This window comes from Pleurodeles waltl, chromosome 5 (assembly GCF_031143425.1).
Source record: "Pleurodeles waltl isolate 20211129_DDA chromosome 5, aPleWal1.hap1.20221129, whole genome shotgun sequence".
In the NCBI taxonomy this organism is placed as follows: domain Eukaryota; kingdom Metazoa; phylum Chordata; class Amphibia; order Caudata; family Salamandridae; genus Pleurodeles; species Pleurodeles waltl.
Window position 1 is genome coordinate 851,578,397 of NC_090444.1, and position 1,153,433 is coordinate 852,731,829.

General features: G+C 46.2%; 2 protein-coding genes and 1 non-coding gene across 13 annotated transcripts; 1 reads left to right on the forward strand and 2 right to left on the reverse strand.

Moving 5' to 3' along the window:
• Nucleotides 1-2,772: 2,772 nt before the first annotated feature.
• Nucleotides 2,773-525,440, reverse strand: TAF5L (TATA-box binding protein associated factor 5 like). 9 transcript variants are annotated; one of them, XM_069234935.1, is made up of 6 exons: nucleotides 525,369-525,440; nucleotides 497,937-498,000; nucleotides 324,548-324,692; nucleotides 211,392-211,496; nucleotides 179,107-179,831; nucleotides 2,773-6,832 (listed from the first exon to the last, which is right to left on the reverse strand). In XM_069234935.1, exons 2-6 carry the CDS (start codon nucleotides 497,961-497,963, stop codon nucleotides 6,035-6,037), a joined length of 1,800 nt encoding a protein of 599 aa, XP_069091036.1. In that variant the 5' UTR covers nucleotides 497,964-498,000; nucleotides 525,369-525,440; the 3' UTR covers nucleotides 2,773-6,034. The 9 variants fall into 9 exon arrangements, with proteins under 9 accessions (XP_069091036.1, XP_069091038.1, XP_069091039.1 ...); XM_069234942.1 differs by lacking the exon at nucleotides 2,773-6,832 and adding an exon at nucleotides 14,232-14,943; XM_069234943.1 differs by lacking the exon at nucleotides 2,773-6,832 and adding an exon at nucleotides 146,787-146,841.
• On the forward strand, nucleotides 340,422-865,022 carry URB2 (URB2 ribosome biogenesis homolog). Of its 3 annotated transcripts, none has more exons than XM_069234932.1 (10): nucleotides 340,422-340,596; nucleotides 350,074-350,211; nucleotides 373,228-373,404; nucleotides 413,461-416,854; nucleotides 497,861-498,021; nucleotides 554,876-554,986; nucleotides 555,795-556,037; nucleotides 607,621-607,708; nucleotides 732,522-732,661; nucleotides 864,096-865,022. In XM_069234932.1, the coding sequence occupies exons 2-10, from the start codon at nucleotides 350,086-350,088 to the stop codon at nucleotides 864,291-864,293; spliced, it is 4,638 nt and encodes a 1,545-aa protein (XP_069091033.1). In that variant the 5' UTR covers nucleotides 340,422-340,596; nucleotides 350,074-350,085; the 3' UTR covers nucleotides 864,294-865,022. The 3 variants fall into 3 exon arrangements, with proteins under 3 accessions (XP_069091033.1, XP_069091034.1, XP_069091035.1); XM_069234933.1 differs by having other exon boundaries at nucleotides 350,078-350,211; XM_069234934.1 differs by lacking the exon at nucleotides 350,074-350,211.
• On the reverse strand, nucleotides 777,490-777,571 carry TRNAL-AAG (transfer RNA leucine (anticodon AAG)). Its single transcript has one exon. It is a non-coding gene; the product is annotated as a tRNA-Leu (tRNA).
• Nucleotides 865,023-1,153,433: the final 288,411 nt, after the last annotated feature.

The window sequence follows — 1,153,433 nt, forward strand, 5'->3', positions numbered from 1 at the left end:
GGAGTACTTTCTACAGGCAAACTAATAAGTACTACCTTGTTGGCTATATGTATAGTGTACCTCCTACACTACAGCTGCGTAATGGGCACCAACGTAATGTCTTGAGTGACCTTGTGTGTCTGTGACTTTGCCAATGTTATTGTTCCTCGAGCATCTTCATCAGGTAACTTTTCATGGTGGAACTACGCAGAAAATACACTTGGATGCGTTGTACTGTACAAGTGTCATCCTTTTGCATTCTGTACCATGCCAGGGACATGAGGAAAGCCTCTGGGCCACCGCGGTCCCAGCCGGTGCCCAGCTTCCTGTAAGGAGCCGGCATTGCTCCTGCATGCAAGGAGCTGCTGGAAATGGAGCTTCCTGCGTGCTGGAGCAATACTTTCATCTCTTTCCCTATCTGCACGTCTGTGGGCACGAAAGAGATGTAAACTCAGCTTCCAGCAAGCAAGAGCATTTTGACAGCTCCTGCATACTGGAAGTGGAGTTAGTGTTTGGTTTTGCTTGGCGGGAGCCGTCACAGCTCCTGCCAAGCAAAAGCAAACATTTATCTCCTGAGGGAGGGCACCTCGGTAGATAGCAGGAGCTGGCCCTGGGGAGGGATGGCGGTCCCCATGGCCATTGATGGCTCCAGGATGGGGGCTGCTTGGACCCTCCCTCCTTTCTTTTGCATGGGGTGGTCCCTGGGAGGTGGTGGGGGCGCAACCCCCCTCTCCTCTTTTAAAATTAGTAATTGGCCCTGAGGAGGTGGTGGTTCCGGGGTTGGAAGTCCATGCAGATCCCCCTCCTTTATGTGCATTTTAGCCCAAGGGAGGTGGTAGTACCTGGGGCTTCTGAAAGCTCCAGGAGGTGGGGGTGTGGATCTGTGCACCCCCTCCTTTAAAAAAAAAAAAAAAGCCTCAGGGGGGACGTGGGGCCTTACGGCCTTTGCGGTCTCCCCTATATATTGTTTTTTTAATGGGGCCCATGCACCTCCCTACATTTGTATTCTATATTTGCAAGCCCTCGGGACTGGCTCACCCAAATGATAAGTTAAGAACAAGCACAGAAAACCTTTTTTTTTTGGTTTGTTTTTTTACTAATTCTCAGCTGATTTTACCAATTTATTTTTTTTAATGCTTTTTTGACCTGGCAGGTCCCAAGGGGACCCCAACACCATAGCTAGGGGTTACCCTGTCCCCTTTTCTTTACGTTTTCTTTTGGGACTTGGCTGAAGCCAAGTCCCAAAATGGCTGCTAACACTTCCTGGTTGATGTGTTGGCAGCCAATCAGATCTCAGCACAAAATCACTGGAGTCCATTGAACCTCCGCATACGTAGATATCTTCATTTCCTTTTCCTTTAATATCTCTAGAACTACTGAACGGATTTACATCAAATAGCATTAAAGCACATTTTCTGGACCAAAAGCTAGCTTTCTGCCAAATTTGGTGTAACTCCATCCAGCAGTTCAGGCTGTAGTGGTGTTCCAAATTCCTATGGGAAGCTGCATGGGGAAAATGTGTTTTGGGACTTCCCCTTTCCTCATCCACCGCTTGACAAATCAGCCCAAAAATTTCAAGACAGCAGCTGAACCAAATGTCATGTTAGTTTTTAAACGTTCATGAAGATTTGTCAAACAGCGCTAAAGTTACTGGCAACAAAAAATTTAAATTAAAAATGTTCCTCTGGATATTAGGTCCTAACTATAACTACCTACTGGTGACTGCAAATACATAATATCATATATATATATATATATATATATATATATATGATACGATGACGATGTATGATATATGTGAACAAGGCTACGGCTACAACGCGTTGGGTTAGGACATTCTGCAACACGAGTGTCTGAGAAGTTCTTTGCAAAGGATTAGGACTATTCAGTGGATATATATATATATATATATATACACTTACTAACCCAGATGAGGGCACTGAAGTGTTTTACGCCAGGCAGTACGCAGGAACCCCCAACGTTAGTGGTTAGTCCAGTTTATTAGTTTACTGCAGATTACTGGAATTCATCTAGTGATCCAAAGGAAACCATTCCATGAATTTACTGGAGTTTATTTGTGAGAAATTAAATGAATAGGACTTAGGTGTGATCATCAGTAGGGCGTATGCGAGTTGATGCAGATGGTTGATGGGGCCGAAAAATGAATGAAACATTCATTCTTGACAGTATAGCTCTTTATGCCAACCAAAACGGACACTGAAATAAAGATGTGAAGCCCAAATCTCACCAGCTCACACGTGCTATTATTGAATTGTGCCCAAGACAAATACAAAACTGCGACTCAGCCTTCCTCCTGTCCGATGATGAAGCTTTGCAGCAGGAGATGAAAAGGCAGGTAAGACATATAAATATAACACATGTCAATTCTCTATGATGGTAACGTGATTCTTGTGGATCTTGACGAAGCACAACACTAAACAGGGCTGATTCTCTTTGTCTGGCAGTTACTGCGCACAATGCAAAACCGGTTATTGTTAAAAGTGTGCAACTTCTGGGAAGTTATATGAATGATTAAGCGTGAAAAATAATGTGAGAGCGAATGAACAACAGAAATAAAACATTACATTTCAATTTACCAACAGATATTTCTCAGCTTAATTATGTATTTTCAGTCAAATGGAAATTAGCTTCAGAAATAGTAGGAAAACACACAGCTTGACAATGCAGCCTAATTACCTATTAATCGATAACTGATGAATCCGTCACTAATGTGGTATTTAGAGTGAATCATTCTGAGGCACCAGAGTCATTAACGGCGCAAACAAACTCAGCTTCAAGTACATTGCGTTTATTTGCATCGCAGATTATTACATCGTAATTAAATGTACTTTAAAAAATGCTCTAACATTTTCATTAACATCGCAGCATTTTTTAATGAAATTATATTATATTAAACACCCTGCTTCGTGGTGGCACTGCCAGGACCAGTTGTTGGGTTGACACAGTGGCAGGGCCAGTCCACTCGAACTCTGTTTTATTCATTAGGAATAACACAGATGTTTCTTCTTTATTTCTGTGCGCTTTAGTTTCGCGACTCCTCTCGTTTTGTAATCTCATAGGATGTCACTAGCCTGCATGGGGACACCCTTTTCTTCTGAAGCAGAGCCTAATAAAAATTCCACTCTGGATTAAGCTCTCTGGCACAGCTTTTTCCCTTTTGAAAAGGACAGCACTAACCCAGCTTCCTCTCCCGGCCAATAACCATTTAAAATGTAAGACACCTAGGAGTTGTGTTATATTGATTAAATATACCAAAATCGCAATGAGATGTAGATCTTCAGAGGGATCATTTTCAGCGACAGTCTTTTATAATCCTTTTTTAATGGTATATTAATTTACAACGCATGTGAAGTTATTGCATGTGTTGTAAATTAATATGTATTGTTATGAAAGCGTTGTAAAACCAAGTCGCTGCAAATGTTCCATAGTAAATGTGACCTCAAGAGCACAAGGGAAGAGTGAGCGATGGAACGAGTTCTTCACAATGAAGTCACGTAGGCTATCATAAAATACTATGTAAATCGTTATTTCAACAGGCAGCGCTGCTTAGCGGAGAGGTAACACATCTCTTTTATACCACTAGATGCTGATATGGCAGAACAAAGCTAATATTACTCACTTATCAAGTTGTCAGTTTCTGAAACAGTGGTACTAAGTCTAGGACCAGTTTCCTTCTAAGCTCCCTTCAATGTACCCCGAAGTCAATTTATACGATTCACAAAGTTCAAGTGTGTTACATTCTACAGCCAAGGGACATCTATCCTAACATTATATTCTCAGTTTCAGATGGGTGAAGATCTTCTGATCTTCAACGAATATTTGTAAGCCAGTTTTTAGACTCAATTTACAACCGGAATGATTTAAAATTCTGGAAAAAACATACTACAACCACTAGTCACCCACTTTTCTGATATCATTAAGGGTGCTCCTTCTAACAAAAACATTATAGACTGGAGGTTTGAGCAATGAAGAAGGTTTCAAGGACACCGCTTTCTCTCTACAGCCAATATGAATTTTCACCCTACAGTCATTGTTTTTGGACAGAGGTCACTACGGGGGCAGAGTGTGGTTGCAGACAGGTGTAATTTGCAACCTAATTAATCAATACTCATTGAATTATGTGTGATTGTGACCCTCTACGATGTGGAGGTTTGTGAACTGATACAATACTAAAAACGCTGGTTTGCAAAAAGTCAGTGCGCAGTTTACAACCCCTTTTTATGAATCGAAATTTCATACAGCAGACCACAAGTTATGAGAACCATAGATAGACTGTGCTTTTTGTAGCCCTTATAATAGGAACAGGTTAGACAAGAGGCGTGAAAACTCCTACAGAAAGAGCAACGAGAAGTAATTTAAACAAGCATTTGCAAAGCAATAGGTCTCGCATTTGCTTGAGTTACAGCTATTAGCGTTGTAAACTCCTAACCCGACTTTTCTTGCCACATAAATTGAAAATTCATACAGTTGCACATAAGGGAGCTGATTGAAAGCGCCAACCCATGAGCGTGAAGGAGGCACACAATAGTAAAAAAGAAGTGCGCTTGCAGTCAAACGTACCAGCAAAAGTGTAATTAGCCACCTAACAGGGTCAATGTCCAAGGCGGTAGCCAAACTGCCCCAAGGAGGGACAAACGTAAAGCATTTACCCATAACAACAACGGATTTTTGAAGGGCAAACCCGATGAACAAGCAATAGTGATGGGCGTGGTTAAAAGCCCAAATAAATAACAACACGTAGGAAAAACAGAGATTGGGAGCTGCTATGCTCGTCCTAAAAAGCGCTTGAAATATTAATATGAACTTGGTGTGAGAAGCAGCAGATTATCACTTATGAATTTTACACGTTGACAAGGACAAAGCCCATTACGCTCCGTTCTGTACAGTCCGATAATGACGGAGGGGTTTGGTGATAAAATAAACCTCAAGATCAACACTGAGTGCTCTCAAACCATCAGCAGAATTCATAGGTGGGATTACAGGGCTCAAAATAGGATATTAGTTGTCATTTTTTCTGTGCGCATTTTATTCTTAAAAAGAGTTACTGTATTGTCTAAAATACTTAGTACTCAAGCTCTGGCACGGCGCCTTGTTAGATGACCGGCTTCACTTAGGGAGCAGATCGACGAAGGTCAGCCTTCACATATTGTTTGGCGGAAGAAGGTGGCTGCATTTCTTCTTTAAGACCAAAGCGGCTCATTTGCTTGTCAAAGCTTAAAGACTCCGATGTTCTAATGCTTTCAAGAGGGTCGCGAAGAGTAAATTCCTGTCACTACTTTTCGTTCTGCCGATTATATTTCCTACTCTTCATGTCTGGAAGAGGTGGCTGTAGCTCCCCATTCCAGAAGTTCCGGTGGTCCACATACAAGCTAAAAGCTATCCATCTTTAGGGGAGGTTGCCGGCTACGTCCCCATGGCTAACATCTGAAAAGTTACAACTTTTCACAGCAAAGGAGGGAAATACAGCCTTTAGGAAGCTGGTGACTAAACCTCTTGGTGACTATCACTTTCGTTGAGGACGGGGACCTTCACTATGCATTTGGGAGCAAATATATGAGATAGGAGAGTTGATACATAGTGCTAAAGTGTGAACAACAGTAAAGAGAATATTGAACGTTTTAAGCAATCAGCGTCAGCAACTTGTTTATTAAGCGAGCGATGTTAATAGTTATCTTGAAATAGAATTATAAACAAGGGCAGTCTTGCATTATTTCCACTCATTTACGGTACACTGAAAAAAAAGAATTCTCACACATTTTTGCAGACATGCTCTAAATCAAAATACAAACATCCCATTCTATTCCTATGCAAAAATATTAATTAAATTCGTGGGTGCTTTTCTTCATTGAAAATTTCTAAGAGCAGGATTCTATAGTCTACTGTAGACTGTGCCTGCAACTGGGGTTGGGGGTGTCGTCTGTTAGTCTTTGAAATAAAAATACATACATTCAACAACCAACGATTTCAATATCTCAATTTCCATTCGAATGTCCTCGTCATTCCGCACCCAGTTTGCCCTGATGTCTAACAATGTTCAATGTTTGTAGTTTTCTTGTGCAATTCCAGCCACCAACAGCAGGTTGCTAGCCATGAACTGTGCGCTCAGCAAGTTGCTCATTTGCCCCGTATACATGCCTACCAGCTCACCGGATGAACCGTCTGTAGAGGCATTACAGTGGGTATTCCTAATATCCCAAACCCTAACAGAGTTATCTATAGATGCCGAAGCAATCAAACTGCTGTCAGGGCTGAAAGTGAGACTGATAATATTGTCAGTGTGCCCCCTCAGCTCCTTATAGAGGGTGCCTGATGCCAAGTCCCACACTTTTAGCCGCTGGTCCTCCCCAGCTGAGGCCAAGTACTTTCCACTGGGAGAGAATGCCAAGGACATCACAGGACCACGGTGACCCGTGAAAAGGCGTACAGAGCTACCTTGTTGAGAACTCCACAGCCTTACAGTCTTGTCCGTTGAACCAGTGGCGAGGTAGTTAGAATTTGGATGAAACTTAATGCAGTCTACGTCCGCTAAGTGGCCAGCATATATTCGAAGAGGATATGTTCTATCAAATGTCCACAGCCTAGCTGTACGGTCGTGGGAGCCACTGGCAAAAAATAGGCTACAAGGGCTAATGTCGATATCCCAGACAGGGTAAGCATGTCCATGGTAAAGCACAGTGTTGGTGAATGTTTCCAGGTTCCAGTATCGAATTGACGCATCTTCAGAGCAAGACAAAAGCCCAGAAGTATCAGACATGAATCTGGTGCTGTAAACTGGCCCACTGTGCCCTCTCAATATCTTCATCTCTGTACCCAAGGAGTCATCCTCTTGACCCTAAGGCAAAGAGACAAAATAAGAAAGAAAAAGGATGAATTAATTAGTTTGTAGTGAATACCAAAATAAAATCACAAGGATTTCAACGTTTTTACAACTTCAGATAAAGCACACTAGCAAATGTCATTTGTTACACAAAGAATACCCACCAGCTGGGTGACCAGAGACGTTTTTGGTAGTCAACTGTGAATACCACCTAAGTTTCTGCCAAGTGGAGCTCAATAGTCTTACCCAAGGCATCAAGTACTTTCAAGACACAAGCCCTTCCAAAGCTCTGAAGCTAGCCAATTCCACGTATAAGTCATACATGTACTGCACATTTCTAATTTAAAATCGGGTACTTTTCAGCTTCTCTATTCCATTATAAATTAAGGACTCCAAATTTCAGAATGTCAAAGAAATCTTAAGCAGGATGAACTGCTCACGGAAGGACCTGGTAAACTTGAGAGTATTGGTCCTTCTCCAGATGAATAGGACTATAGAACATCCCACTCAACTGGCGAGAGATATTACAGTGCAACAAGGTGCCCAATCCTGTACCTAGTCCCCACCATCAAACATCTCTTCGGCCTCAAAGTAACTTTTTTATGCATCAGTGCATGGATAACAGCGCCTGCCCTCAGCAGCGTAACGCAATTCCCTTATGTGAAAAAAGAAGGTGAAAATTAAATAGTTTCTTGCTCACGAGTCTAGTCATCAGCAATTTCCAGGTTATATATTTTATGAAATTGCAGTTTGGTTTCTTAGCATGCAGCACTTGTGAATTACAGCTCATGTTCTCTGCATATGCTGCCAGCAGCGATTAGATGCCAAGACCCCAAACATGCCTGAACTACTTACGCTTGCATTTCGAGTTAAAGGAGTTGCAAATTTATCTTTCTGTTTTGGGCCACCTGAGTGATTCGCAGATTGAACAGGTACATTATGTGAAGGAAGTGTATTCTTGTGTAAATATGATTGAAGCAGCTAAGTTTTTCTGACACCATCTCTTCAGGCCATGATGCTTAGTAAGAAACATTTTTTTAGTATTTACTCAAAAGCCTAAGGAACGCCCCTTCCCTCACAGTTGGTTGGGAATTTAAATTCCGTAAGTGTCGTCCTCAATTCCATTACAATCGGAAACATACCCCTAATTTCCCAGTTTCAGTCGCCCGAACCACCATGAATGGAGAAATGGGTGTGGTTCTAGAAGGCAAGTTCACATCCCTGGATCTCCATACTTCTGCTACTTCACCTGCTTCTGGATCATTTGGCACCCCTAGCATACTATCACACTTAAACCACCTCTAGGATGAGCAGCTTTTGAAAAACAAATAATACAGGACATTGAACGAACTTAGAAAAGGAAATATCATATTATACTGACGACACTGCTCACTATCAGAAACATTGTGGCACGAATTCCAACTTTTACAGACAGCACCATCTGTACTAACTAAATAGTTTTCTGCTAGGGGCTGCTAACTAATTCTGTACTGGAAGACACTGAAATTTGCCTTGGTCTCAGTTCAGTTGCCCATTTCTGAACACCAGGACATATGCCAAATTTAATGAAATCTGCCACAATAGACTGCGGAAAGGCCCAAGCAAATCTGTGATGCCTGGTTACCGTAGGCACTTCTGACCGACTAGCACAGCATAATTTCCCTCCCACGGGCCTCAACAAGCCTGGGACCTCTCCTCTCCCATTCTGAACAGCTCTCTTGCATTTCTACAGACTCACAATGTGAAGTCACTTGAGTGCAGATGTTTAAAGATCTCTCCGTAGTGATTACAAAGTGGAAGTAACTGACATTTTGCAGGAGCACAATGTATGGTACGAATGGGGTCATCGGTTTAGGCTTCACATGAAAGACGTACAGTCACGTTGTCACTGGAGGATGCTTATGGGAAAGTGGCCTCATCTTCAGATCCCCAACGAGTAAATACTTATCTGGCAAAAGGTCACAAGTCACTGCCGTAATATGTGCCATATGAGGAAGCAATGTCAGAAGGCAGACGTTAAGCATTAAGGTATGTCTTGATGGTTAGTGGAAAATGGGCCTTGATTAGTAACAGGAAAGGTCTACACTAATGAACAATGGTCTTGAAACACTGATGGAACTGATCAGATGCATGGCTGAGATAGGGTGGAGAGGTTCGACACAGAGTTTGCCCTTTTTTTTTTTTTTTACTTCTAAGGGACAACAGTGAATATCTGGGTTGAAGTGTGAGGATAAAACCATCAATTAGTTGATCATTTGCTGGAAGAGGTATGTTCATATTTGGGGGATCGTTTAAGCGGAGAAGGGAATGTGGGAGGGGAACAGAATGTGGTGGGATTTTTGGAGGTGGAGGGCTTTTAAGACACGGGATCCAAATGAAGCACTGATGTGGTGTGGGGTTTCAGGTAGTGATGGGGTGAGGTTTGAGAGGATGCTAGAACTGGTATTTCGAAGTTCCCTAGAGCAAATCTGGCATGGCCCAGGTAAAATTAAAGCTAGTTAATCTAGCTGCTTAAAGACTTCATATACGTCAGAGGCTCTTCTTCTCCAAATAATTTCTCAACCAGTAGCTAGCATTCTCCTCTAACAAGGTGGTAGGGAGGGAAATCTCCTGACTAGCAACTCAATATATGGTTGATAAGTGTTAGAGTGACCAGGGAAACGGAGATAGCCAAAATTGCGAACTACTGCAGACTGCCCCTCAACCTGGCACTCATTTAAGTACCTAACTAGGGCCTGGAAGACTAAATTTGCAGTGCACTTAAAAAAAAAAAAAACACAATGGCTATCAAGACTGCTGGTTGTGCATGGAAAGCTCAACATGGTGAAATGTTTACAAGCCCTTTGCTATGCTACACAGCTACAAATTAGAACAAATAGTTTATTTCACAAATGATATAGACCTCAGAGCGCACCAATATAGCATAGTTATTACAAAGTAATACCCAATAAAGCAAAATAAACACTATTTCAGACTTTTTTTCATAGAGTAAACACAAGCTAAACATACTCAAATTAACAAAACTTGTAAAATATTGACAAGAATCTCCTAAAAGAATACTTGACACCATAAAGCAGACTTTTTCATTTGGGGCATGTATAATAAGGGAAATCCATTCATGAGGAGTTTTAAAATGGAATTTAATAATCATTAGATTAAGATACAAACTTTATAAATCCGAAAAAGCAGGGCAGAGATGTAACAAATAAAACATACTTTGACTTCCTGCCTGCCAAAAATTACAGGTAAACGATTCCGGAGAGTGACTCTTCCATCTCCCAGTTACATTTGGTAGAAAAAGTATGGTTGAACCAAACCAAACAAGATATCAGAGCGTGAACTTTTATACATGTTTAGATGAATACAAAGGTCCGGTGTCCTAAGAAAAACTTACATGGGCAGTTTGAGTTTTTAAAAATACTTACAAATGCCAAGGGGACCAGGTCTTAAGAAATTCCATATTACAATTAAAGCGTTCTAGCACACATTTTAGGTTATTAAACAAGGTAATTTGATCGACTGATCCCTTAACCAACTCTTCACTCAGGAGGGCTCTTAAGGATGGTACTGGTGCATGGAGAAACGTATACCTCCAACAAAGTATAATGGCAAATGCTTGAGCATAGGTGCTAGAAAGACACAACTCTAATGTAATTATTTGTAATGGGACTGCTGAGCTCAAGCTACACAATTTCTGTCAGATCTTGCCCTCAAATACTAAAAATAGGTGTATATTCTAGGGCATAACGTAGAGAGGACATAAATTACATTTTGTAAACTTGTAGCAAATAATTGAAGTGGTCTTTCCCCCATGGATTTTTAAAAGTGATGCAGAGAACCCGCATTCACAACTGCTTCATTCCCCGAGTTGGTGAAGTGCAACACATGACCTAAATTGAGGGACTAAGTTATACAAAGAAAAATCTGTAGCTTTTTGTGCCCAAGTGCTAATTACATGATGGATCTCTTTACACTGCACCAAAAGTTAAAACCTTAGGTTTGGAGATATTAATCTTTAAAAAAATGCTTTTCAGCATAAATGATCAATTCCTTCAGATTTCTTTGAAGACAAAGAAGTAAAGTCAAATAAAATGACATCATCAGCATACATTACAGTGTAAAAAGAATTAGATCCCTATTTTGGTGCAAAATTATTCAAAAGCAAAAGCTGTTGTGGAGACACACACACAGCCCCAAAATAAGACTGGTGCCAACAAACCACGCTGTCTTAAATCATCGGGTGTGTCATTGCGTAGAGTAAGACCTTTGTATCCCCTAGTAGTACTTTACACCAGGTTGATTAATAAGGAGCAATCATTAAACGGAATACAACGTGATACTAATTTACACTGTAGAGTAGGCCTGTCAACCCGATCGAAGGTGGTTGGGGAAAAAAACAACAAAAACAATAAATGTAGTGTAAACAATTAGAAGAAAAAAAACGAAAAAAAAACATATTTATCTAAAATAGTATGTGATACTATTATATGTCTGTAACTGAACAATTGGGTCTAAACCCGGATTGCTCCAAGGGGATCAAGGGGAAAGTCATCGCTTTATAGGCCCAAGCCTACAGGTGATCCAAGACATTCCTGGCAAAAACCTTTCCAGCGGCATCCAGAAAGGCAATTTTCCAATAGTTTCCAGAGATCTATTTTACTTCTCTATTTGTGAAGCAATATAATAGCACTCACCTTCCATGAGTTGGGGATAGAGCCTGAGTCAAAGCAATATACAAAGACAGGCCTCAATTTCTTCCCCCACAGTAGTGTCATTTTTCAGTACTAAAATCAGAATTTCATCGGGCCCCTCTGCAGTTTAAAATCTTGCTTTGGTAATATACCCATGAAATGTATCTCAGGCAGAATATATCACAGCAGTGACTGGCCTCTAAACACAAACATTTCTGCTCCACTCCCGACTCTCCCATACCTCTGTTCTGTCACGGAGGTTTCGGGTTGTTGGTAGGGGACTGGACTGTTGGTGAATTATTGGCGGGCTTTAAGAGGAGTTAAAAAGAGTGCCTCCAGCATCAAACATTATTAAACTTAGTTCGAGTGAAGTGAAAGGAGTGCTGCAGTTGGTAGAATCAATCTTATTATAGACAGCTTCCTGTGCCCCTTTAATGGTGGCGTGAGCCCAGCTTGCCCACACCACAGGCAGGTCCTTATAGTCAGTCTCATCCTTTAAAGCTCACACCCACTGCCGCCTTACTGAAATGTCCATCCACACTCCCTCTCGAAATCCCTATCTACCTATTTAGAAAATCCAATGCATCTCCTATAATTGAAAGAGAAGTTCGGTTTCCCTTTTTACATGCGTGTACCCCATCAAAAATAGCCAAGCAATTCCGAAAGCTTAATTTGTATGCTCCCTTGAAATTCCTCGCTCCCGTTACAAAGTCTTCTCCCGTCCCCTCCTTTAAAGTCATAGTGAGTGCCCCCTTTTCAAGGCAATGAGATGCTAAGTTTACCAAGTCCATGCAAAACTAGGTGGCTCCAGTCCAAGCTTTTCATCTTCAGTCTCAGACTTATAGTTCGGTTGTTTTGGTGAAGCAAACAAGACAACAATCGCAGAATGCAAGGAAAAAAAACCTTTGAAGCAGGTACAGGTGTGTAGTTATCAACGGTATAGCAGGTGCAATGACACCTGGGCCTAGAGGCCTCGATAGCCCCTTGAACTCGGATTACTGCAGAGTTTTATGACAAATACAGCAGCTAGGCTTTTGAAGGGATTATTTTTCTTGCCTGCCCCTGGCACCCTTGCTAAACCATTGTCCAGTTATCATGCACAGAGTTGGGAAACTTGACAGGGTTGCAAAGCACTGTCCAGATCACCCAGGAAAAATGCACATGCACGGCCTTCTTAATCCATACAGACTGCAGCTCTCAGCACATTAAACAGTGGCAAAGCCCCACAAATGCCGCAGTGTATGCATAATTACTACAAATGCGACTGAAAAGCTGCAGACAGGTACATAGGTATTAAAAAGTACTTTTAGAGCACAATGCTTCAGCCTCGCTGCCAACCTTCCCATCCTCGCTGGCTGTGTGTGTTTCTACTGATTTTTGAGCGAGACAATTGCAGCACCGGCCCCACTTCCTTTAAAAAATAACCCAAAGCATTCACAACGGTAAGGACAGGTTAAAGAATAACCCAGCGAAACTAGCGCATACATTTTACTGCTGTAGACTCAAACGGCATAAGGGACATGGTCTTGGGACCCCCAAACCACTGGGCTGACGCCAGCCATGAAAGCGAGGAGGTACAATTGCTTGGGTAGTGTATGCTTTCTTTTTGCTTTATTTTCACCTTGACATCTTTTAACCCTATGTTTTCACCCACTTGAACAGCCTCTTGGGGACACGTCATGTGTTATATGACTGGGAACAAACAGAAGCAAGAGGAGGAGAGGTGTGTGAGAGTTCCTTAAATTGGATCAACCTGAAAGATAGTGGAAATGTTATCCAACATATGATCAGAATTAAGTGACGTTTTGTCCAACAGTTTTAGTATAGAGTCCAAGATGCCTGTAAGATATGCAGGGCCTCAGAACCATGAACATAGTCACCTTGGGAATGAATACTGAGTGTAAAGGAAACTCAGGAGTATTTTGGGAGGTCCTACAGAAGGAGTGGGCTACTTTTAAAAAAGGTTAGTGTCTCTTATGGCATCAGAGTATTTGCCAAATCTCTTTGAGGGGGACTTTAACCACGCCCATATTACGTCAGTAACTTTCACTGGCTTGTGGGCTTGCCTTTTAAAATCCGTTTGTTTTCATTAGTGTAAGGCATGCATACATCATGCCTTTTCCGGTGTTTAGCCCTCCTCGAGAGCACCGGTAAACTATTGAAAACATAAGAGGCTCCGTGTTTTCCATATGGTTTTTGGACCCATAAGAGTGAGTGAAAAGTTATGGATCAATATCTGGTAAAGTAAAATCCGCAAGCGTCATGTGAAGTAAAAGAATGTACCTCCACAATTTCATAGCTGGCATCAAACATGCGCTGGTTGTGTGCTATTTCCTGTGTGGCCCCACTGAAATGGAACCAATGTAAAATTTTGGCAAAATTGCTCTTATTTCTGTTTGCGCGCCTGGTCCTTAATAAGTAAACTTACAAGGGGATGCGCATAGGTCGATGAACCTTTTGATTTGCATGGAGTATCCTAGCTAGGGTATGGTCGGTCTTCCGAATGGTCAATACACAAAACTCAACATTAGTTATCATTAATAATGAACCAATGAAATGTCACACCATGACCCTTAAGTCATAAATAAACACAATCAGTTATCTGTTTTAGTGATTTTATTTCCCTAATAGTTACAATAGGAATTAATTCAATGCAATTCAATCAAAATCCGTATTAATTTATTAGAAGGCGCCAAAAACATAATCTGATCAAAACTTCCATCAAAGCATATTCTAAAGCATTAACATAGGTCCACAGAAGAAACAAAGGCAATAGATATTTTTTAATCACAGAGTTCAGCAAAACAGCCTGTCAACCATTTATCTCTGAATCTGTCAGGTATATAAGGAAAACCTCATCTAACCCAGATTAGCATCAGCATGTGGGACTTCATGCAAAAACAATTTAGAACAAGAATTTGGGAAAAACATCTAGCTAAGAAGGCTATTTAGACAGAGCAGTTGGTGCCTAGAAAGAAAAAGCACAAAAATATAATTCAGTCACATTGTCATATCTACTTATCCTCTGTATGGATCAGCAACAGAGTCAGTCTTCGTCTTCAGGTCACCAGTTGATCAGCATCACATCAGGCTCGCAAGAGTATGAGCCCAATGACAGAATCTCAAATCATCTCTGCAATCTCATAGTCTTGCTCTCTTAGCATCTAACATCTCCAATCTCACATCTCTCTTCTCGTCTCTCTGTTGCGTTGTTATATCGAAGTTACCCAGACTATCCCCCAATTTCCAACTGGTCAAATAATCACAAGTTATGACTCTATCCAATAGTTGTACTATTCCAAACCTATGTATTCTAGTATTTCACAGTTCACATGTCGTTGATTGGTCTGCTTTAAGATGTCCTCATCATCCGGCTCATCAGGTATAAAAAATGTTGCATCTTCTTCTCCAGTCAGTGCCTTCATTGTTCAAGTCCTGGGAAAGAACATCTCATACATGTTATACACAAAAATGTTACATTACTTATAGCCTTGTCTCCTGTCCGTCGGCTTTCATGAAATGTACTAAGACAATGAGCAGTTCACGGTCAGTTCATCTCGTCAGCATATTTCTATATAGACGCTAAGAAATTCAGCTTTCTGCATGAGGCCTGGCAAGACTAGACCAAGACACTCGCTAAGTTAAGGCCTACAATTATTGCAAGACATAGGTTATAACTCTCAATATGACATATTACTACATAATTTTAATACGTTGTCCATACTTCATGTATGTTAATCACTCATTTAGTATATTTCGTGAATTCTGGTGGTCATTCTTCTAGGTCACAATTTCAAACGTGCATATTATTTTTCTACGTTATTCATTTTCTACCAAATTCATTATTCATAACACTCATTAATAAATTTCTAATTAAGTCATTTGTGTTAACAATCTCTCCTCTGATGACTAAATATGTCATCACACTACCTTTCCCTCTTGCCATGTTATAGTTCTATTTCTTTAGCATATTGTCTTCTTCTCAAATCTTCCCTATATATTCTTTTCCTGTTTTGTTCTTCCCTCCTCAGATTATTTTTAGGCCTTTTGAATTTAATCTTTTGACACCATTTTCATAATCCCATATTCCTAATATGCAAGCAATTACAATCAATATTCCCTGTATGATTTTTAGTAGTACCCCATTCCAAATACTGCTAAGTTAATTTCCTACTGAAGCAAATCCTTTCCCTACCTTTTCCCACACACCTGGTTCCTTCAATTCCTTCAAGTCACTACTAGAGTTAGTCAGGTTAGTAATTAAGTCTCTTATCTCCTTACTGTTGTTAGGAATGTACGAACAACAATGCCTAGTGTTAATCATTTTACAAACTCCACTCGTCCTTCGCTAGAAGGATATCTAAAGCAAGACGACTTTGAAGAGTCATAGCTCTATCCGCAGCCAATTCAGTATCCATCAGGAGTACAGCCCCTGTAAAATTGGTCAGCACGTTATCCACAATAGTAGACAACTTTCAAAACTTGATCGAATTCAGGATGACTCCCAGTGATGGAATCTCAGCACCAAATATATCTCCCACTATCACAGAAGAAGACTCCTTCCTCTGTCTCTTATGATGTAATTCAGTAAATTTCAGAAACTTTTTGAAGTCCGCTATCTGGTAAATCTTTGGGAACACTTTGGGAACACTACTCCCAAATAACATGTCCCATACCATCCTCTTGGAAGACGGTAATAAGCATTAAGTCCACAAATATAGTAGATACCTGGAATCGCAAGGTCCTGACTATTCAGCATAAAAGTCCATTTACTCTGAAACAGAAACACATTCCTACATTCACTCGTACCCACAAATAAAGTGTCAGTGCGCGATTTTGGCCTATATATACACAAAGCTTCCCTACATGTAATGCATCTAAAGCTAGTTTCCCTTGTGTCTTAATTGCAGTGTAAGCATAATCATTCTCTAAACCTTTTTCTAACTTCACTTTTAATGCTTTTCTCCTATCGTCAGTATGACCTAAGAAGCTTTTCTCTAAAGGTGTAAGCAAGCATGTTAAGTTATTTTTGTGAGCGTAGGCAGTCCCGAAGGTTAGTTTAAGCTCAAAGAATCCTCTAACCAATACTATGTCATGGTCCTTAGCTACTCTACCTACTCTACTCAGATACCTAATGATAGGAACAAACAAAAACACTACTTCATAATTGGAATAAAAATATTGAATATACTCCTGGTCATAGAACCTTGTTAGTAGCAGACTACAATTTATCCCGTAGGTTAATGGAAGGCTATGGTATGTAACTCCTTCCTCGACTGATGAAGGAATTTGTGTACACACTAGACAATCCCTTGCATCCATCGTCTCAACCTACTCACTCAACAAGCGATAGAAGACGTTAGAAGAAAGTTCTCCTTGAGCATTAGTATAATCATGCAAATATTTCTCATCTGACTTAAACTTCTCCAAAGCCTCAGTCCAAGTAGTCTCAGAAGCAGTGGTATGGATGGCTCCTTTCGCGTCAAGAACAGACATTCCCACAATCACTACTATAAACAAAATCCCACACATAATTGCCAATCCAATGCTGATATATTTACAGTGCTTAGCATCACCATCCTGATTACTGAACTCAGCCATGATCTGTAAAGAATTAGAAAGCAGAAATAACTTAGAAAAGTGCAGCAAAAATAAAAAATAGACAATTCTTCTTTCAACGGTTCAGTTTTGCATCCAGGAACCCTCTTTCCTTCTCAAAATTGATTAGCAGCTTGTCACATCTGGTTTTTCAGATCAAGTCGGGTTATCAATGTATTTTCCAGTTTGCTTTTGACAGTTTCTTTTCTCAAAATAATTCTAAGATTAATTTCAACAGTTCAATTCCTTACTCATCTTCAGGTTACATCAAAATATTGACTCGGAACTTCCCTATCAAAACAAAAATACAAACTTGTGTTGCCATTTGTTTGTAGTTGCATATGCCCATTCAGGACCTGCGTATCTTCGACTTGCTATTCTCTTTCTCTTCAACTTTCGATCACCACTTAAACTCTCCTTCACTTAATGCTTCTTTTCTCGTAGTAATCTATTTCTTCCTCTATTGTTTGATTAATAGCCACTTCCTTCCTTTTCTCTACTTGTGACTCAGGTCAATTATTTCCTTTCCTCGAACCTTCTATCAATATTTTTCCAAGATTGGACTCTTCTCCTTCTCTTTTTCGACTGTTTTTTCTCTCGATGGACCTGCAACAGGATCAGGAGGTGTCAGATCACTTTGGCTTTGGTCTATCTCTACTCACTCCCCTTCTTGGTCTGGCACTTGCTCTGTTTGTTTCTCAGAATCGTCTACTTCTGGGAGAACCCCTGCTGTGCTAGGCTCCCCTGCTGCATCTGCTGAGGCTGATTCTCCAGCACCCTCTTGTAATTTTTCACTTCCGTCTCTTACAGGGGTAATAGAACCATCTTACACAAGTTCTTGTTCGATTCCAGGTTCTCCTTGCCACTTTCTTTGTTTGTCTTGCGTGAATCCAGTTCAGGATTCCTGCACACTTTACAGTTGTCGTAGTCGTCAAGATCACCTGGTACGGTTCCCGCCAACAAGACTCTAAACAGGTCTTGCACACATGCGGACAACAACCCAATTGTCGGCTCTCAGGTTGTGCCCAGGATCGTGAATTGGTGGCAGTGTGGCGGCCTCCACCTGCTGAGAGAAAGAGTGAACCACATCAGCCAAACCCTTGCAGTACTCCAACACCATATCATCTGTAATACTGACAAGTGCATTTGCTGGAACTGCTGGCAACCTTATTGCTCTGCCCAGAAGAATCTCGTGAGGAGACAGCCCTGTCTTCCTGTCAGATGTGTTTCTCATTGACATCAACACCAAAGGCAGTGCATATGGCCATGTCAAATTCGTAGTTGCACAACTCTTGGCAATTCTTGATTTCAAAGTACCATTCATCTGCTCCACTAGTCCTGATGCTTCAGGGCGATAGCTACAATGCAACTTCTGCTTAATTTTAGTGCTGCACACAAAAGTTTAATCACCTCATTACTGAAGTGTGTTCTCCTATCTGATTATAAAGTGATCGGAAATCCGAAACGTGGTATCAACTCTCTAAGCAACAGCTTTGCTACTGTGAGGCTATCTTCCTTCTTGTAGGGTACGCTTCAATCCAGTGACTAGAAATGCACACTATCAACAACACGTATTTCAAACCTCCACACACAGGCATTTCAATTACATCCAACTGCTTTCTGCTGAATGGACCTCCTGCTCTTCCAACGTGGCTCAAGTTCACCACGGTCTCTTTCCCTGCATTTAATTGATGACAAATAACACAGCGATGGCATACTGCTTCTGCTGCTTGTCTAAACTTGGGGTTAAACCAATCAATTTTAAACAAACGAACCATGGAATCCCTCCCAATGTGTGCCTGACCATGATCGTATCTTGCCATTTGTGACAGTAAACTGTTTGGCAGAACCATCTGACCTTCTGATACCCATAGTTCATCCTGTCTCTGGACACACTTAATTTTAAGCCATGACCTTTTCTCGTCCTTGTCAATATTACCTTGCAAAGTTTTTAATTCTTCCATTGTGTCAATCACCTTTAATGCGTAACTTGTACATGTGGTATCTTCTTCAAACGTCAATTCCCACTTGTCTTTGAACGATATACAGTTCAATGCACAAAACCTTGCAACTTGATCCCCATATCCATTTCCCAGCGACACATGGTCCTGTGACTTTAGATGTGCACTGAATTTCACCACAGCAATTTCTTCAGGCAATTATATTGCATTCAGCAACTCTTTTATTCTTCCACCATTTCTCACTGGTGAACCAGTAGAGGGCAGGAAACCTCTTTGCGACCATAATTGACCAAAATAAACAATTCCAAATCCGTACTGGCTATCTGTATAGATAGTAACTCTCAGTCTAGCAGACACATGGCACACTCTATTAAGAGCAACCAATTCTGATTTTTGTGCAGAATATACTCCTCGAAGCCAGGAAGCTTCTAAAGTACCTGTAATTGTGCACACAGCATAGCCTGCTCCCAATGTTCCTGTACCATCTCTGAGACATGAACCATCAACAAAGACAATTTGGTCATTTTCTTCCAATCGAGTATCTCTGATGTCAGGTCTCGTTTTTTTTAGCACAACTCAGTTACCTCGAGACAATCATGATGAATGTCTTCCTCTTTTTCAATTTAAACAGTATCACCTGGAAGTAAAGTTGCCGGGTTCAGCACTGTACATCTTTTCAATGTAACATTTGGCGAACCTAAAATGCTCGCCTCATACCTTGTCAGTCTGGCACTAGTCAAATATTGTGTTTTCGTCCTTGTCAGTAAAATCTCAATTGAGTGAGGGACCATTACCGTCAGGGGATATCCCATCACTACTCCCTCACATTGTGAGAGACTTTGACCAACTGCGGCAACTGCACGCAAACAACCTGGTAAGGCTGCTGCAAATGAGTTCAAGGTAGCTGAACAATAGGCTACTGGGCGATAAGCACCTCCATGGACCTGTGTCAAAACAAAGAACATGCATCACGTTCATGACAAAACAAAGTGAATGGTTTAGTGTAATCAGGCATACCCAACGCTGGAGCTCGGCACAAACTCTCTCTCAACTCAGTCAACGCTTTCATCTGTTCCTGATCTAATGTTATGGGATCAGTGACATCCTTATGTGTCAATTTCTGCAATGGCTTTGAAATCTCAGCAAAATTTGGAATCCACTGACGACAATAACCCACCATCCCCAGAAACATACTTACATCGATCTGTAAAGTCGGGGGACTTCTCTGCAGTATCATTGTAATCCTTTCTCTAGAAATTCTCCTTGACCCTTTCTCAATTTGTTGACCCAAATATTTCACTACCTTCTGACAGTAGTGCAATTTCAATGTTGACACTTTATGACCAAATTTTCCTAAATGATTCAGTAGGGCAATTGAGTCATACTTGCACTTGTCCCTTGTTTTGGATGGAATCAGCAAATCATAAATGTATTGTACCAGAGTCGACTGAAATGGCAATTCCAATGACTCCAGGCTCTTTTTCAGGATCGGGTTCAACAAGGATGGTGACTCCGTACACCCTTGAGGAAGTCTGCACCAACTATAGACTCTGTCTAAGAATTTCAAACTAAAGAGAAACAGACTATCCTCATGAAGAGGCACAGAGAAGAAGGCCTGTGACAAGTCAATCACTGTGAACCATTCTGCATCACAAGGAATCTGGAACATTATTACTGCTGGATTTGGCACCACAGGACAACATTTGACCACCATGTCATTTACCGTTCTCAAATCCTGCACAATTCACAGCATCCCACATGGCTTCTTCAAACCCATTATTGGTGAATTACATGGGCTGCTCAGCACTTCTTTCAAGACTCCCTGCTTCACAAAGTCTCCAATTATCTGTGCTACTTTCATCAGGACATCTTGTGGCATGTTGTACCGTGGAAGCTGCGGGAACACTACATTCGGCTTCAAAGTAACCTTAATTGGCTCCACTCCCTTGATCAAACCCACTTCTTTACCCGTTAGATCACACACATTTTCTTGTACTGTTCCCTGCAAATCTGAATGAAGCTCTTTTACTATAAACATCGGAAAAAGCTCAATCAATGGGTACTTTTTATAGGTAGATTCAGTTTCAGTAGTTAGTTCTTCTTCATCACCATCACTATTTGTCTGAATCTCTATCCCAGCAGTTGAGCAAGAGATCAAACATTTGGTCTTACACAATAAGTTCCTTCCCAGTAGGGATACTGGACTTGAATCACAGACTACAAACCTATGCAGTCCCTGGAAGTTGCCAATCGCGACTTGTACTGGATCCGTGATCGGATTTGTCAAATTCTTATTCGCTACCCCAGAACCTGAACTGTTCTTCCTGAAAGAGGTCAATTCAGAACTTCTGCACCCCTCACAGTGGAGCGTGTAGCTCCCGTGTCCACCAGAAATGAGACCTTAGGACCCATCACTCTTCCTTTCACAAAGGGTTCCCTCTGATCTACCTCTAAGGAGGCTGCAAGCATGCATGGCTCCTCATCCGAACTATCACTCATCCATTCACCATTTATGTTATTCTCACTGTGCAATGGGATTTGGTGCACGGTGTTACTACTTCTGTCTTGTCTCTGACCTACGACCTGTTGAGTAAGCATCATCTGTTGCTGCTCCATCAGGGCTTGAGGTATCTGCATTTGCTGTCTAGGTACCATAGGAACCTGCTGCTACACTGGTGGTAACTGCGTAATTTTTGCACAAGGCATTTGCACCTGCTGCCTGGGTTGAAAATTCTGCATCTGATTCACATTGTTCTGAAAATTTGGATTAGGACCTCTCATTCTCGGTATTCATACATTATGAAATGTATTGATGTACGCTCTGCGAACCTGGTTTTATCTTATTCTTATGTACGCTCTTGCGAATCTGGTCTTATATGTGTATTTGAATTGCTTTTATGGTACATGTTGCCGAAATAAAGCTCAAATGAATGAAATGTATTGATGTCACCACCTTGCTGAACAATACCTTCCTGCACCATCGTTAGACACTCCCGCTTCGAGTGTCCCACAGCTCCACAAATGTGACACGTTAACATCATCTTCATCCCTTGCACATCATTCTCAACTACTACAGTACTCAGATCTGGACCACGATTTATATTGACTCCACGACCCCTAACTCTCACCTGGGGTTGGAAAACGACAGTACCCTGCTGCTGTGTTCCTTGCACTCCTGTTTGAGCTGCCTTAATCTGCATCACCATCACTTTCTCTTTCAACTTTTTCTGCTTCAACTCAATTTCATCACTACAGTATTTCTCAAACTGCAACACCTCACCAATCCGCTTCGCTTGCTAGCAAATCAAATGACTCTTAATCATCTGACCTATTTCAGGTCTCAATCCTTCCACAAACCTGAACACAAAATGCAACATGTCTTTTGGCTCAATCGCTTCCTTGCCACTGTACTCCTTGAATGTCTTTAACAATCTCTCATAGTATGCATGTATCGAATCCTTTACCTCCTGCACTGTCCTGTCAATCCTTTGCCAATCAATATTTTTAGGCGAAATATTTGTCTTAAAGAACAGTCACCTTATAATAATGCTTCATTACTTTAGGAGATGGTGCACCTGTAGTCCTATCCCTTTCTCACACACTTTTCGGCCAATCTACAGGTCTTTTGTATTCAACCCACAAATCAACTGGAACCATTATTTCCAGTAAAGTATTCAGGTCTTCCCACAGACATTTCAAAAGCTTCACAAACCTATCCGTCTGCTGGTACCATTCAAACGGTTTCTCCCTCAATTTTAGATAATCATTTGAGAATGACAGAATATCACTCCTGTGCCAAGGAACATGAACAAACAGCCCTCCTGGAATCTCCCTCACTGGTAAGATTTTTACCGGATCCTTATCCTTCTGTGCATTTTCAGACCCTTCTTGTGAATCTTGTTTCCTTTTATCTATCTTCTTCGCTCATCTGCCTTCCCACTTTTCTAATGCTTCCCATATCTGAGCACTCTGCAATAATTCTTTAAGATGTGCCTTCATTCCGGCTGACCTCATGTGTTCAAAATCCTTTGCCTCAAAATCTAATCTTTAGCTCCTTTTCAAATGTTTTGTTTTCCCAATTTCAATATCATGTTTCTGCTAAATCTGCCAATCTCTAAGGTATTTTACCCACCTCTCTTGTGTAGTAAAGCACCATCTTGCCTGGCATGTTACCCCCATTTGTTACCTATATGTATGTTTGTTTTTGCCTGTGTCACTGGGATCCTGCTAGCCAGGACCCCAGTGCTCAAAGTGTGCCCTGTATGTGTTCCCTGCGTGGGGCCTAACTGTATCACTGAGGCTCTGCTAATCAGAACCTCAGTGTTTATGCTCTCTCTGCTTTTAAAATTGTCACACTGCAGGCTAGTGACTAATTTGACCAATTCTGATTGGCACACTGGAACACCCTTATAATTCCCTAGTATATGGTACCTAGGTACCCAGGGTATTGGGGTTCCAGGAGATCCCTATGGGCTGCAACATTTCTTTTGCCACCCGTAGGGAGCTCAGACAATTCTTACACAGGACTGCCACTGCAGCCTGAGTGAAATAACGTCCACGTTATTTCACAGCCATTTTACACTGCACTTAAGTAACATATTAGTCACCTATATGTCTAACCCTCACTTAGTAAAGGTTAGGTGCCTAGTTACTTAGTGTGAGGGCACCCTGGCACTAGCCAAGGTGCCCCCACATTGTTCAGGGCAATTTCCCCAGACTTAGTGAGGGCGGGACACCATTACACGCGTGCACTACATATAGGTCAATACCTATATGTAGCGTCACAATGGTAACTCTGAACAAGGCCATGTAACATGTCTAGGATCATGGAATTGTCACCCCAATACCATTCTGGTATTGGGGGGGACAATTCCATGCATCCCCGGGGCTCCAGCATAGAGCCCGGGTACTACCAAACTAACTCTCTGGGGTTTTCTCTGCCGCTACTGCTGCTGCCAACCCACAGACAGGTTTCAGGCCCCCTGGGGCCCAGTCCCAGGAAGGCAGAACAAAGGATTTCCTCTGAGAGAGGGTGTTACACCCTCTCCCTTTGGAAATAGGTGTTAAGGGCCTGAGAGGAGTGTCCCCGACAGTCCAGTGGCCCTTCTGTCCAAATTTGGTGGAGGTAAGTCCTTGTCTCCCCACGCCAGACAGTAATCCTGTGTACTGCGTGAACTGCAGCTGCTAGAGCTTCTCTGCACTTTTGCAAGACTTTCTTCGTGCACAGCACAGCCCAGTCCCCAGCACTCCGTCCTGCACTGTCCAACTCACTGAGTTGACCTCCGACTTCGTGGGACTCCCTTTTGTTGTGCTGAGACGACCGCCATGCTCAGATCTTCTGAATGCCTGTTCAGGTGCTTCTGCAGGTGCTGCCTGCTTCTGCGTGGGCTCCCTCTGTTGCTGAGTACCTCCTCTGTCTCCTCCTCCAAGGGGCGACCTCCTGGTCCTTCTTGGTATTGCAAACATGTCAATAACTATCACCCCACTCATGGGTTCATCCCTCGTGCGAAAATGTGTATCCATGTGATAGATCCTTATACATTGTATCATCTCATGTATAAGAATTGCCATTTGTTTATGTTTCAGCCTTGAAAAAGTCCGCTAGGACGAAACACGTATTGGCTGTTTTCTGATCTTGGATTAAACACTTCTTGCAACTCTACTCATCTTGGACTGTATATTTATTATAGAGACTTTGAGTGCCCTGGTCCCTGTTTCTTTTCCAATTTGTATTTCACAGCACAGTACATGGGTGGTCCCTTCTGGGGTTCCATCTGCGAAATCTGTGTATCTTTGAAACCCTTTGTGGTTGGGTTTCTCCGACCAGGTTGGCACCGTGCACAAATACATGCTACGCGACTTTGAATTTGATTGGCTTCAGATGTGCGACAAGAGCATTAACCACTTCCTTTATATGAATGTGTACTAAATACAAATTGATGCTGTACGCACTCTGTCGCTCTTGAACTCTATGTTCATAAATATCGCTACTAACTATCTGTACTTTGTTTTATCGCACATTCTGTTTAATTGTTAACTTGCTACGTGCAATACCGCCTAACACACTGAAAATGGACAAATTTGATGATAATAGGGATACCCTGCTAAAAGAACTATTTCAGTTTGACTCCCAAACTGCGTCAACTGGCACTTCCAACCCACCACACGAAGGTCTTAGAACCAAGTTTATTAAACTGGAACGACTTAAGAAACTGGAACTTTCCCATTGGTGGGATTACACGATCCTACAGAAATACATGGATAACCAACAAATCCCTAGGGGTCTGAGGGTCATACTATTTCCATCTTTTGACGACCTCAGCCCAGACCTACTCAGAGAATGGGAACAGTTGTTAATTACTTCATCATACGGGATGATGGATATACTCATCCGCGATGCTAAAGCAAAAAGGGACAAACTCCTACAGGATATTGCACTATTAGAAAAAGAGATTAATGACACAGATTCACCGGACACCAAACAAAAAAAACGTCAACATCCTTAGAGACGTCTTACAAAAACATCAACTGTATATTAAGGACAAAAAATTACGTAAACTTAGGAGAGACGACAGTGACTACAAAAATGGAAGGGTGTTTACGTTTGCACGCAAATATGATAATACAAAACCTGACACATCTGTGATGCTATTCGTAGGTTTGGATGGTGGAAGGTTTTTTTGGATGCCAGCTGGTTCCCTATGTGTATCTAGTATATCCAGTGGGATGAGTGAGGATATGAGGGACCAGACACCAACATCTCCCTCCACACATAGGTCACCTTTTTTTATTGGAGCTAGAGAGGTTCCGGAGGGGCCAAAAACAAATTCAAAAGAGAGATACGGGCACCATAAGGCCACAAGACGAGGGAAACATAAACGCAAACAATCGAACAGAGGGGGTAGCCACACGCTCCAGCACTCGCAATGCCCAACATGGATGGATGAGGGTACACTAGGTGTTGACACTCCGGACTCTATCGGCATTATTAACCTATCCTCTAAAACTCTAGACCGAGATCAAACCAACATTCTCAAAAAAGGCTTGGGGTTTGTTCCGACCACTCTCCCAGACTTCACCCTACTCCATATCAGCCTCTTCAATTTTATTCGGAAGTGCAAATTGTTCAAATTTTTCTATGACTCTAACACCCCTGTTCGTCCACTCATCACGGGTCATCACACCCCCAGTAACAGGACGATTAGAGATGTCAAAGATATCCAAACTCTGTTATCAATAGAACACACAGAGGGTTCTACACCATCACTTGCTGATATCCTCACTGATCTTAATATAGACTCCAACATCAGAACGTTCAGCGGTCTTAAGACCACTTCCAAATTTACACCTGTGATTCCCAGGGACTATGCTATTGACTCGTTTTGTAGGAAGGTCACAAATGATCTTTACTACATGGAAGAACAATACACTTTGGGACATAAGTCTATCCCCTTGTACAATGTTACACTAGCAGAAAAAAGAGCCATTGCTTCTCTTTCCAGATGCAATGATATAGTCATCAAAGAAGCTGACAAGGGGGGGGAACATCGTTATCATGGACAGAAAAGACTACATATCTGAAGTGGACCGTCAACTATCAGACTGCACAGCATACCGTAAACTTACCTCTAATCCCATGCCAGATGTTAATAGATACATCCTACAGAAGCTCCAAATATTTATGAACCTTGATTTGATCTCGGATATGGAGTTCAAATATCTATATAACTGTACACCAATTATACCCTGTATGTATATCCTACCTAAGATCCATAAAAAGGGTACGTTTCCCCCGGGCAGGCCTATTATCTCCGGCATTGGCTCCCCTACGGAAAAACTGTCGGAATATATTGACATCTTTCTACAGCCTTTTGTCCAAAACCTACCCTCCTACATTAGAGATACCAAAGATCTACTCTGTAAAATTGCAGATTATGATTGGACGGAAGGACACTATCTAGCCACACTAGACGTTACCTCTCTGTACACAAGCATCCCTAGATCAGAAGGTCTCACTGCCATACAACACTATCTAGACACCAGGGATGCCTCCCTATTAGACCACTCTAATATACTGATGGACCTGATTCAAATGGTACTTGACAACAATATTTTTATGCACAATGGCATATGGTATCGCCAAATGCAAGGAGTGGCGATGGGGGCCAAATTTGCTCCATCATACGCAAATCTCTACATGGGGTATCTAGAGAAAACTTATGTATGGCGTGCCTGTCCACCATCTTTGACGCAACACATTCTGTATTGGGGCAGGTACATCGACGACATTCTAGTCTTTTGGTCAGGTGATATAGACGCGTTCACACTCTTCACAGAACATCTAAACAACAATAGTTACAACATTAAATTTACCCATGAAGTTAGTCCTTTTTCCATAAACTTCCTGGATCTCACCATCTATATCAAACAGGGTAAAATAGGTACCAAACTATATAGAAAGTCAACAGCTTGTAATGCAGTACTTCATGCTACAAGCTCTCACCCGAAACCCCAAATAGATGCCATTCCATATGGAGAGAGTACTAGAGTACGCCGTAATTGCAGTGAGGACCAGGTGTTCAAAGAAGAACTACACAACATGGAAACACGGTTCAGATCCAGAGGTTATCGCCCACAGATTATCAAAAAGGCATGCAACAGGATCTTGAAAATCAAACGTCCTGATCTACTTACGAACTCAAGAAAGAAAGACCCACACAAACGCATTTCTCTTATCAGACACAGTGCACTCAGCTCGCAAATCTTAGAAACCGTACGTAAACACTGGTCACTGCTCTTAACGGATTATGTGCTTAAAAAAGGCCTCACTACGAAACCTAGCATAATCTACAAAAGGGGCACTACCCTACGTGATCAGTTATGCTACAGCTTCCTGCCCTCTGTCAAAAAAGGTACTTGGCTACCCAAACTGCCACCAGGCACTTACAAGTGTGGCCACTGTAACATCTGTGATTATATCAAAGACAAAACACAGACATTTCGGTACAATACCCAGGTCGAACATAAAATCAAATATTTCATAAATTGCAACACAAGCCACGTTGTGTACTGCATTGTGTGCGTATGTGGACTCATTTATGTAGGCAGTACCATCCGCCCTCTAAAGGAGAGAATCCAGGAACATCTGAGAGCCATCAGGACACACAATACGAACTATCCTTTTGCATCACATTATAATGAACAACATGGACAAAGAGAAGTCTTGGACATAACCATACACGGGATAGACTCTCTAAACACTTTGCCCCGAGGAGGCAACCGCACGCTGGCCTTAAGACGCCTAGAGAGTAGATGGATTATAAAATTACGGGCTGTAGAACAGGGCCTCAATATCCACAAGGACCTGCATGTATTTTTATAAACAACTACGGGCTCTACTCCCAATGCTTTGATGTTCCCCATTTTATATTTATTTTCCTCTATATCACCTCTGCGCGCAACACAGATCTACATGTTCTTTTGAACCATGGATCCCCTATGTAACTCACTTGGAATAATGCAGTATGTCCCTACCTGGTACACAACAAACAATACAGCAACACTTTTGAATACTGGATTAAGCATAGTCCTATTAACAGCTGCAATCTATATTAATGGCTTTGATGAATCTTGTGACTTGATGTCGTCCCCTGTGTATTTGGTCAGTACTGACTCTAGACATAACATGACGTATCTATAACCACAATTTCTCTCTTTTGGATGCATATAATGACATTCTTTTTCTTTGTATTGTGTCTTTGTATTGGTATTGCAAACATGTCAATAACTATCACCCCACTCATGGGTGTTTTTCCCACAATGTGAAAGAAAGGAAGTCTCCTTTTCATGTCCTATCTCTTATATTACAAACTGTTATGTTAACAATTCCGTGCTTGAGGTCTTCTACTCACTTTCTTCTCTTTTGTCAAACATGATACTGTGTCTGCACCACATAGAGACCTATGGTCTATTTTAAGTGGAAGACGTGCCACCCACACTTATGGGGCACGGCTCTTGGACATTAGTTTGATAATGGCATCACTTATAAGCATGATGGCATCTGGGAATATTCTTCCTTCCTCTATTTTCATCTACCCTTATAATACCCACGAGTCACGTATCTACTATACTCTTTTCCACCTTCTTTACCGTTTAAAACGCTTATTACATTGTATCAGTCCTTTACTCTGTGGTTTTCTCCCTTTAAAACTCGAGGTACGGTTTTCTTTAATTATTTATGGACAGTTCCAAGCTGACTCTCAATGCCACCAACATGGCGCCTGCTAACGCCCGTCTGTACTAGGGCTCACAAAGCGCTCTATCGGGTCAGGCCTTAGTCCCTTTTCCATGCTTAGAGTGCGCGCATATAGACGCCAACACTCTGTAAGACGCTGAATACACGGGCCACAAGACAGCGTTATCACGCGCTGTCCATATACTCTCCGCATCGATGTACGCATCATTTAACGTACAGTGACTCGAAGAAGCAAGGTATGTGCATCCAAGTCCCAGTAGCCGTAAAACTGCACCTGCATTTGTTCATTCACTTATATATCCCTTTTGAGCAATAATAACGTTAACCCCGACGGGGCAGACACTCTCCCTTTTTTCGCCTAGTCCGTTGCAATTTTCAATAACAGTGATCCTAGAATAGAACTGTTCTGGACTCCCCGCTTTTGTAAATATAGCCGGGCGTCTTATGTCTACGTCCACAATGAGCCATAATGGAGAGACAGACATTTATGTGTTCTTTTTCTCTGGTCTGGCCAAGACGGCCCGTTTTGCCCTCACCGTGCTCTGCATTCTTGGCGGTGATTATGTCACTAATATTTTTTTTCCCATTCTTTGTCTGCCTTACCAACGAGCATAAAGAAAATACACTATTGTTTAGTTTAGACCATGGGTACATTTTTCTACTACGAAGGCGTTTAACTATCCAGCTATTCTAATAAGAATGAGAGTGCGGGCTGCAGCTCTCATCTTATTTCTGGATTATCCGTTTGAGCTGCCATTTTAATCTTTCCTTGGTGTACCCATTTATTTTATGTGACTCTTGCAGATTGGGCCCAGCGGGACCCCATGTTTATCATTATATGTAACTACGGATACACCACATGACTAATATCTACGAATACGGCAACCCGCATAGTGTTAAAGACAGGAGTACTAGCCACAAACTATGGCAAGACTGACCATAACCAGTGGGTAGGTTACTATTATTTTCTTTCCCCCACCTCACTATCTAGTTTTGCTCACCTCAGCCCATGATAGTCCAGTATCGTTAACACGTTTCATCTGGTTTATCCCCCCAGAACCAATGTTATACTCTAGGGGCTACAATAGCCCTAGTGGAATTAGTTTTCATCCAAGCTTGAATCTATGAGGTAACGACTACCTTCATAAGTATCACCCTTATTCTATTTTTTGCCTGCAAACACAGTTTTTTTCCTACCTGTCGTCTACCATGCATGCATCAATTTCTGTCTTGGACACCAGTTTGAAATATAAGGTTTATTTGCATGCTTCCCTATTTTACAAGGGAAACTTTTCTACTCACACTGAAAAGGAGTATTTAGTAGTTTTTTCACCTGGTTCATTCACGTGCACTGCATTCTTTTTAAAATAACATATTTTAATTTCTTTATTGATCAAATAATGGGGTATCACCTTTCTGTTCGATTATCATGTACTTTAAAGGGTTCATCCCTCGTGCGAAAATGTGTATCCATGTGATAGATCCTTATACATTGTATCATCTCATGTATAAGAATTGCCATTTGTTTATGTTTCAGCCTTGAAAAAGTCCGCTAGGACGAAACACGTGTTGGCTGTTTTCTGATCTTGGATTAAACACTTCTTGCAACTCTACTCATCTTGGACTGTATATTTATTATAGAGACTTTGAGTGCCCTGGTCCCTGTTTCTTTTTCAATTTGCCTTCCTGGGCCCTGGCAGCCCCCAAAATCCTCAACAGAGACTCTTGCTGCTAGCAAGGCTTGTTTGCGGTCTTTCTGCCTGGAAACAACTCTGCATCCTCCAGCACGCCGTGGGACATCTTCTGACCAAAGGAGAAGTTCCAAGCACCTTCCGTTGATGCAGAATCTTCAGCTTCTTCCACCCGGAGGCAGCCCTTTTGCACCTTCATCCGGGGTTTTGTAGGCTCCTGCCCCCCTGGACACTTGCGTGACTCTTGGACTTGGTCCCCTTCCTTTGCAGGTCCTCAGGTCCAGGAATCCGTCTTCAGTGCTTTGCAGTCAGTTGTTGTCTTTGCAGAATCCCCTATCTTGACTTTACTGTCTTTCGGGGGTAGTAGGGTAACTTTACTCCTACTTTTCAGGGTCTTGGGGTGGGGTAGCTTGGACACCCTTAGTGTTTTCTTACACTCCCAGCGACCCTCTACACACTACACTAGGCCTGTGGTCCATTAGTGGTTCGCATTCCACTTTTGGAGTATATGGTTTGTGTTGCCCCTAGGACTATTTTCTCCTATCCCATTCTATTGTGTTCTACAGTGTTTGCACTACTTTTCTAAGTGTTTTACTTAACTGATTTTGGTTTGTGTGTATATTTTGTGTATATTACTTACCTCTTAATGGAGTATATCCTCTGAGATACTTTTGGCATATTGTCACTAAAATAAAGTACCTTTATTTTTAGTAACTCTGAGTATTGTGTTTTCTTGTGATATAGTGCTAAATGATTTAAGTGGCATAGTAGGAGCTTTACATGTCTCCTAGTTCAGCCTAAGCTGCTCTGCTATAGCTACCTCTATCAGCCTAAGCTGCTAGAACACTACTAATCTACTAATAAGGGATAACTGGACCTGGCACAAGGTGTAAGTACCACTAGGTACCCACTATAAGCCAGGCCAGCCTTCTACACCTTGTGATTCTCGGACATAAGTATCTCAGCTCTTCTTCTGTGTAGGATTCTAACCTATTCACCCCCTTTGATCCTTCCACCAATTTAATTATTTCCGTACTCAAACTACCACGATCAATCTGCTCTTCACTACTGGACATATTTTGTGGGGTGTTCAGACTATCTAACCACTAATTAAACTGCTGTGCTGTCAATCCTTGTAACGTAATGTTACTTGCATTTGGTGATGGCTTATGCTGCACTACTGCACCTGGAGGTTGTGGTGTCAAGAGCTTCAAGCTCTGACTTACACTCGGGCCATTTACACTATCGGGAAGTGCGACTAGTGGACTGAGCTCCATCAGTGGCCTGGACCCAACAAAGGTCTGACCCATGGAAGAGACAACCTGCACATGTTCTCTTACCCCCCCTCCTCAGGAGCTCTGTGACATCTCACCCGGTTCTCCTGTGTTTGATTTCTTCTGCGCAAACAATGGTACTGCTAGACCAACAGTAATTGGTAGCGATATTACATCTGGAGCTGCTCTAGCTCCTGCATTTTGTGGAAGAGTTACTCCCATACTCTGGATTCATTACCGGAGTCAAGTCTGACTGTGTCCCTGTTAATGGTGTAAACCTCGGTATACCCTGTGGCTGTGCCTGGGGCATCAATATCCGAGTCGGCTCAGTCTGGACCAACAATGGTCTTGGAACCGTTTGTTCCATAGGCACCACCAAGTTTTAAGTTGTCCCAAGAATCGGTACTTCAGGATAAATTGTCCGTATCAGTGGCGGATGCATCTGTGCCTGGACTACCGAAGCAGTCAACACATTAGGAGTACTCTGCACCACACCTTGTACCTGTCCATTATCAACCTGTACTGGACTTACTGTCCCCATTGCCTGTGCCGGGGCAGTTGGAGTAGAGCTAGTACTCTGACCTCCCTCATGCACCGCATATGGTGGAGGTCAGTCCCTCACCATCTGAGTAATAAGATCCTTACTATGGAAGCCTTTTTTTCGCCTTTTTACTCCCAGACAAACTTTTATCACTTTTGCTGGCCTCCCTTTTCCCTTCCATCTCATCCTCCTCTGTGATGGCAGGAAACAACTTAACATCCTGAACTTTTACTGTTCTCCACTTCTTCTGTTACCAATACCATCTCGCTTCCGCTAGAGACTTCTCTACCTTTCTTATTCTCCTCTGAAACTTTATTTCCTGCTGCTGTCTCGTTATCAGCTCCCAAACTGCTAATGCCTCAAACTGTGCCGGTCTCGGAGGGGGCCTTGTTTCATACAACGCCAGCCGCAACTGATCTAAAATTCTCAGATTCAACATTCCATGCTCAGGAAACGCTAAAGCTCCTTGTTTCTCTATCAATTTACACCATTGCTTTAATCGAAGACACAGCGCGAAACCTCGCTCCTCCATCACAATATAAGCCGGAGAATTTTCCGGTGGGGTAGGCTCCCCCACAGTCGCCTGAATGTATGTATCTCCCTTCAGGGCGCTTGTGAACGCTTTGAAAAACTTTCTTTTCTACTTTTGGATATTCAAATCGAATCAGGAAATTACTTTTACTCCCAAGATTCCCTTCACCCACGTTCTCAACCAATTGTCTGCCAATCCGTGCTCAGCCCTTCTCACTAACCATCCTATCCCAGCGCGGCTCCACTGACGTCACACACACAAACTGCGGCTGACAAAGTCTTGCGGCTCATCCCCCTAACTTCAATTCACACAAAACTAATGCAAATTATTGAGAGCACTAACCAAACCAATAACCAAAAACAAATCTACTGGTTTACTACAGGAAGGTAACACGATTGCTTCAGGGACCTTAAGGATTTTCACTGAGGGCCCTTTCGCTCATGCAGCTATTCCTCTTTCTCCCACATCCGCAAACAAAACTTGACCCGCAAATTTTACTCCCAACTGGTCAATGGGTCTGTCCTGGTGCACATAAGACTTGCCAAATCTCAATTTAAGATTTCTCTTGTCCACTTTAACTCTCACACCGACTTGTTGACCACGCCCAATCAACCTACTAAACCAGACAGATTACAACATATAACCAAGTGTCTCCTACACTTGTCAATATGCTCCGGAATCATAGACCACGCAGGGTCTGTACATCAACAACCACGTGGACAATTTGTGAGGATGAAGCGCCACACATATATGAAGTTCGACGACTTCCCTACTCTCATACTGTGGAGTATGCACACTCCTACTAAAACTTCATCTGGAGTACGCAGACTCCCTATTGTTTCTCACATACGTCACAATTCACCTGAGATTCGTATAAGTTGTGCAAGCGCAACCTATCACTCTCACACTATCACTAAAACGCCGAGAACATACACAACACTACTAGCAGCATCCGGGATCTGGGAAAGTCATTTCGGGGCTTAAGGGGACATCATCCTTGCTACAATTGCCATTTCAAAAAACAAAATCCAAATCTCAATAATGAATAACTAACCAATCTTAAACTACCACCATAACCACCTAACTAGTTCTCAAAGGAAACTAACCATCAAGCTGCAACCAAAAACTGTTAGCGCACCTGGTCCTTAATAAGTAAACTTACAAGGGGACGTGCATAGGTCGATGAACCTTTTGATTTGCATGGAGTATCCTGCCTAGGGTATGGTCGGTCTTCCGAATGGTCAATACACAAAACTCAATAAACATTAGTCATCATTAATAATGAATCAATGAAATGTCACACCACAACCCTTCAGTCATGAATAACCACAACTCGTTATACGTTTTAGTGATTTTATTTTCCTATTAGTTACAATATCAAGTCATTAGATTAATTTAAAGCAGTTCAATTCAATCAAAATCCGTATTAATTTATTAGAAGGCGCCAAAAAACATAATCTGATCAAAACTTAGATCAAAGCATATTCTAAAGCATCAACATAGGTCAACAGAAGAAACAAAGGCAATAGATATTTGCTAAGCATAGAGTTCAGCAAAACAGTCCGTCAACCATTTGTCTATGAATCAGTCAGTCGTCATATAAGGAAAACCTCATCTAACCCAGATTAGCATCAGCATGTGGGACTTCATGCAAAAACAATTTAGAACAAGAATTTTGGAAAAACATCTAGCTAAGAAGGCTATTTAGACAGTGCAGTTGGTACCTAGAAAGAAAAAGCACAAAAATATAAGTCATTTACATTGTCACATCTACCTATCCTTGGTGTGATCAGCAACAGAGTCAGTCTTCGTCTTCAGGTCATCAGTTGATCAGCATCACATCAGGCTCTCAAGAGTATGAGCGCAATGAGAGAATCTTGCATCACCTCTGCGATCTCATAGTCTCGCTCTCTTAGCATCTAACATCTCCAATCTGGCATCTCTCTTCTCGTCTCTCTGTCGCGTTGTTATATCGAAGTTACCCAGACTATCGCCCAATTTCTAACTGGTCAATTAATCACAAGTTATGAATTTACCCAATAGTTGTACTATTCCAAATCTATGTATTATAATATTTCATAGTTCACAGGTCGTAGATTGGTCTGCTTTACGATGTCCTCATCACCTAGCTCGTCGGGTATACAAATTGTTGCATTTTCTTCTCCAGTCAGTGCCTTCATTGTTCGAGTCCTGGGAAAGTACATCTCATACATGTTGTACACAAAAACGTTACATTACTTATAGCCTTGCCTCCTGTCCGTCGGCTCTCATGAAATTACTAAGACAATGAGCAGTTCACGGTCACTTCATCTCGTCAGCATATTTCTATATAGACACTAAGAAATTCAGCTTTCTGCATAAGTCCAGGCAAGACTAGGCCAAGACACTCGCTAAGTTAAGGCCTACAATTATTGCAAGACATAGGTTATAACTCTCAATATGACATATGTAGGAGGCTGGACTGGCTTGTAGTGAGTACCAAGGGGTACTTGCACCTTGCACCAGGCCCAGTTATCCCTTATTAGTGTATAGGGTGTCTAGCAGCTTAGGCTGATAGATAATGGTAGCTTAGCAGAGCAGCTTAGGCTGAACTAGGAGACGTGTGAAGCTACTACAGTACCACTTAGTGTCATATGCACAATATCATAAGAAAACACAATACACAGTTATACTAAAAATAAAGGTACTTTATTTTTATGACAATATGCCAAAGTATCTTAGAGTGTACCCTCAGTGAGAGGATAGGAAATATACACAAGATATATATACACAATAGCAAAAATATGCAGTATAGTCTTAGAAAACAGTGCAAACAATGTATAGTTACAATAGGATGCAATGGGGAAACATAGGGATAGGGGCAACACAAACCATATACTCTAGAAGTGGAATGCGAACCACGAATGGACCCCAAACCTATGTGACCTTGTAGAGGGTCGCTGGGACTATTAGAAAATAGTGAGAGTTAGAAAAATAACCCTCCCCAAGACCCTGAAAAGTGAGTGCAAAGTGCACTAAAGTTCCCCTAAGGACAAAATAGTCGTGTTAGAGGGAAAATGCAAGGAAAACACAAATCAGCAATGCAACAACGATGGATTCCTGACTGAGGGTACCTGTGGAACAAGGGGACCAAGTCCAAAAGTCACAAGCAGCTCGGAGATGGGCAGATGCCCAAGAAATGCCAGCGGTTGGTGCAAAGAAGCTCTTACTAGGCTGAAGAACTGTGAATACTGCAGGAACGACAAGGGCTAGAGACTTCCCCTTTGGAGGATGGATCCCCCACGCCTTGGAGAGTCGTGCAGAAGTGTTTTCCCGCCGGATGGACGCCAACAAGCCTTGCTACACGCAAATCGTGCGTTTGGCGTTTTTGGACGCTGCTGGGGCCCAGGAGGGACCAGGAGGTCGCAAATTGGACCTGCAGAGAGAGGGGACGTCGAGCAAGACAAAGAGCCCTCACTAAAGCAGGTAGCACCCGGAGAAGTGCCAGAAACAGGCACTACGAGGATGCGTGAAACGGTGCTCGCCGAAGTTGCACAAAGGAGTCCCACGTCGCCGGAGACCAACTTAGAAAGTCGTGCAATGCAGGTTAGAGTGCCGTGGACCCAGGCTTGGCTGTGCACAAAGGATTTCCGCCGGAAGTGCACAGGGGCCGGAGTAGCTTGCAAAGTCGCGGTTCCCAGCAATGCAGCCCAGCGAGGTGAGGCAAGGACTTACCTCCACCAAACTTGGGCTGAAGAGTCACTGGACTGTGGGGGTCACTTGGACGGTGTCGCTGGATTCGAGGGACCTCGCTCGTCGTGCTGAGAGGAGACCCAAGGGACCGGTAATGCAGCTTTTTGGTGCCTGCGGTTGCAGGGGGAAGATTCCGTCGACCCACGGGAGATTTCTTCGGAGCTTCTGGTGCAGAGAGGAGGCAGACTACCCCCACAGCATGCACAAGCAGGAAAACAGTCGAGAAGGCGGCAGGATCAGCGTTACAGAGTTGCAGTAGTCGTCTTTGCTACTATGTTGCAGGTTTGCAGGCTTCCAGCGCGGTCAGCGGTCGATTCCTTATCAGAAGGTGAAGAGGGAGATGCAGAGGAACTCGGCTGAGCTCATGCATTCGTTATCTAAAGTTTCCCCAGAGACAGAGACCCTAAATAGCCAGAAAAGAGGGTTTGGCTACCTAGGAGAGAGGAAAGGCTACTAACACCTGAAGGAGCCTATCACAAGGAGTCTCTGACGTCACCTGGTGGCACTGGCCACTCAGAGCAGTCCAGTGTGCCAGCAGCACCTCTGTTTCCAAGATGGCAGAGGTCTGGAGCACACTGGAGGAGCTCTGGACACCTCCCAGGGGAGGTGCAGGTCAGGGGAGTGGTCACTCCCCTTTCCTTTGTCCAGTTTCGCGCCAGAGCAGGGGCTAAGGGGTCCCTGAACCGGTGTAGACTGGCTTATGCAGAATTGGGCACATCTGTGCCCAACAAAGCATTTCCAGAGGCTGGGGGAGGCTACTCCTCCCCTGCCTTCACACCATTTTCCAAAGGGAGAGGGTGTCACACCCTCTCTCAGAGGAAGTTCTTTGTTCTGCCATCCTGGGCCAGGCCTGGCTGGACCCCAGGAGGGCAGCTGCCGGTCTGAGGGGTTGGCAGCAGCAGCAGCTGCAGTGAAACCCCAGGAAGGGCAGTCTGGCAGTACCAGGGTCTGTGCTACAGACCACTGGGATCATGGAATTGTACCAACAATGCCAGGATGGCATAGAGGGGGCAATTCCATGATCATAGACATGTTACATGGCCATATTCGGAGTTACCATGGTGAAGCTACATATAGGTAGTGACCTATATGTAGTGCACGCGTGTAATGGTGTCCCCGCACTCACAAAGTTCAGTGAATTGGCTCTGAACAATGTGGGGGCACTTTGGCTAGTGCCAGGGTGCCCTCACACTAAGTAACTTTGCACCTAACCTTTACCAGGTAAAGGTTAGACATATAGGTGACTTATAAGTTACTTAAGTGCAGTGTAAAATGGCTGTGAAATAACGTGGACGTTATTTCACTCAGGCTGCAGTGGCAGGCCTGTGTAAGAATTGTCAGAGCTCCCTATGGGTGGCAAAAGAAATGCTGCAGCCCATAGGGATCTCCTGGAACCCCAATACCCTGGGTACCTCAGTACCATATACTAGGGAATTATAAGGGTGTTCCAGTAAGCCAATGTAAATTGGTAAAAATGGTCACTAGCCTGTCAGTGACAATTTGAAAGTAATGAGAGAGCATAACCACTGAGGTTCTGGTTAGCAGAGCCTCAGTGAGACAGTTAGGCACCACACAGGGAACATATACATGCACACCTATGAGCACTGGGGCCCTGTGTGACAGGGTCCCAGTGACGCATACATATAGGCCACAAACTTATGAGCACTGGGGTCCTGACCAGCAGGATCCCAGTGACACATAACAACCATACTGTTTTCACTATGAGCACTGAGGCCTGGCTATCAGGATCCCAGTGAGACAGTGAAAACAGTGACAAACACCCTGACATACACTCACAAACAGGCCAAAAGTGGGGGTAACAAGGCTAGAAAGAGGCTACCTTCTCACAACATATTACTAAATAATTTTAATAAGTTTTCCATACTTCATGTATGTTAATCACTCATTTAGTACATTTCGTGAATTCTGGTAGCCATCCTCCGAGGTCACAATTTCAAAAGTTCATATTATTTTTCTACGTTATTCATTTTCTACCAAATTCATTATTCAGAACACATAACACTCATTAATACATTTCTAATTAAGTTATTTGCATTAACAGTTCTTTTTGCCCATAACAGGCGGCTCAGATGGACTATGGGCCAATTTTTCTTCTTTGATTTTCAGAGAGAAAGACGAGATTTGAGACTAATGAACTAATGTACCAATGTGTGCCGATCTTCATCGAACCCAAGCAGAGCTTTTTGACAGGAGAGTAGATTTTAAAACTATCTCCTTATTTCTTAGTTTTTTTAATGGTCACCTTAGTTGTTTATTCAATGATTTGACACTACAGAAAAGAAGAGACACAACGATTCTGGCTCCCCCACATACTCAATCAAACAAACTTGCTGAACGTATGTTCCCTGAGTCAGCCGATCTAGATATGTAGACCTTTAACATTAAAAAAATCATTAAAACATCCACTGTTAAAAAATAAATGACTCCTCAATCACTTTCTTGCACCCTTTTTCTTTCTCACAAGAAAGAGGGATTAAAACTAACGAGGGATCCCACATGGCAGCAAACTGCAAGCTGCACTAGGTGCTGCTACCCCCGGCTGCCTGTTATGTAATAAAAAAGGTAAATACCTAATAAGACAAATTGGCTGACTAATGGTCCAGACAGGAGTACATTCAAGAGGTAGATTGCCTAAGGAGTACAAGGAGGCAGTAAAAGATTTTATGACCAAGGAGGAGGTGGGGGCTATCAGTGACCTCCAGCAGCATAAAGCAGTTGGACCTCAGCTGGTTCTCAGCAGGATTCTGTAAATCAGTTGCCTCTGCCCAGACCAGTAGGGAGACACCCTTGATAACTCAAGCTAACATCTTTGTGATACCCAAGCCCAACAAAGGCTCATCACTGTGCACGTTTACGAAGGTTCAATTCTGCTGAATTTAATTGTAAAGATTTTCATAAGTGTGTTAACATCTAAGGTCAATCACAGTTTCCTCCTTCATACCTCCAGACCAAGCAGATTATATGAGAGGTAGAGAAGCTAGGGACAAGAAAAAAATCCTTCACACTTGACTGACATTCAAAGGAGTGGTAGACAGGAAGTAAGCATGGTCGTATTGGACGCTGAAAAGCTCTTGAAAGAGTAAATTAGGCTTTCATGGATGGTATGTTCTAAGCACTTCGTTTTAGTGATAATTTCCTTAGCTGGTTACTAGCTAATAATTAGGATCTGTTGGCAAAGATGATGGTCAATGGACAGCTCGCGAAACAGTGCCAATAATGAGGGGTATCAGGCACAGTTGTTCGCTTTACCTATTCCTCTTTGCCCTCACTTCAGAACTCTTAGAGCAGCATATAAAGACTAATGAATAAATAGAGGCTAAAATTCAATACAGACAAGTTTGCAGATGACATTTTAGTGCTGCAATCCTACCCAATGGTATCACTATCTGAGCTGCTGAAGGGACACTAACAGTATTGGGAATTCTTGAGGGTTTAATTTTTTATAACTAAATCTGAGGGATTTAACCGAAAAATGTTTAAACTCTGTTTGAGGTCAAACATTTCTTTGGTCTAGATAAGGCATACAGTAATTTGGCCTTACGATGGCCACTAAAAAGCACTCCTTAGAATAACAGACTAATGCAAAAGGAAACACCACAAGGTTATGTGAGTGGGAAGGGTGGCTGTATTGAAGGTGCTCATACTGTCCAAGCTATTATGAATCTTTCAGATAATAACTATAAATGTAAAAGGGGGAGGGGACTTTGGAAGCTGCATGACATGCTCAGATTAGGTTGGAGCTGGGAGTAAGGTGATGTTGGGACGAGCACAAAGAATGCCCAGGATAAAAGAAAGAGGTCTCGGGGGCCCTTGGAACAGACTGGGATGGAGACAGATAAAGCTTGTGGCATCATGGACCGCATAGTCTCAGAGTCTCATTGTCTGATGCCGATTCTGGTAAGTGCCACAGCTGCCAAGGTCTCCAGGGTATGTGAAGCTCTCCATATTCGCAGTGACAAAGACCTCACTTTGGGTATGGGATAGGACTATATAGTCATCCACTATATCATCTTGGTATGCTTAATAATATTTAACACTATGCCAAACCCACCATTATCGCAACTTTTCAAAAAATACTTTCTTCACTCTGTCAATATACTTAAAATGTTTAAGATTATTTTGTAATTCTTTTTTTTACCAATTTGTAGAAAATAATAAAGTACAAATCGTCATTTTTACTGATATTGAGCAGACAGGTGGCACAGTACAAAAGTTAAACATTAAATTGCAGGCAGCGAAGTTTCTTGTGGCAACCTAACCTGTAGAACACAAGATATGTACAGTATAGTTTACCTTTGTTTCAATGTTGTAAACAATTCCACCCTATGAGATAATAGAAGTCTTCCGCTCAGCTACTACTTATGAATCAGGTTAGACCACGGTACAGCCGCCTGGACCCTATCTTTTCATACTTCCTTCGAAACGCCTGCTCCTTGCAGAAATTATCTTCTACAGTCATACACCAGTCCATGTTTGATTTCCATGCTTCAACAATGGGATGGTGTTTTGCTTCATAACAGACCAAGAGGAAATAACCAAACACAGAAAGGAATTTATGAAATACGACACCCTTAGTCTGAGAATTGCATTTATTAAGGCACTCTGCAAGGTCCGAACAAGAAGGTTCAAAGTGAACAACCAAATGTGCACGTTAAAAAATAATCACAGCAATGAAATCACAATAATCCTGAAAATAGGTGCTAAGGATAATCTACTTCAATCGATAAACAGCAATTTTATATATATCTGCACAAGGCAAATCAGAAAACAAAGTTAAAAATTCATCACTATTGGGCAAACTTGAATTCGCTTCATCCCTTTGCGAGCAATCGGTCGTGAACCCAGTCAACCGTGAAGAGAGAAAACTACCTTCCAGGGAATTTGCAACAGACACAGGCGTCCCGTTCTGCCAGAGTTCAATGTGTTCACGCCAGCCTGGTCTCGCCCTATAATATACTTCAAACAAGCAGGTGAGGAGAATTCTAGAAATCCCGCTCCCCATCTGGTGAGTTGTTGCTCAAACGTTGGCTATCTCAGGTCAGTTTAGAAAAAATAAGTTGAGATTGGCCAGATCCCAAGGTGCGTTCTCAAAACTAAGCTGTTCCTTGCCATACCATTGTCACGTAGGCTCTCATTATTCTAAGGAGACTACTGGATTTTGAGCGGCAAGATCGTTCACAGTGTGGGGGACTGAGTCTGACCCACGGTGGGTGGACACTTGTCACTCTAAATCCGGGTTTTGCTCCGGCTAACTAGCAGTGCCTCATCTCTCCCAAATGGTAGAGACAATTGGGCAGCCGAACGCATGACATCTTAATACTTCTCAGGGAAGTCGTGGTCACTCAGGTCACAACCGGTTCTCTCATACACAGTGCGGTCTCGTATATAAATGACAATAGAAGCAGTGTAAGTTTTAAAGATTGGTTTAATAAAACAACTGCATTTTAGATAGCAGAGCGTGAGCTGCAATAACCAGAACTACACAACACAGTAATATTAAAATAGTTACGATGAGAGTGAAGCACAAGAATAAAGCTATCATAGTGCAGCTAGGTTATTCTCTCTCTAAGTTATATTTTCAAGCACAGCATCTTAAACTCTAAGCCTGCCTTTCAGGTTCCCCCAAGAGGACATCAACCCTCGTACCTGAGCAAAGGCCTGTAATCTGCATCAGCATCTGCAACGGGGCATTCAGCATTCAGTTGTGGGTCCCGGGCTGGAATCTCCCTCTTGACGTGTACTAGGACTAGAAAGTGTTTTTATAACTAACACGCAGATGTTCTAAGAAAATGTCCCTACGTAAGGATGTGTATTTTCTACGACTGCTGGAGACTAAACTTCTACCACGTTTACAGGCAATGTGCCAGACTGTAGCCTTGACTGAAGCACAGGGCGATCAAGAATGCATTATTTGAGAACAAAGTGCTGAACTAAGCTAAACAGTGTGATAGAATTAAAACAATACCGTAAAAACTGGTTATTGTAAAATCACAGTGCGACGCTGAATAAAATATATCTAGTATAAAGTGCACAGCGGCCTAGTATGTAAAACTAACGTGCATGAAGCTATATTAAAAATGGCTACACTACACCCTCCCCTTGTCGGTAGAAAGTGGTTTAAGCCAAAGCTAAAATATATTTTAAAACCCTACTTAATTCTGATAAGTCAAGAGGACACAGAAGCATACTACTCTGTAATTGAAAAAATGAGCATGTGGCCAAGAGACAAATTCAAAGGAAAATGTCAATTTAGGACAGTTCCAAATCAAGTATTAGTCGTGGAAAGAAGGAGGTCCTCCAGTTTGGCAGATGACAAAACCGGTAAATCCGCGCCAAAAACCACTAAGGAGCAGGTGTGTTCCATAGCCCCAGTATTAACCAAGGCGGCATCCTGTGCAGTGCCTATTAACGAGTTAATGGTAACTTCCTCCAAGAAGGGTAGCTCGTAATCAGCTTCTCTGAGCAAATGAAGCCGCAGTGCGCAGGTCTGGTAATGAACCCTAAACGAGAACATCAACAGATCAGCATCAATCACTGAGGGGCGTTGCTGTGAAAGACAAACTTCCAGTGCATGTTCAAAAGAGCACCAACGGCACCGAAACACGGGCTGCACACAATCGAAAAGCGGTCTGAATGACAGAGACCAGTCACACCCCAAATGTTCCAGAAGTGTTGCTCCAAACTGCTGCATCATGCGATCACGACACAGCTGCGCTGATGGGAGCGCCTTCATTTGTCCTTGTTGCGGCGGGACAGACATTGCGGAAAAACAACAGCAACAGCAAAATGCCGGCTAATAAAGCCAAAGTTATTAGAAATCCCCCAAAAATGCTTTCGAAAATTGAGTGAATAGCCTGAAGGTATCAAACCGCATATACAGGAAAAGGTGTGAACAAAACCAATACCAACAGCTTTGAAAAAATGTGCTAATCCAGCCGTGCTGGATGCATTAAATATACGTCCCATGAGTTCACCAAAGTGTCTCGGAAAGTTCGTATTTAATAGGGACTGTATTTCTGCCGACGACCTTGCCACTTGAAGTGCGTAGGTCTTGCATGCAGATGTAAGGGCCACATGCTTCTGAATCAATAAAGCCTTTAGTCTACTTAACTTATCAAAATTCACCTTGGAAGCAGCAATGTGAGGCCAGATATCTGCTACCTCCCTAAAATTAGTGGGGGGAAACAACACTTTCCCGCAGCATGTAACGACCATAGAGACCGAAACAACGTAAACTATTCCAGCCCACATGCCACAACAGTCTTCACTATTAAGGAGGACGTAGCTGCCATTTGATAGCAACTGGAGCGTGCGTTTAATCAAGGAGACTGGAACTCCCTTCAGATAGCAAGCCAAGTTCGCAACCGAGGCATTACACACCCCATGCAAGGACAGCTGCTTACAAATCATCGAATGGCTGACTGAAGTCTTACATTCACTACCGCTAAGAAAGACCTCCTTCATGCCATTGAGACATTTGTATGAGAAGGGAAGCTCCCACACCTCATGTAACTATCTCCCAACTTTTCATATCTGCCTACCGGAACATGTTTCAAACAAGAAGTGAATTGTAATGTAGAAATAGGCAGATTAATAACCGCGTGTATTAACCACTCTGCTGAAGGAATCTCGGCCACGGTAAAAGGCAGTCTTTCAATATTTTCAATGTTAAGCATGACATAAGTCGCCTCCTTTTTAGCCATTAGTTGTTGTTGTTGCGTCAAATTAAAGGAAAAAATTATTTCCCTGGCACTGATGTGCTGCCACGGAACGCGACCCGCCTTCAGTGTCCAAGGTGTCCAACCCAACTGCATAATGGACCTGGTCTGACTCTGTCCATGATATAAAGAAGACATATCAGATCGTATAATGTCTATAGCTGAAGAAACAATGTTGTTAATTGTATATAACCGGTCGGACAAGGTATGAATCCCATTATCCACAACAGCTAATGCCTTTTTTTCCAAATTTTCCTGATCTATCTGCCGTAACCGTGCTGCAGCCTCTTGTTGGGAAAGTTTCCATATTTCGTTGTATACCTCATACAAGAAACGCTTCTTACGTGGTATCTTTGGGCCTGACAAGAAATCTTGTAAGTCAGTGTTGTTAGACAAGAGACTGAGGTGTGTCTTAACCGCATCTAGTGAGGATGATTTTAGCCACTGTTGGCACAATTTTCCTACACAATATGTTGTAATTATGTCAGCATGCTCTGGTGACATATAGCGAGGGTCTGACCTTCTCGTTCGGAAACCCCCCGTGGAGGTGACAAAACGTTGATGACACCCATTGGTATCTATTGGCCACAATAACCATACGCCTGGACGTGTCAGTGAAGCATTAAACGTACCATTCTGGACCCACTCATTGAGCTAATTTATAGTTGCATTCGTGTACTTTTGCCAGTTATCAAATTTAGCAGGGGCAGGTATACTGGGCGTATTTAATTCCCTAATTGGGGCTAAGCCTAAACAACTTGTTTGTTGTACTGTTTCATTTAAAAAGATAATTTGAACAGGGATGAGACATGCTCTAAACAATGTTTCTCTACCCTTAGTCAGCCAATTTTTTGTTCCCCAAACACTCTTCAAATTAACATATTTTGACCAATATTCATAACCTTCAATTGATAACCGGGAAACAAAGGAGTCCAGATATATAAATTTCGTGTTGGTCAATAACATATGTATATCCTTAGTAGGAGTTACCTTAAAATAATATGACTCAGCATTTTTTGGATGATGCCCAGAAAAATACGCAAACGTTTCAGAATACGTTTTTGAACTCCCTTGCGGGGGAGTTGGGCAATGTTCCCATTGTGTATAATTAAATATCGTTTTTGGACTGCTCGCTCTATGTCTGAAGTGGTGTCCATAATAATTATAGCAAAACATGTCACCATAATTTTCTTTAAACTGGTAAACATCTTCGTTTTCATAGACAGTATAATATTGCAATTCCGTCATCATGGAATCAACTGTTTTCACATCCCAATCATCAGAAACAATGCCTGGTATGACTATATCGTTCATTGATAATTTTAACACACTTGAATAATCTCAGTGGGACCATATATATATCAAACATTACTTTGTCCAAAACAATCCCATCAGGTATTGGAACTGCAGAAATGTTCACAAAAGACAAGTCTCTTCGAATCTTATGTGATGAAAAATGTGGTTTCAAAACCTCCTCCACCTTTTCAACCGCTGATCTCTCGGGAAGAAAATGACCATTTATTAACAAGAAAAAGGTAATGACAAAACCAATCCATAGCAGAAAGGCTAGGACAGTCAAAGAAAGCCATACATAGTTCCATGGAAAAAAGAAATATGTTTCTTTAAGCCAATGTATTAGCTTACGTGCACCTGACAGGTCAGCTGTCGAAGAGGCAAACGAGTCCGATAGACTGTTGTAGTCGGCAAAGTAAACAGAGGCTGTTCTTGCAAAAGGCGTAGCCGTAGCCAACGGTGGAGTTGGTGTTTCTTGAGGTGGTACACTGTAGACAGCACCATCCGTCTGGCTTGTAGTCATAGTGACTTGATCAAATGTTTCCAAATTGCTTATTGTTAGTGGAACTAATGCAAGATCATCATCCACCCTCCCCAAGCTCGGAGAGGTATCAGTGTTGGTATAAACAACTTGAAGCGGAACTTCTTCTCGAATAGTGAGAGGGATTCAGGAACTACTGGACGTTCGTCTCGGTCGGCTGTGTAGAATCGGCCACATGTTGTAGTTTGACATTGTCAATGGAAACAAAGCGATTTTCTTTGGCACCTGGCAATGGTGGTAGAATAACAGTTCTGGTACCGTGTATTCCCAACACAGGGACTGGTGCTCGATAAGAAGGGCCAATTTTTTTTTTTTCACTGCGACCTTTTCGCGCACAAGATCCCCAACCCTGGGAATACAGCCGATAGGTGTTACTGGCACATCCTTAATTCCTGTGGAGGCAGCTCTTTTAGAAGAATTATCTTCACAGAACTGCTGTATTTCCTGTAAAACAGTGACACGATCATTTATGTCAAAAGGTGTTTCCGCTACCTCCATGCCAGGACCATCAAGATCCGGAACAAAAATGTGTGTTCCGAACAGGCACTCATATGAAGTACGACCCCCCCAGGGACCTTCTAGGCAGGTTATTTAGTGCTCTCTGAACTCCATACAGGTGGGTTAGCCAACCACGACCCGTACCTAAGACTCTGGCCTTTAAGGATTGCTTTAAATCGTGGTTTAATCGCTCCACTACACTATTTCCCTCGGGATGAAATGGAGACTAGTACTGGAGTTGGACCCCCCACAAAGCCATGGTGTCCCTGAATGCCCTTGAGGCAAAAGCAGGGCCCTGCTCCGAATGGAATACCGCAACTGCATATGTACCAACAAAGACTCGCAAATCTTTAATAACCGTCCGAGCGTCAGCTGAGCGTTGTGGCCACACCCACACAAATCTGGAGCAGGAATCAACAGCGACTAATATATATTTGTATGCACTATCAGGTGTTAATGGACCGCCATGGTCCAAGTACACACATTGTAATGGTCAATTTGAAATTAAGAGGGGTGTCTGCGGCGGGCGCTTGGCCGTGGAAACTTTAATTTGTTGACAGATTTCACAACAAAGGACATACTGCTTAGTCTCTTTATAGAGACCGGGCCACCAATAACGGGCCTGCAAAAGTGAAATTGTAGCCGCCACACCAGCATGTGCAGATGCCACCCGTTCATGCGCTGCTTGAATCAGTTGAGGTCCTACATCTTTATTGGGGATGTCGAGTACGCCTACGCCTGGAATTTTAACCTCAGCGTTCAGCACACTTCCCATCAAGTATTGATATTTATTAGGAAATCCTTTAGGATATGGCGTGCCATCAACCGTAGCTTTTATGGCAGCCATAATATCTGTGTCTGGTTTAGAACTCGAACGAGTCACTGCAGCTGCAGTGGCGACTGCCACTGCTGACTTTGCGGCTTCATCAGCCAAAGTATTTCCAGCAACGTGTATTCCAACGCGCTGGTGTCCAAGTGTATGCACAACATGGACTTTAGGTAGCGTCTCTTTTAGGTCTGCTACCTTCCCCCACAGGAGTCTGTGTTTTATGGTGTTGCCTTTTGAATCTCTGAACCCCCTCAAACGCCGGTAATGCAGGTATTCATTAAAAGACTGGACGCAATAATATGAATCACAAACAATCAGTGTGAACTGTGTCCGATCCGTATGTTCTAGTACCATCAGTAGAGCTTTTAGCTCAGCCAATTGTGCTGTACAATCCCCTAACGTCTGTGTATAAGGTATGTTGGGGACAAAATTTCTCCCCCTCCACATAGCCGCTCACGACCGCGCATGCAGCAGAATATTGATGTTTAGTTCCAATCGCTGGCTGCGCAGAGCCATCAGTGTACATGACTACATGATATTGATCAATAAGCAATGTGTCAGCGGGAACTGGGTATTCTACTTCATATTGTAGAAATTCTTGAGTTTGTAACTTTGGGTAAAAAATGTAGTCTACAGCAGTGGCTGTTAAAGATGTAGCTCATTGTATCCATCGTGGATGAAGTTCTTTTGCGTTCAGGACGCTAGCTTTTGTAACAGCCTCTAGGGCTGGAATAGGAGAAACGACTATAATGCGTTTTCCTTGGGCAAGAGGTCTTTCTTTAATAACAGCCATATGGACAGCAGTGAGAATTTGTTCCGTGGGTGCAAAGCGTTGTTTAGCAGCTGAATACAAATGTTATTTGTATGCTATCGGGACTGTCTCACCTTCATTAAATGTGACATAAGTAAAACCGATGGCCCCAGCTATTACCCTGATGACCATATGTGTCTTATTGTCCCGTGTGTGTAAATGTTTTGCTGCTAGCATATCTGTCTGCAATTCTCGAAGAGTGTGTGTATGTTCAATTGTCCAGAATTAACTTGAAAAATCGGGACCTATCAATTCATATAAAAGTTTTATGCGTGTTGCATAATCAGGAATGTATGTTCTGCCAAAATTTTGAAAGCCCAACAATGATTGAAGTTTTTTAAATCCTATTTGGTGGTTGCAATTGTGCAAATGTTTCTAAAAATTGTGGCGCTAGGCTCTTCCCTTCACTCGACAGCTCATATCCTAGGAACAGGATGCTGAGGAAGGCAATTTTTGACTTTTTGAAGTTAAATATTTAGCCGAGTTCGGCAAACCCTACAACAATGTGGGCTACCCGTCTTAAATGTTGTAGGAACTCGTCATCTGTGAGATATCGATCGTCCACATATGACAATGCTTCAGGGTCTATGTCATGTAATATAGCAGTCACACGAGCCGCAAACAGTCCTGGGCTGTTCTTATACCCCTGGGGCAAACAACAGATTTTTTTCTGGGAGCCTAGCGCGCCAAAGCTAGTTAAATCCCTGCTTTCAGGTGCTATATTCTGGCAGAAGAACCCATTCGAGATATCTAATGTTGTTTTGTATTTTATTCCGCACTATGTTGCTCATTAGTGCAGAGCTATGTGAGTTTTGTATGGCATATGTATGTGTATGTCCATTTAAATGTCTGTAGTCTAAGACTATCCTGTATGAATGGTCCGGCTTAGCTACAGGGAGTGAGTGGTTATTCATTGGTGAGACACAGGGTTCAATCACACCCTGGTATTCTAATTGCGTAAGTATCTCTCTCACCGGTGCCCTTGCTTCATGTTTTATGGGATACTGCGGTTGTGGCTGAGGTTCACCTTTAATGGGAATGACATGGTATGGAGAGTCCCTATCCCACCCTACGTGATTTCTATATAACGCAGGTGCCTGTGCTAGAGCCCATTCTATAGAACAGGACTCAGCGAGTTCCTCTGGAACAAGGGGCGAGAAGGAAGGTTTAATAACCTCTTCTCCATATGGGCAGGTGCAGTCAAAATCAGACGGCCAATCTTGTTCGGCCAACAAAATGTCAAATATTTTTACTATACAGTCCCAAAAGATTGCGTGTATAGTGCGTTCAATGTCTCCTTCCAGTTGTAAAGTTACTTTATACCTCCTATCGGGTTCGGAGACACGCATGTCCGCTGTTTCTACTTGTATAAAGTCATCAGTTGCTTTTACCTCCAGATGCTCTAGAAGATTATGGCGAACTATTGTGACCTGTGCTGTGCTGTGTAGCAGTGCAAGAGCCCAGTTCTTGTTCTTCAAGAGAACCCACCTTCCTGAGTGGCATGTCTAATTGAGACAGCTGCCACTTTTTTCTTTTTAAATTGTTTTTGTTGTACGGGTTTCTCTTCCTTTGTAACAGAAACCTCCAAAGAGCGTTGTGATTCCTGTCTCGGTTTCACGTACTCTGTTCTCCGCTCTGATCGCCCACCTCTCTCATTTCTCTTTTCCGATGAGTCCTGAAAGGAACGAGATTGGCGTTTATCAGGATATTGATATCTATCAGGCGTTTTTATATTATCCCTATTCCTGAGATTATATCTATTCTGTGGGGTCTCTACTCGTGGAGATTCTCCCCTTTCTTTTTTAGGTGTTTGTTGTTTTTTCTCCCAGCGTTTCTTATTACCCTCAGGTTGTTGTTTAGTATTGTCTTTATTAATTTTACCCTGAAATTGAGGTTTTTGTGGTCTAGCCCCAAGGCTATCTCGACCGATACTTGAATAAGTTTCTGCTATTATTTTAGGCAGCTCTCGCTCCTGATCCTGTTGCGGAACGTCACGGAGCCGCATGCGCACTGCGAGTGCAACTGCTTCCCCTTTAAGGTTAATTAGGATGATTGAAGAAACTGTGGCAAAATTGCCCATCAGTTGCATCCCTAAATCTAGGGCCAGAGCAGCCCCGTATTCATCTTGAATTTGTTTAAGCACTTCCGGTAGATTGTAGGGACTGTAGGGACCATCACAAGGGCAAGCAAATAGTTAATATTCTATGTTTATCCTGAGGTGCCGTATGGGGAAATACTGCCTCCATCGTATTAATTTTTTGTGCTAGCCAAAACGGAGTCTCCTCTCGTTTGACCGGAACTTTACCCATAATAGAATGTACAGTCACCGGATTTATACCTGGTGTTACTGCATGTGGTTGTGCTGGAGCAGCACGCGCTGGGTTTGTATTTAAAGTCTGCATTACAAATTGTACTAATCGTCTGTATATTGCTGTTAACTCAATAGAGAAGCGTCAAACCTCAGCTACTGGCATATTCGCAACTGCAGGATATGGTGTATATGTGGCCAATAAAGGCCAGGTAGGACCATCATTACTTAGTGGACCTAACCTTACCAGTAATATTGTGTGGGGTAGGGTGCCATCAAGCCAATTATTATGTTCTTGATAAGATAGAGGTATCTCTAAATATGCGTACGCCCTGTATTGCCCAGGCGCGTTCGCATCTGTATATGTATGAAATGTATTTGTGTTCCCATCAACTGCTGGAAATGTGACCCAAGAGTAAAAAAGTTCTGTTCTATAGGCTGCGTGGGCGTCCACCACAAACGTGACTGGACCACCCTGGGCCGTAATGCCATGTGCTAGCAAGTGTGCTGTGAGCGGTTGTCTCATGGTAAGAGCTATTTGTACAACCTGGGGATTCGCCATCATAGAAGCACTAAGAGTTCAGAGAAGGCACACCAAGATGTTTTTTTTTTTCTTTTAAGGTTCAAGGTTGAACAACTACCCGCTGAAAATAGGATTACCTATACAGCGGTGGTGAAAACCCTCAGTACCACGGACGTCTCCGTGTACGGAACTGAGGGGTCATTGTATAAAAATGAGACCGAGATATGCAGGTGGACCTGAAAATTAGAGCCTGACCAAACGTTGGCGGCGCCATGTCGCGTAGGCTCTCATTATCCTAATGAGACTGCTGGATTTTGAGCAGCAAGATCGTTCACAGTGTGGGGGACTGAGTCTGACCCACAGTGGATGACACTTATCACTCTAAATCCGGGTTTTGCTCTGGCTAACTAGCAGTGCCTCATCTCTCCCAAATGGTAGAGACAATTGGGCAGCTGAGCGCATGACATCTTAATACTTCTCAGGGAAGTCGTGGTCACTCAGGTCACAACCGGTTCTCTCATACACAGTGCGGTCTCATATATAAATGACAATAGAAGCAGTGTAAGTTTTAAAGATTGGTTTAATAAAACAACAGCACTTTAGATAGCAAAGCGTGAGCTGAATAACCAGAACTAGACAACACAGTAATATTAAAATAGTTACGATGAGAGTGAAGCACAAGAATAAAGCTATCATGGTGCCGCTAGGTTATTCTCTCTCTAAGTTATATTTTCGAGCACAGCATCTTAAGCTCTAAGCCTGCCTTTCAGGTTCCCCCGGGAGGACATCGACCCTCATACCTGAGCAAAGGCCTGTAATCTGCATCAGCATCTGCAACGGGGCATTCAGCATACAGTTGTGGGTCCCTGGCTGGAATCTCCCTCTTGACATGTACTAGGACTAGAAAGTATTTTTATAACTAACACGCAGATGTTCTAAGAAAATGTCCCTACTGTATTTTCTACGAATGCTGGAGACTAAACTTCTACCATGTTTACTGGCAATGTACCAGACTGTAGCCTTGACTGAAGCACAGGGCGATCAAGAATGCATTATTTGAGAACACAGTGCTGAACTAAGCTAAACAGTGTGATAGAAGAAATTAAAACAAGACCGTAAAAACTGGTTATTGTAAAATAACAGTGCAACGCTGAATAAAATATATCTAGGGCGAAGTGCACAGCAGCCTAGTATGTAAAACTAAAGTGCATGAAGCTATATTAAAAATGGCCACGCTACACCATAAACAGTCTCCTGGTACATCCTTATCGTCCTTTCACTCCCACATATTATGTCCTAGCCCTTGGTGAGGAGACAATACGTAGAGTGAAAAAATCAGCGAAAAACACATTGCATAACTTGTGCGTCTACACCTTCAACGTGGCAGTGGCTAAAGCTAAGTTAATCGCAAAATGGAGTAAAAATCGAGGGAGTAATCAAAATGAAGATTGTGGTCACCAATGTGACGGTGTACAGCTAGGCTAAGTACAAATTGGAGTCAGTGGTCAAGAAGGAGCAATGGTTATATACAGATATCATTACAAATGGTTCATATCCACACATTGATGGGCGATGTTACGCAACACAACCATCAGTCCCAAATTATAGAGAAATTTCAAGCACCATATAAAGGTTAAGATACAATTCTCTATTATCTTACAAAACAGCAATCTAATACCTGAAGCTAACTGGCGTATATAGTCTGTGGGCACTGCAGTGTTTAAATCAGGGACCAGTTGGTCAGTGGATAAAGAAGAGATTTGTCTCAACTCATTTTGAAAACAGAGTATCGCCCCAAAATCCTAAAAATCAATAACCGAATCTATCTTATCTTCAGGATCAGGGATATGAAGGTAAATATTGTCAGCACAGAATGATATTCATCATCTCACATAATAACTCGCCTCAGGTCTCAAACAAGAACATCTATCCCAACACAGAAAGTGAAAGGTTTCAGTGCCAGGACATTTAATAGGTCAAAGAAGGAGCACCCCAGTCTCATGCACATCAGGAGTCAGAATGGGTTAGACATTACACCATTCACCTTGCCAATGGTTTGGTATAAAATAGTTTGAGCAACGACAAGTACGTCGGCCCAAAGCCCACCCTTGACAGGACTGCAAACATATATGACCATTCGGCGGAGTCAAAGGCCATTGCTGATCCCAGGGACAAGACTGCCACTGGTCACAGAGCCTTGCCCTTATATTCCATGGAGACAGAACTGACTAAGAGTTTGTTTTGTACTCCTGGGTGAGATCCCAGAGGGATAAGGATGTACTACGGTATTTACCTACCAACAGAGATGGACAAGATTTTGGGGGTTATTCTTAACTCTACATTTAGAAGAGAAAGGGGCTTGTATGATGAACACTCATTTTCCAAATACCGACGTTTGTAAATGACTAAAACTGTAGTCATGTGCAGGTAATAGGGTAAACAACCCTCATTTCTGGCAGTAGTGATCAATGCCAGTAGATGCCTACTTAGCTAGCCAGCTATTCTTTTAAAATGGTCTAGTGGTAGTCCATTGAGTCTTGGTAACCTTCTTCCACTGCAGTTGAACTACTGGCCAGAGGTGGCTCCTCTGCTAAGGCGCAGGAGCGTCGCCCCCCTGCTTTCAGCAGAAGGGGAATGAAAAATAAAATAATAATGAAGCGTTATTATCATTTTATTTTTCTGTGAGCTAGATTAGGGCGGGACTGGAGGGAGGAGTGGTTGGTGCACAGAAGTGCACATGATGCTTTGGCCGGCCGTGTTCGGCCGGCCAAACAGTCATGTGCACTTTGGCTTTCTCCACCTGGCTGTATTGAACAGCCAGGAGGAGAAAGTGCACAGGGTACAACTCCCTGTGTGAGCGCCGAAGCAGGGTGCTCACACCAATCACAGCACTGCTGTCATGCTGATGACAGCAGAGTCGTGACTGGAGGGGAGTCTGGAAGCCTGTGTGCTTCCGGGAAGAGGACAGAGGAGATGAATCCGCCTCCGTAGTTAAGGTAAGTAGTTTTCTTTTCTTTATTTTTTTATTTTTTTATTCCCACCTCTCCCCCCCACCACCTTCCCAGCACCCCCACCCCGTTCAGTGGCAGCCGCCCTTTGCGACTGGCTCAGTAACTATAGGCTTCCTCAAATGTGAGTTCTGTTTCTAACACACCCCATGCTCTACTCGGAGAATGGGTAGAGGCAGACTCGACAATTACACCGTGCATCACAGTCATGTGCTCTTACATGTATTACACATAAGCATTAAAAGTATTCTGCAAAAGTTAGGGCTATTATGGCATTACCCTGAACCATGTCACTTTTGCCTGCCATTGAGTTGCAACATATCTGACCCCAGTAGACGCTCAGTATCGGAATCTCCTCACTTTCATTGCTACTTGTCCCACTTCATTAGCTACACTAAACTCCCTGTAAGTGCAACCTTCTACTGTTGTTACCTCTCTTTCCTAGCCATGGCAACAATTTATCTGCTTTGTTCCCTACCTTATAAAGTTTCCTCTGAGTGGCTGGGAAACAATTACATTCCTTATTCCAAGAAAGGGCCAGATATCCCTGTCGATCAAGGTCAAGGCAATGACCCATCTCTAGTATTTCCTCTCCAGTTGATAGAGCTTGGATTCCTCTTGGCTGGCCTCACTCTCAACTCCTTAAGTGCAGTAACACAGAAAACTGCCTGCTTCCTGATCATCGCCTCCCATAATATAAGTTGCCTTCCAAACAATAGCAGTCAATGGTCATTCTTAACCTGTCCATCTCCATTTTATCTCCATCTGGAGAAGTCTGAAATCCTGGCGATAGCAGATATTCTTGTTGTGTAACAAAAAAGTGTATATTGGAAACTTTATGAAGCCTCACCTGTTGGCTGACAATGCAGTCTTCTCAGGAGGACATTTTGTGAGCACCAGAATAAACTAAATATTGTTTATTGTCATAATGACAAGTTCACCAGATAACCCATCAAACGTAAGGGTAAAGCAAACTCTTGCAAAAGCAAGCTGTCAGTGTTTGGTCTGGCGTGCAATCTATTTCCTCAAATTTAACAGAATCTACACCTCCAATCTCTAATCACAATGACTCCTTCTGGCACCTGCACTAGGAGGGACCCCATCCTATCCAAAACCCAATTCAGGGAGAGAAATACAGTGCCTAGTAAACGCTTTTCTCCACCTCACTTGCCCATTGCTGCATCATAACATCTCAGAAGATCCCTCCTGGTTTGTTCTGCCACAAGAGAAGTCAATTTCTCAATTAATTTTGCTACCCCTCTAGGGTCTGATGTAAAACCATAGAGAAACAACAATATTTGTCTGTGCTCAACATCTGGCAATTCATTCCTTCAAGGCGAATCTTCTATAGGAAACTCATCAGAGCCATGCCTCTTTAGACTGTGAAGCATTATCTCTTTTAATCCTCGGACCAAGTCCATTATAATTCTAGGAGATAAGTCTAAGTTTGCTCTGTAGTGGGTGAGCCATATTTGTAGTGGGTGAGCCATATTCATCACCATAGTTTAACAAACATGCCTGTCCAACCAACTCCATCCATACCTTCTCTTCCCATGTTAATCAAAACAGAAATAGCATCAACAACAAAATTTGAACAGTAGCCATCTCAATCTCTTCCCTACCAAGGTCCCCTTGGCTCTCATTCCATAACCCTGTGCTGCAGACATGGAAATGTCCAGCACCCCAATTCAAAGAGAGCATGTCATTGCACCCCAAAACATCATACTCATCTACAGGTTTCTACAGGTCTATCATCATTCTCTGACCTTCTTGCCTCCCACTGAGTAGCAACATATCCGATGTCAGTAACAGCTCAGTATCCAAATCTGCTCACATTTATTTTTACTTGTTCCTCTTCATTAGCTATACTTTATTCTGTGTAAGTACAACAAAGAGTTGTCTACAATAGACACTATATATCCTATATCACTACGTCTGTTGCTGTGACAGGTCGTGTACCACATACCACAAAACAAAGGCACCACTGCTCCAAACAGTTATCCATAGTCTGTTTCAGTGCAGTTCTTCATGTCAACATGATGTTCCTAAACAGTTTTTAGCAAAGGCGGTCAGTGGTACTTGGTCCTCAATGAGACTCGCTTCTGGCTAGGCAATTGAAGAGCAATCCCCCACAGGATTCTCTACTTTCCCTTCTCTCTGATTCTTCTTTGTTCTTTTGGACCAGAGTCCAGTCCTCAAGCCACTCCTATGCCTCCACCAGTGACCAGAAATGCATTAATTTTCCCTCCAGTATCACTGACAGTCATTCCAGAAATAGCGTCATGTACTTAATTTTCCTCTTGTGGAGCTTTCCTCTTGTGGCTCAAAAGTGTGCTGCTGTTGTGCCCGGGTGAAGTCTGGCAACATCATAATCTGGGATCCTTCTACTCCCAATTGTCCTCCCCTCCTGTTCACCTGGAGAATTGTATCTGTCTTAGAAGTTAAATATGTTTGCAATTATGGCTCTCAAGTGCCCCACAGTACAGGAGTCATGTCCGCCCTCACCAATGAAAACAGGGTCAATAGACCCTTTGGCGTAAGCAGATTAAATGGCAGGTTTTCAAAAAACAGTTTAGTGCACTGTCCAGCAACCCTTTCAGGGACCCTTACGGTGTGGTTATTACTGTGCTGTAACACCCCCCTGCGCCCTCAACCTCTACTGCAAGCTTTAAGACAGGGATCGCAATCTAGACACATCATCTCTGAGGGATTTTACCACATCATTATTCTTTTGCGAGGCCTTCACCACACTCATATGTTTAATCATTTTATTAAAGTCACCTCTCAAGAATAAGAGTTTAGTGTCTCCTGTGCAGCCCACATAGCATTTGTGCCACTGTTTTGGGTTTCTCCTACCGGAGGAATCCTCAGAGCGCTAAATCTGGGGTGAACAACCACCAAATCCCCTTTTCAGGTTCGGACTCAGCACCCTATGGAGTTTTCCAGTAGGAGTTTGTCTCTACTTCTAAAGATATGAGCAATAGCTTAGGAAGAGTGATGGAGATGCTCTTGCATGGAGATGCTGCTGTCACTGGTGTGAAGGAGCGTAGGCAAGACGACTCAATGCTGCTGCTGTGACAGAGAGAAGCCTGCATTGCTGTTCCAAGAGAGAGGCTGAGGGTCCAGGAGTTGTCTTCAGCACAGGCGACCGCACAGACATCTGAACCAGTAGGTGCTAGGGGGAGCTCAACAGAGCAAGTTCTGAAGCCATCTGTCTCCTGCTGAAAAGCATCTCGGAGATGGAGGAAGCCATATGTTGGGGAAGTATAGGTGCAAAGGGACACGTATAAGTGCTGTGAAAAGACTGTCCCAGCAAGAGCACATCACTCCTACAACCCACGGTGGGCACATAGCTTGTCTGGTGTTGGGTTGTAACTAAGCCCAAGGAGGAACCCAAACGGTAGGATAGGTAGTGTGGCACGGAACCCAGGCAAAGGGAGGTGGTTGGGGGGGGGGGAGGTTGGAATAGGAGATGGTCTTCTGGGACCGTGAAGCGACTAAGTGAATTGGGCTAAAGGAGCTCCCCTTGGCCAATGCACCTTACTGAAAGACAGCCAGGAGGATATGGTGGGTACTGCTCCCATTAGTACCACTAAGAAAAGCCATCTGATGATTATGCTCAGTATTTTTAGTTATGTGGGTAGGAATAAAGTTATTTTCTTTTTTAAAACCAAAGTAGTGGCTGGACACTGACTTATTGACAGCCATTTGATGCTTATTGGGTGTTGAGTTTCAAACCCCACATACGCTTCTTTGAGTTTAACCTTGTACTGTTCAGTCTCACTACCCTGAGAGTTAAGTCATAAAGGAGTGTATTTATTGATCTGTTTGTGTCAAATACCAAGTTTAAGTCCCAGAACACTAGTGCTAAACAGCTCTGAATCTCACAAACTAAGCCTAGTATCCCTGATTGCCCTGTGACTCCTGAAAATTTTCACACACTGATACCATAGTATGTCAGTCACAGAATATAAAGCACCATATCCAGCCTAGAACAGAATGTGTATTCACTTACTTCGGCAAAAAGCAGACCAGCTGTGGTTGTTTTACTTATTCTGGCACACTGAGGATACTAGCTTAGCTGGAAATCTTTACACACTGTGGTGAGAGGAAAGGACACTTTAGAGTGACTGTCCCACAAAGATAACTGTCTAGGTCTTGTGAAGGAAGCTGCCATATGTAAGTGATTGCCACATTAGAAACTTTTGATGGCATTAATGAAAGAGCTTTGGAAATACCAACAGGCTTGGCTATTAACTGAAAATGCAGGTCAGACCGATTGGATTTGCCATGGCGTGCCTCGGTTTTGGGCTGCTAATATTAACTGACAGAAAGATATACCAAGCCTAATAGCAGTTATTTTTGTCATGAGCTTTTAGGTCGGACTACAGAACTAGTCTGCAAGGGGTGTGAGCTGGAGATAATATATTCACAGTTGACTATAAGTGGGTGTGCAATGGAAATCATGGGATTAAAGTATCCTCCAAAAAAAACTGAATAATTCTTTGGTTGCCAAATGCCAAGGACATTTAATTTATGAGCGGGACTATGCATTTTCCTCTAATGTACGCAGGTCCTTCTCTAGAATTGAGTAAGCCTTTTTACCAAAAACTGATCCCCCCCAGGTTTAGTTACTGAAGATAGGCTCAAACTCTTTACTGATCAAACTCCGTAAATTGAAATGGGTGCAAGCGCAATGAAACAAAGGCATTAGTATTTGCACCCTCATTGCCAAGAGACCACATCCTTAAAAAAAAAAAAGTTGGGGCATATATTAAAGAATATTTCAGTCTTAACAGGAGTACCTGATGCTTTCAAAGTGGATCAGAGGGGGTAAGTTATACCATGATGGCAAGACTTTGAAGTCAGAATTTAGGACAATGAAGCTATATAGATAAAACTCCTCAATTCAACTTCTGAGAAAAATGGCATATTTTAAGACCAAACTAAAAATATCTATGCTACTAGAGCTGAACTCACCCTGCTACAACTTGACAGGCAGTCATATGAGGTAACAAATAAGGTTGGGACAAACCAGGCACTATGTAGGAGGCTGGCCCTCTCTGTAGTGTGCAAAATTAGGCACACTTTGCAGGTGGTGCAGGCAACCACACGCTGGTTTACAGTGATAAAAACTAGACCACGTAATACTCAAATTTTCATGGTAGCTTGGTCGAGCAGTTAGGCTAATCTTGGAGAAGTGGAAAGCATTTATTGTACCCACAGTATCAATAAATGAGACCACATACACTCAAAAGAATAACTCAAGACCAATTTATAAACATACTTCAGATTTTTATATAAACTTTAGGACCAAGATTATCAAAATCGGCTAAGTACTTTTTAAGTTATGAATTTTTGAAGTTTTAATAAAATAAATAGCCTTTTGTGCGTAATTACACACCATAGGAATCAAAGGAGAACATTTTTGAAAATGTATATAAAATCAGCCAGCTCGTTTACCAATGTCTCATTTTGCAGGTATGTCTAGGTCATCGATGGGCACTATGGACCAGCTGGAGAAGTTCAGGCGGCTCGCGGTTTTGGTGGGAGCAGCTGTAGTAATTTGTTGGAGCTGGTGAGAGGCCACTGAGGGGGGCCACTTGGAAAAGCACTGCACAGGTGGACTTAAATGTAAGTCTGTTGGGCTCGCTTGGAGTGTCGAGTTCGCAAGGTGTGGGGGATCCTTGGGGCACAGCAGGTTCTTCGGTGAAGGGCACAGGGCAGCCAGGTGCGGAGCGAATCGGTGAGCTAGGAGCTGTGCGCAAAGGTGGCCGTGGAAGCAGAAGTTGGGTCTTTTTGAGGGTCACTTGCAGGTCAGCAGGGGCACTCTGGTGGGAGGTCCTGGCAGTTTCTGAAGTCCCTCGACTGGGGCTTCCTCCTGGTCCTTTTACGGTCTGGAATGATGTAGGAGGCTGGACTGGCTTGTAGAGCGTACCAAGGGGTACTTACACCTTGCACCAGGCCCAGGTATCCCTTATTAGTGTATAGGGTGTCTAGCAGCTTAGGCTGATAGATAATGGTAGCTTAGCAGAGCAGCTTAGGCTGAACTAGGAGACGAGTGAAGCTCCTACAGTACCACTAGTGTCATATGCACAATATCATAAGAAAACACAATACACAGATATACTAAAAATAAAGGTACTTTATTTTTATGAAAATATGCCAAAAGTATCTCAGTGAGTACCCTCAGTATGAGGATAGCAAATATACACAAGATATATGTACACAATACCAAAAATATGCAGTATAGTATTAGAAAACAGTGCAAACAATGTATAGTTACAATAGGATGCAATGGGGACACATAGGGATAGGGGCAACACAAACCATATACTCCAAAAGTGGAATGCGAACCACGAATGGACCCCAAACCTATGTGACCTTGTAGAGGGTCGCTGGGACTGTAAGAAAACAGTTAGGGTTAGAAAAATAGCCCACCCCAAGACCCTGAAAAGTGAGTGCAAAGTGCACTAAAGTTCCCCAAAGAGCACAGAAGTTGAGATAGGGGAATTCTGCAGGAAAGACCAACACCAGCAATGCAACAACAATGGATTTCCAGACTGGAGTACCTGTGGAACAAGGGGACCAAGTCCAAAAGTCACGATCAAGTCGAGAGTGGGCAGATGCCCAGGAAATGCCAGCTGTGGGTGCAAAGAAGCTGCTACTGGACAGTAGAAGCTGAGGATTCTGCAGGAACGACAAGGGCTAGAATGTTCCCCTTTGGAGGATGGATGCCCCACGCCGTGGAGAGTCGTGCAGAAGTGTTTTCCTGAAGAAAGACCGCAAACAAGCCTTGCTAGATGCAAGTCGTGCAGTTAGGGTTTTTGGATGCTGCTGTGGCCCAGGAGGGACCAGGATGTCGCCAATTGCGTCAGGGGACTGAGGGAGTGCCCAGCAAGACAAGGAGCCCTCTCAGAAGCAGGCAGCACCCGCAGAAGTGCCGGAACAGGCACTACGAAGAGGAGTGAAACGGTGCTCACCCGAAAGACGCGGTTCCCAGCAATGCAGTCTGGCGTGGGGAGGCAAGGACTTACCTCCACCAAACTTGGACTGAAGAGTCACTGGACTGTGGGAGTCACTTGGACAGAGTTGCTGGATTCAAGAGACCTCGCTCGTCGTGCTGAGAGGAGACCCAGGGGACCGGTGATGCAGTTCTTTGGTGCCTGCGGTTGCAGGGGGACGATTCCGTCGACCCACAGGAGATTTCTTCGGAGCTTCTAGTGCAGAGAGGAGGCAGAATACCCCCACAGCATGCACCACCAGGAAAACAGTCGAGAAGGCGGCAGGATCAGCGTTACAGAGTTGCAGTAGTCGCCTTTGCTACTATGTTGCAGGTTTGCAGGCTTCCAGCGCGGTCAGCAGTCGATTCCTTGGCAGAAGGTGAAGAGAGAGATGCAGAGGAACTCTGAGGAGCTCTTGCATTCGTTATCTAAGGAAATCCCCAAAGCAGAGACCCTAAATAGCCAGAAAAGAGGGTTTGGCTACTTAGGAGAGAAAATAGGCTAGCAACACCTGAAGGAGCCTATCAGAAGGAGTCTCTGACGTCACCTGCTGGCCCTGGCCACTCAGAGCAGTCCAGTGTGCCAGCAGCACCTCTGTTTCCAAGATGGCAGAGGTCTGGAGCACACTGGAGGAGCTCTGGGCACCTCCCAGGGGAGGTGCAGGTCAGGGGAGTGGTCACTCCCCTTTCCTTTGTCCAGTTTCGCGCCAGAGCAGGGCTGAGGGGTCCCTGAACCGGTGTAGACTGGCTTATGCAGAAATGGGCACCATCTGTGCCCATGAAAGCATTTCCAGAGGCTGGGGGAGGCTACTCCTCCCCTGCCTTAGCACCTTTTTCCAAAGGGAGAGGGTGCAATACCCGGTCTCTGAGGAAGTCCTTTGTTCTGCCATCCTGGGCCAACCTGGCTGGACCCCAGGAGGGCAGAAACCTGTCTGAGGGGTTGGCAGCAGCAGCAGCTGCAGTGAAACCCCGGGAAAGGTAGTTTGGCAGTACCCGGGTCTGAGCTACAGACCCGTGGGATCATGGGATTGTGCCAACAATGCCAGGATGGCATAGAGGGGGCAATTCCATGATCATAGACATGTTACATGGCCATATTCGGAGTTACCATTGTGAAGCTACACATAGGTATTGACCTATGTGTAGTGCACGCGTGTAATGGTGTCCCCGCACTCACAAAGTCCGGGGAATTTGCCCTGAACAATGTGGGGGCACCTTGGTTAGTGCCAGGGTGCCCACACACTAAGTAACTTTGCACCCAACCTTTACCAGGTAAAGGTTAGACATATAGGTGACTTATAAGTTACTTAAGTGCAGTGGTAAATGGCTGTGAAATAACATGGACGTTATTTCACTCAGGCTGCAGTGGCAGGCCTGTGTAAGAATTGTCAGAGCTCCCTATGGGTAGCAAAAGAAATGCTGCAGCCCATAGGGATCTCCTGGAACCCCAATACCCTGGGTACCTCAGTACCATATACTAGGGAATTATAAGGGTGTTCCAGTATGCCAATGTAAATTGGTGAAATTGGTCACTAGCCTGTTAGTGACAATTTGGAAAGAAATGAGAGAGCATAACCACTGAGGTTCTGGATAGCAGAGCCTCAGTGAGACAGTTAGGCATCACACAGGGAACACATACCTATAGGTCACAAACTTATGAGCACTGGGGTCCTGACTAGCAGGGTCCCAGTGACACATAACAAACATACTGAAAACATAGGGTTTTCACTATGAGCACCAGGCCCTGGCTAGCAGGATCCCAGTGAGACAGTGAAAACACCCTGACATATACTCACAAACAGGCCAAAAGTGGGGGTAACAAGGCTAGAAAGAGGCTACTTTCTCACAAATGAACTATCCTTCTTGGTGTCTGACATGGAGGTGACCCGTACCTAGGGCTATTACATGGTCTAGCCACTGGAGGGCGCAGTGTCACCAAACCTGGCACACTGGCAGGGGTTGTCCTCACAGTCCGACTGGTGGAGTTTGGTTCGGTGAGGAGTCAAGTTCCTTGGTCAGAAGCCGGTCAGTGAAATGGCCCTCACTGGGCCATTGGGTCTTTGTTGTTGTAGAGTGATGCCTTCACTCTAGAGTGAGATCTCTGGCAATTTTGGAAGAGTGGAGGTCCTCTGGGGGTTTGTAGAATCCGTCCAACGCCCAAGCAAACCCTCAGAGGAGATTGTCGAGTCCTGGGTGCTGCAGGCAGGGTTTGGCGCCTCTTCTTGGTGCAGCAGAATTTCAGTTATCAAGCCTTGGGTCTTGTTTATTGCTGGTCTTCTTTTGGCCTTGGAATCTAACTTCTTGGTCTAGGGATGCCCACTAAATACTGTATACTGTTTAGGGGAATACCTGGTTGTGACCAATGGGTCATCCACCTTAGGGTGGCTACACCCACTAAGTGACCACTTCCTGTGGACAGAGGGCACTTCCCAACACCTGATTCGCTATTTTCCTTCCATGCAAGATGGAAGAAAATGAAATGGAGGGGTCACCTCACATGCAACACCTTGGGGGTGATGCAAGCCAGGACCGACCTCTCCTCCTGCCAAAAGTGAGGGTTTGCAACAGGGATGGCCATCTGCTACTAGCAGCAGGCCCGGTAGTTGAGTTTCATGGGCAGTAAGCCCTTTGAAGCTCCTTAGCAGTGCACATTCCTGAGGGAGGGGGTGTTAGCACCTCTACCCAGGAGGGGCCTTGCCCCGAATCCTAGAGAGCAGGGTCTCTCACCCCAGGGGCTCAGAATTCTGTCTGGTGGTGGCTGGCCACCAACCATGCCAGGGTAGTTAGCTTTTGCAGTACATTTTATAATAAACCTAATACTGGTACCAGTTTGGATTTATAATTCTGAGTTGTTTGATACCAAACAACCCAGGGTTCAGAGTAGCTATCATGTAGCTGTGAAACGCATACTGACCAGTGTCAAGCCCTTGTATTAAAATGGCTGCTCTGTTCACTGACCATGCCCTAGGTTTGGCAAGGACATAGTAGAGGCATATTGCTCATGCAGTTATGCTCACACATACAACATTGTGCACCCTACCTTAGGTCAGGAAGGCCTGCCGGAGGGATGACTTACCTAGAGTGCATGAAGTGTGTAGTGGACAGGGCAGTCAGTCAGTCAGTCAGTCAAAGAATCTTTATTTGGCGAAAGCCATAACAGTACAATACATTCAAGCTAAAAATTTAAATAATTAAAATACAATGCAAATATTAAAAGCAGAGATAGGGACAGCTTCAGACATCATTATCACAACTTTCTATACATTGCCATTATTAGTCAACCCAACAACCCTATAGAATACAAACATATACTGTACAAAGGTAAAATCCCAGTACCAGAATAAAATCATACATTACCAAATTATACTAATGTGTTGCTACTTCAATCAGTTCATATTGTTTCCTAATGGCCATAGCGATTTAATAAAGCTTAAAACAGGATGACACAGTTGTATTGAAGAGAGTTTTTGGATATTAATCAGTGCCTCCTGATGGGATGTAGTTTGCAATTTATGTAAAATTGGCAGGATAAAAATTTGTCTAGGTGCAAAATAAAGCGGACAGAATAAAAAAAAGTGGCACGTGCTTTGCTTTGAAAGATTGTCACGGGGCAGTTTGGGAGCTTATTATGCCAAGTAAATTTCTTTGGAAAAGCCAATCTAAAGTGAATCATATTTAGTCTAAATAAAACAAGGAGAGAATATGACGAGGGACTCGCTAACCAAGTTAAATAGGGTTCTAGCACCGTGGAGGTAGAAATTTGAACATAGGATTCAAATGTTTTCAATTTTTCTGCCTCTTGATATCTAAAATTTGCAGCATACTCTATATGTTGTGATTTAAGCAATTCCTTAACATTAGTAGGTAAATACCCTAGAGTAGTAAACACATTCTCTAACCCTAAATTCTGAAAGGAATTTTGAACAGAAATAAGCTGCGGGATTTTAGCTGATTTGATACAATCTATAATGCAGTCTTGTACCAAGCTGGCCGCAGGATTTGACCAAACTTTTAGCCATAACAAAAGTGGGGCAATACCAACCAAATCCTCAACATACCGTACTCCCAACTCCTCATGGCAAATAATATTTGCGACGTTCTTAGGTACCAAAAAGCAGCCTGTGCAAAAATGTATTCTCAGTTTGTTGTAAACTGGCTGATTTGATGTAGCCCCAGAGACCCGCCCATACATGGCTGCAGAAATGCATTTAGATTTATAAAGTGTGATAATCTGGTGAACTGGCCTCTGACCCAGTTTACGGGCAAAACTAAAGATCGCCTCTATATTTCTCTCCATTTGTTGGTTCTTAAAGTTAAGATGGGGGTACCATGACAAGGAGGAGTTAAAATGTAGTCCTAAATAGCAAAAGTCTTTCACTTTAGTTAAAATATTTCCATCCATAGTAAAACATCTAGTACATGTGTTTCGAGGGCCATATGTCATAATATGTGACTTTACAAAATTGACTTTCAAGTCAAGATCCTGCATGAAAGTAAAAAAAAGGTCTGATAAATTCTGAAGACCATTAGCTGTGCGGGCAATCAAAACAGCATCATCGGCATACAATAGGACCGGGAGTTGTCTGGATCCCATCCTAGGGAAATCCTTACCATTTTGTACAAAAAAACTATAAAGGCCATTAATATATAATAGGAATAAAAATGGTGCTAAAATGCAACCCTGCCTAACTCCTCGTAAGGATGGAAAAGGAGGAGTTCTCTCTCCACGCTGGCCATATTGAAATTAAATTGTAAGGTCAGTGTATAAACATTTGATTAATTCAAGCACATCCTGGTCAACCCCCATTGTATCCATAGGTTGCCACAATTTCTCTCTATTCACCAAATCAAACGCGCTAGATAAATCAATAAAAGCTAAGTGAATAGATCCTTTCCTGATTGTGACGAATTTGCCAAGAATAAGATTAAATTTAAAGCCTGCTCCACTGTGCCTATGCCTGGCCTGAAGCCATATTGGATTGGAGAAAGAATTTTAGTCTTACTTGCCCAGTCCTCGAGTCGGGTCAAGATAACACTTCCCAAAATCTTGGCAGTAGAATCCATAAAGGAAATTGGTCTGTAACAGGGTGGATCTTGTCTTTCTCCCTTTTTAAATATAGGGACAATTATTGCCAGTTTCCATGAAGAAAGAAAGTTACTTTTAACAGCACTAATCAAGACATTTGTTATTAATGGTCCCCAGAGGTCTGGAATAAATTTAAAAAGGTCGACCGGGACCCCATCCGTGCCATGAGCTTTCCGCGATGTCGATCGTTTAATCGCTGCAGTTACCTCATGTAGCTCAAAAGATAACTTATTCGTATTCAAATTTACATTTACTGCCACCACATTCAAACTACTGCAGTCCCCTTGTTCATAATGGGAGTAATTCGCAGGCTGAAATATCTTCGTAAAATGTTTCACCCAGACCCCTTCAGGTATCAGACAATCACCCTGTTTGTTTTCATGTTCCAGAAAGTACGGATGATTAACTACTTTCCAGAATTGTGCAGAGTCCTTCAGTTCCGTAGCCGCCATAAGCTCTCCCCATGCTCTATTTCTAATTTAATTTCTCCTTTCCTCCATGGCTGTCTTATATCGGCCCCTTGCCCATCTGACTAAACCCGGCTAAACGTGATTGTTTTTAGAGCTAATTGTAACTCTTTATGGGCAGCTGTACAGGTAGAATTAAACCATCGCCGAGGATTGGAACATTGAGAATGCCTGTTGCTCACTAAAGCCTCAGATATGGCATTACTTAAGGCTACAAATTCTAGTACCAAATGAGGATATGACCGCTGTGGCGTTAAACACGTATTAATAGAGCCAAGATTTTGCTCAATAATATGCTTAAGAAAAAATGTTGAATCATTATTTTCCCATTTCATTCGAAAACCAGGATGTTTGTTGAAAACTGGACTGTCCCTGTATCTTACACTAAATGAAGTTGAGTTATTATAAGAAACTAAATTAATACACAGGGGATTATGATCACTGGCACAATGTGGTATTATCTTAAAATCCGAAATTAAATGAAAATCTGGAGATTAAAGTAAATCAATAATGCTACCTTTAGAGTTTCCCGTATAAGTGGGAATCTTTTGAGTATGTGTAGCAGCCTTCTCCCTGGCAAAGACCAGATCGAGTTTATAAATGAGAGTATTTGAGGCTTCGCCCTGGTTGGAGTGGATAAAATGTGTGGACGTCTCTCTCCCCTCTTTGAAAGTGCCACAAGCATGTGGTGATTCCTGATTACATAACGGCACATTAAAATCTCCACCCCAAATCGTGACTTTTTTTTTTTTTTTTTAAATATGTTTATTGAGTTTTGAATGTTTACACAGATAGGATTATACAGTTACATTGTAATGCTACTTCCCCACCGACTTCAGAGGAGAGGTCGGTCACGACAGGATAAATAATAATAGAACAGACAATACTTATACAACAACATAAACACTCTAAAATCCCGCCACCTTACTCATAACGAAACTTAGGTCAGGTATTACTACACTCTGTCTTATTTTACTGCCGTGCAGCTTTGAGGAAGCGTATTTATTGGCACCGATGAATCTAACTCGGGGTACCTCAGCAATGTTGCCCTCTGATATTGCTTGTTAGTTGTACTGAGAGGAGAGGAGCTGCGTTTAATTACGGGGTGTGTGTATGGCTCGGTGGTGTGCGTTATGTGCGTGTTGTTAATGTGTGTGTGTTCCTCACCGGGCTCCTATTTGTTACGTATGCCGGTCTGTGAGGGGGGGGGGGGGGGGAGTTCCAGCTCTTCCATGTGTTGTGCTTCGGGATTTGGTTGCGTGATCTGGCACTAGCTGGGTGTCTGTTGATTCTATACTCTCCCGTCATCTCCATCTGTGTCAAGGCGGCCTTTCATCGTTTTTGGCAACTTATTGGGTAATCAGTGTTTCCCAAGTTTCCTTTCCCATGTGGTGTTGTCCCGCGTATGCAAGTTTGCTCAGCACCAGGGCCTCCGTCCTAGTCCAGCACAGTGTGAGGGAGCGCCAGGCTTTCAGATCGGGGGCCCTTGATGCCTTCCAGTTCATTGCAATCAGCCTTTTGTATAGCACGAATGCTAGATCTACAAACTTGTGTAAGTGTCCGTGTTTCTTTTCTCTGATTCTCAGCCCTAGCAGGCAAGATTTGGTGTCTGATGCAAGTGTCAGGCCTGTTAATTCCGCTACCTCCTCTGTCAAGCTTCTCCATTCCCTGTATATATGGGCGCATTCCCATACCATGTGGTAGAAATGCGCTTCTGAGGCGCCACACCGCGGGCAGGCGGGAGTCGACCCAGGGAACATGCAGCGTATCCTAGCTGGGGATAGGTATGTTTGGTGCGTGTAATTGAATTGTGTGTAGCGAAACCTGGGATTCCTGGACACCCCCCTGATGTGATGGAGGGCTTTCAGCCACTCCTCTTGTGGAATCGGGTCAGTGAGGACTGCATTACACCTGTTCCTTGTTCTCTCTAGGTTGAACTCGGAGGGTTTGTTCAGAATTTTGTACAGATTCGTCACTATTTTTGTTTGGTTGTCGAAATGCAACATGTGGTGTAGTGTAGGAGAGCTCTCAGGTTCCACATCCCCCGTAGCCCACGTCTTTTGGATCAGGTGGGTTAATGCATAATAAGACAGGAATTGCCCGGGGTTCACTGCTGTTAGGGCTTGGATGGCTTCGAATGTCATCAGTTTTCTGTCTTCAAAGCAGTCCCAGACCGTCGTTATCCCGGCCTCGGTCCAAGTCTTGAGTGTGTGTGAGCCCACCACATTAGCACAGTCTGGGATCAATTATACAGTAATGCTAGGAGTGCTGAGTATGGGAGTGTTTTATGGCCCTTTTGTATGTATCTTTGCCAGCATAGTTGCGCTACCCCCATAAGCGGGTTACCGGGGCCCCTCCTTGGTGTCTTATTCATTAACCATGTAATCAGCGGTGCCCCGTTCAGCCGCGCTAAAATCCATTTGGACTCCGCCTGTGTTGGCCTGTGCAACCAGTTCAATATCCACTGTAGTTGTGCAGCTGCATAATACAGTTCGAAGTTAGGGGCTCCCAGTCTGCCCGCGTCAAGCGGGCGCTGCAGGGTGGTGAGTGCAACCCTTGTCCTGCCGCCTCCCCATATTAGTTGCAGTAATACTGTATTCAGACCTTTAAAAAAACTCCTGGGGACCCAGAGAGGCAGCGCCGCGAAGTAATATAATAACCTAGACAGCAGCAACATGTTTGCCACCGCCACCCTGCCCAGGGGCGACAGTGGAAGTTTGGTCCAGAATCTTAGTGACCCCTTCATGGAGGTTAACGCTCTCCCTAGATTCCCGTCTCTGAGGTCTTCATTTTTGTGGTATATATATACCCCCAAGTATTTGAATGTGTCAAAGCACCATTTCAGACGGCCTGCCGTGGCATTCTCTTGTCTTGCTGGGGACCATCTAGTTAACGGAAATTTACATGATTTGTACCAGTTCACGACCAACCCCGATAAGTCCCTGTACTTAGTAGTGACATTACTTAAGGCATTGTCTCAGGCCCTTTTCGCACGTATATTAACGCATCATATGCATACAGCGATATACTGTGGTACAGACCACTCCTAATCACCCCACCATCTCCTCTGTGTAGCACGTATACGGGTGGCCAGCGGCTCCATTGCTATGGCGAACAACAGGGGGGACAATGGACAGCCCTGTCTTGTGCCCCTTGTGATTGGAAATCTATCTGATATGACCCCGCCTGTTTTTACCCTGGCTTGTGGTTTGGTGTACAGTGTCTGCACCCACTGTATGAAATTAGGCCCTATTCCCATGCTCTGCATTGTAGCAAACAGGAAGTCCCACTCCAGGGTGTTGAATGCCTTCTCGATGTCTAACGATAATACCATCTCATCATGAGCCTCCGGGGGAGTGTCCCCCAGTACTCCTAGGAGCCTGCGGATATTTAAGAAGGTGTTGCGTTTTGGGATGAAGCCGTTTTTCATGTATCACAGTGTGCATTAGAGGGGCAAGCCAGGATCTTGCCTAATATTTTACAGTCTAAGTTCAGGAGAGATAATGGTCTGTAGGATTTAACATTGGTGGGGCTCGCCCTTGCTTGGGGAGGACCACCACCATCGCCTCTCTCAGTGTAGGAGGTAGGGTTTTATTGACCCATGCCTCCTCAAACACTTTCAGCAAGTGTGATTTCAGGTGTGTCGAGCATGTGTGGAGTAATATTCTATTGGGAGTCCGTCCGTGCCTGGGGCTTTATTCTTGGGCATCTGCAGCACTGCACTGTCAATTTCTTCCATTGTTAGTGGGGCCTCTAGTTGCTGCCTATCTGTTAGCGATATTTGTGCCATTGGGGAGCCCTCCAGAAAGGACCACAGTTGCAGGGGGGAGCATGTTGTTAGTTTGGTGTATAACTTAGTGTAGTACTCTCTGAAAGCCCCATTAATTTCATCCTGCGTGGTGAACATTTTACCTGCGTGCCCCTTTATGGACCCAATTGGGGAGTGTTGCTGGTTATCGCAGAGAAGCCACGCCAGCATCCTACCAGACCTGTCTCCCTCTGCGTGCAGTCGCATTAAGTGGTATTTATGGTCATGTTTTCGGAGGCCGTCGTCTGCTTCATTATATTTCGTTCGTGCCTCTTTCAGTGTTGAGTAAGGAACCGCTTTATTTGCCACCGCTTTTTCCAATTCTCCCAGTTCCTTCTCTAGTTTATTTATTTCCGTGTGCAACATGTGCCTGACTCCCCAGCTGGTTAAAATGCAATACCCTCTAACTATGACCTTGTGTGCCTCCCATTCCAATGCTCTGGAGCTGGTTGATTTCTTATTTATTTCCCAGTACTGCTTCACCGCTGCGTTTAGTCCTTCTCTAAATGCTTGGTCCTGAAGGGCCTTCCCCTGCATCCGCCAGGTGGGGATCTGCGAACGTCTCCTGCCCCAGTTTAGAGTTATTCTTAGTGGAGAATGATCGGATAATGTTTTAGCCAAGTATTCTGCCTTGTTTATCAGAGCGCAGATATCCCGGGTCCCCCACATACTAGCTATTCTTGTGTGTACCTTATGAGGTATTGAGTAGAATGAGTATTCCCTCTGTTGGGGGTATTTTGTGCGCCATAAGTCAAATATACTCATATCCACCGCCCAACCGAGCAGGGGGCTTCTAGCTGTTCTGTTTGGAGTTGCTATTAGGGCACTGTTGGACCTGTCTAGTTCTGCATTTGAGATACTGTTGAAATCGCCTCTCCATATAGCTGGGGTATCGGGATTCACCAATAATGCTGGGGAGAGTGTACCCAGGAATTCGACTATAGCACTGTTAAGGGTGTAAACTCAGACTATTGACAACTGTCTTCCGTCCAGAACCCCTTCCAGTACCACATATCTGCCCCCTTTATCAATCGTCTGGTGAGTTATAACAAAGGGAACCCCACCAGCTATCCAAATCAGCACTCCCCTGGCATATGCCGAGAACGTTGTGCCCACCACCTGTCCACCCCATCTTCCCTGCAACTCACAAAGGTCAGCTTCCAGACGGTGTGTCTCCTGCAGGATAGCTATATGTATGCCCTGTCGTTTAAGGCGATCATGTACCCTATTTCTTTTGCTTGGAGCCCCCAACCCTCTTACGTTCCACGTAATTATATCATATTGGAGCGCAGAGGGGTTTGCACTTAGCGCCATTTCACATTATATGTATATGTATAGCTCCCTCCCATCTCCTTAGATCAACAGCTGTATCCGCGTAAGATTTCAGTTTAGGCGTTAGTAGGATTAATTCGAGGGACCACTGTACAAACTGCAGGGGTTCCCAATCTGCCTACCAGACTGGGAACGGTCTCTGTAAAAAGACTTCCGTGAGCACCTGTACGGTGGACCTTGGGTGGGTTGTAGGAGGTTGGTCGGTCAATATGCGTTACTACTTGACGTTCAGACAAGGCCGTCTGCTTATGGGGATTTACCACTTCTGCAGGAGCTATTTGAGCAAACTGCTCAATCAAAATCTTTTGCAAGTGTTCAAATTTTGTGGTTATCAGAGTTACTAACTTCTCTTCCAGAGCTGTAAAAAGAGTTTTAAGCATGAAATCTATCTTATGAACATAATCATCACAGAAAACTCTCTTTTCCCTTACGCCTGCATCTGAGTCCTCAGTTCAGCTTGTGAGTCCGGAATCAGACAAGTGGTTCCTGTTTGCCTTGTAATCTGCTTTGAAGATTTAAAATGTTTTGCGCGGGCTCCTTCTTTCCTTTTTTTGGTGGTGGGGAGGCTGCAACAAAGCAGTTCGCAATATCTTCTTCAGACAAGATAGGCAGTTGTGAAGAGGGAGCATCAAGTTCAGACTGAAATAAATTATGGTTAAAAGAGCTCCAAGAAGAGTCCTGAAATCCTGTACTGGGCAGAATATGAACCAAGGGCTCAAGGGGAATTTTCTGGGTAAATTTATGAGTAGCCCCGATCTTTTCTTCAACCTGGACAATTTCGTTTTCAATGGCCCCAATCACAGAAGATAGATAACTGGTTATAGTTGGTTGGGAGTGCGGACCGTGAACAACATCTCCCCGTTGGGTAGTGTTTTTCCTTTTGCCCATTGTATAAAGGGGGTGTGTAAAATGAAACCACAGAAAATGAAGCTCTAATAGGTATGTTTGGAGCGGGGGACTTACCCAAAAACCAGACTCGGTATTAGTCAGGCACTACATAACCTGAAAATAGAGGTAAGCTGAACATAAAGGTGGAGCTAAAATATTGCTGTGTCTCATTACGAGTTGGTCTTTTAGGATTGCATCAGAGCCCTCAGCCTGAAATGGCAATGCTGGGTGCTTCTGGGTGCATGGCCCAAGAGTGTGGTACAGTCTGTGCTGCTGCCCTCAGGAGGCTACCCTCAGTACCCCATGCCCTGGGTAACTAAGTACCATTTACTAGGGACCTATAGTGGCTGCTAAAAGTGTTGTCAATTGTGCCAATGCATCACAACAGTTTGAGGGAAAGAGATCTGGCCCAGGGAACCTGGTTAGCAGGGGCCCTGGGCACTAACAACTTTGAGACTACATCAAATACCAGACAAAAAGTGGCGGCTAACAATGACAAAAGAGGCCTTTTCTCATACACAGCATGTGCAAGAGAAGGCTGCAAAGGCATATGTTTGAAACTATTATGTAACTCATGAATAGGTTAGCAGGGCAAGGGAAAAAGATTGGGTATTTTGCAGTGGCTTACAAAACTCTATATTGTGCTGATGAATACTCAGTAAACAAACAATACATAGACCTGGCCCACTCGCCTAGACTTTCCCAGGGACAGGCAAAAAGATCGAAGACACCCAAAACGTTGGAAAAGATCCATTTAACGATTTAAAACCTTAATGCCAATAAAATTCTGGGCCCACATATGTAGACAGGAGGTACTGTTAAATCCTTTGCCTTGAAATTACTTCCCAGAATGACCAACAAGCCTAAAAGAGTTACTCCATCAAAGAGTGAGGCTGATTTTACAGATATTCCTAAACCAGGTAAAAATCCACTTCTTTGCTCTTCAAAGCTCTTTAAGTGGGATATAAAACATGAGGTGTCTATAAGCGGAGCATGACCAAAGAAGGTAGTTATGAATGCTTTCCAATCGGCATGTAAATATTTAATTAAGGGGTGCGGGTTAAAACACGTAAAGTAAAATTCTGTGCTTCACACAGCATGCCACCTGAAAAGTATTTGCAGGCCTCTATGTGAGCTTTTAGTTACTGCATCAAAACAAATCATGCAAATCATTCAAAATGTTTCAATTCTTAAACTACAAGATGATGAATTAAACAATACTGAGGTATGTGGAAGGGGTAGCTGTGTATAGTGTTGCAATCATGTCTGCCTCTTCCCTTCCACACTACTTTGCTGCACAGCCTCTATGAAACTCTTACACCCTTTTTCTTCCTACATTCTTCTGAAATCCTCCATCTGCACATTTCAAACCTCATCGCTTTCCTCTTCTGTACAGTTTTCACTCACTCCTTCACATACTTCATTGTTTCTTCTTCACTTTACTATCCCTCCACACCCAAACTCAAATGACCCAACCACTCATTTGTAAGCATGGCATTACTTCTACTTTCGCCTGTCAATATTTTATCAGCTTTGTACCTTCTTCATATGTGTATTATCACAATTACAACTGGCACATGTCACCACTGCTCTGTGCGCTTTGCAGAGGGACCAATGATTGGATGGATATGTATTCTGAACAACATTATGATCCACTGCCAGGCACAGTCAGAAAACTGCACAGCCTTCAGGCTACAATCCAGAGAGCCCAATCGTTGCCCCGTTATGAACACCCACACACAAACTGAACTCACAAAAAGAAACACACAGGCAACCCAATTCACAGAACACACTATACAAGATTAATATGATGCATGGGAAAAAAAGCTATAGAAAAACAATATCCTGGAAAACCCAATTACTCTTAGGGAGTAAATTAAGTAAAACGTTTAACGTAAACCAAGGTAATCCTACTGGAATGAAAAACTGAATGATTTTTATAGTCATTGCTGAGATAGATGTTGAAAACTAAATCAGTGTTTTTTCCTACTAGGCACATAATTATAATGCCCAAGAGGGACTTGTTTCAAAGTCTTTTTTATTTTTTTGTTAATTTGTTTTCAACAATCTTGATAAGAGAAGACACATAGTTGGTCATTACAACATTGGCGGTAAAAGCAGCTTACAGCCGTGCAGAAGACCGCCAAAACACAGCTGCGCAATCCGCCACGATCATTATGACCCACAGCTCGGAATCCACCAAAATCCAGACACCCACACAAGTCCGCCACACCAAAGGTCAGTGATAAACTGGCGATAACAAAACCTCCACCGTCACGACAACAGGAATACGCCCACACCATCACGACCCACGAATCCAGTCTTTCAACCGCGGTATTCCATTGGAGGTACACACCGCTGCGCTCAAAATACACACACATTTACAAAACACTACCACATTGGACATTTCGAAATACACACACCTGATACACATACACACACCACTCCCACACACCCAATACAATATAAAACACATACCCACATCACCCACAAACCCTTAAGTCAATAATTGCGACTGAAGGCCAGAGAGACACCACCATCTACAAACTAGCATCCACAGGCACTCCACACCATCACTCACACAACATCCACGCACCTCACACAACACACCTCTAAATATCACCCCACACATCACAACACACACCACCCCACACCTCACCCATACCACCCCATGGCACCGCAAAGACACCACCATAGCTAGGAAGATGGAGCTATGGCGAAGAATCGTGGACAGGGTCAACGCAGTGGGACAACACCCAAGAACTAGGGATGACATCAGGAAGAGGTGGAACGACCTACGGGGGAAGGTGCGTTCTGTGGTCCCAAGACACCACATCGCGGTTCAGAGGACTGGCGGCGGACCCCCACCTCCTCCCCCACAACTAACAACATGGGAGGAGCAGGTCTTGGCTATACTGCATTCTGAGGGCCTCGCAGGAGTAGCATGAGGAATGGACTCTGGTAAGTTAATTCTTAAATACCATATCCCCCACCCTACCTGCATGCTATCACATACTTCCACCCTCACCCCCACCCCCATCACTCCAACTCCTCATGTATGTCCCAATATCACAAAGCACACATCCCAAACTCAAACCCTGCATGTAACACCAAAGCATGGACACCCATCAGCAATGCATGGCCACTACACATACCCATACACCCCCCTAAACCATTATCACACAAGGTCCTACATAGGAATGCAAGCACTGGGGTACAGGGTCACCCACCCATTGCACACCATGGCACACACAGATGCAATAACCATGCCTTTACACCCCTGCAGGACCCCTACCCAACGTCACCTGACAGGAGGGTCCAGATATATCCACCCCACCCACAGAAGAGGCCCACAGTGATGACAGCAGCTCTGTCCAACTGGATCTAGATGACCAGCCCGGCCCATCTGGGACCTCAGGACAGTCGGTTCCCCTCACACTGGCACAGGCCACTACAGAGCTTGCCCCCTCTGGAAACACCAGCGCAGCACCCACCCAGCGGGCCCATACTTCTATCCCCAGGACACGTCAATCAGCAGTGTGTCCACCACTACAGGGAACCCAGGCTAACTCAGCACCCCAACAACACAAGGGACCTGGGGGCAGTGGTAGTGGGCACACGGTTCAGGGGACAGAGGCCCAGGAACACAGGGGAACTGGGAGGGCTGCTGTGCGACAGGGGGAGGACAGGCCCAGGGAACCCACTCTCCATGAGGCCCTCTCCAACATCATGGGAGCCTACCACCATTCCCAGGAGACAATGGCAACGGTACTGGCCAAGTTTCAGGAGACCCAGCGGCTGCAGGAGGAACAGTATTTTGGCTTCAGGGAGGAACTCAAATCCATCAATTCCACCCTGGGCACCATTGTAGGGGTGCTGAAGGAACTTGTGAACACCAGGAAGGACACTGTGACACAACAAGGGGCCCCTGACACTAGCCTGGACGATGAACTGCCAACCGCCGGCTCTAGTGGACAGGAGGCACCGCCACAGGACCACCACAACAGCACCCCACCTCCTGCAGAGAGAGAACCACCTCGCAAACGGTCCCTGAGATCCAGGACAAAGACAGAGAACAAAGCCAAGACCCCCGCCAAGAAATGAGACCACTCGGATTGCCATCCTTCTGTCCCACTTTGTCATCCTGTCCATACTTAAACTGCCCTAGCTCCACTTCCTTTGCCCCTTTGGACAATGCACCTGTGAGACTAATAGACTGGACTCTGCCATGGACATTCCTCCACCATCACCCCTGACCATTTTACAACCCCCTCCACTACTGAGCACTTAAATAAACACCCTTAAATCAAAAAACAATCTGGAGTCAGTCTGTGCTTTCGAAAATGTGTATTTGCAATAACAGTGGCAAAACGCTATATCAAATTTAATGTCAACATACCTATGTCACACAGCTCTAGTCCATGCGGAAACAAAGCAAATGTCACACGGTGGGACCCACATCTGTGAAATCGTAAGGGAAAGTGACAACTCAGTGACCATACACTGGGTGAAAATGACAGACAGATGAGAGGTAGTAGATTTAAATCAGATGTAGCAGGCCGTGTTGTCTTCTTACCTGTGTCTCACTGGAAGTATTGCAGGATCACCGTGTTCCTGTTGTCCATGTCCTCTTCTTCTGCTTCCTCGTCTTCACTGTCCACAGGCTCCACAGCTGCCACAACACCTCCATCTGGACTATCCTCCTGCAGAAAAGGCACCTGTCTTCGCAAAGCCAAGTTGTGAAGCATACAGCAGGCCACGATGATCTGGCACACCTTCTTTGGTGAGTAGAATAGGGAACCACCTGTCATATGGAGGCACCGGAACTTGGCCTTCAGGAGGCCGAAGGTCCACTCTATAACCCTCCTAGTTCGCCCATGGGCCTAATTGTAGCGTTCCTCTGCCCTTGTCCTGGGATTCCTCACTGGGGTCAGTAGCCATGACAGGTTGGGGTAACCAGAGTAACCTGCAAATGGCGAGGGACAACTGTTAGACACACACTAACTCATAGGGACATCCCCAGACCCCGACAACTATTCACACTGTATTAGGTCCATGTCCTCACCTAATAGCCACACACGGTGACTCTGGAGTTGCCCCATCACATAAGGGATGCTGCTATTTCTCAAAATGTAAGCGTCATGCACTGAGCCAGGGCATTTGGCATTCACATGGGAGATGTACTGGTCTGCCAAAAACACCAACTGCACATTCACTGAATGGGAACTCTTTTGGTTTCTGTACACCTGTTCACTCCTGCGGGGGGGGGGGGAGCAGATGGAGGGGGGGTACCAAGGCCACATGTGTCCCATCAATGGCACCTATGATGTTGGGGATATGTCCCAGGGCATAGAAATCACCTTTCAATGTAGGCAAATCCTCCACCAGAGGGAAAACTATGTAGCTCCGCATGTGTTTCAGCAGAGCAGACAACCCTCTGGACAACATGTTGGAAAACATAGGCTGGGCCATCCCTGATGCTATGGCCACTGTTGTTTGAAAAGACCCACTTGCTAGGAAATGGAGTACTGACAGCACCTGCACTTGAGGGGGGATTCCTGTGGGATGGCGGATAGCTGACATCAGGTCTGGCTCCAACTGGGCACACAGTTCCTGGATTGTGGCACGATCAAGTCTGTAGGTGATGATCACATGTCGCTCCTCCATTGTCAACAGGTTCACCAGCAGTCTGTACACCGGAGGATGCCGCCATTTCCTCACATGTCCCAGCGGACAGTGCCTATGGAGAAGAACAGCGAGCAGAGAGTCAACCAACTCTGAGGTACGTAAACCCAGCTTACTCTGAAATATGAGCAAATCGACATATGCCTCTGTGAGTGTTTAGGCAAGGTCTGGGTATGTGTGACGCAGTCCAAAATAATGTCATGTGGGCCCATGAAATGGCGGCTGCCTGACCTGTAAAGTGGGACAATGGGATATGAGGTAACTGTGCTGGCGTTGTATACTGTCGCAGTAGGCGGTCGAAGACCGCGGTGCAATCCTGCATTGGTTAACATTGGACCCTATGGGTCCCAGGAGCCAATGATGATGTACACAGGCAGTGATGGTACGCACCGCCGCGGACATGACCGCCATTTTCTCTCTGTTCAATCACTTGATACCTGATCTTCAACAGGAGAGGACCTACACTGCAAGTGCTGCTGTGACCTCAGTCTGGAAGAGACAATGGCTCGTGTGTCTGGGGAAAGGGCTCCTGCCTTCAGCACGGAGGAGTTGGAGAAACTTGTGGATGGGGTCCTTCCCTAGTACACGCCACTCTACGGTCCTCCAGACAAACAGGTAAGTACATTGTGAGCATGCTGTATGGGCAATGCCTGTGTGTAGTGGTGTGGATGGAAGATAGGGGGTGGGGTGAGAATGAGGCGTGCATGAAACGACGGTGAGTGCATGTGCGTCATGGCAAGGGTGGGGATGCGGGCCACTGACTGCGACGGTGCGGACGGTGCGGACTTCTCTTTTTCCCCCTGTATTATTCCTGTAGGTCAGCGCCCACCAGAAGAAGGAAATTTGGCGTGCCATCGCCAAGGAAGCCCGGACCCTGGGGTCTACCACAGAGGGAGCACACACGGCCGGAAAAGATGGGAGGACATTCGCTGCTGGAGCAAGAAGACGACGGAGGCCCAGCTGGGGATAGCCTCCCAACGTGGGAGGGGTGCCCATCGCACCATGACCCCCCTGATGTTCAGGATCCTGGCGGTGGCGTACCCGGAGTTGGATGGGCGCTTGAGGGCATCACAGCAGCCACAAGGGGGTGAGTACACTCTCATTCTGCTGATTCAGCACACATTGGAGGTGTCTGGGTGGGCTGTGGGTTCCCCTAGGCCAGGGCGAGTTTAGTAGGCAAGGACCCTTTTTAAGGCAGGCACTGTGGCACCCCACCCCAACTGTGTTCAGGGCCAACTACACCTAGTCAGGCTCCTGTGACATCCATGTGGGCAGCAATCGGGCATAGCCTTGTAACCCATGTCCCTGGGATTGAATAGGGAACTTCAAGTGCGCAGCATAGTGCAGGAGGCTTCTGTGTCGGTCGTGTCCGCCAACGGTAGCGGTATTGCATGCACTCAACATGTCTTTCTTCTGCCTTCCCCCCCCTTTTTTGTGGTCTCCCTGTTCTTATGTGCATTAGCATCATCAGGCGGAAGAGCAGTGGCACCGGAGCAGGAGGGAGCTGCATCCCACATGGTCCTGGAGGGCGACACTACGGAGTCTGTATTTACCAGTGGGACGGAGGGCGAGGGGAGCTGCACGGTGGGGACAGGAGCCGACACCAGCGATATAGACTCCTCCTCTGATGGGAGCTCCCTTGGGGTGGCGGGCCCATCTGTGCCCCCCGCATCTAGAGGTACAGCCGCCTCCCCCCTACCAGCACCGGCCTCCCAGCAGTTCCTCAGCGTTTGCCCCGTGGCCACTCACCCAGGAGGGTGGGCACCTCCTTCACCCCAGGCACCTCAGCCTCTGCCACCCCTGCTGCCCTCAGTGAGGAGGCCATTGACCTCCTCAGGTCCCTCACTGTTGGGCAGTCTACCATTTTGAATGCCATCCAGGGTGTAGAGAGGCAGTTGCAACAAACCAATGCATACCTGGAGGGCATTCACTCTGGTCAGGCAGCCCATCAGCAAGCTTTTCAGACTCTGGCCTCAGCACTGATGGCAGCCATTGTCCCGGTCTCTAGCCTCCCTCCTCCAACTTCCTCCACCGAGACCCAAAACCCTGTACCTTAGCCTATCCCAAGCACACCATCAGACCAGCATGCACACACCTCAACACACAAAGGAAGCTCTGGCAAACATAAGCACCACAAATCTCACAGGCACTCACGCAAGCATCACACACATGCAGACACACCAACATCCACTGCCTCCACTGTGTCCCTCTCTCCTCGTCTTCCTCCTCCCTCCCTGTCTCGTCTCCACTCACACCTGCATGCACTACATCCTCAGCCACTACGTCCATCCCCAGCACACCCACCACCACACCCCGCTCACGTGCAGTCACCACCCGCACTACCATTCACACGTGCCCTGTGTCCTCTCCCAGTGTGTCTGTGAGGCCACCTCCCAGGGTACATCAAATGCAGCCACACACCCACCCAACAGCCATCCACCTCACGACAGCCTCCAGTCATGTACCTTCACCCAAAGTCACCACACGTACACCTTCTACAACCACTCCCAAACCCCCTCCATCTACCCGTCCCAGTGTTCCTAAGAAACTTTTCCTGTCCAACCTTGACCTCTTTACCTCACACCCCCCACTTCTTCAGTCTCCTAGGGCCCGACTCTCCAGGTCCCAACCCAGCACCTCAGGCACAACATCTGCGGGAACAGTGGTGCCAGTAGTAACCGGCTTCTGGAGTGCGCCAGGCAGCAGGGCAGACAGTGTGGCAAGGAGCTAGAGCACGGACAGTCCCCCACCTGTAAAGCATAAAAGGTTGGCCAGTGCCCGGCGGGAGAGGGGAAAGAAATCAGCCACCAAAGCCACTCCCAGGGGTACAGTTGGGGGTGTGGAGACAGCTGCGCCACCTTCCAAGGTGGGGAAGGGGCACAGTAAAACCCGCCAAGTCTGGGATGATCTGCACGGAGGACAAGACCGCCACCAGCCCGCTGCCCAGGACACCGCCGCCAGCCAGTGAGCGCCAATGATTCGGACGCTACTGAGGCCGCCACGGGCAGGATGAAGCACTCTGGGCACAAAGCCCCCTCCAGAACCAGTGGAGAAAGGCATCCACTACCTCAGTCCTTGGCAGGATGAAGCACTCTGGGCACAAAGCCCCCTCCAGAACCAGTGGAAAAAGGCATCCACTACCTCAGTTCTTGGCAGGATGAAGCACTCTGGGCACAAAGCCCCCTCCAGAACCAGTGGAGAAAGGCATCCACTACCTCAGTCCTTGGCAGGATGAAGCACTCTGGGCACAAAGCTCCCTCCATAAACCAGTGGAGAATGTTATCCACTTGAGAGACTGTGGCTTTGCACTCCCCAGGATTAAACAGTGGGCAAACTACCCACTGTAGAGACTTGAGAGACTGTGGCTTTGCACTCCCTAGTATTGAATAGTGGGCAAACCACCCACTGTAGAGACTTGAGAGACTGTGGCTTTGTACTCCCCAGGATTGAACAGTGGGCAAACCACTCACTGTAGAGACTTGAGACTGTGGCTTTGCACTCCCCAGGATATAGCATTGGACAAACCACCCACTGTAGAGACTTGAGATACTGTGGCTTTGCACTCCCCAGGATTGAAGAGTGGGCATGGAGCCCCCTCGTGGATCTGGTGTCGTGCACTCATCCGGCTGATGTGCCCCCCTTCCCTTCCCCCTGAGGTGCCTGTTTTATTTCTATCTGATGCCCCAGCAGTGTTTTCTCAGTCTTGTTTGGGTAATGAGTGTGGGCCTCGCCCATGCCTTTTGGGCCCAGTGGTCCACGGACTATGATAGTGGAATACCTTGGACTTGGATTCTTGGTGTATATATTTGTTTATAGTGTGAATATCTTAATATATGTATATATTTTTGATTACTATCTTCGTATATACTACAATCATTCGACTCATTTCCTTTTGTCCTTGCATTCTTCCAGGGAGTTTGGGGGGTGTAACTGTGATGTATCATGATGTATTAGTGTGTGTGTTGTCGTGGGTGAGGGTGGGGGTGGGAGTGTTGTGTGTGTTTGTCACTGTTTTTTCCCTCCCCTCCCCTGTGTCATAGGTGCAGTACTCACCGTGTTCTTCGCCGCTGGCGTTCGTGCTCCTGGTAGAGGAGCAGGAAGATAAAGGCTGGTAGAATCTGAAGTTCTGGTTCCATGGCGTCCTGGTTCCTCGTGGGATGTGTAGAGGTGAGCGTTTTCCATTCCAAGTCCTGTTTCCGCCGTGTTTTTGTTTGCGGTGTATCCGCCCTAGAAAAGGTGGCGGATTGGTGGCTTGTAATAATGTGGGTGGTACATTGTCTTCGCCTGTCTGTTGGCGGTTACTGCAGCGGTGTTTGTTTGTACCACCTTGGCGGTCGGAGTGTTAAAGTGGCTGTCTATGCTGGCGGTTTCTGCCACGGTCGTAATTCCATTTTTTTTCCGCCGGCCTATTGGTGGTTTTACCGCTGCTTTAACACCGACCACCAGGGTTGTAATGACCACCATAATTTGGTTAGGCAAGACTTTGTACAGCATTGGTTTATACGAATAGGGTGCAAGCAGGTTCTCCAGTCTGTTTAACTCGATTACGAGATTATGTTGCCACGTTAGCTACTGTGATTATCTTTTTAGGTTTAAAAAATAAATAAAGAACCATTTACTAAATATAAGTACCCCCGCGACTCACAACCATATGTGCAAGTCTACCTTTTTTGCTATGTGAAGGGGCCGTAGGTGTTTATAGGGTGTTCATGGGACCATATAGCCATAAAGTCAAGAGGTGGGGTAAAGGACTGTGATCTATGCCTACATGGATCATAAGGACTGGGTTTTAACATGGACGGGAGGCGTCTAAGTTGAACTGGTGACATTGTCGGGGTGAGTAGTAAAGTTGTGAAGAATCACATCCCAATGTGAAGCTAGAGGGTATATAAGGGCGATAACCTTTACTTGCACCCATTTGATTACCTCTGTTCACCATTGTGAAAGAGATGGGGGCAATGGCGACTTCCACTTCGTCACCAGCGCCCACTTTGCTTGAAGCAGGGTGAGGTCCATGAAGTGGGTCGTCCCTCCTTTATTTGTCCAGTCTTTCTCTCCTAAGTAGGGCGTTCTAGTAATTCCCTAGTGCTCTGCATGTCCAGATCCTGCGAGTTGCGTCTTCTGGACCTGTTTTACAGTAGAGGCATTTGTCCGGGACAGAGAAATAGATCTGATGTGTGCACTGGTGTGTCAGGTAGGCCTGAGCAGGATGCAGAATTGGATATATCGAAAGTGGGCGCTGTGTTGGGCCTGTCAAAGGTCCACCAGGGATCAACGCCATAATCAATCCGAGAGGACCTTTGTGTTGTGGACTACAGAGGAGCCAGGGAGTTTAAGATGTGATCTGTCTAATGTTGGGATGAGGACGCAGTTAAAGTCACCCCTCCTCTCAGTATCCACCTAACAGCTGCCCATTTTGATTGTATGACGGAACCATGCATGCCATTACCATGCATTTTTCTTACAACATGACCAGTACAATGCAGGTAGCATTACCACAATTAACCTTTACCGTGCATGCTTTTACAATGAATTTCATTGTAAAAGCATGAATCTAAGTATTGTGCAGGTATCTAGTGTTTTTATATATGTATATATATATTTTTTTTATGGTTTAGCTTTAGGGTGGGTATGGGTTTTTGGGTGGTAAGGGGTTCTTTAGGGTGGGAAGTTTTTTTTTTAGGATATAGGGTGGCTATGTAAACATTTCCATACTCATTTTAGATAGGTTAGCATGGTGGACTTTTCCATCAGAGGTGGAACCCTGTGACAGGCTTAGATAACCAGCCTGGCAGAGGCTGCTCAACATCAAATGGTCTATGTCTTCTTAACAAGGCGAAGGCAACCTCTGTCTTTGAGTGCATATGGATAGAGCAGTTTTCAGGATCCCCAGTGGTATGTAGGTAAATTGTTGTAGTCAGACTATTTCACCTGCTGTCTGTGGTCACCTCTACGGGGCAATGACTTGCCTGAATAAGTTGAGATATCCCAGGGCCCCACCTACGATGAGGTCTGTGTTTTTGGGGGGGGGGGGTTCCTTTAATGTAAGGGCTGCTCTCTGGCCCCCCAACTGCCTGGTGAGTAGCTAGAATCTTTGCTGTTTGTCATTGTTTGTGGCAGCCACAACCCGAGCAGCCTCTGAGCCGGAAAGATGCAGGAAGGGAAGGGAAGTGAGTGCAATCTTCTGCCACCACACACAGTTGGAAGGGAAGAGGAGGGCGTACTTAAGGCCCAAAGTTGCAGAGTTCCCTTCTGACATTAAGGAAGGAGACTTTGTGGCATTGGACCACCACTGTATAATCGGGGAAAGCATTACCCTTGAAGAGTCTGCAATAATTGGGTCCATGGACCTGGTCTTCTGCAGGAGGAAATCTTGGTTGCAGAAATTTACCAGCTTGACCACAAAGAGTCAAAGGCCCACCTCAAATACTGGACCGAGGACACCATGTCCTCCAGGTGGATGGTGTGATTTTCTGTCACAAGAGGGAGCTCTTGAAAGGCTAGCATATGTTGTTGGACTTTTTTGTGGAGCTTTTGTTGGTCTTCCCAGAGTACCTCAGAGCTGGTGTTCTTATTGTTGCCCACAGTGATGTACTGTATCAGGCTAGTCTGCCGGAATTCTCAGTAGGTAGGGGTGGTACAAGGCACCTGGGGGCCTTCCAAACTCCCCCATTGGGTAGAGGCCAGCAGAAGCAGCTCCCTGCAGGTGTGGTCCTCCAAACTCCCCACACATCAATCAGCAAGCTCCAGCTTCCCCTGCTTAAGGTGGGACTGTATTCCATGGTGTGAGAGCAAAGACACAACCTGGGCACAATCAATCCTCCCCAAGCGTGCCCCATCCTGCAGCATCGCTCTTCTCCCTCCTGGGGGTCAAAAGAGGCAGTCAAGTCCCACATGGGTATTTACTGGCTTCAGGGCCAGAGGAAAGATTTCAGTGCTCCACGATCCTTTTGCCCGGACCCGGCAGAAAAAAAAAAAAAAAAAAAAAAAGGCATTTAAATTCTTCTGAGCTGGGATCAGAGATCCTTTAGTGTGTGGACCAATCTTCAAGAGTTGGCCACACCCCGACTTGTTTCAAAGTTGTTTTTTAATTATTACCGAATCCGAGACCGGGAGGTCCCCACTTAAAGCCTTTTTCTCAATATAGACACCAACATTTATTTAGAAATACTGCCATGTAGACGTGATAATTTTATACCTGATCAAATTCACCCAGACCAGTAACGATTCATTCAAGGCGGGAAACACAATGTTAGCAGGGTAGAGTAGTCCATTGCACAGAAAAAGCCCAAAAGAAAACATACTTGCATTCCTGGCATTATGATGCCAAAAACTTTTGCAACTAAGTGAACTCACAAACGGCATGAGCATTCTTGTTCTTTCAGGCTTTTGCCTCTGTTGGGAGTTCCCCTCAACAACATGCTCTGCTGTCTAGCCAGGAGGTGTATTGATCGATTGGCAGGGGTGCTGTGTAGGCATCAGGGTTAGTAGATCACCCAAGCTGGTGAGGAGGCAGCAAGTGGTATGGTTTGCAGCTTCATGTTTGTGCCGCTCCTCTGTGAGCTTCAGTGTGCGTTCACACACTTTCCAATGCCACTCTACTTTGTTTCAATCAATGGGTTCTTCTACAGCGTGGCTAATCATCCATTCAGGTCTCACGGCGTTGGGATGGGGTCTGCGGCTCAGTTGAATTGCTGGATGGCCAGTCAGTCAGTTGAAGTGCCAGGTCTTTCTGAATTGAGGCAGAGAAGGAGCTTGCCTCAGATGAAGAGGAAGACAGTTCCAGGTGTTAGCGGTGAGGTAGGAGAAGGTTCTTCCTCCAGCTGTGGTCTTGCAGATCAGTGGGATGGTGGCCAGGGCCAGATGAGCAGACCGGAGTTGCCTGGTGGGCGTGTGGAAGGCGGCGCGGTGGTTGATGTATGAAGGTCTGATGTTGTGGAGGGCCTAGTACGCGTGCGTGAGGAGCTTGAAGGTGATTTTCTTGTTGACCAGAAGCCAGTGGAGGTCTCTTAGGTGTACGGAGATGTGGCTGCGGCGATGGATGTCCAGGATGAGTCTGGCGGCAGTGTTCTGGATTCTTTGCATCTTCCTTTGGAGCTTCTGGGTGGTGCCTGCATAGAGTGTGTTGCCATAGTCGAGCTTACTGCTGAGGAGCACCTGGGTGACTGTTTTTCTGGATCGGACGGGGATCCACTTGAGGATCTTTCAGAGAAGCCAGAGCTTGTGGAAGCAGGAGGAAAAGATGGCGTTGACTTGGTGGTTCATGGAGAGCAAATATTTAAGGATGACACCAATGTTGCGTGTGTGATCAGTCGGGGGAGGTTTAGAGCACTGTGGGCCACCGGGAGTCATCCCAGGCGGAGGGGGCGTTACCTAGGATGAGGGCTTCTGTCTTGTCTGAGTTGAGCTTGAGGCCGCTGTTTTCCATCCAGACGGCAACTGCCTTTATCCTGTTGTGGAAGTTGGTCTTTGCGACAGTAGTTTTATTAGTGAGGGAGAGGATCAGCTTTTTGAAGCCTGGAGCTGTCGAAGCCCACTGAAAAGCCCATTAGGAAATAGCAAGAGAACAAGCTGAAATCAGCTTTTTAACAGCCTGTGTTCGAGATAGCCTTTGAGGCTGCCAGCTCCTGAGATACCACCCTGTGCCATTGGCAGAGCCAAGCTCCCACTCAACTGCGTCTCTGAATCCATTTAGAGAAAGGGTGCAGTCATTAGTAGGGGCTGTGATCAGATTTTTTTCAGTGGTTTCTACTGGCCAATTTTATTTGCATTACTCTAGAAGACAGACTAGACTTTTAATATCAAACTCTGCGCTGCAGATTTTTTAAAAGTTGACACTACAGGCCTGTAAAAGTATTGGGCTGTGAAGTTGTAACACAATCACACCATTCCCTCCCCCACAGAGGTATACCTACATTATACGTTTTCCATCTTACTCTATTCCATCTCACTGGATGACGCACTGCCTGGTTCACCTGGAAAACACATCACTTAAGTCACCAAAGACTTTTGCGATCTTCTCATATGAATGTAGCCTGCTTTTATTGCTTGAAGGATCAAATGTGTGCCTCCTTGGCCCAGAAACATAGCCCTTGCAAGATGTTAGGATTTGTATTTTTTTGCAATTTTAACCTATAAGGCTTATTGTCTCATGTCTTTTTATCTTTGAACCTAGGACCATCATTTTCCATTAAGAGTGACTATTGTTATTACCCGACTGATTTATTTGACTCGGACTTGTTCAGTCTTGATGGTTACTAGTATCTCCAGAATTACTATTAACTGACTGTTATTTGACACCCAAGTATTTGTTATACATACAGGATTTCTGCAATCTAATGCTTTTAGTTTGGCAACCGAAGATTTAAATCGACCTGATGGAACATCAGGAATAAGTTTGTATAGGCTGTACAAGTTTGCATTAGTAGGATTGGTTAGAATTAAAATACTAAGGACATTAAAGATGCCCTGGGATTTTCCAAGTGGACACTGTAGGAGGTTATTTGCAGACCTAGGTCTTCAGCTTCTGAGGGAACTCGAGAAGAGAGGAGGCTCTGATGTGCACTAGAAGTCCGTGTCTCACTTTAGGGGTGATGTAGGAAAAGACTAAACTTCCAGGTCTGGTTCTGTGTATGTGTGCGAGTGGAGTCCGGTAGAGGAGAGATGTCTGTGGGATGGTGGCAAGAAATGCAATCATTCAAAGAGGAGGGGTCTATGTTGTGTAGTGCCTTAAAGGTAGGAGTGAGGAGTCTGAACTGTGTGTATTTGTGTGCTAGGAGCCAGTAGAGCTCTTTCTGGTGTAGTGTAATGAGTTTTCCGTGTGGGAGTTTAAGGGTGAGACTGACTGCTGCATTCTGGATTGTTTGAAGTCTTCTGGCGCGTTGCTTGCTGATTCCATCGTAGAGGATGTTCCTGTAGTCCAGGATGCTTGTGATGAGCGCATGTGTGATGGTGTTGATAGGGAGCCATTTAAAGATTTTCCTCAGCATCGTCCGGGTGATGAAGAAAGATGGTGTGACGACGTTGACTTGAGTGGTCATGTCCAGTTTGTGGTCTATGAATATCCTGAGGTTCCTGAGTGGGTGGTGGGGATCTGTGTGGGCCCAAGGCCAGCCTGCAAGCATGTGGAGTCCAATGGTCAGGTATTCTTGACAAAAATCACTACTATGGCCTTGTCAGTGTTGAGCTTGTGAAAGCTGAACTCTATCCATTGAGCTACTTCAGTCATACAGGTGGTGAAACTGTTGGTGGTCTTTTTTGAGTAGGAGAGTATGAGTTACGAGTCATCAGCATAAGAGATGATACGCACAGATGACGCTGATCAGAGGGAGGTCATGCAGACACTGAAGAGTGTTCGACTGAGGTGCGAACTTTGGGGCACTCCACAATTGATTTCGCAAGCCCCGGAGGAGTACGGGCCAGGCTGTCAGCTTGGGGTGTCTGTCTGTCACAAATGAGCAGATCCAACAGAGAATGGATACTTGGATTCCAATCTCACGAGGATGGGGTGGGAGTGTTAAATGTTGCTGAGAGGTTAAGCACATAAGGGTCCCCGTTTTTCGTTTGTACAGGATCGTGTAGATGTTGTCTGTGGCAGCGATGAGTGCTGTTTTTGTGTTGTGGGTTGGCCTGAAACCGAACTATGTGACGCCGAAGAGTTGGTGGCAGTTGAGGTGGTCGGTGAGGTTTCTGTTGATTAGTTCCTCTAAGAATTCAGCTGTTTACGGTAGGAAGAAAAATGTCTGCAGTTGTAGAGGATGAAGGGATCCACAGAGGGCTTCTTAAGCTGGGGAATGACTGGGACATGTTTCCAGGCACCCAGGGAGGTAGCTGATGGGATGGAGGCCTTAATTATGGGTGTGAGAGCTTCATTGACTGTCTGTTATCCTTTGGTGACGCTGTGGTGGGGTCAGGAGGAAGACAGGGCCTCTGGAGTGGATGGACTTTATGGTAATGCGGTCTCATTCATGGTGATAGTGGGTCACAAGATCAGGGTCTGTTCTTCAACGAAGAAGAGAAGCAGGGTATTGGGGAACACCGGTTCTCGTAGGAATCAAGGTTGCTATAAATAGAGGTGACCTTGTTGCCAGAAAGTTAAGCCAGATTGTTGCTGACGTCCTGTGATGGAGTGATGCTGTGGGTTGTGGCTGCAGGTGAAGTGAAATCTTTTATGATGGTCAAACTATTTCTGCTGGTGTTGTGCCGTGTTGATGTGGTTTGTGAGTGCTGCACACTTGGTGATCCGGATCTGTTGGTGGTAGCATCTCAGGACAGATTTGTAGGTGTTTTTCTCTGCTATGACATGACTTATTCTCCTCTTATGCTCCAGCTGCAGAGCTTCTTCGTCACTCTGATTTCTCCTGTTCATCAGTTGGCTTGCGGTCGAGCATTTTGTTGCTCTTGATAATGTGGTGATTAAGCTGGTAAAGTTCTCAATGGTTTCTGGCAGGCTGCTGGTGTGTTCGGGCTGTTTCGTGGAGAGAGCTGCAGTCCAATCCTTCTCAGAGACATTTATTTTCAGGTTCATTGGGCAGGTCTGGTGGTGGCGTCTCTATGGTGGTGTAGTACAGGATGAACCTAATCAGAGCATGGTCTGACTATGTGACCAATGCTGGCTTGTCCACAGTGAGGTTGCTGACGAGGTGTCCAAGACAGTAGGTTTGGCTACGCACTGCAAGCAACCGAGGTTTCCAAGGATTTGCAGAAGGGCTGTAGAGTTGGGGGTCAATGCAGTATTCCAGATGGAAGTTCAGGTGTCTGAGAAGGATGAAGGTACTAGAGTGGTGGGGACGAAGTCTGATGTCACCAGCAAAGTTGGTGGGATGCCCTGGTGGTCTGTATACAAGGGTTGCATGCAGGGTGAAGTTGGCAGTCATGTGTAGCTTAAATGTGAGGAGTTCCGTGTAGCTCACTGTTGTATCTGTGGAGGTGGTGCAGCTGATGGCATCCTTGAATATGACAGAGAGCCTGCCTCCGTGCTTGTGCTGGCAGTCCTGAAGTCAGTGGAGATGGCTGTGGCAATGTCCAAAGCATTTGTTTTCCCTCTATCTAAAATTACCTTCCCTGTTAAGACAAGTCTATTTCTTTGATCATGCCAAGTCAATGTGGAATCAGCTTTGGAACCAGGATGGCAGTCTCCATTAGCCCAAAATTGTTTTGGGAGGAGGAGAAGAAACGTTCCAATTTTATTATCCAACCTACCCTCCCATTCAAATCTCCTGCTAATGAAAATGTGCATCTTTTTCTATGGAATATAACCTACTGCCACTTACAAACAGAATACCTCTCGGCCCTCTATTACTGATCCTCATCTAACAGCTTTCCATTCAATAGATACTTTCATCACTGATTAACACCCTGGATGCTCAGGATGGCTTGGAGCCATCCTCAGCCATGGTGGTAGTGTGCTGAGGATGGCTCCAAGCCATCCTGCATCCACATGAGCTTAGAGCACTGGCAATACCCTACCAAGCCTGCCCTAACATGAATCCATTGGGAGTGGCAGTGGAATCCCAACACCCTCGTTGGTGATCTGTTGATGTCAATAAGCGTACGTCACACCAACATCATCAAATATTGCTGAGACGCGCTGGAAGCCTTTTGCTTCAGGAGAGTGCTTCTCTGGAAGAAGAGTGAGGGGAGGGAGGTTTTAGGGGTCATACAGAAACAGGGGGAAAGGAAAGTTTTTCCTTTCCCCCTGTGTCATTATGTAGTGGATTCCTGCTCCACGATCGCGGGTGGATCTACAATTGTGGAGCAAAAATCCAACATACTAGACCACCAGGGCTTTTTTTTGCTAAAAGAGTGACCCCTTAGAGAAGGGTCAATCCTTGGGGGGCATTTACTGTTCCCCGGGGAGGTATTTATTACCCCCCCACCCCTGAGCTAGTTTGAGTGTTTTTTCTCATGCTCGCTACTGGAACAGATCAAACTAACATAATTGGGAGACATCACAAAGGGACACTCATTAACCTTGGTTTGATCTGTTGCTGTCATTGGCACTAAGCCCAGTCACACAAGCGGGGCAGCATCTTTATTGGGATAAGTGGGAATATGCTGGATCGAAGAAATCTTGTGGATTCCTGCTGATTCCAGAACTTTCCACCACAGCACTACAGAAATGTGGGGAAAATGTGTTTTTGTTAGTCTAAGTTTGAGGTTTGCAAGGGCTTCTGGGTAAGAAAACTTAGTGGGAGCCACAAAGTCATCCCACCATGGATTCTCCTAGGTGGTGTGGTTTAAAAAAATGTGCAGCTTTGCTAGATTTCCCTAGGTGCCAGCTGAGCTAGGGCCTGAAATCAACAGCTAGCCACCTTGCAAAAACACAAAGGGTCAGTTTTCAGTTGAAACATGTGATGTGTCCATGTTGCGTTTTGGCAAGTTTTGTGTTGCAGCCACTAGCCCTACCCACACTCACACAAGCGAGGTATCATTTTTACCTAGAGCTTGAGGAATTGTAGGTGGTAGGAAATGAGCTGCTCCCTGCAGATTCCAGAACATTTTTTCATCACAGAAATGTGCCAAGGTTTGAGGTTTGCAAGGGCTTATGGGTAAGAAAAACGGACGGGAGCCACACAAGTCCCCCACCTTGGATTCATCTAGGTGTCTAGTTTTAAAAAAATGGGCATGTTTGCTCGGTTTCCCTAGATGCCGGCTGAGCTAGGCACAATGCCAAAAAGGGTGTTTTCAATGGACAAATGTGATGTGTCAATGTTGCATTCTGGCACCTTTCTTGTCATGGCTACTAGCCCTTCCCACACTAGTGAGGGACCATTTTAATCGGGAGACTTAGGGGAACACAGAATAATAGAACAAGTGTTGTATACATTAGTGCCTTCCAAATGTAAGCCAGTGTGTGAGAAAGAAAAGAAGACATTTGGGGAAATTCCCTGTAATTCACATGCTAGTACAGGTACCTACAAATTCAGAGATGTGCAAGTAACCACTGCTTCTAAACTCCATGACTTGTGCCCATTTTAGAAATACATAAGTATAATATGAATTGCTCTATACCAGGTACAAAGTGAAAAACTATTTCAAGGTGCAGCTCAGTTATTGGCTCTGGGTAACTCGTGTTATTGGAAAACCTACAAACTTTATACATACCCGCAGCCAGAGGGGTTTAGAAAATATAATGGTACATTGTTTTTTTTTAACTGGCCATTGTGACGAAAAGCTATAAATTAAAATATAGTCACAAATGGAGACGATTTTCCTACTAATTTTGAATAATTTTTTAATTCAACACTTGAACCTTGCAGAATCTATACAAATTACCCCTTGGTGAATTCAGAATTGTGTTTAGTTTTCAGAAGTATAACTTTCCAGGACCCACCATGGGGTTCACACCCATTTCCATCACAAATTGGAAGGCGGTTTAAAGTTTTAAAAAATAGGAAAAATGGGCTATTCTCTGAGTAAAATGACAAAACTGTAGTTAAAAAAAATATATATTTTCTGTATCAGGCCTGCCTGTTCCTGAAATCTGGGAAGATGGTGATTTTAGCACAGACCTTCACACTGAGTGTTAAGGGTTTGAGTTCAGGTATATCCCGGTCATTTCCCTCCTTTATGTGTTTAAATTCAGATGTTTAAGGCTCATACTGAAAGGGGACATTATTCTTTTAAATTGACAAATGTATTTTTCTTTTCAATTTGTACAGAAATATCTCATTCTAAATATATAATAATAATTCAGCAATGCCTAAAAAACTATCTCTATCCCTCATACTCTCTTTCTTTCTCTCTCTCTCTCTCAATCTTTCTCCCACTCCAAAACCCACTCAGACCCTTACTCAGCCACTCATAGACCCACTAAGACCCTTGTGCACCCACTTACAGCCCCACCCAGACCCTCAAGCACCCACACACAGATCTACTGACACCCTGATGCATCCACTCACAGATCTACACAGACACTGAACACCCATTAAGATACTGATGCACACACTCTCCTACCAGGACACTCACAGCTACTCTCATCCCAAGATACACCATCTTACACCTGTTCTCACACCCAGAGACAGGCTACGGTCAACTCCAACTAAACATGGCTGAAGGGCCGTGTGTAGTGTGGGGTTGGGTGGTTTGGTGGTGGGGGGGGTGGGGGGGAGCGGTTTGCCACAGGGTTTAGCTGCAGGCCAGGCCTTGACGGCAACCCCTGGCATGCACAGGCGAAGGCAGTGGAAGTTCGGGTGCTTATGGGGGTTAGCGTCAGGGCCATGCACTGCTAATTAACCCACAAATTATGGCATTCATGACATCTTTGCTAACATCATTAATAATATCACTGTTATATTTGCAGTACAATTTTTAACAAAAAAAACTGTGCATGGCGGGGGCGCGATCATAGTTACCTTAGGGCTTGAGTTATAGTTACTTGAGATAGATCTAACTATAACTGGTGAATTTTTATCGTTTTGTACGTTTAAAATGTGAGCCTAACTATAACGTTCTTGTAACCTTTGTTTTTTAAGTGAATTTCTTTTATGATTGTTTTAAATTCTATTTCCTAACTATAACGTCACTGTAACCTTTGTTTTTTTCAGTAAAACAAGGCAGACCTTTAATGCCCTCAAGTATGCAGATTAACCCACATTATTAAGGAGGGGAGGACCCCTAGAATTAAACTGGGGACATGATTTCTTTAAAGCTGTCGATGCCTCTATATATAAAGCTCTGGAGTCCACCATGGCCCCTACTGATAAGAAGTTGGATTTTTTGGAACTTAAATGTAGAGTCTATTTTTTCAAGAAGTGATGCTGGTCACCTACTTCTAGATCCCCAATTCAAAACAGGGGATACTCCTCCACGTAAGGCTACTACTAAGCATAAGCATGGCCAATGGGTTTATTTAGAAGCTTTTGCAAAACTCATAAAATGTTTTTCAGCCACACGATTTATCTTCCTAAGCCATAGATCTTCCTCCTGGTTTAGATTTACCTCCCCAACTTTCCCAGTGACGCCTAATGTGATTGTTTCACCAAAAGATTCCGATGGAGATTCTGAACATAATAGATTGCGTTGCCCACTGCTCCTGATCATCTTGAGGGTGGGGATTAATCAGCAGATACTCAGATCTCCATTTCAGATATGTTTGATCCAGACAACATCCATCACCCCCATTCTTCCGATTGGGCCCTGGTGTGAAAGTCGCAACTTAAAGGCGGGTGGCTCCGTAAACCCCTGGAAAAGGAAGCATGCAATCGGCTTAAGCCAGAAAGCCCCTCTCCGTCTCTGAACCATAAGCTGGCACTCACATCTGCGATCAATGCATGCATGGCTACTTTTCTAGCAAAATATATCCAGGATCCTAAAAATGGCATTGATCATTGCCAGGATAAGTTACTTGATGTGGTGGGGGTCCCTTGACAAAAATTATTGATATGGGAGAGGAACCAAAAGAGTCTGGGTCTCTAATACATCCTGACATTCTCTCTGGTTGAGCCCAAAGGCATTATATTTTGGGGCAATGCAAATTGTGCCATTTATACTGAGCGATGTCACTCACTCTTGATTAAGGTGGATCTGAAGCCAGGGGATCTCTCCATCTGTGAGGCTAGGCCTGTGGCCCAGTGTGGACATTTTGGAGGCTTTCATTAAGGAGCTAGGGAAGTTGATGGCCACATTCACTTCCTTGGACAAAGCAAAGGCATCGATGAAAAAATATTTACCCCAAAGGTATTTGCAGCGGACGGTTGTGGTTGACCAGCCGTGTTTTATTCTTGACCTCTAGAATGGGCTTGGTGTGAAAGAGGACACTGGCAGGATTCAAACAGATTTGTTTTTTTTAACCCCTACAGAGGCCAGCAACATCTCAGAGGAGATAGAGCTCAGTTCTGTGGAGGTAACTCCAATCCCATTCCACAGGTGAGTATCATCCCCTCTTCCCATGTAAAAGCATGAGGTAGGGTGGAATATTTTGCACAGAACTGGAGGGCTCTACCAACAGATGTATGGGTATTGCAGGCAGTCAGAGGTTTCCAAATAGAGTTTTTGGGGTCTACCAGGCAAGATTCTCGCCCTCTAACATTTTCAGATCGGCTGGACATACCCTTACTTATAGCAACCCGAGGGAAAACATCCTCTGTTTAGGAAACTGCTAAAGGGGGGTTTGTCTCTTACCTCTGGAGCCTGGGTATTCTTATCCTTGGGATGTTAAAGTCCTTAATCTTTTCATATCTTGGCAAAGTAATAAATAATTGTCAAGGAAAGAGCTATCATCTAAGTTGGCAATGCTTTTTTGCCTAGTCTTATGACGAAGAGTTTCAGATGTTAGAGCATTGGGCTTAACAGGTAGGTTTATTTTACTCTGGATGGGGTCACATTTAATATTTGTAGGTGGATGAAGTGTAATTCAAGAATGGTGTCTTATCCAGCTTCTAGTGTCCTAAAATGTGTGTGGACAAATGAATAAAAAGTTATGAAAGCATGACAGCAGAGTTCGGTCCTGCAAATGAGAAACAACTACTGTTATCTTCACGTAAGCCACATAAGGACGTTTCTGATCCTACCATAGGCAGGTGGGTGTGTTGTGTTATGCAGGAAGCAGGGATTGATACTAAGATCTTTAGAGCACATTCTGCCAGAGGTGCTATGGCTTCTAAAGCCTTTCCACTGGGTACTAAATTGGAAGACATTTTGAGTGCGACAGATTGGCCTTCTGACTTTACATTTAAGAGTTTCATTTTAAACCAGTTAATGATGTTGCCACGTTAGTAGCCAGTAATCTTTAAAGTAGCATTATCATCACCTTCGGGCCTGACAGATTGAAAAATGTCCTAGCTACAGTGATAAAAAGTTTCAATTCTATTAACGACTCTGAGGTGAGAATTATCCTTCCCAGTATGAACAATGTGAATTATTCCATTCTGTAGGGTATTGTTTTATGGTAAGATTTGTATTATAATGTGGTTACTTATGTTGAAGTTTAGAAGTTGTTCTAGGCCATATTTTCTATTGCTAGAACTAGCTTTTGGAAGGTGATGTGCGATATTTCATGTTTCTGTTGCTTTATAGTAAAAGTATTTTATTTTAAATGGGAACGATTCAGCTAAACAAGAATAATCTCTTCATTGGAAGTGGCATGGGTCACAGGAAGAAAGCGGGGGCACGAACAGTGAAGCAGAACTTCGTGGACTATTCTGGACCGCTATTTGCTGGAGACATGCTGTTCTTTTCCCTATGTTTGATGGGAAATGTAGTTTGAGTTTAAGCTATTCTGTTTGGCTGCTGGTGAAAAATAAACACGAAAGTACCGCATGATCCACGCATCCGAGACCTGAATAAAATTTAAGCTTTCCGTTATGGCAGCTAGGACATTTTTCAATCTGATTGACAAGCCCCTCCTTTGTGCCTACATTTTGATAGTTAATATTGTAAATCAAAGATTGCATTTAATTTAAAAAAAAAACTGAAACTCTGTCTAGTTACTACTGTCTTAGCTTCAAATGAAATATTGCAAACATAACATGAGGTATGTACAATTCCTGTGCACATGGGCCAGATGGTAGTCCTATTACTATTTTGAAGTTGGCACATTTTTTATGGGGGAAACGTTAAACCGCTTGTTTCCTTGTGGGTGAAGTTCAAACTGATTCTAGATTCCAGGAAAGTAAATTAAATCATCTCAATGTATAAAAAATGATGATGGATCTAAACCTTTGAAGTACTGCCAATCAGCTTGCTTTATGTAGGCAGAAAATAATTTGCAAAGGTTGCGCTGCTACAACTGGAAAAATGAGTGACAAAAAATCATCTGTTTCTAATTGGGAAACTTGGATTTCGTACATCTGGCTAAATAATTGATACAATTATGCTTTCAGTTTTTGAGTGATAAGTATGTGAAGAAAGAAATTATATACTGCTTATGTTGATATTAACTGTGCATTTGATAGAACGGATCACTCAGCACTTCAGGCAAAAGTTAAATCAACAGAATATTTCTGACGAAATGTTGCAGGCTCTAATTAAACTTCCTTTAGATACTTGGCTGCGGGCTCTAATGAGAGCAAAAAATGGGCTTACAAGATGCACACAAATGGATTGAAACAATGCTGTGTCCTTGCACCTTTATTATTTTCACTGCATACATGCCTTGAAAAAACCTAAAAATGAAATGTTACCAGACTTGCAGGTCTAGTGACTTGAATAATCTACTCGACCTAACTAATGTGCATGCCCTGCGAACTGGTTTCAAATTGTGTGATCCTGGGCAAATGTTTTATTTTAGAGTTGCCTTTATCTCTTTTTATTATCACATCAAAGATAATCTTGCAATATGTGAGTTCAGTATATATGCTGTACAAAAACAAAATCTGGTATGATTTAATGGACTGAACATTTGCTCAATGTATAATAAGGATCTTGCCCACATATAGGGTACACATGACCCCTGACTTGCCTATTAGCTCACTAATAGCACTGCCATGAAGAAAGGGGCAGATTGTTTTCTCAGTTCACATTTAAAAACTCTCACTTTTATACCCAAAGCATTATGTGGTAGCACACAGTCATTTACAGACTGCACATATTCTATTTCCAGCACACAGACAAAAAAAAATCGAATTGCTGAATTATATTTTAAAATATTCGTACAGTTCATTCACAAGCTATTGAAATTTTATGTTAGACAAGAAATATGACATCCTACAGCCTTTCATTTCATATTCCTTCCACAGCATGATTGTCAGACATTCACTTCACAAAATCATCAAAGTGCAACAACAAATGGGCCACATTGTTTGGAGAGTCCAACTTACATCTGAAGTACTACTTTAAGGTTACTAAACATTGGTATAGTTCACACCTTCACACTGAAAGGAACTACAAGCTTAAATTCACACACAGGGGGGCATGGATATTCCCAGACAGCATTTCAAATATTGCAGATTGTGTCGTTTTTGGTAAACGAAGGGCATGAAGACATCAATTTATCATTGATTTTTTATACCAGTATTGAGTTTTCTGTGTTTGCATTACATAGACACAGTACATGACAGGCATTGTGCTCGCACCAATACATGTCAGGGATGTGGAATTCCTGTAGCCCGCCACCCGGGACATATTGTTTCGGGTCAAGGACAACAAGTTTTCATGTTTATTTTGTCCTTGGGACAAGTAGACCCAACCCCCCAATAAGTCTGCAGTTAAGGTAATATTTGTGTTAAGCTAATGTTAATGCTGTTCAAACTTGTATTTATGGTTCATTATGAGAAGCCTTCATGATTAGTGTGAATGCTGTAAATAAACGTTTTAAGGTCACACTGCACTACTGACAGTGATCCCACAAATTTTTTTTACACGTTTAAAAAGTTTAATAATATGAGGCTACGTATAATGCTCCCCTAATGCTCTCTGATTAGATGCAAATGTTTGCAGAAACCTGTAAGCAAGAGTGATGATTCTTTGCTATCAAAATAAAATGTTCAGAAAAAATGTAAGTAGGAAAAAAATTGTTTCGCTACTATGAAATTTTAGGTGCTATTTCTTTGAAGCGTCATTTAGTAAAATGTTTTGATGCATGCTAGTATTTCCAAACAATACTCCTAATGGAAACTCAGGCCCTCATTTTGACTTCGGTCGTCTTTTTGAAAGACTGCCGAAGCCACTGCAGCCAGCAGACCGCCAGTGCTGGTGGTGTCCTGACCGCCATATTAGGAGTCATAGGAGGATGGAAGTCCGACTCTGAAGAGGCGGTTGCATCGCCAGCAGTGCTACGGCAGCAAGACTCCGCCCGCCGTATTACGAGCCATGATACGGCTTGGCGGCGTCCTGCAGGTGTGGTGGTGCTGGCGATGCAAGAAAGCCTGGACCCACCCCCTTCCAGATTACCTCCTTGACGGAGAATGTAAGTGATCGGCCCGAAAGAGGGGTGTGGGGGGTGAGGAGTGTTGGGTGCTTGTGTGTGGTGTGTGAGTGTATGTGTGCGAATGAAGGTGTAGGAGTGCGTGTCTGTGAGCGAGTGAATGGGAGTGTGTGTCTGCATGTATGAGAGTGAGTGGGGGTGTCTGTGTGAATGTATGCCGAGGGGTGTGTATGTGAACGCATGCATGCATGCATGAAGGGGTGTTTGTAAGTGTGTGGGGTGCATGTGTGTGGACGTGTGGGTGTGTGCCGTCGACTGGAATGGGGATTCCTGTCACCGGGTGAGTTTCCTCCAGGGTTTTCTGAGGCCTGCAGCGTGGTTGGAGGTTCTCACCACTGGACATGGTGGTGCGACCGCACCAGCGTGCCAGGCGCCGTTGTGGAGGTTTGGCACCGGCCAAACCCCACAAATTGTGATGTGGCAGTCTTTACCGCCAGCCTCATAAAGAGGGCCTCAGTGTAACCATTTTCAACACAAACAGGGAAAGCATGAAAATAAACAAGAACTGGCAAAGCCAACCAATCCAACATTTTTTGTGAGTCTTTTGGTTTCATCAATGCATGAATTGTTTTGAAATGGCTTCTATAACACTTTATTGTTGTGAGAGCTGTCAGACACTCACCTTTGTAGCAAACACTGGCAAAAAGAAAAAAAAGGTTTCGGTCTCAAAAAGCACACACTGCACCCAGTGGCGTAACAAAGGCCTGCAAACCCCTCCAGGAGGCCCCCTCGCACAGCACCTACCTTGAGTAAGTCTGGATTGGGGCCCCCTCCAGTTTCGTTAGGCCACTGATTGCCACAGTAGTTCCTGGCACTGAACAGAACTACTTTGTGTGCCAATATGCTCCTTGTGGAAGGGCAGAATGCGATCACTCACAGTAAAGACATCCGATAGATAGAGGGAGAAATAGAAGAAGTTTAATAAAAACATCTTTGTTAACGCCAGACCTAATTACGGACCCAATTCTTAAAGAAAGTCACAAAAGTGCACCCATGGTATGTCTTTGCATTAGTGGTTTTCATGAATTCACAAGAGCTTACAGCACTAGACCAGGACATCATACTCCTAGAAAATATTTGTGAACTGTGTTTTAGCACGAGCAAATATGCATGTGTAGATTTGCTCACACAAAAATCTGTTGAGCGTTTACAAGTTCACTTTTCCTCCAACCACTTTATTCCCAGCCCTGGAAGATTTTCCATTCTGCCATTGTCAGGAGTAAATTTACAACCTTTCTCATTATAGGAAAAGGTTAGAGAAGAGCTGGTGAAAATCCTTAAAGCATGCAAATTAGTAGGTTTGCAGACTTGAAGGCATTCCAGCCCTAAAACTATTGCTTACTGCTTCCTCCGTCTCAAGTATGTAGATCTAAGGAATGGTGGCAAAATAAGGAAATTGCTATAGTAAGGATTCAAATTCTAACTATTCAACCCTACTATAGTAGTAGCACTGGCATAATCAGAGGGACGATTATCAGAGCTCTTACATAATGAGATGGCTGGTATAATTTGTTGCAGCATTACATGGCACCAAAGGGACAAGTAGATTTTTTTCGAGGACAAGTAGATTTAACAAGCAACCTGTCCCATGGACAAGTAGATATGTTATTAAATTCCACTCCCCTGCATGTATTAATACCTCAATGAAGCATTGTTTAACAAATAAAACTCATACAGTGGTGAGCCTGATCATGCACAATGTATCAAGAGTATTGTGTAGCAGAAGCAAGGATTGGGTGCACTCTGTTTTGGGTCATCGGTCCCTAATCAGGAAAAGTTCACTTGGAGGGGCTGGATACATATGATGCGAACTGCTAGCTGAGAGGTGTATAGGGGTGGAGGAGTGTGGCATGTATGTCAGGCCATGGTAGTCTGTTATTTCCAAAGGTGGTTTGAAATGTGAAAAGCAAATCATCCTATGAGGCTGCAATAGGTCACCTATGGAGACCACATTTCTCTTCTCAGTGCAGAGAGACAGACTCTGTCTCAGACCAGTGAATAACTGTGCCTCGCCGCTGTGCAGATACTGACAACAACAGTGGTTTCCATTTCATCTTAATTCTGCACCTGACTAGTAGTAGAGCCAGGTCAATGAAGTAGCTGTCCGTTCCTCTGGCCCTCTGGCACGAATGAAGCCCCAGTATGCAGCTTTCTATGCAATTCACGTTATGGCTGCACTTGATCCAAGTAAGAATTGGGGATACTTCGGCCCAGAAGGCTTGAATCATCAGGCAGTCTCAAAACATGTATTTTATGAGTCACGCCAGTAAACTTCCTGCCTTGTCCCCCTCTGTATGTACTTTGGCATGGTACGCCTTATAGTCTCTGCAGCGTAGTGATTCAAGTAGTCAGGCGTGGTGCTCCCGTGCATCAACTGCATCATCATTAGCAGTCGTCCTCCACAATGGCCATTTCCAGGGTGTAGAAGGACTCTTAGCTGTCCCAATTTGCAATTTAACGTTTCCTTCGCACCTATAATCTTGTGTATACTATGCCCCCATATTACTGTCCTTAGTGCGTCTCATTCCACTAGACCGGTGGAACCAGATGAGTTGTGGGTTCTGCTGCAGATTGTGACAGTGCTGTGGACTTCAGCGTATCACAGGGTATTTCACCACTGCTATCAGTCTACCCAGACAGGGGTGGGGGATTTAGGAATAAAGGAGAGGCCTCCGAGCCTTATGTCTCCCAATTTTCAGGGACTGCAATACTCCTTTGCAGCTTTTGTAATTATGTGTGATACGAGGTGGCAATTACTTTGGTCCCTAAGAGTGCAGTTTTCCCCCAGCTCAATAGCACAGGTAAGTCCAGGCTGGGGAGTCACGAGCAATCTACTTTTGTGCAGGGCCTTAAAAATGGCAATATGTCCAATATAGTCCAGAGCTCACAGACTGCAAGCATGCCGAATGTTCCATTGTCAGTGCCAAACAAGGTGGTGAGCTGGAGGAACAGGAAAGGCGGGAAAATGACCAAAGCCTTTAAGGTCGAAGTGAGGCTCCAGATGGTAAGTGCAATCCACATTATCAATCCCCCCAACTCAGCCAGATCTGCAACCACTGCTGCAGAGGCAAGGAAGGGCTGCAGCGGCCACATGCAAATGAGGGCATCCTAGCCTAGTAGGTCCATAAGCAGGCCTCATCGCGTGAAACGAACCCTCACACTCCACCATTGCAAACGATTAGTATGCAAGACATTCTGACACACTGCATGGGGAGGGTGGGAGTCACGCCCAATTTGTCTCTACTCTCTGTAGGAGCTTCAGTCAGCACGACTGCATCCCAGGACCTTCTGCTGCAGTGGTAGCAGGCAATGCTTGCCGGTCCGTACTTGGGCTGTCGCCCACCAGTTTCTCTGAAGACCTCTCAGTCGAAACCCGGTGGTCATCAGTTTCCCGTGCTTGCCACCAGTCTAAGTGCGCTCGGGGCAGCCCTGATTTTTTCCGGATTATGGTCCCGATCGGGAGCGCCTCTAAAAAGCGTCTGCAATCTTGCAGCGACAAACCACGTCTTCCCATCAATTTATCACTGAAACTGTTGCAATCGATATGTTATTCCAAATGAAGTGAAGTCTCCTTTCATGGGATGTGGGTGAGCCTCTGCTTCATAGGTATCATCGCAATGAAAACAGCAGGAAACATGCCCAGCACAACTGCTTTCCATCTCGTTCACCTCTGGCACATTTCCGTGCGCACATAAGCAGTGGTGGCAGTGAAATTGATGAAACACAGCCCCAAGAGTATGATCAGCATGCACAGGTAAGTCCCAACAATGACGACTCTGCAGATCATCATTGCCATTCGGAGCAATAATGATCTCAGCTCTGTTTACGTTCTACCGGGCAATGCACGAGCCCGGTAGAACGTAAAAAGAGCTGTCAGAGCCCAGTTTACCTTCTGATCATAGTGCTGCCATAGAACCTCTGGGGTCAGATCTCAATTGCAGAACCAACTGCAAGGACCACGCCAGGGCTGGCATCTGCGACCTCCGGTGGCCCCTTAATAACTGTCCATGTATCTGGCGCAAACTAACTACTCAGAGGAAAATAAATATTTTCGAAGCTGCTGTCTCTCTCTGAAGGCTTTGTTCATTCCAAGAACAGAAGCTTTGAACCAATCCAGTCTATTTGTAGGTAGGGGTGGATGAAATCCAGTATGAAACAGAAAGGTTTTGACAATTATTTTGCTCACTGCCTAAACAATAAAGACTAACTTTAAAATGCATCTTTATTAGACATGCACAGGCCTCATAAAATGATTAACCTCTTAGCTGCTGTCCGAACCCCCCCCCCCCCCTACGTGCTGAGCCCTTTTTTGGCTATTTGGGGTAGTTCGCGCTTAGGCCTTCATTACTTTTTGTCCACATAAGCTATCCACACCAAATTTGTGTCCTTTTTTTCCAGCATCCTATGGATTCTAATGCTAGTTTGTGGTTTCCCCTGGAGGAGACCAAGAAATTAGCCAAAATACAGTGAAAATTTCGTTTAAAAAAAAAAAAATGGGAAAAAAGGGCTGTCGAAGAAGGCTTGTGGTTTTTTCCCTGAAAATGCCATCAACAAAGGGTTTCTGGTGTAAAATCACCATCTTCCCACATTTCAGGAACGGGCATACTTGAATTAGAAAACCACTTTTTTCAACACAATTTTGGCATTTTACTGGGACATACCCCATTTTTACTATTTTTGGTGCTTTCGGCCTCCTTCCAGTTAGTGACAGGAATGGGTGTGAAACCAATGCTGGATCCCGAAAAGCTAAACATTTCTGAAAAGTAGACAAAATTCTGAATTCAGCAAGGGGTCATTTGTGTAGATCCTACAAGGTTTTCCTACAGAAAATAACAGCTGAAATAAAAAGAAATATTGAAAGTAAGCTGAAAAAAACAGCCATTTTTCTCCACGTTTTACTCAGTAACTTTTTTCCTGCAATGTCAGATTTTTTTAAAGCAATATACCGTTACGTGCGCTGGACTCTTCCGGTTGCGAGGATATATAGGGCTTGTAGGTTCATCAAGATCCCTAGGTACCCAGAGCCAATAAATGAGGTGCACTTTGCAATGGGTTTTCATTCTATACCGGGTATACAGCAATTCATTTGCTGAAATATAAAGAGTGAAAAATAGGTATCAAGAAAACCTTGGAATTTCCAAAATGGGCATAAGGTAAGGTGTTGAGAAGTAGTGATTATTTGCACATCTCTGAATTCCGGGGTGCCCATACTAGCATGTGAATAACAGGCCATTTCTCAAATAGACGTCTTTTTTACACACAGTCTTAAATCTTGAAGGAAAAAATGTAGAGAAAGACAAGGGGCAATAACACTTGTTTTGCTATTCTGTGTTCCCCCAAGTCTCCCGATAAAAATGGCACCTCACTTGTGTGGGTTGGCCTGGTGCCTGCGACAGGAATAGATCACACAACGGTCAATGTTGGTCCTTACATGAGGCAGCTCTTGACCCTGGGGTGATCCATTCCTGACGCAGGCACTAGGTGTAGGCACTCAAGTGGGGTAGTGTTTTTATCAGGACAGGTGAGGAATCACTGGGTGGTAGGAATTTTGTGGATCCCAGCATATTCCTGTAGTTTGTGTGACAGAAATGCGAGAAAAATAGAGTTTTTATTCAACATTTCAGCTTTGTAGGGTATTCTGGGTAAGAAAACTTTGGGGAATCCACACAAGTCACACCTCTGTGGACTCCGCCGGATGTCTAGTTTCCAGAAATGTTTGGGTTTAGTGTGTTTCTCTATATGGCCGCCGAACCCAGGACCAAAAACACAGGTGCCTGCCTTACAAAACCAGTTTGTTTCGTGATAGATAATTTTGATGTCTCCACAATACAATTTGGGCGGTGGAATTTGGGGCTGAACTAAATTGGGGAGCTCCCAAGAGAGCACTCTCTCTCTCTGCTTGCCGCCGCGTTCACCTGCTTTCTGGGTTGGGCTAACCCACTATTACCACGTTGCACAGACTGTGCTTGCGAAGGGACAGCAGGACTGTCCTCATCACCTCCCTCATAATTTACTGGAAGAGGAGTTATCGAATGGGACTCCAACTGAAAAATCACTCCGAGTCTGCGGCATTGTCCTATCCCTCAGATGCTGTCTCAGTATCTGATGTCTCAGTCTCTGATCCTATGTCAGAGCTGTCCTCTAGAACCCGAGTGATGGCAGCAGTCATCCATCAAGATGCCATCTCTGCTATTGGCTAAACTGTTGCTCTAAAACACTAGCCTACGTAGACATTCACAAAATCAATGGTGTGTGTGAGATACGTGCAACAGTAGAGGCCACCTTACCTGCGCTTCTTTCCTCAATCAGCACATTCTTTCAAGACACTCAAAAAACACCTTGTCACATACCATTCGTCATAGTCTTTAGCACCTCCTGCGCCCAGTCCAACAATCATTATTGGTGCTCCCACTCCCTCCTCCTCGGATTCCCTCATTACCACCCAGCAAAAGTGCCCTTCATCTCTCCATAGCCGCCCTCCACCCCGCACATACATTTAATTTGTATTATAGCGCAGGTAATGGCTGACTTTACTAATGTACTCAGCTATTTACATAAACTACAGATTTGCTCTTTGCAGTAGGCATATAAACCTTCTGCGCTTCTTTATGGCACTAAAACTGCCACTAGAAAAAAGTCTCACCCTTTTGTAGCAGAAACATAATCACAATACTTACTTGACTTTTTTTATTGCTGCCTAAAAGCTACAGTTGAAATGCGTCAGTTGAAGTACGTGCATTGCTTTGAAGACGCAAGCTGCAAGACAACTGGTGGATAAAAAATATATATATATATATATATATCAATCACTTTTATATGTGGGTCAGGTTTTCCTGGGGGCCAATCGCAGACCCAGGGAAACCACACATGTATTGACAAAAGTGATATATATATATATATATATATATATATATATAAAATATATCTACATAGATATATCTATAGATAGATCTATCTATCTATCTATCTATCTATCTATCTATCTATCTATATATAGATCTATATTTTTTAAGTAGTTGTATGGTTTCCTTTGGGGCCAAAATGGCCCCCAGGGAAACCCTACAATAACGAAAAAAAAAAATGCCCCCACAGGGGGTCGCCCTGCCCACGGGCGACCCCCTGTCCATTTCTTTTTATTTGATTCATTTATTTAAAAAAATTAAAAAAATGTAGCCCCGGGGGGGGGGCGGGAGGCGCGATTGCAAGCGATCGCGGACCCCCAGGGGACACCTACCTTTTAAAAAAAAAAAATATATATGCCCCCGGGAGGGGGCCGCCCCGTTTTCCGAGGGGGGCGACCCCCCCAAGTGAAATCCCTGGTGTCTAGTGGTGTTTCCTGGCCCCCGATCGCAGCAAAGGCCTCGTAAGAAAGGGGAGAGTCTCCCCTTTCTTACGAGGCCTTCCCGAACGTGGGGAAGGCAGTTAGGGGCCGTTTTTCCCATTGGAGCAGGAAGCGGCCGCAAGGCTGCTTCCTGCTCCGATGGGGAAATCAACAAAGTGACGTCAGCGTGCCGTGATCACAAAGGGGCGGATGGGGGGGCGGGGGAGACACGGAAAAGCTTCCGTGTCTCCCGGGGTATAAAAAAATAAAAAATAAATCCTGATTTATTAACCCCCTCCCTGGTGTCGGCCACTGGTCGTGACCCGCACCAGGGAGGTAGTGCGGGCGTCAGCCAGTGGCCAACGCCGGCACCCAAAGGGTTAACAAGTTAAAAGACCTGCAGTTCTAGTGACCAGAATTTTCAATGATGTAACAAATGTTCTTGACCCACCAACCGTTCTCAAATTGTTGTTCCTCATTATCAAATAGGTGAGTTTAGCACGCCTTCTGTACAAAAATCCATTTTGTTTGATTTAATAGATTAAACTTCTGCTCAAAGTATAATAAATACTAATCTAGCCTACATATCGGGTACACGTGACCCCTAACTTGCCTCCTAGTTCATGAAAGAGCGTTGTCCTCAGGGCAGAGCTAGAACGTAGTGTTTCTCAGCTCATGTTTAAAATCTCTCCCTTTTAATAAATATATTACAACAGCATGTAGTGCCTACTGTACATGACAATGCGCTACCGCATTTTCCACTGAACTGGGCACAAAAATTCCCACTGATATCCAGTTTTAATTATAACACTATATAGCAAACAAATGATAATGTTTGGTAATCTGGTTTCTCCAAATATTTATCAAATGCACATCACCAAGTAAAGTGTCCATATTAACTACTAAAATGTTTGTTTCCATACCACTTCTGAATTACAAAATGAATATTTTTTCCAAATTGCTGATATACTAAGAAATATTTGTACTGTTCATTTATAAGCTATTTAAATGGTAGGGTGAGGCAGCAAATATTTTCATCCCGCGAAGCACTGTGAGGCAGCTATGCAATTCAGCTTTGACTCATCTGGAGGATTTGGTGGCAAAAACAACTGCTTCTGCTGGGCCTTGATGACGACATATCCAAGGGATCTTCCGATTTTGACTTCCATTTCAGAACTAAGTTAGAAGGTAAAAACTTTGGCTGAGATGACCCACTTGATGTATCTAATGTCTGCGCCATTGTGGTATGAATAAAATAGCACCTTTGCCCCAGTAAGCTGCAAACCGGTGGTTTTCAAAAGGTCTTTCATTTTTCTAGCTGTCCCCACCTTTAGTGTACTAAGCTCCTTTCTTTGGCTATTTGGGGTAGTCTGTGCTTAGGCCCCCCCCATACTTTTTTTGCACATAAAGTATCCATACCAAATTTGTATTTTTTTGGGGGGGGCGTTGGCGGCAAGATGGCCAATCGGAAGCACTAAACAAGTGCTCCTGATCCCGGCTCGTAATCCTCCCTGACCCTGTGGCCACGAACCTCCGCGGACCCGGCAGTCGAGTCCTGGAGTCCTGGAGTCTGCAGGAGCAGAAGAGTGTACGGGGAGAGCTGAGGGGGAGAACGTTTGAGTCGCCGGGTGCCGAAATCGAGCAGCAGGGGGGTGTGCAAGCGGAGCGCCTGACCCTAAGATGGCGGGCGCGATCACGGGCGCGAGCTAAACGTGGCAAAAGTTGGCCGGAGGAGACACTGGAGCGGCGCAAATCCAAGGAAGAAGTTTCCTGCAGGAGAGCCACTCAGGGTGAGGGGTTGAGTGGACTTTGACTCTGCACCCCTAGCCTCTGCCCCCCTGAGAGTGGGTACAGTGTTGGAGTTGGATTGGAAGCCTGCTGTGGTGATTGGGGCAGCGGTGGAGATCAGTGCTTGCCCCCTACGGAGTGTGCACAGGCCCTGGATGCTTGGGGTTCACATAGCTGCATTGGGCACACATTGACAGCTGGAGTCGTCGCTGGACTAGTTCTTGAGGAGTGACTCCTGTGCGCTGGAGATCTGGCAGAGTTCTTGAGTTGCACAGCTCTGGAGTGCAAAACTATCAAGCTGTGCATCGGATCCGTCGTCTCGGGTACAACACTTGTGCTGCTTCTACATATGCTGGCAACCCCACAGGGGTTGGGGGGTTAAGAGACTGAGAGGTGTTGGGCGGCAGGAATACGGAGTTTGACTGCCTGCCTCATGCCTGGAGGGCTTGAGCCTGGCATTTGGTGTGTTCCTTCGTGACTGCCACTCCAACAGGTGGATACCAAGGGCAAAGGCAGAATGCAAAAGAGTACGCAGCAAACGCGGATGGACCAATACACGGCGCAAAGTTCAGGTGTGAGTCTACAAAAAGATCTCCCAGGCCCCTTGGAGAAAGGTGCAGAACCCACTGGTACGCAAATCCTGGCTGCTATTGAGTCCTCGCGGCAGGTAATGCAAACTCAGATCGCGGCCATAGGGGTGGATGTCAATCTGCTTCGTGCGGACCCAAGAGTAGTGGCGGAACGCTCGGTGGCCACTGAGAAACAAGTGACGTGCCTGCAGTCTGAGATGGATACGCTGAAGGCCTCGGTGGCCATCCTTGAAGCTAAAACACACAAGCTGGAGGCGAGGGTCGAGGATGTGGAAGGTAGGGAAAGACGGTGTAACCTCCGCATAGTGGGCTTTCTCAAAGGTGTGGAGGGGGCGAATGTGGAGGCTTTCTTGGAAGAGTGGATCTGAAAAACGTTGCCTGAGGCACCCGTATTGGCTGTATTTGTGGTGGTGTGTGCACACAGAGCCTTAACAGCGCCGCCACCGCCAGGGATCACCCCCCATGAATAATTACAGCCAAGGTCCTTAACTATAGAGACCGAGATGTAATCTTGCAGGAGGTGCGCAAACATGGAGATCCTACCTTTGAAAATCACACCATCCGTTTTTTCCCTGACTATACCAGGATGGTGCAGCTACAGAGGCAATCCTTTGCGGGTGTTAAGCGCAAGCTTAAAGAACTGGGTTATACCTATATGCTGTTGTTCCCAGCTAAGTTGAAAATTCTCCATGCAGGTCGCTCACACTTTTTTCCATCTCCTGAAGCAGCTTGGGACTGGTTGGAATGGAACGGTGTGGCGGGAACGCCAGATTTCCTGGTTGGAGAGAGTGGCAGAAGGCCCTGAGGGACAGCGGAAGTGCATACTGCAGCCCGCAGGAGCACCCGCAGATGCCATGCCGGCCAAGGAAGCCGAGTGATTGTTCGTTCGCTCGGCGCCCTGGGTCTTGAACGTTGGAGACAGGAGCGAGAGGAAGCCAAACTTTTGGTTCAAACTGTCACGTCGGAGGCGTACTCCCGCTCCTGGTACCCCTGTGTTGCGGGCAGGCTGTCTCCGGATTTGAGCCCTGAGGGCACCTGAAGGCTTCATTGGCCATGCGGTCGGAGCTGGAGCCACGTACCTTGGTTTTGGGGGATTCTTTGAGGTCTTCCCCCTGTTGTGCCCTCCTTCTTTCTCTGACCCCTCCCTTCTCATTCTGATGCTGACTATGGATGGGAGGTAGCGGGGGTCCGGGTCAATGATTGTGCCAGGAGTTGCTGTGGAGTGGTGGAGCTGAGCTAACCCCCCTCCTTTTGTTGTTGTTGGTTCTACTTGTGGGTATAGTGTGTGTGTGCGGGCCGGACAATTGGCGTGGGTGGAGTGTCGGAGCGCTGCCTGGACCTGACTCTAGCTATCGAGCGAGCGGGAGCGGCGATCGACCTCCCACCTCTGGATTATAGAAGTGATAGCGGGGTACACACTTGGTTGGGCAGACACTAGTGGTGCGAGGTGTTTACCTGGGGTGGGATGGGGAACTTATCTGTAGGTTCTTGTTTGAGTTGGAGTTTCGTATTTGACACTGTAGGCGCTGTGAGTGTCCTTCTGTTTAGGGACATCGACTTGCCTGGTTTCGCAAGCGGGAACCGGGGGACTATATGGTGGGGGCCGTGGGTGGTTGGGGTGGGGGGACGACCAGGTGGGGTGGTGAGTGGTGTGGAACAGATTAGACCATGGTGGGTACCTTGACACGCATAGTTACATTGAACGTTAGGTGGTTTAACTCCTAGGTGAAGCACTATAGAGTGCATACGTATCTTCGGCGGCCTGGCGTAAATATTGCTCTCCTGCAGGAGACTCATTTGGTTGAGAATGAAGAGCATAAAGTGCAGAAAAAGTGGAGGGGGAGCTATATTCCGCGACCTATTCCTCCTACGCTAGAGGGGTTTCAGTCTGCGTGGCCCATGCGACACTCTTTGTACTACAAAATCTAAAAGCAGATGTGCAGGGACGTTACATATTTCTTCATGGCTTACTTGATGGCCGTGAGATCTGTCTGTTGAATATCTACGCCCCTAACACGGATGATGCGGGATTCTATCATCAGATACAACAGGAACTAATATAATTTACAGGGATACCCATTCTGTGGGCAGACAACTTTAATTGCGTCCTCAATGGAGAGCTAGATAGAGACCCCCCGAAGTTGAATATGAAAGCGCATATGACTGCCAAACTGCCAAACGTTATGAGGAATCTCCACTTTGTGGATGTGTGAAGAGAAATGCACCCCTCGTCTAGAGTGTTTTCGTGTTACACGCCCACCCATGGGGCTTACTGACGTCTGGACAGATTTCTTCTAGCCAATAATGGCTCCCTAGTCGTTTGCTGAGTTGTTTATCAGGCCCGGTTTTTGTCGGACCATGCCCCCCTCCTTCTAGAGTGTGAGACGCACATGCCCAGGCCAGTGATCCCCCTGTGGTGGTTGCACCCAGACTTACTAAGTGATCTGGAATATTAAAAAAGATCTCCAGGATGTGCTAGTTGGATACTTTCATACAAACTGGGGTATGGCAGGGACCGAGGCTTAGAGTGGGAGGCACTGAAAGTTGTTATTAGAGGGGAAAGCCTTAGTAAAACATATGGAATTAGGCAGCGCTTGGAGCAGGAGCTCACGAGTCAGGAGGAGGAGTTGGCTACTCTACAGCGTCAAGTTGATAATGGCGACGCTTCAGAGGCGGACTGCCTTGAGGTGAGAGGTAGAATTGTGGACCTCTGGGATAGGCTAGAGAATTATGTCCACTGTAACTACAGGCAGAGACCGTTCTGGGCGTATGCTGGCTTGGCTCCTCCAGCGAGAGAGACCAGTCTCCATTATTCAGTTGCTCCGCGGCTCCTCTGGGGAAAGGATTTTAGGGCTGCTAAGGGTGAATGCACACCTGTGTGAGCATTTGCGAGTTATTTATGCTGCACCACGGAGAGTGGGCGAGACCCCGATTCAGACGTAGCTGAATGGTCTCTGGATATCTCGCCTTACGGCAACCCAGGCGGAGGAATTGGAAGGAGAGGTTTCATTAGGCGACCTGGGAGAGGCGTTGAGTGGTTTGGCGACTGGGAAAGCACCTGGTCCGGACGGGCTGCCAGTCGAATTTTATCGTACATATTCTGCTGTGCTTCTTCCTCGATTGTTGGAAATACTCCATGAGGCGCGAGGGGAGGGTCTGCTACCGGTGCATATGCGAGAAGCTCTGATAATTATGCTACCAAAGCCAGGAAAGGAGGTTAACGACCCCAGCTCATATAGGCCGTTTTCCATGCTGAATGTTGATGTTAAACTACTCGCTAAAGTATTGGCCTCTTGGTTGAGTAGAGTAGTGACGCATTTAGTGCAGGGGGATCAATGCGATTTTGTGCCCAGTAGGGGAACTCATATGAACATACGGCGCTTATTGCATATACTTCAGGAGACTCGAGGCTCTCCGTTTCCTGCAGCACTAGTGGCGCTAGATATGGAAAAATCGTTCGACACCTTGTCATGGGACTTCCTATGGGAGGTGTTGCGCAGGATGGGCATTGGTCCTGTCTTCTTATCCTGGGTGCGTCTTTTGTACTCGCTGCCCCGGGCGAGAGTGCGTACAGGGGCGATTGTGTCAGACTCCTTTATGATCGAACGCGGCACACGGCAGGGTTGCCCCCTGTCGCCGCTGCTGTTCGCGTTGTCCATGGAGCCACTAGCTATCCAACTATGGACTGGCTTGGATGGTTGGGGTATCCAGGTGGGGGGTGAGAACGCACATAATCTCATTGTATGCAGGTGATGCTCTAGTGTACGTATCGGATCCTGAACAGACGGTCCCCCTCTTGTTGGGAATGATGGATGATTTTGGGCAGGTGTCGGGTTTACGAGTTAACAGGCACAAAACAGTGTTGTTCCCGATGGCATATCTGTCTGTGATAGAAGCTTCGGAGTTGCCCCAATTGGGCTTAACCTGGGAGACGGAGTCCTTTTAATATTTAGGCATCAGAGTTGCTCATTCGGTGCAATTGCAATTCAATTTAAACCTTGGAAGGGTACTAGAGGGCCTCCGTGCATCTGTTCAGTTTTGGACCTCTCTCCCACTATCGGTAATGGGTAGAGTCACGCTCAGTAAAATTATCTTGCTTCCTCGCTGCCTATATGTTATGCAGAATTCACTCTGTGAGCTCCCTCTTTCGATATTTTGGCAACTAGATAAATTGCTCTTATCCTTAGTCTGGGCAGGCAAATGATGCCGAGTTCGCATGGGAATCATGAAATTGGACCTGGCTGATGCCGGCTTGGGACTGCCAGACTTATATTTATATTACTTGGCTGGGTTGCTACAGTACGCAGTCCGATGGTGTGAGGATGTGCCCAATTGGGAAAAGGATTTGTTAGCCGGCTCGGTCTGTGTGGAGCGCCTCCCGCATATACTAATGGGTGGCTCTAGGTTTCTGCAGGGCACCCCCTACTTGGTGGAGCAGGTGTCGAGGGCTTGGGAGAGTGCGGTGGTGCGGGTCCTTCGTAAGGCCCCATATGCTTGCCTGCTCCCCCTGTGGTGGATCCGGCCTTTTACTAAAGCTGCTGAGGTAATGGATTTTGCACAGTGGCGTGCAGGCAGTTGTAACAATACTGGTGACTTATATCGTAATAGCACGTTCATTATGAGGGAGGAGGCAGACTTCATGTTTGGTATAGGTCCAAGGCAGATCTTACAATATGCGAACATCTCGCAGACGGCCAGAGACATTTGGGCGTCCTTTCCGGAGGAGCCCGTTGATTCTCGCCTCCTGGTGTCATTGCTTGATCCCCGGAGGTGATCAGGGCCTGCTATCCCGAACTTACAAAGCTCTCAAGGGTGACAGACGGACTGACCTTCAGGGGATTAGAAGCCAATGGGACACTAGTCTCGGAATGGTGCTCACATATGGGGAATGGAATAGGACCCGTTCTTTGGTGCGGGATGCGACCAGCAACGCTAGGTTTAAGTTGACGCACTTTTATTACTTATATAGAGCATACCTCAACGGTTAAATAGGATATTCCCTTCAAGGCCTGATAGTTGAAACCGTTGTGGAGAGCAGTCGGCTACATTTGATCACATGGCATGGGTCTGTGGCTCTGTCCAGCCTTATTGGCATCAAGTGGTGAAGACGCTAATGGAGGTTACAGCTGTAAGAGTGCAGGTGACAATGAAGCACTGTCTGCTGGGCCTGATCCCAGTCCCCAAAAAGGGTCGGAAAATGGCATGTAGATTTGCACAGCTGGGGCTTTTATTGCCAAAAAGGTGCATTGCGATTTGTTGGGCCGGCCCGCACCCCCGCTACATGTTACTTGGTTAAGTGATTTAGTTGAATGGGCTACTGCAGAAGAATGCCATTTGTGGAGGGATCGATTAGATGAGTATGCTGACCGAGATTTGGAACTCTGGCGTTCCATGAATAATGAGCTAACTGGTGTTCAGGAGAGTGAGGGTGAGAGTCCTTTGACTGATGCGTCTGCCCATTGAGCCCTGGTCGTGGTTGAGCCTTGGGGTGCTGGACCCGGGGATTACCGCGGCACAAATGTGTGTCCTGGTGTGCCCAGGAGGGCATGCTTCCGGTCTTGCTACTTGAGGGGGGCCGTGGGTGGCTCCACCCTCGCTCCCTCGATCTGGCTGTTGTGTCACTCTGGGATGCTGCTGTGTATCCTTGCTGAGTACCCCTCCCACATGCCTGTTGCACCAGATGAACGACGATCATTTGTAGCACTGTCCGCTGGTCTGTCGATGCTCGCTATCACACCAAACCATCACACAAAACCGTATAGGCAAGAGAGGAGGTGGACTAGCTATTATATTCAAACAGGCAATGAACCTCAGTAAAACAGACAATATCTCCATACAAGGTTGTGAAGCCCTCCTCACCAGATGCCACCCTACTCCAACTTCCTCCTGTAACTTTCTCCTCCTTTACAGACCTCCACCTAACAATTCCACATTCCCAGATGCTTTTCTAGATACAGTCTCAAACCTTATTACACTATACTCTAACCTATGCATTCTTGGGGATCTAAACATTTGGTTTGACAAACCTAATATGCCCCATCCAAAAGCTATCACCACTGGCCTAGTCGCATTGAACCTACATCAGATTGTACACAATCCCACACACATCGCCGGACACACGCTAGATGTCATTTTTTCTAAGCCTGAACTAGTTACCGTTCATAGCATCACGCCAATCCCTTGGTCAGACCACCATTTGATAACTTTCTGACATAAAACTCCACAAACAAAAACACACCTCACAACTACTTACATACATGCACCCATCAAACATGGAGCAAACTCAATTTGGATGACTTAGAAACACAACTAAGAGCCAACACAGATCTAGATACAATTATGTGCCAAAACTTTATGAGTGGCTACAGGAAGCTTTTAATATCCTAATACCACTCAGAAAAACTAAACACGACAAAAGAAAACCAACACCTTGGAGAAACACAGAACTTAAAAAGATAAGGCAACAAATCAGAAAGTTGCAGCGGACCTGGCTCAAAACAAACAACTGTCAAGACAAACTGCAGCTACACAAACTTAACAGAATATACAGATCATCAAATCAAAAAAGCTAAAAAAATGTACTACTCAGACAGAATTCAAAATGCTCAATCTACAACCAAGGAATTTTATAAAATTCTCAATGAATTTCGAAAACCTACATGCATGGAAGGAAGTCATCCCACTACTCAAGATTTCACAAACAAATCAGCAACTCACTACACAACCAAGGCAGACACATTGGACTCCTATTTAAAACAGAAGAAAACCATCAGCACCAACCCCTTTCCTAAAATACCCTCTAGGAATAAACCAACCCAGCCTCTACATTCCTTCCAACAAGTATCCCATGGTGAATTTATGGATTTGGTCAAAGCAAGCAGACCTTCCGGTTGCCCTTCTGACCCTTGCCCACCACAAATCTTCAAGAACATGCTTCTATCAACTTCTGCTGCCACACCTGTAAGAAGAATCATCAACAACTCTTTAACTACATGAACTTTTCCTGTAGACCCGAAAAAGTTATACATACGACCGTTATTAAAGAAAACAAACCTAGACCCGCAAGACCCCAACAACTACAGACCAATCACAAATGGACCTTTCCTGGGCAAATTGATAGAAAGAGCAGCATTCACCCAGATGTCACAATTCATTGAAGACAATTCTATACTTTCAGACTTCCAAACTGGATTCCGCCCGGAAGAGGCACTGAATCAGCACTCATAGCAATCTGGGATGATCTTAAAAACACAGTCGACAGCAATGGAGTTGCTGCACTACTTCTCTTGGACCTCTCAGCTGCCTTTGATACGGTTGACCATGACACCCTAATTCAAAGACTCCACGAAGCCGGCATACAAGGGACTGCTCTCGACTGGATTACTTCCTATACTAAAAAAAGATCTAATATCATCTACTTGCCCCCCTTCTCGTCCAAACCCTACCTCACAAAAGCAGGGGTCCCCCAAGGATCAATCATCTCACCTTTGCTTTTCAACATCTACATGATATCATTACCAGAACTGATCAATGATTTCCATCTCACATGCTACAACTATGCAGATGACACACAAATACTACTTAAATTAGAATGCCCCAAAAACATTGAAAACTCAGAAATCTGCAGTTGCCTCAGAGCTGTTGATCAGTGGATGACCTGGAGCCATCTCCAACTAAATATCTCAAAACAGAAATACTCACATGTGGTGACTGGAAAAATTATGACCCTCTGTGCGTCTGGCCTGACTATCTCGGACCACCTCCTCAATTATCCAAGGAAGTTAAAAACCTTGGAATCACCATTGATTCCAAGTTAACTATGAATGCCCAAGTGGACAAATTAGCACGAACAAGCTTCATCACCTTGAAGACTCTACGACGCATCTTCCCCCACCTCGGATTTCCACACAAGGTGCAAGCTACTATCTTGCTTGTACTATCCAAACTGGATTATGCCAATGGCCTCTACCATGGATCATCTCTATTATGAAAAAACTACAGCGTATTCAGAACTCCGCAGCCAGGCTACTATTGCATGTAAAGCCGCAAGCCCACATCTCCCCTGCCCTGAGAGCACTACACTGGTTACCTGTTGCCAGAAGATGCACTTTCAAGCTGCTTTGTATCACCCACAAAGCTATACATGGAACAGGACCGCTTTTTATCAGAAACAAAATAACCAAATACATCCAACAAAGAAACCTCCACTCAAGATTGGCACCCCGACTTAGAACACCACCATACAAGAAAATGACTATAGGTGGTACATCCTTCTCCGTACAAGCAGCCAAACTATGGAATTCATTACCCCCAACTATAAGAGCCACATATAACTTTCTTGTCTTCAGAAAACTAGTCAAGAGTTGGCTCTTTCCTTCATAACCACCATATTCAAACAACTATGGACTGCATATGCCTATGTTGATAAATATTTTTTCTCATTATGTGTCTATTTCTAGTTATGTATAGATCTTTAAAAAATATGTATTGCTACTATGTCATAACAATAAAATACACACACACTCTTTAAACCTGTTTGACTTAGTATATTTACCCATGGTTCTAATTATGTATTGTATGTACATATATGTGTGCATGTGTGTGTGTATTCATGTGTGTTTTATGTGTGTATGTATGTATATATATATATATATATATATATATATATATATATATATATATATATATGTATATATGTATGTATGTTGTTCTGTGCTTGGCATGTTTGTGGGTCACTGCATGGCTCCTGGGTGGCTTGTTATACTAGTATCTATGAATCCCTCCTCTCATCTTATCACACTTATCTACCCATCGTCATGTCATGTCTCTATCAATCTATCCTCCATTCCCACTCTGACCCAACCCAAATCCATTCTACTAATTTCATCTCCTAAATAACTCTGCCTAACCTCTTCCCTCCGCTTCCACATCTAAGTCACCAAACCTCACTCTACTACCATGACCTCCCAAACAACCCTACTAAATTCTCCCTCATTTATCTCACCCTGCTACTATGATCTACCTAACCCTTCCACAGACTCTTCCCTCCTCCATCCCCCTTTACTCATCCCAAGCCTTTGGGATGAGTAAATGAGGGATATACTCCCAATTAACACTTCTGGATTTCTTTCATCCTCCACCCCTCCATTACTCCAGTCAATCTAATGAACAAACTCTCATAACCGTGGCTCAAATTAACTCATAATAACACTAAAACTGCACTCATATTTCCCGACACTAATCCATCACTAATTCTTGTTTGGTTCTGGAGTAGCGTGCTACTCGTCGAAAAGCGCTTCGACGCCTTCGTTAGGGGTAGTAAGCGCTATATAATGAAAATGTCACTTACCCAGTGTACATCTGTTCGTGGCATCAGTCGCAGTAGATTCGCATGTTTTGCAATAGCTCGCCATCTGGTGTTGGGCCGGAGTGTTACAAGTTGTTTTTCTTCGAAGAAGTCTTTCGAGTCACGGGACTGAGCGACTCCTCCTTTTGTCTCCATTGCGCATGGGCGTCGACTCCATCTTCGATTGTTTTTCCCCGCAGAGGGTGAGGTAGGAGTTGAATTGTAGTAATAGTGCCCATGCAGTGGAGTGACTAAGTATGCACCTATTTAAGGTTGAGATGATACATATATAAATAGTTGAAGGTAACTTCCAAACTGCTACAGGCTCCCGGGGAGGCGGGTGGGCACATGCGAATCTACTGCAACTGATGCCACGAACAGATGTACACTGGGTAAGTGACATTTTCAGTTCGATGGCATCTGTCGCTGTAGATACGCATGTTTTGCATAGACTAGTAAGCAGTTATCTCCCCAAAAGCGGTGGATCAGCCTGTAGGAGTGGAAGTAGTCTGAAATAATGTTCTTAATTCGGCTTGACCTACTGTGGCTTGTTGTGCGGATAACACGTCTACACAGTAGTGCTTGGTGAATGTGTGAGGCGTAGACCATGTGGCTGCCTTACATATTTCTTGCATTGGGATGTTTCCTAGAAAGGCCATGGTAGCACCTTTCTTTCTGGTTGAGTGTGCCCTTGGTGTAATGGGCAGCTGTCGTTTAGCTTTAAGGTAGCAGATTTGGATGCATTTAACTATCCATCTGGCTATACCTTGTTTTGATATTGGGTTTCCTGCATGAGGTTTTTGAAATGCAATAAATAGTTGTTTAGTCTTTCTGATGTTTTTTGTTCTGTCAATGTAATACATCAATGCTCTTTTGACATCTAATGTATGTAGTGCCCTTTCAGCTACGGTATCTGGCTGTGGAAAGAACACTGGAAGTTCCACTGTTTGATTTAGATGGAACGGTGAAATAACCTTTGGCAAAAATTTAGGATTGGTCCTTAGGACGACCTTATTCTTGTGTAGTTGTATAAAAGGTTCCTGTATTGTAAACGCCTGAATCTCGCTTACTCTTCTTAGGGAAGTAATGGCGATGAGAAATGCCACCTTCCAGGTTAGGAACTGTATTTCGCAGGAGTGCATGGGTTCAAAAGGTGGACCCATAAGTCTAGTTAGGACAACATTTAGGTTCCATGAAGGAACAGGTGGTGTTCTTGGTGGTATAATTCTCCTAAGGCCCTCCATGAATGCTTTAATGACTGGTATCTTATATAGGGAAGTTGAATAGGTAGTCTGCAGGTATGCAGATATTGCTGCAAGGTGTATTTTAATGGAAGAGAAAGCCAGGTTAGATTTTTGTAAGTGAAGCAAGTAACCCACTACATGTTCTGGAGTTGTGTGTAATGGTTGTATTTGATTAATATGGCAGTAGCAAACAAACCTCTTCCATTTACTTGCATAGCAGTGCCTGGTGGATGGCCTTCTGGCCTGTTTTATGACTTCCATACATTCTTGGGTAAGTTGTAAGTGCCCGAATTCTAGGATTTCAGGAGCCAGATTGCTAGATTCAGCGATGCTGGATCTGGGTGTCTGATCTTTTGGTTGTGCTGTGTCAACAGATCTGGCCTGTTGGGCAATTTGATGCAGGGTACTACTGATAGGTCTAGCAGCGTTGTGTACCAGGGTTGCCTTGCCCAAGTTGGTGCTATTAATATGAGTTTGAGTTTGTTTTGACTGAGTTTGTTTACCAGGTAAGGAAGGAGAGGGAGAGGAGGAAAAGCGTAAGCAAATATCCCTGACCAGTTCATCCATAGGGCATTGCCTTGGGACTGTTTGTGTGGGTATCTGGATGCGAAGTTTTGGCATTTTGCGTTCTCCTTTGTCGCAAACAAGTCTATCTGAGGTGTTCCCCAGAGTTTGAAATAAGTGTTCAGAATTTGGGGGTGAATTTCCCATTTGTGGACCTGTTGGTGATCTCGAGAGAGATTGTCTGCGAGTTGATTTTGGATCCCTGGTATAAATTGTGCTATTAGGCGAATTTGGTTGTGAATTGCCCAACGCCAAATCTTTTGTGCTAGCAGGCTTAACTGCGTGGAGTGCGTCCCCCCTTGCTTGTTTAGATAATACATTGTTGTCATGTTGTCTGTTTTGACGAGAATGTATTTGTGAACTATTATTGGTTGGAAAGCTTTTAGTGCTTGAAAAACTGCTAGAAGTTCTAGGTGATTTATATGCAGTTTTGTTTGATGTACGTTCCATTGTCCTTGTATGCTGTGTTGATCGAGGTGTGCTCCCCACCCTGTCATGGAAGCATCTGTTGTTATTACGTATTGTGGCACTGGGTCTTGGAAAGGCCGCCCTTTGTTTAAATTTATGTTGTTCCACCACAGAAGCGAGAGGTAAGTTTGGCGGTCTATTAACACCAGATCTAGAAGGTGACCCTGTGCTTGTGACCATTGTGATGCTAGGCACTGTTGTAAGGGCCTCATGTGCAGTCTTGCGTTTGGGACAATGGCTATGCATGAAGACATCAGGCCTAGGAGTTGTAGTACCATCTTTGCTTGTATCCTTTGTGTTGGATACATGCGTTGTATGATGGTGTTGAAATTTTGAATTCTTTGGGGACTTGGAGTGGCTACTCCTTTTGATGTGTCTATTATGGCTCCCAGGTATTGTTGTACCTTGCGCGGCAGAATTTTGGATTTTGTGAAATTGACGGTGAACCCTAGTTTGAAGAGGGTTTGTATGATATGATTTGTGTGATTTGAGCACTCTATTAACGAATGGGCCTTGATTAGCCAGTCGTCTAGATATGGGAACACATGTATTTGCTGCCTTCTTATGTGTGCAGCGACTACCGCTAGACATTTGGTAAAGACTCTTGGTGCGGTTGTTAATCCGAAAGGCAGTACCTTGAATTGGTAATGTATTCCCTTGAATACAAACCTTAGGTATTTCCTGTGCGATGGGTGTATTGGTATATGGAAATAAGCATCCTTGAGGTCTAAAGTTGCCATGTAGTCGTGTAGTTTTAGCAATGGCAATACTTCTTGTAGTGTGACCATGTGAAAGTGGTCTGATTTGATGAAAGTGTTCACTACTCTGAGGTCTAGGATTGGTCTCAGCGTTTTGTCCTTCTTTGGTATCAGAAAGTACAGTGAGTAAACTCCTGTGTTTATTTGTGTGTTTGGCACTAATTCGATTGCATTCTTTTGCAATAGTGCCTGCACTTCTATCTCCAGGAGATTGGAATGGTGTGTTGTCAAATTTTGTGCTTTTGGTGGTATGTTTGGAGGGAATTGTAGAAATTCTATGCAATAACCATGTTGGATAATTGCTAGAACCCAAGTGTCTGTAGTGATTTCCTCCCATGCTTTGTAATAATGACTTATTCTTCCCCCCACTGGTGTTGTGTGGAGGGGGTGAGTGACATGTGAGTCACTGTTTAGTAGTAGGGGTTTTGGGGCTCTGAAATCTTCCTCTATTCCTAGGGAATTGCCCTCCTCTATATTGTCCCCGAAAACCTCCTCTATACTGTCCCTGGTAAATGGACGGTGTTGCTTGTGAGGTGCTGGCTTGTGTGCTCTGACCCCGAAACCCCCCTCGAAAGGGTGTTTTACGGAATGTGCTGTAATTGCCTCTGCTCTGCGGGGAGTAGAGTGCGCCCCATGGCTTTAGCAGTGTCCGTATCTTTTTTGAGTTTCTCAATCGCTGTGTCCACTTCTGGACTGAACAGTTCTTTTTCGTTAAAAGGCATATTGAGAACTGCTTGTTGAATCTCTGGTTTAAATCCAGACGTTCGGAGCCATGCATGCCTTCTGATAGTTACAGATGTATTAATTGTCCGTGCAGCTGTATCTGCAGCGTCCATGGAGGAGTGGATCTGGTTGTTGGAAATGGTCTGTCCCTCCTCAACCACTTGTTTTGCCCTATTTTGTAAGTCCTTGGGCAGATGTTCAATGAGATGTTGCATCTCGTCCCAGTGGGCTCTGTCATAGCGCGCAAGTAGTGCCTGGGAGTTCGCGATGCGCCACTGGTTTGCAGCTTGTGCTGCGACTCTCTTACCAGCTGCATCGAACTTGCGGCTTTCTTTATCTGGGGGTGGTGCATCTCCAGATGTGTGGGAGTTGGCCCTTTTCCTAGCTGCTCCTACAACGACAGAGTCTGGTGGCAGCTGTGTAGTGATGAAAACCGGGTCTGTAGGAGGCGCCTTATACTTTTTTTCCACCCTTGGTGTGATAGCCCTACTTTTGACCGGCTCCTTAAAGATTTCTTTTGCGTGCCGGAGCATACCAGGGAGCATAGGCAGGCTTTGGTATGAGCTGTGGGTGGAGGAGAGTGTGTTGAATAAAAAATCATCCTCGACCTGTTCTGAGTGGAGGCTTACGTTGTGAAATTGTGCTGCTCTAGCCACCACTTGAGAATACGCGGTGCTGTCCTCTGGTGGAGATGGCTTCGTAAGGTATGCCTCCGGACTGTTATCTGACACTGGGACGTCGTATAGGTCCCATGCGTCTTGATCTTGGTCACCCTGGCTTATGGTGGTGTGAGCTGGGGAGTGTGATGGAGTTTGTGCTGGTGAGACGTTAATCACGGGCGGAGGAGAGGGTGGTGGGGTAACTCTTTTCACCACTTTTGGTTGTGGTGTCTGTTCAGTTTGGAACTCCAACCTTCTCTTTCTTCTAATGGGGGGGAAGGGTGCTTATTTTTCCTGTCCCCTGCTGTATGAAAATACGCTTTTGCGTATGGTCCACATCAGTTGATTGTAGCTCTTCCTCAAACCTATGCTTTTGCATTTGGGAGGTTAGCGAGTGCTCTTCTGTATAAGAGCCTGAAGCTGGGTCGCTTGCAGTTTGTTTCGGCACCGAAACCCTGTCTGCGTGTTTTTTCGGCTCCGAGGTGACTTTTTTCTTTTTCGGGGCCGAAACCTCTCAGCGTCGATCTTCTTCGGTGCCGCTGTCTCGGCGTCGAGCCGTGTCCACACCGGCATCTCGGTGTCGAGGCTTGTCTCCAGCACTTTCTCGGTCCCGAGAAGGCTGCGTGCCGGTGTCTCGACCGGAGTCGGACGATCTCTGCACTGTTTGGGCCTTTTTCGGTGCCGATGGTCGGTCACCGAATTTATGGGTGGAGCCATGGCCTGATGGCAGTGGCGTCCCCTGGGCCTTGTAAATCTTCCTCTGTGTGGTTTTCGACGTCTTACTCACGGTTTGTGTATCGTCGAATCCTTCGGAGTCTGAGTCTTGGATCGAGAAGGTACCTTCCTCTTCTTGTTCCTCGAACTCTCGGTGGGCTGTCGGCGCGGACGCCATCTGAAGTCTTCTGGCTCGACGGTCTCGGAGTGTTTTTCGGGACCGGAACGCCCGACAGGCCTCGCAGGTGTCTTCCTTGTGCTCAGGTGACAGGCACATGTTACAGACCAAGTGTTGGTCTGTATAGGGGTATTTATTGTGGCATTTGGGGCAGAAACGGAACGGGGTCCGTTCCATCGGCGTTCTTCAGCACGCGGTCGGGCCGACCAGGCCCCGACGGGGATCGAAAAACTACCCCGAAGGGCACCGGAGCTCTTCGATCTTCGATGCGGGGATGAATCTAACTACGCCGATCCCGAACGCAACAATACCGACGAAAATCTTCCGAAATTAGCTATCTTTCCGTTCCGAAACTCGGAGCGACAGGAACACGTCCGAACCCGATGGCGGAAAAAAAACAATCGAAGATGGAGTCGACGCCCATGCGCAATGGAGACAAAAGGAGGAGTCACTCGGTCCCGTTACTTGAAAGACTTCTTCGAAGAAAAACAACTTGTAACACTACGGCCCAACACCAGATGGCGAGCTATTGCAAAACATGCGTATCTACAGCGACAGATGCCATCAAACATACTATTACAATACAATATTACAATACTTACAATGTACTGTTGTTGGTTAATATGTTATAGTGTACTGCATTGTCTCTGAAGGGGTGGGCTCTGCTCTGTCAGGCTGCTGTGGAAGTCATGTTTGTTGGGTTCCCTGATCTAACAACACAGATGCCTTATCTCCCTATGCACGCTCAGTCAGAGCAGTTAAGTGGACCTGGATCTGAACTTTTCAAAATGTTATGAACATAAAAGGTGCGATTGGTCTGATTTCCCCCCCCCCTCCTGAAAGCACTATGTAATAATGTAGTACATAGTTGTATGTGTTCATCTTATGCATCAATAAACAAGTTAAAAAAAATGTAATTTTGTTTTCTGACATACTGGGCATTCTAAAGATAGCCAGGGGTTGTAGATATCCCCTGAAGGGAACCGAGAAAGTAGCCAAAATATAGCTCACATTTGAGGTTTCTTTAGGGAAAATAAGAAATAAGGACTCTGGATAAAAGTGTTTTTTTCATACACATTGTATCAACAAATGTTTTGCTGAGCTAGAGTCATCATCTTCCCAGCCTTCAGGAGCATTGAGAGATTAACCAAAAATAATAATTTTTAGCAGTTTTGGCTTTTTTTTTTATTTAATTTTTAAACTTAGCCCATTTTCCCTATTTTTTGTCCTTTCAACCTACTTCAAGTTAGGGTTTGTGCCAAGTAGAGGAGCTTCAGCAAGTAGCTAATTTTAAGTGAGTCCATTCTGCCTAGCCAGAAGATTTCTAATTTGCCCCAGTCCTACAGATCCTTTAAAAGTGTATTGGTTAGGGGCGGCACATTACATTGAAATAGCTTAGCCACAGACTCAGGAATACGCACTCCCAAACAAAGGATAGCTGTTAGCCCCAATGTGGAGCCATTACGGGTGATTACATCCTGGATGTTTGCCCTTGGGGTAGGACCTCCCAAGCCACTAGATTTTAAGTAATTCACAGTTAAGCTTGAAGCTTGTCTAAAACATGACAGTTCTTTTAGAGCAGGGGTGGAGGTGTCAGTGACAGCTATAAAGTCCCCACCCCTATACAAATAGAAAACCCTCTAGTTTAGTGGGCTTTCTCTCCCCTGGGTGGGGGACAGATTGGGAATAGTTGCCCCACCATCCACCCACCATAGGGCGCTGAAAGACTGAAAAAGAATTGGCAAGGAGAGCACAAGCCCTTGCCTAAGGGGCCACTCCCTCTATCTCTGTCTGTGTCTAGTAGGTGGATCCCTCTCCTGTGGCAATGCCCAAGCAAGGACACAATGGGCAGAGGTAAGGTTGGAAAGGGGTGATCCTCCCCTTTCCAACGATAGTTCTCCTGCTAGAATCAGTGCTCGGGGGCCTGAGATATGCCGACACACACACACACACACCGTGGAGGTAGTGTTTGAGTAAGCCATTGGCAGACACCTGCAATTAAATGGTTAATTGGTTTGAGACGGTTATGTTGTTGTGTTCTTTACTTTAAAAGTGTTGGTACTGCTTGAACTTAATACACACTTTTCTGGGGAACTGCCCGCTACTTGTCCCAGAGCTACAAGGGTTAAGCACAGAGTCTCCAAGAATGTTATTTGACCTAACCAGATTATGTTTATTAATTTGGTAGTCATAGAATCTAAATACCAGGACAGAGACATGAATTGGTCAGTATTCAGGGCAGACTTGGAAACCTTCCTCTGAAGATATATTCACTATAAACTCCCAATGATGAAAAAAGAACAATTCTGCATGGTTACGATGCCAAGAATCGCACATACCTCCAAAGGGTACATCCTCATAGGTGGTAACTTTAATACTACACTTCACTCTAAGCCTGACAGGTATCTCCGAGACCCAGACAAGCACATAACCCACCTTCACTCACCATGGGCAGATTTAATCTCCTCTTAGATGACATTTGGAGAACACAGCATCCGGAAAACAGGGACTACACTTTTTATTCCAGCATCCACAGGTCTCCCACACGATTAGAATACTTCATAATTTCTGTGGCCCTCCGGATTAAGATTGTCTTCAAAGATATCAGCCCCAAAACAGTCCATCATTAGGTGGTTTAGTGTCACCTTGACAATATTAGGCCCTGCCCATGCCATTGGCTACTTAATGTAGTAGCATTTCGGGACCAGACCATGAGGGACCACATAAAAGAAACAAGCCTTATTTCAAGGAAAATGGCAATGCAGAGGTACGTTCAGGAGTGCCATGGGGCACAGCAAAGGTAAGAGGACAACTCATTTCCCACACTTCAACCCATGAACAACAGTAGAGACAAAAAAAGCCTGACTTAGGGAACCAGGTGGCCAGAAAGCTTTACATAAACTGAATAAATTGCTCAGCACACACAAGTTGTGCAAGGTGTGAGGTGAGCTAGAGCATCTATGTAGGAGGCTGGCCTGGCTTGTAGTGGGTACCAAGGGGTACTTACACTCTGTACCAGGTCCAGTTATCCCTTATTAGTGTAGACGAGGTGTTTCTAGCAGCTTAGGCTGATAGAAGGTAGCTATAGCAGAGCAGCTTAGGCTGAACTAGGAGACATGCAAAGCTCCTACTATACCACTGGTGTCATATGCACAATATCATAAGAAAACACAATACACAGATATACTAAAAATAAAGGTACTTCATTTTTATGACAATATGCCAAAAGTATCTCAGTGAGTATCCTCAGTATGAGGATGCCAAATATACACAAGATATATGTACACAATACCAAAAATATGCAGTAATAGCAAAAGGAAGTAATGCAAGCAATGTAGAATTACAGTAGATTGCAATAGGAGCACATAGGTATAGGGGCAACACAAACCATATACTCCAAAAGTGGAATGCGAACCACAAATGGACCCCAAACCTATGTGAGCTCGTAGAGGGTCGCTGGGACTGTAAGAAAACAGTGAGGGTTAGAAAAACAGCCCACCCCAAGACCCTGAAAAGTAGGTGTATTGGGCACCTATATTCCCCAGAAAGCACAGAAATCGTGATAGGGGAATTCTGCAAGGAAGACCAGCAAAGCAACCAAAGTGGATTTCCGGACGAGAGTACCTGTGGAACAAGGGGACAAAGTCCAAGAGTTGCGACAATGTCGGGAGTGGGCAGATGCCCAGGAAATGCCAGCTGAGGGTGCAAAGAAGCTGCCACCGGATGGTAGAAGCTGTGGATTCTGCAAGAACGAAGAGGGCCAGAAACTTCCCCATTGGAGGATGGATGTCCCACGTCGTGAAGAAGCTTGCAGAGGTGTTCCCACGCAGAAAGACCACAAACAAGCCTTGCTAGCTGCAAGGGTCGCGGTTAGGGTTTTTGGATGCTGCTGTGGCCCAGGAGGGACCAGGATGTCGCCACTTGGATGAGGGGACAGAGGGGGCGCCCAGAAAGTCAGGGAGCTCTCACAGAAGCAGGCAGCACCCGCAGAAGTACCGGAACAGGCACAATGAAGAATAGTGAACTGGAGCTCACCCGAAGACACAAAAGGGAGTCCCACGACGCCGGAGGACAACTCAGGAGGTTGTGCACTGCAGGTTAGAGTGTCGGGGACCCAGGCTTGGCTGTGCACGAAGGAAATCCTGGAAGAGTGCACAGGAGCCAGAGCAGCTACAAATCACGCGGTACCCAGCAATGCAGTCTAGCGTGGGGAGGCAAGGACTTAGCTCCACCAAACTTGGACTGAAGAGTCACTGGACTGTGGGAGTCACTTGGACAGAGTTGCTGAGTTCCAGGGACCACGCTCGTCGTGCTGAGAGGGGACCCAGAGGACCGATGATGTAGTCTTTTGTTGCCTGCAGTTGCAGGGGGAAGATTCCGTCAACCCACGGGAGATTTCTTCAGAGCTCCTGGCGCAAGAAGGAGGCAGGCTACCCCCAGAGCATGCAGCACCAGGAAACAGGCGAAAAAGCGGCAGGATCAGCGATACAAAGTTGCAGTAGTTGTCTTTGCTACTTTGTTGCGGTTTTGCAGGCGTCCTGAGCAGTCAGCGGTCGATCCTTTGGCAGAAGGTGAAGAGAGAGATGCAGAGGAACTCTGATGAGCTCTTGCATTCGTTATCTAAAGAATTCCCCAAAGCAGAGACCCTAAATAGCCAGAAAAGGAGGTGTGGCTACCAAGGAAAGAGGATAGGCTAGCAACACAGGTAAGAGCCTATCAGAAGGAGTCTCTGACATCACCTGCTGGCACTGGCCACTCAGAGCAGTCCAGTGTGCCAGCAGCACTTCTGTTTCCAAGATGACAGAGGTCTGGAGCACACTGGAGGAGCTCTGGGCACCTCCCCTGGGAGGTGCAGGTCAGGGGAGTGGTCACTCCCCTTTCCTTTGCCCAGTTTCGTGCCAGAGCAGGGATGGGGGATCCCTGAACCGGTGTAGACTGGCTTATGCAGAGATGGGCACCATCTGTGCCCATCAAAGCATTTCCAGAGGCTGGGGGAGGCTACTCCTCCCCAGCCCTGACACCTTTTTCCAAAGGGAGAGGGTGTAACACCCTCTCTCTGAGGAAGTCCTTTGTTCTGCCTTCCTGGGCCAAGCCTGGCTGGACCCCAGGAGGGCAGAAACCTGTCTGAGGGGTTGGCAGCAGCAGCAGCTGCAGTGAAACCCCGGGAAAGGCAGTTTGGCAGTACCCGGGTCTGTGCTAGAGACTCGGGGGATCATGGAATTGTGGCAATTCCATGATCTTAGACATGTTACATGGCCATGTTCGGAGTTACCATTGTGACGCTATACATAGGTAGTGACCTAAATATAGTGCATGCGTGAAATGGTGTCCCCGCACTCACAAAGTCCGGGGAATTTGCCCTGAACGATGTGGGGGCACCTTGGCTAGTGCCAGGGTGCCCACACACTAAGTAACTTTGCACCCCACCTTCACCAGGTAAAGGTTAGACATATAGGTGACTTATAAGTTACTTAATTGCAGTGGTAAATGGCTGTGAAATAACGTGGATGTTATCTCACTCAGGCTGCAGTGGCAGGCCTGAGTAAGAATTGTCAGAGCTCCCAATGGGTGGCAAAAGAAATGCTGCAGCCCATAGGGATCTCCTGGAACCCCAATACCCTGGGTACCTCAGTACCATATACTAGGGAATTATAAGTGTGTTCCAGTATGCCAGTGTGAATTGGTGAAATTGGTCACTAGCCTGTAAGTGACAATTTAGAAAGCAGAGAGAGCATAACCACTGAGGTTCTGATTAGCAGAGCCTCAGTGGGACAGTTAGTCATCACACAGGGAACACATACAGGGCACACTTATGAGCACTGGGGCCCTGGCTGGCAGGGTCCCAGTGACACATACACTAAAACAACATATATACAGTGAAATATGGGGGTAACATGCCATGCAAGATGGTACTTTCCTACAATCTATTAATGTCAGATACAGCCAAGAAAGTGCTGTACCTAAAACGCACGCACTACGATAAAGGAGGTAGAGCAGAGTGTTAGCATACAAAATGAAACCAGCAAGTACCAGAAACCATATTCATAAAATCTGGGACAAGCAAGGAATTACTCACAAAGACAACAGGGTCAACTTGGCTTGTTTTGCCGCATACTATACAATGCTCTTTATGAGTGGCAGTCTCCAGCTAGACAAGCAAGATGCATAATTTGCCTCCTACTAATGCCCAGTGGAATGAGATGCCTTCTTTCCACCTTAGGAAGAGATAACGGCAGCCTTAGGACCTTCATGGGTGGGTAGCTGCGCTTTACAAAAACTGATTGATTGATTAAAGGAGATCAGGGTGGCAATATGTAATTTACCGGGTCAAAAAGCATTAGGCCCCAATGGGTTTTCAACATTGTTTTACAAACCATTTGCCACACTATTAGCTACACCCCTTGCAGCAGTTTTTAACAACAATCACATGCAGAATAGTCACTGATACAATGCTAGAACTGCAAATCACCCCGCGATTAAAACCCCAAAAAGAGTCCATCATTTACCTTTTATAGAGCCATTGTCCTGCTTAACATAGACGTTAAAATCTTTATGTTGATAATAGTCACTCGCTCACAGTCAGTTTAGTATGCCCTCATTTCTCCACAACAAACAGAGTTTATTGCCACTCACCACACCAGAAATAATACCAGATTGTCTGTAACAACTAAACAGATGGCCGAAAGAACCCAGACACCGATGGTCGTTCTTTCCCCTGGATGCAGAGAAGTCCTTTGATAGGGTCAAATTCGCTTAACTCTCTAAACTATTAGATAGAACTCAAATGGGCCCGAACTTACAACATATGACCTTGGCTATCTTCTGAAGACTGACAACTCAACTGAAAATAAATGGAGAACTCTAACCACTGCTCTCCATTGCACTGTGAACTAGACAGAGTTGTCCCTGACTAGGTTTGCATTATCAATGGAACAATTTGTACATTAAGTGCAAGCCAACCCAAACATAAAAGACCTAACAGCATGGCCCAACCATCGGTCCGGTACCGAACTTTAAAATCTTGATCTTTTCAGATTACTTTGGGACAGTGCAGCAAAAGCGCAGGTCCTCTGAGGCTGTTAAACAGAAAGTGAGAGCACTGAATCTCCAATACATGCTGCTCTTCCCAGCCGCCTGAAAATACTTTTTCAATGTGAGACGTATTTCTTTGAAACTCCGGAGCAGGCGTGGGAATGGGTGGCAGAAAACGCACCCTATTGTCCATGGAGCCAAGGGGGGCCTTGCAGGAGGTTTTGGAGACCCTGGGGGATCCCCTTGCCGATCTGATCACGGAAGAAGTACTCCCGCTTACAGAAGTCACAAGCCTGGATGCATCGCCATTGCATAAGGTGCGAGCGAAGACGGGCCTGGACACTGCCCTGGTGGCCATCCCTGCCCTCTTTCGCTAGACAGAGAAGATGCAGGTTACCTTGGCCTGATCATGGGTGCTGTGGGCTGGACTGGAGAAGGATGGCCCACCGACTGGGGCTTGGGTCGGACTGTGCGGCAAACGCCGGAGCTGCTGGACCTGAAGTGTCTTCATGGCCTGGGTGTCCGGAACTGCTTTTTGCTGTTTCATCCACTGGCTTCAAGTGACACATCCGTATCTAAGGCATTGCATGGCCGTGAGGACCCCCACAACTGAGTTGTTCTAGCTTGCCTGTCTGCAAGATGTATTGGGAAGGGGTGACATATGCTTCAGGGGTAGAATTATGGGGTGGGGATGTTTACGGGGAGTTGTGTTGTGTGGCTATGTTTGTGTTAACCGTTTGTTAGCGTTCACAGTGAGTGCCATCTGTGATGGCATGTCGACCCTATCTGCCTGTGGCAGACCACCAGCTCGGCGGGCTTGCTCTCATGGGGAGCTTGGCTGAGCCCATCACCTACATACAATCCAATACCATGCCCACAATGCTCTCTTGGAATGTCAACGGTCTGTTAGACTGTACTAAGAGATCAGTCATCCTGAGATATATCAAAAGGTGTTGCCCAGGTGTTGTTCTCCTGCAGGAGACCCACCTGGTGGGTACCCAATGTGCATTTCTCGGTCGTTTTGGCTATGACCGGGTGTACCATGCTGGATTATCCAGGGGCTCGAGGGGGGTAGCCCTCATGCTCCATAGGTCGTTGCCCATGTTGGTGGCCAAGATCCACGCTGACCCCCGGGGGAGGTACGTTGGCGTGGAAGGCAGTCTGGCCGGCAGGTAGATCAACCTGGTCTCCTGCTATGTCCCTCCGCAGCTGCTAGGGCCCATTCTGGCAGGGCCGCAGTCCTTACTGTTATCCTTCCCACAGAGTACTACGATCATAGGGGGCAACTTCAATGTGGTCCTAGACCCTATCCAAGATACCTCTACTGACCCTTGCCCGCACCGGTGGTCTGAATCGACATGTTTGTCGGCATGGGCGGACTACCTGGGCCTATGTGATGCATGGGGTCCTTGGCACCCGCAACGGAGAGGGTTTACCCACCAGTCCGCGGCCCATCATACAGAGGCACGGATAGACCTGATATGGCTCCCGGCAGTAAATCTCCTGACCTTGACTTTGGTCCAGATTCTCGCCCATGGTATCTCTGATCATGCTCCCATCCTGCTGAGTTGGAGTGCCCCCTTACAATCTCCCGATGTGGCGCTTTAGAAAGATCCTGAGTGTGTTGATTTCATAGACCAAGAACTAAGAAACTATTTCATGAGAATTCTGGTTCAGTGGCGTCGCCGATGACCCTCAGGGCAGCTGGCAAGCCCTCCTTGAGGGGAGTTATCAAGGAGATGTCAGACAGCGAGAAACCCAACAAGCTCAGTGGACAACTGGGTTGGAGAGCAGAATAGCGGACCTGGAGCGTTGGGTTCGGCAGTTTCATGGGAGAGAGCTGGGGAGACAGCTGGCGCTTTTACGTGCGGAGTTCCGGCAGGTGTCCCTTGCCGAGGCTGGGCAGTGTTGGCAGGCCTTGATGGGGAAGATATACGAGCTAGGTGACAAGACTGGGAAGCTGCTATATTGGTTGGTGACCTGCGACGTCTCGGCCAGGTGGTACCGCTTATCAGGGACCTGGCGGGTTCTATACAGGAGGAGCTACAGGTGATCGCCCACACTTTTGCCTCCTACTATAAAGATTTTTATGCACAGGTCCCCCAACCCCTGGAGGAACAGGAAAACCCCAACTCTTTGGCTAAAGAATTAGATCTACCTCTGACAGAGGAGGAGGTGGAAGACGCCATCTCAGCTCTTCAGTCCAGGAAAACACCTGGCCCTGACGGGTATCCCACTGAATATTATAAGAGGTTCCGCTTGCACCTGGTGCCCCACATGCTGAACGCTTATAAAGAGGTGCTGTGATGCAGCTCCTTTGCCCCGTGCCTTGACTGCGCCACAATCGTGATCATACCCAAGGGTGACCTACCCCGGGACCAATGTTCATCTTATCTACACATTTCACTGATCAATGCAGATTTTGAAATATATGCAAAGATTCTGGCGACATGATTGGCCCGCACGTTGCCCTATATGAACAACCCAGATAAGTGCAGGTTTATGCCGGGCAAGATCACGTGTCATTGTATACGACAGGTCCAGGTGGCACTTCTGCAGACGGAAAGACTGGAGGGCAGGTTGACAATCCTTTTGGTAGACTTCCACAAGGCTTTTGATACATCGACCTGCAACTTTCTTGAAGATGTCCTGATGCGAATGGGCTTTGGCCCGACATTTATGATAATGGTCCACCTTCTTTACCATGACCCATCGGCACAGGTGCGGGTCAATGGAATTATGTCAGTCCCCTTTCTGATTCGACGTGGGACGCGCCAGGGATGCCCCTTTCCCCCCTGCTATTTGTCCTCGCCATTGAGCCGCTGGCTTGCATTTTGCGCTGTGACTCGCTATTCAGTGGCTGGAGATGGAGGAATTGGTCATGAGGATCGTGTGTCCTTATACGCTGACAACACCCTGGTGTTCGTGGAGGAACCCCAGAGCTCTGGACCCCGTTGTCTTGAGCGCTTGGTGCTCTATGGAGAGCCCTTGGGCCTGCAGCTGAATCCTAGAAAGTTGTTACTGGTGGAGGTGCGAGGTGGTGCGGGGGCAGTGTCTGGTGCCCAGATACCCCGGTGAAGAGAAAGGTATTTAAATACTTGGGAATTCATGTCACCACGCTCCAAGATCTGGCTTGACAACTAAACTTTCAGCCCCTATCCTGGATCCTAGTTGGGGACCTACCCGCTGGCGACAACAGCCACTGAACCAATTAAGCCGCAATGCACTCTTCAAATTGATCTGTCTCCCTCGCTATTTGTATGTATGACGGCTGGAGGGAGGCGTACCTTGCAACTAGAGAACTGGCTATATCCGCACGCCTACAAATGGTACAGATAAATTACTTACATGTAACATTTGTCATTGTGGTTACAATGCATTTGTCCAGCGACGCCTCCTGGCTGTCTGCGATGTGGTCACCTGGAGATGCACCTTATGCAAGTGGCCTGGGAGTGCCCAGGGCTGCACCCCTTTTGGGAAGTGGTGGAGCGGGAGATTTCTGAGGTTCTGGGGCGTCCAATTGAGCTTACTGTTAAGGTGGAGCTGCTGGGGCTTTTGGAGATATTGGGGGCGGGGGGGGGGGGGGGGGGGCAAAGAGCTGATCAAACCTTTGCAGGGATTGCATGCCTTGTGGCCAAAAGAGTCATCGCACCATTATGGAGAAGCCCTGAGGCACAATCCATGTCTTAAATGGTGAGCTGGGGTTGACTAGTGCTCTCAACTAGAAAAGCCAACATCGAAGCATTTGGCTGCCCTCAGAAATATGAGAAAATTTGTGGGAAATGGCAGGCTCACCATGGGTTGCCCCTCTGAGTGAAATGATTTTGTTTATGTGTGGGAACGGGGGGCTGTCGTCAATTGTAATGACCTGTTTCAACTGATTGAACTGCTATGTGCTCACTGACTTGTTTTACTTCCAAATGAAATAAAATTGGTTATTAAAAAATAACTTTAAAAAAAGACCTAATAGTAGGCACTGAGGAAATCAAACTAGTTCTGTAAGCAGACGATTTACTGTGCTTCCTCACTTCCACCCCTGCGCTAAAAGAACTGTCATGTTTTAGAGAAGCCTCAAGCTTAACTGTGAATTACTTAATATCTAGTGGCTTGGGAGTTGCTACTGCAAGGGAAGACATCTAGGATGTAATCACCCGTAATGGCTTCACATGGGGGCCAACAGCTATCCTTTGTTTGGGAGTGCATATTCCTGAGTCTTTGGCTAAGCTATATCAAGGTAATGTGCCACCCGTAACCAATACGTTTTTAAAGGATCTATAGCACTGGGGCAAATTAGAAATCCCCTGACTAGGCAGAATGGACTCACTTAAAATGAGCTACTTGCTGAAGCTCCTCTGCTTGGCACAAACCCCACCTCTTAATTTTCCCGCATCGACTTTGGAGCATGTCTGAAAAAAAAACCTCCTCCTGTCCTTTGTATGGAAAGAACAGGCCCCTAGGGTCCCCTGAACCACTCAGTATAAAGCCATGAAGAGAGACTTGGGGTCCCCAAACATTAAGCCTCACATCATGGCAACACAGCTTCATTTGGCTCTCCATTAGAATGTTCAAAGAGACAATAAAAGCTGGGTCCCCACTTAGCACCATTTCTCCCCAACCCCACTCCACGCACTCTTAAGACTCCTTCGGAGAGCCCGACTTGCAAAAAGGTAGGTACTCAATGTTACCCTAAAACTGTTGGAACACTGGCAACAGGTCACTGTAGGAGGCTGGCCTGGTTTGTAGGGCGTACCAAGGGGTACTTACACTCTGCACCAGGTCCAGGTATCCCTTATTAGTGTAGAAGAGGTGTTTCTAGCAGCTTTGGCTGATAGAAGGTAGCTATAGCAGAGCAGCTTAGGCTGAACTAGGAGACATGCAGAGCTCTCACTATACCACTAGTGTCATATGCACAATATCATAAGAAAACACAATACACAGATATACTAAAAATAAAGGTACTTTATTTTTATGACAATATGCCAAAAGTATCTCAGTGAGCACCCTCAGTATGAGGATAGCAAATATACCCAAGATATATGTACACAATACCAAAAATATGCAGTAATAGCAATAGAAAGCAATGCAAGCAATGTACAGTAACAATAGATTGCAATGAGAGCACATAGGTATAGGGGCAACACAAACCATATACTCTAGAAGTGGAATGCGAACCACGAATGGACCCCAAACCTATGTGAGCTTGTAGAGGGTCGCTGGGACTGTAAGAAAACAGTGAGGGTTAGAAAATTAGCCCACCCCAAGACCCTGAAAAGTGGGTGCAAAGTGCACCTAAGTTCCCCAGAGAGCACAGAAGTCGTGATAGGGGAATTCTGCAAGGAAGACCAACACCAGCAATGCAACAACGATGGATTTCCGGACGAGAGTACCTGTGGAACAAGGGGACCAAGTCCAAGAGTCACACTCAGGTTGCGTGTGGGCAGATGCCCAAGAAATGCCAGCTGAGGGTGCAAAGAAGCTGCCACCGGATGGTAGAAGCTGTGGATTCTGCAAGAACGAAGAGGACTAGGAACTTCCCCTTTGGAGGATGGATGTCCCACGTCGTGAAGAAGCTTGCAGAGGTGTTTCCGTGCCGAAAGACCGCAAACAAGCCTTGCTAGCTGCAAGGGTCGCGGTTAGGGTTTTTGGATGCTGCTGTGGCCCAGGAGGGACCAGGATGTCGCCAATTGCGTGAGGAGACAGAGGGGGCGCCCAGCAAGACAAGGAGCCCACTCAGAAGCAAGCAGCACCCGCAGAAGTGCCGGAACAGGCACAATGAAGAAAAGTGAACCGGAGCTCACCTGAAGTCACAAAAGAAGGTCCCACAACGCCGGAGGACAACTCAGGAGGTCGTGCACTGCAGGTTATAGTGTCGGGGACCCAGGCTTGGCTGTGCACAAAGGAAGTCCTGCAAGAGTGCACAGGAGCCGGAGCAGCTGCACATCACGCGGTACCCAGCAATGCGTGGTGGGACAAGGACTTACCACCACCAAACTTGGACTGAAGAGTCACTGGACTGTGGGAGTCACTTGGACAGAGTTGCTGAGTTCCAGGGACCACGCTCGTCGTGCTGAGAGGGGACCCAGAGGACCGGTGATGCAGTCTTTTGGTGCCTGCGGTTGCAGGGGGAAGATTCCGTCGACCCACGGGAGATTTCTTTGGAGCTTCTAGTGCAGAGAGGAGGCAGACTACCCCCACAGCATGCACCACCAGGAAAGCAGTCGAGAAGGCGGCTGGATCAGCGATACAAGGTTGCAGTAGTCGTCTTTGCTACTTTGTTGCGGTTTTGCAGGCGTCCAGAGCAGTCAGCGGTCGATTCCTTGGCAGAAGGTGAAGAGAGAGATGCAGAGGAACTCTGATGAGCTCTTGCATTCGTTATCTAAAGAATTCCCCAAAGCAGAGACCCTAAATAGCCAGAAAAGGAGGTTTGGCTACTTAGGAAGGAGGATAGGCTAGCAACACAGGTAAGAGCCTATCAGAAGGAGTCTCTGACGTCACCTGCTGGCACTGGCCACTCAGAGCAGTCCAGTGTGCCAGCAGCACCTCTGTTTCCAAGATGGCAGAGGTCAGGAGCACACTGGAGGAGCTCTGGGCACCTCCCAGGGGAGGTGCAGGTAAGGGGAGTGGTCACTCCCCTTTCCTTTGTCCAGTTTCGCGCCAGAGCAGGGTTGGGGGATCCCTGAACCGGTGTAGACTGGCTTATGCAGAGATGGGCACCATCTGTGCCCATCAAAGCATTTCCAGAGGCTGGGGGAGGCTACTCCTCCCCAGCCCTGACACCTTTTTTCAAAGGGAGAGGGTGTAACACCCTCTCTCTGAGGAAGTCCTTTGTTCTGCCTTCCTGGGCCAAGCCTGGCTGGACCCCAGGAGGGCAGAAACCTGTCTGAGGGGTTGGCAGCAGCTGCAGTGAAACCCCGGGAAAGGTAGTTTGGCAGTACCCGGGTCTGTGCTAGAGACTCAGGGGATCATGGAATTGTCTCCCCAATGCCAGAATGGCATTGGGGTGACAATTCCATCATCTTAGACATGTTACATGGCCATGTTCGGAGTTACCATTGTGACGCTATACATATGTAGTGACATATGCATAGTGCACGCGTGTAATGGTGTCCCCGCACTCACAAAGTCCGGGGAATTTGCCCTGAACAATGTGGGGGCACCTTGGCTAGTGCCAGGGTGCCCACACACTAAGTAACTTAGCACCCAACCTTTACCAGGTAAAGGTTAGACATATAGGTGACTTATAAGTTACTTAAGTGCAGTGGTAAATGGCTGTAAAATAACGTGGACGTTATTTCACTCAGGCTGCAGTGGCAGGCCTGTGTAAGAATTGTCAGAGCTCCCTATGGGTGGCAAAAGAAATGCTGCAGCCCATAGGGATCTCCTGGAACCCCAATACCCTGGGTACCTCAGTATCATATACTAGGGAATTATAAGGGTGTTCCATTATGCCAATGTAAATTGGTGAAATTGGTTACTAGCCTGTTAGTGACAATTTGGAAAGAAATGAGAGAGCATAACCACTGAGGTTCTGGTTAGCAGAGCCTCAGTGAGACAGTTAGTCATTACACAGGTAACACATACAGGGCACACTTATGAGCACTGGGGCCCTGGCTGGCAGGGTCCCAGTGACACATCCAACTAAAACAACATATATACAGTGAAATATGGGGGTAACATGCCAGGCAAGATGGTACTTTCCTACAGTAACGGATAAAATGGGATTTATTTCACTCACATCTCTGATTACACTTATATTCAACAACCCAGACTTTCCACCTGGGGTAACGGACGCTGCTTTGCTTACTGGAGCACAGAGAATCTTCCCATCCTGGGTGACTTGTACTCGGATGGTGATGACCCACTGGCCGAACAGCATTTGGGCAGGGGGGATGATTTCCCGTTTTAACATCTACTCCACAGGGTGGGTACGAGAAGGGTGAAAGACAGGGCCAGTAAGGGCAAAACTGTCCTAGAGATTATATTTGCAAACAAAACAACACGCAAAGTTACAACTTTCCTGCAAAAGGTAATTTCAGATCTAAGCACTCACCCTAAACACAACTACATGACAGCCTGGAAGGGGTATCTGGAGCATGAAATTTCAAATAACACTTGGGGAAAAATTTGGAGAACAGTTACGTACTTGGCTATTCGCACCTCCCATCAGGAGAACGCATTCAAGTTGCTCATACAATGGTATCTTTCCCAAACACACCTACACACTATGTTCAGTAGCCCGGATGTCGGCTAGAAGAGTTGTGGGGAAGAGAGGGACACTTTTCCGTATGTGGTGGCCTTGTAGGTTTGGTAATGATTACTGGACTGATATTTTGTCAAACATCAGATCAATACTGGGCATTACACTACCTATAGACCAGCTGGTGGTTCTATTATGAGACCCTCGCATGAGTAGAATATGTTCTTTAACAACCCCATTAGGTAAGCTCATAATACACCTTTTGACTGCAGCATGCCTGGCCCTCGCGCAATTCTGAAAACAGCCCACCATCCCAATCATGCATGTCTGGTGGGACAAAACTTGGGACTACCTATGCCCTGGTGAAGCTGATGGCATTGGTGCATGATTGAATGGACACATTTGAATCAACATGGCTTCCCATTAAAATCTTCATGAAGAAAGAGCGATGTATCGACTTTGGCAGGCATTCCAGTTAAAGCCCGCCACATAGATCTTCATGTCATGTCTTCCTCCAAGCAGAACTCCCTCTGATATAAACTCTCCAGATTAACCCTGTCCCCTTCCACACACAACATTAGGTTGATCTACAAGTATATTGTTATATCATGCATGGGTTTATCTGAGCTCTGTAGGACTATTTAATATGGTCTGATCACTCAACACAATAGGGAAAAGAAAAAAAGAAGGTGTTGGAAACAAATTAGTAAAAGAAGTGTTGATATTAGGACTGAGGCGACTTTTGTATTCCAGAATGATGTGCTCGGACCACAATTTAATTTGGCAATGCTTAGGTACTGCTAAACAAGTCTCTGCAGCATGGGGGCAGAAAAAAGATAAGCTCACTTTGACTCTGGGCAATTCACAATTAAGTAATATACTTACCTTGGAACTATTCACAGCATATGTAAAGGGGACAATTTGAACTTTGATATCGTTTTAAAGCATTACCTACCAACAGGCCTGTGTATAATTGCCATAGCACTCACATTGTGAGCACTGAATCTTAATCTCATAATTTACGACCTGGTACTCCTGTAGAGGCCAATTGTGTCAAGCGTTGAAACTTGCAATTCAAATTACAATGAATGTCACTTGCAAGCTGTGAGAGAACAGGGCTGATTGCAGAGGCCCCCTAACTTTTCGCCCCCATTTTTCACTTTTTGCTTTTGTTTTCCTTACTCTGGTGGTGCCCTGGGTACTGCTAAACAATCCCAGGGCCTGTGCTCTGTGTAATATCAGTATGCAAATTAAGCTAATTATAATTGGCTAAGTCAACCTACCTATAAGTCTGTAGTATATGGTAGGGCATGCAGGTTTAGGGACCCTAGCATAGGTACTGCACCCATAGGCGCACTGCTGAGGTGCCCAGTGTCATTTTAAAGGCAGGCCTGCCTTGCTGGATGCTTTTAAATTAAAGTTACATGCAAATTCGACTTTGGAATTAAAGTAGTTCCAAATTTAAAACTACCTTATTTTTACATACAAGCCACCCCTAAGGTGTGCCCTATGTGCCCCTAGGGCTGGGTGACATGTAACTATAAGCAGGGACCTTATAAAATAGTTTTATAAGCCCTGGTGAGGTAAAACAGACAAATGTGTTTTTCCCTCATTGTAGTGAATGGCCTCCATTGGCTAGAATGGGGAGAACTTATTTTAATTTTAAAAATCCCCTTAAGTAACAGATACCTGAAGTTTGATATCAAATTAATTGTTATAAACCCCACACCTTCCGGTTGTTGGATTTAATATAATTTGTTCAGGTAAAGAGTTTTAAACTTTACCTGAAAAGTTGCCAACTTCAGCCCTTCAGTGTTTTTGCTGCTTTGCTCTGATTGGCCAGCCTCTGGCAGCCTGGTCAGGCTGCCTTGATGAGGTGTGAAGTGGTCTGGCTCAGCACAAAGAGATGTGCCTGGGGGAGGATATCTCCCCTCAGCAGATGGGGAAGCAGGAAGGGGGAGGGCTGCCAAACTGGTCTTCAAATGCAGAGAAGGACATTTGGAGCAACCCAGCAAACCCCTCACATTCTGCAAACCCAGACAATTAGGTGCCCCCTTGATAAGATTAGGAGAGGGGGTGTGTTTAGGATTTTTAGCCACACCAGTGGGTGGGCTCAGCCAGATGTAACCTCCGAAAATCACTTTCACCCATGATGGTTTTTTTAGGAATGTTGCTTCCTGGGATTGATTTTTGCCACACTTCCCAGGAAGTGGTCATCACAGGGGGAAGAACCCTGCCCCTGACCGGAGAACCAGGACCCCCCCCGTTTTTCACCCAGGAGCAAGGATAAAACTGGCAGACCTGCACCCACATCTCAGATCCCGATCAGATTCCAAAAAGGAAGTACTACAGGAGAAGAAGGACTGCCCTGCTGGACCCCTGACCTGCACCTGGACACTGCACTCTAGAGGACTGCACCAGCTGCACACTTGGGTTTCACCACTAAAAGGACTTTACCTGTCTTCTACTGCTTCAAGAAGGGACTCCCTGTTTGCTACAGGTACAAAGGAGCTGCCCAGAGTCCCCTGCATCACGTCCTGCAAGCAGAGCCCAGCTGACCAGCGTCCAGTGGCCATTTGAGGATTCTGACCAAGTGCATTCTGGGAATTGTAGTCCAAACTCCCAAGGAGCAACTCAGAGCTTCTGGAACCTTGGATCGAGTTGTGGACACTTAAAGGGCACAAAAAGGACCTCTGGAAGAAGATCCACAAGTTTGGAGACAGTGGGAGCAACTCCATAAATTGAAGAGGTGCATTGTGGGAGTTGTAGTCCCATACCCCAAGAGGCACACCAGAGCCTCTGAACCCTTGGCTGGTGCTGTGGACCACTTTCCTGAATCAAACACTTCTGAAAGTAAGTGTGACAGTGTTACCTCGTGGGTGGCCTGAACTCTGGACTTTGTTCCTTTCCAGTGTTACTTTTTTTTAACCCTTTGAGGGCTAGTAGCTTCTATGCGCTAGAAAGCATTAATCCTTTAAAAATTCATATCTCTGGTTCCCCTCATCCGATTTTATTCCTTTTGGAGTCATTTTAAAGATAAAAATATAATCTATTTTTATAAATTGATTTTGGATTTTTAAACTGTTTCCTGTGTTTTATTTAATTACTGTTTTGTAATATTTGAAAGCTTTACGCTTTGTCTCCTACGTTAAGCCTTGTCGCTCGTTGCCAAGCAACCAAGGGTTGAGATAGGTTTAATTTACTGAGACCTAACTGGACCTAAGTGGAGGTTAGTGGCCTATTGCTAAGTGTAGGTACTTACCTGCCCTTACCAATAACCCATTTTCCAACACAAGTCCTAGGGTGGCAAAAGTGAAGCGATGACAGCAAAAAAGATGCAACTGAAAAAACTGCATTGTAATCACCAGTAGAAGACGTGAAAGGTATATACTAGAGTGGCTTGGTGGTTTACTTGTTTTTAGTACCACAACTCTCATTGTCCACAAGTCTAACTGATATATACCTGCATCATTTCGCTTGGACACAGCAGTCATCTCAAGAATAGGGAATCCAGACAGCATCATGCTATGCTGCGCTGTTTCTACTTCTGGCACACACAGCGGCATTTGCTCCAGCTGATTCTTTCCAGCAGTGATCATCAATGCAGGTGTTGGACATTGCCCAACAACATCAAAGGGCTCTGGGGGAGAAGGGCAGTTGCGGGATTTATTTCTTCGGTGGTAATAGGCAATAACAATGAAATTCTATTATAGTTCATGCGGGAGTCCCAAGGAAACTGGATGTTACGAGGCTCCATTTGTGACAACTGTAGTCCATTATCTTCAGATTCCAGAAGCCTCAATATTATTGGTCCTAAACTGAGACAAAGCACAATGTACACCCATTTAGCACTTAACTCACAGTAACCAGACAAAGCAGTCCAAGGCATACTTGGGGAGGAGGTGGGGGGTCAGGAACTCAGAACTTTGCAATATTGACAATAGCACCTTAGAAAGCTGAAGTCAGTCCGTGTATTTTTATTCATAAACAGCTACATACCGAACATAAAATTTTGAATGTACACAATTAAAAACGACTTCTCCCGTATGAACTAGTGAGCTAGGAAAGAAAGGCCTCTCGGTGATAAAACAACAAAGCCTGTTTGTGTTGCGTTTGCCACATGTATCTATCAGACACAGTCTTTCCAATGAAAACACATTCTAACTGTGTTTGGTACTGACCTAAAATATGCACAGCTCCTTCCTTTTGTATGCGACATGGGGTCTACATCAATTAAGTCTCTAACAGTTCTGAGTGTTAGAACTACATCAAATACAACAACTGATGCCAAAACAAGATGCACAAAGGATGTTTAACACAAGGGTTTAGCCCAATCTGTTCAGCAGGGAGAGCTTTGGTGTCAAACAAGACCTAAAATACAAAGATGCACAGAATCACACATTTTGAGAAAGCAGTCACAAGAATTTTACCAAGCATCATAGAGGTTGGGTACACACTTTGTAATGTAGATGCAGGCGTTCCAGTAGGCAACTCAGCACCTGTACTGGAATCATCATTAAAGTTAAAGGTACTTTTCAGTTCTTATATTTTGCTTGGTCATCAAACACGTAGCTGAGTTTATGTCTATAACTGGGCAGAAGCACTTTCTTCTAAGTATCTTTTTAATTATATGCAATCAGTGCCTTCGCATACACATTTCCAAGAAATGCGGTGCATGTCACCCCACTGGGAACCGGATAGGGCCCTCCACATACCAGCACTGAAATCCCCAGAGCTAAGTGCTTGTAAACAAATAAAATCTAAAGACTAAGGCCCTCATTAGAACATTGGCGGTAATGACTGTCTACCGCCGGGGCGACGGCCGGCAAAACACAGTCGCCACGGCTACCTACCGTTCACCATATTATGACTGTAGCCGGAATTCTGCCAGAAGGCTGGTGGACTTCTGGCTACGGTCATGGCGGCAGCCGGCGGTAAGGTGGCGCTGCTGACAGCAGCAGCGACGCGCCAGTAGACCGCCACAGACCGTATCATGACAGATGATAGGGCCTGGCGGTGTTCTGCTGGCAGACGCTGATGCTGCCGGAGGACCCCCTACAAGCAGGTAAGTCAAGTGCTCCGACAGGGGTAGGGGTGTGTGTTGTGTGTGTGTATGTGATTGTGTGCGTGCATGCGGGTGTGTGGCATGTGGAATGCAGTGTGCATGAATGGGTGTGGGTGTATGTTGTGTGGTGTGAATGCGTGTGTGCTAGAATGTATGTTAGTGTGTGTTGATGTGTGTGTGAATGAGTGTATGCATGCGTGGATGGATGTGGGTATGAGTGTGTGTATGCATGTGTATGTTGGTGCGTGAATGTCCGTGTATGTCGGGGGTTCAGGAGGGGAAGGAGGGGGATGGGGATGAGGGAGACCCCTATCAGTGTCAGGGAAGGAATTCCCTGGCACTGGTAGTGCCTACCGCCATGGTGGTAACATTGCCACGAAAACCATGGTGGTAGGCAGGGTCATTATCCAGTGGGTGGGACAGTGACGGACGCCTGGCTGGAGACTGCCTGTTGGCAGTACCTTTCTCCAAAATACCGCCGTCCACCAGGGACATAATGACCCCTAAATCTGCTATATTTCACAATACCCGAGCACCAATGTCACCAAACACCCTTAATACAATGTAGCCAAACACCTTAATACAATGTAGAGTAAAAACGGCAGAAAGAAAAAAAATATCTCCACTGTACAGTAAAGAAGATGCTTTCCACACGCAAATAACCACACAACCCCACAGCTGGTTGTTTCCCGTGCCATTTTATAGAAGACTAATGGTGTAACGCAAAATCATGGCGCTAGTTTGAAGAATGTTGTGAGAGGGCCCCTCCCACTCACAATTCTCACAGACAGTCATAGGCCTTGGGTAGCATGGAGGCACACAGAAAATACCACATCTACCACCCCCACTCCAGGGACCTGCATTGCTCCCCAGTACAGATCCACTTGAATAATGGCTTAACTTGACTGAAAACAACCTCTTTAATGTGTCTACCTCCTCCTTAGCTTTATGCACTTGCTGGTTGGTGGGGGCATCACAAAAACCCCCAAGTGGGGCTCAATAACTCAAGAGGTTTGAGTGCCCATTGGGAAGCTGCAAGAAGAGCATTAATATGCTCCCTGGTGAAGGAGACCTTAGCTGACTAGCCTGCTCACCTGCCACCCATTTCCCACCCCACCCCCCTCTTACCTTGTTGGATAATGGACCGCACACAGCTTCACAAGAATTAAACTCCCCTGTGCCTCCCAGGAGGGGGAATCAAGCAAGTGGCGGGTTGGGGGAGGATGCTTTCACCATGGACTCTAAGATGGACAACCATTTTGGGGGCGGTGGATGCTACAGGAGAGAGCCAGGGGATCAAATGACACTCCACTGTAGTTGAGCAAGGTCTGCTCCGGGAGGATTCCAAGAAGGTGGCTGGGAGAGTGTCAGCCTTAGAGGCAGTGGTCCAAACCTTGGAACCTACGGCTCAAGCCATAGCACATTGGTGCTCATTATGAGATTGGCGGCAAATGCCGCCTACCGCGATGGTGACAACCGCCAACATACCGATGCCGTGGCTACCGACCGTCCATGCCATTATGACCGTAGCCGGAATACCGCCAGAAGGCTAGCGGAATTCCAGCGACGGTCATGGCAGCGGACGGCGGAAAGGTGGCACTGCTGCCAGCAGCAGCGCCATGCCAGCAAAACACCGCCTACCGTATCATGTTCCAATAAAACAGGGGTGTGTGCTCAACTACACTCTGACAAACGGCAGCAGGAGTTGGTCTTGGAGGGGCTCCGAAGGGAGATGAGTAACTCGCCAAGAGGTAGAAAGTGGATACTTTCCGAACATGAAAAATCATTTTTCTCGGTGCAGCCTTTGGGCCAATAAGATTATAGGCCATACATGGCAAGAGCTCACACTGAAAGGGATTAATCAGGGAGTATGCTGGCCTGGCTCCTTAGAGAGGAGACTGCAGGCTGTACTATCCTTCATATTGAGGAGTCTAGCGAACCGCTTGTGTTTGCGCAGGAGGAAATTTATGTAGTGTTGCTGCATTCCTACAGCACGCTACATGCCACTGGTGCAGGGATTGATGAATCAGAGATGTTACACTACATTGCAGATTCTTCCTCTCCGATGCTCAACTCGTGGTGGCTGAACAAGGGGGGGGGGGCAGATATCACGGTGCAGGAGATCCGGGGAGCCATCAAGGAGTTGGCCAGGGGAAGTCCCTAGAACAGATGGTCTGCCCACAGAATGCTACTCTACTTTCTTGGCAGCAACTGCCCTATGACTAGTGAACGATTTCAATGGGTGAGACTCCTTAGTGTGCACCCACCTACTTTGCGCGAGGCATTAAGAAGTAATCTGTTCACTGGAGGTGAACTGAGTTCTTTCTCAGAGCTCAGAGTTGTACAACATACCTGCAGTGCACTTTCTATTTCACAGAGCTTTAACCCGGCTGGATCAGCAACTGGTGGTGTAGATGCTGAATTAAATAAACAGACAAATGGCATAGGCAGCTTTAAACATCAATTCATAGGACCATGCATTTACAAATAACATGCCTGGCCTGATAAGAGGAACATTTGCCAGAATGTTTATGTATGAAAATCACAAAAGTGTTGAAACACAGTTATCCAATCATAATAGACAAAAAGGTGATTTCTTCATCGCAATGGGCATATACATAGCATGATGTTTATTAGAAGGTGCTGGAGTTAAACAAACATTAAGATTTGAACCAATCACAGTAAAACAACATTTTGTGATGGCAGCGTGATACAAGATGACCACAAGCATGACCTTCACATTACTCAAATGGTTGGAACTTTCCAAAGTGTCAACTAAATAATTTCTTCACAACCCCTGTCCAGATTTATGTGGACATCCAGATGTCAGTTGCTGGGCGAACGAAGCAATGTATGTCCTGTGAAAGTGTCTTTTAATCAAGCTTTGCATTACAAGCTAGTTGTCCGGGTACGTTAGTATATCTGGGGTCATCCCAATTCTGAACACACTTTGCAGGCCTTTTTCATCACCGAATATCACAAAAACGTGAACAAGACTAGATGGATTCCACATAAAATAAAACATGCTTCTAAAGTGGAAGACGGGTTTCCTTGGAAACCCCAGAACATGACTGCCTCTGTTACCATTTTCTAATTTCTGGAATAACCAAGGCGATTATCTTACTTTTAAGGGGTGCTCAGGTGGACCTCTTGCCTCTATGGCACAGATTTAGGTCCAGTGCTCTCTGACTCTGTCTTGGAGTCTATACCGACATCTACACGTAAGGTATCTCAGAATGCTGGGTTTAAACTTATTCAATTTTACTACCTGCACCAGGCGTACCTTACTCCCCGGTGACTGAATACTATGTTCCCTGGGGTGCTAGGGGACTGCCCTTGTCGTGCGATGGAGGCTGGGTTTTTCATATGGTATGGTCCTCCTGTCATATAGGTGATGCAAGGGGCCACCAACAGACAATTTGATTGTATTTTGCAGCTCTATTTGCTGATCCAACACACGTGTAATGAGGCTTGGAAGGCAAGTGACTGGTTCACAGATCTAACTCTAACACCTGCCAGGTGAAAACTAACAATGAGTTGGAAATCTGCCTCTGGCCGCAACCTTCACAGGACGCAACACTGGTGGCTTGCCCACATTTGGATAGTCAAGGGAGGATTAGAGACACCGAGTCATTATCACCTTTGTCCCCCTTCGTCACCTGCACTACTCGTGCACTCCCCTTCTATCCCTACCGAGATTGGGTTTCTTACTTCCCCTGTGGAATAACATTTGGTGGTCTAGAACCAGTTTGCTTGTGGGATGTATGAGCTATGCTGCTGGCTATGGTGTCGGGGAAGAGAAGGGTGGCTGCTGTGCGCCTATGGCCCAGGGTGGCTCAAAGGGCCCCTGTCCATGTAACATAGGAGTTATTCCCTGTTTGGTAATGACTGTATGTACTGTCTTCTCTCGTTCTCTGGTACCCATTATGATGGACTCCTACACTTCTTACTGTTGATCTGATAGCGGCCACCCTCCTGGTTTACTGAGTTTTTTTTGGTGTTGATGCAATTGTCTTTGTTTGATTTATTTAATTTTGACTATTGTGTTGACAATGTAATAAACAGATTAAAAAACAGTAGAGATTTGACTTTCACACTAGGGCTTCTGAACTGTTTTACTGGGCTTTACTTCATGCCAGAACACACAGAATCACTGGCGTGTCTCGTGGAGGAGAGCAGATGTAGCCAGGGCACGAGCTCCATTCTTCTTGGAGTTGCTTCTTTTAATCAAGATTATAATTGTATTTTATTTTTCTATCAGGCTTGCCATTATTTTTGCCATTGGAAATTCTTAGGAGAACAAATGAGATTACTTAACAGCACTTCTGAAAGAACGTGTGTCATTATAAAAACACCAGAAAGCAGATTTCCCTCCAGAATGATAGTCTTCAACCATTGCGTCGGTCCCCTCCAGAAATCCCAAGTAGCATAAATTGTTCCATTGAGAGCAACCTCCAGCATACTTTGCTTTCATTTACAATTTTTCAGATGTCAAAGCTAGCTGATCCATTAAGTTCTGCAGCTCCCTGACTGTGTCTTCCTAGGCAGAGATTTGTTCCTCGCTCATGTAACCCTTTCAGTCACATTATGGAGACCTTGCCTTAGCAGAGCCACATCAGATCTTGCTTCTCCAATCTTGTTTTCAAGAGCAGAGCAACTCTGGAATCTTGTATGGCATGCAGGATCACGTCTGTGGATGCTGAGGGGGTTTGGTGTTGATGCCTGGGGACTCCTGCGTTTTCCAGTCCATCCCTGTGGGAGGAATATAAATTTTGCATATTTATCCATTTTACCCTGCTTGAATGTTACAACTGATTTATATTTAGTCCTGGTTCAAGGTATATCTAAGCTGCACACTTACTTCAAAATTAGTTCTGCAGATAGTATGCCTTAATTAAGTGTTATCCCTCAAGTTGGATTTCACAGAATGGGGTCCTCAGTAGCTCACATCAATAATTTGTGCTTTTATTCCCTAGACCAGTCCTGTTTGCACTTTTACTGCATAGCATGCTCTGAGGTGTCAAAGCAGAGACACAGATCACCTCCACTGCGTGGGTGTGGCACCACTGGAAACAGTTATGTCATATTTTTGAGTGGAAGGTACTCTACTTTGCCTTATCTGCATCTTCTCATTTCAAACTTTGTCTCTTTTCCTCTTTTAATCATGTACCAGGTCGCATCAGGCCATGTTTATACAGGAAGTTTTGAATGAACATATTCAGCCTAGGATGCTTAGGTCTCTACTTGCATGGCGGACACAGTTTATAAAGTGAATTTAGGAAAACTCAGTCTGTCCGTAAGCTCACGTAAGCTCAAGGTGCACCACAGCACAAATGTTGTGTTGCCAAGTCTATCAGGCTGCCAAGTGAGTCTTCTCAAGCCAGGAGTTAAAAGAAAGAATAATACTTTTGTGGCAATAAGACAGTGTCACATTGGCTCCTCCAGCATGCTTGTATTGCGGCATACACATGCCACAGGACGCACAAGCAGCCAGCAAGGTAGAGTTACCCTGCCAGCAGAAGATCAGAGTGCACTGTAATGTAGCTAGCAAGCTGCTGAGTCAACTGAGGCTGTTCTAGTATGTTCACATGAGCTGGCTGCGATAAGCAGTTACAGTACAATGAAGGTGGAAGCAGAATTGTACCTCAATCATCCTCTCTGTCCCGATTACCGCAGCGGATATTTGTGTTCGCGCACAAGCTCAGGACCAACTGAGATCACTGTTGTTGCCGTCAAGCAGACTGTCTCAAACAGTAACGGCACCTCATCACAGGGTAATTTCAATGGACCCAACCAGCCTCCAAAGCCTGACAGTTCCCTCTGGGGGTTAGCGACTCTTGCTTGTCTAACTCGCTGCACACTTCAGGGTTAGATCCGCTGCACCTCCCTTTTCCGGAAGACTGCAGGAAGCCTTCAATGGGTGAAGGTGCAATGTTCTATTTCTTCATGCACCAACAGAGTGGTGTAGTGTTGTGAGCCTATATGAGCTAGGACACTTGCGGTTCTAGGCAGACTCAATAGAGGAATTGCGTAACTATTGAGATACGTTAGGTTGTGGGTATCAAAGTTTATGACCTGACCCAAGAGTAGTGTTTGATTGTACGCTGAGGGATAAGAATGCCTGTTACTCAGCTCCGTGTGTGGCGTGGTCATTCACGTGCTCCCAGGCTGGGGAGGATGCTACACCTGGCAACGAGTAGGAACAGAGACTGCTCTTTCAGAGAGTTTATAACAACAAAGCAAGCTATAGTAAGTGCCACGTGTGCCCAAATTGACAAAAAGCAATTCAAAGTTGGCATATGCCCATATATGGCCCTCAAAGAAGTGGAAGCCCTGGAGGAGCAGAACACTAGAACAGCCCACCAGAATCCATTGGTAAGATTGAAAGAAGAAAGACTGCGCCACACCATAATGCACAGCCATCATCGATACAAGACGGCACGTTAAAGGCAGTGTCAACCAGGTACAAATTAGAAAGCTAAAAGCAACGGTGATCAAGTACAAGAAACTGAAGAGCTACCCACAGTTAAGAAAGAAGACAATATATTATTTCAGTTCGGGCATAATTTCTTAAGTGGGAATACACAGCCGGTGCTTTCAGAAGGTACAGGTCCAAATGAACAGCAGAAGCCATCTGAACTGCTTGTACTCTCAACAGTAGTAAGAAAGAGTGCAAAGTACGAAAGCAGCTATATTTCTGAAACCACCACCGCTGTTCAACACCACCAAAAAGCACAATAATGGCACCTGACGGAAAATATGGATAGAGATGTTCAATGACTTCACAGTTGCCCTCAAAGAGGTAGCTAACAAGAAAATCATTAAGTAATTAAAAAACCTTGCGGGTGACGGAGGAAAAAAAAAGTGCTGAAGAAAATCGCAAACAGATGCAATGTTGTACAGCCAGATAAAAGAAGCATTGTACTACAAGTTCAATCCGATGCCCAATGTCAACTATGCAAACTACATGTTCAATCAAGCGAGAGAACAAGCTGATGAAACTATGGATGAGTTTGTTGAAAGACTTGACATGCTTAATAGACACTGCAAGTTTAGTGAATTTAATCATGAAGAAGCCATACACCTCAGTCATCGATGAAAGTTGAGAGAGAGATGCTCAGAGAAAATACTAATGACTGCAAGAGTCAATGAAACAAATTACAACAAGTTGCTGATATGAAAGCTGGAACAGTGAAAAATTAATCTGTGTTGGTCATGAAAAGCAAGCATAAGTAGAAGGTAGATGCACCCAAGTAAATGTCTTTAAAGAAGAAAAAGTTGTGTTTCCGATGTGGTTTTTGATTTGCCCATGAAGGTAAAATGTCCAGCCACAGGACAGACATGCAAAGGTTGTGGGAAAGAATTTTTTTTATAACGGTTTGCAAAGCGAAAGAAAAACCCAATACATCACAGCGAGAAGAGAAAATGGATACCAGATGGTTACACAACCATTCTAGCCACAACCACATGGTCAAAATGCCGCACCAGCTTTGACAAGTAGAAACCCACCAAAGTTAATTGTCATCAAGCTCAACCTGCACAGGCACTTCAACTTCATTATCAAGCACCAGTGGAGACTATGGATGAGTCATGATGATGTCGACCAAAGAACAGCAGGTGCAGTTGAAGAACAAAACACATAGGCAAATCATTAAAGTAAACAACCAAATTCATTTTGACACTGCCTCAAGATTACAACAAAAGTCAATGGTTGCACCATAATCCTTGTCCTACACAGTGGTGCGTCGATCAACATCATGCCAGTCGAGAAGTTCAATAGTCTGTCTCCAGTACCACGCCTCGATCTATCAAACACAAAGGTATACACATGGGCTGTCTCCAAGACGTTGCAGAGTCAAGGGTCATTTAAAGTGACAATGCAACATAAAACAGTATCAGTGCAAGCGCCAATTCACATTCTTCAAGTGACTTCCTTTAGTGTATGCATAATCAGTTTTGTCACTGCTGCTGACATGGGGCTGATATCTCTCAGTTACAACCTTCACACTCAATCCGAAATTGTAAGTCAGTTTCTGTTGTTTCAGAAAGGCTCAAGACAATGAAAGTGTAACTTCACATCAATGAGGACATTCAACCAAAGACATCAAACGCCTCCAACGTATCCAAAATGCCGCCGCCCGACTGATCCTAGACATACCCCGCCGAATTCACATCTCCCCTCACCTAAAGGAACTCCACTGGCTTCCGGTAGACAAGAGGATCACCTTTAAACTCCTGACCCACGCTCACAAGGCACTTCACAACACCGGACCCTCCTACCTCAACACCAGACTCAACTTCTACACTCCAACACGTCAACTCCGATCCGCCAACCTCGCCCTCGCCATCGTACCCCGAATCCAGCGCAAGACATCCGGCGGCAGATCCTTCTCCTTCCTCGCCGCCAAGACCTGGAACTCTCTCCCCACATCTCTTCGCCAGACCCAGGACCTCCTCGCTTTCAGAAGGCTCCTCAAGACCTGGCTCTTCGACCGCTAAATCAGCAGCCCCCCCCCTCAGCGCCTCGAAACCCTGACGGGTACATAGCGCGCTCTATAAATACTATGATTGATTGATTGATTGATTCACCCTGTTGCCCAGCTGCACCCTCAAGTCACTTTCCACTTGCAAGAAGCTGCTGAGAAAGAACTACACATTCTGTTGAAGTATGACATCACTGAGTGCTCCACCGGTCCTACGTCTTGAGTTTCATCAGAAGTGCACTGCGCATCTGCGTTAATATGCGCCAGACCAACAAAACAACCGAGGGACAGCATCTGGTCCACGCAAGCGGACATGATAATGTAGACGAACGGTGCCAAAGTCTTCTCCAATCTGGCCCTGAACAAGGAATACCATCATTTCGAGTTGGGAGAAAATTGCAAGTACTTGACTCATTTTTTGATTCATGTTGGTTTGTTCAGCTACAAAAGGTTGAGTTTTGCAGCGTCCACAGCTGCTGAAATATTTAAGGATGTTATACACTGAATAATTAAACATGTCACACATGCTTTTAATTACAGTGGTTACTTACTGATGCTTTGAGCATGACAAGACTCTTACACAAGTGTGCCAGGTACTTGCTGATGCAGGTTTCACAAAACCAAACTTCAATTCTTTGGGCACATATTCGCTGATGAGGGAATTACTCCTGACCCAGATAAGGTGCAAGCACTGTCAGGTAACTTGTCCCGCACAAAATGTCCCCATGCTGCGATCTTTCTTGGGCATGGCTAGTTATTACTCAAGGTACATCCGTGACTTTGCTATAGTGAGTGCCCCATTAAAGGACTTGACAAAACAAAATATACCTTTCCAGGGGTTGCCTGAATTTGATCAAAGCTTCAAAACTATAAAATAGGCTGAGAACACCACTGAGATTACCTCTTTTGACCCCAAGTTACATACTGAGTTTACAGTAGATGGGAGCCCAGTGGGTCTAGGGTCAATCCTTATGTAACATAATGGTCAGCCGAATGCTCAGCGACAGATTGTAGTGTATGCCAGTTGAAGCCTGTCTGATACAGAACAAGCCTATTTTCAGCTGGAGAAAAAGTTTGGCTGTAGTGTGGGCCTGCAAACATTTTCATGTGTTTCTATACAGAAAATGTTTCACTATCATTACTGATCACCAAGCACTGCTCATTGCTTTTTCGAAACCTGAAAGCCAGGATGCTTCCTTGCACTGAGCGGAATGGGGATTGCAACTGAAAGAGTACAACTATGCAGCTGTACATAAGCTGGGTAAAGATCTAAACCCCGCTGATTACTTCTAATGAGTACCACTACAGCGTCACAGTGCAACATCCAAAACGGCGAAGGAGTGCATCAACTTCCTTGAGACATTTCTGTTTTTACTCATTTACTGTTTGGGTGGGGTTGGCAGACTAGTTGCTGTTTCTGGGACCATTTTAAAAAGGGATGCAGGTGTGGATGTGAAGCTGTTAGTTGTAGCACTTTAGTTAAGTGGCATTTTTGCACAGACATTTTACTGTTTACTAACTTCTGGTGTTTTTAAAATGTGCTTATTTAATTAGATTACCGCTTGCTCTCCAGTCCACAAGGCCTTTTCAGACTGCTGTGGAGAGAGCTGTTTCTGTTTTTACTCACTTCCTGTTTGGCTGGGGTTAGCAGACTAGCTTCTTTTTCTGAGACCATTTTGAAAAGGGTTGCAGGCAAGCCTACCTGCGCCTGTCCGCACCTGGAGGTCACCAGGAGCCAGAACCCCTACATCTCTTGGATCAGAAAACAGGATGGCCCCTAAAATTACGTATACAGCTGATGATCTATTTACGATAAAACATTGCAACAAGGTGAGGCCTTGCAGGACTACTCTTTCAAATGATTTAGAAGGCCCGATTACTTGTCTATGTTGTAGATGGCAAAGTTTAGACGAAACCCCTAAATCACTATTTAGGGCAACTGAACAACCAGACAGTTTTTCTATTCCATCTCAAAATAAGGCGTCGCACCTGCCAATATTAGCAATTCCTGCCGTTTGTTACTCTGAGGCAGCTGAAATTAAATGCCTCCTATTAAACGTTAGATCACTGCCAAAACATTCATTTGAACCATGGGACCTATTTCAATCATTTGCCCCCAATATTGGTTCTCTAACAGAAACCTGGCTAAACGCTGAAGCGACCCCAGACATAGCTACAGCGATCCCAGATAATTATCGGATGATCAGAATAGATTGAGAAGATAGAGTGGGGGGTGGCGCTGCCATAGTATTTAAGGACTCCCTTAGGATATCTCCAACTGATTCTATTATAGCTGATTGGGCTGAAATATGCCTCTTTAGATTTGAACTTTCGGCCAAAGACTGTGGTCGTGGGGCTTTAATCTACCATCCGCCCGGCCCAAAAAAGGAATTTGGTCAGAAACTTGTGAAATTTTTCACTCCATCTGTCTTAGCTTCTCAACAGTTCGTTCTCCTGGGGGATTTTCGCAACAGTTCGTTCTCCTGGGGGATTTTAACTATCACGGTGAAAAACTCCAAGATTCTGAGGTAGCTCAACACCTATCTGATCTTACCTCACTTAGCTTAGTTCAGAAGGTTTCGGGCCTTAATCATAATGCAGGTCATACTTTAGATATGATGTTCTCTAATTCTACCTACTAAACATGCAATAGCCCATATCAGCTAGTATGGTCTTATCATGTGGCCATCTTCTTCCGAATCTCGCTATGTCATAAAGCCAGCAGAGTCAATCATATCAAAACCAGGTTGCAAAGACAATGGTATAGAATTTCTCCATCACCTGATTTTGAAAATGTGACTGATACGGAGTCAGGTTGAGCTAATAACCAAAATGCGCTGATGCTTGCCTTTGATAAGTTAGTCCATTTGCAATCTCTATCTATCCAAACTTTCTCTAACAGGCATTCACCCTGGTTTACCTCTACAATGCGAGAGGAAAGAGCCCCTTGCAAAAGCTAGGACGGGAACAGGCGTAGCTGTAAGGAACCAGAAAGCAAGGAACAGTATCATTCAGCGCTGAAAGAATACCATCATCATTTTAAAAAAGCTAGGAAGATATATTTAGCAAATCAAGTTGACTCGGGTGGTAATTAATCTAAAGAACTATATAAAGTTTTCAATTCCTTTATCAAAACACAAGTCTGCACTCCTATGTTTCAGGCTTCGTGAAACTTAAGCGATTCTCTCACTTCTCATTTTGAAAATATAATTAATAATATGTATGTGAATTTTGCCGCCCCCAAGTAACTAGCAATTAGGCCTTCTGAAATAAATAAGGATACACTAGTATGTACATCTTGACTCGAGCAATTCTCTCAAGAACAAATCCAGCTGGCCCTTCGCAGCCAAACCTGTCTCTCCTCTAGACATATGCCCTCCCAAGATGCCATTTTCTCTAGCTAACAATCTAATACCTGCTGTGGCTTCCCTATTTAATGCAGCAGTTACGAATGGGAAAGTTCCAGCAGCCTGGAAAGCAGTACAAGTGATTCTAGTACAGAAGAATGTAAATATGCCCCTGATGATTTCAATACCTATCATCCAATCTCTTTATTTCCTTTATTGGGCAAGTTATTGAAAGGCCTTATAAACAAAGATTATGGAGTATTTTGAAATCAATCAACTATTGGACCCGTCGCAGTCTGTTTTCCATCCCTTTCATAGTAATGAGACCCCTCTAGTAGAGGTGACGGATCATATTAGATGTGCATCAGATACTAACTGCCCCATCATGTTAATATTACTGGGTCTGTCGGTGGCTTTTGATACCTTGGCACACTACTGTCTGCTCTTAAGCTTAGGGAGTGTGGCACAGCTAGGTTAGCTTTACAGTGGCTAGAGGACTTCCTTTCCAAGACAACTACAATGATTGCTTTAGGGTCCTTTAAATCACGTACTGGGCACTTTGATAAAGGAGTTCTTCAAGGCTCTTGTCTCAACTTCACATTATTTACTGGTTATAACCACCCTTTCCTTCCTTCTTCCTCCAGGAAAACACTGGTTCAGGTATTAATCATGAGCCGTTTGGATTACTACAATGCTTTGCTTGCCTCCATAAATGAGTCCTTGCTGACTAAGCTACAGGTGGTACAGAATATGGCTGTACGTCTTATTTGTAATACGCCTGCAAGAACATCAGCCATTCCGTTATTACATTCCTTCATTGATTACCAGTTAGTAGTAGGATCACTTTTAACATCTGTTGTATCACTCATAAGGCACTAATTGGCAAGGGACCACACTGTTTATCCTCGAGGCCCTGTCACTACTGTCCTATTAGAAACCTGCAATCACATGACAAAATGTTGCTTATGGTTCCCGGAGTTAATAAGAGTAGGATGGAAGGTAGATCCTTTTCCCATACCAGCCCCACTATACAGGAATGCTCTCCCAACTTCTCTTCGTCAGTGTACTGATCATCTCACATTCAGGAAACTACTCGAAACTGTGCTGTTTTAATAGTATTAGTGTTGCCTGGCCTTCTCACAACTACTGAGCTAACACGCTGAGATACCCTGCAGGGTGGGTCACACGCGATAGAAGCACTTTTTAACATAACATTGTGAGGTCCAGTTTTCTAGTAGCCCTATCCGTTTAAAAGATTATTGCTGCTACTAGTGCTCACAATAACATACTACTCCTCAAAGGCATCATTTCAGCTCAGTCGTGGAAGAGGAAACTCAACCTTTTGCAGAAGATTTTGATTTAAAAAAAAGAAGAAGAAAAAAAAAAAAAAAAGAAATGTACACGATGAACTGTGAGGAAACTGTTGTATTGAGAGGCGCGCAAACTGTTATTCCTGAGAGCCTCAAACAGCAAGTCATTGAACTGGTCCATGAAGGACATAGTGGAACTGTAGTCACCAAAAGAGCTCCAAGAGACTGAGTGTGGCTCCCACACTTAGACAAATGAGTTAAGAAGGAACTAGAAGAGTGCCATCTTTGTAACTGCCTTTCTTCAAAAGCATCCGGTGACAATGTCTGATCTTCATGCACAGATTTGGGAAAAAATTGCACTTGACTTTATAGGCCCTTAGAGAATGGAAATCATATCATGGCAGTCATTGATGAATACTCACCTTTTCCTTTAGTACAGGAGTTATCATCAACAACCCAAGGTAAGGTAATCGAGTGATTGGATGACATCTTTGCAGCTTGGAGTATCCCTGTCATTCAGAATTCAAGGAGTTTCTAATCAGACTAAATTTCAAGCATCAAAAGAGTTCACATCTGTGGCCAAAAGCCAATGGTGTTGTTGCACGATTCATGGGTACCCTCAAAAGGATAATTCAACGAGCATTGATGGAGGAAATCAAGTTTAACCAGGCCTTGTTGTAGGAAAGTACCATCTTGCCTGGCATGTTACCCCAATTTTTCACTGTATATATGTTGTTTTAGTTGTAAGTGTGCCTGAATGTGTTACCTGTGTAGTGACTAACTGTCTCACTGAGGTTCTGCTAATCAGAACCTCAGTGGTTATGCTCTCTCATTTCTTTCCAAATTGTCACTAACAGGCTAGTGACCATTTTTACCAATTTACATTGGCTTACTGGAACACCCTTATAATTCCCTAGTATATGGTACTGAGGTACCCAGGGATTGGGGTTCCAGGAGATCCCTATGGGCTGCAGCATTTCTTTTGCCACCCATAGGGAGCTCTGACAATTCTTACACAGGCCTGCCACTGCAGCCTGAGTGAAATAACGTCCACGTTATTTCACAGCCATTTTACACTGCACTTAAGTAACTTATAAGTCACCTATATGTCTAACCTTTACCTGGTAAAGGTTAGGTGCAAAGTTACTTAGTGTGAGGGCACCCTGGCACTAGCCAAGGTGCCCCCACATTGTTCAGAGCCAATTCCCTGAACTTTGTGAGTGCGGGGACACCATTACACGCGTGCACTACATATAGGTCACTACCTATATGTAGCTTCACAATGGTAACTCCGAATATGGCCATGTAACATGTCTAAGATCATGGAATTGCCCCCTCTATGCCATCCTGGCATTGTTGGTACAATTCCATGATCCCAGTGGTCTGTAGCACAGACCCTGGTACTGCCAAACTGCCCTTCCTGGGGTTTCACTGCAGCTGCTGCTGCTGCCAACCCCTCAGACAGGCATCTGCCCTCCTGGGGTCCAGCCAGGCCTGGCCCAGGATGGCAGAACAAAGAACTTCCTCTGAGAGAGGGTGTGACACCCTCTCCCTTTGGAAAATGGTGTGAAGGCAGGGGAGGAGTAGCCTCCCCCAGCCTCTGGAAATGCTTTGTTGGGCACAGATGTGCCCAATTCTGCATAAGCCAGTCTACACCGGTTCAGGGACCCCTTAGCCCCTGCTCTGGCGCGAAACTGGACAAAGGAAAGGGGAGTGACCACTCCCCTGACCTGCACCTCCCCTGGGAGGTGTCCAGAGCTCCTCCAGTGTGCTCCAGACCTCTGCCATCTTGGAAACAGAGGTGCTGCTGGCACATTGGACTGCTCTGAGTGGCCAGTGCCACCAGGTGACATCAGAGACTCCTTCTGATAGGCTCCTTCAGGTGTTAGTAGCCTATCCTCTCTCCTAGGTAGCCAAACCTTCTTTTCTGGCTATTTAGGGTCTCTGTCTCTGGGGAAACTTCAGATAACGAATGCAAGAGCTCATCCGAGTTCCTCTGCATCTCTCTCTTCACCTTCTGCCAAGGAATCGACTGCTGACCGCGCTGGAAGCCTGCAAACCTGCAACATAGTAGCAAAGACGACTACTGCAACTCTGTAACGCTGATCCTGCCGCCTTCTCGACTGTTTTCCTGCTTGTGCATGCTGTGGGGGTAGTCTGCCTCCTCTCTGCACCAGAAGCTCCGAAGAAATCTCCCGTGGGTCGACGGAATCTTCCCCTTGCAACCGCAGGCACCAAAAAGCTGCATTACCGGTCCCTTGGGTCTCCTCTCAGCACGACGAGCGAGGTCCCTCGAATCCAGCAACTCTGTCCAAGTGACCCCCACAGTCCAGTGACTCTTCAGTCCAAGTTTGGTGGAGGTAAGTCCTTGCCTCACCTCGCTGGGCTGCATTGCTGGGAACCGCGACTTTTGCAGCTACTCCGGCCCCTGTGCACTTCCGGCGGAACTCCTTTGTGCACAGCCAAGCCTGTGTCCACGGCACTCTAACCTGCATTGCACGACTTTCTAAGTTGGTCTCCGGCGACGTGGGACTCCTTTGTGCAACTTCGGCAAGCACCGTTTCACGCATCCTCGTAGTGCCTGTTTCTGGCACTTCTCCGGGTGCTACCGGCTTCAGGGAGGGCTCCTTGTCGTGCTCGACGTCCCCTCTCTCTGCTGGTCCAATTTGCGACCTCCTGGTCCCTCCTGGGCCTCAGCAGCGTCCAAAAACGCTAACCGCACAATTTGCAGCTAGCAAGGCTTGTTGGCGTCCTTTCGGCGGGAAAACACTTCTGCACGACTCTCCACGGCGAGAGGGATCCGTCCACCAAAGGGGAAGTCTCTAGCCCTTTTCGTTCCTGCAGAAACCTCAGCTTCTTCTGTCCAGTAGAAGCTTCTTTGCACCCGCAGCTGGCATTTCCTGGGCATCTGCCCATCTCCGACTTGCTTGTGACTTTTGGACTTGGTCCCCTTGTTCCACAGGTACCCTAGATTGGAAATCCACAGTTGTTGCATTGCTGGTTTGTGTCTTTCCTGCATTATTCCTCTAACACAACTTCTTTGTCCTTAGGGGAACTTTAGTGCACTTTGCACTCACTTTTCAGGGTCTTGGGGAGGGTTATTTTTCTAACTCTCACTATTTTCTAATAGTCCCAGCGACCCTCTACAAGGTCACATAGGTTTGGGGTCCATTCGTGGTTCGCATTCCACTTTTGGAGTATATGGTTTGTGTTGCCCCTATCCCTATGTTTCCCCATTGCATCCTATTGTAACTATACATTGTTTGCACTGTTTTCTAAGACTATACTGCATATTTTTGCTATTGTGTATATATATCTTGTGTATATTTCCTATCCTCTCACTGAGGGTACACTCTAAGATACTTTGGCATATTGTCATAAAAATAAAGTACCTTTATTTTTAGTATAACTGTGCATTGTGTTTTCTTATGATATTATGCATATGACACTAAGTGGTACTGTAGTAGCTTCACACGTCTCCTAGTTCAGCCTAAGCTGCTCTGCTAAGCTACCATTATCTATCAGCCTAAGCTGCTAGACACCCTATACACTAATAAGGGATAACTGGGCCTGGTGCAAGGTGCAAGTACCCCTTGGTACTCACTACAAGCCAGTCCAGCCTCCTACACTCGTGTCAAGCCCTCCATGCTGATTGTTAAACTCCTCAGTCCACAACTGGCAATAGCCCTGCCAAATTGTTATTCAGGAGAGGCATCAAAACCGAACTGGCATAGTGGACAGTGGACCGACAGTTGAATGCTGACAAGGATCGTGTCAGAGACACTTCACAACAGTGCAAGACAAAAATATGTGCCAACTGGCATCAACAAATTCAGGAAACAGTCTTGGATAAAGGTGACTGGGTCCTGGTCAAACATAAAAAAACTAGGAAAATGAACACCCTGTTCATTGTCGATCCTCTGAGGATGGTGACACATGGTGACGGAACATAGTCCCAGACAGACAATCAACTGGGACTTGTCACATCTTAAGCACCCATCTCTGCGTTAGTCAGTTACTGCAATCATGAACAAGATGATCCCGCCTGTCCAAAATGAGATGGCATGGTGGGCAAAATAAACAATGGATTTGGGCCTATATCTCTGAATGGGATTGTATGTTTGACATTGTTTCCCCTTTCCGTCCATCTTTTGTTCTTTTTGTACCAGTCAAGATCCAGCATCAGAACCGGTGCCATCGGTGCCCAACCAGAGTGCCTCTCAACTACCTCACAGTACTCGATCTGGCTGATCAGTGCGAGCACCTTGATGACTTATTGAAGAAATATAATGTGACTGTTTATACTTTTTATTTAAGAAGGGGAGATATAACAGCGTGAGCTTATGTGCGCTAGGACCCTTTCAGTTCTAGGTACGCAATAGACAGGAACTGATTAACTGTTGCAAGGTGCTAGGGTGTCATTATTAATAGTTAGAACAGGATCCGGGAATAGTGTGCAATCGTACACACAATAATAAGAAGTCTGTTACAGGGCTCTATGTGTGGCATGGTCATTTACACGCTCCTGGGCTGGAGAGGATGCTACAACTGGCACTTACTGCCACTCCTGGGCCTCCTTCAACAACGGCTGTCCCAGTTAGTGCATGCTCCCATCCTGCTGGATCAGACCTCAGGACCCTTCGTCATCCTCACTTCAAGCACAGCCCTGTAATATCTGAAATAGGGAGCCGGGACAATGCATGTAGCATACATCACAAATGCTGTTAAAGTTTTCATTGTAGAGCTGGGCGAGGAAGGATGTCCAGGCGCCAAGTGTTATAAACATGTCTGCCATATTGGCTGCTTAGTCTCTCGCCTCTCCAATCATAATTTTCAGTCTTTATATGGAACCCGTTTGGACATTCCTTGCAGAAAACAACATCAAGATCAACACAGAAAGCAGACAACAAAGTTGCAACGAACACCAAAATCTCCTGAAACGACTTTCAGAAACACAAAGCCTGCCTCAGATGCATCCAAACCTAGATAGCTACAAACTATCTGATGCTATTCCCTATGAAGGCCAAATTCCTCCTGTTTACCAACAACTCCATATATTTTCTAATTCCGTCATTGCTCGCCAATTAAATCTAACAGGCTTCACACTCTAAGTAACAGACCAGGCCAAATCTCTTGTTTCACCCTCGACCCCAACCTCTCACTCAAAGAAGACATTGTCACGAAGACCAAAAGAGAGTGTTTGAGACTCTTCTGAAAGGAGTAATCTTTTATCCCAGGAAAAGTTTTCAGAATGACAGATCAAGCGCTAGTCCTTTCCCACCTAAATAGAGATACAGCGTCATCCCAGTGTCTACCCTCCCTACCTTGAAAGGCATTGTTAATGAGCCAGCACAGTTCAACAAGGGGCTCAGGAAAACCAGCCCAAACACCCTTGCACTAAAGGAGCTACACTGCTACCCCTGCAAGCCTGGATCATCTTCAAGACAAGCCCAATGACTTGGAAGGCCAAGACTCCCGTCTACCTAGATAACAAACTAACAAATCTGGAGGTAAATGCCAGATACGTAGCGTAGTTATCACAATATTAGAGACCAAGCACTTTTAGAAGAAGCTTTCTCAGTCTATGACCCAGGAAGTGGAACACCTTCAGTGCGACTTCAGAAAAGCACCAACTCTCCTACAATTGAGGGAGAAACTAAAAGTCCACCTCTTTAAATAACACTACATCCAATAGGCTGACTTCACACTTTCTACTAGTTCTACCTCCTCCCCATGTCCCTTGCTCTCAAGTATCCCTATTGGGGCTAGCAACTCTACAGTGCTCTGTTGCTAGCTAGTAAAGCTTATGGTTTAGAAATACTAAAACATACAAAACGTGCATACATATTAATTTATATGATCCTCTTCTATGGGATACATTGTGTACTTATTCCAGACATTTCCCTGTTCATCATTGTACTGCCATTTGATGGAGTTTGTTTGACCAATGACTTTGTGTTTCACCACTGCGCATATTAGTTGCTCAATGTTCACCAGTAGCACATGGTATGTTTTGTTCAGTTGAGCCGCCTATGGGCTTTGACATTGCATTAGTCATTACATTCTGTATTCTGCCTATTGGCTTTGACATGGCATTAGCCATTACTTTCTGTATTCAGTTGAGCCGCCTATGGGCTTTGACATTGCATTAGCCATTACATTCTGCATTCTGCCTATTGGCTTTGACATGCTGTATCCAGTCTAGCCGCCTATTGGCTTTGACATTGCATTCCTATTGGCTTTGACATGATGTATTCAGTTTAGCTGCCTATTGACTTTGACATGCTATTAGATATTCTGCCTATTGGCTTTGACATGATATTATATATTGCATTTTATATTCAGCTTAACTGCCTATTGGCTTTGACATGATATTATACATTGCATTTTGTATTCAGCTCAGCTGCCTATTGGCTTTGACATGATATTATACATTGCATTTTGTATTCAGCTCAGCTGCCTATGGGCTTTGACATGATATAAGACATTGCATTTTGTATTCAGCTTAGATGCTTATTGGCTTTGACATGACACTAGACATTGCATTTGATATTTAGGTTAGCTGCCTATTGCCTTTAACATGACATTGCATTTGATATTTAGGTTAGCTGCCTATTGCCTTTAACGTGGAGTTAGACATTGCAGTTGAGAATCCAAGCTGTATTTTTCCAAGCTGTGTTTTTGCACCAGAGAACCAAGATGTTTTTCTCACAGTAGACTAGACATGATAAGAGAGAGTACATGGGCGTTGTTTTTTCTTCGCTTGAGCTTGGGAACAGGAGTAGTCTTGGAGACCTGGCCAGTCTCCAAAAGGCTTGCTCAGTTTCCCAGGTCTGAGAGGAGGGGGCACACCTTTGTAACGAATGTAACAGGCTGCAGAGAGTCAGATTCGAATCTGCCGGACCTCGTGCTGGAGCTTGGCGCCAGCTGCCAGCAATCCCGTGTGGGTAGATGAATCTCTTTCTCGCGGCTGACAGGGGTCATCAGCTTGCAGACCTTAGAAAGATGAAGCTGTAGATAGTTTCCCACACGGTGAAGTATTTGTTTTGCTTTGCATTCAATATCTTATAAATATAACCTGCTGTGTATATTGCAAACTGATATATTTTGTTTGATTAACGCGGACTTGAAAGCTACTAATTCGTCATACATAAAAATTGGGGTTGGGGAAGAATTAACAACAATAAAAGTCCATTTCTAATGTGTGTTATGTTAGTGCTTTAAAACTAAATAAGAGGAAAGCACTATAATTGGTACCAGGAGTGGGGTCGGTCATTAAGAGGTGATTAAGAGGGTGTTGACGAGTTGGTAGATTTCTAAGTGCACACTTTAAAAGTGTAATTGTTTTTGTTGTTTGGAGAATTACAGAAATTGTTTTTTTGGAGAATCACAGTAGCACGGCAGACCATGTCTGGGAATGCATGTGTTGATAAACTGCCTGATGGTGCTAAGAAAAACTGTAAGTTGTTTTTTGTTTGGAGAATCACAGTAGCACGGCAGACCATGTCTGAGAATGCATGTGTTGATAAACTGCCCGATGGTGCTAAGAAAAACTGTGAATTGTTTTCTGTTTGGAGAATTACAGAAGCACAGCAGACCATTTTTGAAAATGCATGTGTAGCTAAAATGCCTGATAGGGTTTTGAGAAATAATTTCTGTTGTACATATGTAGAAAAAGTGTCTTTTGGAAGTAATGATGACAGAAAGGTCTGGATACCTTTATCTGCTTACAGAGAAATGCAGGAGAAATGTAGGAAGTTGGAACATGAAAATAGGAATTTACGTGAGCAAATTAGCCCGACTGAAAGTTATAAAAAGGCTTTCTTGTCCCATTCCAGTAATGAGGGGGTTAAGACAGCTCCGAGCTGCACTGAGTTTTCGTGTGAGCCAGGGTTTTTGGCAGACAAAATGCATTCCTTAACTGATAACATGGACGAGAGAGACCAGAATGTGATTTACGAGTTACCGTTGCAAAATGCACAAGTAAAACGAAAGATTTTAGAGAAAGAGACACCGAGTTGCATTAGCTTGTTTGATTTTTGGAAAAAGAATATCCCCTCATTTGAGAGAAATCCTAACACTTTTGTATATGGTCACTGTGAAAAATTATATGCAGCTGCGCGCTTGTGATTTGGCAAATGAAATAATGCAGACTTCAGGTTTCTGCGCAGTGCAAGAAGGAAAAACTGATGTACATGTAAATCAAGAACAAGGAAAGAAAATAGTGCCCCTAGCTAGGATCATACACTGGATCTGGTACTTGCAAGACAGGGCTAGAGTACCACAGGTAAAAGAATTACCGGTGAAGTTGTGTGCACCATTTGAATTCGTGTCTACTGAAGATAAAAAGCATGTTTGTTTTACTAATGATTCATTGACTGAAATGTTGTTTTCTGGCACAGTAGAAGGAACAGCGTTGTATAATGTGTGTCAGATTTTAAAGCAAGAGCTACGTGAGATGTGTCATTTTTACGCTGATTTTTGGTTCATTGCTAATGTTTTAGCACCTAACTGGTTCAATTACCTTGCAGATGTTAATGAGAAAAATTCAGAGAGAGAAGTGTACACCCAGAATTGTGCCTTAGTGGGGATGGCTAAGTGGGTGCCCCAGAAATGTGAACAGCTGAGAGAAAAAGCCACTTACAGGTGGGCAGAGATGAGAGAGATGCACATTCCCCTAGATTTGATAAAAACTGTGCAGCACGCACAAAAGCAATCTGTCATGCAAGCAGTCACAGAGCAGTTGGGGAGAGGAAAGTTACCAGGACAGAAATGGCAAATTGATCAGGTTTTAGGGAGAGTGATTGCTGAAAACTACCAAGGAAAAATCGAAATTATGCTGATAGCTAGAAAAGAATCTGATTCATTCATACAAATTGGAGACAGAATGGCCCAACTTGACAAAAATGCAGTGAATGGAGGTTTGGTAAAGAATGAGTCTGCCCCAGCCCTTCAGACAGTGCAAGAAAAGGGAAGCTGTGGCGCAGCAGATAAAAACCTCAGTGCTGATGTGTGGGCTGAAGCCCCAAGTGATTCTCCAGAACCTGCAGAAAATATAACAAAGGGCCTCAAAAACGTCCTGCTGATTATAAAACAGGGAAAGGAAGAGGAAGGGTGCAGTTTAAATGAAAAATGTTATTTGCAAGAAAAGTCATACTTGTTTCTTTTGCAGATCCTACCACGTTTCGCCACTGTCCCTGAGTGTGCTGTGTGGTCCCCCTTCCGGTGTGTGCGTGTGGGGTCGGGGAAGGGACCGAATCCCCAACCTGAACCTGGCTGAGTAAAGTGCCAGCACCATGGATCCATTTTGCGCAAACTGCGCCTTCAGTTCAAGTTCAACTTGTTTGATTGCATTCTTCCACTGGAACTAAGCTGTGATTTTTTTTTTTTTTCCCTCTCGTATGGAACTCTGACTTTTGCTTATCTTCCAGCAAACCTTTCAGGTGGACCGTGCACCTTTACATGAGCAGAACTCATGCCACATCAAATTGCTAACACTGTTGAATTAGAGACTCATTCAGCGTATAAAAATTGCCCAGTCTTTTCTATGTAGATGTATCTGATGTGAAAGGTTATGAAATCAATGTGTTAATTCACTTCTATTGCTTTACAGGGATTGCTTTGATCATTCAAATCTGATTTGCTGATAATGTTTTTTTTTTGTGCTGATGTTTTTTTTTTTTTGTTTGAAACAAGAGATATGTGAAACAAAAATTCATTGGTCAAAGGGCGGAATGTACTGCCATTTGATGGAGTTTGTTTGACCAATGACTTTGTGTTTCACCACTGCGCATATTAGTTGCTCAATGTTCACCAGTAGCACATGGTATGTTTTGTTCAGTTGAGCCGCCTATGGGCTTTGACATTGCATTAGTCATTACATTCTGTATTCTGCCTATTGGCTTTGACATGGCATTAGCCATTACTTTCTGTATTCAGTTGAGCCGCCTATGGGCTTTGACATTGCATTAGCCATTACATTCTGTATTCTGCCTATTGGCTTTGACATGCTGTATCCAGTCTAGCCGCCTATTGGCTTTGACATTGCATTCCTATTGGCTTTGACATGATGTATTCAGTTTAGCTGCCTATTGACTTTGACATGCTATTAGATATTCTGCCTATTGGCTTTGACATGATATTACATATTGCATTTTATATTCAGCTTAACTGCCTATTGGCTTTGACATGATATTATACATTGCATTTTGTATTCAGCTCAGCTCAGCTGCCTATTGGCTTTGACATGATATTATACATTGCATTTTGTATTCAGCTCAGCTGCCTATTGGCTTTGACATGATATTATACATTGCATTTTGTATTCAGCTCAGCTGCCTATGGGCTTTGACATGATATAAGACATTGCATTTTGTATTCAGCTTAGATGCTTATTGGCTTTGACATGACACTAGACATTGCATTTGATATTTAGGTTAGCTGCCTATTGCCTTTAACATGACATTGCATTTGATATTTAGGTTAGCTGCCTATTGCCTTTAACGTGGAGTTAGACATTGCAGTTGAGAATCCAAGCTGTATTTTTCCAAGCTGTGTTTTTGCACCAGAGAACCAAGATGTTTTTCTCACAGTAGACTACACATGATAAGAGAGAGTACATGGGTGTTGTTTTTTTTCTTCGCTTGAGCTTGGGAACAGGAGTAGTCTTGGAGACCTGGCCAGTCTCCAAAAGGCTTGCTCAGTTTCCCAGGTCTGAGAGGAGGGGGCACACCTTTGTAACGAATGTAACAGGCTGCAGAGAGTCAGATTCGAATCTGCCGGACCTCGTGCTGGAGCTTGGCGCCAGCTGCCAGCAATCCCGTGTGGGTAGATGAATCTCTTTCTCGCGGCTGACAGGGGTCATCAGCTTGCAGACCTTAGAAAGATGAAGCTGTAGATAGTTTCCCACACGGTGAAGTATTTGTTTTGCTTTGCATTCAATATCTTATAAATATAACCTGCTGTGTATATTGCAAACTGATCTATTTTGTTTGATTAACGCGGACTTGAAAGCTACTAATTCGTCATACATAAAAATTGGGGTTGGGGAAGAATTAACAACAATAAAAGTCTTCTTTGACCTCACAAGTGCATTTCTAATGTGTGTTATGTTAGTGCTTTAAAACTAAATAAGAGGAAAGCACTACAATCATCCTCCTAATTTTGTTCTTCATTTTCCTGTTTCATGTTGGTTTGTGTGAGAACCACTATTGGCTCGCCCAAACTACTGACTTTAAGAGAACTACATTTTCCGTTTCTTGCATTGTTTTCTTTGTCTTTTTAGAGACAGGATAGGCTCCTTGCTCTTCTGAAACGTCCTCTATAAAAGTCAGATTTTTCTTTCTCTGCCAGGTTAGTCCAGTAGATCTATTTAGTTGTCTTATTGAAGATTCACTTCAAAGTTGATGTACATCAGCCAATGGTATATATCAACTCCCCTGCCTTTTTCCTTTGTGTGGATTTAATATGAGCTTTTGTCTCTGTACAGATCCTTTTTCCAGAGATTTCAACTTTTATATACAAGAATTGTTTATTTCTGTGCCCCTTTCAAAAGTGTTGCAAAACCGAAGGTGCAACAGGAGCGTGTCTTAACACCAAAGCCATTTCTAGATCCAACTCCATTGTTAATGTAAACAAGTGTGTTACACCATCCATGGTATCTGCACTGGATACAAACATGTCTTAGTCCTACATCCATCCCCAGAAAAAAGTTCAGGCACCAGGAAAGGGTGGACATCTGGAAACTCCTTAAAGTCCCCAAAGTCACATACTAAGGTCAGACCATCTCTACAATATTTTTTAAGATTGTTCACACATCTGAAGTTTATTAACATAACCCCTAATTAGCAAGATGATTCATGCAAAATGGCCGACCCCCAATCAGAGTCTGTCAATATTCTTGTTGTGGTTCTGATTATCTCTGATAATTCTAGTTTAACAGAGGTTTAAAATAAATCTGTTTGACCTCCTGCTAGCAACAGTACAATGTCTGTGACCCAGCAGTCAAACTTCAAACAGGTCATGCTGCGCATTCTCAGGCATTTTGGGGTGGGTGGGGGGAGGTGTGCTTGTTTTTTTTGGGGGGGGGGGGGGGGGGGGGGAGTAGTATGTGAAATGAGGGGGGATTTGAAAAAGCCCTTTAAGTAGCAATAGTGTGATCAATCCTACAACCAAAGCTGGCACTTCTTGGGGTCCTGGAAGATTTGGATGCTGGTGGAAGGTAGAAAACATTCATAAACATTTGCCCACCAAACGCCAAACACATTGAGAAATAAAGCACCAGCTGAGATGCTGGAACAATTTTCTGCCTCAGGGTACTGGCCAGAGGCAGTGGCATGGTAAGACTGTAGGTGGCCTAAAAAAAAATCAGTGTTACAGAAAGAACGAGGGTGAGTCTGTGCTGTGGGTTGTTAGGAGTGTGAGATGGCAGTCAGATAATCTTACTGTAAAATGTGGTTCATAGGCACAGTATGATGCAATATTTTTAAACTTATGAAAAAACTGTGTCAATTTTTATTCATACAATGGAGTTCTTTAAAAGGCCATTAGCACACCAGAAACGTTTTAGCACCTCGTGCACACAGATAAATTAAAGGTGTAACCTACCTCAAATGTTACCTTCTACCATATTACAACTTTAAAAAACTATTTTGTATTTTTTAGAGCAATCTTGCCAGCTGTTTTTTGTTGTAAGAAAGTCTTGTGCACTGCTGCCCCCCCCCCCCCCCCCCCAAGTTACTCAATCTCATTTTCACTGTCTAATTGTCTAGAGGGACCAGTTCAGATCATTTTGAATATATATGGCAACAATCTTGAACGCTATTTTTTAAAATATACTCTTTGAAACGTTTTTATATTTTCTTTACACATTTACTAGGACACATTAATATGACCTAGAACTAAGTAATGTCTACTGAATGATTCCAAAGAATCACTGTCTACTTTACAAGCTGTTCCAAGTGACCAGTTGCGCAGCACATTTTTGGTCTACGTATAGTTCCTAGGCCACCCAGACTTTCTCCAGGGAGGCAATGGTGTGCTGCCTACATTTCCATCATAGGTGAGCTTGACGGCATATCCATATCTGTATTTGATGCTGTGGCCTCGAAAGACATCTGTGATGGACTTGAAGTATTTTTGCTTGAGCACCATCTCCAAGGAGTGGTCCTTGATTATGTGAAAAGCACACCTTTGTAATTACTTGCCTTCTTACCTTTTTTTGGTGTGGTGTGAAACTTAGTGTTTAAGACACTAGTGCCACACTGTGCTCCCAGTTTATGGAGACTGGACCAACTCCTGTCCTTTATAAGAGCGCATCATATAGATCCTTCTGTAGGCTCTCTCAGCCTCACTATATCTTATTTAAAATATTTAAATGCTTGGCGAAATTTGCTTTTGGCTGTCAAGTCACTGGACTCTTGTTCTGTACCCATCAGGTCCCCTGAAAATTCACCAAGGTCACCACCCCTTACAGGGCACCAACTATTCTACATTGTTCTGGTAATTTCTTGCCAGAGCATGTGCTTAATAATCCTTTTCTTTCTACCGCTTCCTCTGGTATTGGATGAAGTGTGAGTGCTCCTGCTGTCAGGTCAAAACCACAAACAGGGGAGAAACTCTCCACCACATTCACAAACAATCCCCTGGTCTTCTATGATCTGGGCCCAAGAAACCATAATACTCTCTTCCCCTCCTCCCCAGTGTCCAGTATCTGCTGAAAACGCCAACATGGCCAGACCACTCTGTCTCTCATGGAGGAGTAGGTCGCCAGCATTCACTGGGTAACCGGAGCTCAGGGCAGTGTCAAGGTGTACTGACAGGATCCCCAGCCAATTAACATCCTAAATCTGCTTCCTGCGGTCTCAGACCAGTTTGAATCCTGTGGATTTCAGCAGAGATATTGTCTTTGGCGCACAGTGAAAAGTCTGTTTTTTTTACGAAGTTAGGAGCAGAGCTTCCGCTCCACGTCGAAGGGCATGGAAATTAAAGGACTGACATCAGCATGCAAGGGTGGCATCTATATGCAGCTCATTAATGAATACTGTATATTTAGTCCAGTGCCTGGGGATATTCTAAATGTAAGGAATATGTGGCTAGAAATATCCAGTAGAAACTATGGTATAGGCAAAGATTGGTAGAGTAGGGTACAGGGAAGAACAGGGGCACTGAGGTATATCAGTAGAGACAGGGAGACAATTGAGGTACAAAAGAATGGTTAGACTTAGGTAAGGAACTAACAGCTGTAACTAGCAGGATAAAGAAGGGACAGGAGAAAAGAGTGGGAGAAAAAAAGAGGAGCGAGATTCTAACCCACAAGCAAGGGAAAAAAGGGTACACAGAGAGGAGGAAGAAAGAGGCTCAGTTGTTTCCTGTTGTAGCAGAGAAACAATGAATCTATACGATGATGAGGAAAAAACGACCCGACAGAAAGACTTTCATCAAAAAAGTCAATTTCTACCTATGAGGAATTTTGCCAGACAGCCTGATCAGCTCTAGGATGCTACACTCCCCATTGATAGGGGAATGGGGGAATTTAATGCAGAAGCAACTGCACAACTATTTAGAATAGGTCATGTGTGAACAGGTGCAAACCTTTTAGCCTTTCCTCTGGGATTTATTTGCAAGTGTCTGTGTCCAGAGGTTCTGACAAGTAAATGAATAGCAGATGATCCCAGAATAAGATGGCGCCCTTACCAACAAAGACAGGAGTTGCTGACTTTGGTATATGCCACATGCACCAGAGAACCTGAACCCTAGAAGGTGCCCATTAGGAGTAAATGAAAGGAACTGAGCAGAGGATGAGGACTCATTTATAAGGGTTACAGCCTACCGAGTTATCCTTGTTCATGGAAGCTCCAAATTGTTTGAAAGTGAATGTTCTTTTTTTAAAAGCAAGATTTTTTTTTAATTCTACCAGCTCCACGGAGCACTGCCAAATGGTTGGGAAGGAGGGAAAATAGCTTGAAAAAGTACAATGGGGTATTCAGTTTATTTTTTCTCATTTCAAATCAGATATCCATTGTGCCCCTACGAAGATCATCTCTCCACCCAAATCTGCATCTCTGCCGTACTATTCCTCTCAGCGTGACAGAGACCACAAGGAAAGTTTCATTTGAATTACACATTACAAAGGACACTTCTACATGCCTAAATGTTGAAAAAGCTTTGATGCAAAGAAAATGAAAATGGTAATCACAAAAATAAAAACATGCTTTAAGTGAACTTTACAAAATTAGTCTAACATTCAAAGGACAGACCAGAAATATATATATGGAAAATGTCACTTACCCAGTGTACATCTGTTCGTGGCATGAGACGCTGCAGATTCACATGCTGTGCATTATCCTGCCATCTAGTGTTGGGCTCGGAGTGTTACAAGTTGTTTTTCTTCGAAGAAGTCGTTTCGAGTCACGAGATCGAGGGACTCCTCCCCTTTCGGCTCCATTGCGCATGGGCGTCGACTCCATCTTAGATTGTTTTCCCCGCAGAGGGTGAGGTAGGAGTTGTGTATATAGTAATAGTGCCCATGCAATGGAGTAAGTATGTATGTACATAATGTGTTTAAAAGTGATATATATTTACAAATTTACAATTGTACTAGTTTATTTTTATCAACTTAAACGGCTACAGGCTCCCGGGGAAGTGGGAGGGCACATGTGAATCTGCAGCGTCTCATGCCACGAACAGATGTACACTGGGTAAGTGACATTTTACGTTCGATGGCATGTGTAGCTGCAGATACACATGCTGTGCATAGACTAGTAAGCAGTTATCTCCCCAAAAGCTGTGGATTAGCCTGTAGGAGTTGAAGTTGTTTGAAATAATGTTCGTAATACTGCCTGTCCTACTGTGGCTTGTTGTGTTGTTAACACATCCACACAGTAATTTTTTGTGAATGTATGAGGCGTAGACCATGTGGCTGCCTTACATATTTCTGTCATTGGTATATTTCCTAAAAACGCCATTGTGGCGCCTTTCTTTCTAATAGAGTGTGCCTTAGGTGTAATAGGTAGATCTCTCTTTGTCTTAACATAGCAGGTTTGAATACACTTAACTATCCATCTGGCAATGCCTTGTTTGGATATTGGATTTTCTGCATGAGGCTTTTGAAAAGCTACAAACAATTGTTTCGTTTTGCGAAATTGTTTGGTTCTATCAATGTAATACATTAGTGCCCTTTTAATGTCTAATGTATGTAATGCTCTTTCAGCTACTGAGTCTGGCTGTGGGAAAAATACTGGGAGTTCCACAGTTTTATTTAGGTGGAACGGTGATATAACTTTTGGCAAAAATTTGCGATTTGTGCGTAGAACCACTTTATGTTTGTGTATTTGTATAAAGGGTTCTTGTATGGTAAATGCTTGTATTTCACTTACTCTTCTAAGAGATGTGATAGCTATTAGGAAGGCTACTTTCCATGTTAAGTATTGTATCTCACACAAGTGCATGGGTTCAAATGGTGTTAAAACAATATTGAGATTCCATGAAGGCACTGGTGGTGTCCTTGGGGGAATGATTCTTTTTAGACCCTCCATAAATGCTTTTATGACTGGGATTCTAAAGAGTGATGTTGAATGTGTAATTTGCAGATAGGCAGAAATTGCTGTGAGATGTATTTTAATGGATGAAAAAGCTAACTTAGACTTTTGTAAGTGTAATAAATCGCTTACAATGTTTTTTGTTGATGCATGTAGTGGTTGAATTTGGTTATTATGACAGTAATAAACAAATCTTTTCCATTTATTTGCGTAGCAATGTCTTGTAGTAGGTTTCCTAGCTTGTTTAATGACCTCCATACATTCTTGTGTAAGGTCTAGATGTCCAAATTCTAAGACTTCAGGAGCCAGATTGCTAGATTGAGCGATGCTGGATTAGGGTGTCTGATTTGTTGTTTGTGTTGAGTTAACAGATCTGGTCTGTTTGGTAGTTTGACATGAGGTACCACTGACGGGTCTAGTAGTGTTGTGTACCATGGTTGGCGAGCCCAAGTTGGTGCTACTAGCATTAGTTTGAGTTTGTTTTGACTCAATTTGTTTACTAGATACGGAAGGAGTGGGAGAGGAGGAAAAGCGTAAGCAAATATCCCTGACCAACTCATCCATAACGCATTGCCCTTGGATTGAGGGTGTGGGTACCTGGATGCGAAGTTTTGGCATTTTGAGTTTGCTTTTGTTGCGAATAGGTCTATTTGTGGTGTTCCCCAGTTTTGAAAGTAAGTTTGCAGTATCTGGGGATGAACTTCCCATTCGTGGGTCTGTTGGTGATCTCGACTGAGATTGTCAGCTAACTGGTTTTGAATTCCTGGGATGTATTGTGCTATTAGGCGAATGTGAATCGCCCAATGCCAAATCTTCTGTGCTAAGAGACACAGCTGTGATGAGTGTGTCCCTCCCTGTTTGTTTAGGTAATACATTGTTGTCATGTTATCTGTTTTGACAAGAATGTGTTTGTGGGCTATTAACGGTTGAAATGCTTTCAATGCTAGAAACACTGCTAGTAGTTCTAGTTGATTTATATGAAGTTGTCTTTGTTGATTGTCCCATTGTCCCTGGATGCTGTGTTGGTTGAGGTGTGCTCCCCACCCTACCATGGAAGCATCTGTTGTGATCACGTATTGAGGCACTGGGTCTTGGAAAGGCCCCCCTTGGTTTAAATTTATAGGATTCCACCATTGAAGCGAGGAGTGTGTTTGGCGGTCTATCAACACTAGATCTTGAAGTTGATCCTGTGCTTGTGTCCATTGTTTTGCTAGGCACTGTTGTAAGGGCCGCATGTGTAATCTTGCGTTTGGGACAATGGTTATGCATGAAGACATCATGCCTAGAAGTTTCATCACTAACTTTACTTGATACTGTTGGTTTGGGTGCATGCTTTGTATTACGTTTTGGAATGCTTGTACCCTTTGTGGACTTGGAGTGGCAATCCCTTTTTCTGTGTTGATTGTTGCTCCTAAGTATTGTTGTATTTGACACTGTTGTAAGTGTGACTTTAGGTAGGTTATTGAGAACCCTAACTTGTGAAGGGTTTCTATGATGTATTTTGTGTGTTGAAGACACTGTTTCTGAGTGCTGGTTTTTATTAACCAATCGTCTAGGTACGGGAATACGTGTATGTGCTGTCTTCTGATATGTGCTGCTACTACTGCAAGGCATTTTGTAAATACCCTTGGTGCTGTTGTTATCCCGAATGGTAACACTTTGAATTGGTAATGTACTCCTTGGATTACAAACCTTAAGTATTTCCTGTGGGAAGGATGTATGGATATATGGAAGTAAGCATCCTTGAGGTGTAATGTTGACATGTAGTCTTCTTGTTTGAGCAAGGGAATCACATCTTGAAGTGTCACCATGTGAAAGTGATCTGATTTGATGTAAAGATTTAGTGTTCTGAGATTTAAGATGGGTCTCAGTGTTTTGTCCTTTTTTGGTATTAGAAAATACAGGGAATAAACACCTGTTCCTTTTTGATGGTTGGGTACCATTTCTATTGCTTCTTTTTGTAACAACGCTTGGACTTCTAGTTGTAATAGATCCAAGTGCTGTTTGGACATGTTGTGTGCTTTTGAGGCTCATTTGGCAGTAATTGTAGGAATTCTATGCAATAACCATGTTGGATAATGGCTAGGACCCACAAGTCCGTAGTTATGTCTTCCCAATTTTTGTAATAGTTTGTGAGTCTCCCCCCCACGGGTATTATGTGTTGGGGATTTGTGACAGTGAAGTCACTGTTTAGTTTGTGGGGTTTTTGGACTTTAGAATTTCCCTCTTGTTTTAGGGAACTGTCCACCTCTGTATTGTCCCCGAAAGCCTCCTCTTTGGTATTGGCCCTGGTATGTGGGTCTGGCCTGTGAGGTTGAAGGTTCTGTGCTTTGGGCTCGAAACCCCCCTCTAAAGTGTGGCTTCCTAAAGGTGCCTCTGCTCTGTGGGGAGTACAGCACGCCCATGGCTTTGGCCATGTCAGTGTCCTTCTTTAGCTTTTCTATAGCTGAATCCACCTCCGGCCCAAACAACTGTTGTCCATTAAAAGGCATATTAAGCACAGCCTGCTGGATCTCTGGCTTAAATCCGGAGGTGCGTAGCCATGCGTGTCTCAGAATAGTGACCGCCGTTTTTACTGTTCTGGCGGCTGGGTCTGCTGCGTCCATAGCCGATCGTATCTGATTGTTGGGGATACTTTGCCCTCCTCCACCACTTGTTGTGCACGCTTTTGAAACTCTTTGGGAAGATGTTCAATGAAATGCTGCATTTCGTCCCAATGAGCCCTGTCATATCTTGCCAATAAAGCTTGTGAATTGGCAATGCGCCATTGATTGGTTGCCTGTGCTGCAACCCTTTTCCCTGCTGCATCAAAGCTTCGACTTTCTTTGTCGGGAGGTGGGGCATCCCCAGAAGTCTGTGAGTTTGCCCTTTCCCGGGCTGCTCCTTCTATCACTGAGTCAGGTGTTAGTTGTTGCGTGATGTACACAGGGTCAGTAGGGGGAGGTTTGTACTTCTTCTCCACCCTAGGTGTGATGGCTCTGCCTTTTACTGGGTCCTGAAACACCTGTTTTGCATGTTTTAACATGCCTGGTAACATAGGCAGACTCTAGTATTGGCTATGTGTTGATGACAGAGTATTGAATAAAAAGTAATCCTCTATAGGTTCTGCATGCAGTGCTACATTGTGAAAAGTAGCTGCTCTGGACACCACCTGCATGTAAGCAGTACTGTCTTCTGGTGGTGATGGTCTTGCCGGGTAGCAATCCGGACTATTGTCAGATACTGGTGCATCGTATAGATCCCATGCATCTGTGTCATCTTGGCTCATCCCTGTGTGCCTTGGTGATTGCATCATTGGTGGTGTTGCAATTGGGGACAGTTGCGGTGATTGCTGTGGCGATGGCTGTGGTGAAAAACGTGGTGGTGTTTTTTCTTTCGCCACTTTAGCTTTTGGCTGTTTTTCAGTTTCCTGGAAAGCGAGTTTCCGTTTCATTTTAATTGGGGTAAGAGTTCTTATTTTCCCCGTGTCCTTCTGTATATGGAGCCTTCTTTGTGTATAGTCTGGCTCTCCCATCTCTAGTTCTTGCCTGAATTTATGGCCTTGTAGTTGTGATGAAAGGCCTTGTTCTTCGGTATAGGAGCTCTGTTTCGGCTCCGAGGCTGGATGTTTCGGCACTGAAACCTTTTCAGCTGTCTTTTTCGTCTTCAAAGCTACCTCTTTCGGTTTCGGGGTGCCGATATCTCGGTGCCGAGTCTGGTCGGAGCCAGTATCTCGGTGCCGAGTACACTCTGTGGCGGTATCTCGACCGGAGTCGGATGTCTTCGACATGTGTGTGCCCTTTTTCGGTGCCGATGGTTGGTCACCTTGTTTACGGGTTAAGCCATGGCCTGCAGGCGATGGCGTCCCCTGGGCTTTCATTATTTTCTTGTGAGTTTTGGCCGGGACAGTTTTACTCAGTTTGTTGCCTCGCCGGCTGCTCACTTTCGGCCTCGTCTGAGTCCGAATCAGGAATGGAGAAAGTCTCCTCTTCTTCGACGTCGTGATGTCCTGCCTCCGTCGACGCCATTTGAAGCCTTCGAGCTCTCTGGTCCCGTAGCGTCTTCTTCGACCGAAATGAGTGACAGGCCTCGCAGGTATCCTCTTTGTGTTCAGGGGACAAACACAAATTACAGACCGAATGCTGGTCTGTATAAGGATACTTATTGTGGCATTCTGGGCAGAAGCGGAATGGGGTCCGTTCCATGAGCCTTGAAGATGCACGCGGTCGGGCTGACCAGGCCCCGCCAAGGACTGGAAGCCCGAAGGGCTACCGGAGCTCTTCTTTTCTTCGGTGTCGATGTGCGATTACTAACCAGATACCGAACGCAAACAATACCGTCGAATTTTCCGAGATTTTAACTAACTTTCCGAACGGAAACACAGAGCGAAGAGGAACACGTCCGAACCGGATGGCGAAAAGAAAACAATCTAAGATGGAGTTGACGCCCATGCGCAATGGAGCCGAAAGGGGAGGAGTCCCTCGATCTCATGACTCGAAAAGACTTCTTAGAAGAAAAACAACTTGTAACACTCCGAGCCCAACACTAGATGGCAGGAAATGCACAGCATGTTTATCTGCAGCTACACATGCCATCGAATATATATTAAATACGAAAAATCCTCCATTTCACAAAAATGAACAATCCAATTGGAACTTTACTCTCACCATTGTGTTTCCCCAACTTGCCAGGTGCATTTTGTGCAGTAAAATTAGACCTACTACCCCAATATGTAAACCCTGAAAACAGTTAACCATTCTAAACAAGACTCCAAGGTAGCTGATAAAGCCCAGGTATGCCATTTAAGAACGGACGCCATACTGAATGTGGTAAAATGGCTTACTTCTTTACAAAACATATCCTCCGATGAACATAACGTTGAGTATTTGTAAAGGCAGACCCACCTGTAGCTCTTCTTCCTTTTTCGGTCTATGGATGGAGTTGATCAACATTTGTTAAGGCAGATTTGGGTTATGCATGTATCAATTCCACACAATCTTAAGGGCAAACTTAATATCAACTCACCTCATCATCTAGGACATCAGGAGCCAGGTGGATATGGGATATGTCAACTACGTGGGGCTCAGATTTTAACTTTCTCGATCTTAGGCTCCATAGCTTCACACATGAGTTATCAAAACCAGCTGCAAGCAGCTTACTGTCTGTTGAGATCTCTGCTGTATTTAACAGCTGCTCTGTGTGGTAAAATGCATAGAAGCAAACAGTTGTAAGTGAGGGTGGCCCATCTTTGACTTTTTTGATGCTGTCCTGCAGCAAATCAAGTGCAGCTTCATTCTGCAGAATTGTTGTGGGCATTACTGATGATTCCATGCCATTGATCTCATTCTTTACAGTAATGCCACTAGCATACAGCTGGTAGTCTGATCTCTTGGCTGGCTGAACATCCAGGTGGATGTGGGAAGTAAGAATTTTGCACAAAGCAGTGTGGTTATCACTTTGGAGGTATCTCAGAAGAAAGTTGTAGCTGTCCTCCTGAAGGCAGATGACATACTTGTTGTCAAGAAACTCCTGGAGCTTTAAATTTGATAAGATGTCTTGCAGAGTGAAAGTGGTCTGCAGCTGATCAATAACATCCTTTTGACTAACATTCTGCACAAACATTCCATGAAAACGACTGTAGAAACTGTCCAGTGCGCTTTTCAGGCCATTTTGAACCATATCAAGATAGAGATAGACAAACAGCGGGTACAGAACAGGCATCACTTCATGGCTGTATTGCGAATCCGAATCTGTGGAAAAAACACAGCACATTGGAATCTGGGAACAAATGGCAAATACGAGCTTCTTCTCAAACTTTAGAATGTCTCTATCCAATAAACCCTTTCTGCTTTTGTCTAAAACTCTCTGGGTACAGAAAAAAACTTTATGACAGTGGGTGAAGACAAGCCTCACAAAAATTCCAAAAGAATGTACAGTTCTTCTCATTAGACATTTGAAATGATTTGTATAATTCAAGGGGAAATACAAAGACTTGTACACCATTCTATGAGCTGCTACGTTCTTTGTTGGGCTGAGACTGCAATTCATTGCTACATGCACAGGCTTTGTTATTTCAGTAGCTCGAAGGTCTTGAAATAGTGAACATTGATGTGTGGGACGTTAGCCAATTTTAAAAATGTTTTACTAAAATGATATGTATAATTACTGATCGGTGCTTTCAGCCAGACCTCTTCATCTATTGGTCAGTGTTATGTCTCACTATTTTTCTTATGCCCACTAAATCATAAAGCATGAGGCAGGAGGTTGGCACACTTCAGCCACTGGTTAACTTCACCATAAGTGACAGCTTTCTGGCCTTTGATAAGGAGTACATCCTGGGTTTCCCACAACAATGTGTGTGTTTTATTTTTAAACAAAACATTATTTTTCATTTACATTTTTCTTATTTTGTAGATTGACTACAGCCCGGTAGTTTCTACAACAATATTATTTTGCAAAAATGCAGACAAAAGAAAAAAAAAAAGCAATGACAAAGCCAAAAGACTGCCAGGAAACACCAGATCTATAGGCTTTGCCAATGCTTTTTCACTTACTTATTGGCATTATGGCACCTTGGGGGATCGGATCCAGCGATTTGCAGCCGCTCTCACCAGGACTGTGCCCATTAACATAATCTATACTACAAAAATAAACCAAACGCAAGAATGTTTGAACCTTCGTTGGGTGAGACTGTAATATGCTACTAGTTGCACGGACGCTCTATTGTTATATCACTTGACGGGTCTTGAGAATTGTTGGCTCTGTGGCCAGAGAAAGGTGGGAAGGGCAGTTAGGTCTAGGATCCAGAGATTCACAACTACCCTCGCTGCAAAATCAGGTTGTGCTACCAATATTATCTTAAAGCATTACTTATAAATAACTAAAGTTATAAGAAGAGAAACAAGTCTGACAAGGAAGCTGATGATTGTTAATGTTTATCTGTTGGGATGGAAAAGTCCATTGCATGGTGATGGACATGCACCCCTGCCCTGAATGTCCAAACTGTAATGATGCCTGGATCCCGGATGCCGATTTTCTTTAGTTGTCATGGGCAAATACAGATTATGTGTTTGGGCCTCGACATAGGCCTGTCTCACGGATTATGTTTTTTCCCTACTAGGAGGTGCATCTAAAGCACTACCCTCATAGCGGTGAAAGGCTACAGTCTTTACCAGGGGTTAAGCAGCACAGACCCGGTGACTGTAGCATACAGTCTATTGATCAGTGGGAGTGAAAGACCTTTTTACGTGCATCACTGGAGTAAGGCCCAAAGACTCACTCATTTAAAGTTCTGCTGCTGCATGCTTAACTCATCCTTTACCAACATTGGTTTGGCGTGCAGTGCTGCACACGTTTTGTGTATTATACATGTGTTTAGCGTATTTGTGTCTGTGAATTGCACAATGCACGTATGTTACATGCATGTGCTGGGTGTGCGTGTGCCTCGGAAGAGTACAATACATGAAGGATGTAGTGCTGTGTAGTGCATGTATATCATTTGCATGTGCTGGGTGTACGTGTGCCTGTGAATAGTACGACACATTGAAGATGTTAAGTTCTATTTTGGGTGACCCAAGACTAACTTGAGGAACATGAGGAGGTAGAAGAATCCCCCAGACAAATTTGTGGGTTGCTGCACTCCTGTGATCTCTATGGACATATGGTGTGACACTTCATAGGTGATTTTTGATTCAGAAAAAGGTCACCAAAAAGAGACCTGGACGAATCTCTGGAAGGAGATGGGAGCTAATAAAGTAATCATATAGAAGAGTGCTGAGGCCCTGAGGTAATCTTTTGATACAAATATCACTGTGGATGACCACCAGGTGCGAACCTCTAGTCTCTCCATAAGCCTGCATTATGGAGAGCTCAGATTTGGAGTTACTCTTGTTGTGATAGACTGCTTTCTGGAAGAAAGACACAGCAGAGGAGAGGGCACTTCAAAAGGAAGCAGATCACCAACATGAACTTCAAAGACTCAGACCGTCAGCCACGTTTGGCGTCTGGAAATGGATTATAAACTCAAGGTCCCAAAAACTGTAAACTGTCAAGCAGCCAGTTGGGATTCCAAGACCGTCTGCCGCTGGAGCTCCAATGTCTGCTTGGTTGCAAGGTCAGTGTACCATGTGAGGAAGAGGAAAGCACGAGAGGGAGAGAAGTTCTTCGGGGGACCCTAAAGATAGGATCCCTGGTGGTCTGGTTGAGACAGTCATTGTGAGGAGGCAGCTTTGTGACCCGAATGGACCCAAGTCCCAACTGAGGACTAGCACCAAAATGCCCCCCACTCCACTGCTGGGGAGGAACAGACTTATTAAGCATTGGAGGACCATCCCACCCCACAGCTGCTGCCTCCACAGGATCACGTATGATGAACTCAAGGACACCCGACCACTGCTCCTGCCAGGCCATGTGTGAGAAATTACTGGAGACAGCCACTGGAGCTTCAGTGCCCACTAAGGGAGTGCGTTCAGAGACTCCAGTTACTCAAATCCTCCTGGTGCAGGGTAAGACTGATTTACAGGCCAGACGACAACAGGGGGAACTTGCCTGCCATGTAGCTGTTCGGCACTGGAACACTTTTTAATTTAATTAAGAGCAAGATTTGGACTTCGGAGACTTGGACGACTAGTGGAGTATTAACCTCAATGTTGCCTATAAATAATGAAGTATAACCACCTTCCCTATTGAGAGAGGTGTGGGACTCAGGAACCCACCTATATAACACTAGACCCCTGACCTCAGAGGACTGCGTGTATTGTTTGTGAAGGTTGTATTTTCCTTTGCGTTCTGATACACCTGCTCGTTTTTATCATAAAAGCAAGTATTTCAATGGACATTTATTTAAGCTGCTAAACGTATTTTCAGTTGTGAGCCAGTGTTCATTCACCTGTGTCTACCTGCCCAATCCCCTCCCCAAAAAGAAGCCTTGAACTGTTCAGCCAGCACTACCACTGAGGATCACATGCTGAAGGGGGACTTATCCCAGTCGCTCGGGATCCACTGTAGGGCAGGCCCTGGGACGTCAGGAGAAAAAGGATTCAACCCCCACATTTGGGGTCAGCACCTCCTGCTTGCCCTGTATCCCCCTGAATTTGTTTCTGATGATTTCCTTCAGGTAAACTGTTGTAAAAAAAACAGTATTGCACTGTTTGAATGCAAATTATATCAGAGGAAGATATAAGCCAACCATGTTTTCTTCCTCACGAATGATTATAATGCCACACTACTAAAATCTGACATTAACAGCTCACTTTTTAGTGAGGAAACTAACCGAATTTGTGGTCTACCACGATTTATTAATGATCTATCTAAACGTTTTATTGAGGAGTTGTATTACTGATTTAATTGCATTCAGTGCTACCAAGAACCTTGGAAGGAGGATTCTTCTCTGAATTACACATCTTTCAAACCAGAGTCACAACAGTACTTGATTAAGAATTTCCAGACTGTCTGCGTTTAAATCTCGTTTTAAACTACTATATTTTAAAATCTATAGTTAATGACTACTACGCAGAGGTAATAACAGTGCCTGGCCCAACAAACACTAGCAGATAGGGCACACAGATGGATGAGATAATGAAGAAGATTAGACAGACAAACCTATCTCCTGTCCTCCAAATTCAGCTAAATCCTAGAATTGGTATAAAGATCCCTAGAGTTCAGGGGAAGAGTTCAAATTTGACGCACTGACTCTGCTGTCATGACCCAGGATAGCTAAAAGGCCCATACTGCCCCTAGGTGATTGAAGGTGGGGCTCTCTTTGCCTTGTGAGCGAAGACAATCGCGTAACAAACCGTTTGTGTTGGTGCTGTAATTTAAGAAACTATTTATTTAGCTTGGTGTTCAAGTATACAGTTTCAACTATATAAAACTTATTCATTGGGCATAAACAGTAACAAATGATTCGATATGCACGGGCTTTTAAGTAGTGTTTTGGGGCTATAACAGCACAGTTGCTTTGGAGTAAGGCATTGTATGAACTATGTAATAAATGCCTGGAGCTCCACGTCAGAGAACACGTGCTACAAAGAGATTTGAATACATTGCAACATTTTTTAAAGTTTTTTTTACACAAAATAATTGCTTAGTCTCGTGTAGGTTTGATTTATTCAGTCCAGTTAGGAGGAATCGCATCTGATGTTTAATACAGGTACCCAACAAAATGTTATTTTTATTTAAAAAAAAAAAATGCAAGCCACGCATGCGCAACGAAGTGGATTTTCTATTTCACAAATGCCGAAAGCATTTCTATCCACAAACAGGATTAAGCACCCGCTAATCAGACGTCTGTTTATCCTGCAAGCACATCTGTCACTGACAGCTGGGACAAATGGAGCCTTTAAACCTACGGTGGTCGATAATACGAATACCATTGAATTACTTTTTACCGTTTTATTTGGATAACACCAGGACATTATTTAAAGAGCACTGTTATGAAATGGCAAAAGTGATGTGGAAATATCTGTATTAAAAAAGTCGTGTTGTTTGTGGATCCATGGCGACTGTCATACACTGCACTAATCAAACTTTAAATTACAGAGCACGGACATTTAAAATATGTTGGCTAATACCACAAACACCTGCACTTTGTGTAGTGAGATCTGATGCATAACGCGCATCTATTAGCCTACACTGTGATTAGAAATGAGGAGTAACTTGCAATCAAACAAATCATGCATGGACTGCTGAATGAAAACTGTCTTTAAAGTATAAACATCTTAACAGTAAACAAAATCGTTCACGTGTGGCCATTCCCGCATAGGCCATCCAAACAAAAGGCGGCTAGACCTACCTCTGAGCCTGGAAACCTAACTAAAACTTAGGTAGAAATAAAGGAGCCTCTCTAGAAACGATTAAATGAAGCAGTTGGGAGTGGGGAAAGAAAGAACGCTCATCCTCCGACTGGCATCTGCTCTCGAGGCTAAAATGCAGTACGCAAACCTTTTGTACGAGTACCGTTTCCAGGGCTACTTCTGTAAATTCGTGAAAGTAGTAAATCTGCACCAACGCATGAAACTTACCACATGGGTGCACGTTTGTAACTTTTTTTTAAACTAGAGCTCCTAATTATGTGTGGCGTTAGAACTTTTGTTGTTAAAATCGACATATTTATTATACACACAAAAATGTATAACTTCATATATTGTTAACTTTACTGTGAGTGATAGTATTCGGTTAGTTCACAAGCATGGCACACAGTTTCAGTCACTGCCAGGGGCTACCATTGCAAAATGTGCCTTTTAAGACCAAACACATTTTAGCTTCCAGGCATTTTTGTTGGTACATTGGTAAGGGCCCAGCAGCACCCACAATATCAACGTTTTATAAAAACTATGTTGAAACAAAACACACATTTTCAAACTAAAAGGATGGCAATCAGTGCCGGACCTATTGCCTCTGCCAATTATTGTTTATATTAATGCTTCCCATAATCTTGGCAAAACTGATTTTACACTAATTCTCTGTTGATATTTGACAGTACTAGCATGTATTTAACCACATTTTACTAAGTGACAGCACAAAGAAATGCTACTTAAAATTGCAGTTTAGAAAAAATGTTACTCTTCTAGCTGCTATTGTTTTTTAATATTTTATTTTTAAGGTAAAGACTCATCGAAATAGCTTTCAAGCTTCTGCAAGTGTTTGCACATAATCAAAGAGCATTATGGGAGCGTTGTAAGCAGACTCAAATTGTTAATCTTTACAAATGTGCATGCACATTTTTATGCTGTAGTACAAGCCGAACACACAGCATTTCCTTAGAACGCGTGACCTATTAGTAAAGACTATGCAAAAATGAACCATGAATACAAGTTTAACAGGATGTGCCTTAGCTGAAGACAATCTTCTTTCACAGATGGATAATGTGGTACTATGAACGGGCAGTCAAAGGATTTGTGCTTAAGGGACTTGTCCTGAAAACAAAATAAAGATAACACCCACATCTTAAAAAGTTTTACAGAACAATAAAAATAAGATTAAACAAACAAAATTACCAGGGCATACGGAATAAGAGGATCCTTAATGAGGTTTACAATCTTCCTATTTATACTAGCTTTACTCCCCTCAACAGTGTACTGAGACACTACCCTCTGTCACTATGGTGGTTACACCACCAATGAATTTTGGTTACAAGGGTGTATTAAACCCCCTTGGAAGGGATGTAAGTGTCTAATTAGATTAGGTTCTTGGTCGTGAATGTGGCATGGATAAGCACAAAACTGGAGAATCCAAATTGAAATTCCCTTAATGGGGATTTTAAGATTTTGGCCCTCATTAAGACCCTGATGGTCGGGGATAAAGTGGCGGTATGACCATGGAGGAAAGCTCTCCAATAGACAGCCAATGTACCACACTGGCCACCAGGGCGGAAACAACAGCCACCACAGTGGTAGCCGCCTACAGCCAGGTGGAAGTCAATGTTCCACCCACCATATTATGACCCAGGAAACCTCCACCTTTTCTGGGGGGTAGCAACGGCATCAAAAGCCTGGCGGAAACAGAGCTCAGAAGGGAAAGGACTCACCATTGGAGACACAGGGAACAACCACGCCGCCATGGAACCTGAACTGCATGTCTTCCCCATGATCTTCTACATTCCGCGCTCCACAATGAACACCAACGACGGCGAAGAGGGTGACACACACACCCCGACACCATACACACAACCAGATGCATTATAAAAACAATAATAATACTGTATCTCGGATGAATAATGCGAGGACAAAACAAATTTCACAAATGTGTTTGTAATAAGGTCAACAGTAGAAATAATAAGTTAGGCAAGATAATAGATATATACATATGTACAGAAAAAGGGACACAGCCCAGTCCAATATATGCGTAGCCTACATTGCCACAGGCCAAAGTCCAAGGCTATACATGTCACCTGCTTCAACACAGAGAGAACACTACAGGGGCATCAGTTGGTAAATAAGCAGGCACCTCAGGGAGACGGGGGATAGGGGGCACCTCAGCCTGGAGATGTAACAAGACCACTGGTTCTGCAGGGGGCATCGTGCCCTGTGCTTGATCCTGGGGAGTGTTGGGCATGTGGGTGTCTTACCCACTGGTTCTGGAGGGGGCAACCTGCTCTGCGCTCTTGGTCCTGGGAAGTGATGGGTTACAGTCTCTCAAGTGGGTGCCTTTCCCACTGGTTCTGGAGGGGGCATCATGTCCTGTGCTTTATCCTGGGGGGTGTTGGGCATGTGGGTGTCTTACCCACTCGTTTTGGAGGGGGGATCGTGCCCTGTGCTTGATCCTGGGTAGTGTTGGACATGTCGGTGTCTTACCCATTGATTCTGGAGGGGGCATCGTGCCCTGTGCTTGATCCTGGGGATTGCAAGGTCACAGCCTCTCAGGTGAGCGTCATACTGTAGGAGGTTGGCCTGGCTTATAGTGGGTACCTGAGGGTACTTACACCTGGTGCCAGGTCCAGTTATCCCTTATTAGTAGCGTTCTAGCAGCTTAGGCTGATAGAGGTAGCTATAGCAGAGCAGCTTAGGCTGAACTAGGAGACATGCAAAGCTCCTACCATACCACTTACATCATATAGCACTATATCATAAGAATCACAATATTCAGAGTTACTAAAAATAAAGGTACTTTATTTTAGTGACAATATGCCAAAAGTATCTCAGAGGATATACTCCCTTAGGAGGTAAGTAAAATACACAAAATATACACAGAAACCAAAATCAGGTAAGTAAACAGTTAGAAAAGTAGTGCAAACACTGTAGACTACAATAGGATGCAAAATGCCTAGGGGCAACACAAAATATATACTAAGAAAGTGGAATGCAAACCACTTGGGGACCCCAGGCCTAGTGTAGTGTGTAAAGGGTCACTGGGAGTGTAAGAAAACACTAAGGATGTCCAAGATACCCCATCCCAAGACCCTGAAAAGTAGGAGTAAAGTTACCCTACTTCCCCAGAAATACACTAAAGTCGTGATAGGAGATTCTGCAAAGACCACAACAGACTGCAAAGCACTGAAGACGGATTCCTGGATCTAAGGACCTGTAAAAGAAGGGAACCAAGTCCAGGAGTCACAAAAGTGTCCAGAGAGGGCAAGAGCCCACTAAACCCAAGATAAAGGTGCAAAATGGCTGCCTCCGGGTGGAAGAAGCTGAAGATCCTGCAACAACGGAAGATGCCAGGAACGTCTCCTTTGCATAGATGATGTCCCACGGAGTGCTGGAGGCTGCAGAGTTGTTTCTACGCAGAAAGACCGCAAACAAGCCTTGCTAGCTGCAAAGGTTGCGGTTGAAGGAAAATGGTGCTGCCCGGGCCCAGGAAGTTGCCACTTGGAAGAGGAGACAGAGGGGACGCTCAGAAACACAGAGAGCCCATGCAGAAGCAGGCAGCACCCGCAGAAGTACTTGAACACGGGTTCAAGAAAACGGAGCATGGCGGTCGTCTCAACACTACAAAAGAGGATCCCACGAAGCCGGTGGTCAACTCAGCGAGTTGAGCAATGCAGGACGGAGTGCCGGGGACCTGGGCTATACTGTGCACAAAGTTCCTTGCAAAAATGCACAGAAGCCCTAGCAGCTGCAGTTCACGCTGTACACAGGATTACTGTCTAGCGTGGGGAGGCAAGGCCTTACCTCCACCAAATTAGGACAGATGGACCACTGGACTGTCGGGGTCACTTGGATCCAGCTCCTGTGTTCCAGGGACCACGCTCGTCACGATGAGAGGGGACCCAGAGGACCAGTGAAGTAGAAGTTTGGTGCCTGCGTTAGCAGGGGAAAGATTCTGTCGACCCGCAGGAGATTTCTTCTTGGCTTCCAGTGCAGGGTGAAGGCAGACATCCCCCAGAGCATTTACCACCAGGAAACAGTCGAGAAAGCCGGCAAGATTAGGCGCTACAATGTCGCTGTTAGTCTTCTTGGTACTTTGTTGCAGTTTTGCAGGCGTCCTGGAGCAGTCAGCGGTTGATCCTTGGCAGAAGTCGAAGAAGCAGATGCAGAGGTTGGTGTGTGTGTCATAATATGGTGAACAGATATCCACCGCAGTAGCGGTATGTTGGCCGCAGTCAGCGTGGAGGTAAGTGGGATTTATCGCCAATGTCCTAATGAGGGCCTATACGTCTACAAGAGATTTTTTAAAAATCTATTGTCCTTATCATTTATGGTGGAGTCAGCTAAAGCTGGCCTTGCTATTTTAATAATCATTTATGTTCCAGGGAAAGCTAAATTGGTTGAGACTGGTTTACGTTATTACTAGCTTTTGAACTTGAACTTTTTTGGGTGCCCTATATACTGTTCAAAAAGTGTTACAATTAATCTGTTTAGCTCCTGAAATGCTGATCCTATTAGAGTTCTTGAAAGGACTTTGAATAAGTGATTTTTGAATAAGAAAATGGAGTACGATATAATTTGGGTGGAGATGTTAATACCCACTTATGTGGTTTATCAATAATAATGACTGGATTGTTAAACAAAGTTTCATGTTTGCACACAATCTCTGCTTAATGCCTGGTGCTGTGGTCTTGATTTTGATATTTTTCCCAACTGCTATTCAGTTATTTTCTGTGGATCTAATTGAGACACATTATCATGAATTTTTGACTTCTCACAGACGGGTCAGATGAGAAGGATGTCTGAGGAGAATTTTAAGTGATCTTTAAGCCTGTAAAAAGACCGTTGACAGTAAAGACAATCTGAAGAAGGAAGTCCCTCCTGGCTGGTTCGATCAGACCTGCTTCCAAGAGAATAGAAATCTGCTTTGGGTCTTTGCCAAGTTACTCAGAAATTGTCAAAATTCACAAACGTAGACAGAAGTACAAAACTCACATTGAAGACCAGGAAAGTCCAGAAAAAAACTAAAACTTCGATCCAATATTAACTGCCAGGAACAATAAAGATAAAACAGCCTTCTGGTAGGTGACCAATAAGCCCTATTTTAAAGAGTCTTTAGTTCAGGCGACAAAGAATAATAATCCGGCCACTCAATGATTGGATTACTTTGAAGTCATCTACTCTCCAACCAACACAGACGTGGATTCCATTAAAAGTGACCCCCTAATCAAGATCTCGTCAACTCAAGTATTGGGCTTTGAATATAACTAGATTTTATTAGCCTTAAAATCTACAGTGAGGGTGGAAAGACTCCAGGCCCAGATGGGGTGCCATTGGACATGTTCAGAAATAATACAGAGTTGTGGGTTTCTTTAATAACAAATTTCCTTATAGTTCTAGCCCCTTCATATACCTCCATAAAAAAAAATGTTGTGCAGAGATTTTCATTTTTGATTTGTGTTTTTGGATCATTAGAGAAGTAATTTAGCTTGGATAAACATTGTTAATCCAGGCCGATTTTTCTGGACGACATTTTTTAAAATGGCGGTTGTGTTGCAGAGATGATGTATTATTTCAGGAACCATGAGAACTAAATACTTAATTTTGGTGTCAAAACAGAGGTTTTGGGGGTCAAGTAGTCTTTTAGAGACAATGGCGGCTCAATAATGATATGTTTTGACCATCATTTTGGTAATTTATTTTGATATTGTTTTTGTTTTCAGGTTTTTATGTTGATTCAAATTCGTAAACATTAGCGAAGAAGGTGGTAGCTGAGGATCTTTACCTCCTGACTAACTACAAAATGTAAGGACTCCTTCACCAAAGAAAAATGTGTCATATGCTAAACTAATTCAAAAGAAAAGCTCACATCAACTGCGGCTGGACAGAAGAGAGTTTGAGACGCTGCAGAAATATGGCAAGATGAAGTTCACAAAAGATTGACATTGATGGGTGAAGAGGATCAAATATATTATCATTGTAATAATAAGTGTTATAAGTTGTATGCATTGGAAACAAGCCTGGAAACAATTAGTTAAAAAATAGCAGAAACCAGTGACTCACAAGAATCAGTCTTCTGAGAAAGTGAGGACAACCAAACCCAATGCCCATCTACCTAGAAGATCAATGGCTACCCCTCATCCACCTCAAGCAACTGATCAGAAAGCTGAGGATCTTCAATGTGTTATTTGTGGTTTAGCTAGAACAAGGGCCAAAATTATTGATGAAAGGACAAAGTATAGAGTATGTGAGTCTCAAGGGGCAAACATGTTTTTATCTACAGCTAGTTTCTTCCAAGATTACGTTTTCAGCTGAGTAGCTCATCTAAACAGCAAGGGGAATGCATTTGCAGCAGATTTGTATGCCCCCCTGAACTGCATGCAGGCATACATTCAAAAATATGAATGTACAATGAGCTTCCAGGAGCAACGTTACCACCCGCCTTCAGTTAGGTTTACAATCTATGAACAAGCAAATTATGTTTTAAAGCCACTCTTGAGTGCTGGCTACGGGTTTACATTTCGTGAAATTAGAAAAATAAATGGTTAACCTTGACAAAACTGTATTGATCCATAATAATGAAATTACGATTTTTCTGGTGAGAATGTACAATGATGGAGTTTGTTTTTGTCAGTTTAACAAAAAGAATAAGCCACTTATGGTGTTCCTAGCTGATCTGACTTCTGAAGTTCTAGTTGCCAAAATAACATCACAGGATGCAGTAAAATCAGCAGAAAAAATTAAAGAAATGTCTGAAAGATTTAGATTTTGGACTTAAGGAGTTAAATTTTATGATGCCTTAGAGCTCCGCAAGTCATGGAAGTTAGTAAGAATGCCTGGTTGTCTTAACGTTTTTTTACATCACTGTTTAATATCAGCAAAGCAAAACTGTAGACTAAATTTCTTGAGTTCGGAACAGAAGCTGACAACATTGGTGATGGCTTTGAAGATATAAGCACAGAAGTGGAAGACAATTCCATGAACTAATAGCCTTATGCTGTGCAAATATAATGTCTTTTACAAATCATGTTTTATTAATTACATCAAAGAAAAAGAAAACACCGCTACACATGATGACTGCCCATGCAATCTATGACGAGTCAAAAGTAGAGAGCTAATCACTTCAATGAATAGGATCGTGTATCACCAAGTTACAATGACATAGTACGGAGCAGGAAATGTTAGCAACTCATGCTTTAAAATCTTGTGAATCTGACAGCACACCACTTCCAAGTCACTTAACCAGGAACGGATTTACAATTGCTGCTCTTGATAATTTTGATTTTGAAGACCGCTCTTCTTTGTCTGGAACATCAAGCACACATGATACTGCCATGGTGTTTTTTGAAGACTGTGGCAATGATGTAGCTGCTGGAAAGTAAGCTGCATCAGCTGTAGCATTAAACAAACAGAGCTGCAAACTTATAACCCAACTGCCTTGCCAACTTGTGCAAAATCACTACAAGCCATCAACACGTCCCAGTCTACCAGAAAGTTTCAAAGTGGCTGAGGACATGGATCTTCTTCTACCTGATTCTACGGTTCTGCAAACCTGATGTAACTGAATTTATTATATTGCTTACTCTGTGCGGACTGAAGGATGAAGAAAAGCCAGTTCCTCTGTGGGCTCGAATTCATGCTCTGATCTCCAACAGTACCATCCCACTGAAGAAGGTTGGATTTTTTACCAGCAAAACCATCTCTAGTCACAAACTACACAACATTATACACAGCTCTAAAAAAATTCCAAAATATGTAGACAAATTTATCCTGCCAATATTCTGAGATGAGGGTGTTTTACGTATTGTACCTGACATTTTTATAAGCAATCCAGTAGAATTTGATAAAGCTGTGTTGCGGTGTGCAGTGTATGTGGCATAAACGATGCACTTAATGAGGCTGAAATAGTTGGAAGCAAAACTGTCCAGTCAGTATTGAGCAGAACACATGTTAGTTTGTTACAAGGTAAGCTCATCATATCCGACGCCTAGAAAGATTGTGCTGGAATACTTTCCGGAACAAGAATGACAAATTAGGTTTCGTATATCTTATCTTAGAAGTGAACAAGGCACAGGGTGCACTTCATTTAAAAGACATAATGCAAGGGCGAGCAATGTTCAATACACTCAGTTAAAAAAAAAAATTGGTACAGTTTATCAAAGATTGTGAAGAAAAATCGGAACTGGGGAAATGTTTTACACATAATAGCTCTAGTGAAAAACGTGGTACATGTGAATCCGCAAGGTGATTGGGAGCTGCACGTGAAGACTGCGGAGTTACCGATTACTGCGTTTCGTGAATTGGAGTGCATAAACTACCTGAGAAATGGGTCCTGGTATTTGGCAAGAGTGAAGAATCTAGTGGTGGAAAAACCTCCCTCTACAGTAAATTCACTCAACAACATTTTGTGGTGAAAGACAGAGGGAAGGTTCAATGCTGTGGCTCCAGATATGAAACTGGAACAGACGATTCAGAGATCACAGAAAAACTCCAAGGGAAATGTTGGCCAGACACATAAAAGTGAATATATTGCTCACTGGTAGCTCAATTGTAGTTAGTTTACCATGAAGTCCTTTCTATCTGCAATGTTTTCAGAGTGATGACAAATTCAAAATGATTGAACCATTGTGAAACGGTTCCTCACAACAAACTTGTGGGAAAGAGAGGGGAATGTTTTAATACACATGTTGATAGCCTTCTTCATTTCATGCAGCAGCAAGGAAACCCCTTTGAAATGACTGAGCCTGTGCGACTACACAACTTTGTGACCAAACAATATGTGGATAATGATATAAAGGACATGTCTACTTGATGTCCTGGAACATGGATTGAAACTATATGCAGAAATGAAGCAGGAGAGATTTGCTTTGAAAGAGAAAAAGCGGTTTGACATAAATCACTAAAGCTAAACTTCCACGCATTAATTGCCATAGTGAGCGTTTCGTCCAACCAGCCACTGCAAAACAGGTTACAAAAAACATTTGCAAACACAGAGAGCTAGATGTAGCACAAGAAATGGGTGAATTTGTCAGGGACATTCTGTTGCATGATTTTCTTCCAACAACCACATTATTTGATGGCGATGCAGCGATGAAACTAGTGAAGCACAAACTCATACAAGAGCTCAAAAAAATTTCACAGGAAGAATTTCAATTAGAAAAGGATTCCTCATTGAAAACTGATGTTGTTGTTTACTATGTCACAACTGCGAATGGTCAATATTTCATCCATGCAAAACGTCGGAGAGGTTGTTCAGACTGTTTTACAGATATCAAATCAGTATGCACCTTTTAAGGACTGCACATGGTCTTTGAAAGTTATCTTGAACTATCTGTCAAAGAACGTGAGATATACATGTGGAACAACTGACCTTGCCTGCATCGACAATTCGACACCTATACCTGTGCAAGTTGATAAATTCTGGTCATCAACATTGAACAAGATGAACTTGGAGATGTTAACTCACCAAAACATTGCTGATGCTTCAGTGAACACTGGATTTCCAAGTTTTGCAAGTGGAATGATTGTCATTGAGGAGTTGATGCCCTGCAGAGATTTAGTCTAAATGTACGGGCCATATTGTTCAAGAACTTAACAGCAAATTGAAGGAAGCCGACCGTGTTGTGCCACACGTTGAGTGGGCTGTTTGAAATTGTTCCAATCGAGTCATTTTACTTTCAAATGACAGATATTATTGTGCTACTTAAATTTGTTGCAATGTTCATAAATCAAGGATTATCAGAGTTATGGATACATTAAGCAACTTGCGAAAAAAGACAATTAATCCCACTTCATACTCTGTACAAGAAACTTGCCTCAAAGATGCCCAGTGTTCATATCAAGGCACATATTCTTATGAGTGATGACATTATGAGCAAAATTGGAACAAAGCATGGAGCCTAAACTACTGAACATGTGAAGTTTCTAAAATGATTGCAGGGACAGAAGAAGAATGTGAATTTAAAGACATAGAAAACTACCTTGCACGCATATGGAAAATGAGTTCCGACTGTTACACATGTGGCGATCTTTGGTACAGTGAGTTCAAGAGATTAGTCCCGCTAATTGACCTTCCACCGATGTCATATTCTGTGTGTGCGTGTGACTTTATCAGAAGAGGTGAAAATGTTTTGGACCATTTGCTCTGAGGAGTTATTTTCTGTCTCTATAAGACTGCTTGACCCCCAAAACCTGTGTTTTGACACCAAAATGAAGTATATAGTTCTCATGGTTCCTGAAATATTACATCTTCACTCCTACACAGTCACCATTTTTAAAAATATCATCCAAATTCAGCCAAAAATGAAAATAAAATTTCTGGACAGCAATATATATATTTTTTTTTTTACAGCTGTATATCAGGGGGCCAGGATTATTAAGACTTTGGCCAGGTTTGGCCCTCCAAGCTCGCGGCAGAACCAATAATCGTCCCCGTTTAAAAAAAAAAAACTGAAAATAGAGAGGACTCAAAATCCTACAGCTCCATATTGCTTCAGTCCTCATGCTGAGTGGCAGGATGTATTATTTTAGAGAACTTGGAAAAATGGGTAGACAAAAATAACATTGTAACTAAGGTAAAATACAGTGTTAGGAAAGGCTGCGACATGGTTGAACAGTCTTTAAATTTACATTTCTTATTTGGAAAGTACACCCTGATGAAACATGGAACAATGCTTCTTCCTTTTCTGGATTTAACCTGTGCCTTTGACTATGTTAACCACTCTAAACTGTAGTAAATTATGTTAGGCTTACAGGCAGATGAAAAAAACAAAAAAAACAAAAAAAATAAAACCGGGGGGGGGGGGGGGGGGGGGGGGAGGGGGGGGTTGACGACCGGGATCAATTGAGGGCCAGCAGACATACTCCCTAACATATGCCAAAAAGAAAAAGGGTACACAGTTCCAAAAGAACACCACAAGGGCAACCACACTTCGTGTCATCCCACGGGACAGAACAAGTCAAGAAAATATGAATATTAAGGAACAATAACCCTCACCCACCCAACTTTCCTTTCATGCCTCTTTGAGCATTTCTGCAGACTGATCGTGAAGCGATCGAGCTGCAGAAAGGCCCACTAGACCCCAGGGAGTTTATTTTTTGATTATCAACAATAAAGGGGAGCAGCCCCTTGAGCAAGGGTTGCTCCGCTGGGGGCATTAGGCAAGGGTCGCTTCCCTGGGAGGGCACATTGGCAGATCGGCCTATTTTATTTAGCCGATCTGCCACCAAGGGGGGGTCGAAACCACTAGGCACCAGGGATTTTTATTTTTTTTATTTTGTACAGATGGGGAGCGACCCCTTAGGCAAGGGTCGCTCCCCTGGGGGGGGCATACTTATTTTATGCCATTTCTGCTCCCCTTGGGGGCAGATCTTCCTACTTCTATTAGACCGATCTGCCCCCGGGGGGGAGGAGGAGGGGGGGGGGGTAGAAACCAGTTAGGCACCAGGCATAGGTGTGTGTGTGTGTGTTTTGTTTTTGGGGGGGAACCCCTTGGGTAAGGGTCGCTCCCCATGGCAGCATTACTGTTGGCCACTTCTGACCCTTTTGGGGGCATATCGGCCTATTTTTCTAAGGCCCATCTGCCCCCAAGGGGAGCAGAAAGCCCACCAGACACCAGGAAAGATTTATTTATTTCTTTTTTTAAAAGGAGGGTGTGGGTATGGCCATACCCCCACCCCAAATAAATGGGGACAACGTTGTCCTACCCACTGGTAGGCAGATGGGGCAATTACGGTCAATCCCACCCCAACTGAAGGGGGGTAACAGTCTTCCAGCTCTCCCCCAGCACACTAAAAGATCTTATTTCGGGTTTTGGTTTTACATTTGGGCCATGAGAGCTGCTCTAACTCTCAAAATCGTCCTACTTGGAATGGTGAGGGCTGCACTTTTTGGACTTTGGGACGCGGCAATGTAGAAAAATCTATGAGACCTAGACACATCTGAAAATTAAACATCTGGGTGAGTCCAGGGTGGTGTGCTTCACATCCACCACACACCATTTCCCTACCCACAATGCCATGCAAAGCTCCAACTTTGCTTGAAATCACACATTCCAGAATCTGCAGGAATCCACAAAATTCCTACCACCCAGCATTATTACATCTATACCGATAATAATTCTGCCCCACTTGCCAGACTTAAAACGTTTTTGTTCAAACTGCCCTTTTGGACCCGCTTTGATTCCCTCTCAATTTCAACATGTTTTTGCCTCTTCCCTGTCACAGGCACTTGGCCCACATACACAAGTGATGTATCATTTTTATCAGGAGACTGAGGGGAACGTTGGGGCGTAGGAAACTTGAGCCGGTTCAGTGATCCCACACAGAAATATGGGAAACATTTGATTTTTTTTTTTTTTAGCTAAATTTGTGGTTTGCTGAGGTTTCGGGGTAAGAAAACACTAGGGGATCCATGCAAGTCACACCTCCCTGGACTCCCTCGGGTGTCTAATTTTTCAGAAATGTCTGGGTTTGGTAGGTTTCCCTAGATGGCTGCTGAGCCCAGGTCCAAAAATGCAGGCCCCCCTGCAATAACAGGTAGTTTTGTATTTGATAATTTTGATGTGTAGTGTTTTGGGGCATTTCCTGTCGCTGGCACAAGGCCTACCCACACAAGTGAGGTATTATTTTTATTAGGAGACCTGGGGAAATGGTGGGTGGAAGGAAGTTTGGGGCTCCCCTCAGATTCCAGAACTTTCTATCATCGAAATCTGAGGAAAAAGTGGGTTTTTTTGGCCAAGTTTTGCGGTTTGCAAAGGATTCTGGGTAACAGAACCTGGTGAGAGCGCCACAAGTTACCCCATCCTGGGTTCCCCTATGTGTCTAGTTTTAAAAAATGCACAGGTTTGGTAGGTTCCCCTAGGTGCCGGCTGAGCTAGAGGCCAAAATTCACAGCTAGGCACTTGCAAGTGAGGTAACATTTGTATCAGGAGACTTTGGGGAACACAGAATAGAAGAACAAGTGTTATTGCCACTCTTCTTTCTCTACATTTTTCCTTCCAAATGTAAGACAATGTGTAAAAAAGAAGACTATTTGAGAGATGCCCTGTAATTCACATGCTAGTATGGGGACCACGGAATTCAGAGATGTGCAAATAACCACTGCTTCTCAACACCTTATCTTGAGCCCATTTTGGAAATACAAAGGTTTCCTGGATACCTATTTTTGACTTTATATTTTACCAAATAAATTGCTGAATACCTAGTAAACAATGAAAACCCATTGCAAGGTGCAGCTCATCTTGATGAACCTACAAGCCCTATATATTCCGCAACCTGAAGAGTCCAGCAGACGTAACAGTATATTGCTTTCAAAAATCTGCCATAGCTGGAAAAAGTTATAGAAGAAAACGGCGACAGAAATTGCTCTTTTTTCACCTCAATTTCAATATTTATTTTATTTTAGCTGTTACTTTCTGTAGGAAAACCTTGAAGGATCTACACAGTTGACCCCTTGCTGAATTCAGAATTTTGTTTACTTTTCAGAAATGTTTAGCTGTCCGGGATCCAGCATTGGTTTCACACCCATTTCTGTCACTGACTGGAAGGAGACTAAAAGCACAAAAAATAGTAAAAATGGGGCATGTTTCAGTAAAATGCCAAAATTGTGTTGGAAAATGTGGTTTTGTGATTCAAGTCTGCCTGTTCCTGAAAGCTGGGAAGATGGTAATTGTAGCACAGCAAACCCTTTGTTGATTCCATTTTCAGGGAAAAAACACATGCTTGCTTCTGCAGCACTTTTTCCTGTATTTTTTTATTTTTTTGCAAAAAGAAAAGAAATTTTAGCATTATTTTGGCTAATTTCTTGGTCTCCTCCAGGGAAACCAACAAACTCTGGGTACCTCTAGAATCCCTAGGATGTTGGGAAAAAAGGTTGCAAATTTGGCATGGGTATCTTATGTGGACAAAAAGTGATGAGGGCCAAAGCACAAACTGCCCCAAATAGCCAAAAAAGGCCTGGCACCTGAGGGGGAAAGGACTGTCAGTGAAGGGGTAAAAGATCAAATGAAGTCAGGGTCAACATGTTTCTTGCCTAAACATCATGAAGATCTATGACAATAAGTCAGGACCATTAGTGAAATCCCAATCTACTTGGATGTTTGACCAGTGACAAAACAGAGGAAAGTGACCAATCCAAAAAGCCACCATAGTAGGGTGGTTCACTAGGTACCTAAAGGCAGGCAGGGAATGTCTGACCTATGGGAAAACAAACAAAAAAGTTGCGTGGGAAACCCAGGCTTGGGGGAATTACTCCTCAGTCATAAAAAAGTGAATTACCACCACAAACAGTACTGTCAGTCAAACAAAACATATAGCATATTGAAAATGTCACTTACCCAGTGTACATCTGTTCGTGGCATTAGTCGCTGCAGATTCACATGTGTGGCACAGTCCGCTGCCTGGTGTTGGGCTCGGAGTATTACAAGTTGTTTTTCTTCGAAGAAGTCTTTTTGGTCACGGGACCGAAGGACTCCTCCCTCCTCGGCTCCATTGCGCATGGGCGTCGACTCCATCTTAGATTGTTTTCCCCGCAGAGGGTGAGGATGGAGTTGTTTGGTATAAATAGTGCCCATGCAATGGAGTGAATATGTATGTACGTTAAGAGTTTCTAATAATTATTTACAAATGTTCAGATGTTTAAGATTTATGATCTACTTCTAAACGGCTACAGGCTTCCCGGGGAGGTGGGAGGGTACATGTGAATCTGCAGCGACTAATGCCACGAACAGATGTACACTGGGTAAGTGACATTTTCAGTTCGATGGCATATGTTGCTGCAGATACACATGTGTGGCATAGATTATAAAGCAGTTACCTCCCCTAAAAGCGGTGGTTTAGCCTGTAGGAGTTGAAGTAGTTTGGAATAATGTTCTTAGTACAGCTTGGCCCACTGTAGCTTGTTGTGCATTTAGTACGTCTACACAGTAGTGTTTAGTAAACGTGTGAGGCGTAGACCAGGTTGCAGCCTTACATATTTCGCTCATAGGAATGTTTCCTAGAAAAGCCATTGTAGCACCTTTCTTTCTGGTTGAGTGTGCCTTTGGTGTAATAGGCAATTCTCTTTTGGCTTTAAGATAGCATGTTTGAATGCATCTGACTATCCATCTAGCAATGCCTTGTTTAGAGATTGGATTTCCTATGTGTGGTTTTTGAAAAGCTATGAACAGTTGTTTTGTTTTTCTGATTAGCTTTGTTCTGTTAATGTAATACATTAGTGCTCTTTTGATGTCTAATGTATGTAGTGCCCTTTCAGCCACAGAATTTGGTTGAGGGAAGAACACTGGCAATTCTACTGTTTGATTTAAATGGAATGGTGAGATTACTTTTGGCAGAAATTTTGGATTTGTTCTTAGAACTATTTTATTGTTGTGTATTTGAATAAATGGTTCTTGTATGGTAAATGCCTGTATTTCACTTACTCTTGTGAGGGATGTGATTGCAATGAGAAATGCGACCTTCCAGGTTAGATATTGCATTTCACAGGAATGCATGGGTTCGAAAGGTGGACCCATGAGTCTTGTTAAGACGATGTTAAGATTCCATGAAGGAACTGGTGGTGTTCTTGGTGGTATAATTCTTTTTAGCCCTTCCATGAATGCTTTAATAACTGGTATTCTAAATAGAGAAGATGAATGAGTAGTTTGTAGGTAAGCAGATATTGCTGCGAGGTGTATTTTTATAGATGAAAAAGCGAGATTTGCTTTTTGCAAATGTAGTAAGTATCCTACTATGTCTTTAGTAGAGGCATGTAATGGTTGTATTTGATTGGAATGGCAGTAGTAAACAAATCTTTTCCACTTAGATGCATAGCAGTGTCTAGTGGAAGGTTTTCTTGCTTGTTTTATGACCTCCATGCATTCTTGTGTGAGGTCTAAGTGTCCGAATTCTAGGATTTCAGGAGCCAAATTGCCAGATTCAATGATGCTGGGTTTGGGTGCCTGATCTGTTGTTTGTGTTGTGTTAACAGATCTGGCCTGTTGGGTAGTTTGACATGCGGTACTAGTGAGAAGTCTAGTAGAGTTGTATACCAAGGTTGTCTTGCCCATGTGGGTGCTATCAGTATGAGTTTGAGTTGGTTTTGACTCAACTTGTTTACTAGATATGGAAGGAGGGGGAGAGGGGGAAAAGCGTACGCAAATATCCCTGACCAACTCATCCATAGAGCATTGCCTTGTGATTCGCGGTGTGGGTACCTGGATGCGAAGTTTTGGCATTTTGAGTTTTCTTTTGTTGCGAACAAATCTATCTGGGGTGTTCCCCAAATTTGAAAGTACTTGTTTAGAACTTGGGGGTGAATTTCCCATTCGTGGACTTGTTGGTGGTCTCGCGAAAGGTTGTCTGCTAGTTGGTTTTGTATTCCTGGAATAAATTGTGCTATTAGGCGAATGTTGTTGTGAATCGCCCACTGCCAAATTCTTTGTGTTAGGAGGCACAATTGTGTTGAGTGTGTTCCTCCTTGTTTGTTTAAATAATACATTGTTGTCATGTTGTCTGTTTTGACAAGAATGTATTTGTGTGTTATTATGGGTTGGAAGGCTTTTAACGCTAGAAATACTGCTAACAGTTCTAGGTAATTGATATGAAATTTTGTTTCGTGTATATCCCATTGTCCTTGAATGCTGTGGTGATTGAGGTGTGCTCCCCACCCTGTCATGGAAGCGTCTGTTGTTATAACGTATTGAGGCACTGGGTCCTGAAATGTCCGCCCTTTGTTTAAATTTTTGCTGTTCCACCATAGAAGCGAGAGGTATGTTTGGCGGTTTACCAACACCAGATTTTGAAGTTGACCCTGTGCCTGTGACCATTGTGATGCTAGACACTGTTGTAAGGGTCGCATGTGTAGTCTTGCGTTTGGGACAATGGCTATGCATGATGACATCATGCCTAGAAGTTTTAGCACATGTTTTGCTTGTATCTTTTGGTTTGGAAACATAGCACTTATTACCTTGTGGAATGCCTGCACTCTTTGTGGACTTGGAGTGGCAATTCCTTTTGATGTGTTGATGGTTGCTCCTAGATATTGTTGTGTTTGACACGGTTCTAGGTGTGATTTTGTATAGTTGATGGAAAACCCCAGTTTGTGAAGGGTTTGTATGACAAATGTGGTGTCGTTTGCGCATTTTTTTACTGTGTTGGTCTTGATTAGCCAATCGTCTAGGTAAGGGAACACATGTATCTGTTGTCTCCTGATGTGTGCTGCTACTACTGCTAGACATTTTGTGAACACTCTTGGTGCAGTTGTTATTCCGAATGGCAACACCTTGAATTGGTAATGTATTCCTTTGAATACGAACCGTAGGTACTTTCTGTGAGAAGGGTGTATTGGTATATGAAAGTACGCATCCTTTAGGTCTAATGTGGTCATGTAATCTTGCTGTTTGAGCAGTGGAATGATGTCTTGTAGTGTGACCATGTGAAAATGGTCCGATATGATGTAGGTATTTAGTGTCCTGAGATCTAATATTGGTCTTAATGTTTTGTCTTTTTTTGGAATTAGAAAGTACAGGGAGTAAACTCCTGTGTTTTTTTGTTGTACTGGTACTAACTCGATTGCATCCTTTTGCAGTAGTGCTTGAACTTCTAGTCCTAAAAGTTCTAAATGTTGTGGTGACATTTTGCGTGTTTTGGGGGGGATGTTTGGTGGGAAGTTGTGGAATTCTATGCAATAGCCATGTTGGATTATTACTAATACCCAATTGTCTGTTGTAATCTGTTGCCAAGATTGGTAGAATTGGCTTAGTCTTCCCCCCACTGGTGTTGAGTGAAGGGGTTGCGTGACTTGAAAGTCACTGTTTAGGTGGAGGTGTTTTTGGAGTCTGGAATCTTCCCCTACTCCTTGGGAATTGACCCCCCCGATATCCCCTGAAACCTCCCCTTTGGAAGGAACCCTGATATGGTGTGGTTCTTGTTTGTTGGCTGGTGGTGTCTGTGGGTTGGCCATGAAACCCCCCTCTAAATGGAGTTTTTCTGAAAGAGCCTCTGCTCTGCGGGGAGTAGAGTGCGCCCATGGCCTTGGCCGTGTCTGTGTCCTTTTTAAGTTTTTCAATGGCTGTATCCACTTCAGAGCCAAAAAGTTGTTTCTCGTTGAAGGGCATATTAAGGACAGCCTGCTGGATTTCAGGTTTGAAGCCTGAAGTGCGTAGCCAAGCGTGTCTCCTTATGGTGACAGCAGTGTTGACTGTTCTTGCTGCAGTATCGGCTGCGTCTAGTGAAGAGCGGATTTGATTGTTTGAGATCGTTTGTCCCTCTTCCACTATTTGCTGCGCCCTTTTTTGGTATTCCTGGGGAAGATGGTCTACGAGAAGTTGCATCTCGTCCCAGTGTGCTCGGTTATATCTGGCCAGCAGCGCTTGTGAATTTGCGATGCGCCACTGGTTGGCTGCCTGTGATGCTACTCTTTTCCCTGCCGCATCAAATTTTCGGCTTTCTTTGTCCGGAGGTGGGGCGTCGCCAGATGTATGTGAATTTGCTCTCTTGCGAGCTGCTCCTACTACCACGGAGTCAGGTGGTAACTGCGAAGTAATAAACACTGGGTCTGTGGGTGGTGGTTTGTATTTCTTATCCACCCTTGGGGTGATGGCTCTTGATTTTACGGGCTCTTCAAAAATTTGTTTTGCGTGCCGTAACATCCCTGGTAGCATTGGGAGACATTGATATTGGCTGTGTGTAGCCGAGAGGGTGTTAAATAAAAAATCATCCTCTATAGGATCGGAATGCAGTTGGACATTGTGGAATTCTGCTGCCCTAGCCACCAGTTGCGAGTATGAGGTACTGTCCTCTGGCGGTGACGGCTTTGTGGGGTATGACTCGGGATCATTGTCCGGCACTGGGGTGTCATACAGGTCCCAAGCGTCTTGATCCTGATCGTCATGACTTATGGTAGTTTGCGCTGGTGAGTGCATTTGTGGCGGTGTTTGTGCCGACGATGCCTGTGGTGGAGAGGGCGGAGGCGTGACTTTTTTAACCACTTTGGCTTGTGGTTGTGCGTCATCCTTTGGAAGTTCGATCCTTCTTTTCCTCATGATTGGGGGAAGGGTTGATATCTTCCCTGTGTCGTGCTGGATGTACAGTCTCTTTTGTGTGTAGTCCGATTCTACACTTTGGAGCTCTTGTCCAAATCTGTGCATTTGGCCACTTATTCCTTGTTCCTCTGAGTAGGATGAAGGTGTGGTATTTTTCGGCGCCGAGAGAGAATCTTTTTTCGGTTTCGGCACCGACAGAATTTTTGTTCCTTTCGGCATGGATTCTCGGTGCCGATGTTTTTCGGTGCCGGTATCTTGTTTTTGTCTCTCGGAGCCGCTTTCTCGGCTCCGAGGTTGCTCCATGGCGGTCCCTCGACCGGAGTCGGGTGTCTTCGCTATGGGCGTGCCCTTTTTCGGCGCCTTCGACGGGTCGCCTGTTTTATGGGTCGAGCCATGGCCTGTTGGCAGTGGCGTCCCCTGGGCTTTCGGTTTGTCGATGGATTTACTTTTCGACGTCTTACTCACAGTTTGTTGCTGTTGTTCGACGTCGGAGTCTCCGGATTCTGATTCCGGAACCGAGAATGTTTCCTCTTCCTCGTCGAAACGTTGTTTTGTCGACGTGGACGCCATTTGTTGACGCCTGGCTCTTCGGTCCTGGAGTGTTTTTCTGGACCGGAAGGCTCGACAGGCTTCACAGGTATCCTCCTTGTGCTCGGGGGACAAGCACAAGTTACAGACCAAGTGCTGATCTGTATAAGGATACTTACTGTGACATTTTGGGCAGAAACGAAACGGGGTCCGTTCCATCGGCTTCGATGTCGCACGCTGTCGGGCCGACCAGGCCCCGATGGGGGAATCGAAGCTACCCCAAAGTCTTCCGATGATCGGTGTCGATGTACCTAACTATCCCGATACCGAACGGAACAATACCGACGCTTTCTTCCGAGATTCTGACTAACTTTCCGAACCGAAACACGGAGCGAAAAGGAATACGTCCGAACCCGACAGCGGAAAAAAACAATCTAAGATGGAGTCGACGCCCATGCGCAATGGAGCCGAGGAGGGAGGAGTCCTTCGGTCCCGTGACCAAAAAGACTTCTTCGAAGAAAAACAACTTGTAATACTCCGAGCCCAACACCAGGCAGCGGACTGTGCCACACATGTGTATCTGCAGCAACATATGCCATCGAACATCAAGTATCTTCTGTTGGATATGATCAAAGCTGCAAGATGCAAACACAACACCAAAGGAAAATAAGCTGGGTTGTAACATCGCATTAAATATACTGAGAAACGTCACTCCAAAGCACCCGTATTAATTATGGTGAGAGGCAGTATATCAGAAGCGATGCCTTACCTCGTCAATATCAGGTTTGAACCCCTTAGGTATTGTGGACACTTCCCCAAATTATGCAGTGACAGTCAAGCAATAGAAACAAAAGTGGGATTGAGGTTAACTCGTCGGACTCACACATTTGAGGAATCCATAACAAGCTCTCTTAAGGATACTCCCAATGAGAAGTGCAGCACATTACCAGAGACGTACCCCTGTGCACAATCCTGAAGATATCTATGGTAGGGGTAGGCATGACTTAAAAGTGTTTCCTCAGCATTGCCACATGTATGGGGGGAGAGCCGTGTGTTACGTTAAAGGCAGGCCGGGTGGCGTGAACACACAATGTGGTGAGAGACAGAACAGAGTGGCACAGATGTTGCCTTTTTTATTTTTACACCTTTTTTAATACTTCGTTACAATTTTTATGTTGTTATACCCCCTTTTACATTGGTATGGTTTTGTCAACATCTATAATTCATTATTTCAGGCACCGGTCAATGTGTGGCTTTTAGTCATAACGCCTAATCTACCATCAGATGACCCAGGTTTTGCTGTGTCTCTGAAGTAGGACCAGTACTTTTGGGCCATGTCCAATCCAAATCATACCACCTTTTCAGAGACCGTTTTATACATTCTTTTGGTAGCGCTAGGATTTTCTCTCCTTTCCCTTTATGCACACACTTATGTTGCAGCTAGGTGCCGTACATACTAATGACACACTTTTATGACATTCACTTATGAGACTGGCTTGGATTTTCTACTAATATTCATAACTTTTCCAATATAGAGACATCTGTGCCACTCTGTTCTGTCTCTCATGACATTCAGTGGGTTTCTGCTTCCCGCCCCACCTACCAAGAGACCCACGGCGCTCTGCCCATACATGTGCAACACTGAGGATATGTTTTTAAATGGCACCTACCCCTACCTCAGTATGTCCAGGCTTGGGGACGGGGGTAGGTCGCTGGCAATGCACCATGCTTATCGTTAGGAGTATCCTTAAATGCACTTGTTATGGATTCCGCAAATACTTGAGTCTGATGAGTTACTCAATCCCACTTTCTATCACTTGACAACCACCGCAAAATATGCGGTAGTGTCCACAATACCTAAGGGGTTCAAACTAAGTATTGATGAGGTAGGGTTGCTTTTGGGTGACTTTTCTCAGTATAGTTAATGTGATTTTCCTTTGGTGGTGTGTTTAAATGTTGCAAGTTTCGATCATATCCAACAGAGGATATGCTATCTTTTGTTTTTATGAATGTGCTATTTATGGTAATAAATCACCCTTGTTTGTTACTATGATGAGGAATTCCCCCAAGCCTGGGTTTCCCAAGACAGACATTTACTACCTGACTTTTAGTAGTGAGTGAACCAAACTACTATGGTGGCTTTTAGAATTGGGCAATTTCCTCTAGCTTGTAACTGGTCCAACAGCCACGTAGATTATGGTTTCCCTTAATGAATTGCCACAAATCTTCATGATGTTTAGGCAAGAAATATGTTCACCCTGACTTAATTTGATTCTTTGCGATACTAAGAAACATCATTATCCTTCATTCTTTCATCCTGTTTCTAGCGATGACAGGGTCCACCGTCAAAATAAAATGAATTTTTGGTGTCCCTTTATAATTTTTAATTCTTGCACCTTTTCTTCCAATCAACGACAAGACACTCTTATTTTCAGTATCATAGGCACTCTACTTTAAAAAGATCTCTGGTAAAGAGCATCCCTGTGGGGCCCATTAAGCATAGCAGTGTTGACCTAACGATGAGCTGCACGCTGATGAAGCATGGCACTCATTGGGCGTGAGGGCTCTTGCTCCTGAATATTAATATTTCTTCGGCCTGTTCTGATCCGTGGGATGACATGAAGTGTGTTCTCCTAGTGGTGTTCTATAGGAACTGCATATCCTTCTCTTTGGTAGCTCAGTCTGTAGTTGTGGTTTCATGGCAATTATATTATAATGCCTCTTCAAGGGTGCGGTATGGCCCAACAACAAAATTACCTTACCTAAATTCACTAAAGGACTATATGGGGTATCAGACAGGGTTGTTTGTTATCTCCTTTTCCTTTTAATGTATATATTAATGGTCTAGAAAGACATCTGGTTAAAAAAGGACAAGACATGCCCTTACTAAGAAATTGCCAGATCCCTATCCTCCTTTTTGCAGAAAATGTGCTCCTGATGTGTTAAGACCGCTAATGGTTTCCAAAAACTGTTATAGTACTTTGTAACTTTTATGGACAACTTGATTGAAAAACTAATTTAAGTAAACCATTTACCATGATCTGCAGCCCGGGTCGGATAAGATTTATTCAGTAGGTAATAAAAGCAAGAAAGGACAGTCTTTTGCATATCTGTCGATGAGGTGGGTGACAATCTGGTTGATCAGAGGGTTAAGGAAACAACAAATGAATAGTTCAGTGGAATCCTTATTCAGATTTGTGAGTAAATTAGGACAAAAACCCCTGGTCTAGTTGTCTCGGGTTTACAAAGTGAAATGTATTCCAGAGGCAAGTTATGGAATGGGCCTGGGTTTTTTGCAGACTGTGCAATTCACCAAAAAACATTAAATCAGTTCCTGAAGAAAGCCCTGGTACCGCAAAGTTTTATATGCCACAGGGAAATGGGTTTAAAAGAATTTTATAACTTTGCAACCCCATTCTGCTGTGGCATTCTGTATGGGCAAAACCAGAAACTACATTTAATAGGTTGGTTCTGATGCAGTGCTTAATTTGTAAATAAGAACGTGCCAGTGCCCAAAGCTCTCCTCTTAAACACACAACTGCTGCAATTAAATGTGGGAACACTGAATACTGAGGTGGCATAATCCTGAAGCCATCTCGGGCCTCTTCCATCAATATAAAGCCACTCCCTGCCCCTCCAGCTCACTCTTTCAGCTTTCTCCCTGTGTGACGATTTTTCATTTTTCCCTTCACCCGTCTTTCCCATATGTGTCTTTTGCTCACAGCAAATGCTTGAGGCAGAAGAATAAGCCCTGGCCCCTAAAAAATAAGTGCCGGTGCTCAGCACCGAAAACAACAAGCACAAATTAAGCACTGTTTGGATGGATTGTTTGTCCTTGGATTAGGTCTCCTCTATGCCCTGGATAAGTAATTTAAGAACCTTTTGTGTTAGATTGGGTAATGTGGATATCTTTAACAACCCTGAACTTCACTCTATTTCCAAAAATCGTTTTGAAAGTTTCTTTATGAATTTTCATCAAGATAAGCGCATAAAGAGTTGACCAACTAAATTTGTTCACGCTGCACTACTGCCAATGGAAGGGATGCAATTTTATTTGCCAGCAAATGCAAATGCCTAACATAGATGAATGTTGACTCACTTTTGGCTAAGCACAGTACTCTTTCAGGTTGAGTTTCCTAAGATGGGTGTTTGCTCTAGTGCCCTTCCTTTTGCTCATGTTATAAGGAGGTTAGACCATGCTCCCTCAGGCCAGTACTTAAGGAGTAGGTTTCTGAAGACGGTCGATCCACTTTGTTATTTCTGTAACAGTTACAATGAATGGAGTTATGATCTGACCCAATTATTTTTAAAGCACTCCATAAAAGTTGGGACATGGTAAAACATTTTAAATGCAATAAATTTTAATTTGTATGTGTTTATATGATGTGTGATTCATTTTCACGCTGTTTTATTATATTTTATTGTTGATAAATATTTATCAAACAAAACTAAACTAACTCAGCCTATTTGGATCGCACAGTGTTAACTTACTGTGAGAAGTACATTTGACAATTTCTGGCTCAAAGTAGTTTGATAAAAACAGATGACAACATAACGGACAATAGCCCTGATCTTACGTAATGGTTCCCAAAGTACTGTCATACATTACTGAAGTAGTCCTTAACTGCGGGGTGCATTGCACTTTGGAACATAGGGGAAAAAGCAATAGAAGTAGTGTTCGACTAAAATAAAGAAGAAGATGTTTGCCTGAGGTAAAATCAGATATTAAAAACTTTAGGCTAAAAGGACAGGGGAAGTCTGGTTGTTTAACTTCAGAAAAACAGGTGGCAATAAATAAGAACCAAATTTGAACACTGCAGGTCAAAAATAGACAGCAGACAAAGACTCAACATGTGGTCATGGTCCATTGACAAACTGAGAGTCATCCATAAGTTCAAATGAGTGTCAACACAAATTCGATTACTCACAACTATATTTTAAGATTAATTCAATTGTAGAAGTATCTGGACTGCAGGATCAAAATGTCCACAGGTAGAGGCTCCTCTGAAATGGCGGTGGAGCGTCGCCCAGTTGTCTGGCTCTGCCAGCAGCAGAAAAACAAAACTATATTTCGCTATTGTTTTATTTTTCTGCTGCTGGCTGAGCTAGCCTGTGCCGGGAGGAGCGGGGCTAGTACATGTTGTTTTGGCCAGTCGTTCCTGGCTGGCCAACCATACATGCACATTTAGGTTTCTCCAACCAAGCTGTATTTGACAGCTGGGTTGGAGAAACAGCACAGAGTCCCTGTGCTCGAGTGAGCGGCAAACCAGTCTGCTCAGGCCAATCCCCATACGGCTCTCATGCTAATTAATATCATGAGAGCAGCAAGGGGATTGCACAGCGAGTCTCTGATGCTGGCACCAGGAAGCAGAGGAGCTCGAGGCGGCGGACAGCACCAGGTGTTTATTTTTTTACTGAACTCCCCCTGTGCTACCTCCTCGCGCTCCGTGTGCCTCCCAACACTTTCCACCCGCTCCACCATTTTTAATTTATGTCGGACGCCAATGTAATTTTGGCATATTGATACTCTACTAATCTTGTTCCAATTTTCAAGTAATGCGCTAAGATGTGCTCTAATTTTAGACAGATCTCACTTTTGGACTGAGAAATTAGGTTACTTGCTAAATTAGTGTTGGGTTAATTTTGGACTAGATTAAAGCACAGTTAAGCCGTTTCAGATTGCAATCCTGTACTACTGATAATATTACAGCTATAACCTCTTGCATCTAAGTGTATTCAGTGGGGCAACAAAAAGCATGTACTGTTGCTTGGTTGGTAATTCAAGAGCATTTGGCTAGGTGAGTAAAGTACATCTGTGCACCAAAGTTAATAAATTAGGTCTTGATGCAGGCTTACTGAATATATCACAGTGTTTCCACAAATTGTGTTATGATTAAGCAGGTTTGAAGAAATGGTAACAATATGAAACATCTGTGACAAGCATTCATTTTCTTATAATTCTGTCCTAATCATTGCTTTTTAGAAAACATGTACTCTTTTAGATCAGCAGTACTATGTGACACTCAGACGCCAATATAAGCAGCCAGAAAGTTTTGGCTTGCTGCAAAGCCTTTACTTTTTAGAGCCTAGGCTTTAAATTAAATCGCTGATGTACTGTACGATTGCTCTGAAATGTTCTATTACTGTATGATAAAACTGGGTCCCCCTTTTTAGCAAATACAGAGCAGACATAATTCAAGAAAATGTCCAAAGTTACAAGGGCAGAATATTAAAATAAGGGATTTGTATGATCTTCTTTTGCATCAATCAACTGTTCAGCAGAAATTAAAACAGAAAACCTATACATTCCATCGTTGTGACTTTAAGAAGTCAAAGTTTTCCTTGTAAGTACTATATTAGCATTAAATTGTGGAAGCATTTTGAATCTTGTTTACACCAATTAAAGAGCAACACAAATACCAAATCTCAACAAGGTAAGGGGCCTTGAATAAACACAAAGTGTACTTCAAGAATCACTATAGTTCAAAAGAAAGTGACTCAATGCTCAGCTTATCTACTGTGAGCGAATAAAAATGACTAAGAAGATGCTCTGTAATGTCAACTGGAAGATTTGTGTTTTGTTAGCAAGCACAGAAAAGTTGCTTAGGCTTTTACTAAACAATCATAGTGAGAATTGATGCATGGAAATGTCAATCAAAACCAATGCTGGAGAAAATGAGATATTTAAAGATTTTAAGTTTGAATTAAAAACAAGAGTGTTCCATCAGGCCAAATATTCCTAGAAACTCCTTAAGAAAATGTTGGATATGAACTGGTAATGTGCATAGGACATCTGTAATACACATAGTTGACACTGGACTCAAATAAAAATAATGTATCAACTTCATACAATCCCAAAACATTAGACCTCGCTTAAAACCTGCACACACATTCTCAAGAAATTTGTAAGCATTATGAAATAATTTATCTTGCTAAATTCTACCTTATTTCTTACCGGAAAGAAAATTTTGTAATTTTGCAAACTGGATTTCATACTGCTGTGGGTCAGCCTGGCAAGGTGAAGAGGACACTGCATTGGCACAACTTGACTCAGCTTGAACTGTCGAATGAAGATAATACAATTAATAGGTGGGACATTTCTGTTGTAATATTTTAGGTGCAGAACAGAAACCTTTACAAAGCAACCAACTGAGCTGAAAAGCATTTTTATTTTTACAGCGCAGAACCTATTGCTCAAGATTCTGCACTCCTTAGAATAACGGCCAATACAGCAAACTTATTTTTATGAGCTTCCTACAGCTTATTAGTTTTCACATAGTAATAAACAGTGAAGTGATTATAGCTGCAAAACACCATTCTATTCAAAAGTCCATTTTAGTTGACTAGTCAAGATGGTCAAATTGCTTACTGCTTTCATAGAATGGTAATATAACCCCTGAACCCCCCAGTCTGTCTTGAGGGGGACTTTTCCAGTGGCAGTGCATCTCAGCTGAGGGTGAAGCACCCAATGTTTCAGTTTTATACTCTGTACATATGGAGACAGTGTTTAGGGAAAATTCAGATAGCACTCACAATTGCGCTGCTCTAAAGTATAGCTGGAAATCATGAATGACTAAACTGCTAGCATCATTTGGTAATCTTAATAGTTTATAGGGAAGTCGGGCCCAGCAGTCTTTACAGATAAAGCGGATCACTAGGGATCAAAGAATAGGGAAAAGGTAATGTTCTAACCCAAAGGGGAGTCTCTGAAAAAGGTACAGCAGCATCAGCAGTACAGTCATTTTGATTGCGTTAATGCAGCTAAACCCAGTTAAGTACATGGGAGCCCACCGTTTCAAATCAGCCTTCAGTTGTTGGAGGAGCGGAGGATAATTTGCCCTATAGAGATTCACCACCCTGAGGGTAATCTTAATGCCCAAGTATGATAGGTCTTTTTTGGCCCAGTGAAAAGTTTGTGTGTGTTTGTGGGGGCGGGTGGGGGGGTTGCGGAACGGATGACTATGGGCTCTATTTCAGCTGTAGGCAGAGTCAGGTTATGCAGGAAAGAGTTATGTAGATGAATCCGAAATCCCGCTAATGCCGCATATGCTTGTAGTTCTTGCTGCGGGGCTTCTAAAGACTTCCAAGGAGACATGAGGGAAAGCAGGACATCATCTAAGAACATCGATATTTTGTGCTCTACAGACCCGAATGGGAGCTCCTTAATGTTTCAGTGGCACGTGCCCTGGCTACTAGGGGTTCAATACTGAGGGCAAATAAGAAGGGAGACAGCGGACACCCCTATTGCATGCCTTGCTCTAGAATGAAATAGTCAGAGCTTACTCCATTCACCAGTACTCTTGGTCCTGGGTTGGCACAGACAACCTGGACCATAGCTATGAATTGTTCCCCAAAGCCAAAACTACAAAGTGTGTGTAAGAGGAAGGGTCAATCCACCTGGTCGAAAGCTTTTTCGGCATCTAGTACCAGAAGCAACAACCGGAATGTACTTACTACCTTTATCAACCAGGTGCACCACTCTCCGTAAACTATTGTGCGTTTGCCGCCCTTCAATAAAGCCGGACTGATTGGATGGATCAGGTCTGGCATAACGCCTTCCAATCTAGTGGCTAGTATCAAAGTGTAGAGTGTGGCATCTAGATTCAGTAAATCAAGGGGCCGGTAAGAAGCACATATATGAGGATCTCTACCGGATTTCAGAATGATTGAGATCAGTGCCTCACTCATCATACACGTCACCTTATGGGCATCTGCCATACAATTAAAGAAGGCAGTCAGATGAGGTACTAGATCTGAGCTACATGTCTTGTAAAATTGAGCTGTGAACTCATCTGGCCCTGGTGATTATTGAGCTTACGAGCGTTTATGGCTCCCTGGATTTCATCTTCCCTGATGGGGCTTCCCAGGATCTCATTTTGGTCAGGCATTACTTGAGGAAGATTTTCTCCAGGTAAATAAGCCCACTGTGCACCCCCATCTCCACTGGCTCAGCTGTATAGAGATGTTGATAAAAATGCCGAAAACATTGTGCATTACCGTCCTCCGTATTGGCTGTCTCTACTGTCTCCACTTTAATCTGACCAATGTTTTTTTTCCTAATGTTTAGCCTGGAGTTGCTGTCCTAAGTGGGACCCCCCACCTTGGTCCCCTGTTCATATGCTGTTCATTTAAGATGCAGCAGAGTTAATTCTGCTCGGTTTGTGTATAATGTCGGAAGCTTCCCCCATAGTGCTGTGATTTTCCTTTGCAGAGGCAGGATCGGAGCCTCTTTATGTGTCCTTCCTGTCACCTTAAGTTCAGCCTCTAGTGCTACTGTTCTGAATTTTCTGTTTCATCAGGGTGGACATCAAGGAGTGTTGTGGGCTTACTTTACGTTCCGCTTAGGCACACATTTTAGCTTTTCTTAGGCCTGTACCCATTTACCTACGTATGTGCTCCGACTTCATTAATTCTATTTATTCATTTTTAGTTAGCCTGCTTTCATTGACTAAGTATGGACAGACTGGTCTAACACTGCTATGCTCTTGCTTAGGAGTTTGGGGCTCGGTAAAAATCACTTATGCATATTATTCCAATATGGTGGGACTGTTTATTTGTTTCCTCATTGGTCACAGCCATTGTGATATTGTTATCACTGTTGGTGAGGAAGGAAACAAGCGTGACCAGTCAAGCAGTGTGAAGCGAACCCAAGCCATTAGATGTCACCACAATGCAGGGAGCAATCCCACGCCACCATCTTCAATCATGGGGTCACCTCCCAGGCACGTTACCCTAACTCTGTGTAGTCAGAGTGTGTCCATTACAGAAGCGCCAGAACAAGTGCATTTCTGACAACCTACTTTTGCTCTGTTGCACATTCTGCTAGTTCCTAAACCACAAAACGTCTCTGGTGCTACATCGTGATCCTAACCTACAGCACTGTTGTTGTTGTCCAATCTTGAGATAGTAGCTTGCTCTTTAGACAGCAGCATATTGTTCTGTGACATCATGCCATTTAATCTGGTCTCCCAGAAGCAGATTATTTCATTAGATGCTTCTGAGTTTTTGTTTTAATTTTATCTATCGCAATAGGTAAATATTATCTTTAGCTGCAAACGTTTCACGAATGAAATATTGAGGAAACATCAAATAATGTTATAAAAATACACAAATTAACTTCAAATAATTGAAAGTCTTTGCTTAGTCTGTGTTTATACGATACAACTAAAAATCTCAATGTATTGTATTCCTTATACATACATTCCCTTAATATGTAATCAAATACCTACAGATTTGCGACTCATCCCAAACCCATTCTACTACTATGATCTCCAAATCTCCAAAATAATCCTTCCTAGACTCTTCCCTCATCTACCCCTCCTGGCTCACCCTAAACCTCAGTTTACCACTATGATCTCTCAAACAACCATGCAAAATTATCTCTCCTTTGACTCATCCCAAATTCCTTTTTACTACTATGATCTCCCTAATCCTTTTCTACAGACTCTTCCCTCCATAATCTCTCCTCTGGTCATTCCAAATCTCATTTTACTACTGTGATCTCCTGATCAAGACTTCAGGATTCTTCCCTCTTCTATCCCTTCATTATTCTATTCAATCCAGCTAACAGACTCACATGTCCTTTGCTCAAATGATCTCATACCTCCCTATAATAATACTACATTCATATTTCTCTATACTAATCCACCACTAATCCTTTTGGGTTCCGGAGCAGCGTGCTACTAGCCAAAACGCGCTTTGATGTCTTGTTAGGGGTAGTAAGCGCTATATAAATACAATTCCTCGTTGCCCTAATAATCGCGGCACATATATTTCATCACAGATTGCGATCTTTTCAATAAATGTATAGAAAACTATCCTGCATCTCTTTCTTTGCCTGTGTGTGTGTGTCTGAGACCTTTTGCTAGTGAGAGACCTGCCGACCACGACTTTCCGGGAGAAGTGACTGAGTGTCATGTTCAGGCTGTCACAAATCACCATTTCTTTCAGGTTTTGGTGGGCTGCTGCTAACTAGCTGAAAAGGTTGGGCCGACAGCTCCCAAGATGGTGTTGGACTAACTCAGTCACACACAAACAGTAGTGCTGGTGCCCGTAATCCAGCAGCCTTGTTATAACAACAGGAGTCTACAACATGGCACCCCCAATGAGGGTTAGGCACTAATTATACAGGTCCCCCGAAGATCTTTGTCTTACACACACTAAGGTACCCTAAGTACCATTTTATGGAGACGTCCAGGGTCTTAGGGAAAATACTCCTCAGCTGAATAGGGAACACCTAATCTAGGCTGTAGGTTTTTCAAGCTTGAACCTTAAAAGGATTCCCCCACTGGTGTTCCTGACACCTTTATCTATTCCTTAAAATGGCACAACCAGTAAATAATCGAGAGAACTGCTGACAACCTGATACACAGTTCCTTTTAGGTAATGGCTTCACAAATGAGGGCAGGGATGTCGCATTCATAGTTGAAGCTCAAGATGCTTACAGAAGAGAAATATTATATTCATGGGTCAACTTCCCAGAATAAACACGGACTCTAAAACATTTCATACATACAGGGTAGGGAATGGACCCATACAATACAGATCTTATCAATACTTAAAAATACCTCCACATTATCAAGAACACCAAGACTGGTCTAATGGCACCCTTCCATATGTAATACACCCTGTTAGGTTAGGTCCTTTAAATAATGAAGGTCCGACATGGCCAACATTGTCCACATACACACCACATCCTAATGTGCAAGCTCTGCCAGTGGCTGAAGTACGCACACTATACAATGACCTAGTAGCAATATATAGACTATTAATACAATTCGTAATCTGGACTCTAAACACTGCTCCAGTGAGGGCTGATCCAGCTATAAATCAATTTGCTGTTTGTTTTGCTTTACTTCTGCCTGAGCCAAAATACACACACTGAAAGGAGTCTAAAAGATTCTCTGGAATGCATTTCTTAATCTGAAGAAGATATTTATTATATCTTTTTGCAAAGCTCATGAAGTTAGGCCGGCATAGCCAAAAGTGTACCCTTAAAATGTGCAACAATGAAGTAGGACCATGTACAAAGAATCTTCAATCTATAAACAGCAAATATATGCATGCAAGGATACAGACACTTATATAGATATATGTATATATATTCATACACAATGCAAAAGCAAATAATTAATAAAAATGCATCACCGTAGGACCTGTCTGGTGCTTCATCTTTTTTCCTGCCAGCAAGCTGATGACCCCGTTCTACTGCAACAAGAAAGAGAGACCTCTACCCTCACGGGAAATATATCAGGCATTCACCATCTAAAATCCTGATTGAGGTCTCTGAATCTCCTACTGTCGTCCTGGGTCTCTTATATGAGGAAGGAGCTTTCTGGAAAAACCTTTCCCGCTGCGCAAGAAGTATTAAAAAAAAAAAGCTGGCTATTTTAGGTCAGGGTTGAAAGAAACAGGTTTGAACTGGCCAGTTTCCCAAGGTGTCTCTCCTCCAAACCTGAGCCGTTCGCTGCTGTACCATAAACATCAGTCTAGTACATCCTTATTATGCTGACTGACTCCTCCACGTTATGTCTTAGCTGTTCGGTGAGAAATGAGAAAAGAATACGCAAAATAGAACACACATTGCATAACATGTTTTGTACGGAAAACTACTCGTACCTTTAACGTGGCAGTGAATCTAAGCCTAAACTGAATACAAAATGGAGTCTGTAGCTGGTGATCACTAATGTAACGGTGGACAGCTAAGCCAAGTGCAAAGCGGTGCAACACGAAATAAGTGGTCCAAATACAAATATTGCTACATTTCGGCCTTTGACCAATGACTTGTGTAACCTATAGTTTAAAATCAACTTTTTTCAGTCTAAACATTGCACGCAGATTAGGAATAAATTGTACACAGCAACATAATGATATAATAAGAGCTAATACTACAAAAATTCCAACCAAAACTTTACGTAATTGTCCGAAGTCAGGTAACCACTGAAACAACCAGTCCCACCATCCCTGATCCATATCCTGTTTTACCCCTTTCACTAATGTATGTAGTGTATCAATGTGGGCCGGGATAGATTTAGAGTGGTCAGAAAGGTTAAAACAACACATGCCTTCGAAGTCATTGCACCCATGATTATGTTTTAGCAAAAGATAGTCTATAGCAGCCCTGTTTTGTAACGCAGCTTTTCTAGTACCACGCACATCTAATAACAATTCAGATAAAGCAATAAAAGTATGGTTAATGTTTTTAACTGTTAGACAAGCTAATTTGTTTATAATCCTAATATTGTGTACGGCTAAACCAGGCACGCCTACAATAGAAAGACTAGATACTCTGATTGGGATAATAATTGAATATCTGAGTCGCAATTTTAATCTAGTTGCATAGTGTCTCTAGGATAACGAGTATGTATAGAATTAAATGGAAACATCATGAGTCCTAGGCGTGTGAAAGTACACGGCCAGCCAGTTATGTTAGCTGGAATGTAGGTAAAAGTAAGGTTTCCACATGAGAACAGCCAGACTCCTGGCAACTTGACATGTTTAAAGTGACTGCCAGCAGTCACTAGATGATGACAAGCCATGTGATTTGACATATTTTTGCAATGTCTGTCCATTCGGTGAAAGCACAAAACTCTGTGTTCTCACAGTAGGTTTTGAGAGGTTGATGTTTTCTTTTCTAAACTCAATTGAATGCATTTTCCAACGTCACGAGAATTGGAGGACACGTAGTAACACACGTCACCAGTAGTAATGCTGTAGGTAATTATCTGAGTGAGACTGTCCCACTTTTCATCGATTGTTTCCTGACAGTCCCTGCAATACTCATAGGGACTGAAGTGGGTTTCCACTTCATGTTCTTGCACATCTTTATCCTGGTTAGTGGCACTGAAAATTTCTAAAAAGGTGTTTGTTGGTGTTGGTATGGTGATCTAACACGTTTACAAAACATCCATAATGCCATTCATACGAAAGTCGGATCTGTTGAGCACGGTTTGCACCAAATTAATCCAAATGTTGTCCTTCAGATGCAGTAAAGGTGTTGCGTGACGTGGTTGATCAATCAAGTTGAGGTTGGGGGTGCTAGGTCTTTCCCGACCCCACACGCCCATAAGGAGACCACACAGCACACTCACAGCAAAGACAAGTTGTAGCATGATCTGTAAAAGAAACAAGTATGATCATTCTCGCATATAACATTTGTCAGCTGGAATATGTTCCCATTTTTAGGGTCGAGCCTGCGTTGCATGCGCTCGCGCATGCTTATCGCAGCGAGATGCTTTAGTGTTTAGAAAAGGGCTCGGAGCCCTGTGGACGTCATGTCAGTGTTTTTTATTGGTTCGTGGGCTTGCCGAATACAATCTGCTTGCTTTTATTAGTCAAAGGCATGCATACGTCATGCCTTTTCCGGTGGCTAGCCCACCTCGAGCGCATCGACCAAGTACAGAAAACATGCGAGGCTCGCTGTTTTCTGTCCGGCTCGTGGACTACTTTTTCTCTAATTTACTAGCGCGATTTCGCTTGGCAGAAGTCGAGCGCTTTACATACTTAATTGCACTTTTTCGGGTTAGGTATATAAATGCACTTTTGCCGATAGGTGAAAAGTCGGGTTAGGAGTTTACAACGCTATCAGGTCTAACATGATCAAACACGAGACCCGTTGCATTGCAAATGCTTGTTCTTTTCCTGGTATAATGATCAGCAGGAAATTATTGGGGCTGTTTGCTATAATTTCTACAGGTTCTGGTGGATCATTTGGTGATTCCACCCACACTTTAGCCCCAGGGTTTTTATCAGTTGAACCAAAACCTCCCTCCCCAATCCTCCATACACTGGAATTATGACAAGTTGGGCAATTCGGTCTCCAATTTGTATGAATAAATCAGCTTCTCCACTATTTACCAGAATAGGTTTGATTCCTCCTTGGTAATCTGCATCCATCACTCCCCCTAAATTCTGAATACCTTTGAGGGCCAACCAGATCTAGGAGCAATCAATCCGAAATGCTCTGGGGGAATCTGTACTCAAACACCTGTTTCACACAGTGCTATGTCTCGTGGTTTCAGTCTGTAAGCTTGTAAAGCATGTAAGTCAAGACTGCAGATTCGGGTGTGTCTCTTTAAGGAGCTAAGGCTCCAGGTTTTATTTCCAAGTACGTGATGGTATTGGTGGCCACATGTGGTTGTATTTGCAAAGCTGTAGTTAGCATTCGCATCAGGTGTGTTTCAGCATTTGTTAATGGTCTGTTATTTAGAATTTGGAGGGCTTCATTTAAATGCTCGCTCCAGTTATTCAAAGTTCGACCAGATAATATTTGCAATTGAGCTTTCAGTAAGCCATGCATTCTCCTAAGCAGTCCTGAGGCTTGTGGATAATAAGGGATATTATATATCCACTCAATACTGTGCTGAGAACAGTAGTCCTGCACCACTTTGCCCCTGAAGTGTGACCCATTGTCACTCTGGACCTAGAGTGGTACTCCATAGTAATATATTAACAAGTCCAAAGTTCTGATAGTATTGTGCTGAGTAGCACGTTTGCAAGGGACAGCAATCGGGTACCCAGAGTAAGTGTCCACTGCAGGTCAGGCGTGTTGACACCCATGACTAATCGGTAGTGGTCCAATGTAATCAATTTGCCATATCGGTCCTGGTAACTTTCCTCTCCCTAACTGACCTTTGACTGTTTGCTGGACAGATCTCTGTTGTGTATGCTGACAAATAGGACATTGCAAAATTACAGTTTTTATCAAATCTAGGGCAATGTGCATCCCTCTAATCTCTGCCCACCTGAAAATGGCTTTTTATCCCAGATGTCCAAATTTTTTGTGCGACCATTTAGCCATCCCCACCAAGTCAGAATCCTGTGTTACCACTTCTGCCTCTGAAGTTTTGGTTTTGTCATCTGCAAGGGAATTGAACTAGCGCTCTAGTGAGTCAATGGGACAATGAGCATCCACGTGATATACTGCGACTTTACTCTCTTCTAACATTTCCCCATATTTCCTGCCACAAGTCTTTGCCCCACACCTCCTTTGAGTGGATAAACCAATTATGTGCATGCCATGTGGGAAGCCAAGCGGCTAATCCATTGGCAGTGGACCAAGAATCAATCAGTGTAAATATGACAAGTCCCAGGCAGCTCTTGCTTTAGAGCCTGATACACAGAGTACAACTCCGCATATTGGCTACTTTTACCTTCTCCTGTGGTGATCAGCAACTTTTTGGTAACTGGATTGTATGACACTGCTTTCCAATGTCTTTAGGTACCCATGTATTTAGATGAACCATCAGTGAACCGTACATGTTTCCTATCCTTGGGGGACAAGGATTGAAATGGCGCACCCCATCCTACTGTGACTCTTTTACTTGTGGCACCTCCTACACCCTCTCCTCATCCTGTACAGGATCTTGTGACACCTCTTCATGTAGGGCTGCAGTGCCTGCTGGTCCTACTTGAACCCTGTCTTGTATGTACCATTTCCAGCATATGATACTAGCCTCATGTGCATGTCCTATACGGTGAGATTTAGGTGAACTCATCACCCACTGCATGATTGGTATTTCAGGTCTCAGAATTACATTATGACCTAGTGTTATTTGCTCAGTATCCACTAGAGCCCAATAACAGGCTAAAAGCTGTTCTTTAAAAGGAGTATAGCACTCCCCAGAGTCAGGTAGTTTTCTAGTCCAAAACCCCAGGGGCACCCTCATCCTTCCCTGTTTCTGCCACATACTCCAATTACATAGTCCCTGAAAAGTTACGTGTATCTCAATGTCTCCCTCCTGCACTGGCCACAAGTCTAAAGCCTGTTGAATTGCTTCCTTTGCCAAATCAAAAGCAGACTGCTGCTCTTCACCCCATTCAAACTCATTTTTCTTCCTTGTCACTTTGTACAGAGGGGCCAAAATCTGACTCAAATGAGGGATGTACTGTCTCCAAAAACCAAACAAACCAATAAATCTGTGCCTCCTGCTTAGTGCGGGGTGTGGCAAACTCAAGAATTTTATGCGTTGCTTGTGGTAACACCTCTCTTTGTCCCCGATTCCACTGAATGCCTAGAAACTTCACATTGTGAGATGGTCCTTGTGTCTTATTTGTGTTAATCATCCACCCTTTACTCTGCAAGAGTTCCACCACTCTTCCCAACTGAATCTGCACCTGTTCTTCTGTCTCTCCCTGAATCATCACATCCTCAATCTAATGGGTCAACTGCACAAATGGAATGACAGGCACTTCATCCAGGTGCTCTGCCACCAGCCGGTGACAGATAGTGGAAATATGAAGTTACCCCTGAGGCAAAGATAACATTTTATATTGTCTTCCGCAGTGGGAGAATGATAATTGCTTGACATTCTAGCGCCAAGGGTATAGAGAAGAACGCATTGGTGATATCGATAGTGGCGTACCATGTCCCTGCATGTTTCTGTATCTGTTCAATCAAAGTGATAGTATGTTTATTCAGCTCGTTGTAATCAACTGTCATTCTTTACCGCCTGTCAGTTCGGGCGGAGGGGATTGTTCCATTCAGTAGTAGTTGGAGCTATTACACCAGTCTGAATCATGTCTTTTATGGTTTCACTTATTTCATAATGCCCCCCAGGAAAGCGGTACTGTCCCAAATGAATTACCTTAGTTGCCAGGGGCACTTTCACAGGGGGAATTTTTAAACAACTCACTTTCATGGCTGACACTGAAATGTATCTTTTGGTTCCAAACTGATAACAACCATCATCCAAATACAAAGTCATTCCTTTCAAAACGTCAATTCCCAGTATGTATTCCAAAAGAGGCACAATCAGCACAGTATATTCTCTTTTCGCTGTTCTCCCTAAATTCATTTGTACTGTGGTTTGTACAGCGGGGGTCTGCCTCACCCCCCAGCCCTGTTGTGGTGTAATGCGGTCCGTTGATCTTCCTAAGATTTCCATAAATCAATGAGGCCTCCACCCAGGTGTCAATTAAGGCCTGAACCTTTTGCACATTTTTGTGTTTCCAATGTATTTCTAAATCAACATGAGGTCTGTTATCTCGACAAGCCCAACTTTGTACCCGAGCTTGGCCAGTTTCCTAGTCCTATTTAAACCTGTCAACTTTTGCCCAAGTGAGATCTGGATATATGCTTTCATATTTGCGAGCAGGTTCGCCCCAGTCTCTGTTCTCAAAAGTTAACCAGTTACTGTCCAGGTTTTCCTCCCTCTCTTGTGGGGAAACATTTCTCTCCAGTTCTTTTCCTTCACCTGATAACTATGCCTGGCTCTGCTTTTCACGCTTGTTATATTGATGTTTACCTTTCTGCTGCCTTCCTTTCGATCCAAACCTCTTTTACGATACATTTCCCAGAAGCTTTTGGTATTTATCCCATCAATCTGTTCTCTCTTGACCCCCTTTTAGTAGCGCCGTTAACATGTCTTTCCTGGACATTCTGTTGTTATCTGTGCAACCCTCAGACCTTTAAGATCTCTCGGGTTTATCCCAAATTCATAATTCACCTAACTCACTGACTGCTTCTAATACATCTTTCAAAGCCTGCCCTGTCTGATTGATTAATAAAGTCGTAATTACTTGCTTATAGGCAGGTGGAGCAAGGCAAATTATTTGATTTCTTATTGGCACAATAAGACGTCCATCTAACAACTGGTGTGCATTGCCCAAGAAAATGGCAGATTTAATTGCCTCATCCTTCATTCTTTGCATTGCATCACATAAGGTATACCAAGGTTTCTAATTGGGAGGCCACTCTGAATCAGTGGGGTACTTCAGATTACATCCATCAACTATTTGTAACAAAGTGGTATGGTGTTGTCCTTGAAAACCCCTGAACTGTTCCTGTATTACTGGATCAGAACTTAGAGTACAGAACTTGCGAGAGTCCCAGGTATCTAACATAACAACAGAAGCGCCAGTTTCAAACAACCTCACACCCCAAGCAAGTAGGGACTCCCCTGTTCTCTGTTTAAAGCGATCCATAATGACAATTACTTCTTGCTGAATGTAATCTTCTAGAGCATGTAGTGCAACTCCTGCTGGATCTTGCGGTGTGAGCTGCAATTTTCATCTAATTATTGGCTGTGCAAGCACTACATTCTGCTCCTGTAGGTCCCCCTGTCTCCCACCTTTTTTACTCTCATCACTAGAGTTTGAAGGATCACTGCTGGTCGAAACTCTACTATCCCAAGACGACCCTGGCCACCAGTCCAAACCAGCATTAGCAATGACTAAATGAACTTTTTTCTGATTTATCCTTCCTCTACGTTTACGATATTTGTTTTCAGCTACTTTGATTGCAGCACGTTCTGCAACTGTTTGCAATGTGTCTGCCTTATCTTGCAATAATTTATTTTGGCAAGACAACATGGTAACACTATCCTTTAAATCCACAAGCTGCTTTTCCAGTTGTTCATTTACCCTTTCTGACTATTTACATTTTTCATGCATTTTTCTGTAGGCAGAAAGACGTATCCACCTCCGTCTGCCAAGAACTGAAAGATTATTCCCTTCAACTGATACCCTTCTTAAGCAAGACAAAACATCTGCTGGATCTGCGTCATTCAAACATTCATCCAAACTTTCTGATAAACCAGCCAAATGTGAAAATTAATTAGCTAATTCATCATACAGTGCCCGGCACCATCCACAAATTTTTAGAAGCAGACGCTCTAGTCTTCCTGACAAACATATTTTCACTTTTAAATGTACACTTTCAGCCTACAAACCCTTCCCTTGCCGACCTACGCCAAAGTGTTTAGCTTTACTTCTGACTGAGCCAATAAACACACACATTGAAAGGAGTCAAAAAGATTCTCTGAAATGCACTTCTTAATCTGAAGAAGACATTTATTATATCTTTTTGCAAGGCTCGTGAAGGGAGGTCTGCATTGCCAAAAGTGTACCTTTAAAATGTGAAACTGTGAAGTAAGACCATGTACAAAGAATCTTCAATCTACAAACAGCAAATATATACATGCAAGGATACAAACACTTATATTGATATATATATATATATATATTCATACACAATGCAAAGCAAATAATTAATAAAAATGCATCACCGCCTGTCTGGTGCTTCATCTTTCTCCTGCCAGCAAGCCGATGACCTCGTTCGACTGCAACGAGAAAGACAGAACTCTACCCTCACAGGAAATATATCAGGCATTTGACGTCTAAAATCCTGATTGAGGTCTCTGAATCTCCCACTGGCAACCTGGGTCTCTTATATTTTTTAAACAAATCAGGAAGGAGCTTTTTGGAAAAAACCCTCATACTGCACAAGAAGTATTAAAAAATGCTGTCTATTTTAGGTCAGGGTTGAAAGAAACAGGTTGGAACTGACCAGTTTCCCAAGGTGTCTCTCCCAAGCCTAAGCCGTTCCCTGCTATACCATAAACATCAGCCTAGTACATCCTTATCGTGCTGACTGACTGAGTCCTCCACGTCATGTCCTGGCTCTTCCGTGAGAAATGAGAAAAGAACCCGAAAAATAGAAAACACATTGTATAACATGTTTTGTACGAAAAACTACTCATACCTTTAACGTGGCAGTGAAGCTAAAGCTAAGCTGAATACAAAATGGAGTCTGTAACTGGTGATCACTAATGTGACGGTGGATAGCTAAGCCAAGTGGAAAGTAGTGCGACAAAGTCAGTAGTCAAAATACAAATATTACGACACTATTACAGAAATTAATCCACAAACCATCCATTCAATAATGGGCAAGGCGCTACTGCGCTAGAGAAGATTCAGTTCTGGGTTGCGCAAAAGACAAATCAGCTGAAAGCAGAATTTCCCCATAAGGACCCCAAAAAAGTACAGTATTCTCACAATGTGCTTGCCGTTTGGGATGGTTCCCTCAATTGAGGACTGCGCCACTTGGGGCACAGTCTTTGCTGCAATATACACCACCACACATGGAACACCGACACTTGCAAATTTACCGGAAGCGTTGAAACACATTCAAAATGAACACAGGGCAGCCCCTGCCCTGGACTTGAGGATGAAACTGATGAGCAATTTTGAGACAGTCGCCTCAATAATTTTAAGCAATATTAATGGGGAAGCATCAGCACTGGCAATACGTCAGCGCCTCTGGGACGTTCTTCAGCAGGACCAGGAGTGCGAGCTGCCAAAGATTATATCTGAAACCTATATGACTATAGGTTGGGTTAGTCTAGGGGCCAGACCAACTAAACCACAACTACTGAGTAACTCCACTAAGGAGACTACTTGCCGAGCACAAGAAGACTCTAAAAAACACTGGGATAAACCAAAACAAAATAAAGATAGAAGGCCATCCTTTATAAATTAAGTTTCCTAGCAAGTACCTCTATGACGGGCGAAACATGTTGGCAGTTTGAAAAGGGTGTAGGAATCCATCATAGATCCACTAGACACCCGGACGCCCTATCGTATAGAAGGGATCAGACTGGTTTTGATCCTACCCGATATCATCCTGAATAAAGATAATATTTGGATAGATTTTAAGATGGTTTTAAGTTTAAATTTTTTTTACCATACTGACCAGGAGACGATTTATCTAGATCTCCCTGGAGAAGCTAGTTCTCCCCCGAGTTACAGGTGAGACCGCCGGGTCAGTATCATCTGAACCCGCTGGATTGGACTACTCAATGATGAAGCATGCTAGGATTAAGTGGGTGAGGCTTTTCCATTCATAAAGGAAATACCCCCTAAAGCAGGGGAATACTCATGGTAGCGCAGTAGGCATCAATTAGGTAGAATCTCTGGGCCCCATTTTCATGAGTATGAGTTGGATGATACTGAACAATGAAAGCTGTTGTGGTATGAAGCCTGTAATTGTCCACGTAATTTTGGTTTCCCAGATTATAACTTGCTGTGGCCATTTGTTATATTCTCCGACAAAAGAGATAAAAGTAGCAGAAATGTGCCCGCACATTGCTACTTCAAATCTAAATTTTGAAAAGCTGAGCAGACTAAAGGTGCTATTGTTTCGAAACCATGTAGCTTTGACATCAGCCAGAGAGACCTATGACCTCCAGCTTGCAAGGTCAGTGCCAGAGATACAGTCCTTATTAAATACCACCTTCCCCAATCATTTTGGAGAACTGGTGAGCAGAATTTTCAATACATCCAACACTGCGGGAATTGTGCACTTTTTTAAAGCTGTTGGTGCTGGATTTGTTAGCACTTTCCAGACTATGGCCCTCATTATGAGGCTGGTGGTCATCACACCTCCAGCCGCGCCGTGGCAGTCTTACCGCCATGGATCTGGCAGTAAAGACTGCCACATCACAAGTGGTGGCATTTGACATAAGCCAAACCTCCAGAACGCTGCCTGGCCCGCCGGTGCAGTCGCACTGACGCGGCGGTGGTCAACACCTCCAACCCGGCGGGCAGGCCTCAGCCTGCCGGCCGGATTGCAAAATGCAGACCACCAGGCTATCCGTGGCAGTCACCCCACCACGAAAACCCTGGCGGTAACGCACCCGGTGACAGGAATCCCCATTCCTGTCACAGGCACACACATGCACACATGTCCCCACACCTCCATGCCCCATCCACCCGTCCACACACTTACAAACCCCCCACCTCTCCACACACTTTCAAACCCCCCCAACCGTACACGTCCATCCAAACACCCACACCCACACTCACACTGACATACACACCTGCCCACTTACACATTTGCACCCCATCCACGCAGGCAGACATTCACACATTCCTCCCTCCGCACTCACTCGCAGTCTTGCACACATGCACCCACATTTGTACACATACACGCACACAACCCCCCCCCCCCTTCAGACGATGACTTACCTTCTCTGTCAAGGAGGTCGTCCAGGAGGGGATGGATCCTGGCAGTCCTGCACCACCAGCACCACCATGCCAGCAAGACTCCGCCAAGCAGTATTGCAGCTCTTATTACGGTGTGCAGAGTCTTGCTGCCGTGACGGTGCTGGCGATGCAACCGCTTCTTCAGGATTCGGACTTCCGCCCGTCCTCCAATGACTCCAAATATGGCTGTCAGCACACCGCCAGCAATGGGCCTATATTTGGAGTGATACCTTCAGCCAGCCAATCACTCTTTGAATGTCTTTGGTGGATTCCCAATAACTTTGGTATTGATTTTTATACGCAATGGCTGTCCCATTTCGGCAAAATGGAGTACTGGAGATCCCACTAGCCTACCTATGATGTGATGGCATGATGCAGTACTTTGGAGCTTCACTGCTGGAGGAGCTTGAGCTAAATTGGTCATTGACATTCCAACCAATACGGACTTGTGTGCAGCTGATTTTCCACTGCTTATGGTGCTTCTGCGAGTGTGCACCAAAGGTGTGCCTTGCAGTGCATCCTGTGCATCCTGTGCTTTCTATGGACACAGATCTGTTAACTTTCTCACAAAGGGCTCATTCCTTGGTATGTCCATTGATACAGTTGTTCAAATGCGAGGCGTGCTATGAGCCACCTCTTGTAGATTTCCTGTTCCATCATCTGCTGCAGCAGGTAGCTTGGGCCTCTCAGTCTGTTCCATGGCTGAAGCTTCAGCATAGTTTTTCTCTGCGAGTCCTCAGCTAATGCACTGATAAACTTATTGCCTGCCAAGGTGGAATCCTTCCTGGCTTCCATCATCATTGAAGACATCGGGGATTTGATGCTTGCCATCTTCACGTTATCTCTTTTTATGTACATTTTAGACATGCTTTTAGGACCATTTTTAGGATAACCATCTTGCCCCGACAATGGGGAGGGTGTTGTGGGTTTATTTTACGCTCTGCTTTGGCACACATATCTTAGCTTAGTTTAGGCCTGTGCCCTTTTACCTACATATGCACTCTGACATAAATAATTTTCAGTTTTATTAATTTTTAGTTCGCTTGCTTTCAGCTGTTACTTTATGATTCTGAGAAAGCAGTATTATTATTATTATTATTCTGTACATGGCATTTCACCTTGTACCCTTGTCCAAGGTTGATGTGTCTGAGTACACAATAATCTAGCCAGCAACTGTAGCCACAAGAGTTTGGGAGTTTGTAATCAGCCCAACACTTAGGCACCTACCCTTGTCAGGCCTTTTTTCAAAAAAATGAATAAGGTTTTCTTATAGAACCACTGTGTAGGCCAAGGGACAACAGGGAGGTGATTTCCTGGCTGGTCACTACCATTCTAATATTGTTATGGCTCATTGCTCTAATAAGCGCAGTACATAATTTTATAGTAGATTGCAGTGTTTTCAATACATGTATTGAAAACTATCCTGCATCAATTTTTTTGCCTGTGTGCTGTTGACCATGACTATCCCTGAAAAGTCATTGAGTGTCATGAACAGGTTGCCACAAATCACCATTTCTTTCAGGTTTTGGTAAGGTGCTGCTAGTTAGCCAAAAGGTGTGGGCCGATGTCTGCCAAGATGGTATGGGACTGACTCAGTCACCCACAAACGGTGGTGCTGCTGCCCCTAATCCAGCAGACTTGTTATAACAACGGGAGTCTACGACAGGACATACATTTCGCCATGAGAACAAACTTGAAAGTGTCCCACATGGTGGAGGAATTAGTAGCCTGAGGATCATTAATCTGATAGAACTCTTTTATAGCTTTCCGGAGCCCGTACAAAAGAGACACTCTAGCTAGGGACACCCGGAAAGAACCACCAGTGGAGCTTGGGTGCTGGGGCCTCCCATTCCAATATGAGCTCCACTGGAGCGTGGTCAGATAGTGATGTCAAGCCTACAGCATGTGTGATGGGAGTGTAAAAAAAAAAAAAAACATGTAATCCCAGGCTGTGGGCAAGTGGATCTCCAGGCATCTATTAGACCCACTTGTAAGCTTGCCTGTTGCAGGGCTTTAGGAAAGTTCCCAGCCTGAGATATATAGGAGAGGGAGCTGTCTAACGCCAGGACCTAGGTATGATTGAAGTCTCCCATCAGGATAATCTCCTCTTTTGCAAATCCCCTGAAAGGGATAGGAGTGAATGTATAACGGCTGCCTCATTGGTATTCTGGGCAAATATTGCAGCTATCGTACATAGCCTGCCAGCAATTCTACACTTGACCAAGATTTCCCCCCCCCCCCCCCACTCCTCCCCCTTATCCGCCTTACAGCCCAGGGGTTGGAAGTTCAAAGAGAAAGGAATCCTAGTGCAACTCCGTTCTGCAGATCAAGCAACAGGCCTTATGGCGCAGTCGAAGAAGTTACTTACCTTTGGTAACAAATTATCTGGTAGAGACTATCTAGCTGCAGATTCCTTACCTTACAATTCCCTGGCGTCAGCTTCGAATCCAGAATTCTTCTGCTGAGCAGAACCCTGGGCGTGCCATCGCGTGGTGTCGCCAGCGTCGTTGGAGCCATCTAGGACTTCACAGTTGTCTATATAGATGCCACCGTGGCGCGTGTACATCAGTTCTTTTCCCACGACTTTCCACACCAGAAGCGCGGAGTCATGGAAGAATTAACAGTATGTAGTTAAGCTTATTTACTTGACTGTTTGAAGAAAACATTTTACATGCCTTTAAGAAAGGCAAAAATGCCCAAAAAAAAAAAAAAAAATATATATATATATATATATATATATATATATATATATATATATATATAAATAAATATATCCACAGAGCGGGGAGGCTTGGGTGGGTATAAGGAATCTGCAGCTAGATAGAGTCTCTACCAGATAATTAGTTACCGAAGGTAAGTAACTTGTTCATCTGATAGAGACTTCTAGCTGCAGATTCCTTACCTTAGAATAAATACCCAAGCTATAATCCCAGGCGGTGGGTAAGTGGATCTCCAGGCATCTATTAGACCCACTTGTAAGCTTGCCTGTTGCAGGTCTGAAGGATATATTTTATACTAGGAAGTCCTGCAGGACTTGGCTGTCCAGGCAGTAGTGTCTCGCAAACATGTTCAAGGAAGCCCACGGTGCCGCTTGCCAGATGTCAAGCACCGGCACACCACGAGATAACGCAGTGGTATCAGCTTTCCCTCTAGTACAGTGTGCCCTCAAGCTCTCTGGAGGCTGCTTCTTGGCCAAAGCGTAGAAGATGTTTATACAGAGAACATCCCCGTGCGAAATGGACCATTTCTGTACTGCCCGACCCTTCTTTGCACCAACGTACCCCACAAAGAGTTGGTCGTCCACCCGGAACTCTTTTGTGTGGTCAAGTTAGAACGATAACGCTCTTTTTGGGTCCAGCCGATGGAGACGCTCCTCTTCCTTAGAGGGATGCAGTGGTGCAAAGAAGGTGGGCAGGGTGATATTTTGACCCAGATGGAAAGGGGTCACCACCTTGGGGAGGAAAGAGGCACAAAATCTTAATACTACTGTGTCAGAATATATTGTGAGATACAGTGGGTTTGAAGATAAAGCCTGCAGCTCACTCACTCTCCTGGCAGATTTAATTGCCACCAAAAAGGCTGTTTTTATAGTGAGCAGCCGGAGAGGACAGTTATGTAAGGGCTCAAAAGGAGCACACATTAGAAAAGTGAGTACTAGATTAAGGTCCCACTGGGGCATCACAAAAGGCACAGGTGGAAACAATGTACAAGCCCTTTTAAGAATCTCTGTACAATGGGAGACTTAAACAAAGATAGTTGATCAGGCAAACGTAGAAAAGCTGATAAGGCAGCAAGATAGCCCTTAAGGGTAAAGAGGAACATTGTTGGGCAAGAGATAAAATAAACAAAAGGATATTAGAAAGAGAAGAAGAAGAAACAGGATCAATATACCTCTCTGTACAATATGAAACAAAACGTTTCCAATTGTTTCCTGTCGCCGCTCAACCTCCACGCATGAAGCCGCAAAGTCGACAGGTTCGGGTGAAGAACTTTCCCCTGCTGCTGCAACAGAAGATCCTCCCGAAGAGGCAAGCTGATTGGAGGACTGATGCTCATTTTGAGAAGCTCGGGATAACAGACTCTCCGTGCCCAATCCGGAGCCACTAGGATTACTTGGGCCCAGTCGTTCTTGATTTTCTTGAGAACTCTGGGCAGAAGTGGTATGGGCGGAAAGGCATACAGGAGGCCTGAACTCCACTTGTGAAGAAAAGCGCCACCTAGCGATAGCCCCCTTGGAAACGACAACACGCAAAACTGCTGACATTGCGCGTTCTCTACGGAGGCGAACAGATCTAACTAAGGCTCTCCCGCTGCTGAAAGAGTCCTCGCGCCACTTCTGCATGGAGATACCATTCGTGATCCGCGAAGCATTTTCGGCTGAACTCGACTGCCCTGGTGTTCAGAGGCACTGCCAGGTGTTGAACCACCAGGTTTATGCCCTGCTGTTCCAGCCATGTCCAGAGATGCAGAGCCTCTTGACAAAGGGTCTACCACCCCAACCTGCACTGCTTCTTGCAGTACCACATTGTAGTGGTGTTGTCAGTGAACACCTGCACAACCTTCCCTTTCACAATAGGAAGAAATGCTTTTGATGCTAGCCGGATCTCCCAAAGCTCCAAAAAGTTGATATGGAGTCCGGATTCCGCCTGAGACCAGTGACCTCTGATCTCCACCACTCCCAGATGGCCGCCCCATCCCAGAAGTGACGCATCTGTCACTACTGTAAGATCTGGCTGGGGAAGGGAGAGGAGTCTGCCTTGGACTCAATCGCAGTTCATTAACCACCACTGCAGATCCTTTGCAGTTTCCTCCGAGATCTGAACCACATCGGTAAGATTCCCCTGATGCTGTGCCCATTGGAACTTCAGGTCCCACTGCAGAGCCCTCATATGCCATCTGGCATGCTTGACCAATAGAATGCAGGAGGCAATGAGTCCCAACAGCCTCAGAGTCTGTCTCACCAAAATCCAGGATAGAGACCGAAACATTAGTATCATAACCTGAATATTCTGGACTCGCTGCTCGGTAGGATAGGCCCAATACTGCACTGTGTCCAGAACAGCTCCGATAAAAGTGAGCTTCTGAGAGGGAGTCAGGTGTGACTTTGGCACATTGATAGTGAACCCCAGCGAGTGCAGGAGGTTTGCCGTCGCCTGGAGATGGGTGACGAGAGCCTGGGGCGTGGGAGCCTTTAACAGCCAATCGGCGAGGTAGGGGAAGACTGAAATCCCTGACCTGCGCAAATTCGCTGCCACCGCAGCCATCACATCCGTGAACACCCGAGAGGCACTGGTGAGACCGAAAGGGAGCACGGTAAACTGAAAGTGCTCGTGGCACACCTTGAACCACAGGTTAACGCCTGTGGGGTGGCAGGATGGGGATCTGAAAATAAGCGTCCTGCAAGTCCAACGCTACCATCCAGTCTCCTTGATCTAGGGCAGACAAGACCTGAGCAAGAGTGAGCATCCTGAATTTCTCCTTCTTGAGGAAGAGATTAATGTCCCTTAAATCCAGCATAGGGCGAAGGCCCTTGTTCTTTTTGGAAATCAGAAAGTAGTGGGAATAACAACCACTGCTCACTTCTGACATTGGGACCCTTTCTATGGATCCCTTAGCCAAGAGAGACATAACTTCTTTGCGGGGCAAAACCAAATAATCCTCCATCATCCGTTCTTTTGTCGGAGGGATAGAGGGATTCCGTATGATCTTCAGAACCCACTTGTCCGTTGTGATGGAAAGCCAGTGAGGGAGATTAAATTGAATCCTCCCTCCAACTGGATGGACGTGGTCCTGCAGAACCACACTAGGAGGGCTTGGGCGCAGTGGAGGCGAGCAGTGTGGTGGCCGACCTCTGGGTCTGATGGTACCACGACCACGTCCTCTTCCGGGATGTTGTGAAGCCTGAGGGTGGTGGCTAAGCTGTGGCTGGCCCCTTCCGAAGCCTTGAAAGGGGCGAAAGACGGCGCTGAAAGGCCCAAGGATATGGCCGTAGCCCGAGAATCCTTGAACCTCTCAAGCGCGGAGTCTGCCTTCTCACCAAAAAGGCGAGAGCCATCAAAAGGCATGTCCACCAAACTTGACTGGACATCCCCCGAAAAGCCAGGCATGGCAACGTAGGGCCACTGACGATGCAATCACTCTGCCAAGAGAGTCGTGTCCAATCCACACCTGATCATAAACTTGGCTGCATCTCTCCCATCCTTGACAGCCTGGGTGAGAGTGTCCCGTACGCCCTCTGGGACCTGGGGCAGCACCTGTGCCACCGTATCCCATAAAGTATGGGAAAAACGGCCCAATAGGCAAGAGGTGTTTATTGACCTCAATGCCAGGCTGGTGGAAGAAAACATTTTCTTTCCAAGCTGATCCAGCCTCTTGGATTCACTATCCGGGTGAGCGGAAGGGAAGGCACAACGGGAAGTAGAGGCTTGGACCACCAAGCTCTCTGGGGCGGGGTGTTGGGTCAGGAAACTAGAGTCACTAGGAGCTGGTCTATGGCAGTGGCCGACAGTCCTATTCACAGGTGCTGGGTTTGGACCATGTACCCTAGAAGGACGTCTGTTAGGGCCTCATTGAAGGGCAATATCGGCTCTGATGTTGTCATCCTTGGTTGAAGCACCTCTGTCAGGAGATTCATCCTGACTGGCACTGTAGGCAAGTCTAGGTTCAAGACCTAAGATGCCCTATGCACCACCATAGCATAAGAAACTCCCTCCTCTGTACCCACATTAGGAGGAGAGAGCATATAAGTTTCTGGATATGTGTCCAGTCCACTGGTCTCTCCTAGATCTTTGTACCAGTCCTGCTCTAGGTCATATTCTAAAGGGTCCTCAGGCCCCTCCCATTCCTCTCCTGTGCCTGGCTGTTCTGAATAATGCTCAGACAATGATCTGGCCCGAATCGGTGCCGTCGGAGTCTGCGTTGTATGGTGTCTCTCCGGATCAACCGGAATGAGGATGGGGCTACCACTGGTGGGTGCTGGTGGTGGAGGAAGCGTTGACTGAAGGACCGGTGCCGGTCCGGATCCGGTATCGGATCCCAGGGTCCCAACGGTGCAGAGGCCGAAGCTGCCGACATAGAACCCGAGGAGACCCTGCTGACCCCGCGGAGCCCAAAGACCCACCTGAGGGTGAAGCCCGCTCAAAAACGAGATGCATGGCCTCGTAAAACTCTTATTTGAGCAGGGGTCGCTCCGGTCCCCGGAAAAGGGGGAAGATGCGGAGTCGACGGCTCTGCAGAACCGCGCTCGGAACGTCGATGTTCCCTAGACGCCTCGTCGGCCGATGGGCATGGCAAAGTCAAAGTCCGCTTGGACTTCTTCTTCTCTTGTGCCTCTTACCTGAATGATCAGACGACCTTGAATGCGAGGAAGAGGACTTGGCGCCCCGGGAGCAGTGCCGCGTCTTCCTCCTACTGGAGGACTGTGACCTCCTCGCAAGAAGCTTGACGGATCTCTCCCTCAAGGCCTTCTGAGCCATGGCCCGATGGTCGGAGCACGAGGTGGAGTCGTGATCCATCTCGAGGCACCAAAGGCAAACACAGTGCAGGTCAGTCACCAACATGCTGCAATGGCATGCACCACACAGTTTGAACCCAGTCTTTCTCGAAGACATGACTTGAAAAAGCCTCGACGTTCGTCGAAGAAAGGGTAGCTCTAATCCGGATCTGCACTTAACTGGCGCGGAAGGAAAAGAACTGACGTATGCGCGCCGAGGTGGTGTCTATATAGACAACCATGACATCATAGACGGCTTCAACCACGCCACGCGGAGCAGGACGATGCACATGGATCTGAACAACACCTCCTGATGGCACGTGCAGGGTACTGCTCAGCAGAAAAATTCCGGATTTGAAGCAGACACGCCAGGGAATACTAAGGTAAGGAATCTGCAGCTAGAAGTCTCTATCAGATTATGACATTCACTGCGCTTACGGTATTTTTTTTTTTTTTATAATGCCACTATATAATTCCTCCAGTCAAGGATTTATTTCTTTAGCTTATCACATTTCACCACAGAACTCCGACCCTTAATGTTCCATGCTAGGGTAGTCAAGACATTAGCATTAGTTTGTGAACCTGTTCACTAATGAGCTACAGACTAAGCATGCTGAATTTCATCCCACTCTGGCTTTGGTGACATTTGGTGGATAAAGGTGTCCTCCACAATGCTAGGTAAACCCATCTGTTGAGCTCCCCCCCAACAAGATGACAAAATATATCCATTTATGTCACACACAAAAAAAACAAGAAAACAAAAACTTTTGGGGGAACTAGTTTCCCAATTCAGAACTCTTGTTCCTACAGGATGCATCAGACTGGGTTTTAAGTTCATAACCTGTTTCTGCATTCTAGTTTATGTTTCACAAGCTCAGGGCAAACTGTTGGAAAGGGGTCTGGGTGCCCAAGTGAGCCACCCAGAGGAACACCTACCAACCTCCAGGATAAAGGCTTCTTTCTAAAATTCTACATGGTCCCTATGAGAAGTCTGTGGTAATTACCCCAGCTGGCCTGGCAGTCTGCTGGGGCTGCCTAGAAAAACAGACACACTACTATGAGAGAATTAGGCCTCCTTGAGGTCGTAGGAAGCAGTGTGGATCGTCGATGTGACCGACTTTGCCCTAGGTCCATCATTTCCCTGGGTTAATCTGCCAGCACTGTGACTACCATTGCCTCTTGTCTGCTTCATGTGAAAGGCTTGAAGTAAGCCATTCTGCATCTCCCTCCTCTCCCTGCTGGGCAGAGGTCAATATCCCCAACAAAGTCACCACCTCAGATAGCTCTATGAAGTGGGGAGTCTTGTTCTGTTTATTTAAAAGCGGGGCCAAATGCTTAAGTCCAGCGGTACCTAATGTGCTCCTTGCAGAGATTATTCCGTGACAGGTTTAAATTGCTTTTGGCATGCCAACATAGGAGTGATGTCTTGAAAGAGTGTGCAGGTGGCACTCCAGAAAGAGACTGAGTCAACTTTCTGAGAGGCTTGTAATGTCAAGTGCTTAACTTTAAAGGAGCGGAGCTTTGCCAACACATCTTAAGGTCACTTCCCCCCTCCAGGCGCTGATGGGCCCACTCTGTGGACTCCGCCCAATTTAACCTTGATGAGCTGGTATCCCAGAAGCTCAGAGAACATGCCTACCATAAAGCCCTCAAGATCTGGCTCCTCCACCCCTCCTCAAAGTCAAAGTCTCAGATTCTAATGTTATCCCACAGGGAGCGATTCTTCAAATCTTCACATTTCAACTGGATAGTTTGCAGTTGCGTCCGGAGGTGGCTTGAAGATTACCTATACAACATGCAGGTTTTGGAACCAGATGCCCTATTATCTTAGAAATCAGCCTAATTTCATGTTATTCAGCAAACCATTGAAAACCTGGCTTTTCCCCTTACAGCTCGAACTCTTTTAGGTGTAGTTTCCTTTTATCAAATCAAATCCACCCAGGCAGTTCAGTGTTCCAATCCTTGAAGCTTAGTGTCGAGGTCTAGGTTGCGCGTCCCCCAAAGAGTAACCATCTTGTTGTACTGCAGTTAACCTGGAGATGAGATCAGACTTGTGGGCCTCAAGGGACGTGGCAAGGTAGGACTTCAATTCTTCACAGAGTTCCCATTTGAAGTTCTGGAGGCAGGAGAGAAAATCCTCCTTAGTAGGTGCCATACTGTCACCTTGTGAGGTAGAGGGGCAGTGCTGCTAGCTTCTGTTGGTGTAAAATAACTTGATAACTTGTTGGATTGGCCATTTTTCAGAGGCATAAAGGCTGTCTGTGGGCTGTAACAAGGGGGCCCCCCAGGGTAAGAATGACATAGAACGTTGTTTCAGAGGCGGTGTTGTATATTGGTAACTGCAGTTCTCTCCACAGTCCCCAAAGTCTCTTGTGAATAAAGGGTGTGTAGGCTGTAGGAATCAAGATACAGTTCAGAGACAGTCAATATTCAGGACTCCTCCATACCCCACCTCTAATCAATACTGCAAACTTTTCCTACAGTAGGGGGCTCTAGGCATCTGCTGCGTACAGAAGGGCCGCAAAGCAGTCAGGAAAGGCGCTCTGGATGCTTTTCAACAATATCCTTCATTAGCCAATAAGCATCCAGGTCCTAACTCGCTGGCATAGCGCCTTATGCAGAGTGGATGAGACTTTCGTAATGCGACCTGTTTGTGGAGGAATAAATTCCAGTTCTGGCAGTAGCTGGCCCAGTGGAAGGGTTGCACACACTACAGTTTTGACAAGGGTGCGCCAGTCATCCGAGTTTTTGGGGGGTGCAGTAATCAGGACCCGTCATCTCTCCACTGCAAGGGGCCAAAGGATCATCATAGTGGCATGAAAGGGAGAACGAGGCGCTCCTCCATTTTTTAGGTCAGGCAGCCTTGAGCGCTAAAGCCCCCCCACGTCTTCTTCGCCATCCCACAACTTCACTGTGGTTTCAGCAGGCCTGACCACAAAGTCCTGTTACCCAGCTTATGGTTTGCAGCTCTCTGATCCGGTGGAAGGTGAAGCGCTCCGCAGAGCCTGCCACATAGTTCGGAAACAGTTTGGCGACTCCATGCGACCACTCGGCACTCAGGCAGAAATACAGCTGTCCCTACTATGCCCCCTGCACCCCCACTGATGGGGCATCATGATTCGGCATGATGTGCCGTGATAAAAGTGCCAGTCACCCTGATTTTGGCAGTAAATGCCACATAGCCTTTGTGGATTATATCCACACAGCCATGTTGTTGGCCACGTCCCCTTGAGACCAACTTTTTGGAGGAAGAGAGCAGGCATACCTTGCTGTACAGCTGGCAGAGGACGAAAGGTTCACAGCTCTCTCGCTCTTTTTTTTTTTAAACAATGAACTGTTCCAGGGTTGGGATTGAAGGGGTGAACTGTTATTAAAAAAAGGTCTGTGGGAAATGCACTGTGATATCGGTTTGGTCATGAAGGATAGTAGACTTACAATGTGTGAAACAAGTTTTTGCTGTAGTTTGTTGTGCAATTAATATCTATCAGTGTTAGGCACTTTTTAGGTAACTGTCTCAAAAGAGATTGAAACAGTTTGCTAAAATGACAATGGTACAAAACTGAATAATCAACTTTCTTTCTCAATTTAATAACATGTTGGGCGTTTTAGATCTGACCTTTCCATCAATAGCACAAGCGTTTGGACACTGTTAATGGGAAGGACATATCAAAGTAATCAGCACAGGGAAAGCTCCTGCCACTTGCATCGCCGCTGGTATTCCCATTTTTCACTCCATGCCACTGGAACAGAGATTCTTCTGCTTTGGCCAAGAGGGCTGAGACATCCTCACCTGGTGCTTTCACTAACCACAAAGGAATATAGAGTCTAATGACGTGGGGGTATAGCCATAAACCTTGACTCCCATCGAACGGATCATTAAACCTGTTTGTCTTCCACCTCCTTCAGATACATGAAGAATGCCAACTTGTTAATGAAAAATATATATTTTTGAATATGGAAGAAAGATAAGTCTACTATTTTCCGTTTCCCTGTGGGCACAAAAGTGCCCAGTGCACCTCGGTCACAGGAAGTTACTTGGAATATGAGATACTGCTGGAAAGCTGTGATCCTCAGCATTCAAGTGATAACTCTCCCCTTAGAAACAGTGCCAGGTGATCGCAGAGGGACGCAATTGCATGGGGCTTCCTAGAGGTACCAGCGCTTTTGAATGCAGAATTTTGTTATTCCTTTATTGAAAAAAGTGAACTTTTGTGAATACTTTGTTTCTGGTGTTGAAACGTGGATTGCTACATGTTTTTCTGCAGAGGTCTTTAGGGGATCAGCATTTGTTTTTTATGGATTCTTCTATAAAGAGTTGTTGTATGCAGATATGGTGGTTCAGTCAATTAGAAATGCTTAACTTGTATTTGAATTCTGCTATTTTGTAAAAGGTAATCATTTATGTGTTCGGTGTGCGCTCGTTTCACATTTGTTTTGCTGGTTGTTTAAGGATTACTAAAACACTTATGTAGGTGGTGGTGGTGAGTAGGAGTAACAGTATTTTTTTATGCTTGAAGAAAACCATCAGTCTTGGAATTTTGGGTGTCTGTAAATAATGTGGTAGTCCCTATCCTTGTAACCTACCTATCTTACCAGGGTGGCAATGAGTCACACCTTACAAATCTGCCCTTATTGCACAGGAAACCAGTGTACTTATCTTATTTTTTCTCTTTACCAAAACAGCTTGTGGAAAATTTGCGTCATAAAATCAAAGTCTCCGACGAGGACAAGCCTGATGATGAAACGTGCAGCCTTGTGTGGGTGAGGTTTTTCCATCCTATTTAGGTAGCAGACTGTTTGGTCAAATGGAGCACAACTATGTAATGTGAGGTACTCTTTTGCTTAATTATTCAGCAAGACTTTGGTAAGATTGTCGGTTATAAAAGCAAGTTCCGTTGTCATGTTTCACATTTGTGTGCACGCTTGGAAAAACTGCTATCACTAGGCTGCAAGTGATGATGATGTTGGTGGATGGTGTGTTTATGTATGTATTTATGGTTGCCAGATTGGAAAAGTAGGGTTTTGCACCTATCTACAGGGTGTTTTGCAGCTATGAAGATGATCTGCATGTTATTAAGCGTTCATGTGGTGACGGTACGTACCCAATGGGTAAAAGGTGACCTTACCATGTATTGCAAATATGAAGGAAGATTGAGTATTGTGGTTTTTTGTGTGTGAATGTGGGGAATTGCTGTACCTTGATTTCTTTTGTGGGGAACATGGGGAAGTGCAGTACCTGGTTGCCATTTTTTAAAATTATAATTGGTAGTTCCCCATCTCCTGAATTGTAAACTGGACAAACCAATTATAAAAATCAATTTTTCAAAGGTAATTTAGAGGTCTCCAAATGATTTCTCGATGTTCATTGAAAAACAGACTCCAAATAGGCAGGATGAAAAAAAACAAAGAGGATTTTGCCCAACATCACATTCAATGAACAGCTCTTGTCTTTACAGTAATTATAAAATATAAACCAATGGTTGGTATATTTCTCTGAGAAAGACAGCAACCCATGTAAGGGGGGAGGTCAACAAGATCATGATTTTGTTCCCATACCTTTCTCTCTCAATCTGTTGACTGTCCATGGGGGATCACTTTAAAGGGAATGGTCACTAGTCTAGTTTTCAGATGGTAATACAGATTCAGGTGAGGGTAACGCCATTGTAGTGTGTGGAGTCATGGTCATGTTGGGCGGGTGAATAGGAGTCAAAAGAAGCTGACATCTGCCAAATACTGGTTAGTTGACAGTAAAGTCTTCAAAACTATTTAATCAAGACCGGACATGGGAGAAAATACTTGTAAATCTAGTGGCTCTTGAAAAAGGATGATTCCGTTATAGTGAATGGACAAAGCTGAACTTACTGGAGGGTCATTCAGCTTTGAAAACTATGTAAGGATTTAGATTTTTTTTTTGTTTCTTTTGGTGTGAACATAATTAAAGGAGAAGTGTCACTCAAGAAGTGGGTAAATGGACAGCTACACTTTTAGAAATTCATGTGTGTGACACACTCTAATACAACAAAGGAGCTGTGCACGGTCACTAAGCGGCCTTATGTGTAGTACTGTAATTGCATTTATGTAAAACTTCCATCCCTTGGTGAGTCGCTGAATTGCTCTTCAGACGGGTGAAGACAGAAGCAGATGTACCAGTTTGTTTTCTATGTGTCCAATGCGGGGAGGGATGGGTCTATACATGAGCAACTGAGTTGTGCTGCTATTTCGTTTTTGGCACTAGGCCTATGTACAAGCTTATTGTGAAATGACTGAAGGGCTGGACTTAAGGGTCGAATAATTACACATCAAAGATTAACTTGCTAAGAAATGTGATTCTTCCCTTCTCTACTACTTCAACGATGATGCACTTTCTAGATAACTGGGTAAGGCAATCTGTAGCAGGTGTCAGTATGCTTATGTTCGTGACTGGAGGCAAAAAGTATGTGTGAACAGAAAATAACAAGCATTTGCAATGCACTAGGGTCTCGCATTTGTCGGAGTTACAGCTGTTCACAGTTGTAAACTCCCAACCGGATTTTTCCTGCATTAAAAGAAAAAAACAGCACGATCACGCTGTACAGTTCACACAAAGTGCAATTATGAACGTAACCGGCAAAAGTGGAATTACCGAAGCACTGGACTTCTGCCCAGTGAGATCGTGCTCCGAAAACAGAGAAAAAGTAGTCCACAACCCCAGCAAGCCTCGCATGTTTTCCGTACTTGGTTGCAGTGCTCGAAGAGGGCTAACCACAGAAAAGGCATGACGTGTGCGTGCCTTCCACTAATCAAAAGAAGCGGATTTTAACAGGCAAGCCAACTTGCCAATGAAAGACACTGACGTGACATCGACTGGGCTCCGAGCCCTTTTCTAATACCTAAAGCGTCTCGCTAGCGATAAGCATGCGCTGAGCGCATGCGACACAGGCTCGACCCTAAAAAGGCTGGTGGCGTTACTGATTACCTGTACTACACCAGTTTATTTTGGGAAACTTGGGGTTGGGGGAGGAGGGCACAGGGAGGAATGGGATTTTCAAATGCATTACCACGGTATTTGCAGACTTGTCCCAATGAAAGTGCAGGTGGGCCTAAATCGCTTTAACATCTTTTATCTACTCTCAGAAACAACTCCAGATCTCACTTTCATTATAGAAGCATAGCTCGGCAAACACTTTGCACCCACATGCCACAAAGCCACCCCACCCGATTTTGTTCCTCAAACAAAATATTTATTGGTGAAATTAGAGACTTGGCTGTCACCCATAAAAGGTAACTACAAATAACAAAAAGTGAAAACCTCACCGTGGACTATGGTGAACCCTTAATAAGATGTGACTCCACTCCAACTAAAATGTGTTTCTTCTTATTAATATATGGACCACCACACAGCAATGCCATCTTTAAAGATGTTTTACCAGATAGAGTAAGCAAAACGTATCCGGACCACCAAAACCTATATACTCCAGGAGACCTCAACATGGTTTATCTTGAAGAATCTAGCCACAACATTAACTATCACAAGCAACAGTAAAGGCTTCAACCTCAAAAAACTCACTGCTCACTGCACAGGAACACACTCTACATGTCAAAGTCAAAAGTAGCTTAATTTTAACATTTAATAATTATCATAAAAGCAAATACAATACAAAAACACACATTACATACCAGATAAAAGGTCATACCATTCCTGAAGCAAAGAGCATTTATAAGGAAAGAGCTAACACTAAAACAAATCACTGGTGTATTGAACTTCTTCAACTACAACAAGGCCCTCTACATTTAATCAAGCTAGCGCCCCCCAGAACTGAGATAAAAAAACGCCTGTTAAAACATGAATAAAACTTACAGAAAAAAAAAACACAGTGGAGCAGGTTTTGCTAGGAGCTTTCATCACCTGGCAAACAAGAACAGAAGAGCAATCATACTGCCGAAGTGGAAAACACAGCTGCCATCTGATTAACCCAAGCCAGAACCTGGTCACAAGGGACCTATCTATCCCATGTGCTAATCACAAAATCCAAATATGGCTCCAACCCTAGTTTGGTTTGGATTACAACATAATTCTTATTCTGGACCTTGGTTAGCTCAACCACCGCTCTTTCCCATGTTCCCTGGCCCAGAAAAGATTTAACCCAAGACATATTCTCTTTTAGCACCCCAGCAGGATTCAAATAGATATTGGGTCTGCCCAGTGATTAACACATCAACTTGATACATTCCAACCAAGGAATTTGATGACCCATGTCACAGGAATGACAGTCCTTAATAACTTCCCTACTGAACAAGGCATGAGGACTGCTCCACAATGAGCAACACAGCACCAGTAGGGCCAGATTAATATTATCTCCCACATAATTCAATACAAGTTCCGGGTGCAATATAAAGGTAGGGCAACAGGAGCAAGGCCCAGAAGCCTTCTACACATTTGACATGTCATTAACATCTGGGACAAGCTAACGGTTCAGACAACGTCCTTGTAAGCTGGAGCAACCACAACATCACCACTTTCAAGATCAGCTGACCCATTTAACGACAACACTCCAATGACACCAAAAACCCATAACAAAGGCTTGAACAGGCAATGAAAAAATCCACAAACTCGACACCTAACTTGAAAGAACCCAAATAAACAGTTCAATTTGGTCTGCGTGGGGTGCTTCGGGCCTCTGACCGATAGAGGGTCCTTTCTTTATTGCGCCTGTCCTGTCACTCATGAGCATGGAAGACCTGGCTCTGGGAGCCTTTAGTGTGACACCTCTGTGGGAGTCAGTAGCACCCTCAGGCCTCTCGGGGTCTGTAATCAATTTCTCTGTACAGGGATGGCCCATGCTCTGCCCACTATACCTTAAAACAAGCAGGGTGTCATAACCCTCCCACCCCCACCCCACCAAGGCCCAGCCTACTAGTATTGTTGGATCTCCTACTGCTCTTCTCCAGCCCTTATGGTCACTCATCACGCACTGTAAGCGCTTATTATTCTGCCTTTGGCTTTCCTATTTGGTTGACCGTCCACAATGCTTCAGGGGGATGAGAACTACGTGGAAGCGGAGGGAGTGGAGTATATACCTTGGAATTACCACCTGGCAGAAGCTCTGGATAACTCAGTGCAGAGTGCTATTAGTACAGCACTAGCAACCTTGGAGAAGTAACTGATTGAGCTTGCTAAGCCTGCCCTGAACCCAAATACCACCCCACCGGACGGAAGACACTCTAGCACCATCTAGGCCCGCAGAACCTCCAGGGCAACCCAAGCCACCTAAACGCCCCGGAAACCCTCCCTCTGAAGATGCCTTTAGTTGCACCAAGAAGGCAATTCTGGTGAGTGAACTGCATTTTGGCGCCACAGGAAGCTGAATTCCCTCTTCGGGTAACCAGAACCCCTTTTTTTGGCAGACCCACCATCCCTGCAATACGACAACAATTCTTCCCTCGCATATTCCTTTGGAGACTAGGACTCAAGGAGGCCTTGGCACCCCAAGCCAGGTTCATCAAACTAGCTGTAGACCACAAAACTTAGGCAGACCAATTACTGGCAGAAATGTTAAACTGTGATGATACATGCCACTCTAGGTCCTCTCATTAGGTCCTAGAGTACAAGGTGGCTCCCTACGTAGCGGCTCAGCTCAATAATCCCCTTGACATGACGGTACACAATAGGCTTCAGACAGAATGCCCCAGACCCACCCTGGAGAGCACAGTGGCCCTCACAACCGAGAATGATGCAAAGATGGCCACTTTCCTTGCTAAATATATCAAAGATCCCAAGAAGGGCATGGCCGATCCTGGTTTTCTTGTCAGGATAAACGTCTTGATCTGGCGGGCCCCTTGACCAAAATCCTTAATATAGCAGAGGAGGCTAAGCAACCAGGCTCCCTCATTTCCCCTGAGACCCTCTCCAGGAGGGCTCAAAGGGCCACAGTCTTTTTGGGAAATACCAATTGTGTGCTCTTTACTAAGTGAAGCTGCTCCCTTCTAGTCAAGATAGTTCCTAAGCTAGGGGACCCCGCCTCCTTGGAGGTGGGTCTGGTGGGGCCGGGAGGCATGTATCAGGACCCCTTTATTAAGGAGCTGGGGAGGTTTTATCTACCTTCACTTCCCTTAGCTAAGGCACAGTCATCAGTTAATGTCTTCTCCACCAAGGTTTTCTCCAGGGCTGGCAGAAGAAGGGGGTGCTCCGTCAGTCGCTCATACAACACCTCCCAAAGAGGACAGTATCCCAGAAGAGGTGTCTCTCAGGAGGCACCCACATTCGGGTCTTCAAAAAAGGCCAATCCTGCAGAGGCGCCCTCGAGGTGGATCCATATCAAATGCCTACTCCAGTAACAATGTTATCCCCAAATTCTATCAAAGCAGGGGGCAGACTTGCACATTTATTTTTTCTTTAACAACTGGGTTTACTTGACCTCAGATATGTGGGTTTTGCAATCAGTAAAGGGCTTTCACACAGAGGTCTACAGGTCTCTAGTACAAGTGGCTCCCTCTCACAAGCTATTTTTTTCCCCAGAGACCCAGACTCAACTCATAGGCCAAGAAGATGCCAAGCTTCTAGGCGAGAGAGCCATACTCAGGTCCTCTCTTCACCCCAACAGGTGACAAACCACTGGAAGGTGCCCAGTAAAAATAGCCACCCTAACAATATTAACCAACCGATAGGCCACATCTTGATGAGCCAGTTCCGACAGGAAACTCAGACTGTGAAAGATGCCCGATTCCTTGGGATTAATATATTGTTGAGGACACCAACCCAACCATCATCCCAACTCCAATCTGTATCTTTCAGAAGCACAATTCGCCCATGCCTTGAAGATATTCTTCTGAGCTTGATCTGAAAGGCCTGGGATTTTTAATCTCTGCCTGTAATCCTCCAATCATCAAACATAGACCGTGGACCTGAACCATCTGGTGTGGCAGGCCCTTTGGATTCCATGGAATGTGGAGACAGTGGGGGAGACTGATTTGAAGATCCTAGGAAAGCACCAGAAGAACTGGAAACCACACTTGCAATCTCCAGTCGGAGTGATCAGCACTAAGTCCGTTGGTCGTATGCCGTGACTATCTTATCATTGCAAAAAGGGGGTGGCAGCATAGCCCTGCTCCAATCCTGCAGAAATGAATCTGTTGCAGTAGTCGCAAGATCTGGACACCAACTGATCTAATATGGAAGCAAACGGGACACAAGAGAAAACAGGCCCCAGATCTGGTACAGAGAGTTGAACACAGGATGGTCCAGCTGTCAGATACTCGAATCTCTGAGAAATCTGGAGTTCGAATCCGCTACTCAATTAGCAAAGCCTGGAAAGTAATCCACCTGGAACATGGTATTTAACTGTCTCCCCACCAGAACCACTGTAATCAGCCCTATGGGATGTCAATCTTGCTCTTAACCTACTTTTATCCAGGCCTCAGAATAAGCATTAGAGTAGGAAGAAACTTTCAGTTAAGCTGACAATGTTACGTTTGGTGTCTTGCAGATGAATATTTGATGTTAGAGCTCTTGCCACGTCAGGTTGGATACACACCCCAGATGGGATCTCTTACCATTTCTAGGTCTACCAAGACTCACTCCAGTGTGATCTCTTAACCAGCCTTTACGTGTATGCCACTGAAGATATAAGACCTATTGGGATTGTGGGGGGAGGTTAAGTGGGGGGGGGGGGGGAATGGGACAGCTGCTCTCTGCTTTTAGAAAACCTTTCAAAGTGGTTTCTTCCCAACTGCAGACCAATAGGTCCACTAGATCATGCAAGAGGATGAGATTGACAGTCCTCAATTTGGCGGTCATTTCTATGAGAGGAGCCAAGGCTCCTGAAGCCTTTACTGTAGGAGTGAGGCTGGAAGACATCATAAATGTGTCAGATTGATCCTCTGATTCCACATTTTAGAGGTTTTACTTTTAAACCCATTGTGGATATTGCCTCTCTGGAGGTAAAAAAGCTTTAAACTTGCATAATCCTCGCCTCGGGCCCTGGCGTAGAAAGAAAAATCTCCTAGCAATCATAAAGGAAAGTTTCAATCCATTAGGGACAAAGAGTTGAGGATTATCCCACCCACAAACCTCAGGCTATGGGTCTCCCTCTAGAGGGTTTGAGGGCGAAATTAAGTGAAGCATCGACTGCTTAAGGGTCATTAAAGGCCCACTTCAATAATCTACTGTACTGCAATGATGGCAATAATAATAACTAAGGTACACATGTAGCATTTGTATTACAAATATCTCTTTTATTTGGCAGAGTCTGGCCAAAAAAACTGATGGATGATTAGATTTGCTACCACAGTGGGTGTTGTGTGAAGAAAGAGGAAGAATATTCCAGATTATTACCTCTTTTAAGGGAAGGTGGATTCTGATTGGCTGTTCTGTTCTTGTTTTTTCCCTCTCTGCTTGATGGGAAATGTAGTGGCTTTGGCTGTCTATATGAAGCTGCAGGAGAAAATAAAAATATGTATGCTAATCCTCACCTCCGTGTCCTTAATAGAACTGAAACTTTCAGTTATGATTGCAAGGAAAATTTTCATTACGCAATCCACGGTGCCAAAACACAGAAACCCCACAATCACAAGATTTCTGTGACAAAATCCCAAATTAATTGACCTAAAAAATTTACAAGATTGAAAATGAACTTAAGGAGATTGTAGACAACACCTTATGACGAAACCAGCATAGAAAGAGACAACAATCATTCAACAATGCATATTTTCAATACCTTGTCACAGAAAGATATACTCAAAATTAGCACCACTTCACCCTGATGATCTGGATCACCTTCAGTCCCTGGTAGCCAGATAACTACTTAACAAGTCCCCTTAAACAGATCATTCCCACCCAAGATCAAAACCATCTACATTAGACCTCTTGTCAAAAAGTAAAAGCCTGACTCATCTGATCCAACAAACTACAGGCGCATATCAAATGGACCATTCTTAGGACAACGTTTTGAGAGGGCAGTGTGTACTCAACTCTTAAGCTTTACAGAATATAATGACAATGTTAGATCAACAGTCCGAGGAACACAGTGAGCCATCATATTCATCTGGGATAATATAAAACTTACAGTTGACAAGAATGGGTTAGCTGCCTTGTTACTTCTGGGTTCATCAGCTGCATTTAATAAGGTCCATCAGCATACACTACTACAAAGAGTCCACTATGTTGGCGCCTGTGAAAATGATCTGAAATGGATTGCATGTTATCCCACAAAATATAATTTACCTGTCACATCAGCTCCTTACACACTACACTGTAGTGTCCTTCAGATGTCACCTAAATCATCAGTTCCCAACCTTTTGAGTACTCCTGAGGACCCCCAATGACTCACTATTAGAAGCCGGGGACTACAAGCAATTTGTACAGTTTAAATTTCAAAGTTAAAACAGTAATGAGTACAAGATACACAAAAAAGTACACACCAAACAAATACTCAAATTACTAAAGCTTTTATTATTTTATATGGAAAAAAATATGCAAAAATCAAAACATATTAGTGGGAAGGTTGGTGCTGCATCTCGGCAACTAACTTTTCAATGTTAGGTTTTATTTCTGAAAGTTGCATCCTCAGATCAGATTCTATATTTTCCAAGCGATTTCTGTATTTATTTTTTAGGTACATAAGATCTGAGAATGTTTTTTCACATAAATATGTGGCAGGGAAAAGAAGTAAAACCTTAAGTGTTCTGTGGGTTAATTAAGGATAATTTGTTTGTACATGCAGCCAAATATTTACTAGAGAATTTTCTTTGAATTGAAGTTTAACTGCAGTAGAGATTTCAATCAAACCATCTTCTTCAGTTGCTGTCAGCCCCATTAATTTGTCAACATCTACATTGAAAGGATCTTTAATACAGTTTTTGCTTTCATCTGGAAGTAGAAAGTACGGAGGAAAACTACACTGCATATGTTGAAGATACTGGATAAAAAAATTCCAGGACTGCCTTTGATAATTCAACATCAGCAGATTTCAAGAACGTCTTCAGGTTTTTAAAAGAATCTTAATTTCTTTGTGATAAATGCCGAGCGCACAAGTCTAACTTTTTTATCATTACCTGAATCTGGTCTTTGACATTAAAAATGGAGTCGCCAACTCCTTGCATACTCAAATTAAGTACATTTAAAAGAGTGAAGATGTCTGCAATATGCGCCACCATGGCTAACTAAGTATAGTTATATACGCGCTCATCAAGTGCAAATGGAGATTCCAGTTCACTGAACAATACTCTGACTTAATTTCTCAATTCAAAAAGCTGATACAAAACCCTATCACGAGACAGCAATCGGACTTCTGTATGCAGCAAAAGTTGAAGATGCTCACTATAAATGGGGTGACAAAGCTGCTCAAAAAGCATTGAATTTAGTGACCGAGCTTTAATAAAATGTAGAATTTTGAGTGACTCGTTCAATAACTTTTTAAAATTCCTCTGGCATCTTCCTAGTGGCTATTAATTCTTGATTACTGCAACAATGAGGCCGTACAACTGAACGGTTAATTTCCCTTATTGGTACAACAAGTCCAGTTACTCTCCCAGACATGGCCTGTGCCCCATCTGTGCTGATTCCTATGCATTTAGACCACTAAATTTCATATAATGTTAGAGATTAATTGAAAGTGCTGAAGACCCCTTCAGCAGTGGTATTTATCAAATAGCGTCAGAACAGTACATTTTCAATAATGTTCCCCTCAAACTCATATCTAATGTAATACAGGAGAGGAGATGTATTTGCTATATCCGCACCTTCATCTACTTGTAGGATATAACGCTGGCTGTTACAAATTCTTTCAATCAACTGTTCTTTTATGTTGTGTGACATTTTGCAAATTCTTCTTTAAACAATGTTGTTACATAATGGCACCAAATCTAAATCTTTTGCTGCTTTCTCTCCAACCATTGCACTCACCATGGCTTTAGCAGTGGGTACTATTAGTTCTTCAGCAACTGTATGAGGCTTTTCATTTTTTCTATGAGCATGGACACTTCATATGCAGCTTTAAAAGTATTTTGATTAAATGATCCTTTTGCAGTTTTCTTAATTATTTTTGTACTTTGTTGGAGCTCTTGCTCTATTTTTGAAGATTTCTGTGGATTTGGTAGCATGTTCTTTATGCTTAGTTACCAAGTGTCTTCGTAATTTAGAAGGTCTCAAGGCCTCATTTGACAAAGTACTCATTGTGGTTGCTGTTTATGTTCTGATCCTGAACATGTGAAATCCACTGAAATCACATTTGTTTTCTGTGCGCTAATGGAAGACAGGGAATTTGTGTAAACGCTCACCACGGCATTTCTCCCAACATCAGCACCGGCAGGGTCATCAGGTACTCAGATAAGAGCAGACAGCTTATACCACAGCCAAGGTGAAAAGCTGCCGCCTTGCAGAAAATTACACTGTAAATTGCACACACTGTAATTTGAATGTCTAATACTGCAGTTGGGGAAAAGCTGATTCAGAGATACACTTCCAGGCTAAGAAGCTTTTTTCTAAAAGTTTAATGCAGACGTTTAGGTACTACATCTGCAGCAATCAACAAATGAATGTTTTTCTGGCTGGAAAATGTATATTTAAATAGGATCCCTGATCAAATGTGCATAATTATGGTAAACATGTCAGTATCTGTTTTATAGATATTAACTGCCCTTGCCTAAACAAAGTACAAACACATGTTGCTTCTCTCATATTCCATGATGCAGCTTGATGAAACAAGCATATGGAATGCAATAGGTCTCGCATTTGCTAGAGTCAGAGCTACTGGTGTTGTAAATGACAATGTTTTTAACGCATGTGTTTTGGTTTGGAATGGGGTCGATGTATGTGAGGTGGCATTATGCAGGTTATGTTATGCTATGTTGTGTTGTGTTATGCTATGCCATGTTGTTTTAGACTACGATAGGCTATGTTGTCTCATGTTGTGTTATGTTATGCTGTAGCTTGTGTTATGTTATGCTGTGTTATGCTATGTTGTGTTATGCTATGATAGGCTATGTTGTCTTATTTTGTATTAGGCTACATTGTGTTATGCTTGTTTCCTTTTGTTATGCTATGTTGTCTTATGTTGTGTTATGTTACGTTATGCTATGTTGTGTTATTTTGTTATGTTATGCTAAGTTATGCTATGTTGTGTTGTGCTATGCTGTTATGCTATGCTGTTATGCTATGATGTGTTGTGCTATGTTATGCAATGTTGTGTTATGTTAAATTATGCTATTTTGTGTTATGCTATGCATTATGCTATGTTGTGTTACTTTATGTTACACTATTATATTGTGTTGTGTTATGTTATGCTATGTTATATTGATGGTATGGTGTGTTATGTTATGATGTGTAATGCTATGTTATGCAATGCTGAGTTATGCTATGCTATGCTGTGTGTTTGTTGAAGGGACAGGAAACTCAATCTGCCAAGCTAAAACGGAATAAACACCAGGCAGCCAGGCCGTAGGCTGTTTATTTTTTGTTTATTTTGTGAACCTCTATAACGCACTCGAGGTCCCCCAAGGGTGGTATACAAGGGCAGCAACAGCATAAAAAAATATACCAAATGAAGAGGCTTATTTGATTTTCAAATGGGTGGAAGGAAAGTTAAAAGTGCATTGCATCCATAGAAATTTTTCTGAACAGGGGGAATTTATACGAGTTCAACGCTGTTGTGCCTGTTCGCGCTGGGAAGGCCATGACTGCAATGCAGTGAGAAGCAGCAAGACAAAAGAAAAAAAAATAGCCCACGCTGAAGTATATCAGCAATAGTGCAATTATCAGTGTAACAGAGGTAGTCTGCAAGGCGTGACAAAAACAGCCTCAAGCAGGACACACGTAAGGCATTTACCAATTACACTGTCGTAGGTGAACTCTTGCTCTAGGCAAGACTGCTGGTTTAGGGATGACAGCACTTTTGTTTGTAGAGGACAAGTCCAGTCCTACAACAAGTTGCAACTGTCAGCCCAACCCTTCCGGCTCACAAACAGTACCTCACCAAAAACCCAAAAGGCTAAAGGTGATTTCTGGCAGCCTTTACGCATGTACTCAAGAGTGCAACATCTCAGGTGAGTCGTGCTCAAACTGAGATTACCCTTTTCTCACATGAGCAACAAGTCTCAGTCACATCAGGCAATGAAGGAGATGCAGTAAAGTTTAAAAAAATGTATTAATAAGACTGCAATCTACTGTAAAATGCATGGGCTGCAATGATTAGGATAATGAACAATGCAAGAAGCGGAATTGTGAAAAACTAGAGTTGTGAATACGAAGACCCCCACCATCTTGCAAAAGCATGATATATAAAATAGACCCTAATACCCTAGCAGGATGAACCTAATTTCTAGCTTACAGAGAGCTAGGTGTGATAAACCTAATCTGCTAGTACCATGTCCATGAGAAGAGCCCCTCAACCCTCATTACCTTGGAATGAGGTCTCGAGATCAGACTCCATGGGGACACAAAGACTGGTTCTGCATCAAGGCGATGTGTAGTATAGACAGCATTGATGGCATTTGGTAGTAATCCCTCTAATAACCTTGTCTTTGTGAGAAGTATTTATACAGATCTTGTAGGACCCCTGACGCAGGTATGTTACCAAACAATAGATAAGAAGGCATGCTTGGGGCGGCAATTATATAAACAATCACCTCCAAAAGTACATTTCCTGTCACACGCAAGTGGGAAAGGGTCATGATGTGAAAACCTACGTTTATCACTTGTCTTCAACGCTGACTGTGACGCCTTCACAGAATGGCACTGATAACGTGAAATCAAAACATCTTCCTAACTATAAACATAGCAGCCATATTGGAAGAAATAATTAAATAAATAAGCTACAACAGAGCAGGCTAAGCAGATTAAAAGTCACTAGATGATGGGGGCACAGACCTGCAAGCCAGAAGGCTAAGCGAACTCCTGATTCCCAATAAAAGTAAATATGATTCACTACAACATCTAGTGAGTTCTGAAAAGGAAGCCCAGGAAGGAATGAAAGTGATGGGCGTGAGATGGGCATTGTTAAGAGCCCACAATACTTACAGCAGGTCAAATCGCTTCCGCGCTCAACCTAAAAATACTACTTTCTTTATAAACACGGCTTTTTGCTCTCTATCCAAAATAATTTTGTATTAACTGTCGGGGAAATGCCTCTGCCAATTAGTAATAAATATGAAAGCAGAGTAAGCACTCACATGTTTCTCTCGAGTGGCCCACCGTTTCAGCAGGAAAAGTGCCTTCCTGCTGCCCATGTGCCAGCACGCTCTTCAGCCTCAAAACAAGAGGCACAGCTGCTCTGCATTTGTGGCCAAAAGTGGAGAGGACACAGGGGCATCAAAATGCTCTGTGACTGGACCAAATACAAGAGGACACAAGCACTGCTGTGCGAGCGCAACTCCGAGGCAAGCAGATAATAAAATAAGGCTGATCACCCTTAATCTTGCACCTACGGCTGAATGTGACTGGCCTAATTTGATTGTGGCTCCGCCACCCCTGCGCGGTCACTCATAGCTCTTATGTGCTGTGAGGGCACATAGGCTTTTCATTTTCTATGAAAAAAAAAACACTCGAGACCTGTGGACCCCCTGGGAATGTGCCATGGAGCCCTCGGGGGTCCGCGGACCACAGGTCAGGAACTGCTGACCTAAATCATTTGGAAAACAGATAGTTCAGAACACCTCTACAATTCAAAACTTGATGACTGCCTTTGTGACATGATTCATCATCACATAGATGATAAATAGCCATCTCAATCTCAGTACTGTAAATACAGAGACTATGACCTTTGGATAAGGGCAAAATTACATACCAGCCTACTGCCACATGGCCTAGGAACTCAGAGGCCCTTCCAACATCAAGTGAAGTCAGAAACCCAGGGGTACCCATGGATTCAGATCTAACCTTGATACTGTATGTTAACATCGCAAAGAGTGCATTCTACATGACGAAAACACTAGATATTTGCGCAAATCTTACATACCAACATAAACTACAAGACATTCTACTACAAGACACTCAATCTCCATGCTTCACTATGACAACTTTACATACCTTGGAGTACCCGCATTCATCATACACAAAATACAACTCATCCAAACTGCTGCTGCAAAGTTTCTTCTCCACCGTCACCCAGTAGAACGCATGACTCCATTCCCGCAAACGCGACACTGACTACCTGCTACTAGAAGGACTATGTTCAAGGCACTCTGCATTGCCCACAGAGCAGGCCAATAAAGTGGACCACTATATCTAAAAGTTAAAATCAATCAAGACATAAGAGAACACTGTGCTCCAGTCTTGCACCACTTATTATAACATCTTACCATAAGAAATACGCAGGAGACACTGCTTTCTTGCTAAGCTCTGGAATTCATTACCCACCAGCACTGGAAGCATCCATGAGCATATACACTTCAGAAAACCTCATCATCCCACATTCCAGCAACAGAGCCTAGAAACAGTTTTACCCTCAAGCTCACAACCGACAGATTGGAAACAATCAACAGACTGACTTTCATAAGCAGGTAAGCTAAAGGGGGTTAACTTATGGTTCATTGGAGTATTATATAGTTATCTAATTTCTTATATAACATTATGGCCCACAATAATACCAATGCCATAATACTCAGCAGTCGACTGTAACTTATACCCCTTATGTTCACATTAGACATATCTGCTACAAGAGTTGTCTGTCACGAGTACACCAACTGAAGAGGTATGGAATGTCACACAAGGCTGGACAACTTGGATGACATTAGTCTAGCCCACCACTGCAGGTCCCAAATATTTCTACACTCTGACTGCTTCTTCACATCTCACAATGACACTAAGATATGGGACGATAATAAAAAGGCCCATCTCAACATATTGCTCCACTTCCCTCTCCCTCCAACCACAACTAAAGACAAAATCTTTGACTCGACAACCCAGTGCAGTAATCAGCTAAGCAGATTATAATTGTAAGAAATATCACACAGGGACCTGACAAGCTGTTCAAAACTACAAGCATAGATAAAATCATCAATTGGTCTGCCTGTTACCCCTCACCATCCACCACACTGCTACATCCTGTGCCCCATAATATGATAACCACACCACAGTGGTCCTTATGAATGGAAACACTTCCTATAGGCAATCACAAAACAAAGATAATACTTCAGTCCCATGAATTAATCTAACTGCAGTCAAACATCTTGACACTTCCATAGTGTTTTTTGGCCATTTCATTTACCCTACGAAAGCCCACTAAAGAAGTGGGATACCATTTTTAATCAGGAAAAACGTGGTCACTTGGAATAGTTTAACAGCTGCAATTATGTATAGAACGCCTGCACATTTATGGCTCCCAAAATTAAGTCTGTGTACAAATTTTTTTGTAAAACACCCTCAAAATCACCAGACATGATGAATAACCCCAAATTCAGAGTGATATGAATAACCCTTATCCTTTAAATCAGATTCCTGGGCACATTTAAAAAATGCATGTCTTTTCTTCACAGCCATTTTTTATTTATTATATGTTACCCTACAAATTGATGCATGTTCGAAACACAATGAAAAATCAATGTAAACTGCAGTATTGTTAATGGTCTGTGTTTGGACAACTGATAAACACTATGGCCCTCATTACAACCCTGGCGGTCGGAGATAAAGGGGCGGTAATACTGCCAACAGGCCGGCGGTAAAAAAAGAACTGAATTATGACCATGGCAGAAACTGCCAACACAGGCAGCCACTTTAACACACCGACTGCCACGGCGGTAGCAACAAGCACCGCGGCGGTAACCGCCAACAGCCAGGCAGAAGACAAGGTTCCGCCCACTGTATTATGAGACACCAATCCGTCACCTTCTCTGGGGTGGTACCAGAGCCATCAAAAGCACAGCAGAAACAGTACACCGAAGCCTCACCTCTGGAGATTCAGGAAAGAACCACAACGCCATGGAGCCCGAACTGCAGGTGTTCCCCATGGTGGTCTACCTCCTCCTACACCAGGAATACCAACACCGGTGAGTACTGTTGCCTACTACACAGGGGAGGGGGGAGGAAAAGTAGAGTGACACACACACACACGCAACACCCCCATCCCCAACACCGTACACACAAGCAGATGCAATAACATCACATATTCACCCAGCACCCCTCCGGAACAATGCAAGGACAAAATTATTTGAAGAAAGTGAGTGTAATAATATCAAATACTAGAAATACGTCCTCAAAAATCAAAACACTATTTACAGATATACAAATGAAGGGACACTGCCCAGTCAATAATGTTCATGGGCCACAGGGTCATATCACATAGGCCAAGACCCCACTTGACTCCTGCCTCAATACGGAGAGAACACTGCTGGGGCATCAGGTCGAAAATACACATCACCCCGGGGGAAGAGGAAGGGGGGGGGAAGGCACCTCAGCCGGAAGATGGTACAACCCCACTGCTCCTGGAGGGGGCTACGTGCCCTCTGCGATGTCCTGGGGGAGTACAAGGCCACAGTCTCTCAAGTGGGTGGTTTGCCCACTGCTTGGTCCTAGGGCGTGCAAAGCCACAGTCTCTCAAGTGGGTGGTTTGCCCACTGCTTGGATCCTGGGAGTGCAAAGCCACAGGCTCTCTAGTGGATGGCTTCTCTACTAGTTCTATAGGGGGCCTTGTGCCCAGTGTGCTTTATCCTGGGAAGGATGGGGGTGAGTGGATGCCTTGTTCCAGTGGTTCTGGTGGGGGCTTTGTGCCCAGTGTTCTTCATCTTGGCAAGGAGAGGGTGAGTGGATGCATTCTTCCACTGGTTTTGGAGGGGGCTTTGTGCCCAGTGTGCTTCATCCTGGCATGGGGGGGGGGGGGAGGTGAGTGGATGCCTTCTTCCACTGGTCCTGGATTGGGCCTTGTGCCCTGTGATGCAGCACATGGGGAGTGCAAGGTCACAGTCTCTTACCTGGGTGTCAGATCCACGAGATTTGCTGTGGGCAGGATGCATGACACTCCGGCGGCGACGGCTGTACAGTGGTGGCGGTGCTGCCAGTGGGGAGGCTCCAGCCCTTCCCCTGCAGCCTCCGACGGCTGCCACTGGGGCTGCTGCTGCTACCAGTGGTGTTGGTGGCAGAGCTGCTGGTGGTGCTGGAGGTGGTGCTGCCAGCGGTGAGGGGGAAGCAACAGCCCTTCCCCTACAGCCTCTGACAGCTGCCCACTGGGGCTGCTGCCAGTGGTGCTGCCAGCAGTGGCGGGAGGCTCCAGCCCTTCCCCTGCAGCCTCGGACGGCTGCCCACTGAGGCTGCGGCTGCTGCCAGTGGTGCTGGTGGCGGTGCTGCCAGTGGTGGGGGGAGGCTGCAGCCCTTCCCCTGCAGCCTCGGACGGCTGCCCACTGGGACTGCTGTCAGTGGTACTGGTAGCGGTGCTGCCAGTGGTGGGGGGAGGCTCCAGCCCTTCCCCTGCAGCCTTGGACGACTGAGGCGCCATGGTTGGTGGTGGGGGCTCAGATCCTGTCACAGCACCAGGCCTCCTGTCCCTCCTGCCTGCAGGGACAGGCCCTTTGCCCTTGGCAGCTGATGGTGCATCCTTGCCCTTGGCAGCTGGTGGGGCCTCCTTCGCAGCTCAGCTGGTGGGGCCTTCTTGCCCTTGGCAGCTGGTGGTGCATCCATGGCCTTGGCAGCTGGTGGTTGTTCCTTGGCCTTGCCCTTGGCAGCTGGTGCAGGTACACTGCCAGTGCTGATGGGTGTCTCCTTGGAGCTGCTCACACCTGCAGAAGCTGCCAAAACTACAGTGGCCGTGGACTGGGTGGCTGAGGTGCTGGCCTGGTTTCTGCCCACCCTGGCCCGAAGTGAAGGACCGGGGTGGGGGGAGAAACACCAGGGTGGGAAGAGGGTGAAGGTTTGGGAGTGGAGGAAGAGGGAGTGTAGGAAAGTACCATCTTGCCTGGCATGTTACCCCCATATTTCACTGTATATATGTTGTTTTAGTGTATGTGTCACTGGGACCCTGCCAGCCAGGGCCCCAGTGCTCATAAGTGTGCCCTGTATGTGTTCCCTGTGTTATGACTAACTGTCTCACTGAGGCTCTGCTAACCAGAACCTCAGTGGTTATGCTCTCTCTTTGCTTTCCAAATTGTCACTAACAGGCTAGTGACCAATTTCACCAATTCACATTGGCATACTGGAACACCCTTATAATTCCCTAGTATATGGTACTGACGTACCCAGGGTATTGGGGTTCCAGGAGATCCCTATGGGCTGCAGCATTTCTTTTGCCACCCATAGGGAGCTCTGACAATTCTTACACAGGCCTGCCACTGCAGCCTGAGTGAAATAACGTCCACGTTATTTCACAGCCATTTAACACTGCACTCAAGTAACTTATAAGTCACCTATATGTCTAACCTTTACCTGGTAAAGGTTGGGTGCTAAGTTACTTAGTGTGTGGGCACCCTGGCACTAGCCAAGATGCCCCCACATCGTTCAGGGCAAATTCCCCGGACTTTGTGAGTGTGGGGACACCATTACACGCGTTCACTGGACGTAGGTCACTACCTATGTACAGCGTCACATTGGTAACTCCGGACATGGCCATGTAACATGTCTAAGATCATGGAATTGTCACCCCAATGCCATCCTGGCATTGGGGAGACAATTCCATGATCCCCTGAGTCTCTAGCACAGACCCGGGTACTGCCAAACTCCCTTTCCCGGGGTTTCACTGCTGCTGCTGCTGCTGCTGCTGCCAACCCCTTAGACAGGTTTCTGCCCTCCTGTGGTCCAGCCAGGCTTGGCCCAGGAAAGCAGAACAAAGGACTTCCTCAGAGAGAGGGTGTTACACCCTCTCCCTTTGGAAAAAGGTGTCAGGGCTGGGGAGGAGTAGCCTCCCCCAGCCTCTGGAAATGCTTTTATGGGCACAGATGGTGCCCATCTCTGCATAAGCCAGTCTACACCGGTTCAGGGATCCCCCAGCCCTGCTCTGGCGCGAAGCTGGACCAAGGAAAGGGGAGTGACCACTCCCCTGACCTGCACCTCCCAGGGGAGGTGCCCAGAGCTCCTCCAGTGTGCTCCAGACCTCTGCCATCTTGGAAACAGAGGTGCTGCTGGCACACTGGACTGCTCCGAGTGGCCAGTGCCAGCAGGTGACGTCAGAGACTCCTCCTGATAGGCTCTTACCTGTGTTGATAGCCGATCCTCCTTCCTAGGTAGCCAAACCTCCTTTTATGGCTATTTAGGGTCTCTGCTTTGTGGAATTCTTTAGATAACGAATGCAAGAGCTCATCAGAGTTCCTCTGCATCTCTCTCTTCACCTTCTGCCAAGGAATCGACCGATGACTGCTCAGGACGTCTGCAAAACAGCAACAAAGTAGCAAAGACGACTACTGCAATCTGGTATCGCTGATCCTGCCGCCTTCTCGACTGTTTTCCTGGTGGTGCATGCTGTGGGGGTAGTCTGCCTCCTCTCTGCACTAGAAGCTCCGAAGAAATCTCCCGTGGGATGACGGAATCCTCCCCCTGCAATCGCAGGCAACAAAAGACTGCATCACTGGTCCTCTGGGTCCCCTCTCAGCACGACGAGCGTGGTCCCTGGAACTCAGCAACTCTGTCCAAGTGACTCCCACAGTCCAGTGACTCTTCAGTCCAAGTTTGGTGGAGGTAAGTCCTTGCCTCCCCACGCTAGACTGCATTGCTGGGTACCGCGTGATTTGCAGCTGCTCCGGCTCCTGTGCACTCTTCCAGGATTTCCTTTGTGCACAGCCAAGCCTGGGTCCCCGACACTAACCTGCAGTGCACAACCTCCTGACTTGTCCTCCGGCGTTGTGGGATCTCCTTTTGTGACTTCAGGTGAGCTCCGGTTCGCTCCGGTTCACTCCTCTTCGTAGTGCCTGTTCCGGCACTTCTGCGGGTGCTGCCTGCTTCTGTGAGGGCTCCCTGACTTGCTGGGCACCCCCTCTGTCTCCTCACGCCATTGGCGACATCCTGGTCCCTCCTGGGCCACAGCAGCATCCAAAAACCCTAACCGCGACCCTTGCAGCTAGCAAGGCTTGTTTGCGGTCTTTCTGCGTGGGAACACCTCTGCAAGCTTCTTCAAGACGTGGGATATCCATCCTCCAAAGGGGAAGTTTCTAGCCCTCTTTGTTTTTGCAGAATCCACAGCTTCTACCATCCGGTGGCAGCTTCTTTGCACCCTCAGCTGGCATTTCCTGGGCATCTGCACAATCTCGACTTTGTCGCGACTCTTGAACTTGGTCCCCTTGTTCCACAGGTACTCTCGTCCGGAAATCCACTTTGCTTGCATTGCTGGCGTTGGTCTTCCTTGCAGAATTCCCCTATCACGACTTCTGTGCTCTCTGGGGAATATAGGTGCACTTTACACCTACTTTTCAGGGTCTTGGGGTGGGCTATTTTTCTAACCCTCACTGTCTTCTTACAGTTGCAGCGACCCTCTACAAGCTCACATAGGTTTGGGGTCCATTCGTGGTTTGCATTCCACTTTTGGAGTATATGGTTTGTGTTGCCTCTATACCTATGTGCTCCTATTGCAATCTACCGTAATTCTACATTGCTTGCATTACTTCCTTTTGCTATTACTGCATATTTTTCGTATTGTGTACATATATCTTGTGTATATTTGGCAACCTCATACTGAGGGTACTCACGGAGATACTTTTGGCATATTGTCATAAAAACACCTCTTCTACACTAATAAGGGATAACTGGACCTGGTACAGAGTGTAAGTAACCCTTGGTACCCACTAGAAGCCAGGCCAGCCTCCTACAGGGAGTGGTTGTAGGAGGTGTCCGTCTGCTGTGTTTGGGTGCGGGTGTAGGTGCTGGATGCTGTTGTGAGGTGGATGGCTGTTGGGTGTCTGAGTGCTTGCGTTTGTGTACTTTGGGAGGAGGGGGCACAGACACAGTGGGAGAGGACACAGGGGATGTGTGCATGGATGTGGGGGTGGTGACTGCCAGTGAGGGGTGTGTAGTGGTAGGCGTGCTGGTGATGGAGGTAGTGGATGAGGATGTAGTGCATGCAGGTGTGAGTGGAGACGCTACTGGGAGGGAGGTGGGCGAGGAGGAGGGGGGAACACAGTGGAGGCGGTGGATGTTGGTGTGTATGCTTCTGGATGGTGTTTGCGTGAGTGCCTGTGGTATGATGTGTACTGCTTGTGTTTCCCTGAGGCACTCCTGTGTGTTGTCTTGGGTGCATGCTTAGGATAGGTTGGGGTTCAGGAGAATGGGACTGGGTAGAGGAAGTTGGAGGGTGGAGGCTAGAGGCTAGAGACAGGGACAAGGGCTGCCATCAGGGAGGAGGCCAGAGCCTGGAAAGATTTATGATGGGCCACCACACCAGGATGAATGCCCTCCAGGAATGCATTTGTATGTTGCAAATTGCCTGCCAGCCCCCGGATGGCATTCACTATGGTTGACTGCCCAACAGAGATGGATCGCAGGAGGTCAATAGCCTCTTCACTCAGGGAAGCAGGGCTAACTGGGGCAGGGCCTGAGGTGCCTGGGGCGAAGGAGATGCCCACATTTGTGGGTGAGCAGGCACGGAAACGCGCAGAGGGTCTGCTGGGAGTGCGGTGCTGGTAGGGGGGTGGCGGATGTACCTGTACTTGGGGTGGCCACAGAGCTGTCCGCCACCACCAGGGAGCTTCCGTCGGAGGAGGTATCACTGTCAGAACGGTCTCCTCCTGTCTCCGCTGTGGTGCTCCCCTCGCCCTCCATCCCACTGGTGCCCTCACGTTCAGTGGATTCGGCCTCCAGGGCCATGTGGGATGCAGCTCCCTCCGTCGCCTGTGCCTCTGCTCCTCTGCCAGATGATGCTAATGCACAGAAGGATAGGGTGACAAAAGAAAAAGGGGGGGAGTGAAAGAGGATACACTTGGTCAATGCCAGCAACAACACCACTGTTGGCGTACACAACACACACGGGACAGCCCTACGCACTAGGCGATGTGCTACCACTCACAATGCTAGTCACCAGGCCTTGGACAGTAATACCTAACGCCAATAGCAGCATACCGGAGACCCACAGATACCTGCCCAGTAGTAGATGTCCCCTAGCATGTTTGGAGGTGGAGTGTATCAGCCCCTGCCCAACATGGAACCTACCCTGCAATGTCCAGCCTGGCCTAGGGGCACCCACTGGTCCACATCCCCGACCCAGAGACCACCCTTCCACTCGCAAGTAGTATATTGGGAACTGTACTCACCCCCTTGTGGCTGCTGTAATGCTCACCCCCTTGTGGCTGCTGTGATGCTCACCCCCTTGTGGCTGCTGTGATGCCCTCAAGTGTCCATACAGCTCTGGATAGGCCACCGCCAGAATGCGGAACATCAGGGGGGTCAGAGTTCGACGGGCACCCCTTCCTCGGTGGGAGGCCATCCCTAGCTGGGCCTCTGCCCTCTTCCTTGCCCAGCGTCTCAGGTCCTCCAACAGTTTCCGACAGTGAGTGCTCCGCCTGCCGTAGACCCCCAGGGTCTGCACGTCCTTGGCGATGGCACGTCATTTACTCTTTTACTGATGGGCGCTGACCTGCAGAAAAATAAAAGTGGAAAAAGACATCAGTCATACCTTCCGGCCTGTTACACCCACGGCCCACCATATCCCTCCCATCCCCTTACGCACATACATTGCCCACCATACATGCTGCACGCTGCCCAGGAACCCTCCACCACCCCCCGACAAGCGGCCTTCACACACATCACACCATGCATTCATGCCCCATGCATCGTGCCTACAGTGTACTCACCTGTTGGTCTGGAGGCCCATAAAGCAATCGGTACTGGGGTAGGACCAGTTTCTCAAACTCCGCAATGGTGAAGGCAGGGGCCCTTTCCCCAGTGACTCGAGCAATGGTCACTTCCAGACACAGGTCACAGCAGCACTTGCAGTGTAGGTCCTCTCCTGTTGAAGGTCAGATATCAAGTGAGTGAACAGATAGAAAATGGCGGTCACGTCCGCGGCGGTGCATACCGTCACTGCCAGCGTACATCACCATTGGCCACTGTAACCCATAGGGCCCAAGGATAACCAATGAGATGCTGCACGGCGGTACTCGACAGCCTCCCGCAACGGCGCACAACATCAGCGGCATTACCTCATTTACACCTGTCCCTCCACACAGGACAGGCGTCTGCCATTTCAAGTGTGGGGGGTGGAGGGGAAGGGGGCAGGCCATGGCACCTAACTGCGTCACATCTGACATAAGCACATTTTGGGAACAAACAAAGATACTGCTTCTGTCACAACATGCAATGCATTGTACATTGAGGAAATGTTAAAAACTGACCAGATGCTCATCGTTTTGCCCCCTGGAGTACAACCGCTGAGGATGAATAGGAGATGGAGACATCCCCCGTGTGCAGGCCCCTGGTGGACTATGCAACAAAGGAGGACAGGCACATTATCCTCACCTACAGATTGGATAGGGCCACAATCCAAGAGCTGTGTGCCCAATTGGAGCGAGACATGATCTCAGCTATCCGTCAGCCCACTGGGATCCCCCCTCTTGTGCAAGTCCTATCTGTGCTCCATTTCTTGAAGAGTGGCTCCTTCCAAGTGACATTGGCCACGGCAGCAGGGATGTTCCAGACAATGTTCTCAAATATGCTGACCAGAGTGTTGTCTGCCCTGATGAAACACATATGCAGCTACATCGTTTTCCCCCAGGTGAAGGATTTGACCACAGTGAAAGCTGACTTCTATGCAACATTGTTGGGGCAATTGATGGTACACATTTAGCCTTTGTCCCCCCCACAGAGAAATGAACAGGTGTTCAGGAATCAAAAGAGCTTTCAATCTATGAATGTGCAGATAGTGTGCCTGGCGGACCAGTATATCTACCACGTGAATGCAAAGTATCCTGGGTCTGTGCATGATGCCTATATCCTGAGGAACAGCAGCATCCCATATGTGATGGCTATGGCCTGCTGTGTGTGGGTCATAATATGGGTAGCGGTATACCACCGCGGTATGTTCGCGTCAGTCGGCATGGCGGTAAGCAGGATTGACCGCCAATGTCATAATGAGGGCCTTTATATATATCTTTCCATTTGAAAAACGTTTATGACGTACTGGTATATACACTTTTGCAGTTCAAACTTCAGTTGAAAATCTTACAGCTGAAAACAACACTTATTTCTATTTTTTCCTACTTTGCATATTTCAACAATTAGTTTCTTTGGGAAGTCCACTAGCAGTTTACACAAATGACTAGCAATTTACACAAATGATCTGTTGCTGAATTCATAAGTGTGTCTACCTTTCCGAAATGTACAATTTTTCGGATTCCCCCACTCTCCCAACATACACACAAAGTGCAAGCAGAAAGTAACCGCAAAAATAGGAAATACTGACCACCAATTAAAAAGATGCAAACACTGTGGTGATTTTCTTTTAAAAACTCTGCCTCTGAAAGTTGAGGACGATCTTAGCACAGCAAAACTTTTTATAATGCCATTTACATAACAACGAAAAACAGCCACTTTCGTGGGCATCACTTTTTCCCTCCATTTGGAAAAAAACATTTTGACAATTTTTCTTTCTCTACTCACCACAGGAAACCTCAAATCCTTGGAATAGCATTTCAAAGAATGAGTGGGGAAATGAATGCAAATTTGGCCTGGGTCTTCTTTGTGGACACAGAAGCTATTGAAAATTTAAATGTGACGTGCCTGAGGGGAGAGGTGGATTTACAGTCAAAGTGATAAACAGTCAGTTTGATCCAATGACCCTACATCGAGGCATAACAAAGACAACATTTTATTCTCAATCCCGCATGGAACCCAAGGGGAGAAACACAACTTTTTTCTAAAATGGAATTAACACTTCTGTATTCAAGTGCGTTTTTGAGAATATGATCTAAATCAACCGTACTAACAGCAAATCCCAAAAAAGCTGGACACCTTTCATTTTGTTATTTAAAGGTATTGTTGAATAAATAACAGCCAATTTCAGGCAGCAGCGTGCTGTGCGATGGGTCATAATGGCTGCTGATGTCACAATAACAGTTTTTGAATGCTTGGTGAAAAAGGCTGAAACTATCACATAATTAAATACGAAATACTAAAAAGCTAAATACATGCCTTTATGAAAAAAGTACTATTTAAGCATAAAAACAAAGTGAAATACGTCACACCTCAAAAACAGACAGTCATCAAAAGGCTGGCACTTCAGTATGGTCTGGATACGATCTCGGCCCTCACTTCTGTCTACAGACTCTGGTTATTCCCCATTTGCATAAGGCAACATTCAGATTAGGCCTCAATAGTAAGTACGAGTTCCATGATGACTTTTTTTTTTTTTTTTTTTAAGTCTCAATTTCTTAGTGGCATAGTGCAACAGTCCACTCAAGTTCCTCCCAAAAGCGGTGCGGCCTGGTAATCAGTTGTACCCGCTCCTGCAACAATACAGAAGGCCTGGTCCATTGACAGAACACCTGTCAATGGACCAGTGACTAGCAGTAGTCCGGATGCTGTAGTCGGGGCAGCAGGTGTTCTTGGCACTCCTCTGGTCACAGGGCAAGTCCTCCTATTTCCAGACGCTACTGCCGAATGGCTTCTGGATTCTGAGGGAGACAATGCTTTGCTTACATGGGTCACAACCCATGATGCTTCACTTTGGCACACTGCTCAAGGGCAACAACCCGCTCTCTCCTGCTCTCCCCGCCCCCGGCATACAGGGGTGTTGTGGTCCCCTATCCAGGTCCCAATAGGCAGAAGTAGAGCAGAGCTTCTCCACAAGGAGGCACAGCCACAGTTGACCAACCTTTGACAACTTGGGAGATCTAAGCTTCCCTTTTTATAATGTGTTACCAGACACAGATGTGATTTAGTGCCTCAGTCTTTGAGGTTTGGATTGGTAGGGTGTTGCTTCTTTTGAAGTGGCCACTTACTTGCCCTATCCTTCGCCCAGGAAGAAGTCTGTTACAGAAGAAGCAACCCCCAACTTTAATAGCCCTACAACACAGGCCAAGAGAGTGACTCAAGAATCACACCCAAATGTCAGCCTCACTGCTACATACCTAACAAAAAGATTATAAGGGCCTCAGCCCTGGGCCTTTATGATTCCCCGCCTGTGCAGCGTTTCTCCCATCAGCCCCATTCTCTTGGCGACGTTGTGCCTAGGTCTCACTGACCTGAACCCCTTTGAAGAGCAAAGGAAAGCCTGGCTTCCACTTTCTCCAGCATGTGTCCCACCTAGCTCTTAGGAACATGCCAATCCACACATCTGTCTGGATGGGTCCTCCATCTTCGCATGCCTTTCCAAGGCCTGGTTTCCAATATGGAACCCACAGACCTCCATGTCCTGTACCACACCCAGGATACATACATCCCAGTCCGCACATGCAGAGACGTGCGCTGCACAGCACTACATAATAATAGGTTAAGCACACAGTAGCAGAACTTTACATGAGTGGGTGGGTAGGCCCCACTCCAGTGGCGTGGATAAAGAGGCCTTTTCACTCTAATCATCATTATTACAAAAAACATGGTATGCTGCCATCATTGCGCTCTGCTACTTAACTCTTGGTAAGGGCAGTAGCCCTTTTCCACTGGGACAGTAGCACTTTGTGTACACTCTCGGTCTAAAAAGACAGTCCATGATCTGTGTTCACCCACGACCACCCTATACTTCCCTGCTCAACCAACTACACTGTCAGAGCATTTTCAATGCTGTCTGGCCTAAAAATGCAGTTCACAACTGCTTTAGTCGGTGTTCACAGGCCTCATATCTGGTGTGCCCCTTTTTCCAGGCACTTTTGAGAAAGCCTACTGTGGAGCTGTCAGTGCAGAAAAGAGGGGGGAGTTTACAGGTAGGGTTGACATGCATACTGGTGTGGAAAGGCAGTATTTTGAGGACGGAAATGCTTTTTGCAGATTCTTCAACACAGATTCTCCACAATGAGTCCCAAGAGATTTGGTTTCACTCCAGGCACTGACACAATGACGTGGCACCCCTGCCCTGGGACACAACAATGTCCACAGCACAGTCATTGACATGGCTCTAGGAGTCTGCACTTTCAGAGTACACTACTGGAGAGGCACAAACTCATTGGCACATTTCTTCCATGATAGACAACTGCATTGGCAGAGCTATTGCACATCTTGGTGGCTCTGCTACCACTTCACCACACTGCTCACAGACAGATCCCTGTAAACATCTGCTCAGAAGAGGGCTAACAAGTGCCACTCTCAACCCAGAGTCCCTTTTCCAAGGCAGATAACGCAGCAGCACATTACATTCTTATGAGGTGATGGCACCTCACTGCCTTGGGAAGTTGGCAGGCAAATATCCCAGCCTAGGATCACTGAAGCGGTACTGCACTCGATTAATGCAGCCACACCTAGGTATGACTAATCCTAGATCACTGAGTGGAAGCTTCAGTCACTCTTTCTACAATCCTCCCAGACATTATTTTGTTGATTTGAAGTACTTGCCACAAAATAATTTCTAGAGTGTTCCACTATTTAGGCGGACATCTCCCAAAAACAAACACCTAAATTATATATAATACAATTCTTGTTAAACCAACATCAAAAAGAAAAACGCAGAAAAAGACAAAGAATAAGATCACCCCAACAGTAAATACCCAGTTGAGCTATGTATCTCTAAGAGAGGAAGGATACGATCTGAATAAAAATGATTCAAGGCAAAACTTTGAAACGATACCAAGAAAGCATTAGAGTATTATTAAGCCTGTATACAGCATTAGGAACACAGAGTTTTTCCAATATTTACGAACAGGCTAAAGATACCAAAATCAGCTAAGGAAAATAGAGCGAGACACAATACACTACGCAGAACAAGGCATGTTAATTAAACACAATACAAGTCCAAATATCTCCCACATACTAAGCCATTGTCCTCCAACAGCTTCCCTCATAAATCAGGTGCTCCAGATAAAGAAGCACGGCAACGGAACTAGACAGGCATGACAAGACTACCACGCTAACACACTGTAAATGTTAAAGCACAGTAGATACAAGTAATTGCCCTCTAGTCAGCTTACACTCAGTTTTAAGAGAAAACGACCACAGTCCCAAACTTTTCTCTTTTGCTCTTTTAAATTGTGTCACTCTTACTATAACGTCAGGAGCAAAAAGTATAAGTGTGGCAGTAAGGGGGAAGCCAACAAGAGCAGAAGGTCTGGGGAAGTGGCACAGCCGATCAGATCTCAGGTTGTGGATATAACAGACAAGAATGACAACAAAACTGTGCAGCAACTTGGACCTCCCAACAACATAAAGTCAATTTCGACCATAATGCAGCAACAGCCAACCAAGAAACTGACCCCTTCTACCAATTTAAGGGTGACCTGGGTGGCACTAGAATTCTTTTTCAGCCAAAAAACCACTCAAGGGGCCGGTATGACATCAAACATAGGCAAACTCTAGAGGTTATTTCACACTCTTCCAACGTTAGTGAACTAACCCCTTCAGTTACTGAATCCATCGAATTTCTGCCCCCTCAGGTGAACTATTCTTCTAAGGACACTCTCATAACCTGGGTATCACCAGCAGTAGCAAGTCAGGTTCTGAAGAAAAAAAAACAGGTTTGGTTCCTGGTGTATAGATATCTCAATGTTCACTACTATTGGCTATCCAGATGTGTTAGTAACACCTGAAACAGCACATACAGACCTACCCGCCAAAGACAACATCCCACTGTATGCTATACTTAAGAACACCCTGGGTGGGACAACCACTGGAAATTGAGATCTTGCTTTCAAACGTGAATAGACTAAGTTTAGAGACATAAAAACACAGGTTGAATGGGGGTTGCGGACAACCATACAATGATCCCCTAGCCTCTGTTCTTCCTCCAATCCTTCCAAACCAGAATAACCTTAGTATTTCACTTGGAACATAAGTAAACTACTAAACGTAATTCACAACTCTGATTTAATTATTTACTGGAAGAAGTGTTGCATAAAAATCTACTGAAGGAAAATAGTCAACAACCTCATTGCCTTGCCAGGATATATAGAATTCTTTATTTAAGCAGTTAAGGAAGTATGGATGCCCAATGAGTGAGCTGGCAATCTATATTTCAGCAGCACTATAATGTGGAAGTGAAATCCTGACTCAAGGAAATTCAGGTATACTGACAGTCTCTTTGGCGAACTTGATTCCAAGATATGCCAAACCACAGTTTCTTGCTAACATTTGCATACACCCAAGCTCCAAAACTAATAATAGCTTACAGAAAAGTTCATTTGAATCATCGTGGAAAAAAGGAAAGATGTGCGAAATGCCAGAAGTTCTAATGGAAATGGAATGAAATGAGATTTATAAAGCGCACTAAACCAGAAGCTATCTAATCACCAGTACATATTGGGGAAACAACGAAAGGAAAACCAAGGAACCACACTCAAGGAATAGAGAAAAGCCAGGTTTTAGGTTTTAAGGAACATAGAGAAAGACTCCAGGGTCGTAATGTGCACAGGTAGTGTTTCATGGTTTCGCCACCGAGAAGGAGTGGCCACCTCATCTGGCTTTGTGGAATCTGGGGACAAACATCTTCCTGAAAGAGAATGATCTAAGCACTCTTTTAGTGTGTACCACTGAAAATCTGTCCTGAGAGACGTAGACCCATGGTGAGCAGCCAAGAAGACCATGCAAAGGGCTTTATATATCACTTGCTTTCTTACTGCCAGCCCGTGTGGGACACAAATGCCATCCCTCACTGAGAGATGTTTAGGCACATTTACAAGGCAGGCTGCTCCATTCTGAATGGCCTGAAGTCTGTCAGCAAGGACTCGTTTATAGTCAGATACAAAGAATTGCAGTAGCCTAAGCGTGATGGCATAAAGGCAATGACCACTGCAACATGAAGATCAGGAGGAGTAAAAGTAAAGATTTTCGTCAAGAATCTGATGATGAAGAAGCAGGAGCTGCCCATCTGACTGACATGAGAGTCAAAATCAAGAGTGATCAAAAATATCCCCGAGTGTTTGCAGATTCAACTGGAGATGGTAAAGGGCCACCAAAACTCGGGCCACCAAAACTCGGGCCACCACTCACTCGAGTGAGAGGGAGAGAGAGTGAAAAGAGTGGGGTGGGACTGACAGAGGAACCCTGCGGGACCCCACAGGGGAGTTTAAACATCTCAACTCTAAAATTACATGGGATTTTAATATGAACTTGCCCTTTCCTACCGAACTTGACAATATGCTGATATCCCAGTACCAGCAATGGGGCACCCCCCTGTACAGGGGACCTGGCATTCTAATTGTTGGAACAGTAAAGATGAACATATTGTCACTGAATTAGAAAAGCTAGGATTGAGAGTACTAAACTGTATATTTCAGGCTGATTTATCCCTTGGCCGGAAGCATCAAACCTCAACTTCACATTCCATTCTGGACTACACCATGGCAACCTTGCTGTTATTTACATGTGTCACGGCATTTCAAATAGAAGAAAATTGGAACGTGACCACTTCTCTCAAACAGGCTGTTAACCCACCATTTTAACCACTAGTGATCAATCTGCCTAGTACTCTGCACTCAGTAAACTTCAAAAAATGTAATAAATTAAAATTAAACACTAAGCTCAATCGGTGCTATAGAGGCCACCGCGTACACGTAGTTGAAAGACAGGATCTCATTGTAATTGAGAACTGAATGCTTTTTAATGGGTCATCTTCTAGACAAGAACACCAAAAATATATTGCCTTGGGGAGGCAATGTTCCTTTAGGTGAGACTGGGCCAAGACACAAAGGTAAGAAACCGTCCGCAGCCGGCAAACTCAAAAGTGAAACTCAATCAGGCACTAAGAAAACTGAGGAAAAGTCCAAATAACTGTACATTCCATCAATGTACATAATTTAAGGAATTCATAGAAGGTCCTGTTCTGGGACGAAAGGAAGCTAATGGAGGAGGACTTTGGAAGCTAAATCCTATATCTCAGTATGAAGCCAAACTCAAGAGGGGTTGAAGTTAGTGAACAGAAGTAATAAAGCCCCATATTCAATTAACAACTCCAACATCACTGAGACTAGTTGAGTAACTCACCTGACTAATCACTTAAACCCTGAACTGGAAAGAGGGAGAAAGTCTCCTCCTGTGTTCTCCTTGCTTGTCCAGATGGCACAGCTGTGGTGACACAACAGGACATAAACAACATATTCAGAGTTTAACTACAGGGTGTACACTATACAATGAACAATGGCACACCTGGGAGTACACAGGCCTTCCTGTCAGGGCTGAAACTGCCCAGAATGCTGCGAGAAGTGATGGAGGAGCTCGAGGCAGATTTAACTCTAGAGGAGCTTTAGGCAGCGTTGGCAGTTATTTATTTATTCAAGGAGTTTTATATAGCACGAACAAGACCCATCAGGGTATCAGAACGCTGCACAAGCAGCAGACAAGTCATAAGTATAGAATAGGAAAGCAATCAGAAGTAAGCAAGCAACAAAAAAAACAAAAAAAATGCAATGTAACGATCGATTACATCGCTTCAGGATCAGGAGATGACTACGTGAAAATAGTCCAGCTGAGCTCCTCAGAGTTATTGTTGAATTCATTTGTTCATCAGAAGCGTTTTCACTTCTTTTTTGAAGGATGTCATTGAGGGGTTTGACCTAATTACGGACGACAGTGTGTTCCATATTCTTGGGCTAATGCGGAGAAGGAGCGGTTGTAAGTTTTCTTTTTGTTGACCTTCTGTAATTTCAGAAATAGGGATTTAGCGCTCCTTAAGGGACGACAACCCCTAGACAGTTCCAGTTTAATGACCAGGTAGACAGGAGTGTTATGGTGAAGGGCCTTATGTGTCATGCAGGCTATTTTCAGTTGGATCCTAGCTTCAAACAGGAGCCAATTTACAAGTTTTAGGTCCGGAGTGATGTGATTGAATTTTCCAGATCCAGTGATGAGTGTAGCCACTGAGTTAAGTGTGGTCGTTAGCGGCGCTAGTCTTTGCTATGGGTAGATCTGCAAGAATAGCACTCATGTATCCTAATCGGGAGATGGCTAGGAACTGGGCTGCCAAATGAACGTCATCTGTGGCAAGAAAGGTTGATTTTCCTTAGAATGTTCAGTTGGTAGTTGGCTCCCCTGGTGGTTGCTCAACACATTCAGATATTTGTCCAAGTTATACCCAGTGAGTTAGTAGACAATGATGTGGGGAGGTGCAATTGAGAGCTGTAAGTTCTTTGAGCCATTCTTCTATGGGGGCAGAGAGAATGATTGTGGAGGACGATCAAGAAGAATTCTGAGAAGGCTTTTGACACATTAAGTGGGAAGTATATGTTGGAAGTGCGTCAATCTATTAGTTTTGGTCCAGTTTTTGGCAGATGGGTCTGGTTGCTGTACACAAATCCTAAGGCACATGTTAAATTGGGGAGATCATTTTGAGGGAATGGAACATCTAGTGAGGCACGATACAGGGTTGCCCTCTATCACCCTAGTTGTTTGCTCTTACCCTGAAGTCACTCGCCATCCTGTTTTGAAGAGAGCTGCATGATTTGGAAATAATGGTGGGGGACACAACACATGTAGTGTTTCTGTACGCAGATGATGCTCTTCTATCCTAGGGCTCCTCAATGCTCACTCCCACAGTTGATTTGCCTGTTGGGATAGTTTGGGAGAGTGCTGGGCCTTCGTGTCAACTACAGCAAGAGCTTATTTCCCAGGGGAGGGTTGGAGACTTACTCGAAAGACCAACTCCCTGATCTGGGATTACACTGGGAGCTGGCTAGCTTCCGTTACTTAGGTATCCAGGTCGCACAGACTGCAGAAAAACACTGTGCCTACAGTATGGGAAGAGTAACGGATGGGTTAAACTCCTTCGTACGGTTTTGGAATACACTTCCACTTTCATTGCGGGGCACATAGGCATGGCAAAGATGAGCCTTCCGCCGTGTTGCTTCTATCAGCTCCAGAATTCACCATCCCATCTAGGGACTTAAGTCTTTAAGCAGCTAAAACCATTTTGGTATCATGAACTTTTGCTTTGGACACTTATCTCAGCTTCCACACAGCCTGCCGTGGTAACAGAACAGCGATTTAATTTACTGTTGTTTATGCAGGGCTAACAAAGAGGATCTGGTCCAGCTATTATACATTTGTCCTGCACTCAAAGGAGAGGAAAGAACTCTTGACACTGGCTTTTAATCAATGGGGTATCTACTCTTTTCGACAAGCAATTCTTGCATGTTATAACCTAATAGACATGATTATAAAATTATTTTATAACATTTTTATTAAGGCCTAAGCATAAACAGAAGAGCTCTTAATGTACAGTTTAAGGAAATAGTTCTGCCCTGCAGATTTTACAAAACTTTATGATGAAGTTTCAACTTTTCTTCTTGTATGCAAAGATTTTAATTAATTATGCATATTAAAATAAATCAATCAAGATGCAAACAACAAAACAATACTCATGACACATGAGTCTCTGCCCAGCCCAAACAACATTCCAGTTGTATCCCCAGGGAATATAAAAGAGAAACTTGGAGAGGGGATCTGCATAGACCATCGGACTCTAGGCTGTTTACCTGCTGATGTAAGCCAAATCATCAGCTGATGTACATTGTGGAATAATGTACGGGCCAAGACAACTGGTATATTTAGAAATAAATATAATAAGTGGGTATACTACCCGCAAGGGGGCAGCTGGAGGCTAATTCATCCATCTATATATATATATATATCTATATATATATATATATATATGGAAAATGCCACTTACCCAGTGTACATCTGTTCGTGGCATGTTGCGCTGCAGATTCACATTCTGTGCACTGTTCCTGCCATCTAGTGTTGGGCTTGGAGTGTTACAAGTTGTTTTTCTTCGAAGAAGTCTTTTCGAGTCACGGGACCGAGTGACTCCTCCCTTTCGGCTCAATTACGCATGGGCGTCGACTCCATCTTACATTGTTTTCCACACAAAGGGTGAGGTAGGAGTTGGTAAAGTAAGGATACTAGAGGTGCCTATGCAATGGAGTAGATATGTATGTACATAGTGTAGTAAAGGAATATTAATTACATATTTACAATTTACATGCAACTAAAACTGCTACAGGCTCCCAGGGAGGTGGGAGGGCACATGTGAATCTGCAGCCCAACATGCCACGAACAGATGTACACTGGGTAAGTGACATTTTCTGTTCAATGGCATGTGTAGCTGCAGATACACATGCTGTGCATAGACTACAAAGCAGTAATCTCCCCAAAAGCGGTGGTCAGCCTGTAGGAGTTGAAGTTGTTTGAAATAATGTTCTTAGTACAGCCTGTCCTACTGTGGCTTGTTGTGTTGCTAACACATCTACACAGTAATGCTTAGTAAAAGTATGGGGCGTAGACCAGGTTGCTGCCTTACAAATCTCGAACATTGGTATATTACCAAGAAAAGCCATTGTGGCTCCTTTCTTTCTAGTGGAGTGTGCCCTTGGGGTAATGGGTAATTGTCTTTTAGCTTTAAGGTGACAGGTCTGAATGAATTTGACTATCCATCTGGCAATGCCCTGTTTGGATATACAGGGAGTGCAGAATTATTAGGCAAATGAGTATTTTGACCACATCATCCTCTTTATGCATGTTGTCTTACTCCAAGCTGTATAGGCTCGAAAGCCTACTACCAATTAAGCATATTAGGTGATGTGCATCTCTGTAATGAGAAGGGGTGTGGTCTAATGACATCAACACCCTATATCAGGTGTGCATAATTATTAGGCAACTTCCTTTCCTTTGGCAAAATGGGTCAAAAGAAGGACTTGACAGGCTCAGAAAAGTCAAAAATAGTGAGATATCTTGCAGAGGGATGCAGCACTCTTAAAATTGCAAAGCTTCTGAAGCGTGATCATCGAACAATCAAGCGTTTCATTCAAAATAGTCAACAGGGTCGCAAGAAGCGTGTGGAAAAACCAAGGCGCAAAATAACTGCCCATGAACTGAGAAAAGTCAAGCGTGCAGCTGCCACGATGCCACTTGCCACCAGTTTGGCCATATTTCAGAGCTGCAACATCACTGGAGTGCCCAAAAGCACAAGGTGTGCAATACTCAGAGACATGGCCAAGGTAAGAAAGGCTGAAAGACGACCACCACTGAACAAGACACACAAGCTGAAACGTCAAGACTGGGCCAAGAAATATCTCAAGACTGATTTTTCTAAGGTTTTATGGACTGATGAAATGAGAGTGAGTCTTGATGGGCCAGATGGATGGGCCCGTGGCTGGATTGGTAAAGGGCAGAGAGCTCCAGTCCGACTCAGACGCCAGCAAGGTGGAGGTGGAGTACTGGTTTGGGCTGGTATCATCAAAGATGAGCTTGTGGGGCCTTTTCGGGTTGAGGATGGAGTCAAGCTCAACTCCCAGTCCTACTGCCAGTTCCTGGAAGACACCTTCTTCAAGCAGTGGTACAGGAAGAAGTCTGCATCCTTCAAGAAAAACATGATTTTCATGCAGGACAATGCTCCATCACACGCGTCCAAGTACTCCACAGCGTGGCTGGCAAAAAAGGGTATAAAAGAAGGAAATCTAATGACATGGCCTCCTTGTTCACCTGATCTGAACCCCATTGAGAACCTGTGGTCCATCATCAAATGTGAGATTTACAAGGAGGGAAAACAGTACACCTCTCTGAACAGTGTCTGGGAGGCTGTGGTTGCTGCTGCACGCAATGTTGATGGTGAACAGATCAAAACACTGACAGAATCCATGGATGGCAGGCTTTTGAGTGTCCTTGCAAAGAAAGGTGGCTATATTGGTCACTGATTTGTTTTTGTTTTGTTTTTGAATGTCAGAAATGTATATTTGTGAATGTTGAGATGTTATATTGGTTTCACTGGTAATAATAAATAATTGAAATGGGTATATATTTTTTTTTGTTAAGTTGCCTAATAATTATGCACAGTAATAGTCACCTGCACACACAGATATCCCCCTAACATAGCTAAAACTAAAAACAAACTAAAAACTACTTCCAAAAATATTCAGCTTTGATATTAATGAGTTTTTTGGGTTCATTGAGAACATGGTTGTTGTTCAATAATAAAATTAATCCTCAAAAATACAACTTGCCTAATAATTCTGCACTCCCTGTAGAGTTACCTGCATGAGGTTTTTGGAAAGCTACGAACAATTGTTTTGTTTTACGAAATTGTTTTGTTCTGTCAATGTAATACATTAGCGCTCTTTTTATGTCTAATGTATGCAATGCCGTTTCTGCTACTGAGTCTGGTTGTGGAAAGAAGACTGGGAGTTCCAAAGTTTGGTCTAGGTGAAAAGGTGATATGACTTTTGGTAAAAATTGTGGATTTGTACGGAGAACAACTTTATGTTTATGTATTTGTATAAAGGGTTCTTGAATAGTAAACGCCTGTATTTCGCTAACTCTTCAAAAGGGAAGTGATGGCTATTAGAAAGGCTACTTTCCAAGTAAAAAATTTAATTTGACAAGAATGCATGGGTTCAAATGGTGGGCCCATGAGTCGTGTTAATACAATCTTAAGATTCCACGAAGGTACTGGTGGTGTCCTTGGGGGTATGAATCTTTTTAGTCTTTCCATAAAGGTTTTAATAACTGGGATTCTAAAAAGTGATTTTGAATGTTTAATCTGCAGATAAGCAGATATTGCAGTGAGATGGATTTTAATGGAAGAGAAGGTTAAATTGTACTTTTGTAAGTGTAGTAAATAACTTACAATGTTTTGTGTGGAGACGTTTAATGGCATAATTTGATTAGCCTGGCAGTAGCAGACAAACCTTTTCCATTTGTTAGCGTAACAATGTCTTGTTGTGGGTTTTCTTGCTTGTTTAATGACCTCCATACACTCTTTGGAGTGCTTCTTTAGTGCCCTTCTGCAGACTTCTTTTAACCGGAGAATCCTCTTTTGCACCATCTTCTAGGTTGGCTGTGGCTCCTGTACTTCCTCGAATCCTCTGCGACCTCTGGACTTGGTCTCCTCTATTCACAGGTCTTCAGGTCCAGGAATCCACCATTTGTTGCTTGCAGTCTTGCTTTGTTCTTGCAATAACTCTTATCATGGCTTGTAGTGTGTCCTGAGGAAACTTGCAGTACTTTACTCCTACTTTCCTGGGCTCCGGGGTGGGGTATTTTACTCACCTTTGTGGTTTTCTTACACTCCCAGCGCCCCTTTACACACTACACTTGCCTAGGGGGGAATATGTGATTCGTATTCCACTTTCTTAGTATATGGTTTGTGTTGCTGTTATGTTTTCTACTGTTTGCACTATTCTGTGACTATTTACTTACCGGATTTTGGTCTCTAGTGTATATATAGTGTATAATACTTACCTCCAGAAGGAGAATTGCCTCTAAGATATTTTGGTCTTGTGTCACTAAAATAAAGTACCTTTATTTTTGGTAACACTGAGTATTGTCTTTACTTGTGGATAAGTACTGTGTAACTATAAGTGGTATTGCAAGAGCTTTGCATGTGTCCTAGTTCAGCCTAAGCTTATCTGCTATAGCTACCTCTATCAGCCTAAGCTGCTAGAACACTACATTTTACTAATAAGGGATAACTGGAGCTGGTATAAGGTTTAAATACCTAGGGTACCGACTAGAAACCAGACCAGCCTTCTGAAGTGTAAGGCCAAATTGGGCAGGAGTCGGTGACAATGGGCCAGGGCTACATAAAGGCGCCGAAGGTAATGCTGTGTGCTACGGGCCAACATGAGGCCACATTGATGTGGATGTATGAGTAATGAAAGGACTTGCTTGAGACGGCTGGCCAGGAGTGTGGTGTATATCTTAGCCTCGCCGCTGATGAGGGAGACTAGATGCACAGGAGGTCAAGGGGGGCTGCTTCATTGGGATTACTGCTATAGTGGCCGCATCTATTTTGGACAGAAAGGCGCCCTACTGTGCCACCTCTTTATAAAGGGCAAGGAATCAGGGTCAAGGTCAGGGTTTCTGGATATTATGCACAGTACTCTGCGGGGCATCCATCAGGACCGGGGGTCTTGTACGATGCCACCACAGTAATGGCTGCACCAATCTCTTCGGCCGTTAGTGGTTCATCAAGCGAGGGAGAGGCAAGTCATTGAGCAACTGAGAGGCAGGGCCAGGGTCCGCTAGGAGGGGCGCCACATATAGATGACCGTAGTTGAGTGCAAATTATGTCGAGAGAGTGCGATGGGTGACACGGAAGTAATCCACTATTTCAGGTATGAGCCTGTTTGCTAATGGGCGGGAGGCCAAACAATATAGCAACCTACCGTTTTTGTCCCTGCAACCATAGACTCTAGTCGTTGTGGCATGCCACAGATATGCTGCTTTTAAGGATTGGAGGCGAATATCCTTGCAAATAATGCTCAATTGCCGAGGCACTCTGCCCTGAAGGTCAGCCAGCCACAAAACCCAGGAAGGTTATTTGATTGGATAGAGTTAGTAAAGAGTTCCTGACTGTAAGGAAATGCCTCCTTGGCATGGTTGCCCCCTGACTTTTTGCCTTTGCTGATGCTATGTTTACAATTGAAAGTGTGCTGAGGCCTGCTAACCAGGCCCCAGCACCAGTGTTCTTTCCCTAACCTGTACTTTTGTATCCACAATTGGCAGACCCTGGCATCCAGATAAGTCCCTTGTAACTGGTACTTCTAGTACCAAGGGCCCTGATGCCAAGGAAGGTCTCTAAGGGCTGCAGCATGTCTTATGCCACCCTGGAGACCTCTCACTCAGCACAGACACCCTGCTAGCCAGCTTGTGTGTGCTAGTGAGGACAAAACGAGTAAGTCGACATGGCACTCCCCTCAGGGTGCCATGCCAGCCTCTCACTGCCTATGCAGTATAGGTAAGACACCCCTCTAGCAGGCCTTACAGCCCTAAGGCAGGGTGCACTATACCATGGGTGAGGGTACCAGTGCATGAGCATGGTACCCCTACAGTGTCTAAACAAAACCTTAGACATTGTAAGTGCAGGGTAGCCATAAGAGTATATGGTCTGAGAGTCTGTCAAACACGAACTCCACAGCACCATAATGGCTACACTGAAAACTGGGAAGTTTGGTATCAAACTTCTCAGCACAATAAATGCACACTGATGCCAGTGTACATTTTATTGAAAAATACACCACAGAAGGCACCTTAGAGGTGCCCCCTGAAACTTAACCGACTATCTGTGTAGGCTGACTAGTTTTAGCAGCCTGCCACAACCCGAGACATGTTGCTGGCCCCATGGGGAGAGTGCCTTTGTCACTCTGAGGCCAGTAACAAAGCCTGCACTGGGTGGAGATGCTAACACCTCTCCCAGGCAGGAATTGTCACACCTGGCGGTGAGCCTCAAAGGCTCACCTCCTTTGTGCCAACCCAGCAGGACACTCCAGCTAGTGGAGTTGCCCGCCCCCTCCGGCCAGGCCCCACTTTTGGCGGCAAGGCCGGAGAAGATAATGAGAATAACAAGGAGGAGTCACTGGCCAGTCAGGACAGCCCCTAAGGTGTCCTGAGCTGAGGTGACTCTAACTTTTAGAAATCCTCCATCTTGCAGATGGAGGATTCCCCCAATAGGATTAGGGATGTGACCCCCTCCCCTTGGGAGGAGGCACAAAGAGGGTGTACCCACCCTCAGGGCTAGTGGCCATTGGCTACTAACCCCCCAGACCTAAACACGCCCTTAAATTTAGTATTTAAGGGCTACCCTGAACCCTAGAAAATTAGATTCCTGCAACTACAAGAAGAAGGACTGCCCAGCTGAAAACCCCTGCAGCGGAAGACCAGAAGACGACAACTGCCTTGGCTCCAGAAACTCACCGGCCTGTCTCCTGCCTTCCAAAGATCCTGCTCCAGCGACGCCTTCCAAAGGGACCAGCGACCTCGACATCCTCTGAGGACTGCCCCTGCTTCGAAAAGACAAGAAACTCCCGAGGACAGCGGACCTGCTCCAAGAAAAGCTGCAACTTTGTTTCCAGCAGCTTTAAAGAACCCTGCAAGCTCCCCGCAAGAAGCGTGAAACTTGCAACCCTGCACCCGGCGACCCCGACTCGGCTGGTGGAGATCCGACACCTCAGGAGGGACCCCAGGACTACTCTGATACTGTGAGTACCAAAACCTGTCCCCCCTGAGCCCCCACAGCGCCGCCTGCAGAGGGAATCCCGAGGCTTCCCCTGACCGCGACTCTTTGAACCTAAAGTCCCGACGCCTGGGAGAGACCCTGCACCCGCAGCCCCCAGGACCTGAAGGACCGGACTTTCACTGGAGAAGTGACCCCCAGGAGTCCCTCTCCCTTGCCCAAGTGGAGGTTTCCCCGAGGAACCCCCCCCTTGCCTGCCTGCAGCGCTGAAGAGATCCCGAGATCTCTCATAGACTAACATTGCGAACCCGACGCTGGTTTTCTACACTGCACCCGGCCGCCCCCGCGCTGCTGAGGGTGAAATTTCTGTGTGGGCTTGTGTCCCCCCCGGTGTCCTACAAAACCCCCCTGGTCTGCCCTCCGAAGACGCGGGTACTTACCTGCAAGCAGACCGGAACCGGGGCACCCCCTTCTCTCCATTCTAGCCTATGTGTTTTGGGCACCACTTTGAACTCTGCACCTGACCGGCCCTGAGCTGCTGGTGTGGTGACTTTGGGGTTGCTCTGAACCCCCAACGGTGGGCTACCTTGGACCAAGAACTGAACCCTGTAAGTGTCTTACTTACCTGGTAAAACTAACCAAAACTTACCTCCCCTAGGAACTGTGAAAATTGCACTAAGTGTCCACTTTTAAAACAGCTATTTGTCAATAACTTGAAAAGTATACATGCAATTTTGATGATTTGAAGTTCCTAAAGTACTTACCTGCAATACCTTTCGAATGAGATATTACATGTAGAATTTGAACCTGTGGTTCTTAAAATAAACTAAGAAAAGATATTTTTCTATATAAAAACCTATTGGCTGGATTTGTCTCTGAGTGTGTGTACCTCATTTATTGTCTTGTGTATGTACAACAAATGCTTAACACTACTCCTTGGATAAGCCTACTGCTCGACCACACTACCACAAAATAGAGCATTAGTATTATCTATTTTTACCACTATTTTACCTCTAAGGGGAACCCTTGGACTCTGTGCATGCTATTCCTTACTTTGAAATAGCACATACAGAGCCAACTTCCTACATTGGTGGATCAGCGGTGGGGTACAAGACTTTGCATTTGCTGGACTACTCAGCCAATACCTGATCACACGACAAATTCCAAAATTGTCATTAGAAATTGATTTTTGCAATTTGAAAAGTTTTCTAAATTCTTAAAAGACCTGCTAGGGCCTTGTGTTAGATCCTGTTTAGCATTTCTTTTAGAGTTTAAAAGTTTGTTAAAAGTTTGAATTAGATTCTAGAACCAGTTTTAGTTTCTTAAAAAGTATTCCAACTTTTAGAAGCATAATGTCTAGCACAGATGTGAATGTGGTGGAACTCGACACCACACCTTACCTCCATCTACAGATGAGAGAGCTAAGGTCACTCTGTAAACTAAAGAAAATAGCAATGGGCCCCAAACCTACCAAAGTACAGCTCCAGGAGCTTTTGGCAGAGTTTGAAAAGGCCAACCCCTCTGAGGATGGCAACTCAGAGGATGAAGATAGTGACTTGGAGGGAAATTCCCCCCCTCCAGTCCTACTTAGGGAGAGCAGGGCTTCTCAAGCCCTGACTCCACAAATAATAGTCAGAGATGCTGGTTCCCTCACAGGAGGGACCAACAACTCTGAAATCACTGAGGATAGCCCCAGTGAAGAGGACATCCAGTTAGCCAGGATGGCCAAAAGATTGGCTTTGGAAAGACAGATCCTAGCCATAGAGAGGGAAAGACAAGAGATGGGCCTAGGACCCATCAATGGTGGCAGCAACATAAATAGGGTCAGAGATTCTCCTGACATGTTGAAAATCCCCAAAGGGATTGTAACTAAATATGAAGATGGTGATGACATCACCAAATGGTTCACAGCTTTTGAGAGGGCTTGTGTAACCAGAAAAGTGAACAGATCTCACTGGGGTGCTCTCCTTTGGGAAATGTTCACAGGAAAGTGTAGGGATAGACTCCTCACACTCTCTGGACAAGATGCAGAATCTTATGACCTCATGAAGGGTACCCTGATTGAGGGCTTTGGATTCTCCACTGAGGAGTACAGGATTAGGTTCAGGGGGGCTCAAAAATCCTCGAGCCAGACCTGCGTTGACTTTGTTGACTACTCAATGAAAACACTAGATGGTTGGATTCAAGGCAGTGGTGTAAGTAATTATGATGGGCTGTACAATTTATTTGTGAAAGAACACCTATTAAGTAATTGTTTCAATGATAAACTGCATCAGCATCTGGTAGACCTAGGACCAATTTCTCCCCAAGAATTGGGAAAGAAGGCGGACCATTGGGTCAAGACAAGGGTGTCCAAGACTTCAACAGGGGGTGACCAAAAGAAAGGGGTCACAAAGACTCCCCAGCAGAAGGGTGATGAGACAACCAAAACTAAAAATAGTAAAGAGTCTTCTACAGGCCCCCAAAAACCTGCACAGGAGGGTGGGCCCAGAGCCTCTTCACAAAACAATGGGTACAAGGGTAAAAACTTTGATCCCAAAAAGGCCTGGTGTCATAGCTGTAAACAGCATGGACACCAAACTGGAGACAAGGCCTGTCCCAAGAAAGGTTCCACTCCAAACTCCCATCCAGGTAACACTGGTATGGCTAGTCTCCAAGTGGGATCAACAGTGTGCCCAGAGCAAATCAGGGTCCACACTGAAGCTACTCTAGTTTCTGAGGGTGGGGTGGATTTGGCCACACTAGCTGTCTGGCCGCCTAACATGCAAAAATACAGACAGCAACTCTTAATTAATGGGACTAGAATAGAGGGCCTGAGGGATACAGGTGCCAGTGTCACCATGGTGACAGAGAAACTGGTTTCCCCTGGCCAATACCTGACTGGAAAAACCTACACAGTCACCAACGCTGACAATCAGAGAAAAGTACATCCCATGGCAATGGTTACTTTAGAATGGGGAGGGGTCAATGGCCTGAAACAGGTGGTGGTCTCCTCAAATATCCCAGTGGACTGTCTGCTTGGAAATGACCTGGAGTCCTCAGCATGGGCTGAGGTAGAGCTAAAAACCCATGCAGCAATGCTGGGTATCCCTGAACTGGTGTGTGTGAAAACAAGAGCACAGTGCAAGGCACAGGGTGAAAAAGTAGAGCTGGAGTCTGGAAAAATGGCCCAGCCTACCAAGGGAACAGGAAAGTCAGTTGGGAAACCAACTGCAACACAGCAAAAGAAAGGGAACCTCTCTTCTCAGGAAGAAGTTCTGCCCTCTGAGGGAACTGAGCCTTTGGAGCTTGAACCTTATCAGGTTGAGCTCTTAGGCCCAGGGGGACCCTCAAGGGAAGAGCTGTGTAAGGGACAAGAAACCTGTCCCTCTCTTGAAGGCCTTAGGCAGCAAGCTGCTGAAGAGTCCAAAGGCAAGAAAAATGGAACACATAGGGTCTATTGGGAAGATGGGCTCCTGTACACTGAGGCCAGAGACCCCAAACCTGGTGCCACTAGGAGAGTGGTAGTGCCTCAGCTGTTCAGAGAGTTCATCCTAACATTGGCCCATGACATCCCCCTTGCTGGACATTTGGGACAAACCAAGACGTGGGAGAGGTTAGTCAACCACTTCTACTGGCCCAATATGTCCAACATGGTTAAGGAGTTTTGCCTCTCCTGCCCCACCTGTCAAGCCAGTGGTAAGACAGGTGGGCATCCAAAGGCCCCCCTCATTCCACTTCCAGTGGTGGGGGTGCCCTTTGAAAGAGTGGGTGTGGACATAGTTGGTCCACTGGAACCTCCCACAGCCTCAGGAAATATGTATATCCTGGTAGTAGTGGATCATGCTACCAGGTATCCTGAAGCTATTCCCCTTAGGTCGACTACTGCCCCTGCAGTAGCCAAGGCCCTCATTGGTATCTTTACCAGAGTGGGTTTCCCTAAGGAGGTGGTGTCTGACAGAGGTACCAACTTCATGTCAGCATACCTAAAGCACATGTGGAATGAGTGTGGAGTGACTTATAAATTCACTACACCATACCATCCACAAACTAATGGCTTGGTTGAGAGATTCAACAAGACATTAAAAGGCATGATCATGGGGCTCCCAGAAAAGCTCAAAAGGAGATGGGATGTCCTCTTGCCATGTCTGCTTTTCGCTTACAGAGAGGTGCCACAGAAGGGAGTAGGATTCTCACCCTTTGAACTTCTGTTTGGTCATCCTGTAAGGGGACCACTTGCCCTTGTTAAAGAAGGCTGGGAGAGACCTCTCCATGAGCCTAAACAGGACATAGTGGACTATGTACTTGGCCTTCGCTCTAGAATGGCAGAGTACATGGAAAAGGCAACCAAAAACCTTGAGGCCAGCCAACAGCTCCAGAAGTTTTGGTATGACCAAAAGGCTGCACTGGTTGAGTTCCAACCAGGGCAGAAAGTCTGGGTTCTGGAGCCTGTGGCTCCCAGGGCACTCCAGGACAAATGGAGTGGCCCTTACCCAGTACTAGAGAGGAAGAGTCAGGTCACCTACTTGGTGGACCTGGGCACAAGCAGGAGCCCCAAGAGGGTGATCCATGTGAACCGCCTTAAGCTCTTCCATGACAGGGCTGATGTGAATCTGTTGATGGTAACAGATGAGGATCAGGAAGCAGAGAGTGAACCTCTCCCTGATCTTCTGTCATCAGACCCAAAAGATGGCACAGCAGATGGAGTGATCTACTCAGACACCCTCTCTGGCCAACAGCAAGCTGATTGTAGGAGGGTCCTACAACAGTTTCCTGAACTCTTCTCCTTAACCCCTGGTCAGACACACCTGTGTACCCATGATGTGGACACAGGAGACAGCATGCCTGTCAAAAACAAAATCTTTAGACAGTCTGACCATGTTAAGGAAAGCATCAAGGTGGAAGTCCACAAGATGCTGGAATTGGGAGTAATTGAGCGCTCTGACAGCCCCTGGGCTAGCCCAGTGGTCTTAGTCCCCAAGCCTCACACCAAAGATGGAAAGAAAGAGATGAGGTTTTGTGTGGACTACAGAGGGCTCAATTCTGTCACCAAGACAGATGCCCATCCAATTCCAAGAGCTGATGAGCTCATTGATAAATTAGGTGCTGCCAAATTTCTAAGTACCTTTGACTTGACAGCAGGGTACTGGCAAATAAAGATGGCACCTGGAGCAAAAGAAAAGACAGCATTCTCCACACCTGATGGGCATTATCAGTTTACTGTTATGCCCTTTGGTTTAAAGAATGCCCCTGCCACCTTCCAAAGGTTGGTGAATCAAGTCCTTGCTGGCTTGGAGTCCTTTAGCACAGCTTATCTTGATGATATTGCTGTCTTTAGCTCCACCTGGCAGGATCACCTGGTCCACCTGAGGAAGGTTTTGCAGGCTCTGCAATCTGCAGGCCTCTCTATCAAGGCATCCAAATGCCAGATAGGGCAGGGAACTGTGGTTTACTTGGGACACCTTGTAGGTGGAGGCCAAGTTCAGCCACTCCAACCCAAGATCCAGACTATTCTGGACTGGGTAGCTCCAAAAACCCAGACTCAAGTCAGGGCATTCCTTGGCTTGACTGGGTATTACAGGAGGTTTGTGAAGGGATATGGATCCATAGTGACAGCCCTCACTGAACTCACCTCCAAGAAAATGCCCAAGAAAGTAAACTGGACTGTGGAATGCCAACAGGCCTTTGACACCCTGAAACAGGCAATGTGCTCAGCACCAGTTCTCAAAGCTCCAGATTATTCTAAGCAGTTCATTGTGCAGACTGATGCCTCTGAACATGGGATAGGGGCAGTTTTGTCCCAAACAAATGATGATGGCCTTGACCAGCCTGTTGCTTTCATTAGCAGGAGGTTACTCCCCAGGGAGCAGCGTTGGAGTGCCATTGAGAGGGAGGCCTTTGCTGTGGTTTGGTCCCTGAAGAAGCTGAGACCATACCTCTTTGGGACTCACTTCCTAGTTCAAACTGACCACAGACCTCTCAAATGGCTGATGCAAATGAAAGGTGAAAATCCTAAACTGTTGAGGTGGTCCATCTCCCTACAGGGAATGGACTTTATAGTGGAACACAGACCTGGGACTGCCCATGCCAATGCAGATGGCCTTTCCAGGTTCTTCCACTTAGAAAATGAAGACTCTCTTGGGAAAGGTTAGTCTCATCCTCTTTCGTTTGGGGGGGGGTTGTGTAAGGAAATGCCTCCTTGGCATGGTTGCCCCCTGACTTTTTGCCTTTGCTGATGCTATGTTTACAATTGAAAGTGTGCTGAGGCCTGCTAACCAGGCCCCAGCACCAGTGTTCTTTCCCTAACCTGTACTTTTGTATCCACAATTGGCAGACCCTGGCATCCAGATAAGTCCCTTGTAACTGGTACTTCTAGTACCAAGGGCCCTGATGCCAAGGAAGGTCTCTAAGGGCTGCAGCATGTCTTATGCCACCCTGGAGACCTCTCACTCAGCACAGACACCCTGCTAGCCAGCTTGTGTGTGCTAGTGAGGACAAAACGATTAAGTCGACATGGCACTCCCCTCAGGGTGCCATGCCAGCCTCTCACTGCCTATGCAGTATAGGTAAGACACCCCTCTAGCAGGCCTTACAGCCCTAAGGCAGGGTGCACTATACCATGGGTGAGGGTACCAGTGCATGAGCATGGTACCCCTACAGTGTCTAAACAAAACCTTAGACATTGTAAGTGCAGGGTAGCCATAAGAGTATATGGTCTGAGAGTCTGTCAAACACGAACTCCACAGCACCATAATGGCTACACTGAAAACTGGGAAGTTTGGTATCAAACTTCTCAGCACAATAAGTGCACACTGATGCCAGTGTACATTTTATTGAAAAATACACCACAGAAGGCACCTTAGAGGTGCCCCCTGAAACTTAACCGACTATCTGTGTAGGCTGACTAGTTTTAGCAGCCTGCCACAACCCGAGACATGTTGCTGGCCCCATGGGGAGAGTGCCTTTGTCACTCTGAGGCCAGTAACAAAGCCTGCACTGGGTGGAGATGCTAACACCTCTCCCAGGCAGGAATTGTCACACCTGGCGGTGAGCCTCAAAGGCTCACCTCCTTTGTGCCAACCCAGCAGGACACTCCAGCTAGTGGAGTTGCCCGCCCCCTCCGGCCAGGCCCCACTTTTGGCGGCAAGGCCGGAGAAGATAATGAGAATAACAAGGAGGAGTCACTGGCCAGTCAGGACAGCCCCTAAGGTGTCCTGAGCTGAGGTGACTCTAACTTTTAGAAATCCTCCATCTTGCAGATGGAGGATTCCCCCAATAGGATTAGGGATGTGACCCCCTCCCCTTGGGAGGAGGCACAAAGAGGGTGTACCCACCCTCAGGGCTAGTGGCCATTGGCTACTAACCCCCCAGACCTAAACACGCCCTTAAATTTAGTATTTAAGGGCTACCCTGAACCCTAGAAAATTAGATTCCTGCAACTACAAGAAGAAGGACTGCCCAGCTGAAAACCCCTGCAGCGGAAGACCAGAAGACGACAACTGCCTTGGCTCCAGAAACTCACCGGCCTGTCTCCTGCCTTCCAAAGATCCTGCTCCAGCGACGCCTTCCAAAGGGACCAGCGACCTCGACATCCTCTGAGGACTGCCCCTGCTTCGAAAAGACAAGAAACTCCCGAGGACAGCGGACCTGCTCCAAGAAAAGCTGCAACTTTGTTTCCAGCAGCTTTAAAGAACCCTGCAAGCTCCCCGCAAGAAGCGTGAAACTTGCAACCCTGCACCCGGCGACCCCGACTCGGCTGGTGGAGATCCGACACCTCAGGAGGGACCCCAGGACTACTCTGATACTGTGAGTACCAAAACCTGTCCCCCCTGAGCCCCCACAGCGCCGCCTGCAGAGGGAATCCCGAGGCTTCCCCTGACCGCGACTCTTTGAACCTAAAGTCCCGACGCCTGGGAGAGACCCTGCACCCGCAGCCCCCAGGACCTGAAGGACCGGACTTTCACTGGAGAAGTGACCCCCAGGAGTCCCTCTCCCTTGCCCAAGTGGAGGTTTCCCCGAGGAACCCCCCCCTTGCCTGCCTGCAGCGCTGAAGAGATCCCGAGATCTCTCATAGACTAACATTGCGAACCCGACGCTGGTTTTCTACACTGCACCCGGCCGCCCCCGCGCTGCTGAGGGTGAAATTTCTGTGTGGGCTTGTGTCCCCCCCGGTGTCCTACAAAACCCCCCTGGTCTGCCCTCCGAAGACGCGGGTACTTACCTGCAAGCAGACCGGAACCGGGGCACCCCCTTCTCTCCATTCTAGCCTATGTGTTTTGGGCACCACTTTGAACTCTGCACCTGACCGGCCCTGAGCTGCTGGTGTGGTGACTTTGGGGTTGCTCTGAACCCCCAACGGTGGGCTACCTTGGACCAAGAACTGAACCCTGTAAGTGTCTTACTTACCTGGTAAAACTAACCAAAACTTACCTCCCCTAGGAACTGTGAAAATTGCACTAAGTGTCCACTTTTAAAACAGCTATTTGTCAATAACTTGAAAAGTATACATGCAATTTTGATGATTTGAAGTTCCTAAAGTACTTACCTGCAATACCTTTCGAATGAGATATTACATGTAGAATTTGAACCTGTGGTTCTTAAAATAAACTAAGAAAAGATATTTTTCTATATAAAAACCTATTGGCTGGATTTGTCTCTGAGTGTGTGTACCTCATTTATTGTCTTGTGTATGTACAACAAATGCTTAACACTACTCCTTGGATAAGCCTACTGCTCGACCACACTACCACAAAATAGAGCATTAGTATTATCTATTTTTACCACTATTTTACCTCTAAGGGGAACCCTTGGACTCTGTGCATGCTATTCCTTACTTTGAAATAGCACATACAGAGCCAACTTCCTACACTGACGTTGATGAGGAAACAGAAACTTTTTAGAAGATGAATCATCATCTGCAGGTGATCCCTCAATCTGAACGGGCACTGATCCATGAGAAGAAGATAAACTGAATAAATAATCAGACGATATCCCAGAGCCCTCCCATATTCCAGAACCTTGGTAAAGCACCAAGGGGCTAACGATAAGCCAAAGGGCAGGGTGTGAACTCGAAGACCAAACCGAGCCACTGGAATTGCAAGAACCTGTGGTGAGGAGGAAATACAGGGACTGCAAGGTACACATTCCTGAGGTCCAAACATACCATCCAATTGTCTGGCCATAGTAAATCGCACAGGAGGTTAATCTCCTTCATTCTGATATGACAGTTTATCAGCCAACCATTGAACTCTCAGGCTGATGACTGGTCGCTGTCCACTGTCCCGCTTCTCCACCAAGAACAGTTCGCTTAGAAAGATGTGGGGGTGCAGCTGAGACTTGATAATGGCCCAGGAGAGAATGGGGCACTCTCTCCTAAGCTTAGCTCTAACGTCCTTCTCCAGAGGCTTTCTAATTCAGCTCGCCACACATTTGCCTTTCTCTGAAGGGAACCAAACCGCCAAACTGGGATTTTTATTATTATTAGATATCTGTAGAGTGCATGGCTACCCCGAGGCCTCCTAGCACTAATGCGGGACCATTTAACAAATAAAGCTGACAGGCTATAAAGAAAATAAAAAAGAAAGGCCTTGAGCTTTTTACGAAACTGAAGTTCTGAGTTTTCTGATCGAAGCTCCAGTGGTAAAGAATTCCATAGGTGACCCGCCTTGAGGGCAAACAACCTGCCTCCACATCTTACTTTATTAAACCGAAGTGTATTGATCAAAGAAGCGGAGGAAGATCTGAGTGATCTCTGGGAGTTGTAAGGAGTTATAATATGCCTGAGAAAATCCTGACCCCTATTGTGGAGTGCACGTAGCAGAAGGCTTTAAAGTTAATGCGCTGTTCAATGGGGAGCCAGTGAAGAGAACACAGAGCAGATTTAGGCGATTGGTGCCTCAGGGTACCCGTTAAAAGGCAGGCAGCAGCCTTATGCACCACCTGTAGTCTCTTTAGCACATAGGAAGGAGAACTGAAGAACAAAACATTCCCATGGTCTAGGTGAAACAGTATCAGGGCCTGGACAATGAGCCTTTTAGCTACAAAGGGAAGAAATGTGAAAATCTTCCTACCAGTCCTCACTAAGTAAAAGCAAGTAGCTGCCAATTTTTTTTGAGTGGCATTGCATTGTGAGGCGAGAGCCCAGCCAAAAACCTAGACTCTTTATATTATCTTTGGGAAAGGGAAGGTAATTTATTCCTGCTGAGACTAAAGCATGAGGCTTCAAACATTAACAATTTCCTACCAACATAACCTCAGTTTTTTCCTCATTTAACTTGAGTTTGCTGTTCGCCATCCAGTTAGTGAAATTGGATAGGCATGAAGAGAGAGAGGCAAAATCTGAGCTGGTCCCAGTAGAAGGAGAAAAAAAAAACAATTGAGTGTCATCAGCATAAGACACAAGAGACATGGGGTTCCACGATCTTTGCCGGGGGGTGGGGGGGCATATAAATATTGAAGAGCGTAGTGCTTAATGAAGAACCCTGTGGAACCCCACAGGTCAGCAGGAAGGCATCAGAATAATAGGATTGATCCAGGATTTGAAAAGTTATTTGACTCAGATATGAGGAAAGCCAACTGAGGCAGGTACTTTCAATTCCCATTTGGGAGGCTCTGCGAAGAAGAACTTTATTATCTACTTTGTCAAAAGCGGCGCTTAGATCTAATACAATGATTGCTGCGTATCTGCCAGCATCCACACGTCTAGTGTCTTCAGTGACAGCCAACAAGGCTGTTTCGGTGCTGTGGAGCGGTCTGAATCCCATTTGGGTATTATGTAGAAGATTATGTTCCTCTAGAAAACCTGAGAACTGAGAGCTGATATGTTTCTCGATTATTTTTAACGCAATGGGAAGAAGAGCAATTGGTCTATAGTTAGATAGTGAAGCTCTGTCATGACTGTTCTTTTTTTTTTTGTAAAAGAGGCTTAAGTACCGCATGTTTTCGTTGTTGTGGGACATGCCCATGTAACAACGAGTCATTCAAAATGTTCATTAGCACCGGTGATATAACTTTGGATCCTAGAGCTAAGATAGAAGGCGGGGGAAGGGTCCAGAGGAGATCCGGATTTAATGGAGCCCAGATATTTATCTACTAGATCTTTAGTCAGAGGCTGGAAAGCTGAGAGTGAGGCTCGAGGGGGCTGATCGTCAGGATGAAGGACAAACTCATCCTCAGTGCAAGAATTACTAGGAAGAGTTTCTTGTATTTGAGCAATTTTCTTTTGAAAAAAAAAACAGCCTAATTCATTACTATGTGCCTGAGAGCCCTTTACTATGTTCTTGACGGGAGGAAGCTTAAGGGATGAACCAGATCTTCAGGATTCAACATGTCTCAGATCTCCCCTGCCACTTGGACATCTGTGCATGTATGGGCAGGCACCGGGAATGGTCAACAGGATCTGGAGGGACCCACCTCATCCGCTGAACCATTATTCCAGTCTGCTGGAGGTTGTATGATGCGCAAAGGGTGTCTGCTGAATTCTCAAGGCCCACCATGGTAGGGCGTTCCACAAAGGCCTTTTTAGCCCTATCAAAGGCCGCAAGATCGACCCCGCCTCTATCCTACATTTAGGAGGTCACTGTGGGTGATGATCAATTCCCAAAAAAGAAACCGGACTGCGCAGGCATATGCTAGCTGTAAGAGGAACATCTCTAGTGGTTTGAAGGCTGAGGCCACCGCTTGCAGAATAGGAGGCATTCACTGCCTCTCAGAATTAATTATCAATGGGAAGGACTGAAATGGTCTCTTCCTCATGGTACTCGTCATCCGCAGAGGGCTCCATTATGGTGTACTCACAGAATTTGTTACCCGCAGGGAGTGTAAAAGTATTGCTGATAACACGAGAAAGGAACTGGGTGACCCAAAAATATGTTATGCCAGACTGCAAGGGCTAATTGTAAAGCTGGATGAACCAGGACAATATTTGACGGGCTGGTAGCACTGAAATCTGAGACGCTGGTCAAGGATACAGATGGTTAAAATGGGATACTCTTACCTCGTGCGCCTAGCCACGAAATGGTGAAATGTGCAGTTATGGAGTCCCACTATGTAGCGTGGATGACACCGCTACTACAGACTCCAGAGGCAATGGCCGCTTAAGTAGACTGTACAGACCCTCTAGCTGGCGTCTAGGCTTCCAGAAGCGTCAGTGTGGGATGGTGAACGATGTCGGTGGGGGAAGTTGACACAAGTTAAGATGCGCTTTCCTGCAAATCATCAAGATGCTTTAAGCGCATCGGAAACAACTGCCCTCAAGCGGGCAAACGGTCTCACCGCGCTCCCAAGAACAGCTGAAAAGGCAGACGCAAGCGGAAGGGTCGGAGACACACTCCCGTGGCGCAAAAACTAGTTAATCACCTACCAACTTGGACATTAAAATTGAGAATAAAGCAGGAGGCACTGTGCGGGAGCAGGAAAGAAAGAGGAAGACCCAAGGAATAGGCTGATTTATATGGATGATGTCTGTTGAACTCCAATTGGTTGAAGTTTTATGTAGTTCCATTCCCGGGGTATATTGTGGAAGAAAGGAACAAAAGTGAGCATAATTCTCATCTCTGCTCCTGACATAGAATCGGGCTGTGGTTCTAAAAACTTTAGGAAGCACTGCTCTAGAGGCTATATATTAGTTTACACAGCCACAAAAAAAGACTTTGAAGGCCAACATTTCTGAGGCAAATACATGGATGAAAGAATTGTTTTGTGTCTGCAAGGAGATGGTGTTCACAATCCTATTGTGATACAGAAGAATGTATCTCTTCCCCATTGCAGATTAACGTGGCACACAACAAGGTTGCCCACTGCCCCCCCCAGCACAGAAACTACGTCAGAGGAGAGTGGGGTATTCCACTATCTGGGGAAATTGGCACAACCTCATTATATGCGGACAATGTCCTGATTTACATCGAGACATTCGTAACGGCTTTGCCCCAATCCTGACTCGGCTACGGGACTTCCACTTGGCTTCTGGGGTGAGAGTGCACTGGGCAAAAAAGTCTTGCCTATTCCCTTAGCATCCGCACTGCCCTCCACAGGACTTTCAAATTGAGGGACACCCCACGTTCAAATATTTGGGCATTAATATATACCATGTTAAACAAGATTTACTGGACGGTAATTTTACAAAAGCAGTGGCAGCAATGAGGCCTCAGATGCCCCTTACCATTCAGGGCAGGGTGTCGTTGACAAAAAGGGTGATGTTACCCCGTCTGTTATATTTCTTTCAGAATCTACCACTCAATATACCCCAGTCCACCTTTCGAGCTTTGTATTCCACATTGGGTCCTTTATTTGGGACAAGGGGAGACGTCGGGTAGTGCTTCAGAAACTATAGCTTCCCATAACAAAAGGTGGCTTAGGAGCCCCGAATTCTGAACATTATTATCTGGCGGCGCAGTTGCAGTGGCCCACATATTTGTTGGTGGGGCGATATACGGAGGAGGTAGGCCCCCCTCACCCCTGCACAGGTGTGAGTAGAGATGCAACATCTCTTTATGCCTCAGGCGCACCTCCTGACAATGGCTAATAGCTTACTGAAGATTTTGTTTTAAAGCTTTTGCCGTAGCCTGAAACTTATACCAAAAGATCCTGCTTTATTCGCCAGACATACCACTGCGGTCAATCTCTACCTATCATGAGATGCTGGGAGAACTGGGGCTGACCACGTGGGAGGAGGCGGGTGTGGATGCAATGGGTGCTCTGTTTTAGGAGAGCACGCTCTTGACATATGAGCAGCTGCAGGAGGAGACTGGGTTGCCTGCGGGACACTTCCTGGCACATGCACATCTGTTAGCGGAGGTGCTCTGTCTGTGGGGCATAGCTGACACAGAACCAGACCCCAAGCCTCTACTGGAATTGGTGTTTACAACAGGTAAAGAGCGCAAATTGATTACACGGCTGGCCTGCGTGTTTGCGCATGCTGCACAGGACCCCTTACTTGCAACATGTAGAGAGTGGGAGAGGGACCTAGGTAAAGAATTTACGGTTAAGGAATGGGAGACAGCTACAGAATATCCTATGCGAGTGTCGTGAAATGCAAAATTTCAATATATCCAGCATAACATTCTGCATAGAGTGTGCCTCCACCAATGCCAGTTATCCGGAGCGGACATTAAACATATGTTCTGGGACTGTTCAAAATTTGTAAATTATTGGGCCCAAATACACACTGAAATAGAAAGGGTTACGGGGCACTCTGACATGTGCTTGCTGGAGGGTCCACTGCTTGGTCTCTTCCAAAAATCATTGGTCGCCAAGGCCAATAATAGATTTATTGATCTGGCGTTACTAGTGGCCTGTAGATTTACAACTATGCACTGGAAATCCCAAGTGCTACCTGGTACGGCCCACTGGCAGGCAGGGACACTTAGGTGGGGCAGAGCGGAAACAGGGGCACTGAGGCGAGAAGAAAATAGAGGCCTCCGTAAATATCCCATTGCTGTAGACTAGGAAACATTGTTATTTGACCTTCATACCCACCCCCCTGACACTTAATGCCACCCTCGATGACACCTAACGATCCTCCTTTTAACCAGTCAGGTCACCTACAGGCTCTGATGATGGGAGCGAAGGTCCCCACACCCTACAAACCAGCGCAGATTGGGGTAAACATGAGATACTGGTGTAGCTCAAGAGTCGGTTGAGGAGGTTGTGCAACTGGGATTCTGCAACAAAGGTAAAAATCTCTTCACATGCTGGTTCACTTGATGTGATATTGTTTGTGTTGTAGAAGAAATGACCGGTTTACTTCTGCAATTCTTCTTACACATCCTGTTTTGTACATGTTGGCATTTGCACATGTCACAATGGCGAATGCTCCTGCACTGTATTCTGCAATGTGTTTGCAATACTGAAATATCTATTTAAATGGTTAAAAAAAAAAAATTCCTCCACACAAGGTTAACAAAAATATAATGACTCTTTACATAATAAATAGAAGACCAAAACAACAAAAATCCAATAAATAGTTTAGAAGTTAGGCATTGAAATAAATATGGTCACAATAATGTTATGCCACTGCAAGTAATAAAAATCTTGTGCTGAGTCAATGCATTATTTTTAAAGATGGTTGCACACGTTAAGCGGAGGTTTAAAATATTCGGGGCTCATTTTAGGGACTTTACGGTAATGTCGCAGAATGCACTTTCAGTGGCTATTGCCAACGTCATTCTGCTGCTGATAAATCAAGTATGGCCTCACAGGTGGGACCGCTAGTAGAAATACGGTATTATTCCCCCACCAGCGAGGAGCGTCTGGTAATCAACTGGCACCACGTCTAGCAATCACCCAAGTATCCACTCGGGAGCAGTCAAAAAGAGTTATTCTTTCCTGTTTTGTAATAGCTCAAGACTTGTCCTTCTGTAAGAGATGACAACTGAGATCTGCAGGACATTCTGCTGAGTTGTGCATTTTTGCGCAGAAAGGTCTCTGGTTAGGCCTTTTCTAAATTTGTGTTTGAAACTTAAAAGGGAAAGACAAGAAGTCTAAAATTAAGAAGCCCAAAAGTGGTATATCTGTCAGGAACATGTATAGCCACACCCTTTCAAGGATGTGAGCACCCACTGTGCTACTTTTGTTTCTTGGCTCAACTGTTTCAATTATAACCAATGGGGTCTTGAACATAATATATATAGTGTGCATGATTCATTCAGCAGAGCTACTGGTCTCAACTGTACCCATCTCTCTGCAGCTAAATAAACAAGATTATTTTCTACGTCTGCATTCTGTCCCATTTGTGAGCAGTGACATTATTTACACTCTAGCAGAGGGGTAGTACTGAAGCACAATGAAGGGGAACTGGATAATACTGTTTATAAATATTCATGAACAGTTGTGGGGCAGTCTCCCTAGCAGGAGAGTGAAAGAGCCTGAGTTTGCACCCCAAGAGTTCCAGATGAAGACCCCTAGTATTAGGAAAGTTTTGGTCAGTTCCATGCCCTGACCCGAGGTATTACGGACCTGCTGTTGCACAAATATGCAAATGGTAACAGCAAAGTAGAAGAGAACACAGGTTGGGGACTAACTATGCCATAATCAAGTGGATCCTGAATGCATATCACATTTGCCTACCGTGAATTTCCAATTATACAGAGATAACTTCCTGTGAAATAGCAGAATTGGTAGGAAAGGCAAAAGGGTGAGGAGACACAAAGAAGATAGGCATACAAAGTAGCAATGAGCAGCCGGAATCCCCATCAGCAGAAATACGTGACTGAATAAACAAAGTTCTAACTACTCCACTGTAAGCTGCAGACCATTCCTCAAGCAAGTCCCTGGACAAACAGAAATGCATACAATGCACAGTCAATCAGAAAAACCTGAGGCACTGGAGATCAAATTAGAGATGGTAGCACTGGATTTGGGCCCGGTGAGCACAATAGAAGATGCTCCAACTGTGAAGAGGCCTGACATTCAAATTTTGAAATCCCAGGTGTCTCAACTACGAAAGAGGGTGAGGTTCCTCGATTACAGTGTTGAGAATGCAGAGGGATTTTAAGGAGGAACACCCTCCGCACAGCTGGCATAACTGAAAATGTAAAGGGCCATATTAAGGTACCACAACTTAAGAAATAGTCACAGTTTTGAACCTTTAGTTGAACAACTATGTTTGATATAAATGTGACTTGTGAGGATTTGGGTATACTATATGATATGGGTGTGAGGCCTTACCAAGCAGTACACTCGCAAAAACTGTCTTGTGTCCATTCAGATATGTTTCTTTAACTGTAAGCTCAACCCCGAGTAGCTGCGGCTGCGAGCAGTAACACTTAGCAAAAGGAACAATAATGTGTAAATCATTTAACAGCAACAAACTGAATAAAAAAGTTGCACGACGAAAGAAACAAGACACCAATTTATAAAGATAGATTCAATTTTTATACAAATATTTAGAGACCTCAAGCATCAAAATCCACTGGAGGGTTCCGGAGATACAGATTTTTTTTAAAGTAATAAATAACCTTTATATCAACCACAAACAAGCACTGGCAAACAAAAGGTTTGGAAACTTTTGAAAAGTTTGTAAAAGCTAGTTCGGCATCTCAGGCACGAGTTGGGCAACCACGTCCGGCAGGACAGGTGTGTAGGGGCCCAAAAAGGATGCACTAGGCAGTACAAGGCCCGGGGCCTCCCTCCCACTGCCCCTTATCTCATTGGGTGCTGAACGGCCCAGGAAATAGACGATCTGGAGATGAGACAGTGGCACCAAGCCCCTGGGGACACGAGAACCGAGTGCCAGTGGTAGAGTGGGGCACGGAGGGGAGCCCCCTGTGGTTCAGAATTGGCGCCGGATCTTGGACTCTGGGGCATCACCGACCGTAGTTGCCGATCTACGCCGCGAACAAGGAGGTCGTGGAGGTGAGGCCTGAAAGAGTATTCCTGCAGTGCACACTAACAAAGGTGAGTACCCTTTCATAAGGCGTCGGAAGGTGGAGAGCGGCGACCGCTGGTGGTGGTTTAGCGAAGACCAGGCCCCAAAGCCCAACGAAGGGCGGTGCATGAGGCGAAACACAGGAGCCGGCCTGCAGACAGACACGGTCACATCAGAAGTAATGGGCAAAGATAGGCAGACCCGCCCAGCTGCCGCACAGACACGCATAGACCAATTTGCCACGGGTCCCAGTGGAGCACGGAAAGAGGATCGAGTCACGGAGGAAGGAGATGGGAGGCAGGCCGGGACCGGCGATCTGGCAACCATCCTTCAGGCTATCCAGTTGTCCCAGGCAGCGGTGGAGGTTAAGATCGGAGAAGTGAGGGTAGATGTGGCCTTAGTACGCCAGGACCTCCACAATGCCACAGCCAGGATGACGGAAGCGGAGTCCAGAATCTCCACGGTGGAGGACAACCTGACCGCCCTTAAAACACAGGTGTCAAAGTTAAGAGCCCGCACAGCACAACTATACCGCAGAGCTGAAGACGCCGAAAACAGGTCCCGATGCAATAACCTTTAGGATTGTGGGACTCCCGGAGAACGCCGCGGCCTCCTTCCTGGCCGCATTCCTGGAGGAATGGTTCCGATCCTGGATGCCCCGGGCTTGCCTAAAACCGTGGTTTGCGAATGAACGAGCTCATAGGGTCCTACAGGCCAGGCCTCCGCCGGGCTCTCCGGCGCGGCCGGTGATTCTCCGCCTTTTCAACTTCAAAGACAGGGATCCAATACTTCAGGCGGCGCGCTCGAAAGGAGACTTCTACTGTGAGGGAACAAAAGTCATGGTGTTCCCAGACTACACAAGGGACGTACAGGTACAGCGCCGCTCGTTTATAGAGGTAAAACAAAAACGGAGAGTGATAAATGTGCCCTACCGCCTTCTCTTTCCTGCTAAGCTAAGGGTGGTCCATAAGAACAAGACTTATTTCTTCAAGACCCCTGGTGCGGCATGGTCATGGTTAACAGAGGAGGTTCCATTGGGTTCTGCCGGAGGAGAGCAGAGGGCAGGCCTTCATTGGGCAGCAGACAGTCAGTCAAAGGCAGCGACAGTGGGGGCCCCGCCGGAGGACCCGCTCCAGGAAGCGCAAAGAAAGAAGAGACTCACACTCAGTCTCCCCTGAAGGATCTACAAAGGGGACGCCACTGGGGCCAAAGGCGGCAGGTGAGCAGGGGTGCGCAGGAGGTGGCTCACAAGCAGAAGACTCTGGGGAGCTGCGCCCCGCAACGATGGACGACACTGATCTATCCCGGAGCCCGGCGCTGTGATTCTCCTCCGGAGAGGGGAGGGTGAGGCCTATATAGCTCTTGAACAAGATGTGTTTGTGTATAATGTAATACTTCTTAATCCACAGAAATGGAGGGGTCCACCACAGCTCAGGCAATAGGTGTTTTCAGCTCACTATTTTCGGGAGTGAGCTGTTTGAAAAGGGCGACAGATGCTTCTTGGGGGAAGTATGGGGTGGGGCGGGTGTTGGGGGGTATGGGAGTTATCGCTCAGCTGCAGGGCTGTTGTTAATGTTATTTGAAGTTATTGTTGGCTTGTTGCCTCACTTGCCGACAGGGGGTAGCAGAACAAAGACGCCATGGCAGGGAACACATACAGCACAGGAGAAATTGTACCAGTCCAGGGCTACACAAGGGAAGCGGAGGGAGAGGGGGAAAGATGAATGTCCATAAACAAACTAAATGAATGGGTTCGACTCATATTATATCTTGGAATGTTAACCGACTCCTGGATAAGATTAAACGGTCAGCAGTGCTCACACATGTCCACAAATACAAACCCAATATTCTCCTGATGCAGGAGACACACCTCATTGGAAATCACTGCCCCTTTTTAGCCAGGGTATTTCACGTGAGGTTCACGAAGGGATCACGTGGTGTGGCAATAGTGCTTCACTGCTCGCTGCCGATGGTTTTGGTACGGGTGTGGAGAGACACACAGGGTAGGTATGTGGCGATTTTGGGGACAATAGAGGGTCGAACACTGAACATCGTTAGTGTATATGCCCCTCCGACCATGGTGCGTGGGACCCTAGGAGATCTGACACAACTACTGTTGGAGTTACCCCCCGGGGTCACGGTACTGGGGGGCGATTTTAATCCAGTTCTGAACCCTGGGCTGGACACGAGCGGGGGTGGGGTCATCGGCCCATAGGCAGGTCATGGTGTGGGAAAGTACCATCTTGCCTGGCATGTTACCCCCATTTTCATTATATGTATGTATGTTTTAGCCCCTGTGTCACTGGGATCCTGCTAGGCCGGACCCCAGTGCTCATAGTATGTGTTCCCTGTGTGGTGCCTAACTATCACTGAGGCTCTGCTAACCAGAACCTCAGTGTTTATGCTCTCTTCTTTCTAAATTTGTCACTGCAGGCTAGTGACTAAACTTACCAATTCTCATTGGCACACTGGTACACCCATATAATTCCCTTGTATATGGTACTTAGGTACCCAGTGTATTGGGGTTCCAAGAGATCCCTATGGGCTGCAGCATTTCTTTTGCCACCCACAGGGAGCTCAGGCAATTCTTACACAGGCCTGCCACTGCAGCCTGAGTGAAATAACGTTCACGTTATTTCACAGCCATTTTTCTCTGCACATAAGTAACTTATAAGTCACCTAAATGTCTAACCCTCACTTGGTGAAGGTTTGGTGCCATGTTACTTAGTGTGTGGGCACCCTGGCACTAGCCAAGGTACCCCACATTGTTCAGGGCAAATTCCCCAGACTTTGTGAGTGCGGAGACACCATTACACGTGTGCACTATACATAGGTCAATACCTATGTATAGCGTCACAATGGTAACTCCGAACATGGCCATGTAACATGTCTAAGATCATGGAATTGTCACCCCAATACCATTCTGGTATTGGGGTGACAATTCCATGATCCCCCGGGTCTCTAGCACAGAACCCAGGTGCTGCCAAACTGCCTTACCGGGGTTTCCACTGCAGCTGCTGCCAACCCCTCAGACAGGATTCTGCCCTCCTGGGGTCCAGGCAGCCCTGGCCCAGGAAGGCAGAACAAAATATTTCCTCTGAGAGAGGGTGTTACACCCTCTCCCTTTGGAAATAGGTGTGAAGGGCTGGGGAGGAGTAGCCTCCCCCAGCCTCTGGAAATGCTTTGATGGGCACAGATGGTGCCCATCTCTGCATAAGCCAGTCTACATGGGTTCAGGGATCCCCCAGCCCTGTTTCTGGAGAGAAACTGGACAAAGGAAAGGGGAGTGACCACTCCCCTGACCAGTACCTCCCAGGGGAGGTGCCCAGAGCTCCTCCAGTGTGTCCCAGACCTCTGCCATCTTGGAAACAGAGGTGTTGGGGGCACACTGGACTGCTCTGAGTGGCCAGTGCCAGCAGGTGATGTCAGAGGCCCCCTCTGGTAGGCTCTTACCTCTCTTGGTAGCCAATCCTCCTTTCTTGGTAGCCAAACCTCCTTTTCTGGCTATTTAGGGTCTCTCCTCTGGGGAATTCTTCAGATAACGAATGCAAGAGCTCACCAGAGTTCCTCTGCACTTCCCTCTTCGATTTCTGCCAGGGATCGACCACTGACTGCTCCAGGACACCTGCAAAACCGCAACAAAGTAGCAAGACGACTACCAGCAACATTGTAGCGCCTCATCCTGCCGGCTTTCTCGACTGTTTCCTGGTGGTGCATGCTCTGGGGGTCATCTGCCTTCATACTGCACTGGAAGCCAAGAAGAAATCTCCCTTGGGTCGACTGAATCTTCCCCCTGCTAACGCAGGCACCAAAAGACTGCAGCACCGGTTCTCTGGGTCCCCTCTGATCCTGACAAGCGTGGTCCCTGGAACACAGGAACTCTATCCAAGTGACTCCCACAGTCCAGTGGTCATTTAGTCCAAGTTTGGTGAAGGTAAGTCCTTGCCTCCCCACGCTACACTGCCAACATGTGTACTGCGTGATTTGCAGCTGCTTCGGCTCCTGTGCTCTCTTCCAGGATTTCCTTCGTGCACAGCCTAGCCTGGGTCCCCAGCACTCTGTCCTGCAGTGCTCAACCCTCTGAGTTGGCCTCCGGCGTCGTGGGACCCTCCTTTGTGACTCTGACCCAGCTCCGGTTCACAAATCTTCCAAGTGCCTGTTCGGGTACTTCTGCGGGTGCTGCCTGCTTCTGTGGGGGCTCTCTGAATTGCTGAGTGGCCACTCTGTCTCCTCCTCCAAGGGGCAACCTCCTGGTCCTTCCTGGTCCCCTGCAGCACCCAAAAACCTCTACCGCGACCCTTGCAGCTAGCAAGGCTTCTTTGTGGTATTTTTGCGTGGGAACACCTCTGCAATCTTCATCGCGACGTGGGACATCTTCCATCCAAAGGAGAAGTTCCTAGTCCTCTTCGTTGTTGCAGAATTCCAAGCTTCTTCCATCCGGAGACAGCTTCCTTGCACCTTCATCCGGGGTTTCCTGGGCTCCTGACCCCCCCCCCCCCCCCGACACTATTGCGACTCTTGGACTTGGATCCCCTTGCCTTGCAGGTCCTCAGGTCCAGGAATCCGTCTTCAGTGCTTTGCTGGTGTTTGTGGTTCTTGCAGAATCCCCCTATCACGACTATTGTGTTCTTTTGGGGTAATTGGTGTACTTTATCACCCCTTTTCAGGGTCTTGGGGTGGGGTATCTTGGACACCCGGACTGTTTTCTTACAGTCCCAGCGACCCTCTACAAGCTCCCATAGGTCTCGGGTCCATTTGTGATTCGCATTCCACTTTTGGAGTATATGGTTTGTGTTGCCCCTAGACCTATGTTTGCCTATTACAACCTATTGTAATTCTAACCTGTTTGCATTACTTTTCTGACTCTTACTTACCCGTTTTGGGTTTGTGTACATATAACTTGGGTATATTACTTACCTTCTTACTGAGGGTACTCACTGAGATACTTGTGGCATATTGTCATAAAAATAAAGTACCTTTATTTTTAGTAACTCTGTGTATTGTGTTTTCTTATGATATAAGTGGTATAGTAGGAGCTTTGCATGTCTCCTAGTTCAGCCTAAGCTGCTTTGCCATCGCTACCTTCTATCAGCCTAAGCTGCTACAAACACCTCTATTCTACTAATAAGGGATAACTGGACCTGGCACAGGGTGTAAGTACCACAAGGTACCCACTATAAGCCAGGCCAGCCTCCTACACGTGGCCACTAGCCTATCCGGGTGGATGTCGTCGGCGGGGCTCTGCGATGATTGGAGAACATGGCATCTGCGGTGCAGACAATTTACACACATCTCCACGGCTCACAATACACAATCTAGGATAGATCTTGTGTTCATGCCGGCCACCGATTGTTGTCACCTTTCACACATTGCGATTCTACCGATTGGGATCTCCGACCATGCGCCAGTCCGGCTCGGTGTGGGACATGCAAACTCGTTGGTCCACCCCATGTGGCGGCTGAATGCATGGTACCTGCAGGATGAGGATTATGTCAATAGTCTAAAGGAGTCACTGCACGAGTACTTCAGTATTAACAAGGGCTCAGTGGGGTCGTCCGGGACCCTGTGGGCGACGAGCAAAGCGGTGCTGAGGGGGACGGCCAGAAGCCTGGTCCGTGCGCGGGAGCACTCCCTGACTTCTCGAGTTGCCCAGCTGGAGGCCCGTGCCATTCACTTGGAGGCGGAGCAGGAGGCACATCCCAAAGAAAGGATAACCAGACAACTCCTGCTAATACAAGAGGAGTTTCGTAGTCAGTCTTTAGAAGCGGCTAAACACACGTGGCGCGCTCCCACGGCCCGGGTCTACGGATGGGGGAATAAGACTGGGAAATTGCTATATTGGTTGATATCCCAACAGCAGACTTCTCGAATTGTCCCCGAAATCTGCAACGAGCATGGGGAACATGGGTACAGGCTCCAAGAAGTGGCCGAGGCATTCGCTGCATACTACAGGGTCCTGTATCGGGAGACTGGTTCCGGGAGGTCAGACATCTCAGATACATTTTTGGCAGACATTCTTCTCCCGGCGTTACCCGGGGTGGAGGTCCGGGCACTGGAGGAGCCGCTCACTGAAACGGAAATTGGAGAGGCCATTACAGCGATGGGGGTGGGAAAGACTCCTGGGCCGGATGGGTTTCCACCAGAATATTATATGGTGTTTAGGGGTGACCTGCTGCCGCGTCTTGCAAATCTTTATGCAGAGGTGGACCAGCTGGGCTCCTTTCCGGAGGGGTTGGATGTAGCCACTGTTGTCGTTTTGCCCAAGACCCAACCCCCATCCTTTCACTGTGCGGACTACAGACCTATATCCCTGATTAACAGTGAAGTAAAAATTTATGCCGCGATCCTGGCCTCCCGCCTAAAGAGGGTGATGCCTCTGCTGATACACCCAGATCAATGTGGATTCATGGCCGGCCGCAGCACGGGTCACTGTATACGACGGCTCCACATGGCCATCGCAGGGCGCCACCGACTGCCCCAGAATCTGGCCCTTCTATTTATAGACTAAGAAGGCTTTTTGCTCAGTTGACTGGGGGTTCCTCTTCGTGGTGCTCCGGCGGGCTGGTTTTGGACCCAGGTTTTGCCGAATGGTCCGGGCCCAGCGCGTGTACAGGATAATGGAGTCTTATCTTCGGAGATTCGCGAAGTCGGACACACTGGGCATTTCCCTGCTGGGAGACGCATGGAAAGGGAACGAATTGAAGTCCTTCCAGGAGTTACAATACGAGTTCCAATTGTTCCCAAACCAATTCTTTAGGTATCTTCCACTCCGGCATGCCCTGGGGGTGCACCTGACGGAAGCGGTCCCACTACCGGAATTTAATCCACTTGAGGCTAAGCTACTCATGGGAAGTCTGGGGAGGAAAGGTGTCTCCCAAATCTACAGAATGTTAGTAAACAACCCACCCGGGGATCGAAGCCACCTCAGGAGTGGATGGGAGAAATGGGTGGGACAGCTTGACAATGCTGAGTGGGCGGAGGCATTGATGGCTCCTCGATGGTTGGCGGTGTCGGCAAGGTTGAGGGCAATACAATTCTACTTCTTACACAAAGCATATCTATCTCCCGATAGAATGCACAAGATGGGTATCCGGAACTCTGCCCAATGCCCACGGTGGAATAGAGGCCCAGCTGATTTCTTCCACATGGTATGGTCTTGCCCTGCGATCCAAGTGTATTGGGGGGAAATAAATCACGAGCTGAACAAGGTTATGGGGAAAACGCAACTGCTGACCCGAAAAATGGTGCTATTGGGTGCTATGGAAGACATGGAGGGGTCAAGAGCGGGATCAGGCTTTGGTCGGAGCGGCCACACTGGTGGCAAAGAGAGACATTGCAGCCGCATGGAACACCGCCAGGGGCCCCTCCTTTTCGAAATGGAGACATGGTGTAAACTGGTGCTGTAGGAAAGTACCATCTTGCCTGGCATGTTACCCCCATTTTTCACTGTATATATGTTGTTTTAGTTGTATGTGTCACTGGGACCCTGGTAACCCAGGGCCCCAGTGCTCATAAGTGTGCCTGTATGTGTTACCTGTGTAGTGACTAACTGTCTCACTGAGGCTCTGCTAATCAGAACCTCAGTGGTTATGCTCTCTCATTTCTTTCCAAATTGTCACTGACAGGCTAGTGACCATTTTTACCAATTTACATTGGCTTACTGGAACACCCTTATAATCCCCTAGTATATGGTACTGAGGTACCCAGGGTATTGGGGTTCCAGGAGATCCCTATGGGCTGCAGCATTTCTTTTGCCACCCATAGGGAGCTCTGACAATTCTTACACAGGCCTGCCACTGCAGCCTGAGTGAAATAACGTCCACGTTATTTCACAGCCATTTTACACTGCACTTAAGTAACTTATAAGTCACCTATATGTCTAACCTTTACCTGGTAAAGGTTAGGTGCAAAGTTACTTAGTGTGAGGGCACCCTGGCACTAGCCAAGGTGCCCCCACATTGTTCAGAGCCAATTCACTGAACTTTGTGAGTGCGGGGACACCATTACACGCGTGCACTACATATAGGTCACTACCTATATGTAGCTTCACCATGGTAACTCCGAATATGGCCATGTAACATGTCTATGATCATGGAATTGCCCCCTCTATGCCATCCTGGCATTGTTGGTACAATTCCATAATCCCAGTGGTCTGTAGCACAGACCCTGGTACTGCCACACTGCCCTTCCTGGGGTTTCTCTGCAGCTGCTGCTGCTGCCAACCCCTCAGACAGGCATCTGCCCTCCTGGGGTCCAGCCAGGCCTGGCCCAGGATGGCAGAACAAAGAACTTCCTCTGAGAGAGGGTGTGACACCCTCTCCCTTTGGAAAATGGTGTGAAGGCAGGGGAGGAGTAGCCTCCCCCAGCCTCTGGAAATGCTTTGTTGGGCACAGAAGTGCCCAATTCTGCATAAGCCAGTCTACACCGGTTCAGGGACCCCTTAGCCCCTGCTCTGGCGCGAAACTGGACAAAGGAAAGGGGAGTGACCACTCCCCTGACCTGCACCTCCCCTGGGAGGTGTCCAGAGCTCCTCCAGTGTGCTCCAGACCTCTGCCATCTTGGAAACAGAGGTGCTGCTGGCACACTGGACTGCTCTGAGTGGCCAGTGCCACCAGGTGACGTCAGAGACTCCTTGTGATAGGCTCCTTCAGGTGTTAGTAGCCTTTCCTCTCTCCTAGGTAGCCAAACCCTCTTTTCTGGCTATTTAGGGTCTCTGTCTCTGGGGAAACTTCAGATAACGAATGCATGAGCTCAGCCGAGTTCCTCTGCATCTCCCTCTTCACCTTCTGATAAGGAATCGACCGCTGACCGCGCTGGAAGCCTGCAAACCTGCAACATAGTAGCAAAGACGACTACTGCAACTCTGTAACGCTGATCCTGCCGCCTTCTCGACTGTTTTCCTGCTTGTGCATGCTGTGGGGGTAGCCTGCCTCCTCTCTGCACCAGAAGATCCGAAGAAATCTCCCGTGGGTCGACGGAATCTTCCCCCTGCAACCGCAGGCACCAAAAAGCTGCATCTCCGGTCCCTTGGGTCTCCTCTCAGCACGACGAGCGAGGTCCCTCGAATCCAGCGACACCGTCCAAGTGACCCCCACAGTCCAGTGACTCTTCAGCCCAAGTTTGGTGGAGGTAAGTCCTTGCCTCACCTCGCTGGGCTGCATTGCTGGGAACCGCGACTTTGCAAGCTTCTCCGGCCCCTGTGCACTTCCGGCGGAAATCCTTCGTGCACAGCCAAGCCTGGGTCCACGGCACTCTAACCTGCATTGCACGACTTTCTAAGTTGGTCTCCGGCGACGTGGGACTCCTTTGTGCAACTTCGGCGAGCACCGTTTCACGCATCCTCGTAGTGCCTGTTTCTGGCACTTCTCCGGGTGCTACCTGCTTCAGTGAGGGCTCTTTGTCTTGCTCGACGTCCCCTCTTTCTGCAGGTCCAATTTGCGACCTCCTGGTCCCTCCTGGGCCCCAGCAGCGTCCAAAAACGCCAAACGCACGATTTGCGTGTAGCAAGGCTTGTTGGCGTCCATCCGGCGGGAAAACACTTCTGCACGACTCTCCAAGGCGTGGGGGATCCATCCTCCAAAGGGGAAGTCTCTAGCCCTTGTCGTTCCTGCAGTATTCACAGTTCTTCAGCCTAGCAAGAGCTTCTTTGCACCAACCGCTGGCATTTCTTGGGCATCTGCCCATCTCCGAGCTGCTTGTGACTTTTGGACTTGGTCCCCTTGTTCCACAGGTACCTTCAGACAGGAATCCATCGTTGTTGCATTGCTGATTTGTGTTTTCCTTGCATTCTCCCTCTAACACGACTATTTTGTCCTTAGGGGAACTTTAGTGCACTTTGCACTCACTTTTCAGGGTCTTGGGGAGGGTTATTTTTCTAACTCTCACTATTTTCTAATAGTCCCAGCGACCCTCTACAAGGTCACCTAGGTTTGGGGTCCATTCGTGGTTCGCATTCCACTTCTGGAGTATATGGTTTGTGTTGCCCCTATCCCTATGTTTCCCCATTGCATCCTATTGTAACTATACATTGTTTGCACTGTTTTCTAAGACTATACTGCATATTTTTGCTATTGTGTATATATATCTTGTGTATATGACACTAAGTGGTACTGTAGTAGCTTCACACGTCTCCTAGTTCAGCCTAAGCTGCTCTGCTAAGCTACCATTATCTATCAGCCTAAGCTGCTAGACACCCTATACACTAATAAGGGATAACTGGGCCTGGTGCAAGGTGCAAGTACCCCTTGGTACTCACTACAAGCCAGTCCAGCCTCCTACATTGGTTGTGCAGTGGTGGGATAAGTGCTTTGAGACTGCTTACCACTCTTGTCATTGTACTTTTCATAAGAGAAAAATATACAAAACAAGGTCAGTGTATATACACATAGCCAAAAAGTTTTGCATTTCCTCTTTTCACTCTTTTCTAAGTGCTGAAAAGTACTTCTAAACTTTCAAAAAGTTCTTAAAAGTTTAAAAAGTTTTTTTTCTGTCTTTCCAAAAAGTTCTGAAAACTTTTTTCTCTTTGTCTATCACTTTAACTCTCTCTAAAAAATGTCTGGCACAGGCCAAAAAGTTGAACTGTCCAAACTTGCATATGATCACCTTAGCTGGAAAGGAGCAAGGAGTCTCTGCATAGAGAGAGGTTTGAGTGTAGGGAAGAATCCTTCCTTAGAACTGTTAATTAATATGCTTAGAGTACAGGATAAGGCCATAAGTGCCCAATCTGTAGAAAAAGTAGCTAATGGTTCTCAATCTGATCCAGGGACTCCCCCAGGAAAAGGTTCAGGAAAGAAACTTCTCAGCCTGCCCATTACTAGACAGTCTAGCATAGTTGGTACAGAGGTTGAATCACATCATACTGATGATGTGCTCTCACATTATACTGGTAGCCAAGCTGTTAGGGTGCCCTCTGTAAGGGACAGGTCTCCTTCTGTTCATTCCCATCATACCTCTGTATCTAGAAATGTCCCTCCCACCCACCCTGATGACAGATTGTTGGAAAGGGAGCTCAATAGATTGAGAGTGGAGCAAACCAGACTGAAGCTCAAGAAGCAACAGCTGGATTTGGATAGACAGTCTTTAGAAATAGAGAGGGAAAGACAGAAAATGGGTTTAGATACCCATGGTGGCAGCAGCAGTATTCCCCATAGTCATCCTGCAAAAGAGCATGATTCCAGGAATCTGCATAAGATAGTTCCCCCTTACAAGGAGGGGGATGACATTAACAAGTGGTTTGCTGCACTTGAGAGGGCCTGTGCTGTACAGGATGTCCCTCAAAGGCAGTGGGCTGCTATCCTATGGCTATCATTTACTGGAAAAGGTAGGGATAGGCTCCTTACTGTAAAAGAAAATGATGCTAACAATTTCCAAGTTCTTAAGAATGCACTCCTGGATGGTTATGGCTTAACCACTGAACAGTACAGGATCAAGTTCAGAGATACCAAAAAGGAGTCTTCACAAGACTGGGTTGATTTCATTGACCAGGCAGTGAAGGCCTTGGAGGGGTGGTTACATGGCAGTAAAGTTACTGATTATGACAGCCTGTATAACTTAATCCTGAGAGAGCATATTCTTAATAATTGTGTGTCTGATTTGTTGCACCAGTACTTGGTGGACTCTGATCTGACCTCTCCCCAAGAATTGGGAAAGAAGGCAGACAAATGGGTCAGAACAAGAGTGAACAGAAAAGTTCATACAGGGGGTGACAAAGATGGCAACAAAAAGAAGGATGGTAAGTCTTCTGACAAGGGTGGGGACAAATCTAAAAATGAGTCTTCATCAGGCCCACAAAAACACTCTGGTGGGGGTGGTGGGCCCAAACCTTCCTCTAATCAGAACAAGGAAAGGAAACCATGGTGCTATTTATGTAAGATAAAAGGCCATTGGACAACAGATCCCAGTTGTCCAAAGAAAGGCACCACAGCTCCTACCACTACAACCCCTACTGCTACACCTAGTGTCCCTACTAATAGCAGTGGTGGTGGGAGCAAACCTACTAATAGCCAATCCAAGGGAGTAGCTGGGCTCACTTTTGGTAATTTAGTTGGGGTTGGTCTGATTAGGGAGACCACAGAGGCTACTTTAGTCTCTGAAGGGGCTATTGACTTAGCCACTTTGGTTGCTTGCCCCCATAACTTGGAAAAGTACAAGCAACTAACCCTAATAAATGGTGTTGAGGTCCAGGCCTACAGGGACACAGGTGCCAGTGTCACAATGGTGATTGAGAAACTGGTGCACCCTGAACAACACATACTTGGACACCAGTACCAAGTAACCGATGCTCACAACATAACACAAAGCCACCCCATGGCTGTTGTAAATCTCAACTGGGGGGGGGTATCTGGTCCAAAGAAAGTTGTGGTAGCTTCAGATTTACCTGTAGACTGTCTATTAGGGAACGATTTGGAGACATCAGCTTGGTCAGATGTGGAGTTGGAGGCCCATGCAGCAATGCTGGGCATCCCAGGGCATATTTTTGCTTTGACAAGGGCTCAGGCCAAAAAGCAAAAAGGACAGGGAAGCTTGGATCCTGGAACAATGGACCAAGTGCTCCCTAAAGCTAGGGCTAGTAGAAGCAAACCACTTCCTACTATCCCTCCCTCTACAGTGGATTCTACTTCTGAGGAAGAAGAATTCCCTCCCTGTGCAGAACCTACACCAGAGGAGCTGGAAGCAGACACTGCTGAGCTTTTGGGTGAAGGGGGGCCTGCCAGAGAGGAGCTGAGTGTGGCACAGCAAACCTGTCCCACATTAGAGGGTCTCAGACAGCAAGCTGTCAAACAGGCTAATGGGGATGTCAGTGACTCACACAGAGTTTACTGGGAGGACAACCTCTTGTACACTGAGCAAAGGGATCCTAAACCTGGAGCTGCCAGGAGATTAGTGATTCCTCAGGAGTACAGAAAGTTCCTCCTAACACTGGCACATGACATTCCCTTAGCTGGGCACCTGGGTCAAATGAAAACTTGGGACAGATTGGTACCACTGTTTCATTGGCCTAGGATGTCTGAGGACACAAAAGATTTTTGTAAGTCCTGTGAAACCTGTCAAGCCAGTGGCAAGACAGGTGGCACTCCAAAGGCACCCCTTATCCCACTGCCTGTGGTTGGGGTTCCCTTTGAAAGGGTAGGGGTTGACATAGTTGGCCCCCTTGACCCTCCTACTGCTTCAGGCAATAGGTTTATCTTGGTGGTAGTGGACCATGCCACAAGATATCCTGAAGCTATTCCTTTAAGGACCACTACAGCTCCTGCAGTGGCAAAGGCCCTCCTGGGAATATTTTCCAGGGTGGGCTTCCCAAAGGAAGTAGTATCAGACAGAGGAAGCAATTTCATGTCTGCATACTTAAAGGCCATGTGGAAGGAGTGTGGTGTAACTTACAAGTTCACAACACCCTATCATCCACAAACAAATGGACTGGTGGAGAGATTTAATAAAACTCTCAAAGGCATGATTATGGGACTCCCTGAAAAACTCCGCAGGAGATGGGATATCCTTCTACCATGCCTCCTTTTTGCCTACAGGGAGGTACCCCAGAAAGGAGTGGGCTTCAGCCCCTTTGAACTTCTTTTTGGACACCCTGTTAGGGGTCCACTCACACTTGTAAAGGAGGGTTGGGAACAACCTTTAAAAGCTCCTAAGCAGGATATTGTGGACTATGTACTTGGCCTCAGATCAAGGATGGCTGAGTACATGAAAAAGGCCAGTAAAAACCTTCAGGCCAGCCAAGAGCTCCAGAAGCAATGGCATGATCAGAAGGCTGTTTTGGTTCAGTACCAACCAGGGCAGAAAGTGTGGGTCTTGGAGCCTGTGGCCCCAAGAGCACTCCAAGATAAATGGAGTGGTCCACACACAATTGTTGAAAAGAAGGGTGAAGTCACCTACTTGGTTGACTTAGGCACTGCCAGGAGTCCCCTTAGGGTGCTCCATGTCAACCGCCTGAAACCCTACTATGACAGGGCTGATCTCACCCTGCTCATGGCAACAGATGAGGGACAGGAAGAAGACAGTGATCCTCTACCTGATCTCTTCTCTTCCACAGAACAAGATGCTCTTGTGGAAGGGGTAGTTTTGGCTGATTGTCTTACTGCTGAGCAGAAAGATAATTGCATAAATCTCCTAGGACAATTTTCAGAACTCTTCTCCATTGTGCCAGGCACCACTTCTTGGTGTGAGCACACTATAGATACTGGAGACAGTTTACCTGTCAAAAGTAAGATCTATAGGCAGCCTGACCATGTCAGGGACTGCATAAAGCAAGAAGTTCAGAAGATGTTGGAACTAGGAGTGGTTGAGCACTCTGACAGTCCATGGGCTTCTCCTGTGGTACTGGTACCAAAACCCAATTCTAAAGATGGAAAGAAGGAAATGAGGTTTTGTGTAGACTATAGAGGTCTCAACTTGGTAACCAAAACAGATGCTCACCCTATACCCAGGGCAGATGAGCTAATAGATACACTGGCATCTGCCAAGTATCTAAGCACTTTTGATTTGACTGCAGGGTATTGGCAGATCAAAATGTCAGAAGATGCTAAACCTAAGACTGCATTTTCTACCATTGGAGGACATTACCAGTTTACTGTAATGCCTTTTGGTTTGAAAAATGCACCTGCCACTTTTCAGAGGTTGGTGAACACAGTCCTGCAAGGGCTGGAAGCTTTCAGTGCAGCATATTTGGATGATATAGCTGTCTTTAGCTCCAGCTGGGATGATCACCTGGTCCACCTTTGGAAAGTTTTGGAGGCCCTGCAAAAGGCAGGCCTCACTATCAAGGCTTCAAAGTGCCAGATAGGGCAGGGTAAAGTGGTTTATCTGGGACACCTTGTTGGTGGGGAACAGATTGCACCACTTCAGGGGAAAATCCAAACTATTATTGATTGGATTCCCCCTACCACTCAGACTCAGGTGAGAGCCTTCCTAGGCCTCACTGGGTATTACAGGAGGTTCATTAAGAACTATGGCTCCATTGCAGCCCCTCTTAATGACCTCACATCCAAGAAAATGCCTAAAAAGGTATTATGGACAGCAAACTGTCAGAAAGCTTTTGAGGAGCTGAAGCAGGCCATGTGCTCTGCACCTGTCCTGAAAAGCCCTTGTTACTCTAAAAAATTCTATGTCCAAACTGATGCATCTGAATTAGGAGTAGGGGCAGTCCTATCACAACTTAATTCTGAGGGCCAGGATCAACCTGTTGCTTTTATTAGTAGAAGGTTGACCCCTAGAGAAAAGCGTTGGTCTGCCATTGAGAGGGAGGCCTTTGCTGTGGTCTGGGCTCTGAAGAAGTTGAGGCCATACCTGTTTGGCACTCACTTCATTGTTCAGACAGACCACAAACCTCTACTTTGGCTAAAACAAATGAAAGGTGAAAATCCTAAATTGTTGAGGTGGTCCATATCCCTACAGGGAATGGACTATACAGTGGAACATAGACCTGGGAGTAGCCACTCCAATGCAGATGGACTCTCCAGATATTTCCACTTAGACAATGAAGACTCATCAGGTAATGGCTAGTCTTATTGTCCTTCGTTTGGGGGGGGGTTGTGTAGGAAAGTACCATCTTGCCTGGCATGTTACCCCCATTTTTCACTGTATATATGTTGTTTTAGTTGTATGTGTCACTGGGACCCTGGTAACCCAGGGCCCCAGTGCTCATAAGTGTGCCTGTATGTGTTACCTGTGTAGTGACTAACTGTCTCACTGAGGCTCTGCTAATCAGAACCTCAGTGGTTATGCTCTCTCATTTCTTTCCAAATTGTCACTGACAGGCTAGTGACCATTTTTACCAATTTACATTGGCTTACTGGAACACCCTTATAATCCCCTAGTATATGGTACTGAGGTACCCAGGGTATTGGGGTTCCAGGAGATCCCTATGGGCTGCAGCATTTCTTTTGCCACCCATAGGGAGCTCTGACAATTCTTACACAGGCCTGCCACTGCAGCCTGAGTGAAATAACGTCCACGTTATTTCACAGCCATTTTACACTGCACTTAAGTAACTTATAAGTCACCTATATGTCTAACCTTTACCTGGTAAAGGTTAGGTGCAAAGTTACTTAGTGTGAGGGCACCCTGGCACTAGCCAAGGTGCCCCCACATTGTTCAGAGCCAATTCACTGAACTTGGTGAGTGCGGGGACACCATTACACGCGTGCACTACATATAGGTCACTACCTATATGTAGCTTCACCATGGTAACTCCGAATATGGCCATGTAACATGTCTATGATCATGGAATTGCCCCCTCTATGCCATCCTGGCATTGTTGGTACAATTCCATAATCCCAGTGGTCTGTAGCACAGACCCTGGTACTGCCACACTGCCCTTCCTGGGGTTTCTCTGCAGCTGCTGCTGCTGCCAACCCCTCAGACAGGCATCTGCCCTCCTGGGGTCCAGCCAGGCCTGGCCCAGGATGGCAGAACAAAGAACTTCCTCTGAGAGAGGGTGTGACACCCTCTCCCTTTGGAAAATGGTGTGAAGGCAGGGGAGGAGTAGCCTCCCCCAGCCTCTGGAAATGCTTTGTTGGGCACAGAAGTGCCCAATTCTGCATAAGCCAGTCTACACCGGTTCAGGGACCCCTTAGCCCCTGCTCTGGCGCGAAACTGGACAAAGGAAAGGGGAGTGACCACTCCCCTGACCTGCACCTCCCCTGGGAGGTGTCCAGAGCTCCTCCAGTGTGCTCCAGACCTCTGCCATCTTGGAAACAGAGGTGCTGCTGGCACACTGGACTGCTCTGAGTGGCCAGTGCCACCAGGTGACGTCAGAGACTCCTTGTGATAGGCTCCTTCAGGTGTTAGTAGCCTTTCCTCTCTCCTAGGTAGCCAAACCCTCTTTTCTGGCTATTTAGGGTCTCTGTCTCTGGGGAAACTTCAGATAACGAATGCATGAGCTCAGCCGAGTTCCTCTGCATCTCCCTCTTCACCTTCTGATAAGGAATCGACCGCTGACCGCGCTGGAAGCCTGCAAACCTGCAACATAGTAGCAAAGACGACTACTGCAACTCTGTAACGCTGATCCTGCCGCCTTCTCGACTGTTTTCCTGCTTGTGCATGCTGTGGGGGTAGCCTGCCTCCTCTCTGCACCAGAAGATCCGAAGAAATCTCCCGTGGGTCGACGGAATCTTCCCCCTGCAACCGCAGGCACCAAAAAGCTGCATCTCCGGTCCCTTGGGTCTCCTCTCAGCACGACGAGCGAGGTCCCTCGAATCCAGCGACACCGTCCAAGTGACCCCCACAGTCCAGTGACTCTTCAGCCCAAGTTTGGTGGAGGTAAGTCCTTGCCTCACCTCGCTGGGCTGCATTGCTGGGAACCGCGACTTTGCAAGCTTCTCCGGCCCCTGTGCACTTCCGGCGGAAATCCTTCGTGCACAGCCAAGCCTGGGTCCACGGCACTCTAACCTGCATTGCACGACTTTCTAAGTTGGTCTCCGGCGACGTGGGACTCCTTTGTGCAACTTCGGCGAGCACCGTTTCACGCATCCTCGTAGTGCCTGTTTCTGGCACTTCTCCGGGTGCTACCTGCTTCAGTGAGGGCTCTTTGTCTTGCTCGACGTCCCCTCTCTCTGCAGGTCCAATTTGCGACCTCCTGGTCCCTCCTGGGCCCCAGCAGCGTCCAAAAACGCCAAACGCACGATTTGCGTGTAGCAAGGCTTGTTGGCGTCCATCCGGCGGGAAAACACTTCTGCACGACTCTCCAAGGCGTGGGGGATCCATCCTCCAAAGGGGAAGTCTCTAGCCCTTGTCGTTCCTGCAGTATTCACAGTTCTTCAGCCTAGCAAGAGCTTCTTTGCACCAACCGCTGGCATTTCTTGGGCATCTGCCCATCTCCGAGCTGCTTGTGACTTTTGGACTTGGTCCCCTTGTTCCACAGGTACCTTCAGACAGGAATCCATCGTTGTTGCATTGCTGATTTGTGTTTTCCTTGCATTCTCCCTCTAACACGACTATTTTGTCCTTAGGGGAACTTTAGTGCACTTTGCACTCACTTTTCAGGGTCTTGGGGAGGGTTATTTTTCTAACTCTCACTATTTTCTAATAGTCCCAGCGACCCTCTACAAGGTCACCTAGGTTTGGGGTCCATTCGTGGTTCGCATTCCACTTCTGGAGTATATGGTTTGTGTTGCCCCTATCCCTATGTTTCCCCATTGCATCCTATTGTAACTATACATTGTTTGCACTGTTTTCTAAGACTATACTGCATATTTTTGCTATTGTGTATATATATCTTGTGTATATTTCCTATCCTCTCACTGAGGGTACACTCTAAGATACTTTGGCATATTGTCATAAAAATAAAGTACCTTTATTTTTAGTATAACTGTGTATTGTGTTTTCTTATGATATTGTGCATATGACACTAAGTGGTACTGTAGTAGCTTCACACGTCTCCTAGTTCAGCCTAAGCTGCTCTGCTAAGCTACCATTATCTATCAGCCTAAGCTGCTAGACACCCTATACACTAATAAGGGATAACTGGGCCTGGTGCAAGGTGCAAGTACCCCTTGGTACTCACTACAAGCCAGTCCAGCCTCCTACAGGTGCGCAGCCCAAGAAAAAGTGGTGTACTAAAAGATCTGGGGGAAATGAACGGGCTTACTTGGTTAAAACTGCATCTGTGATTGTATGTACCTGCACTTTCCTTCTCTCTGTATTATCCTGATATATAGCTTCAATGAGCTCTAGTGTGTTCAATGTATAGAAGAAACAGAACAGAGTTGATAACCCCGTCGGCACAAGTACAAGCTGTGACAAGTGTGTTCTTTGTGTATTTTACATCCTTTTTTTTTCCATTAAAAGCAATAAAAATTTGTTTATAAAAAAAAAGGGCTACAAAAGCGAGAAAGAGTGTCCCTGCCTTCTAAAACAACAATTTTCCATTTTATTGTTAGAAAACGAAAAATCTGATCTATTGTGCTTGTTTTCTGCCTAAATCCTGATTGCAGATGGCTTAGGGCACCATTGTCCTGTATCCAATGCCTAAGCCTACCCAAATCTTGGTAGGAAAAAATCTTTTGTAAATTGTCTAGGAGGCTTATTGGTCTATAATTACCTGGAATTGTCCTGTCCCCCTTTCTTATGGATTGGGACTATTATCGCACCTCTCCATGTTCGGGGAATTTGGGACCCCTCTAAAAAAGAATTCGAAATGCTATTGATGTAAGGACACCAAAATTTGGGGTCAGATTTAAACACATTGCAAGGAATTCTGTCTAAACCTGGCGCCTTTCCTGGTTTTTGTGCTAAAATTGCTTCCTCTGTTTCCCTTAGGGTAAATGGTGCGAGCACGCCTTTACCCAGTGTATCTTTCTCTAATGGGCTCTCATTACATACAGAAAGAACCATTTCCTGTTTGTAAAGGTCTATGAAATATTGCATCCAATTTTTGGCAGAGATATGGCAATCACGTCTAGGATTTTCGTTACGCTCTCTAGAGGCAATCAAAGAACAAAAACGTTTGGAATTGCTATCTTTTGCTGCTAATAGCAGTTCTTGCCAAGTCTCTGTAGGAAAGTACTATCTTTCTTGGCATGTTACCCCCCCATTTTACATGTATGTCAGTATGTTTTTGCCTGTCTCACTGGGATCCTGCTAGCCAGGACTCCAGTGCTCATAGTTTGTGGCCTAAATGTGTATGCCTGTGTAGTGCAGAACCGCAGTGTTCATGCTCTCTCTACCTTTAAATTTGTCACTATAGGCTAGTGACTACAATTACCAATTCTAATTGGCATACTGGACCCCCCCTTTTAAGTCCCTAGTATATGGTACCTAGGTACCCAGGGCATTGGGGTTCCAGGAGACCCATATGGGCTGCAGCATTTATTTTGTCACCCATAGGAAGCTCAGACAAACCCTTACACAGGACTTCCATTGCAGTCTGCGTGAAATAACGCACACGTTATTTCATAACAGCCATTTTTACTGCACTTAAGTAACTTACAAGTCACCTATATGTCTAACCTTCACTTGCTGAAGGTTAGGTGCAAAGAAGTTACTAGGTGTTAGGGCCCCCTTGCACTAGCAAAGGTGCCTCCACATAGTTCAGGGCCATTTCCCCAGACTTGGAGAATTCGGGGACGCCACTACACGCGTGCATTACATATAGGTCAATACCTATATGTAGTTTCACAATGGTAACTCCGAATATGGCCATGAACATGTCTACGATCATAGAATTGTCCCCCCATTCCAAACATTATATTGGGGAGCCAATTCCGTCCATCCTGGGGCTCCACTATGGACCCCCAGTACTGCCAAACCAGCTCTCTAGGGTTTTCTCTGCAGCTACAGTTGCTGCTACCCCACAGACCGGGTTCTGCCCTCCTGGGGTCTGAGCAGCTCAGTACCAGGAAGGCAGAACAATGTACTTCCTTTAGGAGGAGGGCGTTACACCCTCTCCCTTTGGAAATAGGTGTTACAGGCTTGGGAGGGGTAGCCTCCCAGAGCCTCTGGAAATGCTTTGAAGGGCACAGACGGTGCCCTCCTTGCATAAACCAGTCTACACTGGTTTAGGGAACCCCCAGTCCCTGTTCTGGCGCGAAACTGGACAAAGGAAAGGGGAGTGACCACTTCCCTGTCCATCACCACCCCAGGGGTGGTCCCAGAGCTCCTCCAGTGTGTCTCAGATCTCTGCCATCTTGTTTTCAGAGGTGTGGGGACACTCTGGAGGCCTCGGAGTGGCTAGTGCCCGCAGGTGACGTGAGAGACCCCTCCTGATAGGTGCATACCTGGATAGGTAGCCAATCCTCCTCTCAGGGCTATTTGGGGTCACTCCTGTGGGCTTCTCTTCAGATTTCGACTTGCAAGAATCCACCAGGACTCCTCTGCACTTCTCTCTGACTTCTGCCAAGGATCGACCGCTGACTGCTTCAGGACGCCTGCAAAACTGCAACAAAGTAGCCAGAAAACTACCAGCGACATTGTAGCGCCTAATTCTGTCGGCTTTCTCAACTGTTTCCTGGTGGTGCATGCTCTAGGGGCTGCCTGCCTTCACCCTGCACTGGAAGCCACGAAGAAATCTCCTGTTGTGGGACCTCTCTTTGCAGTGTTGTGATGACCGCCTTGTTCAGTCTTCTTGAACCCGTGTTCAAGGACTCCTGCAGGATCTTCCCTCCTTCCAGTGGGCTCTCTACGTTGCTAAGGGCCCCCTCTGTCTCCCCTCCTGAGTGGCAACATCCTGGTCCTTCCTGGACCCAGGCAGCACCCTTTTTCTTCAACCATGACTCTTGCATGTAGCAAGGCTTGTTTGCAGCATTTTGCCAAGGAAACCACCCTGCATCCACCAGCACGCCATGGAACATCTTCTGCATGAAGCAGAACCTCCTAACTCACTCCGTTGGTGCAAAACCAGCATCTTCTTCCAACCGGAGGCAGCCATTTTGCACCTTCATCAGGGGTTTAGTGGGCTCCTGCCCCCCCCTGGACACTTTAGCGACTCTTGGACGTGGTCTCCTTTCTTTACAGGTTTTCCGGTCCAAGAATCCATCTTCAGTGCTTTGCAGTCTGGGTTGGTCCTTGCAAAATCCTTTATCACGACTTTAGTGTGTTTTGGGGGAAATAGTAGTACTTTACTGCTGCTTTCCTGGGTCCTGGGGTGGGGTCTCCTCTACACCCTTGGTGTTTTCTTACACTCCCAGTGACCCTCTACACACTACACATGCCTAGGGGTACATGTGTGGTTCGCATTCCGGTTTGTGTTGCCCGTAGGCCCATTGCATTCTATTGTGTTCTACAGTATTAGCACTACTTTCTGGCTGTTTTACTTACCTGATTTGGTTATTTGTGTATGTTACTTACCACCCAAGGGAGTATATCCACGGAGATATTTTTGGCACATTGTCACTAAAATAAAGTACCTTTATTTTTAGTAACTGAGTATTGTCTTTCTTATGATATGGTACCTATGTGATATAGCGGTATTGTAGGTGCTTTGCATGTCTATTAGTTCAGCCTTGGCTGCTCTGCTATAGCTACCTCTATCGGCCTAAGCTGTTAGAACACTTCTACACTCTACTAATAAGGGATAACTGGACCTGGTGTAAGTACCATTGGTACCCACTACAAACCAGGCCAGCCTCCTACAGTCTCCTCCTCCCAATTGGACTTGCAGATCTTTGTTACGTGAGCATACTTGCGTCGAGCTAAAATTAGTTTCTCTCTGTTATTTGCCCTTACTGCCTCCAAGAGTCAGCTCTTGGCCTGTCTACACTCTTTGTTAAACCATCTACAATTGCTCCCCATACACTTTTTTTTCCCCCTTGCAAGCTCTGGAGAATAAGTCCCTCAAAGAGGAAAAACACGTTAAATGTTATCTATGAGCTGCGTAGGTGAACATATAGACAGTACAGTCACAGTGGAGTGCTTAAGGGTTAAGTCATGCAATTTAGCCATTAACCCACTAGATGTAGGGACGGTCTCCCATTTTATTGAGTGTTTTTGTTTGCCACTGTGCTAGGGAGCATACCTTCACATTGCCGCTGTGTGTTCGCTTTGGTCGAGAGCCACCTCTCGCACCGTACTAAAAGGGGTGGTCACTGCTGCATTGTTCCCCCACCTGAAGATCTTTAAATTCGTGCCAGATTCTAACATTGATCAGGACAAAGTTGATGGGGCTGTTGTAACTCCCTCTGAAAAAGGTCGGTTCAGCAGGTATGTCAGAGGGAAACTGCCAAATTTCCAGGGCGAAGACCGTGCTTTAACATAAAGTCAATCACATGGAGAGCCCTAGTACTAAGTTTAGGCTGGTTCCTTGTCGGAGATGAAGTGGGAATTCGCCATGAGGAATCCTCTAATTGAATTAGTTCAGAAAAAAGGGTGTTTGGCTCCAAGGACACATTCAAATCTCCAGCTACAAGAAGAACGTAGGGAGTAGGGAGAAATTCCAAAACCAATGCACTCAACGTACTGAAGTAATTTGGTTTGGTGGACCTGGTCTATTATATACATTGACACATAAAAGCTTAGGGTCCTGGGTTAACTTAATTTACCAATATGTCACATGGATCAACGTAGATTTTGCTCATTTCCCCTGCAAGGAGAATATTCATCCATGTAATGAGGCCCCCTACTGCCTGCCCAGCCTCAGATGGTCTTGCCCTTTTGCAATAAGAAATAAACCCCTGCCTAGGAATATTCTAAATAGACGAGGTCTCCTGAAAAAGACTAGCATTGAAAGTATTGATGAACTGCCCCCACCCAGGATCAATGATCTTGCTACGGATGCCAACTATATTCCATTAAATTAATTCAGAATCAAAAGACCCTGGCCCCACATGATTACCCATTATGCGCTTGAGGATAGGTATGGTATTTGGCTGCTTATCGATGACTACCACAATGCGGGCACTACCTGATCTATGCTTCTGGATGATGTCAGGTCCAATGATAGTTGGAGGCCTGTCTCTGATGATGGATGGATAGTTAAGGGGGCAAAGGGTGGGGGCGGTCAGTAAATATCAGAAAGATTATCAGGTTGCAGTGAAGCGCGAGTCCCAGGGAGGCTTTTGCCTTCGGACCACACACCTTCGCGTGTGCCATCAAAGATGAGGACACGCTCACAAGCCCTGTTCCATTGGGACTCCCTTGCAATTCTCTATGACTTCTCAATGTATCAAGCAAATTGGGATCTTTTCCAGAAGTCGTGGATTGCTCCGTCTCAAGTACCGTAGCAGATGAATGTCCCATGGGATCCAGCACAATGTCAGAAGCAGGGGGATCCACCAGAGTGCCTGCGCGACGCTCTGGACGGGAAAGGCTAAAAACAATGTTCAAACCATTCCTAAGAGCATTTTGTCGCTCTAAGGATAGCAGCCCTTCCACTAGGTTAGGACAAGTAAATGTTAGGTCTATTGTATCCCAACGCCCTGGGGTTTGTGTTTGACGCATGATGGAAGTAATGTCAGAATGTATTATGGAACCACACTGACTAACGTATCTGATGCAATGGATGACTTTGTTCTTTAGAGACAAGCTACTTTCACGTGTGGTGGACGGTACTCACGGTACATTACACATGAACATTTGGTGGGCCTTGTCATGAATTTTAGTGGGTGGCAATACAAAAGGCTGTTTGCAGGATCTGCCCGCTCGAGGACCAGACGCTGTGTTGAATCTCTTCTGAACACTCAGTCCAAAATTTGGTACAATAGCCGGGGATGACCTTGTTAGAGCAACCCGGCTTGGAGGGTACTCGGTCATTGTCGGCCTCTGGGTTTCATAGATGGACATCATGGGGGCAGGGCAATCACTTTGAGTTCCTTGGGTTTCTAGTGCCCCTTCTGGCTGTCGTAAGAGATTAAGGACCTCCTCCATCATTGGTCTGAGATCACTACTTTCTTCTCTTAATTTTGAAATAGCATTTGCCAAGTCTTCCTGGAAAGGGACTTAAACGGGCAAATGACAAGATGTTTGCACGCCTTGATCTGGCTTGTCAATGCCCGGTAGGTCATCGAGAGAGCCCAAGAGTAAGAAGCGATTTGCACAGGGGATCTCATAAGTGGTTGAGCTACACAGGGGTGCGCCCCCCAAGTTCCCACGCAGGTGATTGGTGGTCCCATTTTAAGTAAACATATTATCACAAGCCCCTGGTATAGGCACCACAGTTGTCGTTGTTGCTTTAGAACATAATTCTCCCTTATTCTTTGGCTTAGGTTTGAAAAAGGAAGAAAATAGGCCACTTTTTTTCCTCTTGTGAGCATACTGGTCTGTCCCCTTCAATATGGTCTCAACATCTTCAATCAGTGGATCGATCTGGTTGGTAACACAGTTTTGGAAATTGCGGGAAGAAGTGTGGATTTTGGGAACTCTGGGCAAAGCTGCACCAGTTGCAGGGCTCCCTTTAGCCTTACGCTTAACCATACTCAATTGTATACCAAAATCAAGGAAGGTTTTGATGGGTTGATACACTCTAAGGATTAATATCCTGATTTTACCTTACATCAAAGGGGGGGTGGCCGTGCCCGGCCTCCTTCAGTCTCTGACGGGTGTGGACGGGCCCGCCATTGTCCCAGGCTTAGCCCGGGGGCGGCCTAATGCGCTTTGAAGTGCTCCCTGTCCTGGCTCCGCTCCCCTCACACAGCTGTTTTCCTGGGACAGGGAGTCCCCAACAAGCAAGTTTCTTCAACAGTTGCCTGGACAAATTCTAGATCCATGGCTGGGGCAAAATGCAACTTCCTTGCCAGGTTTTTGCTAACCGTTCTATCATTTTGCGATGTCTGTGTTGTTATAGTTTTTTTTGCTATTATTTTCCGTTGTTAAGCTTTTTTTATTTTCATTTTTTCTCTTTCTCTGGAAAATAGAATAGATGGCATCTTTGGGCTCAGATGTGTTTTTAGGGACAACCTTTAAGGGAGGTTCAATCATTGTTTCAACAAATAGGTTCTCTAAAGGAAATGTCTCAGATCCCCCAGACTTAACCTTACACTTTTTGAAAGAAAATTAGACAATGTGGTGCACTAGCCTGTGTCCTTAAGTCTCTAATCTTCAGTTGAGATTAATTATCAAACTCCTGCTCAGGTGGCTTCTTTTTTTCCAGCTAACTTGTGGAGAATCACAAATAGAGCATCCAGAACATAATCAGTGTTATTTGTGGATTTTTCAAGTACAATTAAAATAGGTGATAAGATTCCTTCCAGGAAAAGCAAAGATTCAGAATAAGGAACAATCTTGCCTGCAAAGACTGCTGGGTGAAACTAGTACTATAGCAGGAATACCAGACAGCGCAGACCCTCTGAGAGAATGCAAACTAGGGGTTCTGCAGAAGAGGTTTATCAATGTTTTTTGTGGTGTTGATGAGATACTATATAGCTGATCTTGTTTTTGATCTAATGCAGCCTTGGTTTTAAAAGCATCAATATCTGGGGAATCTTCCGGAAAGGAAGTTAAAGGCCTATCATCTGACACTGCAAAAGGCAGACCTTTATTATTTGGGCAAACTACAGTTTGTATGTTTTGATTGGCTCACTAGGAGGAATCCTGCTGGGATGATAATGGGATTAAAGTGGCTCCTAGGATATCCTCTGCTATCAAAACATATGTTGGAAAAGGAGCAATTCTTTTTAGACAATTTAAATGGGAAGATTTATTTTGTAGAAGTTTTGATTTAGTCTTTCTACATGAACCAATAGGGATTATTCTGCCTGAGCGGGGCTTTCTGGCCATCATAAAGAACTAATTACAAGTAGTCACAACAACCTTTCTCCACCACGTCTATTCAATAGTTTACCCAGGCCTGAAGGTGGCTGAGTTGCATGGGATCCTTAGACGTAAAGTACTAGTAGTATAAGCAGCTGACTACCTGATCCTAGAAGCAACCTTTGGTGGTGTAGACTATTGAACCACATTTTGGGTGAATGCAAGTGGAGTTTTAATCAATCATCAGGTAAAGTTTGGAGTCTGAAAAAGACAGTTCCAAATAGGGGCAGCTTTAGTAGTAGTTACTACTCATTCACAGAATATCTGCTCTGGTCTTTAATTTGGATTTTCCTAATTTACTGTGCAGGCATATGTGGGAATTACAGTAAAGTATTTCTCTATAGAGGGAGCAACGCTGGGGTAATTCCAAAAACATTATTCCCTTATCTCCTCCTCTATTTGATTCTGCCAGTCTGCCGCAGCCTCCATCAACGGGATTCCGCAGTATCTGAGGGTCTGGGACCCTCCAGCTGCATGCAAAATGTAGGCAGACCTCTGCTCTGAAAATCTACCCCACTCCCACACATCCTCAGTAGCGCTTCTGCGCAATTCACCGGTTCCCCTGCTAGAGAACCAAAGTAGCAACAAAATAGCAGCCGAGTTACAGGAGGCAGGGAGGCTAGGAAAAGATGCAGCTTCACTTCTGAAGGATCCCTCTTTTTTATTTTATTTAAAAGAAAGAAAAAAAAAGTTGGCAGATGGACGGCTAAAGGACAATGTGTAGCATGTAGAATATAGGGTATTAGCCACATATGAACTTGCAGGACGGATGGCAGGAAACAGCCACGAGGAATGCTGACTTCAGGCTAATGGGCGGGCAGGAGCACAGCGAGCTGCTGTCGTCCATAAGAGGAGAGAAGGAGCATAATTAACAATGAAAAAATTACAGAGGGACATGAGAGGAGTCAGCTTGAGAAGGGAAAGGAAATACCCCCAGGGCTATAGCTCTAGTGAGTGAGAACAAACAGTAAAACATAAGTATTCCACAGGATGGGCTGAGCTAAGACAAGTTGCACCACTGCACAAAATTTGGGGGTGAGGAACTGCATATGAAAGAACTGATTTGATGCATAAATTAACGTCAAACTGATGATCTATTTCTAAATAGCCCCTAAATCATAAATAAATAAAAAATATATATATATAAAACCTAAATCACTCATAAACCTATGCTCCACCATGGCTATAAAGGTGGAAAAGTAAGGCCAGTGCCCACACATAAGAAAATTGTATTAAGGAATATGCACTATTTTTACTAATTTATTAGATGTTTTTGTTGAAGCTGTTCACAAAGTAAAGAAGGGCAGTAATTATACAATCCCATGTTAAAAAAGTGCTAGACTTGTGTTGTCATGTTAATGAAATTTAATAAAGATATTACAAAAATATGAATGCTTCCTACCGCCCACGTGCTATAACTAATTTGTTACCTGTCAGATTGGTGGCCATCTCTTCAGCAGTCTGGCACAAACGCAGACCTTGCTTCATGGGACCGTCCGAATCCATGTACTGACGGCGTTTGAGGTAGCAGGTGACAGCCATCTGAATCTGCTCTGTTCGTACTCGCTTCATGATCTAGATGGATACAGAAAAGAAGTAATCATACACTTCAAACTAGACCTATTGGGGAGAGACAATGTAATCGATGTTCAGAAGCAGAATCTGCATTGCAGTGTTATACGATTAACCAACCAAACTGACAACTATGCTAGATGCATGATACTCTGCTTTCAACCAAATGTAAAGTAACAGAATTCTGCCCACCACCCGCCCACCTCGTTCTGCACAACTCACCGTGAAAAGTAAACAAGAAATGTTGGTAAATCGACAAAGTCTAGAGCCCTCAATAAGAGTGGCTTGTTAATCTTTTTCAGGGCTCTAAAAATCTATTCGACCACTCGCTATGGCGAGACATGTTTTATGAGGTCGAGCTTTTTTTAGAATCTACTTGCCCCTTCTGGTGAGTGGACAAATAACAGGTGTTCTATTCAGACAGAAACTGAATTAGCAATTAAGATGCCTTTAACTCTTATTCTTGTCACATTTGCTCTGTGTTCAGCAACAGGGGTCAAAAGTCAGTTTATCTTCTTGCAATTCAAATACTTTTCTTTGTGACTGCAGAGTTCCAGGATTTTGTAAGGTGAACTGTCTGACTTGTGAGAAATGAAAGGCTGTGGGTATCGGGTCTTTCCCTAACACACAACATTTATATAACTAAGTCAACTTAACAAACATTTCAAAATATATTTCAGCAGCTGTGAAATATCATTTTTTGTACTTGGGTGATAAAATATTTTTGTTCAATAGGATGAAAAAAGTCAGAACACTTTACTTGGTGACGTGCAAATGATAAATGTTTTCTGAAACCCAATTTTCACAGATTATTGTTAATACTCTACATAGTTTTATCAGTAAAGCTGCAAGTTAGTGGGAAGGTTTTTGGAAATTACTTGGAAATTTACCGTCTATAAATGACAGTGGGGTACCACATCATGCTTTAGTAATATACTTATTAAAAGTGTGTGTTTAAACATAAACTGAGAAACACCCCTGCCCTGATGGCAAAGCTATTAGTAAACTAGGGGGCAAGTCATGCATGGATCATGTGTAGCCTAAATGTGGGCTAGATTTATTATACATGGAGCAAACCTTTAGTGTATTTTATCAAACAAAAAAAGAGGACTTTTTTTTTTCAGCAGAAATGCTGAACTCACATATTTGAAGGTGCACTCATATATGAGAATGAAGAAAAAGGCGATCGTAAAATACAATATTTGTATAGGATGACACAATTTGAGACCCGTTTCCGGGTAAAGTACATTAGAGTTAGGTTGAGTAGATTGTTCAAGCTACTCAACCTGCAGGTCTAGTAAAAAATTTCTGATTTTTCTAGGCTTCTTTTTGGCGTGGTAAAAAGGTAATTTGTGTCTTTCACACAGAGATTAAATAGAAACACAAGTGATAATTGGCATGGAAACACTTTTCCTGCATGCTATTCCTAAAAAACATTTAATTCCTGTTATTTACCCTGCCCTTGAATTACTGAGACCTCCTGTAATGGTAATTCTGAGAGAAGAGAAAACAACAGTGACTACGCCTCACTGGACCACTCATAATGGGGGTTTATGCCCTTAGAAAGGACAAAACCAATATGACATTTAATTATGACTAAGCTTGGCATAGAAAGGATTGTGAAACTCAACAGAAAATTTTAAAAAATAAAAAATAAAAAAAAGAAACTAAAAATAACACATTTCCTTGCCTCTGAACTTCCATCTCACTTCATCCTTTTTACCTTTCTTCTGATTCCCAAACCTTTACTTCACCCTCAGGCTGCCTCTTTTTCCTCTCCCCACTGTGAAACGTATTCCCTTAGCGCACTTCATTTTTATTTACTAAGGTCTTAGTTTCTCTCTAGTTATGAAAGCACAAAATCAGTGAAGGAGCAGATGGCCAATCAGTAACAGAGCTAGGGCTGAGTTTTCAATTTCACAACGCATTTAGGCACGTGATTTTTTCTCAATTAATTACAGACTCCAAATTCTCAACAGGATTCAAGATTCTTTAGATCAGGAAACCTTCCTCAATGAAGCAACATTAGCCAAATATAATCAAGTATGCAGAACTATGACAGAAGAACATAATGATAAAAGGCCCACATTCTGCTGTTTTGAGAAACTGACAGCCCCAAGACATTTGATTCAGAATGGACCTCCTTGGGACTACTGTGTCAAAAAGGGAAACTGACTGCTAAAGAGGCTTTCCTGTGAAAGCCACAGAGGCTGTCAAATAAGCCACCAGCTAGGATTTGGAGAAGAACTGTACCAGATTCACTTATAGCCCAATTACTCATGCCATACTGCTCCCATCACAAAGCAAAGGATAACATCTAGAGAATAAGTAACTATTTTCACCCCTGATTGATCTTGCAGCCTAGGGGTTTTAAAATGTTTCAAAGAATATATTGATAAACATGCTAGTAGAATTAGGTAATGTCAAAACCCATTTTGGGGGAAGCAGAAGTTGGTTGGGCCAATAGTTGGGGTTGAAGGCATTTACTCTTGATGTCCCGGTGTCCAAACTACTATTGGGCCCTGAGTAACAGAGTAAAGTACTAAAAAGGGTAGTACTTGACCCCCAGTGGTGGAGCCGATCATGCAGTTAAAGGCTCTTCAAGGGGGAAGGTAGGTGTGAGGCAGACACATGTTCAATCCACATACAGTAACAGCACTAAGATGATTGACATAATACTTGCTTTTAAGAAACAAAATAGAACTTTAACCCCTTCGCTGCAGGCCTTTTCACCCCTCCTGTGCCAGGCCTTTTTTTTGCCTATTTGGAATAGTTATTCCTTAGGCCCTCATAACTTTTTGTCCACATAAGCTACCCACGCCAAATTGACGTCCTTTTTTTCCCAACATCCTAGGGATTCTAGAGGTACCCAGACTTTGTGGGTTCCCCTGAAGGAGGCCAAGAAATTAGCCAAAATACAGTGAAAATTTCGTTTTTTTTTCTTTTTTTTAAATGGGAAAAGGGGCTGCAAAAGAAGGCTTGTGTTTTTTTTCCTGAAAATGGCATCAACAAAGGGTTTGCAGTGCTAAAATCACCAGCTTCCCAGCTTTCAGGAACAGGCAGACTTAAATCAGAAAACCCAATTTTTCAACACAATTTTGGCATTTTACTGGGACATACAACATTTTTACGATTTTTTGTGCTTTCAACCTCCTTCCAGTCAGTGACAGAAATGGGCGCAAAACCAATGCTGGATCCCAGAAACCTAAACATTTCTGAAAAGTAGACAAAATTCTGAATTCAGCAAGGGATAATTTGTGTAGATCATACAAGGGTTTCCTACAGAAAATAACTGAAAAAAATATATATTGAAATTGAGGTAAAAAAACAGCAGTTTTGCTCTACGTTTTACTCTGTAACTTTTTCCCGCAATGTCAGATTTTTTAAAGCAATATACCGTTACGTCTGCTGGACTCATCTGGTTGCGGGGATATATATGGCTTGTAGGTTCATCAAGAACCCTAGGTACCCAGAGCCAATAAATGAGCTGCACCCTGCAGTGGGTTTTCATTCTATACCGGGTATACAGCAATTAATTTGCTGAACTATAAAGAGTGAAAAATAGCTATCAAGAAAACCTTTGTATTTCCAAAATAGGCACAAGATAAGGTGTTGAGGAGCAGTGGTTATTTGCACATCTCTGAATTCCGGGGTGCCCATACTAGCATGTGAATTAGAGGGCATTTTTCAAATAGACGTCATTTTTTACACACTCTTGTATTTGGAAGGAAAAAATGTAGAGAAAGACAAGGGGCAATAACACTTGTTTTGCTATTCTATGTTCCCCCAAGTCTCCCTATAAAACAATATGGTGTATTACAGATTTACATTGCATCCTGTTTCTTATGGATTGTGAGGAAGAGTTACCAAGAGGTTAAGAGAGCCTGTGTTTCTTGCCTACAGTCCTCTTGTCCCCTGTTTGATTCTAGATTCTATAAATATACAACACAAATACTAAATATCCTAGGCTTCCTGGAGGCATTGGGATATCTATGGCATCCAAACCAGTTACTAGTCTACTGTGACAGTCCAGAAGTAACCTTACTGTTGTCTTAAGGTCATAGTTGAACTGTGCTGGTCCTGGCTTACTCCTGCCTTCAAACCACTCTTAGAGACTTGCTAAGACCTACGCTGCGATGCAAGCTGACATGCAGAAATACGCAGGAAACACCGGTTGATTAGGAGAGAGTTTATTAAAGTTATATGGATACATAAATGACACCACCAGGGGCATATGTGGTTAGATGCTCATTGCCGGTCTGTCTGCCTCAACCGCCCTCAAAACACTGGGTAACTTGACAAGCAGGATACCACTCATCTCCCTCCTTTTGAAATAAAAAGGAAAGCCTCCCACCTCAAACAACAAATACAGACCAATGAAAAACAAGACTATACATTTATAGCATCATCAAATGGTGTGTGTAAAAAGGGCATCACAAAAACATGCCTCAATTATTGACCACCACCAAATTACATCAGGTAGCCAGATGATTATTCGGTGGCAGAACACAGAATACCAAAAATTAAGTATGAAAACCCAACAACAAACACTGACAATCATTCACACAACCAATGAAACAACAAAAACATAGAAAAAGGTATCTTTCAATATTCAAACAATGTTCACTTGCCCCAGGTATATTTTTGCACACTCATTCCACTAAAGAACATATTGTGTTTTAGCAATGGAAATCTTTAACCCCACACATTCATGCCCTGTAAGGGCATCTTGTGTTTTAGCAATAGAGCAACCCAGGCACTTACATACCACTTGTGAGAGAAGCCCACTGAAATGGGTTCAACACAACCCAAACACTTCACCATTGATGGCCAATCTTGTGAAACACGGTTCATCAAACCGTAGCCTACAGCTATGTGTCAACAATATCCTCACACACGGAGAACGATCAGCAAATAGATTACCAATGGCACAGTGTACTAACATACAATCTGAAACAAAATTACATGGATGCCAGAAAAGCCCACTAGTGAACTTCGTAGAACAAGGTGGTTATTCAAGAAACATAAGCTTCAAGTAGAATCCAAAGCAGAATATTTTTGTTTCACACATCAATCAAATTGAGAACATTAAACTTTTAACAAAAACTGCACAGGAAAGCAAACATGGAAATTTAGATGCAAATACTTCCAGATTAAGAGATGCAGCATGCCAATACTTCTACTCATTGCATTTTATGAACTTTGTGCAAAAAACACAAATATTGTTAAGTTAAAGGTGACATCTTGTTACTGGAAACCTAAGCCTAATGATAATTCACACACAGTCACATGTATCAGTGTCTTTTGGTAGCTGGAATGATACCACGAGAAAGTGTGATCGATGACTATCCAATTCAGGTTTCAGGCATATCCAGGGTACTGAGTTATTGTGTTTTAGCTTTGCAGAAAAGTTCAGTGCTACATAAGCACAAGGAATGCCATTCGTAATTAAAAAAAAACAAAAACAAAAATAAACCTTAAACTTCAGTTAACTTCTTACTCTTTGGATGTGCTACAAAAATTAACCGAAGGCACATCTCATGTGGTAAATACAAGAAGAACAATTCCAAGGTCGATGGCTGTAGAGAAATCATGGGTGCACTGTGAATGAATTATAATTCTGTGGCGGGACCGAAGGCTTCGATTATGCTTCTCAAACTTACTACTTGAAATATAGAAGTCTTGTACCAGACTGGTCTTTTGCTATCCCCACAGCTCTATTCAATGGAGAGACATGATAGAATAGCGAAGCATGGCGGTGTTGCAATAATTTTCAGATCCACTAAAAAGGACAAACTCTGCCCAGTACCAGCTCAACATTGTGAAGCCTTCTCATTCTTACTTACCAATATGCAATCGTTTAACTGTAACCAAATGTATCGCCCGTCAGGTCCCAGACCCCCTTTCACTAAGGAAATGGGTGGACTCTTAGAATCTCAGACTTTAGGTTTAGATTTCACTGTTCTGGATGATTTTAATTTTCACCTTAAGGACATCCTGGACTCGGTCACTGCAGGTGTCCATCAGACCTTAGAGAGCTTTAGTCTTCTACAAAAGGTCTCCATTGCCACTCATCGAGCAGGACACACACTTGATGGTATTTTTTCTAGCAACCCTTCCTTAGATAATATCACAGTTAAACCATTTAAGCCTTGTCCGATCACAATATAGTCCTAATTAATAACTCTCTTAAATGAGAAAGCCTTCCCTGCAGGGAAGCCATACCGGCCTTCGCCTATTGTCTGCGGCATAAGAACCAGACCGATTATTTTATTTCAGCCCTGAACCATTCCTTTCTATCTTTGGACGCCAGCCTTGAGCTGGCTGCTGGGCAGTATACCACCTGGTTCTCAGCACCTGTGGACCAGACCGTTCCAGCTGCTAGACCTTCTCAGAATCGGATCCTTAAATCAGCTCCATGGTTTTCCTCAGAGCTTTAAAGTAAATCTGCCACAGGCAAGAGAGACGTTGAAGGTTAAAGTATGACCCAGAGGGAAAAAAATCAAATATAAACAATGCTTATTTAAATACAAATCATTTATCTCCGAAAAGACCTTCTATTTCACAAACAGAATTCTCTAGGCAAAAAACTTCACCAGAGAGCTGTTTCAAACAGTCACTAAGCTCTCTTAAGTGTTTACCTTCTAAAGCTGGCCCCATGACTCAATCGTTTTGAAACACCCTTGCTGTCTTCTTTAAGAGTAAGGATGAAGACATTTACAGCAGCCTATCATGCACTTCACTCTCACCATCTGTCAAAGAACGGGATAAAAGCCCTCACTCGCAATCTCTACACAACGTCCCCCACTTTTTACCTCCCTCGTTTGAATACGCTCTTAGGCTTATCAGCACCACCTCTTCAGGTTCCCCCCCTGCAACCCATGCAAAATTGTAAAGCTTGTTTAAGAAACAGTAGCTGGTCCCTTGTCCACCATCTTTGCACTGAAGTTTCCAAGCGGATGTTTTCCCTCCATCTGGATAAGGCCTCAGTGATACCATTGCTTAAAAAGAGTTCTCTTGATCCAGCCATTCCATAAAACTACTGTCCTATCTCCTGCTTACCTCTACCAGCTAAGATAGTGGAGAAAATTATAAATACTCTGCTTATGGGATTTGTTCAGGAAAACAAGCTTTTAGAATCAACCCAAATTACCTTCCGCAGTGTAAATAGTACTGAAACAGCATTACTAAAAGCCACAGAAGATAGTAGATGAAGGGAAGAGTATAGTGCTCCTCCTACTAGATCTCTCGGCGACTTTTGACACTGTCTGCCATCTGCGGTTCTCAACCTCTTAGCTAGTACTGGTCTCGGCGACCCAGCTCTGAATCTGCTCAACTCATTCCTGGAGGAGCGAGCACACACAATAAGAATGGGTACTCTAACTTCACCCTCGTTTTCTTCTCCAAGCGGGGTCCCACAGGGCTCCTCGCTGAGCTCTACCTTATTCAATGTGTATGTTATCCCGCTGGCTAATCGGTGTGTTAGTTAGTGAGAAGCAATTGTCTAGTCATCAGCCTGCTGGCCCTCCAAAATGGGTCCCCTCTCGCCATCCAATTGAAAAAGGCTTGCAATTTAGGCTTCATTATCGATGATAAGCTCAGTTATCAGGACCAAGCCAGGGCCACAGCTTCTTCTGTTTTTCTAATGCTTAAAATGCTGAATAAAGTCTTTCCTTACATCCGTTTCCATCTTCAGCAGATGCTTATCACTGCATTAGTCCTGGCCAGATTAGATTACTGCAACAATCTTTACCTAAATGCTCATCAATATACCCTGAACAAACTCCAAATGCTACAGAATGCAGCCGCCAGGCTCCTTCTGAAGCTTCCAAAATATTGCTTGGTGTCAAAGGATATTAAAAAGCTGCATTGATTACCCATACGCCAAAGAATCACATTTACATCACTTTGTATCACTTATAAGGCCCTCCATGATATGGAGCTAGTGTTTCTACGGTCTGGCCTGGCCTTGTATTCCCTTGGGCGATTGCTCAGATCCACGAATGCTAAACATGTTGCTGTCCCAAAGTTCAAACGGGCCACTTGGGGAGGCCAGAGCTTCTTTCTGTGGGCTGCAAAAGCTTGGAACGCACTGCCTATGGACATCCAGAATGCTCCTAATCCATTACAGTTTTTCAAGCAATTAAAGACCTGGCTTTTCAGATCTGCCTAAAATACCTCTCGTCCACTCTCGTCATCACCCCTAGCTCCAAGACGCCTCTGGGTATTTGTTGCGTGTTAGATACGTTTTAACATTACCATTTAATGAAAAAACAGTAGCACATTAAAACATGGTATTTTACATGAGGCTTTGAAGCATGCCTCTAATCAACCCACCAATAGTCTGATAGCAAACCATACAAAATAGAACGGTAACATCTTAACTGCCTCTTTCTTTGCTGCTCTACAGTCAAGATAAGTGCCTCTCTATAGTGCTCGACTTAATATATATTTCTATGCTTGTAAATTGTTTATACACTGAACGCGCACTTTGTACCTCATAACATTAGGAGCACGACTGTTTCCTTGCAGGTTCCTTTAGAGCGGTACGCGGAGTGTACTGCTGATCAGCTGATGCGGCCGCTCTGTGCTCACACGTTCACCGTTCTCCGATGCATGTTGTGCCAGATTGTCATGCTCTAATACCTTTTCTTCCACTAAAATATTCTCTTTTGTTGACGCGCCTTCACACAGCCTCATTAGCAGTGGAGTGTCCCTTCCGAGAGCTAGGTCACATAGGTAGCCCAAGCTTGTGTGCCTCCTCTCCCCAGGCTGTAATAGTAAGGGCCTGTGCAGGATTTAGTCACCTGTGGCTCCTTTCTTCTGGACTATAAATAAGGCTCTTCAAGGAGTTTTCCTCCGTTATAAGTCCTTGGTCAAAATTAACTTTGGTGACACAAGTTTAAACCTGCTGCCAGCTATTCCCTCCCACCAATGTCCTTTTTCATGCGCTGGGCAGGGCTGCAATAATTGGCATTTTTGGGGTCTTCCCCTCCTTTTTTGTGTTGACTGAAGGCTTTTGCTTCCCTCTGATGATTTTGAGTGTGAGGATTTCTCCTCCAGTGAGCATGTCTGAATATGAGACATTTGGGCAGGGCCTGGAGGGTTATGGCCCTAATGAAGATGAGGACTATTACTATGAAGAGGGCATGGAAGAAATCAGGGATAAATCTGTACAAAAATACACCATTGATAAAACCGTCAGCTTTTCTTCCCATCTCGCAGTGCTTGGAAGAACTGGCAGGCTGCTCCTCCGGCACTTCTCCATCTGTAGTCCTTCTTCCCCCGCAAACCTCCCCTACCCCCGGCATCATTCAGCTGACATTAGTGAAGTTGCTCAAGGAGCTTTGCCTGACCATGCTTTTAGTACTAGTGCAAACCCAGCCCTCTCTTCCTTCTCCAATTTTGACCCCTTCCACCAACTGTGATTTCGGTTAACATTCTTCCCAAGAATCTCACACTGGCAAACATTCCAAGAAAAGTAACCCCCCACCAACTCCTTTCACCTTTGACCCTTCTGAAAGTGTGCATCCTAGATCCTCTGATTGGATCCCTGCCCTGGCAGATTACACACATCTGAACATTTGTAAAGGCTGTGTGATGTTGTCTCACATCAGAATGCCCTAGACCGGATCTACCCCCTAAGACTGCCCTTACCCCTGATACTAATGCATCCATGCTGATCTTTCTTTGACAAATTCAAAAAGATGCCAAGAAAGGCATCGACTGAGCACTTTGGTCTTGCCAAGATAAGTTTCTTGATGTCTTCACGAAGGGCCAGTTCAAGATTCGTGAACTGGCCCTTCACGCAAAAGAGACAGGTGCTCACATCCACCCCGAGGTGCTGGCTCAGTGGACAAAATGAGTGATTTGCCTCTTGGGCAACACTAACTTAGCTTTGCCTCGGAGCGCCACAAATCAGTTTTGATGCGGATCGATCCACAACTGGTTGAACTGGCTTCGGCTGAACCAGGTCTCTTTGACAGAGGGTTAATTATTCGGAGATCGCTTTGTAGAGGACATTGCTACATTTTTCAGCACTTTTACCTCTCTAGACAAGTCACAACTTATTTAAAGCACGTCTTTAACCCACTTTTTGACTGGGCTGGCCGCGGCAGAGGATGGGCGACTGGCCGCTTCATCCAGTAAGGTCACCAGAGAGGTTTTAACCCCAGACGCAGGGGTTAAGGTGAAGACCCAGCCCAGGCAGGCTTCTATCCCACTAGATCCAGAGGCTGCTTTTTTGATGAAGGGATGAACAGAGGTTACTGTGCCTCAGATAAATCAGTCTACAGATAAGGAACTCCAAATTTCGTTATTCTCTCCCTCTGGAGGGCAGACTAAGACTTTTTTCACACAGCTGGGCCAAAATGTCTTCGAATTGCTAGGTGCTAGACACAGTTCAGGGTTATCGTATAGAAACTCTCCCATGACCCAATCAAACCCTCACTTCCGCTCTCTTATTCCCAACAAGACGTGTCTTTTATAGACTCAGAAATTCTAGAGCTTTGAGCAAAACAGGCTATTTGGCCAAACTCCCAACACCCAGAGGGTTTTTGCAGCATGTGTTCTTGGTTCAGAAGAGTAGAGGTCAGAGACTCGTTCTCAATCGAAGACATTTTAATCCTTTTGTGATTTACTGTCATTTCAAGATGCAAGGCATCCATCGATTGGGGGACTTGCTTCAAGAGCAAGATTGGTTGGTTCAACTTCATCTAAAGGATGCCTATCAGTTGGTTCCCATTTGTCCCTCTCACAGATAGTATCTTCAATTCAGGTGGAAGGGTCTATGGTACAAATACCAGTGTCTTTCTTTCGGTCTCTCCTCAGTTGCTTGGGAGTTCACCAAGCTTCCGAAACCAGTGGTGGTTCGCTTGTGGGAAAAAGGAGTCTGGATGATCGTCTAACCAGAAGACATGCTCCTCCTAGCGCAAGACAAATGTCAACTTTTGACACATTCGTCATTGACAATGTTTCTGCTACACGACCTGGGGTTTGGATCAACGCCCAAAAAAAAATCCATGATGACTCCCTCGCAACAGGAAGAATTCTTGGGGTTTCAAGTGGATTCCATGAAAGCCCAATTGTTGCTTCTTCCCTTGCAGGTGAAATCTTTCAAACAGGAGTTGAGGTCTACTCTGTCCAAATAGATGGTGTCTTTGAGGTCCCTGGCTCAGATAGTAGGTTTGCTGGCTTCTTCGATTCAAGTAGTGTTTCCGGATCCATTACACTACACAGCTCTTCAACATTTGAAGATTCAGTACCTACAACAGGGCTTCAGTTACGACCACCTGATTCCGTTGTCCCACGACACCCAGGAAGAGCTTCAGTGGTAGCTTCTGCACAAGTAGGTGTGGAATGGCAAGGCCATTTTCGGGGCATCCCCAGACAGTCATTGAGTCAGACACTAGTCGCTGGGGGACAAAGCGCAGAGATTTTTCTATCGGCGGTGGATGGTCTCAGAAGAACTGGAACTTCACATCGATTGTCTGGAGATCCTGGCCGGCTCCTTTGCCATAAAGTCCCTTTCTTCCATCAAGAGCAACTGCTGCATCCTCTTGTGGATGGACAAGGTCTCTGCGGATCGTTACATCAACCGTTATTGGTGGGGGGGGGCAGATCCCACTTTCTGGCGAACACTGCTCAAGAGTTTTGGCATTATTGTCTTTCCCAGAAGATAACAGTCCTAGCAGTTTCTTCCAGGCAACAACAACCTAGTGGCGGATTGGAACTCCAGGTTCATGGTGGATTACAGCGATTGGAAAATCCATCAGAGTATCTTTCAGAAAATTGTTCAGTTATTAGGGTTGTGTCAGGTGTATCTTTTTGCATCTCGCTTGAATGCTCAACTCAAGGAATTTAACAGTCGGAGACCGGATCCGTTGGCAATGGTGACAGAAACTTTTCTGCAGAATTGGGCAGGTCTGGTGAACTATGCGTTCGCACTGTTTGCCATGATTCTGAGGGTCGCAGCCCAGGTCAGATGCCAAGTGACAACATTGACTCTTGTTACTCCAGTGTGCGGAAAACACAATCTTGGTTTCCAACTCTTCTGAAAATGTCAATAGCTCTTCCAATTCTTCTTCCTGTCTTCATGCAACACCTCTTGGATCTGGTAGGATCCAAGAAATCCACTGGTTCTGCAGAATCAATTGACTCTCATGGCCTGGAGGATATTGGGAGACAAGGACAGTTGGCAGGCCTTTCCTCTGCTGAGTTTATGCATCAGGCTTGGGCTCCTTCCACCCGAAAATTATACTCTTCATCATGGAAGAGATGGGTGGGTTGGTGCCTTCAACGGAAGGTGGACCCTGTGGGATCCGATTTAATAGATATTCTTAACTTCCTTTCGGAATGTGCTGAATCTGGATTATGTTACAGGTCTGTAAATCAATTAAGGTCGACTATGACTGCTGGTCACGATCTCATTGATGGTAAATCAGCAGGTACCCATCCTATGGTGTGTAAGTTGTTAAAAGGCATTAGAGTGGCTATTCCCCCTAAACCGAGATGTTGCCAATTATGGGACATAACACAGGTTCTGTCTTTACTGGAGCAGTAGCCTGCTAATTCTGATTTATCTTTGAAACAACTTTCCTCTAAGTTGACTATGCTTTCATGTTTGATTTCATGCTGTCAGGTGTCGACATGCAAGCCCTGGATCTTACAGATAGATTGTTTTCTCCAGAGGGTATTTCATTTCTGATTTCCAAAACAAGCAAAAACTACATCCAAGTCTATTGATTATCCTGCTTTTACCGATAATGCAAAACTCTGTGTGGTGCAATGTCTTAAAGTTTATGAAGATGTACTTTGTCACATAGAACGGACCCGCTAGGTCCACTGTTGTTTGCTCTTCAAAAACCATTCAGTTCGGTCTCGACAGTGATCTTAGCCCGTTGAGTTATATCTGAAGCTGGCATTGATGTTTTTCAATATGGTGCTCACTCAGTTGAAGGAACCATGGCGTCAAAAGTTTTTGTGTTAGGATCTAGGTTGGAAGATATTCTTCATGCTGCTGATTAGTCATCTGACTATGTTTAAGATTTTTTATTATCAGACTAATGTACATGTTTTTTCTGTTGTGGTTGATCAGCTTTGAACCAGCATAAATCAGAGCCTCTGGTCCTGTCATAGAATAGAAAACTTTCTATCAATTGCGACAAGAATTTTAGATTCTATTAAGGACATGGAGGTGAGGATTATCCCACCCATTGGGACAGGTAAGAGGTTGAGATCTTTGATGTCATCTTATATCCACAGATTGTCTGTATTGACCTACCCTTTGTGATATTTTGTATGTTGAGAAATGATTTATTTTACGTTTTCTGCACAGGCTCTGAGTCTAAACAGAACTGAAGCGCCTGTGGTAGAATGGTTTCCTGTGGATGGTACACATGTCTTCAATTACTTTCTTTCAATTTTCTTTTGGAAAAGTGATGCGCTAAACTTTGTTTACTCTGTTGAGAGTTGTGGAACTGTTTTCGTTCACTTACGGACGTGAGTTTTCATATTCCTTGGACTGCGCTTTCTCAAAGAAAGAGGCAGTTAAGATGGTACCTCTCTGTTTTCTATGTTATGACATCAGACTATTGGTGGGTTGATTAGAGGCGTGGTTCAAAGCCTGATGGGAAATGTAGTGTTTTAAATGTTAGTTTCTTTTTTTTTTTGCTATATTTGGAGTAGTAAAGTTTGAGAAGCATAATCCTTGCCTCCCTATCCTTAATAGAATCTAAAATTCTTGTTGCAATTACTAGAAAATATTCTACTGTCCATCAACACAGTCTGGAAGAAATGAGTTCCGGTTGCAACTTATTTATTTCATTGAACAGCTCTCTGTAGACCCATCAAATAAAACAGCTGAGGGTAACTTGCGTGTGCAGCTGGAAAGCCTGGCTCTCTTCAGGAAATACCAGCAGTATACTTGCGCCAACTTTAAACATAGCTGCTCTTCAAATGCTAAACTGTGTAACTTCATAATCTGGAACAGCTGCTTACACAAAGAAGTGTGATAAAAAAAACACCAAACCAATTAACTGAAAGTAGTGCCTGCATAACAAATCTGTCTGTCCTGCAAAATGTGGGGATGCATTTATGAGAATGAGGCAAATTGTTAAAATTAGTTTATAGAAATGATTTACTTGCAAGTTAATTGTTTCTCTAGAGTAAATTTTCAAAACAAAGTTCACCATCATGGAACATCTCACAGTGTTTTTTTTTGTTTTACATGGCATTTGAAAGTACAAAACATACTTTCCATGGCTAAACATCTACCTGAAATACGTTTCATCAGACATGCTTATGATCTTGGGCACACTGGGTCTTAGCAGCAACTGCTCCATTAAAACATCGCCAATGTGACAATTTGGCAGTTCCAACGCCTCCAGGATATTGAGGAAATAATCCATTGTGCTAGGTGCAGCTTCGAACCACAGGTTCTTATTTAGCCATATTTCTTAAATAGGGCTGCTTTCTCCTTTGCACAAGGCTGTCAAGTGGAACTGCACTGGTGATGTTGAAAGTGCACGCAAAAGCAGCATCTTTCTTAATGGTAAGAAGAAATATGATGTATACACTTACCAACAAAATTAAAGAACAGTTCTGCTTTAAACGGCTGGGTCTTCTGAAGCGCGCCGTTATTGCTGTGATGCAAGTTGATATGCAGAAATATGCAGACAAAGCCTTTAGGAGAGGATTTTGACCGCACAAGGAGCAGTAGTTAGACGCTCAGTCGTCTGACTGGTCCCACCAACCTCCAGGGAACCCTCATAATCCTGACATTCCATGACCGCAGTGGGTAACCTGGCAAGCACATATTCACACGCAGAAACTGAAATTATCCTAACCATATCAGTCAAGGTCTAGGAGATCCCAATGACACTGATCTTTTCCAAGCCAATCTCGGCATATACAATGAAGCGCTAGGCACTTAACAGCGCCATCGTATTGTTATTTTTGAGCCGATTCAATAAGAATTTGGTGGGAGCCTGAAATGAGTCTGTTCCACCTTGGACAGAGGAGTAGGTCTCTTACCTATGTTAGAACTCAAACACAGCCATTTAGCTTGCTTAGTCCGTTGCAGAGACGTGGCTTTAAAATGAGATAGACGGCGTATTTAATAACCTTTCTTATCGTACACTGAACAATAACATATATTGTTAAATATTTGTAATACGTGGTTTATCACCACCGTGCTATGAATGGAAACGAGTTCAATAATTAAATCACACATATTGGTGTCTGTCGGTGAAGATCCAGTACCGTCGATGCACATAGAATAGACAGTTTATGATTGTTAGCACGGATAGCAAGATGCATTAAAAACACAGCAGCTCTGAGAAAAAAAGCTGCCTCTATCGATAATTGGGAGAGGATCTCGCCCAAAAAGTTCTGGTACGTTCATTAAATCAAGCACATTCTACCTAGGCAGCATTTTAGATGCCGTGCACAGTGAGCTATCAGGCCTGGCTTTATTCTAACCCACTGAAGGTGGGTTTCTATTAAAGTAAACCACCTACCAAACTCACTACTTACACTCTTCGTGGCTGAAGTCAGGCTAACGTTCGTTGTCCGTCATCTATTCTTCAGTAGTTTACAATTGTGCGGTAAATAAACAGCAGTTCCGGGTCGTCTGAGAGCCAATCCTATGGTTGAACATATTCTTGGACTCGACTGCAAAGTGGGAGGGACTCGTGATTGTGTAAAGTGACCTAGGATTGGAGTATTCGCGGCACCTCTGCCAATCTTCGTGCGCTGCACAGAATCCAGAAGTGCTCATTCACTGTTGGAGCTCGCACGTGCAGTTAGTATGTATAAACATTATCTAAACTATTCACCGTAAGACAGGGTTTGGATCGGGATGGTTTTGTCTGTGAGTCAGTAACAGATCGGACAGTGAACTTGAACGGTAGGTGATAGCCAATCTCGTTTTTTGCATGTCTTTACTGCTTCTACCCACAATTGGAGATGCGAAGGGAGTTTGGGAGCAGGGGGGAATGAAACGGCAAGCAATGGAGGCGGAGCTAATACTGCAAACAATTGGGGGTGCAGAGCCACACAGTTTGAACAGACTTCAATGCAAAGCGCATTAAACAACTTTTTGTAAAGTTACTTAAAAATGTTGTCTCTTTGCTAATTCTCGGATAATTACCCCCCCCCCCACCCCCGACAGGAAAACGTGCTCATTAAGTATTCATTATTGCACGTCCCGAAAGGTGCTGTTGCCCCATTGTTGGCCAAAGGTATGTCTACAGTCTGCTCATCAGGGTGCTGCAACATATGCTTGTTTAAGGAAGTGTGTTTTCCTTGTGTAATGCTGTTTTATTGGAAACCTTTTTTTTTGGGGCAAAGTAATGCTGCATTTGTTAGGCCCCAGCTTAGTGTCACAGCAGAGCGAGGCTTCACGAGTATTTTGCTGTCAAACTGCTCTAGCTAGAAGGGCATGGCACAGTGATGTAATGCTTACACAATCACTAAACCCAATGAAGGCCTATACATGCCACACGTATCATCACAAAGGACCACAGCACAGAACACTCCTCTACTTAGGAGACACCACAGACCCCATCCTCTTGGACCTCTCTGCAGCATTTGACATGGTTTACAATCTCATCCTTATTTGACGCCTGCAGGACATTGGCATTTAAGGACCCATTCTTCACTGAATCTGCTCCTTCCTGACATGCACAACATAAGCTGTCACCCAGGCCCCATACTCATTGGAAACCTGCAAACTTGTCTGGAGTGCCACACGGCTAGTCCCTCAGTCCTACCTTCTCCAGTGTTTAAGTCCTCTCTCTAGCCAGGGTCATCCACAACATCAACCTCCTCCTCCTATGCTGATGACACGCAATGCATACCCTCCCTCTTGGACAAGATTCACAACACACAGAACAAATCCACTACCTGCATGACTGAAGTCTCCAACTAGATGGTCAGTTATCGCAAGCTTAATATCAACAACACAGTAGTTGTGTTTTTCGTCAAGAACAACTCACCATGGTCCTCCACCTGGTGGCATGCCAACTTAGGACCCACACCCACCCCCAACACCCATGCAGGAGCCTCAGGAGCATTTACTTCAAATTGGACATAACCGCACAAGTCAACACTATCATTGCATCCTGCTTCCATACCCACAAGATGCTGAGAAAATCTTCAAATGGCTCCCAACACCGAAAGACCATCACGCACGCCATAGTCACCATCAAACTGGGTAGCAAGAACACCCTCTATGCAGGAAACGGCAAGCAACTCACCAGAAGACTTCAAGCCACCCAGAACATGACTGCCAAACTCACCCTAAACCTCCCACGCAGTACCATATCAGGCTTTTGATAGCTGCACAGCCCCTAAATGTTTTTTTTTTGTTGCTTTGCTAATGCACACACCACCGAGCAGGTCGCACCTGAGTCACCTGCCTGTAGCGCCAGGAAGGGGTGTGGAATGGGCAGTGTCACTAAAGAAATGACAAATGGTGCGGTTTCGGTAGGGCCGTCGCAATCCACCCCTTGGCGACACAACCACCGGTGACCTCACTGACAAAAGAGGGGCAGTGCGGAAACTTAGGAACTCAAGGGAGAGAAAATACTCTCAGTGCTCCAGCTCCTGTTAGTGGAAACATAGGAAATAAAAGCTGTCCAAGTAGAGATGGCAGGCAAGATAAAGTTAAAGTGGATACGATAGGCAAGAGTATTTAAGATCTGAGTGCTCTCTGCGGTAAGGTTGAAAACAAGTGTCAGCCTTGGAAGGTACTCAAGCCACTCCGGTGCAGGCGGTTACACAATCTCAGAAAGAGATGCAGAATGTTAGCCAAAAAACTGGAGGATGTTGAAATTGGATCTCGTAGGCCCAACCTGCATCTGATGGGGATTCCTGAGAGATAGGATAAGAACTCAGACATGAATGGAGCTGTGTCTGATCTGATCTCTGCATATATGCTCAGGGAACCCCATTTGATCTCTCTATTGCCAGAGCTCACATGGTACCCTTATCTCCTAAGGAATGGAAGAAATCGTGCACTATTCTTGTGTAATTTTAGAATTTGAGAAAAAGTTCTGCAAAAAGCCGTACAACTTTAAACTGTAAATATGGAGAATGACTTTTAAGATTTCCCCAGATGTCTCTTTTAAACTGTTGCGGTGTATGTGGGAATTTAAGCAAACGATCAAAGAATTCCTGGCTAAAGTAGCTTAAGCACTGATTGTTCAGTCAGCTAAACGGAAAGCCTTGTTGTCAGGCAGATTTTGTACCTTTTCAGAGATAGCAAAGGCTAAGATGTTACCCTTTAAGATAATCAGTCCTAAAACCTCACAGAAGTAGTGACATGAGGTTGAGTCACATCAAGTGCCACGCTAATGAGCCCATTGTAGGTGATGAGGCACTTAGCTTTCAGGGACTAGGTGCATTCACATTGGCACAGGGGGCAGTTTAATGGGTTTGCCCGAGGAAAAAGGCACATGATGGTTGGATAGGAGGGGGGTCGGTGGAAAAACCTGCAAAGAGGAAAGTTGTTTGTAATGAAGTGGGGAAAATAAGACCTGTGATGAGAAAGGGCAGATATGAGACGAATGCTAAATCATTAATGCCAAGTAGCTGATGCAATGCCACGGTCGAAGGTGAATGAATTTAGTTTTGAGCAATGGAGAAATCAATATTTATTAGTTTAAGTGCTAACAGTCTCAATAGCAAGTTGAAAAGAGATGCCATTTTTCTTTGGCTCAAGTAATTTAATCCAAGAATAATATTTACAGGAGACACACTGAATCGAGGGAAAGAAGAAGCATAAGATGACAATCTTGGGTTGTGAAGCAGGTTTTAGCTTCATCTAAGGCCACTCAGAGGGAAGTTGCAATCCAGGTGAAGAAAGATTTACAAGCAAAGAAGGGCACTGGGCCATTCTTCCTGTAGAAATTGGAGACAAGAAAATAATTTTAGTTTCTTATAATGGCCCAGTGAATGATGGGCGAGTGCTGCTCCAAAATACAGGATGGGAACTATGTAGACTGCCAGGAGAGGTTATTTTGGGGGCAATTTCATTTTTAAAATTTTTTTTTTGCTAGATCCCTTATTGGATCCATCTAACCCCTTGCAAATTCAGTATGAGCACACTATAAAAATCTTCAAGGATTTGTGTTCCAGGCTAGGATATGTGATATTTGGAGAGTGAAAAACGCAGCAGCCAGATCTTATACCTATTATTCTAAGGAACTTCATGCCACCTCTAGATATGTAAGGCACCTGAGGAATATGGCTTTGGCCCTGAACTCTATTAAACTTTTGCTAATTTAATTATTTGTTTAGTGGTAGATGGGTCCCTGACTTTTTTCCATAGAGACATTGATTCATTTTCTCAAAAAGGGGAAACCAACAACATAATCTAGCTCTTATAGACCTATAACCTTATTTAATTCTGATTATAAAATACACGCTACATTTTTATCGAATTGTATAAATATTGTTGTCCCTATTATCATTAAGGATCAAAATTGTTTATTAGTGGTCGGAATCATATATACCCATTTTATGTTGGGAGTGTATTGGTAAGGTTACAATTAGTGTGCTTCCAAGAGTTATCTTGGTGCACACTGGAAGGGTTTTTGACCTAGTGAGCTGGAGATGTTTATTTCATAATTTAGGTAAATTTCTATTCCCACCCCCAGTTTATGCTCCATCTGTGCACTCTGTCAAGCCCACTGCACAGCTGATTATCAATAACTCCCCTGCAGGTCTAATAATCTTTAAATGTGGCACTCGGCAGGGATGCCCTCTTTTCCCTTTATTATTTGCTTATTTTATTGAGTCCTTGTCCCAGCACAGCCGCCAGAACAGACATATTTGACATCCCCTGCCTGTTATCTCCAAGATAGAGCTGTACACAGCTATGACATTGTTTTTAACTCCAAGTCTGGCCAATATAAATTCAGCGCTGCAGATTATTAAAACACTTTTTGGCTTGGGAGGCTATAAGACTAATGAGTCGAAGACAGGTTGATTATTTCATTCTTCCACAGAAATTCTTCCACCAGCTTTGAAACCAGGCTATAGGATCAGCCCAAAACTGCATCTAGGGGTCGTATGTTCAGAACAACCAGTGCAACCCTGACTTAATCACTATAATTCTGCTACACAGAAGGTGTTAAAGCTACTAGAAACATGGAACTCTCTCTTGCTATCATATATTGGCCATGTAGCTCTGATTAACATGTCATCCATACCTCTGTTCTTTTTTTCCTTTTTGGCAACTTTGTGCAGCTTAGAATCCTCCTTATTTGTGAAATTGGAAGAAGCTTTGATCAAGTTTGTGTTGAACTGGAAAATCTCCCAAGTTAAGCTGAAAGTGATATAGATGTCCAAGAAAAAGTTTGGCTTAGGTTCCCTTACTTTCCACTATAATATATGGCATCTTTTTATAATGCATTTGCGCCGTCTCCCCATCAGGAATCCTAGTTTTGATTACTCAGTCATTACATTAACACTGAAAACCACAATGTACATGATCAGCAAAAGAGCTTCACAGACGTTATCATTGTTTTTTTATGGCTCAGATGGGAGCAGTTTTAAGTAACTTAGTTGAGGAAGAGGTAAGCTTTTCCAGGAGCCTTGTAAGGAAGCTGCTTTTGAAGGAAGAAGTTCATCAATCCCTTAGCTTCTGGTATAAGGAGATGCATCCTAATTTCGTTGGAACTACAGAAAGGTTGAGGCTAAAATGGGAACAGCGCACTGGGATGTAAGGAGGGCAATCCCTGTGGGAGAGTTACTTTGATCTTATTAATTCGTACTTGGGGGTGAATTTTCAGCAGATGATGTTCTATATTCGTGGATGTTATATCTCACACAGTGGATCCTGAATTAAATATTCCCCTCCGCTGCTCGAACATGTCCTAAATGTACTCTGGCAGGGACTGACTATATATGTTTTGGTTCTGCAAGACTCTATTGGCATTTTGCAAGGGTATATTTCAGACAATGAGTGTCACAATACAGAAGGCTGTCCTGGTGGGGGAGAACATGGTGGCTGTTCGCTAGCGGGCTGGCGGAGGTGCATTGTGGGACCGTGGGAGCTAGGCAGTGGAAGAGGGAGAAGTGAGATGGATCACGACGCAGAGAGGGCCTCTCTCATCGCAGAATCGTTGGAGGGTGCCTTACCTATTGGAGGTGTCAGTGCAGGAGCCGCGGTGGAGGGGGCCTGGAGCCTAAGGGGTCCACGGCGAGCAGCGCTCTGGGGGAGAGCAGCCACGTTAGAAGAGGAAGGGAGGCAGCTGCAAGGATTCCCCCGTTGGGGGAGAAGTGGCAGAGTCAGCACGAGCAGCTCCAGCGTGTGTGTGAGATTGAGGAAGGCTGGAAAGGTTGGGGGAGGTGTGAGCTTACTGCTGGACAGGAAAGGTACTGTGCAAACCCCTGAGGGTCTAGGGTAGTGGCATTTGGGGTACTCCGAATCTTTTGTGGTACATAGTATAGCAAGGCCGTCAGAGAGGCTGGTACCTATAAAATTAAAGGGATAAATAGTGGCAAGGAGTAGGTTTGGAAGGAGCCTGGCTTACTCTTTAAGGAGTGGCAAGAACATTTATGGGGTTAAGGAAAGATTGAGTGTAAAAAGGGATGCTGGGTGAAACATCTGAGGCCCCAAAAGGTATTGGTGATAAGGATAGTGATAAGGGTAAACCACCTTTGGATAAGAAAGGTGTGAGAATACATCCTGACAGCTTGAATAAGCCCAAAATCCCCCCTCATTAAGAAAATATTTTAGGGTGCTATCTAGGAGTCAAATAGAGGAGCCAGCCTCTTAGATAAAGTTGGGTGATATGTTGCTGGTATGGAAATAGCTTCCTCTAGAGAATGTGAGAGTGCTAGGGAGCTCTGTTCAACCCTCATGGGAGGTATTTCAAATAGATTTTCACCTCTAATAGATAAGGAGAGGATGAAGGGGGATGAGGAAAGTCCCTCAGTGTCAGTGGTGATTTGGGCTCTGAACAACAACTCCCTGGAGTTTACAGAGGAGGAACTAGCGGAGCTGGGGGGGACTCAAGAGCAAGCGCCTCTGTCGTGCGAGCCCCTGGACTCCGCTGGTACAGAGGAAAATCAATGTCAGAAATAGGCAGATAGCCCTCTGAGTCAGTCTATCCCACAAATGCTGAAAAATTTGGCACTGGAAATTAAGGAGGGGTTTAAAACATCAAGCGCCAGACAACGGGAGATTAGAGGCTTTTGCGAGACTCTGGGGGAACAAAATTTATGATTTGGCAGGCAGGACGGCTGTACTTGAAGATGAAGTAGGTGGCTTAAAGTTAGCTGTGAAGGAAAATAAGGAGGTTATCCAAAGCTTGAGAGCTGGAGAGGAAAGTGTTAGGAGCAAGTTGGAGACTTAGGAGAATCACCAGAGAAGGACCAATTTAAGGTTCTTGAAAGTTCCGGAAGGGACGGAAGGGTAGCGACTTGAAAGGTCTTGTGGTCTGCCTGATTAAACATGGTTTACAGTTAGAAGAGACAGAGGTTGACATCATGAAGGATATACAAAGAGTACACAGAGACCCCTTTTAAAAAAAAAAACAAAATAGAGAGACTCCGAGGAAGATCCTGGTCTGTTTCCATACTTATGCAATCAAAGAAAAAATTTTGATAGCAGCACTGAAAAAGAAACTACTTTCAGCAGAAGTAGACTCCTTCGAAATCAGGTCGGATCATTCAAGTACAACTTTAAGTTGGCATTGGGAGCTTGGCAGGAGAATCAAAACCCCCTGAGGAGATTAGACGCTACGGCCCAGTTAAAATTCCCAGCCTTATTGAGGGTGATGGTGAACAATAACATATATAACTTTAAAGAGGCAAGGGAGGGCGATGACTTGATAAAAATGTTAGAAGAAGCTAGTTAAACTGGGGGTTATCATTGTCCGCTTCACTCAGGTCTTCCCTCTCCATATTTGCTCAGTTGATGTTTTTTTTTGGTGTGTAGACAATTTGAATGTCCCAGTAGCCCCAGCCCCACAAGGCGTAATGATTAGAGGAAGAAGTTTGGGGGGTTCTCCCAGGGGGGATTGGAGAGGAAAAGGTAGGGAAGGACAGGGAGGGGAATGGGGCACAGGGTGTGGGGCATGTGGGGGAAAAAAAAGGGAAAAAAATGTCCTCAGAGTGATGATCGTAAGGGGAAGGGAATGACAGCTTTTCCACTAATATGGGATGGATGATTGGGCAAAAAGGATTGAGGCTGCTAACCTGGAATGTGAATGGTTTACTGGTGGCAAAAGAAGTTGACAAAAGAAGTTGGTGCAATACTTGAAAGATGTTAGAGCAGAGGTAGTAGTATTGCAAGAGGCGGGTGCAGCAGATAATATGCTCAGGCCAGACAGGAGGCAGCAAGGGGGCTGTGGTTCTTACAAAAAATCATTTTAATATCTCCCTTCAGGAGGGACCGGTAGATAGGGCTGGAAGGTGGGTGATGGGGAGGTTGGTTGCATTTAATAGGGCATTCACGGTGGTGAGTTACTATGGCCCCAATAGGTATGATATCGCCCCATTAGCAGAATTATTTCAGCATTTATTGCGTATGTCAGATCCTATTATTTGGATGGGTAATTTTAAAGTGGTTCTAAATTATGATTTTGATAGGTCATCAGGTAATAGATCTAGAATTAATGGAAAGATGTGACGTTAGGTACTGTTTATAATGTCCCAGTTGGGGTTATGAGATGTATGGAGAGAAGGGATGGGGTTAACTCGGGGAGTATACATTTAACAACAAAAAATGTAGGCATCAATCCAGGATTGATTATATTCTAATAGACAGGAACTTGGTACGAAGTGTGAAAGAGAACCCATATGGGAGCTCATTTATCTGATCATTCTGCTATCCGGATGAATATTGGTCTAATAGGGTATGGGCACTGAGGTAGGTGGATGCTCGTTAGAACCCTGCTATTAGATGAGCTGGTGGTTGCAGAATTACAAGCTGAGGTAAAGCACTTATTTTCCCTGAACGTTGGCTCTACCTCACTGGCGATGGTTTGGGATGCCTTTTAAGGCTTTTTTACGTGGGAGACTTATAAGAATGGCTTCATTTAAGAGGCAAATGTATAATGAAGAGATTGGTAATCTAGAAGGCTGTCCTGGTTTACTTGAAAGTGGCCCTTCTTGGCCTGATTAATACATCAAGCATAGAAGATCAGTATATAAAGCATTTTGTTTTTACAGCTATGCTTATAGCCCAGTTTCTAATCACCACTTAGTGGAAATTAACATCAGCCCCCCAGATTTGATGAATGGCCTGCTAAAATGTGGTGTCAGTCAATGTGAAACCTGGTACCATTCTAGGTAGAATCAACTATCCACATATTTCAGGAAGTGAAGAAACTGGGCATGCAAAAAAAATGGATAAGTCCCACCGTTGTAGAAGGAACAAAACCCTCACCCCTCCCTCTGCCACTGCTCGGAGTAGATTATAAAAGGTTGGGTATATGATGCCGTAGCCTAGACAGAGTTTTGGATTGTATTTTCTATGTGCTCGGTATAAATACTGCCATTTTATTCTGTCTGAGAGAAGACGCGTTAATCTGCTAAAACCCATTGTAATTTTTATAGTTTCATACGGTCTCTGCTAGGCAAACAAATTGGTTTGCTTAGCTATGTTCAAGGCAGCTTATAGAAGGTAGGAGATGAGATGTTTTAGTTTGACCGGAGAGCTGAATTTTATGTTTGTCTGTACTGTATAAGCACTGTCTTATTTATTACCTGAGAGAGGTGAATTTATTTGTAAATAAATATCCTCTATCTCCTTCAATCGATGTCTTATCACAGATTAGCTAATTTTATGGCTGCCGACCCGGGTGAAAGAGCTACGAATAGTGACATTTATCTTTGACAATATTTTTAAAGCGTGGATCTCATCAGAAGAGTATCAATGTGTTTTATTCTAGAAAATCACACGAATAAGCAGAAAACACAGATACATTGGAGGTTATTAGTGGTAGATAATTTGAGCTGGTGAGTTGTTTGCAGTAATGGGAACTTGCGATGTGTTAGAGGACTTTGTCCGTTTAAGGATATGTGAATATATAGGTGCCTGTTTGTATGAGGTGGTGGTACTAGTTCTCAAAAATTTGTGGAGGTGAGTTTCTGTGTTGTTTCTGAAAGTGGTAGTGAGTAGAGTTACACTGGGCTTGTGTGGTAGTCAAACATGCGTGAAGAGGGAAATCTGGACCTTTTGGAAGTTGTCAAAACCTGTATTTTAATACTTTCGTTTTTTTGTAATTGAGAGCAGCCAGTCTATAATTTACTGACCATGGGTAGTAGTGTTATAGGAAATGCCATCTACCAATTTAGATTCTGAATTGAAATATTCTCTGTTATAGCAAGTTTTACTGGAGTAATCTTTTTTAAAATATCTTTCCAGAAAGCTATTACCATGGCAGCACTTTACTCAGGTATTCATCTGAAGCTGAAGAGCCCGAGGACCTCCTGGCAGGACAAATTAAAAATAGCCCACTTTGCATGGATTTCAGAACAGTGCTTTGTCCCAAATAAGGAGCAGGTATTATTTCACTTTGCAGCTTTCTCTTCACTTTTAAACATATCACAGCTTGTTTAGGGTATGCACATGAGTTATTATATGTAGTTGATTGCTGTGACACATTGCATCGATTTTACCAGTTAAGGACCACACACTGTTTATTTGTAGGGCTTGCATCGACCGCTCATGCACTGTAGTGGGCCACAGCCTACTCATAGCTTACCACTGGTTTGCTGCAGCGTTGCTCTCATTTGCTCCTTTTCTGTTTATCATAACATGCATGTGTCTTGCCGTTTGTTGAAATTTCCCTCCCCATGAAGCAAGGACTTAGTACTTGTGTGCTTCCACTGCTTCTGTTTTTGGGGCTATTTTTGTTTTGCTTTCAAGCACTCGATAGGAGTGCTTGTGTGTTCATACCTGTCCGTTACTTGTCCTTCAAAGCCCTCCGTCCATCTTTCACTTCCGGCCCCAATGTGCCCCTGTTTGATCATTCTCTACCGACCCTCATAGCTGTGTCTTCTGCCCCATCTGCTAGACCCTGATTCTCGCACCCAGCATGTCTCCCCTTCCCCCACTGGCAAGTGCCAAAGCCAGTAGGTCTCACTTTTGCGAGAGTTAGAAGTATTGGCATTGTAAATTACAATGTATTTTACCCATGTGTTATGGAGGAGAGAGGATGTATGTGGTGTGAAGTGGAATTTGTGGGTTGGATTGGAATTGGTAGTTGTGGAATTGTGTGGAGTGTATTTGTACATTGGAATTATGTGGCATGGTGTGCAGTTGAATTATGTGGATAGTAATTATGTGGTAATGTACTGGAATGATATGGTGTAAGAATATGTGTCATGATGTGTAATTATGTGGAATGGTATTTTGTGGTTTGTGTTGTGGAATGGTATGTAGTGGAGTTTTATTATATAGTGTGCTGTTGAACGTTGTGGAATTCTGTGGTGTGGATAATATGTGTGTGGTGTCTTGTGCAATTGTGTTGTTGAGTTGAATTATGTGGTTTGGTGTTAAATTATGTGGTGGGGAATGGAAATGTGTGGAGTTGAATTGTGTGGTGTGGAGCTATGAAGCTTTGGGTTAAAATATGCTGATTGGAATTATGCAAAAAGAACAGATGATGAACGGAATGCTGAACAGTGTGAAACATTCACCCCAGTCACTTCTCTGAGCCTAAATCAATCATTTTGTTTTTGCTCGCCATGCCATTCCAGTTTGGATCCAACCATATGCAAATCAGTCTTGACCCTGCTCCCCATGGGCGCACTCCAGCCCGAACTCCTAGTGGGGTCCTCCCTGGACTGGCAACAAGAATCCTGGGACCAGTTTCGGGGGGATCATCCTTTATGAGGCAGGCTACCTTGAATCCGGTGGCATAGCAAGCACGAGACCCACGTCTGGGCATATCCTTCCCTCTTAGGACAACAAATGCAACAAGCATTTGCAATGCACTAGGTTCTCACATTTGTCCGAGTTACCGCTATTACAAGTTGTAAACTCCCAACTGGATTTTTCTTGCCACGTTGAAAGAAAAAAACAGCGCAATCGTGCTGCTACAGTTCACTCGTAATGAAACCTGTTGGCAAAAGTGCAATTATGTACGTAACTGGCAAAAGTGCAATTAACTATGTAACGCGGTCGATATTATGCAAAGTGCTCGACTTCTGCCAAGCGCGATCGCGCTGCGAAAATAGAGAAAAAGTAGTCCACAAACCTGACGGGAAACAGGAGCCTCCCATGTTTTCTGTACTTGGTCGCTGCGCTTGAGGAGGGCTAACCATCGGAAAAGGCTTGACATATGCGTGCCTTCCACTAATGAAAGCAAGCAGATTTTAACAGACAAGCCCACGAACCAATGAAAGACACTGACGTGATGTGGGCGGGGCTCTGATCCCTTTTCTAATTCCTAAAGCGTCTCGCAAGCGCACGCGACGCAGGCTCGACCCTAAAAAAAAAACCAGATTATGGATGGGATGCTGAACAATGTCAAACATTCACCCCAGTCACAGATCTGGGCCTAAAACCATTATCCATCATCTGTTCTTTTTGCTATTGTCCACAGAGTGAATACAAAAGGTTTCAAAGCTCAGCCTAAAAATAATGTAAACAGAATTCCAGGTATGTTCCTAATCTAACACCATTTGCTTTGCCTGCACAACTCTAATAAATACACCAGAAAAATACAGTTTTATAATTTTATGTTAATTTTATTTTGAAACATCTTTCTGTGTGTGCCACGTCATGGTGAATTAAGAATGTGTTTTTCAACCTAATGGTTAAAACACGTTATGAACCAGTTAGTTCTAAATGTGAAACTTATTATGACAGAGAGAGGAAAATCGACATTGGAGCGTTCTTTCAGTTTTTGAGGGATGATTGTGTTTACCTTCTGAGTTCTAAATGTGTGTGTATTTTGAATATGTACATGTTTAACTAAAATAAACACATTTAAAATGTGTCAACGACACAGAACGATCCCATGTTGCCTTGTGTCCGTAAAAGCAGCTCACCCATTCCAGACTTTTTCTTTCCAATATTGGTGTTTGTAGCATCAACACACGTAACGGGTTAGAGCCGCTACCCTCTGGGGTCTTTGAATTGCAGTCCATGCCAATGTGAAGACCGGGGCAGTACCGAGAACTTTGACATACCTGCAGAGCACGTTTAGTTTTGAGCCTATCCAGTGTGGAAACAGCACACACTGAAATGGGCCATCTGTTCTCCTTTACCCTCTCTTCACTTCCCGGCAGAAGAAAGCCGAGGTTGCACAGGGCCGCTTTGCAGAAATGCTTGCTCTGAGTATGCCCCCCCACATCCTCCCCCTCCTCTTCCAAGCGGCAGACATATCAGGGCCAGTATATCCCTATGAACACACAAGACGGATTGGAGATGTCGCCTCTAGTATAGCTCGAACTTGACCCGAAGGTATTGGACCACTTTTCGAAAACACTAGTTACATTACAGAGGAGGCATCCATTGTATTTTGTTGTTTATTTATTTCGTTATTTTTTAGGTACAGGGAGGTTAAGTAATGTGCAGTCCAGTGCGGACTTGATGACGTGGGCAGTACGCAAACTTTAACATACTTGCACAACACGTTTAATTTTTACCTTACCGAGGCCGGATGGAATTGTTTTTCCCGATGCCGTCTAAAAAGCGCGTTTTTAACGTCTCATTTTTTAATTTTTATTTTTTTATGCGGCCTTGATAGATTTATGCGTGGATGAATGTTCCCTGTATAGCCTTTTTTACACACCATATGCTACCAGTAAGCTGAACTCCACTTCCAACTTTGAGTTTTTCACCCTTATTGCCCTCTCATCCTTAATGTACGCTCATTCAGGTTCCACTTTTGCAGCCCCTGAAGCATGTCATTCTATTACACAGGCACGTTCACCTGTAGTTCTAGCTGGGCTTTCTCCAGTAAAATGATTGTGCTTGGTAGCCTGAGTCTTTAGGGGCAATTAAGTACGTTGTTTTGCTCAACAGCCAACTCAACATCATTAGACTCCAGTTTCCAGTCGCCCATCCCCATAAGGCAGTGTCCGTGCACGAGAAGGGCCTCTTACTACTTTGCATCTGACTGTTTCCACTCCAACACTCCACCACCCCTCCGGTTCCCAGTTGCCTTTTTTTTTACACAGTCAAACAGATAACCAGACATACTGGCATTCAAATGAAACAGCAGGGGAGCAGAGGACTGAGTTCTCTCTTGAATTAAGGAAATAAACTTGCAAAGCTTTGACAAAGGAGCAAAACTGCAGCGGAGGTCAGTAATATATTCAGTGATTATTAAATTAACTTTTTTTTTTATATTCACTGAATCTTTTATATTTCCCCAGAAGGTGAAACCACCAAAGGGAAACAAGGATTCCTTCTTACCGCCCATTCCTTGATTTAGAACTTAGGTACCTACCTGTTATGCGCTGCACTGCTTTCCACCTTTTTTTGTTTTACTTATCAGCTTGGCAGAGGTGTTTCCTGGTGCTACAGGAGGCTCTTGTATGAAACATTCTGCAATTTCTTTTTTGCATGATTGAGGCAATGCTTTCTAATCATTTGAAAACACCACCCCCACCAGTGAGGGTTCACACAGCCTGCAGAGTGCCCTGTGATGATGTGACAGGATGGTGGAGAATTTATCCAAGTGAGACATAACGAGTTTCGAACTGAAAACAAGGATTGCTAAATCTAATAGGTTTCACCTATGTGAGAGCTATTAGTTTTAGCAACATCTTCTAGCCATGTTGTAGAACAGCATGGCTAAAAGGTTTGAATAACTTTTAGTCATGCTGCTCTACAACATGGCTAAAAAACATTGGCATCAGCCAATAGCTCTTGCATAGATGAGATCTATTGGCATTGCCAATGCTCCTTTGATTTAGTATTGACCATATTTTAAATTGTATGTCCCTTGATGCATATCCGCCATATCATGGACAAGGGAGAGGCAGTGTCAGTCGTTCTTCTCAACCTCTCTGCCGAGTTCAGCACCATCTCTTACCCCATCCTCCTCCAACGCCTCAATGATACCCATATTTGTGAACCCACTCTCTAATGGATCATTTCCTTCCTCACCTGATGCACTTGTCAACCTATATCCATAAACTTCTTCCATTTACAGCCTGAGTTGCAGAGTCCTCCAACGATTCTTACTGAGTATCACAGTCTTTAATGTCTATATGGCACCACTCACCAGCATCATTCGTGCCCATTACCTCAGCTTCGTTTCGTAGGTCGATGACATCCAGCTCATCCTCTTGAGCTCCAATGTCACTTCCAGCATTTGTATTAAATTCACCACCTACATGTCCATAGCGGCCAACTGAATGAAGATCAACCATCTGAAGCTCATCTCAAACAAGACGGTGATGGTGCTCTTCAGGAAAGGCACCTCACTCTTGAGTGTGGCCCGGTGGCCATCCGAACTAGGACCGACATCCAACCTGTCAAACCAAGCCAGGAACCTAGAGATAGTAAATGACAATCAAATCTCACTGACAGGCCAGATCAACTCAGTTTTCTCCTACTGCTTCCACACTCTCAAACTCTTTGGATGGCCACCCAAAGTACAGTCACCGAAATACTCATCATTTGCAAGCTGAGCTAGGGGAATGCACTTTAAATTGGCATCACCACACACCTCACTAAGAGATTTCAGAATATCTAAAAGGCACCAGCAGATTCTGTCAGTCTTCCCCTCCGCACTCATATCTCTATGCATCTTAAAGACTTCCACTGTCTCCACTTCACAGACAATCATTCTGCAAACTCCTTGCACATGATTACAAAGCCCCGCACAATATAGACCCTACATTTCAGAAAATAAATTTCCACACCGCCCTGAAACCTCCACTAGGCCGGAGTCCTGCTAACTAACGCTCCCTGCATCTGTAGAGCCAGAGCCGCTAGCACACTTTTTTTGTACCTGGTTCCCAAAGCCTGGAACGAGCTCCGCCTGCCCATCTGAGCTGCCTGCTCAGTCCTAAAATCTTGTAAAAACTCAAAAAATGACCTTACTAATAGGCGCCTGGTGGGACAGGACGCTCCTTCTCTGGTGCCAGATGTGTGCTATAAAAATAGACAAAACATAAGTACTCCGGTCTTTGCTAGTGGCAGTGTTAATAGTGTCTCATCACAGTTGTTCTCTCAGAGCTATTCAAATCTCAGTTATTTCTTGAACTTTTTCAGTTTTTGCCTTGTCTCTACCCCAATGTAATGTTATGGTCTTTTTGTTTCAATTGGGGTCATTTCTTTGACCAGGGACACTGTAGGAAAGTACCATCTTTCTTGGCATGTTACCTCCATTTTTACCTGTATGTCAGTATGTTTTTGCCTGTCTCACTGGGATTTGCTGGTCAGGACCCCAGTTCTCATAGTTTGTGGCCTAATGTGTGTGTTGTCAGTAGTGCTTAACTGTGTCACTGAGGCTCTGCTAACCCGAACCTCAGTGCTTATGCGCTCTCTGCTTTTAAATTTGTCACTATAGGCTAGTGACTTCATTTACCAATTTCAATTGGCACACTGGACCCCCCTTATAAGTCCCTAGTTTATGATACCTAGGTACCCAGGGCATTGGGATACCAGGAGAGGGCTGCAGCATTTATTTTGCCACTCATAATTTTTACTGCACGTAAGTAACTTATAAGACACCTACATGTCTAACCTTCATTTACTGAAGGCTGGGTGCAAAGTTACTAAGTTTGAGGGCACCTTTGCAGTCCAGGTCCCATTTCCCGGACTTTGTGAGTGCGGGGACACCATTACACGTGTGCACTGCATATAGGTCAATGCCTATATTTAGCTTCACAATGGTAATCCCTAATATGGCCATGTAAGGTGTCTAAGATCATGGAAGTGTCACCCCGTTCCGAATCTGGTATTGGGAAGCCAATTCCATGCATCCTGGGGGCTCCACTATGGACCCCCAGCTCTCTGAGGCTTGCAATGCAGCTACAGCTGCTGCCACCTCACAGACAGGGTTCTGCCCTCCTGGGGTCTGAGCAGTTCAGGCCCAGGAAGGCAGAACAAAGCATTTTCTTTGGGAGGAGGGTGTTACCCCTTCTTCCTCTGGAAATAGGTGTTACAGGCTGGGGAGGGGTAGCCTCCCCCAGCCTCTGGAAATGCCTTGAAGGGCACAGATGGTGCCCTTCTTGCATAAGCCAGTCTACACCGGTTCAGGGACCTCCATTCCCTGCTCTGCCGTAGAACTGGACAAAGGAAAGGGGAGTGACCACTCCCCTGTCCATCAGCACCCCAGGGGTGGTGCCCAGAGCTCCTCCAGTGTGTCCCAGACTTCAGCCATCTTATTTTCCAAGGTGTGGGGACACTCTAGAGGCCTCTGCGTGGCCAGTGCCAGCAGGTGACGTCAGAGACCCCTCCTGATAGGTCCATACCTGAAAAGGTAGCCAATCCCCATTTCAGGGCTATTTAGGGTCTCTCCTGTGGGTTTCTCTTCAGATTCTACTTGCAGATTTCCAGCAGGAATCCTCTGCAACTACTCTTCATCCTCTTTTGCTCAGATCGATCGCAGACTGCTCCAGGAACTCCTGTAACAGCAACAAAGTATCCAGAAGGGTTACTTTTCTTCTGCAACTTCAGCTCCAGCCAGCAACTGCAGCAATTTCCACAGTGTGCGCGCTCCAGGGACTCGGTCTTCACCCTGCACCAGAAGGACCAAAGAAATCTCCTGTGGAGTGGCAGTCACTTCCTTGCTCCTGCAGGCACCTTCTAAGATGACGACCAGTTCTGTTGGACTCTTCTCACGACGACGAGCGTGCTCCTTGGAACACAGGTGGTGGACCCCTTCGACACAGACTGTCCTAAGGTCCTGCTGTCCTAATTTGGAGGAGGTGGGAGCTTGCCTTCCCCATTTACAGCAGTACCCCTGTGCACTGCGTCATATTCAGCTCCTGAGGCCTCTGTGCACTATTTGCAGGAGTCCTTCATGCACAGCCTGGCCCAGGTCCCCAGCACTCTATACCGCAACGCTCAACTCGTTGAGTTGTTCTCTGTCGTCATGGGACCTTCTTTTGTAGTGCCGCAACAACCGCAATTTGCACCTTCTTTGCCCCCATGCCCTGGGACCTCCGTGGGTTCTGCCTGGTCATCTGTGGGTTCTCTCCAGTGTTGGGAGCCCCCTCTGCGTCCTCAGTCTGAGTTGAGGCCCCCAGGTCCCTCCTGGGTCCAGGCAGCGCCACATTGACGCAATCTGCGACATTGCTTGAATCAAAGCTTGTTGGATGAATCCAGCGCCGAAACTTACCTGTATCCAACATCTCCACGTGGGACATCCATTGCATCATGCAGGAACCCGCAGCCATCTTCCCTTGGTGCATTTCTGCAGTCTTCGTTCAACCGGGGATTCTTATTTTGCACCCTCTTCTAGGTTGGCAGGGGCTCCTGTCCTTCCTGGAACCATCTCCGACTTCTGAACTTGGTCCCCTCTCCTTGCAGGTCTTCAGGTCCAGGAATCCACCATTTGTTGCTTGCAGTCTTGCTTGGTTCTTGCAAAAACTCTAATCGCGACTTGTAGTGTTTCCTAAGGAAACTTGCAGTACTTTACTCCTACTTTCCTGGACTCTGGGGTGGGGTATTTTACTTACCTTTGTGGTTTTCTTACTCTCCCAGCAATTCTCTACACACTACACTTGTTTAGGGGGGAATTTGTGATTCGCATTTCACTTTCTTAGTATATGGTTTGTGTTGTTGCGTGGGCTCTCATTATACTAAATGAGACTACTGGATTTCTAGGCAGCAGGATCGTTCACGGTGTGGGGGACTGAGTCAGACCCACTTGGAAGGACCTCTGTCACCCTAAACCCGGTTTTGCTCCGGCTAACTAGCAGTGCCTCATTTCTCCAAAAGGGAAGAGATGATTGGGCAGCCGAGCACATGACATCTTTGGAACTTCTCAGGGAAGTCGTGGTCACTCGGATCCAAACCAACTCTCTCATTTACAATATGATCTCATATACAAATGACAAAGGCAGTGTAAGTTTTATATAATGTTTTAATAAAACGACTGCATTTTAGATATTAAGGCGTGAGCCGCAATAACCAGAACCATACAACACAGTAGGATTGAAATAGTCACGAGGAGAGTGAAACATAAGAATAACGCTATCATGGTGTTTAACAATTTCTACTCTCTCTCAGCTAGTTCTATTTCGAGCACAGCATGTTAAGCTTCTAACTTGCCTTTCGGAATCCCTGGGAAGACATCAACCCTCATACCTGAGCAAAGGCCTGTGATCTTGTTCAGCATCTGCAACGAGGCAGTCAGCGTCTAGTTCTGGTTCCCTGGTCGAATCTCCCTCTTGCATGTATTGGGACAAGGAAGTGTTTTTATAACTAACATGTCAGCGTGATCACAAAATGTCCCTACGCAGGAATGCCACAGACTAAACTCCTACCACGTCTATCGGCAATGTACCAGACTGTATCCTTGACTGAAGCACAGAGTGAACAGGAATGTGTTATTGAGAACTCCAGTGCTGAATTTGGCTAAACAGTGTGATATAAAAAATAAAACAAGACCGTAGAACTGGTTATTTAAAAAATAACAGTACGAAGCCAAATAAAAGCATTTAGAGCAAAGTGCATAGAGGCTCTAAGCTGCGAGCAAAGGAATAAAATACATTGAGGGCAAAATACACAAAGGCCTAAAGCCTGAAGCTAATGCGCAAAGGATACGTAAAACTGACCACACTACACCCTCCCCTTGTCGGTAGCAAGTGGTTCCAATAATATAAAAGTATGCCCCAGATATAAACAATACATCAAAATATATATTTCGACAAGGTCAGAGGACAACAAAGCAAAAACAAATTCATAAATTTGGGAAGCATGTGATGATAAAGCCAAATTCAATATAATGTCAATTTTTGTTTCATTCAAAAAAAAAAATCCAATTGTCAGACAGAAGCCATGGAAAGCAGGAGTTCCTCCACTTCGACATATGTCAATATCGGAATATCCATGCCAAAAAGTATCATGGAGCAGGTGTGTTCCAAAGCCCCAGAACAATCCAGGGTGGCACCCCGTGCAGGGCCTATGAATGAGACAATACCATCTTCCTCCAGGAAGGGAATCTCGTAAACTGCCACACGAAGCAAACGCAACCGTAGAGCACAAGTCTGGGAATGAGCCCTAATCGGGAACATCAACAGATCAGTATCGACCACCGGGGGGCGCTGCAGTGAGACAGAGAGCCAGTGCATGTTCAGATGAGCACCAAAGGCACCGAAACACGGGTTGCACACAATCCAAAACCGGCCGGAATGACCGAGACCAGTCACACTCCAATTATACCAGGAGTGTTGCTCCAAAATGCTGCATCATGCGTTCACGACAGTCGCGCTGACGGGAGCGCTAATGTGGGACCTCGTCGCCGCGGGACAGCCATTGCGGAAAAACAGCAGCAACAGCAAAACCCCAGCCAGTAAAGCCAAAGTAATCGGGAATCCCCAAAAAATGCTTCCGAAAATAGAGTGAATAGCCGAAGGTATTAAACCGAATATGGAAGAGAAGGTGTGAGCAAAACCAACACCAACGGCTTTAAAAAAATGTGCCGTTCCAGCAGTGCTGGACGCATTAAATATACGTCCCACGAGTTCACCAAAGTGACTCGGAAAGTTAGTATTCAAAAGGGACTGTATTTCCGCCGATGACCTTGCCACCTGAAGTGCGTAGGTCTCGCTAGCAGATGTAAGGGCCACATGCTTTTGAAACAATAGAGCCTTTAGTCGACTCAACTTGTCGAAATTTACCTTGGAAGTAGCAATATGAAACCAGATGTCCGCTACCTCCCTAATTTGAGTGGGGGGGAAACAACACATTCCCGCAGCACCTAACTGCCTTGGTGACAACGACTACGTAAACTATTCCGGCACGCATGCCACAACAGGGTTCACTGTTAAGAAGGATGTAACTGCAGTTTGAAAGCACCTGGAAAGTGTTTTTAATTACTGGGACTGGAACTCCCTTAAGATAACAAGCTAAGTTATCAATCGAGGCATTACACGCCCCGTGCAAGGACAGCTGTTTACAAACCATGGAATGGCTGACAGAAGGTTCGCATCCGCTACAGCTAAGAAAAACCTCCCTCAAACCATTAATACATCTGTATAGAAAGGGAAGCTCCCACACCTCGTGTATGTAACTGTCACCCAACCGTTCGTATCTACCCAGCGGAATGTGCTTCAAACAAGAAGTAAATTGCAAAGTGGAGATAGGCAAATTAATAACCCCATGAATCAACCACTCAGCTGACGGAATCTCAGCAACAGTAAAAGGCAATTTATCCCACTTTTCAATATTTAACATAACATATGTTGCTTCCTCCTTAGCCATCAGCTGTTGTTGACGAGTCAAATTAAAGGAAATAAATATCTCCCTGGCACGAATGTGCTGCCACGGAACACAACCTGCCTTCAAGGTCTGTAGAGTCCAACCCAGCTGCATGATGGGCCGCATTTGACTCTGCCCATGATATAAAGAAGACATATCCGATTTAATAATGTCTATAGCAGAGGAAACAATGTTGTCTATTGTGTAAACACGGTCTGAAAGGGTATGCATGCCATTATCCACAACAGACAAAGCCTGTATCAAATTGTCCTGATCAATTTGTCTCAACCGGGCTGCTGCCTCTTGTTGTGAAAGCTTCCAAATCTCATTATATACTTCATATAGAAAACGTTTCTTCCGCGGCATTCTTGGTCCTGACAAAAAATCTTGTAAGTCAGTATCATTAGACAGTAACGTGAGATGTGTCTTAACTGCATCCAGCGTGGATGACTTCAACCATTGCTGACAAAGCTTCCCCTTGCTGTATGTAGTAATGATATCAGCATGTTCTGGTGATATGTAGCAAGGGTCTGCCCTACTAGTCCTGAACCCCCCCGAAGAGGTGACAAAACGCTGATGACACCCATTAGTGTCTATGGGCCATAATAACCACCCGCCCGGATGTATCAGTGAAGTGTTAAGCGTACTAAACGTGGCATTAACATATCGCTGCCAATTGTTCAATTTGGAAGGGACAGGTGTACTAGGCAAATTCAAATTTCCAATTGTTGCTAAGCCCAAACAGCTAGTCTGTTGCACAGTGTCATTGAGGAAAATCATTTGGACAGGAATAATACACGCCCTAAATAAAGTGTCCCTGCCCCACATTTGCCAATTTTTCGTTCCCCAGACACTTTTCAAGTCAACAGTTTCGGACTAATATTCATACCCCTCAACCGAAAGTTTAGATACAAACAAATTTGAATACAGTAATTTACTATCGGTCAATAACATTTGCTTATTAGCATGTGGAGTAACTTTAAAATAGTAAGACTTAGCATTCTGTTGAATATGCCCAGGAAAATATGCAAATTTATCATAATACGTTTTAAAACTCCCCGGTGGAGGAGTCGGGCAATGTTCCCATTGCATATATTCAAATATCGACTTAGGGCTACTAGCTTTATGAATAAAGTGGTGTCCATAATAATTGTAGCAAAACATGTCACCATGATTATCTCTAAATAGGTAAGCATCTTCATCGTCATAGACAGTATAATATTGCAATTCTGTCAGCATAGAATCTACTGTCTTCACATCCCAATCATCAGAAACAATGCCTGGTATAACTATATCATTCATTGATAACTTGAGAACATACGGTATTTGAATCAATTCAGTGGGACCATATATATCAAACATCACTCTATCCCACACAATCCCATCCGGAATCGGTACTGCAGAAATGTTCACAAAGGACAAGTCTCTTCGAACCATATGAGACGAAAAATGTGGTTTCAACACCGTCTCCACGTGCTCAATGTCAGATCGTTTAGGAAGAAAATGACCATGTATTACCAAAAAAAAAGTAACCACAAATCCCAACCACAAGAAAAGAGTCATTACAGTCATAAAAAGCCACAGATAGTTCCAAGGAAAAACAAAATATGTGTGTTTAAGCCAACACAGCAGCTTACGTGGACCCCGGGCTGAAGATAAAGAGGACGTGGAGTCTGACACGACATCGTCAGTGTTGTTGAAGCAGCCAGAGGCAGTTCTTGCAAAAGGTGCAACTGTAAACAAAGAAGCAGATGGTGGCTCTCGCCGTGGCACGCTATAAACCACATTTTCAGTAATGTCTGTAGAAAGTACAGCAATCTGATCAAAAGATTCCAAATCATTCGCCGTCTGTGGAACAATCGCAAGATCAGCTTCCACCCTCCCCAAGCTCTGAGAGGAAATGGCGTCGGTGCAAATCACCTGCAGCAGGACTTCTTCCCCAGTAGTGAGAGGGATTCCGGAACTACTGGGTGTCCCTCTTGGTCTGCTGTGCAGAATCGGCCACATGTTGTAACTTGACATTATCAATGGAAACAAAGCGATTTCCTTTGGCCCCGTGCAGCGGTGGTAAAATAACAGTTCTAGTGCCGCTAACCCCTAACACAGGGACAGGCACCTGATAAGAAGGACCAAACTCTTTCTTCACTGCGGCCTTTTCACGCACAAGATCCCCAATCCTGGGTATCCAACCAGTAGGCGTTACTGGCTCATCCTTAATTCCTGTGGAGGCAGCACTTGCAGAAGAGTTATCTTCACGGAATTGTTGTAAATCCTGCAAAACAGTGACACGATCATTTATGTCAAAGGGCGTATCTGCAGTCTCCACACCAGGACCATCTAGATCAGGAACATACATTTGTGTTCCAAACAGGCACTCGTATGAAGTACGACCCCCCAGGGACCTTCTAGGCAAGTTATTAAGTGCTCTCTGTACTCCATACAGGTGGGCTAGCCAACTATGACCCGTACCTATAACTCTGGCCATTAAGGATTGCTTTAAATCACGATTTAAACGCTCCACAACAGAATTTCCCTCGGGATGAAATGGAGACGAGAACTGGAGCTGGACCCCCAACAAAGCCATGGTATCCCTGAATGCCTTAGAGGCAAAAGCAGGGCCCTAAACCGAATGAAAGGCCGCAACTGCAAATGTATCGACAAAGATGCGCAAATCTTTAATAACAGTTCGGGCGTCAGCCGAGCGCTGTGGCCAGACCCACACAAATCTGGAGCACGAATCTACAGCAACCAATATATATTTGTATGCACTATCAGGCGTTAGCGGACCACAATGATCCAAGTACACACACCGTAAAGGTTTATTTGAAATCAGAAGGGGCGTCTGCTGCGGGCGTCTAGCCGTGGAAACCTTAATTTGTTGACAGACGTCACAACAAAGGACATACTGCTTCGTCTCTTTATAGAGACCAGGCCACCAGTAACGAGCTTGTAAGAGTGAAATGGTGGCAGCCACGCCGGCATGTGCAGATGCCGCCCCCTCATGTGCTGCAGTAATTAATCGAGGTCGCTCAACTCTATTGGGCACTTCACGTACACCAACGCCAGGGATTTTAACGACAGCGTTTAGCATAGCACCCATACAGTAACTATATTTAGAAGGGAATCCTTTAGGAAATGGCGTGCCATCAGCCGTAGCTCTTATGGCAGCCAAAATCTCTGTGTCTGGTTTGGAACTCGAACGAGTCACTGCGGCCACAGTGGCGACCGCCACTGCCGATTTCGCGGCTTCATCAGCCAAAGGATTTCCAGCAACGTGTATTCCAACGCGCTGGTGTCCAAGTGTATGTACAACATGGACTTTAGGAAGTGTTTCTTTTAGATTCGCAACCTTCCCCCACAGCAATTTGTGTTTAATGGTGTTGCCTTTGGAATCTCTGAACCCATTCAACCTCCAGTAGTGCAAATATTCATTGAAAGACTGAACACAGTAGTAGGAGTCACAGACCAGCAAGGTAAGTTTCGCCGGATCCGCGTGTTCTAAGGCTAACACTAGAGCCTTGAGCTCAGCCAACTGTGCCGTACAGTCTCCCAAGGTCTGTGTATAAGTATGTTGGGGGCAGAACACTTCCCCCTCCATAGTGCCGCTCACCACCGCACATGCAGCAGAATACTGTTGTTTAGTCCCAACCGCTGGCTGCGCAGAGCCATCTGTATACATGACCACTTGATACTGGTCAATAGGCAACGTGCCAGCGGGAACTGGGTATTCCATTTCATATTGAAGAAATTCTTGAGTCTGCAGTTTAGGGTCAAATATGTAATCTACATCAGTGGCTGTCAAAGACGTTGCCCATTGTATCCATCCCGGGTGTAAAGCTTTCGAATTAGGAACACTCGCTTTCGTAACAGCCTCTAAGGCTGGAACTGGGGAAACAACAATGATGCGTTGGCCCTGGGCAAGAGGTCTTTCTTTAATCACAGCCATCTGTACAGCAGTGAGTTTTTTTCTCAGTTTGTGCAAATCGTTGTTCTGCAGCAGAATACAAGTGCGACTTGTATGCTATCGGGACTGTCTCACCCTCATTAAAGGTGACATATGTAAACCCAATGGCACCAGGTATTACCCTGATGACCAGATGCGTTTTATTGTCCCGAGTGTGTAAATGTTTAACTGCTAAGAGATCAGTTTGTAGATCTCGAAGAATATGTGTACGCTCAATCATCCAAAATATACTCGAAAAATTTTGGGCTAATCAACTCGTATAAGGGTTTTATACGTGTAGCATAATCAGGAATGTAAGTTCTGCCAAAATTCAGAAACCCCAATAATGACTGGAGCTTCTGAACCGTATTAGGAGGCTGCAATTGAGCACATTTCTCCAAAAAATGTGGCGCTAAGCTCTTGCCCTCATTCGACAACTCATATCCCAGGAAAATGACGCTGAGGAAGGCAATCTTCGATTGCTTAAAATTAAACTTATAGCCAATTTCAGCAAACTCCACAACAATGCGTGCTACACGCCTTAGATGTTGCAGTATCTCATCGTCCGTCAAATATATGTCATCAACATATGATAACGCTTCAGGGTCCAACTCGTGCAGAATTTCAGTTACACGAGCCGAAAATAGTCCTGGGCTATTCTGATACCCCTGAGGCAGACGACAAAACTTTTTTTGAGAGCCAAACGCACTGAAACTGGTATAGGCCCGACTTTCGGGCGCTATATTTTGGCAGAAGAATCCATTCGAGATATCTAATGTTGTTTTGTAGTTTTTACGTACAATATTATTCATAAGCGCTGCGCTGTGTGAATTCTGTATTGCATATGTGCGTGTATGTCCATTTAAATGTCTGTAATCCACCACTATCCTATATAAATGGTGCGGTTTAGCAACCGGAAATAAGGGATTATTCATCGGCGAGACACAGGGTTCAATTACTCCCTGGTACTCCAATTGTGTAAGAATTTTCCTTACTGATGCCCTTGCCTCAAATTTTATAGGATACTGCGGCTGCGGCTGAAGTTCGCCTTTTATCGGTATTACATGATAAGGTGATTGTCTATCCCACCCCACATGATTTCTATATAGGGCTGGGGCCTGTGCCAGAGCCCATGATTTACTATAGGACTCCGCTAGTTCACCCGGAACAAGTGGTGAGAATGAAGGTGTACTAACCTCCTCCCCAACTGGACAGTCGCGAACAAAGTCAGGTGGCCAATCCTGTTCAGCCAGCAGAACGTCATACAATTTGACCACACAGTCCCAAAAGATGGCGTTTACAGTGCGTTCAATGTCCCCTTCTAATTTTAAAGTTACTGTATATACTCTATCGGGATCAGAGACACGCATATCTGCTGTTTCGACTTGTATGAAGTCATCAGTTGCTTTCACCTCCAGGTGCTCTAGAAGACTCCGGCGAACTATTGTGACCTCTGCCGCGCTGTCTAACAGTGCTAACGCCCATGTCTTGTTCTTCAAGAGAACTCTCTTCTTGAGTGGCATGTCTAACTGAGACCGCTGCCACTTTCTTTTTCTTAAATTGCTGCTTTTGTTGGATCGGATTCTCTTCTTGTTTGACAGAAACCTCAGTTGAGCGTTGTGACTCCTGTCTCGGTTTCACGTACTTAGTTCTCCGCTCTGACCGCCCACCTCTCTCACTTCTCTTGTCCGAGGAGTCCTGAAAGGAACGAGATTGGCGTGTATCAGTATATTGATATCTGTCAGGCGTTTTCAAATTATCCCTATTCCTGAGATTATACCTATTCTGCGGGGTCTCCGGTTGCGGAGACTGTCCCCTATCTTTCTTAGGTGTCTGTTGTTTTTTTCTCCCAGCGCTTTTTAGTACCCTCAGGCTGCTGTTGTTTAGCATTATCCTTACTATTTTTACCCTGTAATTGGGGTTTTTGCGGTCTAGCCCCAAGGCTATCACGACCGATACTGGAATATGTTTCTGCTATTATTCTCGGCAGTTCCCGCTCCTGATTAAGTTGCAGAACGTCTCGAAGACGCATACGCACGGCCAGCGCCACTGCCTCTCCCTTGAGATTACTAAAAATAATAGAAGAAACTGCGGCAAAATTGCCCATCAGCTGCATCCCTAAATCTAAGGCTGGGGCAGCCCCATATTCATCCTGAATTTGTTTAAGCAGTACCGGTAGATTAGCCAATGTTGGTGTACCGTGTGCTGTAGTGTAGAGCGCGGCAAACACCGTGCCCCAGGTATTACAATGGTCCACAGGAGGAACCATTCCATACGGCAAACACATCGTCAATATTCTATGTTTATCATGAGGTCCCGTATGGGGAAATACTGCTTCCAGCGTATTAATCTTTTGCACCAGCCAAAATGGAGTTTCCTCACGTTTAGCCGGTGCTTTACCCATAACAGAGTGTACAGTGGCCGGATTAATACCTGGAACCACTGCCTGTGGGTGCGCCGGAGCAGCACGCGCTGCATTAGTATTTAAAGTCTGCATTACAAACTGAACCAGTCTTCTGTATGTAGTAGCTAAGTCTATATATAAACGACGAACGTCAGCCACTGCCAAGTTAGCAACCGCAGGATATGGTGTGTATGTAGCCAATAAAGGCCAGGTCGGACCATCATTACTCAGTGGACCTAACCTAACTTGTGCTACTGTGTGTGGGAGGGCGCCATCAAGCCAATTATGGTGTTCTTGATAAGATAAAGGCATCTCTAAGTATGCATAAGCCCTGTACTGTTCAGGGACATTCGCAACAGTGTAGTCGTGAAAAGTGTTTGTACCCCCATCAACTGCTGGAAATACGACCCAAGAATAAAAAAGTTCTGTTCTATAGGCTGCATGGGCGTCCACCACAAAAGTGACCGGACCCCCCTGGATCGTCAGACCATGTGCTATCAGATGTCCTGTGAGCGGTTGGCGCATATTAAGCGCTATATTCACTACTTGAGGATTCGCCATAATAAAAAATAGCACCAGGGCAGAGAAGGCACACCAATAACGGGGTTTTCCTTTCAAAGTTCAAGATTGAACAACCGACCACTAAGTAATAGGATGCACCTATCCCGTGGTGCATCAGCCCCACGGACGTCTCCGCTTACGGAACCGAGGAGTCAATATATATATATGAGACCGAGAGAGTCAGCCGGACCCAAAAATTAGAGCCAGACCAATTGTTGGCGGCGCCATGTCTTGTGGGCTCTCATTATACTAAATGAGACTACTGGATTTCTAGGCAGCAGGATCGTTCAAGGTGTAGGGGACTGAGTCGGACCCACTTGGAAGGACCTCTGTCACCCTAAACCCAGTTTTGCTCCGGCTAACTAGCAGTGCCTCATTTCTCCAAAAGGGAAGAGATGATTGGTCAGCCGACCACATGACATCTTTGGAACTTCTCAGGGAAGTCGTGGTCACTCAGATCCAAACCAACTCTCTCATTTACAATATGATCTCATATACAAATGACAAAGGCAGTGTAAGTTTTATATAATGTTTTAATAAAACGACTGCATTTTAGATATTAAGGCGTGAGCCACAATAACCAGAACCATACAACACAGTAGGATTGAAATAGTCACGAGGAGAGTGAAACATAAGAATAACGCTATCATGGTGTTTAACAATTTCTACTCTCTCTCAGCTAGTTCTATTTCGAGCACAGCATGTTAAGCTTTTAACTTGCCTTTCGGAATCCCTGGGAAGACACAAACCCTCATACCTGAGCAAAGGCCTGTGATCTTGTTCAGCATCTGCAACGAGGCAGTCAGCGTCTAGTTCTGGTTCCCTGGTCGGAATCTCCCTCTTGCATGTATTGGGACAAGGAAGTGTTTTTATAACTAACATGTCAGCGTGATCACAAAATGTCCCTACGCAGGAATGCCACAGACTAAACTCCTACCACGTCTATCGGCAATGTACCAGACTGTATCCTTGACTGAAGCACAGAGTGAACAGGAATGTTATTGAGAACTCCAGTGCTGAATTTGGCTATACAGTGTGATATAAAAAATAAAACAAGACCGTAGAACTGGTTATTTAAAAAATAACAGTACGAAGCCGAATAAAAGCATTTAGAGCAAAGTGCACAGAGGCTCTAAGCTGCGAGCAAAGGAGTAAAATACATCCAGGGCAAAATGCACAAAGGCCTAAAGCCTGAAGCTAATGCGCAAAGGATACGTAAAACTGACCACACTACAGTGTTGCCCCTAAACCTATATTCTCCCATTGCATTCTATAGCATTTCCTCTTGTTTGCACTATCCTATGTCTAATTACTTGCCTTATTTTGGTGTCTGGTGTATATATTGTGTACAATACTTAACTCCAGAAGGAGTATTGCCTCTATGGTATTTTTGGCATTGTGTCACTAAAATAAACTACCTTTATTTTTGTTACCACAGAGTATTGTCTTTACTTGTGTATAAGTACTGAGTAACTATAGTGGTATTGGAGGAGCTTTGCATGTCTCCTAGTTCAGCCTAAGCTCCTCTGGTACAGCTACCTCTATCAGCCTAAGCTGCTAGAACACTACGTCTTCACTAATAAGGGATAGTTTGACCTGGTATAAGGTGTAAGTACCCATTACAAACCAGGCCATCTTCCTACAACCTCCAGTCGTCTTTCGTGTGCTCTTTCGTTCAGCTTGGTGTCAAAGGGGTCCCACACAACTTTATTTTAAAGTATGTGTCTCACTCAGCCAGGGGCCAGTTGGTTTAGGTATACGCTAGTTATGGCTTCCTCTGTCTTCTCTGTGTAGTTTTCAGTGTCTGCCTTACTTCTTGTTGCTATCAGGCTATTCTTATCACCTCTCTGCTCTGTATTCTTTTCCCAGTTGGATCGTAACTAAAGAAGTTATTTTACTCCCTTACAGTGAAACTCTTGAATTGCATCTCTTCAGCTTGTGCATGCTCTTAAATGCTAGATTGCTTGGTTTTATTTTGCGTTTGCTGTTCTCTTTAGTCCTTCTAGTTGCATTTTGCTTATGTTTGTTCGGCCTTAGTGCGCACTGTCTGTGAACTTCCCCACACCCCGTTCCTCCAAATAAATTTGTTTGATAAATATTTTACTTCAATTCGGTATGTGTAGGAGGCTGGCCTGGCTTGTAGTGGGTAGCAAGGGGTACTTACACACTGTGCCAGGTCCAGTTATCCCTTATTAGTGTAGAAGAGGTGTTTCTAGCAGCTTAGGCTGATAGAAGTTAGCTATAGTAGAGCAGCTTAGGCTGAACTAGGAGACATGCAAAGCTCCTACTATATCACTGGTGTCATATGCACAATATCATAAGAAAACACAATACACAGATATACTAAAAATAAAGGTACTTTATTTTTATGACAATATGCCAAAAGTATCTCAGTGAGTACCCTCAGTATGAGGATGCCAAATATACACAAGATATATGTACACAATACCAAAAATATGCAGTAATAGCAAAAGGAAGTAATGCAAGCAGTGTAAAGTTACAATCGATTGCAATAGGAGCACATAGGTATTAGGGCAACACAAACCATATACTCCAAAAGTGGAATGCGCACCACGAATGGACCCCAAACCTATGTGAGCTTGTAGAGGGTCGCTGGGACTGTAAGAAAACGGTGAGGGTTAGAAAAATAGCCCACCCCAAGACCCTGTAAGGTAGGTGTAAAGTGCACCTACAACCCCCAGAGAGCACAGAAGTCGTGATAGGGGAATTCTGCAAGGAAGACCAACACCAGCAAAGCAACCAAAGTGGATTTCCGGACGAGAGTACCTGTGGAACAAGGGGACCAAGTCCATGAGTCGCAACAAAGTTGAGATTGGGCAGATGCCCAGGAAATGCCAGCTGAGGGTGCAAGGAAGCTGCCACCGGATGGAAGAAGCTTTGTGTTCTGCAAGAACGAAGAGGATTAGGAACTTCCCCTTTGGAGGATGGATGTCCCACGTCGTGAAGAAGCTTGCAGAGGTGTTCCCACGCAGAAAGACCGCAAACAAGCCTTGCTAGCTGCAAGGGTTGTGGTTAGGGTTTTTGGATGCTGCTGTGGCCCAGGAGGGACCAGGATGTCGCCACTTGGATGAGGAGACAGAGGGGGCCCCCAGCAAGTCAGGGAGCCCTCACAGAAGCAGGCAGCACCTGCAGAAGTACCGGATCAGGCACTTGGAAGAGGAGTGAACCGGAGTCAACCCGAAGTCAGAAAAGGGAGTCCCACGACGCTGGAGGACAACTCAGAAGGTTGTGCACTGCAGGTTAGAGTGTCGGGGACCCAGGCTTGGCTGTGCACGAAGGAAATCCTGGCAGAGTGCACAGGAGCTGGAGCAGGTGCAAATCACGCGGTACCCAGCAATGCAGTCTAGCGGGGGGAGGCAAGAACTTTACTCCACCAAACTTGGACTGAAGAGTCACTGGACTGTGGGAGTCACTTGGACAGAGTTGCTGAGTTCCAGGGACCACGCTCGTCGTGCTGAGAGGGGACCCAGAGGACCGGTGATGCAGTCTTTTGTTGCCTGCGGTTGCAGGGGGAAGATTCCGTCGACCGACGGGAGATTTCTTCAGAGCTCCTGGTGCAAAAAGGAGGCAGGCTACCCCCAGAGCATGCACCACCAGGAAACAGGCGAGAAAGTAGGCAGGATGAAGCGATACAAGGTTGCAGTAGTCGTCTTTGCTACTTTGTTGCGGTTTTGCAGGCGTCCTGAGCAGTCAGCGGTCGATCCTTTGGCAGAAGGTGAAGAGGGAGATGCAGAGATGGGGGTCTCAAAACTTGTGGCCCTTATTTATGGCACAAACAAGTGTCCACTTTAGGTAGCACAAGCAGTGGAACCAGGGCAGAGTTGGCTGCTGTGGCCCAAGGATGTTGAGTGCCACCCCCTATGACAGAGGTCTCCAAACTTTTTAATGCTGCGCCCCCCCAGTTGAAAAATAAAAATCACTGGGCTCCCCTTCAGAATGTTTCACAAATATTTTATAAAGATGGTAATGTTTAAATATGTCTAGATATATTTAAACATTGCATATAAGAACTGTTGCCATTTTAAAAATGCAATAACCTGTTTCTGCTTAAAACAAAACACTGTTATCTGTGAAATGCTTCTTTTGGCCAGAGCCTGGCACCCCCCAACCCCCTCCCCCCCCGGGCCTAGCCGGCAGTGCGCACTCAGCGTGAGGAGGCTGACCCCACATTCAGGGCCTTCCTCAGTCCCAGCAGCTACGCCGCCAGGCCAAACCCTGCAGTCCCAGTGCTTCCTTCCTGCCGAGGGCTAGTTTCGATCAGTCCTGGGGCCCACATTCTGCCCCAAGGACCAGCCCACTCACACCAGCTCACTTCCTCTAAATCTGGCGAGGGTCCAGCAATGTCTGAAGAAATGCTACTGTGCCTGGCACCACACTTGGTACCATGGCAGCGCCTGTTTGACTCAATGTCTCCTGGGCTCTCCACCTTCAGCACCAAGTAGTAAGTGTGGGCTGCCTCTGCACTGCACCTGCCGGCCTCCACAAAGAAAGGGGCGCTCCTCAGATGTCGCAATACACAGGTAAACTCAAAGCACCACGGCCATGGGCAGTTGATGTGGATGCAATGTGGTCAAGGATGTCATCAGACATTTAGGCCGCCACCTGGAGCATGTTCAGGATTCGGCCGCCATGTTCGCCAGCGAGGCCACGCCCAACAGCCCCCACCCCATAACAGGCAAATGCTTCGGCATATATTAATAACTACTCCATCCTTAGCAAAGAGAATTCTATTGTGTAATGGGAAATCACCTTACTGTTTAAAAAATGGATACATGATCAATTGACGTGGTAGCGTGACACAGTTGAAAATCTTATTTAAAGGACACAAGTAAAACATCTCTCAAAGTCCTTGTGTTTTCATTCTGTAAGCTAATAGTGTCTTGGTGCATGTGAGATGATGCAGGGAAGCAGTTAGACTACTTTTTAGTGTGGTAAAATATAAGCATATTTGATCCCACTTATCGTACATTATTTTGGGCTCCCTGCAATACCCGGAGGTAATAGAGATGACTTTTAAGTACCATGGGTTGCCAATTGAAGTTTGTGTTGCAGTAAAACGATACTTGCAGTGCATTTAATTACATTGAGAGGCAGTGCATATTACTGCATTTGAACTGTGGCTTAAATATTTAAACCTTTGTTCTCATTTTCTAATATATAATCAATAGCACTTTTTCTTTCAGTTTGAAATGTATTATGTATATATTTTTAATAATGATAAAGCAAACCATTTGTGATCTTTATGTCCTAGGTGCTACTTGATTGGGTAAGCCATGCACTGACTGGAAATAACTCAAAAAAATTGGATCTAGACGATGGTGTTGTGGAAAAGCTTTGGGCCTATTTTGACAGTATTGTTAATAGCAGGAAGCTGAAGCAACTTTTGAAGGAAGGAAAGACAATAAACCTCCGGTTTGCCATTGCACAGGTAGCTGTTATTTTTACCTCCTGTAAGTTTAATTGCGTTAAAAGCTGATCACCTGTAGCTATCAATCTGCCAAACTGGGCCTAACATTTGTGATTGTTGAACACCTGAGATGTCTGCCTTTGTTTATGTTGTAATGCCACAGGAGTTTTGCTTCTAGTCATACAAGAGAAAAAAATACAGTTTCGCGTTAACAATTTATAAACTCACTACTTTTGCTTGTGCCTTTATCATACATTATTCCTGTGAAGGTCTGCCGATGACTGCCTGGTACTTCAACTCATTTCTGTGGAAATGCACCTTTACTACTTTTTATTTAATTGGTTCTGAAATCTTTTTTTATAGCGCTCTCGAAAAATTGCTAGAAAGTTGGAAAACTTGAGTTGTGTGCAGGGGTGGCCGGAGGAGCGCCGCCCCAACCCCGGCCAGTAGCAGCAGCTGCAAATTGAAGAATAAAATAATAATAAACAATGCTTATTATTGTTTTATTTTTCAAAGGGCGGGTCCATGGGTTATGACAGGCAGGTAAGGGGAGTGTTGTGCACTCCCCTCAGTGTGCATGTGTGTTTGGTCTGCCGTCTCAGGACAGTCAAACACACCTGCACACAGAGCTCTCTCTAACCCGACCTGTGTTGCCGGGTTGGAGGCGGCATACACACGCTCCAAGTCTACCTGGGAGTGCAAAGCCAGGGTGCTCAGGCCAATCCTTACACTGTTGTTATGCTGGCAGCAGCATGAGAGCAGCATTAGGATTGACCGCAGGGCAGGCAGTCTGTGCCTGCAGTGAGTGGAGCCAGAAGAGTGGTACAGCGGCAGTAATGCAGCGGTTCAGGTTCATTTTTATTTTAATTGCTAATTTTCTTGTGTTTGTTTTGTGCCCCACCGCTTTGCCCCAACAGGAGCCACCCCTGGTCATATGATGATTCAATAAAGTAATTACAAATAATGGTCGTAGAAAATCGAGGAGAAATGAAAAAGTTAACTAATATACATAATAGATTAAGCAAAATATCAAACTTGGGCCTGCAAAAACTATCGATACACAGCTGTGTGGGGTGATTAGCAAAAGTATTTACTTGGAGGTGAACTCCTGTAGTAAGTACCACTTTACATACTCAAAGTGTGAATCGGGCCTGAACTATCCAATTTCCTGTTAGTACTAACTGTATGTGAACATTTCCTAATGTTTCTTTTTTCGCTTGTAGACTTCGTGAATTAGAATTATCCTCTTAGCTTTTGGGCCTTTTCCCCCCCAGTGCTGAGCCCTTTTTTGGCTATTTGGGGTAGTTCGCTTTTAGGCCTTCATAATCTTTTGTCCACGTAAGCTATCCACAATTTGCGTCCTTTTTTTTCCAGCATCCTAGGGATTCTTAAGGTACCCAGAGTTTTTGGGTTCCCCTGGAGGAGACCAAGAAATTATCCAAAATACAGCTAAAATGTTGTTTTTGTTTAAAAAAAAAAAAAATGGGAAAAAAGGGCTGCCGAAGAAGGCTTGTGTTTTTTTTTCCCTGAAAATGGCATCAACAGAGGGTTTGCGGTGCTAAAATCACCATCTTCCCATCTTTCAGGAACAGGCAGACTTGAATCAGAAACCACATTTTCAACACAATTTTGGCATTTTACTGGTACATACCCCATTTTCACTATTTTTGGTGCTTTCAGCCTCCTTCCAGTTAGTGACAGGAATGGGTGTGAAACCAATACTGGATCCTGGAAAGCTAAGCATTTCTGAAAAGTAGACCACATTCTGAATTCGGCAAGGGGTCATTTGTATAGATCCTACAAGGTTTTCCAACAGAAAATAACATCTGAAATTAAAAAATATTGAAAGTGAGCTGAAAAAAACAGCCATATTTCTCCACATTTTTTAAGGCAATATACCATTACGTGTGCTGAACTCTTCTGGTTGCAGGGATATATAGGGCTTGTAGGTTCATCACGATCCCTAGGTACCCAGAGCCAATAAATGAGCTGCACCTTGCAATGGGTTTTCATTCTATACCGGGAATACAGCAATTCATTTGGTGAAATATAAAGAGTGAAAAATAGGTATCAAGGAAACCTTTGTATTTCCAAAATGGGCATAAGATAAGGTGTTGAGAAGCAGTGGTTATTTGCACATTTCTGAATTCCGAGGTGCCCATACTAGCAAGTGAATTATAGGCCATTTCTCAAATAGATGTCTTTTTGCACACTGTCTTACATTTGGAAAGAAAAAATGTTGAGAAAGACAATGGGCAATAACACTTGTTGTGCTATTCTGTGTTCCCCCAAGTCTCCCGATAATAATGGTACCTCACTTGCGTGGGTAGGCCTAATGCTCGCGACAGGAAAGGCAACATGGACACACAAAATTTTTACATTGAAATCTGACGAGGTTTTTGCAAAGTGCCTAGCTGTAGATTTTTGGCCTCTAGCTCAGCCGGCACCTGGGGAAACCTACCAAATCTGCGCATTTTTTAAAACTAGACATGGGGGATCCAGGATGGGCTGATTTGTGGGGCTCTCACCAGGTTCTGTAACCCAGAGTCCTTTGCAAACCTCAAAATTTGACCAAAAAACACTTTTTCCACACATTTCGGTGACAGAAAGTTCTGGAATCTGAGAGGAGTCACAAATTTCCTTCCACCCAGCGTTCCCCAAAGTCTCCCGATAAAAATGGTACTTCACTTGTGTGGGTAGGCCTAGTGCCTGCGCCTGGAATAGATCACACAATGGTCAATGTTGATCCTTACATCAGGCAACTGTTGACCCTAGGGTGATCCATTCCTGACGCAGGTGCTAGGTACAGGCACTCAAGTGGGGTACTGTTTTTATCAGGACCTGTGAGGAAGCACTGGGTGGTAGGAATTCTGTGGATCCCAGCATATTCCTGTAGTTTGTGTGACATAAATGCAAGAAAAATAGAGTTTTTATTCAACATTTCAGCTTTGCAGGGTATTCTGGTTTAGAAAACTTTGGGGCATCCGCACCTCTATGGACTCCTCCAGATGTCTAGTTTCCAGAAATGTTTGGGTTCAGTATGTTTCCCTATATGGCCGCCGAACATGGGACCAAAAACACAGGTGCCTGCCTTACAAAACCAGTTTGTTTTGTGATAGATAATTTTGATGTCTCCACAATACGATTTTCGTGGTGGAATTTGGGGCTGAACTTAATTGGGGAGCTCCCAAGAGAGCACTCTCTCTCCGTGCTTGCCGCCGCATTCACCTGCTCTCTGGGTTGGGCTAACCCACTATTGCCCCGTTGCACAGACTGTGCTTGCGAAGGGACAGCAGGACTGTCCTCATCACCTCCCTCGTAATTACTGGAAGAGGAGTTATCGAATGGGACTGCTCCGACTGAAAAATCACTCCCAGAGTCTACGCATTGTCCTATCCCTCAGATGCTGTCTCAGTATCTGCTGTCTCTGTCTCTGGTCCTATGTCAGAGCTGTCCTCTATAACCCGAGTGACGGCGTCAGCAGCAGTCATCCATCAAGATGCCATCTCTGCTACTGGCTAAACTGTTGCTCTAAAACACTAGCCTACGTAGACAATCACAAAATTGCTGGTGTGTGTGAGATACGTGCAACAGTAGAGGTCAACTTACCTGCGCTTCTTCCCTCAATCAGCATGTTCTTTCAAAACACTAAAAAAACACCTTTTCACATAGCATTTGTCACAGTCTTTAGCACCTCCTGCGCCCAGTCCAACAACCATTATCGGTGCTCCCACTCCCATGTCCTCCTCCTCGGATTCCCTCATTACCACCCAGCAAAAGTACCCTTCATCTCTCCATAGCCATCCTACACCCCTGCACATACATTTCATTTGTATCATAGCGCAGGTAATGGCTGACTTTACTAATGTACTCAGCTATTTACATAAAATACAGATTTGCTCTTTGATGTAAAACTGTCACTAGACAAAAGTCTGATCCTTTTGTAGCAGAAACCTAATCAAAACACTTACTTTTTTATTGCTGCCTAAAAGCTACAGTTGAAATGCGTCGGTTGAAGGATGTGCATTGCTTTGAAGATGCAAGCTGCAACTGCAAGACAACTGGTGGCGAATATATATATCTATATATCTAGAGAGAGAGAGATCACTTTTGTCAATGCATGTCTGGTTTTCCTGGGGGCCGATTGCAGCCCCCAGGGAAACCACACATGCATTAACAAAAGTGATCTATATATATATATATATATATATATATATATATATATATATATATATATTAATATAGAGAGCGAGAGATGTCTCTCTATATAGATAGATCTATCTATCTACACAGATATATAGATATTATCTATATAGATCTATATTTTTTTTAGTAGTTGTATGGTTTCTTGGGGGCCAAAATGACCCCCAGGGAAACCCTAAAACTACTAAAAAAATAAAATAAAAAAAAGTATTGCCCCCACAGGGGGTCGCCCTGCCCCCTTGTCAATTTCTTTATATCATTATTTTTTTAAATGTAACCCTTGGGGGATTGCGCCCCCCCCAAAGAGGACATCTACCTTTATGTTAAAAAATATGTGGCCCATTTTCTGAGGGGGGCGACACCCCCAAGTGAAATTCCTGGTGTCTAGTGGTGTGCTGTGATCGAGGGCCAGGAAACACGTTGAGGAAGGCCTTGTGTGAAAGGGGAGTCTCTCCCCTTTCACACGAGGCCTTCCCGAACGTCGGGAAGGCCTTTTGGGGCGCTGACTTCACAAAGGGGCAGGAGGGGGGCCGGGGGGAGACATGGAATATCTTCTGTGTCTCCCGGGGTTTGGGAAAAAAAAAAAATCCTCTGGTGCAACCCGAGGATTTTTTCACCCCCTCCCTGGTGTCAGCCACTGTTCATGATCCGCACAAGGGAGGTAGTGTGGGCGTCGACCAGTGGCCGACGCCTGCCCTAAACGGGTTATAGGAGCACTACTTTACATACTCATAACTGCCTTTGCGAAAAGCCCTTCTATGTCCCTCTCTCCTAAGAATGGTGAAAATGTCATTCTCAATTTAATACTGTACATGTTGAGTTTTTACAGTTTCTTAAAGTTGTTGAAAGTTTTATTGAATACTTGCTGCATTACTCAGTACTCTCACACAAAATGTGATGAGTAACTGATTAGATTCTTGCATATCGCAGATATATGAATTATTTTGGCTCCATTAGGAAGCCCTGAAAGAATGTTGTCCTCTGTACCACTGGTGCTTTTGATGCTCCTCTGTTTTGCTTTATCCACAACAGATATATAAAACAACATTTTGAGGTATGTAGTCCAGTACCTCGGTTTCTTAACTTGCCTATTTAATAATTAACCTGTCTGATAGAGACTTCTAGCTTCAGGTTACTTACCTTAGAATAATCCACAGGTGTCAGTGTGGATCCAGAAGCTTTTTTTGTTTTATTTTATTAAGTATTTTTCATGTTACCATCACTTAAAACAACACACAATCATTGCCCATATTTCACATCATGATCACTTTGCCATTTGACAGAATTCTGTTACATTGAAGTTTTTCCAGCATGGATTAGTAGTGGTGTGCATTCATCACAATTTAGAGTTCATAGTTGCCATTAGCTTACCCCATATCTGGTAGGGACAAAAGATATCTGTCATGGGGGCCCAATAGCCTTAGGTCGGGATGACTGAGGGAGTTCTTCAGCACATATCTCCAGTTGGTCCCTGCAGTAAGCTATATCATGATACCATTGCTATATGGTCTGACTTGTTTTCCCTCCCCTCAATTAATGGCAACCCCTTTTTTTGCCAGTAATGAATCAACTGCTACCAACTTGCGATTCACCGGCTGCATGGGTCTAACATATTCTAGGAGGCATACACTAGGTTCACACTGCACATGTTCTGATACAACCTGCGCTAGTGTCTGCATGACCAGTTCCCAGTATTTATATATCTTGTTACACCCCCATGCCAGATGAAGGAAATCTGCCCCTAACGTGCCACATATGTTGCAGGTGTTGAGTTACTGTAATCCATATTTGCACAGTTTTGCGACTGTGTAATATACTTGCAGTAGGAATTTAAAGTGTATAATATGTAGGTTGCCATTTGCAGTCAGCTGTCCCCTAAGTTCACAACATAAATCCCATTTCTCCTGCCTTAGTGAGGTGTTTAGTGTCCGATTCCAATTTTCCAGCACCGTTGTATCAAATCTGCCCCCTCCACTTGTGCTGTGGTGTACATCTTTGTTACTAGCTCTTTATGAGATGTTTGTGTGAGTACCAGTTAAGTTTTGGAGGTTTTAGATGGCTGTGGAAATGTCTGGTAGTGCTCTCTTCAAGCCGATTGTAAGCGTAGGTAGGTGAAATGAATGAGCTGGCGTGTTACAACTGTTTTGCAACAAAGATGTGAATTCAATAAACCAATCCTCCGGAAACAGATCACCCACTGTCCTGAGGCCTGGGACCTTGAGGACACCAGGGCTCTGGGCTCCTGTGTCTTCGATAAATCCGGATGGTAGGCTATTGGCATCTCCGGTTCATATAGTGCCCCTTTAGTCGTCATGGCACCTAATGCTTGCCAGGCCTTAAGTGTGCAATTAATTGTACTAATTTTGCCCTGTGGTACTTTTACCCATTTATAGGACAGCAATGACGTGAGTGATGTGAGGCATGCTGCATTTTGTTCCACTGCTGATTGGGGCATATATTTTTCAGGGTGCACCCAAAGCTGTGCGTGTTGTTCTTGGGTACACATGTCAGGGCATTAAAGCCACCTTGTGCAAATTAGGATGTCAGACGTCGCCAAATGATTCACAATTGTTTCCCAGTCCAGGTGAGGACAAGTAACAGGGATTGTAATTTTCTGAAAAAGGCTTGTGTGAGGGGTGTCAGTATGTTCACAAATAGGTATAGAAATTGAGACAGTATATACATCTTGATTATCCCTATGGGATCTGCCAAGGATAATGGAAGACGTGACCTCCTTAGTGCACTTTCTTCTAATTTAGTTAGTACTCTGCCATAGTTCCAGCGGATCACTAGCTTGGGGTCTCTATGGACCCATATTCCCCAATATTTCACCGGGTCTTCACACCACTGCAAGGCGTACTGTATTAGAAGTCCATCTGTTCTGTTTGTCAGGGGTAATACATAGGACCTATCCCTGTTAATACTGAGCCCTGACTGCCACTCGAATCGTACAAATTCTCTTATAAGTGTAGCTAAGTGGGTCTCAGATTCCCGTACATAGAGTATCATATCATCTGTGTAGAGGGAGATGGCCACCAGCGCTGTCTGAACCTAAGTAATGCTTCTGCATGCCATTGTCTAATTATGCAAGCCAGTCAGCATGCCGTTGTCTAATTATGCAAGCCAGTGGCTCCAAAGCCAGGGCAAATAATATTGGTTTCAGGGAGCACCCCAGACAGGTGCCCTTACACACCATAAATGGGTCAGAGACCACCCCATTGACGTGGATCCTCGCGATCAGCTTTGTGTATAGCAACTGGATCTAATTAAGTATTCTTATAGGGATGTCCATTTACTGCAGTATAGTGAACAGGTAGGGCTTTGAGACAGAGTCAAATGCTTTAGCAGCATCTCAGAGGACTGCAGCAGCCCTCAGGGAGGGGTCTAAATGGCAAAGAAGTGCAAAGAGCATCCATAGGTTGTGAGAGGTGCACCGAGAAGCGATGAAGCCCACCTAATCTTGGTGAACCATGTTGTATAACAGTGGAAGTAAGTGTGCTGCGATGAGTTCAGCTAGAATTTTAGTGTCTGTATTGATAAGTGATAATAGCCTATACGATTCACAGTATTCTGGCTGCTTGTTAGGTTTCAGGAGCATGATTATAAGCGCCTCTTTAAGGCTTGGGGTAAGACACTGTGTCTCGTAGGCTTTCTCGTATAGGTGCAAGAGGTGTGGGCCAACAGGTCTACATATTCCATAAAAAATTCTCCAGGCAAGCCGTCCAGTCCAGGAGATTTGCCATTTGGCAGGCCTCTGGTAGCTTCTTTGATTTCATCAGTTGTGAATGGGTGACTCAGTAATTCCCTCTGGCCAACTGAAAGCCAAGCCAGTGCGATATTTTCTAGATAGTTATTAATATCTGCTAGCTTTGCCATCGCTCTAGGTCCGTATAATGTTGCATGGAATTCTGAGAAGTGCTTAATGATGGACTTAGTGTCACAACACATTTTGACATTTTGTTGAACTATTTGCTCTGTTGGCGTTGGGCCATGGTGAGGCTTGAGTCTATTGGCCAACGTGCTACCTGGTTGACCCCCTCTCCATAAGCATGTGCTATGTGTCTCCTCAATAAAAGACAAACTTTGTCTTCAGCTGTTTCATTATATTTGGTCACTTGTTCCCTGATGTGTACCATTGTACCCTGGGGACAGTGTGGATAAATATTCCTATTCTAGTTCTTGTAGTATTTTTCAATAGTGCTTAATCGGATAATAATATCTTTCAGGATACCTGCTTGTGTCCCAATGCAAACCCCCCCTTATAGTGGTTTTGAATGCTTCCCAGAGTACTCCAGATCTCTCCACCAAGTCTTTTTTTGTGCAGAAAGTAATCCACTATGGTGACTGCTCTGACTATCCTGTGGATCTCCTGATCCAGGGGGGCTGGCTGCATGTGGTAGTCTCCAACTAAATTGCTGAGGCATATATGTGGACACCTGTAGTGAAAGGTACACTTGGACATGGTCCGAAAAGGTGTAGGGTAGATTCTTTACCTCCCCCACCCAGCTGTGCAAGTCTCTAGTAGCCAGTGATCGAGTCTCAACCAGGTCCTGTGCACAGAGGATGTATATGTACCTTCTCTTTCTCCCGGGTGTCGCAGTCGGCAAGCATCAATGGCCCCGTATTACATCATGTAGTCTCTCATAATTTTGGCAGCTCGTTTTCCCGGGCTATTAGACGTGGCTGATCTGTCCATTCCTGGATCAAGGCATAGTAGTAGCAAAGTGGAAAACACGTGTAGTCTGTTCCAAACATGTATGATCAACTCAGTGTTATCTATATTAGGACAATATACATTCAACATAGTGACCATAGTACCACATGACTTTCTCTGCACTAGCACGTACCGTCCCTGCTCATCCGCTTCCACATGCACTGGTTCAAATTGTATCCCTTTTTTGATTAGTATAAATAACCCACAGATGTCCGTGGAGTAGGATGAGGCCATGCAGAACCCTGCCCACCTCTCACCTGCGACTCCAGCTGCATGTCATGATAGATGTTTTCTTGTAAGTACGCTATCTGCACATGGGAACAGTTCAGCCCAAACTACCAAGCCAGGTCCTCCCTGGACTAGAACCAAGCATCCTGAGACCAGTTTCAGGGTATCACCCTTCATCAGCCAGGCTAGCTTGATTCCAGTGGCATAGGGAGCAAGGGACCCACGTCTGGGCATACCCTTCCCACTTAGGGCAACAAATGCAAAAAGACGTGGGTCCAACTGAGAACAAATGGTTTTTCAGGGCATGTCCAAGCCTCGCTAATGGACATGCACTTTGATGGCTCCTGTCTTTTTAGATAGAAGGTGTAGGAGCGCTTTACAGTGAGCAGAGCTTGGCCAAGTCCTTGGACCTGTCTACAGCCCCTAGTCTTCACCAGTCTGACTTCTACACTTTCATGGCTACTTAAGGAGTCTCCAACTACGTCCATACCCTCACAGCCACCAAGGTCAAAGGCATCCCAGCCTTTTCATGTCTGAGGACGCAAGTCCCATAGACTATAAGGGGCAGAAAGCCAGACGTCTGGTTAGTCCAATACACCCCGACAGCCGCAACCTCCAAACCCCTTTAGTTTGACCACCATGGAAGCCAGTGTGGGGGAAAAAGATACGCCATCACTGTAAGGAAATGCCTCCTGGGCATGGTTGCCCCCTGACTTTTTGCCTTTGCTGATGCTATGTTTACAATTGAAAGTGTGCTGAGGCCTGCTAACCAGGCCCCAGCACCAGTGTTCTTTCCCTAACCTGTACTTTTGTATCCACAATTGGCAGACCCTGGCATCCAGATAAGTCCCTTGTAACTGGTACTTCTAGTACCAAGGGCCCTTATGCCAAGGAAGGTCTCTAAGGGCTGCAGCATGTCGTATGCCACCCTGGAGACCTCTCACTCAGCACAGACACACTGCTTGCCAGCTTGTGTGTGCTAGTGAGGACAAAACGAGTAAGTCGACATGGCACTCCCCTCAGGGTGCCATGCCAGCCTCTCACTGCCTATGCAGTATAGGTAAGCCACCCCTCTAGCAGGCCTTACAGCCCTAAGGCAGGGTGCACTACACCATAGGTGAGGGTACCAGTGCATGAGCATGGTACCCCTACAGTGTCTAAACAAAACCTTAGACATTGTAAGTGCAGGGTAGCCATAAGAGTATATGGTCTGGGAGTCTGTCAAACACGAACTCCACAGCACCATAATGGCTACACTGAAAACTGGGAAGTTTGGTATCAAACTTCTCAGCACAATAAATGCACACTGATGCCAGTGTACATTTTATTGTAAAATACACCACAGAGGGCACCTTAGAGGTGCCCCCTGAAACTTAACCGACTGTCTGTGTAGGCTGACTAGTTCCAGCAGCCTGCCACACCAGAGACATGTTGCTGGCCCCATGGGGAGAGTGCCTTTGTCACTCTGAGGCCAGTAACAAAGCCTGCACTGGGTGGAGATGCTAACACCTCCCCCAGGCAGGAGCTGTAACACCTGGCGGTGAGCCTCAAAGGCTCACCCCTTTGTCACAGCCCAGCAGGGCACTCCAGCTTAGTGGAGTTGCCCGCCCCCTCCGGCCACGGCCCCCACTTTTGGCGGCAAGGCTGGAGGGAACAAAGAAAGCAACAAGGAGGAGTCACTGGCCAGTCAGGACAGCCCCTAAGGTGTCCTGAGCTGAGGTGACTCTAACTTTTAGAAATCCTCCATCTTGCAGATGGAGGATTCCCCCAATAGGGTTAGGATTGTGACCCCCTCCCCTTGGGAGGAGGCACAAAGAGGGTGTACCCACCCTCAGGGCTAGTAGCCATTGGCTACTAACCCCCCAGACCTAAACACGCCCTTAAATTTAGTATTTAAGGGCTACCCTGAACCCTAGAAAATTAGATTCCTGCAACTACAAGAAGAAGGACTGCCTAGCTGAAAACCCCTGCAGAGGAAGACCAGAAGACGACAACTGCCTTGGCTCCAGAAACTCACCGGCCTGTCTCCTGCCTTCCAAAGATCCTGCTCCAGCGACGCCTTCCAAAGGGACCAGCGACCTCGACATCCTCTGAGGACTGCCCCTGCTTCGAAAAGACAAGAAACTCCCGAGGACAGCGGACCTGCTCCAAGAAAAGCTGCAACTTTGTTTCCAGCAGCTTTAAAGAACCCTGCAAGCTCCCCGCAAGAAGCGTGAGACTTGCAACACTGCACCCGGCGACCCCGACTCGGCTGGTGGCGATCCAACACCTCAGGAGGGACCCCAGGACTACTCTGATACTGTGAGTACCAAAACCTGTCCCCCCTGAGCCCCCACAGCGCCGCCTGCAGAGGGAATCCCGAGGCTTCCCCTGACCGCGACTCTTTGAACCTAAAGTCCCGACGCCTGGGAGAGACCCTGCACCCGCAGCCCCCAGGACCTGAAGGACCGGACTTTCACTGGAGAAGTGACCCCCAGGAGTCCCTCTCCCTTGCCCAAGTGGAGGTTTCCCCGAGGAACCCCCCCCTTGCCTGCCTGCAGCGCTGAAGAGATCCCGAGATCTCTCATAGACTAACATTGCGAACCCGACGCTTGTTTCTACACTGCACCCGGCCGCCCCCGCGCCGCTGAGGGTGAAATTTCTGTGTGGACTTGTGTCCCCCCCGGTGCCCTACAAAACCCCCCCTGGTCTGCCCTCCGAAGACGCGGGTACTTACCTGCAAGCAGACCGGAACCGGGGCACCCCCTTCTCTCCATTCTAGCCTATGCGTTTTGGGCACCACTTTGAACTCTGCACCTGACCGGCCCTGAGCTGCTGGTGTGGTGACTTTGGGGTTGCTCCGAACCCCCAACGGTGGGCGACCTTGGACCAAGAACTAAGCCCTGTAAGTGTCTTACTTACCTGGTTAACCTAACAAATACTTACCTCCCCTAGGAACTGTGAAAATTGCACTAAGTGTCCACTTTTAAAACAGCTATTTGTGAATAACTTGAAAAGTATACATGCAATTTTGATGGTTTGAAGTTCCTAAAGTACTTACCTGCAATACCTTTCGAATGAGATATTACATGTAGAATTTGAACCTGTGGTTCTTAAAATAAACTAAGAAAAGATATTTTTCTATACAAAAACCTATTGGCTGGATTTGTCTCTGAGTGTGTGTACCTCATTTATTGTCTATGTGTATGTACAACAAATGCTTAACACTACTCCTTGGATAAGCCTACTGCTCGACCACACTACCACAAAATAGAGCATTAGTATTATCTCTTTTTGCCACTATCTTACCTCTAAGGGGAACCCTTGGACTCTGTGCATGCTATTCCTTACTGTGAAATAGCACATACAGAGCCAACTTCCTACATTGGTGGATCAGCGGTGGGGTACAATACTTTGCATTTGCTGGACTACTCAGCCAATACCTGATCACACGACAAATTCCAAAATTGTCATTAGAAATTGATGTTTGCAATTTGAAAAGTTTTCTAAATTCTTAAAAGACCTGCTAGGGCCTTGTGTTAGATCCTATTTAGCATTTCTTTTAGAGTTTAAAAGTTTGTAAAAGTTTGAATTAGATTCTAGAACCAGTTGTAGATTCTTAAAAAGTATTCCAACTTTTAGAAGCAAAATGTCTAGCACAGATGTGACTGTGGTGGAACTCGACACCACACCTTACCTCCATCTTAAGATGAGGGAGCTAAGGTCACTCTGTAAAATAAAGAAAATAACAATGGGCCCCAAACCTACCAAAATACAGCTCCAGAAGCTTTTGGCAGAGTTTGAAAAGGCCAACCCCTCTGAGGGTGGCAACTCAGAGGAAGAGGATAGTGACTTGGAGGACAATTCCCCCCTACCAGTCCTCTCTAAGGAGAACAGGGTCCCTCAAACCCTGACTCCAAAAATAATAGTCAGAGATGCTGGTTCCCTCACAGGAGAGACCAACACCTCTGAAATCACTGAGGATAGCCCCAGTGAAGAGGACATCCAGTTAGCCAGGATGGCCAAAAGGTTGGCTTTGGAAAGACAGATCCTAGCCATAGAGAGGGAAAGACAAGAGATGGGCCTAGGACCCATCAATGGTGGCAGCAACATAAATAGGGTCAGAGATTCTCCTGACATGTTGAAAATCCCTAAAGGGATTGTAACTAAATATGAAGATGGTGATGACATCACCAAATGGTTCACAGCTTTTGAGAGGGCTTGTGTAACCAGAAAAGTGAACAGATCTCACTGGGGTGCTCTCCTTTGGGAAATGTTCACAGGAAAGTGTAGGGATAGACTCCTCACACTCTCTGGACCAGATGCAGAATCTTATGACCTCATGAAGGGTACCCTGATTGAGGGCTTTGGATTCTCCACTGAGGAGTATAGGATTAGATTCAGGGGGGCTCAAAAATCCTCGAGCCAGACCTGGGTTGACTTTGTAGACTACTCAGTGAAAACACTAGATGGTTGGATTCAAGGCAGTGGTGTAAGTAATTATGATGGGCTGTACAATTTATTTGTGAAAGAACACCTGTTAAGTAATTGTTTCAATGATAAACTGCATCAGCATCTGGTAGACCTAGGACCAATTTCTCCCCAAGAATTGGGAAAGAAGGCGGACCATTGGGTCAAGACAAGGGTGTCCAAGACTTCAACAGGGGGTGACCAAAAGAAAGGGGTCACAAAGACTCCCCAGGGGAAGGGTGATGAGACAACCAAAACTAAAAATAGTAAAGAGTCTTCTACAGGCCCCCAAAAACCTGCACAGGAGGGTGGGCCCAGAGCCTCTTCACAAAACAATGGGTACAAGGGTAAAAACTTTGATCCCAAAAAGGCCTGGTGTCATAGCTGTAAACAGCATGGACACCAAACTGGAGACAAGGCCTGTCCCAAGAAAGGTTCCACTCCAAACTCCCATCCAGGTAACACTGGTATGGCTAGTCTCCAAGTGGGATCAACAGTGTGCCCAGAGCAAATCAGGGTCCACACTGAAGCTACTCTAGTTTCTGAGGGTGGGGTGGATTTAGCCACACTAGCTGTCTGGCCGCCTAACATGCAAAAATACAGACAGCAACTCTTAATTAATGGGACTAGAATAGAGGGCCTGAGGGATACAGGTGCCAGTGTCACCATGGTGACAGAGAAACTGGTTTCCCCTGGCCAATACCTGACTGGAAAAACTTACACAGTCACCAACGCTGACAATCAGAGAAAAGTATATCCCATGGCAATGGTTACTTTAGAATGGGGAGGGGTCAATGGCCTGAAACAGGTGGTGGTCTCCTCAAATATCCCAGTGGACTGTCTGCTTGGAAATGACCTGGAGTCCTCAGCATGGGCTGAGGTAGAACTAAAAACCCATGCAGCAATGCTGGGTATCCCTGAACTGGTGTGTGTGAAAACAAGAGCACAGTGCAAGGCACAGGGGGAACAAGTAGAGCTGGAGTCTGGAAGAATGGCCCAGCCTACCAAGAGAACAGGAAAGTCAGCTGGGAAACCAACTGCAACACAGCAAAAGAAAGGGAACCTCTCTTCTCAGGAAGAAGTTCTGCCCTCTGAGGGAACTGAGCCTTTGGAGCTTGAACCTTATCAGGTTGAGCTCTTAGGCCCAGGGGGACCCTCAAGGGAGGAGCTGTGTAAGGGACAAGAAACCTGTCCCTCTCTTGAAGGCCTTAGGCAGCAAGCTGCTGAAGAGTCCAAAGGCAAGAAAAATGGAACGCATAGGGTCTATTGGGAAGATGGACTCCTGTACACTGAGGCCAGAGACCCCAAACCTGGTGCCACTAGGAGAGTGGTAGTGCCTCAGCTGTTCAGGAAGTTCATCCTAACATTGGCCCATGACATTCCCCTTGCTGGACATTTGGGACAAACCAAGACGTGGGAGAGGTTAGTCAACCACTTCTACTGGCCCAATATGTCCAACATGGTTAAGGAGTTTTGCCTCTCCTGCCCCACCTGTCAAGCCAGTGGTAAGACAGGTGGGCATCCAAAGGCCCCCCTCATTCCACTTCCAGTGGTGGGGGTTCCCTTTGAAAGAGTGGGTGTGGACATAGTTGGTCCACTGGAACCTCCCACAGCCTCAGGAAATATGTATATCCTGGTAGTAGTGGATCATGCTACCAGGTATCCTGAAGCTATTCCCCTTAGGTCGACTACTGCCCCTGCAGTAGCCAAGGCCCTCATTGGTATCTTTACCAGAGTGGGTTTCCCTAAGGAGGTGGTGTCTGACAGAGGTACCAACTTCATGTCAGCATACCTAAAGCACATGTGGAATGAGTGTGGAGTGACTTATAAATTCACTACACCATACCATCCACAAACTAATGGCTTGGTTGAGAGATTCAACAAGACATTAAAAGGCATGATCATGGGGCTCCCAGAAAAGCTCAAAAGGAGATGGGATGTCCTCTTGCCATGTCTGCTTTTCGCTTACAGAGAGGTGCCACAGAAGGGAGTAGGATTCTCACCCTTTGAACTTCTGTTTGGTCATCCTGTAAGGGGACCACTTGCCCTTGTTAAAGAAGGCTGGGAGAGACCTCTCCATGAGCCTAAACAGGACATAGTGGACTATGTACTTGGCCTTCGCTCTAGAATGGCAGAGTACATGGAAAAGGCAACCAAAAACCTTGAGGCCAGCCAACAGCTCCAGAAGTTTTGGTATGACCAAAAGGCTGCACTGGTTGAGTTCCAACCAGGGCAGAAAGTCTGGGTTCTGGAGCCTGTGGCTCCCAGGGCACTCCAGGACAAATGGAGTGGCCCTTACCCAGTACTAGAAAGGAAGAGTCAGGTCACCTACCTGGTGGACCTGGGCACAAGCAGGAGCCCCAAGAGGGTGATCCATGTAAACCGCCTTAAGCTCTTCCACGACAGGGCTGATGTCAATCTGTTGATGGTAACAGATGAGGATCAGGAGGCAGAGAGTGAACCTCTCCCTGATCTTCTGTCATCAGACCCAAAAGATGGCACAGTAGATGGAGTGATCTACTCAGACACCCTCTCTGGCCAACAGCAAGCTGATTGTAGGAGAGTCCTACAACAGTTTCCTGAACTCTTCTCCTTAACCCCTGGTCAGACACACCTGTGTACCCATGATGTGGACACAGGAGACAGCATGCCTGTCAAGAACAAAATCTTTAGACAATCTGACCATGTTAAGGAAAGCATCAAGGTGGAAGTCCACAAGATGCTGGAATTGGGAGTAATTGAGCGCTCTGACAGCCCCTGGGCTAGCCCAGTGGTCTTAGTCCCCAAACCTCACACCAAAGATGGAAAGAAAGAGATGAGGTTTTGTGTGGACTACAGAGGGCTCAATTCTGTCACCAAGACAGATGCTCATCCAATTCCAAGAGCTGATGAGCTCATAGACAAATTAGGTGCTGCCAAATTCTTAAGTACCTTTGACTTGACAGCAGGGTACTGGCAAATAAAAATGGCATCTGGAGCAAAAGAGAAAACAGCATTCTCCACACCTGAAGGGCATTATCAGTTTACTGTTATGCCCTTTGGTTTAAAGAATGCCCCTGCCACCTTCCAAAGGTTGGTGAATCAAGTCCTTGCTGGCTTGGAGTCCTTTAGCACAGCTTATCTTGATGATATTGCTGTCTTTAGCTCCACCTGGCAGGATCACCTGGTCCACCTGAAGAAGGTTTTGAAGGCTCTGCAATCTGCAGGCCTCTCTATCAAGGCATCCAAATGCCAGATAGGGCAGGGAACTGTGGTTTACTTGGGACACCTTGTAGGTGGAGGCCAAGTTCAGCCACTCCAACCCAAGATCCAGACTATTCTGGACTGGGTAGCTCCAAAAACCCAGACTCAAGTCAGGGCATTCCTTGGCTTGACTGGGTATTACAGGAGGTTTGTGAAGGGATATGGATCCATTGTGACAGCCCTCACTGAACTCACCTCCAAGAAGATGCCCAAGAAAGTGAACTGGACTGTAGAATGCCAACAGGCCTTTGACACCCTGAAACAAGCAATGTGCTCAGCACCAGTTCTAAAAGCTCCAGATTATTCTAAGCAGTTCATTGTGCAGACTGATGCCTCTGAACATGGGATAGGGGCAGTCTTGTCCCAAACAAATGATGATGGCCTTGACCAGCCTGTTGCTTTCATTAGCAGGAGGTTACTCCCCAGGGAGCAGCGTTGGAGTGCCATTGAGAGGGAGGCCTTTGCTGTAGTTTGGTCCCTGAAGAAGCTGAGACCATACCTCTTTGGGACTCACTTCCTAGTTCAAACTGACCACAGACCTCTCAAATGGCTGATGCAAATGAAAGGTGAAAATCCTAAACTGTTGAGGTGGTCCATCTCCCTACAGGGAATGGACTTTATAGTGGAACACAGACCTGGGACTGCCCATGCCAATGCAGATGGCCTTTCCAGGTTCTTCCACTTAGAAAATGAAGACTCTCTTGGGAAAGGTTAAGTCTCATCCTCTTTCGTTTGGGGGGGGGTTGTGTAAGGAAATGCCTCCTGGGCATGGTTGCCCCCTGACTTTTTGCCTTTGCTGATGCTATGTTTACAATTGAAAGTGTGCTGAGGCCTGCTAACCAGGCCCCAGCACCAGTGTTCTTTCCCTAACCTGTACTTTTGTATCCACAATTGGCAGACCCTGGCATCCAGATAAGTCCCTTGTAACTGGTACTTCTAGTACCAAGGGCCCTGATGCCAAGGAAGGTCTCTAAGGGCTGCAGCATGTCGTATGCCACCCTGGAGACCTCTCACTCAGCACAGACACACTGCTTGCCAGCTTGTGTGTGCTAGTGAGGACAAAACGAGTAAGTCGACATGGCACTCCCCTCAGGGTGCCATGCCAGCCTCTCACTGCCTATGCAGTATAGGTAAGCCACCCCTCTAGCAGGCCTTACAGCCCTAAGGCAGGGTGCACTACACCATAGGTGAGGGTACCAGTGCATGAGCATGGTACCCCTACAGTGTCTAAACAAAACCTTAGACATTGTAAGTGCAGGGTAGCCATAAGAGTATATGGTCTGGGAGTCTGTCAAACACGAACTCCACAGCACCATAATGGCTACACTGAAAACTGGGAAGTTTGGTATCAAACTTCTCAGCACAATAAATGCACACTGATGCCAGTGTACATTTTATTGTAAAATACACCACAGAGGGCACCTTAGAGGTGCCCCCTGAAACTTAACCGACTGTCTGTGTAGGCTGACTAGTTCCAGCAGCCTGCCACACCAGAGACATGTTGCTGGCCCCATGGGGAGAGTGCCTTTGTCACTCTGAGGCCAGTAACAAAGCCTGCACTGGGTGGAGATGCTAACACCTCCCCCAGGCAGGAGCTGTAACACCTGGCGGTGAGCCTCAAAGGCTCACCCCTTTGTCACAGCCCAGCAGGGCACTCCAGCTTAGTGGAGTTGCCCGCCCCCTCCGGCCACGGCCCCCACTTTTGGCGGCAAGGCTGGAGGGAACAAAGAAAGCAACAAGGAGGAGTCACTGGCCAGTCAGGACAGCCCCTAAGGTGTCCTGAGCTGAGGTGACTCTAACTTTTAGAAATCCTCCATCTTGCAGATGGAGGATTCCCCCAATAGGGTTAGGATTGTGACCCCCTCCCCTTGGGAGGAGGCACAAAGAGGGTGTACCCACCCTCAGGGCTAGTAGCCATTGGCTACTAACACCCCAGACCTAAACACGCCCTTAAATTTAGTATTTAAGGGCTACCCTGAACCCTAGAAAATTAGATTCCTGCAACTACAAGAAGAAGGACTGCCTAGCTGAAAACCCCTGCAGAGGAAGACCAGAAGACGACAACTGCCTTGGCTCCAGAAACTCACCGGCCTGTCTCCTGCCTTCCAAAGATCCTGCTCCAGCGACGCCTTCCAAAGGGACCAGCGACCTCGACATCCTCTGAGGACTGCCCCTGCTTCGAAAAGACAAGAAACTCCCGAGGACAGCGGACCTGCTCCAAGAAAAGCTGCAACTTTGTTTCCAGCAGCTTTAAAGAACCCTGCAAGCTCCCCGCAAGAAGCGTGAGACTTGCAACACTGCACCCGGCGACCCCGACTCGGCTGGTGGCGATCCAACACCTCAGGAGGGACCCCAGGACTACTCTGATACTGTGAGTACCAAAACCTGTCCCCCCTGAGCCCCCACAGCGCCGCCTGCAGAGGGAATCCCGAGGCTTCCCCTGACCGCGACTCTTTGAACCTAAAGTCCCGACGCCTGGGAGAGACCCTGCACCCGCAGCCCCCAGGACCTGAAGGACCGGACTTTCACTGGAGAAGTGACCCCCAGGAGTCCCTCTCCCTTGCCCAAGTGGAGGTTTCCCCGAGGAACCCCCCCCTTGCCTGCCTGCAGCGCTGAAGAGATCCCGAGATCTCTCATAGACTAACATTGCGAACCTGACGCTTGTTTCTACACTGCACCCGGCCGCCCCCGCGCCGCTGAGGGTGAAATTTCTGTGTGGACTTGTGTCCCCCCCGGTGCCCTACAAAACCCCCCCTGGTCTGCCCTCCGAAGACGCGGGTACTTACCTGCAAGCAGACCGGAACCGGGGCACCCCCTTCTCTCCATTCTAGCCTATGCGTTTTGGGCACCACTTTGAACTCTGCACCTGACCGGCCCTGAGCTGCTGGTGTGGTGACTTTGGGGTTGCTCCGAACCCCCAACGGTGGGCGACCTTGGACCAAGAACTAAGCCCTGTAAGTGTCTTACTTACCTGGTTAACCTAACAAATACTTACCTCCCCTAGGAACTGTGAAAATTGCACTAAGTGTCCACTTTTAAAACAGCTATTTGTGAATAACTTGAAAAGTATACATGCAATTTTGATGATTTGAAGTTCCTAAAGTACTTACCTGCAATACCTTTCGAATGAGATATTACATGTAGAATTTGAACCTGTGGTTCTTAAAATAAACTAAGAAAAGATATTTTTCTATACAAAAACCTATTGGCTGGATTTGTCTCTGAGTGTGTGTACCTCATTTATTGTCTATGTGTATGTACAACAAATGCTTAACACTACTCCTTGGATAAGCCTACTGCTCGACCACACTACCACAAAATAGAGCATTAGTATTATCTCTTTTTGCCACTATCTTACCTCTAAGGGGAACCCTTGGACTCTGTGCATGCTATTCCTTACTGTGAAATAGCACATACAGAGCCAACTTCCTACAATCACCTCCACCATTGATGGTCCATGGGTGCTGGTGTCAGAAGTAGCTTGTGGTTGTTATTCCAGCTACTTTTTAGTGCCCAAGAAGATTGAAAGCCTTCATTCTATCCCAGGCCTGCGTCTTCTTAACCTCTTCCTGACAAAGGAAAAATTCAAGATGCTTACGCTCGCCCAAGTTCTGTCTGGCCTGGACCTGGGAGACTGGATAGTAACTTTGGACTTACAGGACTCCTAATTCCACATCCCCGTCCTGCCTGCCCACAGACCTTACTTGTGGGTCACAACGGGCCAAGAGCCCTTTAATTTTCCTGTGCTCTGCTTCAGCCTTACCAGCGCCCCTCAGGTGTTAACAAAAGTGATGGTGGTGGTTGCAGCTCATCTGTGGAGGTCAGTGGGCTCTAGTCTTCATCAATGATTGGCTGTTAAAGGCGGGATTGCCCCAGGCAGTTGTCTCATACCTCCAGACTATGATGAATCTTCTGCAGTCCCTGGGGTTTACTATCAACTTGCCAGTAACACCTAAACCTCCTAAGATGCTCTCTTTCATCTGAGCTGTTCTGGACACAGTGCAGTTTCAGGCCTATCCTCCTGAGTGTGAGTCCAGGATATGCAGGCAATTAAACCGATGTTTCAGCCTCTACCCTGGATTTCGGTGAGAATGACCAAGAGATTGCTGGGCCTCATGGCCTCTCACATATTGCTTGTTACTCATGCCAGTTGGCACATGCGGTGCTGCAGTGGTTCCTGAAATCCCATTGGGCACAGCATCAGGGACTTTCTCCGCCTTGGTCCAGATCTCAGCGGGAACTGCAAAAGATCTCCAGTGGTGACTGACGAACCACGATTGGGTCAGAGGCAGCTCCCTCTCCCTTCCCCACCCAGAGCTGACTGTGGTGACAGAGGTGTCACTTCGGGGATGGGGCAGCCATCTGGGAGAGGTAGAGATACAGAACTCTGTCTCCGGCGAAGTCCAAGCTCCACATCAACCTGTTGATACTTTGGGCGTTTTGCTAGGCATTGAAAACCTTTCTTCCTTCGATCAGGGAAAAGCTGGTGCAGGTGTTCATGAACAACACCACAGCCAGGTGGTACTGCAATAAAAGGGGCTTGGTGGAGTTGTGCTGTTAAGAGACATTGTATCTCTGGACATGACTGTGTGAACACATAAATCGGGTACACGTGTCGGTTAATGAATGACAGCAGTCAAACACAGGAGGTATATTTATTTGAGCTCAAACTTAAAAAAAGGAAGAAGCAGGCAGCTTTCAAGTATACTCTACCAACACATCTGGCAGTCTTTATGTACTGTTTGAACTTCATTGACATACATTGAAATAGCTGAGTCAGACGTCTGTGCACATTGTTGGCATTTAGTAAGATGTGCTTTATGCAATTGTAGGAAGCTGGCTCTGTGCACACTATCTCTCACTTTGAGATAGTATATACAGAGTCCAGGGGTTCCCCAAGAGGCTTGACAGAGGCAATAATAGATAATACTAATGCTGTATTCGTGGTAGTGTGGTCGAGCAGTTAGGCTTATCAGAGGGTAGTGTTGAGCATTTGTACACACAGGCAATAAATGAGAACATAACTCAATTAACTCTAGGCCAATAGGTTTTTATATAGAAACATATTATTTTCTTAAATGTAAGGTACTTTGCATAGGTATAGATAGAACTTTGAATCAAAACAGTAATGCACACAATTTGGCATAAAATGGCAATAAGCTGTTTTAAAAGTGAACACTGTGCAAAATTCAACAGTTCCTGGGGGAGGTAAGTACAGGTTAGTTTTTTTAGGTAAGTAAAGCACTTACAAGGTCATTCTCCAGGGCATAGGCAGCCCACCGTTGGGGGTTCAGGTCAACCCCAAACACCCAGCACACAGGGCTGGTCAGGTCCAGAGGTCAAAGAGGGGCCCAAATAACATAGGTGCCTATGGAGACATGGGGTGCACCGGTTCCAGACTGCTAGCTGGTAAGTACCTGCGTCCTCGGGGAGCAGACCAGGGGGGTTTTGTAGGCACACAAAGTACACCCTCAGTGGCACAGGGGCAGCCGGGTGCAGTGGGCAAACCAGGTGTTGGGTTTGTAATATGGATCAATGGAGCGATCTGGGTGTCACTCAGAATTTGCAGGCAGGGCACAGGGGTTTCTTGGGCCAGCCACCGACTGGGCAAGGGTGAGCGCCGCCTGCTGGTCACTGCTGGTCACTGCTGGACTGGTGGTTGGTTCTTCACGGGCCTGGGGGCTACCCTGAGGGTGCAGTGCTTCTTCCAGGCATCAGGTTTCTTTTCACCGGACAGTCGTGGTCGGGGGGTCCTCGGGATTCCCTTTGCAGACATCGTTGTGGGGGTGCAGAGAGGTTGGCTCAGGGTGTCCTCTCTCCGGCGTTGGTTTCTCTGGACACAGACCAGGGGCATCTCGTGCAGAGTGGTGGGGACTCACGCTTCTGGAGTGAGGTGGGAGTCCCTTTAAAGATGGTTTCTTCTTGGTTGTTTAGACAGGGCCGCTGTCCACAGGAGTTTCTTGGTCCTTTGTAGTTGCAGGGCAGTCCTCTGAGTCGGCAGAGGTCGCTGGGCCCGCAGGATGCGTGGCTGGTGCCGATTCTTTGAATCAGGAGACAGGCCATTAGGGCTGGGGCCAAAGCAGTTGTCATCTTACATTTTCTCTGCGGGATTTTCAGGTCAGCAGTCCTTCTTCTTCGTAGGTCGTCAGGAATCTGATTTCCTGGGTTCGAGGTCACCCCTGAATACTAAATTTAGGGGGGTGTTAGGGCTGGAGGGCCGTAGCCTATGGCTACTGTCCCTGACGGTGGCTAGACCCTCCTTGTGCCTCCTCCCTTTGGGGAGGGAGGCACATCTCTAACCCTTTTGGGCTAAATCCTCCAAACCAAGATGGAGGATTTTCTAAGGAGGGGGTTACATCAGCTCTGGTCACCTTAGGGGTGGACCTGGCTGAGGGGGGTTACTCCTCCTTGTTTTTCTCATTATCTCCCCGGACTTGCCGTCAAAAGTGGGGGCTGTGTCTGGGGGGGGTGGGGGTCGCATCTCCACTACCTGGAATGTTGTAACACCAGGGTGAGCCTTTGAGACTCACCGCCAGGTGTTACAGTTCCTGCAGGAGGAGGTGTGAAGCACCTCCACCCAGGACAGGCTTTCTTCCTGGTCACAGAGTGCACAAAGGCACTCACCCAATGTGGCCAGAAACTAGTCTTGAAGTGGCAAGCTGGCAGAGACCGGTCAGCCTAGCACTAGCAGTTGGTCTGGCATGCAGGGGGCATCTCTAAAATGCCCTCTTTGTGCATTCCTTAATAAATCCCACACTGGCATCAGTGTGGATTTATTGTGCTGAGAAGTTTGATACCAAACGTCCCAGTATTCAGTGTAGCCATAATGGAACTGTGGAGTTCCTGTTTGACAAACTTCCAGACCATATACTCTTATGGCTACCCTGCATTTACAATGTCTAAGAATTGGCTTAGACACTGTAGGGGCATAGTGCTCATGCAGCTATGCCCTCACCTGTGGTATAGTGCACCCTGCCTTAGGGCTGTAAGACCTGCTAGAGGGGTGACTTACCTATGCCACAGGCAGTGGGTTGTGGACTTGGCACTCTGAGGGGAGTGCCATGTCAACTTAGTTTTTTTCTCCCCACCAGCAAACACAAGCTGTGAGGCAGTGTGCATGTGCTGAGTGAGGGGTTCCCAGGGTGGTATAATACATGCTGCAGCCCTTAGAGATCCCCTGGCCCAGGGCCCTTGGTACAAGGGGTACATTTTACAAGGGACTTGTCTGTGTGCCAGGGCTGTGCCAATTATGGAGACAAAGGTACAGTTTTAGGGAAAGAACACTGGTTCTGGGGCCTGGTTAGCAGGGACCCAGCACAGTTTCAATCAAAGCTGGCATCAACAAAAGGCAAAAAGTTAGGGGGTAACCATGCCAACACTAGCATTTTCCTACAGCAGTTATAAACAAGAATCTGTGAGGACAAGTGCGGTTTCAACATTTGCTGTTTGTCATCCTTTTCTTATTCTCCTCTAATCTACCTGATCCTTCAGTTCTTGAAAACAAAGAATAAGTTAATAAGATAAAACTGTTTAAGGACTTTTAAACTCTTGAACAGAAAATACAGATTACATGTTGTGCAAAGGCTATCTGAACAAGCAACCAATACCACAGATCACTAGAAACCTATCAAACAAGAAATGCATGCAAATGTATTTGCTAAAAGCAGCATAGCTAAAAACAAAATCTGAAAATGTAAAACTAAGCTAAAAGCTGGGGTGACCATTTCGGGCCAAGAGGTTCTCATGACACCTTCCTTGCTGGTTGAAGAACACAGATACTAAAAGAAGGGGGATCTAAACACTAAAAGCAATAAAATATTTATACTAACAAGCAGAACAAACAAGCAAAATGAGCCAATTACAATAAACAATTTGCTTAAAACAAGGCAGAATTTAAAAGTCTTCAAAGGAAGCCATGATGTCATCAAAACCCTCAATAGAAGGAGAATCCAAAGGGGATCCTACATCTGCAGTTAACATAACCACCAAAGCCTTGGGAAGTAGATCGAAGGAACAGACATGATCCAAAACCTCGCCTCCGCGGAGGAAGTAGCTTTCTGCTCAATAGCTGCAGTTGTTGGATGAAAATACTGAGCCGGGACATCCACATCCATAAAAGATGGTTCATAAAAGGCATCTTGAAGCAACTGTGGTCTCATAGGACAACTCCAGAAATGAACCCTCAACAGAAACATCACAGGATCCATGTCCGTAGATGGTAACAATTGCTGTGCAAGACACACATCCAGTGCGCACTCGAAAAGGCACCAAAGACAGCGGAACACTGGCCGCACATTAGAACCATATTAGTTGAAAAAGACAAGGAACTGTTTTCGTTTAGTTTCTCTAGCAATTATATTCCAAACTGTTGTATCATACTTTCAATACACAGCTGGACATGCAGTAGTTCCACCACCATTCAGATTTAATTTGGAGTATCCATTGCAGAGCAAAAATCATAGTACCGAAATACCGCAAATTCATGACAGTACAAGCGGTATGCCTCCAAACACACTCGATAACAGGGAGTGTATGGAGGATGGAATTACTGGGAAGTTCACTGAAATGTCTTGGAAGGTTGGTATTTAAATGCAACTGTATCTCAGCGGATGACCTAACCACTTGCAGTTGAAATGTTTCACGGGCAGATGGAAGCGCCACTTGTTTTTGAAATAATAGTGGTTTTAGTCAGCTTAGCTTGTCAAAGTTAACATAAAAAGTATGAATGGAATGCCACAAACTTGCTACCCTAATCTCATGTGTGAGAAGGAATAGTACCTTACCACAGCAGGTCACTATTCGAGAAACAGAAATCACCTAAAGGACAGCAGCTCTCATCCCACAACAGCCTTGCTCACTCAACATCAAGCAACTTCTGTATGGAAGCAACTGTATCACTGGGAGAATCAAGGGTATGGGATCTCATTTCAAGTAACAAGCCAAATTAGCCACTAATGTATTACATATGCCGTGCAATGTCACTTGTTTACAAATAATGGAGTGGCTTACAGAAGTTTCACAATCACTCCAACTGAGAATGATTTCCTTTTTCCTGCCCGTACATTTGTAATCGAAAGGTAATTCCCACACCTCGTGTATAAGACTCTCCACTAAAGCCTCAAATATACCTACCAGAAAATGTTTCAAATGTGATGTGAACTGAAACATGGTAATTGACAGAAAGATAACTCAGCCACTGTGAAATCCACCTTTTTAAACTTTTTTTATACGAAGCCTTGTCTATGTTGCTTCCTTCTTACTCATTACCTGTTTCTGTGTTGAGATGAAGGGCAAGACTAACTGTTTCAAGTTCACATGCTTCCAGGGTACGCAGTTCAATTTTAGAACCTGTAATGTCCAACTCAACTGCATTATGGATATATGCTGACTCCGTCCATGTTGTAAACGTGACATGCCATTTTATGATATCAGTTGCAGAGGACACAATGTCGACATTCCATTATCGACAACAGCCAATGCTTTCTCCAATTTAGCCTGATCTATTTGCCTTAAACGAGCAGGAGCTTACATTTGAGAAAGCTTCCAAATATCAAAGTAAATGGCGTCCAAGAATCTTTTGGAGCCTGGTGACCTAGGACTTAAAAATAAATCTTGCAAATCCATGTCATTAAAGAGGAAAGAGAGGTGCTCTTTTATAGCCTAGACAGCAGAATATTGTAACCGTTGCTGACATAACTTCACTGCGCTGTAAGTGGTGACAGTCCCTGCATGTCTCGTTTCTATATAACGAGGGCCTGCTCTGCTTACTTTAAAACCCTGTGCAGAGTTTATAAAACGTGCATGAGATAAAACGTGCATGATAACCATTTGTATCCACTGGCCTCAATCACCACCCATTGTGACCTTAAAGTGTTGAATTGAATTGACACTCGAGGCCTCGAACAACCGTGAAGGGCCGAGATAACATGGCGGCGGCCAGTGTGCGGAGGTGTGGTGACACCTAAACCGCGGAGGAGGACCTGCATGCTGACACAGACAGCGTGAGGCCCTAGCGGCTCTGCCTAGCTGCTGATTGCACTATCTGGTGAGTGAGGAATCTGAGAACGAACGAGAAGACCGCAGGAGCAGGGTGATGGGCAGCATTCCTGCACAGCGGCAGCGGAGCCGAGGGACAGAGGAGAGGAGGCCACAGGACATTCGAGCCCCTAAGTGCTTACCCTGTGATCTGTCTGGGCCCCCGCTGTGGGCCCCTAGAGCAACGGGTGGGTGCAGGGATCGCCAAGTGGGTCCCTGTGCCGGAGGGCACAAGCAGCTGCAAGGGGGCTGAAACAAGATGGCAATGCCCAGGGCTCACAAATAGAGAGCGGCCTACAGAACAGAGGAGGGTCAACAGTCCTGAGGAAGGACCTTGTAAGAGTCTGATGACCTTAGCAGGCTGCTGATAGACCTGTCCAGTGAACGAAGCAACTGAGTTAGACCAAACATATGTGGAGGCCACATAACGGACAGAACTCCCGCAGAGCAATAGCGGAGGAGACGGAAAGAGGTGAGGAGGCTGGTTTGAGAGTCCAATAACGCTGGCGGCTCTGCGGGGGACTATAGAAAGGTGATTGCGGCGATCACACTGAAGGAAACAGAAAACCCAATAGCTACCAGACACACAGCAAGTATAAGAGAGCGCCCTGCAGGCAAACAATACCCTACAGCGACAGGAACACTAGAGGGCCCCTGAAGTTGAAGGCGGGGAGGGCTGGTGTTTTGTGTATTCCTGACCTTAAAACACTGAGGACCTGTGGACCGAGGGCCAGAGGTGGCCAGAGTAACATTCCCAGTACCCGATACAAGAACCCATCCAAGCGAGGAGTACCCGGCCTTACACATTGTGAACTGGCACCTAGGATGATATACAACAAAACAAGGGAGAAGAGGGGCGATCAATCCCACGGTGGTAGCGCCCCAAGGGGCTCTAAATTGGAGAGACTCGGATTGCACGTAAGCTAGAAGAACAACCAGAGTAGAGCCTGTGCGACCACGTGCCCCAATTTGCTAACGTGGGAACGATGAATAGAAATAAGGACGGAGCAGGGGGGCAGCGGAGTGATGTAACACTCCCGACAAACCAACATACTGTGAGAAAGTAGCCTCTTTCTAGCCTTGTACCCCCACTTTTGGCCTGTTTGTGAGTCTATGTCAGGGTGTTTTCACTGTCTCACTGGGATCCTGCTAGCCAGGGCTCAGTGCGCATAGTGAAAACCCTAGGTTTTCAGTATGTTTGTTATGTGTCACTGGGATCCTGCTAGCCAGGACCCCAGTGCTCATAAGTTTGTGGCCTATATGTGTGTGTTCCCTGTGTGGTGTCTAACTGTCTCACTGAGGCTCTGCTAACCAGAACCTCAGTGGTTATGCTCTCTCTTTCCTTTCCAAATTGTCACTAACAGGCTAGTGACCAATTTCACCAATTCACATTGGCATACTGGAACACCCTTATAATTCCCTAGCATATGGTACTGAGGTACCCAGGGTATTGGGGTTCCAGGAGATCCCTATGGGATGCAGCATTTCTTTTGCTACCCATAGGGAGCTCTGACAATTCTTACACAGGCCTGCCACGGCAGCCTGAGTGAAATAACGTCCACGTTATTTCACAGCCATTTACCACTGCACTTAAGTAACTTATAAGTCACCTATATGTCTAACCTTTACCTGGTAAAGGTTGGGTGCTAAGTTACTTAGTGTGTGGGCACCCTGGCACTAGCCAAGGTGCCCTCACATCGTTCAGGGCAAATTCCCCGGACTTTGTGAGTGCGGGGACACCATTACACGCGTGCACTATACATAGGTCACTACCTATGTATAGCGTCACAATGGTAACTCCGAACATGGCCATGTAACATGTCTAAGATCATGGAATTGTCACCCCAATGCCATTCTGGCATTGGGGAGACAATTCCATGATCCCCCGAGTCTCTAGCACAGACCTGGGTACTGCCAAACTACCTTTCCCGGGGTTTCACTGCAGCTACTGCTGCTGCCAACCCCTCAGACAGGTTTCTGCCCTCCTGGGGTCCAGCCAGGCTTGGCCCAGGAAGGCAGAACAAAGGACTTCCTCAGAGAGAGGGTGTTACACCCTCTCCCTTTGGAAAAAGGTGCCAGGGCTGGGGAGGAGTAGCCTCCCCCAGCCTCTGGAAATGCTTTGATGGGCACAGATGGTGCCCATCTCTGCATAAGCCAGTCTACACCGGTTCAGGGATCCCCCAGCCCTGCTCTGGCGCAAAACTGGACAAAGGAAAGGGGAGTGACCACTCCCCTGACCTGCACCTCCCAGGGGAGGTGCCCAGAGCTCCTCCAGTGTGCTCCAGACCTCTGCCATCTTGGAAACAGAGGTGCTGCTGGCACACTGGACTGCTCTGAGTGGCCAGTGCCAGCAGGTGACGTCAGAGACTCCTTCTGATAGGCTCTCACCTGTGGTGCTAGCCTATCCTCCTTCCTAGGTAGCCAAACCTCCTTTTCTGTCTATTTAGGGTCTCTGCTTTGGGGAATTCTTTAGATAACAAATGCAAGAGCTCATCAGAGTTCCTCTGCATCTCTCTCTTCACCTTCTGCCAAGGAATCGACCGCTGACTGCTCAGGAAGCCTGCAAAACCGCAACAAAGTAGCAAAGACAACTACTAGCAACCTTGTATCGCTGATCCTGCCGCCTTCTCAACTGTTTTACTGGTGGTGCATGGTGTGGGGGTAGTCTGCCTCCTCTCTGCACTAGAAGCTCCGAAGAAATCTCCTGTGGGATGACTGAATCCTCCCCCTGCAGGCACCAAAAGAACTGCATCACCGGTCCTCTGGGTCCCCTCTCAGCACAATGGCATCCTCAAGGACAATCGTTGCAAACTGTCCGAAACAGTAACTACGACGGAGAAGGCACTGATGGAGCTTAACCCTGAGGTGGGCTCCTTATAGAGCAGGCTTACAAGGATGAAAGCAAAGGTGCGCACCCTAGAACTCCAAGCGGAGGATAGTGGGAATGCCACCTAGGTCTATAGTTGCTTGTCTCTTATATTACAGGAATCGAGACCACATCCTGGCAAGGGCGCAAGAGAAACGAGAGATAATGGTGGACAATCATAAAGTGATGATCTTCCCAGACTTTACCAAGGCCATACAGAAACAAAGAACAACGTTCATAGAAGCAAAAGCAAGATTAAGGCATTTAAATGTGAAATATGCCATGATGCTACCTGCCCGTCTTAGAGTCTCCATGGATTAGGGGATGCATTTCTTTCTCATACCCAAGTAAGTATGGGACTGGTTGGCCTCCCCGTACAACCTGGCCCTAGCCATTCAACTTTGACAGACGAGAGTGCACGATAGAAGTCAATTAAAAGGAAAGCGGAAAGCGCAAAGCCCCAATGGAGGCACACCAACTAAAACTGAGGCACACCAAGATCAGCAAAGCGTAGTGAGATTAGTGGCTGCGATGAGCAGGAAGAGAAGGTACCGGCCCGAAGGTGACGGAAATAAATAGTGAGGCCTCCATATCTAGTGGAGAGGTTTCTTAAAAATACTAGGAAGACAAGATATCTAATGTCACCCCCAACACAGCAGGCAAATGCTTTTGAGACTAGTTTACATGCACTCAGAATGATGTGGCACCTAACAGGGATTGCGGGCATTCCCTACTCATCATATACCCAAGAAAGGAACTGACACGAGAACCTTAATTGTACATCTATAGAACACGGAGGGACAGTTCTTTAGGGAACTGACTGTTGATGTATTAGTAATGGATAACTACACTAACTTGGTTAAAGAATATAGAACAGAGCTGGGGAGCAGATATATGCTGATCATATTGTGGGGTGGGGGGAAGTTGGGCGGGATGTCGACTGTTGATTGCACCCACCCTGCGACATTGTTTGGTGGGCATCTCCACCAATATTAAGTTAAGTACTATAATTTGGATTGGGGGGGGAGGGACCCACTTGTCCTGGGGAAGTGGAGTTTTGGGGATTGTTCACAGTTAGCCTGTTTTGGGGAAAGGGGAAGAGCACTGGACACAGGATAGCAGAACTGAAATAAAAAGGGATAAGATTTCACATGGCAGCAACTACAACATGTAAGATAATTACTTGAAATATTAAAGGGATGCACTCTATAGCTAAGGTCCACTTCTACCTGCAGCGTAGGGGGATGGAAATTGCCCTCCTACAGGAAACACACCTAACAACCAAGAAAGGGCTAGAGCTACAGCGCATACTCTGCATATGCGTGAGGGGCCCTGATTTGGATTCGGGGCAGGGGTACAGTTTCAGAGTCTGAGTCAAATGATGAGACTCGGAAGGTAGATATGTGGTAGTAAAAGGTAGATTAGATTGCAGAGATGTGGTGCTGGGTATTATATATGGCCAGAAAGTAGATCAAACACAGTTCTTCAATGGCATATCCAAAGTCTTGGCCCCCTTTCTAATGGGACCAATAATACCAGGAGGGGATTACAATTTTATAGCGGATCCTACCCTAGATAGATCGCACCCACCCTTTCCAATCACGCAGACTGAGAAGGCGCAAGCTATTCTCTCAAAGTTGCAAAAAGAGTGGAGAAGGCAACATCCCATGGATAGAGATTATTCTTACCATTCCAGCATATATGATTTGCACGTCCGCTTGGATGCTATATTATGCTCCCCAGATATACATACTCAAGTACATACAACAGAGTATCTGTCTCGCACTGTCTCAGCTCATAGTCCACTTCAACTCTGTTTTAGATGGGGGAAGAATGCCCCAGCATTCCGAGGTGGCACTTGTGCCCCAAAACCCTGGAAGCCCCAGTCTTACTAACTGCGATAGGCACTGCTGTTAGTCACTGTTTTAATGAAAACACAGACACAGCAGACTCCCTCGTTGGCGGAATGGGATGCATTTAAGACAGTAAATAGAGGAAGATGCATCTCAGAAGTGGTAGGAGTCAGGAGCACTCTACTCCAAGAGGTCTTAACAGCAGAGGCATTGCTCTGGGAAAGTGAAAAAAAAATCCTGGACATCTGGAACTACAGCAGGACCTCCTCGCTGCAAACGAAACTGTAGCAGTTAAGGTAGAAAAATTATGTTGTTTTGATTATCGAAATGATATGGTGCGTGCCAACGCTGAAAGAGACCACACAGGCACGCTATTAGCCTGGCTAGCAAATCCCACCAAACAAGGGTCAGTTATTGTAGAATTAGAAGCAGAAGATGGCTCAAGACGGTATAGACAAGAAGAGATTATTACAATATTTCGAGAGTACTATGCACAGCTATATAGAGTACATGCGGAACTCCCAATGACAGTACTGAGGGAGTTATTGGATACCCTCCACTTACCACAGTTGCCCCCATAGGATGTAGAGGCACTGGGAGAAGAAATCACGGTCCAAGAAGTTTGGGCGTCAGTTAAAATCATGGCCCGAAATAAGACGCTGGGTACCTATGGGATCCCTATTGAGTTTTATGACACTTACAAAGAAGCCCTATCTCCTGGACTGACTAATATGCTAACATGGCCAAGACTATTGGTATAATATCACAATCTGCCAGAGATGCCATAATTGTTCCCTTGTTAAAACCAGGCAAAGACCCCCATGACAAACGAGCTTATCGACCACTCTCAATGTTAAATACAGATTATAAAATATTGAGCTGGATACTGGTGACGCACCTGCTGCCCCATATAACTTTATTGATTCACGCAGATCAATCAGGATTTATCCCAGGGAGAAGCACATCACATTACGCACAGCGCCTCTGTGCAGTCCTAAGGGCCACAACCGGTAGGCAGTCAGCAGCAGTCCTAACCGTTGACACAGAGAAGGCCTTGGACAGCCTGGAATGGACCTTTTTATATGGAGTGATAGAACGTATAGGGATAGAGGAGGCGTTCCTTTCCTGGACCCGTTTACTTTACACGAACCCGACAGCTAGAGTCCGTACAGGATGACAAATATCCCAAGATTACAGGATGGAGAGGAGTACTAGACAGGGGCATCCCCTTTTGCCCGTGTTATTTGCACTAGAGCCCTAGAACCCTTAGCATGCTGGGCCCGAGGAGGTATGATGTACTGGGGCTTGGAGGTGGACAACAAAGAGCACTGTATTGCATTATATGCAGGTGATATGTTCCTTTTCCTCCAGAACGTCCAGAGAGACCTCCCAGGAGCGCAAAATATGCAGAACCAATATTATGGCTTCTTGTCAGGACTCTGGGTAAACTGGAGCAAATCCAGTCTGTTCCCAGTACAAGCCAATGGCATACCCCCAGATGCACTAAGACCCTTTCCCTGGCAAACGCGTTCCCTTACTTACATGGGAGTCCACATATACCACCGCACAGATGATCTGCTGGATGGCAATCTGGGTATAGCCATGAGAGGCCTGAAAACAAGTATATCGTTCTGGTCTGCACTGCCGATTTCGATAGCGGGTAAGGTGACTCTTGCTGGTGCTTCCCAGGTTGCTATACTACTTTACAACATTACCCCCCTGGGTTCCTAGGGAGTTACTTTAAGGAAATTGATAAGATAGTAACGGTATTCATATGGGGTTCTGGCCGCCGCTGAGTGGCTCTGACCACACTGCAAAGACCGACAACAGAGGGAGGAAAGGCAGTCCCAGAGTTTGAGGCTTACTGTATAGCAGCCCAACTACAATAGCTTACACAATGAGTAGCAGGAAGGAGAACACCAGGAGGGACCACTCCTCATATTGATCCCTGACCTAGCAGCTTAGAGTAGAGCGATTCTATGGCTCTCAGACACTGGTAGTGAAAATAAACCTGAATTCCAAGTTACACAACGGTGTTGGGCAAGACATCTCCAGAAAATACCCACACAGGTCCCGTATTCCCCAGACCTCCCAATAGGATTTTTGAAGGCACTTCCACACAGAGGGTCTCAGAGAAGGTTGAGGTCTTGGAAAAAAGCAGGGGCGACAAAGGTGAGTGCAGTATGATAATGGAGCCCTCCTTCCATTTGAGGACTTTAGGGCCCAATATGAATTACCAAGAAGTCCCTTTCTATTATATAGAGTGGTTACGGAAGCTATTAAACAACACTGGAAGACTGGGATAGAAGAACCACACCAACCAATTAGTTGCCCATATCTAGTGTTGGCATCCGGAATGGTTAAAGCAGTGTCTTGCATATACGCGAGACTACGAAAGGAGGTACTGAAGCCACTGGAGAGCTTGAAAGATAAATGAGAAGCAGACCTTGGTAAGACGATTGGAGACAAGGACTGGGAAAACATTCAATATAACACAATGAAATCCACAAGAAATGCCCAGTTTAAGCTGATTAATTTCTATATATTACATAGAGCATACCTTACACCGGAGAAAATGAATAAGATGTTCCACATAAACACAGCTCAATGTGTTTGTTATAATGAAGTAAGCGCCACATTTTTTCACATGCTCTGGGGGTGCCCTACGCCGGGAGGCTTCTGGAAGGGAATCACGGACATAATCTCAACAGCGCTAGAAAAAGAGATCCCATGCTCGGCGGACCCGATGCCTGCTGAGCTGGTTTCCACACACATCTAAAATTAAGATTACTAGCCGATTCCAAGACTTAGTTCCCTTTTTCTGAACACATAAGCTAACTGGAAGAGCAAAAGAGGCTAGCGCATAGACACGTGGAAAACAGAATTCACCAAATGGGTGGGATACGAGACTGATGTTAGAATCAGAGAGGCCAACAGGGGTCGTACTTCATTAGAGGGAGCACGAGCATGGGAGGCCTTTACGGATGCCCTCAAAGAATAGGAGATCTGGGGAGTAGAGCCAGCACCTGGGTGGAGTGTGAGATGAACCACAATAGAGGGAATATTGATGCCCACCTACGAGGATGGGGAACATTCCATGACTGACAGCTGAAGAAATGCCGAGACTACACACCACCTGCAAATAACCCGAAAATGAGGCAATACATGTGCCCTAACATTAAGAATCACATGAAATGAGACGCATGAATGGTGAGGTGGCTGGAATATTCCCACAGAAGGGGTGGGGGAAAGGCCGGGGTTTAATGGTTATGTTGGTTAAGAAACGACACACTGACTACACGACTACACTAGAAGAAGAATCAGGAGAGGGCAGTTACACTACACTGTAGATTGGAGCTCTAAGGACTATCCGACTATAATAGAGGGTACTTTAGCCCATATCGGTACTGCTTCCATGACACGCTATTGTTTTGATACTGTACTGTATGTAAGTATGGATATAAAAATGCTATAAAATTCTGTTTAAAATAAAATAAATTCTGACCATACCATTGAGCTGTTCTTCTGTGTAATTTACCGGACTTTGCCAGTTGTCAGATTTTGGAATTGAATGGTTAGTTGGCACATTCATGTCTTAAGTTATTGCTAGATACATGCAAGTTGTCTGCTGAACAGTGTCATTCAGATAAATCATCTTAAGGGAATCCGAATACTTGAAATAAGGCATCCGTGCCCTGCACTTGTCTATCATTTGTTCCCCAAACTGATTAAACATCAATTGTTTCTTTCAAATATTTATAGCCCTTGATGGCCAGTTGGCAAACTAATGAATTTGAATAAATCAATTTCCTAGCAGTCAGCATATTATTTCTCAGTTTTGTTGATGATAATTTGAATAGCAAGGTATACGATCAGTAGTATCATGCCTAGAAATAAATGTGCATTTGTCTGAATACGTTTGAGAACTTGTCACTGGTGGCACAGGGCAATGTTCTCATTGTATGCAATTAAAAATTGTATGTGGATTACTAGCTCTATGTAGGTCATTGTGTGCATAGTGATACTAACAGGACATTTCCCCGTAATTGCCTAATTACTGTACGTATCTTCACTTCCAAATACAGTATAATATTCACACTCTGAAAGCATTAGTAAAACTGTTTTCACATCCCAATTGTCAGACACTACATCAGGTGTGGTTATATCATACATAAAGATATTAAAAACCTAAGGAAATTGAATAACCTCTGTAGGACAATCCACAAATTGGACCATGAATAGATCAGATAAGTGCTTTTAAGCCAGGGAAAAAGCTTAGGTATACCATGCAAAGAAATGGTATTTGAATCTGAAGAAAACTTGTCTGTGTCAATAAAGTACCCAGAAGCAGGGTGTGAAAACAGGAGCCAAATTCTTTCTTCACCACAATCTTTTCTCAAGCTAAATCCCCAACTTGTGGAATCCAGCCTGTGGGTGCTGGTGTATCCCTCATTTCCTCAGTGGCAGCATGCATAGTAGATTGCTAATCTCAGAAGTGCTGTAGTCCCCGTAAAACTGTGAGATTCTCAGTTATGCCAAAATGAGTTTTTGCTGTCACTGCTCCAGGACCATATAGATATGGAACATACATCTGGATGCCAGACAGGAATTCATATGGGGTATGGCCACCCAAAGATCTTCTAGGCAGATTATTTAATGCTTTCAGGACTCTATAAAGGTGATGGTGCCAACTGAAACCTGAACCTAATACTGAAACTGTTAAGGATTGCTCCAGGTCTCGGTTCTTCCTCTCAGCTATCAAATTTCCCTTGGGATAATATGGGGAAAAGTACTGCACAGCTACACTTAGGGTTCCCATGGTACCCCCTGTATGCTTTGGGGGAAGGGAGAGCTCTGGTCTGAGTGGAATGCAGCTACTGCATCTGTTCTGATAAAGACTTGCAAATCTTTATTAGCAGTACAAGCGTCAGCCGATCTCTGTAGCCACACACAAAGAAATATGGAGCAAGAATCTACAGCAAGTAGGATGTACTTTAATGTATCATTTTAACTCAAGGGACCAAATGTTGGAGGCTAAGAGGGGTATCTGAGGTGGGCCCTTAAAGGTGGAACCTTTAATTTGTTGGCAAATGTCACAACTAAGGACCTGCTTCTTTGTTTGTTTATACAGACCATGCCACCAATAGCATTTCAATAACAAGGTAACTGTAGCCACCACACCAGCATTGGCGAAAGCAACATCCTCATGCGCTGCTTTAAATAATTCTAGGCTGTGGTCCTGATTGCCGATCACCCACCCCTGTAATGGTTACATAAGGAATGTATTGGGCACTTAAGTGATAGAAATATTTTGATGGTTATGCTTTTGGTAGAGGTTGCTGTCAGCTGTAGCGTTCACGGCAGGAAGTATTTAATCATCCACCCTCGAGTGGGAATGAGCAATCCCAGCTACGGTTGCAGTTACAACTGCAGATTTGACAGTTTCATCACCCAGTGAATTCCCTGCTTCGTGTATTCCAACACGTTGCTGACCCAATGTATGTATTACATGAGCCTGTGCAGGCTTGTCTTTAAGTTCTGCCACCTTTCCCCAAAGTACTTTATGCTTGATAGTATTTCCTTTAGAGTTCCTGAATCCATTGAGGCGCTAGTAATGTAAATTCTCATTGAAAGACTGGACACAATAGTACGAATCGCACACTGTAAGTGTCAGGAATTCAGGATTCGTATGTTCCAGTGCCAAAATCAATCAATCAATCAATCAAACATTTAAGAGTGCGACAAATCACCCGTGAGGGTCTGTAGGCGCTGGAGCTGTATGCTGCTGCGTGCTGGAATGATCATTCGAACATCCAGGTCTTCCGTTCGCCACAGAATCGCTGGAGTGACATGCAGTCCTGAGCTGCATGGGGAGATTGTTCCAGGCATTGGCTTCCAGGTTCAAGAAGGCGCGTCCTCTGCTGTTGATTCAACCGGTGTGGTGTCTGTGAGGGAGAGGGAAGCTGATCGTATGTGTCTGGTCCATTGGTGGAAGGTCAGGCGTTTGTTGATGTAAGCTGGTCCTGTGTTGTGCACTGCCTTGTAGGCGTGGGTCAGCATCTCTTCTGAATTGTGAGCAAGTGTCGTTTTTTGAGATGGGATGTGATGTGGGTCCTGCTGGAAAGGTCGAGTACAAGTCTTGCCACTTAGTTCTGTATTTTCTAGAGTCTCTTCAGGGGGTGTGCTGTGATGCTTACGTAGAGCATGTTTCCATAGTCCAGTCAGCTGGTGATTAGGGCCTGCGTGACGGTTCTTCTGCTGTCTGCTGCGAGCCACCTGAAGATCTTGCTAAGCATGCCAAGGGTGTGGAAGCAGGTGTATGAGACTGCGTTGACTTGTTTCTTCATGAATAGCTTTCTATCCAGGATGATGCCGAGGTTGTGGGCATCATCTGTTGGGGAGGGGGGAGGGCGTGCCGAGCTGTGCGGGCCACCATGTCAGTCCATGGTGAGGTGTTGTTCCCAAAGATGAGGACTTCTTATTTTTGGTGGTGAGTTTGAGACAGCTGTCCTTCATCCAATCCCCTGCATTCATCATGCTTCTGTGGAAGTTAGCTTTTGTGTTGGAGAGATCTGTGGACAGTGAGAGGATGAGCTGTGTGTCGTCTGTGTAGGAGACGATTTTGAGTCTCTGTGATCTCACTGTGATGGTCAGGTGGGGTCATGTAGGTGTTGAAGAGGGTCAGGCTGAGGGACGATCTTTGGGGGACTCCACAGATGATCTTCTTGGGCTCTGAAGTGAACAGTGAGAGACTGATAATTTAAGGCTGCGGCGAACAAGGTGTTGTGACCTTCCACGACTACAAGCTAGGAGAGTAGAAAAGTGGTGCACTGACAAGAATCTGTAAAAATAATCTCAAGTCCTCAATCCCCTTACCCGACATGATTGAAATGCCTAATGATGTACCCCATTTGAAGTGAAATTGATCCAGGTCGCCGCCAAGAAAAGCAAACTCCTTCTTTTATGATTAACCAGGTCTGCCGTGTCTAAAGCATGTTTAGCAAGAGAGCGAGCGTTGATAAGGCAGCCTGTAAAATCATCTGGTCATTTAGAGAGTCCTTTGTGTAATGACAAACTTTTTTTTATTCCTAGTAAAGTCAACTGTAAATGACTAGGTAGAGGCCTTTAGTGTACAATACAGGGCCATAAATATTTTGTACCTGCAGATTAGCCTTGCACTGGGTTGCGCTATCCTAACTCTTTAGTTCGGCCCAGGTGTAAGCCAGTCTTCTAGTGTTCTGGTACGGCCACCAGTGGGTGCAAATTGGCTTGCCTTTAGTGCGCCAACAGAGCCGCCTCCCTTTTAAACAGAGCAATCAAATGCATCCATATGTCCGCAGAACAGCTAGGGCGATAAGCGTCCAAGATGGTGTCCTTCTGTTTATAGAGGGAGGAAAATGTCTGCCAGCTACTTGTGCTCTCTTCCATAAAGACTAGAGAGCTAAAGTGCTGGTGCAAAAAGAGGAAACCAGTACATCACGTTTATACGGTATGATAGTAAAACAGAGAAAACAACTATTTGTAACATTTGTTAAATGATAGACTATAACTGATCTTCCTACCCAGGTTTAATGTTCACATCAAACAATGTATAATGCCCAAAGGTAGAAAATAGGCGTTAAAGGTATGTAATTGTAAATGCTTTGCTTTAATGAATTGTACATAGCATTTTGAACAAGTTAAGCATATTGTTACAAACCTTGTGTTGATGACAGACAAACTTCTTTCACAGATCAATACTATGGTATGGGCAGCCAAATGATTTGTCCAGGGAGTCATTTTCCAGGATGCAATTATTATATGTGTCAGAATTCTGCCTGCCTGTCTGTCTTTTCCGTGCTGATCATAGAGACAAAACAATAATTTCGCTTTTATTCAGAAATATTGTACTTTTTCTGCTCCATCACTTGTCAGAAACATCAGTCAGTGTTTCTGGTCCATGTTTTTGATATTTGATCTTTTGCATTGTTTATCTTTACAGTGCATCATTCTGACTCTGCAGCAAATTCTGATAATGGAATGATGGCTTCATTGTTTGCTCTCTTCTTCATGCACTGGAACTTAACTCTGGGGTTGCTTTTACTTTTTAAAGAGTTTCTTTAAACTTGCTGTTGCTGTTCCTTAGGGCAAATTGTACTTAATGAATATTGTTGTTTTTTGGTAATGTCGCTGAGAGAATGCCATACAGAATCTGTCAAGCTAGTTGGCTGACACCGTTCCTATTTAAATCGAAATACTATCATTTAATTAGGCATTCAAAGACACAAAGCACTACTAAATGCTGTCACGTGCCAGACCCAAATAAATCACAATAGAACCTGAAATCCATTATGGGTTGCACTTGCTTACAAGTGGCGTGCATGTAAGTATAGGTTACAAATGTGAAAAACTAAATATCGTAGAAATATTATTTATAAAACCTGTTCATGCCTCTTGAACAGCATTATGTGGAGGTATTCTCATTGACCTTTTCTTCTTTTTCCTAGGTCATAAATGACAGGATTTCTTCATTTTTCACTTTGAAAGCAGAGAATACTATTTACACAGTGCTGAGCTGTTGCAAAGCCATCCTTTCAAATCCAGCCCTCACTGTAGTATACACAGCAAAGTGTGAGCTAATGGTAGAGCTTTTAAGCAGGCTATGTCATGTGGCCTGTCAACAGCTGATCTCTGTGCATCCCCTCATACCACAGGTATTTGATGTTCTTAATCTTACTTTTAGTCAATACCTATTGATCCAAAGGCAGCAAGTCAATGTCCATCGGGTGTTCGGACACATGATTGAACACTTACTTCAGCACTGCCTGCTCCTGAGGCATCTGTTATCTTCAAGAACTTGGGTGAGGGACGAGGACTCCAAGATACGCCATCAGTTGTCCAAGGATATCCGAAACAAACTTGAAGCTGTCCTGCTCAGTGGACTTTTTCAGGCTGAGCTTGTGTCATTTTACAAAGAGGAACTTCTGTTGGGCAAAGAGCAAGTTGATAAAAGAGGATCCATCAAAAACATATTTGCACCTGTTCACACCCTTCTAAATAAGCTCTTTGATTTCAATGACTGTGAAGAATGTATTTGCACAGATGTGGTTGCCAATTCCGTGCCACTGCTTTACAAACTCTTTTTGAACTCTTATTGCAAGGAGGGAAATCAACTAATATGCTTTTACATGGTGGCTAGGCTTTTTGATTGTGTCCAGATCACTCACCAAGTTGAGACAGGTGGAAGATTGCCCTTGCTGAACTGGAACTTGTCTCTACATGCTGCAGAACAGTTATTGAACTATGTACTTGACCATGATATTTACAATATTGCTGTGGATCGGATACAACACGAAGAGACCCAGTTCAAATTTTATCGCAAACTGGCTGAGATACTGGTGAACAACTCACAGCCTTCTGTTCCTGCCTGGTTTCGATGTCTGAGAGCCTTGGTCTTGTTAAACCACCTTATCGTTGAGCCAGATTTGGATGACATAATATCGTCTGCTTGGATTGATGCAAACATCACTGAAATACGTGTACGGAAGGCCCAGGAAGTCTTGATCACCACACTGTTTCAGACCTACACGAAATTGCGACAGTTTCCTAAGTTGTTTGAGGAGGTTCTGGATGTAATATGTCGCCCTGCAGCTGAAGACTTAAGGGAGCCGATCTTGTGGTACAGTCTGCCCTTGATGGTCAGTGAGTGTCTACTAGAATTGCCACCCAATCAACTTCTGGATATTTGGGAGTCAGTACTGTTAAAGTGCAGCACCCTAATCCTCCCTGATATTAAAGATGATTCAGATATGTCTCTAAAGTTGCTCTCCATGAGTTCAATATTGCATTTTATTTTGTTTAATATGAAAAGCTTAGATAATACCACCCCTGTGCCAGTCATCCACCGCACTTGGAAACTGATGGAGAAGATCCTAAAAGATCTAATAAGACCTTTGCTGAATCTTCATCAGGGTTACTTTGCTAAAGAAATACCCCCGCTATGGCTTGAGAAAGCGAGCGATTCAGCTCTCCTCCTCTCCCACACATGGGTAGAAGTCAACACAGTGCTTACTTTGAACTGTAGCAAGTATGATTCAGCAGTTGGTGATTGGGCTATACCAGCAATCATTCCAATGAAGAGCTGGGATTTTACCATCCTTATTCCTGATGTACATTGTTGGAAGAATGTAGTCAAGAATTCATGTCAGGTGAATTCGATGAGTAAGTATTGCCTAGAGCTGCTATCCCTTCAGAAAATGAAAAAAATCCTCATGCAGTTCGACATTTCTTCTGAAACTAGTTGTCAAAGCTTACAGAATGCAGCATCTTTCATTTTTCATTCGGGCACTATATGTTTAATGGATGGGCAGCATGACTCCTGGAGTTGTTCTGCAAGTTCAGTAAATCCTAGAAATTACCCTGTTGCACACTGGCACCTTATTATCTCGCATCTCTCAGTACTTGTCCCATATATTCCAACGGATGTCCTACACTCTGTTGCAGATGTGCTTCTACAAACTTGGCTATCAGCAGAAGTAGCAAACAACTTAGAAAGTCCCAATCTTTGTGCCACCATTGAAAACGTGTCTGTGAACTTACTACACAGCTCTGATTGGCTTGAAATCTGTGGATTGCGCTGCGCCATCCTGACCTGCTTGATTCGGGAGTGTGCTCAAATAATCTGTAATAACAAGGAAGATGTCTTGTGTGATGTGCTCATACAGCTCTCAATGAACATAGAACACTGGAAGAATGGATCTTCTTTTAGTAAGCTCACTTTAGACGTGGACCTTGATTGTGAGGAACGTCCTTTAAAAAATGTACTATCTGTATCTTGGGAGACCATGAAAAGTGTGTCTGAAAGCATTTTGTTGTCCTCTAAAAAAGGCTCCTCTATTTTCTTGGATGAAGATCAACTAACACACCTGGACAGCCTTTTAAACATAATTTACAAATTGAAACCAGATAGTTTTATGCCTGTTGATCTCGTTCGATGCTTTCTTTTGCTGCTGTCCTTGGCTGCAAGAGTGAGAGGTACTAGTTCTTGCACTAAAACAAAAACTCTTCAGTTTCATAAGAAGAACTTTCACCTGTTGACTCTTTTACAAAGTGCAAATTATGCCGTCTACTTGTTCAAAACTGTGCATGCAAGTGACTTTCTAAAAATGGTTATGGACTCCCTTTTTGCAGCAAGCAACGACTTTTGTGCCTGGGAGCAGAGCCACGACTGGTTTGATTTACTATTGACCACTCAGATGTACTTTGAGCATTTTTTTCAAAATATCCTCAACCGAAAGCAAAGTCTTCTTATTAATGTGGAGAAATGTTCTTACTTTCTGGCAAACTGCAGACCATATTTGGAGACTACATCAAAGAAAAAATCTAAACAGTGGAGCCAACAGGCTGGGCAACTTCTTATTGTAGCTTTAGGCAGCATGTGCAGAGTTACAGTTCCTTATCTCCAGAAACAGGTCGATGAATCAACTTCAGAAACTGTAGCCACACTGCTTCAGGGAACAATTCATCAAATGGGAACAGTTATACATATTACACTACATGAGACCATCAGTCAGCCACTAGTTCCACCATTCTTTGTCAAATGTGTTACTACTCTCTTAGAAACTGAGCTGAGCTTGGTATCCTACTGGAGCACCACAGTGCGAAAGAGCAGCAACAAGAATTTTGATGTGTGTCAGCACAAGGTTGAACTTCAGCACACCGAACTGTACAGAGTTTTTTATTCGCAAACCGTAAATGTTTTACAGTCAATTGAAGAACATTTCCAATTTGTAAAGGCCGCACTGCAGTTTTTTACTTTTTACTGTTCTGTACCTGAAGAACAACAAGAAAAAGAGAGAACTGTTACTTGCATATTCAGCACCCTACAGAAACTGCTTGCTGGTAGGTGACATTCCTTTTTTTAAATTAATTTTGCTTAGTACTAAAAACAGACCTCATAGTAAAATGAAGGAGTAGGAGTACTTTACTCGGTACATTCTACAGTAGAAAATAAAATGTATTTTTAAAGAAATTAAACTTGGTTCACTGTGAAATTGTTGGTAACATTGGGACTTTGTGTTTAAATTTTTCTTTGTGACAGTTAATGAATTTAAATATACAAACTTTACTTTATTTTTTCCTTTCTGTTTATTCACAGTAATTTCTTATGACTTGCTATTCTCTTCTTTATTGATGGCTCAAAGTAGGTTTAAGTTTTTGTGCTTGTGACATGTTATCTTTTTTTTTTTTTGGTGGTGGTGCTAGTATTTTAGTGGTCTTCACTTCTGTTGTTTCACTAATCATTTATTCTTTTTGTTTTTCCTCTTTTTATGCTTTTCATAAGTTTCGCCTCAATTCCTCATTACCTTTAGTGCTTTTTACACTTTCTTTTTAGAATTGTTTTATTTCACTGGCCTACATTATACTATAACTGATAGAGACCTCTGTCTACAGATTCCGTACCTTAGAATTATTCCCAGGCACCAGACTGGATCCGGATTTTTTTTTGTTAGCAGCAGCCCTGTGTGCCAGTAGGTCACGTTGTTCGGCTCTATGTGGCATCCTCTGCCCCAGCACGCGGATGTCAGTTCTTTTCTTTCCACGCCTGTCAGTGCAGATCTAGTGAAGAGCTATCCCCAGTCACTTTTTGACTGACTTTTTTTGGACCCTTTTGTCGAAGATTTCTTTTAGACCTTGTCTCCTGGTGTGGCCGTGATGTTTGCAAGGTTAGCTGGTTTCAAACCCTGTGGTGCCTGTCATCGGCAGATGTCTGTGACAGACCCACACTTTATCTGTCTATGGTGCCTCAAGCATGACCATGACAAAAAGACCTGCGTAATTGTAACGTCATTTGCCTCAAGTTCTTGAGGGAGTGAGGCCCTTCCTGATCAAAGTGCGATCCTGGTTGAGAGTAAGGTCCTGGGATCAGTTGCAGAGCCACTCCAAGGACTTGTTGCAGTTGAAGTCGTCTGGGTAAGTCTCACTGACGGAAGAAGAACAAAAAGTCAAAGAGGTCTTTGACTTTGTCACGTCCGTCTAAGTCATCCTGCAAGACGAGAGAACGTCAGCGTTCTAAGACTGACTCCATGCTTGAGTCTACCCCAGGGCCATCTCCACTCTTCCCCAAGTTTCCTGGAGTCGGAGGGACCACCGGCTAACGACGCGAGTTTTATGGGACCATGAACCTTACATATGGGTGGCCCGGTTGCACTGGCACGCCACCAGTCGGGCCCTTTGGATCCAAGTGGTGCCAGTAGAGCACCTTGGCCTTTTCTCGTACCAGATCCATTGCTAACGTCCCCAGGGCTGCCAGCTACACAATGCCCATGCACATCCCTGACAGAGCTGGATGGACATCATCTGATGCAGTCTCTGGCACAGACTGTAGACATTCCACCCAGGTCGGAGACTGTTCCCTTCCTTCCTTTGGCCTAGGACGTGGGGATGATTTGGATGGGCTATTGGACCCTTATGAATACTAGCCCCTAGGTATCACCAAGGACACCTGGTGTGAGGGTCTCATTTAATGTACCTCACAAGGATGTGCTACTGGGGCCTGGTCCAAGACCTGCATGGGAGCTCCTTGTGAATCTTGACAAATGCTAAATTATAACCCAACTGGCAATGACTTTAGCATCCCTGTAAGTCCCTACTAAATGATAACCAGGCTGTGGGTACTAAAAAGGGTCTCTCAGGGCTGCAGCATGTATAGTGCCACCCAAAGGGATCCACACTCAAACTGCATGCAGTCTGTGATTGTAGGATGCGTGAAATGGTGCAAAACATTCCTAATCCACGACATTGGACACACCCAGTGTACTATATGCAAGTCACCCCTACAGCAGGCCTTATAACCCTAAGGTAGCGTGCATTATATTACATATGAGAGCATTGCTGCATGAGCAGGTGTGTCCCTGTATTGCCTAGCTACAGCTAATTGCTAGACCTTACAAGTGGGGCCATTTTGAGAAGAGGTACTGGGCACTGTTCCCTACTCCTTACCCATCGACATGATGGCTCCACTGAAAATACTGCTATTTGGTATCAAACACCTTGTCTTAAATCTATACTGATGCAAGTATCAGATTTATTATGACACGCACCCAGAGGGCACCTTTGAGGTGCCCCCTGTATCCCTTTTAGGTATTTAGTGTGCTGGCTGGCTGGTATAGTCCAGCATGCCATCACAGACAAGTTTCTAACCCCCTGCAAGGGAGAGCTGTGCTCTCAAAAGCCAGGAACAATGCTTGCTTGGCAGAAAATATTCTCACCTCTTCCAGTAGGATTGCTACCAATTTAGCATATCAGGACCAGAGGCTTTAAAGCCTCTGCCACATTTGATATGCGACCCTGGCTTCCCCTAGACTTAGGGAATGCCACCCCCTGCCCTGAGGCCCATTTGGCACGAGAACAGGAGGGAAGTTAGATATTCAGGAGGCATGTCACACTTATAGGCTAGGCACACCCCTGAGGTTGGCCACTTGAAGTGGACAGTCGAGAAAGGGTTTCATCATCTTGAATTTGGTGAAAACAGAGACTTCTGGGTCAGGGTTATGCCCTCCCACCACAGTGAGTGGTGATATAGGGGGTGTAGTCATCCCAGGGGTAGGTAGCCCATTGGCTACTACCCTAAATGCCCCTGAAGTCAGTATGTAGGGCCCTCTGACACCAGAGAGACAGATTTGACTAGCTGGGAACAGAAGGGCAAAGAAGAGCCAACACAGTGAGAACTGAGGACCCACATCGAACTTCGCACAAAAACCCTGTCTGGCTTCTGGTATCTCAAAAGTTACAAAGACCCGACTCGCTTAAAGGCTGTGTATCCTCCTCAACACTGGACGGACTGTCTAGCACTATGCCCACCAACTAGCATCTCCCTTGGGGTGGAGGAGCCATTCCCCTGCATCTGCATGCACTGATGTCACCTGTCTGGTACATCGATTTGCTCGCCATTGGGCCCACTGAGGGAGCATTACGCCAGGAAGAGGTTTCTGTGGTCCCAGGAGGTCAGCCCCATCTCTCCACTGATTTTTGAGACATTATACCCCACCCCCCACCCCCCAGGAACTTCGGCACCAATTCCCAGAGTACCAGAGCACTTGCACTCCGATCGGGACACCATCACGGCCAAAACTAACTGCTTGATGAGGGACTTGAGGACAGTTGAGCTCCACGACCAGAGTGTGTAGGAGGCTGGCCTGGCTTATAGTGGGTACCTTGTGGTACTTACACCTTGTGCCAGGTCCAGTTATCCCTTATTAGTAGAATAGAGGTGTTTCTAGCAGCTTAGGCTGTTAGAGGTAGCTATGGCAAAGCAGCTTAGGCTGAACTCGGAGACATGCAAAGCTCCTACTATACCACTTATATCATATAGCACAATATCATAAGAAAACACAATACTCAGTTACTAAAAATAAAGGTACTTTATTTTAGTGACAATATGCCAAAAGTATCTCAGAGAATACCCTCACTTAGGAGGTCAGTTATATACACAAATTATATGTACACAAACCCAAAACAGGTAAGTAACAGTAAGAAAAGTAGTGCAAACAATGTAGAATCACAATAGGATGCAATAGGTGAACATGGGCCTAGGGGCAACACAAACCATATACTCCAAAAGTGGAATGCAAATCACAAATAGACCCCAGGCCTATGGGAAGTTGTAGAGGGTCGCTGGGACTGTAAGAAAACAGTAAGGGTGTCCAAAATACCCCACCCCAAGACCCTGAAAAGTAGGAGTAAAGTTACCCTACTACCCCAGAAAGACAGAATACAGAATAGCCTTGGTGAAATAACGTCCACGTTATTTCGCAGCCATTTTCACTGCACATAAGTAACTTATAAGTCACCTATATGTCTAACCCTCACTTGGTGAAGGTTAGGTGCCAAGTTACTTAGTGTGTGGGCACCCTGGCACTAGCCAAGGTGCTCCCACATTGTTCAGGGCAAATTCCCCGGACTTTGTAAGTGCGGGGACACCATTACACGCGTGCACTACATATGGTAACGCCGAACATGGCCATGTAACATGTCTAGGATCATGGAATTGGTATTGGGGGGACAATTCCATGCATTCCTGGGTCTCTAGCACAGAACCTGGGTACTGCCAAACTGCCTTTCCAGGGTCTCCACTGCAGCTGCTGCCAACCCCTCAGACAGGTTTCTGCCCCCCCTGGAAATAGGTGTGAAGGGCTGGGGAGGAGTAGCCTCCCCCAGCCTCTGGAAATGCTTTAATAGGCACAGATGGTGCCAATCTCTGCATAAGCCAGTCTACACCGGTTCAGGGATCCCCCAGCCCTGCTCTGGCGCTAAACTGGACAAAGGAAAGGGGAGTGACCACTCCCCTGACCAGTACCTCCCAGGGGAGGTGCCCAGAGCTCCTCCAGTGTGTCCCAGACTTCTGCCATCTTGGATTCAGAATTGTTGGGGGCACACTGGACTGCTCTGCGTGACCAGTGCCGGCAGGTGATGTCATAGACCCCTCCTGATAGGTGCTTACCTCTCTTGGTAGCCAAACCTCCTTTTCTGGCTATTTAGGGTCTCTCCTCTGGGCTATTCCTCTGATAACGAATGCAAGATCTCACCAGAGTTCCTCTTCACTTACCTCTTCGACTTCTGCCAAGGATCGACTGCTGACTGCTCCTGGACGCCTGCAAAACTGCAATAAAGTAGCAAGACTACTACCAGCAACATTGAAGTGCCTCATCCAGCCGGCTTTCTCGACTGTTTCCTGGTGGTGCATGCTCTGAGGGCTGTCTGCCTTCACCCTGCACTGGAAGCCAAGAAGAAATCTCCCATGGGTCGACGGAATCTTTCCCATGTCAACGCAGGCACCAAACTTCTGCATCACCGGTCCTCTGGGTCCCCTCTCATCCTGACGAGTGTGGTCCCTGGAACACAGGAGCTGGGTCCAAGTGTCTCCCACAGTCCAGTGGCCCTTCTGTCCAAATTTGGTGGAGGTAAGTCCTTGCCTCCCTGCGCCAGACAGCAAACCTGAGTACTGCGTGGTTTGTAGCTGCTCCGGCTTCTGTGCACTTCTCCAAGGATTCCTTTGTGCACAGCCTAGCCTGGGTCCCCAGCACTCCGTCTTGCAGTGCTCAACCCGCTGAGTTGGACCCCGACGTCATGGGACCCTCCTTTTGTGACACTGAGTTCACAGATCTTCTAAGTGCCTGTTCCGGTACTTCTGCGGGTGCTGCCTGCTTCTGCAGGTGCTCTGAGTTGCTGAGCGCCCCCCCTGTCTCCTCCTCCTCCAAGGGGCGACATCCTGGTCCTTCCTGGTCCCCAGCAGCACCCAAAAACCTCCACCGCGACCCTTGCAGCTAGCAAGGCTTGTTTGCGGTTTTTCTGCCTGGAAACATTTCTACAACATCCAGCACGCCGTGGGACATCTTCCATCTAAAGGAGAAGTTCCTAGCCCTTTTCGTTGTTGCAGAATCTTCGGCTTCTTCCACCAGGAGGCAGCCCTTTTGCACCTTCATCCGGGGTTTCCTGGGCTCCTGTCCCCCCACCCCTCACCCCTTCCTCCCCAGACACTATCGCGACTCTTGGACTTGGTCCCCTTCCTTTACAGGTCCTCAGGTCCAGGAATCTGCCTTCGGTGTTTTGCTGGTGCTTGTGGTTCTTGCAGAATCCCCTATCACGACTATTCTGTCTTTCTGGGGTAGTAGGTGTACTTTACTCCTACTTTTCAGGGTCTTGGGGTGGGGTATTTTGGACACCCTTACTGTTTTCTCACAGTCCCAGCGACCCTCTACAATCTCCCATAGTTCTGGGGTCCATTTGTGATTAGCATTCCACTTTTGGAGTATATGGGTTGTGTTGCCCCTAGACCTATGTCTACCTATTGCATCCTATTGTGATTATACATTGGTTGCACAACTTTTCTTACTGTTACTTACCTGTTTTGGGTTTGTGTACATATAACTTGTGTATATTACTTACCTCCTAAGTGAAGGTATTCTTTGAAATACTCTTGGCATATTGTCACTAAAATAAAGTACCTTTATTTTTAGTATATCTGTGTATTGTGTTTTCTTATGATATTGTGCTATATGATATAAGTGGTATAGTAGGAGCTTTGCATGTCTCCTAGCTTAGCCTAAGCTGCTTTGCCATTGCTACCTTCTATCAGCCTAAGCTGCTAGAAACACCTCTATTCTACTAATAAGGGATAACTGGACCTGGCACAGGGTGCGAGTACCACAAGGTACCCACTATAAGCCAGGCCAGCCTCCTACAGCCTGCTGTTTTATTTTTTTCCCCTCTGCACGTCAAAACCGAAAACTGGGATAGCCTCCTACAAATGTGGTCAGCCAGCCAAACGCCTGTGCAACAGAGCCCCACAGCCCTGGGCCACGACAATCAACTGCGCCTCCTTGCTGTAAAGACCGTCACAAGCTGAGCCCCCTTTTGGGTTCCGTCAGACTCGCCCCCAAGTCCCCCATTGCAGCATCACTATTTTCAGGTCCCTTTAAACTTCACTGCTGTAGGGTCCATTTTACAGTTTTGCTACATGTGTTTTTCCTTCCGTAGGTTAACAGTGTAGAGCTCGAGCTCACGCTTCAAAACTGTTGTCTGTGTATTTTGCTACTTTACTCTAAAATCGATAACTCCAAAAGTACTCACCTGATTCTGATGATCTTGGTGTCTAAAAATTGCAAAAATTCTGTATTTTTTATATATTGGCCTTTGGTTTCTTTTTGAGTGTGTGTACCATTTATTGACTCAGTGTGAGCATCAAATGCTTAACACTTCCCTCTGATAAGTCTAAGATGCTTGACCACACTGCTTCAAATGGAGCACTAAACTAAATAGGGGTCGTCTGGACTTTTTGCATGATGTGTCCTCTGCAGTTTGATCTGAAGTTCTAGTGAGTGCAGCATCAGGGGAATCTCCCTGACATAGTCCAAATATCAGACAGCACTGCAGAAGATCTACAGTGGTGGCAATCAAATTGAAGTTGGGTCAGTGACAGACCCCTCTCCCGTCTTCAACCAGATCTAGCATTAATGACTTATGTCTTACTCCTGGGCTGGATGACCCTCTGGGAGAGGTGGAGATGAGAGGACTGTGTTCTCTGGCAGAAGCCGGACTCCACATCAACCTGTTGGACTTTCAAGCGATTCAGTTCACATTGAAAGCCTTTCTATCCTCCGTCAGTGGAAGGCTAATGCAGGGGTTCACGGAGAACACCCCGCCATGTGGTAATTCAACAAACAGGGTAGTGTGGAGTTGTGGACCCTCTGTCACGGGGCCCTGCATCTCTGGACATGGTTGGAACGTCAGGACATTTCCCTGGTGGTTCAACACCTGGCGGGCTCTCTGAACCTCAGAATGAACTCAGCTGAAGATACCTATCTGTTCCTGAGAGGCGTATCCATCCAGAGGTGTGATGTAAGGTCTCTTTCAGCAGTGGAGAGAGCCTTGGTTAGATCTATTCTCCAATGCCAAAAACGTGCAATGACGACAGCTCTGTGCGCTGGAGTTTTCAAGGCAGTTCTTGTTCGGAAATGTTTTTCATCTCAAGTGGAGTTCCAGCCTACTATACGCCTTTCCACAAGTACCACTCCTGCCCAGAGTTCTCAAGAAGATAAGTCAAGACTGGGCTCACGGAGTTGGGTATCCCTAGCTGTTGAGCATGTCCATCGGTCCTTCAGTCAGGCTGCCCTTTGGGGAGGATCTCCTGTCACAGCAGCAGGGGAAGGATTTCCACCCTAACTTGTCAGGGCTCTGCCTTCATGTGTGGAGATTGAGCCACAACAGTTGATAGCTTTTGGCCTTCTGCCGGAAGTCTTTATTGTTATCTTGGCAGCCCAGTGTCCCTCCACCAAGACAGAATATGCTGTTGGAGCAGGTTTGTGGCATGGTGTACAGACACACAGGTTGTCACTTATCTGTACCCCTTTTATAGGTCCATTTGTTTATCCTCACCCTGGCCCAGCAGTGCTCTGCATTGGGCACATTGAAGGGTTATTTATCTATCATCCCTGCCTTTCTGCAGCTGCTAGATAAACCTTACCTTTACAAATCCCCTAGAGTAAATAGGTTCCTTAAAGGTTGCCAGCACATATTCCCTTCAGTTCCCTTGATTATGCCTCAATGGAGCCTCAGTTTGGTGCTTATTTTTCTTATATATGGTCCCTATGAGATGCTTTATAATGGCCCTCCTCGGCTCCTTACCATCAAGACAGCCTTTCTGCTGGCAATGACATCTGTCTGAAGGGTTAGTGAACTGCAGGCGCTGTTGTGTTAATCTCTCTACATCTCTTTTTAACCACACCAATAGGTACTTCAAAACTTGAGCATCCTTCTTAAAAAAGGTAGTCCCCCATTCCACATAGAGTAGTCCATCACCTTGCCTGCCTTTTATGCTCCTCCTTTTACCTGTAAGGAAGAGGAGAGACTCCACTGGTTTGCCTCAAAAAGGATGTTTTACCTTCATAGCACGTAACCATCCTGGGTGGACGATCAACTCTTTGTGGGATGTGTTGGAGCCTAGAAAGGCAGTGCAGAAATTAATCATCTTATGGTGACTTTCCCTCTACTTTAAGATCTGCTACGCACTGGCCAAGAAGCACCCCCAGACAGCTTGTGTGACAATTCCACCAGAGCAAAGCTTGAGACCACTGCGTTAGCAACTGGACATCTGTCATGCTGCAATGTGGACTTCACTGCACATGTTCACCAAGCTCTACTGCCTGTACAGTCAGATCCGTTGGGATGGGCATTTTGCCCATTCGGTCCTGCTGGACTTTCTTTTCTCAATCAGATTTGCAGACCCGCTTCCGGGAAGATATTGCTTGGGTATCTATTCTAAGGTAAGGAATCTGCAGCTAGAAGTCTCTACCAGACAAGGAGTTACCAAAGGTAAGTAACTTGTTCATCTGATAGAGACTCTGTCTAGCTGCAGATTATATACCGACCCACCCATCTGCCCTGCTCTGCAGACGATTTTTTAGGCATATGGCTGTTCCCTTTTCATGGCCCTAGTTTAATACAACAGTGGTAACTGTTCTTCATGGCTCCGGGCTTGTGGTGTGTAAAGTCACAAAAAGAACTGACGTCCGCTTGCTGGATGTCACGTATATAGGCACCGCACACATCACTTTCGATGACGTTACGTAGAGCTAAGAATGCCACCTACCACACGCAGGGGTATTGCTCACAAAAAATTTCCAGATCCACTCTGACACCTGGAGATAACTCTGAGATAAGCAGTCTGTGCCTAGATAGAGTGTCTACCCGATAAGGTGTTACCAAAGGTAAGTAACTTGTTCTTTATGTTTCAACTCTGTTTATTAAGGTTTCGTTCAACACATACACCCACCTACAACCAACAGCCGGGTGAGGTTTGAGAAGCAGTGTCTGTATATCTTAGACCTCAACCAATAACTGGATCCCTAACACTCCCAACCACCCTTACTCCTTCAGGAATACTTTGTCAAAGGTCTTATGAATGTACTCCGCCTACACAAGGTGTATAAAGTATTGCAGCTTTTTAAGTGGATGATCGTGGTTCTATAAGTCTAAGGGTGTGCAAGTATTTAGGGCAGGTTAGTTCCCGGAATTCTTTGGAGAGTAATGTTAGAAATGGCTCCACATTGCCCTATAAGCGTCACCTTGTGCCGTTAGTACTAAGGTGAGCTTCTCCATTCCCAGTATGTGCCACAACTTGTGAAGCCATGCTTAATGTGTTGGAATTTTATCTGTGCCCCAGTGCATGAGGATTGTCTAATGGGTAGCTCCCAGAGCGAGTCCAATTTGCCTTCCTTCGCAGGATTTAAGTGGGTAAATAAGCAGTTTTGGGAGGCCCAAGAGTGTATATGCTGGAAATTGAGGCAGGGTAGTATCTAGACAGTCAGCTATGTCATTCAGGACTGCCATCCAGAACGAGGTTACTTTGGGGGCAATCCCATAGTATGTGGAGCAGCGTCCCCTGCTGGCCACAGCATCGCCAGCACAATGGACTGTGGGCTGGATTGCCTCTGGGGAGTCTAGGTGACGTCAATTACCAGTTTGTGATGAGTTTCATGGCTGTTTTAATGCCCACTGTGTTAGTGGCTACATACTTAGCTGTGAAGAAAATGTGCCCCCATTCTTCTAAAGAAAGTGGTCTGCCAAGTTCTCCTTCCCTACGCAGTTGGCTAGGGGCCTTGTCTAGTGGGAGGGCTGGTAATAGGAAACACTAAAGTTCAGATAGCAAGTGACGGTCAGCAGTTTTCTTATCAAGCCATTTCTTGAACCCCATCAGAGGGCGGCTTGCTTCTTCCAGCGTAGGGCGGTGGGGGAGCCTAACTTGAAGGTAGCGGAGTCTTTCCGTCTCTGAGAGCAAGTATATGCGCTTCAGTTGTTCAGACGGGATGGGGCCAGCTTTATTGAAGAGAAGCCCAATAGAGTGACATTCAGCACTTTGTCAGTGGCAAAATGAGTCCTGGTCTAGGCCCTGGGTAAAGTCTGAGTTCCCCAGGAGTGGAGTCCATGGTGACGGAAAGAACGTCAGGTGTTTATGAATAGTGACTGAGTCCCAAATCTTCAATGCCGCTCATGTGATCGGGCGGAGTATAGTCCCCATGCTTGTTGTGAACGTTTAAGAAACAGGACTTTCCATAAATTGGTACCCGCCGTGGCCCTGTCTATAAAGATCTATCAGGTAGCTGAGTTGTGCTGCTTGGAAGTAGCTCTGTAGATGAAGGATTCCCAATCCTCCCTCTGTGACTCGCCGATAGATCCTATCCCTGCTCATTTAAGGCCTTTTCCGGCTCACATGAAACCATGAATGGCAGATTGTAGTGACTTAAGGATTCCCGGTGGAGGCTCAGTCAGGATAGTCTAAAACAAATAGAGTATCTTGGGGATTATCGGAAACATCTTGACAGCGGCAATTCTGCCTAAACAGTAAAGACTATACAGTTGCCACATGGCCAAGTTCCTAGATAATTGCTGGAGTACCATTGTGTAGTTAAGGATTGCAGTGGTCCGTGCCGCGGAGGTCGGTTGGATGCAGAGGTATGCAATAGGCTCTTTTGCCCATTGTATTGGAAAGCTCTTGGTCAAGTCCAGCTCTGTGGCTGGCGGCACTGTGAGGCTGAGGGCCTGCAACCGAAAAGCCCAACGCAGCTCCACATTTCTCTGCATCTGCAAGGCTAGTAGTGGCCTATCAAGAGCTACAATGACATTATCCACATATAGACTAAATGTTCCTCCACACCAAAGATAACTCCTGTAATGTCTGGGTTGTCACAAACTCTTTGCACAAAGGGCTCCATATACAACGCAAACTGTATGGGGGAGAGAGGGCCGCCTTGTTGAGTTCCTCTACCAATGGGAAAACTGGGCAGACGGAATGCTGTTGATGCGAACTGTCGCCCTGGGTTGGCCATAATTGCTTAAGATCCAGGAACGGACTAGTTCTCCGAAGCAGGTCAGTACCTGTTCTGGGTAGGGCCAGTGCACCCTGTAAAAGGCCTTTTCGGCATCAACACATAGAAGCATGATCTGCCTCGTCGATCGGGAGGCCTTGTTGATACTATGGCTCAGCTGCTTGGTATTGTCACTGCACTGTCTGGATGGTATAAAACTGGCCTGGGCGGGACAGTGAGAGCTGCCATCAGCAGGTTAAGGGCGACCCCCAGGAAACTCGTGAACAATTTATCATTGTTGTTTAACAGAGAGCTAGGGTGTTACAACCCACGGAGGAGCCTATCCTTTCCCAGTTTAGGGATGACGCTGATTGAAACCTCCATCATGAAAGGCCAGGGCCCGCAAAGGAATTAAAGAGTCTAGTGAGTAGTGGAGCCAGGGGCGTGCAAAAGATCTTGTAGAACAAGGCCGGGTACCTATCTGGGCCTAGTGACTTATGTCACTTCAGTCTCGAAAAGGCTGCTATAACTTCGTCCAAGCACATGGCTGTGTCTAGGTCGTGTGCTTCTCCTGCAGTGAGTTTGGTAAGGTTGATGTCCTTTAGACACTGTCTAGACTGCACTGGTGAAAGAGACTGGGCTGAATACAGAGCAGCGTAGAAGTTGTGAAACTGGTCAACTATGCAGTGATCTTCCTTAATCTCTGTCCCGCCCTCCCACTTCAAGACCTCCACTTATGCCACTTGTCTTTAGGCTCTTAATCTGTTGCGAGAAGTCAACCACACTTGTCCTCACACATGTAAAATAAGTGTTTGAGGCGTAGAAGTCCATATTGTGCCCTGTCTATATCCAGCCCGCTAGCGGCCTCCAGTTGTCTCCAGACCTGTGGTGCGCCTGTGCATTGATGAATGTGCCCCACTTCCTTCACTTGCTCCTGTAGTGCTACGCATTAGTCTTTTCATGCCTTGTTGTCTACTGCTGATATAGCAATAAATTCCCCTCTGATTACTGCCTTCATTGTATCCCAAAGATAGGGAGTGTTGTTGGTGGTAAGGAGGTTATGCATACTGGAAGATAACTGTTGCACCACTTCAGGTCTGTGCAGGAGTGTTTCATGTAGTCGCCAGGGTTGGTACATGTACGTTGCTGGTAGGAATATCAAATCAGCTATGATCTCAGTGTGGTCTGATAGAGATCCTGTGCCTGTTTCTAGGTTGGATGTCCAAACTAGGATCTCTTTAGTCCCTAAAAAGTGGTCCTGTCCTGCATATGTTTTATGGTCATGGGAATAAAAAGTGAAGTTGCATGTGTTTGGAAGGGTGTTCCGCCATAGGTCCTTTAGTCCCACCTCCTGCAACCATGCCTTGCTTCCCCCCCCCCCCAACCCCCCCATCCCCATCAGAGGGCTGATCTCTCCATGTTGTTGCTAAAGACTATGTTGAGATCCTCCCATCAATATTAACTGATCCTGTGCAACAGTTATCTTAACTAGTGCCTGATGGAGGAAAGGTTCTTGCCCTTCCTTTTGCCCAGTTCTGGCGAGTGGTCCCGTCTGTGGATCCAGTATGTCAGTAGGCAGCCCTTTATTTTTGCTACTTTAGGCCCTATCTTCCCTTGAAAGGAGCATGCTACCAAGATAGCTACCCCTTCCTTTTTTGCTGTGAATCGAGAAATGGAATTGTTGGGGGAAGAATTTAGAGCGTATGCAGTGCCAGTCCCTGGTCATCAAATGTGTTTCTTGTAAGAGACCAATATCCACCTTCGATCTCTCTAGGAATGAGAGCACAGCCCGCCGCCTAACAGGATTGTCCACCCCTTTCACATTCAGGGATAAGATTCGTAATCCATCCTTTGAGTATGTCATGACACAGTGTTGAGATAGAGTATAGTATCACCTGTGGAGTTTGCGTACTGTGCTGATAAATCATGTTTGCAGTTATGCTACAAAGGACTGAGTTACGCCGCTGGAGGCAGCATGCCCTAGAAAAAATGTACTCCCAAAAATAAAAATTACCCTCTAGAAACAGAAAAACAACAAACCAAACAATGTCCCTGGTAGATCCATCACTTGGGGAGGAGCGACTGGTGGTCCAGTGGAAAAATGCTGAGACTGGTCTGTGGTCCGGGCTCTCATCATCTTGATGAATAAACTGTAGTCCAACCGCTAGTGCTTGCTCCGGATCGAATCCCAACAAAGCACATGCTGCTTCTAGTGAACGGAGCTGATAAAGTGTCTCTTCCCACTTAAAAATTAGATGGAACGGGTGTCCCCGCGCGCATGAAACATCTCGCTCCCTGAGGTAGGTAGTCACCGGGCGAAAATCCCTGTGTTGCTGCAGGTTGAGTGTATATAGGTCTTGTCATAACATCAGGGAGTGTCCTCTGAACTTCAGCGGGTTTTGCTCCTTTAATGGGAAGTTGTGGGAGCAAACCAGTATATCTGGGGATTCACAGATCCAGACCTGGGGGGAGAAACTCTGTGTGCTCTGTCTATCTGAATCTGTTTATTGCAGGTGAGTCCAGGATCTGCGTGAAGAGGGCCTATACTGACGATTCCATATCCCCATCCTCTGCCCCGGACGGGGCCCCCCTTATTTGCATATTGTTTCATCAGGATCTGTTCTCCAGATCCTCGCTATGTGCCTGCAGGTCGATGTGTTGTTCCTGGAGGAGGAGGACTTCTTGTTGAAGTTGTTCGATTTCATCCTGGGGTGTTTCTCTGTTTTCCAGTGTCGACACTCTGTCCTCCAATCCAAAAGGTTATTTCTTATTGCTTTCATATTTTGGGAGAGATCTCATTTTACCAGTCTGGAGATCTTCTTTGAGGGATTTGAAGACTGCTTCCAAAAAGGAGTGGGTAACAGGGGCTCCGGTTCCTTACTCTCCTGGCGCTGAAGTGGGAGTAGCTGGCATTTGAGAGCCCCTTCCTCGTTCTCAGCCGGCTGCAGTAGCATATCTATAAGGGTGCGATCCTTCTTGTTCTTTGCCCCTGCCATTTTAGTCCTCTGTCCTGGTCTTTGGAGATAGGACCTCGTTGTTTTCGGCTGTGGCACTTGTACTGCATTTATCCCCAAGGAGTTCAATGTTGCTGTGAGGATATACCACAACAAGGTCAGTGGTGCAGCGATTAGCGCCTCATAGGGCAGCGATTATAGAGGGGCAGTGCCATGTGAAGTCGTGAAGATCTGGCGTGTCATGACAGAAATGGCCAGGCTTTACCCCAGAATGTGTTGTTGTTGCTGGTGCAATGCTTGTCTGGGGCCTGGGCTACGTTTCCCTGATTGGGACCCTCGTGCTCAGAGTTGCAAGTGCCAGATATGGCTGGTCTGGCCTGGTCACCTAGCACCACCACGGGCCATGCTGCATGTTTGCCGTCAGGCCTCCCGGACCGGGAGTGAGGGGCCTCCCACCCTCCCCTGTGGGGCAGGGTCTGTGTGGCCAGGGCCCCATTTGCTTTAAAATTGGGCCTAAAGCCTGACTCTAGTCCTGCAATGCAGGGGGCGTGGTCATGTGGTTGTTAGATAAAGCAGTAGGAGCCCCCAATTGTGGGGTCAGTCCCAAGAGAAGCTAGCTGGCTCCAGGTGTTTTACGCTGAGGGGCCTAGCTGCTTCGCACATTTGCTGCAGTACCTATGGGCCCAGAGTCATGTTCCAGTGGTGTGGGTGGTGTCTTGGCTGTTCGCAACGGTAGTTCACCCCACGGCAACATGTCTTGTCAGTCTTGGCCAAGGGCGGACCCAGCGTTCACTTTCCTTCCCCCAGGGGGGCTTGCTCTGCCAATGCGTGCGTGCCCTGCACCTGTCGCCGGTGTGGGCATGCCGCCACAGTTGCACCCTCAGTGTCCTAAATGTAGAGCAGGATTGTCAGTCAAACAAAGCTTTATTCAGTCATTGAACCATCAAAGCAACAAAACAAGAAGCACCACATAATTTACAATAATAAATACAGTGAATAAACACCAAGATAAAACACAAGCAAGGGAAGTAAATCCATATCAGACCCCAAGCCCAGGGCGCTGAATGTACATAATTCTGTACTTTAATAGCATGATTCATTAAAATTAAAAACAAAACTAGCATGTATGCACCATGCACGAGGGATTAGCACAAGTTATTAACATCATTCATTTACAGTCTTCTAAAAAAAACCAGTGTATATATGCCATGCAGCCACAAGGAACTTGCCAGCACCATAGCATAAGAAGTATCACTTTTAAAGATCCTAAAAGCAGTAGCATATTGTCTAGTGCCCAGGTTCCGGCAAATGGGTATTATCTATTTACGTCGAGGGAAAACATAGGCTCTGCACAAAAGCAAAAAATGTTCAACGGTCTCAGGGACTGCACCACAGGCTGGGCAAATGTTTGATACAGATGTTGCCCTCCACCTACCTGTCAAGAACATTAATGGCAAACACCCACAGCGAAAACAAATGTATAAGCTCTTAGCAAGGGGATCAAGAATAATATCTAGGAAGGGCTCATACTGGGGGTACCACTTAAGGTCGAGAAATTGATTGGTCAGATGCCCATGAGTTGTGATGAAAAGATAATTGTTCCTAACATAAGCCCATTAAGCTGAATTCAAGGATAGCATTTGGGCTTTCCTTAATCCCCGAGGATTCTCCTAAAAACTCTAGAGACCCAAGATACAGAACCAATTTAACACATGCTTAAACTATGGGTTAGAGGCTACATTAGGTCCATTTAAGAAAGCAATAAGTGAGTTTTTATAAGTACTAAATTCCTGAGTGGTCCTTATCCTTATCCAGTATAGCAAGGGTTTCAAAACTAGTATGTCTAAAATCCGATTAAGATCAAGATATCATACCTCTGATAAAACCAGTCAAAGAACCCCATGACCGGCGAGCGTATCGACTGCTATCAATGCTAAATTCGGACTATAAAATGCTCAGCAGGATACTAGCAATGCGTAGGTTACCACACATGACTACCCTAATTCCCGTAGACCAATCGGGATTTATCCCCGGTAGAAGCAAGCACAGCACAAAACATACAGCGCCTTTGCACAATCTTGAGGGCCAGCGCAACCAGTAGACGGGAGGCAGTGGTTCTAGCAGTTGACATTGAGAAGGCCTTTGACAGTCTGGAGTGGCCTTTCTAATATACTGTGATGGACCATATGGGCCTGGGTGAGGTGTATATTGCCTGGGCCCGCCTGCTTTATATGTACCCAACGGCTAGGTGACATATATCCACGGCTTATATTGTAGAGAGAGGAACAAGACAGGGGTGTTACGCACAGAAATCATGAAACCGCTAGAGAGTCTGAAAGCTAAATGGGAGGCAGACCTAGGCAAGCCAATTGGGGACAAGGACTGGGGGAATAACCGCAAGAAAAGCCACAAGAAGTGCCAGGTTTAAGTTGATTAATTTGTATATATTGTACAGAGCATATCTTACACCCAAAAAACTCAATAGAATATATCAATACAAACAGCTCAATGCAATTGCTGTGATGAACTGCACGCCACATTCTTTCACATGCTTTGGGAATGTCCTCGGCTGGGAGGTTACTGGGAGGGCATTGCACACACCGTATCGACAGTCCTTGATAAAACGGTCCCATGCTCAGCGAGCCAATGCTTGTTGAGCTGATTGCTACAAACATCGAAAAACAAGATCACTAGCTGCTTCCAAGACCTGGCATTTGTAATTGGGAAAAGGGAAATAACCATAAACTGGAAAAGCAAGCGGGGTCCGAGTATAGATATATGGAAATGGAAATTTACAAGTGGGCAGGAGACAGATCTGAGGTTAGACTCAAGGAGGCCAAGAGAGGCTGCACTTCGTTAGAGGGAGCACGGGCATGGGAGTCGACCGGATGGAGAGAACATTGCGGTCGACTTTAATGAATAGGAACATCCCTCATTGGCCACCTGCGCCATAGCCCTGATAATAAAGCAGTCACACACACACTGTGAGTTGTGACAATACCTGGGCCTTAGCAATCAGACAAACATGAAAAACACTAGAGAAGCGGTGTTGTGACCAAGACGCACCGACTACGAGGGGGAAGGGAGGGAGGGGTGGAAAGTTTGAAAGTTAAAGAAATATATTATCAATAGGGCGAACATGCCAAGCGAAGAAACAAAAGGGACAGTGAAATATAAAATAATGCAGATAGGAACAAGATAATAACGATAAATTAAAGAGAATACTAACCAATCTAGTAAATGCTTTTGATGCAAGACATAGTAATTTTCTAATGTTGAATGCATATATGAATAAGAAAATGCAATAAAAATCTGTTTAAAAAAAAAAAAGACCAAGATAAATAGGAACTAAAGGAGTGCTGCGTGGGCATGCAAGTAATGCTCAGACAAACTTGTTCTAGAGCAGGTTTACTGCCTGGGTTTTCCATTTGGAGCGCCGTACTGTCCAGAGGTGAGAGGCCAGCGGGGCCACGAGTTGTGGGTGGCCCGCTGTCAACAGCCTCCTGAACCTGGTAGATAGGTCAGATGTAGGGGGGAGGCAGATTCGCATAGGCGGGCACAGTGGAGAGGACCAGAGCTGCGTCCTAACTCTCTGCCATCTTGGCCACACATCCTTAACTTCTTCTTTAATGCCATTTTGGGTCTGCTTGCTATGACTCAAACGTTATCGTTTTTGTGCCTCTTCTCTCCAACCACTTTTTGTTCGCTTTTATTTGTGTTCCTCTTGCTTTTCTGTCAGCCCCCTAGAGTCTTTCTATAGCCCAGTGAGTATCTGCATTCTTATTTCCCCTCTTTCTCTTCTTACCACCAGTCTTGAATAACTATCAAGGTCTCAGTCCACTATGGCTTTATGTTTGAAATGCAGGAACAGCTTGCTTTGTTATCTAGTAACTATCAGAGTAAGAGTACTGCTTCGGGCAATTACAGAAATATCTTAGTTTGGCTGGCTGCAGCAACTGTGTATTCAGGTACAAACAGCTTTAGGTGTTTTGCAAGACGTTTTGTCAAACACACACAGTGTTTATTTTACTTATCCCTCTTTTTGAAGAATATAAGTTAATTTTTACGTTGTGTGTTTTGACATTTAAATGTGCACTTACCAGTGGTGTTTAAAATATTTGACTTTTTTACAATGTGATAATTCAGTTTGCTCAAAAATATATTTTAGAGTTTATTGTAGCATGGCTTGATAATTTGATCTACCAATTATTATTCTTAAGCAATCAACACATTTTCATTGAATCTGTCATGTTGATTTTTCAGTTCTTGTTTTTGAAAAGTAGACAATGTTTCACAGAATACAAGCAGATGAAATGGATATTTTTAAAATAAAGAAAGCATTCTTAGTTGGGAGAAACCTTTATCCAGGGACTCTTGGCTGAGGGTCTCACAGTGCTGTAAACACCCCTCCTTGCTAAAGCCCACAGAAAAGGCACATTGAGTTTTCAAATAGGCTTATCTGCCTACTCGAGAAAAACAAAAGTCTCGGAGTCACAGACCAGAAGAGCAGCTGTCTCCTTCTTTGACACTGCTTCTCTTGTTGGAAAAAGTTTGCAGATGAAGGCGATGCAAACTATGAAACTTGATTAAGTCCCTTTAGTGCTAAGATCATCTTAGTTAGCCAAGGGAAGTGTGGTGTTGGGGATACCTATGTTGAGAAACCCTAAAATATCATCTGTAGGAGGCTGGTCAGGGTACCAAAGGTACTTACACCTTATACCAGGTCCAGTTATCCCTTATCAGTGAAATGTAATCAGTGTCTAGAAGCCAGACTGTCTAGATGTAACTGTAGGCAGAGCAGCCAAGGCTGTACTAGGAGACATGCAAAGTGCTTGCAGTACCACTGTAGTCACACAGTACTTACACACATGAAAGCCAATACTCAATGTTAAAAAAATGAAGGTACTTTATTTTAGTCACACAATGCCAAAAATACTTTGTAGGCTATACTCCCTTAGGAGTTAAGTAAATCACACAATATATAGACTAGTAACCAGAAACAGGCAAGTACAAATTAGAAAAATAGTGAAAAACACCATAGGTTGCAATGGGCCTAGGGGGAACACAAACCATTTACTAAAATAGTGGAATGCGAAAGTCGGTTTCCCACCTAGGCAAGTGTAGTGTGTAGAAGGGCGATGGGAGTGTGAGAAAACACCAAAGGTAAGGAAAATACCCCACCCCAGAGCCCAGGAAAACAAGAGTAAAACACAGCAAGTTGCCTAAAACACACTAGAAGTCGTGATAGAAGATAATGCCAGTACCAGAACAGACTGCAAGACACCAACAATGGATTCCTGGACCTGAAGACCTGTGGAAGAAGGGGACCAAGTCCAGGAAGCACTGAAGAGTTCAGGCAGAACAGGAGCCCCTGCAAACCCGGATGAAGGTGCAAAAGTGGAACCACCGGTGAGAAGATAAAGTCTGGTTTGCACCAAAAAACGCAGATGCTGTATCCTGGTTGGTGCAGAAGGTGTTCCACACCGGAAGGAAGAATGCAATCTGGTTTGCGTCACTAGATTCCGCCAACAAGCCTTGGTAAATGCAAAGCTTGTGGTTAGTGGAAAATGGCACTGCCCGGGACCAGGAGAGACCTGGTGGCCTCTACCCAGGAGGGGGAGACAGAGGGTGTTCTCAGCAACTCATAAGAGCCCTCAGAAGACCAGGCAGCGTGCCCAGGAGTCCCACAGCACAGGGACAAATGAGGTGCAAATGGAGGCCCATGAAGTATGATACTAAGGATTCCCACTCCGCTGGAGAGCCACTCAAAGCTCTGCGTCGCAGGATGGAGTGCTGGGGCCTAAGCTCTGCTGTGCTCTGCTGTGCATGTAGAACTTCTGGGAAGGTCGCACACAAGCCTTGGCAACTGTAAGTCACATGGTACACAGGGGCGATGTCTTGCGTGGGGAGGCAAGCTCTTACTTTCACCATAATTGGACAGTTGGACGTTGGGACTGCCGGAGTCACTTTAGTTCACCACCTGTGTCATTGGATCCATGCCTGTTGTCTAGAGAGGGGACCCAAGCTGCCGGTCGTCGCTGCAGAGAGGTGCCTGCTGAAGCAGGGAAGTGGCTCTGTCACTCCACAGGATATTTCTTCAGTTTTTCTGGTGCAGGCTGAAGACAGGCAGTCCTCGGAGGATGCACGACCTGGAAACTGTTGCTGTTGCTGGCAGGAGCTGAAGTTACAAGGTTGCAGAAGTCGTCTTGGCTTCTTTGTTGCAGTTTTGTAGAGTTCCTGGAGCAGTCAGCGATTGATCCTTCGGCAGAAGATGAAGTAAGGATGCAGAGGCTTCCTGCTGGAGTCCTGCAGTCAGAATCTGAAGAAACACCCAGAGGAGAGACCCTAGATAGGCAACAGAAGGGGATTGGTCACTTAACTAGGTAAGCACCTATCAGGAGTGGTCTGTGACGTCACATGCTGGCCACTCGGATGCTCCCAGAGTTCACTGACCATCCTAAAAACAAGATGGCAGAACCCAGGACACCCTGGAGGAGCTCTGTGCACCACCCCTGAGGTGGTGATGGACAGGGGAGTGGTCACTCCCTTTCCATTGTCCAGTTTCACACCAGAGCAGAGACTGCGGGTCCCTGAACCGGTGTAGACTGGATTATGCACGTAGGGCACCATCTTTGCCCTTCAAAGCATTTCCAGAGGCTCTGGGTGGATACCGCTCCCATGGTTGTAACACCTATTTTCAAAGGTAGAGGGTGTAACACCCGTCTCCTAAAGGAAATGTATTGTTCTGCCTTGCTGGGATTCAGCTGCTCAAGCCACAGGAGGGCTGAAACCTGTCTGTGAGGTGGCAGCAGCTAAGGCTGCAGTGCAAACCTCAGAAGGCTGGTATGCCAGTGCTGGGGGGGCATGGTGGAGCCCCCAGAGTGCATGGGATTGCGCAACCAATAATGGAATCAGTATTGGGATACAATTCCCAGTTGTTAGACACCATACAGGGCCATGTTCGGAGTTACCATTGTGAAGCTACATATATGTATTGACCTATATGTAGTGCACACTTATAAATGGGCCTAGGCAACGTGGGGGCACCTCTGCTGGTGCAGGGGTGCCATCACACACAGCCACTATGCACCTAGTCTTCAGGGTCTGAAGGTTAGACATCTATGTGACTTATAAGTGACCTGGTGCAGTGAAAATGGCTGTGAAATAGTGCATGCACTACTTCACATGGGCTGCAATGGCAGTCCTGAAGAAGTGTTTATATGGTCTCCTTATGAGTGGCAAAAGAAATGCTGCAGCCCATAAGGATTCCCTGGAACCCCAATGCGTTGGGTAGCTATGTACCATATACTAGGGACATACAGGGGAGTCCAGTATGCCAATTTGGAGTGGAATATGGAGTCACTAAACTGTAGGGACAAATTTAGAAGGAGAGAGAGCATAAGCACTGGAGTTCTGATTAGCAGGACTCTAGTGACAATTTAGAAATCAGTGAAACACACTGACATCAGGCAGAAATTGGGGGTAACATGCCAAAAAGAGGGTACTTTCCTACATCATCATACAATTAGAATATTTTCTGTTGTTATGCCTACTGACCATTATTGTTGTCACTATTTTGTTTGATTTTTTTTTTATTACTTTGATTTTAATAAATCTTGAAAGCATTTTCCCAGGTAACTAGTGTTTGTAAGTGTACCTGTTCAAGTTTATTTTATTTATGATACGGAAATCCCATGGAGGTCCACGTAAAACAAGTATATAAAAAGACCATAAAAAATAGAAAACCAAAACCTTAGTAACAAAATTATATTCCCCATTTCTGCAAAGTAATTCAATAATTAAATTAATACAAAGATAAAAATAATTTTAAAAAGTTAAAAATTCTATAACAAAACATTTCGTTTGGGTGAGCATAGAAGGCCTGCAAAATTTGTGAAACAGTACATAGGGAAGGTGTCTCTCCTTCCTTCTTGAGAGTGGCGACTGGTCCGGCTGGGGCTTGAGCCACGTTGGGGCCCCAAACAGTTGCGCTAGGGGATTCAAAGGTAGCAAATTTGTCTGTAATGGAGGCATATTTTGACTCACATTTGGGCCATCCATACCTGGTCCACAGGGGGTGCATAGAGGAGCATTATTGTGTTGTAGAACAGGATTTTTCAGGGGCAGGGGATCTTGTGGCGTAGGCAAATCTTCAGTGAAACACACCTTTCTCCAACCGTTTTTAGAAATCTCTTGATTTCGTTTTTTGGCCCTCTTGACATTTTTCTTTCTGCACATAGGCTTTTGCGTCGATGAAAAGGTTTCTTCGGTCACAATGTTTGCCTTTGGACATGATTTGAAAATCGGAAATACTTCCTTTACTGTGCTTTGGAGATCAAAATTCAGCCTTTTTTCTGGTGAAAAATCACTCAGTACAAATCTGATTAAGTCTACCGGGCTCTCAATAGAAACTGAGTTCGTGGGGAGTACCTCAACCCTAGGCTTATCGGCCTAGGAGCAGAAATCGATCCCAGGATGGGTAACCTCGTTCTCTGCAGCACAAGATCATGCTGAAGTTTCTTCTCGTTGTAATGTGATTGATTCATAGTTGCCTCCTTTGCTAGTGATTAGTACTTTTAGTATGGCTGTAACAGTGTCAAAAGTACAGTTGGATTCTGTCAGTCATGACCCCTGAAGGGGTTAAGCCCTATCAAATACTGTCATGACACAAGGGAATTGCATTTTAGGGTAATTTTCACTTTTTGATGTTGTAGCATGTATTGTATATATAGATTTTAACTTCAGTTGTATTATACAATGATTTTATACGGTCAATTTCTTATATACATTGCATTGTATTTTTGTTTGTTTTCTAGCCATAGTTCCCAATAAACGTAATTACCTACCATCATCTTCAAGAAAGCTTCGACACAATGATCACAAGTGTAAGGTCACTGGGAAGATTTAGGGGGTTATTCCAACTTTGGAGGAGGTGTTAATCCGTCCCAAAAGTGACGGTAAAGTGACAGATATACCACCAGCCGTATTACAAGTCCATTATATCCTATGGAACTCGTAATACGGCTGGTGGTATATCCGTCACTTTTGGGACGGATTAACACCTCCTCCAAAGTTGTAATCAGGCCCTTAGTGTTGATAAAGGCCAGCACCCATCACTCTCCCCCTGTTGAGGGGTAGGCTCTTTGCAAACCTAGCTCCACAGGTGGCCATCACCACAGAAGCATCACTCGCCAGGTTGGTGGTGCACTGTGGGGACACAGCAGTTCAGGGTCTGTAGCCACCTTATCAGCTGGCCCTCAAGACCTTTCTCAAAGACATACAAAGCAAGGTAGTCCTGGTGCGAACAGACAACATGAGTGCCATATACTACATTCACAAGCCGAGTCACACCCAATCTCTGCAGCTGTGAGCACTTGTGCAGCAAATTTGGCTGCGGGCAGTACACCACCAAGTGAATCGCCTAGTGGAATACCGCCCATGAGTGGACAAAGACTTTGCAGACCTGTTCAACAGGACACAGCAATATTTCGATGAATGGGAACTTCACCCTCAAGTCCTACTCCTGTACTTCTGTCAATGGGACGGGGGGTACCCAGACCTAGACCTTTCCAGCCCTTGTGAAAACGCAAAATGCCTAAATTTCACTTCCAAAATTAGAGACCCCCAGTCCATGGTCTATGCTCAAGGATAGGTCGCTCCCCCTGCCGCTGCAGCTCCTCCAAGTTCCCGAGTTCCTGTGTTCCTGAGACCCACCTAACTGTAAGTACCCCCCTCCTCCCAGCCCCTCGCCCTGCCCCGCGCCACTCACCTTCTCTCCTGCTCCTGCTTCTTTTTCCTCCTCTCTGTCTCTTCCTCCTCGCTCCCCCTCTGCAATCTTCTTCTGTGTTCTTCTGTTCTTCTCTTCTGTTCTTCTGTTCTTCCCTTCTGTTCTTCTGTGTTCTTCCGGTCTTCTGTGTTCTTCTTCTCTGTTCTTCTCGGTGCTTCTGTGTTCTTCTTCTCTGTTCTTCTCTGTTCTTCTCTGTTCTTCTGTTCTTCCGGTCTTCTGTTCTTCTGTTCTTCCGGTCTTCTGTTCTTCTGTCTTCTGTTCTTCTGTCTTCTGTTCTCCTGTCTTCGGCTCTTCTACCTCCTCCGTCTTCTTCCCCCGAGCCTGCCCTCCTGCTCCTTCCTCATCCCCCTCCCTCACTCGCCTCCCCCTCTCTCACCGCTAGCTAACCCGTTCGCTATCTACCTCCCTCACTCCTCCTATCTTCCTATCTCTCTAGCTCCCTATCTCACTATCTAACTCCCCCACTCTCCACCTCCTCCTACCTACCTATCTGTCTATCTATCTATTTCCCTATCTATCGACTTCTCTATCTATTTTCTCTATCTATTTCTCTATCTCTCCCCCCCTCCCGCCACCCCCTCTACTACCTATCTCCCTATCCTCTCACTCTACCTCTCTCCCTCACCCACCTCTACAACCCCCCTCCCCTATCTTCACAACCCTACTCCTATCTCTCTCCCTAATCTCCAAACCTCCTAACACTCACCCTCCTCCACCCTAAACCCCCTCCCCCAGCTCCTCTCACTCTACCTGTCCCCCCCCTCCCTCGCGCTTTCCCGCCGCGACCTCCTGCACGCCCCGCCCCCCAGCTCCCATTCGCCCCCAGCTGACCCCTCCCCCCCCCTCCTACCTCTTATGGCGGCCGCTGCGCGACAGTGGTAGCGACCCTTGACCCAAGGGTAGGTCGCTCCCCCTGCCGCTGCAGCTCCTCCAAGTTCCCGAGTTCCTGTGTTCCTGAGACCCACCTAACTGTAAGTACCCCCCCTCCTCCCAGCCCCTCGCCCTGCCCCGCGCCACTCACCTTCTCTCCTGCTCCTGCTTCTTTTTCCTCCTCTCTGTCTCTTCCTCCTCGCTCCCCCTCTGCAATCTTCTTCTGTGTTCTTCTGTTCTTCTCTTCTGTTCTTCTGTTCTTCTGTGTTCTTCCGGTCTTCTGTGTTCTTCTTCTCTGTTCTTCTCGGTGCTTCTGTGTTCTTCTTCTCTGTTCTTCTCTGTTCTTCTCTGTTCTTCTCTGTTCTTCTGCTCTTCCGATCTTCTGTGCTTCTGTCTTCTGTTCTTCTGTCTTCGGTTCTTCTGTTCTTCTATTCTTCTGCTCTTCTGGTCTTCTGTTCTTCTGTCTTCTGTTCTTCTGTCTTCTGTTCTCCTGTCTTCGGCTCTTCTACCTCCTCCGTCTTCTTCCCCCGAGCCTGCCCTCCTGCTCCTTCCTCATCCCCCTCCCTCACTCGCCTCCCCCTCTCTCACCCCTAGCTAACCCGTTCGCTATCTACCTCCCTCACTCCTCCTATCTTCCTATCTCTCTAGCTCCCTATCTCACTATCTAACTCCCCCACTCTCCACCTCCTCCTACCTACCTATCTGTCTATCTATCTATTTCCCTATCTATCGACTTCTCTATCTATTTTCTCTATCTATTTCTCTATCTCTCCCCCCCTCCCGCCACCCCCTTTACTACCTATCTCCCTATCCTCTCACTCTACCTCTCTCCCTCACCCACCTCTACAACCCCCCCTCCCCTATCTTCACAACCCTACTCCTATCTCTCTCCCTAATCTCCAAACCTCCTAACACTCACCCTCCTCCACCCTAAACCCCCTCCCCCAGCTCCTCTCACTCTACCTGTCCCCCCCCTCCCTCGCGCTTTCCCGCCGCGACCTCCTGCACGCCCCCGCCCCCCAGCTCCCATTCGCCCCCAGCTGACCCCTCCCCCCCCCCTCCTACCTCTTATGGCGGCCGCTGCGCGACAGTGGTAGCGACCCTTGACCCAAGGGTAGGTCGCTCCCCCTGCCGCTGCAGCTCCTCCAAGTTCCCGAGTTCCTGTGTTCCTGAGACCCACCTAACTGTAAGTACCCCCCTCCTCCCAGCCCCTCGCCCTGCCCCGCGCCACTCACCTTCTCTCCTGCTCCTGCTTCTTTTTCCTCCTCTCTGTCTCTTCCTCCTCGCTCCCCCTCTGCAATCTTCTTCTGTGTTCTTCTGTTCTTCTCTTCTGTTCTTCCCTTCTGTTCTTCTGTGTTCTTCCGGTCTTCTGTGTTCTTCTTCTCTGTTCTTCTCGGTGCTTCTGTGTTCTTCTTCTCTGTTCTTCTCTGTTCTTCTCTGTTCTTCTGTTCTTCTATTCTTCTGTTCTTCTGTCTTCTGGTCTTCTGGTCTTCTGGTCTTCTGTCTTCTGCTCTTCCGGTCTTCTGTTCTTCTGTCTTCTGTTCTCCTGTCTTCGGCTCTTCTACCTCCTCCGTCTTCTTCCCCCGAGCCTGCCCTCCTGCTCCTTCCTCATCCCCCTCCCTCACTCGCCTCCCCCTCTCTCACCCCTAGCTAACCCGTTCGCTATCTACCTCCCTCACTCCTCCTATCTTCCTATCTCTCTAGCTCCCTATCTCACTATCTAACTCCCCCACTCTCCACCTCCTCCTACCTACCTATCTGTCTATCTATCTATTTCCCTATCTATCGACTTCTCTATCTATTTTCTCTATCTATTTCTCTATCTCTCCCCCCCTCCCGCCACCCCCTCTACTACCTATCTCCCTATCCTCTCACTCTACCTCTCTCCCTCACCCACCTCTACAACCCCCCCTCCCCTATCTTCACAACCCTACTCCTATCTCTCTCCCTAATCTCCAAACCTCCTAACACTCACCCTCCTCCACCCTAAACCCCCTCCCCCAGCTCCTCTCACTCTACCTGTCCCCCCCCCTCCCTCGCGCTTTCCCGCCGCGACCTCCTGCACGCCCCCGCCCCCCAGCTCCCATTCGCCCCCAGCTGACCCCTCCCCCCCCCTCCTACCTCTTATGGCGGCCGCTGCGCGACAGTGGTAGCGACCCTTGACCCAAGGGTAGGTCGCTCCCCCTGCCGCTGCAGCTCCTCCAAGTTCCCGAGTTCCTGTGTTCCTGAGACCCACCTAACTGTAAGTACCCCCCTCCTCCCAGCCCCTCGCCCTGCCCCGCGCCACTCACCTTCTCTCCTGCTCCTGCTTCTTTTTCCTCCTCTCTGTCTCTTCCTCCTCGCTCCCCCTCTGCAATCTTCTTCTGTGTTCTTCTGTTCTTCTCTTCTGTTCTTCTGTTCTTCCCTTCTGTTCTTCTGTGTTCTTCCGGTCTTCTGTGTTCTTCTTCTCTGTTCTTCTCGGTGCTTCTGTGTTCTTCTTCTCTGTTCTTCTCTGTTCTTCTCTGTTCTTCTCTGTTCTTCTCTGTTCTTCTGTTCTTCTGGTCTTCTGGTCTTCTGTTCTTCTGTCTTCTGTTCTTCTGTCTTCTGTTCTCCTGTCTTCGGCTCTTCTACCTCCTCCGTCTTCTTCCCCCGAGCCTGCCCTCCTGCTCCTTCCTCATCCCCCTCCCTCACTCGCCTCCCCCTCTCTCACCCCTAGCTAACCCGTTTGCTATCTACCTCCCTCACTCCTCCTATCTTCCTATCTCTCTAGCTCCCTATCTCACTATCTAACTCCCCCACTCTCCACCTCCTCCTACCTACCTATCTGTCTATCTATCTATTTCCCTATCTATCAACTTCTCTATCTATTTTCTCTATCTATTTCTCTATCTCTCCCCCCCTCCCGCCACCCCCTCTACTACCTATCTCCCTATCCTCTCACTCTACCTCTCTCCCTCACCCACCTCTACAACCCCCCCTCCCCTATCTTCACAACCCTACTCCTATCTCTCTCCCTAATCTCCAAACCTCCTAACACTCACCCTCCTCCACCCTAAACCCCCTCCCCCAGCTCCTCTCACTCTACCTGTCCCCCCCCTCCCTCGCGCTTTCCCGCCGCGACCTCCTGCACGCCCCCGCCCCCCAGCTCCCATTCGCCCCCAGCTGACCCCTCCCCCCCCCTCCTACCTCTTATGGCGGCCGCTGCGCGACAGTGGTAGCGACCCTTGACCCAAGGGTAGGTCGCTCCCCCTGCTGCTGCAGCTCCTCCAAGTTCCCGAGTTCCTGTGTTCCTGAGACCCTCCTAACTGTAAGTACCCCCCTCCTCCCAGCCCCTCGCCCTGCCCCGCGCCACTCACCTTCTCTCCTGCTCCTGCTTCTTTTTCCTCCTCTCTGTCTCTTCCTCCTCGCTCCCCCTCTGCAATCTTCTTCTGTGTTCTTCTGTTCTTCTCTTCTGTTCTTCTGTTCTTCCCTTCTGTTCTTCTGTGTTCTTCCGGTCTTCTGTGTTCTTCTTCTGTGTTCTTCTCGGTGCTTCTGTGTTCTTCTTCTCTGTTCTTCTCTGTTCTTCTCTGTTCTTCTGTTCTTCTATTCTTCTGGTCTTCTGTCTTCTGCTCTTCCGGTCTTCTGTTCTTCTGTCTTCTGTTCTTCTGTCTTCTGTTCTCCTGTCTTCGGCTCTTCTACCTCCTCCGTCTTCTTCCCCCGAGCCTGCCCTCCTGCTCCTTCCTCATCCCCCTCCCTCACTCGCCTCCCCCTCTCTCACCCCTAGCTAACCCGTTCGCTATCTACCTCCCTCACTCCTCCTATCTTCCTATCTCTCTAGCTCCCTATCTCACTATCTAACTCCCCCACTCTCCACCTCCTCCTACCTACCTATCTGTCTATCTATCTATTTCCCTATCTATCGACTTCTCTATCTATTTTCTCTATCTATTTCTCTTTCTCTCCCCCCCTCCCGCCACCCCCTCTACTACCTATCTCCCTATCCTCTCACTCTACCTCTCTCCCTCACCCACCTCTATAACCCCCCCTCCCCTATCTTCACAACCCTACTCCTATCTCTCTCCCTAATCTCCAAACCTCCTAACACTCACCCTCCTCCACCCTAAACCCCCTCCCCCAGCTCCTCTCACTCTACCTGTCCCCCCCCCCCTCGCGCTTTCCCGCCGCGACCTCCTGCACGCCCCCGCCCCCCAGCTCCCATTCGCCCCCAGCTGACCCCTCCCCCCCCTCCTACCTCTTATGGCGGCCGCTGCGCGACTGCGCAGCGGGCACGCGCAGCGGGCACGCCGGCAAGCCCGTCTGCGCCCGTCCGCGCCTGGCCCGCGCCCAGCGCCACGACCCCTGGTCCCCAGCTCCCCCAAGCCCCGCTGATCCGCTACGACCCCACCACCCTCCACGCCCTCAACCCAGGGCGCTCCAAAACCTGCTTCCTAGCTCACCCCAAACGCACCCATGGACCCTTCGCCTGCAACTCCTGCAAACGCATCTTCCACCACGCAACTACCACGACCACAAGCCCACGCGCCATCAACCACCTCAAGTGCATCCTGATCAACGCTCGTTCCGTCCACAAGCACGCCGTTGAACTTTGGGACCTCCTGGACTCCACAGCCCCGGACGTCGCCTTCATCACGGAGACATGGATGAACGCCTCCTCTGCTCCAGACATCGCTACCGCCATCCCCGAAGGCTACAAGATCTCCAGAAAAGACCGCACCAACCAAGTAGGAGGAGGTGTCGCCATCATCTTCAAAGACTCCATCAGAGTCACCACCTCCACCGAAGACCCCCCCCTCGCCGCTGAACACCTGCATTTTCAGATTCGCACCGACCCAAGGACCACCCTCAGAGGATCCCTCGTCTACCGTCCTCCCGGACCTCGCGCCTCTTTCAGCGACGCCATCGCCGACTTCATCTCCCCGCACGCCCTCGCCTCACCGGACTACATCCTCCTAGGCGACCTCAACTTCCATCTGGAACAAAACAACGACCCCAACACCACCACCCTGCTCGACAACCTCGCCAACCTCGGCCTCAAACAACTGGTGAACACCGCCACCCACATCGCCGGACACACGCTCGACCCTATCTTCTCCGCCAGCAAACACGTCTTCTTCAGCCACACCTCTGCCCTACACTGGACCGACCACAGCTGCGTCCACTTCACATTCCGACGCGAGACCTCCCACCTCCGCACTCAACCCACCCCTCGTCGACAGTGGAACAAGATCCCTGAAGAGCAACTCTTCTCCGCTCTCGCCGCCAACCAACCCACCCTCACCACCGACCCCAACGACGCAGCTCTCAACCTCACAAACTGGATCTCCAACTGCGCGGACAACCTTGCTCCCCTCAAACGCACGCATCGACAGACCAACACCAAAAAACCTCTCTGGTTCTCTGACACCCTCAAAGAATCAAAGAAAACTTGTCGTGCCCTTGAGAAGGCCTGGCGCAAGGACCACACCGCAGACAACATGACCGCCCTCAAGAACGCTACACGCGAACACCACCACCTGATCCGCACTGCCAAAAGGAACTTTTTCACCGACAGACTAGACAAAAACAGCCACAACAGCAGAGAACTCTTCAGCATCGTCAAAGAGTTCTCCAACCCCAGCGCCAGCGCCAACGCCGTCACGCCCTCACAGGATTTGTGCGAATCCCTCGCCACTTTCTTCCATCGCAAGATCAGCGACCTCCACGACAGCTTCGGACACCAGACCCAACCATACACCACTGAACCCGCTTCCCCGGACATCACCCTCAACAACTGGACCCACATCAACACGGAAGAAACCAAATCCATCATGAACTCTATCCACTCCGGCGCCCCTTCGGACCCCTGCCCGCACTTCATCTTTAACAAAGCCGACGACATCATCGCCCCGCACCTCCAGACCGTCATCAACTCTTCTTTTTCTTCTGCTACCTTCCCCGAATGCTGGAAGCACGCTGAAGTCAACGCCCTACTAAAGAAACCTACGGCTGACCCAAGCGACCTGAAAAACTTCCGCCCCATCTCTCTTCTACCTTTCCCAGCCAAGGTAATAGAAAAGACCGTCAACAAACAGCTGACCACCTTCCTGGAAGACAACAACCTGCTCGACCCTTCACAAACCGGATTCCGAACCAACCACAGCACGGAAACCGCCCTCATCTCAGTCACAGACGACATCAGAACCCTGATGGACAACGGTGAAACAGTCGCCCTCATTCTCCTCGACCTCTCGGCTGCCTTTGACACCGTCTGTCACCGCACCCTAATCACCCGCCTACGCTCCACCGGGATCCAAGGCCAGGCCCTGGACTGGATCGCCTCCTTCCTCGCTAACCGCTCCCAAAGAGTTTACCTCCCTCCGTTTCGCTCAGAACCCACCAAGATCATCTGCGGCGTACCTCAAGGCTCATCGCTCAGCCCGACACTCTTCAATGTCTACATGAGCCCCCTCGCCGACATCGTACGCAAGCACGACATCATCATCACCTCCTACGCCGACGACACCCAACTTGTACTCTCCCTCACCAAGGACCCCGCCAGCGCCAAGACCAACCTACAAGAGGGTATGAAGGACGTCGCAGATTGGATGAGGCTCAGCCGCCTAAAGCTGAACTCTGAAAAAACGGAATTCCTCATCCTCGGCAACACCCCGTCCGCCTGGGACGACTCCTGGTGGCCCACGGCCCTCGGCACCGCACCGACCCCCGCAGACCACGCCCGCAACCTCGGCTTCATCTTGGACCCTCTTCTCACCATGACCAAGCAAGTCAACGCTGTGTCCTCCGCCTGCTTCCTCACTCTCCGCATGCTCCGCAAGATCTTCCGCTGGATCCCCGCCGACACCAGAAAAACCGTGACCCACGCCCTTGTCACGAGTCGCCTGGACTACGGCAACACCCTCTACGCCGGGACCACCGCCAAACTCCAAAACCGCCTGCAACGCATCCAAAACGCCTCGGCCCGCCTCATCCTCGACGTACCCCGCAACAGCCACATCTCCGCACACCTGAGACACCTGCATTGGCTCCCAGTCAGCAAAAGGATCACCTTCCGTCTTCTCACCCACGCACACAAAGCCCTCCACAACAAGGGACCGGAATACCTCAACAGACGCCTCAGCTTCTACGTCCCCACCCGCCCCCTCCGCTCCGCTGGCCTCGCACTTGCTGCCGTCCCTCGCACCCGCCGCTCCACGGCGGGTGGGAGATCTTTCTCCTTCCTGGCGGCCAAGACCTGGAACTCCCTCCCCACCAGCCTCAGGACCACCCAGGACCACTCCGCTTTCCGGAGACTCCTAAAGACTTGGCTGTTCGAGCAGCGATAACCCCCCCTTTTCCCCCCTAGCGCCTTGAGACCCGCACGGGTGAGTAGCGCGCTTTATAAATGTTAATGATTTGATTTGATTTGATTTGAGTATTAACTGGTTTGGGATTTTTGGATGCCCTTTCCCTCATCTCCCACTGATACCGTAGGTAGTGGCTGCATCAGACATCCCCCACCCCTATCATGGTGATTCCCACATGGGCCATACAACCATGGTTCTCATCCCTTCTAGAGATATCCTTTGCCCCTCACGAGAAGCTCCCCAACAGGATGGACCTTCTCAGATACCCAGGCAGCTCAACCTAGAATTCTGGCTGCTGAGGTCCTAGAGTTTGGATACCTTAATCTCCCTCAAGAGTGCATTAACACACTTAAAGAAGCCTTTAGACCCACCACACATACTTAAAATGCTGCCAAGTCGAAGATCTTTGTCCACTACTGTACCTTGAACCACTTAAACCCTCATACACCAGCGGTTCTACATTTGTAGAAGTCAGGACTAGGCTACATCACGATACAGCTATACTTAGACACGTTGCCTCATATATGCAGAACAAGAACAGTCCCCGGAAAGAGATCCCTGTCATTAAAGGTTTCATAGAAGGCCTGTTGAGCACCTCCCCCCTTCTCGGTGCCATCTACTCCAGTTTGGATCATTAATATTGTCCTCTTCAGGCTCATTGGCCCTCCTTTCGAACCTATACACTCTTGTCCTTTAACATTCTTCTCCTGAAAGGTCACCTTCCTAGTAACCTTTGTATCCCTTAGGTGTATTAGCACGTTGCAGGCTCTTAGTCTGGAAGAGACTTTCTTCTAGGTCTACAACAACAGAGTTGTCCTTAGTCCTTACCCAGGGTGGTGTCCCCTTTTCAGTTTAACCAAACAATCAATCTTTCAGTCTTTTCTCCCTATCCTGACTCGGTAGCTGAGAGCACACTACACACACTTCATGTCAAGCATGCTCTTATGTATTATATAGATAGGACCAAGTCCTACTGTAAAACACTACAGCTTTTCCTTGCCTCCTTGCCTTTTATCAACCTCTTAAAGGTTGTTCTATATGAAAAGTAGATATAGCCAGGTAGATTGTTAGGTGCTTCTAAACCTACTAGATTCAAGCGAAAAGAACCCTTCCTGCCAACCCCTCTCTACCTGCAAACTGGGTGTCACTATGGCTTTCCTTGAGAACATACCCATAGCTGACATTTATAAACTGTTATCTGGTCAACTGCACACGCCCTTCACAAAGCATTATTGTGTGGATATTCTTGAACAGCAGGAAACTAGAGTCAGATAAATTGGCCTAAGGACTTTGTTTCAGGCCTCAGCACCATTCAATGGCTGGCCACTGCTTGGGGGAGTACTGCTTTACAGCTGATGCAGAGCATGTGTATGTATAGTCACACAAACAAATTAAGTTACTAACCCTGCAAGCATCTGTTCATCATATGTCACAGAAGAATAACCTTTTACAACCGTCTGAGCTCAACACTAGCTTGGAGGTGTATGCAGCGCATGTGATTCTATTGCACTACATGTGGCAAACAGATTCATACAGGTTAAATAATGTAATCTTAATGTATGGGTGGGTTCCCATTGAGTGCAAAACAGAGTTAGTTAGAAATAGTTGTGGACGAGAAGTGTTAACTGTTAATTTCTTAGATGGTAGCTGGCAATTATTGTGTGGGCCTACTCAAGAACGTTTCTCTAAACTATAGGCATACGCTTCTGCAGCTTAAGTATTTATACATATTCTCTTGTACATTGTTAAAGTTCAACAGAACATTTTCCGGTGCTTCTTGCTCACATGGCAGGCACTGATTTATGGAAGCTGATTTTTAGCACCTTTCTTAGGGGTGCCCAAGAGTGCAGTAATACTGGAAGGATGTAGGTGACATTTTTAATATTACCGGGATGTGTCAATTTCAAAAGCTGTTGGTAGTATTATTTGGTTTAAGCAACCCCCTCCCCAATGAGAGTTTACAGTTTGTGGGAATGGCGCTACTGCTTGCCAGATGCAGGGTTGTGATGAACTGTTTTAAGGTTACTGCACCATTAGCAAAAGTTAAAAGATCTATCTGATAGAGACTTATTGGTGCAGATATGTTATCTTAGAATATTTACCAGACATCAGCCTGGATCCAGAAAATTTTGAGCAGTAACTTCTACGTGCTAGTAGGTGTCATCGATTGGCTCCGCATAGGCAACTTTGGCACAGGATGTGACGCGAGAGATGCTTATATAGGTGCCACCCCAGGACACTGACATCAGTTCTTTTTTTTTTCCACGCCGTCAGCGCAGATACTGAGAGAGCTACCTCAATCCATTTTTTGGGCTATCTTTTCAACCTTTTGTCAAAATTCTATTGAGCTTAAGCTGCCAGTGTGCAATAGGGATGTCCCTTTGGAAAACCTGTTGGATTCAAACCTTGTGGATCCTGTCACAGGCATGTGACTGACCCCCACTTGGTTTGTCTCTGGTGCCTGGAACCAGGACACGATCCCAGTGCCTGCCCCAACTGTCAAATGATGAACGTTAAGGTGGTTCAGGACACTTCCTAAAGCTCTTCATTGTCCGACGCAAGTCATCTCCGTGATGCTCAAGGTCTCAGCCATGAGGAAGGTCCTGGTCTGCTCACCGAGCCATTCCTGATGGGCATTGTTCTGCTTGAAGTCATTGTCTGGTAAGTCACACAAAAAATCCAAGAAGTCGAAGTACTCTTTGACTTCGCTACGCCATTCCAGGTCTTCAGATGAGGTGCAGGATCAACACCACAAATCTAAGAACCACTCCCAAGTGTTGGCTGTGGAGCCCGAGTCTGGGTCTGCTCCGCATCTCTCAGAATTTCCCAGAGCCAGAGTGACCTCTGCCCAGCTGAAGGAGTTTTATGAGACCATGATCCTCATGTATGGGTGGACCATTTTCGCAGGGGCAGCTTAGGGCCCCACAGTTTTAGCAGGTGCACCCAAAAGGGCCCAGTCAGGTGCTTTTGATCTGTTCCTGGATCTGGATCAGCTCGGGTCGCAAAACCGCAAATTTCCCCGGAGCCTGATTCAGTGACTGTTGACACCCCTCAGTGGCACCAACCCCATTGTTATACCCAGCTCCAATACGTTGCTGGCTCGGCATCGTCCAATGTCCACTCTGGCACCAGCCAGAACTCAAATCGATCCTGAGTCAGAGACAGTGCCTCCTTTCACTTATAGGCCTTGTGGGGAATACGATTAGGGCACATATGAGGATTCTTGTGGTTATTGTGATCCCATTGAAGAGCCAGAATATAACTTGTATGAGGAACTGGCAGATGCCAGTGAGCTGATAACTCTCCAGGCACTAGCTTAGTCTCTCCTCCTAGTGTGGCATCAGAGGAAGGGTCCTGGTGGTACAGAGGGCAGCTGAGGTGCTGGACTTTGCACTGCCCTCGATGGCAGTCAAGACAAATGTCTTGACAGAGGTGCTTCATCTGGGTGTTGCCACTGCAAAACCTCTTATTTATTTAAAGTAAGCCCTCACTGATGTCCTGCTTGGGGCGTGGGCCAAGCCCTGCATAGGTGTTCCTGTGCACAGGATGATTGCCCACCACTATCGCCCCGCTTCTAGGGACCCAGCTTTTACCACCCAGGAGAATCCATCAGGCTGGACACCGCTTGTAAGAAGATTTCTTCTTCCATCAGCCTTGCACTGAGGTCAGTGAACACTGTGTGCCTCTTGGGTGGATATTACCACCCAGTTTGGCATTGTGTTTTGAAGTGCTGCCCATGGTGTTGGAGTAGGCCTAAGACTTCCTTCCACAGGCTATTGCTGATGGCAGGAATGCAGCAAAGTTCACCATACACTGCAGACTGGATATGGCTGACATACTAGGCAGAGTACTTGCTTCGGCAGTGGCGTTCAGTCGCCCCGCCCAGTTGAGATCTACTTGCATTCCAGTGGACGACCGGGCATCCCTTATGGATATACCATCTGCTTTAGAATGCCCTGTTAATGGAACAGACTAAAATCTGTTTCCACCCGAGGTGCCATGCTAAATACCCGAGGACTGACCTTCATCAGGGTTGCAACCTGTGCTTGTCTCCCAATCACAGGGAAGAAGACTGTGAGGTCTGCCAATCACTTCAGTCGAAGCAACCCTTATGGGACCAAAAGACGCTTTGCAAGGAGATGCAGCATAGGAAGGTCGAAGTAACACTGACCTCTTCGATCAACAAGATGTTGAGGAAAAGGAGGAAGAACTCCATGAGGCCTTTGCTGCCACAGAAGAGGCTTTTTCTGTAAGAATACTCCAACTCTGACTTGGAGATCGACCTCCAGATGAAAGACCTTCCACTGGTCAGCGTACCAGGGGTACTGAAGTCCCCCGTCCTGCCAACCAAAAAACATTTGGTCCCGACCGAACATACTGCTTCTGGGCCACCACTGCCAGCAGGCATGGTAGACACAGATCATCTTCAATGGAAGCCCCGCCCTCGAGCTTGGCACCAAAAGTACGGCTGAAGCCATTGGCTTCCACACCGAACCACCATCTTCATCTTTGGCTCTGACCACTTTGGCGCCAACTACTTTAGCTCCATCCATGGCTCCAACCACTTTCGGCACCAAAAACCACTTTCGGCACCGAAAATGTCAAAATCGGCAAAAAAACCATCTCCTGAACCAATCCTCCAGACAGTGCAGGAACGGCTTAATTCGTGCCAAAAACAGCTGCAGATACAGTCTAAGACTAGCTGCATCTTAGCCAAGACTGTGGTGCTGGTCACACCTCCATTAAAGCGCCAACTTTCCTTTGAAGAAGCAATAGACTTGCCGGTGCCCATTAAAAAGAGGAAGACGTTCACAAACGACAGCTGACACTCCACCTCCTGATAAAGAGTCTAAGCTAATTGATGCTTCAAATAAATGAGTAGCAGCGTAGTCTGCTAATCACTAGTGAATTGCAAATACACAAGGTCTATTAGCCAGGTAGGATTGTGCCCACTGGGATGAAGTAGAGTAACTCCCCCAGTACCTTCCAGAGGAGCATTAAGAAAGGGGTCAGGAAATAGTGCAGGGGGGCAAACTCATTTCTAACACTCCATTAGGTGTGCCCTCGATTATGCAGATACAGCTGCCAGGAGTATTAATACCAGTGTGTTGCTGTACAGACATGCTTGGCTGTGGATTTCTGGCTTCAAGCCACAAGTTCCACAAACACTCTTAAATGTCCCTTTTGACAAGAAACACCTGTTTGGTCCACAAGTTGACAGAGCGTTAGAAAAGATGAAGAAGGACATGGAGATTGCTAAATCCATGGGGCCACTCCAAGACCCCACTCCCCTTAACTTCTTTTACCACTTCTCATATAGGCCAGACTCAAAAGCAGCACCTCCCCATGCCTCTTCAGCCTCATATCGACCACAAAGTCAGACTTCCCCTTCACAAGGCTATGACAGGGGCATGTACAGGGGTAGCAACTCCAAAGGTTGCGGCAAAGGTGCTTCCTCATGTGGTGCACCATCCACCACTACGCATTGACTCCCTTCTCCTTCCCCCTCATCATTTGATACCTGCTGGGGATTGATTACAACAATTGTCCCCACTGGGCAATCCATAACATTGGACCAGTCTGTGTTAAACGTTATCCAACATGGTTATTGTCGGAAGCTCATCACCACACCTCCAAAGATTGCACCTCGCAGACACAAAGCCTCTGTGGATCATTAAAACCTGCTCAAACAGAACGTGCAAGCTCTCTTGCTCTAAGGAACTATAGAGCCCATCCCTCTTCAACATCAAGGGTCAGGAGTATACTTCCTGTACTTTCTCATCCCCAAAACGAACAGCTCACTTTGCCCTATCTTAGATCTCATGCCCTTATATCAATAAATCCTATTAGAACATTTCCACATGGTCACCCTCTGTAGGAGGCTGGACTGGCTTGTAGTGAGTACCTAGGGGTACTTGCACCTTGCACCAGGCCCAGTTATCCCTTATTAGTGTATAGGGTGTCTAGCAGCATAGGCTGATAGATAATGGTAGCTTAGCAGAGCAGCTTAGGCTGAACTAGGAGACGAGTGAAGCTCCTGCAGTACCACTTAGTGTCATATGCACAATATCACAAGAAAACACAATACACAGTTATACTAAAAATAAAGGTACTTTATTTTTATGACAATATGCCAAAAGTATCTCAGTGAATACCCTCAGTATGAGGATAGCAAATATACACAAGATATATGTACACAATACCAAAAATATGCAGTATAGTCTTCGAAAACAGTGCAAACAATGTATAGTTACAATAGGATGCAATGGGGACACATAGGGATAGGGGCAACACAAACCATATACTCCAAAAGTGGAATGCGAACCACGAATGGACCCCAAACCTATGTGACCTTGTAGAGGGTCGCTGGGACTATTAGAAAATAGTAAGGGTTAGAAAAATAGCCCACCCCAAGACCCTGAAAAGTGAGTGCAAAGTGCACTAAAGTTCCCCAAAGGACATAGAAGTCGTGATAGGGGAATTCTGCAGGAAAGACACAAACCAGCAATGCAACAACGATGGATTTCCAGTCGAGGGTACCTGTGGAACAAGGGGACAAAGTCCAAAAGTCACAAGCAAGTCGGAGATGGGCAGATGCCCAGGAAATGCCAGCTGTGGGTGCAAAGAAGCTGCTACTGGACAGTAGAAGCTTAGGTTTCTGCAGGAACGACAAGGGCTAGAGACTTCCCCTTTGGAGGACGGATCCCTCACGCCGTGGAGAGTCGTGCAGAAGTGTTTTCCCCGCCTAAAGACCGCCAACAAGCCTGGCTAGCTGCAAATCATGCGGTAAGGGTTTTTGGACGCTGCTGTGGCCCAGGAGGGACCAGGATGTCGCAAATTGCGTCAGGAGACAGAGGGGACGTCGAGCAAGACAAGGAGCCCTCTCAGCAGCAGGTAGCACCCGGAGAAGTGCCAGAAACAGGCACTACGAGGATGCGTGAAACGGTGCTCACCCGAAGTCGCACAAAGGAGTCCCACGTCGCCGGAGAACAACTTAGGAGGTCGTGCAATGCAGGTTAGAGTGCCGTGGACCCAGGCTGGACTGTGCACAAAGGATTTCCGCCGGAAGTGCACGGAGGCCGGAGTAGCTGCAAAAGTCGCGGTTCCCAGCAATGCAGTCTGGCGTGGGGAGGCAAGGACTTACCTCCACCAAACTTGGACTGAAGAGTCACTGGACTGTGAGAGTCACTTGGACAGAGTTGCTGGATTCAAGGGACCTCGCTCGTCGTGCTGAGAGGAGACCCAGGGTACCGGTGATGCAGTTCTTTGGTGCCTGCGGTTGCAGGGGGACGATTCCGTCGACCCACGGGAGATTTCTTCGGAGCTTCTAGTGCAGAGAGGAGGCAGACTACCCCCACAGCATGCACCACCAGGAAAACAGTCGAGAAGGCGGCAGGATCAGCGTTACAGAGTTGCAGTAGTCGTCTTTGCTACTATGTTGCAGTTTTGCAGGCTTCCAGCGCGGTCAGCAGTCGATTCCTTGGTAGAAGGTGAAGAGAGAGATGCAGAGGAACTCGGATGAGCTCTTGCATTCGTTATCTAAGGAATCCCAAGAGACAGAGACCCTAAGTAGCCAGAAAAGAGGGTTTGGCTACCTAGGAGAGAGGATAGGCTAGCAACACCTGAAGGAGCCTATCAGAAGGAGTCTCTGACGTCACCTGATGGCACTGGCCACTCAGAGCAGTCCAGTGTGCCAACAGCACCTCTGTGTCCAAGATGGCAGAGGTCTGGAGCACACTGGAGGAGCTCTGGACACCTCCCAGGGGAGGTGCAGGTCAGGGGAGTGGTCACTCCCCTTTCCTTTGTCCAGTTTCGCGCCAGAGCAGGGCTAAGGGGTTCCTGAACCGGTGTAGACTGGCTTATGCAGAAATGGGCACCATGTGTGCCCATGAAAGCATTTCCAGAGGCTGGGGGAGGCTACTCCTCCCCTGCCTTCACACCATTTTCCAAAGGGAGAGGGTGTAACACCCTCTCTCAGAGAAAGTCCTTTGTTCTGCCATCCTGGGCCAAGCCTGGCTGGACCCCAGGGGGGCAGAAACCTGTCTGAGGGGTTGGCAGCAGCAGCAGCTGCAGTGAAACCCCAGGAAAGGCAGTTTGGCAGTACCAGGGTCTGTGCTACAGACCACTGGGATCATGGGATTGTGCCAACTATGCCAGGATGGCATAGAGGGGGCAATTCCATGATCATAGACATGTTACATGGCCATATTCGGAGTTACCATTGTGAAGCTACATATAGGTAGTGACCTATATGTAGTGCACACGTGTAATGGTGTCCCCGCACTCACAAAGTCCGGGGAATTGGCCCTGAACAATGTGGGGGCACCTTGGCTAGTGCCAGGGTGCCCTCACACTAAGTAACTTTGCACCTAACCTTTACCAGGTAAAGGCTAGACATATAGGTGACTTATAAGTTACTTAAGTGCAGTGTAAAATGGCTGTGAAATAACGTGTGCGTTATTTCACTCAGGCTGCAGTGGCAGGCCTGTGTAAGAATTGTCAGAGCTCCCTATGGGTGGCAAAAGAAATGCTGCAGCCCATAGGGATCTCCTGGAACCCCAATACCCTGGGTACCTCAGTACCATATACTAGGGAATTATAAGGGTGTTCCAGTAAGCCAATGTAAATTGGTAAAATTGGTCACTAGCCTGTTAGTGGTTATGCTCTCTCTGTACAAATTGTCACTGAGGTTCTGGTTAGCAGAGCCTCAGTGAGACAGTTAGGCACCACACAGGGAACACATACATATAGGCCACAAACTTATGAGCACTGGGGTCCTGACTAGCAGGGTCCCAGTGACACATAACAAACATACTGAAAACATAGGGTTTTCACTATGAGCATTGGGCTCTGGCTAGCAGGATCCCAGTGAGACAGTGAAAACACCCTGACATACACTCACAAACAGGCCAAAAGTAGGGGTAACAAGGCTAGAAAGAGGCTACTTTCTCACACCCTCTAAGATGTGATCCCACTTCTCCAGCAAGGTGGCTTTGTCAGCATTAGATTTAAAGGATGTCTACTTTCACATCCAATTCCATCCAGCACACAACAAATACCGCAGGTTTGTCATAGCTGGCAAACATTATCAGTTCAAAGTCCTCCCATTCGAGGCCACTATCACACCGCAGGTATTCACCAAATGCGTAGTAGTGGTAGCAGCTCATCTACACATGCAAAACATCCATGTCGTCCCGTATCTGGACGACTGACTTATCAAAGCCAGTTCCCTTCCTCTGTGTCACCAACACACTCCGGTCACTATAGATCTGCTCCATCAACTATAGTTTGCCATCACTGTACAAAATCACATTTTCAGCCTTTATATGTTCACCTATACCTGGGGGCAATTCTCAACACACAAGTGGCTTTAGCCTGTTCCACTGCAGCAAGGATTTAACATGTCCAGACACTGCTAACACAATTTCAGACCAATCAACAACTAACCGTCAGAACAGTTATGTGTCTGCTGGGTATGATGTCCTCATGCAGCACTGTAGTGCCACATGCATGAATAAAGGTGTGCCTGCTGCCAGAATTTCTAGCACCAGTGGTCTCAGTCACAGGGTCAGTTAGAAGATCTAGTGTTGATAGACAGCTGCACTCGTTGCTCTCTGCAGTGGTGGAACACACAAAACCTGCTAAAAAGGTGGCCATTCCTCGACCCTGTTCCACAAATCGTTCTCACAGCGGACGCTTCCCTCACGGAATGGGATGCTCACTTACAGGATCTCACAGTTCAGGGATTATGGGATGCCAAACACCAGTGTCTCCACATCAACTGCCTCAAGCTGCTCACCTAGCGTTGAAAGCGTTCTGACCTCACCTGAAAGGCAAGGTTGTCTTGCTGGACGGACAATATGACAGCCATTTACTATATTCAAAAACAGGGGCGGGGGACACACTCTCTATAGTTATCCTGTCTATCTCAGACCATTTGGTGCAATATATCACAACATCCAACTCTTAGTGGAACATCTTCCAGGAATGGACACTGACTTTGCCGACATCCTCATCAGGATGCGGCAACAAGTTCACAGGTGGGAACTTCACCCTGGTCCTCCTCCCATAATTCCACAAGTATTTTTTTTTTTTTTTACAGATAGACCTCTTTGCAACTGCAGGATGCCCAACGCTTGCCTCCAGATTCCTGTCCCCACAATCCAAAGGCAATGCTGGATGAATTAACTGGTCAGGGGTGTTTCGCCTCTCTCTCATCTCTCATTTGTGGTTCGGAGGTTCAAACAAACATCTCTCACCCTCTTTCTAGTCGCTCCCACTTGGGCTCATCAACCATGGTTCACCATATTACTCAGACTCTCTGTAGTTCCCCACGAGAAACTTCGCCTCAACCCAGACCTCCTCACTCAGAACCATGGGGAAGTTGAGCATCCAAATCCAAAGAAACACAACCTTGCGATTTGGCTCCTGATGTCATAGAATTTGGTTACTTAAATCTCCCACCTGACTGTAGGACTATTCTTGAAGAAAATTGTAGGTCTACAACTAGACTGTTATTCAGCTAAATGGAAAAGACTTGTCTTTTTCTGCCGTAATAAGCACATTGATCCATTTAATGCAACTGTGCAAAACATTGTTTGCTACCGTCTTCATTTACAGCTCTGTAGCCTTGCCTCCACTTCAATAAGCTTACTCTAGCTGCAGTGGCTGCCTACCTATAAAACAGGCAACGCTTAGCTTTGTTCAAAATCCCAGTCATCAAAGGCCTTTAGTGAAGGCTTTAAAAGAGTAATTCCACCCAGAAGTCCACCTGCACCCACATGGAATCTCAGTATTGTTCTCATCAGACTTAAGGGGCCACCATTTGAATCATTATGTAATTGTCCCCTCCAATTTCTACATTTGAAGGTCACCTTTTTGATTGCCATTACTTCGCTTAGGTGTGTCATTGAGCTCCAGGCACTAACCGTCGAAGAACCTTTCTTCCAACTACACAGGGATAGTGTGATCCTTCACACAAACTCAAAATTCCTTCCAAAGATGGTTTCCCATTTCCACCTTAACCAATCAGTTGAGTTACCTGTTTTCTTGCCCCAACCTAACTCAGTTGCGGAAAGGGCTCTTCATACACTAGATGTTAAAAGAGCTCTAATGTATGACATTGACAGAATCAAAGATTTCTGTAAAACCAAAGAACTCTTTGTTGCTTTTTCACGCCCTCACAAAGAAAAACCCATATCTAAATCAGGCATTCCTTGATGGATAATTAAATGTTTTCGGACGTGTTACATCAAAGCTAAAAATACTTACCTACACCCCCTAGAGCGCACTCTACACATAAAATAGGGGCTTCTATGGCTTTCCTGGGCAGTATCCCAATAGGTGACATATGTAAGGCAGCTACATGGTCTACACCACAGGCTTTCACTAAACATTATTGCGTGGATGTTCCAGCATGCCAACAAGCTAATGCAGGTCAGGCAGTGCTTTGTCACTTTATCAAACAGTTGCAACAACCACAGGTTAGCCATTGCTTTTGGAGGGCACTGCTTTACAGTCTATGCAAAGCATGTGTATCCACAGCCACACATGCCTTGAACGGATTATGTAACTTACCCAGTAAGCATCTGTTTGTGGCATGTAGTGTTGGAGATTTACATGCAGCCACCCTCCTACCCGACACCTTTTGGCAGTTGCAGTTGCTTTTTACTATTTCAAATGCATGGACATCTCTTTATTGATACTTACTCGCAGTCCATTCTCCCCCACCTGCGGAAAGAAAGTCTAACAGTGGAGCCGATGCCCATGTGCATCATCACGAAGAGGAGGAGCCACTTTATCGCATGACATAAAAGTGTTCTTCGAAGAAAAACAACTTGCACACATCCGGACCCACACTGGATGGCAGGAGTATGCAAAGCTTGTGAATCTACTGCACTACATGCCACAAACAGATGTTTACAGGTTAAGTAACGTGCTCCTTGTTGTGAATCATAGTAATTGTGTTAGCTCAACCAGATGTTTTACCACTTACCTGCCTCCAAGAATGAGGCCTCACTGTTCTGTCTCGTTACCACACAAAAGACAAAGCCAAGAGTTAAGTTACATTGCTTTTATTGTGCTTGCAGTAAGACCTGTCTCCTGTTGCTTTAAAAACAGCAATAATACTTGCCAGAAGGGTTGTCTAATTATCATTGAATCCCAAAAGCACTGGTGAACTGTCCTGACAGAGTCCTACATAGCTAGCTCATGGTCTTTGGTTTTTATTCATTTACAAGTGGTCATAGTTGAAGTAGTGCCTGCAGTGTTTTACTGCATGTGCCTTTAATTGGGATACAAAAAAAGCCAGAGGACTGCACCTCAAAACTTTGTGGATTATCACCTCCAAAGATGATATTCATTCTTTTCCTACCATGCTAAGAAATAACCTTGGCTAGAAGTCTCTCTCTTACCCCACCATTGTATTTTGGTTACACAGTCCTCATGTACAAAGAATGGTTTGGGTAAAATGGGTCGCAATCGGCGAACATAATTTTCCCGAATGCATTCTTATTTTTTTAACTGACCTATGCCTTAACACATCAGTTCACAAAATACATACCATAGTGAGTCGCAATTCAACCTACTTCATAAATATTAATGAGTTGGGTTGCAAATTGCGACCTACTGTGATAGGCTACTGTAGGAAGTTGGCTCTGTATGTGCTATTTCAAAGTAAGGAATAGCATGCACAGAGTCCAAGGGTTCCCCTTAGAGGTAAGATAGTGGCAAAAAGAGATAATACTAATGCTCTATTTTGTGGTAGTGTGGTCGAGCAGTAGTCTTATCAAAGGAGTAGTGTTAAGCATTTGTTGTACATACACACAGGCAATAAATGAGGAACACACACTCGGGGACAAATCCAGCCAATAGGTTTTGTTATAGAAAAATATCTTTTCTTAGTTTATTTTAAGAACCACAGGTTCAAATTTTACATGTAATATCTCATTTGAAAGGTATTGCAGGTAAGTACTCTAGGAACTTTGAATCATTTCTTTAGCATGTATACTTTTTACATAAAACACAATAAGCTGTTTTAAAAGTGGACACTTAGTGCAATTTTCACAGTTCCTGGGGGAGGTAAGTTTTTGTTAGTTTTGTCAGGTAAGTAAATCACTTACAAGTCTCAGGTTTGGGTCCAAGGTAGCCCACCGTTGGGGGTTCAGAGCAACCCCAAAGTTACCACACCAGCAGCTCAGGGCCGGTCAGGTGCAGAGGTCAAAGAGGTGCCCAAAACACATAGGCTTCAATGGAGAGAAGGGGGTGCCCCGGTTCCAGTCTGCCAGCAGGTAAGTACCCGCGTCTTCAGAGGGCAGACCAGGGGGGTTTTGTAGGGCACCGGGGGGGACACAAGTCAGCCCAAAAAGTACACCCTCAGCAGCGCGGGGGCGGCCGGGTGCAGTGTGCAAACACGCGTCGGGTTTTCAATGGAAGTCAATGAGAGATCAAGGGATCTCTTCAGCGTCGCAGGCAGGCAAGGGGGGGGCTCCTCGGGGTAGCCACCACCTGGGCAAGGGAGAGGGCTTCCTGGGGGTCACTCCTGCACCGAAGTTCCGTTCCTTTAGGTGCTGGGGGCTGCGGGTGCAGGGTCTTTTCCAGCCGTCGGGAAATGGAGTTCAGACAGTCGCGGTCAGGGGAAGCCTGGGGATTCCCTCTGCAGGCGTCGCTGTGGGGGCTCAGGGGGGACAACTTTGGTTACTCATAGTCGTAGAGTCGCCGGAGGGTCCTCCCTGAGTTGTTTGTTCTCCACCAGTCGAGTCGGGGTCGCTGGGTGCAGTGTTGCAAGTCTCACGCTTCTTGCGGGGAGTTGCAGGGGTCTTTAAATCTGCTCCTTGTAACAAAGTTGCAGTTCTTTTGGAGCATTGCCGCTGTCCTCAGGAGTTTCTTGTCTTTTTCGAAGCCGGACAGTCCTCAGAGGTTTCAGAGGTCGCTGGTCCCTTGGAAAGCGTCGCTGGAGCAGGTTTCTTTGGAAGGCAGGAGACAGGCCGGTAAGTCTGGGGCCAAGGCAGTTGGTGTCTTCTGTTCTTCCTCTGCAGGGGTTTGTCAGCTCAGCAGTCCTTCTTCTTGTTAGTTGCAGGAATCTAAATTCTTAGGTTCAGGGGAGCCCTTAAATACTAAATTTAAGGGCGTGTTTAGGTCTGGGGGGTTAGTAGCGAATGGCTACTAGCCCTGAGGGTGAGTACACCCTCTTTGTGCCTCCTCCCAAGGGGAGGGGGTCACATCCCTAATCCTATTGGGGGAATCCTCCATCTGCAAGATGGAGGATTTCTAAAAGTTAGAGTCACTTCAGCTCAGGACACCGTAGGGGCTGTCCTGACTGGCCAGTGACTCCTCCTTGTTGTTTTCTTTGTTTCCTCCAGCCTTGCCGCCAAAAGTGGGGGCCGTGGCCGGAGGGGGCGGGCAACTCCACTAAGCTGGAGTGTCCTGCGGTGCTGTGACAAAGGGGTGAGCCTTTGAGGCTCACCGCCAGGTGTCACAGCTCCTGCCTGGGGGAGTTGTTAGCATCTCCACCCAGTGCAGGCTTTGTTACTGGCCTCAGAGTGACAAAGGCACTCTCCCCATGGGGCCAGCAACATGTCTCTAGCGTGGCAGGCTGCTGGAACCAGTCAGCCTACACAGATAGTCGGTTAGGTTTCAGGGGGCACCTCTAAGGTGCCCTCTGTGGTGTATTTTACAATAAAATGTACACTGGCATCAGTGTGCATTTATTGTGCTGAGAAGTTTGATACCAAACTTCCCAGTTTTCAGTGTAGCCATTATGGTGCTGTTGAGTTCGTGTTTGACAGACTCCCAGACCATATACTCTTAAGGCTACCCTGCACTTACAATGTCTAAGGTTTGGCTTAGACACTGTAGGGGCACAGTGCTCATGCACTGGTGCCCTCACCTATGGTATAGTGCACCCTGCCTTAGGGCTGTAAGGCCTGCTAGAGGGGTGTCTTACCTATACTGCATAGGCAGTGAGAGGCTGGCATGGCACCCTGAGGGGAGTGCCATGTCGACTTACTCATTTTGTTCTCACTAGCACACACAAGCTGGTAAGCAGTGTGTCTGTGCTGAGTGAGGGGTCTCCAGGGTGGCATAAGACATGCTGCAGCCCTTAGAGACCTTCCTTGGCATCAGGGCCCTTGGTACCAGGGGTACCACTTACAAGGGACTTATCTGGATGCCAGGGTGTGCCAATTGTGGAATCAAAAGTACAGGTTAGGGAAAGAACACTGGTGCTGGGGCCTGGTTAGCAGGCCTCAGCACACTTTAAATTCAAAACATAGCATCAGCAAAGGCAAAAAGTCAGGGGGTAACCATGCCAAGGAGGCATTTCCTTACAGCTACAATCACAGGCATGGTGGCCAGACCGCCATGTCTCCGATTGCTTTTAAATAAAGCAATTGTGTATTATTTTTTAAATGCAGCCCATTTTCTTAAGAGGAAATAGGTTGTGTTTGAAAAAGCAAAATTAAAATGGTTACAGGCTTTCTTAAGATTGGCATTGGTCAGTGAGACCAATGCCTGCTTTAAAACATTGTTTTTCACCATTCACAATGTGGACATGGTCCTTTGGGGACCTCTTCCCGTTTGTTAATGGTTTACCACCTCCTTTGAATTGGTGGTAAAATATTAATATTTTGGGACTAGATTTTTGTGGCAAAACATTAAAACATACCTTAAAGAATCAGTATTAGGAAGGAACACCCCTACCAAATAACAATTCCTTGATGTTTCCTAAAACCATTTAACGATTTGGAAAATATTTCCTTAATCGTTAAATGGGTTTAGTACATTAATTTTTTTTAATAGAATCTAAGGCTTTGCAACCCTTAAATCACTTACTACGTGAGGCCCTTAGACAGTATTCCAGGTGAAGAGGTTGGCTAGGGGACCGTGAAGTAGGAGTTAATACATGTTTCTGAGCAAGATGACTCTTTTCCTACAGTCTCTCTTCCTCCAAATGCCCCACTTGCTGTCCATGCTTTTTTGTCCTTTTGTTCTTAATAAAGGTATAGATATCAGAAAAGGAACTAGCCATTCGAGAGGGTAGCATGACAGTTAAGGATTTGTTCTGGCTATGTTCTGAGCAGTGTATGTGTCTCCATTTCCAAAGTGAATTATTTTGTAATGTGCTGAGGTTCTGCCCCATGAGTAGTGGGGCAGTTTGATAGAGGGTATGAGTCTGTGGGATGTGTAAGTTGTACATAGTAATTTCTGGTTGGATTCTGCTCTACTTCTAGTTTGCCTCTATTGAGGCATAGCATCCAACTCAAATCCTTTGGTTGCATTCTGGAATCTTGTGATTAGAAATGCAACTTGCAAGACAACTCTCTGGGCCACTCCAAATAGCTTAGTCTGGCAAAAGTGTATTGAGAATAACTTCTCCAAGGGAAGCTTGCTTTCAGTTGCTTCCTGCTTAAATCTGTCAATACTTTAAAACTAGAAGGGGATGGTGATCAGAGTAAGCGTTACTTGCCAGTTTTAATAACTTAACGCCACAACTCTCATTTGCTGTTCCTACAAATAGTGGGCTACTATAATACGTAAATCTCTCAATTTGTCTGTTTCTCCAAAGCTCTCAAGACCTGACACAAGTAGAGTCAGGGACAATGGTGGGAGCAGCAGGTAAAATAGAGATATTAGATGAAAAGCACTCCCCCCACCAACAATTCCCTGTTCTTCCATCTCCGACAGGAGCTGAATCACCAGGGACTTAATTGCCAAGACAAACAGTAATGAGTAGAGAGAGCACCCCTGATGAGCTCCCCTCTTGATCTTCCAATTGCTGTAGACTAGTTTACCAGTGCGCATTCAGGTTGTGGGCTACGCATACAGGAGACCTACCTGTAGGAGGCTGGCCTGGTTTGTAGTGGGTACCAAAGGTACTTACACCTTATACCAGGTCCAGTTATCCCTTATTAGTGAAATTTAGTGACCGTCTAGAAGCCAGGCTGTCTAGAGGTAGCTGTAGGCAGAGCAGCCAAGGCTGAACTAGGAGAAATGCAAAGCTCTTGCAATACCACTATAGTCACACCGTACTCACACACATGAAAGACAATACTTAGTGTTACAAAAATAAAGTTACTTTACTTTAGTCACACAATACCAAAAATACTTTGGAGACTATACTCCCTTAGGGGGTAAGCAAATTACACACTATATACACTAATAACCAAAAACAGGTAACTACACAGTAGGAAAACAGTGCAAATAGTGAAAATCACAATAGGTTTTCAGTAGACCTAGAGGGAACACAAAATATATACTAAAAAAGTGGAATGCGAAAGTCGGTTTCCCACCTGGGTAAGTGTAGTGTGTAGAGGGGTGCTAGAAGTGTAAAAAAACACCAAAGGTAAGTCATGTACCCCACCCCAGAGTCCAGGAAAGCAGGAGTAAAACACAGCATGTTTCCTAAAGCACACTAGAAGTTGTGATAGAAGAAAATGCAAGAACCAGAAGAGACTGCAAGACACCAACAATGGATTCCTGGACCTTAAGACCTGTGTCAGAAGGGGACCAAGTCCAAAAGCACTGAAGAGTCCAGGGAGAAAAGGAGCCCCTGCTAACCCAGATGAAGGTGCAAAAAAAGAACCACCGGTGAGAAGACAAAGTCAGTATTGCACCAAAGAGGACAGATGCTGGTTCCTGGTTGGTGCAGAAGATGTCCCACGCATGATGGATGAATGCAGTCTGGTTTGCATCACTGGATTCCACCGACAAGCCTTGACACACGCAAAGCTTGCTGTGCCTCAAACCAGGAGGGACCTGGTGGCCTCTACTCAGGAGTGGGAGACAGAGTGGGCTCTCAGCAACTCAGAGTGCCCTAAGAAGACCAGGCAGTGCGTACAGGAGTCCCACAACATGGGGACAAAAGAGGTGCAATTGGAGGCTCAAGCAGCACGACACAAAGGATTCCATGCCGCTGGAGAACAACTCAGGAAGCTGTGCGTCGCAGGATGGAGTGCTGGGGGCCTAAGCTCTGCTATGCACGAAGAACTTCTTGGAAGGTTGCACACAAGCCTTGGCAACTGCAAGTCACGCAGTGCACGGGGGAACTGTCTTGCGTGGAGAGGAAAGCTCTAATCTCCACCAAAGTTGGACAGCTGGACGTTGGAATTATCGGAGTCACTTTAGTTCACCACCTGTGTCGCTGGATTCATGCCTGTCATTTGGTGAAGGGACCCAAGCTACTGGTCGTCGCTGCAGAGAGGTGCCTGCTGAAGCAGGGAAGTGACTACATCACTCCAGGGGAGATTCCTTCGGTTCTTCTGGTGCAGGCTGAAGACAGGCAGTCCTTGGAGGATGCACGACCTGGAAGCTGTTGCAGTTGCTGGCAAGAGCTGAAGATACAATGTTCCAGAAGTCGTCTTAGCTTCTTTGTTGCCGTTTTGTAGAGTTCCTGGAGCAGTCAGCAGTTGATCCATTGGTAGAAGATGAAGTAAAGGATGCAGAGGATTCCTGCTGAAGTCTTGCAATCATAATCTGAAGAAGCACCCACAGGAGAGACCCTAAATAGCCCTGAGAGAGGGATTGGTCACCTAGCCAGGTGAGCACCTATCAGGCATGGTCTCTGACATCACCTGCTGGCAGTGGCCACTCAGATGCTCAGAGTGCCCCACCACCATGGAATCCAAGATGGCAAAACCCAGGGACACTCAGGAGGAGCTCTGGGGACTACTCCTGGGGTGGTGATGGCCAGGGGGTGGTCACTCCCCTTTCCTTTGTCCAGTTTCGTCCCAGAGCAGGGACTGGGGGTCCCTGAACCGATGTAGACTGAATTATGATGGTGCCCTTCAAAGCATTTCCAGAGGCTCTGGGAGAATACCCCTTCCATGCCTGCAACACCTATTTCCAAAGGGAGAGGGTGTAACAACCCTCTCCTAAAGGAACTGCCTTCCTGGGATTGGGCTGCTCAAGCCTGAGGAGGGGAAAAAAACCTGTCTGTGAGGTGGCAGCAGCTGTAGCTGCAGTGAAAACCTCAGAAGGCTGGTATGGCAGTACCAGTGGTCCACTGTGTAGCCCCCAGAGTGCATGGGATTGTGTAACTAATACTGGAATCAGTATTGGGGTACAATTCCATGATCTTAGACACCTTACATGGTCATATTCGGAGTTACTATTGTGAAGCTATATATGTATTGACCTATAATTTAGTGCACATATAATGGCGTCCCCGCACTCACGAAGTCTGGGAAAATCGGCCTCGACAAGATGAGGGCACCTCTGCTAGTGCAGGGGTGCCCTCACACCACGGGTACTTTGCACCCAGCCTTCAGAGTCTGAAGGCCTGACATATAGGTGTCTTATAAGTGACCTGGTGCAGTGAAAATGGCTGTGAAAAATTGCATGCTCTATTTCACACAGGCTGCAATGGCAGTCCTGCAGAAGCCTTTGTATGGGCTCCCTATGGTTGGCACAATAAATGCTGCAGCCCATAGGGATCCCCTGGAGCCCCAATGACCTGAGTACCTAGGTACCATACACTAGTGACTTTTAATGGTTAGCCAATATGCCAATTTGAAGTGGAATGCCGGGTTACCAGTATGTAAGGACAAATTTGGAACCAAAGAGAGCATAAGCACTGGGTCCTGGTTAGCAGGATCCCAGTGACACAGTAAAGCATACTGACGAAAACAGTGAAACATACAGGGAGTGCAGAATTATTAGGCAAATGAGTATTTTGACCACATCATCCTCTTTATGCATGTTGTCTTACTCCAAGCTGTATAGGCTCGAAAGCCTACTACCAATTAAGCATATTAGGTGATGTGCATCTCTGTAATGAGAAGGGGTGTGGTCTAATGACATCAACACCCTATATCAGGTGTGCATAATTATTAGGCAATTTCCTTTCCTTTGGCAAAATGGGTCAAAAGAAGGACTTGACAGGCTCAGAAAAGTCAAAAATAGTGAGATATCTTGCAGAGGGATGCAGCACTCTTAAAATTGCAAAGCTTCTGAAGCGTGATCATCGAACAATCAAGCGTTTCATTCAAAATAGTCAACAGGGTCGCAAGAAGCGTGTGGAAAAACCAAGGCGCAAAATAACTGCCCATGAACTGAGAAAAGTCAAGCGTGCAGCTGCCACGATGCCACTTGCCACCAGTTTGGCCATATTTCAGAGCTGCAACATCACTGGAGTGCCCAAAAGCACAAGGTGTGCAATACTCAGAGACATGGCCAAGGTGAGAAAGGCTGAAAGACGACCACCACTGAACAAGACACACAAGCTGAAACGTCAAGACTGGGCCAAGAAATATCTCAAGACTGATTTTTCTAAGGTTTTATGGACTGATGAAATGAGAGTGAGTCTTGATGGGCCAGATGGATGGGCCCGTGGCTGGATTGGTAAAGGGCAGAGAGCTCCAGTCCGACTCAGACGCCAGCAAGGTGGAGGTGGAGTACTGGTTTGGGCTGGTATCATCAAAGATGAGCTTGTGGGGCCTTTTCGGGTTGAGGATGGAGTCAAGCTCAACTCCCAGTCCTACTGCCAGTTCCTGGAAGACACCTTCTTCAAGCAGTGGTACAGGAAGAAGTCTGCATCCTTCAAGAAAAACATGATTCTCATGCAGGACAATGCTCCATCACACGCGTCCAAGTACTCCACAGCGTGGCTGGCAAGAAAGGGTATAAAAGAAGGAAATCTAATGACATGGCCTCCTTGTTCACCTGATCTGAACCCCATTGAGAACCTGTGGTCCATCATCAAATGTGAGATTTACAAGGAGGGAAAACAGTACACCTCTCTGAACAGTGTCTGGGAGGCTGTGGTTGCTGCTGCACGCAATGTTGATGGTGAACAGATCAAAACACTGACAGAATCCATGGATGGCAGGCTTTTGAGTGTCCTTGCAAAGAAAGGTGGCTATATTGGTCACTGATTTGTTTTTGTTTTGTTTTTGAATGTCAGAAATGTATATTTGTGAATGTTGAGATGTTATATTGGTTTCACTGGTAATAATAAATAATTGAAATGGGTATATATTTTTTTTTGTTAAGTTGCCTAATAATTATGCACAGTAATAGTCACCTGCACACACAGATATCCCCCTAACATAGCTAAAACTAAAAACAAACTAAAAACTACTTCCAAAGATATTCAGCTTTGATATTAATGAGTTTTTTGGGTTCATTGAGAACATGGTTGTTGTTCAATAATAAAATTAATCCTCAAAAATACAACTTGCCTAATAATTCTGCACTCCCTGTACTGACAAGTAGGCCACAAACCATAAGCACTGGGGTCCTGACTAGCAGGATCCCAGGGACACAGTCAAAACACACTGACAAACAGGCCAAAAATAGGGGTAACCATGCTAGAAAGAGGCTACTTTCTCACACTACCCATTTAAAGAAGCCCAGCCCAAACCTATGTGACGGAGAACCTCCCACAAGTAGGTTGAGTTAAGAGTATCAAATGCCTTTTTTCAAGTCCAAGGCTCCTAGAACCATCCACATTTCCTTGTTTCTATCTGCCAAAGAGTGAAGTATGTGTGTCAGTCGCCATATATTCAACACCTTGTTAAGTCTAGGACAAAGCCACACTGGTCTTTGTGCACCAGGCCTACAATAACGTGGTTTAGCCTAGTGGCCAAAACCTTAAAGAGTAGCAGGAGGGGGTCAGTGGAATGCCCCACCCCTCCACCCCCATGGGTTTCAACATCTTGCATATGACACCCTCCTGCGTAGTACTGGCCAGGACCTCCCAGTGAAGTGTCTCCCACAACGTTTTCAGTGGTGAAAGACTGATACACCTCTGCAGTAAACCCATCGCTCACAGGTGCTCTGGCCTCTAGCATCACCTACCAGTGCTTCCCTCAGTTACTTCAGTGTGAGCTCCCTCTATTGTTCCTCACTGTCGGGGTCACCAAGCCTTGGAAAAACAAGGGTATAAAGATAACGTACCCGGTGATCGTGAAATATCTGGTTCCCTCTACTATATGTTGATTGCAGATGCCCTGGCAAATTTATGTTTATAGCCACCTTCTTTGTGGCCAGCTATAGTGCCAGAATTGGAGGATGCTGATGTTCATTGGCGATCAGTCAGGCAAATAGTTTGCTTGGTTTGGCACACTCCTTGTGGAGGCACGGACGATAATCTCTCAGCGTGTATTTGTCCAGCCGATCCCATGTGTCTCCTATCTCTCTTGGCTGCTAGCAGCAACTCATCATAATGAGGGCAAGTTGGGCATCTGCTCTCTACTCCCACTAACCTCTCCTCCAGCACCCTCAAGTCCTTTTGTACATGTCTTTGGACCCCACAAATTAAACATACACTCTCCCCCCTAAATACTTACTTCATCGCCTCCTATTCTTTGCCCCGGGTGGCACTGGTGCTTCAGTTACCTTCAAAGTAAACTGCAGTGGCTGTGTCTATACAATCTACTGTAGTTTAATCCATAAGTAGATCAATGGGGATTCTCCACAAATGAGGCATTCTAGAGCACCCCCTAGGTATATCCCAGCAATAGCAGAGAACGGTTGAATAGGAACCTACTCAAGTACTGGGCCAATCGTACAGCTGGAGTAGGGTGGCCTGTGACTAATAAATGGTCCAACCTACTTTATGTTTTGTCGGTCAGTGAGAGACAGGAGTACTTTTGGCTGCAGGGTGAAATTCCCTCCATATGTCAGTACATCCCAGGTTGTCTGTCACCTCTTGCAGTATACGTGTCATCCATTACTTTGTGCCATGTCTCAGCGGGATTCTGTCTAGCATGCCATCCTGAGTGCAGTTAAAATCAGACGTCCCTACATGCGGTGTCTCAACAAAGTCGGCAAGGAGGTCATGGATCTTGGGGTAAAACAGCTGATCATCTGTATTAGAGGCATAAAGATTAAGTATGCAGATTTCCCTCCCATCTAGCTTGCTATAGAATAGGAGAGAACTCCCTTCAATATCTGCCTCTGAGTAATCGGTTTGAAAGCCCCCTCAGGTGCCATCCAGACAGACACCCTCCTGGCATAGGCTAAGTACATAGATGACTGAAGTTGCCCTTGAAATTTATTTTCCAGATTGTGTGCCTCAGATGCAGTGAGGTGGATCTGTTGCATGTAGGCTATGTCAATATTATGACGTTATGAGGAAGAAGAATGACACATTTTAGGATAGGGTTGAGGCTGTGACATTCCATGTCAGTAGTTAATAGTGCATGCTCCTATGTGTCATGAGTGTTCTGCTTGAGCCACTAGGACGTCACACCCCTTCCAACTTTAGGGTGGGGGAGATTCTCAGAGAACCAGAGATTTCTACCCAAGTCTCAAAAAAACTATCTAATGTCCTGCTTTACTGCGGTAGGGATGTCTGAACAGAAAAAAAAACCTGAACCAAAACCTGTCCTTCCTACCCCAGGTAAACACTAAGTAACACCTTAACAGCAGTGTCTTCCAAATGACTTTGATCAGCTTGTGACTGATAAAGGGGATTTAAAAACGGTTCTCCCCTATCCCCTCTCAACACGAACTGCTGTTGTAAACTTTACACTAAATAACTGACCATCTAACTAGGCTTGAGAGAAAAAACACAAGAATATTAATGTAACTCTCCCCAACCCTTAGTGAGACCTTAGGTCAATGGGCTAAAAAATACTCACTCCTGCTGCCCTAACTACTTAGACCATTTTAAGCCTTACAGGTCCCAGATACGCCCAGCAAGAGGCCCTACCAACATCATGATTCGCCCAACAAAACCCCAAAATGTGTTGCTTTGTAGGTGGAAGGACTACTGCCCTGCACCTGCAAAGAGAAAATGCCAGCTCCAACAGGAATATCAACCTCATGCCCCTGCTGATTCCTGAGACCAGGCTTGTACCAGTCCGGAGGCACCAATGGAGGAGCACCCCAGCAAGTTTGCCCTCATCCTCAATGTGTCATCTTCATCAACCATTGGCCTACCCGAGCCCGCTCTGCCATTTCCATTTGTGCCGGGAGCCAGAGTGACACAAGCAAGTCATAGAGCGGCTAGTGGCGGGCCACAACAAAAAGTCTGTAGAACTTAGTGCGATCACCCACCTCAAACCAGTGCCAGATGTGCTCTGGCGCTGTGAAAAAGTGTGACTTCATTTCATGGAAAACACAGAATTTGTCCGGGAAATGGACATGCACTGCAGAGGCATGGCTGTAAGTTTTAGCTTGACTGGCTCAAAGGTGCGTCTTGGGCATTGCACCTTCTAGATATAGGGGGTTATTCTAACTTTGGAGGAGGTGTTAATCCGTCCCAAAAGTGACGGAAAAGTGACGGATTTACCACCAGCCGTATTACGAGTCCATTATATCCTATGGAACTCGTAATACGGCTGGTGGTATATCCGTCACTTTACCGTCACTTTTGGGACGGATTAACACTCCTCCAAAGTTAGAATAACCCCCATAGTCTGGAAAGATAAAAACAATTGTCCCTTCATACCTGATATCGAAGAGCTCCCTTCCTCATTGCAGGATAATATCTCTGTAGGTCAGGGCCTTGAAGATGAGTGCAGGGCTGTGCCCATCCAACTCCCACAGGTGATGTGGTAGTGAATAGCGATATCCTTACAATCCCTTCGTTGCAAGATGGTACCTATGACAGAAATGTCCAGAAGGAGAAGGAAGTGTCTCATCAATAGTACTGAAACCAATGGTCTCTGTGGCTCAGGGAGAGGGCCGTGCTCTTAGGATGTGTTCATGCCGAGCGTTGGGCTGTGCCGGGAAAGCCAGGCTCATGTAGGCAATGGCCCCTTCATTTCCGCCATCCCACAGACAGGCACAGCTTTCCAGGGGAGGGGTGTTGGGGGCAGGCATGTCTCCAAACTAGGGAAGAGCATCACTCCATAGCGCATGCAGCAAGGCAGCCGCCGGCCCCAGCTCCCCCAGGTTCTCATGGACGGCAAGAGGGGTGGACCTCTGGGTGCGCAGCAGGAGGCGCTCCCTAACCTCCGCAGCCAGGTTTGGTGTCACCACACGTGTGGAGCACCACTCTCCACTCCCCCTGGAGTACAAGCAGCAAAGTTTAGCAGGTGCATCCAACAGAGCGCCTATGCTGCTTGGGCCACAGGTCAGTGTTCTCCCCGCTGGATCTCTCAGCTTCAGGAGCTGTCCAGCTGGCTGTGTTGCTCCGGGCTCACAGCTGTAAGTATCTCCAGTACAATACCGAACGTCTAGGAGGTTGGGACCAAGGTGGTTCATGGTAGCTGCCTAGCAGCATCCAGGCATAGCCTCACTGCCTCACCGTCCACAGTGCCATCGGGAGGAGAATTGGGTATGATGAATGTGCTGGATGAGTGTGGTGGCGAACACAGGCTTTCGTGACCAAGAAGCTGTTGTCATTCTGGGCAGGATGACAAAGGATTTCAAGCAAGACCATGGAACTCTTGACCATTAGGTCTGGTTGACGATGTTGCTTGGCCAGGCCCCCTGGTCACACAAGTCTTTAGTGTTACTAAATGTTCATGGTTTATGTGGCTGTAGATAGGTGCTATGCATGATGTCATGCGATCCAGTGTTTGGCTCGGATGTGTACAACTTATTTTTCCTTTGAAGAGGTCTTTTGGAGTCACAGGTCTTAATGACTCCTCTTACTGCTGGTAATGCACATGAGCAGCAACTCCACTGTTTGATTTTTTTTTTTCTCTGCCATCGGGCTCGGACGTGCTTGTTTTGGAATCTGGTTCGGCTTCATGCTGTGTTCACACCAGAGCTGGTTGGATTGCTCTTTCTCTGTCTGTTAAAGACACAGTGTATTTCTCTATCAGTTCCCATTGCCTTTGCACTTCAGTGCCAGTCTGCGGTTGACTTCTTCTAAGCCCCTGCGTGGAGCCTTGCCCCTCCAGACCTCCTTCCACCACCTAACCTTCAGAGAATGACCAAGTAATGAACTGAACTCCATTGCGCTTCCGTACGAGGTGTTGAGTACCTCAGGACAGTCTCCATACGGTTTGCAACCCTTATCTTTCCCCCAGACCATCAAGAACCTTTGTGCTTGGCGCGTCTGGCCTTCCAGTGTAAGAAGACTTTTCGATATAGTTGAGATCAATGTTTCACATCGGCAGCCTGGTGCACCATTCAGAAGACACACTGGACCTGTTTTAAGAACAAGTGCCTGACGCCAAGCAACTCCGAAGGCTTCCCTGAGCAGTTTAGATCCACAAGCTAGACTGCCGTTCGGAATCAGATGTCGATAAGTCTCTAACTGCTCAGGGCCCTTCTGACAATTCGATCGCAGTGAGTACCTACATCCCTCCTCCTATTCCTCTACAACACTCTGGCCGAGCATCACCTCAAGGGGGCAAACTTTGGGCTTGCAAGCCAAACCCATGGCCGGCACCAAGGTACTGAGTCGGAGCAGAAGGAACCATCATTGGGGTCGAAGCATGGCTCTAAGTCACACCTGTCTACGGCACCAGCTTCGGTGGTGAGTCTCCGCTCCAAACAACACCTCCTGGCTTTGGCCAGCTTAATGAAGGTGGTATCTGCAACAAAGCTCAGCTCCATGCCACCCCAGCCAACAGCATCAGGCTCTTCAGTACCACTTTAGAAAAGACTTTCGACGCTGGACTCAGTGTGGAAACTTTCTTTTGTCAGTGATGACTAGCAGCAGCGTATTTTTTTATTTTTTTATTTTTTTTTATTATTGAGATTTTTATAACAACCGAATAGATTGCAGCCAGTTCAGGAAAAGGAATACAGGCACTCAGAACAGAAAAACAGCCTGAGGAGAGCTGAACCCATTTAACTATGGTAGTATAAGAGATGGTGGTAGAAGAATGTTGCCAGCAGCTATACTTAGTGTCATGGCGGTGGGGGAGAAATGCTGCCAGAGGGCACAGGTGAGGGAGGGAGCACCGAGTCATGCTGTAGATAGGATAGGAATAGTGCCCAGGTGTAAAGAAATGGCTCCCTGTTGCAGTTACCCCCCACTTTTTGCCTGATACTGATGCTGACTTGACTGAGAAGAGTGCTGGGACCCTGCTAACCAGGCCCCAGCACCAGTGTTCCTTCACCTAAAATGTACCATTGTATCCACAATTGGCACACCCTGGCATTCAGATAAGTCCCTTGTAACTGGTACTTCTAGTACCCAGGGCCCTGATGCCAAGGAAGGTCTCTAAGGGCTGCAGCATGTCTTATGCCACCCTAGAGACCCCTCACTCAGCACAGGCACACTGCTTACAAGCCTGTGTGTGCTAGTGAGAACAAAATGAGTAAGTTGACATGGCACTCCCCTCAGGGTGCCATGCCAGCCTCTCACTGCCTATGCAGTATAGGTAAGACACCCCTCTAGCAGGCCTTACAGCCCTAAGGCAGGGTGCACTATACCATAGGTGAGGGTACCAGTGCATGAGCACTGTGCCCCTACAGTGTCTAAACAAAACCTTAGACATTGTAAGTGCAGGGTAGCCATAAGAGTATATGGTCTGGGAGTCTGTTTTACACGAACTCCACAGCACCATAATGGCTACACTGAAAACTGGGAAGTTTGGTATCAAACTTCTCAGCACAATAAATGCACACTGATGCCAGTGTACATTTTATTGCAAAACACACCCCAGAGGGCACCTTAGAGGTGCCCCCTGAAACTTAACCGACTGTCTGTGTAGGCTGACTAGTTCCAGCAGCCTGCCACACCAGAGACATGTTGCTGGCCCCATGGGGAGAGTGCCTTTGTCACTCTGAGGCCAGTAACAAAGCCTGCACTGGGTGGAGATGCTAACACCTCCCCCAGGCAGGAGCTGTGACACCTGGCGGTGAGCCTCAAAGGCTCACCCCTTTGTCACAGCCCAGCAGGGCACTCCAGCTTAGTGGAGTTGCCCGCCCCCTCCGGCCACGGCCCCCACTTTTGGCGGCAAGGCTGGAGGGAACAAAGAAAGCAACAAGGAGGAGTCACTGGCCAGTCAGGACAGCCCCTAAGGTGTCCTGAGCTGAGGTGACTCTAACTTTTAGAAATCCTCCATCTTGCAGATGGAGGATTCCCCCAATAGGGTTAGGATTGTGACCCCCTCCCCTTGGGAGGAGGCACAAAGAGGGTGTACCCACCCTCAGGGCTAGTAGCCATTGGCTACTAACCCCCCAGACCTAAACACGCCCTTAAATTTTGTATTTAAGGGCTACCCTGAACCCTAGAAAATTAGATTCCTGCAACTACAAGAAGAAGGACTGCCTAGCTGAAAACCCCTGCAGAGGAAGACCAGAAGACGACAACTGCCTTGGCTCCAGAAACTCACCGGCCTGTCTCCTGCCTTCCAAAGATCCTGCTCCAGCGACGCCTTCCAAAGGGACCAGCGACCTCGACATCCTCTGAGGACTGCCCCTGCTTCGAAAAGACGAGAAACTCCCGAGGACAGCGGACCTGCTCCAAGAAAAGCTGCAACTTTGTTTCCAGCAGCTTTAAAGAACCCTGCAAGCTCCCCGCAAGAAGCGTGAGACTTGCAACACTGCACCCGGCGACCCCGACTCGGCTGGTGGCGATCCAACACCTCAGGAGGGACCCCAGGACTACTCTGATACTGTGAGTACCAAAACCTGTCCCCCCTGAGCCCCCACAGCGCCGCCTGCAGAGGGAATCCCGAGGCTTCCCCTGACCGCGACTCTTTGAACCTAAAGTCCCGACGCCTGGGAGAGACCCTGCACCCGCAGCCCCCAGGACCTGAAGGACCGGACTTTCACTGGAGAAGTGACCCCCAGGAGTCCCTCTCCCTTGCCCAAGTGGAGGTTTCCCCGAGGAACCCCCCCCTTGCCTGCCTGCAGCGCTGAAGAGATCCCGAGATCTCTCATAGACTAACATTGCGAACCCGACGCTTGTTTCTACACTGCACCCGGCCGCCCCCGCGCCGCTGAGGGTGAAATTTCTGTGTGGGCTTGTGTCCCCCCCGGTGCCCTACAAAACCCCCCTGGTCTGCCCTCCGAAGACGCGGGTACTTACCTGCAAGCAGACCGGAACCGGGGCACCCCCTTCTCTCCATTCTAGCCTATGTGTTTTGGGCACCACTTTGAACTCTGCACCTGACCGGCCCTGAGCTGCTGGTGTGGTGACTTTGGGGTTGCTCTGAACCCCCAACGGTGGGCTACCTTGGACCAAGAACTGAGCCCTGTAAGTGTCTTACTTACCTGGTTAACCTAACAAATACTTACCTCCCCTAGGAACTGTGAAAATTGCACTAAGTGTCCACTTTTAAAACAGCTATTTGTCAATAACTTGAAAAGTATACATGCAATTTTGATGATTTGAAGTTCCTAAAGTACTTACCTGCAATACCTTTCGAATGAGATATTACATGTAGAATTTGAACCTGTGGTTCTTAAAATAAACTAAGAAAAGATATTTTTCTATATAAAAACCTATTGGCTGGATTTGTCTCTGAGTGTGTGTACCTCATTTATTGTCTATGTGTATGTACAACAAATGCTTAACACTACTCCTTGGATAAGCCTACTGCTCGACCACACTACCACAAAATAGAGCATTAGTATTATCTCTTTTTGCCACTATCTTACCTCTAAGGGGAACCCTTGGACTCTGTGCATGCTATTCCTTACTTTGAAATAGCACATACAGAGCCAACTTCCTACACCAGGTATCAGAAGGGCGAGGGGGGGAGACCAAATCGGACTACTGGTCAATCAAGTCCTGGCTGAGTGCTGCATCTTGGTGCTAACACAAAACTGATAGGGTTCTTTTTTGCATCTAAAGTATAGTGGCACCTTTTAGTAAGCACTAAAAGCAGAGAAGCGAGATGTCGGCATGAGGGTGGGATCGCTGAAGTGTAACAGAGCAACCTGGGGGGATGGCGGGAGTTGTGTATTTAGGATGTCAGTGAGGGACTGAAATATGTTGCGCCAGAAAGAAACTAGGCCTTGACAGTGCCATACCATATGAATAAAATCTGCCTTTATAAGGCTAAATCTGCACCATGCACTGGCATTGTGCCTGGCAAATTAAGAGACTTCAGTTGATGTGTAATAGTATTCGTACAGGAACTTGAACTGCATTAGCTTATGTTTATAATTGAAAGGGGTGTTTTTTAACTTGTGCACAGAAATACTTCCATGTCTTATCAATGAGTTGATTGCGTATTCTGGGTTGGCCTTCCCTCCAGATTAATCAGGAGAAAGTTTGTTTCAGGAGATTGAAAGAATGCATTGAGAGGTGGACCAGGAAATTGGAAAATAGGTATAAGATTTTAATTTTTTAATTTAGTAAGTACAACCATTTTTATTAAGGAGATCCTCCACATTAGAGATAGAGGACAACATATCCACTGCTTCACCCTAGCATTTAACATCTCAAGGGCAGTGCCAAGTTAGCACTAATCAGATTGTCAAAGTCGCAGGAGACCCACATTCCAGGATAATGTTCATCATCAGGGCTCCATTTAAAAGGGTAGTGCAGGGTCAGAGCTGGGCAGTCATCCGTGAGTGGAAACACCGCCCACTTAGTCTAATAAATGGGGAGACCAGAGTATCCCACGAAGCAGACGACCTCACAGATGACAGGGTCGAGATTAGTATAAGGGTGAACTTATTAAGGGAGCAGGTTAAGGATTGACTGCCATGGCACAACCCTCAATGTGAGTCACATTCCCGTACGTAGCAAGTCAGGAATTCTATAGCTAAAGGAAAGGTCAATGAAGACCTGTCCTAAAGTGTCTCTCGACCAACAGCGAATAAAGCGAAATAACGTTAGTTCACCTGAATTCTAGCTGTGGGAGCGGAATACAGTAAGTTAATGATCAATAAGAAGTATTTACCAAAACCAAGTCTATGGAGCATTTTCATCGTGAATGGCGAGTCCAATGAATCAAATGCTTTCGCCAACATTACAGTGACTGATAGGAGTTGTTGATCAACCCTGTGAGGGACGGCCATTAATGTACGGAGGGTGCAGGAAGTGGAGCAGAAAAAAGCCAAACTGATCTGGGAGGCACAGGAATTGCATCAGTGCCTGGAATCTTGGCAAATATTTTGTTGTCAGTGTTTCATAGTGTCTGTATGAGGCGATTTAAACTGAGTTCTTATTGAACTTAGGGATGACAGTAATTGTGGCCTTCATCAGAGAGTGCAGGAGAGTCCCCTTCATAATCGCTTTGTTATACATTGTGAGTAGCTGATGGCCAGGGCAGAAACGGATACTTTATAAAAGTAAATGGGTAGACCATCAGAACCAGGACTATTACTTCAAGAGAGTCTCTTAATAGCATCTTGAACGTCTTCAATTGTTATCAGCAAGTTAAGAATTTACCTAGCCTCACCGTCCAACCAAATCACTACAACCTGATCTAGAAATGCAGGGAGATCAGCATGTCCTTTGTGCAGTATGCGAGTGTAACAGCGTTCATAGTATTGTTTAAATTCCTGAAGTGTTAAGCAGGAGTCAGTGTAGACCTTACCTGTCTCACTAGTGATGGCAGTGACCCCTGAGGCCCTGTGCTGATGAGTCTTGATCTATGCCCGGGTTGTGCCTGGTCTGTCGCCCTATCCGGACACCCGCACCCAGCCTTATGTACAGCACGTTACTTTCTGCCTATTCCCTATATTCTTGCAACATATCTTGCAAGTGTGCCAAGAGAGCCTTGCCTTTCATAGCGGCAAAGTCAGTCTCCAGTTGTCCTCGACTGGAGTCGTGACAGCCAGCACCTAATGGATTTCAGTAATCTGGCACTCTTGGAAACACAAGTTCCTTGGATGTAGTCCTAAAATGCTTCCCAAAGCTTAGCGGCATCAGCAACTGAAGCTGCAAACTCACTGCGAAAGCACTTATCTCTGAGTTCAGAACCCTGCAATCTTCTTATGGGGAATTTAGGAGCGGGCCAGTTGGTGAAAGGACAGTTTCACTGGAGAGTGATCAGGGGGGTGCCGGGGAAAATATCAACACTACGCAAAAGAGCATCAAGATTAACCACATATCCAATCATGAAAAAGTGTTGTGCACTGAGGAGCAGGATGTGTGTTCCATGTGGTTGGGGTGGAGCGGTGGCCTAGCATCTGCCAGTTCATAGAGCTGCCTAATATAAGTTAAGGTCACGTTGGTGGGGGGGGGGGGGGGGGGGGGGGGACTGATTCAGGAGATCTGTCTCGCAGGCTGGAAAGAGTAAGGATGGAATCCTCCTCCCAAATAATAGTCCAGTTTTGATATTTGGAGCATAATTGTGCTGTAAACTCAAAGAAAGCGTGGTTGTGGACATTTGGACCGCATATGTTTATCAGGAGTAAGCGAACCCCCAAAAATATGCTGCATAAAGGTAAAAATATTAGTGGTTTGTGTGATGCGGCTCAAAAAAGTTGATGGTCTAGATTGAGGGGTGAAGGGTGGGACACTGTTTTCCTTGCAAGCGGGTTATGGTGCTTTTCCAGGGGATGTAGGGGATGGTAGGAGATAATGTGGGCTATTCCTCCTCCAGCTTGGGGAGGACACTCAGGGTGCGGTGGGGTTCGGTGATGGTGGTGCGTGGGGTGGCTTGGGAAAAAATAAAAATGAGCAGATTTACCTGTTACAATATCAAGAGATTATGTTCAGTTACAGTCCTTTTAAGGGAACCTTAACAGAAATTGGGGAAAAAGGAAGAGAAGAAAGGTCTAGTTTCAGTTATTATTGAGTATGGGGGTCACTAAGCCAAGTCAAGTTAGATGAGATGTATAATATTATGGTTCTTTTATGTACTGTTAATGGCAATCTGAATAGGCAAAAATATTGCTCTGTAACGAACAGGTTAACTATGTTTAATCCTGGAGTGGTTTACTTGCAGGAGACGCATCTTAAAGAAAAGTCACCTAAAATCATTATCCCTAGGGCCTATTCACATGCTTTTTTTTTTTTTGCCTCAGGCGGGCTTGCAGTATGGGGAATGGTGATTTTTTTTTTTTTTTGGTCTAAATTAGTAGACTGGGATATCAAGGAAGTTATTAGAGACAAGAAAGGTTGATGGATCTGGTTGAAAGTTCGGGTCCGAGGAGTTCCCCGTATCCTCAACTAGTATGGCCCAGTACAGGGTGAGGATTCTCCTTCGAAGGAAATGTTTCCCCTGGCAATGAGTGTTGCGGGCCTATTAATTTGGGTAGGTGATTTTCATTTTATTCTGGATCTTAAGTTGGACACTTCAAATAAATGTAAAAAACAGCTGAAGCCTAAAACAATATATTAGTCTATCGACTGAACTACTTTTTAGTCTCAAGAACAGCAAAATGAATGGTACAAGGATTTGGGCTAGTGCATTTTCAGATCATTCTGTGGTAGGTGTCACTTTAAAGGGCACCAAAATCTCGATTATTTGTTGGCAATTTGATAGGACACTCCTGGTGAATCAGGAATGGTTTGATAGTACGTGTAAATGTATCCAGGAGTTCTTCATGATTAATCAGGGTCATGCCTTCCCATTCTCAGCATGGGAGTCATTTAAAGCTGCATTTGGAGGCCAGGTGATTGCCTATAACTCAGCCCAGAGGAGAGTTTGAGAAATATGAGTCAAGGAATTACAAGATGCTCTCTATTGTGCTCACAAAGCTTTAGCTAGGGTGGCAGCAGAGTGTAGAGTTGATTTAAAAGTACAGTTTGATCAGGCCAAACTGATGTTGAGCGATTTCTGTGTTCTCAAATAGATCAAACACTTTTCAGCAGAAGCAGTATGAAGAGAGCCAGCTTGTGGGCAAACTGCTAGCCTGGGCAGCACGTGAGAAACAAGACGCATCACGTATTGGGGGAGATTAAAGATCCCGGCTCCAGTTTAAGTCAAAAAGATTATATTAAAATAGCACAGATATTTTTGCAGCATTATAATAATATTATTTATGGCTACAATAAGGTCATTTCCAGATCTAGTCTTCAGGAGTTTTATATATTATGCAGGCTTCCAAGCTTGATGGGGATGCAGGTAGTGGCATTATTACTATATATTTCTCTGAAGAAAGGAGCATGGGCGTTGCAAATGATGCCCAATGCCAAAGAGACTGGTATAGGTGGAATTCCAACTGAAATATGTAAGACATTTCAGAAAGAGCTATTGCTGCTTTTGGTACATTTATTTAATCAAATTGGAGATGGTATGGACATCCCCCGACATAAAGTGTCAGTGGCGGTATGTTTTTTGAAAATAGATTAAAAAAAACATCTTAGCGTAAATTGTTATTGACCAATAAGTCATCTCAATGCTGACTGCAAATTATTAGCCAAGATCTGGGCATCACATATAATTGAGGTTGGCCAGACCCCGGTCCACAAGGATCAGTGTTTGATTTTTGCCAAAGTGAGCAATGACGGCAAACATGCAGTATTTGGTTCGGGCTATCGACTTCTTTCTCCTGCACCCAGGACAGGGCTCCAATTGCAATGATTGATGCAAAGAAGGCTTTCGATCTTGTGAATTGGGATGCTCTTTTCTTTGTGTTGGAGAAATTTGGATTCTCAGATCGCATAGTATCAGTGTTAAAAAAACAAAAAAAACTGTACCACTGGGCAGAAGTGCGTGTCATAATTAATACAACGCTCGCAGGTACTGTGCAGATAGAGCGCGGCACCTGACAGGGATGCCCAATGTCCCCTACTCTTTTAATGCTTTTTATTGAGCCTTTAGTGGAACGTATACATAGTGCCAACAGCATTGCCCCCCTCCCTGCAAGGGATGTCCAAACTTAAGTTATTTGTTGACAACGTGGTGCTAAATCTAAAGGCTGACCAGGTTAATATTAAGGAAGCACTGGATATCATTCAATATTATACGAATTTGGTGGGATATAAGATTAATCAGGATAAAACCGAGACACTGATTTTTAATGCTCATCCATTGGTGCTGCCACCAGCGTTAATTACATTTTCATAATAATTGTCCCATACGTTATCTTGGGATCCTTGTGACCAATAGCTACACAGGTTTATTTAAATTAAACTATGAGAAAACAGTGGTGAAAGTGAACGGGCTTCTAGAACAATTATCCCTGCTGCCGCTCATGTTGATAGGGAGAGTTTCATTAATTAAAATGTCAGTCTTGCTGCTGTTTTTATTTCTTTTTGTGAATCTCCCAATAAAGGTCAACAAGGCATGTTTAAAGAATTAGATTCTCTTATTATTAAGTGCTTATGGAAAGGCAAAAATCCTTGAGTGAGATATTCCATCCTTCAGTTAGCTAAGGAACAAGTAGGATTGACTTTACCCGACTTCTTTCTGTATTACCAGGCCACATGTTTGGATATTGTGGTCAAAATGGGTATAAAAATGGTACAGGAGAGTGTAGGCAGTTTGCCATTTTTTTTTAAAGATGGCGAGATTGCCAAAAAGAACAAGGTACAAGGTGCTAGCTGAAATTATTTGTTCTGCACAAAGTTTTTTTTTTTATTTAGGCATATTCCTCCATGCCCTCGGCTGATAAGACTACAGGCCTGCCAGGAGCTAGGTTTGGCAATTTCAAAAATTATTTGTAGCATCTGGAACTCTAAAGGTTTGCTAACTAGGCAGAGATAAAACTATGAGTGGGGAACGGAGGCACGTAAGCTCTGGCATAACTTTGTCCAAATTAAATGTTTGATAAATAGTAGTCTGCAAGAGATGAGCCATTCCTCAGGGATAATTATGGAACTTTGGTACAAACGTCAACTGGTGGTAATAGGAAATTGGTACAGGTCTTTTCAGAAATATACAGACAGGTTATTGATTGGAAGGCATCTGAGTAAGGGATAGGAGGAGGCAGGATGTAGTTGGACAATCAGAGAATAGAGGTACATCTCGATATTAGGATATAAATCTCTTGGGGCAGCTAATTTCAAAAGAATGAGTTTCTTAACTTGTTGGTTAGCTTATTACACACAGAAAGCTATTCATAACATTATCCATCTGTCACTAACAAATGCTTCAGATGTGCCTAAGAAGAAAAAGGGGATTGGACACATATTTTTTTTTTTGAGTGTCCTACGTTATTGCAATTCTGGGACATGGTTTTTCAAAGGCATTCAGGGAACTTTAAAGCCAGAATCCAAGTTGGTACTTTTTGGGGTATCAAGTTAAACTTCCTGGCTAGATAAGAATACTCAGCGTCATTAGCCTTTGCCAGGTCATTGATTTTACACTACTTGTGTAAAATCACAGTAACTACCCCTAAGGTGAGGGTTGTGAAGCTACAGAGGACAGGGCGATTCGAGGAAGCCTACGCTAGGAGGATGGGCAGCCTGAAAAAATATCTTTCTATGTGGCCTCCATTAGAAACGAAGTCTATGTATGCAGAAGTATTTAATACAATCATCTTTTCAGATCTGCAATATATTTTGTTGCGTGGGATATATATGAATTACGACTTTTAGAAAAGTACTGCAGCACTTTTTGTGCCCAACTGCTTATTTTGCACCAAACTGTGTTGCACTTTGGCTGTGTAGACCTCTTTGCTGTGTAGACTTCTTTGCTGTGATAAAGGTTCTACTAATTCGACTTATGTGCAGACGCTATCTTGATCAACTTGCGGATGCTTAATATATATTTATTGTGCTGAATAAACATGACTTTTCTCAGTTTAAGAACGTTCCTAGCATTGTAGCACTTTCTAGGATTAGGAATAAGAAGGAAAAAGGAGAACCGGGAACTATTTCTTTGTTTTTTATGTAAAGCTGCCTATTTACACCAAAATCTTAAGATGTTTTGTTAATTTATTTTAGGGATAGGCCTGTTTCAGATAAGTGAGTCCTTCGGTCTAGCTGTGAAAAGTTACTTTACATTTTTCATGTATATGATGAATTGTTAGTGTATGTTAATTTGATTTGTCGTTTTTAATACTGAGACCTTTGGTCTGGTAAACAAGTTTACTCTTTATATTGTATTGTTGACTTGATAAATCTACTCAATGAAAATATATTTTAAAAAAAGAGTAAATGATCGCCGCTGAGAATACCAGCCACTACAACAAGTCTGCCGCCAGTATCTGCAATGCGCTCTATGATGGAAAAATTGACCAACTTCCGTACCAGACTGACCACCCCTCTGAAGTAAGTAGAATAAAACAAAGTAGCAGTGCAAACTTCAGGGCGTAGTAAACATAGGCATACCCAGTGAGGAGGAGTGAGTCTCCTGTAACCTTCAATTTTAAGACAATAAAGGTAGGCCACCACCTCCCTGGCCTTACAGGGGTACTGAGCCCCTGGACATTGCGTGTCAATGATTGACCATAGGGAGACTGGATCATTAAGGGACAGAAAATGTGTGTGAGTGACTGAATGTGACTGCAGGAACATTAAAGGTAAATAGTAACAACAAACCACAGCAACTCCCCCAAACCTCCCAACTCCAAACGTCGATGAATGAGCTCAAAATACCCAAATGTTCACGCTGTTTGGTGGTGGGGCGAATGCACAGAATGCAGCAGTGCCCTGAGCAAACATCAGGTTAGACATTGTCACAATCCTGCATTGCACCCATCACCAGTTAGACTGCTAGAGAAAGGACAATCCAATCACATGCCTTAATATGAGAGCAATGGCACCGCAAGGATTAAACATAGAAATCAGCAGCACAGACAGTCAAATAACTGACAGCACCAAAGGGAGACAGGCCTCCTGATGCTGGGGGAGATGGCTTTCCTGGCAGCAAATACACATCATCAGAAAAGTCATACAGTGAATAGCTCAGGCAATGTGTCGTCACAGAGGGAAGAAGCGCTCACCAAACAATTGCTCCAGGAGAGAAGTCGGCTGGATCTAGCCCTGTTCTGGGTGATGCGATGTTCGGTGAAGTCCAGCAGAGTGACGCCTTGCAGAAAGAAAAGTACCTTACTCTTGTGTTCCAATCGTAGTTTGACTGGAAAGAGCATGGATTATTTCACCTCTTGTGAGGGAAGGGGCTTTTTTTACCTCTAGAAAGAAACTGCATGCCTCTTGCACCACAGGGGTAAAGTCATGGTAAAGGGAGATCCCAGCACTATCGTATTGAAGATCTCTATTCACCCATAATTTCATGTCTCTGTCCCTATAGTTTACTAATCTAGTTAATATTGGGCAAAGGGCTTTGCTTGGTTTGAGCATGAGCACAAGAGTGTGGTGAGCCCTTCCCATGATAAAAACATTGAAAAATTTGCTGAAGCCAAATAAAGCATCAATGAGATGTTACACAAATCCCTCATGGAGTTGTTAGCGTACTCTGAAACACCCAGTATCCTGACATTGATTTGGCAAGATCTGCCTTCCAAATCCTTTTTTTTTTTTTTTTTAGCTGTAACCACTTGAAGTTCCTGCCTGATTACAATGACATCACGGGAGAGCTCCTGGTGGAAGTCTTCAAGTGCATAATCCGGGGCTCCTGTCGTTCCGCATGCTCTTGCATACAGTCAAGCTGTAAAGTAAGAGAGTCCATTTTACTATCTATGGAGTACAGGCAATCTCGGAGTTCGTGAAACATGGCAGTGACATCACTGCCCTCAAACTTGCAGGAGTATGCAGCTGGCTGATCACTGGGTGTATTGGGTTGGCGCATGTTGAATTTCAGCGTGGCATGGTTTTGTTCAGTTTTACCCATAGCATAGTGGAATGAACACGGTGCAACCAGAAAACAGTGACTGATACAGGTAGCAATAGGGCCCAGTAGGGTGACAACCTGGTGTACAGCCATAGAGCAATGGCCCAGTCAACCAGCAGCCAGCATAACAAACCATCAAGTTAAAAGCAACACCCACAAGGGGTAAGCAAGGTGAAAAGTGATGTAGTCTCTGCTGTCAGCACAAGCCAGGCATCCCCCATAGAAGCAATCTCAGGTGTCACCAACACAGCTGTTGGTACCCAAGAGTCAGCTGTTAACTACCTTTAAAATGAGAGGACCATAGAGATGGGGACCGAACACAGAAGGATAGTATGGTCACAGGACGTCAGAACCCTGGGGGATGATGAGGAGTGCAACAGGTCCCCCAGCTGCATGTTGACCCAATGAAAACCACCTCCAGCCTGCACAGCAGCGTAGGCTGGTGTTGGGAGCAGCAAACTCCTATTCCACACAGCAGAGACCGGTTGCTCGACTGCAGTGTAGGCCCTGATGGACCCTAGCCCGGATCCAGCACTAATGCACGCCAGGGATGTGGGGCCAAGAAGGTAATACAGGCCAGAGATAGGGGACAGCCCATCAGGTCCAGGAAAGTAAAGCTCCAGCAGGGCCTAGCTGCAGTGCAGCGGCAGGAGCTGAAGCAAAGAGGAGAGCACCAGGTCCGGCCCACCTGCCACTAGGAGCTCAATGCGCCTGAGTGCTGGCCACTTGACTGCCGTAATCCGGCCCCAGTCCCAAGCACTGACATACTAAGCTGTCACCTGAGGCAAAGTGCAGTTTGGCCGGGGTGCAAACGAAGCATGCCACAAGACTAGTCGCCTGGAGCAGACGGGGCGAGGCACACAGATGTAGAGGACCATCTAAGAAATAAGGAAACCAGTTGTGCTTGGAGGGCTCTGATAGGCCCCAGCCGACACTGGTCCCTGCAAGTAGCCAGGCATGTAAGAGTAGATGGATTCAAAGAGGCACCATACTGTCAGCACCATGGTGAAAGGGCCTGGTCAGGGCGTAGGCTCGCTGAGGCCCCAGCTGGAGAAAGGTAGGTTAACAGAAGCTGTGTGGCATAGCCGGCAAATTCCTCAGGGCGCAGAAGAGTGCAGTATCACAGACAGCAAAGCCCTTTCAACTGCTCACCCAGTACCAATGCAGGAGCCCCTGCTGGGCACCCCGGCCAATTGACTCTGCTTCGATCACCAGGGGCCATAGATAGACTCAGATAGTGATGAGCAGCGATTATGCCTAAGGCAGGAAGAGCTCACAGACTAGGCAGCCATCTAAGTCACCAGCTCTTTGGCCCCCCCCCCCCCCCCCACCCCCCCCGGGAGCAGCCTATCCTTCAGCGGCTTCAACATGAGCTTGACTCCCGACAACATTGAGATCACACTTGGCCTGGGAATGGACACATTTTATCTACGCCTGTTCCTCCATAGAAACAGCTAACCTTAATCAATCCACCATTGGGTCCTGCTCCCAAGGCACCTCGGCGCCATGACCAAAGCTCGTCTCCTCCACCTTATTCCTCACCCTCTCTTTCTCTATTGTCCCCTCAGTATTTCCCCTCTTCAAGCTGTGGAGAGAATAGTTCTAGGTTTCCTTACTAATGCCATGATCCATCAGGTGCCACTCGAACCCTGCAGTGATGCAACGGAGGTTTAAAGGGTGGACCTATCATGTAATCCGGATCTGTATCTGGCTCAGCTCTGTCTACCCAACGTTAACAATGCAAATCACGAGGTGCTGCAAAGGGCTACTGCTTCACATAAGGTCATCATGCATAAGGGGCAGAAGGATGCTCACTTACTTACATAGACCTTACCTTCCATGCAAAGATCTATGCAATACCTTCCAAATCTTCAAGGTATGCTTACATTGGCTACTGATAACTTTAAGGAGCAAGCCAAATTTTGTGTTATTACACTCAGGATGAATAAAAAGTTTAGAGCTGCCTGTCTGACCGTCCATACAACAGAGGCCAGTTGCCACCAGACTCTCGAGGAGTTTGCACTGCAAGAACCTATGCAGGCTCTCGGGCTCACGGGGTATCCCCCCCACCGGACTTGGCCAGAAAATAGACACAACAGGTAAAAGGGTGATGGCACAATCTGCTGTGCACTGGTGTATTGCTAATTCAATTGGACTGCTTTCCCGATACGCCCGGGCCCAGTGGGACGAGGCTGAGGTGCTGCTACAACACCTCCCAGAGCAGTATAAACAGAGACACCTAGTACTAGTAACTGAAGGGAAGACCGTTTCAAATGTTACCATTAAATGTGCCCTAAATGTAACAGACACCTGCTTGCTGCATCAATACCGGCATCTTTCTAAGCAGAGATGCCTGTCTGAGAGTTTCTGGTTTCACACCAGAAGTTCAGCAACATGTTGTTAACTCACCCTTTGATGGCGTACATCTTTTTGGTCCTCCAGTGGACCAGATGCTAGGTCAACTTAAGAAGATTGCCACACAATCAAAGTTATGGCTGCTTCACAGACCTCCTCAGGTCAGCCATTCCTTCCTGGCACTCCTCTTCATGAGAAAGTAAAATCCTTTCCCTCAAAAACACTCACCCCCAAAGTATTCTTAGTCTGAATGGACTTCACTACAGTTCTATTTTTAATTGCAAAGCAGGAAAGAATGTGCCCTCTGTTAGTTGTCAGCTGTTTTTAAGAACTCAGAACTCAATATGACCAAGCTTCACCAAACAGCATACACACCTACAGGCCCTATGCAGTGGACTGTAGGTGAACTGGTCAGGAATATTTATTTACATTTTTTTCTTCGCCTTCACGCTCCATCTTCTTGTTTCTCAAAGGCTTTGATGACCATCACTCACTTTACTTCTATTGGATCTATTATGGGTACGTCAGTCAAGGTTTGGCACTCTTCGTGAATTGTCCATCAGTTTCTCTTGAGACGCTCCCCAGCAGGTCAAACCTGCTTGCCCAAAAACAACGCTATGGCACCCCACATCACAGAAGCTACTCTCCTGGTCTGGTTCCCAAGGTCCTACAGTTATCCATACCTTCACCTCCAGGTAGAGCACATAGCTATTCTAAAGGAACACAAGCAGATCCACCACTAAGGTCTGCTACGCATTCAGTTGGCGACAATTCCTGCAATACTGTTTCTGCTATATATGGTGTTCATTTTGCAAAGCCAATGCATGACGCTGCCTCATACTTCGTCCACCTGCTGAAAACAGGTCTTAATTACACCACCATTCATGTAGTATTCTAGGATAAGAATACTGATGCGGGCAGTCTACGGAATGTGGTGAAGTCAGCATTGAAATGTTTATGATTGAATATGTTGTGTCCGTTGAACTGGCTTACTGGTGATAAGATGAGACTTTTGTGGCAGCTCTGCACAAAATAAAATTATTTTGAAACTACAACATGTGCCTTGTCTACCTGGAGGAGAAATTCCACAACTTTTGTTGGCAACAAGGAGAGCAGAAGCTGCCACGAGAACCCACACGTTATGGGAATTTGAATGCACTTGAGTCATTCAGAACAAATCATTTATTTTTGAAAAACAGAGAAGAGTGTTCTTAGTTTTTTTTTATTTTTATTTTTAACACTGGGAGTCTGTCTGTACTAGTGGGCATCATACCAATTTTGTGGGTAACGAGGAGAGCAGGACCTGCCATGAAAACCCATACGTTATGGGAATTTGAATGCACAGGAACTGTTATGGGAATTTGAATGCAAAGGAGCCATTCACCTCATTCATTAAAAAAAAAAAACAGATGTGTGTTCTTATTTGGATTTTTCTTTTTAACACTGGGAATCTGTCTGTACTAGTGGGCGTCGTACAAGTGCCCTGGGAAGCAGTAGAAGTGTCTAGGAGGCCCAAAGGGTTTTCAAATGCTTGCATGTTGAACGTCCTATGAGGAGGCACCTTTGAAACTGTACACTGCCAGCACGCTGTGCATTCCAAACGATGCAGAGTCACACTGTTTTGGGCCCGTCCTGTCATTTTGGCTACCATTTTAGATTGGGAGGCTCATCAGTACGGCCATGGTTTTGCCATTATAGATTTTGTTGGAATGAGACGCAGAAGTTGGCTGCCATCTTTGATTAGGTTATAACATTAATCCCAGTAGCAACCAAGTGTTGTCAGTTCTTATTACATAATTATAGCTATTTTCAAAGGAAACGTCACTATTGCTGTCTAGAATGATTCAGTTATCATCCGAGAGCCATACTACCGGATAACCATACTACAGAGTTTACTTTTATTGATATAGCAAGACAAACAGTGATATGCACACTTTAATACATGTGTCATTATCTTGGGTAGTGTACTTGTGGAGTGATGCGCACAGTCTTCTACAATACTTCACAGGCATCTGTAATGTGCATACTTGGTCCACTGCGCATCGTCAACAAATTTACGGCAGTACTCTGTGATACACTCATCTAAGATTTGCACATCTATGTTGACTGATTTTGCCACGTTTTATGCCGATCATTTGGAAACTTTAGTTGTTTATTCATATATTTCCTTTGTTTTGTTTTAGCAGTTAATATATTAAAATGATGGACTCAGTCAACCCGCCTTCTCAAGGTTTAGAATCCCTTGGGGAACCTCCATTAAACTGGAGGAATTGGTTTGATGTGTTCCAAACTTACCTGGGTGCTATTGATGCAGCCAGATTCAGTCCTGAAAGAAATATTTATTGGTACATTCTATTGGTGTTGAGAGTTGTACAATCTATAAATATTTCCCTGATGTGGAAAGAGGGGAAATTACATCATGGATGAATATATGGAGGGCATGAAAAAAACATGTTTTGATATTCAGCCTAGTATAGTGTTTATGGGATACAATTCTTTTGAGAAAGCAACTTATTCTGATACCTGTTGATACTTATGTGTCTTTGCTTAGAAGTCTCATAGCTGAGTGTCATTTTGAACGTTTTACAGACCAGTTGGTTTGTGACAAGTTTATTAGTCATTGTTGAAACAAAACTATTCAACAGAAACTGTTGTTAGCTAATTCGATGGTGGAAGAAACACTGCATTGCTATAAGTATTGAGATGTCTCAGATCTCAGTAAGAGCTGGAAGACAAAAACATGGATGTTGTCAGTGTTTTGAGATGAAGGGAAAACAGTAATGTTAAACATGTTAGAGTTACTAGAGGTCCTGTAAAATCTATTAAGATTTTTTTGTAATCAAACACATTTCTGCTTCAGGTGTGGAAACTCTGCTCATCTGAAAGGTGGGAAAGTATGCCCAGGGAAGAATGTCACATGCAGGGATTGTAATAAAGTAGGACACTTTGCTAAGGTGTGTCAGGGTCAGAAGAAACAACTAGAAAGAGTGATTAATGTGGTCACTTGTATGCCACAAAAAGTTAATGGTACTAACTTAGATAAACTACAGGATGATCATAATGACAAAGTTTTGGTAATCATTGAGGAAAATTTCCTACAGGTGATTCAGCCAATGTGTTGATCCATGCACTTAGGGGTTTAAACTTTTATTGGTTTTGAGTGCCAGAATCACTCTGATTACTAAGGAACTTTTCAATGAAAAATTGCCAGGGAGAATGTTGGAGCCTCCAGATCGTGCTCCTGTCATATGAGGGACACTGAATTGAATTAGCTGGGTTGTTCGAAGACACCTTGATATTCAGGGGAAGAAAAACATGGTAAAATGTACAGGACTTGTGAATTTTGGGTTGGTTCCATCAGGGACTTTTCCAAATGATATTGAGGCCCTGTGCCAAGGACCAGGTGTCAGTGGGTTGTATGGGTCTCATGGAAAAGGTTAAAGCAAAATTTACTTTAGTGTTTTCTGAAAAGGTGAGCACTATTATGTTCCAACACAGGATAAAAGTCAGAGGTATCTATTCCAATAAAACATAAACTTTGTAGTGTTCCATTTTCCCTTCGGCTGGATTTAGAGAAGGAGCAGATGGGTTTGTGTGACAGAGATATCATTGAACCCATTGGCTCTTCCCTTTGGTTATCACTACTTCTTGTGGCACACAAACACAATGGAGAACTGAGAGTTTGCATGGGTGTTCAGAGCCTTAACAAAGTTATTTGGGTTGATTCACATCCTTTACCAGAAATTATTGATTTGTTCGCGTTAGTGTCTGTGGAGAAGTGGTTTAGCAGACTGGACTTAGCCTCTGCATATCAGCAGGTGGTGCTAGAGCCAGAATCCAGACATATGGCATGTGTTTGTCCAGTTGGCACATTTCAATATTGTAGAACGCCATTTGGTTTGGCCTCAGTTGCATTAGTGTTCCAGAGAATTATGTATCAGTATTTAGAGGTAAGAAAGGTGTATCTGCATTCCAATATGATGATTTGATCTTTGCAGCATCTTTAGGAGAGCATGATACCATTCTCAACCAAGTATTGATTATTTTGCAGGAGAAATGGGTGGTGTTGAAAATGGAGAAGTGTGAGGAGTTGAAAAGTAGATTGGAATATCTAGGTCATGTAGAGTCTGGTGATCGGATCGCACCAAGATCTGGTTTGGTCAGTGCTTTCATTGATGCTGTTTCACCCACAGATAAACACGCCTCAAATCATTCATGGGATTATGTGAATTTTATGCCTGGTTTAGCCCTGATTACGCATCACATATAAACCTCTGACTGCATTGTTAATGAAGGATATATCTTTTGCTTGGGATGTCAAGTGTCAAGAGTCTTTTGTTCGGATTAAAAAACAGTTGGCAAGCTCCAAGTTTCTCAAACCTTTCGATCCAAGGTTGCAATGCTGTATTACTGTTGATGCTTGTAATCATGGTCTGGGAACAGTACACACACAGTGTGGTGTTGGTGTGGAGAACACTGTTAGTTATGCCTCTAGAACGCTAGGGGACCCAGGCACAAATTTCTCCACTATTGACAAACAACTGTTGGCTTGTTAGCGGGCCATTCAGAAATTTCAACTATGTGTGGGGAACAAAGTTCACTGTTAAGTCTAATCATAAACACCTGGTAACAATATTGAGTGGGGATAAAATTAAAGACCAAACTTCTCAAATTGCTAGATAATCAACTAAATTTGTACAGCATCATTATGAGATTGGCCACTTTCAGGGTGTGAAGTATGGGCAGCAGATGTCCTTTTGAGGTCTCTGGTAGAAGAAATGTGTGAGGCTGATATGGATGAAGATACATGTGATGAAAGTTGTTTGATTGTGGCACACTGGATTTGGAAGATATGTGTCAGAGTGGAGGTCAGAAGTTCTGTGGGGTGATGAGCACCTCAAACAAATTATCAAGTATTTAACTAACGGGTGGCCCATAGAGAAGCCTGTTGAACATTGGTAAGGGCAGAGAAGTTAATTACCTCCTATTGGATTGAGACACAGACATGTCAACTATTCTGAAAAGTTTGCGATGAACTGTCAATAGAGCATGGTCTTTCGGTAAGGGCAGAGAAGTTTGTACCTCCTATTGGATTGAGACATAGGCTTATTAAGGTAGCGCATGAATGACATCTAGGATGCATATTTACTCAATACCGCTGATGGCAAACCTTTTGGTGGCCTTCAATGAACAAAGAAGTTGATCGGTTTGTGGCAAATGTGCTATTTGGTCTACTTCTGAGAAGAGTTTTGTGTTGATAAAACCCCTGTTACATTCTGCTGAGTGTCTGTCCCGATCATGGGAAAAAGTCTGGATTGATCTGGTCAGGCCTCTTAGTACCCTACCAAGACAGCTGTGCTACGTATTGGTTCTAGTTGATTTTTACTCAAAGTAACCTGAGGTGAGATTTGTGTCTGAACCCAAAACTAAAATGGTGATTGAATTTTTGAAGAACGTTTTTATGTGAGAAGGGATTCCAGAGTTTTTGGTGTCTTGACAACGGTGTTCAATTTGTTAATGAGGAAGTTAAAGGTTTTCTAAGTACGAGAGATGGGAAACATTTGAGATCATCGCTGTGCCATCCCCAGTGCAATGGTTAAGTGGAGCATATGAACTGTGCTTTGGTTCTATATATTCAGTGGCCATTACCAACAGGTGTGTTGTGATGAATGCTGTGCATTCCATGTTATGGTTTTATCGCACGCAGTGTTCTACTTTGGTATCTCCTTTGGAGTTGTTGAGAGAGGTAGGAGAACTTTAGCTAAGGTGTGCCTGAGTTGGATGCGTAAAGGGGTAAAATTTGATGTGTCAATGTAGGAATGTGATGTGAAGGTCAAGGAGAATGTAGCTGAGGCTAAGGCCAAGCAGAAGGAAATTTATGACAGTTGTAGTCGAGTGTGTGAGGTTAACTTTGAAGTGGGTGATATAGTTCACTTCAGGAAGGGTCTTTATGTTAAGAAAGGTGGAGAGAAATACAGTGGTCCATTTGTGATTGAAAAGGTTTGTGGTAATGCGGTCCAAGTCACTGGTGGTAACTGGTGGAATCTGTGAAGAGTGGTAAGATGTAATATTGGGGCAGACCAAGGAAGATTTATGTCCCAGGAAAAAAATGGTGTGGAACTCAATGATTCTAGTGGTTCCAGTTGTCAGAATGTTAATGGAGGTGTTCATAGGAGCAGTCGTCTCAGGCAGTTGCCTTTCAAGCTTAGATACGTCATATTATATAAAACAATATATATAAAAACTGTTTTCTGTCCTTTTATGACTTCAACTTTAGTCCTTCTTAATTTTGTAATTGGTGCATTATTCCTCCTGTGGCCTAATTTAGCATCTTTATACATTACTGGTTTTCTCAGTATTATAGTAATCTAAGATTGCATTTAATGTATTGTGTTTAGGTTTTTTGCCCATTATTTGTTTGTGTTGGGTATGTTTTTTTTTTTTTTCTTTTAAGGAGAAAGGCATGGTATTCAAGGATAAGAAAACTGATGTGAGCATTTTACGTAATGTGGTGAAGTCATACTTGGAATGTTTATTATTGAATGTGTTGCCAGTTGAGCTGTCTTACTGGTGATGAGACAACGCTTTCTGTGGCAGAGCTTTGCACTAAATACATTTCTCTTGAAAACTACACTGTGTGCCATGTCTACCTGGAAGAGAAATACCACAGTTCTGTTATATTCAATGGATGTGTCAGCTGTTTATTGAATAGGCGACATACTACCATTAAGGCTTTCATAGTGGGCCTCAAATGGACCATCTCACCCTGGACCCCTCACTCTTCTGTGTGAATATTCAGCATAGTTCTCATGAGGATTATGGACCCTCATTTCGAACCATTTCACTCTTGCTCACCTTAATCCTTTTCTAGGATAATTGTAACCATGAATTCCCTCATGTGGGCCAGTGGGGCTCACACTCCTAACTTAGAAGATCTTTTATTTCAGAATCATTACATTAAATTGTTTTTTATAAAACTAGATCCTATCCTCCTCTTTGCGGTGGTTCTTAAGTTTCTTTCCAGTGAAGCCCTCCCTCACACACATCAGCACTTTTTGTGTCACACTCCAAACCATGTATGGGGCATACCATTTTCAAATACCTGTGTTGCACCCTGGTTCCCCAAGTGCATGCAGGCCTGTTATGCAGCTGTCATCTGCACCATCCTTAGGCTAAGCCACTGGTTTTGGGAGCACTACTATACAGTCTGTGCACAGCATGTGTATCTACAGTCACACATACCATGCATGGAAAATGTTACTTATCTGTAAGCATCTGTCATGGCATGTGGGCTGTAGATTCGCATGTGCCTTTCGTCCTCCCCAGTCGTCAGTTTGTTGCAGAAGTTCTTTCTTTCCTAACCTTATCTTTTCAACTAATTTGCATGGTCATCTTTGCTAGATCACTATGCTCCATCTACAGTCTCGCCCTGTATGTAGAAAAAAACAGTTTAACAATGGAGTCGATGTCCATGTGCATTACCAGCAATAGGTCCCAGGACTCAAGAAGACTTGCTCAGAGGAAAAACAAGTTGTATACTTTGAAACCCAACGCTAGATGGCAGGAGAGTATACTCATGCTACGAACGAATGCTTTCAGGTAAGTAACATTTTCTTATCTGGACCGTTCCACCATGTACCATTAGCACAAAACATATGCAAACGGTTCACTTTTAAGACTACAAGTATATAAGTAAATGCAGCTGTTGAGAAACAGTTGTTTATTTCTATGTTCCTACGGGCTAGAGACTATCTTTCATGATTCCTATAAGTTGTGTTTTTCTTAGTCACATGTTTGCCTCTCTTGGAGTAACAGGTCATTGGATAACTATACCGATTATTCAGAGCTTGGAACCAGATTTGATCGGATTACTTGGCCAGTTGTTAAATACCTGTGCTCGCGAAGAATTTTGCACCATGATGAAGCTTGTTCTTCACAAAATTGATGTGAAAAACCTGTGGAAGAAAAGTGTTAAAGTAAGTATTGTGCCCGTTCTTTCTTGCAAATCATTTAACCATGGTGTGCTTTCAAGCTCTTTTCATCTCTTATTTCAAAACTGATGTCTTCTAACTTGTTTGCAAACATCTGTCTTTTCAATATTTGTAAAATTCAATTTAAAGGTAAAGCATGCCTTTGTTCATCAGGCAAAGGCTGCACACAGTGCGTAGAAGAACCAATAGTTTACCTTTGGTCTTTGTTGTGTATGTCTTATACATACAACCTTGTGCACATAGGATATTCTTCTGAGTGAAATGAACAGTCTGTGGGTAATTTTTTTCTTTTTTGTGGCATTTTTGTTTTCCACAATCCTCCATTTTATCGTTGATTTTAATGTTATGACCATTTTTACTTAATCAAGATTTAGATAATTGGATATATTACATAGAGTAGGTGAGCTTGTACACGTATTAAGATGTGGACATATTTTGAATGTTTCCCCTTCCACCCAACAAACAGCCATACACATATGTTACAGAGAGAAATAAATAGTATATTGAGGAGACTAACCCTCACTCTTCATTGTAGCCCTCATGGAGATACACCTTTTGCATATACATGTTAATACAGTACGTTCAGTGATTTCTGTCTCAGCGGTACCATTGTGGTCTTTTAAAGTTTTGTGAGATGTTCCATCAGTGGCATCTATGTTTTCTTGAATTCCGTATGTTGTTTAGTTAAGTTGTATGTTATTTTTTCCTTCAACAATATAGTGTACAGTTTTGAGTGACATCTGACTGGCATGGTAGTAATTGAGACTTTTCAGTTTAGGGGCTTTTAGTTGTTTGTGTGCTATTAGAAAATCGTTCACCAATGATCGTTTAACCTTATCTTATGTCCTGCTCCTGAAACCAAGAAGAATAACTTCTTGCAATTCCATAATAGAGTAATTCATTATCTGTTTAATTCTGCTAAGCACCTCTTTCCAGAATTGTTTCCATTTCTTACATGACTACAAAATGTGGACAGTTGAACTGTCCTTCCCTCTACAGCTCCACCATTCTCCTCTCTTGTTAGGGTATATTCTTGTGATTGCACATAATGTCTTCTCCTAGGTTTTCTCACTTTTTGTCATTTATTTCCCTCATCTGTTGCTTTTACAACGGTGGCCTGGTATCCCCACTTTCTTAGCCTTTCTTCTTTCTACATGAGTTTTTACATATTGCGTAGCAACGCCCCCTAGATGCTGTGCATTCTTGTTATACTCGGTGAGGACCCTTGTCTCTCCTGACATATTATTGGGGTGCATAGCCCGTTGTTGCAGTTGTGCATTACCCTATCCTTTACGATCAAAATAAACCCTTTCTTGCACTGTTAGCAGAATTGCATATCCCCTTCTTGAAAACCAATAGCAAATCCCAAACATTCCTGTTTAATATTCATAAGTCACCCTTGAGACAGGCCTTCTGAGCCCTAATGGCAGGGTGCCTTGTATTACAAAGAAGTACATATGTTTTATTAACTTTACATGTCCTAACAGTAAAAGCCCTGAATTGTCGTTTTTAGTCAGTAGAGGCTAGTCGCTCCGTCCGCGAGTATGATGTTACAAATTGGAAACTTAGCAGTGCTAACTTCCAAATAGGACTACTAAACCCGTTACTTTAAGATGTCAAACGAATCATTGCATTAAACTCAACTTGTTAGTCGAGTCGAGTTAAATGTAAATTTTGAACAAATGGAAACTTTAGAAAGTTGCCACTTTGTTACCCAAAGCTTCCAGTAGCCGTTTACAGTTGTACACAAGCTGGTGTCCTTGATATAGCATTCTGCCCTCCAGGGGAGAGGTGAACAAGACTCTCAAGAAGAGGGACAAAGGACCTGCTGAGGGAAAAAGTGTGACCTGCTTCGGGCAGGATGGCCAGAATGAGTTTGAGCCCAAAAGGCAGCTTCAAAGGGGAAGTTGCCTTTGTAAGGCAAATGGTAGTCACACATGGATGGGGCTGCTCTTTGTTTTAACAGAAAGGCTGGCATCCCAGGCAGAGAGGGAGAAGCTGTTGTCAAACCAGTTTTTCAAAGGTGGTGTAGCCCCCAGGTAACCACACCTAAGTTGGGCAAGGGAGCTCCACACAATGAGAAAAGGGTTCTGCCATTTTTGGAGTGGGTAGAATGGTGCATTCTGGGCTAGCTAAATGCCACACTTTCCATCGGGGGGAGATCAGGTAGCCCATGTTCTAGTTAGTCACCACACCCCTCTTCCAAGCTTGTAATAGGTATTTTATTGGCACCCCTGTCTCCCAGACCTCAAATCACATCTTTACTGGAGAGAGGCCCGAAGGAGGGCCGCCCTGCCGTTCCCTGGACCCAGCAAAGAGAGGCTGCACTACAGATTGGACTGAACCTACTTCACTTTGGACTAGCAAAGAAGGGACTGTGCCTGTGGTGTCCCCTCGTGGAAAAGTTGTCTACGAACCCCAGATAGAAAAGGTGACTCCAAGAGGCAGTTTGCCTGACTCCGTATTATAGTCACATGGCCAGAAAAGGTGAGAAGCCTGCACCCTTGAGAGTCCAGCACCAAGAAGCCTGACTGCCACTGGATGCTGAGGTGTACACTGGAAGATCGAATCCTGACCCTCAAAAGTTGCTCTGCTGGGTCCAAGAGAGTAGTCAGAGTGTAGTTTGGTTGCACAACACAGAGGTTATTGTAAGTTGAAATGAACCACTGGTTTTGCTGTAACCAAAGACCAGTAGACCATTCTCAACTGCTTTTGTGCTGGACTTCATCCTGACTTGACCTCTGATGCTAAAGTCACACCCCTGTGATCAAGGACCAAGAATTGGTCATTGTAGGCTCAGCATCTTGTCTCCCTTGCATCAGGGCCACTTTAATGACTTCTGTAGCGGTTCACCCATAGGACCTGGAACTGGACTGGTGACTGCTTAAACCAAAAGGTAATGGTTCACTGGACCTGACTGGTTGCAGTGAGTGGCTCCTTATCGGAATTGGTCACAACAAGAGTGCCCTTACATCCATTTTTAAGTTACTTTTTGTGTCTAACCCTAAACCCTAAGTTGGGGTGTATTACAACAATTTATTGTGTTTGGTGAAACAATGTGATTCATTGTTTCTTTGAAAATTCATATCTCCAGAACCCTCAGGCGAATTTTGTTGTTGAGGTTTATATTTAGAGATAAAAATACAACCAACGTTTATAACTTGGTGTCACATTTTTTTATTTTATTTTTTATTTTGTTCTTATCCAACTGTTTTTGGTACTTCTTAATACTTTACAGGTGTTCATTTGATAAAGCATGACTGTTGTGAGCCACAGCTACCCAGGACGGAGCTAATGTTTTACAGACAGATCTGGTAGAGGTTTGGGCCATTATTAAAAGGTGAGGTCGCACAACCGCACTATATAATAATACACATTATCCCACAGCTACCCTTTGCTCCGTGAAAGCCACAAGCCAAAAGCTCCATACTGCAACCCAAAAAGACACCTGCTAGGCCCGAGGAGCGAGCCGACACCATTGGTGCTAAAATCTGCTCCGAAATAGACACATTAGAGAAGCTCCTTACCATCCATCAAGCTCCCATAGGTGCGGGATGTTAAATAAAGGAAACTCTACATGTGTCTGAAATCCTGGAGCCCATACTCCATCACCAGAAGAACCAGACCCCTCCCCACACCTGAAGAAAATGTTTTCCTTTTAAGGAGACAGTCTCTGATGAGCTTCAGGAATTTCCTTTTCCAAAAAAGAGGAAACAGGCAGACACCCGTTCACCACCTCACTCACCACATACTTAGTCTCCATTTCCTAGTGTAATACCACCTTCATGACAAGCCACACAGGTCACCATGCCCACAGGGTTCACGTCATATACCTTCATACATCATGACAGTGTGGGAAACATTGAAGATCCTTATTATAACCTACATCCACCACATGAAGAGTGTGGCCTGTGGGAAGACTACAGTGCAGACCCTCAAGATGACTTCAGTCTAGAGCCATACCCAAAAAGGCCTCACCCCCATATATGCCTCCACAACATATCATCCAGTTATACACTAGGCAGCAGACCACCGCAAAGTAAAACTGTGTGTTGTGGGGAAGAGGGTAGTTTTCTTATTGAGAGTTTGCTGAAGACAAATAAGTACAATTTCTGACAGTGCTAAACAGCATGACTAAATGTGCAGCGGAGGACTTCAAAGAGCCACTGAAGACTAAGATGGTCATGCCCAGAATGGAGTAAAATCCTAACACTACTCAAGAGAGCCATCTTTACATATGTGGGCATGTCCCCCCACCCCATGATTCTCTAGTGGTGCACACAGCTCATAAGCAAGGCTTCACCCAGGGAACCTGCAATGCACCCCCTTCTGACTAGGAAAACAAAAAGATGGATGCAGCTGGAAATTCCGCTGCTAGAGGGGCAGCAACACTTTTCATATGATTGTTAACTCAGTGAGTTTGAGTTTCCTTTCAAGGTACAACAGGTAACATTGGGGGGAGATTGAACATCTCAACAAACACCTCTATGGGAGCATTCAAAGAGAGGGATTTTAAGATCTTCTCCAACATTAATATCAGATGTGTCTTGGATGCAGCCAACAATGCTTCTAGTCTAGAGAGGTCAATTCTAGTCTCATGCTCCACTGGCACCCATTGGCTGAGGGTATTGGGGTTCTGTCGGGTCCAGCGACATACAATCAGTGTTCTCATAAATGGGGAACATTTCTTTGCCCTCTGGTGAACACCGTGCTGGATTAGATTAGATGTTTAGATTAAAATAAAATGATAACCCCAGACCCCCCCCCCAGATCACACAACAGCAGCAGAAGAGGGGAGTATTAGGCTTTTACTTCAACAATGGGAGGACATAACCTGAGTCAAGTGAGTGCTATCCATATTACATTAAGATTTCGTACAACACCACCAAACATACCACCACAATTTCACACAGCCAATCTGGATCATTGACAACTGCTCAAGGAGTAAGTACAATCTCTTTTCAGCAAAAGTGCCATCAAAACTATAACCTCACTCCAATGGGGGCAAAGGAGTGTACTCAATTTACTTACTTATTTCCAAAGAGGACTATACCCTGCAGCCTATTCTTGACCTCACCCCACTGAATTAGTACACCCTGTCAGAATTTTAAATTCACAACCATCCAGAATGGCATCCCTCTCATCTGCAAAGGATACCACATTGTAACTCCTGACTCGAGGGACACCTTCGTCCCTCTACCCTTTCACCCAACACATCAGTGCTTTCATTGTTCGTGTTAAGTGGACAACACTGCCAGTTCAAGGTTCTTTGCTTTGAGGGTCACAACAACCCCAAGAGTTTTTACAGAATGTCTAGCAGTGGTTGCCGCGTATCTTCGTCGCATTGCTATTCACGTGTGTCCTTATTTGAATGATTGACTAGTCAAGAGCAGCAGCCAACAGCAATGCCAGGCACACACTTGGGCCGCAGTGACAGTCCAACACAGGTTAGGGTTCACAATAAATGTCAAAAAGTCCCTGCTCTATCCACAGCAGATTCGTTGTTTACTGGGAGTAGTGTTAAACTCTGAACTAAGCAAAATCTACCCTAACTGTGAATAATGGCTGCCACCTCTTTTCAGACACCATGTCTGTAGCGATGACAGCAGCATTGTTACTCCTCCATAGCTTTAGTAATATTCTATAAGCCTGCTACAAGTGTGTCTGACCAGGCAATAATCACACATTGGTGGTGGGTCAATGGGAAAATTTGTGTTAGTGGTAGCCAGAGTCTCAAGTGGTGGAATGACTGAAGTTTGTCACTCAACAGGCCATTTCTGGACTCCTAGCTGCAGGTGACCATCACCACAGAAGTCTTTCTAAAGAGATGGAAAGCAAGTCAACAGCAATACTGTTCAAGGTGCTGTGAAACAAGAACACTGAAAGTAATACATCAGTTTACTTGAACTTACAAGAGTACAGTCGGTGTTCAAAGTCGTTTGTACTTGTTTGAAACAAAGCAATCCTGGTGAAGGCAGGCATCATGCCCATCATGGATTATGTTTAGAAAATAAAGGGGTACCTGCTAACCTCAGCTCTCAGCCTGATACCAAACTATTTGGCTTTGCAGACTGACTTAATATACTGACTCTTTGTCATGAGAATATAGTCTGATGTTGAGTCGTTGTTCTGATGCTTTGTTTGGTGTAGGGAGGAATCACAAGATAACTCTGATAGAAGATTTCTATTCTTTAAAGAAAAATAACTTGCAAACATCCTTGACCAATACTAGGTGCCAAGAGTGTGCAGAGCATGTGACTCTATTGTACTACAAGCTAAAACCAATAGTTACATGGTAAGTAACGTTTTCCTAACTGTTTACATTTCTGGCAACATTTACTCTGGGAATTGTAGTTGCCTATAGTGACAATTTAGAGGCATTACAAGTTCTAAAGTGAAGGCTGCCATAAAACATCTTTGCAGTCTTTTGACAAATTGTGAAGCCACTTTGATGTTTTACAGTAGAGATGGAAAATACAACTCAGGAGTTGAAAGATAAACTTATAGCGGTCGAAGTGCAAATTGATACTACCCGATCTAAACCTAAAGATGTTCAGACCCATGCAAAGACATCATTGTCTTCTTGGCCTTCAGTGTTGTTACCACCCCCTGAGACATTTGATGGAGATCCACAAAAATATTTTTTTTTTATAAATCATTGTTAAATAAAATGGTTATTTAAATCAGAAGGCTTTTCATCAGTGCACCCCAAATTTACTTATTTATTGGGTAATCTTAACAAGCGATGCACCTCCATGTGCTACTCTCTTATTGGCTACTCCACACCAGCTTTTGTGAAGCAGTTCCACTTAATCCTCTTTGTTTCAAGTTAACCATTCCGTGCTGATTTATCTGTGATATTACAAGTTACCACCAATGAACTACAAATATCTGCTTTGATTAATTCCCCAGTTAATTGTAATTATATAAATATTAAATTCTTTGAGAAGTCTACAACAACCAAAATCTTGACAACCATGTCAGAAATCATCAATGGCAATCCTCTGTCTTACATCAGATGTCCATTATGTTACTGTCCTGTTCCAATCACTACGAGGTAATCAATTTTGCATTCAAGCTTCAGCATTTGATCTGATTCTCGCCATTCCATGATTTCAACTTCATAACTATCAAGTGGTTAAATAGACCTACCATTTTTTTGGTGGGCAGGTTGGATGGGTAGGAAGTTTCCATGGGCTGCGTCTGTCCTGAACCAGTACCAGCTCATCTTTCTAGACTCTCTCTTACTGCAACATGCTCAATGCTTCTGAATGGTGATTATAATTGTGTTACTGATGTTGTTTTGGATCGTTCCACAACACCAGTGCCAGGGGCACAAACTATTGAAGTGATGATTGGGTTCACCGACTGCATACATAGCTGGGGAGATGCTGGGTATTTGTAGAAGAATATATCACTGAATTACATAGGACAATTTGTTCTATTTTTAGCTTTCATGAGAACCATGTGTGTCTTGACCAGGTGTTGTGCTTGACACAGCTGGTGCAGACTCTGGTGTGGTCAGAATACTTGGAAAGAAAGATTTCCGAAAATAACCCCATCATATTGATATGGTGGGTAGGACAACCCATTCCACAAGTGCTCACCTAGAAACTACTACCCAGTGCCTTGAAAGACCCTCCCTTCTGGGAATCCCTGAAAACAGTAATCATTTAATATTTTGAGATGAACAAACAAATGGCTTCCTCATCATCCTATTGAATTGGAACCTTTAGGGTAGTAGTGAGAGGACACTATTTAGGCTAGACTGTAGGGATATGAAGGGAGCTGGATGTAGAACTGTCGGGCTAGACAAGACAATCCATGAGCTAGATTTGGAGGTGACTAAGAACCCAGAGGTGAAAAAGAGATTGGATGATAGCAAAGCAGACTATTCAAAACTTATAGACAAGTTCCCGTGCCACCATTATCTGGAATATGTCAGCCAAGTGCACAAGGGGGAGAGCAGACCAGGGAGCCTGCCTGCTTGGCTTGTTAGACCGGAGTCAGGAGGTTCTCTGATACTGCACATCCAGGGTACCAGCAGCTCCATATGATATGTGCAAGGGCAAATTAAATAATTGAAGATTTCCTTGACAATGCCTTGCTCAACATTCTAGGAGAGGGAGATCAGGAGGCACTGGGTGGCCTGATAACCCATAGTGGTATAAAAGGGGCTATTTAAGAGCTGGCTAGAGGAAAGAGACCAGGGCTGTATGGGCAGCTAGTTGAATTCTATCATGCTTACTGTGACCTCCTAATTCTGCTGCTTGATGAGATGTGATTGTGATTCCCTTTCCCGAACTAGGTAAACCTATAGTTACTCTCAGTGTCTATCAACTACTCCCCATGCAGAACTTTGATTTCAAAATTCTAAGTTAGCTACTGCCAACTCCCTGGCACATATGACGACTCTAATTCATGGTGATCAGAGTGGATATATAATGATGCGCAACACATCATATAACTTGAGGCGACTGTTGTATCTTGAATGAAACAGATGTTTAGAGTCTTTTCCCCAGGCACTGGTGTGGTGTCTTGGGATCTAGAGAAAGTGTTGAATATGATCCGATGGAGCTTTCTCAGAGCCACCATGGCCCTGCAGGTGGACTTGCTGGATTCAGACTCCTTACCTTAACCCAAGTGCAAGGGTTCAGACTGTCAGCTAAATCTCTCCTTATCACACTCTGTCATGACACCAGATAAGGTTGCCCCCTCTCTCCGCTGCATTTTGCTATTGCAATGGTAACTCTGGCAGCAGTAGAGGCAGAGGCTTTCGGCTATACGATGGTACCCATATTAAATTCTTAAATGCAGTCAAGAACAGGGAACCTAATCTGACTCACTCAACTGCTCCTAGGGACTTTGGAGAGGTCACTGGACTGAAGGTTAATGGCTCCAAAACCTGACTCTTTCCAATATTTTCAGAGTGAGAGACCCCTAACCTAGAGACTCTGAGGATTTTGTAGACCCTGAACACCTTTATGTACTTAGGGCCAATATATTCCCCATTCCCATGCTTATTTATGGGATATGAATCTTGGGGTGTTTTTAAGGGCACTCAAGGGGTTAGTGATGTTCTAGAGATCACTCCAGCTCCCAATAGTGGAAATTATAGCCCTGTGGAAAATTATTCTCCAACCCTATTTCTTTGTCAATTTGCCGGTGTGGGTCCGTTTGGACTGGTTTCGCCAGTTGTACACATTGGTACAGGATTTGATCTGGGACACTGGGAGTAAGAGTTGCCATAGACACGGTTTAATATCTGATCTCCTCAGGGGGCCTCAGTGTTCTTGATTTAGAATTATATAACCTAGCGGCACAACTGCAATTAATTGCGCATTGGCTGAATGGAGACAGATCTTCAGAAATGGGACGTCAGAAGAGAACCCAATCAGGGAGCCCTGATATTTCCCCCTTGCTCAAGAAGGTAACGCTACTGGGAAAATGCCAGCCTTATAGGCTATAACATTGAAATGCTGGAGGAAATGTGTCAGACTGATTAACCAATGCTCCCTATACCACTTGTGGGTATGCCACAGGGAGGGAATTCTCTCTTTTTTTTTTAAAGCTGACCATCTGGCAAAATGGACTGACCTTTGGCTCCTCACGGTGGGGGACTGTTATCTACACAGTACTGTAATGTCCCTAGAGCAGCTAATAGGAGACTTTAGCCTTGTTTCTGGATAATTCCTGATGTATGAAGCACTAATACTTGCATTTCCGTACTTAAGGGCACTGGGTGCGGCAGAGCCCCTACAGCATGAAGTACTGGACCTGCTTCTGATGCTAGGAAATGACATTCACCTGATCACATGGCTGTGTAGGGCTTCCAATGTATATTACAGAAAGGCCCGCTAAGGAGGAGGCACAGATGTGAAGATGACCTGGGACACAACATATCAGACCAGTAATGGAACCGGATACAGAACTACACACAAAATATGTCCCACTACACAAAACTGAAGTTCCTCCAGGTTAATTTCCTTCACCAAACCTACTTCATTTCCAAGAAAATAGGGGATATCTATGGTGGGGACCCAAGATTTTGCCAAAGATGCTCAACTCCATTTGTTAATTTCCCATATGTGGTATAGAGCTGCCCTAGCTTGCAGGCCTGTTGATCGAATATTGTCACACACTTAGGGGAAACTCTGGGTAGAGACATAGAAGTGACAAGGGAGATAAGTTTACTTGAAGGGTTTAATAGACCACAGTCCGAAAAAGCAGTAGATGTTTAGACCTTGCTCTGGAACCGACTAGGATACTGGTTGTCAGAACTTGGAACTCAAAACAGGGCAGAGGTTGAGTATTGCTCTAGGTCCAAGGAAGAAGTGATCACAAGAGAAGCAGGTTGGATGCGTAGAAGGCCCCTACCCGATCTATGAAGGGAGGTTAGCCAAACCTTTATAGACTACCCACTCAAGCTGGAACTCCAACGGAGTTCCCCATTGACTCCACAGACGGTGCCCTGGAAGCGGTGAATGGAAAACCCCATAATCCATGACTCTGCCAAACTTAACCTGCCAGACCCTTTTACCCCTTAACAGTACAGCAGTTAGACATCACATTATAAGGAACAAATGCCAAGGACCAGAGTGTGCAGCTTTTCTGTTATAGGTTTGGTTTTTTATGATTTCATGATCAATGAACCTCCACCACGTCTCCTATGTTTCGGTTGTACCTGTCTATGTATCTATCTATCTATCTATCTTAATTATCTTATCTTATCTTATTAAACATACAAAACCATAGAAATTCACCTTTTATAGTTAGTTATTTCAAGTAAGTATATGCACAGTTTTTTCATCAAACATTTTACTGCAAACATTTCATTGATAATAATAATAATCAATGATGTTATCAAAGGTGTCATGAGTGCCCTAATTTGTGGGGTAATTAGCAGTGCATGGCGATGGTGCGAGTTACAGTTACCTTATGTCACAAGTTCTAGTTACTTGAGATAACTCGAACCGTAAAAGGTAAACTTATGTGGTTTTGTATGTTTAAAATGTGAGCCTAACGTCCCTGTAACCTTTGGGTTTTTTTTAAGTGAATTTCTATGTTTTTTAAAAAAAATCTTCTTCCTAACTATAAAGTCCCTGCAACCTTTGTGTTTTCAGTGAATTTCATTTTTTACCTAAAGTAATTTCATTGCTATATGTTAATCCAACCACTGCCACCATCTACAGCCTTTGGCTGTGCACAGTAGCGGTTGGCTGCAGGCCAGGCCCTGAGGCCAATCCCCAATGACCACCTAACCTCCTTGCACCATGCACGGCCTTCAGCTGTGCGCGGTGGGGGTAGCCCGCAAGGCCTGGCCTATGGACAACCCTTGTGGCCAACCCCACTATCCACCCAACCCCACGCTGTGCTTGACCCTTTGCCTGTGCATGGCGGGAGTTGTTTGCAGCCTGTCTTTCTGGATGTGGGAGGATTATCTGGGGGTTAGAATGGCTATGAGAGTGTCTATCTTGGTGTGAGAGTGGGCGCATCAATGTCATGATGGGTGCGTCAGTCTCTGTGGGTCTGTGAGTGGGTGCATGAGGGTTTCAGTGGGTCTTTGACTGAGTGGGTCTGTTAGTGGGTGTGTGAGGGTCTGCGTGGGGCAGTGAATGGGTGCACAAGGGCGTGAGTGGGTCTGTGAATGGGTGCATCAGGGTGTGAGGTGATCTATAAGTGGTTGCATCAGAGTGTGACTTGGTCGGTCAGGGTGTGAGTAGGTCTCAGAATGGGTGAATGAGGGTGTGACTGGGTTTGCAAATTGGTACTTGAGGGTAGGGGTAGGACTGCAAATGGGTGCATCAGGGTGTGAATGAATCTGTCAATAGATGCATGAGGGTGTGAGTGGGTTTGTGACTGGGTGCATGAGTTTCTCAGTACTACTATGACTGAATGAATTAATGTATAACTAATTATCTCAGTGTTTGTTTTTCTTGTCGTTGATATTCATGACTGCGTCGCAATGTTACACAGGGAGTGGGGTCGCGTTGAGCCCTGCAATGTATTCACGAATATCGTGAGCCGTGGAACAAAATTATTGTAAGGTCATAATTAGACACACAAAGACTCCCATATGACAGCCCAGGGGTAAAGGCAACTCCACCCTGACCCCTTATGCCACTTTTCATGTAAGTTATCAGTCCCGGGGACTGTGCCCCCGTTCCCTAAAATGGCGGCTTCAGCTTTCTAGTAAGGTTGCGGCCAGCCATTCACAGCATTCCTGTTGGCGTGTGCATTCGTGAATACATCGCAATCGTCACTCTTTTTCTCGGCCCCCCTTGACTGATCACCCCGAAACTTTGCATGTGCAACAAGAATTACCAGGACACTTTTTGGGGGAAAATTTCATAAAGATTTGTCAAACAGTGGCAAAACTATAGGCAAGTCACAAAAAGCTTTTTCTATTGAAACATGGTTCTAACTATTACTGCCTTTTGGCTTCCCCCGGATGGATGGATGGGTGGGTGGATATGGATATATATATATATATATATATTCTCGATGGCATGTGTAGCTGCAGATACACATGCTGTGCACATCCCGCCATCTGGTGTTGGGCTCGGAGTGTTACAAGTTGTTTTTCTTCGAAGAAGTCTTTTCGAGTCACGAGACCGAGGGACTCCTCCCATTTCGGCTCCATTGCGCATGGGCATCGACTCCATCTTAGATTGTTTTTTTTTCCGCCATCGGGTTCGGACGTGTTCCTTTCCGCTCCGTGTTTCGGGTCGGAAAGTTACTTAGAATCTCATTAAAATCGACGGTATTGTTTGCGTTCGGTATCGGGTTAGTTACAACAGATCGACACCGACTTTTGAAGAGCTCCGGTGGCCCTTCGGGGTTTTTTCGATCCCCTGTCGGGACCTGGTCGGCCCGGCCACGTGTCTCTTCAAGGCTGATGGAACGGACCCCATTCCGCTTCTGCCCAAAATGCCATAACAAGTATCCATATACAGATCAGCATCTGGTCTGTAACTTGTTTGTCGCCAGAACAAAAGGAAGATACTTGTGAAGCCTGTCGAGCGTTTCGGTCCAGAAAGACACTAAGAGACCGAAGAGCAAGAAGACTGCAAATGGCATCGGCGCCGACAGGACAAGGGCGTTTCGAGGAGGATGAAGAAGCATTCTCCATCCAGTAATCGGACTCGGATGAGATCGATCCCGAGGAAACGCCGAAAACCGTGAGTAAGACGTCGAAACACAAAACTCACGATAAGACCACTAAAGCCCAGGGGACGCCACCGCCAACAGGCCATGACTTAACCCGAAAAATAGGTGACCGATCATCGGCACCGAAAAAGGGCACGCTGGTGTCGAAGTCATCCGACTCCGGTCGAGATACCACCACACAGCAATCTCGGGCCCGAGATAGTGGCTCCGAGCAGATTCGGCACCAAGACAGCGGCACCGAAATGGGTCGGCACCGAGAGACCACGACGCCGAAAGTAAAGAAGGTTTCGTCGGAACCGAAAAAAGCAGCCGAAAAGGTTTCGATACCGAAACATCCGGCCTCGGAACCGAAAACAAGTTCCTACACTGAGGAACAAGGACTGTCCACACAAATGAAAACACATAGATTTGGACAGGAATTGGAGGCAATAGAGCCTGACTACACACAAAGAAGGCTCCATATCCAAAAAGAAACAGGGAAGATCAGTACTCTCTCTCCAATTAGAATGAAACGCAAACTTGCCTTCCAAGAAAAAGACAAGCAGCCACAGGCAAAGGTGGCTAAACAAGTAACCCCGCCACCATCTCCACAACGCTCTCCGCAACCATCACCGGTAGCCCCTCCACCAATGATGCAATCCCCAACTCATACAGGAATGAGTCAGGATGACACTGACGCATGGGACCCTTATGACGCACCAGTGTCAGATAATAGTCCTGAATGTTATCCAGCTAGACAGTCGCCACCAGAGGATAGTACAGCATACGCACAGGTGGTGTCGAGAGCAGCGGCATTTCATAATGTCAGCCTGCATGCAGAGCCCATTGAAGACGACTTTCTTTTTAACACACTGTCGTCCACACACAGCCAATATCAGAGTCTTCCCATGCTCCCCGGAATGCTAAAACACTCCAAACAAGTGTTTGAGGAGCCTGTAAAAGGAAGGGCCATTACTCCAAGAGTGGAGAAAAAATATAAACCGCCACCAACAGACCCCGTTTACATCACACAACAGCTAACACCGGATTCAGTTGTAGTAGGGGCAGCGTGCAAGAGAGCGAACTCACATACTTCAGGAGATGCACCACCTCCAGATAAAGAAAGTAGAAAATTCGACTCAGCAGGCAAAAGGGTGGCGGCGCAGGCAGCAAACCAGTGGCGTATTGCAAATTCACAGGCTTTGTTGGCCAGATACGATAGGGCCCATTGGGACGAAATGCAACACTTTATAGAACATTTGCCCAAGGAGTTCCAAAAGAGAGCGCAGCAAGTAGTAGAAGAAGGACAGAGTATCTCCAACAATCAGATACGGTCAGCAATGGATGCTGCAGACACAGCTGCTAGAACTGTCAACACAGCAGTAACAATAAGGAGACATGCATGGCTGCGTACATCAGGATTTAAACCAGAAATACAGCAAGCTGTGCTGAATATGCCATTTAACGGACAGCAGTTGTTTGGGCCGGAGGTGGACACTGCGATTGAAAAACTTAAAAAAGACACAGACACGGCCAAAGCCATGGGCGCACTCTACTCCCCACAGAGCAGAGGCACATTTAGAAAGACACAGTTTCGAGGGGGTTTCAAAGACAAAGCACAGAACCCACAACCTCACAAACAAGACCCACTTACCAGAGCCAGTATCAGCGGGGAAGTTTTCGGGGACAATATAGAGGGGGACAATTTCAAAAGAATAGAGGGAAGTTCCAAAGTCCCAAAACTCCTCAAAACAGGCAATGACTTCCAAGTCACAAATCCCCAACACATAACACCTGTGGGGGGGAGACTAACCAAGTTTTACAAACATTGGGAGGAAATAACAACAGACACTTGGGTCCTAGCAATTATCCAGCATGGTTATTGCATAGAATTTCTCAAATTCCCTCCAAACGTCCCACCGAAAACATACAATATGTTGAAACAACATATAGATCTTCTAGGACTAGAAGTTCAGGCATTGCTACTGAAAGAAGCAATAGAATTAGTACCAAACCAACAAAAAGGGACAGGAGTTTACTCTCTGTATTTTCTCATACCCAAAGAAGACAAGAGTCTGAGACCTATACTAGATCTCAGAACATTAAATACTTACATCAATTCAGATCACTTTCACATGGTGACATTACAGGACGTAATCCCACTGCTCAAACAACAAGACTACATGACAACACTAGACCTAAAGGATGCATATTTCCATATACCGATACATCCTTCACACAGAAAGTACTTAAGGTTTGTATTCCAAGGGGTACATTACCAATTCAAGGTGTTGCCATTCGGAATAACAACTGCGCCAAGAGTATTTACAAAATGCCTGGCAGTAGTAGCTGCACATATCAGAAGGCAGCAAATACATGTGTTCCCGTACCTAGACGATTGGTTAATCAAAACCAACACGCTAGAACAGTGTTCACAACACACAAAGTACGTCATAGAAACCCTACACAAGCTAGGTTTCTCAATCAACTACACAAAGTCACACCTTCTGCTGTGTCAAACACAGCAATACTTAGGGGTGACAATCAACACAGAAAAAGGGATTGCCACTCCAAGCCCACAAAGGGTTCAGGCTTTTCACAATGTAATACAGGCCATGTATCCAAAACAAAAGATACAAGTCAAAATGGTGATGAAACTACTAGGCATGATGTCCTCATGCATAGCCATTGTCCCAAACGCAAGGTTGCACATGCATCCCTTACAACAGTGCCTAGCGTCACAATGGTCCCAAGCACAGGGTCAACTTCTAGATCTGGTGTTGATAGACCGCCAAACATACACCTCGCTTCAATGGTGGAACAGTATAAATTTTAACCAAGGGCAGCCTTTCCAAGACCCAGTGCCTCAATACGTGATAACAACAGATGCCTCCATGATAGGGTGGGGAGCACACCTCAATCAACACAGCATCCAAGGACAATGGGACACTCAGCAAAAACAGTTTCACATAAATCACTTAGAACTATTAGCAGTATTTCTAGCGCTAAAAGCATTTCAACCCATAATAAGCCACAAACACATTCTTGTCAAAACAGACAACATGACAACAATGTATTACCTAAACAAACAGGGAGGGACACACTCAACACAGTTGTGTCTCCTGGCACAGAAAATATGGCATTGGGCGATTCACAACCACATTCGCCTAATAGCACAATTTATTCCTGGAATTCAGAACCAGTTAGCAGACAATCTCTCTCGGGATCACCAACAGATCCACGAATGGGAGATACACCCCCAAATACTAAACACTTACTTCCGGAATTGGGGAACACCACAAATAGATCTATTTGCAACAAAGGAAAACGCAAAATGCCGAAACTTTGCATCCAGGTTCCCACAAGATCAGTCTCAGGGCAATGCGTTATGGATGAGCTGGTCAGGGATATTTGCTTACGCTTTTCCCCCCTCTCCCACTCCTTCCATATCTGGTAAACAAATTGAGTCAAAACAAACTCAAACTCATACTAATAGCGCCAACGTGGGCAAGACAACCGTGGTACCCAACACTACTAGACCTCTCAGTAGTGCCTCATGTCAAACTACCAAACAGACCAGATCTGTTAACACAACACAAACAACAAATTAGACATCCAAATCCAGCATCGCTGAATCTAGCCATTTGGCTCCTGAAGTCCTAGAATTCGGACACCTAGACCTTACACAAGAATGTATGGAGGTCATAAAACAAGCTAGAAAACCTACCACTAGACATTGCTATGCAAATAAGTGGAAAAGATTTGTTTATTACTGCCATAATAATCAAATTCAACCCTTACACGCATCTGCCAAAGACATCGTAGGATACTTACTACATTTGCAAAAGTCAATGCTAGCTTTCTCTTCCATAAAGATACATCTTACCGCAATTTCAGCTTACCTGCAAATTACGCACTCAACTTCACTATTTAGGATACCAGTCATAAAAGCGTTTATGGAAGGCCTAAAGAGAATTATACCACCAAGAACACCACCAGTTCCTTCATGGAACCTCAACATTGTCTTAACACGACTCATGGGTCCACCTTTTGAGCCCATGCACTCTTGTGAAATGCATTTGTGTGAGAAAGTAGCCTCTTTCTAGCCTTGTTACCCCCACTTTGGGCCTGTTTGTGAGTGTATGTCAGGGTGTTTTCACTGTCTCACTGGTATCCTGCTTGCCAGGGCCCAGTGCTCATAGTGAAAACCCTATGTTTTCAGTATGTTTGTTATGTGTCACTGGGACCCTGCTAGTCAGGACCCCAGTGCTCATAAGTTTGTGACCTATAGGTATGTGTTCCCTGTGTGATGCCTAACTGTCTTACTGAGGCTCTGCTAACCAGAACCTCAGTGGTTATGCTCTCTCTTTACAAATTGTTACTAACAGGCTAGTGACCAATTTTACCAATTTACATTGGCTTACTGGAACACCCTTATAATTCCCTAGTATATGGTACTGAGGTACCCGGGGTATTGGGGTTCCAGGAGATCCCTATGGGCTGCAGCATTTCTTTTGCCACCCATAGGGAGCTCTGACAATTCTTACACAGGCCTGCCACTGCAGCCTGAGTGAAATAACGTCCACGTTATTTCACAGCCATTTTACACTGCACTTAAGTAACTTATAAGTCACCTATATGTCTAACCTTTACCTGGTAAAGGTTGGGTGCTAACAAGGTGCCCCCACATTGTTCAGGGCCAATTCCCCAGACTTTGTGAGTGCGGGACACCATTACACGCGTGTACTACATATAGGTCACTACCTATATGTAGCTTCACAATGGTAACTCCGAATATGGCCATGTAACATGTCTATGATCATGGAATTGCCCCCTCTATACCATCCTGGCATAGTTGGCACAATCCCATGATCCCAGTGGTCTGTAGCACAGACCCTGGTACTGCCAAACTGCCTTTCCTGGGGTTTCACTGCAGCTGCTGCTGCTGCCAACCCCTCAGACAGGCTTCTGCCCTCCTGGGGTCCAGCCAGGCCTGGCCCAGGATGGCAGAACAAAGGACTTCCTCTGAGAGAGGGTGTTAGACCCTCTCCCTTTGGAAAATGGTGTGAAGGCAGGGGAGGAGTAGCCTCCCCCAGCCTCTGGAAATGCTTTCATGGGCACATTTGGTGCCCATTTCTGCATAAGCCAGTCTACACCGGTTCAGGGACCCTTTAGCCCTGCTCTGGCGCGAAACTGGACAAAGGAAAGGGGAGTGACCACTCCCCTGACCTGCACCTCCCCTGGGAGGTGTCCAGAGCTCCTCCAGTGTGCTCCAGACCTCTGCCATCTTGGAAACAGAGGTGCTGCTGGCACACTGGACTGCTCTGAGTGGCCAGTGCCACCAGGTGACGTCAGAGACTCCTTCTGATAGGCTCCTTCAGGTGTTGCTAGCCTATTCTCTCTCCTAGGTAGCCAAACCTTCTTTTCTGGCTATTTAGGGTCTCTGTCTCTGGGGAAACTTTAGATAACGAATGCAAGAGCTCATCCGAGTTCCTCTGCATCTCTCTCTTCACCTTCTGCCAAGGAATCGACTGCTGACCGCGCTGGAAGCCTGCAAAACTGCAACATTGTAGCAAAGACGACTACTGCAACTCTGTAACGCTGATCCTGCTGCCTTCTCGACTGTTTTCCTGGTGGTGCATGCTGTGGGGGTAGTCTGCCTCCTCTCTGCACTAGAAGCTCCGAAGAAATCTCCCGTGGGTCAACGGAATCGTCCCCCTGCAACTGCAGGCACCAAAGAACTGCATCACCGGTCCCCTGGGTCTCCTCTCAGCACGACGAGCGAGGTCCCTTGAATCCAGCAACTCTGTCCAAGTGACTCCCACAGTCCAGTGACTCTTCAGTCCAAGTTTGGTGGAGGTAAGTCCTTGCCTCCCCACGCCAGACTGCATTGCTGGGAACCGCGACTTTTGCAGCTACTCCGGCCTCCGTGCACTTCCGGCGGAAATCCTTTGTGCACAGTCCAGCCTGGGTCCACGGCACTCTAACCTGCATTCACGACCTCCTAAGTTGTTCTCCGGCGACGTGGGACTCCTTTGTGCGACTTCGGGTGAGCACCGTTTCACGCATCCTCGTAGTGCCTGTTTCTGGCACTTCTCCGGGTGCTACCTGCTGCTGAGAGGGCTCCTTGTCTTGCTCGACGTCCCCTCTCTCTCCTGACGCAATTTGCGACATCCTGGTCCCTCCTGGGCCATAGCAGCATCCAAAAACGCTTACTGCACGATTTGCAGCTAGCAAGGCTTGTTGGCGGTCTTTCGGCGGGAAAACACTTCTGCACGACTCTCCACGGCGTGAGGGATCCGTCCTCCAAAGGGGAAGTCTCTAGCCCTTGTCGTTCCTGCAGAAACCTAAGCTTCTTCTGTCCAGTAAAAGCTTCTTTGCACCCACAGCTGGCATTTCCTGGGCATCTGCCCATCTCCGACTTGCTTGTGACTTTTGGACTTGGTCCCCTTTTTCCACAGGTACCCTCGACTGGAAATCCATCGTTGTTGCATTGCTGGTTTGTGTCTTTCCTGCAGAATTCCCCTTTCACGACTTCTATGTCCTTTGGGGAACTTTAGTGCACTTTGCACTCACTTTTCAGGGTCTTGGGGTGGGCTATTTTTCTAACCCTTACTATTTTCTAATAGTCCCAGCGACCCTCTACAAGGTCACATAGGTTTGGGGTCCATTCGTGGTTCGCATTCCACTTTTGGAGTATATGGTTTGTGTTGCCCCTATCCCTATGTGTCCCCATTGCATCCTATTGTAACTATACATTGTTTGCACTGTTTTCTAAGACTATACTGCATATTTTTGGTATTGTGTACATATATCTTGTGTATATTTCCTATCCTCTCACTGAGGGTACACTCTAAGATACTTTGGCATATTGTCATAAAAATAAAGTACCTTTATTTTTAGTATAACTGTGTATTGTGTTTTCTTATGATATTGTGCATATGACACTAAGTGGTACTGTAGTAGCTTCACACGTCTCCTAGTTCAGCCTAAGCTGCTCTGCTAAGCTACCATTATCTATCAGCCTAAGCTGCTAGACACCCTATACACTAATAAGGGATAACTGGGCCTGGTGCAAGGTGCAAGTACCCCTTGGTACTCACTACAAGCCAGTCCAGCCTCCTACAAATACTTAACATGGAAAGTTGCATTTTTAATTGCCATCACATCTCTAAGAAGAGTGAGTGAGATTCAAGCATTTACCATACAAGAACCATTTATTCAAATACACAAGCATAAAGTAGTTCTACGGACAAATCCTACATTTTTACCAAAAGTTATATCACCGTTCCACTTGAATCAAACAGTAGAATTACCAGTGGTCTTCCCACAGCCAGGTTCCGTAGCTGAAAGAGCACTACATACATTAGACATCAAAAGAGCGTTAATGTACTACATTGACAGAACAAAACTAATTCGAAAAACAAAACAATTATTTATTGCTTTCCAAAAACCTCATACAGGAAATCCAATTTCTAAACAAGGCATTGCTAGATGGATAGTTAAGTGTATTCAATGCTGCTATCTTAAAGCAAAAAGAGAACTGCCTATTACACCAAAGGCACACTCAACTAGAAAGAAAGGTGCTACCATGGCCTTTCTAGGAAATATTCCATTGACCGAAATATGTAAGGCAGCTACATGGTCTACGCCTCATACATTTACCAAACCCTACTGTGTAGATGTGTTAACGGCACAACAAGCCACAGTAGGTCAAGCAGTACTACGAACATTGTTTCAAACAACTTCAACTCCTACAGGCTGAACCACCGCTTTTGGGGAGATAACTACTTACTAGTCTGCACAGCATGTGTATCTGCAGCTACACATGCCATCGAACGGAAAATGTCACTTACCCAGTGTACATCTGTTCGTGGCATTAGTCGCTGCAGATTCACATGCGCCCACCCGCCTCCCCGGGAGCCTGTAGCCGTTTAGAAGTTGATCTTGAACATTTGTAAATTTGTAAATATATTACTTTAAACTACATTATGTACATACGTATTCACTCCATTGCATGGGCACTATTACTAGCATACACAACTCCTACCTCACCTTCTGCGGGGAAAACAATCTAAGATGGAGTCGACGCCCATGTGCAATGGAGCCGAAATGGGAGGAGTCCCTCGGTCTCGTGACTCGAAAAGACTTCTTCGAAGAAAAACAACTTGTAACACTCCGAGCCCAACACCAGATGGCGGGATGTGCACAGCATGTGAATCTGCAGCGACTAATGCCACGAACAGATGTACACTGGGTAAGTGACATTTTCCATATATATATATATATATATATATATATAGGCGATGGCATGTGTAGCTGCAGATACACATGCTATGCATATTCTGCCATTTAGTGTTGGGCTCGGAGTGTGACAAGTTGTTTTTCTTTGAAGAAGTATTTTCGAGTCATGGGATCGAGTGACTCCTCCTCTTCGGCTCCATTGCGCATGGCCATCGACTCCATGTGAGATTGTTTTCTTTCCGCCATCGGGTTCGGACGTGTTTCTTTTCGCTCCGATAGTTAGAGTCGGTAAAGTTCTATAACTAGAAGCACTGGCTCCAAAGGAAGCAGTCATCGAACCCTCGAGCCAAAACCATGAAAATCGTTTTCGGAGCTGAGGCCAAAATCCACTCCCAGCCTTTTGGTCCCCAAAAAAACATCTACTGAGCCGAAAAGGCCAGTTTATACGGAGGAGCATGGACTTTCCAAAGTACTTAAAGAAAGCCATACATTTTCAGAGGAACACACAAATGGAGGACATTGATGAAAGGCAGGCCAGAGTTCACATTCACAAGGACACTGGCAAGACCATAACTGCACCTTCTCTGAAGCCTAAGAGGAATCTGGCCTTTCAAGAACAATTGGACACTGCTCAGTCATCAGCTAAAGTGCCAAGGCCTAAACAAAAAACTCCACCTCCACAATTTTCACCTCCTCAGTATTCTCCTCAACTGCTTGTCTCTCCACCTACTACTCCCACACCTGCACAATCTCCTGCACATTCTTTCGATTCACAAGACAGTGGGGATCCATAGGATCTCCAGATCCTATACCTGATAACAGCCCAGACTGCTATCCTTCCAAACCATCACCACCAGAAGATAGCACCGGATATAATCAGATTCTGGCTAGGGCGGCATCCTACCACAATGTCGCCATGCACACCGAACCCTTAGAGGATGATTTTCTCTTCAACACATTATCTTCTGCGCACACTACCTATCAGTCCCTGACCATGATTCCAGGCATGTTAAAGCATGCACACCAGATATTTCAAGAGCCAGTCAAAGCCAGGATAATTACTCCTAGAGTGGAGAAAAAGTATAAACCACCTCCCTCTGATCTGACATTCATTACTCAACAACTGCCGCCTGATTCTGTAGTTGTCAGCGCGGCCAGAAAGAGAGCCAACTCCCAGTCATCTGGTGATGCACCACCACCAGACAAGGAGAGCAGAAAATTTGATTCTGTTGGCAAAAGGGTAGCATTGCATGCAGCCAACCAACGGAGGATAGCCAACTCCCAAGCACTATTGGCTAGGTATGATTGGGCCCACTGGGACGAGATGAAGGATATCATACAACATCTCCCCAAATACCAACAAAAAAGGGCACAACAAATAGTCAAGGAAGGGCAGGCTATTTCTAATAACCAGATTAGATCAGCCCTAGACTCAGCAAAAACAGCAGCTAGAACAATTAATACTGCTGTTACTATACGGAGACATGCATGGCTTCAGCCTTCAGGGTTTAAGCCTGAAATTCAACAGGCAGTCCTTAACATGCCGTTCAATCAAAAACAGCTTTTTGGCCCTCAAGTAGATACGGCTATTGAGAAAATGAAGAAAGACTCAGACACTACTAAAGCCATGGGTGCTTTGTATACAACACAATACAGGGGATCCTTTCGAAAACCCCAATACAGAGGTGGTTTTAGAGGACAAACACCTGAGGCATCCACTTCACAATCAAAGCCAACCTACCAACCTCAATACCAATGAGGTGGGTTTAAAGGTAATTACAGAGGCCAATTCCCCAGAGTCAGGGGAAAATATCAGCCAACAAAACAAGCCTCACAGCCAAAACAGTGACTTACTCTATTGCTTCCCATCTCACACCTCATCTGTGGGGGAAAGACTGCAAAGGTTCCCCAACAATTGGCTACCCATTACAACCGACAACTGGGTATTCTCTATTATCGCAATGGTTATTGCATAGAATTAACACAAATTCCCCTAAATATACCTCCAAAACCACACAATCTCTCCTCCCAACATATCTCAATGTTGCAAGAAGTGAAATCGCTATTACTCAAACAAGCCATAGAGCTTGTACCACAACATCAGGTAGGAACAGGGGTTTACTCACTGTACTTCCTCATCCCCAAAAAAGACGGAACCTTAAGACCAATATTAGATCTCAGAACTCTCAATCTTTGCATCCTGTCAGAAAACTTTCACGTGGTAACACTACAGGATGTGGTCCCACTGCTACAGCAGCAAGATTTCATGGCAACATTAGATCTCAAGGATGCGTATTTTCGCATATCCATCCATCCAGCGCACAGAAAATATCTCAGGTTTGTAATTCAAGGAAAACATTACCAGTTCAAAGTATTACCCTTTGGGATAACAACAGCTCCCAGAGTTTTTACAAAATGTTTGGCAGTGGTAGCCGCCTACCTAAGAAGACAACACATTCATGTCTTCCCATATCTCGAGGATTGGCTAATAGTCTACCATGTCTTCCCATATCTCGACGATTGGCTAATAAAGTCTACCAGTCATACACAGTGCCAAAATCATACACATTATGTAATACAAACCCAATACACCCTAGGGTTCTCCATAAACTCCCAAAAATCCCACCTACAACCTGCGCAAATGCAACAGTATTTAGGAGCCACGCTAAATAAACAAACAGCACTTGCAAGTCCAAGTCCAAGTCCACAAAGAGTGCAAGCATTTCATAGTGTACTAGCACAAATTCAGCCAGACCAACAGTACACAGTCAAATTCGTAATGAAACTGTTAAGCATGATGGCATCATGCATCGCCATTGTCCCAAATGCAAGTTTACACATGCAGCCTTTACAACAGTGCCTCGCACAGCAATGGTCCCAGGCACAGGGTCACCTCCAAGATCTAGTGTTGATAGACCGCCAAACATGCATATCACTTCAGTGGTGGAATTCCACAAATCTAAACAAGGGGCAGCCTTTTCAAGACCCTGAGGCCTCTCACCATACTTACAACAGATGCATCAATGATTGGATGGGGGCATACCTCAACAATCACAGCATTCAAGGACAATGGGACACCAAACACAAACATTTTTACATAAATCACCTAGAATTGCTAGCCGTAGTCCTAGCACTCAAAGCTTTTTAGCCTCTTCTCACTCACAAGAACGTCCTTATCAAAACAGACATGACAACAATGTATTACCTAAACAAACAAGGAGGGACCCATTCATCCCAACTGTCCCACCTAGCCCAAAAGATTTGGCATTGGGCAATCCACAACAACATTCACCTAGTAGCACAATACATTCCAGGGATACACAACCAATTGGCAGACGTTCTCAACCGAGATCATTAACAAACACTTGAGTGGGAAATTCATCCCCAAGTGCTTCAGACATACTTTAACCACATGGGGAACACCAGACATAGACCTATTCGCCACCAGTGAAAACGCTAAATGCCAAAACTTTGCATCCAGGTACCCACATCCTCTATCCAAGGGCAATGCTCTATTGATGAATTGGTCAGGGATATTTGCTTACGCTTTTTCCCCCTCTTCTGCTCATTCCATTTCTAGTCAACAAACTGCGTCAAAATAAACTCAAACTTATACTTATTGCACCAATGTGGGCACGTCAACCCTGGTACACAACACTGTTAGATCTCTCAGCGGTGCCACATATCAAACTCCCCAACAGACCAGATCTGTTAACCAAAACAAACAACTGATCAGGCATCCAGATCCCAAAATGCTCAATCTAGCGATTTGGCTCCTGAAATTATAGAGTTTGGATATCTACAACAACCAACTGAATGTATGGAAGTAAATAAACAGGCAAGAAAGCCCACTATCAGACAGTGTTATGCAAACAAATGGAAAAGGTTTGTATATTACTGTCAATCTAAACAAAATGCCCCTCTTTCAGCGTCAATACAAGACACTGTAAGTTACTTGCTTTATTTACAAAAAGCAAATCTAGCCTTTTCATCCATTAAAATACATCTCACTGCAATCGCTGTGTATTTGCAAAATATAAAACACAACTCTTTATTAAGAGTCGCTGTTATCAAAGCCTTCATGGAAGGATTAAAACGCATTATTCCACCTAGAACACCTCCAGTGCATTCGTGGAATCTAAACATAGTGCTCACAAGACTCATGGGTACACCATTTGAACCTATGCCTTCATGTCAAATTCAATACCTAACATGGAAAGTTGCCTTCCTAGTTGCAATCATTTCATTAACAAGAGTTAGTGAAATACAAGCTTTCACTATTCAAGAACCATTCAAACAAGTACACAAACATAAAGTTGTACTTAAAACACACCCAAAATTTCTCCCAAAGGTTATATCACCGTTTCATAGCAATCAAACAGAGGAACTACCAGTCTTCTTCCCACAGCCAGACTCTGTAGCAGAAAGAGCCCTGCATACATTAGACATTAAAAGAGCACTAATGTATTACATAGATAGAACTAAATCAAAGGAAAACCAAGCAATTATTTGTGGCGTTCCAAAAACCACATACTGGTAACCCTATCTCAAAGCAAGGGCTAGCTAGATGGGTAGTAAAATGCACCCAAACGTGTTACCTAAAAGCTAAAAGGCAGCTATTAGTTACACCTAAGGCACACTCCATCCGCAAAAAAGGAGCTACAGTGGCTTTCTTAGGAAACATACCAATGGCCGAAATGTGTAAAGAAGCCACTTGGTCAACACTGCATACATTTACCAAGCATTACTGTGTAGATGTGTTAGCAACACAACAGGCCACAGTAGGACAGGCTTTACTAAGAGCACTATTTCAAACAACTTCAACTCCTACAGGCTGACCACCGCTTATGGGAGGAGAACTGCTTTGTAGTCTATGCATAGCATGTGAATCTGCAGCTACACATGCCATTGAACGGAAGAGGTCACTTACCCAGTGAACATCTGTTCGTGGCATGTTCCGCTGCAGATTCACATGCTCCCTCCCACCTCCCCAGGAGCCTGTAGCCGTTTAAGTTCAACATTCACTTGTGTATATGTGTGTATACATATATATATATATATATATATATATATATATATATATATATAAATAAATATTCTCCATTTGCATGGACATCTCTTTTCTTCATACTCTATCACTCCTACCTTACCCTCTGCGGGAAAATAATCTAACATGGAGTCGATGCCCATGCGCAATGGAGCCGAAGAGGAGGAGTCACTCGATCCTGTGACTCGAAAATACTTCTTTGAAGAAAAACAACTTGTGACACTCCGAGCCCAACACTAGATGGCAGAATATGCATAGCATGTGAATCTGCAGCGGAACATGCTACGAACAGATGTATACTGGGTAAGTGATTTTTTTTGTATATATATATATATATATGTATATATATCTTATATATATATATATATAGATGGATCAAAATTGTAAACCCTGCATAACAATAAAAAGAGTTTTACAAATGAAAGATGCTTTCAACATCTGTCATATTTCAACATGCCAGAAGACCCTTTTTTGATCATGTGGCTGTTATGGCAAAAGGAAACTATATTCAAATGATCCTCATAAGAACTATGTTAATTGCCTCCACCCATCTAACAAGCCTAAAGACTGAAAGATATGGAGAAAGTTTGCTGTAAAAACTTGAAAGGATAGGGAAGCAAAGCTCTTGTTGTGACTTAAAGTATCAGGAGTTGAGGATGCCTTAGATGAGGAATTGATTTTTTCTTCTAACACATTAAAAAAGGCCCACAAGAAGTCTTAGTCGGAACTAAAAAACTATCCTTGAAATAGTTTCAACAGCAGAAGATCCATCTACTGCAAAGCAAGCCATGAAGGGATCCAGGCAGGCCAGTAAAATCCTGAAGTGGCTCAGAAGAACAAGAATCTTAAGCTTAAAGTAGAACCATCTCCAACAAGGAAGCCATATACTCACCCATCTCCAGAGACTTAAAACATACTGTTTTTGCCTTCATCTTTCCTCTTGCCTTCATTGAGCTGACAAAGGTACACTCAGTAATACAGCAGTAACAGCTATCAGGAATGCAAATGCCTTTGAGGTTGTAGGTCACTTTGATGGACAGATGTAGGTTGGCCTAGCCCAATTTCTCGAGACCTACCACAACCTGGCACTCGTTGGTCTGTGTCTGAGGGCATTGTGACGGCCGACCCGCGGTAGCCCGTACACAAATCCGACTGGTGCTGACGCTGCCTCTAGTGCCCCGGATCCTCATGCCGAGGTAACCAATCCGGAATTCCTTCCGGGGGCAGAGGTGGGACCTCGGGCTGCTGAAAAGCAAGCCGGAAACTGCAGCGCGCAACGGAGGAGCGGGGCGACACGGCGTCGGAGGAAGGAACGGAATAATTCAAGGAGAGCGGAAAGGAGCAGAGGAGTCGTCCGGTGGACCGGCCATCTCGGCGTCCCATGAGGCGTGGCGAGAGCAGACCTGCCACGCTTCCGGAGAAGCGTGGCATTCACAGGTGCGTGTAAAGAGCCCGAAAAGGGGCACAACGGTAGGTTGGGAGGAGAAGGGAACAACAATCCAGAGAGAGTGGGAGGAAGGGAGGAGAAGGGAACACAAGACAAGGGGGGAGTGGGAGGACGGGTCCAGGAAAGGGGGAAAAGTATACCTAATAAAACCCTACAAAACGAACAGAGAGACCCAGAAAAGAAGCAGTAGAAGAAAAGAACACAAAGAGAGAACAGTGTAGCAGAAGTTACTTCTAGAAAAGCAGAGAGACACAGAGCAATATAGAAGAAATACCAGAGAAAGAGATAGAGAGACAGAGACCACAAAAGAAGCTCGTAAAGAAACCGAAAGGTAGAAAAAAAAAGAAAGGATAGGGCAAAAAGGAAACTAGGCAAAAGAAGGAAAAGGAACTTACCGATACCTTTCTTGTTTGTTCCCCCACATGCGCTTCCTGGGAGACCTGCCAGAGAGAAAACAAACCAAGGAAGAGGTGAAAATCCAGGGAAAGGACAACGCACGGAAACATTAAAGAACATCAGAAAGTTACGTAAATGAAGAACTATCCTGTCACAAAACCATAATAAAGCACATCCAAGACAAACCAAACCTATTTCTACGTGTCGTCCTTGAACCCGCCCGGTCACAGGCATGAAAAGGTTTTATGAATAAATTGACAGTAGCCCGCTGGGGGGGTGCCTACATGCGATTGTGTGTAGCCATGTCCACAGGTGGCACAGCGTTATGACAAAGGATGATGACACCAACTTATGGTGCTCAGGGGCTAATGGAGGCAGTTACCATACCTAATTTGGCATACGGGGGGTTCACAAGGTGAAGAGTGTTCGGTTAGATACAGTTTCCACCAGAAAGAGCGTTCCTGAAACTAAGTTACTCTTTTGCAAATTGTTTTAATCGGAAGTTTATCATGTGTTTTAAATATTGCCAGTGCCAAATTTGTAATAAAAATGCAAAGCAGTGCTCAAAAGACAGCTGTCAGTGCTGCTAAATGTCCTGCGCCAAATACCAATGATGGGTAGTACTGAATGTACCACATGCCTCTTTAATCCACTGCCAGACCCTCCCTGCCCTTTTTCAGTCTCTTGCAGACTCCTGCTTTCTCCCTTTTTGACTGTTTTTCTGTCTTCTCTTCCTTCTTTCTATCCTGTTTGTGCATTTTACCTCTCTTGCTTTTGGGGAATGTCTGATAAGGAAAAAGTGCTAGTGCGTTCCACTTTTCCTCAAAAATGACCACCACTGTGCCCCACTGGCAATTACCGGCTCAAATGAAATAAATTCCTTTGTTCATGTAAAGATAGTATGATTTTAGTTGCATGAACCCTGCCTTATTTGCTGGCAACAGAATCTTTCTGCCTTGTCCACTACAAAATTGGACCTCTCAGTCATAAAATTACTTAAGACCCGTTTCCTCAAACAGCTCTGTTATAACACCCATGTTCGATGGCATATGTCGCTGTAGATACACATGGTATGCATGAGCTCGCCATCTGGTGTTGGGTCAGAGTGTTACAAGTTGTTTTTCTTCGAAGAAGTGTTTTCGAGTCACGGGACCGAGTGACTCCTCCTTCTGTGCTCATTGCGCATGGGCGTCGACTCCATCTTCGATTGTTTTCTTTCCGCCATCGGGTTCGGACGTGTTCCTGTCGCTCCGGGTTTCGGAACGGAAAGATAGCTGAAAACGGAAGATTTTCGACGGTATCGTTGCGATCCGGTTCGAGATAGACACATACGACGACGCGTTGAACATCGAAGCGCTTCGGTACCCTTCGGGGTAGATTTCGGCACCCCGTCGGGGCCTAGTCGGCCCGACCGCGTGGAGAACAACGCCGATGGAACGGACCCCGTTTCGATTCTGCCCCGAATGCCACAACAAATATCCTTATACGGACCTACACTCGGTCTGTAACCTGTGCTCGGTCTGTAACCTGTGCCTGTCACCCGAGCACAGCGAAGAATCCTGTGAGGCCTGTCGGGCGTTCCGGTCCCGAAAAACTCTGCGCGACCGTCGAGCGAGAAGACTGCAGATGGCGTCCACGCCAAAGGAGCGTCGACAGTTCGAGACAGAAGAGGAACAGGAGGAATCCTTTTCCATCCAGGATTCAGACTCCGACGAGCTAGACTCTACAAAAACTGTGAGTAAGACGTCGAGATCAGAACTTAAAAAAGGAAAGAAGGCCCAGGGGACGCCACTGCCAACCGGCCATGGCTCCACCCAAATTCTCGGTGACCAACAATCGGCACCGAAAAAGGCCCATTCAGTGTCGAGATCGTCCGACTTCGGTCGAGACACCGGCACGCAGCCTCCTCGGGACCGAGAGAGTGCTAAACAGAAGCATCGACACCGAGAGTTCGGTGTCGACACGGATCGACGCCGAGACAGTGGCGCCGAAGACCATAGAGGCCAAGAATTTTCGGCACAGAAAAAGAGGAAGGTTACCTCGGAGCCGAAAAAACAATCAACAGGGTTTTCGGAGCCGAAAAAAGCGACATCAGACCCTGTTTCAGGCTCCTATACTGAAGAGCATTCTATGTCTTCACAAATGAAGAAACATAGATTTGAACAAGAACTGCAATCCACTGACGTGGATCACACGCAAAAGCGTATCTTTATTCAGCAGGGGACTGGGAAGATCAGTACCCTTCCACCTGTCAAACGAAAGAGAACGCTTCAGTTTACTCCTCAGCAACAAACAGCACAAAAGGTAACACCTCCTCCCTCGCCTCCACCTGTAACTCCGGCTTCGCCAACTTACACCCCGTCACATTCGCCAGCTCACACCGCCATGAGCCACGATGACCAAGATCAGGATGCGTGGGACTTGTACGACGCACCAGTGTCTGATAACAGCCCAGACACATACCCAACTAGGCCATCACCACCGGAAGACAGCACAGCCTACTCACAAGTGGTGGCTAGGGCAGCACTATTCCATAATGTGGAACTACACTCGGAACAAGTAGAGGATGATTTTTTATTTAACACCCTCTCTTCAACCCACAGCTCCTACCAAAGCCTGCCGATGCTCCCAGGCATGCTACGCCATGCAAAGGACATTTTCAAAGAGCCAGTTAAAAGTAGGGCAGTGACGCCTAGGGTGGACAAAAAGTATAAGGCGCCTCCTACGGACCCTGTATTCATCACCTCTCAGCTGCCACCAGATTCTGTGGTGGTAGGGGCTGCCAGAAAACGGGCAAATTCACACACTTCTGGGGATGCACCTCCCCCAGATAAAGAAAGCAGGAAGTTCGATGCAGCCGGGAAGAGGGTTGCTGTCCAAGCAGCAAACCAGTGGCGCATTGCAAATTCACAAGCGCTGCTAGCGCGATACGACAGAGCCCACTGGGATGAGATGCAGCATCTCATTGAACATCTCCCAAAAGATCTGCAAAAAAGAGCAAAACAGGTTGTTGAGGAGGGTCAAAACATTTCAAACAATCAAATACGCTCCTCCATGGATGCAGCAGACACGGCCGCAAGGACCATTAATACGTCGGTTACCATCCGTAGGCACGCATGGCTCAGAACGTCTGGATTCAAGCCAGAAATTCAGCAGGCAGTGCTTAACATGCCAGTAAACGAAAAACTTCTGTTCGGTCCGGAGGTCGACACGGCCATAGAAAAACTCAAGAAGGACACTGACACTGCCAAGGCCATGGGCGCACTCTACTCCCCGCAGAGCAGAGGATCTTATAACACCTTCCGCAAAACACCTTTTAGAGGAGGGTTTCGGGGTCAGGCCACACAAGCTAGCACCTCACAGTCTGCACCGCCCACCTACCAGGGACAGTACAGGGGAGGTTTTCGGGGCCAGTATAGAGGGGGGCAATTCCCTAGGAATAGAGGAAGATTTCAAAGCCCCAAAACCACTACCAACAAGCAGTGACTCACACGTCACTCACCCCTCCCACACAACACCAGTGGGGGGGAGGATAGGTCAATATTACGAAGTATGGGACAAAATAACTACAGACACATGGGTCCTAGCAATTATCCAACATGGTTATTGCATAGAATTCCTGCAATTCCCTCCAGACATACCACCAAAATCACAAAATTTATCAAAATACCATTCACAGCTTCTAGAGATAGAAGTTAAAGCACTACTGCAAAAAAATGCAATAGAATTAGTACCAAGCACACAAATAAACACAGGAGTTTATTCACTGTACTTCTTGATACCAAAAAAGGACGAAACACTGAGACCAATTCTAGACCTCAGAGTAGTAAACACATTCATCAAATCAGACCACTTTCACATGGTCACACTACAAGAAGTGTTACCATTGCTCAAAAAACACAACTACATGACAACCCTAGACCTCAAAGACGCATATTTCCATATACCAATACATCAATCACACAGGAAATATCTAAGGTTTGTATTCAAAGGAATACATTACCAATTCAAAGTATTGCCATTTGGTTTAACAACCGCTCCAAGAGTATTCACAAAATGCCTAGCAGTAGTCGCTGCACACATCAGAAGGCAGCAAATACATGTGTTCCCGTATCTAGACGACTGGCTAATCAAAACCAGTTCGCTCACACAATGCTCAAACCACACAAATCAAGTCATACAAACCCTCTACAAACTAGGGTTCACCGTCAACTTTGCAAAATCAAACATTCTGCCAAGCAAAGTACAGCAATATCTAGGAGCCATAATAGACACGACAAAAGGAGTAGCAACGCCAACTCCACAAAGTATCCACAATTTCAACAGAGTCATTCAACACATGTCTCCAAACCAAACAATACAAGCAAAAACAATACTACAGCTCCTAGGCATGATGTCCTCATGCATAGCCATTGTCCCAAACGCAAGACTGCACATGAGGCCCTTACAACAGTGCCTAGCCTCACAGTGGTCTCAAGCACAGGGTCACCTTCTAGATCTGGTGTTGCTAGACCGCCAAACTTACCTCTCGCTTCTATGGTGGAACAGTATAAATTTAAACATAGGGCGGCCTTTCCAAGACCCAGTGCCACAGTACGTAATAACAACAGATGCTTCCATGACAGGGTGGGGAGCACATCTCAATCAACACAACATAAGAGGACAATGGAACATGCATCAAACAAAACTGCATATAAATCATCTAGAATTATTAGCAGTTTTTCAAGCACTAAAAGCTTTCCAACCAATCATAACCCACAAATACATCCTTGTCAAAACAGACAACATGACAACGATGTATTATCTAAACAAACAAGGAGGAACACATTCAACGCAGTTAAGCTTGTTAGCTCAAAAAATATGGAAGTGGGCAATCCACCATCAAATTGGTCTAATAGCACAGTTTATTCCGGGGATCCAGAATCAGCTGGCAGACAATCTCTCTCGAGATCACCAGCAAGTCCACGAATGGGAAATCCACCCACAGATTCTGAACACCTACTTCACACTCTGGGGAACACCACAAATAGACTTATTGGCAACAAAAGAGAAAGCAAAATGCCAAAGCTTCGCGTCCAGATACCCACACAAGCAATCCCAAGGCAATGCCCTATGGATGAACTGGTCAGGAATATTTGCTTACGCTTTTCCTCCTCTCCCTCTCCTTCCTTACCTAGTAAACAAATTGAGTCAAAACAAAGTCAAACTCATTTTAATAGCACCAACGTGGGCAAGACAACCCTGGTACACAACACTGCTAGATCTGTCTGTAGTACCACACATCAAACTGCCCAACAATCCAGATCTGTTAACGCAACACAACCAACAGATCAGACACCCGGACCCAGCATCGCTGAATCTAGCAATCTGGCTCCTGAAATCCTAGAATTCGGACACTTACAACTTAGCCAAGAGTGTATGGAAGTCATAAAGCAGGCCAGAAGGCCATCCACTAGACACTGCTACGCAAGTAAGTGGAAACGATTTGTTTGGTACTGCCATCATAATCAGATACAACCACTAGACGCAACTCCAAAACATATAGTAAATTACTTGCTCCATTTACAAAAAGCAAAGCTAGCCTTCTCTTCTATTAAAATACACCTTGCAGCAATATCTGCATACCTGCAAACTACCTATTCAACTTCCTTGTATAGGATACCAGTTATCAAAGCATTCATAGAAGGGCTTAAAAGAATTATACCACCAAGAACACCACCTGTTCCTTCATGGAACCTAAACGTGGTTCTAACAAGACTCATGGGCCCACCTTTCGAACCCATGCACTCTTGCGGAATACAATTCCTAACCTGGAAAGTTGCCTTTCTCATCGCCATTACATCTCTAAGAAGAGTAAGTGAAATTCAAGCGTTCACAACACAAGAGCCTTTTATACAAATACATAAAAATAAGGTCGTCCTACGACCTAATCCAAAATTTTTACCAAAAGTTATTTCACCATTCCATCTAAATCAAACGGTAGAACTACCAGTTTTTTTCCCACAGCCAGATTCTGTGGCTGAAAGAGCACTACATACATTAGATGTCAAAAGAGCATTAATGTACTACATTGACAGAACAAAAAACATCAGAAAAACTAAACAGCTATTTATTGCATTCCAAAAACCTCATGCAGGTAACCCAATATCAAAACAAGGTATAGCCAGATGGATAGTTAAATGCATCCAAATCTGCTACCTTAAAGCAAAAAGACAACTGCCCATTACTCCCAGGGCACATTCAACAAGGAAAAAAGGTGCTTCAATGGCCTTTTTAGGAAACATCCCAATGCAGGAAATATGTAAGGCAGCCACTTGGTCTACGCCTCACACATTCACCAAACACTACTGTATAAATGTGCTATCCGCACAACAAGCTACAGTAGGTCAAGCTGTATTAAGAACTCTATTTCAGACAACTTCTACTCCTACAGGCTAAACCACCGCTTATGGGGAACTAACTGCTTACTAGTCTATGCATACCATGTGTATCTACAGCGACAGATGCCATCGAACTGAAAATGTCACTTACCCAGTGTACATCTGTTCGTGGCATCAGTCGCTGAGATTCACATGGACCCACCCACCTCCCCGGAAGCCTGTAGCAGTTCAGAAGTTACCTTCAATTTTGTACATTTGTATATATATTATTTAATCCTTTAATAGGTACATACTTACATTTTTCATTGCGCGGGCACTATTACTATAGTACAACTCCTACCTCACCCTCTGCGGGGAAAACAATCGAAGATGGAGTCGACGCCCATGCGCAATGAGCACAGAAGGAGGAGTCACTCGGTCCCGTGACTCGAAAACACTTCTTCGAAGAAAAACAACTTGTAACACTCCGACCCAACACCAGATGGCGAGCTCATGCATACCATGTGAATCTCAGCGACTGATGCCACGAACAGATGTACACTGGGTAAGTGACATTTTCATTATATAATGAGTACCTGCCTGCCTGGAAAACTTGATTTTAATGCATCAGTCTCAAAGGAGATGGAAAGAGACTCCTTGAAGACAATCATTTGTCAGACATCAGTCAGTGTGCTACTTACTTATCTGACTGTAGTAGACTTTTGGTGGTCCCTTTATTGGACAGCACCATTAGGCCCCAGTGTTCACTTCTGTACAGCACACTGTTTTATATGAGTGACATGTGTATATATGGTTTCTTATGCGTTTGTTTGCCCAGAATTTGTATTTCATTTAGAACAGCAGGAAAGCATGTGTACCATGACAAGGAAGGGGCTTCCTACAGATGTAATCAGTGCACCAACTGGAGCTCCTATACATGCATTACCAACCTTCAGAAGCTCAGCTGTATAGTTGGTTTGAAGCTTAGTCTTCTTACGTTTCCGTAATCCTGTCATGCACACATATTGTTTTGTGACATCTACCATCATGCTTAATACTTCTTATGATTTTAAGCAGATAAATTAGTCCTTAACAATTGCCAGTGACATCAGTTCCTTCTGTTTTGGTGTGCACACAGATGCTTGATATGCCAACCTGGTTGTATGGCATGACGGGAAGGTGTAATAAAGCAAATAACAACCACATATCTGAATCCAGCTTCATAAAATAACACCTGATCTATGTGGAATTATGTTATACTGTTAATGGAAATAAATAAATCTTTAACTGAGGAGCCCATGGCTAGCAGCTGTGGACTCAACTACCAGGAATTTATAAAGCAACTTACATTGTGTAGGGTTTAGTCATGACTCTATAAACATTAGGTGGGAAGGTAAATCCTTGTTTGAGTAGTCTTTTAGTTGTTGCAGTCTCAGTTCAACCATCTAAACCACACTGGTTGCCTCGTCTGTGTTCTTCACGCTTGTCCCTGGTTTCACATGTTGTCACTGGCTTTTGAGGAGCCCCTCAGGAGAACAACAGATAAGATGATATCCTGAGTCTTGAAAATTCACTGGTCGCCTTCACCCATATGCCAACACCCCCTGTCGTAGTTTGGACTCTTGGTCTGGGCAAGACTTCTGGTTCAAGGATGACAGTACTTATGTTTGTAGGTGACTATGCCTATCCTACAACAAGTTGCAACCGTAGTCCCAACCCTTCGTGCTCACTAGCAGTACCTCACGAACAACCCAAACAGTTAAAGGTGATCTGTGGTAGCCTGTACGCATGGAATGTCATGGTTAAACAGAGATTACCCCTTTCTCACAGATATATTATGTCTCAGCCAAACACAGGCAATAACGAAGATTCAGTAATGTGTCAATAGTTTTTATTTAATACAATGCAGTAAATCGTATTGGCTGCAATGATTAGGATAATGAACAGTACAAGAGATAGAATTGTAAAGACGAGGGTCATGATTATGCAGACCCCCACCCTCTTGCATTAGCATATAAAGACATAAAGTGCATCATATGTCCATGTACCCTATCATAATAGACCTAACCTTCCTAGAGGAGAGCTGGGTATGTTAAACCTAAACTGCCAATGCCATGTCCCTGGAAGGAGCCCCCAACCCTGGTTACCTTGAGTGAGGTCTCGAGCTCAGACTTCGGAAGAACACGAAGTCCGGGTCAGCGTAAAGGCGACGTGCAGCATTGATAGCAGCGATGGTATCTGGTCGGAATCCCTCTGATTATCTGTCTGAAGTGTGATGTATTTATACAGATCTACTTGGACCCCTGACGTAGGTTGTTCCAAAACAATAGATAACGCCTCATGCTTGGGACAGTAATTTCTTATGTGAGCACCTACGGTTTGTTTGTCTTTGTTGTATGAGTTGACGCCTTAGTGCGGTGACACTGATAACATAACTCTAAACAAAAGGGCCTAACTATAAACAAGGCAGCCATCTTAGACAATGTATTTAATTCTTCTAAGACAGAGAAGGCTAAGTAGGTTAAAAGTCACTAAGTGACGGGGGCACAAGTCTGCAAGCCAAAGGCTAAGCTAACTCCTGTATCCCATTAAAACAAACACGGATTCACTATACCCCTAGTGTATCAGGCTGAGATGAAACATGCATAAGCAGTCTCTACGCTATCCCCTCCACCAATATTTGTTAGGTTGTGTAGTTGTAGGTGGCCTTTCACCTTATGGTTCTTAACACCCTCCCCCCAAAGAGAATAATAGCATATCCTTACTTGCCTGAGGCCATGACAATGCCCTGGGGCTATGGAAAGCAGGGCAGTGATGTTCTTCTCCCTCAGGGTCCTGGAGCTTATCTGTTTTCTCCTCTTGATCCTGCGGTCTCAGCTGTATCCTCTTGCTTTGTACTCCTCTTCTCGCTCTCAATATCTCTTCTCCCTCCTGCACTGTGTTCCTTTCCTCACCTCTGATGTAATTATTTCCTTGTTGCTCTTGTTCTGTCTCATCCTACTGCCAAATACCACTCTCTTCATGCCTTTCTGCCTCCAGTGTCCTCTCTCTTACAGCCACACTTCTGTTATACACATTTTCTCTTGTTGGACGCAGCTGCAACCAGTGTGTGAGTAGAATGCTGCCTTGTGGTTCCTCTTTACCCTCTTTGGGGATGTGTAGTGGGACTCCCGGTTACATCACCTTCTCTCCAAGAATGGCTGATTGGGCCACTGAACCATGGTTTTCACGGATAGACAGAAAGTCAACATTGGTTTGTAGGGCACCGGTCTGACGACGGGCCTGAAATGAAAAATGTTTAACAGCCAAAACCAACAGCCAAAAACCAACCAAGGGTATCCTTGGGTTAGAATGTTTATTTTGAGCCAGCCAAACTGGAGAAGCATGATCAGTCCATAAGAGGATGGGCCGACCCAGGAGTTCGTATTGTGAAGCCTCTTTGGCCCATTTAATGGCTTTTCAATTGTAGCACATTGCATTTCACAGGGCAGTAGCTTCCAATTAAACCACAGGATGAGGTCCCGAGAAGCATCAGGTTGGGACAACGCAGCTCCCAGAAAGTTTGGACAAAAAAGGACAGGATTGCATAGCTTCTCTCCACTGTGGGAGTCCAGAGTTTCAAAGTAGATGGGTATTTCTATTGTTAAAGATACATTAAGGGGGTAGCCATATCAGAACAAAATAGGTATAAAACTATGGTAGTACCCTACCAAGCACAGAAAAGTCCAGAGCTCTTTTTTCATGGTATGTCTGGGAATGTTTTTAATGGTTTCAGCTTTGTCAACCCTAGGGTAAATCACCCCGGCTTCAAATTGGTAACTGAGATACCAGATACCAGATTGACCTTGTGGCTATAAGGCATTTTTACAGGTCTTATTTTGAGGCCAGTTGTCTGTAAAGCCATGAATAATGCCTCTTAGTATTGTAAGTGCTCTTCTCAGGACAAACTGAGAATCACAGTGTTGTCCAGTTAGGCTACATTATATTTCTTGTGTGGTCTTAACATCTTATCCATTAACCTTTGAAACTTTGCTGACGCCCCTTTGAACCCGAAAGGGAGAACCCTGAACTGGTACAGCCCAGAAGGAGAAGCAAAAGGTTTTTTTTTTGTTTTTTTTTCTTGGCTTTTCAGCTAAGGGAATCTGCCAGTAACCTTTCGTAAGGTTGAGAGTTGATTAAATTATCTACACCCAGCATAGGTTACGTATTGAAATTAGATATACTGTTAAGCTGTCTAAGGTCAATACAAAACCTCAATGAGCCATTAGGTTTTGGGACTAAAACCATAGGAGAGCACCAGGCACTAGTTGATGGCTCTTATGATCCTGTCTTGTAACATAGCTCTTACTTCTTTCTCTACTGCTTCCTTCTGGCTTCATGGATTATATATGGACAGAGCGGTACTATTTTGTTCCCTTCTGTAACAATATCATGGTGAAGAAGAGTGGTTGACCGTGGTTTCCCTGAAAACAAGTCTTTATATCTGTGAAGAAGAGTTTTCAGTTGGCTTTCTTGGATCTGTGTAATTTGTGAACTCTTATAAATATCTTCTATGCCTTGTCCTGCTGTAGTAGGTGCAAATGAAATATGAAAGGGTTGGAGTCTGCAACTAGGAGTACTAGATGTAGGGCTGACTTGGCTAATGTATCTTCCTATTATTTCAATAGTTTGATAAAGTAAAACTGTCCCCCTTCATCTTCATGAGGAGCCACTACTCTAGTAACTGAAGAAGTTCTGTGGAAAACCCGATAAGGGGCCCTTCCATGTGGCCAACAGTTTAGTGTCAGAAGAGGGCAACATGATCAGAACCTTGTCTCCTGTTTTAAACTCTCTTAACCTAGTTCTCTTGTCATATGTTTCCTTCTTTTTAAGTTGAACCTTCTGTAGATTCACTCTGACCTGATCCCACAAAGGCCCAATATTAGACTTTAGTTAGGCTGCAAATTCAAGGAGATTTTTCCCCTCATCTTCCTCAGCCTCCCACTGTCCAGCTGCCATATCAAGAAGGGTTCTGGGTTGTCTGGAGAATACAAACTCGAAAAGGGGAAAATATTTTGAGCTTTGCACATGAGACGGTACAGCAGAAAGGACGAGGACAAAGTTTCCAATAGCACTCCTTTCCTGTTTTGTATTTTTTAATACAGTTTTTATTGTGAGATTATACTGTTCCACCATGCCGTCAATTTGTGATAAATTTGTGGTAAACGGGCGTGCAGATCTGTTGTATACCCAGAATCCTGCAGACTTGGAATATTATTTCTTACATAGACTGGATTCCCTGGTCAGTCAGTATCTCTGTAGGTAACCCAACTCAGGAAAAAATCATGACTTGGCCAACTGTTGTGGTGGTCATACTAGAGAGAGCTACTGCTTCTGGATACCTAGTAGCGTAGCCTTTGAGGACTGTGATGTATTGGTGACCTTTGGATGAGAGTGTCAATTGGCCCACTATGTCCAGCCCACTCTAGTAAATGGTACATCAACCACAGGGAGGTGTCTTAAAGGGGCTTTTGGTTCTCTTGAAGAGTTCACTAATTGACAACACTCACAAGATGCACAATACTGTCTGTATCTCCGTAAACCCCTGACCAGTAGAGCTTTCTTAACAACATCTCCGTTTTCTCTCTGCCAAAATGACTCCTGCCCACCTGGCCGTGGGCAAGCCACAGCCCGCGCTGGCGAAGTGGATGAGGCTCCACTGGCTGAGTCTTACTCTTATCTCCGGTGTTGGTAACCCTATACAATACTCTCTTGTGAATGCAAAAATGAGGGCCTACCTGGTCCCATCTTCTGTTCAGGCTTGGTTCGAGGTTTGGATGAGATGTGGATCTTCTTTCTGTGAAGCCCTAAAGCTACGTTGGGGTTGCTTGACCTCTTCTGTTGGGAAAGATCCAGAAGAAGCATCACCATAACATATTCTTCTAAACTCTTGTTTTCCCTTTTATTTCTCAGACTTATATTGTTTTTTAGTTTTGGCCTACTTTACTCTATTTCCACACCACAGAATGGTGCTTGCCTCAACCAACGCCCCTCTGGTACACTATCCTGGTTTCCTGTTAACAGTTGTTCAAATTGGGGTTTGTTGGTCCCTACAATCAGGTTTTCAATAGGATTAGGAACAACTCCTGCCTTTAAATTTTCATTTTTGCCTGCCCATGACACGGTTATCTAAGTTGTGGCATACACTCTTTTTCTCCCCATGAACACAAATAATGACTACTTCTTGTGTTTGTATCCCCATCGGCTCCACCTGTTTGGGGTGTAGTACTGTGTGGCAACATCTTCAATCCACTAAAGCTTAAAGCTTTAAGTAGGTGACCATTTAGGATGACATCTCGGAAATAGATACGGGTGGGGGACCATATATACAGAACTTCCTTTGGTTCGGGTCCAGGATGTTTTTGAGGACATTTCCTGGCTATGTGACCCCCACTCATTATAATGGAAATAATGTAGTCCCTGTATGGTTTCCTTGCATACCACTCTTGAGGAGGAAAACAAGGTGGACTTGGGTTCGCATTTATTGGTTTTGATGCGCCCCTCCAGTTCCCTTGAACTCCACAGGTTATTTTTCCCTACCTGTGATTTGAAATCTGGGGACCTATGATAGACATAATCCTATTCAGTTGTAGTGTAACTGTGATATTGGGTGTTTTTTAATCCAGGTGTGTGCGCCTCCTGGTAGAGCCTCCCGGAATTGTTCCAGGAATATCCTCTCCATTACTTCCTCTTACATCGATGTTTCCAGTTTAAGCTATCTATTGCCATAGTCTCTGGTTCTAAAATAAAAGGCCTTAGGGTTGGGAATATACTGACACCACTTAAGGGCTTAGTCAAGTCTCGATAAACATTAGGTGGGAAGGTAAGTCCTTATTTGAGCTGTCTTTTAGTTGTTACAGTCTCAATTCAGCCATACAAACCACACTGACAGTCTCTCCCGTATCCTTCTTCACGCTTGCGCCTGGTTTTAAGTGTCGTCATTGGCTTATGAGGAGCCCCTCAGGAGAAAAAAAGATAAGACAGTATCTTGAGTCTTGGTAACTGTAAGGAAATGCCTCCTTGGCATGGTTACCCCCTGACTTTTTGCCTTTGCTGATGATATGTTTTGAATTGAAAGTGTGCTGAGGCCTGCTAACCAGGCCCCAGCACCAGTGTTCTTTCCCTAACCTGTACTTTTGATTCCACAATTGGCACACCCTGGCATCCAGATAAGTCCCTTGTAACTGGTACCTCTGGTACCAAGGGCCCTGATGCCAGGGAAGGTCTCTAAGGGCTGCAGCATGTATTATGCCACCCTAAGAGACCCCTCACTCAGCACAGACACACTGCTTACCAGCTTGTGTGTGCTAGTGAGAACAAAATGAGTAAGTCGACATGGCACTCCCCTCAGGGTGCCATGCCAGCCTCTCACTGCCTATGCAGTATAGGTAAGACACCCCTCTAGCAGGCCTTACAGCCCTAAGGCAGGGTGCGCTATACCATAGGTGAGGGTACCAGTGCATGAGCACTGTGCCCCTACAGTGTCTAAGCAAAACCTTAGACATTGTAAGTGCAGGGTAGCCATAAGAGTATATGGTCTGGGAGTCTGTTTTACACGAACTCCACAGCACCATAATGGCTACACTGAAAACTGGGAAGTTTGGTATCAAACTTCTCAGCACAATAAATGCACACTGATGCCAGTGTACATTTTATTGTAAAATACACCACAGAGGGCACCTTAGAGGTGCCCCCTAAAACTTAACCGACTATCTGTGTAGGCTGACTGGTTCCAGCAGCCTGCCACACTAGAGACATGTTGCTGGCCCCATGGGGAGAGTGCCTTTGTCACTCTGAGGCCAGTAACAAAGCCTGCACTGGGTGGAGATGCTAACACCTCCCCCAGGCAGGAGCTGTAACACCTGGCGGTGAGCCTCAAAGGCTCACCCCTTTGTCACAGCCCCGCAGGACACTCCAGCTAGTGGAGTTGCCCGCCCCCTCCGGCCCCGGCCCCCACTTTTGGCGGCAAGGCCGGAGAAAATAATGAGAATAACAAGGAGGAGTCACTGGCCAGTCAGGACAGCCCCTAAGGTGTCCTGAGCTGAGGTGACTCTAACTTTTAGAAATCCTCCATCTTGCAGATGGAGGATTCCCCCAATAGGATTAGGGATGTGACCCCCTCCCCTTGGGAGGAGGCACAAAGAGGGTGTACCCACCCTCAGGGCTAGTAGCCATTGGCTACTAACCCCCCAGACCTAAACACGCCCTTAAATTTAGTATTTAAGGGCTTCCCTGAACCTAAAGAGTTAGATTCCTGCAACTAACAAGAAGAAGGACTGCTGAGCTGACAAACCCCTGCAGAGGAAGAACAGAAGACACCAACTGCCTTGGCCCCAGACTTACCGGCCTGTCTCCTGCCTTCCAAAGAAACCTGCTCCAGCGACGCTTTCCAAGGGACCAGCGACCTCTGAATCCTCTGAGGACTGCCCTACTTCGAAAAAGACAAGAAACTCCCGAGGACAGCGGCACTGCTCCAAAAGAACTACAACTTTGTTGCAAGGAGCAGATTTAAAGACCCCTGCAATTCCCCGCAAGAAGCGTGAGACTTGCAACACTGCACCCGGCGACCCCGACTCGACTGGTGGAGAACAACCAACTCAGGGAGGACCCTCCGGCGACTCTATGACTGTGAGTAACCAAAGTTGTCCCCCCTGAGCCCCCACAGCGACGCCTGCAGAGGGAATCCCCAGGCTCCCCCTGACCGCGACTGTCTGAACTCCATTTCCCGACGGCTGGAAAAGACCCTGCACCCGCAGCCCCCAGCCCCTAAAGAAACGGAACCTCTGTGCAGGAGTGACCCCCAGGAGGCCCTCTCCCTTGCCCAGGTGGTGGCTACCCCGAGGAGCCCCCCCCCTTGCCTGCATCGCTGAAGAGACCCCTTGGTCTCCCATTGAAAACTGAAGGAAACCCGACGCATGTTTGCACACTGCACCCGGCCGCCCCCGCGCTGCTGAGGGTGTACTTTCTGTGCTACTTTGTGTCCCCCCCGGTGCCCTACAAAACCCCCCTGGTCTGCCCTCCGAAGACGCGGGTACTTACCTGCTGGCAGACTGGAACCGGGGCACCCCCTTCCCTCCATTATAGCCTATGTGTTTTGGGCACCTCTTTGACCTTTGCACCTGACCGGCCCTGAGCTGCTGGTGTGATAACTTTGGGGTTGCTCTGAACCCCCAACGGTGAGCTACCTTGGACCAAAAACTGAAACCTGTAAGTGCCTTACTTACCTGTTGAAACTAACAATAACTTACCTCCCCCAGGAACTGTGAAAATTGCACTAAGTGTCCACTTTTAAAACAGCTTATTGTGTTTTATGTGAAAAGTATACATGCTAAAGTAATGATTCAAAGTTCCTAGAGTACTTACCTGCAATACCTTTCAAAAGAGCTATTACATGTAAAATTTGAACCTGTGGTTCTTAAAATAAACTAAGAAAAGATATTTTTCTATAACAAAACCTATTGGCTGGATTTGTCTCTGAGTGTGTGTACCTCATTTATTGTCTATGTGTATGTACAACAAATGCTTAACACTACTCCTTGGATAAGCCTGCTGCTCGACCACACTACCACAAAATAGAGCATTAGTATTATCTCTTTTTACCACTATTTTACCTCTAAGGGGAACCCTTGGACTCTCAGCCAATACCTGATCACACGACAAATTCCAAAATTGTCATTAGAAATTGATTTTTGCAATTTGAAAAGTTTTCTAAATTCTTTAAAGTCCTGCTAGGGCCTTGTGTTAGTCCCTGTTAGCATTTCTTTTAGAGTTTAAAAGTTTGTAAAAGTTTGAATTAGATTCTAGAACTAGTTTTAGATTCTTAAAAGCATTCCAACTTTTAGAAGAATAATGTCTAGTACAGAGATGAATGTGGTGGAACTCGACACCACACCTTACCTCCATCTCCAGATGAAAGAGCTAAGGTCACTCTGTAACATAAGAAAAATAACAATGGGCTCCAGACCTACCAAAGTACAGCTCCAGGAGCTGTTGGCAGAGTATGATAGAGCCAACCCCTCTGTGGATAACACAGAGGAGGATGATAGTGAACTGGAGGAAGAATCCCCTCCACCAGTCCTATCTAGGGAGAACAGGGCTTCTCAAGCCCTGACTCCAAAAATAATAGTCAGAGATGCTGGCTCCCTCACAGGAGGGTCCAGCCTCTCTGAAATCACTGAGGATAACTCCAGTGAAGAGGACATCCAGTTAGCCAGGATGGCCAAAAGATTGGCTTTGGAAAAACAGATTCTAGCCATAGAAAGGGAAAGACAAGAGATGGGCCTAGGACCCATCAATGGTGGCAGCAACATAACTAGGGTCAGAGATTCTCCTGACATGTTGAAAATCCCCAAAGGGATTGTAACTAAATATGAAGATGGTGATGACATCACCAAATGGTTCACAGCTTTTGAGAGGGCTTGTGAAACCAGAAAAGTGAACAAATCTCACTGGGGTGCTCTCCTTTGGGAAATGTTCACAGGAAAGTGTAGGGATAGACTCCTCACACTCTCTAAAAAAGATGCAGAATCTTATGACCTCATGAAGGGTACCCTGATTGAGGGCTTTGGATTCTCCACTGAGGAGTATAGGATTAGATTCAGGGGGGCTCAAAAATCCTCGAGCCAGACCTGGGTTGACTTTGTAGACTACTCAGTAAAAACACTAGATGGTTGGATTCAAGGCAATGGTGTAAATGATTATGATGGGCTGTACAATTTATTTGTGAAAGAACACCTATTAAGTAATTGTTTCAATGATTAACTGCATCAGCATCTGGTGGACCTAGGACCAATTTCTCCCCAAGAATTGGGAAAGAAGGCGGACCATTGGGTCAAGACTAGGGTGTCCAAAACTTCCACAGGGGGTGACCAAAAGAAAGGGGTCACAAAACCTCCCCAGGGGAAAGGTGGTGAGACAGCCAAAAACAAAGATAGTAAAGAGTCTTCTACAGGCCCCCAAAAACCTGCACAGGAGGGTGGGCCCAGAGCCTTTTCACAAAACAATTCTGGGTACAAGGGTAAAAACTTTGATCCCAAAAAGGCCTGGTGTCGTAACTGTAGTCAGTCTGGACACCAAACTGGAGACAAGGCCTGTCCCAAGAAAGATACCACTTCTAACTCCCATCCAGCTAAAACTGGAATGGCCAGTCTCCAAGTGGGATCAACAGTGTGCCCAGAGCAAATCAGGTGTCACACTGAAGCTACATTAGTCTCTGAGGGTGGGGTTGATTTAGCCACACTGGCTGCCTGGCCCCCTAACATGCAAAAATACAGGCAGCAGCTCTTAATTAATGGGACAAGTGTAGAGGGCCTGAGGGATACAGGTGCCAGTGTCACCATGGTGACAGAGAAACTGGTTTCCCCTGGCCAATACCTGGCTGGACAAACTTATCCAGTCACCAACGCTGACAATCAGACTAAAGTACATCCCATGGCTATGGTAACTTTAGAGTGGGGAGGGGTCAAAGGCCTGAAACAGGTGGTGGTCTCCTCAAATATCCCAGTAGACTGTTTGCTTGGAAATGACCTGGAGTCCTCAGCATGGGCTGAGGTAGAACTGAAAACCCATGCAGCCATGCTGGGTATCCCTGAACTGGTGTGTGTCAAGACTAGGGCACAGTGCAAGGCACAGGGTGAAAAAGTAGAGCTGGAGTCTGGAAAAATGGCCCAGCCTACCAAGAGAAAAGGAAAGTCAGCTGGGAAACCAGCTGCAACACAACACCAAAAAGAGAACCTCTCTTCTCAGGAAAAAGTTCTGCCCTCTGAGGGAACTGAGCCTATGGAGCTGGAACCTTATCAGGTTGAGCTCTTGGGCCCAGGGGGACCCTCAAGGGAAGAGTTGTGTAAGGGACAAGAAACCTGTCCCTCTCTTGAAGGCCTTAGGCAGCAAGCTGCTGAAGAGTCCAAAGGCAAGAAAAATGGAACACATAGGGTCTATTGGGAAGATGGACTCCTGTACACTGAGGCAAGAGATCCCAAACCTGGTGCCACTAGGAGAGTGGTAGTGCCTCAGGGTTTCAGAGAGTTTATTCTGACCTTAGCCCATGATATTCCCCTTGCTGGGCATTTGGGACAAACAAAGACGTGGGAGAGGTTAGTCAACCACTTCTACTGGCCCAATATGTCCCAGAAGGTTAAGGAGTTTTGCCTCTCCTGCCCCACCTGTCAATCCAGTGGTAAGACAGGTGGGCATCCAAGGGCCCCCCTCATTCCACTTCCAGTGGTGGGGGTCCCCTTTGAAAGAGTGGGTGTGGACATAGTTGGTCCACTAGAACCTCCCACAGCCTCAGGAAATATGTACATCCTAGTAGTAGTGGATCATGCTACTAGGTATCCTGAAGCTATTCCCCTTAGGTCGACTACTGCCCTGCAGTAGCCAAGGCCCTCATTGGTATCTTTACCAGAGTGGGTTTCCCTAAGGAGGTGGTGTCTGACAGAGGTACCAACTTCATGTCAGCATACCTAAAACACATGTGGAATGAGTGTGGAGTGACTTACAAATTCACTACACCATATCATCCACAAACTAATGGCCTTGTTGAGAGATTCAACAAGACATTAAAGGGCATGATCATGGGGCTCCCAGAAAAACTCAAAAGGAGATGGGATGTCCTCCTGCCATGTCTGCTTTTCGCTTACAGAGAGGTGCCTCAGAAGGGAGTAGGATTCTCACCCTTTGAACTTCTGTTTGGCCACCCTGTAAGGGGACCACTTGCTCTTGTTAAAGAAGGCTGGGAGAGACCTCTTCATGAGCCTAAACAAGACATAGTGGACTATGTACTTGGCCTTCGCTCAAGGATGGCAGAGTACATGGAAAAGGCAAGTAAAAACCTTGAGGCCAGCCAACAACTCCAGAAGTTGTGGTATGACCAAAAGGCTGCACTGGTTGAATTTCAACCAGGGCAGAAAGTCTGGGTTCTGGAGCCTGTGGCTCCCAGGGCACTTCAGGACAAATGGAGTGGCCCTTACCCAGTACTAGAGAGGAAGAGTCAGGTCACCTACCTGGTGGACCTGGGCACAAGCAGGAGCCCCAAGAGGGTGATCCATGTGAACCGCCTTAAGCTCTTCCATGACAGGGCTGATGTAAATCTGTTGATGGTAACAGATGAGGACCAGGAAGCTGAGAGTGAACCTCTCCCTGATCTCCTCTCATCAGACCCTAAAGATGGCTCAGTAGATGGAGTGATCTACTCAGACACCCTCTCTAGCCAACAGCAGTCTGACTGCAGGAAGGTCCTGCAGCAGTTTGCTGAACTCTTTTCCCTAACCCCTGGTCAGACACACCTGTGTACCCATGATGTGGACACAGGAGACAGCATGCCTGTCAAAAACAAAATATTTAGACAGTCTGACCAAGTTAAGGAAAGCATCAAGGTGGAAGTCCACAAGATGCTGGAATTGGGAGTAATTGAGTACTCTGACAGCCCCTGGGCTAGCCCAGTGGTCTTAGTCCCCAAACCTCACACCAAAGAAGGAAAGAGAGAGATGAGGTTTTGTGTGGACTACAGAGGTCTCAACTCTGTCCCCAAGACAGATGCTCATCCCATTCCTAGAGATGATGAGCTAATAGACAAATTAGGGGCTGCCAAATTCTTAAGTACCTTTGACTTAACAGCAGGGTACTGGCAAATCAAAATGGCCCCTGGAGCAAAAGAAAAGACAGCATTCTCCACACCGGATGGGCATTATCAGTTCACTGTAATGCCCTTTGGTTTAAAGAATGCCCCTGCCACCTTCCAAAGGTTGGTGAATCAAGTCCTTGCTGGGTTGGAATCCTTTAGTGCAGCTTATCTGGATGATATTGCTGTCTTCAGCTCCACAGGGGCGGCCGGGTGCAGTGTGCAAAGCAGGCGTCGGGTTTTAGATAGGAAACAATGGAGGGACCCGGGGGTCACTCTAGCGGTGCAGGCAGGCACAGGGGGGCTTCTCGGGCCAGCCACCCCCTGGGCTAGGCAGAGGGTCGCCTGGGAGTCACTCCTGCACTGAAGTTCGGTTCCTTCTGGTCCTGGGGGCTGCGGGTGCAGTGCTTGGCCCAGGTGTCTGGTCCCTTGTTACAGGCAGTCGCGGTCAGGGGGATGCCTCTGGATTCTCTCTGCAGGCGTTGTTGTGTAGGTCCAGGGTGGTCGTCTTGGGCTACTCACGGGGTCGCAGTTGCAGGGGAGTCCTCCCTGTGGTGTTGGTTCTCTGGATCTCGAGCCAGGGGCGTCGGGTGCAGAGTATGAAGTCTCACGCGTCCGGCGGGAAGAGTGAGTTCTTTAGAAGTTGCTTCTTTGTTGCAAAGATGTTGCTGTTTTTGAGCAGAGCCGCTGCTCACAGCAGTTTCTTGGTCCAGGGGGTCAGGGCAGTCCTCTGAGGCTTCAGAGGTCGCTGGTCCCTGTTGGATGCGTCGCTGATTGCAGGTTTTCGAGTCAGGAGACAGGCCGGTCGGGCTGGGGCCAAAGCAGTTGTCGTCATCCGTTGTCTCTGCAGGCTTGAAGGTCAGCAGTCCTTCTTCTTTGGTTCAGGTTGCAGGAATCTGATTTCCTTGGTTCTGGGGTTCACCTAAATACTAGATTTAGGGGTGTGTTTAGGTCTGGGAGAACAGTAGCCAGTGGCTAATGTCCTGGAGGGTGGCTACACCATCTATGTGCCTCCTCCCTGTGGGGAGAGGGGCACATCCCTAATCCTATTGGGGGAATCCTCCAAAAGTAAGATGGAGGATTTCTAAAGACAGTGGTCACCTCAGCTCAGGGCACCTTAGGGGCTGTCCTGACTGGTGGGTGACTTCTCCTTATATTTCTCATTATCTTCTCCACCCTTGCCAAATGTGGGGGCAGTGGCCGGAGGGGTGGGCATCTCCACTAGCTGGGATGCCCTGGGGCGCTGTAACAAAAGGGGTGAGCCTTTCGCCAGGTGTTACAGTTCCTGCAGGGGGAGGTGAGAAGCACTTCTGCCCAGTACAGGCTTTGTTCCCGGCCACAGGGTGACAAAGGCACTCTCCCCATGTGGCCAGCAACTCGTCTGGTTTGTGGCAGGCTGGCAGGAACTGGTCAGCCAAACACTAGTAGTCAGATTGGTATTCAGGGGGCATCTCTTAAGATGCCCTCTGAGTGCATTTTACAATAAATTGCACACTGGCATCAGTGTGCATTTATTGTGCTGAGAGGTTTGATACCAAACTTCCCAGATTTCAGTGTAGCCATTATGTAACTGTGGAGTTCGTTTTTGACAAACTCCCAGACCATACACTCTTATGGCTACCCTGCACTTACAATGTGTAAGGTTTTGCTTAGACACTGTAGGGGCATAGTGCTCATGCACATATGCCCTCACCTTTGGTGTAGTGCACCCTGCCATAGGGCTATAAGGCCTGCTAGAGGGGTGACTTACCAATGCCACAGGCAGTGTGAGGTTGGCATGGCACTCTGAGGGGAGTGCCATGTCGACTTAGTCATTTTCTCCCCACTAACACACACAAGCTTTGAGGCAGTGTATATGTACTGAGTGAGGGGTCTCCAGGGTGGCATAAGACATGCTGCAGCCCTTAGAGACCTTCCCTGGCATCAGGGCCCTTGGTACCAGGGATACCAGTTATAAGGAACTTATCTGAGTGCCAGGGCTGTGCCTATTGTGGAAGCAGAGGTACAGTTTAGGGAAAGAACATTGCTGCTGGGGCCTGGTTAGCAGGGTCCCAGCACACTTTCAATCAAAACTTAGCATCAGCAAAGGCAAAAGGTTAGGGGGTAACCATGCCAAGGAGGCATTTCCTTCCACAACACCCCTCCCCCCCTCCCAACAAAAGAGGATGAGACTATCCTTTCCCAAGAGAATCTTCATTTTTTAAGTGAAATAACCTGGAAAGGCCATCAGCATTGGCATGGGCAGTCTCAGGTCTGTGTTCCACTACAAAGTCCTTTCCCTGTAGGGATATGGACTACCTCAACAGTTTAGGATTTTCTCCTTTCATTTGCATTAACCATCTGAGAGGTCTGTGGTCAGTTTGAACTATGAACTGAGTACCAAAAAGGTATGGTCTCAACTTCTTCAGGGACCAGACCATCGCAAAGGCTTCCCTCTCAATGGCACTCCAACGCTGCTCCCTGGGGAGTAACCTCCGGCTAATAAAAGCAACAGGCGGGTCAAGGCCATCATCATTTGTTTGGGACAGGACTGCTCCTATCACATGTTCAGAGGCATCTATCTGCACAATGAACTGCTTAAAGTAATCTGGAGCTTTCAAAACTGGTGCTGTACACATTGCTTGCTTCAGGGTGTCAAAGGCCTTTTAACAGTCCACGGTCCAGTTCACCTTCTTGGGCATTTTCTTGGAGGTATGTTCTGTGAGGGGTGTCACTATTGATCCATAACCCTTCACAAACCTCCTATAGTACCCAGTCAAGCTAAGGAATGCCCTGACTTGAGTCTGGGGTTTTGGAGCTACCCAGTCCAGAATAGTCTGGATCTTCGGTTGGAGTGGTTGAACGTGGCCTCCACCTACAAGGTGACCCAAGTAAACCACAGTACCCTGCCCTATCTGACATTTAGATGCCTTGATAGAGAGGCCTGATGCTTGCAGGGCCTGCAAAACCTTCATTAGGTGGACCAGGTGATCCTGCTAGTTGGAGCAAAAGACAGCAATATCAAGATAAGCTGCACTAAAGGACTCCAAGCCAGCAAGGACTTGATTCAATAACCTTTGGAAGGTGGCAGGGGCATTCTTTAAGCCAAAGGGCATCACAGTAAACTGGTAGTGCCCGTCAGGTGTAGAGAATGCTGTTTTCTCTTTTGATCCTGGTGCCATTCTTATTTGCCAGTACCCTTCTGTTAAGTCAAAGGTACTTAAGTACTTGGCAGCACCCAATTTGTCAATTAATTCATGTGCCCTTGGAATGGGGTGAGCATCTGTCTTGGTGACAGAGTTAAGCCCTCTGTAGTCCAGATAAAACCTCATCTCTCTCTTGCCATCTTTTGTGTGAGGTTTGGGGACCAAGACCACTGGGCTAGCCCAGAGACTGTCAGAGTGCTCAATCACTCCCAACTCCAGCATCTTGTGGACTTCCACTTTGATGCTTTCCTTATCTTGGACAGACTGTCTAAAAATTTTGTTTTTGACAGGCATGCTGTCTCCTGTGTCCACATCATGGGTACACAGGTGTGTCTGACCAGGGGTTAGGGAAAAGAGCCCAGCAAAATGCTGGAGGACGTGCCTGCAGTCAGTCTGCTATTGGCCAAAGAGGGTGTCTGAATAGATCACTTCATCTACTGTGCCATCCTTAGGGTCAGTGGAGAGGAGATCAGGGAGAGGTTCACTCTCTGCTTCCTGGTCCTCATATGTAACCATCTACATGTTTACATCTGCCCTATCATGGAAGAGTTTGAGGCGGTTAACATGGATCACCCTCTTGGGGGACCTACTAGTTCCTAGCTCCACCAGGAAGGTGACCTGACTCTTATTTTCTAGCACTGGGTAAGGGTCACTCCATTTGTCCTGAAGTGCCCTGGGAGCCACAGGCTCCAGAACCCAGACTTTCTGCCCTGGCCGAAACTCAACCATAGCAGCCTTTTGGTCATACCACATCTTCTGGAGCTGTTGGCTGGCATCAAGGTTTTTGCTTGCCTTTTCCATGTACTCTGCCATCCTTGAATGTAGGCCTAGTACATAGTCCACCACATCGTGTTTAGGCTCATGGAGAGGCCTCTCCCAGCCTTCTTTTACAAGAGCTAGTGGTCCCCTAACACGATGGCCAAACAAAAGTTCAAAGGGGGAAAACCCTACCCCTTTCTGAGGCACCTCTCTGTAGGCGAAAAGCAGGCATGGCAAGAAGACATCCCATCTCCTTTTGAGTTTTTCAGGGAGCCCCATGATCATGCCCTTCAGTGTCTTGTTAAATCTCTCAACAAGACCATTGGGTTGTGGATGGTATGGGGTGGTGAATTTATCTTACTTATATTGTTTACTCTTCTTTATCTACTTCGACACATTGCACTCTAGATGACCTGGTGTTATGTTATTTAGCTTATGTTTCTGTACCATCCGTAATGTTTATACCCTGAGCACTTAGCCCCATTTACCATACGCTGTATGAATGGTCACTTTTAGTTGTACTTGGCAGCTTTATTCATCTGTCCTGAAAATATAAATAGTGAGATTTTGAGTAAAAAAAAGATATGGGCTGGTGAGAGGAGCTGGGTATAACTAGTGGTCTGGACATTTCCCCAGATGCTGGCATGTTTTCTCCAACTACCATGGCTACAGAGGGAGCATCTTTTTTATTGGTGGTGTGTACGGCTGCGGAGGTCCTTGACTTTCAGTTGCCCTCGGTGGTGGTCAAGACCAATGTCTTGACAGAGGGCTACAGCCGGGAGTCTCCCCATCTAAACCGCTCCTCCCGTTCAGTGAAGCTCTTACAGATGTCCTTTTGGGTATCTGGTCCAAGTCCAACACAGGGGCTCCTGTGAATAGGACAATAGCCCGTAGCTGCACCCTAGGGGACCCAAGATTTCTCACTCAACACCCCACCCCTGAGAGTTTGGTGGGCCAGGCTTCCACCTCCAATATTAACCCCAGCACGAGAATACGAGTTTGGAGACACTTAAGAAGAAGGTGTTTTCTTTTGCCATTATGGTCTTTGACAACCACATGCCTTTTAGGCCACTACTCCCACGCCACGCTCTGTGGGATATGGTTGTGCAGGTGTTGCCTAGGGTCCTGGACAAGGCCCAGGCTGTGCTCCCTTAAGCTGTGGCAGATGGGAGAGATGCAGCAAAGTTCACAATTCGCTGTGGACTTGAAACAACCAACTCACTGGACCTAGCGATTTTGTCGATAATGGCCCTTGGGCACCATGGTTAGCTTTGTACTGGCGTTTCAGGGGATGTCAAGTCTTCTTTGATTGACGTGCCCTTCGATTGCTTCTTTCTCTACAGAGATAAAGCAGACTCTGTGCTCAAATGTTTTAAGGACAGTCTGGCTGCGGCCCATCTTCAGCCCGCTCCACCGCCAATCTGCTTTTCACCACTTTTGTGGCTATGTAAGGGGCTACCAGCTGCGCCAATACCCACCTAGCCACTGTGCCACACATGCTTCACAACTCATACGTGGCTTAGGGCCAGTATCCACAGACTTCGTGGCCCAGGCAGCCAAAGGTCGGGTCAGTCCTACCTTCCATCAAGGGGAGGCTAGCGTCGGTGTTCACGGTCAACATCACTTCCATGTGGTATTGCAACAAGCTAGGCATGGGATGGGGTCATGTCAAGAGGACTGCGTCTCTGGACATGGCTGGAACATCAGGACATTTCTGTGGTGGTTCAACACCTGGCGGGTTCTTTGAACGCCAGGGTGGACAAACTCAGCTGCAGTTGCTTAGGGGATCGCAAATGGTGTCTCCATCTGGAGTTGCCGCAAAGTCTCTTTCAGTGATGGGAAAAGCCTTAGTTAGGTCTGCTTGCCTCTGTCGAACATCTAATTTCAGCAGTTTTGTGTGCTGGATTTTCCAATCCAGCTCTCGCTCGGTGATGCTTTTTTTCTATAGTGAAGCTCAGGCCTCCTGTATGCTTTTACACCCATGCCATTCCTGCCCAGAGTTCTCAAGAAGGTCAGGAACGACCGGGCCCAAGTCATTCCTGTGGCCTTGTATTGGGCATGGAGTGTCTGATATTCCGAGCTACTGAGCATGTCCTTCGGTCCTCCTCTCCGGAGGATCTTTTGTTGTAGCAGCATGGAAGGGTTCTGCACCAAAACCTCTCCACTCTTTGCCTTCTTGCATGGAGATTGAGCGGTGAAAGTTAAAAGCCTTTGACCTTCCTCCGAAAATCTGTAACGTAATCTTGGCAGCCAGACGTCCCTCCACCAAAACGGTATACGCCTGTGGTTAGCAGAGATTTGTGGCATGGTATTCCGACAGAAATGTCGATCCCCTTTCTACCCCCACTTTCTCAGGTTCTTGTCTCTTTATTCTATCTCTAGCCCAGCAGGATCCGGCTCTGGGCACTCTCAAGGGTTATCTTTCTGTTACCTCTGTGTTCCTGAGATTGCATGATCAACGCTCTCTCTTCAAATCTCCTATTAGATTATTGGCATTTTTAATCCATCTTTATCCCCTTCTCCCTTTATCAAGCTTCACTGGGACTTGAATCTGATTCTCACGGTATTGATGTGTTCTCTTCTTGAGCCACTTCGTAATTGTCCCCTCAGGTTGCTCATGGATATTATATCTGCCCTACAGATTTGTGAGCTTATAGTTAGTGAGCTTACAGGCCTTGTCATCTAAGCCGTCATATTTACCTATTCATCCTGACAAAGTGGTGCCTCACTGACAGGCCTCCTTTCTTCCAAATGTGGTCACTCCCTTTCATGTAGATCAATCCATCACCTTACCTACTTTCTACGCTCCACCTCCCCCTTCCAAGGATGAGGATGCCTCTCTCATCTGGACCCCAAGCGAGCGTTGTCGTTTTACCTTCACCGAATTCCGGGTGGAAGATCAACTCTTCGTGTGGTATGTTGGAGCTAAAAAAAGATTGTACTGTGCAGTAAAGGACCATCTCCAGATAGGTCGTGCTCTGCATTAAAATCTGTCTGGCTTTGGCCAAGAAGCAACCCCTGAGGTCTTGCTTGCCCATTTGAACACAGCCATGTGCGGTTCTGGTCCTGGATATCTGCCAGACATCAGGATGGGCTTCCCTGCACACGTTAACCAAACATTACTCCCTGGACAATCAGGTCTGTCCTGACAGGTATTTTGCCCATTCGGTCCTGCAGGATTTTCTGGTCTGAAATTGGTCTGCAGACCCACCTCTGGGGATGGTATTGTTTGGGTATCTATTCTAAGGTAAGTAATCTGCAGCTAGAAATCTCTACCAGATGAACAAGTTTGATGATGCCTTATCTGGTAGAGACTATATCTAGCTGCTGGTACCTCACCGATCTTCCGCCCTCTGCAACCGGATCTCTAGGGACAGGATTGTATCCCTTTTAAGGTCCTAGCTTTCCACACCAGTGGTCAGTGATCTTCATGGCTCTGCGTTTCTGGCATGAAAAGTAATGAAAAGAAATAAGTCACCCTTTCTGGGTAGCACCTATATAGGTGCCGCGGACATCAATTCCTGCGCTGATCAAGGCCGCCTACCAGTACGCAGGGTACTGCTCATGAAAAATCTTCCGGATCCACTCTGACACTTGGAATAATTCGAAGGTAAGAAATCTGTAGCTAAATACAGTCTCTACCATATAAAGTATTACAGAACGTAAGTAAATTATTCTTTAATGCTGTGAGGTGCATTGACAAACCATAAAGAACACAAAGTAAACAAATCCTGTCAATAAAAATGTACAGCGCTTGTGCTTGTAACAACAGTATATCGACAGCAAAAGACAACAGAACAAAAGCACTAAGAGCAGTTGGTGCCTTGCCACGCTGTGAGGGAAAGAATCGCCAGAAGATTAATCTTTTTCCCCAGGCGATGTTTGATAAAGACATTTTCATGACTTTTTACAAATCTGTCTAGAAGAGTGAGTTGAGGGGTTGGCTTGTTTACAAGTTTACCTCTCAACTATTATCATCCACTTAGTACTGGTTTGATGATTACGAACTTATTGGTACTTCATTCATCGTAGCTCTACCAGCAGACCTGATTTCCATTTGTGAGGTTGAATGTGCCTTCTGTCCATAACATGGCATTGACACCTTTTCTAATCAAGCATGACGAAATCTAAGAAATATTTGGGTCCCCCCCCAAACCACCATTTTCCAAAATGTGGACTTTTTCATACTCCAGTTCGGTACTCCTGACTTGTCATTCTGGTGTAGGAGATTGTTTTTCCATACAAGAATAACAACATTGGACCATATTCACAAACCTGTAAATTTACTTTTCCACGTGGGTGTAATTCTAATGTGTCTGTGGCTGCACAACTTTGCCTATCTGGTTTAACACTTGGTGGTTTTCTAGCATGTTGCAGTGACATTCGTTATCTACACTGAGCTTGAGTGTTAAATTGAAGACTGAAATATGATAGATTTTTAACATGCGTCTTTCATTTGAAAAGCCTGCCAATTAACGTTTACATGATGTTCTGTAGTACAGGAACTGCATTTGAAGAGATCTGCTAATACTAAAGAATCGTGGCATGTTTAAAGTTTAGCATTTTGCAGTCTCATATGTTTTTCTTTTGTTGTAGGAAGTTCTTTCGGCCGTCACTATAGTGAAGCTGATGATTAGCTGTCAGTTATCAAGAGACAGTGAGATGAGGTTCTGGTCCACTGTTCCCCAAATAATGACGGGCTTGGGTGTAAGTATGTTTATAAAAGTACATACTGAAATTTGAGAGTTGAAATTGCCTTTGCACCCATTTGACCTTTAAACAAGCAGCAAAGGGTGATTGTGAGACTAGGGTACACCTTTTCTTCAAACATTTATCCTGCCATCATTTACAGAATTCTGCCTTAAGCTGAATCTGTAGAATAAAATGTGGTCCTGTTGCATTGATTTTTAGTTGGATACACCTTTGTTGCTTAGTGGTAGGACTGGCAACTGATTCTTAGGTCAAATGTTTGAATAGCTCCAGATTTTTATCCCTGTGCATGGCCAATGACGTTCCCTTCTGTGAGTCTCATGTGCACTAGTCCAGTTTCTACAGACACTGCCAGCAGAAAAGACAACGCAAAAAACATAATACAGTAATAGTTTGTGATTGTAAACATGCCAAATACTCAGAGAACTGTTTTCACCAAAGAAGACCTGTGCTGACATTTCTGTTTTTTAGTTTTAGTTTCAGTTTCTGCCTAAGTTCAGTTCCAGCACAAAGTTGGTAGAGACTAGCCAGATGGCAGTTTCCTAGTTAAGTGACATGTATGATACAAGTCTGATTGCCTTACAGAGTTCGACATTATAGATTTTGTTTGAAATTCGCAGTCAATGTTTTTGAAATCACATCCTTACTCTGAAAGCAATGGCATGTTTGTGTGGTGTTCAGATTGTTTTATATGGGGCAATCGGTAGTAAACAACTTTGTTAAAGCTAAACCTTAAAGTTTATTGTTTGCCAGGCCTTTATAAAGTGAACATTTTGATGCAGAGCTTGTTTATTTATCTACATAGCTTCTAACAATGGAGGCCTGTCACAACCAGTCTCTGATCTCTGTACTCACTGTGCCCATTTTGGACCTTGTGGCCTACATGCTAATGAAAGGAGAAGGGATCCTCCAAAGTCCGCACCATGTTACGCTGGCGTTCAACATTCTTTTGTCTGTTTCATTCGACCGCCTGCACCAAGATGACTACTACAACGTCTTCCATGGAAGTCACAAAGTACTTTTCTCCATTTTGCAATATCATACAAAGGTGAGAAACAGATGCTTGCAGGAAAAGGAACGTAAGGTGGTAACTTGTCAGCATATCTAATCTTTTCGACCTCTGAATGTCTTGCACATGTGAGCTATCTTGATTTGGAGTGAGAAATGTTTTTCTAAAGCCAGACCTAGGTGGCTAACAAACTCTTTAAGTCTTGAAATAAAATCTTTATTGCTTTCGTTTCCTAACATCATTCCAAAATGCAGAATGCTTTAATGTGTACAAGTCTAGAGATTTTAGAAGCACAGCAGTCATGTAATATTGTATTAAAAATAATTTGTGTACCATATATAGTCAGTCAGCACTGACAGATTCATTCTCTTCAACTTACCTGACTGTTGTTTCTCCCAACCTACATATTTAAAGCGATTTAATACCAATATCTAAAAATTCGTGCCGGCACCATTACCATCCTGCCAGTGCATCAGCTCCAGTCACAGTTACGTAGGGGGTCATTCTGACCCTGGCGGTAAAATCCGCCAGGGCCAACGACCGCGGGAGCACCGCCAACAGGCTGGCGGTGCTCCCTTGGGCATTCTGACCGCGGCGGTACAGCCGCGGTCAGAAACGGAAAACCGCTGGTGTACCGCCGGTTCTCCGCTGCCCTGGGGAATCTTCCATGGCGGTGCAGCTTGCTGCGCCGCCATGGGGATTCCGACACCCATACCGCCATCCTGTTCCTGGTGGTTTTGGCCGCCAGGCAGAGGATGGCGGTATGGGGTGTCGTGGGGCCCCTGGGGGCCCCTGCAGTGCCCATGCCAATGGCATGGGCACTGCAGGGACCCCCTTAACAGGGCCCCACCAAGATTTTCAGTGTCTGCCATGCAGACACTGAAAATCGCGACGGGTGCTACTGCACCCGTCGCACCCCTTCCACTCCGCCGGCTCCATTCGGAGCCGGCATCCTCATGGAAGGGTGTTTCCCGCTGGGCTGGCGGGCGGCCTTCTGGCGGTCGCCCGCCAGCCCAGCAGGAAACCCAGAATAACCGCGGCGGTCTTTTGACCGCGCAGCGGTATTCTGCCGGCGGGACTTTGGCGGGCGGCCTCCACCGCCCGCCAAAGTCAGAATGACCCCCTTAGTTCTTTAATAACTTGACAGTGTTGATAAGGACTGAATTGATCTTCCTTGTTATGGAAACACTGATAGCACTGAACGCGATGGAGAGCTTTTGGCCAAGTCTCTGGAGTACAAATATGGGCTACTTTTAACAAATTCAACCCAAAATGAGTTATTCACTGGATGTAAGGCTCTACATAGTCCTAGGAACCAGGGCACAAATTTGTCTTATTGGCTAGAATCATGAGTTCAACGCCTTCATTTTTGTATCTTGGTCATGAAGTTAGCATGACCCAATAATGGAAACTCATTTATTTTAATTAATATCAAGACTAGATATTTGCACCTGGGGATTTCATGCCATTGGTGTGATACATCAGAATGACTGAATCAATTGCTACTTATCCTGGCTGACAAACAAAATAAAAAGCTGTAGTGGCATGGCCCTGTCTCCCCCACATATGTCCCAACAGCCAGAATCCTTGCTAGCAAAATTAGTTGTCAATAGGTTGTTGATGGGAACCAAATAATGGACTCAGCTAGCCATCAGCTGGTCTGTATAATTTAACAAATATGGGTCATGTATGTTCTTAAACAAAATAAAGAGTTTGTAGTAATGGACTGTGTATCTTCAGCTTGACTACACGTGTGGTAAGGATTAGGTTGAGTGGAACCACTTTTGATGGCAGATTCACTCCATGCAGTCTAGGGTTGGCCAGCACCTTGGTTATCACACCTAGGTTCCAAAGCCCAAAATTGCCACAGCAAAGCAACTATAACATTTTACGATCTAAACATTAAACTGGCTTAAGATGGGCTCTGAACACAATGCTACCAGAGGTCTCTGCCTGCCTCAATATAAATGCTGCAGAGGTCACTCACGGAGTGAAGCCTTGCCCCATTACTGTGAAAATCACTCCCATCAACCGAAACCAAAACCAAAATCTACCCTCCAGAGAAGTAAAGCACAGAAGCTTCCAGTGTTTCTAAAATAATTATTAAAGGAAGAGACCAAGGGGCAGGATCCTGCAACCTCTTCCCATCTCTGCTGAGTCCATTCTTGACCTGGGTTTTTCTCGCCCTAAGCATCTAGTGCACATTCGCTTCATGAAGCTAACCACATCTTTCAAAGGCAAAACCTCACACTTTGTGGAAAATGGGGCAGAATCTAAACTGTGCAACAGCAGCAATATATGTCTCTCAGAAGTCTGCGAGATGCCTGTATTCTGTAAACAAACCCTCAACATGCCTGCTAAGAGACTGTTGGGGTTCAAAGCCCTTGCAGTTAATCTAGACTGATGAATGGCCGAGGTGTAAATAAACTGATCTCCTGAAACTTCTTTCGAATGTGTATGTGCCTTCACAAGTTCAACATTGTCCAAATAAAAACCATGTTGTCATCTCTCCCACACATGAGGTTCGAAATGGAGGCTGTGAAAATGAGCTTACCCGTGGTTGCTCAGGGCTCACTAAGAGAGGTGAAATATGATGTTCTGAGCAGAAGTGATAGGGTACAAAAATGTCCTATGTGTTTGCATGACTTTGTAAGCAGTTGATAAATTCTTGTTCATAGTCTCTGTGATTAGTTTGTGGTTTAGTAGTTTGAGTCTTATAAATATGAATTGTATAAATCAACTCGGCAGAGTTTTTGTTGAGAGGAGAAGTGTGAGATGCCTGTGTATTGTAAAAGAACTCTCAGCCTACATGCTGAAACAATGTTAGAGTTCAAAGCCCTTTTCTTAATCTCTTGTGTGCTGAGGACAGCCTGTACTCTATCTCAGCAGCAGTGCTCATGTTCTGAAGACGGCCCCTGGCCATCCTAGCACCCGAGGCAGAAAATCACTCTGGTGCAAGCACAAGAGGAATTTCCTTTCTCTATTTTAAGTTTAAGCTGCTGGGAAGAGCTTCCCCAGTGACCAAGGCTTTTTTTCTGTACAATGGCGATCGGTGTGCATGGCACGCCAACATCATTACGCAAGAAGTGAAAGAAAAATAAGCTGATCATCTCATCTACTTTTACTTACATTGGTGCTCAGGGTCACATTTCAGACCCTCGCGCTCCGATTTGGATGGGGTAGGTGTAATTGGAAAGGGTCAATGTAAGTTGCTCTGTGAGACTCCTGTTGATCTTGGTTTGATGTGTGCCTGTCACGGGCACTAAACCCAGCCACACAAGCGGGGTAGCATTTTTAGCGGGACTAATGGAGAAATGCTGGGTGGTGGAAAATGTGTGGATTATTGCTGATTCCAGAAGTTTAGGTCACAGAATTGCAAGGAAAATGTGCAATTTTAGGTTACGTTTGAGGTTTAAAGGGCATTGTAGGTAAGAAAACCTTGTGGTATGTATGCCAGGCACACCACCCTTGACTCCCCAGGGTGCTTATTTTTCAGAGATGTCTAGGTTTGATAGGTTTCCTTGGCTGGCCGTCAAACCCCAGCCAAAAAAACGCTACTCTCATTGCCAGATTAGATCAATTTTGTGGTAGGAAATGTTGATGCCTGCACATTGTATTTTGGGAACTTTCCTGCTGGGGGCACTAGGCCTACTCACTCAAATGAGGTACCATTATTATCGGGAGACTTGGAGGATTGGTAGGGGACAGCAAATTCAATGCTTCTTGCAGATTCCAGACCTTTCCTGTACAAAAATATGGTGAAAATGTGATTTTAGTCAAAAGTTGAAGATGGCAAGGGCTTGTGGGTAAGAAAACCTGGTTAAAGCCACTCAAGTCACCTAACCCAGGATTCACCCAGTTGTCTAGTCTTCAAAAATGGGCAGGTTTGCTAGGTTTCCCTAGATGCCTGTTGAGCTAGGTACCAAAATCCACAGCTAGCCACATTGCAAAAAAAGGGTGAGTTTCCTGTAGAAAAATGTGATGTGTCCATGTTGGGTTTTGGGGCCTTTCCTTTTGCAGGCACTAACCCTTCCCACACAAGTGAGGTATCATTTTTATTGGGGGGCTTGGGGAGAATGCTTAGTGGTAGTGAATTTGTTGCTCCCAGCGGGTTCCAGAAGTTTGCATCACTAAAATGTGGTGAAAATGTGTTTTTTCATTTAAAGTTTGAGGTTTGGGTACAAAAAAATGGTGAGGGCCACACAAATCAATCACCACCTCTTGAATTCCCCTGGGTGTCTAGTTATCGAAAATGTGCAGGTTTGCTAGGTTTCTCTAGGTGCTGTTTGAGCTAGGGCCCAAAATCCACACATTGCCACATTGGAAAAAAGTCATTTTTCCAGGTAAAAATAATTCTGGATGATATTAGTATAAACAAATGTGGTGGTGGACAATGGTAGATTGGTCTGTTGTGATTGACTCATTCATCCACAGTCTCCTATGCCAGCATCTATCAAAACTTGGCTTAGATGACCCAGGGTTCTGCTGGGTTGATTTTTTTTTTTTGACCGAGGTGCATGCTTGTCTTTTGAGTTATGATCCAAGAAGGTGAACTACAGTGTAAGAAATTTCACAGCCCTTTTCCATCTTTTTTAGCAGCAGCCTTTAACTCCTGGTCACTACCTTGCACCCTTAAAAGGGATAATTTTATACCTGCACTGACATCATTCAGCTCTTTTCTTAATTTAAATGTGATGCACACCAACATCTCCTGAGTAACTGGAATAATCCGATGGCACAACTTTAGTTAAACCAGGCAAAGTTGGGTATGTTGTAAATTAATGTGGGCTGCACACAATGAAGAAAAAATCGGTTGGGCTGATAAGGGCTTTGAAGGTTGCTGTTCTTGCGCTCAGCATCTGACATCCTAATGCCTAAACGCTTACACTGAACACTGTATCTGGCTAAACAGACAAGTTCTTTCCGCACCAGTCAGTCTGACTTCTTGGCCCATCAGCAGCACAGCTTCTTCTCAGTTCTCAGATTATAGTCCTTGCTCTTAGAAGGAAGACAACAAAGGGTTCTCCTTGAGCTTTCTTCTTCCTCCCTCAACATAGGTGTGCAGAGCTCCTGGAAGTAGAAAGTGAACAGTAGCAATGCTGAATGGAAAATATTGTATCTAGTCCTATGAGTATTTAGACCAAAACAACAGTCTAAATTAAAAATTAACCTAAAATCAATGCAGCATGCATCTCTTTTTCAGCATTTCACATCTCATTGGCCACCATTTTCTGGTGAAAATGTAATCTCAGTTTCTACTCTACTGTTCAAAACAAAGGCGGTCTCTGTTTTTTTGTGAGAGGTGAGTATTGTGGCTTTGCCTCTGGGCAGCTGTCATTTCATTAAGAGTTCAAGTGTCAAGGGCACAGACCTGCTGTTACTGCCTTTGCTTCAACCCAGTTCAACAAAATTCCTCTTCCTTGTTTATGATGGGAGATTGTGGGATTTCTTGTTTTCGCAAAGAATTAAGGGGATGAGAAAGGAAGGTACTAAGGGTGCATATGCAGGGACAGAGCAAACATAGATTACTACTTAACCTTTCGTGAATAACGTTACGGGGGGTCCAGTCGTGGCCTGCTACTCAGATTAACAAGGGGAGAGCCAGTAGAGAGTCTTCCTATTAGGTTTTAGGTGAAAAGGTCTGCACTTCTACTACTATTTGTTGTTGCCACTGTCCAGGAGACCTGGTCATCGCTGTGGAAGTCACCGATGGTAAAATGAGTACTGATTTGGGTGGTCCCCAATAACTCCACGGAGCCTATCGTGCACTTAGTGAGCCACATACGAACATCATATAGTGTCTTGTTAAAAGAATCGTGCCTACAGGTATAAATGCAGCCATCCATACAGCCTTGGACTTAAAGTGGAACGTCCGCATTGGTCTAACATGACCCTCTCTTCACTGGCTCATGATAGCAGTGAAAATTAAATTCAACTCCCAATGTATGATAAATAGGGCAATTCCCTGACAAGGCTCCTATGTATACACCAACGATCTACCTTTGTCTAGATTGTAGATCATCCAAGAATGTAGATCTACCTTTTTTTAGATAGATAGTGGCTGTGGGCACACACGCACATTGAAATAGGGAAAAACCATTTCCACTGTGGCAGATCTACTATCAGTTTATCTTCCAGTGACACTAAAACTGCAGCATGTTGTTCTAGCTTTCCGGCATAGCATGAAAACTGCTGTTTCCAGAACGCTGTGTGGGGAGTAAACAAGGTCATAAATTTGTAGGTCAGGTGCTAGCCAAGAACCTGTGATTTTCCTAAAAAGAAACACACACACTCACACGCTCTCTCTCTTTTTCTTTCTCTCTCTTTTTCTCTCTTTTTCTCTCTCTCTCTATAGCATTTCGTTTTTTTCTGATTCCTGAGAGTAAAATCCCGGAGAGCTGAGTTGAGCATTTTTTCTATTTTTTTTTAACTTGGGAAACGTTCTAACTTTTCCATTTGCAATTTTATTCAAAGTCTTTTTAGACCCGGAGTGTTCTTACATAAATTCTGGTCATATAATTATGTTCTGCTTTTCACAAAATTATATTTTTTGGTAGGAAAAATACTCAATAGTATTCTTATGATATTTGTATCATCTGCTTCCCCGAGGTACATCCCCCTGGAGACTGTTTCCACTGCCACAATATGTCCAGGGGGACACACAAAGACAGGTAGAGGTAAAAGATACTGCTTCCTGCCTTGCAGGAACATCATTGCAGCAGCCACAGTTCTGCTTCAGGAGGATCTGAAGATCAAGGAGGACACAGCCCCATGTACTGTCAGCAAAAACAATCCGTACTATTCATCTTAAAAGAGGAATGTTCTTGAGGATCTACACTGCTCCTATTTCACTTAGAGATTTGTGGTGTTACTTGTACAGCAGCAACATGTTTTCGTTTGAGGTCAGGTACAGCGTTGAAACACCACTGTCTGTCAAGACATCGATCGATGTAGTGGACCCCATGCCATTCACTGTTGAAGAGAGCATTGACATTAAAACACCATTAGGCATTGGAAACTGCTATGCCAAGAAATGCCTGCACTTTTTAGCTGATTGAACGTGCTAGTTGATGAGGAGAGGTTTTCTTGAGACATTTGTTTCGAAGTATTCATAGGTTCTTAAACTGTGGTCTAGGGGCCGCTGGAGTCTGCATCACCTATTCAGGAGGGTCTGTGACTGCTTAGAAAATTAAATAATATTAAAAGATTAATAAAGTGTGCATAAAGAAGCAAAATGTAAAATAGAACATTTTAAAATGTTCTGTAAATGTGAAAACATTGAAAATTAGAGACAAAAAATTAAGTTTATAGCCTCAGGTTTATTTGTGGCAGCAGTGCAAGTGCATCAAAGATAATACAATAAGGACAATGGGAAGACTTAATTGAATTTAGAAAAGGTCCAACTTTCCTATCAAATTTTGGTGGGCCGAAGTCACCCGGATTCCAATAATGGCTCAGTAGGGGGTCAATGGATTTCAATAATGATTTACTGGAGGACCCCAGATTCTAGTAATGATCATGGGGCAGATTTAGACGTTGAAGAAGGGGTTTACTCCATCACAAACATGACGGATATCCCGTCCACCGTATTACGATCCCATTTTATCCTATGAGGATCATAATACGGCATACAGGATATCCGTCACATTTGTGACACAGTATTTCCTCCACCGACATCTAAATCAGGCCCCAAATTAATGATTGAGTGGGGGGTCCACAGAAGTTAAAAGGTTAAGAACCACTGCTCTACATTCTATTTTGCATCTTGTGAGGTGATGCATTTGGTTCATCTTTCACCTACAGCTTCTCCAAGGTATTCTTCCCCACACTTCTAATCTTCAACAAAGGCTTCTGTTTTTGAGACTTTACAAACACCTGTTAAGCCAGCTGTTCTCTAGAGGTTAGCTCAACCTCTCCCTCAACAACTCCCACCAACTACTCCAGAGAGATCCCTTTGAAAGAGCCCTCACAGGCTACTAAGATCCCCTTTCAGGAGTTATCCTAGTTGCTCACACTTTTGCAGCCTTTTAGGGAGTCCAGGATCAGGTCTCATATGCCTTTATGGTTTAATTTCAAGGACAAAATTGTCTTCCTCCAGCTGGTGCCATTTGCCTGCTCTGACGGAGTGTCCACCTTCCAGAGTGCTGCCAACTGATGACATTATGACCTTCAAATAAGTGCTAGTTAAAAAAAAGTGGCATAACTTAAAAGACTGGTGCCTGTTTCCCCTTCATCTACATCAGTAATATTTGAAACCCTACATCACCTGCTGGCCTCAAGACCCCTTCTGCCCTTGCTGCCAAGTTTTATGAACCTCCAATACAATTGTTTCTTACTCCTGTATCAGCCAAGTCTGCATCTACCGTGCTGTTAGGCAAGAACTCCTGTCACCATGGACTGATCCACTACCAGTTTCTAAGCATGTCAGAAGTCGAGAGTTTCTTTTCCACAGAGTCTGTCTTCACTATTCCTCTGGATCAAACATCTGGATTAATTAGGAAGGAAAATATGTGGAACCCCAGTGACAGATAGGGAGACCGCTAGCACTACCATCTTGCTGGTGTGACATTTCCCATTGGGATTCTCCACTATGCTTTTCAAAGAAGTTGCCTCGGAAGGACAGGGAAAACTTTCAAGAAGTCCTGCAGGAAGCCATGCTTGCCTCAGTCTAAATAATTAGTGGAGCTGCTGATTACTCAGACCTTCAAATGTCTCACAAATATATTGTCATGGTTTAGTTGCTAGATGCAATTCATTTCTGTGATTAGCTGGCTTAAAACCAGAGGCTCAACAGCATATCATGAATTTCCCTTTCTTAGAGAATACTTTGTGGATCCTCTGTTGATGATGAGATGAATCTTGAATAGGCTGAAATAGAAACATTGAAGGTTGTGGATACTGACAACAAGAAGGTACTTCAAATCCTAAGTTAGGCATTACCAACATGGAGGTTTTACACCCCTCAGTAGACTTAGCAGCATCAACTAGAGCTCTCTAAAAGGAGAGATTGCCACAGAAACATCACCAATTGGGCAGTGACTGCTCCATTCCTCTCCTGTTCGTTACTCAGGCAGGGCAAAGCTTCACAAATTATTTAGAAGAGTACCAGAAAATATGTGTTTTAAATTGTGCGCAATGGCTAATTGCTGAAGTTCAAGATTCTTCTTCATTGCATTTGTCCAGAAGGAATATCATCGGGAACAGCACCTGTTAGAAGAAGACACACTCTTTGAGAAGCAAGCAGTGGAGAAGGGTGCTCAGTATCAAAAAGGAAGGGGAATTATCTTGTTATTTTTTCGAAAAAAGGGACCCTGTAAAGAGTTCAGACCCGTACTGTAGCTCAAGAAACCCTGAGAAAAGAAACTTTCCGAATGCTATTTTATATTTATTTTTCCTTAGTCGCAAGAAAGGGATTGGATGTGGGTCACAGACCTGGAGGATGACATTTTACACATTTGATTTGCTTGGAAATATTGACTTTTGATATATTCAGCGGTATAAATCATTATAACAGGAAGTATACACTAATTCCAACATGCCTGCTAAAAATCCCTTGAATTTAACACGTGCCGCATGCTGAGGTTAGCGGTGTAGCTTTCAGAAATCCCTGTTTGAAGCAGCTTCTGGTTCGTCTATTTAAACCAGCATGTTCAGCGACTTTTACAGAACGCCAAACGGTGGACCTGAATGGTATTTTGTCCTTGAATGTTTTTTGTGGTTTACAGATCTGTGTTGTAGGTGAGTGTAACTTTAATGCCTCATGAATTTTGGAGTCGATACAGCTAGGGTGACCACTTGGCATCGAGGCAAATTCTGGACAGGACAGTAAAAAATTCATGGCAAAGCTGTGCCCGGTGTCCAGGATGAGACCAGCTCGTCCTGCTATGGGCCCCGATGGCTAAGCACCCCCAAAAGCATTTCTCCGATCACGTGGAGGGGGCAGAGAGTCATGAGAGGAAAGGTCTTTCCTCTCCTTTTATTTTTCTCTGAGCATTTCTGCTGCCCGATGGCATCTAGACACCAGGGATTTTTATGAAAGAAGGGGAGCGGCCCCTTGGGCAAGGGGGGGGGGGGCAGAAACCCCTAGACACCAGGGATTTTTTTTTATGTGGGGAGCAACCCCTTAGGCAAGGGTCACTCCCCTAGGGTGCAAAATAATTCTAGGCCGTTTCTGACCCCCTTGGGAGCAGATCAGCCTATTTTTATTAGGCCAACCTGCCCCCAAGGGGAGCAGAAACCACTAGACACCAGGGATTTTTTTTCCCTCAGTTTCACATGAGGGGAGCGACCCCTTAGGCAAGGGTCGTTTCCCTGGGGGGTCAAATTTGTTTTAGGCCGATCTGCCCCCAGAGGGGCAGAAACCTCTAGGCACCATAGATTTATTTGATCTTTTTATATGTGGGGAGCGACCCCTTAGGCAAGGGTTGCTCTCCTGGGGGCAAAATGATCTTTAGGCCATTTCTGCGCCCCTTGGGGGCAGATCGGCCTATTTTTGTTTGGCCAGTCTGCCCCCAAGGGGAGCAGAAACCACTAGACACCAGGGATTTTTTTTGTTTTTTTTTTGCGTCAATTTCACGCAAGGGGAGCGATCCCTTATGCAAGGGTCAGTCCCCTGGGGGGGGGAGATTTATTTTAGGCCATTTCGGCCCCCTTGGGGGCAGGTCGGCCTATTTTTATTAGGCTGATCTGACCCCGGGGGGGAGGAAACCACTTAGGAACCAGGTATTGGTGTGTGTGTTTTGTTTGGGGGGCAGCCCCTTGGGCAAGCGAACCCCACAAGTCACCCCATCTTAGATTCCCCTAGGTCTCTAGTTTTCAAAAATGCACAGGTTTGGTGGTTTTCCCTAGGTGCCTGCTGAGCTAGAGGCCAAAATCCACAGGTAGGCACTTTGCAAAAAACACCTCTGTTTTCTTTGGGAAAATGTGATGTGTCCACGTTGTGTTTTGGGGCATTTCCTGTCGCAGGCACTAGGCCTACCCACACAAGTGAGGTACCATTTTTATCGGGGGACTTGGGGGAACATAGAATAGCAAAATAAGTGTTATTGCCCCTTGTCTTTCACTACATTTTGTCCTTCCAAATGTAAGACAGTGTGTAAAAAAGAAATCTATTTGAGAAATGCCCTGTAATTCACATGCTAGTATGGGCACCCCGGAATTTAGAGATCTGCAAATAACCACTGCTTCTCAACACCTTATCTTGTGCCCATTTTGGAAATACAAAGGTTTTCTTGATACCTATTTTTCACTCTTTATATTTCAGCAAATGAATTGCTGTATACCTGGTATAGAATGAAAACCCAGTGCAAGGTGCAGCTCATTTATTGGCTCAGGGTACCCAGAGTTCTTGATGAACCTATGAGCTCTACATATCCCCGCAACCAGAAGAGTCCAGCAGACGTAACAGTATATTGCTTTCAAAAATCTGACATCGCAGGAATAAGTTACAGAGTAAAATGTAGAGAAAAAAAAAAGTGCTGTTTTTTTTCACCTCAATTTCAATATTTTTTTATTTTTGTTGTTATTTTCTGTAGGAATCCCTTGTAGGATCTACACAAATTACCTATTGCTGAATTCAGGATTTTGTCTACTTTATAGAAATGATTAGGTTTCTGGGATCCAGCATTGGTTTCACACCTATTTCTGTCACTGACTGGATGGAGGCTAAAAGCACAAAAAATCGTAAAAATGGGGTATGTCCCAGTAAAATGCCACAATTGTGTTGAAAATTGGATTTTCTGATACAAGTCTGCCTGTTCCTGAATGCTGGGAAGCTGGTGGTTTTAGCACCGCAAACCCTTTGTTGATGCCATTTTCAGGGAAAAACCCACAAGCCTTATTCTGTAGCCCTTTTTGCCCATTTTTTTTAAGAAAAAAAAACGAAATTTTCACTGTATTTTGGCTAATTTCTTGGTCTCCTTTGGGGGAACCCACAAAGTCTGGGTACCTCTAGAATACCTAGGATGTTGGAAAAAAAGGACGGTAATTTGGCGTAGGTATCTTATGTGGACAAAATGTTATGAGGGCCTAAGCGTGAAGTACCCCAAATAGCCAAAAAAAAGGCCTGGCACCTGAGGGGAAAAGGCCTGGCAGCGAAGGGGTTAAGTGAATGTGCTTGTCCTGTAAGAGCGCCATGCCTCTGTAATGTGATTAGCACCTGAGGGAGAAAAGGCCTGGCAGCAAAGGGGTTAAACAAATTGAACAAAAACATCTGGCTCACCCCAGCCGCCCATGGACATTCAACCTAAAAAAAATGTAATGAGGCAGGACAGATGGTGTGGTCAACAGTCTCGCACCTAATGTCAGGGTGTGAGGTACCCACAACTTGTCTGTAGTCTCACAGCACTAGAGTGTATGTCTGGGACTCTAAATTTATCTCAGAACTGGGAGCCCGGACTACCAATCAAAGATAATAAAACGAGGAGGATGAAATCAAGATCAACTGGGAGGCTGTTGCTAAGAACCGGATAAATAAGTAAGAGAAGAACAAGGTGGAACAGTTCCTAAAATCAGACAAGATGGGTCCACCAAGACTATCGGAAGGTATTGGGTACCTGGGGAGTTGTCCTTGCAGACAGAAGAGAAACAAAAGAGGCACTGTCAAGTGTCTGAGCAAGCAGCAACCACCCACCTTGACAAACTCTTCTGGTGCAGTGGCCCGCTGTTCATGCTTGTGAAGGGTGAGCAGGGGGCCAGACCCCTTGTAAGGTCGTGCAAGGCAATTGCCACCTTTTGTCCATGTCTTAAAATAGTTTTGAAATTTGAGCACAAGCCAAACAAGTGATCCGGGTTATCCCCAAGGGTTATCCTTCAAAATATTTGTGATGTAAATTGCACAAACAAAATGTATTTTTATTTTTTATTTTAATGCAATCAGTGTTTTTTTAACATAAGCCTCTGTTTTCCCCTTTATATACAATTAGGCCTCAGATTGAACTGGGCAGCAGTTACCTTTCAATACCTAGTGATTACGATCTACCATTCTCCCACTGATTTGCACAATGGACATCTCAGCAGAGCGTCATGGTCCCTCCGAACCCAGTTTGCTTTTCGGTCTTCTCTTCCGCTTTCTGTTGTGGAACACGTGGCAATAGTGAAGATGGTGTGCTACCCCAATGATAGTATAATTTTGCAAACCTTCACCTGTTCATCCTTCTTTCCTTCTTCAGACAGGCCACATATCTGATTTGGTCGCTCAGGCACTGTCGGGTAGCTCTTTCCACTCTAAAGATATCCGTGACTGCGAGTGGATTAGGCCTTCTGGACTTAGAAAGCTATTATTCAGCTGCACAGGCCCAATGTGTGGCTCAGTGGCTTCCTGCTCACCCCCTGGTTTGAGATGGGGTTTATCCATAAAGACTTTTAAGGAGGGCTTACTGCACTGCTCACTGTTTTCTACTGCCCATTCTACGGATCACCATCTGGGGTTATCATGCACAGTTTTCTCTTGCCTTACTAGAACCTGTGAACTCACTGACACGAAGAAACCCTGTGTTCCTGCACTACCTATGCTAAGCCTTCACACTCGCACATGACGGCTGTGCTCAGAGCAACTCCATCAGTGGCATGCTGCAGGTGTCTTAAAATTGGCGGATTTGTTTCTGGATGGTGAGCTACTAAATTTCCAAACCCTTGTCCCAGACTACCATCTTCACTCCGGTCAATTCCTTACTTAAATCCACCTTAAACAATCATTAAACACCCTATTTCATGCATGCCACCTAACACTAACCCTACATGAGTTGTGCCAGAAGCTCTACACTATAGGGACTGGTGGCAAACTGATAGAATGGGTGCACAGATCTTTCCTGCAACATTGAGACCACTCCAGGACTTCTCATCACACTACCTGGGTGATTGATGTGGCCAAACCTCTGCAAGATACAGACTGGACTAAAATACTGGACTTTCCCCACAAAGTATCCCATGGCTGTCACTTTAAGTACATTCACAAAGCTTCCTTAGGAATGCATTCCACCTGTTGCTTGCCATTGGCTTTGTGGTTTGTAACTCACATTTTGCTTTCAGTTTGCTGGCTTTATTTGTTTTAGGCTATGTAGCTTGAGTTCCTCCCTTCCCTTCCCTTACCCAAACCTTATTTACACTATAACTCTGAGTGCTCCCTCGCTGTAAACAGGCCTGTAAATCTTTTTCTCATCTCATCATATTTGCTGTGCATTCAAAGAACAAGGTCAAATGTCAGGCTCTGTCTTCGGTGGGAACTGAGTGTTTACTTTTCTCTCCCTGACTTTGAAGTGAGAGGATATATGCAACAATTTTGCTGGATACTGGGGTTAGAAAAGAGGTTTTTCTGATACATGACAACATTTAAACACTTACAGGGTTCAAAGTTGGGTCCAAGGTAGCCCACCATTGGGGGCTCAAGGCAACCCCAAAGTTACCACACCAGCAGCTCAGGGCCGGTCAGGTGCAGATGTCAAAGAGGTGCCCAAAACACATAGGCTTCAATGGAAACAGGGGTGCCTCGGTTCCAGTCTGCCAGCAGGTAAGTACCCGCGTCCTCAGAGGGCAGACCAGGGGTGTTCTGTAGGGCACCGGAGGGGACAGAAGCCGGCACAGAAAATACACCCTCAGCGGCACAGGGGCGGCCGGTGCAGAGTGCAAACAGGCGTCTGGTTTTGTATTGAAAGCAATGGGGAGACCCGGGGGTCTCTTCAACGATGCAGCAAGGCACGGGGGCTCCTCGGGGTAGCCACCACCTGGGCTAGGCAGCGGGTCGCCTGGGGGTCACTCCTGCACTGGAGTTCGGTTCCTTCAGGTCCTGGAGGCGGGTGCAGTGTTGGTTCCAGGCAGTCGTGGTCAGGGGGAGGCTTTGGATTTCCTCTGCAGGCGTCGCTGTGGGGACATACGGGGGTCGTCTCTGGTTACTCACGGGCTCGCAGTCGCCAGGGAGTCCCCCCTGAGGTGTTTGTTTTCCGCAGGTCGAGCCGGGGGCGTCGGGTGCAGAGTGGAAAGTCTCACGCTGCCGGCGGGAAACGTGAAGTCTTTAAAGTTGCTTCTTTGTTGCAGAAAGTTGCAGATTGTTGAACAGGGCCGCTGTTCTCAGGAGTTTCTTGGTCCTTGGTTGCAGGGCAGTCCTCTGAGGCTTCAGAGGTCGCTGGTCCCTGTTGGAAGAGTCGCTGTTGCAGTTTTCCTCAAAGTTGGGAGCCGGTAGGGTTGGGGCCATAGGAGTTATCATCTCGGTCTTCACTGCAGGGCTGCAGGTCAGCAGTCCTTCTTCTTGTTTAGGTTGCAGGAATCTAGGGCCAGATGTAGCAATGGTTTTTACCCATTCTGTGTCGATGGGAAAAAGTTTCCTAGGTTCTGGGGGGCCCTAAATACCGAATTTAGAGGTGTGTTTAGGTCTGGAAGGGCAGTAGCCAATGGCTACTGTCCTTGAGGGTGGCTACACCCTTTTTGTGCCTCCTCCCCGTGGGGAGGGGGGCACATCCCTAATCCTATTGGGGGAATCCTCCATCCACAAGATGGAGGATTTCTAAAAGTAAGGGTCACCTCAGCTCAGGAAACTTTAGAGGCTGCCCTGACTGGGGGGTGACTCCTCCTTGTTTTCCTCATTATCTCCTCCAGCCTTGCCACCACAAGTGGTGGCAGTGGCCGGAGGGGCAGGCATCTCCATTAGCTGGGATGCCCTGTGGTGCTGTAACAAAGTGGGTGAGCCTTTGAGGCTCACCCCCAGGTGTTACAGTTCCTGCAGGGGGAGGTGAGAAGCACCTCCACCCAGTACAGGCTTTGTTCCTGGCCACAGAGTGACAAAGGCACTCTACCCATGTGGCCAGCATCATGTCTGGTGTGTGGCAGGCTGGCAAAAACTAGTCAGCCTACACTGGAAGTCGGGTATGTTTTCAGGGGGCATCTCTAAGATGCCATCTGGGTGTATTTTACGATAAATTGTACACTGGCATCAGTGTGCATTTATTGTGCTGAGAAGTTTGATACCAAACTTCCCAGTTTTCAGTGTAGCCATTATGGTGCTGTGGAGTTCGTGTTTGACAAACTCCCAGACCATATACTCTTGTGGCTACCCTGCACTTACAATGTCTAAGGTGTGGCTTAGACACTGTAGGGGCATAGTGCTCATGCACTTATGCCCTCACCTGTGGTATAGTGCACCCTGCCTTAGGGCTGTAAGGCCTGCTAGAGGGGTGACTTACCTATGCCACAGGCAGTGTGAGGTAGGCATGGCACTCTGAGGGGAGTGCCATGTCGACTTAATCATTTTCTCCCCACCAGCACACAAGCTGTGAAGCAGTGTTAATGTGCTGAGTGAGGGGTCCCTAGGGTGGCATAAGACATGCTGCAGCCCTTAGAGACCTTCCCTGGCATCAGGGCCCTTGGTACCATGAGTACCAGCTACAAGGGACTTACCTGAGTGCCAGGGTTGTGCCAACTGTGGAGACAAAAGTACAGTTTAGGGAAAGAACACTGGTGCTGGGGCCTGGTTAGCAGGGTCCCAGCACACTTTCAAATCATAACTTAGCATCAGCAAAGGCAAAAAGTCAGGAGGTAACCATGCCAAGGAGGCATTTCCTTACAAATACATTTCAGAATATGTCATAGTTAAGAGTACAAATGAAGCACATTTTTGTTCATTCTGAACTGTGCTGGAAACAAGTACCTTTATGTGATTACAACAGATCATTGCATTAGGGGATGAAATTTCCACACATCATTGTCTGTGCACTGTATAGTTTTATTTGAAAAACTGTATGTCTTTTCAAATGTAATGGTCATTTCAATCAAACACGTGTTGTCTGTAATGCCAGTGTGTTACCACACCATGCATACTCCACTCCACTCTGCACTACTCCACAACACTGTACCCTACTCTGCATTACTCCACGTTACACCACTCCATGCCATTGCACTGTGGTACACTGCACTCTTCTCCACTATTCTCCACTCCACTCTATGCCACTTCACTCTATGCTACTTCACACTACGCCTCTCTACTCAACTCTGTGCCACTCTACTCTATGCCAGTGCACTGTACTCCTCTGTACTCCATTTCGCTCTGCGCCTATGCACGCTATACCACTTCAGTCTAGGCAACACCAGTCTAGTCCACACAAGTCCACTCTATGCCACTCTGCAACACTACAATGTACACCACTGCAGTCTATGCAGTGCACTTTACTCTGTAATACTCAACTCTATGCCCCTGCACTTTACATCAATACACTGTACGCCACTCTAATCTGCTCTTTGCCACAGCACTCTACACCACTTTATGCCATCACACTCTATGCCACTCAATGCAACTCCACTATACCCTGCTCCTCTCCACGCTATGCCACTTCACTCTAATGTGAAACAATCTACTTTACGCCACTGCACTGTGCACCACTGCATTCTATGCCACTGCACTCTACCCTACACCTATCTACTCTATGCCACTGCACCCTACTCTGAAACAATCTATTCCACAACACTGCACTGTACGACACTGTCCCACTGCACTCTATGCCAATGCACTCTAAACAACTGCACTATACACCACTGCACTCTGACACTCTACTCTGCAACACTGCACTGGTCACCACTATACTCTACACCACTCTACTCTGTAATACTGCATTCTGCACAATACACTCCGTTCCACTGCACTCTATACTACTCTACTCTGTATAACTCCATTCTGCGTCACTGCACTTTACAGCACTATACTCTGCACCTCACTATACTACTCCACTCAACACCACTCTACATGACTGCACTCTATGCCACTCAAGTCTGCTCTGCACTCTGTGCCACTGCACCACTCTACACTACTCCACTCTCTGCCACTCTGCTGTATGCCACTCTGCTCCACTGCACTCTATTCCACTCTGCTCTGCCCCATGTCACTCTGTCACTGCACTCTACACCAATGCACTGTAAACTACTGCACTGTACCCCACTGCCCTTTACTCTACACCACTACTCTGTACCACTCTACACAACTACACTGATATTCTACTCTGCAACATTGCACTCTCTGCCACTGTAGTCTACACCACTCTAATCTGTACTACTGCATTCTGTGCAACTGCACTCTATGCCACTTCACTCTACAGCACTATTCTCTACTGTGCACTGCACCACTTTACACTTCTCTGCACCACTCTACGCCACTCCACGCCACTGCACTCTATGCCATGCGAGTCTACTCTGCACGCTGTGCCACTGCACTACTGCACTCTCTGCCACTCTATTGTATGCCACTCTACTCAACTGCACTCTGTGCCAGTCTGCCCGATGCCTCTTTGTGCCACTGTACTCTACGCCAGTGCACTCTAAACTGCACTCTTCGCCACTTCCCTCTACTCTGCACCACTGTACTCCACACCACTGTTTTCTGTGCCACTCTACACCACTGCACTGACACTCTACTCTGCAACATTGCACTCTCCACTACTGTACTCTACTCTACTCTCCTTTGTACTACTGCATTCTATACCACTGCACTCTGTGCCACTCTACTCTGCATCACTCCACACCACTGCACTCTACAGCACTATAATCTACTCTGCACCATTCTACACTACTCCACTCTACACCACTATGCCACTAACTTTTAGCGATGCTGAAGCAGCAGCCACTCTGGTGCACAACATGGCTAAAAGACTTTAGCAAAGCCAATAACTCTTGCAAAGTCAAGACCTATTGGCTTTGCCAATGCTGGTTAGTACTATGAGGTACTGAGGTCCCTGAAAGAACTGTGAATGTGTAAGTCCTTATTTTAAACATACATAACACACATCATAATATAGGCTGCTACAAAATGCGCCAATACATTTCGGTTAAAAAAAAGTCCTTCTAAAATACAGATTTGAATAATATACAGTTTATACCTATTACTAACATTTTCTTATAACAGTCCAATAAAACTACACACTTCACAGCTTACCTTGGAACCCCCTTACAGTATCTCTCTAAAAGAAAATATCTTTGTGGTCAAAAAGCTAAAAGTGACTCTTTTGACCAAAGTCAATAAATTTTTCCAGGCCATCTTGCATTTGCAGAATTACCAGTTGCGCACATTTGCATTTCCTCTGAGGAGACACCCTAGCAAAAAGGCCTTTTGTGATATGTCTGCCCCTCAGAGCACAGGAGACTCTCTGCCTTTACATCCAGCTAGGGAAACTGATCAGTCACAATTACATTTTGTCCTTTAGGTGAAAGGCTAAAATTACGGACAAATGCTGTCTGTTAAACGTTTCATCACGGACAACGGATGGCAGGGCAAAATTATGGGCAGTCTGTGAAATGTACGGACGGGTGGTCACCCTAGATACAGCCACATGCAGGCTCCTGCGATTATAATCGGGTGACATAAAAAATTTCCTGCTCATAAGTCAGACGGCTCTGAAACAATCCAGCACCTGTGTCATAAGTCTTTACAGCCGCCCATGAATGATAGCCTGATTGTGCGGTACAAATAGTTATTCTCCATGCAATAGCCTACTTGTTATACACCTTTTACAAACAATACAGGTAGGAAGTCGTTGCTTTCATTATGGATACATTCTTTATGCATATCAGACCCTTGCTCCCGGGATAAATTCTATGGGTCTTAATTTATAACAGAGAGAGTTTTTGCAAAAGTACGTACTTTAAATCGAGGATATATGGTTATAACCTTCACCCATTGATAATGACTAACAGCTATTGATTCTGAGTGGGATTTATTTATTCATTATATCATTTCCTTGCAGGTGAAAAAATTCAACAGCTGTGACAGTGTTCTCGTTAGGATACATACAAAGTCTTACTACATGGCTAACAGCTGTGACAAAGTCAGTAGCAATCAGGCTTTTAAAGGGGATGGGGGTGTAATGATAGTGCCAGGAGGTCCATATTCAAATACGCAAAAGAAATAAAACTTGAAGAAATAACACTTCAACTAAAACTGTGTTTATGTCCACCCCATCATCTCAATGGAATGTATACACAGTGTCATCGGTGGAAGGTAAGAGGGTATAGGCCCAGTAAAGAGGGGTAGGGTCACCACCACTAAGCCAGATAGGGGCCATAGAATGGCCCACCCAAGCCATCTTCCCTCACTTCCAATTCCATTCCAGAGGTCACAATCCATCTATTCCCACCATATCCGGTGGGTGGGGTGTCAGTTTCTCAACCTCATCCCATCTCCCCAACCAGCCCCTGACTCCCATATTCCGACAGCTCGTCCTTAGCCTCAAGACCCCCAGATGTCCACCACTTCCGTCCATAGGGGTGTTATGGGCCTCCGACGGATTCCCTGTCCTTCCTCTCACATCAAGGCTCTCTCCTCCGCTCAGGCCCAGAGTGTTAAATCGTTCGCCCAGGTTTACAGTCTGCACCATCCCTCCGCTCCACTCACCATTGCCTGCCTAGTCATGGCGATGCATCACTTGACCAGTGCCAGTTCTAAATCTAAAAATCTGTTTCCAAGTTTTTTGGGGGGTGGTCTAGGGAATAGACCCAGCAGGCAAGTGCTGAGAGTGTTAGTCAGTGATGTGTTTAGGGTCTTATTAAGCCTTTCAATTACCTCATCTCAAAGCCTAGATAGCCCCAGGCAGCCCCCAGTCATGTGTCCAAAATCCGAGTCTAGTCCACACAGAGAGTGCACCCCCTGGGTTTCCCACTGTAAATAGCTCTGATCCTTTGGGAGGTGAGGTAGATTCTATGGGTATAATTGTACTGAGTTTATTTAAGCTGTGAATTTCAAGAGACCTTTTGGGGATATGCCGTAATCCTCCCCCATTCTGCATCTATCAGGTCTCGACCCAAATGTAGTGGTTTCTCTGCGTAGCCATTCAGTGCCCTATAGATCCATGTGACCTGGTAGCTGCCAGATCCGAGCATCAGTAGGAGCTGGAGAACCCCCTGAGTCAGAGGTTCCAAGTCCGCTAACTTCCACTGATCCCAAAGAGCATGAGTTAGGGCTTCGTAGATGAGAAACTGACCCAAGGGTAAACTTGTTTGTTCTGAGAAGTCTCAGAGCAGGACCAGAAAGCCAGTCTAGAAGCAGTCCCTCAGCTTCACCAGCCCTGATTCTGTCCACGGGACCAATTGTCCTGCTGTGAAATAGATCAACGGGTCGCCGTGAGACAGTCCCACCAGTGGCAGTTCTGGGGTGTAGGTGGTCACCCTGGAAGTACGTCACAGACTATGGTGCCAGGAGGACAGGGCCGTGGATAAAATAATACCCGGGTATGGAATCTGCATGGTGGGCTGCAGGAGTTTCACCCTGGTTGGGTTCAGAATCCATTGGGCCAAGCATCAACATTCGCATTCCATCCAACCACTTAGTTACCCACTGCAGCTGAGCCGCTAAAAAAATATAGCTCAAAGTCTGGTACTCCCAGCCCGCCCTCCAGTGAAGGGCAGTGAAGGGTGGATAGCGGGATCCTCTGGTGACTGCCACCCCATATTAATTCTCAAAGGAGAACATCGAGTTTCTAAAACCAAGCCACAGGCATCTTCGCTGGGAGATTTACAAAGTAATAAAGAAGGTGTGGGAGCATAATCATTTTGGAAAGCGCTATGTGCACCATGACAGGTATCTTGAGTGAGTAACAGAAGGGGACACAAGACTTAAGAGATCTGAAAATCTTCCCCGGATACCCTCCCACAGTTCTATGAAATTGTGAAAATCTGAATACCCTGGTATTTGAAAGTGCACGGATCCCAGAGTATATCCAGCGGTAGGAGGTGGTGTAGTGCCGCTGAACACCGGGAATACACAAGTCTGACCGCGATTAAACCTAAGGCCCGAGTACACGCTGAAGTCTTCATGAGGTTTGCACACCTGAGGGATATCTCTTTCACCCTCTCGAAGATAAATAAGGAGATCATCTGCATACAGCGAGATGATATGGACTTTACCATCCAACTCAAAGCCCGATCCGCTTCTACAGCTCGGAATCTTTTCATCAATGGTTCAGTGGCTGAGGCAAATAATAGGGGAGAGTGGGAGCATCCCCACCTGATGACCTCGAATACTTTGTAGGCCTTGGAGATTACCTGCCCTGTTTTAGCTCTTGCCACGGGCAGGTGTAAAGTTGTCACACCCATCTCCCCCAACAGTCACCAAGCCCATGGGCAACATGACAACTTCCAAAAACTCGCACCATAACGTGTCAAAGGCCTTTTCAAGGTCTACTGACACAATCACTGCAGGATGGTTAGTTGGTTGGTCCTGGGCGTAAAGAATTGAGTTGAGCCTACAGAGGTTAAGGGAGGTATTTTGAGTTGGGATAAAAACGTTTTGTTAATTGTGGGTACGGGTCTGCATATAGAACAATAGCTGTGAGGCCAGTACCTTACTAAGTATTGTAAATTTGAATAACATTTTGTTCGATGGCATCTGTCGCTGTAGATACACATGTTGTGCATAGCCCGCCATCTGGTGTTGGGTCGGAGTGTTACAAGTTGTTTTTCTTCGAAGAAGTCTTTTGAGTCACGGGACCGAGGGACGACGACTCTTTGTCTCCATTGCGCATGGGGGTCGACTCCATCTTCGATTGTTTTCTTTCCGCCATCGGGTTCGGACGTGTTCCTTTCGCTCCGGGTTTCGGAACGGAAAGTTAGCTCAAAATCGGAAAATTACGTCGGTATTGTTGCGTTCGGGATCGGGTTTGATAGCATCGCATCGATACGATAACATCTCCGTTGCCCTTCGGGGTAGTTTTCGATCCCCCGTCGGGGCCTGGTCAGCCCGACCGCGTGTGACATCGACACTGATGGAACGGACCCCGTTCCGTTTCTGTCCTAAATGCCACAACAAATACCCATATACAGACCAACATTCGGTCTGTAACCTGTGCCTGTCGCCCGAGCACAGGGAAGAAACTTGTGAGGCCTGTCGTGCGTTCCGGTCCCGAAAAACGCTCCGTGACCGCTGAGCCAGAAGACTGCAAATGGCGTCCACGCCGACAGGACACCGAGATTTCGAGGAACAAGAAGAAGTAGAAGCCTTCTCGATCCATGAATCGGACTCGGACGAATTCGACGACCATGAAACAGTGAGTAAGACGTCGAAGATAGCACATAAGAAAACTGACAAGGCCCAGGGGACGCCACTGCCATCAGGCCATGGCTCAACCCATAAACTCGGTGACCGACCATCGGCACCGAAGAAGGCCGAAATAGTGCCGAGATCGTCCGACTCTGGTCGAGACACAGGCACCCAGCCATCTCGGGACCGAGATAGTGCTGCCGGCAAAGATCGACGCCGAGATAGCGGAGCCGAAGCTGCTCGACGCAGAGACAGCGGCACAGAGGAGGATCGATGCCGAGAGGGTTCGACTCCGAAAAAGAGGAAAGTCGCCTCGGAGCCGAAAAAGAGCGTGGACATGGTTTCGGTGCCAAAACGACCCGCAACCGAGCCAACTACCGGTTCCTATTCAGAAAAACAATCCCTGTCCTCTCAAATGCGAAAGCATAGATTCGAGGAGGAATTACAATCCACCGAGGTGGACCACACTCAAAAAAGGATTTTTATACAGAGTGGAACAGGGAAAATAAGCACCCTTCCCCCTATTAGGAGGAAGAGGAGACTGGAATTCCAACAAGAACAAACACCACAAACAAAACTGGTGAAGAAGGTAACTCCGCCACCCTCTCCTCCACCTGTGGCTCCCATTTCACCGGCACAGACTCCGTCACATTCACCGGCTCACACCACCTTAAGCCAAGGTGACCAGGACCAAGATGCTTGGGACTTATACGACGCCCCAGTGTCGGACAACAGTCCTGAGGCGTATCCTACAAAGCCCTCACCACCAGAAGACAGCACAGCATATTCACAAGTGGTGGCTAGAGCAGCAGAGTTCCACAACGTGTCTCTACACTCAGAGCCTGTCGAAGATGACTTCCTCTTCAACACCCTCTCTTCCACACATAGCACCTACCAAAGCCTGCCTATGCTCCCAGGAATGCTAAGGCACGCAAAGGACATATTCAAAGAGCCTGTCAAAAGTAGGGCAATAACACCGAGGGTGGAAAAAAAATATAAAGCACCTCCCACAGACCCAGCTTTCATCACCTCACAACTGCCACCAGATTCGGTTGTGGTAGGGGCGGCTCGCAAGAGAGCAAACTCCCACACATCGGGCGATGCACCACCCCCAGATGAGAGCCGAAAGTTCGATGCAGCCGGTAAAAGGGTCGCAGTACAGGCTGCAAACCAGTGGCGCATCGCAAACTCTCAAGCGCTCCTAGCGCGATATGACAGAGCCCACTGGGATGAGATGCAACACCTCATGGAGCATCTACCCACAGAACTACAAAAGAGGGCGAAACAAGTGGTTGAGGAGGGCCAAAACATCTCCAATAACCAGATACGCTCCTCTATGGACGCAGCGGACACAGCAGCAAGAACAGTTAACACGGCAGTAACCATCCGAAGGCACGCGTGGCTACGAACATCTGGTTTTAAACCAGAGATACAGCAGGCGGTGCTCAATATGCCATTCAATGAGCAACAATTGTTCGGACCTGAAGTGGACACGGCAATTGAGAAGCTAAAAAAAGGCACTGACACTGCTAAAGCCATGGGCGCGCTCTACTCCCTGCAGAGCAGAGGCACTTTCAACACCTTCCGCAAGACAACCTTTAGAGGGGGGTTTCGGGGTCAATCCACACAACCCAGTACCTCACAGTCAACACCGTCCACCTACCAGGGACAGTACCAAAGGGGAGGCTTTCGGGGCCAATACAGAGGGGGACAATTCCCTAGAAGCAGGGGAAAATTTCAAGGCCCCAAAACACCTACAAACAAACAGTGACTCACACGTCACTCATCCCCTCCACACAACACCAGTGGGGGGAAGAATAAGTCAGTATTACCAAGAGTGGGAGAAAATAACAACAGACACTTGGGTCTTAGCAATTATCCAACATGGTTATTGCATAGAATTTCTACAAATCCCTCCAAACATACCACCAAAAACACAAAATATATCAAAACAACATTCGGACCTCCTAGAAATAGAAGTTCAAGCATTACTGCAAAAGAACGCAATAGAACTGGTACCGGATACACAAACAAATACAGGGGTTTACTCACTGTACTTTCTAATACCAAAGAAGGACAAAACACTGAGACCAATCCTAGACCTTAGAACACTAAACACATACATCAAATCAGAACACTTTCACATGGTCACGCTACAGGAAGTGTTACCATTGCTAAAGCAACAAGATTACATGACAACCTTAGATCTCAAAGACGCGTATTTCCACATACCAATACATCCGTCGCACAGGAAATACCTAAGGTTCGTATTCAAAGGAATACATTACCAATTCAAAGTATTGCCGTTCGGTTTAACAACTGCACCAAGAGTCTTCACAAAGTGCCTAGCAGTAGTGGCTGCACACATCAGAAGGCAGCAAATACACGTATTCCCATATCTAGACGACTGGCTAATCAAGACCGACTCACTGACAAGGTGCTCACACCACACAGATCAGGTCATACAAACCCTCTACAAACTCGGTTTCACCATCAACTATGCGAAATCACTCATTCTGCCGTGCAAGGTACAACAATACCTAGGAGCGACAATAGATACAACAAGGGGAATAGCCACTCCAAGTCCACAAAGGGTTCAAAATTTCCAAAAGATTATACAACGCATGTATCCAACACAAAGAATACAGGCGAAGATGATATTACAACTCCTAGGCATGATGTCCTCATGCATAGCCATTGTCCCAAACGCAAGGTTGCACATGCAGCCCTTACAACAGTGCCTAGCATCACAATGGTCACAAGCACAGGGTCAGCTTCTAGATCTGGTGTTGATAGACCGCCTAACATACCTCTCGCTTCTATGGTGGAACAATATAAATTTAAACACAGGGCGGCCTTTCCAAGACCCAGTGCCACACTACGTGATAACAACAGATGCTTCCATGACAGGGTGGGGAGCACACCTCAATCAACACAGCATACAAGGACAATGGGACGTACATCAAAGAAAGCTGCATATAAATCACCTCGAACTACTAGCAGTTTTCCAAGCATTAAAAGCATTTCAACCAATCATAACTCACAAATACATTCTTGTCAAAACGGACAACATGACAACAATGTATTATCTAAACAAACAGGGGGGACACACTCGACACAGCTGTGCCTTCTGGCACAAAAAATATGGCAATGGGCAATTCACAACCACATTCGCCTAATAGCACAGTTTATTCCAGGGATCCAGAATCAACTTGCAGACAATCTCTCTCGAGATCACCAACAGGTCCACGAGTGGGAAATTCACCCCCAAATTCTAAACACTTACTTCAAACGTTGGGGTACACCTCAAATAGACTTATTTGCAACAAAGGAGAACGCAAAATGCCAAAACTTCGCATCCAGATACCCACACAGGCAGTCTTAAGGCAATGCCCTATGGATGAACTGGTCAGGGATATTTGCGTACGCTTTTCCCCCTCTCCCTCTCCTTCCATATCTAGTAAACAAATTGAGTCAAAACAAACTCAAACTCATACTGATAGCACCAACATGGGCAAGGCAACCATGGTACACAACACTGCTAGACCTATCAGTAGTACCCCACGTCAAGTTGCCCAACAGGCCAGATCTGTTAACACAACACAAACAACAGATCAGGCATCCAAACCCAGCATCGCTGAATCTAGCAATCTGGCTCCTGAAATCCTAGAATTCGGACACTTAAACCTCACACAAGAATGTATGGAAGTCATAAAGCAAGCTAGAAGACCATCCACTAGACACTGCTATGCAAGCAAATGGAAAAGGTTTGTTTGCTACTGCCATCATAATCAAATTCAACCATTACACGCATCTCCAAAGGATGTAGTGGGTTACTTACTACACTTACAAAAATCGAACCTGGCCTTCTCTTCCATTAAGATACACCTAGCAGCAATATCTGCATACCTGCAGATTACCCATTCAACTTCACTATTTAGGATACCTGTCATTAAAGCGTTTATGGAAGGCCTCAAAAGAATTATACCACCAAGGACACCACCCGTTCCTTCATGGAACCTCAACATCGTCTTAACAAGACTCATGGGTCCACCCTTTGAACCTATGCACTCTTGCGAAATACAATTCCTAACCTGGAAAGTTGCATTTCTCATCGCCATCACATCTCTAAGAAGAGTAAGTGAAATTCAGGCGTTTACAATACAAGAACCTTTTATCCAACTACCCAAAAATAAAGTAGTCCTAAGGACCAATCCTAAATTTTTGCCAAAGGTTATTTCACCGTTCCACCTAAATCAAACGGTAGAGCTACCAGTGTTCTTCCCACAGCCAGATTCCATAGCTGAAAGGGCACTACATACATTAGACGTCAAAAGAGCACTAATGTACTACATCGACAGAACTAAAAACATCAGAAAAACTAAACAACTGTTTATTGCTTTTCAAAAACCTCACGCAGGAAACCCAATATCGAAACAGGGTATAGCCAGATGGATAGTTAAGTGCATCCAAATCTGCTACCTAAAAGCAAAAAGACAACTGCCCATTACACCAAGGGCACACTCAACCAGAAAGAAAGGCGCTACCATGGCCTTCCTAGGGAATATTCCAATGCACGAAATATGTAAGGCAACCACATGGTCTACGCCTCACACATTTACCAAGCACTACTGTGTAGACGTGCTATCAGCACAACAAGCCACAGTAGGTCAAGCCGTACTAAGAACCTTATTTCAGACTACTTCCACTCCTACAGGCTGAGCCACCGCTTTTGGGGAGATAACTGCTTACTAGTCCATGCACAACATGTGTATCTACAGCGACAGATGCCATCGAACTGAAAATGTCACTTACCCAGTGTACATCTGTTCGTGGCATCAGTCACTGAAGATTCACATGTGCCCACCCACCTCCCCGGGAGCCTGTAGCCGTTTGGAAGTTAGCTTCAACTTTGTACATTTGTAAATATATTAAATCTTAAATAGGTACATACTTATTCACTCCATTGCATGGGCACTATTACTAACAAACAACTCCTACCTCACCCTCTGCGGGGAAAACAATCGAAGATGGAGTCGACGCCCATGCGCAATGGAGACAGAGGAGGAGTCCCTCGGTCCTGTGACTTGAAAGACTTCTTCGAAGAAAAACAACTTGTAACACTCCGACCCAACACCAGATGGCGGGCTATGCACAACATGTGTATCTTCAGTGACTGATGCCACGAACAGATGTACACTGGGTAAGTGACATTTTCATTCTAGCTTACTCATCAAGAATTTTCAATTCTATTAAGAACAGGGAGGCGAGGATTATGCTTTTCTCTCTCTTTACTGCAAACAAACAGCAGCTAATTAAAACACTTATAACAGAAAAACTACACTTCCCATGAAACCTTTAGTCCACAATATACACCAATCACAGGTCAGGGCCCTGTATATCTAACACTGCAAACAGTCCTTCCTCTTTCTTTGCAATCAAATCCAACAAACTCCCAAGAACTTGGAATCCCTGTAACACTGTAAATCCGCCAGAGAAACATCGACAGTCCTCAAGACCGAAGAGAGCCACTTTATTCTTTTAGGAATCCATAGCAATCAGGTAGTTTTGTTTTCCGCACCTGAAGAAAAATTAAGAAAAAACATGCAATAATATCTAATCTTTTATAAAATAATTCTATAAAATAGTCCAATAAAATGGGGGGGCATACAAATCTACAAAACATGCATAGTATCGTCAAACAATATAACAAGATAAAGATGATCATATTTGCAGGGTGGGATAATCCTCGCCTCCGTGTCCTGAATAGAATTGTTAATTATTGACACGTAAGCTAAAACATTTTTTATTCTATGTCAGGACCGGAGGCTTCAGATTATGCTCGTTCAAAGCTGATTTACCACTGCGTAAACAACATCAACAATAGGTTTGTGATAAAAAACTTTAAATGTGGAATGTGAAGACCAATCAGCTGCCCTCATTATGTCATCCAAACGAGAACCTACTGATAAGGCTTTAGAAGCCATAGCACCATGAACCGAGTGTGCCCCAAACATAGATACATCTATTCCAGCCTCCCCAATAGTCCATCGGACCCATCTGTCCAAGGTGGCCGCCGAAACTGGGCCAAAAGGTTTCTGTAATGAAATGAGCATTTACCCCTGCATATCTCTACGATGTATACTTGTACATTCCTCATATTCCTTCAAGCATTTGACAACACATAACTTCTGATGATGGGGAAACTCTGGGTAAGATACACATCTAGAAACTGTTTTCGTATGGTTAGAAATAGTAAATGAAACTCCCGAAGGAGTAAATACTCTACCTGCTAAGTCCAAAGCTCGGACACCCGATACAAGATAAAAGACAAAGTAACACAGTAAGCTTAGCTGATAACTGTTTACGTGAAAGATCCTCATTACATGGCCAATTTTTCAAGAATCGTAAAACTACATCAACATCCCATAACACTGAATATTTAGGTTGCAGAGGTTTAAACATTTTAATTCCCCGCATCAGTTTACATACCAATGGATGTTCACCTATAGGTTTCCCTTCTAAGTGAGGATGGCCTGCAGAAATAGCTGATCTGAAATTGTTAATGGTTCTGTAAGCTAGACCTTGAGAAGCTAAATAAGAAAGAAAATTAACAATTATTTTAATGTCTGTCCCCAGGGGATCAACACCTTGTTCACTACACCAACAAACCCATCTTTTCCATGAAGATTCATACCTCTTGTGAGTGGAAGGGGCCCAAGATTGGGATAAGAAGAACAAAGCTTTGTCTGAAACTCCTGGCACTTGCCATCGTCTCCGGAAACTCTCCACGCCATGAGCGACAACTGTCCCAGAATCATTAGGGGATGTTGAGAACCCACTGTGTCCATCAAAAGGTTCGGATCCATGGGGAGCGCTATAGGTCTTGCACAAGACATTGCCATCGCAACTGGAAACCATGGTTGAGCTTTCCAAATTGGGGTCACCAGAATCAATTCCGACTTCTGTCTCTTCGCCTGAGATAGTGTTCTCTGAATCATAGAAAAAGGAGGAAATGCATAAAGAATCTCATTCTCCCATGATTGCAGAAATGCGTCCATTCTCAATGCTAGTGGAGCCGGTCTCCAACTGAAGAATCGAGTCAGTTGGGTGTTGAGTCTCGAGGCAAACCGATCCATTGAACGAGGGCTCCACTGAAGATTTAGTTGTTGGAATACTAGAGGATTGAGCTTCCAATCGCTGCCATCTTTGAGGAACCGAGAGTTCCAATCTGCTATCAGATTGGCACGACCCAGTAAATATTCTGCTGTCACTGAAATGTGATGTTGAAGGCAGAACTGCCAAAATTCCTTCGCTATCTCCACCAGAACACGAGATCTGGTTCCCCCCAGACCATTGATATATTGGACTGCCGAAATGTTGTCCATAGGTAGAAGGATGCAACCTTTCGCTTGTCGAAGAGAAAGGGATCGGATTGCAAAAGCTCCCGCTAGAAGTTCCAGACAGTTGATATGTAATTTCAGTTTGTCTGTCGACCACTGGCCTCCTTTCTGAACTGAACCACAATGAGCCCCCCAGCCCCACCTGCTGGCATCAGACTTTATTATCATCTCCGGGACTGACGCAAAAATAGCTCTGCCATTCCATGAATCCATGTGAGCTAGCCACCAGGTTATTTCCGCTCTGGCTTCCTCTGATAAGCCTATCTGTTCCGCATAGGCTGGACCCCTGTGAAGATGTAGAATCTTCAATCGTTGAAGGGCACGGTAGTGAAGAGGGTCCGGAAAATTCGCCTGAATGGAAGAGGCCAATTGTAGGAAGTTGGCTCTGTATACACTATTTCAAAGTAAGAAATAGTGTGCACAGAGTCCAAGGGTTCCCCTTAGAGGTAAGATAGTGGCAAAAAGAGATAATTCTAATGCTCTATTTTGTGGTAGTGTGGTCGAGCAGTAGGCTAATCAGAGGGTAGTGTTAAGCATTTGATGTATACACACAGGCAATAAATGAGGAACACACACTCAAAGACAAATTCCAGGCCAATAGGATTTTATATAGAAAAATATATTTTCTTAGTTTATTTTAAGAACCACAGGTTAAAGATTTACATGTAATACTTCAAATGAAAGGTATTTCACTCAGGTATTCTAGGAACTTTGAATAATCACAATAGCATGTACAGTGTTGACAAAAATGGCAATAAGCTATTTTAAAAGTGGACACAGTGCAAAATTCAACAGTTCCTGGGGGAGGTAAGTAAATGTTAAGTTCACAGGTAAGTAAAACACTTACAGGGTTCAAAGTTGAGTCAAAGGTAGCCCACTGTTGGGGGTTCAATGCAACCCCAAAGTTACCACACCAGCATCTCAGGGCCGGTCAGGTGCAGAGGTCAAAGTGGTGCCCAAAACACATAGGCTTCAATGGAAATAGGGGTGCCCCGGTTCCAGTCTGCCAGCAGGTAAGTACCCGCATCTTTGGAGGGCAGGCCAGGGGGGTTTTGTAGGGCACCGGGGACACACAAGCAGGCACAGAAAGTACACCCTCTGCGGCACAGGGGCACCCAGGTGCAGAGTGCAAACAGGCATCGGGTTTCTAATAGAAATCAATGGGGAGACCTGGGGGGTCTCTTCAATGATGCAGGCAGGCACAGGGGCGCTCCTCGGTGTAGCCACCACCTGGGCTAGGCAGAGGGTTGTCTGGGGGTCGCACCTGCACTGGAGTTCGGTTCTTTCAGGGCCTGGGGGCTGCGGGTGCAGTATGGTTTCCAGGCGTCGGGTTCCTTGAAGCAGGCATTCGCTGTCAGGGGGAGCCTCTGGATTTCCTCTGCAGGCGTCGCTGTGGGGGCTTAGGGAGGTCAACTCTGGCTACTCACGGGCTCGCAGTCACCAGGGAGTCCTCCCTGTAGTGTTATTTTTCTGCAGGTCAAGCCGGGGGCGTCGGGTGCAGAGTGGAAAGTCTCACGCTTTTGGCGGGAAACGTGTGGTCTTTAAAAGTTGCTTCTTTGTTTCAAAAAGTTGCAGTTTCTTGAACAGGGCCGCTGTTCTCTGGAGCTTCTTGGTCTTTTAGATGCAGAGGAGTCCTCTGAGGCTTCAGAGGTTGCTGCAGCCTGTTGAATGCGTCGCTGTTGCAGTTTTCTTCGAAGTAGGCAGACAGGCCGGTGGGTCTGGGGCCAAATCAGTTGTCATCTCCGTCTTCACTGCAGGGCTTCAGGTCAGCAGTCCTTCTTCTTCTTCTTTAGGTTGCAGGAATCTATCTTCCTCGGTTCTGGGAGCCCCTAAATACTCAATTTAGGGGTGTGTGTAGGTCTGGGAGGGCAGTAGCCAATGGCTACTGGGCCTGAGGGTGGCTACACCCTCTTTGTGCCTCCTTCCTGTGGGGAGGTGGGCACATCCCTAATCCTATTGGGGGAATCCTCCTTTTACAAGATGGAGGATTTCTAAAAGTAAGAGTCACCTCAGCGCAGGAAACCTTAGGGGCTGTCCTGACTGGGGGGTGACTCCTCCTTGTTTTTCTCATTATCTCCTCCAGCCTTGCCGCCATAAGTGGGGGCAGTGGCCGGAGGGGCGGGCATCTCCACTAGTTGGGATGCCCTGTGGTGCTGTAACAAAGGGAGTGAGCCTTTGAGGCTCTCCGCCAGGTGTTACAGTTCCTGCAGGGGGAGGTGAGAAGCACCTCCACCCAGTACAGGCTTTGTTCCTGGCCACAGAGTGACAAAGGCACTCTCCCCATGTGGCCAGCAACATGTCTGGTGTGTGGCAGGCTGGCAAAAACTAGTCAGCCCACACTGGAAGTCGGGTCTGTTTTCAGGGGGCATCTCTAAGATGCCCTCTGGTTGTATTTTTACAATAAAGTGCACACTGGCAACAGTGTGCATTTATTGTGCTGAGAAGTTTGATACCAAACTTCCCAGTTTTCAGTGCAGCCATTATGGTATTGTGGAGTTCGTGTTTGACAAACTCCCAGACCATATACTCTTATGGCTACCCCGCACTTACAATGTCTAAGGTTTGGCTTAGACACTGTAGGGGCCTAGTGCTCATGCAAATATGCCCTCACCTGTGGTATAGTGCACCCTGCCTTAGGGCTGTAAGGCCTGCTAGAGGGGTGACTTACCTATGCCACAGGCAGTGTGAGGTTGGCATGGCACTCTGAGGGGAGTGCCTGTCGACTTAGTCATTTTCTCCCCACCAGCACACACAAACTGTGAGGGAGTGTGCATGTGCTGAGTGATGGGTCCCCAGGGTGGCATACGACATGCTGCAGCCCTTAGAGACCTTCCCTGGCATCATGGCCCTTGGTACCAGGGGTACCAGTTACAAGGGACTTTCCTGGATGCCAGGGTTGTGCCAATTGTGGAGACAAAGGTTCAGTTTAGGGAAAGAACACTAATGCTGGGGCCTGGTTAGCAGGTTCCCAGCACACTTTCAAATCATAACTTGGCATCAGCAAAGGCAAAAAATCAGGGGGTAACCATGTCAAGGAGGCATTTCCTTACACCAGTAGACTGACCAGGCGTGCAAAGCTCTTCCAACTATATAGTCGGAGAGACAAGGGCTCTCTTCAACTCTTTCTTGATGGACTTGCTCTTTGCAGAAGGCAATAACAGATGGGCTTTGAGTGAGTCCTCTTGAAAACCTAAGAATTCTATAATTTTGGATGGAATCAATATTGACTTGTCCGAGTTGATTAGGAAACCCAGGTCTTGCAAGAGCTGGATTGTCCAAGAGAGGTGTATTAAGACTGACTCTTCTGTCTGGGCCAGGATCAGAATGTCGTCCAGATATATAATGAGGCGCACACCTCTTTCTCTGAGAAATTGCACCACTGGTCTTAAATGTTTTGTGAAACACCAGGGAGCGGAAGACAGCCCGAACGGTAGAACGGAAAACTCGTACCAATGGCCTCGCCATTGGAATTGAATATACCTTAGATGAGGTTTGTAGACAGGGACTGTAAGGTATGCATCTTTGAGATCCATACGTACCATATAATCTCCTTCTTGAAGAAGATCCCTTAACAGATGGATACCTTCCATTTTGAAATGGCGATAGACCACCCAGGAGTTGAAATCCTTTAAATTGAACACCAGACGCAAGCCACCTCCCTTTTTCTGCACCAGGAAAACAGAACTTATAAAACGAAGGGTGAAAACCCAATTTGATGAGGGCACGTTTGTGAGTAGGGCTTGAACCTCTGCGTCTATGAAAGAACTCTCTATCTGGGGGGAAAAAGAATGGGCTGAGGAAAGACAGTCTGTTGGGGAGCACTGACATGTCCCTTCAATCTCCCCCCCAGAAAAACTTCTGAGAACTGGATAATCCTCACCTGCAGATGCTCCATCAGTGGAATTGAAACCAACTCGGTTACCTCGGAAACCACGGCCTCTGTCTCTCCGAGTTATAGAAGGGTAGAATCCCGAACTGGAGTAGGATGATTGGCCTTGTTGATTGTATCCTCCAGAGGTCTGGTAAAAACCACAGCCTGGTGCTCGACCTCTATAGCGTCCGGCCCTGGCAAAAAGGTCCCTGTTGAACATCTTCTTCATGGAAGATTGGGCTTTATCCAGCGCAGAAAAAGTAGACACATACTTCCCCAAGTCTTTGACAAATTTGTCTCCAAAGAGTAATCCATTCGCCAGAGACCCAGCTTCATTTGAGGCTAATTCAGCTAGTTTAGGGTAGATTCTCATTAAAAATGAGCGTCTGCGCTCCGTGGACATGGCATAATTAGCATTGCCTAACAAACACATGGCTCGTTGAGCCCATTCTAACATGACTTGTGGGTCAATGGGAGTGTTAGAATCCTTAGCTTGGACATCTAATTCCAAAATCTTTGTTAAGGGACCAGAAATGTCAAAAAAGTTTGTTCTGACAGCCTTTCCAGGCTCGGTCTAAGCCTTTCTTAGGGTCCTTGGAGAACCTCTTAATGAAGGTGGCCATATTGGGATCCGGTTCAGGTGTCTCCGCCATCTTGCCTTGCAATGAAGGCCGTGGGCATTCAGAGCGTAAAGTATTGCGAACGTCTCGATCAAAACCTTTCCTGATTCGATCTTTTATATACTGTGCCACCTCTGCACAAGGTATCCATTCTGTCGATCGCAGATGGATTATATTTTCCGGATCAAAAGACAAAGTACGGGGAGTCTGATCACTCTCTTGTGTATTACGTGACTTGCGTTTGCACTTACCTGAAGACTTGGGTTCGATTTGGTCAAGATCAGAATCAGAAGTTAGTGAATTTGATGAGGGATTGCCCTCTCTATGGATAGAAGGATCCATACCGGTCTCCGGAATCTCCGGTGTCGGAAAAAAAACATATTCGTGGTCCTGTAAAACTGACTCAGTCATATGCACTAGGATCTCCGCGGATGAGGCTGGTCCTTTTGAGGCTTGTCTGGGAAAACTCACATCCATATTTTGGCCCAGTTGGGAACCAGTGTCAGACAGTGAAAGTCCTCGCTGTTCACGTTGGCCAAATTTAGTTGGAGATTTAGTAAAGGCCTTTAAAGCCTTTAAATGAGCCTGATTTATGGAATCCTGGACATGGTAATCCAAGGCTTCCACTAATCTCTCTTCCATATGCTGTTCTTCAGCTATCTCAGGAAGATCCTGTTCATATTCATCCTCTTCGGCGTAGTACGCCATAATTTCCTTGAGGATGGGTGAAGGAGTTCAATGGGGGGACCAATGTCCAGCAGGAAAAAACTTGGAGTCAATCAAAATATCTAGATATAAATCTAATATTTATTCCAGGCTAAAGTGTGGAGGGAGCTCCTGCTACAACCCCCAGGCAAAGCCTTAATTACACTTATTCGCCCCGTCGAGCGTTCAGGGGCTAAATTTAGTTTTTATTTGTCAATTTGCCACAAAACCGGCTAGCGCTGCGTCTCCTCCGATCAACCACGCGCTAATGAGGAGATCGGAGGAAACGCACGCGCGACGATGGAAAGAGAAAGAGGACTAGTCCTCTTGACCTACAAATGTGGTCTCGGAGTCGGAGGGTCTCTGAAGCTTCAGTTTTTTTCAACAGACAAGACTCCAGGGAACACCACCTGTGGAGCGCTATGTCGCGGCTATCATAAGAAACATTTTGAAAGAAAAAAAATAGTGATCACGCGCGCAGCGCCGACAGGGGAAAGAAGCACCACGATGCCTTATAAGCCCCGCTCCTGCTCCACGCTGCAAACGACTAAGTATATAAATCACTGTATTACAAAAAACAATTCAGAGGAGGAATCACTTTTCTGAAGGCTGTGAGCAACAAAGAAAGAGGAAGGACTATGTTTGCAGTGTTACATATACAGGGCTCTGACCTGTGATTGGTGTATATTGTGGACTTCAGGTTTCATGTAGTTTTTCTGTTATAAGTGTTTTAATTGGCTGCTGTTTGTTTGCAGTAAAGAAAGAGAAAAGCATAATCTGAAGCCTCCGGTTCCAGACATAGAATTAAGCATGACGATAGGTCTAAAGTGAAAGACTGTGTCGCAGAATGTGGATTTAGGCAGATGGACTGGGCATAGAGGATTGAGTAGAACCCACGGAAGTTAAGGGAGGTAAGGCGAGTTGGGATAAACCCGTTTTGATCATTGTGGATATGGGTATGCATATGGGGCAATAGCCGCATCGCCAGAAACTTACAAAGTATTTTTATATCAGAATTAAGCTTGGAGAGGGGTCTAAAGTCCGAGACTGTTGTGTCTGGGAATGTGGATCTAGGCAGAGGGACCACCAAGGCTTCCATTATAGTGGCTAGGGGCATCCCAGTCTCGTAAGCCTCCGTGTACATATCCACTAGTGTTGGTGTTGATTCCGCCGAGATTCCGCATAAAACTCATCTGGGAGGCCGTCAGCTCCCGGCATCTTAACTGACACCAATGTTTTAAGAGCACTGCAGATCTCTGGCTCCATAACCAGGGCGCTCAGTGGCTCCCAGTCCACAGCAGGAAAGCACCTAAGATCGAGGTGATCTAGCATAGGACCAAGTTTCGAAGTAAGAGCCGCCTCCAGAGGGTGGTAAAGAGAGACATAGTATTCCCAAAATTCTCTGTTGATGTCTTCTGGAGAGTAAAGGACTGTCCCACCCGAGGTCGTCAGGTGGGTGATGGGGGGCCCAATGTTCTTAGGGTGGTCTAACCAAGCCAAGAGTTTCCCGACTTCATCTCCTCCTCGTGAGCCCGGCCTATATAGTTCTTATAGCTGTGGCATTGGAGGTGCTCCAGGGACATCATATGATTCACAATTCTCTAGCAGCTAGGTGAGAGCCTCTAGGTTCATGCCCTGATCGTTATTACAAGCATGGAGGTTTTCCTCCAGTTTCAGGAGCTCTCATTCCAAATCTCACTGGATACCCACCAACTGCTCCAAACAGTGCCCCCTCTCCACCACATGAAAGGCCTCCAATTCCATGCCCTGACTCAACCTTTTACCTTGGTTTAAGGAGAAATATTCAGTTACAAAGTTCATTAGTGTTTCTCTGATTGGAGCGTTTTCTAGGGCTGCTGAATGCAATTTCCAAGACAGCATAAGTGCATGGTCCCTGGTTGGATGCAGTGTCAGGAGGAGGAGACTGTGGTTTGACAGGGAATGACCCAAACATTCTGTGTGTGTTAGGCAGCCACTGAGGCACATGGAGCATACAAAGCGATCAATCCTAGTGTGCACCTGTTATCGGCCTGAGTGAAAGGAGTAATCCCTGTCCCGTGGGTGCTGGTTGCACCAAGGATTCCCCATGTCCCAGTGTGTAACCCACATTTTGAAGCTGGTGGCTGCCCTATGGGCTGCCCCTCCTGTCAGAGGGAGGGAACTGAGTAGTCCAGGGTTGTGTCAAGTATGCAGCTGAAATCGCTTCCAGTAAGATACAATCCTCCCTTTAGGCTGCTTAGCAGTGTCAAGAGAACATAAAGAAAAGAGGCCTGGTCTTGTTTAGGTGCATACACACTACTAGCACAAGTGGTTTACCACAGAGGTGTTCCCCCACCAGTAAAGCGGCAGTCCACATCTGTCAGTTGTCGTATCCTCAAAGGGGACCCCGCCTGCACCCAGATAAGCGCCCCTCTTGTAAAAGCTGAGAAGGTAATGGCATTAATTTGACCCCCACCACCATCACCGGGAGGCGATCAGCTTCCGCAATGGTGAGGTTTATCTGGCTGAAAGCAGTGTGAAACCCCCCTCTGTTTTAGGTATGGCAGGATTTTATGGTGCTTGGCTGCAGACCCCAGCCTACGCACATTTCAAGTCAATCGTTTGTAGGCAGTTACTGGGTGGTCACACCCTGTTTCTGCCGATGATCTGATAGTAGCAAAGATTGAAACGTCATAAACTATAAATTCATATCCCACCCCTCCCCCAGCACTCCCCTCACAAATGGCAGTTTCACTCCCAGGGTGGCACTGAACAACCACAAATAACCCAACTTCCCATCCCCAGAGCAGCTCAGCAACGACTGGCCATCCAAACCATGTTAGACAAAGAAGTTGGCAGTAAACAGCACTGTCATCCTGGGGTGCCTGGAACAGCAGTATGGTGGGGAGGCAAGAACAAATCAGTTGCACGGACATGCATTATGGGTTTAGCCCATGTTGGGCAGTCAAATTCTCCAAGAAGTGAGGGTAGATCAAACAATGTCTTCCACAGTCTAGGGGGTCCCTTGGGGTATTCAATCATCCTCAGGAGGCAGTGAGTCAGAGTCAGAAGTGCCTGTTCGGTGTTCTGAGCTGTTGCTGTCATCAGTGTTGGTGGCCCTGGCTCAGTGAGCAATGCTGCAGCACTGCTGCTTCATCCCTGTCTGATTGTGCCTGTGTGGGCTTTGTCAGCGCTGCCTTCCGTGGGCTTCCTCGTGACATTTGGTGCTTCCAGCACCATGGGTGTGCCTCCCCGGGGAAAGTTCAAAGTCCAGCATATCTGGTTGCAAATCCTCCGGCACTGGCCGTGATCCCTGTGTCTTGTTCCTTGGCTTACTGTTGCCACACACATCTTCCATGAATAAGATGTTCAACAGGGGCCTTGTTGCCAGGGCTGGATGCTATAGGGGTCGAGCGTCAGGCCGTGGTTTTTACCAGACCTCTGGAGGATACAATCAACAAGGCCAATCATCCTACTCCAGTTCGGGATTCTACCCTTCTAGAACTCGGAGAGACAGAGGCCGTGGTTTCCGAGGTAACCAAGGTGGTTTCAATTCCACCGATGGAGCATCTGCAGGTGAGGATTATCCAGTTGCAAGGAAATGGCTCCCTGTTGCAGTTACCCCCACTTTTTGCCTGACACTGATGCTGACTTGACTGAGAAGTGTGCTGAGACCCTGCTAACCAGGCCCCAGCACCAGTGTTCTTTCACCTAAAATGTACCATTGTTTCCACAATTGGCACACAGATAAGTCCCTTGTAAAAGGTACCAGTGGTACCAAGGGCCCTGTGACTAGCGAAGGTCCCTAAGGGCCACCCCAAGGGACCCCTCACCTAACACATGCACACTGCCATTACAGATTGTGTGTGTTGGTGGGGAGAAAGAAAAAGGCAAAGTCGACTGCACACAAAATACTGCCTGTGGCATAGGTAAGTCACCCCTCTAGCAGGCCTTACAACCCTAAGGCAGGGAGCACTCTACCACAGGTGAGGGCACAGCTGCATGAGCAATATGCCCCTACAATGTCTAAGTCTATTCTTAGACATTGTAAGTACAGTTGTGGCCATATTAAGTATATGGTCTGGGAGTTTGTCAAAAACGAACTCCACAGCTCCATAATGGCTACACTGAGTACTGGGAAGTTTTGTATCAAACTTCCCAGAATAATAAACCCACACTGATGCCAGTGTTGGATTTATTAAAAAAATGCACACAGAGGGCATCTTAGAGATGCCCCCTGTATTTTACCCAATTGTTCAGTGCAGGACTGACTGGTCTGTGCCAGCCTGCTGCTGAGAGGCGTGTTTCTGACCCATGTGGTGAGGGCCTTTGTGCTCTCTGAGGACAGAAACAAAAGCCTGCTCTGGGGGAGGTGCTTCACACCTCCCCCTGCAGGAACTGTAACACCTAGCAGTGAGCCTCAAAGGCTCAGGCTTCGTGTTACAATGCCCCAGGGCACTCTAGCTAGTGGAGATGCCCGCCCCCTTGACCCAGCCCCCACTTTTGGCGGCAAGTCGAGGGGAGATAATGAGAAAAACAAGGAGGAGTCACCCACCAGTCAGGACAGCCCCTAAGGTGCCTGAGCTGAGGTGACCCCTGCCTTTAGTAATCCTCCATCTTGGTTTTGGAGGATTTCCCCAATAGAATTAGGGATGTGCCCCCCTCCCCACAGGGAGGAGGCACAAAGAGGGTGTAGCCACCCTCAAGGACAGTAGCCATTGGCTACTGCCCTCACAGACCTAAACACACCCCTAAATTCAGTATTTAGGGGCTCCCCAGAACCTACAACCTGAAGACGAAGAAGGACTGCTGACCTGAAGCCCTGCAGAGAAGACGGAGATATCAACTGCTTTGGCCCCAGCCCTACCGGCCTGTCTCACCACTTCAAGAAAAACTGCAAAAGCGACGCGTCCCCCAGGGTCCAGCGACCTCTGAAGCCTCAGACGACTACCCTGCATCTAAAAGGACCAAGAAACTCAGCGGCCTGTTCCACAGAAACTGCAACTTTGTAACAAAGAAGCAACTTTTAAAGACCACACGTTTTCCGCCGGAAGCGTGAGACTTTCCACTGTGCACCAGTCGCCCCTGGCGCAAATTGCGGAAAACTAACTTTACAGGGAGGACTCCCCGGCGACTGTGAGCCCGTGAGTAGCCAATGTTGACCCCCCTGAGCCCCCACAACGACGCCTGCAGAGGGAATCCAGAGGCTCCCCCTGACCCCGCCTACCTGCTTCAAGGAACCTGACGCCTGGAAAACACACTGCACCGCAGCCCCCAGGACCTGAAGGAACCGAACTCCAGTGCAGGAGCGACCCCCAGGCGGCCCTATTCCTAGCCCAGGTGGTGGCTACCCCGAGGAGCCCCCCCCCCCTTGCTTCCCTGCATCGCTGAAGAGACCCCCGGGTCTCCCCATTGAAACCTATGGCAAACCAGATACCTGTTTGCCGTCTGCACCCGGCCGCCCCGTGCCGCTGAGGGTGTACTTTTTGTGCCTGCTTGTGTCCCCCCGGTGCCCTACAAATCCCCCCTGGTCTGCCCTCCGAAGTCGCGGGTACTTACCTGCTGGCAGACTGGAACTGGGGCACCCCTATTTCCATTGAAGCCTATGTGTTTTGGGCCTCACTTTGACCTCTGCACCTGACCTGCCCTGAGCTTCTGGTGTGGTAACTTTGGGGTTTTCCTTGAACCCCCAACGGCGGGCTACCTTGGACCCAACTTTGAACCCTGTAAGTGCTTTACTTACCTGTGAACCTAACAAATACTTATCTCCCCCAGGAACTGTTGATGTTTGCACTGTGTCCATTTTTAAAATAGCTTATTGCCTTTTTTGCCAAAACTGTACATGCTATTGTGATGATTCAAAGTTCCTAAGATACCTGAGTGAAATACCTTTCATTTAAAGTATTGTTTGTAAATCTTGAACCTGTGGTTCTTAAAATAAACTAAGAAAAGATACTTTTCTATATAAAAACCTATTGGCCTGGAATTGTCTTTGAGTGTGTGTTCCTCATTTATTGCCTGTGTGTGTGTGTACAAGAAATGCTTAACACTACCCTCTGATAAGCCTACTGCTCGACCACACTACCACAAAATAGAGCATTAGAATTATCTCTTTTTGCCACTATCTTACCTCTAAGGGGAACCCTTGGACTCTGTGCATGCTATTTCTTACTTTGAAATAGTACATACAGAGCCAACTTCCTACACCAGTTCTCAGAAGTTCTTCTGGAGGGGAGATTGAAGGAACATGTCAGTGCTTGGGAATGGATTTCCCAAGATCCTTGGGTTCTACAAACAGTGAGGGGATTTCAACTGGAGTTCTACTCTCGTCCCCAACAGACTGTCTTTCCTCAGCACATTCTTTTTTCCCTTTTTTTCATAGATGCAAAGGTTCAAGCCCTACTCACAAACGTGCCATCATCAAATTGGGGATTCACCCTTCGTTTTATAAGTTCTGTTTTCCTGGTGCTGAAAAAGGGAGGCGGCTTGCGTCTGGTGTTCAATTTAAAGGATTTCAACTCCTGGGTAGTTTATCGCCATTTCAAAATGGAAGGTATCCATCTGTTAAGGGATCTTCTTCAAGAAGGAGATTATATGGTACATCTGGATCTCAAAGACGCATACCTTACAGTCCCTGTCTACAAACCTCGTCTAAGGTATCTTCAATTCCAATGGTGAGGCCATTGGTACGAGTTTTCCGTTCTCCCGTTCAGGCTGTCTTCTGCTCCTTGGTGTTTCACCAAACGTTTAAGACCAGTGGTGCCATTTCTCAGAGAAAGAGGTGTGCGCCTCATTATATATCTGGACGACATTCTGATCCTGGCCCAGACAGAAGAGTCAGTCTTAATACACCTCTCTTGGACAATCCAGCTCTTGCAAGACCTGGGTTTCCTAATCAACTCGGACAAGTCAATATTGATTCCGTCCAAAATGATAGAATTCTTAGGTTTTCAAGTGGACTCACTCAAAGCCCAACTGTCATTGCCTTCTGCAAAGAGGAAGTCCATCAAGAAAGAGTTGAAGAGAGCCCTTGTCTCTCCAACTATATCGTTGAAGGCCCTTGCACGCCTGGTCGGTCTATTGGTGTAAGGAAATGCCTCCTTGGCATGGTTACCCCCTGATTTTTTGCCTTTGCTGATGCCAAGTTATGATTTGAAAGTGTGCTGGGAACCTGCTAACCAGACCCCAGCATTAGTGTTCTTTCCCTAAACTGTACCTTTGTCTCCACAATTTGGACAACCCTGGCATCCAGGTAAGTCCCTTGTAACTGGTACCCCTGGTACAAAGGGCCCTGATGCCAGGGAAGGTCTCTAAGGGCTGCAGCATGTCGTATGCCACCCTGGGGACCCATCACTCACCACATGCACACTCCCTCACAGCTTGTGTGTGCTGGTGGGGAGAGAATGACTAAGTCGACATGGCACTCCCCTCAGAGTGCAATGCCAACCTCACCGTGCCTGTGGCATAGGTAAGTCACCCCTCTAGCAGCCCTTGTAGCCCTAAGGAAGGGTGCACTATACCAAAGGTGAGGGCATATGGACATGAGCGCTATGCCCCTACAGTGTCTATGCAAAACCTTGGACATTGTAAGTGCAGGGTAGCCATAAGAGTATATGGTCTGGGAGTTTGTCAAACATGAACTCCACAGTTCCATAATGGCTACACTGAAAAGTGGGAAGTTTGGTATCAAACTTCTCAGCACAATAAATGCACCCTGATGCCAGTGTGCAATTTATTGTAAAATACACCCAGAGGGCATCTTAGAGATGTCCCCTGAAAACATACCCGACTAAATCTTGAACCTGTGGTTCTTAAAATAAACTAAGAAAATATACTTTTCTATATAAAAACCTATTGGCCTGGAATTGTCTTTGAGTGTGTGTTCCTCATTTATTGGCTGTGTGTGTACAACAAATGCTTAACATTACCCTCTGATAAGCCTACTGCTCGACCATATTACCACAAAATAGAGCATTAGAATTATCTACTTTTGCCACTATCTTACCTCTAAGGGGAACCCTTGGACTCTGTGCACACTATTTCTTACTTTGAAATAGTATATACAGAGCCAACTTCCTACATCCCTCTATTCTAAAATGACTCTTCTCCTGTACAAAACTGGCTCGACGTACTATATCATCTCGCCATATTCCCATCCATAATCCCACATGTTAAATCTCTTGACTTCATGACCACCCAAAACTTAATCCTAAATGATCACCTTGCCAAATTAACCAAGATTGTTTCCTATCAATACATCTTCTTAACAAATGAAAGATTTTGATCCCACAGTTAAAGAAACGCAGTCCAGTCTTTCATTCTCACATGCATAAATAGAGGTGACTTAGAGCCTGCAGGCTTTCACAGTTTCTCTAATGTTTCTCTTGGAGAAATACTGTATGTAATTGTAATGCTTGTCACAGATGCAAAGAAATAACACTACCCCAAAAAATTGGGCTGGATCCTAATAAGGAGAGTGTTGGTAGGGATCCACAATATCACAATAAATAGCACCCTCAAACACAATATAATATGCACTTATTTTATAGTTTAGTGCAACATGTAGATTTGATCCGCTTTGTTGCTATATCCGATTTCTAATACAAATTATGAATTGGAATTTTTTTCACACAGTTACCAGAACACAACTAGATTTTCAGACATTATTTTGCAGTCAACGCAACAAATAACACAATCAGAAATATTGCACAAGAAAAATATATCCAAAATTATATAGGTTGATTTATTAACACTTAAGAGAACTCAGACTTTTAGACATAAAATCTATATGGCATGTGATATACTACTCAAGGCCTCACATCTAATAACATCATTGTATGATATTCAAATACTGCTGTCCCCTACGAAGGTGCTACTGTAGTGACTACATGGGTCAGCATGTTTTTCCATCAAATAAAAGTTCATATATTTCCAAGGCATATAAGCACTTCACTGGTAAGCCTGCTCGATTCTATCTCAAGTGAAAACCTTAATTTGATGAGATCTTGCTTCAGTGGACTTGCTTCAGTGGACTGAATCAGGAAAACCCCACTCTTCATTTTTTTTTATTTAATAAAACAGCTTTATTGATTTTATTGCAGAACAAAGAAACACATCATAACACTACTGGTCACATTTTGCCTCCTCTGATTGGACACTACACAGATAGATCATGATCACGGGACTAATAATTCCCCTGAAGTCTCCATCAAGTCTTAGTTGCACTTCCCCCAGCTCACACCGAGGAATCACGTCCGGTGTCCTCCTCCCAGGATCCCATCCATTTCGCCCACACCCGTTCATATTCAGTAGGACAGCCCTGTGCTTCATAGACAAGTTTCTCTTGGGAGGCGCACCAGTCCATCCCGCTGCGCCACTTTGCCAGCGTGGGGTCCGACTCTCCAGCCTGAGGCAATTTCCCATTTGGCCACCAGACAAGCCATTCCTACAAAAGTTCGCTCCGCCCTGCTGGAGCCCACTCCCTCGAGAACCCCTGGCAGGACTGGCAGGGGAGCCGGCTCAGTCTCCGCCTGCAAACCCCTGGACACCTCCGCTAACACTGCGCACCAATAGGCAGCAATATCGGGACATGCCTATTGAAAAAAATCGGCTGTCGGGCTCGCACACCTTAGGCACTCTGCTTGCCTCCTAAGGTCGGCCTTATGGGGGAGAGATACGCTGCATGAAGAAAATACGTCTGCACCAATCTAAGACGTGAAGTAATAGTCAACAGTCTTGGGGCCATCAGGGCGTCTCTCCAGTCCTCCTCCGCCATCGGACCCACCCATTGCTCCCATTGTGCACAAAGCTTATCGAATGGTTGCGATCTATTAGTAGTCAAAATGCGGTATATACGCGATACACCCCCTTTGCATTGGTGTCCCATAATTGTCTGGGTTTCCACAGGGCTGAACTCTGGGAGAACTGTTGCTGCCTGGAGGTGCACCTGAAGGGCATGACGAAGTTGTAAGTACTTATGGAACTGGGTCTGGCTGAGCGAGAAATGCTCTTGAAGTTCCTGGAAGGACCGCATATGTGAACCCGCCCAGATGTCTCCAAGCGACGATATCCCAATAAGATCCCACTTATGGAACCCCCGGAGCGCTGAGACCTCCCTCAGCCATGAACCCTGCCACAATGGGGTCTGTTGGGTAGGCCGACGCCACCACCCAGACACTCGCTGCGCCGTCCTCCACCCTGTAAGCACCACCCTTCTTACTTCGGGAATCCCACACGGCATGGGGTCACCATAGAGCATCCCAAACAAGTCAGGGAAGCCCATGGTCAGGAGCTCCAGTTGATAGGTGGGGTCCGACCATCCTCCCCCCAACCAGTCGTTAATCACCAGCAGATGCATCGCCAGGTGATAAAGGTGAAGAGTGGACATCCCCAGGCCACCCTCGTAAACGTCCTGCTAACATACCCGAAGCGCCAAGGGCGGACGGGATCCATGCCACAAAAACTGTCGCGCCACGGCCTCTATGTCGGTGAACCACCGTCTGGGAACTTGATAGGGGAATTTTTGAAGTAGGTAAAGGAACCAGAGGAGTACCTTCATCTTATATAGTGTGATCCGCCCAAGAGCATTGAGCAGAAGAGATCTCCATCCCTGGAGGTCTTCCTTGACCCGCTTAGTTAGGGGCTTGACATTCAAACCAACGCCAACTCTGGCAACAGCGCTATTTGGATCCCCAGGTACCGGAAGCTGTTTCGCTTAATAGGAATGCTGTCCTGCCAATCGTAACATTCCCTAGAGTGACTGAGCAGGATCAGTAAAGATTTACTAGGGTTAACCACTAGGCCTGACACCTCTGCCAACAGTCCCAGTAACTGCAGCACCCTGGGGCCACTGCTGGCCGGGTTAGCCAGGTACAGGAGGACATCTTCCGCGTATAACGCGATATGGTCCTCTCTCCCGGTGGGCCATGACCATCCCTTAACCTCCTGAATTAGCTTCACCAGTAGCTCCATCACCAGGCCGAAGAGGAGCAGGGAGAGGGGACATCCCTGGCGGGTCCCCCTGCGGATGAGGAATCAATCCGAGTCTACCCCATTGACCTGCACCCAGGCTGACGGAGTAGAATAAAGGAGGCCCACTAATGTACGGAACCGCAGCCTGAGCCCCAACCTTGCAAGGACGCAGCGTAGGTACGACCAATCTACAGCGTTGAAAGCCTTTTTGAGATCCACCAACAGAGGTGCCACTGGCGGGGCAAGAAGGGCCCTGTGAGCCAGAGCCACGTGCAAGTGCCGAATACAGTGCCGGGTACTTCTAGCAGGCATAAAACCGCACTGGTCCTGGTGAACCAACGCGGGCGGTACCCTCTTCAGTCTCAAGGCCAGTACCGTGGAGAAAATCTTGAGCTCCGTATTGAGGAGCGATATGGGGTGGTAAGCTGAGCAGTCCCGTGAGGGGGGGACCTAGTCTTTGGGATAACCACAATAGTGGCCTGATCCAAGTCTGGGGGGGAAGCCCCCTGTGTTTTGGGCCTCCTCATATATTTCTAGAAGGTGGGGGACCAACGTGTCCAGGAACCTCATGTAAAACTCAGCAGGAAACCTGTCCAAACTGGGCGTCCTGCCCGTCGCCAGCTCCGCCATTGCCGCCTCAACCTGCTCTAAACGGAGAGGCTCGTCAAGTTCATGCCTCTCCGCGTCTGAAACAGTGGGGAGGGTTACTTCCATCAACAATGGGGTCTTGATCTCGGCAGGAGGTCTAGGCCTCTCCTCATAGAGTCTCTGATAATAGGCAGCAAAGCTCTGCGCAATCTCACTCGGGGTCCGCAAAACAGCACCCAAGCCATCAACGATCTCCGGGACCACCCTGTCTGCCATCGGCCTAGTGGCGATCCAATGCAGGAGCTTACCATTTTTGTCCCCCCACCCGTACACTCGGGCTACGGAGGCTCGCCACATTTGTTTCGCGGTCTCAAGCGTTGTGTTTAATTTCCTCTCGGACCAAGGCTAACTGCCCCGTGACCGCTACACCCGCCGACCCATCAATCTGGTCTTCAAGGCGCACCGCCCTCGCCTCACGTACCTATAATTTTTGATTGCGTATGTGCTCCCTTGCTCGAAGGAGCTGCCTGGCGTGACCCCTGACAGTGGCATTATAGGCCTCCCACAGAATGCTCGGTGATGCCACGGATACCAAGTTATGCGTAAAAAACTCGGAGAGCCAGTCACCCAACTCCTGGGCGTACTCGCCGTCCTGCAGACACCAGGCATTGAGCAGCCACATCGGTCGTCGTCCGGTACCTCCTCCGTCGAGACAAAGGAGAAGCGGCGCATATTCCAATACCCTGTGAGGAAGGATCTCCACTCCCGTGAATCGGGGTACGTCGAAGGTGGATGCAGGAAAGAGATCAATTTGCGCGTGAGTGTGGTGCGCCACCAACGTATGTGTATACTGCTGCAAACAGGGGTGCCAAACCCGCCAAAGGTCGCAGAGACCCAGACCTTCCATCCATCTTTGCAATCCGGATGTCCCCACCCTGCGACTCGAGGACAGGGGCCCAGTGACATCAACCTCGGGGTCTACGACTGAGTTAAAGACCCCTCCCAGCACGGTCGGACCCGGGGGAAGTCCTGCCACCACCACCCCCCCAAGGGACACCAAGAACTGTTCTTGCGCCCCAGGAGGGCGTAAACACTCAGAAGATTAATCAGGTGTCCTCCAAGCAGGCCGGACACCACCACAAATCGCCCCTGTGGGTCGGACCGGGAATCTGCTACCACCAGCGACAAGGAACGGTGCAGCAGGACCGTCACTCCTCTGGAGCCCCTGGAGAATCCAGCATGATAGACTCTGTCATACCCCCCCTCATAAGCACCGGTCACCTAGTACCCACAGATGGGTTTCCTGGAGCAGAACCATGGACGGGGTAGACCTACGGATGGAGGAAAAAAACGCAGACCGCTTAATTTTATCCAAGAGCCCATTTACATTCCATGAGAGGACCCGTTTAGACTGTTCTAGTGTAGGTACATGTGTGATGACTTCCCGTGAAGTGCCCCTACTTTAGCCTCCCATTGTGACCAGCGAACCAAACCTAGAAGAACATAATACACGCCCAAACATAGGCAACAGTGTATGAACAATCCCACCCTGCCCCCCTCCCATACTTCCAACCCTGAAGCATCTGTCGCTCGAAACTGTGAATACAGAGTGTCAACAGTAAGCGTGGAGTGGTGGACGCCTCCTACATGACGGAGAATTGCAATACGGCCCTCTGCCGCCCCGAGTCTGGTGTCATAAAGACATCAACGCCCATACTCTCTCCTTCAGCATGGAGCGCCGAGAGATCAGCCACAAGGAATCCGGGGGGGGGGGGGGACTGGCTGAGGCGCTTGTCCTACAGGGCCGACACCGGACCCTCACCGCCAGGGCCCCCCTGCGTGGCCCCGCCCACAAGCTGGGTCAGGCCCGCCCGGTCGTCCCCCGCAGACCCTCCACGCAGGCCGCTCCACCTCTTGCGGGACCGTGTCCGTCTGCGTACCCCCTGGCCCCAGGAGAGCCACCAGGAGCGGGTGCCCACCTCTCACCTTCCAACCTGGGAGAGCTCCTCTGGGCCATCCGGTGCTCCTCCGTAAGCCGGTCCCAAGCTGCCTCCGGGGACTCAAAGAAGAAAGATTTTCCGAGAACCTTGAGGCGAGTGGGGAAAAAGAGCATGTAGGTCAACTGCATCACCCGGAGCTTCTGTTTGACCCCTTCATACCAATGCCTCCTGGCCTGCACCTCCCGGGTGTAGTCGGGGAATATAAGGATCTTGTGGTTTTCCCAGCAAAGGTCCGGGTGTTCCCTCCTCTCCCGAAGGATGACATCTCCTTGAAATTGAGGAACCGGACGATCATTGGCCTCCGGGGGCCGGGCGCCAGGGCCCTATGCGCGCGTTCAATGGCGAATCAGGGGGAGGGTTTCTGGGCAGGAACCTACGACTTAATCCAACTCTTCAAGAAGTCCAATGCGCATACTGCCTCTGCGTCTTCCGGGAATCCCACAAAACGCAGATTATTTCGTCTGGCTCGATTTTACGAGTCCTCCGCTCTGTGATGCAGCTCAACAGTACAAGTTTGCAACTGCACACCTTTGACTTTAATATCTGCAATCTTTTCTTATGCCTGGGAAACGCGGTCTTCCACCTCCTTGATACGACCCACTGCGGTCCGCAGATCTCGCCGCAGGAAGCCCACGTTCTCACGCACCTCTCCGACCTTGGTCTCGACAGCCAACTGTGAGATTGGAAGGCCTGCAGGATGGTGTGGACCCCATCGGTCACTGTCGCCTCGAGGGTCGGGGTGCCCACCTCCCGAGGGGATGTCTGTTTGGCAAAGTGATCAATACGCTGCTGGGACGCCGGAGGCTGCTTACTTGCTTTGTCATTCCCCATCACCGTCTCCGGATCAGTAGCCTGGGTACGCACAGGGCTCCCCCCAACGCCCCGGCCCGCACCCCAGGGGCCACCACGGAGTCAGACCCGTCCCCCCGGGCTCCTCAGAAAGATGACCTCCCGGGCCAAGGGCAGTCCCCGGCCAGGGGGGCGGGGGGACCACTCTGGGTCGGTCCAGGTGGCCGCAGATCTCTCAGGTCCGCTCCTCCCAGCACTGGCTCCAATCCGACGGGAGTGGGTCCCGACCCAGGTCCCGGTCAACCGCCGCGTCTCTCTTCGTGCAGCACCTGCTGCTCCGCACACCTCCGCGCCCTACTCCACGCCGGCGCCATCAGGGCGGCGCAGCCGTCCCGCTGCCCGATTGCACTGCCACTGCACCTTCCCTTTCGCACTGTTTTAGGCCTGAAGGCCCTCATCCCTGCTCCAGACCGGCAGGCACCATTTCAGCTCTCCACCTGCCCTCCACTGGCACTCCAGCAGGGCCTTCAGATTTCTAGGCGGGCACCGGACACCAATGCTTCAGGGGCCCGGCCACACCTCATGATGCGGGCCCCCATTCCTCAGTCTGCACACGAGCCTCAACCCCATCCCCTGCCCTCGTTCTCGCTCCAGGACGGGGGGAGGGGAAGCCCAGGCACCCCAGAGTCCTCCGCTTTCTTATGCTGTCGAATGGGGGACGCCTGGGAATGGGCACGATCCTCCTTGCCCCTCCCCAAGCCGCGCTGTTCATGGATCCCCCCTCTCCTTGGGGGGGCTGCCGACCCAACTCACCGGGTGGCGGCAACCGGGCCCGGTATGGTGAGCGGGGGACCAATTACACGTGGCGCGGACCTCTGCTCCGCCGCCGTCTGGCCCCCTGGCTGCGGCTCAGGACGCTGCGTGCGGCGCGCAAAAGCTTTTTCGCTGCCTCTCCCGGCCGGGGGAGGCAAGTGTCTGCTGCCCGGTCTGGTCTCGCGGCGCCCCTCCCACACTGGGCGCTGCTCGAAAGTGTGTCTGTGCTGCTCGGGGGAACGCTGCGAGCCCGCTGCCTCCCCTGCAGGCCTCTGGCCCGGCCCAAGCCGCAACGCCAGGCACACCCCCGGTCCTCCCACACGGGTTCCGGCCTGCCGCCCGCCCCCGCCGCTCCCTCCGCTCACGGGGTGCCAGCCGGGGCCCAGAAAAGTCTGAGCGGCCAGGCATAACAGGGTGGATGACAGAGGGGTCCACAGCACTCCTAGAGTGCAACCGCCAACTTGATGCCCTTAGCCACGCCTACCCCACTCTTTATTACAAGTGTTTATTCTGTCACTTGATTTATTATTTACATACAGATTGGTTTTTATAGCACATCTTCAGTTGTGGGAAACTCCTTTTTATTACTCTGAGGCCACCGCATGGAGCCTCTAGGAACTCTTGCCTCCAACCAACAACGTCTCGTTGGTCTGTCTCAAGAGAGCACCCGTGCACTTTCTTCAGGAGGAATGTGTTGTGCAATCCAGGTTAGCACGTGCTCCTTCCTCCTCCTAGACTCCATTTTAGGTGTGCAGAATAAGCATTTTGTTTCCATGCATGTCTACTTGAATGTTTTTCATATATTTCTGTACCACATCAGTGTACATTTTCTATCATATTGTCTTATCTTAATCAAGTTTCTTATCTTTTTGTAAGTGTAGGTGATGTTGAGAGCCGTTGCATCGTTCTTGAACTGTTTTAACAGATTGGTGACTTCAGTCATGCATGAGGGACGACAAGGAGAGAAAGGTATGGCTCCTCTATCATTGTGTGCCATTGTAGATTACTGCAGAAAAGAGAAGTTTAAATGGTCTCTAATTTAGAAAGAGATTTCGCCACGGCTACAAAATGCACACCTGTCTTGTTCATTATGTCGGCAGTGTTATGACTCTACAGCTGTGAGGAGTAAATATATATTCTTTGTGAGTGATCGAATTTGGTTGTTGCTGTAGTTTCACAAAAAAAGAAGTGAACTCATATACCACCTGAAAACCCTGGAAGAGCTGCCTACCATCATCAGTTATGTTAGTTTTAACCCACATGTTTTGTCTTATTATTTACATACTTACAGCCTCCTTATCAACATAATTGACTTCTTTATTGTTAATATCAGAATGCTCTTTATCCTCATGAAGTTAAGCAGATGATGTAATTATGTTTGCTAATTCATGTGTTTTGAACAGTATCTAAGATGACTAATAATGGCAGGTAGTAAGAAGAGCTTAGTAGAAGCCCACGACGATTAATCAAAAATTGTTAGCATGTTGGTCATTTCATTTACTTAAATTAGACAGGGGCCTAAGTAGGTTTGCCTTTAAATGCCTTATTCAGTCCTGTGTTGTGGGTCGCAGCTTGTTTTCACTCATCCTCCTCTTTTGTGTGTCTCTCATGCTACGGCTTTGCTCGAGCATTCCAAAGTCTACTTAGTCTTTGTAATCCTGAATATGACCAGCCTACTGTGTTCTGCTTGTTAAGACTCCTCTCCCAGTGAATCCCCACCTGGCTTGTCTCTAGTTCCAATGTCTGTGATTAAGATAAGCCGGTTTCAAGCATCCAGAAAGTGTGATGCTTTCCTTCTAGATAAGCTTCTTTTTTTTTTTTTTTTTTTAATCTCATCAACTGGCCTTCTTACATCTTTTGCTAGGTAGGTGTTTGGAATGGGTCATTCTCAACTCAAGATAGATTTGATATCCTTCTCAGAGATCTGTAAAATAAGTGGTGAAAATTATGCTGTAATTTACAAACACCTTAAATAGCTCTCACTGATTCTTGGTCTTACCTCTGATGTTGAACTAATGTCTGCTTTATCATAGTAACAGCATTCTAAAATCTGTAATCACCTAATCTGCTGGCATCTGGGACACACCCAACATATTTATTGACCATAATCCTCATCACTATATCACCACAATGGCCATTGACTTGGCAGTTCTCTAGCAGATTGTAACATGCAATAGAAGGCTAGAGCCCACTATTCAGGACCTGATTCAGTGCTATTTTGCCGTTTTCCAAAGTAGGATAAGTCTTTGTTGTAAGTAACCCTATATTACTAGATCAAAAATGATCTTGAATTGTCATATCATGTTGGTATTCATTTTAAAGTGGCTCTCCCTTTTCCACAGCATTCAGCCAACAAAAAATAACAAAATGAAGGCCTTCACTACAGTTGTTTTTGGCTCTTCATTCAAAACCTCTTGAATCCATCGACTTCTTACCCCATTAATAGAAAGAAATTGAACAAAATTAGAATGTAAGCCATATGGTACTAGAGGGAACTTAATGTTCGTAGCATGTGTGGCTGTAGATACGCATGCATGCTCTGCATGTGGCTGCCATCTAGTGTTGGGCTCATATGTTTGCAAGCTGTTTTTCTTCAAAGAAGTCTTTCAAATCACGAGATATGATGCGACTCCTCCCTTGGTCCACAGTGCGCATGGACATTGTAGGAGGCTGGCCTGGCTTGTAGTGAGTACCAGAGGTACTTACACCTTGTGCCAGGTCCAGTTATCCCTTATTAGTGTAGAAGAGGTGTTTCTAGCAGCTAAGGCTGATGGAAGGTAGCTATGGCAAAGCAGCTTAGGCTGAACTCAGAGACATGTAAAGCTTCTACTATACCACTGGTGTCATATGCACAATATCATAAGAAAACACAATACACAGATATACTAAAAATAAAGGTACTTTATTTTTATGACAATATGCCAAAAGTATCTCAGTGAGTACCCTCAGTATGAGGATGACAAATATACACAAGATATATGTACACAATACCACAATTATGCAGTAATAGCAAAAGGAAGTAATGCAAGCAGTGTAAAGTTACAATAGATTGCAATAGGACCACATAGGTATAGGGGCAACACAAACCATATACTCCAAGAGTGGAATGCGAACCACGAATGGACCCCAAACCTATGTGAGCTTGTAGAGGGTCGCTGTGACTGTAAGAAAACAACGATGGTTATAAAAATAGCCCACCCCAAGACCCTGTAAGGTAGGTGTAAAGTGCACCTACAACCCCCAGAGAGCACAGAAGTCATGATAGGGGGATTCTGCAAGGAAAACCAACAGCAGCAATGCAACAACAGTGGATTTCCGGACCTGAGTACCTGTAAGACAAGGGGACCAAGTTCAAGAGTCACGACAGTGTCGAGAGTGGGCAGGAGCCCAGGAAATGCCAGCTGAGGGTGCAAGGAAACTGCCACCGGATGGAAGAAGCTTGGTGTTTTGCAAGAACGAAGAGGACTAGGAACTTCCCCTTTGGAGGATGGATGTCCCACGCCGTGAAGAAGCTTGCAGATGTGTTCCCACGCAGAAAGACCACAAACAAGCCTTGTTAGCTGCAAGGGTCGCGGTTAGGGTGTTTGGATGCTGCTGTGGCCCAGGAGGGACCATGATGTCGCCACTTGGATGAGGAGACAGAGGGGGCGCTCAGCAAGTCAGGGAGCCCTCACAGAAGCAGGCAGCACCCGCAGAAGTACCGGATCAGGCACTTAAAAGAGGAGTGAACCAGAGTCCACCCGAAGTCAGAAAAGGGAGTCCCACGACGCAGGAGGACAACTCAGAAGGTTGTGCACTGCAGGTTAGAGTGTTGGGGACCCAGGCTTGGCTGTGCACGAAGGAAATCCTGGAAGAGTGCACAGTAGCCGGAGCAGATGCATATCACGCTGTACCCAGCAATGCAGTCTAGCGTGGGGAGGCAAGGACTTACCTCCACCAAACTTGGAATGAAGAGTCACTGGACTGTGGGAGTCACTTGGACAGAGTTGCTGAGTTCCAGGGACCACGTTTGTCGTGCTGAGAGGGGACCCAGAGGATCGGTGATGCAGTTTTTTGTTGCCTGCGGTTGCAGGGGGAAGATTCCGTCGACCCACAGGAGATTTCTTCAGAGCTCCTGGTGCAGAGAGGAGGCAGGCTACCCCCAGAGCATGCACCACCTGGAAACAGTCAAGAAAGCCGGCAGGATGAAGCGATACAAGGTTGCTAGTAGTCGTCTGGCTACTTTGTTGCGGTTTTGCAGGCGTCCTGAGCAGTCAGCGGTCGATCCTTTGGCAGAAGGTGAAGAGGGAGATGCAGAGGAACTCTGGTGAGCTCTTGCATTCGGTATCTGAAGAATTCCCCAAAGCAGAGACCCTAAATAGCCAGAAAAGGAGGTTTGGCTACCTAGGAAGGAGGTTTGGCTACTAGGAGAGGTAAGAGCCTATCAGAAGGAGTCTCTGACATCACCTGCTGGCACTGGCCACTCAGAGCAGTCCAGTGTTCCAGCAACACCTCTGTTTCCACGATGGCAGAGGTCTGGGGCACACTGGAGGGGCTCTGGGCACCTCCCCTGGGAGGTGCAGGTCAGAGGAGTGGTCACGCCCCTTTCCTTTGTCCAGTTTCGTGCCAGAGCAGGGCTGGGGGATCCCTAAACCGGTGTAGACTGGCTTATGCAGAGATGGGCAGCATCTGTGCCCATCAAAGCATTTCCAGAGGCTGGGGGAGGCTACTCCTCCCCAGCCATCACACCTATTTCCAAAGGGAGAGGGTGTTACACCCTCTCTCAGAGGAAATCCTTTGTTCTGCCTTCCTGAGCCAGGGCTGCCTGGACCTCAGGAGGGCAGAAACCTGTCTGAGGGGTTGGCAGCAGCTGCAGTGGAGACCCTGGAAAGGCAGTTTGGCAGTACCCGGGTTCTGTGCTAGAGACCTGGGGGATCATGGAATTGTCTCCCCAATGCCAGAATGGCATTGGGGTGACAATTCCATGCTCTTAGACATGTTACATGGCCATGTTCGGAGTTACCATTGTGATGCTATACATAGGTAGTGACCTATGTATAGTGCGCTCGTGTAATGGTGTCCCCGCACTCACAAAGTCCGGGGAATTTGCGCTGAACAATGTGGGGGCACCTTGGCTAGTGCCAGGGTGCTCACACACTAAGTAACTTTGCACCCAACCTTCACCAGGTGAAAGTTAGACATATAGGTGACTTATAAGTTACTTAAGTGCAGTGGTAAATGGCTGTGAAATAATGTGGACGTTATTTCACTCAGGCTGCACTGGCAGGCCTGTGTAAGAATTGTCAGAGCTCCCTATAGGTGGCGAAAGAAATGCTGCAGCCCATAGGGATCTCCTGGAACCCCAATACCCTGGTTACCTCGGTACCATATACTAGGGAATTATATGGGTGTACCAGTATGCCAATGTGAGTTGGTAAATTTAGTCACTAGCCTGTTAGTGACAAATTTGGAAAGCAGAGAGAGCATAACCACTGAGGTTCTGGTTAGCAGAGCCTCAGTGAGACAGGTAGTCATCACACGGAACACATACAGGGCACACACTTATGAGCACTGGGGCCCTGCCTGGCAGGGTCCCAGTGACACATAGACTAAAACAACATATATACAGTGAAATATGGGGGTAACATGCCAGGCAAGATCGTACTTTCCTACAGACATCAACTCCAACTTGCATTGTTTTTTCTGCATTGGCCTTAAACCGAAATGGCTAACAGTTGATTGTGTTCCTCACAGTATTTTTAAGGCCCACACCAACAGTTTGGAAGAACAGTCCACTTTCAGATGACTCTGCATTACTTTTCTTCACTGGACACCTTCGGAGGGCCGCTAAATACTGTTTGACGTCCTGCATGCTCAGGGCCTCCCTGAGTCCTTTGGGGTGCATGTGTCCTTCCTCAACCAACAACACCTTAGAATGCAGACTGGAAGGGGTTGATGGACCCATCTTTCCAACATGGGGAGAGAATATGGCCTCACGACCAGGGCTACCGACTTTAGAACTGGGGACCCAGGAAAGTCCTGACATCTGCTAAACATTTTGTGATTCTGAGCACATTACTTAATCTCCCTCTGACTAAACAAAATAATGTGACCTTATATAGTGTAACTGGTGATGATGTAAAGCATTCCAGTGCCCTAGGGTCAAATACGCTGTATGAAATTAAAAACATTGCTTCTGGTGCAATTCCTTAATATCTGTACTTGGACCACTATGATATCTGCCTTCTGCTTAAAGAAGATTTTGAAGTGTTGCAGGGCGAGAATCTGGGAACACTGCAAAATTCTTCACCAAACATATATTCCTAAACTCTGAACATTTTCTACAAAGAAGATCATTTTGGTGCCGAAGAGGCTCTGATTCAGGTCTATATTGCATCTCGGCAACCCAGCCAGTGCCCAGCCTAGAGACAGTATTTTTGATAGAGATAGAGCATGATGGTGAAGACCGCTGGTCCTTGAAGCAAAAAGATACCTAGTGTTGTATTACACCTGTCTCCGGGAGCCACACAACTAAACCAAGGTAGCAAATCGCAGGCTGAGGAACAGGACCACTCGTGTGGGAGTTGGACATTGAGACCAAGGCACAAACAATAAAGACTGCTGCCCCCAGGTCCTGTGCCACATTTGTGCTTTCTTTGGCACCAAGGGAAGGCTTTGCAATCATCCAAGCCTTTGCTGAAGGGTGTTGAGCCTTTATAGCTCTCAAGCCCTATTCGACCCAAGGGCACAGAGGTCCTTTGGTCGTATCCGAAGAAAATACCAGACGCTGAAGGCTTCATCGACAGCTGGGTCTGAAGAGTTGGAGGCACCATTAACAAAAAGGCTACGGGAGGAACTTTATGTCAGGCAGAGGAGTAGCTTCATCCATCTCATCAATGGGAATATCTCAGTGAAACCACCTCTGCTGAAACGTTGAGAGACGCACCCTCGCAAGAGGATTGCCAGTAGCATCCCTCAACATGTTTTTTGTTTTACAGGTGCAGCACCAAGGCTGGGATTGTACAGGATCCAGCGCTTGTGCTTTCAAAACCTTTTTAAAGAGGTGGGCATCTGTGTGCCTATCTATAGCAGTGGTTCCCAACCTGTGGTCTGGGGACGCCTGGGGTTCAGCAAAGCCTCCTCAGGGGTTATGCGATTGCTTAGAAAATTAAAAAATATTAGCAGATTAATAAGGTGTATATAAATAAAGTGGTTAAATGTACAATTAAATTTAAAAACACACTGTAAATGTCTAGTAATTTTAAATTAAATTCTAAAAATTAAATTAGTACCCTCAGATTGATTTGTGGGAGTATTGCAGGTGCATCAAACAAAATATAGAACTGACAGTGTGTGGCTTCAGTTGAAGTTAGAAAAGCTCTAACCTTCTTATTAAAATTATTTTTTAAATTTATTTTTGTTTGCAAATTAAATAAAATGTGTTCTCATTTGTGCAAGTGTTTGATGAATTCTTATTTCAGTATTTTGATGTGTATTGTTTTGCGTTTCAAATCATCGACAATGTTGAGGCCGGAGCCCCCGGCTTACAGTAATGACTCAGTCGTGGATCCCCGGATCCCAATAAAGATTCAGTGGGGGTTTCCGGGCTCCAGTAACGATAAAGTAGGGATCCACAGAAGTTGGGAACCACAGATCTATAGCATAAATATTTAGGTTCTGGCTAGATTGTCTAAATAAGAATGTCCTACTAGGTAAGTCTTAAAACTGTAGGCCACTCCCGAGTCATCTGAAGGAGTGTGCCAGTTGGCCTGTACGAGCCCCACAATCCACTATCTTCTGGTTTTCTTTCGTGTATTCTGTAGCCTATTCCGGTTATTTTGCATTTTATTTGCCTTAATTTTAAAAGCAGCAGGCCTTGTGCTGCCAATGGCTTGGTCTCGATGTCAAGAAGAGACCCCATTGTAGGAACAGCTTTGGAAACTCAGTAAAGCAGGAAGGGGGCAGAGAGGCTGAGCGTTATTCAGAGGTAGCTATTTGCAGTTCTTTTTTCTTTATGTGCAGACCTTTGTCCACTTGACAGTAAAAACACAATGCATTTTGGAATTTGGCTTCAGTATTACGAAAGTTCTAAAATTGATCCATACACCTGCACTTGCCAAGTGCAGACATTTTAAAACAAAACATATGTGTATCTGGGTTTGTTTTACTGTATGGCTTAGGAACATAAACCTAGTTGAAAATCTGTAGAGTCTGAGGGCAAATGGTCGGTGCTTTGCAGAGGAGGTATAGATGGGGCTTTGATAAGAGAGTCTGGATGGGGCTTTCGCCCAGTGGAATTGCCAATGTAGCGATGATTTATCAAGCTTTCTTATGCTCATCTCGATTTGTCTTTTCAGCAGTTTGGAGAGGGCCTGACCCCCCCAAAAATTTTTTCAGTGGGGCTTGGTATAATAAAGTTTGAAGACCACGGACCTACTTGTTAAGTACTACTTCTAAATTTTGTGGAAAACCAAGAATCAAAACAAACTTTAGGACCATCGGAATATTGACATGGAATGTCACTTAAGTGAGATTTGTGTCAGATCTTGCATGTTCACAAACACATGTACCTATATTTTGCTCTAATTTATTTAGTTAAGCACCTGATCTACAGATCTATGGCCAAGATGTTAATCATACCTTAACTGTACATGCTTTATGAGTGATGAAAGCCTGTGCTAGTGTACCCTGTGGTATCTGTTCTGCAGGAAATGGGAGACTACAGTTGCTGCATTTTGTGAGAGAGGGAAGCATGCGTTCCTACTGCCATACAATACTTGTTCTGTGAGGAAGCAAAGCTTGCACTGCTGCTGCTGGTAGGCATCTGTCCTGTGGTGAAGAAAGTTTTCCCTCCTGCTGTCGTAACTGTACCTGTCCTCTGAAGGAGGGAAACCTGTGCTGTTTCTTCCATATTGTACCTGTTCTATGAAACAAGATATTTCTCCTGCTGTTGCCAGCATCTTATGAAGAAACAAAGAATACATTGAAAACACCTAGAACACATGCCCTATGATCCACGGATTGCTTCATAATATTTGATTCGAATTACCTATAGTCCTGAGAAAGGCGCCTGAATCCATGGAGTAAAATGTGAGTGCCAAAATTGGTCAGTGGAAAAGAGGCGCAGGGTCGGTTGCCAGATACTTCTGTTTTCAAGTCTTGCGTTAGAGAGACACCAGTAAACACCATTTTCAGGTCACCCAATCACAATATAGGTATGACAGCCTAAAGGAGGGAAACAATAAATGTCATTATGAGCGGCCTATCTCAACCAAGGGCACCATAATTAGGAGACTGTACAACCAGTGAACTGTAAAACACTTGGATGCTTCCAAATGCTAGATGTGGAACCCACTATAAAGGATACCTCACTAGTCAAATAAAGGCTGATCATCCTATTTGAATTTCTGGTATTTCTGGTTGTTTCTTGTAAGAATTGAGTACTTCTTGTATGTTTGTCTGTTTACAAAAAGCATAAAACAGTATTTAACTCCTCTCACCTTAGTAGGTTGGCTACATGTGTTGTGCTGGTCTTTTATTTGTGTGAGGATTGTGAGATGTTCCTCTCTCTGCTGCCACCTCTCTTGTTTATTCTTTTTTGTTTGGAAAGGTTGCACCGCTGTTGTCCATGTTTTACCATTATGGTATTATGAAGCTATATGTAAAACTCTATACAAAAGGCAAAAAAGGTTGATGTTGCCAGTGCTTGATTTAATGCATGATGTCATTGAAAGAGTGATCTATCACAAAAAGTGTGTTTACGTTTATTTTTGGTTTTACATGTGAAACAATCCGTTTCTGAAATGGAGTGGGCTACTCTAATCTTTCAAAACACAACTGACAAGTAGCTCGAAAGCATGGATAAGCATCTTTGCCCAGATTCTGGCATTTAGCCAACATCACTTTGCATGCTGTGGTTGACTGTTCAAAGCAAAACTACAAGCCCCACAATGCAACCTTTTGGCTGAAAAATCAGAAATGGCTGGTGCTATCATGCCATAGTTCTCATTGGCGAACTTGTGAAATCCAAAATAAAACTTGGTTCCTGACTTTCTATCTTTTTTCTTGGAAGCAGTCACGGGTTAAACAGCCCAGCTGGAGAGAGGGCAGATAGCCTTTCACAGAAAAAATGTGATCCCCTCAGTGCAAATGAGCTAACACTAGCATTTGTAATGCTAGTAAGCTCTTGTTTACTGCAACATTGCAAGCAGTAGCTGCTCGATGTGTCTGATTAAATACTGAGGAAGGAACTATAATGCATTGTCGCCTCTCTTCCTGATCCCCATCCTCAGCCTAGAGGTTGATGTGATCTAGGTGAAGTACATGCAACACCACTGTAATAATGCCCCCTGTCTTAAACAGTTGCAGTATGTGCCTCCCCGTGAGGGCTACCATTGTGGCTTGCCTTTAAACAAGAACTCTCCTCGGTAGCCCCCTTGGAGCTGGTACCAAAGAAGCGCAGGGACAGGGGCACAAGCACTCTCCTATATGTTCTCCCACCACCTTCTCCTTCACCTCTTGTGCATCTCCCACCACCTGTGCCACAATGCTCAGCCACAAAATGTCCTCTCCCTCCACCAGAGTCACTTGAGCTGTCCCCACATACCTGTTCTGGGTCAGTTGATCACTCCTTGGAGGACCACAGTTTTAAATCTCTTGGTTGACCTTGAATTGTACCACCATCATATTAGGCCATTTCCCCCAGAAAATACAACTGCCAGCCATGAGGTCATCCAGAGAGATGCCAAACATCACAAAGCAGACTTGCATGTTGTTTTAGACTAATAGGACTACTTTCCAAATTTGAATGCACATTCCAATTTCTGCCCATGATTAAAGGTACTCTTAAATACGCAATAGCAACAATATCTTCTTCGTGGTCAGTTGTTCCCTGACTCCATGGTGATTCACACTGCTCTCAATCGATCCTGTGCCCAAGCCAGAGTCGATGCCCCCTCACCTAACCAGGAAGAACATTAAATTCTTTATTGTAAGGTTAATTAAAATGAAGTAACAAAAAACTCTTTGCAAATCTTCATGTTAAGACAACTGAAACAATGATTTACTTGCAGTATTTATCATAAAAAAACACATCTTAATATACTTCTAGAAAAGATGCTCATGAATAGATAAAATGAGACATTTATTATCTGCAGATCACCTTTCTGAAAACATTTAAATATCTAAAATAAAAATCAATACATCTGCATTGACAATCAATTAATTAGCTGTGTATATTAGAGTTTGAATATGAGTCTGCATACCTTTAGAGAATTCTAAAAACAATGTGTATGCATGAGCATTAAGATTTTCAGAGACAACACTTTCAGTTTCTGCACTTTAAGTCTGCAAGCCTTAATTTTCTAAAAAAATACTTTAAAATATTTTTCTAAAATGGGGAAGTACTAAAACCACTAATGTGATTAATTTCCATGCGCAGTGCAGTCCACTGAATTACATAGTGATCTGTGATAGGGTGATGGCAATACCTAAGCAGAATATAACTTATGAGTTAACAGTCTCTTTTTGTTTATTATTATAATATATAATTTTTAATCGACTTTTCTGCTGTTTAATGCAGAATGGGGCAAGACAATTCCCCTTGCTTTTCATTCATTCTGTGACTGCTGAATCAAAATATTTTTCATGGCAGAGTAACTCAAGGTGCTAATCGCATCCTCTGTGGCATGCACATCTTTTTATTTTTGTAGATTACTGTTAGAGTGGTTGGACTTTAGAGGAGTTAAAGACACCTCACTCTCATATACTTGATCTGATTGATTGTTTCAAACTTGCAATCATTTAAATCTCGATGTGCGGTAAAGAACACATTGGCAGTAGTAGATGACCTCTAGATAAATTTGCCATTTCCTCAGTATTATTTTCGAATCAGTTGCAGCATCCCTGGCTAACGACTTGAATAGTATGTAATGAGTGTTATTCCAAACCTTAGTCAGACCTATATTTTTTAAGAAGATAAAGAAAAGAAAATACACTGCGGGAAAAATAGTAGCGGTAGGAGCAGCTATACTCTGTCTTATAGCCCTTCAGTTGGACTCCTCTTTAGGTAAGACAATGGGAGGTGATGTGTGATATCATCCGACACCTTCTGGGCGACTACAGATGGTGTCCAAGAACAAGATCACGTCGAATGCCAACATTGGTTGTGAGCTCCACATTTCCACCAAGGGCATCAACACTAGCATCCTCAGAAGACATACCTGCCTTCACATCTTCAGGTTCACACCCAAAATCCTGTAGCAACTTTTCAACCTCCCATTCGATGTGGTAGCATCCCTTCGGACCTAAAGTTTAGGGGGTGTTAGAAAAAGTAAGAGAACATTGAGATTGCTAAGTCTGTGGGTGACCAACCCAAGTTTGGAGCCAAGGCTAAATCCTCTGACCAACCATCCTCTTACGAAAGAGAGCAGCACACCTTCCACCAGAAGGTGGGCAGCAGCTACACCAGAAGTGAATTCAGAGGAAACACCAGGGGAAAGGGCACATGTGGCACTAGTAAAGGAACTTTCACTTCTAAGCAGTGACTTGCTGAAACCACCTCACCGCCCTACCCAACCCAACCCCTCGTCACAAGACATCTATTGGGGAGAATACAAGATTTCCTTACTCGCTAAGATGAAATCACAACAGCCCAGTGGGTTTTACCTTTGGTTCACCACGGCTACTGTCTACAACTTCTCTTAACCTTTCCCAACACTTCATTCCGCAGACAAGTCCTCAACCAAGACCATCTCTGTCTTCTCGAGAAAGAAATATAAAGGCTCCTCCTGAAAGTTACAATAAAGAGAGTTCTTCCACACCACCAGGGAAAAGGCATATGTTCTCTTTATATGCTCATTCCCAAAAAGGATGGCTTCCTCAAGCCCATTCTGGACTGCAGGCCTCTAAACAAATACATCCTGTGGGAGCATTTCCTTGTGACAACACTGCAGGATGTCATCCCTTTGCCCCGGCAAGGCGATTAAATGACAGAACTCAACCTCAGGGATGCCTACATTATCATATTCATCCACGCTGCCTATGGCAGGTGCCTTTGCTTTGTGGTAAGTGGACATCACTACCAATTCATCCTTTCAGTGTCACTGCAGCTCCAAAGTGTTAACAGTGGTGGTCGCCCATCAGTGAAGAAGGACTCTTACGTCTTCCTCTACCTCGATGATTAGCTGATCAAGAGGGACGGCAGGCAGCAATGCCATGTACACACTCACACAGAGATTTCTGCGCGACAGTTTAGGATGCACCATAAATGCTACGAAACTCAAACTTCTACTATTCCAGACCTTCCTTGGATCTGTGGTGAACGCAGTTACAAGGACAGCCTGTCCCAAACAAGAATGAACGTTTGCATTTCATCAGCTGCTGTTGTTCTCCACGCCAGGCTCAACATATGCCCCCTCCCTGCAAGAGAGACTCGTGGAGCAATGGTGAGAAGCAAAGTGTCAGTAAGTACATGTAGTGCTGATGAAGGTCAGAGCTAAATGCTTGCTGTATTGGTAGAACAGTAACAACTTGTTGCAGGGCAGCCTTTCTCAAACCCAGTTTTGCAGGTGACCATTGCCACAGATGCCTCCCTCACAGGCTGGAGAGCGCATCTTGGTGCCATTGCTCTGCAGGGGGAGTATTGGCATCCCAATACAGGGTCTACCACCTCCATTATCTAGCATCTCTGGCCGTTTGCTTAGTCCTCAAAGCCTTCTTCTAGGTCATTTGGCGGAAGGTAGTCCTCATCGAGGCAACAACATGTTGGCCATGTATTACTTGCAGACACAAGGCAGCACACACTTTGCCTAACTCTCAGCACTAGCACTGGGGATTTGTCACTGTGCGATTTGTCATGCATCTTCCAGGGGTGCACATGGCTTTGTAGACATACTCAGCAGGACTTTTCAAGAAGTCCACAAGTGTAAACTCCACTTACAACTCCTACACAGCTACTTCCAGCTTTGGAGCACCCCACAAATAGGCCTGTTTGCCACCCCAAAAAATGCAAAAATGACCACACTTTACCTTCAAGTACCCGCACCTACAGTCCACAGGCTCTGCACTATGGATGAACTGGTCAGGGATCTTTGCCTACGCTTATCCTCCTCGCCCCCTGCTCCTGTACATGGTGAAGAAAATGAGACAGATGTCTCAGATGCTCATCCTGTCGACCCCACTTGGGCCAGACAGCTCTGGTGCTCCGTGCTTCAGTAAATGTCCATCAGCGGCCAGGAGAAATTTCGCTTTTGCTGGTCCTTCTCACCTAGAAACGAGTCCAGCTCAGGCACCGAGACCCCAGACAGCTCAAACTTGCAATCTGGCATCTGAGGTCTTTGAGTTTGTTCAAAACCTCCTCAAGAGTGCATTACCTTTCTGCAGGAGGCACGTAAGCCTACCAAACAGGCCTGTTACATGACAAAGTGGAATAGGTTTGTCCTTACTGGCGTTCCAAAAATCAAGACTCCTTGAATGCTAAAGTCCAGGACATCGTCTGCTATTATTTACTTCCGCAGAAGTCGGCTCTTCCCTGCACTTGAATGCCTTTGCACCCTGCTACATAGCATCTTACATGAAAAACATGGAGTATTCATCCTTCTTTAGGATCACAGTAGTAAAGGCTTGCATGGAGGTTCTTAAGACCTCCTCGAATAGTTCAGACCCAGTGTGGAACCGTAAAATAGTTCTCAGAGGGATTATGGGGTCGCCACCTTTCAAACCTTCACACTCGTGTCCCTTATAGTTCCTTTCCTGGAAGGTAGCCTTTATAGTGACCAAAACGTCCATCAGGCGCATGTAGGAGGCTGGACTGGCTTGTAGTGGGTACCAAGGGGTACTTACACCTTGCACCAGGCCCTGTATCCCTTATTAGTATAGAGGGGTGTCTAGCAGCTTAGGCTGATAGAAAAGGTAGCTTAGCAGAGCAGCTTAGGCTGAACTAGGAGACGAGTGAAGCTCCTACAGTACCACTAGTGTCATATGCACAATATCATAAGAAAACACAATACACAGATATACTAAAAATAAAGGTACTTTATTTTTATGACAATATGCCAAAGTATCTCAGTGAGTACCCTCAGTATGAGGATAGCAAATACACACAAGATATATGTACACAATACCAAAATATGCAGTAATAGCAATAGAAAACAGTGCAAACAATGTATAGTCACAATAGAATGCAAAGGGGGCACATAGGGATAGGGGCAACACAAACCATATACTCTAGAAGTGGAATGCGAACCACGAATGGACCCCAAACCTATGTGACCTTGTAGAGGGTCGCTGGGACTGTAAGAAAACAGTGAGGGTTAGAAAAATAGCCCACCCCAAGACCCTGAAAAGTGGGTGCAAAGTGCACCTAAGTTCCCCAAAGAGCACAGAAGTCGTGATAGGGGAATTCTGCAAGGAAGACCAACACCAGCAATGCAACAACGATGGATTTCCTGATGAGAGTACCTGTGGAACAAGGGGACCAAGTCCAAGAGTCACGATCAAGTCGGGAGTGGGCAGATGCCCAGGAAATGCCAGCTGTGAGCTGTGGGTGCAAAGAAGCTGCCACTGGATGGTAGAAGCTGTGGATTCTGCAAGAACGACAAGGGCTAGAAACTTCCCCTTTGGAGGATGGATGTCCCACGTCGTGAAGAGTCGTGCAGAGGTGTTTCCGTGCAGAAAGACCGCAAACAAGCCTTGCTCGCTGCAAGGGTCGCGGTTAGGGTTTTTGGATGCTGCTGTGGCCCAGGAGGGACCAGGATGTCGCCAAATGCGTGAGGAGACAGAGGGGGCATCCAGCAAGACAAAGAGCCCACTCAGAAGCAAGCAGCACCCGCAGAAGTGCCAGAACAGGCACTACGAAGTGGAGTGAACCGGAGCTCACCCAAACTCACAAAGGAGGGTCCCACGACGCCGGAGGACAACTCAGGAGGTCGTGCACTGCAGGTTAGAGTGCCGGGGACCCAGGCTTGGCTGTGCACAAAGGAAATCCTGGAAGAGTGCACAGGAGCCGGAGTAGCTGCTAAACACGCGGTTCCCAGCAATGCAGTCTAGCGTGGGGAGGCAAGGACTTCCCTCCACCAAACTTGGACTGAAGAGTCACTGGACTGTGGGAGTCACTTGGACATAGTTGCTGAGTTCAAGGGACCTCGCTCGTCGTGCTGAGAGGAGACCCAGAGGACCGGTGATGCAGTTCTTTGGTGCCTGCGGTTGCAGGGGGAAGATTCCGTCGACCCACGGGAGATTTCTTCGGCGCTTCTAGTGCAGAGAGGAGGCAGACTACCCCCACAGCATGCACCACCAGGAAAACAGTCGAGAAGGCGGCAGGATCAGCGTTACAAGGTCGCAGTAGTCGTCTTTGCTACTTTGTTGCAGTTTTGCAAGCTTCCAGCGCGGTCAGCAGTCGATTCCTTGGCAGAAGGTGAAGAGAGAGATGCAGAGGAACTCTGATAAGCTCTTGCATTCGTTATCTAAGGAATTCCCCAAAGCAGAGACCCTAAATAGCCAGAAAAGGAGGCTACCTAGGAGAGAGGATAGGCTAGCAACACCTGAAGGAGTCTCTGACGTCACCTGCTGGCCCTTGCCACTCAGAGCAGTCCAGTGTGCCAGCAGCACCTCTGTTTCCAAGATGGCAGAGGTCTGGAGCACACTGGAGGAGCTCTGGGCACCTCCCAGGGGAGGTGCAGGTCAGGGGAGTGGTCACTCCCCTTTCCTTTGTCCAGTTTCGCGCCAGAGCAGGGCTGGTGGATCTCTGAACCGGTGTAGACTGGCTTATGCAGAGATGGGCACCATCTGTGCCCATCAAAGCATTTCCAGAGGCTGGGGGAGGCTACTCCTCCCCAGCCCTGACACCTTTTTCCGAAGGGAGAGGGTGTAACACCCTCTCGCTGAGGAAGTCCTTTTTTCTGTCTTCCTGGGCCAAGCCTGGCTGGACCCCAGGAGGGCAGAAACCTGTCTGAGGGGTTGGCAGCAGCAGCAGCTGCAGTGAAACCCCGGGAAAGGTAGTTTGGCAGTACCCGGGTCTGAGCTAGAGACTTGGGGGATCATGGAATTGTCTCCCCAATGCCAGAATGGTATTGGGATGACAATTCCATGATCTTAGACATGTTACATGGCCATGTTCGGAGTTACCATTGTGACGCTATACATATGTCGTGACATATGTATAGTGCACGCGTGTAATGGTGTCCCCGCACTCAAAAGGTCCGGGGAATTTGCCCTGAACAATGTGGGGGCACCTTGGCTAGTGCCAGGGTGCCCAAACACTAAGTAACTTAGCACCCAACCTTTACCAGGTAAAGGTTAGACATATAGGTGACTTATAAGTTACTTAAGTGCAGTGGTAAATGGCTGTGAAATAACGTGGACGTTATTTCACTCAGGCTGCAGTAGCAGGCCTGTGTAAGAATTGTCAGAGCTCCCTATGGGTGGTACAAGAAATGCTGCAGCCCATAGGGATCTCCTGAAACCCCAATACCCTGGGTACCTCAGTACCATATACTAGGGAATTATAAGGGTGTTCCAGTATGCCAATGTAAATTGGTGAAATTGGTCACTAGCCTGTTAGTGACAATTTGGAAAGAAATGAGAGAGCATAACCACTGAGGTTCTGGATAGCAGAGCCTCAGTGAGACAGTCATAACACAGGTAACACATACAGGGCACACTTATGAGCACTGGGGCCCTGGCTGGCAGGGTCCCAGTGACAGATACAACTAAAACAACATATATACAGTGAAGTATGGGGGTAACATGCCAGGCAAGATGGTACTTTCCTACACAACCCCCCCAAATGAAGGACAATAAGACTAGCCATGACCTGATGAGTGTTCATTGTCTAAGTGGAAATATCTGGAGAGTCCATCTGCATTGGAGTGGGTACTCCCAGGTCTATGTTCCACTGTATAGTCCATTCCCTGTAGGGATATGGACCACCTCAACAATTTAGGGTTTTCACCTTTCATTTGTTTTAGCCAAAGTAGAGGTTTGTGGTCTGTCTGAACAATGAAGTGAGTGCCAAACAGGTATGGCCTCAACTTCTTCAGTGCCCAGACCACAGCAAAGGCCTCCCTCTCTATGGCAGACCAATGCTTTTCTCTAGGGGTCAACGTCCTACTGATAAAAGCAACAGGTTGATCCTGGCCCTCAGAATTAAGTTGTGATAAGACTGCCCCTACCCCTAATTCAGATGGAGTAACAGGGGCTTTTCAGGACAGGTGCAGAGCACATGGCCTGCTTCAGCTCCTCAAAAGCTTTCTGACAGTTTGCTGTCCATAATACCTTTTTAGGCATTTTCTTAGATGTGAGGTCATTAAGAGGGGCTGCTATGGAGCCATAGTTCTTTATGAACCTCCTGTAGTACCCAGTGAGGCCTAAAAAGGCTCTCACCTGAGTCTGAGTTGTAGGGGGAACCCAATCTATGATAGTTTGGATTTTCCCCTGAAGTGGTGCAATCTGTTCTCCACCTACCAGGTGTCCCAGATAAACCACTTTCCCCTGCCCTATCTGGCACTTTGAAGCCTTGATAGTGAGGCCTGCCTTTTGCAGGGCCTCCAAATCTTTCCAAAGGTGGACCAGGTGATCATCCCAGCTGGAGCTAAAGACAGCTATATCATCTAGATATGCTGCACTAAAAGCTTCCAGCCCTTGACTGTGTTCACCAACCTCTGAAAAGTGGCAGGTGCATTTTTCAAACCAAAGGGCATTACTGTGAATTGGTAGTGCCCTCCAATGGTTGAAAACGCAGTTTTTGCTTTTGCATCCTATGATAACTTGATCTGCCAATACCCTGCAGTCAAATCAAAGGTGCTTAGATACTTGGCAGATGCCATTGTATCTATTAGCTCATCTGCCCTGGGTATAGGGTGAGCATCAGTTTTGGTTACCTGGTTGAGACCTCTGTAGTCAACACAAAATCTCATTTCCCTTTTCCCATCTTTGGAATGAGGCTTTGGTACAAGTACCACAGGAGAGGCCCATGGACTTTCAGAGTGCTCAACCACTCTCAGTTCAAGCATTTTCTGAACCTCTTGTTTTATGCAGTCCCTGACATGGTCAGGCTGCCTATAGATCTTACTTTTGACAGGCAAGCTGTCTCCAGTATCTATAGTGTGCTCACACCATGAAGTGGTGCCTGGCACAGTAGAAAAGAGTTCAGAAAACTGACCCAGGAGATTTATGCAGTGGTCCTTCTGCTCAGCAGTAAGACAATCTGCCAGTACCACACCTTCCACTAGAGCATCTTGTCTGTGGAAGAGAAGAGATCAGGGAGAGGGTCACTCTCTTCTTCCTGTCCTTCATCTGTTGCCATGAGCAGGGTGAGATCAGCCCCGTCATAGTAGGGTTTCAGGCGATTGACATGGAGCACCCCAAGGGGACTCCTGGCAGTGCCTAAGTCAACTAAGTAGGTGACTTCACCCTTTTTCTCAACAATAATGTGGGGTCCACTCCATTTGTCTTGGAGTGCTCTTGGGGCCACAGGCTCCAAGACCCACACTTTCTGCCCTGGTCAGTACTGAATCAGAACAGCCTTCTGGTCATGCCATTGCTTTTTGAGCTCTTGGCTGGCCTGAAGGTGTTTACTGGCCTTTTTCATGTACTCAGCCATCCTAGATCGTAGGCCAAGTACATAGTCCACTATGTCTTGCTTTGGAGCTTTTAAAGGTTGTTCCCAACCCTCCTTCACAAGTGTTAGAGGACCTCTGACAGGGTGTCCAAATAGGAGTTCAAAGGGGCTGAAGCCCACTCCTTTTTGGGGTACCTCCCTGTAAGCAAAAAGGAGGCAAGGTGACAGGACATCCCATCTCCTGCGGAGTTTGTCAGGGAGTCCCATTATCATTCCTTTGAGAGTTTTATTAAACCTCTCAACCAGTCCATTTGTTTGTGGATGATAGGGTGTGGTGAACTTGTATGTCACACCACATTCCTTCCACATGGCCTTTAAGTAAGCAGACATGAAATAGCTTCCCCTGTCTGATACCACCTCTTTTGGGAAGCCCACCCTGGAAAAGATTCACAGCAGGGCCTTTGCCACTGCAGGAGCTGTAGTGGTCCTTAGAAGAATTGCTTCAGGATATCTTGTGGCATGGTCCACTACCACCAAGATAAACCTATTGCCTTAAGCAGTAGGAGGGTCAAGGGGGCCAACTATGTCAACCCCTACCCTTTCAAAGGGAACCCCAACCACAGGCAGTGGAATAAGGGGTGCCTTTGGGGTACCACCTGTCTTCCCACTGGCTTGACAGGTTTCACAGGACTTACAAAATTCCTTTGTGTCCTCTGACATTCTAGGCCAATGAAACAAGGGGACAAGCCTGTCCCACATTTTTATTTTCCCCTAAATGTCCAGCTAAGGGAATGTCGTGGGCTAGAGTTAGGAGGAACTTTCTTTATTCCTGAGGAATCACCAATCTCCTGGCAGCTCCAGGTTTTGGATCCCTTGCTTCAGTATACAAAAGGTTGTCCTCCCAGTAAACTCTGTGAGAGTCACTGACATCCCTATTTGCTTGTTTGACAGCTTGCTGCCTTAGACCCTCTAGTGTGGAACAGGTCTGCTGTGCCGCACTCAGCTCCTCCCTGGCAGGCCCTCCTTCACCCAAAAGCTCAGCAGTGTCTGTTTCCAGCTCCTTTGGCGTAGGTTCTGCACAGGGTGGAAATTCTTCTTCCTCAGAAGTTGAATCCACACTGTAGAGGGAGGGATAGTAGGTAGTGTTTTACCTTTACTCACCCTAGCTTTAGGGAGAACTTGGTCCATTCTTCCAGGATCCAAGTCACCCTGTCCTTTTTGCTTTTTAGCCTGAGCCCTGGTCACAGCAAAAATATGCCCTGGAATGCCCAGCATTGCTGCATGAGCCTCCAACTCCACTTCTGCCCAAGCTGATGTCTCTAAATTGTTCCCTAGTGGACAGTCTACAGGTAAATCTGAGGCAACCGCAACTTTCTTTGAACCAGTATCCACCCCCCCCCCCCCCAGTTGAGATTCACAACAGCCATGGGGTGGCTAAGAGTGTTGTTATGAGCATCAGTCACTTGGTACTGGTGACCAAGTAGGTGTTGTTCAGGGTGGACCAGTTTCTCTATTACCATTGTAACACTGGCACCTGTGTCCCTGTAGGCATGAACCTCAACACCATTTATTAGGGGAAGTTGCTTGTACTTATCCATATTAAGGGGACAAGCAACTAAGGTGGCCAAATCAATGGCCCCCTCAGAGACTAACACAGCCTCTGTGGTCTCCCTAATCAGACCAACCCCAACTAAATTACCAAAAGTGAACCCAGTTACTCCCTTGGGTTGGCTATTAGTAGGTTTGCTCCCACCACCACTGCTATTACTAGGGGCACTAGGTGTAGCAGCAGGGGTTGTAGTGGTAGGAGGCTTGGTGCTTTTCTTTGGGCAACTGGGATCAGTTGTCCAATGGCCTTTTATTTTACATAAATAGCACCATGGTTTCTTTTCTTTGTTTTGATTTGAAGAGGATTTGGGCCCACCACCCCCACCAGAGTGTTTTTGTGGGCCTGATGAAGACTCATTTTTAGATTTGTCCCCACCCTTGTCAGAAGACTTACCATCCTTCTTCTTGCCATCCTTGTCACCCCCTGTATGAACTTTTCTGTTCACCCTTGTTCTGACCCATTTGTCTGCCTTCTTTCCCAATTCTTGGGGAGAGGTCAGATCAGAGTCTACCAGGTACTGGTGTAACAAATCAGACACACAATTATTAAGAAGATGCTCTCTCAGGATTAAGTTATACAGGCTTTCATAGTCAGAGACTTTACTGCCATGTAACCACCCCTCCAAGGCCTTCACTGAATGGTCAAAAAAGTCTACCCAGTCTTGTGAAGACTCCTTTTTGGTTTCTGTGAACTTGATCCTGTACTGTTCAGTGGTTAAGCCATAACCATCAAGGAGTGCATTCTTAAGAACTGTAAAATTATTGGCATCACTTTCCTTAACAGTAAGGAGCCTATCCCTACCCTTTCCACTTAAAGATAGCCATAGGATAGCAGCCCACTGCCTTTGAGGGACCTCCTGTACAACACAGGCCTTCTTAAGTGTAGCAAACCACTTGTTAATGTCATCCCCCTCCTTGTAAGGGGGAACTATCTTGTGCAGATTCCTAGAATCATGCTTTTTTGCAGGATGACTATTTGGAATACTGCTGCTGCCACCATGGGGTCCAAACCCCAACCTCGGTCTTTCTTTTTCTAAGTCAAATGCTTCCCTGTCTAGATCCAGCTGTTGCTTCTTGAGCTTCAGCCTGGATTCTTCCACTCTCAATCTATTGAGTTCCCTTTCTAACTTTCTGTCTTCAGGGAGGGTGGGTTGGGCATGCCTTGACACAGAAGAATGGTGTGAATGAACAGAGGGAGACCTGTCCCTAACAGATGGCACTCTAACATTCTGGCCTACAGAAGTCACACTCCTACTGTGATGAGAGGTAACACTCTTACTGTGATGAGAAGTCACATTAGTACCAGATATGCTAGGTGGCCTGCTAAGGGGCAGGTTGGGAAGGTCCCCTTCTAACCCTTTCACTGGGGGTGCCCCAGAATCAGAGTGGGAACCATCAGCTAATCTCTCACCAGAAGTTCCAACTAAGGTCTTATCTTGTTCAACGAGCATGTTAAGTAATAGTTCTCTAGAGGGATTCTTCCCTACCCCTAAACCTCTTTCAACGCAGACTCCTTGCTGCCTTCCAGCTAAGGTGGTCATAAGCAGTCTTGGACAGATCCAGAGTTTGACCTGTACCAGACATAATAGAAAAGGTTTAAGGGACAGAAAAAGAAAAAAAGTTTTCAGAACTTTTTAAAGGACAGAAAAAAAACTTTGTAAACTTTTTAAGAACTTTTTGAAAGTTTTAGAGGTACTTTTCAGCACTTAGCAAAAGAGTAAGAGAAGAAAAGCAAAACTTTTTGGTTAGGTGTACATACAGTGAACTTGTTTTGTATATTTTTCTCTTATGAAAAGTACAATATGACAAAGTGGTAAGTAGTTGCAAGTACTTATCCCACAGCTGCACAACCAATGTAGGAGGCTGGACTGGCTTGTAGCGGATAACAAGGGGTACTTACACCTTGCACCAGGCCCAGGTATCCCTTATTAGTGTAGAGGGGTGTCTAGCAGCTTAGGCTGATAGAAAAGGTAGCTTAGCAGAGCAGCTTAGGCTGAACTAGGAGACGAGTGAAGCTCCTACAGTACCACTAGTGTTAAATGCACAATATCATAAGAAAACACAATACACAGATATACTAAAAATAAAGGTACTTTATTTTTATGACAATATGCCAAAGTATCTCAGTGAGTACCCTCAGTATGAGGATAGCAAATATACACAAGATATATGTACACAATACCAAAATATGCAGTAATAGCAATAGAAAACAGTGCAAACAATGTATAGTCACAATAGAATGCAATGGGGGCACAGAGGGATAGGGGCAACACAAACCATATACTCTAGAAGTGGAATGCGAACCACGAATGGACCCCAAACCTATGTGACCTTGTAGAGGGTCGTTGGGACTGTAAGAAAACAGTGAGGGTTAGAAAAATAGCCCACCCCAAGACCCTGAAAAGTGGGTGCAAAGTGCACCTAAGTTCCCCAAAGAGCACAGAAGTCGTGATAGGGGAATTCTGCAAGGAAGACCAACACCAGCAATGCAACAACGATGGATTTCCTGACGAGAGTACCTGTGGAACAAGGGGACCAAGTCCAAGAGTCACGATCAAGTCGGGAGTGGGCAGATGCCCAGGAAATGCCAGCTGTGGGTGCAAAGAAGCTGCCACTGGATGGTAGAAGCTGTGGATTCTGCAAGAACGACAAGGGCTAGAAACTTCCCCTTTGGAGGATGGATGTCCCACGTCGTGAAGAGTCGTTCCCGAGGTGTTTCCGTGCAGAAAGACCGCAAACAAACCTTGCTAGCTGCAAGGGTCGCGGTTAGGGTTTTTGGATGCTGCTGTGGCCCAGGAGGGACCAGGATGTCGCCAATTACGTGAGGAGACAGAGGGGGCGTCCAGCAAGACAAAGAGCCCACTCAGAAGCAAGCAGCACCTGCAGAAGTGCCAGAACAGGCACTACGAAGTGGAGTGAACCGGAGCTCACCCGAACTCACAAAGGAGGGTCCCACGACGCCGGAGGACAACTCAGGAGGTCGTGCACTGCAGGTTAGAGTGCCGGGGACCCAGGCTTGGCTGTGCACAAAGGAAATCCTGGAAGAGTGCACAGGAGCCGGAGTAGCTGCAAAACACGCGGTTCCCAGCAATGCAGTCTAGCGTGGGGAGGCAAGGACTTCCCTCCACCAAACTTGGACTGAAGAGTCACTGGACTGTGGGAGTCACTTGGACAGAGTTGCTGAGTTCAAGGGACCTCGCTCGTCGTGCTGAGAGGAGACCCAGAGGACCGGTTATGCAGTTCTTTGGTGCCTGCGGTTGCAGAGGGAAGATTCCGTCGACCCACAGGAGATTTCTTCGGAGCTTCTAGTGCAGAGAGGAGGCAGACTACCCCCACAGCATGCGCCACCAGGAAAACAGTCGAGAAGGCGGCAGGATCAGAGTTACAAGGTCGCAGTAGTCGTCTTTGCTACTTTGTTGCAGTTTTACAGGCTTCCAGCGCGGTCAGCAGTCGATTCCTTGGCAGAAGGTGAAGAGAGAGATGCAGAGGAACTCTGATGAGCTCTTGCATTCATTATCTAAGGAATTCCCTAAAGCAGAAACCCTAAATAGCCAGAAAAGGAGGTTTGGCTACCTAGGGGAGAGGATAGGCTAGCAACACCTGAAGGAGCCTTTCAGAAGGAGTCTCTGACGTCACCTGCTGGCACTGGCCACTCAGAGCAGTCCAGTGTGCCAGCAGCACCTCTGTTTCCAAGATGGCAGAGGTCTGGAGCACACTGGAGGAGCTCTGGGCACCTCCCAGGGGAGGTGCAGGTCAGGGGAGTGGTCACTCCCCTTTCCTTTGTCCAGTTTCGCGCCAGAGCAGGGCTGAGGGATCCCTGAACCGGTGTAGACTGGCTTATGCAGAGATGGGCACCATCTGTGCCCATCAAAGCATTTCCAGAGGCTGGGGGAGGCTACTCCTCCCCAGCCCTGACACCTTTTTCCAAAGGGAGAGGGTGTAGCACCCTCTCTCTGAGGAAGTCCTTTGTTCTGCCTTCCTGGGCCAAGCCTGGCTGGACCCCAGGAGGGCAGAAACCTGTCTGAGGGGTTGGCAGCAGCTGCAGTGAAACCCCAGGAAAGGTAGTTTGGCAGTACCCGGGTCTGAGCTAGAGACCCGGGGGATCATGGAATTGTCTCCCCAATGCCAGAATGGCATTGGTGTGACAATTCCTTGATCTTAGACATTTTACATGGCCATGTTCGGAGTTACCATTGTGACGCTATACATATGTCGTGACATATGTATAGTGCACGCGTGTAATGGTGTCCCCACACTCACAATGTCCGGGGAATTTGCCCTGAGCAATGTGGGGGCACCTTGGCTAGTGCCAGGGTGCCCACACACTAAGTAACTTAGCACCCAACCTTTACCAGGTAAAGGTTAGACATATAGGTGACTTATAAGTTACTTAAGTGCAGTGGTAAATGGCTGTGAAATAACATGGACGTTATTTCACTCAGGCTGCAGTAGGAGGCCTGTGTAAGAATTGTCAGAGCTCCTTATGGGTGGCACAAGAAATGCTGCAGCCCATAGGGATCTCCTGGAACCCCAATACCCTGGGTACCTCAGTACTATATACTAGGGAATTATAAGGGTGTTCCAGTATGCCAATGTAAATTGGTGAAATTGGTCACTAGCCTGTTAGTGACAATTTGGAAAGAAATGAGAGAGCATAACCACTAAGGTTCTGGATAGCAGAGCCTCAGTGAGACAGTTAGGCACCACACAGGGAACACATACAGGGCACACTTATGAGCACTGGGGCCCTGGCTGGCAGGGTCCCAGTGACACATACAACTAAAATAACATATATACAGTGAAGTATGGGGGTAACATGCCAGGCAAGATGGTACTTTCCTACAGCGCATAAGTGAACTTCAGGATAAACTTAGTTTATCCAAAGTCTGTTCTCAGGATAAAGTCCACGTTTCTCCCAAAAGTGGTATCACCCTTTCACCTCAGATCCTAGAACAATCAGAGTGAGTAGTGGAAGGAGCTTAACACACATATAGGACCAATATTTTTTGCATGTCTGATCAGCTGTTTGTACCCTTCGCTAAACCTTATAAGGGTCAGCCGCCTCAACAGCTCCTATAGCAAGATGGATAGCCACGCTTGCTACCACAAAGCTAAGAGTCTTTCCTTCAACACCCCCACCACCTTAAACATACCCTCGCAACACATCATCTCCCCCCCTCCACCTCCTACCCCCTCAGGACATACTCCATCTGCAAGAAGGGGGCAACCATGGCTTCCTTAAGTACATTTTGCTAGCTGACGTCTGCAAAGTGGCCACCAGGTCAACAACACACACGTTTGCAAGCACTTAAGTGTGATTATTTTTAGCCCACCAGCAGGTTGTGGATGGCCAGGCAGTTTTAAGGACTTTGTTCAAACATATGTATCATTTATTTGCTGGCCACCGCTTGTGGAGGTCACTGCTTTACTGACTATGCAGAGCATGTGTACCTACAGCCACACGTTCTACAAACTTAAAATATTACTTACCCTGCAAGAATCTGATCAGTTCATAACTTGTAGTGCTGTAGATTCACATGCTCTCACCCTCCTCCCCGTAAGCTTGTGATGATTGCAGACCTCTTCTTCCATTACACAGTTGACCGTATACAAAAAGCATGTTGGACTAAACTAGGCTAACTTGACACTCCATACACATTCTCAACAATGGTGCGAAAAATAATTTAAGATGAAGCTGGTGCCCATGCACACTGCGGACCAAGGGAGGAGTTAAAGCGCATTATGTGATTCCAGGGACGACTTTGAAGAAAAACAGCCTGCAGATGACAGAAGAATGCAGCGTATTTAGTTCTGATGGTTACTTCTGACTGTAGATTCCTCATCTTTAGAGTATTCTCAGGTGCCAGACTGTATCTAGAAGATTTTTCAGCATAGCCCCTGCATACTGGTAGGTGGCGCCATGCAGCTCTGCATCTGCCCCATAAGTGACAGCTGGAGCCATATATAATGCCGAAAAGCATGCCAACTGCAGTTCTTTTCTTTCAGGACATGGATTGAGAGTCCACTCCTAAGTTTTCTTTTCAGTTTACAAGCTGTTTATGTTCAAATTTATTTCACGTGTGCAAGGGAGCATTCTCCTCCTAATACCTCCGGGTTTAAGCCTTGGAAGGACTCTCACAAATAAATGTCTGTGAAATATACTCACAAGATGTGTCTCTGGTATTTTGTGGTTAGGGAAAACCTCTACTACCCCAGACACATGGCATTCAGGAAGAGGAAGTTTTCTTCCGCTAGTGTCACCCTTAAGTCAGTCAAAGCCATCTATTTGCTGGGAAGGTTTTCCCATGCATTACAGCAGTGGTTCTTAACCTTTGGTCCACTGACCTCTGATGGTCCACAACCGTAAGAAATATGAATTGATATTCACAGATCGGAAAGTGTGTATAAATAAACTAAGACTAAAATTTTAACATTTATTTGTAAATGTGCACACATTTGAAATTTGAGACTGAAAATTTAAACTGTATCCCTGGCTTGATTTGTTGAAGCAGTGCAAGTAGAGAAAACCCAAAATATTATGATCGATGGGTGGCCTTAAATGAAGCACTAACTTAAAGAGAGCACAACATTAGGAGCAAAACATACAATTTAATTAGCTAAAATTAAGCATATCGTTTGATCTTTTAGAATTAAAAAACAAATTTAGAAAAGCTCCAACCTTTGCATAAAAATTTATATTTTTCTATATTTGTGAATTGGGCAAAATATTTAATCATTTGTGTATTTTATTTATTTTGCTCCGGCACCATGCGTGGATGACATCCACAGGCTTCTCTGGTGATGTTCAGGCATCTCTCATGGAAATGCCTTTTGATGGATCTCTTTTCTTTGGAGAGAAGGTGAACTCTACCCTCAAGGGCTTCAAAGAGAGTAAAACTACTGTGCGCTCCCTCGTCCTTTCCAATCCTGCAAGTCAGTATTTTCAACAATTCTACCCCTTTTGAAGCATCACTTGGGGTTTGGCTTTCAAAGAGCGTCAAGGCCTAAACAAAAGGCACTCAATGTTATTTTGCTAGTCAGGGTAAGGAATCTGGCAGACAGCGCCCAGGCCAACTAAGACAGAGAACTTCACGTTCACATTCTCTAGGCCCTCTGGCAAGAGCTTCCAAGTCACTTTAGCTTGCTCTCAACAGCACATGTCTTCCCTGTGGGAGAAAGGATCAATCATTTTATCCACAGGTGGCAAACGATAACATCAGACTGGGTGTCCTGCAGATATTCCAGTGGAGCTGTGTCCTGCCTTTCCTTACAGTCCAGCTGCATCTTCCGTTTTGCTGCAGGAAGTTCAGACTCTTTTGGACATAAGAGCCATAGAGAGGGTCCCACTTCAATGATAGGAACTGAGTGTGACTTCCATTATTTCCTTGTGCTAAAATAAGGCGGAGACTTCCCTCGGTCTAGATATTTGACTTTTTATTTTGTTGCTGCAGAATGAAAAATTAAAGATGCTCACGCCGGTCTAAGTTATTTTTGCCCTGGATTCCAGAGACTGGATGGGAGCTTTGTACCTACAGGAAGCCTAGCTCCATATTCCCCTCATGCTCATGCAGGCCTACGAGTGGTACCTGCGGCTGAAGTTGGGCAACAAGCATTTTCATTTTGCTCTGCTCCCTTTTGTCCTCATCTGTGCTTCTTGGGTGTTAATGAAGGTGGTCGCAGCATACCTTTGGTGTTACCAGTCTTTCTCTACCTCAAGGACTGTCTGTTGAAAGCTGCCTTGCCAGAGTCAGCCGTGGACAACCTCTGGGCTACGGAAAACCTCCTTCCATTTCTACATTTCTAAGGTTCTTAATTAGAATGCCAAATTCATACCTGACGCCTTTGCACAGACTTCCTTTCATCGGAGCTTTCCTGGGTACAGTGCACTTTCAGGCATTCGCTCCGAATCAACCAGTCCATGATATTTGGGCTATGATGCCGATGTTTCAGCTTTGATGCTGGATCTCAGTAAAGGTGGCTCTAAGAAGTATTGGACTGTTGTCCTACTGCATTCTGCTAGTCAGCTATGCCAGATGGCATATGCGGGCTCTGAAGTAGAATCTGACCCCTCAATAGTTCCGGCACAAAGGGAACCTGTCAGAGCCCATCTTGGTTTCAGAGAAGAAAAGATCTGCAGTGGTGGCTACTTGATCGCAAATGGACTAGCAACAGACCCCTTTCTCTTCCTCACTCTGGGCGGGCACTGGTTTATGACATGCCTCCGTTGAGTCGAGGCATCACCTGGGAGAGGAGGACATCAGAGGTTTCTGATCTTCAGTGGAGGCCTGTTACTACATCAGCTTATAGTAGTGGGCAATTTACATGGTGTTAAGACTTCCTAATGCCAGTCAACGTGAGGCTGGTTCAGGTACTCACAGGCAACAGCACTGCCATGTAGTATTGCAACAAGGAAGGCTAGGTGGGGTCCTGAGCCCTTTGCCAGGAGTCCCTGATCATTGACTACCTGGCAGAATCCTTAAACACCAGAGATGATGAACTCTGCCAGGTGGTGAATGCCTAGTGGATCACAAAAGGCAATTACACCTGGTGGTGATGCAGTGGTGAGGCTTAATCTCTTGTCAATACTTTTGCGTGCTTGAGTTTCCAAGAAAGTTGTCTCTCAGAGACTCATTCTGCCTAGAGTGAAGCATAAACCTGCCACTACCTGACCTGCACATAGTTCTGAAGAAGTTCAGGAAAGGCAGGACCAAAGTCATCATAGGTGCTCCAGCTTGAGCTAGGACAAAGTAATACCAGGAAGTTCTGGACATGAGAATCTGTCCTCCGATCAAGCTGCTGTTTCCGGTGGACCATCTGTCATAGCAGCAGGGCTAGGTTTTGCAACCAGGCCTGCTCAATCTACGTCTCCATGTGTGAAGATTGAGCAGCGGCAGTTGACTGCATTCAGTCTTCATCTCAAAGTAGTGGATGTCATCCTTGTGGCCAGGAGTTGCTTTATGCTGGACCCTGGGAAAAGATTGTGGCTTGGTGCCAGAACCTGTTATACAGACCTATTGCAGTCTACATTGTCAGATGTCTTATTATTTGTTTTGTGTTTAGCCCAGCAAGGACTTTCAGTGGGCAGAATTAAATGTTATCTGCCAGTCCTTTAGGCCCTTTTGGGTTTACCGAACAAACTGTCCTTGTTCAGATCACCTGTTCCGATGCAATTTCATAAAGGTTTGGTAGACGTTTCCTCCTAAAGCCTTCCTGATGCCTCGGTGGGACCTTAATTTGGTTCTTAAATTAGAGATCTGTACTCAGATGCAACTAATTGATTCTTTGAGCTCTGCGTCTGAGGATGTGGACTGTGTCATGGAAGATGCATATGTTAGCATGTGTTGGTTCATATATGCGGCACAATCTCTTACAGAGCAGAGTTGATGCGAAGCCACAGTACGCCACCTGCTGGCGCACAGGGGCTATGTTGAAAGATCTTAGGGATTCAGTCTGGCACCTCGAGATATTCTGAGGGCGAGGAATTAATGGTTAAATAGAGTATCCATCAGAAAGTGTTACTGAAGGTAAGTAACATAGTCATGTATAGCACTACATGCTACGAACTTGTGCTTCTGGGTAGGTAATATTTTCCTTCTGATGGATACTTCTAAAAGCGCATTACTTTGTGAATACCCCTAGTCACTTGACTAGATTCAGAAATTGTTTCAGTAGTTGCTGTGCTGCACTAGGTGACACAGTCTGTTTCTATCACAAGTCCGTCCCTCCCCTGAACAGGATAGTTCTTAGACACATGTAGATGTCAACCTTTCGTGCCTACAAAATTATTTCTATTGCCTTCGGCACAAACCCGAGCTTAGCTCCTTATATTTTTCAAGTATTTAGAGTTTTCTCACTAAAACTTTTCTAAAAATATGCAGTGATATTGCCCCGAAAGCTGATTTAAACCATGTTGCATGTATCACAAGCAGATGTCTGTCACTGACACGTACGATGTCTGTCTTTGTTGCCTTGCTATAAAACTTTACTCCAAGTCCTGTGACAGATGCTCCCTGATACATCCAGAAACCATCAGGGAGAAATAAGCTAAACTCTGAACTACCAAACATAAGAAAGTAGCCTGGTCTCACTCCAAGACGCCGGCCATTCCCAATTATATTCACCATCTTCAGGTAAATCCCAGCCAAAGTTGAAGATAAAACACAAAAATTCCAAATGGGGCTCTTTGCCACTTTGATGCTCCTGCATAAAATAGAAGCCCCATTGTTGGTGCTCTAAAAATGTGATTCTGACATCCAATTAAGATCCAAATCCAGTTGTGGAGCTGATTTGCCCTAAAGTCCCTGGGCTGTCACCGCTCCACACCGCAGCCAATCACTGCTTTCAGTGGGTTTACACTGCATCTGTGCAAGATGGTTCTAGATTTCTTTGGTGCACCTTTGGGCCCCAGGGGTCCATCAGGTCCTCCAGTCATGCTTCCACTGGCAGCTCATTCTGAGTGCTGTCAGACCTTATACCACCTCAGGCCACGCTGTTCCCTGTCCTGTATCATGGGCCAGTGTTTTTCTGCAGGCCCTGGCAGTTGTTCATTTGTGAGTAGCATCACTGGCTCTAAAGGCATCAGATTTTGCTCAGACTTCTGAACCAGAACAGACGTTGGGTATGGTGCACTCCATGCCACGCAACACTATAAACTCAACTCATCCTAGATACAAGGAAGATTCTCGTCCTGTCCCCTACCTCGGAGGCAGTATTTCAGGAGAGTGGCAGCCCTCCGTGACTCTGTCCTCAGTACTCTTCAGATCTTCAGCATGTTGTTACTCACAATGAAAATGTTGACGAGGAGGCAGATCAATTGTCACCTCTACATTACATTGATGCTGGCTTACGACCTATCCTACAAAATGCTAGAGGTGTGAACACTTCGCCTGAGACAGAAAAAAATTCACTCTATAGTAGAGAGTACTTCTTTAGAAGTGGTGATACACTGAGCTACAGAAATGCTAGGATCGCAGCTGAATTAAATGGAGACTAAGGCCAAACTCTGATGGAAATCGTGCAGTGCCGACCCTCCTCTTTGGAGCTCTTATTGCCATTTAAAGGAGCCTTGACTTGGACCCTTAGACAGCCTGGTATAAGCCTTACCCGACCCTGGCTAGCGAGCTGCCTGATTGTTAGATAGCACAGACCTGTACCACATTATCAGAATTCCTTGAATCAGCATCCCCATCTTTAGTCCCCTATACGTCTTGTTTGTAACATCAAATTAAATCTATATTCTTCTCACGCAATTCTACCAGAAAGATTCAAAGACAAGTGATGCCATCTAAACTGGTGCACAAATTTATAAATGCTGCATGGCTCTTGGGTCACCACACCCATGCCCTCTATAGACGTAGCAGATAAGATTGTGCATGTGTTGGCTGAGGATTTACAGAATTCCTTTGCATAGACAGTACAAAATGGCCAGGATCTGGCAAATTATATCACGAGGACTGGCTATTGAAGGCAGGCTTGGCTTTGAGACTCAGTTTTTTCCATCTAATAGCCCAAGTCACATTTTCATCCTGCTAGGATGAACTGCAGTCAAACAGCATTAACAGTGGGTCATGTGGGTTAGGGTTCAGAAACTCTAGGACCCAATACACTACCACAGCAACCTCCACAAGAGAGACAATACTTTTAAGCCAAAGCAAAAAGCAGAGACTAGTCTGCAAGGGGATCTAGCGCATCTGACAAATGGCATGTGAGAAGGTGGCCCCCAGGTTTTAACTCAAGTAGGGGCAGATTGGGAGGTTATTTCCATGAAAGGCAGAACATTCCCACCTACAAGTGAGTATTGAGCATTATAAAGCACATCTAACCAGCTCTGCGTTTGTTCCTAGTGGACGTCCGTTTTCTGTCCCGCCACAGACTCACGCTATGACAAGAGAACTGAAACGAGAGATTTCATAGCAGCATTTTACTTTAAAAATGTGACTTTTGGGAATTCCCCTGAGATTTCCTCAATCTTCCACTGCAAGACTCCTTACCTGACCGCAAGAAGCTCCAGCACAGCTCAGCCTTGCTTTGTGCTTCTTTTTGGGGCAGTTGAGCCACCAAAGCATCTCGCTCTGTCTCTGATACACAGGGAACTCCAGTTCATCCTCCTGTCTGTCATGGTTGCTGCAGGAGGTAGCCTTCCTTTGAAGCAGTTTGCCCGCTCTACTCACCTAGGCATCCTCAGAGCCAGAGTGCATTGGTGTGATCCCAGGAAACACACTGATAAGCCTCAAAATCTACAAAGGCTCACTGGGGTTTGTAAAATGCGACTGAAAGTGATAGCAGCATATTCACACAAAACCCCCCGTTTTGTTTGTGCCCGCCTGCCAGCTTTCCAAATCCCCTGACTACCGTTACGTTGTGAACTGCCTTCAAACTCGAGATGCCAATTAACCGGCTTCTTGGTGAGCTGGGACTTTATCATTTTAGCACCTAAGTTAATTTTGGGAACCCAGAGGCCGGTAGGAGAGTCTACTACACCACAATAGTAAGGAAACATTATATTGCAGAAGGTGGCATCAGTTTGTAGCAGAGATGTAAGCTGGCTGTATTTGCTTCAAATTTCAGCAACATGAAATACATTTGTACCAACTTATTGCACGCGCCAAATAACTTTAATGTAACAGAGATATTAGGCATATCTTCCTTTGGTACTCGTTCCTTTGGGTTCCTTTCACATAAATGTGGTTGGGAACAAATTTAAATGGGACACCCTTGCTGCTTAATCCACTACATTCATGAAAGCAACACTCCCTGAACCTAGGAAAAATGAAGCCAGCAAGGGCAGTGGACTGCTTTACGGTTCCTACTTTGGTAATAGGAGTCCCTGTTTAGGATGGCAGCACTGCTGAGTGTGGGAGGCTAGGTAACCTGAGGCAATGTGTAAATCGATTGCACAGCACACGTGACGCACTACATACACCACAAAGGAAACTCAACACCAAGTTATATAAAAATGAACTGTATTGCATAAAATATCATTAGACCAAACACAACGTGTTAGTAATACCCTGCTACACAAGCAGTTGTCACTACACAGTTGCGAGTACTCTGCAAAAGCCAGCAGTAGTCACATACAACACTCATAGGTTAATGGTTATTCTGCAACATAAGCAGTTGTCAGGAAAACATTTTCACCAACAAAAAAAAATGCAAGTCATAATAAACATACCATCATGTATGCCTAGGCATCATTATGAATGCACCTGAGGTGGGAACATTCCCTATTATGCACGTGTCATAATAAACATATCCCCAATACACCATCATCTATATTATGCAGGCGGCTGTAACCCCAGCCCGCTACGTGAAATGCAGGAGCCCATGTACTTCTGTTATCAGGAATATTGTAATTGTAGCGATGTTCGCTTTGGACTGACAGGATCGGGGCCTCCGAAGAGAATTCGTCGGCGTCCCATCAACCGATCCGTAGGAGAAGCTTGGTTCTAGGAGTGTCCCCTCTCTCCTTCAGCACAGGCTGCAGACATCAGCGTTGGGTAAACAAGCCCTTTGTGGGAGCCCAGGGCACAGCGTTTACAAATGCAGGTGTGCCCTGCCTCTCCTTCTCTCAGCCCAGAAAGACCATTCAATATGCAGATGCACGTCTGTGACACATCCACCCTCGCTGTGTACAGATTGTCTGAAAACTATGCACAAGCCCAGCTGCCACTCTGCCGCAGACGTGGATTGGAGTCAAGCTGCAAAACACCAGAGTCATAAGCACAGAGGAATGCCCACTTTCTAGCAGTGACATTTCTATAATGGTAATACAAAATCCACCTACACCCGTGAGCAGCCTACACTACCCCTCATAGATCAGATAATACAACCCAGACATAAGGTAGGGCATTTCTAATGCAATCCTATGAGAAAGGCAGCACTCGCAGCAGTGTGAAACCAAATAGGCTGTTTGTCTCTACCAGGACATCCCACACAAGTAGGCACATGTCCTGACTTTTACATACATGGCACCCTGCCCATAGGGCTTGCTAGGGCCTACCTTAGGGGTGACTTATATGTAGTAATAGGGGAGTTCCAGGCCTGGCAAGTAAACTTAGATGCCAGGTCCCTGTGACAGTAAACTGTGCACGCGGTCCTGCGCTAGCAGGCCTCAGTCAGGTTTGAAAGGCTACTTCTGTGAGTGGCACAAGCAGCGCTGCAGGCCCACTAGTAGCATTTAATTTAAAGGCCCTGGCTATAGGTATACTACTGTACAAGAGATTTACAATTAAATTAAATGTGCCAATCAGGTGTAAGACAAACATACCAAGTTTAGAAGGGAGAGGACATGCACTTTAGAACTGATCAGCAGTGATAAAGTGCTCAGTGTCCTAGAGACAACAACAAGATGTCAGAAAAAAATAGGAGGAAGAAGGCAAAAGGTTTGGGGATGGCCCTATAAAAAAATGTGTATAAAATGTGAATAAGACATCCCCTGTTAAACTAAACTAAAACAGGGGTACCCAACTCTAATAAGCATCATGTGAAACTGTATATGGTTCCGGATGACCTCACAGAAACAATAAGTTGAAAGGCAAAACAAACCATCTGTTTCGAATGGGGTAACAACTGTTTGCACCAGCTCAACAGCTATTGCCAGAACCTAGGATGAGACACTCTCTGGGCAAGATGCAGATACTGAAGAAAGTATCAAATTCCCAGCACGGCTGCCTTCTATCTATAAGATATAGCAAATCCTTTGGCAATGGACCTGACTTAACTCATGTGGGCAAACCTACTAAATTAGAGCGGCCAACCCAGTCACAAGAACCCCAGAACCTCCCACAGACCTTGGCAGAATGACATTCTAATCTGTGAATAAATCAGGAAGTGATATAGGACTCTACACAGCATAGACATCCGTCACTGTCGGTGAATAAGGATTCCATGCAAGACATATAGGGGATGTTCCTATAGGTAATAAAAGAGACAATAGCATGAAAAGAGACATAATCACACATACCATTCTAAAAGCAGATATACCTAATACAGGGCCCAGTGGAACAAGTTCAAATATCAAATATAACTGCCATGACTGATAACCTAAGAAATCCAACTGAAAATTTATAAAACAGTAAAATAAAACCAAGATGTGCCCAGTCCATCTGCTGTCACAGATGACATTCCTAAAGTAGTACATTAGACATTATGTATAACTGTCCTAGTTGTAAAGTCAAAAAGAATCCGTAAGATGAAGAACCTCAATCTACTGGATTCGTGACTCAAACCTATATAACGTCTCTTCAAATCAGGAGCTGTGCCCGGAGCTACTAACTAGGCGAAGACTTCTTTTCCTGAAACCTCAGCTCACTCCCTTGTAGTGGAATTAGAAACCCATAATATGATGAGAATACAGGCTATTTTAGTCAAAGCTAATCAACAGCAGCAGTGTGCTGCTACCGAGGCTAGCAAATCCCAAGGTGACAAAGGATTACCAACTGACTAATCTTCTTTCGTTTTGCAGAAAACTGTACATCACTTTGCAGGAAGGAACTTCAGTCGATACCAAGTGATAGACTCTACTAAATATTGAACCGATAATAACAAAACCGATATGCTTCATTCCTCATTTTCTCCTGCGGAACAATCACAAACTTCCCTTTTCTTTGTTACGAAAGGCTCTGGAGCCCACAAAGTCTAAGTTTCATACAAACCTAAGAGGGACACGTATGATTAAACTTAGTAACTGCCAGATTCCAAACTTTGACACAGAAGATGTATTTTGTCAGTTAAATACTGAGGTTCATTATTGAGCTAGAAAAGAGGTGGAATTAAAGGTAATACAGCTAGAAAACACACTGAAAGAACACTGTACTGGCTCTTCCTATCTTTAAATAAAACTTCTGACATGTAAATGCAAACATTTGGAAAGCTGCGTTCTAAGAGCTAAACGGTGCAGAGAGCACTCAGGTCTTATGACCCTATCAAGTTAAAATGTTTCCGTAGACAAGGCACACAATCAATAACCGGTAATAATCTGTTCACAACTGTCTTCTATCAAGACTTCAATATTGAACAACTAGCCTTTGTCAGTAAATGCTGGCAAATCTGTTCCCAAGAAGTATACACATTCTCCATTTTTCCAGACCGTTCCTGGGTAATCATGTTTTGCAAACAAGAGATGGGGACTTATTTTTATTTGTATTTTGTATTTATAAAGCGCGTTCCAGCCGAAGCATCGAATCGCTTGAAGGAGAGAGGTGAGTGACAGAATAAATTAGCCGGGGAACAACCAAGTTTTGACAAGTCTCCTAAAAGTCATGTAGTTTTGTTCCTTCCTAATGAATAAAGGGAGTGATTTCTAGCATTTAGCTATTTCCACTGTAAATGCCCTATCTCCCCATTTAGCTTTGTGAGTACGAGGAACCTGAATCAAAAAGGAATTTGTGGATCTAAGTTGTCGGTTAGGCTTGTACCAGCTTAGTCTGGAAGAAAGATAATCAGATCCACTTCGCTGTGTGGCCTTATAGGTCAAACATAAAGTTTTAAACCTAATTCGATTTGCTACCGGTAACCAGTGCAATTATTTCAGGCTATCACTAGCAGAAGCCGAGCACGGAAGATCAAGTATGAAGCGAGCAGCTGTATTCTGAATTAACAGAAGTTTCTTAAGTGATGTCTTCTCCAGATTAAGCATTAAGGCATTACAGTAGTCCAATTTTGACATGACCAATGCTAAAAGAATTGTAACTCTCCACGCCCTTTGCAGGTAAGGGAGAATCTTTTTCAGCATTTTCAAAATCCAGAAACTAGTTCTCACCACTTGATTAATATGCATCTTGAAAGAGAGAGTATTGTCAAAGATAACACCCAAATTTCTAGTAGCAACAATAGGAGCCGGCAAGGTTCCACACTCTGAGGGCCACCAGCAAGGGTTTCACAATCCCTTGTCTGAACCAAAATATAGCATTTCAGTTTTGTCGCTATTAAGTTTAAGCTAATTTAGGTCCTTCACCTATTGACTTCTTGCATACATTTCTTAAAGTCATCAGCCACTTCCTCCCAATTCTTAGAAACCTGGATAATCAGTTGTGTATCATCTGAATAGGAAGTAGGCAAAAAGCCAAAAGCCCTGATTGGTTTGGCCAAGGGTGCGACATACAGATTGAAAAGCGTGGGACTAAGTGAGGAGCCCTGGGGAACACCACAAGGTAGATGATTTGCTGGTGAGATAAAGTCCCCACAACTTACACTAATCGATCTGTCTTTCAAGAAAGATTTGGGAGTACTTAAAGCCACATCCCTGATCCCAGCCTGGTGGAGGCAGGATATCATAATCTGAGGCGAGATTGTATCAAAGGCCGCAGATAAGTCTAGTAGAACTAGTATAGCACCATGTCCCTCATCCACCAATGGACGGATCCTATCAGAGGTAGTAATAAGTGCTGATTTGGTGCTATGTGCCTGCCTAAAGCCATGTTGGGAGGGATCTAGTCCTCCTGTGGTAATTAGGAAATTGGCTAGTTCTTGATTAATGTGTTTCTCAAAGATCTTAGTCTAAAATGGGAGAAGAAAGATGGGACGTAAATTACTCAGATCGTGTCTGGCTCCATCTAGTTTCTTTTTTAGTGGAATCACCATAGCGTCCTGCCAAGCAGAAGGAAAAATACCAGAGGTAAGAACCTCTTGAAAAATTGGGGCAAGAGCTGTCGAGACCAGATCCGGCACCAGATGTAAAACATGCAAAGGACATGGATCTCTAGGAGAGCCTGATTTAATTTCTAACATAAGTTTTTTTGATTTTCAACAGAGGTAAAGGCTGGAAGTTTTGTTAACAAGGGATGGCCTGTGTTTAAACTGCTATCCACCGCCTCAGTAGACCTGTTCATCTCTTCCAAGGACTTAAAATAGAATGAATTTGTAAAGTTTTATTTTTTTTAAAAGCTGCGGCCTTATTGCAAATAGGGAATTTTCTATCTTCAGTGGGGAAGTAGGAGTAGTCAGGGTGCTGATTACCTTAAAAACTTCTCTAGGGGTGTTGGGAGCCTATTTAACCTTCTGATTAAAATATTCAGATTTGGCTTTAATACTTGCCTCTTTGTAAGTTTTTAAAACATCTCTTAAAATATCTCTTTCAACAAAATTGGGATTAAGCTTCCATCGCTGCTCTTGCTGCCGGTATTTCCTTTGAAGCATCTTAAGATCCTTAGTAAACCAAGGATGACTCTGCTTTTTATTTGTACGTAAGGCAGGGGGCTTAAGGGGTGCTAGTTGGTCCTTGGTCATACTAATTCCCTGGTTAAAACTGTCTATAGTTTACAAGGATAGATTTTTTGTAGCTATCCAAGCTGCTTCTAAAGCGGGTTGTAGCTGTTCTTTCTTAATGCAGTTGCAGTGTCTAGTAGGCTTTCCTTTAAAACCCGGTTGCTGGAATGCCCGAGTCTCAGTAAAATTAAAAGTGAGTAATGAAGAAAGACTTTATTCGGTATGAAATAATTCAACCCTTAAAACAAGTAGACCACAATACATAAACCGAATTAACAATAAAACAATAAATAAAAATATCCTTTAGATAAAAACAGATAAAACCTCATTGTTAAAAATTAAAATAAAGGTAATTCTTAATAATATTCTATATTACTGCGCCAAGTAATAGCACCCCTCAAGAACGATCCCAGCCCCCTCCACACCAATTCATCTGAAGCCATTTGCAGCCACATAAAAGCAGTACGATATTGCACAAAGCCCTTTGGCCTCAACAAAGGTAATAAAAAACGACATCTAAAAGGTGCATAAAAAACTGAAAATAAAGTAAAATGGGACAAGGTCTGCAGGGACACCCCGTCACAGGACACTGTTTAATAGATTTTTCACCATACTGGCCTAACGGGAAACATAGATTACTTCTAATGATCCCCCAACGAAATTGAGTAATAAGAGACCTTTCCCTCACATCATTTATCTCTAAGAGATAGGGCTCAGGGCCCGCCCCCATCTTTAACATAATAAAATTCCGGACCAATTTTTTTTTCCCTAAAACCTCCCCCTCTCTTTTGGCCCCCTGGATTCTCAAGAAACGATCCTTTACCCAATTTTTATTACAGCTAGTCAGACCCTCAGGATTGTCAAACAAGTCTTGCCGCCCAAATCGTGGGGCACCTTTTTTATACAGGGAGTGCAGAATTATTAGGCAAGTTGTATTTTTGAGGATTAATTTTATTATTGAACAACAACCATGTTCTCAATGAACCTAAAAAACTCATTAATATCAAAACTGAATATTTTTGGAAGTAGTTTTTAGTTTGTTTTTAGTTTTAGCTATGTTAGGGGGATATCTGTGTGTGCAGGTGACTATCACTGTGCATAATTATTAGGCAACTTAACAAAAAAAAATATATACCCATTTCAATCATTTATCATTACCAGTGAAACCAATATAACATCTCAACATTCACAAATATACATTTCTGACATTCAAAAACAAAACAAAAACAAATCAGTGACCAATATAGCCACCTATCTTTGCAAGGACACTCAAAAGCCTGCCATCCATGGATTCTTTCAGTGTTTTGATCTGTTCACCATCAACATTGCGTGCAGCAGCAACCACAGCCTCCCAGACACTGTTCAGAGAGGTGTACTGTTTTCCCTCCTTGTAAATCTCACATTTGATGATGGACCACAGGTTCTCAATGGGGTTCAGATCAGGTGAACAAGGAGGCCATGTCATTAGATTTCCTTCTTTTATACCCTTTCTTGCCAGCCACGCTGTGGAGTACTTGGACGCGTGTGATGGAGCATTGTCCTGCATGAAAATCATGTTTTTCTTGAAGGATGCAGACTTCTTCCTGTACCACTGCTTGAAGAAGGTGTCTTCCAGGAACTGGCAGTAGGACTGGGAGTTGAGCTTGACTCCATCCTCAACCCGAAAAGGCCCCACAAGCTCATCTTTGATGATACCAGCCCAAACCAGTACTCCACCTCCACCTTGCTGGCGTCTGAGTCGGACTGGAGCTCTCTGCCCTTTACCAATCCAGCCACGGGCCCATCCATCTGACCCATCAAGACTCACTCTCATTTCATCAGTCCATAAAACCTTAGAAAAATCAGTCTTGAGATATTTCTTGGCCCAGTCTTGACGTTTCAGCTTGTGTGTCTTGTTCAGTGGTGGTCGTCTTTCAGCCTTTCTTACCTTGGCCATGTCTCTGAGTATTGCACACCTTGTGCTTTTGGGCACTCCAGTGATGTTGCAGCTCTGAAATATGGCCAAACTGGTGGCAAGTGGCATCGTGGCAGCTGCACGCTTGACTTTTCTCAGTTCATGGGCAGTTATTTTGCGCCTTGGTTTTTCCACACGCTTCTTGCGACCCTGTTGACTATTTTGAATGAAACGCTTGATTGTTCGATGATCACGCTTCAGAAGCTTTGCAATTTTAAGAGTGCTGCATCCCTCTGCAAGATATCTCACTATTTTTTACTTTTCTGAGCCTGTCAAGTCCTTCTTTTGACCCATTTTGCCAAAGGAAAGGAAGTTGCCTAATAATTATGCACACCTGATATAGGGTGTTGATGTCATTAGACCACACCCCTTCTCATTACAGAGATGCACATCACCTAATATGCTTAATTGGTAGTAGGCTTTCGAGCCTATACAGCTTGGAGTAAGACAACATGCATAAAGAGGATGATGTGGTCAAAATACTCATTTGCCTAATAATTCTGCACTCCCTGTATATGTCAGCCAGGGAATATTCTTTACATTATCACAGGCCAGACAGTCCCTCAAAATCTCTATTAAAGGTGGTATGTTCATTGCTCCAAACAGAGATCCGTAGCAAAAGGGGGGCCAACTGAATAGTGTCTTGTACAAACTTGAGATCTAGTTCCAGATGAAGGCAAAAACCAGAGGTGTTTTGGGCAACACCCAATAGTCGTCTACCGAAGCGATTTTCTTCTATAGTAGGGGCACGGGTATCCAGATACCCCCAGAGCGGAGACATTTCTGCCTATAAATTTCCAACAAAGGCTTAATAGGTTTGCTTCCTACTCTTACAGCAAAATCAAATGTAGCACCAACTGTAGCATGGAAAAGCATACCCCTTCCGGCAATACAGGGTTTGCATGAACCTTTGTCATCAAAAATGACCCCTAAATATGGGAATTCATGAACCCTGCTAATAGTTTGATCTTCGATCTTTAGCTCCCTCACCCTACTCAAGGGTCTACTGCATACCAAAAAGTGTGATTTCTTATAGTTAATCTCTAGGCCCAAAACTGACATGAAAGAAGCATAAGCCCTAACTGCTTCACAGAGGCCATTCATAGTGTGGGCCATAAGAACCGCATCATCCGCGTACGTCAACACAGGAACATTAATGTCATTCACCTTAGGGACATCCCTGCAACGTTCCATCAGGAAATCCCGACAATCCATTTGTTTATAAAAGGAACAGAGTGGGGGCCAAAACACACCCCTGACGAACGCCCCTTGTGAGCTTAAAAGCCTCTGAGCATTCCCCGTTTATCCCCACCCTCACATTTGCAGCTGTTTCTGAGTGGAGATACCGGAGCAACTCTACAATGTTAGGATCCATCCCTAACTGATTTAGCCTCTCCCACAATATGGACCGATTTACTTTGTCAAAGGCACAACTAAGGTCCATAAAAGCAAGGTAAAAGGTGCCCTGCCTAGCTTGCATATATTTCCCAATCATCATCAATAGGTTAAGGCACTGTTCTCACGTGCCAAGACCTTCCCTGAATCCGTACTGGTCCCAGCTCAGAATTTTATTTTCTATCATTCAGGCCTCAATACACCTTAAGATGATCCGTCCCAGAATCTTCGCAGAAGAATCAAGGAGGGAAATAGGACGATAAGACTTAGGATCACTCCAATCCCCCTTTTTAAATACTGTGATAATACAGGCCAATCTCCAGGAAGCAGGAATTCCCACAGTAACTGCTGCATTAAGAATATTTAAAAGGATAGGTGCCCATAACTGGGGACAGGATTTATACAAATCCATAGAGATCGAATCCGGGCCCGGGGCTTTATTGCTAGCACTACCCTGGAGTGCATCAATAACCTCCTGGCGCGAGAACCTGATCGCTAAATTGGTAACCGCACCAAACTCATTTTCACGGTTATTTCTTAGGGGGTTCCCTCAAAAATTATACAGAAATAATTTACCCAGGCCTCCGGGGCAATATTACAGCCCAGACCCTCAGATGTTTCTGTTACAAAATAACCTCTATTTACCACCTTCCAAAACAAACCAGGGTCCTTCAGGACTGTAGCACGCTCCAGCTTTTCCCAAGCTTTTCTTTTTTGTTTTATCTTACACTCCCTCAAAGCCCTTTTGTACTTAATCCTAGCTTCTTTCACAAGGGCTCTATCTCTGGAGTGTTACTTAAGGGCCATTTTCAAGTTTTCCCTGGCGTCGTAACAGGCCTTCTCAAACCACCCACATCTGCGCTTACTAGAGCGACTGTCTATTGCAAATAGACAATCTCAAACTGCTATGTTTATTACAGTTATTGCCTCCATAACTTCCTTGGAACTAGGAGTCTCTATCAAAAGTATTTCCAAGAACAAATGTAGGTTGTCCCCCACCACCCTTTCTACAACTTGTTGGGAATCTACCTGTTTCTAACCAAGTCGCCTGCCCTTATCTTCACGGATGCTGGCCCACCCCGCCCTGATTTACATAGAGCCCCTGAGAGTTTAAAGTGGACTGTAAGGGGATTATGATCACTAATGCACTCCCCTAACACCTCTCCTCCAATCATCAGATCTTTCAGAGGGGGAGACACAAAAATATAATCAATTGTGGTACCAGACCCTCTACCCACAGAAGTTGGGAGCTGATGGGTATCTACTACTTCAATGTCACAGAAATTCAGAAGGCCTGTCTTCCTAAGCTCCTTAAACAGAACCCTGCCTCTAGAATCCTGAACACCATCCGCCGAGTAATCCTCACAATCACACTCAAAGGGATTTACCACTGTACTAATACGTCCCAACTTTGCATTAAAATTTCCTGAGACAATGGCACAGAATTCCAGCCCAACCTTCTCCATTCTACACTTCAATACCTGAAGAACGGAGAAGAGTGCCCCAATTTGACAGCCCACACCCCAAACAGCATTGTAAACATTTACCAACAGCACATTAAAATTATTAGGAACAATTACCCAAACAGGCAGTATACTCTGGTGGTTACAGTTGATTTGAAATGCACCCACTATCTTAGAAAAGCGGGATAAGGTAACCAGGCCACCTTTCGAGTAGCCTCCAAAAGACTGCACAGCCGGGGCAGTAAATCTATCATATCCATCCCATGCAGCCTGCCCATCCGACCAGGTTTCCCTGGAGCATAATAATATCATAATTAGCCATACACCTAACCCAAGCCTGGTCAGATAACTTGGCATCATACCCCGCAATATTCCATGAAATGAGACCACACTGCGGAATCACCCCCTCCAGCGTGATCAGAGTCTTGGTGCATTGTCAATCCACCCCTTCCAAGTCAGGATTACTATTGTTATCCGCACTCCTGCTGGTTGACCTCAGGGCATTCTGACTTAGGGGGAGATTCCTGTCGAGTTCAGGAGAAGGCTCAGCCCCCAGACGCATATGATTATAGAAGTAACCCAGGGGGACCATACCGATTGTACCTACCCTTGGAAAAACTGGGCTGTATGTGGAGAGAAGCCTTGTGCCAAGCCAGGATGTCTAACATTTATAATAATACAATCCTCATTCCCCTCCTTTTTTCTGGGCCCCACCCAATCAATTCTTCTAACAAACAAAATGTCCTTGAGATCTTTACATGAAAAATCAAAATTTTTGCTCAGCCAATAACCAGTCTTATTTTTTAATTGGGCCGTAGATTCATTAACCCCAAGGGCCAAAGCAGGGACATTCGTCAACACCACCATGTTAGGGGCACAAGCCGGAGGGAGTTCCAAACAGACCAACGACAGGTTCAGATTATACTTTCCATCCAACTGTTGGCAAACCCCCCCAAATGCCACAGATTCATAATCAAGTTGCCTGCTACTGCTAGAACTAACCACGGCCCTCTCGCCCATTGGTGGGGCGGTAGATGGATCCGACGCAGTCTCATCACAAGCACCTTGGGCCCAAAATTTGCAGGATTATCCAGTTGCTGTGGGATTTTCCCCAAGGACCCAGCAGTTTCCTTCTGCAAGATCACCTCCTCGATTGGTTGAAACAGACATCTCGGAGCCACACGTCCCCCCGTAGATTGGCTCCCTTGGCTTCCTTGCTCACATAGCCGGGAAACTGCTTTTTCTATAGCCAATAATTTTGCCACAACAGGAGACAGAATACCCTCAATCATTTCCTTAAATTTTAACAATAAGTTGGTTGCATCGCAACCCAGAGACTGGCAAAGTTCAGGGCCGCTATTCAGCCCCTTAGAGATTTCCGAAAGAGATGTTTTTGTTTTGGGCACCGTTTTCTTTTGTATCTTTTTCTTCCTCGGGGGAGGACAGCACTTGTCCAAGGGGCAAGGCGGGGGAGAAGACAACAAGAGCCTTTTACTTGTTCTCAAAGGCCCTGGACCACCAGGATCCCCTATTATCTCAGTATGGACGAGCTCAGAAGCAACACATTGATCACCCCCAGGATGGGCCGCCCGCCTTTCAAGCCCTCCGGGTGATCACTAACTACTGAGACATGACGCCAGTCCTCCATCTCCATGGATAGCCTCCTCTCCGCCAGATCAGTTTCCTTAGTCAAAACCCCAACAGCTCTAGCAAGGAAGGAGTCCAGTGTGGTGTTTACGCCACCCTGCCTTCCACCACTGCCACCACTCATAGCTCCAGTTAACTGCCCCTTTTTCCTGCCCGTTACGCAAAAAGGTGCCACCACGCAGAATAGGGCAGCAAAAGTCACAGAATAAAACACAGTCTCTCAAACAATGGATCTCCAGGTGCTAGTAATGTGCAGTAATGAACACAAACTCACCATCCACAGAAGATAAAAGGGGGATGGCCCAGCCCAGCCTCTGACAGTCGATGACGGGCGCAACAGGCCCGCCACGGGAGAAGTTCTCACGCTATATGGGCTTCCAGGTGCCGGCTCCGCCCCCTGCTCCAACAGCTATGGGGTTCCCCCAGGGACCAAAACACAGTTCCTTGCGTCCCGCGCAACGGGAGAAGTTGTCGCGCTATACGCACTTCCAGGTGCCGGCTCCGCCCCCTACTCCAACAGCTATGGGGTCCCCCAGGGACCAAAACATAGTTCCTTGCGTCCGTGACTAAAAAATGATCTGACCAGCTTAGCGGGGAAATGGTCAGTTGTAGCTGGTCTTTAGTGCAGGCAAAAATTCCATCCAGCAGATGGCCAGCTCCATGTGTAGGTAATGTGACTTTCAACTCCCAATCTAAGGCAGCCATAAAACTTAGAAATTCTTCAATATGAGGGTTCTTAATATCATCAAAATGTTGGTTAATGTCCCCTAAAATCATGGCTCTAGATGCCATAGTAAGGGGTTGTACTAAAACTGGCCAATACTGTGTAAAATTCAAATAAGGGCCGCGTGGTCGATAAACCAACAGTCCTTCAAATAATAAAGTTCTGTTTTGCCATATTTTAAATTACATTCCATAACACATCTCAGACATAGGAATGATTCCATTCCATTCACATAAAAGGTATGACTTTCAGATAATAGCTAAACCTCCTCCCCTGCCTACCGCTCTGTCAAGTCTATAGTATGCATATTCCCATAGTGTGGCTTCTATAAAGTCTGGGTTAGAGTCATTTTTTGCCCAGGTTTCCGTAGTACATAAACAATCAAGTTGATAATGATCAATAAAGTCAACAATTTCTGTTTTATATTTGATTAAAGAGCGGGCATTTACTAAAGCACGAGTTAGAAGGTTTCCCGCAGAAGATCCGCCTTTTACTTGCTTGTTATTTAGCAAAGGCAGACTCATATCTGAGACTTTCGTCTCATTAGGAATCTGGGGCATCCAAATGCATAGTTTACAGTTCCATTCTATAGCGGTATAGACTGCAGAATTCTACTCTCTCCGCTCTGGTAAATGGAGCCTCGTGGAAAATCAAACAACAAGGTACCTTTCATAATTTTACAGAACCATCATAAACTAAACATTTCCCATCACAACTTCACTTACTAAAAAATCCTGTTTGAACTGTTTGACCCGGTGAGCTAATACATGATTCTGATGTACTATATTATGATGCAGGTATTTTTGTTCTTAGTCCAGCTCATAAATTGAGGGCAGACAGCCAGGGTATTCCTTGCATAATATTGCAGAGACATAGGGGCTTATTATGACTTCAGCTGATGGAAAAGCCGGTCCTCCGACCTCTGAGGGGTAGGTTATCGACAGTGTGGCAGCCTCCCTGTCGGGCCCATTATGAGTTTTCTGCTGGGTTGGCAGGCGGAAACACAGTTTCTGCCCCAGGCCCAGTGGGACACGGCTTACAGCATTGTCTTTGGCTCGTATTAGAGCCGGCGGAAATGCTGTAGTGCCGTAGGGTGCACCAGCACCCGTCGCAATGTTCACTGTCTGCAAAGACTGTCATTAGACCGCCAGGGTCGTAATGAAGCCCATAGTCTAAATCCAGTAAGGTTTCCTACCTCCAACTCTTGGAGAGTAGGGAGGAAGGGGAGAGAATGGACAAAAGCAGTAGCGGAGAAGTGCACTTTGGAAAAACAGCAGCTGGATGTCTAAATTAATATTCAATGTTTTATTGAGCTTGCAAATGGCCTGGTCTGACAGTCAATGGTTAAGAATCTGGAATGTAATGATAATGTTATTAAAGCACTGTGCATCTTTATATTTTTCAGGTACTTGTTTTGGTTGAAAATTTGGTTTAATCATTGACCACAGCCAGGGAGTGAGGGGTTGTCAGTTCCAGTGTCGAGCTAGTCTTCTGTGTACCATGAGTGGAGTTCTCTGCCACAGCCCATTTTCTGCCTTTTTTTTCCACATCTGTTGACGGGTCCCCCTCTGAGTCTGAAGAGCCATCTGTGCGTTCTCTTGCAGACCTTTCACTCCACGTGGTGTCGCCCCCTTTATGTATCTGGCGTTGCCCTCTCCTCCTGGACCATCCACTGTCTTTTGGTTGGGCCCCTTCCTCAGAGTATAGATATGAGCCGGAATCTTTACCTCTTGACCTCGCCAGCCTGGGATGCTGCTCCAGCCAACTCCACGCCTCCTTTGGAGACTGAAAAAAGAAAGACATTCCTTGAAGCAGGTTTTCAGTTTGGCTGGGAATAAAAACATATATTGTAAATTAAGACAATTAAAAGTGTGCTGTTGCTGCTGCACTTCTTTGGAATAGTCAGAGTAAATGCCATGCAGACCCCTTATATATAACCATGTTTCATATAAGACCAGTACAAATAGAGGCAAATGAACCAGTGACCATAGACAACAGGGGATCAGAATGGTCTAGTGGTTGTCACAAACTATTTACTCAAAGATCTCTATTAGTGGACAATAGAAAACATAACAAAGGAAGGAGATTTCAAACAGCCAATCTAATCTGTGACCATTACCACAGATGCATCTCAAACAGGGTGTGGTGCATACATTGGGGTTGGGGAATGGGTCGCAGCTCAGGGTTGTGGGACAGTGAACACCAGCAAAAGTGGTGAAATGCACACATGTTTTTGAAGTAAAAATAGTTTTGCTGGCTTTGAAGGCATCCCACAAGAAAGTTACTGGGAAAGTGGTTCAGAGCCAGATGGACCACACCACCACAATGTTGTTCCCCAACGAACAAGGCTTCCCCAGCAAATAAGGGGGGAAAAAATCATATATCCTGTCGAAATTAGCACAGGAGATCTGGAAGAGGACAACTATAAAACAATCCTAATGTTACGAATATGCCTTTCAGAACAGCAAGGACAGAAGCAGAGTTACTCAACAGTTAAAAAGGAATCTCTCACAGGTGGGAGCTGGACCAGGTTAGTAGTCACAGGATTCCAAACCTGGAGAACACTGTTGTTAGACCAGCTTGCAAGACATGCAGGCGCAGAATGCCAAATCCTTTTATTTAGATTTCTTTATTGAGCCATCACTAGAGAATGCACTATTGTTAAATTGATCAGGGACATTTGCCTGTGACTATCTATTGATATCAGTAAAGATCCTCAAATGCAAGATTTTCAACATGACAAGGATTCTGGTGAACTTCAGTTGGCCTGTCAGACATGGTATTCATATCAATGGAAATGTCAAAAAACAGAATAATAAAAATACCAGGTCTAGAATGCCTCTTAACCGTCCAGTGGTGAAAGAGTGAGTCACCCAAAACCACCCAGCCGCAGCCGTATGTCTTCGCTCCTGAAGACTTAGAATTTGTCAGCTAGTCCTATCTGAAAGATGTGTAGAGAAGACAAGACAATTTGCCACACACGTTAGGCAGCTGAGTGGACCAGATATTTATACTGGTGTATGAAAGATTTGTGTAAATGATGTGACAGGGCATGCAACTATCAAATTGACTCCATACTCTCTTACTTCTCTATGTGGGTACACCCATCAGCCATACCTGTATGCACCTGAGGATCCTCAGGAAATAACTTTATTTGCTGCCTGTTAATTAAAACGTTCTTTGAAGGAGCAAAAATAATTTGCTCACCAAAATCAGCCCCAACTCCCATGTGGAGCTTAACCTTCGTGCAGGAACAGCTCATGAAACAGTCATTAGAGCCAGTACACAAAGCAGACCTCAAATACCTCACACTACAAACAGCCTTTTTAATTGCAGTCCTCTCATTGAATGGAGTTGGTGAGTTGTAGGCTTTCACCGTTCATGAATGCTACCAGCAAATACACTAGAATAAGGTACCCATGAGAACAATTCATCATTTTATCCCAAAAGGCATGTCACATTTTAATTTCAACCAATCTGATCAGCTAACTTCTTTCTTCCAAGAGCCACAAATTCAAGCTGGGAAAACACTACATACACTAGATTTGTGGAGGGCTGTCATGCCAGGCAACTTAAACTGTTTTTTTTACTGCACAAGTATGGCAAACAAAGAGCTTTCTGTGTAGAAATAAAAAAAATAATAATAAAGTGAACAGTTGCAAGTGTGATAAGTACAAACTACACCTGCTATGTACAGGCAAGGAGAACCCTAGATAAAGTGTGAATGTTTTCCAGAAAATATATCATTTGTGCATCACCAAGTAAAATGTCTTGACCCTATTAAATTCTGTGTTTTCATCACACTTCAGAATTGCAAAAAAATGTGCTTTACTTTTATCTTCATAACTACTGGATGTGTACAGTTCATTTAAAGGTAATTACATTTTGTGGTGATTTACAAAAAAATTAAATTAAATTTCCTTTCGCACTCCCTGTACCCCAGCAACTTTGTCACATAATGCACTTTATTTTTCTTTCTCTAACTGCAAAGTGAGAGAAGTTTGTAAACACCAATCCTGTGTTAAAAAATAAGCAGTCATTTGTAGAAGACATAGTCAGACATATGATCTCGGTCTTTGAAGCATAGCAAATGTGACATGATAAATGCATACTTTAAAGGCTCAAGGGCTGACAGGAGGAGCCATCATTCCCAGGCCTGTTTTACTTAAAAAGGTTTGTAATTACAGCATCTCTAGTTAAAGGAGTTTATTGTGCTAATTCTGTATGGGAGGAAAGAATTTGGATGCTAGTTCACCATTTTACAGCAGTCAGACAGTAAGTGGAGGAATAGTAATCTTCAGCCTGCTAGTTTGTAAGAGGGAAAAGTGGGGTTTGGGAAAAGGGAGAGAAAACCACGCTGGAGTAGATGTCACACTTCTCAGACATTTTAGACAATTTGAGAATTGTTCGTACAGCGTGCTAGACTTATCTACGACCTTTGATAGTACCTTGAAGGAAGTAAATTGGCTCTACTATCTATTGAGCCACTGTATTGCAAGTGCGAAGGAAATTACAAGCGAGCTAAATTTTCCTTTTATGGCAGGGAACTTAAACAGGGCAGTACATTGGAATCTTTACCAGAAGCGGGGCTGCAGAGTAGCTCTGAAGGAAACTCACCAGAAGGGAGTTGAAAGCATTTGTAAGACATCTGTAGAGTCACAAAGATAAATAAATGTTGAATATAGACAACGTATCTGATATATCAAATATTGGGAGAGAAAGTGTAACTAAGAATAACAGAATGCTCTAGATAGAAAAAACTCTTGCTGCGGTCAAACGAAAACTGTAGGTTCACACAACAGGATGAACCCTTTAAGTCCTGCAGGAACTTAGAGTAGGGTATAAACAACAACATTGAGTCTCTGTGGCAATAACTATAAGCATTTTAAATTGTTAGACTGTGCTATGTTTTTGGTTAATTAACTATCCCTATCAATTAATACAGTGGCTAAATATATATATAAAGAATAGTCGCCGCTAAGCATATACATGATTCTTTTTAATTGTAATTGATAAGTATAGACATAGATGTAAAAAAATGTGGTAGGTGCTCAAACATGATCATAAATATTTGTGTATACAAAAATAAAAAGAATAACCAAAGCAATGAAGTTTTGGACCATAAGTGAATTATAAAATACCCAACTTTTGAGTTCTAGCCAATGAATGACTGGCTTAATTGCCCCTAAAGCTGGCACATTTCGACCCCATTATACCCCATTAGATTTTTAGAGGGTCAGCATCAGGATATTCCAAATCAAAAGCATTCCAGCAAAGATTCAAGGCATGGGGAGAATATTTGCTGGCCTTGCAGTGTCAGAGAAATATCAGCAAAAACTCATGGACCAAGAACAGCCCGTGGAGGAAAAAAGTATTCCTACTAGATGCCAGCACATTGTTAGTACCAGTCTGACTGGTAATATGGTATATATTTGCTGAGGCGCAAAGAAAATAATGGTACAGGAGCCAGTCTTGGGAATGAAAGGAGATACAAGCTCTCGTAAATGGTCAGCACAATATCTATAATCTAGTGAGTGTCCAGGGAATATTTTTGGAGGGTGGCCTAGCAACTCTTTGAGTACACTTTATGCTGATATAGCAAACTTAGGCAATTATACCCTAGAATAAACCCTATGGATATTCTTTGATTATTTATAGGTCATCATTTTATTTTGTTTATACACAGTCGAACACACATTTCACATATCTTTTTACTTGTCATGTTGTTATGAAGGTTAAGCATCCAGCACTATTTCTGCATCTGTCTTTAAGTAATTACTTATAACAATTTAAAGACATTTTCATGCATGTGACTTGTTGGCTGTTCTGCATGACCGTTTTAAGTAGTGAATTGAAAAATATTATCCACTATTCACAAAACAGTACAACCCTGACTCTAATATATTTCACAGTGAACCATTGTTGCTTTTACAGGTAATAGTAAAATAAGCATAAGTGGGAAAATAGGGTGAAACGGACCCGTCAGACCACACTTCTGAATAGAACAGTCTGTTCTTTACACCTCTTTTGGTGGACAGTGTTGCCGGGGGAACGGATCTCCCCTTTCGCACTGAATCTCCAGGCGGCCATAAAAAGACGTTCCCACCCGTGGGACGCACTGCGGACAGTGTTGCCGGAGGAACGGATCTCCCCTTCCGGCACTGAATCTCCAGGCGGCCATAAAAAGACACGCCCCGCAGGACGCGCTGTGGACAGCGTTGCCGGGGGGACGGATTTCCCCTTCCGGCACTGAATCTCCAGGCTGCCAGGCGGCCATAAAAAGACGTGCGCCCAGGCGTGCGCTGGGGCCAAGACGGGCCCGTCTTCGCCCGATCGAGGCAGGGCTGGGCCTATCCCTTTTATAGAAGACATAACCTCAAGTAAGAACAACACTATCTTTTTTTGTTGCCATTTCTCACTATTGGATTCATGGGGAAAAGGAAGGCTGTCGATTTGCCAGCACCATTGAACGATTTAAAAAACCAGAAAAAGCGACCCAGGAAATAAGCTAATAAGACCATAGGAGACGGCCCCAAAGCACTTGACGAGATAGACCTACTATTTAAGGAGGTGGAGGCCGTCCTGAACAGCGAAATGGTCACTAATGTAATCCTGCTCCCAAAGAAGGCTTTGCCCCAACCCAAAAGGATTCAAGAGTTCTTCAACAAGAAAAAGAAGGGCCAAACTATTGACTCCGCCAAACTGATTGACGAAGTAAGAAACCTGCTTAATACCAATGATACTATTCTTCCCTCCCAACAGGGAATCATGGGCAGTGCCACTAATTTTTCACCTAGCCAGGGGATATCTCAAGTAGAGGAAGTAGAAAGCATACCCCTTTCACTCAGCCCCGAGATAAGGCTGACTCCTAACCTACCATGAAGCAATCGATTTGAGCTTTTGGGTGAGGAGGGCGATTTGATTAGGGATCACGAACATCTTATGGCCGAGCCAGATGTTGAGGTTGATACTTCCCCGCTTATTACTATTGAACCATCCGCTAGTGACGTTAACTTGCCCCTTATATTGCAAAGAGTTGACGAAGTTAGCAACGTGGTATTGCAGCTAGCCAAATCTCTCCAGGGGATAACGGTATATCCATTGAGATGCAAATGCCAAGCGACAGAGGTGGCCGGAAAAGGAGGTACCCTGGTGGTTGAACCAATTCCATCCACCACAATTGTACACGGGGGATTAACCAACCTCTCCCAAAGTAAAGGGACATATATGGGTTGACACAGAGGTTAATCAAATCCCCCATGTAGTTAAACTTAGAAACAAGCAGTCGGGTTCAAAAAGCATCACACTAGATGGGTCCTCTACAGTGAACTGTGTTGACATTTGTCGCCCTCCTGCCTCCCTGAGTAGCCACTCATCTAGGAGGCACAATACTACTGCTAATATATTAGGCAAGAGGAATTATACCTCCTCTAATGGCAATAGGCCATTCACCCCCCCCCCCACCTGCAATCCAACTTGCGCTACCTCCTCCCATAGAGTCCATAGTGCCCCAGATATGCCAGCAAAAAGCCTAGGTTCCAAGCGCGGGGGCAACATCCTCTTTTTGACCAATGGTCTGAGGCTGCCGCCAAGGTCTGTTGAGGACCATGAGTCTCGGATCAACAAGGTTACTCACTGGCTACACTTCCCACAGAATTGTCTTTCAGTTATACGCTCAGAAAAACTAAATGATGGAGCCCCTTTTGGGTCGAACTACGATGTAATTTCAATTGAGTTCTTCGACAAGACCTTGGCGGATCAACTCATTGATTTTGATGCACGCGTACACCAGAATAGGGGGCATAAAAGAGGAGGCATTACCTTAGTGTCCGAATTAGATGATACAAGGCAGGCCCCTGTGCATGGTCAGTTGGCCCACACCAGTAGGAGGGATCCATGGGAGCGAGTTGAATCTATGCATTCCGAATTTGTATGACTGTCTTCAGTCCAGAAAGCATCTCCCAGGGATAGATTAAAGGAACCACAAATTAATAGACCCGATGAGATCACCACAATCGAGTCGATCCCTGAGGTTGCTTGTTCCAAATCTTATGGTACTGAGATAGACACTACTGGTCTATCTATAATGACTTGGAACCTAGCTGGCCTTGCTAGGAAATTGGACGACATAGACTGGTGCACGTACATAAAGTCTCAAGACATGTGTCTTTTCCAAGAAACCTGGATTGAGGATAGAATTAACATAGACGGGTTTCCTTCTTTTAACAGTCCTGCTCAGCCATCAGAAAAAGCAACAGGCCGTGCAAAAGAGGGACTTTTAATCCTTTTAAATTCGAAATTACAGTGTGATTACAAGGTTTAAAAAATTTATTGTGCTGATTTGATGGGTCTGCAGATTTCTTTTCAACAGAGTGTTAATGTAATTTTTATTAATGTTTACGCACAATCTGTTTCCCAAGGATCTGAATCTCAGACTTTAACCTTCCTTTCCGATTTTCTTGATAGCATACAAACCAAATTGTATATAATAGTAGCTGGTGATTGTGAGAAAGTAGCCTCTTTCTAGCCTTGTTACCCCCACTTTTGGCCTGTTTGTGAGTATATGTCAGGGTGTTTTCACTGTCTCACTGGGATCCTGCTAGCCAGGGCCCAGTGCTCATAGTGAAAACCCTATGTTTTCAGTATGTTTGTTATGTGTCAATGGGACCCTGCTAGCCAGGACCCCAGTGCTCATAAGTTTGTGGCCTATATGTATGTGTTCACTGTGTGATGCCTAACTGTCTTACTGAGGCTCTGCTAACCAGAATCTCAGTGGTTATGCTCTCTCTTCTTTACAAATTGTCACTAACAGGCTAGTGACCAATTTCTCCAATTCACATTGGCATACTGGAACACCCTTATAATTCCCTAGTATATGGTACTGAGGTACCCAGGGTATTGGGGTTCCAGGAGATCCCTATGGGCTGCAGCATTTCTTTTGCCACCCATAGGGAGCTCTGACAATTCTTACACAGGCCTGCCACTGCAGCCTGAGTGAAATAATGTCCACATTATTTCACAGCCATTTACCACTGCACTTAAGTAACTTATAAGTCACCTATATGTCTAACCTTTACCTGGTAAAGGTTAGGTGCTAAGTTACTTAGTGTGTGGGCACCCTGGCATTAGCCAAGGTGCCCCCACATCGTTCAGGGCAAATTCCCCAGACGTTGTGAGTGCGGGGACACCATTACACGCGTGCACTATACATAGGTCACTACCTATGTATAGCGTCACAGTGGTAACTCCGAACATGGCCATGTAACATGTCTAAGACCATTCTGGCATTGGGGAGACAATTCCATGATCCCCCGAGTCTCTATCACAGACCCGGGTACTGCCAAACTACCTTTCCCGGGGTTTCACTGCAGCGGCTGCTGCTGCCAACCCCTCAGACAGGTTTCTGCCCTCCTGGGGTCCAGCCAGGCTTGGCCCAGGAAGGCAGAACAAAGGACTTCCTCAGAGAGAGGGTGTTACACCCTCTCCCTTTGGAAAAAGGTGTCAGGGCTGGGGAGAAGTAGCCTCCCCCAGCCTCTGGAAATGCTTTGATGGGCACAGATGATGCCCATCTCTGCATAAGCCAGTCTACACCGGTTCAGGGATCCCCCAGCCCTGCTCTGGCGCGAAACTGGACAAATGAAAGGGGAGTGACCACTCCCCTGACCTGCACCTCCCAGGGGAAGTGCCCAGAGCTCCTCCAGTGTGCTCCAGACCTCTGCCATCTTTGAAACAGAGGTGCTGCTGGCACACTGGACTGCTCTGAGTGGCCAGTGCCAGCAGGTGACGTCAGAGACTCCTTCTGATAGGCTCGTACCTGTGTTGCTAGCCTATCCTCCTGCCTAGGTAGTCAAACCTCCTTTTCTGGCTATTTAGGGTCTCTGCTTTGGGGAATTCTTTAGATAACGAATGCAAGAGCTCATTAGAGTTCCTCTGCATCTCTCTCTTCACCTTCTGCCAAAGGATCGACCGCTGACTGCTCAGGACGCCTGCAAAACCGCAACAAAGTAGCAAAGACGACTACTGCAACCTTGTATCGCTGATCCTGCCGCTTTCTCGCCTGTTTCCTGGTGGTGCATGCTCTGGGGGTAGCCTGCCTCCTTCTTGCACCAGGAGCTCTGAAGAAATCTCCCGTAGGACGACGGAATCTTCCCCCTGCAACCGCAGGCAACAAAAGACTGCATCACCGGTCCTCTGGGTCCCCTCTCAGCACGACGAGCATGGTCCCTGGAACTCAGCAACTCGGTCCAAGTGACTCCCACAGTCCAGTGACTCTTCAGTCCAAGTTTGGTGGAGGTAAGTCCTTGCCTCCCCACGCTAGACTGCATTGCTGGGTACCGCCTGATTTGCAGCTGCTCCGGCTCCTGTGCGCTCTTCCAGGATTTCCTTCGTGCACAGCCAAGCCTGGATCCCGACACTCTAACCTGCAGTGAATAACCTCCTGAGTTGTCCTCCGGCGTCGTGGGACTCCCTTTTGTGTCTTCGGGTGAGCTCTGGTTCACTCCTCTTCCAAGTGCCTGTTCCGGTACTTCTGCGGGTGCTGCCTGCTTCTGTGAGGGCTCCCTGACTTGCTGGGCACCCCCTCTGTCTCCTCATCCATGTGGCGACATCCTGGTCCCGCCTGGGCCACAGCAGCATCAAAAATCCCTAACCGTGACCCTTGCAGCTAGCAAGGCTTGTTTGTGGTCTTTCTGCGTGGGAACACCTCTCCAAGCTTCTTCACGACATGGGACATCCATCCTCCAAAGGGGAAGTTTCTAGCCCTCTTCGTTCTTGCAGAATCCACAGCTTCTACCATCCGGTGGCAGCTTCTTTGCACCCTCAGCTGGCATTTCTTGGGCATCTGCCCACTCTCGACTTTGTCGTGACTCTTGGACTTAGTCCCCTTGTTCCACAGGTACTCCGGTCCGGAAATCCACTTTGGTTGCATTGCTGGTGTTGGTCTTCCTTGCAGAATTCCCCTATCACGACTTCTGTGCTCTCTGGGGAATATAGGAGCCCTTTACACCTACTTTTCAGGGTCTTGGGGTGGGCTATTTTTTTAACCCTCACTGTTTTCTTACAGTCCCAGCGACTCTCTACAAGCTCACATAGGTTTGGGGTCCATTCGTGGTTCGCATTCCACTTCTAGAGTATGTGGTTTGTGTTGCCCCTATACCTATATGCTCTCATTGCAATCTATTGTGACTGTACATTGCTTGCATTGCTTTCTATTGCTATTACTGCATAATTTTGGTATTGTGTACATATATCTTGTGTATATTTGCTATCCTCATACTGAGGGTACTCACTGAGATACTTTTGGCATATTGTCAAAAAATAAAGTACCTTTATTTTTAGTATATCTGTGTATTGTGTTTTCTTATGATATTGTGCATATGACACCAGTGGTATAGTAGGAGCTTTGCATGTCTCCTAGTTCAGCCTAAGCTGCTCTGCTATAGCTACCTTCTATCAGCCTAAGCTGCTTGAAACACCTCTTCTACACTAATAAGGGATAACTGGACCTGGTCCAGAGTGTAAGTACCCCTTGGTACCCACTACAAGCCAGGCCACCCTACTACAGTGATGTAAATTGTACTTTTGAACCTTCTGTGCTCCCTAGTGGCCTAACTGTGGAGGAGGACGAACTATGGGGGATTGCACAACTGAATGGCGACCTGCCTTGTCCACGGTCCTGAGTTGCTGTCCAGCTGGCCTCACTATGAATAAAGTTCGGCCTTAGGGCCTGCAATGGTCGTAATCCCTCTGATCTAAACCTTGCACCTACATTCAAACGAGGTTCAGCGACAAGCGTCATTGACTATTTCTTAGTGGATGTGCGACTGTGGCCCTTGTTGAGAGACATGAGGGTGGACTCTAGATGTGAGAGTGATCATTATCCTCTTACTCTCCCTCTCTGGGAACTTACTTGGAAGAACCTTGAACACTCAGCTTACAATGGTTCCTTTTCCTACCTTGAATAATGCATATACGAAGGTTGGGTGGCCAAAAGTGATGTTGAACCCCTGTCTGTTATGTGAGATTTATCAAACCTTCATAGATAATTTGATGGTCTATGAAGATCATGATCCTACGGCAATTCCAATTCTTTGCATACATGAAACCATGACTGCTAAATTGCAAAGTATCTTCTATAAAAAGACTGGGGCAAGACCGCAACGTGGGGTCTCGGCTAATAACAGATAGTTCGATGGTTCATGTTCGAGGGCCAAATCCAGGTTTAAAAAAGCTATTATGAACGGGACCCTGGTGGAAATCCAACAAGCTAGACGTCTTTATAAGAAGACTATTCTATGTTCAAAGAAATCCTGGGAAGACTCTATTTGGCAGGAGCTGTTGGATGCCACAAAATCTAATAATAACACACTGTTTTGGGAATTGTTGACCAAACGTGAGAAAGGGGGCAGGACCAGTTTTAGGAACAATATCCAACCCGAATGTTGGGTGGAGCATTTCTCTCTCCTTTATGATAAAATCGCTATTTCTGGGGCCTCCGATACTAATTATGTGGGATTAGATCCCCTCACATTACCAGATGTAAATCCTGTCATCACCCCCTTAGATGGGAGCCTATATGCTCTGAGGACCACATTTGTTTTTCTTTAAAAGAAACTGCCAACGCTATTAACTTCTTAAAACCTGGCAAAGCCCCAGGACCAGATAAAATTCCAGGTGATCTCTATAGATCAGAGCCAACTATATGGACCTGGTATATCAGTCTACTTTCAAACAAAATTACAGAAGGAGGACAGATTCCCTCTACGTGGAAGGGTACTGAAATTATTGCCATCTACAAAAAGGGTAATGTAAATCTCCCAACAAACTATAGACCGATTAGTCTCATTGACAATCTGCAAAAAATCTTTGCCAAACAGCTTTTAGGTAGACTATCGAGTTGGGTTACGGAACACCAGATTCTTTCTCCTCTCCAGGCCGGTTTCCGACCTAGAATAAGTACGGTGGACCAGGCTTTTAGGTTGCCCGTGTTACACTGGAAATACGTAGTCCTGGCAAAGCAACCCTTATATGTCGTCTTTGTTGATCTGCGATCCGCGTTCGATTTGGTCCCAAGAGAGAAGTTGTGGGAAGTGCTATACAGAATAGGGAACCCAGTTAGCATAACTCACTTATTGGAACGTATGCATGAAGATACATACGCGCAAGTGAGATAGGGCAATAAAGGTGAGCTGACCGACAAATTCCCCATAAACAGGGGTGTCCGCCATGGTTGTGTGCTAGCACTACTTCTGTTTTCCCTATTTATTAACGAGGTGGTGCAGGTATTAATGGCATGCCAGAATGATGCTCCCACTTTAGATGCCCAGAAAATCCCTATTCTTCTTTTTGCAGATGACTCACTACTCATCTCAAAGACTCCTATGGGCTTACAAATTCTTGTGGATAGATTTAATCTATTTTGCCAGAACTATGGTCTAGAGCTGAACTTTAAGAAAACGAAATTGATGGTACTTCACTCTGGTTCCCGGAAGAAATGCACTATAAGTTTAGATGGTAATATTTTGGACCAGGTTAGTTCCATCAGTTATTTGGATGTAAGGCTCACAGACACATTACACTGGGAATAACAGGTTAGTAAAAGTGCTGGGCTCCTGCAACATAGTGCAGCATCCATACTGCGCTTTTATAGGAGCACAACGGCCAAAGCTGTATCTATGTGGCGAAGGTGCAGGGAGCCGCTGTCTTTGGTGCGGAGATATGGTTTTTTTTCTGATAGCAGCAGGATAACTATCAATGAGAACAGCTTTGCGAGGGCTCTATGCACGTGCCCTCCCAGCACCCCATTAATCCCATTGTTCTTAGACTTGGGACTAAAACAGATAGCCAACTTAATTATTTTACGTCCTCTATTATACTGGGTGAGGCTATGGATTGTCCTGGAATTGGTTGTATATAAGGTTTCACTTTTAGAACTGTTAAAATGTTCAAATTCTGTTTCTATCCCATGGTTTAAACATGTATCCAGCTGGTTCCGTATATTGGGTCTAGGAGATTTTTGGGAGAATGCACTCAAACTTGAGAAATCCCATGTAAAAGTATTGAAGGGTGCCTATTGGTCCTATGTACAGAATGTCTATATTAGCCGTGAACCTCATGGCCGTCTAACTAATCTTTTTATTGATTTTAAATGGTACCCACATTTCGAACTATATTTAGATATAATACCTGACCTATTAGACAAAGGACTATATGCCAGATTTAGCTTTGGGACATTACCTTTAAAGACCTTGACGAGCAGATGGGGATCTAATGTCACATCTGATATTTGCCCTGTGTGTGGTACTACCCCAGAAACAGTAGAACATTTTATGTTTTTCTGTCCCGCGTACTCATTCCCCAGGTCCAAGTGGATCAGCAAAATTTGCCGAGAAATGAAGATAAGGAAATATGTTTTAGCCTTGAGGTTTTTAAAAAGCCACAGCTCCAATGTTTTAATTTATGGTGTAAGTAAGTTTTTAGTGGCAGCGTGGCATATACGTAATTTTTACATTAACAATGACTTAACGGGATTTATAGATTGGGTAATTGGGGCTTTTTATCGTTAGATATTGGCTTAGGATGGAACTGTATTATCTTACTTATGATGCTATTTATTTTTGTATTGTATTGCTTTGATGGTCTGTTGATCGAATAAAGCTTGTTGTTGATGATGATACACCTCTTGTTCTTCTAGAGTTTTTTAAAAAAAATATTTTCTAAATATTCACTGAATGTTCACTGATTGTTTCTTGTGCAAAGCCACCTTAGAATGTTGGTTACACTTGTCAAAGGGAACTTCTTAGACAATCAAGGAATTGATTCCCTTTTCGAAGCTCAGTCAGTTTGAATGCCACACTTTTATCTTCCATCAGGCCAGTATTCCCCATCTCCTTCCATTGCCAAATGGTGGGTGTTAAAAGACAAGCTGATAAGGCGCCAGTTTTACAGCATGTCACACAGAATTGATGTGGACAGTGTTGATCACCTTCACCAACGGAGCAGGTTGAAGATGTCCCCTCAGGGTATCTCAATAACAGTGAGCCGGCAACTAACCTGACTGATGGTCATGGTAATCAATTGGTTGCCCTTTTTTGGGGGGGCAGAGGGAATGGGCCATCCATAAAGCATGCCTCTTGAGCACTTCAAGTTCTGGTGCCCAGTGCTCTATGTCCTAACACATTATCTGCAACATGGTTCTTCCCAGCCTGTAGCAGTCATGCACAAGCTGCACTGATTAGCCCCTCAATACGTTTTAGTGGAGAAGAGGTATTTATTTCCTTTATCCAGTAGTGCCATTGGACCTCTTCTCTATTAAATGCATCCAGATCGCCTTAAATATAATGTTTGTGGTAGGATGGGCATAAATTAGTGGTCCCCAGGTGTGCTACACTTGAACAACACTTTTGATTGTTTATACAGGTTACTAATAGTTGGGTAGTAGGATTTCCGAGTGCAGGATTGGAGCGTTCAGTGTTCTGGTAGGGGTTATTGTATTTTTTAAATGTTGGTATGACACTGGCTTGATGATTTAATATATTTATCACATAATAGTTTAAACTGGACTAAAGTTTATAGGGCCTGTAGTATTTTTCTTGGTCTATGGCGCAGCTTAACACTAATTGTATACAATAATAATCAACAGCAAAACTATATAATAATTGTGACATTTATAAAGATCCCTGTCACAGACATTGACTCAAAGTTTTTAAGATGATAGACTTAAGCAATGGCATACATTACAAGGCCTATATGTGTTATGGGGAGAGGATTTCAATAATAGATTGGGCCTGGCATTTGACAGACCCAAACAGGCACCCACAGCTCTATTTTTGTAAGCGTTTAGAATCCTTCAGTATGTAGGCATGAATTACAAGGAGATGTCAACATGTTGCAAAGAAGTAGTATAGATGATTATTGCTTGATATCTTGTACCATTTCAGGCTGGATTATTCTCCACAGAAGCCGTTCAAATCATTCACTGGTTGTTCTTATGCTGAGGATACCTCACACACCTGCAGTTACTTTGTTTAGAGGTTTATGAGAATTGCTTTAATAGAGGCAGTGTTCAAAGCAGGGTAGAGGACAGACTGTGGATTCTCTAATATTGGCATTGGTTTTGATAACTATTCTGCAGGTTGTATGGGAGAGATTCAAGGTCAGCATTCAAGAAGGGATGTATATCTGACAATTCAGGAGTCTTGCGATCTTTTACTGAGTAGGTTGAACGACTTAGAGTTTAAGTTTAAACAGCACCATGTCCAGTTTTAAAACACAAATTAGTGAGCAATTTTGGTATCGATTTTACGGGTATCAGAGAAATTCTGCACAGATTGTCTAGGCTTCTGTATTATGGTGCCATAGATCAGACATGGAAGCAAGAGAGGTCAAGTATGACGCCAGCATGGCTTCTTAAGGGTAGAGACACCATAGTACTGTTTCCACATGCTACTATATGATTTGATTGGGTTATAGAAGTGTACAATTTTACACTGTATTCTCCACTGATAGCATCATTACAATAGCAGCTATAAATGTATTTAGAGCGGCGTATACTGGCATGGATAGATGATGGCAGTAGGCAACCTTGATTGAAACCATTGCCATTAGAGGTAATGATCTTGTCGTTTAAAGATTCCTTTTAAAGAAGTAAGCTGATTTCTTTTCAGTTCTAAACTTAAATAGTATGATGTCATGACTGAGGGAAAGAGCAGGCAAGATCCACTTACCTGAAAGCTAAAAATCTGACAAAAAGGAAGACAAGAATGCTCTTCAGGGCATAGATTGAGGCTGAGGGACAGGAGCTAGGTCTTCCGGGTCAGAGAGAGAAGGTCAAGTCAACCAAATAACAGTAGAATCACATACCTGGTAATTGAAGCGGCCAGTTGACAGTATCAAGTTATCGCACTGCTTAGTTGTATGGTTCTCTAAATTGCTTTGTTGTGGGTTATCCCAAATTGTTTTTTTCCAAGAAGGTGGTGTTAGGAACCTAACACAAGCTTCAAACTGTGCTGTGATTGTCGGAAGGAGATGCCTGCCACCTTTCCACAAGGTGTCTGCCTGTAGTATCTAAGGTCTAGACATGACTTGAAGTCCTTCAACAAATGCTGTCTGATGCAGCAGAATGCCATCAGGGAACAAGGCTCAAAGTTGTATATTATCGAACACAAAAAAACTGGACAGGTTGTGCTCAATGCAGTGGACCCATTCCCTCCTCAAGTCATCATCCTAATCCCATTCAAGGTCCAAGTCTTGCTCCAACTCACCTTCTCCAAGTAAGTCAAAGATGAAGTTGAGAGACAATTCTCGCCAAAAGCTTCACTGTCCTGCCACTCCCAGTGCAGAGAAAACCCCCACTGTCATCACTCCAAGTCCTTATTTCACCTCCATTGTCCGACTCAGAATCTGTTCAAAGGCTGGTGTTGGACCATCCTGAGTTTCCCATGACAATGATCACGCCATTGAGGAGCTCTGTTTGGGCCCCCTGCAGCCTTAGAGGTCGTGGGCCCAGGCCCAAAGTCCTGCACCATTTGCCTTATTTGTTCTAACTACCCCAGCTCTGATGGTGCCCACAGCAGATCCCATGCATATCTCTGATCACGTTTCAATGTCAGTCTGCGTCAGTCCTAGGTCTCTTTATAAGATTACAGGGAAGCAGCCCCCATTTTTGGATGATCCACAACCTCTCCGGCAATGCCAGTACTATTGTAGGTGGGAAGCCACGCTCATATCAGATTGCCACTGTTTAAGTACTTAAAAATGTTGAAGATGACAAGGATGAGGTGGATAATTTATTCTCACGAATGCTGACATATTTAGATGTACAGAATACCAGTACCCTGAATACTTCCTTTAAGTCAGAGTTGCTCTGCTTTGGGGCCACTCTGAGGATTTGGGCGTACTATATGATATGGCTGTCGGGCCTTATCATGAAATATACTTGCAAAAGCTGTCTTGGATCCGACAGGCTCGTTTGAACAACCTTAACCTCAACCTGGGTAGCCGTGGCTTTTGAGCAGCAAATCGTGCACAAAGATACTTTGTGCACAGCACTTAACAGCACCAAGCAACATAATAAGAAAGTCATAAAAAATAAAAAAAACAGGACACTGCGTTTTTAAAATAGAGTATATTTCTGTGAATGTTTAGAGACCTTGATGAGCAAAATGCACTGGAGGGTTCCAGTGATACAGATTTTTAAAGATATCACTTTTAAATGTAACCTTATACAAGCATTGGTCAACAAGAAGTTTGGAAACTATTCAAAAGTTTGTAAAAGTTAGTTTGGGTACTCGGGCCTGGTTTGGATGGCCAAATCTGACAGGATTAAGGTCTGGGAGAGCAATGGGCTAGATATGGGCAGTTACCTGGCCACCAGAACCTCTTTCAGTCCTGTTCTAAACTTTACAGCACCATCACCATAGGCTATGATCTAGCTGCCCTGATGCTGGGGATGCAGGATGAAAAGATGCTCAAGTAGGGGCCAGCTGCTGTGCAGTCGACAGTGGTGCCTTTTTGGTGATTCCTCGGTCCACAGTTGATGTTGGTTGACTTTGCCCATAGAGGTGGGGTCCCACAAAGTCCTCTTTGAGCCAGTAGACGGACATCTGCTGCTGTGGTACTGGTCTCCGGGCACAGTGCTTGGAGGGAAAACCTTTGGGTGAGGCTTGTGTCGCTCTGGTGTGACCAGTCTGGACTCTTAACGACACTCCAGGGTCCGATGGCCTCGGTGCAACTTTTGGCTGTCAAGGATTGGTCTCTTGCACACCCACTGGCTGGTAGCCACAAATCTTCTACGGTGGCTACCAACTTGCCTGATTGGGCTTCTCAGCTCTTTTGACCCTGGAGCTGGTTCCAAGGGATCAGCCAACTAATCCTTGGAGTTACTGCTTTAGTTTAGGGTATGAATTTTCCCCACACCAGGACCCACAGGCACAGGCCCAATTTCGCTAGCCCAGAGTGCAGCAGGTGCAGTCCAAGTCCAGCATATGGTGCAACTTTTCTTTGTGCTGTCCCAAGGGGATCAGGGCAGTCCTTCTTTAGTCTTTTTCCTGTTCTGGTGTCATCTGAGGTTCAGGGTGCCAAGGTTGCCACATTTATCCCAGGAAAGTTCCCTGAAGGGACCATGCAGTCAACACGCCCACAGGAAAATTGGTTTGGGCACCGGTCTAAATTCTCTGGCCCTGTCTCCAGCCTGTCTACCTGAACCAGGAGGAGCGTCTTAGGAGTGTAATCGCCATTTGCCCACCAAAGGCGGCATCCTTTTAGAAGCTCGTCTTTTGGGATAACTCCTTGAGTGGCTTCCTGCTAAGGGAAGGTAACACCTTGCCCTTTCACAGATGTCTATTTTTCCTAAGCCTGGGAGTCGTGCACACTAGCCCCCAGAGGGGCTGAAAGTTGTGTCTTGGCCAGTGGCCTGGTGAGGCCACTGGAGCAGCTGGGTCACAAAGTGGCAACTTCGTTAAATTTGCATTACTTTAAAAGTGACTTTAAATGTGACCTGGGCATCAGGTTGGGTTCAAAGCCACCCCATTAATTTGGTACCTTACAGTACACAGTTAGGTAGTCCCATTCAGAAGTTAGATAGGCTGGGATGCCAGCCGGTAACCATGTACTAGCCAATGGGGCTACTGACTTTTCCACCGCAAAACGCCAATTTAGAGGTGTTGCTGTTAAAACACTTATAAAATGATATGTCTTACTTAATAATATACAGCTCCCTGCCATAGGGCTGTATGAGTCTGCCTCAGGGGAGACTTAAATATATTGTTAAGGGTAGTGGTGGCTTTAGCATTGGTTTAAACGGCAAAGGCGAACTAGCAGTGTAAACACTGTCCTTTCAGTCCGTAGTGGCAGGCTGGGAGCCATTTTGTACTTCGTCACACTCAGGGTGGTGCAATCAGTGCTGCAGCCCTGGGTGGACACTCTGCCTTACATGCCTTTGGTACCTTGGGTACCATATGCTAGGGACCCAAAGTAAGTCAGTACTTACCAATTGTGTATAGCCAAATCGACATACACTTTGTAAAGAGTTTAAACACTGGCAGTGAAGACTGGTTATTAGTCCTCAGTGCACTTTAAGTCGAAAAACCAGCAGCATCAGTCCAAAAATGTGTGGGTGAACATGCATAAAGAGGTTTTTCCTTACAATCACCCACTGTGCCTCTTCTGAGGAAGTAATCCAAAGAGCATCAGAACTGTTGAACCTCCAGCACCTACAGTATAAACTAAGGCAAAGTTACTGATTACAGTAATGCAGCATGGGCCTGCCACTTCAGAGCCCTTGCTGCCTTTTAATGAGGGTCTGACAGAAATTGCGATGACAGCTTGGTCTATACCAAGATCATCTTTCCCCAGAAAGTCACCCAGAAGCTAGGTGTCATAGGCTTGCCCTTTTTAACCCAAATCCAGACGTCGAGCTTGGTAGTTCAAGCTTCTATACAGTATATTTTATTTTATTTTAGATTGCTTGTAGAGTGCTCTATCATTCATGGGTAGAGTCTCTTGGGGCTTTTGATACCTGGATGTATAATAGAAAATGTTCAACCTCCTAGGTTGTATAGCCAGGTTTTAAGAAGCTTGCAGAACTTGTAGTGGTCATTTTCAAATTTGATGGATAATGGGAGTGAGCTCCACAAAGAAGCTCGTAGGATGTGGGGCGATTGTCCACCCCAGTTACATAGGTTAAATTTCGGGGTACAAACAGTTAAATTGAAGGATGATTTTAGATGACGAGAGGCAAAGTACTAAATACTGGTACAGTAACATTAAAACACTTAATGCATCAGGTGAGCAGCCTTGAAATGAATGCCATTATCGATGAGCAACCAGTGAAGACGAGTGCAATGCTTGAATATATAATGAAACGTTTTTCAGTTGATGGAATCTTAAAGGTTTTGAAGATGATGCAATTCCTTCTTTGGCAACCTGAGATAAGTATAGTCTAACTTAGGCTGGATGAAAACATTGCCAACAACGACTCTTTGAGGAAGTGAAAGAAAACAAAAATTCCTAGGAAGCAGTTTCAACAGAATGAGACATTGTTGGGTTACTACAGAAATCTGAGGTTCAAATGAGAGCTTCAAGCCTAGGATAATAGCAGATTACAAGCCAAAAACACACAATCAGGCCAAGAGAATAAGGCCATAAAATGGGTTTTATATGTCTTGTATGTTGCTCTTTTAAAAAATGAGGACGTCGGTCTTACTAGGATTTTACATCAAAAAATTAAATCCATATTTTTGAGTCTCTTCTAATACTAGTGCAAGGTCAGTGAGATTGGTGCGCCGGCAAAAGAACTGAGTGTCGTCAGCGTAGATGTATGACTTGACTTGGACATTGGTCTGCAACAAATGGGCTAATGGACCCAAGAGTTTGAACAGCAAGGGATAAACTAAATACCCCTCTGGATCATCCAATGAAAGAGTTTTTAGCACAGAAGAAAAATGGCCAATATTAGTCAGCTGTGCCTATTTGAAAGGAGGGCGATGATCCAGGATAGTATGGTGCCCTTAATACCAAACTTTGTACAACACTGACAAAATAAGGTAGTGTTGATGGTATCGAAGGCAGCAAAGAGGTCCAATATTATTAGGTGTACCCCTTGGCCTTCATCTAACAGCATCCATAAAAAGCCAATTGCTGGAGTTGCCACCAGTTCAGAGCTGTAAACCGAATCGTCTAAAACCTCCTTGGCAATCATGTGGATATAGATTCTCTTCATTTTGCAGTTGTTAAGTGACTGTTTTCTTTGTAAGAAATGTGAAACGTAAGGCAACTAAGAGTTAACTCGTTAGATTTTAAGATCTCAGGATCCAGGTTAGCTTTTTTTTTAATTATTATTTTTGAGTAATTTGATTGGAGTGGGGTATTTTGGATTGTGGTGGATCGAATTGGTGTGAGATGGATTGGAGTGGGGTGAGTTGGGATGGCGTGGGGGATTTGGGTGAGGTGGATTGGATTGGAGTGAGCAGATTGTTTTGGATTGGAGTGTGGCAGGTTGTTTTATATCAGTGTGTGGAAGATTGCAGTGGGATGGCTTGGAGTGGGACCAATTGTTTTGTATTGGAGTGGAGCAGATTGTTTTGGAGTGGAGCGGATTGGAGTGGGGCAGATTGTTTTGGAGTAGAGTGGGACAGATTGTAGTGGGATGGATTGGAACGTGGCAGATTGAAGTGTGCAGATTGATTAGAATTGGAGTGGGGCAGATTGTTTTGTATTGGAGTGGTGCAGATTGTTTTGTATTGGAGTGGGCAGATTGTTTTGGAATGGGGTAGGGCAGATTGTTTTGGATTAGTGTGGGGAAGACTGCAGTGGGATGAATTGGAGTGGGACCAATTGTTTTGTATTGGAGTGGACCAGATTGTTTTTACCAGTCACACGCCTTATGCTTGCATCGCACTAAAAGTTAAAAAGAATCAAATAGTACCTCAGTACGTAGAGAGAAGCAGACAGGCACTGATTACGTTGAATTAACCAGTGCTTGGTCACTGTGCCACAGACGGAATAGAAATGATGATAGGCCAGCAATGACAAATTACAAGGCTGTAAAGAAGAATGCCAGGAATGCCAACAGATAGTAAACAATGGGTGGGCTCCAAGCCTTTATTGTTAACAACTATGGGGGTCATACTGACAGGGCCAACAACCACGGAAGCACCGCCAACAGGCTCGCGGTGCTTCCTGGGCTATTCTGACCGCGGCGGTAAAGCTGCGGTCAGAAAAGGGGAACCGGCGGTTTCCCGCCGGTTTTCCCCTGGCCCAGGGAATCCTCGGATTCCGACCCCCTTCCCGCCATCCTGTTCCTGGTGGTTTTTACCGCCAGGAACAGGATGGCGGGAACGGGTGTCGTGGGGCCCCTGGGGGCCCCTGCACTGCCCATGCCACTGGCATGGGCAGTGCAGGGGCCCCCTAACAGGGCCCCACAAAGATTTTCAGTGTCTGCTTTGCAGACACTGAAAATCGCGACGGGTGCCACTGCACCCGTCGCACCCCTGCAAATCTGCCGGCTCCATTCGGAGCCGGCTTCCTCTTTGCAGGGGCTTTCCCGCTGGGCCAGCGGGCGATCTTTTGGAGATCGCCCGCAGGCCCAGCGGGAAAGTTAGAATGACCCCCGCGGTCATTTGACCGCGGTGCGGTCTTTGGGCGGTTTCCGCCCGGTGGGCGGCGCCCGCCGCCCGCCGGGGTCGGAATGACCCCCTATGTCTTGCATGCAAGACACGTGCGCTAGTGCATGCTTGAACCTAAAAAGCACTGGAAGGTTGTGTTTTTGCTAGAATGTTGAACTGTGAAATATTCTGGTGCTAGACCTCCGGTGTGGAAGTTGCCCAAGAACATATAGGTGTTTGAGGAAACATCAAACTTACCTTTATGTCAGTGGGAAGAAGTTTCAATTAGAGCTTTTCACTGGGAGCAGCTGTGCTTTGTGAAATTTCATGCAAGCAGCTAAATGTGCCCGTGAATACACACTATTTCAAAAGTACAGCTGGCCTTTGTATGATACTTTAATTGTGAGGAAAACACACTCACCTTAGCATTACAAGGATAACATGGAACAAGTCGCAATTTCTACATCGTATTAAACTATTTTACATTATGGGTTCAGTTAGACTACTTTGTTTTGTAATAACGACTGGCCAGTTTATTTAATCAAGGAAGAGAGGAGTAACAAACGGTAAAAACATATTTCGTCAAATGTGCAGTCACACTTGCCAGGTACAACCAACCATTAACTTTGCCCGATCTACGCCACAGGTTCGTATTTCTGTGCAAGGTGGATGGAAATGAACGCTACATACAAATCTGAGTTGAATAAACCCACAAGTAAAGAAACAGGTTTGGATCTTTTACCAACAAATAGTACTTACAGTTCCAACGCTCGAGCACTCCCTAAAAACATCTGTACGTCAGCAAGGTAATACTAATAAAAGAAATGTAATGGTGCAACTTAGAGCATAAGTAATGGTTCATCCATGAAAAACACACCCTCGAAAATAAAGAAAAACATCTGTGTTTATTTTAAAAGCATTTACAGAGCAGAAGGAAAGGCCATGGAACTTCCGGAATCAAAGTTCCTCACTTAAAGATGTCCGCTTGAGCTAGTAACGATTTGAGATATGTAATTAGATGCAGAGAAGGCGCACCGCAGAACAGGGCACAGAGACAGTTGCCAATTAGAGAAAGTTCATACATAGACAGTAAATGCTCAAATGTTTGGTCAAAATACTTTCCAATAACATGCAGATAGCTCTTTGTGAGCGGGCTGTTTTATCCAGCGGAAGCACATGCACACACACACTCACACTCGCACACACTCAACACAGTGTGGGGAAGTGTGGCTCAATGGTTAGAGCAGCAGACCCTGATGCAGAAATCTGGCCCGGGACCAGGGTTCAATTCCCGCCTCGGCGGGTCTTGGGCTCAATTTACTCGGACCTGATCATTCTCGCATTGGTGCCTAATCTAATTCATGGGTCCCACTCTGTAACTCTGGGCAGTAGCTTGCTAAATCTCCACAACGGCCCCAACAGCGCTGGGATGCCTGGCTTCACCTTGGAGGTTGCCCAGGAGTGGGCACCTCACAGGGAAAAGCCTGGAGGGGTTCCACAGCGGTATGCGTACAGTGCCTTGAGACCCGAACGGGTGAGTAGTGCGCTATACAAGTACGAAGTTTACAGTGACAATTCAAACTGCATATACAAACATTCAGATAGAACAAGCGTTAAAGCCTTTGACTAGACTAGCTCACCCTATCCAGTTATAGTAACCAAGCATGGGTACTGTCTGGAGGGATCAAAAGAACATCTCACAAACGCTGTTTAAGCGTTACTTTGTGCATGGGCAAATTACATTTCGTTTAGGTTATTTTTTCTCACTGTAACACGCACAATTTTAGAGTGCAGTGCAGCATTTATGAACTAGATGACTTTGTGGTGTAATATGATACAATTTATTTAGGCATGCTACATAAAAACGCCTGATGTAAAAGACACCAAGTAGCATTAAAGATTTATTTTAATAAGAATATTCTGCACCCAAAACCCTAGACTACAGTGGCATATGTCAGTTCAATGGCATATGTCAATTTAAATGCCTTTCATCTATTACACACTTTCTTGAACACATTAAGAAATAAAATATTGCTCTGCTATTTTATGGCTACGAAATCAACTTTTGGGAAACCCGCAAAGGTGACTGGAGCGTTTCCTGTACAACAGGAGTAACTAATGAATAGCTTCCTGCATGCGGCTCCGACCACTACAATCAAACGCAAAGTGATGCACGTGGGGTGTCCATACCTAACACGCCAGACAGTTAAACAAAGGACCCTCTGACCCTCAGCTTCAGCATTTCCAGATGTTCGCTGTGCAGGCATATTTCATAGGCATGAATGCAGTTCATGCCTGCGTCAAGCAAATAAAGGAAAAAGGTTGTGTAAATTCTAAAAGCATTTACAGAGCAGGAAGACCAGTCATGGTACTTCCGGAATTTAAGTGCATCACTTAAAGACGTCTGCTTGAGCTAGTGAAGAATTGAGATATCTGATTAGAAGTCGCACTGCAGAACAGGACACCGGTACAGTTGCCAATTAAAGAAAGCCCACACATTGACAGTAAATACTCAAATGTGTGGATCAATGCTATCTGATAACATGCAGAATATCCCTTTCTGAGTGGGCATTTTTATTGAGTGGAACCTTCAAAGCATTTCTAGGGGGAAGGTTAAACAAGATTAACAGCCCCGTTTACAAGGGAAAAAAGAAACAAAAAGCCTGTGCGCGTAGGCTCACAGGGCTGAGGCTTCACATATTGGAGTCATTGTAGTGCCGGTGACCAGCTGTGGGGTGCCGTGCTGATAATTAGAAGGCACACAATGTTGAAACATGAATGGTGGCACTGTGACATTTACAGGCCTGTCTTCAATTGCTCTGTTTATAGAACTCAGAGATGGGAGCCACTAAATACACCGTGCACTCGTGTGAAATGCTGTTAATGAAAGAAAAAAGTAGTCCCTAAACAGATGCCATTATTAGGCCAAGTGAAAGGCTGCAAGTAATGTGGCGGTGCACTGGGAGAGTGAACAAGTTAAAAAAAGGAAGGACAAGTAAGACAGATTAACCAGTTGGAAGCAAATATTTTCAAAGGGCGCTCAAATAGACAAATGAAAAGCAGTGGGTGGACTTGAAACCCACAAGGTATAAAACAACAGCCTCAAAGCTCAACCTAAAAATGCATTTCTGCTAATTGCTTTTACTTTCACTCACTTGAAACCTGTTTCATCTGGTGATTTCTTATGTAACTATACGTTCATGGACACAATTTTCTTTTCTTCCAACGAATAGATTCCTCTGTCAATAGATACCTTAACCAGGGCATTGCCATTGTTATCCCTCCTGCCAAATATAGTATTTCTGTTTTATATATAATTTGTTTCTTAGCACATGTTTTTTTTCGTTCTAATGAACCATCAAATGTTTTCTTTTAAATGGACACTTGTAAGCGAACAGAATATGGTTGTGTAAAGCGCAGTTCATTTCTCTTCTGATTGATTTAAAGGATTTCACAATAGTTTACATGGAAAGAGTTTGTTCTTCAGGTTTCTTTTTAAGCTGCTGGTAATGTGAAGCATTTGGCTGGGCCTGGCTGCAGCTGTACCACCCAATTTTGTCCTTCATTCTTGTGTCTCCGGTACTACATCCAATGTAGGTTTTTGCAGTGTTTTATGTTATAGGAATTTTTGTGCAGTTTCATGTTGGTTGTTATTTCTTTATGGTAGCAGAATGGTTAGGTACGCTATTCAGGTTCTAGGGTGGTGTCAGTATTATGGTTGTTTCCTTTCTATTTCATGTTGAGAAGTGATTAGTGTGCGTTATGCCATGTTTAAATTCATTCTTCTTCAGCGGCTGAGAAGTGTTTGGATTATGTTAAGCCCGGCTTTGGGTTGTTTTCACTCAGTGGTTGGGTACACTCTTCTTGTCACGTACAAATGAGGCTGCTGGATTAGGGCGACAACATCACTTGAATTTTGGGGAATTGAGTTTGATCTTACACCACGTGGCAACTGTCAGACTAATCTGTTTCTGACCAGTCAGCAGCACCTCACCTATGCCCAAGAGCAAAGTTGATTTTTGGCAACCAGGCGCATGACATTGTGACTTCTCAGGGTCTCATCCTTTTGTCTCAGTAACATTCATCTCACACATGCAGACACAAACAGAAGCAGGAAATGGTTCAATAAGATCTATTTTCTTAGATGAAATAACTTAAACTGCATTCATTAGGTTTATGAATCATACTAGAAGCAGAATGGTGACAAGAAAAGTGAAACACAAGAAAAGTCCCATCACACTGTCACTGTACAAGATGTGTGATTCCTATCTACGCCAATAATATTCTTTGTTAGAGCACAGCATGATATACCCTTATCTGCCCTTCAGGACCCCAGGGAAGACATCACCCCCCTTACCTGAAAATGACAGTAGTGAAGGAGCCTGTCGTCTGTTGAGACACCATCCCCATAGAGGCCAAGGAATCAGCAGTCTCCGCAAGCAGCTGTAACGAAGTCAGACAGCATGTTTAGCGGTCAACTAGCTGGAACCTCCTAACGTGCAGGGGACAGAGAGATGTTTTTATAATAAAACAGCTAGTGTTCTGAGAAAAGTGTCCCTGTGTAAAAATATGTATGTTTCTGTGAAATGTTAGAGCTGCTGTGTGCCACTTGTGCTGGCAGTCCTATCTCATTGCAGCTTTGAGGAAAGCACAAAGTGAAAGAATGCTGTACTAAGAAATATAAATGCTTTCTTAGGCGAAAAGACAGCAAGATAAAGGAAAATAGAACATCCCCACAAATGTAATAGTTTCTAAAATAATAAAATAAAATGAAACGTTATTAGGCTAAATGGCACAGATAGCAGGCCTAGTTGCTAAAATAACGTGCCCACAGACAATACTTAAATGGCTCCACAATACCCTCCCCTTGTCGGTTTGGAAGTGGTGAAGCAGCATAGTCCCTAAGTTAAAAGCAACTAAAATGCAATACTTTAAAACATATATATACATAAATGTCAACTGTGACAAGTCAAAACATACTTGAGCAGGTATATTGGTAAAAATTGAAATGGACAATTTAAAATCTTAGTGGCACCAATGAAGCTGAATTTAAAAGTCAGTGTCCTATTGAAAATCACAAATAACAGCCAGGACAATCGAATCAAGGAAATGTTCCACTTCAACAGGTGGTAATGTGACCAAATCGATGCCAAGGAACACCATAGAGCACTTGTGTTCCTGAGCTTCAGCTGAGGCAGCAGCATTCCGTGCTGTGCCAGATGCTGAGGCATGAGCCGCATGATCCACAAAAGGCAGGTCACACATGGCTTCTTGTAGCAAATGCACCCTCAGCGCGCATGTCTGGTATTGAGCCCTCAGCTATCAGCAGATGAGCGTCCAATGAAAATAAGCGCTGCGTAGAAGGATAAACTTTCAGTGCACATTGAAAAAGCCACCAGAGGCACTGAAACACCACCTGTGCGGATCCAAAACCGGTCTGAGTGACAGAGACCACTTACGCTCCAGTTCTTCCAGGAGTGGTGCTCCACAATACTGCATTATGAGATCACAACACAGTTGCACTGGTGGAACCGCCATCAGTCCTCCTTGTTGTGCTGGGACAGCCATTGTGAATAAAAACAACAGCAAGATGCCATCTAAGGTAGCCAAAGTAATTGAAAATCCTCCCAAATTGTTCAAAAATATTGAATGTACGGCTGAAAATATAATGCCAAATATAGAGGAGAAAGTGCTTACGAAACCAGAACCAACAGCCTTAAAGAAATGTAAATTCCCTGTAGTACTGAATTTGTTAAAAAATTTGTCACACAAGTTCAGTAAAGTGTCTTGGAAAGTTTGTATTTAAAAGGAACTATATCTCTGCAGATGACCTCACCACTTGGAGTGCATAGGTCTTGCTGCAGATGTCAGCATCACATGTTTTTGAAACAATAGAGCTTTTAGCCTGCGTAGCTTGTCGAAATTCTTATTTGATGTAGCAATATGAAGCCAAATATCTGCAACTGTCGTCTGTTGCAAGTTGAGGAGGGGAAAGGACGTTACTGTAACAGGTAACAATTTGGAGACCAAAACTACATAAGCAACTCCCATTTTGTAATAGCTCTCAACAGCTCTCTCTATGAAGAAGCATGTAACTTCCATTAGAGAGCATCTGGAACGCTGGTCTGATCAAGGGGACTGGAGTTCCCTTCAGATAGCAAGCTAAATTTGCTGCTAAAGATTTGCATGCCCCATGCAAGGACAGCTGCTTACAAACCATCAGGTTGCTCACAAAAGTCTTGCATTGACTACCGCTAAGAAGGACCTCTTTCATGACATTGAGACATTTGTGCAAAAAGGGTAGCTCCCACACCTCATGGATGTAACTATTTCCTAGCGTTTCATATCTGCCCACTGAAATGTGTTTTAAGCAGGATGTATATTGCAGTGTTAACATAGGCAGATTGATAACCCCATGTATTTAACCATTCAGCAGATGGAACTTCAGCCGCAGTAAAAAGCAACTTTTCGATGTTCAGCATAACATAAGTCGCTTCCTTCTTAGACATTATTTGTTGCTGTTGTGTCAAATTAAATGCTGAAAAGATGTCCGTTAAGCTAATGTGTTGCCAGGGAACGTGACCAAATTTGAATGTTTGTAGTTTCCATCCCAGCTGCATAATGGACCTAAGCTGGCTCTGTCTGTGTTGTAAAAATGACGTCACTTTGTACAATGTCTATTGCAGCTGAAGCAATGTTGTTTAAAGTGTACATGCCGTCGGACAAGGTTTTAATCCCATTATCTACAATGGCTAATGCTTTCTGTAAGTTTTCCTGATCTGCTTGCCTTAACTGGTCAGAGGCTTCTTGTTGGGAAAGTTTCCAAATTTAATTAAAAACTGCACATAAGAAGCACTTTTTACGTTGTGTCCTGGGGCCTAACAGGAAATCCTGCAAGTCTGTGTTGTTTGACAGGAGACTGAAGTGTTCTTTAACAGCATCTAGTGAGGAACTTTTTAAAACATTGCTGGCATAATTTTCCTATACTGTATGTTGTTACTATACCCAAATGATGTGATGAAACATAGCGAGGGTCTGGTCTACTTGTTCTAAAGCCCCCTGTGGAGTTTACAAAACGTGCATGACAACCATTTGTGTCCACTGGCCACAATAACCACCCACCAAGACGTGAAAGTGATGTGTTAAATGTTCCATTTTGGACCCACCCATCTAGATGATCTTCAGTTGCATTAATGTATTTTTGCCATTTATAAAATTTAGCAGTAGCAGAGATAATGGGTGCATTCAATTCCTTCAGTTTTGACAATCCTACACAACCTGTCTGTTGTACAGTTTAATTTAAAACTATAATTTGAACAGGTATCAGGCGTGCTCTAAATAAAGCTTCCTTTCCCCATTTGTGCCAATTTGTAGTTCCCCATACACTCTTTAAGTCAGTTGACATCAGCCAATATTCATAGCCTTCGTTAGCCAACTGGGAAAAAAAGAAATCAGAATACATAAATTTTGTATCAATCAACAAAACATTGAACATTTCCATTATATGCAATTTAAAATATTACTCAGGATTTTTAACATTGGGCCCAGAAAATTATGCAACCTTTTCAGAGTATGTTTTATAATTTCCCACTGGGAGAGTTCGACAATGTTCCATTGTGTGTAACTAAAAATAGTCTTTGGGGTACTTGCTCTATGATTGACATGATGTCCATAATAATTGTAACAGAACATATCTCCATAATTTCCTTTTGATTATTAAACCTCTTCACTTTCAAATACAGTAAAATACACTAATTCAGATAACAGAGAGGCAACTGTGTGTACATCCCAATCATCAGAAACAACTCCAGGTATTATTACATCATCCATTGAAGGTTCAAATACATATGGGATTTTAATAACCTCTGTCGTGCCATATATATATCAAAATATACTTCATCCCAAGCAATCCCATTAGGAATTGGTATGGCTGAAATGTTCAATAGGGACAAATCACAATGTACTTTATGGGAGGACAAATGTGGTTTTAGGACCTCACCCACCAGTTCAACTGTAGAGCTTTCAGGAAGGTAATGACAATGCATTAATAACAAAAAGACAATGGCAAACCCAATCCAAAGAAGGAAGGCAAGTACAGTTAATAACAGCCACAGATATTTCCATGGACAAATTAAATAGTTGATTTTGAGCCAATGTATCAGCTAACTTGCTCTTGACAGTTTTGTTGCAGAAGAGCCAGATGAGTCAGTGAAAGAGTCATTGATGTTGGCAAAATATCCAGAAGCAGTCTGTGCAAAAATTGGAGCCGTGTTTGGATGAGGAAAACTGGCAGAAGTCTCCCTTAGTGGTTCATAGTAAACCATTCCATCTGTTTGAGTTGAATTTGAGAACAATTGCTCATTGTTGTGGACATTTCTTGTCGCAAAAGAAGTTAGTGATACTAATGAAAAATCATTTCCACTCTTCCCGAAGTTCGGGGAAGTGTCAGTGTTGTTGCTCAAAACCTGTAGAGGAACATCCTGGTTTGTAGTGAGAGGGAGTCGGGCACTACCCAGGAGTCCTTTAGGTCTGCTGTGCTGGGTCGGCCATATGATGTAACTTGACATTGACGATGGAGACAAAACGGTTTTCTTTAGACCCAGGCAGCGGTGGTAGAATAACAAACAGCTCTGCTACCATGTATTCCCAGGACTGGAATTGGTGCACGATAAGAAGGACTGAACTCCTTTTTCAGAGCAATCTTTTCACGCACTAGACTCCCAACTTTTGGAATCCAGACGGTAGGTGTTATTGGTACATCCCTTATTCCCAAGGAGGCGGCACTGGCAGATGCGTTATTATCCCACAATTTTGTTTGTAAGTCCTGCAAGACAGGAACACGTTCATTTATGTCAAAAGGTGTATCTGCCACCTCCGCACCAGGACCATCAAGATCTGGAACACACATTTGTGTTCTAAACAGGACTTAATATGGGGGTACTTGTCCCAGGGACCTTCTGGGCAGATTTTTAAGTGCTCTCTGGACTCTATACAGGTGATTAAGCCAACTATGACCCATGCCTAATACTCTCACTGGTAAGCAGTGCTTTAAGTCCCGGTTTCTTCACTGTACAACACTATTTACCTCGGGATGAAACAGAGACAAATAATACAGTTGGACCCCTAACAAAGCAATGGTGTCCCTGAATGCCCTTGAGGCAAAAGCAGGGCCCTGATCCAAGTGGAAAGCCACAACTGCATATGTGCCAATAAAGCCTTGCAAATCATTAATAATAGTTTGAGCGTCACCTGAGCATTGTGGCCATACTTATAGAAGTCTGTAGCATTAGTCAACAGCGACTAAGATGTATTTGTATGCACTATTAGGTGTCAGGGGCTCACAATTGTCCAGGTACCCGCATTGTAGAGCTTTGTTGAAAATTAGGAGTGGTGTCTGCAGTGGGTGTTTGACAGTGGATCCTTTTATTTGGTGACAGATGTCACAGCACAGGGCATACTTCTTGTTCTGTTTATATTGACCTGGCCACCAGTAACGTGAATGAAATAGTGAAATAATAGCTGCCACACCAGCATGGGCAGAAGCAACTGCTACACGGATGGTATCACCCTCACTGGACGTTACATAAGTGAAACCAATGGCACCAGCTATTACTCTGGTAAACAAATGTGTTTTGTTGTCCCTTTTGTGTAAGTGTTTAGCCGTAAGCATGTCTTGTTGCAATGCTCTAAGAGCGCATGCGTGTTCGGCTGTCCAATATGTACTTGAAAAGTCAGGGAGTATTAACTCATATAATGATTTAATGCTTAGTGCATAATCTGGAATGTAAGTTCTGCTAAAGTTTAAAAAGCTCAACAAAGACTGGAGCTTTTTGATGGTGTTCGGTGGTTGTAATTGTTAGCACTTTTCTAGGAATTGGGGTGCTAGGCTCTTGTCTTCATCTGATATTTTGTATCCTAAAAATAGGACACTAAGGAAGACTATATATATATATATATATATATATATATTTTTTTTTTTAAATTAAATCTGTAGCCTATTACGGCAAATCCCACAAAAGTGCAGCTCACCCGTCTTATATGTTGAACAAGATCATCATCCGTAAGGTAGATATCACCTATGCAAGACAATGCTTCGGGGTCTATGTCGCGTAAAATGTAAGTAACACAAGCTGAATACAATCCTGGATTGTATTTATACCCCTGTGGGAGTCTGAAAAACGTTTTTGTGAGCCTAAAGCACTACACATGTTAAATCCCTAATTATAGATGCTATATTTTGGCATAAGAAACTGTTGGAAATATCCAAGGTTGTTTTGTATTTTTTTGTGTGCACTATATTGTTAATAAGTGCTGTACTGTGTGCATTTTGAATGGCAAATGTGTGTGTATGACTATGTAAATGTCTGTAGTCTGACTATTCTATATGAATGGTCCGGTTCATCTGCAGGTAACAACGGGTTGAGTAACAGGGTTCAGCTACGCCCTAGTACTCTAACTGCGTGAGTATTTCTCTCACGGGTGCTTTAGCTTCATGTTCAATTGGATATTGGGATTGTGCTTGTGACCTAATTGGTATTATATGGTAGGGAGAATCTTTATCCCACTCTACGTGGTTATGATACATCACGGGTGCCCGTGCTAACACCCAGTTAATAGCGCAAGCCTCTCTGAGCTCTCTTGGAACAAGGGGAGAGAAAGATGGTTCAATTACATCTTCCCCCATATGGGAGATTACAGGCAAATTCTGGTGGCCAGTCTTTTTCAGCAAGTAAAATATCATAGATGGTAGTTACGCGATCCCATAGATAGCATCAACTGTGCACTCAGTGTCTCCTTCTATTTGTATTTTCAGTTCATACACCTTGCCGGGTGTGGAGACGCACATGTCCACAGCCTCGACTTGTAAAAAATCGTTAGTTGCTTTCACTTCCAAATGCTCTTGAAGATTCTGCCGAACTATTGTGACTTCTGCAGCGCTGTCTTAGCAGCGTCAGTGCCCGCTTCCTGTTCTTCAGTAAAGCTCTCATCCTGAGCTGCATTTCATTTAGAAATCACTGCCACCTTCTTCTTTTTTAATTGAGGTTTTTGTTGGGGAAGTTTCTCTTCTTTCTTAACTGAAACTTCTGATGAGTATGGTGACTCCTTTCTCGGAATCACATACTCAGTTCGCCGCTCTGACCGCCCACCTCTCTCACTGTATTTATCCGATGAGTCCTGAAAGGAACGAGATTGGCATGTATTAATGATATCTATCAGGAGTTTTTATATTATCTCTATTTCTAGATTATAGAAGTTTTGAGGGTTCGCCGACCCCCCCCTTTCTGTTTTAGCTAATTAGAACACTCAGGTGCTTGTTTGGTAGAATCCTTATTAGATTTACTCTGCAATTGCGGTTTACTACATCTGTCCCCAGACATTCCCGACCAATACTAGAGTAGTTCTTGACGAAAATCTTTGGCAGCTTGCGTTCCTGATCCTGTACAGGAGCGTCGCAGAGCTGCATGCGCACTGCTAGTGCTACTGCTTTCCCTTTAAGATTAGTTCATATCATTGAAGACAGAGTGACAAACTTGCCCATTAATTGCATCCCCAAATCTAGCTGCCAGGTCAGCCCCGTATTAATCTTGAATTTGTTTTAACACTTCTGGAAGATTGGCAAGTGTTAGTGTACTGGGTGCGGTAGTATAGAGTGTGGCCTGAGTGTTGTAGTTGTCTACTGCGGGAACCATCCCAAATGGCAAGCACGTAGTGAGAATTCTGTGTTTATCTTGAGGTCCCGTAAGAGGAAATACTGCTTCAAACACAATAATTTTTTGAGCTAACCAAAACGGAATTTCTTCCTGTTTGTCGGGTACCTTACCTTAATTGAATGTACAATCGGAGGGATAATGCCTGGTGTGGCTGGGTACAATTGCACTGGAGCAGCACGTACTGGGTTAATATTTAATGTTTGCATTACAAACTGTACTAAGAGTCTGTATATTGCCGTAAGCTCAATGTATAACCGGCAAACCTCAGCTACCTCCAGGGTGCCTGCTCCAGGATGCGGTGTGAATGTGGCCAGTAAGGGCCACGTAGGACCATCATTAGTCAAAGGATCTCACCTAACATGTAGTATTGTGTGGTGTATGGCGCCATCATCCAGTTATGGTGGTCTTGAACGGGTAGAGGTATCTTTACTTATGCGTATGCTCTGTGTTTTGTAGGTATATTAGCAGGTGTATATTGATGAAATGTATTAGTATTTCCATTGACTGCTGGAAAGTTGACCCAAAAATAAAATGTTTCTGTTCTATAGGCCGGATGAGCTTCAACTACAAATGTAACAGGACTCAACTCTGTTTTAAGGCCATCAGCTAACAAATGAGCAGTAAGGGGAGGTCGCATGTTTACTGGAATTACCACCAATTGTGGGTTTGCCATGGTAAATGTACCTGTTCAGAGATAAGGACACCAAATGGGGATTGTCCTTTTAATGTTCAAGCTTGAACAACCTACATCATCGAATAGGTACTACCGATCTAGCTGAGGAGAAAATCCTCAACACCACGGACGTCTCCGTATATAGTATTGAGGTGCCTTTAGCACATAGTGAGAGATACTCAGGAGGATCCAAAAATCAGTGCCTGGCCAAACGTTGGCTGCGCCATGTCACATTGGCTCTCATTGTACCACTGAGCCTGCTGGATTTGGGTGGCTGCACCACCTGAATTGTGGGGAAGTGAGTTCAATCCCATACCATGTGACAACTGCCGGCCTAATCTGTTTCCGGCCAGTTAGCAGCGCCTCACCTATGTCCAAGAGCAAGGATGATTTTTGAAAACGGGGCTCATGACATTGTGACTTCTCAGGGAAATCGTGGTGGATTAGATCTCATCCTTTTCTCTCAGTTGCATTTGTCTCACACATGCAAAGACAAACAGAAGCAGGGAATGGTTCAATAAGATTTATTGAATCAGCTGTGTCTTATATAAAAAAATATGAACTACAATAATTAGGATGATAAAACATACTAGAAGCAGAATAAGGACAAGAAAAGTGAAACACATGAAAAGTCCCACCAGTATGGCAGTAGGGAAGAAGCCTGTCCTCTATTGAGACACCATCCCCATATAGGCCAGGGAGTCGGCATTCTCAGCAAGCAGCTGTAACAAAGTCAGACAGCATGCAGTAGCGGCCATCTGGCTGGAAACCCTCTCTAACATGCAGGGGACAGAGAGATGTTAACAGCTAGTGTTCTGAGAAATGTGTCCCTGTGTAAAAATATGTGTTTCTGTGAAATGTTAGAGACCTGGTGTACCACTTAAGCCGGTAATCCTATCTCGTTGCAGAATTGAAAGAAGCACAGTGTGAAAGAATGTTGTGCTAATTAATGTAAATGCTTTTCTAGGCGAGAGGACAGCAAGGTAAAGGAAAATAAAACATCATCACAAATGTGATTGTTTCTAAAAGAATAAAATAAAATGAAACGTTACTAGACTGAAGGGCATGAACAGCATGCCTAATTGCTAAAATAACGTACCCACAGTCATACTAAAATGGCTCGACAACATTCTACGATAAGAAGTTCCCGCACTAGGGTTGCGTTCATCCTATTTCGTGTTGGGAACTGCTTAGTTTGCATTGCACATGACAAGTGCTTGGGCAATGTGGAACCTGGTTTTGTGGTGTTCTCCCTCAGTGGTTGAGAAGTGCTTGGGTTGTTCCTCTTCCATATGATTCTCCCTCAGTGGTTGAGAAGCGCTTTGGTTATGTTTAACCCTGTCGCTTGTGGTTCTCCCTCAGTGATTGAGAAGTGCTTGGGTTGTGTTGAACACTGAGAATCCCGCTCTAATGGATATCACTTCCATCTGATTCCTCCTTGCTTAAATTAACCCCTAGGTCAGACTAGATACTGAAACAGCCCTCCTTTCCAGCGGTAGGTACTATATGGCACTCAAGCTGCTCTTGCTGCTTAGGCACATTTGATGTTTTGGGTACCTAAGGGCTCTGTCCCACCTAAGGGAGCTTGTCCCAGTCTTCAAGCTATATTTTTTCAATGTTTCAACATAGATATTTTGTAAAGGCACAAGAGTGATTAAGAAAACATGTGGCAGGAAACTCAAAAAGGAATGCCCAATATTTTTTTTTTTTGTCTGTATTCATCATTATTCTCATAACATTGGAGCTTGGAAGTATCTTGGAGCTCGCATGATGGGTCACCTGCAGTTCTGAAGTTACCATCCTCATCACTGTTGCTTCATTTTCCATATACTTGCTTGGCTGTGTTGAATTACTTAGCCTCACTTTAAGAAACCTAGATTCAAGGTGTTTATACTTATCTCACCACTGATTGCCATAGGCCCTGGGGTCTCTTGTGGATTGCTAAAGGTAGTAAGCCATCATCCACAACTGATGCCCACACCAGCCTTATCTAAGGCATAGAGTTAGATCCCTCCATCACCTTCAGTATCAGAAGGCTGTCTTTAGTGTCTTTTGGCTCCTACTTCGGACTTGGCACGTCTGTATTCGTTCTGGCAAGCCAGACTTAAAAAAAAAAAAAAAATAGCTGAGAAGTAGGATGTGTTGGAACCTTCAATAGAAAAAACGTTTCCTGGGAAGACCATTGTGATCTTTGTAGGGATGTTTCATTGAAATTTGTTACTTTTCATCTTGCTCCTTCTTGGCTGATGGAACTCTGTTGGTTCAGAGGGTCAGGAGTCTTTCTCTGCATTTACATTAAAAACGCAAGTTTGCTTGCTCATTTGCAGAAAGAACACAGACGTCCGGGACATGTCCCATGAGACTCAGTAATTTTTTATGTTTTTTTTCTGTTAAAACAATATTCCAACAAACTCGGGCCTCAAGAAATCAACTCGCCCACTTCCAATGGCAGTCGGATTTTACAGTGCAAGCTGTTTTTAGGGCCCACTGGCCCATTCTGCAAACTGACAAAGGACAGTTGTTCAGTTCAATCAGAAAATGAGCAATAAAGTTGCCTTTAAATCTTGTGTTTATCTTGTCACCTTAACTCTGCATTCATAGTCAGAGGTTAAATGTCCGCTGATTTTTTTTTAAATGTAATGCTTATTTTATGCTGGAAGTTGGTGTTTAATTTTCTTTCTCTGACTGCAAGGTTAGAGGGTTTTGTAAAGTCAGCTATCTGGCATTCATGTTGTACGAGTGTGAAATGAAAGGTTTTAGGATGTCAGGATTTTTTTCTAACACACATTTAAATAGCTTTTAAATGAACTGTACACATATTTCAAAATATATTTCAGTAGTTCGGAAAGATTTTAATAGGATCCAAACAAATCAGAACACTTTAAGTGGAGATTAGCAAACAATAAATATTTTTTCTGAAACCCAATTTCCACACTATATCAGTAAAATTACATGTTATTGGTGACATTTGTGGCCATTTCAATGGAGTATGTACTGCTTGTAAAGACAATGTGCTACCACATCATGCCTTATATATTTATATATATATATTAAAAGTGAGAGTTTTTAAACATTACTGAGAAATATTCCTGACCCCGACCCGATGACAGTGCTATTAGTGAACTAAGAGGCAAGTCAAGGGTAAAAGTTTAGTCTATTAAATCAAACAAACGTTTTTTTTTTTTATACAGCAGAATGTTGAACTCGCATAGGTGAAGGTGCTCTCATATGTGATAATGAAAAAAGGCACTCTCTGTAAAATAAAAAAATAAAATATTAACCTAGGATCGCACAATTTTGAACCAGTTTAAACCAGTTTTTAGTTCAAGCACATTGCAGGTAGTTCAAGCAGATTATTCTGGTCACTAGACCTGCAGGTCTGGTAACATTTTGATGGTTTTGTGAGGCCTGAACATCCCCACCCAGTAATGAATTGCACTACAATTTGTGTGCTTCAGTACAAATAAAGACCCAATCCGTTATTGCATACAAAAATATTTTTGGATATTTGAACATTGTTTCACAAAGAGTTCCCTTATCACTTTCTGCAGTCTCAGCTGGTGGTAGAAGCATCCCTGGTCATGTAGATTGCCTAAGTTCACTTTTAGGTGGATGATGTGCTTTGGTAATTTAAGCTATCCGCTGTCCTCTACCTTTCCCTGTAAATTTATGGTATGATGTGTTGATATTCAGTAAAGTCCCTTGTAGTGCATTGATGCCTCGAGCATGGCTTTAGCACGTAGTGTGTTAGTAGGTAGTAGTGCAGCAGATCCCACATGTTCCCAATGGATGATATTTGGCATTATCATAAGGTAATATGTATCTAATTGTTCATTACAATATGATAAATTGCCCAGCTATGCTTTTATCATCCATATAGTTCTTCCCCCTGGTACAGGAGACCAGTCTCTTTGCACAAAGTAGTACAATGGACCTGCGTTCCTCATTTATTATGGCTATTGTACATCCCGTAGGGCAATTTTAGGGGATGGCGTTACTGTTAGGCCACTCATTTCTGATAGGATCTGGAATATACATTTTCAATAGCTAGCTGTTTGCAGGCACAGCAGTGCAGCATGTAAAAGGTCCCTGTCAAGTGCACGGCAGCAGGCACATCTAGAGTCAAGCTTCCAATCACAGCATGAGAGGGGAGCAATGCATCTGAGTGCAATAGTATGTCTGTTCCTTGGTCCTCACCATCTCTCCTATATCTCCTATATCTGCCTCCCATGTTAGTCTCTAGTTTGGCATTATTAATGGGGCCGCCAACCGCATTGCAGTGAAAGGTTGTCAGTGTTTTGCACTCATGGGGTTCCTGCAAGAAGCATCATTAATGTCCGCACACACACACGCACATATAGGAAATATAGCAACGTATCAAGGACGGAGGCTTCCTCCCTATTTGTCACCTGTTTAGTTTCTAAAAAGTGGCTATTCAGGAAGAGGTTGCCCACTGTTTGTGCCCTCCATACTGTCAGCCGAGGCAGGGTCTTTGAACCACTTGTAATTAGTGATAGGAGGTGTGCAAGGGCCTGATGTGGTGAATATAGAATGGTGCTACTGTGGCTTTTTCTTAGTCTCTCACATGCTATCTTTGTACTCGCCACTGTATTGACCTCAGCTCTGCTGCTTGTTAGTGTCTGTCCTATGAAGGCTTTAACAGAAGCTGGATGGGCGATGTTGTGCTCTGTGGCCAGGTGTGCCAAATATGGAGGAGGGTACAACCAGTAATAAGCAAATTGGGCCTGGGTGCGGTGGTAATAGAGTTCAAAGTCTGGTGTTTGCCAGACTCCCTTGCTCATAAGGTAAACTGAGAGTCTCGCATTTGACACAAGACTGCTTGCTTTTCCATGCCAGTGTGTTCATTAGGGGCTTGAGAGTGTTGAAAAAAATGCTACGATAGTGGGATCAGTATATTGTATAACAGATATAAAAACGGTCTTCATTCGAGCAATTCTGCTGTTCAAAGATAGAGGGAGTTGAACCTTTTTGCAATTTAGGCGGTGATCTTTGCTATCGCAGTGCCATGATTTTCTTTGATTGTTGTCTCCCTGTCAAGTCCAATGCCAAGATAATTAGCCAATGCCTGGCACCATGGAAGTGGGAAGCCAGGTTGTTGGATTGTCGTTACTGGTGTGAGAGGAAAATAAATGTGTTCTAATTTATTGTTATGCCTGAGAGTGCCTTAATCGGAGTGAATTCATGTATGACCGGAGAGAGAGTCCAGCTGAGGTCACATAGGTATAGCATGAGGTAGTCTGCATAAAGGGACATTATTAAATTGCGGGAGGATAATGTGATCCTTCTGATTCATGTAGGGTAGGACCACCCTCTTCCATTAGTTGCATGATTGTATATGTCCCTCTGATTCTGGCACACCAGGGCTCAGCATGTGTTTCACTTGGATATCCGCCTCTTCTTTAATCTTGTTTAAATTGGCCTGAATATTTGCCAGTATAGCCATTGAGAGGTCGACTTGGTACTGCTGTTCCAGATTTTTGAGCTTGTGCTCCAGTGTGTCAAGATGTAAGGAAAAAGGAAATCAAAAAGGAAACTTACCTGCAGTTGAGACTCCTTCCTCCTTGCTGTCTAATGTGCTCCCCTATCTATGGAGAAACAGACAGATCATCAGACAATGGGTGGAGATAAGAGAAACGGAGAAGGAGACAGCATACCCGTGGAAACATTGGAACTAATGAAGTACAACATTCAACAGGAAGTGGGCAGAAAGGAGGGGGGCAAAAAAGCAGTCATAGCTGACAAGGGGCAGAGAAGGAGGCAGGAATGGCTGGATAAAGGAGAGCAGAAACGAGTTGAGCCTGAGAGAAAGTGAAAGGAAGGAAAAAACACTCCACATTGTTTTTACTTGGCAACCCTCCCCTGGGGACGGGGGATACAGGAACAAAGGAAAATTAGCTTGTAATCTTGGTTTACTGGGGCACATTGACATCCGCTCTCACAGGACCTTCCGAGTGCATAAATACACATGGGTGAAGGGCTCTAAGGGTTATGAAAGAGTGAAAACCACTCATGCAATACAAGATAAACATCTAGGTAAAAGACAGAGGATTCATATTCCTAACATATTCTTATACGTTAATGATTAGTTTAACATGGGAATGATCTGAGTGTGTGCTTGGAAGGTGCTCTATATGTGTCGTCCAACCACAGATATCTTTGAGCCCAATGAGAAGTCCAGGAACCATGGGCAGTTGACATGTGTACCCTCCCTTGTACCTGGATATCTATGTCTCCGTATGTCAATAAGGTCCTGCATTTCTAGGAGAAAGGAGAGCCTTGGCTGCATCATTGTGCATGCGGATCACTGGGTGATTTAAAGTCTCAAATCCCCCTCACCAACACACACAGCACTGTGCCGGGCGCTAGAGTCCCGCATCGCCTCCGATGTTGTGTGTATCAGGGCAATATTTGTTAATGACTGTAATGTACTGTCCAGCTATGCAGGCCTGTGTAAGATTGTACCAACCCTGCGGATCATTTTTCTCATACGTAAGTGCAAAAGGCAGTCTATTTTGGACCAAGATGGCGATCCTTCTTGTAAATGAGGATTAATTGGCTATGGGCTAGCGATCTATGACAGCACCATCTCGCTGTGAATGTGGAAGATTTTTGTTTGCCTATGTATCTCTTGTAAGAGTGGTGTGTTTATCTTGTGGCTGTCTAAGTTTGCAGGTATTTGCCTGGCCTTAAGGGGATTGTTTAGGCCACGGACATTCCAAATTAGCAAGTTAATGGGTGCAGCAACCTCATTTGTGTATGCTTGTCACCTATTTGATAGCTGATAAGTGATGAGTACTACTGATGATAGTATCAGGAGTTCAGTACACATAATTGTATTGTTCTTCGTGTAACATGCAATTACATGTGTCCACCCTCCCCCAACCCACAACAGCCACCCCAACCTGCCAGTGAGGTCAACTCCCCTCCCCCCCCACCAGATATTTCAAAAAAATTAGAATAATATAGCATAGTATGGCTTGTCATATCCATATTCTTCTGTTATATAGGGTTTGCCCTCTGAATAAGTCCACAGTGTGGGCGTTCAGCACCTCTTCTACACAGAGGTGCTTGCTGGGCATATAGTTTAAAGACCCTGGGTGACATGTCCATGCAGGAATGGGATGTAACAACAGAAGGCTCAGTCTGGCTCTCGTGGTTCTGGTTTACTTATTTGTGACAAGGATTAATGGCCAGGTACTGGTGCCTAATACAAAATGCACCTGCAGCGCGAAGTAGCCACCAGACACAGCAGCCTACACTATGAGGCCCGCCAGGGCCGAGGCTGTCTGCAACAATAGTGCCTCAAACAACGCACTGGGTGTAAAGGCATTTTGGTGAGCTGTTCATTTCAGATAGGTTAGTCAGTCCCTGACTTTCCACGTCACTGAAGCTGGCCTCTGAGGAGCCCAGTTGCCAAAAAAGCTTCCATACTGTCCAACACCACCTTCTTCAAAATGTGAGGCAACCTGTGTATCAGCGAATATGTAGGTTTTTTTCCAGTATATGATTTTGAGTCCTGTTTGGTACATCATCAAATATATAGAATGCCCACCTGTTGCAGCTTGTGTTAATGAGGTAGATAATTACGTCTGGACTCCTGAACCTCCTGACTGAAGTCAGGATATATGGACAGAGTGGTTCTCATGTGTAACAGGGATTGCTTTTCTCGGGCAATGTGCAGGGCTGTATCTCTGTCTTGGGAGTGAAACATGCGGGGTATGATGGGTCTAGGTAGTGCCCCAGGTGCAGGCTTTAGTGACAAAGAGTGATGAGCTTGCTCTGCAAATAGTGAGGAGAAGGCTTTGGATCCGAAGATGTGTTTAAGAAGGTTCTCCACGTAGTCTGCAATATTCCCTGAATTTGTGGTTTCTGTGAGTTCTTCTCGAAGCAGGTTGTTTTGCCTGGATCTAGCCTCTAAATCTTCATTTTTAGCTTTATTTGCATTTAGAAATTTGCATGTCAAGTAGCTTCTCATTGGTGCCCACTTTGTCTTCTTAGATTTTGGATATTCTCTTATCTACCTTGGCTTTCCGCTTGTCTTGCTTTGTAAGCATGGCCGTCATACTTCCACTCTCAAAGTTAAGTTTGCTGTCTGTGCAAGTTATGTTATGCTACACATGCTATCCTAAAAAGGGTATGTCAGGTTGTTAAGTCTCTGGGAACCCCCTCTGTCTGGTCAGTGGAAAGCTCCCTGGCAGCCTTCCTTGAGTCGAAGCACAGTTTGTTTATTGTTGCATTTCCCCCTTGTATTCGTTTCACAAAGGAAATGAACAAGAAGCATACCTGCAGGAGGTTCTATTGAGTGTCCTCCCCTTTCAAAGAGTCCATCGGCCGTGCAACAGAGGATCTCAATCTGCGATATGGCCCTTTTCAGGACCAGTTAAAGCTTTTCTTCCAGTCCGTGGAGGTCATCAGGTTTAGCTTTAGTGTGTGATTTCCTGCGTCTGTTCTGGATTGCAGGCCCGGCATCCCCACGCCTCATTAGCCCCTCATTCACAGCTGTGCTTGCACTCCCAGAGGCACCCCACAGCAGCCTCAGCCATTCACGGGACTCACTTTTGTTGGTATCTCAGGCAGGCCTCAAATTGAAATTGCATTTATATAGCGTTACTACCCCTGATGAGGCGCTGAAGGGCTTTTTGACGAGAAGCATGCAACTCCGGAACCCAAGAGGAATTAGTGATGGATTAGCATAGGGAAATATGAGTACAGTTTTAGTATTAGTAGTTAATTTTAGCGGAGGATATGTGAGTTTGTTAGTTGGACATAGGGTGATGGGAAGACAGAGTAGAGCTTACAAGAGAGTAAAATGTATATTATTTTTTATTTATTTATTTTAATTTAAATATTTATATTTTGAATTTTATTGATAGATTTAATTGTATTTATTTTTATTTATTTTCTCTAGTACAGTAGGACTAGATGAATAATTTTTTTTTAAAGATATTTTATTGTCATTTTATTTTCATACATTAATAATATAATTTTAACTTGTACAGTAGTCCGCATTAATTATTACCAACAGTTGTTGTAACGTTCCAATCTGTGGATAGTGCCTGCACGAGCGTATTCGTGGTCTATGTAGCTTCTCAGTAGATATTCTTAAGAACTATTTACATGATGGTGGTTACTTGAGGTGAATGTTCCTAGTAGGGTGGGTTAAGGACTAGTCAGCTGGGACTGGAGTTCTCCTGTTAAGTTTAATCTCAACTGTCTACTCAGGGGTTATTTGGTCATGTGTGTGGGTGCCCGGTCTGGCTCCTGATCAGACTTATGTAGTGTCGCTTACTCCCATGTGGCTGCTGCCCTCCTCGGCTATCTTACGCACTGTGCTAGGTCCAACGATCTTCCCCTTCAGATCGTAGTGCGTGTTTATGTGTTCTGGTCTACCTAATTATTCCTGGCCAGATGGTGTCTCAGCAAATCTCCTTGCGTTTCCCCGTTGCTATCTCGAGATTCCCATCCTCTTAATATTTCTTCCCATAAGGGGGCAATGGGTTTCTGGCGCAGTCCCCTCAATTCTTCGCGCTCCAAGACCTGAAGTTCTGCTCTGGCCCATTTCGTGACTTCATGTCGCCAGATTTCCAGTGGGGGGGAGCTAGAAGCCTTCCAGTTTCGTGTTATTTGTCTCCTATAGAGTGCCAGGTCCAGAAATCGGGTAGCTACTGCACCCAGCGCCAGTCCTGAGTGCAGTCCCAGCAGGCACAGCGATGGGGTCTGCGCCAGTTTGACAGCCAGTGATTTCTCAAGTTCGCCCAGTATCTCCTCCCAGGACCGCCGGATGCCCGGGTAGTGCCATAGCATATGGTCCAAGTCTGCATCCAGTTCGTTGCATCTGGGGCATGCTCTGGGGTCTCCCCCATAGATGATGGTTAGTCTATGCGGCGTGAGATATGTTCTGTGCAAATAATTAAATTGTATATATCTTAAACATGTGTTCCTAGTTACTGTCCTAGGGTATGCCATTGCTTTCTTCCACTCAGCCTCTGTCAGAGTATTACCCAGTGCCCTTTCCCATCTCTCACGAAGGGCTTGGAGGGGGGTCAGAGTGCACTCATCTTGGTCCCTGTACAGTTTAGCGACCAGGTGGGTATCCTCGCCAATGGTCAGGAGGATATGCATGATATTGTGTGTCTCTGGTTCTGCATTAATCGTTCCCCAATTTATTTCAATACGGTGAGTCAGGTGTTGGTAGGTTAAGAACTGCCCAGTCGGTATTTTATTCCTTTCGACCAGATCCGTGAATGATCTCAGTACTCCTCCCTGAAAGAAGTCTCCGAGAGTTCCAACCCCTTTACTCACCCATATCCCTAGGCCACTGCAAGTCCTCGATCCGTCTAATGGGTCAAGCACCAGCCACTGTAATGGAAGGGCCGGGGAATATGGTGTCTCTATTCCCATTCTACGTGAGCATCGCTTCCAGCATTGTAATGCAGTTTTCAGTAATGTACTCTCCACTTTGCACTTCACTGTTCGGGCGAGCATGAGCGCCAGCATCCAATTTCCGCCATTCCCCTCACCAGCAATGAGCTCCTCCGTGCATCCTCTCCCTGCAAGCCATCCGGCCACCCACTGCAACTGACAGGCCAAGTAATAGGATTCGAAATCTGGCACCCTGAGGCCCCCCACGATCACCGGCCTGCAGAGGACAAGAGAGCAAGGCGCGTCTGCGGCCTCCATCCCATATAAGCTCTCTGAGTAGGGTGTTTAACTCGTGGAACCAAGTTGAGGGAATCACTACTGGCAGGTTAGTAAACAAATACAGGAGGCGTGGGAGCATTATCATTTTTGATAGGGATGTCCTAGCTGATATGGTCAGTTTCAGGGATCTCCAAAATCCCACTGAAGAGCGGAGCGCTCGGAGTGCCTTACCTATATTACCCCCGTGTAAGTCTCTTAGGTCGTGGAACACCTGGATGCCCAGATATTTAAAGGTGTGTGGGGCCCACACAACGTCCGGAGGGCATGTCGATGGGCGCGCTCCGCCCGATTCCAGTGGGAAGACAAAGGTCTTACTTCTATTTAATCGGAGCCCCGAAAGGGCTCCGAAATTGTCTAACGCCTCTAATGCCCAGGGCAGGCCTGTCTCACCCTCCCTCAAGTATATTAGGACGTTGTCTGCGTAGAGTGAGATGATATTTTCAGTTTGTCCTAGCACTATCCCTCTGCCCAAGCCAGCGGAACGGAACTGGGCGGACAGGGGCTCAATAGCCAGGGCAAACAATAGAGGGGACAGAGGACATCCCTGTCTAGTGCCCCTGTAAACTGGATATGCCTCCGAGACCGACTTTCCGGTCTTCACTCTCGCAAGGGGGGATGCATATAATAGTTACACCCAGCGCACCCAGTTTGTTCCCAGCCCCATTCGGATCATCACGGTCCGTAGAAAATCCCATCTTAGGGAGTCAAATGCCTTCTCGAAGTCTATTGCCAGCAGGGTTGCCCCTGGGGACTTCTCAGTGTGTGGCATGTGTAAAATGAAGAACAGGCGCCTCAGATTTAAGGATGTGTTCCGTGCTGGGATAAATCCATTTTGATCTTGGTGTATCAGGTTAGGGATATGTTGACGGATCAGATTGGCCATAATCTTACTGAGGATTTTGAAGTCACAATTTAGCATTGACAATGGGCGGAAGTCGGTCACCGAGAGCTCACCTGTGTCTCGCTTAGGCAGGGGGATTACCAGTGCCTCCCTCATAGAGCTGGGGAGCATACCCTGTTGGAATGCCTCTGTGAATGCTTCTACCAGTCTGGGAGCTAGCAGTGAATAGTACTTTTTATAGAAGTCCATTGGCAGCCCATCAGTACCTGGGGTTTTCCCAGCTGCTAACTGTGATATGGCTTCTTGTACTTCTTCCAGGGACACCGGTCCCCCCAGGACATCCCTATCGCTATCTGTCAGTGTGGATGATGGTAACGGGTGTATGTATGCCCGGACCTGCTCTAGTTCGATTGGATCTGGCTCCCTGTATAGAAAGGTATAGTACTCTATAAGGTATGAGGTATAAGCCTCATTGACTTCTCTAGGTGAGGGGTGAATCCTCCCCTTCATCTCACGCACATTTACTATAGGTGCCCCTTCACTTCCCGGTCTCACCAGCCAGGCCAGCATTCTCCCAGATCTACCCTCTTCTGTTTGCACTGTGGCCCAATATCTTTGTGCGCTATGTAATCTTAGCTGTTCTTCAATTCGGGAATACGAGGACCTTGCTTCTTTTAATCTGTCACCTTCTATTTCTGTACCATTACTGTTCCTTTCCACTTCATGGATGGTCTTTTCTAGCTTAACCAGCTCCCTCTCTAGTGTGCGCTGGATTCCAGCCATCTGGCTCATGCATTGGCCTCTCACTGCCACCTTAAGGGTTTCCCATTCTATGCCTCTAGAAGTTGCTGATCTAGCATTAAGGGTGACATGACCTGCGATATGGGAGCGGAGTGATTCTGTATGCCTGGTCCTCCAGGGCAGACAGACGTAATCTCCACAATGGAATGGGGGGCCTATCCTCAGTTTCCTTCCATACAAGTAATAAGGGGTTATGATCGGACAGGGTGCGTCCTAGGTATTCCGTGTGAGTTACATTTTGTGTAGCCTGTGCAGAGCATAGGATCCTGTCTATCCTAGTGTGTAGGCAGTGTAAGCTAGAGTAGTATGAATAGTCCCTGTCTGTCGGGTGTTGGGCGCGCCAAGCGTCTGTCAGTCCCCAACTCAGCATCCAATCTCTGGAATGGCTGACTATTTTATGTGTTATCACCCCCTTAAGTGGCAGGGTGGAGCAGTCCATGTCCACGTCCACCACACTGTTGAAATCTCCTCCGATTAATAATTCCTCCCCATTTCTACGTGTAAGATGTCTAGACAATTGCTGTAAAATGGGGATTTGGTCCTGATTAGGGGCGTAAATGCTGCATAGGGTAGTTGGTACACCGTGTAGGAGGACACCCACCATCACAAACCTGCCTTCGTGTTCAATATTGGTGAACGTAACCTCAAAAGGAACCACCGCTCTTATCCACACTAGTGCTCCCCTGGCATAGGCTATTTAGTAGCGAAGATCTGACCCCTCCATCTGCGCCTCAATTTATCTATCTCAGTAGCTGTAAGATGGGTTTCTTGCAGCAGGCCGACATGTACCCCCCTCCGTTTCAAGTACGAGAGCACACGATGTCTCTTAGAGGGCGAGCCCAGTCCCCTGACGTTCCAGGTCAAGAATGAATAACTAGCCATGTCGGTGTGTGGTGAGCCGCATCGTTCCCCCCTTCCTTCCCGTGCCTTAGTTCCTCACCCACCTCGTTAAGCTTAATGTGAGTAAATCGTAACCCCAGTGACACCATCAATAAACTAAATTGCAAACACCAACGCCCCAACCCCAGGGCACCTCTCAAACTATAGGTTGCCCAGTTAACATTGTAACAGTGCAGTAATAATAACAAGTCAGTTTGAGTTCTCGCCATTCTGATTGAATGGCCGAGAAACCGGTTGAGGGGGTGGCTGTGAGGTCGTCGAGGCCTCTTCAACAAAGCATTGTTATCCTCCAGTGCCAGTCGGGAGGACACTTATGCCAGTTCATCTGATGTTTGGGGAGTCACTCTAGGGGCGTCGCCGGGATAGCTGGAGCCTCCTTCTGAAGAGACCGACGCCACGTCCGACTCTTTTGCACTATTGACCTGCGAGGGCGCACTCCCGCACACGAGGCCACCGCATCCAGGGCCTCCATCTTCGCTGACTCTCTCTGGGCCCTGGTTGGCCCCACGGGCAGTCGATCTCTATTGCGCTGTCTCTTCTTTCCTCTGTGGGCGGCTCGTCCGGGCTGTTCGCGACGGCCCGCCGTCAGGCCCCTCGACTCCAACCCTCCCCATGCTTCCTCTGGCGATTGTAGAAACACCGTTTTGCCATCCAGGACCACTCGTAGTTTGGCCGGGAAGAGGAGTGAGTACTGGATCCCCTCCTCGCGGAGGGCTTTTTTCACGGTTAAGAACGAGGCATGTTTCAACTGGACTTCCAAGGTGAAGTCCGGGAATAGCGTCACCGCGCTATTTTCAACTTCAAAGGGCCCAGCTTCTCTGGCTCTACGGAGCAGACAGTCTCTGTCTCTATAATGCATTAACTTCGCTACCACCACCCGTGGTGGCCTCCCCGGCGCCAGAGGTCTCGAGGGGACTCGGTGTGCTCTCTTCAGGGAGAAAAAGGCCATAAGGTGGTCCGGCGCCACAACTGTGCGTAGCCATCCTTCGAGGAATTCCACCATGTCAGAACCCTCCACTTCCTCCAGAAGGCCCACCACCACAATGTTGTTCCTGCCTTCTGCATCTTCCACGCGGCGTTCGAGGCGGTGTACACGGTCTGTCAGCTGTAGAACTGACGCTGCAAGGTTTTCGTGTTTCGGAGTGAGCTCTGATATTGTTGCCTCTGTAGCTTTCACTCTGCCTACCAGTTTGGTGTGGTCTGCCCTCAGCAACCCCAGCTCCACTGCCACTTGGTTAATGTCTTGTCGTAAAGTTATTTTTGTGTCTTCAGTGGCCCCCCATGATCTTCTCTAGGGTTGCCTGAACCGTTGGTTGCACGAATTCCCCCATGGTCTCTTTATGTTGTGTACTTATAGGATTACGATGCAATGTCTTGCTTCTGGTCTTACCCTTGGAAGACATTCGGGACTCGTGTTACTGTGGGCTAGATGTCGAACAGGGCGGTGACCCACTCACCGACTGGGGATGGGTGTATTCATTCTCCCGTCTGACCCAGTTTATCTGATCTGCGGTCCTCCGGACCAGTTGCCAGAATGTGCAAGCCTGGTTCCAATCAGATTGTCCCGGACTCGGAGAGGTGGATCCTCACGGCCAAGGCCACCAGGGCCTTCCAGCGGCGGTTCAGCTTCTGTGCTCGTTCGTGGTGCCCTTCATCACGCCTCCTCTTCCTGCGGCCCTCATATTGGACCCTGCCGGGACCTTCCCGGCAAGCTTCCCTCCGCCAGACTCGGCAGCCGGATCGTTGCTTCCCTGGGAGCAACCAGAGGAGTTCCACGTCTCATCCGCAGCACGCAGCCTCAGCCTCACCCAGAGTCACTCACTGGCGCCCGGCTCTCCTCACCTCTGCCCAACGCTACTCGTGCTTCGTAACTCCGGTCCGGCCCAGCCGGGGCCTTCCCAGCAGGCTTCCCTCTGCCGGTCTCGGCAGCTGGGTCGTCGCTCCCCCGGGAGCAACCAGGGGAGTTCCGCGTCTCAGCCGCAGCAAGCAGCACGTAGCCTCAGCCTCACCCGGAGTCACTCACTGGCGCCTGGCTCTCCTCACCTCTGCCCAACGCTGCTCGTGCTTCATAACTCCGGTCCCGCCCAGCCGGGGCCTTCCCGGCAGGCTTCCCTCCTCCGGTCTCGGCAGCCGGGTCGTCGCTCCCCCGGGAGCAACCAGGGGAGTTCCACGTCTCAGCCGCAGCAAGCAGCACGTAACCTCAGCCTCACCCGGAGTCACTCACTGGCGCCCGGCTCTCCTCACCTCTACCCAACGCTACTCGCGCTTCGTAACTCCGGACCGGCCTAGTCCGGGTCCACACACGCGCCGGGTCCCGGTCGCCTGGATTAGTCTCTGCAGCTCTTCCTCTCGGTCCGGTGGTCTCGACGGCCAACCCGGCTCTGCAACTTCAAGATCATATCCCCGGCTCCCGGGAGGATGCTGATTTTTATTGGACCCCACCGGCGCCCTCCCGGTGGGCTTCCCTCCGCCGGTCTCGGCAGCCGGGTCGTCGCCCCCTTCGGGAGCAGCCCGGGGAGTTCCACGTCTCAGCCGCAGCAAGCAGCACGTAGCCTCAGCCTCACCCAGAGTCACCCACCGGCGTCCGGCTCTCCTCACCTCTGCCCAACGCTGTACACGCTTCGTAACTCTGGCCCGCCCTAGCACGGAACCACACTCATGCCGGGTCCCGGTCTCCTGGGTTCGTCTCTGCAGCTCTTCCTCTCGATCCGGTGGTCTCAACGGCCAAACCGGCTCCGCATCTTCAGGATCGCACCCCTGGCACCTGGGAGGATGTTCATTTTCACAGGATTAATTAAGGCCTCGACGGAGCTCTGAAACTAAGTGTCCGCCGTGTTGGCCCGATCAGCCACACCCCCCCACTAGATGAATAAATAGATATGTAAATGAATAGTAAAGGAATATATGTGCAAGGATTATAATGGGTATACTATGAGAAGTAAAGTTGTATAAACACAGACTTTCAAGATTTGTAATATTTGATGTTAATGAGTGTACGTCTATAACCTTAATTTATCTTTCCTCAATTTTTCAATAGCAAAATGCTTGCTGTTAAATCTTTAAGATAACATTTGCTCATTGTGATAATAAAAATTAAGTATCTAATACAATGACTATCTAGGAGCTATGGAATGACCTATGAACATGATAAGCATAGAATAAAAACCACATATGTATGCATATAAACACAAATATATATACACACACATATATATATATATCTGTTCGATGGCATGTGTAGCTGCAGATACACATGCTGTGCATATCCCGCCATCTAGTGTTGGGCTCGGAGTGTTACAAGTTGTTTTTCTTCGAAGAAGTCTTTTCGAGTCACGAGATCGAGGGACTCCTCCCATTTCGGCTCCATTGCGCATGGGCGTCGACTACGTCTTAGATTGTTTTCTTTCCGCCATCGGGTTCGGATGTGTTCCTCTTCGCTCCGTGTTTCGGTTTGGAAAGTTAGTTAAATCTCTGAAAATTCGACGGTATTGTTTGCGTTCGGTATCGGGTTAGTCAACGCAGATCGACACCGAATTAAAGAAGAGCTCCGGTAGCCCTTCGGGGCTTCTACCCCCCCAGCGGGGCCTGGTCGGCCCGACCGCGTGTGTCTTCAAGGCTCATGGAACGGACCCCATTCCGCTTCTGCCCCGAATGCCATAACAAGTATCCATACACAGATCAACATCTGGTCTGTAATTTGTGTTTGTCCCCCGAACACAAAGAGGATACTTGCGAGGCCTGTCGGGCATTTCGGTTGAGGAAAACGCTACGGGACCGGAGAGCTCGAAGGCTTCAAATGGCGTTGGCACCGCCAGGACACCACGACGTCATGGAAGAAGAAACTTTCTCCATTGCTGACTCGGACGAGCCCGAAACAGAGCAGACGACAAAAACCGTGAGTATACCAGCCCCGGCCAAAACTCACACCAAAATCATGAAGGCCCAGGGGACGCCACCGCCGGCAGGCCATGGCTTAACCCGTAAAATCGGTGACTGTCCATCGGCACCGAAAAAGGGCACACACGTGTCGAAGTCATCTGACTCCGGTCGAGATACCGGCACAGAACATACTCGACACCGAGACACTGGTTCCGACCAAACTCGACATCGAGATACCGGCACCGAGATAAGTCGGCACCAAGAGATCGGGACACCAAAACCGAAAAAAGTGGCTTCGGAGCCGAAAAAGACAGTAGAAAAAGTTTTGGTGACGAAACATCCAGCTTCGGAGCCGAAAACAAGCTCCTACTCCGAAGAACAAGGCCTTTCAGCACAACTGCAAGGCCATAAATTTGGACAAGAGCTAGAAGCAGGGGAGCCAGATTATACACAAACAAGGCTCCATATTCAAAAGGATACAGGGAAAATAAGAACTCTCCCTCCTATAAGGATGAAAAGGAAACTTGCTTTCCAAGACAAAGAAAAACAACCACAAGCAAAAGTGCAAAAGCAGTAACTCCACCACACTCTTCGCCACAACCATCACCACACCACTCACCGCAACCGTCACCAATTGCAACACCCCCTATGATGCAATCTCCAACGCACACAGGGATGAGCCAGGGTGACCCAGATGCATGGGATCTCTATGATGCGCCTGTATCAGACAATAGTCCAGACTGCTACCCAGCAAGACCATCACCACCTGAAGACACTACTGCCTACACGCAGGTGGTGTCCAGAGCAGCGGCTTTTCACAATGTGGCACTGCACGCTGAACCCATCGAGGATGACTTTTTATTTAATACTTTGTCGTCGACACACAGTCAGTAGCAAAGTCTCCTAATGTTACCAGGGATGTTGACACACGCGAAACAAGTATTTCAAGAACCCATCAAAGGCAGAGCCATCACACCTAGGGTGGAGAAAAAGTACAAGCCTCCCCTACAGACCCTGTGTACATCACACAACAACTGACACCTGACTCAGTAGTAGTGGGTGCAGCACGTAAAAGGGCTAATTCACACACCTCTGGAGATGCACCACCACCCGACAAAGTCGAAAGTTTTATGCAGCGGGAAAGAGAGTTGCAGCACAAGCGGCCAAGCAATGGCGTATTGCCAATTCCCAAGCTTTATTGTCGAGATATGACAGAGCTCATTGGGATGAAATGCAGCACTTTATAGAACATTTGCCCAAGGGGTTCCAAAAGCGTGCACAACAAGTGGTGGAAGAGGACCAAAGTATCTCGAACAACCAGATGCGATCGGCAATGGATGCAGCGGACACAGCCGCAAGAACTGTGAATACAGCGGTCACTATTCGGAGACACGCATGGCTACGCACCTCTGGGTTTAAACCAGAGATCCAACAGGCTGTGCTTAATATGCCTTTTAATGGACAGCAGTTGTTTGGGCCGGAGGTGGACACAGCTATAGAGAAGCTGAAAAAGGACACTGATACGGCCAAGGCCATGGGCGCGCTCTACTCCCCACAGAGCAGAGGCACATTTAGGAAGACACAATTTAGAGGGGGGTTTTGGGCCCAAAGCACAGAACCCTCAACCTCACAAACAAGACCCACTTACCAGGGCCAATATCAAAGAGCAGGCTTTCGGGGACTAAAACTAGGGGAAAGTTCCAAAGACCCCTCAAACTAAACAGTGACTTCAGTGTCACAAATCCCCAACACATAACACCAGTGGGGGGGAGACTCACGGATTATTACCAGATTTGGGAGGAAATAACAACAGATTTGTGGGTCCTAGCCATTATCCAGCATGGTTATTGCATAGAATTCCTACAATTACCACCAAATGTGCCTTCAAGAACACACATGTCCAAACAGCACTTAGATGTATTACAAATAGAAGTCCAAGCGTTGTTACAAAAAGACGCAATAGAACTAGTACCCAACCATCAGAAAGGAACAGGTGTTTATTCCCATCTTAGATCTCAGAACACTAAATCTTTACGTCAAATCAGATCACTTTCACATGGTGACACTTCAAGACGTAATCCCCTTGCTCAAACAACAAGACTACATGTCAACTTTAGATCTCAAAGATGCGTACTTCCATATTCTCATACATCCTTCACACAGGAAATACTTAATGTTTGTAATCCAAGGAGTACATTACCAGTTCAAAGTGTTACCATTCGTGATAACAACAGCACCAAGTGTATTTACAAAATGCCTTGCAGTAGTAGCTGCACATATCAGAAGGCAGCACATACACGTATTCCCGTATCTAGACGATTGGTTAATCAAAACCAGCACTCAGGAACAGTGTCTTCAACACACAAAATACGTCATAGAAACCCTTCACAAACTGGGTTTCTCACTAAACTACCAAAAATCACACCTACAGCGGTGTCAAGTACAACAATACCTAGGAGTAACAATACAACACAAAAAAGGGGTTGCCACTCCAAGTCCACAAAGGGTACAAGCATTCCAAAATGTAATACAAAGCTTGCACCCAAACCAAAAGTATCAGGTAAAATTAGTGATGAAACTACTAGGCATGATGTCCTCATTGTCCCAAATGCAAGATTACACACATGCGACCCTTACAACAGTGCCTTGCAACACAATGGACACAAGCACAGGGTCAACTTCAAGATCTAGTGTTGATAGACCGCCAAACACACACCTCGCTACAATGGTGGAATCATGTAAATTTAAATCAAGGGCGGCCTTTTCTTGACCCAGTGCCGCAATACGTAATCACAACAGATGCTTCCATGGTAGGGTGGGGAGCACACCTCAACCAACACAGCTTCCAAGAACAATGGGACATTCAGCAGAAACAACTTCATATAAATCAGCTAGAACTACTAGCAGTGTTTCTAGCGTTGAGAGCATTTCAACCGCTAATAGCCCACAAACACATTCTTGTCAAAACAGACAACATGACAACAATGTATTACTTAAACAAGGAGGCACACAGTCATCACAACTGTGTCTCTTAGTACAGAAGATTTGGCATTGGGCGATTCACAATCACATTAGCCTAATAGCGCAATACATCCCAGGAATTCAAAACCATTTGGCAGACAATCTCAGTCGAGATCACCAACAGATCCACGAATGGGAGATTCATCCCCAGATACTACAAACCTACTTCCAAAACTGGGGAACACCGCAAATAGACCTATTCGCAACCAAAGAAAACGCAAAATGCCAAAACTTCGCATCCAGGTACCCACAGCTTCACTCCAAGGGCAATGCGTTATGGATGAGTTGGTCAGGGATATTTGCTTACGCTTTTCCCCCTCTCCCACTCATTCCATATCTAGTAAACAAATTGAGTCAAAACAAACTCAAACTAATACTAATAGCACCAACTTGGGCACAACAACCTTGGTGCACAACACTACTAGACCTGTCAGTAGTGCCTCATATCAAACTACCAAACAGACCAGATCTGTTAACTCAACACAAACAGCAGATCAGACACCCGAATCCAGCATCGCTCAATCTAGCAATCTGGCTCCTGAAGTCTTAGAATTCGGACACCTAGACCTTACACAAGAATGTATGGAGGTCATCAAACAGGCCAGAAAACCTACTACAAGACATTGCTACGCAAATAAATAGAAACAATTTGTTTATTACTGTCATAATAATCAAATTCAACCATTACACATGTCAGCTAAAGACATTGTAAGCTACTTACCACACTTACAAAAATCTGAGTTAGCTTTTTCATCCATTAGAATACATCTCACAGCAATTTCTGCTTATCTGCAAATTACACATTCAACCTCACTATTTAGAATCCCAGTCATAAACGCATTTATGGAGGGTCTAAAAAGGATCATTCCACCGAGAACACCACCAGTTCCTTCGTGGAACCTCAATATTGTATTAACGCGACTCATGGGTCCACCATTCAAACCCATGCACTCTTGTGAAATGCAATACTTAACTTGGAAAGTAGCCTTCCTAATAGCTATCACATCTCTCAGAAGAGTAAGTGAAATACTAGCCTTTACCATACAGGAACCCTTTATACAAATACACAAACATAAATTGGTTCTACGCACAAATCCCAAATTTTTGCCAAAAGTTATATCACCGTTCCACTTAAACCAAACTGTGGAACTCCCAGTGTTTTTTCCACAACCAGACTCTGTAGCTGAAAGAGCATTACATACATTAGACATAAAAAGAGCTCTAATGTACTACATTGATAGAACCAAACAGTTTCGCAAAACAAAACAATTGTTTGTAGCTTACCAAAAACCTCATACAGGAAATCCAATATCCAAACAAGGCATTGCCAGATGGATAGTTAAATGTATTCAAACCTGTTATGTTAAAGCTAAGAGAGAACTGCCTATTACACAGAAGGCACACTCCACTAGAAAGAAAGGCGCCACAATGGCCTTTCTAGGAAATATACCAATGACGGAAAACTGTAAGGCAGCCACATGGTCTCTGCCTCATACATTCACTAAACATTACTGCGTGGATGTGTTAACAACACAACAAGCCACAGTAGGACAAGCAGTACTAAGAACATTATTTCAAACAACTTCAACTCCTACAGGCTAAACCACCGCTTTTGGGGGAGATAACTGCTTACTAGTGTAGGAAAGTACCATCTTGCCTGGCATGTTACCCCCATTTGTCACTGTATATATGTTGTTTTAGTTGTATGTGTCACTGGGACCCTGGTAACCCAGGGCCCCAGTGCTCATAAGTGTGCCTGAATGTGTTACCTGTGTAGTGACTAACTGTCTCACTGAGGCTCTGCTAACCAGAACCTCAGTGGTTATGCTCTCTCATTTCTTTCCAAATTGTCACTGACAGGCTAGTGACCATTTTTACCAATTTACATTGGCTTACTGGAACACCCTTATAATTCCCTAGTATATGGTACTGAGGTACCCAGGGTATTGGGGTTCCAGGAGATCCCTATGGGCTGCAGCATTTCTTTTGCCACCCATAGGGAGCTCTGACAATTCTTACACAGGCCTGCCACTGCAGCCTGAGTGAAATAACGTCCACGTTATTTCACAGCCATTTTACACTGCACTTAAGTAACTTATAAGTCACCTATATGTCTAACCTTTACCTGGTAAAGGTTAGGTGCAAAGTTACTTAGTGTGAGGGCACCCTGGCACTAGCCAAGGTGCCCCCATATTGTTTTGAGCCAATTCCCTGAACTTTGTGAGTGCGGGGACACCATTACACGCGTGCACTACATATAGGTCACTACCTATATGTAGCTTCACAATGGTAACTCCGAATATGGCCATGTAACATGTCTATGATCATGGAATTGCCCCCTCTATGCCATCCTGGCATAGTTGGCACAATCCCATGATCCCAGTGGTCTGTAGCACAGACCCTGGTACTGCCAAACTGCCCTTCCTGGGGTTTCACTGCAGCTGCTGCTGCTGCCAACCCCTCAGACAGGCAGCTGCCCTCCTGGGGTCCAGCCAGGCCTGGCCCAGGATGGCAGAACAAAGAACTTCCTCTGAGAGAGGGTGTGACACCCTCTCCCTTTGGAAAATGGTGTGAAGGCAGGGGAGGAGTAGCCTCCCCCAGCCTCTGGAAATGCTTTGTTGGGCACAGAGGTGCCCATTTCTGCATGAGCCAGTCTACACCGGTTCAGGGGACCCCTTAGCCCTGCTCTGGCGCGAAACTGGACAAAGGAAAGGGGAGTGACCACTCCCCTGACCTGCACCTCCCCTGGGAGGTGTCCAGAGCTCCTCCAGTGTGCTCCAGACCTCTGCCATCTTGGAAACAGAGGTGCTGCTGGCACACTGGACTGCTCTGAGTGGCCAGTGCCACCAGGTGACGTCAGAGACTCCTTGTGATAGGCTCCTTCAGGTGTTGCTAGCCTATCCTCTCTCCTAGGTAGCCAAACCCTCTTTTCTGGCTATTTAGGGTCTCTGTCTCTGGGGAAACTGCAGATAACGAATGCATGAGCTCAGCCGAGTTCCTCTGCATCTCTCTCTTCACCTTCTGATAAGGAATCGACTGCTGACCGCGCTGGAAGCCTGCAAACCTGCAACATAGTAGCAAAGACGACTACTGCAACTCTGTAACGCTGATCCTGCCGCCTTCTCGACTGTTTTCCTGCTTGTGCATGCTGTGGGGGTAGTCTGCCTCCTCTCTGCACCAGAAGCTCCGAAGAAATCTCCCGTGGGTCGACGGAATCTTCCCCCTGCAACCGCAGGCACCAAAAAGCTGCATTACCGGTCCCTTGGGTCTCCTCTCAGCACGACGAGCGAGGTCCCTCGAATCCAGCGACTCTGTCCAAGTGACCCCCACAGTCCAGTGACTCTTCAGTCCAAGTTTGGTGGAGGTAAGTCCTTGCCTCACCTCGCTGGGCTGCATTGCTGGGAACCGCGACTTTTGCAGCTACTCCGGCCCCTGTGCACTTCCGGCGGAAATCCTTTGTGCACAGCCAAGCCTGGGTCCACGGCACTCTAACCTGCATTGCACGACTTTCTAAGTTGGTCTCCGGCGACGTGGGACTCCTTTGTGCAACTTCGGCGAGCACCGTTTCATGCATCCTCGTAGTGCCTGTTTCTGGCACTTCTCCGGGTGCTACCGGCTTCAGAGAGGGCTCCTTGTCTTGCTCGACGTCCCCTCTCTCTGCTGGTCCAATTTGCGACCTCCTGGTCCCTCCTGGGCCTCAGCAGCGTCCAAAAACGCTAACCGCACGATTTGCAGCTAGCAAGGCTTGTTGGCGTTCTTTCGGCGGGAAAACACTTCTGCACGACTCTCCACGGGATCCGTCCACCAAAGGGGAAGTCTCTAGCCCTTTTCGTTCCTGCAGAAACCTCAGCTTCTTCTGTCCAGTAGAAGCTTCTTTGCACCCGCAGTTGGCATTTCCTGGGCATCTGCCCATCTCCGACTTGCTTGTGACTTTTGGACTTGGTCCCCTTGTTCCACAGGTACCCTAGATTGGAAATCCACAGTTGTTGCATTGCTGGTTTGTGTCTTTCCTGCATTATTCCTCTAACACAACTTCTTTGTCCTTAGGGGAACTTTAGTGCACTTTGCACTCACTTTTCAGGGTCTTGGGGAGGGTTATTTTTCTAACTCACTATTTTCTAATAGTCCCAGCGACCCTCTACAAGGTCACATAGGTTTGGGGTCCATTCGTGGTTCGCATTCCACTTTTGGAGTATATGGTTTGTGTTGCCCCTATCCCTATGTTTCCCCATTGCATCCTATTGTAACTATACATTGTTTGCACTGTTTTCTAAGACTATACTGCATATTTTTGCTATTGTGTATATATATCTTGTGTATATTTCCTATCCTCTCACTGAGGGTACACTCTAAGATACTTTGGCATATTGTCATAAAAATAAAGTACCTTTATTTTTAGTATAACTGTGTATTGTGTTTTCTTATGATATTGTGCATATGACACTAGGTGGTACTGTAGTAGCTTCACACGTCTCCTAGTTCAGCCTAAGCTGCTCTGCTAAGCTACCATTATCTATCAGCCTAAGCTGCTAGACCCCCTATACACTAATAAGGGATAACTGGGCCTGGTGCAAGGTGCAAGTACCCCTTGGTACTCACTACAAGCCAGTCCAGCCTCCTACAACTAGTCTATGCACAACATGTGTATCTGCAGCTACACATGCCATCGAACGGAAAATGTCACTTACCCAGTGTACATCTGTTTGTGGCATGAGACGCTGCAGATTCACATGCGCCCTCCCACCTCCCCGGGAGCCTGTAATACTTTTGATCACATTATGTACATACATACTTACTCCATTGCATGGGCACTATTACTATATACACAACTCCTACCTCACCCTCTGCGGGGAAAACAATCTAAGATGGAGTCGACGCCCATGCGCAATGGAGCCGAAATGGGAAAAGACTTCTTCGAAGAAAAACAACTTGTAACACTCCGAGCCCAACACTAGATGGCGGGATATGCACAGCATGTGAATAAAGTGGTGGCTAGCCTGTAGGGGTTGAAGTGGTTTGAAATAGTTTTTTAAGTACTGCTTGACCAACATTGGCCTGTTGCTTTGATAATACATCCACACAGTAATGTTTTGTGAATGTATGTGGTGTGGACCATGGGCAGCTTTGCATTTGTCTGCCATTGGTATGTTACTTAAAAATGCCATAGAAGCACCTTTTTTCCTAGGGGAATGTGCTTTAGCAGTTATCAAAAGTTTTCTTTTTGCTTCAATGTAATATGTTTAAATACATCTCACAATCCATCTAGCTAATCCTTATTTAGAGATAGGATTTCCTTTATGTGGCTGTTGGAAAGCAACAAAAAGTTGTTTAGTTTTCCTAAACTCTTTTGTTCTGTTCTTATGCTGTGGTGAATGATTAAGGTACCTCAGTTGTAGATGAATGAGTCAGAGTAAAAGAGTGGAGATGAGAGAAAAAGAAGGTGATGGGGGTGAAAAGTAGGGAGTACATGGGGAAGAGGTGTGAGTAGGGAGAGGTGAATGTAGGCGCATGGGGGAGGCGGGAGAATGAGTGAGTGAATGGATGAATGATCGAGTGATCGGATGATCGTGGTTACATAGACGAGTGAGACATAAAGTTTGCACCAGAGTTTACAATTCTTCATTGGTGTTATCATCAGGTATAAGTTTAGTGAGTTACAGGCAGTTATGGTGAACTGGACCCATTACCACCATGTGTCCGGGGATAGTTTGAGTCTTTCCATTTATTGAGGATAACTTTAAGGCCAATTGTGACTAGAATGTTCCATAGGAGACGATCCTCTTTGTTTAATGCCTTATTAATGTCAGTGGGGAAGATGCCCAGTGTAATAGAGGCTAAAGTAGGAGTCAATTTTGTATGACTAAAGATATTGTAATGCTGATATCCTGCCAGAACATTTTGGTGGAGGTGCACTCCATTAGCATGTGTTTTAAGTCTCCTGTTTCCTTCTCACAGCTCCAGCATATGTTGGAGGATTGGAGGCCTAGTTTGTGTGTGCAATCCAATATCTGCTTTGTGCTAGTGATGGAGTTATTTTGTTGGAAGTGAGGTTACTCCAGGTAGATGGCCAGTCCAGTGAGACTTTGGAGTGTTGTTGAAATCTAATAATAACGTGTTCGATGGCATCTGTCGCTGTAGATACGCATGTTTTGCAATAGCTCGCCATCTGATGTTGGGCCGGAGTGTTACAAGTTGTTTTTCTTCGAAGAAGTCTTTCGAGTCACGGGACCGAGTGACTCCTCCTTTTGTCTCCATTGCGCATGGGCGTCGACTCCATCTTCGATTGTTTTTTTTCCGCCATCGGGTTCGGACGTGTTCCTGTCGCTCCGAGTTTCGGAACGGAAAGATAGCTAATTTCGGAAGATTTTCGTCGGTATTGTTGCGTTCGGGATCGGCGTAGTTAGATTCAACACCGCATCGAAGATCGAAGAGCTCCGGTGCCCTTCGGGGTAGTTTTTCGATCCCCCGTCGGGGCCTGGTCGGCCAGACCGCGTGCTGAAGAACGCCGATGGAACGGACCCCGTTCCGTTTCTGCCCCAAATGCCACAATAAATACCCCTATACAGACCAACACTTGGTCTGTAACCTGTGCCTGTCACCTGAGCACAGTGAAGACACCTGCGAGGCCTGTCGTGCGTTCCGGTCCCAAAAAACACTCCGAGACCGTCGAGCCAGAAGACTTCAGATGGCGTCCGCGCCGACAGCCCACCGAGAGTTCGAGGAACAAGAAGAGGAAGGTACCTTCTCGATCCAAGACTCAGACTCCGAAGGATTCGACGATACACAAACCGTGAGTAAGACGTCGAAAACCACACAGAGGAAGATTTACAAGGCCCAGGGGACGCCACTGCCATCAGGCCATGGCTCCACCCATAAATTCGGTGACCGACCGTCGGCACCGAAAAAGGCCCAAACAGTGCCGAGATCGTCCGACTCCGGTCGAGACACCGGCACGCAGCCTTCTCGGGACCGAGAAAGTGCTGGAGACAAGCCTCGACACCGAGATGCCGGTGTGGACACGGCTCGACGCCGAGACAGCGGCACCGAAGAAGATCGACGCCGAGAGGTTTCGGCCCCGAAAAAGAAAAAAGTCACCTCGGAGCCGAAAAAACACGCAGACAGGGTTTCGGTGCCGAAACAAACTGCAAGCGACCCAGCTTCAGGCTCTTATACAGAAGAGCACTCGCTAACCTCCCAAATGCAAAAGCATAGGTTTGAGGAAGAGCTACAATCAACTGATGTGGACCATACGCAAAAGCGTATTTTCATACAGCAGGGGACAGGAAAAATAAGCACCCTTCCCCCCATTAGAAGAAAGAGAAGGTTGGAGTTCCAAACTGAACACACACCACAACCAAAAGTGGTGAAAAGAGTTACCCCACCACCCTCTCCTCCGCCCGTGATTAACGTCTCACCAGCACAAACTCCATCACACTCCCCAGCTCACACCACCATAAGCCAGGGTGACCAAGATCAAGACGCATGGGACCTATACGACGCCCCAGTGTCAGATAACAGTCCGGAGGCATACCCTACGAAGCCATCTCCACCAGAGGACAGCACCGCGTATTCTCAAGTGGTGGCTAGAGCAGCACAATTTCACAACGTAAGCCTCCACTCAGAACAGGTCGAGGATGATTTTTTATTCAACACACTCTCCTCCACCCACAGCTCATACCAAAGCCTGCCTATGCTCCCTGGTATGCTCCAGCACGCAAAAGAAATCTTTAAGGAGCCGGTCGAAAGTAGGGCTATCACACCAAGGGTGGAAAAAAAGTATAAGGCGCCTCCTACAGACCCGGTTTTCATCACTACACAGCTGCCACCAGACTCTGTCGTTGTAGGAGCAGCTAGGAAAAGGGCCAACTCCCACACATCTGGAGATGCACCACCCCCAGATAAAGAAAGCCGCAAGTTCGATGCAGCTGGTAAGAGAGTCGCAGCACAAGCTGCAAACCAGTGGCGCATCGCGAACTCCCAGGCACTACTTGCGCGCTATGACAGAGCCCACTGGGACGAGATGCAACATCTCATTGAACATCTGCCCAAGGACTTACAAAATAGGGCAAAACAAGTGGTTGAGGAGGGACAGACCATTTCCAACAACCAGATCCGCTCCTCCATGGACGCTGCAGATACAGCTGCACGGACAATTAATACATCTGTAACTATCAGAAGGCATGCATGGCTCCGAACGTCTGGATTTAAACCAGAGATTCAACAAGCAGTTCTCAATATGCCTTTTAACGAAAAAGAACTGTTCGGTCCAGAAGTGGACACAGCGATTGAGAAACTCAAAAAAGATACGGACACTGCTAAAGCCATGGGCGCACTCTACTCCCCGCAGAGCAGAGGCAATTACAGCACATTCCGTAAAACACCCTTTCGAGGGGGGTTTCGGGGTCAGAGCACACAAGCCAGCACCTCACAAGCAACACCGTCCAGTTACCAGGGACAGTATAGAGGAGGTTTTCGGGGACAATATAGAGGAGGGCAATTCCCTAGGAATAGAGGAAGATTTCAGAGCCCCAAAACCCCTACTACTAAACAGTGACTCACATGTCACTCACCCCCTCCACACAACACCAGTGGGGGGAAGAATAAGTCATTATTACAAAGCATGGGAGGAAATCACTACAGACACTTGGGTTCTAGCAATTATCCAACATGGTTATTGCATAGAATTTCTACAATTCCCTCCAAACATACCACCAAAAGCACAAAATTTGACAACACACCATTCCAATCTCCTGGAGATAGAAGTGCAGGCACTATTGCAAAAGAATGCAATCGAATTAGTGCCAAACACACAAATAAACACAGGAGTTTACTCACTGTACTTTCTGATACCAAAGAAGGACAAAACGCTGAGACCAATCCTAGACCTCAGAGTAGTGAACACTTTAATCAAATCAGACCACTTTCACATGGTCACACTACAAGAAGTATTGCCATTGCTAAAACTACACGACTACATGGCAACTTTAGACCTCAAGGATGCTTATTTCCATATACCAATACACCCATCGCACAGGAAATACCTAAGGTTTGTATTCAAGGGAATACATTACCAATTCAAGGTACTGCCTTTCGGATTAACAACCGCACCAAGAGTCTTTACCAAATGTCTAGCGGTAGTCGCTGCACACATAAGAAGGCAGCAAATACATGTGTTCCCATATCTAGACGACTGGCTAATCAAGGCCCATTCGTTAATAGAGTGCTCAAATCACACAAATCATATCATACAAACCCTCTTCAAACTAGGGTTCACCGTCAATTTCACAAAATCCAAAATTCTGCCGCGCAAGGTACAACAATACCTGGGAGCCATAATAGACACATCAAAAGGAGTAGCCACTCCAAGTCCCCAAAGAATTCAAAATTTCAACACCATCATACAACGCATGTATCCAACACAAAGGATACAAGCAAAGATGGTACTACAACTCCTAGGCATGATGTCTTCATGCATAGCCATTGTCCCAAACGCAAGACTGCACATGAGGCCCTTACAACAGTGCCTAGCATCACAATGGTCACAAGCACAGGGTCACTTTCTAGATCTGGTGTTAATAGACCGCCAAACTTACCTCTCGCTTCTGTGGCGGAACAACATAAATTTAAACAAAGGGCGGCCTTTCCAAGACCCAGTGCCACAATACGTAATAACAACAGATGCTTCCATGACAGGGTGGGGAGCACACCTCGATCAACACAGCATACAAGGACAATGGAACGTACATCAAACAAAACTGCATATAAATCACCTAGAACTTCTAGCAGTTTTTCAAGCACTAAAAGCTTTCCAACCAATAATAGTTCACAAATACATTCTCGTCAAAACAGACAACATGACAACAATGTATTATCTAAACAAGCAAGGGGGGACGCACTCCACGCAGTTAAGCCTGCTAGCACAAAAGATTTGGCGTTGGGCAATTCACAACCAAATTCGCCTAATAGCACAATTTATACCAGGGATCCAAAATCAACTCGCAGACAATCTCTCTCGAGATCACCAACAGGTCCACGAATGGGAAATTCACCCCCAAATTCTGAACACTTATTTCAAACTCTGGGGAACACCTCAGATAGACTTGTTTGCGACAAAGGAGAACGCAAAATGCCAAAACTTCGCATCCAGATACCCACACAAACGGTCCCAAGGCAATGCCCTATGGATGAACTGGTCAGGGATATTTGCTTACGCTTTTCCTCCTCTCCCTCTCCTTCCTTACCTGGTAAACCAACTCAGTCAAAACAAACTCAAACTCATATTAATAGCACCAACTTGGGCAAGGCAACCCTGGTACACAACGCTGCTAGACCTATCAGTAGTACCCTGCATCAAATTGCCCAACAGGCCAGATCTGTTGACACAGCACAACCAAAAGATCAGACACCCAGATCCAGCATCGCTGAATCTAGCAATCTGGCTCCTGAAATCCTAGAATTCGGGCACTTACAACTTACCCAAGAATGTATGGAAGTCATAAAACAAGCCAGAAGGCCATCCACCAGGTACTGCTATGCAAGTAAATGGAAGAGGTTTGTTTGCTACTGCCATATTAATCAAATACAACCATTACACACAACTCCAGAACATGTAGTGGGTTACTTGCTTCACTTACAAAAATGTAACCTGGCTTTCTCTTCCATTAAAATACACCTTGCAGCAATATCTGCATACCTGCAGACTACCTATTCAACTTCCCTATATAAGATACCAGTCATTAAAGCATTCATGGAGGGCCTTAGGAGATTTATACCACCAAGAACACCACCTGTTCCTTCATGGAACCTAAATGTTGTCCTAACTAGACTTATGGGTCCACCTTTTGAACCCATGCACTCCTGCGAAATACAGTTCCTAACCTGGAAGGTGGCATTTCTCATCGCCATTACTTCCCTAAGAAGAGTAAGCGAGATTCAGGCGTTTACAATACAGGAACCTTTTATACAACTACACAAGAATAAGGTCGTCCTAAGGACCAATCCTAAATTTTTGCCAAAGGTTATTTCACCGTTCCATCTAAATCAAACAGTGGAACTTCCAGTGTTCTTTCCACAGCCAGATACCGTAGCTGAAAGGGCACTACATACATTAGATGTCAAAAGAGCATTGATGTATTACATTGACAGAACAAAAAACATCAGAAAGACTAAACAACTATTTATTGCATTTCAAAAACCTCATGCAGGAAACCCAATATCAAAACAAGGTATAGCCAGATGGATAGTTAAATGCATCCAAATCTGCTACCTTAAAGCTAAACGACAGCTGCCCATTACACCAAGGGCACACTCAACCAGAAAGAAAGGTGCTACCATGGCCTTTCTAGGAAACATCCCAATGCAAGAAATATGTAAGGCAGCCACATGGTCTACGCCTCACACATTCACCAAGCACTACTGTGTAGACGTGTTATCCGCACAACAAGCCACAGTAGGTCAAGCCGTATTAAGAACATTATTTCAGACTACTTCCACTCCTACAGGCTGATCCACCGCTTTTGGGGAGATAACTGCTTACTAGTCTATGCAAAACATGCGTATCTACAGCGACAGATGCCATCGAACTGAAAATGTCACTTACCCAGTGTACATCTGTTCGTGGCATCAGTCGCAGTAGATTCGCATGTGCCCACCCGCCTCCCCGGGAGCCTGTAGCAGTTTGGAAGTTACCTTCAACTATTTATATATGTATCATCTCAACCTTAAATAGGTGCATACTTAGTCACTCCATTGCATGGGCACTATTACTACAATTCAACTCCTACCTCACCCTCTGCGGGGAAAAACAATCGAAGATGGAGTCGACGCCCATGCGCAATGGAGACAAAAGGAGGAGTCACTCGGTCCCGTGACTCGAAAGACTTCTTCGAAGAAAAACAACTTGTAACACTCCGGCCCAACACCAGATGGCGAGCTATTGCAAAACATGCGAATCTACTGCGACTGATGCCACGAACAGATGTACACTGGGTAAGTGACATTTTCATTTCCACTTGTCTTGGGTTAGTTTATTTAGTGAGTTTTTTGTGGGGGATAGGTGGGAGTACAGTTTGGAAGTTAGGTGACTGCTTTTTTGTAAATGTTTCTAATGTACCCGGGTAGGTCACGGGCCTGGAGGTTTATGTTTGGCTATCAGCAATTTTATTTTAAGGAAATTGTAAAAGTCTGTATCATTTATGTCAAATTTGTCTTTACTTTGAGAGAATGATATGAGTTTTGAGGGGGGTGCCCATATCTCTCACCAGGAGAATATATTTTTTGCCCATTTCTCTATATACATCGTTCTGCCTTCCAGTTTTACGTTTTCATTGTGCCATAGTGAGGCTAGACATGATTAATTTTGTTGGGTAGCTTGTTAGTTTTTTGGAGTACCTTTGTTGTGCTGGATAGAATGTTTATAGAGTGGTGTCCTTTAATTTTTTTGTTGGTTAGAAACGAAGTGAGGTATAATTGTTTAGCGAGGGTGATTTCAATAGCAAGACGAGGGGTTGCTGGTGGTTAGGAGCCAGTGGCTATCCTGTTTCAGAGGAAGGCATGTTGGTATCTCCAGTAGTTGGGAAAGTTTAGGCCGCCAAGTTTTTTAGGAAGTCTCAGTTTCTTTAGGGCAGTTCTGGGGTTTTTAGACGTCCAGAGGAATTCTGTAAGTAACATGTCTATTTTAGTAGAAAAGGTGTCTCAGAAGTATAAGGGGGACAGGCTGATTAAAAAGTTAATGAGGGGAAGTAATCATCATTTTGATAGATTCTATTGTACCTCACCAAGTAATGAACCTGGTTGACCATTTGTCGAAGCGATCTTTGATGTTATCTAGCACTTTTTTCTTGTTGATATCGATGGACTCTTTAAGGTTATGGGTTAACCATATACACTGGTATTTTATCTTATCTGGGGCCCATTTGTGACCATAAGGAATGACGTGTGAACTGTTGAACTGTTGCAGTGCACATTGAGAGGAAGAACCTCTGTCTTTTCCTTGTTGAGGCAGTAGCCTGACATCTTAGAGTAGTCATTGATGGTGGATATGATGTGTGGAAAGGTTGAGTCTGCTTGGGTGGTAAAAAAACAGAATGTCATTTGCGTAGTCAGCTATTTTTTGTGGGCCTTATGAGAAAGCAATACCAAGGATGAATGGATTTTCTCTGATCAATGTAAGTTAGGGGTTCTACCGTTAGTAGAAATAGTAGGGGGAAAAGAGGGCATGCTTGTCTGGTTCCTTGTTGGAGGTAAAAGGGATTAGACAACTTTGCATTGATGTTTATTCTAGCTTTCGGTTCTTTGTGTAGAGCAAGGATCATTTTTGAGAGAGAAGGGCCAAAGTTGAAGGAAGTGAGTGAGGCTTGGAGGAAGGTCCACGATACCCTATCAAAGGCTTTCTCTGAGTTTAGTGCTATTGTGCGGGGTGGTTGGTGCAGGAGTATGCCTATTTCAATTGCATGGCTAAAAAGTCTGATATTATCTGTGCTGAATCTTTCTTTGATAAATCCTGATTGAGAGGGATGTATTATGTTTTTGAAAATGGGCTCTATTCTGAGGGCTAGGTTCTTTGCGTATATTTTGCAGTCTTTTTATGAGGGATATGGGTCAGTAGTTCTTGGGTGGGTCTTTACCTTCTTTGGATATAACAATTATGGCTGCCTCTGCAGCAGAGCCCTCAACGGAGCTAGTGGAGAAGAAGTGGGCGAATAAAAGAAATCTTCTAAGTGAGTGATTAGGGAGGTACCCCAAGTTTGAAAGAATGACACTGGGAAGCCGTCTGGGCCAGGAGTCTTCCTGGGTTTTATTGTTTTGATCGCGTTTATGATTTCTTTGCGACAAATCGATTGTTCTAGTGATTCTTTTGTTGATTCATCTATCTTAGTTACATTAATTTTGTTAAGCATGTCATAAGATGTGGTATTAGTTTTGGAGTAGAGGTTATGGTAATATTTTTCGAAGGTATTTAGAATGTCCTTCTCTTTTGTAAATGTGATGCCATGTTTGTTGGTTATAGAGTTTATTCTTGTCTTCTGACAGGACTGTTTTAAATAAGAGGTAAATATTTTCCCAGCTTTATTATGTCCACAGAAATTAAAGCCTTTGTATTTTTGGACTATTAGGTGGCTTTGTTACTCAGAATCTTGTTGTATTCATACTTGAGTTTAATTTGATTGTTTGATTGAGTCTTGTCTTTGGTGTGTTTGAGATCTTTCTCTAATGCTTTTATGTTTAGTTCTAGTTGGTCTAAGGTTTTGTTGTCTACTTTGTTTTTCTTTGACATAAGTTTAATCATGTGCCCACGGATAGTGCAATTCAAGGCATCCCAGAATATTTGTACATTTGGACCAGAAGACCTATTGAGTTCTTTATATTAATCAATCTCTTTTTTTATTATTTCCTTAAAGGAGGGTTCCTCCGGAAGGAGATGGTTCATTCTCCATGATTTTGCTCCTGATATCTTGCAGCGATATCGTAGAGTAATGAAATACAGGCTTGGTCTGAGACTAGGATTGGTTCAATGGTTGGGGAAGAAGTGGCTAGGACGTGAGTTTCGTCAATTAAGATATAATATGTGAGAGAATGTATTGAGCGGATGGGTGAAAAATTAGTAATCTTTCCCTGTGGGTTTAAATAGTCTCCCTATGTCTTTAAGTTTTAGAGAATTGCACATGTTTAGCATTTGTTTATGGGATTTGTTATGGGATTTGTTGGATTCAAAGTGACCTGCAAAAATCCTGTCAAGGGTGGCATCCCAAGGAAAAATTGAAATCTCCTCCTAGAATCATTCTGCAATTGGGAGGTAAAGTTGAGTGTTTTTATTGAAATGAATCCAAAAAGTAGGGTTGTCGTTATTCGGAGCATAGACGTTCATGACTATGATTTCAGTGTTGTCCCTCTGTATTTTTATAAGAAGCCATCTGCCTTCGGTGTCCGCTTCTGAGGACAGGATAGTGAGGTCAAAGGAATTTGTGATAGGGGTGAACAACCCGCTTTTTTTGTTAGTTGATGGGGTGTATGCTAAGTCAATAACCCATGCTTTTCTTTTTAGCAGGATTTACTCTTTCCTTGGTTTCTTGAAGGAGAATGAGGTCTCCCTTCATTTTATGTGTATTGTGTAGGATTTTCTGACATTTGGTTGGGGTGATTTAGACCCTTGACATCAAGAGAGTATTTTTATGTTCCGTGTTTTTGTGGGAGGTGAGTCTTCTCGTTGATGTAACCAGCTAAATACCAGTTCGTGTTTGCCCAGGAGGTGTGGTGAACATTTGGGTTTAAAGGCATGGCATGGGTGAGAGAGGAATGGGAGCGGGTAGAGAAGAGAGAAAGGAGACAGTAGAGTAGGACAGGACAGGAGTAAAGAAGAAGACATGGAGAAGAAAATGATAATATAGTGGTTGATTAAATATTTGTGACGAGAATCAAGATACCATGGAGAGGTATCTGACAAAATCAAACTGAGGAGAGGAGATGGATACCACAAGTGGTCAAGCCTTGGTCCAGAGTGCAGTCTTGCCGCGCCCTGCATATAATAGGGTTTGTATTAAGAGTCACGGCAGTGACTAACTATGGTATGTTTACCTATATTGTATGATAGTTGAAGTGCCTGACGATGTTTCCATAGATGTGCCTAGTGAGATAGTTGCCATTTAGTGGAAGTGGCTAATAATGTGTATTTTGTTGTTTATATTAACGTATTTGCAGCTATAGTAGTCTTATATAGGGAAAGTGTAATATTTGTTCAGAGTGAGGTGGCTATTTGTGGGATGGGTGTTAGTTGGTGATACATGTGTCATTATTTCTGCTGAGTTAAGTTTTTATGTCAACAGTTAGGGTTGTGAAAAATGGTACTTGATGTGTTTCATAATTATGGAGTACAGTGTACAGTTTGCATTAAATTCTACACTTAGTGTCATTATAGTGCTAACAGTTTAAACAAGTTTATCAGTAAGGTGTCTACCTAGAAACAACATATTATCAACCCAGTACCAGCATAACGTTCTAATAGTGCTAGCATATTCTCAGCATAGATTCAAAACATATCGAAGTGAGTCGGTCGAGTGTCCCCATGTTACTGCATTGCATTGCAGTTAGAGCGGGCAAACGTTGGTTGATTTTTGTATTGTCCAACCTGTGGGTCAAAACAAAGTTTCAATAGCAAATGTACAACAGCTAAGTAGCCATTGGATGGCACTAGATTGTTATGATATTATTATCAATGTATTCATTAATGCCAGTATGGGATTTGATAAATCTAAATTATATTTAAAGTGAAAAGATGAAACTTTGCACTAAATCCATCATCGGGTTGAAGGCAATTCTAAAACATCCAATTTAGCCGGAGCAGGTCAAAGGTCATTATAGAGATGCTGTACCAATCATTGAGGAAGAGAAGAGAAGTCTTACCGTTGGTTAGGGTTAACAGTAGGTTGTTAGGTTATTAGTAGGTGCTAGTCAGTTAGTTTAGTTAACATTTTGTAGGTTGCTCACCACTTTATTCTATTCTCTCTCGATTTGAAGAAGTAGAACCAAATCAAAAGAAATTCGGCCTGTTATAGTTATTATGCAAGAATGAGCTTGTACGCCCATGTGTTGATCAGAGTTAAGTATGAACCATTCCTTCCGAGTTTTTAAGAAATCATTTACAGTATTTGGAATCCAGTTCCTTAGGGTCTTCAGAAATGATGGTTTTGCTGTTGTAAGTAGTTTTTATTTGTGCAGGACCAATAAACGAAAATTGCATTTAGATATCTTTTAGAGTTTTCCTTTGGGAAAGGAACGCTTTTTTGTTTCTTGAAAGTGTCTTTTGGAGTAATCTTGAGAGATCCCAATAGAGGTGCCTTGCCGCGTAATTCTTTGTAATTCCTTCATCTGTGTGAGGATTATTCTCAGCCCCCTCCTGTCTGCAATTTGGGAGGAGAAATTGAGGATCCAAATGTGTGTAGCTTAGAAGTAAGAAAGTTCTGGAGCTTGCTTTAGAGAGAGCTGTATTAAATGGAGGTGGCCAGCTTAGTGTCAGGCGTAGGATGGGAGGGCCTGTGCCACATTTGCTCTACTCAGTAGGTTAGTTTTATATTATAGGTTGCTACCCTTATAGAACGTTGTATAGTAGTGCCACTAAGTGCTCACCTCTAGGGGTAGGATGTTCGTAGTCAAGTAAAGATTCATCCACGTGGAGGCCTGGTGTTGACCATTTTAGGGCCAGGCATTGTGAGGCAGCTTCTGGAGCATGTGGTTATAAGAGGTGTTTCTCACAAAGGTTTCTCTCCAAAAATGGGTAGCTGAAAGCACCACACCTTCCTAAGTCCTGAGTACTGTTTAAGTGTCCGGGGAGGCAGTGTATCAGCAGAGGGGGCCATTTTGTCCCTCAGCATAGCAGAGCTCTCCAATTAGGCAGCCGTTTTCCTTGGCGGTAGCTGGTTGCTTTTCGATTAAGTTGTAGACACTGTGGTAGTCTCCTGTCTGAATACCACATATGCCTCCTTTTGCCCAAAGTTAAAATTAATGGGGACTTTCTTCACTTGGTTAAGATAGCCTGTCAATGCATTTATCACAGTATACAGTCAGTGAAGTACCTCAAGCCATATGCTCCTGCTCTCCCGCTCTTAGGCATACCTACACAGCGGAGTTACTTAACTGCCACACAGTTGCAAAGGTGGAATGTGGTTGTCATAGATACACCTGGTGAACTTTTTCAGCAGGGGCGCTTGCTTTGCTTTCTGAAACACAGGATTGTATGGTCTACATAAGGACCCCAACTTGAGCTTTCCATGCACATTGAAACATTACTGATGCAGAGATAACCACGCACTCAATAATACAAATGTTCGCACAGTGGAACATTACTACACGAAACATGGCATATACGTTAACACAACACCTTCTGGGAGGGGAAAACACTTAAAGTCCTCTCCTGGAACGCCAACGGCTTAGGACATAGAGTGAAACAGGGCCTTGTAGTCAGATATCTGAAGCTACAAGACCCAGATCTGGTCCTACTGCAGGAGACACATCTAACATGAAAACAAGTGGGGTTTTCTCACACAAGGCTGCTACTGCCTGTTGGCCAATGCTGGGTTCACGGATGGCTCTAGAGAGTGTTGGGAATGGTGGACCTATAGATGGAGGAACATCTCCGGGAAAGACAATACTCATGTGCCTCTAACTCTGTGCTTTCTCTCTCCTTTGGATTGCTGACTCAGTGTTTCAGCTGCTGAGAGTTCAGGCACACAGAATATCTTCCCTGGGGCATTTCATACCACTCTCCAGTGGTCATGACCCTATACTCTGGCCAGGGGACACGGGCGGTATGGAGACTGGATCCCTTGGAGCTCACAGACTGGATCATGAGATAGTCGGTACACAGGCCACTGACTTATATTTTCAAGACAACAAGGAGGCAGAGCCCTCCCATGTTACAATGCAGGAAGCCTGCAAAACAGTGCTGAGGAAGTTAACTGATATCACAGATTTCTGGGAAAAATAAGGAAAGAGAGAGGGAAAGCAGGTACCTTGAAAACTACCTGGTGCAGGGGATGCTGATAAATAATGTGGCAAAACCAACCCTGCAAGCTCAACAGGTGAAGACCATTAAATATAGATACCTGACATAGCGCAAGGCTAGGACACAATAAAAGCACACGCAAAGCAGACTGTATGAGTGAGGCAACAAGGCAGGAAAGATATTGGCATGGCTGGCCTGGCAGGAAGAGGGACATAGCAGGATCTATAGAATATCTAGGCAGGGTTAGGGGAAGGAAGATACACCAGATGCCATCACACAGACGTTCATGAAGTACCTAGGACAGGTATACCAAACACTGCCCTGGGATATCCAGGACAATATGGATGGCTTCATGAGTGACTTCTAGTGCCGCAGCTTGGGGATGATGCAAGACAGTCTCTGGAGGTGGAGATATTGGAAATAGAAAGTTTGGCGGCCCTGTCCCAGCTTAAGGAAAAGAAGTCCCCTGATCCGAACACCCTCCCAGTGGAATTCTTTAAATGCATGAAATCACACACAGTGGCACCCCAAAGGGCCATGTACAGTGAAGCGAGACTGCTGCCCGTGGACCCAAACCAGACTGACATTGTACTAATCCACAAAGAAGGAAGCTGCCTGAGGAGTGTGCCTCATATAGGCCAATTTCACTCCTCAAAATGGAGACAAATGTTTTTGCAAAAAAGTTGGCAAACAAACAGACCCAATTAGTGGGCACAGTGGTCACTCCAGATCAGTCAGGGGTTCATTCCCAACAAATCCACCAGACATAATTTAAGACGCTTATTTGGCTGTCTGTCCAGGAGAGATGGACTGCGGGAGCCATCGATACTGCTGGCCCTGTAGTCTGAGAAAGCGTTTGACTCAAAGGAGTGGCCCTACCTATTTGCAATCCTACGGATGGGCTTTAGCCGTCCTTTCTGGAATGGGTCAGAGTTTTATACAGGAAGCCCTTGGCTCGTATCAGGGACAACAGAGCACTCTCAACAGAATTTAGGCTGCTGTGTGGCAGGAGACATGGGTGCCCTTTATCCCTCCACTGTTCGTAGTGGCATCGAACCACTTGCAGCATGGCTACGAAGGCAACGCTCTAATCCGCTGCTTGAAATGGAATCTGAACTGGGAGGATGACGTCTTGCTTCACATGGACGACATTCTCCTCCGTTAAGCAGACCCAGAAGGATCGGTCCCTAGATGTCTGTAGCTCTTGAGGTGTTTGGTGACTTCGCTGGGATTCAAATTAATTGGAGTAAATCATTGTCCTACCTATTGACTGACTGAGAGCCGCAGAGCGACTGAGTCTATTTCATGCAGTGGGAGACAAAGGGGTTTTGAATGTCTGGGCATATACATAACCGCAGACCATGAAATATTATTTTGGGGAAAAAACAGGGGGAGAAGGAGGGGTATAGGATGCACATCAAATAATGGCAGAAGCTACCTCTGTCCATGCTGGGCAGGGCCGCACTGTAGAAAATTATGTACCTACACAAATTCCTCATTATTCTTCTGAACACCCCATAGGAAATACCTGACCGTTTCTTATGGGACATACATGCCACAATAAGGCTACTCCTGTCGTCTTAATAGGGTTCCCAGATCAGCACTGGCATTCCTGACCAGAAAACCATACGACGGAGGTGCAGCCATCCCCGATCTGAGATTATATTACTGGTCTGCCCCAACTGGTGGTGGTAAATGGCTGGGCATTTGCACCACAGCAAGAACCTTCCATACTGGCAGACAGGACAGCAGTGGACCTTGGGGCTACCTGTGTCCCCTATACTCGACAGGTGGGACAACCTATCTGCCAACCCGACGGGTGTAGTGGTTCAGATTTAGCACAAGGTGACGACCCTGTTGGGGTGGAAGGGTAAAGTGACACTAGAGAAGTCTCTGTGGGTTTCAGGAATATTGAAGGATGCCCAGACAGAAGAGGACTTGGAAAGTGGGACCTTATAGTCACATCAAAGTTGGGAGCTTTCTGGCAGGAAGGGAATATGATACCTTTGCTACCTACAATTGGAAAACATACTCTAGGGTTATGAGACCTTACTAAGTGAAGTAGGGGCTGAGACACCATTGGAATTTAGGCCATTAGGATCCCCTTTACACAAGCACACAATTTCTCAGATCTATTCCACTCTTCTGGCCAATAGCCTAACCCCACTTGACACACTTAGAAGTAAATGGGAACAAGTCCTAAGGATCTTGGAGGACAATGCTTGAGGAGAGGTGTTGTTCTACCAGAGAAATGGCCATGCGGCCAGGGTCCCACCTAATACTGTTAAAAATAGTTCATGAGACATACTTCACAAGTATGCACCTGTTCGTGATAGGCAGGCTTGATGACACCCTAAGCTTAAGGGGGTGTTGGCATAAGGGGACTTTGATACTTACACTATGGATCTCCCTTGTGATAAGGACCTACTTGTCTGTTTGTGGAATAAAACTCAAACAGATGTTTAAAAAGCTCAAAATGGGCGCTGACCACAACCTCCTTACATGCTTGTGTCTGGCCGTGAGGGAACACGTGCAGGGTCTTATTGAACAAACTTTGCAAAATTTTGAAAGAAGATATAGGCAGGGCTCTCCATGAGTTGGAATGGTATGCCAAGTTGTAGTACCCACACTCCCTGTTCCGAAGTGCATGTTTCAGAAATATACAATACACACTCTTAAACAGAGCATATTTAACCCCACCAAATTAACCGTATTGTCTTAATGCTCATCTACTCTGCCTGTACCTTAGTGCCCTACATGCTGACCTCCAACGTATGTTATGGTTCTTTCGTTTACTGTTGCAATATTAGTGTGAAATCCACAACTCCCTTGCCATGGTGTCCCAATGAAGTGGGTTTGAGACCTGGGAGGCTTGAGCGCTGGGATATTTTTTTAAGAAAAAGAAAGTTAGCACCTCATTTTGTGGATTTGGATCTAATATCAGCAAAGACCACCCTCATCCTAAACTTCATAGACTAATCGTCACCAGCATGCTTGTGTGACGTACTGCATTACTCTTTTGGACTGAAGCAGAGAGAAGTGCTCTGCAATGTGACGAAACCCAAACCCGCAGGGACACAACAATCGAATGGGATGCTGTGCTCTTATATCTTAGGCATGAAGGCAAATACGACTCTCACTCCATAATGACACTACAGAACTATAGCCATTACAATTCCCTGGCTGCTGTCAACCATTTCATTATGTGCTCCCCTGTATACTGTATACAGTATACTTCTTAATGCACTTTGGCCTTTCCTTCCCATTAACATGCAGTATAGAAATTTGCTGCAGAAGCGCTAGATTCCTCAATTACTAAAATTGCCTGAATTGACCAGTTGTTTTATTAGTAAGCAGGTACTAAACCTAATGAACTCCCTTATACCTCTACCCTAACATTATAAATGTTTGTTTCCACCCTATATTTAATATGCCAACTAAGATGCAGCCAAAAAATATCTTGATTGTGCTTTTAATTGGAAATGCTATGTACCAAGTACTTAGTTGTAGTGTTAAAAAAAACAATAAAAGCATTTAAAAAAAACAGATGTGCTGGCAGGAAAGGTTCCCTTTTATGAAGTCAATTTATTCCACAGAGGAAGCAGTTATTCCTTATGTGTCTGTCATAAGGTAGATATGATAGCATGTACAATGCTACAGGTACATGGTTTTCCATGTTTACTTGGCTAAGAATGGGCCTAATGTAAGCATATGAAAGGTATTCACGACACGATCTATGGTTTTCAGTGCTTTCTGGAGCCAGCCTCTTAGTTTGAACTTCCCATAGCTCTCTGCATCCCAAATAATCTCTAGAAGTTCTTCCTGAGCCTTTCTTTCTCCAGTTTGAAACTGAATTTTATTCTAAACTTCTTCATGGGCGCCCTAAAAACTAAAGCCATTAATTCTTTTTATTACAGTGCACATTTTCTTCCTCTCTCTTCCACCATCCTGCACTCTTGATTGAGTTGTATTCTGAAAGGACCGTAAAGGATTTGTGACTAGAACTAAAACCTAATAAACAGCTAGTTGTTTGTTGCACTTTTTTGAGGGCCATGAAAGGAACACTGGTTTACAGACTTTTGCAGTGCATTCAGCCTTTTAATTAACTTGCTCACTGTGAGTTCCTGTGAGGAACTTGGATGTTATTTTAGAAGGCATACTGACTGAAAAGAATCGATAATAAATACACCCATTGTGGTTTGTAATGATTTTATATACTTTAGTGAGAATTTGCATGTATTCCATTCAAATGTAGATTAATCGTACTTAGTGAATTGTATGAAATATTTGTATACATTTTACAGACCATGATGTGTTTCAATGTGAATGCTATTGATTCAGCAACCTCCACAACAAAAAGGCCACTATTGGGTATGATGTGTGTCCCTTTTCTGACCAATCCTTTTCTGATCATAGTTACTTGTGTCCTCAATGATTTCCACATCCAGCCTATCACCAACTTGTGTCCTGCCTCTGGGCCTTAAGCCACTTGGAAGCAAAATCCACTGGCTGTGTATTGCATATTGGCAGAGGGAACTCTTCTCTCAACTTTATCCTTTAGCCTTTGCTTGTCTCTTCCTTGCTTTGCCATCTCACCCGCTCGTGCTCTACCTCAATATAAAACATCTGCCATGCTCCAGTTTGAACTATGTTCTTCCATTAAGAAACCTTTACAAGCAGACTCCAATAAACTACTGCCTTTAAGCCACAGTGCAGTGACCCCCCTTGTTGCCCAATCTTACCTGTCTCATAAGTCCTGTCCTCTCATTAAAAAGCCCACCCCCCAAGTCATGAATTACTTATTCAGAAAAACACCAACTGTGCCACTGCTTCTCTTCCGCACTGTTGAAAAAACTCCTATGTGCTCCATACTTCCCGAAGACCTATTCTTTGTGGTACAGACAAATGCTCACTCCCTGCACCGAAAAAATATATGTTCTGCTTAATGAACCAGAAAGTTAACAGGTGCTAATTAGTTTTTCAAAACAGTTTAATTTGACACATTTTAAGTTCTCTGAACTGTTTTTGATATAATTGTAGGCCATCTGATACAGAAGTTGTTTTGTTGATCTATATGATGTTAATTTTGTAAATAATCTTCCAGGAGCGGTATCTAATTTTGACGTTATAGTGAAATGTGCACAACTTGTGGAGAGGATGTACGCGCACATCGCTACAAAAACGGAGGAGTTCACGGTGTTGTCAGCATGCATTGTCTCTCAGTATGTGAACGAACTTCAGAAGGTAAGTTAATGTGATCTTGAGTGCATTATTCGTAAAAGAGTGCTGTTGAGATTTATAAATCTAGAGTGACTTGACCGGATCATAGCCACTGAAATACAAGAACATGCCATAGATCTACTACACATAGTGTGATTATAAAGTAATTCACTGATTAGGAAAAAACTCAGAATAATCATAGAAGCACTCTGAGTTCTGAAACTATGACATGTATAGAATACCTTTTGATGAATACTGTTGGCTCTTCTCCAGCCTTTTACCCACTGAAAAACTAGGCCACACACTGAGATGTAAATCACACATCTTTATTCCTCTGCGTGTACCTGTGAACTCCAACGTTCTAAACCAAGCGCTCATTTCATTCCATTCTAGCGATTGTGTCACATCTATACGGAGTCCTTGAGGAGCCAGAAAGGCTCCTTTCTAAATCATGCAAGACACTACGTCCCCCATCTGTTCAATGGAAAATTGCAATTTTTTAGAAAATTATGAGACAGACACAAATATCTACATGTTTAGAAACATGTACAAGTATATCTCTTCAATTAATCTTCTTGACGTTTTGACTTATCAACCCACTCTGGTTATTGGAAGCTGTAAAAGGTTGTTTTCAATATCAGTGATTGCCAGTGATGGTAATTAATCAGCAACAGTCACTGAGTTTTCAGAATCAGTCTTTCTTTCACCATCTCGAGTTGAAGACCGATTGAATGCAGGCCTGAAGTGAGAAGACCCTCTAGTAAGGGACTTTTTGGGTAATTGGGCAGTCGCCATATGTCCTTCGGTAGGCATTACCTGAAACAGTTCATCATTAAAAAGAGCATCAGATTTTCTGTTCCACAGCTGTCAAGCCATCACCAAATATCCTTTTTGTATTGAAAAGTCTTTTGCATGCTACCTCTTGTCTACATACACTTAAATTTTCTGTTTGTGAACCAAGTCCCTTGTATGGATCAGGTTTTCGATGCTATCTTTTTCTGTGGTCCATTGAGGTAACTTGGTTGTTATTGCTGTCCCAAAACATCAGAGTCGCAGTATTTTTACCTGTGGTTGAGTGCAGTGTTGAGTGATAAGCTTGTAGAGTAGAGTTCAGTACTGTTTTTAGACTGAGCTTCTCAAGAGCTGCATGCTGCACTGCTTTCTTTAGCATACTTAAATATCAACAAGCCCATTGGCTTGTGGCTATAAGGATGTGATCTTTTAATGCTGTATGTTCAGATGCTTCAGAAATTCTTTTACTTCTTAGCTGTTGAAGGGTGGACTATGGTCAGACTTCACAATGGCTGGTAAGCCCTATGTTGCAAAGAAGCCATCATGTTTTTCGATTACTCACTCCTATGTCATGGATGAGAGCTCTTCAGTCAAACGAAAACGTGAATATTCATCTACAAGTCACCATTAAATGATGTCCATTGTCAAGTGGACCAAAGAAAGCAATGGCTATTCTCTCCCAGGCATGTTTAGGGGGTTCTGTTCAGAGTATGTTACGCAACTTTGATAGACAGGCAGTTGTATATGTGACAGGCTTTGAGTTTGTTTTCAACTCTTGAATCTACGTATAAAAAACAAGCTCTGTCTGGGGGAGCTCTCTTTGTAGCAACAATACCAAAAATGTCCTTTGTGAGCTACTTCTGTCACTTTTGTTGTAGACTCACCGGAATCAGGATCCTCAATCCTTCCAGTACAACTCCTTCCTGGGTTACGGACAATCATCTTTTAACATTCTTGTACTTTTGAGCTTTGCCATCATTACTGAGAGTTCGAACATGATATGTTCCAAGACTGATGGGTAATCATGTCTTTTAACTTTAGCAGGTCACTATCATGACCCGCACCAGTGACAATATGGGCTAACGATACAGCAGCTGGTGTACTTGACTTAACAATTAAATTAACGTAGACCTCCGCCATTTTGGATGGAGTACAATTACCTTGAATAAGCACTCTCGAAAAGAAGAAAGCAGGATTTTGATCCTTTCCTGGTCGAAGCGCAATTGTATAATTGTACTCTTGCAGTCATAGTCCCACTTGTTCAATTCAAGGAGTCCTCTTGGCTTTTGGATTGCCGAAATTGGTCAGCAAAGATTGATGATCAGTCACCAGTTTAAAAGGCCTTCCATTCAGGCATACATGGAAATGTTCACAAGCCCATACTACAGCCAAGCTTTTCTTTTCAGTCCATGAGTAACACTTTCTGTTTGAGACAAATTTCTGCTAGCATAGGCCACAATATATTGTTTTGCATTCGGTCGTCCACTGTGCTGTTCAAGTATAGCACCTAACCCAGTGGAGCTAGTGTCAACCACAATATCAGTGTGGAGCTTTGGATTGAAGTGTGCCATATCTGTAGCATTTTCAATAGTATGTTTGATTCTCTTGAAACGCTTTTCACATACTTGTGACCATTTAAAAGACACATTTTTCTTTGTTAAATCTTGTAATGGAGCACCAACAGTGGCAAAGTCCTTTATGTATTGTGAACAGTAGCTGGACATTCCAAGAAAAGAGCGAAGCATTGAAATATCTTGTGGGGGTTCAGCATGTGTTAAAGCTTGTACTTTTGCAGGATGTGATCAGGTGTCATACCTTATCCGAAAAGATATGACCAAAGAAATTCAACTTTGTTTTGTAGAACTCATACTTGTCTGTCATAGTTGGCGTCTCACTCCTAGCTAAGCCTGCTTGTTTAGGGGTGACAGCACTTTTGTTTCTAGGCAACTAAGTCACTCCTACAACAAGTTGCAACTGTTGGCCCAACCGTTAAAGCTCACAAGCAGTACCTCACCAAAAACCCAAACTGTAAAAGATGATTTCTGGCAGCCTTACTCATGGACTGTAGATTGCGGCATCTCAGGGAAATCATGGTGTAACAGAAGTTAACCTTTTTTCACGTGAGTAACAAGTCTCGGTCACACACAGGCAATTAAAAATATGCAGGAAAGTTTTCAATTCATTTATTGAAAGGACTGCAATCTATGTTAAAATGGATAAACTGCAATGATTAGGATAACAAATAATAAAAGAAGCATAATTATGAAGATGAGTCATGAATACAAAACCCCCACCATCTTGCAACAAACATGAAATGTAAAATTCCCTAGCATAGAGAACCTAATCCCTAACCTAATGAGAGCTAGATATTATAATCCTAATCTACCAGTACCATGTCCATGAGAAGCACCCCCAGCCCTTGTTAGCTCGGAATGAGGTATCTAAGTCAGACTCTGTGGTGATACAAAGGCTGATTTCTGCAGCGAGCTGACATTCAGCATTGATGGTGTAGATTGCATCTGGTTGGAATTCCTCTGATAAACTTGTCTGTGTGAGATGTATTTATTCAGCTCACGTAGGACCCCGGAAGCAGGTATGTTCCCAAACAATTGATAAGGAGGCTGACTCGTGGCTGCAACTATGTAAACCAGCCCCAACAAGTGTACATTATGGTCCTGTCACACGTAAGTAAGAAAGGGACATGATGTAGATACCTACGTACATCACTTGATTATGATACTGATAGTGACGCCTTCACAGAGTGGCACTAATAACGCAAATCAAAACATTTTTATAACTATAAAAAAAGAAATAATAAAAAAAAGACGAAAACAGAGCACGTTAAGTAGGTTAAAAGTGACTAGGTGTTGGGGCAAGGCCTGCAAGGCAGAAAGAAAAGCTAATTTCTTAAGTTTCAATAAAAGCTCATATGGATTTACTACACCTTCCCAATTGCAGGAACAAGGATGCTAATTACTCTACAGAAGGTGCATGAGTCCAGCTAAAATGCTCTGGGCTAAAATCTATTTAGAAACTAGGCTAAAAACATACAGCAAGATAAAATGCCGACCATGACAAGCACAGTAGGCCAAATCAAATCAACAAGTCAATTTGGCATTAACATTTTAAAACGTTTGACTAAGGCCAGTGGCCAAGTCATTCAGCATAATCGTGATCTTGAAGAATGTCTCTGAAGTTATTGAATGGGAGCGCATCTAGGAATGACTCCACATCGTCAGATGTCAAATCATTCACAGGATTGGCAGACGGGGCCACAGACCAGAAGTGTGCAGAAGCCCCAAAGCATACTTACCCACGTAGGCAGCATCATCCATAGTGCCTCTTGGAGCCAAATAGTTCACAAGAGGTGGCTCACAGGGGGTCTCGCGAATCAGCCTCAGTTTCCTGGGGCACGGCCGTGAATGAACCCTCATCGGGAACATCAGTAGTTCCTTGTCCACTGGAGGCATTGGTGGAACAGCAAGACACACCGATGGTTGACACTCAAAGAGGCACCAGGCGGAATAAAAGACAGGTTGCACGCACCATAGGACTGGTCGGAATGTCAGTGACTAATCATGCTCCAATTCTTCTGGTAACAGAGCACCAAAGAAAAGTACCATGCGCTCACAGCACAGCTGGGCTGGTGGTAGTAGCTCCATCACTCCGCTTAGCTGAGAAGGCATAATCACTGCGTATTAGGAATAGAAATAGCAGGAGTCTGCCAATCAGTGCTAAATTCACAGAAAGCTACCAAGCACACTTGAAAAGAGTGAATGGATAGCTGATGAAATGACTCCGAAGACAGTCTGGAAGATGGAAAGTAATCCATGCCCAACAGCCTTAAAGAAATGTACAATCCCAGTAATACTCTAGGTGTTGAATATACTGTAAACCAGCTCTCCAAAGTGCTTGGGGAAGTAGGTATTTAATATGAATTGTATCTTGGCTGATGATCTTGCTATGTGTAGAGCATACCTCTCTCTGGCTGATGTTAACGCCACTTGTTTTTGGAACAGTAGCACCTTTCATTTGCTCAACTTGTCATAATATACATTAGTCATATCAATGTGAGGCCACATTTCTGCTACTCATCTCGTGTGTGGGGAAATAGAACATGTCCACAACAAGTTACAATTTAAAAGACTGAAATTGCGTAGGCAATTCCTGGTCTCATTCCACAACAGCTCTCATCATTTATTCATATGAAAGTATATGAAATGCTGGATGAATCAAAGGGACGTGAGTACCCTCCAGAAAACATGCCAAGTTCGTGACCCCCGCATTGCAAAAGCCATGAAGTGACGCCTGTTTGCAGATCATTGAATGACTAACAGTAGTCTTACATCCGCTTCCGCTCAGAAAGACCTCTGTTTTGCTGTTCAGACATTTGAACTTGAAAGGCAACTCCCACTCTTCTTTAATAGAGCTATCTCCTAGCTGCTCATATTTGCCCACAGCAAAATGTTTCAAACATTTTGTGAAACAAAAGGTGGAAATTGGCAGATTTATAATGCCATGTAAAAGCCATACTGTTGAAGGACTTTCTGCCACTGTGAAAGGCAGCTTTTTTAACTTCGCATTATTGAGCATGGTGTAGCTTGCTTCATTTTTAGCCATTATCTGTTGCTATTGAAACAGATTAAAAACTGCAAACAAGTCACTACTGTTAATCTATTTTCATGGAACGCAGCTATTTTTAAGAATCTATAATGTCTAACCCAACTGCATGATGAAACACAGCTGACTTTGCCCCTGTTGTAACAGAGAGGTGTCATTCTGAATGGTATCAATTGCAGATGACACTGTTATTAAGGGTGTATATTCTGATGAACAAAGTATTCATGCCATTATCAACAACAGCTAAAACCTTTTCCATATTTTTATCTATCTGCCTTAAACGTGCAGCTGCTTCCATTTGAGAAAGCTTCCATATTTCATTATATATGGCTTACAGGAATCGTTTAGAGTGGTGTTTCTTTTGGACCTAACAGTAAATCCTGCAAGTATATGTCCTCTGATGGGAGACTAAGATGTTCCTTGACTGCTGCTAAGGTGTTAGTGCGTAACTATTGTTGGCGCAGTCTACCCATACTGTATGTGGTAACTATATCTTAGTGTTGACCTGAGACATAGCGAATCATGAAACCCCCTGAGGAATTAACAAAACAAGCCTGGAACCCATTTGTGTCTATTGGCCACAATAGCCACCTGCCGGGCCTTAAAAGTATGAAATTTATAGGTACCATCCTGAACCCAAGCATTTAGTTCTTCTTCTGTGACATTTAGGAATGATTGCCAATTGGTGAATTTGGGTGGTGTGGGGTTATTGGGTGCATTAATTTCCTTTATTTTTGCTAACCCTAGGCCTGATGTCTGTTGATCCGTGTCATTTAAAAATATAATTTGAACAGGAATAAGGCATGCTCTAAACAAAGCTTCCCTACCCTGAATTTGCCAATCTTGTGTTCCCCATACACTTTTCACATCCATAGTGCTCTTCCAGTGTTCATAACCTTCAACAGCAAGTCATGAAACAAAAGAATCTGAATAGATTAATTTGGTGTCAGTTAGCAAAATCATTTGCATTTTGGAAGGTGGTAAATTGAAATAGTAACACTCTGCGTGTGTAGTGTCATGCTCAGAAAAGTGTGCACATTTGTCTATGTATGTCTGGGGTTTTCCCACAGGTGGAGTTGAGTAGTGTTCCCACTGTGTGTATTTAAATACTGATCTATGTCTAGTTGCTCAGTGCAGATAGTTATGTCCACAATGATTATAGCAGAACATTTCCCCATAATTTGCTGTGTTCATATACACAGCATCACTGTCAAATACAATCTAATCCTGCAGCTCAGCAAGCATTGAATCAACCGTTTGAACATCCCAGTCATGAGAAACAACACCAGGTGTAATTACATCAGTCATTGAAATTTTGAGTCCATATGGAATTTGAATAACCTCCATAGGCCTGTAAATATCAAAAGGAACTTTATCCCAAACATTCCCATCAGGAATTGGTACTGCTGAAATGTTCACAAGGGACAAGTCTCTTCATATCCTGTGGGCATCCGGGCTAGGAGGGCAGTGAGGGTGCGAAGAAACCCTTCCAGCCGCATGGGGGGAGCATATATGCTAAGTAGATTGATGTTATGTCCGTCCAACCGCCCGACAGGACCACATACCTCCCCTCTGGGTCTTCCAAAGTCTGTTGTATTGCCAAAGGATAGCCACGGTGCAGTAGTAATGCCATGCCCCTGACCCCCCCAAGTGTACCCGGAGTGGTAGACCCGGTCAAAGCCATAGCGGGCCAAGAACGGATACGTGGACCCCAGTAGGTGTGTCTCCTGGAGAAGTAGAATAGAAGGTCAGAGGCATTGCGCATGGCGCAGAACCGCCGTCGGCTTAACCTTGTCAAGGAGACCATTAACATTCCAGGAGACTATTGTTGTGGGCGTCATATGGTGTCTTGAAATGGGGCACCCCACACTGGCGTGCGCACAGCCTGGGGAGCATGACATTGATCTGAGTGAGGTGCAGTGGGTGATGGGCCCTGCATTTGTCCAGTGCCTAAGCGACCTGTGTGTGCATTCCAATGTACAACCTCCAAATAATGAAAGTAAAGAATAAACAACAACATAATAACTTGGTCATACAGTGATGAATACCTTCCAACTCCCCCCTCCCTATGCTTCCCTTCCCAAATTGAAGAAGCATCTGTCGCCCTAGAAAAGCCCCAACAAACCCATGGAAAGGTAAGGTAAAACGCTTAGTGGTGGAGTGGTGGACCCCTCCATCGATTCAGATCTCATCTAAGTTCCATTAGTGATCCATGCAGGGCCCTTCGTCACCGTCAAATGAGCGGAATCTGACTCAGTCTTTCTCGTTCTTCTGGAGTGGATCGTCCTAGCGATGTCGATTCATTGGAGGCCTCCTCCTGCTGAGGCGGCAAGGGGGCACTCGCTCCGCGGGCCCCAGAGGCTCGCCGGGATTGGCGTCTTCTGCAACGGGAACCAGAGTGAGGGTGTCCTGAGCGGCTGAAGACCTCAGAGATCACCCCATGCAGAGCATCAAGAGGTCTCCCAGAGTAAGGGGGGTCCCCCGTGCTCCCACGAAGCAGCTGCTCCTCTGTCACCCACTCCCAGGCCTCCTCTGGTGTATCGAAAAAGTGCACCTTGCCCACGTCCAGGACCTTAAGGCGGGCCGGGAAAAAGGCACATGTACTTTAGGTGTAGTCCTCTTATTTTCTGTTTTACCTGTTCATATGAGTAGTCCAGGAAAATCAGGATCCTTGAATTCTGATAGCGGAGTTCCGGCTGAGCACGTGCCTCACGTATTATAGTGTCCCGAAAGTTGAGGAAGCGGGCAATGAACTCCCTGGGCGGCGCCCCTGGCGGAGGTCTCGTGGGGAGGACCCCATGAGCGCATTCAATAGCAAACCATGCGGATAGCTTGTCCAGGAGCACCCATGATTTGAGCCAGGTCTCCAAGGACTCCACGAGGTTGGGACCCTCTTCTGCCTTCGAGAACCCCACGAATTGCAGGTTATTCCGTCTTGAGCGGTTTTCGGTCTTAGGCGTTTTCCGCTCGCTGCTGGAGCTCATGTGTGCGGGTGAGAAGGCAGGACACCTTGGTTTTAAGGTCACGGACTTCGTCTTCCACTGTCGACACAAGGGTCTCCGTGAGCCTCCGTGAGCCTCTGTGAGCCGCGCAGAAACGTTTCTGAGGTCCTGGCGCAGCAGCGCCATGTCTACTCTGACCTGCCCAATTTTGTTCTCCACCACCACCTGAGAAGATTGTATGGCTCGTAGGATCATGTCAGTGTGTCCCTCGGTCTCTCCAGGCAGGGCAGGAGCTCCCGCGTCACCACTCTCTGCCACCCACGCCGGGGTAGTAAACTTATCAATATGAAGTTGAGAGGAGGATAGTTTGGCTTGCCTGTCCTCCCCCATGGCACCTGGAGTCAGCGCGCCACAGGTGCAGCTAGATCTGCAATATACTGGGAGGCCTGGATCCTCCCGACTAGCCCCAGTAGAGTCCAGGCTTGCAAGGCCTGCCCTCCCGGCAAGACCAACAAAACGGAGGCCAGTAGGCGAGCCCTGCCGCAATCCATGGGCAAAGGAGCTCCAGGCCAGGACCAGACCCAGGCCCCCCCATCAGCGCAGGTGTACGTCACCCCTCCGGGCCACGAGCCCAGCTGGCCCGGCAAAGCAGGCTCCAGTCAGGCCCAGGCTGCCGGGGGCCAGCAGGGGACTCCCGCAGTCACCTCCTCCAGCACTGCTCACCTCGCGTCTTGGGGCCCACCAGCCGCGAGCCCCGCCTGAGATGCCACCGGGCTCCAGGAAGCAGCAGCACCCTAGTTCAGGGGGCTACCAGTCTTTTACCCTAACTGCCAGGTCCGGGGGCACACCTCCGGGCAGGGGGACAAATATGGAAGAGTGGGTGGAACAGTCCCTCCCGCAGTCCAACAGCCGTGCAGGCCCCAAGTCTTAGTTTGATGTTGCGAACAGGAGGTGATCTGGATGCTTCGCTAACCTCAGTGGGCACCCGTCATCCAGGACCTGCGAGGTCCGAGCAGCCCGCGTAGCGGCAGGCCCACAATGCATCTCTGCCTCCTCTCTGGTCTCCTGACAGCCGGCAGAAGTCCAAAATTTCAGGAGGGTGGGGCCCACATGGCGTGGATGGTGGCGGATGACGGAGGGGTCCGGAGCACTCTCAAAGTGCTGCCACCATCTTGACGCCCCAAGCCAGGCCCCCCCCAAATAGTTATTTTTAAGCCATACGTACAGCTTACATGTCTTTGAAACAGTTTCAGTTGCAGGCGCAGATAAAGTTGAAGAAAGGTCATAAGTGTTGATGAAGTAATCCATCAGTAATGCACCGGTTCCTATGTTAGCAGTCTCTGTGAACACAGGAGCCGGTGTATTACTGATGGAAGGTTCTACTTCGCGTGGAGGTTCATAGTAGACAATCTTGTCAGTTTGTGTTGGAGTGGAAAACAGCCATGTCTTGAGGTAACAGGAATCAGCAGAAGCTTGTTTTCCTCCCCACCCATGTTCAAGGAGGCATTTGTAGCATTGTTGTACATGCTGGTATATTCAGAAGTGCTGTTGTTTGTTCTTTGAAGAGGAATATCCTGTTGGGTAGTGAGAGGGAACCAGGGACCTCTGGATCCTGGTAGTGCAGGATCGGCCACATAGTGCAACTTTATATTGTCGATGGAGACAAATCCGTTTTCTTTGGAACCTGTCAGCAGTGGTAGAATGACAGTTATGGTGCCTTGTATTCTCAGGACTGGAAGCTGTTCTCTTTAAGGTGGGTCTGAATTCCTTCTTCGCAGCAATCTTCTTAGGAATCAGACCTCCAACTTTAGGAATCCAGCCTGTAGACATTGTTGGCAAATCCCTTATTCCTAAAGTGGCAGCACTGGCAGATCAATTATCATCACAAAATTGTTGAAGCTCCTGTAAGACAGTGAGACTTTAATTTATGTCAAAAGGTGTGTCTGCTGTCATCATACCAGGGTCATCTAGATCTGGGGCATACATAGGTATCCCAAAGAGGACCTCAAAAGAAGTGTGTCCTCCTAAGAATGGTCTTGGCAGATTATTCAGTGCTCTTTGAACCCCATATAGGTGATGAAGCCAACTGTGACCTGAACCTAGTACTCTAGCTGTTAAGGACTGCTTTAGGTCACAATTCCTCCTCTCCTCAACACTATTACTCTTGGGATGATACGGGAAAGAGTAACAGAGTTCAACACCCATCGTACTCATGGTGTCCCTGAAAGCCCTTGAGGCAAAAGCAGGGCCATGGTCCGAGTCGAATGCTGCAACCGCATATGTATGGATAAAGACCAACAAGTCTTTTATAACAGTTAAAGCATCAGCTGATCACTGTGGCCATACCCACAGGAATCTAGAACAAGAATCAACAGTGACTAAGATGTATTTGAATGCACAATCAGATTATAGGGGACGACAATAGTCCTGGTACACACAATGTAGTGACCTATTGGATACTAAGAGGGATGTCGGTGGTGGACGTTTGATGTTGTAGCCCTTAATTTTCTGACAAATGTCACAGCAAAGAACATATTGCTTGGTCTGTCTGAATAGACCCAGCCACCAGAAACATTTCTGCAAGAGTGATATTGTGGCTGCGACACCAGCATGAGCAGATGCAACACCCTCATGTGCTGCTTTGATGAGAGCTAATCTGGTCTTGGTTGGGGACCACTTCATCTCCCACCCCAGGAATTGTCGCAAAGGCAACAGTCTGTGCACTGATAAGGTATGAATGTTTTGAAGGGTATGCTTTTGGAAGAGGCTTGCCTTCAGCCAAGCCTTCACAGCAGCCTCAATTTCATTACCTAATCTTGTGTGAGAACAAGTCACTGCAGCAACAGAAGCTGTAGCTACTGCAGATTTGGCTGCTTCATCAGCCCAGATGTTACCAATAATGTGTACTCCTACACGTTGGTGGCCCAGTCTATGTACTACATGAGCATCTCGTAGCTTATCTTTAAGATCAACCACCCTCCTCCACAGAGTTCTTTGTTTTATGGTGTTCCCCTTTGAGTCTCTGTATCATTTCAGCCGCCAATGATTCAGGTAATCATTGTAGGACAGGACACAGGAGTACGATTCAAACACAATCAGTGTGAGGAGTCCTGGATCCGTAGGTTCCTGTGCCAAGATAAGAGCCTTAAGTTCAGCCAACTGAGCTGTGCAGTCCCCCAGGGTCTGTGTGTAGGTATGTTAAGGATGGAATACACCATGAGTATTGATGTGTTGTACCTACAGCTGGTTGAGCTGAACCATTAGTGTATATGACAATATGATGTCTTCAAGTAGCAGGTTGTTAAGAGATGCGGGGTACTCCTGTTTGAATTGGAGAAATTCTTGTGTTTGAAGTTTTGGGTCAAAGATGTAATCAAAATCAGTGGCAGTCAGGGAGGTTGCCCATTGAATCCAGCATAGATGTAATACTTTGTTTGTGAACACTTGCTTTGGTGATGGCATCTAAAACCAGCATCGGGGTAACAACAACAGTGCGTTTCCCTTGGGCAAGTGGCCTCTCCTTGACGACAGCCATCTGTACAGCAGTCAGAATTTTTTCTATGGGAGCAAAGCGTTGTTCTGCATTTTAATATAAATGTGATTTACATTCTATGGGCACCATGTCACCCTCATTAAAGGTAATGTAGGTGAACCCAGTGGCACCAGCAATTATTCTGATGACCAAACTTGTTTTGTTGTCACCTCTGTGCGTTTTGCTTCTAGCATGTCTTGCTACAGTCCTCTAATGATGTGCGTGTGTTTGTAGTGAAAATAATGATGTTGACCACTGACTTTGTGTTTCACCACTGTGCATATTAGTTGTTCAATGTTCACCAGTAGCACATTACATTTTGTATTCAGTTTAGCTGCCTGTTGGCTTTAATGTGGCAATAGACATTACATTCTGTATTCAGATTAGCTGCCTATTGGATTTATCGTGGCGTTAGACATTGCAGTTGAGACATTGCAGATGAGCTGTGTTTTTCCACATAGTAAACCAAGCTGTGTTTTTCGTATTTTGCTCTCGCCGAACCCTAGCATGATAAGGAAGCGCATATTTTGTGTTTTTCTCTAGTGCAGCCTTGGGAGAGACAGCCTTGAAAGCCTGGCCAACTTTCAACGCTTGTTTCTTCCAACTCTGACCTACAGTAGCCAGCATGCTTTGACTATTAGGGGGAAGGGATAAAAGGTGTCCCTGGGCAGCAGCGAGAGGACTTTTCTGAGACTTCAGTCAGGAGCGGATGTCAGCGGCCTGACCTGTCCCGTACGGATGGAAAATCTCTTTCTCGCAATTGAACAAGAGTCATCAACTTGCAGGCATGAGAAAGATGACGAGCAGTGATAGGCCCTACGGTGATGAATTTTGACTTTTATTCTTTGCTTTGACAGTTATGTTATAATATAATCACATATATTTGCTGTGTACATTGCAATTGAGAATCACTTTGATATATTTTCATTTCATTGCTGTGACTATTTTTAAACATGTGCCTCCAACCTACTTATCTCCTGTCTCAGGAACCTCATGGTGAAGTAATAATAAATGTCTTCTTTAAACTAAGAAGTACATTCCAGAGATTGTTTTCAGCTCGGTCATTAGTGAAAGAAAAACAGTGTTCCAGTGTCTGCCTGAGAAATCTGGGCAAATTACATCATAGAGTGGTTTTATGCGTTGTTCATAGTCTGGAATGTAAGTTCTGCCAAAGTTAAAGAAACCAAGTAAAGATTGCAGTTTTTTAATTGTGTTTGGTGGTAAAAGTTGAGCACTTTTTTCTGGAAAGTATGGGGCCAGGCTCTTGCCCTCATTTGATAGCTCATATTTCCAGAATGATACACCGACAGAGGCTATTTTAGTTTTCTTGAAATTTAATTTGTAGCCAAGGGCTGCGAATTCTAGAACGATCCGATCGACTCTTGCAAGATGAATGTTGAGATCGTCATTTGTGAGATGGATGTCACCCACATAGAACAACGCCTCTGGATCAGTATCATGCAATATTGGTGTTACACGGGCTGAGAACAACCCTGGGCTGTTCTTATAGCCCTGGGGCAAACAGCAAAAGCATTTTTGTCATCCAAATAAGAATAGAGTCAGGTCCCGACTTTCATATGCTATGTTTTGGCTGAAAAAAACATTGGATATATCTGAGGTTGTTTTGCATTTTTACACGCACTATGTTGTTAAATAGTGCAGTGGTGTGTCCAATTTTGTATTGCATATGTGTTTAATTGTTTAAGTGTCTATAATATAAGACTATTCTATATGAATGGTTTTGTTTAGCAACCAGGAATAACAAGTTACTCATTGCAGAAACATAGGGCTCTATTACTCCTTGATACTTGAGCTGAGTGAGGATCTCTCTCTCTCTGGAGCTTTAGCCTCGTGTTTGACAGGATATTGTGGCTGAGGATGGTTCTGTAGACCTGATCAGTATTACGTGGTAGGGAAATTCCTTATCCTACCCTACGTGGTTGCAGTATAGCGCAGTGCCTGTGCCAAAGTCCAGCTAACAGCATAGGCTTCTTTTACCGCTTCCGGAACAAGATCTGAGAAAGAAAGCAAAATTACATCTTCCCCCATGTGGGAGCTTATGGACGTGTTCGGGTGGCCAGTCTCTTTTTTCCAAAAGGATACAATTAAGTTCTTCCCAAAATATAACCCCAATAGTGTACTGTATGTCTCCCTCAATTTGGATATTTAAATCATAAACCCTGTCAGTGGAAAAACGCACCCGTCCGCAGTCTCAACTGCAAGAAAGTCATTAATTGCTGTCGCTCCAGATGATCTTTCAGACTCTGGCAGCATATTGTGACTTATGCCGCGCTGTCCTGCAGGTTCACTGCCCATGTCTTGTTCTTCAACAGTGTTCTCAAGTTTGCTAGCATGTTTAGTTGAAATTGTTGCCACCTTTTTCTTTTAAAATTATGGCTTTTGTTATTGGGGTTTGCCTTATTTTTTGTCTGGAGACTGCTGTAAGTCTTTACTTTGTTTCAGGTAACCATGGCATTCCTCTGAGATTATATCTCCTTTCGGAGATCCCTGGTTCTGGAGAGTCTGCTCTCTGACTTTGTCTGTCTTTATTTTGTTTTTGTTTATTCCAGCATTTTTTAGAACCCTCTTGTGCTTGTTTAGTACCATCCTTTGGGGTGGTAATCTAAATTTCAGGCTTTTTTCGGCTTGACTCCCAAACCTTCCCATCCCATGCTAGTGGAATCTCCTGGTGCCGATGGCTTATGGCCAGTTCTACCGCTTCCCCTTCAATGTTACTGAGTATTATTGAGGAAACTGTGTTGAAGTTATGCATCAGTTTCATTCCCATATTTAGGGCAGTGCTCATTTCGAATTTGTTTTAACACTTAAGGTAATGTGTTGGGGTACTATGGGGGTCATTACGACCTTGGCGGTATAAGGCCCTTACCGCCGTGCAGAAGACCACCAATACACCGCCGTGGCCGCGGTAGACCGCCACAGCTATTATGACACACATCTCGGAATCCGCCGAAATTCAGACACCCACACAACACCGCCACACCAAAGGTCAGCGATAAACATGCAGAAACAAATCCTCCATGCCAACAGAAACACGCCCATGCTATTACGACCCACGAATCCACGCAGCGGTCTTTCAACCGCGGTATTCCATTGGCGGTACACACCGCCGCGCTCAAAATACACACACAGCTCCAAAACACCGCCACATTGGACATTTCAAAATACTCACACCTGATACACATACACACACCACTCCCACACACCCAATACAATATAAAACACCCACCCACATCACACACAAACCCCTACGACCACAATTTCTGAGAGAAGGCCAGAGAGAGACAGCACAGAATAGAGAACCCCATCACACAGAGGCACACTACACCATCACCCACGCACAAAACACCACATACCACTACACTCATCAACACATACACCACCCCACACATCACCTACACCACCCCATGGCACGCCAAAGACACCCCCGCTTCTCTGAGGAGGAGCTCAGGGTCATGGTCGAGGAAATCCTACAGGTAGAGCCACAGCTATTTGGATCACAGGTACAGCACACATCAATAGCCAGGAAGATGGAGCTATGGCAAAGAATAGTCGACAGGGTCAACGCTGTGGGACAGCACCCAAGAAATAGGGAGGACATCAGGAAGAGGTGGAACGACCTACGGGGGAAGGTGCGTTCCACGGTATCCAGGCACCACATCGCGGTACAGCGGACTGGCGGCGGACCCCCACCTCCTCCCCCACAACTAACAACATGGGAGGAGCAAGTCTTGTCCATCTTGCATCCTGAGGGCCTCGCAGGAGTCGTTGGAGGAACGGACACTGGTAAGTCAAATTTCAACTATCATATCCCCCACCCTACCTGCATGCTATCACACACCCCCACCCTCACACCCTCCCCTATCACTCCAAATCCTCACCTATCTACCCATGACACCAACCACCCATCACAACCCCAAAACCTGCATGACCTAACTAAGCATGGATACCCATCACTAAAGCATTCCCACTGCACAGACCCACAACACCCCCCAACTATCACCACACAAGCCCCCACACAGGAATGCCTGCACTGGGGTACATGCACACCCAAACATTGCACATCATGAAACACACACATGCAATAATCATGTACTCATACCCCCGCAGGAACCCGAAGGAACGTCACCACACCAGAGGGTCCAGACAACACCACTCCACCCCCAGAAGAGGCCCACAGTGACGACAGCAGCTCTGCCCCACTGGATCTTGATGACCAGCCCGGACCATCGTGGGCCTCAGGACAGTCGGTTCCCTTTGCCCAGCCACAGCCCAACACCGAACTGCCACCCTCTGGGAACACCAGCACAGCACCCACCCAGCGGGCCAAACCTCCCTACCCAGGACAGGTCAATCAGCGGTGTGTCCACCACTACAGGGCACCCAGGCGAACCCACCACCCTAACAACAACAGGGACCTGGGGGCAGTGGTAGTGGGCACATGGTCCAGGGGACGGAGGCACAGGAACACAGGGGAACTGGGAGGGCTGCTGTGCGACAGAGGGAGGACAGGCCAAGGGAACCTACTCTCAACGAGGCCCTCTCCTCCATCATGGGAGCATACCACCACTCCCAGGAGATGATGGCAACGGTACTGGCCAAGTTGCAGGAGACCCTGCGTCTGCAGGAGGAATAGTATTTGGGGTTCAGGGAGGAGCTCAGGACCATCGGCTCTGCCCTGGGCACCATTGTAGGGGTGCTGACGGACATTCAAAAGACCTTGAGGGACACCGTGGCACTCCAAGGGGCCCCTGACACTAGCCATGACGATGAAATGCCCACCACCTCCGCCGGCGCTAGTGGACAGGAGGCACTGCCACAGGACCAACACACCAGCACCCCATCCCCTGCAGACGGACCACCACCACGCAAGCGGGCCCTGAGATCCAGGAACAGGACAGAGCAAGATGGCAAGACCCCCGCCAGGAAATAAGACCACCCTGATCGTCCTCCCACTGTCCCACTTTGTTACCCTGTCCAAATCGGAACTGACCTAGCTCCCCTTCCAATGCCCAGATGTGCAATGTACCTGTGAGACTAATAGACTGGACACTGCCATGGACATTCCTCCACCATCACCCATCACCAGTTTACAACCCCCCATAATTTTTTGAGCACTTAAATAAACACCCTTGAAACACTAAAATCAAATGGAGTCAGTCTATGGGTTACCCATTGGAAGGCCAACATACCAATGTCACACATCACAAGCCTTTCAAGGGTGCAAGCTGTGGACACGTAGGTTACCACAATAGTGAAACTGAAATGGAAGGGGACAACTCAGTTAACAAATAGGGAGTGAAATGTAGGTACAGGACAGAGGTAGACGTGTGAAAGTTAATAATATGTGAAACATGAAAATGTACTCACCTGTGTCTCACTGAAAATATTGCTGTATGACTGACTCCCTGTTGTCATTTTCATCTTCATCAGCTTCCTCCTCATCACTGTCCACAGGCTCCCCCGCTGCAACAACACCGTCATCTGGATCATCCTCCTGCAGAAAAGGCACCTGGCGTCGCAATGCCAAGTTATGGAGCTGGCGATGATGATGTCACACACCTTCTTTGGTGAGTAGAATAGGGATCCACCAGTCATATGGAGGCACCTGAACCTGGCCTTAAGGAGGCCGAAGGTCCGCTCGATAACCCTCCTAGTCCGCCCATGGGCCTCATTGTACCGTTCCTCTGCCCTGGTCCTGGGATTCCTCACTGGGGTCAATAGCCAGGACAGGTTGGGGTAACCAGAGTCCCCCAATAGCCATACACGGTGCCTCTGGAGTTGACCCATCATATCAGGGATGCTGCTATTCCGCAGGATGTAGGCGTCATGCACAGAGCCAGGGAACATAGCATTTACCTGCGAGATGTACTGGTCTGCCAAACAGACCATCTGGACATTCATCGAATGATAACTCTTCCTGTTCCTGTACACCTGTTCGTTCCTGCGGGGGGGGACCAGAGCTACATGGGTCCCATCAATGGCACCTATGACGTTGGGGATATGTCCAAGGGCATAGAAGTCACCTTTCACTGTAGGCAAATCCTCCACTTCAGGGAAAATGATGTATCTCCTTACGTGTTTCAGCAGTGCAGACAACACTCTGGACAAGACGTTGGAAAACATAGACTGGGACATCCCTGATGCCATGGCCACTGTTGTCTGAAAAGACCCACTTGCAAGGAAATGCAGCACTGACAGCACCTGCACGTCAGGGGGTATTCCAGTCGGATGGCGGATTGGTGATATCAGGTCTGGCTCCAACTGGGTAAATAGTTCCTGGATTGTGGCACGGTCATACCGGTAGGTCACGATGACATGTCGCTCTTCCATTGTCAAAAGGTCCACCAACGGTCGGTACACCGGCGGATTCCGCCATCTTCCAATATGTCCCAACTGACGGTGCCTAAGAAGGACAACAGCGAAGAAACTGTCAGCATTCCTCCAGGTATGTACCCACAGACACACACAAGACTACAACAGACAATTAACCCATCCGGGAAAGGTTTTGAGTGTAGGCCTCTGTATGTGTGACGCAGTAGTAATTGAAACCATGTGGGCCCCTGAAATGGCGGCTGCCTGACCTCTAAACTGGGACAATGGGATTGTGGGGTAACTGCGCTGGCGTTGGACACCGTTGCGGTAGGCGGTCGTAGAGCGCGGCGCAATGCTGCATTGGTTAACATTGGACCCTATGGGTCCCAGGAGCCAATGAACAGGTGCCCTGGCGGTGATGATGCGCCCCACCATTTTCTATCTCTTCAATCACTAGATACCTGACCTTCGACAGGAGAGGACCTACACTGCTAGTGCTGCTGTGACCTCGGTCTGGAAGCGATGATGGCTGCTGCGTCTGGGGAAAGGGCCCCTGCCTTCACTGCACAGGAGTTGGAGAAACTTGTGGATGGGGTCCTCCCCCAGTACACGCTACTCTACGGTCCTCCAGACCAACAGGTTAGTACACAGGGAACACATTGTATGGGCTAGGCTTGGGTGGAGAGGGCTGGGTTGGTGAGGGAAGGGGGCAGAGTACATAGAACAGTTATGCCTGGGGGTGAATGGGCCACAGGGATAGAGTTGGGAGGGGGCCAATCACAACGACGGTGCAGTAGGTAATGACTGTCCTCTTTCCTTGTGCATGTCATGTAGGTCAGCGCCCACCAGAAGAGGGACATTTGGCGTGCCATCGCCAAGGAAGTCCGGACCCTGGGGGCCCACCAGAGACGGGGCACCCTCTGCCATAAGAGATGGGAGGACATTCGCCGCTGCAGCAAGAAGACGGTGGAGGCTCAGCTGGGGATGGCCTCCCAACGTGGGAGGGGTGCCCTTCGCGCCATGACCCCCTTGATGTTCCGGATCCTGGCGGTGGCCTACCCGGAGTTGGATGGGCGCTTAAGGACATCACAGCAGACACAAGGGGGTGAGTACTACCTCATCATATGGACTTTGCGTGCAGTGGAGGTGTCTGGGTGGGGGTGGTGGGTTGTGGGTGTCCCTAGGCCATGGCGAGTTAGGTAGGCAAGGCCCCTCCGTTATGTAGGCCATGTGGCACTCTACCCCAGCTCAAAACAGAGGGAAGTTGATGTATAGTTGCCCCTTTGCCATCCATGTGGGCAGATTACTACCGTTGCCATGTAGGCCATATCCCAGAAATAGCATGTGCAGAGGTCAGGAGCATGGCGTAATGCATGGGGCTGCTGCGTCTGTCTTGTCCGCCAACGGTAGCGGTATGCCATGCACTAAAACTCTTTCTTCTGTCTCCCCCCTTTTCCTGCTCTCCCTGTCCTTTTGTACATCAGCATCAACAGGCGGAGGTACAGTGGCACCGGAGCACGAGGGAGCTGCATCCCACATGGCCATGGAGGGCCACACCACAGACTCTGAATTCACCAGTGGGACGGAGGGCGAGGGGAGCTTCACGTCGGCCACCAGATCACCAAGCAGCGACACAGACTCGTCCGCCGATGGGAGCTCCCCTACCAGCACCGCCTTCCCAGCAGCCCCTCAGCGTGTGTCCCGTGCCCGCTAACCCAGGAGGGTGGGCATCACCTTCGCCCCAGGCACCTCAGGCCCTGCCCCAGTCACCCCTGCTGCCCTCAGTGAGGAGGCCATTGACCTCCTCAGGTCACTCACTGTTGGGCAGTCTACCATTGTGAATGCCATCCAGGGTGTAGAACGAGAGTTGAAACACGGTAATGCATTCCTGGAAGGCATTCATTCTGGTCAGGCTGTCCTTCAGCGAACCCTGCAATCTCTGGCTTCAGCACTGATGGCAGCCATTGTCCCTGTGTCCATCCTCCCCCCTCCAACCTCCTCCACCCAGACCCAATCCCCTGTACCCCAGCCCATCCCAAGCACACCTACAGACCAGCAGGCACACAAGTCAACACCCAAAAGTAGCTCAAGCAAACATAGGCACCACACACACCACAGGCACTCACACAAGCATCACACCCATACAGACACAGCAACAGCCACTGTCTCCACTGTCTCCACTGTGTCCCCCTCCTCCTCTTCTCCCTCCTCCCTCCCAGTCTCGTCTACACACACACCTGCATGCACCACATCTACAGGCACAAGGACTCGCACTAGAAGACCCAGCACCACAAGTTGCTCACCTGCACTCACCACCTCCACTGCCATTTACACGTCCCCTGTGTCCTCTCCCAGTGTGTCTGTGACGCCCCCTCCCAAAGTACACAAACGCCGGCAATCACTCACCCAACATCCATCCACCTCACGACAGCCTCCAGTACCTGCACCTGCACCCAAAACACCTAAAGTGGCACCTCCTACAACCACCTCCTCTACCTCCACTCCCAGACCCCCTCCAAATACCCATCCCAGTGTCCGTCAGAAACTGTCCCTCTGTCAAATTGACCTGTTTGCCCCCCCCCTCCAGTTCATCAGTCCCGTCATAGCGCCTCAGCCAAAAAGCCTCCAGTACCAGTGGTGCGTGTTCCAGGTTTTTGGAGTGCACCGTCCACCAGGGCAGGCAGTAGGACCCGGAGCCAAGGCACTGTCAGCCCACCCCCTGTAAAGGCACCGAAATTGGACAGTGGACGACGGGACCGTGTCAAGACTCCTGGTGGGACAACAAGTGAAATGGGATCGAAGGCGATTGGTGAGTCAGCTGTAACTCCAAAGAAGGTGGGGAAGGTTCAGAGGAAATCTGCCCAGCCTGTTGTGAGTGTCACGGCAGAGAAGTGCGCCATCATTTCCGGCGGTCCAGACACAACCACCAGCACCGTTGTTACTGGTCCAGAGACCACCGCAAGAGTCATTGCCCAGGGGGGCCCGAGTATCGTCACTGGTCAGGAGACCACCGCCAGAGTCATTGCCCAGGAGGGCCCAAGTGTCGTTACTGGTCAGGAGACCACCGCCGGAGTCATTGCCCAGGCGGGCCCGAGTATCGTTACTGGTCAGGAGACCACCGCCGGAGTCATTGCCCAGGAGGGCCCGAGTATCGTCACTGGTCAGGAGACCACCGCCAGAGTCATTGCCCAGGAGGGCCCGAGTATCGTCACTGGTCAGGAGACCACCGCCGGAGTCAGTGCCCAGGAGGGACCAGGATCCCACAGCCCCGCTGGGCGTTGATGGAACGTCATGCCACACCCCAATGTCCAGTGTGGAGTTTGTCATGCCACACCCCAATGTCCAGTGTGGAGTTTGTCATGCCACACCCCAATGTCCAGTGTGGAGCTCGTCATGCCACACCCCAATGTCCAGTGTGGAGTTCGTCATGCCACACCCCAATGTCCAGTGTGGAGTTCGTCATGCCACACCCCAATGTCCAGTGTGGAGTTCGTCATGCCACACACCAATGTCAGTATCTGAACCGCCATCTCAGGCTACCGCTGAACAGTCCATAGCCAGCCATGTCAAAGCACCGCTGAACAATGGCAAGACCGCCATGGTGAAGACCGCTGAACAGTCCATAGCCAGCCATGTCAAAGCACCGCTGAACCAGGCCAAGACCGCCATGGTGAAGACCGCTGAACAGTCCATAGCCAGCCATGGCAAAGCACCGCTGTACAAGGCCAAGACCGCCATGGTGAACACCGCTGAACAGTCCATAGCCAGCCATGGCAAAGCACCGCTGAACAAGGCCAAGACCACCATGGCAAAGCGCCGCTGAACAGTCAATAGCCAGCCATGTCAAAGCACCGCTGAACAAGGCCAAGACCGCCATGGCAAAGCACCGCTGAACAGTCAATAGCCAGCCATGTCAAAGCACCGCTGAACAAGGCCAAGACCGCCATGGTGAAGACCGCTGAACAGTCCATAGCCAGCCATGGCAAAGCACCGCTGAACAAGGCCAAGACCGCCATGGTGAAGACCGCTGATCAGGGCAAACACTGTGTGGGTATGAATAGGCTGCCACATCAGGCATCCTTCTCCCATGTGCAGCTGGGACAGTGACAGGACAGGAACTTTCACAGGGAGACTCATCCAGTCTGGCCACCAGTCCCACCCAGTACCAGTTGAGAACTGCATCTTCTTGCGTCAATGTGGCTTTGCACTCCCCAGGATGGTCCAGTGGGCAACCCACCCACTGTAAAGACTTGAGAGACTGTGGCTTTGCACTCCCCAGGATGGCACAGTGGGCAAGCCACCCACTGTAAAGACTTGAGAGACAGTGGCTTTGCACTCCCCAGGATGGTCCAGTGGGCAACCCACCCACTGTAAAGACTTGAGAGACTGTGGCTTTGCACTCCCCAGGATACATCAATGGGCATGGAGCCCCGTCGTGGATCTGGCTTTGCAGTCATGTGGCTGAGGTGCCCCCCCTTCCCTTCCCCCTGAGGTGCCTGTAGTGTTTCAATCTGATGCCCCGGCAGTGTTCTCTCGGATTTTGGGCAGGTATCTATTGTGGGCCTCGCCCATGCATTTTTGGACTGTTGGTGCACAGACATTGTGGTGTACATATCTGCACTACTTCTTGTATTGTATATATAAATATGACAGATTTCGAGATATGATTCAGTATATTTTTATATGACATGTATATTGGCACATTACAATATTTGAATGGATCTCGCTTTGTCTTTGCATTCTTCCGGGGGGATTGTGGGTTGTTAATGTGATATTTTTTACTGCATTGGTGTGTATGTTGTAATATACGAGGGTGGGGGTATTGTGGTGGGTGTCCCCCTAACTTTTGCCTCCCCCCTCCCCCGTGTCGTAGATGCAGTACTCACCGGTATGTTCTGTGCCTACGTCGCTGTTGTTCGTAGAGGAGCAGAAAGACAAGGGCAGGTAGTATTTGGAGTTCCGGCTCCATGGAGTAGTCGTTCCTCGTGGAGTGTGTTGAGGTGAGCGTTTTCCCATAGCAAAGACTGTTTCCGCCGTGTTTTTTTCCACAGTGAATCCGCCCCGGAAAAGGTGGCGGATTGGTGTGTTGTAATAGTGTGGGCGGTACTTTGTCTCCCGCCTGTCTGTTGGCGGTGACCGCCACGCTGTTTGTCTGTAACGCCGTGGCGGGCTAAGTGTTAAAGTAGCTGTCTTTGTTGGTGGTTACCGCCAGGGTCGTAATTCCCTTTTTGTCCGCCGGCCTGTTTGTGGTATTACACCACCTTTTACACCGTCCGCCAGGGTTGTAATGACCACCTATGTGTGGTAGTGTAAATTGCGGAGAAGACTGTACCCCATGTGGTGCAGTCCTCCACTGAGGCAACTATTCTGAATGGCAAGAACATTGTGAGAATTCTATGTTTATTGTGGGGTCCCTTCCAGCTAGTTAGTTTTTCGTGCGATCCAGAATGGAAGCTTCGCACATTCTATGGGCGCTTTGCCCATCAGATAATGTACTGTTTGGAGGTTAATCCCAGTACCGGCTGATTGGTGAAAAGCTAGTGTGCAGCCTGTGCTGGGGTATTCAAGGTCCACTTAGTGAATTGTGCTAATCATCTGTAAAGTCGTACGAGTTCATCATAAAGCGTGCACACCAGATATTTGCATAGCTTGAACACCAGGATGTGGTTTGTGTGGCAAACATGGGCCACCGTGGTCCGTCATTGCTTAAAGGACCTAGGGCCAGATGTAGGAAAATCCTGAATTGCAACTCGCAAATTGCGAGTCAGAGAGACTTGCAATTTGTGATCGCAATTCAGGATGCAGGATGGTGTCCCTGACACCATCTGCAACTTGCAAGGGGGTCCGCCCGCCGGCCCAGCAGGGATCTCCTGATGGCTGCGGCGGGAGTGCAGCCGCATTGACGGCCGCCCGGCGTAATGACCCCCATTATCTTTTAACCATATGACAGAGCCACAAAATTGCTATACAGTAGAGAGATACACATGCATGTTTGTTCACGGGAGGAGACACCCATTTCCCCCACACGTTCTTGTGCTTATGGGGACAGACCCTCGCCTCATAGACCGACTTTTCTTGGTTTGCTCACTAGTCAACTCTGCGCCTCCATTTCTGGAGGGACAGCCCATTGAGAAAGTTCCAGATAGCTGCAATTTCTCTCTTGGCCACTAGCATGGCAGTACCAGCAAATGTGCGGTCAGCTCTTGTGCCTTCCAACTCCTCCATTGTACCCAGCAGAACCTATTTTGGTGACATCTGTTGCTCCCTTTCCCGCACAACATTCAATTAGCAATTTATCTTACCCCAGTACACCTGTATGAGCGGGCATGTCTAAACCATATGAAAGAAGTCTGCAGAGTCCCTTGCACACCGTGGACATTGAGCAGAGGGGTAAAGCCCCGCCCAATATAGTCAGTCAGGAGATAGGTATGCTCCATACAGAAGGTATAGCTGCACCGCACACAGTCTTGCGAACACCGCCAGTTTTCTGGGTGCCATTAGCGCTTCCACCCAGTCAGTCTCTTCAGTGGGTCCCAACTAGCCCTCTCATTTGTTCCTGATATGGTTTAGGTTGCCTGGAGCATTGCTAATTAACATTTTGTAGATTTGGGATACTCCTTTCTTCCCCAAAGCTCCCATTAGCAGCTTAGCCTCTAATGGACTGTATTCCGGCACCAAGTCTGTGCTTGCCCAGGGCATGTCGGAGTTGGAAATATCTGAAGAACTGCGTGCACTGCATATCGTGAAAGGATCGCATGGTATCCTCCCTACATGCATCCCCAAGGTGCGAAATGCCCTTGAGGTCCCAATTTACAGACCCTCCCAGTGCCGCCGATTCACTTAGCCATGTGCCGTGCCACAGTGGAGTCTGTTGGGTGATGACATTGTTCTACCGAATATGTCGCAGTGCGGCTCGCCAAGCAAGAAAGATCGCTCTGGTCACTGGATCCATGTCTCGGGGAAGCAGTGAGAAATAAAAAAGATCTAGAATATGTGGAAATCCCTGCGAGTTTAACTGTAACTGATAGAGCGTGTCCGTCCACCCCCATTAATTCAGTCGTGCACCACCAGGAGTTGTCGCCAAGTTGTACAGGTATGGGTTCGCCATACCCATCCCCCCATAGTAAACTTCCCTCTGGCAGTGCTGTAGTGCTATCTGGTGTCTCGTGCCATACCAAAGGAATGAGGTGGTGGCTCTCTCCAATGCCTAGAACCAGGGACGTGGGATCAAAAATGGAAAATTTTGGAGCACATATAAAAGGTGTGGTAGGACCATCATTTTATATAAGGCCACACAGCCCAGGATGTTTAACTGCAATGGTTGTCATCTTTGTAGATCCGCCTTGATTCAGGATAATAATGGTGTCAGATTTACGGTCCATGTGAGTGCTGGAAGGAGAGCCACCCATATACCAAGGTATTTAAAGCTCAGCCAACAAATGGGCACTACTCCCTGTCAATCATAGCAATCTCACGACAGGGTTAGGGGCACCAACACCGACTTGGCGGGGTTCCTTTTGAGCCCCGATGCCTCTTCATAGCAGCGCAGGAGGTGAAAGCTCCTTGGGCCAGTTTTACTGGGTTCCCCCATAAAAAGCAGAACATCGTTGGTGTACAGGGCCACTCGATCTTCAGAGGATGTTCCCCAGTTCTAGCCGCAATACTGTGGGTCTATTCTAATCAGCTGCACCGAAGGTTCAATGGCCATGGCAAAAAGGAGAGGGGACAGGGGGCAGCCTTGACGAGCTCCCCAGTGGATAGGAACTATAGAGGATAAGGTTCCGTTGACCTGCATTCGGGGAGTGGGGTTGGCAAATAAGGCCTGGACTAGTCGGTGGAATCTCGTCCCCAAACAAGCACGCTGTAATACTAGGAAGAGAAATCCCCAGTCAAGAGTGTCAAAGGCCTTTTGAAAGTCAATAAATAGAAGGGCTAGGTTCTGAGGCAACTGGTGGCGCCAAGCTAGGGTCATGTGTAAACGACGTATTCAGTGCTGCATGCTTTGGTTGGCCATGAATCCACACTGATCCAGGTGAATCAGCAGCGGTAGCACCCTTTTAAGACAAGAGGCAAGAATTGCGGCATAAATTTTCACTACACTATTTATAAGAGATCTTGGCCTATAATCAGAACACTGCCGCGACGGTGGTTGAGTTTTGAGAAGCACCACAATAGTGGCGACATCCAGCCCCTCTGGAAAGGAGCCCTGCAATCCACTTCCTTATATAAGGGTGTGAGGTGCGACACCAAGTCATCCCAGAACACTTTGTAATATCCTGACGGAAACCCGTCTGGCCCAGGAGTCCTACCCGCCCCCAGCGAGGAGATGGATTCCCCGATTTCTTCACCTGTTAGAGGTTCGCCAAATATTTTTTCCTCTGCAGTGTGCAATTCGGGGAGGGGAATGTCTATTAGGAATTGGCAGGCAGGATCTGAATCTATCACCGCCGAGGCCTGATAGAGTACCTTGCAGTATGATGGGAACGTGTCTGCCACTGTTTGGAGTCAGGTTCTCCGTGTGCGTTAAAGATTTCAGGGATAATTCTAGATGATTGATGATGGGAAGCCAACCAGTACAGCAGCTTTCTCTTTTTGTCCCCCCCCCCCCATCCATACAGCCTGGCATTGGCCGCTCGCCAAAGGTGTTTAGCTGCCTCCAGAGAGTGGTCACGGATCTCCTCTCGGATCAGTAGGAGCTGTCTGGCCGCTACTTTGCCTGGCTGCGCACTCTGTTCTGCCTCGAGCTGGACGGCCTGGGCCTCCAGGTGAGTAATGTGAAGAGTCTGGGAAAGCTCTCGGGAGCGGATAAGGCTCCTGGCCATCCCTCGTATCACCACCTTACCTGCGGCCCAGAGGAGTCACTGTGATGTAACCAAATCCCCGTTGAGGGTGAAATATTCCTGGAGTGCCTCCTTCGGCTTATGGTTTGTGCTTCAGGTACCACACATTCATTCGCCACATAGGGTGGAGCAATGCCTGAGTGGGCCCCCATAACAAACCGGAGCGGTGCCTGGTCAGATATCCTGTACGGTAACATTTCAATGTGCAAGAGATGCCGGCAATCTGTGGCCGGCAATAAAACTAAATTCTAGACAGCGTAGGATGGGCTGCCGAAAGTGCGTAAAGTGACGGTGCCGTGGGTGCCACAACCCTCCACGCATCGCAAAGCCCTGTGTATGCCAGCCACCCCGACAATCCGGCAGGCGTGGCCTGCCTGTGGGCCGATGGGGACCCAGTCATGTCCAGCTTGGGGTAGAGAACTACATTGAAGTCTCCCCCTAACATGGTGGCTCCCCGGGGTAGAGCCAGTCGCAGGTTAGTAAGATCATTTAGAGGCTCACGTACTGCCCCCGGCGGGGCATATACTCTAATGGCATTGATCTTGAGGCCCCCAACTTTCCCAGTCAGGGCCACATATCGCCCCTGTGGGTCTCTCCATGGTTGGGTGACGGCCGTAGGAAATGAGTGTTGGAGCAGTACAGCTACTCCCGTAGAGCCGCACACAAACACGGCATGGTATACCCTGCCAATGCCCTTATGGGCCAGAAATGGACAGCGGTCCCCTAAGAGATGAGTCTCTTGCAGCATGTCAGATGAGTGGTGGTGGACATATGCGAGTTCAGCTGGCCGCTTGATCTTATCTAGAAGACCATCAACGTTCCATGAGATAATATGTACCAGCCCCGTTTTGTCTGCAGGTGAATGGCCATTGAAGTTCTACCCCTAGGTCCTCCCGGGTATCCTTTGGGTCCTCCCCGATCGTCTAAGTATAGTGCCTTGGTGTGTGAGGTACTCTCCGCTGTACAGCAGCATATGCCAACCTCCCTCTGCATTTGTGGGTAACAGCGAACATACAATGAACCTAGACAACAATAGCGAACACCTTGTTACATGTCCTGAACTCCCATACCCCCAACTCCCATCTCACCCCATACTTCCCCCAAGAAGCATCTGTCGCCCTTATAAAACATCTTAATCACAAACACAGCAAGTTCTAAACCCCAATCGATTGGGCAGTGGTGGACCCCTCCATAGCGTCTGATTAAAGAGTGTTGGACACTAGGCAGTTATAGTGCAGTGTATGCTTAGTGTGAGTTTTACTTGCCCTTCCCTCCTTCCCCTCCCAATTGAATTTACAGCACCGGACTTCGGTGTCACTAGCTGTTTCCAAACGCTCAGATGTTGGCCCCTTTGACTGCGGCTCCTCTTCCTCTCCTCCAGGGCCATTGTTTGCCCATTGCTCTGGTAGGGTCCCTGGTATGGTACCCCTGTATGGGGGCCCCACAGGGGAGCCGGAGCACGAACCCCACTGCGCCCTGCGCCTCCTGGAAGTGCATGTGTTGTCGTGGGCCCGGTGGCCTTTTCCGCTGAAGGTCGAACGGTAATCTGTCCCGAGTCTGCCATGGGCCACCACCGGGGGAACCCAGAGGGACATCCTCGGTTATCCATGTCCATGCTGCTGTAGGGTTCTAGAAAAAATGAGTCTTATTCTTACACACCACTCGGAGCCTCGCAGGAAAAAGAAGACGGTAGGCTATCTCCATCATTTCAATTTCTGCTTGACATTCGTGTAGGATTGGCGTTGCATTTGAACAGCTCTCGTGTAATCCAGAAATACAAGGACCTTTGCTCCATCGCAGCACAGATCGCCTTTTGGCGTGCTTCCTGTAGTACTGCATCCCTGTCTTTAAAATTGAAGAAACAAAGTATCACCGGTCTTGGCGGGGAGCCCGGTGGCGGCCTGGCCAGCAGGGTTCTGTGGGCTCGCTCTATGGCGAACCATGGCGCAAGGCAGTCTCCAGGCATCCAGAATCTGAACCAATCCTCCAAGAAAGAAGCTAGAGAGGATGCCGCTGTGTTCTCTGGAAGGCCTACGATAGAAAGGTTATTGCGCCTGGATCTGTTTTCAGAGTCTTCTGCCCTGCGATGTAGTTCTGATGTACCAGCTGATAGTGTGGACACTTGTGTTTTCAAGGCGACCAACTCATCTTCCATGGCAGATATTGTCAATTCCGCTTCCATGATCCGAGCAGTAGCATTGCGGAGACCCTGGTGCACTAGCGCCACATCTAGTCTGACCTCCCCAATGTTACCTTTCACCGCTGTCTAGGATGTTTGGATAGCTTGAAGAATGGTTGGCAGTTCGCCAGCGGGCACCAATTTCCCGCCAAAGCCACCCAGTGCCAAATCTCTGACATGAGTTGCGTCGGGGCTCGTAGTAAATTGATCCATGCACGTTTGCACCGGGCAGCCTGCGCCGGCTTGTCCTTGCACATTATGGCTCTCGTAATCTACAGTTATCTCAGCAGCGGACACTGTCGGACCCACCCCAGGCGTGGACAGCTGAGATGTCTGTTACTGGACCCCAGGCTTTGCAGGTCTTCAGTGTACAGTCCAAGTCTCTATAAAACCCACTATCGAAGAGGGCTTACTTCATAGCACTATCTCACACCGAGGCAGCAGCGCCCGGGTCAGGAACAAGATGCATATATTCACCGCTGCTTCACCCGGCCGCACCGCTCCGCTCTCCAACCCGCTGCAAATCTGTCTCCAATGGCCAGGGGACCGCCAGGCCTCAATTTCTAAGTTCGGGACCTTCATTTACAGTGGTCACTCCAACCAACTCCAGCCGTCCCGCCGTGGCCTCTCCGACTCTTCAGTCGTAGCACCTCGCTGTCCCCACTCCACTCTGCGGTACCGGGGGCACTTTAAAGGGGGGCCTGTGCCCAGAACCAGGACCCGCAGCTGCCCCACTGTTTTCTAGCTGCGTCGCCTCCTCACTGTAGGAAAGTACCATCTTGCCTGGCATGTTACCCCCATTTTTCACTGTATATATGTTGTTTTAGTTGTATGTGTCACTGGGACCCTGTCATCCAGGGCCCCAGTGCTCATAAGTGTGCCTGAATGTGTTACCTGTGTAGTGACTAACTGTCTCACTGAGGCTCTGCTAATCAGAACCTCAGTGGTTATGCTCTCTCATTTCTTTCCAAATTGTCACTAACAGGCTAGTGACCAATTTTACCAGTTTACATTGGCTTACTGGAACACCCTTATAATTCCCTAGTATATGGTACTGAGGTACCCAGGATATTGGGGTTCCAGGAGATCCCTATGGGCTGCAGCATTTCTTTTGCCACCCATAGGGAGCTCTGACAATTCTTACACAGGCCTGCCACTGCAGCCTGAGTGAAATAACGTCCACGTTATTTCACAGCCATTTTACACTGCACTTAAGTAACTTATAAGTCACTTATATGTCTAACCTTTACCTGGTAACGGTTAGGTGCAAAGTTACTTAGTGTGAGGGCACCCTGGCACTAGCCAAGGTGCCCCCACATTGTTCAGGGCCAATTCCCCTGACTTTGTGAGTATGGGGACACCATTACACGCGTGCACTACATATAGGTCACTACCTATATGTAGCTTCACAATGGTAACTCCGAATATGGCCATGTAACATGTCTATGATCATGGAATTGGCCCCTCTATACCATCCTGGCATAGTTGGCACAATCCCATGATCCCAGTGGTCTGTAGCACAGACCCTGGCACTGCCAAACTGCCTTTCCTGGGGTTTCACTGCAGCTGCTGCTGCTGCCAACCCCTCAGACAGGCATCTGCCCTCCTGGGGTCCAGCCAGGCCTGGCCCAGGATGGCAGAACAAAGAACTTCCTCTGAGAGAGGGTGTTACACCCTCTCCCTTTGGAAAATGGTGTGAAGGCAGGGGAGGAGTAGCCTCCCCCAGCCTCTGGAAATGCTTTCTTGGGCACAGATGTGCCCAATTCTGCATAAGCCAGTCTACACCGGTTCAGGGGACCCCTTAGCCCTGCTCTGGCGCGAAACTGGACAAAGGAAAGGGGAGTCACTCCCCTGACCTGCACCTCCCCTGGGAGGTGTCCAGAGCTCCTCCAGTGTGCTCCAGACCTCTGCCATCTTGGAAACAGAGGTGCTGCTGGCACACTGGACTGCTCTGAGTGGCCAGTGCCACCAGGTGACGTCAGAGACTCCTTCTGATAGGCTCCTTCAGGTGTTGCTAGCCTATCCTCTCTCCTAGGTAGCCAAACCCTCTTTTCTGGCTATTTAGGGTCTCTGTCTCTGGGGAAACTTTAGATAACGAATGCAAGAGCTCAGCCGAGTTCCTCTGCATCTCTCTCTTCACCTTCTGCCAAGGAATCGACTGCTGACCGCGCTGGAAGCCTGCAAACCTGCAACATAGTAGCAAAGACGACCACTGCAACTCTGTAACGCTGATCCTGCCGCATTCTCGACTGTTTTCCTGGTGGTGCATGCTGTGGGGGTAGTCTGCCTCCTCTCTGCATTAGAAGCTCCGAAGAAATCTCCTGTGGGTCGACGGAATCTTCCCCCTGCAACCGCAGGCACCAAAAAGCTGCATTACCGGTCCCTTGGGTCTCCTCTCAGCACAACGAGCGAGGTCCCTCGAATCCAGCAACTCTGTCCAAGTGACTCCCACAGTCCAGTGACTCTTCAGTCCAAGTTTGGTGGAGGTAAGTCCTTGCCTCACCTCGCTAGACTGCATTGCTGGGAACCGCGACTTTTGCAGCTACTCCGGCCCCTGTGCACTTCCGGCGGAAATCCTTTGTGCACAGCCAAGCCTGGGTCCACGGCACTCTAACCTGCATTGCACGACCTCCTAAGTTGTTCTCCGGCGACGTGGGACTTCTTTGTGCGACTTCGGGTGAGCACCGTTTCACGCATCCTCATAGTGCCTGTTTCTGGCACTTCTCCGGGTGCTACCTGCTGCTGAGATGGCTCCTTGTCTTGCTCGACGTCCCCTCTCTCTCCTGACGCAATTTGCGACATCCTGGTCCTTCCTGGGCCACAGCAGCATCCAAAAACGCTAACCGCACGATTTGCAGCTAGCAAGGCTTGTTGGCGGTCTTTCGGCGGGAAAACACTTCTGCACGACTCCACGGCGTGAGGGATCCGTCCTCCAAAGGGGAAGTCTCTAGCCCTTGTCGTTCCTGCAGAAACCTAAGCTTCTTCTGTCCAGTAGAAGCTTCTTTGCACCCACAGCTGGCATTTCCTGGGCATCTGCCCATCTCCGACTTGCTTGTGACTTTTGGACTTGGTCCCCTTGTTCCACAGGTACCCTCGACTGGAAATCCATCGTTGTTGCATTGCTGGTTTGTGTCTTTCCTGCAGAATTCCCCTTTCACGACTTCTATGTCCTTTGGGGAACTTTAGTGCACTTTGCACTCACTTTTCAGGGTCTTGGGGTGGGCTATTTTTCTAACCCTCACTATTTTCTAATAGTCCCAGCGACCCTCTACAAGGTCACATAGGTTTGGGGTCCATTCGTGGTTCGCATTCCACTTTTGGAGTATATGGTTTGTGTTGCCCCTATCCCTATGTGTCCCCATTGCATCCTATTGTAACTATACATTGTTTGCACTGTTTTCTAAGACTATACTGCATATTTTTGGTATTGTGTACATATATCTTGTGTATATTTCCTATCCTCATACTGAGGATACTCACTGAGATACTTTTGGCATATTGTCATAAAAATAAAGTACCTTTATTTTTTAGTATAACTGTGTATTGTGTTTTCTTATGATATTGTGCATATGACACTAAGTGGTACTGTAGGAGCTTCACTCGTCTCCTAGTTCAGCCTAGGCTGCTCTGCTAAGCTACCATTATCTATCAGCCTATGCTGCTAGACACCCTATACACTAATAAGGGATAACTGGGCCTGGTGCAAGGTGCAAGTACCCCTTGGTACTCACTACAAGCCAGTCCAGCCTCCTACACTCACCTCTTGCTTGCCGCCTCCCGGTCCTTGCCGGGCGGCCTCTGCACTGTCCTGATGGCAGCACACTTCTACCCTTCCGTTGGGGGCCCTCCAGACGCCCAGTAGGGCCATCGGCCGGGGCCCCAGGCACACTTCAGGGGGGGTGGGGGGATCCCGACTGCTGCTCTCCTTTCCTCAGGCCTGACACGCTCGCCAGGCCTGGGCGTCACGTTCCAGGGTCCGCGGTGCGACCCGGGCACCTTGCTCCAGGTCTGCATGCCGCTGCCCCTTGCCGGTCCTGCCTCCCCACCTTGCGCACGACGCTTGCCGCCGCCCAGGTTGCCTTTCCCACTGGGCTGCCTCTGATCTCTTACGGCAGAGGGCCGGGAGTCGCTCACCTCTCCTGCTCGCTGGACCTGCAGATGCCGTAACCCAGCCGCGTGTCCTGTCAATGGAGGCAGCAGACAGTCTCCTGGCACCTGCCCCACTCAGGAGAAGGGCTGAGATGGGCGTTGCTTGAGGCGGATAACGGAGGGGTCCTGAGCACTACGAAAGTACGACCGCCATCTTGACGCCTTGGCCACGACTCTTCTATAAAACTTAGAGGCAAGTAAGGCCACATTACTAGTCAACTGCAGCTACCAAAGTAAATTTCCCCTCCCCAAATTCTTTGTTCTTTCAAACTCTATTATAAAGTATTAATTTGAACACTGTTTTCTTGCTATAAGCAGTAAACCATTTGCCTTTTCACCTACTTGCCATAGGGCCCAGATCACTTCCACTTATTCATCCTAGGGTGCATACACCTTCTGTCCTGTTCATGCACATCAAGCTATTCATACACTTCCTGTTCACTTCCATTGACTTGTTAAACATATAGATTTACACTAAATAAATTGAAATGACTTCATCTATGTGTATACACACTTCCTCCCTCCTGTTGCTATATGTTTCATAAAATCTTCACCACTCCCTCACCACAGGTTTCGTGCTCCTTGCCCACTTTGACTACACGTTCTTCTCTACTCCTCCCCACTTAGCAGAAATTCTGTGCCACTTTGCCATCCTTTCTTTCATCACAGACTGTTCACTGTTTGCGTCTTGCCACCCAGAAGCCCTACAAACTGCTTAGTGAAGACATGTTGTACAGGTTGAGGCATGTACTGCCACCATTGTATTGATGGACATGCAGTGATGGCACAGATGGGCAAAGCAAAAGTATCAGTTTCAAACTTGCATTGAATAACAAATACTTGCAAATACAATTTGAAGAATGCCATAATATTAATTGGCAGAACTGAGTGTAAGTCTAGCCCAGGCAAAAGATTAGTGATCAGCAGAAACAAGCAAAGCATCACAACTGAAGAGATACAGCGGTGGCAGAAAATACCTGATACAAGGGAGGTAGCTATAGAACAGTGAATTTGTGAGTTTATCAAGTGCAAGAGGGCAGTAGAGTGGAGCGACTAATTACACAAAGGACAACAATGACTGGCCACGAAGGATGGCATTAACAATCAACCAGCTTGGAAAGTGCAGGTCTGAGAGCGGATATTTCTATAGCATAATGCCTACATCTGTGAAGGGAATCTTATGAGCCTCACATATGATACTGATGGAGAGAATAAACATTAGAGCTGTGTATTATTAAAAGAATCAACAAGCAGGATGCAAGAGAAGAGGGCTAGCCAGGTATTGGGGTAGTGAGAACTGGAGAGGCTTGCAGCAAGGTCAAAGGACTAAATGGAGGACGAACTGAGGGAGCACTTGTCTGGTACTTGGAAAAGGCACACATGCACTGATGAAAACCTTAGTGAAACAGCAGTGTCAAGTACAGCAATACTGGATGACGTGGAAGGGAAACAAATCTGGCAAGAGAAATAGGCTCCCAAACTCACAGAGTGTAGGAAATAGGTCAGATAATATTGGCACTAGGGAGAGAAGGTGACTGGAAAGAAAGAAAGCAGAGGTGTTGCTTTTATCCATAGGAAGCCGAGTAGAAAAGAAGGGGTGAGACAGAATCAGCTAATTGACTTGATGGGTCAGTAGGTAATCTACTGTTGAGAACTGCTATGATCTGTAGACTACAAGTTCAGATCATGGCAATGAAGGTTCCACTTTTCCCCTTATAAATGTGGCAACTGAAAAACTGTTAATTAAGCAATAGTTAGCTTTTTCATTTATAACGCAAAATCGGAAGATGATTATTAACCACTATACATAAAACCGAACTGTAGTGTGCAATAGATTGAAGAAGCTGAGGAATAGGTATAGGGGAAGAGCCAAGTGGTATGAAGTAAATTGGAAACTTATATGAAAGAGAAAGAGCCATGTCCAGATCTGGGGGAGAAGTACTAGAGGACCTAGGTGTAGTAAGCCCTCAGATATCACCATGAGTGTTTACCAGTGCTGCACGAACAGACCTTAGATAAAATAATCTTAGCCAGAGGAAGAGCAGACGAATAGACCAGAGGGCAAAAGGAGCGATTTGTTTGTGAACCAGTGACGCAGGGTAGGAAAGGGGACAGGCAAAGTCAGAAAAGGAAAGTACAGCTTAGCTTACTGAGTTAAGACTTGCTACTCATAACTTGTAAGGTTATGAACTGAAATCCGGTAAGCAGGCTGCGTCTTCCAACCTATTGAAGTCAATAAATGAAGTATTCTTAATTTGAGCATCACTAACATCTGTTATTTGAAGCGCTTAGAAATTAAAGGGCTACATGAAAACAAAGAATTAATGAGGGATGCCTTGAAAGGGCATGGACACAGCGGTAGAGATGAGAATTGGAGAATCCCCATGAAAGGGAAAGAACAGTGTGAGGGGTAGAAACACTAGATGTGGGCAGAAACAAAGCTATCAAGAGGGATAAATAGGTACACAGATTATAGAGTGCAGGTAATTGGAGAGGTATGGGAAATCAAATTAACACTGGACAGTGGTAGAGTCTTTGAGTTCATTTGGGGACAAAGAAACATTCCAGAGCTATTGTTTGTGGCTTCCAGAGTCAAAGTAGGAAAATGAAGAGGCAAAATCTGAAAGCAGGCTAGATAACTTACTGCATAAAACTGTCGACAACCAGTGTGGACGGGCATTGAAATTCTGGCAAGGCAGACTCCACCTTCTAAGGTTGCTAAATAGCATTGGATTGAGCAGTAGTAAAGTCTTGTATTTCTAGTGTTTAAAAAGAGCACAAGTGATGTGTAAGGCACTCTAAAATCAAAAACAAGTAGTGATTAATAGGAGAGAACTTCAGAAGGGTTTGGAGCAGCAGCATAGAATGTGGTTGAGCTGCTAAAAGTTCAGTGAGTAGTGGAAGGAAGATATGGGGCTGGACACAAGCAACTGAACGATACAAGGCAGATATGGATGACATCCGAGAAGAGCATGAGGCATCTGTGGCATAAAGAATTATTTGGAGAAAATTATCCATATACCTGGAAACAGGTCAGACTGCCAATGTTTGGCTGTGGGGGTGTGACAGATGCTGTGAGAGTCTAGGCTCAGACACAAGGTTAGCAGGTCATGCATGGTAAGGCTCAAACTGTAATAGCTGATTGGCGACTTGATCTGTAATAGAATTCTGTGAGGCCAGGTATATGGAGAAGAGAGGAAGGAGGAGTAATGAGCTCCTTGGGGCAAACTATGGGGCCAAGGAACACCACCAGCAAGACCCCAGTGAAGATTAGAAGGACTTGTATACTCTTTAAAGGAAACCTCCACTTGGACACAAATGCCTTTCAGATAAAGCAGTGGAAGCCTTGAGCATTTGGAAACTACTCCCATTTTGATACTCGCAGCCTGCCACTCAGCTCACATTGTGAGGTGGTGACCTGTTACCCACTTGGCCAATATGGTGTATTTTTTCTTCTCTCAGCAAGTGCCTCCTTTTTGGAGCCTCTGCCGTGCAGTGTGCATGTCGCACTTATGAACCCAGACTCTGTGAGGCCCCATCTGTGATATTGAGTCCCTCTTAGTCTACCACAAATCACTGTCACTGCTGCTTCTTATCAATCAATCTAGCCGCCTCTAAAAAACTGTCCAAGTCATGTTGACAATTTTACAGACCAACAGTCCCTTGCACTAAATTTTGCATTGCTTATTGTCCTCTTATTATTGTGCAAGCACAGGCAGGCAAAGTGATCAGGGGCCTCTTTATTGTTTTCTCCAGCTTTTTTGATCTAGGTCATGTGTGACAAGTGATCTTCTGGATTTATCCAACTGTTCCAGGCAAAAGAGGGTCAAACTCACTAGTAGGGCTGTGACCTGTGCCCCATCTCTCATCTCCACTATATATTTACATCACTCTTGTTCTTTTTGATCTTCGGACCGAAATCTAAAACACAGATGAACAGATATTCTTTTATCAATCCCTGGGTAAGCAAAGAGTTACCTAAGCCAATCTCTGGCCACAACAATGTAAATCCGTTTCCGCCTCCCTAATTGACTGTGAACACAAAACTTGCTCACTGCTGCAGCTAGCTTAGCTTTATTACCATAATGACCTGTAAGAAGACTCTAGATGGGCGATAAATCCTGCTCCGCTGGTGGAGTTTTGGCCACTACGTTATGCATATATTGCAACGTTCTGGACAAATTACACCGACCTCTGCTTGGTGGAGTTTTTGTATCATGCACGTCTCGCCAACGGTAAGTTGTCAAGCACAAGCGAGAATTGGAATCCCCTAGTGCGATTTTCAGGTGCTAGGAGTGCACCCGGCCCAGTTTTCCCAACACAGACGATTGTGAAATATTGCGACCGTTCACATTGGGAAAGCTGCCTCTTGAGTAGAAAATCTACTTGAGCGGCAATAAAACCAGCTCGAGCGGGGGCGTCGCCACGGGTGTCAAGATGGCGGTCGCACTCTGAGTGCTCCGGACCCCTCTGTCATCCACCCTGCTTGGCCTGGCCGTCCTGGGGCTCTTCCTGGATCCAGCGGGCTCCCCACTTGTGAGGGGTGCGGCTGGAGTGGGCGGAGGTCCAGATTTCTGAAGGACGCTGTCCGGGAGTGCGTCAGGGCCCGGCGGCTTGGAGTCAGCGTCACAGGCCTACTAGGGACGCCCACGGATTGGGGCCGTTCCCGCCAGAGGTGCGGCGGCCTCCCACGCCGCAAAGGCTTTTCCAAGTGGCGCCCGTGAGGGAGGGGCGCCGCGGGACTGGACTGCTGCCCTTTGTCTTCCCCCTGCCGGGGGAGGCATCGAGGAGATCCCCCGGGCTGCGTGTGGATGCCTGTGCCGCAGCGGAGGGGGGCGGCGGAGGACTAGAGGGGTGCCCTGCCCACCCCCCCCCCCCCCCCCCCCCCCCCCCCCCCCCCCCCCCTCGGGCTGTGGGCACGAGAACAGCTGCCAGGGTTGAGGCACGATAGTCGGGTGGGGGCCCATGCCATGAGGTGCAGTCGGGCCCCTTAACTAACAGAGACTGGTGCCTGGCCGATCCTTGGGTGATCCTGCTGGAGCGTTGGTGGGGGACCGGCAAGAGAGTGCTGGACCGGTGTTCTGCTCAAACTGGTGCCGGGGCAGGAGCCCCCTGGGAACAAGACCGGACTGAGCAGAGGACGTGGCGGTGACGCAGTCAGGTGAGGGGTCAGTGGACAGTGTGGTGGACAGGGGGGAACGTGCCCCTCCCCCTCTTCCCCCCCCCCCCAGCTGAGGCTGCGCAGAGACTACGGCATCCTGAGAGCGGTGGTTCAAGACGGAGAGCTGAGCTGGGCGAGACGACCAGCGGTGTGAAGAGCCAAGTGTGGTATTCAGCGGGGCCGGGCAGGGATGACATGTGCCACTGCCACTTGGACTGACCCGGATAGGTCCCCCGTTGTGAGAAAGTAGCCTCTTTATAGCCTTGTTACCCCCACTTTTGGCCTGTTTGTGAGTATACGTCAGGGTGTTTTCACTGTCTCACTGGGATCCTGCTAGCCAGGGCCCAGTGCTCATAGTGAAAACCCTATGTTTTCAGTATGTTTGTTATGTGTCAATGGGACCCTGCTAGCCAGGACCCCAGTGCTCATAAGTTTGTGGCCTATATTTTATGTGTTCACTGTGTGATGCCTAACTGTCTTACTGAGGCTCTGCTAACCAGAACCTCAGTGGTTATGCTCTCTCTGCTTTCCAAATTGTCACTAACAGGCTAGTGACCAATTTCACCAATTCACATTTGGCATACTGGAACACCCTTATAATTCCCTAGTATATGGTACGGAGGTACCCAGGGTATTGGGGTTCCAGGAGATCCCTATGGGCTGCAGCATCTCTTTTGCCACCCATAGGGAGCTCTGACAATTCTTACACAGGCCTGCCACTGCAGCCTGAGTGAAATAACGTCCACGTTATTTCACAGCCATTTACCACTGCACTTAAGTAACTTATAAGTCACCTATATGTCTAACCTTCACCTGGTGAAGGTTGGGTGCTAAGTTACTTAGTGTGTGGGCACCCTGGCACTAGCCAAGGTGCCCCCACATCGTTCAGGGCAAATTCCCCGGACTTTGTGAGTGCGGGGACACCATTTCACGCTTGCACTATACACAGGTCACTACCTATGTATAGCGTCACAATGGTAACTCCGAACAAGTCCATGTAACATGTCTAAGATCATGGAATTGTCTGGGGAGACAATTCCATTATCCCCCGAGTCTCTAGCACAGACCTGGGTACTGCCAAACTACCTTTCCCGGGGTTTCACTGCAGCTGCTGCTGCCAACCCCTCAGACAGGTTTCTGCCCTCCTGGGGTACAGCCAGGCCTGGCCCAGGAAGACAGAACAAAGGACTTCCTCAAAGAGAGGGTGCTACACCCTCTCCCTTTCGATAAAGGTGTCAGGGCTGGGGAGGAGTAGCCTCCCCCAGCCTCTAGAAATGCTTTGTTGGGCACAGATGGTGCCCATCTCTGCATAAGCCAGTCTACACCAGTTCAGGGATCTCCCAGCCCTGCTCTGGCGCGAAACTGGACAAAGGAAAGGGGAGTGACCACTCCCCTGACCTGCACCTCCCAGGGGAGGTGCCCAGAGCTCCTCCAGCACGCCCCAGACCTCTGCCATCTTGGATTCAGAGTTGTGCTGGCACACTGGACTGCTCTGAGTGGCCAGGGCCAGCAGGTGACGTCAGAGACTCCTCCTGATAGGCTCTTACCTGTGTTACTAGCCTATCCTCCTTCCTAGGTAGCCAAACCTCCTTTTCTGGCTATTTAGGGTCTCTGCTTTGGGAAATTATTCAGATACCGAATGCAAGAGCTCACCAGAGTTCCTCTGCACTTCTCTCTTCACCTTCTGCCAAAGGATCGACCGCTGACTGCTCAGGACGCCTGCAAAACCGCAACAAAGTAGCAAAGACGACTACTGCAACCTTGTATCGCTTCATCCTGCCGGCTTTCTCGCCTGTTTCCTGGTGGTGCATGCTCTGGGGGTAGCCTGCCTCCTTCTTGCACCAGGAGCTCTGAAGAAATCTCCCGTGGGTCGACGGAATCTTCCCCCTGCATCCGAAGGCAACAAAAGACTGCATCACCGGTCCTCTGGGTCCACTCTCAGCACGACGAGCGTGGTCCCTGGAACTGAGCAACTCTGTCCAAGTGACTCCCACAGTCCAGTGACGCTTCAGTCCAAGTTTGGTGGAGGCAAGTCCTTGCCTCCCCATGCTAGACTGCATTGCTGGGTACCGCGTGATTTGCAGCTGCTCCGGCTCCTGTGCACTCTTCCAGGATTTCCTTCGTGCACAGCCACGCCTGGATCCCCGACACTCTAACCTGCAGTGCACAACTGTAGGAGGCTGGACTGGCTTGTAGTGAGTACCAAGGGGTACTTACACCTTGCACCAGGCCCAGGTATCCCTTATTAGTGTATAGGGTGTCTAGCAGCTTAGGCTGATAGATAATGGTAGCTTAGCAGAGCAGCTTAGGCTGGACTAGGAGACGAGTGAAGCTCCTACAGTACCACTAGTGTCACTTGCACAATATCATATGAAAACACAATACACAGATATACTAAAAATAAAGGTACTTTATTTTTAGGACAATATGCCAAAGTATCTCTGTGAGTACCCTCAGTATGAGGATAGCAAATATACACAAGATATATGTACACAATACCAAAAATATGCAGTATAATATTAGAAAACAGTGCAAACAATGTATAGTTACAATAGGATGCAATGGGGAAACATAGGGATAGGGACAACACAAACCATATACTCCAAAAGTGGAATGCGAACCACGAATGGACCCCAAACCTATGTGACCTTGTAGAGGGTCGCTGGGACTGTAAGAAAACAGTGAGGGTTAGAAAAATAGCCCACCCCAAGACCCTGAAAAGTGAGTGCAAAGTGCACTAAAGTTCCCCAAAGAGCACAGAAGTCGTGATAGGGGAATTCTGCAGGAAAGACCAACACCAGCAATGCAACAACGATGGATTTCCAGACTAGAGTACCTGTGGAACAAGGGGACCAAGTCCAAAAGTCACGATCAAGTCGAGAGTGGGCAGATGCCCAGGAAATGCCAGCTGTGGGTGCAAAGAAGCTGCTACTTGGCAGTAGAAGCTGAGGATTCTGCAAGAACGACAAGGGCTAGAAACTTCCCCTTTGGAGGATGGATGTCCCACGTCGTGAAGAGTCGTACAGAAGTGTTTTCCTGAAGAAAGACCGTAAACAAGCCTTGCTAGCTGCAAATCGTGCGGTTAGGGTTTTTGGATGCTGCTGTGGCCCAGGAGGGGCCAGGATGTCGCCAATTGCGTCAGGGCACAGAGGGGGCGCCCAGCAGGACAAGGAGCCCTCTCAGAAGCAAGCAGCACCCGGAGAAGTGCCTGAACAGGCACTACGAAGTAGAGTGAAACGGTGCTCACCTGAAGTTGCACAAGAGAGTCCCACGCCGCCGGAGGACAACTCAGGAGGTCGTGCAATGCTGGTTAGAGTGCCGTGGACCCAGGCTTGGCTGTGCACAAAGGATTTCTGCCGGAAGTGCACAGAGGCCGGAGTAGCTGCAAAAGACGCGGTTCCCAGCAATGCAGTCTGGCGTGGGGAGGCAAGGACTTACCTCCACCAAACTTGGACTGAAGAGTCACTGGACTGTGGGAGTCACTTGGACACAGTTGCTGGATTCAAGGGACCTCGCTCGTCGTGCTGAGAGGCGACCCAGGGGAACAGTGATGCAGTTCTTTGGTGCCTGCGGTTGCAGGGGGAAGATTCAGTCGACCCACGGGAGATATCTTCAGAGCTTCTAGTGCAGAGAGGAGGCAGACTACCCCCACAGCATGCACCACCAGGAAAACAGTCGAGAAGGCGGTAGGATCAGCGTTACAAGGTCGCAGTAGTCGTCTTTGCTACTATGTTGCAGTCTTGCAGGCTTCCAGCGCAGTCAGCAGTCGATTCCGTGGCAGAAGGTGAAGAGAGAGATGCAGAGGAACTCTGATGAGCTCTTGCATTCGTTATCTAAGGAATTCCCCAAAGCAGAGACCCTAAATAGCCAGAAAAGAGGGTTTGGCTACTTAGGAGAGAGGATAGGCTAGCAACACCTGAAGGAGCCTATCAGAAGGAGTCTCTGACGTCACCTGCTGGCCCTGGCCACTCAGAGCAGTCCAGTGTGCCAGCAGCACCTCTGTTTCCAAGATGGCACACTGGAGGAGCACACTGGAGGAGCTCTGGGCACCTCCCAGGGGAGGTGCAGGTCAGGGGAGTGGTCACTCCCCTTTCCTTTGTCCAGTTTCACGCCAGAGCAGGGCTGAGGGGTCCCTGAACCGGTGTAGACTGGCTTATGCAGAAATGGGCACCATCTGTGCCCATGAAAGCATTTCCAGAGGCTGGGGGAGGCTACTCCTCCCCAGCCTTAACACCTTATTCCAAAGGGAGAGGGTGCAACACCCTCTCTCTGAGGAAGTCCTTTGTTCTGCCTTCCTGGGCCAAGCCTGGCTGGACCCCAGGAGGGCAGAAACCTGTCTGAGGGGTTGGCAGCAGCAGCAGCTGCAGGGAAACCCCTGAAAAGGCAGTTTGGCAGTACCCGGGTCTGTGCTAGAGACCCGTGGGATCATGGGATTGTGCCAACAATGCCAGGATGGCATAGAGGGGTCAATTCCATGATCATAGACACGTTACATGGCCATATTCGGAGTTACCATTGTGAAGCTACACATAGGTAGTGACCTATGTGTAGTGCACGTGTGTAATGGTGTCCCCGCACTCACAAAGTCCGGGGAATTTGCCCTGAACAATGTGGGGGCACCTTGGCTAGTGCCAGGGTGCCCACACAGTAATTAACTTAGCACCTAACCTTTACCAGGTAAAGGTTAGACATATAGGTGACTTATAAGTTACTTAAGTGCAGTGGTAAATGGCTGTGAAATAACGTGGACGTTATTTCACTCAGGCTGCAGTGGCAGGCCTGTGTAAGAATTCTCAGAGCTCCCTATGGGTGGCAAAAGAAATGCTGCAGCCCATAGGGCTCTCCTGGAACCCCAATACCCTGGGTACCTCAGTACCATATACTAGGGAATTATAAGGGTGTTCCAGTATGCCAATGTGAATTGGTGAAATTGGTCACTAGCCTGTTAGTGACAATTTGGAAAGAAATGAGAGAGCATAACCACTGAGGTTCTGGATAGCAGAGCCTCAGTGAGACAGTTAGTCATAACACAGGTAACACATACAGGGCACACTTATGAGCACTGGGGCCCTGGCTGGCAGGGTCCCAGTGACACATACAACTAAAACAACATATATACAGTGAAAAATGGGGGTAACATGCCAGGCAAGATGGTACTTTCCTACAACAACCTTCTGAGTTTTCCTCCGGCGTCGTGGGACTCCCTTTTCTGACTTCGGGTGGACTCCGGTTCACTCCTCTTCCAAGTGCCTGTTCCGGTACTTCTGCGGGTGCTGCCTGCTTCTGTGAGGGCTCCCTGACTTGCTGGGCGCCCCTTCTGTCTCCTCATCCAAGTGGCGACATTCTGGTCCCTCCTGAGCCACAGCAGCATCCAAAAACCCTAACCGTGACCCTTGCAGCTAGCAAGGCTTGTTTGCGGTCTTTCTGCGTGGGAACACCTCTGCAAGCTTCTTCACGACGTGGGCCATCCATCCTCCAAAGGGGAAGTTTCTAGCCCTCTTCGTTCTTGCAGAATCCACAGCTTCTACCATCCGGTGGCAGCTTATTTGCACCCTCAGTTGGCATTTCCCGGGCATCTGCCCCATCTCGACATTGTCGCGACTCTTGGACTTGGTCCCCTTGTTTCACAGGTACTCAGGTCCGGAAATCCACTGTTGTTGCTTTGCTGGTGTTGGTCTTCCTTGCAAAAACCCCCTATCACGTCTTCTGTGCTCGCTGGGGGTTATAGGTGTACTTTACACCTACTTTTCAGGGTCTTGGGGTGGGCTATATTTCTAACCCTCACTGTTTTCTTACAGTCCCAGTGACCCTCTACAAGCTCACATAGGTTTGGGGTCCATTCGTGATTCGCATTCCACTTTTGGAGTATATGGTTTGTGTTGCCCCTATACCTATGTGCTCCTATTGCAATCTACTGTAACTTTACATTGCTTGCATTACTTCCTTTTGCTATTACTGCATATTTTTGGTATTGTGTACATATATCTTGTGTATATTTGGCATCCTCATCCTGAGGGTACTCACTGAGATACTTGTGGCATATTGTCATAAAAATAAAGTACCTTTATTTTTAGTATATCTGTGTATAGTGTTTTCTTATGATATTGTGCATATGACACCAGTGGTATAGTAGGAGCTTTGCATGTCTCCTAGTTCAGCCTAAGCTGCTCTGCTATAGCTACCTTCTATCAGCCTAAGCTGCTAGAAACACCTCTTCTACACTAATAAGGGATAACTGGACCTGGAACAGTGTGTAAGTACCCCTTGCTACCCACTACAAGCCAGGCCAGCCTCCTACATTTGGAAGCAGCGATGGGATTCGAACCCACGACTCCAAAGAGACTGGAGCCTTAATCCAGTGCCTTTGACCGCTCGGCCACGCTACCATCGCCCGAGGAGACGTCCGTTTGGCAAAGTGATCAATGCGCTGCTGTGATGCCGGCGGCTGCTTACTTGCTTTGTCTTTTTCATCACTGTCTTCGGTCCAGTAGCGTTGGCGTGACCGGGACTCCCTCCAGGGGCCCCCACCGGTATGCCGGGGGGCACCTACAGAGTCATTCTTGGCCCTCCAGGACCCCCTCCCGGAAGACGCCCAGCCGGGCCAAGGGCAGCCACCACTCTGAGGGGACGGGTGTAGGAGGCTGGCCTGGCTTGTAGTGGGTACCAAGGGGTACTTACACTCTGTGCCAGGTCCAGTTATCCCTTATTAGTGTAGAAGAGGTGTTTCTAGCAGCTTAGGCTGATAGAAGGTAGCTATAGCAGAGCAGCTTAGGCTGAACTAGGAGACATGCAAAGCTCCTACTATACCACTGGTGTCATATGCACAATATCATAAGAAAACACAATACACAGATATAGTAAAAATAAAGGTACTTTATTTTTATGACAATATGCCACAAGTATCTCAGTGAGTACCCTCAGGATGAGGATGCCAAATATACACAAGATATATGTACACAATACCAAAAATATGCAGTAATAGCAAAAGGAAGTAATGCAAGCAATGTAAAGTTACAGTAGATTGCAATAGGAGCACATAGGTATAGGGGCAACACAAACCATATACTCCAAAAGTGGAATGCGAATCACGAATGGACCCCAAACCTATGTGAGCTTGTAGGGGGTCGCTGGGACTGTAAGAAAACAGTGAGGGTTAGAAAAATAGCCCACCCCAAGACCCTGAAAAGTAGGTGTAAAGTGCACCTATAACTCCCAGAGGGCACAGAAGTCATGATAGGGGGTTTCTTGCAAGGAAGACCAACACCAGAAAAGCAACAACAGTGGATTTCCGGACCTGTGCCTGTGAAACACGGGGACGAAGTCCAAGAGTCGCGACAATGTCGAGATGGGGCAGATGCCCAGGAAATGCCAACTGAGAGTGCAAAGAAGCTGCCACCGGATGGTAGAAGCTGTGGATTCTGCAAGAACGAAGAGGGCTAGAAACTTCCTCTTTGGAGGATGGATGTCCCACGTCGTGAAGAAGCTTGCAGAGGTGTTCCCACGCAGAAAGACCGCAAACAACCCTTGCTAGCTGCAAGGGTCGCGGTTAGGGTTTTTGGATGCTGCTGTGGCCCAGGAGGGACCAAGATGTCGCCACTTGGATGAGGAGACAGAGGGGGCACCCAGCAAGGCAGTGAGCCCTCACAGAAGCAGGCAGCATCCGCAGAAGTACCGAACAGGCACTTGGAAGAGGAGTGAACCGGAGTCCACCCGAAGTCAGAAAAGGGAGTCCCACGACGCCGGAGGACAACTCAGAAGGCTGTGCACTGCAGGTTAGAGTGTCGGGGACCCAGGCTTGGCTGTGCACGAAGGAAATCCTGGAAGAGTGCACAGGAGCCGGAGCAGCTGCAAATCACGCAGTACCCGTCAATGCAGTCTAGCATGGGGAGGCAAGGACTTACCTCCACCAAACTTGGACTGAAGCGTCACTGGACTGTGGGAGTCACTTGGACAGCCACGCTTGTCGTGCTGAGAGGGGACCCAGAGGACCGGTGATGCAGTCTTTTGTTGCCTGCGGTTGCAGGGGGAAGATTCCGTCGACCCACGAGAGATTTCTTCAGAGCTCCTGGTGCAAGAAGGAGGCAGGCTACCCCCAGAGCATGCACCACCAGGAAACAGGCGAGAAAGCCCGCAGGATGAAGCGATACAAGGTTGCAGTAGTCGTCTTTGCTACTTTGTTGCGGTTTTGCAGGCGTCCTGAGCAGTCAGCGGTCGATCCTTTGGCAGAAGGTGAAGAGAGAAGTGCAGAGGAACTCTGGTGAGCTCTTGCATTCGGTATCTGAAGAATTCCCCAAAGCAGAGACCCTAAATAGCCAGAAAAGGAGGTTTGGCTACCTAGGAAGGAGGATAGGCTAGTAACACAGGTAAGAGCCTATCAGAAGGAGTCTCTTATGTCACCTTCTGGCCCTGGCCACTCAGAGCAGTCCCGTGTGCCAGCACACCTCTAAATCCAAGATGGCAGAGGTCTGGGGCACGGTGGAGGAGCTCTGGGCACCTCCCCTGGGAGGTGCAGGTCAGGGGAGTGGTCACTCCCCTTTCCTTTGTCCAGTTTCGCGCCAGAGCAGGGCTGGGGGATCCCTGAACCGGTGTAGACTGGCTTATGCAGAGATGGGCACCATCTGTGCCCATCAAAGCATTTCTAGAGGCTGGGGGAGGCTACTCCTCCCCAGCCCTGACACCTTTATCGAAAGGGAGAGGGTGTAACACCCTCTCTCTGAGGAAGTCCTTTGTTCTGCCTTCCTGGGCCAGGCCTGGCTGGACCCCAGGAGGGCAGAAACCTGTCTGAGGGGTTGGCAGCAGCAGCTGCAGTGAAACCCCGGGAAAGGCAGTTTGGCAGTACCCGGGTCTGTGCTAGAGACTCTGGGGATAATGGAATTGTCTCCCCAATGCCAGAATGGCATTGGGGTGACAATTCCATGATCTTAGACATGTTACATGGCCATGTTCGGAGTTACCATTGTGACGCTATACATAGGTCCTGTGTATAGTGCAAGCGTGAAATGGTGTCCCCGCACTCACAAAGTCCGGGGAATTTGCCATGAACGATGTGGGGGCACCTTGGCTAGTGCCAGGGTGCCCACACACTAAGTAACTTAGCACCCAACCTTCACCAGGTGAAGGTTAGACATATAGGTGATTTATAAGTTACTTAAGTGCAGTGGTTAATGGCTGTGAAATAACGTGGACTTTATTTCACTCAGGCTGCAGTGGCAGGCCTGTGTAAGAATTGTCAGAGCTCCCTATGGGTGGCAAAAGAAATGCTGCAGCCCATAGGGATCTCCTGGAACCCCAATACCCTGGGTAGCTCAGTACCATATACTAGGGAATTATATGGGTGTTCCAGGATGCCAAATGTGAATTGGTGAAATTGGTCACTAGCCTGTTAGTGACAATTTGGAAAGCAGGTAGAGCATAACCACTGAGCTTCTGGTTAGCAGAGCCTCAGTGAGACAGTTAGGCATCACACAGGGAACACATACATGTAGGTCACAAACTTATGAGCACAGGGGTCCTGGCTAGCAGGGTCCCAGTGACACATAACAAACATACTGAAAACATAGGGTTTTCACTATGAGCACTGGGCCCTGGCTAGCAGGAACCCAGTGAGACAGTGAAAACACCCTGACATACACTCACAAACGGGCCAAAAGTGGGGGTAACAAGGCTAGAAAGAGGCTACTTTCTCACACAACCCCCCTCCAAACGAAGGACAATAAGGCTGACCTTGGCCAGTTGAGACTTTATTGTCTAAGTTGTGATAAGTGGAGAGTAGCTCTGCAATAGACTGGTTACTCCGTTTATCATCCACTATATGTTTACTTCCCTGTGGGGATGTAAACCACCCTGTTTGAAGTTTTTTAGCTAACCAACAATGTGAAGATATATTTTCAGAGTTTCTATCAGTAAGTTTTAGTTTAGAACAGTGGGAATTGTCCACTGGACCTATTTCTAGTGATGAGAATGTCAGACAGGGATGCTGTCTCTCTTGAGTTGGAGCAGTGCAGGGATGCTGTTCTATGAGCTCCACACTAGGGCAGGGCTGCTGTCCTAAGTGTTGTGAGGCAGTGCAGGGTCTCTGCACTAAAGTTTCTCTGGGAGGGTTGGAGGGATGCTCCATGTTAACTAAAATGGTGTTCTTTTTCTCACCAATATTAGTTATCCCACAGAGAGGTACATCTACCTCAGGGAGTACAGCTATGCCAGCTGATGATTCCCTTGGAACAGGTGCCACCCCGGGAGAGGTTTCTCCCACCACAGGAATGGTATCCTGAATGGCAGGGTGGTTAGGGGATACTGTGATACCCTTTTTACCTGTTGTTGGAGAGGGATCCTGAGTTTTCAGGCCTTTTTCTCTCTTTTGCTTTTTCATTTCAGTAGAAATGAGAGGGAACAATTCCTAAGGGATACCCAGCATGGCTGCATGGGTATAAAACTCTACCTCAGCCCAACCTGAGGTCTCTAGGTCATTACCTAAGAGACAGTCTACAGGTAAGCTAGGTGACACTACCACCTGCTTAGGGCCAGTAACTCCACCCCAAATATGCTGAACTATAGCTAAGGGAAGAAACTTAGTGGAGTTATGGACATCAATATTTTTATACTGTTGTCCAATGATGTGGTGTTCAGGGGCCACTAGGTTTTCAGTCACCAAAGTGATACTGGCACCTGTGTCCCTGTAGGCTTGGGCCTCAACACCATTTATTGAAACTGTCTGCCTGTACTTATCCATTGTAAGGGGACAAGCAGCCAGTGTGGCAAGGCCAATGCCAGTTGGTGTGACGGAAACTGTCTTGGGACTGACTACCCCAGTTTCTATGATGGACCCATAAGTGAACCCAACTAAACCCTTAGTTTGACTGTTGCCAGCAGTCCCACCACTATCACCACTACTGCTAGGGGCACTAGAGTTTGATGTATTAGTGGTGGTAGACTCAGGGGGTTTACCTGGACAGGACTTATCCCCTGGCCTAAGACCTTTATTTTTACACACAAAGCACCAAGGCTTTTTAATGTGTGTATGTTGTGAAGAAGAGGAAGAATTTGATTTATCCCCACCCCCTGAAGAGTGTTTAGGATTTGAAGAAGGATCTTTAGTTTTACCCTTATTCCCAGGCTTATCCTGAGATTTCTCAACATCTTGTATGAACTTTTCTGTTCACTCTTGTTCTGACCCATTTGTCTGCCTTTTTTCACAATTCTTGGGGAGAGGTCAGATCTGAGTCCACTAGATATTGGTGTAACAAATCAGACACACAGTTATTCAGAATATGCTCTCTCAGGACTAGATTGTACAGGCTTTCATAGTCAGAAACTTTACTGCCATGTAACCACCCCTCCAATGCCTTCACTGAATAGTCAAAAAAGTCTACCCAGTCTTGTGAGGACTCTTTTCTGGTTTCTCTGAATTTAATCCTGTATTGTTCAGTGGTTAAGCCAAATCCATCCAAGAGTGCATTCTTCAAAACTGTAACATTATTGGCATCACTTTCCTTCACAGTAAGGAGCCTATCCCTACCCTTTCCACTGAAAGATAGCCATAGGATAGCAGCCCACTGCCTATGAGGAACCCGCTGTACCATACAGGCCCTCTCAAGTGCAGCAAACCACTTGTTAATGTCATCCCCCTCCTTGTAAGGGGGAACCATCTTATGCAGATTCCTAGAATCATGCCCCTCACAGGATTGCTATCAGGAATACTGCTGCTGCCACCATGGGGTCCAAATCCCAACCTCTGTCTCTCTTTTTCTAAGTCTAGGGATTCCCTGTCTAGAGCCAGCTGTTGCTGTTTAAGCTTCAGCCTGGTCTCTTCCACTGTCAACTTATTGAGTTCCCTTTCTAACATCTTGTCATCTGGGTGGGAGGGTTGGGAATGTTTTCACACAGAAGAAAGATTTGAATGAGCAGAGGGAGACCTGTCCCTAACAGTTGGCACTCTAACAACCTGGCCTTCAGGAATAAAACCCTCCCTACTATGATGGGAGCTTCTTATACTACCAGCATTGCTATGAGGTGTGCTAAGGGGCAGATTAGGAAGGGAACCCTGTAACACTCCCACTGGGGCTCCCCAGAGTCGGAGTGTGAGCTATCTCTTAACTTCTCAATTGAACTGCCAACTAAGGCCTTATCATTCTCAATGAGCATGTTAGACAATCATTCTCTAGAAGGGTTCTTTCCCACCACTAAACCTCTATCAAAGCAGAGACTCCTTAGGCTCTTAAAGTTAAAGTGGTCATAAGTTGTATTGACCAAATTAAGAGGAGTTCCTACACCAGACATGGTAGAAAAAGGTTTAGGGACAGATAAAAGATAGAAAAAGTTTCAGGACTTTTTAAGAAACAGTAAAAAAAAAAATTCAACTTTTTGAAAGTTTAGGAGTGCTTTTCAGCAGTTAGCAGATAGTGTAAGAGAAGAAAAGCAAAACTTATTGGTTTGGTGTACATACACTGAACTTGTTTTGTATATTTGTTTCTTATGAAAAGTACAAAATGGCAAAGTTGTATGTAGTTACAAGTACTTATCCCACCGCTGCACAAACAATAAGGGCTAACTGGACCTGGCACAGAGTGTAAGTACCTCTTGGTACCCACTACAAGCCAGGCCAGCCTTCTACATTGGTGGCAGTTGTGGGATAAGTACTTGTAACTTCTTACCACTTTGTCATTTTGTAGCAGCAGCTGATGGGGTGCACACAATCCTTCAGGCCATCCAATCCTCGCAGCTGGCTGTAGAGATTAAAGTTGGAGAGGTGCGGGAGGACGTGGGCCTACTGCGACAGGATCTGCGGACCGCGGTGGGTCGTATTAAGGTGGTGGAAGACCGCGTCTCCCATCTGTTCTTGACTAGTTGGTCACAATGGGAGGCTTGGGTGGGCACACTCCATGGGAAGCAACTACATTTGTCCTTATGCTTGAGCAAGCTAAGTGGGTCCTCTCCTGGAACGTAAACGGACTCTTGGACAAAAATAAGCGATCCGTGGTCTTCTCCACTATCCGACGGTTTGCGACTTCTGTGGTCCTGCTTCAGGAAACCCACCTGTTAGGTACTAGTTGCCCTATGCTCATGAGGGGGGGGGGGCTCTATGACAGAGTCTATCACGCTTGGTTCTCCAGGGGCTCGAGAGGTGTGACGGTGTTGCTGCATCATTCCTTGCCATTAGTGGTAGCTGACTCCCAGTTGGACCCACAGGGGAGGTACATTGTGGTGTCTGGCTTGCTTGGGGGATACTCGGTCAATATTCTTAGTGTCTATGCCCCTCCATGGGCTCGAGAGCAGTTCTTGACGTCTCTTAGGGAGGTGGTGGCGGGACTTCCCCCAGGACTGACCATACTGGGAGGGGACTTTAACTCTGTCGTGGATCCTGAGGTTGACATCACTGGGCCCTTGTCCTCAGGCCGAAGGGTGGGGGCATCTGGACTGTGCAGATGGATGGAGGTTCTGGGTCTCTGCGATGTGTGGCGGGTTTGGCATCCCCATCTGCGGCAATACACCAGTAAGGAAATGCCTCCTTGGCATGGGTAACCCCTGACGTTTTGCCTTTGCTGATGCTAAGTTTTGACTGAAAGTGTGCTGGGACCCTGCTAACCAGGCCCCAGTACCAGTGTTCTTTCCCTAAACTGTACCTGATATTCCACAATTGGCACAGCCCTGGCACTCCGATAAGTCCCTTGTAACTGGTTCCCCTGGTACCAAGGGCCCTGCTGCCAGGGAAGGTCTCTAAGGGCTGCAGCATGTCTTATGCCACCCTGGGACCCCTCACTCAGCACATGCACACTGCCTCACAGCTTGTGTGTGCTGGTGGGGAGAAAAAGACTAAGTCGACATGGCACTCCCCTCAGCGTGCCATGCCAACCTCACACTGCCCATAGTGCCCCCTCTAGCAGGCCTCACAGCCCTGAGGCAGGGTGCACTATACCACAGGTGAGGGCATATATGCATGAGCACTATGCCTTAGACATTGTAAGTGCAGGGTAGCCATAAGAGTATATGGTCTGGGAGTTTGTCAAACAGGAACTCAACAGTTCCATAATGGCTACACTGAAATCTGGGAAGTTTGGTATCAAACTTCTCAGCACAGTAAATGCACACTGATGCCTGTGTGCAATTTGTTGTAACGTGCACCCAGAGGGCATCTTAGAGATGCCCCCTGAATATCAATCCGACTACTAGTGTAGGCTCACCAGTTCCTGCCAGCCTGCCATAAACCAGACAAGTTGCTGGCCACATGGGGAGAGTGCCTTTGTCACTCTGTGGCCAGGAACAAAGCCTGTACTGGGTGGAGGTGCTTCTCACCTCACCCTGCTGTAACTGTAACACCTGGCAGGGAGCCTCAAAGGCTCACCCCTTTTGTTACAGCGCCACAGGGCATCCGAGCTAGTGGAGATGCCCGCCTCTCCGGCCACTGCCCCCACTTTTGTTGGCAAGGTTGGAGGAGATAATTAGAAAAACAAGGAAGAGTCACCCACCAGTCAGGACAGCCCCTAAGGTGCCCTGAGCTGTGGTGACCCCTTTCTTTAGAAATCCTCCATCTTAGTTTTGGAGGATTCCCCCAATAGGATTAGGGATGTGCCCCCCTCCCCACAGTGAGGAGGCACAAAGAGGGTGTAGCCATCCTCCAGGACAGTAGCCATTGGCTACTGCCCTCCCAGACCTAAACACACCCCTAAATCTAGTATTTAGGGGCACCCCAGAACCCAGGAAATCAGATTCCTGCAACCTGAACGAAAGAAAAAGGACTGCTGGCCTATAAGCCTGCAAGGACGACGGACGACGACAACTGCTTTGGCCCCAGCCCTAACGACCTGTCTCCAGAGTTGAAAACCTGCAACCAGCAACGCATCCAACAGGGACCAGCGACGGAGGACTGCCCTGACCTCCAGGACCAAGAAAATCCCATGAGCAGCGGCTCTGCTGAACAACAGCTGCATCTTTGCAACAAAGAAGCAACTTCCAAAGAACTCGCTCTTCCCGCTGGAAGCGTGAGACTTCACACTCTGCACCCGACGCTCCTGGCTCGAGATCCAGAGTACAAACACTACTAGGAGAGCTCCCTGGCGACTGCAACCCCGTGAGTAGCCCGAGACTACCCCCTGGACCCTCAAAGCGACACCTGCAGAGAGAAACCAGAGGCCCCCACTGACGTGACTGCCTGTAACAAGGGACCCGACGCCTGGATCAAGCACTGCACCCGCAGCCCCAGGATCAGAAGGAACCGAACTTCAGTGCAGGAGGGCCCTCCAGATGACCCTCTGCCTAGCCCAGGTGGTGGCTGGTCTGAGAAGCCCCCCTGTGACTGCCTGCCTGCACCGCTAGAGTGAACCCTCCATTGTTTCCCATCTAAAACCAGACGCCTGTTTTGCACACTGCACCCGGCCGCTCCTGCGTCGCTGAGGGTGTGTTTTGTGTGCCTACTTGTGTCCCCCCCAGTGCTCTACAAAACCCCCCTGGTCTGCCCCATGAGGACGCAGGTACTTACCTGCTGGCAGACTGGAACCGGAGCACCCCTGTTCTCCATAGGCACCTATGTGTTTTGGGCACCTCTTTGACCTCTGCACCTGACCGGCCCTGAGTTGCTGGTGTGGTAACTTTGGGGGTGCCCTGAACCCCCAACGGTGGGCTACCTATGCCCAGGAACTGATACTTGTAAGTGTCTTACTTACCTCACAATCTAGCCATTACTTACCTCCCCCCGAAACTGTTGATTTTTGCACTGTCTCCACTTCTAAAATAGCTTATTGCCATTTTAACAAACACTGTACATGATATTGCTTTAATTCAAAGTTCCTAACTTACCTGTGTGCAGTACCTTGCATTTTATGTATTTACTTCAAATCTTTAACTTGTGGTTCTAAATATAAATTAAGAAAATATATTTTTCTATATAAAAACCTATTGGCCTGGAGTAAGTCTTTGAATGTGTGTTCCTCATTTATTGCCTGTGTGTGTACAACAAATGCTTACCACTACCCTCTGATAAGCTTACCGCTTGTCCACACTACCACAAAATAGAGCATTAGAATGATCTAATATTGCCACTATCCTACCTCTAAGGGAAACCCTTGGACCCTGTGCACACTATTTCTTACTTTGAAATAGTATATACAGAGCCAACTTCCTACAACACCCATACATTGGCGGCGCACCACACCCACGCACAAATCGATCTCTTTCTTGTGCCGGCTCTCTAGGTGCCCAGAGTCTCGGGAGTGAAGATCCTTCCTCATGGGGTCTCGGGCCATGCACCACTCCTTCTTTGTCTGGACAGGGTGAGCGTGGACCGACGACAGATATGGCCGCTCAATGCCTGGTACCTGCAGGACAGCGAGTATGCCCAGGTCCTCGGAGATCCGCTCTCCGAGTTTTTCACTTTTAACCTGGGATCCGTGGCATCGCCGGGCATCATTTGGGAGGCCTGCAAGGCCACTGTCAGGGGTCACGCCAGGCAGCTCCTCCGGGAGCACGCACGCAATCAAAAAGTATCAGTGCTCGAGGCGAGGGCGGTGCATCTGGAGGGCCAGGTCGCAGGGTCGGCAGGCGCAGCGGTCACGCGTTAGTTGGCCTTGGTCCGACAGGAGATTAAGCACATAACACTTGAGTCTGCGAAACACATGTGACGAGCCTCCATGGCCCGTGTATGCGAGTGGGGGGACAAAAATGGAATGCTCCTGCACTGGCTTGCCACTAGACTAACGGCGGACAGGATGATCCCAGAGATCGTTGACGACTCAGGTGCTATCTCTCGGACACCAGGCGAGATTGCGCAGAGTTTCGCTGCCTATTATCGGAACCTCTATGAGGAGCGGCCTAGACCTCCGGTCAAAGCCCTGTTGTTGACAGAGGTGACTCTTCCCAGAGTTTCTGAGGTGGAAAGGCGTGACCTTGACGAGCCTATCAGCCTCGAGGAGGTTGAGGCGGCAATATCGGAGTTGGCGACGGGCAAGATGCCTGGCCCTGACGGTTTCCCTGCCGAATTTTACGTGAAGTTTCGGGATACCTTGGCCCCCCCACCACCTAGCCATGTACGAGGAGGCTGAAAAGACAGGGGGTTTCCCCCTAGGTTTGGATCAAGCCACTTGTTCGGCATACCACCCCATATCACTTCTTAATACTGAACTTAAGATCTTTTCTACAGTATTGGCCCTGAGATTGAAGAGGGTGCTGCCCTCGTTGGTCCACCCTGACCAATGCGGTTTTATGCCTGCTAGAAGTACCCGGCACGGTATTAGGTTGCTGCACGTGGCTCTGGCCCACCGGGCCCTCTTAACCTCTACCCTGGCGCTTCTGCTATTGGACTTTGAAAAGGCATTCGATACAGTAGACTGGTCGTACTTACGGCGAGTCCTCGTGAAGGCCGGGCTCGGGCTGCGGTTCTGTGCGTTGGTGGGACTCCTTTACTCTAATCCATCGGCCCAGGTGCAGGTCAATGGGGCGGTCTCGGAACAGTATCCAATCCGCCAGGGATGCCCCCTCTCCCCGCTCCTGTTCGCCTTGGCAATGGAGTTGCTGGCCAAGCTAATTCGGAAGGATCCCCTGGTCGAGGGATGGTTGTGGCCTACAGGGAAGGAGGACCATATCGCATTATACGTGGATTAGGTACTCCTGTTCCTGGCCAACCCAGCCAGCAGTGGACCCAGGGTGCTGCAGTTGCTGGGACCATTTGCGGAGGCGTCGGGTCTAATAGTTAACCCTAGTAAATCTTTATTGATTCCGCTTAGTCATTCCAGGGACTGCTACGACTGACAGCACACTATCCCTATCTGGCCCAATAGCTTCTGGTACCTGGGAATACAAATAGCGCTGTTGCCGGAGCTGGCATGGTCTCTTAATGTCAAGCATCTAACCAAGCGGGTCAAGGATGACCTCCAGGGATGGAAGTTTCTTCCGCTCAATATCCTTGGTCGGATAGAATTATATAAGATGATGGTACTTCCCCGGTTCCTTTACCTGCTCCAAAAGTTCCCCTATCACTTCCACAGGCTGTGGTTCGCCAATATGGAGGCCGTAGCGCGTCAGTTTCTGTCGCATGGTTTCCCGTCTGGAATTTTGGGTCTGTCAAGGTGATGTATACAAGGGTGGTCTGGGGATGTCCAGTCTTTACTTTTACCACCTGGCGATGCATCTGCAGGTGATTAACGACTCGCTGGTGGGGGGGGGGGGGTTGGTCGAACCCCGCCTATCAACTGGAACTTCTGACAATAGGCTTCCCCAGTTTGTTTGGGATACTATACGGCGACCCCGTGCCGCTGAAGATTCCTGAGGTGACAAGGGGGAAGGGGGGTGCTCACAGGGTGGAAGGCAGTGCAGCGAGTGTTGGGGTGGTGGCGTTGTCTCACCTAACAGACTCCATTGTGGCAGGGATCATGGCTGAAGGCGGTCTCAACGCTTCAGGGTTTCATAAATGAGATCTCATTGGGATATCGTCGCTTGGTGACGTCTGGGCGGGTACGCATATGCGGTCCTTCCATGAGCTCCAACAGCACTTCTCATTCAACAAGACTCAGTTTCATAAGTATCTACAACTCCGTCACACCCTACAGGTGCACATTCAAGCAGGAACGGTTCTCCCAGAGTTAAGCCTCGAGGAGGCCAAGATGCTAATGGAACACCTGGGCAAAGGGGGAGTATCACGTATATATCGCATGTTGACTACTAACGCGTCACAGCCACTTGATGAGCTTCGTAAACGATGGGAGCAATGGGTGGGTCCGATGGAAGACGGGGACTGGAGGGACGCCTTGATGGCCCCAAGACTGTTGACCATGACCTCCGTCTCAGAATGGTGCAGACTTATTTTTTCCATACCGCATATCTCTCCCCCAAAAGGCTGCGCAGGGTGGGCCTTTGGCCGCAAGCCAAGTGTCCCCGGTGTGCGGGCCCGACGGCCGACTTTTTTCATATTGTTTTTCTGGATGTGTCCTTATATTACTACTTACTGGCGCACAGTATTGGCAGAGGTGTCCAGAGTCTTACAGGTGGAGATCGAGCCCACCCCAATCCAATTGGGGGTTCTTGAGGGGGTGGGATCCAGTAGGACAGATCGAGCTTTCGTGGGGATGGCCTGTTTGGTGGCCAAAAGGGATATTGCATCAAGCTGGAGAGTGGAGTCAGCTCCTGCACTGGTGAAGTGGCGCCGGGGGTTGACTGATGCGCCTCCCAGGAAAAACTTGTATATGAAGCAAGGGGCTGTCCCGCCAAGTATGAAAGAGTGTGGGGGAGATGGATAGGATCCTGGGAGGATGGTGCCCGGTGTGACCCCTCGCTATGAGAATGGGAATGTGCACCCAGAAGTTCATGGTGGTTATCGGTTCTTCGACCATGATATATCTGTGTAATGCTCAATTTGTGGAGAGCAATTGTGACCGGTTGTGTTTTTTCCTTGTTCTTCAACAAAATCAATAAAGCTGTTTAAAAAAAAAAAAAACATCTTGAGCAGCAATGCGCTCTGATGCATAGCGTAGTGCAGTTTGCGCTAGTTTCTCAGCACTGAGCAAGGTCCCGGTGCTAAAAATCAGTATTGGCACCACAATGTGCAGAATTCTGCCCATTGAACTCTGTTGTGTCATGCAAAGTATTTAGGTAACTCTACAAAATTCTGGGGAGTGAAACTCCGCGGGTTCTGCCCACCCCTAATAAAACACATTTTCTGAAGTTTTCTGATTGGACATTTGCACAAGGGCAAAATAGAATGTCTACATGTCTGGAGGACTAAGCAGACAATAAAACCTCTTGCTGCTACCGGAATCCTCTTGTCCAGGGCGTCAGGAGATACAAATTCCACACGTCTGAGGGGGGTGTTTGATTCCCCCCAAGAAGCTGTAAAAACATAAACTACCAAGCTTCTGAAGCCCTCCTCGTGAGATGCAACTCTACCCCAACCTTTTTCTGTAACTTTCTTCTGGAAAGTTCCTAGACACCTTTCTAGACACAATTTCAAACCTTCTTACACTATAGTCAAACCAATGCATCCTTGGTGCCCTGAACATATGGTTTGACAAACCTAATATGCCTTACCCCAGAACTATCCTCATTGACCCAGACACCTTCAGCCTACATCAGATAATCCTCAAACCCACGCACATTTAAGGTCACATTGTAGATGTATTTTTTGCCAACACAGTCTGTCACTTTCCAGTACTTCTCCAGTCTTGTGGTCAGACCACCAACTGGTGTCTTTCCAACACAAGACTCCACAACTCATCCCATCTAATGCTCCTAGCTTGTGTCTGAAATATTGTGGGATCCTGTTACTCCAGCGAGGCATCTGCCTGATGGAGGTATTGTCCGTGCTTCTCCTTGCTGCTGGGGCATCGGTCCCGACGTTGAAACTTCCGCCGGTGCCCACCGGTAGTGCGAGCCCCATCCTCATTCCGGATGATCCAGAACTGGAACAACATTGTACGGTGCCGACTTAGACCACGCCGACACAGCCCAGATCAGTGCCTGAGGCTTATTTCGAACAGCCAGGCACAGGTGAGGAATGGGAGGGGTCTGCGGACCCTTTAGAATATGAATTGGAGCAGGACCAGTATGAGGATCTAGGGGAAGCCAGTGGACTGGAGGCTCTCACCTCCTTCTGTGGCAAAGGAAGAGGGAGCTTCATACGCCATGGTAGTGCATAGAGCAGACGAGATATTGGACCTAGAGTTGCCTAAGGTGCAGTGCAGGACTAACATCCTGACAGAGGGGCTTCACTCGGGGGTTTCCACATCGGAACCGGTGTTACCCCTCAACAAAGCCCTCAGTGATGTCCTGCTGGGGGCGTGGTCCAAACCCAGCGCAGAGGTTCCTGTAAATAGAACAATTGGCCGCCGCCATAGACCAGCTTCCACTGACCTAGTTTTCTCGCCCAACACCCCACCCCAGGGAGCTCAGTGGTCCAGGCCTCCACTTATAATGGTGTCTTCCCTTCCACTCCCCCCAGATAGGGAATCCAAGAGGCGCAGTCAGCTTGGTAAGGAGATGTTTTCTTCCTCCAGCCTGGCGTTGAGGTTCGTAAACACCTCATGCCTATTGGTCTGTTTTTCCCATACTTTATGGGATACGGTGGCACAGGTGTTGCCCCAGGTCCCTGAGGGCGTGCAGGATACTCTCACTCAGGCCATCAAAAATGGGAGAGATGCAGCCAAGTTTACGATTCGGTGTGGTATAGACACAACCGACTCGCTGGGTAGGACGATTTCATCAACATTGGCCCTTCAACGCCATGCCTGGCTTCGTACTTCTGGCTTTTCGGGGGATGTCCAAACAAACCTCATGGAAATGCCCTTCGATGGCTTGCGCCTTACTGGAGAAAAGGCAGATTAGGCGCTTGAGCGGATCATGGACTCTCGGGCTATGGCCAGATCCTTGGGCCTCTCTGCACCAGATCGTCAGTAGTCTGCCTTTCGCCCCTTTCAAGGCTTCTGAGGGGGTGGAGTACCACGCCACCCTCAAATCAGCCACCTTCCTCTGTCATCTCAGCATCCAGTGCAAGGACGAGGTTGTGGTACCTTGAGACCCAGAGGGTCTAGCCAGAGGTCAGCAACCACCCTGCCACTCTACTCCGCAGCCCCCAAGTCCTCTTAGTGGGATTCTGCAAGACCACACATGTCCAGTTGGAGGGAGGATTCAATTTCATCTCCCTCACTGGCGTTCCATAACATTGGACAAATGGGTCTTGTAGATCCTACAGAAGGGCTATTCCCTCCCCTGCCAGCCTTTCCCTCCTTCTGTGCCTCCATTAAAAGAATGGCTGATGGAGGATCACTTAATTTTGATCTGCGAGGAAGTTATGGCTCTCTTGGCCAAGGGAGCTATAGAAAGGTCCCGATGTCAGAAGTAGGCAGTGGTTGTAATTCCTGCTACTTTTTGATTCCCAAAAAGAACAAGGGTCTATGCCCCATTCTGGATTTGCGGGACGTCAATCTCTTCCTCAAAAAGTAGAAATTCAAGATGCTCACTCTTGTCTGCCCTCGACCACGGAGCCTGGATGGTAGCGTTGGACTTGCAGAATGCGTATTTTCATATCCCCATCCTGCCTGCCCACAAGCGTTACTTGCGGTTCAAGGTAGGCCACAAGCACTTTCTTATACCGTGCTCCCCTTCGGTTTCACCAGTGCCCCCCAGGTGTTCACCAATGTGATGGTGGTGGTAGCAGCTTATCTGCGCAGGTTGGGAGTTTGTCTTCCCCCTACCTCGATGACTGGCTGTTGAAGGCTTCTGCGCCCCAGGCTCTCGTCAACCACCTTCAGACCATGGCTGACCTCCTGCATTTGCTGGGGTTCACTATAAACGTACCGAAGTCACACCTGACTCCCTCTCAGAAGCCCCCTTTTATCGGAGCCGTTCTGGACACAGTGCTGTTTCGGGCTTATGCTCCTGAGTAGCGAGTCCAGGAAATTCAGGTTTTGTATCGATGTTTTGGCCTCTATCCTGGATTTCGGTGAGACAGCCTCTGAGGCTGTTGGGACTCATGGCCTTCCTGCATCCTGTTAGTCAAGCATGCCAGATGGCATATGAAGGCTCTGCAGTGGGACTTGAAGGTCCAGTGGACGCAGCATCAGGGGAATCTTACCAACACATTTCAGATCTTGGAGGGAACTGCAAAATACCTGCAGTGGTGGTTAGTGAACTGCAATTGGGTCAGAGGCAGACTCCTCTCCCTTCGCCAGCCAGACCTCACAGTAGTGACAGATGTGTCACTTCTGGGGTGGGACGTCCATCTGGGAGAGGTGGAGATCAGAGGTCTCTGGACTTCGGCGGAATCAGGACTCCATATCAGCCGACTGGAGCTCCAGGCGATCTGACTGGCATTGAAAGCATTTCTTCTTGTTGTAAAAGGAAAGATAGCGCTGGTGTTAATGGACAACACCACCGCAATGTGGTACCTCAACAAGCAGGGCAGTGTGGGGTCGTGGACCCTTTGTCAAGAGGCTCTGCGTCTCTGGACATGGCTGGAACAGCAGGGCATAACCCTGGTGGTTCAACACCTGGCAGGTTCTCTGAATGCTAGGGCGGACAAACTCAGCTGTCGGTGCATAGGGGATTACAAATGGTATCTCCACCCGGAGGTGGCGCAAGGACTTTTTCAGCAGTGGGGAGAGCCTTGGTTAGATCTGTTCGCCTCCGCAGAGAATGCGCAATGTCAGTAGTATTGCGTGTTGGAATTTCCAAGGCGGCAATTGCTTGGTGACGCTTTTAGTTGCGAGTGGAATTCAGGCCTCCTGTACGCTATTCCGCCCATACCACTTCCGCCCATACCACTTCTGCCCAGAGTTCTCAAGAAGATCAAGAACAACCGAGCCCAAGTAATCTTAGTGGGTCAGGATTGGGCACGGAGAGTTGGCTATCCCGAGCTTATAAAATTGAGCATCGATCCTCCAATCAGGCTGCCCCTTTGGGAGGATCATCGGTCGCAGCAGCAGGTAAGGGTTCTCCACCCGAACCTGTCAACTCTGCACCTTCATGCATGGAGATTGAGTGGCGGCAGTTGATGGCTTTTGACCTTCCTCCTGAAGTCTGTAAAGGTATTTGGGCAGCCAGGCTTCCCTCCACTAAAACGGTATATGCCTGCTGTTGTAAACGCTTTGTATATTATTGTACAGAAAGGTCTATTGATCCTCTTTGGTGTTCTCTTTCTGATATCCTTCCCTTTATACTATCTCTTGCCCGGCAGCGTTTTGCCTTGGGTATTCAACGGCTACCTTTCTGCCCTATCGGCATTCCTTTGGCTACCTGATCAGCCTTCACTTTTCAGCTCTCCCATTGTACATAGATTCCTCAAAGGGCTTGTACTTATGTTTCCCCTATGCCCTTTGTTATGCCCCAATGGGACTTAAATCTGGTCCTCACATTTCTTGTGTGTGCTCCCTTCGAGCCCTTACACAACTGTCCCCTCCGGATGCTCACCATCAAAACAGCCTTCTTAGTGGCAATAACATCTGCCAGGAGGGTGAGTGAGATGCAGGCTCTTTCATCTAAGCCTCCGTATCTTACCATATTTTCAGACAAGGTGGTTCTCAGAACTCGAGCCTCTTTCCTCTCTAAGGTGGTGGCCCCATTTCATCTGGGTCAGAACATCACCCCGCCCTCTTTCTTTCTCCACCACATCCCTCTAAAGAAGAGAAGTGACTCCATCGTCTGGACCCAAAAAGAGCGTTGTTGTTGTACCTTGACCGCACAAAAGAGTTCCGGGTGGATGACCAACTCTTTGTGGGGTACGTGGGAGCAAAGAAGGGTCAGTTAGTGCAGAAATAACACATTTCGCGCTGGGTCATTCTCTGCATTAAGATCTGCTACGCATTGGCCAAGAAGCAGCCTCCTGAAGGCTTGAGGGCTCATTCTACGAGGGGCAAAGCTGCTACCACTGCGCTGGCTCTGGGCATACCTGTCCTGGACATCTGTCAGGCAGCAACGTGGGCATCCTTGCACACGTTTGAAAAACATTACTGCCTGGACAATCGGCTCCAGAGGGATGGACACTTTGCCCTATTCGGTCCTACAGGACTTTTTAGTATAAAGGAGATTTATCTGCAGCCCACCGCCAGGAGGTTATGGCTTGGGTATCTATTCAAAGTTAAGGAATCTGCAGCTAGAAGTCTCTATCAGATGAACAAGTTACTTACCTTCAGTAACGCGTTATCTAGTAGAGACTCTATCTAACAGCAGATTACTTACACCTCCCCATGCCTCCTCGCTCTGTGGATATGTCTAGTAGGGTTGGGGTTTATCCCTTTCAGGGCACTAGTTTTGCACAGACAAACTGTTGGTTCTATCCATGATTGCGCTTCTGGCGTGGAAGTTCGTGTATAAAAAGAATTGACGGACACGCGTGAGGTGGTATCTTTATAGACGACCGTGACGTCACAGACTGCTCCGCTGATGACGCCACACGGAGCCGAACAGTGCACACACATCCGAACTACGCCACTCAGTGGCGCGCGCAGAATATTGCTCAGCAAAAGATTCTGGATTTAAAGCTGTCTCCAGGGAATTCAAAGATAAGGAACCTGCAGCTAGATGGAGTCTACCAAATAATACCGAAGGTAAGTAACTTGTTATTCAAGCAGAATCAAAAATGTAAAAGGTGCCAATAAAGAGTTTTCTAAAATAGTCAGCATTTTGAAACCACAATCTCCAGAAGGAACCCATTCAGTTTCTCAAGAGTTTTCAGACAAACTGGCAAATCACTACACAGCCAAAGCACTCATGTTCAAATCTTATTTAACACATAAGAAAACAAATAGTACCAACCCATTTCCAACAAACCCCTCCAAAGGTGGGTTAACACAGCCTCTCCACTCCTTTGAAGGACTACCATCAACTGAATTTCTGGAGTTTGTCAAGACAAGCAACCCAGCTAGCTGCCCCCTCTGAGGTTTGTCTTCCAGAAATCTTCAAACAAATTCTTGAAATTACTTCAGCCACAAACTCAGTCAGAACACTGATCAACAATTCCTTAGCAACAGGAAGTTTTTCCAGAAAACTTAAAAAGGCATACATATGCCTGTTATTAAAGAAAACAAACTTGGACCCTCAACACCTCAAAATCTACAGGTCTATAGCAAACCGAGCATTCCTGGGCAAAGTTACAGAAAGAGCAGCCTTTGCCCAGATGTCAAAGTTCATTGAAGAAAATTCCTAGCTTTCAGACTTCTAAACAAGATTCAGTGCAGGAAGAGGCACTGAATCTGCCCTAATCATAATCTGGAATGATCTTAAACAGAATAGGGTTGCTGCCATACTTCTCTTGGACCATTCGGCCGGCTTCAACATAGTTGATCATGACACTGTAATCCAAAGACTTGACGAAGCAGGCAGAGTGGGTACCGCTCTTGCTTGGGTTTCATCCTACCTGTAATCCATATTCCTTCTTTCTCATCCAAACCCTACTGCATAAAAGCAGGAGTCCCTCAAGGCTCTACCCTCCCACTCATGCTCTTCAACATATGCATGCAATCATTACCGGGAATTATCAATGGTTTTCAGTTCTCCTGGTTTAACTATGCAGATAACAGGCAGGAACTTCTTAAATTGGAAAGCTCAAAGGATATTGGAAACTCTAAAACCTCCAATTGTCTCCGCGCCATTGGTCTGTGGATGACTTGGAGCCACCTCAAATTCAATGCATCCAAATCTGAAATACTCACCTGCTGCAACTAGAAAACTAAAGACACACCCTGCACCTGCCCAGTCAATCTGGGACCACCCCCGGAAATATCCAAGGAGGTAAGACACCTTGTAATTACTATGTACTACAAGCTGTCAATGGATGCCGAGTGAATGTTAGCCAGACCAAGTTTTCTTCCTGTGAAAACACAGGTGCATCTCATTATTCTACTGAGACTATTGGATTTTGAGCAGCAGAATCGCCTGTGGTGTGGGAGACTGAGTCTGACCCACTACAGGTGACATCTGTCGCTCCAATCCGGGTTTTCCTCTGGCTAACTAGCAGTGCCTCATCTCCACCCAAGGGTGGGATGATTAGGCAGCCGAGCATATGACATAATTGATCTCTCAGGGAAACCGTGGTTACTCAGGTCTCATCTGTTTCTCTGTTACATTAGTCTCACATACACAATGACAGAAGCAGTATAGGTTTCAACAATGCTTTAATAAAGTGACTGCTTCTTAGATAGCAAAGCATGGACTGCAATAATTAGGACGAAACAGCTTGACAAGATTAAAATTGTGACAAGGAGAGTAAAGCATAAAAATAACGCTACCATATTGTCACTAGTGTCAATGGACTAATTCCTACCTTGGCTCTAATAGAACACAGCGTGTAAATCTCTAATTCTGCCCTTCAGGTTCCCCTGGGAAGACATCATCCCCCATACCTGAGCAAAGGCCTGATGGCTACATAAGCAGCTGTAGCAAAGCTTTCAGCAATCAGCATACAGTTGTGGTTCTCTGTCTGGAATCTTCCTCTAACGTGTAAGGGATAGGGACGTGTATTTATAATAAAACAGCTGATGTTCTGAGAAAATGTCCCTATGTAAGGATGTGTGTTTTCTATGAATGTCAGAGACAAAACTCTACACCACGTTCACCGGCAACCTATCTTACTGCAGACTTGGAAAAAGCACAGAGTGAGCAAGAATGTCTTGTTTGAGAACAGAGTGCTGGCCTAGCCAAAACAGTTAGATAGAGAGAAAATACAACAAGACCGTAAAAGTGGCTATTGTAATAATAAAAAAGTGAAGCTGAATAAAATATATCTAGGTTAAAGTGCACAGCGGCAGGCCTAGTATGTTAAAATAACGTGCATGGAGATATAACTAAAATGGCTACACAACACTCTCACCTAGGAATTTCACACAAGGTCCTAGCAACTATCTCATATCCTATCAAAACTTGACTACGCCAGTCGCCTGCTTACCTCTAGCAACTATGAGAGGATTACGGAGAATTCAAAGCACTGCTGCTGGACTATTTTTACAGGTAAAGCCACCAGTGCATATCTTCTTTGGTTTGAGGGCCTTATATCGGTTACCATTTGACAGAAGATCCACATTCAAGCTTCTTTTTATCACCCAGAAAGCAAAACATGTCAAATGACCTCTTTGTATCTAGAAGAAAATCACTAAATACATAGAACAGACTGGCACCCAGTCTCACAATCCCAGCATACAAGAATAAACCATGGGTGAAACACCTATCTGTGTCCAAGCTGCAAAGTTATGGAATTCATAACCCCCAAACAACCATCTCAGCTTCAGATTAGTTAAAGCTTGGCTCTGCACTAAATGGCCATAATACTCACACCACAGAGGAAAAGCAGTTTGGCCGAGGACAGGGAGAACCAGGGGCTGACTTCAGCCCTTTTTCACAGCTATTTCTGTGAATGTTTAACAGCTAACAGGCGTTGCCCTGAGTGTGACTGTTAGCTGTTGAACAATCATAGAAAAGCCTGTGAAAAATAAGCTTCGGAGAATCTGGGATTTCAACCCCCTCGAGTTCCAAGAGGCCTTTGTTTTTCTATTTGAGACATTTTGTACTGAAGTAGCAGAATGTTCTAATGGTCTTACAGCCCGCCATAGCTGGCTATACCGCCTTTTTTCAAGCTTTAAACACTGAAGCAGGCCTTTAATGGCCGGTATAGCCCACTATGATGGCAGATATATTGTACAACCTTTGTCACATTGGCTTATGATCAAAAAGATTACTATTTTCACAGCGATTTCAGTGCGTCAACCACGTACCTTACCAGTGTTAAAAAAAAACGTTACCAAAAAGACTGAAATGTGCTTCTAATGAAGGGGAAAGATACCACGTCTGCCTAGGATATTGGTACCCAAGAGTTGACAGTCGATATGAAAGACGACCACTATAGTGTCCCTATAGCACTGAATGCTGTAAAGAAGTACAGCAGGGTGAGAAAGGTAATCTCCAAGAAGTAAACCTACAGGCCGTCCTACTTGTGGTGTGTGTGAGGCACTAGAAAGTAGAATGCTAGTGTCTGTTCCCTGTATTGGAAATTGTTGGAAAATGGGAAATTGGTAAGTGCGGGTAAGTACCTACACTTAGCAATAGGCCACTAACCTCCACTTAGAACTAGTTAGGTCTCAGTAAATTAAACCTTGCTCAACCCTTGGTAGCTTGGCAACGAGTGACAAGGCTTAACTTAGGAGACAAAGCGTAAAGCATTCAACAATCACAAAACAGTAATTAAATAAAACACAGGAAACTGTTTAAAAATCCAAAATCAGTTTATAAAAATAGGAAATATTGTTAGCTTTAAAATGCCACTAAAACGAATAAAATCGGATAAGGGGAACCGGAGATATGATTTTTAAAAGAATTAAGGCTTTCTAGCGCATAGAAACAAAAAGCGCCAATCTGGTCGCACCTCTACCGGGGCAAATCAAAGTTTAATGCCAACCACGATGGATCCCGGCTCGGCTACAGCCCACGGGAGGCCTCGTCAAAAGTTTACCTTAGGACTTAGTCATTTTTCTGGAGATTTTCTTCAGCGGGCCGACCCTGCCAGTCCAATCAGACCTCCTGGAACTCTTCTTCGGATACGCATCACAGGAGCCCTCGGTGGAGATTTTTACCTTCGGACTTAGCCGTTTTTTCGAGGTGAAAATCCTTCGACCGGGGCAAACCTGAATCTTGATCCAACGTCCTTGGAGCCCTCTTCGGATACACTGCCTGGGAGGTCCCGGTCAACTTCCTACGTTCAGACTTAGTCACTTTTTTGGAGATTTTCTTCACTGGGACGAACCTGCAAGTCAGGCCAGGTCGCAGTTGAGGCAAGCCGGCTAGAGTTGCCTCGGCGGGTCGGTCCCTCTATGGAGCTTTTTTCCAAAAGTTCTGGACCTTCTTCCAGATGATCTTTTAAGGTTCTTTTGAGGTCCACAGTTCACCCCAGGGTTTTAGAAGCTCCTTGAGAGTGCGGACTACAACTCCCAGAATGCACCTGGCGCAAACTCCTTTTTGGCCACTGGACAGTGGTCAGCTGGTTGGTTTCTTCAGGCGTTGGTGCAGGGGACTCTGGTTAGCAAGTTTTCACCTGTAGCAAACAGGGAGTCCCTCCTTGAACCAGTTAAAGCCAGGCAAAGTCCTTCTTGTGGTGAAACCCAAGTGTGCAACTGGTGCAGTCCTCCAGAGTGCACTATCCAGGTGCAGGGCAGGGGTCCAACAGGGGAGTGCCTTCTTCTTCTGTAGTTCTTCCTTGTTGGAATCTGATTAGGGATCTAACGTGTGGGTGCAGGTCTGCCAACTGTATCCATTTTACACTGCACTAAAGTAACTTATAAGTCAACTATATGTCTAACCCTCACCTGGTGAAGGTTAGGTGCAAAGTTACTTAGTGTGTGGGCACCCTGGCACTAGCCAAGGTTCCCCCACATTGTTCAGGGCAAATTCCCCGGACTTTGTGATTGCGGGGACACCATTACACGTGTGCACTACATATAGTTCACAGCCTATATGTAGCGTCACAATGGTAACTCCGAACATGGCCATGTAACATGTCTAGGATCATGGAATTGTCACCCCAATACCATCCTGGTATTGGGGGAACAACTCCATGCATCCCCGGGTCTCCAGCATAGAGCCCGGGTACTGCCAAACTAATTTTCCGGGGTCTCCACTACAGCTACTCCTGCTGCCAAACCCCCAGACAGGTTTCTGCCCCCCGGGGCCTGGGCAGCCTGGTCCTAGGAAGGCAGAACAATGGATTTCCTCTGAGAGAGGGTGTTACACCCTCTCCCTTTGGAAAAAGGTGTAAAGGGCCTGGGAGGAGTAGCCTCTCCTGGGCTCTGGAAATGCTTTGAAGGGCACAGATTGTGCCCTCTCTGCATAAGCCACTCTACACCGGTTCAGGGATCTCCCCACCCCTGCTCTGGGGCGAAACTGTACAAAGGAAAGGGGAGTGACCACTCCCTTGACCAGCACCTCCCGGGGGAGGTGCCCAGAGCTCCTCCAGTGTGTCCCAGACCTCTGCTATCTTGGATACAGAGGTGTGAGGGCACAATGGACAGCTCTGAGTGGCCAGTGCCAGCAGGTGATGTAAGAGACCCCTCCTGATAGGTGCTTACCTTTCTCTGTAGCCAATCCTCCTCTGTGGGCTATCTAGGGTCTCTTCTGTGGGTATCTCACCAGATAACGAATGTTAGAGCTCACCAGATTTCCTCTGCACTTCCCTCTTCCACTTCTGCCAAGGATCGACCGCTGACTGCTCCAGGACACCTGCATAACCGCAACAAAGTAGCAAGAAGACTACCAGCAACATTGTAGCGCCTCATCCTGCCAGCTTTCTCGACTGTTTCCTGGTGGTGCATGCTCTGCGGACTGTCTGCCTTCACCCTGCACTGGAATCTTCCCCCTGCCAACGCAGGCACCAAACTTCTTCATCACCGGTCCTCTGGGTCCCCTCTCATCCTGACAAGTGTGGTTCCTGGAACACAGGAGCTGGGTTCAAGTGTCTTCGACAGTCCAGTGGCCCTTCTGTCCATATTTGGTGGAGGTAAGTGCTTGCCTCCCCACGCCAGACAGTAATCCTGTGACCTGCATGAACTGCAGCTGCTCGGGCTTCTAGGCACTTTTGCAAGACTTCCTTCGTGCACAGCCTAGCCCTGGTCCCCAGCACTCTGGCCTGCATTTCCCAACTCGCTGAGTTGGACTCTGACGTCGTGGGACCCTCCTTTGTGACTCTGAGTCGACTGCTGTCCTCAGATCTTCTAAGTGCCTGTTCAGGTTCTTCTGCAGGTGCTGCCTCCTTCTGCGTGGGCTCTCTGTGTTACTGTGCGCCCCCTCTGTCTCCTCCTCCAAGGGGCGACCTCCTGGTCCTTCCTGGGCCCTGGCAGGACCCAAAATCCTCAACCGCGATTCTTGCAGCTAGCAAGGCTTGTTTGCAGTCTTTCTGCGTGGAAACAACTCTGCATCCTCCAGCACACCATGGGACATCTTCTGACCAAAGGAGAAGTTCCTGACACCTTCCGTTGTTGCAGAATCTTTGGCTTCTTCCACCCAGAGGCAGCCCTTTTGCACCTTCATCGGGGTTTAGTGGGCTCCTGTCCCCCCTGGACACTTGCGTGAGTCTTGGACTTGGTCCCCTTCTTTAACAGGTCCTGAGGCCCAGGAATCCTGCTTCAGTGTTTTGAGTCAGTTGTTGTCCTTGCAGAATCCCCTATCTCGACTTTACTGTCTTTCTGGGGTAGTAGGGTAACTTTACTCCTACTTTTCAGGGTCTTGGGGTGGGGTATCTTGGACACCCTTAGTATTTTCTTACACTCCCAGCGACCCTCTACACACTACACTAGACCTGTGATCCATTTGTGGTTCGCATTCCACTTTTGGAGTATATGGATTGTGTTGCCCCTAGGCCTATTCCTCCCTATTGCATTCTATTGTGTTCTACATTGTTTGCACTACTTTTCTGACTGTTACTTACCTGATTTTGTTTGTGTGCATATAATTTGTGTATATTACTTACCTCCTAAGGGAGTATATCCTCTGAGATACTTCTGGCATATTGTCACTAAAATAAAGTACCTTTATTTTTAGTAACTCTGAGTATTGTGTTTTCTTGTAATATAGTGCTATATGACACCAGTGGTATAGTAGGAGCTTTGCATATCTCCTAGTTCAGCCTAAGCTGCTCTGCTATAGCTACTTCGATCAGCCTAAGCTGCTAGAACACCTCTATTCTACTAATAAGGGATAACTGGACCTGGCACAAGGTGTAAGTACCACAAGGTACCCTCTATAAGTCAGGCCAGCCTCCTACAGCCACTTCCTGGGAAGTGTGGCAAACATTAATCCCAGGGACAACATTCCTCAAAAATCCATCATGGCTGAAAGTGATTTTTGGAGGTTACATCTGGCTGAGCCCACCCACCGGTGTGGCTAAAAATCCTAAACACACCCCTCTCCTGCCATCTTCTAATCAAGGAGGCACCTAATTGTCTGGGTTTGCAGGATGTGAGGGTGTTCCTGGGTTGCTCCAAATGTCCTTACCTGCCTTTGAAGACCAGTTTGGCAGCACTCCCCTCTTCCTGCTTCCCATCTGCTGAGGAGAGATCTCCTCCCCCAGGCACATCTCTTTGTGTTGAGCCAGGCCACTTCACACCTCATCAAGCGGGCCAATCAGAGCAAAGCAGCAAAAACACTGCAGGGCTGAAGTTGGCAACTTTTCAGGTAAAGTTTAAAACTCTTTATCTGAACAAGTTATATTAAATCCAACAACTGGAAGTTCTGTGATTTATTATAACAATTAATTTGATACCAAACTTGTAGTATCTGTTACTTAAGGGGATTTGTAAAGTTAAAATAAAGTCTCCCCATTCTAGCCTATGGAGGCCATTTACTACAATGAGGGAAAAAATAATTTGGCTGTTTTACCTCACCAGGGCTTATACAACTATTTTAACACGGTCCCTGCTTATAGTTACATGGCACCCAGCCCCAGGGGCACATAGGGAACAACTTGGGGGTGATTTATATGTAAAAATAATGTAGTTTAAGACTTTGGAACTACTTTTAATTCCAAAGTCGAATTTGCATGTAACTTTAATTTAAAAGCAGCCAGCAAGGCAGGCCTGCCTTTAAAATGACACTTGGCACCTCAGCAGTGCACTTATCTGGGCACTACCTATGCTGAGGTCCCTAAACCTCCATGCCCTACCATATACTAGGGACTTATAGGTAGGTTAATTTTGCCAATTATAATTAGCCTAATTTGCATATCCACTTTACACAGAGCACTGGCCCTGGGACTGGTAAGCAGTACCCAGGACACAGCCAAAAGTCAGTAACCACCAGTACCTGTCCAAAAAGTTTGGGGGTGACCAGGGCAAAAAGGAGGACTTTCCTACAGAAATCCAGTGTCTTGTTTGTATTTCCTGCCTTTTTGTCTCCGGTTTCGCCTATTTTCTGCTCTCTCTCAGTCTTTCGTCCTTCTCTATGTCTTGCCTGCTCTGTGTTCCCCTAAGTGATTCCTTTGTCTTTTTTTTTCTTGTGTCTGTGCTTTCTGTCTGCAGTGTGTGTGTTTCCCTATCTCATGTCTTGTGCATTCTCTGTCTCTGCTTCTCTGTGATCCCTGTTTCGCTGTAATGCCTGCATATTGCCTGTCCCTGTGTCTCTTTGTCTATGCAATCCGTGTCTGGGTCTTCTCCCCTACCTGCATCTCTGTTCCCTATTCCTTTGTCTTGTGTTCCCTGTCTTTGCTTGTAAGTATGTTCTCTGTCAGCATGTCCATATGTTCTCTGTGACCTTCCATGGGTTCATTATTGCTGTACGTTGCCTTTCCCCCTATCTGTGTGTTCTCTGTCCTGATACGTCACCTTGTACTAGTGTCAGTGTATCATCTATCCGAATAAACATTTTTCTGTTTCGGTGCACTAATTATCCATGTATTTATGAATTACCTGTCATGTTTTCGTAGACGATTAATAGTGTCAATGATTACATTTTTATCTCCATGTTTTCCTGTGTTAATGTTTTCTGATCAGCCTTGAATGTTTGTTTCTTGTATATGCCCCATACAGGGGCGCAACTAGACCCGAATTGTGGTGGGGGCTAGTATTAAACATTGTTTGTTGGGCTACCGTTTTGCATGCTAAGAGCCGAGACAGTTTTAGAATACACCTTTGGAAGGCCAGTAGGTCCAGATTTAATGGGCTAATGTATGGAAAAGGCATATGTCCATGCCTGATCTTTCCTGCAGTAGCACATTAAAGCTAGATCTTTTGCCTGCACCAATCCGCTTCCCTGAGACACCGAGCACTGTTGGAACTCAGTGTGCCCACCAGCCCTGCGAGCATTGGATGTCAGCAAGTTGTTTGGTGCCAAGGGAGTCCTGTGCATGCCAGAAATGAAAGCACTGAAGGCTTACTGGAAACGTTTATTTTCTGATTCAGAGTAGCATGAACTGCATAATGATAACATGCTTCCAGGGACCAGGAAGGGGTGTGTGGGGGAATCTTCTAAAGTACCCAATAAATTGCTCCTACAGACTTTGAGAAATAGACTTGAGATGTGAAAAATAAACTGGAATAAAGAAAATCGTGGATGCTTCTGTCTGGGGTCACCAACAGCTCAAAAGGAAGGGGTATCCACAGAATAATAAACCAGATACCTGTTCACAGTGTAAAAGCACACACTTGTTGGTATTTCCATAGCTTGGACATTGTATAAGAGCACCAGGGTGGTGCCCATTATGAGAGGTGATGGGAAATGATGCAAGATTGTATGTATCAAGTGGTGGCTTATATCTTTTGTTACCCATATTTACACTAGTATCTCCCACGTTTAAATATTAGGCACATTGTGATTAAGTGATTTGCCTGAATTGCACAATTATCAATCAGTGCCAAGTTAGATTCCAATCAAGGTCCTCAGATTGCTAGCTTAGCCTCTAGACCACATCTCCTTCATTAGTTGATGTACTAAAACTTTCAAAGCTTCAAACATTCAATTTTACCACTGCTTGTGAACATTCATGTTCTGCTGATGTTTCAACATAGTCCTCATGCTGTCTAGTGAGAGGATCAAGCGCAAATTATTTTGGTATTTATGTTTATATATGGGTAGTACCTAAATGAATTCCTCAGGGGGCCATGATTGCTTATAAGAATATTAAAAGATCAATAAAGAGTATATAAATATAATGGCTAAATGTACAAGTGAAAATTTTAAAACATACTGTAAATGTCAAGGAATTTGAAATTGGAAGTTAAACTATTAACTTGAATGAATATCCTCAGATTTATTTGTGGGAGCAGTGCAGGTGCATCACATAGAATATAGTATGGATGATGTGTGCCTTCAATTGATTTTAGAAAAGCTCCAACCTTTCTAGGAAAATTTATATTTTGTATTTTGTTTGCAAATTAAATTAAATGTTATCATTTGTGTATGTGTTGATTGAATGCTTGTTTTTGTATTTTTGTGTATTGCTTTGCGGCTCAGATTATCAACAATGTTTAGACCTGGGTTCCCTGCTTCCAGTAATGACTCAGTTGGGGGGTCCCCGGGTTCCAATAATTATAAAGTGTGGGTCCAGAGGAGTCAAAAGGTTGCCAACCACTGCTCTAGATTAATTTTCTTATAAAACTACACACTTCCACCTAAGCCAAATTTGCACTCAAGTCACACTTTCTCTTTTCTTCAAATGAAGGAAGGTTAGACAAAGATGCACAGATTTAAATGTGTGCCTGAAGCAACAGAAATGTATCATGTGAAGTAGTGTTGGCAACCATATTAGTAAAGGAGCTGAAGCCATGTACAATTACATTTATTCTTGTTATGGTGATCATCGACTGCATAAGACATGCCCTGCAGGATTCTTTTGATATTTCCAGAAGGAGACCTGTTGCAGACCTATGCTTTTGGGGAAATGTGTGTAGGCCCATAATCCTGCTGCACCACTCTCATAGAGCTCCCATAGCTCCAGGCAGTGCACAACGCCTGCACCCTGAGGTTGTGAAGAGCTCATGTTCCTTCACCTGAACAGATTTCCTGGTGGTGTCTCGCAGGTGATGGAAGTTACAGCTAGCAGAATAGGGGAGTTTGCTGAGCTTTTGTTCACTGAGAACCCCATGATTTGAGGGCACCATGATTGTAGTTGTTCCCTTTGTTTGTGATGCCACCAAGCCATATGTTAACGATTAACACATATGCACTAACAGAGGGTCCTGCAAGAAATCCATCCTATTACACCCTTGAAGTTTACCTGCCCTCACAAGCTTTATGCTTTACTCCTCCACCCACTCACTTTGGGGTTTGCCTGCATCAGCCACACAAGAGAAGGGAGTATAAAATGCCAAACTCCTTTAGTATGTGAAGGGCTTACGTTTGATGTTCTTCATGAAACAGTTTCAAAACTGTCTAGACTACCTTTTACAATTTTAAAACATTGCTGTCAAGTGAAGCTGTCACATATGAGTAACATCTTAACCCCAGCCCAGTGCTTAATTTGTTGAAAAAAATGTGTGCTGGTGACCAGAATGTTTATTTGGAGATTGGTATTAGACCATCCACAAACAGCACTGCCCAGTGACAGTGAAAGGCAGACGTCTTATGAAGGTAGCAAAAGGAATGGGTGTAAAATGGTGTAAAGTTGGCTTTAGTCAGCATAGCAACCATCTCCTGCTTCCACACTCTCAAAATGCTCAATGTAATCTTCAAATGGCTCCCAGTCATCACATGCAGAATGGTCACTGAGGCTCTTATCACCAGCAAGCTGTACTATGGCAACGCACTCTGTTGGAATCACTGTCTCACTGCTAGAAGACTTCAGACCATACAAAACCATGTGGCCAGACTCACACTTTCCCCTGTGTTCACATCACTCTGCCCAACAAAGACATCCACTGGCCCACTAGTTCACTAACCAACAATAACCAACACACAGCACACCCACCAGAAACTTCTCCTCAGACAGAATCCTGCTCACATAAATCCCCCACATACAAAGAACCAGAGTCCGCTGTTGTGCTTTCCCCTACCTCCTGCACAAAGCCTGGAAAGGCTGGCAGCTACACATTAGAGCTGCCTTCTCAGTAGTTGAGCTCCACAAGAATAAGAAAATGGCTTCTCACCTGGAAAGGCCCCAGTTACAGCGGAAAATATCCCCTGCTCAGCACCAGGATATTCTCTGGGGTGAGCTATGCAATTCACAAATACCCTTAAAATAAGAAAACTTAAAGTTTGCCTTACCATCATTATTGTGGTGTTCTTCGTACATCTCTCACTCTGGTGTCTTCCGTTTCAGACTCATCTTGGTTCCTTTCCATCTCAGTCACACTCTCATTTCTTTCTCACCTTTCTGTCCCTATTCACACACATGCGTAATTCTCTTTCACTACTCTCTACCTTTTCTCTCTCTCTCTTTCTTCACTTCTCTCAGTCCTTTCTCTTTCACTGTCATCCTCCCTTACACCTTCTCCTCCTCACTCCCTATCAGAAACAGACATTGCAGAAGATTAATCCGGGTGAGAGAAGTGTGAAACTCCCAAAGAATATTAGCTGGTCCTATTTTCTCAGTCTCATTGGAGCTCAGCTCTCTGCCCAAGGCTGCAGGGCTGTGTATGCAGGAACTCAGTTCCAGCTCAGTGAAAGAAATTACTTATAAGTACATGGTATTTGCTCTAGCTGTCGATTTGTTCAGCACTATGTATGCATGCACTAGGCTGCATCTATGCTGCAGCTCAGCTCTATCTGTAGAGGAATGAGTTCAGAGAACCTACTTTTGTCTGTGCAATTTATGTCCTGTAAGTGTTCAAACAACAACCAACTTCCTCTCCTTAATAAAGTAGTCACTGAAATGAGCTCCTTGATACAGAGCAGACTTCACCCTTTTGAATGATGATTTTTAATTGGCTTTGTGCTGGAAGAGTTTGGGCACATGGTGCTGATCTCTATTTATCTTGCCTTCTTATGCCCTCTCAATGGCAAACCCTCTTCCTTCCCAGAGGGTGCTTTATTGTGAACGTTTTCTTGATGTTAACTAATTTTATGTCATTTTAGTATGTACGTTTGGTCTACCTTTGTAGTGAGGAAATTTACAAAGAGCACGGAAGATCAGTCTGAGACAAGGAGACCATGTTAAATATGAAATGAGAGAAAGGTGAAATGTATGGGAAGGAAAGGAGCACAGGGGCGTAGGAGACAATACATTTCTGGGGAGGACAGGGACAACCTTGGGGACTTTCAATCAACCCTATACAAATCGCTCGTTGTTTACGAACTGCAGGCTCCGATAAATATACACAATCATATATAATGGAAGTGAAATAGGAGAAAGGAAGGCATGTTTACACAGTCTGAAAGTATCTTTTATTGTTATTTATATTCACAAAGTAATTAGCTCAATTGTGAAAATAACATGTTGATTAACCTTGCATCTTCATGGATGCAAGGTTAATCAACCAAGCAAATCAAGGTAGGAGGGTAAAAAGGAAGAACATACCCTTTGCGCCCCACACCCATCATGCCCTTTGCCTCATGCCAATTGGAACCGCACTGGAGAGATCAAAAGCGATTAGGTACAATAGTTGTAAACTGTGCTCGGAAACCATAGTTCTAATAACACTTCTACTCCTGTGTGTGATCTTGGGAAGCTCAGCTCCACATCAGTCATAACTAGAAGCATTTCAACTAAAGAAACTCTTGGAGTTACAGTCTATATAAACATGGATTCTCTAATCTCTGTATAAACTGCAGTCACTAATTTCTTTAGAAACGGCTGTTTGTAATGCACCAAGTCACAGCGTATAAAGGATATTGCAAGTCACCTTAAAGTTCATACCTTATAAACAAGCAGTGGCAAAGCTAATAGGTCTCGCCTATGTAAGTTCTATTGCCTTTGCCAATGTGTTTTAGCCATGCTGTACACTAGTGAGACTACTATTCAGCATGGCTCAGAGTTAATGGCATAAAGGAGAATGATGTGTCATCGACTGGTGTGCCATAGTATCATGGAGTAAGTAGAGTGTCCTAGAATGGAGCAGTAAACTTAACTTTGAAGGAACATGGGTCCCTGGAAAAAAAATGCAACACCACTCCCATAAACAATGATAATAAAGTAGTATGCAAATGGAATGTTTTATGCATTTATTCAATCAAAATATAAAAGACCAAATGTAGTGGGAAAACATCAACAGGGGAAATCGAGAAAGACTGGACATTCGTGCATTACACAAGTTATCTGGGTGACACAATGTCGCCAATTACAAGAAAAATTTAAAAAGTAACCTATATAGTACAGTGGTTTGGAGGAGGCTGGCCTGGTTTGTAGCGGGTATCTATGGTACTTACACCTCTTATACCAAATCCAGTTATCCCTTATTAGTGAAATTTAGGCAGTGCCTAGATGCCAGGGTCTCTAGGGGTGGCTGTAGTCAAGGCTTATCTAGGAGACATGCAAAGCTCATGCAATACCACTGTAGTCACACAGTACTCACACACATGAAAGAAAATACTCAGTGTTACAAAAATAAAGGTACTTTATTTTAGTGACACAAATGCCAAAAATACCATAGAGACTATACTCCCTTAGGAGGTAAGTAATACACCAATTATATACACTAGCATGCAGCACTAGCAATAAAAACAGAAAAACAGTACAATTAGTGAAAATCACAATGGTTAGAAATGGGGCTAGGGGAAACAAAAACTATGTACTAAGAAAGTGGAATGCGAATGTCGGTTTCCCACCTAGGCAAGTGTGGTGTGTAGAGGGGCGCCGGGAATATTAGAAAATACCAAAGGTAAGTAATAGAACCCACCCCAGAGCCCAGGAAAGCAGGAGTAAATAACAGTAACTTTCCCAGAACACACAAGAACACGAGAAAGAAGATGATGCAAGAACCAGAAGATACTTCAAGACACAAAGGGTGGATTCCTGGACCTAAAGACCTGTGGAAGAATGGGACTAAGTCCAAGAAGCACAGGAGAGTCCAGGGAGGACAGGAGCCCCTGCTAACCCGAATCAAGGTGCAAAAGAAGAACCACTGGTGAAGAACAACAGTCAATACTGCACCCAAGAAGATGGATGCGGGTTGGTGCAGATGATATCCCACACCGGATGGATGATTGCAGTCTGGTTTGCATTGCTGGATTCCACCAACAAGCCTTGGCACAGGCAAAGCTCATGGTTAGTGGAAAATGGCACTGCCCGGGGCCAGGAGGGACCTGGTGGACTCTACCCAGCAGGAGGAGTCAGAGGGGGCTCTCAGCAACTCAGAGAGCCCACAGAATACCAACCAGCACACACAGGAGTCCCCCAGCACGGGGACAAAGGAGTTGCAAAAGGAGGCCCACGCAGCACAAAAACAAAGGATCCCACGCCGCCAAAGAACTACTGTGCATCTAAGGAAGGAGTGCTGGGGGCCGGAGCTACATTGTGCACAAAGAATTTCATAGAAGGATGCCACACGCTTTGGCAACTGAAAAACACGTGGTGCACGGGGTACTGTTTTGCGTGAGAAGGCAAGCTCTTACCTCCACCAAAGTTGGACAGTAGGACGTCAGGACCATCGGGACCACTTCAGTCTACCACCCGTGATGCAGGATCCATGCAACTCGTCAGGAGAGGGGACCCATGCAGATGGTCATCATTGCAGAGAGGTGCCTGCTAGTGCAGGGGTGCCCTCACACACAGGTACTCTGCACCCTGCCGTCAGGGATGGAGGGCCTGCTATAGGGGTGACTTATAAGTGACCTGGTGCAGTGTAACTGGCAGTGAAAGGGTGCATGCACCTCTTCACGCAGGCTGCAATGGCAGTCCTGCAGAAGCCTTTGCATGGGAACCCTATGGGTGGCAAAAGAAATGCTGCAGCTCATAGGGATCTCCTGGAACCCCAATGCTCTGGGTACCCAAGTACCATATAATAGGGACTTATAAGGGGGCACCAGTATGCCAATCTTGGGTGAAATACTGAGTTGCCAGTATGCAACAACCATAATTTAAGGGAGAGAGCATAACTGTTGGGGTCCTGATTAGCAGGATCCCAGTAGACACACTCAAACACACTGGCAAACAGGCCAAATGTGGGGGTAACCAAGCTAGAAAGAGGCTACTTTCCTACAATGTAAGCATCCACAATAATGATTTATAAGCTTTTATACACCCACTTTTACATGAATGTCTCAAATAGTGAATCAAGAAGTCATTAGCTCATAGTACCTATGCTTATGCCAACTTATGTACAATATCACAAATTCAAGTCAAGGTACTTTGGCCGATGATATTTCGATCCCCTAGACAACTATCAGGATCATCCTAAGCCTTTGTTAAGCTTGAGTTAAAAGGGTTACAGAGTGCTTGTAACCAAAACGGCCAAGATAAATCTGACTCACGTCTCATATGAGTGACAAGGCAATCAATGGAGATCTGAATCCCTAATCAAGCGCCAATGCCATAAAGTAGTAGTAGAGTGGAGTAGTGTCACAGTGTAATAGAGTGTCATAGAGTGGAGTGGCAGAGTGTCGTAGAGTGGAAAGGCATAAATATGAGTGAACTGGAGTAGAGTGAAGTAAAGTAACGTGAACTTGCACAGAGAAAGTTGGGTAGAGTGCTGTTGAGCATAGTACATTGTTGTATAGTGGAGTGGCATAGAGGGTTGTGCAGTGGCATTAAGTAGAGTATCGTAGATTGAAGTGGCATAGACTGGTGTGGAGTGGCATAGAGTGGAGTAAAGTGGAATGGAGTGGCGTATAGGGAGTTGTGTAGGGAGTTACAGAGTGGAGAAAGTGTTAGAGTTTAATGGAATAGAGTGTCAGTCTAGTATCATGGAGTGTAATGTGAGAGTGAAGTGTCATAGAGTGGAGTTGGGTGGTCTAGAGTGAAGTGGCATAGAGTACAGTGGTGCAAAGTAGATTGGTGTAGAGTGTGGTGGTATAGAGTGCGTTGGTTTTGAGTAAAGTGGTGTAGAGTGCATTGACGAAGACTGCACTGGTTTAGCGTGCAGTAGCGTAGAGTGGTGAAGAGTAGAGGGGAGCAGAGTGGAGTGGCACAGCATAGATTGCAGTGGTTCAGAGTGATCTGTCATAGAGTGATGCAGTGCATGGTAGAGTGGAGTGGTGCAAGGTAGAGTAGACTGGTGTAGAGTGCAGTGATGCAGAGTAGAGTGGCATATAGTACATTGGTGTAGAGTGCAGTAGAGTGGCATATAGTTGAGCGGTGCAGAGTAGAGTGCCGTGGTGCAGAGTAGAGAGGAGTATAGTTCAGTGGCAGAGTGCAGGGTTGCAGAGCAGAGTGTCATAAAGGGCAGTGGTGTAGAGTAGAGTGGCATATAATGCATTGGTGTAGAGTGCAGTGATGTAGAGTAATGCAGAGTAGAGAAGAGTGGCTAAGAGTACAGTGGTGCAGAGTAGAATAGAGTTGCATAGAGTGCCGTGGCATTGAGTAGATTGCTGCAGAGTATAGCAAGTAGTGGTGAAGAGTAGATTGTTGCAGAGTGGAGCATAGTGATGTAGAGTGCAGTAGCATAGAGCAGTGCAGAGCAGATTGGAGTGGCGCAGGGTACATTGGAGTGGTGCAGGGTAGATTAGACTGGCATAGCAAAGAGTGGAATTGCGTAGATTGCAGTGGCATAGAGCAGATGATTTCAAAGTAGAGTAAAGTGCCTACAGTGGAGTGGTATAGAGTAGATTAGAGTGCAGTGGTGCAGAAAAGAGGAGTGGGACAGAGTAGAGTGGCATTGAATGCAGTGGTGCAGAGTAGAGTGGCGTGGAGTTCAGTGGCAGAGTGTAATGTTGCAGATTAGAGGGTCGCAGAGTACAGTGGTGTATTGTAGAGTGGCATAGAGTGCAGTTGCCTAGAGTGCTCTGGCGCAGAGTACAGTGGCATTGAAAGCAGTGGAATAGAGTGCTGTGGTGCAGAGTAGATTGGCATAAATTGCAGTGGCATAGAGTGCATTGGTTTTGAGTAAAGTGGTGAAGAGTGCAGGGGTGTAGTGTACAATGGTTAGAGTAGAATAGCATAGATGGCAGTGGCGTAGTGTAGAGTGCTGCACAGTAGAGTCATGTGGAGTGGTAAAGCATAGATTGCAGTGGCGTAGAGTAGCACAGAGTGGAGAAAAGTGGTGTAGGGTGCAGTGTCATAGGGTAGTTTGTTTCAGAGTACAGTGAAGAAAGGTAGAGAAAAGATAATATACTTTAATGTGCTTAAGTATGTAACGATAACAACAACATAAATAATAACGCTAGGTATAACAGCCCAAAATGAAATATGGCTTCTCCCTGTTAGCCACGCTATAATCAAGCCCTTCATTACCTAGATAAAAAAGCATTAAGCATAAATCTTAGAAAAATATACCCTTCTAATACCTAAATTGTTGTGGGAAAGGGTAAAATCTGGGCCCAATTTCGACTTCACTGTTTCACCAACTGGTGTGATCTTAGGCAAATACAAATACTGTGTTTCACAGAGTCTCCTTTCTAGCCTGCAGGCACCAAGCTGAGTGGGACTCTGTTTCCTCTTTAGATCTTCCTCATTATTCTGCAGCTCCTCTTAAAGGCCTCCTGCAGTGCTCCTCTTCAAGGCGGCAGCAGGTGATGCAGACAGTAATCATCCAAAACTCTTCTCCTCCTCGTGCCCTTTGTTCTTATGAGCACCCTTAATGCCCACAGCTGTGAACAGGACAAACAAAACGGCAGAGGGCCTCCTGACTCACCTTCATTCTGTTACCATCAGATTGGAGGATGGTCCCTACAGGGCTATTAAAAGTAGCGCTTTTGTGCGCTAATGGCCCTCTGAATAATAGATGTAACAGGGGAAATTATTTTGTCCCCTTGTCCCCCCCCCACCTTCGTCCCCGTGTCCCCCATCCTCCAAAATCTGGGGGGGGATACGTCCCCTGCGTCCCCCACACTTCCTACGCCCATGAAGGGGCAGGTTGAGAAAAATGAAACGGGAGGGTAACGGGCAACAGGAGAGAAGGGCACGACATATGGAGAGTGACAAGAGGGACAGAGGGCCGGATGAGCAGTGCTGAGGTCCAGGTGACTACATTGTAGCACACCGGAAGAAAAGAGTGGGCCTGAGGAGAAAAACAAAGTTAAAGAATAAACACAAGTATCCTAGCAGTGCGCACAAGGGCAACAATAAACAGCAGGGTTTCGCCATTGTTTTAGAGAGCTTTACAAACTCAATGTGTCTGCGTTTTATTTTTGGAAGGCGGACCTCTTTTCCCAGTTGGTCTCTCCAAAGCAATCATCTGTGTTTTTTAGGGGGATTTCTCAACATTTTCCTCAGCCAGTTACCCTCCCACCATGCACCCACCCTTAACCCCTTCCTCCCTTTTTATCCTGAGTGCCTCCGTGAAGTGTGCTGTTAGGAGGTGGGCGCAAGCGATGATGAGGATAGCGCCTTATTCAATTTAAAGGGCTTAAAGCTAGGAGAGTGCTGCCCTAAATACAGAGTGCATCACTAAGGTAAGAGCTTCATAAATACTGCTTCATGTACAATGATCCAGAGACTAATCACATTACAGAGGCATGGCGCCCTCACAGGACAAGCGCATTCACTTAACCCCTTCGCTGCCAGGCTTTTTCCCCTCAGGTGCCAGGCCTTTTTTTTGGCTATTTGGGGCTGTTCGCGCTTAGGCCTTCATAACATTTTGTCCACATAAGATACCCATGCCCAATTCGCGTCCTTTTTTTTCCAACATCCTAGGGATTCTAGAGGTACCCAGACTTTGTGGGTTCCCCTGAAGGAGACCAAGAAATTAGCCAAATACAGTGAAAATCTCGTTTTTTTTTTCAGAACAAATGGGAAAAAAGAACTGCAGAAGAAGGCTTGTGTTTTTTTCCCTGACAATGGCATCAACAAAGGGTTTGCGGTGCTAAAATCACCAGCTTTCAGGAACAGGCGGACTTGAATCGGAAAACCCCATTTTCCAACACAATTTGGGCATTTTACTGGGACATAGCCCATTTTTACTATTTTTTGTGCTTGCAGCTTCCTTCCAGTTAGTAACAGATATAAGTGTGAAACCAATGCTGGATCCTAGAAAGCTAAACATTTCTGAAAAGGAAACACAATTCTGAATTTAGCAAGGGGTAATTTGTGTAGATCCTACAAGGTTTTCCTACAGAAAACAACAGCTGAAATAAAAAAAAGATTGAAATAGAGTTGAAAAAAAGTCAAATGTTTTACTCTCTAACTATTTCCTGCAATGTCAGATTGTTGAAAGCAATATACCGTTACATCTGCTGGACTCTTCTAGTTGCGGGGATATATAGGGCTTGTAGGTTCATCAAGCACCCTAGGTGCCCAGAGCCAATAAATGAGCTGCACCTTGCAATGGGTTTTCATTCTATATCTTGGGTATACAGCAATTAATTTGCTGAAATACAAAGAGTGAAAAAGAGGTATCAAGAAAACCTTTGTATTTCCAAAATGGGCACAAGATAAGGTGTTGAGAAGCAGTGGTTATTTGCACATCTCCGAATTCCGGGATTCCCATACTAGCATGTGAATTACAGGCCATTTCTCAAATAGACGTCTTTTTTACACACCGTCTTACATTTGGAAGGCAAAAATGTAGAGAAAGACAAGGGGCAATAACACTTGTTTTGCTACTCTATGTTCCCCCATGTCTCCCGATAAAAATGGTACCTCACTTGCGTGGGTAAGCATAATGCTCGCGAAAGGAAACACAACATGGATACATTACATTTTTACATTGAAATCTGATGTGTTTTTTGCTAAGTGCCTAGCTGTGGATTTTGGCCTCTAGCTTAGCTTGCACCTAAGGAAACCTACCAAACCTGCGCATTTTTCAAAACTAGACACCTAGGGGAATCCAAGATGGGGTGGCTTGTGGGGCTCTGACTAGGTTCTGTTACCCAGAATCCTGTGCAAACCTCAAAATTTGGCTAAAAAAACACTTTTTACTCACATTTCGGTGACACACAGTTCTGAAATCTGAGAGGAGCCTCAAATTTCCTTCCACCCAGCGTTCCCCCAAGTCTCCAGATAAAAAATGAACCTCACTTGTGTGGGTAGGCCTAGTGCCCGCAAAAGGAAATGCCCCAAAACACTGTGGACACATCAAAATGATCAAATACAAAACTACCTGCTTTTGCGGAGGGGGGGCACCTGCGTTTTTGGTCCTGGGCTCAGCAGCCATCCAGGGAACCCTACCAAATCCAGACATTTCTGAAAATTAGACACCCGAGGGAGTCCAGGGAGGTGTGACTTGCGTGGATCCCTGAAGTTTTCTCACCCAGAATCCTCAGCAAACCTCAAATTTAGCTAAAATATCACATTTTCCCCACAATTCTGTGTAGGATCACAGCACCGGCACCTAAAGAAACCCACCAAACCTGCACATATTTCAAAACTAGACACCTAGGGGAATCCAAGATGGGGTGACTTATGGGGCTCTGATTAGGTTCTGTTACCCAGAATCCTTTGCAAACCTCAATATTTGGCTAAAACACTCTTTCCTCACATTTCGGTGACACAAATTCTGTAATCTGAGAGGAGCCACAAATTTCCTTCCACCCAACGTTCCCCTCAGTCTCCCGGTAAAAAATATACTTCACTTGTGTAGGTGGGCCAAGTGCCTGTGTCAGGGAAGAGCCAAAAACATGTTGAAATTGAGGAGGAACCAAAGCCGGTCCAAAAGGGCAGTTTGAAAAAAAACATTTTTAGGCTGAGAAGTGCAGCAGAAATTTTATCGGTATAGATGAGAAAATGCTGGGTGGTAGGAATTTTGTGGATTCCTGCGCATTCCGGAAGGTTCCAATACAAAAATGTGGGGAAAATTTGTGATTTCCAGCAAAGGTGGAGGTTTGCAAGGCATTGTGGGTAAGAAATTGGTGCGGGTGCATGTGAAGCACACCACCCTAGAATCACCCAGGTGTTTAGTTTTCAGATGTGTCCAGGTCTTATGGATTTTTCTACATGGCAGCATCCCAAAATCCAAAAAGTGCAGCCCTCGCCATTCCAAGTGGGACGATTTTGAGAGTTAGCCAAGCTCTTATGGCCCAAATATAAAACCAAAACCCAAAATAATCAAATGTCCACTTGATTGCCGATGTTTTAGTGTGCAGAGGGAGAGCTGAAAGTCTGTTACCCTCTTCAGTTGGGGTGGGGGCATAACCAGGCCCATACTGGTTGGTAGCCCCACTATTTTTTTATTTTTATTCCCTGGCATCTAGTATGCTTTCTGCAGAACAACCTTGGCCCCATTTATTTGGGGTGGGGGTATAGCCATACCCCCACCCTCTTATTTTAGAAAACAAATCTTACCTGGTCTCTGGTGGGCTTTCTGCCCCGCCTTGGAGGCAGATGGGCCTTCGAAAAATAGGCAGATGTGCCCCCGGGGGGCAGATATGGCCAACAGTAATGTGTCCCACATGGGGAGTGACCCTTGCCCAAGTGGCTGCCCCCACCAAACAAAACACACACATACACATACACCAATCCCTAGAGCCTAAGTGGTTTCTGCTCCCCCCCGCCCCATTGGGCATATCGGCCTAAGAGAATTAGGCCGATCTGCCCCCAAGGGGCGCAGAAATGGCCTAAAATAAATTTGCCCCCCAAAGGGAGTGACCCTTGCCTAAGGGGTTGGCTAAAAAAAATCCCTGGTGCCTAGTGGTTTCTGCCCCTCTTAGGGGCAGATCGGCCTAATAAAAATAGGATGATCTGCCCCCAAGAGGGGCAGAAATGGCCTAAAATAAATTTGCCCCAAGGGAAATGACCCTGGCCTAAAGAGTTGCCCCCCTTGCGTGAAATTGATGCAAAAAAATAAAAATCCCTGGTGTCAAGGGGTTTCTTCCTCCCGGGGGGCAGACCGGCCTAATTATAATAGGCCGATCTGCCATCGGTGGGGGGGGTGAGGCAGAAAAGGCCTAAAATATTATGCCCTCCTGGGGAGCGGCCCTTGCCCAAGGGGCCTCTCCCCTCATGCCCAAGTATAAAAAATTTAAAAAATATCCCTGGTGTCTAGTGATTTCTGCCCCCGGGAGGTGGGGGCAGAAATGGCCTAAAAATAAATTGTCCCCCTGGGGAGCGGCCCTTGCCCAAGGGGCTGCTCCCCTTATGCCATAAACAAAACAAAGAAAAACATTCCAAGTGTCTAGTGGCATTTCTGCTGCCCGATCGCATCGCGATCAGTCAGCAGAAATGCTGAGAGAGACATAAAAGGAGATGAAAGGCCTTTCCTCTCCTTTCATGCCTCTCGCGCCCCCTCCACGTGATCAGAGGAGAAATGCTTTTGCATTTCTCCTCCAATCTTACCAGCGCGGTGGGGGCAGCCTCTGATGAGGTCAGCACACAATTGCACGCTGATGTAATCAGACACCACGGGGGGTCAGAGGGTTGTGGGGGTCGAAGGGGAAGCTATTCCCCTTCCATCCCTGCCCAGGGGAGGGGGATGCCAGGCCCCCGGGGGGAGGCTCTAGCTCTTCCCCCGTGGGCCCCTGTCTGGACACAACGGTTACGTCCTGGGCACCCGAGCCGTTCTGCCCAGCGGCTACATCCACTGCAGCCGAGGGGTTAAAACTTGCAAAACTTGATCTGGAGTCTCTCTCTCTCTCTCCAGGGGCCCCTCCCTGCCATCCCTCACAACATCCACACACTGGGGATCACTTATCTCCTCATTAGGCCATAAATCTTCTCAGGCTTCTTGCTCTCACATCCAAGTATGTTCCATTCACTTTGGATATAACTTGCTAGCCAACATATACATATTTTCTATATAACTTAAAGCATATGTGCTGAATTTGTCAAAATTTAGAATGTGTGGGGAGGTGTATCCTTCTTTTCAAGATTAGGTAGTAGCTAGGTGTGCTTTATATTACATCTGCACCGCGTTCACTTCCAATTGTCCTTAGTGTTGGAGGGGCTTCATTTTCCTTTCACTCCAGGCGTTTCCTGTACATAATATTTGCAAATCTTGGCGGCACCTAAACATGCAGGCATTAAAAGAAACATGCATTTAGCAGACGATATGTATACCATAATCGAGGTATTAATCTTTTGTTACTATCAGCTTTAAGAAAGCTTGCATTCAAGAAATGCTCTTGTTTGGTTAAATAGTGTGGGTTGTCTAAAACGTGTTGCTTATCCTTAATAGGGAAATGCCGCTGATTCAGTGGAAACCTGCAGACATATATTAGGGAAAAGGAAATGGTGTGTGATGAGAATAATGTTATTTAGTTTGCACATGATACCATTCTGCTGCAGTCTTTAATTCTGGCTATTAGTGATTTTCCTTGTCAGGCTCTGCAGGCACCAGTCTTTCTGTGGCAGCCTTCTTGCAGTAGATTCTCTCCTCTGGTAGGTGTTACCATCTTCCCTTTTCTTCCTGTGCTAGCTCTTGATAATGGTTAGAACAGGGTCCCAGGCTTCCAATAATGATTAAGTGGGGGTTCCCAAAAGCCTTGCATTGTAACTTCCCTGTGAGGGACCGTTGCATTGTACCTTCTCTTTGAGGAAGCTTGCATTTACCTTCTCTGTGAGGGAAGCTTGCATTTTCCTTCTGTGTGAGAGAAACTTGCATTGTACCTTCTCTGCGAGGGAAGCACTGCTGCCTGCACTGTATGTGTTCCTTGTGTAATGGAAACGTCCTTTGTACATTCTCTGAGAGGGAAGCTTTCATTGCTGCTGTGCTAGGTCTGTGTGTGAAGGAAACTTGCACTTCTGCTGCCTGTGCTGTAGCTGCTGTGTGTGAGGGACATTTGCACTGCTGCTGTGCTGTACCTGCTGTGTATAAGAAAAGCTTACACTGCTGCTGCCTGTATGTATCTACTGTGTATGAGTGAAGCATTCACTGCTGCCTGTACTGTATCTGTTGTGGGTGATGGAAGCTTGCATTGTACCTTCTCTGTGAGGGAGCATTCACTGCTGCCTGTGCTGTATTCTATGTGCGTGAGGGAAACATGCACTGTTGCTTCCTGTGCTGTATCTGCTGTGTGTGAGGGAAGCTTGCTTGGAGGTACATTTGCTGTGAGGGGAGCTTGCATGTCACCTTCTTTGTGAGGGGAGCTTGCATGTCACCTTCTTTGTGAGGGGAGCTTGCATGTTACCTTCTTTGTGAGGGAAGCTTGCATTGTACCTTCTGTGTGAGGGAAGCTTGCACTGCTACCTGCACTGTATCTGTTCCTTGTGTAAGGGAAGCTTGCATTATAAATTCTTTGAGGGAAGCTTGTGCTGCTGGCTTGCTGTATCTGCTGTGTGTGAGGGAAGCTTTCACTGCTGCAGGGCTGTATCTGCGCTGTGTGTGCGGGAAGCTTGCACTGCTGCTGTGCTCTGTCTGCTGTGTATGAGGGAGCATGCACTGCTGTTGCTTGTGCTGTATCTGCTGTTTCTGAGTGAAGCTTTCACTGCTGCCTGTATTGTATTTGCTGTGTGAGGGAAGCTTTCATGGTACATTTTCTATTTCGGATGCTTGCATGTTACCTTGTTGGTGGGGGAAGCTTGCATGGTCCCTTCTATGTGAGGTTAGCTTGCATTGTACCTTGTGTGAGGGACACTTGCATTGCACATTCTGTGTGAAGGAAGCTTGCATTGTACCTTCTCTATGAGGGAAGCTTGCACTGCTACCTGCACTTTATCTGTTCCTTGTGTAAGGAAAGCTTGTATTGTACATTCTTTGAGTGGAAGCTTGCACTGCTGGTTTGCTGTATTTGCTGTGTGTGAGGGAAGCTTGCACTATTGCTGCCTGTGCTGTATCTGCTGTGTGAGGGAAGCTTGCACTGCTGCTGTGCTGTATCTGCTGTGTGTGAGGGAGCATGCTCTGCTGTTGCCTGTGCTGTATCTGCAGTGTCTGAGGGAAGTGTGAGGGAAGTGTGCACTGCTACCTGTACTGTATCTCCTGTGTGTGAGGGAAGCTTCCATTGTACCTTCTCTGTGAGGGAACATGCAATGCTGCCTACACTGTATCTGCTGTGTGTGAGGGAAGCATGCACTGCTGCTGCCTGCTGTGTATCTGCTGTGTGTAAGGGAAGCTTGCTTGGTACATTTTCTATGAGGAAAGCTTTGATCGCACCTTCTGTGTGAAGGAGGCTTGCATTCTTCTCTGTCACAGAAGCTTTCATTGTACCTTCTCTGTGAAAGAAGCTTGCATTGTACATTCTGTGGGAGGAAAGCCTGCATTGTACCTTCTTGGTGAGGGGAGCTTGAATTGTACCTTCTCTGTGTGTGACATTTGCATTGTACCTTCCATTTGAGGGAAGCTTGCATTGTACCTTCTCTAAGAGGGAAGCTTGCGTTGTACCTTCTCTGTGAGGGGCGCTTGCATTGTACCTTCTGTGTGAGTGAAGCTTTCATTGTACCTTCCCTTTGAAGGAAGCGTGCATTGTACCTTCTCTGTGAGGGAAGCTTGTATTGTACCTTCTGTGTGAGGGAAGCTTCCACCAGTTCCTAAATAAACTACCTATCCCTCTCTATATTCCTTTCTATCTATTCTATGCAGCTCTCACACATATATATTCACCATACCACATAATTCCATTGCACAAATACACTCTGTACCATACAATTCTACACTACACAATTCCACAAATAACAATTAAAATACAAACCACAAATTTCCACTCCACACCACATATATCTCCCCTACACTCCAAACCAAAACACACAAATAAAATGTTTTATTTTCAACACCAATAGCTGGAACTCTCGCAAATGTGAAACCTATTGCTTGGAAATGCTTGTTAGGTGTTGCACTACCTAGGACCTTTTGGTTTTACTAAAACTACACATATAATATATAGTTTGGGGCTTTTAGCCAGCCTTCATCATCAATTGGTCGGTTAAGGCGTCATTCACACCACCTCCTGCCCTCCAGCTGCTGCATATAGAAGTGATTCAGGCCATTTCAGCAGCTGGCTAACTTCATTATGCCCTTTCACCATGAGCACATCCTCACATAAAGTAGTTTGGTGCCAGGGATAATTATTACGATTTGTTCTTTTTGAAAGCAAAATAAAAAAATGTTAATATCATGAGGGTTCAACAGTTTCGTCAACAATAACATTTTGCAAAAATGACAAAACAAAACAGGCATTAACAAAGCCAAAAAACTGGCAGCCACATTTATTATGTACTTTTTTTGTCATTTTTTGAGACCAAAAAATATTCTTCGCTTATAGACATTTGTTTATTTTGGTGACTGCCTGACAGCTCCCTCTCCAATAAATATTTTCAAAAACATAACAAAACAAGCATTGACAAACCAAAAGGCAAGCAACCAGTGCCAGACCTAAAACATTTATTAAAGGATCTTTCTTTTTGCCTATGCAAAAAAGCATCAGCAAAAAAACATTGGCAAAGGCAAAAGGGTTGATAACAGCATTGAAAAGAAACCTCTTGGATTTGCCAATGCTCTTTTGTTTTGCTGCTGTTCTCCTATACGGTTGGGTCACATAGGCAACTCTGAAAAGGATGCCAAGCTCTATCAAAAGCAGGACGATCAGAAAAAAAAGTAGTAAACGGGGCATGAAGATGCCTACCAAAGAACCCACAAAATAAAGAACTAAGAAAACACTTCCAGGAGCAAGGACTGAAATACAGGAAAAACTAAGTTGGTAGGAAAAGAAACAGAAGGAAGATACCTTCTGGTCAAAGTTGCTTCAGTCGAGCAGAAATGCAAACTCAAAGATGTTCTGGCTGACATTCAACAGTATAGGTCGATGCCCCCATAGTACAAACAGCTCAAACATCCCAGAGGGCAGTTGGGTAAATTTCCTAAGGAAACATTTTAGAATCCACCTGTGCTTTCAACATAAAGGCAACAACTTGAGAGATGGGTAGTCAACGAGTGCAGGGACAACACGTCTACAAACTGACCAGAAGGGAACAGCATACCAAAGTCCAGAGAAAATGCACACTGAAGCTGTAAGTAACACCTCTTGCCTGGAGAGTAAAATCTTAAAAATCGTTAAGGGAGAACATCGAGATGGAGCACTGGGACCAAATGGAGTACCTCAAGCGCTCTGTAAGACAAATGTGCAGTTCTGGGCGATGCATCTGTCCAAGGTCTGCAACTGTGTTTCAAAATGAATTGACTGGACTCACGGAGAGTGTTGGTGATCAATCCAATATACGAAGGACAAGATAGAACTTTAACAGAGTACCATAGATTGCTCTCCCTGCTGGACAATATGGGCAGTTATTTCGTCACTCTGCTGCTGCAAGACCTGTCAACATGTGCTAATGAACAAGAGATACCATTCAGCTAAACAGGCTTCAGCCGTTTTGTGGATACTTGCACCGACATCCTAGCATTCTCAGTCTTCTTGGACCAACAGTTGAGGAAAAAGCAACTTTATATTTCTGTTTTGTAGACTTTAAAGCCACATTTGACTGCGTGCAGCTAGAAAGTGGTGGGACAAATTACCATCTGGCATATACCCCTGTTGCACTAAGACAGATTCAACTGTTCTACACCAACACCTGGGTAAAGATTAAAATTGCAGATGGCACAGGTTTATCAACCAAAATCAATGCTGCCACAGGCCTGAGCAGGGCTGTATGCTGGCTCATAAACTGAACACGGGCAACTCCCACTCCCCAGAACTAGGCATATACCAGCTATGGAACCTGCTCTTTGCTGACGACTTGATTCTAACTAGCAAAACCAAGGTTGGTCTGTAAAGGTTGATAGACTTCTTAGAAATGTACACCACAAGAATGGAAAGGAAATAAACCTGACAAGGACAAAGGTGATGGGAATGATTAAGAAATGCAAAAGCTTAACAAAAATGGCACCTGTAGAACTTAGTTTGAAGCAGTGAAGGAATTCGGGTATCGTGGGGAATTATTTGATTCCAGAGGCCTATTTACAACTCACTTGCACCAAATAAGAACAAAAGGACTGCCACTAATGGCAGCTCTCCAAATGCTATACCAAACCTTGAGGTCACCCTCTCTCCTCTCATTGTTGAAAGCAGTGTCTCCGGAATTGCTCCCAACACTGACATACACCCGCGAGGGACTCTGTGGGGGGATGTGCAGATTAAGGACCTTATAGTAGCTAAAACATGAGGATACATCTTTGCCTTCATTAAAAATGCATCTATAGCATGGATAAGAATGTAATGTGGCCTTGCAAAAGAAACAGTAGCCAGGCAGTGTGCATTTGTGAAACTTTGCTACAGACTTATAACCACTACTGGGAGATCTTCAAACCAACACCAAGAAATGCGCAACAGAGCAGTGAACTCATAAGCAAGAAGGTACCTGGAACTCTCTGTATGACTAAAAGTTAAGCTACTTTGGGATTTTTCATGCACATACCCGATTATTACGAGAATCATAAATCCATAAATGGTTGGACAATCCTTGCAAGAGGACAAGATCACATTTTCGAAGTGTTATCATGCCTGGATATTAACCCTTTAGTTGCTGTTTCTCCCCCCGTTTGCTGAGCCCTTTTTTGCCTATTTTGGGTAGTTCGCACTTAGCGCTCCATAACCTTTTTTCCACATAAGATATCCACATTGAATTTATGTCACTGTTTTCCAAAATCCTGGGGATTCTAAAGGAACCCAGGGTTTCTGGAGTCTCCTGGAGGGAAATAGAAAATAGTCAAAATATAGCAAAAGGTTGAGGTTTTTGAGAAAAATGAGGAAAAAGAGCACCAGATATTCCTTTTCCCTAAAAATAGCATCCACCAACAGTTTGCTAGACTAAAGCCACCCTCTTCCCAGCTTTGAGGAACTTTCATAGCTGAATCAAAAAGCCTGAGTTAATTCCACACTTCTCGCATTTTTCAAAGCTGTAGCCCATTTTTCTTATTTGTTGTGCTCTCTGTTTACTTCCAGTTTGCAGTGGAAACCATTGAATAACCCATGGGTAATCAAGAAAAGCTATAGATTTCTGAAAAGTAGACAACATTTTGTATTCAGAAAGGGGTCATATACATAGATCCCTCAAGGTTTTCCCAAGGGAAATAACTGTTGAAATAAAAACATATTGAAAATGAGTAGGCAAAAAGGATCATTTGTGACATTTTCATGTGTAACTTTTTGTTACGATGGTGAATTTACAAAAGCAATGTACCATTACTATTGCTTGTCCCTTCTTGATGCAGGGATTTATAGGGTTTGTAGGTTCTCCAGGAACACAAGGTACCAAGAGCCACTAACTGAGGTGCACTGTACAATGGTTTTCCATTGAGTACCGAGTATAGACCAATTCGTATAGCGAAACAGGCAGAGTAAAAAATGGATATCTAAGAAACATGTATTTCTGAAATGGGCACAAGTTATGGAGTTCAGGCGCAATGGTTATTTGTACATCTCAACATTTTTGGGTACCCGTACTAGCGTATGATTTAGAGAGTATTTTTTTCAAAATGTCTTCTTTCTTATACACTGGCTTACATTTGAAAGGCACAAATGCTGGGAAATTCAGTTCATAGCAACAAGTGTTCTACTACTTTATGTCCCCACAAGTCTCACAATAAAAGTGGTGTGAGAAAGTAGCCTCTTTCTAGCCTTGTTACCCCCACTTTTGGCCTGTTTGTGAGTATATGTCAGGGTGTTTTCACTGTCTCACTTGGATCCTGCTAGCCAGGGCCCAGTGCTCATAGTGAAAACCCTATGTTGTCAGTATGTTTATGTGTCACTGGGACCCTGCTAGCCAAGACCCCAGTGCTCATAAGTATATGCCCTGTATGTGTTCCCTGTGTGATGCCTAACTGTCTTACTGAGGCTCTGCTAACCAGAACTTCAGTGGTTATGCTCTCTCTGGTTTCCAAATTTGTCACTAACAGGCTAGTGACTAAATTTACCAATTCACATTGGCATTCTGGTACACCCATATAATTCCCTAGTATATGGTACTGAGGTACCCAGGGTATTGGGGTTCCAGGAGATCCCTATGGGCTGCAGCATTTCTTTTGCCACCCATAGGGAGCTCTGACAATTCTTACACAGGCCTGCCACTGCAGCCTGAGTGAAATAACGTCCACGTTTGATGGGCACAGATGGTGCCCATCTCTGCATAAGCCAGTCTACACCGGTTCAGGGATCCCCCAGCCCTGCTCTGGTGCGAAACTGGACAAGGAAAGGGGAGTGACCACTCCCCTGACCTGCACCTCCCAGGGGAGGTGCCCAGAGCTCCTCCAGTGTTTCCCAGACCTCTGCCATCTTGGAAACAGAGGTGTTTGTGGCACACTGGACTTCTCTGAGTGGCCAGTGCCAGCAGGTAACGTCAGAGGCTCCTTCTCGTAGGCTCTTACCTCTCTTGCTAGCCAATCCTCTTTCCTTGGTAGCCAAAACTCCTTTTCCGGCTATTTAGGGTCTTTGCGTTGGGGAATTCTTCAGATAACGAATGCAAGAGCTCACCAGAGTTCCTCTGCATCTCCCTCTTCACCTTCTACCAAAGGATCGACCGCTGACTGCTCAGGACGCCTGCAAAACCGCAACAAAGTAGCAAGACGACTACTAGCAGCATTGTAGCGCCTCATCCTGCTGGCTTTCTCGACTGTTTCCAGGTGGTGCATGCTCTGGGGGTAGCCTGCCTTCATCCTGCACCAGAATCTCCGAAGAAATTTCCAGTGGGTCGACGGAATCTTTCCCCTGCTAACGCAGGCACCAAAGACTGCAACACTGGTCCTCTGGGTCCCCTCTCATCCTGACGAGCGTGGTCCCTGGAACTCAGCAACTCTGTTTGGTGGAGGTAAGTCCTTGCCTTCCCACGCTAGACTGCATTGCTGGGTACCGCGTGATTTGCAGCTGCTCCGGCTCCTGTGCACTCTTCCAGGATTTCCTTTGTGCACAGCCAAGCCTGGGTCCCCGGCACTCCTTCCTGCAGTGCACAACCTTCTGAGTTGTCCTCGGGCGTCGTGGGACTCTCTTCTGTGACTTCGCGTGGACTCCGGTTTATTTTCCTTCCAAGTGCCTGTTCAGGTACTTTTGCGGGTGCGGCCTGCTTCTGTGAGGGCTCCCTGAGTTGCTGGGTGCCCCCTCTGTCTCCTCCTCCAAGTGGTGACATCCTGGTCCCTCCTGGGCCACAGCAGCACCCAAAAACCTCTACCACGACCCTTGCAGCTAGCAAGGCTCGTTTGTGGTCATTCTGTGTGGGAACACCTCTGCAAGCTTCATCGTGACGTGGGAAATCCATCCTCCAAAGGGGGACTTCCTAGTCCTCTTCTTTCTTGCAGAACTCCAAGCTTCTTACATCCGGTGGCAGCTTCCTTGCACCCTCAGCTGGCATTTCCTGGGCTCCTGCCCACTCTCGACACTGTCGCGACTATTGGACTTGGTCCCCTTGTCTTACAGGTACTCAGGTCTGGAAATCCACTGTTGTTGCATTGCTGGTGTTTGTTCTTCCTGCAGGAACCCCCTATCATGACTTCTGTGCTCTCTGGGGGTAGTAGGTGCACTTTACACCTACCTTTCAGGGTCTTGGGTGGGCTATTTTTCTAACCCTCACTGTTTTCTTACAGTCCCAGCGACCCTCTACAAGCTCACATAGGTTTGGGGTCCATTCGTGGTTAGCATTCCACTTTTGGAGTATATGGTTTGTGGTGCCCCTATACCTATGTGCTCCTATTGCAATCTATTGTAATCCTACACTGTTTGCATTACTTTTCTTGCTATTACTTACCTAATTCTGGTTTGTGTACATATATCTTGTGTATATATCTTATCCTCATACTGAGGGTACTCACTGAGATACTTTTGGCATATTGTCATAAAAATAAAGTACCTTTATTTTTAGTAACTCTGTATTGTGTTTTCTTATGATATTGTGCATATGACACCAGTGGTATAGTAGGAGCTTTACATGTCTCCTAGTTCAGCCTAAGCTGCTTTGCCATAGCTACCTTCTATCAGCCTAAGCTGCTAGAAATTAATACACTAATGAGGCATAACTGGACCTGGCACAAGGTGTAAGTACCTCTGGTACCCACTACAAGCCAGGCCAGCCTCCTACAAGATGGACGTAGTCAATCGGCTGAAAATTGGCCGTATCAACTTTACATCAAGTACCGTCAGTGAAAGGCAGAATTTGGGGCTGAACTTAATTGGGAGGCTGCCAAAAGAGCACTCTGTTGGTGCTTGCCAATGCACATGCCTGCTGTCTGGGTTGGTTTAACCTGCTACGGTCGCCCCACTACACAGACTGTGCTTGCGAAGGGACAGCACTACTGCCATCATCGTGTCCCTCAGAATTGCTGGAAGATGAGTCGTCAGATGGGACTCTACCAACTGAAAAATCACTTCCAGATTTTTCTCAATTTTCCCGTCCATCAGTTGCTGTCTCAGTCTCTGATCATGCATCAGAGCTGTCCTCCCTAACGTGAGTTAGGGCCTGGGTAGAAGTCATCAAACGAGGTGCCATCTCTGCTGCTGGCTAAATCCATCCTTCTCATACGCTGTCCTACGTAAAAGGCAGTTTTGCTGTTCTAAAACAGTTGGTGGGTGTGTGCAAGATGTGTGCAAAAGTAAGGAAAGACGAAGTCACCTTACCTTATCTTCTTTCCCGAATCTGCAGGTTTTCCAAAGACACTAAAAAGGAGGTATAACTTCACCTTGCCACATATCCAATGTCACAGCACAATTTTTACGTTGGTAACGCAAAACTTTATTGTTGGGGGAGCTGCTGAGCATTTGCCACTATAAATATAATTTCCCCAAACTACAAATCTACCTTTGATCTAAAGAAAGCACAATCGCATAGTAGTACCTGCAACTTTATGTGCAAGCTTGCACCTTGTGAAACTGTGCTATCACTAGGGTCAGTTATGCAGCACAAGAACATCAAATTATGCAACTGGGGTTAACTAAATTATGCTGGATGAAAAGGCAAATTAGGCAGCATATGCTCTTTCTCTCTCGCCCTATATATATATATATATATATATATATATATATATATATATATATATATATATATAATATATAGCGTTTCCTTGCAAAATATAAGGAAAAGGTCAGGACACTTTTCAAAAAGTTGCAAATTGTTTTTACTGTCACCAGGTTCTTCCTCCCAACGGATCACGGATATCTATATTTATTTTTTCATAAAAAAACAAAGGTTGCAGAGATGTTATAGTAACAGTATTTACTCGCACAAAACCATAGAAATTCAGCTGTTATGGTTTGTTACTTGAAGTAACTATAACCCATGCCCTAAGATAACTATAACGCATGCCCTGTCATGCAGTTTAATAATTTTACTTCAGATTTTGCAGTAATATTATCAATTATGTCATAGAAGATGCAATCACTAATGTAATATGTGGGGTAATTTGCAGTACATGGGGAGGCCATCATCATCAGGGCTGCATTTCCCCCCCCCCCCCCCCCCCCCCCCCCCACACACACACACACACACACACACACACACACACACAAAATCATTCCCTGGTGGTGTTTCCTGGCTGTTGATCGCAGCGCACCAGGAACGGTTCCAGGAAAGCATCATTGGAAAGGGGAGACTCTCCCCTTTCCAACTATGCCTCCCTAACATTTGGGGAGGCATTGTGGCCCCACAAAAGCCCACTCACAACAGAGCAAGCTCTTACCTGGAGTCTTCTCCATTGCTGGTGTGGAGACTGTGATATCAGCGCTCCTTGTGGTGCGCTGATGTCACAGATATGCGGAAGGGAGGGGGGTCAGAGAGAGACGCAGAAGCAATTCTTCATCTTCGCCAGCTCAAAAGAATAAAAAAAAAGAATCATCCAGGGCAAAGCGCCTTAAGATACTTTTTAGCCCTCCCTGGTGTCAGCCAAAGACTAACAGACGCACCGGGGAGGGAGTTCCCTCACTTGGCCACACACTAATATGGTAAAAACAACAGAAAATGGGTATCTTGGCCTCTATCTCTGTCCTGATTTGTCTCCCTTTCCTTCATTCTGTCTAGCAAAATCTACTTCATTTTATATCAAATTTGTCCGAGCATCTTTAGGGAGATGAGTCTGTCCTTGGCTCAGTGTGATCCCACATCTTTAGGGAAGGCAGCCTCGGCCATCCAGGAATCATGAATAAGAAATGCATTGTTAGAAGACATGACCCTTTATTTATTTAAATGTGTGCATTCTTGGGTGCTTTGGGTACCACCTGCTTGACCTGAGGGTCAGGTGAGGCAGACTGATAGAAATAACATGTGTCCCCGTCTACAGCAGCAGAAAGAATATTTTAAAATGTGCATGGTTTTTTTTTTTTTTTTTTACTTTTTATTGATTTTTGTAATAACCAAACCATTCCCACATGGGGTACAGAAAACATAGCACACCATTTTGGCAACATACCACAGAAAATACCATGCAACGCCATATTAGGACATAAATACAAAGTATGGCCACTTGTTCCCATCCAAAAGGACCAACTTATGGTGACCCCTGATCTGATTCTCCTCTGTGAGAGTGTGGATTTCCTCTCAGACCAAAGTAGTGGCGGGCATGGGCCTAATGTCATGCATCTAAAGTCAGCCCATCCCGTCTGTACTTTTGATGCTTTTAAGGGCAGCCCTTCGCCAAGTATTTTAGACATTTGAGGGCCATATGGTGATCTATGCTCTTGGCCCACCTGGTGACGGACTGAGTCGTTGCGGCCTTCCATTCCTGTGCTATGTTGCGTTTTGCAGTCACCAATCCTAGCCACAGTAGTGCCCTGTGATATCTATTTCCTTCCGTGCCCTCTATGACATGTAATAAGATTAGCTTGGGGTCCCTGGGAATGTTCCATCCCAATATTCCATTTAGGGTTCCCTGTACCAGGTCGCAAAAGGTGGAGAGAGTGGGACATTGCCAAAAAGTCTGTAGTAAGTCTCCCTCGGGGTGGACGCATCGGAGACGTTTGCTTGAAGGGATCAGTTCCATCCTGAACAACTGAGCCTGGGTGAGATATGTCCAGTGTAGTAATTTAAGTTAAATCAGGTGAAACTGAGATGCAGTCACTGCCTCCTTGGGGGCGAAACTGCATCTATCCAGTCCTCGTCGTCCATGGGGCTCAGATCCCTTTCCCACGCCTCACTCGACCCTGTCATATTGTCTGGCATATTTCGGAGGAGCATATTGTATATGTATGAGACTTTATGTTCCTTGATGGTTGTCGGCTCCATTTGGGAGTACACAGTAATGTCTTTCACTGACTGTATATAGGGCTGGAGGACATCTGAGTTGGAGGTAGCGGTGGAATGCATGCTGTATTTATTGGGTGCGGGTCAGAAGATAACAGGATTGGAATGTGTTTCAATGGCCATACAATTGGAAGCAAGATTCCTTTTAATCTTATGTAGTGATTAGGATTTCAGATTATTGAGGAATTTAATAGGATGATGGAGTTGGATGAGTTAGGCCACTTTGTGATCATAAGGAATGAGGCGGACCGTCCAGGCATGTTCTTTATCAGTTCAGATGATATAAGGGTTACATCACATGCATCCGACCACCCCAAGAAGGCGACTGCGGGTATGCGGTCAAGTGGTTCTAGGCTCACCACATAGGTAGAGGGGATGAGCACGTAGCAATCTTCCTAGACGCTCGGAGAGAACGGCGCGGGCCTGTTCAGTGTAGGTGGATTTGTACACCTTCCGTAGCCAGGTCAGGCGTTGGGAACTTGACTTCCTGTTTGTTAACCAATACATAGATCGGCTCTTGTACATTATGAATGGGACCTCAGGCCCGCCTCTCTTGTTTCTGTATATGTCCTCAGGGAAGTCGAAGTAATAATACCTCCTCATTGTATGGCTATCATTTGACATAGCTTTACAACGGACGTTATAAGTACTCACAACACTCGCACACTTTCTTGAGTAGTAATCCAGAGAGGTGATTGACGTGAGATTTATAATCCTTATATCCCCCAGATTACACATGCTGATTTATTTGCATACAAGTTAATTTGGGACACTGAATGACCCTACAAGTAAGGTGTTTTTCTCTCATTGATGAACTTTTAGTGAGCACCCGTTTGGCGTGCGAAAGTATTTAAGGAATTGAGATATTGTCACATGGGATCTCTCACTCTATCAACCCACGTTGTGAACCAAACACCGGGTGCTAAGATTATGATTGATTCATTTATATCATAAATAAATATGTATGAGCATGCAGCACTAAGGGCTGTGGCTGATATGATTGATGGGGGACACTCATGCACTCCATTCACTTCCTTCCTCTCGCTGCGATGTATGAGAGGCAGAAAATTAAAATATCCCTAATTTGTGCTCATCGAATTTTATAGGTTTGTTAGGTAGACTACGGTGTCCTGATGAGACCCTGAGGAATAACTGTGGTGTCGAAACATTGACAATGTTCACCTAATATGGTTGTAACCTATGGTGTAGACCCGCCCCATAATAAATGGATGCTAAAATTGGAAAACCATTGGGGAAACTTACAGTGCGTCATTTTATTGTATGTGTATCTGTGTTTTGCCTGTTTTGTAATGCATGTGAGCACTGCGTCGTTGGCACTTCACTTAGTCAAGATTTGACAAAGCCTATGTTAGAGAATGAATTGAATATAAAGAAGTTTATGCACAATATTGGTTGGCATCCAACATCAATGTGGGGGATTTGTGCATGTATATGTACATATTAATTTAATTGAGTTTGAATGAGTAAAAGTAATTAACAGAGGCTTGAAGATTTTTGGTGGTGCAAGCCCTGGCGCAATGAGTCCCATGTGACGATTGTTTTGTGTACAAATACGTAACTACCCCTGTCCCTTGGGTGTATTGGGTTGTCCCTGTTATATTTATGCCATATGTGTAAGGGCAGCATTTTCCAGAGATAATCATGGATCCCCACAGAGGAGTTTAAATCAGGGTGTTGATTATGACAAAGGGAGATTAACAGATCGGGTAGGAATTATTATGAAGCTGGTACCAAAAGCCTCAGCAAGGATAAATGAAAAATAGCTGAGCGCTCCAGTCGTGACAGTGGAGAGTAGACCAGAATTTTGTGTCTTTGGCTAGCCCATTGATCTGGGATTGTAGGTTGGACTCATGTGTGGGCTTTGTCCAAGGTGACGAACACACCTAGGTACTTAAAGCCCCTCGAGAGCACCCTCTGCCTGTGTGCTCAGGGCATAGTCTGTGGGCAGGGAGCTATGAGATAGATGGACTGAATAGAACCCAAAGGTTTGCAGGATTTGAAGGACACGGGCCCCGATTCCTCACGGTCATCCGGGAACAACTGGACATCATCTGTGTAGAAGATAATTTTATTGCTCACCTCTATGGACCACTGGAATCTGCGGTGTAGAGCCTCAAAATGCACCCAGGCCGCCAATGACTCAATAGCTAGCACAAACAGTAAGGGGGAGAGAGGGCAAACCTAGCAAGTGCCTCTCTGTATATTAAAGCAGTCAGAGACTGTCCCCCCCCCCGACTCGTATCCCGCTGTGAGGTTGGTGTAGAGCCGGGGAATATAACTAATGAAGCGCGGGCTGAAACCTTATCTGTCCAGTAGCACGAAGAGCTAATCCCAGGTGTGACCATGTCAAATTCTTTTTGACAGTCGACCATCAGCACTGCCTGATGTCCCGACAGTCGATGGCTTAACCCTAGGGTGTTGTAGACCCTCCTAATGTTGTGTCTGGTAGCTCGATGGAACATAAATCCGGACTGGTCTGGGTGAATAAGGTGGGAGAGCACTCCCGTGAGCTGAGAGGCCATCATCTTTGCCCAGATCTTTACCTCAGAGTTCAGTAGAGATAACCGCTGGTACTCTTCGAATCTAGGCCCCTGAAGGCCCAGTTTCTGAATAAAGAAAATCTCACCCATCCGTAGGTCACGGGGCAACTTCCCCCTCTCCATGGCTGCGTTGAAGAGGTGTAGAAGCAAGGGGCTTGTATGGGGGCCAGAGCTAGTGCCAAAATTCGGTCGGGAATCCTTTGGGTCCTGGCGCTTTGCCTGTCTGTAGTTATCCTAACGTCATCCTGAGCTCCTCGCAGATGACCTCTGCCTCCAGGGATTCTCATGCATCAGGGGCCAGGTATAGCAGTGGCACATCTGACACGAATTGACTTAGGATGTCCGGGGGGCACAATACACTTGCACTGCATAGGGCGCTATAGCAGGTTGCAAATGTAGTGGCAATGTTAACACTGCTAGTTACGCCAGCACCCTCAATGGTCTCAAGGTATGCGACTGGCACTCTAGTCTTTCAGGGAGTGCATAACCAGTGTAGAGTTTTACTTGCTTTATCGCCCCATTGGTAGATGAGACTATGGGTGGCCATCCGAGCCTTTCAAGCCTCCTGGGTGAGCTCTTGTTTAAGTACGTCATTTTGTGCATGAAGTGAATCTCAGGGTTCCTCTTTCATCGTGTCAAGGTATAGCCGCTCTAGGGTGAGCACCTTCGTTTTGGGTCTCGGTGGGCGTGATCCCGCTGGCTTTTGCAGAAACCGATTATTTTGCTGCGTGGTATGGATTTTTAGGCCTCCCACATGACACCCGGGAAGTCAACCAATCCATGATTCTCTTTGGAAAACCTCCAACACGTGTGCACACTTTCCTGAATTCCTCTCCCTACAAGCACTAGCCATAAGCTGCCAACCAACTGCTGCCAAGGGGACCCCCACAGCACCTCCATTACCAAGGGGAATGGTCGGAAAGGCCTCTCACCAATAGGTGAACGCACCAGACTCAATGGTCCTCTCGACAGGGTATCAAGAGGTCGGAGAAGGCTCGATGGGCTACAGAACAGAAGGTATAACCTCTCTCCGTTGGGTGGTAAGCCCCCCCCCCCCCATACGTCCACAGTTGACACGTTCTATAAGATGGTAGACAGCAGCATGCCGCCCTCCTCCTTCCCCCCAAGCGGGTGTGCTAGAGCAGTCTAGGTAGGGGTCGCAGATGCTATTGAAATCCCCCCCATGAGCCACGGAGCCTTGAGCGACCCTCTAATGAGAATGCTCAGTCTGTTCAAGAAATCAGCAGTCAAGGGAGGGAGGGCTTATGTGCTGATGATGGAACTGAGGAGCCCCTTCGCGTGCCTGTCATTGCAACATCAAGCCCCACGTTTCCTGCCAGGGGGATGTGTTTGCGCACGAAATAGCTACGCTCCGTGACGCTTGGTGGAATCCCGAGTGGTAAACCTGCTCAAAACTCCTGCAGGCCAGGAATTGGCAATGGTTGCCCATGAAATGTGTCTCCTGGAGCAATTGTATATCCGAGCTGTATCAATGTGCCAAGCGGAGCACCACTTGATCTTGTTGAATAGACCATTTACATTCCATGAAGAGACCGATAACCCCCTCATAGATTCTAGTTCATGTCCCCCGGTCATGTGGTCCAGTCTAGTCGACAAAGTGGTGTGTAGTGGATAATTGTAGTGGGAACAGCTCGTAAGTCCGGTGTAACTCTGTGATATACGAAAACAGATGTAGAACTTAACCTAAAAACTTTCCTCCCTATCAACCCCCTCCCCATACTTCGTTAACTAGAAGTACCTGTTGTTGTGCCTCTAAGGTCTGTAGCCAACTGGGCTATCTAAGATGTAACTTGCCCTCTTGTGAGCAAACCCCCTCCTAACTCCCAAACAGCCTAACCCCTCACCTTGGTGAAAAAGAGAAGTAAAAGGAACAAAGTAGGGGGTAGTGGTGGTTGCGTTGAATGCCAAGTGTGTCCTTTGCGCACCTTAATAGTATATGGGGTGGTGCCTTTCTGTTGGAGTATCCGGGTTGTTCTACGTAATGTCTGGGGGATCCAGTGTAGTGTCACTGGTCATAGCATGTGTGGGTGAGCCCTCTTATTGTGGCGACATCATGCTGCCTAAGGGGTCTCTCTGCCCTAGAGAGCATGCTCTTCATCCCCTGCGCCACAGGCATTTCTTGAGAACTGTGCAACATTTGCCTGGGGATTCCTCCAGTGCCCCCTCTTCCCTTGCCAAACGCCACCCCCTACTTTGGCACAAAGCCCACAACCTCTGAGGTTGGGACATTCCTCTCTCGAGTCCCAAGCTGCTTCGGGAGTGTCAAGGAACAGTGTTTTATCTTGAAAAATGACTTTCAGGCGGGCCAGGAAGAGTAACATGTACTGTACACCCATGGCCCTAAGTTTCAATTTTGCATTTTGAAAGGATCTCCGCTGTTGTTGGATCTTCTGTGTATGGTCAGAGAAGATCTTCACTGGAGAAGACTGGCAAGACAGAGATCCTGCAGTGCACACTTCTGCACATCGCTGTCCATTTAGTTGAAGACACGAGCACTGAAGGGGTCTGGGGTGCAGTTAGGACGTCGCAGCAGCAGAGGTAAGGCACGGCGCGGCATTGCCAGAATGCACAGGAGGCCCAAAGGTGAGGCAACCGCTCGCAGCGCCTCGGGTACTTTTTAATGTTACTGCTGCTGTTTTGGCGCCCAAATTCAAAGTAGGAGCTCCCCACTGCTGGGGACCTCTGGGCCGGTTGGTGCACAGGGTATGTCGTCTGATTGTCACGTGGGCCACCCACACCTCATTGTGGCTTCATTTGTCTCAGGTTCCCCTCATAGTGGTTGGGTTGTGACGATCTGGAGGGCTAGTGCCACAGGCATTCATTGAGCGCTGCTGGAACTCGCTTTACCCAGGCGTTTTACCTCAGGGAGCCAGCCACTGTTGACAGATTTTACACAGTGTAGCGGAGCTCGATTAGAACGCGTCCACCATGTTCTGTAGCTTGGCCACACCCCTCTGAAGTCTGCATGTTTGACCACATCTGCACATTTCTGTCACCTGACTTCCATGTCACAGGAGTAGCCTATAAGCTCAGACTTGTAGTTTCACTTTGCACTTGAAAGGTATGAGCACTGATGCTTAGTGGTGGTAGGTGAATCCCTTAACTAAGAGAGATGATAGCTATCCTTGCAGCGCTGAGACAGGATATGAATGGCAAAAGACGTTACTGATGATCATCACAGAGTAGCTACTGTTTTCCTTCACTAAATCACAGCAGTATTTTCCATCATATTGTTGATCTATGTCCCCTAGAGACATATTGAATGCTCTCCTTAACCAAAGTCATGTCCACTCCTCTTCCACACCCCACTTACCTGGGGCCTCCCACCCAGTTGACAAACCATTGGCATACTCCACTCTGTTCTTCTCTGACACCCTGGCTAGTTTCTGTGGGTGCCTGCACTTGGATACGGAGTGTCCACGCCATAATAGAAATAGAAGATTCGTTTTTCTCAGGGTCCGTTTCTTAAAGTCTTCGGTATGCATACTTTTTAGCATCTCCGTATGTATTTTGTGTGGTCTTGCAAACAACAATGGCCCGGTGGCCCTACTCTTTAGCAGTGGGAGTGTGAGAGCAAGGATAGGCGAGCATTCTAGGCATCTGCCAATTTTAGCTCTCACCATCTTCTGTGTCTGTTCCTCATTTTTGCTGAATGGATCCTCTTCCTCAGAGGAGGATGCTACCAAGGCCAGACTGGGGTAGTCCTGGGGCTCTCTTAGTTCTTTTTCACCATTCTCTACTAAGTTGTCACTTTAAAGATGGAAGGATTGTCTTTCCTGTCTAACCATGTAGCCAAAGAATCTTCAGGTACTCTTTGGCCTGTAGAGCACCCCCTCCTCCCGGTTGACATGCAGTTAGGCTGTTTTAGCACTTGCTTGATGTTTGTGATGAAATTCGACAGCCATTGGCTGTTCAACCTGTTTGAACCAGTGAACAATCATATTTTACCCTCCCTCGGGTCTCCCATAAAGAATGGGGACAACTTCACTGGCTGTAACACTTCACTGTAACTTCTGGTATAGAAGCACTGAGAGAGGCTATTGTCTTAGGACCCTATATCTGAGGTGGTACAGGCAGCCAACCACTGCATCCAGGTGCTATCCTAATACTGAAAGAAAGACTGCAAGTTTAAAGGCGCCATTTTACTTGTCCCATTCCTGCAACAAATCCACCCACAAAATGCCATGTGTGATACCCCTAATAAAAGTTCCTCGGGTACCACCCAGACCAGGAGTGAGGCCTCGGCCAATAATCACAAGAGTTTTGAATTACAGGGATTGGGAGGCGGTGTGGAGAGCTGCCAGAATGCCTGTGCCGCTCCCAATTGAGAACCATACTGTCAGGGTCTTTCCAGATTGTACATATGAGTTATAAACACAGCGCAGAACATTTGACACAGCCAAAGCAAAACTCATGAAAAGGAGTCTACAGTACATGATGCTCTATCCTGCAAAACTAAATGTCCAGACGGAAAGGAAATCCTGGTACTTCTTATACCCCAAGTTAAGTGTGGGATTGGCTGGAGGCCGTGGTCTGGGGCCTGCAGGGAACAGAAAAACCAGGGGTGGAAATGACCAGCCACACCCTGGCTCTGGACACTGAAGACTAGCTGGTGCTGTCAGATGATGGAGAGGCTCAGACCAATGCCTCAGAGTGGGGCACATAGACTACTCCAAAGTTTGAGAGAAAGGTGGGAGGGTCCACTGGACGCCAGGGGAATTTACATGGAGACCACACAGACTCCACACACTAACACCCACAAATGTGTTCATTGAGTAGTAGTTCATGGGGAAAGTGAGACAGACACCTCAAGCGTTATGGGGGGAGAGTAGTTCAAAACCCACTGCATGAGGTTGTGGGGGGCATAAGGGATGTTAAGGGTTTACAGTGGCATCTGAGGGAGGATTGATTGATTGGATGGACGAGGCGGAGTTGGCTCAAATGGATTGACAGACACAACAGGTAGAATGGGAAGGCCCGTAGAAGGGGCTTTTTATCCTGGAATGTGAATGGATTGGGAAACAAGGTTAAAAGAGGAGTGTTTCATAGATTTATCAATACTCACAACCAAGACTTACTACTCCTACAGCAAACACATCTGAAGGGCAACTGTGCTTTATTGGGTCAGGATAAGTACAGGACTGTGGCTCACTCTGGGTTTACGTCTTATGCAAGGGGAGTGGGTATCCTGGTCCGTAGATCCCTCCCAGTGAAGGTGACGTAGCTGTGGACTAACATGGAGAGCTGCTATGTGGTGCTACTGGGAAAGTGGAATGAGGAGACCGTCTTGGTGGTATCCTGGTAGGTCCCCCTAGGGCGGCAGTACTGGGCTCTGGAGCCGATAGAAAAGTGGATCATTCAAGCTCTGAATGCATTACTGATTATATTGAGAGAGATCAATCTACTGTTCACACAGACCTTTATGGACAGACTGCCAAAGCGGCCAAGAGGAAGTCCCATCATGGACTAACCTAGGGCTGGGGTTACAAGATCTGTGGAGGGATAGGTATCATGGCAAAAAGCAATTTTCCTATGCATCCTCCACCTCTAAGATGGGTCCCCCAGATCCAGGCACATAGATATTGTGATTCAACCTTTTTGGCGAGGTGTTTTTCCAACCATGCAATGCTCTATACTAGACTGACGAGGTAGACTAGGTTGTGCCAACCCAAGTTGTGCTTGGATCCCTAGTATATAAAGGGCTGGGACACAAGGGAGGGCCTGAGGTCAGCAACAGAGAACTACTTCACCGACAACAGAGGCTCCGTGGAGCCTGAAGCAACAGTGTAGGAGGCATATAAACCAGTGATACAGGGCTACTTGACATCTAGGATCCTTGGGATGAAAAAGGAGGCAACAAAACAACTAAGGGAGATGGGGCAGTGCTTATTGATGTGGAAGAGGATTACCTGCTCACTCTGACTCCTGTGCTGACGCATCACTTGGCGCTACTGCGGGAGATGTACAGGCAGAAAGAGGTGGAGGAGGCAGTGAAACAGCTTAGGGCCGCACAACTTAAACTGAACGAGGTTGGTAATAAGGTAGAGAAGCTCTTGGTTGGTGCACCGTGAGGAGGGTCAGGTATGTGTGCTGGAGGTGGTCATGACAACTGGGTGCAGCCTAGACAGGGCCCCAGAAATTGATGAGGTTTGTGGACTACTTTGAGGCCCTCTACTCTCCCAGGCAGCAATGCACGACTGAGGAATTACTGAATTGTATAGGAGATATCCCCACCCTGGTCCTGACACTACAGTAAAAGGCTACTGTAGATGGGGATCTCGAGGTGACAGAGATTGCAGATGCCATACACCATCTTAAGAGGGGAAAAATTCCAGGTCCCAATGGTTGGCTGGCAGAATTTTTCAATTATCTGGTGAGACATCTTGGGGAGCTGCTCATTTGTATGTACCTTGATGCTTTGGCTGCAGGGACCTTCCGGCCTACCATACGGACAGCCCACATTGCCCTAATACTTAAGGCGGGGAGGAAGCCGGAGCACTGTGCCTCATGTAGTAGGCCTATCTCTCTATTAAATTTAGAGGCAAAATTACCGGCGAGGGTGCTAGTAACCCACATATACGAGGTGAGCTATGAATTGATTCACAGAGACCACTCTGAGTTTATGCCACTTTGTGCTAGAAGACACAATATGAGACAACTCTGTGGTGTTCCTGAAAGAGTGAATGTCATTCGGGAACCAGGAGACGCTGAAATGACATTAGAGTACCTCAAACGACCATACTTATTGTGGTACTGGAGAAGATTGGGGTTTGGAGCAGCTTTTCTGGGTTGGGTTTGCCTGCTTTACACAATGTCTACGGCTAAGATGCGTGTTAATGGGACACTGTCAAGGGAGTTTCAACTGAGTCGGCCAGAGCCAGGCTGCCTGGCAGGGTTGTCCGCTATCACCTCTGCTGGTTGCTTTGGCCATCGCACCATTAGTGGAATGGGTCAGGAAAGACCACGGTTGGGAGGATGTGATCTCCCTTTATGATATTGACCTATTGTTGTACTTGAATATAGAAGGGCTGCTTGGTTGGTACAGGGTGGACGTAGCCAGATGGGCAAAGTTGCCATTATCCCTAATGGATAGGGCAGCGCCCTACAAATTGTTTTATTTGCCTAAATTCCGCTATATCTTACAAAATACACTTTACAGATCCCTGAGGATATTTTTTCAGACAGTACAGACAACTACTAGGACACTGTTGTGGGAAAGGGATTGCCCCAGGATTGCATTGGACACCCTCACACGAGGCCCATATGAGGGGGGCATTGCTTTGCCCAATCTGAAACTCTAGTACTGAGCAACATAACTACAGGTGGTCAATGACTGGGCATTCATGGACCAGCAGGATCCAGCCTTTGTGGGAAACAGGAGAGCTCTGCCTCAGCAGGGCTATCTGAGGGTTCTCTCCAGTCAGACCACAGTACAGGGGGATAGGGCCTCTATGCCCACACTGGTCCAGACATGGAGGAGTGTGACCAAGTTGACAGGAAGGAGGGTAAGAGGGCGAGGGCAGGTGGAGAATCACTTTGGAAATACCGCTGTGGGACACAGACACGCTTGCGGGTCTACCACAGCTGGAGGGTTTCCGGCAATGGGATTTAATTGGACACTCCAAGGTTGAGGACTGACGGGAGGGAACCGGGATGGTATCTTTGAGCACCTCTAAGAGCAGTATGAGTTGGCGGAAGTCCAGAGATTGTGTTACCTACAGGTTATACATGCTCTTAATAGTCACATTGGTCATCTAGAGCAAATTGAGGAAGAGACCCTTTTGGAATATATATACTTTTGGAAGCCCCATTTCAATGCCAATTCGGTGTCCATCACCTATGTCACCTTAGTTAAGGAACTCCATAGGCCTTTGGACAAGCTGAAGGTTAGTTGAAAGCAGGACTTGGGCATACTGGAGGGTGTGGACTGGGCAGAGGCATGCAGATATCTGAGGGAAGTGGTGTTTAGAGCTGGCTTTTGCCTCATACAACTCAATGTAGCAGAGTGTACTCCACAAGGCAGAGGCTCCATACAATGAGCAGACTTCCTAGTGACAGGTGCTTTGGGGGGCTAAAGTCAGAGGGGGTCCCTGGTACATAACCTGTGGGAGTGCCAGAGACTGGAGGCCTACTGGCAGACCATACAGAAACTTCTAGAGGAGGCAGTGGGAGAGCTGGTTCAGCTGTCAGCACAGACGGTGTGTCTGGGCATCTAGAGCGTGTAGATGCTGCCTCCTGTTCTGTAACATTGCAATGGTGGTGGCCCAAAGAGACAATATGCAGGCTTGGAGTAGAGAGAAGCCTCTCAGCATGACACACTGGGTGCAGAACATGGACTGGTGTATGCTAGCGGAACAGACGGTTTATGGGTCACAGGGCTGCCCAAAGAAGTTTGAGAAAAAAATATAGGGCTCATCGATGGAAGTGAGGGAACAAGGGGTCTAATCAATGGGATGTCGGGACGCTGCTCGGTTGGACGGGGGGAAGGGACCACACAGTTTGAGTGGGTCGGCCCTAAACATTGCTCAGTGGCCATCAAGATTGTGACACTTTCCTCAACACAATACCTTCCGGGGGATGCTGAAGTTATACTGGTGATGATTTTAAATATCATTTATTGTATGCTGTTATATTGTGAAAAATGTTTTACAGATTAGGTCAAGGAGTTCTCCATCTTGTGCAGAGGTGTATACATAACCTAAAGTTGTAACTTTTATTTTAAGTAATGTTAGTTATCTTTTTAACATCAATCAACTTATTACCATTTTCCTAAACAATTGTTGCATGCTATTTAAAGTGGTGTGGGGCTACAAGACCGTGGCATGGAAGAATTTTCTGTGGCCATGGCTTTGGTCATTATTTGGGCATTTACATACTGAAAAATAGACTTGGATCAAGTTTCCACAACACACATAAAAATAAATGAGGGGTACCAGCAGAATGTGTTTGCCCTCACACACAACGATTGGCAGCATTAAAAAGCTACAGTGGTAGTTTAACTCACATGCAAAATAGAAGTAGCTCAGGTTGGAGCAGAGCAAATGTTCTTGTACTCAGCATGTATGTTATGGGCATTAGCAGTGCTAGTTTTCCTCACACAAAGAGTGAACAATGCAGGCAACAGCAGTACAAGCATCCCTTTCATGTGTATATAAAAGGAGCACTAGTATAATCTCCCTTACACAGTGACTTAAAGGACAGAACTTCATAGACACCACTAAAGTTGAAACTAATTAGCCAGGAATGTTACTAATGTCAGTCCCCATGTGTAGAGACTACAGAGCAGACATGGGCTAAAAGCTCCAGCCATGGTGGTTGAGGTCTTATGCTATTTGTGTCCTGGGGCCTGTCCTACTATGGCTTTTCAAACTAGGATATGTACAACTCCGTCTGATAGAGACTTCTAGCTGTATAATCCTTACCTCAGAATTATCCACAAGCACCCAGCTGGATCCAGAAATTCTTGAGCTGTACCCTTGCATCCCAGTAGGTGGTGTTGTGTAGTATCATCCGCACAGAAAGTAATATGCACATTGCCTTTCTCCCATTCTCTGTCACATCCCATAATTACCCCAACTTTTTGACTAACTTTTTTCGACATTTTTGTCACGACAATTTATGAGAATGTTTTTCCTGATCGGCTGTGTGTCACAGGCAGATGTGACAGACCCACACTTGGTTTGTGGTGTTTGCAGCAGGACCGGAACTTCAGGGCCTGCCAAGACTGCAACTCCATGAATCTGAAGGTGCTGCGGTATCCGGAAGCTCCTCACCACATGACGGCAGACAACCTCTCACCGCTCTTGATATGGGTGTGTGGAAGGTCCTGGGACCACTTGCAGTTTTGCTTCTCATAACCGTCGTCCCAGTCCAAGTCATCAGGTAAGTCCCACAAGTGTAAAAAGTCAAAACGTTCTTTGATGTCAGCGCGCATCCAAGCACTCGGATGAAGCACGGGAATGACAACACCACTCGAGGCTTTGCTCCACCGTGGAGCCTGTGCCTGGGTCTGCTCTGTGCCTCACTGAGCCTGAACGACCCCCACCCACTTCAAAGAGTTTTATAACGCCATGCACCTCATATATGGGTGGCCCAACTCCTCTGGAATGCCTTTGGTCCTCATGGGTTCGGGAGGGGCCCCTTTTGGATTCTGTCCTGGTGGGTCTACCCTAGCGGCAGTCAGGTCCCATGGACCCCCTTGATCTGGTGCCACATTCGGAGCAACTCCATCTGCGAGGCCACGACCTTCCAGGGAGCCTGCTCCAGTGGTGCTGTTCCCGGCATTACCAATGCCCCTCAACGGTGCTGACCGCATCATCATCATTCCGGACTCTGATACAGAGCCGGATCAGTATCACCCGGTGCTGAGTCTGGCACCAGCTATAGCCAGTACCTTTTCTTTTGACAGGCCTGGAGGAAGGGAGAATTGGGAGGGGTCAGAGGACCCTTATGCATTCCACCATCCCATTGATGGACCAGAGAACAGCTGGTATGAGCAGTGGGTTAGATACCTCATCAGACACTAGCTTGGTCTCTCCTACTGTAGCTATGAAGGAGAGAGTGTCTTTTGCAGTGGTGGTGGGGATGGCGGCTGAGGTACTGGACCTTATTCAGCTCTTAGTGGCAGTCATGCTGAATGTCATGACTGAGGTGCTTATGCCGGTCGATGCCACCATGGAACCTCTTCTTCCGTTCAATGAAGCCCTCACAGATATCCTGCTTGGGGTCTGGTCCAAGCCCTGCACAGAGGCTCCTCTGCACAGGACAATTGCCAGCTGCCATCACCCAGACCCTGGAGACCGCAGTTGCCTTACCCAGCATCCCTCCTCAAAGAACTTTGTGGTCTAAGTCACCACCTCCCAAGTTAACCCTGGCAAGTTCCCTTCCACTCCACTGAATAGGGAATCCAAATGGCTGAACAGCTGTGGAAAGAGGCGATTCTGTTTGCCTAGCTCTGTGGTCAGTGACCACTGTGTGCCTTTTGGGTCGATACACCCACACTGTGTGGGATTTGGGGGCGCAGGGGCTGCCCATGGTCCTGGAGTAGGCTTGAGCCATACTTGCCCATGCGATTGCTTACCGGCGAGATGCAGCAAAGTTCACCATCAGATGTGGGGTGGACACGACCGACTCGCTAGGGAGAGTGATTGCGTTGTCAGTGACACTCAGGCACCACACCTGGTTGAGAACTACTGGGTTTTTAGGGGCTGTCTAAACTACCCTCATGAACATACCCTTTGATGGCTTTTGCCTCTTTGGGAAAAAAGCAGACTCACTGCTGGAACACTTTAAAGACAGCAGCGCTACGGCCAGTAATGTGGGCCTCTCCATGGCTCCCTACCAACCTCAGGCAGCCTTTTGCCCCTTCCATGGCAATAGAAGGGGCTGCAAACCATGTCTTTTTCTGCCAAGGCTTTTCGTGGCCCCAGATGCTGTTGGCACAAACCACGTGAAACCACCAACCAGAGGTCAGACCAGTCCACTTCAGGGGCAACTGTCACTCACAAGTCCCTTTAGTTTGCCCTCACACCAGCACAGGCACCCAGTAGAAGGCAGGATTTTCCTTCCCAAAGATGACTGCTGTGACAGATGCATCACTCATTTGCTGGGGCGGCCTTTTGGCAGAGGTGAAGCTAAGAGGATTCTGGTCTCTGGCGGAGCGTCAGCTCCTTATCAGCCTTCTGGAACTGCAGGTGATCTGACTGACACTGAAAGCCTTTCTTCCTTTTATCGAGAGAAAACTAGTGCAGGTGTTCTCGGACAACACCACTGCCTTGTGGTACTGCAGCAAACAGGGTGTGGTGGGGTTGTGGACCTTGTGGTAGAGAGGCCATGCACCTCTCGACCTGGCTGGAATGTCAGGGCATTTCCCTGGTGTTTAAACATCCAGTGGGCTATCTGAACGCCAGAGCATACAAACTCAGCTGTTGATGCTTAGTGGACCACGAATGGTGTCTACATCCGGAGGTGATGCAAGGTCTCTATTGAGAATGGGAAGAACGTTGGTTAGATCTATTTGCCACCTTCAAAGTGCGCAATGTCAGCCTTTCTGAGCACTAGAGTTTCCAAGGCAGCTCTCCCTCTGAGACATTTTTTGTCTAGTGTGGAGCTTAGGCACCCTGTATCCCTTTCCACAAATACCACTCCTGCTCATAGTTCTCAAGAAGATCAGGAAGGTCTGGGCCCAAGTCATTCTTGCAGCTCCTGATTGGGAATGAATAGTTTGGTATCCAGAGCGCTAAGAATGGGCATCGGTCCTCCAACCAGGCTTCCCCTTTTGGAGGATCTTCTGTCACAGCAGTAGAGCAGGATTCTGCACCCAAAACTGCACACCCTCCACCTTAATGTGTGGAGATTAAGCAGTGGCACTTGACATCTTTTAACCTTTTATGATATTATTTTGGCAGCCAGGCGTATCTCTACAAGATGGTATACGTTTACTGTTGGGATAAATGTGTGACCTGATGTGCATCCAAGACATCCACCGAACATTGATCTTCTTTCTGCACCCTTATTCTAAGTTTTATTGTTTCATCTTTCTCTAATCTATCTAGGCTCTGCTTTGGGCACTGTTATGGACTAGTTCACAGCCATATCTGCTTTCTTGCTGTTGCCGGACCAACCTTCTTTATTCAAGTCACTTGCTGTGACTTGTTTCCTCCAGGAACCACAGCAACTGTTTACTCCAAGGCCATCCATTATGCCTCAATGGGACCTCAATCTGGTCAACATTTCTCATATGCCTACACTTCGAGCCACTGCACAACTCTCAACTCCACTTACTGACCACAAAACGGCTTTTCTGGTGGCCATAACATTGGCCAAGAGTGTCATTCAACTGCAAGCGCTCTCTAGGCACCCTCCATACAGAACATTCTATCCGGTCAAACGGGTTCTGAGAACTCGTGATTTCTTTCTTCCTAAGGTAGTGACACCATTCCATTTAGGTAAAAATATTATTTTGCCTACTTTCTTTACTCTTCCTCACCCTTCTGAAGAAGAGGAGAGACTCCACTGTCTGCACCCAAAAAGAATGTTGTCATTCTACATTGATTATACTACAGCATTCCGGGTGGACGATCTACTGTTAGCAAGTAAAGGGATGGTTGTGCAAAAGCAAACCACCTCACTATCGACAGTGCCTTGCATAAAAATCTGCTACTTATTGGCCAAGAAGCAGCCCCCTAACAGGTTGCTTGCTCATTCCACCAGAGCCAAGGCTGCGACACTGCATTAGCTTGAAAAGTTGCTGTCCTGTACATCTGTCAGGCAGCAAATTGGGCTTCTTTGCACACGTTTACCAAGCCCTACTGCCTGGTCAGACTTCCTGATCTAAATCTGTTCACAGACCCACCTCCAGAGAGGTATTGCGTGGGTATCTATTCTACAGTAAGGAATCTTTGCCTAGAAGTCTCTGTCAGATGAACAAGTTACTTAACTTCCGTAATGCCTTGTGTGGTAGAGACTCTATCTAGCCTCAGATTCCCCCCACCCTCGCCACACTGTGAACAGATTTCTACATAGGGCTACCTGTGCCGTAGTGATGCAGGCCAGTTCATTAGCATTCTTCTTATCTCCACACTTTTGGCATGGAAATGTTGCTAAAAGAAACTGATGTCAGCATGCTGGGGTGGGGCCTCCAGAGGCACCATGCACCTTAGTATCAGCTTGGAGCTGAATGATATCACCCACAGTCGTTCAGGGGTACTGCTCAAGAATTTCCATATCCAGTCAGACGCCTGTGGATAGTCCCAAAGTAAGGAATCTGTGGCTAGATAGAATCTCTACCAGATAAGTTGTTACCAAAGGTAAGTAACTTGCTCTTCTGCTCCTGACTCTCAGGGTAGTTGGCGCAGATAGCCAAAGGCTTCTCAGTGTGGCAGTGTGGGGCAGGAGGGCAAAGGCTCAGAACTCAACAACCAACCAACAGGCAAAATAAGGCAATGTCCATTCCATAATCTCAGAGCAAAACTCAGTACTGTACAGGTTCAATGGATGACATTTAGGGGCCAGATGTATAATCAAGGCCATTTGCAATTCGGAAATAGTGATTTTTAAGAAATCGCTATTTCCGACTCGCAAAGTGCCATGTATCACATTTGCGAATCGGTAATAGCGATTTCTTAAAAATCGCAAATGCTATTACTGATTCGCAAATTGCGATACCGGCCCCATTCGCACCTATGGGCCTGTTGGCCCATAACTGCAAATTTTTTGCATTTCCAAAATTGCGATTTCTGAACCAGAAATCGCAATTTTGGAAATGCAAAACCCCAGGGTGCTGGGGGCCTAAGGCCCCCTCTGCTGCACCCCAAAATTTAGGATTTAGGAATTGCTTCATACATGTGCTAAGGAATCGCAAATAAGGAATCCTTATTCGCGATTTCTAATTTAGAGAGTCGCAATTTGCAACTCTCTAAACAGGGTCGCAATTTTAAGGAATCGCTATTTTAGCGATTCCTTAAAATTGCGTTCAGAATGTATTTCATACATTCTGAAATGGCATTTTGCATTCGCAAACGGGCATTCGCACTGTTTGCGAATGCAAAATGCTTTCATACATCTGGCCCCCGGTGCTACAGAAAGCTGCATTTTGTTAGTGTGATATTGAGCCCCTTCCCAGTGATCATCCTCCTTCCTGCTAGGACCATTCCCATCAATCTGGTTTTATGCAGTTTTCAGCTCAGATGTACTTCTCTTAAAATGTTCCCACTAGTTTCCTTAGCCAGCTCCGTTCAACAGGTTTTTATTCCTTTATCACCAAATAACAGCCTGTAGCGGGTACGGCACATTGACCCGTGGGCCTTCCTTTCTCCCATTCCCTGTCACAGGCTGATCCCTGTGGTTTCCCTGCAAGATTGCTCTCTGCAGTTCCATGGTGCAGCTGATACAGTTCCATCTTCCCACGTTGCATTCCTCATTGGGGGGCCTTCATGGTGACCTTCCTTGAAGATGTTAGGAGTTCAGGATTTGAGGAGGTGGGTACTCATTGCAGTGTCTGGCTCAGCAGCAGATTTGTGGTTTGTCATCTATGGGCAGGAGCTCACCAGAGGTAGTTGCAGCCTCCAGACAGAATCTTCTTAAGGTTATATTCCCTTATTGGTGGCAGTAGCACCACATGATGTAACCTGCGGCTGGATGCTGGGTGACACTTCCGGTACGGACTTGATACAGCTTCATCCATGAACTTTGCATAGTGTTCAGAAAACCTTTTCACAGCACGGAGCATCTCCTGGGACACTGTCCTGGGTTGTTAGCTTTCTCTGGCATTTCCTTTGCCAGGAACACACATGGGCAGTATCTTCTGCTGGAGGGCAAAGCCCACACCTCCACCTGTCTCAGCAAACAGACTTCTAGGCGCTCCAAATACACCCTCAGCTCCTCCAGCGGAAAGTTTTAACTTCAGGGGATGTCCTCTCACCTATGGGAAACTGTCTGTCAGACAGAACCAGCCTAGGCTACACAGCAGCTCTTTGAGTACTCTGCAAACCTCTCTCTTCCTTTTTCAGGAAGTACTTGGAACAATGTTGGATGGTTTGGATCCCACTTTTATGACACTTTCTGGGAGGGATGTGGATCCACTAACTCATGCTTCAGTACTAGCTTGGGTTAGTTCTCTTTCTTGTGTTCTTCCCAGGATGCTCTTCAGACAATGCCTTTGTATAAAGTGGTGCTTCTCACTGCAAATAGCTCTGATGCCTGGTCCATGCAGGAGCACCCACAGTATAGGCACAGAAAAGTGTGAGATTCCTGCACCTGGCTTACATCAGCCTTCTTGAAGCAGTAATCCTAGACCAACAAAAAGGCAGCCCTGGCTTAGAACAGTCCTCCCTCACTTTGAACAAAAGACATTGTTATCCTATCCTTCACCCTTACCATCTACCAAATGGCCCTGCACAGGAAACAATAAGCAACCCCTTGCTAACAAAGTCCTCATGGAATTTCTAAAGTGAGCCCTGACTCCTCCTTCATCACATCTGTGTCTGGGTAGTATGGCTCCACATTCTTGAGAAGGTGTTGTCACAGTCCATCCTGTATCATGGAACAACCAGGGCCATCCAAGATAGATTCCTCTAGTTTTGGTGTGTGTATACACTCACCACACAAACGCACACTTGCTTTTACTACTCACTCTACATGCCCACAGGATGTCAGTGCGAAGTACTGGGTTTCACATACTAGTGTAACTTTACGCAAGAGGCTTCAGTAGGTCTCTCTGTCACTGGCAGTTATAACATGGTCTGTTACACTAAAGCTATTCAGAACACATTATGTTGGCACCTACGCTTTATTTGCTGCACCAGTGGTCCCCAAACGTTTTTGACCCGTGGCTCCCTTGGCCTTTTGGCAGTTGGCTGCGGCTCCCGACTGTGTTATTTTTGTTTTAGCGAGTGGGGTAAAGGGGTGGGGGGCTTATAAGCCCGCCCTCTGGAGTTCTTCCATTTTGTTCCCTAAAAAATACTTGGTCGGAACTATGAAGGTATTATAATCATCGATGTAGCAAAATAAAAAAATATATAACAGTTGTTTAATAAAAAAATATAAAAACTTTCATTGGTTAAGACAGAAACAATGCTCTTCAGCACTGTGGTCTGCATAATCATTTTCTTTAAAACTATGTTTTGTTCCTTAAAAATTGCCTCTAGCACAGGTAGCTCTCCTTCGAGTCATTCTACTTGTCAAGGAGCAACTTTTGATATATAATAATGCAGCTCCACTAATCAGCACTACTATATTTCACTTTCAAGTACTTTACTAAAGTACTTTACTAAATGTTCCAGCAGCCATCATTATCTTAACTCTGCTTCTGTCTCTTCTAGTGTCTGATGGAGTCTTTGCACTCTCCTGTCTCAGACCTCAGTATTTGTCTGCAGTCTCTGATTCCTTCTCACTACAGTCGTGTGTCACAGTCCGTGTCAATTCAGTTCTTATTATGGTACAAAACTCTGATGGAGGTCCATATCAAAAAAGTAAAAACTCATTTATGCATTAAACATGCTGCATACTATCATAGTAATAAGAACTTTTCCTACGCTACAAAAGATGTTAAAAAGTCTTCCCACCAACTAACATTAACAAGACTAAAAACAGTGCCCTTCAGGATTAAATGAAATATTTTATTAAAACAATACCACAATTTCCTTAAAAGTGACACCGTAAACATACTTAAGTCCAACACGTGCTCTGTTTTTATTTCTGCATTGCTCATAGTTTATGTTAACTGTTCTGACAGATAGGATCAATTCCTGTGCTATTTTGCATGTCGCACTGCCATCTAGTGGTACTAGAGGGAGTTTCATCTTAGCAAAACATGTTTGAAAGCCAGCTTGAAAAAAGAAAGAAATTGCACTCGGAATATTTACTTTGTGGCACCCCTGGGTAGTTTTGGAGGCGCACCAGGGTGCCACGGCGCACAGATTGGGAACCTCTGTGCCACACCCAAGACAAGGACAGGATTCTACTGTTGACTAAGTGGCCGTTCTTGGAGCACTCCTAGAAGAAACATTACAGATCCTGGGCTTCAGACTTAAGCAAAGGCCTAGCATGTGCACCCATGCTATATAAGCATGATAACAGTACCAAAAATACAACTAGTCTGGCTGTTAGGTAGTAGTACATGCCTGTATACCATGCAGGGGACAATCACATCCCAACAACCAGATTACTGCTTGCTTACACCTACCTTGTATTTATTTAAAAGGCTTTGTTTTTATGCATTTCTACTGAGTTTTATACAAGTTGTTTAATTTGAAACTCTAGCAGAAGTTGAAGCAGAGTTACAAAGTACAGCATAGCGAGTAGGCAGACAAAGTAGTAGCATATCCCAGGATGCAGGTAACTTGAAGAGCTTGAACCAGACTGAGCAGGTCCCTGTATATTCAGACACTTTATCAGGAAGGGTAGCTGTTTCTGAGAGGCTGCCCAGCATGTTGCAAACTCACCTCCGCTAAATGCATGCTCTTCTGTGGTGCCCACCAAGGACTTATAACTTTGTTAACACAAATCTTGGGACTGTCACTCTGCCTTAAGTATTCCCAAAGAGCACCTCATACGGGACTAGTTCTGGGAGTCGCCCAGAGGACTTTAATAACCATTCTCAAGCCCTGTACACGACCACAATTCTGTGCATATACTGTGGATAGCCACCAGAGAAATTGTCTAAAGCTACTGTAGGAGATGTAGCAGATATGCAAGCTTAACTACTGCTTCTACTCTACCCAGCAACTGTGCTGTTGCCTGTGGGTTAGGCTGATGTATGTCTTTGCACCATTGCAGAAAGTGGACAGCTTCTGCATTAGTGGTAGGTGGGAGAGAGCTTCCCAGATAGTCTAACCTGCCACTTTTGGTTCACCTGCTCCGAACGGCCTGAGTTGGCTGTAGGCCTGAAGCTTTATCACAAGTATGCTGCAGGGTGTACTTGGAAATACATTGAGTGCTGCAACAATGGAACATGCAAGTGAGGATAAGTAAAAAGAAAGATGAAAGCTTTAAGCATAGATTTGCAAAATACCGGATCAGTTTGCCATATTTACATCGAGGCATGATGCGGTGGAAACACTTAAGTAGAGAAACACAAGTGAAGCTCTCTTCATACACCTCCATAAAAAGTCTTCGGTCTGCACTGAAAATGTTTGGAAAGTCATATCCCCAGACTGGTAAAAGGTGCTGCTATGCTGTACCGAAGGCAGATTAGGCACTATACTAATCCTAATTAACAATAACTTATTGCTGAAGTGTGTGCCTTTGTGCATGCTAAGACAATTCGTGATCTGGAAGTCAAGCTTTATGTCACTAAACACCGGAGGAAGTCATGCAAGTACCTTTTCTTCTTTTGAAGTAAAAGCCAGTGTGCTCACTGAAGTTCTGCAGCTTGGGCAGACCTTGTCTGAGGCCTTGCTGTCTTTCAACAAAGCCCTAACTAATACCCTCTTATGCAATTGGGCTAAACCTTGTTCCTTCCCACCCGTAAACAGACAAGTAGCACATCGCCACAAACCTGTTGCAGGCAACCCTGCATTTTTGAAGACACACCTTACTCCGGTGAGTCCAGTGGTTCAGGTTCCCAATTAGCAAGATAAAAGCCTGTAACTTGAATTTGATCAACCCAAACTCTTTTCCTGTGATTTGTAGTTGAAATTCAAGAAACACGACTTGTGTTTCGGTCAGTTAACTCATTGTCATGCATTATGGAACTCATTCTCCGAGTTCTTGCCAGCGGTCTCAAAAGAGTTCTGTGCCAATTTGGTGCATAATATTCAGGATAGCCAGGATGTACCAGATATGTCATACTGTTGGGCCTGGAAACAACCAACTGGTTAGGCAGATCATTCAGGGCTAGCCATGGTGCTTTGCTGATAACACAGGGATGAGATCCACATGCTTCTCGAGTTACATTTAGGTGTCACTCATGAATATGCCTTTTGTGAGTCTCTCTTCATTGGCGAGAGGGCCAGCTCCACCGTAGAGTGCTTTAGGGCTATAGCATGCTTCCTTGATCTCTCTATGCTTGTAAGACAGTATCCCCAACAGTTTTACCTCTTTGGAGGCACCAGCAGGGGTTTCACTTATATGCAACGCCAAAGACCACAGTCCCAACAGTAGGCACCCAGTCCTTTTTGGGGTCGGAATAGAGGGTCTTAGAAGCAGCGTCCAGGCCCTCAGAAGCAGTGAAACTCCCAGTCCCCTGCCCCTCCAGGAGGAGCAGCCCCCAAACTACTTTAATTTGCCATATGTGGCACACTACTACCCTGTGGGAGTCAGGATCAGTCCTTATCTCCCCAGTTGGAAGCCATAACAACTGGCAGGTGGGCCCTGCAAATAGTGTAATGGTGCTAGATTTGCCATTCCTTTCGGACCCATCGCCTTTTCCATCTATATCTGTGCGACCTTTGGAGGACCACTTTTCTATTTTTCTTGCAGGAAGTTCAGGCTTTTTAGGCAAAAGGAACTCTAGAGAGAGAGTCCCACCTTTGGAAATCGTATCTGTATGTTACTCCCAATATTTCCCTGTGCCAAAATAGGTTAGAGGCCTTTGGCCTATTTTAGATCTTTGATGCTGAAGAACAAATTCAAGATGCTCACATTCGCCAAGTTATACCTGCCTATTTCCCTGAGACTGGATGGTAGCACTGAACCTGCAGGAAACCTATTTCCATGTTCCCATCTTTCAGGCCCTCAGGCGTTATTTGCGATTCAATGTGGACCACAAGCATTTTCAACTTGCTTTGCTTCCTTTTGGCCTCACCAGTGCCCCTCGGGTGTTTACGAAGGCAATGGCGGTGGTTGAAGCATACCTTCAGTGGTCAGGTGTACCTGTCTTCTTGTACCTGACAACTGGCTATTAAAGGCAGGCTTGCCGCAGACATGGACCACGTCCATATTTTCAAAATCCTCCTGACATCTTTTGAGTTTTTTCTCAACTTGCTAAAGTCACACCTAGCTCCTTCACATAGGCTTCCTTTTATCAGAGCAACTGTGGGGGATACTGTGGGGACTCCCTCCCGATCAGATTCCAGGACAATAGAGTTATGATCCTGATGTTTCAACCTTGGTCCTGGGTCTTAGTAAGGGTGGCTGTGAGGCTTCTTGGACTATTGGCCTTTTGCATGTCTTAGTGGTCCCAGTACCAAAGGATCCTGTCTGAGTCCATTCATGTTTTGAGGGAGACTTCAAGACATATACAGTGGTGGCTGCTCAGCCACAGTTTAAACACCGGCAGAACCCCCTCTCTACCCTACCCAGAGCTGAGTTTGGTGACTGATGCAGCACTGCTCAGTTCTGAGCCAGCCATCAATATGCAATACAGATACAAAAGATAATATTCCACATTAATAAGGAAGGAACCCAGGAAAGCAATTCAAATAACTACATACGAACTAGGCTACAATTGAAATAAACTTATGATGATATATGAAAGGATAAACTGTAAAGTGAGAGATCACAACACCCCCTCATGAAAAACAAAGAACTCTCCCTAACCCCAAACAGAAACTAAAACAAATTAAAAGAAGTGAATTTTACCTATTCACTGACAGTTTATTGAAATTCCATATTCTACCAAGCTCCAATTTGGCTGCTCCTTTAAACACCTTAACAACCCATTGAGGACAGCCAAAATGTAACCCACCCTGAGGTTTTTTATGTAAGTTCCCTCTTACCACATTGCCAACCTCTACTTTAATATCTTTTACCTCTTTGCAATTGTCAAAATTGAATTTCCTCTTAACGCATTCACGCAGTTCCTTTGAACTATTTGCTTCCATCTTTTTCTCCAATGTGGTACACTGATCTCCATATGGTCTCACCCACGGAGGACACACTCTGGTATTGGGTTTACACTTACGGAATATCTCAAAAAGGACTGAGCCCATGGTAGAATGAGGAGTATATTGGTACTCTACTACTCTCTTCAACAGTTCTTTGAGACAATCACAACCATAAAACCTGGAGATCTGAATAGACTCTTTCAACTTGCAGTAACATTTCTGATTCATGCCAGTAGTTTCCGAGTGGTATAAGGTTTTTTTTTTTAGTAGTATGCCCTTTTTTGTTTAAGAATGTTTCCATTTCAGAAGAAGTAAACAACCCTGTTGTCAGTGAGAAAACTCAGTCTATCTTCCTTAGAAAACACCTCAACAAGAATCTTGCAAAAAGAACGTGTAGAAATGTCATGAACAATTTTCATTACACACTACCTAGACAACAAGTCCATCAAAGCTGATAAATATCTATTTCCACCACTCCTGTTGTCCTTAGGGCCTAATATATCCAAAGGAATTTCTTCCCACAATCTTTAGGAATCTTCTTGCAACCCATAGGAGCTGTTCTAACTTTCTGACTTTTACCACTAAGTCTGCAGGCATAGCAATCCATCACTAATCTCTCTGCTTGTAGGTCCATCCCTGGCCACCAATAAATGTTCCTCAACCATTCTTTTTTTTTCAAATACCTTGTGCCCTCTTGTGCCCAATTTAACTGCAACACCTCAACCCTGCAGAAACAACTAACCTGCCTCCTCTCAGTACTTAAATATTGCTTATGGATAATTATCATCTTACCTTCTCAAATCCTCCAGTTTCTCCTTTTGGCCAACACATGTTCTGCAGAATCTCCAACACATTTCTCAATAATTCATCCTTCTGGACCTCCTCTGTCTACTCACTCGCAGAGATGTAACCATTGGTAGTCCTGCACACTTTACAATCATCATTCTTCCACCACCTTTCCTCAGCCTGATCTTTGTGTAGTGTTCTTCTCACCAAACGAGACAAGCAATCTGCTGTTTTGTTCTCAACCCCTGGTATATGTTCTATCCTGAAGCTGAAATCTTGCAATGCCATGAGCCATTTAGTAATACTGAAAGAAATGCAATCAAGATCTTTTTTCCCAAAACACTTCTTGTAATGGCTTGTGATAAGTTTTCACTACAAACCCTTAAGCGATCTACCACTGAAAGCAATTGTGATTATGTCAGAACCTGTTTGAGCACGACCCCTTAGCCTTTCTCACTAGCACCTGTAAACACATAATAGGGCAAAAAAGGCCCAAAGCTCTACAATGCTGAACTATACTCAAACAATCCTTCACATCAGCAAATTCTCTCAGATAATCCTCAGTCCAATTAAATTAGACCCCTTTTTTCAAACGTTCTCTTATAGCAAAGGTATGGTTTTCAAAATTGTGCACATAGATGCTGTAAAATTCTGCCGTCCCTAAAAACGCTTGTACATCTTTTTTCGAGTGAAGGTAGTTCAGAAACAGTTTTAACTATCTCTTCTTCAGGTTTCACTACTTCAGCAGAAACAACATGACCAAGGTAAGTTATTTCTGGTAAACAGAAATTGCACTTGCTTATTTTTATAAGTTGATACCTATGTCTACCTATGCAGCACCTCTCTGATCTTATCCACATCGTCTTGAACAAAATTGACTCCTGGAGCTTTTCCTAGCATGTCATTCATTAACTTTTGTAAAACCAATGCTGCAGAATATAAACCAAAATGCATTCTGTTGAATCCAAAGACACTAAAAGGGGTTATATATGCAGTGTAATCCTTGGAATCATGACTCAATCACCCTTGGTTATACACAGATGTGAGATCTTGGGTGGAGAAAAACTTTGTCCCTCCAAGTATGCTTACCATTTCCATGATATTGAGAAGGGGAGATTTGGCCTCCACCACTTGCGTGTTAAGTTGCCTCAAATCAATATAAAGTCTGATCTCCCCTGAGCTTTTGTGACCACAACAATAGGAGAATCCCACTCTGAGGCTTCCACCGCTTCATTTGTACTTTCAGAACATAAACGTTCTAGCTCCTGTTTGACAGCTTCTTGTAGATCAATGAACACATTTCTCACTTTACATGACACCAGCACAGCATCTTTTTTAAGCTGAATGCGATGCACATATCCCTTAAAACACCTAATCTTAGCAGATAAAACATCTGGAAATACTTTATTAAAATCAACCTTGAAGTCAGAAGAATTAGGACTTGAGGTGTGGCATTAGAATCCAGATAAATTCCCAACAAGCTTTGGCAAGGCCAGCTCAAGGTAATGTCTCCTTTGACAGAAACATATATTTTACCTTGTATGGTATTACCCTGGAATTCAATTTTAGCAAGAAAATATAATTTAAGTTCAGTAGGTTTCCCTCCCATAGCTATAAGGAGTAACATTAGGATTGTCTAATTTAATTTTCCCTTAAACATGTTTAACAGAATCTGAGTCCTATATGAAGGACATCTTGGCACCTGAGTCCATCATCATTGTGATCTAAATCCCATTGACACACACTTTATCAGAGGGATAGTTGCCCATTGCACAAGTAACACAACTGACATCATTCACAACTTGTAAAACAACTTGATAAGCATCCATGTCTATTTCACTATTTTTTTTCTTTTACAGCTTTGTATCTACAGCGCTTGGCAAGTGTCCCCTTTTCACACAATTTTTGCAGATTACCTTGATAGATGGACAATCTTTTGAATTTGCAAAATGACTTGGACTACAACATCTGAAGCATGCATTCTTATTATTAGCATTACCACTTAAAGTTGTGTTTCTGGTTAGTGTTCATCACCTGTATGGCTGAAGAAAGATCCTTTTTTCAGTAATTGTTATATGAAAAACAAGGAATGCTCTACTCTTTCTTTCTAATTTAAAGGTCGGGGGTTTGGGTCCTTCCAGAGTCACCAGCGTGAAGCTGGTGTGACCCATAAAGATCCAGGAGGTAATAAATAGAAAAACTGCAAGTTTATTGCAAAGGAAAAGAAACCCTATCCACTCAGTTCTGAACCAGCCTTCAGTTTGCAGTATAGATTCGAAAAATAACATTCCACATTCTATAAGGCAGGAAGAAGCCAAGGAAAACAGTTCAAATAACAACATATGAAGCAGGCTACAGTAGAAATAAACCTACAATGATATATGAAAGGATAAAGAGTAAAGTGACAGATCTCACAACCTTTTTTTATGCTTTCCGGCCGCTACCTGTGCTATCCCGTGTTCTGAAGATGAACACGCCCAAGTCACCCCATTGGCTAAAGATTGGGTCAGAAGAGTGTGTAGGAAGGTAGCCTCTTTCTAGCCTTGTTACCCCCACTTTTGGCCTGTTTGTGAGTATATGTCAGGGTGTTTTTACTGTCTCACTGGGATCCTGCTAGCCAGGGCCCAGTGCTCATAGTGAAAACCCTATGTTGTCAGTATGTTTGATATGTGTCACTGGGATCCTGCTAGCCAGGACCCCAGTGCTCATATGTTTGTGGCCTATATGCGTTCCCTGTGTGGTGCCTAACTGTATCACTGAGGCTCTACTAACCAGAACCTCAGTGTTTATGCTCTCTCTGCTTTTAAAATTGTCACTGCAGGCTAGTGACTAATTTTACCAATTCTCATTGGCACACTGGAACACCTTTATAATTCCCTTGTATATGGTACCTAGGTACCCAGGGTTGTGGGGTTCCAGGAGATCCCCATGGGCTGCAGCATTTCTTTTGCCACCCATAGGGAGTTCAGACAATTCTTACACAGGACTGCCACTTCAGGCTGAGTGAAATAACATCCACGTAATTTCACATCCATTTTACACCGCGCTTAAGTAACTTATAAGCCACATATATGTCTAACCTTCACTTGGTGAAGGTTAGGTGCAAAGTTACTTAGTGTGTGGGCACCCTGGCACTAGCCAAGGTGCCCCGACATTGTTCAGGGCAAATTCCCCGGACTTTGTGAGTGCGGGGACACATTACACATGTGCACTACATATAGGTCACTACCTATATGTAGTGTCACAATGGTAACTCTGAACATAGCCATGTAACATGTCTAGGATCATGGAATTGTCCCCCCAATACCATTCTGGTATTGGGGGGACAATTCCATGCATCCCCGGGTCTCCAGCACAGAGCCCGGGTACTGCCAAACTAGCTTTCCGGGGTCTCCACTGCAGCTACTGCTGCTGCCAACCCCTCAGACAGGGTTCTGCCCCCCTGGGGCCTGGGCAGCCTGGTCCAGGAAGGCAGAACAAAGGATTTCCTCTGAGACAGAGTGTTACACCCTCTCCCTTTGGAAATAGGTGTGAAGGACCTGGGAGGAGTAGCCTCTCCTGGCCTCTGGAAATGCTTTGAAGGGCACAGATGGTGCCCTCTCTGCATAAGCCAGTCTGCACCGGTTCAGGGAGCCCCCAGCCCTGCTCTGGCACGAAACTGGACAAAGGAAAGGGGAGTGACCACTCCCCTGACCAGCACCTCCCAGGGGAGGTGCCCAGAGCTCCTCCAGTGTGTCCCAGTCCTCTGCCATCTTGTATGCAGAGGTGTGAGGGCACAATGGACAGCTCTGATTGGCCAGTGCCAGAAGGTGACGTCAGAGAACCCTCCTGATAGGTGCTTACCTTGCTCTGTAGCCAATCCTCCTCTGTGGGCTACTTAGGGTCTCTCCTGTGGGCATCTCACCAGATAACGAATGCAAGAGCTCACCAGAGTTCCTCTGCACTTCACTCTCCACTTCTGCCAAGGATCGACCGCTGACTGCTCCAGGACGCCTGCATAACCGCAACAAAGTAGCAAGAAGGTTACCAGCAACATTGAGCGCCTCATCCTGCTGGCTTTCTCGACTGTTTCCTGGTGGTGCATGCTCTGAGGGCTGTCTGCCTTCACCCTGCACTGGAAGCCAAGAAGAAATCTCCTGTGGGTCGACGGAATCTTCCCCCTGCTAACGCAGGCACCAAACTTCTGCATCACCAGTCTTCTGGGTCCCCTCTCATCCTGACGAGCGTGGTCCCTGGAACACAGGAGCTGGGTCCAAGTGTCTCCCACAGTCTAGTGGCCCTTCTGTCCAAATTTGGTGGAGGTAAGTCCTTGCCTCCCCACGCCAGGCAGTAATCCTGTGTACTGCGTGAACTGCAGATGCTCTGGCTTCTGTGCACTTTTGCAAGACTTCCTTTGTGCACAGCCTAGCCCAGTTCCCCAGCACTCTGTCCTGCATTGCCCAACTCGCTGACGTCGTGGGACCCTCCTTTGTGACTCTGAGTTGAACGCTCGCCTCAGATCTTCTAAGTGCCTGTTCAGGTACTTCTGCGGGTGCTGCCTGCTTCTGCGTGGACTCTCTGAGTTGCTGAGCGCCCCCTCTGTCTCCTCCTCCAAGGGGCGACCTCCTGGTCCTTTCTGGGCCCTAGCAGCACCCAAAATCCTCAACCGCGACTCTTGCAGCTAGCAAGGCTTGTTTGCGGTCTTTCTGTGTGGAAACAACTCTGCATCCTCCAGCACGCCGTGGGACATCTTCTGACCAAAGGAGAAGTTCCTGGCCCCTTCCGTTGGCAGAATCTTTGGCTTCTTCCACCCGGAGGCAGCCCTTTTGCACCTTCATCCGGGGTTTAGTGGGCTCCTGCACCCCCCACCCCCCCCCCCCCCCAGACACTTGCGTGACTCTTGGACTTGGTCCCCTTCCTTTACAGATCCTCAGGTCCAGGGATCCGTCTTCAGTGTTTTGCAGTCAGTTGTTGTCCTTGCAGAATCCCCTATTTTGGGGTCTTGGGGTGCGGTATCTTGGGCACCCTTAGTGTTTTCTTACACTCCCAGCGACCCTCTACACACTACACTAGGCCTTGGGTCCATTCGTGGTTCGCATTCCACTTTTGGAGTATATGGTTTGTGTTGCCCCTAGGCCTATTTCTCCCTATTGCTTTCTATTGTGATTCTACATTGTTTGCACTACTTTTCTAACTGTTACTTACCTGATTTTAGTTTGTGTGCATATAATTTGTGTGTATTACTTACCTCCTAAGGGAGTATATCCTCTTAGATACCTTTGGCATATTGTCACTCAAATAAAGTACCTTTATTTTTAGTAACTCTGAGTATTGTGTTTTCTTGTGATATAGTGCTATATGATATAAGTGTTATAGTAGGAGCTTTGCATGTCTCCTAGTTCAGCCTAAGCTGCTCTGCTATAGCTACCTCTATCAGCCTAAGCTGCTAGAACACCTCTATTCTACTAATAAAGTGATAACTGGACCTGGAACAGGGTGTAAGTACCACAAGGTAACCACTATAAGCCAGGCCAGCCTCCTACAGTGTGGTATCCAGGACTTCCGGGCTTGAGCATTTGTCCTTCAATCAGGCTTCCGCTTTGGGAGGATCTTCTGCCACAGTAGGAGAACCGGGTGTTGCACTCTAGCCTGCGCAGTCTACACCATGAGCATGTAGAGTGAACGGGGCAGTTGACTACATTTGATCTTCCTCCTTAAGTAGTGGATGTCATCCTTGCAGCAAGGTGTCCTTCCACAAAGTCTGTGTATGCTGGACGCTTGGACAAGCTTGTGACTTAGTGTGGCACCCATAGTACAGACCATCTACAGATCAAAGTGTTATATATTTGTGTTGTATTTAGCCCAGCAAGGACTTGCAGTGGACACGGTGAAAAGTTATCTGTTTGCCCTTTTGGCCTTTTTGCGTTTTCCCGACTAACCGTTCTTGTTCAAATGACCTGTTGTGGTGCAATTTCTTAAAGGTGTAATCCTCCTAAACCCTTTGTGATGCCCCAGTGCGACCTTAATTTGGTTCTTTTTTTCTGTGCAAGTCATTTAGAGCTGCTGCACAGCTGTCGTCTATGTCTCCTGTACACAGAGACTCTTTCTCCCTTGCATGAGTGAGCTTCAAGCTCTATCGCTATAGCCGCACTACACCACCTTTTTTCCAGACAAACTGGTGCTGAGGACTAAATCTGCATTTTTACCTAAGATTGTGGCTCCCTTCTTTGTCAAACAGTCTACCACACTTTGACGTTCTTTGTTCCTCCTCACCCCTCAAAAGAGGATGTTTCTCCTCAACCCTCAAGAGAGTAGGAGAGACTCCATCATGTGGACCCCAAAAGAGTTCTACACTTTGAAATCAATTGCACCAAAGACCAACAAATAGATGATCAGCTCTGTGTAGGGTTCTTTAGAGCACAGAAAGGCAAAGTAGTGCAGAAAAGGACTGTGTCACAGTGGATAGTACCCTGCATTAAGATCTGCTACGCACTAGCCAAAAAGAAGCCCAGAAAGGGATTGCGGGTCCATTCCAACAGGGCCACTGCTGGTACAACTGCAGAGTGCTTGTCCTTGACAGCTACTAAGCTGCAATGTGAGTGTTGGTACACACGTTCACAAAGCACTACTGCCTCAACTTCCAGGTTCGATGAGAAGGGCATTTTGACTGTTTGGTGTTGCAGAACTTTTTGTTCATTCATTCCAAAAGACTGAAAACTCCAGAATGCACTGCTTACGATTGTGTCTGCTTTCAAAGTGAGGATTCTGTGATTAGAAGTGTTCCTCAGAAGAACACATTACTTTTGGTAATGCTCTTTCTGGTGGATATCCTTCCTAACTGCAGACGCCTCACCATTCTCCCACCTCATTTTATGGTATGTACTCTTTCCATTCAAAAATATCACAAGTTCAAGATATGCACACTTGTGCAAATAATTGATCCTTTAAGCTCTATAACCCAGGGTGCAGACTATACCAAAAAAGAAACTGACGCCAGCGCACTAGAGTGGCACTTATATGCAGCACTAGCTGTCACTTTGGGTAAGGAATCGGGTCGATGCAGAGCTGAACAGTGTCAGTTACTGGAGTGCAGGGGCTATGCTGAAAAATCTTCAGAGTCTAATCTGGTGGCTGGAGATAAATTGTAAAGATGAGGAATCTGCGATTAGATAGAGTAACCAGCAAAAAATGTTACCAAAGGGTAAGTAACTTGTTCTTTGGGCACCTCTTGAAAAATTACTCTGGAATGGATGCTGTTGTTTTTTCCATTGTAATGTTCTTGGTAACGTGATATCCTTCTTTTTCCTTCCTATAGGTCACCCTGCACCCGGAAGTAAAAAAGCACCTGTCAGAGGGAATTTACAATATTCTTGACATTTGCTTGGAGCAGGATATTCGGTTCCTTAATTCTTCTTCGGACATCGGTGTCAGAGAGCTATTTCAAGACATTTATAATGATTACACCCGCTATCACAAACTGAAACATCTCGGAGAGGAAAAATATACTGCTTGAAACTAAGATCTGCACTAAAAAGCCATTACTCATAGGAATTGTGCTTTAATATTTTTTCCTGAATAGTCTGGTCATTAAACCTGGACTGCAAGTGTACGGGTGACGCCTGTGGAGCGACAAACATGAATCCTTGCAGGGCTTACATTTGCTTGCAGGCTTAACAAATTAAATGGATTTGAAAATAAGAAATGGCTTGATGGAACTGTTGACATTTTTGAGTAATGGCAATAAGTGTCACATAAGTAAGATTAAGAGTGGTATTGCTAATCGGTATGTGAATAGGATGGATGGGCTTATCCATTATTTATCTGGTATGACTTTCCCAGATATTCACAACTACTCTGATCATGTTATACCATAGGAATGTAAGGGCTTGTGTTGGAACCACCACAACAACCATTAAAACCTTTGGATTGTTGTTATAACTTATGGCCACTAAGTGACATGGTAATTTTTTAGTTGCTAGATAGAAACCTTGGATCAAAGCAAACAATAAGCTGTCTGTTAAATATGGTATGCTTCTTCGAATAGAGAAACTGCTGTATTTTTGCCAGCAAGTTATTGATTTGATGCATTATGAAATAGAGAGGATTTAACATCAGTCACATTAATTCAGCTGTGTTTGCATTTCCTGTTTGTGAGGGATCTCCTATAGATGTGCCTCCCAATAAAGAGCTGACAGCATCATCAAACCTTAATTGCCTCTAATAAAGGAGTGTTGTCATAGTATGTGAGCCTGTTTTTCTTGGGGGTGGGGGGCTAAGATGCATTGCTTTTTAGTTCCTGAACTACCTAAACGCTAAGTGGAGGCATTTGTTTCTTTGGTTGATGTTCATCACCAATACTTATCAGCAGTTATTCCTGCTCCAGGCAACCTACATTGGTTGCACCTGGATCTTATCCTTTTTGTGTGTGGGAGCTGCGCTCTTCCCTTTTGCATCAATCTACACAGTAATACCGGGTAAAGCCTAAGCTAATTTTTTGCCTTGGTCATGATGATGGACATTTGCAGCCCAAGGAACCTTGTATGGTACAAATTTGATGTATGGCAACATCTCCTTAAATATAGTTAAACTGTAATTCCTTTGTTTCCTAAATAAAGATTCTGGTTTGTCACTTGCCATACTGATTTGCACCAGCTAGTGAACCCATTACATTCAGCTTAGTAAGAAACCTCAAGATTTGACATGCTGATGACACTATTGTGAGAGTGCTTTTTTAATATTACAATATTAACAAAAGTGCTTAATTTAGACATGTCTCAGTTAGCCTGACTAGGACATAAACATCTTGCAATGACATAGTTTCACATTTGCTGAAAGAAAGTGAATTTTTATCTTTTGTGAATGAGCATTCTCCACATGCATAATTTGCTGTGTGTGATTTTCCGTTTGAGAAAATCAGCAAAATCATATCCTCAGGTCTTTTCTAAGCACCAATCATTAGTTGAACTGTCTATTGAATTTCTGTATTCAGTTCAGATCACACAAGCTTTATTCGGTCTAATTTAACCAGCAAAACAATAACTTACATCAATAAAACCACGATCTGTGCATAATAAATAAATATAAGTATGGAAGAATTATCGAGCTTAGCTTCCTCATTATTGATTAGGTTAAAAAAAAACTCATTAGACTTGAAACTATTATACGAAACAATAGTTAAATTGAATAAATTAAGATCGATGTTCAATTAAAAACAAATCACTGTGATTTTTTTTAAAAAGGCGTGTGCGTACGTGCCATGCGGACGCAAGAAACTTGCTGACCGCACAAGTTAAAAAGGAGGAACAATCTCTCATCATCAACCTTAGGGCATCTTTATATGTTCTCACCACCATATTCCTGCAGGCGGGGCAGAGCCATTTCCCCCGAGCAAACCCATAAGCGGGACAAAAGAACATGAAGTGCACTACAGTTTCTGCAGGGCCGTTACAACTTGGGCATTGATCGGTTAGCGAAGTAGAACACCATGGGCTAGTAAGAAACTTCAGAGGTAGGCATCTATACCTGAACTGAACATACAAACTTTTGCTCAGTTGATCAGAAATTAAATCTAGAAAGGGTTCAAAGTGAGGATGCCATTTGAAATTGGGATGTCATCCTACCATATGAAGTACATAACGGATAATTGTTCCTAACATGGGACCAGTAAACTGATTTCAAATGTTCCTTGTGAGCCCTCCTTAAATTGTGGGGCTGGCTTCAAAAGTCACTAAGTCCCAAAGTATGGAACCAATCCGAAATATACTTGAGCCAAGGGATAGAAAGTACATTCGGTCTATCCAGTAGATCTTGTAAAGACTCCTTGTATACAACTAATTCGGGGGTGGTCCAGATACGAAACCAAAAAGTTAAAGGCCTTAAAGCTGTTACGTCAGAAATGTGGGAGAACCCTATGTCCAGAAACATTGGAACCAGGGGAGTACTACGGGGACATGCCAAAAGAGATCTTACAAAGTTATTTTCCCCCTCAGATAATTTGCTAGTTTTAGTACAACCCCAAACCTCTGCGCCATAGACCGCTGCACTCTGAGTCTTCGCTAAGTAAATTTTAATGGCTGGGGAAACAACTTTCACAGTAGTGGACTTTTGGAAACGCAGAATTGCCCCTGATCTATGTGCTAAAAGAGCTGAGCTCTTTTCCACCTGAGCCTGCCAATTCATGTTGTTACTAATTCTCACCCCTAGGTAATCAATGGAGCATACCTTACTCAGAGGGACCTCATTATGCAAAATGGTGCACCGTTTGGCGCGACCACGACCAAAAATCATAAGTTTTGCTGGAGTTAAGCTCCAATCCATGATCTGCACAAAACACACTGAACCTATTCAGGAGAACCTGAAGGCCCATAGGTGTTTTGGAGATCAAAAGAGAGTCATCAGCAAATAAAAGGATTGGAACTTTTGAATTGTTCAGGGAAGGGTCATCATTTTGGCAGTTGGTTACAACTTGCACCACCTCATTAATGAACAAAGAAAAAAGAGTGGGTGCAAGGACATAGCCCTGGCGTACCCCCCGCCTGATGTCTGTGCGGTCAGTGAGTTCCCCGACTGCCCCATCTTACTCGAGCATAGGTGTTCTCATGCAACCTTTGAATTAGGTACACCAGATGCCCCGGGACACCGATTTTGTTTAGGACTTCCCACAGTTTCTCTCTTGGGACAAGACTTTAGGTCCGCAAAAGCAACATACAGGTTTTGATTAGCCAGAGTAACTTATTTCCAAAGTAGCAGGAAGAGCCTAAAAACTTGGTCCATAGTACTAATTCTTGGGCGAAAACCGGCCTGGAGGGGGGATAAAACCTGGTTAGCTTGAACCCAATCCATTAGCCTATCTAGGACTTGCTTGGAAAAAATCTTTTGTAAGTTATCAATAAGACTAATTGGGCGGTAATTTGCGGGCAGTCCCACGTCTCCTTTTTTTTTATAGATGGGGATAATTTCTGCCACGAATCAGGAATAGGGCCACCTGCTGCTATGGCATTCGACAATGTATTTATATACCACGCCCAAATGGCTGGTTCAGACTTAAACAGGTCCCCGGTATCTTATCAGGACCAGGAGCCTTGGCGGGTTTCAAAGAATTAATGGCTGCTGCAGTTTAAGCAATTCTGAAAACAATATCCTCCACGGGGTCCTCAATAAGAAGTCTGCATTCGTCACCCGTATGGTCCACAGGGTCCTGCAGTATGGATGAGGTATAAATCTCAGAGAAATGGGCCACCCATCTTTCGGGCTGAATATGCAGGTTTATGGTGTCATTACCCCCTCTATGTCTGTTGGTCAGCAGCCTCCAAAAGGAACCCTCATCTCGATTTTTGACTGCATCCAGCAGCTTCTGCCAGATCTCAAATTACCAATTTTTCTTTGCTAAATTCAGGGCCTTGGTGTGTAGCTATGTCTGGCAGCCCTGATCTCCTCCTGGTAATGCTTTTGGAGGGCTAATTTAAGATTGAGCCTCACATGGTCACAATCTTGATTGAACCATTCTCTAGATTGAATATCGGGAGTATACCTAGAAGTAGTTTCTTTATAAAAACTCCTCTGTAGGATATTTGTCAATTCAACATGGATGATCAGGATTGGGTTACTGTCAACCTCTTGCTCATCAAAACTAGAGAACAGCTGTAAAAAGGAGGAATAAATTTCCTTAATCGGGAATTGATTAGATATGACTTTTGGCCAACTGACACTGGTTTGCCTAAGATTCAAACGGGGGATCGGGACATCAGTAGTTTCTAGATGCTGGGCTCTCCCAAAAAAAACTTGATTGGATAGAATAAGACACAGATGGTGGTGGTCGCTATCATAGTGAGGTTCCACCTTCATATCCAAAGTATTTGACCAGAGCCTAATATCAACCAGAAGATAATCAATAGTACTGGAAGAACGTCCTCGCTTGAAAATGGGAGCACGATTTGGGTCAGATCTAGTACGACCATTACATTCTCTAAGTCCAAATCGTAAGCAAAAGGAAGCCATCTGCATAGCAACACAAGAGCCGATGCTGGGAGTATCATCCTTCGTTTAGGGGATACCCCACGATTCATCTTCTTCAGTTTTCAAATTACCTATAAGGTTCTTGAATACTGTAGGAGGCTGGACTGGCCTGTAGTGAGTACCAAGAGGTACTCACACCTTGCACCAGGCCCAGGTATCCCTTATTAGTGTAGAGGGGTGTCTAGCAGCTTAGGCTGATAGAAAAGGTAGCTTAGCAGAGCAGCTTAGGCTGCACAATGAGACGAGTGAAGCTCCTACAGTACCACTAGTGTCACTTGCACAATATCATAAGAAAACACAATACACTGATATACTAAAAATAAAGGTACTTTATTTTTATGACAATATGCCAAAGTATCTCAGTGAGTACCCTCAGTATGAGGATAGCAAATATACACAAGATATATGTACACAATACCAAAATATGCAGTAATAGCAATAGAAAGCAGTGCAAACAATGTATAGTCACAATAGAATGCAATGGGGGCACATAGAGATAGGGGCAACACAAACCATATACTCTAGAAGTAGAATGCGAACCACGAATGGACGCCAAACCTATGTGACCTTGTAGAGGGTCGCTGGGACTGTAAGAAAACAGTGAGGGTTGGAAAAATAGCCCACCCCAAGACCCTGAAAAGTGGGTGCAAAGTGCACCTAAGTTCCCCAAAGAGCACAGAAGTCGTGATAGGGGAATTCTGCAAGGAAGACCAACACCAGCAATGCAACAACGATGGATTTCCTGATGAGAGTACCTGTGGAACAAGAGGACCAAGTCCAAGAGTCACGATCAAGTCGGGAGTGGGCAGATGCCCAGGAAATGCCAGCTGTGGGTGAAAAGAAGCTGCCACCGGATGGTAGAAGCTGTGGATTCTGCAAGAACGACAAGGGCTAGAAACTTCCCCTTTAGAGGATGGATGTCCCACGTCGTGAAGAGTCGTGCAGAGGTGTTTCCGTGCAGAAAGACAGCCAACAAGCCTTGCTAGCTGCAAAGGTCGCAGTTAGGGTTTTTGGATGCTGCTGTGGCCCAGGAGGGACCAGGATGTCGCCAATTGCGTGAGGAGACAGAGGGGGCGTCCAGCAAGACAAAGAGCCCACTCAGAAGCAAGCAGCACCCGCAGAAGTGCCGGAACAGGCACTACGAAGTAAAGTGAACCGGAGCTCACCCGAAGTCACAAAGGAGGGTCCCACGACACCGGAGGACAACTCAGGAGGTCGTGCACTACAGGTTAGAGTGCCGGGGACCCAGGCTTGGCTGTGCACAAAGGAAATCCTGGAAGAGTGCACAGGAGCCGGAGTAGCTGCAAAATATGCGGTTCCCAGCAATGCAGTCTAGCGTGGGGAGGCAAGGACTTACCTTCACCAAACTTGGACTGAAGAGTCACTGGACTGTGGGAGTCACTAGGACAGAGTTGCTGAGTTCAAGGGACCTCGCTCGTCGTGCTGAGAGGAGACCCAGAGGACCGGTGATGCAGTTCTTTGGTGCCTGCGGTTGCAGGGGAAAGATTCCGTCAACCCACAGGAGATTTCTTCGGAGCTTCTAGTGCAGAGAGGAGGCAGACTACCCCCACAGCATGCACCACCAGGAAAACAGTCGAGAAGGCGGCATGATCAGCGTTACAAGGTCGCAGTAGTCGTCTTTGCTACTTTGTTGCAGTTTTGCTGGCTTCCAGCGCAGTCAGCAGTCGATTCCTTGGCAGAAGTTGAAGAGAGAGATGCAGAGGAACTCTGATGAGCTCTTGCATTCGTTATCTAAGGAATTCCCCAAAGCAGAGACCCTAAATAGCCAGAAAAGGAGGTTTGGCTACCTAGGAGAGAGGATAGGCTAGCAACACCTGAGGGAGCCTATCAGAAGGAGTCTCGGACGTCACCTGCTGGCACTGGCCACTCAGAGCAGTCCAGTGTGCCAGCAGCACCTCTGTTTCCAAGATGGCAGAGGTCTGGAGCACACTGGAGGAGCTCTGGGCACCTCCCAGGGGAGGTGCAGGGGAGTGGTCACTCCCCTTTCCTTTGTCCAGTTTCACGCCAGAGCAGGGCTGAGGGATCCCTGAACCGGTGTAGACTGGCTTATGCAGAGATGGGCACCATCTGTGCGCATCAAAGCATTTCCAGAGGCTGGGGGAGGCTACTCCTCCCAAGCCCTAACACCTTTTTCCAAAGGGAGAGGGTGTAACACCCTCTTTCTGAGGAAGTCCTTTGTTCTGCCTTCCTGGGCCAAGTCTGGCTGGACCCCAGGAGGGCAGAAACCTGTCTGAGGGGTTGTGCAGCAGCAGCAGTGAAACCCCGGGAAAGGTAGTTTGGCAGTACCCGGGTCTGAGCTAGAGACTCTGGGGATCATGGAATTGTCTCCCCAATGCCAGAATGGCATTGGGGTGACAATTCCATGATCTTAGACATGTTACATGGCCATGTTCGGGATTACCATTGTGACGCTATACATAGGTCGTGACATATGTATAGTGCACGCGTGTAATGGTGTCCTCGCACTCACAAAGTCCGGGGAATTTGCCCTGAACAATGTGGGAGCACCTTGGCTAGTGCCAGGGTGCCCACACACTAAGGAACTTTGCACCCAACCATTACCAGGTAAAGGTTAGACATATAGGTGACTTATAAGTTACTTAAGTGCAGTGGTAAATGGCTGTGAAATAACGTGGACGTTATTTCACTCAGGCTGCACTGGCAGGCCTGTGTAAGAATTGTCAGAGCTCCCTATGGGTGGCACAAGAAATGCTGCAGCCCATAGGGATCTCCTGGAACCCCAATACCCTGGGTACCTTAGTACCATATACTAGGGAATTATAAAGGTGTTCCAGTATGCCAATGTGAATTGGTGAAATTGGTCACTAGCCTGTTAGTGACAATTTGGAAAGAAAATGAGAGAGCATAACCACTGAGGTTCTGGATAGCAGAGCCTCAGTGAGACAGTTAGTCATAACACAGGGAACACATACAGGGCACATACTTATGAGCGCTGGGGCACTGCCTGGCAGGGTCCCAGTGACACACAGACTAAAACAACATATATACAGTGAAATATGGGGGTAACATGCCAGGCAAGATGGTACTTTCCTACAAATACGAAGGAGCAATTTATATCACCCCCAACCACCAGATAATTAGAAGGATGCAGAAGTTCCATGTACTCGGGTCACTGAGCACGTACCCTAGATTCTATGCTACGGGGGACGGACCTCGCATACGCATTGACCATGATCACTATAAAACCAGGTTGGAATGTAAGTCTAACATCCAATAAGTGTAATGAGTTAAGAGATAGTACAGAGTGATCACATTTAAATTTCTTATTTAAAAAGGTCATAAGCCCACCCATGGGTCTACCAAAGCCTCCGGAGGCGGGTTGAGCTGCGGAAAAATATGTTGTAAACCCGTCAACATATATCATCTCTTCTGCCCAAGTTTCCTGAAAAAAAACATATATCTTGCTTGGTAATGAGGTTGACCCACTTGGGATCGCCCAACGTTTTCTCTATCCCAGCCACATTCCAAGACATGATATTAAGTTCAGGAAGCACAAGTGTTGGCCTGGCTCTCAGGGGTGCAGTGAGCTCCAAAACCCCTGGTCGTTTATCTCTATAGGCCGTAGTAACTACAATTGGGAGCTCTGTGGGTGGAGCAACATTTAGTCAGTCTAAATCGGATAACAAAGGGGAAGGGATCTCGGTCATAAATGGTCGATTGCTCTTAATGGGGAGCCTGAGCCCCTCCTACAAGAACTTTAAATGGACTATCACTCCTTCGTATCTTACCCCCCGGAGGGTGCATACAGAGGCCAATTCCGGTATCAATGCCAGTTCTCAAAGGGCTAGTCCATGAATTGAAGGCCATAAGGTTATCAACCATGGTGGTATCAAGAAAAATATTTGAAATATAATCAAAATCTTAATCTGGTTGGGCATATCTGCGTACCTCCCGAATATCAGACCGGATAACAGAGAGACATTTCCTCTGAATGCAAATCCATTAAATAACTTTATTAGTGAGAGATTCATAGGACTCTGTAGCCGACAGGCAACCTGGGGACCCCTGTCATGTAGATATAAGCATCCTTCCTGCTCTGGTCATGTCTCCCCTTTAAATCAGTCGCCTGAAATAGTCTAGGTTGGCCTCGATGTAAGACTCTGGGTGAACTGGCAGGCACCTGTACGCCCATACCATCCTTAACTTCCTTGAAAGAAGGAATTTTACAGGGAAGGCTCTGATCATTGTTTGTTGAGGCAAAATTGGGCATACGCCCAGTATCAATAGGAGTATCGATAGTTGAGGATGGGCAACTCCCCTTTTTGTTCATTGCCGTGCTCGTGGACTTCGCCCTCCACTTAAGGTGTTTAGGGAAAATTGTTGAGTTATCCCTAGTATCTAATGTTGCTAACACGTTTGATTACCCAGTCAGCTCAGGGTTGTGGTAGTTCGTACTGGGCAGTTTACAATTACATGTTACCCTCTGATCCGATAGTCCATAATTTTTTTCCAAGATTATCACTACCAGGATTTTAAATCGTCCAGCTTCTGGGAGATAATTGCCAGTTCGAGTGCCCCTTTATGCAGGGTCAACCATTCCTGTTCCTCCATATCAGATTCAGCTAAAATTGGGGGTAGAGAATGTAGGAGGCTGGCCTGGCTTGTAGTGGGTACCAGAGGTACTTACACCTTGTGCCAGGTCCAGTTATCCCTTATTAGTGTAGAAGAGGTGTTTCTAGCAGCTTAGGCTGATAGAAGGTAGCTATGGCAAAGCAGCTTAGGCTGAACTAGGAGACATGTGAAGCTCCTACTATACCACTGGTGTCATATGCACAATATCATAAGAAAACACAATACACAGAAGTACTAAAAATAAAGGTACTTTATTTTTATGACAATATGCCAAAAGTATCTCAGTGAGTACCCTCAGTATGAGGATGAGAAATATACACAATATATATGTACACAATACCAAAATTATGCAGTAATTGCAAAATGAAGTAATGCAAGCAGTGTAAAGTTACAATAGATTGCAATAGGAGCACACAGGTATAGGGGCAACACAAACCATATACTCCAAAAGTGGAATGCGAACCACGAATGGACCCCAAACCTATGTGAGCTTGTAGAGGGTCGCTGGGACTGTAAGAAAACAGTGAGGGTTAGAAAAATAGCCCACCCCAAGACCCTGTAATGTAGGTGTAAAGTGCACCTACAACCCCCAGAGAACACAGAAGTCGTGATAGGGGGATTCTGCAAGGAAAACCAACACCAGCAATGCAACAACAGTGGATTTCCGGACCGGAGTACCTGTAAGACAAGGGGACCAAGTCCAAGAGTCGCAACAGTGTCGAGAGTGGGCAGGTGCCCAGGAAATGCCAGCTGAGGGTGCAAGGAAGCTGCCACGGATGGAAGAAGCTTGGTGTTTTGCAAGAACGAAGAGGACTAGGAACTTCCCCTTTAGAGGATGGATGTCCCACGTCGTGAAGAAGCTTGCAGAGGTGTTCCCACGCAGAAAGACCGCAAACAAGCCTTGCTAGCTGCAAGGGTCGCGGTTAGGGTTTTTGGATGCTGCTGTGGCCCAGGAGGGACCAGGATGTCGCCACTTGGATGAGGAGACAGAGGGGGCGCCCAGCAAGTCAGGGAGCCCTCACAGAAGCAGGCAGCAACCGCAGAAGTACCGGATCAGGCACTTAGAAGAGGAGTGAACCGGAGTCCACCCGAAGTCAGAAAAGGGAGTCCCACGACGCCGGAGGACAACTCAGAAGGTTGTGCACTGCAGGTTAGAGTGTCGAGGACCCAGGCTTGGCTGTGCACGAAGGAAATTCTGGAAGAGAGCACAGGAGCCGGAGCAGCTGCAAATCACGCGGTACCCAGCAATGCAGTCTAGCGTGGGGAGGCAAGGACTTACATCCACCAAACTTGGACTGAAAAGCCACTGGACTGTGGGAGTCACTTGGACAGAGTTGCTGAGTTCCAGGGACCACACTCGTCGTGCTGAGAGGGAACCCAGAGGACCGGTGATGCAGTCTTTTGTTGCCTGCGGTTGCAGGGGGAAGATTCCGTCGACCCACGGGAGATTTCTTCAGAGCTCCTGGTGAAAGAAGGAGGCAGGCTACCCCCAGAGCATGCACCACCAGGAAACAGTCTCGAAAGCCGGCAGGATGGAGCGATACAAGGTTGCAGTAGTCATCTTTGCTACTTTGTTGCGGCTTTGCAGGCGTCCTGAGCAGTCAGCAGTCGATCCCTTGGCAGAAGGTGAAGAGGGAGATGCAGAGGAACTCTGGTGAGCTCTTGCAATTGGTATCTGAAGAATTCCCCAAAGCAGAGACCCTAAATAGCCAGAAAATGAGTTTTGGCTACCTAGGAAGGAGGATAGGCTAGTAAGAAAGGTGGGGGCCTATCAGAAGGAGTCTCTGACGTCACTTGCTGGCACTGACCACTCAGAGCAGTCCAGTGTGCCAGCAACACCTCTGTTTCCAAGATGGCAGAGGTCTGGGGCACACTGGAGGAGCTCTGGGTACCTCCCTTGGGAGGTGCAGGTCAGGGGAGTGGTCACTCCCCTTTCCTTTGTCCAGTTTCGCGATAGAGCAGGGCTGGGGGATCCCTAAACCGGTGTAGACTGGCTTATGCAGAGATGGGCAGCATCTGTGACCATCAAAGCATTTCCAGAGGCTGGGGGAGGCTACACCTCCCCAGCCTTCACACCTCTTTCTAAAGGGAGAGGGTATTACACCCTCTCTCAGAGGAAATCCTTTGTTCCGCCTTCCTGGGCCAGGGCTGCCTGGTCACAGGAGGGCAGAAACCTGTCTGAGGGGTTGGCAGCAGCTGCAGTGGACACCCCGGAAAAGCAGTTTGGCAGTACCCGAGTTCTGTGCTAGAGACCCGGGAGATCATGGAATTGTCTCCCCAATGCCAGAATGTCATTGGGGTGACAATTCCATGATCTTAGACATGTTACATGGCCATGTTCGGAGTTACCATTGTGACGCTATACATAGGTAGTGACCTATGTATAGGGCATGCGTGTAGTGGTGTCCACGCACTCACAGAGTCCAGGGAATTTGCCCTTAACAATGTGGGGGCACCTTGGCTAGTGCCAGGGTGCCCACACACTAAGTACCTTTGCACCCAACCTTCACCAGGTGAAGGTTAGACATATAGGTGACTTATAAGTTACTTAAGTGCAGTGGTAAATGGCTGTGAAATAACGTGGACGTTATTTCACTCTGGCTGCACTGGCAGGCCTGTGTAAGAATTGTCAGATCTCCCTATGGGTGGCAAAATAAATGCTGCAGCCCATAGGGATCTCCTGGAACCCCAATACCCTGGGTACCTCAGTACCATATACTAGGGAATTATAAGGGTGTTCCAGTATGCCAATGTGAATTGGTGAAATTGGTCACTAGCCTGTTAGTGACAATTTGGAAAGCAGAGAGAGCATAACCACTGAGGTTCTGGTTAGCAGAGCCTCAGTGAGACAGTTAGTCATCACACATGGAACACATACAGGGCACATACTTATGAGCGCTGGGGCACTGCCTGGCAGGGTCCCAGTGACACATAGACTAAAACAACATATATACAGTGAAATATGGGGGTAACATGCCAGGCAAGATGGTACTTTCCTACAGAGAACAACCTAGGTTCCCACTAGAAGTAGATAGGGGTAGAAATCTATTCGAACAGGGAATGTCACTTGAGATTATAGTCTTAGAGCCTGAGTGCGGGGAGTGCTTAGTTTGGGTGCATTCGACAGCTTCAGCGTTCGGAATGTGCCTCTTTGATGGTGAGGGAATTACAGCCTGGGTTATAGGAGGCGAATGAAGGTCCACTTCCACAGTCAAATGAGGCGTCCGTGCTTTCTTATTAAAGAGATCAGGAATCTTCCTGTGCGTGAGAGTGGCATAAGTTGGGGGGGGGAGGGGCAGTAATAGATGGGCTCCTCAATATTGCCTCTACTTCCTCAAACAGGTAGTCAATAGTTTGAAATTGATTCCTAGTAGGCTTGGGAGGGTCATCTACTTTCCTACTGACTCGCTTCTTGTGTTTTTTAGCACCAGAGTGTGGCGCAGGGATGTCATCTGCCTTCTGCTTCCCCAATACTTACTGCGTAGTGTCCAGATCCAAGTAACCAAGGGCCCCAAACGAAAATCAAAGAGGGGTGGCCCGGCCCGGCCTCTGGTGGTCGCTGACGGGCGAAGGACGGGCCCGCCCTTGGCCCGGGGTTTGCCCGGGCGTCCCGCGCAGCGGCGGTGCACACCGCGCTTTGTAGCGCCCGCGTTGGAGAGACCGCACCCAGACAGCAGACAATCCGGAGGATCCTGGGACTTGGAAGTCCCACCAGGATCGCAAGGGTTGGGAGCAATATCAAACTGAACGTTATATGCACGCATATATTTTTTGACCGAGGTATTTAAGTGACAGCAAATAGAGTTGTAACTTTTCTTTGAAAACAGATAAGAGCTCCCAAACAAACTGAAAAACTCCACGTAGGCACTGCTGTGTTTTCCTGTTGACAGAAATATGTTTTCCTGTCGATTCGGTAATGGATTTCAAGGTGTACTGCAGTGTTTTCTGTCGAGGCTTCTCAGCGTTGCAGCCCATGTGAGATCGGCAGTGTATGCCAGCTCAGCCCTGCATGCTGAATTTCTGTATTTTATAAATGTAATTTCCTTAATTTCCTATGCACGCAACTTTTTGTTAATATGCAGCAAAATAGGTGTTTACTAGTATCTTATTTGATGTCTACATACTGAGTGTGTGGCCCTATGAAGTGTCATAATTTTGGGAGATGTACCAGACGTTTCCTGAATTTGAATCTGAGCAGATTCTGCATCAGTCTCTTTACTTAATTCATGCTTAGAACTTTTGCCAAACTCTTGGGAGGCAGACTCTAAGTCGGTCCTTTTGCATAACTATATTTGTTTCTGGCTAATTGCTTGCTTTGGAAGTAAACCATATGTTGATCCTCACGTATTATTTGATTTTGATTTATTATGATTGCGGATTCCCCATGATTTAATTAACAACTTTTTGCCTTCTGGAATGATCTTAATTTTGAATAAACCCTTATGGTTTTGACTTTAACTCTTGTCTTGTGGAGGTTTCATTTATTAGCATTGGACTTAGTCTTATGAAGACTTAGGCAGTACTGATGCTAAGCCAAAACCCTTTTAATTGTTTTAATTTGAGTATCAACAGATTGTTGATGGACAATCCACTATGCCAAATAACCTAATTAACATATTTATTAATTAGTCTAATTAGTAAAACATTGTGAGTGTTGAAATTTGGATACTCCTGGAATCGTTTGGATTATTAGCATAATGCCTGTAGATATTGTCGGAAGGGGGGTATTAATAAGGCTTTGTGAGATGTGTTGTGATGTGATTGGGTGATTTTGTTCGTGTTTTCGCATTATGTTAATAGTATTGTGATATACGTATGTGTTAAAAATGTAAATGTACTGTATCGCTTGGTAATGTGTTGCGCAAACTGCAGAAGCTTTAAAATTTGCAAAGCTTTGTAAGCTTATGTATTTTGATGAAGAGATTGATGTTTAATTTAAGGTTTAGGTTTTTGAATTTGTGTGGAAAGGTTACTGATTTATGTAGATCATGCGTTATATAAAGATGTCTGCTGAATCAAGTTGTGGCGCTAGGTTATAAGTTGAAGTTTACAAGATACTTAATAGTCTAGTTGTGAATGAGAACTAATCCTGAGTAGTGGTGTTTATTCTGTGCCCGAGGATAGATAACTTTACACCAAGGGTAGGTTGCCGCTGGTCGAAGACCTATCTTGATGTGATTGATACTGCTGATAGGCAGACAAAGGTTTATGCATATTGATTTATTGACATTACATGTTGTGGGGAGTGAGTTTTTCTTTGAAGTCTTATTGTGATTGTTTGTGTTTACATTGTGTGCATTGTGAAGCTCATTAGGATTACAGTAGGGGCACTCCTGGATAAAACAAAGTTTCTTGTCAGTGGTGGAGAGGCAGAACCTCCAGTTCGTCCCCATCCCAAATGAAATCCTGGTGAGCCCATGCATGCATGCATGTGTGTGGTGTAAAGAATGGCTTAAAATGGCTACAAACTATATAAAAAAAAGTTACCATGTCCTGTGAAAGGTATGTTTGATGGGGGAAAAAACTGAGAATTTGTGTACTGTTGTGTTTGAGATGAAGCCGCAGCCGAGACCAGCGCAGTTCAAAGCACTAAATTACTTGGATTATGTGACAAATGAAAAAGCACATAAGAAAATGCTCAAGGGTCGAATCGGAAAAGCTGGTAACCATTGGTTGGGTGTGAGATTACGTTTATGGAAGAGGATGTGGAGCGTAAATGTGTCGGAGACTCTGGGTTTGTTTTCTGCAATTGCCAGTGATATCGACAGAAAGAAAACAAGAGATGACAAAAATTAAATTAAAGATGGGAAAAAGAATGAAAAAGAAGAGGGTGAGAGTGATTCTGAGAGAGAAGATGAAGTCATAGATCATTTGTTGATTAATTAGAGACCATCCCCATATAATGAGGATTATGTGAAAGGACAAGGGCCCAGATGTATTAAAAAGTTTTGCACTCGCTGACCACAAATAAGAAATCGCAAAAATTGCGATTTCTTGCGTTGCGACCTGGAAATTGCGAGTCGCAATTTGCGATTCGCAATTTCCAGGTTGCAAGGCTATGCTGGAAAAAATCGCATATTGCGATTTTTCCAAAAATGGCATTTTGCACTTGCAAAATACCATGATTTGCAACCAGGTGGTAACCCGGTGCAAAATGTAAAAATGCAGTTAAACTGCATTTTTAAATGAAACATGTAAAGCACACATGCCCTTTTGGCATGTGTGTACCTTACATGTTGGAAAAAAAGTTTTTGGGGTGCAGGAGAGGGGGCCTTAGGCCCCCAGCACCCTGGCCTTTTGCATTTCCAAAATTGCGATTTTGGAAATGCAAAATATTCGCAGCTATGGGCCAAAAGGCCCATAGCTGCGAATGGGGCTGGTATCGCAATTTGCGATTCGGTAATAGCATTTGCGATTTTTAAGAAATCGCTATTACCGATTCGCAAATGTGATACATGGCCCTTTGCGAGTCGGTAATATCGATTTCTTAAAAATCGCTATTACCGAATCGCAATGGGCCGTGATGGTACATCTGGCCCAAGATGTAGGAGGAGAAAAGCTGAGTATAAGCAGAGATGAACAAAGCTCTAGTTTGTCTTCACAAAGACAGACGAAACTGGGGCAGATTAATATTTCAAAATTATGACAAAAACAGTAAGTTTTAATGAAACAACGTGAAAATATATTAAAGATGAATCAGCATTTTTGATTGAAGAACAATGGAAACCTGCTTATCATGCATTTGAAATGACAATTGACTAAAGAATTAAAAGTAGATTTGAGTAAAAAGAGAATTTGTGATACTTTTAAAATTAAATGTACAGAAGCTCAGTTGCAAAAACAAAAGATTGAATTTTGGCAACAGAATCTGAACGAGTTGTTCAATATAATAAGAAAAAGGAAGGATGTGACAAGATATACAGATGAATGGACAGACGATACTGATAAGTCTGATAGATTCAGAAAGAGTAAATGAAAAGGAGTTAAGAGGGTGAGTGATTCTGAATGTGAAGTGACTGTTGAAAAATCATTTCTTTTAAGAGAAGTGCCCGGAGGAGAATATGTGCATGTACCTTGGTCACAAAGAATTTCCCAAAGCTCAGTGAGTAGCCAGAAAAGTGGTATACAAAAGTGGAAAGGATTGTGACCATTTCAAAGGTGCTTTGGGAAGATTTAGATGTGGTGTTTTCAATTGTAATACCTGAAGATGTGTGGACTCAGTGTAAGACTATAGTTAGGTGAACTGAGAAAGAGCCAGATGAGTTTGTTAAAGTAATGAGCATTTTCTTACCGTCATGTAGAAATACAAACATTGAGCATTGGAAAGGAAAGGCTTCTTCAAAGCAAGTCAGTCTGTCAAATATCATGAGTCATGCAACGTTCAGGATTCAATGGTTGCATATTATAGGGGAATGATGCAGATTTACAAGCAGCACAGTCGAGTTCATGATTTAGCAAAAAAGGGTGTGATGGGATTTGTTTCAGCTTTTGTTTTGTTATTCTCTCAGGAGATCAGTGAGCATATACAACAAAGTATAATGTGATGGCATGTAAAATGATTAGACTTGTTTATGTAAGGCATTGTAGTAATTGTTGTGTTGCAAAATGAAAATGTCAAAAGAAAACTTGATGGTGGCTGAGACAAAGTTATTTCAATAATGTTGACAAGGAGTTTCTAAGCACCTGGAGATGGTGTGCAATGTGGAAATAGTGAAAGTTTCTGAGCAACATATGCAGTTTGTCCATCAACACATCCTTTGGAGGTACGATACATGAAGATTTAGATCTATTGTTTTCATTTGTAGCACCTGAAGATTTATAGACTCAGCATAAGTCTATAGTTAGGTGGCCTGAGGAAGACGCACAAACAGTTGGTCCAAGTAATAAGCATTCTCCTACTGTCGTAGAAATACAAACCAGTTATTGAGCATTCGAAAAGAAAGGTTCCTCAGAAGCAAGTCAATCGGTTGAAAATCATGAGAGTTACACAAACGTCTGGTAAGGCAGTGCATGCATATTTTAAGAAATTGATGCAGGTTTATAGGCAGCAGAGTGGGGTTGATTATTGAACAAAAGATGGGATGAGATTTGTTCTGTTATTCTGTCCAGAGAGCAATGTGCATGTACAGGAGAGTATAATGTGCTAGCATGCAAAAATTGTTATACAAAATTCTGGCTTATGCAAAGCATTGTAGTTATTGTTGCAATGCCAAAAATAAAATGGCACAGGAAAAGCTGATGGTGGCCGGGACGCAGTTCTTTCAATAAGGTTGTCAAGGAGTTTTTCAAGCATCTCTAGATTATGTGCGATTTATACAAGGTAGAAATAGTGGAACACTTTGAACAACATTTGCAGTTTGCACATTGATATGTGCTGTGTAGCTGTAATACTTGTGTAATGCAACCTCTGCAAATGTAGCAGAACTGGTTGCCATTACAAGAGTATGCTGTTTCGCCAATGAGTTAAATTTTACCATCTACACAGAAAGTATAAAAAAAAAATTTAAAAAAAACTTTTGGCAAATATCAGTTGGACATCAGAGGATAAAAAAAAGTTAAGAAAAAGTCAGATGTACTCAAAATAAAGGAGATTTATGGATGTTCACGTATGAGAGTGGGACGTGATGGAATGTTAACCACATTAAAAAATATTGGTTTAATCTTTACTTGAGAAGTATTGTTGAGAATTTATATCAAAGATGTGTAATTTGTCAGCAGGTGAACATAGGGTGAAGGACTCATGTGACAATGAGTAATGTGAGAATCAGAAGGTCCACTCACAAGGCTACAAGTTGAGTTTGTAGAAATGCCACTTTGCAATGGTCTAAGATAGTGGTTCCCATCCTTTTGACTTCTGTGGACCCCTGCTTTAACATTAATGGAACCAAAGAACCCCTGCTGAATCATTATTGGAATCCAGGGACCCCCCACTGAGTCATTACTGAACAGTAGGGACCTAATCTGTTAACATTATTTATTTTTCTAAGCATTTGGGGACCCCCTGAGGAGGCTTCGTGGACCCCCAGGGGCCCACGGATCACAGGTTGGAAACCACTGGTCTAAGATATATCTTCATGGTGATTAAAATATTTCCAGATGAATTGAGGCATACCTGACATGGCAGTGCAGTTCAGTCACTGTAGCTAAGCTATTACTGATGGAGTTCATCCCTAGATGTGGCTTGGCAGCTTCTTTAGAATGAAATAAGGGAACTCATTTTAAAAATGAGATTAAGAGGCTTCTGTACATGCACTGAAAATAGACCAAAAGTTCCACACTAGTTACCATCGCTAGGCATTAGGTTTAGTGGAGAGATTGAAGAATATGATGAGAGTAAAATCGACTACAATATGCTGTTCAACATCATTGAAATGATTTTCCTCTAATTCTACTCAGCATGGGAAGCACCCTTCATACAGGATTTTTTGGCGTAAACAGTGCCAGCACTCTTTCGCACAACAGCCAGCCCAGTCTTTTCAGGTAAGGTACCGCAGAGCCCAAAGAGGATGCTGAATACATACCCAGTGATCTACTCAGTCCCTAGCCACCCTGGCTGCCGCAGCCCCAAAGCCTCTTTAGTGTGTCCTCTAGCCGGCACATGCTCACTGTGTGGAGCAGGATCAGGCATCACCTGTATTAATGGTCCACCATTACATTGGACTGGTGGGTGCTCCAGCTTGTGCAGAAGGGGTACGCCCTACCATTAATGGACACACTCAGCATTTGTCACCAAACCAAGAAAGGCTGACCAAGGACAATCTTGCTTTGCGCCACCTGAAAGTGCAGGTTCTGTTGGCCAGGGGAGCCAATGAGATGATGCCTATGCCAGAGCGAGGACGTGATTGCTGTTCTCTCTACTTTCTGGTACTAACGAAGGACAGAGGCCTCCACCCTATATTTGACCTGCACCCTCTCAATGACTTTCTGAGGAAAAAGAAGTTAAAAATCCTCACATTGGCCCAAGCTCCATCTGCCCTGGATCTCGGAGGCTGGTTGGTAGCACTGTACTTGCAGGACTTCTATTTTCATATCCCCAGTCTTGCCTGCCCACAGACATTACCTGCAGTTCACGGTGAGCCACTGACACTTGAAGTCCACTTTGCTCTCTTTTGGCCTCACTATCACCCCTTGAGTGTTCACCAAGGTGATGACAGTGGTTGCAGTGCATCTGGGGATGTCAGGGTTTCCAGTCTACCCCTATCTCAATAACTGGCTGTTGAAGGCAGGTTCGCCACAGGCAGTCGTCTCCCACCTCCAAACTATGGCAGACCTCCTGCATTTGCTTGGGTTTTCCATCAAGCTGCCAAAAAGTTGCACCTGACTCTCTGATGTTCCCTTTCATTGGAGCCATTCTGGAAACAATGCAGTTTCAGCCCTATCCTCCGAGGTGGCTAGTCCAGGATATTCTAGTTATAGTACTGATGTTTCAGCCTCTATCCTGGATTTCAGTGAGACTCCTGCTTCTTGCTGGTAAAACATGTGCCCTGGTGTATGCAGACCCTTCAGTGGACCCGGAAATCCAAGAGGGCACAGCATAAGGGGAATCTCTCCAGCCTGGTCCAGAATTCGAAGAGAACTGCAAAGAACTGCAGTGGTAGCTGACAGACTTTGATTGTGTCAGTGACAGACCCCTCTCCGTTCCCACCTAGATCTCACAATGGTATAGATGCATCACTGGTGCGTTAAGGTGGCTATCTGGTAGAGGTAGAAATCAGAGGACTCTGGTCTCCAGCTGAATCTTGGCTCCATATCAATTTCTTGGAGCTGAGAGTGTATTTCCTGGCACAGAAAGCCGTCCTATCATCCATCACTGGCAGGCTGGTTCAGGTGTCCATGGATAACACCACTTATGTGGTGTTGCAACAAACTGTGTGTGATGGGGTCATGGTCCCTGTGCAAAGAGGCTCTGCGCTTCTGGACATGGCTGGAGCACCAGGTCATTGTTCCTGCTGTTCAGCAAATGGCGAGCTTTCAAAATGGCAGGGAGGATGAGCTCAGCTGCCCTTCCGTGGCGAACCACGAACAGCATCTGCACCCGGTGGTGGCATGCACTCGTTTTCTAAAGTGAGCGAGCCTTGGTGCTACTGCAGAGAACACGCAATGTCATCACTTCTGCGCATTGGAGTTTCCAAGGTGGCTGTCGCTAGTAGATGCATTTTGTATTGAATGGAGTTTTGGTCTCCTGTACGCCATTCCGCCAATACCATTACCGCCTGAGTTCTTAAGAAGATATGAACCGACTGGGTCCAAGTCATCTTAGTGGCCCCAGATTGGGCTTCGAGGGTGTGGTATTCAGATCTCCTGAGTATGAGTGTTGCTTCTCCGATCAGGCCGCCTGTTTAAGAGGACCTCCTCTTGCAACCACAGGGCAGGGTGCTACACCCGGACCTGTGCACTCTTCAACTTTGTGTGTGAAGATTGAGCAGTGACACATTGGTGTTCTGTCTTACTGCTGAAGTCTGTTATGTTCTGGCAGCCAGATGTCCATCTACCAAAGCCATCTACGCCTGCCTTTGAGAGAAATTAATGGCAGGGTGTTGTGCACACCTTTTCTCCTCCTCTTTCAGAGGTTTTGTTTGTTCTTCCCTTGCATGGCACAGCCTTGATTTAGACACTTTTAAAGGTCATATTTTAGCCATATCGGCCTTCCTGCACCTGCCAGACCAATATACCCTTTTTAAGTAATCCTTTGTGACTCTATTCCTTAAGGGCTTACAGCACCTTTTTCCTTCTGCCCCATTTGTCATGCTCCAATGGAATCTGAATCTTGTTCTTACATCACTCATGTGTACTCCTATTGAGCTGCTTCATTCTTGTCCTTTACGGCTTCTCATGATCAAGACTGCTTTTCTGGTGGCCGTCACATCAGCCAGGAGGGTTAGCCAGCTTCAGGTTCTTTCCATGAACCCTTCACACACCACTTTTTTTTCCTGGGCAAGCTGGACCTCAGGATGTGTGCCTCTTTCCTTTCAACCTTTCATGTTGGTCAGAGTATCACACTGCCTACCTTTTAAACTCTGCCTCACCCTCCATTGCCTAGACCCTAAAAGAGCTCTCTCGTTTTACTTTGATTGCACCAAAGATCACTGGGTGTACGATCAGCTCTTTATTGAGTTTTCTGGAGCAAAGAAGGGTATGGCTGTCCGAAACAGTACCATCTCCAAATGGATTGTGCTTTGTAACAAAATCTGCTATGCACTGGAGAAAAAACAACCCCCCATTCCACCATGGCCAAAGCCGCCACTACTACATTAGCACACAGTGTCCCAGTCCTGGGCATTTGTCAAGCAGCTACATGGGCATCTCTACACTCCTGCTGTGACTGCCAGGTCCGGCGTGGCAGCCATTTTGCCCATTCGATCCTCCAGGACTTTTTGGTCTAGCTATTTCCTAGACCCACCTTCGGGGAGCTATTGCTGACATATCTATTCTAAGGTGAGGATTCTGCAGTTAGATTGAAAAGTTACTGACCTTCGGTGATGCCTTATCTGTTAGTAACTAAACTGCATATTGGTCACTGACCCTCCCATCCTCCCCGCTCTGTGACCTGAGCTCTTTTGTAAAAAGATTGCACTAGATTCTTCACACTGGTTAACCCATGTACATTGGTTTTAATGTGACTCTGTGTTTTTGGCGCAGAAACAATCCCGAAAGAAACTGATGTCAGTGTGCCGGGGTGATGCTGAGCTGATAGATGCCACCTACCGGCACACAGAGGTACTGCTCAAGATTTTCCAGATCCAGTCTGACGCCTGAGAAACACTTTTTAGGTGAAGAATCTGCGGTTAGATAGACTCTCTGCCAGATAAGGTGTTACTGACGGTATGGTAACTTATCCATTACTGATGATCTGGTTATGGATTACTGCAAGGGTTTGGCTGATTTGGTATGCGCTAGCTCTCACTAGGTGTAAATAGGTACACTTTCAGCAAGCAATTAACCCATGGTGGTTAAGAAACAACTTCCAAAGACCTGCCAGGAGCCTCTTTGAAAGGTGCCCTTCCAAGTCATATTGATGACGAACACAGAACGCTAATACACACTAGGTGAAAATAAGTACACCTTCAGTAAGCAATGAACTCTGCCATGACCTAGAATCTGGAGCCTGCATTTTTGTTAAGAAACACGTTTGAAAGACCTGCCAGGAACCTCAATAAAAGGGGCCCTTCCTAGTCATATTGATGACTAACACTGCTGTGAAGTTGCAATTAGAATACGGATCCACACGGGGTACCACTTTGTTATAGGTGGAGTAAATTATACAGCTATACAGTATAAATTATGTTATATAATTAACAACCCAACATCAAAAATGAGTTTTTAGAAAAAGGAATAACATGATTTATATTTGTAATAGAAAAATGTTTAATCCATTTAATATATTAATAACAATAGTGAAAAACACTCACTATTTATATGTTATACATAAAATTAATTGTCTTTTACACACCATAGGTTCACAATTTCATTGAAATATTCCCAAAAATCACATTTAAATCACTTGCAGCCTCTCTTTCCAAACAGCCAACACATGTTTTGTGGTGTCCCAATCACGACTGCTTCACCAGGCATATAGGCCATCAATACAACTTTGGTGGGCGTCAAGCACCGCCCGCCAAGTTGTATCCGCCGCGCGTGTCTATGATATTTAGGAATATCAAGGATGCAGAACTATATGCCTGCTTCAATTTTATTTTCTGCATGTGTCACCATTTCTGTAGGACTATTTTATGAATGTCTGCAAGATTTGTCGGCATTTGTTGATTAATTGTCTATTTTTGAAGTGCACACATCATATTGATTCTAACATTTTTGTAGAATTTTTTTCACCTTGTTTTTGAGATGGAGATTTTATTAAGAGACCATTCCATTATATATATTTTTTTTAAATGGCCTCATTATTATATGTTGTTATTTTAATAGCACTAATTGTAGTCTTGGTGGGCTTATACTTCTCTGTCAAACATGATCCAATCCATATAAATAATGCACAACATAATAACAATAACCGAGATATTAAATTAAATTTTAAGAATAGATTTGATGGAAACTTTGGTAAAATACATATGCAAATCTGCTTAATGAGTATAACAGCATAATGAATGATTGTAATTGTTATATCTATAAACACTGCCTACTTCTGTTTCACAGGGTGTGTCCTATGCCCACTTACCTTTCTTATATGATCTTTCATAAAGTGTTTATTTTCCCTTATAGCCAAATAAGCCTTGTACTTGTATTGAAATTTTGGAAGTTATTTGTTTTCAGAGAGATTTAAAATGTTGCGACAAGAAGATGATGACCTCAAAGCCAAGATGTTTGCTGAATTAAAGGCTCTCCCAAAGGTTTATGTTGTCGGAACCAAGAATGATGAATGAAGTATTATACTGTTGTAAAGCGAAGACTAGTATGGTGATTTAAAAAATTAAAGGGGGGGGGGAGTTGTGAGATTGTTTTTTAATAAGGATGTAATGCATGATTTAGAGGTTTTAAGTTAGCTTGACAGGGCCTTAATCATCTTATATTTACATAATTTCACATTTGTAAAAAATAAAGTGAACAAGCATTCTCCCTGTGCATGTTTTTCTCTATGTGCTTTTCCATTTCAGAAAGTTAGCAGAATAAAAGTCTTGTACTTGGTAGTGTTTGATGTGTAAAACAATATTTGTATTAATGTTTCTGGTAGACACTTCTAGCCACAGATTTCTCACCTTTTGAGTATTTCCTATGCATCAGACTAGATCTAGAAACTTTTTAGGAGTACCTCTGCGAGCTGGTAGGTGGCACCATGGATCTCCACACTGACACTGTTCCACCCTGTAAATGACATGCAGAGTCATTTAAGTGCCACTCCCATGCATAGACGTCAGTTCCTTTTGTTGAGCGCACCAGATTTGGATCCCGAGTTACCTCTTGTTTCTTTGAGACAATTTGCTTGATGTAAAATAATGTTTTACAGTGTACAAGGGACATGTCACTCATACAGCGACAGGCTTTAAGCCCTGTAAAGACTGTTGAAAACAAATGTGTTTGACAGATCCCAACCACATTCACTTATGGTTGAGGCACGACTCTAAAGCCTACAGTGACTGTGCATGAATGAACCCGAAGGCCATACAATTCTACATTCCATTGGAGGATTCCGAGACCGGACAAGTCCAAGTCTAAAGTTCGGTCCCAGTTCTGTTAAAGAAAAAAGTCATCGGAGGCATTCCAGGGTTTGGTCTTTTACCTGATACAAATCTTCAGGTAAGTCAAAGAAAAAACACTAGAAAATTAATCAGGAATCTGCTCCTTTCCACCACTGCAACTTATTCCGGCACAGCCTGAGTTTCTGGGCTGCCCACCGCTTTCAAGAAGATAGAATTCCCCAAAGCCATGCTCCAACTCTTACTTGGCTCCCTGTGATGCGCCTATGGGCCCCAAGGGACAGAGAGGGTCTACAACTGGAGTACCTCTGGAAGTTTCGCCACCATCTGGACCCTCCGAACCAATATCAGGTCCTGGCACATTGACACCAGAAGGTAATACCTCAGTTGTCCTCTCTGATGTCGCATCTGCACTGGTTCGACCTTGTTTGAAGTAACAACCAGCTGTTGTTGAGGCTTCTGTACCTCCACTTCCTCTACCTGCACATTGTCAATACCATGCCCTTCATTCCCTGTTCAGCATGGATACCGGTAGCAACTACAATACCAATGAGGAGATTGGCCATCTTTAACACAAAAGCATTAGAATGACGACCTGCAGGAGACTAGTGGCCTTGACACTTCCACTGAGTCTGATCTCCTCTCACCCTCTAGCTTTACCACTGAGAAGAGCACTTCCTATGGCACGGTATTGTGTAGGGCAGACACCATCCTTGACCTCCAGCACCCATCCATGGAGGTCAAGACCAGTGTACTTAGTTGATTCATTATTCATTGGTGCAGACCTCTACTGATTTCCTTTTAAAATATAATGAGACCCTCAGTTTCTTTTTTGGGAGCATGGGCCAAACCTTGCTCTGGTCCCCCAGTCAATGGGCACATTTGCACAGCATCACTGCCCTGACCCTGGTGATCCTACATTTTGATCTCAGTCTTCCTAACCTGAAAGCTTGGTGGTGCAGATCCTCTGCAAGCAAGACTAACTCCAACACATAACCAAAGAGTCCCCCTGATAAAGAGTCAGAAGAAGTGAAGGTGTACAGGAAGAGGTTTTTCTCGTCCAGTAGCTTGGAGCTCCAGTTCGTGAATGACACCTGCCTGCTTGGGCAGTATTCTCATACTCTTTAGGAGTTGGTGGCTCAAGTCATCCCAGGTGTCTCTGATGATCTCTGACCAGTCCTCTGCTAGGCCACAGAGGACAGTTGCAACACAGCCATGTTTGTTGTGCTTTGGACACCACTGATCCCATTGCGTGGACCACTGGCATCAGTGGCGCCATTCACCGTCATGCCTGGCTGTGGTCCACCGTTTTTTCAGGCAATATCCAGTAGTCCCTCATGGTCATGCCATTCAACAGGACACTGGTGTTTGGGGACCAGGCAAACTCCACTTTTGAGCAGTTCAAGGAGCACAGGGCCACAGGTTTCTCCCTAGACTTATCTGCCCCTCCTTGCCAGCTGCATCAAACCTCCTTTTGCGACTTTGGCAGAGGTACCCCATACCACCGGCCAAACCAGCCTCCACAAGGTGCCCAGTATTTTTGCAGTCAAGGCCTTGTTGCCCACTGCCCCCGTCGTCATGGTCACGATCTCCCAGTTCACTACCCGAACTGCTGCAGCCCCAACTGCCAAACCCGTTTAGTGAGAGCTTAGTGGAACACAGCCACTTGGTAGGAGGCAGGATTAGACAATTTTTTGCCCGGTTGGCATGCCATAACATCAGACAGATGAGTCCTACAGATTGTTCGAGCTAAGCCCTACCTTTTATAATCTCACTGCTGCACTTTCTACTGTCCCACCCCCACCCCAGCGATTGACAGAGGACCTTCTCTCTTTGTAACAGCAGAAAGTGCAAGCCCTTTTGGCCAAAGGGGCTATCAGGAGGATGTCAGCGCCATAAGTAGGACATATTGTTAGTCCCACTACTTTCTGGTACCAAACAAGGATGGAGGCCTTCATCCTGTTTTAGACTTGCATCCTCTCAATGATTTACTTCGGAAGGAGAAATTCAAATTGTTCACTGTGGTCCAGGTCTTATTTGCCCTTGACCCTAGAGACTGGATGGTGGCTTTGGACCTGCAAGACACCTATATACTTCCATATACTTGTCCTGCAAGCCCATCAGCGCTACCTGTGGTTTGTGGTGGGACAGGAGCATTTTAGTTTGCTGTGCTCCCCTTTGGTCTCACTAGCACCCCGTGGTTGTTGGCGAAAGTTATGGCAGTGGTAGCTGCACAGCTTCAGGGGTGCTAGTCTTCCTCTATCGCTACAAGTGGTTGTTGAAGGCGGCCTCGCCCCAGGCAGTCGTTGGCCTGGATTTCAGTAAGGTTGACAAGGAGGATGCTGAAACTGATGGGCTCCTGCATCCTGCTAGTCAAGCATATGTGAGCTCTGCAGTGAGATCTGAAGCCTCGGTGAGGCCAACATCAGGGGGACCTCTCAGGCTTCAGTCAGATTTTAGAGGAGACTGCAAAAGATCTGCAGTGGTGGTTACTGTACGGCAATGGAATCTGCGGCTGCTCCCTCCCCCTACTCCACCCAGAGTTGACAGTGAATACGGATTCATCGCCACTGGGTTGGGGGGTCTATCTGGCAGAGTTGGAGATCAGAGGTCTCGGCTCCAGCAGAGTCCAGATTCCATATCAGCCTTCTGGAGCTGAAGACTATCTGCTTGGCTTTGAAAGCGTTCCATCAGTCCATCAAGGGGAGGCTTGTTTCAGGTTCTCACTGACAACACTATTACCCTGTGGAACTGCATCTGTGCCAGGAGGCCCTGCTTCTCTGGAAATGGCTGGATTATCAAGAAATCGCCTGGTGGTGTACCACCTGGCAGGCTCTTTGATTGTTTGGGCAGACAAACTCAGCCATCAACACCTAGTGAATCATGAGTGGCAGTTACACCTGGAGGTGGCACAAGATCTCTTCTGTGAATGGGGAGTACTTCGCTCGATCTCTTAACCACCGCCAAGAACATAATTTTCCAAGGTGTATCTCACTTGGAGATGTTCTGCCTCAAGTGGAACTCAGGACTCCTATATGCCTTCCCACCCACACCACGCCTGAATTTTCAAGCAGATCAGCACCTACCAGGCCCAAGTCAAGTTATCCTAGTGGATATGGTTTTGGCACTCAGAGTATTGTATCTAAAACTCATGGGCTTCAGCATTTGTGCTCTGATCAAGCTGGCCCTCTGGGAGGTTCTGCTGTTGCAGGAGCCCGGCAGGCTTGCACCCGGGCCTTCACAGTCTCCACCTTCATGTTTGGTGAATGAGCGGCAATAGCTGAGCACCTTCCACCTACTCCAGAGGTGGTTGATGTCATCTTGGCTACCAGGTATCCCTTAACACAAACTGAATACAACTGTTGTTGAGACAAATTTGTGAGTTGGTGGTGCATGCTAGATTGAATCCCTTCAGGCCATGTTATCTGACATTTTGTTGTTTGTTTTGTCACTGGTCTGGCAAGGCTTTGCTCTGAGCCAAGTTAGAAGGTCCCTTTCGATTCTTTCATCCTTTTATTTTTACAGTTACCGGATCAGAACCTCACTGTTTAAGTCTCCAGTTGTTATGCACTTTTTGAAAGGTGTAGAACATTTGTATCCTTCCTCTTCCTTTGTCATGCAACAGTGGTACCTTATATGATTCATTACTTTTGTGATGTGAAATCCCTTTGAGCCACATCACAGCTGCCCGTGGCCGGTTTTCACCCTTTTGACGGCATTCCTCGTCGCCATTACATTGGAGTGTGAGTGAGCGTCAAGCTCTCTGTCTCAACCTGCCATACACTACATTCCACATCAGTCAAAACATCATACTCCTGGTGTTCTATATTCAGCCTCACCACTCTTTACAGAGAATCCATCTCTTGGACCCAAGAGAGTGCTGAGCCTTTACATATATTGTACCAAAGAACACCGGGTGGATGATCATCATTTTGTGAGGTTCTCTAAAGAGGAAACGAAAGCAAGGTTTTGCAGACGAGAACATCTCCCACTGGACTGTGTGTTCTGCACTAACATTTGCTGTGCACCGGCTGAAAAGCAGCCTCCAGAAGGACTGCCTGCTCATTCTACTAGGGCCAAAAGTTCTGCCACAGAGTTGACATGCAGAGTCCCTGTCCTGGACATTTGCCAGACAGCTGCATGTGCGTTCCTCCATATATTCACATAGCACTATTGTCTAAAAAGTCAGTTTTGCCAAGAGTGGCATTTTGCCAGCTTGGTTCTGCAGGCCTTTCTGCTTTGAATCAATTCACAGACCCACCTCCAAATAGGTACTGCTTTGGTATCTGTTCCAAAGGTGAGGAGTTTGCAGCTAGAAGTCTCTGTCAGAAGAATAGTTACTTACCTTTGGCAGCCCTCTTTCTGGTAGAGACTCTAGCTGCAGATTGATCCCCGACCCTCTCATCCACTGCAATCCGTGATTGGACTCTATCCATTAATAAGATCCCGAGTCTTGGAATCTGCACACTGGTCAGGCAGACTTGCTTTTGGGGCTCTGTATCTGGGGGCCCAGACACTCTTGAAAGGAACTGGCTTCAGTATGTGGAAATGGCACCTAAAGGGTTCCACAAGTCACTTCTGGAGCGGAAAAGCATCAGGGTTGGGCCCCATTTGCCACCTGCCGGAGCTCAGAGGTACTGCTGAAAAGTTCCCTGGTTCCCTCTTGGGGGATAAAAAAAGGTGAGAAATCGGCAATTAGATAGAATTTCTACTGGAAAAAGCATTACCAAATGTAAGTAAATTGTTTGTCATCCTCACAAGGAAGCCATGCTTAGGATGTTCGTGGTTTTGCAACATTCAAGTTCGTTTGCTTTAGTTTTACTTGTTTATTATATAAATCGCATGTAATTTCTTCCATTTCCTCAGTACACATCTTTAATACTATGCAGCAGTAGTTGTTTACTAAATATATTTAATATATCTTTTTTAATTACATTTTTTAATAAAACAATACAGAAACATCCAACAATATATGCACCTGATTAGTTACGAAGTAGTATAAAAAGGCATCAGTAGTATATGATAAGTGTTGAATTGAAGCTAAACTACACTTTCATTTCATGGTCCCCCGTTAGTCGTGTCAGTGTTTACCGCAGCTGCAATGCTTTCTGACCTCTCCATTCCGCCCCAGCACCATCCCAACCCTCTGACCCCCACATGACTCAAACATAATGCGCTATTATTGTGGCAATTTCCCTGAGCATACATCAGTACAAAAAGGTAAACACAGTTTTTATCCTTGAGAGCTAATGATGTAGTTTCCATTAAAGTGTTTGGTTGTTGGCTTAGTAGATACCTTTCTAGTGGCCCTTAAATATCTTTGGGTCTTGAACTAGATAGTAACTGTTCAGCATAGATTCCCAACGTATCTTTAAAATATATTAGGTCTTGCAGCCACTCTTTGAATTTTGATGCATGCCCGCTACCCCACCTGCACGCTATTTGTAATTTTGCGAGCAATAAGCTGAGGGAGACGTACCTAAGATATTCCGCATCTAGATCCTCACTATATACCAACAGGGCGATTAGTGGGGTGAGTGTTAACTGCACTGAAACCATGAAAGACAGGGATGTCTCAACCTCTCTCCAGTAAAAAGGAATCGAGAAGCAGTCCCAAGCTAAGTGTGAAAAATCGGCGCGCTCTGCCTCTCATTAAGCGCAGACATCATCCACTCGCAATCTGAATTTATGCAGGCTAGTCGGTGTATAGTATAAACGGTGTATAGGGTGACCAGATTTTGAGGAGCTAAAACCGGGACAGGTCAGACATAAAAGGAATAAAGACATAACGCTCACTTTTATATCTGGCCTGTCCTGTTTTTTTTATTTTTAGCGTGCATACGTGTGTGTGCGCACATTTACATGACTGCATATATAACATTAGCTATGGGGGCGTGGCCAAGATGGCGGCGTGCTAGGACGTGCATGTCCGAGCTCCGCCGCCCTGGCCCTGTAGATAGCTGACTGGCCTGCTGGGGGGTCGCCTTGAGGCCCCCCCGAAGAGACAGACGCCTCTGAGGGCCGCGATCTGCCCCTTGAAGATTCTGGGGCACGCTGCGCGGCTTCCAGTTTGTGGGAGCTGGCGGGCCCTGAAGCGCGCCTAGGCCGCGGAGCGGTGCGGGCGGCGGCCAGGGCCGACGTGTGGTTTTTCCCCTGGCGACTTGCTTGGTTCGGCGCCGGGGGGGCTGAGGGCCGAGGAGGCTCGTTTTTTTTTAGCCCTGTTGTTTGCAGGGCTCTGCTGAGGGCCTGGGCCCCAGGATCCTGGCGCTATGTGCGCGGGGGGCTCCCTTCCACGCTGGAGCCGGCTGGGGACGGGAGCTGATACCCGCAGCCTGGATTGCCTCTGTGAAGACGGAGGGGAGGCCTGAGATCTCGGTCGCAGACGGGGAGGTGGTCGCATCGCCACGGGATCGCCCTGCACACACCAAGACTGCTAGTAAGCACGGGCCCAGTCATACGGGGGCAGAAGCCACAAATTGGAACACCGCAGGATAGGATCACCGGGTGCTGGATCCGGACACTGGGCCCGTTCCGGAGACACTGCCACGATTACTAGTGAGTGCGTACCAGGGCATAAGAAGGTACCGGGTGCGGGGCCCAGGCACAAAACATGACGTAGCGATTTCGAACGCTCTGTCACAGGCGGAGTTGTTGAAGATACCTGGGGAGCTGGCCCAGCGATTTGCGATTCGGCCTGTGAACTATGGCGACGTCTAAGTCTAAGCGAGAGCGGTCAGTGAAGGAAATGCTGGCAGGGGCCCGTCTGACATCAGGTGGCATGGCTGAGGACTTACCGGCGACAAGACCTCCGGAGGGTCGGCTGGATGTGGGTTCAGATGGAGGGGCGCCGGTCACGAAGGGCTTTTTGACTCGCTCCATAGCGAAATACAGGAGTTGCGACAGGACATATCCCAGGAGATGAAGGACCTGCGGGGAGAGGTGACCTCCTTGGGAGAGCGTGTCTCGCAGTTGGAGGATGGCGAGATTCCTCGTGGCAAAGAATTAGCGGGCCTGCAGCAGGAGGTTGTCCGCCTCCGAGAGCAGCAGGATCATCTCCAGATAGCAGTCGAGGATTTGGATCGCTTGAGGAGACAAAATATCTGCATCCGGGGGGCCCCGGTGGGGGCGGAGAAGGAGGACATTTGGGACTTTGTGAGGGGCCTATTTCGCTCCCTACTTGGCCCGGATGAGACGCAAGAGATAGTCCTAGATAGAGTTCATCGAGTCAGTTGGGCGGGTGGCCCCGGAGACCGTCCGCCGGATATTCTAGCTTGTCTTCACAACTTTGTCCTTAAAGAACGGATTCTGCAGCGAGCCCGCAATCTCCAGAAGGTACTCTTTAGAGGACATGAACTTCAACTATTCCATGACCTTTCTGTGCATACGTTGCAAAGGAGGAGATAATTTAGACCGATCACAGAGTACTTGCGGGCTCACAATGTGTCTTACTCTTGGGGTCATCCGTTTCGCCTGGTCTTTCGCTGGGAGGAGCAGCTTCGGCAAGTGACATCTGTCTTGGAGGCAGCTCGGATCCTGGGTCTGGAGGATATATGCCAGGTGTCGAGCGAGGGGGCGGCCTTGTCGGGGGGCGGCCCCCCGCGCTGGCGGTGAAGGGAGAAAAGGCAGAAGCTGCAGCGCCCAACGGCCTCGGAGCTAAGATCAGAGAGGGAATCTGCTTTGAGTAGTGTGGCAGCTGGAACCTCAGTGTAGAGAAGAGTGCTCGGGGGAGTCCCGGTTGGCGGTTGGCCTTGCAGCGAACGGCATGTCGGCCGTTGGAGAGGGTCGGTGCGGCGGGGGTAATGGACGTGGATCACCAAATATGGCTGGATCTATTGCCCTCTGGAGACTTTTCCTCGTGAGGACGGATGTGCGAGGACTTTTATGTTTTGTGCACCTGTTGTGCGTTTTGGTTAAATGCTGTTGGGTTTCCCGGCGAGGTTGTCACTTGAGAGGAGATATTCCCAGGGCTTGTGGCTATAGGTGGGCTAGATTTTGGCACGGGGTGTCCTTCTTGCGCGTTCCTTCCCTCTCTGTTTGCTGTCTTTACCTTAGCATATGATTATCAAATGTACGAGCTTGAATGTCCGTGGGCTCAATAACCCTACCAAGAGGTTAGCCGTCCTGTCCACCCTAGAGAGGTCAGGGAGTCACATATGCTTGCTACAGGAGACTCACCTCATCCCGAAATACACTTATCGTATGCGCTCTAGGTGGTTCCCCAGGCAGTTTTGGTCCTCGGCAACATCAAAGCATGCAGGGTTGGCGATACTACTAGCGCGCTCATTCCCAGGGGAAGTGGTGTCAAAAGTGCATGAGGTGCAAGGGAGGCTCCTGGCTATGCGATTGAGACTGGAGGGTTTTTCCTTCACTATCGCTTCACTGTACGTGTCTAACTCCCAGCAGGAAGCCTTCTTAAAACGAGCGTTGACCCCACTGTTGCATTTCCTGGGTGGCGCTATTCTGGTTGGGGGCGATTTCAATTTGGTGATGGACGGGGGTTTGGACCGTTCAGGTCACAGGTGGGGGCAGACAGGGTCAATAACGGAGGTGGGTCGTCACTGGCTGAGTGAGTGTGGCTTGGTGGATGTGCGGCGTAGGGCTCACCCTACGTTAAGAGATTACTCCTTTTACTCTGCAGCGACTAAGAAATATGCTAGGCTGGACCTCTTCTTGGCCTCGCAAGAGTTTCTTTCCCGGTTCACTGATTGAGCCTCGAACCCTGTTGGACCACGCCCCGGTTACTGTGGTGGTCCGCACGAATATGGAGCGAGTGAGTGCATCGGGGTGGCAGTTTAGGGACTCAATGCTTCAGAGCGATGTAACAGTACAGGCGATCCGCAAGGCAATAATAGACTACCTCGGCCGTAATGACGACGGGACCACTAGCACTGCGACGCTGTGGGAGGCATTGAAGGCTGTAGTGAGGGGGGAGGTGATGTCGCTCTCCGCTAGGGACAACAAGGCAAGGAGACTACTTAGAGCGGATCTGGAGCAGCGAATGAGCATACTGGAGCATTCACACAAACACACCGGAGCACCAAGAGTATGGCGCGAGCTTGAGAAAGTAAGGAAACAGTTGAGAGGGCTGGACTGGGATAGGGCAGAATATGCGGTGGCGCTCCTCAAACAAAAGTATTATATAGGAAGTAATAAATGTGGTAAGCTGTTAGCGCATCGGTTGCGAGCGCAGCGAGCGGCGTCAATGGTACAAATGGTTCGCTCTTCCTCGGGAACGGAAGCACGTACAAGTGACCAAATAGCGGAGACCTTTGCAGAGTTTTATCAGGCACTATATCAGGCTGAAGAGCCCGGTAATTCAACACCGGAGGCCTTTCTAGAGAGTATACCAATTACGCCTTTGTCTGAGAGGGATGCGGCTTCTTTAGAGCAACCTATAAGAGCAGAAGAGGTTATATCAGCCATATCACGCTTGCAGGCCGGGAAGTCACCTGGGCCCGATGGCTTCTGTGCACTTTTTTATAAGACCTTTTGTATGGAACTTGTACCCGTTTTAGTGTGACTTTTTAATTCCTTTCGACTCACGGGGGCTCTCACGCCTAGCATGCTTGATGCCACTATCGTGGTAATTCCGAAGCCGGGGAAGGACCCTGAGGACTGCGCCTCATACAGGCCGATCTCGCTGCTGAATATCGATGCCAAACTGTTTACTGGCATACTAGCGCACCGCCTAAATTACTTTATGCCGGGCTTGGTCGACCCTGATCAAGCGGGATTCATACCGCATAGACAGTATAGCGATAACACCAAGCGACTGCTCCATCTATTGGATAAAACGGATCGCTCTCGAAGGGAGGCGCTATTTCTTTCTATTGATGCTGAAAAGGCGTTTGATAGGGTTCATTGGCCATACCTGTTTAAGGTGCTAGAGCGCTTCGGGCTGGGACCCGGTTTCATGGCATGGATCCGGTGTATCGACTGAGCGCCCCGGGTGGCGGTACGGGTTAATGGGACGCTCTCGCTGCCATTCTCGGTTCAAAGAGGAACCCGGTAGGGGTGTCCCCTCTCGCCTGGCGCAGCGGCTTCGTGACGACCCTAGGATTTCGGGCGTGAAGTTTGGGGGAGATAAGCACCTCATCTCATTATACGCGGATGATGTGATTCTTACTCTGGCGGAACATGCGACCTCGCTGCCTGTGCTAATGAGTGTACTTGAGGAATTTGGACGGGTCTCGGGTTTCCGAATCAATATGCTAAAGTCACGAGTAGGCCATGAGTAGGTTTATCAGCGCTGAGCATGAAAGAGATTTGAGGGCCCGATTCTACTTCATATGGTCATCCTCAAAGCTCCCATACTTTGGGGTTGAGTTAGGCTCCACGGTCGCCCATACAGTGGCGTTGAATTATATGAAATTGACGCTGGAGGTGCAGCGAGATTTGGAGTGCTGGGGGAGGTTTAAACTGTCTTGGTTGGGTAGGGTGGCAGCTGTTAGGATGACCATCTTGCCACGCGCATTGTACGTGTTTCAGGCACTTCCGGTGGAACCCTCGCCACGAACAAAAACAACCTTTCAAACAGCGGTCCTAAGATTTATATGGGAGGGGAAAGCGGCGCGGCTACCACAACGTGTGATGTATCACCCTAAGCGGGAGGGGGACTGGCGGTCCCCTGCCTCCTGAGATACTTTCAGGCAGCACAATTGCGTTTCCTATTGGAATGGAGCCGCCCGTCCTCCGAGAAGCATTGGTGTTTCATGGATCAGGCAGTGGTTGGCTCACATATCTGGAAGGAGCCTTGGCTTAAGCGCCATCACAGAGCGCGTGGGTTGTACGTATCCCCGGTCACGGAGGTATCGATGAGGGTGTGGGATCATGTGGCCAGCCGTATGGGACTGACAACCTTTCCGTCCCCGATTACCCCCCTGGGCGCGAACCCTGATTTTGGTCCAGGCCTTCAAATGGAAGCACTTCATCAGTGGCATGAAGGGGGTTGTAAAAGGGTTGGTTGTTTTTTTGATGACCATGGAGTGATCCCCTTTGACCAGATGAGGGAAACATATGGCTTAACTGAGGCAGACAGGATGATGTATTATCAGATACGACACTGGGCTCTGTTACCAGCCAATAGACCATTAGTAGATAGGCCCTTAACACCGTTTGAAAAATGGATTATAATGAAAAAGGATGATAAGCAACTGATCTCCGAGCTTTATGCTCTCTTGCGGGGGGGGGTCCGACCGCCCAAAACTAAGGGTCTGCTGGGATGGGAGAGGGAGCTGGATAGAGAGCTGTCTGAGGAGGAGTGGGAGAGCATTTTTTACAGGACACATCACACAGCTTACAATGCGGCAGGAAGAGAGTCTGCCTATAAAATGGCATCCTACTGGTACTATACTCCAGCAAGGATTCATGCCTGGGACCCCGCTAAGTCGGATTTGTGTTGGAGGGGGCATGGGGGGACGGGGTCGCTTGTCCATCTCTTGTGGCATTGCCCTAAGCTCCATTGGTACTGGGAGAATATAATAGACTATATTGACTCGGCTTTTGATACTCATATCCCCAGATTTCTGGCGTACATCTTGCTCGGCCTTCCCAACGCCCTCACTTTCCTTTTGAGATCTATGCAAGGTCGACAGATGGCCTTAACTTTAAATGAAGCCACACAGCTGTTGTTAAGCATGTGGGGGTCTGACCAGATCCCGACGCTAACATTATGGCTCCATAAGCTTTGGTTTATTCTCGCTATGGAAAAGCTCACCCTGTCTTCATTGCAGAGTAGTGGGGATTTTAAGGAACTTTGGCAACCATTCTTACAAATACTATCTACGGAGTTCACGGAACTGACATGCCCAACCTACTTGAGGGGTTTGAAGCTGAATTGAGGGGGGAGAGGCGAGCGTGCAATAGTTACGTATACCCGGGGCCATGATTTCGCTGGGGCAAGTCCTGGGATTGCAAGATGCTGATGTGATCTGATATGCCAACTGTGGGGAAACTATGTTTGATGTTATGTCTAGTTCTTTTTTATCGCTATGCATAGAGCATGTTTTATGTTAACGCAGTGGTCCTATTTTGAAGCGTTGCATATGCGTTGTTTATAACTGAAAATACCAATAAACAGATTTGATCCATAACATTAGCTATGGCTTGACCTCCCACCCCTGCACCCCCAACCCTCCCCCACCCGTGTCTCTCTGCTCGGAGCAGGTAGGGGACCGTGTTGCCTGACAGTATCAGATAAATTAATTATTTCATAGTTTGTATTCGTTTTTAATTTATGTTTCCCTTAGTAATCTGACCTTTGTCCCAAAAACCGGGACATTAAAAATTAAAGGAAGCGTCGGGACACCTGGACAGGTGACTGTCCGGGGAAATCCAGGACGTCCGGTCACCCTACCTGTGTAAGAAATGAAAATTAATAATCCGTAATTTACTGCTTGAGGCAATTCTGTCCGTTTGTTGGCGGCAATACAACCACTACTCATTTGACAACGGTCCCAACCCTCCCTCACCCTGGATCTTACTGCCAGCTGTTTACACTGCACGGATTGGTATTGGCATCGGAGGGTGGTGTGAATGTCTCGAAGTACGCCTCCACTCTTCGGCATACAGACACCTCGCAGTGTGACCTTAAAGGCCTCCCAAAATTGTGCAGACCTATGACACAGAACCTTGATTAATGTCAAAGAAATCTGTGATTTCCTGTCTCAATTCATCTTGAAATGGGACGTCGAGGAGAAGGGCGAGAGAGGCGCTCCCCAACAAAGAGGGAAGCTGCCACCGGCAGGGTGAGTCGCAGCATGACAGGTGAATGGTGTGAGTACGTGTCGGTTAGATATCCCTCACCCAGACCAAAAGCACATGTGTGATAAGCCAGTATTCTAATCTTGACCAGCTAGCACGGACACTGGAGTAAAAGGTACCTTCTTTACTGCATAGGTGGAGCCAAGGCTAACCATCTATTATGTAATTTGATGTTATTATGTTGCACAAGTGTTTGGCAGCTGTCTTGTAGGATGTAGTTGTGTGAAATTGTTTATCTAAGGTGGTGGTGCAAAATTTAAGTCCTCCCTTCCCCCAATAGTATATGTGTGGACCCAATATCTGCTATGTGAGCCCATAAGGTGTCAAAAAAGTAGGGATCGTCCATATTGGGCAACGGACTACACTAATCAATTGTTGTGCCAGTCTGCCCATATTTCAGTGTATCTACCCTGTGGGTCATTTTGAGCACCCTTGGGCACATACGGTATGTCCTTAGGGACCAATATGGTGCTACCTCATGAATACGATGAGTAAGCAGCAAATTGATGATATGAGGCCCAGTGAGTAGCAAATGATGCCTGTCCTCCAGGGGCAAAATGAGTCTCTTGGAGTAATGCCAGGTGTCTAGTTTGCCTATCCAAGTATGCAAGAATACAACAGGCAGTTGAGGTTGGGGGCAGAGCTCGAGGGGGTGTCATCAGTTCTATTCAATATTATTCAGCATGGGGGTTCGTTTCTCAACAACTTGCAGCACTTGTATCATTGCCAAACGGTATCTTTCATCTACAGTCAGTGCATGAAAAGATATACCATACAGTGAACACATAAAACCCCATCACTCCCCCTTCCACACTGACATCCCAATCCTGTCAGGTATTGCCCTGTCATCAAAATCCCTACATAACCAAACTAAATTAACCATAGGAATTTCAACTGGTATGGGGTGTCCCCTGGGAGGTCACCTGGTAAGCCAAGTGGTAGACCCTTCCTGGCGCGAGGGTGCTCAGGAGTCAATGATCATCCTAGGAAAAGAAGAAAGGTTGCCCCTTTAGATCAGCTGGAAGAACAAAAGTAGAATAAAATGCCCATGAACCAAGGCTATTCTGTATTTAGTCAGACTGACAGAGACCCTAAGGAGAAGACAGGGTCACCTGTCTGAAATTATTTTTCAAGTCTTGAGCAAGTAAACAATGTGTATACAGGGGGTTGGGTCAAGGAGGGGGTTCCTCTCTAGACAATAAATCTTGGTCAGACATGGATGGAGAGGATTCAGGATGGCTGGGATTGCGGACTGATGGCGAGTCCTGCTGTCTGCAACTCTCCAGGTACTCCCCAACTTGCTGCAGGGTGGTGAAAATATGGGCTTTGCCTCAATGCATGATGCAAAGCCTGGCAGGGTACAACATTGCATAGGCAAGGTCTGCCTGTTTTAGTTTCTGTTTTATTGCAGTATAATTCCTGCGGGCGTCGTGCACCGTGACACTGAAGTCAGGATATATGGATAGGTGATGCCTTTGAACTGCAGCTTACATTGCTCTCATGCCATCCTTAAGGATACATCTCTGTACCTGTAGTTCAAAAGTCGAGCTATTATTGGGCAAGGGGGAGCACCCGGAGGGGCCTTGAAGCAAATGATCTGTGCGCCCACTTCACTATTAACAGCTGTGAGAAGGAATCTGCGCCAAATAGGGCAGTGTGGAGGCATTTGATCTAGTGCTCCATACGACCAGTGTCCGTGGATTCCAGGATTCCCACTATTCGCAAATTGTTCCTTCTGGAGCGGGCTTCAAGGTCTTCATTTTTTGCCACTATTATTTTCAAAATGTTTTCCATTTGTAATAGTTGCTCGCCTTTAGCATGAACAGTATCTTCTATTGTGGAGATTCTTTGTTCAGCCTCGGTAAGCCTCCCATCTTACTTTTCCACTTTATTCGTGAGTCAAGTCTGCCAAACATACAATCCATCTTGTTGTCGATAGAGGCTAGGCTGCTTTGGATTGCGAGCAGGAGAGATTTCATGTCTTTAGATCCCGGGGCACTCTCAGCATGCTGATGGTCCTAGAGTACCTATTCCATATTGTCGCTTTGAAATCTGGCTGATTTTCTGGCTTCAAATTGTAGCTTTATTTGATTTCTGTCAGATTTCCCCATGGTGACTCCACCCCAATTAAGAATCAGACTGAGGAAGCAGCGAGGGTATCCAAGGAACGGTGCCCCTTGCGGTACTCATAATTAATCAGTATGAGCTGTGCCCAATATTCTCCCATGGCGCAGGAGAGTTCCTCTGTGCTGTGCCGCCACACTTTTAACCGCAATGCGTGGTCTCTCAGCGGCGAATGTCCGACAACCCCCCACAGCCAGCTGCCACGATCGCTCAGCCGCCTTTCCTTTTTCTTATATCGCTCATGGCGGTAAGTGCTTCAGAGGACTTGGGTTGCTGTTGCGGAAGGATTGTTGGGCACGTAGTGGAAGCTCGGAAAGAAGAAGGGCGGGGAATTGTTTCCCCGATCATCCCCTCGTCGCCGCTCCACTCAGGGTCTCCTCAGGCGCAGCATCCACCCCGCAAGGCGCCACGTGCGCCTGTTTGCATCACAGGATCCGTCAGGGCCTTGCCTCACCTCGCTCCCGGGCCCATCACGGTGCCAGCATCGGTTCTCCCCCAGGGCACCTCCTGTTTCGTCAGTGCAGAGTGTCCACCTCTGACAACACTGATCCCTTGCCTCACCTTAGGGCTCAGCACGACAGCCACGCAGCAGGCCTGACATCAAGCATCGTATCCACCAGTCCCGCTCCCAGGTGTACCTCGGCAGCTTTGGCACAGCACCCCATGCTTGTGGGAGTCCTCGGCTGATGAGCCAACCACCATATAGAGGGTGAGCTGTTTCTCCATATTCAGGCAGGCAGGTCAGCTCTGCGGCTCCGCCATGTCAGTGCACTCCATCGTTCTCATCGGGGAAAGGCCTCACTGCCAGGCAGGCAGGTCAGCTCTGCGGCTCCGCCATGTCAGTGCACTCCGTTGTTCTCATCGGGGAAAGGCCTCACCGCCTGCTTGGGTTGTGCTGGCAGGGTTTTTGGCACCTATTCCCCCATGTTAGCAAGGCTCTCATGCAACCCTGTTATATTAAAAGAGGAGACAGGGTTTTGGGATGCTCCCTGGGAGGATAATGTTGACTGATGCTCCCAGGCTGCTATCCCCCCCCCCAATATTTGATGTATCTTGTGTTGAAAAGTGATTGGTTTACGTAAAAGTATCTGTGTTAATCCAGCCATGTAGTTCACGTTTCACCATACTGAGAGTGTAGCTATTTCTATATAAAACCCTGTAAAATGTCATGTTTTTGGGAGCTGTCCCACACTTTTTCTGCCTTTCTGTCTGAGCAGACTCCTCACTCGTCTGTTTACTCACTTTATACTTTGCGCTTTTGCTGCAATCTTTGAAGGCAAATTCTCTCTTTTCTTATGGTTAATTATATTTGGTTGTGGCTGCTTACTTGCTTTGGAATAGACCTTATGTTGATACTCTTGCATTGTTTAACCGGTTCTGTGCCGCGGACGTAATGGTTACGTCCTGCGGCACAGTGCTGCTGTACCGAGGACGTAACCATTACGTCCTCGGCACACAGCCCAGAGGGAGCGCTCTCTCTCCCTCTGTGTGCTTCCCCCCACCACTCCAAAGGCAGGGATGGAAGGGGAAGCCCTTCCCCTTCCACCCCTTATCCCCCCGTGACATCAGCGCGCTGTTTGTCACAGAGCCTCCACAATCCACGCTGGAAGCACAGCTTCCAGCGCGATCAGAAGAGAAATGCTTTGCATTTCTCCTTCGATCACGTGGGGGAGGCCGAGAGAGGCTTCAAAGGGAAGGAAATGTATATCCTTCCCTTTGAAGTCTCTCTCTGCGTTTTGGCAGCCGAATCGAAAGCAATCAGGCTGTCAAAACGCCCACTAGACACTAGGGATTTAAAAAAAAAAATGAAACTGGCATAAGGGAGCGACCCCTTGGGCAAGGGTCGCTCCCGGGGGGGCACTTTTTTTGAAGGCCTTTTCTGCCCCGCCTGGGGGCAGATCGGCCTATTATTAGGCCGATCTGCCCCCAGGGGCGGCAGAAACCTCTAGGCACCAGGGCTAAAAAAAAATTTTATTTTGTTTTAGGTGTGGGGAGCGACCCCTTAGGCAAGGGTCGCTCCCATAGGTGGCAAATTATATTTAGGACATTTCTGCTCCCCTTGGGGGCAGATTGTCCTATTTTTATGAGGCCAATCTGCCCCCAAGGGGGGCAGAAACCACTAGACACCAGGGAGTTTTTTTTTTGTTCGTGAATTTCACGTAAGGGGAGCGACCCCTTAGGCAAGGGTCGTTCCCCTGGGGGGCAAATTTATTTTAGGCCATTTCTGCCCACCAGGGGGGCAGATCAGCCTATTTTAATTAGGCCGATCTGCAACCACTAGGCACCGGGGATTTCTTTTGTTGTTGTTGTTTTACAGATGGGGAGCGATCCCTTAGGCAAGGGTGGCTCCCCTGGAGGGGCAAATTGTATTTAGGCCATTTCTGTCCGCTTTGGGGGCAGATCGGCCGATTTTAGGTCAATCTGCCCCCAAGGGGGCAGAAACCACTAGGCACCAGTGATCTTTTTTTTTGCGCTGTCACGCAAGGGGAGCGACCTTCTAGGCAAGGGTCGCTCCCCGGGGGTGTGTGGGGGGAGGCAAATTTATTTTAGGCCATTTCTGCCCCCCCTGGGGGCAGATCGGCCTATTGGTATTAGGCGGTCTGCCCCCGAGGGGGCAGAAACCTCTAGGCGCCAGGGCAATTTTTTTTTTTTTTTTTTTTTGTTTGTTTTTGTAGAGATGGGGAGCGACCCCTTAGGCAAGGGTCGCTCCCCTGGAGGGGCAAATTGTATTTAGACCATTTCTGCCCCCCTTGGGGGCAGATCGGCTGATTTTAGGTCAATCTTCCCCCAAGGGGGGCAGAAACCACTAGCACCAGGGATCTTTTTTTTTGCGCCGTCACGCAAGGGGAGCGACCTTGTAGACAAGGGTCACTCCCCGGGGGTGTGGGGGGGCAAATTTATTTTAGGCCATTTCAGCCCTCCCTGGGGGCAGATCGGCCTAGTGGTATTAGGCCGATCTGCCCCCGGGGGGCAGAAACCTCTAGGCGCCAGGGCAATTAATTTTTTTTTTTTTTTTTTTTTTTTTTTTTTTTTTTTAGGGATGGGGAGCGACCCCTTAGGCAAGGGTCGCTCCCCTGGAGGGGCAAATTGTATTTAGGCCATTTCTGCCCGCTTTGGGGGCAGATCGGCCGATTTAAGGTCAATCTGCCCCAAGGGAGGCAGAAACCACTAGGCACCGGGGATCTTTTTTTTTGCACTGTCACGCAAGGGGAGCGACCTTGTAGGCAAGGGTCGCTCCCCGGGGGGAGTGTGGGGGGCAAATTTATTTTTAGGCAATTTCTGCCCCCCCTGGGGCCGGCTGAGCTAGAGGCCAAAATCCACAGGTAGACACTTTGCAAAAAACACCTCTGTTTTCTGTGAAAAAATGTGATGTGTCCAAGTTGTGTTTTGGGCCATTTCCTTTCGTGGGCGCTAGGCCCACCCACTCAAGTGAGGTACCATTTTTATCAGGAGACTTGGGGGAACGCTGGGTGGAAGGGAATTTGTGGCTCCTCTCAGATTCCAGAACTTTCTGTCACCGAATTGTGAGGAAAATGTGTTTTTTAGCCAAATTTTGAGGTTTGCAAAGGATTCTGGGTAACAGAACCTGGTCAGAGCCCCACAAGTCACCCCATCTTGGATTCCCCTAGGTCTCTAGTTTTAAAAAATGCACAGGTTTGGTAGGTTTCCCTAGGTGCCGGCTGAGCTAGGGGCCAAAATCTACAGGTAGACACTTTGCAAAAAACACCTCTGTTTTCTGTAAAAAAAAAATGGGATGTGTCCACGTTGTGTTTTCGGCCATTTCCTTTCGTGGGCGCTAAGCCTACCCACACAAGTGAGGTACCAATTTTATCGGGAGACTTGGGGGAACGCTGGGTGGAAGGGAATTTGTGGCTCCTCTCAGATTCCAGAACTTTCTGTCACCGAAATGTGAGGAAAATGTGTTTTTTTAGCCAAATTTTGAGGTTTGCTAAGGATTCTGGGTAACAGAATCTGGTCAGAGCCCCACAAGTCACCCCATCTTGTATTCCCCTAGGTCTCTAGTTTTCAAAAATGCGCTGGTTTGGTAGGTTTCCCTAGGTGCCGGCTGAGCTAGGAGCCAAAATCTACAGGTAGGGACTTCGCAAAAAAACACCTCTGTTTTCTGTAAAAATATGGGATGTGTCCACGTTGTGTTTTGGGGCATTTCCTGTCGCGGGCGCTAGGCCTACCCACACAAGTGAGGTATCATTTTTATTGGGAGACTTGGGGTAACATAGAATAGCAAAACAAGTATTATTGCCCCTTGTCTTTCTCTACATTTTTTCCTTCCAAATATAAGAGAGTGTGTAAAAAAGACATCTATTTGAGAAATGCCCTGTAGTTCACATGCTAGTATGGGCACCACGGAATTCAGAGATGTGCAAATAACCACTGCTCCTCAACAGCTTATCTTGTGCCCATTTTGGAAATACAAAGGTTTTCTTGATAGCTATTTTTTACTCTTTATATTTCAGCAAATGAATTGCTGTATACCCGGTATTGAATGAAAACCCAAGGCAGGGTGCAGGTCATTTATTGGCTCTGGGTACCTAGAGTTCTTGATGAACCTACAAGCCCTATATATCCCCTCAACCAGAAGAGTCCAGCACGGTATATTGCTTTAAAAAATATGACATTGCAGGAAAAGTTACAGAGTAAAAAGTAGAGAAAAATTGCAGATTTTGTCACCTCAATTTCAATATTTTTTTTTTCAGTTGTTATTTTCTGTAAGAAAGCCTTGTAGGATCTACACAAATTACCCCTTGCTGAATTCAGAATTTTGTCTACTTTTCAGAAATGTTTCGGTTTCTGGGATCCAGCATCGGTTCCATGCCCATTTCTGTCACTGACTGGAAGGAGTCTGAAAGCACAAAAAATCGTAAAAATGGGGTATGTCCCAGTAAAATGGCAACATTGTGTTGAAAAATTAGGTTTTCTGGTTCAAGTCTGCCTGTTCCTGAAACTGGGAAGCTGGTGATTTTAGCACTGCAAACCCTTTGTTGATGCCATTTTCAGGGAAAAAAACACAAGCCTTCTTCTGCAGCCCCTTTTTCCAATTTTTTTGAAAAAAAAACGAAATTTTCACTGTATTTTGGTTAATTTCTTAGCATCCTTCTGGGGAACCCACAAAGTCTGGGTACCTCTAGAATCCCTAGGATGTTGGAAAAACAGGACGTAAATTTAGAGTGGGTAGCTTATGTGAACAAAAAGTTATGAGGGCCTAAGCGCGAACTGCCCTAAATAGCCAAAAAAAAGGCTTGGCACATGAGGGGGAAAAGGCCTGGAAGCGAAGGGGTTAATTTGCTAGTCTACATGATACAACTAAATAAGTTTTACCTTCTGTAATGATCCTAATTTTGAATAAGCCTTTATGGTTTTTTACTTGAATGTGTGTCTTGTAGATATTTCATTTATTGGTACTGGGCTGAGGGCCTGATTTAGATCTTGGCGGATCTGGTCCCGCTGCTGTTTTTCCACTGGATAATCCGTTCGCCAACTAGACAGTCCGCTCGCATTATTTAGATGCTGGTAAGCTCATAGACAAAAGTCCATCAGTGAACCACCGTCACCACCAGAATCGTACAACCACATAGATGACGCCATAAGCAAAAGTGACTGGCACAAGGACCACAGACAGTTTTACCACCGGGCCAATCAAGATGTGCCTTCCCACTGACGTAACTGTGGCAGCTAAACCTCCACATCTGAGTTAGCAGAATCAAAGACAGGTAAGGTTGAAACATACCTTTTTTCTACTTTTCTCTTCCCTTGCTGCATTAAACCCCATTGTACAAGTCATACCTTTGCTGCTGCTACTGGACGTGATGAAAATGAACCCCGTTTTTGCCAGAACCAAAGGTAAGTGACTGTTTTACCTGTTACCATTGGTATTGTCTGTGTACATTAGCTCTTGACTCATGCATTTTTTAAGAATACTTGCAATCAGTAGTACAATGATGTCTAATGTATATGTGTGTAATGTGTTAGTTTAAGAAATTTAAAGAAAGACCCCTCTATATTTGATTTACATTTACCAATTTCATCCAGACTGCCGTCATGCTAATGGACACCTACACAAAAAGTCACCTTAATCACAGATACAAAATGGGTCCATGCAGGTGTGTTTAATAATTTTCCCTAAACTGCAAAATCAGACTCACGTGCATTACACATTATTTTAACTACATAAAATTTAGTGATTGCACTAAACAATATAACACATAGGTTTACAAGAAATGTACATGCAAAGCCGCCTCTAAACTTAAAACATTCCATATATGCATTAATGTCACATTTCCCTTTGTTTAGTGCATTTCTGTTAATCATTAGATTTAATTTAACTCAAAAGTGTTTTTATGTGTAATGCATATGTGTTTATTAATACTTATCATTTTTAAATGAACCCACCTGCATTCACAAGTTAAAAAATGTATAACCTGTTTAATTTTGGTGTAAGTGTCCATTATCATGATGAATGCTTCCACCAAAATTAACATAAGTTACACATGTTCATCACTAATGTATGCACTGTAAAAAATGTCAAAAATAAAACCAGTTTTGTTCATAGTCATAAAAGAAGTGAAGTTCATGTTACTCATATTTTCCTAAATACCATTGTCATCAATTAATTACTGTTAATTAAAAAATAATGTTAGGACAAACTTTGTGAAAAGAAAATATATTTTATTTACAGATTAGATTCTTCTCTCATTATAACTTTATTGTAAAAAAAGAATTGTCCATAAAATAGTGATTTAATAACAAGATGGGTTTCTGGCCCAGAACCTGCCTCCTAATAATATTGTCAAGCCACAACCTCCTCAGTAAGCGGCATCTAGTGGGCAGAGCAGGCACCTCAATGATCCTTCTTGAGAGGGGTGGTTTTTGGTTTCTTAAGGGTAAGGGACAGATAAGCATTAAAAGCTGATGGAGGAGAAGGGGTGGGAGAGCACTGAGCTTGTGTGGTAGAGAGAGTTGGTATTCTGTGTGTGTTTTGCAGGTGCATGTGGTCCTGGTGTATGTGGTGTATGTTTGGATGTGTGTTTCTTTGACAGTGTGGTGTTTGGGTGAGTGTGCATTTGTGTTTGGTGAGTGTGTTTTTCTGTGAGTATGTTTGTTTGGATGTGTGCTGTTTAGGTGGTTGGTCTGATTGTGGTGCATGTGTCTGTATGTGTTGTAGATGCATGTGTGTCTGGTGTATGTTTGGATGTGTGTGGCTTTGTATGTGTTTTGTATTCAAGTGACTGAGCATTTGGTTTGGTGGGTGTTTGCATGTAGGTGTGTGTGTGACTATGGGGTCATTTTGACATCGGCGGTCTTTTTTAAAGACCGCTGAGGGACCGCCGTGCGGAAGACCGCCAGTGGTGGCGGTTTGCCGCTCGGCCTATTATGACCGTTGGCAGCTCTCCGTCCTTTTACGGACGGCGAGCCGCCAAGAGCCATACTGGCGGGAGGCGGGGAAGTGGAGGTTGCTCCACCTCCACCGCCACGCCAACAGAACACCACCCAGCGAATCACGTCCTGTGATTCGCCGTGCCGGTGTTCTGTTGGCGGTGTGGTGTCGGCCCCCATGACTCCCGTCCCTTCCCGGAGGATCGTCGGACCAGGTAAGTTGATCGTCCGTGAGGGGGGTAGGGGGGTGTTGTGTGTTGTGTGGGTGCATGGGGGTGTGCATGTGTGTATGTAGAGGGGGTGTGTGAGTGCGTGTATGCTTGCGGGGGTGTTGTGTGTATGGGAATGAGTGCGTGTATGTCTGTGGGTATGTCTGTATGGATGTGTGTGTGTATGTTTGAATGTGGGTGTGCGTGTCTGACTGTGTGTGTGGATGTAGGCATGTATGTCGGCGTGTGTGCGTGTAAGTGTGTAGGTGGTGCCTGCGTGCGTGTCGTGTGGGTATGGGTGATGTGATGTTGCGGGTCGGGGTGGGGAGGGGGGCCCTGCCACCTTTAGGGGAGTGGCAGGGGTGGTGGGGGGGTAAGGGAGGGAGTCGGTGTGGGGGTGGGGGAGACCCCTATCAGTGCCAGGGAAGGAATTCCCTGGCACTGATAGTGCTTACCGCCATGGATTTCATGGCGGTTCAAACCGCTGGAAATCCACGGCGGTAAGCCGGGTCCAAATACTGCCAGCGGTCTAGTGACGGCTGCCGGGCTGGAGACCCAGGTCTCCAGCCCAGCGTTCGTCTCCGCCCTGGCTGGCGGAACGGAGAACCGGCGGATGTTACCGCCATGGTCATAATTTCACAAAGTAAGACCGCTTGCCTGTTGGCGGTCTTACCGCCAGTTCTCCGCCTTCCGCCAGGGTCATAATGACCCCCTATGTTTGGAAGAGTGTGCTGTTGAGGTGTGGTGGTTAAGGTGGTGGTACTTGTAACTGTTGTGGCTATGGTGGTGGTTGTGGTGCCTGTGGCTTTAGTGTCAGTAGTGTATGTATGTTGGATGGGTGTATGTTTGTGTTTCTTTGTGTGTTTGTGTTTAGGTGTGGGTGTGCTGCTTGTGTCTGTTTGAGTGGATGCGTGCAAAAATTGAGTGTGCTTCAGATTGGGTTGGCAATTTCGATTTGGGATGAGGAAGGGACAGTAATAGGGGCACAAGTTTGGGCTGGTTGGGGGGCTGCGGTCAGTGCAGAGGCTATTTTCACCAGCGATCTCTGCATGCCAGACACTGAACTATAAGTATCATCCAAGAATGCAACCATCTGTTGCATTTGGGAAGTAAGCCTCAGGTTGCCATTCACAATCACTGGCTTACAGAGATTCTGCGCAAGAGGTCAATAGCCTCTTCACTGAGCGCAGCCAGGGGGACAAGGGAAGGGGGATGTACCTGCGTCAAAGGAGACCCCAGCCCTTTGTTGAGCTTGTGGGTTCTGTGCCAGTCTCATCACCCTCCATGCCACTGTGTCCTTCGGTGTCTGATGTTTCTCTACCCAACACACAGTAGCCAGCTGCTTCCCTGCCTTCGTGGCCAATGTCTCCTTCACCTGCTCCTGAAGATGCTAAAAAGACACATGCAGCAGTTTTATTATGTCAGTGCAAATAAAAAAGATCATAATGTTATTTAACAAATCATTTCCTAATTTGAATTTTTCACTTGCTTCAAGCCTATAAAACATGGGTATAATTTATTTTAGATCATCTCTCTTGAACACTTCAGATTTTTCATGGAATTGTTTAACACCTCTGAATTCCACAGATTGGTTGTTTGGAATAGTGAACTCATGTCACAAAAATAAATATCTAGGAAAATGCTCTGTACTATGTACCTTGTCCATCTGCAAAAGTCCCTTTCAATAACTCCTTTGCTTCAACATTGATTTATCATCTGGACATAACAAAGAACATAGAAATGTTGTTTTGGGTATGTTTTACTGTCACCAATTTGTACACATTCCTGTCTTTTTCAGTTAATAATGTTTGCCTACTAAATTCATGTTTGTTGAAACAGACTGGCTTATCTGCACATTTGTGAAGGAGTAAGGCTTCATGCCGATCTGCAACTGTTAACATGAACTGGCTTGAATTTTGTAGCGATAGCATATTTATTAAATGTTTTTTGCAAAGAAATATCACCATTGATTCTTGGTTCCTAGTCATTTTGGTTCACATACTCAATATTGTTTGGTCATTATACCAACTCACCAATGTGAAGTCTGAAACATTCACTGTATCATAAGTGCATTGTATAACCTCTTAACAATTGTGATGGAGCATCATACCTGACACAATCATCAGTTGTGGCCTGTTTGGTACAACTGTCCCTCATAACAGACAAAATCCAGGTACCTTCTTTTTCCTAGGCAGGCATGTGTCTGCTCAGAACAGTCCTTTGGTAGTGATAAGGAATCTAGTGGTAACATTTACCACAAATCAATACACAAAACACATCATCATACACCTTGTGCAAAAGCTGCCCCTTCCAGAACTCTTCTTGTGCATTGGGTGTGTGTCAACCTTTATCGTGATGCCATTAATTATTGCTATAACATAGAGGTTAACTAACAATAAGCACTCAAAAAATAATTTACCCCATTGATGCTGCTGTTGGACTCTCAACTGCCATTCAACGTCTGAATAGTCCACCACAGGTTTGTGGGCCATTAGGGGGGGTCAGTGTACAGCACACACGCTTCCCAAGTTGGGAGGACTGCCGGGAGTTGGACTTCAGCTGACTTTTGGTTACAGCATCATAGCTCTTCCCAACTCTTTCAACAGTGACTGCTGCACCGCTTGTAGACCTAGCGGGTCCTCACTTTCTTGGCGATGGCCTTCCATATCTCCTTTTTCTGATTGGCGTTGACCTGTATGGATACGAAAAAAGAAAGAAAAAATGTTTTGTGAGGTTTTGTTTGTGTGTATTGCTGTAACACAATTTTGTAAAATCTATTAGCATATATTATTTTCTAAAATATATTATTTCCTAGAAAATGCAAATTTGTTGTCACCTGTTGAGTAACCTCATTACTTTTCATGTCCTCAATTTACAAACTCAAGCCCCAAACATAATCTAGGCCAGGAGTCTGAAACATTTCCTGTAGTGAGAGCTGTCTCTGCTCAGTACAAATCATTGTGAGCTACTGAAGGCTAAACAACTTGCACATTGTTAGCACGCTCCTCCCCACACCCAACTTTATTGGCCTAATGCCTAATGTTTTAGAGCCAGACACAACGGTTAGAACTACATACTATGACTAAGGGTAGGGTGAGGGCATGTTTTTGGTGATGTATGAACATGTGTGCCTAGAAATGGGATATATTTGTATGGGTGACCGAGAGCCTGTGTCATATGTACTTGCAGCACAGGACATACCTTTCCACATATGTGGCACCATTACATGTATAGTACATACAGATACTCATTCTGAAATAGGATGATTTTAAAGTGCCATGAAAAATATTCAGCCAAGTTTATAACTTCAAATTTCTTTCCTGCACTTTACATTTCTTTAATTTCAACATATTGCTGTGTTTTTCAATTATAGTTATGCCACAGTCTCTTCTGGCCACTGGAAGTAGGGGGCATGCAGTTTGTAAATGGAACATTTTGAATTGTGAGTAAAATGAAATTAAGTCACCTTATTCATCCAGATAACTTTTCATTTCAATTTACAGACATCTAAAAACTTTGTTAAACATCTTTTTGTCCCGGACAAATTAATGAGTTGACAACACTCCAATCACAACGCTTCACTCAGGAAAAAAAGGACAATTTTGCCTGTGTTTAAAAAAAACAAAAAAGTTAGTTAGAAATACATTTTCCATTCAAACATGTACCTGTTCCTCTGGGTTCCCATACAGCTGGCTGTACATGTACAGGACCTTCATGGTTAGCATTTTTAACACCTCTCCAGATGCTTTGCCAGGCACCGTGGCTCCCAGATGTTGGTAACAGCAGCAAAAATGGAGGAGGTTGGCTGCAGTGTTAGAAGGCAAGTGAACTTTTTTCATAACAAAGCGTACATGTACGTGATGTATGTGATCGTCAACAGAGACGGGCACCGCCATTGGCTTTGGTATGTTGCTGTCACACACGTTAGCCAATGGCTTTGTCCGTCATGGAATTTTACACCCACTACGCAGTCAACTTCCGCCAATGGCCATCAGATTATGAATTTCCTGACTGCAAGGTCAGACGGCCGCCATTTTGAAATGTGAACCAGTGTATTTTTAAATGTTAAATGCGTCACCACCACTCAAAATGGTGGCCAGTTTGTTTACATATACAAAATACATAAATTACTGTTTTTTGAAAAAATAGAAACAGTATAATGTAGTGACAAAGTTTATTTTATACTTATGTTGATGGAATGTATTATTTACACATTATTTTGTTTTTAAATATCATATTATTATTCTAAGTTACAAAATCATAAAAAAATGATATGTACACATGTCAGAAAAACATATTAAATTTTATAAACACATGAGATATGTGTTGATTGTCAAAGAAATGTTTGCCCATTTAAAGTGATGTTTCTCTTTTTTCCTTAAATGCAGATAGATGAACTTAGGGAGAGGTAGAAGACGATAGCCTTAATTGTTTAGACCATTTCTCGAACTTGCCACCATGGAATAAAGGGATATTTTCAAAAAATTCAGATTGATTATGCAAACTATTCATCAGCTGTGGCCAGTTCATCTGCCTCACGATAGGAATCCCACATCAATAAGACTAATAGTAAAAATCGTGCCAATACTCTATTTTGTGGCTACAGGATTCTTGCAATGCATCGTGGCAGTATCTGGTGGCATGCCACAACCAACTTTCAGTGGTGTGCTACAAGAAGGCCTTCCTTCAAAAATGAGACACTTCAACAACTTTATCCAATTGCCACGAAATGAGGATTTTCCCAATGTGAATGGAGACTTTTATGCTTTGGGTGGTATACCACGTGGTTGGAGCAATTGATGGCTCCCATATTGCATTTGTGCCACCACACACGCCAGAGAACAGGTCTACTGCAATCAGAAGAATTTCCATTCAATCAATGTGCAAGTTGTCTGCTTACCTGATTTGTACATCACAAGCATGTGTGCCCATTTCCCAGGATCAACACATGATTTCTTTTTACTATAGACCAGCAACATACCCCTGCAAATGTCACAACTTGGACCTAATAGGCTTGTTGGTAAGTAAAAGTTAATTTCTCAATAAATCAAACAAGCGGTATTTATATAGTGTGGCTTATCACCTGTGAGGGTATCCAGGTGCTGTGCTACGGTCTCAGTATAAGATCCAGGTCTTGAGTCCCTTGTTGAAATGGGTCAGAAAGGTGGAAGAAGGAGCATACTTTGGAGCGGCGGATGCATGGTATCAGTGTGAAAGGGAGGTGAGCAGAGGTTCATGGTAGGTCAGTGGAAATTTAGGAGGTGGTTCTAGTATGTGGGTCCTTGGTTGTAGAGGGCTTTGTAGGTGTGGGCCAGAAGCCTGAATTTCTAGTTTAAGAATGTACAATGGGATTAGGTATTTTGCTCAACATATTTTTTATTTCACCTGAGATTTAGATTATCTCAACTGACTATGGTTTTCAGCACAGCTGAAGAATCAAACAGACAGGGGAAGTCTGCTTCAATGAGGCCAATGGAAGGACAAGGCGGCCAGTGAAGCAAGCTTTTGGGCTTCTAAAGGCCAGAGCTTGCTGTCTGGATGAGACTGGCGAAGCCCTTCTCTATTCACTCGATATGCTGCAGTTGAAAAGTACAAATAGAACATGGGTGAATCCTGGGAGAAATTAGGTGGTTGCAAGTGTTTGTTTGTGGCAGGGCCTCCTTTTCTGTGGCTGGGGCAGGTGTAGTGGGCCTAGATGTTGTAGGGCCACAAAAAGAGAAAGACATTGCTGAGAAAGCCCTGCACTTATATTATACAAGGAGCTCAAATTAATTGAGTTTAGAGGATGCATCTCTACATTGTGCTCCCTCTTCAAATGCTTAATGTCCTAGAGATCTGTAATGACCTGGCCCATCATGTCTTGGGTCTGATGTAGGGATCAAAAGACCTTATCAATAGTGGTGTGGGTGACAGTGAACCCAGTGACCTCACTTTGCTGGCCTATAGATTCCCTCCCACATACGCTACCCCAACTACTCTATGCCCTTGAGCCAGTGTGCCCCATCCCACTGGGTCCTGCCTGGAGGTGGTGGTGGTGGTGGTGTTGGCTCAACAGCAGCCAGGACTGGGGGCACAAGATTAGGGTGATGGTCCTTTTAACACAGGAAGTGGAAGTGTCCATTGACTGAGGTGTTACAGCTGGGATGGGAGGTGTAGGTGTGGGCTGAGTGAGATTCGATGGAGCTGTCGGCCCAAACAGCCCAGGATTCTCCATATCATCCAGACTTGCAGGAGTAGAGTCCATAGTGAAGTTTTGATCCTGTTTTGGAGTGGAGGTATCCTCAATGGCAGATGGTTGTCCATGTACTCTGGGTGTAGGACCTAATGTGAATTACAAGAAACCAAATGATAAAAGTCTTGTTTATGCATTCAGTGTTTTTTGCGAAATTACCTAAACATTAAAAATTACACACATGCAAACTTAAAAAAAGGCATGTGAAGAGATGTCCTGAAAAGAAAAAGGTTACTTAGAAAGTGTTCATAAATGATACCACATATTCAACGCAACTCAATATAGAGGAAAAATTAGATTACCATGCCAAGACCTAGCAAGCTACAATTCAGACTATTATACAATTTAGTAAGATTAATGGCGTTGGTCATCATTTGAACTTTGCTAAGTGAAATTATTATAATTTCTACCTATAGTCTGCATACAACATAACATGATCTAAATTCTTTAAGTACTTTGAGTTGAAAACCAATTACACCACTTCAATGAAATGACAAAAAAGTGGCAGCATACAAAATTACATGAAGTAATCCACTTTTTATTCATTGCATAAAATATGGTTTGAGAAATGCCTGACATTTTGACATATGTTAATATATAGAAGTGAAGAGAGAACCAACATCACATTGCAAGCAGATTTTCCAGATACAAACACAAGGCCTACTGTTAACTGTAGTCCTTTCAATTTGACATTGCCAAACTTTGGAAAACTGTAAGTTGAACATTCCTAGTAAAATATATGCAGTGAAGATGTACACACATTTACTAAATTATGACATACATGAAATATGTTAAAAGATGAAAAAAGACTTAAAAGCACCATACTTTCATGGTATAATAGATGGGGCTGTATACATGTTATCTTAAACACAACATAATACATTCAAACAAGCAAGCAAGCAAGCAAATACACGAAATGATCAATAAAGACCAACACACTTATTGACCACACATATTGCCGTGTAGTAAAAGGAGTGATGGCACCATCATGCTAATAATTCGATGATGACAATAGATTTGTGATTTTTAAAATTGTACTTATATGTTGTACAAAGGTGTAAAACACATTGTGAGCAGATAATGTAAAAGCAAAAATTACATTTATGTTTAGTGAAACATACATAAGTCTAATTTACCAGTCTTCACTCCAACAGGGATTCCTGTCAAGTCTTCAGGATGTAGGATCTGCAAGATCTCCTCCCAGGAAAAAGGTTGTGAGGGGGATTGGGAGAACCACTACCAGTCCTCTGGGCCTCCAGGTGACGCTTGGAGGCCCTCCCAGAAACTCTGCGACGACCTCTCCACCTTCTTCCACCAGAAAATCGCTACCATCCACGACAGCTTCAACACCGGTCCACCGCCAGACCCCACCCCGACGTCTCCTCCTGCGACTGCCGCCTCACCGCCTGGACCCACGTGGACGAGGCAGAAACCATAACAACCATGAACACCATCCACTCAGGCTCCCCCACGGACCCCTGCCCCCATCATGTTTTCAACTCAGCCAACGCCACCATCGCCCCCGAACTCCGCAAGATCATCAACCTCTCCTTCACTTCTGCCACCTTCCCAGACAGCTGGAAACACGCAGAAATCCAACCCCTCCTCAAAAAACCCAAGGCCGACCCCAACGATCTCAAAAACTTCCGTCCGATCTCTCTCCTCCCTTTTCCAGCGAAAGTCATCGAGAAGATCGTCAACACTCAGCTCACCCACTTCCTCGAAGACAATTCCATCCTGGACCCCTCACAATCCGGATTCAGACGAAACCACAGCACTGAGACTGCTCTCCTCGCCGCCACAGATGACATCAGACATCAAATGGACAACGGCGAAACCTCAGCCCTCATCCTCCTCGACCTATCAGCCGCCTTTGACACCGTCTGCCACCGCACCCTACTGACCCGCCTCCAGGAAGCCGGCATCCAAGACAAAGCCCTCCACTGGATCTCATCCTTCCTCTCCGACAGAACGCAGAGAGTCCGTCTCTCCCCTTTCCGCTCCAAAGCCACCAACCTCATCTGCGGCGTCCCTCAAGGATCCTCCCTCAGCCCTACGTTGTTCAACGTCTACATGGCCCCCCTCGCTCAACTGGCCCGCCAACATCATCTCAGCATCATCTCCTACGCCGACGACACCCAGCTCGTCCTCTCCCTGACAAAAGACCCGCTCACCGCCAAAACAAACCTCCACGAGGGACTAAAATCCATCGCCGATTGGATGAACAACAGTCGCCTGAAACTCAACTCCGACAAGACGGAAGTCCTCATCCTCGGGCGCACTCCCTCGGCCTGGAACGACTCATGGTGGCCCTCCGTCCTCGGACCCCCGCCCACCCCTGCCAGCCACGCAAGAAACCTCGGCTTCATCCTGGACTCCGCCCTCACCATGTCCAAACAGGTCAGCGCCGTCTCCTCCTCCTGTTTCAACACCCTTCGAATGCTCCGCAGAATCTTCAAGTGGATTCCAACAGAAACCAGAAAGACGGTGACCCAGGCCCTCGTCAGCAGCAGACTTGACTACGGCAACGCACTCTACACAGGCATCCCAACCAAAGACATCAAACGACTCCAACGTATCCAAAATGCCTCCGCCCGACTGATCCTCGACATACCCCGCCGAAGTCACATCTCCCCTCACCTAAAGGAACTCCACTGGCTCCCGGTAGACAAGAGGATCACCTTTAAACTCCTGACCCACGCTCACAAGGCACTTCACAACACCGGACCCTCCTACCTCAACACCAGACTTAACTTCTACACTCCAACACGTCAACTCCGATCCGCCAACCTCGCCCTCGCACCCCGAATCCAGCGCAAGACATCCGGCGGCAGATCCTTCTCCTTCCTCGCCGCCAAGACCTGGAACTCTCTCCCCACATCTCTTCGCCAGACCCAGGACCTCCTCGCATTCAGAAGGCTCCTCAAGACCTGGCTCTTCGACCGCTAAATCAGCAGCGCTCCCCCCCCCCCCCCCCCCAGCGCCTCGAAACCCTGACGGGTACATAGCGCGCTTTATAAATACTATGATTGATTGATTGATTGAGGCCAGGGAGCGCACTCTCTCCCACAGGTCATTCCACCTCTTCCTAAATTCCTCGTGTGTGTGTGCAGGTAGTTTTCTACAGCATTCACTCTGTCAACAATTCTGGCACACATTTGCCTTTTCTGAGATATAGCTGAATTTTGTGCTTGGGCTCCAAACAATTGTGGCTCTACTCTAATGATTTAATCCACCATGACTGACAATTGACCCTCTGTAAACCGGGGATTTCTCCTCCCTGTCATTATGAGTAACTCAAAATACATGAAATAGTGGCTAACAAGTTAATGAAAAAAATTAAAGATGAGCCAAATTAAAAATTAACAGAGAGAGGGGAAAAATAAAATATCCTGACTTTTGTCAAGTTCAGCAGAAAAATGGTGTTCTGCAGTGGAAGGCAAAGGATCATGGTCTGAAATGGAGTGTGTTTTATGGTGTGGTATGCAAGTGTTCCCAGTTGGCCAATATAAATCAGCTGTGTGCTGCTGGCATCCATCCAATGGCCATAAGCCTACTACAATCTTGAGCAGGTTCTGTGATGGACTCCTGTTGTCAGCAATCCGCCGCCAGAATGACGCTAGCACGACTATGGAATCTAAATATGCTTGATGCAATCCACCACCCTAACGGCCACAGAGTACTGTTAGCCAGCACTGGAGTCCGCAGCCTTAGCAGCGGTAAGCTGCTTACGTGGAAGACTACACTCTGTCGATACAGATAGAGGTTCAGCCACCATACATCTAAATACAGTGTAGGAATTCCATCTACTTGAAGGAGTACTTGGAACTGGCAACACAGCGGGATAAGGCCCTTAGTCTTAAGAAGCCACAGAGAGTCCCGATCCTAAGTCTCAACCATTTTAATTTGTTTTCTTAGAGTGTCACCGCTATCTTCATAACATCAGCATATCATGAGGTATTCTATTCTAACAGCAAACAAAAAAGGACAGATGTAAGCTACATAAGGCCTGATTGAATAATCACTAATGGTAATTTTAGGAAGATTTACGTAATTGATAAAGCATTATCAATTTATTAAAGGAAGTTTTGTCCTTAGCTGCAAGTAGTGTATTTCATCACAGTGAGTGGAGAGTGGGTGGTACCAGATGGAGGATGCACAAGTGGTCCACTTGTTTCTGACAGAATATTGGATGTACTAAACTTTATATGTTGTGTGGAACAATTGTTATAAATAAAGTAAAATCTTGAAGGATCAGTCATGGGGGCCAGTTTTGATAATGTGACTATACCCTTGTGAATGTATTTCTTTAGCATATTTTCATTACTAAAGATCAATAGGTGTTGAATAATAAGATTTATTTTCTGTAAGTTTTCTTTTTGTTTCAATTAGTATGTCAATTCACTCCTGGTAATAGGAATTATTCTCAGTGCATTGAGCATGTCCTACCACAAGCTTCTCTTATTTCTCAGTGGAAGTCACTGACTTTGTGACTCAGTAAAATTGTTGTGGTCATGTCTATGGAGAATCACAGGAAATCTAGGGGGCAGCACAAACTTGTCTAGGTTTAGACAAACCTAAGCCAATCCATAAATTACTGTAAGTGGGAATATTCCTCTGGAGTACATATTTTCTGTGACATGAAGCTCATGAGATGCCCAGATAAATGGTCTTTCTCACCCCTTTGGCTCTCAGCGCCACTGGCCAACAGATGTTTGGTAAAACACCAGGGGGCAAATGACCATGTGAAAGGGGTATATATAAAATCCCATACCTTGTTATCTCACTAAAATCATGGTAATCTGCTGTGTAGTTTGAAGATGTAAGATATTAGGTTATTATTTGAGGGGGTTAGAAACCCCAACCAAGCAACCCACAGGCCTTTTCATGGTTAACCAGCAAAGTCACTAAATTAACCAGAGTGTAACTCTCTGCTAGCCTGCCACCAAAGCAGTCAGGCTTAACATAGATGCAATGTGTAAAGTGTTTATGCACCATGCAAACTGTAATAGAGTGAAATTACAACACATCAAAAGTCAACAAAAAGAAAAATAGTGCCAGGAAGCATAAAGTGCCACTTATGGTTATCTGGTTGGGCTAGACCAGGGGATAGTCACAAGTTCAGGCCAACCACGATGGAGCATGGATAGGACACAGGCACCAGGTTAGTGCAGCTGAACAGCCCAAGTCCCCCGAGAAGAGTTATTTTTGCACTGAAGGAGTCCATAAGGAAGAGTCCTGATACCTCTTTGGAATCAAGACTCTTTCTGCTACAGGTCAGCAGCAGGGCTTATGCAGGTCCAGTTGCTTGTGGGCAGTTTCAGGGAGGGCTCTGGAAGCTTGTTGTGTCCTTGTAGCTCACACCAGAGGTGAGCCAACTGACCCTTGGAGTCACTCTGAGCAGCCTAGGAACCACGTCAAACATGTCCAAATTTCATTCTTCAGACAGCAAAACAGTCTTTCTAGTAGCAGACAGTCATTCTGAATCTTTCACAGTTCCAGAAATGTTCCTATGAGTTTTTCTGAAGGTCCTCCTTTTTTATACCTGGTGCCAGCTTTGGGTGTGGAATTCCCTGACTTATCCCAAAACTGGTTCTGGCAATTGGGCTAGGGGCGCATTGTTTGAAATAACTATTGTTTTGTGATTGGTGAGCTCTCTGCAAGGGAAAAACTATTTGCTGTGGTCTGTGCATGTGAACTGGAGCACCTTAACCTGTTTAGAACATTCTGTCAGTCTGTGGGACGTAGGCCTCTCACTTCATTGGGTGCCAGGTATGTCAAACCCCTGCAATCCTTTTTACCGTCTGTACAGGCAGGGAAGGAAATGTGATCACTCGCCTGCCGTGTCGGCCGAGGGTCTCTATTGATCTTGGCAAGATCTGTAGCCTCTTTCACTCCAAGATCTTGAAATAAATGTAATTATTATCTCTAATGCTGTGTGACCTCTAATAGTCTTAACAATTTGCCCAGTCTGCAACAGCCATGTTTTTTAAAAACCTGATCAGAAAAAAAGAAATTCACAGTTGCTTGAACATTGTTCAGATATGGGCCCTGTTAACAAACCTTCCCTTTTCCTTCACAAACGTATCTCCAAAGGGGCATCCCTGGAATTCCAGGAAGGGCTTATTCAGAGACAAGTAACTAACTTTGGGGTCCACCTTACTCGAAAGTCCACTGTGTTTTTCCTTAAAAAAATGGTCAGTGACACTTGGGCCATCCAGTCAATGCGTCAGAATTCTCTGGCTCCCCAGTTCTCCTGGCAGCCTTAGTTATCTCTAAGATCTTTTGGGACTGAGGGGACCAATGACTTGTCCTGGCAAGTGCACTAGGACTTCTTTGCTTTTTTCGGGTCTCTAGGAACTTGGTTGCAAAGGTGGCCTTATTCGAGTCTCAATAGAGATCTAAAAATGCACCAATACTCGAGTCCTGCACGATGTTCCACATGGTGGATGAGTTTTAAAAGCTATTAAGTGGCGACGACACTGGGCTCACGGCCTGTGGGTTATTATGCAGTTAGTCAAGGCCCCTTTTTCCAACTTTGCAGAAAGGAACTTGTTAGTTTAAAGCCATCAGTTGGTTGAAAAACACTTGGCTGCCAATTGGGGGATGATCCGACAAATTATACAACAAACGGAGGATGTGAATGTACCTAGAGCACAAAAACCAATGCCCTTGTAACAGTTGTAGAAATCCAAAAACCCTTTACACCTTCTTACATAACCGGTACTGACCACCCACAATCTCTACGTGATAAGCCTGAATTAACACGCCGATAAATATAACATATTTCATAAGGAAGCGTGGTGATATTGTTTTTTGCCCTTGTATGGCACTGAGGAACCCCAGGCAGTTTGCAGAGCTTTTAACAAGTTTGTTGCATTTGTATATTGATTGAGTGGGAGGTGCCTAAATTAAATTTGATCTAATAAAAGGGTAAGTGGACAGTGTAGTCCAAAACATCTGCAGTGGATGTATCATCTGCATTTGGAAATGTGGCTCATTCGCCCTAGCAGGGCCCTTTCCCTCAAGCAATTGCAAAACACTGTAAGGTGTAATAAAAGATGAGTTTCACTCTATGGTTTTGAAGCAACAGTGTTAAAGCATGGCATTTTTATTTCTTAATCTATTTGTTGAAAAAGTCTTAGCTGGACAGGGCAATATCTTAGAGTTACGGTAGCTCAGCACTATCTTATCTCTGGAGAGGATGCTGTGATTTCATGGAAAAACTGATTTACAGATTATACATTCTTAGAAACCAGATCACAAATTGTTTAATGAAAGTTGCCAAGTTGCCTGGCGGTCAGTGTTAAAGCGGCGGCCAACCCGCCAACAGGCTGGCGGCCCAAAAAATTGAATTCTGACCCTGGCGGGAACCGCCAACACAGGCCGCCGCATTAACACTCCGACCGCCACGGCGGTACAAACAAACAGCGCAGTAGTCACCGCCAACAGGCAGGCTGCAGACAATGTACCGCCCACTCTATCACGACTCACCAATCCGCCACCTTTTCCGGGGCGGGAGCCCCGCCGATAAAAACACAGCGGAAACAGACCTCTCCAATGGAAAACGCTTACCTCGACACACTCCACGCGGAATCGGAACAGCATGGAACCCGAACTCCACATCCTCCCAGCCATTGCCTTCCTGCTCTTCTTCCAGGATCACGAACCTCGCCGCAGACGACAACGGTGAGTACTGCACCTACGACACAGGGGAGGGGGGAGGAGGAAAGGTTATGGGCACACACATACGCCACACACCCACCCCCACCCTCACCCCCACCGAAATACCTACACACCTATGCAGATAAAAAAGTCAGAGTGACACCCCCAAACCCCCCCCCCCCAAAAAAAGCAAAGACAAAAGGCAATGAATGTAAAAGTAGAACTATATTATTGCAACAATAAAGTATAGCGACCTTAGCAATATATGAAGAATTAATACACATCTAGAACTATATCCATACAAGTAGCAAAAGTCCGGCCCAGTCTTTCAAAGTCCAAATGTCTGTGGGCCAATGTGAAGCAACACATGGGCAAAGCCCACACACGAGATCGAGTCCATTGGAGAGAACACTGCTGGGGCATCACAAAAATAAAAAACAGGCACCTCAGGGGGAAGGGAAGGGGGGGGCACCTCAGCCACATGAGTCCACGACGCCAGATCCACGAAGGCCCTCCATGCCCACTGTGCCATCGTGGGGAGTGCAAAGCCACAGTCTCACAAGTCTCTACAGTGGGTGGATTGCCCACTGTGCCATCCTGGGGAGTGCAAAGCCACAGTCTCACAAGTCTCTACAGTGGGTGGATTGCCCACTGTTACATCCTGGGGAGTGCAAAGCCACAGTCCTCAGGTGGATTACAGAGACCACTGGTCATAGAGGAGGCATGGTGGGCAGAGTGCGTCTTGAAGGCCTGCCCGACACAGAACCGGGACTGCCAATGGGCCAGCGGTGCTTGACAGGAAGGGCCCATCGGAGCGGTGCTTGACAGGAAGGGCCCAGCGGAGCGGTGCTTGACAGGAAGGGCCCAGCGGAGCGGTGCTTGAGACGGCGGTGCCCAGCGGAGCAGTGCTTGACAGGAAGGGCCCAGCGGAGCGGTGCTTGAGGCGGCGGTGCCCAGCGGAGCGGTGCTTGACAGGAAGGGCCCAGCGGAGCGGTGCTTGACAGGAAGGGCCCAGCGGAGCGGTGCTTGAGACGGCGGTGCCCAGCGGAGCGGTGCTTGACAGGAAGGGCCCAGCGGAACGGTGCTTGACAGGAAGGGCCCAGCGGAGCGGTGCTTGACAGGAAGGGCCCAGCGGAGCGGTGCTTGAGACGGCGGTGCCCAGCGGAGCGGTGCTTGGCAGGAAGGGCCCAGCGGACCGGTGCGTGACAGGAAGGGCCCAGCGGAGCGGTGCTTGACAGGAAGGGCCCAGCGGAGCGGTGCTTGACAGGAAGGGCCCAGCGGAGCGGTGCTTGAGACGGCGGGGCCCTGTTTAGCGGTGCTTCTCACGGCGGGGCCCTGTTCAGCGGTGCCTGTCTTGGCTGGCCCCTGTTCAGCGGTGCTTCTCACGGTGGGGCCCTGTTCAGCGGTGCTTGAGACGGCGGGGCCCTGTTCAGCGGTGCCTGTCTTGTGTTTCCAGTGAACCACACCTGGCCAATACTTGCCGCTCAGTCTGCATCGGACCTTTCCGTTGCGGGGCCCTCCTGTGATGGAGTCCTGGGGCCCTGGGTCTCCTCCGATACCCCCGGAATGGGGCTGGTGGGGCCCTCATGGCCAGGTCGGCTGCTCCCTGCCTTTTGCTCCTTGCTGCTCTTGCCCTCCTTGGCAGACTGTCCGTGGCCCTTGGCTCCCTTACCCGATGTGGCAGGTGACGGTGCAAGGCTACCCTCCTTGGGGGCAGGCGTATCAGGCCTGTCGCGCCTGCCCTTCAGTTTTTTGCTCCTCTTCTCAGGGGGGGGGGCTGGCTGTGCCTTTGCTGCTGGACGATGTCCCAGCCCAAGGAAAGGGCGGACTCCAAAAACCAGGCACGACGTTCTTGGGAGTTGCTGGGCTGGTGGTGGCTGAGGTGTTTGTGGATCTCTTAGGGGATGGAGGGGGTGGGTCAGGTGAGGAAAAGAGGTCAAGTTTAGAGAGGAAAATCTTCTTTGGAGCCATGGGAAGGGTAGCTGGAGTGGGTATGGGAGTGGAGGAAGAGGATGTGGTTGTAGGAGAGTCAAGTGTGCTGTCTGGGTGCAGGTGCTTGGGCAGGAGGCTGATGTGAGGTGGATGGCTGTTGTTTGGGTGCCTGCCTGCGTTTGTGTGGTTGGGAAGCAGGGGTGACAGACACACTGGGAGAGGACACAGGGGACGTGTACATGGCAGTGGGGGTGGTGACTGCACGTGTGCGGACTGGTCTGGAGGGTGTGCTGGTGATGGGTGCAATGGCTGATGGTGGTGTGCTTGCAGGTGTGTGTGGAGACGTCACAGGGAGGGAGGAGGGAGACGAGGAGGTGGGGGACACAGAGGAGGTAGTGACTGTTGGCATGTCTGCATCTGGATGTTGCTTGGGTGAATGCTTGTGTGTCCTGTGGTGCTTATGTCTGGATGAGCTGCCCTTGGATGTTGAGGTGTGTGCAGGCTGGTCTGTAGGTGTGGATGGGATAGGCAGAGGAACAGGGGAGTGGGACTGGATGGAGGGAGTCAGAAGAGGGAGGCTGGAGACAGGGACAATCGCTGCCGTCAGTGCTGAGGCCAGAGCGTTGAACGATCGTTGATGGGCAGCCTGACCCGAATGAAGGCCCTCCAGGTATGCATTGCTTTGATGCACCTCCCTCTCCACACCCTGGATGGCATTCAAAAGGGTAGACTGCCCAACAATGATGGTCCTCAGGAGGTCAATGACCTCCTCACTGAGGGCAGCAGGGGTGACTGGGGCAGGGCCTGAGGTGCCTGGGGCGAAGGAGATGGCCGGCTTCCTGGCCTTGCGGGCACGGGCCGAAGGCCGAGGGGCTGCTGGGAGGGCGGAGCTGGTGCGCTGGGTGGCGGCTGTACCTGTAGGATCGGTGGGCACGGATGTTGCCGCCACCGCAAGGGAGCTCCCTTCCGAGGACGTGTCGGTGTCGCTGACATCTCCACGGGTCCCCGTGGTGGAGCCCCCCTCGCCCTCCGTCTCACTGGTCATGTCGGAGTCCGTTGCATGGCCCTCCGGGGCCATGTGAGATGCAGCTCCCTCTTGCGCCGATGCCACTTCTCCTCCGCCTGATGATGCTAATGCACACATTCACAGAAAAACAAAGAAAATGGGGGGGGGTGGAAAACATAAAGACAAGTTGAGTGCATGCATAGGGGACACCGTTGGCGGAGAGGACAGACACAGAAGCCCCCTGCACTACGCTGCGCACTTGGGGTACACTACTCATTCACTGGGACATGCCCTACAAGCCTATGGGCGACAACTGCCCACACAGTATACACTGGTCCATGAATCGTGTTACTAGGCACCCTACAGAGGTGGGGGGCGGGGGCACAAGACCATACCTCACGGACGGGCCTATCCTACAGAAATCGCCTTGGCCTAGGGATACCCACAGCCCTCCTCCCCCACCCAGGCACCTCCACTGCACGCAAAATAGCTGAATGTGCTGGTACTCACCCCCTTGTGTCTGCTGTGATGTCCTCAAGCGCCCATCTAAATCGGGGTAGGCCACCGCCAGGATCCTGGACATCAGGGGGGTCAAGGTATGACTGGCACCCCTCCTAGGTTGGGAGGCCATCCCCAGCAGAGCCTCCGCGGTCTTTCTGCTCCCGCGGCGGATGTCCTCCCACCTCTTGTGGCAGTGGGTGCCCCTTCTGTTGTGGACCCCCATGGCCCGGACGTCCTTGGCGATGGCACGCCAAATGTCAATCATCTGATGGGCGCTGACCTATGTGACATGTACGGGGGGGAAGAGAAACATCATCACTTTTCTGCATGCTCGATGTGAGTGGCCCCCCCTCCCCAACCTTGCCATGTTGCACATGCTCTCATCTGTCGTGCCATGCATTCGTCATTCGCTGCCCTCCCCTCCATCGTACATCCTCCCCTCTCAACCCAGGCATTGGGCACTATGCATTGCCCCCCGTGTACTCACCTGTTGGTCTGGAGGCCCGTAGAGTAGCGCATACTGGGGGAGGACCCCGTCCACGAGCTTCTCCAACTCCTCGGAACTGAAGGCGGGGGCCCTTTCCCCAGTCGCAGCAGCCATTGTCACTTCCAGACCGAGGTCACAGCAGCACTTGCAGTATAGGTCCTCTCCTGTGGATGCTCAGGTCTCGTGTGATCAAGCAGAGAGAAAATGGCGGTTACTCCCGCGGCGGTGCGTACCGCGGCGGTGCGTACCGCGACCGCCGGCGCTCACCGCCATTGGCTCCTGAAACCCATAGGGTTCAATGTTGTCCAATGCGGCTTTGCGCCGCAGACTGCGACCGCCTACCGCCACGGTGTGCCACGCTTGCGCAATGACCTCACTTCACATTGTCACACTTCACAGGTCAGGCAGCCGCCATTTCAAGGGCCCACATGGCTTAATTCCTACTGCGTCACACATGGCTAGACCTCGCACCGACAATCATACTAGCCATTCAATCCCGAGAGATTCGTGTACTGTGCATGCTGTGGGCACTTACCTGTGGGTTGCTTGACTCTGTGCTCCATGTTGTCCTTCCTAGGCATCGTCCGCTGGGACTTGCGAGGAGACGGAGGAATCTTCCCGTGTACAGACCGCTGGTGGACCTGTCGACAATGGAAGAAAGACACGTCATACTCACCTACAGACTCAACCGTGCCACTATACAGGAACTGTGTGCCCAGCTGGAGCCAGACCTGATGTCACCCATCCGCCAACCCACTAGGATTCCGCCTCTAGTGCAGGTGCTGTCAGTACTGCATTTTTTTGCCAGTGGATCATTTCAAACTACCGTGGCCATTTCATCTGGGATGTCTCAGCCTATGTTTTCAAAGGTGTTGTCCAGAGTGTTGTCTGCCCTGATGAAATACATGCGGAGCTACATCATTTTCCCTGAGGTGGGTGACTTGCCTACAGTGAAGGGTGATTTCTATGCCCTTGGACACATTCCCAATATCATTGGTGCCATTGATGGTACCCATGTGGCTTTGGTTCCCCCAAAAGACAATGAGCAGGTGTACAGGAACCGAAAAAATTATCATTCGATGAATGTCCAGGTGGTCTGTTTGGCTGACCAGTACATCTCCCATTTAAATGCCAAGTTCCCAGGGTCAGTGCATGACGCGTACATCATGCGAAATAGCAGCATCCCTTATGTGATGGAACAGCTACAGAGACACCGTGTGTGGCTAATTGGTGACTCTGGTTACCCAAACCTGCCTTGGCAATTGACCCCAGTGAGGAATCCCAGGACCAGGGCAGAGGAACGGTACAATGAGGCCCATGGGCGTACCAGGAGGGTGATTGAGCGGACCTTCGGCCTCCTGAAGGCCAGGTTTAGGTGCCTGCATATGACTGGTGGATCCCTAATGTACTCACCAAGGAAGGTGTGTCATATCATCGTGGCCTGCTGCATGTTTCACAACCTGGCTTTGCGACGCCAGGTGCCTTTCCTGCAGGAGGATGGTCCAGATGGTGGTGTTGTGGCCGCTGTGGAGCCTGCGGAGAGTGAAGAGGAGGAAGACGAAGAGGACGGCACAGACAACAGGGACAGAGTGATACTGCAGTAATTCCAGTGACACACAGGTAATAATCTACTCCTGCATTGTATTATATCTGTAACTGTAGTGGCTCTCTACTGTCTGACCTTTCACCCCAATGTATGGTAACTTAGTTGTGTATATCACTTCCTATTTCAGTGATCTGATCCCCACGGAGTGCCCTCTGGTTTTTTTCCCCATGGACTACCGCTGTGTGACACTGGTATGTTGTCATCACAATGTAAATAGAAATGTTTTGTTGGTTATATCGAATACATTTGGTTTAAATAAATAGATAGCAGAATCCAGTTGGTTTTTGTGCAATAATTGTGTTTATTGAAGTTTTCAAATAGGTGTATAGTTCAAAAAGGGTGATGGGTGATGGTGGAGGCATGTCCATGGCAGTGTCCAGACTGTCGTTCCTACAGGTCCATTGTCCATATGCCTGTGGAAGGTGGAGCAGGGGCAGTTCAAGGTTGGACAGGGTGAACAAGTGGGACAGTGGGATGACATCCGGGGGTTTCCGTGCATGGCGGGGGGCTTGACATCCTACTCTGTCTTCTTCCTAGATCTCAGGCCTTTCTTGCAGGGTGGTTCTTGTTCTGCAGGGGGTGGGGTCCAGGTGGGCCGTTGCTGTTGTGTCGGGGCCTCCTGACCACTAGCGCCGGCGGAGGTGGTGGGCTGTTCTTCCTCCATGCTAGTGGCAGGGGCCCTTTGGGGGGCCACATGGTCCCGCAAAGTGGTGACAATCTGGTTGAGTGCAACCACCATTGTACCCATTGAGGAACTGATGCTGCGCAGTTCTTCCCGGAACCCCATATTCTGTTGCTTATGCAGAAGCAGGATCTCCTGCAACCTGGCCAGGACCGTCGCCATCGTCTCTTGGGAGTGGTGGTGCGCTCCCATGATGGTGGTGAGGGCCTCTTGGACAGTGGGTTCCCTAGGCCTGTCCTCCCTCTGTCGCACAGCAGCCCTCCCAGTTCCTCTTTGTTCCTGGGCCTCTGTCCCCTGGACGGTGTGCCCACTACCAGTGCCCCCAGGTCCCTGTTGTTGTTGGGGTTGTGGGTTACCCTGGGTGCCCTGTACTGGTAGACACACCGCTGCTTGACCTGTCCTGGAGACAGAAGCATGGGCCCGCTGGGTGGGTGCTGTGCTGGTGTTTCCAGAGGGGGGTAGGTCTGCTGTGGCCTGTGGCTGACTGAGGGTAACCGACTGTCCAGAGGTCCCCGATGGTCCGGGCTGGTCATCAGGTTCTAGGTCGACAGAGCTGCTGTCATCACTGGGGGCCTGTTCTGGGGGTGGGATGGACAAATCTGGACCCTCCTGGCCGGTGTGTTGGCGTTCGGGCCCTGCAGGGGTAAAATAGTATGGTTATTGATTTTGTGTGTGCCATGGCGTGCGATTTGTGGGTGCCCTTGTCCCCGAGTGCTGGCAGTCCCATGTGGGAGGAGTTGTGAGGGTGGTTTGTGGGGGGGGGATGGGTATGTGCAGTGGTCATGCTTAGGTGATGGGTGTCCATAGTTTGTGTTGCCATTCAGGGGTTGGGGTTGGGTTGGGTGGGTTGTGCTGGTGAGACATTAACAGGGAGTATGTGTGCTGGGGGGTTAGGGGTGAGGGTGGGGGTGTGGGTTGGCATGCTGGTGGTTGGGGGGGGTGAAGTAGTTGAGATTAGACTTACCAGAGTCCATTCCTCCGCCTACTCCAGCGAGGCCCTCAGGATGCAGGATGTTCAAGACCTCTTGCTCCCATGCTGTGAATTCGGGTGGAGTGGGTGGGGGTCCGCCGCCAGTCTTCTGCACAGCGATGTTGTGTCTTGACACCATCGACCGCACCTTCCCCGTAGGTCGTTCCAGCGCTTTCAGATGTCTTCCCGATTTCTGGGATGCTGTCCCACAGCGTTGACCCTGTCGACGATCCTTTGCCATAGCTCCGCCTTCCTGGCTATTGTGGTGTGCTGCACCTGTGTGCCGAAGAGCTGGGGCTCTACCCTGATTATTTCCTCCACCATGACCCTGAGTTCTTGGTCCGAGAACCTGGGGTGTCTTTGGGGTGCCATGGGGTGGTGTGGATGAGGTGTGGGGTGGTGTTTGTGGTGATGAGTGTGGTGGTGTGTGGTGTTTTGTGCGTAGATGTGGTGTGGGTGATGATGTTGGGTTCCTGTGTGTGTTGTGCTTTGCGTTCCCTGTGCTCTCTCTCTGTGTATTGCGCCTTGTCTCTGAATTTCGATTTGTGGGGGTTTGTGGGTGATGTGGGTGTGTATTTTATATGGTGATGGGTGTGTGGGTGTGTTGTTTGTATGTGTATCTGGTGTGTGTATTTCGAATTGTCCAATGTGGCTGTGTTTTGTAAAGGTGTGTGTATTTTGAGCGCAGCGGTGTGTACTGCCAATGGAATACCGCGGTTGAAAGACCGCCGCATGGATTCGTGGGTCGTAATGGCATGGGCGTGTTTGTGTTGGCGTGACGGTGGAGGTTTGGTCATCTCCAGTTTATCGCTGACCGCTGATGAGGCGGGCTTCAGTGGATGTCGGGTTTTTGGCGGTTTGGCAGTTGTGGGTCAGAATGACCGTGGCGGTTTGCCGCGGCGGTATGATGGCGGTCTTCTGACCGGCGGTAAGAGCCTTTTACCGCCGAGGTCAGAATAACCCCCATAGTTTTTTCGCAATTCCCTGTATATTTCAATTGTGTATTCTATTGAACCCGAAAATAAGTTATCCCTGTTGTTTTTTCTACATGGTTTGCATAGTTAAGTTTTTATTTCACTCCTTGCCATCCTGTCCCTCAGTGATGTTTCCATCATTTTAAGTTCCTGTTCCTTCTTGGGGGTTAGCCCTTGAATCATCCTTTATCTTTCACTGTTTGATTTCCTTCCCCATATGCCTTCTCTCCACTCTCCACCCCTCTTCTTGTTTCTTTTTTGGGGTGGCACCCTTTTTTTAAGAGAGCTTATTTTTTCCCCTCCTTAATGCATCACATTTTCTCACATTTCATTGTGGTACTTCTTTACACTTATTCCTCTTCAAATCCCTTTTCTCACCCTGCTACTTCCTTTACATCTTTTCGTCGTTTCTTCCTTTGATATTTAAGCTCTGTTCCCTTACTGAAATTTGCTGTCAATCCCACAATTATTTTTTTATCTTTTTTGTTAAATTGATAATAATACAGTCAGTCAGTCATAAATAGTTTATTTGGTAACTCAAAACCATAAAAAGGCAATAAAAACATATTCCTAATGGAACGTACAAGAGGAATTCTAAGATACAATTTAAAACACAGTACATAAGGTAAAAGCAAAATAAAACCGCAGTTCATCCTTGTTTGTATCGCAGGCAGACGCAGCTCCTCCATTTGGGCGGAGGAGCGTACCGTCCCCCCCCACCCCGTCAGCAGCAACCGCCGCAAATCCTTTTACATGGAAAGGATAATAAACTCTGTTTATTATCCTTTCCATGTGAAAGGGGTGGGGCATTGGGCATGATGAGCAAAGGGGAGTGCACTGTGCACTCCCCTCAGAGCACATGTGTGTTTGGCCGGCCAAACACACATGCGCACAGGGCTCTCTCCAGCCCAGCAGCACGGTTGCACAGGCTCCCAGTTTACCTCGGAGCACCCTGGCTGGGCGCTCCCAGCCAATCCTGATGTGATTGGAGCAGGGTAGGATGGGAGCCTGCGACTGCAGCAGCGACGGGAGAGGAGTGGCGCGTGAGCAAAGCAGGTAAGTGATTTTTTATTTTTTATTAATTTTCTCCCGCGCTCCCTGCTCCACTCCTGATCACAGGTGATGGAGACGGTTTGAAATGGAGTGGCCGCTAATCATTAAATAGCTGTTTCGTGTGTATCAAGGCACCAGAGAGAAAACTTGCAATCGTATAGCAAACCCTGGGAGAAGAAAGCATTTGAAGAAACAACAGTGCTAGTTTTGCTTGTACAAATTGTGGTTCTCTTAGCAGTGGGACATAAAACGGTGCCTTAATGTCTGATATAAATCACAGAAAGACATGAAATGCATGGTATCTTGCAATGAAAAATGATCACAGAGCCAGAGTTTCCGCTCCCCAGATTTATAAAACCCTTTTGGGACAGCTAAAAACCAGGGAATAAAATTCAACATGAACCTTGTTAATAAGAAATGGTGGCGAGATTATTATCAATTGCCAAAAATGGTACTCCTAGTAAGCTTGTTGTTATTGGGATATATTGTTTTATCGTAGGTTTCAGGAGCTCCCTCTCCTCCCTAACCACCCTCCTACATAGGAGCAGCATGTTCCTTAACTCCAGTAGATCTTTTTTCCTCAATGTTTTAGTGTTTGTAAATAAATAACTCAGAATAGCCTACACTCTCAAGCATGCTTTTTAAGTATCTAAGCCAGGGAAAGTAGGGTGCCCTTTCCAATGATGTCCAGTCCCCTAACACTAGCTAATTAAGTGAAATGGCCTGGCTTGCCCAGATTCTAAGCAAGCGCATGACTTGGGCCAGATCAATGAAATAAGAAAGGTAACCCCTATGCCAGTTCCTCCTGTACCACAAAAGCTGGGGTGCAGGCAGCTATAAATACATTTGAACTATTTTTATTTTTTCCTGCAGTTGGTGGGGGGGCTAAATCATATATAACCTCTCCACCAGAACCCGAGGCTGCAGTGAGAGAAATAAAGAATACAGAGTAGCGTCTTCACAAACATTTTAAAGTAAGGACATGGAGCTGTGAACTTTGGCAGGCCAATGAGTGAAATGTTGCCCTAAGAAGCCCTCGCACCCAAATCCTTCTAGGCATTGTTCCGTTTGACCAAAGATTTTGCGGTGGTTGATCGTGCATTGTTTTTATTTGTTGTTAAAAACCAGCACAAGTCTAATTGGAGACTCACCTAAACGTACATATTTACCAGTTACAGCACAATAATATTACAGAATTAAACACAAATTAGTAGAGTAAGAGGTCTGTTGAACATATTAACACACCTTGCAGAAAAATAAAAAATAGAGTCCAACAGTAGACTCCAGAGGTTAATAAAATTACACCATTTGTATTTATCCTTTAATTACTATATTAAGCATTCCAATTTCCAATGTAATGTGTTGAATAGATATACTAGGTCAGACCCCTACAATATTTTGCACAGCTTTCACTCTCTAACATTACAATAAAGTATATCTGGGGGTAACTATTCGGTCCCATTACAACAACAAAAGGGGCATTTGGAACTTTTTACAAGTTTTCAAAACTTAAATATGTTGCCTACCAACCGAGGCAAAAAGGCTAATTTGTGGCGGGCTGTTTTCAGGAGAGTGCCTAACCCACTCATTGGCTACCACAATACAGAACAAAAGAGTTTCCTGATAAACAGTGGGAGTTGCCGGATCTGTGCAGTTTCAGCATCACTCTGCTGTTTGCACAAGGGGAAGGTTCTCAAAGAGGTGCAATCATGAATCCTCTGAGGCAAGGAAAAACATTTGTGTCGCAGAGTACAGCCACTCTGTCTGAACAGTTACAGCATTTAAAGGCAAGCTACTGCCACACTGCCCAAATACAGCACCATGATAGTACAGAGATTGGGACCAGATTTAATTGGGTGGGACTGGATACCTAGATGCACAGGTGTCATTTATGGGATCGAGTGGAGTTGATGGACAGGCATTACACGAGTCACCAGACAATACCAGTCATTTTATTTTTGCATCTGTAATTTTGTACCAGCCTAGTAAGGTTGATCCAGGTGACAGGTGTAATTTCCCTCAAGCCATGTTTCTCTGCTATATAATGTCAAGGTGGATTGGGGGCGTGGCCTGGATAAATGGCCGACAGAACATAGAGCTTGCCGCTCCCAGCAGTCCTATCCGTAATCCTGCTTAATCCATGGCCCCGGAGTGGTTGATGGCATCACAGTGATCTGGACAGCGATGCTTGGGTTGCCCTGAATCATTTTTTGCTTGACTTGGGACAACGGGCCGACATCTGAATTGAGGACCTTCTCTCAGCTGTTGCTGGGGCGCGCATACGGCCCTCACTGTGGCTGTGCTGGGGTGTATGCTTAGAGTGAACACTAGGCAAGAAGGCCAATTTAGCACAGTGATTGACACAATTCAGGACAAAGGGTCAAAGTTCAAGACAAAAGTTCAGGACAAAAGGTTAATTTTATTGACACATCTAGGGAAGTTGCGTAAATCTAAATTTGATGGTTGATGAAGGTACAAATCAAAACAAGTTTATGTCCTTCAGTTAGTGTAACACATAGGAGTATTGAGCAGATGTTCCCCTATAGATGGACTTATTTAAAAATGAAAAAAATAGCAAATATATAAACTCTGAGCAGAATTTTGATATTTACTTCATGGACAGTTGTCACAATTCTCTCCCCTTTACCATGAATGATTGTGCCAGAAGCAGCACTCTGTTGTTGAGCATGGCTTAGAGTTCATATACAGTAGCAGTACTATCTTTAATATTTCTTTATGAAGGTGTACATTCTATCATAATTTGCAGTATTACCAAAATATTTGCTCCCAAGAGAAGTTGAGTGCCAGACAGTTCAGGTGTTGTGAGTGTGACCGGTGTAGGAGAGCCAGGGCTCAAGTCCTATAAAAAGAAGTGCTGGGACTCACCACGTTAGGCAGAATAGGCATGACTACCTCATGTCACATCACACAGTGCAAGACATCACAGCATGCACGACATCACCGGAAGTGACATGCATGTTCACTTGATCTCTCATGAGTACACTTAAATTTATTGTGAGATTTAACAAGTATGCTTATCAGTACTTAAACCCGTGGCATACTAAACTTGGAACCAAGAACAAAGCAGTTCACATATTGCAATAAAGATGCTAGAAACTATAAAATGTATTAATCAACCCAAGTTAGCACCATTATATATACTAACAATTATAAACACTCTGATCATTCAAAGAAAAAAATGCAAGTTGCATACTATATTTCACATTCTGAGCATGTTGATCTGTGTTGTCTCCTGGGTGTGCATGAGACCTGACACAGCCATGCTGTGTTGGAGGATGGACCATGGCAGGTGTGCGGAGGACAGAAAAATGGGGCTTCAGGCGAATATCTAAGCAGGGAGCTCTGTTTATTTGGGTGGCTCCCGGCACGATATCTGTAAGCTGTGGCACATAAAAAGAAGACGACATACAATAGAAGACTGTAAGCATTTTGGCCATTGAAGGACAGATGAAATCATGCTGGTCCAGTTATTCATTCCTTACAAACACTACAGAGGCTGCTGGGAGCCCACGTTGGGGCTCCTGGAGGCCTTGGCTCGGTCGCAAGGCTTTGTGGTTTCCGGCAGTGCCTTGCTGCGGCCGATTCCTGAGTAAGAGGATCCGGAGGTGAAGAGGTACTGTTTCCCTCTGTCAGTGGGGCCTGTTCTTCTGTTGGTGGTCGCTCCCTGGGACCCTGGTCAGTCTGCTGAGCATGCTGGGAAGGCCAGTTGGTATCCACTTCATGGAGGAGTTGCAGGGTGCCTGTTGATGGTGATGGTGGTGTGATGCCTGATGCCTGCCATGCTGGCCAAAGATAAGCAGCAGAAGATTCCCATCTTAAATACTATCACTCAGTATGCCACCTTCCGGCAGCCATCACAACGACTAATTGACCTCAGGAGTGGGGACTCCACAAGTGGTTCCTCAGAGTGTGAGGATGAGCCATTTTGCACTGAATTGCTGGGTCAAGAGTGGCACTTGAGCATACGATTGACACAGTGGCTATTGACATGAACTTAATTGGAGCAGATTTGTACAAGGTTGCTGAGAAAGTCACTACTGCTGAGACTAACATAGAGACTCTGCAGGGAAAGATCTTGGTGCTCAAGTTGTAAATGGCTCAGGTGGTGTCTACTGCTAGGGTGTTGGCGACCCATGTGGGGTATGCTGAGGGGCACTCCTGTCATTGTAATCTGCAGTTTATAGGTTTTCCGGAGAAGGTGGAGGGCTCTTCTGTGATAAACTTCCTGAAGGACTGGATCAAACAACATTTGCCGCCGAGTAGACTGTTGAGCTTGTTTGTGCTTGTGAGGGTACCCGTGCACTGGTCCAGGATCCACCATCTGGGGACCCAATGGCTATGACAGCCAAAATATTGAATTTTAGAGCCAGATCTGTATCCTGTGGGGGGCCAGGGAGCATGAGGACCCAAATTTGATAATCATGCAGTTGCAATTTTTGCTGATTACACAAGAAAGGTTCAGGAACAATGTAAATTGTGTTGAGCAGAAGCTACGGTCTATGAACTTGAAGTATATGCTGCTTTACCCCTCCAAGTTGAAGGCCATATTGGTTGAGTAGGCACACTTTTTTGAGAAGCCACAAGATGTGTGGCATTGGCTGGAGGTCTAGGATGGTGCTTTGACCAGTGGTTTGGTGGTTCGTGGTCTTTTTGGTGGACAGAGAGGCTGGGAGGCTTGGAGGGGCCACTGGGATGGTGTTCCACCTAATGACAAGTCCCAGGACATTCACACGGTTACGATACAGGAAGATGACAGAATGCAGGTGGTAGAGGATCATGTAAGACAGTCTGTGGGTGAGTTGCCCTTGGATGGGACACATCTTGCTGCACTATCTGACTCGCCCTTGCAGTTGATTAAAAATTGGGCCGGATACTAATCTTTGTACTGTGTGAAAACTCTTGATTTATGTTTTTGCTGTGGGTAACTGGAGCTAGAAAGCTATCTAGGTTGCCTGGATTGGAGGGTGTCAGGTGATCCTCTTTGTCCTAGCTGCACGGGCCTGATTCCCTCTGGTTGGGCCATCCCCTGAGCTGGAGGGTAGGAATCTATTGAAACTAGCCTGACGTGTCATCTTTTTGATGCTGGGCTGTTGGTTTTACATCAACATTATTTACTCCAGGGCTCACAGACTGACCCCATGGGCTCAGCACCAAGAGGTTCTCTGCGTGGTGTCCCCAACTGTGTGGGGGTGATACTTTGGACAGGTACTGCGGGAGGGGGGTTGAGTACTTATCCCTGTTGGCTGAGTAGGTTGTTGTGTTGTCCTGGCACACGTGGGGATGGGCTTATGTAGCATGACTGTTCCACTCTGTCTGGTGTCTGGGGGATCGGGAGGTTGTTCTGTTTGTAGTTCTTGTTGATTGGTTGAGCAATTTTATATGCAGTGCCTGGCGGGTCACATGGGTACCAGTGGGTTGGATGCTTTGGAGCATTGAGACACCTCAGGATGGCGGGGTGAATTTCGGATCCTTATCTTGAATGTCTGGGAACTGAGAACATGCCCCAGGAGGTACAGGGCACTACTGTTTTTGAAGCGTCATTGAGTTGACATTGCCTGTCTCCAGGAGACACATCTTGCAAGTGGGAAGAGGACCCAGTGACCAAGAAGTGGAAGGGCCAGATGTTTCACTCTACTTACTCCTCTCATGCCATGGAGGGTCTTGGTTTGGGTGCCCCCTGGGGTCCCTTTTGTGCCCAGTTATGCGAAGGTTGACATCCAGGGGAAGTACAGGCTCCTGCAGGGCAAATTGGATGGGAGGCCACTCTCCAACCTTAAAATCCATGCACCCAATGTGGATGATCCTCATTTTTATTTCCAGTTACAGGATTTGATGGCTGCAGAGGTGAATGTCCCTTTCATATGGCTATGTGACTTCAATTGTGTTATGGATGGGGAGCAGGATGGATTCCCTACTAGACATCTTAGTTCTGATAGCTGGGAAATAGAAATTGGAACCCGCAGGGATGCCTGTTGTCTCCCTGCTTTTTGCGTTGGCTGTTGAGCCCTTGCCTGTGAAGGCTCGTACAGTGTTGGATGCTTGTGGGATTAAGGTTGGCCATACGCTCCATGTCATTTTGCTTTATCCTGATGAAGTTTTGTTTATCTCAGCAACCTGGTTGCATTGGTCCTAGCTCTGTTGGCCTCTATTTGGAGGATGCCAAGGTGTAGGGTCTCCATGTCAATGTATGAAAGTCTTTGGTGTTTCACTTGGCGGCGCTGGCTAGGGTCCCCACAGACTGGTTGCCTAATTTGGGGTTGAGATGGTAGACTGAGAAGTTTCAATATCTTGGTGTGATGGCGTTGCATGAAAGAAGGAACCTGTTACAGCACAATATTGAGAGGGTTCTTGATTCCTTGGGGGCTTTTGTCTTATTCTGGAATACTTTGCCGCTCTCCTTAATGGGCAGAGTGGTGATATCTAAGGTAGTGTTTTTGCTTCGATGCCTCTATGTGATAGAGAATTATTTGTGCACTTTCCACCAGTTGAATTCCCTTCTCACCTTGCTCCTCTGGATGGGCTGACGTTCTAGAGTGGTGCATCTGACTATGATAAGAGTGTATGGTGGTGGGGGGCTTGGGGTTCCATACCTTGAATATTATTAGTATGTCTCACACTTGTAGCATGCATCCAAATGACTGGACGACAGTAGTAATTGGGAGAAGGACCTTCTTGTAGGTTTGGGGGGTTTGGAGGGTATGGAACTCCTGATATGGATATTGGCTCCGTTCTGGCAAATGGAGAAGACTATGACATTTAGAGCTTGGCGTGAGGGTGGTTGTGAACTGATTGGGGACCTATACCCTTCTAAGGTTTTCTTGTCTTTGAACAGTTTGAGCTCAGTCTGGGACATTTTCTTCATTATGTTAATGTGTTGGACACGGTGAGGGAGAGCTCAGTCTGGGACATTTTCTTCATTATGCTAGTGTGTTGGACACGGTGAGGGAGAGGAGGAACGGGATTCTTTGTCAAGTGAGGATTTAGTGTCCTTGGGATCTAGGTTGAATAGGGCTGTGCTGTATGTCCCTGTATTGGGTTCATTCTCCTAATAGCTTTCTGTATTGTGACCTTTGTTCTAGTAGTTGTGTTGACAGTTTTGATGTACTGTGCAATGTATTTAATTCAGTTGCATACGTATCTTGCCCTACTTAGTTGCTGCTGACTGCTCTTCTTTTTGTTATTTTTATGTTTCTTCAAATGACCAATAAAGGTTTTTCAAACTTAAAATAACATTGTCACAGTGATCTATGGGAGTCAGTCAGCTCTATTTGGAAGGCAATGAGATAGGTTGTAGAGGCATCTGGACCTTGGACTATCTTGAAAGTGCGCATCAAATGATCTTCAACTCACCCCATTTAAATACATATATATATATAGTCAATGAAAAAACAAAGGTTACAGGGCATTATAGTTATGAAATGGAATTAAAAAAAAACAGAAATTCACTTAAAAAAACAAAGATTGGCGACGGCACCAGAGAGCCCACAGCAAGATGGCCACACCTTAGTGCAGCTCTGCCAGCTGGGGATTACTATCCAACAGTTATCCATGTAAAGGGCTGCCATCTACATTCTGTATTGTGGGCATACTCTGTCTAAAGAAGGTGACTTGCATACTGGGCTGATTGTAGGGGCGTATCTGGCCGGTAAAAGCCATCTTCCAATCCAGAGCAACGATGGCCTTGCACAAGATGGTGGCGAGCTCATGACTGCGGGACAGAGAGCAGAGCGGCTGAGCTGGGAGGTGTGCCCTTGCTTGTGTATGGCACCGAAGTACTACCCTTCTGACGCGTGCTGTGCACCTTGCTCATGGTGGGGAGGGCTCTACATGGAGCTCTGTGACACATTGTCGGCATTGATTGGGCAGCCTGTTGTGCACCGTGAGGCCTGTGACCCGTGCTGCCCTGGACTACATGGGCCCTTCTGTGAGAATGGGACTTGCCTGGCAGTAGAGTGGCAGGTTACTGCCTAAGGACGTAATGTGTCTGTGCTGGTGGTGAGGACAACAACCATCAGAGCCTCCTGAGTGCCGGTGGGGAGAAGCAGCCTGACTGTGAGTGGTGATTGCAGCCTGGCCCGGGACGCCCATCCACTGAGCCTCAGCAGTGCAAGTTTACTGATAGCGGTTGTGCGCTGAGGGAGAAGGCACATGAAAGAAGACTTCAGTGTGAGTGTGGGTTAGCTTGTTGGGGTACCGGTGCGGCCAGGGAGCACCCCTTCGGGCTCACCCTGTTGCTTTTCTTTCAGGGCCAAGACCAGCGGTGGATCAGACAGCATGGATATCCCAGAGAGGGGGTGAGGCAGGCCACGGGTGCTGCAACATGACCTGGGCCTAGTGGGAATTTGCAGAAACAGCAGGTGCATTGTCTTCCTCATGAAATAGCCCCCTGGGCCGGTGCCCCTACTCACAGGTGTTGTATCGCTTTACCCAGCATGAGACTCATGGATGGTTCCCATCATGCTTACTGCACACGAGTGAGATCAACTCCCCGGGGCCCTATGTGTATGCAAGACCCAAGTCAAAAAGGAAGATCATCCTTGAGTCATTCTGAAGTCATCTGATGACTTCAGCTGGGCTATTCATGTAATTTTCTGGGGAAGTCATCCCAAGCCGTCCTCAAGTATGCCTATAGGGTGAAATATTTAAATGAGATGACTCTAGAGTCATCACAGAAACTACTCCAGGATGGATTGTCGATTACTTTAGTAAAAAACATGTGATGATCATTTACTACTGCAGGATGACTCCAGGATGATTTCTGGATTAGGCCGGATTACTCAAGGATGGGTTCCTGATTACTTCAGTGGAAAACATGTAATGATCATTTACTACTACAGGATGATTTCAGGATTAGGCTGGATTAGTCCAGGATGATCCTAAAAGTATTCCAGGATGGGGCTGTATTATTACAGAATGATGTTGTGATGACAAAAATGAGGCTGCATTACTCAAGGATGGCACCAGGATAACTTTAGAATGAGGCCATATGATGACTTAATGATGGAGATGTATTACCCCGAAGATAGCATCTGGCTGTATTACTCCATGATGATTTCAAGATGGGGTTGTATTACTCTACGACAGTGGTTCTCAACCTTTTGACTTCTGTGGACCCCCTTTTAATCATTACTGGAACTCGGGTAACCCACTGCCTTATTGCTGGAATCTGGGGGCCCCCGATGAGTCATCACTGGAATCCAGGGTCCCCAGCTAAACATTTAGATTTGAACAGCAAAACAGTGCACAGCAAATACAGAAACAGGCATTTATCAAACAAACACACAAATTATAAAATGTTTTATTCATTCACAAATAAACAAAATCAACATTTTAATAGGAATGTTGGTGCTTTTTCCAAATTAATTTAGATCACTCATTGTCCATAAAATACTATATTCTATTTGATGCACTTGCAATGTTCCCACAAATAAATCTGAGGATTTACAGCTGTACATTTTGCTTCTTTATTTTAATAAATTGTATTAGTCTGTTAATATTATTTAATTTTTTTAAAGTAGTCGCAGTGCTCCTGAATACGTCTGCGCTACCCCCGACAACAGGTTAAGAACCACTGCCCTAAGATGATCACGAATATTAATGGGTAAACCATGTCTGACATACTGTGGAAGTTAAGAATTCCATATTTTTATTAGTTTTGTCTGCAAAGCGGATCATGGCTACAAAAAATACAAGTATCTACTTCATGGCAGCGGTGACTGGCTACTGGAGAAGTGTGTAGTGAAAGTGGTTTTGTCAAGGGATACGAACATCATAGTGTGGTGAGTGGTTAAAGTTAGTGGCGGAGATCAGATAGTTGTTGGGGTCATTACTCTGTGTTTGGGTGATAGTCTAACTGACTTGTGCTGAAAGAAAGTGCTGTTGCAACTGCCTAAGGGGAAGTGAATGGAGTGAGTGACTGGTGAAGGAAGCGGTGCCGGAAGCATGTGTCAGTGGTGTTCTGAAAGGATAAGTGGTGGTAGGTGAAACAGAATGTGTGTTGTGAGGGGTCAGTGAAAGGGTGATGAAAGAAGGTGCTTTTGCATCTTGTATGTGTTTAGTGTCTCAAACTTGTGTAAGTAGATGATGGGGAGTCAATGGTGTAAATCAGTGCTGTGAGTGGGTAATCAGTTTTGCTGATGTTGCTGTGTAGTATTCAGAGTGATTGAATGGTGCTTTGTGAGGATGTTATGGTGAGATGAGCGATTAGTGTTGTGAGACAGTTATGAGTAGTGTTATAAGTGAGTGGAGCGTGCTGTTAGCATGTGGATGACTGAGCTTTGCTGTACCTGGCTAAATTACGTTAGGGGGTGAATGCTTTGAACAGGTGGTTGCATGACAATTATAATGGAGGGTTGTTGTAGATGACTGAAATGAATTTTGTAAGAAATTAATTTTGCAAAAGGTGGGCGCTGACAGTAGTGTGGGAACAGTGAGCAGTGTCAAGGGTAAACAAATATTGAGTTAGTGTGCGCAAGTGAAGTCTAATAGCTTCAGTGATGGTGGGTGAGGGATCATTTAAGTGGGTGACTTTAGGTAAGTAATGTTTCAAGTGAATGTGGGTGAACAGGGGTGTTGTGTAAAATTATGAGCATGTACTAAGTGAACTGTGGATTGAGTAGGTTAAAAGGCTGTGGTTCATCACATGACATGGTAAGCACTGCATAGTTAGTTATAGCATTTTGATTGTGTGGTGTGAGTGGTTGCACTTCAGTCTGTGAGGGGTGTTGTAACTACTAGGAATGTGTGTGGATAAATGAGGTAGTGAGTGAGAGGCTGTGAATTATGATATGCCGTTTCACACTCTTCCTGCAATGGGCACTGATAATTTTGTGTTGTGAACGTTGACTCATTATGAGTGGGAAATAAAATTGGCTGTGGAGTGTAAGAGGTGGGTGTTAATGATATGCAAAAGACGCAGGGAGTAGGCTGGAAGAGAACCAGGGAGATAGAGGAGTGTGGTAAGAGGATAAGTGCTTGCTACGAAAGGTCAATGTATTGCTTTGTGTAGGTATGAGTGATGGAGGTGTGTAGAGCAAGGTGTATACACCAAGGATGTTGCAGGATTGATACACTGCTGATGCAATACTTTTTTGGAAAACAAAAACTGTTTTTCCATCACTGGACCGTACAGTGGTTGCATGGCCAATTTAAAGTAGACTTTAGAACAATAGGTGGGGGGTGGACACCACATGCCTCTGCAACAAATCACCACATGAACTACCTACGTGCATACGTGCAAAACCTAGAACATGGCTCAAACACATTGGCAAAACCAATAGCTCTTGCAAAGGCAAGACCTATTGTTTTTTGCCAATGCTTGCTTCAAAAAGGCAGTCCCAGACATGGTAGCCTCCTGACTGCAGTAGGCCACCATCCCAGTGATGGTCTCTAATCGGAGTAAGCCACAATTTCCAACCTCATGAATATTGAACCAACAGATCAGATTGCTTCCCACTCTGAATCTAAATTTTTAAACCAACTTATTTGTGCATAGATCAGTTCCAAGAATTATTTATTGGTCGCAAAAATACTAGCTGATATTTGCAACCAGTATTCAACGAGCAGCAAATAGTACATCTTATTATCCAATCAGCTACTAAATCAGTGTGTCCAGCCATGGAAGAGTTGGCAACTGTCACCACCTTCTCCTGAGTCCTGAGATAGACATAAAATCTGGCCACTGGCACTGGTGAGTGAACCCATGCAATAGATACTTTGCAAGGGAGCTTCTTCGTTTGTGGTGTAAGCATACAGAGGTTATCATAAGGAAAGTCAATAACAATGCATGTCTTAAGGCTACAGAACAAAGTATGGTGGCACTCTGCAGTGTTTGTTATCACACAAGTCACAGCTAAGGGTTCACTTAGCACATACTATGTTAATGACAAGGAACTGGTATGTCCAGTAGCCACCTGTTAACTTGCACTCTTTGATAGCCACCAACTCCCAGACTCTTCAGTAACACACCTTAGCTCTCGGTCTTTGAATGTTGCAATAGAAGGATCCATTGATCTTGCAATGCTGCTTCAACTTTGTTTTGAAAAGTGTGGAATGTGTAAAATAGTTTGATCAGAAATGGAAACTGGACTTATTTTCCTGCAAATTAACAGAAGACCCTCCTAAAGTTGTCATGACTTCACATATGGATTCATGTCAAACACACCCTTTTCAACCACCCCCCATGCCTGTTTACCATACCTTTTAGCCATCCCACCATCAATTACTGCTGTCTGAATTCAAAGCCCTTCATCGCAAACTCATTCTTCTGAGATTGGTAAATGGATTAAGATGCAGCAGTGTATTAGTAACAGTATTTAAAAGATAAAGTAGAATTGCATTTTAAAAAATGCCATCACCTGCTTCCCCGTCACCACCTGAGGTCTTCAGTCACTTTCATGTGCTAACTCTGGCCCCCATCATCACCCACAGTAATCAATTGTTACTCAATTATAGCACTTGCCTCAACACATAATGTTATCTGGATCAAGATCAACACTATTGTTTTTCATCTCAATCCCACTTTGTGATTTCTTGTTAAGTTATTGTGGGACCAAAGCCATTGTTTCAAATGATGTAAACAGAATGCTATTTAAAGGGTTTGAAAACCTACAATCCCTCAGAAAACGGCTCATATATTTAAGGAAAAGGCTTTGGAAAACCTTATTACACAGCCACCTACTTGAAAGTACTCCAACCTGTTGACTTTACAAAATTTCTATGTGTATTATACCTACTTCAGCCAGCCTGCTTCATTCATTGTTCTGTTGTTGCGTCATTAATATTTTTCACCCACTCACTTTAGCACAAAGCAGAGGGAGTAGGTGAGCCTACTGCAGACATTAGCTAATTTCACTGTAAATGACAGCATTCTTCCTTTTCACTAGAAGCACACAACCAAAGTAGTTCCTTTAAGAGCTAACGACTAACAAGAATGGCAAATTGTGCTTTTTGAAACCAAAAATACTTTTGTTTTTAGCCGATTAATTTTTAGATTGATGCATGTCTAGCAGGTTTAAAAAAAAAAAAAAAAAAGACAAAATGACAACAATGACAAGGTCAAAGGGATGGCAGTCATGCCTTACTGTTGCTGTTTCATATTTTAGAACATCCAAACTCAGTCAGGAACACAAAATTCACTCAAAAGGTTATATATACGTTAATATTTAACAATCAAAATGAGGGTGATACTAGAAACACCGTCACTAGGTCACAGAGTTAAGGCTAAGCTGGGCAGAGATAGCAGGTCTCCCACGGGATTTTTGTAAATTTCAGGACAGGGCAAGACCACATGAGATTCTGCCCAACCTGTCACTTCGGTAAGGCTACGGCCGCGCTAAAGAGGGGTGTGAGTGCAACGAGCGCCTGGGAGTGCGCATGCTACAGTAATGAGACTTCATTAAGGCCCTGAAACAAGCAAAAAAAGATTGGGATAATGAGATTTGGCAGAAGCTGCTTGAAGCAGTCAAACATCAAGATGACAGTTCCTTCTGGCGGCTGTTGGCCTCCAGTTCGAAAGGGGGTAATGATGTTATTGGTATGTATATTCAGCCCGAAAGATGGGTGTCTCATTTTTCTGGAATTTATGCCCTGCCTGTACCGCAAGCTCTGGAGGTCCCTGGATATGATTAGTGTTGGGCTGTTACCAAGACTGCAACTGAGAGTATTATTTTTACATTAGCCGAAACAACAGCTGCAATTAATTCTCTGAGGCCAGCTAAAGCTCCTGGTCCAGATAAGATTCCAGGGGACCTGTTTAAATCAGAACCAAAGATATGGGCATGGTACATAAATGTATTGTCTAATGCCATAGCAGCTGGTAGCCCTATTCCAGATTCTTGGCGTGGTGCAGAAATAATCCCGATTCATAAAAAGGGTGATGTAGGATCACCTGCAAATTATCGACCAATCAGCCTTATTGATATCCTTCAAAAGACTTTTGCTAAGCAAGTCTTAGATAGGCTTACCGATTGGATCCAAGATAATCAAATCTTATCCCCTTTGCAGGCCGGTTTTCGGCCCAAAACTAACACCATGGACCAAGTCTTTAGGCTGTCATTACTATTTTGGAAGTACGTCACCCTATCTAAGAAAAAACTCTATGTTGCTTTTGTAGATCTAAGATCTGCGTTCGATTTTGTTCCAAGAGAGAAACTGTGGGGAGTATTAAACAAAATCGGTATCCCAGGAAACTTACTGCATTTAATTCAAAGACTACATGAAAAAACATTTGCACAAGTTAGATGGGGTAATCGGGGGGAACTCACCGACAAAATAGATATTAGGAAAGGAGTGCGCCAGGGCTGTGTTCTTGCCCCAACTCTATTTACATTGTTTATCAACGAGGTGGTGCAAGTTGTTACCAACTGCCAAAACGACGCTCCATCCCTGAATAACCACAAAATTCCAATTTTGCTATTTGCTGATGATTCCCTCCTGATCTCTAGAACTCCTATGGGTCTTCAGGTACTTGTGGATAAGTTTAGTTCGTTTTGTGGTGATTATGGACTTGAGCTTAATCATAGGAAAACTAAACTTATGACCCTGGGTTGTGGCCCCACTAAGAGATATTCTATTTTTTACAATGGCACCCCCCTAGGCATGGTAAGCTCCATAGACTATCTGGGGGTGAGAATTTGCAATAATCTGCATTGGGGAGCCCAAATCGATAAACGTTTAGCTCTTTTGGCCCAGAGATCTGGGGCTATTCTACGTTTCCACAAGTCTACCTCTGAGAGAGTGATTACCCCAACCATTAAAATCTACCGAGCTAAGGCACAGAGTGCTGCGGTCTATGGGGCAGAAATCTGGGGGTCCTCGAACACTGGCAAGCTTGCAGTGGGGGAAAACAACTTTGTAAGGTCAACTTTGGCTTGTCCTCGTAATACTCCACTGCTGCCAATGTTCTGGGACCTTGGTCTTTCATGCATCTCAGATGTAATTGCCCTACGACCATTGCTTTTCTGGGTCCGCGTATGGACCACCCCTGAGCTATCCGCATATAAGGAGTCTATTCAAGACATCCTAGATAGACCTAATGTACTTACCATTCCTTGGTTTAATCACATCTCAAAATGGTTTTATAGATTGGGTCTTAGCGAGTTTTGGAGCCATCCACAGAGTATAAGGAAGGATCAGAAGAACCATTTGAAAACTGTTTACTGGATGTATGTCAGGGAAAACTACCTGCTGTGTTCAACACACAGCAGATTGACTTTACAATTTTTTGATTTCAAATGGTATTCGTATCTTGAACCATTTATGGATAAAAATTCATGATCCACTAAGTAAGAGTTTGTATATTCAGTTCAGATATGGTTGCCTGCCTCTTAAATCTTATGGTAGTACACGGAGCTTGACTCCAAGTTCTGATCTTTGTCCTAGTTGCATTCACACTTCAGAATCTATTGTACATTTTATGTTTATATGCCCCGCATATATGATTGCGCGACGGAAGTGGTTACGACCCGTGTGCAGGAATATGGGGATGAGACATTGCATGGCTGCCTTAAGGATCATGATGAGGGATACTTCTTTCCCTCTATCTTGTGCGGTTAGCAAGTATATTGTAGCTGCTTGGCATATACATATCCGTTCCCTGGGAAAAAAATGATGATGAGGAATACATTTAAAAAAAATGTTTTAGCTGTTAAGTTTTAACTATGCACCTAAGACTGAAATAAAACCCCATATCTAATTTAAATGATAGGTACTAGGGGATCAAGTGCATTTTGAAGGAAAGTAATTTTATGTGTTTTAAGGTTGAACATGTGTTATTCTATTTTATTCTCACCCTTTTTATAAAAAAAATTGTATTTGAATGTTGTTTTTTGCTTTTATGGTTGAAAGTAACCGAATAAAGCCATGTGAACTGAGACTTCATTATCCCCAGTACACGTGATAGACTTTGGCTGGCTCTTCATGTAGCTTGCTCAGTCCTCCACCTCAAATATTCATCCCGCCCCACTGAGATAGCATAGCGCTGATCCGTCCTTGCTGGGAACAATGGGGAAAACTGATAAACAACAAACTCACCCCACGTTTGAGTCTAACCGTGCATCTTGGCTTCAACACCATGCACTCTCTGACTCTGAGCCGGAATCACAGCTGCAGGACACCGCCCCTCCTGAAACTACTCTGCTCGCCATGTAGCAGAGCCGGGAATCCACTGACGGCAAGATGGATACCCTGACATCAGTGGTGGCTGGTGACTGAAAGCAGTGGTGGGGCACAAATACAAGACGGAATTGCACCTTGTGAGAGAGCCTCACTACCCACGTATTACAATTCACCTACTCACCCACTGCCTTTGGTCACCTACCCATATACTCATCCACATTGTCATTGTAGGAAAGTACCATCTTGCCTGGCATGTTACCCCCATATTTCAATGTATATATGTTGTTTTAGTGTATGTGTCCCGTGGGACCCTGCCAGCCAGGGCCCCAGTGCTCATAAGTGTGCCCTGTATGTGTTCCCTGTGTGATGACTAACTGTCTCACTGAGGCTCTGCTAACTAGAACCTCAGTGGTTATGTTCTCTCTGCTTTCTAAATTGTCACTAACAGGCTAGTGACCAATTTCACCAATTCACATTGGCATACTGGAACACCCTTATAATTCCCTAGTATATGGTACTGAGGTACCCAGGGTATTGGGGTTCCAGGAGATCACTATGGGCTGCAGCATTTCTTTTGCCACCCATAGGGAGCTCTGACAATTCTTACACAGGCCTGCCACTGCAGCCTGAGTGAAATAACGTCCCCGTTATTTCACAGCCATTTACCACTGCACTCAAGTAACTTATAAGTCACCTATATGTCTAACCTTCACCTAGTGAAGGTTGGGTGCTAAGTACATCGTTCAGGGCAAATTCCCCGGACTTTGTGAGTGCGGGGACACCATTTCACGCGTGCTCTATACATAGGTCACTACCTATGTACAGCGTCACAATGGTAACTCCAAACATGGCCATGTAACATGTCTAAGATCATGGAATTGTCACACCAATGCCATTCTGGCATTGGGGAGACAATTCCATGATCCCCCGAGTCTCTAGCACAGACCCGGGTACTGCCAAACTACCTTTCCCGGGGTTTCACGGCAGCTACTGCTGCTGCCAACCCCTCAGACAGGTTTCTGCCCTCCTGGGGTCCAGCCAGGCTTGGCCCAGGAAGGCAGAACAAAGGACTTCCTCAGAGAGAGGGTGTTACACCCTCTCCCTTTGGAAAAATGTGTCAGGGCTGGGGAGGAGTAGCCTCCCCCAGCCTTTGGAAATGCTTTGATGGGCACAGATGGTGCCCATCTCTGCATAAGCCAGTCTACACCGGTTCAGGGGTCCCCCAGCCCTGGTCTGGCGCGAAACTGGACAAAGGAAAGGGGAGTGACCACTCCCCTGACCTGCACCTCCCAGGGGAGGTGCCCAGAGCTCCTCCAGCGTGCCCCAGATCTCTGGCATCTTGGATTCAGAAGTGTGCTGGCACACTGGACTGCTCTGAGTGGCCAGGACCAGCAGGTGATGTCAGAGACTCCTTCTGATAGGCTCTTACCTGTGTTACTAGCCTATCCTCCTTCCTAGGTAGCCAAACCTCCTTTTCTGGCTATTTAGGGTCTCTGCTTTGGGGAATTCTTCAGATACCGAATGCAAGAGCTCACCAGAGTTCCTCTGCACTTCTCTCTTCACCTTCTGCCAAAGGATCGACCGCTGACTGCTCAGGACGCCTGCAAAACCACAACAAAGTAGCAAAGACGACTACTGCAACCTTGTATCGCTTCATCCTGCTGGCTTTCTCGCCTGTTTCCTGGTGGTGCATGCTCTGGGGGTAGCCTGCCTCCTTCTTGCACCAGGGTCTCTGAAGAAATCTCCTGTGGGTCGACGGAATCTTCCCCCTGCAACCGCAGGCAACAAAAGACTGCATCTCCGGTCCTCTGGGTCCCCTCTCAGCACGACGAGCGTGGTCCCTGGAACTCAGCAACTCTGTCCAAGTGACTCCCACTGTCCAGTGACCCTTCAGTCCACGTTTGGTGGAGGTGAGTCCTTGCCTCCCCACGCTAGACTGCATTGCTGGATACTGCGTGATTTGCAGCTGCTCCGACTCCTGTGCACTCTTCCAGGATTTCCTTCATGCACAGCCAAGCCTGGGTCCCGACACTCTAACCTGCAGTGCACAACCTTCTGAGTTGTCCTCCGGCGTCGTGGGACTCCCTTTTGTGACTTCGGGTGGACTCCGGTTCACTCCTCTTCCAAGTGCCTGTTCCGGTACTTCTGCGGGTGCTGCCTGCTTCTTTGAGAGCTCCCTGACTTGCTGGGCACCCCCTCTGTCTCCTCATCCAAGTGGCGACATCCTGGTCCCTCTTGGGCCACAGCAGCATCCAAAAACCCTAACTTTTGACCCTTGCAGCTAGCAAGGCTTGTTTGTGGTCTTTCTGTGTGGGAACACCTCTGCAAGCTTCTTCACGACGTGGGACATCCATCCTCCAAAGAGGAAGTTCCTAGTCCTCTTCGTTCTTGCAGAATCCACAGCTTCTACCATCCAGTGGCAGCTTCTTTGCACCCTCACCTGTATTTCCTGGGCATCTGCCCACTCTCGACATTGTCGCGACTCTTGGGCATGGTCCCCTTGTTTCACAGGTACTCAGGTCCGGAAATCCACTGTTGTTGCTTTGCTGGTGTTTGTCTACCTTGCAGAAACCCCCTATCACGACTTCTGTGCTCTCTGTCAAAGGTGCAGTTTACACCTACTTTTCAGGGTCTTGGGGTGGGCTATTTTTCTAACCCTCACTGTTTTCTTACAGTCCCAGCGACCCTCTACAAGCTCACATAGGTTTGGGGTCCATTCGTGGTTCGCATTCCACTTTTGGAGTATATGGTTTGTGTTGCCCCTATACCTATGTGCTCCTATTGCAATCTATTGTAACTTTACATTGTTTGCATTACTTCCTTTTGCTATTACTGAATAATTTTGGTATTGTGTACATATATCTTGTGTATATTTGGCATCCTCATACTGAGGGTACTCACTGAGATACGTTTGGCATATTGTCATAAAAATAAAGTACCTTTATTTTTAGTATATCTGTGTATTGTGTTTTCTTATGATATTGTGCATATGACACCAGTGGTATAGTAGGAGCTTTGCATGTCTCCTAGTTCAACCTAAGCTGCTCTGCTATAGCTACCTTCTATCAGCCTAAGCTGCTAGAAACACCTCTTCTACACTAATAAGGGATAACTGGAACTGGTACAAAGTGTAAGTACCCCTTGGTACCCACTACAAGCCAGGCCAGCCTCCTACAGTCATCCACTGCCATTCACACAACTCTTATACACAGACACCCATATTTTCTCAGTCACTCTGTCAAGCCCTGCAAACACATTCAAACAAACACACATTGCCTCACCCATCCAGTATCCAGCAGTTTCAGTGATAAAAGGTACACGTTTATTTGAGCTGCAGATTACATGTTTAATATGACATATCACGTCATTAGTCTGCAGAAAGAAATAAAGCAATAACTAGCCATGATAAATTACTAGAACCATTACTGCCTTTGAGAGACGAAATCACCTACAGAGGCAGTGAAAGGAGAGGAGAGCTGAGAGAACAGATTCTTTTCTTATTGTCTGTAAAAAAAGATAGAGCTCCAACTTACTTGTGTGCAGGGTTGTCTTTGGCATATTTATGACTTGAGGTCTTCAGGTCACACTCCTGTCTCCCAGAGAGCCCTGGATTGAGTTATTTATTGTATTTATTCAATTTCTCTGCCACATACCGGGGATTTTCTTTGCGCAATGCCACATTCTTTTAATAAAATGTGACCTCTGGTACGTAGACCCTTCTGATCACACCCCACCATTTGAGTAAATAGGAAAGGGTGGAGAATAATAGCGGAGTGACATGAAGTTTTCAGAAACCCGGGCTGAAAAAAAAACGCTCCAGGCTGTTTACAATCAGGGCTTCTGGTGGAGGAGGAGATAAGCCAGGGATGTCACTGCGTTCTGAGAAAACGTAAGGGCTTTGAGCCCTGTCAGCCCTACTGTGCAGCTTCCAGCCACATACTGACGCAGGCGCAGTGGGGCTTTTCAAGGTGCACAACTTTCACTCCGAAAATGTTGTGCAGAAAATGTTTTACTTTCATCATGTAATTAAAATTTTTGCTTCCCTAGAGAGGCCAGAAAAGGCTAGGGGTGCAGCCCCTTAGCCCTTGAACACCAGCCGCCACTGCCTGACATTAAGAATGGATAAGATGGCTGCAAAGCTTGATAAACAGGCGTTGTGCATTGCAGAAGCGGAACAGTGGATATCGACTGTGGAAGACCAATCCCTATCAGTCGCCACTAAATGGCTGAACGTGAAGGTGGTGGTTCAGGCAAAAAATTAAAATGTAGAAAACTGCTCACAGGAAAATAATCTGAAGTTCCTGAGTCCACAAATACTGGCCGTCTTGAAGACTGCGTTGAAACTATGCTGACGGATATCCTTGGACCTGAGCACTTGTCACCGGACTTGATAGGGGAGAGGGCGCACAGGGTGTTAACGGTATGTCCGCCTCCTGGTACCACTCAAAGGCCCATAATTGCCTGATTGCTTAATTACCACCTCCGCGATGCTGTCCTTCGGCTGTCCAGGGAGAAACAGACCATTAACTACAATGGCTATGAGGTGTCCTTCTACCCTGACTTTACTATCGCAGTGCAGGCTGTGTGCAGGGAGTTTACTGAGGTGAAGAAGCTACAAGCAACTAACATATACCCTACGCTATGCTATTCCCTGTCCACCTCCGGATTGTGCACGGAGGAACTCCGAAAATCTTAATCATGCCACGAGTGGCCATGGATTTCTTTAAAACTGTCCGAAGCTCCCAAAAAAGCCCCTAGCGCACTCCTTCCCCAACCCTGAATGTTTAGTGACTTTAGGCACTACGCATGGCAAACTGTAAGTTAGGATTGCTGAAAGCCATATGGGTATGTGGGAAGATGCAGTACAGCTGCTGAACTCTGTCCTGAGTGCCCTGACGCTCGGGCGACCAGCCCTCCCTGCTGAGCCTAGTCTGTGATATGTGACCCACTGACAATGGCCATGCTATGAACGTTTGGATATATTTCCGAACTATTGGTCGTGGTCCATATTTGCTTGCCACGATCAGATATGTCTAGCCTGCCCCTTAGTGCTTGGAGTCTGATTTCCCAAGTCATTGCTTATAGCCAGCGACCCCTGTCTATCAGGTGGGTTTATCGGCATCTAGCTGCCTTGGGATGCTGAAGGGGCTAGGGCTGTTTGATTTCTGTTTGCAATTGTTGCTCTATAACGCAATGCACGTCTCTATGTCACACTGTGCATGAATACTACAACAACTCGGCCTGGTGCACACACACTTCCTGCTAACATGATGTACACGCTGGGTCACATTAGGCTGCTCACATGGAACATTTAAGGGCTCAATAATCCTAAAAAAATCGGAATAGTGCTCACCTTTTCGGATCACCACCAGGTGCAACTGGTACTGTGTAGGAGACTGGCCTGGTTTGTAGTGGGTACCCTAGGTACTTTCATCTTATACCAGGTCCATTTATCCCTTATTAGTGAAATGTAGGCAGTGTCTAGCAGCTTAGGCTGTCTAGAGGTAGCTATAGCAGAGCAGCTTAGTCTGAACTGGGAGACATGCAAAGCTCCTGCAATACCACTATAGTTACACAGTACTTATACACAAGTAAAGACAATACTCAGTGTTACCAAAAATAAAAGTACTTTATTTTAGTGACACAAGACCACCAATATCTTAGGGGCAATACTTCTTCTGGAGGTAAGTATTATACACAATATATACACTAGAGACCACAATCAGGTAAGTAGATAGTCATAAAATAGTGCAAACAGTAGAAAATACAATAGAATGCAATCGGCCTAGGGGCAACACAAACCATATACTAAGAAAGTGGAATGCGAATTACAAATTCCCCCCTAGGCAAGTGTAGTGTGTAGAGGGACGCTGGGAGTGTAAGACAGCCACAAAGGTAAGCAAAATACCCCACCCCAGAGCCCAGGAAAGTAGGAGTAAAGTACTGCAAGTTTCCTGAGGACACACTACAAGTCGTGGTAAGAGTTATTGCAAGAACCAAGCAAGACTGCAAGCAACAATTGGTGGATTCCTGGACCTGGAGACCTGTGAAGAGAGGAGGCTAAGTCCAGAAGTCACAGAAGATTCCAGGAAGGACAGGAGCCCCTGCCAACCTAGAAGATGGTGCAAAAGAGGATTCTCCAGTTAGAAGAAGTCTTCAGAAGAGCACCAAAGAAGATGGCTGCGGGTTCCTGCATGGTGCAGGAGATGTACCACATCGAAATGTTGGATGCAGGCTTTTTGCGTCACTGGATTTGTCCAACAAGCCTTGGTTCAAGCAAGGTCGCCGTTTGCTGCAAAATGGCACTGCCTAGACATAGCCCAGAGGGAGCTGGGGGCCTCAACTCGGACTGAGGAGGCAGAGAGGGCTCCCAACACTGGAGAAAGCACACAAATGATCAGGCAGCACCCATAGGAGGCCCAGTACATGGGGACAAAGAAGGTGCAACTTGCGGTTGGTGCAGCACAACAAAAGAAGTTCCCACACCGCTGGAGAACAACTCAGCGAGTTCTGCGTCGCAGGATGGAGTGCTGGGGACCTGGGCTACACTGTGCATGAAGGATTCTTGGAAAAAGTGCACAGAGGCCCAGGAGCTAGAGATGACGCGGTGCACAGGGGTACTGTCGCAAACCGGGAAGGCAAGTTCTTACCTCTGCCAAATATGGACAGCTGGACCTTAGGACAGTCTAGGTCAAAAAAGGTCCACCATCTGTGTTCCAAGGAGCAAGCTCGTCGCCTGGAGAGGAGTCCCATAGAACCAGTCGTGGTCTTGGAAGGTGCCTGCTGGAGCAGGCAAGTGACTCCGTCGCTCCACAGGAGATTCCTTCAGTTCTTCTGGTGCAGGGTGAAGGCAGGGAGTCTTCAGAGCGTGCACACCTTGGAAACTATTGCAGTTGCTGGCTGCAGCTAAAGTTGCAGGGTCACAGTAGCCTTTCTGGAAACTTTGTTGCAGTTACAGCAGTTCCTGGAGCAGTCTGCGGTTGATCTAACGGTCAGAAGCTGAAGCAGAGGTTGCAGAGGATTCCTGGAGGAAACTTGCAAGCTGAATCTGAAGAGGAACCCACAGGAGAGCCCCTACATTTTCCTGAAAGGGGGATTGGCTACCTACCCAGGTATGCACCTATCAGGAGGGGTCTCTGACATCACCTTCTGGCACTGGCGACGCAGAGATCTCCAGAGTTACCCCATACCTTGGAAAACAAGATGGCTAACACCAGGGACACACTGGAGGAGCTCTGGGCACCATCCCTGGGTGGTGATGGACAGGGGAGTGGTCACTCCCCTTTCCTTTGTCCAGTTTCATGCCAGAGTAGGGACTGGGGGTCCCTGAACCGGTGTATACTGGCTTATGCAAGGAGGGCACCATCAGTGCCCTTCAAAGTATTTCCAGAGGCTCTGGGAGGCTACCCCTCCCAAGCCTGTAACACCTATTTCCAAAGGGAGAGGGTGTAACACCCTCCTCCCCAAGGAAATGCTTTGTTCTGCCTTCATGGGACTGAGCTGCTCAGATGGTCCTTATGGGTGGCAAAAGAAATGCTGCAGCCCATAAAGATCTCCTGGAACCCCAGTGCCCTGGGTACCTAGGTACCATATACTAGGAACTTATAAAAGGGGTCCAGTATGCCAATTGGAATTGGAATATGGAGTCACTAAACTATAGTGACAAATTTGGAAGCAGAGAGAGTATAAGCACTGGAGTTCTGGCTAGCAGAACTTCAGCGACACAGTTAAGCACTACTGACAACACACACATTAGGCCACAAACTATGAGCACCAGGGTCCTTGCTAGCAGGATCCCAGTGAGACAGGCAAAACACACTGACAAATAGGGTTTTAACTATGAGCACTGGGGTCCTGGCTAGCAGGATTCCAGTGGGACAGTAAAAACACACTGACACACACTCACAAACAGGCTAAAAGTGGGGGTAACCATGCTAGAAAGAGGCTACTTTCTCACATATTACTGCGAGAAACCCACCTTACTCGCTCTGCAGATTTACATGTGGGGACTAAGTGGGCTGCGCTTAGGGTGGCCTCATCATATCATGGCCATGCCACCACCCCTTTTTCCCTTTTCTTTTTTTTTTAAACAATCTTCACTAGTGTCTAATGGGCTTCCTGCCCCCCTCGGGGGGCAGATCGAGGGTAATAATCCCCATCTGCCCACCCCGGGGGGGCGGCAGAAAGACTGTTTACATGTTTGAGGTGAGTGGGGGCCATTGGTAAGCCCATTTTGGGCCACCCTCGATCCCAAAGTTTGTAAAAAAACATCCCTGGTGCCTAGCCGGCTTTCTGCCTCACCCGGGTGGCAGATTGGGGGCTATTGCCCCCATCTGCCTCCCCAGGGGGGGCAGAAAAGCTGAATTGTGCCAAGAAAATATAGGAGGAGCAAAAGCTCTTTCCCAGTGGGCTGCTCCCCCTCCCTGGTGTCTAGTGGGGTGGATTCCTGCTTCTGGATTGCCCTACTTGGGCGATCCCCAAGCAGGTAACCACTTGGGAGGGGTACCATTAAAAAGAGGAGGTCCTCCCCTTTTCAACAATACATCTCCCGTCTAGATTGGTGCTTGCGGGGCTAACTCAGCAGAGAAAGTGAAATGAGACGGTCATCTCATTTCACTTTCATTTTAAGAGAAATAACATCAGCACACCCCACCCGCTGATCGTCATTTCGCCAAAAACCAAAAAACAGCATCAGAGGGTACGGGAGCTGTTTGCCACCCCAGAGGCTGTTTTTAGCACCAAGGAATCTGTGCCCGCAACCAAGGGATTTCCTGGCTCATGTGCGAGGCTGGCTAAGAGCCGTCCGATGCACACGAACACCGTGACACACAGAACAGATTAAAGATAGGGTTGTATCACACAATATCACACATTATTGAGGACTGTATTGTTGAAAAAAATCAATAACCATAATATCAACTGTCTTAAATTCCTGTGTAAATATTAATATAGACTACAGAGTAACTCTACACAGCAGAAAAATAATATTGAAAACAAAAATATTGAGTGTCAAAATATCGATAGCAAACTAAAACAAATGTAAGACTGCAAAAATATTGGTAACAAATATATTGACTTCTACAGTGTCAATATGCAAAAACAAAATTAAAACCCCAAAATAACATTCTACAGCACAAAATAAATGTACATTATTCAAAAAGATTTATTGAATACAACAAATAAAAATAACATTTTAATTATCATATTCCATTGTGTAGTAATAGCTAAAAAACCCAAGTAGACCTTTAACCAATCAAGTTCAAAGGCAAAACGTGTGGGCACACAGGACAACAGAACTGATTTAAGAGGATTATACATATAGAACACAAACCACAAAGCAGCTAACCCACAGCAAAGGAGATTGTCACTCTGTCTAAGTGGAAAGCCTCCAGCAGCTATACCATCAATCTACATGAAGAAATAAATTTGATCCCATACAAAAGTATATTTGTGACTAAAGTATCAGGGCCCATATTTATACTTTTTTAGCGCCGCATTTGCACCGCTTTTTGACGCAAAATTGGCGCAAAGGTACAAAATACAATTGTAGTTTGTAAGTTTGCGCCGTTTTTGCGTCAAAAAACTACGCGAATGCGGCGCTAAAAAAGTATAAATATGGGCCCAAACTCGTAACTCACTGTCAGAAGTTATAACCATAAATAGTGACATTTATATTATTTTTTAAAACATTCCAAAAGGGAACTGACTGTGAAACCTGAAAACAACTCCAAGAAAAGATAACAAAGCTGTGATGTTATTGCACAAAGTAAAAATTTACATAAATATATATGTGTGTGTGTATATATATTCACTGAAAAAAACAAAGGTTACAGGGACTTTATAGTTAGGTTCTGAATTTCCTTGCACAAAACCATAGAAATTCAACAGTAATAGTAATTACTAACTCAAGTAACTATAACTCACGCACTAAGGTGGTCATTCTGACCTCGGCGGATGAAAGGCGCTTACCGCCGGTCAGAAATCCTCCATAATTCCGCCGCGGTCGCGGTAACCCGCCACGGTCATTCTGACCCGCAGCAGCCAAACCTCCGAAAATCCGACAGCCACAACAGACCGCCAGACCAGCGGTCGGCGGAAAAGTGGAGGTGACCAAACCTCCACCGTCACGCCAACAGAAATACGCCCATGCCATTACGACCCACGAATCCACGCGGCGGTCTTTCAAACGCGGTTTTCCATTGGCGGTACACACCGCCGCGGTCAGAATACACACAAACGAACAAAACTCAGCCACATTGGCCGATTTGAATTCCACACACCTGATACACATACACACACCACTCCCACACACACAATACAATATAAAACACACACCCACATCACCCACAAACCCCTTCGACCAAAATCCAAAAAGAAGCACTGAGAGACACAGCAGCAATCACAGAACACCATCACACAGAGGCACACTACACCATCACCCACACAATATCCACACACAAAACAACACACACCACCACACTCAACACACTTAACTACACATACTCCACCCCACACATCATACACACCACTCCATGGCACCCCAAAGACACCTCCGCGTCTCAGACGAAGAACTCAGGGTCATGGTGGAGGAAATCGTTCGGGTAGAGCCCCAGCTCTTCGGCACACAGATCCAATACACCAGCATTGCCCGGAGGACGGAGCTATGGCAGAGGATTGTCGACAGGGTCAACGCTGTGGGACAGCACCCCAGAAATCGGGAAGACTTCAGGAAGCGATGGAACGACCTACGGGGGAAGGTGCGTTCCATGGTATCCAGGCACAACATCGCCGTGCAGAAGACTGGCGGAGGACCCCCACCTCAACCCCCACAATTTACAACATGGGAGGAGGAAGTCTTGAACATCCTGCATCCTGACGGCCTCGCAGGAGTCGGCGGAGGAATGGATTCTGGTAAGTTGAAGCTTCACTACTGCTTCCCCCCCACCTGCATGCCAAATCATACCCCAACCCTCACCCCCATCCTCGAACCCCACCCTCACCCCCACCCTCATCCTCACCCCCACCCTCACCCCCATCACCATCCTCACCCCCACCACCATCCTCACCCCCACCCCCAGCACACCTATTCCCTGCCAATGTCTCACCATCACAACCCACACATCCCAAAACCTAGGCCTGCATGCGTCCACTAAGCATGGACACCCATCACCAAAGCATGCCCAATGCATATACACATCCCCCCCACAAGCCACCCTCACCAAAGCCCCCACACACGAATGCCAGCACTTGGGGACACGGGAACCCACAGATACACCCATATGGCACACATTGAAACTATAACCATACCTCTATACCCCTGCAGGACCCGACCGCCAACACACCGCCACGGAGGGCCCAGAATTCTCCACACCCAAGAGGCCGTCAGCGATGACAGCAGCTCTGTCGACCTGGACACTGATGACCATCCCGGACCATCGGGGACCTCTGGACAGTCGGTTCCCCTCACACAGGCACAGGCCACTACAGACCCAAACCCCTCTGGGAACACCAGCACAGCTCCCACCCAGCGGGCCCATGCCTCTGTCTCCAGGGCGCGTCAATCTGCGGTGTGTCTACCACTACAGGGCACCCAGGATAACCCACCACCCCAACAACAACAGGGACCTGGGGGCAGTGGTAGTGGGCACACCGGCCAGGGGGCAGAGGCCCAGGGAAACAGGGCAACTCGGAGGGCAGCTGTGCGACAGGGGGGGGACGGGCCCAGGGAACCCACTCTCCACGAGGCCCTCACCACCATCATGGGAGCATACAACCGCTCCCAGGAGACGATGGCGACGGTACTGGCCAGGTTCCAGGAGATCCAGGTACTGCAGGAGGAACACTATCGGGGGTACAGGGAGGACATCAGAGCCCTCACCTCCACCCTGGTTACCATGGTAGGGCTGCTGCAGGAACTCATCAACACCAGGACGGACACTCAACAACAACAAAGGGCCCCTGCCACTAGCCTGGACCAAGAACAGCCAACCACCTCCGCCGGCGCTAGTGGACAGGAGGCCCCCGCACAACAGCAGCCCACCAGACCCCCACCTCCTGCAGGAGAAGAACCACCCCGCAAGAGGGCCCTGAGATCTCGCAAGAAGACAGAGTAGGATGTCAAGACCCCCGCCAGCAAAGGATACCACCTGATGTCATCCCACTGTCCCACATTGTCACCCTGTCCATCCTTGAACTGCCCATGCTCCATCTCTCCACAGGCCTATGGACAATGCACCTGTGTGACTGTTACTCTGGACTCTGCCATGGACATTCCTTCACCATAGCCCCCACCCATTTGAAACCACCCATCCCATTTTGAGCACTGAAATAAACACCTATTTTGCACAAAACTATCTGGAGTCTGGCTGTGAATTCAAAATATTGTAATTGACATGACAGTGCAAATATGTCCTTGTACATAGTGAAGTCAACAAACAGCTGCCACAAAGCTGTAGTCCATGGGGAAACGAAGCACAGGACTCGTAGTGGGGACCCCAGATCTGAAATAGGGAGGGAAAAGCCACAACTCAGTCATCATACACTGGGGCAAATAGACAGGCAGCAGAGATGCAGGAGAGTATTTTACATTTACAAAATTATGTTTGAATTGTTACCTGTGTCCTATTGGAAGTACTGTGCAATGATTCTGTCCCTGTTGTCTGTTTCATCCCCGTCGTCTTCCTCCTCTTCACTCTCCACAGGTTCCACAGCTGCCACAACACCACCATCTGGACCATCCTCCTGCAGGAAAGGCACCTGGCGGCGCAAAGCCAGGTTGTGAAGCATGCAGCAGGCCACGATGATGTGACACACCTTCTTAGGTGAGTACATTAGGGATCCACCTGTCATATGCAGGCACCGAAACCTGGCCTTTAGGAGGCCGAAGGTGCGTTCGATCACCCTCCTAGTACGCCCATGGGCCTCATTGTACCGTTCCTCTGCCCTGGTCCGGGGATTCCTTACTGGGGTCAGTAGCCACGACAGGTTGGGGTACCCAGAGTCCCCCAATAGCCATACACGGTGTCTCTCTAGCTGTTCCATCACGTAAGGGATGCTGCTATTCCTTAGGATGTAGGCGTCATGCACTGACCCAGGGAATTTGGCATTTACATGCGAGATGTACTGGTCAGCCAAACACACCACCTGGATGTTCATGGAATGGTAACTTTTTCTGTTCCTGTACACCTGCTCCCTGTCTCTTGGGGGAACCAAAGCCACATGGGTCCCATCAATGGCACCAATGACGTTGGGAATATGTCCAAGGGCATAGAAATCACCCTTCACTGCAGCCAATTCGCCCACCTCAGGGAAAAGGATGTAGCTCCTCGTGTATTTCATCAGGGCCGACAACACTCTGGATAACACCTTCGAAAACATGGGCTGAGACATCCCAGAAGCAATTCCCACTGTTGTCTGAAATGACCCACTTGCCAAGAAATGGAGTACTGACAGGACCTGCACCAGAGGGGGAATCCCTGTGGGTTGGCGGATGGGGGACATCAGGTCGGGCTCCAGCTGGGCACACAGTTCATGTATAGTGGCACGGTCAAGCCGGTAGGTCAGGATAATGTGGCGTGCTTCCATTGTCGACAGGTCCACCAGCGGCCTGTACACGGGAGGATTCATCCGTCTCCTCGCCAAACCCAGTGGACGGTGCCTAGGAAGGACAACATGGAGCACACAGTCAAGCAACCCACAGGTACGTACTCACAGCTTGCACAGTAAACGATTCTCTATGCAGTGAATGGCGTGTCTGAGTGGCTATGCAAGGCCTAGGCCTGTGTGACGCAGTTGAAATTGAGCCATGTGGACCCTCGAAATGGCGGCTGCCTGACCTGTGAAGTGTGACAATGGGATGTGAGGTCAATGCGCTGGCGTGGCACACCGCGTCGAAGACCGCGGCGCGAAGCCGCATTGGTTAACATGGAAGCCTATGGGTTTCAGGAGCCAATGGTGAAGGGCGCCGGCGGTGGCGGTACGCACCGCCGCGGGCGTGACCGCCATTTTCTATCTACTTATTCACTCGCGACTTGAACTTTCACAGGAGAGGACCTATACTGCAAGTGTTGCTGTGACCTCGGTCTGGAAGGGACAATGGCTGCTGCGCCTGGGGAAAGGGCCCCTGCCTTCACTGGAGAAGAGTTGGAGAAACTTGTGGATGGGGTCCTCCCCCAGTATTCGCTACTCTAAGGTCCTCCAGACCAACAAGTGAGTTTAATTCAATATGGATTTGGGGCCACTGGCTGGCTTGGGGGCCTGGCGGGGGGCCTGGCGGGGATGGGGGGCATGTTGGGCCTGGCGGGGGGCCTGGCGGGGATGGGGGGCATGTTGGGCCTGGCGGGGGGGCCTGGCGGGGGGCCTGGCGGGGATGGGGGGCATGTTGGGCCTGGCGGGGGGCCTGGCGGGGGGCCTGGCGGGGATGGGGGGCATGTTGGGCCTGGCGGGGGGGCCTGGCGGGGATGGGGGGCATGTTGGGCCTGGCGGGGGGCCTGGCGGGGGGCCTGGCGGGGATGGGGGTCATGTTGGGCCTGGCGGGGGGCCTGGCGGGGATGGGGGGCATGTTGGGCCTGGCGGGGGGCATGGCGGGGGGCCTGGCGGGGATGGGGGGCGTTGGGCCACTGGCAACGAAAATGCAGACAAACTTGAACGTGGTATTTCTCCCTCCCTGTACGTGTCACATAGGTCCGCGCGCATGAGAAGATCGGGATTTGGCGTGCCATCGCCAAGGAAGTCCGGACCCTGGGGGTCCACCATCGACGGGGCACCCACTGCCGCAAGAGGTGGGAGGACATCCGCCGCGGGACCAAGAAGACCGCCGAGTCTCTGCTGGGTATGGCCTCCCAACGTAGGCGGGGTGCCTGCCGTCAACTGACCCCCCTGATGTTCCGGATCCTGGCGGTGGCCTACCCTGATTTGGATGGGCACGTGAGGGCAGCACAGCAGACACAAGGGGGTGAGTACAAGCATAATCTACTCTGTTGTCGCGCAGTGGAGGTGTCTGGGTGGGGGAGGAGGGCTGTGGGTCCCCCTAGGCCAGGGCGATATCTGTAGGCTGGGCACCCCCGTAAGCCCCTGTGTCCTCAGCCACCACCCTCAGTAGTGTGCCAGTACAGCCATCCCTGGGCCGTGTCATCCATGGGTGCAGTTGTCAACTCTAGGCGTGTAGGGCATGTTCCAGGGAATGCGTAGGGGACCCCAAGTGCGCAACTTAGTGCAGGGGGCATCTGTGTCTGTCATGTCCGCTAACTGTACCGGTGATCCATGTACTCAAAATCTCTTTATTTCTCTCTCCCCCCCCCTTTTTGTTTGTCTTTCTGTGCTTGTGTGCATCAGCATCATCAGGCGGAGGAGAAGTGGCATCGGGGCAGGAGGGAGCTGCATCTCACATGGCCCAGGAGGGCCATGCCACAGAGTCTGACTGGACCAGTGAGACGGAGGGCGAGGGGAGCTCCACAACGGGGACGACTGGACCCTGCAGCGACACGGACACGTCCTCGGAAGGGAGCTCCCTTGCGGGGGTGGCACCATCCATGCCCCCCGCCATTACAGGTACAGTCGCCACCCAGCGCACCATCTCCGCCCTCCCAGCAGCCCCTCAGCGTTCGCCCCGTGCCCGCTCTGCCAGGAAGCCGGGCATCTCCTTCGCCCCAGGCACCTCAGGCCCTGCCCCTGTTACCCCCGCTGCCCTCAGTGAGGAGGTCATTGACCTCTTCCGAACGCTCATTGTTGGGCAGACTACCCTTTTGAATGCCATCCAGGGGGTGGAGAGGGAGGTTCATCGCAGCAATGCGTACCTGGAGGGCATTCATTCGGGTCAGGCTGCCCATCAGCGATCGTTCCAGGCTCTGGCCTCAGCACTGACGGCAGCCATTGTCCCTGTCTCCTGCCTCCCTCTACTAACTCCCTCCTCCCAGTCTCCTGTTCCTCTGCCTGTCCCACCCACACCATCAGACCAGCCTGCACACACCTCAACACCCAAGAGCAGCTCATCCAAACATAAGCACCACAGATCACGCAGACATTCACACAAGCAACATTCCGATGCAGACATGCCAACAGTCACTACCACCTCTGTGACCCCCACCTCCTCGTCTCCCTCCTCCCTCCCTGTGACGTCTACACTCACACCTTCATTCACCTCACCATCAGCCAGTGTTTCCATCACCAGCACACCCTCCAGTACAGTCCGCACACGTGCAGTCACCACCCCCACTGCCATTTACACGTCCCCTGTGTCCTCTCCCACTGTGTCTGTCACCCCCTCTTCCACACCACACAAACGCAGCCACCCACCCACCAGCCATCCACCTCACGACAGCCTCCCGCTCCTGCACCTGCACCCAAAGACAGCAAACTTGTCTCGCCTACAACCACATCCTCTCCCTCCACTCCCATACCCACTGTACCTACCACTATCCATTGTCCCAGGAAAATCTATCTCTCTACTGCTACCTTCTTTCCTGACCCTGAGCCCCCCCCTCCTTCTCGTCGAGGTAAGAAGAGCACCTCAGCCACCACCAGCCCTGCAGCCCCCTTGACAAGGGTGCAGGGGTATTGGAGCCCACCAGCCCGCAGGTCTGGATCTTCGCCCAGCAGCAAGGGGACAGCCAGCCCACCCCCTGGGAAGAGGAGCAGAAGGCGGAAGGGCCGCCGCAGGAGCCCGGGTTCTATATCCCCCCAGGACACAAGCCAGCCACCGTCAACAGCCACAGCTCCAAAGGGAGGAAAGGGCCACAGACTCCCGACTAAGGAGGGCAAGGGCAGCAAGGCGGAGAAGACAGGCAGCAGGCCTGCTGCCCATGGAGGACCCGTCACAGCTGCCCAGGAGGAGCCCGCAACCCCCATAGCCGCTGCCCAGGGAGGAACCGTCACAGCTGCCCAGGGAGAGCCCACCACCCCCATAGCCGCTGCCCAGGGAGGACCCAGCCCAGCTGGCCAGGAGGGCCCCACCACCCACAGCCCAGGTGGGCATTGAAGGAGCACCATCCCCGCTGCCCAGGAGGGCACCACCAGGCAATGAGCAGTTGGCCATAGAATGGCCGCCGTCTCCAGCACCGCTCCGCTGGGGACCGCCGTCTCAAGAACCGCTGAACTGGGCCCTTCAAGGCAAGAACCGCTGAACTGGGCCCTCCCAGGCAAGAACCGCTGAACTGGGCCCCGCCCTCTCCAGCACCGCTCCGCTGGGGACCGCCGTCTCAAGAACCGCTGAACTGGGCCCTTCAAGGCAAGAACCGCTGAACTGGGCCCCGCCGTCTCCAGCACCGCTCTGCTGGGGACCGCCGTCTCAAGAACCGCTGAACTGGGCCCTTCAAGACAAGAACCGCTGAACTGGGCCCTTCAAGGCAAGAACCGCTGAACTGGGCCCTTCAGGCAAGAACCGCTGAACTGGGCCCTTCAAGGCAAGAACCGCTGAACTGGGCCCCGCCGTCTCCAGCACCGCTCCGCTGGGGACCGCCGTCTCAAGAACCGCTGAACTGGGCCCTTCCAGGCAAGAACCGCTGGCCCTTTGGCAGACGTGGCAGGGCAGGATCTGTCTCGGGCAGGGCTGCAGGATGTCCTCTGGCCAACATGCCTCCTCCAGTGGCAGTGGAGTCTGTTATGGACTGTTTGGACTGTGGCTTTGCACTCCCCAGGATGGCCCAGTGGGCAGGCCACCCACTGTATGGACTGTATGGACTGTGGCTTTGCTCTCCCCAGGATGGCCCAGTGGGCAGGCCACCCACTGTATGGACTGTATGGACTGTGGCTTTGCTCTCCCCAGGATGGCCCAGTGGGCAGGCCACCCACTGTATGGACTGTATGGACTGTGGCTTTGCTCTCCCCAGGATGGCCCAGTGGGCAGGCCACCCACTGTATGGACTGTATGGACTGTGGCTTTGCTCTCCCCAGGATGGCCCAGTGGGCAGGCCACCCACTGTATGGACTGTATGGACTGTGGCTTTGCTCTCCCCAGGATGGCCCAGTGGGCAGGCCACCCACTGTATGGACTGTATGGACTGTGGCTTTGCTCTCCCCAGGATGGCCCAGTGGGCAGGCCACCCACTGTATGGACTGTGGCTTTGCACTCCCCAGGATGGCCCAGTGGGCAGGCCACCCACTGTATGGACTGTGGCTTTGCTCTCCCCAGGATGGGCCAGTGGTCATGGAGTCCCCTCGTGGATCTGGCGTCGTGTACTCAAGTGGCTGAGGTGCCCCCCCTTCCCCCTGAGGTGCCTGTCCTTTTTTCTTTCTGATGCCCCTGCAGTGTTCTCTCCGTGGAGTTCTTGTCGTGGGACTGGAACTTGCCCCTTTGCTCAGGACCCCTGTGGTCCACGGACAGTGGTTGGACTACATATAGTAGATGTATATATTTTGTACATAGTTTATTTATTTATTTGGATTACTGCTGTCCATTTTTCAATATATCTGCCCGTTTAAGATCTCTTCTTTTGGTCTTTGCATTATTTCGGAGGGGGGGGTTTGTGGGTTGTGACAGTGATCTGTGGGAATGCATTGATGTGTGTGTTGTAGTGGGTGTGGGTGGGTGGGTGTGTGCCGGTAATCTTTTCCCTCCCCTGTGTCGTAGGTGCAGTACTCACCGATGTCTTCCGCGCCGCCGGGCGTGCTCCTGGTACAGGAGCAGGTATAGGAGTGCGGGGATGACCTGTAACTCGGGTTCCATGCTGCCGGAATCTCGCGTGGAGTATGTGGAGGTGAGCGTTTTCCCGTTCGTAGTCTGTTTCCGCCGTGTTTTTATCGGCGGTGCTCCCGCCCCAGAAAAGGTGGCGGATTGGTGGGTCGTGATAGGGTGGGCGGTACATTGTCTGCCGCCTGGCTGTTGGCGTTGACCGCCGCGCTGTTTGTTTGTTCCGCCGTGGCGGGCGGAGTGTTAATGCGGCGGGCTGTGTTGGCGGTTCCCGCCAGGGTCAGAATTGCATATTTTGGACCGCAGGCCTGTTGGCGGGTTGGCCGCCGCTTTATCACCGACCGCCAGGGTCAGAATGAGGGCCTAAGTAACTATAATTTTTGCTACAGCCATGCACAGTTTTCTCATCAATAATTTTATTGCAAATGTTGCAGGAATAATATCAGTGATGGATAGACATTGTCATTAATGATGTAATATGTGAAGTAATTAGTTATTCTTGGCGCAGGCACAAGTTATACTTACACAATCCAAAAAGGAAGCACCCTGTCTTACATTTCAGCTCAAATAGCCCCAAAGCATCATGATAAATGCAGTCATTAGAATGAATTCGAATAATATTTCAAAAAGTCTTTCACCATAAATGGGTGCAGCAAGTGCTGTAACGCTGTAGAAAGTTTTTCACCATAAGTTGGTGCGGCGAATGCCTTATCTCCGGACACATGTTTATGGGTTTCGGCCGTCATCAGCGGAGAGCAAAGTGTGGCAGACGGGGTTGCTTGAAATGCCGCCTAAACGTATACTCAGGTTTTTATACCACTCAGTAGGCGCACAGGTGCTTCACCAGAGCTCGTCAGCTCAAAGGCTCACGAGAGCCGTTAAATACACAGTCAAAAAAGGGAGCACCCTGTCTTACATTTCTGCTCGAATAACCCCAAATCATCATGATAAATGCAGTCATTAGAATGAATTTGAATAATATTTCAAAAGGTCTTTCACCATAAATGGGTGCAGCAAGTGGTGTAACGTTGTAGAAAGTTTTTCACCATAAGTTGGTGCGGCGAATGCCGTATCTCAGGACATGTGTTTCTGGCTTTCGGCCGTCATCAGCGGAGAGCAAAGTGTGGCAGACGGGGTTGCTTGAAATGCCGCCTAAACGTATACTCAGGTTTTTGTACCACTCAGTAGGTGCACAAGTGCTTCACCAGAGCTCGTCAGCTCAAAGGCTCATGGGAGCCGTGAAATACACAATCCAAAAAGGGAGAACCCTGTCTTACATTTCAGCTCGAATAGCCCCAAAGCATCATGACAAATGCAGTCATTAGAATGAATTTGAATAATATTTCAAAAAGTCATTCACCATAAATGGGTGCAGCAAGTGCTGTAACTTTGTAGAAAGTTTTTCACCATAAGTTGGTGCGGTGAATGCCTTATCTCCAAACACGTGTTTCTGGCTTTCGGCCGTCATCAGCGGAGAGCAAAGTGTGGCAGACGGGGTTGCTTGAAATGCCGCCTAAACGTATACTCAGGTTTTTGTACCACTCAGTATGCGCACAGGTGCTGCACTAGAGCTTGTCAGCTCAAAGGCTCACGGGAGCCGTTAAATACACAATCCAAAAAGGGAGCACCCTGTCTTACATTTTAGCTCGAATAGCCCCAAAGCATCATGATAAATGCAGTCATTAGAATGAATTTGAATAATATTTCAAAAAGTCTTTCACCATAAATGGGTGCAGCAAGTGCTGTAACGTTGTAGAAAGTTTTTCACCATAAGTTGGTGCAGCGAATGCCGTATCTCCGGACACGTGTTTCTCGCTCTCGGCCGTCATCAGCGGAGAGAAAAGTGTGGCAGACGGGGTTGCTTGAAATGCCACCTAAACATATACACAGGTTTTTGTACCACTCAGTAGGCGCACAGGTGCTTCACCAGAGCTCGTCAGCTCAAAGGCTCACGGGAGCCGTTAAATACACAATCCAAAAAGGGAGAACCTTGTCTTACATTTCAGCTCAAATAGCCCCAAAGCATCATGATAAATGCAGTCATTAGAATGAATTCGAATAATATTTCAAAACGTCTTTCACCATAAATGGGTGCAGCAAGTGCTGCATCGTTGTAGAACGTTTTTCACCATAAGTTGGTGCGGCGAATGCCGTATCTCCGGACACGTGTTTCTGGCTTTCGGCCGTCATCAGCGGAGAGCAAAGTGTGGCAGACGGGTTTGCTTGAAATGCTACCTAAACGTATACTCAGATTTTTGTACCACTCAGTTGGCGCACAGGTGCTTCACCATAGGTCGTCAGCTCAAAGGCTCACAGGAGCCGTTAAATACACAATCCAAAAAGGGAGCACCCTGTCTTACATTTCAGCTCGAATAGCCCCAAAGCATCATGATAAATGCAGTCATTAGAATGAATTCGAATAATATTTCAAAAAGTCTTTTACCATAAATGGGTGCAGCAAATGCTGTAACGTTGTAGAAAGTTTTTCACCATAAGTTGGTGCGACGAAGCCTTATCTCCGGACACGTGTTTCTGGCTTTCGGCTGTCATCAGCGGAGAGCAAAGTGTGGCAGACGGGGTTGCTTGAAATGCCGCCTAAACGTATACTCAGGTTTTTGTACCACTCAGTAGGCGCACAGGTGCTTCACCAGAGCTCGTCAGCTCAAAGGCTCACGGGAGCCGTTACATACACAGTCTAAAAAGGGAGCACCCTGTCTTACATTTCAGCTTGAATAGACCCGAAGCATCATGATAAATGCCGTCATTAGAATGAATTTGAATAATATTTCAAAAAGTCTTTCACCATAAATGGGTGCAGCAAGTGCTGTATCGTTGTAGAAAGTTTTTCACCATAAGTTGGTGCGGCGAATGCCTTATCTCCGGACACGTGTTTCTGGCTTTTGGCCGTCATAAGCGGAGAGCAAAGTGTGGCAGACGGGGTTGCTTGAAATGCTACCAAAACGTATACTCAGGTTTTTGTACCACTCAGTTGGCGCACAGGTGCTTCACCAGAGCTCGTCAGCTCAAAGGCTCATAGGAGCAGTTAAATACACAATCCAAAAAAGGAGCACCCTGTCTTACATTTCAGGTCGAATAGCCCCAAACCATCATGATAAATGCAGTCATTAGAATGAATTTGAATAATATTTCAAAAAGTCTTTTACCATAAATGGGTGCAGCAAGTACTGTAACGTTGTAGAAAGTTTTTCACCATAAGTTGGTGCGGCAAATGCCTTATCTCCGGACACGTGTTTCTGGCTTTCGGCCGTCATCAGCAGAGAGCAAAGGGTGGCAGACGGGGTTGCTTGAAATGCCGCCTAAACGTATACTCAGGTTTTTGTACCACTCAGTAGGCACACAGGTGCTTCACCAGAGCTCGTCAGCTCAAAGGACCACGGGAGCCGTTAAATACACAATCCAAAAAAGGAGCACCCTGTCTTACATTTCAGGTCGAATAACCCCAAATCATCATGATAAATGCAGTCAGAATGAATTTGAATAATATTTCAAAAGGTCTTTCACCATAAATGGGTGCAAGTGCTGTAATGTTGTAGAAAGTTTTTCACCATAAGATGGTGCGGCGAATGCCTTATCTCCGGAAACGTGTTTCTGGCTTTCGGCCTTCAACAGCGGAGAGCAACGTGTGCCAGACGGGGTTGCTTGAAATGCCGCCTAAACGTATACTCAGGTTTTTGTAACACTCATTATGCGCACAGGTGCTTCACCGAAGCTCGTCAGCTCAAAGGCTCACGGGAGCCGTTCAATACACAGTCCAAAAAGGGAGCACCCTGTCTTACATTTCAGCTCGAATAACCCCAAATCATCATGATAAATTCAGTCATTAGAATGAATTTGAATAATATTTCAAAAGGTCTTTCACCATAAATGGGTGCAGCAAGTGCTGTAACGTTGTAGAAAGTTTTTCACCATAAGTTGGTGCGCCGAATGGCATATCTCCGGACACATGTTTATGGCTTCCGGCCGTCATCAGTGGAGAGCAAAGTGTGGCAGACAGGGTTGCTTGAAATGCCGCCTAAACGTATACTCAGGTTTTTCTACCACTCAGTATGCGCACAGGTGCTGCACCAGAGCTCGTCAGCTCAAAGGCTCACGGGAGCTGTTAAATACACAATCCAAAAAGGGAGCACCCTGTCTTACATTTTAGCTCGAATAGCCCCAAAGCATCATGATAAATGCAGTCATTAGAATGAATTTGAATAATATTTCAAAAAGTCTTTCACCATAAATGGGTGCAGCAAGTGCTGTAACGTTGTAGAAAGTTTTTCACCATAAGTTGGTGCAGCGAATGCCGTATCTCCGGACACGTGTTTCTCGCTTTCGGCCGTCATCAGCGGAGAGAAAAGTGTGGCAGACGGGGTTGCTTGAAATGCCGCGTAAACATATACTCAGGTTTTTGTACCACTCAGTAGGCGCACAGGTGCTTCACCCGAGCTCGTCAGCTCAAAGGCTCACGGGAGCCATTAAATACACAATCCAAAAAGGGAGAACCCTGTCTTACATTTCAGCTCGAATAGCCCCAAAGCATCATGATAAATGAAGTCATTAGAATGAATTCGAATAATATTTCAAAAAGTCTTTCACCATAAATGGGTGCAGCCAGTGCTGTAACGTTGTAGAAAGTTTTTCACCATAAGTTGGTGCGGCGAATGCCGTGTCTCCGGACACGTGTTTCTGGCTTTTGGCCGTCATCAGCGGACAGCAAAGTGTGGCAGACGGGGTTGCTTGAAATGCCGCCTAAACGTATACTCAGGTTTTTGTACCACTCAGTAGGCGCACAGGTGCTTCACCAGAGCTCGTCAGCTCAAAGGCTCACGGGAGCCGTTAAATACACAATCCAAAAAGGGAGCATCCTGTCTTACATTTCAGCTCGAATAGACCCGAAGCATCATGATAAATGCAGTCATTTAGAATGAATTTGAATAATATTTCAAAAAGTCTTTCACCATAAATGGGTGCAGCAAGTGCTGTATCATTGTAGAAAGTTTTTCACCATAAGTTGGTGCGGCGAATGCCGTATCTCGGGACACGTGTTTCTGGCTTTCGGCCGTCATCAGCGGAGAGCAAAGTGTGGCAGATGGGGTTGCTTGAAATGCTACCTAAACGTATACTCAGGTTTTTGTACCACTCAGTAGGCGCACAGGTGCTTCACCATAGGTCGTCAGTTCAAGGGCTCACAGGAGCCGTTAAATACACAATCCAAAAAGGGAGCACCCTGTCTTACATTTCAGCTCGAATAGCCCCAAAGCATCATGATAAATGCAGTCATTAGAATGACTTTGAATAATATTTCAAAACGTCTTTCACCATAAATGGGTGCAGCAAGTGCTGTAACGTTGTAGAAAGTTTTACACCATAAGTTGGTGCGGCAAATGCCTTATTTCCGGACACGTGTTTCTGGCTTTTGGCCGTCATCAGCGGAGAGCAAAGTGTGGCAGACGGGGTTGCTTGAAATGCCGCCTAAAGGTATACTCAGATTTTTGTACCACTCAGTAGGCGCACAGGTGCTTCACCAGAGCTCGTCAGCTCAAAGGCTCACGGGAGCCGTTAAATACACAGTCCAAAAAGGGAGCACCCTGTCTCACATTTCAGCTCGATTAACCCCAAATCATCATGATAAATGCAGTCATTAGAATGAATTTGAATAATATTTCAAAAAGTCTTTCACCATAAAGGGGTGCAGAAAGTGCTGTAACGTTGTAGAAAGTTTTTCACCATAAGTTGGTGCGGCGAATGCCCTATCTCCTGACAAGTGTTTCTGGCTTTCGGCCGTCATCAGCGGAGTGCAAAGTGTGGCAGACGAGGTTGCTTGAAATGCCGCCTAAACGTATACTCAGGTTTTTGTACCACTCAGTTGCCGCACAGTTGCTTCACCAGAGCTCAAAGGCTCACGGGAGCCGTTAAATACACAATCCAAAAAGGGAGCACCCTGTCTTACATTTCAGCTCGAATAGACCCGAAGCATCATGATAAATGCCGTCATTAGAATTAATTTGAATAATATTTCAAAAAGTCTTTCACCATAAATGGGTGCAGCAAGTGCTGTATCGTTGTAGAACGTTTTTCACCATAAGTTGGTGCGGCGAATGCCGTATCTCCGGACACGTGTTTCTGGCTTTTGGCCGTCATAAGCGGAGAGCAAAGTGTGGCAGACGGGGTTGCTTGAAATGCTACCAAAACGTATACTCAGGTTTTTGTACCACTCAGTTGGCGCACAGGTGCTTCACCAGAGCTCGTCAGCTCAAAGGCTCATAGGAGCAGTTAAATACACAATCCAAAAAAGGAGCACCCTGTCTTACATTTCAGGTCGAATAGCCCCAAACCATCATGATAAATGCAGTCATTAGAATGAATTCGAATAATATTTCAAAAAGTCTTTCACCATAAATGGGTGCAGCAAGTGCTGTAACGTTGTAGAAAGTTTTTCACCATAAGTTGGTGCGGCGAATGCCATATCTCCGGACACGTGTTTCTGGCTTTTGGCCGTCATGAGCGGACAGCAAAGTGTGGCAGACGTGATTGCTTGAAATGCCGCCTAAACGTATACTCAGGTTTTTGTACCACTGAGTAGGCGCACAGGTGCTTCACCAGAGCTCGTCAGCTCAAAGGCTCACGGGAGCCGTTAAATACACAATCCAAAAAGGGAGCACCCTGTCTTACATTTCAGCTCGAATAGCCCCAAAGCTTCATGATAAATGCAGTCATTAGAATGAATTCGAATAATATTTCAAAAAGTCTTTTACCATAAATGGGTGCAGCAAATGCTGCAACGTTGTAGAAAGTTTTTCACCATAAGTTGGTGTGGCGAATGCCTTATCTCCGGACACGTGTTTCTGGCTTTCGGCCGTCATCAGCGGAGAGCAAAGTGTGGCAGACGGGGTTGCTTGGAATGCCGCCTAAACGTATACTCAGGTTTTTGTACCACTCAGTAGGCGCACAGGTGCTTCATCAGAGCTCGTCACCTCAAAGGCTCACGAGAGCTGTTAAATACACAATCCAAGAAGGGAGAACCCTGTCTTACATTTCAGCTCAAATAGCCCCAAAGCATCATGATAAATGCAGTCATTAGAATGAATTCGAATAATATTTCAAAAAGTCACCATCCGTGCCCCCCGCCATTACAGGTACAGTCGCCACCCAGCGCACCATCTCCGCCCTCCCAGCAGCCCCTCAGCGTTCGCCCCGTGCCCGCTCTGCCAGGAAGCCGGGCATCTCCTTCGCCCCAGGCACCTCAGGCCCTGCCCCTGTTACCCCCGCTGCCCTCAGTGAGGAGGTCATTGACCTCCTCCGAACGCTCATTGTTGGGCAGACTACCCTTTTGAATGCCATCCAGGGGGTGGAGAGGGAGGTTCATCGCAGCAATGCGTACCTGGAGGGCATTCATTCGGGTCAGGCTGCCCATCAGCGATCGTTCCAGGCTCTGGCCTCAGCACTGACGGCAGCCATTGTCCCTGTGTCCTGCCTCCCTCTACTAACTCCCTCCTCCCAGTCTCCTGTTCCTCTGCCTGTCCCACCCACACCATCAGACCAGCCTGCACACACCTCAACACCCAAGAGCAGCTCATCCAAACATAAGCACCACAGATCACGCAGACATTCACACAAGCAACATTCCGATGCAGACATGCCAACAGTCACTACCACCTCTGTGACCCCCACCTCCTCGTCTCCCTCCTCCCTCCCTGTGACGTCTACACTCACACCTTCATTCACCTCACCATCAGCCAGTGTTTCCATCACCAGCACACCCTCCAGTACAGTCCGCACACGTGCAGTCACCACCCCCACTGCCATTTACACGTCCCCTGTGTCCTCTCCCACTGTGTCTGTCACCCCCTCTTCCACACCACACAAACTCAGCCACCCACCCACCAGCCATCCACCTCACGACAGCCTCCCGCTCCTGCACCTGCACCCAAAGACAGCAAACTTGTCTCGCCTACAACCACATCCTCTCCCTCCACTCCCATACCCACTGTACCTACCACTATCCATTGTCCCAGGAAAATCTATCTCTCTACTGCTACCTTCTTTCCTGACCCTGAGCCCCCCCCTCCTTCTCGTCGAGGTAAGAAGAGCACCTCAGCCACCACCAGCCCTGCAGCCCCCTTGACAAGGGTGCAGGGGTATTGGAGCCCACCAGCCCGCAGGTCTGGATCTTCGCCCAGCAGCAAGGGGACAGCCAGCCCACCCCCTGGGAAGAGGAGCAGAAGGCGGAAGGGCCGCCGCAGGAGCCCGGGTTCTATATCCCCCCAGGACACAAGCCAGCCACCGTCAACAGCCACAGCTCCAAAGGGAGGAAAGGGCCACAGACTCCCGACTAAGGAGGGCAAGGGCAGCAAGGCGGAGAAGACAGGCAGCAGGCCTGCTGCCCATGGAGGACCCGTCACAGCTGCCCAGGAGGAGCCCGCAACCCCCATAGCCGCTGCCCAGGGAGGAACCGTCACAGCTGCCCAGGGAGAGCCCACCACCCCCATAGCCGCTGCCCAGGGAGGACCCAGCCCAGCTGGCCAGGAGGGCCCCACCACCCACAGCCCAGGTGGGCATTGAAGGAGCACCATCCCCGCTGCCCAGGAGGGCACCACCAGGCAATGAGCAGTTGGCCATAGAATGGCCGCCGTCTCCAGCACCGCTCCGCTGGGGACCGCCGTCTCAAGAACCGCTGAACTGGGCCCTTCAAGGCAAGAACCGCTGAACTGGGCCCTTCCAGGCAAGAACCGCTGAACTGGGCCCCGCCCTCTCCAGCACCGCTCCGCTGGGGACCGCCGTCTCAAGAACCGCTGAACTGGGCCCTTCAAGGCAAGAACCGCTGAACTGGGCCCTTCAAGGCAAGAACCGCTGAACTGGGCCCCGCCGTCTCCAGCACCGCTCTGCTGGGGACCGCCGTCTCAAGAACCGCTGAACTGGGCCCTTCAAGGCAAGAACCGCTGAACTGCGCCCTTCAAGGCAAGAACCGCTGAACTGGGCCCTTCAAGGCAAGAACCGCTGAACTGGGCCCTTCAGGCAAGAACCGCTGAACTGGGCCCTTCAAGGCAAGAACCGCTGAACTGGGCCCCGCCGTCTCCAGCACCGCTCCGCTGGGGACCGCCGTCTCAAGAACCGCTGAACTGGGCCCTTCCAGGCAAGAACCGCTGGCCCTTTGGCAGACGTGGCAGGGCAGGATCTGTCTCGGGCAGGGCTGCAGGATGTCCTCTGGCCAACATGCCTCCTCCAGTGGCAGTGGAGTCTGTTATGGACTGTTTGGACTGTGGCTTTGCACTCCCCAGGATGGCCCAGTGGGCAGGCCACCCACTGTATGGACTGTATGGACTGTGGCTTTGCTCTCCCCAGGATGGCCCAGTGGGCAGGCCACCCACTGTATGGACTGTATGGACTGTGGCTTTGCTCTCCCCAGGATGGCCCAGTGGGCAGGCCACCCACTGTATGGACTGTATGGACTGTGGCTTTGCTCTCCCCAGGATGGCCCAGTGGGCAGGCCACCCACTGTATGGACTGTATGGACTGTGGCTTTGCTCTCCCCAGGATGGCCCAGTGGGCAGGCCACCCACTGTATGGACTGTATGGACTGTGGCTTTGCTCTCCCCAGGATGGCCCAGTGGGCAGGCCACCCACTGTATGGACTGTATGGACTGTGGCTTTGCTCTCCCCAGGATGGCCCAGTGGGCAGGCCACCCACTGTATGGACTGTGGCTTTGCACTCCCCAGGATGGCCCAGTGGGCAGACCACCCACTGTATGGACTGTGGCTTTGCTCTCCCCAGGATGGGCCAGTGGTCATGGAGTCCCCTCGTGGATCTGGCGTCGTGTACTCAAGTGGCTGAGGTGCCCCCCCTTCCCCCTGAGGTGCCTGTCCTTTTTTCTTTCTGATGCCCCTGCAGTGTTCTCTCCGTGGAGTTCTTGTCGTGGGACTGGGCCTTGCCCCTTTGCTCAGGACCCCTGTGGTCCACGGACAGTGGTTGGACTACATATAGTAGATGTATATATTTTGTACATAGTTTATTTATTTATTTGGATTACTGCTGTCCATTTTTCAATATATCTGCCCGTTTAAGATCTCTTCTTTTGGTCTTTGCATTATTTCGGAGGGGGGGGTTTGTGGGTTGTGACAGTGATCTGTGGGAATGCATTGATGTGTGTGTTGTAGTGGGTGTGGGTGGGTGGGTGTGTGCCGGTAATCTTTTCCCTCCCCTGTGTCGTAGGTGCAGTACTCACCGATGTCTTCCGCGCCGCCGGGCGTGCTCCTGGTACAGGAGCAGGTATAGGAGTGCGGGGATGACCTGTAACTCGGGTTCCATACTGCCGGAATCTCGCGTGGAGTATGTGGAGGTGAGCGTTTTCCCGTTCGTAGTCTGTTTCCGCCGTGTTTTTATCGGCGGTGCTCCCGCCCCAGAAAAGGTGGCGGATTGGTGGGTCGTGATAGGGTGGGCGGTACATTGTCTGCCGCCTGGCTGTTGGCGTTGACCGCCGCGCTGTTTGTTTGTTCCGCCGTGGCGGGCGGAGTGTTAATGCGGCGGGCTGTGTTGGCGGTTCCCGCCAGGGTCAGAATTGCATATTTTGGACCGCCGGCCTGTTGGCGGGTTGGCCGCCGCTTTATCACCGACCGCCAGGGTCAGAATGAGGGCCTAAGTAACTATCATTTTTGCTACAGCAATGCACAGTTTTCTCATCAATAATTTTATTGCAAATGTTGCAGGAATAATATCAGTGATGGATAGACATTGTCATTAATGATGTAATATGTGAAGTAATTAGTTATTCTTGGCGCAGGCACAAGTTATACTTACACAATCCAAAAAGGAAGCACCCTGTCTTACATTTCAGCTCAAATAGCCCCAAAGCATCATGATAAATGCAGTCATTAGAATGAATTCGAATAATATTTCAAAAAGTCTTTCACCATAAATGGGTGCAGCAAGTGCTGTAACGCTGCAGAAAGTTTTTCACCATAAGTTGGTGCGGCGAATGCCTTATCTCCGGACACATGTTTATGGGTTTCGGCCGTCATCAGCGGAGAGCAAAGTGTGGCAGACGGGGTTGCTTGAAATGCCGCCTAAACGTATACTCAGGTTTTTATACCACTCAGTAGGCGCACAGGTGCTTCACCAGAGCTCGTCAGCTCAAAGGCTCACGGGAGCAGTTAAATACACAGTCAAAAAAGGACGGAAGAACCAGGTACACTGGCTGTCATCAAAGAGGAGGCCAGAGCCTGAAACGATCTCTTTAGGGCAGCCAAGCCACCGTGAATGCCCTCCAGGTAGGCATTGTATTGCTGCATCTGGGATGCCAGCCCCTGGATGGCATTCACTATGGTTGACTGCCCTACAGAGATGGATCTCAAGAGGTCAATAGCCTCCTCAGTGAGTGCAGCAGGGCTGACTGGGGTAGGGCCTGAGGTGCCTGGGGTGAAGGAGACGCCCACCCTCCTGGGTGAGCGGGCACGGGCAACTGGGTGAGGGGCTACTGGGAGGGTGGTGCTGGTACGGGGGTGGCTGAAGATGTTGTAGCTGGGGTGGTCCCAGAGGGGTCCGCCACCACCATGGTGCGCCCAGAAGGAATCAGAGTCAGATTTCATAGCTCCTGCCTCCCCCGTGGTGCGCCCCTCACCCTCAAACCCACAGGTCCCCTCGGCATCACTGGACTCTGACTCCTGGGTCCCGTCGGCTGCAGCTCCCCCACTCGCCGGTGCCCATGCTCCTTTGCCAGATGATGCTAATGCACACAAGTATAGGATGAGAAAAGGCAAGAGGGTGGGGAAAAAAGAAAGGGAACAAAGGGTCAATTACAGCAACAACAGCACATATGACATACACATCACAGTCACTCACTGGGACTAACACTGTGTAGTATGAACCACAATGACAAACCATTGCCTGGGAACAACAGCAGAAATGAACCCAAACACTCCCATCTACACACCTACTGGGACTCACCAAGCCATGTCTGCCATGGTATGCCAGCTACTTGCCAATACCAAATATACATACCACCCTCCATTGCTATGCAGGACTCCACAAGATTACCTCAGCTAGCATATTGGGGTATCCACTGACTAGAATCTTGCACCCAAATACCATGGCAGGCAACAAAAAAGAATACCACACAGTGTGTACTCACCCTCTTGTGGCTGCTGTGCTGCCCTCAAGCGCCCATCCAACTCCAGATTGACAATCACCAGTATACGGTGTGAGAAAGTAGCCAGCCTCCTACATACAGGCAATTAGGGGGGTCAGGGTCCGACAGGCACACCCCCTCATTAGGAGGCCACCCCCAGCTGGGCCTCCGCGGTCTTCTGGGCCCAGCGTCTCAGGTCCTCACACTGTTTCCTGCAGTGGGTGATCCGCCGGCTAAAGTCCCCAGGGTCCACACCTGCTTGGCAATGGCACACCACAACCCTTTCTTCTGATAGGCGCTGACCTGCATAGGGAACACATATGAATGGACATCATGAACTCAACACTCCATTCTGTTACAGAAATGGCTTACACACTGCATAGATCCCACATTAGGGCCACACATGACCTGTACCTCTGCATACACATTGCATGCAGCAAAAATACAATTCCTAGATGCCACACTACCAGCACACACATACATCTTCATCCAACGTACCCATAAGGAACCTGTTGTTATGGAGACCCATACAACTGACCATACAAGGGTAGGACCCCATCCACAAGCTTCTCCAACTCCTCCGATGTGAAGGCTAGGGCCCTTTCCCCTGTAGCACGGGCCATCTCGGGTTCCAGACACAGGACCCAGCAGCACATCCAGTGGAGGTGTTGATCTGTAGAGAGTCAGGAATCAAGTGAAGTGGGACAGAGAAAATTGTGGTCACGTCCGCAGCGGTAAACTCTGTCACCGCCGGCGGTGATCATCATTGGTTCCTGTGCTCCATAGACCTCCTTGTTAACCAATGAGGAGTTGCACGGTGGTGCAGACCGCCTTCCGCCATGACGCTAAATACCGGCGGAGCGAGGGCACTTCCACCTGTACCTGCATACAGGACAGGCGGTTGTCAATTCCTAATGCTGGTACTCATGGCGGACAATTTAATGTGGGTCATAGGTACCGATGGTACACACCAAGACAATTCCAGTCTGCTACATATTGTGGCTTGCTTTCAGATTCTGCCACTCAAATTAAATCTCATACCAGTGCACTGCTGGAAGAAGAGTAGTTGACAGGACATTTATAATGGGATGATACTAACCATGACACACAACTCTAACTACATTTGTGAGACACAATGACCAATGAAAAGTATTGGTATATTTGAGGAAGTCCGTTCGTTTGCCCGTAGAGGACACTAGTGCACTTTACATTCTTGTTGGTGTAATCGGATGTGACTGCTCTGTGTACTGTGATATTGTGTGTCCATACTTCCTGTAGTCACGCACATCTCATTTTTGGTTTACTTAGCTACCTACCACTGTGGAGTTGGAGGCAAGTGCCTGTGTACAGATCCCTAGTGGACTTGGCTACACTGGAGGAACGGCACATCGTTATCGCCTATCATCTGGACAGGGCCACAATTACTGAGATATGTCAACAATTGGAGCCAGATCTGATTCCTGCTATCCGTAGCACTACAGAAATATCCCCTGAAGTACAGGTTCTGTCAGTGCTCTACTTCCTGGCAAGTGGTTCCTTCCAGGTGACTGTGGGCTTGGCTGCAGGAATGTCCAAGCCAATGTTTTCGAATGTGCTTGAAAGAGTTTTGTCTGCCTTGCTAAAACACATGAGCAGCTACATCTCATTTCCCCATAGTGAAGATTTGCCCACTGTGAAGGCTGGATTCTACGTCATGGGACACATACCACATGTGATTGGGACCATTGATGGGACCCATAATGCCTTTGTCCCTCCCAGGACAAATATGCAGGTCTACAGGAATAGGATGAGTTACCACTCTATAAATGTCCAGATGGTGTGCCTTGCTAATCAATACATCTCCCACATCACTGCCAAGTTCCCTGGATCTGTGCATGATGCCTATGTGTTGAGGAATAACAGCGTCCCACAGGTGATGGCACGACTAAAGAGGCACAGAGTGTGGCTCATAGGTGAGCTTGAGGCTTCACCCAGTGTATGTCACTGTATGCCACCTGAAGTTGTACTCTGTGCCATTGTACATGAGTAATATGTGTTCCTCACTAATTCCAGGTGACTCCAGCTACCCAAACCTGCCCTGGCTGTTGACACCAGTGAGGTATCCGAGGACGGGGCAGAAAAGGGGTAGAATGAAGCACATGGGCGTACCAGGAGAGTTATTGAACATACATTTGGGCTACAGAAAACCAGGTTCCGGTGCCTCTATGCAACTGGTGGATCCCTATTCTACGCCCCTAAGAAGGTCTGCCAGATAGTGGTGGCTTGCTACATGCTGTACAATTTGGCACTGAAACACCATGGGGGTTATTACAACTTTGGAGGAGGTGTTAAACCGACCCAAAAGTGACGGTAAAGTGACGGATATACCACCAGCCGTATTACGAGTTCCATAGGATATAATGGACTCGTAATACGGCAGGTGGTATATCCGTCACTTTACCGTCACTTTTGGGACGGATTAACACCTCCTCCAAAGTTGTAATAACCCCCCATGTGCCCTACCTGCAGGAGGAAGAGGGAGACAATGCACCTGTGGCAGCAGAGGACACTGAAGACAGTGGTGAGGAGGAGGAGGAGGATGTGGACAACAGGACCATTATGATACAGTAGTACTTCCACTGACACTAAGTTAAGACTGTACTTCTGTTCATACCTCCTTTACAGTTAAGTGATGTGTGGCTGCTGTGTTGTGCCAAGCACTATCGTTACTTCTCAATTGACTGTCACTTATGCTTTCCCTTTTTGCAGCTGTTGGTGTGGTCACAACTGTGTACTGATGTGATGATTACAGACTGCTTACACACATTTGTTGGATGGCTTCACACATTACAGGACATTTGCCCAGGATAATGCAGGTAAAGACATTGCATATTGTTGTATGATAAAGCACAAATACTTCAGTTATGTTCAAGGGTGTTTGTTGAAGTGACAAAAAGGATGTAATAGTGCAATAGAGTGGGGTGATGGTGGATGAAAACTTCAGTGTAGTGACAGAGTTGGCTTGTAGCACATGTCCAGTATCCATGGGGCTATAGGAAAAGGAGAAATGGCAGTCCAAAGTGAGCAAGGTGTCTCAGTGGCACACACAGGAGAAATTCAGGGGAGCTCATTTCCTGGCAGAGGTTTGGGTCTTGGCAACAGTTTGTGGTGTCTGTCTGGGCCGGAGGGAACATTTGCGGGTGGTTTACCTTCTTCAGGGTGAGGGATGCTGGTGGTCTGTGAGTGATGTGGCAGGTCCTCCTGTCCACTAGCTGCAGCAGATATTGTTGACTGGTGAGTACACTGGCTAGTAGAAGGGGCCCGCTGGTGTGCTGTGTACTTATGCATCGTGTTGGCCATGTCAGCCAGCACACCTGCAATGGAGGCCATGTTGGCATTTAACCACCGCAACTCCTGCATAACCTACTGGTGGTGTACCCCCTGCAGCCGCTGGTTCACCTGCAAGATGGCTAATCACCTGGCCCATCCTGTCCTGGGATTGTTGGTAGGCCCCCAGGACATGTGTGAGTGCATCCTGGGCAGTCGCTTCCCTGGGTTGGGCCTCCCCCTGGTGCACAGCTAACCTTCCATTGCCCTTGCCCCCTGTACCTGTTTCCCCCAACGGTGTGCCCACTCCCACTTACACCAGGAGCTTCATCGCCTTGCCTGTGTGGTGTCAACTTGGGTCCCTGTACAGGTGGGCATACAACTGATCGACGTGTCCTGGGGACAGAGGTTTGGGGAAGTTGGGTTGCTGCTGTGGTGTTGGAGTCAGATTGGGGGGGGGCCTGTGTTGGACTGGGTGTGGGATGTGGACGTCGACTGACCAGTGGTGCCAGATGAGCCAGGGAGATCATCCAGATCAGGACATCCAGAGTTGCTGTCATCACTGAGGGCATCTTCTGGTGGAAAACTGGGTTGCCGTGGCACATGCTCACCACTGACATTGGTTGGGGTGCCTGTGGACATGTAAAGGATTTGTTACAGTCATTGTCTGTCACATATTCAGCATTTCTGGCTTTCCCTATGGGTTGGGTGTTGTCCTCCCACTGTTGGTTAGGGAATGCTGGTGGATTGTAGGATTGCTAGTACTACATGCAGCCCATGCATTACTGTTGTGTGTGCATGCAGGGCTGGGAGGGGCGTGCTTGCAGTGGGTAGGGCATGCAGGGGTACACAATTGAGGGTGGTTATGGGAGGTGGTTCACTGTATGGGATGGAGTGGGTGAAGGGAGTCAGGGTGAGGGGATGACATGGAATGTAGGTATCGGTGGTGGTAGGGTAGTAATGGTGACTTACCAGTGCCCAGCCCTCCAGTTAGGCCCTCAGGAGGCAGGAGTGCCAAGACTTTCTCCTCCCATGCTGTGAACTGTGGGGGAGGAGGTGGAGGTCCACACCACCAGTCTTCATGATGGCAACGTGGAGCCTGTAGGTCGTTCCACCTCTTGCGAATGTCATCCCTTGTGCCTGGATATGTCCCTCTGGAGATCACCCTGTCCACGATCCTCCACCATAGCTCCATCTTCCTGGCAATGAATATCTGCTGAACCTGTGCACCGAACAGCCGTGGCTCTACCCTTACAATTTCCTCCAACATCACCTGTGACTCCTCATCTGTGAAACAGGGATTCTTTTGTGGGGACATGCCTATTGTGTGGTGGGTGTAGTGTGTGTGTTGTGCAGAGTGTGATAGGTGTTGGGGAATGGTGTGTGGTGTGTTTTGTGTAAAGGTGAATAGGTGACTGTGGTTTGTGTATGCAGTTATTGTATTATCTTTTGCTGGCAAGGTGTAGTTAGTTTTTCATATTTGAAAAGGATTGTGGGCTGTGTGGGGATGTGTTTTATAGTGCTGTTGGTGGGTGTGTACGGTGTGTGTAATATGTCAGGTGTGGGTTTTTCAATCTGGCCAATGTTGGCTTCTGTTGGTGTTGGGTGCCCAATTCTACCGCAGCGGTCTACACCGCCAATGGATGACCGCTGTTGAGTGTCCGCTGTGGTAATTTGTGGTCCATAATTTGGAGGGCGGTGTATTGCTGGGATGGCGGGGAGAGTGTTGGGTCCGGCAGTGTTTCACCTCCGTTGGGTCTGGCAGAATTGTTGTTGTGGCTGGTTTCTGTCGGTTTTGTGTTTGTGTATCATAACCTGGTCAGTGCATTTTCACCTCCGCTGCAGTCTGTTGGTGGCCGTCACCACGGCGGCCTTTGGAAAAGACTGCCAATGTCATAATGAGGGCCAAAGTGTTGTGCTCCTTAAGGCAATAGTCATATAATACTTTTTTGATCATTATTTTTTATTCTAGGAGTTATAGCCCAAAAACGTTTTTTCCTATATTTTGATGTTTATGGAGGGCTAAGCGAGCGCAAGGAAACGGTGAGAACAGTGGGAAGAGACAAGACCTGGGAAACACAGTAATTATTAGTTCAGACAAACCACTTACCAGTACGCTCCTGTGTTCATTTGAGGCAGCTCCAATTTGAGACAGTGTCCCTAGGGGTAGAAGAGAAGGAGCATTTCAGGAAGCCTGAAGAGATCCAGAAATTAACGGTCATCAAACGCCCCTTTAAAAAAACTGCATGCTAGTATCAGCCTTTCCTAACCAACATAAAACATCTCTCAACAATCAACATAAAGGTCTTGCTCCTTTCGAGTAAGCACACCAGCACCCCCAGAACTCTTTCCTCTGTAAAACGTACAGTCCGAAGTTGGATCGTTCTATCTTCTACATGATGGATAATGTCGTACATCAGTAGGTCAAAGGACAGCAAAAAGTTGAATTGGCAATGAAATATTAAGTCTGTGGATCAAGAGAGAAGCACTTTTCAAGACACTTTGTAAAAACAAGCCAATCAGTTAAACATATTCTCCGAGAACCAGTTGCAACTGGCTACAGTATTAGCCCAGGTTACGGGAATATTACCCATAGTGTCCGCAATAGCCTTACAGAAGATGACTCTGGGTGAAGAACCCACTACCTTCTTTGTGAACTTTAAAAGAGCAGCTCAAGCCAGCCATTGGCCCAGAGACTCCAGGTTGCCTTCAAAGCCACCAAGCCTACCGGGAACATGTTCTATGTGTATAATAATAATATATTATAACAATTTTAATAAGTTAATCCTTGAAAAATTAGGGACTAATGAGGAGACTAATAGACTGTGCTTGCATCAAGAGCAGGACACCGTTACGGATACCCTGTGAGTCTTAATTTTTAAACTAAAAGGTCCAGCAAGGACGATGTTACGCAGAACAATTATTTGGAACAGTATTTAGAAGCTATCCACCATGGACCCAGTGTTGGCTTTGGCAACATCCTGGACTCACAGTTGACCATTCTATCGAAATGGCTAATACTTTCACTTGCGGTCAGGGTCTAAAGTTTCTTTGAAATTCACTAAAGACCACAAAAATGTGCCACCCGTGACAGAACGAAGTTTGGTGATCAGCCTGGACTAAGCTTACAATAACTCCATCCGCTACTCCACCTCCATCCTTCCCTAACTCATTTGGTTCCCAATGCTTTGAAACTTTGAATTTGACGAGTTGGGAGAAATTCCCCACTTCAGTAGAAAAATAAAATTAGAAGTGGAGCCAGTGGTAGTGAATTGGACACAGAAGTTCACATATTACACTGAGAAACCAGAACCCAGCTTTTATGTGACTATGCTGGTGAATCATAAATGGGTATCTGCCCTACTGGACATGGAGTGTGAGAAACCTATGATTAGTTCATTTTTTCCCCAGCAAATCCTCCAACAATGAAAAATTGTATTCAGCTGCATCCAAGGAGGTCAGAAGGAATATTCTCTGGCTAACGTTCCTGTACAAGTGGGGGTCCTTCTAACCCTGCCAGAAGAAGTTATCTTAGGGTCAGGTAGCCCTTGTTTTCTGACACATCTCAGAGATACCTTGGAAGGGGAAAAGGAATGGCTATGGGAATCTCTCCTTTCACAGGAGAAAATAGGGAGAGAAGGGCCACAGAAACAGATGAAGACAAGCAAACACGTGAAGAGAAAAACAAAGGTCTGATACAAAATACCCTCCCTACCCAGGAGCCTTGGGACATTGATAAAAAGTTCAGAGCCTGCCAATTCAACATCTTCTCCTTACAATTCACATCTCAAAAAGCAAGAACCAACTCAAAAAGTATGACTCAGTTATAACTGCTTTTTAAGGTCAAAGAGGGTTTGTTGCACAGGATAGGAAAAACAGAAGAATGGGCTCAGCTATTAGTACATGCCCCATTCAGGGAGCAAATACTTTTCTGTACACATTCCGACCTGTAGCAGAATGCATTGTCATAGATTAAACATCTCAAGCTATATTAGAGCAGTTTTGTTGGGCGGGTATTTATTTCCAAGTAAAGAAATATTGTCAAGAGTGTCCATTGTGCCCAAAAAAGAATTCCTACAAACCCACAAGTTCCCTTAGAAAAGATGGGTCCATTGGGAATACCCTTCAAGAGGGTAGGACTGGATTTACTTAGAATTCTTGCCCTTCTGTGAATGGCCACAAATATATATTAGTAATGGTTAACTACTCTACCCGATTACCCGAGGCTGTCATGTTAAGAGAAACAAGTACTAAAACCACTGCTTAATGTTATGGTGTAAATTTATACTTTTCGAGGGTAGGTTTCCCTAAGGAGATATTGACAGACCAAGGGACACCATTTGAGTCAAAACTGATGCAAGAGATCTGCCAACAAATTGGAATCAAGCAACTCCACATCTCTGTTTTTCAACCTCAGACCAGTGGTCTGGTTGAAAGGTATAATGGTACCCTCAAACTCACATTAAAGAAAATGATGATCGAAGAAGGGAGGAATTGGGACAAATTATTACCCCTAGGTAAATTTGTTTTTAGGAATCAGTTCAAATCTACCCTTGGTTGTTCCTCATTTGAGCTCCTACATGTTTATAAACTTAAGTCTTTGTAAGAAATGACCTGAGGAATTTAGGAAACAGATTATCAAAAAGAACAAACTCTGTTATACTACCTTATACAATTAAAATCTAATTTAGGGAATTTAAAGGAACTAGCCAAAACCAACCTAGAAAAGGCCCAACAAAAGAAGCAAACTTATAATCATAAAACAAAATGGTGAGAACTGAAACTCGGTAAGTGCGTTCTATTTTTATTGCCAAGTTCTGATAAGTTACGCCCCTTATTACAGGGACCCTTTAAGGTCCTCAAGAAAAAAGGGAAAATCACCTATAAGTTGCATTTAAAAGATAAGGAAGTCCTGATTTTTCATATTTTTTTTAAAGGGTCTAGCCCTACACTCAATCAGATACAGGTGGTTTCTTCTATAGAGCACATAACAAGTACTATTGATTCTCTTTCGTGTGGAAAGGGTTTGCTAGAAATTCAGAAAGCTAAATTATAGAGTTGTCTACAACCGTTCGCAGAAATCTTCTGACTCAGCAGGCAGAACTCAAATAATTGTACATGCCAGTCATAAAGTACCTGGAAAACTGTTAAACAGCGACCTTACCGCATCCCTTAATAAAGGTGTAGCACCATCCAGAAAAAGGTGGAGCAAATGCTGAGGCTAAAAGTCATAGAACCCTCCTCTGGTAATTGGTATTCACAAATTAAACTAGTTCCAAAACCCAAAAGAACTATACAGTTTTGTATTGACCTCAGAGCAGTAGATACAATTTAAAAATGTTGATAGTTATCTTTTACCCAGAATTGATGCACTCACAGAACAATTAGGGTAATCATAATAGATTACCACTAATGAACTCAATAAGACATATTGGCAGATTCCCTTATGCCCGAAGATAAAGAAAAACAGCATTTGCTACCTTTTACAAACTTTTTCAATTCACCTTGCTCCCTTTCAGTTTACTTGGCGCACCTGCTACATTTCAATGACTGATTAACCAGGTGCTTAAATCACTTCAGGGCTATGCCCCTGCATATTTATACAACATCATGATCTTTAGTAAGATCTGGGTGGTTCATCCGAGTCATCTAACAACTATTGTGCTGGATTTAAAAAAGACAATTCTCTATATAAATAGTAAAATGTGCAGATTGGCTCCTAATAAAGGTAAGTATCTGCCGCATCTGTTAGGGAATGACCTAACAGAACCCCAAGAGTAAAAGGTGAAAGCTCTGCTACTATCCAAAAGGGCTTCTTTTAAACTGATCATTAACCTAAGTATGACTGCTTGTAAAATATAATATTGATTAATAACTGTTACTTTGTGATTTCTGGTAAATGCTTTGTGGACCAGAAAAAAGTATTTTTTGTACTTGCTGAAGTCTGTAAAAGCCACTTCCTTTCCTTCTTTACAGTCTCTGTTTCCCTCTCTTTATGTTTTGCTGGGCAACCTGTTTTTTCTCTCTCCCTTTTTACTTCCTCTGCACTCTTCCCTTATATGATATTCAACTGTCCCCTTCATCCCTACCCTTTACTCCATTTAGTGGTTCTGCTTCCCTTTCTTTGCTCTGTTTTCCCTCTTTACACTTCTTTTTCCCTCTTTTTATCCTCCTCTTTCCACCCTATTTTTCTGTACCCTTTTCTCTCCTTCTGCACTCTTATCCTGTGTTATCTTGAACTGTCCAACTCTGTTATCTTGAACTGTCCACCTCTCACTATGTACTGCATTTAGTGGCTCTACTCCCCTGTCTTTGCTATGCTCTCCCTCTTTTAACATCCTCAGTTTTCCTTTTTTTGTTGCCCCTCTGCTCTCTCAGCTCCCTTGTTTTTTTCACTCACAGCCCCTGCTGACTACTTGAGTTCTAGTTACTGGTTCAATAGCTGTGTACTCTTTACACTATAATCGAAGTGCATTTTTAGAGCAATATATAAGCATTTTTGGTTTCAAACTGTGCTTGTATTAATTATAAAAGTTTGTGAATTTTGTGTGGCCCTGCCCACTATTGACTACATTTTACTACTGTTTGACTGAGTTTTTCACACCTCCCTCCTCAGTCCTCCATTTACCTCTCCCTACCTGCTCTCCCAAACATAGCTTGTAGATAAGAAAGCCAAACACACCCCTCTGCAATGTGCACCCATTTGGTGGTGTCAACTGGGAAGGGCAGCGGGAGGAAACTACCTGTTTTACTACACACAGCCTCCAGAAAACTGCCTCAAACATAGCCACGCACACAAGCTCACTACCCCTACATCTACACACTCCTAAACAAACCATAACTTTATACTACAACACAACCAAAAACACATTTTTCTCATATACTAATAACCCAAAAAGCACATACCCTCAAGCTCACAAACACCAATCCCCCTTAGTAGGAAAAACAAATGACTACCCTCTGCCTACACCTCACTTTTCCCTTGCCACCCCTGTAGGAAAGTACCATCTTGCCTGGCATGTTACCCCCAATTTCACTGTATGTATGTTTGTTTTAGCCCCTGTGTCACTGAGATCCTGCTAGGCAGGACCCCAGTGCTCATAGTATGTGCCCTATATGTGTTCCTTGTGTGGTGCCTAACTGTATCACTGAGGTTCTGCTAACCAGAACCTCAGTGTTTATGCCCTCTCTGCTTTCTAAATTTGTCACTGCAGGCTAGTGACTAAATTTACCAATTCTCATTGGCACACTGGTACACCCATATAATTCCCTTGTATATGGTACTTAGGTACCCAGGGTATTGGGATTCCCGGAGATCCCTATGGGCTGCAGCATTTCTTTTGCCACCCATAGGGAGCTCAGGCATTTCTTACACAGGCCTGCTACTGCAGCCTGAGTGAAATAACACCCACATTATTTCCCAGCCATTTTTCACTGCACATAAGTAACTTATAAGTCACCCTGATGTCTAACCCTCACTTGGTGAAGGTTGGGTGCCAAGTTACTTAGTGTGTGGGCACCCTGGCACTAGCCAAGGTGCCCCCACATCGTTCAGGGCAATTTCCCCAGATTTTGTGAGTGCGGGACACCATTACACATGTGCACTATACATAAGTCACTACCTATGTATAGCGTCACAATGGTAACTCCAAACATGGCCATGTAACATGTCTAAGATCATGGAATTGTCACCCCAATACCATTCTGGTATTGGGGGGACAACTCCATGCATCCCCGGGGCTCCAGCATAGAGCCCGGGTACTGCAAAACTAACTTTCCAGGGTTTTCTCTGTTGCTACCGCTGCTGCCAACCCTCAGACAGGTTTCTGCCCCCCTGGGGCCTGGGCAGCCCAGTCCCAGGAAGGCAGAAGAAAGGATTTCCTCTGAGAGAGGGTGTTACACCCTCTCCCTTTGGAAATAGGTGTGAAGGGCCTGGAAGGAGTAGCCTCTCCTGGCCTCTGGAAATGCTTTGAAGGGCACAGATGGTGCCCTCCTCGCATAAGCCGGTCTACACCGGTTCAGGGATCACCCCAGCCCGGGTCTGCGCGAAACTGGACAAAGGAAAGGGGAGTGACCACTCCCCTGACCAGTACCTCCCAGGGGAGGTGCCCAGATCTCCTCCAGTGTGTCCCAGACCTCTGCCATCTTGGAAACAGAGGTGTTGGGGGCACACTGGAATGCTCTGATTGGCCAGTGCCAGCAGGTGACGTCAGAGACCCCCCTCTGGTAGACTCTTACCTTTCTTGGTAGCCAATCCTCCTTTCTTGGTAGCCAAACCTCCTTTTCTGGCTATTTAGGGTCTCTCCTCTGGGGTATTCTTCAGATAACGAATGCAAGAGCTCACCAGAGTTCCTCTGCTCTTCCGTCTTGGACTTCTGCCAAGTATCGACCGCTGACTGCTCCATGATGCCTGCAAAACTGCAACAAAGTAGCAAGACGACTACCAGCAACATTGTAGCGCCTCATACTGCCGGCTTTCTCGTCTGTTTCCTGGTGGTGCATGCTCTGAGGGCTGTCTGCCTTCACCCTGACTGGAAGCCAAGAAGAAATCTCCTGTGGGTCGACGGAATCTTCCCCCTGCCAACGCAGGCACCAAATTACTACATCACCGGTCCTCTGGGTCCCCTCTCATCCTGACGAGCGTGGTCCCTGGAACACAGGAGCTGGGCCCAAGTGTCTCCCCCAGTCCAGTGGCCCTTCTGTCCAAATTTGGTGGAGGTAAGTCCTTGCCTTCCCACGCCAGACAGCAAACCTGTGTACTGCATTATGTGCAGCTGCTCCAGCTCCTGTGCACTTTTCCAGGACTTCCTTTGTGGACAGCCTAGCCTGGGTCCCCAGCACTCCATCCTGCATTGCCCAACTCACTGAGTTGAAATCCGACGTCGTGGGACCCTCCTTTGTGACTCTGAGTCGACTTCTGTCCTCAGATCTTCTAAGTGCCTGCTTCGGTACTTCTGTGGGTGCTGCCTGCTTCTGTGGGGGCTCTCTGGGTTGCTAATCGCCCTCTCTGTCTCGTCCTCCAAGGGGTGACATCCTGGTCCTTACTGGTCCCCAGCTGCACCCAAAATCCTTAACGTCGACTCTTGCAGCTAGCAAGGCTTGTTTGCGGTATTTCTGCCTGGAAACACTTCTGCAACCTCTAGCACGCCGTGGGACATCTTCCATCCAAAGGAGAAGTTCCTAGCCCTTTTCGTTGTTGCAGAATCTTTGGCTTCTTCTACTCGGAGGCTGCCCTTTTGCACCTTCATCTGGGGTTTAGTGGGCTCCTGCCCCCCCCGGGACACTTTTGTGAATCTTGAACTTGGTCCCTTTCCTTTTCAGGTCCTCAGGTCCAGGAATCCGTCTTCAGTGTTTTGCTGGTGCTTGTGGTTCTTACAGAATCCCCTATCACGACTATTCTGTCTTTCTGGGGTTGTAGGGTAACTTTACTCCTACTCTTCAGGGTCTTTGGGTGGGGTATCTTGGCCACCCTTACTGTTTTCTTACAGTCCCAGCGACCCTCTACAACCTCCCATAGGTCTGGGGTCCATTCGTGATTCGCATTCCACTTTTGGAGTATATGGTTTGCGTTGCCCCTAGACCTATGTCTACCTATTGCATCCTATTGTGATTCTACATTGTTTGCACTACTTTTCTTACTTTTACTTACCTGTTTTGGGTTTGGGTACATATAATTTGTGTATATTACTTACCTCCTAAGTGAGGGTATCCTCCGAGATACTTTTGGCATATTGTCACTAAAATAAAGGTCTTTTATTTTTAGTAACTCTGTGTATTGTGTTTTCTTATGATATTGTGCTGTATGATATAAGTGGTATAGTAGGAGCTTTGCATGTCTCCTAGTTCAGCCTAAGGTGCTTTGCCATAGCTACCTTCCATCAGCCTAAGCTGCTAGAAGCACCTCTATTCTCCTAATAAGGGATAACTGGACCTGGCACAGGGTGTAAGTACCACAAGTTACCCACTATAAGCCAGGCCAGCCTCCTACATTTGTGGTGCAGTGGTGGGATAAGTACTTGCAACTGCTTTACCACTTTTTAATTTGGTACTTTTAATAAGAGAATCATATACCAAATAGTTCAGTGTATGTACACTTAACCAAAAAAATGTACTTTTCTATTCTAAAACTTTAAACAAAGTTCTGAAAAGTTTTGAAAACTTCTAAAAGTTTTCCCAAAATTTGGAAATGTTTTTTCTGTGCTTTCTAAAGTCCTAAAACTTTTTTTTTTCTCACTATCCTTAAACTTATACTAACATGTCTATTGTAGAGCCCACTCCCAAAACTGTTATGATAGAGGTTTGAGTATAGGTAAGAATCCTACAAAAGAGTTTCTCTTTAACATGCTCATTGTAGATGACCAGAACCAGTCTGGCCCATCTCAGGAGAGGTTAGAAAATGGGGAAGGGTCCCAGTATGACTCAGGGGAGTTCCATGAGAAAGCTGGGAAGGGTTCTTACCAGATCCTGCCCCCTAGCAGGGCACCTAGTGATACTGGTAGTGATAGAGGCTCCCACAACAGTAGGGCATCTTTCACCCCTAGAGACCAGGTTACTAGCGTCCAGACAGTTAGGGACAGGTCTCCCTCTGAAACTTCCCACATTTCTTCTGTGTCTAAATATTCCCAACCCACCCACCCTGAGGATAACTTGTTAGAAAGGGAACTCAAAAAGTTGAGAGTTGAAGAGACCAGACTGAAGCTTAAACAGCAGCAGCTAGCCTTAGATAGGGAATCCCTAGACATAGAAAGGGAAAGACAGAGGTTGGGGTTAGTTCCCCATGGTGGCAGCAGCAGTATTTCTAAAAGCAATCCTGTTAAAGAGCAAGATTCCAGGAATCTGCACAAGATAGTCCTCCCTTACAAGGAGGGGGATGTCATTAATAAGTGGTTTGCTGCACTTGAGAGGGCCTGTATGGTGCAGTTGGTCCCTCAAAGGCAGTGGGGTGCTATTTTGTGGCTATCTTGCACTGTAAAGGGTAGGGATAGGCTCCTTACTGTCAGAGAAAGTGATGCCAATAATTACAAAGTTTTGAAAGATGAACTCTTGGATGGATTTGTCTTAACCACTGAACAATACAGGATTAAGTTCAGAGACACCAGAAAAGAGTCTTCTCAAGACTGGACAGATTTTGTGGACTGTTCAGTGAAGGCCTTGGAAGGGTGGTTGCATGGCAGTAAAGTTTCTGGCTATGAAAGCCTGTACAATCTTATTCTGAGAGAGCATATTCTTAACAATTGTGTGTCTGACTTGTTGCACCAATACCTAGTCTGATCTGACCTCTCCCCAAGAATTGGGAAAGAAGGCAGACAAATGGGTCAGAACAAGGGTGAACAGAAAAGTTCATACAGGGGGTGACAAGGATGGCAAGAAGAAGGATGGTAAGTATTATGAGAAGGGTGGGGACAAAAGTAAGCATTCTGAGTCTTCATCAGGCCCACAAAAATCCTCTTGGGGAGGTGGGTCCAAATCCTCTTCTAATAATCAACCAAAAAAGCCTTGGTGTTATTTGTGTAAAGTCAAAGGCAATTGCGCAAGTGATCCCACTTGTCCAAAGAAAAACACCAAACCTCCCACCCCCACAACCCCTGCTGTAAATTCTAGTGCCCCTAGTAATAGCAGTAGTGGTGGGAAATCTGCTACTAATAGCCAATCCCAGGGTGTAGCTGGGCTCACTATTGGCAATGTAGTTGGGGTTGGTTTTGTTAGGGAGACCACAGAGGCTGTTTTAGTCTCTGATGGTGTCATTGATTTTGACACCTTGGTTGCTTGTCCCCTTAATATGGGTAAGTACAAGCAACTTCCCCTAATCAATAGTGTTGAGGTTGAGGCCTACAGGGACACAGGAGCCAGTGTAACTATGGTGATAGAAAAACTGGTCCACCCTGATCAACACCTACTTGGTCAGCAGTACCAAGTGACAGACGCTCATAACAACACTCTTAGCCACCCCATGGCTGTTGTGAATCTAAACCTTGGGTTACTGGTCCAAAGAAAGTTGTGGTAGCCACAGATTTGCCTGTAGACTGTCTACTAGGAAATGATTTAGAGACATCAGCTTGGGCAGAAGTGGAGTTGGAGGCCGATGCAGCAATGCTGGGCATTCATGGGCATATTTTGGCTTTGACAAGGGCTCAGGGCAAGAAGCAAAAAGGACAGGGTAACTTGGATCCTGGAACAATGGACTAAGTGCCTCCTAAAGCTAGGGGTAGTAAGGTTAAATCCAAACCCACTATCCCTCCCTCTGCAGATGATTCCCCTTTTGAGGAAGAGGAATTCGCTCCCTGTGCAGAACCTACACCAGAGGAGCTGGCAGCAGACATTGCTGAGCTTTTGGGTGGAGGGTGGCCTGCCAGGGAAGAGCTGAGTGTGGCACAGCAAACCTGTCCCACATTAGAGGGTCTCAGACAGCAAGCTGTCAAGCAGCAGAATGGGGATGTCAGTGATAGTCATAGGGTGTACTGGGAAGACAACCTCTTGTACACAGAGTCAAGGGACCCAAAACCTGGAGCTGGTAGGAGATTGGTCATTCCCCTGCAGTACAGAGAGTTTCTTCTCACCCTAGCACATGCCATTACTTTGGGTGGGCATTTGGGCCAGGCAAAAACTTGGGAAAGACTTGTCCCTTGTTTCACTGGCCTCATATGTCAGAGGACACAAAATACTTTTGCAAATCTTGAGTGACCTGCCAAGCCAGTGGCAAGACTGGTGGCACTCCAAAGGCCCCTCTAATTCCACTTCCAGTGGTTGGGGTACCCTTTGAAAGGGTAGGGGTTGACATAGTTGGCCCCCTTGGCCCTCCAACTGCTTGAGGCAATAGATTTATCTTGGTGGTAGTGGACCATGCTACAAGATATCCTGAAGCCATACCTTTAAGGACCACTACAGCTCCTGCAGTGGCAAAGGCCCTCCTAGGAATCTTTTTCAGGGTGGGTTTTCCTAAAGAGGTGGTGTCAGACAGAGGTAGCAACTTCATGTCTCCATACCTAAAAGCAATGTGGAAGGAGTGTGGTGTTACCTACAAGTTCACCACCCCTTACCAACCACAAACAAATGGTCTGGTTGAGAGGTTTAATAAAACTCTCAAAGGTATGATAATGGGACTCCCTGAAAAACTCAGGAGTAGATGGGATGTCCTGTTACCTTGCCTCCTATTTGGTTACAGGGAGGTACCCCAGAAAGAAGTGGGCTTCAGCCCTTTTGAACTCCTCTTTGGGCACCCTGTAAGAGGTCCACTTGCTCTTGTAAAGGAGGGTTGGGAACAACCTTTAAAAGCTCCTAAACAGGACATAGTAGACTATGTACTTGGCCTAAGATCCAGAATGGCTGAGTATATGAAAAAGGCCAGTAAAAACCTTCAGTCCAGCCAAGAGCTCCAAAAGCAATGGCATGACCAGAAGGCGGTCCTGATCCAGTCCCAACCAGGACAGAAGGTGTGGGCATTAGAGTCTGTGGCCCCAAGAGCACTCCAAGACTAATGGAGTGGACCCCATCTCACAGGTGAAAAGAAGGGTGAGGTTACCTATTTGGTAGACCTGGGCACTGCCAGGAGTCCCCTTATGTTGATTCATGTCAACCGCCTAAAACCCTACTATGACAGGGCTGATCTCACCCTGCTCATTGCAACAGATGAGGGACAGGAAGAAGACAGTGACCCTCTCCCTGATCTCGTCTCCACCACCGAAGCAGATGCCTTAGTGGAGGGAGTAGTTTTAGCAGATTGTCTGACTGCAGAACAGAAAGACAACTGCATCAATCTCCTAAGCCAATTTTCAGACCTCTTTTCACTTGTACCAGGTACAACATCCTGGTGTGAACATACAATTCACACTGGAGACAGCCTGCTTGTCAAAAGTAAAATTTATAGGCAGCCTGACCATGTCAGAGACTGCATCAAACAAGAGGTGCAGAAAATGTTGGATTTAGGGGTGATTGAACCTTCTGAAAGCCCCCGGGCTAGCCCAGTTGTGCTTGTACCTAAACTTCACACCAAAGATGGAAAGAGAGGGATGAGATTTTGTGTAGATTACAGATGGCTCAATCAGGTAACCAAAACTGATGCTCACCCTATACCCAGGGCAGATGAGCTCAATGATACACTGGCTTCTGCCAAGCATCTTAGCACTTTTGATTTAACTGCAGGGTATTGGCAGATTAGATTGGCAGAAGATGCTAAACCCAAGACTACATTTTGTACCATAGGAGGGCACTACCAATTCACAGTAATGCCCTTTGGTTTGAAAAATGCACCTGCCACTTTTCAGAGGTTGGTGAATACAGTCCTGCAAGGGTTGGAGGCTTTCAGTGCAGCATATCTAGATGATATTGCTGTCTTTAGCTCAACCTGGGATGATCACCTGGTCCACCTATGGAAGGTTTTGGAGGTCCTGCAAAAGGCAGGCCTCACTATCAAGGCCTCAAAGTGCCAGATAGGGCAGGGGAAAGTGGTTTATCTGGGGCACCTGATTGGTGTAGAACAGATTGCTACACTACAGGGGAAAATCCAAACTATCATGGATTGGGTTACCCCTACAACTCAGACCCAGGTGAGAGCCTTTTTAGGCCTCACAGGGTACTATAGGAGATTCATCAAGAATTATGGCTCCATAGCAGCCCCTCTTAATGATCTCACTAGCAAGAAAATGCCTAAGAAGGTGTTATGGACAGCTAGCTGTCAGAAAGCTTTTGAGGAGCTCAAACAGGCAATGTGCTCTGCACCTGTCCTAAAAAGCCCATGTTACTCCAAGAAATTCATTGTTAAAACTGATGCATCTGAATTAGGGGTAGGGGCAGTACTATCACAACTGAATTCTGAGGGCCAGGATCAACCAGTTGCTTTTATCAGCAGAAGGTTGACCCCTAGAGAAGAGTGTTGGTCTGCCATAGAGAGGGAGGCCTTTGCTGTGGTCTGGGCACTAAAAAAGTTGAGACCATACCTGTTTGGTATTCACTTTATCGTTCAGACAGACCACAAACCTCTACTTTGGCTAAAGCAAATGAAAGGTGAAAACCCCAAATTGTTGAGGTGGTCAATATCTCTACAAGGAATGGATTATACAGTGGAACATAGACCTGGGAGTACCCACTCCAATGCAGATGGACTCTCCAGATATTTCCCCTTAGACAATGAAGACTCATCTGGAAAAGGCTAGTCTTATTGTCCTTCGTTTGGGGGGGCAGGGTTGTGTAGGAAAGTACCATCTTGCCTGGCATGTTACCCCCATATTTCACTGTATATATGTTGTTTTAGTGTATGTGTCACTGTGACCCTGCCGGCCAGGACCCCAGTGCTCATAGTATGTGCCCTGTATGTGGTCCCTGTGTGGTGCCTAATTGTATCACTGAGGCTCTGCTAACCAGAACCTCAGTGGTTATGCTCTCTCTGCTTTCCAAATTGTCACTAACAGGCTAGTGACCAATTTCACCAATTCACATTGGCATACTGGAACACCCTTATAATTCCCTAGCATATGGTACTGAGGTACCCAGGGTATTGGGTGTTCCAGGAGATCCCTATGGGCTGCAGCATTTCTTTTGCCACCCATAGGGAGCTCAGGCAATTCTTACACAGGCCTGCCACTGTAGCCTGAGTGAAATAACGTCCACGTTATTTCACAGTGATTTTTCACTGCACATAAGTAACTTATAAGTCACCCTGATGTCTAACCCTCACTTGGTGAAGGTTGGGTGCCACGTTACTTAGTGTGTGGGCACCCTGGCACTACCCAAGGTGCCACCACATCATTCAGGGCAATTTCCCCGGACTTGGTGAGTGCGGGGATACCATTACACGTGTGCACTATACATAGGCACTACCTATGTATAGCCTCACAATTGTAACTCCGAACATGGCCATGTAACATGTCTAAGATCATGGAATTGTCGCCCAAATACCATTCTGGTATTGGGGGACAATTCCATGATCCCCAGGTCTCTAGCACAGAACCCGGGTACTGCCAAACTGCCTTTCCAGGGTTTCCACTGCAGCTGCTGAAGCTGCCAACCCCTCAGATAGGATTCTGCCCTCCTGGGGTCTGGGCAGCCCCGGCCCAGGTAGGCAGAAGAAAGGATTTCCTCTGAGAGAGGGTGGTACAACCTCTCCCTTTGGAAATAAGTGTGAAGGGCTGGGGAGGAGTAGCCTCCCCCAGCCTCTGGAAATGCTTTGATGGGCACAGATGGTGCCCATCTCTGCATAGGCCAGTCTACACTGGTTCAGGGATCCCCCCAGCCCTGCTCTGGCGCGCAACTGGACAAAGGAAAGGGAAGTGACCACTCCCCTGACCAGTACCTCCCAGGGGAGGTGCCCAGAGCTCCTCAAGTGTGTCCCAGACCTCTGCCATCTTGGAAACAGAGGTGTTGGGGGCACACTGGACTGCTCTGAGTGGCCAGTGCCAGCAGGTGATGTCAGAGACCCCCTCTGATAGGCTCATACCTTTCTTGGTAGCCAATCCTCCTTTTTTGGTTGCCAAACCTCCTTTTCTGGCTATTTAGGGTCTCTCCTCTGGGGTATTCTTCAGATAACGAATGCAAGAGCTCACCAGAGTTCCTCTGCACTTCCCTCTTCGACTTCTGCCAAGGATCGACCGCTGACTGCTCCAGGATGCCTGCAAAACCGCAACAAAGTAGCAAGACGACTACCAGCAACATTCATCCTGCCGGCTTTCTCGACTGTTTCCTGGTGGTGCATGCTCTGAGGGCTGTCTGCCTTCACCCTGCACTGGAAGCCAAGAAGAAATCTGCCGTGGGTCGACGGAATCTTCCCCTGCCAACGCAGGCACCAAATTACTGCATCACCGGTCCTCTGGGTCCCCTCTCATCCTGACGAGCGTGATCCCTGAAACACAGGAGCTGGGTCCAAGTGTCTCCCCCAGCCCAGTGGGCCTTCTGTCCAAATTTGGTGGAGGTGAGTCCTTGCCTTTCCATCCCAGACAGCAAACCTGTGTACTGTGTGATGTGCAGCTGCTCCCGATTTTGTGCACTTTTCCGGGACTTCCTGTGTTCACAGCCTACCCTGGGTCCCCAGCACTCCGTTCTGCATTGCCCAACTCGCTGAGTTGAAATCCAATGTCGTGGGACCCTCCTTTGTGACTCTGAGTCGACCGCTGTCCTCAGATCTTCTAAGTGCCTGCTCTGGTCCTTCTGCTGGGGCTGCCTGCTTTTGCGGGGGCTCTCTGAGTTGCTAAGCACCCCCTCTGTCTCCTCCTCCAAGGGACGACATCCTGGTCCTTCCTGGTCCCCAGCTGCACCCAAAGTCCTCAACCGCGACTCTTGCAGCTAGCAAAGCTTGTTTGTGGTATTTCTGTCTGGAAACCCTTCTGCAACCTCCAGCACTACATGGAACACCTTCCTTCCAAAGGAGAAGCCCTTTTCGTTGTTGCAGAATCTTTGGCTTCTTCCACCTAGAGGCAGCCCTTTTGCACCTTCATCTGGGGTTTAGTGTGCTCCTGCCCCCCTGGACACTTTCGTGACTCTTGAACTTGGTCCCCTTCCTTTTCAGGTCCACAGGTCCAGAAATCCATCTTCAGTGTTTTGCTGGTGCTTGTGGTTCTTGCAGAATCCCCTATCACGACTATTCTGTCTTTCTGGGGTAGTAGGGTAACTTTACTCCTACTTATCAGGCCTTGGGGTGGGGTATCTTGGACACCCTTACTGTTTTCATACAGTCTCAGCAACCCTCTACAACCTCCCATAGGTCTGGGGTCCATTCGTGATTCGCATTCCACTTTTGGAGTATATGGTTTGTGTTGCCCCTAGACCTATGTCTACCTATTGCATCCTATTGTGATTCTACATGGTTTGCACTACTTTTCTTACTGTTACTTACCTGTTTTGGGTTTGTGTACATATAATTTGTGTGTATTACTTACCTCCTAAGTGAGGGTATCCTCTGAGATACTTTTGGCATATTGTTACTAAAAGAAAGTACCTTTATTTTTAGTAACTCTGTGTATTGTGTTTTCTTATGATATTGTGCTGTATGATAGAAGTGGTATAGTAGGAGATTTGTATGTCTCCTAGTTCAGCCTAAGCTGCTTTGCCATAGCTACCTTCTATCAGCCTAAGCTGCTAGAAACACCTCTATTCTACTAATAAGGGATAACTGGACCTGGCACAGGGTGTAAGTACCACAAGGTACCCACTATAAGCCAGGCCAGCCTCCTAAAACTCCCTCGACCCCTTTCTTAAACCTTCTTTCTTACCGCTTCACCCCATAGCCCTCCACTTCGTGCCACACAAGACCAATGACAACACTCCACTAATAAGGAAATCCCCCCATATCAGCAAACAATCATTGCTTCAAACCCCTTTCTATCCACTCTAATTTTACAGAGACTCTCCCCCCACAGCATATCCTACCCCCTCCTCCTTCAACATACAAATCACTGGTCCTTCATATTCAAACCCTATACCTCAAGTCACACTACCAAAATATCACAGAAAACTATCCACCAGAACAAGACCCCACACACTTACACAATGTAGCTGAAAAAAATCTCATATATTCAGAAACACCCAACATCCCAAAATGCCTACACATATCTACTCTGCTCTGAATAGAATACCAACATAATTAACACAGTTAAACCCATCTCTACCCCATACTTTTTAAGCAACAAATAAACCACTCAGTACATTAACACACAGCACTCACTCACACTTCTGACATCCATTGCTGAATTTGGAGGAGCCATAAAACATGAGCTTCATGCTCCACCACCACCTCTCAACCATACAACCTTAGACCTTCAACATACAGAAAAGAAAGCAGTGCCACAACATTGTCAGGCCTTGAAAAAACATACAAAATGTTAATAGACCTGCAGGTCTAATGCCTTGAATAATCTGCTCGACCTAACTGTAATGCGCATGATCCTTATTTTGTTCTCCAATTGCGTGAGCCTAGGAAAATATTTCATTTCAGAGAGTTGCCCTTTTTCTTCATTATCACATATTAGAGCGCATTCAAAATTGTAAGATAATCATGTCTGCTGTACAAAAACTGTTTTGTTTTCTTTAATTGACTACATTTTTGCTCCATGTATAATAAAATTCTAGCCCACATATGGGGTACACATGGCCCCTGACTTTCCCTTTAGTCCACTAATGGCATTTTCATCTTGGCGGGGGAAGAATATTTCTCAGTTAATTTTTAAAAGCTGTCATTTTTAATAAATAGAGAACTAAAGCATTGTCATAGGGTTCTTACGATGGAGCTAAGATTGCAGGTTTTGGGCAGCAGCACCACCGCATGTAGGTGACTGTGTTGATCCCACACTGTCTGGAAGCTGCCAGCCTAACCCTTTCGTCTAGCTAGCAGCACCTCCCCCAAACCTAGCAAGTAAAGGTGTTTTATGGCATCCTGACGCATGACACTCTGACTGCTCAGGGAGGTTGTAGCTGGAAGATCCTGCCCCTTTCTCTTGTTTGCACAGATCTCACACACACATAGGCAGATAAAAGATGCAAGACAGTTTTCAATGCATTTATTGATAAGACTGCAATCTATGATAACATATATGAGCTGTGATTAATAAGATGATGAAACATAGCAGAGTTAAAATTGTTACCATAAGTGAAAAGCAGATAAACAATCCAAGCATATTCAAATAAGCCTGTGCCTAATGATTCCTACCCACACATCTAGCTCCTACTTGAGAGCATTGTAGTGATAGCCCCTCTCTGCCCGTACTAGTCCATGAAAGGAACACCCACCCCCATACATGAGAAAAAGGGTCTGCACTTTATCTCTTCGGTTAGCTTTAGAGACAGGGCTGAGATCAGCAAAGTGGCAATTGAAGTGGCATACAACATGTGATGGCTCCTCTGGCTTGAATAACCTCTCTAACCCTCTTTGACCTGCGTGATGTTTTTATAACAAAATGTGTTGTATTCTGAGAAACGAGCCTGATGTGGTAATGTGTCTAAGTGTCACTATTGTGGCAATGCTATATACATTTTCTTGTATAGCCCTGAGCAGAGGTCCACAATGAAATGTTGTGCAATTGAAGTAATAACAACACTTTTGCAGAATAGGAGCTGATTAGAAAAATAAAATATCCCGCTAAAAGCAAGTCATGCTAAAATGAATTAAAATGACTAAATGAAATGAATAATGTAACTAGGTAAAAGGGCACAGGCTGCAGACATATGCTAAAATATGCGTGCCAAAGCAAGGCGATAACATGAATCAACAACAACATTTTCTGATGGTATGCTGTGATTTACAGACATTATATTTCCATTGAAATGGCCACAAACTTTCCCACTGACTTGTAGTTTTATTGATAAAACTATAAAGAGTATAAACTATAGTGTGTAAAAATGAGGTCTCAGCAAATATTTATCACTTGCACATAAGAAAAATATTTTTATTTGTTTGGATTCTATTAAAATCTTTGTTTCCAGAACAGTTCAAACTTTCAGAAATGTTTTTTCATAACTACTGAAATATATTTTGGAATATTTGTACAGTTCAGTTACAAGCTATGTAAATGATGTGTGTTAGAAAACAAAATGAGATCCTGCAGCCATTCATACAAACTGCCTGTACCCCAGCACAATTGTTAGGTAGCTCACTTTACTTTTCTGTCCCTAACTTCAAAGTTAGATGATTTTATAAACACCAGTCTCCAGGTTAAAATAAGCCTTAATTTGTAAGAAAACATAAGATGACATTTGACTTCTGTCTTTGAACGCACAGCGAATGTGACAAGATAAAAACAAGATTAAAGGCTTCTTTATTGCTAATTTACTTTCTGAATGAGTAGAACAACGGTTCTTTGCCAGTTTGAGCTCTCTCTAAACTGGGCCCATGGACCTTAAAATAGCTTGCCCTTATAAACACTGATTCGCCATAATAAGTGGGTGACTAGATTTCTCGAGGTCTGTGTAGTCATAATTTTTCAGCCCTTCTCTATAGCACAGCAAGCCTACCTTTCAGACACAACTTCTTAGCCTATCCTTTCAATTTTGGTATCACTGCCACTCATACACAGATACAAAAAAAGTCTTCTAAGCCTTGCAGAGGAAGATAATGATAAACAAAATCAACACTTTCCCTGCCCTACAAACGTTAACGCCACCAATAGCATACCACCTACCACTTCAAAGGGCAGTACTCATTCTCTTGCAGCACAAACACAGATCACCTCCAAAAAACATTCTTTAGACAGCCTACTAATTTCAGTTAAAAAAAAATGTACCACATATTTGACCAGACACGGAACCTGGATTACTTTTCAGAATTGCATCACGGGTGGGGCAGATATGGCACCAATATTCCATAAAGCATTTCCACCAGGCTATCAAACTGTGACACAAAATCTCACAGGCAAAAGACGAGGCAGCTTAGCCTTCGTATTTAAGGAAACAACAAATCTTACTAAAGCTGAGGATGTTTATGTACAAAGTTGTGAGGCCCTCCATGTCAGATGTAACCTTATACCAAACTTTTTATGTCACCTTTTTTTTCTTTACAGACCACCGCCTAACAATCAAACATTCAGTCAATTTTTTAGACACAATCTCAAACCTTATTACAATTTATTCAGACCTATGTATCATTGGTGACCTGAATACATGGTTTTGTGAGCCTAATATTTTACACCCAGAACAATCCTCACTGGCGTAGACACACAGGGGGTCATTACGACATTGGCGGGCGGCGGTGTAACCACCGTGCGGCCACCAATGCGGCCGCACTCCCGCGGCCCCCATTACGACATTCCCGCTGGGCCGGCGGGCGCAATCCAAGTTTGCGCCCGCCGGCCCAGCGGGGATGAGGCCGCAACATAGGAGCCGGCTCCTAATGGAGCTGGCGGTGTTGCGGCCGTGCGACGGGTGCAGTAGCACCTGTCGCGCTTTTTACTGTCTGCTATGCAGACAGTGAAAAGCTGACTGGGCCCTGTTAGGGGGCCCCAGGACATCCCTTACCGCCAGCCTCTTCCTGGCGGTGCAAACCGCCAGAAACAGGCTGGCGGTAGGGGTGTCATAATCCCCAGGGCAGCGCTGCCCTGGCGGATTATCACCGCCGGGGCTAAAACGGCGGGAAACCGCCGGCCCCGGCGGTGCGACCGCGGCGCTACCACCACGGTCATAATGAGGGCCTCCGTACCGCCAGCCTGTTGGCGGTACGGACGCTACATTACCGTCGTAATGACCCCCACAATACCTACAATAGCTCATTTTCCAACCCACACAGGACACACTTTTGGCAATCCAGACCTAGTCATATTCCAAAGGATTATGCCGGCACATGATCAAACCACTACCTGGTTGCCTTCCAACACAAGACACCACAATCCACCCGAGCTAAACTCATCTTACCTGCAACTACATATCGGCCTTGGAACAAGTTGAATTTGGAGGAGCTAGACACCCCGCTTACCTCCAACATAGATCTAGTCACAATAAATTCTGTACACTCTATGGATGGCTCCATAAAGCTTTTGATCTATTAATTCCACAGAACACATTTACTCATAACAGAAGAAAACACACTCCATGAATGAATGTAGAATAAAAAAGATTTAAAAAACAGCTAAGTGTCAGTGCAACTGGCTCAAAGCAAACAACCCTCAAGAAAAAACACGCCTACAGAGACATAACAAATTAAACAAGTCAAAAATCAGAAAAGCTAAAAAATATACTGTTTCCACTGAATTCACAATGCAGGATTTACCAATTAAGAATGTTATACAATACTCACAGAATTCTGCAAGGCCAAAATGCACAGAAGATACCAATCCCATTTTTTCAACATTTGTGTGACAAACGGGTATCTCATTACAAACCTAAAGCAAATATGTTGGACTCTTACTTAACCAACAAACAAAACAATAGCCTCAACCTCCTATTTTAGGTTCAAACCTACAATAACTCCACCAAAAGGAAAACAGCCCTCCTCAGTGTAAACATATAAACACTGATGAAAACCCGTACATCCACAAACTAAGATGCCATTCATAGAAAGGAAAGTGAGAGAGAGTGAGTCATTTTTATTTCTTCCTTAAAAGGCCAACACAACATAACTTGTTTTACACTGTAGCTGCAAGAAAGACTAGTATGTGATCATTCTATTTGAATGTTGTTGTTTACGGATGTCGCTAAAATATTGTTTCTTCTTTTTGTTTCTTCCAGTTTTGTGTGCTTGAATTTAAAATGTAGTGTTTAGAAGAGTGTTTTAGGTCTGATCTAAATATTTTAAATACTATAGAAAATCTGTGAATATTAAAACCACATATGATCTTTTGTCAGTGTTTGAGTCTTTCGCCGATTAGTGAAATGGCTAGCTCATGAGAATCTTGGCCAATATGCATTAGCCATAGTCAGGACAAGGACACAGCTGTCTTAAAGTGAGATATTTGTCATGGAACCAGTTGGCTGCTGTGGATGTCCACAGAGTAGCAGCGCCACCTCAATGTAGTCAGGGAGAGAGTGCAGAAAAGTAGTGGTGAGCACGCATAAAGCATCATGTTTCAGGTGCCTTAGAATACAGGACTACAAATTATTCTGGTGTAATTAAAAAAGCAAATTAACTTGTATTTATGCCCTTGGATATTAGAACAAACGTCATCATTGAACTGAATTTTATTGGCTGTTTGATTAGTTAAAATGATTACAGTTAAAAATACATAAAAAGTACATACCCCCTACCCTCCACCCCTACAGATAAAAAGAGATATAGTACGAACAGATCAATCAATCAGCTAACCATCCTTGATTCCACATTTCATTATTTGCAAGCTCTGTTCGATCTCTTAAAATGAAGAAAAAATGCCTTTCTCCTTATAAAATACCCTCCTTGTAGTTGCATAATAACCTTTTGGGATTACTCTGGTTAGGTTACTGGTAAACCTCATTGTGATCATTTTTGCACTTATCACTTCCCCTGCCAAGATGATCCCAAACTAGGGCTTCTGTGGTTATTGCACCGGGGCATCAAAATGACTACAATTAACAAGTCAAAGAGTGGTGTTCCAGAGATATTGCACATATCCCTTCATTTAGCCAGGATTCCTATAGCTTCCTAAAGGGTTTAGTGCGTACCCTACCCACAATAAGCCATTATGATCAAGTACTACACCCTAGGGGGTCTATTACACTGGTCTTTTTATGGCCTTTGTTATTACCTCTCTATTACTCATCAACCTAGAGAGGGAGGGATCTACTTTCCAGGGTCATTGTCAAAATGGCTCATGCGGCTTTGCTCGGCTGTCACCACCCTCATATACCTCATATACCGTATGACGCGGCTTAAAAACTGGCACAGTTTGCCTTTAAGACCGCATATGATTGCACTCCTGCATGATCATATATTTAAAATGTGAAACTTAGGTCAAAGCCACAGTTTTCTCAGTGGAATTAATCTCTCACATATACAAATCCCATGCATCAGGGTCTCTTCTTGTTTGTTGCACAACCTGCATTGCTTGTTAGTTTCTCCAATTCAACATTCAAACCTGTAAACTCTTAAAGGTAACAAGTCAAATCGCCATCTCAAAATGCTAGCTTTAGCTCTGATGGGCAGTGACGAACACAGGTACGATGAGAGGCAACCTGGTAAATATAGTTCAGTCGTCCAGCTGCCATGCGTTTTTTTCCTGGGTCTTTTAGAACTTCTGCTGCTAACGGAGCCTTTGCATTATTCATTGCCAGTTTAGCAATATGTTTTACCACGAGTCCAGATTCATCAATGTTCTCCAGTACCAGAACCCTGGATGGCCTCCTTTCGGCATGACCCCCATTCATGGTTTTCTTTCCATAATAGCTGTTCAGAGTGTTAGTTTTAACTGTTTATAGTTTTAAGCTATCACTACCCCTTTCGCTCACAGTGCTAAGGTTTGTCTCAAGATGTTAAATTCCAGATTGTGATTGGCTGGTGCAATCTGGAATGGCAAACGATTTTCTGTATCGAGAAAATTGCTGCTTATCTAATAGCTTGTAAAGGCGAACTTTGAACATTATGGTGCTATAAGATATGGTAGGCATCACTTTGGCAACAACCACGGTTAGCAGGGGTTGCAGATTTGGGCCAGCCGGATTCCTTTTTAAATGCCTCATTGCACGTGATAGTTGTATAGCTGATGTCATTACCACCTTCTCTTGAGGCCTTTTGCCACCTCTTTCTTCCAAATGCAGTACCAGATATTTAAAAGATTGTAATCTCTCTATTTTCACACCTTTAACTTACAATGCGCCCCTCTTAACGAGTTTCCTGGTGAATATCATTGTTTTTGTTTTATTCAGGTTGGTTTTTAATTAACATGGTGTTACAATATTGGGCCAAGGCATTAAGGGTAGTTTGCAGGCCTACTTGGGTATGATCCAAAATAACCATGTGATCGGTGTATTGCAATATATGAACTTTCCAGTCAGCTAGGCGCGGAGGACATGCTCTGGCATTGATCAGATTACTTTCCATATCTGCCATAAAAAGATTAAATAATAAAGGGCAAGAATACATCCTTGTTTAAACCCTTTATCTGAATGGATTTTTCTGAGGTTGACCAGTTTGTTGTCATTTTGTTCTTCACCCAAGTCTCACTGTACAGAGATTCTAGAACTTCAAGAAGGCAGGTTGTGATCCCCCAGCCTTTAAGCTTGGTCCACGATTGTGCTGTTGGTACATTATCAAAGGCGTTGATAAAATCAATAAACACCATGTATAGTGGCAGGGCCTTTGGCTGGGTAGAGTCCTCTATCAAGCAAGTCAGCATCAGGAGGTTATCTTCTATATGACAGGTTTTTGAAACCCCGATTGAAACCATGGGATCAGCTGTTTAGCTCTTGACCAAGCCTCCAGTTCTTCATTTAGAAGTTGGGCATATCCTTTCCTCTCTACATCTCAGAGCGCTTTCATTCTATAATTACTTGGCAATTAGCAGCAACTTAGCATCCGTTTTACGTTTACTGCGGCGTGGCCTATGGCAACTGTCATCATAGAGTACGTTCTTGCACATGAGATGCTCCCTCTTTTCTGGTGGCATCATCTCTGTATTCCCGGCTTTTCATGCTGTCATACTTGAATCTGCCTTCGATATAACTGGAGCAAGCATGCTCATCTCCCCCTGCAGTGTTTTTTTATCAGGCCATGCCTTATCGCTCTAATTTTCTGGTGGTATCCTGTTTGGAGTCAGCTTAGGGCATGGCATTTAATTTAGTTGATGCAAATATCTCCCCGACTCCTTTGGCATGATGTTATAATTTCTATTAAATTTTCCCCAAGTGAAGCTGTTGACAAGTCCCCAGAACTTACTCGAATCCCTTAGTTTCATGGCTGCATGCAGTCTTGCCCTGTTATGTTCATCTTTCTTTAACTGCGCCATCCTTATTAGTTTCCTATATGTTTACCTGAGGAGGTTGATCTTTTCTTTCAGGTCCTGGCTAGGGTCCCAATTTATTCTGTTAAAGTGCAGGCTTTTAATCAGTACATTCTTCAAATGTCTTACTTCCAGCTCCCAGCTGATAAGCTGTTCATGCTTAGGTGGACTCCCTCCCCCACCACCACCCAGGGCTACTAGTGGTTACTTGAAGAGAGAGCTGCTATCACACTTTCCCACCCTGATTTGGGGTTTCTGTGTAGCATAAAGGAATCAATAATCTTGTTGGCATTTTGTGTTGTCCTCCTTTGGTTGTTATTCAATTCCAGGGCAGTCCAATCCCATGTGATTGTTTCAAAGGGGCTATATAATTTTGGCTGTAGGTAGGAGTTAAAGCTGTTTCCAGAATTGCTCCACCGTTAAGAGAGCCGGCAGCAGATGGGTTATTAATTTAATTGATGGGGTTGTTAGTAGGCACATGGAGTTCTCATCTGTGGCCTCCAACAGAAGAATAAGATGATCCATCTGGAGTTTCACCCCTGTGGTCACCTCCACCATCTGGGTCACGTCCTCCCAGTAGGTACGAACCTTTGGGTATAATTCAAAATGTTAAAAGTTCTACAAGGTGCTGTGCTGATGGCAGGGTTGATGATCCCTGCAATGTCATATTATTCAGGAAGGAGTAAGTGAATAAACCCCAACTGTGTCCAGAAATGTGTTTATTGAAACATATGAATAAAGCACTCTTCCTTTCCTAATCCATGAATATCTCAGTACTGGAGAGAGTCCTGACCGAGTGAGTGTGAGAGTAAATGAGATGTGAGAGATGAAAATGTGATGTGAGTGAGAGTGCAATACACAAACTTTCCACACTTAAAACAGTCAACATAAGTCTCTAGGGCACGCTGCTAATGGGAAGACACTTTGGGGGTCATTACAACATTGGCGGTAAAAGCCGCTTACCGCCATGCAGAAGACCACCAACACACCGCCGCGGAATTCCCCCACAGCTATTACGACCCACATCCCGAAATCCGACAAAATTCAGACACCCACACAAGTCCGCCACACCAAAGGTCAGTGAGAAACTGGCAAAAACAAAACCTTCACCGTCACGCCAACAGAAATACGCCCATGCTATCACGATCCACAAATCCACGCGGCGGTATTTCAACCACGGTATTCCATTGGCGGTACACACCTCTGCGCTCAAAATACACACACTCTTACAAAACAACCCCACATTGGACAATTCAAAAGACACACACCTGATACAGATACCCACACCACTCCCACACACCCAATACAATATAATACACACACCCACATCACCCACAAACCCCTACGACAAAAAATTCAGAAAGAAGGCCAGAGAGAGACACCACCATCCACAAACTAGCAGCCACAGGCACACAACACCATCACCCACACTACTTCCACGCACAAAACACCACACACCACTACATATCACCACACTTATCACCACATACACCACCCCACACATCACCTACACCACCCCATGGCACGGCAAAGACACCCCAGGTTCTCAGAGGAGGAGCTCAGGGTCATGGTGGAGGAAATCGTACGGGCAGAGCCACAGCTATTTGGATCACAGGTGCAGCACACCTCCATAGCTAGGAAGATGGAGCTATGGCGAAGAATTGTCGACAGGGTCAACGCAGTGGGACAGCACCCAAGAAATTGGGACGACATCAGGAAGAGGTGGAACGACCTACGGGGGAAGGTGCATTCCGTGGTCTCAAGACACAACATCGCAGTACAGCAGACTGGCGGCGGACCCCCACCTCCTTCCCCACAACTAACAACAGGGGAGGAGCAGGTCTTGACTGTTCTGCATCCTGTAGGCCTTGCAGGAGTCGGTGGAGGAATGGACTCTGGTAAGTCAAATCTTAACTATCATATCCCCCACCCTACCTGCATGCTATCACAGATCCCCACCCTCGCCCCCTCCCCTATTACTTCAACCCCTCACAAATGCACTAATAACACAAACCACCCATCCCAACACAAAGCCCTGCATGACACAACAAAGCATGGACACCCATCACTAAAGCATGCCCACTGTACATACCCATAACACCCTCCTCAACCATCATCACACAAGCCCCCGCACAGGAATGCTAGCACTGGGGTACACGCTCACCCACCCATTGCCCACCATGACACACACAGATGCAATAATCATGCTTTTATACCCCTGCAGGACCACTACCCAACGTCACCAGACAGGAGGGTCCAGACATCTCCGTCCCACCCACAGAAGAGGCCCACAGTGATGACAGCAGCTCTCTCCAACTGGATCCAGATGACCAGCCCGGACCATCGTGGGCCTCGGGACAGTCGGTTCCCCACACCCGGTTACAGGCCACCACAGAGCTTCCACCCTCTGGTAACACCAGCACAGCACCCACCCAGCGGGCCCATACCTCCGTCCCCAGGACATGTCAATCAGCTGTGTGTCCACCACTACAGGGAATCCAGGATAACCCACTACCCCAACAACAACAGGGACCTGGGGGCAGTGGTAGTGGGCACACGATCCAGGGGACGGAGGCACAGGAACACAGGGGACCTGGGAGGGCTGCTGTGCGACAGGGGGCATACAGGCCTAGGGAACCCACTCTCCGCGAGGCCCTCCCCTCCATCATGGGAGCCTACCACCACTCTCAGGAGATGATGGCAACGGTAATGGCCAAGTTTCAGGAGACCCAGCGGCTGCAGGATGAACAGTATTTGGGGTTCAGGGAGGAACTCAGAACCATCAGCTCCACCCTGGGCACCATCGTAGGGGTGCTGAAGGAGATACTTAACACCAGGAGGGACACTGTGGCACTGCAAGGGGCCCCTGACACTAGCATGGACGATGAACTGCCCACCACCTCCGCCGGCGCTAGTGGACAGGACGCCCCGCCACAGGACCACCACACCAACCCCCTGCAGATGGAGAGCCACCCTGCAAACGGTCCCTGAGATCCAGATACAAGACAGAGCATGATGCCAAGACCCCCGCCAAGAAATGAGACCACCCTGATTGTCATCCTACTGTCCCACTTTGTAACCCTGTCCATCTTGGAACTTCCCCAGCTCCACTTCCTATGCCCATATGGGCAAAGCACCTGTGAGACCAATAGACTGGACTCTGCCATGGACATTCCTCCACCATCACCCCTCACCATTTTACAACCCCCCTCCAATATTGAGCACTTCAATAAACACCCTTGATACACAAAACAATCTGGAGTCAGTCTGTGATTTCGAAAATGTGTATTAGCAAGGACAGTGACAAAATGCGTTTTCAAATGTAATGTCAACATACCTATGTCACACATCTCAAGTCCATGAGGAATCTAAGCAGATGACACACGTTGGAAACCACACCTGTGAAACTGTAAGGGAAATGTACAACTCAGTTACCATATACTGGGTGAAATCGACAGACAGGATAGAGGTAGAAGTGTGAAAGTACTTGTAGTAGGCAGGAATTTGTTCTCACCTGTGTGTCACTGGAAATATTGCTGGATAACTGAGTCCTTGTTGTCACTGTCTTCTTCCTCTGCTTCCTCCTCATCACTGTCCACAGGCTCCACAGCTGCTACAACACTGTCATCTGGACCATCATCCTGCAAAAAAGGCACCTGTCGTCGCAAAGCCAAGTTGTGAAGCATACAGCAGGCCACGATGATCTGGCACACCTTCCTTGGTGAGTAGAATAGGGAACCACCTGTCATATGGAGGCACCTGAACCTGGCCTTCAGGAGGCCGAAGGTGTGTTTGATCACCCTCCTAGTCCGCCCATGGGCCTCATTGTAGCGTTCCTCTGCCCTGTTCCTGGGATTCCTCACTGGGGTCAGTAGCCATGACAGGTTGGGGTAACCAGAGTCCCCTAATAGCCACACACGGTGCCTCTGGAGTTGACCCATCACATAAGGGATGCTGCTATTTCGCAGGATGTAGGCGTCATGCACAGAGCCAGGGAACATAGCATTTACCTGGGAGATGTACTGGTCTGCCAAACATACCATCTGTACATTCATGGAATGATAACTCTTCCGGTTCCTGTACACCTGTTCACTCCTGTGTGGGGGGGGGACCAGAGCTACTTGAGTCCCATCAATGGGACCTATGATGTTAGGGATATGTCCAAGGGCATAGAAGTCACATTTAACTGTAGGCAAATCCTCCACCTGAGGGAAAACGATGTAGCTCCACATGTGTTTCAGAAGGGCAGACAACACTCTGGACAACACGTTGGAAAGCATAGGCTGGGACATCCCTGATGCTATGGCCACTGTTGTTTGAAATGACCCACTTGCAAGGAAATGGAGCACTGATAGCACCTGCACTTGAGGGGGGATTCCTGTGGGATGGGGGATTGCTGACATCAGGTCTGGCTCCAACTGGGCACACAGTTCCTGGATTGTGGCACGGTCAAACCTGTAGGTGATGATCAAATGTCTTTCCTCCATTGTCGACAGGTCCACCAGCGGTCGGTACACCGGAGGATTCCGCCATCTCCTCACATGCCCCAGCAGACGGTGCCTAGGAATGACAACAGTGACCACAGAGTCAAAGAACTCAGAGGTATGTACCCACAGTCTACACAGAACACCATTCATACACAAAATCTGGCCTGTATTTGTGTTGCGCGACAAGGCCTAGGTCTGTGTGACGCAGTTGGTAATTAGGCCATGTGGGCCCCTGAAATGGCGGCTGCCTGACCTCTAAAGTGGGACAATGGGATGTGAGGTAACTGCGCTGGCGTACACCGCCACGGAAGGCGGTCGAAGACCGCGGCGCAATGCTGCATTGGTTAACATTGGACCCTGTGGGTCCCAGGAGCCAATGACGAAGTGCGGCGGCGGTGATGGTACGCACCGCCGCAGACGCCACCGCCGCGGATGTGACCGCCATTTTCTATCTGTTCAATCACTCGATACCTGATCTTCGACAGGAGAGGACCTACACTGCAAGTGCTGCTGTGACCTTGGTCTGGAAGAGACAATGGCTCGTGCATCTGGGGAAAGGGCCCCTGCCTTCACTGCAGAGGAGTTGGAGAAGCTCGTGGACTGGGTCCTCCCCCAGTACACGCTACTCTACAGTCCTCCAGACCAACAGGTAAGTACACAGGGAGCACGTTGTATGGGCTATGCCTGAGTGGAGAGGGCTGGTTGTAAGACTGAAGGGGGCACAGTTCTGCGTGCATGAAGGACTGTGAATGCATGTGCCACATGGCAAGGGTAGGGATGTGGGCCACTCACTTCGACGGTGCAGTTGGTAATGACTTCTCTTCTTCCCCTGTACATGTCATGTAGGTCAGCGCCCACCAGAAGAAGGATATTTGGCATGCCATCTACAAGGACGTCCGGACCCTGGGGGTCAACCACAGATGGTCCACCACAGATGGAGCACCCACTGCCGGAAAAGATGGGAGGACATTCGCCGCTGGAGCAAGAAGACGGCGGAGGCTCAGCTGGGGATGGCCTCCCAATGTGGGAGGGGTGCCCATCGAACCATGACCCCTCTGATGTTCCAGATCCTGGCGGTGGCGTATCTGGAGTTGGATGGGCACTTGAGGGCATCACAGCAGACACAAGGGGGTGAGTACAACATCATTCAGCGGACTTTGCGTGCAGTGAAGGTGTCTGGGTGGGGGAGAAGGGCTGTGGGTTTCCCTAGGCCAGGGCGAGTTCCGTAGGCTAGTGCCCTCCGTAATGCAGGCCATGTGGTTCCCCACCCCACCTCTGTAGAGTGCCAAGTACAGGTATACATGCCCCTGTGTCATCTATGTGTGCAGATGTCGACCATAGCCATGTAGGACATACCCCAGGAATTGCATCTGTAGAGCCCAACAGCGCAACGTAGTGCAGGGGGCTGCTGTGTCTGTATTGTCCGCCAACGGTAGCGGTAAGCCATGCACTCAACCTGTCTTTCTTCTGTCGTCGTCCCCCTTTTTGTGGTCTCCCTGTTCTTGTGTGCATCAGCATCATCAGGCGGAGGTACAGTGGCACCGGAGCACGAGGGAGCTGCATCCCACATGGCCATGGAGGCCCACACCACGGACTCTGAATACACCAGTGGGACGGAGGGTGAGGGGAGCTTCACGGCGGGGACAGGATCAGCAACCAGCGACACAGACTCGTCCTCCGATGGGAGCTCCCTTGTGGTAGTGGCAAAATCTGTGCCCCTCACTTCTACTGGTACAGCCGCCACCCCCCCTACCAGCACCGCCCTCCCAGCAGCCCCTCAGCCTTCGCCCCTTGCCTGCTCACCCAGGAGGGTGGGCATCACATTCGCCCCAGGCACCTCAGCCCCTGCCCCTGTCACCTCAGCTGCCCTCAGTGAGGAGGCCATTGACCTCCTCAGGTCACTCACTGTTGGGCAGTCTACCATTTTGAATGCCATCCAGGGTGTAGAAAGGGAATTGCAACACACAAATGCATTCCTGGAGGGCATTCATTCTGGTCAGGCTGCCCTTCATCGAACCCTGCAAACTCTGGCCTCAGCACTGATTGCAGCCATTGTCCCTGTCTCTAGCCTCCCCCCTCCAACTTCCTCCACCCAGACCCAATCCCCTGTACCCCAGCCTATCCCAAGCACACCATCAGACCAGCCTGCACACACCTCACCACACAAGGGAAGCTCAGGCAAACATAAGCACCACACATCCCACAGGCACTCACACAAGCATCACACACATACAGACACAGCAACATCCACTGCCTCCACTGTGTCCCCCTCCTCGCCGTCTCCCTCCTCCCTCCCAGTCTCATCTACACTCTCTCCTGCATGCACTACCTCTACAGCCACTACGTCCCGCACCAGCACACCCACCACCACACCCCGCTCACGTGCAGTCACCACCCCCACTCCCATTTACACGTCCCCTGTGTCCTCTCCCAGTGTGTCTGTGACGCCCCCTCCGAAGATACACAAGCGCAGGCACACACCCACCCAGCAGCCATCCACCTCACGACAGCCTCCAGCGCATGCACCTTCACCCAAAGTCACCAAACGTACACCTCCTACAACCACTACCTCTTCCTCCACTCCCAAACCCCCTCCAGCTACCCGTCCCAGTGTTCCTAAGAAACTTTTCCTGGCCAACCTTGAACTCTTTCCCACCCCACCACCCCCTCCAAGTCATAGGTCCCGTACTAGCACCTCAGCCAAAAAATTGCCGGGACCAGTGGTGCGTGTTACAGGTATGTGGAGTGCACCGGCCACCAGGCCAGCCAGTGTGGCACGGAGCCACAGCACAGCCAGTCCCCCCCCCCCTGTGAAGCACCAGAAGTTGGACAGTGCCCGGCGGGAGAGGGGGAAGACTCCAGCCAGCAAAGCCGCTCACAAGGGTCCCGGGGGTAGTGTCGACTCAGCTGTGACTCCTCCCAAGGTGGGGAAGGGCCAGAAGAAATCTCCAAAGTCTGGGAGGGGCAGCACGGCGGAGAAGACCACCATCATCCCCGCTGCCCAGGAGGCCACCGCCAGCCCAATCGTCACTGGCCAGGAGGCCACCGCCAGAGCCACTGCCCAGGAGGCCAGCCCCATCGTCACTGGCCAGGAGGCCACCGCCAGAGTCACTGCCCAGGAGGCCACCGCCAGAGTCACTGCCCAGGAGGCCAGCCCCATCGTCACTGGCCAGGAGGCCACAGCCAGAGTCACTGCCCAGGAGGCCAGCCCAATAGTCGCTGGCCAGGAGGCCACCGCCGGAGTCACTGCCCAGGAGGCCAGACCAATTGTCACTGGCCAGTAGGCCACTGCCAGAGTCACTGCCCAGGAGGCCAGCCCCATCGTCACTGGCCAGGAGGCCACCTCCAGAGTCACTGCCCAGGAGGCCAGCCCAATCGTCACTGGTCAGGAGGCCACCGCCGGAGTCACTCCCCAGGAGGCCAGCTCAATAGTCACTGGCCAGGAGGCCACCGCCAGAGTCACTGCCCAGGAGGCCAGACCAATTGTCACTGGCCAGTAGGCCACTGCCAGAGTCACTGCCCAGGAGGCCAGCCCCATCGTCACTGGCCAGGAGGCCACCGCCAGAGTCACTGCTCAGGAGGCCAGACCAATCGTCACTGGCCAGGAGGCCACCGCCAGAGTCACTGCCCAGGAGGCCAGCCCCATTGTCACTGGCCAGGAGGGCCCTGCAAACCACAGCCCAGCTGACCCATGAAGGACCGCCAGCCACAGGCCTGATGGGCAATGAAGGACCGCCTTGGCAAGCACCGCTGAACAGGCCAGGGACCGCTGAACAAGGCAAAGGCCGCCATGGCAAGCACCGCTGAACAGGCCAGGGACCGCTGAACAAGGCAAAGACCGCCATGGAATGCACCGCTGAACAGGGCAAGCACCGCTGAACAGATCAGAAACTGCCAACTCAAGCACCGCTGAACAGGGCAAAGACCGCCATGGAAGGCACCACTGTACAGGGCAAGCACCTCTGAACAGGTCAGAAACTGCCAATTCAAGCACCGCTGAACAGGGCAAAGACCACCATGGAAGGCACCGCTGAACAGGGCAAGCACCCCTGAACAGGTCAGAAAGTGCCAACTCAAGCACCACTGAACAGGGCAAAGACCGCCATGGAAGGCACCGCTGAACACGGCAAGCAACGCTGAACAGGTTAGAAACTGCCAACTCAAGCACCGCTGAACAGGGCAAAGACCGCCATGGAAGGCACCGCTGAACAGGGCAAGCACCGCTGAACAGGTCAGAAACTGCCAACTCAAGCACCGCTGAACAGGACAAAGACCGCCATGGAAGGCACCGCTGAACTGGGCAAGCACTGCTGAACTGGTCAGAAACTGCCAAATCAAGCACCGCCGAACAGGGCAAAGGCCGCCAAGGCGAGCACCGCTAGCCCATTAGTGGCAGGGGCAGTGACACAACTAGGACGTCACGGGGTGAGTGCTGCACTCTGGGCACCAGTCCCCCTCCAGAACCAGTGGAGACATGCATCCACTCCGTCTGTCCTGCACAGGATGAAGCACTCTGGGCACCACTCCCCCTCCAGAACCAGTGGAGACATGCATCCACTCCGTTTGTCCTGCACAGGATGAAGCACTCTGGGCACCAGTCCCCCTCCAGAACCAGTGGAGACATGCATCCACTTCGTCTGTCCTGCACAGGATGAAGCACTCTGGGCACCAGTCCCCCTCCAGAACCAGTGGAGACATGCATCCATTCCGTCTGTCCTGCACAGGATGAAGCACTCTGGGCACCAGTCCCCCTCCAGAACCAGTGGAGACATGCAGCCCCATCGTCACTGGCCAGGAGGCCACCGCCAGAGTCACTGCCCAGGAGGCCAGCCCAATAGTCGCTGGCCAGGAGGCCACCGCCGGAGTCACTGCCCAGAAGGCCAGACCAATCGTCACTGGCCAGTAGGCCACTGCTAGAGTCACTGCCCAGTAGGCCACTGCTAGAGTCACTGCCCAGGAGGCCAGCCCCATCGTCACTGGCCAGGAGGCCACCGCCAGAGTCACTGCCCAGGAGGCCAGCCCAATCGTCACTGGTCAGGAGGCCACCGCCAGAGTCACTGCCCAGGAGGCCAGCTCAATAGTCACTGGCCAGGAGGCCACCGCCGGAGTCACTGCCCAGGAGGCCAGACCAATCGTCACTGGCCAGGGGGCCACCGCCAGAGTCACTGCCCAGGAGGCCAGCCCCATTGTCACTGGCCAGGAGGGCCCTGCAAGCCACAGCCCAGCTGACCCATGAAGGACCGCCAGCCACAGGCCTGCTGGGCAATGAAGGACCGCCTTGGCAAGCACCTCTGAACAGGCCAGGGACCGCTGAACAAGGCAAAGGCCGCCATGGCAAGCACCGCTGAACAGGCCAGGGTCCGCTGAACAAGGCAAAGATCGCCATGGAATGCACAGCTGAACAGGGCAAGCACCGCTGAACAGGTCAGAAACTGCCAACTCAAGAACCGCTGAACAGGGCAAAGACCACCATGGAAGGCACCGCTGAACAGGGCAAGCACTGCTGAACAGGTCAGAAACTGCCAATTCAAGCACCGCTGAACAGGGCAAAGACTGCCATGGAAGGCACCGCTGAACAGGGCAAGCACCGCTGAACAGGTCAGAAACTGCCAACTCAAGCACCGCTGAACAAGGCAAAGACCGCCATGGACTGCACCGCTGAACAGGGCAAGCACCGCTGAACAGGTCAGAAACTGCCAACTCAAGCACCGCTGAACAGGGCAAAGACCGCCATGGAAGGCACCGCTGAACAGGGCAAGCACCGCTGAACAGGTCAGAAACTGCCAATTCAAGCACCGCTGAACAGGGCAAAGACCGCCATGGAAGGCACCGCTGAACAGGGCAAGCACCGCTGAACATGTCAGAAACTGCCAACTCAAGCAACGCTGAACAGGGCAAAGACCGCCATGGAAGGCACCGCTGAATACGGCAAGCACTGCTGAACAGGTCAGAAACTGCCAACTCAAGCACCGCTGAACAGGGCAAAGACAGCCATGGAAGGCACCGCTGAACAGGGCAAGCACCGCTGAACAGATCAGAAACTGCCAACTCAAGCACTGCTGAACAGGACAAAGACCGCCATGGAAGGCACCACTGAACTGGGCAAGCACTACTGAACAGGTCAGAAACTGCCAAATCAAGCACCGCCGAACAGGGCAAAGACCGCCAAGGCGAGCACCGCTAGCCCATTAGTGGCAGGGGCAGTGACGCAACTGGGACCGTCACGGGGTGAGTGCTGCACTCTGGGCACCAGTCCCCCTCCAGAACCAGTGGAGACATGCATCCACTCCGTCTGTCCTGCACAGGATGAAGCACTCTGGGCACCAGTCCCCCTCCAGAACCAGTGGAGACCTGCATCCACTTTGTCTGTCCTGCACAGGATGAAGCACTCTGGGCACCAGTCCCCCTCCAGAACCAGTGAAGACATGCATCCACTCCGTCTGTCCTGCACAGGATGAAGCACTCTGGGCACCAGTCCCCCTCCAGAACCAGTGGAGACATGCATCCACTCCGTCTGTCACGCACAGGATGAAGCACTCTGGGCACCAGTCCCCCTCCAGAACCAGTGGAGACCTGCATCCACTTTGTCTGTCCTGCACAGGATGAAGCACTCTGGGCACCAGTCCCCCTCCAGAACCAGTGAAGACATGCATCCACTCCGTCTGTCCTGCACAGGATGAAGCACTCTGGGCACCAGTCCCCCTCCAGAACCAGTGGAGACATGCATCCACTCCGTCTGTCACGCACAGGATGAAGCACTCTGGGCACCAGTCCCCCTCCAGAACCAGTGGAGACTGTTATCCACTTGAGAGACTCTGGCTTTGCACTCCCCAGGATGGTACAGTGGGCAAACCACCCACTTGTGAGACTTAAGAGACTGTGGCTTTGCACTCCCCAGGATGGTACAGTGGGCAAACCACCCACTTGTGAGACTTGAGAGACTGTGGCTTTGCACTCCCCAGGATTGAACATTGGGCAAACCACCCACTGTAGAGACTTGAGAGACTGTGGCTTTGCACTCCCCAGGATTGAACAGTGGGCAAACCACCCACTTGTGAGACTTGAGAGACTGTGGCTTTGCACTCCCCAGGATGGTACAGTGGGCAAACCACCCACTGTAGAGACTTGAGAGACTGTGGCTTTGCACTCCCCAGCATGGTACAGTGGGCAAACCACCCACTGTAGAGACTTGAGAGACTGTGGCTTTGCACTCCCCAGGATTGAACAGTGGGCAAACCACCCACTGTAGGGACTTGAGAGAATGTGGCTTTGCACTCCACAGGATACATCAATGGGCATGGAGCCCCCTCGTGGATCTGGCGTGGTGCACTCATCCGGCTGAGGTGCCCCCACTTCCCTTCCCCCTGAGGTGCCTGTTGTATTTCTATCTGATGCCCCTGCAGTGTTCTCTCCGTTTTGATCAGGTATCTAGTGTGGGCCTCGCCCATGCATTTTGGGCCCAGTGGTCCACGGAAAATGAATGGTGCATTACCTGCACTACTAATCGTGGTGTATATTTTGTTTAATGTGTATATATTTGGTTACTGTACTTTGATATATTACAATGGTTCAACTCATTTCCTTTTGTCTTTGCATTCTTCCGGGGTGGTTGGGGGTTGTTACTGTAATGTTTGGTTATGCATTGGTGTGTGTGTTGAAGTGGGTGAGGGTCGGGTGGGGATTGTGATGTTGGTTGTGTGTGTCCCTGTGTTTTTCCCTCCCCCTCCCATATGTCGTAGGTGCAGTACTCACCGTGGTCTTCGCCGCCGGCGTTGTTGATCCTCGTATAGGAGCAGGAAGACTATCGCAGGGAGAATATGGAGTTCCGGCTCCATGGTGTCGTCGTTCCTCGTGGGGTGTGTAGAAGTGAGCGTTTTCCCTTTGAAATGGTTGTTTCCGCCGTGTTTTTATCTGCGGTGAATCCGCCCCGGAAAAGGTGGCGGATTGGCCTGTTGTAATACTGTGGGCGGTACATTGTGTTCCGCATGTCTGTTGGCGGTGACCGCCGTGCTGTTTGTCTGTACCGCCGTGGCGGTCGGAGTGTTAAAGTGGCTTTCTTTGTTGGCGGTTTCCGCCACGGTCATAATTCCAAAATGTTTACCGCCGGCCTGTTGGCGGTTTTACTGCCGCTTTAACACCAATCGCCAGGGTTGTAATGACCACCGATATACCCTGCAATACTTCTTTAAATGGAATATGTGCTTAATAACAATCACTGCAGAAAATACATTTTGTAAACACTGCAAAACACACGTTTTGTCTTTTTTTGGAGTTAGGCAGCTGAATAAACACTGACTTCAAAAGGTTTGGTAACTACAAAAAACAACGCTAAAAACATAAAAAAATAAACACTGAAAACAGGACAGAATATCTTTTTGCAACAAAACCTGCCTGGGGAAGTCTAAAACAGCATTTATGATCCTTCAGGGAATTATCACCAAATACATTTCTGGCATCTGTCAAAACAAGCAGACCCGCCGGATGCCCCTCTGACCCTTATCCTCCTTAAATCTTAAAAAACCCTCTTTTAACAAATTCAGCGACCATCCCAGGTGGAAGACTTATAAACAACTAACTCCATAATTATACGAGTTTTCCTGGAAAACTAAAAAAGGCATACATATGACCATTTTTAAGAAGAATTAAATAAATTAACCTGGACACTCAAGACACCAACAATTATTGACCAATATCAAATGGACCATTCCTGGCCAAATTTATGGAAACACTAGCCTTCTCCCAGATGTCACAATTCATTGGAGAGAGTTCCCTACTTTCTGACTTCCAAGCTGGATTCTGTCAAGGAAGACACTGCAAATCAGTCCTAATCTCAATCTGGGATGATTTTAAAACACAGTAGACCAGAATGGGGTTTGCCTCTTCTTTCAGACCTTTAAGCAGCCTTTGACACAGTTGATCATGACACACTAATCCAAACACTTAAGGAAGCAGATATGGAGGGCATAGCTCTCTCTTGGATCACTTCAAACCTATACCTTAGAACAAACATCACTCATATTCTTCCAATGTCTTCCAAACCATACAGCATTAAAGCAGACTCAATCATCTCACTCATGCTTTTCAACATCTACATAAAATCATTACCAGAACTAATCAACGGTTTCCAATCCATCTGCTGTGCAGATTATACCAATATACTTCTGAAACTGGAAAGTCCCAAGTACATTGGAAAATCAAAGCGTTTCAGTTTTCTCTGTAGACCGTTGACTAATGGATGACATGCAGCCACTTCAGACTGAATGCTTCCAAAACTCCAATAACTGTGGAGACCAGAAAACGTATGACCCTCTCGGTGCCTGGCCTGAAAATCTAGGACCACTTCCAAAAATATCTAAAGAGGTAAGAAACTTCAGCATTACCATGCATGCAAAGCTATCAATGAATACCAAAGTGGATAAGATAGCCGAATCAAGCTTTCTTACAATGAAAATACTGCATTATATTATCCTGCACCTAGGAATTGCCCACAAGGTCCAAACGACAATCTCTCTTGTCCAGTCAAAACTGGATTACGCTAATTGTCTAGATCACAGTTTACTTTTGTCAGCTATGAGAAGATTACATATAGTTCAGACCTGCTAGACTGCTCCTACATGTAAAACCATAATCACACATCTCCTCTACCTTGAGGGTTCTATACTGGTTACTAATTGCCAGAAGATCTACCAGCAAGCTGCTTTGTACCACCCACAAAGCAATAACATGGCAAGGGACCACGTTTCATCAGGAAGAAGATCATCAAAGACATGCAACAAGGAAATCTGCACTTTAGAATGGCACCCTGCCTCAAAATTCCAGCATACAAGAAAAAAACAAGGGTGGAACATCTTTCTTTGTTCAAGCAGCCCATCTATAGAATTCATTACTTGCAAACGTAAGATCAACTGACAACCCTCTCAGCTTCAGAAAATTAGTCAAGAGCTGGAACTTCCCTGCATGACTACTAGACTCACAATACAAGACATCAAGACATTAAAACCTCTACTGAGTATATGTGTGTGTGTGTGTGTGTGTGTGTATATATATATTCACTGAAAAAAACAAAGGTTACAGGGACGTTATAGTTAGGCTCATGTTTCACTCATACAGAACCAGTGAAATTCAGCAGTTATAGTTACTTGAGCTAACTATAACTTGCGCCCCGTAATGCACTGCTTATGACCTCACATATTACATCACTCATGACATGGTCATTGCCATCAATGATGACATCACTCATGACATCTTAAATAACATCACTGATGCATAATCCATCCAGTATGTATAAGTGGTTGTATCGATGTGTGAGTGGGTGGGTGAGTGGCTGTATGGGTGAGGGAGTGGTTGACTCAGTTTCTGTATAGAAGAGTAAGTAGATGTTTCAGTACCTGTATCGGTGAGCGAGTGAGTTTGTGAGTGGCTACATTGGTTGTGTGAGTGGGTGTGTGAGTGGTTGTACAGGTGAGTGAGTGGATTTGTGCATGCTTCTTTGGGTGAGTGACTAGGTTTGTACGTTACTGTATCAGTGAATATGTGGGTGAGTTAGGCGTGTATGGGTGAGTGCGTGGGTATATGAGTGGCTGTATACATAAGTGAGTGGCTGCCTCAGTGACTGTATGGGATAGTGAGTGGATGTGTGAGTAGCTGTATCGTTGAGTGAGTGGGAATGTGACTTGCTGCATTGGTTGGGTGAATGGGTTATTTGAGTGGCTGTACAGGTGAGTGAGTGGGTGTGTGAGTGCTTGCATGGGCGAGTGACTGGGTGTATAAGTGACTGTGTTGGTGAGCAAGTGGGGATTCAGTTGGTGTATGGGTGAATCAGGGCTTGTATGAGTGGCTTTATGCATAAGTGAGTGGCTTTGTCGGTGACTGTATGGGATAGTGAGTGGATGTGTGAGTAGGTGTATCAGTGAGTGAGTGGGTATGTGAGTGGGTGCTTGGGTGAGTGAGTGGGTGTGTGAGTGGCTGTATGGGTGATACATGGGTGTGTGAGTGCTTGTGTGGGTCAGTGGCTGCGTGTGCAAGTGACTGTATTAGTGACTGAGTGGGTGAGTTAGTGACTTTGTAGGTGAGTGGGTGTGTGAGTGGTTGTATGGGTAAGTGTATGGATGTGTCAATGGCTGTGTGGGTATGTAAGTGGGTATGTGAGTGGGTGTATGAGTGGGTTTGTGAGTGGCTGTATGGGTCTGTAAGTGGGTGTGTGAGTAGCTGTGTAGGTCTCTGAATAGATGAGTGAGTGCTATGTCGGTGAGTGAGTGGTTGTGTCATGGCTGTGTGAGTAGTCAGTGGGTGTGGGTCAGTACTTTTATGGGAGTGTGAATGGGTATTTGAGTATTTGTGCTGTAGCGGATGTATGTGAGCTTGTTGGGAGTGTGAGTGGGTGTGTGAGTGGATGTGTGGAGGATGTTATCAGTGATGTAATTTGAGATGTGAACCTAACGTCCCTGTAACATTTGTTTTTTTCTCTGAATTTCTAAGATTTTTTAAATTCTATTTCCTAACTATAACATCTTCGTAACCTTTGCTTTTATTGAGTGAATTTCTATGTTTTTTAAATTCTATTTCATAACTATAACGCCCTGTAGCTTTTGTTTTTTTAGTATATTTAAATAGTATTTTGTAACTATATGTATGAGTTTAAAATGGGTGTGTAACTGCTTATATAGTGGATGTAAGTGGATGTAAGAGTAGGTGTATGGGTCTGGCAGTGAGTGTGAGATGTTTTGTGGGCCTGTGAATGGGGGCATACGTCTCTGAGTAGGTCAGTGAGTCAATGCATGAGTCCTGTCAGTGGGTCTGTGAGTGGATGCATGAGTCGGACTTGCTGTGTTTATGGGTGCATGAGTCTCTGAGTGGGTCAGTGAGGGGGTGCATCAGGGTCTCAATGGCTATGTCAGTGGGTGCGTAAGTGTCTTAGTGGGTCTGTGAGTGGGTGCATGAGTGTGTGAGGGGGTCTGTGAGTGGGTGCATGAGTGTCTGGGTCTGTGAGTGAGTGTGAGGGTCTGAGTGGGTCTGTGAGTGGGTACGAGAGGGTCTGAGTGGGTGTTCGCAGTGGTGGTTTGATTAACATACAGTAATGAAAATTACTTTACGTTAAAAAACCTTTAGAAATTCACTGACAAAACTAAATGTTACAGGGAGATTATAGCTAGGAAATAGAATCGAAAAAATCCTTAAAAATTCACTGTAAAAAACAAAGGTTCCAGGAACATGATAGTTAGGCCCCTGCCATGCACAGTTTGTTTGTGAAAACTTTACTGCAAATATTACATTGAATATAGTCAATGATGTTATCATAGATGTCACGAATGCCGTAATTTGTGGATTAATCAGCAGTGCATGGCGAGGGCGCAAGTTATAGTTACCTTAGGGCACGAATTATAGTTAGTTGAGGTAACTCTAGAACTGGTAAATTTCTGTGGTTTTGTACATTTAAAATGTGAGCCTAACTATAACATCCCTGTAACCTTTGTTTTTTAAGTGAATTTCTATGTTTTTTTCAGTTCTATTTCCTAACTATAATGGCCCTGTAAACTTAGGTTTTTTCAGTGAATTTCCATGATTTTACAACGTATAGTCATTTTCATTACTGTACATGAATTCAACCTCCTCCGCACACAGCCTTTGGCCGTGCACAGCGGTGGCTGGCCATAGCACCTGACCAACCACGTAACCACCCAACTACTGGAGTTTCTCCTTTTAAAATTCTCAGAAAGCATATTCCCTGATCTAATGTATGTCTTGATTGAGGTCTGTGTTTCCTACTGAGATTGATGAGTTGGTACCTGATAAAGTATTGAGCTCTGTACTGGCTCGACAGAGACTTCCTAAAGAGCATTCTGTCAATAAAAACAATGTTAAAGAACTTGTGTTAAATATTGGTGATTGGGTACTCATCAAGAAACCTTATGAAGTGTGAAAAGTGGATACCAAATTCATGTCACCCATGAAAATTGTCAGAGTTACCAAGGGTGCGGTGATGATCGATGGCAGAGGGTGGGTGAGTAAATGACAATTTGTGAGACTAATTCAGGAACAGGCCAACATTTTGCTGAGGTCTAACACTCAGGTGTTGCCTAGTCAACGTGATGGGTCATGGCGGTTGCACACTAATGGGAAGGATGTTATCCCTTCCACTCCCACCAATCTTCCACAGTGACAGGTGCTGTTGATTCTTTAGGAAATAGTTCCAATGGGCAATTACTCCCTGCAGAGGAGTGCTCTGAGAAGTGTAATCCCTCTCTGGTTTATGAACTTGTCCACGATGGGAGCAGACCAGTTCACAAAGTAAATCTTCCAACAAGATTATGGATTTCTGTACTCACTAGTTTGTTTTCGTTTCCATTTTATTTTTCCTCTTACATGGTTTTATGTTTATTTGTTTTGTAAAGGGGAAGATGATCTAATATTGTCTGTATATACGTAGCTTGTGTGCACTAACCTTGTGTGCTTTCTGACGCGTTGTATTGTTTTAGTCTTGGTTCCGTATCCTAGCCTGACGCTTCCTGGAGTTTCTTGTGGCTGGCTGGGACATTGGTTGGCGATTCCTTGGCAGTGAACAATGCTGGATGTGGGCTCCTTTGAAATGCATTACACTACTGTTTATCACCTATTTTCCTCTGCACCTTTTCTTCCACCAACAGGAGGGTATATGTTTCCACAACTAGAATCAGGAGATGAGAGGTGAAGTTGGGAGACGTTTTACAAGTTAGACGTGCTACAAAAGGAGTGTAAAGTTTTGTCTAATGAAACATAGATTTCCAACCCATGTAGAAATGAAGTCTGTTTTCATTATCTTTAGCAGTTGATTTATTTTGTATCAGTTTTTCAACAACGGGGAAGTTGTTTAGAAGGGCTGCCACCGTCACTTACTTTACCATACAATAATAGTTTTAGCTATAGAGCAAGCAGAGGGGGACATCTTCCTCAAGATGGTAAGAGACAAAGGGCCGGATTTAGATATTGGCAGACAAGTTACTCCGTCACAATGATGACGGATATCTCATCCATTGAAATCTAAATCCAATTATATCCTATGGGATTTAGATGTCAGCGGATGGGATATCCGTCATCATTGTGGTGGAGTAATTCACCCGACAATATCTAAATCAGGCCCAAAGTGTTGTTCTCCCCAATGCAGTTGCCATGTACTTTTTTAAAATAATTTATTTAATTTTTAAATTAGAGCCCTAAAATATTTTTTTCTTTCCTTTGATGTTTGCGGAAGGACGAGCATGGGTAGGGAAACAGTGGAAATATGAAAGACTTAGAAAAAGGCACTAATTTGTAGCTCAGATAAATCACTTACCTGTACTCCTGTGTTCTTTTGAGGAGGCTCCAGTCTGAGCCAGTGAATCTGGGGAGAGAAGAGAAAGAGCATTTCTGGAAGCCTGCAAAGATCCAGAAACGAACTGTTATCTGTCATCAAACACCCTTTCAAAAACTGCATATAGTATTAAAGTGTACCCTAACCAAAATAAAACCTCCCTGAACAACCAAAATGAAAATAGAAGTCTTAGTCATATGAGTAAGCACACCTGCACCCCAGAACCCTTCTCTGTATAACCAAAGCTTATCCAGTGCCAAGGTTTATGAATTGATTGAAAGGTTTGAAACAGTACAATGCATCAGTAGATTGGATGTGCATATCTAGATCACATTATTGTATCATTCCCACATAAACAAAATCTAATTTATTGAATGGATAAACTTTTTTGAAAGGAGGGACTTGCAGCTGATCCCAAAAATATGTCATACCGATCATCTTCGGTCGACAATGTAGAAGCCAAACCCACTATTGCTCAACCTATTACAAAATAAACAAATTTAGAAGCGGTCCCGATTTCGAAACCTACTATTTGGTGGCTCAACTCCAATGATTAACACAATGGATATCGAGCAGAGTAGAAACAGGAGCGAGCGTAAAGACGTTCACCCCGCCGGGGTCCAGGCTGTTTGAGGTTTTATTAAGAACTACCGGGGATGGGAAACATGACCCTCCTGAATTAAAAATCCTGACTCAGTGTTGGAAAGCTTTTCTGCGTAAAATTAAAGTAGGGACCCCCTACTCTCCAGAACTACCCCTATTATCTTTACGGGCCTCGCCACACCGAGGTACTTGGAATGAGCTCAAGACCTGGGTGGAGGCCAGGATCCTCACGTGGGTGCAATATTCAAGGATGGAGCATTGATGTCCTTTGAGGCCCTCAGGGTGGAATTTGGACTACCGGGGAGGGGGCACTTTTTAAAACATGGGGCACTAGCAGCCAGTATTCATAGGCATTGGCAGGGGAGAGGGGGAGAACCTCCAATACAGGCGGCATGCTCATATCTGGCTTCCGCAACTGGCAAACATAAAGCAGTCTCAACCCTTTACGGTTTGATGCGAGCAGACAGGACTGTCCCCCTGACCCTTCTTATACAAACTTGGGAGAATGATCTGAACCAGGATATCTCCGAAGAAGAATGGGGGTGTATTCTGAGGTGTCTCCCTAAAATGACACGAAATGCCAGATTCAAGCTCATAAATTTTTATGTGCTCCACCAGGCATACCTAACACCTGCACGCATCAACAAATACTTTGGGAAAGTGAACGAGTACAGCCCACGATGTGGCTCGTTGGGGGTAGAATTCAAACACATGTTCTGGGACTGTCCCCAGCTAGAACCATTCTAGACGGAGGTGCGCCAAACCTTGACGAGGCTCATAGAAAGAGAGATCCCTTGTACTATGGGTCACTGCCTTTTGGGCTGGTTTCCACATTCCACTAAAAATAAAGTCTCCAATAGATTTCAAGACTTGGCCTTTTCCTTGGCTAGGCGAGAGATTGCGATGTCTTGGAAAAACCCAAGGGGACCCAGAGCGTCCCAATGGAAAAATGAGTTGTCCAAATGGGCAGGTAGCGAGGGGAATATTCTCCATCGAGAGGCCAAGAGAGGAATCAGACCCCCAGAAGTTGCAGATTGTTGGGAGATGTTACTTGAAATTCTTAAGGCCGAAACCCAGACTGAATCATCCTCCTAATGGGCTCGCGGACAAAGAGGCTAGAATGACGCAGGAAATTCAGGCTGTGGGTGACCTTCCCTAGGGCATGAAATATGGTATCGAAAGGGTAGAATAAGAAATAGTGCACTACCCCTAGCTTTAGGTAGCTGACCACAGATTGTCATGACATGCGCAGCTCCTCTAAAAGAATTACAGCACGACACAGGGCTCACCTGGGGGGGGAATAGGGGCGGGACACGGAAGGAAGGTTAATGATTAGTACTAATTTAGGGATTTATTGTGTATGACCCTTATGGTCTGATATTCTGCAGATGTAGGCCAATTGAACTGCTATTTGTATTTTGGTGAGATGTTTTGAATATTTGCCCACTGTCTGATTGAAAATGAAAATGAAAATCACAATAAAATGTGGTTTAAAAAAATAAAATAAACACAGTTAGAGCTTTTATAAGTTTGTTGTCTATTAACAAAGGTTTAAGTCTATTTTTTTCAAACTGCCAGCCCTCTAACTGCTTTCTTACAGAAGACAGTACCTAACAAATTTCCTTGTGTTCAAGCACAAGACCAAGCCTTTCAGCACTTAAACAAAGTTTGGGCATCTGATTCTGTGCTTTGTTACACTTTAGTCATCCTTTTCTGTTACAGACAGATGCTACTGGAGTAAGTCAAGGGGCTATCCTGTCCTACAATTTCCCTGATGGCATACATCCAGTTCTGTACTGTTGCAGAAGACTGTTGCTACTTACAATGAAATATGAGACAACAGAAAAAGAATGTTTGGCCATCAAGTGAGCCTTAGAATTCCTGAGATATTACCAACTCAGGAGACATGTTTCTGTCTACACTGGCCACACACCATTGGTATGGAACCTTTATTCCCTATTGGGAATGTTTGAAAGGTTTTTATGACTATGAAAGGAGTCTGTTCCTAAGACTAATGTTTAGATTGTTTAGAGCTGTCATATGGGGCAATATTCAACCAGCCTAACTAAGGTATGACTATTTTGTTGTTGATTCACGATTTATGAGCCTATATACTGCACTCTCAGTTCTTAGAAGAGATTGACGTTGGCTATACTAATTTGATTTAGATGTAGGTATTCTGCCACTCAACTATCTTTCGTGATCATACTTCATACATATTTAGACGGTGTTAACTGAAATACCCAGGCATGAGGAGCTGAGAACACCCAAACCTTTATCCTCATGTTTTTTTTTTTTTTACAAATCATGTCTGCTAGATTGTCTTAATGGAGGAGCAGCCAGCATCCATGTGATCCCCAAGAGACTCAGATACATGATCTAGGAGGGTTAGAATGACTCAATTGTGGGATTCTCCTCCTCTGTTTTAACCTTTTACACACTTTGATTTTTTTTCTCACATTGTGCATGAATATGGCTTGCAGTTTCACCATAAGCCACAAACACTTGTTTCTATGGCAATAGGTGTGCACCAGAATATGTTTTTTTATTAGATATTGATCTTAACTTATCTTTATTTGTCTTTTTTTTTTGTTTGAATTAGGTTCCCTGACTTAGAAGTACACAACTTCAGGGTAAGATTTTAGTGCTTTCTTACACATCACATAATTATAGAGGATTTGTACTCTCTTAGTGAGGGTAAGGCTTGAAAATAGCTCCTAATAAATCACCACTAGAACTGTGAGACTTTTTTAGGCAAGAACCATGTTGACCAAGACCAATAATTCTGTAGTGTGGAAATTTCCCACACACAGGCCTTCAATATCTACACTTCTGAATTGAGCAGTAGATACATTTTCCTATGTTGACAGTGAATCAGACGATTAGACTCTGAGATTCCAGTTTTCTGTTTTTAACCTTGGCATGGGTATCAGACTACATTAAAGATAGTTATTTTGGGCACCCATAGTCAATGTTAACTGTTTTTGCTCTAGCCCCTCTCACACCCATTCATTACCGGCATTTGTTTATTAAAAGATATCCGGCAAAGAGCCCTCTAGCAGGGCCTGCCTGACGGGGAGCATGCCCGATGATGAAGCATGTCACCTATTGGTGAGTGAGGGCCATTGTTCCTCCAAGACCAATGCGTGATGTGACTGATAAGACTCCTATCCTACTTGGTAGAACAGAGTACGTTTTCCTGGAGCAGTATGTCTCTATTGAGTTATATGTTTATATGGGTAAACTGACATGCTGGTCCATATAATTCTCCCTGCACTTACATCCCCATTTTTCGTTTCAGTATAGAGAACAGCGGCTCAGCTGTGGGATTTCTTAGTGGGGCTCATAACTGAGCCAGTACCATATGATTGTCATAAAAATGTCAGAACTTCAAGGACTAGCTTATGTTGACGACGTTATCCAAGCCATACTCCAAGCCCTTTCTATTCTCAGGGTAGAAAAGAGTGGGCCCTCTAAAAGTTTGAAGGAAGATTGGGATAAGCTACCTTCCCTGAAGAACGAATTGGTTAAAATTACTTTACATGGTATCATTATGACAGAATATCTACGAGCCAACATAGCAACAAATGGGCTCCTTATCAGAAATGTGCCCCGTATTTTAATTCAGGATTTGCACTTTAGAAAAGACTGGGCACAGATATCCTGGAAGTGCACCAGGGTCTGGGTGGTGCTGATCATCAGCACTTCCACAAGACTGGGCACAAATATACTGGAAGTGCACCAGGGTCTGGGTGGTGCTGATTATCAGCACTTCCACAAGACTGCAGATGCAATCACAGTCCAGGTTACTTTGGCCAAGACTACCATCAAAGCTACATTACAAGCTACACAATTCAAGATAAGGTTAGCTGAGATTAACTCCGAATTGGAAGAGATTCAAGAATACCTAACATCAAAAGATTACTAAATTAAAAAAGGACATTAAGAAATTCAGCAGGAAAGACGTGTTCCCATACACCGGAGAAGATTAACACCAAGAAATGTCACCTGAGTCTTCAGATGAGTCTACAGGCTCACAAGGAAAACCATGCAGTTACAACTATAGCTCTAGCTCTGATGGCTGGTGCAGCAAAGAAGAGTGGAGGAAGAACCCTAATCAACATTACCCTCCAGCCAGTGCCATGGCTACATTTGCATAGCCTCAACCTCAAATGTGGCAGTCAACTCCCTATCTTTTCTACCAACTCTGAGGCTGGGACAGAGGAAGAGGCAGAAACAGAGGAAGGGGCAAACGTACAATGAGAACCAGAGATACCACAGATGGTAACAAGGAGCCGAGGCAGAGCATTGCAGAAGAAGACCGAGTAGTGAATCTTTCCAAAGGATCCTTGACCTCCATTGAACAAAAGGTGCTGAATAAAGGATTGGGTTTTGTCCCTAAAGCCAAAGAAGATATTTTCTGATTAAATTGTGAGGTAGCAGCCCGTGTTCAGGAAGATCCAATTACATTACTTTTTTAAAGACCAACCAACCGTTTCATGAACTGGAGAGACCGGACTAAGGAACCCCTCCACCTTCACACCAGCCTCAAGTACGCTACCCATTGAGGTCCTTACTTTTGAGAAGGCGGTTAAGAATGATATTCAGAATCTTCAACCGAAACACTCATTTCATATCCAACCCAGAGAGAAGGGCACTCACCTCATTGGCAAATTACAATGCCATCTCCTTCAAATCAGCAGACAAAGGGGGAGCTATTGTGGTCCAATATACAGTGACATACAGACAGGAATGTCTCAGACTTTTGAGCTATACATCTTATTATGAACCAATCCAAGAGGATCCCACCCTATGTTTCCAACAAACTATCCGGATACTGACATGGGAAGCAGAATTTGCAGGGTGGATTTCACATCAAGAATCTGATTTCCTGAACAACAAGGAACCCTGAATACCCTATTTTACTGTCTACCTAAGATTCACAAAGGAAAGACTCCTCCACCGGGTCGCCCTATGTGTCTGGCATTAGGTCTGTTTTAGAACCAGTAACTAAATTTTGCGACTTTTTTTTTTTTACAACCAAAAGTACAGCACACTTCAACTCGTTTGAAAGACACTAAGGATGTGCTGGTCCTATTGAACCAGATCAGTTCAGAAGGGCTGACTGATATATTAATCGGCCTAGATGTTGAAGCTCTATACACCAGTATACACCAAGATGCCATTCTGCAGTGGAAGATATGCTTCTTCTAGACACATGGAATCATCACACCCCCACACATTTTGTGGTAGATTGTGCGATGTTATGCCTTAAAGAGAACTTATTCCAATTTGAGGACTGACTATATCACCAAATACGAAGGTGATCGATGGGCAGTATCTTCGCCCCAAGTCTGACTTGTCTGTATATGTATGCCTTCGAGAAACAATATATTTTGGATCCTTATGTCCTTTCACCACCAATGTCAAGTTGTGGCACAGATATATTGATGATATTTTGATTATCTGGAGAGGTATTGATGATATATTGATTATCTGGAGAGGTAATGAAGACAAAGTACCAGACTTTGTTACCTGTATCAATGGTTTGGATCAACATCTTCATTTCATGGCCATGGTGTCTAACAGAGAGGTCTACTTTTTGGACCTCTGTATCACCCAACGAGAAGGGGCTCTCTATTCATTTGTCTTTCATAAGACTATGGGCAGAAATAGTCTACTCCTGTTTGATAGTCATCATCCTTGAGCTCTCCGGCTGAATTTACCCTAGGGGCAATTCCAGCGGCTCAGACGAAGCTGCAGCGATACAAAAGATTTCAATGCACTCGGGGACAACCTGAGGCAGAAACTGAGGAATCAACACTACTCAACATATGTGATCAATTCAGCCAGGAAAATAGCACGGAATACCCAGAGAAAGTCTTTGTTACTGACCTTCCCTAAACTGGAACAAACCAGATTAACGTGTGTCACTACTTTCACACCCCTCTGGAACCAAGTGAAGAAGATTATAAACAAGAGGTGACCCATCTTGACGAGTACAGACGAGACCTTGGAACAGCCTTTGTACGCTTTCAAAAGAACTAAGAACATTAAAGATTTGGTGGTCCACACACGTCCAATAAGAACAGTGTCTAACAATATAACCCTTCGATAATGACTAACAGAACGCTACCTCCAGTACGAGGCCACCACCCCTGTGGTCACTGCAATGTTTGTCCCCTATCCATGAATACAGTGGAATTAAGAGAAATTGGGACTTGGCATCTTCATAAACATACAAACTGCTGTACAAAAAATGGTGTCTATTTGATCAGATACCCATGTAATCTGCCCTGCATAGGGATGACTACGAAAATTATTAAAACATGCATCAATTAACACCATAGCACAATTAGATGCCACTGCGCCGCCACAAAACTCTATACACACTTTGTAGAACAGAGACACTCTCCAGACAACCTCAGATGGGTGAATTTGAAGACGATGAAAGACTCACAGATGGCAGCAAGGAGACTGTTTCAGAAAGAACAATGGTGGGTTTTTAGACTGCAAATTCATGTTAACGAGCTTAATGATGACATTCTGTGGTCCAAATTCTGGAATAAAGAGTAGAGACCACTAACTCCTACTTTGAAGTCCTTTAACAATAAACATGACATGACTGCATGACTGGATGCAGTGACTGAGGAAAGGTCACCATCCCCGTCTTGCAGCCTAATATTATGATGAGCTGATCTTTAATAAATACATATTATCACATCAGATGTACCAAACAGTCGAACCTTGTAATAGGGAGCGTGGTTTATTATATTTGGAGCTGTGTTTTGCTATTTCTAACATAATTAACTGCTAGAACGTGAAATATGATACATGGATGTAGGTTTTTCCTTCCCTTCCCCACACAGATACAGCTGCATTAGTAGCCCCCTTAGAGACTCACTGCTATTTTCACGTATATGTCCATCAATGCTGTCATACACCCCAATTTAAAAAAACATTTTTTTTTTGCTTTTTTACTGATTTTTAGACTCTCTTCTGCTACTGAATAACACATTTTAATGATAGCTGCCAAATTTGCTACCCCATCTTGGACCTACCTTTTTTCTGTAGTTTCTCGTTTCCCCGCCGAGATGGGTACTTAAGGAGGACCCTCCCCGACTTCAAACTATTTCGGGGAGCTTGGATATGAGGTAGGTTATTCTGACCACGGCACCCTTGGATAAGTGAGTACCTAGTTTTTTTGTAATTTTGACAAGATGATAAAGAATATGTCCAAGGGACATGTAGTGATCTTAGGAGTTTGTTCTTGGTGACAAAGTTTCTGTTTTCTCGCTGTATAAATAGATGTTTTACGGGGGCTGTCAAATCTTTTCTTCATGTAGTAACATGTTTTTCAGAATAACCTACACGCCTTAGCGCTCACAGAATGTTGTATATGTCTCAGCGATTATGATGAAGCAAAGGCAGCCAATTTTTGGGATTTACAGAGGCAATATCAGATATGTCACTTACTGATGGTAGTAATATCTTGGCGGGGGCTTTCACAGGAATTGTAGAGGCTATGATAGATATAACTTGTTTTTACGGGCCCACAGCATAGCTGTTAACATTGACTATAAGAATGCAGGAGCTGTTATTTCATAGCTTCTGAGGGAACGATTTAAGAAATTCGTTTTCTATCACTTCTTGAGGATACAGTCAACAAAAACATGCCCGGGCGATTCTAATTATTACGAGTAGTTTACAAGGTCATTTTTAACTCATTCAAAACCTGAGTAACATTTGGAGACCCCCCTTTTTTGAGATTTAGGATTACATCTTTGAAATCTTACACAGATGGGTAATGTCCCATACTACATCTCCGTGTATTATGAGATGGCGGGAGCTATCAATTTGGGGGCACACACCATAATTAAAATATCTATTACCAAAGAGTAATGGTGAAAAAATACATAATTACACCTTTACTCCCTATTGGAAATGTTTGAAAGGGTTCTTCTGACTATGAAAGGAGTCTGTTCCTAAGACTAATGTTTAGATTGTTTAGAGCTCTCATGTGGGGCAATATCCAACCAGCATAATTAAAGTATGACTATTTTGTTCTAAATTCACGATTTATGATCCTATATACCACACTCTCAATTCTTAGAAGAGCTTAGCGTTGGCTATGATACTTACTTGGTCTAGGTGTAGGGATTCTGCCAATCAACCATCTTTCAGGATCATATATATCTCATAATTATTTAGATGTTGTTAACTCAACACGCCAAGGCATGAGGACCTGAGAGCACCCAAACCTTTATCCTCATGATTTCTTTACAAACCATGTCTGCTAGATTATACTCATAGAGGAGCAGCCAGCATCCATGAGATCCCCAAGGAACTCAGATACCTGACGTAGGAGGGTAAGAATGACTCAGGGTTGGGATGCTCCTCCTCTGTTTTTTTTAATAACCAATTTTATTTCTTGTGGAAGAAAACAAGGCAGTGAGCCCATATCAGATCAAGCATTTAGAACAAATCAATACAATTGACAACAATCCTTTCTTTACCCCACATAAAGTCATTCCACTCAAGGGAACCCATGATGAGACTGCCAATTCCACCATATTTTCTCATATTTCCGAGGGCATCCACACAGTTCTATTAGGAGCACCAGTCCACCCCAGCTCACCACCAATGGTGCCACCGGTCTTCTCCATAATTGTGCAATGTCTCTTTTGGCCACCAGGCATGCAAACCCCTCAAATGTTTGATCTGCTTTTGGCCTGTCCAACTCCTCCAGAAGCCCCAGCGGCGCCACCTTAACAGTCAGTTCACCCGGGCACCTCAGAAATCTCTTGCTCCACCGCCTCCCAAAAGGGACGCACCTCCCGACATTCCCAAGCGACGTGCAGAAGGTGCGCTTCCAGATACCACACCTTACACAACCAGAGGATGATGCCGGGCACATGCATTGTAGGTGCACTGGGGATAAGTATATCATAAGGAGTAGTTGATCTGAACCATCCGTAGGCGTGCGGATATGGCCAGTTCCCTGGATGCAAGATACTCCTCTCTCCAATCGTTTTCATCCAGCTCCCCCACCCAGGTCGTCCACCTGTCCAGCAGCCAGGTCTTCATAGGCATTTGTAAGCAGTGAGCAGTAGATCTGGGAAATTGCTCCTGTTAGACCTGACAGCTTTTTGGCATGTCTCCCCTGTCATTTTGCCCTCTGACCTCCTTTTTTTATGGTATACTGGACTTTGTTTTTGCTGGTGTATTGTCTCTGCGCACTTTACCACTGCTAAAAAGTGCTAAAGTGCAAGTGCTCCCTATATAAATTGTACTATTGATTGGTTCACCCATGATTGACATATTTGATTTACTGGTAAGTCCCTAGTAAAGTGCACTTGAGGTGCTTAGGGCCTGTTAATCAAATACTACTAGTAGGCCTGCAGCACTGATTGTGCCACCCACATACGTAGCCATGTAAACAGGTCTCAGACCTGCCACTGAAGTGTCTGTGTGTGCAGTTTTAAACTGCCAATTCGACCTGGCAAGTGCACCCACTTGCCAGGCCTAAACCTTCCCTTTTACTACATGTAAGGAACCCCTAAGGTAGGCCCTAGGTATATCCATGGGCAGGGTGCACTATATGTTAAAGGTGGGACATGTACTGATGTGTGTTACATGTCCTAACAGTGAAATACTGCTAAATTCAGTCTTCACGATTGCAAGGGTCTATCTCTCTCATAGGTTAACCTGGGGGCTGACTTTAAATAACTTTAATGTGCAAATGCCCTTTGAGAGCAGGTAGAAATATGGAGCTTGGGGTCTCTGAATTCACAATTTAAAAATACATCTTTTAGTAAAGTTGTTTTTTATATTGTTAGTTTAAAAATGCCACTTTTACATAGTAGGCATTTTCTTGCTTAGACCATTCTGTTACTCTGCCTGTTTGTGGATTCCATGTCTGGGTCAGTTTGACAGTTGGGCTATTTACACCTCTCCTCTTGACGGTGACACAAAGGGGGCTGGGGTGTAGCCTACCTATCCTGATGAGCAATCTGAGCTAGAGTGGAGTGAGAGGTGATCACTTACAACTGAAAGGACTGTGCCTGCCCTCACACAATGCAGTCTTCAACCCTCCGGTATGTGTCCAGGGCCTGGCCTGGACAAGGAAGCATCTTGCAAACAACTGAGACTTTCCTTTGAAATTTGTCATCTTCAAAGGTAGAAAGGTTTATATGTATTGTACCCAAAATCACAGACTTTTAGAATCTTTCTGGAACCAAGATGAACCTCTGCCAAGGAGAAAAGCTGGAGGAGGAGTACTGCCCCTTTGCTGTGTTGATTTGCTTTGGTGGCCTGAAGTTGATGTTTCTACCTTAAAAGAGAGCAAAGGGTGAACTTTGATGTATATCCTGCTTGAGAAAGTTCTCCAAGGGCTTGGAGTAGAGCTTGCCTCCTGTTGGAAGTCTCAGGGGATATCAAAGACTTCAGTTTCATTTGCCTACAGCACTGGGAACTGTGTGTTTTGTGCTGTTCAAGAAGAAAAACCACCTCAATGCTGTCAACGATGCCGCTGGCCTGCACTGTGACCTGCCGCCGCTGTACAGTGTCGCACTGTCCTGCTTCACACTGCAACCCTGGTCTCACCGACGCCACCATCTAACGCCGCCACCGAGCCGCTGCTTGCACCATTACCATGGGCTTCGCACTCCGGCATCACCTTGCTCACACTGCACCTGGGCCCCGCCAACGCTGCTGCTCCTGCTCACACCGGCACTGCTGCCTGCACCATGGCCTGTGGACTTTGCTTGTGAGGTACACGAAGCCCCGTCCCGCACTGCAGCCCCAGTCCAGCGACGTCCGCATGATTGACTCCAGTATCGTCACCAGGCGGCCCTGTCTGCACTGCAACCCGTGGACATCACACGGAGCCCGTCCCGTGCCATACTGCCGACTTGGGCCTACTGACGACAGTGCTTCAGAAATGACAATGCCACTGTCTGCACCGTGACCCGGTGACACCGTACATCGCACCGCCCCGCTTCACACCACAGCCCGGGTCTCACCGACGCCGCTGGAAGCCATCACCCCGCCGTTGCCTGCACCGTGACCTGTGCGCACCTTATATCACATCGTCCTGCTCCGCACCGTGGCCCCAACGCCATCACTCCTGACTTCATCTGCCCCATCATTGCGTGTGACTTCAAGGGCCCGATGACTCCTGCACCGACTCAGAAACTGACACCATGACACCAGCGACACAGCTCTCCGGAGCTGACCGCGAGGATCACCACGCCCTGCAAATCCAAAGGTGCTGTTTGCGAGTCTTCCTGACATTGTAGCTTGGCCGCGACACCGCGGACAGCCTGAACTGTCGGTTTTGTTTATCACAACGCCGTGATAGCCACAGATGGAGCTATTGACTTCAAGGAACTGTATTTTTAAGTAATTCTTGCTAAATTCATATCTTGATTACTGTATGTTGGATTTTTCTTGTTTTGGTCTTGTTTTATATAGATAAATATTGGCTATTTTTCTAAAACTGGTGTGGTGTCCTTTTGTAGTGTTTTCGCTGTGGTACTGTGTGTTATGTACTGATGCTTTACACATTGCTTCTGAGATAAGCCTGACTGCTCGTGCCAAGCTACCAAGGGGGTGAGTAGGGGTTATCTGAGCGGGTATCTCCCTTATCCTGACTAGAGTGAGGGTCCCTACTTGGACAAGCTGCAAACCGACTGCCAACTAGAGACCCCATTTCTAGCAGCTCCCTTACCCAGGTGGCCCATCAGAAGTTTCGCCTCAAGAGGGCTATGATCTGGAAGGGACAGGTCAGATGGTAAATGGGCCCGCATGGCATGGCCAGCTGGAGGAAGCAAAAGAACTGGGTGTTAATCAGAACTTCCGAAAGGATTTCAGATGGTCACCATCATACACGTCCCCCAAATAGGTAACCCCTATAGTGTCCCACTGCCTAAAGCCCCCTAGCTGGGAAACCTGCCGCTACCATGTGCCCTGCCACAGGGGCATCAGTTTAGTAAAACGCCAGTCCCACCCCATTAGCCACGAGGCCGCTCTCCAGCTCTGCACGCCACCCATGTGCCGTCATTGGCTGCCCATGGGATTGGAACACTGTATAGCAAGCCCAGCATGCTGTTGAGCCCAAGGCCATATAGCTCCAGACTATAAGCTGTCATCCAACCCACCGTGAACCATTCATTGACTGGCACTAATTGGGCAGCAAGATTATATATGTAGATGTCTGGTATCCCCAGGCCACACTCGTAGGGAGATTTCCTCACAGAGCAAAAAGCCACTCGGTGGCGCCTCCCTGCCCATATAAAGTGGGCAAGTGAGGGACCTGAACCAGAGATGAGGCACCAAAAATGGGAAGTTTGTCAGGACATACAGATACTGAGGGAGACAGATCATCTTGAAGAGGGCATTGCGACCTAATGGGTTCAACAGCAGGTGACACCAGCAAGCCAGATCCCCGGGTAGGGGCCGGGATAGAGGCTGAAAATGTAGTTGCCAAGCCAGGTCTTCGAGCGGAGGAGAGGTGGATTCTCAAGTATTTAAATGTGTTCTGCCTCACCAGGATATTCGTACACCAGGCATTCCCCCAGCGTTTCCTGGCACCTCCACTAGTAGCAACTTCCCGAGATTCAACCGCAACCTGGAGGCCTCGCTGAATAGCTTCAAAAGCTCAAGACATTGGGGTCCAGAGTTCTGAGGCTCCCCTGGGAATACCAGGATATCATGAGTGTATAGGCACACTCGGTCCTCATAACCACCCCCCCCCCCACCATCTGCTAATGAGCGGGTCACAACATAGGAGGCAGGCCAATGGATCGAGGGCTAAGGCAAATAGTAAATGGGAGAGAGGGCATCCCTGACGCATCCCACGCCAAACTGGCATAAACCTGCCATGGTCAGGATGGATGAAATAGGGCAATGTGCGGGCCAGTCGGGTCGCCATAATCTTCGCATATATTTTAAAATCCATGTTGATCAATGAAATAGGGCGATAGGAGGAACATTGATCCTGGGTTAGGTCACCCTTAGGTATGACCACAATCGTTGTGCAATCAAGACCCGGGGTGAAGGAGCCACGTTGAAGCACCTCTTCATATGCGTTCAACTTATGGGGCACCAGATGTGAGCAAAATATCTTATAATAATTAACCCGGTACCCATCCGGGCCAAAAGTTTTCCCAGACTGAAGGCCAGCAATGGCAACTTCCATTGCCAGCAAGGATCGAATGGAGGGCAGTGGAATATCCTCCAGAATGGGGTTCTCCTGTACTTCTAGGGGTTGAGGGACAAACACATAGAGGTCCTTGTAATAGGAGGCGAAGGTATGAGCGATCATCTGCAGGTCCTCCTGTAGAGAGCCTGTCTGGTGTCTAATAAGTGGCACCACACGGGTCGAGACGTCACGGGTCGCCAATTGTTAGACCTGACAGCCTTAGGGTGGTCATCCTCCAACTTTTTGCTTCCATCCCTCCACTTTTCTGACACTGTTTTTGCTGGTTTTAGGAGTCTGCACACTTTGCCACTGCTAACCAGTGCTAAAGTGCATATGCTCTCTCCCTTAAACATGGTAACATTGGTTCATCCCCAATTGGCATATTTGGTTTACTTATAAGTTCCTAGTAAAGTGCACTACATGTGCACAGGGCCTGTAAATAAAATGCTACTTGTGGGCCAGCAGCACTGATTGTGCCACCCACATAAGTAGCCCCTTAACCATGTCTCAAACCTGCCATTGCAAGGCCTGTGTGTGCAGTTTCACTGCCACTTGGACTTGGCATTTAAAAATACTTGGCAAGCCTTAAACAGCCCTTTTTCTACATATGTCACCCCTAAGGAAGGCCCTAGGCAACCCACAAGGCATGGTGCTATGTAGGTAAAAGCCAGGACATGCACATATGTGCTTTATATGTCCTGGTAGTGAAAAACTCCTAAATTTGTTTTCCAGTACTGTGAGGCCTGCTCCATTCATAGACTAGAATTAGGACTGCCTCATTACTTTTTGAGTGGTACATTCTGATCTGAAAGGGGTAACCAGGTCATATTTAATATGGCCAGAATGGTACTAGAAAGTTTTGCTTCTTGGTAAGGTCGAATTTTATATTACTATTTTAGAAATGTTACATTTAGAAAGTGAGCATTTCTGTGCACTTAAAACCATCTGTGCCTTACAGCCTATCTCCAATCAACGTCTGGTCTGTGCTGGTTGAAAGCTCCCTTGTGCATTTCATCCAGACAACCACAAACACAGGACACTCAGTCACATCTGCATTGATCTGCATACTGAATGGGTCTTTCTGGGCTGGAAGGGTGTAGGGCCTGACACTTACTTTTCAATGGTCAGTGGCCTGCCCTCACACAAAGAACTGATAATCCCCCACAGGGACACTGCCAGACAGAACTGGGCTGAAAAGGGAATTTGTGCACTTCAAAACCACTTTTTGAAGTCTCCCCCACTTTAAAAGCATTTCATCCAGACAACCACAAACACAGGACACTCAGTCACATCTGCATTGATCTGCATACTGAATGGGTCTTTCTGGGCTGGAAGGGTGTAGGGCCTGACACTTACATTTCAAAGGTCAGTGGCCTGCCCTGTGGAAAGGTCAACAATAACGTCTGAGGCTCAGGCAAGGTGGGCCGAGGCAACTGTGGGGGGTCATACAGGAAAGCAGGTTGCTCTGTTTGCTGGCCAGACGGCCCTCTACACTAACATATCCCCCCTGGGGGTCAGCGTGGGTCCTGACCACCAACATGGGCAACGACTTATGGAGCATGAGGTCTACCCCCTTGAGCCTCTGGAAAAATCCAGTGTGATACACCCAGTCGTAGCCAAAACGGCCTAGAAATGTACACTAGGTACCAACCAAATGGGTCTCCTGCAGGAGAACAACACCAGGGCAATGTCTTTTAATATATCACAATGCAGCTGATCTCTTGTTGCGATCTAGCAGGTCGTTCACATTCCAAGAGAGTACTGTTGGCATGGTGTTAGAGTATGTGTATGTGGTGGGCTCAACCAGGCTTCCTCGTATGATTGGGGCTGCTCAGCACGCGGATCACCACGGGCAGAGAGGGTCAGTTTGTTACCCAATAGGACACTCACAGTGACAGCAAATCAATTACCAACCCAAACAGAAAAGGCCCAGGTTGTGGCGGCCTTTCTCAGGCCCAACAGTTTCGGCAACCGTTGTGTAAACTGGCCCAGACCTACTCTACCAGGCCATCTGTAGGAAAGTACCATCTTGCCTGGCATGTTACCCCCATATTTCACTGTATATATGTTGTTTTAGTGTATGTGTCACTGGGACCCTGCCAGCCAGGGCCCCAGTGCTCATAAGTGTGCCCTGTATGTGTTCCCTGTGTGATGACTAACTGTCTCACTGAGGCTCTGCTAATCAGAACCTCAGTGGTTATGCTCTCTCTGCTTTCTAAATTGTCACTAACAGGCTAGTGACCAATTTCACCAATTCACATTGGCATACTGGAACACCCTTATAATTCCCTAGTATATGGTACTGAGGTACCCAGGGTATTGGGGTTCCAGGAGATCTCTATGGGCTGCAGCCTTTCTTTTGCCACCCATAGGGAGCTCTGACAATTCTTACACAGGCCTGCCACTGCAGCCTGAGTGAAATAACGTCCACGTTATTTCACAGCCATTTACCACTGCACTTAAGTAACTTATAAGTCACCTAAATGTCTAACCTTCACCCAGTGAAGGTTGGGTGCTAAGTTACTTAGTGTGTGGGCACCCTGGCACTAGCCAAGGTGCCCCCACATCGTTCAGGGCAAATTCCCTGGACTTTGTGAGTGCGGGGACACCATTTCACGCGTGCACTATACATAGGTCACTACCTATGTATAGTGTCACAATGGTAACTCCGAACATGGCCATGTAACATGTCTAAGATCATGGAATTGTCACCCCAATGCCATTCTGGCATTGGGGAGACAATTCCATGATCACCGAGTCTCTAGCACAGACCCAGGTACTGCCAAACTACCTTTCCCGGGGTTTCACTGCAGCTGCTGCTGCTGCCAACCCCTCAGACAGGTTTCTGCCCTCCTGGGGTCCAGCCAGGCCTGGCCCAGAAAGGCAGAACAAAGGACTTCCTCAGAGAGAGGGTGTTACACCCGGTCCCTTTGGAAAAAGGTGTCAGGGCTGGGGAGGAGTAGCCTCCCCCAGCCTCTGGAAATGCTTTGATGGGCACAGATGGTGCACATCTCTGCATAAGCCAGTCTACACCGGTTCAGGGATCCCCCAGCCTTGTTCTGGTGTGAAACTGGACAAAGGAAAGGGGAGTGACCACTCCCCTGACCTGCACCTCCCAGGGGAGGTGCCCAGAGTTCCTCCAGCGTGCCCCAGACCTCTGCCATCTTGGATTCAGAGGTGTGCTGGCACACTGGACTGCTCTGAGTGGCCAGGGCCAGCAGGTGACGTCAGAGACTCCTTCTGATAGGCTCTTACCTGTGTTACTAGCCTATCTTTCTTCCTAGGTAGCCAAACCTTCTTTTCTGGCTATTTAGGGTCTCTGCTTTGGGGAATTCTTCAGATACCGAATGCAAGAGCTCACCAGAGTTCCTCTGCACTTCTCTCTTCACCTTCTGCCAAAGGATCGACCGCTGACTGCTCAGGATGCCTGCAAAACCGCAACAAAGTAGCAAAGACGACTACTAGCAACCTTGTATCGCTTCATCCTGCTGTCTTTCTCACCTGTTTCCTGGAGGTGCATGCTCTGGGGGTAGCCTGCCTCCTTTCTGCACAGGAGCTCTGAAGAAATCTCCCGTGAGTCGACGGAATCTTCCCCCTGCAACCGCAGGCAACAAAAGACTGCATCACCGGTCCTCTGGGTCCCCTCTCAGCACGACGAGCGTGGTCCCTGGAACTCAGCAACTCTGTCCAAGTGACTCCCACAGTCCAGTGACTCTTCAGTCCAAGTTTGGTGGAGGTAAGTCCTTGCCTCCCCACGCTAGACTGCATTGCTGGGTACCGCGTGATTTGTAGCTGCTCCGGGTCCTGTGCACTCTTCCAGGATTTCCTTTGTGCACAGCCGAGCCTGGGTCCCCGTACTCTAACCTGCAGTGCACAACCTTTTGAGTTGTCCTCCGGCGTCGTGGGACTCCCTTTTCTGACTTCGGGTGGACTCCGGTTCACTCCTCTTCTAACTGCCTGTTCTGGTACTTCTGTGGGTGCTGCGTGCTTCTGTGAGGGCTCCCTGACTTGCTGGGCGCCCCCTCTTTCTCCTCATCCAAGTGGCGACATCCTGGTCCTTCCTGGGCCACAGCAGCATCCAAAAACCCTAACCGCGACCCTTGCAGCTAGCAAGGCTTGTTTGCGGTCTTTCTGCGTGGGAACACCTCTGCAAGCTTCTTCATGATGTGGGACATCTGTCCTCCAAAGGGGAAGTTTCTAGCCCTCTTCGTTCTTGCAGAATCCACAGCTTCTACCATCCGGTGGCAGCTTCTTTGCACCCTCAGCTGGCATTTCCTGGGCATCTGCCCACTCTCGACATTGTCGCAACTCTTGGACTTGGTTCCCTTGTTTCACAGGTACTCAGGTCCGGAAATCCACTGTTGTTGCTTTGCTGGTGTTGGTCTTATTTGCAGAAACCCCCTATCACGACTTCTGTGCTCTCTGGGAGTTATAGGTGCACTTTACACCTACTTTTCAGGGTCTTGGGGTGGGCTATTTTTCTAACCCTCACTGTTTTCTTACAGTCCCAGCGACCCTCTACAAGCTCACATAGGTTTGGGGTCCATTCGTGGTTCGCATTCTATTTTTGGAGTATATGGTTTGTGTTGCCCCTATACCTATGTGCTCCTATTGCAATCTACTGTAACTTTACATTGCTTGCATTACTTCCTTTTGCTATTACTGCATATTTTTGGTATTGTGTACATATATCTTGTGTATATTTGGCATTCTCATACTGAGGGTACTCACTGAGATACTTTTGGCATATTGTCATAAAAATAAAGTACCTTTATTTTTAGTTTATCTGTGTATTGTGTTTTCTTATGATATTGTGCATATGACACCAGTGGTATAGTAGGAGCTTTGCATGTCTCCTAGTTCAGCCTAAGCTGCTCTTCTATATCAGCCTAAGCTGCTAGAAACACCTCTTCTACACTAATAAGGGATAACTGGACCTGGTACAGAGTGTACGTACCCCTTGGTACCCACTACAAACCAGGCCAGCCTCCTACACCATCCTCCTATGGACCCCCCACATCACCTGCCATCAGTCTGAGGGAGACGGCGCTTTTCCCTTGAGCCGAAAAGGGCAGGGGTGGCCACCAAGGCAGCATCCGTCAGCACCTCACGCCATGGGAGGTTACCCGGCATCCGATTTGCTCCTCCAGCCCATAACTTTTGCGAGCGGGAGTGCTTCGTGGCAAGGAGGTCTCTCCAGGGTCTCCAGAATCTCTCTCTATCCCCTCCTACGGCCCTAGAGTCCACAGTGTGCGCTTTTCTGTCACCCACTCCCAAGTGTGCTCCAGAGTCTCAAAAAAGTATATGTTAGATTGAAAAATTACTTCCAGGCAGGCCGGGAAGAGCAGCATATATTGTAGGTTCAGTGCTCGCAGTTTCTGTTTAACGGCCTTGAAGAATCTGTGCTTTTGCTGCACTGCCCTAGAGGAATCCGGGAAAATCATGACTTTGGAGTTCTGATAGCGGAGGTGTGATTGGGTCCTGGCCTCACGCAGAATCATGTCCTGTCCCTAAAGTTCAGGATCTTTAGGATTGCTATGTGGGGTGGAGCGCCCACAGGCTGCCTGGGCGCCAGGACTGGTGCCCTCGCTCTATGATGAACGTGGGGGATAATTTCTCTGCATTCACCCATGTGCGAAACCACCTCTCAAGAGATCTCCGGAAAACAGCCCTCTAGCAGGGCACGTGAGTCATTGCAGTGCCGGCCAGACAAGGAGCATGGCCCGATGATGAAGCATGTCACCTATTGGTGAGTGAAGACTATTGTTCCTGCAAGACCAATGCTTGAGGGGACCGATAAGACTCCTATCTTACTTGGCAGAACAGAGTCCGTTTTCCTGGAGCAGTACGTCTTTATTAAGTCATAAAGCGTCTAACAAAGACATGAACCAAAGGGTGCTGTGTTGGTTTTTTAGCTCTATAACCTTTCACATTTTCAGTTATTGACAACTCAAGTAAATTCCTATCTAATGAGGAATTTTGTCTCACTTCAGGAATGGACTTTGCCCCGTGCCATAGCTTTTTTTGGAGGTTTATGTAATGCTGAGAAGCAGTGGGCTGTGCTAACTAACCGGGAAAGTTCAGTTAGCTGGGGAAAGTGCCACAGATGAACAAAGCATCTCCGTCTCCACTTTGTGTACCTTATGATATGCTGGCTCCTGTAGGTGGGATGATAGAATTCTAAAGGGTCTGCTAGCCAGTCTCCCTATTTGGGGAACAGCATCCTTACCTGTTTGGGAGATCCTCTCCAGATATATGGTTTGTTAATGAAACACTAATGCTACCATTGTTTTTGGAACTGCATGCTTCACAGTACTGAGGTGGGTTTTGCCTATGAATGGGATAGTTGCCCCAAGGAAAAGGACTACTAGGAATGGAATGGGAGCTGGAGATATACTTGAGTTTCTCAGTGGGGAGTAGAAGTAGAGCTTGCTCAAACAGAAAGCGTTTTTAAGGGACAAAGAGCCTCATGTATAAAGTTTTTTCAATAGTTGCAAACACTTAGATTTGGTGAATCTGAAGGCGACTGTAAAAATGCTTTTTAAATGTGCTAAACATTTAACTAGTCAGGAAAGGTTTTTCAAATAATTAAATGGGTTTAGGAATCCTTAAAGAATGGCTATGTGGAAAGGGCATTTTGAGGGTGTTCCTTTGTTTTAATGCAATCAAAATCCAGTCACAAAACATTAATATTTTATCTCCAACATAAAAGACATGGTTACTCAGCTGCAAATAGAAAGCTGTCCTCAAGGAACCTATGGCCATATGTATCAAGGTTCACATAAGGGAATACCAAATAGCAATTTTTACCAAATCACTAACTGGGATTCGCAAAATGCGATGTAACAACACCATCGCAATTTTTTTTGTGATTTCTTAAAATTCGCAATATCAAATGGTATGTTGAAATTGCAAATTGCGATTTTTGTATTCTGGAGCAGCTTGAGGTCATCACAACCAGGAAGTGAGTCAGTGCGTGCTGTTTCCAGAAGCCTGATTCACAGGAGCAGGCAGAAAGACCCAGCACAGCACCAGGGAGGCACTCCGGACGGTCAGCCAAGAGCAGAATAAACTATGGCCACTGATGGAAATGGGAAGGACAAAGGAGAGAGAAATCGTAAACTGAAATTCAGTGGGCAGGAATTGGAGGTGCTCACAGAAGAGGTGGTCAAGAACCATGAGCAATTATTTGTCAAACACTCACTACAGGTCCCAGAAAGTGAGAAGACGAAAATGTGGACTGACATCCAGACCAAAATATGCACAGTGGGTGTTGTGCAGCGTTCCATCGTGGAGATATGCAAGTGCTGGTACGACTTGTGATCACGTGCCAAAGAGAGGGTAGCAAGCAGGCTGAAGGAGCAAAGGAGCACGGGAGGAGGACCACCCACCCATGCACCGTCCACTCCCATGGAAGACATGGTGGAGTCAACACTGCTGCCTGAAGCTGTCAATGGTGTCACTGACATTGACACCTAAGGCACACCAGGCACCAGCAATGGTAAGGGCAGCAATATTTAGAATCACCATATGTGCATGTACAAATGCCCGTTAGAAAATTGCAATGTCACTATGCACAGTGATAAGTAGTCCATGCCACAAATTACATTCAACACAACAATGCCTTATGGGAGTGGTAGTACATACCCCTAAAGTGCATCCACTACATAAATAGCAAGTTATTGTAAAACCAAACAGAGAAATAACACAACAGACAAATAGAGACACTATGCCAAGGGAAATGTTCATCATTAAAGTAACTGTGAGATTACAAATCCAAGGTGAACATCATGAATGACATGTTGCGCATTGTTGTTGCAGATGTTCTGGGTCCTAGCGCAGCAGAAAGTGGAAATGGGGGGAATGATGAAAGTCAGCCACAGTCTGATTCAAACACCAGTGAGTCCATTGTACAAGCTCCAACTAAAGCAGGGCCCTCCCTGAGTTCACCCTGGACTCCGATGAATTGCCGGAAGAAGTACCCACACCACCTCCAGAGGTTAGAAGCACCGACAGACAGCAGTCCCTGTCCCAGCGTTAGTCCACTCCCCACAGGAGGCGTCGAGAAGAAGGCAAACAGTTCCCAGAGGAAGGCGAGGGCCTCTCACTGTTTGGTGGCCTTAACGCATCCATGCTGAAAGTGCAGCGCCTGCAATGTAAACACATGAGATCAATGCACAGGCATGGGATCAATGCACAGGCAGTTGGAGTCTATCGATCACAACATGGGATCAATGCACAAGCAAGTTCGAGTCTCTCAATAACAACATGTGCAAGCTGCATGAGGGACAGCAAGCTACAGCAGAACGCGTAAGGGAGATGACAAATTTAATTAGGGAACTCTGCACTGTAATGCAGTAGGAGCATGTCACCCACCGTAGGCGCCATCACCAACTGATGGGCAGGTTGGATGGGTTCAGCAGATCTGTCAATCGGCTCACTACCACAACTGCTTTGGTGTCACGACGTGCTGTGGGCATGCAAGTGGAGATGGCACATTGCAGTCAGGACATTGCACGAGGATTATTGCAAATCACCACTGTATTGGACACAATGCAGACAGCCTGGAGGGCTGCAAACAGTGAACTGGGTGGCGGAGATAGTGAGGAACTGTGAGAAAGTAGCCTCTTTCTAGCATGGTTACCCCCACTTTTGGCCTGTTTGTGAGTATGTGTCAGTGTGTTCTTACTGTGTCACTGGGATCCTGCTAGCCAGGACCCCAGTGCTCATAGTGAAAACCCTATGTGTCAGTGTGTTTTTTCCTGTCTCACTGGGATCCTGCTAGCCAGGACCCCAGTGATCATAGTTTGTGGCCTAATGTGTGGGTTGTCCGTAGTACTTAACTGTGTCACTGAGGCTCTGCTAACCAGAACCTCAGTGCTTATGCTCTCTCTACTTCCAAATTTGTCACTATAGGCTAGTGACTTCATTGACCAATTCCAATTGGAACACTGGACCCACCTTATAAGTCACTAGTATATGGTACCTATATACCCAGGGCATTGGGGTTCCAGGAGATCCTTATGGGCGGCAGCATTTCTTTTGCCACCCATAAGGAGCTCAGACAAATCCTTTCACTGCCATTGTAGCCTGTGTGAAATAGTGCACACACTATTTCACCGCCATTTTCACTGCACTTAAGTAACTTATTAGTCACCTATATGTCTAACCTTCATTTACTGAAGGCTAGGTGCAAAGTTACTAAGTGTGAGGGCACCCTTGCACTTGCAAAGGTGCCCACACGCAGTCCAGGGCCAATACCCCGGACTTGGTGAGTGTGGGGACACCATTACACGTGTGCACTACATATAGGTCAATACCTATATGTAGCTTCACAATGGTAACGCCGAATATGGCCATGTAACATGTCTAAGATCATGGAATTGTCCCCCAATTGCAAATCTGGCATTGGGGAGCCAATTCCATGCATCCTGGGGGCTCCACTATGGACCCCCAGTACTGAAAACGAGCTCTCTGAGGCTTGCACTGCAGCTACAGGGGCTGCCACCTCACAGGGTTCTGCCCTCCTGGGGTCTGAGCAGCTCAGTCCCAGGAAGGCCGAACAAAGCATTTCCTTTGGGAGGAGGGTGTAACACCCTCTCTCTTTGGAAACAGGTGTTACAGGCTTGGGAGGGGTAGCCTCCCCCATCCTCTGGTAATGCTTTGAAGGGCACAGATGGTGCCCTCCTTGCATAAACCAGTCTACACCGGTTCAGGGACCCCTTGTCCCTGCTCTGGACAAAGGAAAGGGGAGTGACCACTCCCCTGTCCATCACCACCCCAGGGTGGTGCCCAGAGCTCCTCCAGTGTGTCCCAGGCTTCAGCCATCTTGTTTCCAAGGTGTGGGGACACTCTGGAGGCCTCTGAGTGGCCAGTGCCAGCAGGTGACATCAGAGACCCCTCCTGATAGGTGCATACCTGGTTAGGTAGCCAGGAGTCACTTCCCTGCTTCAGCAGACACCTTCTAAGACAACTGGTTCTCTTGGACTCCTCTCCTGGTGATGAGCATGCTCCTTGGAACACAGGTGGACCCCTTCGACACAGGCTGTCCTAAGGTCCTGCTTTTCAAATTTGGAGGAGGTAAGAGCTTGCCTTCCCAGTTTGCGACAGTACCCCTGTGCACCGCATCATCTGCACCTCCTGAGGCCTCTGTGCACTATTTGCAAGAATCCTTGGTGCACAGCCTGGCCCAGGTCCCCAGCACTCTATCCTGCGATGCACAACTCGCGGAGTTGTTCTCCGGCGGCATGGGACCTTCTTTAGTAGTGCTGCAGCTACTGCAATTTGTACCTTCTTTGTCCCAGTGTCCTGGGACCTCCGTGGGTGCTGCCTGGTCATCTGTGGAATCCCTCTAGTGTTGGGAGCCCCTTTTGCCTCCTCAGTCCGAGTTGAGGCCCCCAGGTTCCTCCTGGTTCAGGCACCACCATTTTGATGCAATCCGCAACATTGCTTGAACCAAGGCTTGTTGGACGAATCCAGTGCTGCAACTCGCCTGCATCCAACATCTCCATGTGGGACATCCTTTGCATCATGCAGGAACCCGCAGCTATCTTCTTTGGTGCTCTTCTGCAGACTTCATCCAACCGGAGAATCCTCTTTTGCACCAACTTCTGGGTTGGCAGGGGCTCCTGTCTTTCCTGGAATTTCCTGCAACTTCTGGACTTGGTCTCCTCTCTTTGCGGGTCTTCAGGTCCAGGAATCCACCATTTGTTACTTGCAGTCTTGCTTGGTTCTTTCAATAACTCTAATCACAACATGACTTGTAGTGTGTCCTAAGAAAACTTGCAATACTTTACTCCTACTGTCCTAGGCTCTGGGTTGAGGTATTTTACTCACCTTTGTGGTTTTCTTACTCTCCCAGTGATTCTCTACACACCACACTTGTCAGGGGGGAATTTGTGATTCACATTCCACTTTCTTAGTATATGGTTTGTGTTGCCCCTAGACCTATTTCTTCCAATTGCATTCTATTGTATTTCCTATTGTTTTCACTATCCTATGACTATTTACTTACCTTATTTTTGTGTCTAGTGTATATATTGTGTATAATACTTACCCCTAGAAGGAGTATTGCCTCTAAGATATTTTTGGCCTTGTGTCACTAAAATAAAGCACCCTTTATTTTTGGTAACACTGAGTATTGTCTTTTATTGTGTATAAGTACTGTGTAACTATATGGGTATTGCAGGAGCTTTGAATGTCCCCTAGTTCAGCCTAAGCTGCTCTGCTACAGCTACCTCTATCAGCCTAAGCTGCTAGAACACTACTACACTTCACTAATAAAGGATAACTGGGCCTGGTATAAGGTGTAAGTACCCAAGGTACCCACTACAAACCAGGCCAGCCTCCTACAGGAATTCTCTAGCCTCAGCAGTGTCACAGCCCCTGTGACGGATCCTAGGCGTTGCAGTCCCAGACACAGTACTGTCTCTGAACCTGCAACAAGAGGTGCCACTGAGACCAATGAGCATTTAAGTGGAGTGAGTGGACGTAAAAAGTAATGTGGAGAAGTACAGGGGACTTGCATATCATGTAGTAATGCATTGATACTATGATGTCAATAGTGTCACACTCTAACTGGGACCTGATAGCGTATTCTGTATACCTATGTCCTATTCACACATATTTTACCTGAAGTCAAGGCAATAAATGTGATACCTACAGCAATAAATGAAAGTAGACGTGGTGTTGTCATTACTTGTATCAGAAATAGTTGCGCATAATCTCAGTACGTCTTTGTCTGCCCTCTGCTGCACTGGTTCTGTCTGCTGGATGAAGGGGTGGCAAGGGATTGTCTTCCTCATCGGAGTCTAGCTCTTTGAGTTCCACTGGTATGCCTCTCTTCGTTGCGATGTTGTGCAACATTGCACATGTGGCCACGATCTTGCAGGTGTTTTCCGGACTGTACTGCAGTGCTCCCCCACGCTTGTGCAGGCATTGGAAATGTCTCTTCAGCAGGCTGAAGGTCCTCTCAATTGTGCGACGTGTCCTTCTGCGTGCTGCATTGTATATCCTTTCACTTGGTGTGGTAGGATTGAGATAGGGTGTTAGGATGAAGGACAGCACTGCATATGCACTGTCTCCTACAATTACAGGAGAGTAAAATTAGTTATTGTTATCTATGACATCACATAGATGTTATGTGACATTGTTCACTGTTACATTATCAAGTAGGTGTTCTTAGCCAAACTCCCCAGCAAGTCTTGTGTGTGTTCCACTGTGCCTATAGATGTAGGAATCATGTGTGCTACCTGAGTATCTGGCCACAAGATCCGTTATTATGTTGGAGGCATTGCATATGACCTGTATATTCATGGAATGTGTATTCTTCCTATTCCGATAAACATTCTCTGTGGCAGATGGTAGACAGATTGCTACATGTGTCCCATCAATGCAGCCAATGACGTGGAAATTGGGCTTCCTGGTAGAAACCAAATTTGGTTTTCTGCAAATCCTGTGGGATGTTGGGGAATTTTATGTGCAGATGGATTTTGGTTAACATGGTATTTAGGAATGTATTAAAGAAGCGTGAAAGCGCACTTTGAGATACACCTCCAGCTGCTGCTATGACCCCTTGATAGCTTCCAGAGGCTAAGAGGTGCAGGGAGCATAATACCTGCACATGAGTGGGTATGGTATTGGTTCTGTGTGTGTGTCTATGCACTAGGGTTGTAAATCAGCTATCAAGTCAAGTATTATGGCAGAGTTCAACCTGTACTTGTCAAAATTCTCCTCCTCTGTCTATTCAAATAGGGTAATGCGCACTCTAAAAATGCCCTTCTCTTTCCTCATCCCTCTCCTCAGACCTGCCCGGATCCTCATCCTCCTCACCATGACTTGGAGTGCAGCCATTGTTGAAAAGAGCTGATGCATTCTGGGCCTCTTTATTTAGGTTGCACATGTTTACCACCTGATTTCAATTTGTGGCAATTTGCACATGCAAAAACCCATTTTGTGACTAATTGCAATTTGCGAATGCCTGATACATTGAATTGCGATTCAGTATTTGCAAAATCGTAGTGTGCGATTCGCAAAATCTACTGGCAATTTTAAGAAATCGCTATTTTTGCGATTACTAAAAAATTGCACTGCGAATGGCTTTCATACATCGTGAAAGGCGATTTTGCATTCGCAAACGGTCGATTTTACTGATTCCTACCATTTGCAAATGCAAAATCCTTTGATCCATCTAGCCCTTATTTCCTTTTGTGAACAGTGATTTTTTTTTTTTATGAGATGGCAGTGGCTTGTAAACATTTGTATTTTCTTTTTTTAAATGCATTAAAATGCATTCCAATTTTCTTTTAGGAAAACAGGCTGTATTTAAAAAAAGAAAGTTGGTTTATTTAAAAGTAGTAACAGACCTGATAGTCTATTGGCCCCAACAAGCCACAATGTCTGTGATTATAGTCAGTCATAGTAGGTGGAACTGAGACCCACTTTGATTCTGGATTTTGTGAAGCAATCTATTAATACATATATCAGTTCGCAAAATAAGAAATAATTTAGTAAAAGTCAGTACACAAATTTTGACTCCATTTACTTCATGCATTATTTGTACATGAGGCAGAAAGTCCTGTCACTCTGCAAGAAGATGCTGAGTGGATGGACAGTTTCCTGACCAAAACCTTTGCCTCTCTTACAGAGAGAAGGGAAGTAACAACCCAATTTATTCTTTAGAAGGAAATATATACACCTCATTGCCTGGAGAGGTACCTGCCAAGGAAATAGAGACTGAAACATATTCCTAATTGCTGGGAGAGATTCTTGCCAAGGAACTAGAGATTACAGCCTAAATTTGAAAGGTTGGGGGTGTAGGCACACACTCAGAAATTTGACTTGGGCTACAGCCCTGTATTGCATTTGTACTCAACTGTGTAGTATTCAGCTTTGCTATGATTATACTGTACTTTCTTTTACAACGGGTGAGTCACTTATATTATTGTGTCAGTTGGTTCATTGGCAAGTTGTTAGCTCTTGCTAACTGGGCTGGCCAGATGAGCAAAAACACAATTTATTAAACCCAGATCTTTGTGACTGGGGGGAATGTTTATGCATTGTTCAGCATTCCATCCATGATCTGGTCTTTTTGCTTTAGTTGCCCTAAGTGGAAAGGTTATGCCCAGACATGGGTCCCGTGCTCACTGCGTCACTGGATTTAAGCTAGACTGGCTGATGAGAGGTGATTCGCCAAAACCGGCCCCAGGAAGCTTGCTGGGGAGGACCTGGCCTGGCAGTTCAAGCTCGACTGTTCTCATTGGGGGCAGGGTCAAGACTGATTTGCATATGGCTGGGTCCAAACTGGGGTGGAATGTTGGGAAAAATAACAATGGATAAAACCTGATCTCTGTGACTGGGGAGGGGGATGTTTGCACTGCTCATCATTCCGTCCATCATCTGTTCTTTTTGCTTTCACCACCCCAGGAGGAAAATAGGAGACAGTGAAATAAGTAACTGCTGAAGATCACACAATTTCATCTATTAGGGAAGGTAAGATTGAACCCAGAAATTCTGAGCTCACATTGTGTAATTCTGCCACAAGATAGACATCTCCTTCTATGTCCCGTTATGCGCCAAAGGTTAATGATTTGTGTTTAATTATTTGAACAGTTATTGTAGTGGATCCTATTTAGTTTATTGGGAATCAGGAGTTTGGCTTAGCCTTCTGGCTTGCAGGCCTCTGCCCACGTCACCTAGTAATTTTTAAGCTACTTAGATTGCTCTGTTTTAGCACATTTATTTATTTCATCCAAGATGGCTGCTATGTTTATAGTTAGGAAGATGTTTTAGTTTCACATTATCAGTGCCATTCTATAAAGGAGACCCTGTCAGCGTCAAAGATAAATGGGATACGGAGGTATGCACATCATGTACTTTCCCACTCTCGTGTGATAGTAACATAACGCACCTTTTCAGGGAATTGTTTGTACCAGTGGTTCCCAACCTGTGGTCTGGGGACCTCTGGGGGCCCGCGAAGCCTCATCAGGGGGTCCGCGACTGCTTAGGAAATTAAATAATATTAACAGATTAGGTCCCCAGCTTTCAGTAATGACTCAGTGGAGGTGGGGTGGGACAAGGATTCCAATCAAAATTCAGTGGGGGTCCCCGGGCTCCAGTTATGATGAAGTGGGGGTCCACAGAAGTCAAAAGGTTGGGAACTACTGGTTTATATAATTGCTGCCACAAGCATGCCTTCTTCTCTATTATTTGGGATCATACCTGTGTCAGGGGTCCTACAAGATATGTATAAATATATCTCGCACAGTCAGATTATCAGAAGGATTCCTACCAAATAACATCAACGCTATCTATGCCACACATCGTCTTGATGCAGACCCAGCCTTCGTGTCACCATGGAGTCTGATCTAGAGACCTCATTCCAAGGTAACGCAGGTTGGGGGGCTATTCTCATGGACATGGTACTGGCAGATTAGGTTTAACACACCTAGCTCTTTAGGTTAGAGATTAGGTTCATCATGCTAGGGTATAAGGGTTTATTTCACACCTGCTTTACATCTTATGTTATTGCAAGATGGTGGGGGTCTTTGTATACATGACTCTCGTTTTTACAGTTCTGTTTCTTGCATTGTTCATTATCCTAATCATTGCAGCCAATGCAATTTACAGTAGATTGCAGTCTTGTTAATAAAACCTATTGAAAACTTTACTGCGTCTCTTTCATTGCCTGTGTGTGACTGAGACATTTTGCTCATGTGAAAAAAGGGTAATCTCAGTTTAACCACGATTCCCCTGAGATGTCGCATCCAGGCGTAAAGGCTGCCACAAATCACCTTTTACTCTTTGGGTTTTTGGTGAGGTACTGCTTGTGAGCCGGGAGGGTTGGGCCAACAGTTGCAACTAGTTGTAGGACTGGCCTAGTCACCTACAAACAAAAGTGCTATCATCCCTAAACCAGCAGTCTTGCCTAGAGCTAGAGTCCAACTACAACATGGCGCCACCAACTATGGTGTTTACGCACTAATTAACGGATGCATTGATTATCTCTGTCTCACACACAACAGATACCCTACGTACCATTATACAGAGATGTCCATGGTCTTGGGGAAGATCCTCTTCAGATGAATAGGGAGCACCTAACTAGGCTGTAGGTTGTTCGAGCTCGAACTATTAAAAGGACTTTCTCCCCGCTTGGTGTTCCACCTCTTTATCCATTACACAAAATGGCTAATGTCATAGACATCAGTATCAACAAAGGGAGGGACTGGGCGATTAGTTGGTCCAGTGTATGGTCTCCCAATTAACTGAACATACAAAAAAGGTTACACTGTTCCAAATGGAAAAATATAATCACTAGGGGAACATTAAAGTTCAGGAGCAAGAGCCCTCACACATCCGAGAGGATGTCATGCTTCATCATCGGGTAGCTCCTCATCAGACCGGCGCTGCAATGTCTGACGGGCTCCCCGTAAGGGGGCTCTTTGCCAGAGATCTTTTAGGTAGCAGCCGTGGTAGCGGACACTACAAGACTTGGTGTTGCGGTCAGGCGCTAATCCTGGCAGGAGAGTGAAAGCTAAAATTGGTTCCCAGTCTTTATAGGAGCGAGTCAATTTAATTAATCAATGGAATAAGACCGGGACCAAGATTAAAAACAGAAGGAAAGTGTAAAATGAGGAATAATGCTCAACCACTTTCTGCATGGTGCTGGAGCTTAAGGAGATTATCGTCGGGCTCCTAGGACATGGTCAACATGTTTCGCGTACAGTGGTCTAACAAGATCCTATGACGCTTCTTCAGGACCAATACATAATAAGATTTCTCCTGTCTATATTACCGAAAGTTTGCAAAAATGTCAAACAAATCATATAGTCACTTATATTGAAGTTCACTAATTGTCAGAAACCTCTAATGGTCGCCCTAGAAAAATACAAACAAATCATTTTGATCAAAACACACGAAAAAATAAGGAAGGACACCCGTGACACAACAGTGTGTAGTAACCAGTTGTGTAAAAACATAATAAGACAATATGCTTACCATCCCTTGGTACATGGGGGGCCCCTTGGGAAGTAGCATGCCGAAAGCGGTCACTACTAATAAAGTGGTAAAGCAGACACCATGAATGCAGTGTAATCAATCAGAACCAAAACAGTCACATTCACTACTAGAGGTTGGTTGGTTAAATTGATTATGAACATCAAGCACATTATTAGTCCATGTCACTTGGAAATTCATACACAGACTCGTCACTAGCATTTGTGACATTTATTGAAGGAAAACTGGGAGGAATAAAACAGTTTTACAACAGAAAATATTTCTAAAAAGGCTTGGTGAGTACTGTAGCAGAGTGTAATAGTCTGCGTGGTGATTTACAAAGGCAAAAACACACTGGCAAAGCGTGGTTATCCATAGAATATTAAGGGATTACCCCGACCTAAGTCTGTTAATACTTTGAGAGATGTCATTAGTTGAGCTCAATATACGTCCCCAGAGTAAATAAGTAACCGAAAAAAGCGATAAACACACAAACGCGAGGACACTTACTTTGTGGATGACGGCAGTCTGCAGGGGAACCTACCCTGACGTGCTCTCCCGAAAAGACAACTTCCCGACTCGGTGCGAGTCTTTTAAAGAGAAGTTTTCCCGGCAAAAATGGGAGAGGGTGGTCAAAACTGTAGAAGGACTACACTCCGGGAACAGGTCTCAGAAATAAAAGAAGGACTCAAGCAAAATTACGGCGGCCATCTTTGTGAACAGAGATATAATAGACTAGAACGAGCATTACTCCAATAGCCTCGTGGGTGGTAGTCAAAACAAACAATGGACTAAAAACATCGTCGGCCATCTTGGAATGGCTGGAACTGGATAGTGAGTTATGTCAGTTAATACAATGGGTGGTTTGGAATGGGAAGCCGGAAATAACCGCCCTAGTAGACAAAAGAAAGGTATGGGCCACAGAGTAATACATAAAATGGGGCTCCCTAAAACCATAGTCTTTCACAGTCAGTCCAATTAGGATGGAAATAAAAAGTGAAAAACAGAACAAATATAGATTGAAGATACTGAATACTCTGTGGTAAATCCTTAAAAGGGGTTGATTAGGCGGACAATGTAGTCCAGGGAATGGCATCATTCAACCCATCTGTATCAGTATGAAGCTTGAAAACTGTGGAGAGTCAGTAGTGATTCTAGGGGCGTCAAGTACGACCCAACTTAAATCATCGGGACTGTGGGGGGCATCTAGGAAGTGTGCGCATCATTTTGTTGTGATGCGTCCACACCTGATGTTGCTCCTATGCTTGTTAATTCGTATTTTAACTGGTCTAGAAGTCATGCCCACATAACGTAGCCAGCATGGACACGTAATCATGTAAATGCAGGTTTTAGTGTTGCAATTCTTGTGTTTTGTCAGGTGCCATTGGCCTATAGGTGCCAAATCTAAAGTTTTGTTGGGGCTAGTCAATTGACAGACATTACAGTGTCCACAGGGATCAACCCCTTTTAAGGATTTACCACTGAGTATCCTATTTAGAGAATCACAATTTGCGATTCCCTAAATGGAGTCGCAATTTCAGAGAATCGTTATTTTAGCAATTCCTTGAAATTGCACTGCAAATGCCTTTCATAAATGTTGAAAGGCATTTTTGCATTCGCAAACGGTCGAATTTTGCGATTCGCACTGATGCGAATGCAAAATTGTTTAATACATCTGGCCCTATTTTGTTCATTAGTCCTGTGCTGTGTGAATTTGTATTGCGTATGTGCGAGTCTGACTGTTTAAGTGTCTGTAATCTAAGACTATTCTGTATAAATGGTCGGGTTTTGCAACAGGGAATAATGGGTTATTCATCCCAGAGACACAGGGCTCAATTCCTCCCTGGTACTCGAGCTGAGTGAGGATCTCCCTCACTGGAGTTTTAGCTTTATGTTTAACAGGATATTGTGACTGAGGCTGGGGTGTAGACCTAAGACGTATTACATGGCAAGGAGAATCCTTCTCTCAGCCCACATGGTTGTAGTATAGTGCAGATGGCTGTGCTAAAGCCCAGTTGACAGCGTAGGCTTGCTTTACCGCCTCTGGAACAAGATCAGAGAAAGAAGGCAAAATTACATCTTCCCCATGTGGGAGCTTAAAGACGTGCACGGGTGGCCAGTCCCTCTCAGCCAGCAGGATATCACAACTAAGTTCATCCCAGAAAATCACACTAATGGTGCCCTCTATGTATCCCTCAATTTTAATATTCACAAACCCCGTTGGATGGGGGAATGTGCACGTCCGCAGTCTTAACTGCAATCAAGTCGCTAGTTGCTGTCGCATCCAGATGATCTTTCAGACTCTGGCAACATATCATGACTTCTGCCGCGCTAGCAGTGTCACTGCCCACATCTTGTTCTTCAGCAATGTTCTCAAGTTTACTGGCATTTTTTTATTGACAGCGCTGCTACCTTTTTCTTTTTAAACTGTGGCTATTGTTGTGGGGAATTATCTTCTTTTTTGTCTGAAGACTGTGGTGAGTCTTTCTTCTGTTTCATGTAGTCAAGACGTCGCTCAGACCGGCCCACTCTCTCGCTACGTCTATCCAGTGCGTCCTGAAGGGAATGAGAGGGACGTGAATCAGTATATCTGTCAGGAGCTTCTATATTTTTTCTATTTCTGAGATTATAATCTTCTTTTGGAGTTCTCGGTGTGTGGAGAATCTGCTCTCTGACTTCGTCTGTCTTTAATTTGCTTTTGTTTAGCCCAGATATTTTTAGAACCCTCCTGTGCTTGTTTAGTACCTTCCTTAGGGATGGTACTCTGTATTTCAGGCTTTTTCGTCTTGGCTCCTAAACTATCCCGCCTTATACTGGTATAGGTATCGGAAATAACTTTTGGTAGCTGTTTCTCCTGTTCCAGGTGTGGAATCTCATGGAGCTGCTGGTGTACAGCCAATGCTACTTTAATATTACTGAGTATGATTGAGGAGACTGCGTCGAACTTACGCATCAGTTTCATCCCCAAATCTAGGGCTGGTGCAGCCACGTGCTCATTCTGAATCTGTTTTAACACTTCTGGTAAATTGGCAAGTGTTGGGGTACCATCTGTGGTATTATAAATTGCAGCGAAGACTGTATCCCACATGACACAGCCATCCACTGAGGGAACCATCCTGAAGGGCAAGCTCATTGTGAGAATTTTATGTTTTATTCTGTGGTCCCATATGGGGAAACACAGCTTCCAGCTGATTAGTTTTCTGGGCTATCCAGAATGGGATTTTCTCTTGTTCCGTGTGCACTTTTCCCATGATAGAATGCATTGTTTGTGGAGTAATCCCAGTAGTAGCCAACTGATATCCAGCGGGTGCTGGTGGTGCTGGACACACAGGTGTTGTGAGTTCGCATTAAGAACTGAACAAGTTGTCTACATAGTGTTACTAGCTCAATGTATAGTTTGAGCAGATCAGCTGCCTGCATGTTTTGTACACCCGGGTGAGGTGTATGTATAGCGAACATAGGCCACATTGGTCCTTCATTACCCAAGGGACCTAATCTCATGGGTTGTATTACGTGTGGTAGGGCGCCATTAAACCAGTAGTGATGTTCTTGATAAGTAATCAGAATTTCAAGATACTGGTATGCATGGTACCGTTGTGGTACATTTGCAATTCTGTATGTGTGGAATGTGAATGATCTAGGGTCTTCCTCAGGAAAGGTTACCCAAAAGTAGAATGCTTCTGTTTGGTAAGCTTCATTAGCTTCTACTATGAATGTGACATCCCCACCCTCTTCTATAAAGACATGCGCTAATAAGTGTAGTGTTAATGCCTGTCTGCCATTCTCAGGAATGTCTATGACATTACATACAAAAAAGGTGTACACTGTTCCAAATGGAAAAATATAATCACTAGGGGAACATTAAAGTTCAGGAGCAAGAGCCCTCACACATCCGAGAGGATGTCATGCTTCATCATCGGGTAGCTCCTCGTCAGACCGGCGCTGCAATGTCTGACGGGCTCCCCGTAAGGGGGCTCTTTGCCGGAGATCTTTTAGGTAGCAGCCGTGGTAGCGGACACTACAAGACCTGGTGTTGCGGTCAGGCGCTAATCCTGGCAGGAGAGTGAAAGCTAAAATTGGTTCCCAGTCTTAATAGGAGAGAGTCAATTTAATTAATCAATGGAATAAGACCGGGACCAAGATTAAAAACAGAAGGAAAGTGTAAAATGAGGAATAATGCTCAACCACTTTCTGCATGGTGCTGGAGCTCAAGGAGATTATCGTCGGGCTCCTAGGACATGGTCAACATGTTTCGCGGACAGTGGTCTAACAAGATCCTATGACGCTTCTTCAGGACCAATACATAATAAGACTTCTCCTGTCTATATTACCGAAAGTTTGCAAAAATGTCAAACAAATCATATAGGGCCTGATTCTAACTCTGGAGGACGGTGTTAAACCGTCCCAAAAGTGGCGGATATACCACCTACCGTATTACGAGTTCCATAGGATATAATGGACTCGTAATACGGTAGGTGGTATATCCGCCACTTTTGGGACGGTTTAACACCATCCTCCAAAGTTAGAATCAGGCCCTCAGTCACTTACATTGAAGTTCACTAATTGTCAGAAACCTCTAATGGTCACCCTAGAAAAATACAAACAAATCATTTTGATAGAAACACACGGAAAAATAAGGAAGGACACCCGTGACACAACAGTGTGTAGTAACCAGTTGTGTAAAAACATAATAAGACAATATGCTTACCATCCCTTGGTACATGGGGGGCCCCTTGGGAAGTAGCATGCTGAAAGCGGTCACTACTAATAAAGTGGTAAAGCAGACACCATGAATGCAGTGTAATCAATCAGAACCAAAACAGTCACATTCACTACTAGAGGTCGGTTGGTTAAATTGATTATGAACATCAAGCACATTATTAGTCCATGTCACTTGGAAATTCATACACAGACTCGTCACTAGCATTTATGACATTTGTTGAAGGAAAACTGGGAGGAATAAAACAGTTTTACAACAGAAAATATTTCTAAAAAGGCTTGGTGAGTACTGTAGCAGAGTGTAATAGTCTGCGTGGTAATTTACAAAGGCAAAAACACACTGGCAAAGCGTGGTTATCCATAGAATATTAAGGGATTACCCCGACCTAAGTCTGTTAATACTTTGAGAGATGTCATTAGTTGAGCTCAATATACGTCCCCAGAGTAAATAAGTAACCGAAAAAAGCAATAAACACACAAACGCGAGGCCACTTACTTTGTGGATGACGGCAGTCTGCAGGGGAACCTACCCTGACGTGCTCTCCCGAAAAGACAACTTCCCGACTCGGTGCGAGTCTTTTAAAGAGAAGTTTTCCCGGCAAAAATGGGAGAGGGTGGTCAAAACTGTAGAAGGACTACAATCCGGGAACAGGTCTCAGAAATAAAAGAAGGACTCAAGCAAAATTACGGCGGCCATCTTTGTGAACAGAGATATAATTGACTAGAACGAGTATTACTCCAATACCTTCGTGGGTGGTAGTCAAAACAAACAATGGACTAAAAACATCTTCGGCCATCTTGGAATGGCTGGAACTGGATAGTGAGTTATGCCAGTTAATACAATGGGTGGTTTGGAGTGGGAAGCCGGAAATAACCGCCCTAGTAGACAAAAGAAAGGTATGGGCCACAGAGTAATACATAAAATGGGGCTCCCTAAAACCATAGTCTTTCACAGTCAGTCCAATTAGGATGGAAATAAAAAGTGAAAAACAGAACAAATATAGATTGAAGATACTGAATACTCTGTGGTAAATCCTTAAAAGGGGTTGATTAGGCGGACAATGTAGTCCAGGGAATGGCATCATTCAACCCATCTGTATCAGTATGAAGCTTGAAAACCCACCGTTGTTCCAGTCTGAACAAGGAGTGTGGAGAATCAGTAGTGATTCTAGGGGCGTCAAGTACGACCCAACTTAAATCATCGGGTCTGTGGGGGGCATCTAGGAAGTGTGCGCATAATTTTGTTGTAATGCGTCCACACCTGATGTTGCTCCTATGCTCGTTAATTCGTATTTTAACTGGTCTAGAAGTCATGCCCACATAACGTAGCCCGCATGGACACGTAATCATGTAAATGCAGTTTTTTGTGTTGCAATTTGTGTGTTTTGTCAGGTGCCATTGGCCTATAGGTGCCAAATCTAAAGTTTTGTTGGGGCTAGTCAATTGACAGACATTACAGTGTCCACAGGGATAATGTCCAGTTACAGGTGGAAGGTTCCAGAGTGTAGTTTGTGTCTGTGTTCGCAATGTGTCTTTTGGATGGGTATGGACTATCAGATCTTTAATATTTTTAGATAATTTAAATGCAAATAGGGGCCTAGGAATGGTATTGCCCCCACTGTTGAGGATAGGCCACCTTTGACTAATCAGTTTTTTTATCTGGTTAGATAGTGGGGTGAAAGTAGACACACAAGTCAACCGTCTATTCGTGACTCTAGTATTAGTTTGAAGTAGAGAGTCACGATTATTGTTCCTTGCTCTCTTATGAGCTCGGTTGATGACGTGTTGGGAATAATGTTGTTCAAGGAGTTTTGTTTGAAGATCATCTGCTTGGGTATTGTATTCCTGTATTGAGGAACAGTTTCGTCGTAGTCGCAAGAATTGGCCAAATGGTAAGTTGTCACTGAGGGATTTAGGATGATGACTCTCGTACATTAGCAGGCTGTTGCGATCTGTAGGTTTTTGGTAAGTACAGGTTAATAATTTCCCCTGTTCAATTGTAATCAGTAAGTCCAAAAAATGAACCTCCTTATCCGACACCGTAGAAGTGAATTTCAAATATGGGTTTAGTGTGTTTACCCACTCGGTCAGTGAACTAGCTGTAGCCAAAGGGCCTTGCCATACAACCAAGATGTCGTCAATGTACCGACGCCACAATTTTATGATATCGGTGAAAGGATTAGAAGCTGGTAAAATGAATTCTTTTTCAAAGTTATACATATAGAGGCATGCCAAGCTCGGAGCAAAGGTACTTCCCATGCTAGTACCTCAAATATGATGATAAAATTGATCTTCAAAGCGAAATAAATTTTCTTTCATTGCTAATGTGGCACATTGCATGATAAATGCAATGGGTGATGTCAATTTGTCACTATTGTGCTGTAGTAGAGATTCCACTACCTGTAGAGTTGCATCTTGGGGTATATTAGTATAGAGAGCCTCCACGTCCATAGTAATTAGTGCTTGGACATCTCCTGTGTTATTAATAGTCTCAATCAGATTTAACACGTCTTTAGTGTCCTGTAAATAAGTGGAGGAGCCCTTTACAAGTGGTTGTAGAAAGTGATCGCAAAAGATCGATAAGGGCTCGAGGATCGAACCAATCCCAGACACAATTGGTCGCCGAGGAGGGAATTGTGTACCTTTGTGGATTTTATGTAAGCAATAGAAATAGGGAGTTACCCGATTGGTTGCATCTAGGAAAGAAGCTTCTTTAGGGGTGATCCATTCATTGTTGGATGCCTCCAAGATCATAACCCTTATCTGAGTTTTAAGTTTTGGGGTAGGGTCACGCGGAATCAAGGCGTACTAGGTCTCATCCCCTAGCAAGCGTAGGCATTCCTTGCGATAGTTGTCAGTGTTCATTAGAACAATAGCGCCTCCCTTGTCAGCTTGTTTTATAACGACGGAATTATCGTTAGACAATCCCTCGAGAGCCTTCTTCTCGATAGTCGAGATGTTGATGAAATGACGTTGCAGGCGTAGAGATGTGAGATCCGTAAGAACAGCTTTTTCAAATGTTTGAACTTCGCAGGGGACAGCCGACAGAGGGGGGACAAATGTGGATTTGGGTCTAAGCCCTGAGTCCCCGGGTGTGCTATTCACTGGGCGGTCGACAAAATAGAATTGCAGTCGGATTTTGCGAAAAAATTGTGACAGTTCGCAATTAAGTCGAAAAAGATCCTCAGATGGAGTAGGGACAAACCATAAACCTCGATTAAGTGCTGTTATCTCCATGTCTGTGAGAGTTCTTGTGGAAAGGTTTACTACTAAGTTTTCGGGGGCTGGTGCTTGCCCTGGCTCCTGGTGACCATTTGTGGTTCTTCTCTGGACCATTGCATACGTTTGCCTCTGCCTCTTCTTCTGCCTCTCCCACTGCCCCGGCCTTGGCCTAAAAAAGGCATGAATGGCATCATGGGGCGGGGTTGATAGAATGGATAGGGTGGTTGCCAAGGCATTTGGTGGCTGCCAGGGAACTGAGGATAATTATAAAAGGGTTGAGAGAGAGTGCTCTCATCTGTACTCCATCCATCTGAGGACGAACTGTTGCTGTTGTTGCGGGGCTTTCTGGGGTAGGACTGTGACTCATCAGAAGAGCGTGATTGTGTGTCAAAATCATCTTGAATATAGGGATATATCTTTTCCCTATTGAATCTAGTGATATCCTTTTGGAGTTTAGAAATTTTCTGGTTAGTCAAGAATTCTTTGGTTTCATTTAATTCCACATTAATCTCCGCTAAGCGGCTCTTGAAGGCAGCCAGGGTCACAGTGGTTTTTATGGTGCCTTCAAGGAGATTGATTTGAATAGCAATAGAATGTGCGAGACGCTTGGAAGTATTGATGATCAGGACTAGCCAGTCCCTGGTACACTTCCAAGCAATCTGGGCCCAGTCTTTTCTAAATGCTAAGTCTTGAAGAAAGATCCTGGGCATATTGGAAACTAATAGGCCATTTGGGGCGATATTGGCTCTTAGGTATTCAGTCATTATGGTTCCGTGCATGATGGTCTTAATCAAATCGCGTTTCAGGGTGGACAATTTGTCCCAATCCTCTTTCAAACTGCCTGAGGGTGCTGATCCATCTAGGCTCAGGATGAACGGTGTTTGCAGAATTGCTGCTACCACGTCGTCATCGAAGCTAAGACCTTGGAAAGTATCCATGATCTTCTTAACACTAGTGTGGAGGGTTCCGCGTTAGTTTATGAGTCCCACAGCAAACCCGCTGTACTAAAGTATCAACAAAGGGAGGGACTGGGAATTTAGTTGGTCCAGTGTACGGTCTCCCAATTAACTGAACAAACAAAAAAGGTGTACACTGTTCCAAATGGAAAAATATAATCACTAGTGGAACATTAAAGTTCAGGAGCAAGAGCCCTCACACATCCGAGAGGATGTCATGCTTCATCATCGGGTAGCTCCTCGTCAGACCGGCGCTGCAATGTCTGACGGGCTCCCTGTAAGGGGGCTCTTTGCCGGAGATCTTTTAGGTAGCAGCCGTGGTAGCGGACACTACAAGACCTGGTGTTGCGGTCAGGCGCTAATCCTGGCAGGAGAGTGAAAGCTAAAATTGGTTCCCAGTCTTAATAGGAGCGAGTCAATTTAATTAATCAATGGAATAAGACCGGGACCAAGATTAAAAACAGAAGGAAAGTGTAAAATGAGGAATAGTGCTCAACCACTTTCTGCATGGTATTGGAGCTTAAGGAGATTATCGTCGGGCTCCTAGGACATGGTCAACATGTTTCGCGGACAGTGGTCTAACAAGATCCTATGACGCTTCTTCAGGACCAATACATAATAAGACTTCTCCTGTCTATATTACCGAAAGTTTGCAAAAATGTCAAACAAATCATATAGTCACTTACATTGAAGTTCACTAATTGTCAGAAACCTCTAATGGTCGCCCTAGAAAAATACAAACAAATCATTTTGATCAAAACACACAGAAAAATAAGGAAGGACTCCCGTGACACAACAGTGTGTAGTAACCAGTTGTGTAAAAACATAATAAGACAATATGCTTACCATCCCTTGGTACATGGGGGGCCCCTTGGGAAGTAGCATGCCGAAAGCGGTCACTACTAATAAAGTGGTAAAGCAGACACCATGAATGCAGTGTAATCAATCAGAACCAAAACAGTCACATTCACTACTAGAGGTCGGTTGGTTAAATTGATTATGAACATCAAGCACATTATTAGTCCATGTCACTTGGAAATTCATACACAGACTCGTCACTAGCATTTATGACATTTGTTGAAGGAAAACTGGGAGGAATAAAACAGTTTTACAACAGAAAATATTTCTAAAAAGGCTTGGTGAGTACTGTAGCAGAGTGTAATAGTCTGCGTGGTGATTTACAAAGGCAAAACACACTGGCAAAGCGTGGTTATCCATAGAATATTAAGGGATTACCCCGACTTAAGTCTGTTAATACTTTGAGAGATGTCATTAGTTGAGCTCAATATACGTCCCCAGAGTAAATAAGTAACCGAAAAAAGCGATAAACACACAAACGCGAGGTCACTTTCTTTGTGGATGACGGCAGTCTGCAGGGGAACCTACCCTGACGTGCTCTCCCGAAAAGACAACTTCCCGACTCGGTGCGAGTCTTTTAAAGAGAAGTTTTCCCGGCAAAAATGGGAGAGGGTGGTCAAAACTGTAGAAGGACTACACTCCGGGAACAGGTCTCAGAAATAAAAGAAGGACTCAAGCAAAATTACGGCGGCCATCTTTGTGAACAGAGATATAATAGACTAGAACGAGCATTACTCCAATAGCCTCGTGGGTGGTAGTCAAAACAAACAATGGACTAAAAACATCGTCGGCCATTCACACCCATGGGCCTACAGTCCCATAGGGATGAATAGAGTCCCATTCCCTAATTGCGATTTGGTAATATCGATTGCAACTTTTAAGAAATCGCTATTACCGAATCGCAATTTTCATACATCCCATTTTGCAATTCTTAAGTAGCGATTTCTTAAAAATCGCTATTTAGGAAATGCAAACCGGGATAATGATACATCTGGCCCAGAGTGCGTAAAAAATACAAAACATTGTTGGATATCCCCAATGGCTTTTTCTGCCAAAATTTAGCACACGAAAGTCGGAACCTGAGTGCATTCTCATTTGGCTCACAAAAACACTTCTGCTGTTTGCTCCAAGGCTACAAGAACAGCCCAGAGCTGTTCTCAACCAGTGTGACATGAATATTATATGATATTGACCCTGAGGAGTTGTCTTATGTGGGTGACATCTATCTCACAGATGACGACTTCAACATTCATCTTGCTAGGGTCGATCGTATCGTTCTAGGATTTGCAGCCCTTGGTTACAAATTTAATTTTAGGAAAACTAAATAGCCTTTCTCAGCGACTTGTTCCTGGGATATGAGCTACCAAACGAGGGCAAGAACCTGGACCTGCACTTTTTAGAAAAATTTGCTTAACTCCTGCCACCAAATACTATCAAGAAACTACAGTCTTTTCTTGGTTTCTTTAACTTTGGCAGAACTTACATTCCTGACTATGCACAACGTATCAAGCCACTCTATGACTTATTACGCCCTGATTTTCCTAGCAAACACTGGACAGTAGAATACTCATGCATCCTTAGAGGACTGCAACAGGACATGCTAGAAGCAAAACACTTACACACCTGTGACAACAAAACAAATTTGGTCATCAGAATAATTGCTGGTGCCATTGGGTTTACTACAGTGCCCATAGCATATAAATCACATTTATATTCCAATACAGAAGAATGCTTTGCACCCAGAAAAAAACTTCTAACTGCAATACAGATGGCTGTCATTAAGGAGAGACCACCTGCTCAAAGGACACACATTATTGTTGTTACCCCGGTGCCAGCCTTAGACGTCGTCACCAAAGCAGGCGTTCCTAACGCTTAAGCATTACATCCACGTTGGATTCAATGGGCAACCTCCCTAACTGCCACTGATGTTTATTATATCTTTGATCCAAAACTTCAGACACAAGAATTCCTCCAATAGGAACAGGAGTACCCCGCACCTCTAGACATCTTGCTACTTGACAGATAGCATACTGTCCTTAAACTGATGGTTCAGCACAACCAGCTGTAGGTATGAAACATCAATACTCCGCTGCTTGCGCAGCCGTGAGCGGAGTGCTGAAGGATGGTATATTCCACCCTCACAATACCTACACGCAGACCCTAGGGGACTGCACAGCTCAGCTGGCTGAACTTAAAGCCGTTATCTTAGCGCTAGAACATACGGATCCAGGACAGCACACTCTGATTGTTTGTGATTTGTACTACTGTGTCCAGTCCTCCAATGATTATCTTAATAATTGGCAATTGAACGGGTTCCAAGATTCAAAGGGAACACTATGAAATGCTGAACTCTGTGGAGGGAGGGTGGCTGATCCTAAAAATAAGCTACCTAGTGCTCATCTAGTCCATACATTGGGCCACCAACGTGTAGGAGTACACTTTATTGACAACATTTTGGCTGATGAAGCAGCCAAATCAGCAGTATCTATGACTTCTGTTGCTGCAGTGACTCGTTCCCAGATGAGATTAGATGATGACATTTTGGCTGGCATGAAAGCCTCGGCAAGCCTCTCCCAAAAGCACAGCCTATAAAATACTCTTACAACAATCAATGCACAGAATGTTGCTTATGCAACACTTCCTGGGGTTGGAGATCGAGTTATCCTCACCCAAGACCAGAGATTAGATCTAAATAAAGCAGCGCACAAGGGTGTCACCTCTGCACATGCTGGTGTTGCGGCCACAATAACACTCTTACAGAAATGCTTCTGGTGGCCAGGTCTATACAAACAGACCACGCAATATTTCCTTTGTTGTGACATTTTCCAGCAGATAAAGGGTTCAAACATCAAATGCCCTCTGCAGACATCCCTCTTAGTTTCCAACAGACCACTACAATGTGCGTTCCTGGACCACTGTGGTCCCCTTCAACCGAATGGTGCATACAAATATATCTTAGTCACTGGAGATTCTTGTTCTAGACTCCTGTGGGTACGGCCTCAGTGGTCGGCTGACGCTCGAACTGTTATTAAAGACTTGCTGATCTTTATCTGTGCATATGCGGTTGCAGCATTCCATTCGAACATGGCCTTGCCTTTGACTCTAAGGCATTCAGGGACACCATGGGGACAATGGGTGTTGAACTCCATTACTCCTCACCCTACCATCCGAGGGAAATTTGGTTGTGGAGAGGAGGAATCAAGATCTGAAGCAATCCTTAACAGTTAGAGTATTAGGTTCTACTCGCAGCTGGCTTCATCACCTATATGGTGTCCAGAGAACACTGAATAATTTGCAAAGAAGGTCCTTGGGAGGATGCACTCCCTCTGAGGTTCTCTTTGGGATACCTATGTATGTCCTAGATCTAGATGGCCCTGGTTTGGTGGTAGCAGATGCACCTTTTGACATAAACGTACATCTCACTGTCTTACAGGAGTTTCAGCAATTTTGCGATGATAAATCATCCGCCAGTGCTGCCACCTTAGGAATAAGGGATTTGCCAACAACTTCTACTGACTGGATTCCTAAAGTCGGGGATCTGGTTCCTGAGAAGATAGCTGTGAAGAAAGAATTCGGCCCATACTATAGAGCACTGGTCTAAGTCCTAGAAATACAGGGTACCAGAGCTGTCATCCTACCACCATTGCCTGGTTCCAAAGCAAACAGATTTGTCTCCATTGACAACATCAACCTCTATCATGTGGCCGATCCTGCACAGTAGACCCAGAGGTCCCTTGGGTAGTTCCTGGTCCTCTCACACTAGGAAATACCTCTTCAAAGAAGAAACAACAACACTTCTGACAACAACAGCATGTACAACTATGCTATAAATGCCTCCTTGAGCATTGGGATGGCGGAAAACTAGTTTTTGCTGATTCCAGTTACCACTTCAGTGACAACACCTGTCCAAGATGTGGCTGTCTTCTACTCCACCACAAAACAAACTGACGACATTCTCTACTATGAGCCTCCACGCAAAGTGGATCCATCCACCAGTAACGCACCAGCTCCTGTGTTTGCAGAGACTGCTTCTGGTTATTTCATGGACCTGGATGACTTTTCCTCAACTTCATCCGCACCTGCTACTGAAACTGTTTCAAAGAGACGTAAACTTACATATGGCTTAAAAAATAATTATTTAATTTATCCATGGAACTATCTGTGGACATTTCTGACATTGCTTGCCTTTCTACCATGGATTGGTTTTGTGACTCTTTTCTTCTTGCTTGTAAATGGTAATTATCTTCCTGAACACTCTTCTGTCGAGCCAGTGAATGAAGTTTTCACTCTATATCTTTCCTCAAATAAGGTCTGAAGAGACTTGTCCCTTGTGAACATTTCAGCAGTACCAATTCCTGATGGGATTGTATAGGATTATAATTCCATTTGATCTATACAGGCCTACTGAGGTGATTCAAATTCCATTTGTCTTTAAGATTTCAATGACTAATGTAATTACACCAGGTGTTGTTTCCGATGACTGGGGTGTGCCAACAGTTGATTCCATGTTAGCTGAATTGAAAGATTACACTGTATTTGAAAGTGATGATGTGCACACTAGTACAGAGAATTATGGGGAAAGGTTCTGTTATAATAACTGGTGTAGCAAAGTACCATCTTGCCTGGTATGTTACCCCCATTTTCACTGTATGTATGTGTATTTTAGCCCTTGTGTCACTGAGATCCTGCTAGGCAGGACCCCGGTGCTCATAGTATGTGCCCTGTATGTGTTCCCTGTGTGGTGCCTAACTGTATCACTGAGGCTCTGCTAACCAGAACCTCAGTGTTTATGCTCTCTCTGCTTTCTAAATTTGTCACTGCAGGCTAGTGACTAAATTTACCAATTCTCATTGGCACACTGGTACACCCATATAATTCCCTTGTATATGGTACTTAGGTACCCAGGGTATTGGGGTTCCAGGAGATCCCTATGGGCTGCAGCTTTTCTTTTGCCACCCATAGGGAGCTCAGGCAATTCTTACACAGGCCTGCCACTGCAGCCTGAGTGAAATAACGTCCACGTTATTTCACAGCCATTCTTCACTGCACATAAGTAACTTATAAGTCACCTATATGTCTAACCCTCACTTGGTGAAGGTTGGGTGGCAAGTTACTTAGTGTGTGGGCACCCTGGCACTAGCCAAGGTGCCCCCACATCGTTCAGGGCAAATTCCCCAAACTTTGTGAGTGCGGGGACACCATTACACGCGTGCACTATACATAGGTCACTACCTGTGTATAGCGTCACAATGGTAACTCCGAACATGGCCATGTAACATGTCTAAGATCATGGAATTGTCACCCCAATACATTCTGGTGTTGGGGTGACAATTCCATGATCCCCCGGGTCTCTAGCACAGAACCCGGGTACTGCCAAACTGCCTTTCCAGGGTTTCCACTGCAGCTGCTGCTGCTGCCAACCCCTCAGATAGGATTCTGCCCTCCTGGGGTCTGGGCAGCCCCGGTCCAGGAAGGCAGAACAAAGGATTTCCTCTGAGAGAGGGTGTTACACCCTCTCCCTTTGGAAATAGGTGTGAAGGGCGGGGAGGAGTAGCCTCTGGAAATGCTTTGATGGGCAAAGATGGTGCCCATCCCTGCATAAGCCACTCTACACTGGTTCAGGGATCCCCCAGCCCTGCTCTGGCGCAAAACTGGACAAAGAAAAGGGGAGTGACCACTCCCCTGACCAGTACCTCCCAGGGGAGGTGCCCAGAGCTCCTCCAGTGTGTCCCAGACCTCTGCCATCTTGGAAACAGAAGTGTTGGGGTCACACTGGACTGCTCTGAGTGGCCAGTGCCCGCAGGTGACGTCAGAGACCCCCTCTGGTAGGCTCTTACCTCTCTTGGTAGCCAATCCTCCTTTCTTGGTAGCCAAACCTCCTTTTCTGGCTATTTAGGGTCTCTCCTCTGGGGTATTCTTCAGATAACGAATGCAAGAGCTCACCAGGGTTCCTGTGCAGTTCCCTCTTCGACTTCTGCCAAGTATCGACCGCTGACTGCTCTAGGATGCCTGCAAAACCACAACAAAGTAGCAAGATGACTACCAGCAACATTGTAGCGCCTCATCCTGCCGGCTTTCTGGACTGTCTCCTGGTGGTGCATGCTCTGAGGGCTGTCTGCCTTCACCATGCACTGGAAGCCAAGCAGAAATCTCCCGTGGGTCAAGGGAATCTTCCCCCTGCTAACGCAGGCACCAAAAAACTGCATCACCGGTCATCTGGGTCCCCTCTCATTCTGACGAGCATGGTCCCTGGAACACAGGAGCTAGATCCAAGTGACCCCCACAGTCCAGTGATCCTTCAGTCCAAGTTTGGTGGAGGTAAGTCCTTGCCTCCCCACGCTATACTGCAAACCTGTGTACTGCGTGATTTGCAGCTGCTTCGGCTTCTCCAAGGATTCCTTTGTGCACAGCCTAGCCTGGGTCCCCAGCACTCCGTCCTGCAGTGCTCAACCCTCTGAGTTGAACTCCGACGCCGTGGGACCCTCCTTTTGTGACTCTGGTTACACCAATCTTCTAAGTGCCTGCTCTGGTACTTCTGTGGGTGCTGCCTGCTTCTGTGGGGTCTGTCTGAGTTGCTGAGTGCCCCTCTCTGTCTCCTCCTCCAAGGGGTGACATCCTGGTCCTTCCTGGTCCCCAGCAGCACCCAAAAACCTTTACCGCGACCCTTGCAGCTAGCAAGGCTTGTTTGCGGTATTTCTGCGTGGAAACACTTCTGCAACATCCAGCACGCCGTGGGACATCTTCAATCCAAAGGAGAAGTTCCTAGCCCTTTTCGTTGTTGCAGAATCTTCAGCTTCTTCCACCCAGAGGCAACCTTCTTGCACCTTCATCCGGGGTTTCCTGGGCTCCTGCCCCCCCTGGACACTATCGCGACTCTTGGACTTGGTCCCCTTGCCGTGCAGGTCCTCAGGTCTAGGAATCCATCTTCAGTGCTTTGCTGGTGTTTGTGGTTCTTGCAGAATCCCCCTATCATGACTATTGTGTCCTTTTGGGGTAGTAGGGGAACTTTACTCCTATTTTTCAGGGTTTTGGGGTGGGGTATTGTAGGAGGCTGGACTGGCTTGTAGTGAGTACCAAGGGGTACTTGCACCTTGCACCAGGCCCAGTTATCCCTTATTAGTGTATAGGGTGTCTAGCAGCTTAGGCTGATAGATAATGGTAGCTTAGCAGAGCAGCTTAGGCTGAACTAGGAGACGTGTGAAGCTACTACAGTACCACTTAGTGTCATATGCACAATATCATAAGAAAACACAATACACAGTTATACTAAAAATAAAGGTACTTTATTTTTATGACAATATGCCAAAGTATCTTAGAGTGTACCCTCAGTGAGAGGATAGGAAATATACACAAGATATATATACACAATAGCAAAAATATGCAGTATAGTCTTAGAAAACAGTGCAAACAATGTATAGTTACAATAGGATGCAATGGGGAAACATAGGGATAGGGGCAACACAAACCATATACTCCAAAAGTGGAATGTGAACCACGAATGGACCCCAAACCTATGTGACCTTGTAGAGGGTCGCTGGGACTATTAGAAAATAGTGAGAGTTAGAAAAATAACCCTCCCCAAGACCCTGAAAAGTGAGTGCAAAGTGCACCAAAGTTCCCCTAAGGACAAAATAGTCGTGTTAGAGGGAAAATGCAAGGAAAACACAAATCAGCAATGCAACAACGATGGATTCCTGACTGAGGGTACCTGTGGAACAAGGGGACCAAGTCCAAAAGTCACAAGCAACTCGGAGATGGGCAGATGCCCAAGAAATGCCAGCGGTTGGTGCAAAGAAGCTCTTACTAGGCTGAAGAACTGTGAATACTGCAGGAACGACAAGGGCTAGAGACTTCCCCTTTGGAGGATGGATCCCCCACGCCTTGGAGAGTCGTGCAGAAGTGTTTTCCCGCCGGATGGACGCCAACAAGCCTTGCTACACGCAAATCGTGCGTTTGGCGTTTTTGGACGCTGCTGGGGCCCAGGAGGGACCAGGAGGTCGCAAATTGGACCTGCAGAGAGAAGGGACGTCGAGCAAGACAAAGAGCCCTCACTGAAGCAGGTAGCACCCGGAGAAGTGCCAGAAACAGGCACTACGGGGATGCGTGAAACGGTGCTCGCCGAAGTTGCACAAAGGAGTCCCACGTCGCCGGAGACCAACTTAGAAAGTCGTGCAATGCAGGTTAGAGTGCCGTGGACCCAGGCTTGGCTGTGCACAAAGGATTTCCGCCGGAAGTGCACAGGGGCCGGAGAAGCTTGCAAAGTCGCGGTTCCCAGCAATGCAGCCCAGCGAGGTGAGGCAAGGACTTACCTCCACCAAACTTGGGCTGAATAGTCACTGGACTGTGGGGGTCACTTGGACGGTGTCGCTGGATTCGAGGGACCTCGCTCGTCGTGCTGAGAGGAGACCCAAGGGACCGGAAATGCAGTTTTTTGGTGCCTGCGGTTGCAGGGGGAAGATTCCGTCGACCCACGGGAGATTTCTTCGGAGCTTCTGGTGCAGAGAGGAGGCAGGCTACCCCCACAGCATGCACAAGCAGGAAAACAGTCGAGAAGGCGGCAGGATCAGCGTTACAGAGTTGCAGTAGTCGTCTTTGCTACTATGTTGCAGGTTTGCAGGCTTCCAGCGCGGTCAGCGGTCGATTCCTTATCAGAAGGTGAAGAGGGAGATGCAGAGGAACTCGGCTGAGCTCATGCATTCGTTATCTAAAGTTTCCCCAGAGACAGAGACCCTAAATAGCCAGAAAAGAGGGTTTGGCTACCTAGGAGAGAGGAAAGGCTACTAACACCTGAAGGAGCCTATCAGCAGGAGTCTCTGACGTCACCTGGTGGCACTGGCCACTCAGAGCAGTCCAGTGTGCCAGCAGCACCTCTGTTTCCAAGATGGCAGAGGTCTGGAGCACACTGGAGGAGCTCTGGTCACCTCCCAGGGGAGGTGCAGGTCAGGGGAGTGGTCACTCCCCTTTCCTTTGTCCAGTTTCGCGCCAGAGCAGGGGCTAAGGGGTCCCTGAACCGGTGTAGACTGGCTTATGCAGAATTGGGCACATCTGTGCCCAACAAAGCATTTCCAGAGGCTGGGGGAGGCTACTCCTCCCCTGCCTTCACACCATTTTCCAAAGGGAGAGGGTGTCACACCCTCTCTCAGAGGAAGTTCTTTGTTCTGCCATCCTGGGCCAGGCCTGGCTGGACCCCAGGAGGGCAGCTGCCTGTCTGAGGGGTTGGCAGCAGCAGCAGCTGCAGTGAAACCCCAGGAAGGGCAGTCTGGTAGTACCAGGGTCTGTGCTACAGACCACTGGGATCATGGAATTGTACCAACAATGCCAGGATGGCATAGAGGGGGCAATTCCATGATCATAGACATGTTACATGGCCATATTCGGAGTTACCATGGTGAAGCTACATATAGGTAGTGACCTATATGTAGTGCACGCGTGTAATGGTGTCCCCGCACTCACAAAGTTCAGTGAATTGGCTCTGAACAATGTGGGGGCACCTTGGCTAGTGCCAGGGTGCCCTCACACTAAGTAACTTTGCACCTAACCTTTACCAGGTAAAGGTTAGACATATAGGTGACTTATAAGTTACTTAAGTGCAGTGTAAAATGGCTGTGAAATAACGTGGACGTTATTTCACTCAGGCTGCAGTGGCAGGCCTGTGTAAGAATTGTCAGAGCTCCCTATGGGTGGCAAAAGAAATGCTGCAGCCCATAGGGATCTCCTGGAACCCCAATACCCTGGGTACCTCAGTACCATATACTAGGGAATTATAAGGGTGTTCCAGTAAGCCAATGTAAATTGGTAAAAATGGTCACTAGCCTGTCAGTGACAATTTGAAAGTAATGAGAGAGCATAACCACTGAGGTTCTGGTTAGCAGAGCCTCAGTGAGACAGTTAGGCACCACACAGGGAACATATACATGCACACCTATGAGCACTGGGGCCCTGTGTGACAGGGTCCCAGTGACACATACATATAGGCCACAAACCTATGAGCACTGGGGTCCTGACCAGCAGGATCCCAGTGACACATAACAAACATACTGAAAACATAGTGTTTTCACTATGAGCACTGAGGCCTGGCTATCAGGATCCCAGTGAGACAGTGAAAACAGTGACAAACACCCTGACATACACTCACAAACAGGCCAAAAGTGGGGGTAACAAGGCTAGAAAGGGCTACCTTCTCACACAACCCCCCCCCCAAACGAAGGACAATAAGGCTAACCTTGGCCAGTTGAGACTTTATTGTCTAAGTGGTGATAAGTAGAGAGTAGCTCTGCAATAGACTGGTTACTCCCTTTATCATCCACTATATGGTTACTTCCCTGTGGGGATGTAAACCACCCTGTTTGAAGTTTTTTAGCTAACCAACAATGTGAAGATGTATTTTCCGAGTTTCTATCAGTAAGTTTTAGTTTAGAGCAGTGGGAATTATCCACTGAACCTATTTGTAATGATGGAAATGCCAGACAGGGATGCTGTCTCAGTAAAGCCATAGCTGGGCAAAAACTTTGTCCATTTGGCTGGAAGAGAGAACAGGGATGCTGTTTCTCTTGAGTTGGAGCAGGGCAGGGATGCTGTCCTATGAGCTCCACACTAGGGCAGGGATGCTGTCCTAAGTGTTGTGAGGTAGTGCAGGGTTTCTGCACTAAAGTTTCTCTGGGAGGGTTGGAGGGATGCTCCATGTTAACTAAAATGGTGCTGTTTTTCTCACCAATGTTAGTTATCCCACAGAGAGGTACTTCCACCTCAGGGAGTCCAGCTTTGCCAGCTGATGATTCCCTTGGAACAGGTGCCACCCCAGGAGAGGTTTCTCCCACCACAGGAATGGTATCCTGAATGGTAGGGTGGTTAGGGGATACTGTGATACCCTTTTTACCTGTTGATGGAGAGGGATCCTGAGTTTTCAGGCCTTCTCTCCTTTGCTTTTTCATTTCACTTGAAATGAGAGGGAACAATTCCTCAGGGATGCCCAGCATGGCTGCATGGCCATAAAACTCTACATCAGCCCAACCTGAGGCCTCTAGGTCATTACCTAAGAGACAGTCTACAGGTAAGCTAGGTGATACCACCACCTGCTTAGGGCCAGTAACTCCACCCCAACTAAACTGAATTATAGCTAAGGGAAGAAACTTAGTGGAGTTATGGACATCAATAATCTTATACTGTTGTCCAATGATGTGTTGATCAGGGTGCACTAGGTTGTCAGTCACCAAAGTGAAACTGGCACCTGTGTCCCTGTAGGCCAAGGCCTCAACACCATTTATTGAAACTGTCTGCCTGTACTTATCCATTGTAAGGGGACAAGCAGCCAGTGTGGCAAGGCCAATGCCACTAGGTGTGACAGAAACTGTCTTGGGACTGATGACATCAGTTTCCACTATGGACCCATAAGTGAACCCAACTACACCCTTTGTTTGACTGTTGCCAGCAGTCCCACCACTAGTACCACTACTGCTAGGGGCACTAGAGCTTGATGTATTAGTGGTGGTAGGCTCAGGGGGTTTACCTGGACAGGACTTATCCCCTGGCCTATGGCCTCTATTTTTACACACAAAGCACCAAGGCTTTTTAATGTGTGCAGGTTGGGAAGAAGAGGAAGAATTTGTTTTATCCCCACCCTCTGAAGAGTGTTTAAGATTTGAAGTGGGATCTTTGGTTTTACCCTTATCCCCATGCTTATCTTGAGATTTTTCACCATCTTTCTTCTTATTGCCATCTTTGTCACCCCCTGTATGAACTTTTCTGTTCACCCTTGTTCTGACCCATTTGTCTGCCTTCTTTCCCAATTCTTGGGGAGAGGTCAGATCAGAGTCTACCAGGTACTGGTGCAACAAATCAGACACACAATTATTAAGTATATGCTCTCTCAGGATTGTGTTATACAGGCTTTCATAATCAGTAACTTTACTGCCATGTAACCACCCCTCCAAGGCCTTCACTGAATGGTCAATGAAATCAACCCAGTCTTGTGAAGACTCCTTTTTGGTATCTCTGAACTTTATCCTGTACTGTTCAGTGGTTAAGCCATAACCATCCAGGAGTGCATTCTTAAGAACTTGGAAATTATTGGCATCATTTTCTTTTACAGTAAGGAGCCTATCCCTACCTTTTCCAGTAAATGATAGCCATAGGATAGCAGCCCACTGCTTTTGAGGGACATCCTGTACAGCACAGGCCCTCTCAAGTGCAGCAAACCACTTGTTAATGTCATCCCCCTCCTTATAAGGGGGAACTATCTTGTGCAGATTCCTGGAATCATGCTCTTTTGCAGGATGACTATGGGGAATACTGCTGCTGCCACCATGGGTATCTAAACCCAACTTCTGTCTTTCCCTCTCTATTTCTAAAGACTGTCTATCCAAATCCAGCTGTTGCTTCTTGAGCTTCAGTCTGGTTTGTTACACTCTCAATCTATTGAGCTCCCTTTCTAACAATCTGTCATCAGGGTCGGTGGGAGGGACATTTCTAGATACAGAGGTATGATGGGAATGAACAGAAGGAGACCTGTCCCTTACAGAGGGCACCCTAACAGCTTGGCTACCAGTATAATGTGAGAGCACATCATCAGTATGATGTGATTCAACCTCTGTACCAACTATGCTAGACTGTCTAGTAATGGGCAGGCTGAGAAGTTTCTTTCCTGAACCTTTTCCTGGGGGAGTCCCTGGATCAGATTGAGAACCATTAGCTACTTTTTCAACAGATTGGGCACTTATGGCCTTATCCTGTACTCTAAGCATATTAATTAACAGTTCTAAAGAAGGATTCTTCCCTACACTCAAACCTCTCTCTATGCAGAGACTCCTTGCTCCTTTCCAGCTAAGGTGATCATATGCAAGTTTGGACAGTTCAACTTTTTGGCCTGTGCCAGACATTTTTAGAGAGAGTTAAAGTGATAGACAAAGAGAAAAAAAGTTTTCAGAACTTTTTGGAAAGACAGAAAAAACTTTTTAAACTTTTAAGAACTTTTTGAAAGTTTAGAAGTACTTTTCAGCACTTAGAAAAGAGTGAAAAGAGGAAATGCAAAACTTTTTGGCTATGTGTATATACACTGACCTTGTTTTGTATATTTTTCTCTTATGAAAAGTACAATGACAAGAGTGGTAAGTAGTCTCAAAGCACTTATCCCACCACTGCACAACCAATGTAGGAGGCTGGACTGGCTTGTAGTGAGTACCAAGGGGTACTTGCACCTTGCACCAGGCCCAGTTATCCCTTATTAGTGTATAGGGTGTCTAGCAGCTTAGGCTGATAGATAATGGTAGCTTAGCAGAGCAGCTTAGGCTGAACTAGGAGACGTGTGAAGCTACTACAGTACCACTTAGTGTCATATGCACAATATCATAAGAAAACACAATACACAGTTATACTAAAAATAAAGGTACTTTATTTTTATGACAATATGCCAAAGTATCTTAGAGTGTACCCTCAGTGAGAGGATAGGAAATATACACAAGATATATATACACAATAGCAAAAATATGCAGTATAGTCTTAGAAAACAGTGCAAACAATGTATAGTTACAATAGGATGCAATGGGGAAACATAGGGATAGGGGCAACACAAACCATATACTCCAAAAGTGGAATGTGAACCACGAATGGACCCCAAACCTATGTGACCTTGTAGAGGGTCGCTGGGACTATTAGAAAATAGTGAGAGTTAGAAAAATAACCCTCCCCAAGACCCTGAAAAGTGAGTGCAAAGTGCACCAAAGTTCCCCTAAGGACAAAATAGTCGTGTTAGAGGGAAAATGCAAGGAAAACACAAATCAGCAATGCAACAACGATGGATTCCTGACTGAGGGTACCTGTGGAACAAGGGGACCAAGTCCAAAAGTCACAAGCAACTCGGAGATGGGCAGATGCCCAAGAAATGCCAGCGGTTGGTGCAAAGAAGCTCTTACTAGGCTGAAGAACTGTGAATACTGCAGGAACGACAAGGGCTAGAGACTTCCCCTTTGGAGGATGGATCCCCCACGCCTTGGAGAGTCGTGCAGAAGTGTTTTCCCGCCGGATGGACGCCAACAAGCCTTGCTACACGCAAATCGTGCGTTTGGCGTTTTTGGACGCTGCTGGGGCCCAGGAGGGACCAGGAGGTCGCAAATTGGACCTGCAGAGAGAAGGGACGTCGAGCAAGACAAAGAGCCCTCACTGAAGCAGGTAGCACCCGGAGAAGTGCCAGAAACAGGCACTACGGGGATGCGTGAAACGGTGCTCGCCGAAGTTGCACAAAGGAGTCCCACGTCGCCGGAGACCAACTTAGAAAGTCGTGCAATGCAGGTTAGAGTGCCGTGGACCCAGGCTTGGCTGTGCACAAAGGATTTCCGCCGGAAGTGCACAGGGGCCGGAGAAGCTTGCAAAGTCGCGGTTCCCAGCAATGCAGCCCAGCGAGGTGAGGCAAGGACTTACCTCCACCAAACTTGGGCTGAATAGTCACTGGACTGTGGGGGTCACTTGGACGGTGTCGCTGGATTCGAGGGACCTCGCTCGTCGTGCTGAGAGGAGACCCAAGGGACCGGAAATGCAGTTTTTTGGTGCCTGCGGTTGCAGGGGGAAGATTCCGTCGACCCACGGGAGATTTCTTCGGAGCTTCTGGTGCAGAGAGGAGGCAGGCTACCCCCACAGCATGCACAAGCAGGAAAACAGTCGAGAAGGCGGCAGGATCAGCGTTACAGAGTTGCAGTAGTCGTCTTTGCTACTATGTTGCAGGTTTGCAGGCTTCCAGCGCGGTCAGCGGTCGATTCCTTATCAGAAGGTGAAGAGGGAGATGCAGAGGAACTCGGCTGAGCTCATGCATTCGTTATCTAAAGTTTCCCCAGAGACAGAGACCCTAAATAGCCAGAAAAGAGGGTTTGGCTACCTAGGAGAGAGGAAAGGCTACTAACACCTGAAGGAGCCTATCAGCAGGAGTCTCTGACGTCACCTGGTGGCACTGGCCACTCAGAGCAGTCCAGTGTGCCAGCAGCACCTCTGTTTCCAAGATGGCAGAGGTCTGGAGCACACTGGAGGAGCTCTGGACACCTCCCAAGGGAGGTGCAGGTCAGGGGAGTGGTCACTCCCCTTTCCTTTGTCCAGTTTCGCGCCAGAGCAGGGGCTAAGGGGTCCCTGAACCGGTGTAGACTGGCTTATGCAGAATTGGGCACATCTGTGCCCAACAAAGCATTTCCAGAGGCTGGGGGAGGCTACTCCTCCCCTGCCTTCACACCATTTTCCAAAGGGAGAGGGTGTCACACCCTCTCTCAGAGGAAGTTCTTTGTTCTGCCATCCTGGGCCAGGCCTGGCTGGACCCCAGGAGGGCAGCTGCCTGTCTGAGGGGTTGGCAGCAGCAGCAGCTGCAGTGAAACCCCAGGAAGGGCAGTCTGGTAGTACCAGGGTCTGTGCTACAGACCACTGGGATCATGGAATTGTACCAACAATGCCAGGATGGCATAGAGGGGGCAATTCCATGATCATAGACATGTTACATGGCCATATTCGGAGTTACCATGGTGAAGCTACATATAGGTAGTGACCTATATGTAGTGCACGCGTGTAATGGTGTCCCCGCACTCACAAAGTTCAGTGAATTGGCTCTGAACAATGTGGGGGCACCTTGGCTAGTGCCAGGGTGCCCTCACACTAAGTAACTTTGCACCTAACCTTTACCAGGTAAAGGTTAGACATATAGGTGACTTATAAGTTACTTAAGTGCAGTGTAAAATGGCTGTGAAATAACGTGGACGTTATTTCACTCAGGCTGCAGTGGCAGGCCTGTGTAAGAATTGTCAGAGCTCCCTATGGGTGGCAAAAGAAATGCTGCAGCCCATAGGGATCTCCTGGAACCCCAATACCCTGGGTACCTCAGTACCATATACTAGGGAATTATAAGGGTGTTCCAGTAAGCCAATGTAAATTGGTAAAAATGGTCACTAGCCTGTCAGTGACAATTTGAAAGTAATGAGAGAGCATAACCACTGAGGTTCTGGTTAGCAGAGCCTCAGTGAGACAGTTAGGCACCACACAGGGAACATATACATGCACACCTATGAGCACTGGGGCCCTGTGTGACAGGGTCCCAGTGACACATACATATAGGCCACAAACCTATGAGCACTGGGGTCCTGACCAGCAGGATCCCAGTGACACATAACAAACATACTGAAAACATAGTGTTTTCACTATGAGCACTGAGGCCTGGCTATCAGGATCCCAGTGAGACAGTGAAAACAGTGACAAACACCCTGACATACACTCACAAACAGGCCAAAAGTGGGGGTAACAAGGCTAGAAAGGGCTACCTTCTCACAGGTATCTTGGACACCCTGACTGTTTTCTTACAGTCCCAGCGACCCTCTACAAGCTCCCATAGGTCTGGTGTCCATTCGTGATTCGCATTCCACTTTTGGAGTATATGGTTTGTGTTGCCCCAAGACCTATGTTCACCTATTGCATCCTATTGTAATTCTACACTGTTTGCATTACTTTTCTTACTATTACTTACCTGTTTTGGGTTTGTGTACATATAACTTGTGTAAATTACTTACCTTCTAACTGAGGGTACTCACTGAGATACTTGTGGCATATTGTCATAAACATAAAGTACCTTTATTTTGAGTAACTCTGAGTATTGTGTTTTCTTATGATATTGTGCTATATGATATAAGTGGTATAGTAGGAGCTTTGCATGTCTCCTAGTTCAGCCTAAGCTGCTTTGCCATAGCTAGCTTCTATAAGCCTAAGCTGCTAGAAACACCTCTATTCTACTAATAAGGGATAACTGGACCTGGCACAGGGTTTAAGTATCACAAGGTACCCACTATAAGCAAGGCCAGCCTCCTACAACTGGGGACGTGTAGGAGGCTGGACTGGCTTGTAGTGAGTACCAAGGGGTACTTGCACCTTGCACCAGGCCCAGTTATCCCTTATTAGTGTATAGGCTGTCTAGCAGCATAGGCTGATAGATAATTGTAGCTTAACAGAGCAGCTTAGGCTGAACTAGGAGACGAGTGAAGCTCCTACAGTACCACCTAGTGTCATATGCACAATATCATAAGAAAACACAATACACAGATATACTAAAAATAAAGGTACTTTATTTTTATGACAATATGCCAAAAGTATCTCAGTGAGTACCCTCAGTATGAGGATAGCAAATATACACAAGATGTATGTACACAATACCAAAATATGCAGTAATAGTATTAGAAAACAGTGCAAACAATGTATAGTTACAATAGGATGCAATGGGGACACATAGGGATAGGGGCAACACAAACCATATACTCCAAAAGTGGAATGCGAACCACGAATGGACCCCAAACCTATGTGACCTTGTAGAGGGTCGCTGGGACTATTAGAAAATAGTAAGGGTTAGAAAAATAGCCCACCCCAAGACCCTGTAAAGTGAGTGCAAAGTGCACTAAAGTTCCCCAAAGGACATAGAAGTCGTGATAGGGGAATTCTGCAGGAAAGACACAAACCAGCAATGCAACAACGATGGATTTCCAGTCGAGGGTACCTGTGGAACAAGGGGACCAAGTCCAAAAGTCACAAGCAAGTCGGAGATGGGCGGATGCCCAGGAAATGCCAGCTGTGGGTGCAAAGAAGCTGCTACTGGACAGTAGAAGCTGAGGTTTCTGCAGGAACGACAAGGGCTAGAGACTTCCCCTTTGGAGGATGGATCCCCCACGCCGTGGAGAGTCATGCAGAAGTGTTTTCCCGCCAAAGGACCACCAACAAGCCTTGCTAGCTGCAAATCGTGTGGTAAGGGTTTTTGGATGCTGCTGTGGCCCAGGAGGGACCAGGATGTCGCCAATTGCGTCTGGGGACAGAAGGGGCGTCGAGCAAGACAAGGAGCCCTCTCAGTAGCAGGTAGCACCCGCAGAACTGCCAGAAACAGGCACTACGAGGATGTGTGAAACAGTGCTCACCCAAAGTCGCACAAAGGAGTCCCACGTCGCCGGAGGACAACTTAGGAAGTTGTGCAATGCAGGTTAGAGTGCCGTGGACCCAGGCTGGACTGTGCACAAAGGATTTCCGCCGGAAGTGCACGGAGGCCGGAGTAGCCGCAAAAGTCGCGGTTCCCAGCAATGCAGTCTGGCGTGGGGAGGCAAGGACTTACCTCCACCAAACTTGGACTGAAGAGTCACTGGACTGTGGGAGTCACTTGGCTAGAGTTGCTGGATTCAAGGGACCTCGCTCGTCGTGCTGAGAGGAGACCCAGGGGACCGGTGATGCAGTTCTTTGGTGCCTGAGGTTGCAGGGGGACGATTCCATCGACCCACAGGAGATTTCTTCGGAGCTTCTAGTGCAGAGAGGAGGCAGACTACCCCCACAGCATGCACCACCAGGAAAACAGTCGAGAAGGCGTCAGGATCAGCGTTACAGAGTTCCAGTAGTCGTCTTTGCTACTTTGTTGCAGTTTTGCGGGCTTCCAGCGCGGTCAGCAGTCAATTCCTTGGCAGAAGGTGAAGAGAGAGATGCAGAGGAACTCGGATGAGCTCTTGCATTCGTTATCTAAGGAATCCCCAGAGACAGAGACCCTAAATAGCCAGAAAAGAGGGTTTGGCTACCTAGGAGAGAGGATAGGCTAGCAACACCTGAAGGAGCCTATCAGAAGGAGTCTCTGACGTCACCTCGTGGCACTGGCCACTCAGAGCAGTCCAGTGTGCCAGCAGCACCTCTGTTTCCAAGATGGCAGAGGTCTGGAGCACACTGGAGGAGCTCTGGACACCTCCCAGGGGAGGTGCAGGTCAGGGGAGTGGTCACTCCCCTTTCCTTTGTCCAGTTTCGCGCCAGAGCAGGGCTAAGGGGTCCCTGAACCGGTGTAGACTGGCTTATGCAGAAATGGGCACCATGTGTGCCCATGAAAGCATTTCCAGAGGCTGGGGGAGGCTACTCCTCCCCTGCCTTCACACCATTTTCCAAAGGGAGAGGGTGTAACACCCTCTCTCAGAGGAAGTCCTTTGTTCTGCCATCCTGGGCCAAGCCTGGCTGGACCCCAGGAGGGCAGAAACCTGTCTGAGGGGTTGGCAGCAGCAGCAGCTGCAGTGAAACCCCAGGAGAGGCAGTTTGGCAGTACCAGGGTCTGTGCTACAGACCACTGGGATCATGGGATTGTGCCAACTATGCCAGGATGGCATAGAGGGGGCAATTCCATGATCATAGACATTTTACATGGCCATATTCGGAGTTACCATTGTGAAGCTACATTTAGGTAGTGACCTATATGTAGTGTACGCGTGTAATGGTGTCCCCGCACTCACAAAGTCCGGGGAATTGGCCCTGAACAATGTGGGGGCACCTTGGCTAGTGCCAGGGTGCCCTCACACTAAGTAACTTTGCACCTAACCTTTACCAGGTAAAGGTTAGACATATAGGTGACTTATAAGTTACTTAAGTGCAGTGTAAAATGGCTGTGAAATAACGTGGAGGTTATTTCACTCAGGCTGCAGTGGCAGGCCTGTGTAAGAATTGTCAGAGCTCCCTATGGGTGGCAAAAGAAATGCTGCAGCCCATAGGGATCTCCTGGAACCCCAATACCCTGGGTACCTTAGTACCATATACTAGGGAATTATAAGGGTGTTCCAGTAAGCCAATGTAAATTGGTAAAATTGGTCACTAGCCTGTTACTGACAATTTGAAAGAAATGAGAGAGCATAACCACTGAGGTTCTGGATAGCAGAGCCTCAGTGAGACAGTTAGTCACTACACAGGTAACACATTCAGGCACACTTATGAGCACTGGGGCCCTGGCTGGCAGGGTCCCAGTGGCACATACAACTAAAACAACATATATACAGTGAAACATGCCAGGCAAGATGGTACTTTCCTACACAACCCCCCCCCCCCCAAACGAAGGACAATAAGACTAGTCATTCCCTGATGGGTCTTCATTGTCTAAGTGGAAATATCTGGAGAGTCCATCTGCATTGGAGTGGCTACTCCCAGGTCTATGTTCCACTGTATAGTCCATTCTCTGAAGGGATATGGACCACCTCAACAATTTAGGATTTTCACCTTTCATTTGTTTTAGCCAAAGTAGAGGTTTGTGGTCTGTCTGAACAATGAAGTGAGTGCCAAACAAGTATGGCCTCAACTTCTTCAGTGCCCAGACCACAGCAAAGGCCTCCCTCTCTATGGCAGACCAACGCTTTTTTCTAGGGGTCAACCTCCTACTAATAAAAGCAACAGGTTGATCCTGGCCCTCAGAATTAAGTTGTGATAGGACTGCCCCTACTCCTAATTCAGATGCATCAGTCTGGACATAGAATTTTTTAGAGTAACAAGGGCTTTTCAGGACAGGTGCAAAGCACATGGCCTGCTTCAGCTCCTCAAAAGCTTTCTGACAGTTTGCTGTCCATAATACCTTTTTAGGCATTTTCTTGGATGTGAGGTCATTAAGAGGGGCTGCAATGGAGACATAGTTCTTAATGAACCTCCTGTAATACCCAGTGAGGCCTAGGAAGGCTCTCACCTGAGTCTGAGTAGTAGGGGGAACCCAATCAATAATTGTTTGGATTTTCCCCTGTAGTGGTGCAATCTGTTCCCCACCAACAAGGTGTCCCAGATAAACCACCTTTCCCTGCCCTATCTGGCACTTTGAAGCCTTGATAGTGAGGCCTGCCTTTTGCAGGGCCTCTAAAACTTTCCATAGGTGGACCAGGTGATCATCCCAGCTGGAGCTAAAGACAGCTATATCGTCCAAATATGTTGCACTGAAAGCTTCCAGCCCTTGCAGGACGGTGTTCACCAACCTCTGAAAAGTGGCAGGTGCATTTTTCAATCCAAAAGGCATTACTGTGAACTGGTAATGTCCTCCAATGGTTGAAAATGCAGTTTTAGGTTTAGCATCTTCTGATAATTTGATCTGCCAATACCCTGCAGTCAAATCAAAAGTGCTTAGATACTTGGCAGATGCCAGTGTATCTATGAGCTCATCTGCCCTGGGTATAGGGTGAGCATCAGTTTTTGTTACCTGGTTGAGACCTCTGTAGTCTACACAAAACCGCATTTCCTTCTTTCCATCCTTGGAATGAGGTTTTGGTACAAGTACCACAGGAGAAGCCCATGGACTTTCAGAGTGCTCAACCACTCCCAGTTCTAATATTTTCTGCACCTCTTGCTTTATGCAGTCCCTGACATGGTCAGGCTGCCTATAGATCTTACTTTTGACAGGCAAGCTGTCTCCAGTATCTATAGTGTGCTCACACCAAGAAGTGGTACCTGGCACAGTAGAGAAGAGTTCAGAAAACTGACCCAGGAGATTTATGCAATGGTCTTTCTGCTCAGCAGTAAGACAATCAGCCAAAACTACACCTTCCACTAGAGCATCTTGTTCTGTGGAAGAGAAGAGATCAGGTAGAGGATCACTGTCTTCTTCCTGTCCCTCATCAGTTGCCATGAGCAGGGTGAGATCAGCCCTGTCATAGTAGGGTTTCAGGCGATTGACATGGAGCACCCTAAGGGGACTCCTGGCAGTGCCTAAATCAACTAAGTAGGTGACTTCACCCTTTTTTTTCAACAATTGTGTGGGGTCCACTCCATTTATCTTGGAGTGCTCTTGGGGCCACAGGCTCCAAGACCCACACTTTCTGCCCTAGTTTGTACTGAACCAAAACAGCCTTCTGGTCATGCCATTGCTTTTGGAGCTCTTGGCTGGCCTGAAGGTTTTTACTGGCCTTTTTCATGTACTCAGCCATCCTTGATCTGAGGCCAAGCACATAATCCACAATATCTTGCTTTGGAGCTTTTAAAGGTTGTTCCCACCCCTCCTTGACAAGTGTTAGTGGACCCCTAACAGGGTGTCCAAAGAGGAGTTCAAAGGGGCTGAAGCCCACTCCTTTCTGGGGTACCTCCCTGTAGGCAAAAAGGAGGCATGGTAACAGGATATCCCGTCTCCTGCGGAGTTTTTCAGGGAGACCCATAATCATGCCTTTGAGAGTTTTGTTAAATCTCTCCACCAGTCCATTTGTTTGTGGATGATAGGGTGTGGTGAATTTGTATGTCACCCCACACTCCTTCCACATGGCCTTTAAGTAAGCAGACATGAAATTGCTTCCTCTGTCTGAAACTACCTCTTTTGGGAAGCCCACCCTGGAAAATATTCCCAGGAGGGCCTTTGCCACTGCGGGAGCTGTAGTGGTCCTTAGAGGAATTGCTTCAGGATATCTGGTGGCATGGTCCACTACCACCAAGATAAACCTATTGCCTGAAGCAGTAGGAGGGTCAAGGGGGCCAACTATGTCAACCCCTACCCTTTCAAAGGGGACCCCAACCACAGACAGTGGAATAAGGGGTGCCTTTGGAGTGCCACCTGTCTTGCCACTGGCTTGACAGGTTTCACAGGACTTACAAAAATCTTTTGTGTCCTCAGACATTCTAGGCCAATGAAACAAGGGAAGAAGTCTGTCCCAAGTTTTCATTTGTCCCAGATGTCCAGCTAGGGGAATGTCGTGGGCTAGAGTTAGGAGGAACTTTCTGTACTCCTGAGGAATCACTAACCTCCTGGCAGTTCTAGGTTTAGGATCCCTTGCTTCAGTGTACAAGAGGTTGTCCTCCCAGTAAACTCTGTGAGAGTCACTGACATCCCCATTAGCCTGTTTGACAGCTTGCTGTCTTAGACCCTCTAGTGTGGGGCAGGTTTGCTGTGCCACACTCAGCTCCTCCCTGGCAGGCCCCCCTTCACTCAAAAGCTCAGCAGTGTCTGCTTCCAGCTCCTCTGGTGTAGGTTCTGCACAGGGTGGAAATTCTTCTTCCTCAGAATTAGAATCCACTGTAGAGGGAGGGATAGTAGGAAGTGCTTTACTTCTACTAGCCCTAGCTTTAGGGAGCACTTGGTCCATTGTTCCAGGATCCAAGCTTCCCTGTCCTTTTTGCTTTTTGGCCTGAGCCCTGGTTAAAGCAAAAATATGCCCTGGGATGCCCAGCATTGCTGCATGGGCCTCCAACTCCACATCTGACCAAGCTGATGTCTCCAAATCATTTCCTAGTAGACAGTCTACAGGTAAATCTGAGGCTACCACAACTTTCTTTGGACCAGTAACCCCCTCCCCGTTGAGATTTACAACAGCCATGAGGTGGCTAAGTGTGATGTTGTGAGCATCGGTTACTTGGTACTGGTGACCAAGCAGGTGTTGTTCAGGGTGGACCAGTTTCTCTATCACCATTGTGACACTGGAACCTGTGTCCCTGTAGGCCTGAACCTCAACACCATTTATTAGGGGTAGCTGCTTGTACTTATCCATATTAAGGGGACAAGCAACTAAGGTGGCTAAATCAATAGCCCCCTCAGAGACTAACACAGCCTCTGTGGTCTCCCTAACAAGACCAACCCCAACTAAGTTACCAAAAGTGAGCCCAGCTACTCCCTTGGATTGGCTATTAGTAGGTTTGCTCCCACCACCACTGCTATTAGTAGGGACACTAGGTGTAGCAGTAGGGGTTGTAGTGGTAGGAGGCTTGGTGCTTTTCTTTGGACAACTGGGATCTGTTGTCCAATGACCTTTTATTTTACATAAATAGCACCATGGTTTCTTTTCCTTGTTTTGATTAGAAGAGGATTTGGGCCCACCGCCCCCACCAGAGTGTTTTTGTGGGCCTGATGAAGACTCATTTTTAGATTTGTCCCCACTCTTGTCAGAAGACTTACCATCCTTCTTCTTGTTGCCATCTTTGTCACCCCCTGTATGAACTTTTCTGTTCACCCTTGTTCTGACCTATTTGTCTGCCTTCTTTCCCAATTCTTGGGGAGAGGTCAGATCAGAGTCCACCAAGTACTGGTGCAACAAATCAGACACACAATTATTAAGAATATGCTCTCCCAGGATCAAGTTATACAGGCTGTCATAATCAGTAACTTTACTGCCATGTAACCACCCCTCCAAGGCCTCCACTGAATGGTCAATGAAATCAACCCAGTCTTGTGAAGACTCCTTTTTGGTCTCTCTGAACTTTATCCTGTATTGTTCAGTGGTTAAGCCATAACCATCCAGAAGTGCATTCTTAAGAACTTTGTAATCATTGGCTTCACTTTCTTTCATAGTAAGGAGCCTATCCCTACCTTTTCCACTAAATGATAGCCATAGGATAGCAGCCCACTGCCTTTAAGGGACATCCTGTACAGCACAGGCCCTCTCAAGTGCAGCAAACCACTTGTTAATGTCATCCCCCTCCTTATAAGGGGGAACTATCTTGTGCAGATTCCTGGAATCATGCTCTTTTGCAGGATGACTATGGGGAATACTGCTGCTGCCACCATGGGTTTCTAAACCCAACTTCTGTCTCTCCTTCTCTACTTCTAAGGTCTGTCTATCCAAATCCAACTGTTGCTTCTTGAGCTTCAGTCTGGTTTGTTTCACTCTCAATCTATTGAGCTCCTTTTCTAACAATCTGTCATCAGGGTGGGTGGGAGGGACATGCCTTGAAACAGAAGTATGGTGAGAATGGACAGAAGGAGACCTGTCCCTTACAGAAGGCACCCTAAGAGCTTGGTTAACAGAAACATCACTTCTACTGTGGTGAGAATGAATGCTCTTGCTATGATGTGAGACAACACTATCTGTATGGTGTGACTCTACATCAGTACCAACTATGCTAGACTGTCTAGTAATGGGCAGGCTCTGAAGTTTCTTTCCTGAATCTTTTCCTAGGGGTGTCATTGGATCAGATTGGGAACCATTAGCTACTTTTTCAACAGATGGGGCCCTTTTGGCCTTATCTTGTTCTCTAAGCATGTTAAGCAATAATTCCAAGGAAGGATTCTTCCCTACAATCAAACATCTTTCTATACAGAGACTCCTTGCTCCTTTCCAGCTAAGGTGGTCATATACAAGTTTGGACAGATCAACATTTTGGCCTGTGCCAGACATTTTTAGAAAGAGTTTAAGTGACAGAAAAAGTGAGAAAAAGTTTTTAGAACTTTTAGAAAGACAGAAAAAAACTTTTAAAACTTTTTAGAACTTTTTGAAAGTTTAGAAGTACTTTTCAGCACTTAGAAAAGAGTGAAAAGAGGAAATGCAAAACTTTTTTGTTATGTGTACACACACTGAACTTGTTTTGTATATTTTTCTCTTATGAAAAGTACAATGACAAGAGCGGTAAGTAGTCTCAAAGCACTTATCCCACCGCTGCACAACCAATGTAGGAGGCTGGACTGGCTTGTCGTGAGTACCAAGGGGTACTTGCACCAGGCCCAGTTATCCCTTATTAGTGTATAGGGTGTCTAGCAGCATAGGCTGATAGATAATGGTAGCTTAGCAGAGCAGTTTAGGCTGAACTAGGAGACGAGTGAAGCTCCTACAGTACCACCTAGTGTCATATGCACAATATCATAAGAAAACACAATACACAGATATACTAAAAATAAAGGTACTTTATTTTTATGACAATATGCCAAAAGTATCTCAGTGAGTACCCTCAGTATGAGGATAGCAAATATACACAAGATATATGTACACAATACCAAAATATGCAGTAATAGTATTAGAAAACAGTGCAAACAATGTATAGTTACAATAGGATGCAATGGGGACACATAGGGATAGGGGCAACACAAACCATATACTCCAAAAGTGGAATGCGAACCACGAATGGACCCCAAACCTATGTGACCTTGTAGAGGGTCGCTGGGACTATTAGAAAATAGTAAGGGTTAGAAAAATAGCCCACCCCAAGACCCTGTAAAGTGAGTGCAAAGTGCACTAAAGTTCCGCAAAGGACATAGAAGTCGTGATAGGGGAATTCTGCAGGAAAGACACAAACCAGCAATGCAACAACAATGGATTTCCAGTCGAGGGTACCTGTGGAACAAGGGGACCAAGTCCAAAAGTCACAAGCAAGTCGGAGATGGGCGGATGCCCAGGAAATGCCAGCTGTGGGTGCAAAGAAGCTGCTACTGGACAGTAGAAGCTGAGGTTTCTGCAGGAACGCCAAGGGCTAGAGACTTCCCCTTTGGAGGATGGATCCCCCACGCCGTGGAGAGTCGTGCAGAAATGTTTTCTCGCCGAAAGACCGCCAACAAGCCTTGCTAGCTGCAAATCGTGCTGTAAGGGTTTTTGGATGCTGCTGTGGCCCAGGATGGACCAGGATGTCGCCAATTGCGTCTGGGGACAGAGGGGGCGTCGAGCAAGACAAGGAGCCCTCTCAGAAGCAGGTAGCACCCGCAGAAGTGCCAGAAACAGGCACTACGAGGATGCGTGAAATGGTGCTCACCCGAAGTCGCACAAAGGAGTCCCACGTCGCCGGAGGACAACTTAGGAAGTCGTGCAATGCAGGTTAGAGTGCCGTGGACCAAGGCTGGGCTGTGCACAAAGGATTTCCGCCGGAAGTGCACGGAGGCCGGAGTAGCTGCAAAAGTCGCGGTTCCCAGCAATGGAGTCTGGCATGGGGAGGCAAGGACTTACCTCCACCAAACTTGGACTGAAGAGTCACTGGACTGTGGGAGTCACTTAGACAGAGTTGCTGGATTCAAGGGACCTCGCTCGTCGTGCTGAGAGGAGACCCAGGGGACCGGTGATGCAGTTCTTTGGTGCCTGCGGTTGCAGGGGGACGATTCCGTCGACCCACAGGAGATTTCTTCGGAGCTTCTAGTGCAGAGAGGAGGCAGACTACCCCCACAGCATGCACCACCAGGAAAACAGTTGAGAAGGCGGCAGGATCAGCGTTACAGAGTTGCAGTAGTCATCTTTGCTACTTTGTTGCAGTTTTGCGGGCTTCCAGCGCGGTCAGCAGTCGATTCCTTGGCAGAAGGTGAAGAGAGAGATGCAGAGGAACTCGGATGAGCTCTTGCATTCGTTATCTAAGGAATCCCCAGAGACAGAGACCCTAAATAGCCAGAAAAGAGGGTTTGGCTACCTAGGAGAGAGGATAGGCTAGCAACACCTGAAGGAGCCTATCAGAAGGAGTCTCTGACGTCACCTGGTGGCACTGCCCACTCAGAGCAGTCCAGTGTGCCAGCAGCACCTCTGTTTCCAAGATGGCAGAGGTCTGGAGCACACTGGAGGAGCTCTGGACACCTCCCAGGGGAGGTGCAGGTCAGGGGAGTGGTCACTCCCCTTTCCTTTGTCCAGTTTCGCACCAGAGCAGGGCTAAGGGGTTCCTGAAGCGGTGTAGACTGGCTTATGCAGAAATGGGCACCATGTGTGCCCATGAAAGCATTTCCAGAGGCTGGGGGAGGCTACTCCTCCCCTGCCTTCACACCATTTTCCAAAGGGAGAGGGTGTAACACCCTCTCTCAGAGGAAGTCCTTTGTTCTGCCATCCTGGGCCAAGCCTGGCTGGACCCCAGGAGGGCAGAAACCTGTCTGAGGGGTTGGCAGCAGCAGCAGCTGCAGTGAAACCCCAGGAGAGGCAGTTTGGCAGTACCAGGGTCTGTGCTACAGACCACTGGGATCATGGGATTGTGCCAACTATGCCAGGATGGCATAGAGGGGGCAATTCCATGATTTTAGACATGTTACATGGCCATATTCGAAGTTACCATTGTGAAGCTACATTTAGGTAGTGACCTATATGTAGTGCATGCGTGTAATGGTGTCCCCGCACTCACAAAGTCCGGGGAATTGGCCCTGAACAATGTGGGGGCACCTTGGCTAGTGCCAGGGTGCCCTCACACTAAGTAACTTTGCACCTAACCTTTACCAGGTAAAGGTTAGACATGTAGGTGACTTATAAGTTACTTAAGTGCAGTGTAAAATGGCTGTGAAATAACGTGGAAGTTATTTCACTCAGGCTGCAGTGGCAGGCCTGTGTAAGAATTGTCAGAGCTCCCTATGGGTGGCAAAAGAAATGCTGCAGCCCATAGGGATCTCCTGGAACCCCAATACCCTGGGTACCTTAGTACCATATACTAGGGAATTATAAGGGTGTTCAAGTAAGCCAATGTAAATTGGTAAAATTGGTCACTAGCCTGTTAGTGACAATTTGAAAGAAATGAGAGAGCATAACCACTGAGGTTCTGGATAGCAGAGCCTCAGTGAGACAGTTAGTCACTACACAGGTAACACATTCAGGCACACTTATGAGCACTGGGGCCCTGGCTGGCAGGGTCCCAGTGGCACATACAACTAAAACAACATATATACAGTGAAAAATGGGGGTAACATGCCAGGCAAGATGGTACTTTCCTACAGGACGTTACCACCTGCACCGAACAACTAGACACAGATCAGAATTCAATTACACACAATGGGAACACTGTTCAACTCCGCCTGTGGGAAGCCCGAGGCATTATTCAGATGAATTCATTTATTTTCCTGGGCATAAGATTAAGAATGCAGTGTTCAAGTTACCATCTTCTAAAATTAGGAACAGTTTGCTAACAAACACAAAATTTATTTATTCAGATTTCTTTGTTTTCCGACTTGCAGTTGAAGGCTATGAATACTGGAAGAACACTATTGATGTAAAGAGTGCATGGGGAACACAGAATTGGCAAATTCAGGGTAGGGAAGCTTTATTTAGAGCACACCTTATTCCTGTTCAAATGATCTTTTTGAATGATACAATTCAACAGACATCCTGTCTAGGGTTAGCAAAAATAAAGGAAATTAATGCACCCAATATCGCCACACTAGCAAAAATCACCAACTGGCAATCCTTCCTGAACGTCACTGAGGAAGAATTAGATGCAAAGGTTCAGGCTGGTACATATAATTCTTCACTTTACAGTGCCGGCGGATGTTTATTATAGCCAATAGATGCAAATGGGTGTCAGGCCCGTTTTGTAAATTCCTCAGGGGGTTTCAAGATTAGTGAACTGGACCCTTGCTTTGTCTCAGGTCAACACTTGGGTATAGTTACTACATACAGTGTGGGTAACCTGTGCCAACAGTGGTTACAGACTAACACCTTAGCAACAGTTAAGGAACATCTTAATACTCTTTCTGAAGATATAGACTTGCAGGACTGCTTCTTAGGTCCAAGAAAGCCAGGCTCTAAAAGATTCATCTATGCCATATGCAAGATCTGGAAGCTTTCTCAAATGGAAGCAGCTGTGCGTTTAAGGCAGATAGATAAGAACAATTTGGAAAAGGCTTTAGCTGTTGTGGATAATGGGATGAACACTCTGTCCAACAGGTTATACTCCCCCTAATAACATAGTGTAATTTGCGATTGACATAATTAAGAATTACATGTCCCTTTTAAACCATGGACAAAGTCAGCTGCGTTCCATAAGGCAGTTAGGTTGAACACTACATATTTTGAAAAATGGCCGTGTTTCATGGAAATACATTCAGAGTATTGACCTGTTTGCTACTTTTAATTTATCCAGGGAACAACAGACAATGGCTAAAAGGGAAGCAAGTTTCATCATGCTTCATATAGAGAAGTTAGAAAAGTTGCCTTACACAGTTGCAAAGTCCATCGACAATATGGCTAGTGCATGGCATTATAAATCTGTCTATTTACACCTTTCATTTTTTAAATGCCTGAAACATCTTGCAGTGGGCAGATATGAGCAGCTAGGCCATAGCTATATGAAAGAAGAGTGGGAGCTGCCCTTTCAATATAAATGTTTGAATGGTGAAATGGCGGTCTTTCTTAGTGAAAGCGAATGTGAGACTACTGTTAGTCATTCAATGATTTGCAAACAGGTGTCCCTTCATTGCCTTTGCAATGAGGGTGTCGCAAACTTGGCCTGTTTTCTGAAGGGTACGCCTATCCCTCTGATTCGTCCAGCATTTCATGTACTTTTGAATGGAAGTTATGGGGTCCTGAACGAACAAAGCTGTTGCGGTATACGACCAGGAATTGCCCATGCAATTTCATTCTCTAAGATCGTAACAAGTTGCGGACATATTTTACCCCCCCCCCCCCACACAAGAGATAAGAGTAGCAGAAATGTGATCTCGCATTTATACTACTAATGTAAATTATGACATTCTGAGCAGACTAAAGGCTCTACTGTTCCAGAAACAGGTTGCGTTTGTAGGAGGCTGGACTGGTTTGTAGTGGGTACCTAAGGTACTTACACCTTATACCAGGTCCAGTTATCCCTTATTAGGGAAATGTAGTCACTGTCTAGAAGCCAGGCTGTCTAGAGGTAGCTGTAGGCAGAGCAGCCAAGGCTTATCTAGGAGACATGCAAAGCTCCTGCCATACCACTATAGTTACACAGTACTAATACACAATAAAAGACAATACTCAGTGTTACCAAAAATAAAGGTACTTTATTTTAGTGACACAAAGCCAAAAATATCCTAGAGGCAATACTCCTTCTGGAGGTAGGTATTATACACACTATGGACCAGATGTAGGAAACGTTTTGCATGTCGCAAACTGCGAAAATCGCAGTTTGCGGCATGCATAACGGCCATCGCGATGCTGATTCACATTTTGCGAGTCGGTACCGACTCGCAAAATGTGAATCCGACTCGCAAATAGGAAGAGGTGTTTCCTTTCTATTTGCGACTCGCACCGCGATGTAGAATTGCTTTGTGACCGCGAAAGCGGTCGCAAAGCAATTTGCAGTTAACACCCACTTGAAGTGGGTGGTAACTCATTCGCAAACGGGAAGGGGTCCCTATGGGACCCCTTCCCCTTTATGAATGTCGCTAGAAATATTTTTTCAGAGCAGGCAGTGGTCCAATGGGCCACTGCCTACTCTGAAAAAATGAAACCAAATGGTTTCATTATTTTTTTTGTATTGCAAATCGTTTTCCTTTAAGGAAAACAGGCTGCAATAAAAATAAAAAAACTGCTTTATTAAAAAAGCAGTCACAGACATGGAGGTCTGCCGTCTCCAGCAGGCCACCATCCCTGTGAGTGCAGGGAATCGCTATGGGATTCGCAAACTGCGACCCACCTCATTAATATTCATGAGGTGGGTCTTTGCGACCCCATAGCGAGTCGCAGAAGGTGTCTGAGACACCTTTCTGCATACAATTTTGCGAGTTGCAAATTGCGAGTCGGTCAGACTCGCAATTTGCAAGTCGCAAAATTGTCTTTGCTACATCTGGCCCTAAATACATTAGTAACTAAAGTCAGGTAAGTAAACAGTCATAGAATAGTGCAAACAGTAGAAAACACAATAGATTGCAATGGGCCTAGGGGCAACACAAACCATATACTAAAATAGTGAAATGCGAATGTCGAATTTACCCCTAGGTAAGTGTAGAGTGTAGAGGGGAGCTGGGAGTGTAGGAAAACACCAAAGGTAAGTAAATTACCCCACCCCAGAGCCCAGGAAAGCAGGAGTAAAGTACAGCAAGTTTCCTCAGGACACACTACAAGTCGTGATATAGGACTACACAAGAACCAAGCAAGACTGCAAGCAACAAACAATGGATTCCTGGACCTTGTGACCTGTGGAGAGAGGAGACCAAGTCTAGAAGTTGAAGAAGAGTCCAGGAAGAACAGGAGCCCCTGCCAACCTAGAAGAAGGTGCAAAAGTGGATTCTCCGATTAGAAGAAAAGTACAGAAGTGCACCAAAGAAGATGGCTGTGGGTTACTGCTTAGTGCAAGAGACGTTCCATGTTGAGTTGTTGGATGCAGGCTGTTTGCATCGCTGGATTCTACCAACAAGCCTTGGTTCAAGCAAATACGTGGTTTGCGTCAAAGAGGAGTTGCCTGGACCCAGGAGGGACCTCAAACTGAGGAGGCAGAGGGAGATCTCAGCACTTCAGAGAGCCCTCAGCAGACCATGCAGCACCCACAGGAGTCCCAGAACATGGGGACAAAGAAGATGCAAAATGTGGTCGTCGCAGCACTACACTGGAGGATCCCATGCCGCCGGAGAACAACTCAGGGAGCTGTGCGTCACAGGATGGAGTGCTGGGGACCTGGGCTATGCTGTGCACGAAGGACGATTGGAAGAAGTGCACAGAAGCCCAAGAAGCTGCTGAAGACACGGTGCACAGGGGTACTGTCGCAGCACGGGGAGGCAAGCTCTTACCTCCACCAAATTTGGACAGCTGGACCTTTGGACAGTCTTGGTCACTTCGGTCCAAGGAGAGGAGTCTCAGAGTACTGGTTGTTGTCACAGAAGGGTGCTTGCTGAAGCAGGGAAGTGACCCTGTCACTCCACAGAAGATTCCTTCAGTTCTTCTGGTGCAGGATGAAGACAGGAAGTCCTCAGAGCGTGCACACTTTGGAAACTGTTGCAAATGCTGGCTGGAACTGAAGTTGCAGGTCACAGGAGTCGTCCTGGATATTTTGTTGCAGTTACAGCAGTTCCTGGAGCAGTCTGCGGTTGATCCGACAGTCAGAAGCTGAAGCAGAGGATGCAGAGGAGTCCTGGAGGAATTTTGCAAACCGAATCTGAGAAAACACCCGGAGGAGAGACCATAAATTGCCCTGAGAGGGGGATTGGCTTCCTACCAAGGTATGCACCTATCAGGATAGGCCTCTGATGTCACCTGCTGGCACTGGTCACTCAGAGGTCTCCAGATGTTCCCCACACCTTGGAATCCAAGATGGGTAACGCCAGGGACACTCTGGAGGAGCTCTGGGCACCACACCTGGGGTGGTGATGGACATGGGGAGTGGTCACGCCCGTTTCCTTTGTCCAGTTTCGTGCCAGAGCTAGGAATGGGGGTCGCTGATCTGGTGTAGACTGGATTATGCAAGGGGGGCACCATTTGTGCCCCTTCAAAGCATTTCCAGAGGCTCTGGGAAGATACCCCTCCCAAGCCTGTAACACCTATTTCCAATGGGCGAGGGTGTAACCCCTCTCTCTTAAAGGAAATGCATTGTTCTGCCTTCCTGGGATTGAGCTGCTCAATCCCCAGGAGGGCAGAAACCTGTCTGTGAGGTGGCAGCAGCTGGGGCCGCAGTGGAAACCTCAGAGAGCTGGTTTGGCAGCATTGGGGTTCCATGGTGGAGCCCCCAGGGTGCATGGAATTGGCCCCCCAATACCAGAATCTGATTGGGGGTACAATTTCTCAATCTTAGTGTAGGAGGCTGGACTGGCTTGTAGTGAGTACCAAGGGGTACTTGCACCTTGCACCAGGCCCAGTTATCCCTTATTAGTGTATAGGGTGTCTAGCAGCTTAGGCTGATAGATAATGGTAGCTTAGCAGAGCAGCTTAGGCTGAACTAGGAGACGTGTGAAGCTACTACAGTACCACTTAGTGTCATATGCACAATATCATAAGAAAACACAATACACAAGTATACTAAAAATAAAGGTACTTTATTTTTATGACAATATGCCAAAGTATCTTAGAGTGTACCCTCAGTGAGAGGATAGGAAATATACACAAGATATATATACACAATAGCAAAAATATGCAGTATAGTCTTAGAAAACAGTGCAAACAATGTATAGTTACAATAGGATGCAATGGGGAAACATAGGGATAGGGGCAACACAAACCATATACTCCAAAAGTGGAATGCGAACCACGAATGGACCTCAACCCTATGTGACCTTGTAGAGGGTTACTGGGACTATTAGAAAATAGTGAGAGTTAGAAAAATAACCCTCCCCAAGACCCTGAAAAGTGAGTGCAAAGTGCACTAAAGTTCCCCTAAGGACAAAATAGTCGTGTTAGAGGGAAAATGCAAGGAAAACACAAATCAGCAATGCAACAACGATGGATTCCTGACTGAGGGTACCTGTGGAACAAGGGGACCAAGTCCAAAAGTCACAAGCAACTCGGAGATGGGCAGATGCCCAAGAAATGCCAGCGGTTGGTGCAAAGAAGCTCTTACTAGGCTGAAGAACTGTGAATACTGCAGGAACGACAAGGGCTAGAGACTTCCCCTTTGGAGGATGGATCCCCCACGCCTTGGAGAGTCGTGCAGAAGTGTTTTCCCGCCGGATGGATGCCAACAAGCCTTGCTACACGCAAATCGTGCGTTTGGCGTTTTTGGACGCTGCTGGGGCCCAGAAGGGACCAGGAGGTCGCAAATTGGACCTGCAGAGAGAGGGGACGTCGAGCAAGACAAGGAGCCCTCACTGAAGCAGGTAGCACCCGGAGAAGTGCCAGAAACAGGCACTACGAGGATGCGTGAAACAGTGCTCGCCGAAGTTGCACAAAGGAGTCCCACGTCGCCGGAGACCAACTTAGAAAGTCGTGCAATGCAGGTTAGAGTGCCGTGGACCCAGGCTTGGCTGTGCACGAAGGATTTCCGCCGGAAGTGCACAGGGGCCGGAGTAGCTTGCAAAGTCGCGGTTCCCAGCAATGCAGCCCAGCGAGGTGAGGCAAGGACTTACCTCCACCAAACTTGGGCTGAAGAGTCACTGGACTGTGGGGGTCACTTGGACAGCGTCGCTGGATTCGAGGGACCTCGCTCGTCGTGCTGAGAGGAGACCCAAGGGACCGGTAATGCAGCTTTTTGGTGCCTGCGGTTGCAGGGGGAAGATTCCGTCGACCCACGGGAGATTTCTTCGGAGCTTCTGGTGCAGAGAGGAGGCAGGCTACCCCCACAGCATGCACAAGCAGGAAAACAGTTGAGAAGGCGGCAGGATCAGCGTTACAGAGTTGCAGTAGTCGTCTTTGCTACTATGTTGCAGGTTTGCAGGCTTCCAGCGCGGTCAGCAGTCGATTCCTTATCAGAAGGTGAAGAGGGAGATGCAGAGGAACTCGGCTGAGCTCATGCATTCGTTATCTAAAGTTTCCCCAGAGACAGAGACCCTAAATAGCCAGAAAAGAGGGTTTGGCTACCTAGGAGAGAGGAAAGGCTACTAACACCTGAGGGAGCCTATCAGCAGGAGTCTCTGACGTCACCTGGTGGCACTGGCCACTCAGAGCAGTCCAGTGTGCCAGCAGCACCTCTGTTTCCAAGATGGCAGAGGTCTGGAGCACACTGGAGGAGCTCTGGACACCTCCCAGGGGAGGTGCAGGTCAGGGGAGTGGTCACTCCCCTTTCCTTTTTCCAGTTTCGCGCCAGAGCAGGGGCTAAGGGGTCCCTGAACCGGTGTAGACTGGCTTATGCAGAATTGGGCACATCTGTGCCCAACAAAGCATTTCCAGAGGCTGGGGGAGGCTACTCCTCCCCTGCCTTCACACCATTTTCCAAAGGGAGAGGGTGTCACACCCTCTCTCAGAGGAAGTTCTTTGTTCTGCCATCCTGGGCCAGGCCTGGCTGGACCCCAGGAGGGCAGCTGCCTGTCTGAGGGGTTGGCAGCAGCAGCAGTTGCAGAGAAACCCCAGGAAGGGCAGTCTGGCAGTACCAGGGTCTGTGCTACAGACCACTGGGATCATGGAATTGTACCAACAATGCCAGGATGGCATAGAGGGGGCAATTCCATGATCATAGACATGTTACATGGCCATATTCGGAGTTACCATGGTGAAGCTACATATAGGTAGTGACCTATATGTAGTGCACGCGTGTAATGGTGTCCCCGCACTCACAAAGTTCAGTGAATTGGCTCTGAACAATGTGGGGGCACCTTGGCTAGTGCCAGGGTGCCCTCACACTAAGTAACTTTGCACCTAACCTTTACCAGGTAAAGGTTAGACATATAGGTGACTTATAAGTTACTTAAGTGCAGTGTAAAATGGCTGTGAAATAACGTGGACGTTATTTCACTCAGGCTGCAGTGGCAGGCCTGTGTAAGAATTGTCAGAGCTCCCTATGGGTGGCAAAAGAAATGCTGCAGCCCATAGGGATCTCCTGGAACCCCAATACCCTGGGTACCTCAGTACCATATACTAGGGAATTATAAGGGTGTTCCAGTAAGCCAATGTAAATTGGTAAAAATGGTCACTAGCCTGTTAGTGACAATTTGGAAAGAAATGAGAGAGCATAACCACTGAGGTTCTGATTAGCAGAGCCTCAGTGAGACAGTTAGGCACCACACAGGGAACATATACATGCACACCTATGAGCACTGGGGCCCTGTGTGACAGGGTCCCAGTGACACATACATATAGGCCCCAAACCTATGAGCACTGGGGTCCTGACCAGCAGGATCCCAGTGACACATAACAAACATACTGAAAACATAGTGTTTTCACTATGAGCACTGAGGCCTGGCTATCAGGATCCCAGTGAGACAGTGAAAACAGTGACAAACACCCTGACATACACTCACAAACAGGCCAAAAGTGGGGGTAACAAGGCTAGAAAGAGGCTACCTTCTCACACAACCCCCCCCCAAACGAAGGACAATAAGGCTAACCTTGGCCAGTTGAGACTTTATTGTCTAAGTGGTGATAAGTAGAGAGTAGCTCTGCAATAGACTGGTTACTCCCTTTATCATCCACTATATGGTTACTTCCCTGTGGGGATGTAAACCACCCTGTTTGAAGTTTTTTAGCTAAGCAACAATGTGAAGATGTATTTTCAGAGTTTCTATCAGTAAGTTTTAGTTTAGAGCAGTGGGAATTGTCCACTGAACCTATTTGTAGTGATGGAAATGCCAGACAGGGATGCTGTCTCAGAAAAGCCATAGCTGGGCAAAAACTTTGTCCATCTGGCTGGAAGAGAGAACAGGGATGCTGTTTCTCTTGAGTTGGAGCAGGGCAGGGATGCTGTCCTATCAGCTCCACACTAGGGCAGGGATGCTGTCCTAAGTGTTGTGAGGCAGTGCAGAGTTTCTGCACTAAAGTTTCTCTGGGAGGGTTGGAGGGATGCTCCATGTTAACTAAAATGGTGCTCTTTTTCTCACCAATGTTAGTTATCCCACAGAGAGGTACTTCTACCTCAGGGAGTCCAGCTTTGCCAGCTGATGATTCCCTTGGAACAGGTGCCACCCCAGGAGAGGTTTCTCCCACCACAGGAATAGTATCCTGAATGGTAGGGTGGTTAGGGGATACTGTGATACCCTTTTTACCTGTTGATGGAGAGGGATCCTGAGTTTTCAGGCCTTCTCTCCTTTGCTTTTTCATTTCACTTGAAATGAGAGGGAACAATTCCTCAGGGATGCCCAGCATGGCTGCATGGGCATAAACCTCTACATCAGCCCAACCTGAGGCCTCTAGGTCATTACCTAAGAGACAGTCTACAGGTAAGCTAGGTGATACCACCACCTGCTTAGGGCCAGTAACTCCACCCCAACTAAACTGAATTATAGCTAAGGGAAGAAACTTAGTGGAGTTATGGACATCAATAATCTTATACTGTTGTCCAATGATGTGTTGTTCAGGAGGCACTAGGTTTTCAGTCACCAAAGTGAAACTGGCACCTGTGTCCCTGTAGGCCAAGGCCTCAACACCATTTATTGAAACTGTCTGCCTGTACTTATCCATTGTAAGGGGACAAGCAGCCAGTGTGGCAAGGCCAATGCCACTAGGTGTGACAGAAACTGTCTTGGGACTGATTACATCAGTTTCCACTATGGACCCATAAGTGAACCCAACTACACCCTTTGCTTGACTGTTGCCAGCAGTCCCACCACTAGTACCACTACTGCTAGGGGCACTAGAGCTTGATGTATTAGTGGTGGTAGGGTCAGGGGGTTTACCTGGACAGGACTTATCCCCTGGCCTATGGCCTCTGTTTTTACACACAAAGCACCAAGGCTTTTTAATGTGTGCAGGTTGGGAAGAAGAGGAAGAATTTGTTTTATCCCCACCCTCTGAAGAGTGTTTAAGATTTGAAGTGGGATCTTTGGCTTTACCCTTATCCCCATGCTTATCTTGAGATTTTTCACCATCTTTCTTCTTATTGCCATCTTTGTCACCCCCTGTATGAACTTTTCTGTTCACCCTTGTTCTGACCCATTTGTCTGCCTTCTTTCCCAATTCTTGGGGAGAGGTCAGATCAGAGTCTACCAGGTACTGGTGCAACAAATCAGACACACAATTATTAAGTATATGCTCTCTCAGGATTGTGTTATACAGGCTTTCATAATCAGTAACTTTACTGCCATGTAACCACCCCTCCAAGGCCTTCACTGCCTGGTCAATGAAATCAACCCAGTCTTGTGAAGACTCCTTTTTGGTCTCTCTGAACTTTATCCTGTACTGTTCAGTGGTTAAGCCATAACCATCCAGGAGTGCATTCTTAAGAACTGTAAAATTATTGGCATCATTTTCTTTCACAGTAAGGAGCCTATCCCTACCTTTTCCACTAAATGATAGCCATAGGATAGCAGCCCACTGCTTTTGAGGGACATCCTGTACAGCACAGGCCCTCTCAAGTGCAGCAAACCACTTGTTAATGTCATCCCCCTCCTTATAAGGGGGAACTATCTTGTGCAGATTCCTGGAATCATGCTCTTTTGCAGGATGACTATGGGGAATACTGCTGCTGCCACCATGGGTATCTAAACCCAACTTCTGTCTTTCCTTCTCTAATTCTAAAGACTGTCTATCCAAATCCAGCTGTTGCTTCTTGAGCTTCAGTCTGGTTTGTTCCACTCTCAATCTATTGAGCTCCCTTTCTAACAATCTGTCATCAGGGTGGGTGGGAGGGACATTTCTAGATACAGAGGTATGATGGGAATGAACAGAAGGAGACCTGTCCCTTACAGAAGGCACCCTAACAGCTTGGCTAACAGTATAATGTGAGAGCACACCATCAGTATGGTGTGATTCAACCTCTGTACCAACTATGCTAGACTGTCTAGTAATGGGCAGGCTGAGAAGTTTCTTTCCTGAATCTTTTCCTGGGGGAGTCCCTGGATCAGATTGAGAACCATTAGCTACTTTTTCACCAGATTGGGCACTTATGGCCTTATCCTGTACTCTAAGCATGTTAATTAACAGTTCTAAGGAAGGATTCTTCCCTATACTCAAACCTCTCTCTATGCAGAGACTCCTTGCTCCTTTCCAGCTAAGGTGATCATATGCAAGTTTGGACAGTTCAACATTTTTGCCTGTGCCAGACATATTTAGAGAGAGTTAAAGTGATAGAAAAAGTGAAGAAAGTTTTCAGAACTTTTTGGAAAGACAGAAAAAAAACTTTTTAAACTTTTAAGAACTTTTTGAAAGTTTATAAGTACTTTTCAGCACTTTAGAAAAGAGTGAAAAGAGGAAATGCAAAACTTTTTGGCTATGTGTATATACACTCACCTTGTTTTGTATATTTTTCTCTTATGAAAAGTACAATGACAAGAGTGGTAAGTAGTCTCAAGCACTTATCCCACCACTGCACAACCAATGTAGGAGGCTGGACTGGCTTGTAGTGAGTACCAAGGGGTACTTGCACCTTGCACCAGGCCCAGTTATCCCTTATTAGTGTATAGGGTGTCTAGCAGCTTAGGCTGATAGATAATGGTAGCTTAGCAGAGCAGCTTAGGCTGAACTAGGAGACGTGTGAAGCTACTACAGTACCACTTAGTGTCATATGCACAATATCATAAGAAAACACAATACACAAGTATACTAAAAATAAAGGTACTTTATTTTTATGACAATATGCCAAAGTATCTTAGAGTGTACCCTCAGTGAGAGGATAGGAAATATACACAAGATATATATACACAATAGCAAAAATATGCAGTATAGTCTTAGAAAACAGTGCAAACAATGTATAGTTACAATAGGATGCAATGGGGAAACATAGGGATAGGGGCAACACAAACCATATACTCCAAAAGTGGAATGCGAACCACGAATGGACCTCAACCCTATGTGACCTTGTAGAGGGTCGCTGGGACTATTAGAAAATAGTGAGAGTTAGAAAAATAACCCTCCCAAGACCCTGAAAAGTGAGTGCAAAGTGCACTAAAGTTCCCCTAAGGACAAAATAGTCGTGTTAGAGGGAAAATGCAAGGAAAACACAAATCAGCAATGCAACAACGATGGATTCCTGACTGAGGGTACCTGTGGAACAAGGGGACCAAGTCCAAAAGTCACAAGCAACTCGGAGATGGGCAGATGCCCAAGAAATGCCAGCGGTTGGTGCAAAGAAGCTCTTACTAGGCTGAAGAACTGTGAATACTGCAGGAACGACAAGGGCTAGAGACTTTCCCTTTGGAGGATGGATCCCCCACGCCTTGGAGAGTCGTGCAGAAGTGTTTTCCCGCCGGATGGACGCCAACAAGCCTTGCTACACGCAAATCGTGCGTTTGGCATTTTTGGACGCTGCTGGGGCTCAGGAGGGACCAGGAGGTCGCAAATTGGACCTGCAGAGAGAGGGGACGTCGAGCAAGACAAGGAGTCCTCACTGAAGCAGGTAGCACCCGGAGAAGTGCCAGAAACAGGCACTACAAGGATGCGTGAAATGGTGCTCGCCGAAGTTGCACAAAGGAGTCCCACGTCGCCGGAGACCAACTTAGAAAGTCGTGCAATGCAGGTTAGAGTGCCGTGGACCCAGGCTTGGCTGTGCACGAAGGATTTCCGCCGGAAGTGCACAGGGGCCGGAGTAGCTTGCAAAGTCGCGGTTCCCAGCAATGCAGCCCAGCGAGGTGAGGCAAGGACTTACCTCCACCAAACTTGGGCTGAAGAGTCACTGGACTGTGGGGGTCACTTGGACAGTGTCGCTGGATTCGAGGGACCTCGCTTGTCGTGCTGAGAGGAGACCCAAGGGACCGGTAATGCAGCTTTTTGGTGCCTGTGGTTGCAGGGGGAAGATTCCGTCGACCCACGGGAGATTTCTTCGGAGCTTCTGGTGCAGAGAGGAGGCAGGCTACCCCCACAGCATGCACAAGCAGGAAAACAGTCGAGAAGGCGGCAGGATCAGCGTTACAGAGTTGCAGTAGTCGTCTTTGCTACTATGTTGCAGGTTTGCAGGCTTCCAGCGCGGTCAGCAGTCGATTCCTTATCAGAAGGTGAAGAGGGAGATGCAGAGGAACTCGGCTGAGCTCATGCATTCGTTATCTAAAGTTTCCCCAGAGACAGAGACCCTAAATAGCCAGAAAAGAGGGTTTGGCTACCTAGGAGAGAGGAAAGGCTACTAACACCTGAAGGAGCGTATCAGCAGGAGTCTCTGACGTCACCTGGTGGCACTGGCCACTCAGAGCAGTCCAGTGTGCCAGCAGCACCTCTGTTTCCAAGATGGCAGAGGTCTGGAGCACACTGGAGGAGCTCTGGACACCTCCCAGGGGAGGTGCAGGTCAGGGGAGGAGTGGTCACTCCCCTTTCCTTTTTCCAGTTTCGCGCCAGAGCAGGGGCTAAGGGGTCCCTGAACCGGTGTAGACTGGCTTATGCAGAATTGGGCACATCTGTGCCCAACAAAGCATTTCCAGAGGCTGGGGAAGGCTACTCCTCCCCTGCCTTCACACCATTTTCCAAAGGGAGAGGGTGTCACACCCTCTCTCAGAGGAAGTTCTTTGTTCTGCCATCCTGGGCCAGGCCTGGCTGGACCCCAGGAGGGCAGCTGCCTGTCTGAGGGGTTGGCAGCAGCAGCAGTTGCAGAGAAACCCCAGGAAGGGCAGTCTGGCAGTACCAGGGTCTGTGCTACAGACCACTGGGATCATGGAATTGTACCAACAATGCCAGGATGGCATAGAGGGGGCAATTCCATGATCATAGACATGTTACATGGCCATATTCGGAGTTACCATGGTGAAGCTACATATAGGTAGTGACCTATATGTAGTGCACGCGTGTAATGGTGTCCCCGCACTCACAAAGTTCAGTGAATTGGCTCTGAACAATGTGGGGGCACCTTGGCTAGTGCCAGGGTGCCCTCACACTAAGTAACTTTGCACCTAACCTTTACCAGGTAAAGGTTAGACATATAGGTGACTTATAAGTTACTTAAGTGCAGTGTAAAATGGCTGTGAAATAACGTGGACGTTATTTCACTCAGGCTGCAGTGGCAGGCCTGTGTAAGAATTGTCAGAGCTCCCTATGGGTGGCAAAAGAAATGCTGCAGCCCATAGGGATCTCCTGGAACCCCAATACCCTGGGTACCTCAGTACCATATACTAGGGAATTATAAGGGTGTTCCAGTAAGCCAATGTAAATTGGTAAAAATGGTCACTAGCCTGTTAGTGACAATTTGGAAAGAAATGAGAGAGCATAACCACTGAGGTTCTGATTAGCAGAGCCTCAGTGAGACAGTTAGGCACCACACAGGGAACATATACATGCACACCTATTAGCACTGGGGCCCTGTGTGACAGGGTCCCAGTGACACATACATATAGGCCCCAAACCTATGAGCACTGGGGTCCTGACCAGCAGGATCCCAGTGACACATAACAAACATACTGAAAACATAGTGTTTTCACTATGAGCACTGAGGCCTGGCTATCAGGATCCCAGTGAGACAGTGAAAACAGTGACAAACACCCTGACATACACTCACAAACAGGCCAAAAGTGGGGGTAACAAGGCTAGAAAGAGGCTACCTTCTCACACTTAGACACCTCACATGGCCATATTAGGAGTTATCATTGTGAAGCTACATATATGTATTGACATATTTGTAGTGCACGCTTATAATGGTGTCCCCGCACTCACGAAGTCCAGGAAATTGGTCCTGGACAATGTGGGTACACCTTTACCAGTGCAAGGGTGCCCTTGCACACAGTAACTTTGCACCTAGCCTTCAGTAACTGAAGGTTAGACATATAGGTAACTTGTAAGTTACCTGGTGCAGTGAAAAATGGCTGTGAAATAGTGTGCGCACTTTTTCACGCAGGCTGCTATGGCAGTCCTGTGAAAGGGTTTGTCGGAGCTCCTTATGGGTGGCAAAAGAAATGCTGCAGCCCATAAGGATCTCCTGGAACCCCAATGCACTGGGTACCTAGGTACCATATACTAGGGACTTATAAGGGGGGTCCAGTGTGCCAATCAGACTTGGAATTTGGAGTCACTAAACTGTATTGACAAATTTGGTTAGGAGAGAGAGCATAAGCACTGGAGTTCTGGTTAGCAGAACTTCAGTGACACAGTCAAGCCTACTGACAACAAATATAGGCCACAAATTATGAGCACTGGGGTCCTGGCTAGCAGGATCCGAGTGAGACAGTCAAAACACACTGACAAACAGGTAGAAATTGGGGGTAGCATGCCAAGAAAGATGGTACTTTCCTACAGCATTGACATTGGCTAGAGAGATGTATGCTCTCCAGATAGCGAGAGCATCAGCCAAGATACAACCCCTATTAAATACCAACTTCCTCAAGCACTTTGGAGAGCTGGTATCCAGAATTTTCAACGCTTCGAGCACTGCAGGGATTGTGCTCTTCTTTAAGGCCATCGGGTCTGGATTTGTGTCCATCTTCCAGACTGTCTTAGGAATCATTCCTTCAGCCATCCATTCACCCTTTTTTTAAGTGTGTTTGGCAGCTTCCCTGTGACTTTGGCATTGATAGGCGGTATACTGCTCCTATTGTTCCTGATATTCATTGGTTGTGCCTTCCCACCTAAGCGGAGTGATGGAGCTACTACCACCAGCCCAGCTGTGCTGTGATCGCATGGTATAGTTCTTTGGTGCACTGTTGCTGGAAGAATTGGAGCATGATTGGTCATTGCCATTCCGACCAGTCCTGTGGTGTGTGCAACCACTCTTTCATTGCACATGGTGCCTCTTCGAATAACTACCTTCAGTGTGCCTTGCTGCTCCACCCGTGCCTCTAATGGACAAAGAACTGCTGATGTTCCCGATGAGGGTTCATTCACTATCGTGCCCCATGAGATTGAGGCTGATTCGCAAGGCCACTTACGAGCCGCCCTTGGTTAACTGTGTGGCTCCTTTGGGCACTTTGGATGGTGCTGCTTTCGTGGGAGATCCAGCGCCTGAGGCTGCTGCGCACTACTGAATGGCCTTCCTTTTGATTTTAACAAGTTTTTAATTAGATTTTAGGTATGTCTTAATATTATTTTAGCTTGTTTTAGTCCAGACCATTTTAGCTTTGGTTCATTAACTTTCTCTGGTGTCATCATTATGGCGTCATACTTGTTCTGGCAATGGAGAGGGTGTAGTGGATCCTATTTAGTTTTAATGCAAATCAGGAGTTTGGCTTAGCCTTCTGGCTTGGAGGCCTGTGTCCCTGTCACCTAGTGACTTTTATGGATCAAATCTGTTTATTGCTTTAAGAGATAAGAAACACATTGCACAGCTCTGTGCCTACAACCTTGACGGCCGGCAGCAAATAACATCATCTGTCCATGGTCCCCAATACGGGTTACAGTAGAGAGAATTGATATAACCTGGACTAAGTGCAATATTGTCTCTCTCACCTCAAACAGTAGTAACAAGAGCAGGTATCATAAAAAAGGAAACCAGTGTAGGAGGCTGGTCTGGCTTGTAGTGGGTACCAGAGGTATTTACACCTTGTGCCAGGTCCAGTTATCCCTTATTAGTGTAGAAGAGGTGTTTCTAGCAGCTTAGGCTGTTAGAAGGTAGCTATAGCAGAGCAGCTTAGGCTGAACTAGGAGACATGCAAAGCTCCTACTATACCACTGGTGTCATATGCACAATATCATAAGAAAACACAATGCACAGATATACTAAAAATAAAGTTACTTTATTTTTATGACAATATGCCAAAAGTATCTCAGTGAGTACCCTCAGTATGAGGATGCCAAATATACACAATATATATCTGTACACAATACCAAAAATATGCAGTAATAGCAAAAGGAAGTAATGCAAGCAGTGTAAAGTTACAATAGATTGCAATAGGGGCACATAGGTATAGGGGCAACACAAACCATATACTCCAAAAGTGGAATGCGAACCACAAATGGACCCCAAACCTATGTGAGCTTGTAGAGGGTCGCTGGGACTGTAAGAAAACAGTGAGGGTTAGAAAAATAGCCCACCCCAAGACCCTGTAAGGTAGGTGTAAAGTGCACCTACAACCCCCAGAGAGCACAGAAGTTGTGATAGGGGGATTCTGCAAGGTAAACCAACACCACCAATGCAACAACAGTGGATTTCCGGACCTGAGTACCTGTAAGACAAGGGGACCAAGTCAAGAGTCGCGACAGTGTCGAGAGTGGGCAGGAGCCCAAGAAATGCCAGCTGAGGGTGTAAGGAAGCTGCCACCAGATGGTAGAAGCTGTGGATTCTGTAAGAACGAAGAGGGCTAGAAACTTCCCCTTTGGAGGATGGATGTCCCACGTCGTGAAGAAGCTTGCAGAGGTGTTCCCACGCAGAAATACCGCAAACAAGCCTTGCTAGCTGCAAGGGTCGCGGTTAGGGTTTTTAGATGCTGCTGTGGCCCAGGAGGAACCAGGATGTCGCCACTTGGATGAGGAGACAGAGGGGGCGCCCAGCAAGTCAGGGAGCCCTCACAGAAGCAGGCAGCACCTGCAGAAGTACCAGAACAAGCACTTAGAAGAGGAGTGAACCAGAGTCCACCTGAAGTCAGAAAAGGGAGTCCCACGACGCCAGAGGACAACTCAGAAGGTTGTGCACTGCAGGTTAGAGTGTCGGGGACCCAGGCTCGGCTGTGCACAAAGGAAATCCTGGAAGAGTGCACAGGAGCCGGAGCAGCTGCAAATCACGCGGTACCCAGCAATGCAGTCTAGCGTGGGGAGGCAAGGACATACCTCCACCAAACGTGGACTGAAGAGTCATTGGACTGTGGGAGTCACTTGGACAGAGTTGCTGAGTTCCAGAGACCACGCTCGTCGTGCTGAGAGGGGACCCAGAGGCCCGGTGATGCAGTCTTTTGTTGCCTGCGGTTGCAGGGGGAAGGTTCCGTCGACCCACGGGAGATTTCTTCAGAGCTCCTGGTGCAGAAAGGAGGCAGGCTACCCCCAGAGCATGCACCACCAGGAAACAGTCGAGAAAGCCGGCAGGATGAGCGATACAAGGTTGCTAGTAGTCGTCTTTGCTACTTTGTTGCGGTTTTGCAGGCGTCCTGAGCAGTCAGCGGTCGATCCTTTGGCAGAAGGTGAAGAGGGAGATGTGAAAAAGTAGCCTCTTTCTAGCCTTGTTACCCCCACTTTTGGACTGTTTGTGAGTATATGTCAGGGTGTTTTCACTGTCTCACTGGGATCCTGCTAGCCAGGGCCCAGTGCTCATAGTGAAAACCCTATGTTGTCAGTATGTTTGTTATGTGTCACTGGGACCCTGCTAGCCAGGACCCCAGTGCTCATAAGTTTGTGGCCTATATATATATGTGTTCCCTGTGTGATGCCTAACTGTCTCACTGAGGCTCTTCTAACCAGAACCTCAGTGGTTATGCTCTCTCTGCTTTCCAAATTGTCACTAACAGGCTAGTGACCAATTTTACCAATTCACATTGGCATACTGGAACACCCTTATAATTTCCTAGTATATGGTACTGAGGTACCCGGGGTATTGGAGTTCCAGGAGATCCCTATGGGCTGCAGCATTTCTTTTGCCACCCATAGGGAGCTCTGACAATTCGTACACATGCCTGCCACTGCAGCCTGAGTGAAATAATGCCCACATTATTTCACAGCCATTTTACACTGCACATAAGTAACTTATAAGTCACCTATATGTCTAACCTTCACCTGGTGAAGGTTGGGTGCAAAGTTACTTAGTGTGTGGGCACACTGGCACTAGCCAAGGTGCCCCCACATTGTTCAGGGCAAATTCCCCGGACTTTGTGAGTGCAGGGACACCATTTCACGCGTGCACTATACATAGGTCACTACCTATGTATAGCGTCACAATGGTAACTCTGAACATGGCCATGTAACATATCTAAGATCATGGAATTGTCACCACCATTCTGGCATTGGGGAGACAATTCCATGATCCCCGGGTCTCTAGCACAGAACCCGGGTACTGCCAAACTGCCTTTCCCGGGGTTTCACTGCAGCTGCTGCTGCTGCCAACCCCTCAGACAAGTTTCTGCCCCCCTGGGGTCCAGGCAGCCCTGGCCCAGGAAGGCAGAACAAAGGATTTCCTCTGAGAGAGGGTGTGACACCCTCTCCCTTTGGAAATAGGTGTGAAGGCTGGGGAGGAGTAGCCTCCCCCAGCCTCTGGAAATGCTTTAATGGGCACAGATGCTGCCCATCTCTGCATAAGCCAGTCTACACCGGTTTAGTGATCCCCAAGCCCTGCTCTGGCGCGAAACTGGACAAATTAAAGGGGAGTGACCACTCCCCTGACATGCACCTCCCAGGGGAGGTGCCCAGAGCTCCTCCAGTGTGCCCCAGACCTCTGCCATCTTGGAAACAGAGGTGTTGCTGGCACACTGGACTGCTCTGAGTGGCCAGTGCCATCAGGTAACGTCAGAGACTCCTTCTGATAGGCTCTTACCTTTCTTACTAGCCTATCCTCCTTCCTAGGTAGCCAAACCTCCTTTTCTGGCTAGTTAGGGTTTCTGCTTTGTGGAATTCATCAGATACCGAATGCAAGAGCTCACCAGAGTTCCTCTGCATCTCCTGTAGGAGGCTGGCCTGGCTTGTAGTGGGTACCAAGGGGTACTTACACTCTATACCAGGTCCAGTTATCCCTTATTAGTGTAGAAGAGGTGTTTCTAGCAGCTTAGGCTGATAGAAGGTAGCTATAGCAGAGCAGCTTAGGCTCAACTAGGAGGCAGAAACCTGTCTGAGGGGTTGGCAGCAGCAGCAGCTGCAGTGCAAACCCTGAAAAGGCAGTTTGTCAGTACCCGGGTTCTGTGCTAGAGACCCGGGGGATCATGGAATTGTCAATGGGGTGACAATTCCATGATCTTAGACATGTTACATGGCCATGTTCGGAGTTACCATTGTGAAGCTATACATAGGTAGTGACCTATGTATAGTGCACGCGTGTAATGGTGTCCTCGCACTCACAATGTCTGGGGAATTTGCCCTGAACGATGTGGGGGTACCTTGGCTAGTGCCAGGGTACCCACACACTAAGTAACATTGCACCCAACCTTCACTTGGTGAAGGTTAGACATATAGGTGACTTATAAGTTACTTAAGTGCAGTGGTAAATGGCTGTGAAATAACGTGGACGTTATTTCACTCAGGCTGCACTGACAGGACAGTGTAAGAATTGTCAGATCTCCCTATGGGTGGCAAACGAAATGGTGCAGCCCATAGGGATGTCCTGGAACCCCAATACCCTGGGTACCTCAGTACCATATACTAGGGAATTATATGGGTGTACCAGTATGTGTAGGAGGCTGGACTGGCTTGTAGTGAGTACCAAGGGGTACTTACACCTTGCACCAGGCCCAGTTATCCCTTATTAGTGTATAGGGTGTCTAGCAGCTTAGGCTGATAGATAATGGTAGCTTAGCAGAGCAGCTTAGGCTGAACTAGGAGACGAGTGAAGCTCCTACAGTACCACTAGTGTCATATGCACAATATCATAAGAAAACACAATACACAGATATACTAAAAATAAAGGTACTTCATTTTTATGACAATATGCCAAAAGTATCTCAGTGAGTACCCTCAGTATGATAGCAAATATACTCAAGATATATGCACACAATACCCAAAATATGCAGTATAGTATTAGAAAACAGTGCAAACAATGTATAGTTACAATAGGATGCAATGGGGACACATAGGGATAGGGGTAACACAAACCATATACTCCAAAAGTGGAATGCGAACCACGAATGGACCCCAAACCTATGTGACCTTGTAGAGGGTCGCTGAGACTGTAAGAAAACAGTTAGGGTTAGAAAAATAGCCCACCCCAAGACCCTGAAAAGTGAGTGCAAAGTGCACTAAAGTTCCCCAAAGGACATAGAAGTCGTGATAGGGGAATTCTGCAGGAAAGACACAAACCAGCAATGCAACAACGATGGATTTCCAGTCGAGGGTACCTGTGGAACAAGGGGACCAAGTCCAAAAGTCACAAGCAAGTCGGAGATGGGCAGATGCCCAGGAAATGCCAGCTGTGGGTGCAAAGAAGCTGCTACTGTACAGTAGAAGCTGAGGATTAGAAGGGCTAGAGACTTCCCCTTTGGAGGATGGACCCTCCACGCCGTGGAGAGTCGTGCAGCAGTGTTTTCCTGAAGAAAGACCGCCAACAAGCCTTGCTAGCTGCAAGTCGTGCAGTTAGCGTTTTTGGATGCTGCTGTGGCCCAGGAGGGACCAGGATGTCGCCAATTGCATCAGGGGACAGAGGGGGCGCCCAGCAAGACAAGGAACCCTCTCAGAAGCAGGCAGCACCCGCAGAAGTGCCGGAACAGGCACAACGAAGAGGAGTGAAACGGCGCTCACCCGAAGTCGCACAAAGGAGTCCCACGTCGCCGGAGGACAACTTAGAAAGTCGTGCAATGCAGGTTAGAGTGCTGTGGACCCAGGCTTGGCTGTGCACACAAGATTTCCACCGGAAGTGCACAGAGGCCGGAGTAGCTGCAAAAGTCGCGGTTCCCAGCAATGCAGTCTGGCGTGGGGAGGCAAGAACTTACCTCTGCCAAACTTGGACTGAAGAGTCACTGGACTGTGGGAGTCACTTAGACAGAGTTGCTGGATTCAAGGGACCTCACTCGTCGTGCTGAGAGGAGACCCAGGGTACCGGTGATGCAGTTCTTTGGTGCCTGCGGTAGCAGGGGGAAGATTCAGTCGACCCACGGGAGATTTCTTCGGAGCTTCTAGTGCAGAGAGGAGGCAGACTACCCCCACAGCATGCACCACCAGGAAAACAGTTGAGAAGGCGGCAGGATCAGCGTTACAGAGTTGCAGTAGTCGTCTTCGCTACTTTGTTGCAGTTTTGCAGGCTTCCAGCGCGGTCAGCAGTTGATTCCTTGGCAGAAGGTGAAGAGAGAGATGCAGAGGAACTCTGATGAGCTCTTGCATTCGTTATCTAAGGAAATCCCCAAAGCAGAGACCCTAAATAACCAGAAAAGAGGGTTTGGCTACTTAGGAGAGAAGATAGGCTAGCAACACCTGAAGGAGCCTATCAGAAGGAGTCTCTGGCGTCACCTGCTGGCACTGGCCACTCAGAGCAGTCCAGTGTGCCAGCAGCACCTCTGTTTCCAAGATGGCAGAGGTCTGGAGCACACTGGAGGAGCTCTGGGCACCTCCCAGGGGAGGTGCAGGTCAGGAGAGTGGTCACTCCCCTTTCCTTTGTCCAGTTTCGCGCCAGAGCAGGGCTGAGGGGTCCCTGAACCGGTGTAGACTGGCTTATGCAGAAATGGGCACCATCTGTGCCCATGAAAGCATTTCCAGAGGCTGGGGGAGGCTACTCCTCCCCGCCCTGACACCTTTTTCCAAAGGGAGAGGGTGTAACACCCTCTCTCTGAGGAAGTCCTTTGTTCTGCCATCCTGGGCCAAGCCTGGCTGGACCCCAGGAGGGCAGAAACCTGTCTGAGGGGTTGGCAGCAGCAGCAGCTGCAGTGAAACAGTGAAGGTAGTTTGGCAGTACCCAGGTCTGAGCTACAGACCTGTGGGATCATGGGATTGTGCCAACAATGCCAGGATGACATAGAGGGGGCAATTCCATGATCTTAGACATGTTACATGGCGATATTCGGAGTTACCATTGTGAAGCTACATATAGGAAGTGACCTATACGTAGTGCACACGTGTAATGGTGTCCCCGCACTCACAAAGTCCGGGGAATTGGCCCTGAACCATGTGGGGGCACCTTGGCTAGTGCCAGGGTGCCCACACACTAAGTAACTTAGCACCCAACCTTTACCAAGTAAAGGTTAGACATATAGGTGACTTATAAGTTACTTAAGTGCAGTGTAAAATGGCTGTGAAATAACGTGGGCGTTATTTCACTCAGGCTGCAGTGGCAGGCCTGTGTAAGAATTGCCAGAGCTCCCTATGGGTGGCAAAAGAAATGCTGCAGCCCATAGGGATCTCCTGGAACCCCAATACCCTGGGTACCTCAGTACCATATACTAGGGAATTATAAGGGTGTTCCAGTATGCCAATGTAAATTGGTGAAATTGGTCACTAGCCTGTTAGTGACAATTTGAAAGAAATGAGAGAGCATAACCACTGAGGTTCTGGATAGCAGAGCCTCAGTGAGACAGTTAGTCATAACACAGGTAACACATTCAGGGCACACTTATGAGCACTGGGGCCCTGGCTGGCAGGGTCCCAGTGACACATACAACTAAAACAACATATATACAGTGAAAAATGGGGGTAACATGCCAGGCAAGATGGTACTTTCCTACAGTATGCCAATGTGAATTGGTGAAATTGGTCACTAGCCTGTTAGTGACAATTTGGAAAGCAGAGAGAGCATAACCACTCAGGTTCTGGTTAGCAGAGCCTCAGTGAGACAGTTAGTCATCACACAGGGAACACATACATATAGGCCACAAAGTTATGAGCACTGGGATCCTGGCTAGCAGGGTCCCAGTTTCACATAAAAAACATACTGACAACATAGGGTTTTCACTATGAGCACTGGGCCCTGGCTAGCAGGATGCCAGTGAGACAGCAAAAACACCCTGACATATACTCACAAACAGGCCAATAGTGGGGGTAACAAGGCTAGAAAGAGGCTACTTTCTCACAACCAGCAAGAAAGAAAAGAGAATATAGAACAGAGAAAAATGACATAGAGCAACTTAACTCCTCCCATCAACACTCAGCCATATTCCTCCTCTTCGCGCACCCTAGCTCCCGCCCCACCATCCACCAGGGCTGTATTGCATGACCGTAATCCCTGGCCACCTCCACCCCGATCAGGTGTCGCTAAGTGTGAGAAAGTAGCCTCTTTCTAGCCTTGTTACCCCCACTTTTGGCCTGTTTGTGAGTGTATGTCAGGGTGTTTTCACTGTCTCACTGGGATCCTGCTAGCCAGGGCCCAGTGCTCATAGTGAAAACCCTATGTTTTCAGTATGTTTGTTATGTGTCACTGGGACCCTGCTAGTCAGGACCCCAGTGCTCCTAAGTTTGTGACCTATATGTATGTGTTCCCTGTGTGATGCCTAACTGTCTCACTGAGGCTCTGCTATCCAGAACCTCAGTGGTTATGCTCTCTCATTTTCTTTCCAAATTGTCACTAACAGGCTAGTGACCAATTTCACCAATTTACATTGGCTTACTGGAACACCCTTATAATTCCCTAGTATATGGTACTGAGGTACCCAGGGTATTGGGGTTCCAGGAGATCCCTATGGGCTGCAGCATTTCTTGTGCCACCCATAGGGAGATCTGACAATTCTTACACAGGACTGCCAGTGCAGCCTGAGTGAAATAACGCCCACGTTATTTCACAGCCATTTACCACTGCACTTAAGTAACTTATAAGTCACCTATATGTCTAACCTTTACCTGGTAAAGGTTGGGTGCTAAGTTACTTAGTGTGTGGGCACCCTGGCACTAGCCAAGGTGCTCCCACATTGTTCAGGGCAAATTCCCCAGACTTTGTGAGTGCGGGGACACCATTACACGCGTGCACTATACATATGTCACGACATATGTATAGCGTCACAATGGTAACTCCGAACATGGCCATGTAACATGTCTAAGATCATGGAATTGTCACCCCAAGGCATTGGGGAGACAATTCCATGATCCCCCGAGTCTCTAGCACAGACCCGGGTACTGCCAAACTGCCTTTCCCGGGGTTTCACTGCAGCTGCTGCTGCTGCCAACCCTCAGACAGGTTTCTGCCCTCCTTGGGTCCAGCCAGGCTTGGCCCAGGAAGGCAGAACAAAGGACTTCCTCAGAGAGAGGGTTTTACATCCTCTCCCTTTGGAAAAAGGTGTTAGGGCTTGGGAGGAGTAGCCTCCCCCAGCCTCTGAAAATGCTTTCATGGGCGCAGATGGTGCCCATTTCTGCATAAGCCAGTCTACACCGGTTCAAGGATCCCCCAGCCCTGCTCTGGCACGAAACTGGACAAAGGAAAGGGGAGTGACCACTCCCCTGACCTACACCTCCCCTGGGAGGTGCCCAGAGCTCCTCCAGTGTGCTCCAGACCTCTGCCATCTTGGAAACAGAGGTGCTGCTGGCACACTGGACTGCTCTGAGTGGCCAGTGCCAGCAGGTGACGTCAGAGACTCCTTCTGATAGGATCCTCCAGGTGTTGCTAGCCTATCCTCTCTCCTAGGTAGCCAAACCTCCTTTTCTGGCTATTTAGGGTCTCTGCTTTGGGGAATTCCTTAGATAACGAATGCAAGAGCTCATCAGAGTTCCTCTGCATCTCTCTCTTCACCTTCTGCCAAGGAATCGACTGCTGACCGCGCTGGAAGCCTGCAAAACTGCAACAAAGTAGCAAAGACGACTACTGCGACCTTGTAACGCTGATCCTGCCGCCTTCTCGACTGTGTTCCTGGTGGTGCATGCTGTGGGGGGTAGTCTGCCTCCTCTCTGCACTAGAAGCTCCGAAGAAATCTTCTGTGGGTCGACAGAATCTTCTCCCTGCAACCGCAGGCACCAAAGAACTGCATCACCGGTCCTCTGGGTCTCCTCTCAGCATGACGAGTGATGTCCCTTGAACTCAGCAACTCTGTCCAAGTAATTCCCACAGTCCAGTGACTCTTCAGTCCAAGTTTGGTGGAGGTAAGTCCTTGCCTCCCCACGCTAGACTGCATTGCTGGGAACCGGGTATTTTGCAGCTACTCCGGCCCCTGTGCACTCTTCCAGGATTTCCTTTGTGCACAGCCAAGCCTGGGTCCCCGGCACTCTAACCTGCAGTGCATGACCTCCTGAGTTGTCCTCCGGCGTCGTGGGACCCCCTTTTGTGACTTCGGGTGAGCTCCAGTTCACTCCACTTCGTAGTGCCTGTTCTGGCACTTCTGCGGGTGCTGCTTGCTTCTGAGTGGACTCTTTGTCTTGCTGGATGCCCCCTCTGTCTTCTCACGCAATTGGCGACATCCTGGTCCCTCCTGGGCCACAGCAGCATCCAAAAACCCTAACCGCGGCCCTTGCAGCTAGCAAGGCTTGTTTGCGGTCTTTCTGCACGGAAACACCTCTGCACGACTCTTCATGACGTGGGACATCCATCCTCCAAAGGGGAAGTTTCTAGCCCTTGTCGTTCTTGCAGAATCCACAGCTTCTACCATCCGGTGGCAGCTTCTTTGCACCCACAGCTGGCATTTCCTGGGCATCTGCCCACTCCCGACTTGATCGTGACTCTTGGACTTGGTCCCCTTGTTCCACAGGTACTCTTGTCAGGAAATCCATAGTTGTTGCATAGCTGGTGTTGGTCTTCCTTGCAGAATTCCCCTATCACGACTTCTGTGCTCTTTGGGGAACTTAGGTGCAATTTGCACCCACTTTTCAGGGTCGTGGGGTGGGCTATTTTTCTAACCCTCACTGTTTTCTTACAGTCCCAGCGACCCTCTACAAGGTCACATAGGTTTGGGGTCCATTCGTGGTTCGCATTCCACTTCTAGAGTGTATGGTTTGTGTTGCCCCTATCCCTATGTTCCCACTTTGCATTCTATTGTGACTATACATTGTTTGCACTGTTTTCTATTGCTATTACTGCATATTTTGGTATTTTGTACATATATCTTGTGTATAGTTGCTATCCTCATACTGAGGGTACTCACTGAGATACTTTTGGCATATTGTCATAAAAATAAAGTACCTTTATTTTTAGTATATCTGTGTATTGTGTTTTCTCATGATATTGTGCATATGACACTAGTGGTACTGTAGGAGCTTTACTCGTCTCCTAGTTCATCCTAAGCTGCTCTGCTAAGTTACCTTTTCTATCAGCCTAAGCTGCTAGCCACCCCTCTACACTAATAAGGGATACCTGGGCCTGGTGCAAGGTGTAAGTACCCTTTGGTACTCACTACAAGCCAGTCCAGCCTCCTACACTAAGCAACCGCAGCACCCGTAAATATGCAGGACATGTAAGTTCGTTGAATTCTGCAGATAGAATCTGAATAAATGGTCTTCACAGGACAGCTGTTTCTTCTGCTCTTTGATTGGCCGTTATAGTTAATTTCTCCATCACTAAGATTTACCAGAGCTGATAAAGCTATGAGGTGTAGCTTGGAACCCTATCCGTGCCCCAGAGACCAAGAAGCACCTGATGTGCCGCTTTGAGGGCAAGAACGATCTGTCGACCCCTCAAGGACCGGAGCGGGAAGGTGAGAGGGTTGGGTAAACCCAAGATAGTATATGTCTGGAGCCTCAGGATCTCTGTGTGGAATACTCTGTCTATGTCATCCAGGATGCTACTCCAATATCTTGTCCGCTTCGGGCAGTGCCACAGTAAGCGAATGAGGGTGCCCGTGTTTCCGCACCCCCTCCAGCAGAGTCCAGGTTTGGTGGAGCCTCACTCCTGCACCCTCGCAGGGGTGTAGTACAATGAATTAGCTATTTTGTAGGCCGTTTCAGCCCCTGGTATATTGTGAGCTGTATTGTGCCCTAAAGTATATGTCCTTCCACTCCTCCTCTGTCAGTTCTCTCCCAATCTCCCTCTCCCATCGTTTCTGCCCCTTCGTCCTGGGGAGCGGTATGGCCCCAAGGAGATGCGCGTAGATTTCGGATATCAGTCTGTTATCATCCTTCTCTCCTACCAGCCATTTCTCAAAGGATGTAAGCATTCTAGCCACTAGGGGTTTAACTGTTGGCTGCAGTACCCAGTGACGGACCTGGTAATACGGCAGTCTGTCTGCTTCCGTTAAGTCATAGGTTTCCCTCAGCTGGTCAAAGGGGATAATACCATCTATGTCGACATAGGGACAAACTAAGGATTCGCACATATCGGCGTCATGGGTGGAAGGGAAAGTCATCAAGCCGCATCTAGTCGCCACCGCATCCCACACCCCAAGAGTCGCACCAGTGATACGGGATGAGTAAAGTCCTGTCGCTCTGTGCCTACGTCGCAGCCAGGGTTCCTTCCAGATGTGGGACCCGGCAACCGCCTGGTCCATGAAGCACCAGTGTTTCTCCGTCAACGGACGACTCCATTCCAATAAAAAGCGCAACTGAGCCGCCTGGTAATACTTTAACAAACAAGGAACCACCAGTCCCCCTCAAGTTTTGAAATATATAAGATGTGGGGCGGGATCCGCGCAGGTTTCAGTCAGAGGAAGCGTCTGAAACAGATAGAGAATGCGCTGCAAAATGGTCATCTTAATTGCGGCGATCATGCCTAACCAAGATAATTTGTGCTTCCCCCATAACTCTATGTCTTTTAGTACCTCTCTAGAAAGGGCGGCATAATGGAAACGGGATGTCTTTGCGGTCGTCTTCGCCAAGACTATGCCCAGGTATGGGATGTGCAACGATGCCCACAGAAAAGGGAATCTAGAACGCAATTCCTTCTCATGGTCCGGGAAGATTGACAGGTTCAGGATCTGAGATTTCTTCATATTCACTTTGAGCCCCGAGACCGTACCGAATGCATGCAAAGCGTCTGCAAGCGCTGGGAGCTAGGTCGTAGGTTCTGCCAGCATAAGGATCACATCATCAGCATAGAGACTGATCAGGCGGTGGTCCCCCCCAAATTTGATGCCTGTAACTCGAGGGTCAACTTGAAGTCTTTGAGCCAAGGGCTCCATATAGAGAGCAAACAAGAGCGGGGAGAGCGGACACCCCTGCCTCGTTCCTCTTCTTATCGGAAATGGCAGCGAAACCATTCCATTAACGTGGACTGCCGCACTAGGCTCATGATAGACACATTTGATCCCAGTCAGGAGTGTCGGCCCAACCCCAAATCGCTCCAGAACCCGGAAAAGATAAGGCCAATGCACCCTATCAAACGCCTTCTCCGTGTCAATAGTAAGAAGGAGAGCTTCCCTATGGGACCTGTGCGTTTTATCTATCATATGTAGAATCCGTTTCGTATCATCCCCACATTGCCGATGGGGTATAAAACCCGCCTGGTCTGGGTCAATTAGCCCGGGCATATAGGGGTTGAGGCGCTGCACTAATATGCCTGTAAATGGCTTGGCATCTATGATTAGGAGCAAAATAGGGCGGTACGATCCACACTCCTCCGGGTCCTTCCCGGGTTTATGAATAACCGTAATAAGGGCTTCAAGCATACTGGGAACAAGGTTCTTGGTCTCCGTAAAATTGTTAAACAGCCTGGTGAGCACAGGGGGCAGCTCCGGGCAAAAAGTTTTATAAAAAAGTGGACTGAAGCCGTCCGGGCGACCTCCCCACCCTCAGACGCGAGATAGCCGAAATCACCTCCTCCAACCAGATAGGCTGGTTCAGGAGATCTGCATCCTGCTCCCTGAGTGGCGTAACTTTGCAATCAGAAAGGTAGGAGGAGGGGTCAAGAGCAATGGTCGTGTCCTCCACATACAACACCCTGTAAAAGTCTGAAAAGGCTTCCGCGATTTGCATGTCAGTGTGCGCCTCTCCCTGAGAGGGGGAATGCACCATCTTTATGGCAGAAGCTTGCCTCTGAGCCCTTAACTTCTGAGCCAGGAGTTACCTGCATCTATCGCCCCCTCTGTAATATTTGTGTTTCAGTCGCGCTAACGCATATTCCGCTCTATCCCAGTCCAACCTCTTCAGCTGCAAGCGCAACTTATCTAACTCTCTCCAAACTCTGGGAGCTCCCGTGTGCTTATGAGAGCGCTGCAGAGCAGCCACTTTCCGCTCCAGAGCCTCCCTCCGGTCCCTACGGGCGTTGTTTTCTTTAGCAGAGAGGGATATCACCTCCCCCCGTATGACCACTTTAAGCGCCTCCCAATGTGTCTCTAAACTTGTTAGCCCATTATCATTCTGGTCTGATCGCTCGTCTCACAGCATCTACCATATCGGGGGACTGCAAAATCGTATCCCGGAAGCGCCAACCCGGTCCCCGTGCTCGGCTAAGACCCAAGTGGACCCTCACAGATACAGGAGCGTGATCTGCCAGAGCCCTGGGCTCTATCGAAGTCTCCTGAATCCTAGAACGGAACTCTGAGGACGCTAAAAAATAATCTATACGTGCGTACGTTTTCATGGCAGCTGAATAAAATGAATAAACTCGGATGGGATGCCCGCTCCTTAGACGATGGGCGTGATGGCCAACGCTTCCTTTCTTTCCTCCGCCATCCCGACTGACGCACAGCAGGTCCCCCGTCCGGGGGATCCCGTCTGCTGTTCTGTCTCCTCCAGACCCAAAACCCAGCGGGCCTCCTGCAGCGCCCTCACCTGCCTCGTCTGGTCCCCCCATCTGAAGATAAGTCTAAAGGGATGACCCCATGTGTAGGGCGTGGAGTTGGCTTGGAGGTGATCCATGATGGGCTTGAGCTCCCTACGCCTTTGCAGCATCAGCACAGAGAGGTCCTGATAGAGCTGCAGGCTGTGCCCCCAAAACTGGATCTGAGGAAGTTTATGTGCTCGTTGGAGAATAGCTCCTTTGGCAATAAAGTTGTGTACGCACGCTAAAATATCTGGAGTGCGCGCACCTGCACCCCTCGCCTGGCCCACCCTGTGGACCCAGTCCAACATAATCTTGTGCGTGCCTTCAGAATCCAAGAGGGATGAAACAAGGCTGTGACAAACTGTCTAATGTCATCTCCCTCGGCCCCGTGCAGCAGCCCTGTAATGCGTATATTATGGCGCCGAGACCGGTTTTCCAAGTCCTCAGTCGCGATCTGCAGTTGTTCCTGATGTTCACGCAATCAGAGAAGTTCCTGTTGAAGTTACTTGACCTCCTCACCTCTGGAGATCTCATTATTCTCCATGCTGGACACCCGTTCGCCCAGGGAGGTAATATCAGTCCGCAACTCCCACATCTCCTGGGAGATATCTCTACGAAGTTCTTGGAGATCCATCCTCAGCGAATTGAACAAGGAGGTAAGAAAGCCTTTTGTCACCGGGGACTCTCCATCGGCCTCTGTCTTTCCCTGGTCCTCGGCCCCCCACGCCAGGGCAGCTACCTCAGCTTGCTTGCCCTGCAACGGGTGCGATCTCGTCAGCATCTCCCTTACAAACTGCTCCCTTTTAGGTTTGACGGATGTCATCGTTACTCACAAGGCACTATAAAACCTCTGCTCCGTCCACCACAGGTGACCACGCTCCACTGATCCCCCTATTCCCATGCCGCGGGCCGACTAGTCCCGCTGAGCCCCTCCATCCAGCTCGTCACCTCGCTTCTCGCCTTTGGGGCTGCCGTTCGCCACCACAGGCAGAGCCAGGAAGGCCAGTCACCACGTTCCAGCTCCCTGGGACCCCATCAGCCAAATCCAGACTGTAAGTCCCCTGGTTCGGCGGGCTCCAGCCACACAACGCCGTCTCCTGCCGACACCTTGTTTATATTTTTATTATGTATATATATAATTTTTGTGATAGAATGTGACACTGAATAACTACTGCTGACCTTTTTTATAATAATTGAAATAAACAAGGGAAAGATATTGACTCAAGAGACCAGAATTGAACACTGTTCTCTTAAAGTAATAAGGTTATTTATCCATTCCTGCCGCCTTTTTTTGTTTATAATTATTGGTTGACCCAAGGCAGTATAGGGTTATAGGGTTCCCTCTTTGTAAGTATATCTCCAGTAACCTCCAGGCTCTCTTTGGGCCGGGGGGCTCAGAGCGCACACCGTCAACACACACTCACCCCCTGCCTCGTTACCTGCGCGGCCCTGTCCTCGCCACCCACACCGCTTCTGAACTCGTCCTCCGCCGCCTCAAGCAGGCTCGGGCCAAGCCGTCCGCGTAGTCCGGAGCCCTCAGGGCCGAAGGCGTGGCCCAGCCTGCAGCGCCAGCCACACACGGCCCTGATTCCGCCGCTGCCCGGCCACCGAGTCCACCTAACACAGAGCCCGCTGGCATCCACAATTGCCCGCGGCCGCTCAATGAAAGGGGACCCGGGACTGCCGTGCCGCCATTTCAGGCCCGGGCGAAGGAGCTCCGACAAAACGCGTCCTCCTACTCCGCCATCTTGGCCACGCCCCCCCCCCCTGTGACTTTTAACCTACTTAGCTTGCTCTGTTTTAGCACGTTTATTTAATTATTTCTTCCATGATAGCTGCTATGTTTATAGTTAGGAAGATGTTTTAGTTTCACATTATCAGTGTCAGTCTGTAAAGGCGTCACTATCAGTGTCAAAGATAAATGAGATACACAGGTGTTCACATCATTTACTTTCGCACTTTCATGCAACAGTAACATAATGTATTTTTTCAGGGAATTGTTTATATAATTGCCACCCAAATCATGCCTTCTTATCTATTGTTTGGGAACGTACCTGCAACAGAGTTCCTACAAGATCTGTATAAATACATCTGACACAAACAGATTATCAGAGTGATTCCTACCAGATGCCATCAACGCTATCTATGCTACAGGTCACCTTGATGCAGACCCAGCTTTCGTGTCACCACAGAGTCTGATCTAGAGACCTCTTTCCAAAGTAACACAAGTTTAGTTTAGTTTGGTTTAGAAGATTTATAGAGAGCATGGCTACCCGGAGGCCTCCCAGTACTAAAAGTAAGTGACCACCCGTAGCAGAAGACATAAGAAAGGACCTATGATGAAAATAGAAAGGTCTTTAATTTATTCCGAAATGTTAATTCTAATGTTCTAATGGTTCTTGTCGGAGTTCCAAGGGTAGAAAATTCCAGAGGTGAGCAGCCTTGACTGAGAAGGAGTTACCTCCCCATGAACGTCTCTTAAATTGTGGGGGGTAGACTAGCTGGGCAGTGGAAGATCTCAGGGACCTAGAAGGAATATAGGGTGAGACACAGTGTCTGAGGAATTTTGGGCCTTTATTATGAAGGGCTTTGTGTGTCATACAGAGAGTCTTAAAACAGATCCGATGTTTTATGGGTAGCCAGTGCAAGGAGACTAAGGGCCTCATTCCAACCCTGGCGGTCATAGACCGCCAGGGTGGCTGTCCACGGAAGCACCGCCAACAGGCTGGCGGTGCTTCATGTGGAATTCAGCCGCGGTCGCAAGCAGCGCCGCCATGGGGATTCCGACCCCCTTCCCGCCAGCCTGTTTCTGGCGGTTTTCACCGCCAGAAACAGGATGGCGGGAACGGGTGTCGTGGGGCCCCTGGGGGCCCCTGCACTGCCCATGCCACTGGCATGGGCAGTGCAGGGGCCCCCTAACAGGGCCCCAGCATGATTTTCACTGTCTGCATAGCAGACAGTGAAAATCGCGACGGGTGCAACTGCACCCGTCGCACCCCTGCAACACCGCCGGCTCCATTCGGAGCCGGCTTCTGTGTTGCAGGGCCTTTCCGGCTGGGCCGGCGGGCGCTCCCTTGGCGGGCGCCCGCCAGCCCAGCGGGAAAGTCTGAATGGCCTCCGCGATCTTTTGACTGCGGAGCGGCCAATTGGCGGTTTCCGCTTGGCGGGCGGCGCCCGCCACCCGCCAATATTGGAATGACCCCCTAAGGCTGATTTGGCTGATTGATGTCTGGGAATGTTCACAAGTAATCTTGCAGCCACATTTTGTACAACCTGCAGTTTCCGTATTACATAACCAGGAGAGCCCAGAAAGAGAAAATTACCATAATCCAGTTGTGAGTGTATCAGAGCCTGAACGAGAATTCTTCTGGCTAAAGGAGGTTAAAAGTTTTCCTTAAAACTCTTAAAAGATGAAAACAGGATAAATAGATTTTTTTAGATTGTTGCTCCATCGTGAGGTGACAGTCTAACCAAAACCCAAGCTCTCTATGTGATCTTTGGGGGGCGGGAGGTTATTAAGAACTTCTTGACATGTTGCAGAAAGGTTCATAGGAGCGCTATTTCCTACAATCATTATTTCTGACTTCCCGTCATTGAATTTAAGTTTGGACTGTGTCATCTATTTGGCTACATCAGACAAGCAGAGGAAAAGATTCATAAGGGAGGGGTCACTGGCATTAGAAAGAGAGACCACTAGTTGCATATCGTGGGCATAAGTAACCACAGATAGGCCATGGGGCTCTACAACTTTGGCGAGGCCAGAAAGATAGATATTAAAAAGAGTGGGACTCCATGAAGAGCCCTGAGGAACACCACAAGTAAGGGGGAATACTTTGGGAAAAAAAGAGCAGTCGAGAACCTGAAAAGTTCCGGCTTTCAGAAATGAAGAAAACCAGACCAGTGCTGTACCTGTCACGGTTTCGGGCGGGTCTGATCAGGACTCTGGTTGGAACACCTCTTGAGGTCACCGAATATCCAAAAGAGGTAGTATACTGGGGCAGAGGAGCAGCTAAAGGCATACACGGGAAAGACAGCTATGGATAGGCACAGGAAAGTAAAAGCAGAGCAACCCTTGTGTGAACAAATAGGAAACGGATTACTAGTGGACAAACACGCTGGGGTTGTACACAGAGTAAGGCGCAGAACCTCCCACAGTGACAGGCAATCTCAATGCCTCTGTGCAGTTTTCTCTTACAGATAGTCACCCTGCCAGCCCCATAGAAAGGAGGCAGCAGAAGTGATTCTGTCTCTGAACCCTAGAGCACAAACAAGGATAGTACTTACATACACAGGACACGCTCTTGTGGGTCCAGCTGGAAACACAGTGGCGATTCCTGAGAAACCAGCAATAGCACACTGTCACTGTTAGGCACGAAAGACAACGTATAACACTAGACAAGGATGGGGTCTGGAATTGCCTCCTGGAAACCAGGAGCCAACCCCAGTACAAAGGAGGACACTTATACACTGTTGAAGACTGATAGAACACTTACCAGACACAAAGAACCAAGAAGAAACAGAAACAGAAGGGAACAAACAAAGAGGCAGAGGCAAGAACTGGGAATCAGGCTCAGGCTGAAGTAAAGGCAGGACTAGGACTTGAAAACAGGGTGCAAACTTCTGGCTGGAACAAACAGAGATAGGACTGGGAAACTGAGAGCGGGCTCTGGCTGGAACAGGCAAGGACAGGACTCGAATACAGGGAGTAGGAATGAGTAGTAAACAGGACTGGGAAACAGAGAGCAGGTTCAGGCTGAAACAAGGCAGGAGCAGGGCAGAGAAACAGGGAGCAGGCTCTGGAAGAAACAAACAGGTACAAGGCTAAGAGATATGGAGCAGACTATGGCTGGAACAATCAGGAGCAGGGCAGAGAAACAGGAAACAGGATCAAGCTGGAACAGAACTGGAACAAAACTGGAACACCATCCGACAAAGGGTCTGTAACACAAAGGAATCGAAGTCCAATGCACGACGGGGAGCTTGAGGAAATGGCTGCTTATAAGCAGTTCCAAGCTGGGCTGGACAGGAGAGGTCACAGGTGTGTGTAGTTTCAGACACTTGCAAGTCCTGGAGGAGAGGATCTGGTGAAAAGGAGCAACTGGACTTTGTAGGAGGCTGGACTGGCTTGTAGTGAGTACCAAGGGGTACTTGCACCTTGCACCAGGCCCAGTTATCCCTTATTAGTGTATAGGGTGTCTAGCAGCTTAGGCTGATAGATAATGGTAGCTTAGCAGAGCAGCTTAGGCTGAACTAGGAGACGTGTGAAGCTACTACAGTACCACTTAGTGTCATATGCACAATATCATAAGAAAACACAATACACAGTTATACTAAAAATAAAGGTACTTTATTTTTATGACAATATGCCAAAGTATCTTAGAGTGTACCCTCAGTGAGAGGATAGGAAATATACACAAGATATATGTACACAATACCAAAAATATGCAGTATAGTCTTAGAAAACAGTGCAAACAATGTATAGTTACAATAGGATGCAATGGGGACACATAGGGATAGGGGCAACACAAACCATATACTCCAAAAGTGGAATGCGAACCACGAATGGACCCCAAACCTATGTGACCTTGTAGAGGGTCGCTGGGACTATTAGAAAATAGTGAGGGTTAGAAAAATAGCCCACCCCAAGACCCTGAAAAGTGAGTGCAAAGTGCACTAAAGTTCCCCAAAGGACAAAGAAGTCGTGATAGGGGAATAAGGCAGGAAAGACACAAACCAACAATGCAACAACGATGGATTTCCAGTCGAGGGTACCTGTGGAACAAGGGGACCAAGTCCAAAAGTCACAAGCAAGTCGGAGATGGGCAGATGCCCAGGAAATGCCAGCTGCGGGTGCAAAGAAGCTTCTACTGGACAGAAGAAGCTGAGGTTTCTGCAGGAACGAAAAGGGCTAGAGACTTCCCCTTTGGTGGACCGATCCCTCTCGCCTTGGAGAGTCGTCCAGAAGTGTTTTCCCGCCGAAAGACCGCCAACAAGCCTTGCTTGCTGCAAATCGTGCGGTAAGCGTTTTTGGATGCTGCTGTGGCCCAGGAAGGACCAGGATGTCGCAAATTGCGTCAGGAGAGAGAGGGGACGTCGAGCAAGACAAAGAGCCCTCTCAGCAGCAGGTAGCACCTGGAGAAGTGCCAGAAACAGGCACTACGAGGATGCGTGAAACGGTGCTCACCCGAAGTCGCACAAAGAAGTCCCACGTCGCCGGAGAACAACTTAGGAGGTCGTGCAATGCAGGTTAGAGTGCCGTGGACCCAGGCTGGACTGTGCACAAAGGATTTCCGCCGGAAGTGCACGGAGGCCGGAGTAGCTGAAAAAGTCGCGGTTCCCAGCAATGCAGTCTAGCGAGGTGAGGCAAGGACTTACCTCCACCAAACTTGGACTGAAGAGTCACTGGACTGTGGGGGTCACTTGGACAGAGTTGTTGGATTCGAGGGACCTCGCTCGTCGTGCTGAGAGGAGACCCAAGGGACTGGTAATGCAGCTTTTTGGTGCCTGCGGTTGCAGGGGGGAGATTCCGTCGACCCACGGGAGATTTCTTCGGAGCTTCTAGTGCAGAGAGGAGGCAGACTACCCCCACAGCATGCATCACCAGGAAAACAGTCGAGAAGGCGGCAGGATCAGCGTTACAGAGTTGCAGTAGTCGTCTTAGCTACTATGTTGCAGTTTTGCAGGCTTCCAGCGCGGTCAGCAGTCGATTCCTTGGCAGAAGGTGAAGAGAGAGATGCAGAGGAACTCGGATGAGCTCTTGCATTCGTTATCTAAAGTTTCCCCAGAGACAGAGACCCTAAATAGCCAGAAAAGAGGGTTTGGCTACCTAGGAGAGAGGATAGGCTAGCAACACCTGAAGGAGCCTATCAGAAGGAGTCTCTGACGTCACCTGGTGGCACTGGCCACTCAGAGCAGTCCAGTGTGCCAGCAGCACCTCTGTTTCCAAGATGGCAGAGGTCTGGAGCACACTGGAGGAGCTCTGGACACCTCCCAGGGGAGGTGCAGGTCAGGGGAGTGGTCACTCCCCTTTCCTTTGTCCAGTTTCGCGCCAGAGCAGGGCTAAGGGGTCCCCTGAACCGGTGTAGACTGGCTTATGCAGAATTGGGCACATCTGTGCCCAAGAAAGCATTTCCAGAGGCTGGGGGAGGCTACTCCTCCCCTGCCTTCACACCATTTTCCAAAGGGAGAGGGTGTCACACCTTCTCTTAGAGGAAGTTCTTTGTTCTGCCATCCTGGGCCAGGCCTGGCTGGACCCCAGGAGGGCAGATGCCTGTCTGAGGGGTTGGCAGCAGCAGCAGCTGCAGTGAAACCCCAGGAAAGGCAGTTTCGCAGTACCAGGGTCTGTGCTACAGACCACTGGGATCATGGGATTGTGCCAACTATGCCAGGATGGTATAGAGGGGGCAATTCCATGATGATAGACATGTTACATGGCCATATTCGGAGTTACCATTGTGAAGCTACATATAGGTAGTGACCTATATGTAGTGCACGCGTGTAATGGTGTCCCGCACTCACAAAGTCCGGGGAATTGGCCCTGAACAATGTGGGGGCACCTTGGCTAGTGCCAGGGTGCCCTTACACTAAGTAACTTTGCACCTAACCTTTACCAGGTAAAGGTTAGACATATAGGTGACTTATAAGTTACTTGAGTGCAGTGTAAAATGGCTGTGAAATAACGTGGACGTTATTTCACTCAGGCTGCAGTGGCAGGCCTGTGTAAGAATTGTCAGAGCTCCCTATGGGTGGCAAAATAAATGAAGCAGCCCATAGGGATCTCCTGGAACCCCAATACCCTGGGTACCTCAGTACCATATACTAGGGAATTATAAGGGTGTTCCAGTAAGCCAATGTAAATTGGTAAAATTGGTCACTAGCCTGTTAGTGACAATTTGGAAAGAAATGAGAGAGCATAACCACTGAGGTTCTGATTAGCAGAGCCTCAGTGAGACAGTTAGTCACTACACAGGTAACACATTCAGGCACACTTATGAGCACTGGGGCCCTGGCTAGCAGGGTCCTAGTGACACATAACAAACATACTGAAAACATAGGGTTTTCACTATGAGCACTGGGCCCTGGCTAGCAGGGTACCAGTGAGACAGTGAAAACACCCTGACATACACTCACAAACAGGCCAAAAGTGGGGGTAACAAGGCTAGAAAGAGGCTACTTTCTCACAGACTTCTCCCATTGAAAACAATGGGAAACAGAATCCGGGCTTTCCTGACTACCAGGCTGTGAATTATGGGATTTGCAGTCCCAGGAAGCAAATGTAGTACTACACAAGTGTACCATAGTGAAAAGAGAAACAAACAGGAGTCAGCAAGGGACTCTAGATAAGTGTTTAAGGTGATTCCCAGGCTTCCGGCAGTCCCTGTACAGCGCCCCCTAGAGATGGGACAACCGAGTTGTAACAGTACCTTCTATTCCTATGATAGATAGTCTTTGCAAAAGAATATTATGATCTACAGTGTTGAAAGCGGCACTGAGATCAAGCAGGATGATAGCAATCTAGGAGTTGGCGAGTACTTTCCGTGACTGCTATTAAATCTGATTCTGTACTATGTTGGGGTCTGAATCCCATTTGGATGGGGTATAGAAGTTCATAATCTACAAGATAACATGTCAACTGATTGTTGACATGCTTTTCCATAATCTTAGCCAAAATAGGAAGGAGAGCGATGGGCCTGTAATTACTAAGCAAAGTAGGGTCAAGTTTGGGTTTTTTCAAAAGAGGTTTGACCACAGCATGTTTAAGAGATTGAGAAAGATATCCTGAGGCTAAAAGAAGGTTTGAGTGTTGGTCAAAGAGGGGGAAATGATGTTAGCAGCCTGCGCAAGTGTGAGAAAGTAGCCTCTTTCTAGCCTTGTTACCCCCACTTTTGGCCTGTTTGTGAGTGTATGTCAGGGTGTTTTCACTGTCTCACTGGGATCCTGCTAGCCAGGGCCCAGTGCTCATAGTGAAACCCTATGTTTTCAGTATGTTTGTTATGTGTCACTGGGACCCTGCTAGTCAGGACCCCAGTGCTCATAAGTTTGTGGCCTATATGTATGTGTTCCCTGTGTGGTGCCTAACTGTCTCACTGAGGCTCTGCTAACCAGAACCTCAGTGGTTATGCTCTCTCATTTCTTTTAAATTGTCACTAACAGGCTAGTGACCAATTTTACCAATTTACATTGGCTTACTGGAACACCCTTATAATTCCCTAGTATATGGTACTGAGGTACCCAGGGTATTGGGGTTCCAGGAGATCCCTATGGGCTGCAGCATTTCTTTTGCCACCCATAGGGAGCTCTGACAATTCTTACACAGGCCTGCCACTGCAGCCTGAGTGAAATAACGTCCACGTTATTTCACAGCCATTTACCACTGCACTTAAGTAACTTATAAGTCACCTATATGTCTAAACCTTTACCTGGTAAAGGTTAGGTGCAAAGTTACTTAGTGTGAGGGCACCCTGGCACTAGCCAAGGTGCCCCCACATTGTTCAGGGCAAATGCCCCGGATTTTGTGAGTGCGGGGACACCATTACACGCGTGCACTACACATAGGTCACTACCTATGTGTAGCTTCACAATGGTAACTCCGAATATGGCCATGTAACATGTCTATGATCATGGAATTGCCCCCTCAATGCCATCCTGGCATAGTTGGCACAATCCCATGATCCCAGTGGTCTGTAGCACAGACCCTGGTACTGCCAAACTGCCTTTTCAGGGGTTTCACTGCAGCTGCTGCTGCTGCCAACCCCTCAGACAGGTTTCTGCCCTCCTGGGGTCCAGCCAGGCTTGTCCCAGGATGGCAGAACAAAGGACTTCCTCTGAGAGAGGGTGTTACACCCTCTCCCTTTGGAAAATGGTGTGAAGGCAGGGGAGGAGCAGCCTCCCCCAGCCTCTGGAAATGCTTTCATGGGCACACATGGTGCCCATTTCTGCATAAGCCAGTCTACACCGGTTCAGGGACCCCTCAGCCCTGCTCTGGCGTGAAACTGGACAAAGGAAAGGGGAGTGACCACTCCCCTGACCTGCACCTCCCCTGGGAGGTGCCCAGAGCTCCTCCAGTGTGCTCCAGACCTCTGCCATCTTGGAAACAGAGGTGCTGCTGGCACACTGGACTGCTCTGAGTGGCCAGTGCCAGCAGGTGACGTCAGAGACTCCTTCTGATAGGCTCCTTCAGGTGTTGCTAGCCTATCCTCTCTCCTAGGTAGCCAAACCCTCTTTTCTGGCTATTTAGGGTCTCTGTCTTTGGGGATTCCTCAGATAACGAATGCAAGAGCTCATCAGAGTTCCTCTGCATCTCTCTCTTCACCTTCTGCCAAGGAATCGACTGCTGACCGCGCTGGAAGCCTGCAAAACTGCAACAAAGTAGCGAAGACGACTACTGCAACTCTGTAACGCTGATCCTGCCGCCTTCTCGACTGTTTTCCTGGTGGTGCATGCTGTGGGGGTAGTCTGCCTCCTCTCTGCACTAGAAGCTCCGAAGAAATCTCCTGTGGGCCGCCGGAATCGTCCCCTTGCAACCGCAGGCACCAAAGAACTGCATTACCGGTACTCTGGGTCTCCTCTCAGCACGACGAGCGAGGTCCCTTGAATCCAGCAACTCTGTCCAAGTGACTCCCACAGTCCAGTGACTCTTCAGTCCAAGTTTGGTGGAGGTAAGTCCTTGCCTCCCCACGCCAGACTGCATTGCTGGAAACCGCGACTTTTGCAGCTACTCTGGCCTCTGTGCACTTCCGGCGGAAATCCTTTGTGCACAGCCAAGCCTCGGTCCACAGCACTCTAACCTGCATTGCACGACTTTCTAAGTTGTCCTCCGGCGGCGTGGGACTCCTTTGTGCAACTTCGGGTGAGCACCGTTTCACTCCTCTTCGTAGTGCCTGTTCCGGCACTTCTGCGGGAGCTGCCTGCTTCTGTGAGGTCTCTTTGTCTTGCTCGACGCCCCCTCTGTCCCCAGATGCAATTGGCGACATCCTGGTCCCTCCTGGGCCACAGCAGCATCCAAAAACCCTAACTGCATGATTTGCAGCTAGCAAGGCTTGTTGGCGGTCTTTCTTCAGGAAAACACTTCTGCACAACTCTCCGCGGCGTGGGGGATCCATCCTCCAAAGGGGAAGTCTCTAGCCCTTGTCGTTCCTGCAGAACCTTCAGCTTCTACTTTCCAGTAGCAGCTTCTTTGCACCCACAGCTGGCATTTCCTGGGCAGCTGCCCATCTCCGACTTGCTTGTGACTTTTGGACTTGGTCCCCTTGTTCCACAGGTACCCTCGACTGGAAATCCATCGTTGTTGCATTGCTGGTTTGTGTCTTTCCTGCAGAATTCCCCTATCACGACTTCTATGTCCTTTGGGGAACTTTAGTGCACTTTGCACTCACTTTTCAGGGTCTTGGGGTGGGCTATTTTTCTAACCCTTGCTATTTTCTAATAGTCCCAGCGACCCTCTACAAGGTCACATAGGTTTGGGGTCCATTCGTGGTTCGCATTCCACTTTTGGAGTATATGGTTTGTGTTGCCCCTATCCCTATGTGTCCCCATTGCATCCTATTGTAACTATACATTGTTTGCACTGTTTTCTAATACTATTACTGCATATTTTGGTATTGTGTACATATATCTTGTGTATATTTGCTATCCTCATACTGAGGGTACACTCTGAGATACTTTGGCATATTGTCATAAAAATAAAGTACCTTTATTTTTAGTATATCTGTGTATTGTGTTTTCTTATGATATTGTGCATATGACACTTGTGGTACTGTAGGAGCTTCACTCGTCTCCTAGTTCAGCCTAAGCTGCTCTGCTAAGCTACCATTATCTATCAGCCTATGCTGCTAGACACCCTATACACTAATAAGGGATAACTGGGCCTGGTGCAAGGTGTAAGTACCCCTTGGTGCTCACTACAAGCCAGTCCAGCCTCCTACATTGGTTGTGCAGTGGTGGGATAAGTGCTTTGAGACTACTTACCACTTTTGTCATTGTACTTTTCATAAGAGAAAAATATACAAAACAAGTTCAGTGTATGTACACCTAACCAAAAAGTTTTGCATTTCCTCTTTTCGCTCTTTTCTAAGTGCTGAAAAGTACCTCTAAACTTTCTAAAAAGTTCTTAAAAAGTTTTAAAAGTTTTTTTTCTGTCTTTCTAAAAAATTCTGAAAAACTTTTTCTCTCTTTTTCTGTCACTTAAACTCTTTCTAAAATGTCTGGCACAGGCCAAACTGTTGATCTGTCCAAACTTGCATATGATCACCTTAGCTGGAAAGGAGCAAGGAGTCTCTGCATAGAGAGAGGTTTGAGTGCAGGGAAGAATCCTTCTTTGGAATTATTGGTTAACATGCTTAAAGAACAAGATAAGGCCAGAAGGGCCCCATCTGTTGAAAAAGTAGCTAATGGTTCCCAATCTGATCCAGGGACTCCCCTAGTAAAAGATTCAGGAAAGAAACTTCCTAGCCTGCCCATTACTAGACAGCCTAGCATAGTTGGTACTGATGTAGAGTCACACCATACAGATAGTGTTGTCTCACATCATAGCAAGAGTATTCCTTCTCACCACAGTAGAAGTGATGTTTCTGTTAACCAAGCTGTTAGGATGCCTTCTGTAAGGGATAGGTCTCCTTCTGTTAATTCTCACCATACCTCTGTTTCAAGGCATGTCCCTCCCACCCACCCTGGTGACAGATTGTTAGAAAGGGAGCTCAATAAATTGAGAGTGGACCAAACCAGACTGAAGCTTAAGAAGCAACAGCTGGATTTGGATAGACAGTTCTTAGAACTAGAGAAAGAAAGATAGAAGTTGGGTTTAGAAACCCATGGTGGCAGCAGCAGTATTCCCCATAGTCATCCTGCAAAAGAGCATGATTCCAGGAATCTGCACAAGATAGTTCCCCCTTATAAGGAGGGGGATGACATTAACAAGTGGTTTGCTGCACTTGAGAGGGCCTGTGTTGTACAGGATGTCCCTCAAAGGCAGTGGGCTGCTATCCTATGGCTATCATTTAGTGGAAAAGGTAGGGATAGGCTCCTTACTGTGAAAGAAAGTGATGCCAATAATTTTACAGTTCTTAAGAATGCACTCCTGGATGGTTATGGCTTAACCACTGAACAGCACAGGATGAAGTTCAGAGAGACCAAAAAGGAGTCTTCACAAGACTGGGTTGATTTTGTTGACCATTCAGTGAAGGCCTTGGAGGGGTGGTTACATGGCAGTAGAGTTACTGATTATGAAAGCCTGTATAACTTGATCCTGAGAGAGCATATTCTTAATAATTGTGTGTCTGATTTGTTGCACCAGTACTTGGTGGACTCTGATCTGACCTCTCCCCAAGAATTGGGAAAGAAGGCAGACAAATGGGTCAGAACAAGGGTGAACAGAAAAGTACATACAGGTGGTGACAAAGATGGCAATAAGAAGAAAGATGGTGAAAAATCTCAAGATAAGCATGGGGATAAGGGTAAAACCAAAGATCCCACTTCTAATCTTAAACACTCTTCTGGGGGTGGGGATAAAACAAATTCTTCCTCTTCTTCTCAACCTACACAAGTTAAAAAGCCTTGGTGCTTTGTGTGTAAAAACAGAGGCCATAGGCCAGGGGATAAGTCCTGTCCAGGTAAACCCCCTGAGCCTACCACCACTAATACATCAAGCCCTAGTGCCCCTAGCAGTAGTGGTACTAGTGGTGGGACTGCTGGCAACAGTCAAGTTAAGGGTGTAGTTGGGTTCACTTATGGGTCCATAGTAGAAACTGGGGTAGTCACTCCCAAGACAGTTTCTGTCACACCTAGTGGCATTGGCCTTGCCACACTGGCTGCTTGTCCCCTTACAATGGATAAGTACAGGCAGACAGTTTCAATAAATGGTGTTGAGGCCTTGGCCTACAGGGACACAGGTGGCAGTATCACTTTGGTGACTGAAAACCTAGTGCACCCTGATCAACACATCATTGGACAACAGTATAAGATTATTGATGTCCATAACTCCACTAAGTTTCTTCCCTTAGCTATAATTCAGTTTAGTTGGGGTGGAGTTACTGGCCCTAAGCAGGAGGTGGTATCACCTAGCTTACCTGTAGACTGTCTCTTAGGTAATGACCTAGAGGCCTCAGGTTGGGCTGATGTAGAGTTTTATGCCCATGCAGCCATGCTGGGCATCCCAGAGGAATGTTTCCCTCTCATTTCTACTGAAATGAAAAAGCAAAGGAGAGAAGGCCTGAAAACTCAGGATCCCTCTCCAACAACAGGTAAAAGGGGTATCACAGTATCCCCTAACCACCCTACCATTCAGGATACCATTCCTGTGGTGGGAGAAACCTCTCCTAAGGTGGCACCTGTTCCAAGGGAATCATCAGTTGGCAAAACTGTACTCCCTGAGGTAGAAGTACCTCTCTGTGGGATAACTAACATTGGTGAGAAAAAGAACACCATTTTAGTTAACATGGAGCATCCCTCCAACCCTCCCAGAGAAACTTTAGTGCAGAAACCCTGCACTGCCTCACAACACTCAGGACAGCATCCCTGCCCTAGTGTGGAGCTCATAGGACAGCATCCCTGCCCTGCTCCAAATCAAGGGAAACAGCATCCCTGTTCTCTCTTCCAGCCACATGGACAAAGTTTTTGCCCAGCCATGGCTTTATTGAGACAGCATCCCTGTCTGGCATTTTCATCTCTACAAATAGGTTCAGTGGACAATTCCCACTGCTCTAAGCTAAAACTTACTGATAGAAACTCTGAAAATACACCTTCACATTGTTGCTTAGCTAAAAAACTTCAAACAGGGTGGTTTACATCCCCAAAGGGAAGTAACCATATAGTGGATGATAAAGGGAGTAACCAGTCTATTGCAGAGCTACTCTCTACTTATCATCACTTAGACAATCAAGTCTCAACTGGCCAAGGTTAGCCTTATTGTCCTTCGTTTGGGGGGGGGGGTTGTGTGAGAAAGTAGCCTCTTTCTAGCCTTGTTACCCCCACTTTTGGCCTGTTTGTGAGTGTATGTCAGGGTATTTTCACTGTCTCACTGGGATCCTGCTAGCCAGGGCCCAGTGCTCATAGTGAAAACCCTATGTTTTCAGTATGTTTGTTATGTGTCACTGGGACCCTTCTAGCCAGGACCCCAGTGCTTATAAGTTTGTGGCCTATATGTATGTGTTCCCTGTGTGGTGCCTAACTGTCTCACTGAGGCTCTGCTAACCAGAACCTCAGTGGTTATGCTCTCTCATTTCTTTTAAATTGTCACTAACAGGCTAGTGACCAATTTTACCAATTTACATTGGCTTACTGGAACACCCTTATAATTCCCTAGTATATGGTACTGAGGTACCCAGGGTATTAGGGTTCCAGGAGATCCCTATGGGCTGCAGCATTTCTTTTGCCACCCATAGGGAGCTCTGACAATTCTTACACAGGCCTGCCACTGCAGCCTGAGTGAAATAACGTCCACGTTATTTCACAGCCATTTACCACTGCACTTAAGTAACTTATAAGTCACCTATATGTCTAAACCTTTACCTGGTAAAGGTTAGGTGCAAAGTTACTTAGTGTGAGGGCACCCTGGCACTAGCCAAGGTGCCCCCACATTGTTCAGGGCAAATTCCCCGGACTTTGTGAGTGCGGGGACACCATTACACGCATGCACTACACATAGGTCACTACCTATGTGTAGCTTCACAATGGTAACTCCGAATATGGCCATGTAACATGTCTATGATCATGGAATTGCCCCCTCTATGCCATCCTGGCATAGTTGGCACAATCACATGATCCCAGAGGTCTGTAGCACAGACCCTGGTACTGCCAAACTGCCTTTTCAGGGGTTTCACTGCAGCTGCTGCCAACCCCTCAGACAGGTTTCTGCCCTCCTGGGGTCCAGCCAGGCTTGTCCCAGGATGGCAGAACAAAGGACTTCCTCTGAGAGAGGGTGTTACACCCTCTCCCTTTGGAAAATGGTGTGAAGGCAGGGGAGGAGTAGCCTCCCCCAGCCTCTGGAAATGCTTTCATGGGCACAGATGGTGCCCATTTCTGCATAAGCCAGTGTACACCGGTTCAGGGACCCCTCAGCCCTGCTCTGGCGCGAAACTGGACAAAGGAAAGGGGAGTGACCACTCCCCTGACCTGCACCTCCCCTGGGAGGTGCCCAGAGCTCCTCCAGTGTGCTCCAGACCTCTGCCATCCTGGAAACAGAGGTGCTGCTGGCACACTGGACTGCTCTGAGTGGCCAGTGCCAGCAGGTGACGTCAGAGACTCCTTCTGATAGGCTCCTTCAGGTGTTGCTAGCCTATCCTCTCTCCTAGGTAGCCAAACCCTCTTTTCTGGCTATTTAGGGTCTCTGTCTTCAGGATTCCTCAGATAACGAATGCAAAAGCTCATCAGAGTTCCTCTGCATCTCTCTCTTCACCTTCTGCCAAGGAATCGACTGCTGACCGCGCTGGAAGCCTGCAAAACTGCAACAGAGTAGCGAAGACGACTACTGCAACTCTGTAATGCTGATCCTGCCGCCTTCTTGACTGTTTTCCTGGTGGTGCATGCTGTGGGGGTAGTCTGCCTACTCTCTGCACTAGAAGATCCGAAGAAATCTCCCGTGGGCCGACGGAATCGTCACCCGGCAACCGCAGGCACCAAAGAACTGCTTTACCGGTACTCTGGGTCTCCTCTCAGCACGATGAGCGAGGTCCCTTGAATCCAGCAACTCTGTCCAAGTGACTCCCACAGTCCAGTGACTCTTCAGTCCAAGTTTGGTGGAGGTAAGTCCTTGCCTCCCCACGCCAGACTGCATTGGTGGGACAAGCCTGGCAAACCGCGACTTTTGCAGCTACTCCGGCCTCTGTGCACTTCCGGCGGAAATCCTTTGTGCACAGCCAAGCCTGGGTCCACGGCACTCTAACCTGCATTGCACGACTTTCTAAGTTGTCCTCCGGCGGCGTGGGACTCCTTTGTGCAACTTCAGGTGAGCACCGTTTCACTCCTCTTCGTAGTGCCTGTTCCGGCACTTCTGCGGGTGCTGCCTGCTTTTGAGAGGGCTTCTTGTCTTGCTGGGCGCCCCCTCTGTCCCCTGACACAATTGGCGACATCCGGGTCCCTCCTGGGCCACAGCAGCATCCAAAAACGCTAACTGCACGACTTGCAGCTAGCAAGGCTTGTTGGCGGTCTTTCTTCAGGAAAATACTTCTGCACGACTCTCCACGGCGTGGGGGATCCATCCTCCAAAGGGGAAGTCTCTAGCCCTTGTCGTTCCTGCAGAATCCTCAGCTTCTACTGTCCAGTAGCAGCTTCTTTGCACCCACAGCTGGCATTTCCTGGGCATCTGCCCATCTCCGACTTGCTTGTGACTTTTGGACTTGGTCCCCTTGTTCCACAGGTACCCTCGACTGGAAATCCATTGTTGTTGCATTGCTGGTTAGTGTCTTTCCTGCAGAATTCCCCTATCACGACTTCTATGTCCTTTGGGGAACTTTAGTGCACTTTGCACTCACTTTTCAGGGTCTTGGGGTGGGCTATTTTTCTAACCCTTACTATTTTCTAATAGTCCCAGCGACCCTCTACAAGGTCACATAGGTTTGGGGTCCATTCGTGGTTCGCATTCCACTTTTGGAGTATATGGTTTGTGTTGCCCCTATCCCTATGTGTCCCCATTGCATCCTATTGTAACTATACATTGTTTGCACTGTTTTCTAATACTATTACTGCATATTTTGGTATTGTGTACATATATCTTGTGTATATTTGCTATCCTCATACTGAGGGTACACTCTGAGATACTTTGGCATATTGTCATAAAAATAAAGTACCTTTATTTTTAGTATATCTGTGTATTGTGTTTTCTTATGATATTGTGCATATGACACTTGTGGTACTGTAGGAGCTTCACTCGTCTCCTAGTTCAGCCTAAGCTGCTCTGCTAAGCTACCATTATCTATCAGCCTATGCTGCTAGACACCCTATACACTAATAAGGGATAGCTGGGCCTGGTGCAAGGTGTAAGTACCCCTTGGTACTCACTACAAGCCAGTCCAGCCTCCTACAGCAAGGATGGCAGGAGGGACAGGATCAAGGGGGGATACAGATTTTATGTTGTGAAGGTAATTTGTGACCAGCGCCTCTGTCAAGGGTTGAAAGACTGCAAGTGAAGTTGGGGGGGGGTGCTGAGTGTTGACATACTGGTCCCTATCAGGTTTATGACCAAGAATGGCCGAGAAAGAAGAATAAACATCAGTAATCTTTTCCTGAAAAAATAATCGCTAGATTGTTACTATGTTCAATAGAAGCCTCAATGGTACCTGGGTACGTTCTTTAAAAATATAAAAAATATTTTTCTGAGAGTTAACTGATTGTTCTATTCTAGTTTTATAGAATAGAGATGAGCAGATTTAGTTGGGGGGCTCTTCTCATGGACATGGTAATGGCAGATTTGGTTTAACACACCTAGCTCTCTTTAGGTTAGAGATTAGGTTCATCATGCTATGGTGTTAAGGTTTATTTCACACCTGCTTTACATCTTATGTTATTGCAAGATGGTGGGGGGCTTTGTATTCATGACTCTCTTTTTTACGATTCTGTTTCTTGCATTGTTCATTATCCTAATCATTGCAGCCCATGCAATTTACAGAAGATGGCAGTCTTGTTAATAAAACCTATTGAAAACTTTACTGCATTTCTTTCATTGCCTGTGTGTGACTGAGACATTTTGCTCATGTGAGAAAAGGGTAATCTCCATTTAAACACGACTCCCCTGAGATATTGCACTCTTGAGTCCATGTGTAAAGGCTGCCACAAATCACCTTTTACTGTTTGGGGTTTTGGTGAGGTACAGCTTGTGAGCCGGGGGGGTTGGGCCGACCGTTGTGACTTCTTATAGGATTGGCCTAGTCACCTACAAACAGAAGTGCTGTCATCCCTAAACCAGTAGTCGTGCCTAGAGCAAGAGAGCATCTACGACATGATATCACTATCACAACACTGTGTTAAATATATGAACATTATTGCATGTTGAACCAATTACGTAGAAACATCAAGTAAGTAGAACAAAAACTCATTCTGGAAAAAAATATAGTTAAGAAACGAAAAGATATTTTGCTTTAATATTGAGATTATCTGCTTCCCCTGACTTAACAAATATAGTGGTTTCAGGAGAGGCGCCACACCTTCAGTGAAAGTAAATACATGAATTAACAAAGCAAAAGTGTGTGGGAGAGCCTACAGAGTTCACAAAATGCATGTGAGGTGTAGAGGTCAGTTGCCCACAGACTTTCCCACAGAACCCAGAATTTGAAAGCTTTCGCATTTTTCATTTGACCCTTTGAGTGGTGCAGAAGCATAGATTGGGCTGAACATCAACAAATTGTACAGTGCTGTGAAAGAGCTCAGAAAAGGATATAATCTCAAGGATTTTTCAAATTGCCTGCACTAACAACAGACTAATTATAACATTGGTAGTATAGTATCCCCCCTTTAAACATTTGCACATCATTTTGTAGTGTCTTCACTTATAGTCCATCTGCAAAACGACCACAGTGCTGGATGGCACGGATAAAAAAATAAAATACTCTATAGTTGTCAGGAATGTCTCTGCACAGTCATGAACAGAATCATACTGAAAAATCCTTATTTTTATTTAATGCCTGGATCCCAGCCCTGCCCAATTTCCTGCCCTTAGCACCACCCCAAATTCCACCGATAGTCCACAGTACCATTTACTGATTATCTGCACTTATGTTTTTTCTATTTAAAACACTGGTCACAAGTGAGCCATTTTTCCCTTGAAGTTGCAATTTATTTCTTATGCAGCATCAGAGAATGGTGGAAATAGTAAGGAAATCCAACAGATAGGGATTACTGAGGCCAACACAAATCACATCCCTTTTGGGTAACAGTGCCATAGTGCTTACCAAGAAGAACTTGGAAGAAGTTGCTCTTGTCCTAACCTAACCACTATGTGCAAATCAAGTAATGCTTAGCAACTTTTCAACATAGTGATCAAGATTTACTGAAAAACATCATGAAAACTAAACCATCCAAGCACTTTGTGGAACCGATTCCAGGTAACATTGCCAAAGATCTCTACACACACATGCTTCCCTACGGGACTAAATTAGTAAATTTCTCATTCAGCCAAGAAATAGTTCCCAGCTCTCTGAAGACTGAACAAGTTACCCGACTTCTTAAAAAAAGTCTGCAGATGCAAACGACCTCAGCAACTTTTGCCATGTCTCCAACCTCCCTTTCCTGTCAAAAATCATCGAAAGACCTGTAGCAGATCAAGTCACCCAACACAACCTTAACAACAACCTACTAGATTGTAGTTTTAATCAAGCCTGCTGCACCGAAAGAGCACTGCTCCAGGTGGGCCCTAGACTTGGAGCAACTCCTTCCTCCTGATTCTTTTGGACCCATCAGAAGCTTTTGATACAATAAATCACAATACGGTTCTTAACACCCTCAGAAATTGATTAAAGATGGATTACATGGTCCTTAAATGGTTTAAATCATCCTTTTGGGCAGGTCACAGTGGGTAAAAATTGATTATTGTTTCTCAATACCTATGACAATTTGTCAAGAGGTCCCTCAGATATCTATCCTAGCTCTGACCTTATTCAATCTGTATATAGAGACTATGGGAGTCTTAACTAGAGAATCAGGTATTCATATCATCAATATGCAGATGACACTCAGTTGCAATTAAAAGTCTCCTCAACCCAACTACATCTTATGCTTTGTCAACACACTAAATGCAGCTCAAGACTGGATGAATTCACATCACTTGAAGCTGTAGGTTTCCAGAACCAAATTTCTCCTCATCAAAATCACCACTGCCTGTGCAATCCTGGATGGACACATTGAACATCCTGTACAACAAACCCACCGTTGTTGACAATTCCAAATCCCTCATAGTCATCCTAGATAAAAGGCTTAACCTACAATCACAAATCAACACCATGGCCAGAAATGAGTGCTATAAATCGAGTCTTCCCTGGGGAAATTGTTGCTATTTTCCTGAACAAAATCTGAAAACCCTCATGCAATCATTCGTGCTATCCAGAGTATATTACTGTAATTATCTCTTGACTGATCTTCTTGGGATTCATCTCATCCCTCCTAAACCAATTGCACACTTTGCAGCACATTGGAGCCAAAGGAGCAACCATATTTCACTGGTCACACTTCAATGGTTGCTCATTGAAGCTAGGGCCATATAAAAGATGTGCATTATTTTAAAAAAAACTACACACATCAACTCCATTTTACCTGGTTGACAAACTGAAACTATCTGGGGGCACTCAACCATCGCAGAATGCTGAAGCACTACTTCTACAGCATCCGACATTTAAAAAGGAAGGACTTACGGAAACATTCTTCTCAGGAAGTGTGACCAGAATATGGAGTTCTTTAATTTCAGACTTATGCACCACCACCTTGATCACTGTCTTTAAAACATTACTGAAAGCCCTTCTCTTTCAAAGACATTTTAGCTAACCTCCTCCCCAATCAATTTTGATCAATATCTTTTAAGAACTGTTGTACTGCCTCACTATCAATAGATTCCATTGCTCACTTGGCACCAGTCAATATCCTGTTGCATGAAGTCTAGGAATGATATAGCTAATACGTTACTCCGTTCCTGTTGCTAAATGTAACTGATAATCTTGTACTTTATGTAATATTAATTTTCTACTGTAAAAGGAATACATAACACATAACAGCAGAACTTTACAAGAGAGAGGTCAGTAGGCTTGCCTCTACTTGATTCGAGGAAAAAGGTCTGGTAACATTACTGATTAAAAAGAGAAACACTACACTTTATGCAATGCAGCCAGGCCATGGACAGTGGTCTACTGCCCTCTGTAAGGGCATGCTGAGTACACCCCTCGAAATCTGAGAACAGGCTCCTTCTCCTTGCATTACTAGGCACAGTCCTAGGCCTCAGCACATATGCTAAATTAGTGTGATGTCAGGGACAAAACGAAATTCAGGATGCCTGTTTCTCCTGCAATCAGACATTTTACCATACAGTGGACAATTTAGTCCCAAAAGTTCCACATCACGGGTAGTAATAAGGGGCATCTCAAACAGGGGCACCCACAAATCAGTGTATGACATCTACACCTGGCTGTCATCAGTCCTTTTGAGTAGCACCTTTGGGAGAGACAAAAGGGATGGACCCTGCCTAAAAGATTCAGCAGATTATACTGACTCACTTCCCTCCCCACCATTTAAAGAATCACAGTTATCTAGGGTGTGATAATATGAAGCTCTTTTCCCAACAGGTCACTGTTATATTTCCCTATACTCTCACAGTGAAGTGTCTGGGCTACATCCTTCAACTGGGGAATGGTAGCAGTGCATCTCCAAGACAGGGCAAGCTGACGTCAATCTCCAGCTTGTGCTCCGTTGTACTAGGCGGAAATCAAAATAGATTCAGTTGGTCTCAGCAGTCACACTCGCATTTACAACATGGACAACACAATTCACTCTGCACACATTCACAAAAGATCTTAATGACAGTTCAGGCCACTGCATTCAAGTGGAACTTTACTCGAGTAGAGCCAGTAGGCATCTAAACAGGAAAAATGTATGTTCGTCTAGGTGAATTTCATAGCTCCATAGTCCTAATAACTCAGTCTTATGTCTATTAGAGCAGAGTTGTCCAACCTTTTTATCGCCGCGGACCTGTAAATGTTTGATAATTTTTCCGTGGCCCGCTTGTCCCATTGTGTGACAAGCGGGCCACGGAAAAATTATCAAACATTTACCGCCCGCCACAGTGGGGCGGCCCGGTGCCGATTGATCCACGGACCGGCACCGGTCCGCGGCCCGGGGGTTGGGGAACACTGTATTAGAGGACACAATTGGTGCGCCCCCCTTGACCCACGAGCTGCGCTCTGTGTCTCAGAACAGATACAAAAAGCCTATCTCTTGCACGAACATAGGATTCTCGTGAATGGTGGGGCATTATAAGTCAGGATACTACTTATCATGTGACTTGGTCACTCAGGGCAGGCATGCATACATGTTTCACCATGCAGGAAACATTCTTGTCCCAAGGGAGAGGCAGGATACTCGCAAACGTCTGTTACTGTCTAGACTCAAGGATTGGAGCTTGTCACTTTTGGTTTCTGATCTTCTGGTGACTGAGTATCTTTTGGAGGCACAGAGGACATCTTACTTGGAGCCAGGTTTTATGTAAAACTACTTCTACTGTACCCTGCCTGATTACTATTTGCTCCAGCTGTCTGTTAGATTCGTTTTAAATGTGACACTCCTGGGGTTAATTGTTTTAGGACTACCAGTAGTATCAATTGTATTCCTTTAGAGAACATAGAAACACACTACTGAACATTCTGTATGACTAAACACATTACTTAGCAGGTTACTCTCAACTGTTGCTTGCTTTTCGTTCCCTAGTTATTATTGCTATGTAGGCACGTTGTTTTTTTCATATTGATTTCTTTTTACAGTTCAGTCCTCTTAAGGCATAGGTGGATGTACTAATCATTTAGTTAGAAGAGCATTAGAATGCAGGTTAGTTCCATTTCCCATACAGCAAAGATTATTCCTTTGGTTGACTAAACTCTGTTACAGCACAGGACAGTTCCTAGCTCAGTTAAAACATGTATTGGTTGAAAGCTTGAGCGTTTACAGTCTATTATAGGATACCCCTGATGTGTTAGCTAGGTTCACATGTTTCACGAGTTTCTCTTAATGGTAAGGGTGAGGAATTCTTCACTGGGCCATAGACATGCAGGTATTACTGGGCCCCAATTGTATCAATTAAGGTATTTTTTAAACTGGCATCCTGGGTCTCTGTACTAACCTCAAAATAAAAAACAATCACATTCCTTCAGCACTTTATTCTGCAGATTGCGCTGGCAGAACAGTCTAGTCTCCTTCATGGAAGTGATATAGGTAGGAAGCGCAATATATTAGTGTCCAGTCAGAGTTCTTACTTATTATACACGTAGATTCGCAAAATCTATAGCCATTATACAGCTGGCAAACAGTATACCAAACGGTAGTAACAGTGACAGTGGGGACACTGTTATAAAATCTCTCTTACAGAGGGTCGTGCAAATAATCAATGAAATGGTTCCTTTTGGTAGAATTATTTTTATTTTTAAACTTGATATGTTCGCCTCAGCAGTGCTAGGGCAAGTTCCTCTGCTCTCTGGAGGATACTGCGCAGTTCCTCAATGGACCATGGCTATGTGGTCTTTGTTCTACCCCAACTCTTTAGCCAACAGTGGGCAGAGAAGTTGGAGCTCTCTGGATTTCTTCCAGTAATGAGGACTATAGAGCTAACCATGGGGTGCTAGTGTGCCTGGGGGTCCCTCGTCACAAGGCCATTTTGGTCAGGCCCACGGCTTCTCATGGATTGGATCATACTGTTTCCCCCACAGCTGATTTCTGAGGGCAATTACTGAAACAGCACAGCTTGCTCTCTAGTTCCTCTGATGGTACCCATGATCACACTAGCTCCCCGTGTCAGAGTTTGATGTTTGCGGATGCCACGCCTTCTCTGATATTGGATCTTTTAAAAGTTTCAAATGCGTGAACCATTCCTCACTGTAGGAGGCTGGCCTGGTTTGTGGTGGGTACCTTGGGTTCTTACATCTTACACCAGGTCCAGTTATCCCTTGTTAGTGAATGTAGTAGTGTTATAGCAGCTTAGGCTGATAGAGGTAGCTATAGCAGAGCAGCTTAGGCTGAACTAGGAGACATGCAAATCTCATGCAATACCACTTATAGTTACACAGTACTTATACACAAGTAAAGACAATACTCAGTGTTACCAAAAATAAATGTATTTATTTGGGTGACACAGTACCAAAAAATCTTAGAGACAATACTCCTTCTGGAGGTAGGTATTAGACACAATATATACACTAGACACCAAAATTAGAGAAGTAAATAGTCATAGAACAATGCAAACAGTAGGAAATCCTATAGAATGCAATGGGAGAAAAAAGGTCTAGGGGCAACACAAACCACATACTAAAAAAGTGGAATGTGAATCACAAATTCCCCCCTAGACAAGTGTAGTGTGTGCAGAATCACTGGGAGAGTAAGAATACAGTAAAGGTAAGTAAATTACCCCACCTTCAGAGCTCCTGGTGCAAGAAGGAGGCAGGCTACCCCCAGGGCATGCACCACCAGGAAACAGTCGAGAAAGCCGGCAGGATGAAACGATACAAGGTTGCAGTAGTCGTCTTTGCTACTTTGTTGCGGTTTTGCAGGCGTCCTGAGCATTCATCGGTCTATCCTTTGGCAGGAGGTGAAGAGGGAGATGCAGAGGAACTCTGGTGAGCTCTTGCATTCGGTATCTGAAGAATTCCCCAAAGCAGAGACCCTAGATAGCCAGAAAAGGAGGTTTGGCTACCTAGGAAGGAGGATAGGCTAGTAAGACAGGTAAGAGCCTATCAGAAGGAGTCTCTGACGTCACCTGCTGGCCCTGGCCACTCAGAGCAGTCCAGTGTGCCAGCAACACCTCTGTTTCCAAGATGGCAGAGGTGTGGGACACACTGGAGGAGCTCTGGGCACCTCCCCTGGAGGTACTGGTCAGGGGAGTGGTCACTCCCCTTTCCTTTGTCCAGTTTCGCACCAGAGCAGGGCTGGGGGTCCCTAAACCGGTGTAGACTGGCTTATGCAAAGATGGGCAGCATCTGTGCCCATTAAAGCATTTCCAGAGGCTGGGGGAGGTTACTCCTCCCCAGCCCTTCACACCTATTTCCAAAGGGACAGGGTGT

Coding starts and splice junctions, on each gene's coding strand:
- URB2 (XM_069234932.1), top strand. CDS start 350,086: ATGGCAGCACTTTACTCAGGTATTCATCTGAAGCTGAAGAGCCCGAGG. Junction 373,405..413,460: donor TCCGGTTTGCCATTGCACAG/GTAGCTGTTATT, acceptor TCTTTTTCCTAG/GTCATAAATGACAGGATTTC. Junction 732,662..864,095: donor ATGTGAACGAACTTCAGAAG/GTAAGTTAATGT, acceptor TCCTTCCTATAG/GTCACCCTGCACCCGGAAGT.
- TAF5L (XM_069234935.1), bottom strand. CDS start 497,963: ATGGTGCAAAATTCTTCGCGAGCACAG. Junction 324,693..497,936: donor AAAATTCTTCGCGAGCACAG/GTATTTAACAAC, acceptor GTATCCATCTAG/ATCATGAAGCGAGTACGAAC. Junction 6,833..179,106: donor CTGATGTCCTAGATGATGAG/GTGAGTTGATAT, acceptor TCTTTGCCTTAG/GGTCAAGAGGATGACTCCTT.